General features: G+C 36.5%; 1 protein-coding gene and 1 non-coding gene across 14 annotated transcripts; both read right to left on the bottom strand.

Annotated features, from left to right (window-relative positions):
• Positions 1-172,978: 172,978 nt before the first annotated feature.
• On the bottom strand, positions 172,979-791,912 carry robo2 (roundabout, axon guidance receptor, homolog 2 (Drosophila)). 13 transcript variants are annotated; one of them, XR_001477914.2, is made up of 32 exons: positions 791,202-791,912; positions 476,998-477,324; positions 306,453-306,610; positions 305,611-305,731; positions 303,523-303,661; positions 285,436-285,563; positions 282,853-282,864; positions 275,034-275,158; positions 269,574-269,745; positions 264,579-264,784; positions 262,230-262,311; positions 258,111-258,276; positions 257,505-257,671; positions 249,666-249,787; positions 245,527-245,758; positions 241,564-241,688; positions 240,771-240,942; positions 236,081-236,269; positions 226,567-226,593; positions 221,528-221,570; positions 216,610-216,737; positions 215,818-216,099; positions 214,785-214,910; positions 209,809-209,965; positions 206,452-206,712; positions 204,647-204,858; positions 192,393-192,575; positions 189,384-189,548; positions 186,643-186,912; positions 182,404-182,565; positions 181,998-182,078; positions 172,979-180,168 (listed from the first exon to the last, which is right to left on the bottom strand). XR_001477914.2 is itself a non-coding variant. In XM_015341924.2 (31 exons), coding segments are annotated over exons 1-31 (4,785 nt in total). In that variant the 5' UTR covers positions 791,326-791,911; the 3' UTR covers positions 172,979-180,166. The 13 variants fall into 13 exon arrangements, 12 of the variants coding, with proteins under 12 accessions (XP_015197410.2, XP_015197408.2, XP_015197413.2 ...); XM_015341924.2 differs by lacking the exon at positions 181,998-182,078 and having other exon boundaries at positions 791,202-791,911; XM_015341922.2 differs by lacking the exon at positions 172,979-180,168 and having other exon boundaries at positions 181,818-182,078.
• Positions 598,416-598,611, bottom strand: LOC138239268 (U2 spliceosomal RNA). Its single transcript, XR_011189741.1, has one exon. It is a non-coding gene; the product is annotated as a U2 spliceosomal RNA (small nuclear RNA).
• Positions 791,913-962,769: the final 170,857 nt, after the last annotated feature.

Below are 962,769 nucleotides of genomic sequence, written 5' to 3'. Positions count from 1 at the left end.
TGTTATCAATCGAAAAAGGACAACCGGAGCTTTAAAAAAAAACAAGACGATCGCAAAAGTACCAGCAAAACCAGCAAAAATATATCCCATGTTTTTACCTTATTCTGAAGCACGATATATATCCAAAGAGCCCAGACTAACCCTCCTCCAGACCTGGAGGCTACTGATAGGTTATTGACTTTGTAATAGATATTTGAAGCAGGACCACCAGAAATAAGGTGATCTGATTGGTAAAAAAACGCTGTCATTCATTGGATTTTCAGCCATTCAGAGCCCCTAGGGGGTAAGACTTCCAGCTTTCTAGCTGTCAATCATTGATTCAGAAAGGGTAATCAATCAGTTTCTAATCAGTGCTCCTTTTTTTCACACCAGAAGGCAAGCACAGAAGTTTTTTTTTTCAATGCCTAACAGCAGAAAAAGGCTCTCTAGCAGTGTCTAAAGGCTTTTATAGCAATTGCAATGCTTTGTATTGTTATTGCTTTCAATATTTTTATGATTTATTTGGGAGCAATTTAATTCCAGGTCCAGTCTTCAAAAAATATCATGTAGATTTTTTTCAAATTGATCAATTTGTCCCAGAGTTTTATCCAAGCTAGTAGACACCTAGGACAATGTCTACAAAGCATTTCTGACAGGCCTAGAATGGAAAATGCTGACCTCTGAAGACCAAAACAAAATTTCCGCCTGCTGTTTTTTGGCTTTTTTTTCCATATGTTTGTATGCTGAGTGGATTTCTTCTTGTATAAGAAATACAAGAAATTTGACTGTTCACACTCAAAGACAAGGGGTCACTTCAATTTAAGACCTTGTAGGAAAACCGGCTCAGGGACGCCAAATATGTAATCATAGTGGCTCTCTGAAGGCACCAGTTCTGTAGGGGTTGGGCATTTACTGAGACAATTATTAATTGTAGCAGTAAATCACAAAGTTGATTCTTTTGATGGCTTTAGAATCCAACCATGCGACATAACTCAAACAACGCACACACAGAGGAACTAATACACGAGGATACATTTATTAATACATAAAATATGCATGTAAACCTAACAGATCTTATCGAGAGGGTTATCAGAATACAAAAGGTATATTCGGTCAGTTACAAAGAGTTACACATCAAGAGGACATACATTCAGTATATCATTCATTAAGACCGTTTCGTAAATGAACTTGGTTATAACTTCTACATTAGATACTCAAAACAAGTACACAACTCTTAGGAATTAAATTGATATCAACTGGTTGGGATAACAATTGAATTCTCGAGCTGTAATGCATTGAAGTTGAATACTCATCCAATCTTTGGGGATTCAGATCTCCTGCGGGCACAAAGAAACAGTTGCAGGCTGTTGCTGTCCAATCCGCGCTCTCTGGCTCGGTGCCAGGCTGTGCTGTGCGGCTTGCGATGGTGCACTGCTGATGCTCACTGACCGGCTAGTTAGTGTTGGCTTTAACTAGCAAAGTTTGTGCACAGGAGAAAAGATGACTGTGGGTCCCTGCAAGTCAGGAAGAGGACCGGTTCGTTCCTGATGAAGAGCTAGTTCTGAATAGTGATTCAGCTGTCCACAGCTCCGACCTCTTCACGAGGCCTGCTGCTGGTTACTCTCTGGCAACCTCCACTCTAGACTCTTAGAACAAAGGAAAGTTCTGGCACTCGGACACACTGGCCGTTCCGTGGTTGTCCGGGCTGAGTCTCAGGATGGTCAGGAGGCGCGCTGCGAGAATGTCCTGCCCTTGGGAGCCTTCTGCTCCTGGGCCGTCCTGCCCTGGAATTCTCCTTTGAATTCCCTTTAGGACAGTCCACAGAATTCTACTGAATCCCTTCTGAATCTTGTTGAATCTGAATCTCACAGGCTCTCTGTGTTGCCTGTTTTTACCTGGAGGAACTTCAGCTCATTGATTGGCTGAAAGTTCCATGGGCATCAGAGTCCCACGTGGGTTACTAGGCCCTACCAGTCCCTGATTGGTTGATCAAGGTGAGATATGAGTCACTTACTCCTGACACTTAGTAATGCAGTCCAGATGTCCAACTGGCACTCCCTAGACAGATAGGCGCCAATGGATGACCATTGATCATGATAGCCAGGCTTAGCTAAGTGCATCCCCCTTTGGGAGCTGTCTTTTATCAAAGGAACCCTAAGTCAGCCTGCATGGTTTCTCTGTGGCTGCACCACAGAGATGAACAGAGAAATGAGGCCTAATTTGGGAAAGCTCAGAAACACTTAATTCTGCCTTATTAATAAACCTCGCCGCTACAACCTGAACCAGGCTCCTGCTATGTTCTGCTGCAGAGATATAACAAAATGTTTAAGGGGAGGAAATTCCAGCTGGACATTGGCTAAAAGGGTCTTCGCCACAGGTTTTAAAACAAATATCAGTTGAAAGCACTCAATAGCGAAAAAATAAAAACACACCACAGTGTATACAATATTATGACTTGAGTAGGTGTAAGGAAATAACCTCACATGATCTTATTACAGGCACACTTGTGAATCAAGAAGGTAATGTTAAGCACAACTTTTTTGTGAGAGTTAGCATTTGCAGTGGTTTTCTCAACAATCCTACTACTACCTGGTAAAAGTGAACAACTACAAATGTTAATCTGTCAACAGTACAGACAGTTGAGAACATGGGACATGACGTGCAGAAAATGACCTTTCATGGCCACTTGAAGCATTCCCAGGGCAAAGATCATCTGTACAGTGGGGCTGACTACATCTGAATAAGATGAGTAACAATGGCTCAAAGATCCAGAAAGAAATCAAGACATAGGGTATTTAAACTAGGATGGAAGAGGGCATAAACCAAGAAAATCCAAAATGAAGTTACATCTGGTACAAACACTAAAGGAGAACCAAAGGAGAAAACAAAGGAACATTTAATTAAATAATTATACCTAAATATTAGGAAGAACAAAATACATAAGATACTGTAGAAGCTACCACATTACAAGACAATTGTCAACTTGGCTAACTGAAAAATTGAAATGAATTTAACATTATAGCATTTTATATTGTGTTAGGTTATAGAAGCAATTATTAGAATTAAATTAGTTCATTAGCTAAATGGAAATAATATCTCAGGAATGCTCAACATAGGTTTAAAAAAGTATGGCCTTGCCAAACCAACTTCTTAGAGTTTTTTAGAACAAGCAACAACAGAAACAGATATACATAGGACGTATGAAATGTTGAACATGCGGAGCATGGCAATTCACAGTTGATTACTCAAAAGCTAAGCAATACATCAACCGTCTCACCCCCTTGGTAGCAGATCCCTCTATTTTTCAACTGCTGATACCTGAGTACCAGGTGTTTTCAATAATTGACATGGCTAATGGGTTCAGGTCCGTTCCTCTAAATCCAGAGGTACAAGATTGGTTCGTTTTTGTTGTAGATGGAGAACAATATACTTGGACAAGGTAACCGCAGGGGTTTTATAACAGCGAAATTGCGAAAGAGCGAATTGACAGAAGATCGGGCCCAGGCAATCCGAACATACCCTAGTCCCAACACTGTGAGAGAGCTTCGATCATTTCTGGGTCAGTGCAATTTCAATAGAAATTGGGTTGATGCTTTTTCTGAGAGGGCCAAACCACTCACAGACCTATTAAAGGGGGGAAGGAGGTCCCTTGATCCTATTGCTTTGAGCCCTGAAGCTGAACATGCTTTTAATGATTTAAAACAAGCTCTGTTACAGGTTCCTGCATTGGGGCTCAACCGTTCTACCTCTATATACTGTAAGTGAAAAGAATGGATTTTGGACAGCTGTACTAACACAGGAACATGAGGGTAGGTACCGCCCGGTAGGGTATTACTCTGGATCCTTGGACGAGGTAGCGAGGGGCTGGGGACCATGTCTACGTGCCGTTCAGGCCGTCTGTCTAGCAGTGCAGGCAGTTAATAACATAGTGCTCGATCAGCAACTGATTGTTCGATGCCCCCATGCGATACATACCCTCATGTCCCTGAATCGGGTCAGTCAGGTTAATGGGGTACGATGGAGCAAGTGGCAGGTTAGAAGCTCCAAATATTGCTATTGAACGTGAAGGAGCTCTAAATCCAGCCACATTGTTACCTGACTCCTCAGAAGCCTATCTGTTAGAACACAGCTGTGATGTTTGGACTATGGGAGAGGAGCTACCACTCAGGAGGGAAGACCTCATCCTCTTCATTAATAGAACCTCATTTATAAATTGCAGTGGGGAAAGAAAAGCGGGTTGGGCTGTGACTACAGAACATGATATCCAATGTGGGGGACGATTTGAGGTACCAACGTCAGCTCAGCGAGCTCAGCGAGCTGAGCTGAAGGCTTTGGTGGAAGCCTGTAAATTGGCAAAAGGCAAGACCACCACGATATACACAGACTCACGATATGCGTTTGGAGTATGCCATGACTTTGGAAGGTTATGGAGTAATAGGGATTTTTTTACTCTGCTGGCACTGCTGGCACACAGTAAGAATGCTGATTTGGTGTCTGAGCTGCATGAGGCTCTCCAACTCCCAAAGCAGGTAGCTGTGGTCAAATGTAAGGGCCACAGCAGAGAGAACACTCCCGAAGCCAGGGGCAATAAGCTGGCAGACTGGACAGCATGTCAAGCTGCCTTGAGGCAATGGAGGGATTGGTTTAAAGAAAGACCTCTTCAGATTATTTTAGTTTGCACAGTGAATATCCAGGCATTCTGTGCGGAACAGCTCAACGAGCTCCAGGCCCAGGCCCCAAGGACTGAGAAATGGACTTGGATGGAACGCAATGTGGGGCTGCAGAAAGATGGGACCTGGAGGTGCCAATGAACAGGCAGACCCGCCTGCCTCAAGCAGCTAATGCCCTACCTGGCACAACAAATACACTCCACAGGGCACCCAGGAATGCCAAATGACTTGACGCTTTGCTCAGAGCTGGGTGGGGACAGGCTTCGCACCCTTCGCGGTTGATGTGGTACAACGCTGTGGAGAGTGCCAAAAAGCCTCTGGAGCACCACCAGTTCAGGCTCCTAATCTACGACGTCCTGCACCCGAGGGACCCTTTAGACACTGGCAAATAGACTATTGTTCAATGCCACCCTGTAAAAGGAAGACAGGCCTCCTGGTGATTGTGGACCAGTTTTCTAGATGGGTGGAGGCTGTCCCCGTCAAACGAGAGACTACGCAGACAACTGCCAAATATCTTGTGGCTGAAGCAATTTCCCGATGTGGACTCCCGTGTTGCGTAGACTCAGATCAGGGCACACATTTTACTGGAAAAGTGTGCCAGGTGGAGGCAGACCTGGGGATCAAATGGGACCTGCATTGGCCTCATCACCCGCAGTCCTCCGGCATGGTGGAATGGGTGAACCGTACATTGAAAGACAAATTGACAAAATACTACCTGGGAGGAATCCCCTGGGTGGATGCATTGCCTGCCGTACTGTGTAGCATCTGTGTGGGGACAAATCGAACTTTGGGGCTGAGCCCGTTTGAGGTGATCATGGGGCGCCCCATGAGACTGAGTGACTCCCCAGGACATGACAGAGTAGACTTGAGTATACTAACTGATTCTCTGTTACAGTATTGCAAGTTGCTGACAGAAGCCACCCAAGGTGCTCGCGAGCAGGTCCTGGAGGCGTGGGGAGCGCCACCTGAAGGAGGACACGACCACATCCCAGGAGAGTGGGTGTGGATCAGGAAATTTCCCTTACAGGTTCTCCAGCCAAGGTGGGACAGACCCTACCAGATCCTGTTGACAACCGATTCTGCAGTTCGAGTAGAAGGAAAAGATCGCTGGATCCATGCTTCGCACTGCCGATGAGCCTCATCTCCAGTTGCAGACACAGGATGAAATTGTTACTGTTGATGATGTTAATGTTTCTGTAGGACTATGTTTTACAGGGATTAATGAACATCATTCCCACAAAGGAGAACATGGAGTTAATTCCTTTTTAGGCCTCTCATATCTGACAGCCAAGGAAACGAACCAAAGTGCCTGCTGGGTGTGTGCCGCATTACCCAAATATGTAAAGGGAGGACTTCCTATGGGGGCCATTCCTTGGCGTCTTGAGGAGGTCATAGGCATGATCATTTGGAGAGATGATATAGGGAATTTTAATGTGACAAACTATGGTGATTGCCATAACACAACTTTAACCTGCACAACATCTACAGAGCGAGGCTTAGAGCCCACGAGCTTCACAGGCTTTTACGCTCCTAAATATAACAGAAGCCATACACCGCCATACATTACTCTAAATAAGGAACGTGAGGGAAACATATGTTTTCAGCACACTAATGGCCCTCACTTAGTGGGATGGAGTCATTGCAACCGTACCATTGTTGTAGATATATCAACCTCTACCTTTCAAATTCCAGGATGGGATTGGCACAACCCCCCAGTTCAGTATAAGCTTCTTATTTTCAGAAGCATGGGGAGTGCCAAATGGAACATAATTTATTTGTAGAAAGCAAGCCTAGCCATGGTTGCCAGACCAGTGGTCTGGCTCATGTTATTTAGGCTGTAAATACTGACAAACATGCCTCTATCAAATATTGTCTCAAAGGAGGTGAATATTTAATTTCCATTTTATATTTATAAATAATTTAGGAGGATTCTGTAGAATTAATTCTATAGAAGTTTGTTTTCGCTTTAACATTACAGAATGTTTTCCGTCAATCAATACCAAAAGCTCCCCATTAAATCTATTATGATTCCATATTGTAACACAATAAAATGTCAAAAAGTCCAAAGGGGTGAATATGTTTGATAGCCACTGTATATATTATAAATATTTTTTTGTGGTCGGTGTTTCCAAGTCTGATATTTGGCAGGAGACTGTACGGTTGCCTAAGAAATGAAGGAATGCTGAAGGAAACACCGTGAATTGTGTATATTCGTGCCATAATTGACCAGCAGCTAAAGCTATTGCACTGTACTCTTTTTTTATTTTCAAGCTACCAGTTTGGTTTGGGAATAGCCCTTTCTGTTTATTAAACGGGCATTAAAAGTACTGTCTCTGTACATCATGGTGTCGATCTCAGTCACTTGCATTACAATATGCTTTCTGGATAAGTATGTACATAATGGCATTATGGTCTTAATATATTACTACACAGCTGCACAGAACTGTTTAAATAAATGCACTGTACTATTCAGTTTACCCTCGCCTTACTGGTCTAACAGGGGAAAAGGAGTGTCTGGTATTCTTGGCTGTTCATTAAATTATAAATGAGATGTATCAAGCTAAAAAAACGTGTGTTATAATTAAGGTTTGGTTAACAGATGAAGGGTAATGTTATTTGTAGAGTACCTCAGGGATGTGTACCAGGACCTATGCTCTTCATAATTTATATTGATGTATATTCTGATATAGTTAGTAAACAATATCAGACATTATTAAAATAAAAGGATTAGAAAACCCTCTTTAAGCAGCAAATGAAATTCAAAAAGGTTTAGCTAAAGTTCAAGACCAGTAAATGAAGAGTAATGTCGACAAGTGCAATCTTTTACATGGTAGTAACCATAAACTATAAATACCAAATGGTAAACACTGAAGGTAAGGCTAGATAAAGATAAAAAGACTTACATATTTACGTTGACACTTCCATCTTTTAGACAACATGGGGGAGTAATACTAAAAGGTAAACAAAGTGTTCCTAAACATAGATTAAAATGTAGAATACACTTTTAAGGCCTCTTTTACAATACTCTGTACAATTATTATGCCTTACAGTGACATAATGAAATGATGGATCCTTTTTGTCTTAAACAGAGATGACTATGAGGGAACATGATGCATTATTCAAAATCCTCAAAGAATTTTGTCAAACCAGTTGATTTTTTCAGAATAAAGAGTAAAAACCAGAGCCATGATCCAGAGGACACACATAGAAAACTATGGAAGTGTGTTTACAACTAAGAACAGGAGGCACTTGTTTATGCAAAGGGTTTTGAGAGTGTGGAACAAACTACCCAACCATCTTGTCACTTTATCCTGATAGAACTTGTCACTTTAAAATACCTTTGCTATCTTGTATTTCCCAATATATTTATAATCATATCTAACAAGAAAGGTGAATTGAATTTTTAAACTTTGAGGAGCTGAGGTCGAATAACTTAGGTTATTTTAGGTGTTTTCTAACACCTTAGGAGTTTTCTCCCAACTTATATATACATTTGATTTCTGAGTTAATAGCTAAACCATATTTACACCTGGTTAAATGTTTGTATGTTCCAAAGACTAACAACATGGCTCATAGAGTATTTTCTGTCACTTATATACTGTTCAGTAGAGCCAGATCTCAGAGTCTTGGCAATTCAAAAGCAATTTGGGGTGGTCATGCAGAATATACAGCCACATTTAACTAAGTTCTTACTTTGTTCTACTATTAGCACTTTTATCTACATGATTTTGCAAGCAATTATTTAGTTTCAGGCTAAGGAGGTATGCACCTATGGGTCTAGGAAAGCTGTGTCTTATTATCTATCTATAGTATAATAAATAATAAAATTTGTTTTATATAGTGCCTGACAACAACAATAAATAAAAAGAATACACAAGATAAAACACAATTACAATACACAGAGGAGACCGTGGATGGTGGTACTGAGTATAGTGGGAGTAGAGGGGTAAAGAATGGAACCAGTTAACTAAAGGCTCTTCTAAAGAAGAAGGTTTTGAGTCTGGATTTGAAGTTTAGAGATGGTGACTCTCTGATATCCTTGGGGCCATAACAGGAGAAGGCCCTGTCACCCTTAGAATGTAGACTGGCTTGGGGAACAGTTAGGATACCTGAATTAGAAGAGCGAAGGTTGTGAAGTGGGGAGTAGGGCGATAATACTTCAGACAGGTACTGAGGTGCCAAGCTTGCAGAGCCTTATACATGTAGGTGAGCATTAGGATTTTAAAGTCCACAAGCAGGTGCAAGGACTCCAGGATAGGAGTAATGTGATCAGTTGCACTAGACCTGGTCAGGATTCTGGCTGCCGTATTTTGGACATACTGCACTATGTTCAAAGTAGATTTAGATACCCCAGTGAGTAGAGCATTACAGTAGTCAATCTGAGAAAACACAAATGTGTTGATAAGCTTTACAGCCACAGTTAGTGATAACATAGGGTGTAGTCTAGCGATATTTCTGAGGTGAGAAAAAGATGTTTTGACAATATGCTGCACATGTGGGTCGAATGTTAAGCCAGAATCGAATATCACCCCAAGGTTTTTCAATTTAGACTGAAGCTCAAATACAGAACCATCTACAGATAGGGTTACAGGATTGGCTTTATGAAGTTGATGGGGGATGCCAATAAGCATGACTTCAGTCTTGTCACAGTCAAGATTAAGGAAATTTTGAGTCATCCAAGTTTTTATGTCAGAGATACAATTAGATATAATAAAGACAGCCACATCAGTGTCAGGTTTGGTATGGATGAATATTTGAGTATCACCAGCGTAGAAATGATAGCTGAGGCCATGTGATCTTAAAAGCTGACCAAGTGGAAACATGTAAATGCTGAAGAGCAATCATGGCTATGTTGTACATCAGAAGTTCCCAGCATTGGTCCTGGAGGAACACAGTATCTTCCACTTTATGCTTGAGCCAGTTCTTAATCACAGCCTAAAAGATTAAATTTTTTCTATGTGAAGCATATCTGTAAATTGACTTTCAGAATTTTAAAGATCAAATGATATTTGAATTGCCTTCATTTAGATGTTTAACCTGAAACAGAAAACAATATTTGCAGAAGAAAAATATAGTAATTTGGGGTTTCTAGTCCAGTTTCATACCCATCTATTTCTGTTGTAAGAACAACAGCAGATTCAGACAAGATGGCTGCCTTATGTGCAACACATTCATCAGGAAGCTTTGGAAATGAACTGATGCTCTCTGTCCCTGTACTGAATGACTTCACTGAGCATGTTATTGCCTTAGCAACCGTACAGACCAGGCATCCATTGCAATAGAATTCCTATTTCTGAATGTTTTAAGTTTTAGTGGACCAGACTGGCCAGACAATCTGAAAGTCAATTGGTCAATTGGTCAGTCTTTCTAGGTTAGACTGATCAGCTGTGTGTGGAACATATAGGACATTCTTTGTGTACAGTTTCATCAGAAAGAAAAGGAATAATTGTGCTCTTACACTGTTCATCATCAATTGAGCTGATAGTAAGAGCTGTCCAGTCAGAAATGACGACAATCAGGTTCAAGAGAGGACATGTAAAGTTCTCTATATTGAAGTTATGGGAAACTGTAACCTTCAAGTTCTTCTGACCAAAGAAACAAGTTAAATAAAAATCTAAACAAGCAGCAGATCAATAAAGACATCAACTAGCACTGGAGATTTATAGCTCAGTTAGAATGAAAACCAGCAGACACAGCTATTAAAGCATTAATATACAGTATATATATTAACTGATATTGAAGTAAATCAGGTGTGCAGAATCCCAATCCTAGAGGGACAGAAAGTTTTCCTTCCACTAGAGCCCTTAATTATGTTATTTCCTTAATTTGACAAGTCAAAGCCTATCCTTGTTTTTCCTTATTTTTTTAAGAAACTGAAGGTTTAAAGAGACCTATAAAACCTGCTGGAGAGCAGCCTTTGTGGACCAAAGCTAAGCAATGAAAACAATTGTTCAGGTCTGAATTTTGGCAGTACTAATTATTTTAAAAAAATTAATATACTTTGTTTTTTAAATATAGCATTTACACTTAACAACTGATGTATTATTCCTGTGGTAACCCAGTAGCCTTTTAACTAATACATTTCTGAACACTTGGAGCAACTTCATTTTTACCAGTTTTAAGATAATTTGCAATAAAACTACCAAACATTTTGTATCTCTCAAAAACGACAAATGTCCATTCCTAACATAATTAAACCAAGTAAAGGTCTTTGTAATTAAATTAAGTAATTTAAACTCAAAAAGTCTTCACAAATACATTTTCACTGCTATATTCCCCAGACCCAGGATTGGCAACACATGTGCTAAGCTTAAAAACAGTTTGTCGTTACATTTATTAAAGCAATAATGCATTTCTACCTCACACAGGGCTGGGGCCCTGGGTTTAATTCCTGTGATGCTATCTAATTATTCTAAAAGAATAGCTTTTTCTTTCTAAGTGTTTCCTGATTTAATATATTTATACAGTACATAGAGAAAGAGTCAATGCATTATTCCTTCTCTTTCTGCCTTTACTGTAAAATTGTTGGGCAATTGTGATGATGCCAGGTTGGTTTAGTAACTTAATATTGTCATTAATGGACTGGGATTTCCATTTGATTGAAAATTCAGAAATGGGACTTCCATTGCAATGGATTCCTGATCTGAATGGGTGCTAAGGTAATAACATCGGAACAGGTAAATATTTCTTCCATGCTGAAAGGAAAAGAGACACAATGTTTCGGCTGTGGAGCCTTCTTCAGGTGTCTGTCAATATGAATGTCTCTTTTCTTTTCCTTTCAGTATGGAATAAACTTTAATCTATTCCTTTTCAGCCTATGCATGCCGATGCAGCTTGCAGTTTCTTCAAGGTAATAACATGTCCATTGAAATCATTCCGAGTTCAACTGAAATGGGAACATACTGCTGCTTTCCAGAAAAATGAACCAGGGCAGTGGATAACTGCGCTTAACTATAAAAGCTCTCAGGAAATAAAACTACAGTTTACTATTATGTCTATTATGACAGTAATACAATGGTAATAAATGGTGGCATTATCAAAATTAAAACATAATTAAAATTAATTCAAACTATCTTTTCCAATAACTAAAATTCAGGAAAACAGAAATGTAACAGCAAAAATACTTTAAAACTGGCAAAGCAATTTTTTTGCTTGACTCAGACCTCTCATACAGGTACGTCTGCATATCAGTTTCAGCTAATATGCTTTATTTCCAAAAATTATAGATCTATATAATTCAGTTCCATTTTATAGAAAAAAAAAGTTTGTAATGAAAGAGGACTATTTTGAAAAGTGAAATTCTTACATACACTCAATGGGGTTTTGAAAAAAGATTATTTTGTTTCATTTAACCCCAGAATTCAAAAGTGCACTAATTTGCTTATGTAGCATGTAGAAGCTAAAGGCAAAATACTGTTATATTGAAGTAACGACTTGGTATATGAGGACCATATGCTGCTAGTGTAATTTCACTTCAGTTTAAGTGTAGGTATATATTCTGTAACTTTATGTGTTAATTAACTTATCAAAGATGTTTGCTTCTAAATACTTTAAGGCATTTTCAGTTTCACATTTTCCATAAGTGGTAAACCTTTCAAATTTGTTTTAGTGGTTCAAACAACTTTTGCTTCCACCATGCATAACTCCAAATGAAAAAGACAATTCCAGTCACTTAATGTGAATATTTCTATAGGGACAATTCCATTACAAATGTCCATGAAAAAGTAAAGATTCAGACACAGATTTGAAAAGCTGTAAATTAATCTCATGAGGTCACTTTGAAATCTTAGTGAGTCCTACTGAGAATGGAAAAGTATCTGAAAATGAATATAATAGGAGCTGTGCAAGGTTATAGCACAGAGGCATTCATCAGTTTAATTAAGCAGCAACATACGATACAGTACAAGGCAAAGCCCTATTCTGGGGTACCTGCCACATCACATATTACATCTCACTCAACATACAGTATCAGACATAAAAATAATCAGACAGTCAAGAGAAAAAAGACCAGAATAGAGTAACTCAAAACATGAGCAATGCAACCTGTCCAGAAGAAGATAATAACAAGTTTTAACCTTTTTTTCACTGCACAGAGTTTCTGTTAAGAATCAAGGTTTGATTAAAATCACTTTGCTTCCAAAAAACTCATGTTCAGCAAGTTATATATCTTTTGTATTCTGATTACCCTCTCGATAAGATCTGTTAGGTTTATATGCATATTCTATGTATTAATAAATGTATCCTCGTGTATTAGTACCTGTGTGTGTGCGTTGTTTGAGTTATATCGCATGGTTGGATTCTAAAGCCATCAAAAGAATCAATTTTGTGATTTACTGCTACAATTAATAATTGTCCCAGTAAATGCCCAAACCCTACAGAACTGGTGCCGTCAGAAAGCACACTACAGTGTCTTGAACAGAGTGGATTTCCTCCTTTCTGCTTTTATGGGATAGATTCTGGGTTGTGCAACATTTAGCAGGAACTCTTATTATTTATCACTTTGCCAATGTTCTCATTCTTTACTCACCATTAATTATAAATGTGCAATACTCTCTGGTAATTGTTGTTGCATTAAAACAGATCTTTCTAAGTCACCTTTGTACTAATGCTGGACACATAAAGTGTGAGACCCAGTTAAAGGAATGTTTGCAAGAAAACAGAGATATAATTTTAAATTAAAATAAAAAAGGATAACTACATTTATTCTATTTCAAGCTAGAATCCATTATATCATGTCTGATATGTGAACAAAAGGCATTCTTTAGTAAATGAAATTTACTGTAATGCTTATGATATAACAAGGATATAACGGGATTGCCGTTTTATGAATCCCTGTCAGAACAGGTGTTTTAACAAAAAATCTAAAGCTTATAGCAATTAGCTGTTCTTTCTTACACCAACTGCTATGGATACAGATTTAGAAAGCTGAATAACTAAGTCAGTTAAATACATTAAACAGCTTGACCTGCTGCCCCCCACCCCCTGAAAGTCATTCATAGAATTATTGAAATAAAGGATTATATCAAAAGTACACTGATAGAGCGCGTTAAGATGAGCAGATGTTTTTCACTGCAATTAGATGAGTCTGTAGTCAATTTGGCCAATTTGCTCGTTTACGTTAGATACGAGTTTGAGGGCATGTCCCATGAAGACTTTCTGTTCTGTAAACCGCTACCAACAGGAACAACAGGAGAGCCCATACTGTATTTCAGCTTCTGAATGAATTTATCGAAGAGAATGGCCTCGACTGGATAAAATGCGTCTGAGTTTGTACAGACGGTGCTAGAGCAATGACAAGCCGACATAACGGTGTAGTTGCACGAAATAGAGAGGTTGCTCCAGAAATTAATGTACGCATTTCAACATCCACCACGAGAACTTTGCCGTCAAGAAAATGCCTGACTATTTAATATCTGTTAGACTCGGTTGTGAATTGTATCAAGGCTCGAAAATTAATTCACATCTGCTTTGCTCAACTTAACAGGCTCACCCCTCTCACTGAAATGGTGCTTTTTTATTAGTTGTTGTTAATGTTTTTTTTTTCTGTAAAACACTTTGAGAAGCCACCTTTAAAGGCGCTATATCAAATAAAGTTTATTATTATAATATTTATTATATGTATGTGTGAGTGTGTGTGCACGCACGCTCATGTTGTTCATTGCTATAGGCAATGTAGACAGACATTTCTGATAGGGTACAGGGTACATAAAGTGCAATGTACAATTTACTTTACAGGATTGTGCAAAGAATACATCAGACAGTATGCCTGACATACAGGCAAAAGGTGCAGTAGGTACCAGGGTGTTGAGGAACCTGGCAGCCTATGGAAAAAAGCTGTTTCGGATTCTGGTGGAGCTGGCCTGTATACTGAAATACCTTTTACCAGATGGTAGGAGGGCAAAGAGGTTTCAGGAGGGGTGGGAGGGATCGTCCACAATACTGCAGGCTTTGTGTGTCCGGCGTGTGTGGTATATGTCCTGAATGGACGGAAGGGAGGCTCCAATGATGTTTCCTGCTGTATTGACAATTCGTTGCAGGGACCTGCGGTCTGAGACCTTACACTTCCCAAACCAACAATGATACAGTTTGTCAAGATGCTCTCGATGGTACCTCTATAGAATGTGGTTAGTATGGGTGGGGTGAAGGTTTGCCCTTCTTAGTCAGCACAGAAACTGGAGACGTTGTTGTGCTTTTTTATCTAGGGTGGTGGTGTTTATGGTATCACAGGGATCTGTACTAGGACCACTGCTTTTCCTATTTTACAAAAATAATTGCTAGATTTTGGTGTAGTTAGCAAACTATTTATGTAAAAAAATGCATAATGCATTACTAAGGCCTCATTTGAAATATTGTGTGCAATGTTGGTCACCATGTAATAGGAAATAATACATTTACTGCACTGGAAACAGTTTAGAGAAGGTTGACCAGATGCATACTAAATGTATCTAAAAGGATATGGCAGGCTAAAAGAACTAAACCCTTTTAGTTTAAAAAAATATATAAGTATAAAACAGACCCTCAACCTGGTGGACTTTCTTTAGAATGAACAGTGAAAAATAAACCAGAGGACACAAATATTAACATGGTATTATAATTGAAATCGAGAACAGGAGGCACTTATTTTCCCAGAAGGTTGTGGCGGTATGGAACAAGTCAATAACTTGGTTACTCTCAATAAGTGTCTGAATGACATCAGTTCAATTACATCAGACATTAGTTCAATTACCTATTGATCCAAGCTTATTAACTGCGAAGAGGTAGTTATGTACAGTATATATAAAAATGTTATACAGTATATATATATAAGAATAAGCCGAGGTCAACTGCAAGCTAAAAAGAAATAAGAAAAAAAATGCTACGTTTAGGCTGTTGAGGCTACTTCAGGTATTTGAGAGAGAAAGAGTTAAGGAATATAAAGTAAAGGAGAACAAAATAAAGGATTAAATTAAATTTCAATAAGAGAATAAGGTCTTGAATAAGGAAACAGAAATTCACCTGGAGATAACTTGAAGAAAAGTATGTTTTTAAAACACCAGGTTACAATTGTATGCACTTAAAAAAACAGACTATTGGAATGTTATTGTACAGTATAAGAAATGCAATGTTGCATTATTGTCAAGCTATGCAGTAGGTCTGTGAGAACAGATTATGTAAGATTAATTGTACTTCCTATGACAATAATCTATACTAATCAGGAGTCTATAATAAATGACTTTGTGAACACTCATATCCCTTTGCATTTAAGTATTGAAAAATACTGGGATGGTTGCTTGATATGGGATTTTGCATTTTGGGTTAAAAGGTAAAGGGAGGGTGTTGTAAAAGGAATGTTAGCTGATTATCTGAACTTATCATGGCCCTTTTATTTACTCCATTGGAGACATCTTGTAGCAACTTGCAAATATGAAACTACTGACATATTACAAGGGTTTTGAAGCTTTAATGACAGCAAGATTAAAGCTTCCTTGGCTATAAAACTGATTCAATTACCTATGAGTACAATAGATTTTTACTTTGCGGTCGCCAATCCTGAAATACTCTTTTTTTTCCAATTTACGCAGGATAAAAAAAATATATTATCAAAAAGTACAGTAAGGGCGAACACCAAAGTAATGCCAAGTAATCCTTCTAAATAACTTACAAACAGTCATTTTTTTGGTTTTAAAGAATAATTTCAGATTTGGGGAGAAAATTAAATAGTTAACAACTGATAATTAAGTTATTAATTCCAATAGCAAATATTTCATACTTATTTTAGAAGTGAAAATCCTAGTTTTGCACACATGCAGCATTATCTTTGTTAAAATAGCCTAAGTACATGATATTGTTTATTGAAATACACATATAGATCTGTGATTATTCGACATTAAAGCCATCAAGAACTTTTGACAAAACCTTGCTTTTGTAGTATTACAGAATATTTTATCGATTTTTTTGTCTGACACTATAAAAAAGCCAAATGAAGCCTTTGAAATATAATTATATCCCTGGAGGATTATTATTGTATTATATTTAACAAATGACAGTTTAACTTGGGCAATAAAAGGTTTGCTGTATGATAAGTTTTTGAAAATCATCACCAAGCCATCATGATTTCCCCTTCTACAGTTCAGCATAGTATACAGAAAGATTTTAAATTTATGAATAACATATTACACATAACAACAGATTTTCTGTCACTTGGACAGTAATAATAAGGAGGCCAATATACTTTAGAAATTAAGGACTCATCAATAGTATCAGTAGTAAAATTCCATTATCCTATAAATACAAGAGGATATTTGGTGTAGTAAGATCAAAAGAGATTATGCAATGATAGTGCTATTAGCGGGAGGTGACGACCTCAGGGATTATTAATATTGTTCATTTTTGCCATAACTGCTTAGATAGCATTTCTACTTCTGCATAGGGTCCTGAACTATGCTTCGTAGGAGCCTGGAGTGGCTCCCGTTACAAGATGGTAGAAAGTGCTTGGTTTGGGGGATTATTTTAAAGCATCACCCTTTAACTAGATAAAATTTAATACATTTATATGAAAATATTAACTCTCTACAACAGAATATGAGTCTTCTGAGCTTAGAATAATTAGCAAGGGCATTGAATTTGTGTAAATTAACCTAGCTACAGTTTACATATAAGATAGAGTTGTCATTGTTGAAATGCAGTAACCTTTGGTAAAAAAAACAACAATAAAACACCAATGGCTTTAGTGCCCTGTACCACTGAAGACAATGCTGAAAATAAAACAAAAAATGTAGTATGAGATACTGTACTGTATATACACTATGCACCTTAGAAGCAATATTCTTCCCATGAAAGTGTTAAAAAATGGCATTGCTTTTTCTGAGAACAAGGTTACAAGGTTAGAGTTCGTAATACCATCCAGCGCCACCCGGACCTATTATAGCAGGCTCCCTCAGCCTCCTTTCACCCCTTAATTATCAACCTATGCCTGATATTTAAAGGGGAACTGCAATGCTATTTTTATATTCTGAGGTTAGAAAGAATTAGCATTGATGCATGCATTTTACCCACAATAAATGCAAAATGTACAAAGTAACTTGTAAATCCTCCAGTTTATATCATAAAAGATGATATTTCCAGGTACTGTATCTACAGCATCATATTCTGCAAGGCAACAAAACTTCCGGTGACTTGAAGCAAACCTATTACATTGTAAACAAGCAGGCTTGTGAATAAATCTCTTTTAATCAACTAGAAATATTGCTCTTGACTTTGAGACGTTTTGCCGATAGATGGAACTTTATTGTTAACTTTACATGCAGATCAGGTTGGAAAAGTTCTGTATCTGCTACACAACCTGTACTTAATTCGCTTGTACTTCACATTACATTTGTCATTTCAGTGACTAGGGAGCAGGAAGTGCCACATCACGTCACATCGTGGGAACTCTCACTCTTACCTGTGACAAGACCAGCAGTTTGTGGCAAAATGGTGACTTACAGTAAAAGCTCCCGATTTTTTGCTTAATTCAAAATTAGTATTTTTTTTCTATACTGTCAAAGATTTTATTTTGTTACCGATATTTAATAAGCGGTAAATAATATTTAATAAGTGGTCTGAGAAATTGGGACTGTCCACCAGCTTCTCGCCAGCACAGCCTCAGCTTTCTTCATCAGCCCTCAACTGCACAGGCCCTGGTTTTCTCTGTCAGCCCTCGACTACCTGGCTCGGCTTTCGTCAGCCCTCACCTGTGCAGCTTTGGCTTTGCCCACTTGCCTTCAATAATCTTCAAGGCCAACCAACTTTTCCATCTTACACTGAGTCATGTAAATGGATTCCTTTATTCCTAAGCAAGTTTAAGAATGTGTTTCTTAGAACAGCAGCAAAACAGTCAATGTCTCCAGGGAATAGGCCATGGGTGGGCAAACTTTTTTGTCCCAAGGGCCACAAAAATGTTTGAAACTGCATAGCGGGCCGCTTCAGGCTGCTGTTACAGATAGCCTATGCCCTATATAAATTTAGAATCCAACATACTGTAGGCTTATTAGTTCAAGGTTAACAATAACCTGAGAGAAAATCCTAAAATAAAAATTGAATAAAACTTGACTTTCAACTCACAAGCCAAATCTTCACTGATTACCTTGACCCAATGGGTCGTAGTTCTGCATGATAAACTTATTTTCTCAAATGTGTTCTTGGTATCTGGACAAAGAATATCTACAGTTTCTATCATATACTCCTTCATAAGCTCCCCTTCAGAGAGCGGCTTGCTTTGTTTAGCAATTTTATATGCAAGCAGGTTGTTTGCCTTTGTGCAGGCCTCTTGGATAGTAGAAGGGCGGGAAATTTTGCTGAGCCCGTAAACTAGCGGCTAGTTTCGAAGCTCTATTAGCCCACTCCTCGCATGACAGATTGCTAGCATAGTGAGCATGTTTGGTAGAAAAATGCCAACTGAGATTGTATTCTTTGAACACTGCAACCCTTTCCTTACAAATTAAACATACAGTCTTTGTACCAACTTCTGCGTAAAAGTATTTTGCAGTTCATTCTTTGTTGAATACTCTGCATTCACTGTCAACTTTCCGCTTCTTCAATCCACTCATTTTGGTGCAGGTTCCCTCAGGGTATGATGGATCCAGTCTAAAAAGTAAATAAAATTGGTTAAGCAGGGGTTCCCAAACTTTTTGGGTCCATGCCTCTTTTAACTTGTCAAATTTTCCACATCCCTGTGTCAAAAATAGGTTTTATGGCAGTGCAATATTTTACAAAAGATAATAAATTTGAAAAGGAAATTATGGGTCAAAATAAAAACAAACTTGATCCAATTTGTATTCATTTTAAGCATCTTCAAAACAATAAGCTTGATTAAAATAGTAAAAATACTTGACAACATATTTTATTGAAATTATTTGAATGTGCAAACAATTTGAAAAAATAAAAAAGTCAACATCTTTGTAAAATGCAAATAAAATGACTAAATAAAAACGTAAAATTCTAACATCAATGTTTTTTTGAAAAGGAGGAGAAATACAATATTTTTTTGTTTGTGCCTCTTAACGAGTAGGTGGGCTTGTTTAATAAATTATGTTAACATAATTCACCAAAAGTACTGGGTAGTATTTTTGAAATGGCAATGTGCATCTCCTTCTCAACATTGACTTTTGATCTGAACTTGGATTTGATAACCGCAAATGCTGAAAACCCAGCCTCACAAAGGCAGGGAATTGCAAAGGGAAGCAGAATTCACAGAGCTCTGTTGCTTATTCCTTGGTACTCCAATAGTAAGAGTTTATTTTGCATTGTGCTACTTGGTACACTACTTTGTAGTATTGTACTTTGATGAAAAAATAACTTTGCTGGGGACTGTAGTTTGGTTAGAAAAAGCAGCTTTATGTTCATTCATTAAACGTGCGCGAAAAATACTCACGAGGCTTACTTATCAAACTACTGTGAAGTTTTTAAATGACGTTTCAATTTATTGGGGAGCATGCTCTTAGCAGCCAACACTTTAAGGCGGACATTCTTCAGTGTCCACAATTGTGCACTGAAATTCAAGAAACTGTCGTCATACTTTCTGTATTTGCGTTTCCATTTCTCTTTAGAAGTAGGCTGTATGTCCGTCACATTTTTTACTCATATTTAAAAACCTTAAAATTGCAATCTTGTAAAGAAAACTCACAAAATGACCACTCATAGAAACATGAAACACCAAAGCCATGGTCAACTGGAACGCTGCTTACAGACTGCCGACTCTTGTGGCCAGTGTCATGTGACACAATCTAGCTAGGTAGCACGAGACTCGGACATTCTGTGTGCACGAACAGCAGGTTTTGTTCGTAATAAAAGTTGACTGAGACGCCCCTGACTGAGACGCCCCTGACTGACAATGGCACATCCCCTAGGTAGCACGATGCACAGTTTGGAATCACAGTGGTAAAACATTTGTGCGCCATCTAATGGCACAGATAATGACATGCAAGAAAAAATGGCACCAAACAAAGTGGAATATGGCGAATATTGACAAATTTATTTTTTACCTGAAGGGCCGGTTAAAACTGGCTGACGGGCCGGATACAGCCCACGGGCCGTAGTTTGCCCACAGGTGGAATAGGCAGAGGCAGTGAGTTCAGCATGGTAGGAAAATTAGTGTCTTTTTAAATATTCTTGAGATGACGAGTAAAGAAAAAAATTGCACTATAAGAGCTGAGAAACAGCAAGAAAGAAAGTATAAAAATAATGCTTGGTTATTTCCGGAATAGCACTCCTGCATTAAGTTATTTTAAAAAATAAAAATGGTATTACACAGTGGTGTTCGCTATACCATGGCACGTGTTGCGGTACACAAATGACACCTCACACCTTTTAAATGCCTGCATCTATTAATTTGTTGTGTATGCCATGCACAGTTTAGATTTTAATACAGTATATTATCTTGTTTGTATTGGGAAAGAAAGCACTCAGGATACAAGAATACTGACATTTTATTCACTGCAGATGTTATAAGACATCTTAAAGAGATTATTTAGACAACTACCCAGAGAACTACAGTACCTACAAAGCAGAAAATATTTATAACTGACACAATGTGATAGCTACAGAATATATGTTTTCAGGGTCAAAATTATTCAGACCCTGTAGTGCCCCATTTTGTCCCAAAATGATGCATGCACACAAATTTTAGACTTAATATTTTATTCAAAACCTGGTTGCTCAAATGGAAGATTTATAAGAGTATTTTACAATAAATATCTGAAAAATCTAACCCAAGTTGACTGCATAACTATTTTTTACCTATTTTTTTCACAGTGGTATAGTGCAATTTTGCCATTTCATTTTGTTAGGTTGGCTCACACTATCTGATGTTGCTTGGGGATCATTTATGGACCATATTTAAAGTCTTCCTTAGAGATTCTCAACAGGATTAAAGTCTGGACTGACTGGGACTTTCACTTTTGCACTTTTTAGCTACTCTTGAGTATCTCTGGCCTTGTATTTTCGGATCATTGGCCTGCTGAAAGTTAAATTAAATGATGTATAGTTTAGGACCCTGTGCAGATGGTATAATCCGGAAGTGACTGGAAAAGGGCTGCGGGGAAAACTCAGTTAGGAAAGGAAATTATGGCTAACTGTGGGGTGCCAACGATGATCAGGTGCAAGGGGGGGAGCGCAGGCAAACAAGTCCAGGAAACAGTTCAATGTAGGAAATGTAGGATGCAGTTCAAAATCCAAAACTAGGGAATCCATCCAAGACAGAGCTTTTAACAACAGGAACAGGGACATGGAACAAGGAGATTACAAATGGAGTGACAAGGCCAGGCGCTCCGAGCCCTGGACTCAGCTTGGTCAGGACGCTGTTAGGACGCCTATGCCCTCAAGCCACAGATGTAGGGCGACTTCATGCTAGGTGGGCCTCCAGGTGTCCATCTTCCAATGCAGAGCCCTGATGTCCCGGAACACCGGCTTTAAATACAGTGAATCCAGGGACAGGTGTACGTGATAATGAACTTAACACAAAAGGGTTGGCGCGCCCTCTAGAGGAGGGATGAAGATTGTGACAAATACAGTATAAGCATCTCCATAGCATAATATTGCGTCCAGATTGCTAGACTGTAAAGATAGTACTGAATGAGAGGTGTATTTAGACTAAAAGGGTAAAATGTAATCTCATCTGACCATGACAAGGCACATTTTTGTCAGATTTTTGTGGATTGACTTAAGGGCTTCATTGTGAACTCCATCCAGGTTTTAAGATGGTTTTTTTTTTACAGTTTTGTGAAATGTTCAGGATATTGTTGACTCAAGCACATTGTCTCCCTTCTCAGCCATTATACATTGTAGCAGTTTCAAAATTATTTTTGGCCTCGTAGCACCATACCTCACCAGTTTCCTGCTTTCCGCTCAGTTTGGAGGGACTGTCTAATTTAGCCTATGTCTGGTGGTTTTGTGCACCTTTCTTCATTTCTTGATGATTGTGTAGACTATGCTGACATTCAGAGTGTAGAGGCTTATATTCAGAGATTTTGCAATTTTTTACACCTGAGGGATAATCCTTTTATTACACATAGAATTAGAAGTGTTATTTTTTTCTGCCTTGACTAAGGAGCCTGGTGCCTCTCTGTGTAAGGGCACAGGAAGGTTCTAATTCAGTGGTTCTCAAACTGTGGTACACCCCCAGTGCCCCCTGGTGGTATGCCAGATGACCCTGGAAATTTGTTGTGTGCACTGAAAAATTGGGAATTAAAAATTGAATAATTAAAAATTATATACATTTATCATCTGTAATTTACTTAATTGGTTTCAGAAAGCTTGAGACGGGTTTTTATATTTTCGATTTTAATAAATTTAATAAAATTATTATGTGTCAAAAATGCAGCCTACGTACTTAGCTACGTCGATACAGCGCGCGCTAATACTTGAGTATTCATACTCTTCTCGAGCTTTCAGAGACACAGCTTAGCGCCACATTCGCCAAAAGAACAAATGATCAAAAATGAATACCTTGCAAAAATCAAGTATTATATCATGGCTGAAAGGATTAGATGCCAAGAGTAATGATGCCAGCTCTGATAGATCACTCAAACCTGTTGATGAGGATGAGACATCAGCCACTGACACTAGCTCTACTGCTGAACCTGACACAGACAGCACTTCTACTGTTAGCAAGCATCGGAAAATGGCTACAAGGAGATACGATCCAAACTATCTAAGTGTTCAGTGCTATTTTTATTATATGAGTGTGTGTGCACGGATGCTTATGTTGGTCATTGAGATTTTCTGTGGTTCCTATGTGAAGATGACTTGTAGGTGGTACTTGGATGCTTTGGTTTGATCAGGGGTGGTACTTGGTCCAGAAAGTTTGAGAACCAATGTTCTGATAGATCCCTCCAATAAGAGACATTGTAAAGCTGAACAGTGAAATGATACATAACACACACACATATATATATATAAGAGAGCTGTGCGGTGTATACCAGAACTAAACCTGATTGCATTTCAGCCAAACAAGTTGTGATGTTGTACCTTAAAAGCAAGAACCTGACTTGTTGAGTGAGTCAGAAAGTACAGAATTCTGTCTAAGATATTCTTCCTGAAGCAGAAGAAATCTTTTGTTCTTGAACTCACTGTTATTTTCACCTGATCAATGAAATTAAACAGTTGTACTCTTTTTATGTCGATATCCTGATTATCTGAGTATAGTCAGAACCAACACTCTAATATGAAAAATGTGCAAGGATCTGAATACTTTTGCAACATACTCTACACATTACTTTACATAGGGAGCCCAGGCTATCGGCGTGTCGCTCTTTAGGCTTAGGAGAGGACTCCTACTGACAGGCTCCTGAAAAAAGGGGGTTGCACGGTCCTGGCCCACTTGAATATCTTGAGGTGCAGACTGTCAGATGGACAGGAATGACAGGATAGAAAAAGGAAAAATATAGAAGTGAAAAGAGAATACAATATATTAGTTGGCTGAGATTAGATAACCCCTTCCATTTAGCAACAAAAAGAAATGCCAGCTATTTCATCCCAGCCAGGAAAGAGAGCATCTGGATGGACTCAGTGCTGGAGATGGGAGTTAGGGAGCCTTGTCAATCAGGGTATCGTTTTCTTGGCTTCAAAACAAATTCCTATGGCCAGGCCCCTGAGGAGAAGGGGTCGCATGGTCTGATGAACAGGCCACCCAAATAGCCTGGGGTGCATGCAGGCAGACTGATAGCCCAACACAACTGGGACACAACTGTGCTACACCCACAAGCAGGTGTCTGACTAGCAATGGGAAGTCTGGGCAGGGAAGTCCAGCACGATGATCCAGCTAGAGTACCTGGTTGATTCAAAGTACACACCCTTAATGGTGGGTCTTACCCTGAGACCAGAGCAGGAGGGAGGTGCCAAATAAGTCTCCCAGGAAACTTCTCCCCAACGGAGGTGCCCTGGTGCATGACCATCCTTTAGTCTCTTTCAAGTTACTTTTTAGTCCCTCTAGGCAGCACAGCCATGTGCAGTGCTCCCAGTAGGATCCCAAGAGAATTAGAGACCAGGAAAGAAAATGACTCCGCTGAGGTACTGGAAGGTGGCAAGGGAGTGAAGAGAAAATGAATAAAGTGACCAAGAGAACATAGGGGAAAAAAGGAGAGTTAGGAAAAGCTCTGATGTGGGGGACATCAAAGACTGCCCTGAGTAAGGGCTGGAGAGAGAAACCATTGTTTCAAGGTGGGTAGACTTCACTAGAATCGGGCTGCTATGGTCGAGGGTCAAGGGCAGTAAGAAGAATAGAATACTGCTCAAAGTGAAGTCAGAGATCGATTGAAAAGAGAGGGGTCCAGGCTTGAGAGTAAAGGCCAGTGCTGCAGGTTGAAGACTGAAACTTAAGTTCACGACATAGACTGTAATGAAGTGTGCTGCAAGGCAAAGTCTTGGCAAAGGTAAAGTAGTAATGTATGGAGACTGCTCTAGAACAGTGGTTCTCAAACTGTGGTACGCGTACCAGCAGTGGTACGTGGAGTGCCGCCAGGTGGTACGCCAAATGACCATGGAACTGTGTCATGTGCGTTGAAAAATCGGGACGGGTTTTCATATTTTTTATTTTAATACGTGTCGAATATGCAGCCTACGTACTACGATACAGTGCCCGCTAATACTTCAGTGGACACAAGAGATACTCTGTAATTCTATACCACTCTATAGGAATGCATGCTACGGATGCAAGTGACCAGTTGTATTTAAAAAAGGTCCTGTATCTCCAGCAAACAGGGAGAAAGGAGAATGTGCGTGATTTTGGAACAATACCAACGTTGTAAACACAGGAATGCATAGAAATACGTGCTATTTACGCAGGTAATCTTGTGAGCACACAAAAGCGTGAGAACAGAAAAATATTTAAGAACTGTTCTAATTTGAGAAAAATACACAGAGCGTCTCTGTCTTTCGCTCCTATGCGCATGAAATAAAAACTTTAAATAAATACGGAAATAACGGAAACGCAGAAAAATGCAAGCTTGCAGATTGCTAAAGCAGGTAAGCTACACTATTTTTGAAGAACCTTATTTACCGTTGGCAAAAGAGCTGACACGTATTATGTGTAGAGAAAAAGCTGCTAAATAGCTCGACCTGCTGCCTCCCTCCCCCTGAAAGATACAGTCATTCATAGAATTATTGAAATGAAGGATTATATCAAAAGTACACTGATAGAGCGCGTTAAGATGAGCAGATGTTTTTCACTGCAATTAGATGAGTCTGTAGTCGATTTGGCCAATATTCTCGTTTACGTTAGATACGAGTTTGAGGGCATGTCCCATGAGGACTTTTTGTTCTTTAAACCGCTACCAACAGGAACTACAGGAGAGCACATATTTCAGCTTCTGAATGAATTTATCGAAGAGAATGGCATCGACTGGATAAAATGTGTGGGAGTTTGTACAGACGGTGCTAGAGCAATGACAAGCCAACATAATGTTGTGTTGTTGCACGAATTAGAGAGGTTGCTCCAGAAATTAATGTACGCATTACAACATCCACCGCGAGACCTTTGCCGGCAAGAAAATGCCTGACTATTTAATATATGTTAGACTCTGTTGTGAATTGTATCAAGGCTCAAAAAATTAATTCACATCTGCTTTGCTCAACTAAACAGGCTCACCCCTCTCACTGAAATGGTGCTTTTTTATTAGTTGTTGTTAATGTTTTTTTTCTGTAAAACACTTTGAGAAGCCACCTTTAAGGGTACTATATCAAATAAAGTTTATTATTATAATATTTATTATATGTATGCGCGCTCATGTTGGTCATTGAGAATTTCTGGGGTTCCTATGAGATGGTAACTTGTAGGTGGTATTTGGATGCTTTGGTTGGATTAGGGGTGGTACTTGGTCCAAAAAGTTTGAGAACCGCTGCTCTAGAAAACTGGATGAACAAAGTTAACCTTGGAAGGAAGTTGAGCTCCCAACAGAGAGAGGGCAGTAGCACAGTGGTCCAGGGTTCACTGCCAAGCACTGTAGGCTGATCATTGATAAACAGTGCAGGCTGCTTCAGCTGTACTGGTTGGGGGCAGTAGATGAGGAACCCCAGGGTTCCAGACATGGACACTGCCCCTGGAGTAAAGTCAGAGGATCAACAGTGGGGGCCAGCGGAGAGTGGCCCAGGATTCCAGGGAGAATTAAGTGCCCAGAATCATCTACTGAAGATTCGGTCCGCAAAACCAGCAAAGAACTGATGCGTGAAGGCAATACTGCCACTAGAAGTGAGAGTGGTTGAATAATGACAATGCACCATAGCAGAGGTGTTTTGGCATTATATAGCAAACTGGATAATTATTTGATTGAAGTCCTAATTAATAATTGAAACAGATCAGTTGAAAGGGGATCCAGTCAGAGAGACAAGTCCTAAAAAATCATGAGCCCTTGTGAGAATACTCTGGTTTGCCAGGGCAATTGCAGGCCAAGAGATTTTGCAGGACAGCAGTAATAACATATTTCTTATATGTGATGCACAACAGTGTCATAGAATAACCTTAAGTACTGTTTTATTCTAAGGCTGTTGTATGGAGATCAGAATGTTCCCCAAATATATGTGTGACTTTAACTCTACAAGCTTTGTGCTGTTTTGAAATGTTGTATTTAGAATTGATTTCTCGCCATAAACCATTCATAGTAATCAAATTCTGAATTTGCAATCCTCCGCTGTTTGTAGCACTCTACCATTTTTAATGAAAATTTTAAAAGGGGAAAGCATTTTCAGAAACATCATCCATCATCTTAATGAGCAAACAAGTGCATATGCTTTTAAGATTAGACATTTGTGATTAAGGATACTTTGCAGATAAATCCAGCTCTGGTTACCATGCTATAGTTTATAAATATGGATGCTATGCAAATGAATCCAATTTTGACACCATTTTTTGCATACAAGATCAAAATGCCTCTGCCTCATTAGATTAATCCAGCCCCAGTCTGGGCTAGTGTAATCCATCCACGTCATTATGCTGAGTGTCGTTTTATTTGGATAAGCACATGAGGTAAAATAGGTCTTAGTACTTCAACAAGTGATCTTCAAATACCTTTTTATTGAGTGCTTGATTGCTTTCCTGCAGTGCTACACCAGAATATTTCGAGGTGGCAGTTCCCTGATGCATCTTCAAAAATTAGTCTGAAAGTATAATTAGAAAAAAATGAATAAGTACAGCAATTCAAAAGATTTAGGAACATTTCTTAATTTCTTTAAATTTCCTAGTAGAAAAGTTTCAAATGAGAGGATTTGAAAATTTTCTACCAGTAAATTTGACCCATTTAACTCATTTTGTTGCTAGTAGCAAATTGATCAAGGATCTCATTTGGCTGTTTCTTGGAAAACAGCGCATCAGCTTAACCAGTAGCCATTTGCAGGCTCCCACAGGTTTTAAAATGTATTTCCTTCATTTTGAAATACCTTCAAATGTATTTCTCCATAGTTTCCACTTGTGTCCTGTGTTTCTCATTTGTGATTTTAAATACTGTATTCAGATCATTCTCCTTTGGACTTAAAATATTTTGGCTAATTTATTCTAAATTTAGTGGGCTTTTCAGGGTCTTGCTAGGAAGCCATCCAAAGTAGTAATTTTATTTTAGTTATGAAATCAGTTTCACTATTGCATTTCTTGACTTGAATTTTTTGTGATGAATTTGTACTGAGCTTCAAGCAGATCATCTTTATTATGCTGCTATCCATAATGAGTACACATGCATGAAATTGCTGCCACAGTTTCCTTTGTTAGCTTCTAGTTATTTTCCTTTTATTTTGTGTTTTCATGATTATCTTATTTGGTTTTATGTGCATTATGTACTCTACAGTTCTGCTTTTCATGAACATTTCAAGTCTGCATGTAGGTTAAGCAACATCTGTTTTCAAGGTTTTTTTCTTGACTATTTTGTCTTATTTTCTGGATTTTCTGGAAGGGGTTTTGAGGCTGATTTTTAAGTCAATTTTAAATCTTAAACTACTGTCTATTTTAACCTGCCTTTCTTGCCTGCCTCAGCTGTTAATTTTTATGATTCTGTCTCATTTTAATCTAGTTCAATTTGTTGATGACTAACACCAAAGGAGATATTTGTGATCGAGTTATTGTAAACAATGCAAATGTCACTGAAGTAGTCATTTTAAATGAGAATCAAATCACTTTTTTAATATTTCAATTGCTTTATCAAAGTCATCACTCATATCAGCTCGCTTTTACCCATGGAAAAAAGTTGCTCCTGCTTCTGTCACTGATCCCTTGACTAGATCAGATTTGCTTTCAAACCAACATTTTTTAAATAGTTCAGATTTAAATATGTGTATTTATTACTTTCAACAATTCAATATTCACTCTTTCTTACTCTTTAGCCTCTATCATATTTATCGCTATGGAGTTTGATAGATACTCACCTTGCCTCTCTAATGTTCTCAAAACTGTACAATTAAATTTAAACTGGTTCTGTACTTTGGTGTGTAGGGATTTAATATTATTTTGATTTCACTTTTCTCTGAGTGTCCTTAAATGTTCTTTCAGCACACAGTACTATACTGTAACCACAATTGATTTCTTTTTCTATCCTTATTCTGTCATGATCTGTTTGAAAAGCTGTGTAATAGAGCAGATGTTAGAGAGTCCTACAGTAGATTAAAACCACATTATCTCCCCAAACTTTTAATAAAAGAGAAAGTTGACTTTTTTCACTAAACACCAGTAAGAAAAGACACTAAGAAACAATTGTACACCTATTCCACAAATGTGGAAATAAGTGAATAATAAAACACATTTTCTATCTGCACTGTTGCTCAGGGTGAGCCCACAATTAAGGTTGCAAATAAGGTCTCCAGAAATAATGTAGAACTGTGCTAGATTATCTTCCATCATGGCATCCATTCATCTATGTTTTGTACATGTTGTACAGAGTACATGTTGTAGCTGCTGTGGAGTCTACCTGAGGTGTTGATGCAACATGCTATTGACACAAATGCATTGTTCTCTTGATTGATGTTTGATTTTCTCTATGCTCAACTGAAATCACCTTATTGCCAGTGTTCAATCAACTCTCAACAATGAGTTTATTTAGTACTTATCCATCAGTCAGTTGCTCAAGTGTCATCAAGAGACATGAATGATCAATTAATCAAAATTATGTTAAAAACATTTAATCAATATTCAAAAGCTATAGATTGTTTTCCAAAAGATACACAAAACATACATGAATGAAGAATGATACATTTTGCTGACTAATTGGAAAGATTGCTATATTTGTTTTTTTTTCTTTCTTAAAAGGAAATGGATGTTGAATCTTCTTCATCCTAGCGTTAATCCAGCATCGGCAGGGTCCACTTGTCGGCACACCTGTCTCCATTTGGCGCGGTCATAGGTGTCCTCCGGGGCGACGTTCACTTTCCGCATGTCTTCAATGATCCGATCCGTCCACCGCTTCTTGGGCCGCCCTCGCGGCCGTCGACCCTGCGGGGTCAGTTGCATCGCTGTCTGTGCCACCGTGTGCTTGCCACTTCTCATCACATGTCCATACCATCGCAGTCTTCCTTCTCACATCTTCTCTGTTATTGGTGCCACTCCCATGCGTCGACGGACATCGTCATTGAGGACGTGGTCAAATCTTGTTAAGCCGAGACACCACTGGATCATCCTCATTTCCATGACACGGAGGGCCTGCTCATGCCTGGAAGTTGCTGGCCAGCATTCCGATCCATACAGGGCGACAGGACGGACAACGGTCTTGTAAATTTTGGCTTTGAGTCGGATTGGCATCCGGCGATCGCAGAGAACGCCAGTCCAGTGACCTGGCGCCACTTCATCCACGCCGCGTTCACTCAGGCCCTGGCGTCTGGGAGGGTGTCTCCGTAGCTGCTGATGATGGAGCCAAGGTATGTGAAATGGATGTTGAATAATGCCAAGTAATTACTTGAATGAAAGTAAATGCAATGAGTTCAACATCCATCTTTCTTGAGCCACATTGTCAGTTTTCTCACCTTTATCACCCTTATTTAGTGCCAATGCGTTCCTCATAATTAACCTCTGAAAATATACCTTGTTGATTACATCCAGCCCTCTACTACACTACACAGTAATACTACTGTAGGTTGATGTAATTAGTCACTCATTTATTTTTTATATAGTGATAATTTTTCAGAAATTGATGGATCTTTTGCACTGTTAATGGTAAAAGGTAAAGTGACAACAAAATTGCAACTAAAGATTATTTATAATGGGCTTTTATGCACTGTGTATTTTCTTCCATTTATTTGGTCACCAGTGATCAAAATAAAATACAGAAAGCAGCAATCAAACCATTCAACATTAGTTCAGTTCAACAATGTAAATTTTGTACAATTACACTTTCCAATACAAAGCTCTACTCCATGACTGAGAGACTATTACTGGCAGGCAGTAGCAATATGCAGTGACAACTCCAAAGCACCTTTCAGAAAGGCTTTGAGCTCCGGTAAGTCATCCATATCAAGAAAACCACCAATTCTGAAGTTTAAAATGTTCTTAAGGAGACCTAACATAATTGTGTACCTGTAAGAATGGCTTAGAATTCATTGAAAGAACCTTGTGAATTAGACATAGCTTCTCTGAATAAAAAAATAGCACTCAGAGGGAGTGAAATTCCTGATGAGGGAAAGGAAATGGTGGGAAAGTATGTAATTGGTCACTCCCTTGGGTTAATTGTGCAACTTAACAGACAAGCCAGCCTTTCAGTCTGTGTCTAGACTCCAACCTAATGGGAGAGTGAATGGAAGCTATTTTATGGGAGCTTGTACAGAAATGGAATAAACCAGCTTACAAGCCTGTGAGACTCTTGTGAGTGATGGATACTCAAGAAAATACATCTTAGGTCTTTACTGAGGGGTGTAAAGGATGCTGGATGGTCAGGCGGTACTTTGTTTGCCAGGCTCAATGAACTAGCTTAACCAGAGCTGATGGGAGTGTAGCAATGTTCTTTTATTTTGTGGATGTTCCTCTTTTTGTTCTGAGATGAGATAGGTGTCTAGATAACACAAGTTGAATCTTGATATATTTCCTTTGTCTGAATGAATGAATCACCACACTGAATGAGTGGTGTCACAAAGCAAGAGATGATATGAATTAGTGATTGGAGAAAATTAGTAGTTGCTTATGATCTGGTGCTAGATGATGAGTGAAAGTGAAGAGTTGATGAAGAGCTACAGATGCAGCCATTCAAAGTGCGCGGTACAGACACGTACCGGAGGTAATTGGCTACGGCGTTGCGCATTTTGACGCAAGATGACGCGGGGTACCGACAGGGGCACTCGTGGTCCGTTGGTCTGTCGTAGAAAGATTTACAGTAAACGTCTTTACTGTGCCCGTTGTAGTATTGAATATTCATATGGAATTTTACCACTGAAGGGAAATCTTAGTGCCTGAGCATAAAAAGAATAGGAGCATACTGCAACGTGTGTGAAGGCCATAAACGATATTAATTTTGGAACATAAACATACAGTATATGGCTGGTCTCGGTACTTTAAAGAAAACATACACGAAACATGGTTTCATTATGACCAGAATCGGTCTTGAGATATTTTTAACTTGATTTACAGTATTTGAGAGGTATGTCTTGACACCGATACTACGTAAATACTGCTCACGTATATGTTTCTAGGTTTATATTATGCATTTCATACGGTCAAATTACTTTTGTGCAACTGATAAGAAGCGCGAAACGGTATGCCCAGGGCGTTTTAGTTTCGTTTTGTGCTGGAACTCTGCTTTAACTATGTCGCCGTGGATTGATTAGAGATATCAAGTTCATACAAGTCATTTTTAAATGTTGTAGTTCGTCTTGTCAAAATGTTACGAGTACATCATCTGTCAACAATTACACAGGTTCTGTTTCCATATTGCGGATTTTGGTTACGTATTATTATTTTCTAATTTCACATTGTGAATATATGATTTTGGCAAACAGAGCCGGAAAGAAGTACATTATGGGTTGTTGTTTTTTTTGCAGTTTTATCTAGAACAAGCGATGCTTAAACCTTTGTCTGATTCTTGTGAAACTATCCACACAACAGTTACCTAGGAGTTGACTTCAGTGATGTCACTGATGGGATGTTTCTAAAAATCCATCCACTGTAAAACGTCTTCTCCAGTTGTCCTGCATATGTATTCGCTAATGAAGCTGTGTGTTCTGAGCCTGGTTCTCTACATTTCTGTATGAACCAGCTTAGATGGCTAAAGACAGCTTGTGTTTAAATTGAGTGTAATTTATGCTTCTAAAGTCATGGTCAGCATTTATTATTGTACTGTGCTGTAAACTTGTTCTGTGCCTAATTACATTATTTTATAGCTTTATCAAATCTGTACATTGTCTGTCGATAATGTTTCTGTAGTGCTTTTTCAGCACTCAGCATGTGACCGTGCCGGTGGCGCTGTGGGTTAGGTTCCTGACTCCCATGTCACATGGTCTGTGATTGAATCCCATGGAACTATGACTTCATTTTTTAACAAACATTTCTTTGAAAAAATGAAACGTTTCCCTTGGTCAGAGATTAAATAAAACCTCACTCACACCAAACAAATTTATATTTCTAAATATGACAACATGATCGAATTTAAGTCTTTTTAATAACAATGAATACTCACCTATGCGTTACAAAATAAACATTTATATTGATTTGAATCTTGTTTTGATTTAAATCGTAAACGCGTGTTTAAATATATGTGTTTAAAGGCAATATACTGTATAAAAGCACTTATTCTTATGGAGTGTGTTCCGCCGGGGATTCAAAAAATGTATTTTAAATAAGCTGATAAAGCTTAGACTAACTGTATTCTAGACTGTATTACAACAGAACATTGGACAATGCAACGTAAATTGCAAAAAAGCACTTGGAATCTGTCCAAGCCCTCCTACAAAAATTATTTAAACTGCGACACTGATCATTCATCTCTAAATAAACTTTATTTTATATAGCGTTTTAAGCGAAAAGGGAATTAGATTGCTCATAAACCTAATCGCTTTTTCTACATTAACACAGCGTGATTGCTCTCTGAAAATGCTTTTCCTTTATATTTAGGCTCAGATTTCAACTATAGATCGTATTATTATAAACTTTCTTGGAAAAATGTATTTTATGTAAACCATGTTAGCTATTAATTCATTTAGGGTTAAAATATATTCATTGTCTTCCCATCGAGTCGAGTTGACATTGGAAGCTTGCCACACCCGGACTGTTAAACCAACGCATTAGCACGTCAAAGCCCATTGAGGGTATTGAGCCAGTATTGGCTTTAGTATTAGCCATACAGAACATTAAAGTGCCCCTTTTCCATTCAGCGGGTGCCTGAGCCGCTGTGTCGTATCTTCTGACAGTCGCTGTTGTGAATGTCTGTAGAGTGTATCTTATTTTTAGTATTATATTTTTGTATTATATTCCCTATTAATCAAACTCTAAGAGTATGTATCGGCTTGACCCCTCCTCCCGCCCCTCTCTGTGTACAGTGGAGCCTCCTGTCCAGCCAGCACATGTCCACAGACATTCACAACAGCGACATATCATAAAACATTTGCACATTTAGTTAAATTATTAGTTGTTTTTCAGGAAGTTAAAAAAAACACTTGAATTACTTATCCAGTCTCTCGAAATAAAGTTATTTTTCAAGCAATGCAACAAACGTCGGGCAATGTGTTTTTTTTAATCCAACATTGACAGCCACATCTTAAATCTTGTCAGTCAGGTCTTTTTTTCTCTAGTTGAATTGTGGTTTACACATCACACGACTTTAAAAGCTAGAAAGATAGGTTTCGATTCACATTAGCTGGCGAGCCTTGTTAACAAAAAAACTAATAATAATGTAACATGCCACTGTTTGTTCATGAACAAAATTAAACTGAGATTTCCTTAGATACGCGATTAAAAAAAAAATTAAAAAAAATTGAATCCCGGCGGAACACATTCCATAAGAATCAGCGCTTTTACAGTATATATCGCCTTTAAAGGTGGCTTCTCAAAACGCTTTACAGGATAAAAACAACAAGAACAGCAACAACAGCAATATTGTATTTCATTGCACTTTGAAAACCAAGTAATAACTTAACTATACGTGCAAACGTTTCATATGTTGCTGTTGTGAATGCCTATGGAGTGTATCTTATTTGCCTTGAGTCCTGGTTATCCCTCTCCCCCTCCTCCCTCTCTCCCTCAATTCAATTCAATTCAAGGTGTTTTATTTGCATGACAGATGGGTACAATCAGTGTTGGGTATGTATATTTTGATATTTACACCCGGCGCGGCACCGAGGGAGCGTCTGCATTTATAACTTAGTTTTTAAAATTAGTCAAGCAATATGAAGCATCTCCTTTTACTTTTAAGTCCCTTAAATACATTGAGCACAGCTTTCTCACCACTTAAGATTGCTTTTTGATACCATCCTTACACAAAGCAGAAACTTTCAGATGACTTGTGGGAAAGATTACAGATTTTAATCGTCTTTAATTTTGTTACGTTTAGGAACGTTTCATCTAAACAAACACCACAAAACTATTCTCGATTGTATTTCTGAATGTTATGTTACACCCACAGTACTTCACTGCTTTAAATACATCGAATTAAGAAAGTTATGTGTAGCACTTTAGATCTTTTTTTCTGAACCAGGGAAATTTGCAGTATGCTCCTATTATTTTTATGCTCAGGCACTAAGATTTCCCTTCAGTGGTAAAATTCCATATAAATATTCAGTACTTAAACTGGCACAGTTAAGTCATTAAATATACATATACATACTGTATACAGTACAGTTTGCATACTGTAATATGTTTATGTTCCTAAATCAATCTCTTTTATGAGCATGTGAAAGGCATGGTGAATCGATTCTCAAAAATTACTGTACTTTGCACGATTGGAAACAAATGCGTGATTGCGAAATGCTGTGGTGTTACTTTTACAAAGAGGGTCAATGAAAAAAAGAATGTGGATCAGGGCAATACTTTGAGTTTACACTTACAGCTTGTCCAAGGTCATTCATTATTAATACTGTTGTAACAGAAGAAATAAGGTTCTTGATCCCGAGATGAAGTAAAACAGATGAGTTTATTGCATGCAAGGAACAATAAAGCCGAAGTCTTGTTTCCCGCAAGAAACAACAAAACCGAAGTATTGTTCAACGTACTGTTACAAACTTTTGGGTTATATAGTGTTTTCTTCTGACGTCACTCGGTCTGATGGTAAAGAGGGGGGTTCATGGTATTTGGCCAGTTTACGATGTTCTGGGCAAATGGTCAGTTTAACATTACACCCAGGGGGGTTCCTAGCTGGCATCTGCAATCCTTATCAGTTAACCCCCTTTCCTGCCATAAACCCCTGCTTGTGACTTGGAAGTCTAAACCCCCTACAGAAAAGATTAAATTCAAACCCCCGTCTTCACATCTTTCTTCATTCCCCCCTTATAAAATATGGCATACGTCAGTGTAGCCTATTTTTATACATACAATGTCAGGGCAGATCTTTCCTTTCTTGGCGAACAGGTATGTATTGCCATGACATTGTACGTTCCACGGTTATGGCAAGATGTGATACATGTTTTTGTGCACGTGATGATTACAATTATACATATAAACAATACTATTCCTACAAATAAACACTGTAAAAAAGTTCCGCCCCAGGCCCCAAACACAGACTTTACCCAAGATCCAATTCCCCAATTTTCAGTATAATAGTCCTGATATTTCTGTCCCTCATTGTAAATGTGTTGGGCCAGATCTGAGATGTGCTCAGAATTATCAGGGATATATGTGCAGCATTCAGTGCCAATTACTGCACAAGTTCCTCCTTGGGCCGCCAGTACATAATCTAAAGCTAGTCGGTTCTGCATGGCCACTGTTCTGAGGGCTACCATCTCATCATTAACAGCCTTCAGACTAGATGAGGTAGAATTTGCTAATTCTTCTAAAGTCGAGGCCATTTGAATTAACTCTCGACTCAGAAAGTTCATGCCGGCTTGTGGAAATATTATACCTAAATAATATTCCCAATCAGCCAATTTTCTTTGTGGTCTGTGGTTAGGTCCGAAGGGGGTGTGGGTTTGAACACGGATATGAGGAACCACATATCCTAAATAACATGAGCCAGACCACTGGGCTGGCAACCATGGGTAGGCTCGTTTTCCACAAATGAAATATGTTCCATTTGGCGCTCCCCATGCCTCTGAAAATAAGAAACTTATACCGAATTGTGGGGTGTGCCGATCCCATCCTGGAATTTGGAAGGTAGAGGTGGATATATTTGCAGCGATGGTAAGGTTGCAACGACTCCATCCAACCAAGTGCAGACCATTAGTGTGCTGAAAACATATGTTTCCCTCACGTTCCTTATTGAGAGTCAGGTATGGTGGTGTATGGCTTCTGTTATATTTAGGAGCGTAAGAGCCTGTGAAACTCGAGGGCTCTAAGCCTCGCTCCTGTAGATATTGTAATGTTGTGCAGGTTAAAGTCGTGTTATGGCAACCCCCATAGTTTGTCATATTAAAATCTCCTAAATTATCCCTCCAAATGATCATGCCTATGACTTCCTCGAGACGCCAAGGAATGGCCCCCATAGGAAGTCCTCCCTTTACATATTTGGGTAATGCGGCACACACCCAGCAGGCACTTTGGTTGGTTTTCTTAGCTGTCAGATAGGAGAGGCCTAAAAAGGAATTAATTCCATGTTCTCCTTTGTGGGAGAGATGATCATTAATTCCTGCGGAACATAGTCCTACAGCAACAATTATTGTTATAAACAGAAATGATTTCATTCTGAGTCTGTAAATGGGGATGAGGCTCATCGGCAGTGTGGCGCGTGGATCCAGCGATCTTTTCCTTCCACTCGAACCGCAGACTCGGTTGTCAACAGGATCTGGTGGGGTCCGTCCCACCTGGGCTGGAGAACCTGTGAAGGAAATTTCCTGATCCACACCCACTCTCCTGGGATGAGGTTGTGCCCTCCTTCAGGTGGTGGTCCCCACGCCTCCAGGACCTGCTCGCGGGCTCCTTGGGTGGCCTCTGTCAGCAACTTGCAATCATACAAAGGAATGGTTGATCCATCCGAGGAAACCCCAGTCTCAGCACCTGTAAGAGAACTTGTTTCAAATTATTACAGGTGGCTTATGCTGCGGGAACCAAGGCAATCTTGTCCTTGTACTGCACTCCCCCCTTAAGCAGATCTGTTAAGAGTTGTGCTCACCCTGTAAAAAACATTGCACCCAGGCCCTGTTAAAATTTCACAATGCTAGACACAAAAGGGCCTTATCATAACTGCTTCTATTAGACACTCTAAAGCTGAAGCAACTCAGACTTGTGGGTTTCCTCATCAGGGGAAGCACTCAGAATACCATCAACATACTGAGTGATCACAGCCAGTTGAAGCCACGTGATACCCTGTTCTGCATAATCATTCTTTGTAATGCATAATATTCCAACCCAATAGATCTGGAATAAAACCACCCATTAAAATCTGGTACTCGGCAAGTAAAACTTGCTGTCCCAATACTCCTGTGGCCTCCTGCCATCTTCCCATATACATTGCTCTATAGTACACTGTTGAACAGAGGAGTGAAACAAGCAGGACAGTAGTGCTCCAGTATCCCCTAACAGAGAAACCAACACTCCATTAACAGTACATTTTTATCCACTGGACTGGGACAGACTTAGGGAGGCTACAAGGGATTTACAGGATCTAATCGTTAGGTTAACAGATTTTCTCACAAGACGTTATTCTCCCCAGTCTCGATTCTAAACCTACAGCGTTTCAGCATGTCTGGTTTCGAGACATTCGAATAAAACCAAATTGTTTCCACTATTGCAACTAATTGTATAAATTACAATTTATAATAATTTATAATAATACAAAAACTGTTTAACTACTTTTACGTCCACCTGTACTGTACTTATACGTTTCAGACGCTCTTATATTTTCCAATCTCCTTAAGTTGATTTTCGTCAAGTCTCTTTAGTTACGTCTCTAGCCAGTCCCGCTGGCTAAACACACTCACACCGTCATTTAGTAGACCAAAACTCACAGTTACACACATACATGCCGGCACACAAATTCATAAAACACACATACACATCGAGAATATATTTTTCTCTTCGTAATACAATGTGCTGTATTCTTGTTTTACTTTTACATGAATCCTTTTAATTCCTGAAGCGCACTCCAGGTTCGCTGCATTTCTAATTTCGGGTGCGGTACTTTAGCCCACCGGTCAATATCTTACGGTTTTGGATTTGATCGTATGGGGGAAATCAGGGAAGGTAGGTGCGATTGCAGACCCCCTCGACGGGGTGCGAGACAGTGTTAGAGTGGCACTGTCATCAACGGCGCCAGCCCCTGCTACATCAAGTCCTTTCCCACTTCGAGTGAGAGTACAGATCTGCGGGCGCTCTCCCTCTAACAGGGGAGACCCTGATCCGTTTTTATCACACTCATACCAAGTGTTATCCCAATCAGACCCCCCTTCTCCATATGGCCACTGAGGGAATTGATCCCAATTATTTTCGTTTCCTGCCTGTTTGTTCCCCTGTGGGAGAGCAGGACATAACTTAGTCGCCGGCTGCAGCACATTAACCAGTGCAGCGTGACCAGGAGTTAATTCCTTCTTCAGTTTCTCATTCTCCTGTACTGCCTCTTCTAGCTTTTTTTCCTATACTCTTTCGTAGTGAGTAAAGTATATTTTTTCCGGGTTTTTATTTTCCCCGTAAACACACTTTTAAGTCACATCCCAATTTCTTTCTTTTTCGTCATGTATCTGCCACCACTGGTGCCAGCCGTGCACCAGGGTGGGAGCTACATGCTTGTGCTTTTGCCAATCAATACTCATATATGCTTTTTTACAGGCATCTTCGCCCCAAACTCCTTCTGACAGACTCAGCTTCTTCCTATATTTCTCTTCCCTTTCAGTCAATTTACACTTTTCTGATATGTAATCAGATACTTCCACCACTTTCTCAAACACCCAATTAGCACACATGTTTGGTTTCTTTAGGATTTACTTTTGTCGTGTGTGAGGTAACAGCTCATTCAGTAGGGGGATGTTTTCACTTGGAAAAACCTGTGCATTACTGCACTCATTCAGCTAAGGGCGTCTGTTACCTCCAGATCTAAATACCTCTCAGAGACTTTAGAGAGGATTTACACCGCACTGTTCACAGGTAAGAAACGAGACCTCGAAAACCCCCTTTCTTGATCAGTAATTCACCATCCCCAGAACGCCAGCATCGCTGCTTTTGCCCCGGGGTGGACTTACGCACTGAGCTCAATCAGGGCGATTCTCGGGTCTCAACGTCCTTTAAATCCTGCTACTTAATGCTTTGCTCTTTTATTATGAGGTGTGTTTATGTTAGTGTCGTGCGTGTGTATATGTATTTCACAAACAAGGAAAACACCAAAAACATACATACATATATCTCTTCTACTCCTGTTTCCTTTAAAACAAAAAAAAACCACGCCACGCCAATCTGTGCACGATCAAGGCGTAGCTAATCTCAGGACCCCGGGCGTAATTAAAGCCCACACCAATCCTGGATTATACGTGCATTTAATGCACCACTCAGCTCCAGAACCCCAGGCGCAATTAAGGCCCACACCGATCCCGAGCCACAGAACTCCGGGTGCAATTAAGACCCACACCAGTTCTGACCTTCAGAACTCCGGGTGCAACTAAGACCCACACCAGTCCTGAACTACGTGCATTTAATGCACCACTTGCTCTAGAACCCCGGGCGCAATTAAGGCCCACACCGATTCAGAGCCTCAGAACTCCGGGTGCAATTAAGACCCAAACCAGTTCTGACCTTCAGAACTCCGGGTGCAATTAAGACCCACACCAGTCCTGAACTTCACGGTAAGGGTCCAAAACCCGTTCAAAACTCCACGCGCAATTAAGGCATACACCAGCTTCGAATGCCTGTACACAATACCGCGGAACCCCTGCCAGACCAAATTCTGGGCTTACAGCAAACAACCCATTACATACACCGGTGCCTTCCCCGGGCCAGAGGAATTCAGAAACTCACGTTTACTCCGTCATCTCGGGCGATTCTCGCAGGGAGCAGAGATTTCCCAATCGGTCAGAGAGAGTCGGGACTTTTAAATAAAAGAGGAGTCCTTACCTCTTAGTTATGTGCGCACTGACCGTCTCTCCTGCCGATGGGAAGTTCTGCGCCTTCTGGAGCATCCTGTCGACTACGCCAAATTTGTTGTAACAGAAGAAATAAGGTTCTTGATCCCGAGATGAAGTAAAACAGATGAGTTTATTGCATGCAAGGAACAATAAAGCCGAAGTCTTGTTTCCCGCAAGAAACAACAAAACCGAAGTATTGTTCAACGTACTGTTACAAACTTTTGGGTTATATAGTGTTTTCTTCTCCGTTTCTGACGTCACTCGGTCTGATGGTAAAGAGGGGGGTTCATGGTATTTGGCCAGTTTACGATGTTCTGGGCAAATGGTCAGTTTAACATTACACCCAGGGGGGTTCCTAGCTGGCATCTGCAATCCTTATCAGTTAACCCCCTTTCCTGCCATAAACCCCTGCTTGTGACTTGGAAGTCTAAACCCCCTACAGAAAAGATTAAATTCAAACCCCCGTCTTCACATCTTTCTTCAATACTATTAGTAATATCTTCGTTAAAGACTTTGATGGCGACAGCTCAAACATGAGAGGTTGAGCTTTATTAGCTCCACCTTGCGGAAATTCTGGATACTATCATTTTGCTTGCCGTATTATAGGAGAATTTACGGTAACTAGCGGTATTTACCGGTAACTCGTGGTATTTACCGGTAACTAGCGGTAGACTGCGTACAGCGTACCGGAAAATAATGTGGTATCGCCCGCGCATTTTGAATGGCTGCATCTGTATAGTAACCTCAGTGAGTAGAGCAAGTACAAAACAAGTACAAAACACAACTGGAAAGGAAAAGGACTGTGCAGTCCTCCCCAAGAGGGGGCCACCATGTAGATCTAGAATACTGGAGGGAATCTGAAAGAATAGGACAAACCACTTTAATTCCAAAATATATAGTATAGTTTGTGCCATATTTTGTCGTGGCACCCAATAGCTTACATTCAAATGTCGCTAAACTGACTTTTATTTGTGTAACTCCTCAGTACAGTTTCCTTTAGCTTCACTGCATTAAGTATACAGTATGCACTTGTAATACACTTGTCAGTGTGCTTGTATAACAAATGACATACAGTATATCTGAACAGTCACCAAATAAACTATTGAGACAATGCAATAAACTACATTCAAATCTTTGACCATTCTTTTAAGAATAATACTGTATGTGTTTTATGGAGAGCACCTAAAAAGTAATAGACTATGAGTTACAGTAGTAAAAAGGACAAAACAGCCCAAGCTTCCATCTGCTCATATAACATTTGGCTTCTAAGTACAGCATCTCACAGTATATAAAATATACAAAGCTCATAATATAAATAAATTGTGTTGTTTTGTTGATTAATTCTCACTGTTTGTATCACATTGTTTTGTATCACAAAATAAATTATAAATGCAAATGTAGGATTAATAACCTGTATCTAGTATACATCTGTAAATATGTAAGGATTCATGTAAATATCAGAGCTGAATTTGATTAACTAGTGCTCATCTACTGTATATATTAATACATTTACATTATCTTCCCTAATGAGAAAATGTTACAGACTTCTCTAGGACCTAGGACCTATAGGTCCTTCTCTAGGATCTATAGGGCAGTTTTATGGTTTAATTGCAGGAAATCTGCAATATGGGAATTTGGGTAGACAGTTGGAAAAAGTGTACACAAAGGGCAGGAGGGCACCTTTTAGTCTGTTGCCAGCCTGAGAAAGACCAATCAACAGAGGTTTTGACCGGTGGTATTTAAATGGCTAAATCATAAATTCAGTTGAACTTTGAATAAATGTGATTTTTTTTAAATTAAGTTTCTTTAAAATAAAAGACACTTTCACCTACTGGAGTAAATTATTATTCATTTTTTTATAGTTCTAGGTAAGTGTGTCTTCCTGTTTATTGATTTTAGATATTATCTACTGTATTAAGATACTATTAAGCACTATTTAACTCCACAGACTAGGTTTATTTCCAAGGTTGCAATCACTTTTCCTTTTTACATGATTCAGGACTTTCACCTTGTAAGGCTTTCTCTGCTGCCAGGGAAACTGTTAGGTCTTCAAACTTCTTTTTACTTTACTCATTCAATTTCTACAATTTAATGTTTGGAGTGGGAATTCTTATGTTTAGAGGTTGCTCCTCTGTGACATAGAGCTCTCCAGTATTTACAGGTACTTTTTAAATAGCTGTTAGTTGAATCCTTTAAATTCCCTATCTGATTCAATTCTGAACAATTAGTAATATTAATATTACTAATCTTAAATAATTATTAGAAATCAGCAATTGGTGATATTAGTAATAGTAATTAGTAATATTAAATAACTGATAGCAAATGTTGAATAAAAACCAATAGACACTGCAGACCTCAAGGCTGGAGTTCACAACCCGTACTGGAACAGAAAGGCTTCTGCATAATCATATTATTACACATCCTTTTTTGGCATGATGTCTGAGGAACAGCACCTCCTCTGGCTGACCCAGAAGTTGTAATCTTTCAGTGTCACCAGTGAGTGTAGTGTGAAGTCATCTGACTGACACTTTGATCTGCTGAGTGAGGTGTGTGCTAACTGGAAATTTGCAATAAATGTTTTTTAAGCAAAGTTTGACACCGTATTTAATAGAAAGTAGAAGAGTCAACATGCAACACTTTCTTTTCTTAGTTCATAATATAATTATATCAATAACACCTTCAAGGTTTTGTCTGAGGGCAAAAGCAAAATGTTGAGGATAATGAGAGGTAACATGTTTGATTTGTAAGACATACTGTAATTGACATTACACATGTATTCTTTTCAACATTTCTTAAAACAACGTCTTAAAAAGCAACATTCCCAGCCTATATATTTAAAGTAGGTACTATTGATTTGCTATTACATTATCAAATAGATAAACATTAAAAGAATGCATGTTAACATTAAAAGCTTGCAATTGGGCTTTTCATGAAGTGTCTCTTATAATGACATTTTAAACCTACCAAGAATGATACCTCTAAGGAGCTGGTTAATGAAAGCAAGAGACTGGGGAGACTGAGGAAACCTGCTATCAGTAAAATATCTGCCTTTCTCAAACTTCTTCAATGTTGGGTGCTGAGTAAAATACTCTAACCTGAATATCATAATGGGCACACCACCAAATAATCCTATACGGCACTTGTTACACAAAAGACCACTAAAAATTAAAGCATTCATGAACACCAAGAAAAAAACATTCTGGCAACACAAAACAGATCAAAGACCCCTAAATACTGCATATTATATAGTTACCAAACCAGACATTTGTCAACATATTTACTAATGTTATCCAGCTGAGTAATCTTACTTTGTTAAATAGTGCCCTTGTGTTCATTGAATCTTTACCACCTCAGTATAATCAAAACAATACATCCACTGGGCACACCGTAACCTCATATGCAGGTGTGAAATACAGTGGGGATAATAACTTCTGTTGTAAGTGTTAATACACGGCAAATATAATTGTGATTCTATTGGATCTCCTAATATTGCAAGTCTGCTTGGATGTACATTATTTCTCACAGGTTCAGTCTTAGCATTTTCACATTCCCTAAGATTCCTGAGGAAGGCTCCACCGCGAATCTGCCCCTGTGTCACGATCGTTACTCCTCCTCTTAAGGGCGCTCCAGCCCTTCCTCGTTCTGTCCCATTCCCCACACCTGTTCCTTATTCCAGCCCTTCTTGAGTTCCACCTTTAAAGCCAGACGCAGGTGTTTGCCCGGCGCTTCTCATTGAATCCCGTTTCATGAGAGCCCGGGGTCCTGCTGCGTCTGGCTCCATTATGGTTTTAGTTTCCTGTTTCTGATTCCCTGTTCCGCCGGTCCCGACCCGGTTCTGGTTTTTAAATTACTTTGGATGGATCCCCTGGTCTTGGACTCTGCCTCCTATTTTGGATTTCCCTTTTGGATTTATGCTTGGATTGTTTGCCCCGGACTCACTTCCCCTGGACACCTGCTCACCTCGGACACGCCCCCCTGTCTCCTGACCGACTCCTGCATGATATTTTTCCCTTTTGTTTCTTCACCTTCCGGATCGTGTCGTCCGCATAGGGCTCGGAAAGAACTGTTCCTGACACCCTGGAGCTCAGCTTGCATTTTGCCACGGCCCTAAAACCTCAGAACTGCAGAGTAACAGTTACTGTCCATCTCTAGATAAAAGCAGTCCAAACACTACTTTTTACTGCACATTGTTAAAGATGGCCCAACTCCATTATTATTTGATGGTATGGTCTCTTTAAAATGGAACATATTTCCATCACAGCATGTACTGTAGTTTTTAAATGTCAGCCACGTGAATCAAATGTGAACAAAGGCTACAATTCCTGACGTGCTACACACACGAATCACATTAAGTCATATCCACATACTGTATATGCCAAAACAATAGCGTACAAGTCAATAAACAGCAGTATGATAGGGATACTGTATTAATATACTGTATATTCAGTAAATACAGTGTGATACCATATGGTTTTCAAGCCACAACAGTACATTATGTGTGAAACATATTTTTTATAATAAAAATATAAAGTAAAGGCTTATTCCATGTCAAAAGGAAAAGAAAAGAGATACAACATTTTGGCTGTAGAACCTTCTTCAGGTGTGAGGGAGAGAAGGAAACCAGCAGTTAATAAAGCATCGGAGAACAAAGACAGGATAGTTGATATTAGGTGGGGAGCAGGGGAGAAGGAGTATCAACACTCTGGGAGAATTGGAAGAGAGGTATGAAGTCAAAACCTGCAAATGAACAGAGAGGATTAGAAAGAGACTATTCTGTCGTTAAGGGAAGGAGGAAGGTGTGATCCTAGTTTCAGGATAATTTTGTTTTCGTATGTTTTTCTGTAATAGGAATTCTGAAATCCTCTGTGAGAATGCAGATGGATGGCCGTTAGAGGTGAAATGGGAATCTATGGGTTTGGAGAGATTATAAATTTGAAGTGTTCCCTGAAATGGTCTCTCAATCTCCTTCCTGTCTCACCAATGTAAATATAAATGTGGACATTTTCTGCAAAAGATGCAGTAAATAAGGTTGCTGGAAATACAGGATGTCATCTGGGTCAGAAAAGAGGGTACCAATGGAGTGATCATTCTGTGAGATTGGGAAGTTGTCATTAATGGTCCTGGGAATAGAAAGGGTGTTAGGGTGGTAGTTAACCACCAATGGAATGGGGTTATGAGTCTGGATATTCCTAATTGGGATGATGATCCAAGGGCTATATTTGTTTATAATATATACAATATTATATGCCACATTAATCAGTCACTGCGCCACCTGATGCTTTTACAAAGTAGTATAGTTATGCATCATAATATTACAAAAAATGCATGATAATGCAGTAAGTATGGTGTTTTGTGGCCCATTATTTGTCATGCATTCTGAATTGCTGGATCTGTATATAGCAGAGCAATACTAAACAAATTACAGTACCTGAATTTACATCTAATTTCTAAAACATAATAGTTCTAATTAGACATTTTCCTCATAAAAAATGCCTATTGCAAGAATTGCATTTAGCATACATTGAAGAAGTACCTTTCAAATACACATTCCTCCATCATGATGCCTCAAAGTTAATAATAAAGGTGAATTAAAACCTATGTGCAGGTGTAAAAAAGAATTATTCCTGCTTGTTTCTACAGCTGGAAAGCTCGCAGACTATCATTCTGCACGAGCGGTAACACAACACGTTTGACTGGTCTGAGAGAAAATGCAGCTTGAATGTGAAGGCTTAAGTTTATAGTTTCTTTCTTAAATACTTGAATACAGATGAAATAAACCAAACTCTGGCAATGTTGTAGGGGGTTTTCTGCATTGCTGAGAAATCTGTATAAACCCTATCTGATTGGACACATTGTGTGCTTATGTTTATAGTTGAGTTTCAACAACTGAAACACAGAAACTTATTCTATCAATGTGTATTTATGGCAGATGATACAACTAAATGGAGGTGTCTTGTAATTTTAAAAGCAACACAGAGCTACCATGTTCTAATTTTGATTCTTCAAAATGGTGCCATGGTACTCATGCTCATGTGCTAGTAATTTTGTAATGGGAGGTATGCAATTGGTAGAGCATCTATCTAGAGCAGCACTGGAGTTGGATAAAGCTCTCTTGGATTTTCAACTAACTCCTGTGACTTGCTGTGTGCACTCTTGAAGTGACAGCAATGAGAGACTTCTTATCTTCTAATTAACGTGAACCCTCCTGCCTGGCAATGTAGAGCTTGCAATATAGCAAATTTCTTATGTTCCCAGGCGTGAACTGGGTCTTAAAACACATGATGTCCAAACTTTAATGAGTTTAATGGGTATATAATGTAAACTTATTCAACTTGATCATAATGGTACCCTATTTTTCAAACATTCAGCCTGCATAAAACCTCAGCACAGACAAAAGAATTAATTAATAATTCAGACAAGAACTGGAAAGAAGCCATAATGCATTCATTTTGAAAGTCACATTATAGAAAATATATTGATGTTCTGGAATCTGTCCAGAGAAGTGCAGTATATATATATTCTGGGGCTTAAAGGAATGTCCTACACTGACAGGCTGAAAGGAGTTGTGTTCTGAACAGAGAAGACTACAAGGGAACCTGGTACATTTATTCAAAATGGCATTAGAAAAGTCAACTCAGTTACTTAATCAGTGGATTTAATCAGTATGATCAGTGAAATATGAACCAGATGGCTTGTGGAAATTATCCAGTTTTATTGTTGAAGCCAATACCATGGTTTCTTTCAAGAAATAGCTGGATGGGATTCTTGGATCACTAATTACCAAACTACCTACTACTAACTACCAAACAGGTTAGATGGGCCATTGGACATTTCATTTATAATTTTTCTTACGTTCTGATTGATAAATGGTTTCTGTTTGGGAAGCAGAATCCATGAAGTCACTGTAGCTTATTGGGATCATTATATTATAGCTGAGACACTAGTATGTGTTCTTAAAACAAAGTTGGAGAAACAGCTCAACTTGTCCTGGGTAGTTCAGTTCTATGGTCTAAATGTCGCTAGTTTAAGTCAGTATCGTATGACCCAGAAGCATTATGTATTTGAAATTGCATAAATGCCACAGGTAAAATGTAAGGAATCATTATATGATCAGTGCATGACACAGAAACACATGATGAGAAAGGTCTAGGCATGATGAGAATAAGCAATAAAACAATGCAAATGTTATTTTGAAACTATATGTGTACTACATTTAGTAAATGAAATATTTCACAAATTTCTGGTTGCTACATTACAAAAGAAGACCTAGAAGACATAGAAAAAAGTCCTGATAAGAGCGTCAAGGTTTGAGTGACTGTGAAGGACAGATTAAAGTGATAGCTGTAGAAAAGATTTGATTGAGGTTTAGAACATTTTAAAGGGATTGTTTTCACTTATTTAAACAAATTATATTTCAAATAGTTGTTTGAAATTTAGTTAAATGAGCAAAACATTAAAGAAACTTTTATCTCCCAGTTTTGCAATAGTACAGTACATTCTCACACAGAGAATTATGATTACGAGGATATGATTCCTCTCAGGACATTTTCCAAAAAGAGGAGGGGTGTTATCAATGGTGTCCTGGCAAATTTCCCCCCCTGGCTATCAATGTAAATCTGTCAATCAATTGGCTTCATTACTCTGTTCCCCTCCTCACTGATAGCTGATATGTGGTGAGTGTACTGACACACTTTGGCTGCCGTTGCACCATCACATGGGTGCCTTTATATTGGGGTCATGGAGGGGAGTCCTCATGGCCTTTGAGTGCAGTGTCCAGAAAAACACTATATAGAAACAATTATTAGTAGTATGATAGAAACTAATGAATTCTGATGTTCTCCAAGGCTATCAGAACCATGCATAAGAGCATTGCACAATCAACAATGTGTTATCCATCAGCAAAATGTTTCAAAATAATTGTCAATATTATCTGTACTGTGTCTACCTCTGACATACAGACCTATGAACGTTGTACTTTCATACTGTAGGTCACAATGAAATTTGAAATTCTTGTCATTAAAACACCATAAAAAGACATGATAAATGGATGCTATTTTTTGTCCTCAGGACTACAAGGCCCCACCATACTCAATTTCCTTCTAGCCTTATATAAAAAAATGAACATTAAACTGGCCTCTCCTATCTCCACTGGAGCAACTCCACAAACTCCTGGTTTGTAGATCTATTACTTTAAAATCTATGGACCCCTACTCTTTCAAGCCCCTGTAGTGGCAATGTTTATTAATAAGACAGAATAAAGTGTTGCTGTGCTTTCCTAAATGAGGCCCCATCTCTCTTATAGGGACTGGAACCCTGTAACTTTGATTCAGTAAAGCGTCAGCCTGGGGAATACCTGTATGTAGGAATTCAAATTGCTAATCACCAACATGGATCCCTCACTTGATCACCGAAGTATACGTTTGGACTCTTGTCGACAATCTGAATAAGTTTTTGTTCAACAGTAGCGCTACGCTGGAAGCAAACCAAGTTTCTTCCCCATAAAGAGTGACTTGCTCAGATCCGCGGTCATCCTCTGTACATTGAGACTCTCTACTAGTCAGCCGGACTACTGGTAGGTCTTTGGGAGAGCGACGACTGCACTGCGTGCCGCAGTTAGATTCCTTCCTCCTCCTTTCTTATGACTCGGAGACGCACCAGGATTGGTCGGGCATCGAGCCAGAACCGGCCATAGGACAACTATCGAACACCGCAGAGATTGGACGCAGCCGCCAACTGGTCTTTTGTGTCTGTGCCCCGGGAAATACGAATCCATATCTGGATAAGTAAACCCAATATTCTACATTGCATCTCGAGAATTCAATTGTTACCCAACATAAGTTGAAATCAATTTAATTCATATGAGTAATGTTTTTACTTTTGAGTATCTAATGTAGAATTAATAAGAATGATTAATGATATAGTATAGCCAAATGGTATACTGAAGTATATTCTTTGTTTTGTATCTCTTCATGATTATATATCTTGCATTTTGATAATCCTCACGGTAGGATCTGCCATCTGTATCCAGGCAGACTGTTATATGTTTTATATGCACAATTTATGTATTTATACATGTATATCATGAATTGAATCTGTGTGTGTATGCATTGCTCACTGTTCCTGTAGATTGATTGTCTAATAGCCATAAAAGAATCACCTCATGGTTTACTGCTACTGTACAATTAACAAAATGTCCCAGTAAGTTCACAAAAATCCTACACTCCTGACAATCTCTGAATTCTAGCCTTTTGCCTACTTGATATTGTAACAAGTAAAAGGTTACAAAAACTGTATTTTTACATTCATCAGTTAATTAAGTAAAATAAGCCAAGACAAACTTTTTGATTGCTTTGATCACTGAATCTCAGATCCCTACATCTCTCAAACTTCTCCATGCTTTGAGGATTGGAAATATTGAAACTAGATAGGCAAGTGTTAATCTAGATTACACTACCTTGATTCTAAAGACATTTCATAACAATGTCTTATGTTCCGACTTCCCAGAGTATCTGCTTAAACCATGCAACTTAATCTTTGATCTAATCCTTCACTCTATACAATCAGTTTTCAACTCAGGCCTTCAGCTATGGAACCATCACCGCTACTGTGGAGTGCTAGATACCAAATGCCATTGCTATCTGTTCACTTTCTCCTTGTGAGAGGCATTAGGTCACCCCATCATCTTTGCAAGGAGGTAACATGTTCATAATTACTTTAACTCCATCAGATGCAGAGATTTCCTGTTGCTTCCTCTACATATGCAGCTTTTGGTGAGAATGCACATACTCATTTGCTGTGTCCTTGGCATCTGCCTTGTATTTCAATTACTCCTGCTAAATGACTGCTCTCTACTTTGCATAACTGTTAATCCTGTCATATATATTATCAAAGCAGCATGACTTACAACATTTTAGGTGAAACATACTATTTTGTAGTCCATCTACAGGCTTCAGACCTCATACAGGGAAGGTGGCTTACAGCCTTACAGATTGTCCCAAAGTCCCCTTTTGAATTACTCTATAGCAGTTTGCAAACTGTACCACATCATCATCGCTCCTCTTCTTAGAATTTATAAATAAAGGGCATGCCAAATCTCCTCACTTACAGTAGGTTCCATTTACAACCAATTCCCCAATTATGTTTTTCATAATCCGGTTTACTAAAACCAAATTGCTGACTCATTTTCTAAGGCTAATGATTATAATATTAGAATTAGAATATTTACATTTTAATTCTTTGTTCTGCATTGTGGTGTAGGGTCCTTCTTGAATCTTCAGGACCTCCTAACATCCTCATCCTATTGCCAAGTGGTTAACTTTAGCCAGATTGATTAAGTCAAAACTACTTATGTGTACATTCTCATATTTAAATGTATTTTCTTATTGGGTTATTTTTAATTAAAAGTTTGGGTTTGGAAGATGACAGCAACCACCTTCTGAATCATCTCTGCTACTTTAACTCAGAATCCTGCATGACCAGGATATCAAGCCACTAAAAGCTATAAAAAACATAGCTAGCTCCTTTATTTCTTGCATTAATCATTTTGCATTCTTATTCCTCTCACTATAGTTAACTCTTCACTCTGTTTGAGGGTCCTAACTTCCTTCCTATAGCCAGGTAGCTGAAACGCAGTCAAGCAGGTTAAGTTTCTAATGCCTAACATTTGAATTAATATTCCTAAATGCATTTTATTGGATGTTATTCCATTATTCCTCCCGAATTGTAGATTTGTTTTGGGTGGATTTTATTTAAAGAAACACCTGGAGGTGTGAATAAACATGTCTCTTTTGTTTCCTGGAATTTAATTAAGAATATGCACACTGCATTGCTTTTATGATGACAGTATTGCTGAGAAACATTTTATGCTTATTGTGTTATATTATGTTTTTACCCTTAACTCATTAAGGATTTGAATACATATATAAACTATTGTACATATATAATCATTCTTAACAACACAATGTGTTACATATGTCAAAATAACTGAGTAATGAGCACCATCATACTGTATATCCAGAGTTTTATTGATTATTATATGTTTTTTTTTTCAGAAAGACTAATGAGTCCTGAGGTTTCCAGTGGAGAGGTTAATAGAATATTGAAATGTCAGGAGATTGATGATATTGTTTTCTCTGAAGCAGAGCAAGCTGACAAATTCTTGCCCTTTTGCTCTCAAATTTTTCCCATTCCATACCAAAGGTTCCATCCCTGGGCTGAATGAAAGGGTAGAATAAGACTTTAATGATAAAATACAGAGAGAAGACAAGATTCTCTTGTCACTGTCAGTAAATAAATTGCATTAATCTGTCTTCATTACTGCCATGTATAGAGTAGTACTGTATGCAGCTATACCTGGTGGGAAGATGAGTAATACATTCCTGCATTACCAGAACACTAAGTACCCTGCTGTGTGTTTCGTCTGGAATATTTGAGTAATCGTTGTAGAAGAGTGCCAACTGTACTCTTGTAGTCAACCCATGTTTACATGCATGCAAAGAAGGCCAAAGTGTTTCAGCCAACCATTTATGCACAAAAAAATTATCACAGTTTGTTTTATTTCAGTGCTGCATGTTTTATAGTCAAAGAAAAAAAATCAAACCTTTTGACCCTTTTAAAATGCAATTGTGATTTCGGTCCCTTAAATTAGAAAAGGAAATTCACGTAAGAAAGAAAAACATCAAACAAATGGTGGCACAATTCCCTGAAGAAAGTAGCCTTCAAGTTTTAAGCCTCATGCAATCAATCACTGACATTCCGGTGAGAACTGGGATGCAATTCAAAGGGTTTGGCTAGAAGAGAGGAACAGTGTCAGAGCAAAAACACAAGCCTAACAACACACCAGAACTGCTGTTCATGCTGCGAGTTAAGAAATTAGACAAGCTATCAAGAGGGGAAGCTGTTTAATACTGGCTGAGCAGCAGAGTGATGAAGAATTCTGCTTCTTTCCAGCTTTGGACACTTTTAAGTCTTTTTAGATTTAATTAATATTGTTTACTTTTGTCTGGGAGATATCCTAAGAGCAACTTATTGGCAAGGCAAGAAAGCAATTTAAAGTACAGAATTATATATACTGTATGGTTTTACTCTCTTTGAATGCCTTATAGGTTAAATGTCAACTGCATCTTTGTCTTATGTATCCATAGACCATCTTTCATGATGGATTCGTCGTTAGCAAGTCTTTTCTTTTTGCTAAGCATGTATGCTTTTGGTGCGTCAACCTTTTGACAATATTCATCAAGTCAGCCTTTCCGTATGCAGAGATGCTCATAAAAACAGTGAGAAAAAGCTTCAGATGTTTGAATTCATTGTGATGTCTGGCCAGACAGATGGCTGTGAAATTTACCATGCTGTTTCTGGACAGTTTTTGACATGCTTCCTGGGGAAATAAAAAAAGACAACACATAAAATAGGATATACTTTTGAGGAAAGACTTTCAATAAATAAAAGATCTTTGTAGGTCCAGCAAGGACATATAGTTTTACTGAGGGAGAAATCCTCAATGAACATCATTGTCCTGAACTGTCAGAGCAACATTTAGAAGCCACTGTTGTCATTGTAGCAAAGCTGGTCTGGTCCAGCAGCTGAGGACTGATGAACTGGAAACAGTGGGATGTCATGGTTCAGGTAGGAGGCATTGGTTGCTCTCATAGGAGCCATTACCACCTTCTAAAAGCAGAGCATTTTTTTTATTTTCAGTTGCAGTTCTGTAATGGATTTTGCATCTTGCCAAGCAGTGGACAAGAGTGTCTCCCAGTAGAGTTATTTATAATTTGATTATTCTATTAGTCAAAATACCTTTTTTTATCAATTGCTTGTGCATATGTTTTAATGCAGATGGCTCCCAGGTCCACTCAGCCTGCTTTCCAAATGAGTACTGGGGGTTAATCCTTCTGGGGCAAATAGGCGGGCTGGAGCATGATGCTAACCACATCACCTCCACCTCTAGTGTCAGATGGTCAAGCAAAAAGGTGGCCCTTGCCCACCATGGGCCTCTATGGCCTGAAAAGGAGACCTACCCTACCCATCAAATGTAACTAATAATGTTTACATATATATTGGAAAATAACAAATTAAATAAGCCATTACAATTTCACAATCCTGAGACACAGAACCTCCTAAGTAGACTTCTAATATTGCTTTGCATATACTGTATAAGGCAAAGTCAAGTCAGCACCTAAAACAGCTGTTTTGCTTGTATTAGAGCTCATTATCATGGCATAGATTACTTCAGTCAGTGAAACAGGCATATATATATATGAATATATGTATATGTTTTTCAAGGAGAATTTTCAGGGTTATTGTGTATTTTAATTGCATGTTTCTATAATTTGCAGAAACATGGTTTTACAATCCTTAAACAATGAATTTATAATTTGTTAGATACCTAATTGTAATGTTGTGAATCAAGTACAGTAATTTAATTTGTATTTCTCATGATTCATAATTTTTTTTATTTCTTAATCATCCCAGTTCCAGTAAATACATTTTACCGGCCAGGTCACAGCTATGCCACTAATATAGGCAAAACGGCTGTGTGTGTTTGTATCCTATGGCTGAATAAATGTGGAAGACAGTTATAGTTAATCATCTCTTTAGACTACTGTACTTTGATTTTAATATTTATAACAAATCAACTTGTGCAATTTCTATAATAGAAAACATACCAATGAAACATGAATGTAAATGACAATGTTGTACAAATTTAGTTTGACCTAATTTTTAGAAAGAGAAATCAATTTCATCTGCTACTTTCATCATAAACAAAAGCTATTTTTACCTAACAATACAAGGTATAGAATTTCTAGGAGCCAGTCCACGCTTAGGAAATAAATAGCATGTTTTTACAGTCAGTAATGGCATCCAAGTATGTGTAGGAATTGTCCTTGAGGATCTGGGCTCACTATATCCTGAGAGTTTAAGAATAAAGAAGAAGACAGAGACAGCAATAATAGCTTTTACTGATAAGAAAGAGTATCTACAGTATGTATTTGTCCTCCTCATGACTTTTAACCTGATCAGTAAATTGAATTGCTTTCATTACCGAGAGGTACTGTACAATGGTTAGCATTCATGCTTTGCAGAACTTCGGCCCAATGTTCAATTTGTGGGGTGCTATCTGTGTGGAGTTTATGTTTTCCCATGTTCTTGCAGTTTTTTTTCTGGGTGCTCCCGTTTGCAATACACCCGTTGTTTGCTGGTTTAGCCTCCAGCTCCCCCTTGACCCTTTTTACCCTGGATAAAATGGTTAGAAAATGGATTGATTCTTTCATTACCATTCCAAAAATAATTATGTGAGCTATTACCACCATGTATGTGATCTTCAGTAACAAATAATAAGCGCTGCATTTTCATCATGAAAATTGATTACAGTTATTCCTCTCTCTGCTCAAAATATTTTTGTAATGAATATGATATCTTAACTATGTCACCTAAAACTGTATGTGCTGGAATAGAGACTTGAGGAAAAGAGTGATAATTTCTTGTACACCTTTTTTGATAAAATAGCAAGATGCTTATTTCATCTCCACAGTCAGAATCTCTTTTCAGCCCTTCAAGGAACTGTGCTTGACAATTTGTAATGTTGGCTTGCTCAAGTGGAACTGCAGATTGACCCAGTGAGTGAAATATTTTAGAGTATGAAAGAATGATTACTTTTCAGCTATAAATGTGACAGTGATCATTCCTAGAAATTACTTTTTTTTTAGTTCTGTTGCTATCAGCTCCTGATACTTATAAAATGTGGAGTATGATGTTTCTTGTGGTAAGACAGTTGAAAACCATTAAAAATAAATATTAATTTTTAGAACAGTTGCAGAAAATTCCAACAATAATGAAATATTATATTATTATACAAGACATATACTGTAGAAAAGGGTGCCTGTCCTTCCACCATAATATTAAATTGCAATCTGCTTAAGTAATCAAATAGTATTAATATTCTGATTCAAACATTTGAATGTGACCAGTGAAATAAAGAAAATATAATTAGAAAATTAAACGTTTTGTGGTTTTGTCTCTTTTATCAGTTCTGGACATAAAATACTTAATGAACAAAGTATTATTTATAATTTGGCACAAGTAATAGGTTTATTCCATGCTTTTCAGCAGCTACCCACCTGAACTATTAATTATTTTGGTGGTTTATACAGTTAAGAAAATATTTGCAAACCTGCAAAGGTGTTTAGGAGTCACAGAATTCTCCACAAAGATTCCATCTTCTTGGAATTCTGACCAGTCAGCTTCATCTTAATGGTAATTGACAAGTAATTTTGAAACCAAGTACTGAGCACAGAAAAGGTCAGCAAGCAGATCAGTTACAGACACCGATTACCTTTGGTGATGAAGGGCTCAGTTGAAACATAACCCAGAGAACAAGGGTACTTCAGGGACAGGACGGAGAACAACTGGAGTAAAAATGTAGTTTTTGTGCTGGTACTTTATTGATCTAAGGATAATCTCAAAATGTTTGTGAAATAATACAGGTAAATCATCTTAGTAAAGCTAGAAAGTTTGTATACCCACAACTCTGAAGTACAGTCCTAAAACCTTGGCAGAAGGACTCTAATACCACTGTAGATATCCTCCATTAAGGTGTTCTGGTTCTATGTTCCCTGTTGATTGGTCATTTGGAATGACTTTGAAAATTTCTTACAGGAATTTCTGTAAGATGTTTATACTAGGTCTTCTCTACTACAGTACTAGTTATTTTGAGATCTTCAGGAGTTACCGTACATTTTGTGTTCAAATAAAGATAAACCTTTGTCACTGTTATTCTATTACTGTATTGGTCTGTGCAGATGAATATCAGGAGGAGTTAAAAGCTTGTTTGAAAGAATACGGCATGCTTTGTCTCATATCTACAGATTCAACAGTTTTCAAAGGGACAAAGAGATGGATGACTGGGTGTTAGTTGAAAAGACCCAGGTACTTCTACACATATAAACAATATTTCTACTTCAGTAATCCTGACAGTAAAGGTGTGAAACAACTGAAGGGCATTATTATCTTACATATTTTGGATATTTACATATTAAAGAGAGTTAATTGAACTACATCACTTAAAACATCCCTGTTCTTATATACAGTATGTGGTTTAAACGTCTGATGAATGCCATGCTGCTGGCCTTAGAGCAAGGCGACCTGTTAGGCAGGCCCTCTGCTCAAACTTCCTAGACGTCACACCCGACTGGGTGCTGCGATGGACTCATCAGCAGTGGCATCAGCTCATCTTCGCGGATGAGTCACTCTTTAGCCTGTTTCATGAAGACGTGAGGGCCAGAGTGTGAAGCAGAAGGTGTTGCATATCTTTTTTCCATCAGTATATATGGAGTGTATTAGTCAAAATTAGATTTTTTTACTTATATAGTCAGTAAGCTTAATTATTATTTTAATTATTTTCGCAGTAATTAATTTATTTATTATATTTATTACAATATTTATTATACATGTGTAAATAAATTAATTACTGTGAAAATAATTTACTTCGTACACTGTGCAGAGTGCCGTATACTCCTAGTTGCGGCACACACGATATATACAGTAAAAAGCCTCAGGCACTGTGTTAGATGTGTTTTCGACGTTATATATGCATTTATTAATGTCGTCGATTTTACGGTTGCAATTTGACGTTGATTATACGTCGCTGCGACGTATATACATGTATAGCCGTATTTTCGCCGAGAATATACGTATATTCGACGAATCAATGCCCACAGCTTGGCATACAAGGGTTTTGCGGAGGGGGTCTTGCCACCTGCCTGAAAAAAACAGTAAAATGTTTGAGTGTCTATAGAGTTTCTATTTTTATTTTCTTGAGAAAAGTTGATACCATTTCCTAGACACCCCGTCCCCCATCAGTGCACGGTGCCTGGGGAAAAATCTGTAGGGGGGTGTCTGAAATTCTGAGGGGGGGGTGATATTTCGGTTGAAACGGAGCTGTACGGTGCAGCTACCCAAATGAAATCTCGCAGCTATGCCATTGATTAGTGCTTCATGATAGAAGATAACGACTAGCAATCTGGTATTTGCGATGAATTTCAGTTTCACATTTTTCGTCACTCTCGTGGTTTGTATTGCCTGGAGCGAAAAGTATAAGCGTTCATTTTTGCAGCTACATCGATGGATGTTCTGAATCGTTAAGAAAAAATTGTTGTAAAACCAACAGAAAGCACAGACTGCTATAACTAGTCCTAGTTATATAACGATTTTAAGTATAATGATAAACTACTGCAAGGAATCGGTCCAACTGAGCAAACAGGATCGTAATGTTGACACTCAATAACGACACTGATATGTGCAGTTCCTGGACGGAGAGCCCTCCTGCAAATCAAACAGTCCGAGTGACTGTTAGTGTCAATTAGTGTTGTCTGACCATTGACAAACTACAACTATTTTTTTAGGGCGCAAGTTAAGTTAAATAAATCCTTTTGCCCAAAACTGAAGGGGCGACACTCCTCCCTCCCTCCGTGACACCAGGCCTGTCCCCATCCTATTCCATAATGTCTTTATACTGTATATAATACCATACAACAGTGACCATCCTTACTAACTGTAATCCTTACTAACGTTGTACTAACGTTAAAATTGCACATCAGCACATAGAAGGGGGCACATAGCCGTGATGTATTATCAATGTTAAATTTCAACCATAATATCGACATATGATAAACGCATATGTTGAGAAAATATCTAACCCAGCATATTTTCCGGTTATATACCACAATGCATTGCTAGTATTCATTGGTCGCCATTTTGGCCACAATTTTCAATCGTAGAAGAAGTCAGCGAATATCTCAGCAATCCTCTTTTGACGAGTAAGTATAAATAATAATAATACTATCTGAATACATCTTACTTAATATTATTTTGATTAAAATAGTATGTTAATAAGCAAAAAAATGGCACATAAAAATAGTGTGAAGGGGAAGATTACACAAAATCGTTTTGCCGTTTCTCTAATTTAAGAATCAGAAAAAACAGCACATGTTCAACAGGTCATTGAAAATAAGTATGTAACATGTATCATTAACAACGCCAATAGTACCCCATGGATTTGTAAAGTATGTGATGATAATTTTCTCTGATTCTCCTACAAATATATGGATATTCTTAGAAATTAGAATTGCCTCAGCAAGACAACTTTAAGGAATAACGATATGTTTTTATGGGAAAAAAATAATTGTGGTGTTATACTCCTTTCTGTGTGATTTCTGAAATAATGTTATTGTTCTAAATTTAACTAGGCAATGATATACGGGAAATACCTGCGTAGTGTGACCTTTCTTACTCACCCTTTTAAAGTTAACAACATTTTTATCGCAGTCATTTTGTTCTTTTAATCAAATTAGATTATATAAATGTAAACAGTAGAAAATCTCTGTTAAAATTCCAAAAATAAAACTGATGACAGGAATTACCGGTACGGTATGGTCTAAAACGTGCAACAGTGCTGTATGTAATTTATTTACACAGCTTTGCATACAGGGGTTTCGCGAGGGGGTCTTGCCACCTGCCTGAAAAAAATGTAATTATATGTTGATTTCTTTGAATGACAATATTTCTATTTTTATTTTCTTAAGAAAGGTTCATACCATTTCCTTTTATATTCCATCGTCCTTATAGTACCTTACATACAACAGTCACTGTTTATTTACTGTTTATTTGCATGTGTTACAATTATCTGTAGGTGCACATCAGCACGCAGGGGGCACACCAAATCAGACTTTATGTCAAAGCACTATTTATCCCGATGGAGGAAGCGACGTGCAGAGCTAAATGCTCTTGCAGAATCCAGCAATGATGATCAAGATGACAGTTTTCACATAGATGACACCAAGGACGAGAATGTGGAACAGTCGTCTGGTGATATGGGTGCTTGTGTCAGTGATGACATTACACATCAGGATTCAAATGACTATGGGTACACTGAAGAAGTTATTACTTCTGAAGAAGAAATCTTGAATGAGGTTAAAATTTCTGACTCTGATGAATCTGATGTAACTGACCCCAGTCCTGAATCTACTGACCTTGTAGATGAGGCACAGACTGACCCAGCAAGGCCAAATCTATCTACCGAACTCGTAGCTTGGTCTGCAAAGCATGGTTGTAAAAGACAGTGTTTCAATGATTTATTGGAGATATTGAGTCGTCAGGGGCACAAGCTTCCAAAGGATTGCAGGACTCTCCTACAAACACCTAATAAAGTGCAAATCAGTGATAAATGCGGCGGTCAGTACATTTACTTTGGAATAAAGAAAGGAATCTTGAAAAACATATCTTCTTCTAAAATATTCCAAGAAGGCATGCATTCTGTAGACCTGTGTATCAATGTTCATGGAGTTCCTCTCTTCAAATCTACATTTGTGCAATTTTGGCCTATTTTGTGCTCTTTTCACCAATTCCAGCCTTTCATTGTAGCATTATTTTGTGGAGGGTCCAAGCCTGAATCAGTTGATGATTATGTGAGTGACTTTTTAGAGGAGTTAAAGTTACTCACCAATAATGACATTAACTTTTAAGATAGAGTATTTAATATTACTGTGAAGGCTTTTATATGTGATGCCCCTGCATGCTCATATCTGAAATGCTGCAAAGGACACAAGGGAAGAGTTGTTTTCACAGGGGACGAGGCATGTAATGATCGTACAGATGAACAATTCAAGAACTTTGAGTACAAGGAACACCAACAAAGACTTTCTCCCTTAGCTGCCGCTGGAATTGGGTGCATAAGCCAATTCTCCCTTGACTACATGCATCTAGCTTGTCTTGGTGTTAGCAAAAGAATTCTTATTTTCTTAAAGCAAGGACCACCTAAATGTCGACTGTCTGTCAGGCAGAGGAAAGAAATTTCTGATAATTTGGAAATTCTTAGTGGAAAGATGCCTGGGGAATTTGCTAGACAGCCAAGATCCCTCTTAGAGCTTGACAGATGGAAGGCTACAGAGTTCCGCCAGTTCCTTCTGTATACAGGCCCCATTGTGCTTCGTAATGTTGTATGAAAGGAACTATACACCCATTTTCTGATGCTAACAGTTGCTCTTTCCATTATGTTGGACTCGGACGAAAGAAAGAGAAATGCCTATCTCAACTATGCCCAAAAACTGCTTGATACCTTTGTTGACAATGATCAGCATTTGTATGGACCAACATTTGTTGTGTATAATGTGCACAGTTTGAGACATCAGGATGTGGTACAATTAAATTGTTCCTTAAATTATGTATCTGCATTCCCATTTGAAAACTTTTTACAGTCCTTGAAGAAACTAGTGCGGAACAGTCATAACCCTATAGCTCAAGTAGTAAAGAGAATGAAGGAGAAGGAAAGAGTTCAGAGCAACTGTGAAGCATCTGGTTCATGGATGTATATTTTGTCATGACAAAAAGATTGTTGTTTCCTGTTGGATAGTGAGGACTTTGCATTTGTGAAGGAGAAAAGAGCAGACAGAAGTCTTCTATGTGATGTTGTACGACCGAATCAGACTTGTAACTTCTTCACTGAACCATGTGAGTCAAAACTGCTTAATATTGTACATGTTAATAGTCTGGAGGTGCATGCAAGGGAGAAATTCCTCTCTGTAAAAGAGTTGCACAGAAAAGTAGTGTGTCTCCCATATGGTGCTGGTTATGTCCTTTTCCCTCTTTTTCATGCCATAGAACATAATCCTGTTCCATGAAGAAGTTGCAACTTTGATTCACACAGGATGCTTCTGTCTGCTCTTTTCTCATGGTTAAGTTTAAATTTTAACGTTTGTGAGGAATTGCATGTAGTGAATACCATCTAACTACAAATGTATAAATAAAGCAGAATGTTTATTATTGAATTATGTGTTTTTATTGAGTATAATCATTATAAGCGAACACAAGTGTAGTAATCAGCACCACAATCTGAATTAAGACTCAAAATTAAAATGTGTATGTCTGTTTCAGGTGATGTGGACACGCGCTGTTTGGATAGAGCAGGAGGGGGAGGTTGAGGGAGTCTTGCCCTCAAACTAGGTGGATGCCCGAAGAGAGTATGTGTGGTGGCCTAATGATCCAAAGTAGGCCACAAAACTATACAAAGAGAAGGCCAACCCTAATAAAGATACTTGGGTTACCTTCAAGCTCATTAAAGTTAAACTGCTAATTATTATAAATTCCGATTGAATATTTAAAGTAACTGTCTATGTACATGTATAAGTGCAACAATACCTTTTTCATATTTGATCATATGTAATGTAAATATAATTATTTGTAGACAAGAAATCAGAGTGTGATCACTTTGATTTAACCACCTCTGTTACAGATGCTGAAGACAAGGATGAGACACCCAATCCAAAACGCAAACGTAAGAAGCGGGTGTTCTCCGATTACGCTGATGGTATGTAAAAGTAACAATCTCAATAGCTATATTTTTAAACAGTTCTTAATATCAACTGATGCCTCATTTAGCTTGTACCTTGTTATTTATTTATTTTACAACTCTTTAAAATAAGTCATTTTGAAAGTTGTTCTGTATGAAAATGTTAAAAATCTTATCAGATTTGTTGATAATGGAAATTGCTAAAAATTTTGGTTAGCTTATTCTATGTTAAACTAATTTTCAGTATTATATTGAAGTATGATTTTTCTATTATATTACAGACTTTGATTCTGATGCTGCTACTCCAAGTAAGTCAATTTCTCTCCCTCCAAAGTTCACAAAATAAAGGAAATACATTTATTGTAAAAGGTTACAGATCAAGTTGATTCAATAATTTAATTTGATATGAAATATTTAACTGCCATATTTTTTCTGTTAAGAAAAGAAGAAGCCACCGAAGCTGCCAGTGCCACCCCCAAAACTGAGATTCTCTCCTAGGAAGAGTGTCTCCCAGTGCTCACTCAGCTGTTCAAGTACGCTTAAAGGTAGGTTATTGAAATAAAAGTTAAAATGTTTTCTTAATGTCCTTAGAAGATAACCATCATCAATCATATTTAAAGACAAGTTAACACCATTTTTTATGTTGTTGAAGCCCAACTATCAAAGGTGAGAACCTCCCCAAGGAAAAAAACGGTGCAGAGTTCTGGCTTCAACATTCCTGAAGGTATTACTACATTTTTTGCCCACATCAAATTACTCTATGAAATCGAGATGAAATTCACAAGTTAATTTTTTTTTATTACGTCTGAGGTTATGTCACTGTACTTTCCTAAGTCTGGAGAACTGTCTACCATAAGTGAATTATATTAAAAGATTATTGGACTGGTGACCATTTTACGTACATACTTAAATATTAAATAAATCTGCGATATTATATTAACAGCCCAGGTAGTCCAAATTGTGACCTCACCACGCAAAGTTCGAAGTCCTAAGCAAGTTATAAGACCAAAGTCTTCAACTGAACCCCAGAGTCACCATGCCTCCTCAACTTCCCACTCACCCTCGCCTTCTCCCTCATCAAGATCAGGTGAGGAAATAAGGCTTTATAAATGATTTAACAGAAGGCTTTGTAGACATGAACAATAGTACATTACTTGTATCATATTTATTAAATTATATGATCCCTCTGCAAATGATGGATTTGATAGGTCTGAGATTATTGTTAACTTTTTAATTTCTAGTATCAAACCAGGATTGGCCAGATGGCAGAAATGTCAAAAAGTATGTATTTTTTATTGTATAAAGTAAGAAAGAAATCTACCCATATTATACTTTTACACAGAATGTATTTTAATTATGTGTAGGCTCGTATACAAAATAAAAATATGTTGTGTTTTACCACAATGCTACAAGCGACACAAATATATTCAAAATTGAAGCTATGTTTTTAATAAATACACCAATGGAGTTAAATTGACATTGTTTATAGTACGCTGGACAAACGTTCCGAGGTCAAATTCTTCCAGCACGGGGGTACCTTTAAAGAAGAGACGACGGCACCGAAATTTTTTGGCGCGCCTTCTCTTTAAAGCCCTGGCCAGATATGAAGACAGTACGTACAGTTATAATTCAAACGGAATTAAAAACTACACATCCCAGTTACCATGGTGGTGCTTGTGATCATTGCGTTTAACCAACGAAACAGGGTGAAATATCAGTCACATGACTTTGGGGCAGAGTTTCGAAAGCTTAACCTATCAGCAACAAAGCGAAATTTACACGATAGGCTACCTCAAACTGTCAGTTACACGACTGTGTATGTCGCTTAAGCCACTCCTATTTGGCATTTTAGTTATGGAGGCGAGAAGACGCCCCCCCCCGGGTGTCTGATTTGCCGCCATCTTTAACTGTTCCGTGTCCGAATTGCAGTAGCTACACGTACGAAATAAAGTCATTTAGCAAAGGGAATGAGAAGAGTGACAAACTAGTATACTTTAGATATTTTTTTCTGAACCAGGGAAAATCTGATCATGTTTCTCTATAACAATAATAAAAAACTTTATTTTATATATCACCTTTAAAAGTGGCATCTCAAAGCAATACAGTAGATGTAAAAACAGATAAAAGGACCACAGATTACAAAGTAAATACATATAAGAAAGACAAGCAGTTAGAGGTGCTACCAAAATTAGAAAATAAAGCAGATACAGACACTTAGTCTTCTGAAAAGAAAGGTTAATGAAATTATTAGGAGGCCATGATTGGTAAGGGCCAATGGGAAATTTGGCCGGGACTCTGGGGTTACACCCCTACTCTTTAAGAGAAATGCCATGGGATTTTTAATTACCACAGAGAGTCAGGACCTTGGATTTACGTCTCATCCGAAGGACCATGCCTTTTTACAGTATAGTGTCCCCGTCACTATACTGGGGCATTAGAACCCATATAGGGGTGAATGCCCCCCTGCTGGCCCCACTAGCACCTCTTCCAGCAGCAACCTTTCCTCTCCAAGTACTGACCAGGATCACACCTGCTTAGCTTCAGTGGGTTACCAGTTGTGAGTTGCAGGGTGATATGGCTGCTGGCTATAAGTACAGTGCCTTGCGAAAGTATTCGGCCCCCTTGAACTTTTCAACCTTTTGCCACATTTCAGGCTTCAAACATAAAGATATAAATTTTTTATTTTATGTGAAGAATCACCAACAAGTGGGACACAATTGTGAAGTGGAACGAAATCTATTGGATTTTTGAAACTTTTTTAACTAATAAAAAAATGAAAAGTGGGGCATGCAAAATTATTCGGCCCCTTTACTTTCAGTGCAGCAAACTCACTCCAGAAGTTCAGCGAGGATCTCTGAATGATCCAATGTTGTCCTAAATGACTGATGGTGATAAATAGAATCCACCTGTGTGTAATCAAGTCTCTGTATAAATGCACCTGCTCTGTGATAGTCTCAAGGTTCTGTTGAAAGCGCAGAGAGCATCATGAAGACCAAGGAACACACCAGGCAGGTCCGTAATACTGTTGTGGAGAAGTTTAAAGCCGGATTTGGATACAAAAAGATTTCCCAAGCTTCAAACATCCCAAGGAGCACTGTGCAAGCGATCATCTTGAAATGGAAGGAGTATCAGACCACTGCAAATCTACCAAGACCTGGCCGTCCCTCTAAACTTTCAGCTCAGACAAGGAGAAGACTGATCAGAGATGCAGCCAAGAGGCCCATGATCACTCTGGATGAACTGCAGAGAACTACAGCTGAGGTGGGAGAGTCTGTCCATAGGACAACAATCAGTCTTACACTGCACAAATCTGGCCTTTATGGAAGAGTGGCAAGAAGAAAGCCATTTCTCAAAGATATCCATAAAAAGTCTCATCTAAAGTTTGCCACAAGCCACCTGGGAGACACCCCAAACATGTGGAAGAAGGTGCTCTGGTCAGATGAAACCAAAATCGAACTTTTTGGCCACAATGCAAAACGATATGTTTGGCGTAAAAGCAACACAGCTCATCACCCTCAACACACCATCCCCACTGTCAAACATGGTGGTGGCAGCATCATGGTTTGGGCCTGCTTTTCTTCAGCAAGGACAGGGAAGATGGTTAAAATTGAGGGGAAGATGGATGCAGCCAAATACAGGACCATTCTGGATGAAAACCTGTTGGAGTCTGCAAAAGACCTGAAACTGGGACGGAGATTTATCTTCCAACAAGACAATGATCCCAAACATACAGCAAAATCTACAAAGGAATGGTTCACAAATAAACGTATCCAGGTGTTTGAATGGCCAAGTCAAAGTCCAGACCTGAATCCAATCGAGAATCTGTGGAAAGAGCTGAAAACTGCTGTTCACAAACGCTCTCCATCCAACCTCACTGAGCTCGAGCTGTTTTGCAAGGAAGAATGGGCAAGAATTTCAGTCTCTCGATGTGCAAAACTGATAGAGACATACCCCAAGCGACTTGCAGCTGTAATCGCAGCAAAAGGTGGCTCTACAAAGTATTAACGCAAGGGGGCCGAATAATTTTGCACGCCCCACTTTTCATTTTTTTATTAGTTAAAAAAGTTTCAAAAATCCAATAGATTTCGTTCCACTTCACAATTGTGTCCCACTTGTTGGTGATTCTTCACATAAAATAAAAATTTATATCTTTATGTTTGAAGCCTGAAATGTGGCAAAAGGTTTAAAAGTTCAAGGGGGCCGAATAGTTTCGCAAGGCACTGTATCACTGGGAATACAAATTGAGAGCTCTGGGGTGCAGCTAGAGAAGACCCTGTCACCCACAGAATGTAGATGTTCTTGAGGACAGCTAGTAGACCAGAGTCAGACGGACAAAGGTGGGGAGTAGACAGATAATAAGCCATATACTGTAGGTACTGAATGAGGATAAGGATTTTGAAGTTGACTCGAAACCTGATAGGTAACCAGTGCAAGGACTTGAAAACAGGTGTAATGCATCCCTGATAGGATTCTCGCTGTCATATTCTGAACATATTGAAGATTGCTCAGTGTGGATTTAATTTCCCCAGTGAACAGGATGTGCATTTATTAATTCTAGAAAAAAAAAGCCTTTCTTGATTTCTCTAGTTCTTAGTTTCTCTAGTTCCCTTTAAAATAAACTATTATTCCACAATGCCGAGTATTAGCCTCTGATTGGGAAAAAAAGACCTGCTGATCAGTTTCACACAACAGGAAGAGAAAATAATGGGATTTTTTCTCTTCGAAACGTGTGTTGTCTTTATGAAATTCGTGTATTTTAAACGTTTAATTAAGAAGTAAAAACTTTACAGCGTACACAAAGATTCTGAGCTGATCACAAGGAAGAAAAATCATTTTTCGCGCATAAAAACTGTTTTTTAACTCTCTAAACCTGTTTTTATAGGTTTTAAAGTCGTGCAATGTCTAAGTTAAGCAGGAACACATCATTATATCTCATTTTTTATTTCTTTTGAAAAAATTTTAAAAATCATTTTGTAGGGAAACCCGGTTCAGGGACGCCAAATATGTAATCATAGTGGCTCTCTGAAGGCACCAGTTCTGTAGGGTTTGGGCATTTACTGAGACAATTATTAATTGTAGCAGTAAATCACAAAGTTGATTCTTTTGATGGCTTTAGAATCCAACCATGCGACATAACTCAAACAACGCGCACACACAGGTACTAATACACGAGGATACATTTATTAATACATAGAATATGCATATAAAACTAACAGATCTTATCGAGAGGGTTATCAGAATACAAAAGGTATATATTCAGTCAGTTACGACTGAATGATATGTTACACATATCAAGAGGACATACGTTCAGTATATCATTCATTAAGACCGTTTCGTAAAGTGAACTTGGTTACAACTTCTACATTAGATACTCAAACAAGTACATAACTCTTAGGAATTAAATTGATATCAACTGGTTGGGATAACAATTGAATTCTCGAGCTGTAATGCATTGAAGTTGAATACTCATCCAATCTCTAGGGATTCAGATCTCCTGCGGGCACAAAGAAACAGTTGCAGGCTGTTGCTGTCCAATCTGCGCTCTCTGGCTCGGTGCCAGGCTGTGCTATGCGGCTTGCGACGGTGCGCTGCTGATGCTCATTGTTGGCTTTAACTAGCAAAGTTTGTGCACAGGAGAAAAGATGACTGTGGGTCCCAGCAAGTCAGGAAGAAGACCGGTTCGTTCCTGATGAAGAGCTAGTTCTGAATAGTAATTCAGCTGTCCACAGTTCCGACCTGTTCACGAGGCCTGCTGCTGGTTACTCTCTCGCAACCTCCACTCTAGACTCTTAGAACAAAGGAAAGTTCTGGCACTCGGACACACTGGCCGTTCCGTGGTTGTCCGGGCTGAGTCTCAGGATGGTCAGGAGGCGCGCTGCGAGAATGTCCTGCCCTTGGGATTCTCCTTTGAATTCCCTTTAGAATTGTTGAATCTTGTTCTGAATCTGAATCTTGTCTGAATCTAACAGGCTCTCTGTGTTGCCTGTTTTTACCTGGAGGAACTTCAGCTCATTGATTGGCTGAAAGTTCCATGGGCATCAGAGTCCCACGTGGGTTACTCGGCCCTACCAGTCCCTGATTGGTTGATCAAGGTGAGATATGAGTCGCTTACTCCTTACACTTAGGAATGCAGTCCAGATGTCCAACTGGCACTCCCTAAACAGATAGGCGCCAATGGATGACCATTGATCATGATAGCCAGTCTTAGCTAAGTGCATCCCCCTGTGGGAGCTGTCCTTATCAAAAGAAAACATCTTGCATGAATAGTTTCTCTGTGGCTGCACCACAGAGATGAACAGAGAAATGGGGCCTCATTTGGGAAGCTCAGAAACACTTAATTCTGCCTTATTATTAAGCCTCGCCTCTACAATTTGCCCAGCCTATTTATAGAATCCTAGTTCAATGACAAACTAAATGACTAAATTGAAATATTAAGTTATGTGATAAAGTAAATGTTTTCCATAACTGAATTCTTTTCAGAGGCTCCCAGGCAGAAGACCATGTCCAGGCCAGAAGAGAAGAGAGATAGATATCCTCTTTCAGAAGGAAGTAAGTACAGTTAAAATGAACTACAGATGTGGGAATTTTTTATTTTTAAGATTAAAAATTGCATGTAGCACATTAGCAACACTACGGTAATGCTAATGTGACAGTAGTGTAAGAAAATCCTAACCCAATTCCTTTTAAATGCTGACATAAAATGTAAATTATTTCAGAGTTTCAGAAGCGGGTATTGGGCCTCCTGATAGAGATGAGGGATGAATTGAGGCGTTTGGGTAGGTCCACGGAACCGGTGGACTCCCAATTCCACATCAGGAGGCTGACCACAATGGATGAGTTCTGTGCAAACGAGCAAGCACTTGACAGCATGGACAATCAAAACCTGCTGGTATGATATTATATTCTCACTGTGGTGTAGAAAATATTCACTACTAATATTCTAGGTTTTAGATGGGTCATAATTGTATAGCCTACATCTGATAATTATGATCCATCTGTGGCATAAGTTCATATTTTTTGTTTATAATGTATAATCTTGCTTATACTTTAATGTCAAAATAAAGTGTTTTCATGTTCTAAAAAGTTACTACATTTTTTTTTTACTTTGAAAAATGGTCACTTTGTATTTTTAGACTGAGAAAATACTGCAAAAAAGTGCAGCTAATATGTGAAAATGTGTTTGTTCCATGAATGTGTAAATGGGTATGTCTGATTAGTTGATTAATGAAGATCTAGTAGTAAAAATAGCTTCTAATATTATTTCTAATATAATATTATTTCCAGGTAAACCAACTTCAGAGAGTAGGCGGCAGTGATGTCAGAGAGAGTGTTTTTACAGTCTTGTCAAGGTATTGCTTATTGATTTTTTAAAATGTTTTTACATTACATTTTTACTTCGATCAAATTAACATATCCACAGAATTGAGCTTATAGATACCTATGTGTTAACCACTGAATGTGCAAGGTGTAAAACTGCAAAATTGTCTTTTAAAATATAAGGATTACAGTACTACATTTGATCCTAAATATTTGAGTAAATAAATGTTGAGTGGAAACTCACTTGAAAAAATGTCTAAACTTAGTGAAAATTTGGTTTTCAGACTTATGACAAATGAACTGATGACAGAATTCAACTTCGCTGGCACAAACCTAAAAGATAAACAACAAAAGAGGGGCCTGGGAGACACAAATCTTTATAGAGTAATTAAAGGTACTCCTATTCTATGTTGTACTTTCAAACTTTGGGTACTCTTTAATTAGGACAGACTTTATTGCTCAATTGCTGTGATGCAAGCCACATTTTATCCGTTTATTTCAGCTTTGAGCTTAGTAAACCTTAATGGTTCATTTTTGAGATTATACTCAAGAAGATATTAACCATCATTTATTTGAGTAGTAATATTATATAATTTTCTCCTAGCTGCGGTGCTGAAGTCCCACCCTACATCGAAAAAAAAAGATATAAAGGAGCACACAATGCGTTACTTGAAGAATGCATATGCAAGGCAGGGGGCCAGGAGATCTGGAAACTGAAAATAATAGGTTTCTGGTCCTGTTAGGACAATTAGACAGTGTTTGCAAATGGTGGACAAAAATCGTCTTAACTTCCATTTTAATATTTGTTTTTTCTTGGAAATATATAAGTTGTACATTTTAAAATTTATATTTGAATCAAAATGTGGTTTTGAGTTAGATAGTGTGTTAATGTAATTAGTTTGTGTTTGTCATTACTATACTGTATATTGATGTTACCAGAATTTGTAGCTGAAGTTTAAGACTACTTGTGTTTTTTTATGATTATTGCCCATTTGTTGATTGTTGATTGATTGCATACAATGTATAATTTAATTTTTCAGGTATGAATGTGTATTTTCTGAATAAATTTCTAAACCAAATCATTGGCTTGGTTTACTTGTTTCTACACCTATAAAACCTATCTTTGATGTATAATAGACCTCTAACCATGTATGTATAATAGTCCTCTAATGTTATCCGTATAATAGACCTCTAACCATATACGTATAATAGTCCTCTAAAGTTATCCGTATAATAGAACTCTAACCATATACATATAATAGACCTCTAAAGTTATCCGTATAATAGACCTCTAACCATATACGTATAATGAACGTCTAATCATAGACGTATAATTGACGTATAACATTAGACGTATATTAGAATTTCATTCTAGACGAATTGCGGACCACATTTAGACATCTAAGGTATGCGTTTAATAGACGTATGTTATACGTCTTTTTCCCACTGGGATGTCTTTTCTCTGCCTTAATTAGGGTTTGACTGAACTACTGAATCAAAACATGAGATAATTGAAAGCCTTGTTGAAAAACAAGGATACTATGTGGAGAATGCTGTTTAGACCCCTAAAAGGTCACCTGTTTCAGCCATAAATTGCCTTTTATTCTTTGAACCAGAATTATGCTCTTTCCTTACAAGGAGAAAAAATATTAACTTGTAACACCATTACAATGTATTATTAATATTAAAAGATTTCTAAAAGAAATCCATTACTTACCTGCCAAATGAACTGAAAAAACATGGACTAAAGAAGAAATTAAATTAAATGAAAAGGCTAGAAGAGTTAGGATGTTTACCTTACCTGTTCCATTTTCAACTGAAACAAAACTGAAGTTTGTAATTCCTGTCTACACACCTCATTAATCAGAATTGCAGACTTTGTTCCCAAGTGGCTATAGGCATGTAGTTGATTCCTAATACATATTATCTGTGCAATGCAATATGGAGTTTTTTTAGAAAGGTTATGAAATCATTATGGATGTTTTTCAAATGATACATGCCTGAATCAGCCTTTTCTCTGCCAGAGGCTTCTTGTTCCTTCTCAGGAGAAAGACATTAAATACTGAGCTCGTCTTCTGTGATCAGTAGGTGTCACGCTCCTTCTCTGTCCTTTCCCTAGTTTCCGGTCTGCTGTCCTTCCGGTCCCTCTCTTTACCTTGGGCTATATATTTCCGGGTCTTGCACTCTGTCCTCGCTCAGCATTGACGTTCGGATGTCCTGAGACCCACCTAGCACCAGGGCGCCCCACGTCCGCTCCCTGAGGGCATTGGTTTCTATACGGCATTCCTGAACTCTTTGCACTAATGAGCCCGGGCCTTTTTCCCGTCTCGCCGCTACGCATATGGGTCTTTTTCTGCTCTCCTGCTCCCCACGGTTAGTCCCTTTGGACGTCTGTGACAGAATGCTGAGCCACTTACTGACCCCGCGAGCGGCGCTTTTTGTCTTGCCGCAGCTTTTTTTCTTTTGCTCTGGGCTATTTTTTTTTATTATTATTAGTCGGTTCCTCTATTCTAATCACTGGATATCACTCCGATCTTCCTTGCCCGTGAGCGGGTCCTGCACCTGGCTTTCCTCAGGCAGATCACTCCGGTATCAGTGATTGAATGTTGAGCTGGCTCTCCCATCCTGAATGCTGGATATCACTCCGGGCATCCGTGTCTGTGAGCGGACTGCGGTCTGGCTTTCCTCGGGTTGTTCACTCCGATATCAGCATCAGCTTGGTGAGTTCTGCTGTTCCTCCATTCTTATCGCTGGATATCACTCCGGCATCTGTGTCTGTGAGCGGACTTCGGTCTGGCTTTGTCCACTCCGATATCAGCGTTAGAATGTGAACGTGCCCATTGCCCAGTCTGCAGTATTTTTCCCCGGTGTTTTTGTGTTTTTTTGCCTTTTGTTTTGATTTTTTTTCTTCCTGGTTTCCCCTCCTTTTTGGTCCCCCCTGCTCCCTGTGTCTCAGAACTTTGGTTCCTATCTATTTTTTTTGTGGTTTGTCTCCCTGGTCTTTCCCAGGTTTTTGTCTGTTGTTTTTGTTTTAAGTCTCCGGAGCTCTACTCGACCCCCCCTTCCTCCACCCAATAAAGGTTTATACCCCGGAGGAGGGGGTAGCTCTCAGCCGTGGACTCCCAGAGGTTTCCTTTTAGTTAAATGAGGTTTTTCCTCCCCCCAGTGCTGGGCTGCTCATTTATTTGTATGGGCGTCAGGAGCCGCCCATGAAGGGGGGGGGTACTGTCTCGCCCTCTGCAGCCAGAGGGCGCTCCTTCTCTGTCCTGTCCAGTAGGTAGGTTGGAATTCAGATATATTCTGAAACAGTTAGGTTCATTTAAAATGGAAAATGGAAGGTTGCAAAAGTACTTGTGGATATATGCAAAAAAGTCTGAGCACAATAGAACTATATACTGTACTATATACTATATACTATATACTATATACTATATACTATATACTATATACTATATACTATATACTATATACTTTTTTTGAAAAACGTATTGGCATATTTGGCTGACAGGTGTCTCTGGTTTGTCAGGTATTGGTTGTTGGGTAATTAATAAAAGAACGCAAATGTCCTATCAAATTGTGCCAAAAGCCAAAATGAAAGCTATAGAATAGAATTATTCCTCTTAAAGAATAGCAGGTGATTTTGAAGCTGAAAGAAATAAAACACCAATCAGATCCAGAGTAAAGAAAATGGACATATCAAAATGATCATTTAGAATGCACTGAAGAATATGTATATATAATCAGTTATGACAAGGTCGGTTAAAAAATCATCTGCAGTTGATGACAGAACAATTATCAGAGCTGTCAAGAAAACCCCCAGAAAATCTCCAGAGTGCTGGGTTAAAGGTATCAAAATTCAGTTTGCTGAAGACTGAGACAGCAGGACTACACAGGCTACACCACAAGATCTAATCATCTCATCAGCACCAAGAACAGAGTTTGCTATGAAGTATAAAGGACATTTTGGAACAATGCTTAATAGACTGATGTGATCAAAGTAAACTTTTACCAAAGTGATGGAAATTAGAATATGAATAAATACAAATGCTCCAAAGAACACCACTTAATCTGTAATGTACATTGCCATGTCATGGCCTAGGCATGTGTGGTCACATCTGAAACTGGCTCACCAATCCCACTAGCCACCATCCATTACCTTGTTAATCATGTTTTAATTTACTATAATATTCTGACACAAAAATACATATTGCAATTTTTGTCTAGGTAAGATATAAACATTTTTACATTTTAGACATTTTGTGTGCTTACAGTGTATGAAAGAAAATTCCTTTTTATTAGCTGGGAGGCATACTGTATAGCATGACAATTACCCAAAACAAAACCAATAAAACAAGGAGTTCAGGAGTAAAAAGCAGACAGGCCAGTTCAATCTCTAGATTTAAGTCCAAGTGATAATTCATTTTACATATTGAGGAACATCTCAAAATTAGCCAAGGACTGAAAGTGATTTTTATTTTGTTCTGATCTGATAAAGGTATGCATGCAATTGTCTAAAATAATATAATATTAATTTGTATTTACCTTTTAGATTAAACTTGGGTCTTAATCACTCAAGGGCATTGATTTTCTTAGTCTTGAGCCACTCCAGTGTATATTCTATAGATCATTGTCCTGCTGAAATGTGAATTGTTGTCCAACTTTTAAAATTGCTGCAGGTTTTCCAGTATTTGCTCCATTTGCATTACCATGACTCTTGACAACTTTCCCAATTCCCTGTTGATGAGAACATGAAATATATCCTGGGGGACATTGGTTTTATGTCCATTACAACACAAAAACATATAATACCACCAACACATAATAGATTATTACAGTGTATTAGAACATAAACTGGTTATTTTACATTATTTGAAAGTGAGATTATAAAAGGAATTATTTTCTGAATCTACTGTATTATCTTTACACCTGGGGACACAGAGGCATCTACCAGATGGGAGTCGTATAAATTCACAGCGAAGATGGTATGCCACACATACCATAATGCTCAGAACCTTATGTTGGTGGACAACATTTACAGTATATTGATCTGATTTGTCTCAATAATTTTGCGGCTTATCTTCACTAACTTTTCCAACATATCACAATTAATGGACTGATGTTGTCAAATCAAGAAGTAATTTGCAGAAAAATGTTAAAATAGTTCTCTCTATCTTAAAAAGGATGAGTTTCCTAAGCAAAAAGTCTTGTTTTTTCTATGACCAGTCCCACGTTCTTGTAATCATTGAAACCTCTGCAGTTTGAGCATTTATTGTAGTAGATTGGAGGGGATGTTGCATTTTTCCATGTTTACAGTGCTTTGTTGCAAAACTCATGAGGGATTTATTTTTCAGTTTCAGTTACATACAATCTGCTTTTGTGAAGTGACTGGGATATTGATAACCCATAGACACCTTCTCCCATCTCAGCCGGTAAACTCTAAATCTATTCTACTCTATAAAACTCTATAACTCTATTGACTTTGTACTTTGTACATTGTACTTGAAGTCTGTTTTTAGGGTCTTTGAAATATTTAAATACCTTTCTTCTTATCTGTGCCCTTATATAGCTTTATCCCAAAGTCTTTTAGAGAACTCATTGGTCTTCATGGTTGAATTTGTGCTTGAAATTTACTAGCTAGTAGGACAGAGATAGGTATATTTACTCTGAAATTATCTGAACCACTATTATGCCAGCTAATAGCCGGCTAATGCTACTATCAGCCAGCAGCCATATCACCCTGCAACTCATAACTGGCAACCCACTGAAGCTAAGCAGGTGTGAGCCTGGTCAGTACCTGGATGAGAGACCTCCTGGGAAAAACTAAGGTTGCCGGTGGAAGAGGTGTTAGTGGGGCCAGCAGGTCCATTTGGGTCCTAATGCCCCGGTATAGTGATGGGAACACTATACTGTAAATAAGCACCGTCCTTTGGATGAGATGTAAAACCGAGGTCCTGACTCTCTGTGGTCATTAAAAATCCCAGGGCGTTTCTCGAGACGAGTAGGGGTCAAACTTCCCATTGGCCCTTACCTATCATGGCCTCCTAATTAACCCCCCATTATCCCTTTCATTACTCTGCTCTCCTCCCCGCTGATAGCTGATGTGTGGTGAGCGTTCTGGCGCACTATGGCTGCCGTCGCATCATCCAGGTGGGTGCTGCACAGTAGTGGTGGTGGTGGAGAGGAGTCCCCATTACCTGTAAAGTGTCCAGAAAAGTGCTTTATAAGTGTAAGCAATTATTATTATTGCATACAGACACTGTGTGAGGCCACTCAACTAATTGTGTAGCTCATTAAAGTCATATTTGCACATTAATTTAGGTGTGCTACAGCACAGGTTTTGAATGTTTATGCAGTCATGACTATTCAATTTTCCTTTATTTTCATGATCTATTTACTTCATTTTTTGCATTGGATATATAGTTTAGGCTGTGCATATAACAAATAATAACTGTAACTTCAGAGTGTCATGAGCGCAGATTTTAAAGCAACAGGCACGAGAGGTATGGTGAAAATATTTTTAAACTAAAATCAGAAATAAACACAATTGAAACAATATAGGAACACATATAGGAACAAGAAACATTTTTATTTTTCATAAAAAAGTTATTTGAAATTATCTAAAGTATTATTACAGCTTAAGGTGACTAAGAAGTGTCCCTTAGATATTAGATAAGTTTTTTACACTTGGCAGAGTAAGCACCTCTAGCTTCAAAGCAGAGAGGATTTTTTCTGAGGTCTGGGGGTCCATAGAGCAGAAACAATTGTAAAGTTTACCTTAGTATACCTAGGTAGGTTGTGGGTTAATGATTGTCAAGGAGCAGTACAATATAAGTACAATATAACACACAATATAAGATCACATTAAGACAAGAAACAGTGCAGGAGCAGACAAGGAGAAGCAGGGAATAAGGAAGGAGCGAAGAGTCTGGACAAGTTGGGCCTTAAAACTTGCACCAGATGAGAGCCCCTACTTCATGATCATACAAACAAAAATGTACATAGAGTAACTTGTTTGTTGTATGTTTGTTGTTTGTGGTGTAGTTTGTGTCTTTTCATTGTAATATTTATTTAACCAAGTGTGCCTGGATTATTACTTGTCTCAACAAAGCTGTGCCAGAGAATAAAGAATTCACGTGCCTCTAATTATACCAGCTGCTTGGGTATATTGCTAGAAATCACGTACAAGTTGGGGGTTATGAATAATTATTTTACTTGTTGACTTTACCACTCAGTCAATTCCTGATATTCACCATTTTTGTAACCCCCCCCCCAATTTGTAACATAAATATTTTTGTTTTGTTTCTGTTTACATATGCAAAACAGAACTGCCAGTTTTTTTTGTTGTACTATATTTTAAGATTCTGGTTCTAAATTTGGGGTGACAGCGGTTTGCATAGCTGCCTCACAGCACTGGGACCCTGGGTTATAGTCATGGGGTGCCATCTGCATGGAGCTTGTATGTAATTGCTGTGTGTGTGTATGGGTTTTCGCCAAGTGCTCTGGTTTCATACCATAATCCAAAGTCACCAAAGATGGTAGGTAAATTGGTGTCTGGTAAACTTGGCCGTGGTGTGTCTGTGTATGCCCTGTGATTGACTGGTGTTCAGTCCAGAGTGGAACCTGCCTTGTGTCTGTTCGCTGAGATGTGTTTGATAAAGTGGTTAGAAAATGGATGGATGGATGGTTCTAGATTTGTAAGCAGCTTTAACAAATAAAATGTAACTTTTAATTTTGGAAAACAGATTCTTTTATTTTATATGGTTGTCAGAGTGCCTTCTGTAATAAAGATGCTTTTCTACTCCTAGTGACCACCCGCATCTTTCACCACACACCCTGCAGCATGTCTGCTCACATTTAGATATATCTTCTTACTTGAAAACCATCCAAACAACAGCATCTGCACTGTCAAGCACAGAAGCACCATTCAATGGTTATTGTGTCAGTTATGCTGTGGTAACTAATCCAAATATCTTATAAAAAACACAATTAGAACAAATTATTTAAATTCTTGCTCATTTAGTAGACATTTAATTTGCTACTTCTATCAATCAGTCACACTGTGCAATTAATGTTAATCTGAAACACAATAGGAGATTACACACAATAGTCTGACTGAAATGTAAAAATTTTCACTGCCTATGCTTTTCCCTTGTGGAATTAAGAACAAAAAATAACAAGACACAAATTATATTAATTATCTTCTCATTTTTCATTAACCACAATACATGAAGTGCCATTTATTGTTGTACAGAGGACTCAATAATTATCCACGTCTGTCTTAATTGAAGTGCATAAAATGTGTCAGAATTTATTTAATGACAATTATTCTTTCCTAAGTTTCCTAAGCAAAAAGTCTCATTTTTATAAATTATATCACATAATATATTTTCTTCTATGGAAATTGAACCCAAGAACTCAGTGCTACAAGGCTGCAATACTAACCACTTTTCCACCATGTTGTCCTTTAAGTAAGAAATTTGCAAACAAATTCCCATATACAGTGATAAAATGAAGACGTGTTCATTCAGTATGGCAAGGCATTTGCTAGAACAATCCAGGCACTTCAACAACAGGGAATTGGATGGCAAGGAATGTGTTATAAATGTTAACTCCAGTGGCATTCTTTTCCTTACCAAATGCTAAGAGAAAGTGCTTGTTATCTTCAACACTCTATTTCACCAGATTAAGATGCATAACAAGCATGGGTCAAATGCTAACACCATGTTGAATTTAATAAAATACTTTTTTATAGCTTTCATTGACTCAATTGGTGCCAACTTCATAGACTCCACGTTAACACATATCTAAGACATCCCTTTGGAACCTGTGGACCTTCCTCTCAAAGTTCAAGCTTTAGATCGATCCCCTATTTGCCTCTGGCTTCATTATTTGGTGCACTACTCTCCTCACCCTTCAGGTTGGCGCCACCCATATGGAGAAAATACTGTACATTCGTTTCTGTTTGACGCCCTTTCTCATCCCCTTTATTGTGTTTCCCGTGGCATCAACATGTTCTATACATTTCTCGGGATCGAGGTGATTTCGCCCTCGCTACTGTAGGTAACGAGGAGGAGGAGCACCCAGTTAATGCATGCACTTCAGAGCAGGCTGGGGGTTGTAGCCATGCAATGGTCTGTGAGCTTTCACAGTGACCACTAGGTCACCCTGCTAATGTAAATAGTCTTAACTGTGCAGGTGTATATAACAGTTAATTGTTTACTTCTGTTACTGTCCCTTGAGGTGTAACCACCCTGAAGCTGCATCCTGTTGGCAGAGCTGCATCTAGTGTGTGTGTTAACCTTTAATAGCTTCAGTCTTTATTGCCTGTTCCTGGCTGTCAGAGCCTGTAAAAAAAGAAGTGAACTGCATAAACACTGCACTTGCTTGTGGTCCCCAATGTCTTTCTTCTTCTTGTCATTTCTTATTGAAACTTGCTTAAACTTCTCTTTAACAAACTGTTCCCTTAAAGATTCCACCAAAATATTTGCATGAACAGAAAGCCTGAACTTTTCCTCCCCATTGGTCATATGACTGTTCTATCAAATTCCTACCCTAAAATTGACCTCTTAAAGGTTGGGTTTACCCACTCTCCTGTCCAGAAACAAAAGCCATTAAATAGTACATTCAAGACTCTCAAAGCTGGGACAATCCGTCCCTCTACTTCTCCTGTGTGCCGGCTTCTCTGTCATGGAAAAGAAAAATGGAGGTCTTTGTTCTTGCATTGATTATCAAGGGCTAAATGAGATCACCAACAAGAATCGCAAATGTGATGAATGGCTTACATGACTACCCTTGGCCACACCCAGCGACAGTCCCATCATGCCCCTTTGTCTAGCCAATGCTCCAAGCTTTCTGTCTTCAGGTATATTATTCAGAGGTTCATGCTGGTGTATCTGGATGATATCTTCATTTACTCATCTTCTCTTCAGGAACATACAGTATCTCCCATGCCTGACAGGTTCTTCAATTCCTTGTAGAACACCATCAGTATGCTGGACTAGAGAAATATGTCTTTCTTGTAGTGCTGAGTGCACTATCTAAGTTACATTATTTCTTCTCAAGGTGTGGAAATAGATCCCTATAAAGTTTTTGCCATACTGGACTGGCCCACTCCAAAACAAAATCAAATTCCAAGTTTTTTAGGTTTCGCTAATTTCTAGAGATGTTTTATAGAAAATTTCAGCTGTGTCTAGTTTCATTTTCACGGCTCTCAACCAGGCTTTTCTGGATGGCTTTTCTGGACAGGGACATTCTGGACATTCTGGACTTTTAAAAAAATATTCTGTTGTGGGACTACACTGTTAAACCACAGTGAATGTTAAATGTGGCTCGAGGAAGCATTTGACTGTCACTAAAAATGTCTGGTTTTTTAAATCTAATCAATAATGAGCCCCTTGGGGCAATCTTTCTCCAGTTATAGAATTTAAGCTTATACTGTTCAGACTTTTATTAAATTTATGTTGTGTATTACAATATGTTAAATATTAATTAATTTAAAAAGAAAACAGGGCTATTTTACAAAAACAAAATTACTCATTTGGAAATATGTGGTGGCAGGATCATTGCTGACTCTTCTCACCCTGGCCATCATATTTTTCAATGTTTCCCATCAGGAAAAAGATTTAGGTCAGTTAGCACCAGGACCACAAGAACTGAACTGAACATTACTTATATTTAGGAACAAGTAATAGGTTTATTCCATGCTGAAAAAAAGAAGAAAGAGAACACAAAGTTTCGGCCGTGGAACCTTCTTCAGGTGTGAGAGAGATAGGGCAGTACGCAAAGGTAAAGTAGCGGGAGAACAAAGGTTGGGAGGGAGGAGGAGTGAGAGGCGGGAGCAGGGGACAGAAAGAGAGGCCAATCAAGAGGTGTGAAGTCAGAATGGGTGCAGAGAGGAGTGAAATGAAACTTCCAATGAATGGAGAAAATTTAAAAGCCTACACATTCTGACGCAGCTACCCACCTGAATTACTTATATTTATGTTATTAAAATTGAATATTGATTACTTAGTTTACAGCTATGACATTATGTGCACTAATAATAATATTATATGTTTATGGATATTTATTATTTACAGTTTATTTATCATTCATAAATATGTATATATGTATGGGGTTATCACACGTAGGTAGAGTTCTGGCACATTCTTGTAGTGCAAATATATTTTCCTTCTAATTTCTGAAATGTATATTGTGTTTTATGTGTCTATGTATATATGGTATGTCTGTATATATATAGTGTATATATACTGTATATAGTTTTGTATTAAAGGAAATTTTAGCAACAAATAATCAGAAAACAATTTTACTTTACATTTTGGTTAAGAAAAATATATTTCACATATACTGTACTGTAGTGGCTTTAAAACCATACAGTATCATACTCTACTTACTGTATAAACAGTATATTTATATAGTATACCGATAATTGACTCATACAGTATATATATATAGATATGACTATGATATTCGTGTGTGTGTCACATCAGGAATTGTAGTGTTTGTTCTTGCATTCAATTCATTAGGCGGATCTTTTAAAACTACATTACCCTCTGTTACATTACACTCCCACAGTGAGTTGTGAGAAAGTGTTTTAATAACTTAAAAAATCCTGACTGGGAGAAAAAAGTACTTGTGTACAGTATAATGTTTCCTCATTGCAGTGTATAGTCTTACAGAATGATTTAACAATATGCAAGACAAACTATTTCACATATAAATAAAAATGCATATTCAGTTTATTGTAAAATCCACTAACATTAACACAGCACACACATTTTTTTTCAATGTGAAAACATTAAAACTGAACCTGTGAGTAAACCTTACAACTGCATCACTAGTAAAACAAACATAAATATCAGGCGATAAACAGTAGAACCGCAATTATGTTCGCCATTGTATTAACAGTTACAACAGATACAAATTTTAAAACAAATCTGAAAACTTTTAAAACAGAAGTTATTGACCCTACTGTATTTTACACTTGCATGTGAGATCACAGTGTGCCCAGCTGGTGTTTTGTTTTGATTATACTATTAATTAATTCCTGAGGCATACTGTCAAAGGTTTTGAAATTCTAAAAAAACAAACCTCTGTTGAGTGTGAATGAGACAAGTCGTGTACTGCTTGCAAAGTGGCTGATTTTGACAAACTTAAACAGCTAATTTTGCTTGAAGAATGCAAAATCTGTCTGCCTGACCACATTGTAACTTTTATTAAGCAGAAATGTGTTTGTCCCCCCTCTCAGGTATAAATTATAAAAAACTCAACAGTTCCGACATCTATCTAAACTTAAGCTCTGTTACTTTGATGGTCTTGTTATGCAAAATGTTTAGACCCTTGTGCTTGATTATTAAACTCTGAGGTCCAGACTGATTTGACTTTCTATTTGTCTCATTTAACTGAAACGGAAAAAGAAAACATTCTGTAGTTAATCTTATTGGAATTTGATTTATTATAAAACCACTAATGTTGACACAGGAGCAGGATTTATAGCTGCTGTAGTTTTAAACCTTTCATTAACTTGGAAGTGCACTGAACCTTTTGACTGGATATAACACCTTTCTCAGACTGTCCGGGGGGTGGGGGTTATGGCTGAAACTATTGTCTTCCTTCCTCAATTACCATCTGATACATCCCTAGTAATGCTATGGGCTTAATAGATTGTGAATGTAAAGTGAATATTTAACATTCTGTGGTATATAAAATTAATAGATTAATATTTTAACCATATAACATTTTGTTTGCTTTTTTATTGCTTCCCCCACATAGTCTAATTATAATGCACAGCTGAGCTCCTTGTACATCCTTATGAAAGGTGATACAGGAAATGGAAATTGAAAAATATAAAGTTTAAGAAAGAACAATTTTCCAGACCACAAGACAATAAATAAAAACGTTCTCCTCATATTTATAGCTTTCACCCATCATGAATTTTCCATTGTCCACTTTCTTTTGCAATTTCTCACTCTGATGTTTGCCCATATATGAAACCTATATCTCCTCATAAATAGATCCTAACAAATCTGATTTAAAGCTCACATTAATTTAAAGGCTGCAGGTGAAGTCACCATCTTTCAGATTATCTAAAGCATCTGATTCATTTTCAACCTGCAGCCATCATTTGTTCTGGAATCTTGACATTTTTTATTATTTCCTTAAACCTGGAGTTGTCTTCCTTTCCCTATTTTCTCAATCTGTCTTGGATCTTATGGCCATTTTTGACCTGCCTCTCACATCCACTCTTAATTTCCTCTTCTCGTTCATTTTGTACTGTCAACTTCTGTCTGTGGCTGGCTGATGCTGTCTTTTATGTCTGCATGTAGCTTTCATTTTTTCCCCATTTAAGAATCTTCAAAACATCCTGTGGAGAGCTGCTTGTGTAACCCTGAATCTTCAGACCTTGAAGAACCTAATGCTGATAAATTTAATGTAGACAAGCTAAGTTATCACATGCACATAACAAAACCATAAACTATGAATACAAAATGGGAATCCTTGATATTGAAGCTGTTTATGCATTTTCTTTATTATTCAATGTGTTGAAGCAATATAAAGTCAAACAGAATGGTATGATATGTCATTATCATATGTCACAAAAGCATAAATGTAAATAACCACATTTCAGAGAAATAGTGATATTATGAGATATTTTGAACTAGTGATACCTCAAAGATTAAAAAAATATCTCTGAGCTGGAATCATGCCAGAGAAGAGTGACAATGTACATTCCTTGGGTTAAATTAATTTCTAAGTGGCAATTATTAACTGAAGTTTAAGAGGGATAAAATGTCAAGTTAACTGTGAGATGATTGCTAATCACAATCATTACAGAAATTTGCTTTATATATTGAATATACACACCTCCTTTTACATTCATCTCAAGCTACCCACCTCCATCCCATCTCCACTTTCCCTCCCAATTAAGCAAACCGGACTGAATATCTTCTTCTTGTTTCCAAGTCCTAGGCTTGAATCTGGTTTTGGCTGGGTGGAGTTTGTATGTGAATGTGAATTTTCTATGGGTGCTCCTGGTTAATTGGCATATCTTAATTCACGCACAGGGGTCATGTGTATGCGCCCTAGAATACAATATTATCCCGTCCAAAGACAGTACGATGTATTAGGTATTTAGTCACTTTAATGTGGTCTTAAGATACAGAGAAAATGCCTGCACATATTTCTAATGCAAATATAAACTAATGGTGCTCCATGTTAAATAGCAATGTCTGTCTAGCATTTGCATTTAGGGTACCATCCTCCTGTAGCTATATACAATTTACAAACATTCAGACCATGTAGTGTGACATTGTTAAACATGCCACAGATATTTTGGTAACACGCACAGCAGAGCAGTACTGTCTTACAAGCCAATCCAAATATTGGTTTATAAGAGTTATTCTCTTGATCTTAATTTTGGAAATAATTACACCACAACTGTGCCATTACTTAACACTATTAGGGGCCATTAGGATTTAGGAAAACTGTCAATATTCACATCTTCAGCTCAATGGAAAATTATTATCTACAGTAAGTGTTGGGAACCCTACACATCCATCTTTGAAGTTCTTATTGCTTCAGTCCAAACATTTATTCAGCTTTATTTTAAAACACAGCAAATATTCAGAGCCTAAGAGACATTTATCTCTTATAGCAAAAAGGCACACACACCCACTGGTATTATTGATTTTTTTAAATTAATTTCATTCACATTTTTATTGCTACTTTGTACACTGCAGTTGGAAATGAATTTGTTTATTTTAACATGTTGACAAACGTTGGACACCCATTTGATTTTTTCCTTATCTCCTTTTCTACCATTTCCTATACATCATCACCTATATACATTGTGTTCAAATGGCTGTCTCAATTAAAATCAACTGGCCATTATAAAAAGCATAAAAAATGATAACACATTTTTGGTTTACTGAAAAAACATTTTATTTGTACTGTAAATATACATTTATTGCATAAGAATTGTTAATATATTAATCCCCGTATTCATTATACATTAAGGCTTTCAAATATAAAGTAGAATAAACAATTTTCCCCTTTTAAATTATTTTTACCACTAATTCAGAAAGTATAATTGAATACTGGGGTGTTGCAGTATGCTTTACTGTATCTTTTTTCCGTTTCCAATCCTTTAACATAAATGGATTCTTAATATCGAATGTCATTGAGACCTTTCAACAACAAAGTTGGATATGGTTACATATATATATATGTAAATGTGTATTTACTATATTGTTTCATGTGTTGGGGCATATTGTTTTACAGCACACCCCTCCTCCTTTTACTATCCCCAAAAGAAGCTATCTCTTTCTTTAGAGTTCACAGAAATCACTTTTGTGACTGAAGGGGAAATATTTCCTTAACCTAGAATGATCTGCTACTTCTAGATTTCAGTCGTTCTATGCCAAGAGCTACAAAAATAACTTTCAACCTGAAGGCCATCCTTCTCTCACAGCTCCAACTGTCTGTGCCAGAGGCTGACCTTTGCTTTCTTTTGGTTGAACTTGCACTTCATCTCCATTTGTGTACATCTGTCTCTGTGGCTCATTTTCTGGGTTGTGACATCAATCCTGGCCTGTCCACAAGTTGCAATCATTCTTTACCTGTACCCCACTGCTGATCCTGACCTGCATTTGACATTGATTCACACTTATGCCATTTTGCACATTTCCAGGCTTTACCTACTCGTGTGATGTGGGTGACAACCTAATTACCCTGCAAGCCTGTATCTATTCTTAACTGTCTACAGCTCTCTATCATGCTATATCCACCACTGTATGCTTTTCAGCCAGGACCTCTTATTACATCCACCACCACCACTGTGGGCACTGCCCCTAGTGGGTTTTCTTTTCTAAATTTGCTAAAGTATTTGTGCACTTTGATAACAGTTTTACAGTATGTTTTACTTTCATTTCCTGAGGTTTTAATTTGCCTTTACTATATTGGACTGTGATGCACCATAACATTTACATGCTACAAGATAGTGAAGAACTGTGAAACGTGGAAACCAAAGGAAAGCACAGTAAAAGCATGCTAAAAATGGAAAACATACAATAATACATTTTACACCATAAACGTCTTATGGGTCTCTCTATTGTTCATCTGGAAATTTTACTTCAAAAGGTTTAGGTTGTATCATACAATGTAGCTTTTCTTTTGCAATATAAAGTTTTCCAAAATTCCAGAATGTACAGAACAGTGGACAAACCAATGTTGCTCAGCAGAAAAACAGCAACAAATATATGACAAAACTGAACAAACAACAAGAATGCTGTACGTCCACTAATTGCAAACAGCTATATCACAACTCACAACTGCAGCTCATAATTGGCAACCCACTGAAGCTATGTAGGTACAGTATGAGGCTGGTCAGTACCTGGATGGGAGATCTCCTGGAAAAGACTAAAGTTGCTGCTTGAAGTGGTGTTAGTGGGGCCAGTAGAGGGCACTCACCTTGTAGTTTGTATGGGTCCCAATGTCCTGACTCTCTGTGGTCATTAAAATCCCAGGGCATTTCTCGTAAAGAGTAGGGGTGTTAACCCTGGTGTCCTGGCCATATTTCCAATTGGCCTATACCAGTCGAATAATCCCCATCTCTGAATTGACTTCATAACTCTGTTCTCCTCCCCACTGATAGCTGGTGTGAGGTGACCATACTATTTCACTCTGGCTGCCATCGCATCATCAAGGTGGGTGAGGGGAGTCCCCATCACCTGTAAAGCACTTTGAGTGGAGTGTCCACAAAGCTGCTATATAAGTATAAGGATATTATTATTATTATTATTATTATTATTATTATTATTATTATTATTATTATGAAAAGGGAATAGTGAATCAAGCCAACAGGAAGACAGAAACATTATTTAATATAATATATTATATATAAGTTGTAGTCAAAACCTAATAATTAAACAAAAATCACTTTAATATTTTGTATGGTTGTTGTCTTTTTTATTTGTAATTGAAATGCAAAATATATAAAGACATCAATTATGAAACTAACATGAAGATGTTTTGTTAAATGCAAAAAGTTTCAAGGCACAAGCCAAAATAATGGAATTATCGAGCACAAGTTTAGATGGAGGTCAAATTTTAATTATGCACTTCCGCTTCCCCAAGCACATCTTCTCTAGCATCCCTGCTTGCACCCCAACATCACCATAAAGGCAGCTCTCCCTGGCTCATACCTTATGACTAAGGGGGGATGTGACTGATATCAAAGATCTCTGTCTAACAATGTCATTCAGTTAAAGCCAATGTAATATGTATTCTATTTCGATATACATTATCCTTGGCTCTTTTCATCATTATTAGAGTTTAATCAAACTAATGTAAAAAAGAAAGTACACCTTCTTTTGTTTCTATTATTTTACATATAAAGACTTATCTGACCTTCATTTAGTCCTCACCAAGTCCTAACAATGGACAAATCTAACCTCATGTGACAAATAATAGACAAATTATATTTTGTGATTAGGTCCATACAGTTAAGAATATCAGATATGTAAAACCATAGAATCGTAAGGCTGTGTACTTTCTTTTTCACATCACTGTATGTAAGAATAATATTTTTTCACTGTCATAGTTTTACATTTTTTGCTGTTGCAGTTCACTTATTATGCATTTAGTGTATTATGATGGTTACTTAAAGTCACCTTCAACCTCAACTATGGCTTTGATTTGTGAGCTCTGCTCCTCTGCTCTTTTTCCTTATGATGTGACTATTTTTTACTGTATTTGCTCTCTTAATTATTGGATATACAGTATGGTGTTTATCAAAGGAATGGACCGTAACGTATGTGAAAATATACAAAGGTGATTTGTGTTTTTATCCCCAATATATTTCTAGGTGATTCTGCTGACAACTGGTTTATGTGTATTAAAATGCAAAGCATTCTATTTTAATGTAATAAGAGACAGTGTAATTTGGTAGTTGTGCCTTTCAAATCCATTCTGAGTTTAGAAAAATAATACATCATTAATGACACACCTGATCAAATGGTATCTACAACTCTGGGCACACAATATCATAAGCCTTTATTATTCTGTCAAGGCTTTTTGTCCTCTCATCAAAAAAGTCTTAAGATTTTTTAGGTGAGACTTTCTATTTCCTGAGGATTTTCTGTTCAGGTTTGCCTTGTCTTTTTCTTATTATTGATTCCATAAGGTATTATTAAAGAAGCCATTCCTTCCATTTTGTAGAAGTGAAACTGACAGATCTGCTTTTGCAGGGTCAACATAATGACCTTTCTTTCGTCTGCTAGTATTATCCAGATTTTAGAGACTGAGGAGCTCTGTGATAGACACCATTAGGTCCTAGACAGACTGTTACTTCTTCAGTGCAACAGTAACAAATGAGAGGAGGCGAATAGATGTATCAAGCCTGTTTAGAGGTACCTAAGAGGTCCAAGGTTCTCTGCCAGCTGTTTCCTGAATGAATCCAGGCTTTTGGCTTCAACATGCCTAAAACACTTGTTTCATACTCTCACAATGCTTTTCTCAGTATTTCTACATAACTTCCTGTTGTGTCTTTTGGTTTATTTTTATTGTTTACTCAAATGGATTTCATTTGGTTAACTGTGTCAGTGCCTTTAAACGCAATATTTTCAATACTTGCAGAAGGTTTGTGCTTAGTCTCTGTTCAAAACTTTCTAAAAAACTCATATCTTCAGTCAATCACTGTAGGACATTCTAGTCGCTGTTCTCTGGACTGATCCAAAAAAAGCAATATCTTTTTCATAAAAATATTTGATAATATTCTCAATGAGGTCTTGCTAGTGTTTTGCACAATTTTATCCTAATATCCCTTAAATTGACAATTTTTGTTTTTTTATTCATGTAAAAGATGTAAACGATGTGTAAAAAAATGTAAAAACTTTTCGTGAGCAGCATCCTTTAGATTGTATTTATAGTTTATATTTTTACAACTTGCATTTTGAATTATATTTGCTACTTCTACTGTGTTTGCTAATCCTCATCTGCAAACTATTTTACTAACTATACCAGAATCAAGATAAAATCTATTATAATTGATAAATTAAATAATATGATATACAATGTAAATATATTGAAATATATATAGAAATATTATAAAATATAAATTATTTATGTACATTTGGAAGAGCAGATTTTCGTGATGCTTTCTAATTACATTGCTAAATTTTGAGCTTTCATCCCTTATCTTTATTCTCTTTTTAATAATAATAAATCCAAACACTTGCAGTTCCCAATACCAAATGTTTCCAATACTAATTTTTTGTCTTTGTTCAAATATTTTTCCAATATATTTACACAAATATCTTTCAGAAAACACACCAAAGCAAAAAAATAGATTTTATTGTACTCCTGTATGTATGCACTCCTTTCTTGCCGGGTTAAAGGTATTGTCAATAATAATTAACCAAGGATTGATTGTAAACGTTTATTTTGTTTTTCTAAAGTCACTCACTCCATGATGGAACTTTATACCCCTGTCTTGAAAACATTTTTAAAATGCAAATTAACTTCCATCCTTTTAATGTAAAATAGCACCCACAACAATTCAGATGTTAATTAGTCATATTAAAATGTCAATATATAAGGCTATATTTTCTAGATCCCCACTTTTTCTTTATTGTAATAACAAACATTTTATATGAGCCATAGTATTTGAATTATTTTTTACAACTAATGTTTTACAATTAAAGTCAATCTAACCACTGTTTTCCACCTCCTCCTCCTTTTCATATAAGCAGCTATTGCTCTAAGCTGCATGAAGAACAACCAGCTCACTACAGCCCACATGATATCTACTCTTCTCTTTTGGCTCTGTCTGACATGTTCACCGCTCTCTGAAACTCTGGAGCTCTGAAACAACAAGAATTTCAAGGTGAAAAAATCCTCATCTTACCCACTTCCAGTCTTCTATGCATGTCTTGCCTGCTGAGCATCCTTTGCACACCCATTGCTCCACCCCAGCTCTCTGGCTCATTCCTTGTGATTCTGTCAGTTTCATCCCCAAAGGTTTCAGCCCAACTTTTATTTTATGTTTCATCTTTAGATCACATTAGTTAGGACTTGGCTAAACTACTGAGATATTTAGTGTCATTACATATCATAGAAAATAATTTTAAAGTTAAGGAAAAAAAAACTTTTTCTTCTTATATGAATTATAAGGCCATCTGTTTACAATTTGCCAGCAAATTTGTGAAGGAAAAAAAAAAACGTACCAGGAATTATATACTGTATTTTTATTGGTTTATATAGTGGACATAAAACAATACCTAGAAATACAATCTGAAAGACAGATTATTATAAATCATTCCATTATATTTCTTGAACAAATATGTTTTTTAGCAGTACAGAGTTATCTTCTATTAATGAGATCATTCAAGCATTTTGCCTCTGACACTGTCATCTACCGTATGTACCCTTGCTGTTTTTGTCAAACCTACCACTACAGAGACGGTCTGGAGACCAAATAGACTTTTTACCTTCATCGTCTTACTTTTATCACAAGCTGCTTTAAATAAACATGTTTTAGAATGTCAAATATTTTCTTGTTTCCATTTGTACCTTTAGTTTGTTGAAAAATCACTACTTTGACATAAAATCAAATTTATCAACCTTCAAAGGACAAAGGACATTTGAATGGGTGTCTACATGTATCTCACTACATTGTGTATTTAAAAAATGTAATAGGATTATATAGGTAGCAATGTAATATTAAAAATATGCCACCAGCAATATTTCTACTCTGACTGTTTAAAAGAGCAATACTATTGAAATGGTATATGTAGCAATCATGCAGCTGTTGTAGTAGAAGTCCCTAACAAATGTACATGTATTTTGGCAATGTCTGTTGTGTTGTTTCAAATAGCCACGTCTGTAATATTAATATATCGAGGCTGTCAATGTAGGACAGGGAACACATGGCAAACTTTCACTGACTTAGTTCAATGGGTCACATTTCCTTTCAGTCAGCTTAATTATTCTGTGTTCCACTTTACAACTATTCTGCCAATGAAGCTGGTGAATAACTTCATTACAAGTGCACAATTATGAATAAGAAATATATTTATGTAACTTCTGAGTTTTGTATGAAATGGTTTTATGCATGTCTTTTTAACTGTATGTTATGTTTTTCTGTTAGATGTGAAGCTGTTCACGGAAGTAATTTGTAACTGTAAAATTAATTGGATGTTTCTGTCATGTGACTGAAACTCCTCGAGGCTAAATGCATGAAACAAGAATAATTTAATGGAGTTTTTGACACAAGTTCAGGGGGAACCCTAGATCCTTCTTGCAAACTTTCACCTGCCTTTGCATGTAAGTCTTGCACCCAGGTCTTCACCCTAGATCTACACCCAAGATACAGTAGATAGATAAGACTTTATTGATCCTGAAGGGAAACTGAGGATCAACCATCTAATTATATGCGTGGGGAATTGGCTGCCTTTCCCACAGCTAGGCAAGTCACATCATATTATCTATAAATATTTAGGCAGCAAAAGAACTTCTTTGGGTGTGAAGGCTACACAACCAAAACATTGTGTTTCTTTTCTTCTCTTTTCAGCATGGAATAAACTTTTACTTGTTCCTTTGAAACCTACGCATGCTGAAACAGACACCTTTTTGAGCTACTATAAATATTTCAACTCAGTACCACATTCATTAGTACAGTATCTAACTCAACTACTGAAAAAAACATTTTGGACATTTCTAAAACATTATGTGTAAAATGTTATGTTTTAATGACAAATCTACAACAAAAATAAATGTGACAATGTTAAATGTGTTCCAGTGCAAAGAAAACAAACTGATTCTGTTGGCTCACGTTTCTGATTATACAGTTTGTGCATTAGACAAAAAGAAGAAAATGGTCTCTAAGAGAACGTAGATTTATAACTTGGACTTTAAAACAGCACTATACAGTATGCATAACTGAAAAAATACAGAAACTGTTAAAATATTACATTTTTATTTTGTATGTTGTTATATCATACATAATGCAAAATGAATTTAGACTCATGTTAATCCTTTGCAATGCCGTTTATATTCCAAAGAAAAATGAAAAAGCACTTTATGGATCAGACCAATAGAAAATTCCACCATCACTTTATTGGCATTTTTTCATGTGTAAAGTATTTTACAGGGAAATTCACTGAAATTAAAATCTCATTTTTCTGATTTTCAAGAGTGTCCTTGGGGTGGGAACACATGTTTTACACAATAACAAGAGACTTACCTATTACATGCTTAGAAACTACAGTATTTAATTAATGGATCTTATGGATCTTATCTTGTGTGGATCTTAATGTTTTTCCCATCCTTGAAAAGTCATTCCAAGTCTTCATGACAACAGATGCATTTAAAAAATGCAGAAGTAAAGGGGTGCTGTTTCTTTGTCTGAGCACTAGCACATAAAACCAATATATTTTCAAGGGGAATTACTAATTGTTTTAGGAGTTTAGAATTAAATTTAGAATTAGAATTTAGAATTAACACCATTATCCAGAATTACTAACAAGTGGTCAATGTTTGTACTCGTCAATTAAGACAGCTTAAAATGAAAATAAAGAAAGCAATGATGTATTTGCAATACTAGCCAACATAACATAATAAATGTCTTCAATCTGAAACAAAGCAAAAAATAGCAGGTGTTTCATTTGAACAGATGGGCAAAAATAAATGAAAAATAAAGAAAATTGATCATATCTTTGCCATCTGATACTGGTAATAAAGAATACATTAGTTTTCCCTCTAGCATTCCACATGATAGAATCCACATTACCTGTAATGAGAAGTCTTGTGATAAAACTGTTTACTTTATAAAAAGAATGGATAATTAAATTCTTTGTTCATAGCATTCTATTTTACACAATATTTTTCTCATTATGGTGAATTTATTTTCAGAGAGGATTTAGTGGACAAACACTCAAGACTTCACAGTAGATAAATTCTATCCATCAAACGTTTCCCAAGGCATGGTGGATCAAAGCAGAACAATTCTGGTACTATGATATATTGAAAACAGATATAATATACTGTTTCTTGGTCACATATAAAGTAGTCTAAGTACAACAGTCATCACAAATTCCTAGTCAATGCATATCTAGCTCTCTGTTACATTGTATTTTTTCCTTAGTTTATTGCTTCTCTTATCCAATATGGGGTTGGGGGGAGCTTGTGCCTACAGTTGTGAGAACAGTGGGATAGTGGTTAGCACTGCTGCCTTGTAGACCGGGAGCCCAGGGTTCAATTCCTGAGGTGTTATCTGTGTGGAGTTTCTATGTTCTTCTCATGATCTCATTGGTTTCTTGCAAATTCTCCAGTTTCTTCCAATGGTCCAAAGACATACTAGTAGGTTTATTGGCTTGGGGTGAGTATGTGAATGTGTGTCTGTGTGTTCCCTGAGATAGATAGCTAGGGTATGTTGTGCCTTGTGCCTATTGCTTGCCAAGATGCAGTTATGAGAAAAACTTTGTAAACCCTTAAGAATTATCTGGATTTCTGCATGACTCCTAAAGGCTCCTAAAATGTGATTTCATCTTCGTCATAATTATAAATAAAGATAGTCTTATTAAACAAACAATACACACAACATTTTACATGGGCATATCTTTATTTAACAAATGGTTTTAACAATCAATGTCATTGATGGAAAACGTATGTGAACCTCTAGTATACTGACATCTTAAAAAAAGGGAAATTGGAGTCTGTTGAATTGTCTGAATTCTGTTGAAGTGCAATATGGCCTGATCAAAAAAAAAATCAGATTTCTCAGAAGAAGAGTTGTTGGAGACTGGAAACTGGGTTACAAAAGGATTTCTAAAGCTTTGGGCATCCATCAAGTCCACAGTCAGGCAGATAGTTTACAAATGGAAGAAATTCAGCACCGTTGCTACTCTCCCTAGGAGTAGGCATCCTACAAAGATCAGTGCAAGGACACGCCGTACAATCCTCAAACAAGTGACAAAGAACCCTAGGGTGACAGCTTAGGATCTGCTGGCATCTCTTGCACTTGATAATGACTGTGTTCATGAGTCTCCCATAAGAAAAAAACTGAACAAGAGTGGTGTTCATGAGAGGTTACCACGGAGGAAACCACTGCTCTCCAAAAAAACCATTGCTGCCTGTCTCAAGTTTGCTAAAGACAACCTGGATGTTCCACAGCACTACTGAAACAATGTCCTGTGGACAGATGAGACGAAAGTCTTTGCTGCTAACATTTTGGTAAATGTACAGAACGTTATGTTTGGAAAAAACAAAATACTGCATACCAACACCAAAACCTCATCCCAACTGTGAAGAATGGTGGAGGGAGTATAATGATGTGGGTCTGCCTTGCTGCCTTTAGAGCCTGGATGGCTTGCAATCATTGAGGGACCAATGAATTCCAAGTTGTATCAGGAAATTCTACAACAGAATGTCAGGACGTCTGTCTGTGATCTAAAACACAAAATAATTTGGGTCATGCAACATGACAATGATCCAAAACACAGCAGTAAATCAACAACAGAATGGCTCAAACAGAAGAAATTCTGTATTTTACAATGGCCAAGTCAGAGTCCTGACCTCAATCCCATTGAAATGCTGTGGCGTCATCAAAAGCAGGCTGTTCATGCAAGACATCCCAAAAATATACATGAGCTGAAACAGTTTTGCATAGAGGAATGGGCCAAAATACCTCCTAACCACTGTGCAGGTCTTATCAGCAGCTACAGAAAGCATTTGGTTGAAGTTATTGCCAATAAAGGAGGTCCCACTAGTTACTAAATATAAGGGTTCGCATACTTTTTCCATCAATGACCTTGATTGTTTACCATTTATTCAATAAAGATATGGATATATGTAAATGTTGTTTGTTAAATAAGACTGTCTGTATTTATTATTTTGACTTAGATGAAGATCAGATCAGCCATTCATGCAGAAATCCAGATAATCCTAAGGGTTTACAAACTTTTTCTCATAACTGTATCTTGGCAAGCAACGGGCACAAGGCAGAACACACCCTAGTTGGGTTGCAAGTCCGTCTCAGGGAACACACAGACGCACATTCACACCAAGCCACTAAACCTACTAGTATGTCTTTGGACCACTTGAAGAAACTGGAGAACTTGCAGGAAACCAATGAGATCATGAGAAGAACATACAAACTCCACACAAATAACACCTCAGGAATTGAACCCTGGGCTCCCGGTCTACAAGGCAGCAGTGCTAACCACTATCCCGCCCATAAATTGTAGATTTATGCATGTGATACAGTATTTCTCTTTCTCCCAGTCTGTTTACTTCTTTTCCTGAATCTTTGCTGCTAAGCACATCAAATGGAGGCAGAGAGGATTGCTTATGGAAAAATACATTTTAAGAGTATCTTTATGGAAAAACAAATATACATGTGTAATCCACTCAGCATTTTAGTCAATCTTGACCTTGCAGGTTATATTTAAAGAAGAAATGACTTAAAAGAAACTTAGGAAAATGTTTTAATTTAAGCTGGAGAAATGAATAACAATAAAATATGTTTTGTCTTTGATATTGAAATCTCTACAGTACAGTATATTATAAGTACACTATATTACAAGAAACTTGTAACTCATATAATGTAAACTGTAATTATATTTAAGGTATTATTTTCATAAAACATGTTCTGAACAGAATGCTGTATATTTTCTAAAATACATTTAATTATAATGTCTGACATTTTATTTAAGTGTTCCTGTACCTACTACCCAATTGAAATTAAAAGCAAAGAGAATATAGTACTAGGAAAGACTCAAACTGCTGATCTATACTGTATATTTAAAAACATAAAAGGAAGCATCAGGAACAGAAAAAAATAAAATTTCATTTTATAGACAAAACAAAAAAACAAAACAAAACAAGACACTAAAAGTTGTCATTTAAATTCACCCTTCCTCAGCATAGTCTTAGGCTCATCATTTTGCAGCCTTTGCTGCAGGCCATGTAGTGTCTTTGTTAAGCTTTGCTCACAATGTTTGATCCAGCACCTGAAAGCTTGTACAACTACTAGAACATTTTGTAAAATCTAGACAACTATTTTAAAAGGAAAGCAATGCTGTACATGTATATTGTCATGTACTGTACGAGTTTCAATTGTCATCTAAGACTGTTCATCTGAACAGTTTTATGTTTCAGACCTTGTTTCTTGAAGAATTATACATTATAATTACTTTGACTTTAACTTTTGATATTATAAATATTTGGTCCCCATTTGGGTAAAAATTAATATGTACAGTAAAACACCTGTTTTAATAGAAACACCTTTCAGATTTATGTGTCTTAAGAGCAAACTGTTGTTATGAATTTAGGGGATTGAAAATTAACAGTTTCTTGTTGTCTGTGCTGAGGATGAGAAAACAGAGTTTGAATTCCTACTTTTTGTGTACAAGGAGTCAAAGTTAGGAGCCTTAGACAGCTGTAAGATTTACTGTACAGTATATAGTTTATAATACATACTTTCACTGGCCAGAGTTACTTGTGTCACACTGATGACACCTAAAAGAACGATATAGCTCTCTGTAGCAGCTGACTTAATATACTGTACACAGAAAAAAAGGCTATATTTGATGTCTTCTAAGATGTCTGCCTCTCTCAGTGTTGTGAAATGTCAAGAGCTAATTAATATTAGCCCTTTACAATTTTATGCATCTCAAAAGTAAATATTGAGCTTAGCAACATCTATCAGCTCAGTGAAATGTTCTTAAACATCAGTAATTAGAACAATATGTCGCAAGCTATCACAAGAACATCATCTCCAGGTTATTTTGTCAGTGTGAAAAATTGAATGTCCATGCCAGCACAAACTGAAAGGATGTCCACACATGAAGACCTTTCCTGAATGAGGAGAGCCTGGGGGTTTTCTCAAAGCAACTGAAAATATCACCCGCTGTTCCTTCTGTATTGTCAATCCAGCAATGTAAATAGAAAATGAGAACCACACCTGACCCAAACGGAGAATGAGAGAGAAAACAAATTACTCCAGCTCAGCAAAGCATGCTGATTGCATGCTTTCTAAAGACAAATGGTGAAACAATTAGATGATAGGTACATAAAACTGATTCTCTTGGTACAGGTCCAAGACAAAAAAACATTAATCACACTGCTTACATAGTTAGAGAAATGTCTAAAAAAACACAGCATTATTTAATCTCTGCTAGGAATACGGTAAAACTAACAATACCATTTTTCTTTTCTTCTAGCATTTTTTATAAAAGGTTTCCATCTTCTCATGTTAATTTGCTGCTTCAATGGCACATGTCATTGAGGGACTTGTTTCTAATAATGACTTAGCATTCATTTTAGTTTCAAAATTGTATGTGGAGTTCTTTTTTACAATAACTATATTCATGATTGTCAGATATACAAAGACAACTTTGAAAGCTGTTAACATAGAAAAAACTCTACTTTTACCTGATCCATATTATCCTAATTTCAAAAAGTAAAAAACATAAAATATTTTTAATAGTTATTGTCTTTTGATTTATTTAAATCTTCAATCTTGCTCAGACCGCATAACCAATCTCAAAAACCATATTCCAAAATTGTCCAGTTAATCTCCTAAAATCGCCAATACCTTTTGTCACATTGGACACTGAGAACTTATAAACATACATTTTAAAGCTGCAGCCCTGAAAATACAGAATGAAAGAAAAATAAATGCACACCATACTTCCTCTCCGTTCCACTGGCTACCAGATAACATCTGGATAAAAGAAACACCCTGGGATTTTTAATGACCACATAGAGTCGGGACCTTGATTTTATGTCTCATCCAAAGGACAGCGCCTGTTTACAGTCTAGTGTCCCCATCAGTATACGGGGGCATTAGGACCCACATGGACCGCAGGGTGAACGTCCCCTGCTGGCCCCACTAACACCTCTCCCAGCAGCAACCTTAGTTTTTTCCAGGAGGTCTCCCATCCAGGTACTGACCAGGCTCACACCTGCTTAGCTTCAGTGGGCTGCCAGTTGTGAGTTGCAGGGTGATAAGGCTGCTGGCTATAAGTAGGTACTGTATCTGCATGGTGCAGATAGAGCTTTTTTACTTAAATCATTCAAGAGTTTATTAACTCATCTTTGACCATCAACAAATAAATAGTGGTGCAGATTATTCTAGAAACAGCTTACCTTGTACAATGTAACTATGGGAATGTGAACACATGCATGGGACGGCAGAATATTTCTGACACCGTTAGCCCAGGTGCTCCCAATCGCTCTATCCAGGGTGTGAACCCAGGTCTCCGGTGTAACGCAACAAAGAAACAGCTGCATGAGCTAAAGGAGACCTCCCTCAGCCAAGGCGGCTGAGGTCCCTGCTACCCGCAGGGAGGGCAATGAGGTCACCATGGCCACACTAGCTCCACTACACGGAGCCCACATTAGCTGCATCTCATGTTATTTTGGTGTTATAAATGTTGTACAGTATCTTCACTCATTCATCTGGTTCATAACCCTCCACTCTCGCACATGTAAAAAGTTACAGAATAAAAGGAGAGCAATATTACAGTGACTGGATAAATTCAACACAGATAGAAAGTCCTTAACATTCTAAAGAGGGAATTAAGTAATTAGAGAGTATGTTTCACAGGTTGAAAAATTGGGGTGTAGGACAACTGGTGCCAGAAACAATGTTGACTTAAACTTTGTATTGAATGGCCAGTATCTCCCTTAGGATGAAAACTTTTCTTATCTTGTTCTTTAAGCTACCTCCCATTGATCAAAAGTACCCCTTGCATAGACACTCATTAATTATTGTGCATTTGTGGGGGTAAGATGCATCTAACTGAGCCTCAGGCCAAGATGGTGTCTCCAGAAGAGAGTAAGAATATACAATACATCATTACACCTGGCCATCTTCATACAGTCAGTTTGTCAGCCCCAAGTCATTAGCTCCGCCCACACTCAAGGCATAAGCCCTTGTCATCCACACCTCAGCACAGAGAGAGAAACATTTGGAGAGACACAGACTGCGACTTTATAGTAAGGAGAAGACTTGGACACCAGAGAGGGACCCCACAGAGAGCAGTAGAGGAAAGATTTAACATCACCTACCCCCCCCCCCCACACACACACACACACGCACAACTACACAATGTTGGACTCAGAGGAAACAAGTTAGAGAGGGGAGCATACAGTAAGAGACCACATTGTTTGGGTCAGCCAGGATTGAATAGGTTGCTTGAGACCATCATAAGACTATACAGTGGCTGAAGGAGGCATGCTAGGTCACTAACTGGAGCTGTTTTTTGGAGAACCGCAATGCTGGACTGCTCCTTTATGACAAAGTTTTTTGGGCAACCCAGGACCATGGGGGTCTACGATTGTGTGTCCCTGTGTGATACATTTTGTGTCATGGTTTCTGTGTGATGGGTAGACAGTGTTGAATTGCTAGGGCAAAAAAAGGCAATTATGGAGGTGAACTGTCTAGGTATGATCTTTGGGTGCATTGGTGGCTCTGGTAGAAATAAAGAACCTGGTGCAGGGGAAAAGAGGTGTTAGGGCCCTTAAAATTGCTAAGTACAGCTGGCTACGAAGTTTAAAAGCAGATTCTGCACTTAGGGGTCACCATTCATGACATGTATCTTTGTCTTCATCTTAATCTAAATGCAAAACACAATTTTTTAACTCAATTATTCTGCACGTGCAGACATTTAGCATTTCACTTAGTGAAAAATATTACATAGAAATCAGAATGTCAGAGTTTTCAAAAATATTTGAGTGCTCTCTAGGCTTACAAATATTGATTTACATTCCTTTAATTGATGATGCAAAATATACTGGGTGAAATTCTAGACCTGCATAGGTTATGTTTATAATTAATGGAGTTAATGACGAACATTTGGGAGAGATGAAAACACCATGTTCAACCAGACTGAGCTGTCAGTAATTTGTAATTGTAACGACCACTAACCGGCCCAGACCAGCTCCGAAGAGGTCTAATCAGTCCCAGCATCTGGGTGATAATTACAAACGCCGCCGCACGTGTTAATTCTCTTCAGACGTCTTACCGTGCGGCAGGCTGCATTATTTAAGCCGCTCTTACTCGCATATCACTGCTCGGAGTTCCCTACCTGTGGCTCTACCTAGCGTTTCTTTCACTTTCCCTTACCGGATTTTCTGACCTCATCGTTTTGCCTTCGGACTACGTTTCTCGTCCTTTGGATTGTTTGCTACCCGTGACTATTTTTGGTATCGACCCTGTTGCTTTTGTTCCGACCACGTATCTGTCTCTCGTTCTGGATTGTTTGCCACCAGTGCCGTTTACTGATCTCGACCTACCTTTCGCCTTCGGATTACGACCCAGCTCCTGGATAGCTCTGTCCGCCTACTCACTGCCCCAGGAATCCTGCATCTGCATCGGATCCTTTTCATCACAACCCAGCCATCGTTATAGTAATCATGCTTGATGTCATTATTTTACATAAATAATATACATACTGTACTATATGTAAGCCCATGCTCTCCCTCGTATTTGTATTTTGCATCTGTTCTCACCCCATCTACAGTATATACATATATATATTTGGCAACCCTTGATCACTAATTACACCATATGGTCCAAGCCTCCTTGTTCTATTGCCAGGAAGATGATCCTCAGCAAGGTTGGTTAAACCAAATTTAGTGTGATTAAAACACTCAAATGAGATGGACTGGTTTCCTGTATAGGATGTACCCTGCCTTGCACCCTGCTTGTCAAGATTGCACATTGCTGCAACCCTGAATTGGATGAAGCGGTTAAAAAATTGAATGGTGGATGGGTAAAACACTCAATAAACCTTTTCAATAATTTATCATAAAATGATACTCTTCAAAAAGGCTACATAAACATTGCAAGCCTACAGTTACCTTCTCTGTCAGTGCTGTTCAATATATTGAGTCAGTGCTCACCCTCTAGAATACTTTAAATCTCTTTGACACAAAACCAAGTGATAGTGTTTTAATGTTTTTTGTATGGTTATATTAATGGGTGTGTAGCACATAAGTATGTTTAATTATTACATATATAGAATTATTTTTTTCTTTTTTGCCACCCCTTCTCAGAAGGGTTAGAAAGATAGAAGGGTTAGAAACACACCACTGCTTACTAGATATTACAAGATTACACAAAAATCTACTTGCTTTTACAAACAATACATTTTTGTAACTGCTAAAATATCAACCTTGTCATTTTACTCATAATTCAGCAAAACTCTATATTGTATAAAAATGCAGTCAATATTTTTAAATATTTAAGTAGGAAATAAAAACTGAAAATTAAACATATTCACAACACTTATGTTGGACTTTGGTAAAGATATTGTTCACATATCAATCTCAGAAAGCTGTGTGAATGAGAAATAAATAGAAGGGTTAATGTAATTAGCACAATCATGTTGCTAATGTAACTGTCGTCATATAACATGACAAAAAGATACAAACACACAGCCACTTATTAATGCTGCCCATCAGATTTGTGAGGGATGGGCTTTCTTCAAACATGACAAGACAGCAGGTGCAAAACTCTGACATTCCTTTTCAGTGTGGAGTGGAACACAAAGCTGTTAAAAGAAAATGTCAAAGTGTCTCCATTCGTGTCTGAATTGAAAGAATGAATAATTACTTTGCTTTGACTAGTTTAAAAAAATTCCCCAGCCATGTAAAACTCTATTTCAGATTCCTGATAATAGGGTGACATTGAAGAGACAGTAACATCCCAAGAGTCGGGTAAATCAAACCTTTTCAACTAGCCATTCTGAACCTTGCTTTTTACATATCACCAAATACATATTCAGCAAATACAATGAATAAAGTATGGTCGTGATCCACAACAAAGCCAGAAAGAGGAAAATGATGCATAAAAGCTTCTTAAGGAACTTGCAATTCTTTTCATATGCACATCACTGATTTTACAAGAATTTTATTAGAAAGGAATGTAGACACATAAAGAAGATTTAATAAAAACTTTGAATGAAAATGCCAGACAATATTGTGAACATGTTTGGTATCATTACCGTCAATCATCTTCATAATTACTATGGTAATGATTATGATGAAAACTGCAGTGTAAGAAGCAACTTTGTTTCTGTAGTGCTTATGGCGTTATTTGGGTGATTTTTTTGTCCCGTTCTGATTGATGGCAGCAGATGCCAAATCTGGTACTGAAGGGATCCCAGCCCTGTGGATGTTAAACATCTGTGGAGGAGCATGAAGTAATTAGTCTTGCTTATAAATTCTATATATGATTTAGTGTAAATAAATGTTAAGAAAATTATCACTACTAGACCAAAATTGATACATCCACCTGCATCTCTGAAAAGGAATTCACCTTTCTGAGGAACACCTGTATAGGAAAAAAGAATGATAAATTACTTTAACCAGTTAGTTCAGATAACATGAATCCCTTTTTGTGGATTTTGGTGTTGTATCACAACATAAAGGCACACATCTCTTCAGAGAAATACTAAAGTTTACTTAAAGACTAAATTTTGAAAATAAAAGGCTGAACAAACATGTGAAATACAGTATTATTGTCACGGACACGGACTGAAATCCGTGTCAGGTTTTGTAGTAGACCCTATGCAATGCGATAACAGCTGGAGAAAACAGGAGGCGTGGTTAAAGGGAACACACAGGGGTTTAATAGTGCATAAAATAGTAGTGATAAGCCATGAGACAGGGGAACAGGGGAGACAAAGAATGGCATTCAAATCCAAACAGGTCCAAAGGCAGGTCAGGGCACAGTCCAAGAATCCACCAGTGAGTAATCCATCCTGGGACGCAGCAAAGTTAAAATCCCCGGGAGGGGGGAACACACAGAGAGACAAAACATGGAGGTCCAAGGGTGACGGGGCGAGATCCTCCAGACCCTGGGCTCAGGAAGCGGGAGGTGTTGGGGATGAGGCCTATGCTCTCAGGAGACGGATGTAGGGTTTCCTGGTGCTAGGCGGGACGGATGCTTTGCGACATCCTTACCCTAATGATGAGCCCTGAGGACTGGAGGAGCTAGTCTTTAAATAATACACCTAAGAAAGTACACCTGGAGAGCTTAATCACAAGGACAATAATGGGAGTAGTGGAGCACCCAATGTCTATAATTGGAGTTCAAGGTTTCATTACTGTTCTTCCCCTTATCTGAGTCACACTATTATGGTGCAGTGTAATATAGGTAAGGGTAAGTGATGGGAGAGTTTGGGTAGGCTTTATCTAAAGCTATCTCTTTACTTCAAGGTAAAAGACAAATTTGCTTAAAATATTGTTACCTACAGTATGTAATTATTAGGTTTTCCTCTACATTATTGTTTAATATTGTAAAATTGAATATTTTACATTGTTACCTGTAAGATACTTTATATACAGAGTAAGTACCAGTTTATTAATAACTCACCAGGTCTCCTGCCTATGTAAAACTATCCAATACCTCAAGTTTATTTAACAGCAAACCCCACAGTACCGTGATTTTCAAACCCTGTGGACATAGTAAGTGACTTCATAGCATTAGGCCCTTTATTCTCCTCTCATTTTCAATATATTCCTTGTAAAGGATGTTGAATGAGTTGTATTTTTTAAAGTTACAGTATTTAGCATGTAAGGAATACTCCAGTTTTCTTTGAGAAATCCATTTACAAAAATAGAAATAAGAATATACTGAAACAGCTCCTAGATTACTGCTTTGTTGTATTTATCTCTGTAGTTTTGCTTCCCTGTGTTGTAACAGAAGAAATAAGGTTCTTGATCCCGAGATGAAGTAAAACAGACGAGTTTATTGCATGCAAGGAACAATAAAGCCGAAGTCTTGTTTCCCGCAAGAAACAACAAAACCGAAGTATTGTTCCCCGTACTGTTACAAACTTTTGGGTTATATAGTGTCTTCTTCTCCGTTTCTGACGTCACTTGGTCTGATGGTAAAGAGGGGGGTTCATGGTATTTGGCCAGTTTACGATGTTCTGGACAAATGGTCAGTTTAAGATTACACCCAGGGGGGTTCCTAGCTTGCATCTGCAATCCTTATCAGTTAACCCCCTTTCCTGCCATAAACCCCAGCTTGTGACTTAGAAGTCTAAACCTCATACAGAAAGGATTAAATTCAAACCCCCGTCTTCACATCTTTCTTCACCTGCAACACATTTAAAATTAAGCATAAACGTATATTTGTGTTGTGTTTTTCAGTGAACTACAGCAGTTTTTAGGACAGCACAAAATGTAACATTCACAGCAGGTGTGTATTCAGAGTTCAAGACTGCAGAGGAAGAATTTAAATGATATATTGTAGAGAGCAAATGTATGAATGGATCATTTTCTGCACAAACATTTCTTTGAGTAGGTAGGTGCATCAGCATGCGAATCCTGCAAAGGAACAAGTAAAGGTTTATTCCATGCTGAAAAGAGAAGTAAAGAAACACAACGTTTCAGCTGTGGAGCCTGAAGAAGGCCCACAGCCAAATCGTTACATTTCTTGTCTTTTCAGTATGCAAAACACCTTTACTTGTTCCATAAAACATTTCTTGTTCAATTACAGGAGTTCTTAGACATACAGCTTAAAAGAAGACAATGAGCCATCATAGAACATGAAGAAACAACAGAACACCATTATAAGATTACACGTTTATGATACTTTATGCATTTTTAGTGTTTAAAGTTCTTCAGACATTGAAAAATATTGGCCTTGAGAAATTAATATTTCCTGCACCCCATCCAGCCTGTCTATTCACAATCTATAAAAATATCCTTAGTAAAATCCATGCGCCCAAACTACTTACCACTGAAAAGGTGGTTTGGACAACAAACCACAGGTTTACTGCCCTAACATAATGAGTTCCATTCTAGCCTACAGTATGTCATTAGATACAGTAACTGCCTAGGCCCTAGGACATCTTCAGCAGCTCAAAGAACATACAAAGGTTACAAACAGGTGAGTGGGGGCCATTCAGTCATCCACACTTGTTTTTCTGGAGTCCGATTCAACTTGAATCAGGTAGACGATCCCTGGTTCACTTGACTTATTAGACACTTGCAAGACGTTGTTAGTGAACACTGCATCATTCCTCAAAATACATCTAAGTCTGATGTCCACTCTGCGCACAGCCTGAACAAAAAGCAGGCTCAGACAAGTGGATGTTTTAAAAATCAGTGCAATCTTTGTCGCTATTGTGCTGATATGATATATAGATAGAAGTGGGCTCATCTAGTTAATGATTTCTGGTGCTGGCAAGGGGACATGAAAATAAAAAGAGTTTATATGGTAGTTATCCATTCATTTTCAAACTGCCAGAAATTGTCTGAAACCAGAATGGAAGGGTTCAAAAAGTTGATTTACAATGAGGTAATTGTTAAATGATATTGCAAAAGAATGTTTTAAATTTTTGCCAAAAGGTAAATTTGAATAATTTGAAAAACATTTTTTAGGTTGTCCAAAGACATGCTGGGTTTTTTAGGCACAGGTGTGATTAAAACCTTTTGGTGGCCATTGGTACCACTCTAGTGCTCAAGGAGGAGGGCACACGCTGGGGAACAAGATAAAACAGAAGGAATGGGACCTAGTAGACAGGTGGTGGATTTCATATAAAATAAAAATTTACTAAAGCATTCAGTCTCAAGAGAGAGAACAAGAAAGAACAAGAAGAGAACTACAGTAGTAGAAACAGACATGCAGTGGGGGATGTAGTAGAGGTGATGAGATGAGTCGGGATGAGATGGTATAGAACAGAATAGTTTAGGCTTAATGATATGTGAGAAGTAGCTTGGTCTAGCAGACTCCTTTGCATTTTAGTATTCAATCAAGCACTCCTCCCAAGACTGTAGATGTACATTGAAGTCAGAAAAACACCACCTACAGTGAAATGCACTGTAGGAATACAGGAACAAATAATAGGTTTATTCCATGCTGAAAAGAAGAAGAAAGAAAACACAACTTTCCGCAATGGAGTCTTCGGGTGTAAAGTGTGGCACCTGATGACGCCTGAAGAAAGAAAACCTGAAGAAGGCTCCACTGCCGAAATGTTGTGTTTTCTCTCTTCTCTTTTCAGCATGGAATAAACCTATTACTTGTTCCTTTGCAGATTACGCATGCTAATGCAGCTACCCACCTGTACTACTTATATATTAATCCTTAGAGAAAAGTGCTTTAGCCATTATTAAGTAAATGTGTCGTGGTGGGCACCCTCTTGATTTAATTTATGTTTTCTTCTTTAAAATCTGTATTTTAAATTGCCTGATGATAATCTATGAGCATACATCAGAAAGACTACAGAAACCAAAATTATCCTGCAGCTAGGATCACACTTTCCCCTTCTCTTAACAACAGACTACTTTTCTTTTAAATTTTCTCCATTCATTGGAGGCTTCATTTCACACCTCTCTACACCTACTCTGACTTCACACCTCTTGTTTGGCCTCTCTTTCTGTCCCCTCTCCCGCCTCTCACTCCTCCAATCTCCCAGCTTTTGTTCTCCCGCTACATTATCTTTGCTTACTGTCTTTTTTCTTTATCACACCTGAAGAAGGCTCCTCTGCTGAAACGTTGTGTTTTCTTTCTTCTTTTTTTCAGCATGGAATAAACCTATTACTTGTTCCTTTGCAGCCTACGCATGCTGACGCAGCTATCCACCTGAACTACTGTAGGAATATGTGAAGTAAGGAATACATATGTATGGAATTCTACGTCAATGAGAACAGCTAAGCGATCAGACAGACCTAGTTCAAGATAGGTATGGAACAAAGGGTTATTTACTATTATTAAATCCAGGTGTGACCTTTTTTGTGAGATTGATTGAGAACAAACTGTGTGAGACCTAAGCTGGGATGCTGTGAAGTGCATATTAAAATCACCCAGAATACAGATTTTATTAAATCTAAAACATAGTGGAGATAGCAAAGTCACTTAAAAAAGGATCACTGGGTAGGAGGTCTATAAAGTGTAACTATGATTATAGCCTGAGGCCAGAGGGTTGAGATTGCTAAAACTAGCTACTGTAGGAATAATTTGGTTAAACAGCATTTTGTCTGTACCAGGTTTCAGTCAGTCTAGTTTTTTTTTTGTCAGTGATGTAGTCATAAAGTAAGGCTGCCTTATTGTTTGCAAAATGGGTGTTGAATAAAGCTGATTTGGCTGGTCTCAGTGAAGCAGGAAGTTTGGCCGGAATCAAAGTGTGTCCAGACATGGAAGGCAGCATAAATTGTTAGAGTCAGCACTAGAATGGGACTGTTTATGGGCCTGGCACCATAATACAGGTATCATAACACAGCATGAAAAGGTTGGCAGAAAACAGCATCCAGACCTGCGATGGATGTATCTTGTAGGCTGCTAAATCCCAAAACTATGGCAATATATTATGGCAGATTTTTCTGGGAAATAATTGTGCTTAAAGTGCAGTAATTATGACAAGTATACCTTACAAGCATTGTGGTGAAATCTGTGATGAAACAAGAAGAAACCGGGTAAAATCTAAAATCAGGGTGTAGGAGTTTTGTTAACTTACTGGAACAATTTCTTAATTGCAACAGTAGATGACGAGGTAATTATTTTATGGCTATTAGAAGATCAATCATCAGAGCAATCAGCAACGCACACACATGGATTCAAATATACAAAATACATTTATTAATACATAAAACTGTGTATATAAAAATATATCAGTCTGCCTTGATACAGATGGCAGATCTTACTGTAAGGGTTACCAAGATCTTCACAAGAATATCACAACAGATACAAAACACAAAGAGATAAAAACAAGGAATATACTTCAGTATACTATTCGGCTATACTATATCATTAATCAGTCTCATTAATACAACTTCTACATTAGATACTCAAAAGTAAATACATTACTTCTATGAATTAAATTGATATCAACTTGTGTTGAGGTAACAATGTAGAATATTGAGTTACTTATCCAGATAAGGATTTGGATTTCCCGAAGAATGAACACAAAAACCAGCTGGCAGGCTCTGTCACAACGGCATTCAATTGGCGTCCTCTGGCCCGGTTTTGGCTTCGTTCCAAAGCAACTCGTTGTCAGGAAGAAGGAGGAAGAGACTTCTGCTGCAGCGCGCTAGGCAGGGTCCCTCCGAGGACCTCTCTCTAGCTAGTGTCTGGGCTGGGCTAGGAAAAAGAAAGACTGGGCACAATAAAGTGACTGAGTGGTCCAGGGCAAAATGGGAAGAAGACCAGTTCGTTTCCTGAACTATTGCTGAATCAAACGTATACAGATTGTCGACAGAGTCTAACTGTATGTCACTCCAGTGACCAGACGTGTTCTTTTGCTGCAGGCTCGACCTCAGACTGATTTGTCTTTAAACAAGAGCTTCCTCTGGCTAACACGTGGAACACAATTGCCGTTCCAAAACCCAGAGACCACTGGCTGTTACATGATTGTCCAAGTTGAGCACAAGAGCGGACAGAAGAGCAAGGTCTGAGGCCTGTCAATCGCCTTTTAACGGGGAACAATACGGCTGTTGATTGGTTGAGAGTTTGGTGGGGATTTGAGACACACATGGGGTTACCAATCCCTGCAGGTTCCTGATTGGTTGATCAACTGTAGGAAAGAGTAACATTGACCTCTTGACCCTAGGACCATAAACCAGGTACTTGTAAAGTCCGAGTTGGCCTGAGTAGACGACCTGGCACCAGGAGTAGCCCATCCATTATGACAGCTGGAAAATTCCTAATCCTGGAAACTGTTCCTTATCAAAAGACTTTAAATCAGAAACCACATGGAAGGGGATTGAGAGTAGTTTGAAGAAATCTGTGAAACAGCAATGAATACAGCATTAGTAGTCAGGAAAAAATATTGTATATAGATATATAAATATCTAAAACTAAAAACTGAACTAAACCAGTTAGAGCAGCAGATGTCAAATGAATGCACAAACATTCCCCCTCAACTGGAAGACAGGATTTTCCCTCTGATAATTAATAGACACTCATGTACAAAAACAACTAATATTATAATACTAATATGAGTTAACTGAAACTGAGTATGAGTAAACTGAATATGAGTAATGGATAAAAGCTGGTGAAGCCATGTAGAAATTACAGTAGTTCAGTAGTTGATTTCTAGAGCAAATGGCGGAATCAATACAGTCAATGTTGATTCACTGTCAATGCCAGTGATGCATTGTTTGTAGAATTCAAGGACAAAGTCCATATACTTGTACAGTATATAATAGGATAAAGCCTTTATTTGCTAGCAAGATGTTAACTATCTATTACTACGACAACAAACACTCTATTTGTGAAGAGGAGCTAAGGCTTTTAATATTATATTTGCATATCTAGAATTCCTATTCTAAAGATGTTTTAAACTCATGAAGTACATACCCTTTTTGTAGTATAGGTGAAAGTAAGTTAACATTCAGTTCAGGGAGACAAAATTTCAGTACAGAGCTTCAACGATAGCTTCTAAAGTTTATTGTCAAATGTTGCCTAACATTATGATATAGAATGCTTATAAGAGTGATGTAAATTTTAATTTAAGTGAGTCTTGATACCCTATGGCAGCAGAACATGTGATAAATGTGAGTGCTACAATTTGGCGTGAATATTTAGTTTTAAATTTATTTTGCATCAATATCATTATCAGCTGGCAAATTAATGTTGTCTGCTGGACTTGAGGTTGACTGTCTGCCTGCTTGTGGTTTATTTTGCATACATAACTCAAGAAATATGCTAAAGTCAAACATTTGCAAGTGCAACAGTTGTTATGTACTGTATATGTGAGGTGTTGGCAGTGTATTTGCAGGTGATACAGCAACTTCTGTTGCAACAGAAAGTGCCTAGCATGGATAGCTGCTATGGGTGGATAGGGGAAGTGGACAAGAGGTTTGTGTAGATTAGGTGATAAGCAACATGAGCATGAGTTAAAAAAAAATCCAGCTCAAGGGCCATTCTGTTTAACGAAATGAAAAATATTTTATGACCTTTGGAATAGAAAGCCTATCAGTGTGGAGACACATACAGTACTCATATACACATACACATACAGATACTGTGGAGACACATACATGCAATACTGTTCTGGGTGTGGAATAATTCCTACAAATGACAAAAAATGCATTTTAAGGTTTTGGAATCAGTTGCTAACTAAGCAAGAAAGCCTGAAGGCTCATCGTGGGATGAGCTGTAGATGGGATAACAGTGTGATCAGTAAATTTGTTAAACACAGAATTTTATCTGTGGGTGTTTTTTATCGCAGGTGTAAAATATTTATAAAGGATACTAAATTACAAACTACTTATAAGAACAATTGGTTAGAAGTGCAGCAGAAGTTAGAAAATGGAGCAGACATAGACTCTAAGTTAAGTAAAAGACTTTCAGAACAGAAAGGTTTTGAATCTAAATTTAAATGCACTTAGGGTAGGTGACTTTGAACTTTACTCAAAACCTGATAGGAAGCAAGGTCAAGGGCTCCAAGAAAGGCATAATGTGATCACTTGCACAAGTTCTACAGACGCAGCCATTCAAAATGTACAGTACAAACCCGTACCGCAGGCAACCACACATGTGCCACCGTGCCGTACCGCAGTATGTGATTGGCTGGCCAATGTGGTGCATTGGTTAATCATTTAATCTCTTTACTGGTCATATTTTCATCCACTTAGTATTGAATATTTATATAGAATTTTACTACTAAAGGGAATTTTTAGTAGCTGAGCATAACGCATCTGAAGGTCATAAACGATATTAATTTAGGAACATAAACATATTATGTAAACTGTATATTGCTGGTATTGGTATTTTAAAGAAAAAATACACACTAGTATTCCATTTCTCCCTAAACATTTTAAGCATCAAAGTCTTACATGTGGTTATTTTGGAAACGTTTTTACGTGCTCCTTTTGACAACATTACTGTACGTTTATATACTTTGTGAAAAGTGATCGTTTTAACCTTTTCTGCGAATACGCTCGTTATCGGAGTAAACAAAGCATACTTCCAGAATTTGATTAATAGGGAATATAATATGGAATCGCGTATCTAAAGAAATTAATAACGATATAATTATATTCATGCACTGTAACACAGACAGTATTACATGTGTACAGCTGTTCTAGTTACATAACTGTGTCAGTGGCGTGATGGTTTAAGTGACTGAGTTATAAGTGAGCGGTCTGGTGTTCAAATCCAGCTATTGCCATGAGTTTTCTTTTAACAAACATTTCTTTGAAAAACTAAAATAGCAATATTATGGACACTCTATTGACTTTTTTATATTTCTAAATATCACAACATGTTCGAATCTAAGTAATTTATTAATAACAATGAATAGTTTCAAACTGCTACTGATATCATTATCATCAATATATGAAAAAAGTTAATCCTGTTTTTTTATGATCTGTAGCTGAAATCCTGCTTAACTAAAAATTAGACACAAGAAGAGTATTATTCTTATGCCAAGATTGCAGCAGGTAAGATATTTTTCCAAGAAAGATCTGATGATGAGAAAGAAAAATCACCCATTTTTTGTGCACAAAAAGTGGTTATTAACTATCGAAACCTGTTTTTATCACTTTTAAAGTCACGCAATTTCTAACTTAAGCAGGAACACATCATTACATCTCATTTTTTTTAAATTAAAAAATTAAATTGCCCAGCCTAACTGAGGCATTTATAATATTGTGGCATTATTATATAGGATGGACACAGTGACTCAGGCACTCATTGAATGAAAAACGGTGCACGGTAAAGTTAGCTTGAAGATTGAGAATGATTTTGGCACGTCTGTAGCTTTTTCACGAAACCTCCTAGATTTACGAAAACACTTGCCGTGTGTAGAAAGTACATTGTGACTGTTTTCACAGCCTTCACAATGTCGTTTTTTAGCCATTTTTTTACCATGTTCATATCTTCGCAAGGAAAACACAGAAAGCCTACAAACCAAATGCATTGTAAAGAGCATGAACTCCGGTTTTTCATCGATGTGTTATTACGCACTAACTGTAACCCGGGGGGACCGCTGTGTACACACGTTCACAACGCGAGAAATACTGCTCAATATGGCTTCATGTGAAAAACCTGTATATCACCATAGGAAGCAAAACAGTGCAGCCTCCAATTACCCAGACTGTAAGCACGCATATAAAGCATTGTTTGATTTCTGAAACCTTTCTTTATGTCCTATTTTAATTCAGGTAAGGGTCAACTATATACACAATACTGCCGACAGCAGGAAAATTCAAATATTCTTTACTCAGCAGCTTATTAAAAACAGCACCCATAATGTTCAAACCAATTGTTTTACACAGAAGACTGTGTTCTGAATCTCTTTTTCTCATGCTTTTATTTAATGTGGCACTACGAAGAGGGCAATGCTGTTCACAAGCCAATAGCATTTAAACCACAGCACCCACAATGCTGCAAATAAGTGCTTTACACACTAAGCAGGTCGTCTGACCTTCCCAAGTCTTGCTTTGGGTTGTGAAACCTCTTTTATTTTTAAATGATTTTTCAATATGGCACCATTACACATGACATTTTTTAACCATTACACAATTAAAAAAATCGTTTGCCCAGCTTAATTTTAAAGACCTCTACTTGTGAAACGTCTCGCAGTCTGTACATAAAACTATATACACAATACTGTTGACAGCAGGGAAATTCCTATTTTTTACTCAGCAGCTTATTAAAAACAGCAACCATGGTGTTCAAACTGATTTTTTTACACAGAAGAGTGACACAGTTTTGCATTGTGAAGGGAGAGAGCGGCAGGCGCTCCTCAGCTGTAGTGCCAGGCGCATGCGCAACATTGGCTTTGCACCCTACACCCTGCGGTACAGCTGTGTATATACAATACGAACATGTTGTGATATTTAGAAATATAAAAAATGTTAATAGAATGCCAATAATATTTGCTATTTTAGTTTTTGAAAGAAATGTTTATTTGATAAAAGAAAACTCATAGCAATTGCTGGGTTTGGACACCTAACCTCACGCTTATAAGTCAGTCATTTAAGCTATTACACCACAGACACAGTGACATAGCATGGTGGTGAAACAGCCATACACATTTCAATAGGAAATCTTATACTACTGTTTGTGCAGTAATACTACAGCATCACTACAACTACAGCAATACTACAATATAAATGTCTAAATATCACCTATGCGGGTTGTTCGCACGAACACGTATTGTGCAGTATTTCTTGCATTGTGAATCCTCAGATCCTCAGTGGTCTGGGGTGCAGGCTTCAACCCTGTAGCTGTTTAACGACAGAGTGGTTCAATTCCACCTTTCAGGCGGAGTCTGTCTACGAAAGCATAATATTCTAATCACAGTAGGGGCAGGGTGTGTGGGGACAGTTTTGGTTGAAATTGCATTGGGGATCTGTGTTCTTCACACCTGAAACATTTTCTCTGAAAGCATTTTCTTCCAAGTTTAGCCAATCTTTTGCTGCCTGCGCCTGCTTACACAGCTCCCTAGGTAGATTATCATACTTGACTGAGAAAGCTTTAGAGAACTTAACATTTTTATTATCAATGTAGCGGCAATGCTTGTTAATAAGACAGAATTAAGTGTTGCGGTGCTTTCCCAAATGAGGCCCCATCTCTCTCTTCATCTCTGTGGTGCAGCCACAGAGAAGCTATTCATGCAGGCTGATTTAAAGATGTTTTCTTTTGATAAGGGACAGCTCCCAAATGGGGATGCACTTAGCTAAGCCTGGCTATCATGATCAATGGTCATCCATTGGCGCATATCTGTCTAGGAAGTGCCAGATGGACATCTGGACTGCATTCCTAAGTGTCAGGAGTAAGTGACTCATATCTCACCTTGATCAACCAATCAGGGACCGGTAGGCCGAGTAACCCACGTGGGACTCTGATGCCCAGGAAACTTTCAGCCAATGAACGAGCTGAAGTTCCTCCAGGTAAAAACAGGCAACACAAAGCTCCAGGACAATTCTGTGGACTTTTCTAAAGGGAATTCAAAGGAGAATTCCAGGGCAGGACAGCCACAGGAGCAGAAGGCTCCCAAGGGCAGGACATTCTCGCAGCACACCTCCTGACCATCTAAGAGGGGGAGTCTACTCTCATTGACAGCTGACCATCCTGAGACTCAGCCCGGACAACCACGGAACAGCCAGTGTGTCCGAGTGCCAGAACTTTCCTTTGTTCTAAGAGTCGAGAGCAGAGGTTGCCAGAGAGTAACCAGAGGATCCACCCGAGGTTAGCACCAGCAGCAAGCCTTGTGAACAGGTCAGAACTGTGGAAAGCTGAATCACTATTCAGAACTAGAGCTTCACCAGGAACGAACCGGTCCTCTTCCTGACTTGCTGGGACCCACAGTCATCTTTTCTCCTGTGCACAAACTTTGCTAGTTAAAGCCAACACTAACTAGCCGGTTAGCATCTGCAGCGCACCATCGCAAACCATCGCAAACCTGTCTGGCACCGAGCCAGACAGCGCGGATTGGACAGCAACAAGCCTGCAACTGCTTCTTTTAGTCCGCAGGAGATCTGAATCCCCAGAGATTGGATGAGTATTCAACTTCACTGCATTACTGCTCGAGAATTCAATTGTTATCCCAACCAGTGATATCAATTTAATTCCTAAGAGTTATGTACTTGTTTTGAGTATCTAATGTAGAAGTTATAACCAAGTTCATTTACGAAACGGTCTAAATGAATGATATACTGAATGTATATCATCTTGATATATGTAACTCTTTGTAACTGACTGAATATATACCTTTTGTATTCTGATTACCCTCTCGATAAGATCTGTTAGGTTTATATGCATATTCTATGTATTAATAAATGTATCCTCGTGTATTAGTACCTGTGTGTGTGCGTTGTTTGAGTTATATCACATGGTTGGATTCTAAGGCCATTAAAAGAATAATTTTGTGATTTAATGCTACAATTAATAATTGTCCCAGTAAATGCCCAAACCCTACAGAACTGGTGCCTTCAGAGAGCACACTACATTTTATTGGCGTCCCTGGACGGGCTATGGTAAGACTGAAATGAGTCAACCGAGCGGAATAATTCATATAAAACGCCGCGGGTTTCATACACGACAATACAGTGTGCTGAAAGCCGAAAGGAAAAAAAGTTCCCCTTGCTTTAAGCAGTGCTTGATTGTTTTGTGATCTTTTGCGATCTACCGGGTTGATTGCATACTTGATCTTGTGGTTTTCTGTGGTAAAACTGTGATTTCGTACTTAAAAGTAATACTTTTTAAGTTTAACGATGGTTGCTAAAAGGTCTGAATTGAGTCGCTATTAAGCACTTTCTCTAGCAGCGACAGGTCTGACCACGATCTCCGCCATATCTCCGTCAGCGGAGAAGCTAGGAGAATAAAACTCCATTCTCTGAGAGAGCTAGTGAAGGACATAGAGAGATTTGACCCCGCAGTGTCTGAGAATAATATCGAGAGTTATATTCAAGAACTCAGGTATACCCTGCAGTACCTGCCAAACGCCACAGAACAGGAGAAAGTGTTTCTGGTCAGGAAAACTACCAGCAGAGCTGTACATGAGAGGATGGCTAGGCAGATGAAAGAGGTCTGTAATGATTTTGAGGAGCTGTGTCAAGCACTTATCCAAGAATACAGTGCATTTATTGACCCGACTGCCACGATAGCCGCCGCCCTTAACATTAAGCACGAGAGAGCAGAGTCCCCTTGCGAATATTACGAGAGACTTAGACGAACTTATTTTGCAGGGCGAAATGATGAGGGTTGCGAAGAGAACACACATTTCAAGGGTTTATTCATTGCAAATCTCCACCCGTCAGTCAGAAAGATGATCTTAATGCATAGAGATGCACAGACCATGAAAATGACTGATATTAAGAGATTCGTGCAGAAGGCCTGGGAGTATAATGTCCAAAGTCGCTCTGAGCAAAAAGCTGCTAAAGCGACTGTGTTGCCGTCAGAGCCAGCAGGGTTAATTCCCCCCTGCTCGAAGGAGCACAGGCTCCTGAAGTGGCTAAGCCCCGTTCCAAAGCAGGCACACAGGACCGCACCCAGCGTCCTAAGTGCCATGAGAACACCGGGGGAGGGAAAGGGCTAGAAAAGGCTGAAAAAAAGGATTCAGTAGCCGCCCGCCTGGCCAGGCTCGAACAAGTTTTATTAGGACAGAGACAACCACTCCTTCTGTACAGAAAGGAAAGGGGGGCCAAGAGGCAGGCTGTGCTCACATAGTGCCCACCGAACACAGAAGCCTATGCGAAGATTCCTTCTGTTCCCTCTGGACAGGAAATAGAAATATTTCCTTGTTCCCCGAATATACAGGGAAGTCGTGTCCCGGCCAAGGTCCCAACAGCCTCCATGCCACAGGAGCGGTGCTCCAAGCAGCCGCCTGATCCACCAGGTAAAGCACACCCCTTTTACTTCCCTAAAGAGGAGCAGATCTCCCCACCTGGTGATGAAAAGGAGCTTTCCCTGTGCACCCTGGCACCCAAGAGGGGTCAGGAACACCACCCTGCAGTGGTGGAAGGGATCCAGATGGCAGGAGAGCAGGTTGGTGATGTAGCCCTCACCCTTAGCCCTGAGAGGTCCTCTATTAGTGAGGATCTGCTTGAGCACCTGTCACGGGGCCACCGCCAGGTTCCCCTGGTGCAACATTCACAGGTTAGACAGGAGGTCCAGCTGGACGCTGAGACTACTGTGCTGTGGACACACCTGATCCCAGATGCCGATTCCCTCTGCTGTGACCCAGGGAACCTGCAGTCAGGTAACATTATTTCTCACAACTACCAGGTAGTGAGTAAGACTGACCTGATTGTTCCTGCCTCAACGGCAGGTTTGCCAACACACCCAGTCCCCCAGAAGGGACAGGGAATGAAAGCCGAGCTGGTTTTCTTACAGCCACCAGCTCAGTCTGTCAGTCTGAGTCTGACCAACAGTGGTTCAGCCAGACTGGAGCTGGATGGTCAAGCCACCTGCCTGCCAGTGCAAGACATCGCAAAACGGGGCGTCAGAATCCCCGCCTGCACTGACATGGGCCTGGTGGGTGATAGTGAGTTCAATGACAGAGAACTAGCTATCCCAGTGCTGGGGCAGCTCCCTGAACACACGAGTGAAGGGGGGAGCGAGCAGGTGTCCTACACCTACCCCCAGCGAACGATTGTAAACATGCCGATAGAGGGATCCCTAATCAGGAAGTGCGCAGGGTGGACCAGAACAGTGAGAATGGGGTAACAATCCCAGATCACTCAGGTGCTCCAGATGACCACTCAGCCGAGGGTCAGGCATGCTCCACCGCTGCACTGCCCCCTGCAGGGTTCCTAGAGCACAGGCATGAACAAATCGAAAAAGCAGATGCCCTGGAAAAGGAGGAGCAGCATCAGCAGCTGTGTCAGATTTCCCCAGATTTCCAGGATGTTGGTGCCCAAGATGCCACAGGGCATACTGAGAAAGACACCATGTACACGCTGCGCCAGCTTAGAAAGGCAACAGTCACTCAGAAGGAGATGACTGGGATCAGCCACCCTATAAGACTTTTGGGAGGACTGATTGCTGCCGCCACTATTGCACGTTTGTTTTTTCTGGTAGGTTTGTGTGCTACTGGCACTCTCACCCTGACTGCCCCAAGAAGGCAGGTGTCAGAGATGCCAGAGGGTAGTGACAGACTGTATCGACAGCAGCAAAGGCTGGAAAGCTTAGGGAAAACCCTACAGGCAACTTTCTATGCAACAGGGTTAAACCTTATCCCCCAACCAGTGGACATGATTGCCAGTGTTATACAGTGGGTTTATGCTTGTGTGCAACAGGCCAGAATGTTGACACAAGACCTGTTAAGGGGGTTTAGTGCCACTGTAGCCAGTCTAGCCATGGCACAATTCCCAACCCACTTGATTCCACTCTTCTCAGTAGAGGAGTATGTGACATTAACCCCATCGCTCATAGCTCACCCAGAAGGCAATCCAAGATTGAATTCAGTTCCAAATCTTGAGATGGGTATGGCTACCAAAGCTATCCATTGGCTGTGTCTAACTGATACACCAATGCAGGGTGTAAAGCTACTAATGGTCAGAGGGAGGTTAATGAACCCCATGAAGAGCAGGTGGGAAGTAAATGGCTGGTCAGCACACCACATTTAACTGTCACCATGACTTGTGACAGGCATGATACAGCTACCACAATGCAGCTACCTAACCAACAGTTTCCTGCAGGTTCCCGAGGCGGCCATAGTACAGCATGGTAACTTAACACTGTACTGTCTAGAACCAGACAATATAAGACCAAACTTGAGGTCATGGATGCCTTCTGGTGCCACACTATTGAATTGGTTAGAAATCCAAGAAACAGTAAGCCCTGAGGAGGTACAGGTAGTTGAGTTTGCTTTAATGGAACAAACCTCCAAACCACCCTGGCAGGTGCCCAACACAGGTGTTGTGGTTCATCAGGGGGGCTGGGAACAGGAACCGGTGTTATTGTAACACTGCTGCTGGGTAGCTGAATCATGACTGACAGTGTACTCTGAATGCTGTACTCTTTCATCAAGATGTACTCCAGGTAGCATGAGTCAAAGGTAGCATGCCGAAAGAAAGGAAGTTACTTCTTCCCAAATATCTGCCTACAGATATATTGACGGTCTAAATGAATGATATACTGAACGTATGTCCTCTTGATATAAAAATCTCTTAGGAATTAAATTGATATCAACTGGTTGGGATAACAATTGAATTCTCGAGCAGTAATGCAGTGAAATTTAATACTCATCCAATCTCTGGGGATTCAGATCTCCTGCGGGCACAAAGAAACAGTTGCAGGCTGTTGCTGTCCAATCCGCACTCTCTGGCTCGGTGCCAGGCTGTGCTGTGCGGCTTGCGATGGTGCGCTGCAGATGCTCACTGACCGGCTAGTTAGTGTTGGCTTTAACTAGCAAAGTTTGTGCACAGGAGAAAAGATGACTGTGGGTCCCAGCAAGTCAGGAAGAGGACCGGTTCCTTCCTGATGAAGAGCTAGTTCTGAATAGTGATTCAGCTGTCCACAGTTCCGACCTGTTCACGAGGCCTGCTGCTGGTGCTGACCTCGGGTGGATCCTCTGGTTACTCTCTGGCAACCTCTGCTCTCGACTCTTAGAACAAAGGAAAGTTCTGGCACTCGGACACACTGGCTGTTCCGTGGTTGTCCGAGTGCCAGGCTGAGTCTCAGGATGGTCAGCTGTCAATGAGAGTAGACTCCCCCTCTTAGGCTGGGCAAACAATTTTTTTAATTTTTAAAAAATAAAAAAAAAATTAGATATAATGATATAAACATTTACTGCAATACATTAACTTTGGTAGGCAGCCATGTCAGCCTGCAACGTTTCGGCTGTGAATCCTTCTTCAGGTGTGAGGGTCTTCAACTCAAAATGAAACGCTTGGAGTTTGTAATGTAGGGAGCTCTGAACGAGTTAAACTTTAATGCAGGAAAAATGTATTTCCCAGAAGCTATACTGATTCTTATGGAAGCCCGTTTCTGCCAGGAGTAAAAAAAAACATGCTATGGTATTCTCTCCAATGCAGTGCAGTTACAAAAATATCTCTGATGCTGTTCCTAAATTAATATCGTTTATGACCATCAGACGCTTTATGCTCCTTTTCTTTATTTCCAATGGATTGAACAGGGAGAGGCATTTCACGATGTACTTTTCACTGATGAAACAACAGTGGCTCTGGAACAGTTTTCAACCATGTCGTTTTATAAAAGGGGGAGATATTTGAACAAGCAAAACCCAAAACATCCACCGAAGGTTAGCCTATTCTACTCTGAGAAGAGTAGAGGGGGTGGAAATTGCCCGCGGTCATTTAATTAGTATTAAAATTCGCACTGATTTCCTTGCTAAGATATGAACATAAGAATATTCGTGCGTGGGCAAAAAAATGGCATAAAAATGACAAAGTGAAGGCTGTGAAAACGTTCACAATGTAATTTATACGCAAAGGAAGTGTTCTCACAACTCTAGGAGGTTTCGTGAAAATGGTACAGGCGTGCCAAAATTGTTTCTGAACTTCAAGGTAACTTTACCCCCGTCTGTTTTCATTCAGGTAAGGGTCAACTATATACACGATACTGCTGACAGCAGGAAAATTCCAATACTTTACTCAGCAGCGTCTTAAAAACAGCACCCATGGTGTTCAAACTGATTTGTTTTACACAGAAGACTGGCACAGCATTGTGAATCTGCTTTTCTAAGAATATGTGTCCGTGGGGGGGGGGTGGAGTGTCTGTCATTGGAAGACTGCCCTGTTCTACTTTGAAAATACCTGTGAAACCGGTTTGTTTACAAACAATGTAGACACAGAGACTCAGACAGTGGAGTGAAATAGCCAGCGCTCTGAGAGCAAGAGAGAGATGCGAAAACCCCGCAGCGCCAGGCGAATGCACAACATTAATGTAGGGCTTTTCGGGCTCATGTGGATTTGCGCCCTACACCCGGTGGTAACACTGTGTACATACAGTACAAACAAGTTGTGATATTTAGAAATATAAACTACCAAGACCAGCCATATACAGTACAGTTTACATACAGTTATATGTTTATGTTCCTAAATTAATATCTTTTATGAGCATGTGAAAGGCATGGTGAATCGGAGATTCTCAAGACTTACTTTGTATGATTGGAAACGAATGCGTGATCGGATCAACGAAATTCTGTGGTGTTACTTTTTGTCAATGAAAAAATAAATTCTTTTCATTTACAAAGACAGTTACAAAGAATGTGGACTAGGGTAATACTTTGAGTTTACAGCTTGTCCGAGGTCATTCATTATTAATACTATTAGTAATATCTTTGGTAAAGACTTTGATGCATAACATATTTCTGCATAATTAAAATATTTATGATAAAGGTAGTAGGTTGTGTACTTTGGTCCAACTGAGCAATCTTGCTTTCATAAAATATACCAACTTTTTAATGTATAATGATGAATATACTGTAATACACAGTTTAAATTTAAAAGTCTAAAGAGTATACAACTTAAATTCTTGAATAAAGATTGTCCCTCAGCAGTGATCGGGATTCAAAACGGAGTGTTTTCTGGTGACAGATCAAATGCTGTACATGAGAGGTTAAACTTTATTAGCTCCACCTGGCGGTGATTCTGGATACTATTAACATAATCTAATTTGCATACGGCACAGCGCGGTATGACACAAAATGATGCATTATGATGCGACATGCCCACCGCGTTGTACCGCAGCATACCCCGCTTGTTTTGAATGGCAGCATCTGTAGTCAGGATTCGAGCTGCCGAAATTTGATCATATTGGAGTTTCATCAGTGTGGATTTAGTAACCCCAGCGAGCAGGGCTTTGCATTGCGTTGGTTGATCAGCTTTTCTGTGACAGTCAAAGATAACATAGAACACAGTCTGGCAATGTTTCTGAGATGGAAGAATTATGTTTTTACAGTATTCTGCATATGAAGACCAAAGGTCAAGGCAGTATCTAATATCACCCCTAAAATTCAAGCACAGTACCATCCAGAGACAGAGTTACTGCATTGGCTTTACATACTGTAGGTGATGGGAGTTGCAGAGTAAATTTTGAGCCAGGGTTTTATATCAGACGTGCAATTAGAGCATGCAGAGAAAGTTGTGTTAGTGTTAGGTTAAGTATGGACATAGATTAAAGTATCATCATGGAAGTGATAATTTAGACCATGTGATTTCAATACAAGTGGGAACATGTAGGTTCTAATTAGCAGGGGTCCAATATCAAGCCTTGGAGAAAACCAGACCTAATGAACTCAACTTCAGAACTAAAAGTCACAAAAGAAACAAAGTGTCACTAATGAGTAAGATTAGGAGTAACCATTCAGGAGTAATGTCAGAAACCCCAAATACAGTCTCAGGACAGCAGTGTAAATCATGTAAATTCAAGGCAATTTTGCGACCACTTCATCAACAGAAGGCACCCTTTGCACATAAAGCTTGTGCAACTCTTCCTTAAAGATTAAGGAAGATTGGAAAGCCCTTTGACAGTGGTCTGTCCAGAGACTGATCAGGCCAATATGTTAGTTTTGTGAAGCTTTTGCTAATGCTCAATAGTTTATACCTAGTACTAATTTTGTAATACAGTATCTTCAATCTGACAAAATGTCAGATTTTCATATTGGCAAATTATGATTCTTTTATCTTTATTTTATTTACTATTTACAGTGGTTTTGTTTGATATCTGTGCTTAAAATATTTAATTAAACCAATGACACTGCTCTATTTCTTTTGTGCATTGGTATATGAATTTGCAGCTATTGTTATTCTACATTGGACTTAAAAAACAAAAAGCAGCTGTTATTTTAGTAACGAGAATTATATTGGCTGCTGCACCATCTGTTGTGCAGTTCACTCATGAATAATAAAACTAGAAAGACTTTAAAAGCTAGAAAGTGCTTTTGAGTCCTATAAACTAGATTAACTGGCAGACATACTGTATTTACAAATGGCAGCCAATATAATACGATATACATTGCCAAAACAGAATGTGACTGTAATAGTATTGGTTATGTCTCCCGTTCAGAAATTCATTTTTTTCTTTAAACTTAAGGACATATTTTAACATTAGACTATTTAATACACACACAGTCAAACATGACTGCATTAACTTGATTTAATACAACAAGACAGTTTGTTTTTGGACAGAGGGTTGAATGTAGCTTCCAGCTATTTCTTAAAACTCCAAAACAACATTGACAAAGTTGCCTAGAAAGGGCATTTAGCTTGATCTAGTCAATTTTCAGAAGCTTTGCAAAGCTGGGCCTGGTCAGTACTAGGATGAGAGACCTCAAAGAAAATTATATTGCTGCTGAAGGTTCTTTTATTTTACCTATAAGTATTACTCTTTCCTTTGGACAAGAATTTCCAAAACAATTGTTCCATTATGGTGTCTGGAAATATTGCGTTGTAGGGTACCATCCTTGACCTGAGAAATTAAATTGGAAATTCAGTGCCCTAGCTAGTTTGCACCCTGGTTTGACAATCTGGCTGACCTAAAGTTCCTCTTTATTCTAGTGGTGCTACACAGTATTTTCTCATTTCTGTATCTCATCAGATGACTAATGGAGTTGCCATACAATAGTTGCAGTGAGGAGTCCAGGAGGGCGCTGCATTTTACATTTATTTGTTTGGCAGATGCTATTTCCAAATTAACTTACAATCCCATCTGTCAGGTTGCAAATAATGCATAGGTTTTCACTTTTACTATAGCCCACTTATACTATAGTACTCTTCAATAAAAAAGTGCTAAAAATGTTACAATGTTGTATATTAACACACCGACCCCACTTCCTGTGCATTTCTTTGGAATCACTAAAGATATACTATCAATTGTTTGGTTTGAGAAGTGATTGTGTTCCTTACACTCCCAACCTCAATTCTCTTTGATGACATGTAATGTTTACCACAACAGTAAGAAGGTAAATCAATATGTTTTCTCTGCATTATGAATAATGCAAAAATACCTGGGTGTGTCAGGTTTATTAACAGAAAACATTCTGCAATTCTTTATACATAGGGGTTGTGAGTACCCACCCAATGTTCTGGTGCCTTCAAGATCAGTTTGGTACTAGAAATCAAACAAGCTAGTTATACCAAATGACCACATTTCATTTATAACTCTGCTTATATTTTTATGGTGAGAAAACAAAATATTTTAATCATAAATGGAAAATAGAATCTAAAATCTACATATTAAAACAGCAAAAGGCTCCAATAGTATTTTAGCTGATGTACCACCTATGGTAGTGTACACTGTGTTAATAGGTATCTGTTCCAGGAAGTAGCTTATAGTTTACACTGTCGGCAAGGGCTCATAGGTTACATTAATCACATGGGAGCCAGGTATAAAACTGGTTATGATTGCTCACAGATGCAGCATTGACTTTAAGAACTACAACTCCCATAGAACCACTGGGCGACTTATTGATAGCATCTTTGTCAAAAGTCCCTATGCTTCTCTAACACAAATACTACACATACTGTAAACTTGCACAAATAACAGCATGTTTCTTCTAAATCATTAATAATGATCAAGGCTAAAAGTATTATTTTATAGAAACATTAAGGATAAAGAAATTATCACTTAAGTAATTATTTAAAGATTATGACAAAAAAGAGATACCTTGTATAATTAGACTGTGCAAGTGCGAGCCCTGGTGTTTTGCAGATTGCAGAAGAGCAGGTAGACTGTGCTGACTGCCTTACTGAGAGGAGGTACCGTAGCACAGGTGATTCCAATCCTAGTACTGCCAGTGCTGATAAAGAGCCTGAAGGTATCCCCCATATTTTATTAAGTAGAATAGACAAAAAATCCTGTAAAGAACAAAACTATAGTATTATAATATATTCTAAAAGGTTGGTGAAAATGAAGGAAGTATTATTTGTAGAAGGTAAGTTTCTTTTGGGTATTCTAAAGATATATTGTACCTTAATCAAGGAAACATTGCCAGAAACATGTTTCATTAACAGAATTCAGTAACCATTTTTAAGAAATGTTAATATGGGATTACTACCTTCCATTTTCTAACTGCTTTATCCAGTACAGGGCTACGGAGGAGCTGAAGCATAACCCAGAAGGCAATAGGCACACGGACGAATAAACCTTGGACAGGACGCCAGCCCTTTGCAGGGAACACACAAAGACACAATATGAACACACTCACACCAGGGTTAATTTATCCTTAAAGCCAATCTTTGGACTTTTGGAGGAACCACAGAACCTTGAGGGAACACAAAAAATGGGGAGAAAGCACTAATTCCATACAGAATGGGTTTGATTCCAGGCCACTGCCAAGCCCCCTTAGGAATAGTTTTTCTCTAATAATAAAATTTAATTCATATACCATATTCCCATTATTAACTTTATATATCACAGTATGTTAAATATTAAATTAATATTAACAATACAAGTAGGGCTGTTTCACAAAGCAAAAATACTCAGCTGGATATATTAAAAATAGTTTATTTTTATACCCTGTTGTGAACAGGTTTTTTGTATTCATTATTGCATAGGCATTAAAATAAACTACATTTTGTATTATTTTAAGTAATAAAATTATTTTTTATAGAATATATTTTACATATATTGTACTGTAATGGCTTTAAAACTATACAGTATAAAGTTGTATTTATCATATATACTGACTATATCATACTGTTATAGATGTATTTGTACTGTATAGTACTGTTTGATTATCTGTGGATCTCACTACATGTGATTCGCATATGTGGCACATTGAAAATTGCAGTCTTTTATTATGTATTTGACTTCTCATGGCCAACATTTTAAAACAATGGTATATGCTATGAATAAAGGTTCTTGTTCCATTTTAAGTAGACCATACCGTCTCAGAATAAAAAAAAAGTAGTTGGACTACCTTTAATTGCAAAGGCAATGTGTTGTAAAAAGTAATGTTTTTCCACCTTCATTATCAAAATGTAATTGTTACGCTGCAGTCCCTGAGATTTCAGGGCCGTGACGAATGGAAAGCCAAGCTCCAAGCACAGGTTCACAGAGGACCCATGGGAGTTTGGAATAGCTTGGTAGGAGGGAAGCTTTATGATGAAGTGATAGTGCAGGTTGATTGAAAATGGAGCAATACAAATAATGCAAGTTAAAAAAAAGGCTGACATAGTGCAGTGAAGAGAATGGCTTAGAACTGGAGAGGCAGACTGGGATGAATCTGTCTGAAACAAAGCAGAGGCTCCCAGTGGAATGCGATTGTCTAAAAATAGCAGTAGAGAAGACAGAAGAGCTATAGCTTTGGAGAAGACAAGGATAAGGTAAGAAAAAGGTAAGAAAAAAGGTAAACAAATTACAAGCAGAAAAAAGAGCAGTTGAGGGCTGAATAGCCCCGTTGATTCAGTGCTTGTGAACCTAGGGAAAAAACAAGATTTTTGCTGGATTAGCGTTTCAGTACTGCAAAGCTTATCACTGAGCATTTAGATGTCGGAACACTGAATAAGAGGAGGGAAACCCTTAAATAGTATGTTTAATTGTGTGATTGAGGGTCCATCTGATTGAAAAATTAATGGCCTTTTGAAGATGAGCCCCGAAGGAGTTGCCTGGGTTGAACTGGTTGCCCGGTGCAACATCAGTACATAAGCCACTCCCAGCCCAGATGTGATGTAAAAATAACCCCATTATTTCAAGCACTTTGCCATCAGTAACACACTTTGGTGAGTCATGGAAACTAAAAGAAAAATATTTTTTTTCTTTTTTAAAAAACAATTTCATTTTCTTAAAAAAAGATTTTACTAGCAGTTATAATACTTTGCAATGTGTCAATAATTTTCAAAGATGAAGGCATATTCTAAGGAGCTTTTCATTGTATTCTTCAATAACATTATGAATATTAAGTGAATGTAAAGTGAAAATTTAACAGACTGATATATAAAGCAAATGAAAAATGTCAATATAATATATATTATATTTAGGAACAAGTAATAGGTTTATTCCATGCTGAAAAAAAGAAGAAAGAGAACAAACAAGAAGAGAATCTCTTCTTCTCTTCTTTTTTTCAGCATGGAATAAACCTATTACTTGTTCCTTTGCAGCCTACGCATGCTGACGCAGCTACCCACCTATATTATATTTAGATTTTGTTATCGGGTAAAGGCTTTATTTAAAATTTTCATAATAAAAATATATTAGACAGTGGCTTTAAAAACATATATCGAACTTTGCTATTTCTATTACTAACAGCAGTGGGCTGCACCTTTCTTATGGTTCCCCTCCACAGTTCCCCTCTTGTTACTACAGGAAAAACAAATTACCTACAGATTGTACAGATGCAAACTGATGCATCTCAAGTGTATTCAAAATTGATTGGTAATTGTTAATGCTTCCTTACACTTATATAGTGCTTTCGTGGACACTCCACTCAAAGCTCTTTACAGGTAATGAGGACTCCCTGCCTTTTCATAGATGAATTACTGTAGATACTGTAATATCTGAAGTACAATTTGATCTTGGGTTGTGAAAACAAAAATCCAGACTTCATTTATTTACTAAAATTATCCAGATGAGTAATCTCACTTTGTGAAACAGACTCCTGGTGCTCATTCAACCCCCTCAGTAATCTAAACACCACACCTTCTGGGAACACCCTTCCTGAAATTACGATTGAGATCAAAATGGATAATAACTTTTGTTTTAAAGTATTTCAAATTTGTTGTTTAAAGACTGTTGAAGTTAAAGCATGTTTATGTTATTACAGTGCAAAGCACTTCTCATGTTTAAACTGTGTGAATCTGTATATCTGCAGATCCAGCCTTTCAAAAAGCACGGAGTACTCTGCGTCACAATACGGTAGGCATAGTGCATCATACCTCATTATATCGCATGCAAATTGAAATATGATAATACCATCCAGGCGCACCTTGTAAAACCGCCAGCTGATAAAGCTTTGAGCTGTTGCCAGGAAACGCCTGGTTTTGAATCCCGGTCACTGCTGAAGGACAATCTTTTTCCAATTAAGAATTTAAGTTGTATACTAAAGTTGTTTAGACTTTTAATAATTTTAAACTGTGTATTACAGCATGTTAAACATTAAACATTAAAAAGTCGGTATATTTTATAAAAGCTAGATTGCTCAGTTGAACAAAAGTACACAACCTTCCACCTTCATCATAAATAATTTAATTATTAATACATATTTTATGCATCAAAGTCTTTAACTTGGTAACATAGTTGGTTCTGGTTTTAACGTGCTTGTTCTAACATTATTAAGCTTATATTCTGTACTTCATAAAAAGTTATAACATTTTATCCTTTTCTAAGAGTACATAGTAAGAACACCACTTGCTGTTATTGTAAAAAGATAAATGTTGTAGTGATTTAACATCACTTGATAGTTATATGAATATGGAATCGTGTAACTAAGCAACTAAAATATTACAGGTGGACATTTCAGAAACATTTTGACATCCGTTTCTTTAAAAAAAAACTTGTATTGTCCTTGTAGTGGTAATGGACAAAGCACTGCACCCAGTTCAATGGTTCAAAGCACGATCAGAGTATTACTTTCAGTTTGTTTCTTATATAGTGAATATATAAAAATAGTCCACTATCATAGCTTGTTGTTGGCTCTGGCATGAATTTGTGTATCTGGAAAAATTAAGTGATGGTATTGTGATTAAGGATTTCTTAATCATGCAGTAGTTATATGTATTGGAAGGCGCTCTGATTTATTAACAGACACTCCACCTCAAATCTGTGTTGTACAGTGATATAGATGGGGGTAATGTCATCCACACTAAACAATGTGCTTATTGCGCAAATCCTGCTAAACAAGAAATTAGACAAAAAGTATTATTGGACAATGTTGTGTGGCTTTGGTGGTATTTCTCTGTAAACTGAAGAATTATAGAGGAGACATGTTGTGTTTTGTCTCTTTTTACACTTGTAAGAACATTCCAATGTTAATGCGACATGGAAGATATTATTAATAACCTTTTAAATCTGAAGCCGTTAACTCTACTTCACACCTGCATGTCAAGATCATGGTTTCAAAATAAAAAAAAAAACATCAAACCTTTGATTAGATGAGAATGTCATGATTGTTTCACAAGGATGTGAAACATGATAATTTGTTAAATATATATTTTTCTTATTTGTGGCTGCTCCAGTGGCTTGCAATGGCTGGATAGTTAATACTAAAATGTAAAGTTCTCTAAAGCTTTCTCAGTCAAGAACGAGAATTCACATAGGGAGCTGTGTAAGAATGCGTAGGCAGCAATAGATCAGCTAAAGAGGGAAGAAAACGTTTTCAGAGAAAACAATGTTTCAGGTGTGAATAAAGATCCCCAATTCAATTGCAGCCTAAACCTTTCCCCAAACACCTTGCCTCCGCTGTGATTGGAATATACACAAACAAAGCACTGAAAGCTTTACAGTAGATAATCAGGTGTTTTGCAGGTGTAGGGAAAGTATGTAATTCTGGCTTTATGAACTCACACCGGGGATTCGATCAATTCAAAATGTTTTTTTTTTAAACTTCACCAGGTACTAGATTTTGTTTATATTAAAGTTATATCACTGGGCAGTGGTGGACAGTTTGTGGACGGTGCGCTTTTTTGTCCGCAACCTGCTAATCTGCTTAACACCTGTAGAAAACATGATTTTATTTCTGTACGGAATGTGTGTTGTGTTTACAAACTCAAAGTGTTTCAAATGTTTAATTAAGAAGTAAAAAGAACTTACAGGTTACTCAAAGAATCAAACTACAGTATGGAAAAATGAATGTTAAGTAAAAACAGGACATTTGCTGGTTGAGTCAAATTAAAAATAAAACATGTTTACAATAAAAGTGGATTACAGTAATAATACCAGCTATATAAATACATATATATCATAGAAAAGGTTAATTACTTAACTCATTTAACTTTGAACGTGTTGTGATATTTAGAAATACTGTACCAACAAATTCAATATAGTTTCAATAATATTGACTATTTTAATTTTTCAAAGTTATTTTTTTAAAAGAAAACCTCATGGCAACAGCTGGGTTTGAGCTCCTAACCTCCAGCATGCAAGGCACACACCACTGCATGCTTAACAATTGTTACCACTATAAGAACAATACAAGCTTTAAAAAAAAAATAATGTCAAAATGTTTCCAAAATGACCAAAATCTGTTTCCAAAATATTTTAGCTACTTAGTTACATGACTCCATATTAATATTACTATCAAGAGGTATTAAATCAGCACAACTTTTATAATTTTTTTATAAAAGTCACACAATGTTTGAGTTAAGCAGGAACAGATAATCGTATCTTATTTTTTATTTCATTTTTAAAAATAAAAAAATCATTTGCCCATTGTATTGATAAGCCGTCTGATTACTGCAAGTGTAAAATAATTACCATTCCCCCCTCTCTTGTTTGACTTAAAGATTTCCAATAAAAAATGCTGAAACACAAAACCATCACGTGTCGATTTAAGTGTCCTACTTTCAGTTGGGAATGTATGATTAGCAACACAGGGTCATTGTTATAATTTCCCTATTATTATCAAATCCCTCAACTCGTTCACTCGTTGGAAACATTTTGGCATGATCCTTTTAACTACATTGCTGTCGATATTGTAGCAATAGACAAAATGACACATTTGGAGTTTGTAATGTAGGGTGCTCTGAACAACTTAACTTTGATGCAGGACAAATAAATGCATTTCCTACAAGCTATACTGTAGCGCAGTACAGTAGCAGTTTGAAATTATTCGTTTTTATTAATAAAATCACTTACTGTAGCTTCGAACATGTTGTGATATTTAGAAATATCAAAAATGTCAATATAGAGTCTATTTTAGTTTTTGAAAAAAATGTTTATTTGTTAAATGAAAACTCGTGACAACAGCTGGGTTTGAACCCCCAACCTCCAGAATGCAAAGTATACTCCTAACCCATTTCACAACATACTGCTTAATAGCTTAAACTGCAGCTGCAAAGGGCAAGCAAACTGCTTTCGCGTAATCACAGGTGAATGAGTTAAACTGATGCAGATGTTTACAATAAAGTGTACTACTGTGATCATTTGAGCTATATGAATATAATTATATAGTTATTAATTTTTTTGGATACCCGATTCCATATTATATTCCCTATTAATCAACTTCTAAAAAGTATGCGTTTTTTACTGCGATAACAATCTCAAATATTCATAGAAAAGATGAAAACATTATAACTTTTTATGAAGTATATAAACTTAATATAGTCAGAAGAAGCACGTAAAAACTTTTCCAAAATAACCACAGTATGTAACCAAATGAAAGACTACTGATGCTTAAAATATTTAGGAAGAAAATGAAATACTGGTGTTTATTTTTTTAATTTAAACTAACAATACCAGCCATATACAGTTTACATAATATGTTTATGTTCCTAATTTAATATCGTTTATGACCTTTAGATGCGTTATGCTCCTCTTCTTTTTATGCTCAGCTACTAAAATTTTCCTTTAGTTGTAAAATTCCATATTAATATTCAATATTGAGCGGATTAAAACAAGAACAGTAAAGAGATTAAATAACTAAATAATTTCACTAATAACCATTGCACCACGAGTGCCCCTGTCGGTCATTTTGGCCAGCCAATCAGATACTGCGGTACAACGCTGTGAACTGTAGATAATTTTGCGTGGTACGGGGCTGTGCTGTGCATTTTGAATGGCTGCAGCTGTATATTCATGCTTAAGAACATGATGGTCAGGTAAAGTATAACCCACAATACAGCATGACCTGTATCACTGATTTTCTCTTGATATCAAATCAGACTTTTTTTCATTGGAAGAGTCCGCGTCCTGATTCAGTTGGGGGAAAGTATTGAATAGGTGTGCTAGACAGCTGTGTGTCATCTTTTCTTCTATTTTTCAAATGTCATCAATTGCCACCTTGTGTGAACAAAACTTCCTTAAGTTAAATGTGTCCAAGACCAAAGACATGATAATTGACTTCAGGAAAAACATTCACACTCCCACCCTAACCTACATCGAGGGAGATAATAATAATAATAGCTTACACTTACAGTATATAGCCCTTTTCTGGACACTTCATTCAAAGTGCTTTACAGGTAATGGGGACTCCCCTCAACTACCACCAATGTGCATGGGGATTATTAGGAGGCTATGATTGGTAAGGGCCAATGGGAAATTTGGTTACACTCCTACTCTGTTTGAGAAACACCCTCGTATTTTTAATAACCACAGTGAGTCAGGACCTCGGTTTTACATCTCATCCGAAGGACTGCGCCTCTTTACAGTATGGTGTCCCTGTCAGTATACTTGGGAATTAGGACCCACATAGACTGCAGGGTGAGTGCCCCCTGCTGGCCCACCTAACACCTCAGAGATTCAGTGGAGCTAGTAGAACAATACATGTACTTGTGGACTGTTCTAGACTCCATGCTAAATTTCCAAGCCAATACTGACCTGGTCCTCAGAAAAGGTCAACAGTGTCTTTCCTGTCATTGATGATATTCTACTTATTCATGTTCATTCATGTTATTTATTATTAGTATTATTTTACTATTTAACATATGATATATACAAAATAATAAAAGGTCAACATAGCATACATATCATTTATTATATTTTGCTATTAGCGTCTTTTTGGTTAAAAGTACAAGTAAAGCATTGTCTGGGAATCAAACCCCAGACCTTATGGCTTGCAGGCACAAAATTCTACCACTGAACCAAAGTGTCACTTGCTTTAAAGATTTAAATTAAATACCACAAGAGTTACTTTTCTCATGTTCTACAAGAGTTCTAAATGAGACTGCAAGCATTTCAGTCTCTATTTCAACAATTACGACAAAATAAATTAATATTCATAAATTAATATATTTTATAATGTTAAAAATATATTTAATTTTATGTACCAAAACTTGTTTCGTTATATAATTCCATTTTAATAGTCCATATTAAGCAGATTTAAAGAAGTACAACAACAGATAAAATGCAGTTAATGTTTTCACTAACATCTAATGCACCACAAGTGCCACCTATCAACCTTCTTTGGGCGGTGAAGATTTTTAGGGCAGTGTACTGTGTAGCGGCGAGGCTTATTAAAGTACAGGAATTAAGGTTTCTGTTCCCTTGCCAGTCCCTCTCTCTTTCATCTCAGTGGTGCTTGATACAGAGAGGCCATTCCATTTGGTTAACAATTAAGGTTTTTCTAGCTGATAGAGTGTCCTGATAAGGAGCAACTCCCAATCCCTGATATTCTCCAGCAACCTTAATAAATGCTCATTTCGTTGCCTAAAAGTCTGGGACATTCCAAGGGAGTCTGATTCAAAGTTGTTTACAACTTTAAGGTCAGAGGGCATGGTTACTCATCATCAGCCAATCAGGAACTGGTAGGGCAGGTTAACCCCACATGGGTCTCTGATGCCCATGAACGACCTGCAGTTCTCCCGGGTAAAAACAGGCAACACAGGACAATTCCAGGGCAGGACGGTTCCCAAGGGAACACAGTTCCCAGCGTGGCTGCTGGACTTTTAGCCTCAGGGCTCCACCTGAGCATCCTCAGACTCAGCCCAGACCACCACATAGCGGGCAGTGTGTCCGAGTGTCAGAACTTTCCTTTATTCTTATTCTAAGAGTCAAGAACGGAGGTAGCCAGTGCGTAACCAAAGGATCCACCCGAGGTTAGCATCAGCAGCAAGCCTCGTGAAAAGGTCGGAACTGTGGACAGCTATTCAGAACTAGCGCTTCATCAGGAACGAACCGGTCTTCTTCCTGACCTGCTGGGACCCGCAGTCATTTTTCTCCTGTGCACAAACTCTTGCTAGTTTCAGCCAACATTAACTAGCTGGTCTTCAGAGAGCATCAGCAGCAGGAATCTCTTCCACCACGTCACAAGCCGCACAGCACAGCCTGGCACTGAGCCAGAGAGCGCCGATTGGACAACAACAAGCCTACCACTACTTCTTTGTCCTCGGGAGATCTGAATCTCCACAGATTGGATGAGTATTCAAATTCTGCATTACTACTCGAGAATTCAATTGTTATCTGAATCAGTTAATATCAGTTATGTACTTGTTGTGATTATCTAGTGTAGAAGATGTAACCAAGTTCATTACGAAACTGTCTAAATGAATGATATACTGAGTGTATGTCCCTCTTGGTATTGGTAACTCTTCGTGATTGAATATATACCTTTGGTATTTTGCTAACCCTCTCGATAAGATCTGTTATGTTTATATGCACATTTTATGTATTCATAAAATAATTTAATGTGTGTGTGCGTTGTTTGAATTATCCTGCAAAGTTGGATTCTAAGACCATGAAAAGAATAATTTTGTAACTTACTGCTACAATTAAGAATTGTACCAGTAAATGCACAACCCCACCTTACTGGTGCCTCGTGAGAGGATACTAAAACTGTGGTATGCTGAAGTCACTTTGCCATGGGAATGTGTTTTGACATGCAATTTGAGTAGCTCCATTTGTACGTTGCTCGAAGGTATAATGATAACGTCACCAAGCTTTGAACCCATCAGTTACTGTAGGTGACAGATGCACACATGTTGTCTCAGAAAGAACCAGTTCAGCAGGCCAGAATGCTTAAATAAGTGCTCAGTTTCTTCACTTCTGAGAATTTCAGCAAACATGAGTATCTTTCTCAGAATGCTTGGGTCAAAGGCACTTGAAATGATCACATTCAAACATGTGCATTTCAGTTCAGCCAGGTGCATCCATGCAGTGCAGCTACAATGTAGGTCTCACCACAAAGCTACAAAACCACACCAGTTCTGAAACAATACAGCTTTTAGAATCATAGGCTGTATATATTTTCACCTGTTTTATAGACACCATCCTCAAAGAGAGCAACAAATAAAACCCTAAAAACAAAGCCCGTAACAATGTAGTGAGTGGTGTCATAAAGGAGGTATTGTTATGGTCCTCCAACTAGGTGTAATACTGTACCTCTTCCTGTAAAGCCTGTGCTTTTTTCCTACATGTATTGAGATGTTTGTTGGATATACAGCAGCAATGCTTCAAATATACATAAAACATAAATCTTCAGAATTTTGTATGAAGCCTTTTTTGGCAACACAGATGTACAATCGAATGTCACTACAAGAGAGCTCGGCACGTTTTTCATTCATGGTATGCTTAAGACTGGCAAGGAATGATTGTTTTTCTTTGAAACATAATTAGCTTTGGTCGGGAAATGGAGATGCCCGCTATACAGTAACACTTGAGAACACTTGTCAAACCTTAAGAACACATTTCCATTAGTATGTAGACAGAGGGAGATCTTTGCTTTGGTTTCTTTTTCTAGTAACGTTTTGTTGATTTACTTTCTCTACATCTGCAACAGCTTCTGCGCTGCAAACATCAACAGTCACACACATCATACCAAGATGTGGCACTTTATGTTACATCACAGTAGTTCAAGTTGTATGATTTAGGAAATTGTTTCATAATTGTGTGCTATCAGATTTCCAAATTAAAAACATATTTATGAACCTGTACATGAAAGTATCTCTAAATGAAAGAAAACAGTATTATCCCTCACTCTCTAACTGCCCACTCCTGCACACACTAGAGTAAATTCATCCCACAGTCTCCCATAACTGAGACAAAATGTGCCACACCTGCATCATTAGATGGGATCCTATAGATCGTTTGAGATCCTAATCTTGCAAAAGGGCTCTATCATACATGTCATGATGATATGACATATAATTTGTCAGTATGCCCTACACCCTTTCAATCCTCCAATCAGTCCACTTAATCATCCAATCAGTCTCCTCTATTTAATACTGTTCAAGCAACTTGATCGGTGCTCTGAACTTTTTCAGGACATGTTGCACTTCATCTCTGCCCTGAGAAATGCATCAGCCTGAAAGCCTGGAAACACAAAAGATTCTGAAATCAGAAACCAGAAGCCTGAGACCTGGAATGTGACCTGCCTGAAACCCTGAATTCAAGCACCGATACAGTGAAATGTTCCAGCAGCCATTGCTTTAAGTGTTCACAACTCCTTTCCTCTGTCTGCCATAATAAAGTCACAACTGTCTCTGGCAACTTCCAAGCGCTTCTCCTCAACTTTCTCCACTAGTAACAATATTGTAACCATGTGTAACAATATTTTGAAAATCAAAACTAACTTTAGGTGGTTAAAATAATACAGATAATACGTATGTTTTCCCTTTTTGCTTATTTACAAACACATGCCTGAATGTCTGAAGTATGAAATTGTCCCTGTTTAAGTAATGAAGCCATTCCAGTTGTTGAAGGCTCTTGCTGTATTCTCAAATTCACTATCATTTTGTTGGCCATTCAAAAGTAAATTAAGCAACTGACTGCAGGAAGCTACAAATACAGTATATGATGTTCACCTCACAGTATCTGAGAACTAACCATTCATTTTTAACAGACATGGTATAACTGGATGACCTTCTCTGGCTGAGGCTTATTAAATGATTGTGATTTAGAAATGGTCACATTGAGCTGAATATGTGTTGATTACTCCATACAAAATAACACAATAAAAGAAACAGGAATTCTCTGTGTGTGTGTAATGCCTTTACTTGCTAGAAAGGTTGGATAATTGCTTTCTCTTCAGATGACTGCTCTTTGGAATGCTATTGCCTTTGTAACCAATTGTCCTGTCACACTACCTTTCTATATCAGACATAAATGTGAGCCTTGAGCATGATATCTGAAAGAGAAAGTGTATAATAGTATACAATTGCCATGTGTTTTACCTTACAGGATGTTGTTTATGTACTTATTAGAGTCCAGGCAAAATGCTTTCTTATATAATAATATTAAAAGACCTCAAACGTTTATTGAATTTAGTCTTCTTGTTCTGTGCTACCCAGTCTACACACACACATGCTGGTTAAATGGTTCTCCTCAATTACAATTTTAAATGGGAATCCTGTACAGTATGTTCTGCTGTCTACTCTTTGTACTCTAGATTCATGGTGTTCAAACTGTGGTACACATACCACTGCTGGTACACGGAGCGCCCCCAGGTGGTACGCTAGGTGACCCTGGAAATTTGTTGTGTGCACTGAAAAATTGGGATGGGTTTTCATATTTTCTTTTAATAAAATGAGTTTATGTGTCACATACGCTGCCTATGCACTATGATACAGCACGCTACAAGAACTACTATATAATTCTATACCATTGTATAGGAATGCATGCTACAAATGTAAGTGGCCAACTTTACTGTAAGTTATCTCCCCAAATAGGGAGGTAGGAGAATGTGCACAATTTTGGAACAATGCCAACCTTGTGAGCACAGGAAAGCATGATAGATAACAGAAAAATATTTAAGGACTGTTCTAGGTTAATTTGAGAAAAATACACCGAGCATCTCTGTTTTGCTCCCATGTGCTTGAAATAAAAATGTATTTTAACTTTTAACAGGGAAAAATGCAAACTGTAGCAGGTAAGCCCCACACTATTTGTTTGAAATAACTTTGTTTACCATTGGCAAAAGAGCTGACATATTATGTGTGGAGACAAATCTGCTAAACAGCTCAACCTGTTGCCCCTTTTGAATGACACAGTCACTCGTAGAATTATTGATATGGCGGATGATGTCAAAAGTACGCTGATAGAGAATGTTGAGATGAGCAGATAGTTTTCACTGCAATTAGATGAGTCTGTAGTTGCCGTTGATTTGTCAAATTTGCTGGTTTACATTAGATATGAGTTTGAGTGCACTTACCATGAGGACTTTCTGTTCCATAAGCTGCTACCAACAAGAACTATAGGAGAGCACATATTTTAGCTTCTGAATGAATTTATCGAAGAGAATGGGATCGACTTGAAAAAATGCATTGGAGTTTGTGCAGACAGTGTTAGAGTGATAACAGGGAGACACAGCTGTGTAGTTGCACGAATTAGAGAGGTTTCTCCAGATATGAAGTGGACACACAGCAGCATCCACCGCGAGGCCTTGGTAGTCAAGAAAACGCCTGGGGATTTAAAATCTGTAAGACTCTGCTGTCAAAATTGTGAATTGTATCAAGGCTCAGCCAATGAATTCACATCTGCTTTGCTTGACTAAACAGGCTCACCCTTTTCACAGAAATGATAATGCTCAGTGCTATTTTTATTATATGTGCATGTGAGTGTGTGCTTGCACATGTGCTCGTGTTGGTCATTGAGGTTGTGGTTCCTATCAGAAGATAAGTTGTAGGTGGTACTTGGATAATTTGGTTTGACCATACATATTCTTTTAATAAATTCAAATAGTATCAGAAGCTAATGCAGTGCATCACAAATGCTGTGAGAGAATCAGCTTTGTGAATGATCATTTATTTCTGAAAAACATCATGCTTGTGAGTCGATAACTGACTTTTGGGTTCACCAAATTTCCTGAGAGACACATTTTCTAGTAATAATTCCTTTGATGATTTAGCATATTCTTTTTGTTTTCCTTTTAAAAAATAAATATGTGGCCTTGGCAATTCTGATTTGATTTATGATTAGGGCTATAGGGAATAATCAGTGTGGTAAATCCGAAAGTAACATATTCCTAATATATTATAACCACTCCTGATGGGAACAGGAGCCTAGGAAGTTCTACAGCCTTTGTGCTTCAGGACAACAGAGGAGGGAGACCCACAGCAGAAGCTGCCTGGAGCATTAATTGTCAGTTGACTCATTCAAGAGCTTTCAAAAAGCATCATTAGTGGGTTACTGGTTGCTACCTACAACGTCAAAAGCCTTTGATAAAGGGATGGTTAATGTAAGACGTCATTCCCTTTTCATTGCCAGTAACTCTATTTTTTATTAATTCTCATTCATATGTATAAGAGTTATATTAAAGCACTCTATAAGCTGTCAAATTTATCTACCACATAAAGGCTAATACAGAATTGTTTACTATTCTGAATGAAATTATTCAGTCCAAATGCACCAAGTCACAGCTACAGTATGCTCTTTTTAATAAATATATTGTACCAGCAGCCATATCACCCTGCAACTAACAATTGTCAATCCACTGAAGCTAAGCAGTTGTGAGTTTGATCAAAACCTGTATGAGAGACTTCTGGGGGTAAAAACTAAGGTTGCTGCTGGAAGTGGTGTTAGTGGGGCTAGTAGTGGGCACTCACCCTGCAGTCTCTGTTCGTTCTAATGGCCCAGTATAGTGATGGGGACACTATACTGTAAAAAGTTTTTTTAAATTGTTACATTTTTTATTTGAATGCAATAGAATGAAAGGTGATGTACTCATGTGTTATTCTGTTTATTAGTCAAGATTATTGTTTGCCAGCATATTGTTCTATAAATACTGGTAGAGGTAATAAACAAAACTTGAAAGTATGATTGTGTAGGAGGCTGGGGGTTTTAATTGACTGTAACATCAGAAATTGTAACAGTAAATTGTGATAATACTTGACTAATTTTAGGAGCCAACCAAACAATCATTTACAGTCTTGCACACAGGTTCTAAATGTACACTATACAATTTATTGATATAACCAAAACATGCATAACAAGCAACAATGTACTGTAATAGAATATACAGTATGCCTGTGAAATGATCTGCTGTGAACACAAATGTTGATTAGAATTAATAATACGCATCAACTATAATATGTTACCGTCAAGCTAGTAGGTTTTATCAGTCTCATATAACTAAATTTAATTTATATTATCAGACAGAAGTAAATATGAATAACTGTCATGAACTAAACATCAAACTTGATTGTAATAGTTCTTTTGAGAATGATGTGAATAACAAAATGTAAAACAGTCTATGGGTCCAGAAGGTAAATGAGGGTTGGTCACTTTGTTCCATGCTACAGCTTTGTTCAGAATATTCTGGAAATCAACATAAAGAAAGAGTCCAATTGTCTATTTTTGTTGCTAAGTCAAAAAGAAAAAACACAAGATTCGAGAACACAATATTATCAGAGGGGCATCTTTAGCCACATTCCTCTGCATTTAGGGAGACACCAGGCTGCTTTGTCAAGTGACACAAAGATTATTAGAAATCTTTAACAACACTTAATTCTAAGGGAAATAATGAGCCTTGTCCCTATAATGGTTTATAATTTATATCATATGTATCATATATTGTCTTACTTTCTTTAACATACAGTACTTATATCTTAGCCATCCTACTGTATGTATTACATATTTTAGTCCATGAAGAAATATAAGTATTTAAATTGTGACTTTATTTTTAACTGAAAGCATTATAAAACAACATAAAGTAGCAATATTACTTAGTTTTTAATACATGCCATTATTTAGGAAGGTTTCACATTAACCAGGTCATAAACGATCGTGCTGGGCAATTAAAGCTTGATTAAGAGATATGCATAATCATTCCCATAGCTAGTCAGTGGGGTGTTCTCGCTGTTAAAATTAATGCTCATTCTGATTTTTAATGTACAAAGGCATGATCACTCCCACCTGCAATTATTTTTAATCACCAGAATGAAAAAGCCTACATTTCAAAACATATAGTTCAGTCTTCTGCCTCTCAGTGTCTGGCCATGTTTAAATGTGTTCAGATTATATAAAACCTCTGGAGGTGTGTCTGGTAAACTGGCATTAGGAATATGACATGATTCCTATATGTAAAAGGATTTCAGCACAACAGACTAGACTGTGTAATGTTTCAATAAATTGCTTTAGGATCTGACCACTTCATCATGTGATGGCTTCTTTTGATTATTCAGCATGATGTGTATGTACTGGTTATTGTAAAACAGCCTTTCGTAGATTATATTTCCCAGAAACATTTGGGGAATGAGCTGATGCTCCCAGTCATCTCACCAGATGCTGGAAGACAATTGGTCAGGTGACAATTTGAAAAGCCAGAACCAGAGGCTTTCTGGTTTAGTCTGATTTGGGGTGGGGCGTAGCTAGGGAGCACAAGTCCAAGGAGTCCAGGGGGGAAATCCAGGGCGAAGTCCAGAAGTCCAAAACCGGGTAATCCAATCGAGACAGGACAAAACAGAGTTAAAAACCGGAACAGGGACAGGGAATAAAAATGGGATGATGAGGCCAGGTAGTCTGAACCCAGGACTCAGCTGGGTCAGGACGCCGATAGGAAGCCTTTGCCCTCAAGCCACAGATGTAGGTCGGCTTGATGGTAGGCAGGCCTCTGGGCATCTGTCTTCCAATGCAGAGCCCAGAGTAGCGAGAGTGTCCTGCTTAAATAAGGAGGGGCAGGATTGGAGGCAGATGCATGAAATCATCAAAAATGTGAAAGAGCCGCAGCGCCCTTAAGAGGAGAGATTATGATTGTGACCGATTACCTGTGGAAATGGTTTGGTGATTATCAAGCAAGTGTTTGAGGGACTCCAGGTACCATGATGGTGGAGTTCTGTAGTTCATGTACTTGCTGTTTATTTTTTCTTATGTTTTTATCTATGTTAATTTTTCTTGCAGAGCCCTAAGAAGCGGAATTCACTTAGTAGATTAGGTATCCTCTTCCTAAGGTAAGAACACCATGAAGCAGCTCTCTACCTCACCTGCTGCCCACAGACAGCTCTTTAATCTCACTGGAGTAAACCCTGCCCTGTGTTTCACCACATAGGTTAAAACCCTTTGCCAAATTGTTCTTATAACAGGTCCTGCTTTAACTGGCCAAGTTGAAGATCCTCTGTTAAGAGCAATCAAGTTTGTTCAACACTGTTCAGTTTTTATTTAATACATTAAAATGAATGTTGGGAACTTTTTGCAGAAGATATAATCTGATTTAGTGCAATAGAAAAATCTGTGAATTATTTTGGTCTTTTGGGTGTGGGTAGGAGATTTTGCTTTAATGTATTTGTTTCATTTTTATAAACTATACATCATCATACAGGTTCTAGTCTGAAGTGAGTTAATTTGGGGTTGTGGGTATAGTTAAAATATTTATTAGAAACCAAGGAATATTAATTGATAATTGACCAGAGAGTCACTGCAGAGCTAGAATGCTCATTCTCTCAGCTGGTATAGATCTGTGTTTGTTCAGATTTTTTAGGTTGTGTTTAAGCATTTGGAAGGTTCTTATTACAGTATAATAGTATAATTTATACTTGTGTTACATCTTCACATGTATAATGTATTTAATATTAACTACAAAATATGTCCCAGGATTAAATGGGATTACACTCTTATCCAAAAATGCTACCTGCAAAACCAATAATGGACACTGCAGAAATTTGTGATGATTGGTCACCACATATGTACTATCATGTCAGTACTAAAATGCACACTAATATAGACATCTTATCCTGGGCTAATTGCAGCATTTTGAGAGCTTTGGTGAACTGTGTTGGAATGATTTCAATGTCAAAATTTTTTAAGAAAAATTTAGAGGGAAGGTGGTTTTGTCTTGTTTGTTTAGATCTCAAGTGCAGAATGGCTGTCACCTGTACACAACAAAATACATTATGGCATAAAATAAACCTTAGGTGTACAGTAGTTAGTTACAGGTATAGATGTGTTTTTCTTTTTAGATTTATTTTTCATGGCGGTAGTTAAACAAAAGTTAATATGAAAATTTGAAATATTTTGTTAATATGAAAATGCACTCTGCATGGTAGTGTCTACGCTATATACTGTATAATACACATAAAACAATCTTGCATTTTTACTGCATACGATTTTTTAAGAAACTCAAAACATTGTACAACATGTGAAGTGCAACACATAACTGAAGATATTCAAAAGACAAAAATGTTGAACCAAACCAGTATGTATTATACACTAAATAAAAAACCAAAAGGTAAATGCTGTAGATAAAACTACTGTATGTTACATTATATACAAGTGTATTTCAGATCTAACTTGAAATGTATGCATTCTTCTTTATTTATATGAGTAATAAATGATTCCTGTAATGTAGTAATATGAAAAAAAAAACATTTCCTGGTATAATGAAAAAAATATACAGCAGACATCTACAACAAGCCTGCTCTGGATACAGAAATAGGTTCTATGAAGCGATAAAGTTATTTATTCCTTTCTATATTGTAGATTCATTATATTTTCTGAGTCACAGAGTTTACTGCTATGTTTTGAATCATTTTCTTGCTCCTTTTCTGTTCATGAGCACAGGGCACATGATGTTGGGTTACTGAGATCTGTTTGTAGAACTATTTGTTAAAATAATTAGTTGCATACATTATTATGTTTTATGCTTTAATGTGATATAAACGTTTTCCTTATATTGATACATAACAAATCTTATTAACAATAAATAAAGTAGATCTGACTAAATGACCTACTTTACAGTAAAAACTCTTATGGTCATAATCCTCAAATCACTCCCTCCAAAATATCTGAAAGAAATTAATTTTATTATACAGTAACTTATTATTTTATTAATAACATTATAACTTATATTCTATATCCTGCCTTTGTCAGGATGGGTAAACAGCCAAGGGAATGGTGTCGTTATAGTGCTCCACAGTTTGGTCAGGCTGGAACTAATAAAACTCTCCTTGGGATAATAAGAACACATTCATATAAAAAGAGGAATGCATCTTGTGTCAAGATAAATTATTCTTTTATTAAGTTTACGTATTTATTCATGTTTTATTTACTGTATGTGTCTGCACCTTTCTCTCCTGTGGACAAAGTTTATTTAAAACAAAAACTTTATCTATTGTTTTTTTTAATTAAAGTTTACAAAAGACAATTGAATTAATTCAATAATTAATAAAAGTAATATAATACAATTATTTCAGCTTAGAATTAATGTCTGGAATAGTATAAGTCCAAATATTTCTTTCAATGTAAAATTAACCTCTACTATAATTAATATTTATATATACTATGGTGAAATAATTAAGATATGTTATTTTGTTTTTAAAATTGTTCAATGTAAAATGATTCAATTTCTAGTTACGATGTTAAAAACATTCATACCTTAAACATTTTGAATATTACTAAAGTAAAAGTACGCTAACTATTTATATTCGTTATCTCATCACATTATTTGTAATTTGACTGAAGTTTAAAATAAAAGCAAAAAGTGATATTTGTTTTGGGGAAAAATAAAACAAAATGTTTACTGGCATACAGTAAAAACAATATGCTGATATGCTCACAATTTAGCATTTATTGTAAATTATGACTCGAATGAATTAAAAAAATTAAAATTAAAAAAAGTCTACTAGCATAATTTTGTCACAGTCAGAAATTGTTGTTCTTTGTTCTTCTTTACGTTGATTTTAGAGAGCTTTCCAAGCTCCCTCGTGCCTCTTTTTGTGTCCCTGTTTTTTAACTTTCATCTGCCACTGACACTTCAGGTATGCAATTCACATAAGACTTTTCTCTACATTGCTGTATTCAGCAATGACTTACTTTTCAGATCTTCCATTTCTCCTACATTTGCCTTTTCCTCAAAGAACTTGTGTGTTATTTAAATAAAAAAACATCTCATCCTTAATGCCTCAGCAGCATTCAGCAATTCAAAAAAAAAACAATCCATATAAAGAAGAGCTTATATTAAAAAGTGACAATTTCTAAACTGACAGATATTTTAGCTTGCACAGGGGCTACTGTGGTTGAATTTAATGTCTTCCCCCCAAAATTCATATTTTTGTCCTAAGGAAACTGGAGGTAAAACCTAACATTAGAAAACCCTTTTGTTTTCTAATCTTGATGTCCGATATAATGAGAATTTTGACAAATGCTGAAGAATACTCTGTATACAGCTTAACTGCTTTTCATTCTTGCAGATATTTCCATCATGTCCCATTCATTCACTACCTCAAGAATAGCCACTCTCTACTGTGGAAAGGCTCCCTATTTCCCTTTAAAATAAGAACATTTTTAATGACACTGTGACATCCAAGCGATATTGGGTATTTTGAACATAAAAAAAGGAATTGTTCTATTTATGCATCTATGGTTTGTATCCAGAACTTGGATATTTATTAAATATATTTAATTTCATTTTGATTATTTAATTAGTCATTACTGACTGTATTACATTCTGAGCTTGACTGTTGTATTTTACTGAATCACCTACAGTAATTAGCGAGAGACTGTATTTTGGGACATGTGACAATAAAAAATTTCTTTATGTTACTGATATATTGGAACATGCACTATTGAAGAAATAATTAAACATTATAACTCAGGAAGGATCTATAGCTTGCATATCTAGAGAAAAATGCTTTTGAGGTACACCTCAGGTGAACTCCATATTAGTTTCTCTTTAATAATGAAGCAACATCTTGTGTAGACTTCTTTGATGGACTTCAGCAAGTGTGGCTCAAATTTGTAAAACAAGGCACTAATTGTTGTCTACCACAACAACATTCAACACGTACATCCAGGTGTCATGGGCTGGTCAAGAGTGTCTAGTCATGACTGCCTTTCACTTGTAGTAATTAATGACAAAATGACTGCACTGTGCTACACTGATGAAGACCTGTGACTGTGATCTCATCTGCTGGCCTTCCTCCTGATATGCAAAGACTAGCATTCTAGCAGGAGAATGATATGTGGCATTTCAGGCTCAGAGACAAGGGAACAAACAATGCTAATCTATGTGCAGAATGGGACTCAATCCCATGAGACAGCATCTGTAACCTGGTGCAAAGCATGCATCACAGATGTACATCTTATTTTCTTCCAGTTATGGCCATACACAACTGGCCTGTGAATTTCCCATTAGACCCTCTGTTGATCAGCCCTCTTCATAAGACAAATCTAAAACATCAGGTGCACTTGCTACTTTTGTCTGATAATGTTTTGAATCTTTTACTGTATTAAGTGATTAATTTCTCTTAATGCTCTTTTTTTAGAATCTGGTACAAGTAATTCTTCATATAATGCACTTTGAAATTTTTATTATGAATGAGGTGATCAGTGGAGTTTGAAATTTTCCAAGTAGAGGCTCTAGAGATGACAGCAGTTGGGAATAAAGAAACCTTATGATGTGCAGTGTTATGTGCTTTGTAGTATCTTAGGTGAAAGCAGACTATTTAAAGTGTCTTTTCTTCACAATGAAAGTAAGTGACTGCTGTTTTTAAAATCAAGATGTTGCAGAGCATCGGCTGGTAGAAATGAAGGGGTGGCTGGGGTTGTCTGCCTTGTGCCTGGTGTGGGACAAGGAGAGGGAGCAGAAGAGTGTTGTTTGTCAGTAACGAGTCTCACAGGAGCTTGAGGCAGTTCATTAACAACTATAGCAATGATGGTCACAACCTGGTCCTGATAATTAGCGTGGGGTCCTCTGGGAAAGGGATCTGATGAGAAGGTCTGGGTTACATTCTGTGGACCTCAGCAAGGTCAGGCTCTCAGCGACAACTGTGCCAGTTTCATTATAGTACTGTCGCCCTGCCAGCCTGACAGGACTTTTACTGTCTCCCCTTGATTGGATTCCCACAAGCAGTCCTCAAAAGGATACATATATAAATATATAGGATTGAGTCTTGTGTTCCCTGTTAACTGTGGTAACAGCTGCAGAGTATACAAAAGGAACACGTTGCTGGTTTGTGCATGTTTTGTTCTAATACTGTGTTATTTTGAAGGAGGGGGGGATTTATGCAGAGATTTTCAACAGTACATTATGAAGATTTGCATGTGATTTGCATCTGGGGCCTGAGAACTGTATAAAAAAGCCACAATGAGAAGGAGAGCACAGTTGCACAGCAGGGTGGCTCCAGGAAGCATGCTGGCAGGGTAAAGGCAGACAGCGGTAATGGGCTGTCACACTGTTGGCATGCACAGCCGACAGACTTCTGTGGCAACCAGCAAGCTCTGAGTCTGCTGTTGTTTGTCTGGTAGCGGAGCAAAAAAAACGTTAATTTTAGAATTTTCCTGATTTGTACACACTCAGCTTCAAAACGGATCCCTATTTTACTGCTAAGACGGAGTCTAAGCTTAATCTTCATACATAGCTTCACATAAAGGAAACACAACACTAATAATAGTAATAACAATAACAACAATAATAATAATAATGTGCATCCATCATTAATCAAAGTAGCATTAAAAGTAAGAGTTAATAGCATTGTCAGTTATTCTTATGTAGTAGATTTTACCACCAGCAAGTAGCAAGTGAGCTATTTTCATTTTTTCGAGGATACTGTTGGATTATTTTATGGATTACACCTTTCTTCTTTTTGTTAACCTGAGAATTATTTGGTACAAGGTATCATAGTTTCAGTAATAAAATCTGTTTACAAGTTGTTTTCAGTGTAGAGACACCATGCTAATAGCTCCTAAAGTAGTAATTGGCACAAAAACAAGACAGACATCTGCAGGTTTGGTGTTTGCTTTAATCCTGTACTGCAATTTAGTTTTACCATTTATATCGAGAATTTTGAATTGTGCACTTGTGTTGTGTTTTTTTATAAATTCATACCACAATGGTTTCCATGATCAAGACATCTAACTACACTTCAGGTAATTGTTAGTAAAATCACATTTTTATAAATACAATACACCCTCCATACAATGTTTAAACTATGCATAATTGTAATTTTAGTGACTGCATAAAATGTAATTTAAGAGAAACTGGATTGTCATACATTTTCATTGGGCGATAGTGATGTAAGAGTTGTGTAACTAAATTTCAGTTCTCATTTTTTCCTTTGAAATAACAATCTCACTGGTGCTGCCTGTGTGATAAGGGGCATTTGTTGTGAAGGCTTCTGCAGTAAAGAAAAGGGCAGAATCCCAGTAGTTTAATTGTGAAAGTCACCTTTAAGAACCTAATGCCAGAAACACATTTGCATCACTTACACTTAGAATATAAAACAGAGTATAATTACACCACATGCCCTTTAACAAGCTGTCCTTGTGTTTCTTCTAAATACCAAATGTCCACTTAGATGTAAACGATGGTTGCCCACCAGACATCACATAAAAGAACGACAGCCGCTCAACACAAAAGATACTAGAGTTTCCTTTGCTTTTAACGCAATCACTGACAAATCTCCTATTGCATTATTCATTTGTTTCACAGCTGTCTTTGTGTACGGGTGCTGTACTTGATCTGGGCATTCAAGGTGAAGATCTGAACATGCTGATGTGTAAAAATGTCAAATATATAGGGTATAAAATAACATACCTTTAAATGTTAAAAATATGAACAGAATGCCCTTTCCCTGTGTAGGATGCCACATGAAAACATAAGAAAGGTTTCAAAAGAGAATTAGTAAAAATATCCAATCTTCTAGAAAGACTCCAGGCTTTAACATGCCCTTCCATGTAGTTTCCATTTGTGACTTTCTGATCATGTTTCGTCGTTGATACTGCAGGATTTCATGGGGGTGGTTTTGCCATTGATGATTTTGAATACTTGGATCAAGATCCCTAGTAGTTTTTTTTTGGTTCAAAACAAAAAAAGGTTTAATCTATTTTAGCCTGTGAGCCGCATATTCCCTTAAACCCAGAATGTATCTGGTAACTCATCTCTCGACTGGGAGCTTACTCATCTCTGTACCAGAGTAGATAATTTGATCATTGTGTTACTCATCTGTACTCTGTTTTCTATTCATTAACCAATTCTCAATCCAATGTATTCAATTTAATAATTCTGCAAATTATATTTTAGTCATTTAAATCGAAGTGGACATTTGGTAAAGTTTCATGTGGAACTTTATGAAAAGCCTTACATAATTGAAATACACTATATTTTCTGTTATCTGCATCCATTACTGTTGTTTGTTACAATTAAACAAGATCTACCTTTTCTAAGTCCATTTTGACTTACCTGTGGGACTGTATTTCCTTACACTGAAACTATAATTGAGTACTTTTATTATCCATAACCTTTCATGTAATAACAATCAGACCAATTAGTGTATAAACTTAATTAATGTTAATGTTTGAAAGCCATCAATGTAGAATATTTTTTTTATTCTGACACCAAGAAATGTTATCAATAAACCATAGTTTAAAAGGGGACCAGACACTTTCAGCCAACAAAAAATATATACAGTACAGTACAGATGTTGGTGATCATGCAATTATGGTTTTTTAGTAGTTATATGCATCATATTACTTTTTTTTTCTGGGTTGGGGATGGATTGGGTGCCACTGTTTCCATATTACCCTACATGAACAGATAGACTGTACCTAGAATACTCAAATCAGAAAGAAGATGAGATTGGAGTCTGCACTGGCGACCCTCGTTATTTTGTGATGGGGAATGAAAAAGAAAAAGACCAGCATAAATTTGTTTATGCTGAAAAATTGTGTGTTGAGTTTAAACTGCTCTTCTCTGCATGTGTGATCCAATACCAAGAGGAAAGTCATGCTCCAGGCAGTGCTAGGCCTGAGAATGCAGGGAGATGGCCAGTTGTGCTAATCTCTGAACTCATTGAAATGACTGAGGGCATGAGGCCAGGTGAAGGAAGTTTTAGCTGCCTTTGAAAACAAATATCAGATTAGAGAGGACAGTATAAAGTACTCAATCAAAATATAGTTTTGTAAGGTCTGCTTAAGTGACTATTTAAAATCCAGAGCACGGAGACAGGCTGGGGGGATGTAAAGGTAATCCAGTGAAAGAAAAAATAGTATTCTAAAAGAAAACATATTGTGTTTCTCATCAAATCTAAAGGTTTATGTATACAACTACAAAGTTGCTGAATTAGATTCCCTATAGTCCTTAAGAGAAATGATCATCAGGTGAAAGAGATGCTTTCAAATCAGCAATATGGGTCAAATAACCTTCTCTCATCTTTCTTTTAGGATATTCTCAAGAACCGGTTTGCTCAAGTTTGTTAAACAAGACTCACTCTCTATAAATCCATATTTAATATTTCTGATAATATTTTTTTTGTTAATGTGATCTTCTCATTTAGATCACAACATGATTTCCATAACCTTATATGAAATGAATGCTGCTCTATGATTGTTATAAGGGATTCTGTAAGGTCTCAGATATCCAATAGTTTTGACAGGCTCATATTTTACATGGCAACGATTAGAAATGTAAAGCATAATCCGAAGCAGAATTTTATGCTCCATGCTTACCTTTACAAACCAACATATGATATCAGTTAAACTTGAGTGTGAAATATGCTCTCATAATTAAATAATTATTCTGAAATAATTTCTATTTTAACAGTAGTGCTACCACCTTGTTGTCTGTTTTCATCTGATCTCAGAAGTTAATTGAGCATGGGCCTGTACTGGTATAGGTGACCTCCTAGAAAAAATAAAGTTTGGTGACGAGGGACACTGTTCTGTAAGGGGTGCAACTCTAATTACTTGGTCATTAAAGATCTCATGGCACTGTAAGAGCAGAGGTGTTAACTTTATATGCTGGCTAAATTTCAGACTGAGCTGCAAAACCTGGCTTATTTGCTATTCAAAGTTTCCTGTTCATTTAGCTGGCGTAGCAGCTCCCTCTTGATCTGCTGTGAGGTCAGTGATGCATAAAGTCTGCTTTGTGTCACCCAGATGGTTTTGCACTACTGTATGAAACGGATCCCATCCTAGATGATACGTATTCTGGGACCTTTTGGATGGGAAGAGCTTTAAAAACACATAGACCTATTATCGATCATCATCATCTTGGTCATATTCAAGACTATATATCAGAAAGTAACTGTTGTTAAATACTTTTATGAAGTCTGTAATAAAATGACATAGAGAAAGTCATAAAAGAGGTCCTCCAGTATACAGTAAATCAGCTCCAGAGGTTAAAATGGAGAGACCAAATTTTCAGGTGATTCCAAGATATGGGAGTGTGAGGGTTAAACCAAAAATAAATTAGCTACAAAATTTAAACTTTTTCAATGCTGTAAGAGTAATTAATTTAATACACTGTCTTTTACCTTTATATGTCAACTTCTAGAATGCAATCTGTTCTAATAGATGCTAGGATATTAGATATGCCATTATGACTTGGTTGCTTAGTTCAAACTCCCACAACTCTTTGTATAAAAAATGTTCTTGGTTTTAAATAAACATTAATAATATTTCTGCATGGGAGAACAGAAGTGGGTAAAATTAGGATTTTGACAATAGAGATAAAATGTATTAAAGGTTTATCTGATGTAACTTGCCTAGCTACGGGAACAGCAGCTTATCCAAGAGCATCGGGGCTGAAAGAATCCCCAAAATAGATTAAATTAACTCCGTCACACCAATTCAGACCTCTTCGGTAACAGAGCTTGTGGCAAGATTTTAGAGGAACACTGCTCAACGGATTCACAGAAAAGATTGGGGTTGCATGAAGGGGATCCAGGAGATACTGCCCCAACCTGGAAGACTGAAGTTTTCCTGTACTACCAAGAGAGTAACCATTTACTTTTGCATCAATTTATAGAATGAATGGCTGAGAAGAGTGAAGGCAGTAATAGGAATAAAACATTTCACAGGACTAAAAGCGGAATTAGTCTTGAGCTACTAAAAGTCAGCACCCCGGCCTCTCTGGTCTATTTGTTTCACCTAATTAAATGAGGATGGTCCTCAGGTCCCCCCACCAAATAGTGATTAAATCAAAGCTCTTTAATGATGAGCAGGAGATGATATACTTGAGAATGGGCTGACACTGCACCAATTTAATGCAGTTGTGTTGGGGGTGGAAGAGGAAAAGAAACCATTTTTCCATTTCTTTTAGGACATTGAAGAAGTGAGTTGAGCACAAACTGCCATTTCTCCTGCTACCTGTGAGCAAAACAAACACATAGAGAAACAGTTTACAAAAACCCTTTTCCACTACAATGCACAATGAAGAACACTGTTCTTTCTTTATTTCAACCTATTCTTGGTTTAAAACATTATAGCAAAGGGTTAGGAAGGAAAAAACACAACTTTCCTTTTCCTCATCTATACAAAAACCTTGCTCTATTAAAACACAAAGCTTCAGAGTGCAGGAGAGATGTGGGTTGATGAAATGCAAATGAAGGCTGTCCCTGACAGCTGGCTGCGTCTGGATGACATGGGTGATGAATGGCTCCTGAAACATGAGCCGCCTTCGTGCTTGGACTCATTGTCACCAATCCAGAAAGGAACAGGGAAAACAGAAGCAATACTGGATGCTTCCTTTAATTACCACAGCCCTTCTGCATTAGTCTAGATGCAATGTTAAACAGGGGGAAAAGCCTGATATCAGCAGCAATATCAAGAGATCTCTCAAGCTTGACACAGTGATGGTTTCACAGGAACTTAGGTATCAAATAAGGCCCAATTATACCTGCACTGTAAAAGCATAACTTGACAAAAATGCACTGGTGCCAAATGATATGACAAAAAAATGTTATTTATTAATGATAAAATATGTGAAATTATGTATTAGAGATCTACAAAACTGAATAAATCCAACACTTGTTATTTAGCAGCAACTACTGTGATCAGTATTTCTCTTTGTAGCATGAGAAAAGAGGCAAAGAAAAGCCATGAATGATAGTTAAATAGTGTACTTGATAATCATTGTATTTTTTGTATGTCAAACACAAATACTTCAAAATAGTTTTGTAATGTATGGCTTTTTCATTATGATACTTATAATGTACTCATAGCAAAAAAGTCTCTCTTGTCAGTAATCCACTGGACAGACTGGGCATTGACCATCAAGTGATAGCTTTTGGCTTTGCCTGATGACCTCATGTAAATGGTGTGTCTTTTCTTTCTAGAAAATGAGCTGCGTAAGTGCATTTGAACAGAGACAGTCTGTTGGAACTGAGAGGAAGAAAATATTAGTGATGGATTGCTTTCTCTATGTAACCTTGACAGAGATAACTTGCACTGATAAAAAAAATGGTATGAAAAAATCAGCCTGTGAGTTCTTCCAAATTCTTTTGTATTTGAGAATCAGTATTCAACATCCTTTAATAAAACACTTTGTATAATTATTGTATGTGTATTCAAGAACTCTACAGTAAATAATTTTGTTTTTAAATGTATTGTCTTTGCACAGTATCTTGGGAACATCACCAGATCACCAGTGGGTATGGTGTATGCGTTTCCTGTAATAAACATATTGTTGTTTTTGAAGAGATGACACCCTTGTATAAAAACCTTCTTCAGTAAATTGAAGAATTTAGGAAGCAAGAAAAAATAAATGAATACTACTTATCCTACAGGGATAGTGCAGCATAGGGGGTTAGTCCGTTGACTCCTAAATGGGTAGTTGTGGGGAGCTGCAGACACTGTTTTTGTACTTTGAGTGAAGTACAGTACTTTGCACCATCTGTATAAATTAGGATCAGCAATGCTGGGGATGATCACTGTCATGCACAGGTGCCCTGTCCCTTTAATTTACTTAATGCCACAGAAGTCAAAATGTGCTGTGGATCAGATGTAAAAACTACCTGCCTACTATATACTGTAGCTTAGAAGTTCTTTGGAAGATGTAAAGAACAGACATACTTCTCTCAGTCACTTAAAAATGGTTTCAGACCCAAGAACTCTCTTGACAAAAGTGTTTCATAGGAACACCAATACATTTATGCTCATTTGGTTACACAAAAGTCCTGCTATTGGTTTGATTCTGGTATTATGCTTTTTGTTAAAGCCAAAACAAAAACAAGATTAAAGACGTGCAGCGGCATACTGGTAAAGATGTGAGAAAAAGGTTTTTATTTAATTCCTCAGAGTTGTAAAATGCTTTGTTCTGTATTTTTTTATATTGTTGGATGTAGGTGTCCCTCAAGAGTACAATGAATTCAAGAGAAATTCACTTTGATGTTTCTCAGCTCGTTTGTTTATGCCTGCATTGAGGCCTTATCTCCCGAGAGAGGTCATTACTCTCAGCCTTTACACACCAGTAAAGGTGAGAGGAAGAGTTGGAATAACTACTGATCTCTCACTCAGATAGCACATGCAGTCCAGTCATTAGCTAAGACGTGGTCGTTTTGCTTCTTACAACCTTTAGTACAATAGGAGTTAATGGAAACTAGGATTTTAATAACATAGAAAGTTCTGTAAAAGACCACATTTTTTCCAGTTACTTAATCCTTTTTTCTATTGGTCTAATGAAGCTAAAACAATAACACCTGTATAAAAGCAGAAATATTGTATATTTTGATAATGAAATTTGTCACTGCAGATTGGCTGTTTTGGGGATACTACCTCAGCAGGCTATCATACCTTAACTGTGACCTTATACCCCAGTGCATTTATTAAAATACATTAATAATAATAATTGCTTACACTTACATAGCGCTTTTCTGGACACTCCACTCAAAGCGCTTTACAGATAATGGGGACTCCCACCAATGTGCAGTATCCACCTGGATGATGCAACGGCAGCCATAGTGCGTCAGAACGCTCACCACACATCAGCTATCAGTGGAGAGGAGAGCAGTAATGAAACCAATTCATAGAGGGTGATTGTTAGGAAGCCATGATTGATAAAGGCCGATAGGAAATTTGGCCAGGACGCTGGGGTACAGAGAAACGCCCTGGGATTTTTAATGACCACAGGGAGTCAGGACCTCGGTTTTATGTCTCATCCAAAGGACGGCGCCTGTTTACAGTATAGTGTCCCCGTCTGCCCCCCTGCTGGGCCCACTAACACCTCTTCCAGCAGTAACCTTAGTTTTTCCCAAGAGGTCTCCCATCCAGGTACTGACCAGGCTCACACCTGCTTAGCTTCAGTGGGTTGCCAGTTGTGAGTTGCAGGGTGATATGGCTGCTGGCATATCACATTAAGTGAAGTGGGCTCTGAATCTCACAACAATGTGATATTATACTTGCCTTTAAATTGCTGTTATTATACAACTTTAACATTATTCATACCACCAATTACATTATTAACATAACTACAGTAGCAATATCATTACTGGATACATTTATATTCTCCTTCTCTCAAGAGTGGTTTTAGCTTTACAGAATAGAGAACTAAAACTTACACAATGGTTGTAAAATTATTGCATCACCCAACAAACATTTTATGTGGTAGTGGTTTGCGGTTACTTGTTCTTAGGATTGTTTACCTAAGTTTATTTAAACTGATTTAATATTTCTCCAAGTCTTATGTAGGATACATTTTAAAGAAACTTATGAAACTTGAGCTTCAGAACTGGATCACATGCCCTAACCACCCACGGCTGATCTATGATTGATTATTAAAAATATAAAAAAAGAAAACATTTATCATATTTTAATTTATGAAATGCTTGAAATACTGCATCTGCTTGCTTGATCTTCCATGCTTGAATTAAATATTTGAATTTGTATTAAAATATTTTCAATTTATTGCAATTTATAATTGCAATTTATAATTGTTTTTATATAAACGCATAAAAGCATGGATCATCATGAGATCATTGGGGAGAGCTGCAAATAGATCAGAAGGAAACAATATTGAATATTAAGACCAAAAATGTTAAATAAGCTTGCAATTTGCAATAGGGGCTACATTGGGTACATTCAAATGACTTTTACAGATAAATTACATTTGTGAAAACTGCCATAAAATCTGATTTAAAGACTGCTCACACTGGAGAAGAAGCTGCAAAAATTTAGAGAACAATAGAAGTGAGAAACAAGTGAATCCCAAATGTATAGGTGTTTGTACCCCAAATCAACAGGATATCAACAAAGAGAAGCTGACATTTTGGAGCTTGCAAAAGAACAACTAATATGTTTATTCCATGTTGAAAAAAGAAGAAAGAAAACACAATGATTCATCTGTGGAGCCTTCTTCTGATATAAGAAAGATAGGGTAGTCAGCAAAGATAATATACAGTAGCATGGGGGAAAAAAAGCTGGCAGAGAGGAGGAGGTGGGAGCAGGGGAGAGGCCAATCAAGTAGTGTGAGGTCAAGAGAGGTGAGGAGAGGTGTGAAACGAAACCTACAAATGAGTAGAGAGAATTAGAAGAAAACAAGTCTGTTATTGAGAGAAGGGGGGAGGTGTGAACCAAGTTTCAGGATAATTTTAGTTCCAGATGTCTTTCTGCTATAGGAGTTAAGAAACCCTACTTGGAGAATGCAGATGGAGAGATCGGTGTGATCATGGCCGTCAGAGGTGAAATGAGAAACTATGGGCTTGGAGAAATCTTTAATCTTCACAGCTCTAACATGTTTTCTGAAGCGGTTTCCGAGTCTCTTTCATGTTTCCCCAATGTAGATAGCTGGGAATTTTCTGCAGTAAATAAGGTTGCTGGAGGCACAAGATGTCATCTGAGCGATCCTGGGGGGCCTTGAATGAGCATTGTATTAGATATGTATTTGCTGGTGATACAGTGAGTTCTGTACCAGGGGAAGGTGCTTGGTGTGGATGATTGCTGAGGGAGGTTGAGGGAGCTGTGAATGAGAATGGCATGCATATTAGGTGGTTGGCGATATGGGATGATAGGTCATTCAGAAAAGAGGTCCCCAATGGAGGAATCATCCTGTAGGATAGGAAAGTTGTCATTAATTGTCCTGGGGATAGTGTGTCACAGTCCCAGCACTAACTTGAATCCTATTCAGAATCTGTGGAAAGACTTAATCTAGGAAACACAGCATGAGGGAGTTCAGCAAATCAGTCAAGAAGGAAAGAACCAAGGCACTGTGCAAACATTGTAGAGTCTTATCCAAAAATATTTGTGATCGTAACTTCTACCAAAGGTGCATCCACCTAGTTGCAAAAATAAACGTCTCACCAACTTTTAAGGTATTTGAAAAATACATAGCTTTTCTATAAATTAACCAAAGCTCTAAAAGTGTATTCTGAGATGTAAAGAAATAATTTAATCAAGACAATAAGAAAGAAGTGAGAAGCAACATTTTGGTAAGAAAAACAAAAGTTTATTAAGCAAAGAAAGAAATTGCATCCATCACCATAATTATTGTAAATACCATGTGAGCATTTCACCTGTTCAGATTTGTGGCAGAACAATCTTAGCAGTGGTAGGAGATCTATAAAATATTATGTAGTCACTTGATTTTCCAAACTAATGTCCAGCTAGTGTCTGGGGAGACTGTGATTTAGGAAATGTTGAGGCATGTTGTTTTTTTGATTAGAAGATTTTGATTGCTTGGTCATTACAGATTCTACTTTACTTACTTTTCAAAAAGCTAGGAATGTTAACCCCTGTATCCTTGTTAAATTCTTCTCTGGGGCTGTGATATATAGCTTCAATAAAGGTCCCCCACTACTTAATTTGATGAAGCAATTTTTACTTCTTCTCCTGATCTGCTGTGTAGTGTGTCTACTGTGAATCATCTACGTAAGTGCTACATTTCAGTGGTGGATAAAGTGGGTTCCCTCCTATTGTCACGCCCGACATCCCTCCCTAGAGGGCGCTCCACTGCTCTCATTATTGTTCGTGTCTTTTAGCTCTCCAGGTGTACCCTTTTAGTGTTATTATTTAAAGACCAGCTCCTCCAGTCCTCGGGGCTCATCATTAGGGTAAGATGTCGCGAGGCCCGCCTAGCACCAGGAAACCCTACGTCCGTCTCCTGAGGGCATAGGCCTCATCCCCGACACCTCCCGCTTCCTGAGCCCGGGGTCTGGAGGATCTCGCCCTGTCACCCTTGGACCTCCATGTTTCATTTGTCCGTGTGCTCCCCCCTCCCGGGGATTTTAACTTTGTCGCGTCCCAGGATGGATTTCCAGTTTATGGACTTTCGGACCGTGCTTTGACCTGCCCTTGGACCCGTTTGGATTTGGATGCCGTTTTGTCTTCCCCGTACACCGTCTCACGGACTGTCACTATTATTTTGTGCACTATTAAACCCCTGTGTGTTCCTTTTTACCACGCCTCCTGTTTTCTCCAGCTCTTACAGCATCGCATAGGGTCTTCTACAAGATCCGACACGGATTCCAGTCCGTGTCCGTTACACCTATACAATATGTGTTATTATTAAACTATTTCATGATAGAAATGCATTCATTCACCTTCCTGATGACCTATAAAAGCAACAAATATAACTGAATATCTCATGCCCTATTGTTTTTTTTTACTTAAAGCTACAACAAATGTATTGTTTGTCAACTCCAGTCCCTAAATACTGTGGGTTTTACTAGTATTTTTCAAATTAGAAACTTGTTAAGGTCACATCTGAATAGGTTATGTGCATTTTCATCTAAATAACTAGTTTACAGTAAATAGGGTTCCCTGGAGGGTTGGAGTTACTCATCATTGGTCTCTGCCTTTTGGGTGAAAACATAAGAAAGCTCACTAATGAAAGAACCCAGTCCAAGCTTTCCTTGAAAGAAACCATGGTGCCATCTTTGACAACATAGTGTGTAACTAGCTCAAGACTCCCCTTTTTTGTTCTGTTTGAAATGCACGTCGTTTCAATTTTACCCTTCTGCTTATGTAACGATCAGTACTTTCCGGACCCTATGTGGACGACACAATCCAGAATTGTGAGGAAACACTAGGGAAAAAGTCATGCAGGAATATGGGAATGAAAACAGTTGGGCGTATCCAAAGTGCACTGGTGCACGGGGGAGGTGTGGCCGAGGCAAACAAGCCAGAAGAAATCCAAAACGAAAGTAAAGGTCCATGGCCGTGAAATCCATCCAAAAACCAGGGATTAAAAACAGGTGCCAGGTCAGGACCGGAGGGGGGAACAGGAACAGGCGCAGGAAGCTAAAAACATAACGGAGCCAGGTGCAACCAGGACCCGGGCTCGCATGATGTAGAGATCAGATGCTGAGCCTTGAGTGAAGTGAGTGCCTGGCTTATAAAGGCGAACTGAAACAGGGTGGAAACAAGGAATAGGTGCGGGGAAAGAGGCAAACGAGGAAGGGCTGGAGCGCCCTTCAGAGGAGGGGTTTGCGATCATGACAGTACCCCCCTCCTTTCCAGGGTGGCTCTGAAGCCCTAAACAAAAAAAACAAACAAGATGGAGTCCAGGCTGCCTGGGTGCCGTCTGCGGGGTCCAGGTGTTGGCTCTGCGTTCTGTAATGATCAGTTCTTTCGGACCCTATGCAGACAACACAATCCAGGGAAAAGTGAGGAAACACTAGGAAACAGATCATGCAGGAATATGGGAATGAAAACAGGGGGGGATGTCCAAAGTGAGCTGGTGCACGGGGGAGGTTTTGCCGAGGCAAACAATCCAGAAGAAATCCAAAGGGAGAATCCAAAAGGAAAGCAAAGGTCCATGGCCGTGTAATCAATCCAAAAACCAGGGATTAAAAACAGGTGCCGGGTCGGGACCGGGGGGGGAACAGGAACAGGCGCAGGAAGCTAAAAACATAATGGAGCCAGGTGCAACCAGGACCCGGGCTCATATGATGCAGAGATCAGATGCGGAGCTACGAGCGAAGTTAGCACCTGGCTTATAAAGGCGAACTGAAACAGGATGGAAACAAGGAACAGGTGCGGGGAAAGAGGCAAACGAGGAAGGGCTGGAGCGCCCTTCAGAGGAGGGGTTTGCGATCATGACAGCTTAGTGTTTCAGAAGTTGTACTGAAGAAGTCAGCTAGGCTAATTTTCCAAGAGGGCTTGAGGAATTAAAATATTAGAATCAAGTTCCCTAGTAGTTTGTAGGGTAGTGTGCTCTCTGAAGGCACCAGTTCTGTAGGGTTTGGGCATTTACTGGGACAATTATTAATTGTAGCAGTAAATCACAAAATTGATTCTTTTGATGGCTTTAGAATCCAACCATGCGACATAACTCAAACAACGCACACACACAGGTACTAATACACGAGGATACATTTATTAATACATAGAATATGCATGTAAAACTAACAGATCTTATCAAGAGGGTTATCAGAATACAAAAGATATATATTCATTCAGTTACAAAGAGTTACATATATCAAGAGGACATAAGTTTAGTATATCATTCATTTAGACCGTTTCGTAAATGCACTTGGTTATAACTTTTACATTAGATACTCAAAACAAGTATATAACTCTTAGGAATTAAATTGATATCAACTGGTTGGGATAACAATTGAATTCTCGAGCAGTAATGCAGTGAAGTTGAATACTCATCCAATCTTTGGGGATTTAGATCTTCTGCAGGCACAAAGAAACAGTTGCAGGCTGTTGCTGTCCAATCCGCACTCTCTGGCTCGGTGCCAGGCTGTGCTGTGCGGCTTGCGACGGTGCGCTGCTAATGCTCACTGCCCGGCTAGTTAGTGTTGGCTTTAACTAGCAAAGTTTATGCACAGGAGAAAAGATGATGTGGGTCCCAGCAAGTCAGGAAGAGGACCAGTTCGTTCCTGATGAAGAGCTAGTTCTGAATAGTGATTCAGCTGTCCACAGTTCTGACCTGTTCACGAGGCTTGCTAACCTCGGGTGTATCCTCTGGTTACTCTCTGGCAACCTCCGCTCTAGACTCTTAGAACAAAGGAAAGTTGTGGCACTCGGACACACTGGCCGTTCCGTGGTTGTCCGGGCTGAGTCTCAGGATGGTCAGGAGGCGCTCTGCGAGAATGTCCTGCCCTTGGGAGCCTTCTGCTCCTGGCCCGTCCTGCCCTGGAATTCTCCTTTGAATTCCCTTTAGAAAAGTCCACAGAATTCTCCTCTGAATCTTCTCAGGCCCTTTTTGTTGCCTGTTTTTACCTAGAGGAACTTCAGCTCGTTGATTGGCTGAAAGTTCCATGGGCATCAGAGTCCCACGTGGGTTACTCGGCCCTACCAGTCCCTGATTGGTTAATCAAGGTGAGATATGAGTCACTTACTCCTGACACTTAGGAATGCAGTCCAGATGTCCGTCTGGTACTCCCTAGACAGATAGGCGCCAATGGATGACCATTGATCATGATAGCCAGGCTTAGCTAAGTGCATCCCCCTTTGGGAGCTGTCCTAGGAAACCTTATCAAAGGAAACCTTAAATCAGCCTGCATGAATAGTTTCTCTGTGGCTGCACCACAGAGATGAACAGAGATGGGACCATTTGGGAAAGCTCAGAACACTTAATTCTTTTTTATTAATAAGCCTCACCGCTACATATCCCCCCTTTTTGAAGGTCACGAGGTCCTGAGGCGTTGTTACCTTCAAAACAAAACAGAATTAAGTGATATCCCTTGTCATTAGAACATTAATAATAATAATAATAATAATAATAATAAACTTTATTTTATATAGCGCCTTTAAAGGTGGCTTCTCAAAGCGCTTTACAGGATGACAATAACAATAAATAAGAAGACTACAACAATAAATAAGAAAATTTCACAAGACAGGACACAATTATAATTACAACAATACAACAATAACAATAGAGGAGACCGTGGAAGATGGTATTAAGAAGAGCAGAGGGGTGAAGAATGGAAGCAGTTAAGTAAAGGCTTTTCTGAAAAGGAGGGTTTTGAGTCTGGATTTGAAGGAGTTTAGAGAAGGTGACTCTCTAATATCCTTGGGCAAGGAGTTCCAGAGCTTGGGGGCATAGCAGGAGAAGGCCCTGTCGCCCATACAATGTAGACGGGCTTGGGGGACAGTAAGGAGGGCAGAATTTGAAGAGCGGAGGTTGCGAGGTGGGGAGTAGGGCGATAAAAGTTCAGACAGGTATTGAGGTGCCAAGCCATGTAAAGCCTTGTAGGTGAGCATGAGGATTTTAAAGTCTACGCGGAATTTGACCGGAAGCCAGTGCAAGGACTCCAGGATAGGAGTAATGTGAACACTTGCACTAGATCTGGTCAGGATTCTGGCTGCTGAATTTTGGACATACTGCAGCTTGTTCAGAGTAGATTTAGATACCCCAGGGAGCAGAGCATTGCAGTAGTCAATTCGAGAGAATACAAATATGTTGATCAGCTTTTCAGCCACAGTTAATGATAGCATAGGGCGTAGTCTTGCGATATTTCTAAGGTGAAAAAAAGATGTTTTGACAGTATGCTGTACATGTGGGTCGAATGTTAAGCCAGAATCGAATATAACCCCAAGGTTTTTCAATTTTGATTGGAGCTCAAGTACAGAGCCATCTACAGACAGGGTTACAGGACTGGCTTTACGAAGTTGATGGGGGGTACCAATAAGCATGACTTCAGTCTTGTCACAGTTAAGATGAAGGAAGTTTTGAGTCATCCAAATTTTTATGTCAGAGATGCAATTAGATAGAATAGAGACAGCCACATCAGTGTCGGGTTTGGTATGGATGTATATTTGAGTATCGTCAGCGTAAAAATGAAAGCTGAGGCCATGTGATCTTAAAAGCTGACCAAGTGGGAACATGTAAATGCTGAAGAGCAAGGGGCCCAGTATTGAGCCCTGAGGGACACCAGACTTGACAAGACCAATTTCAGACCTGTACCCATTGAGAGAGACAAAGTGACAGCGATCAGTGAGGTAAGACTTAAACCATTTGAGGGCAGTGTCAGAGACTCCAAACACAGTCTCGAGACGAGAAAGCAAGATGTTATGGTCAACAGTGTCAAAGGCAGCACTGAGATCAAGAAGGATGAGTATGGAAAGAGAACCAGAATCAGAAGCTATTAGGAGATCGTTGGTGACTTTGACTAGGGCGGTTTCTGTGGAAGGAGTAATGTGGACATTAACCTTAAATGTCCACATTACTCCTCGAGAATTCATACCGGAACCAGCATTGGATACAAACAGGATGAATAACATCTGGAGTATGTATAAACACGGTAGGAGACATCATCTCAGTCTAGGAATTACACATCAGGAAGTTCACTGTTGACATCTGATACCTCTGTAGGCAGATATTTGGGGAGAAGTCACTTCCTTTCTTTTGACATGCTACCTTTGACTCACTCATGCTACCCGGAGTACATCTTGATGTGTGAGCACAGCATTCAGAGTACATCTAGTCATGATCCAGCTACCCGGCAGTAGTGTTACAATAACAACAGTTCCTGTTCCCAGGCCCCCGATAAACCACAACACCTGTGTTGGGCACCTGCCAGGGTGGTTTGGAGGTTTGTTCCATTAAAGCCTCTTCATGGCTTACTGTTTCTTGGATTTCTATCCAATTCAATAGTGTGGCACCTGAAGGCATCCATGATAGGGTTAATGTCACATACTCCTCTACTGAGAAGAGTAGAATCAAGTGGGTTGGGAATTGTGCCATGGTTAGACTGGCTACAGTGGCACTAAACTCCCTTAACAGGTCTTGTGTCAACATTCTGGCCTGTTGCACATAAGCATAAACTCACTCTATAACACCAACAATCATGTCCACTGGTTGGGGAATAAGGTTTAAACCTGTTGCATAGGAAGTTGCCTGTAGGGTTTTCCCTAAGCTTTCCAACTTTTGCTGCTGTCGATACAGTCTGTCACTACCCTCTGGCATCTCTGACGCCTGCCTTCTTGGGGCAGTCAGGGTGAGAGTGCCAGTAGCACACAAACCTACCAGAAAAAGCAAACGTGCAACAGTGGCGGCAGCAATCAGTCCTCCGAAAAGTATTTTCGGGTGGCTGATCCCAGTCATCTCCTTCTGAGTGACTGTTGCCTTTCTAAGCTGGCGCAGCGTGTACATGGTGTCTTTCTCAGTATGCCCTGTGGCATCTTGGGCACCAACATCCTGGAAATCTGGGGAAATCTGACGCAGCTGCTGATGCTGCTCCTCCTTTTCCAGGGCATCTGCTTTTTCAATTTGTTCATGCCTGTGCTCTAGGAACCCTGCAGGGGGTGGTGCAGCGGTGGAGCATGCCTGACCCTCGGCTGATTGGTCATCTGGAGCACCTGAGTGATCTGGGATTGTTATCCCATTCTCACTGTTCAGGTCCACCCTGCACACTTCCTGATTGAGGAATCCCTCTATCGGCATGTTTACAATCGTTCGCTGGGCATGGGTATAGGACACCTGCTCGCTCCCCCCTTCCCTCGCTAGGGGTTCAGGGAGCTGCCCCAGCACTGGGATAGCTAGTTCACTGTCTTTGAACTCACTATCACCCACCAGGCCCATGTCAGTGCAGGCGGGGATTCTGACGCCCCATTTTGCGATGTCTTGCACTGGCAGGCAGGTGGCTTGACCATCCAGCTCCAGTCTGGCTGAACCACTGTTGGTCAGACTCAGACTGACAGACTGAGCTGGTGGCTGTAAGAAAACCAGTTCGGCTTTCATTCCCTGTCCCTTCTGGGGGACTGGGTGTGTTGGCAACCCTGCCGTTGAGGCAGGAACAATCAGGTCAGTCTCAATCACTACCTGGTAGTTGTGAGAAATAATGTTACTTGACTGCAGGTTCCCTGGGTGACAGCAGAGGGAATCGGCATCTGGGATCAGGTGTGTCCACAGCACAGTAGTCTCAGCATCCAGCTGGACCTCCTGTCTAACCTGTGAATGTTGCCCCAGGGGCTCAAGCAGATCCTCACTGATAGAGGACCTCTCAGGGCTAAGGGCGAGGGCTACATCACCAACCTGCTCTCCTGCCATCTGGATCCCTTCTACTACTGCAGGGTGGTGTTCCTGACACCTCTTGGGTGCCAGGGTGCACAGGAAAAGCTCCTTTTCATCGCCAGGTGGGGAGATCTGCTCCTCTTTAGGGATGTAAAAGGTGTGTGCTTTACCTGGTGGATCAGGCGGCTGCTTGGAGCACCGCTCCTGTGGCAGGGAGGCTGTTGGGACCTCGGCCGGGGCACGACTTCCCTGTATATTCAGGGAACAAGAAAATATTTGTATTTCTTGTCCAGAGGGAACAGAAGGAATCTCCACATAGGCTTCTTTTTTCAGTGGGCACTGTGTGAGCACAGTCTCCCTCTTGGCCCCCCTTTCCTTCTGTACAGAAGGCTTAGGAGCCTTGACCTGTTTCCACACTTTGCCTTTCTGGTGATCCACCAAAGGTTCCTCTCTGAGTCGCATGCCCTTTTCTTTTTCTACTTGTTTGAGCATGCCGTGTGACATCAAACACCTTTCAACCTCAGTGTCAATCAGTGTCTCACTGTGTAAGACATCTCCCATGGCAGCCTTGAGGTAAAAGCTTCCTGCTTTTCCTCTGTGTTTTACTGCCTGCTCTGTGACTTCAGGAGTGGAGTCAGCACTCGCTTGAGAGTGGCTGACCTCATCCAGGCATGAACCCTTCCGCTCAATCAGATAGACTGAGGGAGGGAGAGGGGGCGGGTCTCCGCCTCCTCCAGTGGAGAGTATCAGCTCATTCACGCTTCCGGCTGCCTTGGGGAGCGGTTGTCCCTGTCCTAATAAAGCTTGTTCAAGCCTGGCCAGGCTACTGAATCCTTTTGTTCAGCTTTATCTAGCCCTTTTTCCTCCCCTGGTGTTCTCATGGCACTTAGGACGCTGGGTGCGGTCCTGTGTGCCTGCTTTGGGACAGGGCTTAGCTAGCTGTGCTCCTTCGAACAGGAGGGAATTAACCCTGCTGGCTCTTACGGCGAACACAGTCGCTTTAGCAGCTTTTTGCTCAGAGCGACTTTGGACATCATACTCCCAGGCTTTCTGCACGAATCTCTTAATATCAGTCATTTTCATGGTCTGTGCATCTCTATGCATTAAGATCATCTTTTTGACTGACTGGTGGAGATTCGCAATAAATAAACCCTTGAAATGTGTGTTCTCTTCGCAACCCTCATCATTTCGCCCTGCAAAATAAGTTCGTCTAAGTCTCTCGTAATATTCGCGAGGGGACTCTGCTCTCTCGTGCTCAATGTTAAGGGTGGCGGCTATCGCGGCAGTCGGGTCAATAAACGTGCTGTATTCTTGGATAAGTGCTTGACACAGCTCCTCAAAATCATTACAGACTTCTTTCATCTGCCTAGCCATCCACTCATGTACAGCTCTGCTGGTAGTTTTCCTGACCAGAAACACTTTCTCCTGTTCTGTGGCGTTTGGCAGGTACTGCAGGGTATACCTGAGGTCTTGAATATAACTTTCGATATTATTCTCTGACACTGTGGGGTCAAATCTCTCTATGTCCTTCACTAGCTCTCTCAGAGAATGGAGATTTATTCTTCTAGCTTCTCTGCTGACGGAGATATGGCAGAGATCGTGGTCAGACCTGTCGCTGCTAGAGAAAGTGTTTAATAGAGACTTGAATTCAGACCTTTTAGCAACCATCGTTAAACCTAAAGAATATTACTTTTAAGTACGAAATCACAGTTTTACCACAGAAAACCACAAGATCAAGTATGCAATCAACCCGGTAGATTGCAAAAGATCACACAACAATCAAGCACTGCTTAAAGAGCAAGGGGAACTTTTTTCCTTTCGGCTTTCAGCACACTGTATTGTCGTGTATTAAACCCGCGGCATTTTATATGAATTATTCCGCTTGGTTGACTCATTTCAGTCTTGCCACGCCCACCCAGGGACGCCAAAATGTAATGTAGTGTGCTCTCTGAAGGCACCAGTTCTGTAGGGTTTGGGGATTTACTGGGACAATTATTAATTGTAGCAGTAAATCACAAAATTGATTCTTTTGATGGCTTTAGAATCCAACCATGCAACATAACTCAAACAATGCACACTACACTACAAGCTCTTTCTGTTCAAGAATTGATTGACTTGTTTAACCCTATCAGTTGATGTTCACTCTTCTCCTGAGTAATTCCAATGGAGCAATAAAGCATCTGTTATATTGACTGCATTTTAAGAATTAATTGTTTATGAGGAACTTTATAAAACAGCTTCTGAAAACCTAAGCATAATGTTCTGTGCTGTCTTTGAATATATTATTACTTTTGCATGATGAAAAGAAATGTAAAAAATGAGCAAGATAAGCACGACCTAATGTTTTAAAATGCATGCTAGCTACTTTATGTTCTAAATCTTTGTTGTACAGATAATTTACTAACTTATTTCTAATAGTTATTTCCATAAACCTTCCTGCAATTGAAATAAGATGTATTGGTAAAAATTATTTGTTTTGGGTTTGTCACTCTTTTAATGAATCGGTTTTGCAATAGAATACCATTTGTCCCTGACCATTTATTTCTGTTAAGTACTTTGAGTTCATGTAACATGTCAGTCTGAACATCTATTCATAATGGAATGGAAATATAAATATTCAGATTTCCTTGAATATTGTGCCACACGGGGCATGGTCATCAAATGGACACATAAACCTTTGGATCAACCAACATAGCCAAATGCAGGCCATAAGGTTCAGATTGTTCTCTTTATTGACATTGTGAGTATATCAACCAACATGAAAAAAAAAACAACTAAAATAAAAGACAAAACTCCTTTTTGACCTCCAAACTAAACTTGCGTAGTTCTAATTACTAATACTGGGCAGTTACTCTTCTGATAGTCACAAAACAGAAATACCAGATATTCTTCAATAACAACAGTGTCTGCTCACAGAATGTTCACCCAGTATTTTTCCATACACGAATGTGAGGCTTGTCTTCCAAAGCAACTTGTCCTCCATCACTTCTCGTCCGTTAGCTTCTTTCACTGCTGCTTCACTCACAGTAGTTTCACGTTTCATTCTTGGTGATGTTGCGGCTCTCCCTGTGCTTCTCGTGTAGCAGTTTCTCTCACAGCAGCTTCCCTCACAGTTCTTGTCTCCCCCAGCGTAACAGTGGCTCTTGCATGGCTTCTTATCTAATATATTTTACAGTATCTTTAATCACAGCAGCCTCTCAACTAGCATCTGCATACTGTACATCTTCCCTTGTGCCCTCCCAATCTTAACTCTCGCACTCTCATGCCACCTCTCTCTCAGTGGCTTCCAGCTATTCTGTATGACTCTGTAATGCTCCTGTCTATCACTCTGTAGTCAGATTATATAGGCTGATGGCGAGTGCCCAGCTGCTCTCCAGCGCACTGTTGACCAGCAGCCTCCACTACATCACTGACACCTTTGATCAGCCATCACCTTAAGAGCAAATTCATTGGTCCTGGAATGCTGGTATATCTGTAATCGTCCAACGTCTCTTTAAAGTAGCAGCACCTACAAAACTGGATGAAGCTACAGTATTAAATTAGGCAATAAAATCAACAATCAGCTGGTTTAGCTAGGAGATGAACTGGGACACCTCTGAAAATCTTTGAATACCAAAGTTCTTTCTGGTCTAGAAAAAGCTGGAAATAAAAGACCTGCTTAAGGAGAATTGTACAGTAGCATCTGGGCATTGATTTTTCTGTACTCCACTTTTGAGAAATCTCTATAGGCCACTGCTGCAGAAGATAGTGGGATATCTTAAATGATAAGTACTGCATAATATTGTGACAGCTAATTATTTGTGTATCATTCAGTGTGGTTTTACAAATACATGTCTGTTCTGTCTGTTCTGTTTTTCATTGTTTCCTTAAGACTGCATGCTGTCTTCTCTGATTTGAATGATCTTTTTTTCTGGGTTGGGCATTTTATTTAATGGAACTATCTTGGGGATAAAGTATTGTAAGAATAAAATGGTCAAGTTGGTCATTTTGAAAAGCTGTAAGAATAAGGAAAAACATACTTTCACTAGTGAGGATGTGGTAATTTTTGATGAAGTGTTAATCTCTTCATGGTTCCATGTTGAATTTGCGTTTATCCATTGACTCAACAAGTTGGACAAGTGTATGTGGGAGGGGGTAGTGTGTTGTATGTAATAAAGAGTGGGGAATTAATTTGTAAATGGTGTTATACTAAATGTATGTAATGCTTTATTGAATGTAAAAATACACATTTATTCTGTAAATTGACTACTGTATATGATGTAATGTTTTACTAATTGTATTTTTGTGAAATGTATTTGTTCAACAAAAATGATGATTAAAGTTTTTTGAACATTTGTGTCTGTACAGGTATCAGACAATTTAAGGTTAGAGACTGCTGGGATCAGTAGTCATAGTATAGGATAGCTGCAGGCCATTTTTTTATTTTATTGGTTTGAGTCTAGAATGGCATTTAAAATATTATTACAAATGGGGTGTTACAAAACTGGTGAAAATCAGGAATTGACCGAGAGGTTAAGTCATTCACTGAAATAATTATTCATAACCCCCGATTTCTGGTGATTATGGTGATTTCTAACCATATACCCGAGCGGCTGGTATAACTAGAGGCATGTGAATTCTTTATTCTCTGGCACAGCTTTGCTGAAAGGAGTAATAATCCAGGCATACTTATTTATTACAATAAACTACACAAAACATACAAAACACAAAGTTACATTATACACAGTATTTACAGACAAGGCGTTTCAGAGGCATAACATTCTGGTCACCCAGAAAACCAGACTGCTACTAACCACTAAACTCTTAATATGCCTATAGAGGCCACATAAGAGATGAGCTGCCTTTAAATTAAATACCATACAACCTACTGTTAGATCTCTCTCTCTGCATCCCTGATGCCACAAAAAAATGAGAGCTTATACTCCTATCCATACAAATTGCAACCTAATGAGGAAAGTCATTTCTAACTGAGGTATCTTTTACCCAGAAAACCCAAGTTCCCTAAAAACACAGAAAACATGCTCTCTCTAACAAGGTTCAAATACTTAGCTCCAGTTAGGTTTAGTTTGGAAGATCAAGAAGTAGGTGCTCTCGCCTTGCGCAAGTTCCAACTCCTCTGGACTCCTCTCTCTTCTCCCTGCTCTCCTTGTTCCATCCTTCTTCCACCTGTTTCCTCCTGCTTCTTAATGTGTGAAGTTATACTGTGTCTTTCTGCCCTGCTCCTTTGCAATCATTAATCCACAACTTGTCTAGGCATACTAAGATAACCTTTACTGTTGTTTCTGCTCAAGGGACCCCCTCAGACCTCAGCAAACATCCTCTCTGCTTTGAAGTTAGAAGTGTTACTCTTCCCAGTGTCACAAACTTTGTCTAAAACCTAAGAGACACTTCTCAGTCATCCAAATCTGTAACAATATGTTGGGGGGATGGTGTTTATTATTGGCCCCATGTTGTATATTTGTATTGCATGACTTTTAATTGTACAAGGTCACCAAACCAAATTCCATGCAAATAATTGTTATGGCAGCAAAGTATTGAACTCTTGGAATAAACCTGCATGTGACTTCTTATAGTATGAAAAAGCTTGTTAACCTGCAGAAACCGTATGATCTTTTTAGGGAGTACAAAATGAAGGGAGATCACCATCTTGATTTATCTACGTAGAGCCAGACTTCAAGGAGTTCAAGACTCCAGATGATATAGCCCTAGGAGTCATCAGGGAATAAAATCCTCTCCACTGTGACATGGTCTTGGTCAATAGAGAGGAAGCTGTACCATGTCGGACATACTCTTTGTCATATCATAACGGGATATTTAAAAATAAAGATTTTTTACAAAACATTCATTTGTTGATGGTCAAAGATGAGTTAATAAACTCTTGAATGATTTAAGTACAAAAGTTCTATCTGCACCATGCAGATACAGTACCTACTTATAGCCAGCAGCCATATCACCCTGCAACTCACAACTGGTAACCCACTGAAGCTAAGCAGGTGTGATCCTGGTCAGTACTTGGAGAGGAAAGGTTGCTGCTGGAAGAGGTGTTAGTGGGGCCAGCAGGGGGGCATTCACCCCTATATGGGTTCTAATGCCCCAGTATAGTGACGGGGACACTATACTGTAAAAAGGCATGGTCCTTCGGATGAGACGTAAATCCAAGGTCCTGACTCTCTGTGGTAATTAAAAATCCCATGGCATTTCTCTTAAAGAGTAGGGGTGTAACCCCAGAGTCCCGGCCAAATTTCCCATTGGCCCTTACCAATCATGGCCTCCTAATAATCCCCATCTATGAATTAGCCGCACTAATAGCTGATGTTTTATGAGCGTTCTGGTGCACTATGGCTGCCGTTGCATCATCCAGGTGGATATTGCACATTGGTGGTAGTAAAGAGGAGTCCCCATTACCTGTAAACCTCTTTGAGTGGTACCCAGAAAGCACTATATACTGTACATTTAAGCAATTACTAGCAATTATAAAAATAGGCAGGCCGAGGCAGATATAACCAGACTAGAAGTTTAAAAATCCTAATGCAATTTACAGTATTTATAGTGCAGGAAATCATAAATCAATACCACATCCAAAATAAAAAAACAAAACAAAAGCCTAAGTTTTTTCAAGCTCCTTACTACACTTCCTTAACTATCATGACAAAGCAGCTACACTGCTTACCAGCCTTAGCTAATGTCTCACCTGAGATTCTTCTCAGAATTTAGAATTTTTCAACACTTACACTCACACTACAACACTTTTCCCCAAAACTCACAGATTCCTCAGCCCTTGGTCAGTCCTTCTGCCTCTAGTGACTGGTGTACACAGGGGTTCTGTCCATAGCCACCTCAGACAAGAAAGGAGGAATAAGATGCTGCTCCCAGTTGCTGGAATAAAATTTGGTCAGGTGATAGTCTAAAAAGCAGGAAATGGAGGTATTCTGGGTTGGTTAATCTGCTGTATAGAGACAGTGAACACTCACCAGAGGGAAAGGGTGAAAGAAGTGCTCGACCAGGGAATTGTGAATTTCAGAACTTTGAAAGGGTTAATTTGTGAGGATTCTCAAAGTGAAACTGTGAGGTTGAGAAAAATCATGAAAAGAAACCAAACTGTTTGTTATAAGAGAGTGGTTCTCAAACTGTGGTACGCGTACCTGCAGTGGTACACGGAGTGCCGCCAGGTGGTACGCCAAATGACCCTGGAACTGTGCTGTGTGCGCTGAAAAATCGGGATAGGTTTTCATATTTTGTATTTTAATACATGTCGAATACGCAGCCTACATACTACGATACAGTGCGCGCTAATACTTCAGTGGACACAAGAGATACTCTGTAATTCTATACCACTCTATAGGAATGCGTGCTATGGACGCAAGTGACCAGTTGTATTAAAAAATGGCTACTGTATCTCCAGGAAATAGGGAGGATTTAAACCCATCAAACCCAATTAGTTATACTCTCAGCACAGAAAGAAATCATGTATTGATTGAGGAAAGGCTTCAGTCAATTAAAAAAAAAAACTTTGTAGTGTAGCATTGTGCAGTTGAAAGGACACAAGGTCAAGGCTGGGGAGTATTCTTTGTTTGTTTAAACATTTAAATTTCCCATCTTGAGCCAACTATGGATGCTTAATGAGATGTTATGGATACAAAGTGCTCCCTTGGTTACATATGATTTGTTTTGATGTTAAACATCCTTCCAACCAAAACTGACAGGCACATTAGCTTTGAGCTACTAGTTTTTAATCATCAGAGGGCAAGCTATGAATAGAGATTTATCACTTAAAGCAATTTCTTCTACAGATAGCTTTTAGCTTCCCTTGATTTATTTTAAAGAATTAATGACTATCCGTATAATTTTGAATTGTTTTATGTATTCCTTTGCATGTTTAGTTCGGCAACATAGTGCAGTCAAAAATGTTCATTACTGGTGAACTGACTATTCACATGTACTACCATAGTTTGCTTTAAACACTTGATTTTCTTAGAATCTTAGAAGATTTTATCTGTGAGTCCACTGATAGGTGATTCATACCAAAAATCCTGAAAGGATAAAAGAGTCCAATCTTGGAAATATTTTATGAAGCATTCAGATACACTTTTGTGTATTTTCCGAAGTCTGTTATAGGTCTTTTAGCACATCAAAATTAAATTGTATTATCCCCTGGTGGAAATTTGTTTTACAGCACAGTCCAACACAACAATACAAAAAAAAGAAGCAAACATCTCCAACAAGGAATACAGTACAACAGTACTGGGAGGAGATAAAAGAGTATGAATGTGTGGCCTTGCGACCTAAAATAATTTGTAATTATTCTCTGGAAGATGAGACACATACAGTAAGTTATTTTTATACTGCAAACTTTACATCAAGCACTAAGTGCAAAGAACAAAGCAACACATAATTCCATAAAGCAACAAATACATTCTTTAAAGTATAAGGGTGCCAATGAGAGGTGGCCATTTGGCCCATCTTGCTCTTTGTGGGAGTTTCTTACCTAAGTGAATCTAAAACTTCACCGAGCTATTTCTTGAATGAACCCAGAGTTTGTGCCTCAACCACCTGGCTGAGAAACCTGTATTTTATCATAAGTCACAGACTTAAAGGTGTTTTTCCAAACACAGTTGTCAATTGTCAATCATCCAGCTATTTGCAAAAACCACGTAGTCCAATAAAGGAATATAATAAGTCAGAACTTTACACAGCAGCATGTTTTTGGACTGTGGGATGAAATTGAAACTCTAGGCAAAAAGCCACATGGCAATGGGGTACACATGCAAACACCACACAGGTGCCCCAAACTGGAATTAAACCCAGGATTTAAGAGATGTGAGGCAGAAGTGCCACCATTTGTCACATTTTTTACTATTATCCTAACGGTGAAGCTTTTTATAACTCTTTAATCAATTAATCAAACCATTCAGATACAAAGATAGTCCTGTTACCCCCTGATAATTATACCAGCAGTACAAAATGTACCATATAATGATAGGCTGAGCATATAATTTAATATACTAAAAGTACAGACCCATCTTGTTAATCAGAATGTAAATAAGTTATTAACCAATAAAATATTGGTTCAAGTATCTCTTTCAACTGTTACCTTTTGCCAGGGCTGTTTTCAAGGCAGCTAATATTGCAAGGATATTTTTTCTTACAAAAATATATTAATTGGCATGAAAATGTCATTGCACAAGCCACCAAGAACAATATTCAAAAACACAAAATAGAAGATACAAAAAACTGCTAGAAGATTTCAATTGCATTATTATAGTATTTAGTCCCTTTACATTGGTTACAGAAAATGCACAACAAAAACATGCACAAAAAAAGATTCATAGAAAAATCCACAAATGGGGTGGGAGCTGCATTCTCAAACATTGCCACCTCTATAATTTATGTATTAATACTCTCAAATTATCGCTATTCTATATGACAAATACGAACAAAAAAAACAGCTAGACTACTCTGACCAAAGTAAGTTCCCCCAATATTTATGTAAGTTACAGCACGAATTCAATGTAAATCTATATGGGGAAAAATGAGAAATGCAGGACGGGTTTAGTAAGAGAACTCTATTTACAATATACAGTATATGGTGACTTTGTGATGAATGGAATTAAGCCGAGGTACTCAAGGAAATCATCCTACTAAACCACCAAGAGGGCCACCTGCCAAGGTAGTAATGTGCTGTTGCATGCATCCCTAAGAGTGATTCAGAGGGTATGTAATATTCGTTATTTCCATTGTAAGGAATCACAACAAACACTTTCTATTTAACAGGATATATCATTGGTAAGAAGTTAAAATGGAGCTTTTTCTTTAAAATCATTTTGTAAGTGACAATTCCAAGACCAATGAAAGAAGAAAATGTGTTTTGTGAATTGTTGAACATAAAGATTCAGTTGGCATTTTATCAATCAATACTAACATTAAATCTCCTGCAACAGCAATATCTTTGCAACCTGGCCAGGAGGAAACCTTTCCTTTATACAACCTTTCCATATGACCAGCATGATTTGGACTGTGGATTTTTTGTGGAAAAAGTTAAAAAAGACGCTTACAGATATCAATCACTTTTTCAAAAATATTTTATTTGTTGCTAGTGATCCAGGTACAAGGAGAATGGATTTATTTTACAGAACAAGAACTAAATTTGTAAAAGTTTTTTTCTTGGACAAGGACATGCAAGGGAATACAGAAGTTTGTTTACAGAAAGAGAACAAAATGTAAAAACTTTAACGTAGGCAGGGTGTCTCCATCCTTCCCAATACTGTACAGAGAAACTTCATCAGACAATATTTTTTTTGTTTTTTTCTTTTTTTTTTGCAAAAGGCAACACACAGAATGGCTACAAAGAACCAACAATACTGTATGAAATTAAAAAAAGAGAGAAAGCCAAGAAAACTTTCATTCTTACAAGCAGAACACTTTCCTATTGTCTTGTCAGGCAAAGAATGTTTTTTTTTTCTTTCAAAGGCCTTAGAAAAAAAAGCTTCCTTAGAAATAAGAGGATACTTAATGGCTTACATGCAAATTACTGTGTGGTGCTCCCTTTTAATTTACTATATTTTTCTCTAACAATAAATTTGACTCACACCCTTAATGACTTCTCGTATCTGATAACTAACCTGGTTTATCATAAAAATGTATATTCCTTACATTGTATGCATTTATTATAATATAACCTTGTATTAATAAATATAAAACAATGCTATGATTGAAAAGAAAAACAACATTAGAAATGCATGAGCCCCGTTGATATTTGTTAATTTAGTCTTATGTCACTGATATCTTTTTTGTTCATTCATCGCACCCTTGTATAACAGTCTGCTGTAAGTTAAAAAAGGATAACACTTAACAGAAAGAAAACTGTAGGCATCAACATGCAATTATACAAAAACCAAACAGCTTCAACGCTAAAGCTAAAATAACCTGAGATACTTGTTGCTCCTAATTCTCCCATATGCTGGCCCCTAAATAAGAGTTCTTGAATCCTTGTTGTAAGATGGCAGAAATAAAAAAAAATAGTGAAACAAAACAATTTTAAAACATAACATACAGTATCTGTACTACTGTATATGAAAAAGTGAACAACCATTAATCCTAAAATGAGAAAAATGTTTCTGAATCTCTTGAGTAACCAGTAATGATCTCATCTATATACCTAAAAACAATATAGGACCAGTGGCATATGAAGTTTATCTCATCATGAACTAAAACTTAGAAAGTGTTTTGAGTGGTACATACAGTATACCAATACACATGTTATAAAAGCTAATATACTTGGCACTGCTTGATAACATCTAGTAAAAGATCCAGAATTCTCCAAGTGCTGTTCACATGGTGTTATGCCACCATGGACATATTATGGCCTTTCACTTCACTTGTTTTTTTCAGAAAACACATGTACAGTGCAGAGAAATCTTTGTCTGGACGAAGCACATGGCCAGCATCTTGTCTTACAATACTCTTTAGTAATCGGCCTGGGATGGTCTTTACCGCAATTACTTCACCAATGTTTAGTCATGCAGCTTTATGTTGTCTGTGCTGGATCCAACACAAAGACACTGGAACATACTACATTTGCAGTACAAATTTACAACTTGAACTAAGGACACCAAACATACATATGTTTTCCAGTAGCTTTATAATCAGCAGAGAAACAGGTACATTTTTATTACTACTTCCATTTTGTTTTGTTTTTTTGTTTCAAGATAAATATTAACAAATATAATAGAGGTTTTGCAACTTTGCAACATTGTGTTTGAAGACAAAACATGCCAGTAAGTCATGGTATACACTAAAGTTCATTAGGTTTGAAGAGCTTTATTTGAAATGGGAATGATAAGCTATTTTTACTCAATGTTGCTTCTTCATTTGTTAATTAAATTGAGCACAGAAAAGGCAAATTATTGCAGGATATGGTCATTTATAGATGTTAGGAGGCTATAAATAGAAACCACAATAAGGCTAATAGTTCTGCATACATAAGAAGACTCCTGCCATTGAAGTAAAACTAGTGCTGAGAGTCATTTATTTCTTCAAAAATAACCAGTATTTCCAACCTAGGGCTGCTACTGTTATTGGCAGTTGGAGGACATTATTGTTAGAGAGCTTATACATTATGATTCTATGGCTGTCTGAATTTTTGTTAAGTATGATACAAGTTAGGTCCAAGCATAGGGCAACCTGGTGTTTGACATCTGGTCTACCGGTTCCTTCCAGAACAGTCTGGCCACAGATATAAGAGTGCATCTGCACCACTGCACAACGAACTGATGCATCAATAAGTGTGCCGCAGTCCTACAGTAAAAAACATGTGCTCTCTTCTTATTTGATTAATGTAGACATCCCCCTTTTTAAGAAGCAATGATGTTTTGGACGACCTGCTGTCTACAGACTGGTGATGACTTCACAGGGGACTCCAGCCATCCATCTGGAGATGAGTTTGTCACCCCCAAATAAAAAAAACTGACAAATTATGAACACCAGGTGTATTTCAAGTTTTTAAGACTATAAAGGGCAGGTTTAATTCCTTGTGAGAAAACAAGTCAGAAGTACTCTTGACTGGTGAAAGGTGGTGATGCTGCACAGTGTGAGGTGTCAGCAGTGTACATAAGCAAGCCTATGCACCTGACTGCCTGGGGGTTTAAAACTGCAAAAGTGCTGTCTCTTTATTGATGGTGAAAACTATTTATGGTAACTCCTCAGAAATCATGGAAACTCTCTCTATATATGTGTTGCCATAGACAATTTTATGGAAAGTTGTATCAGTGATGACTTGGAAAAATACATCCTTAATGTAAAAAAGCCTGACCATCCTCACCATGCATTATCATTAGCAAAGTAAATGAAAGCTGATGGAAATAAAAACCCATCTTATAATAATAAATAATGTTTTCAGCAGGAAAAGAAGTCTAAAAAAGGGTGAGGGTGAGGTGTGTTCATAATATTAATAACACAGCTGCTGAAACAGCCACCAAATTTATATAGTAGGCAGCAGAAATAACTTAGTATGCAAGGAGCACTCTAAATATGTTGCTACTAGGTGCTGCACATACAGTAGGTAACTATCAAAGTATGTGAGTTATTTCTTTTCAATAGTTGATGTGATGACCTAAAATAAAAAAAAGAAAAGGTCTATTTTTGGTTTTATGAGTTGCAAAATAGTAAACTTTATCTAAAATAAGAATATTTAATAGTGTGCAATATATCTATACTAAAGGGTCAGTGAAATCTGTTCTACACTTATTGAACACTTATTCATCACAGTAGCTATTTTTGTGAGTAGTTAAGATGTTCTATGTAAAGTTACAAATTCAAGATACCGAGGGTGCCAATACTGTTGTGTGTAGCTAATGTTCTAGTTTTTATGTTTTTCCACAGAAGAATACCATTTAGATACAAGACCATCCCCTGGCATTTCAAAAGTAAACATAGCAGAATACAGTTTTGTTTGATCACATTTAACATAAATGCTATATCCTTTATTAAATATCACCTAACATTTAAACATTTGACAAAACTGGAAAACACCCATTTGGGTGTTATAAGCTGATTTATAGTTTTGTCTTTTTCTTATGACTCATCAACAGGGATGGAAATGATTTCTTGATTGATACAGTACTTTGTGTACACACACTTTGTCACAAGTGCTTCCCTGCATCTGTTTGGTTCTAGTTTTCTAAACAAGGTGTTGCAGCCAACAATATAGGCATGTCACAAACTACATTCATTAGTCTAATTACTTAATCAGCACAGGTGGGAATATGGAATAGGTGTTTCCCATTCTAATTATTCTAAATTGTCAGTAAATTCTACTTATTATAAGTAAAAAGCAAATAAAATGTAGAGAAATAAAAACCGAAATGTATTGAGATAACCACAGCTGGGATAAAACTCTTGTGAGCACTGTGCTTTAACAGCAATACCCTGCAAAATAGAAATGAAATACTAAATCTGCATTCCTTCTATTTCTTTCTGATATTTTGAACTGTAGTTCTCTGATTTTAATTAATAGTGCATATTACTAACACCATGGAACAACACAAAGAGAATAGTCACATAGCATTTAAACTCCTTTTATAAGCATGTAAACATTATGAAGATGATGTTGATTAATTAGAAAAAAGTTTTGGGGGATATCATCACCTTTCAGGATGAAAATAATATTTAAAGATACAAACAGGAAAATAATGCCATCTTTGGAGATGAAACAGATTAATGGGACATTTTGAAGTCAGGTAAGATTATTATTGCTACATAATCAAATACTGAAGTATCTCTTTGAAGTTATTATTTTCTTTTACAAAGCTTAAGCCAGGGTGATTAAAGCTTACATTTAGACCCATGTAAAAAAAAAGGTAATTCCTGGGGAAAAACAGTGACCATGTATCCATTGGAAGGAACATGGCAGCCAGCTCACAATCACCTGATATGGAAACATAGGAAAGCAACAGACATTTTCCTTGTCTTTCATTTCCCATGAGCATCCAGAAGTTGCAGGGCCAATAGCGAGGACAAACAAGCGTTGAAGCTGTATATTGCAGTTCTAAGTCTTGAATTGTCAATTAAGCTGTCAATTATCATTGATGAATGCTAAAAGTGGGTAGTATGAAGTGAGGCTAATGTCTGCTAGTATAAGTGTTCAAAAAGAATGTACAGCTGCGGATGTATCCTTTATCATCTGATACAAAAAATACAGCCAGGTATTTAAAAGCATGCAGGATTGGCGGGACTGTTTACAATAAAGCTGCCAATAAAACATTGTGTGTAACGACATAATGAAACCTGTCCATATTCTGGATTCATCTGGGCAATGCACTTAAGCTCCTTCCTCTTTTGTTTTCAGATTTGAAGGCCAACAAAAGTGACCTCACTTTTTTCTGTGCAGATAACCATGTTATCAGTAAACAGATATTTTACATCAACTTGAGCATAGTCATCAAGTAAGGGGATAAAGAACGAAAGATGTGGAGTCCTAGGATGGCATATATACAGTAGGAAACTAGTCATCTGATTAGAATATTTGCATATATAAGGGAGTTCTTCAAAGTAAATATCACTACCTCCTGAAGGAGGTTGGACATACTTTCAATTGGGGTGTGACTGTAAATGTTTTGATTACCCATGGGGTGTTTGTGGTGAGTTACAGCACCAGATAAGTGTGTAGCACCAGAGCCTGCTGATTTACATCAGGGATGTTTATTTGGAGGCGGTGTCTAGGGGGTTCTGGATGGACCTTCAGAAAAGGTCATGGATTCTAGTCTTTTTAGAAGCTCCTCTGGGCTTCTTTTTGTTCTGTTGTAACTGGCAGGACGCAACACAAGTCTCCAGCAGGGAATTGATATGCAGTTGGAACCTTGATAACTTGATTTATCAGGGACCCATGCCAAAAACAAATCTGCATCACATTGCTTTGGAATAGAGTTAAGCCACAAATCTGAGATCTGGCTTTTTCTTCTGTCAGGTCAAGGAGAGTTCTATTAACATGGCATGGTATACACCTAGTCAGAAAATCCTCATGGCTTGTGACCCTGCCGCATTATATTTATTTAGATGAAGCATTGTGGTACTGCACTGTCTGTTTAGACATCAGAGGTCATGAGAGGCTCAAAAGTGCAGTTTTACAAAGTTGAACTAGGATGTCATTTCAGAATCAACCAGTTGCTCCCTTAATCTTTGTAGCTAAATGCTCTAACTCCTCTAATGACACTTGGGGCTGAAGTGGGGCTGGTCAAGGATGACCTGAAGTCCCTGAGAAAATTTAGTCTAGTCAAAGCTGGGAAGGATCTAGTGAATTGGAACACTGACCAGTTCTTCAAGCAATCAAGGCTCTTGTTCGACTAGCCACTCCTAAATAGAGATCATCCTGTCTATAAGGGAAAAGCTGGAATCATATACCTTAGAAACCACATTGACTAAAGTTGTTTCCTGCTCTAAATCAACATACTAGGTGCTGTTTGCTGTTCTGCTGAAGGAGCTTGTACTTTGGTCCCTGAAGCTGAAGTGTAGGTTGGAGTGCTGGACAGATGTGCCTGTGTTAGTACTAGCCAAGTGAGACAGGCCATGACTTGAGGGAACCACATTAAAAAACAGCAAGGATACATTCTTCAGCTTAGTAAAAGCAAGCAATTACTCAAAGACTATTGTTTCTCTTGAAATAAATCAAAATGAAGAAAGAAGAGAAAAGTCTTTGTGCATTGCATAGATTATTCCATAAATGAGATGTGTTTCATTACCTTATCATGCTCTGTAGATAGCTTTGACAGAAACAACATGCATTACCCGTACCTTTTTATGAATTGAAACAAAACTACAAATACGCAAATGTGGCATTATAATGAGTGTTATGGTCTTTTAATCACTTCCCAGGCAGCCCCCACCCTCCTTTGAATTCACACTGGGAAAGGTGCTATTGACAGGAGCAGGCTCCACCAAATGAACTGTGATGCCCATTGAAGATTTATTTAGTGTGTGCCATTTGAACCTCAGCCATCTCTGTGTGCACCTGTTCTCTTTCGCTCTACACTAATACTATGATTTTAACAGATACACCTGCCACTATCACAATCTATTTCTAGCCTTTTTAATCCTGTATATGTTAGGTCTAGATAAATACCACAACCTTCCTTGGGGTGCTGGCCCTTTCCAAAGCAAAACCTCTTATATATATATTTTTTTTTTAGTTTACAGTACAGAAACTCCTCTTCACATTCAGTCTGGATTCTTCATGTTATCAGGAGTTTATATTTTGTGCTTATCACCAAAAATTGCAGTGCAAAAACGATAAACAATAATAATAAAAAATGTTATATAATAAAACAATTATTTTATGGCACCACAGCCTATCAATTCACATATAGTACAAATGACCAATAAAAACAGACAATATCATATGAAAAAGCCAAAACCGAAGTGAATTTGCATAGCAATGCAACAACGGAAAGATTATTTACAGAAACAAAATCCCTTTGTCTTGAAGGGCGAATTTGTACTTTAAAATCACTTTTTTATTTTTTTTTCCTGACAAGAAATAGTTAAGGTGGGAGGTGTGTTACTTTATTTTAAGGAGGCTAAAACAGAAATCAGCATCAGTGGGATATGTGTCTGTGTGTCTTTACATCACATTTACAGTTTTCCTTTTTTCTTTGCTAATGGTATATAAATAAGGGAAAAGTTCATTGCACCAACTGGTGTTATCACTTCGGTGGGTGCTGAAATGGATTCTCATCCTATGGTGTTTCTTTTCCAATGCACTCTGAAAAAAAAGAAAAGAGACAGAGCAGGGATTAGCATATGCCATTTTTTGTTATACAAATGTGGCCCAGTTACCTTGTATCGGATTTCTGAGCTTAAATTTAAGGACACACAGTAGTTCGTGGCAAGATCAACTGCTCTACAGTAGGGATTTGTTTCTGTTTCTCTGTCTATCTTTCAGTTATGCAAATGAACAAGTTACTGGATTCAAAATTCCAATGTAACATGACGCTGGGGTTCTACAGAACCAGGGCTGGAGGCAATGCATGAGAGAGAAGCAATGACAAGAAACACATATAGTCTTGATGTCCTGAATTATCACATTTTGATTCCTTTGAATGATTACTTTATGGCCGGCAGCCATATCACCCTGCAATTCACAACTGGCAACCCACTGAAGCTAAGCAGGTGTGGTCAGTACCTGGATGGAAGACCTCCTTGGAAAAAAGGTTGCTGCTGGAAGAGGTGTTAGTGGGGCCAGCAGGGGGTGCTGAGGTCTGTGTGGATCCTAATGCCCCAGTATAGTGACGGGGACACTATACTGTAAAAAGGCGCCGTCCTTCGGATGAGATGTAAAACCGAGGTCCTGACTCTCTGTGGTCATTAAAAATCCCAGGGTGTTTCTCAAAAAGAGAAGGGGTGCTACCCCGGTGTCCTGGCCAAATTTCCCATTGGCCTTTACAAATCATGTCCTCCTAATAATCCCCATCTATGATGGGATTCTACTCCCCACTGATAGCTGATGTGTGGTGAGCGTACTGGCACACTATGTCTGCTGTCGCATCATTCAGGTGGATGCTGCTCATTGGTGGTGGAGGGGAGTCCCCATTACCTGTAAAACACTTTGAGTGGAATGTCCAGAAGAGCCCTATATAAATGTAAGGAATTAATATTATTTCATTCTTGATTGTGAAAGTCTATATTTTTAAAATCTACCTCATCTAATGTATATGGATGTTTTTTTAAGGATTTAAATTTAAGAATGTACCATTTATTCTGCTGTTACTAGTGACTACATAAAGAAATAACAATTTTGCCTCATGAGTTATGGAATAACAGAACAAATGAAAAGACATTCTAAAAAACTTGATCAAGTTTCAGACTTTTTTTTTCTTCTGAGTGTCGTTTTGCATTAAAATATATTAGATGATTAAATCTCATCTACTAATCTTCCTGGTTTTAGTGTACTCCAGAGTATTTTCTGAGGATAGGATGGGTAGTTGGACAAACAATTACTCCTTGACATCAAAACAGAATTACTACAATATTTATGCATGTCAGTTTTCCAAATGATGCAGGCTTTAGTTGTTGGTTCCTTTCATTTTATCTCTGTATAAAGGAGTTCATTAATGCAAGCAGAATGTTAAGTTCTTCAAAATGACCAGCATTAAGAGTTTTTTTACTTAGTAAAGTGCATTTTGTATACTGTACTTTTTACATATTGCTCTCATTACTATTATTAATGCAACACTACTGTAAAAAGATTAGTACAGCACAGTGATAACAGACAAGGAAATAATTTAAGTGTACTTACTCCTTACCCACTCAAAGAACTCACTGTCCTGCAATTTGTCTTAATTTTTTTTTTTAATTGTTTTCCACAAGACACACAAGAACTGAGACGGTGATAGCATAGGGGACCATAAGGGGTATTTCTATCATTTCTTTTATTTTGCAGCACAACACTGAGTCACATACAGGAATTACTTTGATAACAGGTCTATACACAATGCACATCCAATGCATTCCTGAAGGAAACTGAATAACTAAACCATAAACCATGATGAACTGTTGCATAAACATGTTAACCCTTTGATAACCAAGCTGTACCCAAATTAAAGAGACTTCTGCAGGTCAGATGAAGAAGATCCATGAGATGAAAATGCTGCATTTACTCTCCTACTGTGCAGCCTGCAAATAGGCAAATTTGGAAAAAGGGATCACTAAAACGTTTGCGCGAACAGGCAAAATTGCAAATATAGAATTTGAGAATATTGAGGTTTTACTGTACCAAGACTTTGCTTTCATAAACATGAAAAGAAATCAATTTAACAGTATGTGATGGAATATTTTTAATACAGTTTAACACAGTAAAATAGCTCAATTAAATTGTTTTTTACCTAAAACAACTAAAAATAAAGTACATGACTGTTCAATAAAAAGCAGTTTTGTTTTTATGTGCAAAAGATGTCGTGAAGGAGTACTGTATGTTTTATGACTGTGCTTACACACTTACATAATTCTCCAGAGTACTGTCCTTGGCCATTCGTCCCCATGTACCCTCGTGTGACATCACCTTTCCTTGGCCCTGTGGACCCTTTGGAAGAAGCAGTTCCCGAGGAGCTGTGTCCTCCAGGAGATGGGAAGTTGGGTTTGCTGTATGGAACCAGTACCTCTTCTGCAGCAGAATCAAAGCAGTTCACATCAGCACTGATTCTTTTAGAAATGTAGATTTGTCTAATTGTATGATGCATTATAATGAGCTGTGAGGGTTTTCCCAGACAATTAGCTTGTAAAGCTTTTAGTGCAAGAATATAGTGATTCACTCTAATAAAGAGATGTTACTTAGCATGTAAAGAAAAGATCTTTTGAAATAGGTTTCACTGCATTCACTGACCAATCTATCAGTACCCTCAGTGAGACAAAACAGACTCTTTTCGTGGCAGACAATGAGTGGTTGGCCATGGACATGAGACAGAAGTCATTCACCTTCCCTGATCTGCCCATTGTCATCATGACATTCACTGATAATTCTCCTAGAAAATTATGATGGAATAAAGTTGCAAATGTTTCAAAACTGTGTTATTCCCTCATAGAGGCCCAGGCTTTTCCACTGGGGATTCTTAGTAGTTTGGCCAGTAAGTGAAGAATAATAATATGTCTAATAATTAAATATATATGTGGTTTATTATGTGATAGATTTAATTTTAGCCTCCAAATACAAGCTTGGTTTGACTTTTAACAAGCTAAGCACTGCAGTACTTGGCACCTTTGGAAACACTCCCTTCGTCCCTATTTACTGTCCAAGAACATTGTGTGTTGCCTGCAAATGCTGGCAAGAACAGTACACTGGCCTGGTAGGAGCGTGTGTTGGCATACAGCCTCTACTGATGCCATCTGCAAGACGCCAGAGCCAATTGACGACACCAGTGTGATGCAAAGTGAACAGACATACCCAGAGCTGCACTATAGACAAAAGCCAGTGGAAAATACAAGAAATCCTGGCTAAATCCTCATGCAGGTCAAAAAAAGTGACCTGCTTAAATGTCTCCCTGATGAATTCGCCATCAAAATGAATCTCTATTTGGCTAACTACAGAGGTTATGCTCTTGTTTTTACATTTGGAGAGGTTACATGGAAACCAAAACAGATTAGTATTACATGTACATGTATATGTCATTTATATCTGTTTAGCATTTGTGTTCTTTGCAACCATGGTTTTGGCAAGATGGTTTTATGTCGGATGCCCTTCCTGAGAGAGGAGAAACACTGGAGGCAGTAAAACAAAGAGTGAAAGCTGGATGGAACAAGTGGAGAGAAATAACTGGAATAATCTGTGACAGGAAAATTCCTAGAAAGTTAAAGTGCAAAATGTACAAGACTGTGATTAGACCTGTACTACTATATGGAGCTGAATGCTTGGCAGTTGGAAAGAGGGAAGAGAACTTGATGAGAAGAACTGAAATGAGGATGTTGAGATGGATTCTACAGATTTCAATGAAGGATAAGATCAGAAATGAAGAAATCCGTAGACGATGTAGGGTGGTGGATGTGGTTGAGAAGATGCGAGAGGCGAGGTTACGGTGGTATGGACATATCATGAGGAGGGACGTTGAGGAAGTAACAAAGAGGGTAATGGAATTTGAGGTGGAAGGTAACAGAAGAAGAGGCAGGCCTAGAAAGAGATGGATAGATTGTGTGAGAAAAGATATGGAGGTATGTGAAGTGAGTGAGGAAGATGTGCTCGACAGAGACAAGTGGAGAAGAGCAACCAAAGCAGCTGACCCCAGGACAGTCTGGGACTAAGGCTGTGAAAAAGAAGAAGAAGAAGATCTGTTTAGCATTTTTGTTTAATTGCAAGAACATACAGTAAGAAGTTTAAAAATGAAAAGCAAGTATGTGAGCCTTAAAACTAGAGCTGGGTAGTTTGTTCCAGACTCCCACAACCCTTGGTGTAAAGACATGCCTCTTGTACTTTATGCACGTCTCCAAATTTTCCACATTTGACCTCTGTTTTGTATTATAAGGTTGATTCTGAAGGTGCCTGTTGGATGGAAAGATTGAACAGGGGAATTCCATTACCCAGTTCTTAATGCAGGTAGAAGTGTTACCTTGAATGACTAATGTCTGAAATGTTAGAATTAATCTTTTATGTGGAATTTATAAAACACCTGAAAAGCTAAATTAACTATAACACAATCATTCTTTGTTTCCATTATTGTTGTTGTTTGTTTGAATAATTATATTAAGTAAACAAAGCAAGATCTACCTGGCCTAAATAGGATGGAGTGGTGGCACTGTGGCTAAGGATCTGTGGCTGTGGCTGGAAGGTTTCTGGTTCACATCCTGCAACTGGCAGAGGGATCCTACTCTGTTGGGTCCCTGAGTAAGGCCCTTCACCCCAGCTGCTTCAGGGGCACCATATAAATGTCTGACTCTGTGCTGTGACCCCAAGCTTCTCTCTCCCTGTCTGTGTGCCTATGTGTTTCATGGAGAGCAAGCTGGGGTATGTGAAAAAGACAAATTCCTAATTCAAGAAATTGTAAAGTGGTCTTATCTTATATGTTTTACTCATTTAGATTCCTAGACCATTGATTCACATAGCTTCTTGTCCCTGAGTGATATTTTTGATGTGCTGTCCTATCCCACTCATGTATATTCTGGGGGAGTATATATACAGTATACTGTATATCTGTTGATAGTATATTTCTGAATTTACAGTACTAATTAAAAACAAAAAACATAGGTTCAATTTCACAATGACAGAAAACTGCTGAGGACCTAGAATCTAAGAAATCTTTACTGAATATTTTACTGTGTTCTAATTGTACTATGTAGAATGGAAAAGGCAAAATGTCTTTTGTTCGAGATAATTAGCTTCAAAACCAGCATACTGTTGGTAACTGTAGTACCCCTTCTTTTCCTTGGTTAGTTACTCTAAACTATTTTTTTTCTATGTAAAATGTTGTGTCTATAAAAGGCTTTGTCTTTGCAATTAACATATAAATGAGACTTACACTGTCTTTCTGCAGGGATGTTTATTTTGCCATTGAGCAACACTTTCTTGAACTTTTTCAGGAAATGCTGTGACTTCACTTGAAACTGGGCCATTGTTACATGGCAGCCCTCACACTGAACAATACCAGAAGCTTGGCAAGAGGGATTTTGAAAGCATGAAGAATGCTGATTTTTGAAGGACCATAGATGAGAAAATCTTTTTCATTTATCTCCCGTTTATTTAAAGCATTTGAAGCAAAACATGAGACATGAGATAACAGCATGTCTGTGAAGCATTTGACTGCAGTCAGCATTTCCTTTCATGGAGAATTTCATATTTCAATAGCATAGGAAAGAATAAAGAATACTGAGCACATAATCCTCTAAACAGAGTTAAGTCTGAGCTTAAAGGTACAGTATGGGTTGCATGGGGACTGACTCAACATTAAAAATAAGCCCTGTTACCCAATTACAATATCTGAAAAACAACAAAGGCTAATTTAAACCTACAATATTATGAATTATGAAAAGGCAATAAGAACATGTTTCTAAATATATTCTGCATCACCATCAGGCCTTTTCCATCTACTGCTGGATGAAGGCTTCCCGACAATCTCTTTCATCTCTAATCTTCAAATCATTATCCTTGGCTCTTTTCTCAATTATATATATTGTTATGTGTGACAGCGGTACCAGTTATACCTACTGTATATGGATTGTTTTAAAGTTATTCAATATTTTCAGAAATTTTTAGCTTACTGCAACTACTTTTTAGTGAGGCTTTGACAAAGGAGAGCTGGAGATGTTGGTACAGCTGACCTCATACACTAAACCCTTCTTTGAGTGGGATTTTCAAGTAGCCAGAGACAGTTGTCAAAAATGTTGTTTTTTACTTTTAAAAGTTTATAAGAGGCTCATACCTGACTACCTCAGATTCTATTGAAAATTTTACTGGGATTTTTAGATTTTTAGGTTTTAAATTTTAGGTTAGGTTTTTAGTTACAATTTATAATCCTTCAGAGTTGCATAACAACCTGATTTTTACTAAAAGGAATTCCAAGTTGAGTTCATTGTGACATCTTGATAGTGACATCTGCTTGCTGAGTCACTGAGTTTACTTTCTCTCATGGCTTGGCAATGGATCCCAATTGTATCATGTCACTAATCAGAACTTTTCAAGACAGCCATAAACACTTATAATGCTAAACTCAAAGTAAAGCAGAACTTGATGAGTTTGTTTCCATTTCATTTAACCTACCTGATCCAAGTGCTTGTTTGTGGTGTCTCCTGACATCATCATTGCGCTCCATAGAGCCCACACAATCCTGGGCTTGTTGCTGTCTTTCTAGAGATGTCCTAGTCTGCCTCTCCAGGGAGCTCTTCTTTTCCTCCAGGCTGGAGACCTGCTGTCGCTCCAAGGAGCTGGCCTTCCTCTCTCCAGAGTTGGCCATGCCCCCAGCTCGCTGTCCTGCACCGAGCTGAGCCCTAGAGCCCTGGCATGGCGGTGGGTCTGGAGGGGGAGGGAGGTCTGCAAGGAAAGACACAACTGAGCTCCTGGAAAGTAGTGCACTGTTTCAACATTATAAACCCTAGAAAGGAAAAGCATCCATCAAAATATAAAAAAGTATAAATATTCCTAAAAAAAAACATTATTTTTAGCTTACGACTTTGCTTGCTATCCACATATTGAAATAAATGATACAATTTTCCTGACCTATTTCTTTCAGTTACTGAAAAATATTTTAATTATGTGATCTGAAAAGCATCGACAAAGATAATTGATAAAACAACTTCATTCTGAACACAAGGATGCCACTACACATCAAGGGCAAGAAATCCTCTTTTTATGTTTCAGTAACAAATGAAACATAGTGTTTCAACATTACATCATAAACACTACTGAGAATGTACAATTTTTCATTAGATATCTTTAACACATTAAAAAAATGTATGTTTTAACATCACTTGCCTTCTCTATGCTACAGCAGACACCACACTGACCACATTTTATGGCAAAATATATTTATTAAATAGAAGCCCTGCTAAGTAAACCTGATAGCCCTGCTGTTTTTCAAACAGGACAGCTCCATCGAGACAAACTCCAGTTGCATGCTAAACATGCATTTTCACAACTAATTAATGAGGAAAGCAACTATGTTTATTTAGAAGTTTATAAACCACTGTATTAATTTAAAAAAATACATTTGGAATGAACCATTAGCTTAGTATCACTATTTGGGGTGTTATAAATATAGTTTACCACAAATTATCTTTGTCACTGGACCCAGCTGAAGCAGGTTTGGAAGATTAATTGGATGCCTTGTGTCTTGGGCTGTGAGGAAGAGCACCACTCTAATTTTGGATTGCACATTTACATTATAAAACATGTTGTTTAATTAAATACTTTAAAGAAATCAAAACAAAAATCATTCGTGAAGCACTTTTGAAAAAAAGGGAAATGTCACTGAAATAAATGGATACCATTTGAAAACCAATGTATTTTCATATCATATACTGCTTCTGTACAGTATTCTGTCTGGGTGTGCCCTTCTTCTCAGATACTGATCCTATTCCATGAGAAGATATTATACTATAGCAGCACTGCTACTAAGTAATCCACACAAAAAGGCCTCAGTAGCAACACACTTTTGTACTTCCTATGCTATGACACTCACATTTGTGCACACTATTGTTCTTGATACAGATGGCATATAAAACTACACATGAAGACTGATTTATACAGTAACTATATATATATAATAGCCTTCTGTGAAGGAGCTTTACAAATGATGGGGCATTCAGATAACAGGATTATTACCTTCACTTCTTGTAGTTCTGACGTCTTAATTATTTTTCAATAAAATGATTATATAAAACCTTTACTTGAATATTAAATACATTTACTTTCTTTTCAAGATTTTCAAATAATTTCAGGTGATATGGTTATTTTCCAAAAAGCATTTCTGAAGGAACCCAACACATCATAGAATGTTACCCTGTGACTTCTAACACAGATGAAACCAATTTGATTATGCAGCCATTTCACCATTTATCCATGCTTGATAAAGAAAACATATCACAACAACAGTGTCAGCTGCAGTAGATGGACTGTAATAAGGATTGTTTTATTTTTTCTATTGTTTACTTGATCAGTGAACAGATGGTTATTTCAAGGTCACCCACATATACAGTCATCATTGAGACCACCTTTACTGCCTGGTTTACTGTTAGGGAATACTCACTGGCAATGCCTATTGGTCTTAAATTCTATAGGAACTAAACTATTGTTGCTAAATTCTTTCTTTGCAGTTCCTAATTCACTCAGGGCATCAGTCTGCCCATACAGTTTGACTGCCAGAGCACACAGTGTAGAAAAAGAGGCAACACTTTGTCCATTCTGTTCATGATTGTGTAATGAGGTGAGGAGACCAGATGTCTTCCTCATGATAATGAATGTTGGGGAGGCAACCTAGAGTTGCAAATCAAAAACCAGTACGTGTTTAGAAGGAACAAGGATACTAGAGCACTCAGCAAAAACCTATTCAAAACCTAGGGAGAACATACTGTATATACTCAACACTGATGAACCTAGGAACCTAGGACTACTAGAACTGTGATGCAGTAATCCTAACCACCAAGCCATTGTGCCATCCTGGGACACAATAAATGCAGGAAATACTCATTGTATTATTTAATTGGTAAATTTGTAAACAAAATGGTACAGTATATAATGTTTGATGTAAAAACGAAGTTCTTCTCAACAAGATTTAGAGGACATTTGGGTTCATTCAAATATTTAAAGTATATTATTTGTACTTATTATAGTATAATAATACGTATACTATAATAATACAATGCTATAATAATACTATAATAATTGTTGATGGACTATTTTCTTAAATGGCTTTAAACACTTTGTAGCTATCGACTGTTGTTTAATTTCATACTGCAAGTGTACAATTCAGTTGGCATTCTAGTCACAGACATCCTCACACTCACCGTCTGTGATGCCCTCTCTGCGATGAGGCGCTGGGGCTGGCTCCAGCCTGCCAGCCTTGTGTTTTTTCATGGGCCTGGACTTTTGGCTCTGGTTATATGCTGCACTTGTATTACTGTCTGTGGAGAATGGACTTCCAGGTCGAGGCCTTTGAGGATAGCCTTTTCCTAAAAAAACAAAACACATGAAAAACATTTCCATCAGGTTTGGATTCATACATTGTAAAGCAATTCTGAAAAAAAAATCATGCTTCATGAAGTAGTTTAAAAAGACAACCATTATGTTTATTTCTTTACACCACACCAGCAAATTACTTTTTCCATTGAATATAAGGTGAAATACACACACATCCAAAACATATTTACAAGGTGCAAAGTACAAAAGAAATATACACAATATTTTCACCTTTACATTTTATTAAATGTTCCATAAACATATATTTTTATTACATTAAGACACACTGTATAAGGTTAAGATTTCTTCCTCAAAGTACCTTCATCAGGACCAAACCTCTATTTTATCTAAGGCCTGTTAAATATAATTGTTAAAAAAATAATGAGAATAAAACTCCACAAAGGCAAGTGATCATAGTGATAGAATTGGAACTACTTAACACCCAGTAAATCTGTATTAAGTTAGACAAAAAACTAAGAATCAATATTGTTTTCAATGTTGCAATGAAATGTACACTATGCATGATATGGATATCATGAGGTTAACACTAAATTTTGGATCACAATCACATATTTGTGGACTTATTTTACTGGTTAATTGCTACATTTTTCTTTTATGTTTTAAAGGTTAACTTTTTCTACAGTTTTAAGTTAATCTAATTTAAGTAAATCAACCATTATATTGGCATTATTATGGTTAGATATTAAATTAATATCACTAACAAGTACATGTGGATTTCTGTTCTTTCTTGACTGATATGTCTTTCACCTGTTAAATCAGCCTTAAAATAAGTTAAATTAGGGGCTATCGGCATTATTTTGTCCTAAGGATTACCAGAGAAATGAAACGCTGATGGCAAAGCTACATGTTTGATGTAATAAAAATAATTTGTTAGAATCAAAATACTTTCTATAAAAATGTTCTGTGAAATCATACATCTATATTTCAGTAACTGTTTTTAAAGATTATGCAAACACCAAGAAATCTTGACATAAGTCTAGTTTAAATGTTCTGCTAGATGTTAAATGTTAAATGTTCTGCTAAAAACTTTATACATTAGTTTTTAAGAATCTATGTAATGCATTATAATCAAAATTTGAATTCTAGAAGGTTCTGTCCTCTTTATCCATTCATCCATCCATCCATCCATTTTCTAACCAATACAGGGTCATGGGGAACTGGTTCATGGGTAAGCAACCAGCGCAAGGGTACACAGAGACGCACACACACACACACACACATACTAGGGCCAAATTTCCCAGAAGCTAATTTACCTTACAGTATGTCTATAGACTGGAACGAAACCAGAACTCCCAGATGAGACCCATGCAAACAGAGGGAAAACATACAAACTCCACACAGATAGCACCCCAGGAATTGCTCCGCAATTGCTAACCACTGTGCCATCATGCTATCCCTGTCATCTTTAATGTTGTGAAAGACTGAAAGCAAACATTGGTTATAATATTGATCCATTCCCAAAATTCTTAGTGACTACAGGGTATGCTATTAAAACTCTGAAATGTATTATCTACAGTATATAGCTTTCTTTTAAAATACATCATAATAATACAGTATATGAGAAAATAAAGCACCAAATTATGTAAATATTTCTTTCCCTGCAGTTTAGCTCTGTAGTGTTTTAAAATTTGTATTATTATTACTACTACTACTAATAAAATGTAATTATTACCATTGTTATTAATAATTCCTTATATAGCACTTTTCTGGACACTCCACTCAAAGCACTTTACAGGCCATTGGGGGCTTCCATCTACTTCTAGAAATGTGAAGCACCCACCTGAATGATGCAACGGCAGCCAAAGTGTACCAGTACACTCTCCACAGATCAGCAATCAGTGGGGAGGAGAACAATGCAATGAAGCCAATTGATAGATGGGAATTATTAGAAAGGCCATGACTGATATAGGCCAGGGGTCAAATTTGGCTAGGACATCGGGGTTAACTTTTTGAAATATGCCCTGTGAGTTTTAATGACCACAAAGAGTCAGGGCCTCGGTTTTATGTCTCATCAGAAGGACAGAGCCTTTTTTATAGTATTGTGTCCCCATCACTATACTGGGGCATTAGGATTTACACAGACCACAAGGTGAGTGCTTCCTAAGGGTCCCACTAACTACTCTTCCAGCAGCAACCTTAGTTTTCCCAGAAGGTCTCCTATCTAGGCACTGGCCAGGCTCACATCAGCTTAACTTCAGTGGGTGACGCTTGTGAGTTGCAGGGTGATATACAGTAGCTGCTGGTTTTGAGTATTCTGTGTATCATAAACCTTATTGGAATTACTCCATACCATCATCCATAACTTTGACATTTGACAGATACCGTACAGAGTTCAAACACAAAAAAGCAGTTTGTTATTTTTACAGCAGAAAACAATGAAGGCCCCGATTCCCACATACAGAAAATGTCTCAAATGATAGAGCAGTCTGAGGAAGAAGATACCTGTTATAACATTAATGACATTGAATGCAATTGACAGTTATTTATAAAGGAACATCAGAAAAAAAAAACAAAGTGCAATAATGTGTTTAAATTTGAGGAAGAGGGGCAGGAAGCTTAGTGATAAAAGCCAGAATTCCATCTTAAGAGAATTCTCCAGATTCTGAAGGATGGCGTTCACTCCCTCCTTGAAAGTGAAAAGATGGGCGAAGCTGAAGTCAAGTGCGATTGGAAGATCTGGAGAGCACCTCCAAGCTAGGAGCCATGCATGATTGGTAGCAGAGTGGTAGCCATAGCCGAAGCTTCAGGTCCATGAGAGAATAGAGCTGGAGTGTTGAGAGCAGCAAGAGATGTGCTTCAGTCATAGGTTTACAGACCTTTCTTGGTGAGGCTTGTCCCATCAAACCTGTAGCCTGCTTTGCCGGCTGCTGCCACCAGCGCCTGGGCAAAACTGCCGTTGGTAAAAATGGAGTCGTCAGAGGAGCTACCTACACTAGATCTATGGCTAGAGAAGTTTCGCTCCTCGTCTGAAGCAGAACCCCAGCCATTAATCATTGAACCTAAAAATAAAATGCAGGGGGTCCAGTAAGCCATAGGCATTTGAAACTCAGCATTTCTCTGTAAAAAATAAGGATTTTAGGAGTTACTGAAATAATGACAATGAGGTAAATAGGATAAGTTACAGTAGCTGTTTCCCCAGAAAAAGCTTACAGTTTGCTATAGAAAAGTAGATGGTGTTCTTAACTCTTATCCTGAAGAAAACATACAGTGCATTATGAGTATAAACTTGGGACTCCACCAAGTAAATAAGTTTGGCCTCTATTCACTTTTCTCTGTAAGCATTGTTAATGAAACATTGCAAGGATTTTCATATGCAACCTGGTTGTTTGATGCCTCTCATGTCCTCAACAAATTGTACTGTTTTCTAGAAACATACAGTAGCAAGTACTTCTAGACTTGCAAATCCATACTTGTGGTCACTCAAGTCATCTGCTTTATCAATTTCCCTGTTGGACTGAACTCAAGCAATACTTTAAAAAGGTATTTAATTGGTTGTTAAATAACTTCAGTGATTAAAAGCATCTGGCTGTCTCATTTTAAGTATGGTAATTATTTTAAATCTTCTAATTACTGGTGATACTTGCATGCTGTGTAATTAATTGGGATTAAACTTATCTTTACTGAAGGTTACTGATTCTCTGAGGCTTTGACATTTTCTGTCATCGTGCTAAATGTTCAGCACTGCACTTTTTAATCATGTAATTTGTGCAAATGTTTCAGTGAGGAATGATGATTTTTTTTTTGAATACATCAACTAAGATAAACTGTTAAAATGTCTAAGTGGACTAAACAAACCTTGTATAAAATTCAATTCATATAAAAACATTAACAAATTTCAGAATTGAACTTTATCATTGGGCATTGGACTGAGGAAATACTGTAACTAGTCACACAGAGGCTGGTCTAAGGTCCCAAACACAGTGTTCTTACCAGCATCTGTAAAAGCCAGAACCTTGTTTTACTATATTTACAAACCTTGATTTATATTAGCAGTGTGCACAACTTTTTGATCTTTCTAGTTTTAGTTGGATATACAGCATCACAGAATTAAGATATGCCGCAAAATATACATACTGTATACTATTTACTTAGGATTGCCTGTTCTCCACATGCGCTAGTACTGTACACTGACGTAAGATTAATGTCTTGGAAACCTAATTACAGATAAAGTAACAATATAGTACAAATTTTACAACAGTAATGTATATATACTATAACTTGGTTCTAAATATTGTTAATATTTTAAGGGCTTATAGAAAAAATATTAATATTATATTAGATATCTTTACTTGGCTGTTAGGATACCCAAATGACTTTCACAGCTCTCCAGAGGCAATTTCCACCTGGAATGATGGACCCTTAAATATTTTGTAATATCTTTGGAAGTATAGACTGTACAGGCCTGGTTCTGGGTTCAGGGATTGCTTTGCCTGAATCACCAGATTTTTTATATATGACTGTGACCACTCACTAGAAGAAAAAAAAAGAAGAAAAACAAAAGAAACATTTCATCTTCTGTCTTCAAAGATCATTTTTTCAAGATGTGGCATGTGTAGCAGCCTGAAAATCTCGTAGTATTTTCCCTGTATGTCTACTACATGGGATAAAATTTGAGAAATATTGGGCAAATATAAAAAAAAAAAGTTCTGCATATTTTTTTATGAACCTGGAATGTTTTTTTTTGCATGCCTAAAAAATGAAAATAAACCAAAAATATATTTACAATTACTAGCCTATAGGCAGTGCTGGAACAGCTCTGTATGGCCTTTAGACTGTAAAAAATAGCTCCAGTCTAGTCTTCAGGTGTGAACTGATAACCAGCGGATAACAACCTGATTGATCATATTGACTGAAAGCTGAGAAACAAAGAAAAGCAGATAAACCCTGGTAATTGCTTAGAATGCCCTATAAACCTCCCTCTGCATGGTCACAAATCTCTGAATGACTCTATCTCTACCTATCAGATCAGCTTTTTCATAGGCGGGCAGTTTGAAAATAGCCTCAAGACCCCATAGCTTTTCATTATTCATTAGCATTTCATTCCTCTCATACTGGAGCTACCAAATCATATCTCAGGCTGTGGATGTCCTGTTCAGATGTAATTTTGCAATTACAAGGCAAGGACTTGGGGTTTTATATTGTAACGCCCTCGCCTGGTGGTGAGGAGGAAGCGCCCCTAGGCGCTCGTAGTACCGCTGGGCATGCTGGGAGTGGTAGCTGGGGAGAGTCTGAGGGTCAGCACGATGACCAGCGGCTGACCCTACCTGTGTAAATAATGTCCTAGTAATTCTAGTGCCCTGTGTAGTCTTATAAGAGTATAGCGTGTTGTTAAGTAATTACCACCCTCAAGATGTGTATGTGTTCAGTCAGTCTCCTCATGTGCGTGTATATCCTGTGTTTGGTTTTTGTAATTGTTAATGAATAAAGCTAGCGCTTGGTTTGTTAATCGCGCCACCACTCGTCCTTTGTTCTGAAAAGAACCTGTATACGCTACAATATATTGTGTCAAGTTTTGCTTTTGTGGTTATATTTTGCTGGACAATATGGAAAAATTGCAATATCTCTGAACAACATCACTAGATATACTGTATGTTCTTATAATAAAAGATTGCTTTGCTGTATTTGTGATGGAAATCTGTTGTTGTGAAACCAAGGTTGTCTAGTTTCTTATGATATACCTTTTTCTCATGCTGTGAAATCGACATGTTGTGCTGTGTGGGTATTTTTTTATTGTATTCAGGAAAATCTAATTCATTTGGCTTTTTAGAAAATAGTTTTACTACTGTGAAAAATGTTATGGTTTAATTTAGAGGATATTTGAGACCACTTGATTGTGCAATACTTGTCCTATTTAAATAAATGTCCTATTTAAAAAAAAATAAACAAACTGTATCCTAAGTAAACATTGATTTCAGTTTGTAACATACTGTATAATACAATAGTTCTGCAGTTCATCTAGTAACAATATGTACTGTATACAGACCATTACTATATTGCTGTCACTTGTTTTCTTAATTGATCAATTATGTTTTCTATGAATTGGCTTCATTACTCTGCTCTCCTCCCCACTGATAGCTGATGTGTGGTGAGCGTTCTGGTGCACTATGACTATCATCCAGGTGGATGCTGCACATTGGTGGTGGTGTAGGGGAGTCCCCATTACCTGTAAACCGCTTTGAGTGGAGTGTCCAGAAAAGCGCTGTATAAGTGTAAGCAATTATCATTATTAATTATTATGTTTTCCAAGCAGCTGTATAATTAGTTGCATTTGTGAAAACAAGAGCAGGGTTATGTCATATTATGCATTTTGTCCTTTCAGGATGAGCAAGTGTCATTCACCCATGATTCCTTTAATTGTCATAATTAATTTGTCATTCACCTATAATTTAAAATTACCCACAAGTATGCATAGGCTGCATAGGTGACACCTGAAGAAGGCTGAGCAGCCGAAACTTTTTATTTTCTTTCTTCTCTTTTTGGCATAGAATAAACCTATTACTTGTTCAATAATCTTAAAATGCAATCCTAACTTCACTGTCCTTGGTTTCCCTTTAATAACCTTGAGGTCTGATCAATGATGGAGGCAAAAGTATCTACCAAAGAGCTGGAAGTTTTTTTATATATATATTTATAATGGAATATTGTACATAATCTGAATATCTGGAACAATAATGATGACAAGGACAAAAATTATTATAGATTAGTACCTAATATTTTAATTTTTGTACAGTAAGGAGAAGGAAAATGTATTCTTCCTGTTGGATTTCCTGCCTTCCTACAGTACAGTGCATAATTCGATTACAACACAATTTTCACTAATAAAGTATCTTTAATGCAAGTTCATTTTTCTCTGAAAGCAAACCTACTTTAGAAAAGAAAAGCCTAATTGTCCATATTAAAAATCCTGTATTACTTTCAAAATTATAATTCCTATAGGGTCAACTGTATGAGATGGAACTAGTATTTCATGTAAAGAAAATTTCACAAAGGTCCTAGTTGTTTGAAAAGAAGGAAATTACTTTGTTCATTAAAGTCAGTGTTTGACTTCACATACAAGAAAAAAAATAAACTCACCAGCAATATAAAAGGGATTATTGCAAATCCTCTGGAATGTCTGTCCTCCTGTAAAGGATAACTCAGGAACCCATGGTATAGTATGTTGTATAGTATCTGATGGATGCTTAACATTGGAAATGCCTAAAATTATGAGGGGTTCTAAGAAGGAATATTTACATTTAAGAAATCACTTAATTAGCCACATACAATTTTTTGCATTAGGAATTTGTCTTTTCACATACCCCAGCTTGCTCTCCATGAGACACACAGGCAGGCAGAGAAAAGCTTGGGGTCAGAGTCCAGGGTCAGCCATTTATATGGTGCCCTTGAAGCAGCTGGGGTTAAGGGCCTTGCCCAGGGGGCCAACAAAGTAAGATGCCTACTCCTACAGGACACAGGATTTGAACCGGCAACTTTCCAGCTACAAGCACAGATCCTTAGCCACAGTGCCACCACTCCACCCAGCTGAATGTATGGGCTGAATGTGTAAAATATTTCTCTAAACATGGTGTCTTACTTAATTTTCTTCTGAATATAAACCAGCTTAAAAGAATGCCATAACAATCCAGCCAAAATACACACATTAGCTGTTAAACAGTGACATTTCTCAGATTGTTGTGCTACTTGGCAGCCTCCAAAACACCAGAATACAAAACTGACTGGGAGACAGAAGTAGACATGATGGAGGGAGACAGAGAGGGAACAAAGGCCGGCACCGCTTCACTTTGTTTGCCAAGTGTGTGTCTGAAAGTTGTGACTTCTTCAATCGATCTGCTACTTCCAGGCTGGACAGAGCCTGAACCGAAGCCAAAAGGCCAATGGGGAGGATATAAGGTTACAGACAACCTTTGAGACATGAGGATAATGAGGGCAAGCCTGTCATTACAGCTGGGGGCTCTGCAGAAAAGCAGCAGGTATTGACATTAAACAACAAAGGTTATCAAGCAAGATAAGGGCTTGGATCTAGGAGAATTAACTCAAGGAAGAACAAAAGGAAAAAAGGGCACGACTGAAGTTACATGGCTGAAAGGAAGAACAATGAAACATATATGCTGTAAACTTTTTACTTTCTGTTGCCGAATGTCAAATATGATATGCTGCAGAGACCCACTGGAGACATCAGATGTCCTTAAGCTTGTAAATCATACTGATTCCCAAGCCTCAAAGAACCACATACCTCCAACCTTCAGTGTTATTATCCCTTAAAACTGGAAGCACTGTATGGAGCTAGAAATATCTGCACTGTCTTTGATCTCCCACTTCAATGGAAAGTATTTCTGGTGTTTTTTGTATTTCACTACAAAAGTGATCATTTGCTTTTATTCTCTTTATGTCAATTTTAATTCCCAGCAATGTACAGTATACATTCTCTATTTTCTGTAATAACACCCGGGGATATTATTTTTCAGTGCTTCTTCCTGTAGAGTCTGATAACACACTGGTGTATTCTCTTTTTTACAATACTACCTGCAGCATTATGTATTACTGAAGAAAACATATTCTGGAGGTCTGGACTTAGAAAATACTCATTAAATTGTCTAAGATAAGAACCCCCTGTTCTGTTAAACTAGTCAAGGCACTTAAATTGAGTGCAGGCTGAGCCCTGTAGTCCAGACATTTCAAAGTTCAAAGTTTAGTTTTTAATTAATTTGCCAACTACCACTTGCTTAAGTGCACAACTGGTTTGCTACACAAAAGCCATTATTGAACCTGCAGTGCTGTCAAATTATGCTAACTCTCATCATTGTGGCCAGCACCTGGGGTTTACAGTATGAAAAGGGATTGACAGCTCAAAAGCATGCTTTAAAGGAAAGATACAGCGGTTCCCACCTTCTCATTTTTTTTTTAGAAATTTGGAATTGATGATTTGTTTTAATCACAAACCTCCTAATTTGGAAATTCCAGCTGTTTTAATGCTTGGCTCCCCGGTGATATATCCTAATCCTTTCGGCAGAAAATGAGACAAGTGTACTTGCCCCACTGCAGAACCATCCAACATACAGGTGTCCAAAGTGTTTGATAGGAGAACTAGCACTGAATGGATCAGCAGCAAGTCTCTCACTGACGCCCCTACAACCTAGCAGGTGCCTGGTATGTCCCAACAACTAATTTCAGCTATAACTTACTATCACATAGCAAATCACAGATAGTCAGCGTGAGGCATGAAATTAGCAACATATGGATCATAAAACGTACTTGTGTTTAAAGCAAGCACCTTTTCTAGTTGAGCCACAATAAAGGCAGTTTGATTAAAAAATATTGTTGATTGCTAAGAGTCTGAAAAATAAAGCTGTTTATAATTTGTACACCATGATTATTTTTATGTGATTATTTTTCTCACTGTAGTGCGAAAGAAAAAAAATTTCAAGGTCATAGGTTAGGTACAGAAATGAGGCAGATCTTTCTGATACATGTCAAGCTTGCAGACAGCAGGTGTTATATAGTATGCTGAAGAGACCCTGCTGACACAAAAGCCCATCAGTACCTGCAAAACAATCCCAGGTCCCATTCGGCTAATGACGTAGTTCACATTAATAAGGTCTGAACTGTACTTGGTACCAAGGCCTTTTTGAGAGAAAACATTGTCCTTAATTAAATGATAATTGTTCAGCTCTTTTGGGTGATAGAGCAACCCATACAGGAGAAAAGTGTCTTAGAAATGTTTGTTTTGTGAAGTCTTTTATTCTGGAAAAGAATAGACAGTGGCCTTGCTGTCACAGGACAGGCAGGAGTCAGTGGAATCAGTGAAGGTGATGATGCTCCAGTGGACTCGTACCCATCTAATCAGATGCCACTCAGCTGTTCAGTCAGATATTCTTTCTAATTGCTGTCCAGTGACACAGTTTTAATTAGAAACTTCAGCTTCTACAGTGTACAGTCAATTCTTCAATTTAGTAAGCTTTTATACCCTGATTTACTTCTTTGGAGGCATTAGGTTAACAGATACACAAGTGCTAGAACAATGTTATAATGTTCCGAATGACAGTAAATTATGTGACCTCTTTCATCTACTTTCCTTCACCCAAAATTAAATGTGTAATGCACATATGATCTATTGAAATACATTAAAAACACTTCAGAACTGTTAAGTCTAAAATATAAATCAGAAGGACGGTGTAGGTTTTGTAGAAACACAAAGAAACATTTTTTAAAAATCTAATTTGGATCATAACTATGTATAAACAAAATAGACTGTAAAACAGTGTGCAAAAATTCCCACTATAGCTTTGCTTTTCTTTTGTTACATGACATTGGTGTACATTTTTCAGGGGAACTTTTTAAATACTTGCAGGAAAAATTCAGAATTTAAACATTATGCAATCAAAGTAAAATATTATATAATCAAAAAAAATCCCCATTCTCATTTTTATAAAACAACCTAAATGATTATATACAATGTCAATACATTTAATTAATCCTTAATAAATACTCAATTTATTCTCAAAACCTGACTGTTTTAATAAAATTATTGTTTTTCATCATGGACTTATAGTAATAATTTTTTATGGATACCTTGCATCATCTTCATAGCACTGTTGCGCCATGAAGTGTGTTTGCATGTGCTCTATTTTCTGCTAGGACTTCTATCAAAGCTGTTATAATGCAGTGATGCAACAAGTAAAGGCTTATTCCATGCTGAAGAGAGAAGAAAAGAAACACAACGTTTCAACTGTGGAGCCTTCTTCGGGTGTGTTGTTTCTTTTCTTTTCAGCATGGAATAAACCTTTACTTGTTCCTCTGCAGCCTAAACATGCTGACGCAGCTACCTACTTGAACTAATAATGCAGTGATGAACTGGAAAGAGCTGCATCTGTAGGACAGGCTGAGGAATCCACTTGCTTTATCCCAGTAAAGACAAGCAGAGTGGTGAGAGGTTAGAGCTGGGGGATGCATTATGCAGACAGATGAAGACAGACAGAGAATGGACAAAGCAGAGAATCCTCTGTGTGGCCAGGCTGAAAGGACCGAGAAGGCACAGTGCAGCTAAGCAGAATAAAGCAGGGCAGTGGAGCTGTGAAGCCAACCAGGACAAGAGAACTGAGCAGCTGCACAGTGCCACTGGTCTTGTGGGTGCTGAGCAGGAGTAAAGAATAGGGGGTAGATGAGAATCAGGCTTGCAGTGGGGTCCCATCTCAGGATTGGGCAGACAAACTGAATAAGGCAGAATATTTCTTGATCTGACAAGCTTGTTGTGTTAAGAGTACCTTCTTAACTTCATAGTAAGCTCAATGGCAGAGCACCTGCCTGTGGCAGACCAAGGTTTAAGTAAACTGGAGCTAATGAAATAATTACCCATTAAGTTGGGACAGGTGGCTGGTCCAGAAGCCCCAAGCGAGTTCTCACAGCACCAGGAGGTGTTTGACACTTTGTGAACACATCTGGTTACCATGGAGACTGATGCTGTAAACCCTGCCTTGCCCGGGCATGACAAAAGCTAGACATATTTAAAATAGTGTCTGTAAACTAATATATGTCCTAAGTGATTGTGTATATAAACAACTACATTTCACATCCCTTAGAAGTGATACAATATCTTTTTTAAATTCATCTTTGGTCACCAAGCCCTTCACTTCTATGCCATTAAGCTAGCAGATAAACTGGAATATTACTGCTAGACAATAACATCTATGCCACTAAAATTAATTTATGATCACTCGGTTCTTCATTTGCATATAATTTTCTGCTAAAATCATTCTAGTTGATGAGCCGGCGTCTCCTTTATCCATTAAACCTTGTGCCTAAGAATGTGAACTTACTAATTGCTGTCTTTTTATGGGCACAAAAGCAAGCAGAACCTAATCACTACTATACATTTCCAGTCTTTTGAGTCATGCATGTTAACTGCCAGTTGAATAAAAACAGAAAAAAGTCAGATCTCTACAAAAATGAGCAGTACAAAATCTGAAAGGCACTTTGTAAATAGCCTTTAAGAATTTCTGGATCTCATTTATAAATTTAAAGAAAACAACAAACATGAAATTAAGTTTGAGTTCTTCAGCTGCAAGTATAGTGTATTTAAAATGATATGGAAAATTATATGGCTTTGTCATCTGAACTATACTTTTTTTAAAAAATGTTCAATTAGGATTGTAAGGGGCAATGTGCTGTAGATTTTCTCTTCTAGGAAAGATATGAGAAGAAAGAAGTAGAGGTTAATCCCATGCTGAAATTAGAAAACAAAACACAATGTTTCAAAACCCTATACACTGAGCTTTCTTTATTTTAAAATGCTTCAAGGACTTTTATTCCAGAAAGACTTCAGAAATCAAGGATTATTCTGAAACTAGAATCACATCTTCCACCAGCTTTTGATGATAGACTAATTTCTTATTAAAAAAACTCCCCATTCATTACAAATCTGAGCTTTTCACATATTTATAGAAATGCATCCCTCAAATTTCTATTTGTTTGGATACACATTCTCACCTGCTGTGGCCATTCTCACTTGCTCTTTCTTTAGTGTTTTATGTTTCTGCAGCTTTTCTCTCCACCTCACACCTGAAGGAGGCTCAGTAGCTGAAACATTATGTTCTTTGTTCTTCTTGCATAGCCAAGGCATGCTGATGCAGCTCCAACCTCTGCCTTCTTTACTTGTCACATTTTAGACATTAAATACGTCTTTTTGCATTAAATCTACCATAACTAACAGTAAGAAAATTCAAAAAGTAATAATGATATGGAGTTGCACGTGAAGGTGAATTCTTAATCTCAGGTTAATTGATTTCAGATTTTGGGATAGCAAATTTTAAAATCTTCCTTTGATTCTCTATCGGCTCTGATTTTGAGATTTAGGCTCCCAAGAATATTTGAAAAACATATACATATAAAACAAATTTTGTTTTAACTGCATGGAATAAAACTTGGCTGAAGACAGAATACACATCTTTACACATAGAGAGTTTGGGATCTGCACTACTGTACTTTCTATGTATGTTACTGAAAATAATTACTTAGGATCCTAATGCAGAATTAAATTCAGATTCTTTTTTTTCCCAATAAACATTTGCAACCGAAAACTGATTTCTGTAAAAACAATCAAGTCAATCAGATTGTGGCATGCCCTTGAATAATAAAATAAAAATCTCCTGACAGAACAACTGAGGAGGATTAATTTTGCATTAGCATTAAAGAAGCACAATTTGATTGCAATCATGTGATCAGAAGCAATAGAGCAATGATCTTGTCAGTCATTGCCGTGTTTTTTCAGAGAGAAAAAACTGTTTTTAAAGATGATCAAGCTGTTTAATCCATTCGTATTGAAGGAAAGAGATACTGTATTTAAAGTTAAATTGGATAGGCAATAAATATGGAATGCTGGCAGCCCCAGGTAAAGTGGACTAATAATCACTTCCAAGAAATCAAGTAAAAGAAACACATTGAGTCTGCTAATCACAGAAGCAACAGAATAGTTAGTTATATTTTATCACTTTAAAAATTAGGTTTAAAACTGTATACTTTTGTGCCACTAATATATGTATATTAGGATATTAGTAGTTCAAGTTGGTGGCTACGTCAGCATATGTAGACTGCAAAGGAACGTTGTGTTTCTTTTCTTCACTTTTCAGCATGTAAACCTTTACTTGTTCTTTATTAGGATATTATCTGTAATCACAGAACCCCCCCCACTCAGGTCCACTGGTACAGAACATTTGAAATGCTCCTAAGAGACACCTGCGGAGTGACATCACCACACCACCTCCAATAAGTAGCATCTGTTCAACTCAATCAAAGTGCTCCTTGAAAGGTTGCTTGCTAACAGGTGAGCTTGATTGAAGGTAATTGGTGGGGTTATGATTGGCAAACCTCACCTTGACAACAAGCTGTGCATACATTCTTAAACTACAGCATATGAACAGTGTTTGGAAATACATTTGAGTCTATATCATGTATTTAATGAAAGAACAGAAAAGTACAGACCTTGAAACACCGCCAAATGTTCACAGTGTACTGGAGTTTCCTGATATATAGACTAAATGACAGCTCCCTAAATTTGTTTTCCTCTGAGTATAAATGGCAAGATTTTTAATCTCTTCCATTCTCCTCTTCATCACTATTCAAAAGTGCTGCCTTGCAGAACATTTTTTCCCCGTTTTTAAGAGTCTGGAGGCTGTTCAGTTTCCTTTCTCTCCTATTCATTAGGAGGCGATTACACCACAAACATGACAAGATGTCAGTTTCATCAAGTATAATAACTCTAGATTTCCATTGCTTTTGAAAACTGGGCTACTTCAAGCAAAAAATGCAGGAAGGCTGTTTTTTTTTTCCACCAAAAAGAGGCTTCTGTGAAGGATTGGGGGTTGGCAGATTAAACTGCTTGGAATTTCTGAAGAAGTGTGGATTGTATCAGGATGCAAGAATAATCTAGCTCATATAAATGTACGACTTACCTACAGTGCTTTCACAGACTATGATACAGGGAAGGATAATTTTATGTTTTATCTTTCTGCTGTAATAGTACCAAAATTCTGAAAATCATTCCTTCTTTACTGCTGTGAATGTGTTTTAAAAATAAAAGTAGAAACTACCTCCCATGACCTGAATCCATAATGAAATATGCTTCATATATATATTTCATTATTATATTTTACAACTATTATTGTAAACTAACTTTCACCTCAGCATCTGGTATTCTCTGTAAGCTGAAGCATGCTAACCTTTCCTTTAAATTTCAACCTTCTTAAAATGCATGAATGTTTCTTATCTTTTTTTATTATCATTCTTCTGAGCAGCCTAAACTGATGAAACCAAAAAATGAAGCCAAAAGTGTCAGTTTCAAGTGAATATATTTTCAGGTCCATGGACTTCATAAATGCTTGTCAAAATGTTTCAGGAGAAATAAAGCACGTTTAACAACATTTTACATAAAAAGTAACAAGATTGTCAGCTTTCCTCTGTATGCTTCTGTATATATTGTGCAACATAAACATTTCAATGCCTGAAAAAAAAAGCAATAAAACAAAAAGAGAGCACAAATCTCTATTAAACAAGGTGATTAACAAGAGCATTTACTCACCTGTCACTGAGCTGTCCAGATTGTCCATGCTGGAGCCAGGGGTGTGCTCTATACCTCTGAGTGGCCGTGCCATTTCATAAGCTTCGTCCTCTTCTTCATCATCGTCTTCCTCATCTGGAATGTCAGTCTCAAGATCTGAGACCAGAGTACTAGAGATATACCCCACAGGAGGGGCAGGGGCTTGGGGTGGGTGGTTACTGCCCTGCATGTGCCTGATAGAAAGAAAATAAATAAGCATGACAGCCATAAGGGAAGTTTAAGGAAATAACCAGAAAAAAATTAACAAAGTTTTACAGGTTTTATATTTAAGAATTGTGTTGGTATTTATTTCATTCTTGCTTTGATTCAACAAGAATTGTGAGTGACAGAAATTGTTGGTTTGTGTAAATTGTTCAGTAACTGTGTCCAGCAAGCATAGTGAGGTTATGCACAGTTGAAAATGTACTATGAATAAATCTGATGTTAATACAGTAAGAAGTATATTTATACAATATAACTATACAATATTTTACAATAAATAAAATCATTTTAATTTCTATAATGTATTTGCAGTATATACTGTTTCATTATATTAGAACAATTTCCCACGGTTCAGCCCATGACTATAGGTACAAATATAATCCATCCATTATTCACTGTCGTTTCATCCTATAGAGCTGGAGCCTCACCTGGCACCACAAGGAACAATTTGGGAGAAGACTCTGGATAGGTTGCCAGTCAAAGGCAGGATCCATACACACATAGCATACAAATTGCCATAAACCTAGCCAGCATATTTATTGAGGTGGGACACATACACCCCATAGAAGATGCCCAAGTTCAGAAACAAACTCAGTGAGACAGCAAGCTGTACCACTATGCTGACCTACTGTAAAATATCACTTTTAATATATTTATTAAATATATTAAATAACATTGCCATGGTGTTTTTCTACCTGTGCAATTCCAAAGGCAATAAAGCAAGTGAAACATTTCTAAAATACAATTCTCATTCATTTCAACACAAAATTTCAGAATTGTAATGATTTTGTCTTAGGACCACATAATGGCTTTGTGTTTCGTCAGAAGGAGAACATGCCCTTGGTAGACCAACAGTCTGTTTTGAGACTGTTTTTCATACATCTGTCATCCATCTAGCACCTTGCAGGGCAAAGAGCGACAGCACGTTCAAGTCTCTGTTTGCATGTCGTATTTGGCAAAGTGGGAATCTGTCACATTTACAAGGTCTTTTCAAATGTCAAAATCATGATTAGCCCAGCATAGTCATTATCCTTGAACATGGCATTTTCTATTAAGACATGACAACCTTTCTGTCGCTTGTTAATACTTTAATGAGAGATGTGCACTTCTTGCTGAAACACAAGAGTAAAGAAGGGGTGCACTTTGAAGCTCCATGCAGGAGTGTGCAATTAATAAAGGAAATATATACTCAGAGAAATTAAAAATGCCACACATTTATTGGTTTTATTAATAAACAGTCTAATATCACCCCCATTATGCATTTTTTGTTTAAAGAATTTTCAATCATAATATATAAATGTGGAGGAAATTATGTGAAGGGATGTGCTTTAAAGGAAACTCAAAGGATTTTAACAATTTAACTGTTTTCACCATATTTACCACTTTGGAACAGTGAATTTGTATGTCACAAATTTTTCTACTGCATATAATTCTTTTCGTTTTCATTCATCTAAAATATGACCTACGAAATACATGCTTATATTGCCTTGAACCACAGACAGAAAAAGTTTTGCGTTGATACATGGTAAAGTGGTTCCGCTATGCCTGAAGTTGCCTTTTCTCACCAGGTTTGTTTGGCAATGTCAAACTGGTAGGCCCGGGTCAGCTCATCCAGGTGAGCCTGAAGCATGGGCTGCATCTCATCCCGTGGGGAGGGCGTGAGTGTAGCGGTGGACTGCTGACCGAAGGACACTGCAGGGGAGGAAGCCACTCCCCGGATGGGTGGAGTGGGCACCCGCTCGTCTTCCTCCTCCAGCTCATCTTCCAACCCCTGATGAAGGTAAGTCTGGACTGGGAGTGGAGGTCCCCAGCCGTCACTCTCATACCTGCAGGAGGGCCGGCAGTTTATAAGGATAAAAGACCTATAGGTCTACCACAAAGGAAGGTAAACCTTGTTTTTTACCTCTGGCTTCTGACAATTACACATAGCTCAATTTAAAAAAGGAGGTGAAGCAGAACTGTGAAAACTGAATGAAACTGGATTAGCATACCTAAAATTACGATTGTGAGAACAAAAATCATCCAAAAATGCCTTCAGGTACAGTTCAGACATCATATGCAAAATCAGGTTTAATCTCAAACTGCCAGTCCTGAGTTCAAATTTACAAGACATAAGAAAATCCATTTACTAGAGACCTTATTAAGCAAGATGTTTATCCAGATAAAAAATAATGTGGATGAAAGCCACATTAAATTAAAATCATTAAATTAATTAAATTCAAGGGAAAGTTGTAATTTGCCCTCACAATATATGTTCCAAATTAACCTACAGTAGGTGTTAGCTGCTTATTTAATATTTGATGTTTGTGCAGAATACAGCCTGAGAGTTTCACATTAATTCTTATTGTTTTCAGGGAAAAAGTGAAAAATATGAAATCTGTATCAAAAAGAAAATACTCTAGTTCTGTTCTGACATCGAAATGGCACCAAGAATGATAACCTCCTGCAGAGCAAATGCTGGTGTTTTCATACATCTTATACAGGACCATCTTATTCATCCAAAAAGACCATTACACAGGTTGCTAAAAGCTTTACACATGTTAGGAAATCTCTCATTGAGTTAATATTTTGATACAATTACCAAAAGTGGTATTTCACAGCATCACAGGGCACAAGAAAAAGCACCAGACGCATGACGTAGGATAAGATAGCTGTGTATTGCACAGAATTATTAATTGAATTGGTGTAGCTATACTGCATACAGTATACTGAATATATATTCTATCATTATAATCTGTGACACCCCGTGTAGGGATGTGCGTTGCAAGGTATGGCTTTACTTTTTCAAGGCATCCCCATGCCTAAGATGGCTGCGTGCAGATCACAAACTGGTGACAGGAAACCAGCAATCACTGGAACAGGATGTAGAGCTGATCATCATAGACAAACAGAGTGGAGAACAAGGAGCATAGTTCATGCACAACCTATACTGGGTCACCCCTCTGCCCCTGACAAGCTGAATCTGTCACTTGCCATTGTAGGAGGGCTAAGTGATGTCACACACCCGAAAAAAGAAGGTGCTATATCTGAGTAACGGGAGCCAGGATAAATCAAGCCATGATACTGTGTGGTGTGTCTCTGCTCGCGGGCTCACCTTGAACCTGTGCCTCTACTGTGCACCTCCCAACACGGCATCACAAATATTATAATAATACTTGATTTAAATATATGTTTGAAATGTGTAATATTCAGAATCACAGACGGTGAAGACTTTACCCAAGCTTTGTATATTTGGGCAATATATAATAAGAGGTAACAATGTCTATCTACAAACAAGAAGCTAAGATATTACTAATGCTGACTACAATGTACTTACTAAATTTGTTATATGTATAACAGCAGTTACACATACAATAAAGGTTTATTTTCTTTAGCTGTGGCTTCATCACTAGAAAAATGCAACTGGGTGGCAGGGCTGATGTATGAAATGGGACCTAGGATGAAAATTTGAATTCATCAGGAGTTTCTTGACCTTCCACTCAACAGCAGCCACATACAGTATGCATTATCTGTTTGAGCTGTGATAGTATTCTGACACAGTCAATCTGCTGTTTGGGATTGTCGTGGGCAAAGAAATGGAGTCGCAAGTTTAGACAAGTTTGTGAAATTGTCTTAACCTCTTTCATGCTGGTACAGTCAGTAACTATTAAACTGATTATAAGAGGAAATTCACAATTAATTTCCCTTAACAGTCTTAACAGTTCATATTTATCCATCAGGAAAATGACACTAGTATAATTTGGTTCATCTGTGTTTGTTGTTTAGTCCAACATGAGGCCTAGCTGCTCGGTGGGTAAGGCACATGAAATACTGTACAATATAACTAGCTCATTGAAGACATCCTGACCATGTTATGGAATCTTAGTGTTTCAAAAATTCATTAGACAATGGATACTAAAGTGTACTTGAAGGAGTTCTCCTAACATTGTCATGTACTGTAATCTGCTGGAAGGAAAATCATGATTCATTACAACCTTTCCTTGAAAATAATAAATTACCTATATTTTTGTTTTGTATTCATCATCATATGCAAATCACATATATTGGTCTTTAGAGTTGGTGTCTTATAAGGGACAGTTTCTCTGCTTTAAGTTATGATAAAAGCCAATAACAGTCTGCCTTCAGATATTTTAATCAGTCCATTATTGCTTTTGAACAGGAGCATTTACAGTAATTCTCCACCACCCAGTACAAAAAAATGGGAAAAAGTCACCTTCTATTGCTTTAGTACAAAACTTAACAGTACTGCAATCAGTATGACTTGTTACAGTACTCAGATCATATGGAATCATAACATTTGAAAAATGTATTTATTCTTTAAAATATATAATTAATTCAAAATGTTCAAAATATTCACTGTTCAAAATATGTTTGATTAAAAGACACTAATCATATTGTATTTTTATTGTGATCTAGCCACTCATCAGTTTTACTGCTCCAGAATACAGTATATTATCACGTGGTGAAATCCAGCTAAATACACAGTGAGAGCTTTTGGACCTTAGTTTGAATTGAACACAACTAGTGCCTTGCCCTTTATATGACATGCAATAATAACTTCAAAGGTCTTGTAAAATGAATCAGGTAACCAGCTGCTGGAAACTTAACCAAATGGTATAACTATTCAATTCTTATCCTTAAGGAAAGAACCGTCAGATCTGTAGAACCACAACAAAAAGTTTAATGTTGGTTTTGGAGTATAGTAAGCATTGGTCATCAAGGGCAGATGAAGTCAGAAACACATTTTTGAAGATAGCAAAATGTAACAATTACCAAGTTTTATTAAGAAATAAATGGGTATAACCAAAAGTCCTGAAGCAGAATGGTTCAGTTGTCTCTTTGTGATAATTGCATTAATCAAGTCTGCCATTGTTGCAGACTGGGCAACTTATTTCTACAGCAATGCGAGGAGACTAGCCTACCCTCCCTCCTGCTGATCTCCAGTGTAGTGGTCAAGCTCTGTGCCAGGCAGCGGGTGGACAGGTGGAGGCGGCAGGGGAACATTGGCCCAGTTTGATCCATTTGTCTTCTGAGGTTTGGATCCACTTTTGTTTTTCTTTTTCTTTCCTCCTTTTCCACCTGTAGATAGCATATATATATATGGTAAATGTGTTGCTCTTATTAGGGCATTTACAGTGACCAACACACTTGCTTAATGGCTGAATACTTATTTCACTTCTCTTGCTCATATTTTATTTAAAAATGTTGTTTACCACCTTATATATAAAATAAAATCTTACAGATATAAATAAAAAAGAAAATAAAATGTCAGCACCAATTCAGATTTTTTTCCTAGTTCACTATGTTTGTGTGTTCTCAAACATTAGACCTCAGTGTTACAAATGATGTTACCGTTTTGTGGATCTCTAGAGATTTATAGTCTGTTACAATAATTTGTTTCACCACAGGTTTGTCCAAGAGCATTTTTCATTCTTTTTGTTCCACTTTTTCAACAAAATTGTACCACAAACTGATGCTGCCAGAGGCTAATACCTCCTGTTTGTTCTTTCCATATTTGCAGCTGGTGGCTTTGTCTCATTGCTATGGAGATTTGTCTTACTCACCAGCCCTACATTCTTATCTCCTGGGTCTGTGGCTTACAACATGTAAAGTCTCCCACCAGCAGCACAGGCTGGAGGAGGAATATTCATATACATGTCATCAGTTCCCTCTTGGTAGTATTCACCCCATTTGGCCAATCAGAAGAAGTGCAACAGACAGCTACACAAATAAGACATCACTTGCCTTTTGTTAGAACATGACTCATTACTTCCTGCAACATAGCTGCTCTGACCAGACAGGGAGGATGTGCAGAAGGAGGAAAATTATTACTTTCATATGCCCGTACAAACTGATGCTTACGGCAGACTGTACAAAAATATTCGAGACCTAGGCCAGCCAGATAAGCTCTTCATGGTGAGACATGCAGTTTCAGCAACTCCTCACTCCTCACAAAGTTGTTAAGAATGTTAAGAGTCTCAATTTTTGAGAAGAGCACTCACTACATTACAATTGGAATTGAGATTAATATTGACCCCTTTAATTAAGGCAAACTGTGACACATTTTCTTATTTTTCTGACATTTTAGAAATGTAATTCCAAAGTTGATTATCGACCAAAACCTCTATATAAAATTAAGAAGGATTTTAAGTAACTTTTTCCCTGATGTCTTGTGTAGAGGGAAAGTAATTTGAAACTCTCCATTGGGTAGCTCATGTTTACCTAATACATGAAAAGACTGATACCAAAAACTCTAGTGTCTGGAAGGGGGGAGAACATCAATATTGTACTTCAGGGTGTACCCCACCTTGTATGCCAAGCTGAAGCTTCGGCTCCCTCGCGACCCTGAACTGGATAAAGTGATTAGAAAATAGAAGGGTGGATAATGTATAAGTATAGAATAATAATTTACAATGTCAAAGAAAATCCTTGATTATTTCAAATGCCATAATAGTTGACAGTAGCTTCATAGTATAATGTGTGCCTGTATATCGGGTCTTCAGGACAGGCCTTACATATTCATTAGAAAATGAGATCACTGGAAAGGTTGTGAACAGAGGAGGCCATTTGGTCCATTTAGGATTTTTGATTACTAGTAGCTAATTGATCCAATGATCTTATCTAGACACTTCTTGAAAGCAACATGACTGTGTATTTTTTTCACAAACATTTCTATTTATAAGTGTTTTGAATTATTGAATGAAATTAGCTTGCACTTATGTTCTTTGATTAACATTTCACTATTGAAACTGTGTTTATTTCAGATGAGGTTTATTAATATTTTTCCTGAAACTTTTTTACAGGAAAATAATTTTGATATGTGAACCATCTACTTTGAACAGTTCTGCTAAACTTGTTTGGAATTTATGCATTGTTGGAAGCAATACCTCTTCCCTAATGTTCATTTCCGTCTTGAAAATCTTGAATGGCAGCTGGGTAAAGAATGCTGTTAGAGCTTACTATTCCAGTGATACCAACTCACATGTTAGAGCAGCTATGTGAAGTAGATTCAATAAAAATTAATCCTTGAAGAAATCCCCATGTTCTGTCATTGGTCAAAATATTAGGAACCTCCAAGTAAAATGAATAGACTCTCCCAATGTATTCACAATGAATGGCTGGTTTGTGAAGCATGAGAATTTGCAACTCAGTCCTTTGTGGTATTACACTCCTTATGTCCTCAATGAAGGCAGGAACATTGAATTAGGCTGCAAATATTTCAGATCTCTGTGAAATAAATGTAATGTGCTGTTTAAAATGTTCTGACTTGGACCAACACATTATTCAGGGGCATTCATTATATTTTGGCCAGTGAGTGTATATTTATCTTAAAATAGACTATATTTCTGTTCTTAGTTGTGAGATCCTTCCAAGCATTACAGCCTTAGACATGATGTATAACCAGTGACACATCTTAAAGAAGAAACACCAACTTATAAACCACCAACTATAATGAAGTTAAGGAAAGATGCATTGCTTTTCTGTCATCATCTGTGACCACTAAACCACTTGGCCTTTCATCTGGTTTTGCAAAAAAAAATGGTTTAAACAGAAGAGTATTCTAGTTTCTTAGTATCTTCAGCTGCCATGTCACTGGTAGTTGAGACGTTTTCAGTGGTGCATCAAGGGATCTGCTTCCCTCAAAATCTTAATATAATTACTAAAAACATTTTTATTTTTCCCTTTCCCAGACTCATTACTATTATTCTGTGTATCTCAACAGAGAGGAGTATAGATTTGTATTGTGCTTGACATTTGCTGAATCCAGCAATTATTGGATTAGGTTGCTTTGCAGTGACAAAAATGTTTTTTTTAGTATGCTTTGTTTCAAAAAGCCCCAAAATACCTAAGCTACCTCTTTCTTTCCTTCAAAGCAATGAAAGCTTTATTATTATTTACCTTTCAAAAATCTGTTTACACAGTCATTTATAAGCACACTTATTTTGAAATTTCTTCTGGAGTGGACTCATTTGGAGTACAGAAGATGAGATCATGTGTAAAAATGTTTCTTCATTTCATGTAAATAAATCATTAAAATATGCAAAGGGAAGTAACAATGTAAGAAAGATATATAATTTCAGTTCTCAGTTTAAATCCTTTTAAAGGGAGAATCAACTGTCAGTTTTCTCATCAAAATCTGTGATTTTCAGAGACACTACATTAACTGTATTACGAGAGGTACACATAATAAGGTCATCAAGCTTTGGTTGGCTGAGATTTACAGCATGTGCAGGTGCTATTTGAAATACATTTGGAGTTTTTGCAGAAATCAATGTTTGTCCACAAGTTTTTTGTACATACCAAAAACAATTCCCTGCATAATTAGCAGTAAATAAGAGTGACCTTATTATTCTGCTTTCATGTTTGTAAAGTCTCATGGATGGCACTAGGATACATTTTTTAACTGCAGGTTAGGAAAATCCACACCACTTTGCATGGAGCTTATTCTACAATGAAGATTGCCTGTCTTCTGAAATGGAGTCTATCCCCAAGCAAGAGAACCTGATTAATGCACAGTTTAATGAAATCAGGGCCTCTATTACTTCCACAATCAGGCAGCAATGTGACTTTTTAACCTGTAAGAAGTCTTAAGGAAGCAGAAGCAAAATTAAATAGCCACTCTAGATCAGCTATAATATCTGCTTCATGAGCATAATGGCTGCCTATGTATTGGATTAAAGACCAGTTAAAGCACTGGCTTGTAACTAGATTACACAGAGGCTCCTGTGTCCTATAAATGACATTGTAATTCTCAGTACATGGGTTTTATTGTAGCCAGTAACCATTAGAAATAAAATGGGAAATGATCTCACTGACTCAAAAGGCAAAGAGTTTTTATATTAAAGTTTTGCACAAACTGTGTGTCATTCCTGAACCCACTAACAAAATCCGCCAAAACGGAATCCCATTTTCCACATTAAGGCTACTTTAACTTTGGAGTTAACACTTGGACAAGCCCCTGAAACAATACAATTTCATAAATTTAATAGGTAAAGAGATGAGGAATATGAATGGTCTGTGCATATCCCGTGATTTATGATTTCTGTCTTTGCACATTATTTTTCTATGAAATTGAAAAAAATGGCTCCTGAATTGCCACCTTTACCAAAGGGCAATTACTCTATCTATCCGACAAAACATTTGTGAACTTCAATAACTGAATAATTCTTTGCATTTATATAGCACTTTTCATTCCAAAGAATTCCAAAGTTCTTTATACATTGGAATGTTTTCATCACTTAAGTGCAGCACCCTTGTCATTCTGCAGCCATTATGTACCAGCAGACCGACTACACAGAAAAGTGAGACAATGCTTCACCACTTGAATTAAGGGAGAACATCATGTAAGCCAGAATGTGCAAGTCTTGAGTTAAATTTGGACAGAAGACTGGGTTTAACATTTCTGTTCTTTCAAAAATTACCATGAGTTTTCACTAACTAAGCAGTTTAAGGTTTCATCTCAAGGACAGGAAATCCTACAGCACAATGTCCTAATGTAATAATGATAAATCCAAACAAAAGACAATATTTATAATGTTTTATAGGGTAAAGAAGTGCTAGTTTAAGTTAAAAAAAACATTTAACTGTGTTGTTTAATATTATGCACAACAAGGGAAAACAAAATGTAAAACTTGTCAGAAGAAATATTGCTGTTGGTGCTCTTCTTCATACCTGTGGACAAAAAAACTTTTTGAGAGGCATTAAAATGTTAGAGCAAAGCAGTTTGAGGGAGTGGTCATTAATACTGATTCCCAGTTGATGTAGAGGTTATTAGTGTGATGGAGCATGCAACAGTAAGTACGTCAATAAAAATAAAAAAGTTCAAGCTGGCTGCATACTGCTAATAAAAGGTAAGTAGAAAGCAGAAGGACTTGAGTTTTCAAACCGTGAAACCAACCTGAGAGACTGCTGCTCCTTTCTGAGCTGTTGTGAGAGCTGGTGGTGCTGAAATCTTGTGATTGGTTGTGTGGCATTCTATTAGACAATCCTTCGGCCAATCGGTAGTCAGGAATGAAAAGTAGTGCTAAGGGTTAGAGGGCAAAAATCACAGTGGTGTCAGGTGATTAGCTCAAAGCACAAGCACATGCAGTCCATGCAGTTAGCTTTTAAAACAGAACCAGAGCTGTGGAAATCATGCGCTTTTCTGGGAACCCAAACCTTGTCACCTAAATCCTTTAGATAAAAATATTTTCAGTGATACACTATATACAGTACATCAACTGTATACATGCTACATATACAGTATGTACAATTTAAAATAAGAAACACAATATGTTTTGGACACATGATCTTATTTTATACTGACAGTACATTAGGGGAAGCTAGAAAGCTAGAAAGAAAATTGTGAGTTTTCAATTTAAATAAAAGTTTTGAGTGCCTAAAAGCTTTTAAAATATCTTTTAAAAAATTTAATATACATTCAACTCAAAAAATAAATCATTTTAAGTTCAATTATGAATAAAACAAAACAATAGCTTAATGTAATTTGCATACTAAAGCTTGTTTTCTTTGTTTGCCTTCAAATGTTGTCTAATTGAACTGCTGTCTTGCAGTTTGCAAAACAGTAACAGCAAAGTACTTTAATCTACAGATTTCTTCCAAAGACACTGCAAGGGTGAATGCAAATCTGCTGGCACTGTCACTGGATATGAAACCACACTTTTCATTCCAAGAGTTTCATCACGCAAAAGCAAAGGATCCACTCACAGCACACTTCAGAAAACACATTAGACAAGGTCTACTGTAATGTACTATGCTTCTAATAAATCTGGACTTGACAGGATCTGATGTGTGTGTTGTTCTACCTGATGAAAGGTTAGCAGGTGAAAGGTTTAGGCCCATGTCACATTACCACATCATTAGCATGCTTTAGTGATAAATGTGCTCAAATAAACCCTCTGCGGTGGCAGGATGGGTTAAGATTCACTTACTGTTGTTGCAGGAGTTTTTATCAGGCAGTGAGTAGCCCAGTCCTGTGAGTTCCTGTTTGGCCTGGATAGAAGCTTTCCACTGGGGGTCAGGCAGGTCTACAGCCAGTTCATGGATGCTGTTGGAGTGAAGGATCTGTGTGGTAGCATAAGGGGTGGCCTGTGAAATCTGACTGGGGCTGTTGTAGCTGGCCTTGGTGGTGAAGTCTATGCTGCTGTAGATGGCGCCATCAGAGAGCATGGTTCCTGTTTTGTCTCCCTGGCCTGGCACTGAAGGCAGCACATCTGTGAATAGAACAAGGAGGAAGAGGCAAAGCAGTGATGCGGAGGCCACTCGGACTATCAAGGCTTTTCAGATGAAAAATAAACGTGTCAGTCTGCTTGTGTGCATTTCAGCTGAGACAAGGTCCATGAACCAATGGAGGGAAAATGATGTACAGCCTTCGCTTAGCTATCAGCATCTGTGACGGGACGTGTGCCTGTCCTTCACGTCTGACTGCATTATACCATTTTTTATCTCATCTCTCTGTAAATGTGACTGCAAAGAATGACGATCAGAATGTTATGCAAAACAATAAGTTTTCTTTTTATTCTCCAAATGATATAGAAAGTTATTAGAACCAACATCCCAGTGATTATAGAAACAAAGGGACTGAATTTACATTTATATAAATTTATATAATGTGTACATTCTAATCTATGAAGAAATTAAAATGTGCTTATGAAATATTGTTTCCCCTGAATTCAGAAATATCATTAAATGTCATTAGACAAGAAGATGCTGTTATCCTTTACCTCCACGGCCAAAGTTTCCAAGATCATTTGGTCCACTGGTGCCACTGTTGACTGGAAGGCTCGTCGCAGGCCAAGAGTCTGCTAGCCAGGGGTAGCTGGGATCACTTGCATTGACTAGACCTGGACGGCTACAACAGGAGAATATATTTTTTTAATGATTGACTAATGACATTTTCTGCTTTTTCTAGCCAAGAATGGGAATGTTCACTGATCCCTGGAGATTCACAATGCTGTAATTCCTCCAGGCTAAATAACACACACACTGGCTCATGCTACTGCCCAATACCATAGCTTCTATTTTCATAAAACATACAGTATCATGCCTTATTAGCATTCACCTGGGATACAGGAAGGTAAGATGCATTCGAGCATTTCCCATAGTGAACATCAGTAACCTAGAACAACCCCATCTGAAGGCTCTTTGGTAAATTGATACTTATTAATCCCCAAACCTGTGGGAGCAGGAGGGAATTATACAATGCTGTGGATCTTAACAGGTGTTGGGTCTAACCCATGGGAGAAGGAATCCATGAAATTGGCCATTAAGAGTTTAAACTGGATGACTGGTTTCACAAAATTAAAGATATTTTACTATCACTCCTATAATTACTGGCACAGCAGATGTTTATAATGAAACTCTTTTGTTACTCTTGTTTAACATTATAAGAGAATAGTTTCTACTCAATTACAAGTTGTATTATTGATTTTAAAAAAATAAAGTACACCTAACACAAATGAATACTGAACATTTTTTTACATATAGATGTCTAAACTAATAAAAACACAAATTGGCTTTTGTCTGGAATTATTAACAATTTATTCACTTAGCACACTCTATATGAATGGAAGTGAATTTCCACACACAACAGACATGACATACAGTTGGTCTTTTCATTAAAAAGTCACAATTTGATAATGGAAAGTTAACTCTTAAAAAGTGAAGGGTAATTTGGAGCTAAAAGAAAATTATTCTTTCCTGTAGACGACTGGATTTGGACCTGGTATTTCACTGAACTTTTACCATGGCTGTTGTATATTGCAATTATATGCTTAAAATAATTTACCGTTCCTCTATTCTGTGGGATTCTGTCTCTCTCTCATAATCTTTCTGGTTGTATGCCTTTATGATTATCTACTCTACATCCCATTTGGGATTTACTAGGTATCTTGCCAATTACAAAGATACAGGTGGTCAGAATTCCCTAATCTGCACTCAAAAGGATTAGAGGATTCCAGAGTCTAGAGATATTCAAAAGTAATAGGCACATTACAAATTGCCTTATAATCCATGGATTCAAATGAGAAGCAATTTAGCTGAAATCCAGATGAACTCTTTTTGACTGAAATAGGACAGACAAGCTAAGAGCCCCCAACTAGGATTTGAATGATAAAATGGCACCTCAGGGGAAGAATCAGTCAAACTGATGGCTCTGTATCAGCCACTTCCACTCCTATAGGCTAATATTGCGCAACTCTGAATCCTAAATAAGCACCTGTCAGCTTCCAGGCTGCCATGGTGATGACAGACAGTCTGTGTACTGTACATTGACTGAACATAAACTGCACCCTAACCGAAGAAACGACTTTGCTAAACAGCTTTTACCCACCAGGGCTATTAGTAGTGAGCTGATTTTATGTATGCCGTGTAATGGACAGATCACTCTTGTTTCTACCTTTGAAAATGTTCTTAGAAGGATAATTACATTGAAGAATATTGGGTACGAGTATTAAATTGGTGCTATGAGATATGCAATAAAAATCCAACATGTATCTTTTGCTCCTGTAAAAGGAGGCAATGATGAACAGTTCTTGTCCTTCATGTTGCATGAAACGACACACTATTGTCTTGGTTGATGACCAGTAATGTAAAAATGTTTTAAACTCTGAAAAAAACTAACTGATGTTACTTCCTTCCCTGGTCAATTCAAGAACTAAATTAACAGTGGGTTGAAGAAGTTCAAGTAGGTATCTGCGTCAGCATGCATATTCCATGATGAAAATAAAAGAAAAGAGACAAGTTCTGGCTTTGGGTGTCACCCCGAAGAAGCTCCCACAGCCTAAACATTTTGTCTCTTTTGTTTTCTTTTCAGCATGGAATAAACCTTTACCATTCCCAAATTAACAGAGTACATTTTTGTCAAATCTGCAGCATTCTAATACTGTCATAATGGCACAGACACCAAGCTTTGAAAGGCAGAAATACATTTTAAAATCTTAATTAATGGGTTTAATACAAGGTTTTCCAAAGAATATTGCTGTTACTGCATAGCTTTTTCATTATCATTATGAACAAAACCAGGAGAAGAACAAAAAATATGTGACCAAACCCAAAATTAATTTGTCTAATCCATTAGGTAATTTCCCCTATTTTCAGATGAAAGAATTGTATGTAGAGCTTTTCCAAAAGCATTCAAGTTATCAATCATTATTCTAAATATTCTGCTCCCAGAAAAGCATAATCTAAAGGCTTTTCTTCCCTCATCTTTGAAAATAAATTCAAACAAAAATAAGATGCCTGAAGGGAAACATAAAACAAACCAACAACAAAGTGAAAAAAATAAAAAGCTTCATAAATCATAAGAGTTTATGGCACTCTATGGCTTTTTGAAATAACGTGCACACTAAAAGCCTGCACATTAAATGGCATTTAAAGCATGTCTGAACACAAATTTACATTTTAAATTTAGATTCATAGCAGCCTTCTGTCAGCCTCAGGTTCCTAGGAGGTAAATGAATTTCCATGGTAACAGTAACAGAAAGATTCATTGGCTTGCTCCACAAATCTACCAGCTCTCATTAGGCCTAATCTCCTTTTGCTAAAATATTGATTAGCTGAGAGATAGGAAGTTATTACTGGGTCCTAATTACAATCTCTATATTGGCAAAAGGAAAATAGATGAGGATGTATGGGCCTGTTATCAGGTTTTATCAATTTCAATTGAGTAGCCAAAGTTGCAGAATCCAGGCCTATCAATCCACATCCTATTCATCTTCCATGAATCATTTATTTTGTGATCGATTAGGTGTAATTGTTAAGTCAGAGAAAGTTGGCAGCAACCAATGAGGAGTAGTGAACAACAGCAACTTAATTTGCTATTGTCTAATTAATGCAATAAACATTGTCTGTAACAAATGAACACATTTCCTCTGATATTTGTAACTAATTTCTTTCTTGGCATATGGGGGATATGAAACGTCTGGGCTTGATGTCTCAAAAGTGTATATGAGATAGATCATTAGAATAGTGGATTCTTATTTTACAAGTAATGATTTTTTGGCACTGTTGAACACTTGTTTTATTTAAAATGTACGGTTTTCTTCTTGTTGATGGGGGGGTGGTATCATGGAATTCTCATGGGATATTACAGAAGCTGCATGAAGGTGAGAAAAATGGGGGCACTGACACCACAGTTATTGAGCAATGCACTGTGTTTAAATCAACTTTGAATAATAAAAATTTCAAATAATGTGCATTTTACAGGCATAGCATGAAAATAATTTAGGTGGTCGTTTTTAAACCTCTCTGTGACAATAGGGATGAGAACTAGAATAACTCCACTGAGGGCTGCCAGGACACACATGAGTATATGCTAAATCTCAAGTGTTTAGAATAATACATGACAGGATTTTCTATTTACATTTTACTTTCCTTTTGATATTTCACCCATATCAATAATACAAACTGCTTTAAATATTGTCATGCAGCTCAGCTGTTTTCTGTTTGAGGGGTCAGAGCTCTTATTAGGATCCTGCGGGTGTCTTCTATCTTCAGTGGATATATCTACCCAGGTGCATTAAAAAATATACACCCTGGGGATATAATCCCTGGTGTCCATGAACACACTTATTGAGTCAGTAACTAGTGTCATTCAAATGAGGAGACAAGATGCAGAATGGAATTTTTCTGATGGAAGGATTTTCCCTTTAGTCCCCTGAGTGATTATTTTTACATCATTAGACATTGCAGCACTCCTGTACTGCAATGTACAGGATGGGGGATAACAAGGGAACTCATCACATTGGGATCTGTGCAACTGATTGTAAATAACAGTTATGGGGAGTTTTGTATTTATAATCTCATGGTATATAATAGAAAAAAAAGTATTTATTTTTAATGGTGGTTTTAGAATTTTGCAGAACAAAAGAATAAGGGTTCAGTTTTGTCCTGAATCAATCTAAAACAGAAAGAGAAAATTTAACTGAAATACCCAAGATCATAATTAGCCACAATTTTATTCTTACAGATATAAACATTGCTAAAATGCATTTCAGATGCTCTCTCTTGAGTTAAAAAATGTTCAGTCTTTTTCCTTTTTAAATGCTTTCTGTGTCTATTGTTCATTGTATCTTGCTGTACTTCCTTGAAAACAAAATACAGGAAGAGACATACAGTACCATGAGTTCAGCACTGTTATCAGTCCTGAAGTGGCAAGCCAGGTTCGATTCATCATGTTTACAGTGATGTGTCAGAGACACGGTTATTAAGGTAAACTTAAGGACTGTGCTCTGCCTGAGGGTGTATAAATATGACTGTAAAGTGAGAACTTAAATAATCTTGAAAGCATAACGAAATATAACAGCATGGCTTAAATTACCAGCTAGTCATTATCTCTCTTAGGAACAAGTAATAGGTTTATTCCATGCCGAAAAAAAAGAAGAAAGAAAACACAATGTTTCGGCCGTGAAGCCTTCTTCAAGATTTTTCAGCATGGAATAAACCTATTACTTGTTCCTTTGCAGCCTACGCATGCTGACGCAGCTACCCACCTGAACTATTATCTCTCTTAGCTGTTTTATCACTAATTGAAATTTGATGACCCAGAAGAGGAAGGGCTAATCTAACAGGTATGTCACCTCTTATTGTTTGAATACAGTATCTTAGTACAGTTATCAATAATAGAAGAAGAATTACTTTTACCTTCCATTGCTCATCATTCCTCCATCCACACGCTGAAAGGTGACTTCATTTCCAGGAAGAAAAGAGAAAATGCAAATATTAAATATTCTGCCGATAAATATCAGTATGTTTAATTCTAAAGGTTTTCAAAACATTTCAAAATGAATATGGGTATTGCCACATTTACCACATAACTATGTTTAATAAACTGCAGTATGCAACTGTGACTATTCTGAGCAAACCTAAATATTTGGGACATAAAGATCATTAGGGCCGGTCACCAAGTGATCAGTAAGTGAAATTCATTTTGCAATGTTCTTTAAAAATGTCTGAAAACTTTAATCAGAATTAAACATTAACATTGGCAAAGTAAGAAATTAGAGAAACAGCATGTGTATTAATACTGCATTGTGAAAAAACTCAGTTATGACATTTTGAGAAAATATGCTGTATATATATTTTAAGATCAGCAGGTGGAGAAAAAAAAAAGGAAGAGCAATGATTGGTACATTTGTTCCACACATGCTGACAAATACTTTTTTTCACTTGCTGAGGTTGGATTCTTTTTACATTTTTTTTCTTGTACATGTTGGAGCATAATATTTACAATATGAAAATGATCTTGTGGGTGAAAGGGTGATCAGAATAATAAAGCATGGTGAATTTTATCAAACCCATCTGCAATAAGAAGGGGATGGGGTGGGACTGCAGACTTATCATTAACACTCTTCAAGCGTTAATGCATTTCCATAACAGTTCTTAAGCATTTCATACCAACCCCACAACATTTAAGCTTAATTACAGAATTCTGTATTCTTGAAAGTATTCTTTGTGAGTGCCAGAACAAACCCAAAATAATAAAAGCCACTGAATAGAAGATATGGGCAAAAAGAAAAAATAGTCCCAGGCATTACCTCCCCCAGGGGCTTAGACAGCAACTGTTTATTTTTTAATGAAAAACATTAAAAATTTTATGAAGGCAGAAGTGTATTAAAATGCAGCAGTCATCTCTCGTTGTCAGCCTGCCTGCCTTATCACACAGCTGCCAGTACCAGGCTGTGTATCTGTTGCAGGCCTCCAGGCATGCTACTGGAGGGTGACAGGGTCAATGGAGTCGCATGGAGCAATTCAACAGACACAACTGCCTCATCACTGCTGGCTTAATCAGCTATTCTGCCAGACAGGGACAGGAATGCCTTAGATCCTGCTGGAGACTTTCAGCCTCCTAATTTCTTTTCTTTTTAGGCAACAGCTCATATCTAACAAGGTCAGCATTTTTCCCACACCTTCCTCAGCAAAACAACATTTACTGTGTTTTTCTTTTTACCATGATGCTACCTAAGCGGAAATTTCCTTTTTCCATCACTGTCACAGTGTGCAAGTGTGAAATAGAAATATTTGAGAATTTACTGCAAACGTGCATAGGGACGTTAAAATGTAATCCTTCATTTTCATGAACTATTGGTGATATAAAAGTGCTCTACCCATGACTGCATATGCTCTCTGAATGGTGTTATTGCACTTAATTTAAAATAAATATTGTTTATTAACCAAAAACACAAATATAATTGACTCTATTCTTGGTACAAAGATTGAATGTGAAACCCTATGTTACTTTGTTAAAAATGTTAAACATTATAAACATTTAATGAAAATGTTTTGTATTTATCTTTCAAAGTCTAGGTAAAATGCAAAAAGTTAATATTTTTTATTATGATGATGCACTAGGGTAATAAAGATATATGCTCATGTAAACTAATATTTCTGTTGAGACTGTTTAATCAAATTCCAAGTCAAAGATTTAAAACCATTTTATGAGAATTGGGAATTTAATACATTTGAACTTTTGAATACATTTTCAACCCCTACATTGTTCAGGTATTGAGACAGAAACTGCTGGCATGGTTTCTGGAAAGTAGTATGCAAACATTTTAAAATGCAATCAATGTGGAAAATATTATAATATTCATATTAAAAGTTAAAGATGATTCATGTAAAGATTAATTCTGTAAGTTCAGCATTGGTATAACATGAATACTGCATATTGTTTATTTACTGTATATATATAAATTGTATTGAGAAAAACCTCTGGAATTAGGCCACTGGAAGTGCCTAATTAGGGTGTTTTTGCTTAATCTACATGAACATTTTATCTACCCTCACTTCTAAATAAGTAAAGAAGTAACCTGTTCCATTATAACTATACTTTGAGGCACCCTATTGACCACACATACAGTAATTGATGTCTATTTTCCTGAAGTATTTCTTCACACGGTAAGATATTTCTGTTCATCAAAGTAGTCACAGTAACAATAACAAAGACAAATAAATAGGAAAAACTATAAAATAAGAGATTCTGAAATTAGGCATTTCTTTTCCAAAGACACCCCAGAATTCAGAGGGAAAACAACAAGGGGTCTGACATTTTCCAGCCAGTAGGCCCACCCAGAACAGTGTTAGATGTCCCTATCTTTACTCAGCCACATTTCTCCACTGCAAATGAGAACTTTAATGTTGCCTAGACGTGCTCATTCTCTCTTGATAAGCAGTTTCTCAAATATGAATACAGATTAATCCCTTTTAATAAGCATTAACAGGGAGCAGATAATCAGCATATAAAAATTCCATCAAATATTCCACCCTCCTCTGGATGACTCTGTCAAATGATTCACACTTCCTGGTTTGACAGTTTTAGGAGTGGTACGTGAAATTTTGCACATCTCATAATTTTTCCCTTCTCTCTTTGCTTCATCTTTATTTATGACATTTTCTAACTTACAAATACCCCATGACTCCCCCCATCCACACACATACATTAACCATTTCCAAACCATTCCTAGAGAGCAACATTTCTGTTTTATACTGTATATCAAAAGTGAAATTACCTTGCAATCAAATTTCTATTGGTTTGCACATGTACTGTACAGAAATATATATTGTAGAATCTTGCATAAACAAGTTTTGAAGACTCCTAAACTCCCCAAAAGTGCAATCTATGTTATTATGTGTTACATTTGCACATGATATATCCAATTATTCTAATTAATAGGTTTGGACCATTCAACAGGAATGGCACAATGCTGGATGATATGGAGATGGGAAATTAGGTGTAAAAGGAAAAATTAAGATGTGCAAAAAGGAAACTGTGAAATGTTCTCATTTAGGAGTGAAAGAGTCAGTAGTATTTGAGAAATAAATAGGAACTGGAAAGCCAATGAAACGTGCAAATCGAAATGGGCAAGGGATTAGGCTGAACATAGGAAACCTGATGATGTGGTGAACTAAATCCATCTGCATTTCATTGCTCAAACCAAGTGCACACCCTTGTCTCTTCATAACAGCATGGGCTCTCTAGAATGCAAAGTGGCTAAATGTAAAAAATCCTGTGTGATTTCATGAAAAAAAGAAGCATAATTGGGTAATGTCTGTTTGACAGTTTACACTCCTAAATGCTTGTTATTTTGTGTCTGAAACTTCAAAATCATACAAATTTATCAAAACTGACCATCTAAAGTGAATTGGGTTGTACTAAAGGGCTAGAAGGTACTGTTTTAAGGGCTTTCACAGCATTTGGACATTTTAAGCATCTATTAGTAACAGGAGGAGTGTCTCTTATTGTAAAAGATGGCATTAATAGGAGGCAAAGAAAGATATAGAATGTATTGTAAGTCTGGTTCAACTGATGACACAGTTGGAAAATGCTTCCTGTTTGTTTTCTTTAATCCTTTACCCATCTCTTCAAACAAACCAGCATTGATTACGCTGATAAAGTACAGTCAACAGGTTCAGAACTTTTCAATTCTTATGCATTACAGCTGTGCTACAGTTAATGTAAATGTTCACAGCTCTGTGTATAAAATAACACTTGTACACTGGATAAAAAGGATAAACATTATTTTTTACTTAACATTTGTACTGTATACTGTATGAAATAGACATAATATTTGAATTGGTTTTTAAAGTTAAATATTAAGATTTTCATGCATATATGCATTAATTGTTTTTTACAAAATATCTTGAGAATTTTTGGCAATAGTAAAACTATCACGAAATAAATCTAATATTGGTTAAAATTCTCTAATTAACTCTATTCATTAAGAAATTTCAGAAAAAATGAGTGAATCAAATTTATATATAATTTTAAACAGAAATTGTCAACTTCGGGGCACTGGATAACAGATTTATCTTAGAAAACGTGCAATTAATCAGGATAGATATTCAGGATGGAAGGGTATGCTATACTTCATAGGAAGCAGTGCAATTCACTTGGGACAGAATGGGGCAACCTTAAATTCAGAATAATAACCATTCACCTTTCCATAGAGGAAAATATAAAACAATCATGAAGAAACAGTTTTATTCATAATACCCATGAACTTGGAATGGATGGTCTGAGGTCCTGTCATGGGAAGGGTTACTCTGGAATGATTTTCTTCCCAAAGATTCAGAGTGAAAGGAAATGAGAAAACGAGACTGATGGCAGGAAAAACAGGAACAGCTGGAGAAGTGAACGAATGCACTGACAGCCGTTTCAGGCAATGACTGTACAACACAATGAATGACGGGTCCACTGTACAGTTAGTGCACCTAATGTTATACAGGAGGTTTGCAATCCCTGAGCCTTTTTATTGCCCTCCCTGTGCCATAGGAGTAAATTATCCCAGTGCTGAGAACAAATATATATATATAGGATGATTTATTATAAGAGCTTGGTAGAAAAAATGAACAGATGAGAAGGTAAGTGTAAATACTGGAATTTCCAAAGCTCAAGAATTTATCAACTACCGTATTTTGTTTTCCTTTTTTGATTGGAAACGAGCTAAGAAATTGATTCAATATTTCTATTTTGTTATTATTTTTTATTAAGGAACCTGATCGTTATTATGTGCTGAGGGTAGCTGTGCATTTAGGTTCAATGATGAAATATTCTTTAAAGAATCTCAGTATTAATCTGAAGATTTTTTGAAGAAGAGATTTGAAAAGCATTGGGATTTCAAGATCCCAGGAATGCAAAACCTATCATGACTGTACAGTGCAAAGACAGGACAAATGGACAGTACCTGCAGGAGTGAAGGTGAAGGACTGAACTGCAAAACAAGAAGACAGAGAAGTCATGAGTTAAAAGCCTGCAAAAGTCAGTTGTCAGCTATTGAGTGGTCAGTCAGCACTGCTCTCAAAACTTGTTGCAGTGAAATATTCTATACACAGCAGGCAAGTAGTAGGGGGTCCAATTATTAAGGAAAGATGACAGACAAACTGTCACGCCCGACATCCCTCCCTAGAGGGCGCTCCATTACTCCCGTAATTGTTTCTGTGATTATTTAAAGACTAGCTCCTCCAGTCCTCGGGGCTCATCATTAGGGTAAGGATGTCGCGAGGCCCGCCTGGGACCAGGAAACCCTACGTCTGTCTCCTGAGGGCATAGGCCTCATCCCCAACACCTCCCGCTTCTTGAGCCCAGGGTCTGGAGGATCTCGCCCCATCACCCTTGGACCTCCATGTTTTGTCACTCCGTGTGTTCCCCCCTCCCGGGGATTTTAACCTTGTCGTGTCCCAGGATGGATTTCTCGCTGATGGACTCTTGGACTGTGCCCTGACCTGCCTTTGGACCCGTTTGGATTTGGATGCTGTTCTTTGTCTTCCCCGTTCACTGTCTCATGGATTGTCACTATTATTTTGTGCACTATTAAACCCCTGTGTGTTCCCTTTTACCACGCCTCCTGTTTTCTCCAGCTCTTACCGCATCGCATAGGGTCTATAAGATTTGACATGGATCTCAGTCCGTGTTCGTGACACAAACAGTATACGTTAATCAAAAAATATGAATATACAGTATGTAGAGAGGTAAAAAAACAATGTTATCGTCAATGTTTATTAAACCCTTCTTTCCCAGGTACAAATACATTTTATGTCACCCTGGATACTATATGGGTGTTTCCAGCAATGTTTTTTTGTTGCTAGTTTTGAAAAGTAAAAACAAATCAATTTTTATCTCCATATTATACAGGCCATGGCTGGTGGAAAAGTTTAAGGCTGTAATGAGACAGTAAGGGTTAAGTGCAAAACCCCTGGCTGAGACCAGTGAAATGCAGCTGTTCACATTTCTACAGAAATTAGACAGAAAAGTATGTGAGTGAATGTGTGGGAGGAAAAGAAGAAACAAGGGCTTGTTTAGGCATCAGAAGCTGTAACAGCCTTCACCTTAGCCTCTGAGGAATAAAAAATGGGGTCATCAGAGCTAAGGAACGTCTCCTATCTGAGCGTTTCATCAAACATTTTAACATTCTGTGCATTTGCTCCTCCTCTGGCTTTATCGACCAAGGTCAAACACTCATTCTCGGTAAAATGTCAGGTCACTGTGCAGGAAGAAAAAATATGGCGAAATTAAAGAATGTCTCAGAGCACTCTTTCCATTACTGAGAATACATAAGAATGTGAAACATTTCTTTTAAGTGTAAAAGATAAGCAAAGGAAAAAAAAGAGATTGAAGCCACCTTGTGCTAATTGCAAAAAATACACCCTGATAAATTATAAATAAAGTCAGATACACATTTATGTAAATTGTGAGGCGAATGCATACATATAAAGATACTGTGCCTCAAGTGCTGTTTGTTCTTTCTTTTATGTTCTATACAGCTCATCAGACATTATAACAACATAATTTAAATTACATTTGTTTTTGTTTAATGTTAGAGAAACTGTATAATCATGGAGCAGTCTGTAGTTTTATCCCTGGAGTACCCCAAATTTTTTTCATCTAAGAATTACTTTGCTACCTCTCAATGCCACTCTTTGCTTTGAATATATTCTGGTAATGGAAAAAACATGTTATAAAACAAAGATGTCTAAAATTTTAGATTATTCCGAACAAGTTGGCACAAACAAGAAGCACAGATTTGAAAAAAAAAAAGTTTATTTCCACATTAGATTTAGGCCTGGAGTGAATCAGAACTTCAACTTGTGATAGAAATTCAATTACATGCAGTATCTCATCATGGCTTTTACTTTTCTATGTGCTTCTTGGTTCTATGCAATATAAACTATGCATTATATGTTGGATTTGTAGTTGGAGTTCATATATTTAGGATTTAGATAGGCTCTGACTCTTGCCAAAACCTGGGTATAAATATGGACATTTAATCCAATTACCTTAGTGCTCATTGCACAAACACTGTGTCACCCAGTCAGTCAGTGGGTCTGTCTGCCAGCTAGCAAGATGTCTGCTATTCTCCCTTTCTGCCTGCCAGCACCTCCTACTGCCTTTGGTTCCTCTTTACTTTTGGATAAATTCTGAACCACTGAGGTCCAAGCCTATTTTTCTCTCACTGTAAAATATAAAAAATTGCATGTACAGTGTTTTGGTTAGTCTTCCTTGAAAGGAAATCATTTTACTAATCAATCTTTATTGATAAATCAGTTTCTTGCCTCAATTATGGAATTGATGACAAACAACTCTACTGATAATCTTCTTCCTAAAATCAATGTTTATTCAGCCATGGTATTCTGGTATGGTATGGTATGAATGGTATGGTATTCATACCATTTCTATGGCCTTACCTACGGCCCGCAACTATTACTCCGTTGTTTGGGTCCTATCTCTAGTAATCACTTCTTCCTTTCATCAGTTTTACTTTCATATTCTAGTGGGGTGGAGAGGTAGCACTGTGGCTAAGGATCTGCATCTGTGGCTGGGAGAGGAATCCTACTCTGTTGGCCCCCTGAGCAAGGCCCTTAAGCCCAACTGCTCCAGAGGTGCTATACAATGGCTAACCCTGTGCTCTGACCCCAAACTTCTCTCCCTATCTGGGTGTCTGTGTCTCATGGAGAGCAAGCTGGGGTATGAAAAAAGATGAATTCCTAATGCAAGAAATTGTATATGGCTAACAAAAGTGATCTTATCTCTTATCTTAGTTGCTGACTTAGCTCAAATTCACATTCAAAACAACTTAATTGATATAAAAAGGCTAACCCAATTCTGCCTGTTTCTTTCCATTAGTGAATCTGGTAAAATACTGATATTACTATAGCCCTCTTTATAACCCTTTCTATTGATTCTGTGAGTGTTTGAATGGTAGATTTACTCTTACTCTTTTCAGTAATTTGTCAATCTTCCAACCCATGTTTTTATTTCAAAACCGATAATTTCTGAATTAATCTGCATTACCTCTAATAACATGGTTTAGTCACATGTTCTGAATTATCACTTCTATGCCCCTACTAAACCTGACAATAAAGTAGCTGTTTCTGCACTCTCCAATTTCATCTCTGACACAAAAATTTCCTTCATTTAAACTGTGACAAGACTGAAGTCATGCTTTTCGGCACCCCCCCTAAAACTATCTAAAGTGAATGCAGTAACTCTGTCTGTGGCACTCTACCTGAATTTGAATCTAAATTGAAGAATTTGGTGGTGATATTTGATCCATGATTGACCTTTGACCCACATGTGCAAACAATTGTAAAAACATAATTCTTTCATCTAAGAACTATATTCAGACTATATCCTATATTGTCTCTCACTGTAGCCGAAGAGCTGGTCAACATATTCGTCTTTCCAAGAACTGGTTACTGCAATGTCCTACTAAATCCATCTAAATCCACACTAAACAAACTTAAGTATGTCCAGAATTCAGCATCCAGAATCCTGATCAGGCAAATGATCATGCTCCTGTTTGTCCTCCAAGCTTGTTTACTGTCTATGGGTGATAGGGCTTTCTTTTGTTATGCCCCAGAGCTCTGGAATTCTATCCCTAAGGATGTCAGAGAATCACCCACCTTGAGCACATTCAAATCCAGACCCACAACTTTTTCTACAGAAATGATTTTTATGTAATTGGTGTCTGTATCTGCTATTATTATTATATTGGAGACACCTTATGCATTGTTTACCTTGAGCAAAGGGGTAAATTTGATGATTAGGTGTGATCGGTATGGAACTTTACTGTGTGTTTTTTGTAAAGTAGAGTTCTTTCTTGTATTTTGTACTCTTCTTCCTTGCAATGTTGTGTTTTCTCCAGTCCTCCATTTTTAGATTAATCAGATTCACCTTCTCTCTACCTCTCTTGCATGCAAGAATCTTCAGTCTGTGGTGACTTAAGTACATTTTGTCAGTTCATTAAGCCGGTGTCACACTACATGACTGGACATGATTTCTAGTCGGAGAGCATGTCAAACGTAACGACTGCAGTTGCTGAATATCGCTGCCTTTCCTAAAGAGTGTCAAATTATACAACTAGGAATCGCAGGGGATGACTAATTACACAATTCCCTCACAACTTTTCATCATGGTTCCAAATCTTGTATTGTGTCACGAAAGATCCGCGAGGTCGCCTCATTTTGACAATCAACGTGGAGCAGACCGGAATAAGAGGAGGAGCACTGCACGAAAGTAAACAAATGACAAACACAAAACATGGAACAGACATCTTTGCTGGTTCCAAAATAGGATGAGCCTCTCCTCCATTTGCACAGTCCAAAACACTCGCTTTCCTTCTTGCATTGTACTTCAGGTTGAGCGCTCACTGGCTGTTGGCTGTAGCAGACACAAGAGTCCACCCCTATGACTTGCAACTCGCTACTAGAAAATCACAGCAGTCGTAGGGACTGTTAAGAGCGCTATGACTGAGTCTCTGGGGGTGTCACACTACACAACTGATGGTAACAGGTGCACGCTGCGACTCTCTACAACTTGCTGTGCTTTTCTTACAATTATGTAAATGAAGGTTACGACTGAAAATCCTAAGAAAAGTCGTGTAATGTGACACCGGCATTACAGATTAGTCCTCATTGGTTCAAGATCTTATTTTAGCTTTACCATCTGAATCCCCTGCAATGCAAAGAAGTACAGGCTGTGCAGCAGATATTTCACAACAGAAATATTGTCACCTGCAACTGTTTGGTGACAAAACAGTGATAATTGATTTTCCAGCTCTTTATAGTGATTATACTATATTATATATATTATACGCTTGATCCATAGCCATGATTTCTAACTTTATTATTCTTCCAGTGATTATGCGATTTCACTTATCAAAGAATGGGACAAAATACATTACTAGTAAAGATACATTATATACATTTTAAGTTATACTTCAGAGCTACCAGCTGCTCTTTTATCTGGCTGTGGAGCCGTGTCACACGCTTGAAGAAGGCTCCTCGGCCGAAACGTTGTGTTCTCCTTCTTCTTTTTTTCAGCATGGAATAAACCTTGTTCCTTTGCATTCCTCTAGTTCCAACCATTCCCTAAACTGACACATTTTTTTTTTGTTAATCCTGTTCCTTCTTCTGCTTTTCATTTCTCAATCTACACTAGCATCCACAGGACACCAGCTTCTATTTTTTTGCAAAATAAGTTCTGATGCCCAAATTCTGCCTACCTTACTAGTTCTTTCTGCAGCTCCTGACAGGTATCAGTTTTAATTTGTTGGATGTTACACTTCTTACACTGCTGAATATTTGTAAGACTCAATGTCAAATTAATCATATTTGGTCTTGAAATCTGGTTTTGGTTGCCTGAACAGACTATAAAATAATTTTCCAATTTTCCCCCTTCAGCAGGTTTTTGTCATTCTATGCCTTTTCAAGATTAAAGGGGAACTGCAGTCCCAATTTTTCAGACCACTTACTACATCTTGGTAACAAAAATTAATTGATGGTATAGAAACATTTTACATTTCGAATTAAGCACAAATCATAAACATTGCGAAAGTACCATAAATCGCCATGGTGTCGCAAATCCCTGGTGTCGCCACATCAGAGCGAGAATTCCCACAAATTGAGGCATGAAGCAGACTTTCCTCCTCCCTAGTTACTGTAATTACTAATGTGTAATAGCGTAATGTATGAGTGAATAAGCACATGTATGAGATCGTGCAGCAGAGATTTCACCGCAGAAATGTTCCAACATGACATCAAAACTGTCTTGAAATAGCAATAGCAAAATTTATATTGGATTAAAATTTATATTGAATTCACAAACCTGGTTGTTTACAATGTAATAAAGCCACTTCAAATCACTGGAAGTTCTGTTACCGCATTCTATATCGTTCTGAAATCGTGGCTATTTTGTGATATAAATTGGAAATTTTACAAGATACTGTTTACATTTTATTGTGAACTGAAATGTGCTTATCAATGCTAATTCTAACCCTAAAATATAAAAATAGTGTTGTACAGATGCAGCCATTCAAAGTGCGTGGCACAGACACGTACCGCGGGTAATTGGCTATTTTCTGTGCTTTCTCTATCCTGCTAGATTTTCAATTATTCTGAAAATTTTCTTCTTGAAATAACTAATTTCTAAATACCTTTTTTCACTGTTAACATCTTGCAGCAAGTCTGCGACAAAATATACACTTAGCTCAACCTGACAGTTCACCCTGCTACCAACATTGAAAAAACAAAAATCTTAAGATTTCTATATTTATGTCTTTATTTAGTGGTTTCATTAGTGACAAAGGCTAAATGTTCTTGGAAAAATGTCTTTTATGTAAACCATGTTTGCTATTAATTCATTTAGGGCTCACTGACAGAATTGCTGTTTTTATGCATGCCAAAAAATTTCAGTGCTGTCATCTCCACTTTAAATGTACCTCCGTGCTGGAAGAATTTGACCTCGGAACGTTTGCCCAGCGTACTAATATAGGCACATCCCAGAATTTTGACTGTGTAATGAAGACATTTTAAAGACTACTTCTTAGCGTAGATAAAAAAGCTTGGATTCCCATGGACAGTATCTTATACACATATCTTTTTCTGTTGTCTTTGTTGATCTTGAAAGCAAGGGAGTTTTTATATCTGTTATAGTAAAAGAAAATGCCCGACAAACTAGGGATTGAACAGTTTTTCAGTGCTTGTACAATCAATGGAAATGTTCAAATAAATGCGCTAAAGAAATTATTCCTTTATCATATTGGCTAAAGTCCTATCCTAGTTAGACCAACGAAATGCTGTGGTGGGTGTTACTTTTGGTCGATGAAAAAATAAAGTCTTTTCATTTAAAATGACGGTTGCAAATAGTGTAGACCAGCGTAATACTTTGAGTTTTACTGGTGGAGCTCATACAGCTGTGTCTGGATACCTTGGTCAAATATTCGGCTAGTGTGTATTGTCTGTTTAGGGTTCTGTAGCATTCCACATGGCTGGGCAGCTTGTTCCCCCCTTCTGCTGAAGACTTGACCACTTGAAAATACCTGTGAAACTGGTTTAATTAGTCACAGCCAGCATTCCCACAGAGAGTGATGAAAACCACATGTGAGACTTTGGTGCTTTAAATGTTTAGGGAGAAATGGAGTATTGGTGTGTATTGGTGTGTGACTTGCGGAGTTAAAAGCTGCCTTTATTTTCTCCGTCACCACCTACCAGTGAGCTCTCCCGCGCCCCGACCAGAGAGAGACACACGATAAGCCCTGCTAATAAAGCACCTTGAATTGAATTGAATTGAGAGAGGTGGGGGAGGGGCGAGCGAAGGAGCGAGAGAGAGAGAAACACCTAGGGGTGCAGAACCAGGGAACTATTTACATATTAAAACTATTTCCCAAATTTAATATGTGCTTTTCTATATTTATTGTCAATTAATTGTCCTTAACATTGCTATTCTATTTTTTCAAAGAAATGTTTGTTAAAAGAAAAGTTGCGGCACCTGCTGGATTTGAACACACAACCTCTGGTTTACAAGTCGGGAACGTAGACCACATGAGGAGAGGTGAAACAGCCCTACACATACAGAATCAACAGACATTGTACAGCGTGTACTACTGTGTTGCAGTACATGAATATAATTATATCATTATTAATTTCTTTAGATACGTGATTCCATATTATACTCTCTATTAATCAAATTCTAAAAGTATGCTTGTTGACTCCGGTATCGAGCATATTCGCAGAAAAACTTAAAACTACCACTTTTTATACACGTTATTTAACATGTTAGTTAAAGACTTCGATGCTTAAAATGTTTAGGGAGAAATGGAATACTGGTGTGTATTTGTTCTTTAAAGTACCGATTCCTGGAATCTGACTGGCTGACACCCTTCTGAAGTGGTACCATAATCTCTGGTATACGGAAAAGAAAGCGTAGATAAAAAATCTTGGATTCTCATGTATCTGATACAAGTATCTTTTAATACAGTCTTTGCTGTGCTCTTGAGGATCCTTGTGATATTTTGAGCTCTGGTTGAATGATAAGTGTTGCAGTTTAAATAATTTTCGTTGTTGGAAATTATGAAACGCTCTGTTAAAAGCAAGGGAATTTTTATGTCCGTTACAGTAAAAGAAAATGCCTGTCAAAGTAGGGATTGGACAGATTCCAAGTGCTTGTACAAATGTGCTAAAGAAATGAGCAAAAAAAGTCATTTATTCCTTTATCATATTGGCTAGCTAATGTCCTGTCCTCGTTAGTTAGATCAATGAAATGCTGTGGTGTTTGTCAAAGAAAAAAATAAAAGTATTTTCGTTTAAAATGACAGTTAGAAAGAATGTTTACAGCTTGTCCAAAGTAATTCATTATTAATACTATTAGTAATATCTTCGGTAAAGGCTTTGATGCATAAAATATTTCTGCATAATTAAAATACTTATGATAAAGGTAGGTTGTGTACTTTTGTCCAACTGAGTAACCTTGCTTTCATAAAATATACCAACTTTTTAATGACTGATGATTAACATGCTGTAATACACAGTTAAAATCTAAAAGCTCAAATGCTGTACATGAGAGGTTAGGCTTTATTGGCTCCTCCTGGCGGTTTTACAAGGTGATTCCGGATACCTTCCGCCATGACGTCAAATGACGCGTTACACCGCGTGCTACTGCGTTTTCATGCGATACGCCCACCGTGGTGTACCGCGAAACACCCCAAGCGTTTTTGAATGGCTGAGTAGAAGGCATTTCACCCAAGAAATGTAAGAACATTATTTGCAGGCTGAGTTAACAAGTAAGTAGTATTTGTCTGCAAAATGTCTTAATATTGATATGTTGAATTCAATTTAATTGCACTCATTCAAATCAGTTGAGGCAATCGCATGAGCTATGCAATTATACAAAAATATAAGTTGTGCTAGAATTTTTCTTTTAGCTGTGGTTTACCATAAAATAACCACAAATGTAAATGATTTATCATTTTTGCAAAACTTGAAAATGAATATGAGTGTATTTTATTTGGCTGGCAGGTTGCTTTTTTTGCAATACTTAAATAATGTATCTAAACAAATACTGCCTTTTATGTGTCAAGTTTATGAAAATAATTTAAATTAATATAGTAGCAAAATGTGCTTGGTGTAAAGCATGTTTACAATGTAATAGGGCCACTTTCACATCACCAGACATTTTGTTGTCTCATTCTGAATCGTAGAAAAATAACATCAATATGACGTTATGTGAACATTAAAACTCTCTTCTGTGATGTAAATTGGAGGTTGTATACATTACCGTGTAGGTAGTATTTTCATAGTGGTTTGAAATGCACTCATTGCCATTTAATTATAACCTCTAAATGTAAAAATATCATTCCAGCTTCCTTGGAATATCTTGTTCTGAAGCTGTGTTTGGGCTTGTGCAGTTCCTTGTGCTGTACTAACCTGCATAATTGCTAAGACCTTTCCTCTTCTTTCGACGCCAGTACAACCAGATGCTGAAGCCCATCAGGATAACCCAGCAGGCCCCACCGATGCCAGCTATGAAGGCAGGCTGCTTGACGACATCAGTGATTTGCTCTGTGATGCTGTTGTTGCTTCCAGGCCCACTCACAATGACATCCCTGATATTTCCTGTAGAAGGAGGCACAGATATCAGAGGAAAAACATCTTGCTGGGTCACAGACTTTGCTCAGAAGTGTGCAGTCACAGGCCATCAGAGTGCAGCTACAGATGGCAAGGTATTGGGAAATCTAAAACAGTTAAACATTGACCCCTGAGTTTAAGTATGACAGGCTGAAGTCAGGCCTGGGGAAAGCCTGAGTAATGTCTCCTGTCACCACCTCAGAAAACCGTAGCAGGAAAAAACTACTGACCTTCACACGAGCTTCAGATCTCCTTACTTCTGCACAAATAATGTTTATTTGTTCTCTGTCCCTATAGTCTTATAAATTCTTGCAATGGAAGTAAACTTTGTAACCTTGTTCCAGACTCTCACAGCCACTATCATATTACATGTGACAATAGGTATGTAAGGAGCCATTGTTCAACAAAGATACTGTTGAACTCTGATGGTACACAGCTGTTACAGTGGGCATGTTTAATGTCATTTAAAATAATAATAATGAAGTTGCCATTTAATATTGTCCTGCACAATTAGTGTCTATTATATGATACACAATTACATAATATTGTACTTTGCTAGATTTGAAGGATTGTAGTGTAAGTCTGTCACTGATATTCACACATCACTTTGGATTTTTTCAAAAATCTTACAGAAGTGCAATATATGTTTGTTGTCATCCTTTCAATTTCCTTTATATTATACAACTGTAATTCAGAACAAGACAGAGGACAGTTAAATATTTTATCTGTTAATAGAGTTCTCTGACTATTACCAGGTTTATGTTACAGTACATCTGCAAAAGCTTGACCTGAAACAGTGTATACTCCTTTGCACAATACTCAGAAAAAAGCCACATACTCAACACAATCTGTATAGACAAATATACAGCAAAATTCCATATTTTGAAATTTCATACCCATTAGTGCATTGATCAAAACAGACAAGTAGTCTGTCTGAGATATAACTGCCCTTTGATTAGATATAATCAAGGTTATATAAGGTTTTGAATCAGGCCTGTCACTTTACCTAATTAAAACACAAAGCACTAGGTTTGTCTGACCTGCAACGCTCCACTGTCCCTGATGACAAAATAAAATAATGAAATATAATGGCTTCCTCTCATTGGAGAGTAATAAAGAACAAAGCTAATTTGCTGGACAGGAATTAATTAGACACATCAGGGCTGACTGTACCCATTACTGTGAAACTTCACAGCTGTTTGCCATGATATTACACGAGCAGCACTTTGTAACCAAGAACAGGCCAAGCAGTTAGCAGCATAATGGCTTTATTAATAAATGTCACTATTTCCAAAGATTTCAATTTTCCATTTCTTCTAAAGGTTGGGAAGAGGGAGGCCTGTTCATTGCTGAAATGTGAACCATCAAAAATGGAAGGTTTTTTTTTCTTCCAGTTAGGAGGATGTTTTGTGATCTTTTACTTAATTTTGTGACTTTTACTATTGGACATTTCATTTTTTGTAAGGAATAAAAAATATGATCTCCCTTATTGTTCCAAGTCTTTGCTATTTTGTTTTGAAATGAAAAAAAAGTGAATATCCTTAATCAGATATTGTACCAAAATATTCCTTGTTTGGACAGTGAAGCCTAAGGTGAATAGTCTATGTTATGGTCTCATTACTATGTGGTGGTGTATTAAATTTTAATTCCAAATATTAATTGCAATTCAGGAGAGATTTTTTTCTCCTCTCCTTTTTTGTGGTTGTTATTTTTTATTCTGTACTTTGAAATGTACAAACTCAAACCTTTCCACAGGCTACAGATTGATATTCCCTTCTATTGATCCTCTGGCTTAAATCAGGCTTGCCTGGTGGTCCTTTTGATGAGATACAAAAAGACTCTTCTGCCTTCAGAGAACAAGTACATGAGCGTACAGATACTTTGTTTATCTGTATGGTGAGGATATTGAAATGGATCATTGATACAGCACAGGGGAAATAAAGCCAGGCTGGGGCAAACTCCCTTCCCCCTCCCTCTGGGCTTCCATAAATTAAACACAGACAAGTGGAATCTGTTGTGCGCCCCACATTGTTATCAGGCTGCAGGCACAGTAAGGCTTCAGCTGAACAGATAAAAAAAACGATAGTCAATAAATGGGAATTATTTCTAGAGAATGTACAAATACAACAAGTTAAAAAAAACTTCCAGTGGTGTACTGTATATTTTAATAATTTTATACTGTTTACAGCTTGCCCATATGCCTTATAGAGAGATATATATAAAGATTGCAGCTACTGTTTGTACAGCTTCACTGCATTCATTAGCAAATGTGTGAAACTCAAATGGGAAAATCTTTTACTCAATTTAATTTGTACACATCTGTATAGCATTGTTATTTCAGATTTTCTTGGTGGGAAGTTAAAGAGTTATTTGAGATTGTTGTCCTTCCCTACCTATTTCTTAATTAATTGTATATGATAAAATAATTCTGATTTTTAAAGATGTTATCATTTGATGATATTAGGTCAATTATAAAGTAAAACTATACAATGAGCTTTCCAAAAATATATAAATGAGAGAGCTGTAATGAGTTTTGAAGGCCTCCAAATACGGTGTGAGTGAACTGCATGTAAACTATATGCAAAACTAGAGTGGAACCTTCCAAGTTTGAAGTTTTTAAAGAGTGAGTTAATTATATGAAGTATGTTTGTTTCCAAGAAGGTAATGATATATGTGGTGCAAGTCTGCAACAGGTTTTATTGTGACAAAACCTGAAATTTTCAAGTTATTTGGTGTAATGGTTTCTATGACGGCAGGAGAACAAAATGTCAGTCAGGCAGCCATCTTGGTTTAAACAGCAGACCCATTTTGACATATGTTTATCATACTGTCAATAAAATGATACAACTACCAAGTATGGAAGTAGAATTTATTATATGCATATTGTTCTGTTCATCTCAAAAGAAATTTAAAGTGCTTTAATATATAGGACAGGACTCACTTTGCACAACTCTGATGTGCAGCACCCTCTGGACAGTTATTTTGTTCCAGCAGACACATATCAGATCAGGTAAAGAAATTACTTAACTAAATTCAATTAAAGGATATTGTAGGTAGGCCAGTGTGTCCAAGCCCCAAGTGGAATTAAACCAAGAACTTTAAAAAGTTTCATTGTATGTTAATACGTTAGTACCTAAGTTTAACATCTCTGTTAAAGATCTTTAAAGTTAATGATATTCTGGTTCCTCCAAAGGACTGCACCTCCTGTAGCACTATATCCCCATTCACTGTAGTGTTGTTCTTGGAAATGCTGCATCAGAGGGACCAGGCTCTTACCATTCTTACTACTTACTTAATACTATTCACCTATAATAGCAAACCAGCTGTCCTTGAAGTCTCCCTTCCCAATACTGAGCAGGCCAAACTTTGCTTAGCTTCGGAGTTTTGGTGAGATCAGTCACAATGATTAATTGCCAAGGAGCTTTTGCACTGTAGCATTTTACCATATGGGATGTAAATCACCAAGGGAAGGAAACCCATTCTGGTTTATAATACACAAAACATTTGTTTCATTTTTGTGTTCTCATTTACTCTGGAAGGATGCCTACTTATGTTTGGGATTGCTTGACCAAACAGTTCTTGAAGAAGAGCAGGAAACAATACAGGTGATGACATGATGTGGCCATCTAAACTATTGCTTCAACCAGTGAGGGGAAAATCTAAAGCACTTCTAGGTGGGTTTGAGAAAATAAGCCTAGTTTTAAGTCAATTGATGCAGTGCTTTCCAAGACAATGGTAGCTTGTATATTGCAAAGAGTTGGATGACCATTTTGCCATGTTAGCAGTACTGTCACTTGAATACTAACAACCAAATATGAATTTTTTTTGGTTTCTGATGAGTATTTAGAATTATGTGATTGATTCTTTGTTTTGTTTTTTTTTGCTTTGACAAAACTGACAAAATGGTGGTGGGTGCCCATCCTACTTTAAGGAATTCTGTTTATTTCTATTGTAAATGCATTGCCACCAGAATGACTAAGAGGTCACATTTCACCATGCAGGTTTGTACAACACTTTGTGAGGTGGGTACTAATTATTATTATTATTTACTAATATCAAGGCATGCCTGTACAAGTCAAATATCATCAAGGTAACATTAACTGGTATGTTAATCTTTAACTTGGCACTGCACAGTATAATGTTTAAATATAATCAATGCTTGCATTGTATAAATAAAAAGATTTCACAATAGAAGAAACATTAGAAGAATTTAAAATCAAGTGTTTGATTGCTCAATCCTTTACCTGTTCAATGAGGTGTATGAGACATTTTTCCATACAGTATATATATTTTACATAGAGTTAAGTTATTGTTCCCTGTGTTGCCTACCTCTATGAGTGATGGTAAAAAGTAAAAGGTGTTCAACACAGCTACCAATGGTCCTTTATTCCAAATAGCTAATCAGGGAAAAAGGCTTATCTAATATAATATCTATATGTCTCTACTTTAATCTACAGCAGGCCAAGTGTAAAGAGGGCATCTTTCTCACCTATAATGATAGGCTGTGGTTCACTTTTAACCCCCACACCAGCACTGGTGCTCGCTGCCACCTCGACCCGGTATTGAATCCCAGGGTAGAGTCCTCCAATGAGAACGGAGCGAATTGCTGCATCTACAGTCTTGTTGACATGGAAGCGAGTCTCATTTCCCAGACACCAGATCTAAAAACAGACAAAAGAAATTAGAGTTCTACTTTTCAATGTAAATCAACAAATCTCACAGAGCTATAAAGCTGTTTTCTAAATACCTAAAGAAATGCTTTGAGAAAGAGGATCTCTATCTTACATTTTGAAAGATAATTTTAGTATACATATTCTCATTTATAAATTTATGGCACATAATGTGCCATACATATTAATAAAAAACAATGATAAAACATTTCAGTGAGGGATATCACCCAAAATATGTGCAATCTCATCTGTGAAGGTAAATGTGGGTAGTCTTGGTGGGTAATTACATATGAAAATCAGTTCTCTCATTTTTTCATGAAGTTCATAAAGTAAACTTTCTGCCAATGGATTTCACAGAAAACCAAAGTCAAACCTATCCATCTCTGTGAGTTAACAGTACAGATCCTCAGTGTCTAGTTAGAGGAAATGTGTTTCAGGATGCAGTATGTCTCCCTTCAAAGCACAGCATCCCACCAGGAGAAAAGCACAGTGTAATATGATATGTAAAACCATAACATAATATATAATAGGTAAAATAGCCAGTGCATAGTGAGGGAGTGCAGTAGAGATTTAGTCAAGGGAGAGGGAGTTGGATCAATTTCCCAAAAATACCTTGTACTCTTGGATTATCCCGTTCTGGTGATCTGGAGGTGGCGGGTCCCAAGAGATACTGATGCTGGTGCTGTTATGGTTTCCAACCATCAGGACAGTGACAGACTGTGGAGGAGCGCTTGGGGCTATACCAGGCAGAGAGAATGAAGACATTAATCCAGCTGCTGGAGCGTTCATTTTGCTAAAACAGGGAAAATGGAAGCAGTGGATGGGCAAGAGTACACCCTTGCCATGGTTCTGAATATGCATGAGCTGTACTGGGCTGACAACTTTGAAAAATGCCTTTCTGAAGAGAGGCCAGGTGATGAGTGAAATGAAGCAAGTAAGAATATGCAGAAGCCAGTAAACATCAGCATTTTTGTTTGGTATTGCTTGTCAATTAATAAAGCTAAACTCCTTTTTCCATGCAATGTGTGACAAAGGCTCAGTTAGCTGTCAGTCTAAGAACAAGTCACCGCACAGTAGTCTATTATTTAGGAATTTGCATACTAACATTTAAAAAATTGCAAATCAAGTTTTTTTTAAAATACCATTAAGATCATATCTAAAAAGAAAGCTAAATATTCAGTGGAACTATAGATACAATAATCTGAAATAACTATTTTGGACCAATGCAAATTGCATATTATAACTCAATATGAAAATGAAAAGCAAAATCTTATTTATTTTACTATCATTTTAGAGAACTGTGAATGCTCATAGTTAAAAAATAATAGCACTTGAATAAAAATATGCATATTTAATTAGCTTGCTAAATGTCTCCATTCCATTGTTTAATGAATAACTCTTTGGAGAGCTTTTGGAGAGCCTAGCTCAGGCATTCTATTTGAGCTTTTAGAAAGCATACCAGCTTGTAAAGTGTGTTTTGGGAATCTGATTAAAAAAAAACTTTAGAGTATTTGAAGTAAATTCTCACTGGCTACACACAACCAGTTTCTATTCGTGAGTTCTTTCTCGGATGAGTTATGATGCAATTATAAAAAAATTAATGTGGGTAGTAGCAAAAGTGAAGTCAAAGGTTCTTCTGAGTGGACGCATCAGCCTCAAGTTTCTTTTTAGTATCACAGAGAACAAAACATGAGCCTTAGAATGCCATTTAATAATTAAAATACTTGCCTGGAAGGACAGCACTTATGAAACAGGCACATGATGAAAAATAATAGTTTTTTAAGTGTTTTCTTATTTCCCTTGCTGCTGGCTTGTAACGAACACCATGGCTGATTCCTGACAGGTCCATTATTCTAGCTCTCAGACTCTCCCAACAGATTGCGTAAGACTCCAAATCGCTGCTCATCCTTTCAGGATGCAACCAAACAGAACTCCATTTGTTTCCTTCACAAGCCAAGGAAGTGGAAGATAAATGGCCACCAAACTGTGACAAATGCCTGCTCTAAAAAATAGAATAGTCTATCTCAAGCACGATAGCTCTGGGAGGCTTCTCACCTATTTAATAGTGGAAGCATGGGTAAAGATTCTCACAGTAACAAAATGTCAACATAATGGCTTGTCACTACAATGTCATTCAAAGTTAATGTGTGCATGTTAAAGCAGTGCATTATGCATATGTGACCTAAAAGCACTCTGTTATCATGTACAGTAATGAACCAGCTGTTAATAAGTACATTAGCTGTAAAATACATCACTGCCATAATGTGACTCTGTATTGTGCTCAAGTACATAGACCCCATGTCAGATAAGATTTAAACACACCAAATTCATTTTTCCATTAAAACACTGAATTGTGGTTTGTCTTCAGATATAGGTCCACACTACTACTGTGGGTACAACATATGAAAGTAAAGGCTTTTAAATAAGAAATGAAGCATAAAATGGTCAAATACAAAATCACAAAGACATTCTGCTTTAGAAAACTATATAAGCTTTTATACTTTGTTGAAACTGAGTAATCAAACAAGACAGAAGAAAGAACAGAACAGTAAAAATGTTCCTGCGGTACCTTAGATTCACAACTGAAGGCTTTATGACTCTTCTAAAACCTCTTCACCCTGATTACTTCCACTCTATTATTATCACAACAGTCAAGTTCATTTTATTTATTCTTGTAGAATTAGTGTGAAAAAACCTGAGAACCATTCATTATAAAAAAGAGTTTACTACAGAAGAGAAATGTTCTCTCTTATTAACATGTAAGCCTAATAGTGCAATTTCACTTACTATTAAAAAAATTAACCTGTTAACAAAAACCTGTCTATTGTATAATTTCATCCCAACTATATTTGGAACGATTAATAAACATAACATGGATTCTGAACTGAATTGGAGCTTTGCAAAGCTATAAGTTTCTACTCAATGTGTATTTGCTAAAAGCATTTCCTACTACTGTTAGTAACCCAATTAGTAGGGTAATTTGTAAATTCTGAGTCAATGGGTATCAATGGGTAAATTTAGGGTACTAACCATACTTAACCATACAAGGAAACTAAACTATATTGTTTGAGGAAAGGATGATAAAGATTAACATACTCAGCAAAATCAGTGTGGATCACTCCACAGGAAGCTTAATTGCTTTAATGGACAACAGAAATTTTATTAATCCAGGGCTGTAATCCTCAATAAATCTATGGTGTCCTGCTCCTCCTGTATAATTTCTGCCAAAGGCAAGACCATGAACAAAAGCCATATGTACTGTACTTACTTATTAAAGGAGATGGTGATATCAGCAATGTAAAAAAAGAGTGAAAATCCTCCTAGCTCCAATAACGTTTTTTTTCTTTTTTCATAGATTGTTACTCTTTTATCCTCTCTTACTGTTCCTTCATTCTCTTTTATGTCTACTTCCTCTGTGTGTTTCCCTAAATTCAATCCATCACTGAGTTTTAACAGTGAACTATATATTATTACTATCACAGTAAATCGTATCAATCTCATTCACATGATCTTACTAAAAATGCCCATTTAGAAAGTCCTACAGGTATTTGGGAACATATTTAATTATAATTCGTAGAGCTCCAAAATGTGGCAGTTACACCTTCAGACTTGAGCAGTATATAATTACAGTAAATGTCTACAGTATACAATACATGTGAACAATAAAACGTTAAATTATTAAACGGGGCATTGGTGATAATTGTTACACTGTGGTAAGCACACCAGCTACTGGTGTATCATGCCATTGTTTAAACAAGTTTTGCAAGTGTCAATTTTTAGTACTTTCATATTTCATTCTTTATGTAGCCCAGATGGCCTGTCAAAGTGGATGGTTGAACCATTCATACAGACACCATTTTCGTATTTTCATGAGAAAGAAATTGCTATTATCTTGAAGCAATGCAAAACTTCTGCATGCTTCTGTTGAGATTTAAGATATCTGATACAATAATTTACAAATTTTATCTACTCAGTAATAGTAGGAACACAACTACTGGCCTCAGCATGTGACAGACAAACAGACTCTACGGGAGGATGCACGTCAAGGACTGCTCTTCAGAAAGATTATTTTCTGAGGAGACATTAGAAAATAAATGGCCCTGTCACATTTAAGATCACTATGTCATTATAAATATCTTCCTGCTGTACCAGATTGCCAGACAATGAGGGGGAATTAATTGCTGGAATAGATCTGTTATGTTTTTATTGTTTTTCATACGAACAGAAACAAGGGATACAAGCCAACCATCAGTAGGACTATCTGCCTCAAAAACAGATGCACCTGAGGTAGGGAAACTGAGTTTGGTGAAATGTGCTATCTGGGAAAATAAATCACACAGCTTTAAGGTGGAAGAAACGATGGCAGATTAAAACATTTGTTAAGTTGCTGCTGGTTGCTGTCAAAAGCACACTGGTTAAACCCAATATTTTAATCTTACTTGTTTTTGAAAGGTGATATGTGGATTGTAAAAGATTGTACAAATTCTTTCAGGACCCAGGTCATTAAAATACTTTGAAGCTGTGCATAGAGGTAAAAGAAAAGGCACTTAGAAAAGGTATCAGGATTGAGCATACCTTCCTCAGTGGTGCGAGCTGTCTTGGACTCACTGTCCATGCCTTGGAACTCATTGAAATATGGGCGGACTTTGACGTCATAGACAACGCCTTTCTTTAGACCAGAAAGAACAACGCTCCTCTCTGTTGGCACTTTCACATCCTGGCTTTGCCAGCTGGAAGGTGAGGGTAGTCCTGAGGTTTGTCTGTATAAGACCCGATAGCCCTGAATGAACTGTGACTGGCGGTCCACCTGCAAAAACCAAGGAGTGACAGAATAAAAATAATAATAATAAACTGTATTTTATATAGCGCCTTTAAAGGTGGTTTCTCAAAGCTCTTTACAGAATCACAACAACAACAATAAAAAAATACACAAGATAAGCAGAATGAGAATATACAGTTAGAGGAGACAGTCAGAGAGCATTGTTACTCATCCTCCACCTTGATCAGCCAATCAGGAACTGGTAGGCAGAGTAACCCCACGTGGGTCTCGAATGCCCACGGGACTTTCAACCAATGAATGACCGTAGTTCCTCCACATAAAAGAGACAGCACAGGGCCCAGAAGGGGCCCCTTCAGGACATTGCCAGACTCATCTCAGAGAATCATGTAATGGCCAGTGTGTCCGAGTGCCAGGACTTTACTTTGTTCTAAGAGTTGAGACCGGAGGTCGCCCACGTGTTACCAAAGGATCCTCCCGAGGTTAGCCCAGCAGCAAGCCTTGAGGTACCAAGTACCCCACTGCGAACACTCACCTGATCAACAAGTGAACTACGGTTGGAACTGTCAACAGCTGAATATCAGTATTCAGAACTAGCGCTACATCGGGAACGAACCAGACTTCTTCACGTCTAAAGAGTGTGACTTGCTTGGACCCGCAGTCACTTTTCATGTGCACAATCTCTGCTAGTTAAGCAAGGGCTAACTAGCCGGTCTTCAGAGAGCAACTGCCAGCGCACCGCAGCAGGAATCTCTTCCTCCTTCTTCCCCACTTCACGCCAAACCAGGACTGCCTGGCAACGGGTCAGAGGACACCAATTGAACACAGCAACAGCCTGTTGCTGTTCCCTTGTGTCCGCAGGAGATCTGAATCCACACAGATTGGATGAGTATTCAACATTCTTCATTACAGCTCGAGAATTCAATTGTAACCTCAATCCCAGTTGATATCAATTTAATTCCTATGAGTGATGTACTTGCTTTGGAGTATTTTGTGTAAAAGTTGTTATTAAAGCTCACTATAAATGAATGGTATACTGAGTGTATGTTCCTCTTGGTTTGTAACTCTTCGCTATTGAATATAAACCTTTTGTATTCTGCTAACCCTCACTATAAGATCTGTTATGTTTATATGCACATTTTATAAATTTATAAATGTATTCTTGTGTATTAATATCCATATGCGTGCGTTGCCGAGCTATTCTGCAAGGTCGGTTTTCTAATAGCCATCAAAGAATCATTTTGTGACTTACTGCTATAATTAATAAGTGTCCCTCTGAATGCAAAATATTCCTAAATGGTTAACAGTGTCAAAGCAGCATTGAGATCAAAAAGAATGAGAATAGAAAGAGAACAAGCGTCAGAAGCTATTAAAAGATCATTAGTGACTTTGACCAGGGCAGTTTTTGTGCTGTAAAGTTGTCGGAAGCCAGATTGGAGGGGATTGAAAAGGTTATTTGTAATGAGGTGGTTATGTAACTGAAATGTGACAGCATGTTCTAGAATTTTGCCAGAAAGGGAAAGTTGAGATGGGGCAAAAATTGTTTAGATTGCCCAGAGATATGTTAAGCTTTTTTGGCACAGGGGTAATGGCAGCAGTTTTAAGGACCATTGGTACAACACCAGCGTTCAAGGAATCATTTATTTAATTGAGGACAATGGGTTGGAGAGAAGTGGAACAGGATTGAAATAAAGTGGTGGGAATGGGATCTAATAGGCAGGTGGTGGATTTCATATGTGAAACCAGTTTACTGATGGATGCAGAGAAATTGGAGAGAAGGGATCCAGAAAGTTGGGCAAGCAGGCAGGAGGTGTGGAAATGGTGTGTGTTGTGGAGAGAATGTGATGCCGGATGTAGTCGATTTTGGAGCTAAAGAAATCTGAGAATGTGTTACAAAGTTGCGAAGGAATCTTTAAAGAGCACATAACTGAAAAAAATTTGACAACAGGGAAATAATCTACTAACAGCACACGTCTGCCCATTTTCCTTGAATATATCAACAGTGTATGATTGTCTGAAAAGCTGTTACATTTTTAATGGTCCTTTTATCATCAGATCTGACACCCTTTGCTCAATTAAAAGCTGTAAAGTATGGCATTACATTACCACAGACAGACCTTACCTTTTATTTGTTACAGGATTGAGTCCTTAAATAAAGCATGATTTAAAATCCTTAATGGGAAGTAGAAAGAAGTAGGGTGATTGATAATACCACACACAATAAGAAAGCCTTGTCTAGAAAAAACAGGGTACTGAAGCATTTGTTATTCTATTCTCACATATTTATAGACTCGGAGTTCACAAAAATAGCCTTTTCATACCTTTGTGCACATAATATTATTGTATTCATATTTTCAGTTTTTCTTTTCATTTTACAAGATTCAAATATTCATTTAATCTCAGCACTTTAAGCTCTGGCAATACAGCTGAACCTTTCTCTAAAATACGTGTAATTTTTTTTTTTTACTTCCTATGCTAGTTTAAAAGTAAGGGAGTAACAAAGTTTACTAGTATTCCTGTATTAATTTTCTACAAATGGTTCATTAGATTGTAGTAATATACTCTAATTAATGAATACTACCCTTATTGAGTGTTTTATCCTTGCCATGTCAATTTAAAATCAGCACCTTCTATTTTACATGCATTGCGAATCTTAGACTTAACTTAATGTAAAAGTGAATAGAAAAATTCAGATTCCACCATTCCAAAAATTAATGTATTAAATAATATATGGACTTGTGAATTCTGAATAATAATGTTAAATATTCCAATGCACGTATGTAAACAAATCTGCCATAATAAATAATGTGGTTCTATTACACACACAAATGTAAACCTATCATGCTGCCTGCATTAATACCAGACACTGACTCCAATACAACCCAAAGGAATTTGAAATATGCAGCATAAAATACACACAGACTACAAAGGGTAATAAACACCAATTTGCCCAAAATCGAAGACAGACTTAACACAACCAAAACTGCAAATGATAAGTGCCGGCTTTTTTAAACATAGCTCCATTTACTTTGAGAAAACTTCAATTTATGCAGTGAAAAAGGGAAATAATTCAATGTAATAGCTTGTTAACACTGAAAGAAGTGAGCTGGATTTTTAAGGAGGATATTAAGCAGCTGTTTTCAGCTGAAGAGGCTGTATAAATCAGCGAAACGGTTTCAACTTTTCATTAATTGAATGTTTTAGGCAACTTAAGGCTTTTTGAACCCCTTTTTACTGACATATGTAAGAATAATTCTTCTACTATAAAAATCAATTAATAGGAAAAAAATCTAAACCCATTAATTCAATTAAATTAAATTAATGAAAGTTAAAGTACTTCTAAGGACTGGATACAACATTTTGATAAAATTGCAGTAGGAGGAGTATTTGAAAAGATTTTCTATACTTTATACTAGCAGTCAGAGAGATACACCTGACGCATTACATTTCACATTTACAATAATCTTCTGTGCTGGACAATTAAATTAGCATGAAGAATTTTGAAATCTATGTCTCTGACCTGCTGCTCTTTAATTTTTATTCTTTACTTTATCATTAAAATGTTCATCATATCTCTAAATCGCACATTTAGAAATTGGTAGAAACACTTAAAGTCAATAAACTTTTTTGTGGGTGTTATGGGTCTTATGAACCTAAGCCATTTTGATGTTAGTTTGAAGTATTTTTCAGGCTCCAGAGAATTCCCCCCCACTTTACTCTAATACTTTACTTTAATCCTGTTAAAGTTTATTTTGTTTATTCCATCTTTATTACTTTTTAAAGAAGGCGAGCATAAAATAAACAAATTGATATAGAATGTAATTCTGAATACCCAACTCACAGGCTGAAATACTTGCATCAGGAAGATAGTATAACTATAGTTCTTTTAGAACAAGGAGGTTTCTTTAACAGATGAGAAACGCTCAGTGTTACTCACCGTCCATGTGACCTGAACTGTGGTGGGGCTGAGAACCACAGGATTGTGGAGTCGCACTATCACCTCTCCTAGCTCCTTCTGAACATGCCTGTGATCCACGCCCTGTGCAGGGGGGCTGATATCTGGAAAAGAATAAAAAAAAGACAGAGTTGTTGAGTTGATAGTTTTTAATCAAAGTTTGGGAGGAACCAAAACAATCAAACCACTTTCACCACCACATAATCATAATCATTCCCGACATACTTTCTCAAAACTATATGAAGAGTGGTGATAAAGTCAATAAAACCCCTTAAGATTTCAAAGTTTAACATATTTAGACATACTCGACCTTCACCTAGTCCTCAACAAGTCCTAATAGTAGACACCTCATTTGACAAATAACACACAAAAAAAATCGGCTAGCATTCAATACCTTTGTGTGAAAAAGTAAATCTACCATTTCAATTAAGAGGATATGTAAAATCAAGTGCACAAAAATGTGCAAATGATTAGTTGACCATCAGGAAGTGATTTCTTAATGTATATAAAATCAGAAACTTTGTGAGCTTGGTCTTAAGCACTCGGGTCTGTGGCAACATATCGTGCCCAGATCAAGAGAAATCTGTGACACTCAGTCTGGGAAGGATTGTAAGCCATTTCCAAACAGCAATATGAAATAAATCATTCTACAGTAAAAAGACAAGCAACAAATGAAGATAATTCAAGAATATTACCAGTCTAATCACCAGTAGCTATCCTACCAACTTCTTGCAAAGACCAGACAGTATAATGCTCCTAGAAGTTTCAGAGAACCCCAAGGATACCTTCAGGGATGTACAATTCTCTGTAGTTGTGGTAAAAGTCATTGAGGGATAGCAGGATGAAAATCCTGCTTTTCAAGATGAACATTGCTGTATGGCTCAAGTTTACAAAACAGCACTTGGATATAATAAGATTTTGGAATGGCCAAGTAATAGTCCAGAACTAAACTCCACATAGAGCTGTGGCAGGACCTAAAGAGAATGGTGCATACGAGACTCAAACTTCAAAGCGTAGAAGCAGTAAGGAAGAGTAAGCCAGGATTTCACCCAGGTGATGTTGGAGCCCAATCACTTCTTACAGGAAATGTTTAATTCAAGTTATTGCTGATAAAGACTCAAGAGGGTGCCACACGTTACTGAAACAAGGGGTGAACTCCACACAGTGGTTCTTATGATTTCTAGATGCCAACAGGTTTGCAATAGCATCAGTGAAAGATATACCCTTGCACCTGTCAGGCACTGTGGAACTGACAGCATGTTGAGGTATGAATGGCTTGAATACTGCACTGGTGGGAGAAACGTGTCTGCTCTTTCTCCTTTTTTTCACACAAAGATATTAAATGCTGGCTGTTTATTTTTTTAAATGATGGAAAAGTAGAAGTTTTGTTTGTTATTTGTTAAAAAAGGACTTGGTGTGAAATGTGAAAAGTCAAATGTGCCTAAATAACCTTTTCACCACATTGAACATATATCAACCTCTTTTTCGCTTTTCATCTCAAACATCCCTCCTCACTCTTCATGGGGGTCCCATCTTCATTGTTCTATAGCCAGGAGGTTGGCCCTCAGCTACTGTAGATGGGTTAACCCAAACCACACTATAAGTAAATACTCAACACACACCACCCCCCAAAAAACTAATTGTTGCATCACTATTTCTTGTAAAACTACAATAAGCATGAAAGACAGAAAAATATTTTTTTACCCACTTCACCCTCTAGAAAAACAACAAATGTTGGCACTGTTATGACCTGATCATCTTCTGTTTCCAAAACTTGCCAATTTACTGTATATAGCATATTTAAACAAATCCAAATCTAGTGAATGGGATGTTAAACTAACAAATGAGTGCACTTATTTCCACATTATTTCCAAAAGGAGAGGGTCACAAGTATATCACTTAACAGCTTCTGAAACACTCATAGATTCACATGTTGCCTGCAGTAAGGATATGTTCAGGGCATACATTTGATTATGCTGCTATTGCAACAGAACTCTGGCTGAATTAAGAATTTACCCAAACAAAAAAACAAGGGTTTAAATGACAAAAGTCTGTCATCAACGCATAGAAACTACAACATTATATTATAATTTTATACAAAATAAATTGTACTAGAAGTTCATATTTGTGAACAGTGTACAAAGAGTCTGCAGGGACAATAGAAATATGTGACAACTACAGTTGAATCAGACAAAAATTAAATCTGAGAAATCTGGAATAAACAAGCATCAGTTACAGGCCAATTGTTAATTTCTTAACTTGAAAGATAAAATAAAATCTATGGTTTACAAGATTGCTGTCTGCTTTGTGGTGGCTCACAAAAATGTTAAACACATTAACCCATCAGTCTCTTGCAGATGGGTTAATGTAAATCTAAAATAAGGTGATGGACACTAAACTGCTGTAGTACCAGGTCAAGAAATCCACAATTAATTCAAACATACATGTATATGGCTTTATTTTCTGAGGGTTTTTGGTCATAATATATACATGCAACTCCTTGGATAATGACACTGCTCACAGGAAGCAAAGCAATTCACCTTATGTAAAGTGTTAGCCAGAGCTCTGAACAGATTGCATAAAAAAACAATAATGTGAGACAGGGACCTCCAGTACTTGTCATGCTGCTGAACATTTCTTTTCTTATATTTTTTAAAATAAAATTAAATGATTTAAATTAATATCAATGTGTACTGCTAGCTACTGATAATAATAAAACACAGATGATGTAAATTTCTTGAAAAGTATTAAAAAACATAATTAAAATTATATTATGACAATGATGATAAATTGCAGGATTATGTCAATCTTCTGGATGAATATTACAAATTTAAAATTATTAACAGCATATTTAACAGTATTTTTTAAATTACGGCATCAAGGTTTTACAAATTAATCAAGATAGTAATACTGCCAAATGAAAAAATATATCCACTCTATCTCAAGTTAAATGGTGTATGATTTAGCCAATGATTCAAGAGACTTTAATCAGAGGTTACAAAATAACACAAAACGTATTTTATGAAGTAATACATAGATTAAGATCTGCATGCAGCCCTAATCAAATGTTCCTCTATCTGAATTGAGTCATTTTTGTAATAATAATTAATCTTAGTTGGGTTGTAATTTCAATTTCAGGCATACATTTCAGAGCCTAGACATCCAATCCTTATTGCATATAATTATTTAAATATAGTTTAATGGATTATACTGATGATGTACAGGATCACCTCAAGATGGAATGTATTTCTTGAAATTTATTGGGATCAAATCTGTTTTTTGGGACGCTGGATAATTCAACAACAGTAATGTCATTTTCTCCTGTACTGACTTCCCCAAAGTTTTTTATTTTTGTTTTTTAGCAATAAACCAAATTTTATCCAGGATCATCACAAAACACTACATACACAAATATAGCAAAAGAAAACATAAAAAGAATTAAGCATACATAAAAATATATAAAATAAACCTCAAGTCAAAGAATTTGCCATCTTATAAAAGGTAATTGTTTTGGGGAGGGCTTTCCTGAGACTAGGAAGTCCATAGTCTAGGGCAGTGGTTCTCAAACTTTTTGGACCAAGTACCACCCCTGATCAAACCAAAGCATACTAAAGTACCACCTACAAGTCATCTTCTCATAGGAACCCCAGAAATTCTCAATAACCAACATGAGCGTGTGTGTGCGCACACACACTCACACATATAATAATAAACTTTATTTGATATAGTGCCTTTAAAGGTGGCTTCTCAAAGCCCTTTACAGAAAAAACAGGAACAACAACAAATAAAAATAAACAATAAAAAAGCCCCATTTCAGTGAGAGGAGTTAGCCCATTTAGTCAAGCAAAGCAGATGTGAATTCATTTTTTGAGCGTGGATACAATTCACAACAGAGTCTAACAGGTTTTAAATCGTCAGGCATTTTCTTGACAGCAAAGGTCTCGCGGTGGATGTTGCAATGTGTCCATTAATTTCTGCAGCAACCTCTCCAATTCGTGCAACTACACCGCTGTGTCGGCATGTCATTGCTCTAGCACTGTCTGTACAAACTCTGACGCATTTTATCCAGTCAATGCCATTCTCTTCAATAAATTCATTAGAAGCTGAAATATGTGCTCTCCTGTAGTTCCTGTTGGTAGCGGTTTACAGAACAGAAAGTACTCATGGGACGTACCCTCAAACTCGTATCTAACGTAAACGAGTGAATTGGCCAATTCAACTACAGACTCATCTAATTGCAGTGAAAAGCATCTGTTCATCTTAACGCACTCTACCAGTGTACTTTTAATATCATCCACCATTTAAATAATTCTATGTGTCTTTCAGAGGGGGCAGCAGGTCGAGCTGTTTAGCAGCTTTTTCTCCACACATAATAGGTGTCAGCTCTTTTGCCAAAAGTAAATAAGGTTCTTCAAAAATAGTTTGGGGATTACCTGCTTTTGCAATCCACAAGCTTGCATTTTTCCCCATTTCAGGATTCTGTCTCAGAAGTTAAAATAAGTTTTTATTTCATGCGCATGGGACCGAAACACAAAGACCCTCGGTGTATTTTTCTCAAATTAACCTAGAACAGTTCTGAATTATATTTCTGTTATCTATCACGCTTTCCTGTGCTCACAAAATTACCAGCGTTCCTAGCATGCATTTCTATGCATTCCTGTGTTTACAACATTGGCATTGTTCCAAAATCACGCACATTCTCCTACCTCTTTATTTGCTGGAGATAAGTGACCAATTGTATTTAAAAAAAAACTTACGTTCATAGCACACATTCCTATAGAATGGAATAGAATTACATTGTAGCTCTGTGTCCACTCAAGTATTAGCGTGCACTGTATCGTAGTACGTAGGCTGTGTATTCGACACGTCATAGAAAATATGAAAACCCGTCCCGATTTTTCAGTGCACACAAAGTTCCAGGGTCATATGGCGTACCAGCTGGCAGCACTCCACGTACCACTCCTAGTACGCGTACCACAGTTAGAGAATCACTGGTCTAGGGAATACATGGCTTTGCAAAAGTTATCAGACTCTTCCTATTGCATCCCAGTGAAATTACAGAGGAAATTACAATATAAGGCATATAGGTGCAGTCAACTAGAATGTGCAAGGTGTCAGTCGTATACTTCTATAGGGAACACTGTCACGGTCGACATCTCTTCCTCCAGCGGGCGCTCTAATCCTCTCTAGGGATCCGCTCTAATTTTACACCAGGGAGGAGATCAAACACCTATTTACATCAATGGGACTTCAGTGGAGAGGGACAGCAGTTTTAAGCTCCTGGAAGTTAATATCACAGAGGACTTAACCTAGACCCACCACACCAACATCGTTGTCAGAACAGCATGGCAGCACCTACTCTTTCTCCGTAGGCTAAAGAAGTTTGGCATACCACCACATATCCAGGCCAGTTTCTACGGGTACACTACTGAGAGAAACCTGACTGGTTACATCACTGCCTGGTATAGGAACTGCTCCACCCGGGATCGCAAAGTACTATAGAGGGTGGTGAAGTCAGCACAGCTCATTACTGGCTGTGAGCTACCAAACATCCAGAATATGTACTCAGCTAGATGTCTTAAGAAGCCCAGGTTCATTCTAAAGGACCCCAGTCATCCCAGTCACAAACTGTTTTCTCTCCTACCGTCCGGTAAACGGTATCGAAGCATTCAGTCAAAGACTAACAGATTACGGAACAGCTTCTACCTCCAGGCAAAAAAAACGACTAAATAACCATGCAGCAGATCCTTCATCAAATCACCCGTAATGGCTACATGGACATATAGTTTTCATTGTATTCGGCATACTGCACCACTTGGACATAATATATTGCATACACCCTGGACACATCACAGCTCTATTTATATTGAGCTCTGTCTGAGTTTATTTTATTCAATTTCTATTGCATTATTATGTATTATTATGTAAACCTATTTTGTAACTTTAATTTTGTGATTTTTACCCCCTGGTGAGCTCGCAGAAAAGACATTTCATTACCAGCAACTACTTCTGCATGCTGTATTGTTGTGCATTTGATAAATAAACTTTAATTGACTGATGATCTAGATAGCCATTTTAATGATTACTTCCTGGTGTGTCTAGTTAAGTCCCTTATTTAAGTTTTCTTCCCCCAGCCTTTAGGGCTTAGCTTTGGAAAATGGTTTTCTCATGGCCCGCCTACCACCAGGCTTCATGGGGAAGTCTGAGGACATAGGCCAGTAGTAGCCACCCTGACTTTCTGAGCCCGGGGCCTGGTACAAAGCCCTGTATTCCTGGTTCTTATTTTTTCATCAGTCTGTTCTTGTTTTGTCTCTGGATGAATTTCTTGATAATGGACATATGGACTGTTTCCTGATTCTCCTGTGGACCTCCCTGGATTTGTTGCAATAGATACCTACCCTTCGCTTCTGCATGGACTTCCCTGTCATCACTTTGAGCACCAATAAACCTTGTGTGTCTTCCCTCAACTCCGTTCCCTATTCCTTTCCAGATTTACCGCCTCACATAGGGTCTTAAAATACTCTTTCCATGGGAGCCTCACCCTGCAACCGTTACAATCACAGTATCATGGACAGCAGAATCTGATTCAGGCCTACTCTACTCTGTAAAACTAACTGGAGGCACAGTAAATCCTTAACGTACCACAGCTGTTTGTGGTTGTCAGCAAAATCTGTATGGTGTTAAATGTTTATTAACGGATTAGTGCTTTCCTGAACTTTCAGACTTTCCTAAGTTTTCAAATCTTTCCACAAATTCCCAATAGGAAAAAGACCAGGGCTTTGACTCAGGTGTTTTCTATACTGGAGTGAGGTATGTGAAAGGTTGGCTAGTGCTGATGTATAACTGATACAATGAACTATAATGACTTCTATCCAACTATTTTCTAACCACTTCTTCTAATTCAGGAACACATGGGAGTCAGAGACTCCAGTAAGCAACGAGAGCAAGACAGTGTACAACTACCAGAAGCCAATTAACCTACCAGTGTGTTTTTTGAGTGTGGGTGTAAAACCAGAGCACCCAGAGGAAACCCACATAAACTCATGGAGAACATACAAATGCAGATAGCAGCTCAGGCTCAGAATTGATCCCAGGGCCCCAGTGCTGCAAGGCAGCAATGTTAACCACTGTACCATGATACCATCCCTCTAATAACTTATATTAAAGAAATATTTCAGTGATCCTAAGACATATAATAATTGGACAGATACTTCATGGTTACATAAATAAAAAAATATTTAATGAAAAATAATTACCTTTATTTCATACTGTTTTGCATGTTTGAATTATTATTGAGAGCTGTTTTGTACCACTCTATACTCTATACACTCTACCAAGTGTAACACTCTATACATCAGCAATATGTTCAGTAGGAGAATGGATCCCTTGGCTATTGGTTCTCCACTCCACAATCTAAACCTACTCACTCGTACAAGCACAACCCTGTGTTTTACACAATTTTCATTTCTTACATGCATGTATTTTGGCTAAAAATTTGATCAGTTTCACAAAACCACAGCTGAACTGCTCTTAGCTCAGTGTTTTGAATTATGCATCAATGTTTTTGAAGATTCTTTTTAGAGGATCTGGACACTCTTTCCCTTCTTGAGAAGCAGCCAGGCAAGCTACAGTACACCAAATATACACTGCATACCTTGTCTTTTGCACATATTAGTATTAGTATTTATCTCACATGTATTAGTATCTAACTGAACTACTGAAATATATGTATCTGAAGACACACATGCTTATCAGAATTACACACATCAGGGTCCTGCGTAGAGCTAAAATTGGATGAATACACATGACATTGGTCCTTACCTTGAGTGCGAACTGGTTCTGACATTGGACTAGGGTCACTAAGGCCCTGTAAGTTCACAGCTCTGACCATGAAGAGATAGATAGTGTTTGGCCGGAGACCTCTGACAGTGTAGAGTGTTGTCTTGACGTGATCTGCCACTGTTTGCCAGCTGTTACTCACTGACTGGCTGTAAGAAAATACAATCTTAAAACGGTAATTGAAAAGCACTTTATCTGTAGATTGATTTATTTTTTTACATTTTATCTAACATTCATACATCATAAAAATAAAACTGTAGTACACTTTTAAACAGATTTCACATACCTACTGAGTTACTTTATCCAAAATTCAAAAGGCAGCTAAACATAATTTGGAATTACAAATAAATTAAAAAAACATGAACATCACTTGGAAGGTCAGAAATCAACACATAAAACTTAGAAATGGATGACTAAATAATCTGTACTAAATTTTTGTCACAGAACAGAGTGATAAACTATTTTTTTTTATGCTGTTAGGGAGAATTTCTTTTTTGTAAATAGCCAAAACATGTTCCACCCAGATTATGTTGTTTCCACATAATAATATCCAAGTAAAATTCATATCAGAACTGGCTGCTGACATACCTAAAGGCCTCAATCACATAAGAAGTGATGGGTGAGCCCCCAGTCATCCCTGGCTGCCATGACAATGAGACACTGTTCTTTGTGACATCAGTGACCTGGGGTTTGGAGGGTGGCCCGGGAAGATCATTCACATTGTGGCTCTTGGTTACTGTAGCCCCTGCAGATTCTGCATCAAAAAAGATAATGAAAAAAAGGCATAGAATATGAGGAAGGCACAAAAAGTGTTTGGAACTGTTATATACAGTATCTTGAATATCATCCAGTACCCAAAGTTGGTCTGCCAAAGACACCCTAAGTACAGTTTTAGAGACAGAAATATACAGTAGCCAAATAAAGACATTTTACAAATGGAACAATCTGAATATGTCATCTCAGATTGACTTCATTTTGACAAGACTGGGAAATAGAAGCCTCATCACAGCTGCAAAGGCTAATCAAAATACAGGCCTTGACACAGATCACTACCCACTCACGATGAGCACGTGAATGTACAGATACAGATCAAAAACAAAGCTAGCCAAACTGATCCGAGGAAATTTAAAAAAGAAGAAATAATGAAAGTGGTAGAGAGAGGTTACACAGAAATTGGATAAAATAAACAACACAGAAATGTTAGCAGACAAATCATGGATTGTTTTTAAGAACACTCTGATAGAAACATTCAAAAGGGTATGCGGAATAAAGAAACAAGATTAAAGACTGATAAAGCAGATGGCCTGGTGATAAAAAACTATCAGAGAAAAGAAGAGGTTAGAAGAATGGGTGAAAACAAAGCTGGAGGACGATTATGTAAAATAAAGACTGTCAAGACAAGATACTGTTGTAAGAGAATTGTGAAAATTTCCAAAGGTTTATCATGGAAGAAGGTTAAGAAGGTTAAGAGCTGACTGAACTGTGTAAACACTCAACCAGAGAATTTTAAAAGAGTGGGAAAGACACAGGATTAAGACGTGAACTGTATAATCCAACAAGGGTGATAAATGATAAGGATGGAATTCCCATCAGTGATGGAAGACATCAGGAAAAGATGGCGAGAGTACTTTAGTGTAAGTCCAAGTAAGTCCTAAATCCAGCAGGCAAACTAAAAAATCTGTATTATTTTCAATGTAGTTATCCAGAACTTGAAGACCTTACGATATTAACATCGTAAATTAGACAAGCAGCTATATCACTCTGCAACTCACAACTGGCAACCCACTGAAGCTAAGCAGATGTGAGCCTGGTCAGTACCTGAAAGGGAGACCTCTTGGGAAAAAACTAAGGTTGCTGCTGGAAGAGGTGTTAGTGGGGCCAGCTGGGGGTGCTGAGGTCTGTGTGGATCGTAATGGCCCTGTATAGTGACGGGGACACTATACTGTAAACAGGCGCCGTCCTTCGGATGAGACGTAAAACCGAGGTCCTGACTTTCTGTGGTCATTAAAAATCCCAGGGTGTTTCTCGAGAAGAGTAGGGGTCAAACTTCCCATTGGCCCTTACCTATCATGGCCTCCTAATTAACCCCCCATTATCCCTTTCATTACTCTGCTCTCCTCCCCGCTGATAGCTGATGTGTGGTGAGCGTTCTGGCGCACTATGGCTGCCCTGGCATTATCCAGGTGGATGCTGCACATTGGTGGTGGTGGAGGGGAGTCCCCATTACCTGTAAAGCTTTGAGTGGAGTGTCCAGAAAGCGCTACATAAGTGTAAGCAATTATTATTATTATTATTATTATAACAGGCCAAACAACAAAAAAGCCCGAGTGGACAGAAACACAACAGAAGCCATTCTAGCATGTGGAGAAATTGGAATTACACGGTTGACTGAAATGTTCCAGCAGGCATGAAAGGAGAGAAGGTTCCAGAAGATTAGCAGCAGGCAGTGGGCATATCAATTTTTTAAAAAGGAAGAAAGACAGTAGCACTATAGAATATTAAAGGAGTGCACCAGGTACAAGGTAGAACATTTACTGAGTGATACACAGATGGGTTTTAGGAAAGGAAGAGGATACTCAGATACCAACTGAGTGAGAAGTATTTGTGAATGTTTTTGACAGGGTAAACAGAGAGAAATTGTGGAGGAGATTGGAGAGGTACAATGTGAAAGGACAGCTCCTGGATAATATCAGAGCTCTTTAAGATAACAGAAGAGCTATGTATTTACTTTAAATAGACTACAGACTGGTTTGATTAAGTATATGGACCAAATTACCAAACAGGCAAACCCAGAACCCAGAACCCAGAACCAGAAGCCTTGAATGAGATGCTGTTTGCTGATGACCAAAGTCTTGTAAATGAAGATGAAGAGAAACTGCATATGACTAGACTAAACACAATTTGTGAAGAGAATGATATGAAGATCAGCATAAAACAATGAAGAAGGTGAGCAGAATAACCAGCAGCCTCAATATCAACATTAATGGCACACAGCTTCAACAAGTGTCAGAGTTCAAATATCTGTGGAGCATCATTGGAAGACTCAACAGAGAGATAGATGTGAGAATACAGTAAGCAAATAATATAATTTGCTCAACTTCTCCTGAAACACCCATACATCCCCAAAAACGAGTCATTTTCAATCTTACTCTGAGGTACCAGTACCAAACATGGACTCTGACAGAGTCTAGAACATAAACTCACCACCTAAGAAATGAGAAAAGAGCTGCCAACAAGGCCAAATGAGATGAAAAATGAAAGACTTTGAGAAATGTTGGGAGCTACAGTATATCACTATGTACAACAACCGCAGATCACGTGGTCTAGTCATCTTGCTTTTACGGCCACTACCAACTGGTATACAGAGCATATTAGAGTAGGATTCCAGGGTCAAGGCGAGAGGTTGACCAAGAAAACCTGGATTGAGGCTGTAAAAGAGATACTAAGAATATATGACATTCCCTCTCAAATGGCCTTGCAGCTCCCAGGTGACCAACAGTTATTTCTCCCCATGACACATTATGGTATATATGGATGGATGAAGTGAAAGTGATCAATCAGCTGTGAAAACTATTTCCAGCACTTCTCTTAGTCCAGGATCACTTTTGTCAAAATATGATAAATGTGGGAAACCCAAGCAAAGATATAACCCCACTGCAACTGTAGTTGTTGAGTCACATTAACCACATTGTTCCAAAACCAATATCATGTCATGATTGGCTCCTGTTTCTCTTGCTTCTTCCATTGCAATGCATGATGTTAACTCAACCACAAGCAGATCTGAATGTCATGTTACAAGCAGGTTAATCTGAAATGTGTTTAAAGTGAAACAGATAATGTGTCAAATGTATGCTACTTTTCTCACCAAAACAACTTTGATTGTATAGGATTATCTCAACAAATATAATCAACTGAAAGCCACAGGTAATGCTCTAAAGTGCAGTGGGCCCTTTTCATCCTGGGATCCTGAAATATATATATGTATACAGACTATATTTATATACAACTATATTTTCTGGTCTCAGCCTAGGATAGATTAATTCATTGTATAAATCAACTCCAGTGTAAAAACCCAGAGTATTATGTTTTAAAGTACTGTTCTTTGATAGAGTGGAATAATGCAGCAGTATGCAGCCTTTGAAATAAAATAATTAACAACCTGAAAATGTACAGCCTATGTTTTCAGAGAAGGAGGCTTTAATTTCTCATTGGAACAAGTTGACATCTAAAGTGTGAAACTTTTTGCTGCACAAACACATTATCCTGTGGTTCACATAATAATAATAATAATAATAATAATAATAATAATAATAATAATAATAATAATAATAATAATAAGAAGAAGAAGAAGAAGAAGAAGAAGAAGAAGAAGAAGAAGTAGTAATAGTAGTAATAGTAGTAGTAGTACCGTGGTGGTGCAGTGGTGCTCAGAAAAACAACGGTAGGTTAATTGGGTTCTGGGAAAATTGTTCCTGATGTTAATGCGTGCATATTTGTGTTAGTGACTGTCTGCCTTGGGATAAATCTCCTGAAAGATCCTGACTTGCATGTACAAAAACAGAAATTTGGCTTCAGTTTATTCATTCTGTTTAAAAGTTGTTAAACTTTGATCTAGAATAAAATCTCAATGGAATTCTTTTCACTTGGTAAGAAAGAGAACCACAGTTCTGAGACAGATCCAGGGAAAAATAGCAGAGAATACTATACCTCTCACTTCCAAAAAGGCACTCCAAGATGTTTCCCCACTGGAACTTGCTGCTACACAGGTATATACACCAGAATCTGATATCTAGATTAAATAAAAGAAGACATGAATAAATAGGGTATTAAACCAATCCTCACTGCTGTTTAATTTAAATAGTTAATGGAATTATAAAAGCTTTACAGTTAAAACATTGCCGTAGGAAGTGCATTTTTAAAATAATTTCTTTGAAAAAATGTTTGGGTAATTGACATTGCTTTTTGAAACCAAATCTACTGTAGATTTGAATTTTTTTAAAACTGCTAATCTAGTTTATCAAACAGTGATATTCTAATTCAATGCTTTTTTTATTTTATTGTAAAATTAAACTTGATTCCTGTATTGATCTAAGCAGTAACTGAAAATGGATGGATGGTTCAACTTAACTTACAGAAAAGGATATGCAGAAGTGTTCTGGCTCTTTATATACAAAAAGACAGATATAAAAAGGGACAAGTTTTTGTAGCTACATACAGTAGCATGACAGAAAAAGGAGAACATGGCAGATTGATGCCCATATTTAGTGTTGATGTCTGATGAAGGCTTTACAAAAGATTACACACTGTTTTCAGTTAAACTGTTTTCCTACCTGTGACACACGATAAAACTGACACAGTTCTCAGGAGAGAGCTCCTTGATTCCTTGTGCAGAATTGATCCCTGAGTGCCAGAATGTACTTACCCAGAACCAAACAGCAGGCCCAGAAGTGCCTGCTGATGATGACCCACTGCACCCATCAGGGTTATTGGAGTTTGTCAGGAATCTACAAGCTGCTGTTTTAATTGCTCTCCTTTGAATGAGCAAGAAGTCATGACTACTCAAGTGCAGAGTTTAATTCAGTCATACACTGAAAATGCATTAACCTCCTTGGCCTGTGTTTGCCTTTCGGAGCAAAGAAGGGGGGTCGAAGACGAAACAGTTTGCCCCAAAAGTGCTGACATTAATTTTTTAATAAATTTCATTTTCCCCCAGTGGTGGTGGATAATTAATTTAAGGCTGCTGAAATGCTACAGACTGATGACAGCTGGCACATCTCAATGTCTGTACTTTTGCTGTTGTTTCTGTTCCCTCTGCCTCTCTTCAATTTATTTAATAAAATGTCAAAGATTTGTCAAGTGTAATGGATATTATAGATAAAGCAGAAAATCTTGTTGTGTGGAGCTGTTAAATTTACTTGGTGCTGAAGCGCCTGGTTTTCCAGGGACTCATGCATCCGCTGTACAGTCTGGTGCACTTAACCCCTCCACACCACGATATCTTATTGCTGGAAGTCATCCAAGGTTCTGTCAGTTACATTTTATAGACATTGCTCACTAAGTGATAGCATCAAACAATTTACAGAAATCAATATTTCCTATTCGCCTCTTAAAAGCAATATGATTCTGCTGTCCTTTCAAGTTATGTCTAAGCTACATCCAAATGAAAATCACCCTGTGACACGATTCTAAGTACATGGGAGCTTGAAAGGGAAAAGGTCAACTTGCAGTCTGGGATTAAGGAAGAGCGTGAGCATTTGTTTCAGACCTTAATTGCTTCCTGAATGCAAACTGTAGCATAGAACTTAAGGCAATAAATACTGAGTCAGACCATTTATTCCTGGCAGGGGATGAAGCAAACTGCGGTAAACGGCATTTCCAAAGTTAGAGAAATATCCATAACAATTGCAGAAAAATACTTGAAAAATATAATGCATGTTTACTTCCTTTCAAAGTCATCCATGTACCTAAAAGTTTCATAGCACGTTAATTTAACCAAATAAGGTATGCAACATTTTGTTCTCTGTTTAATCAGAGTATGTGAGGTTCGTGTTTTTCTTTTTTGAAAAAAAAACTGTACACAGTATGTATCAAAATGTATCCTCTTGATCTGCTAACATTTTGTCAGTAAAATATAACATTTTTCAATCCTGAGTCCTGGCATTTCAATATTCAGCCCACATTTATAGTGCATTTCAGTTGAAATTTCAGAATTACACGAAGTCACCCTGATATACAGTAAGTAGGAAACCAGTGAAAACTAAAGTGAAGGTGATTATTAGATTAATTTAGATATACAGTATTTATTGCTTTATTTTTAACTTGATCATAAAAAGGTACTTTCCTTTTCCAAACTGCTTATAAATGATAAATCTCAAAAAGTGGTAGGCTCTATTCAGTTCAGTGGCTGGACGTGACAGCAAAGCATGGAGTCTTAGTTTACTCCTTGGAACACCTTGCTGATGACTTTTGACAAAAGTAAATAAAATTGAGGATTGGGTAAGGTTTTCTTACAGTAATAACAACAGACCTTACTGCAAAGCCACAGAAAGTACTTACTCTGACATTTTTGATCTGGAGGCTTCCAAGATCCTGTAGAGACATCCGGGAGTCCTTGCCCAGCAGACTAACCCCATCCTTTAACCAGCTGATGTTTGGGATGGGGTCTCCTGATGCCTGGCACCTCAGCAAGGCCACAGTGTCGACACCAAGTGTCTGATTGGCTGGGCCTTGGCGAATAATTGGCGGAGGCCTATCTGTCAAAACTGAGAAAAGAGATGTGAAGACATAAAATACTGCTGGTTACTCTATAACAGACAGGCTAGTCAACAAATTTGGTCCAAAGGTTTTCATTCTTTAATAGTGCTAAAACAGACTCTGACACTAAAAGGTCTTGAATTTAGTCTTTAGTATGATTATTTGGGGAAATAATCACATACAGTATGTAGCCTCTCACCCAGTCCTGGCACTCAAGTTTCAGTTAGTGTTCAGATACATTATCCCATGATATTAAGAATGTTAGGAGCCAAAATCCACTACTTCATACCTGTAGAAAAGGCTGTTTTATTTTAAGATAATTTTTGACTGAGTTGCTTAAGATCACAGAAATATTCTTCACTCTTATAAATGGTTGAAGAACATGGTGGAATTGGAAACGTAATAATTATTCATCTATTCATTATTTTACTTTGAAATATATTATTTTCAGCCTGTTGATTTGGTATTCATTTCTGAGTTCAGACTAGATTTTCTGACAATGGAAAGTCTAACTCTGGGATTGCCTTTTCTTTTTAGAATGTTGCAAAAGGTCCTGTTTTGAAATTATTCTGAATTTTTATCTTTTAAAACAATATTATCACTGAAGAAGTGGAACCCATCCTTCATCTAAATGTTTGCACACTTCCAATATCATTCTGGATAAATGAACATCGCTGGCACTTTCTGTCATTGAAGTTGAAAGGTTAACACAGCAATCAACAACAAGGAGTTAAGGGACACCGAATGACCTGTGGACAATTTTATTGCTGTTACGTTTAGGAGAATCTCCAAGAAACTGTATGTTTTTAGATAGTTTATAAAATTCTAATGTAATAAAAAAAAACATCTAGTAAAAACAATTTGCAAGATGGAAGATGTAGGAGAATCTGGTTGTTCAACTCATTGTGCAAAATGATCTCTAGCTATTTTTTATTTTTTCAATCAGGAAACAGTTTATTTTTCACAACTCACTAATGTGTTCTGTCTTGTGGTATCACACCACATTCATTAATTTACAGTGTGGATTATTGATGGTGAAGTCTGAGGTGCTAATTAATGGCTCTTCTCTACCTAGATTTTAACACATTTGCAGTTTGTACTCCCACGGGATCAAAAAAAAAAGTCTAGTGTTGTAAGTTGTAAGTAAATAAAAGTCTTCATATTTCCTTTCAAAATGGTAAGTCTTTTTAAAGTATTCCCATTTCCATTCCCTTCCATTATTAGCTTATTTACTCAGCTTATTTACTCCTGTTGCCCAGAACATCATATGAGCTTCCACTCAAATTTCTTCATTGTTTTCTTCATATGGGAGTTGTACAATGCATTACAATCAATCTGACTTGATCGATACCAGAAAGTTTTGCAAAAATCTGTTTTGATTTTTAATTTATTTCCAGCTTTCTCCAAGCTACTGCGTTTTCATAATGATTTGTTCAAGAAATAAACATGATATGCTCTTTTAGACGGTGCACAATTCAATCTGTTAGAAATATGGCTAGCTAAATTGTTTAAATAAGCATCATTACATCTGTTTTTAAAATCTGTCTAGCTGTGACCTTTTTGGTTTTGTCAGAACCTTTTTCTGTCAGATACTTAACACTCTTGGAGAAATGCTCATTATGCTTCTTGCTATGTTTGACTTGTCTTACCTCCTGTTCTTATGTAAAAGAACATGTTGAGGTTTGTACAGTATCACTCAGTATTTGACTATTCTGTTTTTACAGTGCTTTACTTGACCCTGGTTAAGCTCATAAGCATCATTTGTAGTTCAAAAACTCATATTAAAAAATAAAATGTATATAAATATAGTTGCTTAAAAGGAGTTAACATTGAAAGTGTTCTTGATTCGCTTTTATTTCATGTACTCACAATACTTAATCGCAAAACACATCCAAAGTACCTATCTTTTGAGAAATCCTCCGATGAATACAACTGTTTTCTAGAGCTATGGCTTTGAAACCAAGGGCCGAGTGCAGAAAAGTCTAAACCAGCAAGCAGATTAATTACTGGAAGCAATTATTAATGGTGATTGAACATGATTTAGAGCCACTGTTGTAGACCATTGTAAAGTTCAGTGTCAAAACCTGATTTCTAAACCTTTTTAGTTTAGTGAAAACAAATTGTTCACTGAACTACACTGAATGTGTGTTTATCACACAGGAATTTCAAACGCACCAGGGGACATTCTATATAATGAAATGCCATCTAATAAAAATATCAGTTGTTTTTATTTTCTTGAAGGAGAGCAATACATAGCCACAATATGACCTGTTATTTTATCTGTGTACATTTAATTCACTAAAATGTTCCTGCACCTTTCACCAACAAGTCTACTCTAGCATGTTAAATTATTAGGAACAAGTAAAGGGTTTATTCCATACTGAAGAGAGAAGAAAGGAAACACAATGTTTTGGGTGTGGAGCCTTCTTCAGGTGTGGCACCTTTGCAGCCTATGCATGCTGATGCAGATACCTACTTGAACTACTCTTAAATTTCTATTTTGTTTCCAAATACAGATGGGAAAAAATTAATTCTCTTATAAATATAATGAGTAATCAGTATGCTTGTTTAATGTAGAACATATCTGTTACCTGGTATCCTAAATGTTGCTTTCCACTTTAAATGTATTAAAATGTATTGGTAGTTTCACTTTTTATAATATATAAGTTTGTTCAACAAAAATTATTAGTTACCTGAAGCACAACAGGTGTTTTAGTAATATGAGGTGAAGAAACTTATCAAATACAGTCTTAAACCTTTAAACCCCCATAAACTCATAAGCCTACTCATGATCCAGCACAAAAAACACTACTATGGTAAATGTAAAAATGATCTCATATCATTCTGTATGCATGGCCATGGAGTCTTATTAGATTACATAATATTTATAGTAATTTTCATGTTGTAGCCTTTTCTTTTAATTTCCAGTTGTGATCTGCATCTGTATTCTTGACTCTTCATCTAGTTGACTCTTCATCTGTTGAAATACATATGAGCAGCCATTTATGTTGTTAATACACCTACATGTAAAGGTATGATAGTATGATCATTTCTATGTGCATATTAACATTTAATATAGCCACACAGTTTCTGCTGTATTTTTAAACATGTTTGTAGAGGAGTGGACACAAACGTTTCACAGTGTGGACACAAAGGAAGCTAAATAATAAAGTGGAAAGTTATTACTATACTTGAACTAACCTGGAGAGCACCAGGACTTGCGATGAAACAACTAAGTCACCTGCAAATTTCTCTTTTTTCACCTCAGGAATGAGACACAGCAAGGGGGGGTTCAGGCTCAGGCCTTGACTGTCTGAAGCAGGGATTTCTCATTACGACTCTCCTTGAACCTGCTTCACTCCTTGTGGCCTCATTGCCGTAAATCACAGCAGAAACAGCAGGTGCAGCCATTAACAGCTCAATGTCTTCTCCACCAATATTTGTCCGTCCTATTTATTCCAATCACGACTGAAGTACTGAATCACAACATGCCATGGACAGATATTAAAAAATACTGCCTTTCCATTAATTTTAAATGACCTTTTAATCTACATGTAAATTCACATTGGATGAAAATGGATCATTTTATCCAACAGGAAAGCTGGCACCCAGGGGTCACCATGAGAAGGTTAGGCTGTAATCTCCAGAAGAGTACTCAGGGAAAAGTGTAATGGCTAAGAAAGACAGAGGGGTCAGAAAGACATGAACCTATGTTGTCATAAAAAAATGGCAGGTTTTCAGAATACAAAGCGAAGCCATTAAATTCACTCCACGAAACTTCAGCATGTCAGTCCATTTCTCTGAAGCTGTCACCTGTGATGAATTTTTCCTCATGGAAACTCACATCTCCTAACAGCCAGGGGATTTTGCCAGCTTCCAGGTATTGCTTATAATACCACAGAGCTTCACAAAAGGAGCAGTAACCAAAGTGGACGGGAATTTCCTGAATCAAGGCTTTGCTTGCAACTGTCAATCAAATCATTTTTTCATTTTTTTTCAGTGTTTTAAGATTTAAGGACAATATTTTTCTACAGAACAAGAAAATACAATATACAGTATTTCTTTAAACAGTGTCTGAAAACTGAAGTCAAACCAATATGTTAAATCACATTAACATGCACAATTAAAGAGTTGCTTTCAAGCTTGACACTGTCCTCAAACTTTAAAATTGAAACCTTATCAAATGTATTACAGGATAAGACAGTATCAAAGAATAAAGAAACACCAGTTCAAAGAAATATATTAATATGTATTAGCATATTTGTTAATATATTTATTATGTGTAATAATGAAGTTAGAAAGCTTGCATGTATTTAGTATATATATATAGTACTGTATATATATATAATTTAATATTTATATTTTATTTAATATTATGTATTTATTTATAATTTTAAGGTTACAAAAATAAATGAATGCTTGACTAAATCTACTTGAAGAAATATTTATTATTGCAGCCATAACCTTTTAGAAACATATCTTACAATCTCTGGACAAGTAACACTGTTACATCCCAAAACATAAATAATAACAAGAAGCCTTAATACTAACAAAAAGCCACTCAGATGTGTCAAAAGCCATCGAGGAATTATAGCCAAGATCCCTAGTTTGTCATATAATGTAGAATTAACAATCCTATTGATAGGGCTCAGTGGTATTGACTGACATATTTGACGCCAGCTGTTGAAATTCAAGATTATATGCAGCCCAGTCTTTTTTTTGCATTTCGTCTGTAGAAGGATTATAACTACTAAATTAAATGTTTTAGAGGACTGACTGGTGACAAAAGTTGCTTACCATCCGTGACTTCCAGCTGAGCCTTGGCCAAGATGCTGCCAGCAACGGTGAGAGCCTGGCAGATGTAGTACCCAGCATCTGAGCGCTGCACATTCGAGATGGTGAGGTCACCACTCTGCGACACTGCAAACCTGCTATTGGGCTGCAGGGGCTGGTTTGGGAACAGTAAGTTCTAGAGAGGAACAAAAGGAATTACTACCATTGTACACATCATTGGCCTGACCACATTCAGTATTTTGTTTTGAGAGTAGTTAACCTTGTTTCAAACATAATGTGGCTTATATCCTTTGAAATGAATTCAAAATAGTACATTTAAATATCTGGCTTATTTTACATAAAAAAATCAAGTCAACTTTCTTCAATTCTGACTGGCTTCAGTCTATTTTACTGTGAATAACCATTTATGATATAACATAAAATGAGTAAAGTAATAATTTTTATTGAATTCAGCTCATCCCAATTAAAAGGGAAAAAATGATAAATATCGGGATGCCATAATAAATGAAGATGTCAAAAAAGTATTTTGATTATTTGTCTAAATTGATTAAATTATCTACAACTGCACCAAGTACTGAGTATTATATGAAGGTAGCAAAAAGTAAATCATAGCTACTGTACATAATAATGAAAAGTACTAAATATGTCTTAATGTTTACAAATCACCTTTAAAACAATGTGAATTAGTAAACATTGTACACTGGAAATTGAAAAAGGTTTTTTTTTTAAAAAACTGATATATAGTTCCAACAACACAATTTAATGGCTATGGCTATGGTTATGGCTACACTTCCCTAGTAAGACCTCATCTGGTAACTTGTGTAGACTTTTGGTCACCACATTCAAAAACAGATAAAGCTGTTGTGAAATCAGAGAAGAGAAGAGGCTAAGAGGCTCTATGCTTAGAAGCTAAAATAACCTAACCTTTTCATTCATGAACAGAGAAAACCACAAAAGGACTTGATTCAAGTATAGAAAATCATCAAAGGAAATGGCAAAAGACAACCCACTGGACTTCTTCAGAGTCAACTATAAAACATGAAAATGAGGAGTGGAAAATATGGGGAAGGGCTTTAAAATTGAAAACAGCAGGTGCTTTTTTATACAGAGATTTGTGGGAGTCTGGAGCAAGCTACCCACCCATGCTGTTGAAGCTGACATCATGGCTACTTTGAAGAAAGATCTATAAGAGATCCTCTAATCAATTAGCTACTACCAACCAAATGAAATACACAGTCCAAAGTCTCACTTACAACCATTCATATGTTTACTTATACATCCTGACAGGTTTATATATACACCAGGTATAACTCAAAATAAGCATTGCTGATTTTTATGTGTGATTTAATTTTGAAGTACAGTTTAGGTACCTGGTTTTAATCTTGACAATATTATCTGACTAAAAAAGATTTCCAAACCTGCTTTGCCTTGCCAACTGTCAGTTGTACAAGAATACAACAAATTTCACTCTGACTACCCCGGCGCCCCTAATGGTGAAGTGCTTCCTCAACTTTACACCTGATCTGTTGTGCTGCAACAGCAGAAGAAGTAGGTCTCTTTCTCTACACAAAGTACTATATAGTTTCTCTCACAGCGCTTTGGGATAATAATCTTTGATAAACTGAATGTATTAAAATCCTTATTCTTATGCATTGTAGAGTTTCATAGTGTATCCTGAGCTGAAATTTGTTCTATTCTACTTTTTGATTTATGTATAGTTTTATACTGCATTATGCATTTCTTCAAAAATTAATACTAAGTATGTTAATATTTTAGAATTATTTACGGGTCTATAATGTTCTAATGAATGTGATCCAATTGAATTATTCACTGAAATGTGCCTGCCTTAAATAAAGACATAAAAAATTACAAATTATTTAAAATATAAGTAAAGCAGTGGGCTGTACAATACTTTCTAACTTTGCTTTATTTTAGTTTGGTTCCTCTCTGATCCTTTCTTATACATTATGTAATTTGTACTTCCAGTGTTTAATTCAACTCATAAAGTGAAGGCTCAGCTGAATTAAACTATTGCCAGCACAAATCTGGTAAGAAGTACAGAGGAAACACATCTGCCTGATGCATAGTTGCTCTGAACAAGAGCCACAAGAAGAATGCTTACAGTCTAGACCCCTGAATAGCCTATTAACACTTACAGTACAATGAAAAATACATGTAACACTCGCAGTCATGTGTTCATTCCTACAGCATATCAAAGACAACAATTATTAAGAAGCTAATTGTTTTGTTTTTTAATTGATAAGTTGCATTAGTTTCATTGTGTATGTTTTAACACTACTGTTAATGAAAGATTTAAATTAGTCAGGAGCCAGGAATATTATCCTAAAAGGTTTAATCAATTCACAGTGGCTATAGCTTTAGCACCTTAATCGGTTTAGGTACTTTGTAATAAACACTGGCAACAGACAGCAATCAGCTGGCAATAATACACAATTGGAGATGTGTTGACATTGAGTGAAATCTCACCTTTGCCATCGCTTATCCTTGAGTTTTTTACAAAGTCCTTAGTGCAGGGGAACAGGAAAATACATTAGCCAGATTAAATTGCATCTAATGACTCTAATGCTGCAAATTATGTAGCTTTTTTTAATTACCCTATCCCCTCTGCTGGATGATAGATGTCCACTTCATTAGATTCAAGTGCGACAAAAAAGGCTTTCTCAGTCTAATTACTTAATTACCAATTTAATTAATTATTCTAGCTGAAGCCTTCATAAAATGCAAAAATTTTGCATTAAAAAGAGTTCCAGTATATTTTCCACCATGTGGGCAAGTAAGTTTCTATGGTTTTGAAGTATTTCTTGTTTTGTTCTCTCAGCAAACCAGTAATACCACCTACTGTACCATATTTATCACTTGAGTGCCACTTACTTTCCTGGTTGGGAAATGAAACTTCCTCATACATTTCAACTGCTTCACCAGTGGCTGCCTGAATCAAAATTATATTTACAGTCCCTAGCTGGCTAATTACTGCTGTTGTTGTTTGCATTGTTATGAGTTCAAATTATTTATACTGGTTATCTTTTCTGAGATGAGAGCTTTCATTACCATAAGGGTCATGTTGATTACGGAAACCACCATTCCTACTGTCATAAAAAGGAACAAAAGGACTTATTGTTAAAAAAGTATACACTACAGATAAACCAGTGTTAGCAATATCATGTAGAATACCCAATAAATGATGAACAATAGGGAAACAAGTTAATCTAGATACTATTGTCTATTTATCTTGTTGTATTACTTCCAGCATGTTCAGGCATAGCTGTTCTATCTTGTTGTAATTGATATGGGATTAAAGTCATTTTACTTTTATTTGAAACAATCTACCACAGGTTCTGGCAGAGTCTTAGAATGACTTAGAAAGTCAGTCACATTAGGCCTTTTGTTAACTTGCTTTTCCTTTATACACTTGATTTTTGTCTTTTCTACCTACCATTTAACAGTTGTAAATGGTAACACAAAGAAATAAAATATTGTCAGATTATTTATTTCTTGTTTTGAAACTTTTAGAATGTTTTGTACACCCTCTGGTTTAAGAAATGTTTTATCAAACAGGCAGTGCATTAATGGTAAGATCGTGTCTAAAGCACTCTACAAAAAATATCTTCCTTTTACATTGAACAGTTATTGTTGATTATAGACCTGCACTTTGGGGGGAAAAAATGGAAACAGGTTCAATTACATGATTTGTTAATAAGATTTTTCAAAACCCAAAGCAAAGATTGTGATGTTTCTGATGTGAAACTACCCTGTCTTTTACTTTCAGAGCATCAGTTTTAGAAGAGTACACAAAATTGAGAAAGCCAATGCTACCCTTCTCCTAAGCAAGCCGTCTTACTTCCTTCAGCGTGTTAGATTTTATCATTGAAACTATGCAATTAGTTACATGTATCTGTGTTTCTAGTATTTTCTTCTGAGCCACCCTCCCCCTTTTACTCATCCAAACCACTGAATTATAAGGTTAATACTAAGATCCAAAAGACATGGTACTGAAAAATAAGAGCAAAAAGACTGAAAAGAGAATCAATGGCAAGTGGCAAGTAATTTAATTTTAAATTTGACAGAAGAACAAAACCCAGCAGGGAAATTTGGACATATTGTTAGAATTTGATTTAAATTTTTTGTTTTTTGTTTCACGGCGGTGCGAGTTGGCTGTTTAGTACCTGGTGCATGATTTTGTCTAAAATTGTTTGCTATACAGGCCAGTACCTCTAAAAATAACAGATTGATTTCTCTCCATTGAAAACTGTGCTGCTTGTGTGTGTTCTAACTATATAGGATATTCAGTCATGTGGAACCTCTTCTTATTTCACTACACCGACTTTCTGTCAAATCTAGAATTGATTTCGATATTGATGTACAAGGCATTGAATGGATATGCTCCTTCATAGCTTAAATGGATTTACTCCTTCATATTTAATTAATCAACTTTGAGCTTATTCTTTTGACTGCGTGTTGAGTGTTCCTAGACTACATTCCCTTGAAAATTGAGAAATACCTTATAACACACAGATTTTGGTACCGCCTTGCCTCAGAGTACTGAGTTTTTCATCAATACTGTCTTAAGGTTGTTTTAAATTGATTTTTTTCTGTGTATGTTGTACAGCACTTTGTAAATCCTGTCCTGAAAGATGCTCCTAAAGGTTTTATTCCTGTTGATATGAGAACACCATCATGTTTTTTCTAAAGATGGCTGCAAATCCACATCTCCTTCAGTAATAAAGGAGTCTTTGTCTCCTTCAGAATGGTGTCAAAATGGTTTGTTTGATTAATTGTGCTCCACGAGTGAGAGTGGAATTACTCATTGTGTGCCTCCAAGTATGTGTTAGATACTCATTCTCTAAAATTCGTGTCAGAACTAAAATTATAACAACATAGCATTTCAGTGTAGTTTAGAATAGATTCTAGAGTATACGAACATTTCTTATAAATGATTCCTGTGATAAAGCCAGGTAAAAGTTTAGTGATAAAGCATTAGAATTTATGGTACATCATTGGAAAAACCAGAGGAGATCACTTTTAACAAGTGTGGATCAGGAACTTTATTTAGCTCTTTCCAGTATTGAACCAAATATTAAACAGATCTGTTCATAGTAACAAACATTTCCCATTGAAATTCTACTCCAAACAGTGAAGTTAAATATTTATCATTTGAACTGTAATCTATGTTTTAGTTTGAAGTATATGTTTTTCTTGAATGTTAGGGCTGATTATTTTATATCGTATTGTTTTCTGCTAAAGGTCTGGGATGTTTAAAGTGTACAGCAAGTTATAAGAGTTTAGGAAGCGCTGGTCTAAAGTAAAACCATGCTAGATCTGTAAAATCAGAGTATGAATCTGCATGTGTTATCTTTTATAAGGGTCAAGAGTTTTCAAGGCTACAAAGGACTTACTTAAAGACACTCTGCTGTAGAGTAACGGCTCCTAGGACATGCAGCTTACCTGACTACCTTCTTTCTGCCAGAAGACAGCTGGCTGTGGGTTTCCTTTTGTCTCACAGGGGAAAGTAGCAGTCCGTCCCTGCGCAACAATCTGATCCCTCGGCCTGACCACAAACTGAGGGGGTGCTGGTTTAAAACAGAACACAGCTGTTAGTGAGTGGAAGAGGAGAGGAGTGAGCACACAGTAAGTACTTCACTAGTTTCATGCAACATTTTTGACACACATCGACAACACCTTCCCACTTAGCCATTCATTCAGACTGGCCAACACTTGTTGAAACTGAATGAATGACATCAGCCTTCATATATCGCCTTTTTTCAGATTGCCATCTAAATATTTTAAATAGATTTTTTTAAATGCTTTTGTTGTAACATTTGTTGAATCCATTTGTTTCTTTATAGGCCTAAAGATAAAACTGGCTTTGTGAGATACACGCATCCTGCTCAAGGTTAAAATCAGTATTCTGTGAAACCAGAGTCAACTAGGAAGTCAAATTCTTAAAATTATGCATGGTAAAACAAACGTCTCAAATGTACACAAGGACATATGAAAGGTTACAAAGGAAAAGAGGCCAGCTGGCATATGTCATTTGGTTTCTAGTAGTCAAGTAATCTAGGAATCTTGTTCATTTGTCTTTTTTAAAAATCCGGAGAATCAGTTTCAAAAATATAGTTGGTCACTTTGTTCCAGACATTTAACATTCCCAGTGGGAAGTGTCTCCTGTCACCACATAATATAATGTAGTTTCTGACTGTAAGTTTTTTCTTCTTGACTGAAAGCGTTTCTGCTCACTTGTCTTTCAATCTTCCTTGGAGCAGCTATATCATTTTAATAAGCTGGTTAACAAAACCAAATGTACAATTGTACATGTGGTTCTTCCATCATATTAAATAATTTCCCCTGATTTCAATCCAAATCCTTCCACTTTATTCTGTCCTTTATGCATTAAGCAAACCCTATGAGTGATTCATAAAGTCATTTTGGCAATACTTCATAGGAAACAAAGGCACCTAATTGCATGTTGCAGAGAAGAAAATTGAAGTCTTTGAAAGTAACAACTAGAAACTTTCAATTGCCATTCTCCTTAGATTTTTTTGTAAATTCAGAGTTTATGTGCTTTCCTTGTTTTGTAAAAAATATTATTTTAATTAAAAGCCATTGATCAGGCTGGATCCACTGGACTTAATTTGTTCTACAACAGGGCAAAGATATTCTCCATCTCCATTGTTACCTGACAGGGTTGGAATTATTCAACTGCACCATTTAAGGGCTAATTAAATAATTAAAAGCCACAGCTCTAACTGGATCATCAAAATATCATAATGTAATCACCACGATTTGCCATTTATGTCCACATAAATCATTCTATATCATATTTTAGTCTATATGTTGTAAATGATTTACTAATGACAGCTTGTTAGCATATAAACACCTAAAACATCTTAAATTAATCCACAACTGATTGGCAATGTTTACTGTTTCTCAAAATAAAAATGTTAAAGCTATTTTTATTAAATCCTAACTTAATATTTGTATACATTTTATTTTTAATTCTGTTTTTTATGCTAAGTAACCAACAGATAAATTGTTGTTAACTGTACTGTTCAACACGTTTAAAGTATATCGTCTCAGAAATGGTGCAATACTTAATTAGAACCTGTAGTAGAACTAATATCCCTCTTGAAAATCCCAAATGGTCCATAAGCTTTGCCAAACCTTAAACAAAGAGGGCAGAGATAATTAATATTCCAGATAGACCACTAAAGAGTGGGTAGTGTGTTTCTTTATTCTGGTGAAGAACAATTAATTCTAACAAATTATGTTTTGTGTTGGCTTGAATGGAGGTGAAGGGAGGAATTAAAAATAGTTTGAATAATGTGAATGAATCTTAAATTAGATTTGATTTCTGGCAAGGTATGCTTTTGATACTGCATTCAGCAAAAGCCGGTTTCAATCACTGTCACAGTAAAGCTCTGTTATGTTAATGATGGCGTACGGAGGCAGTGTGGGATGTTATGGTAATCAGGTGATTGAGTGGAACTGGGAAGCAAGGCTTCAGCACGACTGGGAGTCAGGTCAGTGGGAGCAGGGGCGGTGGGACCAGGAGGTTAATCGTATCATGTTCTTCGTTGTCTCTACAGCCTGGGCTATCATGGTGTGGCAGGAATTAAACAGGCTCTAACGATGAAGCAGATCAAGGAGATACGTCCTTCTCCAACACAACACGAATGGCCCAGGACACCACTGGCAAACCCCCCCCAGACCTTTCCTATTTTAACTCACTCAAAAGTGAAGTGGAGAGAGAGAATGGATCCAATTTTAACAATCATTTTGCAAGGGCTGAGCCAATGGTAAAGTATGTTACAAGTTAAAAGGGTGTGATTTTGAACAAAATTATTGCAAAATGCAATCAAATCTAAATGAACAATGTTGAAGGGGCACAAGCAGTGCTGCAGGAAATGCAAAGATACAGGTACATCTGTGAAATAAAGCTAAAGGAAGGAGCTCAGCCCAAATGAGTTTTAGTTGTAACCATTAGGATAGAGACTAGTACAGCAGTTATGTATGCTTCTTGTCTTTTTCATTTTGAACCTCTTTGTTCCTGCATGATGCCCCCTACTTGTAACTTGCAGAATTATTTGCCCTGAGGATCTTCTTCCTGAGATGGCTTTTCACAAGGAAAACAACTTCACCAGATTTCATATGGTAATGTGCAGATCACAGTCACTGATGCTGAAATACTGTCCAAAGTGTGGCACCAAAATAAAATTGCAGTGCAATGAGATCTTGCCCCAGCTTTGAACATAATAACTGGCTGGTTAAATATTTGCCCTAGCTTTAGTAATTTGCCCGGTGATGAAAATCTGACACGATATCTTACTGTCTGAAGGATGGCATTTCAGAAAAATGTTACGCCTGGGCTGGAAGCAGCTCATGTTCCAACATGCCAGGGTCAACTCTAACATTCTCAGACTCTCAGTCTTTCTCCAACCCCGTGCAAATGAGATTGGGATGCGTTTCTTGAAGACTGCTTGTTTTTCAATCAGGCAGTCAATCTGCCGATTAAGCCGGCTATTTAAGGTCCTTCCCCTCTGAATTAGTGTTTCAACTTTGAGCTAAAGACCTTCTTGTGCTAATATCCGCACACACATCAACTTTGTCGTTAATCCCTTTTTTTCTTTTTTTTTTTTACCACTAATCCAGCAACCATCTCCCAGTTCAACAATTCCAGAACTCTGAAGGCATCATCTGCTGGCTTTGCTCTGAATTCTCCAGCCAACTCATGCTGTTGCTCTCCAGGCAGCCCTGCTCTGCTGGAGATCTAGCCTTGCAGTTTTCTCCATCTTTAAGAACTTTACCCACTTTCACTCTGACAGGATATTCTGCCTAATCACTCATAGTTCCACTCTGCCTGCTTCATCTCTCACACACCGAATCCTCAGCCATGCTCCCACTGAATCTCTCCAAACATTCACAATGCTTTCTGAGCCTTGTGCTTTGAACTTGGCCTGTCATCTACAGTGGCTGCAGCTTGACAAATAACAAATACTTTTTTATCTCAAACACATAGTTCAAACACAGTAACTAGTGAATTTGAAGATATACAAGAAGCTTTATATTAAACAAGATTCCTTATAATTTTCCTGCGTGAACTTAGGTGTTGCATGAATATGTTGAAAACAACGTCCTAATTAAAGGATAGTGCTTTCACATTTAATAGTTACAAAATTTGTTGGTTATGTAGTTTAATGTTACTTTTCCTATACTACAATCTGTATAATGTAAAACATCAGCAGAAAGTGCATGATGACCACAGCCAAGCAGCTAACTACAGAAGATTGTAACCTATCATTCCATTAAATAGCAGAACTAAAGGGTGGATCTGTAAGCACAGATCTTGTGGGCTCAGCTCTGGCCTCCAGCAATAGGAATCAGCCAGCCAGGAATCAGTTTTTGTTCCAAAATAACAAAGGACAAAATACATGGATATCTTAATATTGCTCTGGAAATTATAAAAAGAAAATATTGACATATATACTGAACACAAATGTTGTTGCATCTATAAGGATGTTAGTTTAATAAGGAGATAGTATTAACAAAATAAGGACTGGAAACATTTTTCTTTATGTTTTTTAAATGCTATGGAAAGCTTTTCTCTTCTGAAACTTCTCACTTGTTTAACTTCTGTTTCACGCAGGTCTAGAAACAGCAATTCAAACAGTTCCATTCTTCTTTCATCATCTCAGGATTTTCAGATGAATAGCTCGTAAACATAATCTATAAGTAAATTAGTGGGGCGCAGCATGTTGATTCAAGACTTCTGAAATACTTTGAAAAACCAACAAGAGTGAAGTTCAAAATGACTAGCCACATGAAAAGCAAGCCCTGTATCAAAGTGATGTAAAAATTCACCTGACAAAAAATCTTATCTTTGTCTCTCCCCAGGTTATCCCCCATGACAAGATTTTTATTTACTGCTTTGCCACCTTGTCCCTGCTTTGAAATGAAGTTTTCAAACAAGAATTTATCCTTTGAAACATTCCTGCTGGATGCATTTCTGGAAAAGCATATGATGTCCAAATATTTTCAACTGCTATTCTGGGGGGTAGGGGCAGGGGTGAGATCTCTTGTCTTTAAACAGATGGATTAAGAATAAACAATCATGCTGTAAACTTCATTGTAACCCAACACAAAAATGCACACCCTGTAATCTCTGAGTTTGATATCTCTTCAGGTACTTATTGAAAGACAAACATAAAATGAGTCCAATCCCAATCTTCAGCTGTTAAAAATTTTCTCAATGTCCAGCGAAGCAAATGTATTTAAATGTGATTGATACAATAAACCAATTCTTTTCTCCATTCATCTGTAAACAAAGGATCTGTTCTTTGAATCCAGAGGAAAACCAAAGACCATGACAAATCTCCTTACTTTTGTACAAATGCAGACACAGCACAATGGCTTTTATCTGCAAAACGTCACACTTTGTCAGTTCTCATAAACATTGTTATGTTTTAAAGTACTTGAAACAGAAGGAAAAGTAATAAGAACAAATCAGGAAAATATATTGCTAATGTAATTTTTTGCTGATTTAAAAACAAAATCCTTCTGGGAAGGTTTGAAGGCTCAGACTACATTCTACAAAGTGTATGTGACTTGGCTTCTCTAACCTCTTTTCCAAAAAGCAAACAAGTGGAAAAAAAGCATGGCGTATTTTCAACAAAACAAAGAATAAATAACGCAAAATTACACAAAACATTTTTTCATTTGAATTTCTATTGCTTCCAATATATAGTCACACTTGAAGATTATTTTGAAAAATATACTGAATCATAGTAGTGAATATAATGTCATGTTTCAGATCCATAAATTGCATTTTATATTTTACACAATATAGTAAGAGTCTCAGTTTTATTGCCTTTGACTTTATTATCATGACAATTTCTCAAAACTGGGCTGAAGTAAATGCATTTGTATTATGGACAAATGGACATCCTTTCTTGATGGAACTGGACAAGAGCTATTTGATTTTACTCAAGTTTCTTGTATTAGGAACATAAACAATGCAGAAGAAACAATTACCGTAGTTGTGACTCCAAGAACCACAAAGAGTCTTGCGTGCAGATACTAAGCTCCTTTAATTGATGTTTCCACAACTAGAAGAGCACTAAATCTTGTTTCTACGATTATTAAAGGCACCAATATTTCCCCTTCTGTCTGCCTAGATGCACTTTAAGATTCAGAAAACTACAAACAAGCCGGTGGACAACAAGGAAATTTCTACTCTTTCCTTTTATGAACTACTTGTATGCAAGTTTGAATGATGGACATATGAATGCCTGTGATGGCAAAATACTTGGACTTATAAGTACTTATTAAATACTTGATCTGTGTTCAAGCTGCAAAAGAACAATTGTACCTGAAAAACACTGTAACACTGAAACCAGAAACACTGCAGTGGAAATGTTGAGTTAAGAATCAACCTTCATTTATTCAAATTTAAAAAATGTAAATTTATTTTTTTTTAAAAAAAATACACTTCTTACAGGAGCTGTCTAGAAGTTGTATAGTATCCAAAATAATAAAAATAGAAAACTTGATCATATTTCCTAACTAGTGGCATCTAATAATTTCATAATAGTGAACCGGAGAAATACTGTCCTGTTTTTGTGAGGATCAATTTGATGTATCTCAGAGGACACTAAAGATGGTATTACTATACAGTGTCAAACTAGCAGTCTTCTACAACTAGTATATCACTTTCTTTACACATGCATTTGTTAAGAGGATAATGGTCATGAACCCACAGATGCTTATTCAGAAGAGCTTGAAATTCTGCTTAGTTCTCCCTTCTCTTTACAGACCATTTAAACATTCCTGTAAATGTGGGACTGTGGCAGAAAAAGAAATTGCACAGCCATCTCTCCTGGCAAACATTCCTCCTTCCTTTCGCCAAGACAAGCTGCTCTCAAGTGGGTCTACAAAAGTAGCACATAAAATATACTCCACCAATCTGAGGTACACACTTCATCCTAAAATAAATAAAACCTTTAATGCTTTCACCTGTTAGCCCTTACCATTCAATATACACAGCCATCAAAAGGAAACACTAAATTAATGTGTTTTTAGACAATAGCATGTTTAAACAATAGCTCTACCCTTACTGGATAGAATGCAGTATGACAGTTACTCAGTTGAGCTTCAGATTCTAAAAGTGGCAGCTCATTTGACTTGCGACTTTAATGATTTATTAAAGTCATCTTCACCTCCAAGGAAACGGTTTATCAGACAAGATATTTAATTCATGATGGAACACATCTGCCCAGGGGTGTGAGGATTTTTAAAACAAATACATTTCTGAAAGCCCCCCCCCCCCCTTACCCTTTTTTCTTCTCTTTCAATCATATTTTATTCAGTGACATAAAGCAATTACTGTCTCCTTCATGTGGATGGGCTGAATCCTTAATTTTCAAAGCTTTCTGAAACCTAATAATTCTTGACAATCATGCTATAGCTCAAGATGCTTTAGCATCATAGATCCTTCCTACTGACTCCAAGATTTCCAGGATTTTTCATCTCAAACAGAGAACCACAACATTTCCCCAGACGGACAAAATCTTTTCATTAATTTTCATTCATTCAAATTTGTTTAATTCAGTTCCATTGGCTATTCACTTCAATTGAAAAATAAATTCCCTTAGAATATCATTATCTTTTCTGACTTTTTACTTTAAAATCAATCAATACTCTACACTGAGGTGTTTCTCAGAAATATCAAGGCATTCTCATGTGAGCTTATGAGTAAACAGAGAATCCAGTGAAACCCAATCAAACCTAAAAACAAAGTATTTGGCTTTGATTTGTGAAGTGGCCTAAGTCTAATAATGAAGCCATTTTCTTCTTGGCTAAAATGATTACTGATGGCAACAAGAAGTACTTTAAAAAGGCTCTTCATATTGACAGACACTAAACAACACATTGAAGACAGAAGTCTGTGATAAAGAGTGACAAATGGTCTAGAAGCAACCTGTCCATGATGGTGTTTCTATATTGATGGAATCTGGTTTAGTTGATTAACAGGTTAGTGCAATGGAAGAAGCAACACTGTAATAAACACTCTGAGGACATTTTTCTAGTATATTGTAGTCTGCTCTTGTACAACACTGGAAAGGACTAGTGATAATAGGCAGTTGCACGTTGCTCCACTGTGCTGCTGTGCTTCAGTTAGTAAATGATGAATGTTAATTAACGAGACCCACTTTCAAGCGCTGTGTGAAGCCCATGCACAAAAAGAATGGCTTTAAGGATGGTTACTTACCGACGGGGCGAGCTGAAGACAGAACAATGGTGTGGTGTGTTGAACATAAAAAAGAACAAAACACAACAAACAAAAAAATAAGAAAAATTAAAAGTCAGAATGAATGGCATGTGCTGGGTACACAATTCAAGGAGGAGAGATCTGATGAGTCTTATAAAAAAGACCTGAGGCCAAAAACAATACTTTCAGTCATCACAACTTGAAGGGGTTTATCTCATGAGCACAATTTACAGCCTTGTTTAAAAATACATTTACTGTACAGTATAAGGGCGGTTGAATGGGTAGATCCACTGCAAGGGAGGTCTTGGAATGGTTTAATTACACTGCTGAAGAATGCATTTGCTGATATCAATATTTCCTACTACCTTAAATTACCATAAATGCTTTGAAAAAATAGGTCTATAAATTTACAGTAATATAAACACTATGGTGAATTAAAAATGCTATTTGAAATTACAGGTACTCTTAGTGTACAGTGCTACCTGGTGGTTATATTTTGTAACAGCATCCATATTAAATGAAAATTCGCCACAGACTAGGAGAATTTACTCAGTTTTTCACATAAAATGATAACAATCTGATATCTTTACTGTAATTCCTTTTTACACTTCAGTGCTCAGACTGCAAAAAGCTGTTAGGTAAAAGGGAGGCTGGGGTCAATAATCTACAATGATTTATAAAACAAATTGGAAAATTGTCTAGTAAACTTCAAAATTATAATTATGGTTTGCTTGGACTCAACTTCACTGAAGGAGGTAAAAAAATTGGTCATGGCCAGGCAATGTTGTGATTTTTCATCCTGTGCTAAATAGGCTCTCTGTTGACAACTTTATTCTATGGGATATTTTTTTATTGAATTTAACAAATTGCTTTATTGACACAGATAAATACAAGTAACCAGCAAACCTGGACGGTTACAAAACTGGAGTTTTACAAACGAGTGTGTCACAAGAATCATTTTGTTCTCATCAAATTTATGGTTTGCTGTTTGTGTGGTTTACATAACAATCCCTTAAGCAGAATGAACTTGTTATAAAATTCTATCTACCTACTCAAGAGTCTTCGATGATGGCATACATGCTATCCATGTAGTACAGCTGTCTGTATTTAAATCTGCACTACAGCTCTATGCATGACTTTGCAACCTCATGCTGCAAGTCACACCAAAATTTTATATTTAGGAGATTAATGTAATGTACAGTATGGATCCATGCATTCAAACAAAACAAGCCTGAAATTTGAAGCCGACTCTGTAGATCATTTGACCCCACTCCTTTTGTATAGCTAAAATACTCCAGAGAGACCTTGAACATTTGATCTAATGCGCATGGGGAAAAATGAGGAGAGATTACGGCAAAAATGTTTTTATTAACCTTTTCCACCTCCACAGAAAACCTCCAGCATGCACCAGTAAACTGTGAAATGGCATCTGTATCTGTCTCACAGAGGTACTGTGTACCCAAAGTGAATTAGGATTACATGAACAATGGAAGGCATCTGGAACTCCATTTGCTCCTTGTGCAACATTAAGCTGTAGAAAATAAATAATTAACCACATTTATAAACAGCAACAGTGTTATATTCCATTAACTTCCAGGAGCCTTACACTGTAACCTGCTACATAGAAGAAGAATGGAGTTAAGTGGGATTTTTCAAAGCTTACTTTGTAATATTTTTATTCTTAACATAGCTCAATTGAATGCTAACATTTCAAATTATTAACAAAAATGAGAAAACCAATTCAATACTGTCTCCACACCTTGTGTGATAATGATAAAAATCTTTCAAGATTGTGTCTAGTTGTACTTTCAGCATTTTTATATGAGCATCTTGCACAACAAAAATCCATAACCAAAGCAAGAGTAAATCTTAATATTTGGCCTAATACTGTATATCTAAGAAACAAGAAACTTAAGACAGACCCATCTAGGTTTCTACAGTTCTATATAGCACAATACATTTTCCCAATATCTGAGGAGCACCCTTCTAACCCATGAAACAGGAAGAGGTTTTCTACAAATATTATGTGACTGACAACTTTAGGTCAGTATTTTAATGTAATGGTTCCAGCTTTGTTTTCAATGGATTTGTGTTTATCTCCCAAACATGCTGTCAGTTGTTAGTGACAGTTCTGTAAGAATTTAACATATGAATGAAAAACGCATATAAGAATATACAGTACATAAACACCAGTTAGAAATCATACGGCATTCCAGTTAGCTAACTGTAACACTCAGATGTCCTGTACAGGTAGCACTTAACATATTTTTACAGTGTACAGAAAGAACATAACAACAGCCTACTGCCAAGAACTTTGTGTTGGCAGGTGGCTGCGCTATATGCTCTGTTGTTTGATTATTTTTCACAATAAGCTAACAGCCCAGTTTTCTTCTTATGCAGACAGTATAGCAGGGTGTTGCAAAGGGTGCAGGAAGCATAGTCTGGCAACTGGCAACTGTGGAATGTGGTAGTAATTCCACAGCTGTTAAACGACACGTCTCTCCACTTACATAGCCAATACTTCTTGCACTCTGTGTTCTCTTACTCCCGAGGGCAGTTTACCCTTATAGAGCCATTACTTACCCCTGACAGTAAGGGATGCTGAGGCCTCTACTTTTCCCACGCGGTTCTCAGCAATGCAGGTATAGGTGCCTTCATCGCTGCTGGAAGCTTTTTTAATGCGGAGCACATAGTCATCCTTAATGTCATACCTAGGCAATTGAAAAGAAAACAGCTTGTTTCTTTTTTTGTTTGTTGGGTTGATTAAATATATAGTCTTTTTCCACATATGAGACAGTCGTCAGCATGATACTTTTAATTACCCCAAAGGGGTGGCATTATAAAGGCAGTAGAATAGGGGAGTATAGTACATTAAAATTAATCTGTCAAGGAGGAACTCAGCTGATCTGGATGGGTGTAATGAAAGTGTGGGTGGGGGGGCACTATGAAGAAGGGTAACTGGACACAGTATAAATACAGTATATTTGTATTTACATACACTGTACATATTAAAATATTGAAATGTAATATTGAAATTCAGAATGATTCTAAACAAACTAAACAAAAACAATAGGTTTCTTATACTTATTTTATTACTATATTTAAAAAGCAGAATCATCTTCTCTGGAGAAAAAAGACTTCTCATTTCACTTACATACTGTAAATACTGTACAGTCAGAGCTAAACAATTGAATTAATCTTCATAGTTCATAGTGACTGCTTCCTCTTAAAAAAAGTGTTATAACTTTGAAATGAGTTTGTGTAAGATACACAAATACATCTATTTTATTGTTAATGTTGCTCATTGTTAACTATGCTATACTGCTGAGCATAACACGAGTCAATATATTTGTCTGTAGTCACAGACTTTGACTTTATAAATGGAAAGCAGAATGAGAAATCAGTTTAAACAGCTCTGCTTTCAGGTTTTGTAAAATGTCTGGAGTTTATTAATATTTACATTATCTTTATTCCAATTTATTTATCTGTTCAAAAATAAGTGGTGTAACAATTCCCAAAGTTATTTGAGATTTACCTGCCTATTTTAATATACAAAAATACACAAAGTGGTTTGATGTGTTTGATTTTGTATGGTCCTTTAATAAGAAGCAAGAGCTGCAAATCAGAAACAAATGTTTTCACGAATGCCTTACATCTAATGCGTCCCATATGACAAGGCTATTCCATCCTGAAAGCCAGTCAACATTAATAAACAATGACTGAACTGTAGTGTACAAATTATTCATCATGTAATAAAGGAACAAGTAAAGGTTAATTCCATGCTGAAAAGAGAAGAAAAGAAACACAATGTTTCAGCTGTAGTGCCTTCTTCGGGTGTTCAGCCTTCCACACGCATAGAAGGCTCCGCTGAGAAGTGTTGTGCTTCTTTTCTTCTCTTTTAAGCATAAAATTATTCTTTACTTGTTCCTCTGCAGCCTACGCATGCTGACGCAGCTACCTACTTCAAAAACATTAATTAATTAAAGCACAGCTAGTTGGTAAAGGATCTGCTGAACAGCACATTTAATGTTTTTTCACTAAAAATGTCTGTTATTAAGAAGAACACATCAGGAGGGGAAGATGTTTTAATGGTCACTTGTAATACAGTATATATAATAAAACAATTTTGCTCATGGTGATATGATAACTGTAAGTACCCAATGAATCTTTTCTTCTAAAGGAACTCTACCATCTAAAAGTCAGGTAAACAAAAATGTTGAAGCTTATTTATTCAATACTTGTTTCTGAACTAACTGAAGGCTAAAGTAATTAACTTTATTGAGATATCCATTGAGTTTCCACTTATCATTGTATTTGTCTATTAAACCATTACCACTACCAAATGTGACAGACAATTAGACAATTAGTTTCCTGTCAGGGTACCAACATGCAAGAGGTGTATGATGCAACATATCAACATGATGGATATGGTTTGAACAGTAGCACTAATGAGAAACAAAAACTGTCAAAGTGTCCTAAAAGAAATCCTACCACTTGGTAAAAAGTGAAAAGTCTGTATACCTCAATATTGTTGGTTTGGATTTTAAAAAAAAATCCCTATGACCTGTTCCTAAGGTATCATTGGTATCAGCAAGTAGGTCATTTTGGAGTAAACAATGTGCTGGTTTATAATGATATGTTGAAGACATTTAAATAGCATAACAATGTTCTGTTTTTCTTTCCAGAATGAAATCACGGACAACACATTTTGCAGTGCAAGATCCAAGTGTTTCTTACAGTATTTCTCAAAGGGCATAACCACAGGGCAGGCAATGTCATTGTATTGATGACAGCTCTAGAAACAGGAAATTACAATGCTATAATTATTGGAACCCAGCTATTTTCTCTTTAAAACTGATGTGCACCTCTGACACCTCTCCAACAAGAATGAATGTATCCTACCTCAATGAATGAATCCTAATTCTGCTCTCAACAAGAATGAATGAATCCTACCTCAGCTTGCCAAGTGTCCAGATTGCAGTCAGCTCTTCTATTTTCATTACTGGGTTGTCATGTTAACTATCTAATTGTCCCGTATTTAATTCCCTAAAACTTTCATGATGTTTGGTTTATCTAACTAGATTCCTACTGTTCTAATCAAACGCACTGGAACAGGCTTTGAGAAAACATTTCTGAAACTCTTGAAAAAAAATACTTTGTTAAAAGTTATGAGAAAAACTGAGAAACTATCAGAGGAAAGGGATTAAGGGATTTCAAAATATGCTCATTGTTGGAAGAGTAAGAGTGACACACTGTCATCTTCCTGAAAGATGAATCTGTATGTGGAATCCTCCATAGCTAAAGATTGTATTTCCCTCTTTGAGAGTTTTGGCAATTGAGCATGGAAGAAACCCGAGATAACAATGGCATACATTCATTCAGCACTTTCAACTTAAAGAGGGATATCAAAGTGATTCACAATATTGTTTCAGCTGAGCCAACAATCATACTTTGAAGTGCAGCCAACTCAGATGTGTTAGTGCTTGAAGAGGTATAAGGGTCAGTCATTTTAATAAATAGGTTTGTTAAAGGTCAATCATAACTGACAAAAACTGAAAATAACATACAGTATTACTTGATACATAACAGAATATCCCTAATTCATATGTTGCATAGAACATGAGATACTGTATGATGGGGTTCCACAATGACTGGAGCCTTGAATCTAATGTCAGCAGAAATCTGTTGTTGTTTTTCTCATACTTTTTGATTTCTGTACAACAGTAGTTAGTCACCCCAGATCATCTATGCAATTCTCATGACAATACAGGAGAGATGAAAAGGTGTGATATGAGCTTTGAGTATGAGTTTGTTGTTCACACTGCAGCCCCAAAACATAAACTGCAGAGCTGAGCATCAGATTGTTTGAGTCAGATCTCACTAGTATAGCAAAGCATGCTCACAGGTACCCAGCAAGTTACAAAGATTGCTATTGTGTGACAGGCACAGGAAACCACAAATGACTTTAATCCCGCCCAGCAGGTGGCACAAAGCCACTTGTGCACCACTGGAAAACTTGTGATCACAGCTATTGACAGCGCCCTTTGAATTTAAAAACACCACTTGGGAGCACCCCTGCAGTTTATATTTTCAGATACATCAAATCTATACACTATAGCAGTGATTTCAAGACAGCTTTTTGCATAACACCAAGTACAGTACATGGAAAATATTTAAAGAAGGCAAATATTAAAGGTTCCAAAGAAAAATGTAAGAAGGTTTTCTGATAAAGGAATTGGACAGACACCAGTGACTGTAACTGTGTTCACTGTTGCAAGGTTTGAGTAATGGCAGTAGTACAATGGTATACTGACAAGTATCTGCCACCCAGACATGTTTCCCCTGATATGAGACACAGCTGAAAAAAAATGCACACAAATCGGATCTGGTCCCAGGACAATATGCTCTATCACCATTGTGGCATGGATCGAGATTGATTTAAGTCCCAGCTGTGAAAATGGGAAGAGGAAAGAAAAAAGGGGATAATGCATTCCTAAATGGAGAAGTTACAAAAAGGGGGCAAAAAAAAATTTCTGTGACAACTACCACTGTACCATCTATTTGCGAGTTTTTGTGTAAAAAATTATGTTAAAATTCAGAGTTCATCTGAGCAGCTTGACAGTGATAGACTATACATTCCATTTTTATATATTCATGAAATGAAAGAAACAGCAGGTTATTTATTATGTTGGGATGATGTTCTTTATTATACTAAGAATGGAATTACACATCTAATTTGAAAGGGCTATGGAGTAAGCCATGAGCAAGATGTTCTACAACTTTATTTTTCAACTTGGTCTGAATGGTGAGAGGAATAACTTCAAGGCAACTCAATACATTTAACTTAACTTCAAAATCACCCAGCACCTCTGACGTTAAGTTGTTGAAAATGTTATATCTATTCTTAATATGATTTGACAACATGTCTGTGCTACACTGTCATTTGGAGCTTAATCTCCAAGAATCATTTAGTAAATATTTAACATTTTTACAGGGAATTTAGGTATGATTAATATCCTGCTATAGTGGGAAAAATGCCAAAACTAACAATAGAATAAAACAAACTGGAATCCTTTTACCAGCCAAACTGAATTCTATACATCATATAGCAAGTTAAGAACTGTGTGTACTTTCCTGATTAATAAATAGTAATTCAGTTGTTGCCATCCCAGAGAAACAAATTACCAAATTTCACATTTAATTTCTATCCACTTTGTCCACCAGGCACTTGTATAAAATTCTTATTCTTTTAATTTATCTAAACATCGGCTTATTTCAGTAATAACTACAAGGCAAACAAAATCCTTAAATAAAAGACATATAGGTTTTGGAAACTTTCCAGGATAAATTATTTCCAAGAATTTGACAGTGGTCCCTCAGTCATTGAATTAAATTTCAGATGATTGGAATGAAGGATTGTGCTCAGCAATAAAAAAAAATACTGGAGTTAAAATGACAGCTGCTTGGCATTTGCAGATATTGAAACAAAGAATGCAACCAATTACTTTTCTAACAAGTTTTCTAGCCCTTTTGAACTTTCCAAGTTGTTTGTAGCAGTGTTAGGCACTGAATGCATCTTAGGCTGGCTTCACACTACATGACTTGAGATCAAATAAAAGCTGCAGATGGAAGACTGAACTCCCCTTTATGAAACCATGTCTTTCAATTTGGGAGCAATGAAACCCTTTTTATCAAGAACCTGTTAATCTTCAGTAGACCTAAGGATCCTCACTCCCTCAATGTTGTTTGTTATTTTTTCAAAATACATTGAAACACAGTTTTTCAACAATGTACTGTAAGTGAAATGCCAGCTCCATGAGGTATTTTAGGAAAACAAAAGTGAAACAAATGGTGATACTGTACGTGAGCTGATAGAGAACAAAAGAGATAAGTATGAAAAAAAAACTTGATATTTATTTTTCTCCATCACAGGCAGTAATTTCATGGTAAAGGGTGAAAAAACATATGCATGCATCAAATAAAAGCTGCAGATGGAAGACTGAACTCCCCTGAGGATCACAGCGATGTATAATTCTGTGTTTTAAAATGGCTATGATTGCCCTCCTATTGGTTTCAATCGGCTGTATGATATCACACCTGCGGCGATATCCCATGATATTTCTAGAGTATAAAATGGCATACCTTATCTCTGCCAAACATATCACTACTCTGCTTGGGTTTCAACAGAATTGCTATTACAAAGGGCTTAAAAACAGAATTGTATTAGTTTTATAACTTAAATTGTAGCCTTTCTAGTATTTACTGGCCATTTTTTAACCACCTAAGGAGAAGATCAATCCGAAAACTTGATGGTGCATGATTTGGAGTAAGGCATGCATGGGTTTCATTCCTCTTGTCTCAGGGCTGTCAGCACAGTTGATTAGCAATTAGTGATTCTAAGTCTGTGGGGTGAAAAATGAAAAATAGCAAATGTTGTTATAAAATGAGTAAATTGTGTTATTTTTTCAAAAAAAATAAATTTTCAGTTAGACAAAAATGTTACTTTTTTCAGTGAAATTCCCATCAGGAGGATGCCAAACAAGGCTGCAAGCAGTATGGATAAGGCTTTCACTTCCATATTGAGTCACTGTCTCATTTTAAAGAGCTGGAAAAGGACTGCTTCCCTCACTGGATCAGAGACATAAAGTACTTCAAACCTGAAAGAACCCTTAATTAAATAAAAACGGACAAAATTAACGATATTTGTCTATTTACTGACATGCCAGGATAACGTTTTTAGACTCTGAAGATGTATTCTACTGTAAGTATCACAACCATAAGCAACTGTTAGATTGTTGCCTCTTTTTTATTTTTACAGTATCTTTGCCTTATTTAGTTTTAGATTATGTCATCCCTTTGTCATCTTTTTTGCTTTTTTGCTTTTATTAGCTTTTGTTCTTTATTTTGTTTTCTTCTGGTTTATGAAGTAGAGTGATCTAGAGTCTGAAATGTAGGGGATTTATAACTTGTGAACTTCAGTTGTTTGCTCTGGTATATTGTTCCCCTTATAAAACATCAATAAAAAGAACTTAAAAATATCTTATTTTCAATATTGCACATTAAATACCGGGGCATCAAAACAAATATTAAAATATAAGAACAGTTACAAATGAGAGGTAGGCCATCTTATAAATTAGCTTATTGATCTAGGAATCTCATCCAGCCGTTTCTATAAAGATTTCATTGTATCAGCCTCAACAACATGGACATGTACAGTATGCTGTCCTGTACTCCCATGTACCTTTGGTTAAATGAGTGCTGCCTCTTCAGAGTTTTATATGCACAAATAATGCATTATAAAATGTAAATATAATAATTTAGATTTTATAAATTATCAATACGTCTTAATATTTGTTTTAATTTGTTTTATGACTTTTTTATTGGTTCTCCAATTCTAAATCTTTTTCATAGCCTATTCTATCTTAGTTTTTTTAATTTTGTATTTATAGTTTAAGTTTTTACCTGCATGCAAAACCCAGCACATGTCTACAAGTCATGTGTCAGGTGTTCGCCCAATTTTGAATGTCATCATCATAAAACTTTTTTGATTTCATCTGCTACTTCTAGCGTGTTTTTCACTCTTCCTAATTTTGTACCATCTGCAAATTTACTAGTTTGCTAATTATATCACTCAATCAACATAGCACCAATAACTGTAACAGATTCACAAAGTTAACAATCGAAAATACTAAAATACTAAAATACTATATATATTGTAGATGGTCATTTAATTGAACAGTCATGACATGAAGGTAAATTAATTTATTAAGAGAAGTCTACTGTGAATAAGACAGAAGTGTGTGTGCCCAAAGTTGGATAAAACATGCACCAGCCCGCAAATGCTATCTTGTGGAATTATTTTCCTGTTCCTCTCCTAGAGCCTGAACACAGGCTGCTTCAACATATAGGCCCACTTTTAACTCGTGGTATCATACATTATGGGCTAAATATTGTATGTTTAAGGAAGAAAGAGTTATTATCTTATTATAATCATGATTCACTGGTATTGAAGCCACTAACATAGAAAGTCTGTCTCATTCATTGGTGTTTCTTAATATTGTTAATCAAGTATTTCTTCAAACAGAATCTGGCTAAGTTCAGGTTTAGATCTTTGATTGATCTAAAATGATAGTCTCACATGAACAACTGTGCAAAGGTCTGTGAGAAATATATTGATTGTGGTATTTAAATATGCCAATTACAAAGTTTTATGAGGAAAAATAAGAACAAAAATGGAAATCCATGGCAATTTTCAAAATTAGCCCTGTATCATGCTATGTAACCTTTGCCACAAAAAAATTAGTTGTTCTCTCAAAATAAAAATCAAAAAAGAGAGCAATCTGAGGCAGCAGCCAAAATGACTAAAGTAGAAACATTGTTCCAAGCCATAACTGGTTCACAACAGTTCTTGCTAGAAATGTATGAGACAGTGATCTCGTGGAGGGGGAAACTGTGGAACATAGAGCAAAAGAGAAGAATTCACCAAACCAGCAAACTCCAGCATCTCCATGGGCAGGGAACTGGAATCAGGCGTTTTTCCTCTAACCAACAGGGAGCAATCTACTCAATATATAACAGATGGACAATCAAAGAGGCATATCACATCAAAGTGGTCTTGTATGACCATCAGGTCTTTCCCAGGAGATGTTACCCAAAACAGTTATTATTTTTTGGCTCAGAATATGAATTTCAAATGAGTGAGTGGGCTTCTTTATGTTCTTAGGGTATGTAAAGTGTGTGATGTCAGGGGAGAGAGAGAACTCATTCTACAAATGTTCAACACAGTTCAATTCCTGCAGGTTGAGCACAACAGAAACATTCTCATTTCACAAGAAAACTATTGTTACAGGAGAAGCATGAGGACGCGTAAGCACCAAATGGAATGTTGGAATGGTGTCTCATTTCAGGATGAGTCTGCAGAATGGGCAGCAAGTGAAGTCCCTAGACTTGAGCAATGCACTTCTGTGCTGTCAGGTTATTATCAATTTCTCAATTTCTACAAGTGTACTGTAGATCTGTAGTGATGAGACACTCTTGCTCAGACTATTACATTTGAAAATCTTCATGGACTTTTCTGTAGTACACACAATAAGCATATTGTTATGAACATCTGCATCACATTTGCAACACTATCACTTAAGAGGGCTTGGTGCCTCTGCTAGTGAATTCACCTGAAGTAATTTAGTCCAGACTCCCAAAAAAACCTGCCAGAAAGGCGTTTTTCTCTGCTGATTAGTGGCACGGGTTCCTTGCAGTATTTTTTCTTGTTTGTCTTTTTGAGTTTCCCCAGACTGTGTTCCAGCAGTATGTTTTAATAACATACTGTACAAAATTCAGTGATGATTTTCTTTTGATGTTCAGTATACTTTAACATTATAAGGACTTTTTATCACAGATACTCCATGAAGACAAACACATTGTTATCATCTCAAAGAAGGGTTTCTCAACTCCCATAACAGACTCAAATAAGGGTTTCTCAATTCCCATAGCAGAAAAACAACATAAACGAAACTCATCCTGAAACTAGGTTCACAAAATCCCCTTTCTCTCAATGACCGACTAATCTTCTCTATTCTCATGCAGGTTTTGACTTTACACCTTTCTTCACCCCTCTCCACTTTGCCCCTCCTGCCTCCTCCCATCTCCCAGCTTTTGTGCTTCTGTGCTATTTAATCTTTGCTGTCTGCCCTTGCTTTTTCACACCTGAAGAAGGCTTCACAGCTGAAACGTTGTGTTTTCTCTCTCTCTTTCAGCATTGAAGAAACCTATTACTTGTTCCTTTGCAGACTATGCATGCTGACACAGTTACCCACCTGAACTACATTCTTATCGCCAGGCTTCTTTAACATGCTTTCTGCTTTTACAAACTGCAAAAGCTCAAATATGGAGTCAGTTTATTTTGGAATCGGTTCCGATATGGTGCTGTAGTGAAACTAATGAGAAATACTCATTCAGCAAAATAGTTTTTTTCCTCTTTATGTATGGTTTTGTCATTTTTCACATTTAATTGTCACAATTAAAAAAAGGTGTGGATATGGAGAATTTATAGCTTTGTCTTGAAAAACTGAGGTACAGTCTTGAAAACAAATTATGGTTGGTTTTGGAGGGCATTGAGTAAAACTCAATAGATAAGACTCCAATGCAAGAGTGTGTTCTGGTCCACAGAAATATAAGGTGTGAGGAGATAATGGGACTGGACTGAATTAAGGTTAAACAGGGATTTGCTCCACTCTGTGTGGCCTTTGCTTCAGAGAAGGGAAACAATTGCCTTTTATCCTCTTCTCTTCGCTGACGAGCATTGGGGCACTGGCGTTTATTTAAGCATCTACTCTTTCACTGAACTGGCTGCCACTTTTGATTCCTTGGCACAGCATTCATCTAATCAGACAGTGTCCGCAAGTGTGGCCTACAAGGGAAGCCTGTAATTTCATTAAAGATGTATTTACTCAGCTGAGCCACCTGCTCCAAGCTGAAACACAAAAGCCAGCAGGGCTTTCACAGCATCCAAAGCAAGAGACAAGAAGCAGCTGAAAGAAAAAAAATGACTGCTAGTTTTAGTTTTCTTGAGCTATTCATTTTAATCAACACAGTGTAACCTTTTCAGATACTGTAAACACCCACTTTCATTCCCTGCCTGACACAGGAGAGAAGTCCCTTTACATATTTTGTTTCTACTGCTCTGATGCTGCTCAATACACAATCTTTATTCTTACAAGATACCATATCTGTTATGCAGAAAAACAAGTAAAGCTGAAATCTGTAATATGTACACATGAGACTATATGGGTGAGAATATAAAGGAAACAACTCATGTCAGAAAATCAAACCAAACTGTTATATAAAATTTCAGAATATTCTACTTACTGGCAAATAAAAATTGTGATTTTGACATGCAATCAGCATTTCTTAAATATAATTTTTCTTATCTTCTCACTCTATTGGTACGATGAGGGAAAACATTAATTTTCACATCAAATTATCAGGTAGATGCAGTACATGAAAACCTTAAGGCAAATTTCGGTCTGAAACTTAAATAAGTGCACAGAATTAAATGAATGAAAATTCAAAACAAAACTCTGCAGTATTTAACCATAGAAAATATTAAGCTATACATATTTGTTTTATTACTTGTATATCTAAATTCCTTTCAGTATTTACACTGTGGGTTTATTGTGTTTTCAAATGTAAAGTATAATAACAGGGAATATCTGAAGAACAAGGAGTTTGTAATCTGTATGTCATAAAAACTCTGCTTTGCACTCCACTATGTATGCCTATAGTACATGTGAAATTATACAGTACATTGTTGTAATACAACCCAATGTACTACAAGCCCTTGTTAAAATATATTGCATAGACCTTAAAACGTCTTCAGAGGAAAAAAAAAACATACAGTAATGCCTTTTAATCAAGATCTCATTGTTAAAGTCTGGAGCTGTATCCTGCTGCAGCTTGCCATTCAAGCTCTTTTATCTAGAGTTTATTTTCTCCCTGGCTTGCTCTCATATATCAACAATGTACCACTGGAAACAAGAAAACTGAATCTGAAAACTAACATTTTGAGCATAGCTTCTATGTGGTAAAGTTACAAGTTGCATTGCCTTTAATAGTCTGGCTTCACCAGCATAAACAGAAGCTAAAAAACTGTGATATGAAACAAAAAGGCAGAATTCAGATTACTTGACTAACAATTTTTTTGTCTTGGTTTGTAATTACTAATTCTCTATTCATGTATTACTGGAACTCATTTTCACTACTACAATCACAATTAAAGAAGCATGACAAAACAGAAGAGAATTAACGCTGAAGCAGAAGGGGGAAATAGCATCCCAATCATTGTATCTTTGAGTCTGACTTCTGTTTCACTCACAGGCTGTCATTATTTTGTTGAAATTATACGTTTCCATGGAGTTCTTCCAGAAAAAAGGCTCAGCTACAAGAAAAAAAGAATAACCATCTTGACACACCAAACATGCTCTGTCAAAAATGATTTATCTTTTTACAGGCTTATGATCATAAATATATACTGCATTTTTTAAAAAATAAAATATATACTTTTGTACTAATGTACTAGTATCATGCCTGTGTTTCATAACAAACTACAAAATGCTTGTTTCTAAGCTTCTCATTGTTTTACACCAAAAAGTCTTTTCCGCTCACTTGGAAATGCCTGTTGTGGGTCAGGGCCCAACAGTGGCTACGAACCATGCTGCTTGCATAGGAGCTTGCCAGGATTTTATTACTGTGTATTTATCTATAACTCCGTTTGGAGTATTTCTGAGTCCCCTCTGTGTCCTGGCTCCGCAGTAGTCCCAGCGGAGAGAGGCAAGTGGCACAGAACGAGTGCTGAGCCTGGCAAACACATGGCAGGCGCCTTCCACAAACAAAGCCAAACAGACGAGACAGCTTACAGAAGAGAGCCAAGGCCTTCACAGGCGCAGCACAGCACCAATCTGGCTCACTGTTCACAAACTGCATGCACCTGTGATCCCATCCACTCTTTAATTGGCATTATTATTATTATTATTATTATTATTATTATTATTATTATTATTATTATTATTATTTATAGCTCAATGTGATTGATTTCATTTTGATTTTGTAATGTTTTATAGTGAATCCTTACAAAAGTAGATTTGCAGCATCGCGGAGTGGGAGTTGGCTGGCATAGATCAGTCTATGTTGTAGAAGCAGATTCCTCGTGAATTTAGAGTCAATCAACCTTTTTCAAACTAAATAACAGGATAGGTAAGATTTCTTGTGTTTTTTGTCTAAAGTCAGACAAAAAAGAACTCCCCACACCGGAAGAAGGCTCCAAGGCTGAAACGTTGTGTTTTCTTTCTTCTCTTCTCAGCATGGAATACACCTATTACTTGTTCCAAAAAAAACTTTACTACTGACAATAAGTTAATGGTAAGAAATTAAATGTTTTGTGTTTAAATGTTTAAATTGTGAACACTGTGAATTCAAAAAATGAAATCTATAAGTATACATTAGTAACATTCCAGGTGCCTCTATCTCACAGATGTCTAGATTTTGCTTTAATTACCCAGACCGTAGAGTCTGTGTGAGTGAGTGTGCTTTGTTATCCTATCATCTACTTCCTAGTGTGGATTCCTGCTTATCTCAGACACCTCAGACATTACAGGTTTCATGTACAATAATAATAATAATAATAATAATAATAATAATAATAATAATAATAATAATTGCTTAAACTTATATAGCGATTTTCTGGACACTGCACTCAAAGCACTTTACTGGTAATGGGGACTCCCTCCACCACCACCAATGTGCAGCATCCAATTGGATGATGCAACGGCAGCCATAGTGTGCCAGAACTCTCACCACACATCAGCTATCAATGGAGAGGAGAGCAGAGTAATGAAGCCAACTTATAGATAGGGATTATTAGGAGGCCATGATTGGTGCTAGTGAATTAGAAATGAGCTGATACCTTCACAACATGAATATGTTTCTATAGAGTTAGTGACATCACTTATTTTTCCATTCATGAAAACTTTTTAGTATATTGCCTGTAATTCACTTCCTATAAGATATACCCTCTTGAAGTATCTGAGAGTGTTACTGATAACATAAAAGGGATAGCCAAACTTGAATAGAGTTACAAGGAAGTGAAAAGAGGCTCTGTATCAAATGCATTTTTAATTGGTACGTTGCTTAGCTGCCAATTATTCAGTAAGGACTGCAAGATACTGTTTTTAATTAGAGATCAAGAGAGGTGAAGTTTGTCTTGCATGAACTCCCCTGTTTCATTTGCCCCTAGCACACAATTTGCCCCTGAGTTTGCAATGCCTTCTGTAGGCCATCATACAATAGATGCACTGCAGTCTGTACAGCACTTTCTCATGGGAGTGCTTGTGTTAGGGAGGTGAGCTGTTCTATTGATAGCTGGAAATACTTTATCTAGATCAGATGTACTTAGATTAGGCAAAAGTGAAACAACATGGTTTCCAGATTTTACAGTTAATTCAAATAAGCTATGGTTTAAATGTGAGTTAGATAAATAAAATTATATTGTGTGACCAGATGTAGAGACCTATTGAGAGGCATTTTATAAGCAAAGACAATATTATCTTTCCAATAAAATAAACAAATTTTCTCTTAAAAAATAGAAAAGTACATGATTTGGCCAGGAATATTTTTAAACGTTTAAAGAGTATGAATACTGTAAAAGTACTGTAAAGTACTGTACATTCATATTGTCATGATTTTGGTCTTTCTACAAAGATAGTCAGGCAAGTAACAATCAAGAATGATATACCAGCCTTTTAATTTCCTTTTAAGAATATTTTACTTTGAGTTATTGTATTTTAAGCATTGCTCAATAGCAATTATAGGCTGTGCAGCCCAGAGAATGAAAACTGACAGACTCGATTTTTTTATTCCTTATTTCCTTTTTAATTAATGGGGACCAGAGCTTTTCATGTGTAGCTTTCACTGTTTTCTGTATCATTCTCTGTTATGACATCATAATTGGTACACATCACTTCTCAAGATGATCTAACACAATCCAGACTGCTTGGTGGCAACCTCTATTTAATCTGTCACACTTCCCATCTCTGACCGCTCTTAAAATTCTGTTAGCCTGCGTGAGTCCAAAAGATGAAAAAAACACTCCAGGCTCTGTTTTGACAGCAAGCACAATGGGTAATTCTTATAAAAGAGGGAAAAAGGAAAAATGACACATACACACATACAGTACACAGACAGTCAGAATTATAGCACAACAAATAGCAAGATAAAATAATGACAAGGGCATTAAGATTAGTTCCTTGCAGGTTTTGTATTGCTCACACTATCTCCTTCAAAAATAATCTTTCATTATGCCCACTTCAGTACTTCATTAGACACCAGTACTGTATAAACCCTAGGTTCCCAACGAATAATGCCATTTCTTTTATGAGTAAGCCAAACCATTCCTAATGCTGCGGTCCAATCCCTAATCACTAATATAATTTTTGCAAAATGGGATAGACTACAAACCTATGATCAGGAAGTGCACATTGGAAGGAAGTGCACCCAGCCAAGTGCACATTAATTTTCAACATCAATACAATAATAACAACATTAAGAGACAGTATTAAAAATTGCTACTTTAACACACTATAGTATCTAAAGGATTTCAAAAGTACTGGATTTTTACAAAAACATCTTTCAAAAGTGAAAACTACAAAGTGCCAAGATGCTAAATAGTTCCCATCTCAAAGTTCAGATTTATCAATTCATATCAATTCAATACACAAATAGTTTTGGCAGTATTTTCTGTTTTTATGTTGCAGTATAAGATACACTTCTGACTCCTCTGACAGATCTGGTACCCTAACCATCCTGAGTGTTCTGACATTTTGTATGATAGATTTTCATAAGGAGCAGTTACTTGCTGAATTACAAAACAAGTACTAGATTCTAACCAGCTTTAAACCTTAAATACAGTGCACCTTTACCAAGAACATTTACTGAAAAATCCCATTACAGGTACGTAAACTGAAATCAGACCTTTTAATTGAAAACCCAGGTAGTCTGGGGGAAGCTGCTGCTAAGTTTTCACAGAAAGCTGTGAAAGGTGGATAAGAAACAATTTAAAAGGATGTCAGGATACTTTTTGATATTATCTGTCATTAAGGTGAAGTTTCTATCCGTACTTATCACAGTACGATATCATGTACAGTAGCATGAGAACTAAGAATAGTCATACTGCATTTTGTTTTGTACTGAAAACCTGATAAAAATTCATTTTGACTACCAAATCCCTGAAACTAGTTTACTGATAGTATCCCCTCCCCACCTCAGCCAGCATTATGTAGGAGTCATTCCTTAAGAAAATACAAATATTATTTTAGCTACAAATCAGACTTGAGAACATTCATTTTGATTGGTCTGCAGCTAAATATATTACAACAGGAAAACTACTGTTTATTAGTTACACATGATATGAAAAGTTTGAAACCAGTGTGAATTTTGTCACCGAATATTATAATTCCTTACAGTTACCGTATGTAGTGCTTTTCTGTACACTCCACTCAAAGCACTTTACCGGTAATAGGGACTCCCCTATACTACCACTGATGTGTAGCACCCACCTGGATAATGCAACGGCAGCCATAGTACACTAGTACGCTCACCATACTCCAGCAACTGAGTGATGAAGCCATTTCATAAAGCCAATGGGGAATTTGGCCAGGACGCCAGGGAAACATGCCTGCACTTTTCAAGAAACACCCTGGGATGACCACAGTGAATTAGGACCTCAGTTTTACATCTCATCGAAAGGACAGCACCATTTTACAGTATAGTGACCCCCTCACTATGCTGGGGAATTAGGATCCACACAGACTGCAAGGTGAGCGCCCCCTACTGGTCCCACTAACACCACTTCCAACAACAATGTTTTACCCAGGTCTCCCATCCATTTACTGACTATTCTTATACTTGCTTAACTTCAGTGGGCTGCCAGCTGTGAGTTGCAGGGTGATATGGCTATGCTGAAAATGCTCATCAATAACCTGTTTTTCATTTTAGTTAACACAGATAAAACGCTCACGAAAATAATCCACAATGACTATGACAGAGTAAATTAAGACAAAAGTACGTGCTTTACTAAATTGATTTTTGTCATATGTGCATTTACTTTCTGTCTGGCAAACAGCAGGTTGGCTATATCAGGTGTAATTCCAGGGCTTCGGATGTAGGTGGGCTGCGCGGAGCCTCCGGGCTCCTACTGTGGGAGAATCTCAAGAATCGGGGTGTGCCGTTTTCTCTCCTTTCTCTTTTGTTTTCTAACTGTACCTCATCATTGGATACCATGTAATAGCCATTAGAAAGGAATGTTCTTATATTACATGTTCAGTAGTTTGTTTATGTGGCTGGGTGTTTAGCTAACCGAGAAAATATTATCATAGCGCCAACGTATTAGAGTGTATGCAGGCATTCCATCTTATTTTTCAGAAGAATGTGTAGAGTGAAAACACTATGACAGACCTGAAGCACAGACCTGTCACTGTGTTAGCATGATACTGGCATGGCGACATTAGCACTTAGACTACTCTTAGACTTTGGTAGTTTTTTGACTGATATATTATTGCATCAAAATGGCTAGTTATTAAAAATATTATACCAAAAATATATATATATACATACAACTTGTCTGGTCCTGTCTTAATATTTTAAGTAGCTCATGCAGACATTCTCCTATAATTCTTGCAAATTCAGTATTATCTGGAGCCTCTATTGAATTAAGTTATAATAATATTGCTTTGAAACTTACAAAAAATATCTTTACAAAAATCTTATATAAATGTTTGGAATTATCATAACAGTGCCAAAATAGATTTTCGTATTTGGAAAGAACTATAGTAAAGTATGTCCCTGTATAAGATTATTTATAATTAACCCTTTATTGCATGATTATTTCTTGTATCTCATATTTGATTTCTGGAGATCAGTACACTTTAGATTGTGCAACAAAGACTTGTGCTTTTGGCAGAATCGTATCAGATATGTTAAATATTTTCTAACTGTGACTAAATGTTACAGTATGTTTTCAAATGGGATGAGATTTCAAATACATTTCTTTTGAATTTGGGTTTCAAATAGCCATTGTTATCATCCACAGTGCTTTTCAATTTAGCATTTACAACATTTTTGTCCTTCTATCGATTTACAAAACACATTGAGGTGATTTATTTTGATGACACTTCAGTGTTGCAGAACAGATCCCTCATCCTATTTCGGTAAGAGATGAAGAAACATAGTTGAATAAATCAATAGAGTTTTGTCTCTTAGTATCTTTAGATTAACCATTTTTTCAGCCTGTGCCAGAACTTTATAGCAGCACACCTTACTCATTCTTCTTCTTTCTCAGATGTACAGTGAATTAGGTAGAAGCTTTCTGATGCAGATGCTACTTCATCACTACTACTGTTTTCACACTGTATAAAGCAATTGCAACTTTATAGAAACAATATGTAACTGGTGTTAAATTCCAAAATATACAGTTAAAATTATTGAATAGTTATTTAATTAAATAAAAAACAGTATATAAAATACTTTGAAATGAAACAAAGCAAAAGCCATAGAAACAGATGGAACACAAAATAAAACTAGTGTATAAAACTAAGATTTAAGACAGGATTTAAAAGTGATGACTCTAAAATTGGCTATGAGATTCTTCCACAGCCTTGGAGCAATAGAACAGAAGACTCCCATCCTAATAGTCTCCCAAGGTCTGCATTCTAATTTTGTGAACTGAAGGAAAAGCCAGGGTCTAAAGAGTGCACGTGGTGTGTGGAAGTATAGGGACATAACTGTCCACTGATGTAGTCAGGATCAAAGCATTTAAGCTCTTTAAGAGTCTGTAGTACTGTTTTAAATTTTATTGTGCAATCCACAGGAAGCTAGTGCAAGGAACGTAAAACCTGCAGAGATGCTTATGCATTTTAGTTTAAGGTAAGATCCAACAAGGTTTCTGAGGCTGGTTGTACCTTGTACCTACAGTATTATCAAAGTATGGATAATCTAGCAAGCAGAGCATTATGGTTATCACGCTTGTAAAAGACAAATACATCCTATGGCCCCAGTGGGCAGGAAATTTATGATGTGAACTCCTCTATTTGTGTAGGATTCTGTAGGAGGATTGCAAATCCTTACCGTGCTCTGGGCAAGTCTGCATCGTCCTTCCGCCAGCGCACAGAGGGCTGGGGGTCTCCTTGGACCTGGCACCGGAACTCCACTGCCTCCTCCTCCAGCACTATCTGGTTGATTGGCCGCCTCAGAAATGTAGGCCGCTCTTTATAACACAACAAATACACCACACAGTAAATATGAAGACCTCATCTGTGCTTAAAAAAAGAGTTCTTAAAGGCCTGGTTTTATATATAACTAAGGAACGTACACACCTCCAAGATTTTGATTTGGTTTGAATTAAGACTAGGATAGAGGCAAATAATACACAAAAAATAAATGATAACACTTAGATCCCTGAAGCAGTAATTTTAAGAATATAAAAAAAGGCTACAAATGAGAGATGATCCACCTAGATTATTTGGTAGCTAGTAGCTAATTGATCCAAAAACCTAATCTAGTAATTGGTTGAAAGAAAACAGGGTATCATCTGCAACAGACTCATACTACCCTTTGTGCAACCATCTTGGTTTTCAAATGTAACTTTCAGTATATGTGACTTATGGGGATAAATGTTCATGTACCTTTCTGTGCATACTGTAGATACTAAATATTCCCATGAACAATGTGCCACAAGCATGTGGTCAAGTACATGGAAACTGCTTTTATTTCTGAAATAATGGGACAGGGTAGCCATTTGTTTTCCAGAATAGATTATTTTTACTTTTATGTATAAATGGTCAGAAGTTAACACCTTGAGAAGTGTAAAGCCAGTATAATAACAACAGTATTGCCTGCTACAATGCCATTAAATCAACATTTTAAATGATTTGTATATGATACTTTTATTTTACATTCTGGTTTATAAATTACATTTAAAATGTTAATATATATAACATTAAGAATATATAAGAAAAATGATACATAAAATACAAAGTGGGGGACTGATAAACTCTAATAGGAATTGTTTAATTCAATTTTTCTGCTGAAGAAAACATAACAACTTACTGAATCAATCACACAAAGAGATTACTTCTTTAATTCACTAAACAAACCTGAAAGCTATTTGAATATAACATGGTGTTCCTATATTTAAGTGGTCAATTGGTGGGGGTAGTTGGGAACTGAAGTAAACCCACTCCAACCTGCTGAGTAAAGGGTATTGTTTGTGTGCTGTAGCTCCCCCGAAGCTGTGCGGCTTTATAGTGAGTGTTGTCAAGCTCACTAGCTGATGCCTTGAGTTTTGTTGTTTGAGCTGAGGGCTGGCAGTGTGAAAGGAAGCAGGTGGCCTGACAGTAGATGTTTCAGAGGACACGTGTGTTGTCTTTGGCTCTTCTGAGATGAATGAGGTAATTAGCAGTCACTAATTTAGAATCAAGGCATACAGTGGAAATTAATCCTTGATATTATATTAGTCCTAGCTATAAATAATCTAAAGAAGTTGAGGAAAACCAAAAACAACATATGAAATGTAAGGGATATGATGAAACAAAATTACATTAATGGCAAAGTTTACCAAAAATGTTCCTAACTTGTCACATATTTCATATTCTACTCATCTGGCAAATATAAGTACAATTTTTGGCCATCCAAATAAAAATAAAACCTCTCCATGATGCTAGGGAAATCAGACTGGTCTTCACAAGAGAAAACTTGCATCATAAAGTCATAGGAAATTTTACTTCTGGGCAAATTCACTATGTGAAAATTACCATAATTATCAATTACCACGGATGGCAGCATGCTCTATGAAACCACAGTTCTGTAAGGTCCTTTACCTTCATAACAAAGCCAATTAGTTTTCATTTAAAAAGCAATTTGAGTTATGAGAGGTAAAGATTAACACTGTACCAATCTGTGTGTGCCATTTAACACTTATTAATGGAAGTCGATTAGTCACACGATTAAATAGTTAAAGTCCCATGTATTTCAAAGGAAAGTCAACTCATTAATAAATCTGTCTTTTTCAATCACTGTGGTGGGAGCTGAACTGAAATGAAAAGCCTTGTCCTGTGCAAGGGCTGACAGGATACAGAACTGTGTTTGTTCTAATGAGAGAGACCAGATTTGCCAACATGCTAGTGCTAGGGAAACTAGAGAAGAGCAGACTCTTACCAAACACTGTGAGTTGTGCTGTTTCACTGTCTCGTTCCCCAACCATGTTGGTTCCCACACAGACATACATGCCTGCATCGCTTTTCCTGGTGTTGGAGATCATGAGCTTCCCACCTCGGATCTATTACACAGAGAAATGCAATGAGCTTCCAGAAAGGTCAAGCTGCAGTAGTATGAATGGACAAGAAGCTTATGCACCTAATCCAAGCTAGTGAACCCTTATCTCAAAAACACTGTTGGCCTATGGAAAAACCTTTCCTTTCTGAACAAGCTTTGACAAATATATACAGTATATTATATAGGGAAATTCAAGTGGGAACATGTCAGGCTGCAAAGTTAAAAGTAGAGGTTAATTTAATGCTGAAAAAAAGAACACTGTTGAACCTTCCTCAGCATGGAATGAAAATAAAGATATGCATAGTTTTAAAACTATATTAATTTGTATGTAACAAAATTGCAAAATTGCATTGTGTGCAATATTAAAATGTTATGTTTCAACACGTAAAACAATGGGTTAGGGTTAGGGTTAGGGTTAGGGTTAGATAATAAATTAGTTAGGGTTAGGGTTAGATAATAAATTAGTTATTCATCCTGGCATCTTTCATAACAATTCGAAATGTTAAACAAATGGTGCAAAAATTTGTATCCAAGCTTATTTCAAACTAGCTTTGTTTTCTTCAGGCTGGCTCAACCAGCAACAGAGACAACAGAGACAATGGCAAGTAAGAAAATGACATGGTGACATCTAATTTCCAAATTAATGGTGTTCATAGTGTCAAATTAACAAACAAGCTGCCAAAATGTCTCATTGTCTCAGGAACACTTACTTCATAAGCACTTACCGTAATCCTGTCTTCCTTATCATCAATGCGCACTTTATCTTTCTTCCAGTAGATTGTTGGCTCTGGGTGTCCACGAGGGGGCTGGCATTCCAGAATAGCAGGTTCTCCAGCTGCCACAACAACATCAGTAGGGTTCTGTCGGAAGTCATCCCGCAGCACTGTGGAAAAGTAGAAAAAAGTAGGTAAATTCATCAAAGCAAATCAAATCCGGTGTTATTATTTTAGGATTGATGGTGTCCCAGATACTTCTGTCACCAGTATGTCTACACACAGCTGTGAAAATGTCTTATTCAAATACAATAGCTATTGTGCTTGTACAGTAAGAGGTGCTTGTAAAGTAGGCTAAAAGCAGTGTGGAGTTTAGTGAACAGAATCTCCCCAAAATAGTAATTAAAAATAAGGTGGACTGAGTAACAACAAAAAAGTACTCAGAAACATAAACATCTGTTTCTGTTTTTTTTGGTAAACACTTGCACTTAAACAATAACATGCTTAATTTTGGATTTTCAGAAGGATTCAATGTTAATGAATACAGTATTTAAAAATGTGCTAAACACGAAAACTATTTCAGTGTTTAATAAAACATATCGTATATACATTAGGGCTAGAATTCCAAAACTATGACTGAACGAAATCATGTTATTTCTTGCTAACACAGTAAATTCTGCTGGAGGTATTATAAAGATTAGTCTTGCATATGCAGTTGTACAATGAAGGCCCTCATATTGTACCATCCAAAAGGATGCTATGCCCTGTTTTCCTGGAAGAAGCTAATGCAAAATTAATAAGCATGATCTGCCATGCCCCCTAAATCACTGAATTTTAGATCTTCAAGTGAAATCCCACAGAAGTAATCAGAGATGTTTTGGAACCCCACCTGAGGGCCAGAAGCAAATGTGAAAGACTATAAGGACAGCAGAGTACTGTAGATACTTTAAACAGAACATACAAAATTGCAGATACAGTATACTGAAATACACTATAATAATTTACTGTCAAATATTCAATCTTCTGCACGTTATGGAAACTAAGGTTATTATGACCAATGTGTAGGAGCTGCACAAATTTTAGGCACAAAGATAAATGCAAAGACAATAACCTACAATGGTCATAAAAACACAAGAACATAATGGTAATTTCTTTGGCCATCTCTTGCATTTCCCTGACATTCAGATTTGTTGATTTTTGAATGTGGTAATTTTCTTAGAAACATCCATTCATTGCCAGTAAAAGCCAAAGCATCCTTCCAGTGCTACAGTGAATGCAGGAAAAATTAGCTACTGCTCATCATTAAACCCGTTTTTGGGATGACCTCACCTGCACAGAAAACTTCAGTCTGCAAATACCTCAACATCTAATCCCTGTGGAATAACGCCTTAGATTTTCCACAAATTGTACATTTGAAACTAGTCCTGAGAATTCCAAATCAAAACCAGTCTTCCTAAATCGCAGCCATGAGGATTTGGCTTTGCAGACAAATAGAAGTAAAGTGGAAGTGTTTGAATGCTAAATGAAGAGCTACTTGCCAGGTTCTTATGCAAATCCCACTGGTGTAAAGAGGGATTTAGACAAGCTAACAGGCCCCAGTGCGCTCCAGTGTGATTCCCAATTCACCAAATCCTTAACAAGTGAGGCACACAAAAATGCATACATGTATAAATTACACATATACACAAAACAAAAGCTTTAGCCCCCATAATCCAATATGTATTACAGTTAATTTTGTAATGTATATAAAAACAACACACTATCATTGTGTCTTGTAAAAAGATTAACATTTTACATCATTTTATTTTGTTGATTGATAAAAAAATATCTGAGACTCACCCTTCCCCCATGCCAAAAAAGCTTAATATACTGATCAGACTGAAAATAATATCAACAGACTGAAGCTTATTGTAATTAAATAGACACATCAGTCCACAGCAGTACAGTACTGTATGTGATTTGCTTTGGCATGATTTTTCCAAGCATATAAAATAAATTATTGCTGCTTTGCTACACCAGTATAGTTATAACCTTGGTCATTTAAGGTATCTTATACGATTAGTAGCTCACTGCAGATGTGTGTAATCTGTTCAAGAGTTCCTGAATTAAAATCCAACTGACCTACTAATGTCGTTACTGTAGTTTTTATTTGTGTATTTGCTTATTTCTTGTTCATTAATGTTTAGATTTTACCTTTGAACAAACAGTAGCCAAAAAAAAAACATTCTGACCTCAAGTGTCTTATGCAATTGTCAGAAACCTCTCGTAAAATGTAAATAATGTTACAGAGCACAATCATGAGAAAATACCAACCAATCTTAAAATGATCAGCAAATTAGTATGAAAGTTCTAAAATAATTTGTTAAAATGAATAAATGGTTGTATATCATTTTCACATTATAAAAACAGGTTAATTCTTAAATTGTACCTACAATTTCGGTTCCATAAAAAGGTTGATCAATTTTGGTTTAATTCTCCATATATAACACTTATTATTTGACTTTGATCATCGTTATGATATTAAAACATAATACTTCTTGAATTCTAAATATGTACAAAATATAAACAATTTTAATGCTCTATTGCAAATTTGGGGATACACATTCAAGCAGAATTCTGATCATCAGTACTTTTACTTTACAAATTGTACGTCCTAGGTGTCTTCAGAATGAACTAAAAGAGGAATATTTCTGAAAGGCAGAAGTAGAAATACATACTATAAAGCAAGATGCTATTAAATTTTTCAGATAGCTATGTGGCTGCATTGCTGGTGGAATGCTATGCTTATTTTATCCCACAAATCCATGGTGTTCTTTTCTTTTGTGCTACTTTCTTCCTCTGTGTAATGAATGAATCATGAGAATACCCTTCATCTAAGCCATACTGGAAACTACAATAGATCCCCACTGCAAATAAGCTTAAAGTAGTAATCTCCTGCTGAGGACCCTTGTCTATCTGCTTTACCATAGGGCTCCCAGAGGTTTCCCTGCACAGTAATGTCATGTGCCCCTTTTATTCGGACCACAGTCATTTCTAAAGCAATAAAACCCATTTTGACTACAAATGCAAAATATTGAACTGAAATACTGAAAGTACTGAAAAAAAGGCAGTCAACATTTGGAGAAATTTCTTCTTCTGCCACATTGTTGGAGTTTTTTAAGAAACAGCTGAATGAGATCCTCAGATCAAATTGCTAAAAACTACCAAACAGTTTAGAAAGGCCAAAGGGCCAAACCTCCTGTTTGCCAGGATTTGCCAGCAGTAAGGGATTACAGTGCATGGAAACAAGTTAAATGCATTGATTGCTTGGTCCACTTTTTAAAATTAAAATAAACAATTTATTCCATACAATTTAAATCTGAAATCACCTATTTTAAGACTTGAATCACAGCTATTCTATGCCTCTACTTCACAGAAAGAAATAGTACTTGTAAACATTCTTCTGATATAATTTGCAAAGCAATGTATCTGCAAATTCCATATGAATGCCTAAGTGTTTTTGTAAGTATCCTCTTCAAACATTTTGATTGTTTTTAATACGTGCATCTAATACCTTTTACAGGTGTCTGTTAAACATAATCTATCAGGTGTTTGGCCTATCTTGAATTTTATCTATTTAAATGATTTTGCCTTGTATAAAGTGTATGCCAGTAATCTTAATTTTGTACTGTATGCAAATTTGATTACTACTTAATAACTACACCAAAATTTAGATACAGTAATTGCCACAAATGAAAAACAACAGTTGTGTTAGTACAGTTCCCTGTGATACTCACATAATTACATTGCCCCAATTAGAACTTCAGAGCACTGGAACAGCAGTTAGATCTTTGAATTTCAGACCATAGGGTCAGAATTGCAAATACTAAATGGCAACCTTTTGCTGTACTGTTGCTGTGCTACAGCAACGTTCTTCATTGAAATCGCTTTTTGTGAATTTCGTGCTGTATAATAAGGTCTCCATGTCAACAGCTCTCAATTGATTTACTTGGTTAAATAATTATGAGTAAAAATCAACTAGTAACTTGAACCTGCAACAGGTTTCAATCTGTTCTCTGAGTAAGTACTAGTACCAGGGAAGACACAAGCACATCTAAATGTTACAATATAATAAAATTCATAATCTGTGTATTTTTTTAATCATCATACTAAAACTAAGAATCACATTCAATCTATAAAAGATCTGCAACTTTGTAGAGACAGTACACAAAAATATTGTTTTATTTTCCACAGAACGTTAACTGGTGTAATTGTAATGCAAAATATTACTGTATTAATTGAAAACACTGAAAAGACTGTTGAAAGAAGCAGCATAGACTATCACAATGCAGGGATACCAAATGGCAAACAACAATTGATCAGAAAACCCAATGTGGCAAATTGCTATATTCATCTTTGAATTTCAAATGAAAATTGAATGTTTGTTACCTACAGGACATCTGCTGAAAAGGCACTTGCTTGAGATATTGTTTTAATGTCCAAATTAAACAGGCAAAAATGGTAAAGTCAAAACATTTCTGTGTGTCGGTAAATGCAGCTGACAAAGGTTTGTTGCAACACAGCATTAGAAACCCTTGCAGTCTGTGCACCTGGCACAGTCGTGGAAAGGTCTCTGCTACCACGGAGACCACCAGCAACCAGCACCTGCCAGACTAGGCCAGAATCCAGACTACAGTCACCAGTGTCACATAACACAAGGCAAAAGGAAAATCAGGTTAAAATCCTCCATCCTGGACTTGTGGTTTCATAACATATTGCTATTTTAACACATAAAATAACCACACTTTTGACTTACCAAAATAACTATAGGCCCCAACATGTCTTGCCATAATCCTATGGCCTTCCATGAATATAGCAGGCCTTGGAAACCCATCTTTATAGGATTTACATAAACATGATGATTACAAATAACCATCTGTCTGGTCCTACTTTTTCAATCTGTCCCTTGGTCCCCCGAGTCTCTTACTGATGGTCAAACAGCAGAGCCTAGAAGGAAGAGCTCCTGACCTGTCAGAAGCTACAGAATAATTGCATTCTTATCCCTCTAGAATCCACAGCTCTTTTCTTGAAACATATTGGGCCTCAGAGAAAGACCAAGGCCTATTAATATATTTTCCCTTCCTTAAGCAAATGGCATTGACTTTCAACATAGATGCATCTGTCATTCTGGCTGGAGGCAAGAAATTCAGAATCCTGCTCAACATTATTGTGGTCTACAGTTTTTTTTTTTTTTTTTTTTGGACTAAGGAGAAAAGCTAGTGCATTTTTGAAGCCATTGGATCACAATGTCCCACTGCTGACAAAACTCTAAAAACAGCTGCTTTCATTATGTGCTGAATTCTCTTATAAAGTATGTGTAAGAAACGCTTGCTGCAGTAAAGGTACTGTAGACAACTGAATGATTTTCAGTTAAAAACATATTGCTGCATATTGATATTAAGATTGTGACAAAGATACTAAGATTATTTTGCTATTACTGTCTCTGCTGGTAACACCTTGAAACTCATAATGATGGACATAGAAATGATTAAATGCAGTTTTTGTGAGTTTGAAATATACAACATGACCTGAACTATATAGACCTGTCTTAAATTTGATCTTTTTCACCCATACTCACATATACAGTATGTCATAGGCAACAGTCTAACTGATCTGCATTCTCCATTTCCTTTATCTTTGCCTTGACTTCAGCTCCTAAAGGTTTGCACATGCTATGTAAATAGTATCAACAGTATGGTACTGTCACATCTGACTCAATATCCTTGAGGTAGACAAAGTACACAACCACATTGCTAATAAAAAAGAAATAAAGTTAGGAAGAATGGGGTGGAGAAAAGTAAAGCCGTTACTGTCCTCGGCAAACATATTATCCATGTAGCATACTGCATGACAAAAACAGGTTTCTTGAAAAAAAGATGTGTTAGGGAGTATGTGTCTACATACTGTGTATTGAAAGTTAAATTGTACATTACATCTGTTTTGCTTAAAAACTATCTAGCTTGAAATCTGAGAAAACAAACAACAGGCTGTAAGTTTGTACATGAATGTTGCTAAAGCCTGGCGAATGGAAATGTTATAAAGGTATTTGGTGTGGTTTTTCATGGTAATGAGAAATGACATTCTTTCATGTTTACAAACTATTGAATAAATCTTTTTGAATGTATTCTACAGTACTTTCAAGCAACCACTTAAAAGTGAAACACACTTTTACATGTGTTTTATGGGCAAAAGATCTGCAGATACAATGCTGCTTGGTTTGTGAACCTGTAGGTTTGTAGGTTTTTAAATGTTACACTTATGAAATCTTTTTAATTATAACTAGTCATTACTTTCCAAAAAAGAAATGGATTAAAATGTACCTACAAATTATGTATTGTTTAGAGAAATTGATGCATGTAACAGAAAAAGAAATGGGTAAATAAGAATTATGTATGTGCAAAAGTAAGTGAGCCATAAGCTCAGTTAATAAGGTAAATATGACCAGGCGCTAAAATAATTGGGTACCAAGTTAAACAATAAAAGAGCAATTCACCAGGACAAAGTTTGGGAGCCCCTCTGCGACAGTATATTAAAGTAAAAAACCTAGTCAATTTGGTTTTACCCATACAGATTAGTGTAATACATCATGTCATGATCTAAAAAGACCTCATATGAGCTCATTAGGAGTGTTGTACTGTAAGCTCTCAATATTCTTGAAAGCATTATAAAACCAAAACAACATATTTTGGAATTCATCAGTCTACGTCTTAAAAACTACAAATGGAGAAAACTTTAGACCATGGTGACTCTACCCATACGTGGGCTTCCTTTAAATCTCTCCCACAGAGCAACAAGAAAACTCATTCAGAATATCCAAATGAACCCTAGGACCACAACCAAGGATCTGTAGATCTCTCTTGCTGCAGCTGATGCTCATACCTCATAAATATGACAGAAGCTGAATAGCAATGGCATTAATAGAAGGTTAGCAGGAGAAAACATTTGATCTCGAAAAAGAACTTCCCTGATCATCTTAAGTTTGAAAAAGACCATTTGGATGATCCTGTAGATTTTTGGAAGAATGTTCTCTGGATAGTGGTGGTAATTTCATGGTTTGGGGCTGCTTTTCTGCCCATGGACCTTGACGACTCGCCATCATTGAGAGAACTATGAATTCAGAGTCATACTAAAATATTCTGGAAGAGAATGTCAGCCACTCTGTCCATAAGCTGAAGTTGAGTCAAAGTGTCCTCCTCGTGACAATAACTCTAAACGTTCCAGCAAATCTACCAAAGAATGGATTAAGAGGAAGAAAGTATGTGCTTTGGATTGGTCAAAGTGAGTCAAAGTCCAGATGTCAACTCAAAAGAAATGTTGTTGCAAGACAGCCAACAAATCTGGAGAAGTCAAGCAGTTTTGTAAGGAAGAATGAGCAAAAATTCCTCAACGCAGATGTGAGGGGCTGACTCTAGGAAGTGTTTGGTTGGTGTCACAGCTATTCACACCATTTACTGAATTAAAACGTTCACTTGCTTTTCCAAACAGGGATCATTAGGTTTATGTTATTTTGCTAAATAAATATGTATTAATAAATAATGAAACAATATATATATATTTGTATTAATGTTTGTTATTTGCGTTTTCTTCATTAAATATTGGAGTTAAGATAAAAGGTTACCTAAGAACTACAAAAGATGAAGGCTTCACATGCTTTCAAGCAGCACTATGTTCCATATATTTGAATATCTTTGCTTCACATTACACATGAAAAAGACCAGTACAGTATATATATATATAATACTTATATAATTTTCTGGTGTAGTATAAATCTGAAAGAAATACAAATGGCAATTCCTCCTCAAACCCTCCTCACTCATACAGCTGAACGCTACAAGGCATCACAAGCTAGGCATCAGAATTCCTAATGTTATTTTTTTCATTAAAATTATTAGGTAATATGTAATGCATGTATTTTCTTGTAGGTCAAGGCAGAATATTCTCTAAGGATTGAAAGAAAAGTTAAGGGCCCCAAGCCATTCCAAGCACCGGCAAAGCTACTCTTCCGGTTAAACCAATCATCTTCATCTCACACGTGAGTGTGTGAGTGTGTTTATCTGTCTTACCTATGATGGATGGGTGTCCCATCCAGGGTGTACCCTGCCCTGCAACCATTGCTTGCCAGGCTTGTCTCTGGCTTCCCCACAACCTTGAATTGGAAGTAGTGGCTAGAAAATTGATTTTATATAAATGTTCTCATTCTGGGGGACAAATCATTGAAAGTTACAAAAAGTGATGCCATATGTAAACCGGGGGTATATAAGGTAATGCATATATTTAAAAGTGGACTTTTAATGCCTTAAATGTCTTAGCTGGATAATTTCAAACATGATTGAACATATTTAAGTTTTGTGTTTGACATGTGAGCATTGTTAGAATTTGTTAAGAGCATGATAGCATCTTGTTTGCAAGTTGTATATTTGTTATAAAACTCGTACTTGTGAACTGCTGAGAAAACCTAAATTTGCATGAGATCATTTATCTGACCTGGTTGCTCAAAGGAGAACATTTTCATTTTTCTTACTGTCCTTTCTTACCTTTTTAATACTTTTTATGTTCAATTTGTTTATTGGATTTTCACTCAAGACAAAAAATATTATATGATACCAAACTGGCAAACTGTTCTTAGAATGCTGTTTGCAGTCATCATAGTCTACATTAGCCAACACAGATCCTTTCCATTCAGGGGCTCTTTAAAACCTGTACTGGGTATGTTTTGGGCTCTATAATCCTCTATAAGACTTCTGGGCTCTATAAGACTTCTGGTATGAATCCAGACTATATCCTTCACCAGAAACTCAGATCAACAGCAGCAGCACATAACTTGATCTGTGGTTAAATGGAATTTAATGTCCATGAGATTCCTTGGCTCACCATGCTACAGTGACCTCATGTGGCAAGCTGTGTGCCTCTGGTTCAATCAGCCAGAGCCATGTCATTGTCTTTTAGGACATCTATTTGTGCTGTGTACTTGAAGTGTCATAAGAAGAGAATGTTCTTACAGACAAGTGGAAGAAACGTTTGTATTGTCTTCATTTCACCCAAGCTATTTTAAAACTTGCAGTTTCATGCCTTTTTTAACTGCAGATGATTAAAAGAATATTTGTGTCAACAAAAAATGGGATTGGACAAAGCTGACATTGGGAAAGTGTAAGGAAATTGTATGGTAAAGAAAACATGTATTCCAATATAGGCAAACACTATAATCAAAAGAAAACATTTCTCAACATCTGTCTTAACAAATAATTCCAGCATCCATGTCTTGCAGGATTGGTTAGTTTATATAACAGCTAAAAGAAACCCTACATTAAAACTTACTGGCAAAAGGAGGACAAACATGGAGTACATGTAAGTGAAAGCATCCTGTTTCTGTTCAACAGACATGTGCTATCTCCATTTTACAAGCTCTTACTTAGAGTGGGAATGGGCTTGAAAAAGAAAGAGGATAACACCAGGGGGGGATTAAACCAAATAATGCCTAATCACAGTCACATAGAGAGAACTGCTCTGCTCAATCATAAGATCGGCAAAGCCCCATCAGACTGCACTATCAGGTTGTGAACTGATCAGCAGGTTTTCAGAGGGTGCCATTCCTAAGGGGCTCCTGGAGGAGCTAAAGGGCATCATTAACAGATATTACAGATAATAGTGGGACAATGGCTAGCAAGACACAACGCTGTATCTCAAAAGATTACACATTGATTTCACCCTCCCCCAACACCTTTCTTCCACACTTCAGTTTCCCCAACAATTATCTCTCTGGAATGAATTCTCAACTCAATTGTTAAAATTCCCACCAGCAATCTCATTACCTTTCTGCAATAAATCTGTCGTAGTATCAGTATTTCTGACAGTTTAATAGATGAGAATGGAGCAAACTAACACCACACGACTCTCAAATGAAGGCTTTGCTTCTGACAACTGTGACTTTATTTTTTGTATTCACAAGACCAGCTTCCTAGCTCAGATTTCAGGAGATTTAGAGAACTATTCGTATGGCCGTGCAAGTGCCTAGAGCACTGTGTGGCCTTGGCTGAGTAATGATAGCCGGCCAATGAGAACGAGTTAGATGGGCTCAGAAAAGAGTGCTACTAACATGTATTTATGCAGGGTATGGGGTATTGGTTTGCATGATTTGGGCTTTGACATCTCTCCTAAACTTTTCTAAGCTCCATTAACCATTAGTTTCCTTAGACAGAGAGCTTTCCAGTCAAGTTTGTCGTTGTGATTCATACAGTACATGCTATAGCATGCACACCTTTGGATAAAGTTCAAAGGAAGCAAGTATTATTATTTTGTTTGGCTTATGCTTTCATTCAAAGAGATTTACAGTGCTTATAATTACTTGTTTTTTTTATTTTTTATAATTTGGTGTCTGCGTTTGCTGGAATATTGTGGATTAAGAACACTGCCTTGTACAGTAGCTAGGTTTTGAATGTACCTGCTCCTGACCAATGTTCCCTATAATTTTTAATGGCTTTTTGACGTTTGACGTTGTGCAATTTTTTTCTCCAGTGACAAAAACTTGTGAGCACTAAATGGAGTGTACAGTATGTAAAATTGTAAACCTGAAATTATTTTGGGATAATATAGTCATTCACATAAAAGCATGGAGATTCAAAAGGTGGGACAGTGATTCAACGAGCCAGTCATAGAGACTGAGTGTCGAGTGAGCATGAGCAGTGACGTACAAGACTATGAGAGCATAGATATCGATTATCGAGTAGCAATAATAATGCACACAGCCAAGTTGGGCTTCTTGCAGTCAGTCTCATGGTCAATTTAGCATTTTTCAATTGATGACCATGTTTGTTTTCTTATTATCATACTTTTTTTGGAATTTAATTTTTTGTACACAGTTCAATTTTCTGTGTGCGCTGACTTCATAACCTGGGTGCTTGCGTACATGCACACAGCTTAGAGGGAACATTGCTCCTGACCCAGTCAGGAGGCCAGAGTTCTACCCTTTACTACATTACATGTTAGCAAAGTAATTAGTTTACCAACAGTACTGGGAATTCAGATTCAATTCCTGTCTCAGGCTGCTTCCCCCATCAAAACTACAACTACTTGCTTTGCACAGGGACTACCCAGTTTAAACTGACAAAGCCTTAGAAAATATGTTCACAAACAACTGCAGCTTTACATTTGATAAGTGTTGTGATGATTCTTTTTAATCACCCATGTACAACATAAAAACACTTCTTTTTGAGTCACTTATTTGTGCTATGCAGTTCAGTCTAACAGAGAACACTACAAAGTCTACCAAAGATGAAATATACTTAAGTGAACCAGCAGACCTGGTTAATGACGTCTGTGTAGAGAGAAAGAAAAAAAAATCAGAAACAGAGTCCAAGAAAGGAAAAAAAAACAAATTATAGACTCCATAGACTATGTCAAGCTTTCTTCATCATTAAATGAGACTTTAAACTTTTTGCTCTCTAGGCTTCAGGAAATGGTTAAAATTATGCTAAATTCAAAACCATATCTGATCAGACTGAAGGCTTGCCAAAAGCTACAGCATACTGATAACTGTCTTCATAATACACAGTTTCATTAATCACTAGCAGTTTTTTAAGTATATACAGCCCTAAGTGCCTAACGTAGACTGAGTTGCTGCAATAGAGATGAGGTCAGACAATGACCTTTTAAGAGAAAATAAGCAAAATCGAGACCTCCAAACTTGTCAAACATCTAACAGCACACTGCTATTGAGGGATGTCTCCATGAGAGCCTAAACAAACACTCATTAAAGTTCTCTCCTTTCAAAGCTAATTTTTCAAAACGAGCAATAATTTGAGCTAATGAGACCCCCTGGCCAATACAGTAATGACAATAATACACACATTGATAGAGATCATGTTGGTCGCCATGCCCAGAAAAATGTGTGTGCTCATTCTGAAACAATATAATTAACTCTTAATGAACCTCCCCTTCCCCCTTGAAATTCAATTTAGCCTAATCCTTGGTTTATGGTAATGTATAGCTCATTAAAATGTTAGTTAAAAACTCATTAAAATGCTCACTAAGAGGTAATGGCTTCATTATAGTAATATGAAGTGAAGAGAAAAAAGACAAGGAATAATAAGAAAAAAGGACTGCTTTCTAATCACCTATAAGTGACTAAAACAGAATACATTTGCATGATAATAGAAATGCACAGTTTGTAGAACTGTATAATTAACAGTTGTACTGTAAACTAAAGATGCATTTTCCAAAATATTTCAAATTTCCCTCTCAACTTTACGCTTCTTCATTTTCTTTTAATTGGCAGGCAAAGAGAAGCATAGTTATGTTGTGAACCTGGAAAAAGCTACTGAAAATTCAAGAGGTCTTTGTATCTGAGGAGACAGCAGCAATATATCCACAAAGTGTTATGGAAACAATATAAATCATATTATTGCTAAAAATCCAGTTCAATAAATAGTACATTAAACTTTCAAACGATATTCTTGTAGCAAGAACAGTATCCTGTAAAGCGCTTTGAGAAGCCACCTTTAAAGGCGCTATATTAAATAAAGTTTTTTATTATTATTATTATTATTATTATATTTCTTTCTTTTGTTGTGTATGCTTGAAGATTTGAACATTTCCCCATCTTGCACATGAGCTACTGGTATTGATCTCATTGGAAACCACCTCAGTCAGTCAAATTGTCATTCTTTAGTTACAAAGGCTCCAATGCATCCATTGGACTTCTGATTTAGATGGTTTTTAGCAACACCAAACCACTGATTTGATACTGTGATTTGGTATTTCTAAAACATTCATATGAATAGTCTTACTGAAATGCAGTTAAAACATTGGAGTATTTCAAAATCAGCTGTCTTGGCAGTACTAATATGCTGCCCATGGTTATTGAACCAAGGGGAGCACAAACATTGATCTCCTTGAGTCTAATAATTGGTCTGAGTACTAAATGGACTGAGTTTGGCACAATGAGAAAACAAAAAGGTTTGTCTGTGTCACTTTGGGCTTTATCATGAAACCTATGAACCTATATGGATGAATAAATAACAGAGATCTCTGTAAGACCCTGTGAAGTCTCACTGCCACATAGAAACAGCTCATTGACACTCCATATGGGCAGAATTTTAAAAATAAACGTTTGTATTGGAAACAATTATGATTTTAAATATTTTTAAAGAATTGTTTAAAAAAACAATACCACATTCCACACACTGTCAAATTTCAAATTATTACTGCTGGATATATATGAAATAATGCAAATTAGCTGTACATTTTTGGGTATTGTTATGTGTACTTGAGAATTCCTGCTGTAACACTTATGCACTTTTATGTATAGCTGATATATCTATATAAAATTTAAGCACTCAGAGAGATGTTGAGTGTTATATAAGTGATGCATCTAATGAGTGAATGGTGGGGGTTGTTTTGTGAATTTTTTGCTTTAGAGAAATTGTAAAGCTATTAAGCTAATACGCACACTAAAACTGAAACAAAAAGAGGTTTAGTTGGTTAAGGCACAATATGGATAAAAAGTTACTTGTGAGAGGACCTGTGATGATTTGTGAACCACACAGTTTTAACTTGGCATCATATATATGGTGTCACAAAATGCTGTGCTTTTATTTTCACCGAAACATGGCTAACAGACAGTATTACGGACTCTGCGATATACCTAGACGGGTTTTCTGCCTTCTGTATGAACAGAACTACAGAGTCCGGTAAAACCAGGGGTGGGAGAGTGTGCATTTTAATTAACAATGTGTGGTGCAACAATGTATTTACCATCACGAAACCTTGCTCACCCGCTCTGGAATTTTCAATCATCAAGTGCCACCCCTTCTATATGCCGAGGGAATTTACAACTGTTATTATCACCGCCGTCTGCATCCCCCTAATGGCAAAGAAGCGCTAGAGGTACTGTACACTGCCATAAACAAACAGGAATCTGCACCTCCCGATGCAACCATTATCGTCACGGGTGACTTTAAACAAATCTCAATTCCGTTCTCCCAAAATACCACCAGCATGTCTCGTTCCCAACGAGAGGAGAAAACACTCTGGACCACGTTTACACCAAGATTCAGAATGCTTACAAGGCTGTACCCCTCCCCCACTGTGGAAACTCAGACCACATCACTCTGTTTCTCCTCCCAGCATACAGACAGCTGCACAGGCGAGTGAAACCAGTGGTCAGAATGGTGAAAGTGTGGCCTGCAGGACTGTTTTGAATGCACTGACTGGGATGTGTTTAAAGAGGCAGCCACACAGGGATCATACACCGACATACAGGAATATGCATCATCAGTCACTAGCAATATCAGGAAATGTGCTGATGATGTTACACTCACAAAAGAAATAAGAACCTTTCCTAACCAGAAACCATGGAAGAACAGTGAGGTTCGCATCCTAATCAAAGCAAGGGATGCAGCATTCAAATCGGGCAATAAATCAGAACTAAGGTCAGCCAGGATCAATCTAAACAATGGTATTAAACATGCAAAAAACAAACTCAGGAATTAGTCTCCCAGTCTCTCTCACTTACGGTCTTAACCTCACAGTGCCTCCTCTCTTGCCAAAACTCAAACACACATTTAAATCTACCTCTACTTCACATGTCAAGAAGCTCACTCTCCATAATTTTCTATCCTGTTGTTGTTTTTGTGTCCTTCTTACCGTCTGAGAGCTAGCTAAACAGCATTTCATTCTACAATATACTTGTATATGAGTATAATGACAATAAACTTGAACTTGAACTTGAATATAAAAGCATCAGTCTGCAGAACCATGGAGGTTTTGAAAGATTCCAAACGAGGTTGGAGTCCAATCCAGCCAGTAATTAAGAGGGATGAGGACATGTAAAGGCCTGAAAAATCTTTCACAAGATTTCATTCATACATTTTTCAACCACTTTATCCAGTACAGGGTTGCAAGGGAGATGGAGCCTATCCCAGCAAGCATCAGTTGCTACAGTAGGTAGGATACACACAGTACGGGATGCCAGTCCATCACAGTGCACACACCAGACAGAGACATAAACACACCAGGGGCAATAAACCTTAGAAGCCAATAAACCTTAAATCCAAAGGAAACCTACAAGGGGAAAACATACAAGCTCCACACAAATAGCACCCCAGGAATTGAACTGAGGGCTCCAGTGCTGAGCAGCAATACCAACCGCTGTGGCACTACTTCACCTCCTACTGTTTAATGTCTTAGTCAAAACCTTACAGGCTTATTTCCAAAATGGATTAATTGAGATTATTTACAAAACAAATTCATCCAAAAATGTTACAAAAATCACTGAAAGATCCAACACCCTAGTTTGCACACATTATTTTTTTATTCTAATATGATTTATTCAATGTGGCTTTCAGGAACTCTATCAGGAAGAGAAGCTCTGCTATCAAATCTGTTCTGTTCTGCTCACTTGTCTCCCAAGTTTGTCCGAATCCATTTATGTCTGTTCTTCCCCTTGAGAGACAACTGAAAGCACAAGGCTACATGGGAAGAACTGCTTTTTCACCTGGTCATTTTCACACAGGATGTAAATTTAGAAGTTTGCCTAGTAGTTATTCCTCACTGTAATTTGAATATAGCATGTTTGAAGAGATATCTCACTTTTAATTAATAACATTAGACATTTTATTAAAACTGAAATTATTTTTTTTCTCATTTATTTTACAGCCAGAGGTTTGCTGACTAAACATCAAGAAGCACTATGATTTTGTACTATCTATCTATCAAGGTCTAAATATCAAAATAGAGTGTAATTGAAAAATTACATAGAGTTACAAGAATATTCAGAGGATAACCTACTGTACTCACTAGGCAGACTGGATCCATCAAACGAGTTCATATGCATGTGCTACAATATATTGGATACACTTTTGAAAAGGGATTAAAGAAAATGCAAAAAAATGGGAAAAAGTGTATCAAAATAGCAGCAACTCATGAGTTTATAATTATGTTTTTTTCAAGAGTGAGCTGAAAATTGTAACCATAAATATATGAATATTCCTACTTCTACTGCTACTAACACATTTAGATATTGCATTTATTCAAAGTCTCTTACAGAGATTAGATTCTATAATAATTATAGATAGATACTTTATTGATCCCGTGAGGGAAATTGCAGGGAAATTGCAGAATATGTGTCTAATAATACCTTGTGTTTGTATGGTGATTCTCATACTAAAGAAACCTAAAAACCTTTAATATGAGACCTTTAATACGATGAGACCGATGAAGTGCAGGACTGCATTGGTCACCAGCACTACTCCTGGGTGGTATAACAGTCATTTTGTGCCACTATACAGATGAAGGAGTCAAGGAGTGAAAAATTGCTTCAAGAACTGAATTAAGGGGGAAATACAGAGAGTCCTTAATGTACAAACCCAGAGCAAGGTTATCTTGCCTGCTCTTTAACACCTCATATGAAGTATGGCATTTTCTGCCATATTCAGTATGTCTCCTGTCACTATACTGGGATTTTTGTTTGGAAATTCTGGTCCAGAAGGAAAAAGTGCCTGCTACTGGTTCACCAACCCCACTTTCAACAGCAACCTGGGTTTCCTTAGAGGTCTCCTATCCAAGTACTAACTAGGCCCAACCTTTCTGATTATAGTTTATGAGATTTGATAAGATCAGGTTACAAAGTAATAGCAGTAAAATGAAACATCCATCCACCCATCTTCTAACTGCTTTATCCAATACAGGGTTGTGGGGGAGCCGGAGCATGTCCTGGCAAGCAACAGGCACGATAGTTACACCCTGGATGGGATGCCAATCCCATCAAACATACATACACGAAGGCAAATGTTCTTAGAAACCAATGAACTTAGCAGTATGTATTTTGAACTGTGGGATGAAACAAGAGCACACAGAGGAAACCTACACAAGTACGGAGAGACAAACTCCAAACAAATAGCACCCCAGGAATCGAACCCATGGCCCCGTTGATGTGAAGCAGCAAAGCTAACAACTGTTGTATCATGCTACCCTGAAATAAAACATAAATTAAAAAATAATAATTTAACAAGCTAAATTTGCATAAATCTAATGCTATAAATTACAGAATTAAATATATATAATATAAAATAATAAATCAAATATTAAGTGACCAGACAGGGTCATACAGATCATAAGTAGTCACTGTAAATAAAGTGTGCCATCCCACCTCTGCTGGAGCCAATAAGTTCTCTGTATGTATTCTGAATACATGTAGCAGTTCCATTCATACGGTTTCCATTACGTTTCCTGAAGCCTGTGGTCCTACAGCTTCTAGCTGGTTAAAAAGCTGCTGATGGGACACATCACCTGTTTCCTGGAGTTTTGTGAGAGAATCCTGTGTTGATTAGTGAACAGAACCATAACTTGAGCTTAGAGAGCATCCACAAGCCCATTGGTCTGACATCTTTAATTGAACTCATGGCGAGTGCTACTAGGAACTGCCCAAGCATAGCTAACAGCTAATGACGCCTTCAAGCACAAGCAGGGTCCTGGCACTTGCAGCAGCTGGAAAAGAACAGCAGGGCTGTATAAACACTGCACAGTGTGATGTAGACACCAGGGCAGCAGAGAGACCTCCACTCATACCCCAGCTCCCAGGACAGAACTTAGGGCACAGCTCAGGAGCAGATGCTAAGATGCCCTCTTGTGGCTTTTTTGTTAGTAGAGAATTTCATAAATTTGAACAGTAATAAGGAAGCTACCCTGGATTATGAATGAGACAGTGTGAGAGAGAAATGCACTTATCTTGTATTGATTTATTGAAAAATTATGTCAGCAGTACATGGTTGTTGAATATTGTTTCATTAACCAGCAGTTACCCAAAAATCCAAAACAAATAATACAAAATACAAAATACATTTCTATGGTAATGTAATCCAATTCCAGACTGTTCTTTTAAATACAAAATCAATTGCTGTCAATGTATTTTAAAGTTATGAATTACATAATGTCCAGGTATTAAAATAGTAAGATAAAATGTGAAATGATCAATAATTCCAAGATGCACAAAAAGAGCAAAGGTACTTTTTATTTGCCATTTATTTTACTCATGGATCAGGAAACTGATATGTGAAATTATTTTATGTGTAAGGAGCACTGAAGGGGTGAGGAAAGAACACTTGTTTAAAAATGTAAAAGTTCATGGGAAAATCATGGTGGTATATAATATGGTGATGCATAGTTTGCATTCCTCCCTTGCAGCGCTGGGGCCTGGGTTCAATTCCACACCTCTGTGTAGAGTTTGGATGTTCTCCCTGTGTTTATGTGGGTTTGGCATCTGGAAAAATTGTTCCAATTGTGAAAATGTGTCTGTCTGTGTGTGCCCTGAGATGGACTAGAATTCTTTCCAGAGTATATCCCTCCTTGCACCCATTGTACAGGATAAAGCGGTTATAGAATAGATGGCTATAAAAATCAATGAGATGCTAGTGAACTAGTTAATAAGCATCATTTATCAATATACCCTTTTTATTAGGCTAAATTATTTATAATATATTTAATGTTTTACCACTTATACATTTTGTAGTTTCCTATAAATATTTCATACCACAAACAATGTAAATGTTTGATAACTGCTATACAGTCCAACATGTATGCTTTTTCATACCTTTGAAAGCAAGATACAGAAAAAAGTAATTATATAATATCTATGGTTACAAATCTAATCTGTAGTCTACTGGTTCAAACAGTGCAGAAAAGACAATTAGGAGATTGATCTGTTTCTTATGAAACTGAGCTTGTGGCAATGACCACTGCAGATCTATTATATTAAATGAGAAAATAAATCATGAAGGACAACATTATAAACAAGAAATGTAAGGTTTCATTTGAATAATCTATCAGCTGGTTTGTGTTATACAGATAATGTACAGTTTCAGTAAGGTAAGACAATTGAACAATGAAAAATCCTATACTATCTTCCATAACACAGATCTGTTCATTTTGTGTCTCCTGAAGGCAGGGAATTAGCACTCAACAATAAGAAAAAAACACATAATTAACTTATTAAAAACCAATAATCCTTCCTTGTTCTCAACCAGTATTCTGTGGTCTATGTGTATCTTTAATAATATTTAAATAAAAAACCACTCTTACTAGAACCTTGTTAAAGACATTTTTATTCCAGCAGACATAATTGGATTCTCAATAACCACAGGATAAGTGGAATTTGGAGCTTGTAAAATGTGCCATTCTTCCACATCGAACCTTTTTAATTAAGCTCTCTGTTGGAGATGAATAGTTTTATCTACTGTAGTCTGATGAGCAGCCATGCTGCACTACAGTGAGCTTCACTCAGTTCATAGAACAATGGTGTTATGGCTCCTGTACCCATATTCACATACATTTATTATGCTCTATTAGTTCCTCTGTGTTGACCTATATCTTATCACGCTTGCTTATCAAGATCTAAATTTTATGCAAAATATGGGTTTTAGAATATTTTACAGTAAAATACATCATTAATGAGTGTGAGTCATTATGTGCAGGACAAAAAGGCTCAATTACGGCAGAAATGAATTTCTATGCCCAGCCCTCAACTTTGTTAAGTATGAGACTTAGGAGTTGATGACACACAAAATATATTTAGTGCCTCATTTACACACAAGCTTTTCATGGCAGGACTAGAAAATGCTGCTATGCTGCTTTTGTGAATTCCCATTCTAAGCTGCTGGTTAACATCTATAGTCCTGTATAATCCTTCTGTAATAGTAAAGAACTAATACAATACAGTTTGTGTATAGATTAACAACTGTAAAAAGCTAGAACATAGAAGAATGGGGATGTACAACTGTCTAAAACAAAACCTCACCTTCATCTCCATCTCCATTGCTTTGCCAGATTAATATAACAAATGAAAGAAGAGAAAAACATTTTCTTTGACAGAATGCAAGTTGTGTAGGTTCAGAAGAACATAAGAAAGATTAATAAACAATAGGAGGCCATTAGGCCCATATAGCCTGTTTGGCAGAAAGTGGTATATCTTATTAATACATTAATACATATTTGTTGGCCTTTGTAATGCTTCCCCAAACATTGTCCAGGAGAAGTAAATGATGTGTCAACATAAAAACCTGTAAGTCTTTTTACGTGAGAAGCCTCTTCGAGCTTAGCATTTCTTGTTTTGTATTTATAGGTCACGTTTAGGCTATCTACATTTACTGTGCACTTGCTTACATAACATATAAGTTGTCAAGTATTCTGAATTTTTGCTATTTTATATTTCATTAACAGCTTACAAGGTTTATATAAAATATCCTGTAAATATAGAGGTCCCTGTGATATATCACCACAGTTTGAGAATTCATCCATTATCCATACTCTCTGTTTTCAATGTATAAACTAGTTCTTAATTGAAACATACACAATTCCCCAAATTCCTAATACTTTGAAAACTAACCTTTTATGAGAAACGTTATCAAAAACTTCTTAACAGATACAGTAGATACACCACATTGTATCTTCTGTGCATTTCCACTATTGTTGTTGCTTATTTGAAGAATCTACTGTACATTTTCTATGTTTACTACACATAGGTTGATATTCCCATATGCCCATAGTAACATATATTGAATTACTGTAAATCTTAAATCAGAATAAAAGAACTGCACCTCTGGATTTGTGTTCTATTTAGGAGTTACAATATATTCTAACATATAAAGCCCCCAAAAATTATTTTTTCTGATAGGAGTAATGTCTTCTCTGGTTGTGATTTCATTATTCATATGTATATTCATATGTAAGAGGCTCAGACATTGTTGTATACTGCATTGTTTATGCAATTATATTACTCCTTTTCTGTCAAGAAATTATTAGAGAGGTGTTCATTGTTACTAAGAAAGCTAGCTCCTACTCTTCTTAAACAGTTCAATCATTCTAATGGCACACTTCTATCGAATAGACTTTTCTACAATCAATATCTGACAACTGGAATTGCTTCACAGAAAAAAAAAACTTTTTATTTTTTTTATTTTTCTTTTTAGTTTGTAAAACAGAAGAGTCATTATTGATGACTCAGGTGGACTATTATGTTTTGCTTCTCAAAGAAGGAGACCATTCCATCACACATTAAAATATCCAAGTTTACTGCTTTTATAGCCTTGACTTTACTAATATACAGCTTCCATCACAGCCAGCACTGTCAGGAAGTGGGAGGATGTTAAATCAGTCTGCAGAGATGCAGCGACATTAAACTAGATTTATTGATCACTTTATAGATCTTAACTGTTGAGAAATAGTGAAAATTAAACAGGATACTAAGATGACCTTTGAAGCATTCTCATTCAATGTGCTTATGTATGTGTGTGTTTCTGTACATGGAAGTCTCATGGTTGGCTCAAAATTCACTGATCAAGCGTATGTCAAGCCAGTAATCACAATTTCTCCTGACAGCATTAAAGCCTAACAATCATGACCATCCATTGTTTCCATTTTCAGCTGATAAACTAAAACAATATTCTTGTATTTCTGTAGGAAATGGGAAACCCCACAAAATGGCAGACTAAGAGAGCACTAGGGCAGTGGGAGAGCTAAGAAAGTCAAGTGCAGCAAAAGACACATCAGAGCCATAGTGTATAAATGACTGTTGATTTCACGGTTTCAAATATTTCCCATTTTCCTCACCATTATGTGAGTGCAACCATTGTGTTTATAGATGAAGAGTTTTGTATAAATATGTTACAGTCTTGCTAGCTCAGCAAATGATTGCTACATTAAACGTACCTAATCATACTCCACAAGAATTGAATTAGCCTGCATTTAAGGAACCTGTGATGGTTAAGAAGTGGAAAGCTGACTTCATGCTGAACCAAGGTAATTCTGTGGGGTTCACCAGCTGATATAATGGAATAGAAACTCTCTGCAATTGTCTTGATTTCAAATAATATTTTCAAGTGCAATATTTACTTAGAGATATGGTAAATGTGAGATTACTATCTAATACCTAGTTTTAAATGCTATGAACAAAGTTTAAATGCATTAACAAAGTTAAAAAAACACTGTGGCCTACTAAATTATCTTTATTCCAAATGGTAATGTGTAAGGTTATGTTTGTTATTTTTTTAAACCGACATTGAATATTTGCTGATCTCCCAAACACTAATTGTCTTTTAATTTTTTAAAATCTAGGAACATCCCTACAAATTCTGTAGGGATACTGTACAAAAGGTTTGGATTAAATCTGTTTTAGATTATTAGACTTTAACAACAGCAACAATAATAATAATCATCATCATCCCAGGGACAAGAATGTTTATTTTCATGACAGAGGGTGCAAGAACTTGTTCTCATGCTGAAATATTCTGGCAATTTATCTGAAAAAATAACTGTAAACAATATATTTCAGTTTCACATACATGCAAAGTAGCCCACTTACTACTCATCCATTTCATGTGTTACATTTGAGGTTGATACCAAGCAAAAGGAAATGTTTTTGATATCTCAAGAACACATAGCAGATGTTTTGAATATTAAAACCCATGCATGTGAGATGTGCAGAGAGACTATCCCTGCACAGGAAAGTGGTTGTGCGACTATGGAAAATGGACCTCACAGTAGACATCCACTATCCCCCTTGTGAGGAACTGTGATGGACTCGGAGTCCATTCAAACAATACCACACTAAACCAGTTTCCAAGATCTGGTCACCTTATCAAATTATCATGCTAATTCTTGAATCCAATTAACATTAATGGTATTGCTTTAAAGTGGGTGATTCTGTTTGTCAATGCCATAGTCAGCTTATTTCACAGATGAAGCTCAAATCCCATGTTTTAATTGTAATCACATGGGATGGGTATGATTATCTATCTGAAATGGAAAAGAAATTAAATTTTAAATAAAAATGTTTTAGTTCCACATGCCTGCAAGATAAAACATGGAACTTGATAAAGCTTGGATTTGTGTTTTTATAATTCCCATACCACCCCATGGATCGCAGCACACTTATTTTCCATTCCATGTTCTCACCAAGTGACTCTACACTCACTGAGATTTGTTCAAGTTGTAGTGGTTGCTTTTTAATTGTACACATGGATCTTATTTTTTTTGCAAATTTAGAAATCTACTAAAATTGTGTGAATTTCTAGGCCACTCACTGAAGCACAAGATACCAGCCTAGTCATTCAATTTAATTATTTAATAAAATTATTTAACTTTAAATAATCTTTTTAGTAGTCAGCTTGGACAGTTAGACTAATTATCAAACCATAAATAACTTACAGCATTTTGAGGGATCTGGAGCACAGTATGCACAAATCTTATCGAAAATGGTGCAAAAAGAACATATAATGTACTAATGAATTACAATCCAAATAACACTAGGTAGAAAATAGCAGGTGAACAAAATAATTTAGCTGCGTCTGGTTAAGATTTATGCCAGTATAAGTACAATAGCTCCAAAACTCATTTGTCATTCCAGGATATAAGTACTCATGGGATATATCACATGGTGTGTGTAAAGTACCTACCAAAAACATGTCCAAGTAAGTAGCTACATTTCACCAATTATTTTGTAGAAGAAGGCTTTGCAGGTGCAATGGATGTTACCGGATTGTTTAAATTAATGTGTCCAAACATCAAAGACAGCACGCTAACTCACAAACATGAACTGGTGAATATCTGTGCTCTCAAGGAAAATACACACTTTCAGTTACAAAAGCTATGACCAAAGGCAAAGCTTTCCCATTGCCCGGATATAGTAGAAATGATCACCACCAAACCATAAATTAAAGAATGCATTTTACAACCATTTATTAGCCATTGTTTGATTTTAATGTATAAAGACATGTCTGAGTCAGCTCTCTAATTAAAACCTATACTATATTTTTAGGAAGGGGTAAAAAGGGCAGGGACCCTTATATCATTTCTGTTACTAGCCAGGTTCTAATTGTGGGTGGAGAACATTACACACATCCAAATCAACTTGTAGTGAACATATTTCAGCACAAATTTCACACTTCAGAAGTATAGGTCTTATGAATTCAGTGTAACAAAGGTTTGATCTTGTTGTGTACTCTAAGGGAATCTATCCTTTTTTCAACTTGGAACAATTCCTCAGAGGAAAATGGTTGAAATGTCAAGAATAGTTTCCTATTCTAGCCCTCTTTCAAACAAAAAAGGTGTTTCCTCTATAAATTGTCTACAAATAATTTGGTGAACAATGTCAACCAGAGATTTATTTCTGTAACAAAGGAGGCTCAGTGGATTTTTTTTTTCTGTGTTTTTACCAGATGGTGATAAGTCAGAAGAAACTTTGGTCCCTAATGAGGTTAACGTTGATCAGTTAAGTAGCCACAATAATGTGACAAATACATACAGAACAGTGTAGCTGGAATTGTTGGTTAACAAACTGCTATAAATTCTTTAATAAATTCTTCAGTTTACTTACCAAGTTTGTGATGCCATGATGATTATTTACATGTGTTTCTTATTGTATGTTGTACTATGTAATATTCTTTTATTTTCTCTGAAACTCCAATTAACAAATTCAGCATAAAATATATATAGAAGATTAACGTGCTCCAGTTACCTGGAATCTCACTAGACTGCTCACTGGAGCCGAGTGTAACTGATTTTGTACTCCAGCAGAACATCAATATTCCTGTCAACCTACATGGGGACACTGCTGGCTTTGATTATTAGGAGTAGCTGTTGTCAGGATGCTTGGTTGACAATTTTCTTCTGTTTCTCATTTCTAATAATGCACTATCCTCTCAAATTCTTGTCTCCCAATATCCCTGAGCTAGTTCACTTAAAGGCATAATAAATGACTACATCAAGATCTTGATCAATGTAAAGGAATTATTTTAACCTACTGCAATTTGTGTAAAGAAGCCAGATAATGTAACATTTCCTAATGTAATATTGTCCACATATTGTACTTATGAATGTGAAACTGTATGTCTCATTCTATCTGCTTATGTAATTGTGAACATGATGACTGTCCCTTAAATAACTAAAGTAACTTTTTTGGCTGTTATTACCTTTTCTGTAACTAATTCTTATTAATCCTAAAAATGTAGTAGTACCTATGCCTAATAAATTAATTAATACATAATGTACTGTATATATTGCATAATATATCGCATGTAATATGCAGTATAAAACTGATGATAGATGATGATTTATAAACATGCCAATCAAAAAATCTTAAATTTAAGTCAACAAACGTTACATCCCTATAGTTTATTTGCAGTCACTTCGTGCAGATCTTTTTCTGTAATGAGGTTGAGCTCATTATAGCACAACACCTTACTCTGAGTCACTCTATTTTGTTTCTAAAAATATGGTACTTATACATTATTTTACATTTGCTTTTAATCATTAAAAGTTCCAGGATTGACTCTGCTTGCATGCTGCCTTTCTTTTCTTTCTAGGTGTTTCTCAAACACATCTCATTTCACTAAATTATTCCAGTGCAATTAAATGGTGCCGAAAAGCAGTTAGTGACCTGATGTATAATACTATTAACATCAGGCAGCTAGGAACAGGGAATCAATACAAATCTTGCTCACAATTAGCAAATAATTCAATAATATCTCACAGGTTGCCCTGAGAGAGGAGGCCATTGGTATTTTCTGAGCACCAGCACACCCACCTCCTACCCCAGATCTAATTCAACCAGGAGTTTATCTTTGAGTTTGATTAATAAGGATTAAATATTAAATGCCAAAGGCTAAGGGAAAGCATGCAATGTATTCAATGCATTGCTGTCTTTTTAAATCTGCAATTACATTGTCTATAATGATAATCCCTTTTTTTTTGTGATTTGGTTAATTTTTTGTAATTCTGAAAATGCTTTGGTCTATTGAAATACAGCACAGGACAACTTAAGGCTGTTCAACAGCCAACAATAGCAAACTTGTGACGTCTCCATAGAAGAAATTTCAGGACTATTCCTTCTCTCCTCTCCTTCATGGAAGCAACTAATTATATAAGAAAAAAAGGAACAGAAAATATCACAGTGCTAAACCATCAAATCATGGTTTACAGGAGCCCACAAAAGACTGAGAATGCTCTCACTGTGTTCAGTGAACCCATAGATATCTGTGTTTCTAAGAATGCAAATTACACAAATGCTTGTTTGTTATCAAGGTTCACTCTTGCATAGATTCTGGTAGATGAGATCTGAGAACTACTCTTGTGTATGTATGCTTGCCTGTCTTTTTTTAGTATTTTCCAGCTATACAACAGAAGCACATAAAATACAGCCTCGATTACATTACAATTTAATTTACATATGCCAAAAAATCTGGAGGGTTTTTAGTTTGTTCACATTCATAGAATTCTCAATTGACTGTAGATGGATCAAAAAACATTTCTTAAAACTTGACTTTTAACCAGATAAGTTATCTCTATAAAATGTTAAATAAGCTGGAGAAGCTTAAATAATTAAAATATCTCTCTGAAAAAGCCTTGATTGTCTCAGTAATGTAATTTTGTACTGTAAATGCTATTAATAACTGCTATTAGGGGTCATGTACTCCTAATAAACCTTCTAATAATCCCCACTCTACACAGTAGTGTCCAGAAAAGTGCTATATACTGTAAGTGTAATTAATTATTATTATCATCGTTGTTGTTGTTGTATTTGTTGTTGTTATTATTATTATTATTATTATTATTATTGGTAGATTTAATGTAGGAAGGTTAATTTTTTCATACTTTAATTACAACAATGGAAGGAAACAGAAACATTACAGGAGGACAGGATGTTTTCAGAAACTATAGCTTTTCCACATTATTGGGTTTTATTCTGGCCACCTAAGCTGTGAAGATCAACATTCAGTTATTTCTTCTGACATCTGCGTGAGAATGTCTCTTGATTGTCTCTTTAATGTAATGCCACAGTAAATGACCAATCCAAACTGTAGAAAACTGGTAGGGAAGCACTGCTGGAATCTTCTAGCCTGGCCATTAACATGTGGCTTATGTGGTCTCTCAAGGATGATTGTAGGCTTTTAGGACATCTACACAGCAAGACAAGACCACAGGGCTCTGACTGACAATGACACATTACAGCAGACCTCTTGCACAGGATCACAAAGGCATAGAGGGGAACAAGCAAACACATCCCTAAAACTCCATTGCAAGCCAAACAAAAATTCCCTACAGATGCAGTGACATTACTTTTTCCATGTTTAGTATCTAAGAAAACCTTTTCTTGACCCAAAAATCAATGGACATGTGAAAGAACCACAATTTGAAAGAGCTTTACTTTTTCATAGAGCAAGACATAAAATTACAACAGGAACAAAAGAACACAAAAAGCCGTAAAAAGCTGCACTTTTATTTCCATTGACTGGAGGCTTTTCATGATGCTGAAATTTCAACATTTCATACTCATCAACATTACTACATTACTACAGAAGAACAAGCTAGAAAAAGCTGCAAATGTGTTCACACTGTGTCTTCTGGGCATTATGGATTGAAATGTATACCTACAGTATAAAGCACATACTGTCTATACAATCCCTATACAATACATGTTCTTCTGCACAAAAGAAAAAGTATGCTCCGGCCTACTAGAAAAATCTAATATTTTTAATATAAACTTCATACAAAATCACAGAAAATCTGAACAACTAGACAAATAATCACCATATATTTTCAGCATGAAACAATACACAATATAAAATAGAAAGTATCAGGCGTGACCTCCCTGAGCATTAACACTATCCTGACATTGTTGACATTGATACTAGGACTTGATCAGCCTCTAGACATAAGCTGTAGGAAATTGAACCACTCTTTCTGTATACATGAATCGAACTTTTACTTAGTATTCCTTTCACAACAGTTTCACACAGAGCACTTGATTATATTAAGTAGTTTAAGAATTTGTACAGCAACAGTAGATTGCAAACTTCCATTAAAGAAAACAACTTGAGGGGGGTACCAAGCCCAGTGGTTGCTCTCCTCTGCTGGCAGTAAGAACATCATTTATAATAAATTATGGACAATCTACACAAAGTCAAAGGTTGGAATCTTGCTGTCCTGGCACTGTTGTCAATGTCCAATGTTGCCCCATTAATGGCTGGTCACTGTTGTCTCAAGTTGACAACAGTGACAAGTTGGTCACTCAGATGTATTATTGGATTCAGGTCAGAAGAAAATGCTGGCTGTGGCAAGACCACAGTAGTTCTTCCATGAAGCTGTGGCTATGCCACCACTAACCACTTCCATTTTCTTTCAGATGTTAATATGTCACCTCTTAGAGACCTTCAAGAATACAAACCATTTTCGTGGAGATAGAAGTCCTACAGATATGTGGGTAATTTCTTTCTGGAATCTCTATTTGTAACCACTACTGTATGAAAACATTTAAGTACATTTAAGGATTTGAAAGATAATATATTCCTAAGCCAGTGTGTATGAGACTGTCCTGGGCATGTGTGGTGAACAGAACTTGGTCTGTTCCTCACATATCTAGTTATCTAGTTTCTCTGAACTAATCAGCTGATTGTTGACACAAATGTTATTTCTTTACCTCCTCTCACAGAACCAAAGTTTCTGTTTCTTGAAGGCCACCTTCAATCAGGCCATCTTCATTTCTCAAGAAAGATATGATCTTATTCAAAATCATGCTACCTTCGAATTGCAGTAGTTACTTGATGCATTTAGGCAACTACACATGACATCAGCTCAGTATTTTGCTATCATAAGCAATAAATAATACTTAAACAATAAAAAACATATCTGCCCTCTATTCAGAGAAAATAACATTATATGTATGTGTTCAATGAACTATTGATGCAAAACATAGTCTATTTTATTTTCATTATGAATCACTATATAAATTTTTAAATATGCATGGTACATTATAATATTTTCTGTTGCAACATTAGTGGTGATAAGGGGGTTAGGTATCCAATTAAACATACCTGCGAGATGGTAGCCTCCTTGAAACTGTTGTAAGAACACAGGCTTCAAAGTTTTTACATCATTTTGGGAGTCTGTCACGAGGGCCAAACCCCAAAAGCGCAGTCCATTTATCCTGTTTATGGAAGATGTTTGGCAGCATGTGTACATGCCAGCAATAAGACTGTTTCACAAATCTGGTCTGAAAACTGACATAATTGAAACCCAATGTTTTCTGAAGGCAAGACTTCTCTCAAAGGAGAGCAGGTTAATTCATTGGCCCACTTCATTGAATTCATACTGTCAGAAAGTTTTATTCAAGAACTGCTATACCATCACAATCAAAATGTAAAGAGTTGGCTACAGAAAATACACAAGCAAGCAGGTGGGATTCATAGCAACAACTCTTAGCATTCAAACCTTGAGTGAAATAAGAATTTCACTCTGGACCTATTGTATGGGAGATAAAAGCTTCTCATTTGTTATTTCTGTGTATTTCTATAATGTCTTTGGGGAACTGTACATGTATTACAGTTCTGTAGAGCAAAACTGAAATCCACCAGGTTTCATACATAATTTGTAATCTTCAATGAGTAGAGACCTAGATACAGGATATTATAGCCCACTTACCGTATGTGAACAATTAATTCAGATAATTAAGAGTCCTGGATGCAATGAAACCCAGAAGACATGACCTTCCTCCAGGACCAGGAGAGAATATCAGCACCATATAGGAACTCTGGAATGCCTCCAGATAAACCCTGCAGAAATTCTAACAGTTCCATAAAACATTTTTTGATAAGTGTTCAACCATATCTGCTGCATATAAAGTATATATAAAGTATAAAGTATAAAATCCCACTGTTATAATTGTAGTTTTTGGCATTGTGACTTCATATTTTGATTTCTTTATCACAATCTACATGTGATTAAACAAACAACAGTATGAAAAACACAGCAACTTCAAAATGAATTTTAATTAATTTGATCTTGATTCTTATCCACATCTTCAAACACTGGATCTTTACCTTGCTGAAAGAAACAGTCTGGTAATAATCGTTCCGGTGTTTACTTTCTTTTCTTCATCATATTTTGTTATTGAAATTGTGTCTGAAGTTCTGGATGACTGTTGCATTTCAAATAACCCTCAGGCTGGTTGCCACTCAGGTGAATAGAATGTTTTTTTGTAATACAAGACCTAAACTGTTTTTTTTTTTATTTTCTGGAAATGCATTTTAATTTTGGAGATGTGTGATAGAATTTCAAGTTTCCCTCTGCTAACCGCAAGCCTTGTAATTTTGTATACCTGCTGTATAACCACTTGAAATTGCCATTGGGTGGCCTGTGTGTGTTAGAGTGGCTAATAGCCTCCTAAGTGGACAGTGACACCACATGCTTCTAACAGTAATGAAGATGCCTGCTGTCAAAAACAATCTGAGTGCTGTCAATTTGTAGCTTTTATGTGACAAACACTCCAGAACTTTTTTTTCAAAATGTTCTTGATTTAAAAAAACCTTCCACCAGACATAAACACCTTTACAGCTCATATCTCAGTGATGTGGCTGTGCCTACAAGACTATCATTTTGGTGATGATTTATTAACACTGCACTAGTAACTTATTAAAGCTTGATGTCACAACTTGCAGTTTCAGAGCAAATTACTTGATTCATTTTTACAAACAGACAAAAAAGAGAACAGAGTGACATTTAGGAAGAAATATTAGTTGATATAATTCATATTACAAATATGTCTTAAAATGTTTTTTGCTTAACAAAATTATCCATTTGTATTATTCATATTCTTAGTATTTGTTGCATTATACAAAAGGAATTTAAGCAGGTCCTTGTGCTTGTATAGATAGCATATTTGACACTTATTACACTATTAGAAATATATCTGACATTATTATGTAGATGTTATTTTAACATGAGTTATTCCCACACATCATTATGTGTAACAAAGGTGTGAGAAGTCAGCAATTTAGGCTAAGATGAACCAAGGCTGTGACTGTGATCGTTTAAGCTCCACATGTCAGTCTACAATTTTTTAGGCTGATAGCAGTTTAACAGTTCTTTGCTTGATGCATAAACCAAAATTAACTACTTACACTGATGTGTTCCTTTAATTATTTTAGTTATTATTTTAGAGTTCAATCAATCTTAAAAGCACAACATCATGTTTCTGCTACCATTTACAAACCACTGTTAAAACAATGCTCTGACAGCCAGACTTTAGAAATCAGTGACCCCAAATGTATCGACTAGGCTTTTCAGATTGGTTTTGAATAATGCATGGTGGAAGAAGGAGAGGGGTGATGAATGTAGCAGTATTTGAATCTACTGTTGTGAAACAAACATCAGAATGTAACTGTTTTAGAGAAATTAATGATCACTACTCTGCACAGGAATCAGCGCCTTGTAATTATCCTAGGATTTCTATAGACATATTTAGCGCCTACATATATTGTCTAGCAGGTAAAGTGTTGTTGCACATAAAAAGCCATTTAGAAACTCTTGGCTAATTGGTAACAAGTGGCTAAGTGAATCTAAGATTTTATTTCCATTTTTGAAGGAAACCAAAGTTTGGTCCTTAACCACCTGGCTGGGAGGCCTGTTCTAGTAACAAACGACTCCTTGTGTAAAGAGGTGTTTCCTATTCTCCATCCTAAATGAGCTGCCTTATTATATACAATAAATTATATACATTAAATGCTACTGCACAGATTTAAATACTGTGGAGTGAATGCTATGACTCCTGAGAAGAAATCATCACATCACATGAGCACAGAAAAAATACCTTTATGTAATTAATGCTATTGAAAAGGTATTGCTATTAGACCAACCTTCCATTTCACCTACAGCTGATATCAGTGCAGGAGAGTCTCTGCTGTGGGTCTTAGTGTAGGTGAATCTGTGCTCCTGGTCTTGGTGTATTTCCTCTCTACAGCAAAAAGAGCTCTAAGCAGCTAAACATCCATTGAAAAAATTGTGGTAATGTCTGTCTTACTGGTCTTACAGGTTTTGCTTATTAATGCATGTTCTTGTTTTTGTACTGAGAATTTAATCTCAAGGAACTTTGCATCAGATTGCTCAATTTTATCCATTCATTAGCTAAAATTTTTATTTCTATGCTGCTGTCATGTCAGTTTTCCTTCAAATACTTTACTGTACTGTATGTTGATATTGTATATTGCATGCTAGTATAGTATGTTATACCAGTTAATATTTTATTTTACACAGTCTTATAAACTATATTGTTAATTGAATGTGAACATATTTTAATGCAGAATTTATATTACCTTTTCAGTTGGTTACATAAACATTTAATACTGGGCCCCTTGCTCTTCAGCATTTACATGTTCCAACTTAGTCAGCTTTTAAGATCACATGGCCTCAGCTTTCATTTTTACGCTGACGATACTCAAATATACATCCATACCAAACCCGACACTGATGTGGCTGTCTCTATTCTATCTAATTGCATCTCTGACATAAAAATTTGGATGACTCAAAACTTCCTTCATCTTAACTGTGACAAGACTGAAGTCATGCTTATTGGTACCCCCCATCAACTTCGTAAAGCCAGTCCTGTAACCCTGTCTGTAGATGGCTCTGTACTAGAGCTTCAATCAAAATTGAAAAACCTTGGGGTTATATTCGATTCTGGCTTAACATTCGACCCACATGTACATCATACTGTCAAAACATCTTTTTTTCACCTTAGAAATATCGCAAGACTACGCCCTATGCTATCATTAACTGTGGCTGAAAAGCTGATCAACATATTTGTATTCTCCCGAATTGACTACTGCAATGCTCTGCTCCCTGGTGTATCTAAATCTTCTCTGAACAAGCTGCAGTATGTCCAAAATTCAGCAGCCAGAATCCTGACCAGGTCTAGTACAAGTGTTCACATTACTCCTATCCTGGAGTCCTTGCACTGGCTTCCGGTCAAATTCCGCGTAGACTTTAAAATCCTCATGCTCACCTACAAGGCTTTACATGGCTTGGCACCTCAATACCTGTCTGAACTTTTATCGCCCTACTCCCCACCTCGCAACCTCCGCTCTTCAAATTCTGCCCTCCTTACTGTCCCCCAAGCCCGTCTACATTGTATGGGCGACAGGGCCTTCTCCTGCTATGCCCCCAAGCTCTGGAACTCTTTGCCCAAGGATATTAGAGAGTCACCTTCTCTAAACTCCTTCAAATCCAGACTCAAAACCTTCTTCTTCAGAAAAGCCTTTACTTAACTGGTTCCATTCTTCACCCCTCTGCTCTTCTTAATACCATCTTCCACGGTCTCCTCTATTTTTATTGTTGTATTGTTGTAATTATAATTGTGTCCTGTCTTGTGAAATATTCTTATTTATTGTTGTAGTCTTCTTATTTATTGTTATTGTCATCCTGTAAAGCGCTTTGAGAAGCCACCTTTAAAGGCGCTATATAAAATAAAGTTTATTATTATTATTATTATTATTATTATTTTAAATACTGCATACAGTATATGGGGTTGACCTCATATTTTTTATATTGTCCAACAAAGGACCATTGTTCATTTGCTTAACATGAGAGATGATATAGCTGAAATATAATTTGAAAAAAAATATTAAAGCCATATTTTAACTTGAATTGTTGACCTTGCTGCCTTTAAAATTCAGAGATTTTTTCATTAACATAATCAGCTCACTTTTGAGTGAGCCTGACAACTTTTTAAATGTATATCAATGCCAACAATTAGAGGCTATATGCAAATGAATTGTCACCATATCAATGTCAGTGTCCTGTCATACTGACAGCTATCCTCAGCTTCATTACTGGATCCAGCATTTGGAGGATTAGCACCACACAAACACATTCATATGAATCTTTCCTCATTTGCTCACGTACTGTAGCACAATAATCTAGAATGATTTAATTTTATGAATATTACACTCTTAATATTATTGTCATTCCAACCTAGACCACATGTTATTGTATGCACATGACAACATATTTTACTATATGGTGTTGTATAATGTACCGGATGTACACACAAAACCAGATTTAAGTCCCAAAATCCATGATGATATCAACATATTAGGTTTTGCAAATACTGTATACACAAACTCTCCACTTTTAAGAATGAAGTACAATTACAATTGAATATTTAATTTGTACATTCAAACATACATTTAGAATACATATCAAGCATGTAAGACTATTTCTTTTTCTATTAAGTCTATAAGACTATTTATAATTCTTAGTTGATCTTTTCATTAACTCACAAAAAACATTTAAGTACCTTTGTTTCTTTTTGCCTCAGAATGCCATGACAAATAAATGAATGTAGATATTTGTTATTACACAGTCCAACAGGATGTGCATCAATGAAATAAACAAATATAAACTCATCCATGACTTGTTGTTTTGAGTAGTTTATACAGCTTCCTCTTCAACTATTTCTTCAACCTCTTTTGTCTTGCCCATAGTTTAAGTACTGTGTTGTTCACATCATCATATATAGCAGGAAACCAACTTTGTAATATTTTGTTACTTTGGCCTGTTTTTGCCAATTATTTTGATGATTCTCAATGATCCTTCTGCATGGGATTAAACAGAATGTTGTGGGTTTGAGTATCTGCTGTAGACACTGCTGTTGTACCCTTAAACAAGGTAATGTACCTCCCCCCAATCTTTTTGGGCCTTCTGGCTTAGACATGGACTATGGATTTTCTGCCTATGCATGCCTTTTTCTTTATCACCTTATGAAAGGTTTGGTTTATTAATGGAACTTGTCCAGTTCAGAGATAATGTTGCATTATGGGGCTTGTTGTGTACTGTAATCAAATTATGGCAGGCATGCTAACTGGGACCTGGGATTTTGCATTTGTTTATTTCTCTTTGCATTTTAATAAAGACTACCACAAACCTTTCATTGAGGGCTCCCTCTTATAATGGTTCCACCTAGCCCAAATTTTTGATAAGTTCATTCACTCTCTTGGCCTGTTGTCCTCCTGACCTCAACGACCTGGTGTCATTCTTAACTGGCCTATCTTGCACATCTGCATCGATCTGTCAATGGAGCACTGTCACACAGAATCAATATATCATTCCTTCAGTAACAAGACCAGCTGCAAGGCACTTTACTTTCATTTTATTTTTTAAGTGATCAATAGCTTTAAATCGGTACACTGTAAACTGGACTGTAATTAGTCATTTTTTTGCTCCTAGTTAAAATGAATAACAACAGAATGAATGACAAAGACATAAAAAGCTAGAAATCTCATGATATTCCTTATCTCTGGTTTCCTGACATTTTCCAGGTAGATGTAGGATAGTTTTGATTTGCTACTCAGAACTCCCTTGGTTGAATTCCTGTCTATTCCCCATGAGGATGGGAAATAGATATCCTGCTTAATTACTGTCAAAAATGGCTCTGATATCCCAGTGACCTATGTTTAGAATTGAGTATGGGTTGCACTAATACAGAGAATATTCCATATAGTTTAAAAGATAATTAGTTACATAAATGTAAAATATTCACATGAAGATGAACAATATAAATTAGTTACATTGTTCCTAAATTTATAAGGGAATACTATAGTCTAAAATATTTAACATTTTCATACGGATTTCCCTCAACATTTAATAAAACTCTTGAACACATTGTCAAACTGGTGTTAAGAGATGTTGTAACAAACGTAAGACACAAACTGGTATAACCATACCAATACCCATACAACCATTTGTTCAATGTCAATTCATAGCAGTACTTACTGAAGTTGCGTCATCTGTTTAATATTTTAAGGACACCTGAATGCACAGTATAAGTAAAAATTAAACTAAAATGTTTAACTGAACCTGTTTATTTACATTGATCACACTCAGCCTCAATCAAAAAGACTGTAAATCAAAAGTAAGGTAAATTTCTATTTAGCATTCTAGTTGCCTGGTGCACAAGTTCCATGTATCACTGTTAATCAGATCTATTGATTTTACCTCTGATCTTCCAACAGGTTAGATAATAAGAGTACCTTTCAGCAAAATAAATACCCATGCAGGCCTCTGCTTTTACAATTTGCATGTTTCTTCTCTTAAGCCTCTTCCCGTGAATCTCATTCCACTGGAATAATCTGGAGTAAATACAGTATGCAGGAAAATCAGGTATCTCAAAACCGGGAATCGTCTTTTGTGGTGAGAAACAGAAGTGAAGATGTTAGCACAGTTGGAAACATTTCATGCTGCAATCTAAAATGGCTTATTACAGTAATCTTCCGATCCATGTTGGATATTCTTTATTTTCTTCCAAGCCTTTCTTTAGATGTATTACATTCCTTACACAAGTTTACAAACAAGTGACCATTAACCTACAGTTTACTTTTTTGTATAATGATAAAAATTCAATACAATAATATTCAAATGAAAAGTACTTTGATTGAAAGTAGGTTATGGGTTATTCTCAGTCCTGATTTCAAGTGAACAGTCCAGGTAACTGACTCTTGAATGGTCAGAATATAATAACAAATGACTTAACTGGCAGTACCCAAATATGTGTATGTATATGTATTTTCAAGTCTATGTATTTTTAATGAATGTCTAATCATTTATGGGATACCATTAACCACAATCCTTAAATCTGATTTGTTGATTAAGATGTGGCAGGTGATGGACAGCTCAAAAATATCTTTCTTCTCTATGCAGACATGTTGTGCTCAAGACACATTAAAAACCTTTACTGCTTACAAGTAATATACATGACTGGTGATTATGAGTGTTTGACAGTTAAAAATACAGTATCTATTCCTAAGAAATAAAATTCTCATCACATAACATTTCTGATTTCGAATTTACACTACCGCTGGTATAAAGAGAAACACAGCACCCGTTGTATCGAATGCTCTTGTGAACTGCAGTCATTAAATGTGTACGGAAACTGAGGACTGACAAGCTCATTTTCCCCATCATCACTGGCAGCTTGAACAACTATAAATGATTGCATTCTATCAAGCACACAGGGGATTCAAGTGGAGGCCAATTTGTCACGAACTACCATAGGTAATAAACATGAACTCTGAAAATTGCTACATACACACATACTACGATCATTGTGTACAATTAGCTGAGGCTGTCTGTGCAGGACATTTTACTATTTTGATAGAAACTTGTAAAGACATGTGATATACATGTGAATCCTGATATTTATGGACACTTTGTGAGGAATGGAACAGTGTTATGTACAAAAATGGCTGCTTTTGAGTTATGGATGTGTATTGTACACATCCATTCATTTTCTAATCTCTTTACGCAATATAGAGTCACAAGGTTTTGTTTTTAAATTTCATTTTAAATTTCATTAAACAAAAACTATTTTTTACAAGATACAGCATGCACCAATTAATAGATATTGGAAATGTATTTTTCTAATAGCTTTCTGACTTACACTTTCTATTTTTTGATCTATCCAGTAATTAAAGATAATATTTAATTGCATTTTTGTGTACTACAAATCAACTAAGTATTCAGTGCCCGTGAAACTAATATATACAATAATAATAATAATTGCTTACACTTATATAGCGCTTTTCTGGACACTCCACTCAAAGCGCTTTACAGGTAATGGGGACTCCCCTCCACCGCCACCAATGTGCAGCATCCACCTGGATGATGCGATGGCAGCCATAGTGTGCCAGAACGCTCACCACACATCAGCTATCAGTGGGAAGGAGAGCAGATTAATGAAGCCAATTCATATATGGGGATTATTAGGAGGCCATGATTGGTAAGGGCCAATGGGAAATTTGGCCAGGACGCCGGGGTTACACCACTACTCTGGGATTTTTAATGACCACAGAGAGTCAGGACCTCGGTTTTACGTCTCATCCGAAGGACGGCGCCTGTTTACAGTATAGCGTCCCCCTCACTATACTGGAGCATTAGGACCCACATGGACCGCGGGTGGGCACCCCCTGCTGGCCCCACTAACACCTCTTCCAGCAGCAACCTTAGTTTTTCCCAGGAGGTCTCCCATCCAGGTACTGACAAGGTTCACACTCGCTTAGCTTCAGTGGGTCGCCAGTTGTGAGTTACAGGGTGATTGGCCTCTGGCGTGTACCTTATCCATCCATGCATTTTCTAATCATTTTATGCAATACGGGGTCACTGGGGAGCTGGAGTCCAGCAAGCAATGAATGCAAGGCAGGATAAATGTTGGATGGGACATGAGCTCATTGTAGGACATAAGCAAACACAAACCCACACAATCACACTATGGACAGTTTTCCCAAAGCCAATTAACCTACTGTACTAGAATGTCTTTGGACTGAGGGAGGAAACTGGTGAACTGAGGGGAAATTTACATGAACATGGGAAGAACATACAAACTCCATGCAGGTAATGAACCCATGACCCCAGTGCAGCAAGGCAGCAATGATAACATCAGAGCCACTGTGTCACTCACATACTATACCTTATCCTTTTCATTACAAAAATAAAATAAGTAAAAAATAAATAAACCCTAGATCACTGATGCATATTTTTTCCTTGCAGAATCCTGACATTAAGGGTTGCTTTAGAAATCAGAAACACTAGGAATTCACTAAGAGCCTTGCAGATTATTTTCAGCTACAGATGCTTGGAAACTCAAATTGATTTATTCTGTGCCCATTAAGAGACACCTTTTTTAATGTGAAGGAACTGCATTAACAGAATGAAATACTTTGTCTGCCTATAATTATAGCAATTTAAAAAATTGAAGTGATAATGACATCCCTAACAAAAAATTGTCTCACATTTGGGATATGTAATAGAGCTATATTTCTTTGTCTTTCCTTAATAAACACATTAACGAAAAATCATCAGCACTCTTTGGAATTTCAATTATTTTGCTTCTCTGGGTGCAACAATAACAGCTTATCTCTGTAACTCAACCAGGACATTTGACATTTGCATCCGTAATTGGGTTTGAGAAATTGGAACAATGTTATAGATTGAACAAGGTTAGGGAATGCTTATTTACATCGAGTGGACAAAAGTGTGAACACAATTATTGACAGTGCCAATATGTATCACATCCCTTCTATCAGCAACATGAAGAGTATACTGTAGAGTGTAAAGGCTTGCATAGGGAAAAATATACATAGATTCACAAATACGTTTCTGACAAATGACAAATTGCATGAATAATTATTAAATTTTTCAAAACAATGAGACCAACAAGTTCACAATATTTCAGCAAGACCCACAGTTCACCATTTAATTACTAATTGAAAGCCAGAGAGAAAATAGACAAGGCATCTATACCTAAGGCAACACTGAGAAAGAGGTGTAGAGCAAAAAAAACAGAGACACAGATGACTAGACCATTCCTGGCATAACGCATGTGGCACAATGTTCTTGTATTAGAGAGCCAATGAATTGGAATTATTGAGATGTTTTCATAGGGGCCAGTCAAGGGTAACATCATTGTTATTTCCTTTTATTGTTATTTCTTTTTTTTGTCTTTGCTTTGCTTGGGTGGTATAACACACAGAGCCTGAAATACTTTTTTTTGTAGATCATCAGCTATCATCAGTCCATGATTCAAATGTATAAGGAAATCACAATCAAGTCCATCATTCCTCAGTTTCTCCTTATGAAAACAACTAAACAATTAAGATCACTTCCTGGTTTTACATACATGTACATAAAGAGGTTACAGATAAGAGAAAACTGTTAATCCCATCTACTGTAGCTAATTTGGTTGCTAGTAGCTAGAGTTCTAAGGATCTCATATACTGTTTCTTGAAAGATCCTTTCTGTGTCTATCATCCAAGCTGTACTGTATAGTATAGGCACTTTGTTATTTCTAGGAATCATCTTAATATTTCTTATGTTACTGTTTTGTCTGAACCCTGACTATACACCTAACCTTTCCCTGAAGATTTTTATCATGTGTCTTTTACTGTAATTTTTAATTTGGAGCATGTTTTACAAAATGATTATGAGTTAGGGCCACAGATGTCTTGTCACAGTTTATTTATTGAAAGAAAAAAAGCTAACAATCTGCAAAATCACTTTTCAATAGCTGGAAGCACTACTTGCTTAGACATTGAACATTTTTAAGCAATCTATCAAACAAATTACAACCTAAATTGTAAACTACCCCAATGAAATGTGTGTGCAGTGGCAAGGGGTCACCCTGGTAGTGGCAAAAAATGACAGATTAGTGAATTTATAGTTGGTTGTCATGGTTTCTCAAAGCTCTGTTGGTTGGGTCATATGCCATCCGTGGTCTGTTAACTTTAAGCTCTGACCTTTGCACTGCTGAGTGTGGGTTCACATTGGTGCAGGCCCGAGGGGTAGTTCTCATTATAATTTTATTATATATCAATGAAAACAAATTAGTCAGCATCATTTGGTCAAAACCACACGTACACATATACCCTTTCACACACGTGTATATAATACATACAATACTGATCATCTTGGGACATGTTATATTATGTGATTATATGGGATTATATTTTATTTATATGTGAGAAATATAGTAATACTCGCTATACACTAAAAGGTCTGAATCAAGATTAATATTATTATATTATAAAACAAGTGTTTTTTCATTAAATGTTATTCCATTTCAATTTAGAAAATGGTTAACCTACGCAAATAGTTCAATATGCCCAGTGAGATGCACACAGTTTCTTGTAAGAAAATAACAAATGGGACATAAAATAGTTTGCAGAGGAACAAGTAAATGTTTATTTAATGATTAAAAGAAAAGAAACAACATGTTTCAGCTGTGGAGCCTTCTTCAGGTGTGAATCAATTCAATGATCAATTGGAAGCAAGACAAAGTATCTAAATCTGTATTTATCACTTTGAACAATATGAGAATAAAATGCAGCATTTACTGGGGGTTCTTTAACTTTTCCCATTTCACTTTGCATGTGTCTGTTCTTTGTCCATTTATGCATACCCCTGGACATTTCAGATACCAGCTTCCATGAAATTTACAAAAAAGTAAAGAAATGTCTTTCTAATGTCCATATGAGTATACAGTCCCACTTCAATCATTTTATTACAAAGCCAGCAAATAATCCCACCCACTGTTGATCTTGTCCTGAATTTCATGTATAGCTCTTTTTTTTGTCAGTGAAGCTATTAGAAGAGCAGGGTATTAGCTGACTAAATCTATATGGTATGAACCAACTGCAAATCGATGATGCCTCTAAGACTTTCTCAGTTGTCACTGGAAACTATTAATGATGAACAGTCATTTGCCAGTGAGCTGTCGATTCCTTTTCCACCAGAAAATTATAGACCATGAATCAAGCCAACATTTACAGGAATCTGCAAATGAAACAGCTAAATCCATGATGACAAGGAGCCTCGTAAAAGCTGCCCATTTACTCAGCTCTCAGCACTCATCCCTACTGAGGATCAATAGTCAGGCTTCATATAATGCGGTCCTAAATGTCAGGACACATATTTCCTTTACATTTACCTTGGGGAGAAGAGGGAAAAAGGAACAGGGAAAATGACCCCCCCCCCACATACACACAAACCCACACCCACATCCTTATTCCTTGAGGCTGGTATTGAATATGAACCATCATAAATGTAATTAAAGTCGTTTAAAATCCTAGAAACACAGTAGGGTTTATTTGATCACCTTTACAGGATGTTAAGATGTGATGTAAAACTATTTCTGATAATAATAAAGTTATAGTTTTAAGCAGAAAATGTGCTCAATTGAGCTACACGTCAGTATAATTTCATCATACAGTTATAGGCACAGAAGCACTGATCCAGACTTATCAATTGAATGGCATGTCATTGGTATGGATTCTATTCCAATGGATGCCTTTTTCTTATCTGCAGCTTGTGTTACAAGTGTTCCTCAAGAGCCAAACGCTGAATATACAAATTCACATTTTCTTTGAGCTGACACAGAGACACAAGAAGCTTTAATTGTCTCCAGCCTCTTAGCTGTGCCAAGATGGAACATATCCTTTAAGGGTGGGGCATAAGACAAGACTATGTCTGGTCTGCACAGCAGTATATGAAATGAAAGTACACAGCGACGATTTTGAAAGATACCAATTAACCTAGGCAGCATGCTTTAGAGAGGTGGAGGAAATGGGAGTACCATGTAGACATGGGAGAACACACAGAATGTCCCCAGCACCTGAAAAAAACCCAGGACCTAAGAGCATTGGGGTAGAAGCGCCAGATGCTATAACCCACTCTCTAAACCACAAACTAGTTTATAATTGAATTCAGGTAGAAAAAAAATAATGTTAAACATTCCTAGAACTTATCATTAAAGAGCAGATATTTTAATAGTTTTACCTAAAAGGGTTAATATCAATATTTCAGACTTAGTATTCTGCAATACATTCAGTAATATTTGAGCCGCTTTTAAACCTGACATATGTGCAATGAAAAGATTCAATAGATTGTAGTTTATAATTGATCGATTGATGTTGTACCACATTAACACTGTTGCAGTCACAACTGTCTATGTGCTGATGATAGGCTCTGAATTTAACATTAACACCATTACTAATATATATCCTGCTATTTCTTAAAATTGTTTATTTATAGAACGCATGTTTTGGAGATGTATAGATACATGTAAATAAAATAAAGTACAGTGTAAACTATTACCATAGCCTTTTATCAGTTTTCTTTTTGTCTTGCCTTATTCAATCTGTTCAAAAACTCAATTCCCTGAGAAGCAGGTAGAAGTCAGTTTTTCTTTCTTACACACAGAGAGATAGGGAAGGAAGGCTAAACTGTATAGTAATGACTGAAAAAGAAAATGAAGTTTTAGTGTGGTACACAAAATTTAAATGATTAAAAATTCAGACCTCTTTAGGCAAAAACATAAAAATGTACTGTAAGCTTGATGCAGTAAACAAGTGATAACCTCTGTGGATGATGTTGAGATGATGTCACAGTAGAATGTTCATTCCAAAAAGTTCTCAAGTTACCTGTTTGATGACCAATTGTGGCTTCTTTAAATCTGTGGGAAGGATTTGTCAGTTAACAATTACTTACTCCACAGATGGTAATGCCTTAGGGAATGTGATTATTGCTGTTGAAGTATTGTGTAACTGGAAATTGTTTGACAGTTTAAATGCTTAAATCACTGTAACATTTTTCACAGAAATACATTTCTTTAGAAAATCCTGATCATAGCTAACACACCTGAATCTCAAAATTTAAAAGCAAGGAATTGAAGAACTCATATTGAGGAAAAAAAATTGCTAATCTCACAAGATTGTTTGCCAGAGGCTCTTTTACTATCTGCTCATTGAGGGACTGCTTTAGTGCATCACAAGCTGATGTTGGTAAGATAGTGTTTGAGATCATCCTCATCATTAGGAGTTTAAAATAGTGTCTTGTAATCCTGGAGTGATGTCAATTTCAATTTTAACAACTGCTATTGAAAATCTGAGTTCAAAAGTTTCAATTCGCCTGAAGGTGGTATACAACTTGATTTTGTGGGTTTGTCCTAATTAAAAATATCTTGAGGTACAGAATTAATTTGTAGAGGTGTTCCACCCTGATTAGATCGCACAAGGTAGGTCTGCAGGTACATCCACTCCTCCCTTACAACATAAAAATTGACACTGTCGACACTCCATGGACACTAATGTCTCCAAACCTGAAGAATAAGTCCAAGGAAATGTTTCCCTGAAGTCAAGCATACAAAGACATGTCAGGAATGGACTGTTCTCTGGCTTCTGACTTGCAAAAATGGCGGTAGAATAAAGTGATAAAAGCATCCAGATTTTGACAATTTAAGATATGGTGCTGCTCCAGATACTCTGTATGAACTAGTTGGAAGGGAAAAGTTAATCCTCAGTCTTACACATTTCACCCTAAAAATGCTGTTAAGGCACAATCCATATACTGTACTTGTGAAATTTAAAAAATACAGAGACAAAAATTTTGTGAAGCCCTGTTAGACATTGTCAGTAAAATAAACAATTAGATTGCTCTTGGATGACCAAGTCTTGCATGCACCTATATGTGTGAATGTGTGTCTGTCTGTGTGAAACTGTCAATGTTTTTCAGATTTGGTCTTTGCTTGGGTGCCTGGGGACCAGGCTGTTTCACATGGGTTGCTCTTCTCTCTCTCTTCAATGACAACCCGCCACTCACTTGGAGACAGTGTAATTTCACTGGTGACTGGCATCAATTCCAGGTCAGCGCCAAAGAAGCCTGTCCATCCCCCTCTGTCAGCTCCCAGCCTGGACGTAGCCCCAAGCTGCTGACAGCTCCACTAAGTGCACCCTATTTCCCTGGTCCTACCAAGAAAAACCTAGAAGGCCTTTCTGTACAACAGAGATGCATCTGAAATATATGTTAATTGATATTTTGCTGTTTGTTATAAAAATTATCTTTATATATTATATATACATTCTCATTAAATTGTAATATACAAAAATTAGCTCTATACTGAGGTTCTATTGAAATGTGCCTTTTACACAATAGCCAGATAAAATTAAAAGTTGTTTGAATAAGTGTTATTTATTCAAATTCAAGGCCCAGAAACAACACCAGCAAAAAAAGGTCTAAAACTGAGAATAAAAGGGTTTTTAAACATTATTCTATACTGCTTTCTAAAGGATTTTTACACATTAAAAAGCTGCTTGCAATATAAATTCCATAAAAAGTAAAATTAATGATCAAGTTTACCATAATTGCCAGGTATATTTCCATACAAAATATATATGCTAGAAATCTGACAGCACTGCTATTACAGTTTTACAATTAATGTACTTTAATGAATTCCAATGTATTTTTTTCATAAGAGGACATACATTTACCCTGGTGTATCTTTTAAAGACGGTGGAAAACCTTAAAACAAATGCCAAATTTTAGATATTACATATCGTTTAAAAAACATGCATCATCTCTACACATTTGTGTTGGTTTCTGAAAATGGTAAGCTACAGAGTAGCTCATCAAGATTGTTATGTCTTTAGTGGTATGCTGTGAAAACTGGTACAGACTGACAATGATGAAAGAATCCCTTGCAAGATTGAAAGAATTCTTGCAGTCAGCCGGGGATCTAAAGAGTTAACATTGCATTTATTTGCCTTAGAAAGCCAAACACCAATGGTGCAATGAAGACAAATGGTTACCAAGGCCTTCTGATGATTGGCTAAAGGATTTTGTATAAATTGGAAAATCTAAGACATTCATCCTAATTGGCGGCAAACAGAACACTTTAGCAACTCTGGATGACACTGATGGAAATCTATCCAGGCCAAGTGAAAGGGGAAAGGTCACAAGAACAGGATGGTGATGTTATCCTTTGACATATGGTTATGTTTTATAGAACAGAAAAGGTAGCTAATGAGTGTTCGCTCAGTATTTCACCCACTGGGTAAATGCTTCTGTCCTATACTAAACTGAAATATGAAGACAACACATATTTATAAGTATGTATATATACTGCTAATAGAAAGAAAATCTGAAGTTTAAATACTGGTATAATATGTGATGTTTTGTGTAATCCTGTGCACCAATCATTTACTGGCCTTATCAGCACAGTCAACTAGAGCAAATGGAAAAAAAGGAAATTGTAGACTTCATCTTTAGTGTCCTTGAATTCTGTAACAGTGATTTCAGTTACTCTCCTAATAAAGTCTGTTCCATTTGTTCTGCAAGTACTGTTTTTTCTCAGCATGCTGTATGTATATATATCTCTATCTTATCACAGCCCATTGAAAGCTCTGGTTTAAGCTATTACTTGTACACAACACAGTTTCCAATGAGAAATATATCAGCATTTTTGAATAAAAATGCTAATTTCTCAGGCTTTACAAATCAGCTTACCAAGTATGTTCTTACTGAGTTCTGCACACTGCTAAACCACTTAAAGGCAACATTAGACCCCAATGCATTTAAGATTTTCTCAGTGCTTTAAAAAGCTAGGTATGGTGTCTATGTACTATAACAGCTGGAGGAAATCGATCAGTTCAGTTCATTAATATTTAATCAGAGAACGCAGAGGGCTTTTACTGATGACTCAATTCAGCACAAAACAAATAACACATTGGTTAAGACTTCAGACTGCAGAATATGGTAATTATTATTATTATTATTATTATTTCTGTTTTGTAATTTCTTTAAAAGTGCATGGAGTTAGGCAACTGCCTCTTTAGTTGTTATATACATGATAAAAGACAGATTCTTGAGAATGCCTAAAAGAGTTTTCATTTGCCTATCTTTGGCAATGAAACAATATATTTATTATCAGAACAATAAACTATTTTTTTATATATATATCTTAAATTTGTGGCTTTCTCTTGCTATTCCTATCTTAAATTAATTGCGTGTGCACATATTAAAGCCATTAAGAAAGAAACAAGACCATCAATAACTTGCCCAATCTGCTAAATTTCCTAAGTGCAGTTTCAGTGGTTCACATCTACCTCAAATAAAACAGTGCCAAAGCCATGATTGTTAAATACATTTTACACATATCCTGTATAGATTTGTAGATAGACCGTTGCACAAATAGTCAGATCAATAGATGGATCAATCGACACAAGAAATACCATGAGAAAATATATTTTTTCTGTCCTGATGTATCAGTCAGTCCTAATGAAAACGATAGTCTGTTATCTTCCTGTCCCAAAAACTCACTCCCCATGTGACATGCACATTCCTTCTCAGTGTGCTCAGTGTGGCAGTGTTGTGTCTTTTACTTCTTATCACATAGTAACTAGGCCTAGGTTTGTATTGCAGATCAGGGGGTCTCTCAGAAAGGACACTAGGCACATGGTCTAGCTGAATCTGGAACCAAGACATGAACTAGAGAGGAAATCAAAAGGCCTGGGTTTATCTTGCTCGCCATTCGGGAATGAGCTAATCAACACAGCAGAGAAAAAGAAACTCATTCATCTGAGCTCTGGTTAGAGGAGCAAAAAAATAATCCTTCCAACACCCACCGCTCTGATAAAAAGGATGCTTAACAAAATATTACTTTGAAGCTGCAATTTACAAGAAGACAAAGCATTCTGCCCTGTTTATCAGAAGGGAAGGGGTTCTTTTTTATCCTCTGAATGTCCCCATCTGCTGTGTTGTTTTATGGTTTTTTTCACAGTCTCCATGTTTATCCTTCAATGCTTATGTTTCTCTCACTGCCGTTCTCACTTTATTCCTCCCTCTTCCTGCTTTTCAGTCTGCTTCATTCTTTTCCCAAGTGATGGATTATTTATACTCTCCCCCCTCCTTTTTTTCCTGGAGCTGATCTCTTCTGCTCCTTAAACAGGCTCCATCTATCACTTCAGCAGCAAGACTGGCCTCTCTTATTTTTTCCTGTTTTTTTTTCTTTTTCCCTTTCAGCGCTCATCAAGATGAGGAATGGTCAAAATGGGAATGGTCCATTTTCACTTCCCCTCTCTTTTTCCCAACTGCTGTGGGTGACAGTGCTAAATACTGTTGTCTGCAGGCAGTGAATGTTCTCTCCATTTATTTCGTAAATGACCCTCGCCTTTCACGTTCATTTCAATCAGTATGTGTCCTGGGAGGGATTACCTGCTTACTAACACTTGTCTCATAGTTCTGGTGGCAGCTTCTAGAAGTATAGAGTGATGGGATGTATATGGTTACTCATTCCCTGCAAGGAAACCTATCCAGTGTTAGACCTTTTATCTTTTCAAATCTTGGAGTCTATGATACTTTTAGTATGTGGATGTGATTTTTGTTGATACTTTGGAAAAGGTTTCAGCCACAGGTCTTAAGTGTTTGGAGGAAGTATTGATGGATGACAGATGGTTTACTGTAACATTAAGCAGCTGGAGAACAGGAGGGCTGCAGTCCTGCATGTGTGCAAATTTATTGAGATTTATTTCTTTATATTAAAAAACTGGAACCAATGATTAATCTTGTTCACTTTAGAAAACAATGCACTCAGTAGAGAACTCAGGACTCAGAAGATAAAAAATAAGGCTCATTGATGACTAGAGCTGCACCACATTATCAGAGTGGAAGATTGAGTGTTGAGCAGAAAACTTGAATTCTGCCAAATTAAATTAGAATTAACACATCTTTTCACTTGAAACAAATGTGTATGGCAGCTCCTAAAATCATGCTTGGTGACCTGGCTTCATAAAAACTGAGAAGGATTTATAAGTTTAAGTGAGAAAGCTCCAGATTTCACATCAAGGCATTGCATGTCCACTTATTACATGTTACAAGGACTAAAAACTAAGAAAATTAAATTCATCAGAGGCTTGCTCTGACTTTCAGAGCAGAACATTATTAATTTATTTCTGATTAAGGGACACATAAGAAGCAATTAAGAATTCTGATATGTCTGGATACATGAAAGATTGCTTGGATTCAAAAGCATTCAAGAAAGATGTTGTTAAATCCAACCTGAAATGGACACTGATTGCTTTGAACATTGATTATAAGAAAAATGGACAAAATGAGAATTTACAAAATATGAATCATGAACGCTATACTACAGAATGAATATATTGTATGATGCACCATTATTTGGCCTTTGTAGATGGTGCAGCAGAAAATGAAATGGCATGGTTGTAGCTGTTTTAAATTTTGCTATGGCATCATAAATGGCCCAGAGCATACACATAGTGGTTGCCAGGAGGCAATGTTTATGAGAAGATGCATTATTTTTTGTGGTTGTGCACTAATTACTACATTTGAAATCCAACAATAAAGCATGCATGATGTCATATATAAGATGGGAAAGGTAGTTGTAGTCATGGATGGATGGATATGATTATAGGTTAGGTGATTTTTATCTATGTTAAAGTTAAAGTCACATTATTTTTAACCAATTATACGGTTGGACAAGCTGAATAAATCCCAGATAATGCTCAGTTAACACCACCCCACCTGCCTCAAACAGTTTAAAGTATAGTTAGGAACACCAAAGCAATACTGTTATTGTACAATAAAATTCCACAGTGTTTTTTAACGTTTTGATCAACACATTATTTGGCCCTTTCAACAACCAATGTAATTCTGATTCACCAAGTCTTCAAAGTTTGTTTTTTTTTTACACAGCTTCAATGCTTTTTATTCTGGATTTTGTATTTTTTTCATTAAGAGCTACTACTATTACTCTATTACTAAACCGGGTCATGAAGGTCAGTTCAATTCACACTCTGTTTTGAGATGAAAATAAGAAACAGGAGGTTGCTGTGAATGCTGAACAAAGAGGGCAGAAAGAGCAGTGCAACAGAGATACCCAAACATATACCATAAAAATCTCAAAAATGTCTGGTGTACAAGATGAAGTACTGCTTCACATCAAAGGTGAATCAGGTTGTTCATTATTAACTATAAACTTTTACTCTGACACTTAAGGTTTGGTTTGACTAAATATTTTTTGGACATTATTAATTATTCCTTAAATTTTGTATCTCTTCATCAAAAAAGATCTCAAAACACTTTAAATATAATAACAAACACTACCCCTATTAATAATTCATTGAATTTTGTATCACTTCATCCAAAAATATCTCAAAACACTTTAAATATAATAACAAACACTACCCCTTTGAGAAGTCACATGGACTCAATTTAATAACCAAGCAGTCAGGAACTCAGTTTAAAATCTCAAGGATGGGACCTCCTAAGCACAGTGTCACTATTAGAAAGGCACTGGACTACAGGTCCAGAGGAATGCACTTTTTACCTGTCCACCATTGTATTGGATTTTAGGAAAGATCATAAGATCCTTATTTAAATCCAGAAGCTATCAATTATTGTTTCATGACAAATGAGGGCAGCCAAAGATTGTGTGAAAGTAGAATCATTTATTGAGTTTGTGAAAACTTCAACTTGCTTGGCTGAGGGCCAAACTCTTGGCCATAGGAGGGGAGGCAAGGACCCCCATGCCTGGTGAAAAAGTAACCAAGGGGAAGCAGCGAAGGGGGAGATGGGGTGGAGAAGGGATGCAAAATGAGCGAGGAAGAGTAGAGGGTGACATGTGGTTCATATGGGAAACTAAAGAATTATGTCAGGATTACTTGTGGGTAATTGTGGCAGTAGCTGAGTTTAATTAGTCTGGCTGCCTTCATCCCTCCTGAACTTTTATTAGAACTCCATTAAAACAACTCCAAAATGGAGTCTAATATTTTTATATAGAATAGGAGCTGCTCATTTCGCTTAGTCCAATACAGTCTATATTACAGTCTATATTATTTGTGGTTTATAGATTTTGTAACACTCTGCAGAGATTACGACCGCAATAGTTATGTGTGAAAAAAATAGAAAGAAATAGTTTAAATGTGTTTTATGCTATATTCCAAACTTCCTGTAATCTCAGTTTTTCTTTTTCTAGATATTGCACATCTAGAAAAAACATTGTCCCTTGATCCCCTTTGTTTTCACATTACAAGCCCACAACACAAATCATAAGGAGCACATCTAATGAGACTTAAAATACAGTCTTAGGAAAGAAAGTAGATGGTATCTGGAATCTTTTGCAGTTCAATTTTTTTGTCTATGAGTTGCATAGCATCAGAAGCAGTTAGTTGTAACCAGTAATAAAAACAAGGAGTGGAGGCTTTTTCTGTTAATGCTGTCTTGGCAGCACTTAAAAAGAGTGCATGGCTGAATGTAGTGCTTCTTGCATTTTCTTATAGTGACAGCACCAGATGGAGTTCACAAGCAGTTCAGGTCCAGTCTTTTTACTTTAGCATGTAGAAGGGAACAGGATAGCTCAGTTGTGCTACAGTAACCTAATAACCGTTGAGTGTTGAAACAGCAGAATCTTGGCACTGCTGTTCACTCCACTTGCCAAGACATACAATTCAAAAGACTGTCAGCATAGATGGTAGTGAAACTGCACTTTCGTAAGTTGCTTCAAATCCTCCTGCTTAGACTTGTGTTCAAGCAACACTGTTTCAAAACCCACTTAATCATCTGCCTCTCAAGACATTATTAGGTAATATATTTTAATTAACTGAAGTGCAGTACTGTTGGTACAAGGGTATATTTAGGCACTCTTTTCTCATTATGCTAACTGCAGATCAACCCTGTAGTCTAATGAACATATTTTCTCCATAACACTTTCAAATGTAAATGCTATTAAAATATGCAAGTGAGGCCTCAGTTAAGAAAAAGGGTCCTTTTGCACTCACTTACAAGGAAGGCAATAAAATCACCACAACTACTGTATGCATTCTTCTAGATACAGCAAAAAGGTTCTGAAATCCTCATTCAAAAGATCAATTCTGCCACAAACAGAATTTCTGTAATCCTCAATTACCACCCCACGTACACAATTATTAAGACTCATCCACTGCAGCAATTTGTATAATACTATCACTATCAATTTCATACAGAAGGGTCAAGAACCTAAACAAATACTTAGTCTGCAATGATATTCATCTCTCCAGAAATTATAAATTACATCATATAATAGAACCACTTGCATAAACATCAATTCTATCACAATGATCCTAGGCCCTAAATCATCAGTTGCCATTTGCTAAACTTTTCATGCACATCTGAAATTTACTGCATTACCCGCAACCCATTACACACTGCATAAACATTTGACTACCCTGTCAAACATAGGTGAAACCTTGAAATTGAATAGGATTTCCAAACAAGCAAGAACTTTATGGAATGAACATTCTATTGTGATATAATGACAAAACATAATGTTTTCTTTCTTCTCTTTTCACCAGGGAATAAACCTCTTACTTGTTCCTTTTGCAGCCTACGCATGCTTACGCAGCTACCCACCTGAACTAATGACAACATTGCTCACAGAGGCTTTTAATGGCAAAAACTTTACTGCACTGAGGTTACATTTTTACATTTCTGCTTGAAGCAGCCTTCAACAAATTATTTTAATCATTTAAACCTTGTATACAACATTAATACTTCCTTTCCTATTTTAGTGATTTATTTGAACCCTTCAACCCTTTCTCCAAATCCTAGATATACAATATATTCTTCCAAAACCTGAAATCATGCATGGGCAAGTGGGTGCTCTTTGTTCTGAGGCTTATCTTTACAAATAAATGCTATATAATAGCACATAAATCATGGATACCCAGTTAGCTGACCTAGTGAAAGACATATATAATTGAAAAACCTGTTTAAGGTGAGCTCCCTGGTACGGTGTCTGTAGAAATTCTACACACCTTTACCAAAGTAACAGATTTCGTGGCCTAACAACTACATTAGATCAGAATGTATTTTACCTTTATTAACACATTGTAACAGAACACAGAAGTAAAAAACAATCCTCAAACATTTTGAAAAGTAAAAATGAAAAATCTAGAAAAATGTATTGAAGAAGTATACCCCCTGAATTTGTACTTGGTGGAATCAACTTTAGCCTGAATTATAGCCATAATTGTACCAACAAAGCATACCTAGATTTTCGCATTCCTCCTTACAGAACTGTTCAAGCTCACTCAAATGGCTAGGGAACTGTTCACACCTTTTCCAAATGTGTTTAGACATTCTATAGGCACTATAGCACATTGTTGATACCACATGATGATGAAGCTTTAAGCAGCTATGTGGTTTGTTACTTTTAAAGTTTTATTTTCACACAAAATTATGTAAAATAATAATATGTCACAGTCAGTTGAATCCTCATCAATTTGAGGTGCTGATGATATAACTTCAGTCACTATTAGATTGCCTAAAAGAATAGGGACAATTTGTTTCGAGAGATCTTTAAAGTTCCTATATTGACAGTTTAGGAGCTTCAGAATGATTTTTACTGAACATACAGCATAAGTTAACAAGATAATAGTATAATGATGCTGAACAACCAGATACCAGTGAAAAAATCTGTTCTAAAGAGCTAAACTCTTGTTTTCAAATCAGTAATCAGAGCAGAGTAACAAGAGAAAGAAAGACAAAGGAGAAGTAATCAATGGAAAGTTCATCATACAAACTGTTAAACCCAAATTCAAGGGAAATTTCATAAAGGTGTGGAACTGCTTTAGCTCTTCAGTTAAACGTGCATGACTTCAGAAAATTTAAATACGGCAGAAAACCTATATGGACTGTGTTACCAAATGTTAGTAGCACTGCTAAGATCACCATATACAAAATATTACACAGTTCTAAAAAACAAATACAATTATATACAATAATTATATTGTTAATTATCTAAATACATTCATTTGTCATGCATGCCTGTGTAGCCAATATTTAAGGGAATATCTGTTTTGTTTCAGCATGCCTTTTATTGAATCTGTGGTTTTGTGGTAGTAGCAGACAATTATGTTTATGCCCAGAGGGTATATAACATATCCCAAAATCTAACCAGGCTAGAAATGACTCTTCTGTTTGCTATGACAAGGCTATTAAACAAGAAAAAGGAGAATGTTCCTGCTAATGTGGTATCTGGAAATGAAATTACATTTTTCAGTGGGTTAATATTCTCCCTCTTATCCTCAGAGGGGTTAAAGAGAATAAAACCCAGGAAAATGAAGGTAATATTTCAGCCTGAGGTTTCATCTAAGTTTTTTTTTTCTACTAAGCCTCAAAGTGTCCGAGAAAATTACAGTCTCTGACTATAGAGGTACAAGGCTCTTTCATCACACTCTCGATAATCCACGGGCAAAGAAGGGATAAAATCGCACTTCTGCATCTACTGTATTTAAGGCCTCTAATTTTATCTGCTTGTGACAAGTGTATCTGTTGGGTACAGCTGATTGGCTCAGCACTGAGAGGCTAGCTGACCCTATCAGAAGGTTATCAATTCAATTCCCTGTGTTGATTGGTAGGTTTGGTATCTGAGCTCAATTTATAGGTGGGCAGAATTATTGTCAGTACGGTCCAATCCCAGAAAAAGTGTACTTGTTAGTGTAAGGGCCAATTCTTTGTCCCCATGTCTAGAATGTAATTTAGAATGCCTGCCACATATTTAAATGCTTAATTAAACCAGTGCTCAACCAGTACTTACATCACACTGTGGGATCTCAGCACTCATACCAGATAACACTATGGGATACCAGTGACATTTAAAATTGTACTTTTAGGTACTATAAAAACACTTTCATATGCTGGGTATTCCCACTGTTTGGATATGCAATTATGATATGAGGTATATACTAAATTATTCTTAAGATCAACACATTCAGATCTATTGGGTGCTGTAAAGCAACAGGTGGGCTGGAGTTTTCAGGTGCTGTGCTCATTGCTGTTGAAAATCATACAGTAACCATTCTGAATGCTGAAATACAGAATACACTTTTTAGTAACTGATCAGAACTAGAAACTATTTTGGTCAAGATCTGTTTTTGATATTGTATATTGCTTTATCATATCATTGATTGATGAGTGTGTTATAGAAAATATATTGAACTACACTGTATGATACAAAACACATCCTAGAACCTAAAATAAAAACCTGATAATCTGCTGTTGGGTCAGTTTCAGTAAACATGTAATGTAAATCTGATGAAAGTTATATCATTATTAAATATCATGATATAGCTGCAAGCACCAATGACTTGGGACCAATCTGACATAATACACTTGATGTTCAGAAGAGTTAGAGAAAAGGAGCAAGGTAATTTCTTTACAAAGTATATAAAGCAGGTCTTCTTGTCACGATCGCTACTTCTCCTCTTAAGAGCACTCCAGCCCTTCCTTATTCGGCCCCATTACCCGCACCTGTTCCTTATTCCAGCCCCTAAGCCATGGACTTATACTTCTGTTTTGGTTTCCTGTTTGGACTTCGTTTTGGATTGTTCACCCTGGACTCACTTCCCCTGGACACCTGCACACCTAGGATACATCCCCTGTCTCCATACCCGTCTTCTGCATGACTTTTTCCTAATGTTTCCTCACTATTCCGGATTGTGTCGTCTGCATAGGGCCTGGAAAGAACTGATCGTGATAGTTCTATACTTTATGTGTTGAATACAATGTATGATACTAGCTGCATTCTGAAATACATTATAGAAAGTTCCTGAATTAGATCATCAGCACATGTCAGATGTTACAGGCAAAGACATCTTCTCATAGAGCATGTAGTGCTTCACACATCTATAAGATAGTAACCAAGATCCAATGAACTCTGCAAGGAATTATAAAACAATTTTGCATGTGAGATTTAGGAAAGGTCAGTGGACATGGACAAGATTATTTTTCAATAGAAAATGTTTTCCAATTTGTGTTCCATAATATTTCTGACCCTTCTGTACTCCCTAAATTGGAATATACTACATATATGTATGAACAGAATACATATACTGTTCACGTCTCTTTTGTTTTCAATATTAATCATGAACCTACAGCATCTTAATTCATTTTAAATTTGACCAGGAGAGTTCAAAAGTCAAAAGCCAAATCAAGTGACATATCAGATTCACTCAAATGTGAAATATAATTCCCATATACTGCTTATTCATAAATCTATATCAATCTACTCTATATATGACAAACATATGCAAAATACGTATTTTAAGCACACCTGATCTGGTTATGGCAGCCATGTTTTTGAAAAAATATTAAAGGCCATGAATCCTTGTATAATTGGGCCATACCTTCAGCCCAAATTTTGTGAACAATCAGCTTTATTTCCACTATCACTCTAGATGCATGTAAGCCCTTGAAACAAAGCAAACATGGTATAACAACCTCTATGATGCAGAGTGTCAGAGAATAACATTTTTTTTTATTTAAATGTTATCAAAATTCAAATATAAAGAGCAAACCCTGTAGCCTTCTGGAATACTTTCCACTTTGAAACAACTTCCCAAAGGCCTTTACAATCCTGTCATTTTTTATTCTTAGCATGTACAGTATACCATATTCAGACATTTTTCATATAATATATGATTTCCTCTAAATGCTCCTTAATAACTGTGTGATCCCATGTGCACTCTGTAAAGAGTTAAAAAAGAATTTTGCATTTGACCTTTCAGGAAGATCAGAGGTCATGGGGAAGATCATTTTGTGATAGACCATATAAAGTTTCTATTTTTGTTTCATTGTTTCATAGTAACCTTGTCCAGCTGACCCTCTAAACACTTGTAAGCTAGTTTTGCATTTCAGCTCAAGAAGAGTTAAAGGGTCACTTTAAAAGGTCAAGGTCACTTTTGAACAGAGCCTATACAGATACAGATTCCTACTTGTGTTCCAGAGCAAAGATCACCATATGCAATTTAACAGGAGCTGAGAAACAGGTGTGCACACATTTTGGAGCACAAAAGGTCATCAGATCCATGATGTTTATTTGGCTGCCTGTAGCATATTGATCCAAGGATCTCATCTACTCATTTCTTGATGATTCCTAGGGAATTGTCCTCAACAGCATGGTGTGGCAGCTATTCTTTGAGAGTACAGATTACTTTTGCAATGCCACAATGAATAAAGTGCTTTTGTAATGCTGATTAAGAAGTCTTTTTAAAGACTGTAATAGTGGCATACAAATGCTCATGTTTTGATTTAGGGTCTAGTACTGTACAATGATTTAATCATTATGCATACTAGCAAGTTAAGGTGAAAATTGTAGTATAATACCCAGTTACTCTGGAATCTTGCAAGGTGCTAACTACTGTGGAGATAAGATGTGCTCTTGCAGCTAATAATGTCAAGGAGCGTTCTTAAGGACCCTATGCAGACAACACAATCCGGGGAGGAGTGAGGAAAACACGAGGAAAAAAACATGCGAAGGGGCTGGAAGGTGCGAGGGAGGTGTGGTCGAGGCAAACAGTCCAAGGGAGTTCGAGGCAAATCCACGGGTATAGCAAAAGTCCAAGACCGGGTAATCCATCCTGACAGACAAAGTTAAAAGCCGGAGCGGGATCCAGCGGAGGGTCAGGGGAAGAAAAGGGGGTAACGGGACCAGACGCTCCCTAATCCCCTACTCTGAAGGTCAGGACGCCGTGATGAAGCCTGTGCCGTCGAGTCACTCCTGGACTCGCGGATAGGCGGGCTTCCGGGCGTCTATCTTCCAAAGCTGAGCCCGGATTGGCAGGAACACCTGGCTTTTGTAGGAAGGAGGCAGGTGCAGGGAATCAAGAATAAAACTAGGAAGGGCTGGAGCATCCTTAAGAGGAGGAGTTTACAAGCGTGACAATAAAGTGTTTGTGATATGTATTTTTATCAATATTCCAAACCCTACCTACTTAGACTGCTTGATTTTCTTAAACCTAACACTTATACTGCCCTCAGTTTGGTAATATCCTTACCAAATGAATAATATTTACTTTAAGAATAAAAAAACTCTACCATGATGCCATCATATCCTGATACTTTATTATGTTGATGCACAACAAAATAGATGTTTTCAACTTTACACAAGTTATAGTGATTTTATAGCATAAGGGATGAAACTATCAACTCTTCGGTGTGTCCTCACAGTAGGTGAGCCAAAACATCATCTCCCCCTCTTAGTGTGAGACCATGAAATTGCATATTATAAAAACAACAGCAAAAATCAGTTACAGGTTTTGTAAAACTTTAACTAACACCTTTCTTCAGCTTTTTTCTGACTAGGGAAATTGTTTATTCCAATTGTTTATTGTGTCATTTCATTTAAAGAATAAATCAGTACATGCTCTTTGATCATGGCCATTTGATCGAACCATGGCTCGTCACATACAGGTACAGTAGTTGTCTTCCACTGACAATCTTAGGCTGACATCCAACTGTATCTGTTCTAGTATACTCAACACCTCATTTCACTGGCTGGCCTTCTTCATGAAAAGCAATTGGACGTGTTGCTGCTCTTTGTCTTCACCAAGTGTTTTTGAAAACAACATTGATTCCAATGGGCTTATTGCTGCAAATTGTCTTGAGAGTAATTCATAATTCATAATGTGTTTATCTTGATTCTCTTGAAAATGTTTAATTTAATTTTATTGTTATTGTGTTTACCTTTTGACAAACAAATATATGTTTGATTTCACCCAAATAGGAAAGGGACCATTATAGTGGGTTTTTTTCTTCAACAAGAAATAAACAATAAATTATAACAATAACCATTCATTATAATTACTTCTAAGTGAAATGTTTATCCTGATTTTCTTTCAAATAAGCAGTTAAATATGTGGAAATGCCAAGGTCTGACAAGTAGGTCTCTCCTGCTATCAAACGTCACAATAAAAGAGGAATTCAGACAACTCTACAAAAGCAATGTATGATGACAAGTCCTGACAATTTCCTTCCTCTATGAGGCCGTAAACAGTCACTGTGCCAAAAAGAAGCCTGATGTCATTGAAGCCTGATGTTTTGAAGGGTTAAGGCTTAAGTCCAAGTTTGTCTGTTATGCTAAGCATTAACTCACACATAGACTTTTTTCCATGAATGTGAAATGCCATCTGCAATGCAAAAAACAATGACAACAGACAGACGCACGGTTACATAGTTCCCTGGTTAATAAATCATTCCCTTCTTCAACCATTTACAATTGTAGTCCTATTCTGAATTTAGAGAACAGATTAACTGTTGTTGGTGTTTTTTTGTAGCTTATTTTTGTTAATGGTAACAGAAATTACCAATAACAAAAATAACAGCAATTCACCTTTGCATATTGCCTTGTAGTGAATGTGTTGACTGCAAGCTAGCATCAATCTTTTGTTAGTTTTGTCAACAAATATATTGTCATACATAGTCCATTAAAAGACATGACATTCCACTTCAATATATTATGTGAAATACTTTTGTTAAATACTGGAGGAATGTGAGTGTTCTTAGAAAAAGGATATTAATCCAAGTCATTACAGTGAAAGAATGCAATATACGCCAACAAAAACAGTTTAAAGTAGTTCAGTAGTATTATTGGAATAAGTCCGGAACTCAACAGAAGAGAGCAAGAAGACAAAGGAATGAAATGCATTTGCTGAATTACAGACAATTGTAATTGAAGACATTGAATGTGACTAGAATTGAAGACCAAATGTGATTTAGGGATCATACATTAGATTAAATTTGAACTAAAAGAAAAGGAAATCCCTTTTATTTGAGGCTAAATATACTAACACCAAAAAATAAGCCAGCAGTGAAAGTATTATGTGGTAAATCCTTGTAGGAACAGTAATAAGTACACACCAGATGAAGATCTTTCTGTTTATATTGTCTATTGACCCTCTGCTGACTTTCAGTACAGGTGTTTGGGGAGCATAGCTAACAAATCTGGAGCTGGGGAGGACATTAACAATACCCAGAGCTTTCATTTTCTTTTACTCCCTAGCAATGAAGAACATGGCTTCCTTATGTACTACATAAAACATAATAAACTTTCCAGCTGTTCCTCCCCAGTGGCACCGGCTGCTTCAAATGGAGATAATCTGGGGATTTGCTCCCCAGTAATACGTTGTAATAGGTCATGGAAAGAAGACTGCAGTAAAAAAAATCCAGACTCAACTGTACCAACTGAAGCAACACAGACTTGCAACAACATCGCTGATAAGTTGAAAGATGATATAATGGCTGTTAATTTCACTGTGCAGTAAGTAAATTAAGATGATTTTTGTGCTTTTTTTCTCAAATTCAGAATCCCTACCTTGTATATGCAGACAAGGACTTTAAACAAAATATTAGCAGTTTGATTCAGATTAAAAGGTCTACATAGTGTGTGTGTTTTAATCTGGGAACAGTATTGGAACAGAGGCAAGCCCTGTTAAAATCACTAGCAGGGAAATAAGCAGAAATGTGTTTCAAACAGGCTCCCAGGTGTCATTTCTTCAATACATGCAGTCAAAGCTGAGCTGCATAAATTACATAAATCTAGAAAAAAAGTATTTACAACTCTTTGGTAAAGAATATTATTCTGTGCAGGTCTGAGTGTTTTTATGTATGGTGTTGGAAATTGGGGGACTAAAAATATAAGACAAAAACATTTGCCTACTTGCACAAACTATAGAAAATAAGGAAACAAACAGTTGCATTTAATAATAGAGTGCACCAATATGTGCACCAATATGCACATATTTTCCCCAGAATATTACTTGATTTGAATATTTAAAAAACAGACATGTCAAACTGAAATGTTTAAATTTGTCAATAAAAAACTATAACTATAATAGTTGTAATAACTATAAACTATAAATAAGCTACTTGCCATTTTCAGCATATAAAGCAATCAGAATATTTACTCACCTATCACAATTATTCATGCAAAGAACAGGCAGAGGTTCAAGTTGATTTCAAAGCAGTCCAGTTCCAGATGGAAGCAGAAATAAAAAAGGAGAAATAATTTAGTTACTTCACATCCTGACTGGTGTTTCCTTGGTTGCAAAAAAATATGATTGATTCGAATGAACCAACAAAACATTGGTCAAAATATGTTTAACACTGAAATCTTGACCATACCCACTACAGTGCAAACACATTCACCAGTATTATGGATATACTGTATTATGGATGACATAGATTTTATGTTTTATCATCGCTGGTGAATATCCTGCCTGTATATTTCAACAATCATTGACAAAAAATGACATTTAACTTTTAACATTTGGCATCTTGAAATGGTCAGCAGTGTTGATATACTGTACAACGAGTAAAAGACCTAGGACCTCCAAATTAGACTAAATAGTATAGTATGTAATCTGCCATCTAAACACAAAGCCAATTAGAAGAAATGTTAGTAAACACTACAGTGTGGCTGACATCTTCAAGGCTGGAGAGAAACAATAGCTGACACAGTGGTATCAGCAGCTGCTTTTCTGTTTTTCCCCCTTTCTTACCTAGAGATGGAAAGCTAAGCCATTTCCTGACACCCTGGTGCAGAAAGCCTTTTCATTAGGGGCTGTGTGCTGCTGACATGAATTAAATCTTTATCAAGATATCAACTGGCCCAAAGCCAGCTTTTAAAACTACGTAATGAGGAAGAAACTGAACAGTTTTGATGTTTCAGTGAAAGAATACGGTCCTATATTATTCATTTGCTTAGGTTTTTATAGGAAAAAAAATATTATATTCAGAGGGCAGGAGTGGGCTATTTTGACAGGAATTCCAAGGATTAACCAGTTGCCTTTGTTTTTGCAGATCTAAAGGCTAAAGTTACAGGTCCAGTCTAATCAAACACCATGCAACAGTTGTCCATAATTAAGACTGTTCATATCAGATACCATTCAGTGTTAGAAAAAATCCATTAATTCAATAAAAAAATACCACTTCTAAAAAAAGGGAAACATTTTATTTTGCTGCATTAGTGTTTCTGTTTTATAATGAAAACTATTCTGTTTTGTAATGGAAACCAATCTAGTTTAGGTGCACACAATTACTGCAGGACCTACAGCCAAAAGAATGTGAAACTTCAAATAATGCTTTAAAATATTATTGGTCAGGGGAAACAGTTATGCTTTAAATGAGGTGTACATATACGTACATGGTATCGACATATGTTTAGCTAAGTATATGACAGTAGTTCAGGTGGGTAGCTGCGTCAAGCATGTGTAGGCTGCAAAGGAACAAGTAATAGGTTTATTCCATGCTGAAAAGAGAAGAAAGAAAACACAACGTTTTGGCCGTGGAGCCTTCTTCAGGTGTGTGCCTTCAGAAGAAGAAGGCTCCACGGCCGAAACGTTGTGTTTTCTCTTTTCTTTTTTTCAGCATGGAATAAACCTATTACTTGTTCCTAAGTATATGACAGGGCCATTGTAGGTACCAAAATAAGGTAAAAGGTTTTCACAGACATAATTGTGTTTTAAAACATGTTAACAAGGTTCATGTATCCAAGCTTTGGGTATGTGGTAGCTCAGATTCTAATACTGGGCAACTGTATTCATTACACTTGTGTAAAAAGTGTAATGTGGCCTTAATGTGTACAATGCCCATTTTAATCATTATTATCTTACTGAAGATCAGAAATGGGAAAAAAACAGCTACTGTAATTCATTTTTTAACACTCTAAAAAAGAAAGTCACTTAACTTAGAGCAGGGCTGATTGGTCATTGGTATTGGAAAATCATAATCCAGAAAGCCTTATAGGTCATTTTTAAATCAGCAATTTATAAGGACTTGGAAGACTTATGACTTTTGATCAATTTATTAAATCAATTCATTCAATTAACCCAGGAATGTCCAAAGTCCTCTCTGAAATACGTAACTGCACAATCTCCTGCTTCAGTGGTCAAAATGAAAGTGCTTAGAGACTTATGTTTTAAAGATGACCTACAAAACTTGCAGGATTGCAGCTCTCTAGAACCAGGGTTGATCATCCCTGATTTACTGTCTGGATTTGTACTAATGTTTTTTTTTCTATTGCAGCACCTTTTCTAATGTTGATAACATAAATTTACATCAAGCACCATCAGGAGATAAGGGGGTCAAATCAATGTATTATCAGTTTAGATTTTTATTCATGTGGAGACTCTGCTAGAGAAGGTTAATTTTAAGAGCATTTAAAATAAATTAATTGAAAATAATACTGTATACTGATGCAGATTTTCAGACACAAAACAAATAAAAACTACCTAAAAATGTTGAAAATTATAGTTACATGCTTGTCATGCTACGTTAGTGCTCTTCCTTATTTTTATGGCATGCCTGCAAAAGACCAGACAACAAAACCCACATTCCTAAAAAGATTGTGTAGTCATGAATATGACCCTGTCTTGCACCCAAAGCCTTCTACCACTTTCATGAATACCTTCCCTTACACATGGAGAACTCAGAATGTTTTCTTTTGACAGCTGCTTAATCCCATGACCTTTGAACCTAGGAAATTCACTCTTACAGCTTTGGCTGTTCCCAGAATTCTCCATTCCCCATTATCATTTGATTTCATCAGTGAAAACAATCTAAATCACACAAAACAGATATCCATTCACTGCACTTGTAAAAACACAAAAAATATAAGTCACTTAGGTAATGATTAAAGAATGGTTAAATCTGGAGAAGCCGTTTGTTGCAGGTTTTACAAGATAAAGCAAAGTCTAAATATGAGACTTAAGAAAGTGCTACAATGAATGTATTATAGCAGTGGTATTGTTCATAGGTATTACATACATATTATTTTTTCTTTTAATCCTGCCTCAGCTGACAGTAGGAAACTAGCTGAAATATTTTATTTTACTCAGAGTACAATACGTACAATGTTTCTGTATACTTTATGACAATACAAGCTGGTGTGTATTAAGAGTGTTTTGGAATTCCAGCTGAGCATGGAACATGTAAGCCACAGAGAGTTTCTAAAATTGTGTAATTTACTGAATAGCAGACATCTACAGAGCCAAGAGTGCTCACCAGGACAGTGAAATTATTTTTATCTAGAAAGAATCAGTATCTATCAGTATCTTGCAAGATAATGGCACGTGTCTGAGGATAATATTTTATTTCTCTCTTAGAAAGATAAATACAAGACCCAGGGAAAGGGCGATGCATTTTGCTTTTGCATGTATAAACAACACCAACTGTCAGTGCCCTAAAAATGTCATCAGCAATCAGTGGTAAAGGACTTCACAGCAAACCATTAAACAAGCTCCCAGAGGCAATACACAGCAAAACAGAGATAACCTATTATGCTGCCTCTATTAAGCTCTGGATGCACACATTTATGCATATTTATATCTGTATTTAAGTGTGATTTAAGGACAAATGTTAAAACTAAAACCAGTTCTAAATATCAGATAAGGAACTATAAATATGACTGGCCTCAAGTGAAATGAGTAAGGGAGCTACCCAGGAATCTTAAATCAGGCAAATCTGTTGCCAGTTCCTGAAGTGAAAAGTTAAGGTGAAAGGATTAGGGAGTCAATACTGTGCACCAGGTAAACAGGTTACATTCTTTTACAAATCTATACAAAGATTTTTTTCATTTGAAAGCTGTGTGTTCTGTGGTTATTATTCTGATATTTATTAGCAATTAACACCCAAGTGAACAGGAGATGCCAAATGTTTTTTTCTAAATAATATATATGAGAATCTACACTGTCCTTCACTTAGAAAAGGCTAAATTGGGCAGACATTCTCACTCTGTGAAGTACTTCATTTTAAATGAGTTTTTCATTTTAAATGAGTATACAGTATATTGGTTGTCTTGTACTGTTTTCTGCAATAATTTCATATTGGACATTTGCTGCTAAGATGATGTGACATCTCTAACAAGGAGCTCAGTCATTTTCATTTAAAATGAAGGAGGTTAAAGGCATACAGTTAAAGACCCTATTTGCTAGTAAATGCAGACTTCTTAAGGAGCTTTTAAATACATTTTCTACAATGTGTGTCTTATTATAGGACTCATGATTTCACTGAAACAGTGATTTTGATCAATAAAATACATGTAGTTATATTAAAGTCATAATACTAGTTTATCAAGCCATTGCATTTTTCTAGCATGTCTAAACAGTGGCAGAACCATGTCTTCTTTACACTTTTATGTCAATGTACTGTATGGTTATTTCATATGGTCAAAGTTACAGGAAAGCACAAAACAAGGAAAGCACAACCGAGAGCTGGATTTAAATTAAGTAAGATGTGCCAATACTATGGCTTCTTTCAAGAAACAGTTAAGTTGAGATCTGTAATAAAAAAGATCAATTAGCCACTAGCAGTGGAGCATGTTAGATGGACTGAATGGCCTCTTCTCATTTGTGATCTTTGGAATTTGTAATTCTTATGACAGAATTGGATATATACAATAAGTATGTACAGTATATATATGCATATATGCATAAAGCTCAAAGACACAAACTTGCCCTTACTTTTAATTTATTATTTCACATAACTGCAGGCAAACAAGAAACATCTGAAACACAAACAGGCCTTGCAGACAATATGCATGTCTGACATGGCCAGCCTTAAAAGATCAAAATATCATCATGTATTCCTGTGTTTTGGAAAGGCCTTCAAGGCAATTTTCTAAAACAGTATTAATGCCCCAGCTAAAGTCACCAGAGGGAGACGACTCCCCTAGCCCTGCTGTTTTAGGACCCCAGGGCACTCTGGGATCATGACAAAGCTCTTCAAGGATCTCTGCTGACAGCTAGCCCCATGCTCTGGGAGCAAAGACATTTATAATTCATAAGCTTCATGACAGTCCAAAGGCTTTAAACATCCATGGCTCTTTTTACAATTCTGTTACCCCCCTTCCTGAAATCATTGCCCCAGGTTGGTATTATGCAGAACAGGTAATAAGCCAACATCTTACCACTTCACTTGTGTCAACGAAACAAGTTTAATTCTGTAGATGCCTTATCATTATAACAGAGAACCGGTGTATAAAGGCAACAAGTCACAAGTTTCATTGTGGTTTCAAGATATAAGTTAGCAAGATATTTGTTATTTAATACATCTCTTTCTAGAATAAAATGTATACATTTTCAGTAACTTTGCAACAGATGGTTTGGCAGCTTCATAAAAGAGCTTTTTTTTTCCAAATGCAATATATGTAAATATAAACTAATGTAACACCAATATTCTAATTGACAATTTTAATTCATCCAAAGATCCTGTCAATATTTTGGAAAACCATTGTGTTAGAACCATTCCCAACTAACCAGCATGGCGCTGGAGAGTGGCGACATGTTACAGTACATGTTGCCCCTCGTCTGTACATCTTTTTCCGTTTCATGTTGTGGCCTTTTTGTATCCAGTCTGTCTTTTCAGCAATTATTTATGACCAACAAGTGCCTGTGCACATTAGATCAAGAGTCGTTGACTTAAACACAGATATGTCCTATTTGAATCTAAATCATCTATCTTGGGTGCCTCTGCGTACGGACCCCCCACCATCTAACTCAGCAGAGTGAACGTGACGGATGCGAAAGCACGGTAGATGGGGAGCACTTCAACAGAGAGTGAACCACAGTGGCTACTGGAACCCAGTCCCGAGTGTTCTCTTGGCCAACATGCAATCCATGGTGAAGAAGATTGTCGAGGTAAGGGGAAGGTTAAGCCTTCAGTGGGACATCAAGGACTGCTGTATTCTCTGTCTCACTGAGACCTAGCTGACCCCCAATACACCTGACTTAACTGTTCAGCTTGACAGATTCTCACCTATCGCACAGATCAGTCTGGTTTGGCTGGTAAGAAAAATGGCGGTGGTGTATGTCTAATAATAAACAACTCTTGTCTGCTCAGACATTAAAATTCTGAAACAATTTTGCTCCCTGGACCTGGAATATCTGACTGTAAAATGCCATCCTTTCTATCTACCAAGATCATTTTCATCTGTCATTATGCCTGCTGTGTATATTCCACCCTGAGTGGACATGAAAGCAGCCCTCAGGGAATTATATGCCACCATTAACAGTTATGAAACTGCTTACCCTGATGCTGTATCTTTAGTGCGGGGGACTTTAATCAGGCCAACCTGCGGAAAGTTCTTCCAAAATATTACCAGCATGTCTCCTGTCCAACAAGGGGAGGAAATACTCTTGATCACTGCTACACCGTTATCAAAGATGCCTACCGGTCTGTTCGTCGTCTGCATTTCAGGCAGTCAGATCATCTGTCGTTGTTTCCTTGCCCGTTTACAAGCAGAAGCTGAAGCGGAAGAATGTGTTGACAAGAACGGTATAATATTGGACAGAGGAGACAGATGAAATACTGCAGGACTGCTCTGAATCTGTGGACTGGGCCGTGTTTAAATGTTCATCAGCAAACCTGCAGGAGTACACTACACTTGTCACCGAATTTATTAAGAAATGCATGGATGACTGTGCGCCCACAAAGACAGTTAACTTTTTTCCCAACCAGAAACCATGGTTTAACAGCGTCATCCGAAATAAACTGTGGGCATGATCAAAGGCCTTAAAATCTGGCAATCTGGACCTTTATAAGAAGGCAAGGTATGACCTGTGGAGAGCTATCAGGGACACTAAAAGGCAATATTGTAACAAAATAGAAATAAAGCTGCCTCTTCCGATGTGTGCCAAATGTGGTGGGGTATTCAGACAATAACAAACCATAAAGCTAAAATAAGCAGTGTTAAATCCACTGAAAGTGACTTCTATCTCCCGGATGAGCTGAATGCCTTTTACGCTCAGTTTGAGAAGGGAGTCGTGGAACTGTTGGCACTGGTGCTCCCAGCCCCTAATGATCCAGCCATGTCTGTCACAGAGGCTGAAGTCAGGGCAACCTTCAGACGGATGAACATTGGGAAGGTGACCGGCCCGGACAGTGTTCTTCGACGGGTCCTTAAGTCCTGTGCAGACCAGCTGGCCATGGTTTTTACTGATATTTTGATCTTCCGTTCACGTGTTTTAAGAAAACTACCATTATACCAGTGCCAAAGAAAAGTACTGCAACCTGTTTTCATTATTACAGACTGGTAGCGCTCACATCCACCGTAATGAAATGCTTTGAAAGGCTAGTCATGAGGCACATTAATACAATGGTACCTGAGTGTTTAGACCCCTTGCAGTTTGCATACCTGCGTAACAGGTCCACTGACGACATTATTTCCTTGGCTCTTCACACTGCCCTGGCTCATTTGGATGATACAGACACTTACACTTTGCTATTTATTGATTACAGCTCCGCATTTAACACAATAGTTCCTTCCAGACTAGTCAGGAAGCTTAATGACCTGGGCATCAACACCTCTCTATGCAACTGAATTATGGATTTCCTGACTGGCAGACTGTGAGGGTTGATGGAAAGCTTTCTTCCTCGCTGACTGTCAATATACAGTAGGTAACCCTCAGGGCTGTGTGCTTAGTCTCCTGCTGTTTTTCTTGTTAACCCACAACTGTGTGGCCACACACAACTAAGCCTCCATACACAAATATGCTGATGACACTACCATCATTGGCTGAATCACCGATAATGATGAGACAGCCTACAGGGATAAGGTCAGGAACCTGGTGGAGTGGTGCCTTGACAATAACCTATCCCTCAACATCAGCAAAACCAAAAGAGCTGGTCATCGATTTTAGAAAGCGTGGTGGGGACCACACACCTATTCACATCAATGGGATGGCTGTAGAGATGGTTAGCACGTTCATGTTCCTGGGTACCTTCATCACTTATGATTTAACATAAGCATGTAACTGGAGCTACAAAGAAGGCACAACAGTACCATTACTTTCTCAGACAGTTGAAAAAACTTGGTCTATCTTCAACTGTTCTTTACAGGTGGTCTATTGAGAGAGTGCTCACGTGTGGTATTACAGTGTGGTTTGGCAGCAGCTCGTTGTCTGACCAGAAGCTGTTACAAGGGGTGATCAGGTTAGCCCATTCCACAACTCGCTGTTTCAGAAAGGCTGAAAGTATTGCTAAGAATACTAGCCATCCTGGTTTCTCATTTTTTCCCCTCTTTCCTCTGGTAAGTGTTATAGGAGCATAAAGGCATGAATATCCAGATTCAGAGACAGTTTCTTCCCAGAAGCAGTCAGATTACTGAACTCTACCCCTACCATTGGCTCACACTGATGTTTTTTTAAGTTCTATGTTATTTAACTTGTTGTTGCTACTGCTGTTCTGTGTTTATGTTTTTGGCAATTCCTTTAATGTCTTTGTATTGGAGCATACATGCAAATAAGCATTTCACTGCACTTGTGCATATGACAATAAACTGAACCGAAATATATCCATCCATCCATTTTCCATTCACTTTATCCAATACATTGTTGCGGGAGTGCCAAAGCCTATCCCAGCAAGCAACTGACACAAGGCAGGATACACTGTGGACTGAAGCCAGTCCATCACCGGACACAGACACAGAAACACATACACAAAGGCTATTTTACAAAAGCCAATAAAGCTACCAGTATGACTCTGGACTGTGGGAGAAAATGGGAGCAGCCAGAAGAAACCCACACACATACACGAAGAGCACACCAGTAGTTGAACTCCTGCCAGTAATGTTAACCACTACACTGCCATGCCTGTTGCAATGTATAAAATATTTTGAGTATGCACTAAAAAGACACACTGAACTTCCAAGACATATTAAAAGAAACTTTTTATCAAAGCCTAAGTTCATTGACACTTTTAGGAGAATACAGGCTCAAGAAAACATAAAAACAGACATAACACAGGTGAGTGTGTTCTAACCTTTGGGGTAAGCCCAGCCAAGTGTCATTAAAACATGCTTTGCTGGTAATTTAATTTAAGCATGACTTTTTAAAAAATGCATTAATGAATCGATGAACATGTGTTACAAAAAAAAACATCTGGGACTTCCAGAGTTTGTTTTTAAACAAGGGGTACTGAGTAAAATTCATAAAGGGAAGATGGCAATTTTTACAAAAATGTTTTTTTACAAAGACCAAGAAGATAAGAATCTAAATATGTATTCCAGATCATGACTTTATTAAACTCCTAATGTAACATTTACCTGCATGTAACGACAAATAATTGTCACTGACAATTGTGTAAATGTGGTTTCAGCTACAGTAAACAGCATGAGAATAAAAGAAAGGTTACAAATGAGAAGAGGCCATGCAGCCTGTGTGGATTGTTTGGTTGCTAATAAATCACAAGTAATTAAAAGATCTTATATAACAATTAATAACTGCAATTATTATCTTTCTTTCAGTTTTAATTTAAGCTTATTTCATTAGAAGAAGAATCTTTTTTACTTATACTGACACGATTGAATCCTTCTAAGTGGGTTTCACAAAAATTAAGCTCTGTACCACCACTGAGGCTATAAAATGTATAATGTTCACGTTGCAGCATGAAACCAAAGACAGTTTTTTTAATGGAAAATTGAGGGAGGCTGCAGTTTGCGGTATATTTAATTGAACATAAGTAGAGCCAGGTGCATTCCCCGAAGTCACTGCCTATAATCAATTAATATTTTCATGTTGAATCCATATCTTTCCACTGGTCTCTTGTCCTGACTGGAGCATAGTTATACACACATCATACCTGTCCAGACTCTAAGATGAACCTAGAAGTCATGTAGCTTCTTGAAAAAATACCGAAGGCAGGTTCACCAAATAACTCCTGAAATAATTATTGTATTAGCCTTCCCCAGACCCTTTCTAATGTAGCCTACACAACACCTATGCAGGGTATACAGCATAATTTATACAGCAAAAGGAAGAGCAGGAACTTTTCCTATATCCCTAGTGGCAATCTGGACTATGCTCAAATTAGAATTATTATAAATCCAGTTTTTATAGAGATTTAATTTTATTTTTGTCTCCATTTTCCAATTCAGGTAGATTTGCAGCAAATTAAGGGATGGCAGGGATTTTGTCTGCTTGCCTCCTTCCTCCACTGCTGATGCTGTCAGAACTGTGATTCCCAGTGTGCCCTAATTCTAGTACTACAACTGTAATTGTAACGCAGCTGTATTGTTCACTGGAGAGAAGAAGCAGTCTATGAGAAAACTAACTATGTAAAGGTACAATATTTTTTATTCCATCCATTTTGTTTTTTACTTCTAAGTTTAAGGTATGTAATGTAGATTTTACAGTTTTCCAGATTTATTTTGTACAATGAAACATAGAAAATTAAACATGGTCACCAACCTGCCCCATGCCCCTCCATTGACTAGAGCTCTGTACTGACCTTGTTTGAGGATCTGAAGTACAGCAGCCCCAAGTTATACTCCTTAAGCAATCAACCCATGTTAATTGTACAAAAATGCATTAAAGATGCAATTTTCTGCCTCACCTGTGAGCTGTGCAATCAAAAATAACTATTTTTCAGTTTGGAAATTCAATGATTCACATGGGGAGAGGAATGAAAAACACAAATCTTATTATCCAGATGTCACCTGCTACTGCAGGTACTCTGTAGTGCATGTTAAATACTTCCCAACTGTAACACTAACTATTTTCACCTGCTTTACAATAATTCCACCTGAAACAGTTATTGCATCTTAATACAGCAGCCATTAAGTAGCATTTGGCAGCTATCTCAAGTGCTAAAAATCCCTGGATCAGAGGCTCTCAGCCTCCAACAGAAAATTGAATATAATCTGGAGCCATTCAGACATCAACACAGAACAATACACACTGTATGTTGAGTTCAATCAGAGATCCTTAACCTGTCTTGTAAAATATAGTCTGTGCATATCTGGTCAAAGTCCACAACACACAGTTCAACATCAGAGATCCTTAACCTGTCTTGTAAAATATAGTCTGTGCATATCTGGTCAAAGTCCACAACACACAGTTCAAAATACTGTTACAAACAGTGCCAAAATCAGAAATTATTTCAAGGAGCAGAGTATATAAAATGTAAAAAGGTTTAAAAAGTATACTAAAACTATGTGTTTTGAATGAGAAAACATGATCTAGAATGTCCTTTGACATTTGGTATAAATTAATTCCTGATGTGTTGTATCCATGATAAAAGAATGAGAGCAAGAGAAACAATTAAACACATTGATCATGAGGTTGGAGAAGAAAACAGTTGCCATTAATTACAATGACATCATTGCAAAGTAATTTTTCTTAGTATTTTAAAGTGAAGCAGTTTCAAATTTAATTGAAATGAAACTTGATTGTGTAGAAAATTAAAATAAATGCAATAGATATATATTTGCATATCTCCTGTAATTAAATTTGTGGGCACTTAATTGGATATTGTCATTCAAGAGCAGGAAAAAACACTAGAAACCATCTGTGCCAAATGACACAACAGCTTTTTTCACAAGAAAGTAAACTGTGTCAATATAACAAATTCCAATATAATAAACTCCACAAAAATGAATACATATAAATCCAGTATATGTTAAAGAACAATTAGGGATTTCTATGCTTCATTTAAAAAATAAAATGTGATACACTAAATAAAAACAATTAGAAATTTAATTATACAACATGTGCAAAGCTAACAGGCACTGAGATATTTAATGTGCTTTTAAAATTAAGTATTGCAACAGAAAAGACTCAGCACAGCACTGCATTTATATTCATTCAGTTTTAAAATAAATTTAATATTTACTGTATAGAAGGAAAATAGACAGGAGAAATAAATGACAAATATTGAAGATTTCAGAATGAAGAGCAGGCCCAGCTCCTTTTTGATTGAAAGAATATATTTGAAGAACTGACCTTTGCACTTAACAACATTAAAAAGAGAGAGGTCAGAGTTCAATGAGTGTATGTTCATCTGTCCAGTAGTGTGAACCTGTCAATATTATTGCACAGGGGTCAATATATGTAATCCTTAGGTGTTATATGTATAGAAGGCTGTCATATAGCCACTGTTAGTGCTAAGGAAAACTGAAATATGGGCACATTTACATACGGTAATCTATACAAACTATTTGACAATGCTTTCATTGAGGCATTTCTTTAATACATTTTCTGTAACACATTTCTCTTGTAGGTTGCAGTTATAAAATAACTGCTGTATTCAGATAAATAAGTCTATCACTGTTTATAAGTTTTATCAAAGAATTTATTATTTGAAATATGTTACTTAAAATTCAAACCAACCATTCACAAAGACCCAAAACACCAAAGATATTAAGCTGTCCGATATGGTTTAACTTGTACGTCTACACAATAATTAAACAAGGCCCACAATGTGAATCTGTAACATTTCAGCCTATCTATTAGTCCAACCCCAAATGCAAGGCAATCAGAAAAAGATTTTCACAGGCCAACAAGTCCTGGTGGTTCTCCACTAAAAGATTATATGTTCTTTCTAGTCTATTAAATCATATTTATTGTTGCCTCTCCAGGCTTTTTTCATATGAGAATAAAAAATATTCTGAAGATCTTGGCTTGAAATCATTGCACAGGAGCAGCTTTGGTTTTTTTACATTTCAGCATTACCTGTTGTGTTAAGGTTTCAATTTGTTAATCCCAAAAACAGATTAAATGTTATAGACGTGGTGCTGAGAACATGATTTAGTCTGGCAGTAAAACAAAGGGGCTATGAAAAAGGGGAGGTCTAGCTGCTCATTAAAATCTAGTTCACTTCGTGACATATGGTTCCAGAAATTCATGTACATCCACAGATCTGCAAGTCTGATCTCTAATAATACCAGTGTTGTATACGTAACAAATTCTTGCTAAGTACTGATTTGGGCATTTTTTGAAATTGGAATTGGAATTTTAAATTCTCAGTATAAGTTTGCCATAAAACTGTTTCTGTTTGAAATCATTTACTTTATTTTTGTTATATTTTGTTCCCTACTTAGAAATTATGTTTCTTAACGTATTCTATGTATATTCAAACTCAATGGGTTTGAATACATACAAAATACATGTGTAATAAATTTGATAATTGTCTAATAATGTTGTATTTGCTTTATCATTATGTTCAAACTGAGCTTTATGAGAGACAATTCTGTTTAAAATTATCAGAAGTCAAAGTTCCACAGTATCAAATACCTCTTAAACAATTGTTGACATGTAAGTGACATGTGATGATCATCCATTTTTATATCTGAGCAACCTCTATTTCAAGCAATTTTAAACTGTGTGAAATAACACATTTTGTCTGAAAACCACTTGCTAGCTACAATGCCATGAGTTCACCCCAATGACACTGCTTTTTGAAGGTCTGAGTCAGAGTGGTCAGTTTTCATTCTAGATGAGTTTGTAATTAGTGAACTCTACCAGTTAAATCATTAATTAACATAGGTACAGTAAATGTGTCTTTTGAGGCCTCTCACCACAGATTAATCAAAGATACCTAGAAATTCTACTGAGAAGGCCTGCCATCTAATCCTAGGCTATCAGTTAGTTGTGGGTGTTTTTGTCAGTCCTGTATTTGCTACCATATAATTCCCCTTGGTTTCTATGTCGAGCTTTGACACACTGACTAGAAGGGAGTTCTCCCAGGAGTTTTTGTTCTAATTAATCTTAAAAAACAAGAAGCTCAGCTATTTTGGTCCATCCATTTATCATAGGCTTTAGCTCTGGGATTAGTCTTCCCATCTACCACAGGCTCTTGGAATAGTTTCATATTACTTTCACTTCCAGTCTGTCACTCCTACAGCAGATAGCTGACCTTATAGCCAATTGTAATGTGCAGCTAATAGGGATTTTCAGGGAAAAGAAAATTCACTATGTGAATTAAGCATGCTATACTGTTTTTTGCTTTATGTGGGATTCTTCCAATTTTAACCATTCAGATAATAAATAAAGACAAGCTCAACAAATAAACAGTTTTTATACAATAAGTACATTTAATCATCTTCTTGACAGCTATTGCTCATAGCATCCTTGTTTCTTATACATGCTGTTAAATACAGCTTCTTAAAAAGGAAGGGTTACCACTGCAAATACACCTTTTTAAATCTTAAAACATCAACACAGGCAGAATTCACTGTGGCTTTAGCATAGCACAGATGGAATCACAATTTATGAACGTGAAACCAAGCTTTTGTTCATTATTTGTTAAGCTGCCTGAGCTGCACCTTCAAAATTTGTTCTGTTGCACCATTTGTTGAATGCTTTTTGCCCCTTCTTAGTTAATTTTAGGAGCATTGTACTTTAGTTACTCCTCCACCTGTCCTAACTGTATCTTGCACAGTGGTCTGACTTCAATGTAAATGTATTACTTTGGGTTTACAAAGTATCCAAGCTTACAGTTCGTCACTTAACAAGGCATTTGTTAGTCAGATGTGAGTTTAATGGGTGGCACATTGGTGCAAAGGTTAGCATTGATTCCTTGCAGTACTGGGGCACTGGGTTCAATACAACACCTAGAGTGTTACTGTATATGTGTGGAAATTGCATGTTCTCCCCATGTACACGTGGTTTCCTCCAGGTGCTCTAGTTTCCTCCCGCAGTCCAAAAATGTACTGGTAGGTTAATTAGCTTCTGGAAAAATTGGCCCCAGTGTAAGTGTGTTACTGTTTGTGACTGTCTGCCCTGCAATGTACTGGTGTCTTGTCCTGGGTGTACCCTGCCTTGCTTGTCACGATAGACTCCAACTACCCTGTACCCTTTGTAAGAAAATGAGAAAAATTGATGGATGTGAGTTTAAGATTTCATTATGTACCGTATAGTGCAGTTATACAGTATTATGATCTGAAAATTCCCCTGAATAGAATAACCAGCCAATTTAATAAATAACATGAATTCAACTCACAGAAAAGGTAACTAAAACTCCCCCCACTTGATTTACGCAACAATCTAATTCTCCATTAGGAGAATTTGTAACCCTACTATACTGTAGAAAGTGTCTCAGCTAACAAGCATAGACCACCGTGTAAACCATAGCATTTGGTCATCAAAGACTTTTTGTTCTTTATTTCCAAGCAATTTACCTAATCCTGTATGAACCACACAAAACAGAAATTATTATAATGCATGAATTAGAGGTGGCAGTTCTGATGGGGGAGGTGCAACCTTTAAAACCAAGTGGAGACACAGGAATTAGCCAGCGTTCTGAGAGATGACGTCCCTGAAGAGAACTCGCAGAGCTCTTTGAAGCTGCTTATTCACAGGGATTAGTTTTATCCAATCTGCACTAATCACAGATAAATGTTTTTCATTGTTCTGCATTCACAAGTACCTTAAAGTCAGCACTCAAAACACCAATGTTTTCAATAGTCAGAAATGGGCCAATCAAGCCAGAGAAAGGCTGTCTTATTTTAATACAGTATACAGTACCAATGTCACACACAGCAGCATCTTTAAACTTCAAACTCTGAGAATCGTCTTAAAAACATCCCACATGTATAAAGGTAAAGCCCAAAGACATTAGTTAATGAAAGCCAGTTCAAATTAACTCTATTCTTCTAAACTACAAAGACAATAATGGAAAACTAGAGTTTTCAAATACAGCAAGACACTTGAGCCACAATTCTGATAATTGTGCATTAATAGGATCTTTTCTGATGCATATACAGTATTTATCATTTTTTCTATTACCACCTCTCTAAATCATTTGTAGTGTGGTGACATACTGTATTTGAAAATATTTTTCCCACTGCCCCTGGCTTAAACTGAACATACTGTACACTCACCTCACCAGCCTGCCAATTTCTTCTACTTCTTTCAATTTCACTGATTTTGTCACCACTATAAACCTACTATTTTTTCCTCAATAATCATTGTGGTGCTAATCTGAATAAATTTCACACATTTCCAGCCAGAAAGTATAGCTCCTTGCAAACAACTAATTTCACACTGACACTGGTTGCCTTGCTGACAGCTCAAAGATATGAAATAACAAGCGCCGAGTATCAGCACTTTTAAATCAGGCTCAAAGGCCCCCTTGGCACTACGCTATGGCAGCTTGTTACCACTAAGCAAATGTCAGTCCACTCAAAATGTGGAGGAGCTTGTCAGCTCCCCGGTGCATCTCCCTTAATAAAGCAGCCTCCAGTATCGGCTGAGCTCCCCAGTGTAGCAGCACAGCACAGTGCCTGACCCTCCAGGTGAGACCGCCTGGCTAGCAAGGAGTGCAGCACTGAGCACCACTGCCAGCTCCTGTCATCAAGAAATCATTGTCATAGAGAAGGCTTGTGGTCATATGAGAGCTAATTTTGCATCGCTGCCCATCCAGGATGGAATTCTTTTGTTAATCTCATCTGTATCCTTAATAAGGGCTGTCTAGTACTGGTTCTGCAGGGCTGGTTTGTCTAGTGCTTGTTCATTCCAGCTCAACTCTTCGTACTGTAAGTCAAACCAGCTGATTATCTGATTATCGGTCTTATCTGGACCACTTCAATAGCTTACCAACTGTACTGGTAAAGAGACTTAAACTGCAAACACAGTGTCTCCCTGTGAAAAGGACTGGACACACTTGTCTTAATTCCTTGAGTGGTTATGTTCCCAAACAAGCACATGGATTATTTACTTTGTGCTTGAGTTCTGACAAGATGACATAACTTTTTACTAGCTGCTTGTTCTTACATAAAAAATATAAATGATAGAAGGTCATCTTTCAAGTTTGGTTTCATAAAAACTCATAAAATCTTAAAATATATATTAAATATATTAAAATATATATTTTGTTTACACTTCATATTTAAATGCTGCTGGAAAAAGTAGGACTTTTTAAGAGCTAGGTCATTTTTTAAGACATAAAGGGAAAACCATAGGTTCCAAAATCATGTTCAATATCTCATCCATCAGAACACACTTCTTGATAGATCTGTGTGAAGATGTATTGCTTCTTAACTTAATTAGATGGTGCTAACTTGACGTTCATGTTTACAAGGATTTTTCTGTGTTTTTGCACATCATGTTTGCATTTACACCTTCAGAATAACTACAGTGTATGTTCTATGTAAATTATAGTTATTATAGGTATCTACGTTAGTAACAGTTAAAAATTCTATATATTGTATGTAAACTCCTACATAAGTATTAAATCTTTCTTACAGATTTAAAGGCAAAACATACTGTTAAGATTCTTTAAATCATTAATGAAGAAAAATGCTTATCATCTGCTAGAGGTAGAATTTATAGCCGATATGTACTGTACATTGTCACCCAACAATTCCAACTGTATTATCGAATTTGTACAGGAAACTTGTAAATAGATATGGCTCTCATTTAAATTTAATGAGTACAACATTGCTATACCTTGAGTTGCAATAAAAACATGTTTGTTGCAATAGGAAGGGCAGCCATAATCGCTGTTAAAACTGACCTTTACAATTGGTCCCCAATCTACTGTAAAAGCAATTGCTAGAGAACGCTAGCTCCCGTTCTCCATGGCAAAGAGCTTTGCAGACTCACTAAACAGAAAAAAATAACAATTTTTGAGACTTTACAAGTCTCCTGTTCTCCTTTTCATAAGAGGCACTAGCACAATCCCACATATAGAAGCTGTCAGCAAAATGTTTTATTTCACCTCTCATCTCTCTCTATTCTCTTATTTTGTTCTACCTATCTTGTCTTCTCCTGCAGGGTCATACTTCACTCTTGCACTGTGAATAGACTCCCACTCTGCTCCAAGCCTCCTTTATTGTTGGCACCAAACCTATGTTTATTGCTTCGCATTAGTTATTGGTTTGTTGAGGCTGAGCCTACAGGTCAGTCTGAAAGCATCTGCTAAGAGACGGCTCACATACTTTATATAGATATTTCTTCTTGATAATATCTACAATTTTCCCTTACAGTAGGCTTGGATATGGAAAATATTCCTGTTAAAATATGTTTGGTTAAGTTATATGAAATGAAAAGACACGGTAATTAATTCTTAATAGGCATTAATCATAATTATGTGTTCCTTGTTGTTCAAAGCAAACAATAGAAAAAAGGTTTTGAAACAGTGCTTAAAAAAAGAGCCAGAGTTTGAGTCTGCCTCATGCAAATGTAGCAAAAATTACAGCCTTTTCAGATTTTTTGTGGTCTTAAAATGTGAGCAGTAACTTGTTGGTGTTGGATGCCGTAACTATGATGGACCAAAATTTAGAGCACAAAGCAAAAAAAAAGGATATGAAAACAAACTCACAGACATTCAATCCACACACCCACTCTTACTGTGCTGACTGCCTCACACTGACAGTATTGCCCAATATTCAATTTTGTCTCTATGAGAACTTGACAAGATTGGCCCTCTCATATGCTAAGCTCTCTTTCTGTAATTATGCTTTTCGAAGTGCCATTTTCTAAAAAAGGAGACATTCACCATAAAACTCCATGCACAATTGAAGCACACTGTGACAGCTTTCAAATGTTGGTGAGCATTTGCCTCTGTTATTGTAGTGTGGCCCATGCCCTTGAATCTTGGAGCTTGCAGTCCACCCCTAAGCCAGTGGAGAACATGAAAATGGTGAAAAAACACTAATGCCAGTGGACAGAATTGATTACCTCTCTCAGAGGTCTGGTGAATCCTCTCGCATAGGATTGGTGAAGAGAGTGGTATATAAACAGATTGAAGGGATATTTCTGTTAGATTACAACATCAGAAATTAAACATTAGTTGCTCATCCTTAACAAAATCCTAGACACCATTGACCTATTAAGTTGTATTTGCTATTTTAAAAGAGACATAGAGCAGGAAAAAACACATATCGATTCTCTTTTGTACTCTCAATGAGGCATATTCCTCAATTCTGCAAAAGCCCAACAAGCAGTAGCAGTACGCTAAACCTTAATTTTATTAATATAAATAATAGAAGCCTCACTTCTTAACCTTTAGATTTCATGGGGATTTATAAACTTTTTTGATGAATATGTATAAAGAAAATTCTATTTTTATAATTTGTCTTAGAAATGTGAATAAATAATGTTAAAAAAATCCCCTTGGTTGTTGGTTAACCTGAATGGTAATTGTCTGTGGTGTTTAAGGAGCACAACAGAACAAACAGCAGAAAAAAATAGAGCACGGGAATGTTTTAGCAATTTTCTAGGAAATATGCAATATATCATGTTGACAGAAAGTGAACTACAATAAAATAAAAAGACAACTTTTTAAATGTCAATTTGGTTTAAAGAAAAATGGGTTTTGCATGTGCTACATTTAGTTGCAAACTAATCTGCCAATATCTTGTCTGTAAAACAGTGCTGGCCATGAATGTTCATTTAGAAGTGTCTGGAAACCTTTCATTGTGTGCCAACTTCAAACAGACACTTACGAATTAGAAATGAAATTATTTATGGAGCGAAAAGAGCAAACAAATTTGTAAATTAATATGATTGACGTACAGTAAAAAGATGCTGCTGGGAAAACAATAATTTACATCTATGTGAAACCTGTGTGTAGGGATATTTTTCAAAGAGGAAAAAACACACACAAAAAAAAAACAAGAGACATACCTTGAGCTCAATAAGCAGATGAGAAGTAATTGTAGAAATTGATTAAGAAAACCTACTATATATATATATCAATATCTACTGTTTAAAATTAAACAAATGAACAAAAAGGTAAGTTAGATACACACATACTGTTTAATTTGTGAAAGAAAGAGGAAAAAAACTGAAACAACATCAATTCAGTTTATTTATTTTAGGTGGGGTGGATGATTGTGTTCAAAACTTTATATCAATAGTCAGAAGGCAAAATGACAACATGTCAGAAAATGTATTATGGATGCTTGTTGGGAGGTTAGGTGCAAAGATGGTTTAAAATACTTTGCTGAGGTCAATGACCTGTCCAGGACCCTCTGCTGAGTGAGAAGGAAACCAAGGGGTGCCAGCAAATGTGGAGAGAGAGTGGAAAAGTGATGCAAAAGAAGAATTCATGTACCAAAGATGGGGGCTTGCTGTGATTTCTTATAGCATTTCAGGAGGACGTTAAAGCAGAATAAGTGAAGGGTAACTTGGTTGCCATCATTTCTCCTTAACTTTCTTTAAAATACAGAATTAAAAAAAGAAGTTAGGACTTTCTTTTCATGAATATAAATTATGATATGTTTTAAATTGCAAATAAATGACAAATAAAAAATAATAATGAATTAATTTTGTCCTAGGGGCTTGAAAATAAATTGTTATTCTAAATAAAATCTTATTAGCAGTTGAATTAATTAGGTTTCCAAGCATGAAAGCCTTTAAAGAATAAAACACTTTTTCCTTTCTTTTTAATTTTAAACTGCATCTGTTAATAACCAATTTTGCCAGTTAAATTTGGCATTTCTCATCTTGTGATAAATACAAATAAAATACTGTACAGATGCAGCCATTCAAAGTGCGCGTTACAGACACGTACCGCAGGTGGCGTCGTGCATTGTGACGCAAGATGACGCGCGGCACCACGGTACGTGATTGGTTGATCGACAGGGGCACTCGTGGTTCGTTGGTCTGTCGTAGAAAGACTTACAGTAAACGTCTTTGCTGTGCCCGTTGTAGATATTGAATTTTACCACTGAAGGGAAATCTTAGTAGCTGAGCATAAAAAGAATAGGAGCATACTGTAACGCGTGTGAAGGCCATAAACGATATTAATTTTGGAACATAAACATACAGTATATGGCTGGTCTTGGTACTTTAAAGAAAAAATACACACCAGTATTCCATTTCTCCCTAAACTTTAAAGAAAAAATACATACCAGTATTCCATTTCTCCCTAAACATTTTAAGCATCGAAGTCTTTAACTAAAGAGATACCGCAGTCAACAAGCATACTTTCAGAATTTGATTAAAAGGGAATATAATACAGAATCGTGTATCTAACGAAATTAATAACGATATAATTATATTCATGTACTGCAACACAAGAATAGTACACGCTGTACATTGTCTGTCGATAATGTTTCTGTAGTGCTTTTTCAGCACTCTGCACGTGACTGCGCTGGTGGCGCTGTGGGTTAGGTTCCTGACTCCCATGTCACATGGTCTGTGATCGAATCCCATGTAACTATGACTATTTTTTAACAAACATTTCTTTGAAAAAATGAAACGTTTCCTTTGGTCAGAGATTAAATAAAACCTTATTCACACCAAACAAATGTATATTTCTAAATATCACAACATGATCGGATTTAAGTCTTTTTAATAACAATAGTGAATTGTCACCTATGCGTTACAAAATAAACATTTATATTGATTTGAATCGCGCTTTGATTTAAATCGTAAACGCGTGTTTAAATATATGTGTTTAAAGGCGATATATAAAAGCGCTGATTCTTATGGAATGTGTTCAGCCGGGGATTCAAAAAAATTATTTTTTTTAATCGCGTATCTAAGGAAAATAGCAGTATAACTTTGTTCATGCACATCATTATACAGTATTTAATTTTGTATTTCTATAAAAAAAATCGTTTGCCCAGCCACTATTGTTGTTATTGTTTTTATCATGTAAAGCGCTTTGAGGAGCACAGCTTTCTCACCACTTAGATTACTTTTTGACACCATCCTTACACAAAGCAGAAACTGATTGTATTTTCCGATGACATACTGTACAAGTGCAAATATTACAGATTTTAATAGTCTTTTTTCTGGGTAAATACCCAGACAAATGCAAACGCGTTTTTAATAAAATGCTTTCATTCATTCAACAGAGAGAGAGAGCGTAAAACCTGGGTGTAACAGCTGTTCCTTTTTTCTGATCACTCGCTCTCTGAGATACATGAGAATCCAGGCTTTTTTTTATCAACACTGTCTTTTCTGTATACATATAAGCATTATGGAACCACTTCAGAAGGGTGTCAGCCAGTCAGATTCCAGGAATCGGTACTTTAAAGGAAAAATACACACCGGTATTCCATTTCTCCCTTAACATTTTAAGTATTTAACTAACATGTGAAATAGCGTGTGAAAAAGTGGTAGTTTTAAGCTTTTCTGCTAATATAATATGGAATCGCGTATCTAAAGAATTTAATAACGATATGATTATATTCGTGTACTGCGACAGGGCTGTGTAGGGCTGTTTCGCCTCTCTCTTCATGCGACTGTACCAGGAAGAGGATTTCTTTCTATTCGAAACGTGTATTTTAAAAGTTTAAGAAGTAAAAACCTTACAGCGTACACAGATTTCTAAACTGTTCAGGATCGCTATCTTTGTCTTATGCATAATAATGTTCACCGCTCTGTCCAGCAAATTAATAATAAACTTTATTTCATATAGCGTTTTAAACGAATAAGTAATTAGATTGCTCATAAACCTAATCACTTGCTTTTTCTTTTAATTTAGGCTCAGATTTCAACTTTAGATCGTATTATTAATAACCATAATAACAACCAACCAACAAAAACAACCATATAAACATAATACCAGCCAAAAACACAGATAACAACCACAATACAAAATCAAATATATCAAACAATTATACTCTCGCAAATTCCTCCAATTATCATAATCCCGCACATTATGCAAAACCAAACCCTCCTCCCAGTTTATCCTCTTTATCACAAACAAAATCCACCTCAATTTTCAACATAAAGCATTACACAAAATCAATACCTCAACACTTCATACTCAACAACGATAATTCACAAACAGCCAGAACATGTAACTCCACATTCCCAAACAGACCTCATTTCCATAGCCCCGCCCCTTATGCAAAACCAACATCCCTCCCCTGTTCTCTCTCTCCCCTGGCGTTTGTAATCGTTTTTATTTTCAAATAAATTTTAGCAAAGTCATGTATTCTAAAAATCTTAAGATTTTAATATTTATGTCTTTATTTAGTGGTTTCATTAGTGACAAAGGCTAAACTTTCTTGGAAAAATGTCTTTTATGTAAACCATGTTTGCTATTAATTCATTCAGGGCTAAAATGTGTTCATTGTCTTCAAATGAAAGAAGGGTTCGCCGTGGTCGGGTTGAAATTAGAAGCTTGCCACGCCTGGACTGTTACACCAACGTATTAGCATGTTAAAGCGATTTCATTGAGGAGCCTAGCCTTTCTTAACTAGCACTGTACTTACTGGGTTTCTGAGGGGGGGGGAGGTGTCTTTCGCTGTGAAACCAGTTCAGAAAAAAGACGATTAAATTTAATAAACGATTAAGGGTATTTACCTTGTAATCTGTGGTTTACATCTACTGTATTGTTTTGAGATGCCACTTTTAAAGTTTTTTATTATTGTTATAGAGAAACATGATCAGATTTTCCCTGGTTCACAAAAAATCTGTAATCTTTGCACTTGTATGTCATCGGACATTAACGAGTACAACCCCCCTCTCTGCAGGAGTGCTGGCTGTGACGAATTAAACCAGTTTCACAGGTATTTTCAAAGTAGGAAGTACAGTGTTAACTGGTAGCTAGGCTCCTAATTGTAATCGTTTTTACATGCTAATGCGTTGGTGTAACAGTCCGGGAGTGGTAAGCTTCCAATGTCAACTCGACTCGATTGGAAGACAATGAATGTATTTTAGCCCTAAATTAATTAATAGCAAACATGGTTTACATAAAATACATTTTTCCAAGAAGGTTTATAATAATACAATCTATTGTTGAAATCTGAGCCTAAATATAAAGAAAAAGCATTTTCAAAGAGCAATCACGCTGTGTTTATGTAGAAAAAGCGATTAGGTTTATGAGCAATCTAATTACCTATTCGCTTAAAATGCTATATAAAATAAAGTTTATTTAGAGATGAATGATCAGTGTCGCAGTTTAAATAATTTTCGTAGGAGGGCTTGGACAGATTCCAAGTGCATTTTTGCAATTTACGTTGCATTGTCCAATGTGCTGTTGTAATACAGTTTAGAATACAGTTAGTCTAAACTTTATCAGCTTTATTTATGGGTTGCAATTTAGAAAAAGTCAAAAACCGCACTCAAAATGCAATTTAGAGCTTTCTGGCAAGAGGAGACACCCAAATTATAATGTAACATGCCACTGTTTGTGCATGAACAAAGTTATACTGCAATTTTCCTTAGATACGCGATTAAAAAAAATAAATTTTTGAATCCCTGGCGGAACACATTCCATAAGAATCAGCGCTTTTATACAGTATATCGCCTTTAAACACATATATTTAAACACGCGTTTACGATTTAAATCAAAACGTGATTCAAATCAATATAAATGTTTATTTTGTAAAGCATAGGTGACTATTCATTGTTATTAAAAAGACTTAAATTCGATCATGTTGTGATATTTAGAAATATAAATTTGTTTGGTGCGAGTGAGGTTTTATTTAATCTCTGACCAAGGGAAACGTTTCATTTTTTCAAAGAAATGTTTGTTAAAAAATAAAGTCATAGTTCCATGGGATTCAATCACAGACCATGTGACATGGGAGTCAGGAAACTAACACACAGCACCACCAGATTTGATAACGCTATAAAAACGCTATAAAATAATGTGACTAGGCACAGAACAAGTTTACAGCACAATACAATAATAAATGCTGACCATGACTTTAGAAGCATAAATTACCTTACACTCAATTTAAACACAAGCTGTCTTTAGCCCTCTAAGCTGGTTCATACAGAAATGTAGAGATCCACGCTCAGAACACACAGCTTCATTAGCGAATACATATGCAGGACAACTAGAGAAGACGTTTTACAGAGGATGGATTTTTAGAAACATCCCATCAGTGATATCACTGAAGTCAACTCCTAGGTACTGTAACTGTCGTGTGGATAGTTTCACAAGAATCAGACAAAGGTTTAAGCATCGCTTGTTCTAGATAAAACTGCAAAAAAAAACAACAACCCATAATGTACTTCATTGCGGCTCTGTAATCTGTAATTGTTGACAGATTATGTACTCGTAACATTTTTACAAGACGAACTACAACATTTAAAAAATGACTTGTATGTACTTGATATCTCTAATCAATCCACTGCACCGCATTAAAACAAAACGAAAACTAGAACGCCCTGGGCATACCGTTTCACGCTTCTTATCAGTTGCTCAAAAGTAATTTGACCATATGAAATGCATAATATAAACCTAGAAACATATACGTGAACAGTATATATCGGTATAGCAGTATAGTATCGGTGTTAAGACATACCTCTCAAATACTGTAAATCAAGTTAAAAATATCTCAAGACTGATTCTGGTCATAATGAAACCATGTTTTGTGTATGTTTTCTTTAAAGTACTGAGACCAGCCATATACTGTATGTTTATGTTCCAAAATTAATATCGTTTATGGCCTTCACACGCGTTGCAGTATGCTCCTATTCTTTTTATGCTCAGCTACTAAGATTTCCCTTCAGTGGTAAAATTCCATATGAATATTCAATACTTAAACGGGCACAGTTAAGACAGTAAATATACATATACATACTGTATACAGTACAGTTTGCATACGGTAATATGTTTATGTTCCTAAATCAATCTCTTTTATGAGCATGTGAAAGGCATGGTGAATCGATTCTCAAAAATTACTGTACTTTGCATGATTGGAAAAAAATGCGTGATTGCGAAATGCTGTGGTGTTACTTTTACAAAGACGGTCAATGAAAAAAGGAATGTGGACCAGGGCAATACTTTGAGTTTACACTTACAGCTTGTCCAAGGTCATTCATTATTAACACTATTAGTAATATCTTCGTTAAAGACTTTGATGGCGACAGCTTAAACATGAGAGGTTGAGCTTTATTAGCTCCACCTTGCGGAAATTCCGGATACAATTATTTTGCTAGCGGTATTTACCGGTAACTCGTGGACTGCATACAGCGTACCGGAAAATAATGCGGTATCGCCCGCGCATTTTGAATGGCTGCATCTGTACATAGTATTCATTTAATATGTGCTTGACTACCATCTTATTCTCTATTTTCACATATTTGCCAAATAGCACCCAATTGGCAAATCCCAGAACTTTCATGCATCATCCAGGGTTTAAATTTTCCAAACATGTTACATTACATAGTAAAAGACAGCACAGTAAGTGCACCAATCTTTATAAATATGAAAATCTTAAAAATATGTTTTTATAAATATGGCTGATATCAGTGTAGTAAAGGTACTACTATTTCAGTATTACACCAATATAAAATTTTATATACTGTATAGCCCTCGGTTTATTCAGTGAGGGCTGTGGTAGTCTCCCTGGTAATACGCAAGCATATTTCTCATTACAATTCTTGCAATCATTTCAATTCTGAGCTTGAAACCAATGTGATAGGACATTCAGATGAATTAGATCTCAGTAAAAGTGTAACAAAATATAAGGTAATTATCATTGAGAATTGCACTGTTTTTTTTTTGCAAATAAAATCTATTCTAAATTAACTATGACATTGCTTTACTATTGTACTGATTACTTCATAACAGGGGTGGGCGGTATAACCGGTATAGATATGGATTTGGCTCTACCATTTATACTGGTAGAGAATGGATTTTGATGTTGACATAGATTGCGCCACCAGCATCGTCGCAAAACGGGGTTTGGAAATTTTTACTATTGACCCATCATGATTTAAAATTCTGACGTATTTTAGCTCCAATTATATAATTATGAAAATGTTCATCTTGCTGATACTAGGAAATCTGATAGGTTTAGAATTACTGATCTTTGGCGGTTCAGATGTCCGGTTTATGACGCATCTGAGGTCATTGCGGCCAATAAAAACACTCGGCTGTCCTTTTCCCTTTTCCGAGAAAACAAACGCACGTGTTCAGTGTGCCAGTCTGCAAACACAAATGTGCTGACAATGGAGAAAGGCAGCGTTAGCGAGACGGGAACAAGCAAAGAAATTGTTGAAAAGAAGGGTGCTTCATCAGTTGTTTGGAAATGGTTCGGATTTAAAAGTTGGACCACAAGCAGAAAACGGTTATCTGTAAACTATGTCGGGCGACGATTTTAGCCAAAAGGCAGCAATACAAGCAACCTCTTCTATCACCTAAAGACAAAACATGTATGAGAAAAGTACAAGAATGCGCTTTGAATCAAGCAGTTCTAGAAGTATGTGGGTTTTTCCAAATTTTTACATGAAGCAGCCGTTTGAATACTTGAGGAGTTATTACTTTAATGCTTACAAATTTTTGTAATTTTATTTTGTAAAATGTATATATTTACGTTTATAAGAATTGTATTTGAAGTATTACATATTTACTTATTTAATTCATGTTCATGAGTGCATTGTATTGTTTCTGCAAAATAAAAATGTTCTTTAATTTGTTAGACTTCTACTCAATTCAATATGAAATTGCAAAAATACTAAACGAACAACACAGTAGCTAATCAACAGTTAATCATAACCTAATATTTAACTCCAGGCATTAAAAACGTATGATTTAACTTTTGGGCCATATGGCCCAGCCCTACTTCATAATAGTGTAATTTGTGGAAATACAGTAATACAGGTTATGTATTAGCACAGACAGAAATATTTATTTTGCTACTAACATCCACTTCATAAGAATCTTAATGCCACATTTTTTACACTACTTTTCCCAAAACAATGGAAATTGAAAGCTGTCAAAGCAGTAAAATAAAGTTTTATTGTACTGTAGCATTCTATCAGTATTCTACTGAACACAATAAACAACTTTATTCTTAACTTTAAAATAAATTTTAAAAATGCTAATCGCAGATTATAAGATTTTATGGATATACAGTAGAGCCTTGCAAACATTCTGACCCTTGCACAGTTCACATTTTGTTGCTTTAAAGTTTCAGTCATGACTGAAGTAGAATAAAATAAGCAGAATATTTGGTATATTTAGACCCTAAACCACACAATGAAAGCATAAAATAAAAATTAAATGTAAATAGGTAAGTATGAAAAACACAGAAAAATTAGGATTGCATACGAGTTCAAACCCTTTGCTATGACAAACCTAAATTGTTTTTGGTGCACAAATGTAACAGAATGAGCTATACAATTAGCTGAGTGGCCGTCTTTTTGTGTGCAGTAATAAAGGTGTAAATTATTTCAGAATAAATACACTAATCATTGTAAGGTCTCTCAGTCAGGTATTGACCTTCAAGCAAAGATTCAAGCAAGAAGACCAAGTGGTTTCAAAACAACTACTGTAAGTGATAAAGTGGTATTAAGGCATAGAGCAGTAGAAAGGTATAAAAAACATTTCCTTTCCAAGACCATTAATACCTTTTTGAATATGGTCTATCTCCTCCAATAGCATACAGCAGCATAAGAGGAATTCACTTTGTGATAAATCGCAATTACAATACCATTGTAATTCCATGTATCAATAATTTATTAAATTATTTTTTCATACATATCTTACGCATGAAAGCAGGTGTTTTGCTTTATTTGTTGACTTATTAAATGCATTGACCTGCAGTTATTAAAAATGTGAAAAGTAAAACAAAAACATCTTTAAAATCTGCATGATGATTTATTATTACTATTAATATTTTGCTCTACAGGGTTGAATGAATGTTGCTATTTGATATACTGAGAACAGTATGTAGTGGTTTAGTTTTAGAGAAAGCTCAATATGAAAACAGGGCATATAAGTTAGTACAGGGGATTTATGAGTGGTTCGTAAACAAAAGCTCTGGATTAGTACGAATAGAATTAATTTTTCCACTGTCATTTGCCAAGCCACGTGGGCTTTCTGAAATTGGCAGCTAGCAGTTACAAGTGTCATGAAGGGCTTCTTTTTTACTGGTGCAATTTGCAGTGCTCTCAGGGGGTTCAAGGGAATCCACCACTTTTTTTTTTCTCCTAGTTGCAAAGAAATAGGGCAGGAACACAGAGAGGGAGAGAAACAGGAAAACGGAGAGCATCTCCCAATTCCCCCTGCTTCTGGGCCATCTGTCACTGCTCCAGCAGAGCCCAGGAGGCCAACTTTGGTAAAGGCCACTGCAGCTAATGAGCAAGGGAGAGTGTGGCCCCAGTGAACAAGAAAACCAAACTGCCCCCGAGCTTCCAGCCGGTTGAACAAGAGACCGGCTCACTTTTGCAGCAGAATTGGTCCCACTGGTGTCTTATTTGAGTCTCCATTAGATGACGCCTAAGAGATATGTGTCTAGTTAAAGAGAAGGGCTTGACATATTGTTTCATATAACTGCACTGCTCAGCTGTACCTGTGCCATTTACTTCTGCACACCCCAAGAGGTAAAAAGTAATAACATTCTAATCTGGGAAAAGAGATGAATTATTGAACTGCTGAGGAGGTTTAAGTTCCATGCAGCCACAAAACACAGGAGCCAGGACAAAACAGGATGCATACAGACCATGAAGTCTGCAGTCAGCACTTTCATTCTCTTAGCATTCTCAGAGAATCAGCTTAAAATCAAAGAATGTTATACAGGAAAATAAAGTTGCCTATGAGATCATTTTCAATTTTTTTAAATTGCTTTGTCTATACTATTTCAAAAATGATTAAAATTGAATAGGTAGTATTTCAAAGTGTGTCTTTCAACTTCCTTTCAGGTAGTGTAAAAAAAAATATTTCAGAGAATATACTCAGATTGGACACCTCAAGAGGGAATATGTGCCTCCACTTTGCTGCTGATTTCACCAAAGATCTGGGTCACCTTTGAAAGTGTAGCAAAAATAATGTTAACAATGCAAAGCTGAAATTGCTTTTACAAGAAATATTGCTGACGATTAATGTGAGGCATAATGAACCCTAGGTTTTAAAATACCTAGCACATCTACTCTCAGAACATGCACTAGCCTTTGATTTAAAAGGAAATACAATCACCATCACATAAGGCATAAGGATTCTGCTAAAGACTTCTAATGTATATTATTCTGTATTGATTTCCCTTTGTTCTTGTGGTGTTCAAAGTAAGCAAACAATAAATGGTCTCCCCTTGCTTCTAGCCTTTGTTATGTTATCAGATCATTTAAAAACTAACAAATACGCTAGATGGGCTAAATGGCCTCCTCTTATTAAAACTTCAGATTGAATTTATGTAGAGAAAGGAAACCCCCTCTAATAAAACAAATTCAGCCGGAGCTCTCCTGAGTGGGGCTCTTGAATAAATATTTTCAAACATTTACACAAGCTAGAGGATGTTCTGTGGTGGAAACAATGCAAAATGCAGTTTCCAAAAAAATATATTTGTGAATGCATTAGTTTTTTTTAGGCAATTATGACAAACGAACAAATGTACTTTGGAGAACAGAGCAATAACAAGTCATTGACAGAATGTAAAAAATCATGTCCTTTTCTTTAACAAGGACAGTCACAGGAGAGTGTCCCCAGGTCTGCTAAAGCCCATATTAAAGAGCACGTGAGAACGTAAGAGTCTCGCGCTTGAACATAACCACAAGGCTCTGATTACCTCTCAAAGTGCAGACCACTTGTGTACTAGTAGTAGGACTGGACTGCCCCTCACATTGGTCACTTTTGAACAGAATATCACCTCAACAGTAACAGCAAACTAAGAAATTCCTCCCCTTTGCTGCCTGCCTGTGTAATAACCTTTTAAATCATGTTTGACATTTTTAAGTTAAGTGAGACGGCAGGCCCCACAATATCTCTGTGGTAATATTAAACCCTTTCTGGGGCAGGAATCTCATTGCAATGGCTAATGGCTCTCACTTCATGTGGCCTGTTTAGCCCCAAGGGACTTATTGGACTCTGCCTTCTTGCCACTGGTTGCTAATGGTCCCTTTTATAAGGAAGCGCAATGAGCCTACAGGCAGTGCGAGTAAAAGGCACACCGTCTGTTGGGCCTGATTAAATATGCATATGCTTTATGCCGAAAAACCCTTTTGTGCTTTACAACCAGTATTGCAGTGCTATTTACTCTGCTCCATTGCTAATCTGACAAGATCCATCTGATAAGTAGACCTTTTTTAAAGTGCTCACTGGTGACATCTGTCCACCAAGACATAATGGCTGCCCAAACAGTTAGGACAGAATATATGGCCCTTTTAATAGAGCAACACAACTGGTCGTAATAAACAGTTTACATTGGAGTCATGTAATATAAATGATAGGGAGACCTCTCTCAAAGCACAAACACTGTCTCTCATGTTTTTGACAAGCATTCTATGTTGTTAAGCATAATAAGGCTATATTCTTTTCACTTCCTTCTGAAGACTGAAGCGTTCAACAAAACTCAATCAGTCCTGCTGCCCTAAAGCTTGCCATCCCTCCACAGGCTTGCTTTGTCAACCCTTTCAGGATTTACGAATAAGAAATAAGGAAGTTAATCTGAAGGCAGTAGGGGAAGTAAAAGACCATTCTTATGCTGTATGAGAAATAAAGTGGATAACCACACCAATACTATTAATCAGAGGCTTATTGGTTTACCATTATTAATAACAATGAATATGTGTACATTATTATTTCATAAATATGATATGTTTGTTACAGCTAAATTTGTTTTATAATACAATTTAATCATTAAATATATAACTGCCTTTGAATTTTGGCTGCTTACCTTAACTTATATACACAAAGAGGAATTAGAAGTCTATTAATACAGCTGTGTTTCTTTGGATTGTGAAATGGTAAGAGCTAATGATTATTAATTTCCACAATTCATAGTGATTGCTTGCTCTTAAAAACACAGCATAACCCTCAAAGGTGTTTCTTGTAAAACATATAGACACTACAACACACTGACACATACTGTATTTTTTTTATCTTTTCTTAATTATTTAATTGTAATTTTTATTTCAGACTTTATTTTTCTGTAAAAATGACAAGCATAATCTGCATTTCACTGATGTAAAAAAATTTGGAAGTAATTTGGGAAGGTTAGAAACCCATACCACATTTCATATAATAAATGACAGAATCAATGTCTTGGTTGGAAGATGTCTCCATGGAAACACAACTTTGGTGTGTCATTGGAAAAGTCAGACAATATTGTAGCCACAAATAAAAGCAAAGCACTATCTGTGCAAGTAATATGCTTTTGTAGGACTGAATTTATTGTTTTGTGCTCTATGTATATAGTCACTAGTTTTTCTTCTCTTAGGGGATGAGATACACAAGATTGTCACTGTTATATGTGTGGGAATTCAGCACAACAGGGCTGCTAATTAGTATAACACAAATGTTGCCATAATGAACCCTAATTGCCTTACCATGACAGCCACCATATGGTAAAAGCATGGCACCAGCCTGTCCACCAAAAGTTATGCCCAAAGCATAAAAGTCACTGCTCCCCACAGACACTAACAAACAAAAGACTTGAACAAATGAGAAAGAGATGACTTTACCTAACTGAGCTCATTCCACAAGTGAGTTTAAGAAGTAAGAAAGTTGAAGTGACACGTTTCTTGCTCACAAAAATCATGTTCTACGTTGGTAAAATTACTTTCAATACACATTACATGAACATGTACCTGAAGTACCTGAGGGAAACCTATGCATACACAGGGAAAACATACACAGTCACACAGATAGCACCCCAAGAAATGAGCCAAAGTACCCCAGTACTGCAAGGGAGCAATGACAACCACTGCACTACTATGCAAGCCAGGGTATTTTATATACTCACTACACGTATCTGCTCAAATTTGTTTTATTTGTCTCTGGTCAATCTGACTGTATCAGATATCATTAAATAGTTTACTTATATGCCATAATTATGTCTGTCTACTGTGCAAAGAATGGAGGTATTTCTGCAATATAGCCAGATGTAAAAGAACAAATGTGTGCAGATTCCTGAAAATTAAACACATATAACTGAATGAATTAAACAAAATGAAAAATGAATTGTCTGGCAAAATGTTTTTCCATAAATCAAATTCAAACACGTTAAACAAGTTTAATTGTTCTGAGAGCAAACAGTTCTCTTCAGCTCTGAGTTTCCTTCCGTTGAAAGGAACCGGCAGCATGCACACATCAGAAACAAGGGTAAAAAGCTGTGAGCATTAACACAATTAATAACTACTTTTGCTGAGTTGGGAATCTTAGGATCCCTACATTTTCATAAAGTGTAGATTTCCAATATATATATGAATGAGCAGAGGATCTAATCTTTGTAGTGGGGCTTTACACTGTAAAGCTCTGTAAACATCTTTGTGCTGAGTGTAATCAGCTTACCCCTTAGGGAGAAGGATCATGCGGACACATATGATGAGTCTCACTAAGGGTGCTCCCTTGAGCTTCTCCTGCCTGGGCAACCATATTGTCATTACAGAGGCTCGCATGGTTAGGGACTGGGATAATACCCTAGTGCCAGCTCTCAAGTGGAATCCACAGCAACACCCAGAGGAAGCAAACAAGATAAGGGCACGGTCTTTTCAAACAAATGGCACATTGCATTGACTAAACTGACCCAGCACAGGCAAGAAGGAGCACACTCAGTGCCAGTCTTTTGTGCTTATGTGGTGTGTACAAGTTCCTTAGTGAACACAAAGTGTCTACAGAGTATGTATACATATACACACATACAGTAATGTCAGTGACTTAAATTAAATAACTGCAGTTTTAAAAACCAGACCAAGCCTTTTAAAGACCAAGCCTTTTAGCTTGGTCACGGTTCAGAATATCAGAGGAAGAAATGTAGAATATGTTTGACTTGACAAAAAATGATCTGTCAACTAAATTATTTCTTTACAACTGAACAATCAGCAAGCACGATCAGCTGATGATAAAATGGGTACACAACACAACCACACAAACCCCCCTTGATTGTAACCTTGTTTGTAATCAGGTTTTTTCTAATTTATGTACTGCTACTGCAGAGGTGTGTTTTTGTGTGTAAGTGTGAAGTACTATGTAAAGATGCTAAAGTTGGGTCTTTTACACTATTTAACTATATAAAAAAAAACACTGGTATCTATTCATTTTTTCAGTCATGCCAACACTTACTTTTTTAAATGGGAGGAACAAAGTAAAAAATAAAAATAAAAAGTAATACAATATGTGCCTAGACTGTATTTAAACTTTGTGGCATGGTTTCTGGAAGCTTTATGGTTCTTTCCTATGGTTTTATAAGGAATACTTTAAATGAATTGTATTATTACTTGATACAAATAAAAAAAAAACATCAGACCTGGCACAAAGTTTCCTAGGGATGGTTAGATTATGGGCATAACTCAGTTTTTCCACTATGGAAAGTGAAGGGATAAAATAAAATTGTCATTGCTGCATTCTATTTCTCAAATTATCATATTTTTAATATTCTGGAGATTGGGGCAGGGGGAGGAAAAGTCTGGGTGGTCTGACATATGAAAAGACATTAACTGTTTCAGCAGGACACTGTTACAAAGGCTTCTCTCTGCTCTGAGCAGATGGACTTTTGTGTGTCACGTTACACAGAACAAATCTCACTCAGAGGTCTAACCTTGTAGTAGATATGCGCCTTTCTGTGTTCACAGCTTCTTTGAATACTTTTTTGGATACATTAATTACTATCACAACAAAACATTATGTTTTCTTTTTTTCTATTGATGACAATATAGGGCTATTTGCACCATGAAGAGGATATACAGTGGAAGTTTTACATTTGGAGTGGCTCCTAGGGAGTTACAAGGCTGTCAAATAAATCAAGAGTACTTCAAATCCATGTGTGTGTCTGTGAATATATTCTTCAAAAATATATGAGCTTTTGACAGCTACTTTTGTTTGATAAAACAATAAAAATATATATATATATAACCTTGACATTATATATGCGAAATGCTGAATTGGATGTTTCTTTCATAGTTCCGCCTGTTGCAAAATGGCCAAGGTAAATTAATACATATTCCTATAATTCATAGTGACTACATGCCCTTAAAACACACTATAAAGATGAAAGGTGCTCTTTTGTTCCTTATGAGATGTGCTGTATAAGAAAGCCCTCAATATTCACCAATTTGTGATTTGCAGTTTGGAATATTCACTGTGTGCTACACTACACCATCATACACTCTCTCCTGGTGCAGCACAATAACACTTTCTTAGGCACTCTAATGAGTTACAGCATTCCAGTGCATTGTATACCCTTGATCATGACATACACATATTCTTTAGAAAGTGTGTGAATACTAAAAGAAAAGTACAGTTGAGTATTTACATAAGAAAAACTCAAAATTCACAGTTCCATTCATACTGTAGTTGAATGAAGTTCATAAACATCTGAAAGCTTTTAGATATGTGTATTTTCTAAGCTCTGCATTTTTCTGTTTAAGACTTTAATTACATCACCTAGAATTTTAGATTCTAATAGATGTCACAAAATGTATTTTAGAATCTTTCAGAATGTTTAAAGGGCCAGGTTTTTGCAAGACCTCCTGTTTCTCTCTCTTTTTTTTTTGACAATGAACAGTGTTAAATTTGAAACTATCATAGACACTATAGAAAATATGTGCATTTAGACCACATACAGATATCAGTGAACCACAGGCTTCCCTAAGATCAGAACAAAGGGCAGGTACCAGTGGTTATGTAATGTCTTGAAAACAATTCATCGTTTTAGCACGCCTATTCTGACAAGCTACCAAGCTATGTTGCTGAAGCAGATTGCATAAAGTCCAGAAATAAATGGTTTGATAAGACCCTCATATTAATAAGAAACCAGTTACTAAATGAGAAAGATGAACCAAATTGTCTAACCATTTGTAACCTTGCTTATATTCCTATGATGTTTCAGCATGAAGCATTTATTCAACTTTTTACCATCTTTCCCAATACTTTACTACACTCTGCTTTTGCCATATTATACCAAACAGTATGTCTTCATTATGGTAAAAGAGCAGTGTCTATTTTTTTTTGATGGAAGGAAAGGGAGTATCAGAGCCGAGATTGGTCTCCACATGTCTTGGATGATTTGACTTTAAAACTGAGGAGTGCATATGGCTTTGAAGGCTTCTTTATTATTTATGACTTCCTATAAAAACCTCCAGTTAATTATAGCATTTTAAGGTTATAAATTACAGATTATGTTGCAGAGGATATAATTAGAGCTATAAACTTGAACTAAAAATGAGTGGAGTAAAACTGATCGTTTAGTTTCACAATCACTGTGGTATTGATGTGGTCATATCCTAAGGAAAAGTCCTAGCTGCTTACGACAGTAAACCCAATCAATTCAGATACACTCCCTCATCCCCACCCTCATCTCCAGTGGAATTCCTTGATGTTTATTGGAAAACAGCTCTGTTAAATTCATCCAGTTAATTCAGATTCAAATGATCTGTTTTCATCCTCAGAGAGGAACAGACCAGACACAAGTACATATACACTTAAACAAAGTTCCACAATTTGTTCATGAGATCTTTGTTAAGTAATTCTCTTCTCCTAAGGACAAGCCTTCAGAGCCCACTGGTGAATGACATAAGGAAAGGACCAAAGATACCTACTGTACATAAATTAAATAATAGGTAAGGTTATGGGATATTTAAGATACTTCACTTATCAGTCAACATGGAGAAACATCTTAGGCAGGTAGTAATCTAAACACATTAATGGACACTCGGGGATAAGGAACAAAGGATTACAAGGTAGGAGAATCACTGGTTTGATATAGTTAAGGACAAGCAGGTTAGTGCAAAAGTCTTTCTTCTTCCTCCAGCATCTTACTGTTTCGAAACTGATTTTTTTTAAACTAAATTTTACTATTTTTTAGATGAAACCTCATATTATATTGTTTATATCTAAGTCAGTTTGGCTTACAATTGTCTTACTGTACAGTATAGTCTAAGCCTTGTTTTAATGTTTTAATGAGAGAATTAAAGCAGGAAAAAAGAATATCAAAGGGTTAAGCCTCGGCTAGCCATTAGGTTAAGATTTATTGGTGTACTTAGCAAGTCTCTGGTGCAACATGTGCTGACTGAGTGAGCCCTGTAGGTGTACTACCGAGTAAAAGGAAGAGAGGACTGTGAAATGATGCCTCCAGGGCTTCTTTGCATATAGCCCATCAGTCAAGGGTCAAGCCCCAGCACCAACTTAATGCACTTTACATAGTCATCTACATCAATAAATTAATACTGTCTCTAAGCTTGGCAAAGTGCTGAGATCCTGGGAGGAGAAGCACCTCAATGAGAACAACTGTCTTTGTTTGTTTTGTGCTCCCTGTCCCTTTTTATTGACCTTCACCTCCAGTGAACAGAGGGATGCAACCTGCTTTTAGCTTGTGAATAATTAACCAGTGGCACACACAAGAGTCAATATGTGAACAACCTATGCCAACAGAAATAGGTCTCTCTATTTGAACAGCTCTGAGGACAAGGAATTAAGAAGAAACCTATGAACTTTTTGCCCACTCTGCACAAACCATTCAAAGTGTTACTAATCAGGTTTGGCAAGATCACAGGGATTGGAGAAATGTCCTGTTTGTGCTTTGCATTTTATTGGTTTAGCATACATTGACATGAAAGACTGTAAAACAAAAGGTCTGATGATACTTAAAACTCATGGTGAGGAACTGCTTGTGAAATCGCAAGGAAGGGTAAAATAACAGGTGAATTGTTAACCAGTGTCTTTCCTATGACTTTTCAGTGTGTTAGTAGAAAAGTTTCTGAAATCAAAGTTCTAGGCATCACAGAGGGTAAGTGATGCAAGTCTTGAGGACCAGAGCTTCTTCATTCAAGCTGCAGCTATGCCACTGACTATAACGAGTCACCCTGAGAGCTGTTGGGGCCTCCTGTACTCCATCCTTCAAATGAGAGCTAAAGTCAAGTAAAAAGTACAACCCCAGTCTTCTCTAGCTGTATTTAATAAAACCATCTGCTAAATGTCTGACATTTAATTGATTTCATCATCCTTTTATTTCACTTACTCTATCATTGAAACCCAAACTGAACCCTGAACACAGGCCTCCAAGCACTGGACCAGAAAACATTACTCATACTTTATATGCAGGCTTTCACAAGGTTTTGATTTCTTCCAAAGCAAAGATTTTTTGAGTGAAGAGTGAAACTCACTAAAGTGCTTTTTTTCTTTAAAGAATATTAGTATCACAATGCATACTGCTGAGCTCCAGATTACAGCAGTTCCACATTCTGCTTGGTAAACAGAAATGTCCTCTGAATATAACCCACCTGGGGGTTGTTAAGAGTATTCATGTGTTGAGAAAAAGATTTTATTAGCTCACAGAATACACAACATGGATGCATTAATGACTGCACAATGAAACAGCATCTTTCCAGAAACACTGAAATACTTCAAATATAGTTCAGATTCTTTTTCACAGCTGTTTGTTTAATTATTAAGCCAATACTGACAGATAAATGAACACTACTGTCTCTGACACACACTCCAGGAGAGATTACTGTAGTGTTGTGGCACCATGAAAACAGAGAACAGCAAGTCTGGTGACATCACCCTTCGGTCTTTGTTCTCAGTCTCAGCGGTTCACTGTGATTGGTATGGTGGGAAAATATTCTGAGACAATAGGTGAGTTCTGAGTTTGAACTGCAGTGAAACCATATAGATAAGGTTAAAAAGACCTCAGCAGGCACTGTTTTAATGAACTGCAGTTCTTGCAAGCTGTCTTGATAATAGAAGTGGAAAAAAAACAGCTAACCTGTTGACCCACATGTTTTAATTACAACAGGATCCAGAAACATGTTGATGTTTTGTTTTATGCATAAACCTTTAGTTTATCCTATTTCCCAGAGATCTGATTCACACATTTATCAATCCACAGCATCAATACATCAATGGCTGACCCTGTGCTCTGACCCCAAGCTTCTCTCTCCCTGTCTGTTTGTCTGTGTGTCTCAAGGAGAGCAAGCTGGGGTATGTGAAAAGACAAATTCCTAATGCAAGAAATTGTATATGGCTAATAAAGTGATATTATCTTATCATAAAGGCTCATCAAAGGAGAATGGGTAGGAAGGGCAGATGCAACAATGCTGGAAGCTGTTCATTTTTAACCCCTCAAATCAAAAACTACCCAATGTCCATCAAGGATGTCTGTACCCACAACAACCATTAAGGTAGATATAGAATCATAGCCTTAAGGCAAGAATGCTGACAATCATATTTGGTACCAGAATTTTAAAAAGAGTATACCCACCTTGTGTTTAAATAAGTGTAAATGGGTTATAAGGATGATATACATGTACTGTAACTGTGCTTTTTATGATAATGTTTTTCATGCATTTTTTACCTGCAGGCCTCTAAGGACCAGAATGCAAAACAAATGACAAGACCAAGATAGAAAACCTAGATTTGTTCCAAGTTATTTATGCACTAATGAAACACTAAAATGATTTTATTCAATTTTATGTTATAAAAAGTGAAAAAACACACAGTAGCACAAAAGGCAAAAAAGTTGAAAAATGGGGAGAAATAAAATCAGAATTTCTTCTTAAGAAACAAAGTACCACTGTAGAGAAGGAAAAAAGCAAAAGGAGAACTTTTCTTAAGGATATGCATCTGTTGTTTGCATTAATTTGGCATGAGGTTAATTGAGATCTACCTGCCTAGACCAATCTTTTCCTGAAGCAATGTACAGTAAATCATCACAGTGCTTCAAATATTTATGTTTGTAGCAACTTGAAACCCAAACATATGGAGAAAGAGGAGATCATCACTACAAAATGATATGCCAAATTGTGCCAAAAGCATATAATCAAAATATCAGAAGTTATTACTAGTGAAAAAAAATCTCGTATAAAATAAATCATATTAATACAAAAGAGCAGTATCTGTCAGCCCCCCATAAAGCAGCATGATCTGCAAACAAGGACTGGTTCTTTACATGTACTGTAAAACCTTGAACAAATGTCACTGACTATAGAACTGTTAAAGTGGTAGAACAATTTCTAAAGAGCGCACAATTATTTTCATGTACAATTACAGTGCACAAGTAATTATAAAATACCAGCTACTACCAATTGTAAAGTGAAATCAGTTTCAGCTAGTTTACTCCCTTCCCTCCATTCAGTAAGTGCAGGAAACTGCCAGAAACTACAACATTCCATTTTGTGACCACTAATGCTTAGCACAATCTGCTTATTAACAGTGTAAACTGGCTAGTCAAAGGCCAGAAACTAACTCAGATAAAGTGTTTACAGAAAACAAACAGGATTGACCCATCTTTTGTCTTTGCCATAAACTTTAAGAGAAAATAAGATAATGTATTCATCCTAATGGAACAATATAAAACCTGTAAATCAGTAAAATCCTTTAAATTTTGCAAAAGTGGCATAAAATTTGAAAAAACCTTAGTGATTTCTGTTTAACAAGAGCACTAGCTTTGTAGGTACAGAATCTTGCTACTAGCCTTCAAAAAATCATTAATGCAAATTCTTTCTGTGGGTCTTGATAGATTAACAGTATCAGAGGTTACTCCTATTTTAGAGAGGCTCATTGTTATGCATATTGTTGCTTACTTTGATTGGGGTTTCAAATGCATTTCATGAAGATTTATTGACATTCTCAGCTAGCATATAGACAGACTGTTTCAAGGCGAGGCACTTCTTAAAGACATTGTACAAATTTTATTAATCTCATCCTATATCAATGTAAAGCACTTATTATTATTTTTTCTATCCTCTGTTAAATTCCTTCAGTCACTCAAACATGTCAGCAAAGAGAACCTAATCTCAAACTGAATGAAGACGATAGGAAAATTTAGGCATGATACTGTACTACTGTTTTACATATATTAAAAATAATGTTGAAGCATTATCAGTAACACCTCCCCTGATTCTATATTGTTCTTCAAATCATAACTGTAATTGTTCATTTAGAAGTAAATGCCAGCCCATATATCGATGAGGCAGCACTATGAAATTCCAGGGACTACATTGTCAGCATTATCTCGAGTCAGTTTCTTGTAGCACCCAGTAATATATCAAAACTCTGGGAAATGCCTCTCTATGCCAGTATAAAGTGATAGACTGATTATTAAATTATTGCTTTAATCACAAGCTGGTGACGGAAATACATAGCATTCTTTTGATGTTTTGCCAGTGTGCATGACAAATACAACTTTTCTTATTGAATGAGTGAGAACAGGAACATCAATAAGTTCTAAAAAACAAGGCAGGACAGTTACTCGATATCCTCAGGACTGTTATGCTTTCCTAATGACATTATCTGCATATTAGTTATCTTTTCCAATAATTTTTTTCTTTGTTCTCAAGGCCTACCAATCAATATTGGTAGACCACTCAATAAGGGTAGAGTTGAGGCAAACAGAGATGGAAAAATCTGACCTTTCGTGTTCTAAATGACCTGATTGAACTGAATGGCAACAGGCAGAGGATTATGTTTAAGTGTTTAACTGATGGTACTACTCAAACAGAGAGTGTAAAAGTGGATTGGCGAGAAATGTAACATTCCAAGAGAAAGGAAAAAGCAACAATATTTTTTTTCCATTTAAGTCTGCCTGTGCTTTGGACCTCAGCTGAATAATTAACACGAGGCAAACCAAAACCTGTGTCATGTGGGTGACTATCCTCACCTCTAATCTTCCTAATCCATGTAAAGCTATTGTCTTTGGACAGCTTTGCAGAGATTTGTGTAATAATGCTACATATATTAATCTATTTTACTTGCTGATGAGCATATTGTCAAAATCAGGGCTCTTGCTTTTAACTTTCCTTTTCCCAGAACAGTGAGAGATAAGAAAAATTAAACAGTTTACAAATGTAAGCATTTCAGAATTCTCAGTAGTTTCCAGTATAAAGATAAGAACACAGCCCAATACAATCAGTCTGATCCAGCTGTTTGTATAAAACTTAGGTTAAGCATTTTCTCTCGGTTCACAGCTAACATCTACTTAAATGACCTTACCTCACCCCTGGTTGGGGTCTCCACTTGCAGTTGAGCAAGCCATGCAGAATTTATCTGTCTGGGTGAAAACACAGCACGGGTTGTCTTGAAAATATGTAAAGCCACATATAATCTCAAAAGCAAATGGACTCTGGTTCATGTACATTTGGCCTGCCAGTTATGAAATTGATGGGGAAGTTGATCTCTATACACTAACAATAACACAGCATTAGATTTATTCAGCTCAGTGTGATCTAAAACACAACAAGAAAAACGGGCTAGCTGTTCCATTTCAGTCAAGCACAGCATTGAACACCAAGGTATCTCCACCCTGCCAAAAAAAGGCAATTACTTTTCTTCGAATGGCTTTCTGTCTGCACACAAACAACCTCTCAGACTTAACAATTTGGAAAATTCCTTGTTTCAAGTAGTCAGATAAATGCACAGCCCACTTTTTTCATGTCTATCTTAGCCACGCAAGTGTGAAACACGATTTTCTATCTTTCATTATCATGTTGCCGTTCTATCTGCCTGCCTCTCCAGAGATCCGCTCTGTCGGATGCAGTATGGAATCGTGTATTCAGGAGTATATTATTTGCCTTGCTTTTGGGGACAACCTATCCAGGCCAGTTTACTGAAAGCTCTTAGGAAAGTCAGTGGTGTGTGAAGCCAATGATGGGATCATGCGGAGTTGTACCTCTTAACTTCAAGAAATACGAATGTATTGAAATTTCTGTATTAATACCTCTGAAATTAGAGTGAAAATGATGCAGAAAAAGGGCACCCAAAGGGCACCCAAACTAATCTTAAAGCACTGGAGTGTTTACTCTCAATTTATAAATAGAATTACACTTTTCTTTAACACCAATAAGATTTGATGCCACAACAGACCACAAATCATGGGAGACTTGTTTTTGGTGAATTGCACCTTGGATCTTCATGATGGGGGCTTTTGGCATGCAAAACTGAAATAAGATTGGGTTGGAGAGGCAACACTGTTTGATGAAGATGGACACATGATTGGACAGTCTAGTGGACAGTGTGTACTATATTTCCTGGTGTCTCTGAGAAACAAAGTAGATTTGGAAAATTAATAATCTGTTGTGACAGGTTCTGTGGGAATATCTTGTGTTAAAGATTCATATTGGGCACTTAAGCACATTGGAATACTGGAATTATTCCTCACATCCTCCTTATATCCATCCATCCATTTTCTAACCACATTATCCAGTTTAGGATTGCAGAGATCCAGAGCCTATCCCTGCAAGCAATGAGCACAAGTCAAGATTCACCCAGGACTAGACACCAGTCCATCACAGATTCTCCTTATGTGTACTTCACAAATTTATGGACAGAACTAGATCCAAACACATTTATAAAATCTGGTGTACTCATAACCAGGCTGGGAAAAGAGCATAAAAAAATGTAATTGATACATTTATTTTTTAATGAAATGCTATAAATCAGATAACTTTCTGTAACCTTAGACTGAATCGATCATTACTTTTGCAATAAACACCCACATTTAAAATCAGACATTTTGTGTTTTTCATTTCTCAAAGCAAGGCTACAAATCCCACAACCATACACAGGAAGAATAAGAAGGTTCCAATTAGTAGCTTCAAGGCCCATTGAAGGAGACACACATCTCTCACCAACAGCATTGCAAACCTGCAAGTGGCTGGGAGGCTGCACAGGTCACTGTGCCTTTTGCTGACAGTCAAGAGATGCCTAGCCAACTTATTACACCTTACCCTTGGTGTCACTGCCAGTTGTGCACTGCTGCTTGAGGAATCCGAGTCACACGAGTGACACGATCCAGGCTTGAACCCATGAAACCTGGATCACAGACTTCAACCTGTGCTTGAGTATGTGTTCTTCCAGTTTGTCCATTTGGGAGCTCTCTGTAAAGTGATATTATAAATTGTAAAGTGATATTATAAATTATGAATGTGAACCTGAGTGCATAACATTAACCATGTCTTCACTTCATGTTTAAATTTAAAATAATTATGCTGTGTGAAGCTGCTGTAAAAATATTTTGGAAATCTGTAACTAATAATACAATATTACACTAGAAATCCAAAATGGAAACAGTGTGTTTTAATTTATGTGATTTATATATTTCTTCTTTCCATGGGTTGTTGTTTCAAAATGTAATGATAGAAAAAGGGAGGGTTCCTTCCACAGTTTCAATATAGAAGGCCACTAAATATTATCTTTCTTCATGGGCCTGCCAGCACCCCCTCCCTGCTTGCCACTACAGAGCACCCTCTGTCTCAAGATGATACTGACCAGATTGGTTCTGCATGCCAGTCTGTTGCAAAGAAATCAGGTTTAAATACAGATTAAACCCTTCTCTCAGAAGATTTTTTTATTTATTTTTGGCTTGGTGTGGTTTGAAATACCCTGAAGCTATTGAACAGCTCATACTGCTTTAGGAACATTAAATATGCTCCTGTTTCAGTTACAGAACTGACTCCAAAACCAAGGAGGTTTCTAGCTAAAATTCCTGGTGTTGGTGTGTACTCAGTTTGCATTGGTACATTTTTTGGATCCCATTTTCCAGAGTTGGGTATTGCTTCCAACTAAAGAAACATAAATATTTAGTTGTTAATATCATTAAGGTCTAGCCACACTGCTACTTAATAGCTATTGTTTTGGGTCTTTTAATGTGAATCCCAGGAAGCTGTATTAAAAAAATTGCTTAATTGCACCAGGAGCTGAGAATTAAAATAACTGAAGAATGAGTGCTTTTCAATAAGCAATTTAAAACATTATTCTATTCTTAAACAGATTGCAAATCCTACATGAAGGACAGGATTGTTTTATATTCCAGTATCTGATTTTTAGTTTTCCATCAATCAAGCCATAATATTAATCAATTCTTCTTACTCAACTTCAAAAAGCTCATTATTCATTGTCACAGATTTGCAGATCATATCTTTATTCCAGGAAAGTGTACATTTGATCATTATAAATAAATGCACAAAGAAAAAAGAGCTGCACTGAGTCAACGCTCTGAAAAGCTGCCTAGCTGTCCATTTGTTCAAGTCTGTATGTGTTGATTTTATAGAAGCAAAAGTGTGGCCATCGTTTGTTTCAAAGGCATCTGCCATTAAATTGGCAGTAAAGGTTTTTCCGCAGGGACATTAAACAGCTCTGACTTATAAACACTAGCCTATTGACCAGGCTGTGTTTTAAGGCTGATACTGCCTTAAAAACAACAACACTAAAGAGAACCACTCTGTCAGTGACGTTATTGCCACCATACCATAGGCAGCATTGGAGTCATGGCTCCATACCATCAGGGCTTTAAAACTAGATTAGAAGTGACAAATGATGATTAACAAACTTGAAAGGTACACTGAAAGTTGGAGTCTCTCTGAGATTTAAATACATGTATTACATATATTAAAAATAAGCATCTTTTTGTACCTAAAAGAAGAAAAAACAGCACTTTGCTAATAATAAAGCCTATAGACATAGGTCATCATAAAACACAGAGTCTTAATTAAACTTATTCTTAGAATCTTTACTCTTGAGTGAACTGTTTTTTTCCACAGCCACAGAAGAGGGTGTACATTTCTGATTGTTTTATGTGAAAAAGGGAAAAGCTACCAGCAGCTGAAATAATTAATTGTTAGAGATTTAACATAACTAAAAATGTGGTTCCTAAATTAAATATGAATTTAAAGTATTGCTTACAATTCTGTTAGTTTTAGAAAGATCAAATTATGAAATCAAAAGGAAAAAAAAGAAGAATGTCTTTCTTGATATAACCTTTATTAAAAAAAGCTTCTGGTTATAAGCCTCCCAGATGTAGCAGACTTTAGATAACTGCAGCCCCCTCAGAGAACAGAGATGCTTGCTCCGGTCTTCATATCTTTAAATATGGGTGCATTCTCCTCAAACATTTATGGAACCCACTTCCTCTAGTTACCAATATTGAGCTCTGCGTGCTTCACCGAGAGGCGGCCTCTTACATTATAAGTCACTCAGGGGTAATTGCCAAGGCACAGAGCACTGCTTTGTTGCAGTAATAATAAGACCCTGACTAGATTACTGCATACAATATAAGCCTGCCTTCTATAAGGACACTCATTTTGCTTCACTTTAGCATGAAAAGCCCTGGAGGTAGATGAGATGGTAATGATGTCAATCACCCCACACCCCCTCATCTCCTCCTTCTCCTACGGGAGGGATGGTAGTTCAGGGGCATGTATCACTCAGCAGCATTAGGGATTGCTTGCCAATGAGTTTCGACATGGACTTCCAAATGAAAGATGAGCAGTTTCCAAACTAACCACAGACAAAGGGCATTAAATATGTAATTTCTAGAGGCAATCGGGCAAACTCCCCGAGCTGTTCCATTGCAGTGCTTAGAATCCTGAGGCTAGGCTGAGAAGGGGCTGTCTCTAATGAGACACTAGAATACCCAATCCATTACTTTAGAGGGGTGGAATTTTAATAATGCAAGAATTGCATACTGTGAACAATGATGTGCAACCTGACTAAGACATTCCAACACTGCTGAGCAAGAACATGTTCCTGACAATAAACACAATAAAAAGCTTTTTTAGAATTACAATATCAAAGGAAATGTGCAACTGCTGGCACACCTATTATTTGTAAAGATGAAAGACTGCATAGCTCTTTTGGTATAGCCTGCTATATTTTTGTGCGTCTTACTTTTTGTCATATTTGACAAAACAGATTCAAAGATGAGAAAAAAAAGTAAACAGGGATTACGTCTTGTCCTTCTGTTTCGACACCATTCCATTTTGTCAAATACTCGAGTGCATGTTATGCAAGCAACCATAATCCAAGTTCTTTGCACTCCTTTCTCTAATTTATCTTTCCTCACAAACTAATGAACTGATAATTACAATTTTACTCAAAATGTCTATTAAACTGGCTGAAATGCAAACTGAAGAAGGTCGGAGGTGCTTTTTTGCTATTTTCAGAATAACCATATTTAAAGGACAAATATGTGATTTTTAATGCTACCATCAAAATATACTGTATTATATTTTAATCAAGACAATTACGGGAACTTCCAAAGTTAAGTTATAAATCCATCTTACTCTTTGCATAAAAATATGTATTGCTTTGTAAATTGTGTCTTATGTTAAACTTAAGATTGTTGCCTTTACTGTAATAGCTACAACTAGAAATGGGCAAAATGTTGGTGATTTTGTATAACAAATATGAAACGTTACGTTCTACTTAAGTGCATTCTTAGATCTCATAAATACCAACAGGCAGGTAGACAAACACTTCACTTACTAATTGTTCAATTATTCCTGACCCTGAAAATGACATCTGTGAAGTTTTATATAATTTATAAAAATGATCCACCTCACAAGAATGTAAAATCTGCCAATAGTTGAGTTATTGATTTTCTTATTTATTTTCAGCATTTTTTTATTTTATTTTTATTTTCAAGCCCAAGGGAGATGAGGAGGGCAGACAGGGGCCTGCTGCTTCCATGCTACTGGATCTGCCTGTACTAAAAACACCTTCTTACCCTCTTAACAAAAGGAGAAATTAGCTCACATTTTGATATTAAGGGAAGAGAGATTCTCATATACAAGAATTAAATGACACACCTAACCCCCCATAGATCATGACTCTAATATTCCTTTAGAGTAGTTTTTCTCTGTTGTAGCCATTAGCACGCCCTGCAGCTTCCCAAACCCCACACACTCCTTTGTCCATGGGGAAATCCAGGTTAATATTACATTTGTGAGGTGGACTCTACATATTTTATTTATTGAAAAGCAGTCTAGCATGAAAGAGCACAGGCAGAACTCTGGGATTACCTGACCCTGAATATACATGCCTTAGATCACCAGGCAAAAAGAACTTCTTAACACAGGCAGTGCACATAACGAAGAAAGTACCTGAACTGCTCTTATAGAAAGTACATCTAATCAGTCCCGTCAGCTTGCAGTTCTCACCTCCGCCCCAGCTGTACAAGAGATGGCTGTTCTATGGCTCTGTGTAGTCATATAAGCACTGATTTGTCCAATGTACACTCTAAAGTATAATACTCATAAATCCAGTTGTTTCTTATGAGATTGTCTAAATAGGTCAACTAAACTAGTCTCTATAATACATTTTGTTTCCTTATATTAGCACTGTTGTTAAATCTTTCAAAGTTTTTATTTATTGATTGAAATCTTAAAACTGCTTCTACACCACCGAAGGTTAACACCTTTGGTGTTAAAAAATGAAGGCCAAGACCTCATCCAAAGGTTCAACTGCTCATACGTTCCAGGGTAACCATGCTTAGCCAGACTTGTAACCAGCTAAGATGGTTTTGTTTCAGTGGGGCTCAGCTGTACAGAGTGGGAAACAGAATGCCACTGTATTAAAATCCTGCTCCTGACCTTGGAATTGCCAGGTCTTAATCTGAAAAAAGGACTCCAAATGCTCTCTTCTGTTTCAGTATCATCCTTCACCTTAATTTATAGAGGAGTATAAACCATGACAAAACGTCCTTGGAGGCTACAGGCACCCCAAGGACCAAATTCTCAGGGGACATTCAATCACCCCATAGCAAGGAGCTTCACATGGCTTAAAATAAGCAAGAGAAGTTTTGAAGGCAGGCATTTCAAGTGAGTAAAACGAGATAACAATCTCACTATCTTTTCTTTTATTTTCTCATTTATAGATCTTATTACTTTATCATTCTTATTTCCCTCTTTTTTCTATATTTTGCAATATAAATAAAAAAGCTGGAAAGTCCAAGGAATAAATCACAAGTATAATGGAGACTACATTCAATAGTAAGCAGTAAACCATAAACAGTAACATTGCTTCTAGTAAAGGGAATAGCTTCAAGGTAAGACATACACAAGATCAAGGCAACAGTACATAATATACTGTGGGTGCTGAGAGATTGTTAAATGTCTCACAAGTGCTAGCCTTAAATCTCAGGAGGAAAAGGGTTCAGACTGGATTTTTATGTGCGTGTATTATATTTTGTTTGATGAATTACATTTACATGATTTAGATACACATATTTACATAAAACATGTCCAATTTGCCAATTTGTGTCTTAATGAAAAAGAAGACTAGACAGAAATACAGTGCCTTGAAAAGAGTGCACCCTCTTCATATAATGTCCATCTTTGTTTCATTATTGTTTTAATTAAATAGTTTTGAAAGTTTAATATAAACAGTTATGTGGGTGAAAAAGATTACTGTGAGCAAAAAGTGCAAAGAAACATTCAAAACTAAAAAATGTTGATTGATTGTGCTATGGCAATAATTATATTGATTCAAGTGCACAAGGGTAATTCAACAAGTCACATAATTAGTTATTCTTCTCTGTGAGTTATATCAGTGGCTCACATGATCGGTAAATTGCTGTGTCTGCATCTGTATTCACCATATTTACTGTAACAAAAGGAGAATAAGAATCAATCCCACAAAACATACACATGAATCCGTGAAAAGGAAAAAGGTCCATTGACTGAACTCACAAAGAAAGACAGAGGCTAATGCATTGTCATCCAGGTCTAGAATGTTTGGATTGTTATAAATGTGTACGGCTATCTTAGTGTTAAATTTATTATGAGTTTTAAAATCAACCAGGCAGAAGAGTGCATAATGCCCTTAAGTATGTTCTTAGCAACTTCTCATATTATGAAAAACATTTGCAGACACCCAGCCCTCCCTTTATTTGCATATCCTCTGACTGCTCTTCAGGCATGTTCCTTTTCTAGGCAGTCTTAAGTAGCATCTACTGCAGCACTGTAAAGTGCATTAATTCAGACTGCAATATTACTCTACAAGCAGAAAGGCTGTAATGAAATGAACGCTCTGAACAAGGTCTTATCTAGATATTGCCATTCTTCCCCATGCACTTAGTCCATAACAATGAATTGAATTTAAATGTTCAAACAACCAACGGCATTATCCACTTACAATTATTAATTCTATTTCCATTGAGGAATTGTTGGGATGTTTTCGTAACAGGGCATGTATTTTCAGCAAGTCATTTCCCTTGGCTGTGGAAAGCAACTCTTTTCCTAATTGATTTACAAGCATATATACTCCTCCTATCTTATAAAGCATCAGTTTTTAATCAGGCTTTCTGGCTCATGTAGCTCTGTTCAATTTTATAGAACTACCCTTGAAGGCCGAAACGTTAAGACATTTCTCATCTCGTGTGGGTGTTAGTTAGAAACCAGCATTGATAAAACAAGAAATTAATAAAGAGTAAATTGATTTAACTCTTGAAGTGTGTTCTATTAAATATGACTGTACAGTTTTTTATGGTGCACTTTCATCCATGTAAGGAATTTTCCAATTAGTGAGATGTGTCTGGAAAAGATATAAAATCTGGACATGTTTAAATGGTTAAAGAAGCTTGCATTACTGACTATAAACTATAAGGCTATAAAGTCTTATAGTCTATCTGAATATTCACAGTATTTTATAGCTTATTTAACATCACTGTTTATGTAAACATCTATGAATATTTTGCTTATCAATCAGTCAACATTGTGACTTCTGAGGCTCTGACAATAGTCACCAAAAGAAAAAAAGGCCCATTAGGTATTTTTGAAGAAGCCAAAATGGAAGGTTGCAGTCAATGAAACAAAAACTATTTGTTTCTGGTACTGTATGCTTATTCATTTTATACATTCAAAGATTTTGTTGAGAAGTATAGTGTCCTGAAGCATAACAATGGATGATTTCCAACTATGCAGATGCATCCATCTCAGCTACACCTATTTTAAAGGGCACCATTTCTGTGGATCTTCTTGACTTCAACAAACACTATCTACTGCTACGTCTAAAAAGAATACACGGTTAGTGGAGCTAATATGCCTTAGACAGCATTCATCACAACACCAGTAAACATACAGTACTTCCTGAAGTAACATCTGAATAAAACCTTGAATAAGACACAGAATTGTGAGACACTGAAACCTAGCAACACATTGAATAACATTTCTAATAATTTCTATGTAAAGTATTATCATTTTTTTCATATGTAACTCAAAAGGGTTACAGCACTGACAGTTAGTATACCAGAATGCCATCAACATAAATGACCTATGAATGTAGAGCAACCTTTTGTAAAGAGAAATAACAGTGCACTATCTAATAATATTGGTGGATTTCCATTCAACCACGACAACACAAAAACGGGGTTCACAAATAGACTACGGGAAGCTATTTTGACAGAGAGAAGTGGATTAGGTAAACAATGGCTCGTGAATATTTAAACAGGAAGTAAATTGAGCACTTTAGCGTCCTTGGCCCAAACTACCAAGTACACCAGATGTCTCCAATTTAATAGGGGCTAAATGGAAATCAATCTCTTTTGACTACTGAAAAACAGAATCAAAATACATTGTTTTAATAGGCTTGCTGCCAGATCATCCCCAAAGTTATATTTTCAGGGATGCTTTGTGCCTCTGAATTGAGCTATGCTGTTCTATCATCTGCTGGGTAATCAGAACAAAAAAGAGAAAGATAAAAAGAAACAATGTTAAATTCTGATTTAAATTTAGCCAGCGTGCCGATGATTTTCCAATTAAAATAATTTCATAAAATAATTTTTATCTATATATCTTTTTTTTTACTCCATGTTGCGTCAAAAGACTTTGTGAGACAACATCAATTAAGGTCTGCAAAGGAGCTCTTACAGCTCAGTGGGATGTGAAAGATCGTCTCTGCCATGCTTTCTGTGAAACACGCATGGATAGCAGTGCTTAATTGGCACCTGCTTCTACAAATCGACAGTGTATAAATTTAGTTCAGAGGAAAAGTATCAACTGGAGAAAAAAAATACAGAATTTAAAATAGAAATTGCTATTTTCTGCAAACGATACCAGAATGTTTGTAGACAATGGCTCCCTGATGTATTTTTTATGAGGAGTTCCAGGAGCATATTTGAAATGCACGTAAAATACATACTTTTATTAAACCTGCTTATAATTTTATAATTTACTTCAGAATACCATTTGTCTTTGAAATGTAACTTGTGACAATAATCAAGATTATTATTTGCCTGACTACCAAAACCCTCGGAATTAAACATGAACAACTGGATTGTGTCAATCAGAAAGTTTATTGTCAAACAACAAAACTTCTGAAACGTGTAACATCCCCCTAGAAAATAAATATTCTGAAACTTTCAAAAACATTTGACCAGAAATCTATCTGTCATACACAAATAAATCACACATGCCAATAAATGGAAAGACAAAGAAAAACAGGGGTGTGGTTTGGTGCTGTGCATTGAGGAGCACAGGCATAAACAGTAAAGCAACATGTTTCAACCTTAATGTGAAGGAGATGCTGGGCACTCCTAGGATTTCCTCCAGCCACCTTTAAATCTGAGCTGTCTGATTCCACTGCCTGAGGCTTCGACTATTGAAAAACCTCCAAAGAGTAACCTGGTGTGTTGGTTTGTCAGAATGGACTACACCCTTATTCCCTTCTGCAGCATAAAATAGTCATGTCATTACATTTAATGCAACTTGACACAACATATAACTTCTTGTCACTGGAGACATCAGTGCAAATTAGCCGATAATTTAATTTTTTTCCATTAGGGAAACAGCAAAGTAATAACTTGGGCGCGAAGCATTCAAACTCCATTAATGTCTTCATTTTCTAACAGACATTAATCCCTGCGTATTAGCCTGTGACGGCTTTATATTATAAATGCTGGGGTTCGCTCAATGGTCACTTAATAATCCATAGGTTTTGCTGCTATTATTTGTTGCTGATCACCATCCTGTTTTTTGAAAGAAAGAATTACAGAAGATTGCTTCTGAATAATATCTCAAGAATATCTGGTGTAATACATATAATAATTCACTTTAGGATTTTGTTTCTGTAAAACATTGTTTATACATTGCACCAGGCAATAGTTGTATCTTAAATGCAGGTTTTGCTCAAAATTCCATCACTTGCTAGTGCTAGAAATATTACATGGGGATAATAAGATTTTATTTTGCCTTTACACTAAATACAAAATTAACTGCAAATGATGTAATCCACATGTCATGTTGCTATTAATAAGAACATAGACCAGAGCTGGAAGGAAAGAAAGTAAAATCCCTGCCTTCACAGCATTTGTGTGTGTATCAAAGAAAAAAAGCAAGAGAGCACCATACAATTTATAACAATTTTAAGTATTTTTGCCTAAATGCTAATTATGACACACATTAAGTGTGTCAGTTTAGTTTTTTTATTATTTCGTGTTCCTGCTGCATGTTTAAAAATTATTTTTGCTTCATTTTTCAGAGTGTGCCTTTTGTGTGTCATATTACATGTGTGTATTTTAGTATAGCAACTGAGATTCATCATGTTGCTTGTTCATATGATACAGATGGTAAGCAAATATCATTGCTTACCAGTAAGGAAAGTAGGAAAAGAAAAGTGTCCTTCCTTTTATATAAAGAGAATATGATTTTTTATAATGACTGCATTTAATATTTTTCTGTTTTTATGTATAGTACACCACTGATGGTTGGTCTCGGAACAGTTATACAGAAAAAGGTACATCTTCTGTTCAGGGAAGAATATAGGGGAGAGAACATAAACCTCTGTGAAAACTAAAATATTGCAACATGCCTGGTGTCCCATCCAGGGTGCAGTCCCACCTTGTGGCCTGTGCCTGCCAGGGTATGCTCCAGCTCTCATGATGCTCAAAGAATAAAACGATTACTGAAATGGATGGATGGATTTTACAGTCTTTTAATAGAGACCTATTTCCTATGCTTTGCTGCAATATCTTGTCAGCCTCTTTACTGCAAATTGTCTCCAACCCTTATAAACCTTTAAACAGCACTATAATTCTAAGACAAAATGTAAATATTAAATGGTATGAAGCAGTTATAATGACAGAGAAAGCAAAAATATATACATAAATACTCCAATTTTTCAGGAGATGATACTAGAGAAATAAGATACTGTACATTTAAGCATTATTAAGTATTCTTCTTATTAAGATCCTCTTATGCGCAGACAGACAGAGCTAACCTTCAAATCGTCAGATCCCTATGCACAGCCATGTCTCAATGTCAAGCATACCTGTATGTTAGTCTTTCACTTGCTTAATGTGCTTGGTACTGACCTGGTTGCTAAGGGATTAGGCAAGTCTATTCCCCTGCTGCTCAGCCAATCACCTTGAGAAAACACTTTAAGTGCTATTGCAGCATAAAAGCATAGGTCATCCTCAAGTGAGTTTTTTTTTTTCATTAAAAAATAAGTAAAAGCTTTTGTTTAAAATATACAGTGGCATCTGTAAGGGTTTTTATGCATAAAGCATAGCAGTAGTTACTGGAGTTGCTGTATTTAAACTGCACATTGTTCACTTATTAATAGAAGCAATTCCACTTTCCAACATTTTTGTTCCTTCACATTTTCTCCATCCACATCAGATGACATAAAGCAGTCTGTACACATACTAGATTTCCATTAGAATGATGAAAGTTGTTGCACAATTTTTATTTTATGATGTTTGCTCTGAGAAAAAGCCATTTGTTATTCCACCCTTTTTCATGTCTGGATACCATCTCTGTCACAGGTAATGTTCATCATCTCTCTGAATAATTACAAAGCTGTTTTAGGAACATTAGCCCCCCAGCTGTTGGCACAGGAACTTGGCAGGTCTCCACAGCCCCACCTTCATGCCTACTGATCTGGGTAATTATGCTGTCCAGCCATTTGAATCAGTTCTTCTGGAAACCTGGCTTCAGCTGGCCACCCTGTCATAACGCACAGCCCTGTTTCCAGGCATTGCTTTCTGAAGGGGATGAACAGTCCTGTATGGGGTTGCACAAACATTCTGAATTGACCTTGGAAGGATGTGAAAAGTTTTGCAGAAAGACTGAAGCAGCTCTCCAGTAGCTGTACTGATTCCTGCTGGAAAACTAAAGTTTTCTAGTTTGGTACACATGTACACAAAACTAAATCTGATCTGTTTGTGTGACGGTTGCTGTATTACTGTTGGTTGTGCTGAATCCATGAATCAGGAAAACAACATGGGATATGAACTCAGAGAATGTACCACAGCCCTTGTCTCTATTGACCAATCCATTTCACAGTGACAGAATACAATGACAGCTTCCTGCACCTAATGAAGTAAGATGTAAATTCTTGGCTCATTTGATAACAGGATACTGTTTTCAATAAATAGGCCATTATATACCATGTTATACGGTAAATAGGTGTATTGCACTAAATCTGTTTCTATTAAACTGTATTACTAGCAAACAAAAGTTAATTACAATTTAAATTGTTCTTTTTACTTTGACTTTATTGTTTTACATTATTAAAAAATCCCAATAAAAACTCCTAAATAGTAGTCTTAACTTCAGAATGAAAGAAAACATCACCATGACATTTCTGACCCTAAGTATCCAGCAGACCTGACTTTTTGAATCTCAGCTGCCAGCTGTTCTGAATTGGAAAATTCAGTGATATCAAGTCAGCACATAAGAACATTACCCCTGTTTAACTTCAGTAAAGAAGCCTGCAGTGAGCTCTGTAAGTGTTTACCTCCAACTAGCCTGGAAGATGGACATGTAATCAAGCACAGCAAATTGGTATAAACTACTGTGAGGTAGAAATGCTGCATGTTGCAGAAAATGCGCTGAGGCCAGTGTAGTTCTCTTCCCTCTTCAACCCCCCTCCCTCACCATGAACTGAAAATAAAATCCTGATGAGCAGTAATTTCACAGCTGGCTGCCTTCTCTTTTCTTTGATATTATTTGTAAATTTCTTCCTCTGCCTTTTCCTGTATGGAATAATATTCCATTCATTGGTTGAAATATTGGAGCACTAAGTAGACATTTTAGCAGACCAGAAGAATAAAGAGGAACAAATGAAAATGGAAAATGAAATTAAGACAAACACATGGCCTTTGCTCTAACAATAAATGTGCAAAAATTGTGTAGGCAAAAAATTATACCATGATACACTCCAAAATACTTCTTTATTCATAGGGAATTGTAATTTGTTGCTGGGCTGTTGCAGAGAGAGTTGTGGGACACATTTGAAGTTGACATCAGCAATTTATTTCAGGATTGTTGTTATCTTTTAACTCATTCAATCTTTTTCAAAATGTATGAATATCAGCTGTGCTTTACTTCAAGCTATCACTTTTTGGAGGTCTACGATATGGCAGAAGTCTCCATTATAAAATATTTTTAATTATTATTATTTCTGTAAAATGTTTCTAATATTATGGATGTATGAAGAAATGCCACTTGATAGCCAAGCAGTTTTAAAAAAAAGAAAACACTGAATGATAACTTTCACCACTCGGTTTGTATCCACTATCTGACAGTAGACTGGTTCTGATTATAAGTCAACCTGCAGCTGTGCTTTCCATATTTTTAATTAACTATAGAATTATTTGAAATCATACCCATTAAATTACAGATTGAAACTGGGCCTACCTTTTGAAAATTATTTTTTCTGAAAATGACAGCAGGAAAGTCTGAAATAATCTGTCAAAACTGATGAAGACTATAGTAAATACTGGATATGAAGTCAAATGATGAAGGTCACTTAAAAGTCTGAAATGTAACTCCTATACTGTTATACAGAACTCCTATAACTATTATAACAAGGAGATTACAGTAATTTAACTTCTGCACTGTGGACATGCTAGCAGAAAACAGAGGTCTTTTCAGCTCTCCATCCACCCCTGCAGCAGCTGGCCCAGCCCATACCTGCAGCCATTCTGTTAGATCCCGGCCCTCATTTCCAACAAGTCATCACCCTCTTAACTGCAGATGATGCTACTGCACAGGGAATCAATGCGAGTGAGCCACCTCATAATGGCCTGAATTAATGATGAAAAATTTGTCGTCACCCCATGGGCTCATGGACATTCATCAACAAAAGGGCCTGCCAATTGTGAGGGTTACCTTCTGACCCCACTGGACAGGGCTCTTGCCATTGTTTCAGCTATAATTGGGGCTTAATGGTGTGTAGTGTTTCAGGAAGCAATTGTGACTGTAGCACTCATTCCCACCTCACACACTGCCACTGAGAATCCCTGGCTCATACAGTTTCCATCTGAATCCTATTCAGCCTCCCTGTTTTGTGATCTCTCAAGGCCAGATAAGAGAATGTAGAAAGGTAGTTTATCTGCTCAAGTCTTTTGTTTTCCATGCTGTCTGAGTGTTTACACAAGACAGAGAACAAGTGCTTTATGGAAAAGAATAGAAAGCCAAGTGTTTCTATAGATTGCATAGATTCAAGTCTTTAAAAATAGAATGTATAGATTTAAGTCTAAAAATCTATCACCTCAAACTTCAAACACCCAGCTATTGAATAAAAAATGCGTTAAATATTTTTTCTCATTTTTTGTGTTTTTTTTAACTTGAAACAGGATACATTTATGTATTTATTGACTGCAGTTTGAGATTTAGTTTATGGCTGCTGTAGGTAAAATAGAACTATTTGTTGGCCATTGGAGGAACAAAATTTGAGAGATATGGATTTTCATGCCCTGAAATGGTTGTCAAGTGTTATGTCAGATCTATGTGGCCTTGGGGAGCAATTCGCACACAGGGGGGTTACATATAACAGAAACACTTTTTGGTAATTCTGAAAATTTCATCTTCATGATGACCTGTTCCAGTTGCTACATAGGCTAAACAGTTATCAAACATAAACAAAGAGGTGATCTCTCTGTGCTGTGTAGGTGATTAATTGCCTGTTAACTGAATACTGCTTAAAAAACAAATAACAGAAAATTAATCATCATTTTGAAGTGTGAAGAATATAAGGTTTTCAGGAGTGTTCTCATTTATTCAAGGTACAGTATACATGAGCATTGCCATGGTTAATTGGCCCATTATCAGCTGTTGTTCATCGTTAACATTGTTTCCTTTACACACAAAATTATACAGATCCTTTGGGATTAACTTTGTTTACAACAATTAGCCTAAATTTGTAGTAGAAGATTGACATAGAATTGTTTCTGAACAAAAAAAAAACAATGAAAACAATGCAAAATCTTTTAAGACTTTTGCACAGTAGTGCACAAACATTAGCCCCCCTAACGTCTATGCAACAAAAGCCTCACATTTTATTTGTGGATTTTGGGTTTGAAATAAAATAATGCATTTTCACATGTTTTCAGAATACCTTGTTTCTAAAATAAACCTTTGTCTAGTGCTTTATAAAGAACACTAGTGAGTAGTCTTTTAAGGGAAAAAAAACACAATACCAGAAACATGCAGACACAAATCATGTTTGCTCTGGTATCCTGGTTACATTCATGCTGTGTAATTACACAAAACAAAGAATGTCAGAAACAATATTCATACAGCCCTTGCAGGCAGCCTAAGATGTATTTCTGTGTATTTACAGCGTCCCATATACAGTATATTTACAGCATGTATGAACATGTAACCCACATGATAGTCAATAGCCCATTGTCAAGTTCTACTGTATCTTCACATGAATACAGCTGTGGGAGACAGTAAGATTTTGAATTGCCATCACCTCCTTCTTCACAGAGTTTTCACTGCTCTACACTGAAGAGCCAAAGGGCTTTACAAACAAAAAACAAAAAAAGCACCCACATTCAGAGCACACTCTATCCTGGAATTTCAAAAGTAAGCAAATCCAGCTCATGATAAGAGGAGAGATGAGCAATTAACAGCTGCCTGCTCTGCAAGTGAAGGTGTGTTGACCAGTGATAAGGATGCTTCTGGAGCCATTACTCATCCTACATGACAAAATAAATAGGCTCCTTCCAATTGCCTCTTTTGGCACTTTCCTAAAGGTTCCCACCTCAAAGAATGTTTTACCAGAGGAAAAGAGCAGATTACCCTGAAAATGTATTTCATCAATGCCCAAGAAGTGCATTCCATGTGTCACTCATGGATTAAACCGCTTTTTAAAACAATAGCATGATTGCAGGGGCCAGGTTATTAAAACAAGTAAAATGAATGCATCATGTACCCAGTAAGTCTATTTTGGATGTCAATGTGCACAATTCAGTAATTTACTGTAGGTCTTCCCTCACAGAATAAAATACAACAAATACAAAGTTCCGGAGAAATGAAACAGAAATACTGTAATTCTCTTTGATAAATAAAAAAGTCACAAAGTGAAATTAAAAAAATATTTTGCATTTAGAGATTTTCAAAAAATGATTCTCTACAGAAACAAAAACTAACATTTTATTTGATATGAAACTGAAAAATGCAGTCTTTTTCTGTATTTGGAAACAAGAATTGCTGCAAACAATGGTGATTCTCTTGAATACAAGAAACCAAGAAATCTCTAGCAGGCTCAGACAGAGCCAGGGCCCAGTTATTACTGCCTCCACCTGTGTTGTCTAATTCCAAACCGTTTAGCATAAACAATTAACTGTAATTAATGCTTAATTAAGCAAACAAAGGGTATTTCTAAAAACTGTTTCACTAAGTGTAATTAAAAAAATCAGATATGGTTGCTGCTTCTTAAATAGATTCTGACTGTTGGTTTAAAAAATTCTGTATAACCCTGTAGCCCCCCTGCCTCATTTATACACACAGCAGTAGCTTTGGTTTTGGGCTCAGAAGATCAGAGGAGCAGTTCCTAGCTGTGGAGCACAGCCCTGCTTAGTTTCAGCAGACAGAATACCACTGGGTTCTGCAAATGCTTGGAACGTGTTGATTTTGTAAGCCCCCAGGCTCCTGTCATTAACCGCTTCACCACTGCACCACCTGATGGTGTTTTCTTAGTATTTGTTTTCCAACACTTGCCATTTAACCAGCTGCTAGAAATCCCAAAATTAAAGATGTCAGCCTGAGTTTGACACTCCTGCATCTGATAAAAATAGACATTTTACAAATATTTGTTTTTTTATATTATATTGTATTTGGATTCCTTCTGTTTCATCACCACCTGTGACAGTAAAAGGTCAAACAAGTGGCAACTGTTCAGCCAGTGAATAAAAGACAATGCGGTCCACTGATCTACAACACTTCCTTTCATGAAGAGTCATTGACCAACTATCTATCTCTGCTTAATGTCTGTTGTTCAATCAATAGACCTTATTGAAGGGGAAATCCTATGACTTGATGCTTCCATCAGTGTTCTTTATCTAATTACAAACTGAGTTCATTTAAGAAAAGATACTATCTGTTCCAGCTTCACCAGACTGGCCTGTAATGTGTATAGGATTAATCATATGGTAAAAATACCCCCCCCCCCCTTCTAATCAGAGTGATAGTTGAGCAGGTCAGGGAAAGGATAGCCATGTGGGAGTTCTTGGCTGACAAAGGAATGAGCTTTAATAAACATTAAGTTACCACTTTTGCCCTGAAAGCTGAAGATACTGTGGCCTTATACAAACCCAGCCAAAAGCTCAGCCTGTATACTGCTGTCTGACCAACCCCTGACAAAGAAGACAATGACACTGCCCAGATTTAAACTAGGACTCACCTGACTATAGGGCCTGAGAGGCCTATGGCACAGCTCTGATTCAAACAGGGAATTGCCAGACTGTAGGAACGGAAGTGGCTATGGTAACAGCCCAAATTAAAAAATGGAAATCAGGTGAATTGTAGAGCCCAATGTACACTTTGATCAGCACTCTGAGGCTTTTACTCTTAATCCACTTGAAAATTCCTAACCTGTTGTATGATTGAAAAAGAATTGTTTAGTCAATAGGTCTGAGAGTTGATGTGAGAAAACACTGCGAGATAAATTTCAAGAGGCAGTGCTATTGATATGATTTCTAAGAGGGATCTGCACATGTGAAACTGGAGCCTAGCTGCTTTCTAGCAAGCATGCTATTAAAATGATTGTTTCCCTTTTGTGGAAAATAAATCAATCTGCAGAAATGTATTCCTTCTAAGATCAGAGTGACACCAGTGCATGTGAAAACAAGAATAAAGTACATGCAGGAAGGCAGGTAGATCTGTTCCAGCAAAAGACACAGTTCTCACATTTTGGGGTTAGTGGCCTTAAAAGTGAGGAAAACAATGGAAACCCCTGTGTGGCCAAAAACTACAACAAAACAAATCATTCTTGCAGCCAGCCAAATGCATTTCCTTAAAGTTATAGGAGAACAAGGAATATGAGCAGGTGCTGCCATTTATATTATGGTTTTTAACACGCCCCTTGGCTGCTGATATCAGCTGTTTTCCTGCTTCACTGAAAACTGTTCAGCTCCATATCCATACATTCCTCTGGGTCTCGAAAAACAAAAGGTAAGCAACGGCCAGGCTTGTAGTGCCTTGCAAGGAAATAATAACAATAGTAATAATAAAAGTATGGATAAATGATTAATGACTGATTACTGTTGGCAGTGACTTTACATTTTAATCTCTAAAACTGTCAGAATCTATAAGACCCTTTGAAGTACTTATCCTATTGTCCCCTTAATCTTCACATCCCCCACACTGCAGTGATTTGAGCTAACCTAGGTTGCAGTGAGGCAAGAGACAATAAATTAATGCAAGATTTATTGTAATAAACTGCTCCCACCACTGTTATGGGCATCATAATATCTACTTTAACATGCATTAAGATGGCTAAAAAGAGAGTCAGGCTGCACCTCAAGCATTAAGACTATGAATACATAAGAAAGGTTACAAATTAGAGGAGGCCATTCAGTCCATTTAGCTTATTTGGTAGTTAATTAATCAGAGAATCTCAACCAGCCATCCTGAATAAGCCAGGGTACTGGGTGCAACATCATGACTGAGTAGATTATTCCACACTCCAACAACACTTTGTGTAAAGAATCACCACCTGTTCTAGGATTTAAATGCACTTACACATCACTTCTGCTTGTGATCCCTGGCTTGGTTTCACTGATGATACTAAAGAAATTCAGTTGGTTGATTTTGTTGAGCATTAGCCAGTTTTTTCACAGAGAAGAAAGAAAAAAAAAGACTTTGCAGGGTCTTATCTGCCTTACACAAAAACTTCAGCTGAACTAGAGGACAATGTCTTAATCAGACCGACAGCCAGAAAAAAAAAAAACATTACTTAGGAAGTAACAACCGTTTCAGTGAACTCATTCTTGTCCCATTATTCTGTATTGTCCCATTCTTAACTGATAAATCTGTATAATAACCTCTATAACAAGAACAGTAAAGGTTTTTACATGCAAAATAAACTTCTTTAGTAACTGGAAACTGGAATCAATTATGAAAACATTTAATTATTGAAATCATTTTAGCTGGATACAACAATCTAGTACAATCTAGTCTAATCTATAACCTAGTAGTTCCCAGACAAAATTACAGGAAAGAATGAGTTTAATGAGGACAGCCTTACTTTCCCCCCTGCTAAGTCTTCTCATATTGATTGGGTTCTGTAAAGTGACCAAAATCAAAAAGGACAGTCGCTCTCCCAAGGGAGTATAAAGTCATGGATTAATCTATCATATATCGCAGGTTGCTTCAACACCTATCAATTAGCCAAGACTCTTGCCTTTCCTGTCTTTTCATAAGGCTGGACTGGCAAGCATTTTTTTTCCTGAAATGGCTTGGCTCGATAGCTTGTCATGTGCTCCTTGGGCCATGAAACTGTTCCACAACCAGGATGAGTTAGAGGGCCACTGACTTCACTCCCAAGTGTAGTCTAATTACTGCTCTTTCTGAATTGTTTCAGCTGGCTAATTACTACAGATACTTTTGAGACACTCACATCGCTCTAAATGTCTGGTTTGTTCCATAATGTACATAATGATATTGTAAAACCATATTTTGAATTTCAAAGAGTAGGACAACACAGATTCGTTTTTAAGGCATACAGTAGGTGCAACATTACAACTCTGAGGGGCTGTTGCGTTGATATCATTAAGAACTGGAGCCACGCCATATTGGATGAATGTAGATAAGAATTATATCCAATTAGATAATTTAGTAAAAAGGGTCATGGAAAATATAGACACATTTTTCATACCACAGTGATGCATACGGGTGATAAGAAAAGCAAATAAGAAAACTCTACCAGTGTTGAATAACAATGCGACAGATGAATTTACAGCAGGCATGTTGTTTATTTTTAGAACTATCTTGCTCTTAAAAGAAAAAAGGGCATATCCTCAATTAAAGTTCTACACTATTGACTATATATCCTAAGTATTTAACTTTCTTAGTGTCCCACCACATTGTCTAGCAAATTTACATGAAGTGTCAAGAACAATATAAAATATAAAAAGTAGTATCTTCTAGTTCAGAAAAGATAATAGAATAATGTTTTTAAATTTAAGAAAAATGGTTATTTTGGTTATACCTACCCATTTTGAATATCTGGTCATATGATTTTACATCCTGGCAAGTGGCTATGGACCATATGACTGCACACAGGAGAGAATGGGGAAGTATAAGCAGACGTCTCCCGCGTAACCACCTTTGAGCCTCTCATTTTTTAACATACCACATACTCCACAGTCCCATCCCAGAGGTTCACTGCTAGAAGAAAACTGCACTCATCAGCAGTAGTACTACAAACCTTCCAGTGTCCATGGTGGTAGCTGTGTTGCTGAAAGCTGAGAGAGCCTTGGTGACTGATCCAACTCCAATTCCTGATAGTACTAAAACAACTTTGCTTGCGTCTTGGGGAATCCTGGTCACAGCTGGACTGAGACATGACTCAGGCTCGGACCCATGATCAAAGGGCTCCACGTGCACTTGAGTGAGCACCTAAATGGCATACTGTATAAATAATATGTAATTGTACTGCACCATTATACGCAGTGTAAGTGGATCTTTTTGTAGACCTAAAACTATTAAAACATATACTTGTTTTATGAAATCACAGTAATAAACTGAGTAATCTGACATTGTCTATTTATTTATTCTGATATTGAATCAACACAAAGGCCAGTGTTTCCTTAACCTTGGTTGTATCAGACCATCTTTCCCCAACCCTGTAGTGTTGTTTAGGTAACCCTGCTCTCTCCTTGTGTGTGCTGTCACTCAGCCCTACTGACACAGCCTGACTCTTCCAGCCCATCTCCAGTTCATCATGCTCAATCCTTTCTTGACAAATGGCTAATTCTGGACTGGTCATGCAAATGGTTATCTAGAAGGAGATGAGGCAGGCACTCATTTCTGTCAAACAGAATAAGACTTTGATTGAGTGGCCAGAACATATCGTCCCTCAGGAGTCAAGGTGTCATCACCCAAGCATGTAAACTGCCCCTTAAACACCATTCGATCCATACAGGAGTTGTGTTTTCTTCCATCTGCAACTAAATTAATTAACTTAGGGAACTCCAAATGGCTATCTCTGCATAAAAACAACCTTAAAACAATTCTTATTTTAACATCAGGTGGTTCATCCATCTTTAGTTTTCAATTTTACGGAAGAAGCATTAAAATGGAAATGCTGATTTCTAGTGTGTTTACTGACCCCAAATGGTCTTATGGTCACTGCTCTGAAAGGAAATTAAAAACATACGTGACTATACATTTGTTTTAGTATCCTTTGTCACTTTTTATTTGCAATTTGCATAACAAATAAATTTGCAAAAGCATCTGTTTTTAAATCACTTCACTGTAAAGTTATGCCACAGAAGTCAGTTTTCTTTCAATAATAATAATAATAATAATAATAATAATAATAATAATAATAATAATAATAATAAACTTTGTTTTATATAGCACCTTTAAAGGTGGCTTCTCAAAGCGCTTTACAGGATGACAATAACAATAAATAAGACGACTACAACAATAAATAAGAAGATTTCACAAGATAGGACACAATTATAATTACAACAATACAACAATAACAATAGAGGAGACCGTGGAAGGTGGTATTAAGAAGAGCAGAGGGGTGAAGAATAGAACCAGTTAAGTAAAGGCTTTTCTGAAGAAGAAGGTTTTGAGTCTAGATTTGAAGGAGTTTAGAAAAGGTGACTCTCTAATATCCTTGGGCAAAGAGTTCCAGAGCTTGGGGGCATAGCAGGAGAAGGCCCTGTCGCCCATACAATGTAGACGGGCTTGGTGGACAGTAAGGAGGGCAGAATTTGAAGAGCGGAGGTTGCGAGGTGGGGAGTAGGGCGATAAAAGTTTAGACAGGTATTGAGGTGCCAAGCCATGTAAAGCCTTATAGGTGAGCATGAGGATTTTAAAGTCTACACGGAATTTGACCGGAAGCCAGTGCAAGGACTCCAGGATAGGAGTAATGTGAACACTTGCACTAGACCTGGTCAGGATTCTGGCTGCTGAATTTTGGACATACTGCAGCTTGTTCAGAGTAGATTTAGATACCCCAGGGAGTAGAGCATTGCAGTAGTCAATTCGAGAGAATACAGATATGTTGATCAGCTTTTCAGCCAGAGTTAATGATAGCATAGGGCGTAGTCTTGCGATATTTCTAAGGTGAAAAAAAGATGTTTTGACAGTATGCTGTACATGTGGGTCGAATGTTAAGCCAGAATCGAATATAACCCCAAGGTTTTTCAATTTTGATTGAAGCTCAAGTACAGAGCCATCTACAGACAGGGTTACAGAACTGGCTTTACGAAGTTGATGGGGGGTACCAATAAGCATGACTTCAGTCTTGCCACAGTTAAGATGAAGGAAGTTTTGAGTCATCCAAATTTTTATGTCAGAGATGCAATTAGATAGAATAGTGGAGTTTTTTATATAGAGTTTTATATTAGAGTCAATACTGTGATGTAGATCAGTGCTATGGTGAACTTTGTTTTAGTAAAAAAGACTTATACACTTTTAAATTGGGTTCAATTTCTTTTTACATAAATCAAATACAATAGATATAATACAATAAATACAACAGATCAACTTAGACATGGAAGTATTTTATCACACATTACACAGTGTTACCTGAGTACTGACATCACATGTTTTTGCTATTAAGTCATGTTATGGCACACAAGGCACCTCACTAAAATGAAAATCTTAGTGTTGTGTAGTTGTAAAACGTTTAGTAAATATTAGGGCATGCTCCTAAATACAGCACACATTTCAAACACTACTAGCAGCCATCTGAAAATACAATAAAAAGATGGCTCTATTAATTAATAAAAATGTATGATAATTTTGTAGAGACTTTAATTAATTCATTTGTTTTTTTAATGCTGCTTTAAATTCATGTTTAGAAATGTCTAGATTCAAAACTAAGTTAATTCAATAGTCTTGGCCAAAGTGCTGTTTTACATTTTGGTAAGAAAAAAACTATTTCCACTACATGATTAAACCAAGTTAATTGTGTTTCTATCTTGTAACAATTCTTTCTGACAGCAAAGCCTCTTAAACAATTCTGTTTAATCATGATACAGCTAGTGAACTGAAACAAGCAGTGACCTGTTCAAATTTAAAAACTTTTACCGGAAAATGGTATTAACCACATTTTAACTCATCCCTTATCCTTCCTAGTCCTATTTACCATGAAGACTGAGGTATATTAGTATATAATAACAAAGCAAAAAACACAGAAATCAGTGAAGTTTGCTTTAGACTTATTTGTTTTATACTACTAGTGTATTTTGTTTATCTGAAATCCATACACGTGTTGTTTTCCGCACAGATTCAAACCTTTTTACTGTGTAGTCAAAATCCTGATTTACATGACATAAATTAATTTGTGTGTAATGTAACATTAGAATAGATGTCTGTAAACTGAAAAAATAATATCTGCATAATTTTGCTTTAATGAGTGATTTAGAATCAAGCTTTATTATTTAGATTATCCTGGTTTACATCCCCTTTTGCCCACCAAAGGTTCTAGCTCTCCCACAGCTGGTCTTTGCCTGGAGACACAGGATCTTTCCCCAGTTAAGCTCAAGTCTTGGGGGAGGATGTGTCTAGATTGTCTTTTTCAGCATCTCTAGGCAAGAAAGACACAGCATCCATCTGTTTCTCCCCTGTTTACCACCCACAATAACCTTTATTTAATGGTTCCAGGCCTTTTCTCAAGAATGTGTTAATCTATCAACAAAAACACAGTGTCTAACTTTTTGTAAATTATTTAAAGAGAAGCACCTCTCCTGCTTAAAAATTGTTCCTGGAAAAAAGAAAAACGGATTATTTTCCCTTCCCATCTTGCTTTCTAGGACAGAGCACTAAGCTGCACACTTCAAGATGTCGTGTGGGTGGTGCTGATCCACAAAGGTTTGGAAGTAACAACAGAGGTCTGTATATCTAAATTATTCAGCAGTGCCTTGCGAGATGTAAATGTTACATGGGTAACAAGGACAGTAATGTTCACTCATCATCCAGGTAAGGCACCAGTTTCTCTGGCTGTACAATTCGTTTGTGAAGATAATGGTGTTGCCTCCACAGAGTATCCCACTGGCTTTCTTGTCAGGCTTGAGTGCCCACTAATTATTGCATTGCAAAATTACAATAATCCTTGTATATAGTTTTCTGAAACATTTCTATTCATAAAGAACTAAATAAATACCTAATTTTTACTATGATCCCAAAAACATAAAAAAGCTTCCTGTTTTTTCTAGGAGCCCTAAATGTTTTCCATATTTTTGCCAGATGTGTGGTTCTAGGCATCACAATACTGCAGGCCTTTTAGTTAGGGTTTTAAAATTTTGAGAGCTTCATAGCAAGAAACAAAGATGATCCTTTTCCTAGATACTAGCTTAATAAACTATAATCTTTTGAAACACTGGCATATTCTTAAAAGTGACTATCTCTCAAAGAGGTAATACAAGATAATGCGCCACATGCTGTCTTTAAATGCACTAGAAACATCAGAGACATAATGGTCCACTTAGTATTTATCCCCAGGATAGACCAATCTAAATAGTGGTTGATATCCCCCAAGTTTGAAAGTCAATTTTAAATGTGAGAATTGTTGTACTGTTAAAATAAAACCAACTGCAGTACAGTGTATTTTTTTATCCAAGATCAGAGAGAAAAGATAAAATCGCAAGCTTTCTTACCCACAATAGTACTTGTCTAATTTGCATAATGACATATCCCAACAAGTTTTTACTTTATTCATTGCTAAAGCACCATATTATATGGACATATTTGTTTTTTCAATGAACTTCATGGGTGTTCAGAAGGTTAAGAAATCTGCATGATGAAGTAGTTAAGTGTATTATCTATTCCAAAGGGAATCTTCTTGGATGCTTACATTGCAAATGCTGGCTCATCTTCAGTTAAGGAATGATCTTCAATGTGAATTTTAGGTCATTCTCATAAATAAGTAAAACTGATTAGTTTTCACACTTCAATTGATTAAATGTGATTATTTGTTATTTGTTGCTGTTAAAGAGTGTTCAGTTAATTAATATTTTTTAGTTATTCTTTTAAAGAATAATTCTATTTTAACTCTTGTTCTCTAATCTTGCTTTGAAGAAAATCTCATGCTTGAAACACATCAGATGTCTTTGACATGTTTTTAATCAATGAAAAAAGTTTATTGCTTTCATAATAGCCACACACTTGATATTAAAAGACCTTTCTGTCTTATTTCCCTTCATAGCATGAGACTTTTTGTCTCATTGTTTACATTGCGTGTTAATACAGTGTCCTAAGAATCAGAAACTTTGCATTTTCTCCTTTGCATTTATGTCATTATGGTAAAAAAGACTTTATTCTTAATTAACTTATCTGCTCAAATAAAGGATTAAGAATCAGAAGAATGAAATTATATGGTGTGTCTATCATCTGTAATTACATTTTTCCAAAATAAAAATCTTTCATCTTAACTGGATTTGAAGATGCTCTCACATCAGAAGAAACAAAGAATAAAGACAAAGTCTCCTGTGTTTCAGTTGTCTGTTTGCACAATACATGTGGTTTTTAGACAATGCAGTTTTGTCACACAACATCATAAATTGTATACTGTAAAAGGACAGCCTTCAAGTTCCCTGAGCGGGAAGCCATAAAAATGTCAAAACATTCTGTAGCAAACAGAATATTTTTGATGTAGCATGGGTTAGGACAGCAGGACATTTTACAAATTAGAATAATGGTAGCAACAGTATTGTGTCCTTTAAAAGAAAGAAACATTCCGATAGCATTCACTTTCTTTGTTAAATAAAAGGACAAAGTAAATGCCCTAAAGGGAACACTTTTCATTGAGCTATCACAAACATTGGCCAAATCAACTATCCTACTGTTCTGTGTGTTAATTATGTAATTTATTTTGTTTCATTTAAATAAAATCTGCAACTGTACAAATTTCTCAACTCAAACATGCCTTTTAATTTCTTTAACATGTTACAAGATGTGGCCAACATGATGACGTGAAATCATATCACATCTCTTGGATATTGAGGACAGTTCCAGACTGGGTTGCCTTCTGTGTGGAGTTTGCATGTTAGACTTTAATTTATAGTAGTCCAGGTTTATTGGAATCTGTAAAAAGTCCCCCATATGTCTGTGTGAACCCTGACACCTGTTAGGGTTAAGAAAGGACACGTTTTATTAAAACTTTTGAGATTTCAAAGGACCTGCTTGAATTCCTAAGCAACTTGAAATCATTATTTGTTTTTTTTTCAAGACCAATTCACTTCAATCTACAGTTTCAAGAATACTAGTAATCAAATATGGCTACCTCCCACAGAGCCACACATTCATGAGCTATGCTGTTTGGTAATACATTTCCATCTACAGTATCTACAGGAATGCTCTTATGGAACCTTTTTGGATTGTTTACTTTTTGTGTAGTGGCACTTCAGTGAGAACAGAGTAGTGAATGCAATGACAATTATAATAAACTATGCACATGCAGTAAACCAATCGGATTTACTGTCACCTGAGCTTTTTTTGCGAGTTTAACTTTTTTTTAGAACATGATAATCCTGTGGCAGGTACTAACATACTGCAAGTCTCATACACTGCCACAATGTACTTCTTCAATTCAATTACTATGATAAACTATCATAATTTTCTCAATACTTATTTTTTCTTGCCAATCTCAATTTTAGAATATTGTTTATCAAAATGAAAATTTGTCAATTGTACTGCTCTTCTATCTCCTCCTCATCCAAAACATACCCATAAACACACGCAGATCTCACCTTTTGGTGCTTTAAAAGGAAATGACCCCACAGTATTTATATAAATATTTATAACAAGAAAAATACCACTTAACTGCAGCAGCTCCACAAAAGGGATTGGAATGCTAAAGATTAATGAAATGAACAAAAGAAAAAGTAGCATTAAAATTGGATAGGGTTCAGTGCCTTATAAAGCACTGCAATAATGAGTGAACTCTGTGATATCGGGCTGACCTCTGTGATATAGCTCAAGGCTTTATAACGCAATTTCTCCCTCACAGTCACTGTTCCGCTCAGAAGAACTGCCTTTATGACTATTAGCCTTCGCAGCAGTTGGTGTTTGTATATTAATGCATGATCTATACTGTGTAGTGTTTCCACATTCATAATGACGAGGTACTTTGTGGGTGTCTATAGGGAATCTTCAGGAATGGCCTTCTAGTCGGCTCCCCCACCTCATCCAACATTAATGGATGTTAGATTTTTAATGAGGAGGTGCATTTTCAGCCTCTTTGCATGGGCTCTCACTCTCCACTGGGTATTCTGGGACAGTACATGATGTCTGGGTACATTAACCAGGCTCTGCATTCAGTCTCAAATACAGTCTACCTCAGCATGACAGGAGAAGGAGGCAATATGCAGGTCAGAACTGGGTCTCCCTTCTGTAAATATGACAATTTTATTTATCAAGGAAACAGAGAAAAGGGTGCAGCAGCTATTTCTGTAATGTGTTTTGTACAATCTTGTGTAGTATGGTAAAGATATACTCAGGGACTGTATTTACATAATTTAGTCTTTATAACTTCACCCTGAAGCACTTACTGGTACTCTGCTCTCACCTGCAATCTATTTTCCTAAATTATAACAGCTTGCATATTCTGCTGTAACAGTATATCGTAAGTTCACAACACATAATTTACACTAGCCTAGAGACAACTAGGGAAAAAAATCCTGCTTCATGATAAATACTTTATACAGGTACAGTATGTATTGCTACTCTGTGCTGAAATTACCTGCAGGGCTATATAACTTTCAGCAAATGAAGATTTTCTATATTATAATTATTTGCAAATATAAATCACATGCTGAATTTCAATGCTTTTTTCTCTCTATACAGTTTACATATATTCCTGTTATCTACCCAGATCTTTTGTTGTTTTTGGTGCTCATGCTGGTGCTGTATATGAAGACACAGAATCAATGGAATAAAATCAATAGAAGAATAATAATTCAAATGGATGAGATGGATTTGTATTTTAAATACAAATTATTCAGACTGAACTTCGAATATATACCTTTACTCAAAACAGAAACTAAGTGTATTGTGTTCATATTCAGCAAACAATGAGTTAGATCAAAAACAGGAAACAAACAATAAATACTATTAGACAAGCCCATGTGCTGCCTTTGGGACTTCTTATGCACTGGACAGACACACATGAAAGAGCATCCCTTCTAAAGAACTGCCCATTCTGCTCTGCATCAGAGAAGGGAGGTAATTACCCCATGCCGGCACCAAGAGCAGCCCCGAGTAACCCTTCCGCTACCTATTTGTGTAGCCATTTAACCGTTCACTCGTAACAGATTCTTTAATAACTCGTACATATTTACAATTTAATAGAAACCCAGTCAGGCAAATCCAGGAAATGAATTTTCACAACTAACACAGAATCCACATCTGCCACATACAGTGAAGAACAGATCAGACCAAAATGCATGCATTGGAGAGTGGTGGTGGAAGAAAACTTCGATTTAGCATCTGAACATTTTCAACCGAAGACAGCAACCAGACAGAAGAGGAGGGGGGTAGCTGATGTTGTCTACTGATTTTAATGTTTTCTATTAATTTGCCAGATGTGTAATGAAGCACCACAGAAAGAAGGACCATAAAGACTGTCCTCTGGGACATGGGAAATGTAGTTTTTCCAAAGGCTGCCAGTCTCTATAATCAAAGTTGCTCGTCATTAAAGGTGTTGATATCACTGAGTCGGAAAAGTGGTGTTTATAGAAACACCTCCCTTAGCGCCACTTGTAAAGAATCTATTTATTTATAGGGTTATGATGAATCGGAAAATGTGTTTCATCCTGTCTTAGATAAGCAGTGACCTGAAAGGTTGTGCTTTGAATTTAACATTTATTCTCATGTAAACCTGATACTTTTACAGAATGAAACAGTTTCATTATTCTCCACTGGATCGATCCATACAAATGATATTATCAAGTCAGTCATGCTCAAGATTAGAGATGTCTTATCATAACTTCAGTTTATCTTCACATCAGCACTCCACAAAGGAAAATAATACAGTAGTATCCTAGTAGTGTTGAATGACTTATTGACCATAATAAATAGGATTTTGTAAATATATTTATATTCAAGTACCTTATTCTTTTACTAATTCTTCAAGCTGTACGGCAGCAGTGATGTCTGTGAGTGGCTGGCTACTCAACTGTATCAGTGGCAGTGGCTGTAACACTTATTCTGTTAAATTTATAAGGAGGTTTCAACACCCATGCAATCCTCCCATATCACTGAAATAAATGTTTCAGGATTTTTTGGTATATTTGATATGACCAAGATATACCTCACTCCCCTTGCAGATTCCAGCATGTTCACAGAGTAAGTTAAGGTACAGTCCTGTAGAAAATGCTGTAAATATCAACGCACTCCAAAGGTGCATCAAGTCATGGAAGTAACAACAATCAAGAATGATAATGAATCCAGTTAAAAATGCTCAGTTAAATGTCAGAGCAATCCGTTATTTTATTGGATTTTGTTCTGACTCTCCAACAGCAAAAATTATTTAAATGACCTTTAAAATCTTACACAGAATCTTACTTCTCAGACGTTATAAGAGCAACAGATTACTAGGCCAGATAAGGGTGTGATAATGTAATGAAGAGATCAAAGGTAAAGGAAATGGATTCAGGAACTGCAAAGTGTGTCCTCTATCTCATGGTATCGGACCTTAGCCAAACTCACGTCTGGCTGCATCTCTTTGAAAGGTTAGATCACAATCCACATTAGGAATGTTCAGTCCAACTCCTTTCCCCCAGAACAAACATATACCACAGCTGGCAACATACCAGTCCCTTCTGTGCAGAGTGTAATATGGCTACATAACAAGACTGGGCTGGGGAGGACAGATTAACCTCAGTTGCTGAAGTTTGTTTCTACACCAGTTGTTAAGCTGATAAGGTAGAAGCTACTACTAACATTACAATGATACCTTACTTCACTTAATTGTGGTTTAAAAAGCAGCATTGGGGGCTGTTTGGAGTCTAGGAATGTTAGCAAACCTTTAATTCTTCTCACAGCCTCTCATTGAAAACCCCTTTACACTCCATCTCTGCCTCAACTGGATCCCAACACTAAAGGGTTAAAGACAATTCCTTTTCCTATTGAAACATGATCTGTCAAAAGAGGGGGGGGGGGGGGGTTGTGCTCTACTCCTTTGGCACTACTGCTTGGTTCGATGAATGATAAAAGTATGGACAAGAAAGAGTCCTACCTCTAATCACACAACCATAGCATCTTTAATTCCCAGGTCCCCCTCCCAGATAGTTCAAAGCAGCCCAGGAACAGATGGGAATGGAAATAAATAAGTATGCCAATGAAAAAAAATGAACAAAAGCATTCTAAGCAGACAATTAAAGCTGGAAAACTGGCTTGACACTGGTGTAATTAATAGTAAAGTCATTAGTATGAAAAGCTTTTTTTTCTCTCTCTCTGTTGTGTTGAAGGTGGATCGTGCCCCCTTGAAGTTTGGGAGCTCTGCTGCCCTGAGCCTGTTGACACAGATGAGGGTGTGCGAATGGCGTCGGCAAACCCTGTCATCAGTCTTTCTTGTTTAATAACATTCCACTCCAGATGCAGGCAAGAGCCCACTGAGTGACATGCAGCCAGTGATAAAGTACTGCGCCCTTTAAAAACTCATTTGCAGAATGGTTTCATTACAATCCACAACTGGTCCACGTCCACGAGGGAAAACCTGCCCGCTTATTAGGACCCCACTACTGCCTTTTCTTAATATTTTTCTCATGCAAATCTGATGAAGCCCAGAAGAATTATGCAAAAATTCAATTTCCTGGACTATCATTATCCTTGTGCCTGGTTTTGAATGGTCCACAACCCCCCCCCCCCCCCCACACACACACACAAGTAAAAAAAAAAGGTTTTCAAGCACATGTGGGATCTGTTGATTAATCCCAATTATGTCTTCTGGGTAAATGATAGTAGTGGCCCTTTGCAACCCCAAGAAACCCTGCTGTGGTATACACAGAGCTCCACAAGGTCACTGAGAGAGGAAAAGTAAAACAGAAAATGGAGCAGCAATAACGTTTTGAAAACTTTTTGCCCAAATGAAAAACTTTGTTTGCAAAGTGCCCCAGAGGCAAAGTTTCAGTATAAACACTTAGACTGATGTTTGTATTTTGTTTTGGAAAGTAGGATATGCACACAACTTGAGAATACTATTTTGCTTGATGTTTTAAAACTACAGGTCAAAGTACCACAGTCAAAATGTTAAAGCAGAAAACTAACCTGCACATTTCCAAATAGACCATCCATTCATTTTCTAGCCTTTTTTTAAGCTTCATCCAATTCAGGGTTGCAGGGGAGCAGATCCTCATTGTTCATAGAATAAATTTAACCTACCCCATTATGTATTTGGACTATGGGAGGAAAGTGGAGCACCTGGAAGAAACCCACATGAATACTGGGAGAAAATACAAACTTCACAAAGATAACACCCCAGGTCCGGAACTGATCCCAGGGGCCTGGCGCTGCATGGCAACCATGCTTCTAAATCATCATGTTATACAAAATATTATGGTAAATGTATGAATTCTGAAATGTATATAATTATATTATTATAACTAATAAATAATTTCAGTATAGCTCTTAAACTTAGTTTTAAGTTATAAAAGCGCTAAGTATATAATGGTAATTATAAATAATTTATTTACAAATGAGCAGAGGCACAAAATAACAATATAAAATGTGTCTGTTGCAATGGTCAGGGCATTAACATTAATAGAAAAACGATATACTCCCATTCTACAGCTTGAACTATTGCTCCAGGTCTTAATATCTATTAATACTTAACTGGAAACTAAAACCCACAATGCCTTGCACATTGTCAGCCTCAATTAACATCAAGACAGCATAATGTTTACATCACCCACCTATTCAAAAGTGCTTGTGGGAAAGATACGCCTGGCAGCTAGTTGGCCCTGACTTCCTTTCACTCAGTGGAGTGGAAAAGTGCCCCAGCCCTACTTAATACCACACATGTCTATGGGCAGGGGGTTCCAACAAGCGTGCTCATTACATTACCTTCCCTGTTGCTGTGATCCTGTTTCAGACCAATCCAACATGTTCTTTAACCTGATACATGTGAATGTATTGTAAAGAACAGGCACATAAGGAGGATAAACTACAAGTTGAAAAATACTGTTCTAGATATTTTCTAGGCTAGTGCTATTATTTTTTCACAGTGTACTGTAGATTATTTAGATTAGTGTAGGTCACACTGATTTACAATTTTGTAAAATGTGCTACCAGAATAAAATTAGAAATTGAGCAATGCCAGTCAAACATCTGGTGCTCTAGACCATGCAGAATCCCACTGTCTATGAGCGATCTTGATTTCTTGGTCTATCAAAGTTAATACAAAAACTAAAACTATCTACAAATCTGTACTCTACAGGTGGACAATTGTGATACCGGTGGGCCTTTCATTATTGGCCTAATTTATGCAACTTAACAGCTTCTCCCAATTCTTAAAGTGTTGTTGCTCTAAAAAGACAGAGACATTTTTTTCCCAAAACCTGCTATACACTAAAAAAGGACCTGTGCTCATTTGCTTAATATGCACACTGGATAGCTGTCACAATTGAGCAATAAAAGATTCTATCTTGCCAGTTTATGCTTACACAGTGGCTGGTGTCTTTGTGTCTTTATAACTGAAAGACATTCAAGACTCCAAACCCCAGACAGCAAAGATCCATGCATAAGGACACTTCTCACATCCAGAATGTACAGAAGTAACAGAAGCAACAAGGACTTGCAGAATTGTTTATCGTACAGGAGTTCATTTTCTCACTTCATAGTATTCATGTATTTTGAATCACTTCTTGAGTATCCACAGTATTCACACAAGCACGACCCACAGACTGCTGAAACCTCAGAACCAAGAGAGCCCAGAAAGTTTTAGAACCAGACAATATGGTCTGATAAGACCTAAGTCATGAATGACAGTTGTTTTATTGTAAGCTTTTAAGAAAAGCAAAGTCAAGGAGAATAACCCATTTAAATCAAAATAGAAGGTACTTATTGTCCTTATCAAATTACATTACAACTGTCTTTACAAAATAAAACCACAACACATATCCCTAGATTCACATACTGAATGGCATGCCTATGTATATGTAAAGAATATTTAAAATATTGTATTAAAACACAAATTAATCAATTAAAATGAATATTAATTTGAACAGAACAATGAAAAGTTTAAATATTATTCTATCCTTGGATGTTTTAAAAGCATCCTCATCAGCTATGTCCAAAATTAATGTGAAATGACACTCTTGAACTGCCCTTATAAAAGTACATATAAGCATTATACGTTGCCTGCAGAAGACAATGACGCTACATGTTTAATGATATACAGTTATATTTATGTATTTAAATACGCAGATAAACTGAGCATAAATAAGCTTTCAGTCACAATAATTAATGATTTTATGTTTAAACTGAACATGGGGTGGGGGGGTCGGGATTTGGGTACATGGCATTCAATCCTGTTTGTCCTTTTACCGCAAGACCCCATAATTCAAAAAACCCAATATCCCCGGAGTGTATCTCAGACTTGTCAGAGTGCCAGCACAACCCAGAATGGAACAGGAATCCCGTGTTGCTTTTATTCCACTAATGCACATTAAGTAGAGCTTAATTTCAGTAACTACTTACTGATTTGCATACTGAAGCCTTTCAAATCTTTGGACACGTCATTAATATGTAACTGTTAATAGGTGAAGCTACATACTAATTGTGTGCTGGAATAGGAACATGTTTAATATAAGAGTCTATTACAAACCGGCTGGTGGAAGAAAAGGCAAATGAATTAAGACAACACATTATTTACGATATTGTACAATAAATGGAGACTGACAGCTCAGAGGAGGTTGTCACTAAACATGGCAGCTGTTCCCCACATCTGCTCCTGTTGCAATCTACATTATCACATGGTCTCTGATTTTTTTTTTATACCTGATGTTATGCAGAAAGCGTTTTTTAAATATTATGACTTTGAACAGTGCTGGTAGCTTCCCTCTACAATTATTGCCGATTAAGACATGTATGAAAGAACCCTGCACTAGCAACTCCTGTTTGAACTCCATGACACAACAGTAAGATAATAGATGGACAATATTCAGGTGTGAATATGGATTAAACCTTGTTTGAAGATACAAAGATAGACCCTTATTGAAAGTTTTAAGAACTACTCATCTCCAAAATGCTTCATGCCATGTAAGAAAATGTTTCTTAACTTTCTGACAATAAATGTCAATACAAACGTAACTGATACATTACACCAGCTTTTGTTAAGTGGCAGACTACTTGGTTATTGCTATTGCCCAGTGGCACATACTAAAATATAAAAAAATAGCTTCTTTAAAATAGCTTTTAGCTGTGCATTGGAATATAATGTTCCTTTTTTATCAGCTGTGTGAAAATCTGCTACTTTTAGCCTGCTGTACCTATGTTATAATCCATTCTTTCAAGGGGAACATATTCATGCCAACTGTCTCTACTGTGCATCTGGAAGTTAGCACATTCTGGCACAGGCCTAGTTATCTACACAAATAGGTCTTGCAATAGAGGTGGAAAAAACATATCAGATACTGACAGGAGTCAACTTTCATTTATATAGGGGGAATCATGCTGAAAAAAACTGGCAGCACTTGTAATGGTTGAAATTGTTTAAAAAGTAAAGATGGCAATATATTCATGACAACGATGTCACATTAAATTGAGGCAAATGATGTTACATTAGGTCTGTCTCTGGCTCTATGCAATCAGCATGTGAAATCGCAGCACTTTTTAGGTAAAAAGGTATTTTCAGTGCCCACATTCACCTAACAAGTCAATAAAACAGATTCCAATACAACACAGCAACATTACCAAAATGTATCTGAAAAGCAAAACAGAAGATTCATGTACTGTAGAAGTAAAAGAATTATTATATCTGTCTCATGCTATTATTACCACATGTATAAAACACATACTGGAGTGAATGCCACATCTGCATTACTCCTAGTAATACTGTATATGTAACTTATAATAACATAAATTTGATATCTATTGAATCAGAACATTTATATTTTATTACATTTAGTGGATTAAGCTATATGACTTAAACATGAAAAATATGAAGAAAATAAGTAATGCACTTTTTAGTTTGTGTCACTTTGTTAATACAACAAAAAAAGAGAAACAGGAAAATCCCTTAAACATTTACACCTCTTCTCTTTAGCTGGAGTCTCTAATGAGCTTGTCGCTACTGGAATTAATTTCTTATTGTTTAATTGATCTCCCAGTAGCACTCATCCATCATAAGGCTATTCGATATTTCACAAAGCTGCAGCCTTGTCATTTGCTATGGTGCTCAATTACTACTGTACGGCCAAACCATTACCCTCAAGACTGCTGTGTTCACAGAGCCTCCTGCAATAACGAAGCCTTATTGCTAACAGAGGCATCGATATACAGTAGGTACATTCCCTCCCTGTTTTCTTGCCTGACCTCCATTCAGCTCTATAACATCAGTAAGAAACAATCTGTTAAAGTTATTTTAAGGCAGGCGACCTGTTTAATAGCCCAACCAAACTTTTATGGAAGCAAGGGGGGAATTTCAAAAAAGAAAGGTAACAGAAAAGGTCAAATGTAAAGGCAAAAGAAACATATAAAAGTGCATATTTTTAACTTTTTGCCAAAGATCCATGTTAATGCTGGATATGGTATGAGCCATTTTGAATTTGCAAAGGACTTAAAATTAAAAAAAGTTTTTAAAGACACAATGGATTGGCAGGAATAAGCGTTATTGTGACAACTTAAATTAGATAACTGAAAAATGCAAAAGAGTGCTTTTCTGTTCTGTTTTCTAAATGAGGTAACTGTGAGACTGAAAGGATTGGAAAAATAATGCCGACTTTTTACAATCTATTAAATCAATACACAGATTACTGTGTTTTACCTCCTACTGAAATTCAGTGGGCTGTTTTAAGGTCAGTGCAAAAAGTGCACTGTTTGGATCTCTATTTTAATTCAATGATTCATCCAGGCCAGTGCAACTATCAAAATGGGCTTGCATTACCTTCCCAGAGGCAGCATCAGTCCATGGCTTCATTTGCTGACATGCCAAAATAATTAATGTTTTCCCTGATGAATGTTTTTGAAATTGATTGTGGAAAGAAAACAGCATACAATTCAGCATAGTGAAGGCAGCGGGAATTCTATGACAGACTGTTCTATTTTTTAATTCAAACTGTACATTTGACTTTTTCACCTACACATAAAAAATTATGGCTTACTTTCAAATTTGTACCCTTCAGATTTTCTATATTTTATATAACTATATTACAGCTATTTCAGTGTCACAATTTTTCAGATATATTTTTCATACAATGTATACAGTAAATGACTTGCTCTTTCCAAGTTTTTTTATTTAACAAGCTTTAAACAAGTCCAATATTTCTAACTTTGTTAATTTTACAGACATGGTCTCTAAGTCATAACCAAGAGCTCTATAATTAACCTTGAAAAGGCTGGTCTGAGGCTTCCTCTTCTGGAATGCTCTGTTTGTAATAGGGGCATGTCGATGTTGCTCACCTCCTATGAAGACAGCTACAGTAGTTGATAAAAAAGAAGAAATGACCTGTTTATAGGTTATATCAAGTTTCCATTCTCAGTTCTTGGTTATCTGACTCATGTAAGAGTAAACAGAGCAGATAAATAAGGAGGTGTACACAACTATGTTGAGTTTGATTAACCAATTATGAGACATTATCAAGACTAAAAGAAACCATTAACAGTTGCCCCTGGACCAGGCACCTCCATTTCCCGCAAGACCATTGGCAGAGTCTCCCTGGACTTCTCAGCATAGTTCTGTGTAGGTCACTTATTAAATCTATGAAAACTCATTTAGATTTGTAATGAAGCCCTAATTGACTTTGTAAGCAGACAGTAATCTGACTGATTGCATTGTCTGCTACCTCAGCAAATTAGCAAAGCAGCACGTGATGATAAAAAATGTGATGAAAAACAATACGTTTAACCCCCCGCCCAGACATTTGGCTGCAGGCAGAGTTGTGTAAAAATGTTATTTTTTTAATTGCATGTCTAATGCAATGGAGCCTGGCCAATTATACTAAGGCTAATAAATGTTGTGAAAATTTTCAGACTGCAAGACTTATATTTTCTGTTTCACATACAAATGTCACTAAAGGCCAGCTATTTGGTTGTCTGAAGGTGCATCTGTATTGTGAACAGATAAAACCAAATGCCAAAGTTTTCAAAAAAAGAGTACCTATTACATGAACTATATGTTTTGCAAAACATCAATGTAAATGTATTAATGGGGATTTGCAAGGCTATTTAAATAATTACGAAGATTCAATAAGAACTTTCACATTAGACCTAAACGTTGTGACATGTCATCCATCCTGTGGTTTTCCCCAATATGGTAGCAAACATGGGGAGAAGGGCCAGGCCCCTGTGAAAGACAGGAGATCAAGCTGCTAGGGAAAATAAGAGGCAAATTAGAAATGAAACGCAAACTGGTAAAATTTCAGCAATGAAGATCCTGGTGCACAGATGGTCCAAATACCCTGTCTGCCTGCGGAGACATGTTTCAGTCAGCAAGGATGAAACCCATGCTAAATGTTAATCTCGGGCCATTTCCATACTTACAGCAGAGAGTGCACTGAAGTGTTTGCAGAAGTGCTCACTACTGCTTTATAGAGTTGCTATTTTTCTTAATATTTTTCTGTATTTATCAGCTATAAATACATGTGCATTCCTAATACTTCAATTTTAATTAAATTGCTCAAATAAAACATAGATAAATGAATATGGCAACATATTCTTTGTAGCACTTTAATAGTCTCTTTATCCAGATAACTATGATCAGTACAACACAAACACATTATATTGTAAATAGATGTTCTGCAGTCTTTGATTTGCTAAGATGTATTTCCTTCTGGTTTTTGAGAGCAAAGAAAAAAAACTACCACAAAAATCCTTTAGCAGGTTCGATAACGAACCATGTAATTAACACAATTGCTTTATAATTGCCATACATAATAGGGTTTTATGTTTTCAATATTTAGAATATATTTGCTATCCTAATGAGGGCACATGTTTGCCATTGTCGTTTCTGTCGGAAACAGGATGAATAATAAACATGATTTTGATTTTCTCAAGCAGTGAGGGGTCCCACTCTCATCTTGGGGTGCTCAGCATGAGGCAGACCCTAATAACAAAATTATGATAATTCAGAATAATTATAATTGAAAAAAATGTGTAAAAACTATTTAAAATTCTGATGGATCTTTCTGTGAGGTTTTGATATTGAATTTCATATGTTAGATAATTTTGAAAACCACAACGATTTACAGTGCCTAATAATCCAATAATATTTTTTTTTTATTTTCTCCAGAAATGATTATCTTGAAATGAACTGTTCTTCCAGAAAGAGATAGATCTTGTTTTTTAAATCCATTTTGTAGTGGATACAAATGTGTTAATCAATGGCACTATCTGAAACACCTTAAAGAAAAAGCACTAAGAAAATGAATAATTGTGCAATGTATTAATTACTATTTAAAACAGAACTAATAAGTTACAGTCTTGGAGAAGTAAAGATAGGCTTCTCTTACTGAAGTTAAAATCTTCTGTAATGTTCACAAACTTATTTCTGTGGATTTATATAGAAAACAGTGCAAGCAGAAAAATGAATTTAACAAATCATCAAGGAGGGGTTGAGTCTATTTCAAGGATAGACAGGCATCAGATGAGTTTAACAGCATGAGATCAACATTCCTGACAGAAAATGAAAGAGATGATTTTCTCTTCAATATTGTTAACAGGACTGGAAAGATCAAGTTGGACTGTTTTCCAAACATTTCTTTCAAAGACCCACATTGAAGAATCAGCTTGAAGTATTTTACACTCAAAACTTTAGAAAAGGATTCTTTCATTTAATTGAGTCCTCTGGGTAAAACATACAGTGATAAGAGACTTGTTAAATAAATCCATTTTTATACTAGTTATAACAATGACTCAGAATAGAGTTCTAAAGGGATTCTCATGAGGATGAGATCTTTGTTTTTTTAAAAAAACAGTATGTTTCTAAAGAAGGTGGTTACAAAAAACAATATATAGGTTTCTCCCAAAAATTAATCTGCCGTTTTGATATCGAATTAATTTAAGAACATGAAAACTGTCAGTGTTGCTCTGTGAATTAGTAAAAGATCATAGTACCTGAAAACTCCATTACTGTTTTTAGCATATACAGTAGTACTAGTCCTAAACATTTTATATGCAATCAACTCAGTGATTTAAATATGTTTACATAGAAGAAGATTACAGATAAATATACAGAATGCTTTCATTAGGAACACTTATGAAACTTATGAACACTTATGAACACTTATGAAAACACAAAACACAAAAACACTTTTGCATGAAAGCCTTTTTTAAATAAATATTTATTTAATACAAGTTACTTTGAGCCAGAGTAGGAGTAATCAGCCAGCAGGTTTTGCTTGAGGGAGGGGCCTGTCTACTGCCAGCATTTCTATACAGTCACAAAAAGGTGGCATAAATCTTGCCGCGGTCTAGAGTTTGAGGAATGCATTTTGCTTACAAATTTGCTGTTTAAGCCTTTGTGTGTGCAGCTATTTTAACAAAAGAAATTAAACTAAATATAAAAATAAAAAAAACAAATGACTAAACTAAATTAGCAACTAAATATAAAAATGTCCCTCAGTTTATTTTATCTATAGCAAATTACATAAATAATACTCTATGCAAGAAACTTCCATCTTGCGTGTACTGTATTTAGCCTTGTCAGGCTGCTTTTGCAATTTAGTACACGTTTTATGTCTTTAATCACACTCTTAAAGAAACGTTATTAACACAACACAACTTTTCAGACTTCTGTCAATTGTTCTATGTATATTACTTAAATAATTCATGCTTAAGAATTACAGAGTAATTTCTACTCTGGAATGTGATTACTCAAGGTTTACATACCTCATATTGCTCATCTGGACTGGCCAATCAAAATACTACTACTAATATAATGTGTCTTCACTTTTAGTTAAGCCTTCTTGCACCCACCCAGTAGGTTATCTTAAAATCCACATTAAGACATCTCAAGAGACAGTTCTCTCTGCTGCTAAACAAAGGAATTTTACATTTAAAATTGCCATCTGAACCTGAAACAAAATGCAGGAAATCTAACAAGCAAATAGGGAATAGGGTAGAATGAAAACATCATTGAAACTCTTATATTATAGTATAACCTCTGGGTAGAACGGCTCAGACAAAAAAGTTAAAACATCTTTCAAAAGCAAGTTATTAATCAAAACTAATTAACTTTAGCTGGATTCAATTCTTAGTCATATTCTTGATGCTGGAAGGTATGTCTTCATTTTAGCTGAAAGTAACTCATTTAAAAATATGTATTTATATGAATTCATTTTGTGTTTTTAGATAAAACTTATTAGCTCCATTTATAATTAGTGTGATGCGCAGAACATAAACTTAATAGTCCCATTTACAATTAGTATACAACACATTCAGAAGAATACATAAATAGACACTCAAAACTCCATAATCCAAGAACATAGTTGTCTAATGTTATTTAATTACATATTCATCCTACCAGGTAGGTAATACTTAAGTATTGACTGATAAGCTACTAAACCTGCACTCTTTGTTGCTGAAGCCATATGCTGAAGCCGAATCAACAATATTAGAAAGAATGTCTCTGAATGCTACGTTCTAGGTAATTCTAAGCAGTTCCTTACTCCACAGCATATTGTGTTGAAAAAAAATCGAGTGCAGCGTGCATGAACAGAGTAGAGCAGGGGTGATGTATGAAATTGGGGAGAACAGTGGTGGGGGAGTGTGTGGAGCTCCTGCTCCCTCAACACAACCATAGATTCAAATGAGGTGCAGAGCAAACAAAGAAGGAAAAACTGTAACCAGATAGGGATCCACTCCCCTCACTGGCAATTAAAGAAGAATCTCCCTAATCCTTCAGCAAATAACCAATTCAAGAGCCCTTGGGCTGCTTTGTCTCCCCACTTGAAATCTAGATTTGTTGCATTGATTGCAATCCAGCTGCATGTGATTTCTGAAATATTGCCCTATTGCTGCTCTTCTGTCAATTATGTTCCATTTACTTTTCTCAATCAGCTTGCCTTCAGACAACTTTCATTACTATTAAACCGATTATTATTTTAATAGATAATGCATACCTATTCTACAGAACGTTAACCTTCACAATCAATTTACAGAACTGCTATATGTCAAGAACTGAAGATGTAATCATCAACAAACTGCCATTTCAATGTGCCACAGTACATCATAATGAGAGAGAAATTCACTATAATTCCCCATTTCCTCCTCTATTTCTGGGCTCAAGCCATGTTCAGCTGAGATGAATAACATGCTAGAAATGAACCTGACAGTGATTTTTGTATATGGATTTATAGTCCATTTCAGTCATGCCAAGACTACCAAACCTGCTACTGGAAAGTTTACAAAACTTAAAAAAATTGTAAAAAATTGCCATGCTTCTTTATAATTTTTAATGATAGGTGCCAAATGACAAAAAGGAAAACACTTTTCCCTTAATTTTGAATGTATGCTTTCAACCTGCATTGAGCAGTGACCCTGTAGTAGTATATTTAATATGATGTGAAATTGAACTTAAAATATATACTGTAAGTAGAGACTGTCTGATGCTCTCAGAAACACTGAAGTAGATCCATGTCCTTCTCCTCAATGCCCCAAAAAATTACTATACTTGATTGGTCTTCAGATTCTATTATAAGACTTTCAAGGAGGACAACATTTTAAACTTAAATGGGCACTGAGTATGTTTATTTGTTAAATAATAATCTAATACACCTTAATCTCCTTTACCTTTGAATTCAAATAGAATTGTTATTGGAAAAGAAACAGAGATAGTGATATACAGGAACAAGAGAAGATAAATGTAGAATTTCAACATGGTTAAGAAAAGGATCAAGTAGAGGTTGATTCCACATTGAAAAATAAAAAAAAACAAAATAGTTTATTTAGGCTTGAAGGAGAATATTTGCAGAGATATAGAGAATGTGATCATACTCTCTTTAAAAAAATACAAACAATTTGCCCGTATTTCGGATATAAAGCTGAAAAACAGTAAACATGAAACTGAGTAGAAGATCCTTAAATTAACAGCACTCAAACAAGTAATACGTGTCATTGTTTCAGGATTTATTTTGTCATTGTTCCAAGAATACTTTCAGCCTTCACTACCTGTGCTAGCATGTTATCTCTAGGGGAAAAGCTGTAATTCATGGTTCAGGTTTTTTTGAGGCATTAAATTTCCTAATGTTCTTATCTGTAACATACAGTTCAGTTGTTAAACATGCTAAAAGGTGTAAATGTCAAAGATATTTTATTATATCATAACAGGAAACTGGAAAGTCACAAGACAAGTTCATGTCACATTCAGGCTCAGAGACACTCGTCCCCCATTGACAGATTGTGCCTAAAAACACCTGATTTTCAAAATATCTGCTCAATTTACAAAAATTCAATGACTTTAATAAACTTTTTATTTTAAAACAACAAGACCTGTTGTACAGCAAACAAACTAAAACAATGGGACTGGAAATCGGTACAGTAAGTAGAGCTCTAAATTGTATGGGTAGGATGTTGAAGCCTGAGCTATTTTCGTTGAAAGTAAATCTCATGAAAGGATGCATAAACTGATGCTGACCTATGGGAATACAGACACCTCTGCACCGACACAGATCCACGACCACAGTCTGAACAATCCACCAAGGGCCCTGATAAATGCATTGTCTTACAGACTGGAAGACATGAAAGTGGTCTGTGTGTATTCATAGCACGCGGGCACATGGCATAGCAAACCCAGCCAGCACAAGGCAGCTAATCCCCTAGGCATTGTGCCTAATCTATACTAAATATTACTGTCTGCACAAAAATGTTTGCTGGATCTGTAAAATTCATTGGCTTCCAACCTCATGCGTGCAATTTAGTTGGAAGATTATTGAAGATCCGAATCAAGGATTCAGTGCTAGTTCTTTGACTGAATATATATGTATGTTTTCCGCTATTTTTTAAACAATATTTGGAGTATCATGGTTTATCAGCCTATTTCAGTCATGTTTGAATGCATACAAACAACGGTGCCACATTAAAAGTAAATGTTTTCTCTCCATATTCCAGAAGTTTAAACAGCAATTACTTGGAGTAAGCTTTGCCTCTACAGTGTTTGGTGATAAAAGCTAAACGTTTCTAGATAGAACTGAGTTTAAGACCCTACATTAACGATGATTATTTACAGTATGTGACTGACAAAGCCTCAAAACTACAACTTCTAAACAGAAGGGGGAGCTGAGGGTGATAACCCACATTTTAACACTTCCTTCTTTTGTTTCTTTAAAAATGCTCCACTACAGTATGTGAAATGTTACAGAAACCAGAGAAGACAGGCTTAACTATTTTTAAAGGTTTCTTAAAAAGTAAGATTTTTTCATAGTTATGTTGATATGTAAAATTGTTGATAGTATAAAATTGAAATCTAAATACTATAATATAGAAATTACAGTGCTTACATTTACATTTACCACAGCCACTATGGATCCCTTTAAAGTGTAGAAATATTGATTGCATGCCATCCCAAATGGATATACATAAAGTGCAAAATCATTTTTACAGTTTGAGAGGTTTCTATAGCACTGTGTACTGTAAGCACTGTGTTTAAAGGAGCTGCTTTCCCTGTCAGGAATTACAACAAAGCTCATTTACTCCTTTGCTAGGAAAGTTTTTGCATTTTTATAAAGACACACACAGCAATATCCATAATGGTCCCTGCAATGCTATAAAAGCATCAAAAGCACCTTCTTGGTCACTTTTACGTGAAAAGGTCAAAGTTCATGTAACTGTAGCTGGTGAACTGTAACACACATGCATACTGTATATACCTGTACATGGACACTAGAGTATAGTATAAAGAGAGAGTCAAATCCATTTTACATATGCATTTTGAAGGGGGCTGTATTTCAATGACAAAAGCATAAGTGTCTGCCACACCATCCTCAGATTAGTCATGCAGGCTCTGCAGATGTAATGCCAACTGTAGTCAAAAGTTCAGGACTGCTCATTTGCTCAGCTCCACATGGGGTGGTGAAAGGGTAACAAACTCACCGCATTAAGAAGGAGAAGTGGGGAAGCCTCCTCCTGAATTCATAATAGCCAAGCATAGTTTTAACAGCTCGTTAGGCTCTCTCTTCCAGACCTGGCCTCTTTATACAGGGCCAAAGCAATACACAAAGAGAAGCTTACTTCTTCCTGGGATGGCTTTGTCATTTACAGCACACAGCACAAAGGAGTCAGCTGCTTGGATGACTCATTATTCTCTCCCCCCTGTCCAAAACCTCACAAAAAACAACTTTTGTAAGGTTCTAGGCCTTGAATTCATAAAGGGAAACTTAAATCCACATAGCATCTTGCAGAGGCCAGAAAAGGTTTGTTAACAAGTAGCAGCCTATTAATCTACAGGCATAATTAAAAGGAGAACAAATAATTATACAAAAACAACAGGTCTTGTGTTGCACATTATTCAAAATATCCAAAAATGCCCTACCTCCTGCTCTCTGTGCATGTGAAGACACAGATGAACAAAAAAAAGAGAATTACAGCTCTGAACAGCTGAAAGGCTCAGTCTGAGATGTGGCATACACTTAGTGTTTGAATAGAAATCATACATTGATGAAGTATTGAGCATATAAAATGTACCTTTCATGTCTTTTGATAATTGAGGGTTAACAACAAATAAAAAGAATCTCACTAAACAAATGAACTGTCCGTAATTATCTTTAGTTTTGATTAAGAAAAGACATTTGGGAATTGTCTCTTCTGTGACTTTATCATGGAAGGTTTATACTTTATAAGAAAGATTTGCTATAGTCCAGGTTTCTAGTGATCTTTAACTGACTCTGCTTTCTTCCTAGAATATAATTCTGAAATCAATGTATGTGCTACCTTTTTGAACATAATGTTATAATGGCTATTACTCGCATTCAACACTGATTGTCTTCCACAATCGAGGGATGGCTGATCAGACTAGTATACATTCTCTTGCAGGTTCATACACGCTTCACAATAGCACCTCCTGGTTTCCTTCTTGAAGGTCATGGTAATTTCTGACATCGTGTTAAGCTGTCAGTTCATCCCCAGCCCAGTGGAGCAACAAACCCCTCCTCTACTCCACCCCTTACTGTCTCATGTTTTTTTTTTACTCAGAATAAGAAATTCAACTCTGACAGTGTCTCATGCATAAGCAAACAGGTGTGAGGGACGTGAGTCTGCCAAACTCTGAAGCCGGCACGAGATACACTTGTATCATGCTGATTATGGTGTGGCTTAAATGGGAAATGACAAGCTTGAACAAAAGGACAGGTCAGTAGGTGGCCTTTTGATTGCCATTGCCCTGTGACATCGCCCCTATGAGAGTTTACCGACAGACATGGGGAGGGGGTTCTGTGTGGTGGGGGCACACTGGGGTGTGGTTACAAAAGAACACAGAAGGCCTGCAAGAAGCTTCCCATCACAACACTGGGACAGAAGGTCTGTTTCTTTATGTTAAAGTGATGCTGTAAGGCACATGAGGCAGAGCTTGCATCTGGAATCCTGAGCCTATTGTCACAGAAAGTAAACCACTACTTACCCCATTTATGTCACACTTACAAATATGTTTTGGAAATGTGCAAAATGACATGGATGATTGAATCTCAGAAAAATACTTAAATATCACTAAAAAGATCTATAATAACTGAAAAAATGAAAATATATACAAATACAACAGCAACAATAAGTATTGTTAGAACTGGCTTTTTTAGCAGTTTGGATTTTGAAGTACTGTATAATTATAAAATATAGTAAAGGAACCTTAATAAAACTGAATTGTCATTTCAAAAATGAATGAGTAATTAGCTAATTGACTTTTTTAAACTTCAGCAGAAAATTCCGAGGTACTGTAACAGGCTGATGCTGAAACATTTACAACAACTGGTATAGGATTCTAGCAGGTGAGTTGCACAAAAGAGACTAGATTATCCCAGCTGCCATCTCCGCTTATTAAATTCCTCCCTACATAAGACAGTAAAGGAGAAACATTCACAAATTAATGCTCCAAATGAGTCTGGCAGCTGTACTACTGGAAAGTGAGAATCAATGAAACCTGCTTTATCTAGCCAGGAGAAACTCTAAATTTAAGATTAAATTATAATTTTGTCACATTTACAAGAAAGAATTCCTACTAAAATTAGTATAAGTAATAGTACTATTTGGAATTTATGAATAAGTCTAGATATTTAAAACTCTTTTTATTGAAAACTATCCAGAGAGGGGTAATAGTGTACTATGACTTTGAGGAGAGTGAATGTTATCAAACTCAAAACTAAAGAATGACATTTCATTTTTAGGATAAAAGACAACAATCAATTGACATTTTTGACTGCACAGTACCTGGAAAAGTATATTAAAAACTTTAACTATGAGTGTAATCATTTAAGTGAGTGTGGACTCCATGGTTTTGATATTTAAGTACTAATAAAACATTTTGTGTTAAATACAATTTCTTGCTAAATATTATCAGCAAATTTTAAGAATGGGTCAGTTTCTTTCCAAAGGCTGCCCAGTCTACAAAAAAAGATTTTCATACAAAAAATGCCATACAGTACCTGTTTGGTGCTGGTAACAGGAGCATATTATAAACAGACTCCAAATCAATCGTGTACAATCTCAAAGACAGGGTAATGTTTTAAAAAGGTCCAAATATAAATCTGATTCAAATTAACATCACTTCCTTAATTTTGCATTTAATATCAAAAACTTTGCAAATGATGTAAGACCTCAGGAAATAAATTGGCCCAAAAAGCTGATATTCAAGCAAATTCAGGAAAGTGTTATAAGATCTAACACAGCTTTTCTCAATATTTATGCACTAAGCATGCCCTAACTTTCCCTAGCCTGCCAATCAGTAGTGCTAATTCAGAAAATAGTATTAAGGTACAGAATCTTATAGCTAAATTCATTGGGAGTGATATTTTAATCTGTGGTCTGTGACGGCTGTTTGTTATAGAACATTGTCTTTATATTTCTAAGATTAATCAAAAATATATAAAAAAAATATTTTAAATACATTAAGTAGGTTTTTATTGATATTGACAAAGTGATGCAATAGGATTTAACACCAGTTAAAAACAATTTATCATAGGGTTAAAACTGTGTTCACCTTTCTCCTCACTGGCATCTAGCAGGGTTATTTACCAAGGACCAGCCCCACTGGATTTTTTAATCTTAAAACACAAATACAATAAGAAACAATAACATCATTGTCTACTATTTTTATGTGTAAACCTGCTGCCACTATCCCCAAAGCACAACTGTGTACATCAGCCTTCAAAGATGATGAAATGTGTTAAATGACAACATTTTGACAGTAATAAAGATAATTTATTTCCGGAAAACCATCTCTTAAAGTCACTTGCAGCAACCTTTCTTCATGTTTAAGTGAATCCTAGGAATTATTAACATAAAAAATACAGCATTTTTTCCACTAACTAAATCCAATTCTTTCTACCCCTGAGAACATAAAGAAACAGCAGAATTATTAGTGGTGTCTAATGAAATTCTTGACTGATGCCTTGTCACTGTTTTTCTTTTAAATGACATAGGCCTTGTTATCACAAAAAGGTAAAATGAGCAAGTTATCACTCAACTCCTCAGTTTAACCAAAAACTGGTTCAAAAACCAATACACTGTCAGTGGCCTCTGTCCCTTCAGAGACTCCCACATCTACCAACATTCTCCCAGCCCTACCTGTTCCTACATACAAATACGCACTTGCCTGGCACAGAGAAGACATTACTGAGAAGATGTGACAGAAATGAACAATTTTTCACCAAGTAAGTGACGCCTACTTTCAATTTATCACAGCTTACATCTCTTGCCTGCCAGTGTCGTTGGATTCATACGTTATTGTCCCTTACCTGTCACTCACTGTGATGCTTTTTAATCTTTCCCCTACCGAATTACATTCACAAAGGTCACTACCATCCAATTAGAACCTTATCAAAGATGCACACACTGCCGGGCTCAGTGCTTATCTAGAATGGGTCATAAATCCAGAAACAGAGAATCTCAATGTTCTGATCCCATAATGAAAAAAAACAAAGAATAAACCATGAAGCAGGGAGGAAACACCTGTGTGTTTGACAGCTGTATACAAAGGGCTGCTCTGCATTACTGGTGGAAATTAAGTTGAGATTGTGCCCATCAAAAAGGCTATGCCCTACATTAGTTCCAAAATTCAGTAGGTTTCTCCCTTTGAATAGGGCAGATCTGAAGCAATATAATTTATTTTTGACTTCCTGTGTAAGTCAGTGAGAACTCGCAGTGTTAACTCATGGTGGCTTCATAGTTATCGCCAGTTGCTGTGTGTTCTTGCAAGGCCCTTTATGGGCTGTATGGTAACATTTTTCCTACTCCTAATTTAAGTGTGACTTCTGTAAAAAAAGTAAATTCTAACGTGGAACAGATCTAGGTCTTTGTTTCAACCTCCTTTACCTACCTAACCTGCTATAATATGCATTCATCTATACATTTTCAAACAACGTTATCCAATTCAGGGTCATGGGGAGCTGGAGCCCTTGGCAAGCGGTGGGCACATTGCATGCTGTTTTGTACCTGGATGGGACACCAGTGCACTGCATGGCACACACAGACACATAAGACACTCACACATTCATACCAAGGTTTCCCTGAAACCAACTAATCTTCTGGTATGTCTTTGGACTTTGAGTCTGTTTCAAAATATAAAATACAGTAATAAAAAAACTGTAGATATTCAACTAAACAGGATCTTTAATTCAAAATAATGTGCCTAGAAGCTTTTTAAACACACTTTGCTTTTTTATTTTCTCACTCAGACGTTTTGAATAGGAGCCCAGTAGATAAAAGGGTTACTAAGAATGAAAGGCAACCAGCTGCACAAAGAGTACTTAAGGTAGTACATACGTGTATCACTATGAATAACTCTGCAAATTAAAATCAATGTACAGATCATAGAATTTATGTTGGAGCCATTCAAAAGGTCCTTAAAACAGTTACTGTATATCCTGCAGAGTGCAATGAAGATACCCAATTAAATTTGACTGCATTACTATACTTCTTTCATCACTTCAGTCCTGTCCACTTGGATCAGACTTTCATCTTCCACTAACACATTTCATTATTTGAAATATCCATATATAGGGCAAGATTGACCATAAAGGCATTTAATCACTGAAAATAATATGAAAAACAAAAATCACATCATCTTGGGTCTGTGCCCTTACACAAGTACTAAGCCATAATAAAAATGTTCCACTGGCTACCATTTGATATAAAACGATCAGCTGGAGCTAGGCTTATGGTTGGTTGACTCTCGCAATTGACAGGCCACTTTGTGCTCATGGCACAACTAGACCACATTGCATGAACTGCAAAATGACCCCCTGCTAGAACTCCTGAGCTTCAGATTGCACAAGAAATACAGTAGAATGAATCTAATAGGGAAAAGCTAAAGCAACAAACTCCTCCCAAGCTAGCTAGCACAAATAATTATCTGCTTGATCAAACTTTTAGAGCAATTTAATAAAAGAAAAGGAAACCATTTAACTTTCACAAGTAGTAACACGCACCTTCTTTGTCAACTGGTTTAAAATGTTTTTTCATCTAAACATCTAAAAATGACTCTTTATGAAAGGTCACAGAAAGTTGAACAAGAAAATGTAGATGAAGCAATGGGAGCTGCTGACAAGATTAAAACACCTGCTGTAATTGTGCTCAGTTGGAACAGTCACTGGCAAAATAGTGAGGAAATGACTGTGGAAGAAAACACTCAGCAAAAGTAATGCAACTTTAGAACATATCAAAATTCCAATGGCAACTATAAAGCAGAAGATTTCTACAAATAGGCTTTTCTTAATTTTTGTGTAATTTCAATTTACAAAAAAATATTGATCTAAGAGCATGGCTGCCAGCTTGAATAAGCCAACCAAAGCTGATTGCAAAGGCTTCCTTATCTTTCTCGAGACCTTCTCAAAGATTTCTGCCACTGATTTCATTTGAGCTAAACAGCAATTCCAAAACAAAAAATAAAAGCTCCCTCAGGGAAGAAGTGCACAATAGCTGAGCAGTGCCATCTCTGTGATTTTTCTTTCTTTCTCCTCTTCTCTTTTCAGACGACCAGCAGGAAGTAGATTTGCACCCTTGGTTTTTGATGTTGACAGGAGTGTCATCTGTGGCCAAGTCTCTGACATTTGAGGCTGTCAGGAGCCGCGGCAACGGCAAATTGATTGACCTTTGCTCACAGTTATCAAAACAAGTGAAAGGAGGAGGCCTCCGAGAGCAGCTGCCATGGCCCTCTGACTACACGTGGGGATCGGCGGAGTGGATTCCTGAAACGCACGAGGCAGCGGGCACCAAGTTGCAAGCTGTCAGGCCAAGTGCATAAGCCTGTGATTAATGAAAGGGCTGATTTCCATAGCTTGTGAGCCCTCAAGATGTTGGAAAAACCTAACCCTGTGTGGTTCACTATACCTGCAATAAGACAAACATGGACTGTGCTGTTTTCTTCTCTGTTGATAGGTTCTCATAGCAAAATCAGTAAATCTTATTTTGAAACAAAACGTGGCTAGTTTAGTTTCAATCTCCTTTCCTCGTGAGATGGTTACAGTGTCAGCATTAGTAAAGCAACAGGGGGATTAAGAGAAGGAATTAGTGGCGTGGGTGCTTGCACAGAAAAACGTAACATTATTGCTGCTCACACATGTTTAGGGAATGGGAACATCTGTGTGTTGAACAGAGTGGGGCAATGAATAAAAAAACAACCTCAAATTACATTCTTTTATAGATGCTGCTGCATTACAGATTACTCTTTCACTTTCAAAAGTCTGAAGTAGAGCAAGATGTGTTTGGCCAAAACTCAGTGAATAATTTTTACATTATTATCTTTTCTTTATATCACACCTGAAAGATTATAATTTCAGTTTCTCTCTTTCACAGCTACTAAAATTAAACAGCCATATTCTTTTAAACAAAATGTGAAAGATGAGAACCCAGGAACATCAAATTTCGTGGCTATCTTAACTCTCTTATTTCTAACTCTGTCATAATTAATTAAAGAAGTGACAATTAAAAAATAAATGCAACCCGTCTTCAGGCATTTGAAGTTCAGCTGTCAGGAAAGAATAACTGAAGTTTGGCACTTGGCTCAGCAAGCCAGCAGCCTTGCGCGGTTCATGTGAAAGGTTTGATGGCCTGGCTGTTGCCACTCACCAAAGTTAATCATTGTCACCAGAAGGGACCTATCACTGTTCCTCAGAAACAGCCACCGGTGGAGACAAAGAGATGATAGTTTGCAGGGATGAAGAATATTTATAACAATCAACACTCCTCTTGGCTTCTGATGATTTTTTTTCTGTTTTTTTTTTTTCTTCTATTAGAGTCAAGTGAGCCATTATAGCTTATGAGAAACCGGGCTAATTTTGTTAGCAGCAGTCATCCACGCTATCTGATTTTCCATGCCTTTGGTTGCTGGTCTAAAATCATTATCGTCTACAGGCAGCCCCAGTGCTGTGATCAGAGAGCAGAGAGGAAGCAGGGTGCTGAAGGGGTGCAGGGTAACTGTTGACAGCATAGACAGGTGGCAGTCACCAGCTATCCTGCACTTAAAGAGGCAGTGTTCTTTTAATGCTGTTTCTGTAGACTGTAATCTTTTTTGGTTGCCCCTTTTTCTTTGTTTAAAGGGAATACATTTTTAAGAGTTATTACAGTTTTCACAGTTTTATTCTTCAAGATGATCCTCTAAGCAAAAAACAATAACAATTATGTATCTGGAGCCCTTTTAGCCCTTTTAGCCTTTTTGATTTAAGTATTGTCAAAGATTTGGATCCAATATAGTTTAATTAAAGTGTAAGAGAAAAGCTATTACATAAATGAGTTCATTGTATTGTTTTCACTCAGCAGTTGGAAGGAGTCATTAGTGATAATGATGCCCTGAATTTCAGGCTTTTGATTCCAGTGTTAGGAAGGTAGTGGTGCTATTCTGAAACAAAAATCCTTTTGTGCTATTGGTCTCAATGCGGAAAATGTTTTGTTTAAAACATTTTTTAAAAGGAGATAAGACACCTTTGACTGTGGCTGAAGATCAATAACTCTGGACAATTTATATTATGTATACAACTTATGTTGAATATTAGCTACATTTCCATACATTTCCTTCAGTGGTATTCATCTGTGTACAAAACCTGTAAATGAAAACACATGGCACATATGTCTATTACACCTAGTTTGCACAGCCTGAGATACCTACATGATTATTTTAAAACACAGTGGTAGTATGAATTATATAAAAGCAAAGTAACAAATGCTGCCACAAAACAATTTTAGTGAAAAGACGAGTGTCTTCACAATACTTTTCAGACTGCATTTTCTGCATTCAACTGGTCAGCTCCATGTGACTTCAGACCATTTTTTTCCTAAATAAACCTGAACTGCAGAGTAATCATACAGTATATTTCCTCAACTGAAATGCACTTCCATCCTTCTTGACAGTATCTAGGAACTGCAATAAACAAAGTGGGTGTGACACAGGTTTGGCTGTCTGTTACACGCTAACTCCAAGTTATTGCCCAGTTGACTGTAATCATGTTAATCTACATTTCCTTGTCACATATAACACTGTAATCACTAAATGTACTGCCATAAATCTTTCAATTAGAGGATATAACTTTATTAGCATGATATTTCTGTGCTGATTATACAACAACGAGGAGGAGCTTTCATTTATTCTGTCAGCCAGGGTCAACCAGTCAAAGGCCATGGAGTACAAAGGTTGCTGCAGCTGTTTCACCCATTATCTGGCCAGGATGAGCCCCTGAGTGGATGTGTAATAAAATAAATGTCAAGCACTAACATTGGAGCTTCAGAGGAAGAGAAGGCTGGTGGGCTAGCCAGAGCCATTCTAAGGGCAGGTGAACGCCATTAGTCAGCCCACTGAGGTCACTTAGGGGGTCAGAGGACAGAGGGAAGAAGACTGCACTGTTTTCCTTTCCCTATTCCACATTTCATCCCCTTTTCCAGTTGAACCCATGTATCAGAGTGTGGAGTGTCTTACTAAGGGCTTACTTTAAATATCAGTTAATCTTTTTATATAAATCAATGATTACCTATAATTGTGATAATAAGAACCCAATCTTTTGCTTATCTGTGCATTGTTATGACTGTGAATTATGCATTAAGTATATATAAAAAGGTGGCATAAATCATGAGAATTTGTAGAAATAACCACCACAAGAGTGCCTCAAGGAACCTCAGAACCCAAAAGTTCAGTTTATAGCAGGGTTGCTGGCAATCTGGGAGCATAATAAAAATAATTAAAACACTTTAAATAAAATAAAACCATAAGTGGTGGGTTAGGTATACATACTATATACAGTGTTATAGAGCTCCAATACATTCTGGATTCCATAACAGTCATTCACTACTTTAGGAAATACAGGCAGTTACAGGAAAAATTGGAAATCACTTCATTTGTAAGGAAGTGGAGTGCAATCCATTGTGAATGGATACATCATGTATACAATATGTATAATTCATTACTGTGTAACAAGGCTAATTAGTATGCCAGCCATCTATATAATTTTGCTAACTCATGTTTTATATGCCCTGTGATGGACTGATGTTCTATTCAGGGTGTATCCTGCCTTGCACCTGTTGCTTCTCAGGATGGACTTCAGCTCTCCTAAGACCCTGAATTGGATAAACCAGTTAGAAAATGGATGGATGGATGTTTTATATGTGTAAATAAAATGCACATAGACATGCGTGATATGAAATGGCCCAGAGAAAGACACAAAGGACATGTTGAAAGGAACTGTGACTCCCCAAAAGAGGGAATCCATATGTTTAGATTTATGCAGACTAGACCACACTTCACCTGAGTTGTACAGTACCTTATGTCAGCAGGGCTCTCTGACACCCCTGTTAGCTCTCCTCAAAGTCACGATTACACTTCAGTTCTAGGAACGAGCTCTTTCCCCACATCTCCACATCCCCACATCTTCCCTACCAATGCCTTGCTTGGCTCCAATGACAGTGTTCCCATTACCATCAGTCTTGCACACCATTCCCCCTTCTGTCGGCATCCTGTTCCAACCACTTCCTTGTACTCTCCTCTGGGTCTCTGTGCAACTTAATTTCATTTTTCTCTCAGATTCTTAATGATGCCCCAGCAGGACATGCCAGCACTGCAGCACTGCGCATGGTTAAAGTTATACAAGAGCCTTTGATTGCTTAAATATCCTGTCAGCTTGCATCAACAATCCATACTGGTGATGGCGACCCTAATATTGACTGTGTGAGAAAATCAACAGGATTGGATTATGTGTAAAAAGTACCATTCAACTCTTAATAGTCAAGTAGAGAAAGAATCTCTCTGTCAGGTAGCTGCTGAAGTGCTCCCATTTTGGAGCTTATTCAGCTTCTAAGTCAGCACTTCCATATTCAAGCCACAACAGCTTATTGGGGCCGACAGAATCCTGAATTCTGTGTTATTACTGTGACTGGAGCCCCTACCTCACACAAGGAACAACAGCTGTGCCTGAAGTGGAGACTTAAACCCACAACTTACCCATTATAAGTCTAGAGACATACCCACTCTATTATACCCATTATCAGCTTTCAGACAGGCAGGTAAAAGAGAGTACAGTTTTTATTCTCATTTTGGTGGAAAATACTTTTTATCTGGGGTAAACATTGTGTCAAAGGTGAAAAAACAGCTTTTATGGTGAAGACATTTCAGGACTATGCTTGGAGTTCACAACCATCAGCAATACACTGGAATTCTTAAATGGAAATACAGTGAAAATTAAAAATTCTCCTCCATATATTTGGCTTCTAAAATACATTTTTAGATATATCATGCTGATGGAGATCATTATTTTTCACACTTTGAGATTCTAAAACTGATTGAGCTTGAGTCTGAAAGCTTAGCATTATGTTTAAATTTTTCCTCTGTAATTAAAAATATTCAGCTTGTCCATGAAAAGGTCACAGATTGCATATGCTGTGCACAGTACTTTTTATCATCTGATAAACACTTTTCAATGTGTCCTTTCTGTGTTTGCAATCTCTATTGAGGTATGAGCAGTAAAAATCGATATTTATACAGTGTCAAGACTGTAATTTATTTGTCTTTTGAAGGAAACTCCATGGGGGCCTTTAAAAAATCAAGTGGTTAAATTTCACTTTTAATGCAAGGGGCTTTGCTCATGTACAGCAATTAAGCTGTTTTCAGGGAACTCAGGCCGGGGGCTTTTTTCCCTGACCATGCTGTTTCTGATTTATATTTTTCAATCTTGCTAAACCAAGTAAATTTCTCAGCCATCCAAGTTAAAATCAGCAGGAGAAATAAACTGTTTGCTAAAGTGGCAAAGAGTAATTGTATGTATTTTTGTGCTGCACATAATTTCAGTCATTTTGATAGCTTCTAACATTATTATGACAAAGCAGATACTGTACTACTATAAACTTTATTTTAGATTTCTACATAATTTTATCATTTCAGGTTTTTAAAAGAGTACAAAATATTCAGTGTTATATGACATTTTTAGAACGTCAGTGTAATCTCTATGGCACACATACAGTCAAAGATCTGTTTTACATTTTTTGCAATGACTTGTCATAAGCTGTGACTGTAGCTTTCATTTTACCTGAAAATTAATTACTCACTGCTTTAAAAGATCAACTTCAAATCTAACAGAATCCTGCCATGCGTCCCTACTACATACCACACAGATGCAAATGTTCATATACTGTACACAATCAATGTATCAGGAAATGTATTTTAAAAAGTTTGGAGAGAGCAACAATTCCTACAGACTTTAATAAAACTTTAGCTCTAAACCTTTTTTAAAGTGAATAGGGGAAACGTATATTGCTGCAGTGTTCACTAACCTCTTTTTCCTGCAAGATAAGAGAATTACTCTAAAAACTATAATTTCTAATTTCCGTGAACCCTAATGGATTTCTTTGTCAGACTCTTATCTGCGGCAGTGCTATACAGAGCATTAACTGAAACAGCAGTATGGTGAAGACTTCATTTCTCGACTCCTTCCAAACTGTTTTAAATTTGTCACTCACGCCTTCTGCTTTTAACTGCTGGTCACTATGTCTGGAGTCAGTTAACATTTTATACACACAATAACACAAGAAATCGTTATTGTTTTATGTTAACCCAATGAATTACTAATGTCTAAAGGTGTGATTCTGTGTTTATAATTCATTTTCTTGATTATTTCAAATTATAAAGTAATCTGCATAAAACTTAACGATTCGAAGATGCTAATGAGCAGCTGTACTGTATATACAAATTATTATAGCTGGGTGGCCTAGAAGTCTTGCTCCATGGGAATTTGAAACATTACCACTTAGATAATAGCAAATAATTTTCAGATTTCATAATAAACATATAATAGATATACATACAATATATGCACACACATTCACCAATATAAAAGGCTCCCATTTGATCATACATCCTCGTAAAGAACACAGATAAAGGGCAGCTGTTTTAATAAGGTGTGTAACTTGAATATCAGCACTGGCAGGCCCTTCTTTCTTTGTCTAATCTCCAGACACAGAGATGTGTTTGTTCTGTCCGTCCACATCTCTTCCAGCACAGGCTAGCATGCTTGTTTGTATAAACTGGCTAGCAGATCAGCAGGGAAAGGATTGAAACACAGGGATTAATGCAGTTTTATAAAGTGTTCACACGATAGCATTTCTGTACAGCTGGATACAGAATAACTGTTCAATTTACTGCAACATATACTATATCTTCGGGGAGGGACAACAAGTGAAAGACCTAATGAATCCATGTCTCTCATAGCTAGGGCCCAGACGAACCTCCAATACTTGGTTTTAGCAAGAGGAAAAGACAACAAAGTAGGTTTCAATTTGTAATCAGGAATGCAAGGATCATCCAAAAAAAGAATTGCATAATGAAAGAAAAGTAATATACTTGTTGTCACTGTTTGGGAGAAAATTGCATTTAAAAAACAGAAGATTGTTCAATCAATTTCAGATATTTTTTCTTCTTTCAGTTATTTAGTTGAAATTTAAGAGTTGTACCTCCTTTTTCAGGAAATGATGACTGATTATGATGACCTTTATTTCCATCTTGTTTTGAAATTGCTGTTATGGAATACTCACATTGTGTAGTTGATCTCATTAAAACTTGCAGGAGTAAGGCAGACACACAGCTGTCGTGGGCTTGATGTGCACTCCTAATCTCCTTCCTTTAAGGTTTTGTGCTTAATGTAATGCCTAAGCTACTCATTAAGACACGGCCAGGATGTCAGATGTATCAGTTTCAAATAGTCTCGGACAGGGAGGGAGAAAGTGCAGAGCAAGACAGAGCACTCATATTACACCTTATTGTGCAGCTGTTAAGAACCTAATGCCTTATTGGTTTCCATTTCAACAGAAGTAACTCTAGCCAAACATAATATCTTGCTCCACTATTGAAAGATCATTACAAGTCATAACAAATTCTGACAAACTATAACTCTTCCAATGTCATTGCCCAGGGGATTAAAGCAAATGCCTTGAGACACATTTGCAAAAAAAAGGATTGATAACGCACGGGGCAGTAAACTTATACCCACACAGCATTTATTATGTCACAGCTTTGCCTAATGACTTAAAAATAAAGAAGGTCAAAGGGTACATCATTTGATTAACTGCACAAAATTAAATAATTAAACATAGTATGTAAGGAAAAAATCATAATATTAAATGTTTACATATAAAGAATTTCATACCCAGTATTGCAAGTCTACTGTATATGAATTTTACATGTGATAATTATATTTAAATTAACAGGATTACTGCAAAGTTTTCCAATCAATTCCAAAAAGAAAATCTCAGTCAATGTCCTGGTTACTGGTGTGTTCTTTTCCCCATTGTCATTCCTATGCCCATGATCCCACAAACCAGATGTCCGGTTGCAGAGATGATCTCCTGAGGGTGATTGCAAGACTTTATCACCACCTTTTATGTGTGTATAAATAATACCGGGCCACATTTGAATCTATAAACAGAAGAACAGCCTGATATAAAAGAAAAAGCAATGACCAGAGCAACATCCCTAATATGGATATAAAGGATGGAATACAAAACAATTTAATAAGTGGGTTTGTGTTGCTTCTCCTCTTGTGGCCTTAATAGAAAATGTTACAAATATGAAACCCAGGGGGACTGCCACATTGGCCTTTCCCACACTGTCTGCTCCTTTTGTATGGAAACAGGAGCTGGTAATTAGAAGGTGACTTCCATGTGCCTGTGAGAGGACAGATGTAGCTGAGCATGTCATTGTCCAGACACAGAAGTTATGAATTTGAGTGGAGGATGGGACAAGGTGGAGGGCAGATGTCAAAAGGGCTGAAAATAATAATCCATCAGTGACTCCTGTAGGGTGGTGACAGTTCTGACCCACTGAACTAAATAAATACATTTAATCACTGGTGGTCAGCTTATACTCCACATGCAAGAAGAGCAGAAGAGCCTGCTGTCACATGAAAGGGCAGGTGCTGTCTGAACCATGGCCCTCAGAACAATAACAATCTAATGTTGTTTTGCGGCCAAAATTAACTAACCAGTGGCTGCAAGTGGGACATCATAGCTGTCCAATCAGTGAGCTATACATGATTGATTATGAGCCACCAGTGAATGACAGGTCTTAATTCAACTCCTGAAAGACTCTATAGCTTGGTTTGTTCTATGGGAGATAGCTGAAGCCCAGGCAGAACGGTAATATTGTACTCCTCTGTAGGAACTGGTAAGGTAAGTTGGAAGAAAAAATGATGTTAAGAAGATGAGGTTGGGGAGAATCATGGGTTTAATCCATGTCTGATGCACATTTCCTCTACATGTGCATTTGCAGTGGACACACTAGGATTGATTGCTTCTCCAAAAATATGGTGAGGAATAAAGAAAGGGACAGCTGATAAACTAAGACCAGATTCAACCACAGTGAGCAAGAAAATATAGAACTGAACTGGCAGTTGTGAAAACCCATCATCCTAAATTCTAATTGGATCTTATTTCAGAAGATCTAATACCACAACTACCCTAACCACAAATAAATTAAAAGAAACTAGAAGCATACTCATACTCATGATATTGGATCTCAGATTGCTTAAAAAGGGAGCAATGCTGCATAAGTCATTATCAATCCAACAAAGAAGGCAACAGTATGGTTATTCTCTATGTTCTCTGTTCTATGTTCTAAGTTCTCTATTTTTTTTAACAATGTCAGAAAGCCATTGTAGAACCATTCTGCTGTGTGCCCCCTTTATATGCAAACAAGGCACCTGACTGCAATTTCAGAAAGGGAACAGAACAGAAAGCATTGTCAAAACCCAGAAGTCATAAATAACATTGCAGTAAAACAACAAACACTGAACCTGGCACTTTATCTTGGAGCACTAATGGTGAAGTAATGTGTCTGCTCAGCACTTTTGTATTGATGTCTCACTTTGCCACTGTCGACGACCGGCATCCATGACTGAGAGCTCTTGAACTTGTTTATTCACACTTGTTTAATCCTGTTTTCACACCCTGCTTCTCAGCCTTTGGGGCAAAGAAGATGGATGAGGGGAGCTGGGGCCGTCAGAGGGTCGGGGTCGCAGTGTCGCTGGATCTCATTAACTGCACAGTGCTCCACAGTGGGCACACTGGAGGTCACCCCAGCTGAGGACTTGGGGAGCCATCAATGAGAAAAGAACCAGGGGAGTCGTAAATAAAAAAAAAACATGTGACAGACAACACCGCATTGCCCAATTCCACAAGGAGTAATCTGTTACACTCCACACCTGAAATAGGAGTTTTATCTATGCCTGCATAAGAAGCAGGAATAATATATTGATGGTGCTACTTAAGGACTTTAACTAGAAGCCATTAAATAATAAAGAAAACATTGTACCACTTAATAGCAAACACCATTAAAACATAACAGACCAGAAATTCTGATCATTGAAACAGAAAAACAAGGAAAATTTTGACAGGATGCATTATATGTGAAGCATCTAGTTAACTGATATCATTATGATTCCCATTTTTGTATAGAGCCACTGTTTATTGTCTGCACATCTATTCGCCGTGTCTGTTGTGTTTTCTTGCTGAAGTTTTATAAATTGAAGTTTATACTGATTCTTTTTGCAGCCATATTATAAAAAGAATCAGTATAAACTTCAATTTATAAAACTTCAGCAATAAAAATTTATAAAGACAATGATTTTCAATAAATTAACTAATTAAAGGGTCTCAAAGGTAAAACTCAATTTACATGGCTTTCCAGTCTGCAAAAGTGTATCATCAGGGAAAAGAAAATATGAAATATGAGTTCTCAATGTCATTTCATTCCTTAACCAAACAAAAGAAATTCTGCAAATAAAAATGTTTTTTATGTCAAAATGCAAAAGTCCACATTTTGTGTACTAAAGAAAGACTGATAAAATGATTAAAAATGAACAGAATACAAAATAAATCCATCCATCCATCCAACATCAGTCATATAAACTATTTAATTTCCATTTCTTGTGAAAATCAATCCAAATTTACCCCTAATATTTTCCCATTTTCCATGCAGAATTTTCTTTGTTATCAGATTTGCCACAGTGAAATGTATGTTGGAGCCTGACGGTAGAGAAAAGGAAATGTAGTTTCACAATCACGTCAGAGTAGGACATTCAAATCATAAGCCTCAGGGCAGTAAATTATATACTGTATTAAATATGACAATATAGTACAAGTTTATTTTAAATAATATTAAATAAATATAAGAGATTTTGGAACAAGTGAATTGAATTAGGTTGGCATAGACACATGTACGGGATGTACTGGTTCACTAAAAAAAGGTAACGTAAAAAAAAGTGTGTCATAGCTTGTGCTGCACCACCATATGGAAGTGCTGAATTCCTGTAGAGGATGATTGACTTATTGACTGGCATGAGAAAAAGGATGCATTGCCGTGCTCTCACTGTATAGTTTATCTGCCGATTAGCATATGCTGAGACACCGATATGGGCCAAATAGATATAAGCTGTAGTACCTTCAAGGGGAAAATGCTTGGTATTCCTGCTACCTTTATCTGTCAGTTCCCTACTATTTTATAACTTTAGTGTTCTTAATAAACTTCATTTGGAGCAGCATGGCTGCCTTCATAAAACTTTCCCTGATGCCACCCTGGCTTGACCCTATTATAGCAAGGTTATAAACCTGATGATGTTTCTACGCTTGTAGTAGAAAAGTAGCAGTTATAGAGTAATGGTCCATGAGATTTATGATCTTTTCAAAGAAGAGTACTAATCTCTTGAATGTTGAATGTGATCATTTTTAGAGTTCAATCTTATTGTGTATTTCTAAAGAGAGAAAACAGATGCTAAGAAACAGCATTTAGCAATCCAGAGGGAATTTAAATAGTCATAAATCTGATTGAGAATCAGCCAACTTTTTGGCAATAATTTTGTTTGCAATTGGGTTGAAAGATATTCTATAATCTGCAAAGCATTCCGCTGGCCATTGGGCTGCATGTTATTAGCTGGAGATAACAGTGTTTTGTATTGAGGTAGCTGACTTGTACACAAGAAAGATATAAACCTGACATATTCAATCAGGTTTTTATCAGGAGTTGCTCAGCGCAGCAGGAGCTCTGCACCTCTGTTATCACACGATAACATTCCCGCCAGTCCACCAGCATTCCTGTACACACTGATGGGAGTGTAATCGCTTTTCTGAGGCAGAATGTCTTGGCTCAAAGATGCAGAGACTTGCCTCTGTGTCTCACCAACTGAAAATGAAGAAACATGTTTAAATCTTTAATGAAATGTTAATTTGTTCTTGAGATTTACAATCCTACCATGTGTTTCTGGTTGAGGTTGCATTTTTAGCATGACATTACTTCTTGGTCATTAACTACTAACAGGTTTATTCCTGACAAAAACAGTATATGCCAAAAACACTGTAAATTGCAATTTAGACTTTTTTTTGTTTTTTAGGAAAACAAGCATTCCTTGACAAATGAGCCCACAATTCAACATCCACTCTCATTAAGAACTCACAAAGCCCTAATTTTTCTTTTTCTATATTCTTCTTATTTTCACTTGTTTCTGTATGAGCATTCAGAAAGCATAAGATGGGTTTCATACTCAAGAGAAAAGATGTGAGAAGTTAAATTTTCCTTTGTTATCAGATTTTAGGGATGCACCTGAATATCTAGGAGACAGAAGGACAGAAGATTGGGGATTTCACACACAAATACTTTTTACACATTTTCAATTTAACAGCTCCATATGACCCAATTTTTGCCTCCTCTTTTTCATCCGAAGTCCACAATGAAGAAATCATATTCTTCCTCGCCCTTTGTAACATAGACTGATGGCATACTATGATACTCTGCTGTGGCTGAGCAAGGCCAATCACTTTCAGATAAGTGTACAGCCTATAGGATAGAGGATACTGACAGGTCCGCTATGGAGCAGTGCCCTCTGGGACTTTTCATTGGCCTGTCACCCTCCCTTTGATCTCCACGTCAGGAAGGAGACCTGTCACAGTGCTAGGTTCTTGTGAATTGCATATCTGTATTGCTAAGTTACCAGGACACAAAGACAATTTATTATCATAATGAGTAATACCCCAAAACGACTGTGTCATAAATTACACATTAAAGTGTGTTCCTGAGTAGTCTATTCATATCTCATGATACATTAATACATTACTTCACAAAAAATATACAATTGTATGGAATGTAGCTTAAGATGCATTGTTTTTCCTCTACTGTTAGATGATATCATATGTCACTGAAAGTCATGGAATGCCTTTAAGTCCACATTTAAACAGAGCACACAGAAGAGTCTAAATGGACTCTCCTTCACTTTTATTTACTTATCTCATTTACATCATTTTTGTAATGCATTTATTTAACATTATCAACCAATGCAATGTTTTATATGAATACAAAAAAACAGAAAATAAAAATATATTGTCTTTATTTTGAGAGGTTATATGAAAAGAAGAAGGATGGATAGTGTAAATAATAAGCAATGAATCACATCATGATGAAACATCTTTTAAACTGAAAACAGTAAGATTGCATACCTTTTATACCAGTCTTAGAGAATCTGAAAACAATTATTTTAAATTGTCCTGTGAGAAACATAGTTATGTTAGCTACACATTCCCAAGTAGCTATATCTAAAACACACCTTAAGTGCCAAAATAACCTCTTCAACTAAACCATGTATTCAGTGAGGTTTGAAAGTAAGTAAGATTGTTTTATTATTATTATTATTAATATTATTATTATTAGCGGCTAAACAGAGAAACAGAGCCCAATACTGTAGCAATCTGTCCCCTATAAATAATGCAAGACTTTTTTCTCCTTATTTTCTGGCTGACTCTAGCCCAGTTAGGAGTCCTGGAGACAAGTAGGCCTAAACCACCCTGCAGACACAGAATTCAATCTGTTTCAGAGCTGCAATTCAATTATCGGAAGGATTCTGCTCACTCATTTGTGCAAGAGGCCAAGAGTCTGTTTAGGGGGGTCATATTGAAAAAAAAATAAGCATAAGATCCACTAGAGAACTCAATTTTGATATTTAAGCTTCTTCTTATTGTAATGTTAAAAGACAAGTAAGCTTCTGGAAATTCCCACCATTTTGCACTTTGGAAGTTTAGGAAACAGAGAAACAACCTGAGAGTTTTTTTTTTCTATGACATCTGACCCCTGAACCATAACCTCCTAGGCACTAAAGCATTCAACACCTCATTTAATCTCCCCCACTGGCCAGGCGCCCAGCAGCGAGGAAGGGAAGAAGGGAAGAATAATATGGAGACTTCATCAATTTTTCATGAATTTTCATTTAGGCCTGAAACCCCTCTTATTCTGATCGATAGATCAAGCTGCTGTCACGTATTTAACACCTGGGGGCTGCAGCTGGACCTCGGGGGATGGCTATAGTCTTCGACAAGATCAGAGGCAGGGCTGGACAGAGCTCACCCCCTCCTGATCCCCTGTGTTTCTTACAAGCACTACCCAGCTCTTAGACCAGAAACCCAACCTCACAGTGTGTCCCCTGACACTCCCTGTGGTAAATGACTGCGCTGTAAGTTCAAGCAGGTTGATCCCTGTTTTGAAGTATATTTATGCTTTCCTGTTCTGTTCCCAAAGCAGGCTATTTTTCATATCAATATACAAAAAAAAATACCTAAAAATATTGATTGCCTGGATGAAGACACTTCATAAAAGGAGTTTACTTAAGCAGCAAAAATGCTCAGCTGTCTTGCAATTAAATATATGATTATGCTAATCTGGTGACAAACCTCTTTGTCCTGAAAGACAAATGTACCTTTCACGTAAGATGTATAGAAAACACAGCAAAAATCTTAATATTAAACTCTTTGTTACAATGAAGCAGTGTAGTAGTAGAAAAATATAATTAGTTCCAAATATTAACAAAGATACACGGGATACATAAAGTTATAAGAGACTATGTTACAGGTAAAATAGGAATAGGCTAACATTAGATGATATTAGAGGACAGTGTGAAATTTTTCAGACCATATACAGTAATTACTTAAAATCTAACATGAAACCTGAATGAATTTTAAGCATATATAATATGTTTTATGTTATGTAAGAATAATTGTATTTAAACTTTTGGTGTGCCAGATCCCTGTCTGATGTTAAACCTTACTGTTAGTACTGTCTTAGCCTGGGAAGTCAAATAAAAGTGCACAATATTTGAGATTGTGTGAATGCACTGTAGTCTCCCTTGCTGACACAAGGATTGAAGTTGGGAGTTAAAACCTGAGATATAAAAAATCTAACCATAACTAGCAGCTGAAAACGGTAAAAAACTGCAGGAAGAAAACAAATATAATGCCATTTCAGATTTCTCTGAGCTCCCCATAATGGGAAAAGCTATCAGGATACAGTATTGTTTGATATGAATCCCATCGAGCTGTGAGAGCTAGATGGTCCAGCTGACTGTGCTGAAAAATGAGAAATCTTATGTCTCCTGAAAGGCACTACATTCCTCCATTAGTGTAATTGTAAGAATGTTGTTATTATACTACATAATTTTCTCTAATTAGAGGTGTTCCTTAAAATTATTCCAGTACTAGTGGAAAACAACTTTCATTGGAAGAACTATTCTACATTCAGACTCTGTAAACCCTACATTTCACAATTATTGGTTATCCTTCTTTTCTGTTCAATTTTAGCTGTTTTCTTCTTGTGATGTTTTCATTCTGGGCTTACATAAAAGTTATTGTTTACATTGTTGTGTTCCTGGTATGAACATATATATTTGAACTTAAAAATCAATAAATGATAGAGACTCTTCTACAAACATAGCAGATATGGAGCAGGCAAACTTCCAAAAGTAGGTCAACTGTAAACAACGCCATGAAGCTCTATATATCAGTTTAACTGTAATTTAATGCAGTGCTCGGGTTGTACTGTATGTTTTGTTTTATATTAAGCTGTGTATGTGTGAGTCTGAAGGCACTATGTTAAGGTACAGATGAGGATATGAATCATATATGAAAATGATATTTTACGCCACCGTCCACATCTTTTTCACAGTCGCTGTTAACAGCAATTCTGCGGCCAGAGCAGGACATGAACAAGCCTGTTATTTTTTTTTTCTTCTCAAAATACACAAACATAGTCTTCAAGGTCATTCCAGCAGACCCACATAGCAAAACAAGAATCATGGACACCATTAGCAGTAATCTACTGCTGTGGAACTCTTGCAGGAATAATAGAGATGAAGACTTTAAAGGAATTAAACTGCATTTCAAGTATTATGACAAACTGTCATAATGCATACTCAGATGCATACTTTTGTATATAAATAGAAAATCTTTTGCAATAACACTTAATATTAAGACAAATCAAACCAGGTTTTGTGAAATAAAGAAAAAGCAGTTATGACAGAGGCTAAAACTGAATTTGGCATTTCACAAATACAATGAAGGGTGTCACAAATATATGAAGGAGGCTCCACGGCCAAAATGTTGCGTTTTCCTTCTTCTCTTTTCAGCATGGAATAAACCTATTACTTGTTCTATTGCAGCCTACGCATGCTGATGCAGCTACCCACCTGAACTACTACAGCCTACACCTGCTGCGACCCACTATGCCTTCCTCCAAATCTTTTTCTAGATCTCTTCGTCACACCTTCTCTTCCTCCCTGGGCCACTTGCCCCCTTCTCTCACTAAACCAACATTCCGTCTCTTCACAGCGATCTGTTCCAAGACCAGGCTGACCACCTTCTATTCCTTTACAGATGTCGTCGACATAATATCCTTCCTAAAGGATTTTGCCTGAAATTTAATACTTTTTTCTTTAGACTCTGATACCACCCAGAGTCACACACAGAGACTTCTAAAACAATTTCCAACACCCGAAGAAGGCTCCACGGCCAAAACGTGTTTTCTTTCTTCTCTTTTCAGCATGGAATAAACCTATTACTTGTAATTATTAAATACTGATTATACAAATGTATAAAACTGCAAGCAATAAGATCTAGACCTTTTCATGTTAGTATTCATGTTATTCCATTAAGATAAATATAAGTCAAACTCATTGTTTAAAATACTATATTTCTTCTTTAATTGAAGTACTTTACAATACCCTCACAAAATCCTTATTTTTCCCTGTGTTGTATGTAATTCTTTAGTTGATATATCTCAAGGACAGAAATTAAAATGCCAAAGGCAAACATCTGGAACTCTTGTGAGACCTTGGTCTTTATCTTCACATACAGTTCTTTCAGTGCTACAAAATGAAGAGCAATCTGTATTGTCAGGACCTGTTTAACTGACCTGTGTCCAGTCACAGCATGTGAACAGAACAGTGACCCTCAAATATTGCAACAGCAATAATCGGAGAGCTCAACTTCAAAGTCAAGAAAGCAGCAGAATCATGGGAAGACAGGTGCACAGCTCAAAATGCTCTGCACTATCGTATTTCATGTCTAGGATCTTTCCTACTGTACTGTCCTGGCTGCCAATGTTTTATTATTTTTGCAATTTCTGTTATCTGGCTTTAGCCCATGCATGACCCCCCACCGGCTGACCCCACTAAACCGCAAGGCAAAGTTTAAGGGTGTATGAAACTGTAGCTTTATAGCAGTGTGATGGAAAAGAGATCATAGAGCCTAGGTTTTCACAAAGCACTTTTTAAAAATAGTTTTGTGTCTCAGTAAGCATCAAACCTTGAAGGAATGTGACTTTAAATGAAAGAAATAGAAAAGTTATATGAATGGTTGTGTATTTTCTCTTTAAAATAGATCTTTCTTGTATTATCATGTTTAATGATGAAAACATTAGCGGAGTCTTTCTCTTCAAAATTAGAGTTATTAATCACTATTTAATAATTACAGTTAACATCAAAGTAAAAGCATTAGGAAAAATGTCACATTATCTGTCCTTGTTAGGATATATTACTATAGCATATCCAAGACACTGGCTAGTTCCCAGTTTTAATCTGTCTTTCTTGGTCTTCTGAAATTGTCCAAGGTTAAAGCACCATAAATCTTCCTTATGTTTGGATAAAACGGATAGCTCAAGAAAAAAGGACACAAGTTCAGGGAGCACAAAGTATGCTGGGTTTAAAAGGCAGCGAGGTACTCACATGCAACTTCAAGGGATGCATTGCGGCTCACAGCCTCCCCCAGGTAGTTCCTGGCCACGCAGACATAACTGCCCTCGTCCGGCTTGCTGCGGCGCCCGTGCACGATGCGCAGGAAGAAGAGCGAGCCACTGGGCAGCAGCATGCGGTGGGAGCGGGGGTCGTCCTTGTCGGTCTCCACCCGCTCTCCGTCCTTGTACCACTCCACTGTGGGGGTGGGCCGGCCCTCTGCCTTGCAGTTGAGGGTGGCCGGCTCCCCCTTGGAGACGATCAGGTCAGAGGGGTGCTCCACAATCCGGGGTGGGGAGTCCTCCTGGCGAAGGCGGGATCCTGCAACAGACACAATAGAGGAAAGAACACTTTATATGAAGACATACTTGTTAGCACATTAATGTTGCTATTTTGATGTCTTCAAATTTTCAGATCCCACTGTTTTAACTTTTAAAAAGTTGAGTTAAATCTCAAGACAAGGGGATAAATACTCCTGATCACCTTTTGAAGAACGGAATACTACACCCAAAAGCAAACTCAGCAGCACCAGCAATAGCATCTTTTTTTTACTGTCCTAATTATCTTGCTTCCTCATTTTGTCCTGTTGTCTGTTGGTAACAGTTATCTCTAGACCTTGCCATGCCCCACTTCTGAGCCACTTTCAGTTTATACCTGAGGTCTTGCAAACTTTCTCTGAGTTGTTTCATGCATGAACTTAATTCTCTGAATTCCTCACTATGCACACCACAGTTTTTCTTTTACAAATCTAACTCCATTGATGAACATACTGTATCTCTAAGAATGGAAGCAAGTTTAATTTATCAATAGGTGATTAAAGGATAATTGTGAACCAACAGTACATATCAGTTAGATTAATTAATTAACTGAAGTGCCTCCTTACTGTATGAACCAATTCATTAGATTCACTAGCCTACACTGAAGATGACGGAAGATCCAGGCCAATTATTAAACTACAAATCTGTACAAAAGGTGATGCAAGTGAGTGGAAAGGCATATGGGTGAGCCCATAGCCCATTCATTTATTGTGTAAGGGGGATTCATTTGAGTAGAAATCTGAAGAGGTTGGAAAAGGGAGAAATATAACATAGAAATTCATGTTAATAGGCTTTCATCATGTGCTATGATCTTAAAATCCCAGTCGTAGAGATTAGTCTGTTATGGAAGACTGGCATTTCAACGCCCAGGATGGAAAGAGCGATTTAACCATTCCATGCATCATAGGTCAAGGTATGTTTGCATTACCACATTAAGTTCATATTGTCAGCCTGTTAACTTCAAACAGTGGGTACATGCCTCTCAATATAATCTCTTGAGGGTTTTGTTTTCATGGTAAATAAACACAGTGATATTTGATATTTAAAGGTACTGTAGGATTCCTTCAAAACAGCAGCTGATCATTTGCTCCCTCTTCATGTTAAAATCAAACAACTATATTTTTTCCCTCCATCTGTACCCCAAATATGGTATCTGGGTTTTAAATAAAAGAATTTAAATGCCAACTTAGACTGCAGAGATATAGCCTTTTCAAAAGCATGTGAAATGTGTAATTTCTTTCAAAGACATGTCTCATCACACTGCCACTGCCACTGCCACTTCAAAGACCACATTGAAGGCTAGGTACTAAAGTAAAGGGGAAGACTTCTGTCATTATTAATTGTAATACAAATATCAATCAAGGAGTGATTGAGTTCACTATGAATGGGAACTGTTATTTGCACTCCCAATATACTTGTGATAATGTGGTATTGCATGTCAAAGAAACCAGCTGATTGGCACCTCTAACATTTACAGTAAGGATGAAGCTATCACAGATGCGAGTAGATTATACTGTTTCTAACATACTCTAAATGCAGTAAAAAATTCAACCCAACAGCAGATACTTTTAATAACAGTCAAGAAATTAAAGATGACAAGTAAAATACTATTGCTCTTTTTTCAACACAGAAATTTAAAACAAAATGTCCCTTCTCTGTTTACAATGGACAATTATTTTTATTCTGGATGTGGGACGGATGAGAAAATAAATTCACGCTGTTAAAACATCCAATCCTGTATCTATTAACATTCCTAATTACATTTCATGTTAAAATGTTAATTGACTCAAGTTTAATAAAAGAGGTTCTTTTAACACAGGGAAATGCTGCACCACAGATAGTCTGGGCATTATGCTAATTAACTCCAATAAAACTGTTTAGAGTGTTTGTGGTTAGATTTTCGCATAGCCGATATAAAGGGCAGCCAGAAATTTACATCACTTAGACCCACTCAGAGGCTCTAAGAAAAGACTAATCTAAGAAAGCTGACAAGATCTCAAGTCGAAACTAGGCTTTGGGCAATATTTTTTCAAGTCTCACAGCTTTTACTGATTCAAACATAATAAAAAGAATACTCATACAAAATAAAACCAAACATTAGCCAAAACAGGGAAATCATGATTATTAAATAGCTCTCTTGGAAAGCAGTATTTTCTTTTCCCATTACAGAGTTTTCTGAGGAAACATTATCCCTACTGGGATGTCTGTCCGGAATCGTTATCTGGTGGATCAACAATGAACTTTGACCAAGGTCGTTTTAGTTCCTAATACACTGGAACAACAGTGTCTCATTTTAAAGATTCAAGTTAGCACAAATGTTTCATTCTTTAAAAATAATTACTTCTCCCTGCAAAGTACAGCATATAGAGGTCTTTTTAAAGGTATGTATAATTTCCATTTTCAGCAAAAAGAGGGACTTTTATGTAAATTAACACGACTTTTTCTGTGATTCTGCTAATCCTTTTTATTCAATTTCCACCAATCCTGTAGTCTATTACATTTATGAAACATTGTAGAGATGATGTGAGCTCCTAAGTTTTGTTCATTTGTGTAAATCTTCCAACAGATCAGTCAATTTACTTTCCCTGGGGGTTTCAGGTAGTATGAGAAAGCATGCAGTTTAGTATTAACAAAAGAAAGATGTCTTTGAGAACTTTTCTTGAAGTACATTCATTGGCCAAAATGTTTAAACCCTTAATATTCAAACCCTTAGGCACATAATAGACTCTCATATAATAAATGTTTGCCTGGGAAATCTAACCCCTCATTTAATTTCCATGCTTTTACATCACTACTTTCTGCCTGTCAATGCACTAGTTTCCCAGCTCTTCATGCTGATTTCTGTGGTTTTATTGTTGTTTTATGCTACTGTTATATGCCCACTTTGCATCTTCACTAGATGCAATTGTAATTCACTTTAGATAAAAGTGTCGGCCAAATGAATAAATGTGCACTGATTGAACCTGTGAAATATGTAGCTCAATCCCCCTCACCATTTTCCTTGTGGCAGCCACAATAGAAGGTACTCTTGCTGTGAGGAAGCATGCGATTGGACTGCAAAAAACTCAAAACCTTGTCACATTATTTGGTGGAGTTGCAAGTGTTTTTTCCCCACTTTATAAAAATATATACATCCCTAAAACAGTCACTGGAATGCCCTTGTGTTAGTGGAACAAAACAGAATGTGCATCATGATTATTTCACCATTGTTTTTATACTAAAAAATTTACCGACTCATATTTCTTCACTGCATAAATCCTAATGAAGTGTGTGAGTGGTACTGAAAATTTGTGTCCTTTGATACACACTGTGATGGCTCTCAGGAAGCCTGAGGGACACAACAGAGATTGTACAGTCAGCACAAAACTTCCACACTTTCCAAAGTGACTTGGCACAGAGCTAGGTCACATGACCAATGTCACACCTAAGTAGTGTCACAATCTATTTCAACAAAACAAAAAAAGCTGGAATACTATTTTCATTTGTTTAATTCTCTGTACCCACTTATAGAGGATCAGTCTTTTTCACGTAGTATTTATATTATTTGCTTTCTTTTAATTTGAACTACTCCTGGTGATTAATTACAGTTACTCACCATCCTTCTAGTGGCATTAGATACAAGCACACTATAATTCTAATGCATTTTATAGAACATGTTGAAGGAATCTGCACTAAAATCCCAAGTTAGTCAGTCTAAGAAAGACTTGTGACCTCAATAAAACATGACTTTAAAAGGGATGGGAGTAAGAAGCTCCATTTAGATACTTGGGACTACACTTTGGTACAGCAGAATTAAATGAATACTGGAGCTTTTTGGCAAGACAAAACATTTTCAAGCAGGGCTGGAGCAAAGGGGTGAGTTTGTATTCTGCTGTAAGTAAGTTAATGAATGAAGTACTAATTAACATTATGGCATTGATAAATGGAGAGTGAGATTAGGGACGTACTCTGTGCTCTGGCCTTCCCAGATGGAGTGTCAAAGGCACATTAATTCCTATCTCATTGGAGCATCTGCTTCTCCCATAATCCATTGCCCCTTGGTACGCACAACACAAACTGTTGTGACTCAATTCGATTTATATCAATCTAATTTCTTTTAATCCAATTTGTATTCCAATCTACTGCCTTCTAATCACTTAAACCTTGAGTCTCCATCTGGTAAATTTTCTCTCAAAATTAACAGAGCAGATGCCTGTGCAATTGTCCTCCCCCGTCAGGCTAATCAGGTCCCTACAGCCTCTCTCGGAGAGTGCCCAGGCAGTACGTGACTCTCTGCCGTGCCCTTCTTGTTAAAGAAACAAGCTCATCATGGATGGAGGCCTTTTAGTCTTCCTCTTTGCATACCAGTTTTGCGCCAGAAAGAGAGCAAGAATGGGAGGAATAAAATGAAAGCCCATGAGTTATAGGATACTACTGGCAATGTTTTTTTTTTCTAAGGCATGCAGGATATGAAAGAAGGAAAAACAATTTTTGTTTAAATGACTTGAGTAATAACCCTCTTTAAAAAAGTATTTACATCTGTGTGCCATCAACATACCACCCAGGCTTTATGTGACAAATGGTGCTTTTTGCAATGCTAACTACTGTCCATTCAAGGCTAGTCACCAAGCTCGGCTTACTAGTGACCCCAGACAGCTCTGAACTCTGATATTAAGAAGTGAAAGGCTAATGGATTATATCGTCATGGCATTCAGTCTCAAGTGACCATGAAGTCAATTTATAGTTTCCTACTTACTGTACACTATTTTACAGTAAGTGGTCTTTCTATAACCTTCTTACTGTAAGCATTGTTTAGCTTCTATGCAACATACAGTACTGTACAGTATATGCCTTTGCCAGGCATTGATTTTCCTGTATCTGCAAAGGAACAAGTAAAGGTTTATTGCATGCTGAAAGGAAAAGAAAAGACACACAATGTTTTGGCTGTGGGGTGTGAGGAACTGATTTTATCTATTTCTAATTTTCATGCTCATATAAATGAACACCAAAGCAAAAAATGTAATAATCTACAGCCCTCAATCAAACGTGTTCTAAGCAGGTGTCAGCACCTCAGTCAATTCTGAAATACATCTTAACTGTAAAAAAGACAAGGATTATGAATAGCTAAAAATTGTCCTGTGAATATGGGACAATTCCCATTTCTTTTTTCCTTTTTTCCTTTATTAATCCTCAGCTTCCACATTGAAGTCATTTAAACTATATTCTTCAATTTTTTAGAAAACAAGAATGCTTTATTAATTTAGGATATACTGTATGCCCCATACTAGACTGCACTTTAAAGGTTTGCAAGATTTAAGCAAAATGCCATAATAAAAATGTTTTATCACTCCCCAATATGGACCTAGTCACTGGCATTAAGCATATTTTTTTCAATTTTTTTTTAATCAAATGGAAAGTGGAACTGTATATTCTACAGCTAAGAGCTTCAGAGAGGCACATGTTCTCGGGTTAAACGACCACACTAAACATTAGTGACCACTTACGGTAGTAATACCTGACAAAATTTTCATCGTGTCCCATTGTTGTTATATTTAAAGCACATGAATAAGAGGCTTCAGTGACAATTTTACAGGAGCTCTGACAAGATGAGTGGAAATGGAGCTCCTTAGGGACAAGGTGTGATTCATTGATTAATTCAGGATTTTTAACAATGGCAGTCTTACTTTGCACATTTCTGGCATCAGATTCTTCTGCCTTTAATAAAAAAAACTGAATATAAAATACAGCTCATATTTTATATTGACAAGTCTGCAGTGAGCAAAAGCACAGCCCAGATTATATTATAATGTGAGAAGAACTATTTTAATATTTTTACAAATATGTATTCAAATATTATGCACCTCCAGCCCTATGCTCTCTGCTCCAAACACTGTATTTCTTTTCATTTTCTGGGAACTTTAGTATAACTTCATTTTCATTAAGAGGAACGCAGAATTCACATTATGATAGTTCTTAAAGTTTCTTTCAAAGAAAATGAATTTTAAACTCTGGGATCCTTCAAGAAAAGGCTGGATTTAATTTAAATTAATTTAACTATTAAATCACCAAAAAAAACACCAGATTAATTGTATGTCCTTGCTAAATTGCAGCCTTTCTCGTGTTATTATGAATAAATACCACAAGAAGAAATTTCAGTTTTCTTTTTATGTTAAGCAAGAAAAGTCAAGATTTCTACATAGGCTCTACAAATATTAGCCATTCTTTGATTTCCAATCATGGCCACACAAGTAGATTTTGTTTCAGCAGGTGGGATGCTTTAATCACTTTGTATTACATCCCTAGAGAAATTACATGAACACTAGCTCAACAAGTTCTACACATCCTGATCAATACTGACAAAAAGAATGCTCCCCCATGAATTTTCCCCAAAATGTGCTGTTGTAACTTAAAAACAAGTGTCATTAGACTGAAATATTCCAACCAAGAAAGGCATCCTCATATCCAGATATAGGTTACATAGAGCGTGGTGTTTTTAAACAACAATTGCTAACCATCATTAGCTAGTAAAGCCGTTAAAGCTTTCAAAACTGTTTGTAATTTGTGGACTTAAACAAAACATAAAAGCATTAATAATAAAAGTAATAAATATGAATAAATTAATAAAACTAATAAGAACCAATTTAATAAATAATATTACTGTATTTATCTGCAGTATTGGCCAGTGAAATTGCATTGCTCAATCAAATTCTTAGATTTGTTCTAAAGCCTTATTCCAGATTAGGCTCAGTGGGGCCATGGAGAGCATCAATGTTTTCCCAATATATTCCCAAGAAAACAGTACTATACAAAAGCACTACAAGCACACATGACACTGGAAGGAAGTTACTTAATATTCGCATTGACAAGCAAGAACAAGGGATTAATTATGTGAAATTAGCATTTTCATTGAGAAACCCAGTTGAATCACATGTTCTAGTTAGGGTGTGTGTGTGTGTGTTTGTGCATGTTCAGCACAGCTCCACACAAGGCTCTCATTTAAAGACATGTTTCTACCACTTCTAGCTGTCACTATGTAAACTGTGATAAAGTAGTCACTCTCTCAGGATGAATGTCTTTACCTTTGTACTACTTACTAGAAAAAATCTGATATCGTCAAAAGAAGAAATAAATAAAAGTCCTTGCAGACACTACTATGTGCCAGTTAGGACAAACAAATGAAAATTAAATGCACTTTTCAAATTTATTTACAAACCTGCGAAATTAAATAATTTTCTCCAAAACATTTTCACCAAACTTTGTATCAAATGAGTTTCCGTTATGATTATCTCTTTATAAAATAATATTTTAAAAGGAGTCTTAGTATAAGCCTATAAATGCTTTGAAAACAGAAAAAAAGTATTTGCATTTAAATTAATTGTACAGATTTTTGGCTACATATTTGATTCACATTTACAAAACAGTTGTATTTCTTGTTAACTCCTATTGTTAGAAAGGATTGCTCTAAATATCCATCACCAAAAAAATTAAATAAAACATGAATATTATTATTAGTAGTAGTAGTAATAGTATAAGCCCAAATTTTACCCACTATGCATAATTAAGACTACATTCCAACATAAAGTAGACTAAAACAAAAAGACAAAAGTGGTTATAATCAAGGTTATTAAGAAATAATTATATATTTATTTTAAATGGTTTCTGGTTAATTACAAAACAAACGTATACAAATTAAATATAGTAGTTCAGGTGGGTAGCTGCGTCAGCATGCGTAGGCTTTAAAGGAGCAAGTGACAGGTTTATTCCATGCTGAAAAAAAGAAGAGAATGGAATTCATGGAATAAACCTATTACTTGATCCAAATTAAATATAAATTTAATTTGTAAGACACTCTTGTGGTCAGTGTCAGTACCACAGGGGACACAAACAGTCTGTTATTTAATAGCCACAGAAGGCAAATAAAACTGTTGAACAAAGTTGCAGCTAATTACCTGAGAAAGACTGGCACCGTGAACAGAAAATCTGAGGTGCACCTCAGTGGTCACCATAATGTATAATTGTCTCCACAAAGACTGAATAAAAACTTTAACCCCCCTAATGTAACGAACAGTTCTTTCCGGACCCTATGCGGACGACACAATCCGAAGAAGTGGGGAAACACTGGGGAAACGTCATGCAGGAATACGGGGCTGAAGACAGGGGGGCGTGTCCAAGGTGCGCTGGTGCACAGGGGAGGTGTGGCCGAGGCGAACAGTCCAAAAGAGTAATCCTTAGAGAGTATCCAAACAAATGGGTAAGTCCAAAACCAGGAGATCCATCAAAACAAGGAATTAAAACCACGAAGGCTGGGTCGGAACCGACGGACAGGGAACAGGAATAGGAACAGAGATAAAAACCTTAACGGGACCAGGCGCTTGCAGGTCCCGGACTCGCACGATATTGCCTGTAGCCCCTTTGAAATGTGAATGCACCTGTATACTGTACTGAATTACACATGTGTTATGTTTTCATATTAACAATAACCCTAGATTTCCACCCTTGGTTTATTCTAATTATTTCCTGACTACCTTCTTTTGTTCTATTTAGGAAAAAAAAATCTAACGGGAACAGAAGATCAGATTGTTATTTAATGGGCTCATACACATACCTAACATTTTCAAATGTTTTTTTTTTCTGCCGCTTGCTATCTGCTCTCATCGACAGGATGTGATGTTATCTTATTCTTCACAACACAGCCTGTCAAAGCAAGAACTGATAGTGCTGATTTGAAATAAAAAAAGAAAGAAAAAACATTTTAGCAAGCAGCAGCTGGAAAGGGAGTATCTGTGTTGATGAGGGTTTCTTCTTTCTCATTTTTCTCCTTGATGATCAGCAAAAGCATCTTCAAAGCCTGCCTCTCCTATCCTTTTTCTTAAACCACCGCTGCCAGAGCTCAATTGGAGACACTGAACTGTGTGATGCAGATCAAATGATTTCCAATGCACTGCCTACTCAAGCATGAAGACCTTCCCCAGTCAAAAGGCTAAGAATCAGCTGTAGCAATGGCCACTTGTCTGCTACCATGGGATTCTGAATCAGCCCAGTGACAAGGTAGGCGCACATTGTGGCAGACAGTACCACACTTTCAAATGCACCCCTTCTGTGACTGCCACCCCCTTTCACCATGCACTGTTTAATCTGCTGACTAAAACACAGTACTGCCAAGGACAGACTGAGCCTGTGGCATTCCTGCCCCCATCATCTCTCTCACATATAAGCACGAATGAGAGTCTTCGTTGAGAACGAGGGGGCTTAAAGAGTGCAAATTAAGCGTGAAAACTGACTGATTCATGTGCTTCAGCACTTAAAGGCAACCATGTACAGTATGATCTCAGGGTCGTGCACCAGAACAGGTAACATGTAAATGTGCAAAATATACAGCTGGCATGTCTAAGATCAGAAATGCAAATCCTAAATAAATGTTTCCGCTTTAAATCTGATGTTAAACTATTATTTACAAGTCTGAATTCTAATGCAATGCTGCTGGAGAATGCTGTTCTTTCGTGAAGTAAATGTGAACTATTTTGATTTACAGCCAGTAGTTTGTAGAGGGACTTCTGTATCTAATACATGGTTAAACCCCTTAAAAAGACTGCTCTTCAGGGGCACACCTCTTCAAGTTGAAAGGAGATAAGTCAGTATATGATAAATGACAAAAGCTAAGCAATTTATGTCCCGTTGCTTTTCTGCTTTTCTCTTGTTGCTCTGTTTTTTAAACGTTAGATTTAAAATTGAAGCTTGGAATAGAGTCACATACTTGAAAGTATATACAGTATATGTGCACGCCCTACCTGTGTTCTAACACAGATAACATCAGTTGTCTTGTGCTGTTTGAACAAGTTTCCAATCTTTTTTTTAAATACTTGGCTATCCCAGTCTTCTCTAAACGTCTTAATGAATTAAAGGGAAAGATACAGAGAGGAAAAAATAAAAAAACGTAATGATATGTTGTTTGTTACATGTTTAATTTGTATTATATAACATTTAAATATTTGATTTCTTTCCCGCATAATGCCCTGGACCTTATTCAGAACTGCTCAGTGAATTGTCTGTCACAGTAATACATGCCTTTGTGAACTGAAGTATTTACCTAGGTCAGATGCCTTTGTTCTCAGTCAAGGAAAACATTATAATGCATTATATTGATAATTAAAATAATAATAAGAAAAAAAGTTCACTATCATAGGCTGAAAGAGTCTGTCAAACATTAGCAGGGGAGTCTAATTTGCTTATCACATTAATGATAATACATTAAAAGTCAGAGCTATATGGTAACAGGTTAATTGTGAGATTAATTATTAATATTAATTGCTTACACTTATATAGCACTTTTCTGGACACTCCACTCAAAGCGCTTTACAGGTAATGGGGACTCCCCTCCACCACCACCAATGTGCAGCATCCACCTGGATGATGCGACGGCAGGCATAGTGCGCCAGAACGCTCACCACACATCAGCGATCAGTGGGAAGGAGAGCAGAGTAATGGAGCCAATTTATAGAGATGCTACAACAGAATAGATGCAACAAAATAGTGGTCTTGCTCAGATGGTCTTTAACAGAGTAAAGATAATGTTCCTTGTCCACCTATACAGTAAGTGCTGTTTCCTTTAACATTTTCACAGATCACCTATTTCAGTACAACCTCTATCTACATGTTTCAATTTAGATTTGTTTCTATTGAAACTTCACTTCCATTTAGTTTAGAAACACACACCACCATCCTGACCTTGGGGAGATGATCATTTTAATGTTTGGGTTGTCATTGCTTCACATAAATGCAATATTTAATTAAACCAACAGTCTATGGGCTAGCAGGAAGCTTTCGCAGATTATCTGAATGCTCTGTAGCAATGTTAAAATACACACTGAGTTTACAGGTACCAGTGGCTCTAAACAGTTCAATAAAACACCGCTGTAATTCTCTCTATATTGTTGTAATTCTTCCCTTAAACTTCTTTTATTGATGAGCACACTGAATGTGGAACAATAAATGGCTTGTTCTAGAAACCAGATTAATATTTTTTTCAGCAATTCAGGATAAATACAACTCAAAAATCAATACACTATATATACAATCAATATAGCAAAATAATTATGTTAAAACAAAAATAAATATTAAATGGTACAAAAGTCCAGATTTTGCCAATTATAACTTGTTACAGTCTTTTCAACAAGCACTTTTAGTAATGGACTAAAATGGTATATTTACATATTCAGTAGGACTTTAATAAAACGTCTAATAAAAGATTTATTCTCAAATTACGAACAGAGGCCATTTGGAGAAATGTGTGCACTTGATAAATGTGGGCATTGATAATTAGTTAATAGAATACAGAATACAATTTAATGGTAAATTTTCTAACTGGGGTAATGCAATTATTTGAGTATTACAGGGATCTATATTAGAACTACTGCTTTTCATGATTTATATCAATGATCTAGATTCTGGCAGTACTAAAATAATAGAACTCACTCTGTTACCCACTCACTCAGTATCATTATTTCATTCATCAAAAAATTATCATAATCCTCCTTTGCATTCTGTCAGCTCCTCGCTATCGTCCCAATTGTCTCAAAACCCCATCTTCAAATGTCAGGCATGTCAAGGTAAAACACAGACACACAAGTATAAAAACCTATGATATTTATTTGCTGTGCGAGAGAAATATATTGTGAAAGACAGATGTTTCTACAAAACAAATCATCATAAGCCACATACGTGGGGTAAACTGTCCCCAAATCTACCTCTTTACAACACTGTGTTCAAAACTGACCACTGACCTTATAAAATGATATTCTGCCTCAAAAAAATGAAACAAATAAATTAAATTTGCTTAAGCCTTCTAAAAAATACATTTCTTCAGTCTGGAAAAGCATGTACACTGTGAGATTTATTAAATTCTTATTTCCTGAGACACTTTATTAAGTTAAAGGACAGACTATGGGGAGGAGATTGTGGTGGCACTAGACTGAAACATGATGAAATTAAGTTCACATGCAATACATAAAGGAGAAGCACTGGCCATGCAGATTTGGATAATTAATTCCTGTCATCAGCTGCCTTACTAAAATGTCAACATACTCCATTTACTAACTTCTGCCCATGTGAGAAAATAAGACTCTAAATACAAAGCTTACTGAGCAGTTGGCTGATTCAGTCAGTGGGAATTATTACATAATAATTTCCATTTCCACCACAAACAAGTAAACATCCCATTTGGAGCAGGCTATTTGCAAAATGAAAATAAAATAAAATCAATGGACATTGCATAAGAGCAAAGATTTCAAAACAGTAGTGCATCACAACTTTTTATTAGTATTTTTCAGTCCTCAAGATCCAAGTTACCTTGACATTAAACACTGATGACTGCAGTCCCTCTTCATTGTACACATTTATTGCAGTAACGCAGGGCAGATCTAATCTTGATGAGGAGTTGCATTTATTGACCAACTTTCAGGCCATAAAACTTTGCCAGCAGTATTCATTATCAGAGAATAATATGTTGTTTCCAATACTATGGGCTTTAATGAAAATACCTGAAAGAACACAGGCAACAAATACTGAGAGGTATACAATTACTGTGGAGGGCAATGCTTTTTGCTTGGGATGGTTCTTGATGATGTGTCTTAATTAATCAACCCCAGAGGGAAAGCCGGACTGGTAGGGCAGTTAATTATAGTGAAGCAGGAAGCAAAAACAAATGTCAGCAAAGATGATCCATTAAGACCAATGTAACATTGAAAATTGTATTCACTGAGGAGACCTACTTTACCATGCATTACCACTATCTTAATCTTGACTAAATGACACACATCCCTTTTAGTAAAAAGCTTTTCTTGCCCTCCAAGATGACTGGTCCCAGAGATCAAGAACAATTCTGACATTTTCATACCCAGGGAGGGGTTACTAGTCCAACCATTAGTGATTTTTCCCTTCATGGCTTTTCCCACTCTTTTCTGACATGATTGTCATTGGAAACTGTAAAGAGACCAAGCAGGTCTCCAGAGGTCTTTATTTCACTGCAAAAATGCTTTGTGACAATGGAGGATTCCAGCAAAAAGCAAGACACACAGTTTAGTATTACCAGCCATGGTATTCAGCTGTTTTCCATCTCCTGTAATACTGTTCTTTAGGATCTGGATACCACATATTACAATGACAAGAATGTGGGAAAAACAACAGCCTTCTTTGAAATGGGTTTTTAAGTAATCAGACATGCCTTCTCATATTGAACTAGTTTTAAACATAGCATTAAACGAATGCTTAACTAAGAGAACTACTACAACTGGGAGAACCCCAATCTCTCACACATATAGTTAAAGCTGGTCCAAACATTCACCTCTTATGTGGACTTTCAATATGTAGATTTAACTGGTAAGAGTGTATTCAACTGGTTTATGGGGTACTATGAAGATGCTTAAGTATGAAGAGTATGGTGATACTCTGCCTTGAAATTAAAACTATCGAAACCAGGGTGTAGCATTTTTCCTTTTAAATCAGTGATGTAGTAGGGTTTTATCAACGCAATATATTTTTAAAGAATGATTGAATGAATAATCCTATAGCTATGTCCTTTGATTCTGAGGTGACCGAGGCTTTAGAGCTCCCTGAGGAAGAATTACATTAGCACATCCGTTTGTGGACATAACCAATACTGTAAGGCAAGTTTTAAACTTTGGCAAGGATATCAATAGTGCCATATTCAAACAAGAAAATCCACAGAGAATCATAAGAATAATAAGAAATCTACTTTGGAGGTTATGAAAACAAACATCCATCAAGTTGAACAGTTTTTCCTAACTTTTTTTTCTTACTCTGCAGCATCTCTGTCAGTGGAATGGGGTTTGGAATGTGAGGTCAACTGCTTAATCCTATAGACAACTACAGCACAAAGTGCAATATTGCTAAGGAATAATGTTGCAGTGATTTCTTTGTATCTTGAAAAGAAGGTATATCTGGTGGCCTAAGAAGAATCTTTCTATAAATAAACTGAAACATCAGCACATTGATGTAAGTCCAGGCCTGTAATCGGTATGTTGTTGAAATTAATAACCTTGAAACAACATTGTGTTGCTGGCCTTTTTTTCAGTATACAAATCTATAGACATTTTTAAGAGAAAAAATAAAACATCTTCCTTTATGAGACTCACTGTTGTCTCTTGCTTAAATTATTTTATGTGGTTACTCTTCCAAAGCTACCACTTCATCATTAATCAGACAATCAGACAATAAAACACAATTGAAATGAATGCACCAACAGTGAATGGTTTGTAGTGCAAACAAACAGGAAGTCTCTGGGAAAAATTAAAAATAAACTACCCGGACTGTAATTTGTAAATGTCATGTCAAAATTTCGGTTTAATCTGTGCCTAAGTAGAGAAAAAAAGACATGAACCTTAGTACCTCATCAAATATGTGAAACGATAAACAGTAATGAACACATATTTTATAGTCTTGAAATCACTGCTCAAAAGAACTTGAAAAGTAAATAAGTGCAGCCTTATGTAAAACCACAAAAGTAAATTAATTATAAACTGCTTATCCTGGTAAGGGTCCCAATAAGCCAGAGCCTCTCGCTGCAGCAGAGGGTGTTGTGCTGAATAACAATATTTCACCTTGGTGGCAGGCCTGGACAGAAAGGGACAATTCAGAATGACTAAACAAAACAAGACATGTTTTTCAGTGGTAGGCAGAAAACAGAGAACCTGATGAAAATCCACACAAACATTGATAGAACATGCAGGCTTCATAATTCATAATAACCATTGGTGGTGGTGGAGAGGAGTCCCCATTACCTGTAAAGTGCTTTGAGCGGAGTGTCCAGAAAAGCGCTATATAAGTGTAAGCAATTATTATTATTATTATTATTATAAGTTTATTCAAACCAGGACCCTTAGCTGAAAAGCAGCAGTGCCGGTGATATTGCCACTATGGTGTCCTGTATACTAAGAATGATTCTAATGCCAATAATCCCAAAAGTTTTAGAAGTTTATATTTCAGAGATAAAGGTTTTCTAAGAGACATGAAACAGAGCTATATTTCTTTGTTTTAATTTTTTATTTGTTCTTATATTCAGAAAAGCACAAATGGACAACAGTAACATTTCAGTAATTTATCATGATGAAGTGAGATCAACAAAGCTAAGAAATGCTAGACCTGATCCCTTCTGGAATGGGATTTTGAATGAAAATCAGTATTATTGTAATTAGTTAGCAGTTTAAATGTTAGAAAACCACATGCTGCATTTTAAAATGTAAAGAAATGAAGCTTATGTATTTTATCTACTTTTTTCTCAATAAAACAAAAAAAGGAGTTTAAACTGTTTAACAAGTTTGGCAAACATAAATTTAACTGAAGCTGTGAAAATGAATTAGCAAGATGGTGTTTATGCTCTTTCTTACTGGTACAAACTAATAAACAAGCAGAAGAAAAACTGCAGAGATTCCCATCAATCTGGCCCTCCAACCTTATTTTGTCTGCCTGTGTTTATCAGCTCAGCGATTACACCCTGCTGCTTGGAGACTGCCAAGCGACAACCAATCAGATGAAAGGCAGGAGCAGCAGAATCATCTGATTGTGCAGGAGGCCCAAATGTTAATCTGGACCCAATGACATAGAAAGGGAGATAATAACAACAATACCACTATGGTCTGAAAACAATTTATGAACAAAGCTTTACATTTTTTTCTGCCGTTTATAGCTATCTATTGGATGGACCCTCACAGAAAGTTAACAGAAACAGCTTGATTCTACAAGTGCTTGCCTTTGAGCATCACAATCTGTACTTTGTTTATTTTTCTCAGCAGGCAGTGCATGAAAGTTCACGGCTGCCTTTTTGTTGTTATTGTTATGATACATGTGCTTTGCCGTCTGTTTCCCTATGGTGTACTGTTCTGGTAGTTCTTTTTCACTTATGCTTTTAAGAAGTGGTTAGTGAAAACTCTTGAGGGCTACAAGAATGTAAAATATACATACATCTGTAGTGCTATTTCAAATCACATTGTATAACTGGAGACCGAACCTAGACCCTAGACTCACATAAAAAATACAATAAAGGAAAAGATGATGTCTCTTGACTTCTTTCTGTGTGGAAATAGTAGGAACTGTAAGCTTGATAAACTTTAAGTAATACAAATGAAAAAAAAAACTATTTTATAAAAAAATATAAGAAGTACACATCTTACCAGTATTAGCACATCCCTACTCAGTATTAAATACTTTGAATGTCATATGCATGTGCCAGTCACTAGTCTGTAGTATTAATACCTGTCTTTCTTGTTGCCTAGACACAGACACACAAAAATGACAGGTACAGTATGCTTCTGTCCTCATTTATGTATTATCCAATCTTTTAAAAAAAATATTGTTGATAACATGCAACCACAGGAAATGCATAACATTTTTATTTTATGATGGCGGTAAGGCATTAAGACGCTTTCATGTAAAATGCTGCAGTGAGATTTCCATGCAGGTACTGGTAATGAGGACTCCTGTTTGTGGTGCTGCTCAGATAAGTGAGAGAACTTCACTCAGCCAGGGCCAGTTTTCCCATAAACCAACTAACCTACCAGAATCTCTTTGGACTGTTGGAGCAAACTGTAGAACCTGGAGGAAACCCTAGCTGCTAACTGCTGTCCCTCCGTACCGCCCTTAAACCTTTCATACATGGCACATACTTCATCCTAAAGATACAGTATATACAGTACAAGTTTTGTGAGACTGAGTCTTTCCGACAGCAAAATTGGCTACCATAGTCTTTAGTTATAGTGTAAATGCACAAACCCACCTCACTAATACTGCAAGAACTCACATGACTCACATGATCAAATGGTGCTTAAGGTCCAGGACATCCCATTTCCATTACCTGGACCCTTGACATAGCAAAATCTGAATGCCTTTTGGACAAAATGTGGTGTTGATTAGCAACAAGAAGCTCTTCTTGTTCTGGCATATTATAATCCTAGGATCCCCAATCATGGTCCTGAAACATCACACAATAGCTATTTTTAAGCCAGACAAGCTCTCAGTTCCACAATTGAATCCTTAAGTGAGTAAACATTAATTCATGTTTACAGTGCTTACACATACTGGAAGTTGAATTTTAACTCCTGCATAGGTCAAATAAAATGTCAGGCATCTGAGTAGAAAAATAAACTTGCAAATATTCCAAACAAACAACTTGTTAGTTCAATTAAGGCTTTAATTAAGTAATTAAGCAACTAAGAAAACCATCAACTGTGTTGTCCTCTAGGACCAGGATTTGGAACCAATAATATAATACATTCCTGGCACTCATTCATTTGAATACTGAACTAATGCTCTAAGAAATATTTTGCTGCTTATTAAACTGAAGAGCAGGGACATTACTTTGTAATGGTTTTAAGCTAATTAGAAGTAATTAGAAACTTGTACAATACTGTATATCAGCACATCTTCACCACCCTCATAAACTTTGTCGTCTAAGTCCAAATGCAATGAAAGGCCAGAGAGTCAAAAAACATTATTTAAAAATATGTGACATCAAAAAACTATCATAACTATCATAACAGAAATAAAATATTATTGGTACTGGTTAAGGCTCCTAAACATCGCACAGTTCTTTGTAGAGACATTTTCATGGTGATTGAACATGTCTTCCTAGACATCTCTTGCACCCTCATTGAGCTATAACACTTGAGAGTTTACAATCATCTCAACAAGCAGGAAACTAGAAATGTTATGAGCTTCCTATTATAAATTTATTTAAGAAATAATGCATACTCAAAAAATATTGTATAACTTTTGAATGATTTTTATATCTACTCCATAGTTGTTATAACATTTAATAGACACTAAAACATTTTTTTCTAGATCAGCTTCAGGGTGTGCTTTCTTCACAGTACTGGATAAATTGTACAACTTTACCATATACTGTAGATCAAATTTAAATGCATAGTATGTATAGTACAGTATGTATAGTAGTCTAAAGAAAAGCTCACCAGAAACACATGCTTTCTGAAGGATAAGGAAGAAACAGAAGGACACTGTTCAAATTTATGATTATGTTTTCATCAAGACAAGCATTCCCACACTTTTAAATTCTGACAGAGATGAGTCATTCTGAGCAGGAATAAAGAAATGCACTCTAATGAAAGATACCTCTCTGTCTCAAAAAAAAAAGAAATATAATAGAATGAGATGCACAACATACTTGTGTAACAGGGTTTTGTGGCATTTGCAAAATTGCCAATATAATCAGTCTTGAAATACATGTTATTCTATATTGTTATGCAATCAGGTAACTATAATTGAACTATGTGGCATAAATCATAAAGTCAAACATAAAAACAAATACATTCATGAGAAAACCAAATAACCAAAATATTAATTTCTTAAATTCATATATGTGTACATGTACAGTATATGTATATTCAAAAGCCCCCATCGTGAAGGTCAGTTCTTGTACTTTTTGTTTGTGGGAAGCATGTGTTCAATTACACTGACATGCTTCACATTTGGTGGACTTCAACAGTATAATTAACATTACTGAAGTATTGGGCAACTGGTAATGGTATGGCATTAATTTGAATGTTTCATACATGTTCCACAAAGTGCTCAGCTAACTGTCTTTTGGTCTCAAAGACTGAGACTCCTCTAGGTTTATGATTGGATTGAAAGCTAACATATATTTAGACACATAATTCATTTTAAGTATGGTTAAGGTTAGACTTACATTTTCACCCTGATTGTTCAAGAAGGCTGGCTGATGTTTTTTAATTACTTAGTAAAAAAAAAAGCCAAATGCTTCTTATGGTTTCTTATAGCACTGTTTCCATGTCAAGTGACTAGGGGAACAAGCAACACCTAGATCTGTCATAGCAACTGTTTTACACTCCATTCCAAACTAGTGTGTTTAACTTTAAAAAATACAACAGTCTTCAAATACTCCATTAAGCACACTACTATGTTCCTATATGTCAGTGCAGTTAAAAATATACAAGCTATACAACTTTTTGCCTGCTGAAAATGGGTACACCATGAACAAACTTAGAGCTAGTTCATTCAGTCTGTACATAACAAGAATTTCAGTTGAAATTACAAAGTCCCAGGTAGAAGGTCAAATTATGTGCAGCAATGTATTTTGGAGGCTACAATCCCACAAGTGGTTCTACACAAACATGAAATGACTAGAATAAACACACTACATACAAACAAGGAATTCCGGTATCTGAAATATTGCATTAGGTTCAATTGCATTAGGCACGCACTACCCATCACAGGAATGACGTTTCTAATTGTGTTATCAAAGCAGAGCTAATTATTCAATAAAACACCAAGTAAGGATTTACTAAAACTCTCCACATGTATTTAATCAAACACAGTGGTATAAGTTAATTACACAAATGTCAACATGTATTTCGTGCTGGCAGGTGAAACTGAATGCATGGTGAAACAAAATATAATAACTTTTAATTCCTCCATATTGTTTAGAACCAAACAACTGCATATCAAATACCATATTAAAGGAATGTGAATGAATGTACATATAAAATGAGTATCAAAAGACTTTTAACTCGTAGTTACAAATGCAACAAAAATGTACATCCAAAGAACCTTCAACTTATAATCAGAAACAAATGAAAAACTTTTGTCAATATACAGTAGCTTCATGCAGTTTGCTGGCCATCAACCTCTATAAGTTCAGTTCCTAACTTACTCTACACTGCTGCACTATCACACTTATCACAATTAGTGGATTGTTCTGTACATCTGTGCTACACTTGCTATCCAATGAGTTGCTCTGTACAAAACCTTGATTCATGGCTAAAGACTTCTCTCCACTGCTATCAAGTCCACCGAACATTTTGATGGTGGTGATCTCTTAATATGTGGAACATGCTAGTTTGTTTCACTATTTTTTACTGTGGAATTTAGCACGTTAAATCACCTTATCACCTGTGCCCAATCTACACTCTTAATAATGCAGTGATTCAGGGCTTATACAACAGCATAATTTGAATGTATCTTGGTCAGTCATTAATGATCCATTAATCAATGTCCATCCAAAAAATGTAATCAATATCCAAAATATGGCTAATTTCATCAAGGCTTTATTTTCCTTAAAGAATACTGGTACAGAATGGTATGTTTCTTTTGGTGCTACAGTAGATGTGCCTGTGTATATATATACAGTATATAAGAATTATATGATATATACAGTACATATATGAATAGTAGCACAATATATGTGAATTATATATTATACAATAATGTGAGTGCAGAATATGAATGGACTAACATGACATGGTACCAAGAAAAGCTTTTTTGTTTTATTTCAACATATAAAACACAGAACAGTTATACCATATCACTGAGGAAAAAAAGTTATGTCTTCTATCAATAGTCTTGTACCTTCCTGTACCACTGAAGTGATTAAAATATCTAATTGCAATAGTAAAAGTGTATACTGTAAAGTCCCTGCAAGTAAATACTGATTTATTGTCTTCCAAGGCAATTTACCCAAAATAAAATGAACTGCAACCTTGATGTTGTGCCTTCAGCTAGCACAAGGATGCAACCTGCTTGAGGAAAACAGCAAAAGCAAACTTGACATCCTAGGAGACACTCCCTCTTTTTCCAGAGTACTACAAACTGCTTGGCAAATCAGCAGATTAAGAGGGAAACCTCCTTTGCCTGCCTAAACCCCACCAAAGAGCAGAAGGTATTAATCATTAGGTTTTAAATGCTGCTGACTGATACCATTCATTGAGCCTGTCTTTGTCACTAATGTGGCCCCATGAATGCGACTCCAGATCTTTTTGTCCTCTTAAGTGGACTCTTAGCAGCAGCTCCTCCCATTTTAAGGATGTACAGAGGACCTTTCAAAGGCCTGGCATTAGGGAAAACAAAAGTACTTATGGGGAAAAAAGTTAGAACAAAGTGGTCAGGATTGATTCAGGCCATGATTCATGGATCACACTGCGATTTGCCCCTCTCTCTTCAGCAATGCCTTTGCTTTCACCTAGCAACCAGTGGCTGGGCAGTAGAGAAATGGTTATATCTTGCAAAGGACCAAGAAGCCTAGACTTCACAGAGCATTTACAGTATTCATAAAAGAAAAGTCGCTTAATTCAGGTCTGGAAAACAAGACTACAAAATTGCTCTCTGCGAGTGTCAACATGCCAAGTCAATTTATTCTTTCACAAAGCCCTGCTTTGCACCTCAACTTTAAAACAATCAGTACCCACTCAGTGCTATGGAAATGAGGTTCAGACTAATGTGAACTTTTAGTGTGACTGTTTAGCCTTATGACTATAATAAACAAACTCTAGTTTAAGACTAAACCAACAAGAAAGCAATGCTATTTTTCTGCAGAAAGTATTAAATTGTATTAAACAAAATCAGAGGGTACTGGACACTTGGATCACATCTTTGCAGATTACCTGGCAATAGACCATATCCACTTCAGGTAGCAAAGTACCTATTTAAGAGGCTTAAGGACAAGGAGGCGGCTCTCAATGACAGCCCTAGAGATTGGTGATTGTGGGGTGAACCATGATTAAGACACTTCTTACAACTGACTCTTAACTCTAGACAATTTCACAGCAGTACACAGGGATCTCCACTCGCACCTATCATTCATGGAGCTTTAGAGCACAATGGAAAATCTTTTGTTTTTAAATATCACAGTTAATTGTTTTTGTTTTTTTCAAAACAGTATTACAGTGCTGCACAAAACTGCAGTATTACTGCAAATCACATGGAGCATTCCAAGAGAAATCTAATACCTATCTATTTACGTTAATGGAAATATGATTTTATGTTCACATGGAAAATAAGCTTTACACATTGTACTCTTACTGGGAGTGTAATGCTTTTATATATTTAGGACACCAAGTGATAATTACTGTATGGTTGAAAATGAAACTAGACATAGTTTTGAAAATCACACCATTTCCATACCATGGCAATTTTTTGTTTCAGGTTTGACCTGTTTCATTGTGTTGGTTTATCCAAAGCAAATACAGAACACCATACTTTTCTATGGTAGATTATCTGTGTACATACTATAAATGTTGTTTTCATACAGTTGTTGTCCTGAAATGTGTGTATTCAGATTCTGATAGTTCCGCTGACAGTGGTTGTGTTTGCAATCCATTTCATACATAATAAACAACACATGTTTCCATATAAACAGCCCCAGAATGGATATCCACGATACCATGATATCGGTAGCAAAAGTGCAATTTAGTTTTGATGAGATACTAAAAAATTACAACCATACACGTTTTGTTTTTGTGTTTGTTTTTTGGCGTCTGGTGAGCTCAAATGACAAAGCTAATGAGCAACAGTCGCGGCACTCATCATGCTCTGACTATCCACATAGGTGTAAACCAGCTCTGCCGCCTGTTAATTTAGTTCACAAATTAACAAAATGCTTTACTGTGCCTGATGTCAAATTTCAGTAATAGTTTTTTATTAGATTTATTTGACAGAAATTTACTATTCAATTATGCAATACTGTTACTCTTGACTTTGATACTAAAGACTACCAGAATAATCTACCACGCCGATTAATATTAATATCTAACGCTGCTGAAAGATACACATTACTATTACGTACTGTAGCACATGCAACATAAGGATAGCTGCATGACTTTGAAAGCATTAGATGGTAGTGACCTGTCTTTGCTCAGAGTTCTTGAAGTATTTAAAATTTCTGGTGTGAACTTGGGTGATGTTACATTTTGTATTTTTAACGTTAGTAGGTAATGGAAGATACTTATTTTCTTAATCAATTCTAAAAAATAAACGTATTCTATATCATGTCTATATGACGTCTACGACAATCGAAAACAAGACTTTCGTTTTATTTCTATCTGAATGTATTATTGCAGATGACGATGAACAATATAATCGTCTTTATGAAACTGAAAAAGCACAGTAATACGGTTCATTCAATTAGCCTCTAGCGTGAGTTAGTTTAAAATTTGCTTTTTTTCTGTAGGAATTCATATTTATGCTCTTCCCTAGCAAGAAGAATACATTATCTCTTGCTTCTATCATTGCAGCAAGCTCGTTAATTGCATTTGTTTCACACACCTCTGAACATCCCCGGACATTAATTACATTCCGCAAGTGCGCTCTCTCGGATTCGCCCTGGCGATTCCGCTCAGCTCTTTCACTGTTTTCACGCTGACTACTCTCCTTATCTGCTTGTTTTACCTTTGCCTTTGTTAAATATCTCAGTCAAGTCGCCCAAGCAGGTAAGTTTGAGGACAAGCCAATGTATTTTTTAAAGATAATTGAACTTATCATAGTCACACAAAATGACATCCCAAATGGCGTTTAACGTACTGATCTATTACTAAATATAAATTGGAATCTATTTAATCAATTTCATAAAGTGCATGTCCTTAGGAGTGGCTTATCCAGACAATTAAGGTGAGTTAATGGATCATTAATGCTTCTCACAGTGACCCCTTTCCCTTCTTTTGGGATTAAAATGGGTAATGGCAGACTCATTATCCTAAAGTCCCTTGGAGTCATCTCTCAAAACTAAGAGATAAAAACATGACTGAATACGATTTGAGACAACTTTCGAAGGACATCCAATATGTGTGTTTTTTGTTTGTCCTTAATAATAGTCCTAAATGTCCCTTATTCGTGGTAGTATATACTATAGCCTACACACAGACATATACAGTATATATAATATTGTATATATATAATATATATACAGTATATGTATTCTGAATTTTAAGGTGAACAGGAACAGCCTAGCAAATACTGTATTTCCAATCAATTTTTTAATGTGTTATTATTAATATTGTTATCATCCCAGAAAATTCTAAGTCTCTGAGTCTACGAAGTTGTCCAAAGTTTAGGCTACCACCGAGGCTTAACTCATGCATACGCTAAAAGATTGCCATGGAATCGTCCCTGGACACATACAGTATTCACCTACTGGGATCAGCAGAATCTCACATCCTACAGTAATCATACAAAGACAGCTTTTTATGGCAGCAAGCAATAAAAGACAAATCAATGACGAAACGACAAAGCACGCAGACAAATATAAAACTTAAGACTTAGATCTGCTTTGTGCTCCTTTTTACATTTTTTAAAAGTCCCTAAACTCAGTTCATAAAACTTTCCATTAGGCGCAATAGTTAATGCTAATTTAAGGGCTAGATTGCCGCACACGCAAATGTGGCTGTACTATGGATGTAACGTATTACATTTTCAGCAAGAAACATTAAATTACGTGACACCCATAGTTGCCAAAACATACTGGTGCCATAAATCAAAACTTGCTGGATATGAAACAGTTTAAATAGAGCCCAAATACAGTTTCAAAACTTACAATGCTAGACGCAGAACACAGCTCTGCAATTCGTTTAACTTCACGTGCAAGCAATACCGCAGTGTTGTCTCCCTGTTTCAATTTAAACTAATAAAAATATAACAACATTTTGATATTACTGTTAAATAGAAGCTCCCATCACGAAACGAGGTCAATCTGCAATAAACCCGCTGAAATCATATGAACATAAGACAAATCGAAATGTTTCTCAAAACTTACCGTTCACTTGAAAATACAGTAATCCAGAGATAAGGATGTGAACTAGCAGACCCATTCTAGCATAGTACAACAACCAAGTCGCACACAAATCCTGGATTGATTATCATGTAAATGGGACGAAAAAAGGGGAGAAAATCTGTATTTAGTATTGTTCGTAGTTATTGACTGAACTCAGTCTTAAAGCAGAAATGCGAGGTTGATTCATAATAGCATTTTCAGGACCTCTATACTGAGAGAAACAGATCCATCTGCACGTTAAGAAAACTCCAGTCACTGAGATTTCATAAGCAATCCAGCATCCTTATCCCAGCATCTTGCCAGCCAAGTTTCCTTTGCATTTGGGCTTTTCTGTTCTTTAGGAAAAATCCACCGCAATCCCAAGGTTGATCCCTCAGTAAAAACACATTTTCGGAACTGGCAATTAATTCCTTTTAGAACCGTTTATCCCTCACGATCACCTAAGCAATGTTTTTTCCGAGTACAAGCGATATCCAGTGTCTCAGTGCATATGATTAAAATGATACAATTACTGATACTTTCTTCACGGGCTCCTACACTTGTTTTTTTTAACCTATAATGTGAATCTGAAGAAGGGCTGTTAATCCAGTGTGCTTAAGTACTGTAAATATACAGTCAGTGGTAAGTGGATGTAGTTGTTAGTTTAACAGAGAGCTTTCCTACCCTTCCCCGTCTCTGAAACACTAACACTACCACTGCCAATATGCGCACTCATGCTGGGCTCCAGCTCCAAATGACACACCAACCAAAAAAGAACTTGAAGGGGGAGGAGAGAGAGAAAAGTCGAGGGAGGAGGGGGTGAAGGGGTGTTGGCAGGCAAAGCCGTAATACTAAGGGAAGCAAAAAAGCGAAGGAAATATTTATTTCGAAGAGCGACGGTGACAGTTCTTAAGGCTAGTGTTGTAGAGAACTGCTTTTATCAAAAGTTACGTGAAGGCAAACACCGAGGTAGAATCTGCGCTAAAACGTTTTAAAGATAAGTATCACAGAACTGTGTGTCGCATTATTTCTCTTTGCTGGGACAATGAAATAAGGGAGATTATTACCACGTTAAAGAACAACGGTTAAGAGGCTACAGCAGCGCTGGTGTGAAGACACTTTTAATTATGGCGCTCTTAAAACAATACAATCAAAACATGCAGCCTACAGCGGCGAGGTACACAGAGAAGAACTGTATAACTGGGTATTTAAAAATCATCAACTACAGGTTGTGAATTTGGTTTTGTAGCTTGTTTTAAGAAGTCATTTAACAGGCACAAATACTACACCACATGACTGAAAATAGACAATAGCAAAAAAAAATGAACAAATATTTAAACATGTAAATGTATTATTACTTCAAAGTGACGGAAAGGGACGAGAGCAACTGAATTGCGATGGATGCCCAGATGAAAGCACTGGGCGCTCTTGGCCGGTGTGATTCTGTGTACTGATCACAGGACCGCTGTAAACTGTTTGATGTCTGAGCCGCTGACGAGAACCCGTCCACTGGCTGCGAGAGGCAACACTTCCATTCGATTCAGGATGTTAATAATCTAGCAAGCTTTTACTCCCCCCTACTGGCTACATTGCTGCATGTCTGCATGTGGTGATATAAAACCGACAGAACCGCCAGAAGTGTTTAATAGTGTACTGTACCTTCTGCACTGGCAAAAGAATTCAGACAATTCCCATGGTGTGCCTCTGAAAAAAATGGAAACCTCTGAAAATGGAGGTTTTGAAGAATAAGATGTTATAGTTCAGTTCAAAATTAAACAAAATAAGTACGTTGATTGCATAAGTATACAGAGCCATAATCTTAATATTTGGTGGAACCAACTTTTGTCAGAAATTACAAATAATTTCAGTATTCTTGGGTAAGTTTACACAAACTTTGTATACTAAGCTGGTTCGTTTATTTGCCATTGTTCTTGGCAGACGGCTCTCTCAAATTGCTTGGAGCTCACTTATGGACAACTGTTTTCAAGGTTTTTTCACAGATTCTCAATAGTATTCAAGTAAAAACTTTGAGCAATCCAAGGACATTCACTTTCTTATTCTTACTCCACTCCAGTGTAGTTTGGTCTTGTTCTTTGGGTCATTGTACTGTAGATACGTGTTTTTTTATCTCAGTGTTCCGTTCAAAGCAAGTTTTTCTGTGAGATTTGCCAGTACTTTGTTCCATTTATGTTCCTATCAGTATTGTTAAGCTTTCCAATCTCAGCTGATGAAAACAGAACTATAACATAATTCTGCTACCAACATGTTTGATAGCATAGATAGTGGTGATTGAATGATAGATATTGGGTTTCGGATGTAACGCCTTGCATTTAGACCAAAAGGTTCCCCCAAAGTTGGAGGACCTTGCAGGGATAGGTGCATTTATTGTAAAATTATGATAAACACTATTATTGCACAAAAGACACAGGTTAATTAATTGGCTAGTTTACTAAGATTATTTTGTGCACCTACATTAATTTAGGTTTGTCATAGCAAAAGGTTGAAAATCTTATGTAAACATGGCATTTTCTATGTTAATTTTCAATTTATGTTTTTTTTGTTTTTTTAATCTGCAGATAAGGTTGTGTGAATTTTATTTGGTACTTCAAGGAATCATGACTACAAGCTTTAATGCAAGAAAATTTAAAAAGGAATAGTTGTAGGGCATCCAGACACATAACAGAACAGATAAGATCATTTTATTGGCCATATATAATTTCTTGTATTAGGAATTTGTCTTTTCACATACAGTACCCCAATTTGCTCTCCATGAGACACACAGACAGGGAGAGAAGCTTGGGGTCAGAGCAAAGGGTCAGTCATTTATACAGCACCCCTGGAGCAGTGAAGGTTAAGGGCCTTGCTCAGGGACCCAACAGAGTAGGATTCCTGTGCCAGCTGTTGGATACAAACCAGCAACCTTCCAGCCACAGGCGCAGATCCTTAGCCACAGAGCCACCGCACTGCCCCTGGGTCCCCAAAAAAAGCCCCAAAAGTTGTGGGGCCAAAACCCATGTGTAGCTCTACTGTTGTACTCGAGTGAAGTACAAGAAGCATGCCCAGCTGTATAAATGAGCAGAAATTTACAGTGCCTTGCAAAAGTATTCACCCCCCATGGACTTTTTTTTACATTTTATTGTGTTACAGCATGGAACCATGATGTATTTAACTGAGATATTTGCCACTCATCAACACAAAGTACTCTATAATGTCAAAGTGAAAAACAAATCCAGACATTTTATTAAATTAATAATAAAATAAAAATCAGAAAATAATTGAATGCATAAGTATTCGCTCCCTTGATTTGACAAACCTAAATTACCTCTGAAATAACCAACTCTCTTCTCCAAGTCACATTATTACTTGACTGGAGTCCACCTCTGTGCTGTTGAGGTGTTTCATATGATATCAGAATAAATACACCTCTGTCTGGGAGTTTCCCCAATTAGTGCATTTCCAAGGAAACACTACGCCATGAAGACCAAGGGACATTCCAAGCAGACCCCAAAGTTTCTTGAAAAATACCAGTCGGGGAAGGATATAAGAACATTTCCAAGGCATTGAATATACCCTGAAGCACAGTGAAGTCCATAATTTAAAAGGTGAGAAAATATCGAACAACTGTGAATCTGCCCAGAACTGTGTGTCCTCCAAAACTGAGTGTCCGGGCAAGAAGAGCCATAGTAAGGGAGGCCACCAAGAGACCTATGGCAACTCTAAAGGAGTTACAGTCCTCCATGATGGGAGAATCTGTGCATGAGACATCAATATCTCACACTTGTACGGAAGGGTGGCAAGAAGAAAGCCTTTGTTGGAAAAAACTCATATCATATTTGTTTTACAGGTTCTGGTCACACTGCTACATTGCTCCATACATACATATCAGAAATTGTCAGAGCAACTGAAGTGCAGAATATGAAAGACATTGTTCAGAGCTATATCTGTAGTGCTTATACGTTATTATTGTAATGCTCATGGCATTGTCCATGCAAAATAAAACAAAAAACAGTTGTGAAAAAACACCTGTATTGTGACACAGCTATGTTTTTAATGATGGACAGTGATAGAAGGTCATTTAGACAGGCAATATTGATAGACAGCAGGAAAGCAATTTTATTTTTTTACATTTTTCACCCTTGTTGGTAATAGAGAGGTGACAATGGCTGTTACATTAATTAGTTTTGAAAGGTTTGTAAATTACTACACATTTGGTTTCTAAACACCCCATCTGGGACATCATGTAAAGCTGTATTTATTTTCCAAAAGTAGCTTCCCTGGAAATTGAAGTAATGAAATGTTACAGTAAAAGGGTGAGAGTAATGTGTTAATTCTATTGGCGTGGAATCACTATTTTAAGCACAGTTCATTTTAAAAGCATCAATAGCCAGCTTGGAGGAATTGCTAAATTACAGACAGGTTTGTGGCTGTAAAGTATGCAAGATGGAAATGAGATTTTACTTGCCAAAAGCTGTTCTGTAATGTCTTCCTTTGTAAGTTTAAAGGAAGAATTTGCTTTTATTTCTGAATCTACATTTGATCCCTTTTAGAATGCACATACCAATATTTACTGTATTTTGCTCTTTTTTTAAGAGATGATTTGTTGTTTGAAAAGTAAAAATATGCAGGTGATTTTCTCTCAGGGTAGTTATAAGTTATAAAAAGCTCTTTCATCTCTCAGTCACTCAGTGGATAGAAGTCTTTATGCTTTATCATCACTGACCAATACATGTGTTCATTTTTTTTTACAATTTACAGAACTAACACAATATTCAACAAAAAATTAAAGTGTCATCAGTTTTACTGAAAGTGTGTATTGATGGATTATTTATATATATATATGACATTAAAATCAAAAGGTAAAGTTATGAGAAATATTGATGGTACAAGACAAAACAAGTGAGGGGGCAGTGTGGAGCAATGGTCAGAACTCTAAATTCAGGGGTTGTGGATTTTAGTTTTCAATACAAGTGCTGCTGTTGGCTCCCTGAGCATGGTGCTTTACCTTTACCACTCCTACAAATCAAGTTGTTTAAACTTTTCCAGCATTGCAGGAGCAGGTAAACTAAGGAGGACATTGTCCCATCCAGAGGAAATCCTGTACTTTCAGTTTACTTAAATTAGGAATAACTTCTCACCCTAGGGAAAGAATCTCAAAAACATCAAAAGTAATAGACTGCCATTGTGAATGACGATAATGTAATTGTAACTGAAAAGAAAGGAAAGAGATGTAAAACTACTGGGTGTTAAGTCTCAAGTGTTTTGTGTATACATATATGTATATACATTGTGTATACAGTATATGCAAAACAAAATCCTAAAATGAAAATGAATGAGGGTGAAACAAAAAGTTTCAATTATACATTTAAGTTCAGGATTTATGCTTAAAGCAAAGCCTTTTCAGCTGTACTCTTTTATTGTTAAAAAATAAATGCTATCTGACCACAGTTTCCCTACATAGCATGTATCTATGGGACGATATACTTGAAATGCCCCTTTATTATAATCATTAATAATCAGATAAGATCCTGACCTGGAAAAATGAAGTAAGCACTGCCCTGCTTGGTTACTTTTTGGAATGACCCACATTGCTTGAGATTTTCTTGGACCAGAGTAAACACGATTAGTGGATTCATCTCAAAGGATCACAGTGAACCCCACTGCACCCTAGTGAACAGCAGCCTGGTGAATACAGGCAGAAACTTCTGGAACCAAATACCATTCAGCTCTCTTCAATAGCCTGGCAACACTTGTTAATTGGGTTTCTATTTGGTGTCCCTTGAGAGTGTTTAGCTGCAGTGTGAAATTTGAATGGAAACTAAGAAAAACCTCTAGAATGTATGAAATATTTAAATAGTTTTGTGATGTTGTATAACTACATTACAATACTTAAAAAACAGGGAAAATAAAATATAGTACATTTTTATAATGTCTGAAAAAACAAGACATCCATTAAGGGGAATTTTAATAAAAGGGAAAGAGGAAGGCAGCATGTCATTTTCAGTGAAGCAAAAAACTGTACATTAAACAGGAAAAGGAGATTGATGCCATTCCATTAAACTATCAAAAAAATTCTATCCTCAGAAATAAAGATTAAATCTCTGCTGACAACAGCTAAACATTAAGCACACAATTCAGGCTACACACAGGAGATATGGTGGAATGTCCCAGCTTGAAACTGTTTCCACTTCAAAGAAAAACACAATCTAGGTGGTAGATGGGAAAACTTTTGTGGTATTTTTAATTGTAGTCTTGACTGCAGTTACACTTAGCTCAAACATGTCAAAGCATGAATGTTGAACGTTGTCAAACAATCAAAGCACCTTTACAGTTTACTGTGCTCCAAGAAACTACTATTTTATGACAGTTTACCGTGGTTATCTTTATTTAAAATTACTCTAGTTTTAAAATGTGACACTACAAGTTACTTATGTACATGATTACTTTTTCAAATAACAAAATGGTGGAAACTGCTTTTAAGAGATTAAAGTATTTTACAGTAATTACACACTAAAACACAGATCACCATAAGTGAATTTTAAAATGATTTCCCTCTGACATGTTGTTCAATTTAATCATTAATTCTTTACACAAGTAACTTGAATCTAGAAAACATTTCTCCAGCTCCCACCGTTTCCTAAGGTTTCACTTTCTTTACTACGCTGGAACCAGTTTTATCAGGAAATCCATCCGAAAAGCATAAAAATCCAGTATGAAGCACAACAAACTGTCCTAATATGTGCTATGTTTCCAGATGCCAGAACCGAAAACATACCTGGTACCTTTGTTTTAAGTGTTTGTGTTTATTGAACTTCAGTAATGAGCTGTTATGCATTCCACATGCGTCTCTGTCCCATCTCGCAATGCCACGCGCATTGTGTTTAACAAATGCTCACGCCGCAAGTAATGTACCTATCACCGTTCACTCCCATCACTATTTTATTTCCCCTCTTTCCTCACTTCCCCACTCAATACTACGGATTCTCCTCGAGCTCCCAAGTAAGCGTTCTTTCATTATTAGTCTAGATTCAGTATTTGACCTTCTAGCTTGCCCCTCGTTTTCGATTTAGTCTTGCATTTTGGATTGTTGCTCTCTGGTTGTCTCTCTCGTTTTCTGGCCTTTGTGCTTGTTTCCTGGAATACATTTTGCTTAGTGAGTCCTGACAGGATCCATACTTCCTACCTGCCTTCTGTTAAAGAAAAGTGAGCAGCAACATGGATCCAGCGGACCAGAATGACACTGCTGCCTTTTTTCAACAGCAGTCCCAGGCTCTTTGTACAACTGACCACAGCGGTTCAGCACCTACTGGACCACGCCACCCGTCCTCCACCCCAACAGGTGGCCCCTGTGCCAGCTCCTTCCCTGGCTGCCGCCACTAGCCTTTTACCCCTCCCCATTCCGGAGAAATTTGAGGGAGATCAAAACTTTGTCGGGGTCAATTTGTCTGGCTTTCTTCCAAGAACATTCCTCTCCAACAACCCTCCTGCAAGTTGTGTCCTAGATTCATTGGGCCCTTCCGAATACTCTCCCGAGTTACACACGTCTCGTACCGCCTCGCCCTCCCTCCCTCAGGATTCACCCCACCTTCCATGTGTCCCTCCTGAAGCCTTACCACAAATCCCCACTTTCTGGGCGTTAACCACGTCTACCTCCCCCCCAACTCATGGATGGCTCTCCCACCTATACAGTGAATAAGATCTTGGGCACCTGATGGCATAGAGGCTTCCGCCAGTTTCTGATTGACTGGGAGGGTTACGGTCCAGAACAACGTTCCTGGGTTTCAGAAGCGGACATTGAAACCTCATTCTGGACTTTTTTCGCACCCATCCCACTTTGGGTAGTAGGTCGTCAGGAGCCCTCCCCTGGGGGTGCGGGGGTATTCGACACTTATCTCTGACCCGTCTCGCATTGCCACGCGCATTGTGTTTAACAAACGCTCACGCCCCAAGTAATGTACCTATCACCATTCACTCATATCACTATTTTAGTTCCCCTCTTTCCTCACTTCCCCACTCAATACTACGGATTCTCCTCGAGCTCCCAAGTAAGCGTTCTTTCATTATTAGTCTAGATTCAGTATTTGACCTTCTAGCTTGCCCCTCGTTTTCGATTTAGTCTTGCATTTTGGATTGTTGCTCTCTGGTTGTCTCTCTCGTTTTCTGACCTTTGTGCTTGTTTCCTGGAATACATTTTGCTTAGATATTTGGATTGGTGTTCTTTCTCTCCTGAGTCCTGCACAGGATCCATACTTCCTACCTGCCCTCTGTTACATGAGCATTATTTTTCACTCTCACAAAGTGTTTCTATTAACCTTCTATTTGTTTTTTCTTCTAGTTTGACAACAGTCTTGTTCTGAGTAAGCTCTCAGTTACTCTGTTTTAACCATATTTGAGATTATAGCTTGCATATTACATATGTGTAATTGTGAAGTATTTACATTGTTGTCAGTTCTGAAGGTTGTCAAGTTTAATTTAATAATACAACTAAATATCCAGCTGTCTAAGAGAAGAAAACAGTAGTCAAAAAGGTAAGGGGAAAGGCTTGCTTTAACCTGGTCTGTGATCTACAGTGCATAATAAAAAAATCAGTCATACAGAGTTTTTAGGTTAAAGCAGCATATTAAAACTCATGTTGTCATATGATGTTTTATGTCATCTTCCTATGACTGTGTAGCATCCAGGACATTTGTAACAGCAATGAGGAAAGCACACAGGAAAACAAATGTTTGCTGATATTGCAAGCATCTAATACCTGTGCAAACAGACCCTGAATTTGCAGTATTGTCAGACTACTGCAAATGTCCATATACATTTACTCAAGCATTGCACACACAGTGGGGTGGCATGGTGGCACAGTGGTTAGCATAGCAAGCCATGGGTGCAAGATGAAGTACAGCCTAGACAGGATGCCAGTCAATCGCAGGACATACACAAACACAGAGATCTACATACTTACAACAGGACCAGTTTTCCCAGAAGCCAACTGCCCTACAAGTATGTCTTTGGACTGTGAAAGGAAACCATAGCACCCAGATGAAACCCAAGCGAACACAGAATTAAACCCAGGATCCCAGCACAGGGGAGCAGCAATGTTAACCACTGCATCACTGTGCCAACCTTGTTTTCATATCCCTCATTGCAATACACAATCATGATATTTTAACACATATACTATAGCATGCAAGACTGAGGACTACACCTGTCTGAAAATATTCTCTTTTATGACCAAATATTTATAGGAATCACTGTTATTGCACAGAAGGTGAATCATTTTGCAAACCTGTTCTAATTTTGGTTTGCCATAGCAAATAGGATGAATAATTATGCGGTTAACATATTTTAATTTTCGATGCCTTTGCTTTAAAGTTTTAAATAAAATAGTAACTTATAAAAATATGTAGTCTTCATTTGTAATTCAACTAAATGGGGAATCATTGGCAAGATTTGAATATTTTGTATCTCCATGTTCAAACTAAACAGAAATGTCTGTTTTAACATGTTACTTTTTTGAGAACCTTTAGTGGACAGAGCAGATACATTGATGAAAAAAAACTTTCATGATCAAGAACATAACAATTACAAATGAGAGGAGGCCATTTGACCCATCTAGCCTGCTAAGTAGTGGGGCAAAGCGGTGGCTCTGTGGCTAAGGATCTGCACCTATGACTAGAAGGTTGCCAGTTCAAATCCCATGGCCAGCAGAGGAATCCTACTCCATTGGGCCCCTGAGCAAGGCCCTTAACCCTAACTGCTCCAGGGGTGCCATACAATGGCTGACCCTGCACTCTGACCCCAAGCTTCTCTCTCTGTGTGTCTGTGTCTCCATGGGGAAAAGCTGGGGTATGTGAAAAGACAAATTCCTAATGTAAGAAGTTGTATAGGGCTAATAAAGAAACATTATTATTAGTTAGTAGCCAAGGATCTGATCCAGATTTTCCTTCAAAGAAGCCAGGATACTGACTTCAACAACAGGTTTGGCTAGCGTGTTCTGTACTCCCATACTCCCACCTATTTCATGAATATCTCAAACCTGTTAATGAATGCTGTTTATTTACTCTTAAAAATGGTTTTACAGTTAATAAAAATAATAATAATAAAATAAACCCCACTTGTAAATTTACAATATTTTTGTAGTTGTTGTTTCTTTAATCAAGGTCACTAAAGGGTACTGACGTTTGTTGACCAAGAAGGTGCATAGAGAAATATTTTTAGTCTGTAAAGAAAAGGTATTATGCTAGCTTCTACTTTTTGCTTCCTCAGAAATACTTGCAGATGTAGGTTTATTCTAATAAAAAAAAGCTCTTTATACAATAAAAACTGCATAATTCTGCTGATTAATGATACCTATTATCGACCTTAATTGTGGATCTGGCCAGAATGCTATAATTAACACTTATTCGTGGTGAGGTGATCATAAAGTTTAATGGTGAATATGTTCTTCCTAATATGCCAATCCTAATAAACTGCCTTTCATACATAGCCATCAAAAGACAACATTAAACATTAAACAGTATTTATACTAGCTATTTCCCGGCTGAAGTTTCCACATACAGATTCCTTTAAATTCCATTATAAAAATTCATGAAGTGTCTACTCAGAGCTGGTAGTTCGTTATGAATATAGATGTGAGCTTGAAAGTTCCTGTCAAAGTACAGAAAAAATCATCTTTCACCCAAACACAAATACACACATACATAATTTAGCAAAACTAGAAAGAAAGAAACATCCTTTCCCCTATCATTCTAACGACATCCATTGAAACACTGTGTCTTTATGGTTCGGCTTTCCCAGGTGGTCATAAAAACAGAAAGGGTGGATTTATTTTAATTAAAAAGACGGTATTATTATTGACATAGGCCTGCTTCAATAGTTCAATAACAGCAGCTCAAAATGAAGATTCTTCAACAAAGAAAGCACAATAACTAATGACATGGAATAGTCTGATCTCCTGTCTCTTCTCCTTAGAAGTAATGTGCTGGTTTTAATTAAGTTTTTACAACTAGCACTGGCGATAATTCAAAATGTCTCTGTTAAAAGCAAAGAATGTTTTACATAAAAAATAGGAGGATAACCTGTCTGAAGTACACTTGTAACAGAATGACAATCCATCTTATGTTTGGCATTGTAGCCAACACAGAAGTAGACTTTATTTACACCTTATCTTACTTTGAGAAGCAATGTGAATTAATCAAATTAAGATCATCATAATTTCATCTAATTTAATTTTACTCCAAAAACCTTAGAAGCAGAAATTTTATACATCTTTACTTCTCAATAAGAATGGTGAATGTCTTTGATTTACACCTTTAGTGTGCTGACAAAATTAATAAGTTTGACATGGTAAGGATCTGTTTTTCAAAGGACATGGCAAATGAGGGTAAAATGCAAATATGAGTTTTGAAGACTACAGTAAATTAACCCAAGAATCAGATGAACAGTGAATAAACAGCCATATCATTTTATTTAGTGTCCAGAAAGCTTGGCACCTTAGGAATTAAGGTTAATGTAGTGTTAGCACAAATACAGACTGATGGATTTCCTTCAGCATTTTGAAAACCTGACATCCATCTGCATATAATTAGTCCCAATTTCAATGTTTCTTTCCACTTTTAATCTTTTGTGCACAGCAGTAAGTGGCTGCAATTGCCAAACCACAGGCTCAAATGGATAATTTATTTTTTCTAAATAGATCAGTGTGTAATTACTGTCAACTTATTGGAATAATTATGTGTATCAGATTAGATCAAAAACAATAATCAATCAGTGTTTTTGGCCCATCTGGCCACAAAGACAATTCAATGGAAAAATAACTCAGTACTTTCATAACTGAGTTGTGTATAATGGTCAAGTTTCTCTTTGAAGTTTATGTTTGTGCTATCCATATTGTATACAGTATATGTATTGTATTTACTGTATATTGTCCATATATTGCAGGAAGGTTTTCATTAAAATATTTTAAGCAAATGATAAAAAGAAAAGAATACCATGAATAATGGAGAACAATGTCAAAAATGCATGTTCACTATTTTACAGTTGTGCCATGCTTTTCATTTCACAAATTTATTTTTATTTAATCATTTTTTATCAAACATTTTTTAGTTCAAGAAATTTACTGGGGTTTTGTTTTTTGTTATGTAATTTTAATTTAGGTGCATGATATGTTATTCCTGGATGGAACAGCGGTGCAGTGGTTAGCATTGCTTCCTCACAGTGCCGGGGCTCTGGGTTCAGTTCTGGACCTTGAGTGCTATCTGTGTGGAGTTTGTATGTTCTCCCCATGTTTTTGTGGGTTTCCTCTGGCTGCTCTCATTTCCTCCCAAAGTCATACTTTTTTTTTTAAATGTACTATCACATACAGCGTTAACCGCCCCCCCCAGCTTCTCTCCTGCGCAACCAATAGCTTTATTTGATGGGAGATATAATATCTCCTTCTTTAGATTTTATATATCGATCACTAAAATGATTTTTTTTCATTAAATTCTATTTCAAAAACCTAAGTGCGTGCGCAAATGGAGTTAAAACAAACAGCAGCGCCACCCCTGCTCTCGCGAGCTCACGCGGGCAAGCACGCATACATCCAAACCGCACGCAAGACGTGCGACTCCAAGGCCGGCCATCTTCCCAAAGCCATACTGGTAGATTCATTAGCTTCTGAGAAAATTGGTCCTGGTGTGTGTGTGCTTGTGTGTTGGTGTGTGTTCTTTGATGGACCGCTGTCCCATCCAGGGTGTATCATGCATTGTGCATTAACTTGTCAAAATGTAAGGATTCTGACAGCAAACCAGTGTTCTTCTAATACATTAGATAAAAACAGTGAAAAAGAGGACACACAGGCACTGAGTTACAAATACTGGTCCCGTTAATGTACATTTTGTTTCAATATGTACCAGGCTTTCCCATAATCACAGAATAGAGCTGAAATGAGACAACCCCCTTTGAATTTTACCAGTAACAGAAGTAAGGCCAATCGGTCTATGGATTCCTGGGTCAGTTCTGTCCCCCTTTTTAATAAAATATGATAAATCAGCAATTCTCTAATCTGTGGTGAGTTGAAAATTCCTAGCCTGCAGCCTATGAATAGCAATCCACATGTCTTTATGCATGAAATAAAGAAACAAAAAAAGAAAGAAAACACTTTTTTTCTTTTTTGCACTTATCCAGATATAAAATTAGTAAATATTTTCTGATCTGATAGTGTTTACTGGCTGCATACATAAACCATAAACTGTAAGACTGAATTCTACCTTAATTTCATTCAGTTTAAGAGCTATTATGAAAACCTATCCTGTCTCAAAGATCTCTGAAGATTACAAGGATGGAACAGACCCCTTAGAGCAAATGTACTGTGGTAAACTACATTAAAACAAGGACTGAGTTAGTACCAGAACATAGGTACACTGGTTCCATTGTTATTCCTTCAATCCCTGGGTTCATATCCAGCTGATTCAATGATTCTCCCATTTTTCCAGAAAACTTAAATCTATATATTTATACAATTAACAATTAACTATTAAAGCTATTAACTCCAATGCAGTAAAACTGCTTTGCACAAAACCCTTAGGGAAAGTTAAGGTGAATAGAAGCATCTGGACACAGAATAAATGAGCAGATTGGTAGATGAGTTGACAAAGTTAAAAATTCACCTTATGGTTACGTGACTTCTAAGTCTAGACAACACTGCTTTTAATCCTTGTTTAATTTTGGTACACAGGAAAATGAAAAACCTTGTAGCAAGAAAACAAAAGTCAGAAGAGGGTTGTGCAGAAACTAGAATAAGTAAATTTCAGTTTTGCTTAAGAAATAGTCCCTGTTTGATTTTTTTGTGTTGTGATGCTCATATTTTTAACCTGTTATTTTTATTAACCTCTATTTTTGCATATAAAACTTACTTTCTATATATCTGAAAAATTGTCAATAAAAGAATGATGAGTGCAAATACACAGCTCCAATATGTTTATAACCTGAGCAGTCCATCACTATCAAAAATCAATGGGTTACATTATAATACAGTCCTTTCATAATATGCTTTCCTCAGGTTGGGTCTTACATTATAATAATTTGATAGTAAAAATGGGGGAGAACTAGTAAGTTGTGTATTGGCTGATTTATGGAGATGTCATCTGGCATTCTTGCAACCCATCAGCCCAGTGGCATTCCTAATGGCATTAGGGACTCCTGGTGGAGCTTACCTGCAGGCTGACTTGCTCCCATCAGGCCATGATTCTCTCTGGTGATAGAATGTTGTCACTGCTCTTGTCATCAGTTATATGTATCAGTGGATTAATAATGGTATTTTCTGTCAGAGATGTATATTAGTTGCGCCCTAGAAGAGCTTTGCCCCAATTCTACAATAGAATTATATTTTGCATTGTCTGGAGAAATGATTCTAAATTAGAATTGATGTTTCTGCTACATGATTTCTCAGTGCTGATGTAATTTAGTGTGCCTGCTAAATATTTTATTGGGCTCCCTGATTCATTGTTGAACCGCAGGGTTCCGACGGTAACAAAGACAGGGGCAGTGGCCAAAGGGTTGTGCAGTTCGTCTTACTATCACAAGAAATTCCAGACGTCAGGTTACCATTCAGTGAGCTGTCTAAATCGTAAAATTTATTTTGATGTTGTAAAACTGCTGTGCTGTTTTGGATCATACCAAATCCAAAAGTCCTGTGTTTGGTTGCAATACTTTTGTTCATTTTTCATATACAGTGAAAGAAGAACAGCGAATTTCAATCAGTTCAACAAATTGATGATATAATTATATTGCAAATATGAGTACTGTATGTGAAATTCAAATTCCAATTTTACAACAGGGTGGTTGTTGAAAAGCTGTACTGTACTGTATAACTGTACATTCAACTCAGATCCCACTGAAAACAACACCTGCATTAAGCAGTGTTGGGCAAGTATAACCTGAAGTAAAGGACACTGGAATTCAGTGACACAAATATTTTCCACTGTCTTCCCATGCCTCAATTCTCTACTCATTCTCACTATACTTCTGGGGCAGGTTGTTCTTTCAGACTGAAACATGGTTCACAGTTGCACTGAATCTGCCATTGGATGCCAAAAACAATTTTTCTTCAGCAACTTTGATGTTTTAATTAATTTATGTTTATTTAAAAAATAGTTTCAATTGAAACAAAACAAAATAGAATTTCATTTTCAATCTGTAAAGAACATTGAAGTGCCTACAGAAATGTGATGTATGACTGTCAAATAAAAGCATAATTTCTTATGAATCTACAGTATTCATTAAATTGAGGACAAAAATGAACCTGCAATAATTCACTCTCCATGACCCTTTACAAAAGACTATAATAGTCTAAAGAGTGACTTTGAGGTTTTTCACATAACAAAGAAGATACAACCGATTTAAATATCTCTTTCAATTAATATATTTTTCTTCAAAAATGCAGATGTAGAGGGTGATGAAGTTTGCATGACAGTCAGAGGTAGTTCACAAGACTACCTGGTGTAGAAGGTGTTGATACAAAGGTATTCTTTGTGTGTAATAGAAGATCTGGATAATGCACAATTAAATAAAGAACATTGGCTAAAGACATTAAACTTTTTTTTAGTTTAAATGGAAAAACAGGAGAGCACCTTCCAGACATGGTTTACTGTTGCTATTTAGACAATTAAAAATGTACATATGGATGGCACCCCTGTTTCTTCAGTACAGTTGCCAGGGAAATGCAGCCAGTCTAAGATCCAATTTGTTAGATATTTAAGTGCATGACAATGTATAGATACATCTTATCAGGTTTGAGGAAGATGATATATTGATATTATATATTATATTTCATGAAAAATAGGGACATCCCACTTGCACAGTGCATACTGTACTATGAAAATCCAATGATTATGTCTCAACATATAAGACAACTGTTAATTGTCTAAAAATGAACACATTTTTTTAATATTGATACCCTAAATATCATAGACTGTTATCTTGACATTTATATTTTTACAAGTACAGTACGTCTATACTGTTTATGTAACAGAGCACATTAGCTACAGAAGCTTTTATAGAAGATGATGTCAGTCCCTTGGAACCTGAAGTGTCCTGCAATTAGAGGGCCATGAGTGGTCTGATCTAATCCTGGATGAGGAAAAATGCAATAGTTATGCTTAATCCAGTTTAAAACATTGAACTTGACAGCATTTCTGTGAAGTTAAATTGTGTAAGGTTACCCCAAATGTATTTCCTATTTGTAATAAATGTTCAGTAGGATGACAGCAGCATGATACTTTTTAAAGTTGTGTTTTATCATGACTACTGAGTGAAACATTCTGAAAAACAAAATGAAATACTTGTTCAAATGAACTTGAGTTTTACCATGTACAGCTATAGTGTACAGTTTCCCATACAGTTTAACCATGACCAAACTGATATTCTTCTACTTGTTTTGTTATTGATATCTGATAAATGTTTTATTACCAAATATTGACACTGATGTTAAGTCACATGCTTGCACCCAATTATCAAGCTCAAAGTTGTGGTAGACTATTATTTGCACTTGAATGTGATTTTGGAAAATGCTTTGTGTAGCATTCAGGTACTATCACTAGAACAGTTGATGGCTCATTAGCATTTGCTTGTGAAGATCCACGACAACACAAAGAGCGCTAGAGTCAGGTGTAAGTATTTTAAAAGATACACCTCTGTGAAGACCTGAAACAAAGAAAGCTTAAACCCTAAAACATTAACAGTGGACTGGAATTGTTAAAAAAATCTGCGGCTGCAGCATTTACATTTAGATATACAAGGTTTATCTACACAATCTAGGTATCTCTAATTAGATAATGCAATCATAATGGGTTCCAGGGGGACATGAGAAGACACTATAACATGGATGCCACTGGACCTGTATTGGACAAAATTACAAGACAGACATGAGCCCACGCTGATCTAACAGGTCAATGTTATTGACTCCATCATTAATTGCGTGTCACTGCTTTTGCTGTTGTGGTAGAACTCTTATTGTTTGCATATTTGTAACAGTTAAGGTATTGTCTTATATTGTGTGTAGGGTATAAGGTTATCCCTATATGCTTGGGGCACAAAGAGTGGGGAGGAACCTTAGAACACTTTATGGCTAGTCTTAAGTTGTACTAGCTTGTAAACATGTCCTGCTACAAGGTGAAGCTGTCTACTGGCATTCACAATCCCCCAAAAAACTCAAATTCCCTTTCAGTGCAAGGATTCTGTCATTTTATTACCCTGATTCCATGTGAGCACTTTTAGGTCCTGTAATACCAATAAATAGAAGATGTAAGTTAATTGTTCTTTGCAGAGAATAATTGAATAACTCTAATGAAGGAGGTAGGGGGGCTCCAGGAGGATTGCATTCTCTGTTGCGTGAAAGGTGACTTCAACACTATCATATTACCACTGGATCCTTTCAGACTGTTACTGCCAATGCAGTTAATACCCATTCATCTGGTAAGTTTGCAGTGTATCAAGTTACCAAAGCTTTAGTAAAATGTGCAAAAGACAAAATCCACTTTTCAGCTACAGATACAAACACGGATTCAGGACAACCACCTTTATTATGGTAAAGGCGTGTATTTTGGGTGCTTGTGGTTATTAAGTTATGCACATAACAGGCAACTTTCAGCATTAAATACTTTTAAATATTTGTAAAATGTTAAAAAGCTCATTTTCATTCTTCATACTCATTTTGTGCATTTGTATAATTATTAATAGCCACAAAGGTAGTTGATACAGAGTATGTGCAAAACAGAAAGGTATACCTGTAAAATCATCTATCAGAATAATACAAACACAGTGTTTACATCAGAAATAAAGAGTGTGTTTAATACACACCCAGCCGATACTGACCTCTGCTTTGTTACTGATTCTCTTCTGTCAATACAATCTGCCTCCTTCTAATTTGGCCTAATTCTCTGTCTCTCTGTCACCTTCAAAACTGTGGATTACTCTATTCTCCAGTCAACATGGGCTTTCTGGTAATGATTTCACCAGGTTTTTCCTCTTAAGTCTTTTATTGCACATACAGTAGAGTAAATATAGGTCTGTTTTTTAATGCAAGATCTGCTTTTTCATTTGCCAGTCCAGCGCGATCTACCAGTGTGAATTTGAAGCTCCGATAAAGGAAAAACATCAGCGTAATAACGATACCCATCGCTAAAATGACAGCAAATAAAACAAGTGACTCATGCTACAGTGAACAAGTAATGTTCCCCATTTTAGAAAAAAGAATATCCTGCCTTAATGTGAGAAGCTGAGAAGCTTGGGAACACCTGTATTTTTTGCGGGGAACATCTTGACACTGCTGATCATGTTGTTTTTTTTTGTCCTTACAGCTCATTTATCAGTTCAGTCAAGTCGGTGAGGAATACTAAATTCAGAAGCCACTGGCCATCCTCTAATTGGGCATATTCACCAAGTTTAGACAACTTGAGAAACTCTTTGATTTTAGTCTGAACCTCGCCAAAAACTTTTTGTTGAAATATTTTTTAAATTTCCAAATAGCAAGTCAGCAGCCTCAACAAATGCTTTTTTACTTCTCGATCCTTGAATGACTTTTTGTGTTTAGCCAGGATGTGACTCACACGGAACGATGCAATGATTTCCGGTTTCCCTCTTGTATTAGGCCTCATGATAACCGACTGCTGCTATTTGAGATTTAAATGTTTCTTTTCCGTAACTTACTTTCATCGGGAAAGTCCACATCATACGTTTTGTGTGCAGTTTTGAGATGTTGTTCTATAGTTCTCTTTTTCATGTAGACGCTAGCATTGCAGATTTGAACGCGAAAGTACAAAAAAATAGTCATGCTCCCATTCCTTATGGTAACGGTAAGTTTTTGGTCTCTTTGCTTCATTTTGTCTCAAACACTACAACTACGAAATAGGCAATCAAACTTATCAAATTGTTGTTGAATGCACGCGAATGTGGGGTTCGTACCTCAATAACCAAGAGAACGTTCTTGGGTAGCGCACACAACACACTTTATTTACTGTGCTCCTGTAGCCTTTTTTTCCAGTGTCAACCAGTGTCTGACTTTTTCAACCTATTCAACAAAGGTTAAACACACACAAGGGCAGTAAAATGTATGACATGACATGCACAGATCTGAATGAATTTTTAGGCTATCGAAAAGAGTAGACAAATAGCCCATTTATTTTTTGCCAAACATTCTTGCGATCGACTGGCAAGCAATCGATCGCGATTGACTGGTTGGGCACCCTTGCTCTATACCTTATCCAACTTTCTAGTCTCATTCTCTTTTTCTAGATTTTCATTACTCAGTGGTTCAGCTACCCACAGAAATCAGACATGCTTAATCCTAGACCACATTCTGACATCTGTTGAAGATGAAAATAATAATAAAATTATTAATCATAACAATAACAATAACAATAATAACATATAATAAGAATAAGAATAATAAGGACCCTGCTTTAGACTCCTGGGTGTATGGATTTTGTGAAAACTCCCTGGTGATAGTGTGTCCTGTGCACGCAAGTTAACAAATTCAGTACCCATAGAAGTACTGTATACATTTTTATACAAAGAAAGAGAAAGGAATGGGATGAAAGGAAAAATTATGTAGTAAAACTATATAACACACAAATTCTGATTATTTTAAATTGTGACTGATTTTGTTTCCTTTCAAAATGCGATAAAAGTATAAAAAGCACAACAGATGAATTACATGTTTTTTGTGGTCTTCTGTCTCAGTTTAAAACTGAGATTAACTGAGGATCTGAAGCCTTCTAATTTTTGGTGTACAGATCACACTGTTAATGACATGCAAAGATGATACAGAATCTTCTATCTTTATTTTCTATCCTGTAGCCTCATTACATAAGAATTTGCATTAAAGTCAAATTCTAGTAAGATTTCTCTGTGGTGATGATCACTTTTTACTAATGTGTAAACAACAGTGTCATATTACTAATGGCTTAAAATATTTCTGCATATTGCTCAAGGGCTGCTGTTAACATGGCAGTATTGTCCTAAACTTGGAACCCGTCTCTACAATCTAAATGTAGTAAAATAGTTAGAAGTGGGAAGTTTCTTTTAAGAGAAGAAATTATGAGATAGCACACAAGCATAATTTAAAAGCTTTGAAGGTACTCTAAGTGGAATTGACTTGGCCTGGTGTTTTGGCGTGATGGATTTAAGGTTCCAGAAAAGGGCTCTGAGAGAGAGATACTAACTGGAACCCTAGATTGAAAGCCCACTGAGAACATCTGGCATAAACTAAGGGGAAAGGTCAGTAGTGTTCACCCAACCAGCAAAAGCAAGCCTTGCATATTGCTGTTGGGGAGGAGAGTAATCTGGAGAATGATGAGTGCTAGAAATCACTGTGGTCCATTCATTCGCAGTTACAGGGAGGCTCAGAGGCCATGGGAGGGTGATCTTGCTGGTGGGTCATGCAGTGGTTGATGGTCTATACACCCCTTTGATAAATGAATGCTTCCCAATGTATGGTTTAAACAGTATCCAGGGACAAATGACAAATGAAGGGCTGTTTGCTGTGCAACAAGTCTGCAGTGTTGTGTGATTTATTGTCAGCTCAGTTCTAAAGGTGATATGTCCTTGGGGAAGCTGGAAGGGGAGGACAGTTGTTCATTGCACAGACAGCAGCTGGAATATGTGTAGGCTGAAAGCAATAAGAAGTTAACAGCAGCAAATTCAATTACGCTGCACTCCTTGATTTTATTTCTCAATCATTTAGGCTGCACAAAATACAGGCTAAAGGTTTCTCTTGTTTTCAAATAGCAGAGTACCAGCTGTTCTGAAATACTTTCAGCAGCCAAATGCTTTTTAGTTCTTTTGAAAGTGAGAAATCATGCCCAATTACCACAACACAGGATGAACACAAAACTGTTAACCCTCAGCCACTCAGTGTTCTTGACTGTAAAATACTGTACAGACAAGGCTATTCCCATGATTTATTTAAGTTTCAATTTTTTCCACATTTAACATGTTGATATACCTTTGTTTAAAAGTACAATTATACAGTATAGTTCATCTATAGTTTCCTATAAAATGAATTTTTTAAAACATTTTATATGAATTATTTTTGCTTTCCAGTACTGTATCACTTATATCACTTATGATGATATGTGTATTAGAAAATTTCACATATAATTATTTACCTGAAGAAGAAAGAACTGAAGATCTGAAGGAGAAAGCAGAGGGAAATTCCCCCAGTAACAGTAAGCAGCTGTTTCTGGGTTTCCAGGGACAACCCTCTCAAGAAAGGTACTGTACATCACAGTTTTGCAGGGGATTCCCATACAGTATGTCATAAATGGTTCCAGTAATAAAATCCAGGTGAGTTAGTTGTGTTGGTATTCAGACTACAAGATTCAACACCTACATTTAAATTAGGTTACTGACTTCAGTGGGATAGTTGACTAGAAGAAATGGCAGCATGCCTGAAAAATTTATTTTATCACTTGCTATACGTAGAGGAAAAATATATACAATTAATAATTTTAAAAATCACACATCACACTATTTTGAATTTCGTTTCAATCAACCATAATATTATTTGTGGCCACTTTTCTTAATACACAGAGGTCTAGGTTTTACAAATACTTCCCAGTATTTATGCATTTGGTAAACATTCATGTGCCTACTATCACAAATGTGTACCCTGTGATTTTTGGAGATAATTTTCCCAGCAGTGATTGCAAGACTTTATAACTATAGTGTTTATGTAAGAGGGCATCCAGACAGCTTGCTTAGTAAAGGATTATGCTACAAATCCAAAGGTACAGGTTTTACTCCCCGTTAGCCCCAACTCATCTGGTCACAATGATAAGTTATGATTGATTTTGATGTATTATGACCTAAAATAGTCAATTATAGTGTTAATTGTTTAGGTATAATATTAATAAATTTGGTATTGGTACTTTCATATTATTCATAATCTCTAAAATTAAACCAGCAACATCGATACAACACTTTTATTGCATATAAAAAGTCAATCAGTGCAAAGCTGGTCGGCTGCTGAGATTTTGAGATTACTGATGGCATTGCTGGAAGAAACAAAGGAATTAGATGGAGAAAAGCCTAATGCAAGCATTACAGTACGTTAAGACCAGAGGATGACAGAAGGAGACAGGAATGTGGGTATTTTAGAAACAGCCAGGCACCATATCAACAACCCAGGATCACAATGGGTAGAATTACATGCCCAGTTATATGGTTACATGTTAGAATACATGCCCAGATTGAAACCAGGTTCAAGATGTTGGATAATAGAAGACAATGATCCTCGACTGTGAATGTTGCCATGAGAGAGATGAGAGACAAAAAAATCACTTTGTATGAATTTCAGCTTTCTGTTCTGTGTTTGTATAATTCCCCAATGAGTCCTTTATATGATTATATGATTTTGCAGTGAAATTAGAGGTCTTTCTTTGTTGTAGCATCAATTTAAGCTATCTTACTCAGGCAAAATTGGTACTGAGAATGTCCATATCTAACTGATAGACACACGATTTCCCAACTCTTTAAGGCGGTTGTAGCACTATTAGGCCACTTTTACAAAAACTTTTCAAGGTTTTAAAAAAACTTACATCAGGTGTACTTTCTTGAGACTTACAGATAAGTGGGCCTGCTTTACAAATTCATCTTTGAAAAGCTTTACAAACAGAACTCACATGTGGTATCTGCTAACAAATAATGAAGGAGAAGCAAATACTCAAGTGATACAACAGTGAAGAAGAAAGTGACAGCTGGAAAGGGTACATTTAAAAAGGTACAGTCAGCCAAGATTTTTCAGATTCATCTTGGTAAATCTGCACTGTTAAAGAGAATTAAATGTATAATCACATCCACTTCTTTATAAGGTATTACCATCTGTTTAAATTATCTCCCACTACTCAGTCAAGCCAACATAATTTTTTAAAGTAATTTGAAAGCCATTAATATGCAAACAAATCCTTTGAAGATAACCTGCAAATTAATTCAAACCGTTGGGTAGGGAAATCACAGTTCTTATGTGATGTGCCTAAACATAAGTGTTCACATTTATTTCTCTTTAAAGAAACTCATGATTACTATTTTCATATCTGAAACCAGAAGTTATTCATACTGAGGAGATTCCTTGATGTTGCAGCTTAATTGCTGCAACATCAAAAATGAAAAAGAGTGGATTCTAGAGAATTATTTCGGAATGATGTTTGCAGATGCCTAATCCACCAAGTTTCCATCAAATGCCAATTGTCTTGAGAGTAATTAAGAAAGATTTATAAGCAGTGTTTTATTTTCATTTTCCCTAAGATGCAAGCTGGCAGCTTGTTTTTAACAGGCAGTCAAGAATTTCATAATCTGTTAATTGCAAAGAGGAAAATAATTACTCCTTGTATAGAACATTTGATCTTCCTCTTAATGAAGCTTCTTCCGTGCCCATGACAGAATCCTGACATGAATGTTGTTGAACATGTCTGGGATGATATGGATTGAGAGCTATGGAGAACCTGACCTCCGCTAAGCAATACACTAGGGCTTCCCTACATTTGGAAAATTTCAATCGACTGTAATGCAGAATCATATTGATCTGGAGTCTTCTCAGGCTGAAACACCGTGATATCAAAGTACAGCAACCAGCTACTAATTTATGTAATCCATTGGAGGATAATTGAATCGCAGAGTGTTGAAATAAAGATTGTTTAGAACAGATTGATAAAATCAGAAAATTAGATCATACTCATGAAGTTGTCAATTAATTTCCTGGTAATAAATTAACCCTTGCTCCTTTTTGTAGACACTTTTATCCAAAGTATAGGGGTTTGGGGGTAAGCTATACATCAGCACCTGTTGAGTGCTGCCTATGATAATATGGGCTTGACTGTACAGTATATCTCCTCAGAAAGATAGAGATCAAGACACTAAGGGTAGATGGTGCACATGTAGTTTGAAGGAAGAACCTTGTAAGTGACAGTCCTTTTTCATTAGCCACTAGGTTAGTGGACTCCTGATACAAAGCTTGTCACAAGTCATGGAATCACATCCTGCCACCGCAACCAAAGGTAAACTAATGAAAACCTAACTCAATGTTTGTGGAAGCACTGCCTCATTGAAGCAGCATACTGTGGAACTCACATGGTAGAGAGAAGTGTGTGTAAACAGCAGTGTGTCACTTACGAGTTTGAGATCCACAATCCTCCAGGTACAGGTCCCGAGGTATAATCACTGCACTGCACTGCTTTTAGAGAGTTAGTTCAAATATCTATAAAGAACTAGTATTTTGTATTTTGCTATATTTGTTAAGAGAGGTGCTGTATTGTAGGTAGAATTCAAGATCTCCAACAATTATTCAACCAGTATGCATTGGGACACCTACCGCTAGAGGGCGCAATGGGAGAGGATGAGGAAGCAGGATCACAGACACAGGTAAGTGCAGAATCAGAAGGACTCTATAGGTGTGAGAGAGTCAAAAGTCATTATGTACTCTACCTCTGTTTCTTAGGTATGGTGCAGCGTAGGATTGCAATGGTGCAAGTGGAGGTTGAAATAACTCCCCTTCTGGGCTGTTCACATATCTGGGTGGCCACTTCTTTTTCACTATGCTTACACTCTGAGACCCCAATGAAGGAGCTACAGGTCTTACAGTTTCACACTGGACTCATGCCAAAAGAAAAGGGACAGAAAACCTCAATTCATATTTTAATATCAGCCTATCCCTGGAATATGTTGACAGTCATATGTCACTAATATATTTCACTTCCATTCCAATGAAAGTGGCAATTCTGAGAAAAGAAGAGTTGCCCCACACTTTCTTAGATGAGCTGTTTATATCACATCCCTTCTTTCCATCTACATACAAACTAACTTTGAATAAATGACGAAATTAGAAATGATTTCCAAACTGCAGTCTATCCAGAAAGCACATCGTGCAGGGTGGGATTACACTCTGGATGGGATTCTAATCCATCATTGAACTCAAACAAATAGCAATAATTTTAAAATGCTAATTAATCTAATCAGCATGTCTTTGGGTGGGAGGAAACTGGACCACTCTGGAGAAAACCCAATGAACATGAACTAGGCAAACAGTCTGGAATCGAACCCAAGAGCCATGAAGCGTTAGTACTAGTGGCCAAGCCAACCCTATATGCTAACAGTATTCCCATAATCAGCATCACTTCAGCAAATTACATTTGCATGATTATTTTATAAAAAAAAACACTGTATTACGACCTTCGGAAATGCTGAAATCAATCCCATGTACTCATGTGATCAATAATGCTGGCATTATTATTGACAAACTAGTGCATTTACTCCAGCTTTAGAACTACAGAGACGATAAAATAGCACTCTTACAGGAGCTATAGTTCCATCTTAGAGGTACTTTATGGTATTTACTGTAAACTACAACAACACAGACCCTAATAATATAGTATAAATTACATTTGTTCTCATTGTGATTCTTTTCTTTATTAAATTAGTAAAGCTATGATATAATTTATTATGGCTTCTTTTGAATTTTAGAATAAATGTTTAGTACTTACTATAGTTCTATTGTACTATAGTTTATATTAGTTGCTTTAATAAAAAAAAAGTAATTTAGTACCACTAAGTATTCTGTAGTAATGAATACCAATTTATAGTCACAGCAGGTCATCAGGTCAGATTGTTTCCTGGCTTCTGTAGCATGAAGAACACTAGAAAGAATGTGACTCCCCTCCAATATGGGACAGTGGTTCATCACAGGGATAAACCCCCGGGATTTCTGGTCCCCACTTATACAGCTGGGTAGACTGGAGCAACTGGGGTAAAGTACCTCATTCAAGGTACAACAGCAGTGTCTGTACAGGGGTCTAATACCTATCTGCTATATTAATTTCAGAGGCTTACAAAATATGCAGTTCTGTCCCTCGGTCTCAATTTAAATGATCATAAATGAATTAGAAACATGCAAAGTAATTTGTTTTTGGAATTTAAGTTTTTTTTTTCTTGTCCCACCATGCAGAATGATGTCAGGCAGGTGTTCCACTTCAGTGAGGGATGGTGGGGGACCTCTATTTTACTTTGGGAAGAAAAGTGGAACTAAAAATGTAAGGCAATGTAATTATGACCTGTTAATGTATACAAAAAGTTCTAATTGCTATATTGCTCATATGCTTAGCTGACCTTTTGTGCACCATTAAGCCTATTAAATTAAAAAAAAAACTAGTACTTTTTTTTGAGCCTATACTGTATGAGACAGAGTGAAAAATAAAAGGTTTGGGGACAACAGATGTGAAGGACTATGCTGACCTGAAGTTTGCATAGAATGTCCAGTCTCTCTGTGACTGTGGCGCATTCATCTTTTCTTGTTCTGGGGCTTCACAATGATCACGTCCTGCACGAAGGGGGCTTCAACAGACAGAACAGGCAGATAAAGAAGGAACTGAAGGAAACATCGTTTGCACAACAGCACCCAGCAGAAGGCTTGGACACCAAAGACTACAGAGTGTAGGAGTGGGCGCTAGGATTGTATTCACCCACCCAAAAACTGTACTTGGAGACAAGCAGAGTAGGGTGGGAGCATCAAGGACCATGTTGTTTGGGAGAGACAGGACTGGAGTGGGTGCCTAAGACTACTCAGAGTTTTTTTTTTTGCTCTGGCAGAAGGAGACATGCCAGGTCACCAAACAGAGCTGTATTTGGGAGATGTGCTGTTGGACTTTCCCCTGGGACATTGATTCTAACAACTGGGGTCCATGGGGTTGTTGTATGTTCTGTGAGCGAGTGCCGCTGGTGGATATGTTATGTGTTCTATGTGTCGGATTGTCAGTTACAGAAATTGTGTTATGGGGATGCTTTTATGTGGTAAGTAGATTAATAAACTATAGTATAATAAAAGGTGTAACTATGTGGGATAACTGTCTTGTCTGGTCTGTTGGTGCACTCATGGTTCTGGGAGATATAGAATAATCTGTTGTGAGAGAAAAGGGCTGGCACCCTTAAAATGACTAGGTTGTGTATTCTACAAAAACCAAAATTATCAGCAAAAATTCAGATAACCGTGTCATATACAAAAACATAGACAACGCACCAATCACATTTTAATAATAATAATAATAATAATAATAATAATAATAATAATAATTGCTTACAGTTATATAGCGCTTTTCTGGACACTCCACTCAAAGCGCTTTATAGGTAATGGGGACTCCCCTCCACTCCCCTCCACAATTTGTCCATTAATGTACAAATTAATACACAATGCTTATACAGATCTTATACAGAACATTCTTACACCTGTAGTCTTACTGAAGTTTTCTATGAAATTGGAAAAAGTACTTTATTCTTAGAGAACTTCCATTTTCAACTACAAATAACCACAAATTTCACATATTCAGCAAACAGAACAAAGTACACTGATCTCTGGTATTATACTATTGGTAAATAGGGGACAAATGTCTGTATAATGTGAAACTGGTGTTGGCTTATACCCGATTTCATCCCCGACACGTTAACATTTCTGTACGGTGGAGTAACACAACTGAATGCGGCGGTCCGTGGAAGAATACATATGATGCTCAGTTGTCCCACGTGCTTTGTTTTGGAAGTGCTAATTGGGAGGTGCTCCTCAATTCTCGTGCTATTTTCACTAAATCTTCTGCATGGCTGTAAATATGAGTGTACAAGGTGACAAGAATGTGTCTATGAGGCGTGCTGGTGATAAAATATCAGGTTGTGAACTTCACTTTTTTTTCAAGTCCTAAATTTACTGTGGTACTCTTTATTTATTATTGTAGTGCCCTCACCTGGTGTCTTGATGGAAGCACACCCGGATAATTAGTATGTGCTTCGGTGACGGCTGGGAACCACTGTCGGAAGATGGTATTAGGTAGTCCGCAGGCTGACTGCTAGCTAACCTTAGCTATTTAGTGTTCTTTTAGGAAGCTGTACTTGGTTGATTGATGTTTACCCCTGTTTTCGTCTCAAGACCCGTATCCACCCTATCGTGGTGTATGTGTTCCCTTTGCTGCCCTTGTGTGTTTAAGTATTTGTCAAGGGGTTTATGGTTTCGGTTTCCTGGTAACAGGCTAATAGTGGCCTGTAATAAAGGTTGCTTGTGCTATCTTGTTGTTGCCCGCATGAATCGTTCCATAAATGATACACTATGAATTTAACTGTGTAAATGTTTTTATGATGATAACTAATACATTTGACAAATCTTTGGTTTGGTTTTGAGTGGTCTGCCCTAACCCTATTTTTCCCATAAGCCCTGTTATTTTTCTTGCGAGGTTTTACAGGAACGCATTTATCACGTTACAGCAGAGACGCCTGTATTTGAAAAGCACTTTAATCTATTGAAATTTCTACAGTTTAATTTCCCTTCAAATTATTGAATGCCCATCACCTTCACCACAGGGGCACATTCTCAGAAATTCAGTGTTTGGAACAAGGGTCCACTTTGAGGATTAGCTTTCAGACAAGTACCGGAGTGTTGCTGAATTTTATGAGCCAAACATACTTCTCAAGTGGATTGAAAGAACACTCAGGGTATTTTGAATAATACAACTTAATTATTAAGTTAAGAGGTAATATTGAATTATAAAAGACAGAAAGTAGTTGTAGTATCTTCCCAAACGGTAGAAGTGTTTTCTGAATTAGACACATTGTGTTTTACATTGTATTATTTGTCAGTTCTACTAGATTTTTAAATACATTTTTATAGGTTTAAACTTATTTCAAATGTTTACATATGATTTTTTTTTCAAATATGCAGTGCTTGAGTTCTGAGTGATTTTAATTTAATTTGTCCCTACGCCCATCTAAAACCCTTAAACATATCCAAACAACTATCATCTACTGTGCTTTGCAAATAAAAATATCAAAGAAGAAAGTCACCTTCAGTTTACCTGAAATATAAAATAGCACATTACTTGATTTTAGGTTTTAATTATTTTTCTATGTTTATAGCCTAAAATCAGAAGGATGTACACACAGAGGATGAACATTATTGAACCAAAATTGACAAAGCATGTTTTGTTTTTACAAGCACCCATTTCAGGGCACAAGATCACCGATATGAATTTCAGCTAATTAGCCTACTGTGGTTTGTCGTTTTTTCCTTTAGTCTGTTTCTGCTCACAGTCAAATAATAGATGCTACATTATATCAAAAGAACATAATTGAATTATTTGCAGCCCATGCTTTGTTTTTTCCCTTTTTTTATTTTGTTTCAGAAGCTCCCTGTGCCATGAATCTAATTTTTATACCTAATGGCCTTCATTGCAATCATATTTTGTAAAGCCTCATTTAATTTACAAGTGTTTTTTGTGTATTATTGTACATTTCATTAATGCGGTTTAAAATTAAGAAGGCAATAAAGCTGTTCAATGGATAAGGGGGGTTTGAGAATTAATTTTTCCCCTGCCTTTAGGTGAATTGGGGAACCTGGATGGGTATTTATTTGAAACCCCTTCCCTAGAAAAACAGCTGGAACAGAGTCCAAAACCAAAACTTTTTTGGGGTTAGTTTCTACAGCATTAGGCATAACAACAATTCCTAAACAAATAACATTCCTGACAAATTAGAATACACACAAATTCAATATTAATTTCAGATACTTGAGTTTGACCTTTCACAAATGTAAAGAGGGGCTGTTGCCTATGGGATATTAAAGTTAACTAGGGTTAAATCAGTACTACTGAAATACCACACTTTCTGGATACAAGGACAAATAATTCCCTACATGTAATGAAATGCAGGGTTGATATTATGCAGAGACTTGTAGCTTTGGTCCTGTGTAACCATAGTCCTGGAGGTTTTATAGAAACTTCTAAATGGTCAGTGAACAAAGATATAGACAGCAGGTTAACCCTTCCTAACTTCCTTCCTAATTAACCAGCTAGTTGATCTAATTCATTCTTTCAGAGCTTAGTTTGCACAAAAACCAGAAGCACTCTGCTTCTGAAAGTATACCTAGAGCTGACTTTGCTCATTCATTTTCGTAAAAGTGAACAATCAGGGTAACAAACATTAGTACAGGTACAATGGACATATACATTTGATGGCTAATGCCAAAATGACAACATATGGAAGAAAATCAATAAACTAAAACTGATATTAAGGAAAGAGAATAAAACAAGGAAGTCTCAGTTTCTTTGTATTGGTAAATGTACTGTATCTCAAATGATGTGTGAAATTTATTTTCTGGGAGAGCGCAACAAAGAGAAATAAGAAACAGTCTCACATAAAATAATTTGGTTTCTAAGTTATTAATTACCATTGACATAGAAGTTAGAAGTGGTATAATGTATTTTTTAAATATAATATGTATGGCACTAGATTTAAAAACCTTTTCTATAAAATAATTTAGATGTTTTAGATGATTCATCACAACTAAAAGCAACAGCAACTAAAAATGTCAACAAAGTTAGAATATATAGGTGTCATGTGTGTAAACAAGAGCTACTGTTGACCAACAACAATTACTACAAATTGGCACAGCAATAGTTCAAAGTAATAGAGTATGTTCCAATGTTCCAATGCAGGAGAGAAAGTCACTAAAAATAAACATTATATACTAACTTCAAACGTTTACCCAGTCACTTTGTTGAAGCTTGGCAATTGTAATTCCACATTGTGAATTGATATGTATATTAATATAAAAACATATTATATTTCAAAATGTTAGATTTTTTTTTTGTTATGACCCAGGTTCTCTGACAGGAAATACATTCATAATCCTTAAAAGTTGAAAGACTGCTGTCCTAAGGGGATTGCTTGTTGAAATTATGGAAAGATTCAATTGAAAGTCATTCGTGTGAGTCTATGTTTTAAAAGTTAAAGTGTGGTTTGTTTTTAAGAGGCGAGCACAACATTACAACAAAAAGATAATATCCATCCATTATCCAAGACCATACAATATCCATTTTCCACAGAGGGGTGAGGAAGACAGGTCCTAATCCAGTGAACCGAGGGTGCAAGACACACAGGGGCAAATGAGAAAAAACAATTAACAAAAAACAACCTAGACTGTATGTTTTTGGAAGGTGAGAGAATACCCAGAGAAACACCATGCTGACAAAGAGTGAACATGCAAGCTCCACAAAAATAATGCCCTAGCCCTCATCCAAAAACTGTTAGACAACAGATCAAGCACCACCTCTCCAACACAGCCAGGCAGAAATACCTGCTTACTGTACCTGTCTCCTCTGCATATACAATGGTTATTAAGCTCATGTCTAACAATAACCACACTTAAAGACCAAAAGACCCCCTACTCCAGCTTGTTTCACAAATGCAAAAAATCCCAACTGAAAACTGAAAACTGCCACCAAAGCAGTAAATGACATCTGTGCCAATATCTGCTGAATCTCCCTTTGGGTTGTGAACACTTTCCTTGAAGTCAGCTTCTTTAGATATAAACGTCTGTTGTGTTTGACCCTGAGACTACAGTGCTCAAAGTGACCTGTTCTAGCTAACCCAATACCCAGGGGCTGGCTGTGGCCCACTTATAAATTGACTGCCAATCTGCCTCTTAGCCTGGCCATAACAATGACCTGCTACTAATATAATCAAATCAAATTGCACTTCTATGTAACAAATTTATAGCAATTACTGGGTGCTAAAATAGGTATGTTGTGCCCTTCTTTTTGCAATGTTCTATGCAAAATTATGTTCTAAATAAATGTTTTACTTTTAACCTTTTTTGAGTTATGTTAAAAAATGAATAAAATATTGAAAATTTCCATCACCTTAAGTGCAGTCATACTGTACAAAGGTAGAATCAAAATACAGTGCCCTCCAAAACTACTGGGACAGTAAAGTAAAAAACATTTTGCTTAAGTAAATCAGTTTGTATTTGTGATTAATATAAATCAGATATTATAAATGATAAGTACAATATAACATACATTTCTGAGTAAATTGATACCAATTTGAGTAAATTTCTGAGTACATTTGATACCATTAGAAAATAAAACATTGTGTTCAACATAGTGATGTAACATGACCACAAGCATTGAAAAACATTTAATTTAACAAACTTTCAAAGTGTAACCTTAGTACCCGAATGCATATCTCTTTTAGCCTGTAACTGTCGGTGGCCTACTGAGTTCACCAATCCGTTCGTGCAGTCTTTGAAGAAGGTCCTGTAGACCTTTGACTTCTTGTCTATTCTTGGGCTATTTGGACTTTTTTCAGCTTGTAAAATGTGTGCTCTATAGAATTTAATATGTAAATTATCTTGGTTGTATTTATTATGTTTAGGTTATGTTATGGTGCTTGGTGAAGCACCATCCAAAATGTTTGGAAGTATTTTCTTCTACAAAAACAACAAAAAGTAATTGAAGAAAATCCTGCTGTGTGGTTTCACCAGAGAGGGAAGTAAGTGACTGAATTTTGTGTGCATCTTAGAGATAGTGGTTTAGTTTTGAGAGTCTTGGAAGAGAGATTGTATTGTGGAACTTTATAGTGAAAAAACTGAAGTGTAGCTACTGTAGTAGCTCAAAGGGGGATCAGATTTCTTTTTTTTTTTGATTGGCTTGTGGTTTCATTTACACTATAAATAACACTTTAATAAGGTTAAGGACCTTATTACTGTGATTGTATATTTTCCAGGGATTTGCCTATTAGAAGATTGTTTGCTATGGAACCCCAAACAACACAATAGTTTTTTCTTTAAAAAGTTATTGCTGCTGTCCTAATTTCTCAATTAAAAGATGAGTTAGCTAGTTTAAGAGATGATTGTGCACATGCAGGATAGACTAGGCTTCACAGATAAGATCATCTTGGAGCATCTGCAGATAGTGTAGTTTGCAATCTACTGTACCTGTGCATGATATTACAAAGTAATGGAAAGTATAGAGAAGGAAAAGATCTATATCAGAGGTGACTTGTATTTTTCATTTCTGTTCAACAAAAACATTACCTCAAATTCAGATGCCTGATACTTATCTGTTATATAACCTTGTGATAATCCTCCTTCCTTTATTAGCAGATGCTGATAAACATTTTTTGCCACTACTTCACATACAGTAGAAGGAGATTCACAGATTGTTTAACATGTCCAGATAATCTACTTGGAGAAAGAGGCTAAATGTCTCTGCTTACAACACTTTGGAATTGGCTAGGGGACCCAATAATTAATCTGAATTACTTATTCAGACAAGACAACTAGTAAAGTACAGAAGCTGATGTTCCACATCTTCCAGGAATGGAAAATCATAAGTCATATTTTGGAATATACAGTTTGTGATAGACTCATGAAATCTTTTGAGTGTGTTGTACTCTGAGTAATTCTGTGTGATTCTAAAGATTAATATTTCAAATATTCAATTAAAGAACTAAAAATAAATTAATGCATTTTAAATTGAATTTTACAAATATATTTTTCTTACTCTCAATTTGGAAATGCAAGTAGAAAGGTCAGTTTGGCTTGCCACTATGACACCCATAGTAGAACAGATCCTTGGAAACCAGTACCTGCCTGAGCATTGTGGGTCCCACAGTGCTCACAGCAGAGTTTGCAGCTATTAGAGGAGTGATGAAATTCTCAAGGGCAACACCTCAAACACACAGGTGCACATCTGTTGCACAGGAAGCTGAAGACACCCTTACTGAATCAAATCCAAACCCAGTGGCACACTGCCTATTCCACACTGCTGCTTGGGGAATCCTGCTTACATCTGGTTATTAACAAGCCCAGACATAAACTAAAAGCCTCAATCTGCACTCCATTAATACATTTGGGATTCTACACAGCATGGATACTAATCCACTACTCTTGGTGAGAAATTGTGCAAGTCTGGTTTTGACATCATAAACCTGTGACATGTATTACAATGTATAGAGTACAATGTATAGAGCAAGCACTATTTGATGGAGAGCAGTGTATTAATACCCAAAACTGTCATTTTAAGTAAAAAAAGAAGTAAGATTAGAAATTAGCTGTGTTTAAAATATGAAGGAGCATGCTCTACCTTAAACTGTAGTAAACTTCAGGAAACTAGTAACCAGAATGTCTTAGACTGTATATTTAACGCTACCAAGTAGTGTCTTATCTTCAAGAGAATGATAGATTTAATCAGCCAGGGCTTAGCAAAATTGCATATTCATAAAAGCACCAAATGTGTAACGTGTTCAGTTTGCTCTGTTTATGGTTGCCTAAGATGCAATATACCATCACCCTGAGGATTCATTAACATAAGTGACAGGCCCTGTATTACAAGGTTCACTGCAGCAAATTCAGCAAACACCACATAATAGTACAAGATAATACAGGAATAATACAGGATTTTAAATTTGCCACAGCAAGGAATGTTCATTAAATGCACGTACTACAGTATAAAGGGAACTTGCAGTAATAAGTTTGCAAAATGAGTCCTTTTTTCTTCTCTTGGAGAGGTAATTAAATCAAACTGAAATGCACACATGGATAAAATGACTGAGGTTTCAGTGTTTTTAAGTAGTTCTAAAAACTGTAAACCACATGTCTTTGATCATAGTGGCAAGTTAGTGTGGTATTTTGGATTGTTGCCTCAGAATCCCAGGGGATCTGGGTCTGATTTAGCCCTTCGGTATCTATCTGAAAGGAGTGTGCATGACCCCCCTTTGTTCATGTGAAATTTTTGCCAGTGTCCTACTTCCTGAAGACATGCTGACTGGATATGGTTGGCTACTCTAAATCTACTCAAATTGTCCTTTTCCCTGTGGCCCAGCAATGGACTGGCATTCTGTCCAGGGTGAGGAGGTGCTTTCTGTCAGGTCTGCCTTGCACTCTGTGACTTTCCATGACTCTCATTAAGATAAGGGGCTTTTTAAAACATTAAATGACTTCAATTTTCACTATTCTTCAAGAGAAGTCATATCTCCTGACAAGTGTTTGGAAAAATTACTTTAAAAAGTAATCCAGTATGTTGCAAATAACTCAAATAAGGGATTGCTTTGATAATTTATAAAATAATTTACATTACCTCCTAAATGCTATTTCCTACATTTTATTAATTTTAAAATGTCATCACTTAAACAAGGAATTGAAAACTGTAATGGATGACTTTTTAGAAGTAACTCTATCCTGATATATATGTTTGGTTAAAGGGTCTGCTTATATCACTTTCATCTACATTAAATGTTATTTGAAATTAAAGTTTATCACTTTTAATAGTCTTTTGAACTAAACATTGCAGATTAAACTGACTGAGCAATTTTATTATTAAGGAAACAGCTTTGCTCTGTAGTCATGATATTATAGTTCCCCAAGGTGAAGATCCATATGTGACAGTCATGGTTCCACACGGCCCCCAGGGGCCACACCTGGGTCTCCAGCGTAACGCAACAGGGCACCAACCGCGTGAGCTAAAGGAGACCTCCCTCAGCCCAGGCAGCTGAGGACCCTGCTACGCGCAGTGAGGGCGCTGACGTCACCACACTAGCTCCGCTACACATACAGCAGTTGTCTCATACTTGCAGTGCATGTTGACAGCACTGACTGCACTTCAGAGGTCAGGACTGTTAGGGTATCATTGGACTGGCTTTATTGTCATACTAGAGAGCTAAACAGATAGCTTGTTTTATTGGAACATTTGGCTTCTGTATTCAACAGTGTCAGCTGACGAAAGAAATGTATAATTGATTATTTATTGATGGTTATTGATTTCAATGTGTCATGAAGCTTATACCAAACTAATTTTATTCAATATAAAATTATATTTGGTTTGAGTACAGTTGTTCTTAAGACTTACAATACATGTATTTATAGGCATGGTAAATACTGGTGGTGCCTCACAGTGCTGGGGCCCTGGTTTTAACTACAGATCTGGGATGCTATATGTGTGGAATTTGTATGTTCTCTCTGTGTTCTTGTGGGTTCCTCCAGGTGCTCAGGTTTTCTCCTACAACCCAAAGGCATACTAGTAGGTTAACTGGCTTCTGGGAAAATTGGCCCTGGTGTGAGTGTGTGCATGTATGTGTCTGTCTGTGCCCTGCAATGAACTGGCCACCTGCACGGGCTGTATCCTGCCTTGCACCCGTTGTCTGCCGAGATGGGATCTGCTCCCGCGACCCTATGGGAAAAAGCAATCAGAAAATGGATGGATACTGGTATACTGTTTGTCAGTCCAAAACATCATAGTGGACCAGTTAGTTTTTGTTTCATTTTCCAGTGTAATATATCCTCTTATAGTCACTTTTCTTTACTTATTAGTCTTATTTGATTTGTGTGGTTAGTTTCACATAAATGTGGTTTCTACCTGAATCAGAACATTTTTTTAACCTTTCCTGTTGAATTAATGCTCCACTAATTTCTCAAATGTCAAGTATGGTGTCCTGGATCATGCCTCATCAATTTGAGCTGAAAATGTGTTTTTTTAATTAAGGAAAAACCTGGATATTGAATACAGCATATTTCATGTGCTAAGAGTACAGTGAGCAAAATAAAGTATGCAGTGTGTGTTTGCCAGACATTGAAAACGATTAAGTCCTAAAATACAGAGCCATAATGATTCTTTCCCTCTATAAAAAAGAAATACGTGCCATGTCTTCCTGAGTCTAGGATAGTATTTGTCCTGCATAAAACAGATTAAAGAATCCTTCTTCAGTTGCTTGGTCACTTCATAAACAAAAGTAAATATACAACCTGCTGGCTTTAAAAATAGATTTATATTTATTCCATATGTTAAGAACATAAAATTGGAAACAAATGACAAGACCCCAATTATCCTAATAAGGTAACTGGTCTAGGAACAATTTTCTGCTGCCTCTTGGTACATTCAGGTAGGACACAATACTTCATTTTCAAACCCAGGATTTGAGAAAGAATCTAATATTTTAATTATTTTTTCCTGATTCTTGTGTTATGAGGAAATAGTACTGAGAAATTGATTTTTTTTACAAAGTAAAGTAACCAAACAGTAAAAGATCTTTGGCCTCACACACTAACAAAGCTACAGTAGCTTCTTTGAGTCAAATTTTAGCCAAAACTACCCAAGAGACTGCTTTTTAAATTGAGTGTTCAATATCCTTTCACTGTGAAGTTCAATCATCTCCTCCTGAATGTCATTGCACAGATGAAGCCAGCTGCAAAAAGCTGGATAATTTAATCAATCAAAAGTGTTGCATTTCCTTCAGGAAAATATTTTTCTAAACTGCATCACAGAGAAGTCCACAACACCAGTAGTTCAAATTGTTTCCTAAATAGTGACTGTAACTTGATAGAGGTAGCTACAGGAAAGGAATACTTTGGTTTCAGTCTTTGTTTCCCAGAGATCCTGCTTTCTCTTAAATGCCAACACGTTGTTGAGCAAGTCAAAATATTTTCTTCTCTACCTCAATAATAAGGCAATAAGAGAGTACAACAGAAACAGAAAAGGTCCAACTTGTTTCTCAGTTCATAAGAATGTTGGAACACAATTAATACCTGGATAACTGCCTTACATAAGTGTTTAACAAAAAAATACTATATTCTTCTCCCATTTCTGCACAAACAATTTTCTAGACTTTTTAAAATGACTTCTACAGTTCTAGTACCAGAATGTATGGTATCATTAAGCACTGGTTCATGATTCTTGTTATATGCACTTCGTGTTGTATCATACAATCCATGATATGTGCAGTATGGAGCAATTTCAAGCAGCAGTGCTTTGAAACCTGCTGTGCCTTCAGACATAAAAGGAGCTCCTGCCATATGTGCAGCTCCTTGTGCTCCTGGTGGTCCCTCCAATTTTATAAGATGTCAGGAAGCCATTTAATGTGTTGAATAGCTAAAATCAAGTTGTAGATGTCTTAATTGCAAACCAAATCATAATAAAATCTAAGCAAGTAAAAAGAGATTCTTTCAGTATAGCTCTTTCCTTTAACCAAATGGATTGTGTGGAAAGCATTAGCTTTAGGCACCTATGAGAACACAGGGAACTGAAATAAAATTAATGCCACATTCATATATCATAATATCCTGTTGACATGTAAAGAATCATTCACACATACTCCTTGCACATTCAGTATATAGAAGACAAATGGCTCTAGCATTGTACCAGCAGTTCTAATAAAAAGGGACCCCACTTCGATCATAAAATTCTTATATTGCTAGTGTTTAGCTATGAAAAGGTTTTCTCAACTTATGTAAAGCATCACATTAAGTGAAATTACACTCTTATTATAATTCAATTAAGCAAAATTAGATGAACAACATAGTATTGTTTAAGCACAAGGGTTTGTGAATAGTTCCTATTAACTTACATAAGGAAATCTGGTAGCTGAAACAGATACAAGCAATTGAAGATGGGGCAATTGAAGTGAGCAAGGTTGATGTTAGCAAAAGTTTGCAATCACAGCAAAAGAAACTGTAACATCTGGTATAATTAAAATCATTTTTATTTTGTTGTTTCAACTCTGTGGTTAGAGACATCAAGAGTCTTTAATTCAGTGCTAACATATCATTGGCAATTATTTGGTGATTCTCCCCTACTTTTGGTCAACAGAAGCTGAATTGTTCAGTAAATCCCTCTGATTAGAATGTAGAAAGTCTCATGCTTAGTGGACATAAAAAATAATTTATTAGGAAACTAAATTAACTTCTCTTAAATTGTTCTATTGTTCTGGAGGTTACTAGAATAGCTAGCTATAGCTATTCTAGTAACAAATAGCAATAGATAGATATGATCATCTAAGTTTGGTGTTACATCAGCTGGCACTCTATGTGGTAAGCGTTCTTGTCTCCTGTTGTGACACGGCTTTCCCCAAACTCTACAGGTAGTTAGATTACCTGAGTCAGGTTAGTTACATGTTACTGAAGATGTGTCTTTGAAATATTATTTCAGTGGGATTATGGATTAATACTAAGTCAGAATTCCCCCCTGAAAGGTGAAACACCCCTGTGAGACAGAGCTGTGGAGCAATGTCTGTTGAGGGGTGCTGTGTAAGTCTCTGCCTTCACTCCCAGTGCACATCAAGCTAAATTGACACTTCTTTTAAAAATAAAAAAGAACCAGTAAAGGAATAAATATAAAAATAATAACATTAAAATGCAGAATACAAAACATAATCCTTTTCTGTGAGCCTAACTATAGGCTTGGGAATGCTGAAATGTATGAAACAAAAGTGAAAAATCAAAACTGCTGCAAAATCCTAGTGGAGCTAGTTTCCAAAGGCTTTATTTTGTCGTGCTATCTAGTATCAATTTCTTTAGCATTATTTGCACCAATTTTCCAGTCTGTGTTTCTGTGTGTAGCTTATTAGCATTTATTTTATTTGGTGCTCATAGATGTCATTGGTCTTCATGACTTTTACAGCTTTTTAATGAGTTTAAGCTTATGTTTTTCCATGCTTCCACCTGGAAAACTGGGATACTTCAATAAAATACATTTTAAAGTTTTCTCCTATACAGAATGATAAGATCCCAAATTAAACAATACAAAATCAATATTTCTACTGCATTGCTAGTTAATTTACCTTAATATTTATACTTAACTTAGGGTGATCTTTAGAATTGAGTGTTTTGTGTTCATCAGTGGTAAAACATCACAATTAAATATATTGATTCCATATTGTAACACAATATAGTCCAAGGAAGGTGAAGTCTTCTGATACCCACTGTATTTGGTAGACTTATTAGATTACTTTTCAGAAGTTTTTCTCCAAGCACAACTGAATGTTGATATACATTAATAAATGTGGAAGGACTTTTTTGATCAAACCAAAAGCCCTTGTTTAATTTATATAACATTCTGTAAGGACTGAGACCTTTCATGTTCTAAAAGGGGGAAAATACTGTAAAGTATTACTTTATCACAGTTTGGTTTAATATAATACCACTTGTGATGGGAACTACATACTGCAGTACAGTAAAAGTACAGTTCTGAGTTTTGTTATATTAGCCTCACTACTGGTTGCACATTGTAACACCCACCACATAAAACTTCAAAGGTCAATTTTCCTTCCAAGCCATGGGTGAGCGCTGCTGAACTCGGCTGTGGCTTGTTTCTTTGTTTCTTCACATTCGCTTAGGAGGTAATAACTCATTGCTGTAGGTTAAATATTTAAACACTGCACACAGGAAGCACCACTGATGCCTTTGTAAGCAGCTGAATATTAAACTAACCATAAAGAAGTTGTATTAATCAAAAACTACAGCTCTGTGGTAATTATGTAGTGCAGGGTTTCCAGGCTCTGGTGATGGAGCGCCCCAGTATCTGCTGGTCTTCATTCCCATTGAGCTCTCATTTACCTATGATTTCCATTATACTGTAGTTCAAGCTGTCAAGGAGCTTGTCATATCAACTTACTTCTAAGATTTACTTGAAATCTCAGGTGTTAGAACTACAGAAACATTTTAAAAAGTCTAATTAAAGCAATTATTAGTTTATTTATAGGTTATGAGTAAAAATAAATATGCAAATTATAAATAATAACATGCTTTCACATTCCTGCATCTAAACAGAATAATATTGTATTTTACACTTCTGTACTATATCCCAGGACGTATCTTAGACTGGACATATAATTGAAAGTCACTAACATAATGTTTTACCATTTAAAAGTGATTGAATGTACAGTATATTTGAACCAAATATTTTCTAAGATTTCTTTACCTGCTAACACAAGCTAGGACATACTGATAGAAGAGCCTGTGTTACATTTTCACAGGGTCTGGGCACTTCTCTAAACCTATAGTGCTGTGAGCATGTCCATGGGACTTCCCCTCAAGATCTTTGTCACTGATCAGTGGAGTTATGTTATACAACAGTCAATTTAATCACCTGCTTTTAAATTATATGTTGCAAAGGAACAAGTAAAGGTTTATTCCATGCTGAAAAGAGAAGAAAGGAAACACAATGTTTCGGCTGTGGAGACTTCTTCCGGTGTGTGCTCCACAGCCGAAACTTTGTGTTTCCTTTCTCTTTTCAGCATGGAATAAACCTTTACTTACTTCTTTTAATTACAAAAAAAAAACATTCTAACCAACTTAATGCAGTCTGAGTGATTTTACCTAACTTGGGTTGGATTGTGTCCCTGATCACTGGCTTTGGAACTGGACCCAGTTTGGATTTCCACTGAGAAATCTGGGCAGGGTTAGGGTTTAGTATGTTTTCCCCTAGAGGGTTCTCCAAATTCCCGAGTCCTAGTTTGATTGCTGTATTGATACTCAGGACTCAGTGTGAAGCCCACCTACCACCAGTCAGCGGAGTCATCTGAGGGCACAGGTCTTGCCAAAGGCATCAAGACCCCTGAGCCCGGGGATCTGGAGGACCTGTCTCCGTATGTTCTTGGACTATTCCTGATTTCCCTGTGTCTGTCTGGTTGAATTTTTTTTGCCACGTTTAGGATTATTGGACTGTGCCCTGATTTACGCCATGGATCAGCTTGCTCCTGTTCACTGGAGCACCTGTTGTCACTGAGCACTATCTTTGCGAATAAACCCTTGTGTATTTTCCCTGATGTCCGCCTCCTATTTGTCTCAGGTTACACTGCACCGGATAGGGTCTAATCAGAAACCCTCTGTGGAAGGCTGAGCCCCATTTGTGACACCTCTTAATATTAGATGGATTTCCATATTGGCCATTTTGGGAGGAATCATTTCCAAATTTATACGCCTAATCTTCAGAGCAAGATTTCTTATTTTGGCATGAAAGCAATAGAATGTTGGCTGTGGCTATTTCCCTGGACTGGATTCATTTTTGCCCATTTATTTTGAGAATGTATTAACAATTTGAAACAGATTTATTTAAAATAACATATTTTCAGAAATCTATTCAAAATTATCCATTGTGCAAATACAAAAGCTATACTTTTTGTGTTGGTCTAAATTTGAAATTATTCTGTTTATGTGCAAAAACTGAAGATTTGGTAAAAAGCTTGAAGGGCTGTATGTAAGAATAACATATTACCCACAACAAAGCTTAGCAAATAATAGAAGAATCCAGCTTACTATCAAATATAAACATTTAATATACTAATTTTTCAAACAAATATATCATTATATAAAATTGTTATAATCTGTTATTTCAGGGACTGATGGTTGTGTCAGATTTTTAATACTTCCTGCTGTTTCCATTAAAAATAATAAAGGTAGGTCAAAGGTATTCCCTATATTTTTTATTGAATGACCAAACTGAGGCAGAGTATATCATTTTGGGTCACATTTTCTAATACTTTTATAACATATTATAGATTGAACAACCTAGTTTCAGAAAATAACCCTAGATACAGGTATAGTCTGGCTCTGTCACAATTACAGTTCCCAGAGGGTGTTTGAAATGCAGCTGTCAAAGTTCTGTTAAATGTAATTTACTGTATGATGTAATTTAATTTTGATATTTTGTTAACCACAAGGCTAAACAAGAATAAGAATAAATAGGCTTCTCACAGCAGGAGGAAATGGATGGAAACAATTGCCATTTGTAAGCAGTTTGTGTATGGTTTAATGAATTCTGTATGACTAAGTCTTTTCAACACCAAGAATGTTTCTCTTAAACACTCTTTTGTTCTGTAATTGTGTATTGATTTTCCCTGCAACTCCTTCTGGGCTGTGACCTGCTTTACTCATAGCAGAGAGAGGAGCTAAATTGAGCTATTTAGAAGCACTGGCTGTCTTTTGCTCTACCCAGCAGCAGTTGCAGATTCTCTCTGCCAATTTATTGGTATCAGGTGCAAGTTTCTCAGTGTAAGAGAATGTCTGTAACTGGAGTCTGTTCGCAATATGGATCCAATCTATGCAAAGCACCCTCAGGGTAGCCTTCAGACCTCCAGAATGTTGTGTGGTTGAGCTAAAACTGCTGTATGATTTCCAAAATGTTTATTCATTACTGTTGTTAAAGTTCCCTTTTTAAATTCAGGCTTTTTGACAGTTTGGATCTAACACTTGTTATTTCCAATCCTTATCAAAATTTTCCAAACCCAAGAATATTAAAATTTCAATATTTCTTGAGAAATATATTCCTTTTTGTTTACCTCTTTTAGAATGCTTTTGGAACTGGGTGTCTGCCTGGTTACCAAAAACAATCCACTGAAATCCACTTTTATGACCACTGGAAGAGACAGAGCTTGGAAGTTACATTTTTATTGTATTGAAGCTCTGAATGTGCTGTTAAATAAAAGCCCACAGCACTAAACAGCCTATCACAGGCATATGAAGGCAATCTCCAGTGCACCATTTTCTGCATTTCTAATTTATTGATGGTGAGAAGGCAGTCAAGACATAAGGCTGGGGAAGCGCCAGTTGGACAGAGTGAGTAGAGGGAGAGAGGTATTTAGATGTGCATTGGCTTACATTATTAATAAAGACTGCAGTTCTGATTGAAGCCTCTTGGTCTCAGAGGTCTTCACAATTGGTGAAAGACCTGGGGACTCACTCTCCTCTCACAGATCTCTTAAGAGATTTAGTCCCATAGATATCCTCTTAGTTTTCCCATATCTCTGTCATTTCCAGCTCTGCCTTTTTATACTCATCCTTTGTGCACCTAGCTTTTTATTCCAGTATTCCCCCAAGCATTTTATATTTCATGTGGTAACATGTTCTCTTTTTAGATCTAAACACAGAAAGTATAACAAAGATTAATTCATTTCTCTCTCTGCAATGATGAATTTCAGCAAAATTACTAATAAATACACATATTCACATTAATTCAATTGTTGAAACCTCCCAAAAAGAATAATGGGATAACAGAATAGAGCTGAACAAAAAACTGAACAAATAATTTGAAAAAGAATGACAAGTATTCCTTATCTATACCACAAATTAGACATTTTTATGAGGAAGGTACTGTATGTTCGGTAATTTCAAAATTACGAATTTTAAACGTTTATGAAGTTATCGTGTGGCATTGAAGAGATGCACTCGCTTGATCAGTAAAGCTTCAGATTTAGTTCAAAATGCATTTGTGACACATAACTTTACAGAACCCCAAAAATCTGGTTTCACAAGAATAAGACTAAAATGATAAATGGAAAGAATTCAATTATTCTTGTTGAACATGCTAAAGAGAAAGAGACTCATTTAATGGCATTTTGTTTAGGATCATGATCCCCACTCCTAGACCTGGAGAACCCCAGGTCCTTCAATATTTCATTCTGCATGGGTTCTTAATGGCTTAATTGAACTGTATATTGACTTAATTGAACTTAATTACAAGTGCTTACAAGTATTAAGTCCTTGAGTAGGTCTGATTTACTATAAAACCTCGAGTGCTGTGGCTCTCCAGGAGCAAAACTGAAGGGGAATGTTCCAGGGTATAAATGGCCCAATGACAAGGGAAACAACAGGCAGACATTCACTCTACTACCACATTTTACAATCTACAGCAGCTATCCAAGATAAACTTTTGTGTTCTTCAAAGAAATGGCAAGATTTAGAACAGGGGTGCCCAGGTTCAGTCCTGAAGGTCTACAGCCCAACAAGATTTAAGTCAAGCTCAGCGCATAATGCCAAAGTTGCTTAATTGGAGAGGTTAACAGCTCTTCCCATTACTTCATCTGCAGCTGATTTAAAGAGATTTGTAAAACCAACTGGACTTGAGCACCTCTGATTTAGATACTTCTTAACGGTCTGTTGTATTTATGGGATTGGGGGAAAAATGAAATTCACATTATACAGTATCATTGTTATTTTTATTATTATATTATTTATATTATTTTTGCCTTTAAATAATTATTTATAGTGCTGTTATAATAATTATAATTATAAGTGGTGTAAAATATTTGATGTGTACAGTAAAAGATACAACATTACTGTATAAACCAGGTATTTAAGTGATGTTTTTTAATAGAAGCAGGGAATGTAAAAACAGTGGACCTAATAAGGTAACTTCTGGCTTCTTGAATTTGTCAGCTTTTCTTATTTTGAAACAGTTTTGACTATTCAATTTATTTGGATGTCTACTCAAGAACAAAATAGCAGCTATACATCTATACACACTAGATGGATGCTTTTGATACTTTCCAGGCCTTGCATTCTGTTAACAGGGAAAATCATTCTGCCTAATCTTTCAAACAAGTCTTTCTTTGCTTGAGGAATGAAATGCCTTCAGAATTTCCTTAAAGGTAATCTGTAATGCAAAACCCCATAACAATGTTCTCACAGAAGCTATAGCATCTGTACGACTTCTTGGATCTAAACTGTAATACCCCTTTGCCACAAATCTAACATAGCAGTGTCTTCTTTCCCAATTTTTATATATTCCGACAGCACTGCTGTCCATTTGGGAGAATGTAATCCTTAATAGAGTTAAACTTTCAAGTAGTGGGGAGCACAGCAGGGTTCCTGGGTCAAGTAATTATCCTGACCATACATACCTACATACATACAGTAGGTACATAGTGTAGCATCTATTTGTTGATCAAAGCAGAGTCTGACCATTTTGTAGCAGCTCTCCAGGGGCAGACCTTGTGGTGAGAAGGCCATCTGTGAGAAATGAGATAATCCAGGTCATGTCAACATGGATTTCCACAGTGGCTACAATGGATAAGGAGCTTCTGCTGATTACCTTATCTGATAGTGTATTTTGTGTGTCCAGGGCATAAGGTACATTAGCTGCACAAGAGGAGGATTAAGATTTATTGCAACCCTGAACACAAAGAGCATTTGGGGTCCCCGTGCCCCATTACAAGTGTACAAAAGAACAGTCTAAATGTAACAGTAACCAAAAGCATTAATAGTTAATCCCATTCAATGTTTACACATAATATTAGTGATAGGGCAAATCATACATCCAAAACACTGTCTCACTGTTTAACTTAAATATAAAAATTAAAATGTTGCAAGAATGTTTTACTTAGATTATCATCTATTGTTTTATTCTAAGTTTTATATCTATCACAGTTTGCAGAAAATAGAGACTTGGACAAAATTATAAGCACAGGAAAAGTTTGTTTTCAGTTTCTTTGTTTTATAAACACTGACATTTAGAAGCCACATGTGTATATAGATATCAAAGTCTGAATTGTTATAAGACTCTGTGTGGTTACAGTCTTTTGCTGAAACTTGGCTTCAGACTAGATATAAGCAGGCAGTGTGAGAAGAGATCTACAATGTACAATGCTACAGTAACAGCAGCCCTGCACTGTCAAATGACAGCAGCAACACAACAAAAATTCTTGGATATAAACAAAAAAGTGTTCCAAAGGCATCCATTCTCATTTTGTTCATTACATTAGGAAGGAGAGAGTATTAAACAAGATTGAACTACACAATTTATTTATTTTCATTAAGGTCAAACACATATGCTACCATATGTACAGGTATCTGTTAGGAAATTCTCTTCAACCCACAAATGGTCCTAATCACGTGTATAGAAAAGGTACTTCAAAGGAAAGGTTGCCCAGGTATAACAGAAAAACAATTGAACTGGCAAGTTTCCCTTCTAAGTTCTTGCCAGATTACTATATGCTTGTTTTCAAACAAACACATCAGTGAAAAGCTGCTGCATTCCATATATATGAAATACACTGAAATTAATCACTCCTTATTGCTTTCAACAAGTCTTCTATATTATGATTTCTTATTCTCAAAAATAGCAAGGAAATCTAGCAAGGTTACTGTGATAGATACCATAATTTGCTACAATATTTTTAAGAACATATGATCTACCTGGTCTTCCAAAAGTTTAAATACTAAAAAACTAACATCTTTCTTGTTTCTCGTTACATTTGTGACTAAATTCTTACACATGACATTATATGCTAGCAACCCCACTGCTCACCAGATCACGTACATAAGCCAAAACCTTCTGCACAAGATGAATTAAGGGGGTACCTTACATAAGCCAGTTTGTGGAATCCCAGAGTCAGTACCCTTTTATAATCTTATTGTCTCATCTGAAGGACCATCTATGGCACAGAGTCCCTAGTCACCACACTGTGACATTGTTTCCCAGAAATTATTGACCAGAGGGAACCATCGTTTCGTCCACCTACACCATTTTCAGCAGCAACCCAGTTTTATTGGTGGAAGCCTCCCATTCCAGTAGTGACCTGATCGGAACATGGGAAGAAAAAAAACAACCATTCATATGGGCTACAGACTCTAAAACTAGACCTTTGCCAGTTCAACACACAGACAAAAGGCCCATAATAGTGGACACAGAAAGGACAGAACACTAACATTTTGCACTTGTCAGTAACAACCAAACACAGCAGACAAAAATCAGTTTCAATACAGAATTTACAAGCATGGACTGACAGTGTCCTTTCTTGTTTCTTAACCAAATCCTGTTTAACAGCAACATTCCACATGATTTTTGGTGTAGAACCAGGTGAAGAAAACTTGTGTTATTATGTGTTGTTTATTCCGTCACATGACCTTCACATACATTGGCAAATTTTTCAAATATAAATTATAATGTTTTCATCTTTTCCTCAAAAGTCCACTTTACTACAGACTTTTAAACAATGTTAATTGTTTAATGCAAGTTTTTAAAGTATTTCCATAAATTCATCCATTATGAGAAAAGTGTTTATTCTTGCTTATGGTTACAGCAGTACAGAGTCCTGAAATTGTAGGGAGCTACACCCAGTCCATTGCAAGGCACTGGCATTTTCATGTTTATATAAAGTTGTTATTATTTTATTAACAGCTCATTACCATAAGAAAGCTATGTAGTATAATATATATAATTAAAATTGTGTTTCTCATCATGTTGAACATTTAAGTAAAACAGTTTTAATTTACGTAACTAACAAGGAAAAAAAAGCTGATCAAACAAGTCCTTTTTCATTCACCACAAATTATTTGCACACCAATATGTTAGGAATACTTATACAGTATTCAATACCAAAATGTTACTACAGTAACCTTGTACATCTTAGCAACTTTCTGGAGAAAATGAAATCAAAAGTAAAAATCTTAGGATTAAAATGTTGAGTAGCTGAAATGTTGGGTAGATCATTCAATATTCAGTCAGCCTCTACACCAAGTTTCTGTTTCTATATCCTGAGGAAGAGCAAAATGGCATTAATGTAGGCTGGGGTCTTGCTGACATCTGTGGGCTTGATATGCACATGAAGTATTTACACTGCAGCTCTAAAACAGCATCTGTCAGGCTGCAGCAAATGACAGCCAAGCAGGGCAGCATACCATCTGAGTGCTGTTAAACTGAACTCAAATGCAGTAGAATCACCACAGCTTACAGCCTGAGGTGCTCCAAACAGTTGGGTACAGAAACCATTCTGATTACTGTGAAGCTACATTTGCATAATTATAATACAGCAAGAGATAACAGCCATATTTTTGAGAGAAAATGCATACTTAAAAGAGAGAAATACAGATATATTTTTTTCATATTTCTGTATAGAACTCGGGAAAAAAATCAAAAGCACTATGTTTTATAAGACATACAACACATTGCGTTCATTCCCAGAAACAACTTTCCAAAGTGTGTAATCAATGCCTTAAATCCCTCAGCATATTACAGCTATACTGATATTTGTGACACCAAAAATGATGCCACCAATCTGTTTAAAACATTTTATTCTAAACTTAGCCTTATAATGTATTTGATTTAAAATAAAGTTTTCATTTATTAATTTATTATTATTTCATTAGATTCACACACAGGCTGGTATATGTTCTAATGCCCTTCTTTGCTTATAATTAGTAGAGGTGGCATGACAATTTGCACTCTAAAGAGGAGGAATAGTAAAGCTCAAATGTGTAAGAGGTGAACCTTCATTAAGAGTTGTTATACACCAGTTTAACTCCTGGATGCCACACTATATGTTAGCATGGGGGCTGACTTGAATAGGAATAATTTTATTTCACCACTAGATCACCTAGTCTCTTTCAAAAGATGCCAATCCAAAGCAAGGACGGGATGCTGCATACATCATCACAAACTCTTAATAAAATACTTGTCTAATAAAAGGTAGCTGTGACCAGGAACATTAATTACTTCTGGGAAAAAGGTCTTCTCCCAGCACCTATTTATTGGACCTTTCTGTAAGCTGTTAAATACCTTTGAATACCCCAGGGAAATACAGGAAAGAGAGGGGAAGGGAAAAAACACACCCTGGTTGATCAAAACGTTATACTGTAGCAATTTAATAGCCATGATGTCAGCTAGAATATGCATATTCATTAACCATGTGTTATTAAGTATCAAGGCAACAAGCCTTTAAAATGAGAACAAGAATAGCCTTCAAAACAGAATAGACTATTAAAAAATAATATCAAATAGCAATTGTTTTCAGGGTGACCCATGTGCCATTTCAGTTTTCTCAGCCAATTTACACAGGGTATATAGTACATTCCCTAGATAAAGCCAATTTTCTGTTTAAAAAAATCAATGAAGTTGAAATATCACATTTTCATGTCTTGTTACATGTTTCTGCAGGTATTCTTTTGAAAGTAATGTGTTGGGTAGATTAAGTTAAAACAGTCTGAGAGTAGCATAAAACAAACATATATTATCAAACCTCTTTTTCAAAAATACTGAGAGGTTGTAGACTGATTGTCAATGTTGCTGTTCTGATATTCAGAATTCTTAGGAATTATCAGCACATTCAAACACTGCTTGCTGAAGTCTGATATTTTCCCTAAAGTAATTATTAATGGTCTGTAACTGTTGGACAATGACCCCTATTGTATATTGACATCTGGATGATCTTTGTAACCTCTCTCTTGCTATATTAACATTTAAGTGAGAATATTTTCTATTAAAAATGTAAGGGAAGAAATTGTTCCAGAAGAATAACTTCATGAGAACCTTAAGAAAGTAGAGCCACAAAAGAAAAACAGCAGATACAAAGCAGAAAAAACATGATAGAAGCATAATTGAAGTTCTGACACTCCACTCGGTAATCATCTTTGATGCAGGTCATGTAACCAATCAAAGTATATTATATTCTATTAGGTTTTAAACAATAAAGCATTTTTTAATCTTCTGAGAGTACTGAAATATTTATTCTTTGAAGAATTACAAAGGAAGAATCAGGATACTCTCTAAAGCCATTCAGAAATATTCAAAATTTTCAGAAGACAAATTTCAAATAGAAAAGCTTCCTCTACATTTACTGTTCACCAATTTTGGTTTTTCTCCTTTTAAAATATCTCCTTTTGACAGCAATTGTTCAAATTGTAGGCATTCTTTACCATAAAATCAGCACAATGTATTGTTTCTGTCATTTTATTATTTAAGCACAATCCATTTTTAAACAACAATAATAAGAGTTGATAATAACCCTAAAAAACTTAAGGCACAGCGGCTATAAACATGCGCTTGGGGATTATCAGGAAAACAGGCATAAGTTGTAAGAGAATGCCCTACATATTGGAGAATATGTACAGTATGATGATTACAGTAACTTTCTAATTATTAATTACAAATGAATAATTATTCATTTTTCATTGTCATTCTATTAATTTAATATTTCATATTGAATACGGCAAACTATTTTTTAGTACTAGTGACATTGATGAGCACACCGACATGTATTGCTGGTTACAAATGGCACTGATTAGCATACAGGTACACAGTTCATAATACTCCATGTTTACTTTAATTAAATGTTCATGGACATGCCTGTGAATTATGAGAGACAGTATGGATATACTGTGTATATAGGGGACTGCAGAGGAAACTGTGAGAAGGCAGAGCTGTAAACAGAAACCTGCATTCTTAACAAGCACAAATTATTCTTAGGAGCTAATATTTCACCTTCTTGCTCTTCCATGCTCAGTCTAATACTTGTAAGTGTTAGACATTCAAGTAAAAAGAAAAAAAAAATAAGTGAAAAAAACATTGTTTCTTCTGGAATTAATGGGGTATTCCAACAGTACAGTGGTTATTTACAAGGAATGTACAAAGGAAACTTTGAAAATATCAAGGTTAATAAAAACAAAACTGAACCATCTTGTGGGAGGTGTTTTCTTCAGTAAACTGTCCCAACTTGTAATTTTCTTCATCTTTCATGACTAGATGTGTGTTTGCATCCAGTCAGACAGGTCATTCAAAATTGGGCCACTGAAAGCTGACTACTAGTTTACAACGTCTAAAATGCTTGGAGTTTCTAGATAGTTTTGTGTAAGAATTTCTGGGAATTAATGAAGCAAGTGTGATTTTAAGTGAAGCACTGCATCTTATTGCGGCCAGAGTAATCCTGCTTACAGAACACAAGGTTTTATTAACCTCTAAAATGTATTTTTTTTATTCTTTTTTCTTAATCAAATCAAAGCAAACATTGCACACATTGCAACAGAAATAACAATGTGTAACATACATACAGCAAAAAAGACACCAAAACAATAAGATTGTGATGCATATTATGTTCCACTCTTCTCTAGCCCTGTCATTAAATTATCACCACGAGCTGGGTCATTTTTCTAATTTATGGAAATGGAATCTGGGTCTGGTGTGGTACTAGCCCTACGTGAATTCATTCTGCCCTGAAGCACTGCAGTGATTATAAATCCAGAAGAAATGAAGCAAAAAGGTGAGTGAAGAAGTATTACATTGATTTCTTTAAAGGTTTTTTTTAATGCTTGTCTGACTAGTAGTTTTTTTAATTAAAACATTGAATGCATTAATTATAAAGTGCTCAATATTTTTGACACACCTGGTTCTAACTTACTCAACAGCTGACACTGATTTAATATAGGTCTGTGCAATTCAAGATAGTAACTCAGGCTTTGTGTTTTTTTAACAGAGTGAATATGCTTGGAATTCTCTTATCTGTAAAATAAATCTAAAATGATTGTACAACTAGCAAGCCTGGAGCAGCCATTACTTAAGGCAGTAACTGGTTTACTATGAAAGGTACGCCCATTTCTATTAATATCAGCAATTCTGTCATTCTAGATTTTAAAGCAAATTAGTACAGTAGAAATATGTTGGCCTCATTAGTTTGATTATCACATCCTCAGTTTTATGATACATATTAATGAAAGGTTAATATCTGTGGTGCAGATCTTTGATTTCTGATTACCAACATGGTGTACATGAGAGCAGCAGACCTGACCTGAGGGATAACAATCCATTGTCTGTTCTGGGCTCAGAATCTGCATGATTGAGTCGTGAGATGTGGTTTTACTATGATACGTTTAAAGGTACTGGTTAAGAATGATGCTCAAGTAATGCAATCAAGCAGATGCTTTATGTTTCTAAATCATTAACAGCTTTCCACCTCAAAGAAAAATCTTAAACAAACCAGTTTAAGGGCTTTAAGAGCTAAATGACTTTAGCCCTTTTCCTCAGGCCTTAAGCTGTAGATGATTTGAAAATACCAATAACAAACCACTAGACTAATACACCCGAGGACCAGACCTGTGCATCTCTAGATAATCACAGTATGCTCAAAGGAGTACAGTGTAACTCCTTTGTAGTTAGAGTTAGTGGCCATGAAACTTACAAAACTCATGTTGATATTTTCTTTTTAAACTACTGTTACATAAACATGATCTGCTTAGCTGGAGCCTATCCTGGCAAGCAATGGGAACAAGGCACCCTTGATGGGATGCCAGTCCATCACAGGACAAACACAGACACAAACACACACATAATCACACCAGGGCCAGTTTTCCTAGAAGTCAGTTAACCTATCAGCATGTATTTTGGACTGTGGGAGGATATTGTAGCACCTGATAGAAGCCCATACAAACACGGGGGGATCATACAGAACAAACACCACACAGATAGCAACTCAGGAATTGAACGCAGGGCTCATCTGCTTAGGACTCTGATTATGTGTTTTGTATAATGTAAATCAAGTATTTAACAACTCTAAGCATTTCATAATATTAAAAATGACCAGCAGCAAACATGAAGCACAGGGACCAAACCTGAACTACAACTTACAAAGGGCTAATAATATAAACTGCTGTGTTATGTAGATTTTTTGCTTTCAGATGACAAATGTGAGAGACAAGAAAAAAAAGTCCTGATACATGAAACAAAATAATACAATAATTTTGAGCTTTGTTGCAAAGTATATAAATGTCTGACTATGTTTTCCTTCTTTTCTTCCCTTTGTCTTCCTTCTAGATTGTATGTGGCATAATAGATTCAGCAGTAAAATTAGACAATGAATTGCTTATTTTGACAGCTTTCCAGGACTTTCATTTACAGCTGTTTGATTTCATATGCATAATTAATCAGAAGTACAAAAGCAATAGGGTTCACAAGAAACTGGAAATAATCCATTTATATATATATAATCTTGACTTTAAGTGAAGGCTATCTTGAGAGTTGAGGTCCTTGTGCTTTGATATTCCAGAATGCTAGTGGTAGCAGCAATTGATTTATCATTCATTTTTAATGTTGTTTAATTGGATAAACAGTGGGTCCAATACCCATTTCCATAAATATTTTATGAGGCTTCTGTATTGTGGTCACACAGCTTTTTCTCTCACAAAAATATTTTTCATAGCAAGGATCAGTCTTTCAGTTACAGCACATGCTAGAATATTCATTTTTTTGCCCTTCAATCATATACAGTATTATTTTATAATATTACAATGTTTAGGCAGGGGACCACAAAATATTTGAAAGGTGAAATAGTTTCAATTAAAGGCACAGAATAAAGTTAATGATTAATGTGTATGTACGTTGGAAACACAAGATAATGGTACTATAGCTTTAAAATCTCACAGCTGAATAAGTTTCATTAGAAGATTAATATTCATATAGTTTAGTGATTATACATTTGTACTTTATTGTTTAGTTTTCTAAAGAACGATCCTGCCCACATTTAACTGCCCAGCAATAAGTCTTTAAAATACAACCATCATCATGACTTTGATTTTCTTAGATAACTTAAATTCATATTTGGCTTTAGGATCTTCCTTTTGCTTTTAATATGCAAAAGACAAATCTGATCATGAGGGAGTGGTAAATAACAATAACAATAACAATAACAATAACAATAATAACTATTATTATTATTATTATTATTATTATTATTATTATTATAAAAGCACCTTTAAAGATGGAAGTACCTTCTCAAATTGCTTTACAGAAAGTAAAATACACAATGAGGTGAGATTCAAGAATTACACAAGTTAAAGGGAGATAGACAGAATTAGATTAACTTGGGCTGCAAGGTGGGGAATAAGACAACAGTGATGCAAATAGGTACTGCAAAGCCTTATAGGTGACCATGAGAATTTTAAAGTCAGCACAAGGACTTTAGGAAAGCCAGTGCAAGGACTCCAAGACAATAGTACTGTGATCTCTTGCATGTTATGTGGTCAGTATTCTGGATATACTGAAGTTTGTTCAGCATGGATTTAGATACCCCAGCAAGTACATCATTATAGTAATCAATTTTTGAGAAAACGAAAGGGTTGACCAGCTTTTCAGGAACATTTAGCCACAACATAGGATGTAATCTGTCGATATTTCTGAGGTGGAAGAATTTGGTTTTTACAATATGTTGCACATGTGGGTCAAACAACAAGCCTGGATCAAATATCAACCCAAAGTTCTTTAATTTAGATTGAAACTCATGTAAAGGAACATCCACGGTTAGGGTTACATACTATAGTTACAATTGGCTTTACAAAGTTGATGAGGCATTCTGAGAAGCATGACTTCAGTCTTGTTGTAGTCTAAATGAAGGAAATTTTGAGTCACCCTTTTATGTTAGTGATGCAATTATAGAGAGAAGAGACATCCACTTCAATGTCAGGTTTATTAGTATTCAGGTTTGAATTCTTAGCTTAGAGCTATTTAAAATGGCTATGAGTTATGAATTTAACCCCAAAATGATGTAGTTCTACCCAAGTGATAATGTATAAGATGATTTTCCATGTTGTAGTAAGTTTTAAAACAGGGATATTCAATCACTGATCAATCTTTATTACTTGCCATAAGCAAAAAGATTTTACATTAATATACAAAGATTTTATTTTTATTGTGGCCAATAGGAGATAGTTTTCCTGGCAATTAGAAGAACACATTTATTGTATTCAGCTGTTGACATTAGATACTGCATTCTCCAGATCATTAAACACAGCCTAATATACTAGAGATAAACAAATGGAGTCAGTCAAAGACATGGACCCTTATATGTCAGATACTAAAGTCCAACCTCCTTTTTTTCCTCTTAAGTGTTCTCTGGGAAATCTCTGCAAAATTATGTTAGAATTTGAATTTTTGTTTTACTTTATACCTATACCTCCTGTATAACATAAGTTTTAAACAATTAAACAAATATTCATATCAGGTTGTTTTGAACAAAAGTCCCTTGTCATTTGTTAAGAAATCAATGTGGTCAAATTGCTACTACAAACTGTAAGATATACTTTCTTTTTCTTTTTATACACTTACTTAATTGAATTGTTTAACAAAATGAGATTTAATCTAGCTAGGAACCCTGGATAATGTGTTTGGAAGTCCTGGAGTTTTATGAAATGTGACACGTGATGTCTCTGTTCACATTAGTTTCCATTATATAACACAACTTTATCATCAACAGCCTTGAACACATATGCCTTAGTTTGCATTAGATGTAGCAGCAAAGCTTTTGAACGATATTTGTTCTCGAAGTAGCAGATGTCCTACATATTAACTATACCACACACAGTACATGAGGTGTACAATACCATGTAATTTATATTGCATTAAATTTAGTCACTTTTTCTCTGTACAGGTGTGTATATTGTTTAAAACAGGCAACTTAGGCCAAGCGAGTATGATGTAGACCTAACATGAAGGTTATTTGAAAGCAAAGCTTATTAACATGACAGTTGGCCTCATAATTGATTCACATAGCACAAGCCTGTATGAGGTCTCGGATTCTATCTGTATTTCTAACTGCTTGTCTGCTAATGTGAGCTATGTGAGCAAAGCCACCCAGTGACCCATCTACTAAATTTGTTCTCCACAATGGGCTGAAGATCAATAACTAATTTTTTTTGAGCTGATTAGTTTGCAGCAGAAAAGTAGATGCTGTCTGCATCTTGCCAGAGGATATAATCAACCACTAAATAGTAGTAATATTGCTTTCATAATAACATGGTTTTATAGAGAAGAGGTCCATTCCTGAAAATGGTACACACTGACAGACCCTGTGCTTTTTCAAGTAAAGCAGTCAGCAAGGAGATCATATGTGTTTACAAAACAGACATTCAGTTCATTGGTGCAAATTGAAATCACCAATGTTTGTATATGAGTTTCAATGAAGCTGATCAGAAAGGTCCTTAAGTAAATTGTAGAAGGACTGGGGATTATTTAAACATGTTAGGCTTCACTGAAAACCTGCAATAAATTCCTGGTATGACCAAGAAGACTAATGTGCTGCTCTCAGATATGAGAATAGCTGACATTAAGGAAATGTATGGCTCTCTTAAACACTAGCTGTTTCCATGGTGATACCTATGTATGGAACACTGAATAAAAATCTGAGGCATAGTCACATACGTATATGTTTCACAGATAACTGAACATAATACATCTTATAGAACAGTTGAAATTACATGCGTAAATTTTGTTTTTAATCTAGTGGTCTGTGATTAATGCCCTGTAAGTGTCAGAAACTCTTAAAACTAAATAACACACATCACTGTACGAATGTGCGTTTTATATCTTTTTAATTTCACAACTCTTGGGAAAAAGATATTTTGGCTTTTATTATCAATAGAATTGTTCTTTTAATAAAAAAAAAAATAGAACGTCCTCTATGGACTTATTCCATAGTTTTGATTTTCCCTAGATTATCTAGAATTCCATAGTATTTTTTCACTTTTATATCCTTATCTGGGGCATAAAGAAAGAGACAGTTAAATAGAAACATAATGCTTCTTCTAAAAAGGGTTATAGTTTTATGTGAAAAGATAAATATTTTGTCTTTAAGTTGTATAATGATATAGTGCAACATATCAACTATTTTCCTGTATCGTATAGCCAACAGTGGAGTAAATTCTATTTCTTTGATAAAGACGTTTACAGTGGACCATTTAAATTGCTCCATCTCAGGACCTTGACAGAGTTACATATGACTCTTGTTTCCATGGCAACAGCAAAGGGGTGAAGGTACGCAGACTATGAAGGATGGCCTTATGAAACAAAAACCTTTCAGTGTTTATGTGTCAGCGTCCTTTGTTTACATGTAGGTGATAGCTAAAATTCATTTATTTGTTGCCACAAAAAAAATTACGTGAAACTGGATATCTGTGAAAAAAATAAAAGTAACAATAATTATGTTTTATTCTTTGTTATTCTTTATTCTTTAATATTTATTATGTTTTATTCGTCATTACGGAACTATGAAAAAGTAACAGCTGAACAGTTTTCTGGACCCCAACATTTTCACTCAGTCTGTGCCATTTCCTCTAGGTCCAGGTTATCCCTCGAGGTATTAAGGCTTACGTGAAAAATAAAAAATAAAATTAATAGAAAGAAAGTCCTAATAAATAAGGGAGTTTTTTTAGGGAAAATCTCAGATTTTCTGTTTTACTTAGATGATGTATATATCATTGTTTAGATCACTTATTAAATATTTATGAGATTTGAACATTCCACGTGATTTCAATGCATGACTGCAAGTGCCGTGCCATAAACCACAATAATTATACCAAAGCACACACCACTGCCTATGTGCAGATGGATAATTGCATGGTTAATCATGGTAATTACCTATCTCTCAATGTACTGTTCACCAGAGAAATGGAGGATTGATTCAAGCAAATAAAATTCATCAATTTGTCTTAGTTGAGAAACATTTAAATGCAAGCTATTTTTCCAGTGTGCAAGTATTTTTGTGGCTGCATTTTTTCTCTGCCTTCATTTCCATGCAGAATTTGTAAGGTTGTGCTAGCCAAAAGATGGATACAATATTACAATGTTATTAATGTTAATAATGTTACAGTACAACTTAGTAAAAGTTTTAAACCATTTAACCAGCAAATACACACCCACCTAATAACAACATCAGTCATTTTGACCAGTTCTCAGAGTGGTGCACTATGACCTTGGCTAAACACTGAAGTCATTACATAGGAATGGTACAATTTTAAATGTGCCACACTGTCCTTTTGGCTAAAACAGGACACATAAGGTGTATCAATGGCTAAAGAAAAGCCATATACCTGCTTACTTACTGTGCACTCCATCTGTAGGATGAGTGGTAAGTCTGACATGCAGTAAGTGCTTCTACACAGCATGCTTTGATGCACAGTCTTGTCTCTTTCTCAAGGAATAACAACACCCAAGAATTAGATGAATCTGAAGATGTTCGAGTGTTTAGTAAGATCCTAGCTGTAAGACAAGGAGACTACTACCATCATGCAGAGTAAGAAGATAACCTAATGGCATTTGCAAAGGAGGGATGCATGAGATGAAATGCAAAAATAGGTGTTTGTGTATATATGATATATTTAACCTTCAAGAAACTAAATCACTAATGATTGTGATTTAGAATAACTGGGTAAAGTATCTGTCATAATCTCTCCCAAACCTCATTTAAGTTGTTTTGAGTATGAGTATGAGTGACTCATTATTAAAAGAGACAACATTGCGTAGCATAACACTCTCTTACACAGTAAACATTTCAATAGCCTACCAATCTCTATTGAGATTTACTGCATGGTTATATGTGATTTTAACTATGTAAATTAAATATTGTATGTTTTGAGGCAGTATAAGGATTTTAATACTTTCCCTGTTATCCAGAGACACATGTTGCACATCCTTCCCTAAAGCACTGCTCTCAAGCTAGATCATGTATCTCAAGATCATCTCCAAGCTATTTTACACAACTGAGCAGTTGTTTTCCTTCTGTCTTGATGCTGGGAGAAATGCAGACACAAACACTGGCATGTACACACTCACACCAGACAATTAACCTTCCATGTGTTTGGACTTTCGGAGGAAAGCAGAGCTCCTGGAGGAAACCCCCTGGAACACAAGGAGAACATACAAACTCCACACAAGTAATACCCCTTGTCCAGAATTGAACCAAGCACCCCAGCACTGCAAGGCTGCAATGCTAACCACTGTACCACTGTGCCGCCCAGGGGTCATACTGAGGTGGCATAAATACCACACTGCATGGTGCATGGTGCTGCATCAGGGAGGAGATGAGCACCAATGCTACAAGCTCAATATTTCCCTTATTGAGCTGGGAATTCCATATCTTATCCTCCTACTTCACAGTAAGTCACTATGCTTTAGCTAACGAGAAAGCTACTTATTAATGGTGGTCAAACAGTACGTCACATGCTCTTTATTTAAGTGCTGAACCCTGTTTTTCCACAATATTATATATAATTAATGGAAAAATTGATTTCAGTTGGTTTTATTTGTGACCCCAGTTTCTAACATAAAGTAAGACAATAGACTTACTAATCACAAAGCATTTCACATTACAATGTTTTAGCATACAGTATGTTTAAATTCCTTAGACAAAGCAATAACTATTTTACTAGTTGGAAAAAAATTAAGAATTATAAAAACAATTATATTTCTTCATGATATACTGAATTGTCCATCCACAAATTACTGTTTATTGTGAATAATTAAATGAAAATATTGTCATGCTGTTTGATACATCCAGACATCACAAAAACTTAATTGATTAGCCCATATACAGTACTATTACATATGTAAATTTCAACCTGCCGGAAAACTATCCTATCCAGATTGAACACATCACAATCTTTTAGTGCAGCCTATTAATATGTTTCAGTTTTCTTGTTCAATGAAATGCGTTTTCTTGTAATTGTGTCTCCATTCCACTGCCTTTACACGGGCTTGCAGTCTCACTGGTACACATTTAAAGTTACTCTGACACTGACATTAATTAGGGATTGTTTGGCAGGTGTTCTAGTTCCTGACAGATGTGTGCTAGTATGCACAATATCCTGATACAGATTGAGTGTTAACAAAATTGTTCTGGTAAATGATAAATCATGCATGCACTTTCAGGTAATCTTAAAGGACACCATATGCCCTTTGAAATGTTATATATTTCAGTGGATATACACTTTGCACATTCTTACAAGCTGGAAATCCTGCTATTGCAATGTTCACTAATGTAATTCAATGAAATAAGAAGAGACATTTCCAGTCTGTGTCCTAGCTTGACCACTGTCACACAAAAGGCAAAAGTCTTCATTTACAGTTTGTTTTTGCAAAGAAAGGGAGAACCAACATGAAGATAACAAAAAAATATCTTTATTATTCTTTAGAGTGCAAGGATTAAATTTTGCCTTTGGTGTCATCTAAAATCTATGGTTTCTGATGGTTAATATCAGTGACTTAGTCAGATGGACATAAAAAGAGTATTCCTGTCCTGGGAATACTAGCATATGTGAACCTTATCACCAGCTTGACATTTGCATGCAGTGCATTAAGACTTATCACCAACCAAATGTCTATTTAAGGTTCACTATACTCCATACAGTGCAAACTGTCAGAATTAAATCAAAGGTCTCCCCATCAAAAGTCAAGTAAAAGGATAAAATGTAAGGAGTATAAGGTTAAAAAATTAAATTAAATAAAGGTATTGATTTCTAGGACCTAATGTGGCATCTGACAGAGTCATTTCTTGAAGAATCCCAGGCAATCAAATTCAACAACACCACAGGACATTTTGCTCCACCAAGAGGATATTTGGGGTCCTCCCCACTGAGCAAATGGCCTTTTGATGGCTCACTCTGGTGATGTAATACATATTTGTTAGGAAAGTGACATCTTAATGAGGGTGATTTTGGATAAAAATATTACCTGGAACACGTCTTGGTTTAATTTCACTTATGTCTTTTTTCCATTACAGCCTAAATGATCAACTCAGTATTTATGTAGCTTTAAGAAGTACAGTATGTCATTTGCATTTTAAAAATCTGTATTAACCCCCATGTAATCTATGTCCACTGCAGTCCAAAAATCCTAGACATTGTGTTTTTACCATTTCTTCCAGGACCTTCCTTAAGCCATCTCTGTGGACTTTTTTACTGAAAATTTGTTTCATGCTGACAATTAATCCCAATAGGTCTGTGTTTAATAGTACAAGAACAGTTTTGTAGCTTTATGGATGTGTAGAGAGGAGCAAATAATATTAATGACAAGGAACAGTTCACACTGAGTCAATTTGATTGGACTGGTAAATTAGATTGTTTAGCTACTGTAACACTAATAACATTCAATATTCGAATGCTCATATCATTCATTTATTGGACCTCCTGATTGTATCTAAGATGTCTGTCTTGTGAGTTTTTCATAGATATGAAATCCAATTGTCTATCTGTTTGTCACGATTATAGTCCTCCTCCTTAAGGGTGCTCCAGCCCTTTCACGTGAGACTTTATCCTGTGCACCTGTTTCCTATTCCCAGCCCACCTTAAAAGTCAGGCGCTGACGCTCATCCGGGCTCTGCATCTGATTTCCATATCGTGCGAGTCCGGGACCTGAAAGCGCCTGGTCCCGTTAAGGTTTTAACCTCCGTTCCCGTTCCCCGGTTCCGACCTGGCCTTCGTGGTTTTTATCTTGTTCTGATGGATGTTCTGGTTTTGGACTTTCTCGTGTGTTTTTGGATATTCCCTAGGACTACTCTCTTGGATTGTTCACTCGGCCACACCTCCCCTGTGCACCAGCGCACCATGGACACGCCCCCCTGTCTTCAGCCCCGTTTTCCTGCATGACGTTTCCCCAGTGTTTCCCCACTCCGTCGGACTGTGTCGTCTGCATAGGGTCCGGAAAGAACTGTTCGTTACACTGTGTTCATAGTGTTTTACAGGTAAGCTATTGTTAGAAATCTTATGAAGTATGAAGGGATCATCTGGTGGGAGTCAGAATCAAGTTTTTCTGATTTGTTCTTTACCACACTTGGAATAAATCACCACTGTACTGCAGTGTGTTAAACCCATCTGTAGACTTCTGTTCTGTAATTATTATTAGTTTTACTTGCTTTATTTCCATTATAATTTTTTTATATCTTTTGATTATTGAAAGTCAGTAATCTTATATCATCAGCAGCATGAAGAAAGACATATAACCCTTTCAAAAGTTTTGTTAATGTGTGGCATCAACTCTATTAAGTAATGTTATAAAGGACTTAATGGTTTGGCAAGATATGTGAAAGTTCAAAGTATGAATTTTGTTTAAATTTATTTAAAGTTTTCAAACTTGTTTAGTCAGATGTAAGAGATACTGTTGCCTCCTGGGATTTGGACTGTTTCATAATTTTAATACACAAGATCTGTTTGTGACTTTTCCCCTCATTTACCGTCTAATGTCACCTTTTTTCATTTTCAGTGTCAATACCTACAATTAATACCTGCCATAATTAATTGCCATTTATACCAGTGATGACATGTGGTAAGCCCAATGGGAAATTCTGGCATTCATATGGCCAGGGCCTAAAGGAAAACGCATAATTTCCAAGATTATATGTTTTTCCTAAGACAAAAGTGGCTACTGTATGACTTATAGGAAAAGCCACATCAAGGTGACTGGTGTGAGAATCTCAGAGGATTTTGTAGAATTTGCAAGGTAGCCACAACGAAAATGCCAAATTGAGTGACTTCCTGAAATATGGCCTTGACATGGCTAGGGCTGTAGTGGACCATCCCCTCTGGGAGGACAAAGACCATGAAGACTCCTCATCAATTCAGACATGATCTGCAGAAATGGTGGACAGTACCCTTTCCCTTGTCATCCCTTGTTTGAGAAAGACTTTAAATAACAGCAGGGTTATTGCATCTTTCTAGCTGTCCAGATCCTGATCTTGTTCCAGACGCTACAGTTAGAAAAGTTGCTACTTAAAAGGTTAAAGTATACTGAATTGTGGAAGGTGCTCTAGATCTCTAGATGGTAACACCCAAGGCCACAACAAGTTGTTGCACTGTGGAATTCATTGCCAAATTGTACTCTGAGGATCTGAGTCCTCAGAGAGATATGCTTCAAGTGGATTCTGACAAGAAAGTACACCCAGGACTTCTGAGGCCAGTAGAATGAAACCAGCAGGTCTATTATCAATTCCCTCCAAACTGTTTCCTAAAAGACTGGACAAAGGGCTAACAAAGGGATTGTTTATAGCCAGACATGCAATCAGTTGTGCACCATGTATTGTGTCCTATCTATCAGGCTTTCTTAATCCTTTATCAATAACCTAAACAGGCAATAAGTGGACTCTTCCAATGTAATAGGATCCATGTCTTCTTTCTAGAATTGAGCCCAAACGGGCTCCAATACTGCTCTTGACTGGAGATCTGTCACCTAATACAAGGACCTTGGCAGATGCACTGCCTGAAGGGATATAAGATGTGTCCACAGAAGATGCTGTACAACCACTCACCTGGTTTGAGATCTGATGTCCTCTTGATAACTGACACAGGAAATTCATAATATATTTATATTATGTTTTGGTTCCAATAAATCAGAGGACTAAAAAGACTGCTCTAATCTCCTAACAGTTCATTTGCTCAGATAGTCAACAGGCCAAAGGCAATGTATATTTCTGCCATTCCAGACCACACTCCATTCCAGTTTAGAAGCATCTGTGTTAAGAAATTCCCTATGAAATACCCAACTCAGGGGTACACAGAAGGGGTGGTTGGTGGGGTTCCTTCACCTTCTGGCGTCTTTGCCAGAGTGCCAGTTGCTGCTGTCTGTCACACATTGGGTGCAATGCAAAGGCACTGAACCACATCTGAAGTGCCCAAAGTTAATATTGGCCCAGGCACAACATGACTGACACAGTATTATGACAGTCAATGTCTTCACCAATCTGAAGTAGAGAGGCATGTGAAGCAATTTTTTAATGATTCAGTCAGTGAGTTTCTCTTTATGGGAGTTCAGAGACCTAGGAATGGTGTCTATTGGTCTAGCAATAGGTGAAAGAGTTTGTCTGTGATAAGAGCTGAATACGATACATCCAGCTCCTTGGATGGTGAGGAAATCAGCTAATCTAGGTATCTTACATACCCTCATAGTAAAGAAGTTTGTAAATGACCACATTGTAAATTATTTTGCAGCCAATTTGGATTAAGACAAAATGAGTAATGTATCAAGGGTAATATCATATTGACTTGCGAAAAGTACATGGAAAAGTACAACTGTACATTAACAGTACATGCCATACAAAATACTGTAGGTCTTAAGTAAAAGTGCATTGCCATACCAATCTGTTAGTAATCACTTTCACAGAAGACCAGTCAATCAGGTGCTACTGTATGTGAACAAAAATCACCCAGCTGCTGTCCATGCCAAGACATTTCCATCAAATATCAGTTGAATCAAAGGGGAAGAAAGATGCACTTACCTTTTTCACAAAGGTTACAGGTCACATGGATAAACATGAAAAAAAACAGAGGAAAAGACTTTGAGTAGTATGTACATGCACTTACAAAATAAAACAAATATAAACAGCATGGTTTGTACCATCTGCTTGTGCTAACTGATGTTTCTGCCTAATTCATTGAAGTATTGTTTATTTTGAAATATGAATTTTCATATTAAAAAACATATTTAAAAACATCTAAGGTACTGAATAATTATTAAGCATATTTTAATAAATAGTTTAAATAAGACAACCGCTGGAATAAATTATTATACTGTGGATTAATTTGATATAATCAACTGAACTATTAGAAAACACCTCTCATTAATAAAAAAAAGTGTATACAAGTACACAGCGAGTAAACTTTGATTAGACAATAAGATTACTTTATATTTTCTGATCAGTCTCCAAACCTTTGTAATTTATATATATATAAATGGAGATATGATTATTTTAACTAAATGTATGAAACAGCAAAATGTATAATTTAGTAATTCATTACAACTTTTGAATATTGCTTGTTCAAATGTTCTCATCTCTCAGTGATATCCCTTTTAAATTCTTGAATGCTCATTTGTTATAAGAAGTAAAAGTGTTCTAATGAATTGAGATACTACTCCTATTCCTGCTGTTTTAACTTCTACACCTTATATGACTTCAGTGAACTGACTGTCAGAATACAAGATTGAACTCCTTGGTTCAGTTCCGTTTACACCAGGTAGAGCTGAATGCCAAATATATTGTTTTAGTATATGCTCTACTGTGTAAGTCACTTAATGCAAAAACAGTTTACAATTTTATATACATACTGCCAGTGTTTCAAACCCCTAACAATGATCCACAGTATATAACTAACCCCATGCAGTTTTAAGATATAGCTCTCCATGTATAAAGTCATAAAAAAACAACAAAATACCACTGCACTTTCCTAGTTTAAAACTGAAAATACTGTTTCAAAAATACAAAGCAATGTTTTGATGAACAAAAATGATCATCCTTAAATAAAGGAGTCATAGTCACAATATATGTTTCTCCTTCTTGTTCAGGGCTGACACAATCATGCACTGAAGTTCAAACATGAAACAAGAGCAGGTCTGTGGACAAAACAAAGACACTAGTTTTCATATACAGTATATTACTTTGCAAAAGTATTCAGACTTCACACTGTGTTCCATTTTTGTAATTACAAAATTATGCATACTTGTTTTTCTTAATAAATATTTTATTCACAATCAGAATTCGTAAACTGATAACTTCAAAGGTAAGGTATGTCGCAGTAAATGTCAGCATAAACTAACAAGAAATCTGGAATAATTTGACTGCATTAGTATTCAGATCCATGAAGTCAATATTTGATGGGGCTCCTTTGGCAACAATTACAGCAGTCTTTTTTTGGGTAAGTCTACCAACTTGGCACAATTTCTATGCACTCTTCTTGGCAGATTTGCTCAAGGTCTCTCAAGTTGCTTGTGGATCACTTATTGATAGCAATCTTCAAATCTTTCCACAAATTCTCAATAGTTCAAGGACATTCACTTTCTTATTCTTAAGCCACTCTAGTGTAACTTTGGATCATTGTCTTGTTGAAAGATTACATTCCTTCTTAGTATTTAATCTTTATAAGACTGAAACTGATTTTTTTTCTAGCATGTAGGCCCTGTGCATGGCATGGTCGTGCAGTTATTAGCAGTGCTGGGGCATTGGATTCAATTCCAGACCTGAGGTGCTGTCTGTGTGGAGTTTGTATGTTCTCCCTCTGTTTGTGTAGGTTTCCTCTGTGTGCTCAAAAACATACTGGTGGGTTAAGTGGCTTCTGTGAAAATTAGGTGTGAGTGTGTCTATGTTTCCACGTAGAGTATATATCTGCCCTGTGATGGACCTGTGTCCCCTCCAGGGTGTGAATCTATTGCTTGATGGGATACGATTTTGTCTCTCCTGCAACCCTAAATTAGAAAATGGATGAAAGGATGGACGTAGTGCCTGTACTTTGCTCCATCAATTTTTCTTTCAATCTTTACAAGCTTTCCAGAAACACCCCCACAGCATGATGTTGCAGACACCATGTGTGACTCTAGGGTTGGCTCTGCAGCAAACATAATGCACTGTGGTCTCATCTGACCACACTGCCTTTGGTGCATTTGGTGTATTTTGAGATGGGATGGCTTTCTTCTTGCCATCCTGACTTATAGTTACCATTCCCCAATCGTTATAATTGGGGAATAATTCATTTTAATTAATTATGTTATCATTAATTATCGGTTATCATTGATTATGTTCTAATAGTGTAATACCAACAACAAAAGCATCTTTACTTGTAGGTGCCTTTAGAAACCAGGTTAAAAAGCAAGAATTAAACATTTTAACCATATCAAACTCATTTTCTCTAAACTCCATCACAGTATTTCATTATGTATGGAAAACTGAAAACTTCCAGTAGTATCATAGCACATTTGTTTATTATCTTCCTGATCTCATCATGCAGTTAGATACTCACACTTATGTGTGCCGCCTTTAGAATTTTTATTTTCAATTTAACCAAGATTGCTTAGAGCCTCTATCCGCCAACTTCAGCTCTCTAGTTTGCAGGTTAGTTTGATATATAGACCCACACCACCACTTCTATCCAGCTGTCTTTCCAAAACAATTTATATCTATTTATTTTTTCCTTTTCCCCATTATCCTCCTCCAGCCATGCTCTGTTATACTTACAGTGTCTATTTAGACGCAGTAGATTCCAGTTCTCAGTCCTGTAATATCCCATCAGAACTGGCCTGTTGTGATTTCCCTGAACTTTGGTTCTTTTGTTTAAATACCCCTCCACTACTCTATACATACTCTTCCTTAACACCTGGTTAAAATCTTACAAAGTTTACTTATACAGGTTCCATGTTCTACTTCAGTTTAAAACAATGAAACAAAGAAAAGAAGTCACAACTAAGAGGATGTACATTCAGGACTGAAAACGGGAGGTACATTTTTTACAGAAAGGTTGTGAGCAGATTCAATTGACATGATTCTCTTAACAATAAGCTTCTAGTAGCTTAATAAACAAGATAGGATTAAATGTCCTAATCACATATGCATCCTTTTCTTATATATGTAGTGTTGCAAAAGTACTTTTAAATTAGTTCCTTATTTGTCATTGGCAAAACTAGAGGAGGGAAGAAGAACAGTGTTGCATTGGATTTATTGTCTTGTTTACTCCCGAGGATCTTCCATTCAGTTAACAGTTTAGCCTGAATTACAAAAATCAAAAAAATTAACTGCTGTTTTTCTGTAAAGTCAGAAGGACAGATTTAAATTTCTTACAAGCAAAACAATAAAAAAACCTATAAAGTGAAGCTCTCCAGTTACTGGAATTAAAATTCCCTTCCCACCGTATCTCCTGTTCTTTTCTAAAAGCTAGAAATAAAACAGGAAGCACAAGATAAATGAACACAGGATACAGAAGAAACGAGGAAAAACATGTCATATGGGAAGAAGGTTCTTAATGGAAGAGAGGGGAGTTTACATACTGTAACTGTCAGCTGAGATATGATTGATTTCAAGAACTCACTTTATCATTGAGAAGACACTAACTTAACAGCTCAGATTTTTCCTAGTCACTATTTTCCATATGTTATTCTTCTCTTGTTTGCTCCTCAAGCTGTTCTGAATAATAATACATAACCTAAGTTTTAGGCATTTGATTGAGTTGGCATGTTGTCTTTCGGACTGCTGTTTATTTTGCACAAGAATAAACAAAACTGCAACATTTATTTTCATTTAATACAACTTTCTTTATGACCAATGGCAGGAAATTTTTCTTTATGAACAATGACAGTTAATTTTTCTTTATGATCAATGGTGGTAGACCTGACTAGGGACCTAGTTTTTACAATGTAGGATTGAAAATTCAAAAGGCATCCATAAGACTTATACAAAAGTAATGTGAGGAAGCAATTCCTCTAGGGAAATACCTGGTGATTTATGTATTTATTGTTTGCATATATATATATGTTACAACCAAAGTACTGTATATAATGAGGTACTGTGTACAATTCGTAGGCATTCTATATAATGCCTAGAAAACCAAGGCAAAGAGTGAAAACAATTCTTCCACAGATTGCCTAAGCATTTCATATAGTGTCAGTTTTTTCAGATATATGAGAAAAAAGAATTGTTATATGAGGAGCAGACGGCCCTTACCTTACATGTTCTATATGTACTGTGTTGTTTACAGTACCCTTTAGCCACTGACATTTGAAATGGAGAAAGAAACATCTTGTGATCGTGTGGATGCAATGAAAGAACGGTTTTATACTGAAGTATTGCAAAAATGTATTGTTGCATCTTAAAGCAGTGTTTTCTTAATGGATGCACATTATCAACATTTAGATGCTGAAGTGGTAAATACTTAAAGCACATCGCAGAAGGACCATCAACATTAGTGGTTACGTAAAAAGTTCAACGTAATAGTTGTACAACAGAAAAATAAGCTCTCATAGCTAATCAAGGAAGGAAGCTGTACTGTCCAATATTAAGTTTCGGACAGTGAATTGATTGACATACTTCAGATGACACATTTATCAGTTGGGCACGGTGGACATGACATGATCAAGGAGGTCTCAACTAGGTATAAGAATATCACTCATCACAATATTGAACTTTTAATTCAGCTGTGCGAGCCTAGTCAGTGAAAGCAGAAAGGCTATAAAAAGGTTTTATTGTTAAACAGCTCATTTGTTCTGAATTTAATTCTCTTTGTCAAGTTGATATAATTGATTTTCAAACTCATCCAGATTGTGAAATCAAGTTTATTCTAGTTTACCAGGACTACCTTACGGAATTTGTTGTTCTTAAAGCTCTCAAAACCAAACGTGCCGAAGAGGTGGCATACACCTTGATTGATATACTTACGCTTGTAGGAACTACTTCTGTCTTGCAGTCTGACAGCGAAAGGGAATTTGCTTATGCATTCTTGAAGCCTCAAAGATTACTGGCCTGCACTGAACATTGTTCATGGGAAGTCCCATCGCAGTCAAAGCCAGGGGAGAGTTGAAAGGGCGAATCAAGACATTGAAAATATGATATGGATGAAGGATGAGAAAAATGGATGTTAAATTGCAGGTCTAAGATTTGTCCAGTTAATGAAAAAAAGTGCCAACTGTGCTGGCATAAAGAAGTCACCTTATGAAGCTCTTTCTGGCTGCAAAATGAAAGTAGTTTAAACACATAGAATATCCCATTAGAAATTTTAAAAATCTTGAGAAGGAATAAGAATTAGAATGCTGATTCTATTCCTAAAAATCTTTGTGATGATAGAGTGGATAAGACTATTCCCCAAGATTTAAGATGAGCCAGCATGATAACTAAAAAACATTGTCTGAAAATTGTACGTCATCTAAACGAAGTACTGTATGTCATGTCATTTCATTTCAAGTGCCTATAATTTTAGTGAGGATGAGGAGAAAGAAGGATTCAGCTCACACGTTTAGTGCCCCCTATGCGTTAACAAGAGAAATGCTTTAAGTGGTTGCTGAGGTTAATCTGTAGCACCTTGAAAAGAAAATGAAAATACAATCTGAAAAATAATTCCCACCAGTTCAGCGAGGTGCAACAGTTTGAGTTTGTGACTGAGTTTGAAAGAGGAAGAGATGATGCTGCCGTCATTATGGATGCAAAAAGTGATGGGTTTTATCAGCTGGGTACAAGACAGGGACTTTTAAAACAGCTGTAAACAAGATCACAGTTCATAGAATGTCAGAAAGTATTCATAGGATTAGAAGAGGCCCCAGTGTACAAAGAAATATCTCTCAGATCACCTATCTACAGGAACTGGACAAGGTTTTGTTAAGTGCATGTTCAAAAGAAAGTGTCAGTCCATGAAAAGTTTTTGTGAGAAAAAGATACTTTGCAGTTCCAAATACCATTCTATCGTACTTGCTGCAATAAGCAAACTTTTTTGCAAGTTATTATGTACATTTGTAATCATTTTAATTATTTAATGAAGTTGATTAAAACATTTAATTAATTTATTAACAACAAACAGTATTATGTGCATATTTTTCATTCATACTTTGTCATTACATTTAGACTGTCAGGCATTGTAGAAAACATCTGGGAATTTCATACTTTGCCTAAACATTATACTTTGCCTGTAACATAGATGACAAAAGAGGTTGAAATTATATAATGATATCATGTGTAATCGGTTTTCAGTGTACTAATTGTAGAAGACATCTGCACATTATGTTATGGTGGATGAGGCCTCTGCTTCATTCAGTCTCTGTTCTTCAAAACTGAATGATACACATTCTTTCCAAACATATTTGGTGAGTTTGTACTTTAATGCAATCATAAAACAAAACTGAAGAATTCAATTTACTTGATCAACATGAAAACACTAGAATACATGAGATTTAAATACATATATGTTGTGTTTGAAATGGTTTTTACATTTGACAAGCCAAAACTAAACAACTTGGACCAGATAACAGCACCATTCATGCTTGCTGTAATAAATTATGCTTTCTCTTTTTCTCTCTTGTGACCTTGTAAATCCAAGAAAAATATAGGTTCCTAACTTATGGATATCAGTTTGCCTTCCTACAAACCCTTGGCACAGACTAAGGAAAAAAAAATGTGTTTGGATTCAATGTAGGCTATGGGGATTTGACTGTCAACAGTGTATTTGAATTTATTCCGATAGGTTAAAACACTGTAGTACAGAACACATTTCTATACTGTAGTTTAACAGCTGGTCTGATTGGTTCACTGAAATTCACACAGTTGTCCAGGAAATTAACTAACTTCCTGGAATACTTGAAAGCTTTTCTTACCACAGTGTGTCAATATATCAGGGTGTCTAAACTGTTTATCAGATATACTACCACTATGCTTTAGAAAGATTTTTCATTCCAAATACAGGTACTTAAAATGGAATCCAGTTAGCTAGATATCTAAGTCAGAGTTTGGTTTCATTACATTTTGCTATTAACGAACGATGTCTTCGTTACATTTTGAAAAACATGTAGGTACAGGAGTGCATGATTGCAAAATAAGTTATAAAATAACTCATTTTCCAATGCTTGTAAACAAAAAGGAAGATATATTGGAATTTCAGAACTGATGAAGTAGGGATATTGAGATGTTTGAAACAAATAAAATATTACAATTAATCTTTTAATGTTTTTTTTTTAAAATAACTGCATTTACAGTATGCAGCAATGTAATGTCTTAGAATATCCAATGGAGCTGGTATGCACTTATGTTGTGAAATATTGTCTAATAAACTTACAAAGGATGTTGAGCACAAGTCAGGGAAAACTGTTTTTTTTTAAATTAAATGCTCTTTACATTCTATATAGGTCAGAAAGTCAATATGCAGCATGGGAAGTATTAAAAGAAAATGCAACCCATAAACGTTCCCCAAGCATCTTCAAATGCAGTCACCAGAGTGAAGACAATACTGGTAGGGGATGGAAGTCAACAGTAAATGTTTAAATCAGAGCTTTTTTTTTTTTCTGGCACAACACAAGGAAGAAAACACATTCTTTGCAGCAACATAAGATAATCAACTACACACCCAAACTGAAGAAAGTGTCTGACCCCAAGACAGTTTTCTTCATTTTAATCTGTTTGCTGTGAATTTGGGCAGTGCAGCAAAACCCTGAAGTAATAACCTGGTCACTGTCATAAATTATGGCAATTTGTATGCATTCAGAAAAATTACAATGAATTACCTTTCAGATGTGAAAATTCATTTTACGTTTAATAAATTATAATTTTAAAAACACAATTACCCATCAGTAGAAATTTTTATTATTTGAAATCCTTGCATTAGTGCTTTGTAAGCCTATTTTTTAAGCACTCTATTCATAACAATAGACAGAAGGAAGACCGACAGACAACTATATAGACAGGGAGGTAAAAATACAGACAAGTCAGATAATTCATGGTTATCCAATATAAACAATCACTTTCCTGCAATTGCAGTCTGTAATAAATATAATTATGTGGATGGCACAGTAATTACTTGGTCAATTTTGCAATCTTTGTTTTTACAGGTCTAGTCAATGACAAAATAAAGGAATAAATGGTAGAACACTCATAGAATGGTAATAAGGATTCGCTGAGACACAGCGGTGCTAAGCAATGATGACAGACACCTGCTGTAAGCCACATACAGTTAAACACCAAACAACTAATGCCAGAAAGCAGACTCCAGATTTGCCCTCTGTTAATATTATGATATGAATCAGATTTGATCATTTATTTTTTCATGAAATCAGATTACATTTTTTAATAGAAAAATGATGTGACAGATTAAAATGAAATGTGTTTAAGGAAATAACTTGGTATATTATTTGCAGAACTGAGTAGTATAAATGTTTCTGTTTTACATCAATGCAGAATTGGGCTTAATATTTTGTTCCAATAAATTTAATCAATATTTTGACATGCTACCCAAAAGCATTCTCTAAACCAAGGGTTTGTGTTGGTTTAGAATAATAATTGCACTTTAAGAAAGTAACATGAGGATGAATGCATTTCTCAAATGCTCCATGAAATACAAGCCAAATCTGTCACTATTTGACTCATCAAGTTTCCCAATGAATAAGTAGTCAACTTTAATTTATTTATACCACTAAGAGAGAATTTGTATTGAAAATTTCTGACTTTGTGAAACCAGGATACTGTACAGCTTCTTTACATTCAGGTCTGTGTAACCATAATTTTCTTTTGCCTTCAGATTACATTTATATAGCAATTCCAAACCAAAAGATCCTAAAGAGATACAAGTGGACCAGAATGCCACCTGAAACCATAGTAGTTTGTATTACCAGCTATTAAGTACTATTTATTTATTTGTTTATTAATATTTAATTCAACACTTCCATAAAGTGCCATGGCTCTGAACAACTCAGCTAGTTTTTACACTAAGTAAATGTTGCTAATGTGTTTTTGGTATTAACTATGAATAATTTGAAAAAAAGACTTTACTTTGAGTATTAGTAATACTTGTGCAAACTGGTGCTGTGTGTAAGGGGTTAACTGACAGTCGTAGGTGCCTCTGTATTTAAGACAAACTCTTTATTGGGCCTGAGGAGAGTTTTTAATTGAAATCTGCTTTCTGCATGGACTTTGCTTAATTCAATAGAATATATCATTGGCTTAATGAGAAAGCTAAATTACACCCCAACAACACATTTTTCACAATCCTACTTTATGTGCATGTTATGAATATATTAGCTCTTGCTTTACAAATGCAGTGTGCAGCTGACCTAAATTACAGTCAACAGGCATAATGTTAATGTCCCTCAGCCTATTCTGAAGTATGCTACAGTCGCTTTATTCACTTCTGTTTAAACGTGTGGCTTGATGCATTTATTTCAATATGGTGAAGAACATTTTCCCAATATATTTTTAATTTCAACAGCACTACAACAGAATGTTAAAAGTATTGCTTTTCATAGCTCCTGAAAGTATAACCTGCAAAGATCCAGGAATCCTGAAATGGAAGAAAAAATGTAAAGAACAAAATAATAAGTTATTAAATTTCTACTAAATAGAATTAATAAGTAAAAAATACAGCTCATCAAAATGAAGAAATGTAACCCCAACAAAACACCCCAGGCCACTTACAGAAAACAGGTTAGTGAGGATAAGAATGTTCTTAAATGTGGGTCAGTGTGAACAGCCCACAGGCTATTTCTCCTGTTCTAATGTTAAATGGTTGAAAAAGCTGCTTTCCTTGCTGAGGTTAACATGGGCACATATAATCTTATCTTGAAAGAAGGAATTTTGCATATAGATCCTTTGATTGAGAATGTCATTTTGATTACTTGTTTTGAACAGGACATGGAGATATGTGCTCCCGGGTACATATAACTAAATGTATGAATGCCATGCATAAAAGTGGATAGTTTCTTTTTACAGTTTTGAGAAAGCATAGGCTAAAATAAAAACTGGAATAAAAGGAAGAAGGAATTCCAGACTGAATTAATTGAAGGTGTTTTCAGCTGACAGAGCATTTCTGGGTATTTTCGGCAAAATCTCTGTGGTTTTGGTCTGACTTAAACAATATGAGCTCAAATGTAAAAATAAAATGATAAAATATTATATTTGCAGTTCATGGTCTTCAAAAACATTTGGAGAAAAGTTGCTTTTCTTTATACCATAGCATCTCCTTGGGAATCTCATATATCACTGTGGATTTGTAGATATTAAAATAACTATATGGTTTCATTAAATAGAACAAGCAATGATTATGAAATTTTGAAAAAAAGATTAGAAACCTCAGTGCAATATGGTTTTATATTTCTAGAATGCTTTATGCCTTGAGGGTTATGAAGTAAAAGTAATAAGTAGTAACCAGCAGCATCTGCTCCCATGTTGCAATTTAGCTATGTAACTACAGTCTTTGTGCTTGCTGAATAAAGGCAAAATAATAAAATTGTGTAGCAGCTGGAATATAATCAGAATTATATGTTAATATATATTTTTAGGGCTGAATGCCGATGAACAAGCAGGACCCTGTCCGGCGTGTGTTGATATTCGTGAAGGCAAACAAGTCCGAAAAGTACAGTCTGATAGGCATGAAATCCGAAGAACAAGATCTGTGTTGAAAAGTCAGGAGAGTTGATCAGGAGAAAAAGCATGGAAAGAGTTTGCCAACAGGCAACGAGCTCACTATGGCCAGAGACTCCAATACAAAGTGTAGGAATGTGGGACATGAAGGTTAAAAAAGTGAAGGAGGCAAGAGTGATAGATTACTGGGGTGATGAGGTTCAATTACTGGCAGGTAATTGCGTGGTTGTGGGGTTGTAACAATATATAAGCACACAGTGAGTATATATTCACATAATGTCCTGTGAAAATTAAGAGAATGCACCTGACAGCAATTATAGCTCCAACAAGTCACAGAGATTCTACTTGATTCACCAGTATATTCATCAGATATTCACTTATAATAATAATAAATAAGTACTCACACTTACAGTATATAGCGCTCCTCTGGACACTACACTCAAAGCGCTTTACAGTAATATGGACTTCCCTCCACTACCACTAATGTGCAGCACCCACATGGATAATGCGACGGCAGCCATAGTGTGCCAGTACACTCACCACACATCAGCTATCAGTGGGGAGGAGAACAGAGTGATGAAGCCAGTTCATAGACGGGGATTATTAGGAAGCCATGATTGGTAAAGGCCAATGGGAAATTTGGCCAATACACTGGGGTAACAAACCTACACTACCTCTTCCTTGTAATATGTCACAGGAACATAAAATAATTATCTTGTCACTTATGATTAAAAAGTCAGCTTTGCTACTGATTTAGATTCTGCAAGAATTATGGGATACAGCACGTGCTAAGGATCCTCACTAATTAAAACAAAGATGTATCCCCTCCTATTTAATTATTTTCTACTTTTGTGGTAGGGCAGTGTATGAATTTATTGTACATACTGTGTAAATATGCAGGTTACATCGCCACAATCATGTCATAAATATACTGTACAGTTGCAAAGTTGTAGAACTCTGAACATCAGAAACTACAAAAACTGCTCACATTTTTCACTATTGAAGTATGAAGGACAAGCATTTCTCATAGTTATGGTTTTGTCATTTGTTTGTGGTGAAATTGTGTTACAGTCTATTCAGGTTCTTCTGCTATTTTGCCCTGACTCTTAAGATATGTGTATGTAAACAATTGACCCCACTGTGGTTTTAATTGTGTTACTTCATAATTTCCTCTTTGCTTAACTCCTCAAGTGGCTCAACTGATAATGGCATAATGGGACACAGGTTGTCATTAGCTGTGACCTGGACTCCCTTGGCAAAAACTGGTTGAGCACTGACACAGTTTCTTAGTCTTCTGTCAGATGGGGAATTCTTGTGTTGCTTCACCAAGGTGACTACTGATTTTCTGGGTGCCTATGAGCTTTCCGTGCTGTCAGTGAGAGCTGTTAGTGTTTCAAACACTGCTCAATTTTCTAAGGACACTGAAATGCTAAAGTTGATATTGTGGATTTTGTAGAAGGGTTTTCACATTCCTCACTTAAGGAGCATGGAAATGTTCTGTGTTAATATTTCTGATTTTAGTGTGTATAATTGTGTATAATTTAGTGTGATGACCCATGACGATAAAAGGTCAGAAGATACAAACAAACCCCAGACATAAGTACAATAAAAAAAATTCATTAGATGGTCACTTAGTCATTTAAACAAGGAAGTTGGAATCTACTACAACAAATCAAATAGCTGCTGGATTAGTGTAGAGAATTGACATTAAAAGCACTGTGATATACTAATCTAAAGACTTGCATTTACAGAACAGCCAAAAGATGAGTTGACTGACAACAACTCATATTTGTCCTCTTATACGTTCTATATAAACACCAATAAGTTCTAATTTTAAAAAAGTATCCAGATCTATATCTAAATATTTCAGCAATGGCATAATAACAACAGGCAAGCCTTTATGGAAAATTAATACAAGTTTTAGAAATACGTTATTAATAATAATAATAATAATAAAAATAAAAATAATTGCTTACACTTATATTGCGCTTTTCTGGACACTCCACTCAAAGCGCTTAAGCACACTGAAAGTGTCACAGTATTGTAGTGTCAGATATTTTGAAAGTAATACAGTATATACCGTATACACACACACTAAAAAGTGTTATGTGCCTTTAAGAGCCTCTGCAAGTAGTACTAAATGTACTGTGTGTGTTCAACAGAACAACTCACAACCAAGTGTGGAGTTATAGTCTCTAGGTTTTATAGCTCTTTAGTGAAAGAGTTGAAAAAAAAAACTTAAGTCTTAGTCTTCTGAAATGCTCACCACACTATGTGGGAAATTTTCACTTTTGATCTGAGGATATGGTCTGGAGCTCATTGCCTCAGGTTGTTTTTACTTCTAAGGATCAAATAAAACCAATTATGCAATCAATTGGTCCATAAACTTTGAATGAAAGGAACTATTGAGCACTTCTAAACCCATACACAATGAAAACACAACATATAAGCAATAGCGCTATAATGTGTTTACCTTTTAAATGCAATTGAGGAAGCATATGTGTAGTTGAGTATTTAAGCTAGGGTACTGGGGGGCAGGAAGCTCACAACAGGTCTATTCTGATGGGTTCAAGAAAGCCTATGGCAATACAAAGAACACATTTACAACAAACACCTTTCCATTCTTAAGTGCCTTGTAGCTTGAAGAAATAAAATACAAAAATGTGTGGCTACTGCATTAACAAGAAACTTTTCAGGATTAACAAGGACATGGCTAGGACGGTATGTGAGAGATTAAAATGAATAGGTACACAGTTTCACAGAAAGACACTCATGACAGAATGGGTTGGTGGTGTGGGACTATAAAAATAACAATATGCACATTGATAGGATTGGATGAAGAAGGTAAACACAGTTTACAATATATGTGAATTAAACTGAAAAATATAAATTGTAAGGGCTCAATAATACATGTACTTGGAATGGGAGCAGCTACTGGCAATTATGTTGTTATTACATTCCCATTTAGCTGTCAGAGAGGTGAGAGTCAAGCCACATTGTCTTTTTTAGGGCTCTAGTGGTGACTACCAGAGTTTTAATTTTGAGGATCTTCACTGTCTCATGTCCTTCCCCCCCAGTTCAGACAGGTAGTCTTTGAGTGGCCAGGCATTGATCTCTGAAGAGGGCATTAACATTCCCATGTGCAGTCCCTTGTTTTCTACCAGAAACTTATAAGGCTGAAGAGTAATGCACCATTGATCTACCCGGATGTTCTTGTCTGTTTGCCTTGATCCAGGTGAGTGGTGCATGGTCTGTCACGTCTGAACCTCTTCACATACAGCTACAGGGAATCAGTGTGGCAGTACCCTTAAAATGCCTGCACAGGACATCTCAATGTGATCCTGTCCGAGGTGCATGTAACTGGCTAGGTTGCAAAAGATGGTTGTGTTTTGCTGGAGCAGTAGCTTCATTCTTCTTTTTTGGAGACAGATTGGGGGAAAGAGTCACCAATATTTCTGTCAGAATATATCAGGAGCAACAGCAGTGTGAAGAGGTTCCTTTTTCCGCTGAGTTTTCTCGCCATGGTTTCAATAAGTTAAAGTGGTAAAATTTTTCAGGGTGATATAATTTATATTTTACCAGTCCTGTCTGTTCAAGGAACACATAGGGACCCTGCCATTAGGCATAAAGTTACGCTTCATGTTGTTAACAACAGCATCACACAGTCCCCTGGTGTAAAGGACCAAGGCTGTTCTGTGAGGTTATAAATTACTCTGTTGTTTTCTCAAGGTGTTCCTCTACTATAGGTTTTAGTTGAGCAAGTCTGTCCTGGAATTTGTTCACAAAGTCAAGAGTATTGTGAGTATTGAGACCTTGAATTTCCCAAATGTCTCAGGCTACATCCAGGATTTCCAGGGGCTGCCTCCCATAAACACAAATGGGGAGAAGCTCATCATGGATAACGTCCCCGATAGCAAACATCAGAAGAGGCAGGAGTTGGTCCCAGTCCCTGCTCTCATTTTGAGCCACTTTCTTCTGCATTTACTTCTGGGTTTGATTGAAGCATTTCACCAAACCATCAGTGTGGGTAATGTACAATGACGTCCTTAAAACTTTTAGCTAAGACATTCATGAGACCATGAGGTGACATGGTCTGTAAGGATCTCATAAGGAAACCTAACTTGTGTGAAATAAGTCACCAATTCCTTCACTATTGTATTATTGATGGCCCTGCGAAGGGGTATTGGCTCCGTAGACTGGGAGACATAATCTTCAATTACTAGAACATATTCATGCTCCCTCAAAATTTTAGGGAACAGTCCTGTGAGATATATAGCAAAGTGTGAAAAAGGCAGTTATGTTATGGGGAGTGGATATAACGGGGTGCACAACCCAGATTTCAGGCAACAAAGCCAGGGTAATTTAGGCAGTAGCACCTGATGTTACCTGACATACAGTATGTCCCAGTCCAGAAGAACCTTTTTAACACTCTGTCATGTGTTTTATTAATCCCTAGGTTCCCCCTTAAAACAGTCTCTCACAAATTGGGAAATCTATGGTGTTCCTCAACGGGGTTCCCATTGAACTCGACTACTTGGACTTAGCCATTGACTAAGGTGAGGTCCTCCTGAAAATTCCAAATTAGGATCATTTCCCAGGCGTTGAGGGGTTCAGAGTGACAGTCTCGATTTCTCTGAGCTTTAGACCTATGTGAGAGGATGCGGTAATCCCAGATTCCCAGAAGCCGTAGATTGAGGCAGGATGGTTCTTTAGTTCTCTGTGTATACAGGTGATGGAGAAATGTTATTGCTGTACTATTTGAGCAAGTCTCACTATCCTAGAGGATACCATGCATGATTCACTCCCTGAGTCAAACAGAGCTTATAGCAAGTGGGTATTCAGGAGGGGGGGTACTCCAAATGGGCCGTTATTAGGAAGATGGAGCTCGGCTTGGTCCTCTGAGAGAGGCTCTGAGGAGTTGTGAATTATGTCAGGTCTCCTTAGTGTGGCAAAGGTCTGCCTCATGCTCCTCTCGCGCTGCAGTTCCTCCCCAGCTCGTCCCAGATATGAGCCATTCTTGGGGCCAGTCAAAAATGAAAGCCTCAGCCTCTTTTCATCTCTGCTTTACTTCCATCAGTGAACAGTCCTCAATACCCCCCCCCCCCCCCCCCTTGGAATCCTTGGTGAGTTTGGCTGCTGGACGATGTTCCTCTATAGTGACCATGAAGTAATCGATTGTCTGGGGGGTCCGTCTGCCCAACGGTCTGCTGAATCACAGGGAGTAGGTGGCAGAGGTAGGTGTCAAGGACTACTCATTTTATAATTAGGTTTGTTGTTAAGGCTTCCGGCTCCAGCCAGTTCTTAGCTAAAAAGATTAGATCAAACATCTGGGAGTGAGTGGAGAGGTGTGGATCATAGCACTGTGACTGTGAAAGCACTGTGACTTGGGTCATGACTCCTTCTCAGGCTAGGAATTCAGCCTTTAAAAGCTTATAGTCCGAGGCAGTGGTGCCGTCAAGGTCATAGTAAGACTCCTGCCGTTCACCATTGAAGAAAGGAGCCATGATACTTTCCCAGAGTTGCCACAATTTATTTATGTGGGTTTTTATCCTCTCTGCTTCTATCACCAAGTTTTCTTTCGATATCTCTGGAGGAGGTGGGGGTGATCTTCATGGGGTTGCTTCGAGAAAAGATTATTTTTAAGGATGAGCCGAAAGGCTCAGTTAGAGATGTTTCTTATCTGAGGCAAGATGGCGCCTTAGCTCATTCGTTAAAGGCGAGGTTCTAACATGAACAGGGGGACATCCGCATGGGCATCTTATATTGCTACTCCTTTGAATAGGAGCAGTTGCTAGCATTCCCACCCGGTTGTCAGAGAATGAGAGCCAAGCCAAATGCCTTGTCTTTTTAGGCCCTCTAGTGGTGACTAGCGGAGTTTAGGATTGGAGAATCTCTGCTGTGTCACACAATGCACATGGATTAAAAACAGTAAACAGCATGTTGTCATCTTAAGTCACTAATTGGGTAGGTGTAAGTAGTGGTGTGCCACAGGGATTCATTTAAGGACTGTTGATCTTTCTGAACTAGATTAATTTAGAAGAATTTGAAGATGATACAAAAACTGCGAGAGATGTACACAGAAACAACAACAGAATTGCAGAAAGACAAAATGATTGACTTTGTAGACACACAGCAAATTAAGCTGTTAGTCCCTGATCCCTGAATAATGACCTTTTCTCATTTTTTTTGTTGTTGTCCCAGATTTCAACATAAAGCTTGTAAGGTAAAACTTGTTTCACTTACTGCATCTTAAACTGAATTATTACCTTGAAAAATCTACCTTTCAGTGTTGCGAGGATATTGAGATCTTGCAACCAACGAGATACCAATGAGATACTGTACATCCACCTCAACTCAGGATCCCAATTTCTGCTAGTGGTGTTACAGTGCCAGTGCCATGAGATCCATCATCTCATTCTCTTCACAATGCATGTTATTATTACACCCCCTACCTGCGTGCCTAGTTTCGCTGGTTCCTTTCTAGTTTTTCTCAGCTTTCTCAGCAGGCTATGTGCCTGCATGTGAAATCCACCACTTGTTTAGTTACTAAACCTGACACTGACAGTGGCTGTCTCTGCACTCTTCTAATTGTATCTCTGACACATAAACCTGGATAATTCACAATTTCATTCATTTAAACCATGACAAGACTGAAGTTGGGGGTTATAACCCAGGGTTGGTGTTTGACCCACATGTTATTGTAGAAAGATCGTCCTTCCACCTCTGAAATATCACCTGTAATGCTCTACATGGCTTGGTACCTCAGTATCTGTCTGACATTATCTTCTTACTCCCCTCCTTGCAAGCTTTGTCCATCTGATTCCGATCTCCTGTTTGTCCCCCAAGCTCATCTACATAATATCAGTGATAGGGCCTTCTTTTGCTATGCCCCAAAGCTCTGGAAATTCAATTCCCAAGGATATTAGAAAGTTGCCTTCCCTGACACTTTCAAATCCAGACCCAAAACCTTATTGCTATAAAAGGCTTTTATTTAATTTATGCCCCTTGCATCTTCTACTGCATTCTAAACCATTGTTTTTAATTGTGCTAATTCTGTTATTTATTCTCCTTATTTTATTTTAAAGCAAATATGCAGGAATTAGGTGCATATGCTGTATAGTATACAACACATGGGCAATACTGAGCAGCAGGAACATACACATAAAAGAGATTAGGTGTTTATGTAATTCTTCTACTTACATACAAAATCTTTTCAAGGTATCATAAAGCAAATAGATTAGGTAAACCCAGGGCATTACTTCATGATCAGGAGCCAGACAAGGGCAGGGTCACAAGTGAGAAATTACAAAAGGTTGTGAGTGACTGAAACATTTGAGACCCAAACTCAAGGTTCCTTCATGAAACAGCTGAATGAGATTTGAGATACACCCAGGTACTAAACATTCAAAGGAACAAGGCGGGCCTCCTCTCCTCTACAACTTTTCTTATGTAATTAAAAAGTGAACAGTGAGGCTGGTTGATAGTAGTGGAAGCCAATACTGTACAAATGGCATGCTCAGATATTACCTAATATTCTCAAGATGATATTAAAAATATAGGTTACAGGCCTTTACTTTAATTCCTATAGTGCCTTGTGTATGTTGGTCTATGTTGTACCTGAGATCTCATATAGCTGGTCTATATATTTAAATGCATAACAGTTAATAGTTCTAAACAGGCTTAGATATTGTTTATAACAATTACTGTACATTTAATTAAATCTTCAGTTGATTAATCAAAATAATAATGTCCTAAAGAAATATGGTGTATGTATAAGAAAATACTGGGACAGTTGTTTTATTAACTACTCCAGTTGGAACAAAACAAGTAGGCGAAAGCCCTCCATTATTCCACTTTTACTCCAATCCCTTTTTTGTCAGTTCACACAACACCAAGGATTTTCCCAGGCAATATAACATCAAGCTTATCTCTCCACTAGCCTTGTTCTGGAAAAGATAAAAAAGCATGCAATTTGTGAAACTGCTTATATCCTTGTCCTGAAATTGCCTTTGTTTGTAATGGCACAAGTTCTTTTGTTGTTGGTGTTTTCCTTTGGGGTGGCAGGAGCAGATGGGCAGAAATTAAACATGTTGTTTTAATGCACTGTTTGAGAAAACAATTTGGTTATCAATGCAAGAATATTCCTATTTTTTTTTAGAATAAGGCTCATTAATTTCTCTAGACTTACATGACATGATTATTATTTATGTTATTGATTCTTTATTAATTTTTTTAATAAAATGGTACATTTTAGCAAAAATATTACAGTCATTATACTATTATTTTATGTAGCCGTACATTTTGAAAAAGAAGCCTATTCATGATGAGGGTTCTGGCTATATTAATTATATTCTGGAAACATAGGGTGCAAGGCAAAACACACTCAGGGATAATTCAAAGAGTAATCAACGTAGCTAACAGGTCTTTATAAATAGGAAAGAATGGGGCACCTAGCAAAAGTCCATATAAAATAAAGAGAGTGCTCAAACTCCACACAGAAAGTTCCTAAGCCTGCAACTGTATCTAGGCCCTAAGAGCTGTTCAGCAACATCACCAGACAATACTGTGCCACCCCTATTGTTTTAATAGTTAAAAAACAAAAAATGTTCATATTCATATAAATTAATCAAGCCCATGTCTTCTCTTTTTTGTAGACAGTGTGTTTACCAGATGTTCACTAGAAGAGATCCTGCAGCAAAAAAGAAACTATAAAAACAACAGCTAGAAAGCACATAAGGTGTCTATAGAAAGTCAACACACCCTTTCCAAGGTAACCTGTTTTGTGAACAAAGAGCTTGAAATCAAGACACATTAAGTTACATTATTTTCATTCTTATCTTACATTGTCAATTATAACTGAACTCAGATACCAAACATTGAGCACTTGGCATTTGTATGAAATCACATGACTAGATTTCAGTATTTTGTTTCCAAAGGAGTATTACAACTCAGCATGTGCATACCATGAGATTTTTTAAACGTGCATATAGAAGGACTACTCCTCTACAAAGGAAGTTATATACACGGATGCAACCACTGAGAACATGCATCAATTCTTAGTACTGCATTGGCTGTACTGCACGTTGGCTGTACTGCACGTTGTGTGATTCACTGACCAAAGACGATCAATAGGTGGCACTTGGTGTGATGTTAGTGAAATGATTACTTCGTTTAATCTGTTTCCCTACTGTTAATCAGTTTTAAATCCACTTAATATGAAATTTTAATATGGAATTCTATACCTAGAGGTAAATTTGAGTAGCTGACAATAAAATGTCTGTGAACGTCATAAACAATATTAATTTATGAATATAAATATATTATACATATTGTATATAGCTGGTAGTGGTAGCTAAAATTAGAAAATAAAGTATATGACAGTATTCCACCTTATTCATGAACATTTTCAGCATCAAAGTCTTTATTTCAGTTACTTACTGTGGTTATTTTGGAAATGTTTTGATGTGCTCGCTCTAACTATATCAAGTTTATATACAGTGCCTTGCGAAAGTATTCGGCCCCCTTGAACTTTTCAACCTTTTGCCACATTTCAGGCTTCAAACATAAAGATATAAATTTTTTATTTTATGTGAAGAATCACCAACAAGTGGGACACAATTGTGAAGTGGAACGAAATCTATTGGATTTTTGAAACTTTTTTAACTAATAAAAAAATGAAAAGTGGGGCGTGCAAAATTATTCGGCCCCTTTACTTTCAGTGCAGCAAACTCACTCCAGAAGTTCAGCGAGGATCTCTGAATGATCCAATGTTGTCCTAAATGACTGATGGTGATAAATAGAATCCACCTGTGTGTAATCAAGTCTCTGTATAAATGCACCTGCTCTGTGATAGTCTCAAGGTTCTGTTGAAAGCGCAGAGAGCATCATGAAGACCAAGGAACACACCAGGCAGGTCCGTAATACTGTTGTGGAGAAGTTTAAAGCCGGATTTGGATACAAAAAGATTTCCCAAGCTTCAAACATCCCAAGGAGCACTGTGCAAGCGATCATCTTGAAATGGAAGGAGTATCAGACCACTGCAAATCTACCAAGACCTGGCCGTCCCTCTAAACTTTCAGCTCAGACAAGGAGAAGACTGATCAGAAATGCAGCCAAGAGGCCCATGATCACTCTGGATGAACTGCAGAGAACTACAGCTGAGGTGGGAGAATCTGTCCATAGGACAACAATCAGTCTTACACTGCACAAATCTGGCCTTTATGGAAGAGTGGCAAGAAGAAAGCCATTTCTCAAAGATATCCATAAAAAGTCTCGTCTAAAGTTTGCCACAAGCCACCTGGGAGACACCCCAAACATGTGGAAGAAGGTGCTCTGGTCAGATGAAACCAAAATCGAACTTTTTGGCCACAATGCAAAACGATATGTTTGGCGTAAAAGCAACACAGCTCATCACCCTCAACACACCATCCCCACTGTCAAACATGGTGGTGGCAGCATCATGGTTTGGGCCTGCTTTTCTTCAGCAGGGACAGGGAAGATGGTTAAAATTGAGGGGAAGATGGATGCAGCCAAATACAGGACCATTCTGGATGAAAACCTGTTGGAGTCTGCAAAAGACCTGAAACTGGGACGGAGATTTATCTTCCAACAAGACAATGATCCCAAACATACAGGAAAATCTACAAAGGAATGGTTCACAAATAAACGTATCCAGGTGTTTGAATGGCCAAGTCAAAGTCCAGACCTGAATCCAATCGAGAATCTGTGGAAAGAGCTGAAAACTGCTGTTCACAAACGCTCTCCATCCAACCTCACTGAGCTCGAGCTGTTTTGCAAGGAAGAATGGGCAAGAATTTTAGTCTCTCGATGTGCAAAACTGATAGAGACATACCCCAAGCGACTTGCAGCTGTAATCGCAGCAAAAGGTGGCTCTACAAAGTATTAACGCAAGGGGGCCGAATAATTTTGCACGCCCCACTTTTCATTTTTTTATTAGTTAAAAAAGTTTCAAAAATCCAATAGATTTCGTTCCACTTCACAATTGTGTCCCACTTGTTGGTGATTCTTCACATAAAATAAAAAATTTATATCTTTATGTTTGAAGCCTGAAATGTGGCAAAAGGTTGAAAAGTTCAAGGGGGCCGAATACTTTCGCAAGGCACTGTACTGTATAAAAAGCTGTAATGTTTTAACCTTTTCCATGAATACTAGCTGTCGTTATAGTTGTAAAAAAGTTGTACTTTTTAAAATCCAGTTTATAGGAAATATTAATATGTAATCATGTATCTAAAGAAATTTTGGTAGAACGTCATTAAGGATATTAATTTATGGATATAAATATGTTATATTTATATAGCTGGTAGCTTCGTAAACATCTGCATCAATACCTGACTCGCTCACTTGTGGTTATTTTGGAAAGATTTTGATATTTGTTTTAACTACATTTTATTATTATTGTTATTATTGTTGTAATGTTGCACACCAAGGAATGCTTTGGTACAGTGGTAAAGTGCTCATCTATTACCAAGAGTATCTCAGGTTCAATTCCCAGTCAGGGCACAGATTTTACTTTTAACAAATAAAGATTCCTTCTCTAAAAATAAAATAGGACGTAATATAGTTCAGGTGGTTAGCTGCATCAACATGTGTAGTCTGCAAAGGAACAAGTAATAGGTTTATTTCATGCTGTAAATTCTAAACCTATTACTTGTTCCTTAGTAAATAATATGTACACTATTTTGACATTTTTTATTTATATATATCACAACATGTTAAATATTAAAATAATATTAATAAATTGATAACATGAATGAGTTAGCAAACGTGAATGATGTCAATGGCAGGATTATAAAACAATTCTATTGGTTTACACCCTTAGTATAGTAACAAAATGTGTTCTCATATGTAGATGTGAAATACAGTAGGGTTAATAACTTCTAATAAATAACTTAAAATATGTATATGTTGTAACTGCAATGGTGAATATACTGTACTTGCAATTCTATTACAATAAAATAATATGCAAACTACATTCACATTTCTGATAATTGTATGATTATTTTTGGATAATGTCAAATATTAAAATGATATAAATTTAATATTAAAAATAAAGCAATAATATGAATGAACCTCCAGTCTAACAACCGCAAGGATGGTCCAAAAGAGCAAGGGAATTTAAAGATGTCCTTTAGCAGAAATAGCAATTGTGTTTTTTCTGTGTATACAACATTTACAACAACAAAGTCACACTCATGGTGCCAAGCACCCATTTCAGATGAACTTTTCTGATATAGCGCTGGAGGGAATGTTTCATGGCATGGTGGCGCATTATCTCCTTGCAGGGGGGAGGGAAACTGGGTGATTTATTTGGGTATTTTATTTTCATCTCCGTCAATACACATTTCCACACATTCAGACACATTCCCACACGTTACTGATGCAGCTTTAGCCTAAGAACTAACTTCCTGAACTCCACAGGATGACTTCCTGGCATTGTCTACGTGTCCTGGTTACTAAGTAATTCCTGGTTTTAATCAGGTCTTTTAAAAACAAAGATTTAAAATTTTAAATAAAAAAAATAATTCTCTTGCAATTAAATCAGATTAATATGTATTCTATATTGATGTTTTTATTAGGTATTTACCTAATACATACTCTGTGTCAACTCTGTGACACTGCACCCTTTTGACTGGATTTAACACCTTGGGTGTGGGGTGGGGGTTGGGGTTGAAGTTATTATCTCCCTTCCTCAATTTAACATTTGATACATCCCCAGTACAGCTATGGGTTTAAGAGATTGTGAATATAAACTGAATATTTAATTATTTAAATATTAATATATTATATTAATAATAAAAATCAGCCTCAACAGTTTAATAAGACTTTGAATTAATTAAATATATTTCTTAATTTGCCAATAGAGCAATGTAAGACACGTGCAGTACATACACATACTTATGCAAAAACCACACAGAAAGCATGAACACCAGTACCACTACAATAATTCTCTTCATAGAAATACACTAAACATTCTGACACAACCCTTACTGCTCTTCTTATTAGAACCATTATACAAAATTTGTCTTGTCTATACTGTACATAATGTACAGTATTTCCACTATCAACACCTGTTCACAACCTCAACTCTGGTTTTCCTTTTCACTCAAGTTTTATTGGCATGTTTGGTGATTTACAGGTTTGCCAAAGCAAACACAGAACAGAATTTGCTGACATCTACAGTGCAAACATATTATTGTACATTTACATACGTAAAACAAAACACGTTTTTGAAAGACATGCTCACTGTCTGTCCCTCAGGCTGCCAGCTCTGGTGAGTTTCCTCCCTTCTCCCTAAATAGGACAGCAAGTTGTTCTAATTCTGGGAGGTATGGAAATTCTGGGATTAGATTTGTTATTTTAGGGAAGGATGTTTACCTGTGTATCCGAGAGTATTTCTCACAGTGAGAAGAAAGTACATCTCTGTCTCTGCTTCTCCATGCCTGCAGTGGAAGCACAGCCTGCCTTCTCTGGGCAGCCAGGTGTGCCAGTGTTGCCCAGTTTATATAGCCAGGCTGTGGTCATTGAGTCTATGCTTTTTGCTGTCCTTTATCCTGTAATATTACAGTTTGTGTTTCTGTGTTTTGTTTCTGTGTGTGTGTCACAGTGGGTGAGGTAATGTTGTCTGGCTTGTGCTGTGTTTTGGGTTACTTTGATTCGTGTTGTTTTAGCTATGCTACTCTGGAGTCAGTTCATGGCTCACAAGGGTCTTGTGGTGGTTGGAATTCTGGTCACTGTTTTTCAAGAGTAAGCAATATTTTATAGCTCTCTCCTGTATATTGATTGGTAATGGGCATTGGCCTGAACACATTATTGCTATTATTTTCTGCACATGGAGAATGTTGTGTGCAGGGCTTCTATGGAGTGTTTTCCCATGTAGAATAATCCTGATCTTTGATTGTATCTGGATTGGATCTGGATATGTTTTAATGGACACAGAGAATCAGTACCTCGGTTTCACGTGTCATTCAAAGGACGGCACCTTTTTTACAGTATATTGTCCCCATCACTATACGGGGGCATTGAGACCCACACAGACCACAGGTACATGTTCCCTGCTGGTCCCCGTAACACATCTTTCAGCAGCAAACATAACTTTCCAGGAGGTCTCCCATTTAGGTACTGGGCAGACTCACACAAGCTTAGCTTTGGTGGATTGCCAATTGTGAGTTGCAGGGTAACAGATGTGGTCAGGAACACCATTTCATCTTCCACTATTGCACACCCTGATCATTGACACTTTGTCTCTCTTGGGGGTTTCAGTTCTGATGTTGGACACATTTAGTCTGGTGTTCCTCAGGGCTTGATGTAAATGGTATTTATATATTGCCACTTGGTAAGCTGTTAAAATCACATGGTCTAAATGAACATTTCTACACTGATGATTCTCAAATCTATATAAATACTAAATCTGACAATGAAGGAGCTATTTCTGCTTTTTCTAATTGAATCCCTGACAACAACAAAAAAATGGATGGCTTAGATTTTCCTTAATTTAAGATGAAACCAAATGTACAGTAGATGCCAGCATCTGCAGCACACTAAAACATAAATTAATCATAATCGTAATAATCAGGTTATTTTGAACAACTTACAAGTGATTTCCAATATTTTCTGAAACAAACCATTTTACAAAACAAACTGTGTTTCCATTCCTTGCCAAATTCAAAATCCTCATGGTCACCTACAAGGTATGGCCATGGCTTAAAGCATGGCTGGGCACATCAGTATCTGTCTGATTATTATATTCTTACTCCCCACTTCACAACCTTTGTTCATCTAATTCACTGTGTACAAACTCTGGGTGAAAGGGGCTTGTCGTACTATGCCTCCAAGCTCTGAAATTCTATTCCTAAGAATATCAGAAAGACACTTTTCATGAGCACTTTCAAATCAAGACTCAAAACCTTCTTTAGAAGGGCTTTTATTTAACTTTTCTACTGTATTCCAAATCCTAATTGTAATTGTTTAATCCTGCTCATTTTTAAAGACACTATATATAAAATAAAGTTTATTATTATTATTAGAAGATTGAATAAATACTTGAAAAAAGAGTAGATTTATGTCTCAAGAAGAAAATCTTCAACCTGTGCATTACTCATGTATATGAGACCTAAAAGCAATAGGTAGAGGTACATACTGTACTGTAGGTACTGTATAAAAGAAATATGTAGTGTAGAGAATTTACAGAAAAATTGCAAGAAAGAATCTGACATTATTAGAAGAATGTCTTTTTTTATTTAAGAAAATAAAATGACAATTAACAGAGGAAAGAAAGAATCAGGGTATGACATACAGGTGCAGATATTCTCAACAAAGACACCTATCTTTCCAGTGGGAAATTAAGAACATATTCACACTACTGGTAAAAATCTCTTTAGAGAGAAATACCTTCATTTCCACAACCTGCAATATGGGAAACAAGACACTAAACAACAGAAAATATCACACATGAAACCCTGATGAAGAAAATACAAAAAGTAATGCACAATGAAAATTTGAATTCAAAAATGAAAAATTAAAAGAGGCCTCCTGGAAGTTCCAAACATAAATTAAGAAGACTGTGGGAAAGATGTGGATGTAAAGAGCTAAAGACTGGGATCTGTAGAGGGTCCTTAGGAAGGCCTTCATTCAGCAATAGATTGAAAGGGGCTGCTGATGACTTACAATTTATTACTGTTTCTTGTGTAGCATAGTTAATACAAGAGGGCAGAATCCTTTATATGAATCTACAGAGATAACACTCCAGGCTTGCTTCACAGTGAATACAGATTCTGGAATCTAAACATTTAACATTGAAATGCTAAACAAAACCCTTTAAATGTTTCTCAGGAGTCAACTAGAAGGTTAGAAATTTCAGTGGCATTGAAAATACTTTAATTAAATAGCTCTGTGTATGGCATTCAAGGTTGGCATCTATGCTTTTAAGCCTATTTACAATCTAAATATGGCACACTGATGTGGACTGACTTTTCCGATATAGTACTCTCTGAAATTCACTGCTTTCACAAGTGAATAAAGTTTATCACAACGTAAAATAAATAAACTAATAATAATAATAATAATAATAATAATAATAATAATAATAATAATAATAATAATAATAATTGTTTACACTTATTTAGAACTTTTCTGGATACTCGACTCAAAGCGCTTTACAGGTATTGGGGACTCCCCTCCACCACCACCAATGTGCAGCATCCACAAAGTGAAAGTGAATTCTAACATCTCATTTGCTTTTATATCTTACAATAATTAAATTGGTTAGAGTGGGTGATTGTGTTTGTGGGGAATGGTTCCCGTAAATATAACAAAGTAAATATTAAAAGCCTTTGAAAGGCTGTTTTCATTCCATTTCATACAGAATGGCATAAGCTGTACAAAGTTATACAAATATCATTGTTTTCAAAAACAATCTCAGTTAAAAACTCAAACTCAGTGTAGTCATGGTAGGGTGGCACTCAACAAATAGCCATAACGGACTCATTTAAATTCTTGAGCACCCATATCTGTAGCTCTCTAAAATGGCACATCAACACAGACCATCTCATCATGAAGGCACATCAGAGATTGTACTTCCTCAGACAATAAAGGAAGTTTGGAGGCACCCCCTTGTCTGATTCTACACAGCCATTATAGAGAGCATTCTGATATCTTCTATCTCTGTGTGGTACGGAAGTACAGACATCCTAACAAGGAAAAGACTTCAACGCATTGTTACGAAGGCCTCTAAGATTACTGGCACTGCTCTTTCCTCAATAGAATCCTTGTACACCCAACGTACCACCATAAGTGCTAACAAGATTATTGCAGATCCATCTCACCCCGCGCACAACTTATTTCAGCTGCTCCCCTCAGGTAGACGTTACAGATCACCAATATCCAAAACTTCAGGTTTCAAGAAAAGCTACTTCCTGACTGCTGTTAGGCTGCTGAACAAGTAATGTGCCCCCAACCATCAAAAACTTAGTATTGTACTTGTATCACATTTGAATTGCACTGAATTGTTTATGTTTACATTGCAGGTCATCAACTCAGCATTTTTTGCGTATACATTATAGAGTGACTTTTTATGTTCTGTATTGTGTACTGTCTCTTGTCATCCTGTATTTTAATAATTAGTATTGTATGTTGTGAATTCTGGTCCTGTATTTATATTCTGTATGTTATTGTACAGTATGTTATTTATATTAATGTCTGTAGCAACGCTGTACCAACAACAATTTCCACCGTCCTCAGTCATGTGGCAATAAAGATTCTATACTATTCTATTCTATATAAATAGAAGAACAAATATTTTCATATTGTTAAAACAATAGCCTTTACTTAATTGTCTAGTTCATATAAAAGCAGCATCTGACTCAGAAATATATTAGAATTATTCTGACTACTATTTTTGAATTTATTCACACAAAAAATATGCATATGCAATGAACATTGTATTGTCAATTGTTTTTCTACTGTTTTTGTATCATTATAAAATGGATATTATGCTAAAGAGAAAACATAACAAATAACTGCCAAAATTAGCTTTGTTCTGTGAAAATGTATTAAATACAAGTTTGTTTTCTAGCCTTACATCAAATCAAGCCTTCTTGTAAAAATCAAACGGTTCATTTGGGGGGGGGAGTTGGTAATATGTCATTCATTATGAAACACTCTTGTTGGTGTGAATGGTCATTGTATTGGTTATTGAAATAGCGGAAGTAATTATTATTGTTTATTGAAGTAGCAGAAAAAAAATTAAAGAAGAAGCAAGAGAGTAGTTGGAAACAAGTCCAGAAAGAGTTACCAAGTCTTGTTTTGGAAAAAGCTCTATTTCCTTAGAATTGTTTCAATAAACTGTAACAATTTAAAAATTGCACATAGATATAACAGATTATAGCACAGTTATAATCAGTCAATGTGAATAAATAAAATGTACAAATAAGGCTTACTCAGTATTCTAATTTGAAATTCAAACAATTTTGCCTTAACAACAGCTACGTTGTAAAAATAGTTGTACAATTTTCTTTTATGTCTGTGTCCAGTTAACAGAGTGCAAAATGTGATCTGCTGCCAATGTTTTTTAAGATCTCTTAAAATTGTGCCAGAAGAGCACACATAATATGTAATGTGAATAATCTGCTAATTGTACAACCTCTATGCAGTGAATAGGAAGTTTAAAACACCAGATAATTCATTACTCAGAATGTAATTGTTGATCTAAAACTTGTCAAAAGGAAAATAGATTTCCTTCATATTCTATGTTGGATTTTTGATTACTTACACTAAATAAAGGCAAATAAATTAATCTAAACTTTCCTGAGGTTCAATTTGTTTAAAAAGCAAGGGCACTTTTTAATTTTGAAACCATGTGCCATTTCTGGGTTAAATAGATAAACAGTTTATCAATGTAGAGTTTTATGTGGTGAAAAACATGTCAGCAGCTTTCCTCTGCAATGCTCATAGAACCTTTTTTAGGATTCATGCCTTTTCTAATTTTACAATATCTGCAAGTCATTCAGAGAGTGTCAGATAAAGGTTTAAGGCTGCAATATACAAAAGAGTATTTACTATGCATATGTCAGGAGTGATTAAACTTTAATCCCAGTAAGAAGACCATATTTCTTAGATGAATTATAGATGACACAGGTTACAGTTCAAAATGAAGACAGCTCAACATACCCTAGCTGTTCCAACAGGCTGCTTTAATAAACTACATTATCTTCTCTTCCCGGAACTGTCATTGTCATGCTGAAATATGAAAATCTAATACTCATGCCAGTTATGTTTGGAATCATCAGGTGCTAAGCAGAACATTGCTGATTAGGTGAAGCCAGTTGCAATTATTTCAGAATTCTAAATGTGACACAGTGAATAATGATACAAGCTTGGATACATCATGAATGTGGTCTTTATTTGTTGAAGCAAAAATGCTCCCTTCAATCTTCAATGCATCTCTATTCTCAATCACTGGTTTTCCACAGTTTTTAACATGGGCACTGCCATGGAATTCGGAGATTTGCCACAGACTGTCATAAATGTAGGAACAAAAACGTTAAGTCACGCTCCAATTGTGCCGATTACCAAGGTTGAACAGGTTACACTAATAAGCTCAATTTAAACAACATAATATCAGGGCGAATTCATTGCTATAAATGTTAGCCCACAATTGCTTCGACTCCTTAATCATTTTAGGTCCTTTTACAACTCTATTTTCATTCTTCCTTGTTAAAACATACAGTATTATCCCCTACCTAAAGCATCTGTCACTATCTGGCAATATTCACAAACAGGCCTGCAATGAGAGCACCTAGTGGAGTCAGGCCTGTCTGTTATATGGACCTTTCAATCCATTCCATTGCAGTAGTTTAATATAACCAGCTCCCTAATTAAGAACCTGAAGGACCACAGGTTTAGTAGCCACGTGCTAGCCTAAAAACCACAAAAGAACTGGGATTGTCTGTAGTTCTGCCCTCTTTGATCACACTCTCAGAATGTGCACATACATGTGGTTCTACTTTAGTAATACAAAACATTGCAACATTCAGTATTAACACTATTCCAATTCCGATTCCAGAATATTAAGATGTGTGGTTGCTTATTTACATCTGCTTTGGGTGGTGACATTCACAAAGACAAATTTACATTCCTGATTTAACAAGTTTATCACATTTTTAGACATGGAAAAAAAAATCAAAATCAAGTATTCATGATGCAGTTTGGTCCAAGATGAATCAATGTGCATACCAAGTCCAATAAACCTATTAAGGGCTCCCTCACAAAACAAAAAATCCTAGCTTGGTAAAATGCTTTGATTCCAACTGCTCTGGTATTGGAGAAGACATTTACTGGAATTCATGTGACACAACATTGGTATACAGTATATGCTGATATACCAATATGTCAAGCATCATGTATCTGAACAAGTTCATGCAAAGAAATATTAATAAGTAAGACACAGAAGAGAGCCTGGATTGGCAGAATAAAACAGTCAGGTACATACTGTATTGCATGCTGACCACCTAACATCTAACAGAGACTGCAGGATCACCACAACTGAGCAGGGCCACAACATACTGTACCAGTGTCTAGATGCCAGTTTTGGAATAACGACCACTTGTGAGAATAGAAATTTAAAATTCAGGTACAAAATGTTACCCCAGGCTGGTGACAATAGATCTGTTCAAAGTGGACTGTGCCAGGACGGAGCATCTAGAAGCTTCTACAGAGCCACAAACCCTCAGAGCTTCTGAGGAAAATATGGTTTTGATAAGGAGGAGTATCAACTATTCATTCTTGTCCCTTTCTGTCTGTCATCATTAACCACAGTGAGTGGGATTCATGCAAAGAGGTCTACCACTGCTTGGTGAATCAAATTTAAGTAAGGGTAAACTTACTTGAGGGTAGTGAACCTCTTCTAGAAAGAATACTCCTCAGAATACTATATAAAGAGATGCAAACCACAATTGTTCTGTCAGAATGATAAGCACTGCCATCAAATTGAGGGTCTGAATCTACAGGCACCTTTCACAAATGATGCAACATCACCAGCTGGTGTCTGTGTGCTGCATGCAAACAAAAAGCATTGACCTATTCTTGCTGCCTCTGTAGGCAAAGTAGGCCTAGAGGCAGAGCTGAGGAAGCAATTGCCATCTGGCAAAGCAGTCTCTGACACCACATGAAAGTCACCATCCTCTCCAATTTGAGGAGGTAGAAGCATGTGACAACAGAGGTGATCCTGTATTAGCAGATGGGGTAAAATAAGAGGCTAGAACTTTACTTTTATAAAATGTATACTGTTTAAATATTAAACTGTTTATAACAGTTTATACAAACAAAACAAAACAGTAAAAACATTACATTCAGGTAAATTTGCTCTTAATGATTCAGTTAGTGGTCTAAAAAAGTTATACAAGTGATTTTGCTGAAACAAATACTGGATTTGAGAAAAGGAAATTTTGGATAGATTCAGGAAAAAGAACATTGTTTTGGAATTGCAAGCATAGCATGTAAATTATATTGTTTCAGAAATCAACCATTTATCTGAAATATAGAAACACTTATATATTGTCATTTCAATGACTGGACCGATTTATTATTCATTATAGTCCTGACAGCAATGAAGGCAGAATAAGATAATTGCATCCTTTATGTAGTTGTGTTACAGCCAACCTATTTTGAAATCAATGATTTGACTGTATCTCTCAGAATAAGGGATACATTTCCATTTGACTTGAGGAATGTCTGTGGTCCGCTCAGTTTTCATTTACCAAATGTTAAAATTCAGAAAGGATTATGGGAATGCTGTAACCAACTAATATAATTTTATTGTTAAAAGCAAATAAAAAGAACATTAAAAATTTCTTCTGCTCTAGAAATAGTTTAATGTTACTATGTAGAAGCTTCAACTGTTATAAATTGGCTAAATAATATAAAATGGCTATTATGTATTGTGGACTGGGAAAGTATTTGAAAAGAAGAAAGTGTGCAGGATAAATATGCTATAGGAGATAATCAGGGATGATTGGGCACAAACAGACAAGAATACACACCTAAGCAGAGGGACAGAAGACCCAGGCACAGGCAGCTGGAAAATCTGGAAAATGCTATCTCAGTTGTTGAAACAATTAATAAATGTTCGTAAAAATCAATAGTTTATGCTCCTGTCTCAGATGTTCTCATAGCTGTGATTGCCAATCGATATATGTTTATCTATTAAATATCTGATAGAGGTAATAACTATAATGTTCTCCAAAGCAGTGCCTAAATCTTGTCACATTATAATCAGCAGTACTTACAGTCTCCCACTCAGTCTGAAGGACTCCAGCCAGTAAAAAGATTGCTAAGTTTGTTTTAGATAGATAGATACTTTATTGATCCCGTGAGGGAAATTCCGGAGAGGATGGAGCAAGCTCTTAATCCAGATACCTGTTCCAAAAATCCGTTTAATATGTGGTCCCCCGATGGGGGATGTATCAGATATTAAACTGATAAGAACAGATACTACACTTGATCTTACCCAAAAGGTCGAGAAGCGATCCCATTATCCTGTTAGTCAACCAAAAAACATGTGCAGAATTTAGCTGCTAAAAGCAAATTATTGTGCATTAAATGTTGCCTGCTGTGAAACTCAAATACAACAAACATTTAATCTTGAAATTGAGCTTTCAGCACGTAACATTCACTTAGAAAATAGTGTTTGTAAAAGTAGATCTGCTGTTTGGGACAGCTAGAGTAATGAATGTGTTTCATTCACATATATATTTTAATTTCTATGAAATGAAAGGCATATAACCAATGAGTTACATATTCCAAATTTGCTTCACAGCTGCTAGTTAGAAATATTAGAATGTTAGACAAATTAGAAATGCTATTATGCAGTCCACACCAGTCAGTTGATTGGGAATTCGCAAAAACTGCATTCATGAATGGTATAATTCTAGGGCTTCCAGTCCTGCCTTATTCATTGGAATTTTAAATAAAGGTATTTATAACAAATCACACAGTGCAAAATCATAGGAAATTACAAAGATGTCAACTGAAGGATATTCTGTTTTGATCCATGAAAAGCAACACATGCATCAGCATTTTCTCCAAGCATTATTTCTACTTTTTATTGTTCAATTTGACGGTCACCCAATTTGGAAACACTGTAAATTAACTTGGACATGTTACACCAGCAGGGTATGATAAGGACACAGTTTCTTCTTAACTTCTTAACTTTCTTCTTGGTGTGGTGGTGGAGGGGAGTTCCCATTACCTGTAAAGCGCTTTGAGTGGAGTGTCCAGAAAAGCGCTATATTAGTGTAAGCAATTAAGCAATTAATTAACCATGCAATGTCACTCACATCTTATTCACAATGTGGGTTTCACGGTCATCATCCTTCCTCTAGAGGGCACTCCGACCTTTTGTATTTTACGTGCACCTGTTTCCGATTTTCTTGTCCCTACTTAAGTTTGGCGCCATAAGGCTTGCCTATTCCCTGGGCTTGCGGGTAGCCTGAGGGCGGGTCTTATTCCCCAGCGTCCTGACCATCTGGGTCTGGGACTTGCAGCACCCGACTCTGTTATGATTTTATATTCCTAGTTCCTGATTCCTCATCCTCGTCCCCATGTCTCTTTGGATGGATCTCCTGGCCATGGACTTTGGACTGCTTCCTGGTTTCCCCTTTCAGATTGTTTTGAACTCACTGCCATTACGCCCCCCAGTCATTCATCCTGTCCTGATCCTGTTGTGTTTCCTTGTTGCCCTTTTCCAGTCTCTATTGGATTTTACCGTCTGCATGGGGTCCTAAATACGCACTACACGAGAGTCTGAACTGGCTCCCGTGACAGTGTGTCTCAAGCAACTTACAGCAGAGTCAGCTATCAGATGGAGAAGTGATGCAGCTCTTCCAGACACTGAATAATTATCTGAATAAAAAAATATCTTGGCAGACATAGGTTTTGCCAGCCTTGGTAACCCTTGATAAACATTGTAGTCCTATTTGCATTATCAAAGTGTCTAGTAGCTATTGGAAATTTATTAGTATTTTGCCCAAGCTGAGCCCCCTGAGCAAACTTCTTTACTATTTGTGCCACTGAGGACTTTGTTCTTTTTCAACTTATATATTGCAAAAATATGCATATTTGTCTCTGTGTTCCAAGTGTCGAAGACGTTATTGTTTACTGTATAAACATTGTTTGTTACAGATTGTACATAGTGAGGCAAAAACCTTTGAAAATGTGTCTTACATGTTACAAAACACTTCCAAAAGCTTAAAATTACTTTGGGAAACTCTGGGAAAATGGAGTAAGCAAGACAATCTAACAGAGACTGATATACAGATGGTTGATAGGTCACACTAGTCATCTAAATCTGACACTATTACTCAGTAGTTATACACATCATTTCATGTCTGATTCTTCTCAGTCCCAAAACAGCTCATTGAACAGGAACTTTGTTTGCAACAGGAACTTTATCTATTGTGTCAATGAGTTCCCTTAGAGATAATAAGACAGTTACATTTCAATATGGTGGATCTGTGTCGGCATGCATTGGCTGCAAAGATACAGTATAAGTAAAGGTTAGTTCCACAATATTTGACTACTGAAGAACGCTCAGCTACTGAAACATTGTTGCTCATTTCTATTTTTCAGTGTGGAAATAATGTTTACTTGTTCCCAAAGAGATTTGTTTTGTAGGAAAGCTGTTTAGTTTAGACAGTAAGTCTTTGGCCTCATACCTGGTGAGCTATGAGTTTAGATCACTGCTGCAAGCATTGCTCTTGTACATTGAGTGAGGTACTTTACTGTGATTGCTTCAGTCCACCCAGCTGTATGATGAGACCAATATTTGCTCGGAATAATCTCGGAGATGGATGTGCTTCCCATTAAGGGGGGGGGGGGTAGAATCATGTGCTCTGCGTTAGCAAATCACCGATGAAACCAGGATGAGCTCTGACCTGATGAGCAGTTGTGTAGCTTACTTATTAAGTGTCCCTGCTGTTAGAAGAAATGCTAATTTGAGGGCAATAAATTCAATGTAAACACACAGTATTTTAGATTCATGTCCTAATAAATGAACCCAGTAATCTAGTGAATTGCAAGCTTTATTCCAGTTTTGGTTGGAGCACAACACTTACAGTAGGCCTGCTCAAGTGTGGTGGTATGCAGTACTGAGACTAAATTTCACTTTTAAAAATAAAATTAAAAACATATATTAGTATGTTGACACTCGTGTAACACAATTTAAGGAGCTTAGCAATGTTTTATTATTTGTTGTTGGGGGTGTACTGATACATATTATAACTGTAATTAGTCAGTATGTAATAGTGTGTATATAAATAATATAGAAAGAAAAGGGTTTTAATAAATTATAGCTGGGTCATTACAACCTCTTCCCGCTGATAGTATTAAGTAATAACTTTTTTGGATTATGAAATGGCAAAACATGCTCAACACATTAAGAGAGTCCTGTTGTTGCAATAGGGTAGTATGAACAATATTCACAGCATTTCTTCTCTTCTGCTGGAGTTAATCAATTTTATGTTTCATTCAAAGATATTGATGAATAAAACAGATCTGCAATTAATGTGATTATTGACGAGGTAATTTATGCCTTCTTTACAAAAAAGTATTGTGATTAAAAAATACCAAAACTATTTAAATAACAGTAATGCTGTCAAAGCTGTGGAAGATTCACATGTTGCCATGTGGAAGATTTCTGAGCCATTTCTGGTCATCAGATGACTTATATTTTAAAGTCCATGTTTTCTGGCCTTTATTTAAATAGGGACAAAGGAAAATGTTACACAAGATGCTAATAAAAAAAAATAAAAGATAAAAAGAATTTTACAAACATAAAAAACTGCTACTATATAATCCAAACCAAACTATACACAAACTCTCCTTCATTCCCTACTGACCCGCATCTACCAAGCTACATGTTTCTTATATTCCACAGATACAGTACACCCTTATCTAGAAACTGTACAATGATGAACCTATGTGGTGAATCTTTCAACTTATTAGACAATAATATAATTAGTAATTAAAAGATAAAAAATATATTTAAAAATATATACATATTAATTATTTAAAATGTAAATAGATATCAAATATATACATGCTAAACATTCTCTCCCTTTTACACAGTTGCTCAGGCTCCGACGACTTTGCAGTGACGACACGGATTTCCAAAAATCAAGCCCTCAAAATGCACTCTTTTTTCATCAACAGAAGATAATCCACATGTTATTGACATGGCCCTCACCCGAGCCAAAAACAGCCCTCGGATCATCAACTCAATCAGAAACTCCCAGTCTTACAACCACATTCCTTTTGTGCTTCCCTACCACCCTAACATACTTTCTATCCCCAGGACCATTAACGACAACTTTCCCATCTTTCAGGATGATCCCTCCACCGGTATCCTTTTTCCTGACTGCTCCATCATCTCATATCACCAACCACCTAATCTGCTTAACCTACCTATTCACAGCTCCCTTAACCACCCTCAGCAATCATCCACACCAGGCACTTTCCCCTGCAACAGAATTCGCTGCATGACCTGCAAATACATATGTAATATCTTATATGCTAATTCAAGACCCCCTGGACAATTCTGGATCACTCAGATGACATCTTGAACCTCCAGCAACCTTATTTACTGCATCTCTTGCAGAAAATGCCCAGCTATCTAAATTGGGGAAACAGGAAGGAGACTGGGAGACCGCTTCAGAGAATGTCAGGGCTGTGAGGATCAAAGATTTCTCCAAGCCCATTTCACCTCTTTACCTCTAACACCCATGATCACACTGATCTCTCCGTCTGCGTTCTCAAAGAAGGGTTTCTCACTCCTATTTCAGAAAGATTTCCAAAACCAAAATCATCCTGAAATTAGGATCACACCTTTCCCCTTTTCTCAAAAACAGACTTGTTTCCTTCTAGTCCTTTCTATTCATTTGCAGGTTTTGACACCTCTCTTCACTTCTCTCCACCTCTCTTGACTTTGCACCACCTGAGTGCCTACTCTGCGTCCCTCACGCTCCCATGTTTTATCAGGTGCAGACTTTCCTTTCTTTCTCACACCCTAAGAATGTTCCACAGACAAAATGTTGTTTCTTTTCTTCTCTTTTCAGCATGGAATAAACATTTACTTGTTTCTTTGCAGCCTACATACTGTATGCTGACACAGCTACCTACCTGAACTAGTCAGTAATACAATTAGGAATTGATACACACTGCCAGGTGAAACTGTTTTCATGTACTGATAGGCACTGGATCCCTGTACATCATGATTCCTACAGTCATACCACAGGGCTACATGCTGCAATTTCATGTCTTATATACTGTACACAACAGTGTAAAAATGTCATTGTAATTGCATTCTCTCCAGTTGGTATGGTACAGTACTGAATAAGGGTGGTTATAATGTGCATATACAATATATTGCTTTCATTTCATTTATACTATACTTTTATAGACTGTGATTCTTTCTAGTACTGAATACGTTCTTTGCAATTCTCATATTCACTGATTCTTGTACAGTTAATTTTCACAGTTCCTTGATTCTTTTGAATGGAAGCTGCCTTTGATAATGATGCCAAGTAAATTGAGGAATTAGTTATCAGAGGCTTCCCTTCGTTCTGGAAAACATTGGAAGACTGTGTGTTTTTGTCATGATGAACTCCCTTAGAACTCATTTATACAATTATCAGAAACAGTATCACTAGACCTGACATTTCCTTGACAAGTTCAAAACTTGCCATATTTCATTATTCTGAATATTAAAATTAAACAAGTGTCATCTGGTGTTTTCCTTTGATAAAAATGCCAAACACATGTGAAGACTTATCAATTTGTATTTATATATATTTGTTATATATACTGTATACTTGACAAATGTGTAGATAATATGTGAATGTTCAGATTGTGGTAATATAAGGAGTGCTCAAGGAACTATATTATGACTGTCCGCTTATTGATTCAATAAATGTTCTAGATTGTGATATAGTGACAAGTTCACAAATTACACCTAACTTGAAAGATTCATAAAATATTGAAGAGGCTGAAAAAGTAACTCAAGTTTTGATGTAGACACAACACTTTCATGTTTAAGACACTATGGGGAAGCAATAAAAAACAAACAGAATGGTGGAATATATAGTTAAAAGTGGAGAGTTTAAATTAAGGGATGTGATGGTAAAAATGTACAGTATAAAGCACCCATAAGATGCATTTAGTATATTGTGTACAATTTTGGTCTCTACAATAGAAAAATTATATTCCAGAGAACTGCAACCAGATATATTCCCTGAGTCAAAGGTACTGTACAGTATATCCTACACTGGCAAACTAAAAGAACTGAAACTATTTTTAGTTTTTAATAGAGAAATGACAAGGGGACCTGATTGAAGAATTCAAAATCCTGAAAAGCAACAGCAATGTTATCCTAATAGATGTCTTCAGAATCAACAGTGAAACATGAAACATAGGGTTTTGCTACATAAAAAATCTACACTGCAAAGACTTTCCTAAAGATTTACCAGCAAAAGCAGAAACACATTTGAATTGGTAGTGCAATGTACAGTGCCTTGCGAAAGTATTCGGCCCCCTTGAACTTTTCAACCTTTTGCCACATTTCAGGCTTCAAACATAAAGATATAATTTTTTTATTTTATGTGAAGAATCACCAACAAGTGGGACACAATTGTGAAGTGGAACGAAATCTATTGGATTTTTGAAACTTTTTTAACTAATAAAAAAATGAAAAGTGGGGCGTGCAAAATTATTCGGCCCCTTTACTTTCAGTGCAGCAAACTCACTCTAGAAGTTCAGCGAGGATCTCTGAATGATCCAATGTTGTCCTAAATGACTGATGGTGATAAATAGAATCCACCTGTGTGTAATCAAGTCTCTGTATAAATGCACCTGCTCTGTGATAGTCTCAAGGTTCTGTTGAAAGCGCAGAGAGCATCATGAAGACCAAGGAACACACCAGGCAGGTCCGTAATACTGTTGTGGAGAAGTTTAAAGCTGGATTTGGATACAAAAAGATTTCCCAAGCTTCAAACATCCCAAGGAGCACTGTGCAAGCGATCATCTTGAAATGGAAGGAGTATCAGACCACTGCAAATCTACCAAGACCTGGCCGTCCCTCTAAACTTTCAGCTCAGACAAGGAGAAGACTGATCAGAGATGCAGCCAAGAGGCCCATGATCACTCTGGATGAACTGCAGAGAACTACAGCTGAGGTGGGAGAGTCTGTCCATAGGACAACAATCAGTCTTACACTGCACAAATCTGGCCTTTATGGAAGAGTGGCAAGAAGAAAGCCATTTCTCAAAGATATCCATAAAAAGTCTCGTCTAAAGTTTGCCACAAGCCACCTGGGAGACACCCCAAACATGTGGAAGAAGGTGCTCTGGTCAGATGAAACCAAAATCGAACTTTTTGGCCACAATGCAAAACGATATGTTTGGCGTAAAAGCAACACAGCTCATCACCCTCAACACACCATCCCCACTGTCAAACATGGTGGTGGCAGCATCATGGTTTGGGCCTGCTTTTCTTCAGCAGGGACAGGGAAGATGGTTAAAATTGAGGGGAAGATGGATGCAGCCAAATACAGGACCATTCTGGATGAAAACCTGTTGGAGTCTGCAAAAGACCTGAAACTGGGACGGAGATTTATCTTCCAACAAGACAATGATCCCAAACATACAGCAAAATCTACAAAGGAATGGTTCACAAATAAACGTATCCAGGTGTTTGAATGGCCAAGTCAAAGTCCAGACCTGAATCCAATCGAGAATCTGTGGAAAGAGCTGAAAACTGCTGTTCACAAACGCTCTCCATCCAACCTCACTGAGCTCGAGCTGTTTTGCAAGGAAGAATGGGCAAGAATTTCAGTCTCTCGATGTGCAAAACTGATAGAGACATACCCCAAGCGACTTGCAGCTGTAATCGCAGCAAAAGGTGGCTCTACAAAGTATTAACGCAAGGGGGCCGAATAATTTTGCTGCCCCACTTTTCATTTTTTTATTAGTTAAAAAAGTTTCAAAAATCCAATAGATTTCGTTCCACTTCACAATTGTGTCCCACTTGTTGGTGATTCTTCACATAAAATAAAAAATTTATATCTTTATGTTTGAAGCCTGAAATGTGGCAAAAGGTTGAAAAGTTCAAGGGGGCCGAATACTTTCGCAAGGCACTGTAATTGATGCTTTCAATCCTAAAGAGTCACAATGGATTTTTTCTAGATAACACAAAGTAATGGGATAAAGGAGCTTTCTGAATTCATGAAGTCAGTCTCTTGGTTACAGATCTAATAACTATTAAACTTCAGAATGGCTGGGGTGTTTTGCTGATTTCAGCAGAATTCTGACAAGGGGACAACAACATAGTTAAATTAAAGACATTTATTTGCCAGCTGAGAAATCAGATTTATTATTTATCTTATAAATAATTCCCAGTGGCATGATAAGGTTAGCACATGGTTTTAATATTGCACAAGTCAATAATATTTTATCAAGAAATTATGTACACACTGAATCTAGTATCAGTCTCCCTCACATTAGTAGACTATGGTCCTGTTGTAAGCTTTTGTGATTTTAATCAATGTAAAATGGCAAGCAGGCAGTTGAGCACACATTCCGATCCCTCACGCATTGCTTATTGGAATTAACTTGGCTGCTTTCTGCCAAAATGCCATTATTTTCCCATTAAAGGACAGAGTGCGTTGCTGATGGACTGCACATGAGCTGCAGATAGTGAATAATAATCACAAGATTTACCCAAACCTCAACAGCTATATTAGACTTTGGAAGTCGATCAGTCGAAATTGAGCCATCACAATGGCCACCTTACACCAGGGTGATTGAATAAATTATAAATAGATGAAGGACATTTAAAGAATGGCAGGTTTCAGGTCCTGGCCATCTGATGAGATCATTTGACAAAGGACCTTTAGTGTTTTTGTCCCCTCATTTTTTTTTACTGTGAAAAAAACAAATCCACTGAAAATACTGAACTAGGTTTATAAGATATGAAGAATAACTAATTTTATAGATGTAATGGTTTTAATGACCCTTTCTAAATTGTTTGATAATGAATATTTTTCTTTCAGATCAACATTGCTTTCAGCAATCAAATTAACATCACAATACAATTCAATTTATATCACCAAACTAAGAAGATCCATTTGAGCTTTTTCACCTTTTCTCATGCTGCTGACATATATAATCCATTTATTATTTTTAACAAAAACAAAACCACATTACAGTAAAGGTAATGAAATCCTAACTGACATTAGATACACTCAACGACATTGTTTTGCACCCATCTGATATTAGGGACAATTACAGCTATTTGCTTCAAGTTTTTTCTGTTTACATGTGTGCTATTATTTTAAATGTTCACGGCAATTTACATGAAACCACAAGTATTAAATCTGCAGTCTCCAATTAAAGTATATATTCTATATATAATATACAGTATATCTTCACACTGGTCACTTTTCTGTTTATCCAGTGTTATGTAGGAAACCTGGTAACCCACAGAGAATCAAATAGGTAACGCAAGTGAAAGGTGACTTAGTGACAGTAATTAACACCATAAAAAAAGGACAGGGAAAAATGCATTTTTATATTTAATCTTTATATTGGTTATACAGTCAAAATGTGGATTCTTTAAGGTAAGTGCTTTAAAACCAAATTTATATTGCTACTAGTGTGCTTACAGAACATTTTAAAAATACTCATATGCCATTTCCCACGGGTCCTTTTATGATCTACAGGGCTTGATAATGTGTGTGTTAGATGTGTACTGTACTGCTCAGGTCAGAGCAGAAATTATGCCAAAGGATGTTCCACAGATGTCTCTGAGGATGTTAAGGTATGGGATGACTAATGTATGAATATTAATATAGTAATTAAACATCTTTCATTGAATAGTTATTTGACCTATTAAGTTGTAATTGAAGTAACAGTTGGATGTTTTTTTGCTTTTTGTTTCAAATTAAAGTGAGCTATACAATAAATCTTCATAGTACTGGTGTTGTCTTTTCTCGCAACAAATTCAGTATAGACTACTGAAGAATAAGAGAAGTGGTACTAATGAACAATGATTCATTGGTAAAGAAACATTTAACTAATTTAACATTACACTAGGGTCCATAATACATTAGACATTATAAATCAAAAAGGATCTTTTAGAATGAAATAAACTTGCTTCATGCTGAATTCATTTTCACATGTGAAAGGAAAGAAATATTGACAACAATTGAATGAGACAACATTTCCATCTATGACCCATTACTATATATCTTAAATTATTCAGCATGTGACATATTGGTAACAAATGGATAAACAATCTACCTTTGCATTCACAGCCAATCACATTTACATTTTTATAGGATACAACAGACTGTTAAAGAGACCCTGTCTGAAGTAATGAGATCTTGTTTGATTTAGGTTCAGCAAATGCCAAAGGTATTGTGCTTTACAAAGCAGTAGGCACAGTCTAACCGTCAATATTATCCATCAATAAAATTATTAATACCATTTTGTGTAAAATGTTAATGAGATGGATGACATTAACACAGACTGATCTCAAGGCAAACAGATCCTACAGTATTATTGTGCTGATACGCACAAAATTCAATACAGCAATGTTTCAGTAGTTCGGCCAAATTCTAATTAACACTTCAAGAAGATGAAATATAAAAGGCTAGGATACTTAATATTTTAGTGTTTGTCGTTAACTCACTTGTCTGAGGAAAGGACAGCTGCGACCCTAAGTCAAAGCTTCCCAAACTCTCCTTACGCCAACGAATGAAGCAGAGAAACTGCTGCAAGGGTGAAGATGGGGTGGAGGAAGGGTTGCTAGAAAGGATGCATGCACAGAGGCTCAGTGGGTAAATATTTATACACAAGAGAGAACGCAAGAGATTACAATTCGACTTCCTTCTGAATGTCTAACAACTCCATTCTGTGTATAGGCAAAACAGACAAGGTTTTATTTGCAGTCAATGTACAATACCCATATCCTATTAATCTTGGGGAAAAAAAAAAATTTAATTGATATTGTATTCATGCTTTTAAAATAACTGCATATATATCTAACTTTCATAAAACATGTGCATGTGTATGTTACTAGACTTCTGATTTTCACTACTAATATTAATAATAGTATAGAGTGTTATATCATTGATGTACACAAGTTATGATGTGAGGTGCAAAATAGTCACACTATGGGACTCTATGATACTCTGTGATACTTCTAACTGATTTATAACTGTTTATGCTTCTGGATAGGGAAAAAAAACAGAGATAAGATACCAAAATGGTAACAGACACTTCTCTCTTTTTTTCAAAAAAAAAGAAACAGTTAAAATAAAAGGCCTGCACTGAAAAAAACAACAACTGGAAACTCATAATGCAATTTATTAGCTGGATGTGGTATAAAAAAAGAAGCATCTACATATAGATATAAACCCTCTGACACTTGGATAGCCAATTATATATTTAAGGAAAACAGTGTAAATACAAATTAATTATTTTATAATGTTGTGTACATATACACATTAGAGCTGAGGTGCTAACAGGAACAATATCCTTTATTTTGAAAGCAATTTCTTTTCATTTGTAAGCCTTCAGACACAAATAAGTATGGAACAACTTTTCATTTAAAATTTGTTTTCTTATTTGTGTTGAAAGTCTAACATTGTATTAAAATGTTTATGGATGGTTTGTGTATTGCAATTGCATCAGCGACTGTTAATGCAATCATGGAACCAAAACATAGCATATTAAAAAATAGCAGGGTCTGGAAATTAGAAAGTGAATCTGTACACAATGTCAAATATCACATTAATTTAAGCTCTGTGTTTGTAATTACATTGCAGCAATGCCAAGTAGTGTAATTGTAAAGAAAAGATGACTTATTTCAAATTTAAAATGATAGGAAAGCAAGGCACAGCAGCAAATAGTTTTGCCAGCTACTGCATATTCTTACATAAAAATAATTCATTTGCAGTTCAAATTCAAACTGTGAAAGCCCCAGTTTAAACAAGCATTGCCTCATTATAGTGTCTCCCTGTATATCATATTGTCTTTTGTGGAATGTGCTTTAAAGCAATTTAAGTTAACATTTATGTTTCTAAATTATTAACAAAGCTCAGTAATTAAAGTATTTTTGAAAAGAGAAGAGGACCTATAACTACAAGTTGCACAGAATATAAAATGTACTCTATGTGGATGTATATTACAGGCTATATATTCCAATACTGAGAACATTTACAGTAGCTTATTTTGAGTGGTGACACTCAGGTGTTATTGAGTGTGGCATGTAACCCTCTTATTATCATGACCCATACAAATGGCTGAATTGTATCTTACCGCTGACAAACTGTTATCATCTAAAGCACTGATAAACGTTTAAGTAACCTGATATAAAGGTGAAAAAGAAATGTACCTGAGGATTCACTGAAGTTAAAGGACAGTGTGAAATTTCTAGCTGGGAAATGGAAGGCTCCAGAATAACTGTCCAACAAGTAGGAGTCTGATGGCTTCTTGGAAAAGTCAGAGAAGAATTTCAGTTGTAAGAGTAAGTGAAGCAGGTACCGCAACATCATTCTTGAGCTCCCTCAGTTCCAAGGTCAGCTGTTGCTCATCTCAAGTTTTCCTCTGATCTTCCTGTTCGTGTTGACTACACCTTCTGCACAGGTGAATGTTTCGATTATGAAATTTAAAGTGCCTCTGAAGACATATGGCATCATTCCTTTGTGTGTGTTGTGGTAAATATATGCCGCTGTGCCCTTCTGAATTCTAGCTTTGTCTTGTTTCTTCTGCAGGAGAGCAAATCTAGAGCTAGTTTTTCAGCTTGGAATGTGGAAAATTACCTCTGTATGCAGTGAGCAATACTTGAGTGGGTTTTTGTCAAATTGAGAGAATGTCAGGTTCAGAAGTCAAGCTGTGATGGAGCCTTTGTATGGACCCCCTAATGAAACTTGCTTTGCTTTCCTCAGCTTCCTGTTAGGCTCATGGGAAGTGGACCACTGTGTATCCAGTGCCTCAGCCAAGTAAATATTTAATTGCTGGATTAACAGTATTCCCCTGAGGGAGCAGCAATAAATTAGTGAAAAGTAAGAGTAGGAAACAAGGATTGAAAAGGCAGGTACAGGCATTATTTGTATAATACAGCACATTGCACAAGGATATAAAAAAATATCCTTGCCATACGGTGAGCAGAAGCAATGCATGTTTATTACAGAAAAAAACAAAACTGTTCTTTAAAATGTGCCAACATGTTTGGTAAATTATTGTTTTTTACTAACACAATAATATTGTGTTTCCTGAAAAGCAGAAATACATGTCAATCATATCTCTCCATGGGACTTTTCCAACTGTCACAATTGAGGGCTCTTTCCTTTTAACATCAGCAGCTGTTTGCAAAACATAGCAGCTGTCTGAACTCATCTTTGTTAGGTTGCTTCTGAAAGTGTCAAAAATGAACACTTGGGGTTTATCTAACAGTACTGAGTACATGTCATTACAAATTACTCTCTGACATGTCAAACTTTCAGATAACATGAAATAATGAGTCTGAAGCACAGAGTAACATTTTGTTTATGTCATATGCCAGTTCAAAGGAAAACGTCTACCAATTAACAAAGCTAGTCGCTAGATTTTTTGTAATAAATACTTAGGTTAGAGTGTTACATTTGTTCCCATGTGTTACATAATACTGCATTCTTATATTAATGGGAGCTTCCCATTGACCATCAGTTTTTAAGTTTACTAACCATAACCATTTTAATAAAACCATTTTAGTTTAACTATTTTTATCCTTACCATCCATCCTTAACTCCACTCAAATATTACTATATGGAGGGTGAAAATAAACCCAAGATTAATACTTAGGTACTTTCAGATTTGAAAGAAGTTTCATTTCATTTAAATTTTTCATCACCTGTTTCCCATATATGCCCAGATACATTTTATATCTCGGTTATTGTGGGGACTTCCCTTTGACTGTGTGAAGGGGAAAGAATCTGGGATGCCAGCATCACTGTCCAGCTGCTGGGGGCTAATCGATGGAGTAGCATCTGACTATTGTGCTCTTTATAATGTGTTATAGTGAACCCCATCAGATGTCTTGTTCAATAGTCAGTGCAAATAAATGTGCAACCCTATGCAGATATGTAATTTACTGACATATGACTGGCTGTACTGAAAATGTGAGAGTTAAACAGCTACCTATAAACTCTAAAGGAAAACTTTCAACTGCTTTCAAATTTAAAAGGACAGCACATGATGAAAAATTAACACTGAAAATGTAGAGTATGCCAAGCATTATAGATTTAATTCAGTACCTAACAAAAACTGAATATCACAAAGGAACCTGAACCAAATATGTTTGGGCTATTTTAGATTTAATGATGAATACCATTTGATTTATTTCCATTCCAGGGACAACTCTACAGTACCTATACATTACTCTATTTGTGAGGACGTTTCCTCAACATTTGTACATTTATATCAATACATGCCCCCACACACCAAAATACAGTCAGTAAAACCATTAATATATCCTGCTTTACTTGGATTAACACTGAATCTTCTATTTGAAAAGTTACATCCCGAGAAGAGTGAGCTTTTATCATGCAATATCTCTGGCGTCTACTTTGAATTGAAAGCATAGGAGGCTGCATACACATACAGAAAATGTAGTCTCAAGGTTAGGTACCATTATCTTTTAAGTAATGTACATGTTGCTATTAATTTTAGCTCTTATGGCAGAATTTATGCAGTAGAAATGCTAACCAATTCAATGTGATTTTCTACTGTAAGCCACAAAACAATTATTCTAACTATTGGCTGCTATAATGGAAGTCTGGAGTTTGAAAAATAAAGATTTTACAGATGCAAAAAAGGTAAATCAATCCTTTTAATCATTTTGTAAGTTCTCAGCACCTGTCTTGCAGTGAACAAAAAGACAAGAAATTATCAAGAAATTCTTTTTATTTAATTATATTTTACTGATATTTAAAAATGTCTAGTCTTCTTCAAAGGCCTTTTGAAATGAAAGGAGCTTTGAAACTATTCTTTATTCCCAGTCACAGACAACAATATATTCTGTTTGAATAATATTATGTAATAATTCTTTATAGGCTTTCACTTAACAGAAACAAGCTTCATTTATATTAAGACTCCAACAGAAAATTTGCTGTAAACTCAAACTTTAGTTATGTATCCAAATACTAACCTGGTGACATTTTCCATAGCATTTGAGATCTTCCAACACACAAGTGTCACAGGTCTAGACAAAGATTTATTCCATTGAATACTGTTCTGCTATAAAGAAATACATTTGAAGACAATACATTTAAACTTCAGTTTCATGATGTGAACCAGGCACTTATAATGAATTGTTTTATGTTAATATGCTATGCTAAGATTCTTTTTGTTTGCTGTTTTCTTTGAGGTCATTATCTGCATTAATTTTTGTCAATCATTTTACAAAGTCCAAGACATTTGGATGTATCTATTTTAATATTCATTAATAAGTAAATAGAATATATAAATGTACAATTAAAACTTCAGTTTTTCATACAGTCTTCTTAATTTCAACAGCTGAACTCAAATCACTCTAAGGAGAGCCTGCAGAGTTGCAAATCCTCTCTCTTTAGAGATCCTGTATCATTTGATTGTGTATCCACCAAGACAGAGAATATTCTGGTACAGTATACAAAAGTTACAAGGCAAAGGCTAGCATCATACTTTGAAGATAAGTGGTTTGTTCTTGTCCATTTCCAAGGTTTCTGTGGCATTGTTACTGTATTTTTACCGTTTTATTAATACACATCATTGTTAATTACTTACTTGTCATGATGTAATTGCAGCTTCTAATTGCATTATTCTTTGTGTTAAAAGACGACAGTGTATTCTAACATACTGTAGATGCAGCACCAGCTGCCATCTGTCAGAACTGCTTGGATGTTCTGGACTGTTTGGACAGATTTACTAAGAAGGCAAATATGTTTGTTTTTTCTTATATTTTTCTTAAGAGACTCCTGTTCTAATAATCAGCTTGTATTCTCTGAAACCATGTGACTTGTGAAAGCATCTTACCATAGAATGTGCCATTGTACAGTCAACAGCCCCATGCTTCAGACATCTTTCCTATGGAAACTGACTATAGTTAGGCTTGTTTATAATTATATATATATATGTCTATAATTATATATATATATTTCATTTTCTTAAAGCTTCTGCTTCTCCATATTTGCATTGTGGTCAGACTTTACTGGCTTTGCATAATCAATTTCATCCATGAATTATGTGTTGACTACTATTTTTGTAAGCACATATTGCTGTCAGCAATATAAAAGCCTGCAGTTAATCATATAAGAACTGTAGGACAGCAGTTCCAGTGGATCTTGGATATGTATGGTTTGCAAGATAAATCAGTTATAAAACATAATTAGAAACATCAAGTGTGTGTAAATGGGCTGCTTAATATGCTCTTGAAACTTAAAATTATATTATCAGCAAACAAGAGCAGCAAACCAGGCACTAGCTTTGTTTTGAAATCTAAACTAAGCAAACAAGAAATTCTGCATGTGCCATGTTGGTCTTTAATCCTGTTTTGGTTCCCAAGAGACTGATATCTGCCAAATTCATACAGAGCCTAAGTAGTAAAGTGATGCCTTACTCTTTGTAACCTTCTAGCACAACTTTGGTCGGTTCTCATCAGTGGCAGAGTCTGAAATCTCCAAGGAATAAATGGCAGGAGCTTATAGCAGGGGATTTAGCTACATTTTGAAGCACAACATGAGCAACACTTAGCTTTTGAAGGTGAGAGATTTTATTGGTAGGATGTCTCCTAACTATTTTGCCCTTAATTATATGGGTTAACACATGGAAACTGCTACATCTAGATTTCAGCACCTAAATCAGAAATACCTCCCTGTACATGTGCAGAGCACAGCTGGAAACTGGAGATAAAGATGGGGTCTTAGGAAGACAGTTGACCCCCCCTCCCAATTGTCCCTTGAAATGTGCTAAAAAGACTTCACACTGAGCCACTTGCACAAGTAATGAGATTAGGAAAGGCCTGCAGGGGAGGGCACACACAATGATGCCAAACACTGCTGTTTAACCAATAAATAAGACACTGAGGTAAGTACCTAGGAAAAACTCACAAACAAGGACTGCAAAGTTCTTCACCAGTTTCAACAGTTGTTTTACATCATGTAACAAAATACATACATAAAAGGTGCCCAAAGCTTCTGAACTGTGGATTGAAGATTTGTTTTACTCACTGCAAAAAAGATACTTGTAACTTTGTGATAAAAATAAATGCATCTCCTTTCATGCTAACAAACCTAATTTCTGCAGCTCATCAGATTATCCTTGTAATCTTCTGCAAAATGCAGATGCATCAAATACGTTTTCACAAGCTTCTGATTTTTCGGTTTTAATCTATAGTTTTTTATGACAGCTTTTATGAGGTATGCAGTGTTGTTATACATTGTTTAAGGTGTGAAATTCCAGGATACACAGTGAAAGGGGAACCAGTCCAATGTACAGCAGACAGACAGACACAGACACACTCACTCACCCCAGAGACAATTTTCCAAGAAGCCAATTGTTTCTACAAGTATGTCTTAGGACAGTGGGGGGAAACCGGTACACCTGGAGGAAACCCACACAATTTATGCTAAAATTAAAATATACAAACTTCATTTAGAATACTGGGCAAGTTTTGGTCACCTTTTCACCCATCTTTGTCTGTTCTGTGGATTCACTGGTGGTTCTGGGAGGTGAAAACCACCCATGGTAGGGGGGAAAGGGTCCTAGCCGAATTATAACTGCAAGGTGGCATAGTTGTGCACAAAACAAAAGTACTTGAATTTAGAGGTCACCCTATATCCATGACAATAAGACTGATAACAGAAATCTCAGAAGGACAAAGGACAGTGTAATTCTCTACCAATTGTTTAACAAGTGGGTGCTAGTCGTCAGACTATTACATAGGAAAAGCTCTGTAATATTGAAATATTTTATCACCTTCTTTTATTGACTTCATAATTTGAACATAAAGCTGACTGAAATCTCATATTTCAAACAGAGCTAAACAATGCATTGAAGCTAAAATCTAGAGAGTAACTCTTATGCACAACGCAATGTAGGGGCATCTTTCAAGTCAACATGCAACCAAAAGATTTTTTTTTCTGTGGATCCTGCTGGAGTATCTCCAGGAGTAAATGTGATTTCCCCTGGCCACTTTAGGGAAGTGGTAATAAAACACAAGTGTATCATAAACAACTGAAAAGTTGTATTGTGTCCTTAGGTTCTTGTTTTAGTTTTTCAAAAAATCTTCATTTAATGGGAAATAACTGCCTGGAAGTGATTAACAGATGTTCTGATTCTTCCCTTTTATCCTGAAGCATACAAAACATGTGAAAACATCTTAATAATCAACACGAAACAGCACATCCACATCTCATTAATGAGAACACCCTGAAGAAAAGCAAAAAGACAAATTCATGAAAGAAACGTCAGGAGACACGGAATCTGTTTGCTGTTCTTAAAGGACATACAAAACCAAAATATATTGTAACGCACACAGTGGACATTGCAGGTTGTTCGAGCCGGCTTACGAGCGTGGTGACGCCACCACCCTTTCCTGTGAATAGCAGGGACCGCAGCCGTTGGGCTGAGGGGAGATTAACCTTTAGTTCAATGGGCTGGGTCCCTGTTGAGTGACGCCAGAGGCCCGGGTTCAAGTCCCGAGCGGTGGGGGGCCGACCTGAGGTGGCAGCGGCGAGGGTGCATACCTAAGTGAACCCGAAAGCGCTACAGTATGTTATCACTAAGAATTTTGTAATCACTGACTGGAGGGTCAGTCAGTATAAGGGTGTAGCGGCGAGGCTTAATAATAAGACAGAATTAAGTGTTTCTGAGCTTTCCCAAATTAGGCCTCATTTCTCTGTTCATCTCTGTGGTGCAGCCACAGAGAAACCATTCATGCAAGGTGATTTAAGGTCCAAGGACAGCTCCCAAAGGGGGATGCACTTAGCTAAGCCTGGCTATCATGATCAATGGTCACCCATTGGCGCCTATCTGTCTAGGGAGTGCCAGTTGGACATCTGGACTGCATTACTAAGTGTCAGGACTAAGTGACTCATATCTCACCTTGATCAACCAATCAGGGATTGGTAGGGCCGAGTAACCCACGTGGGACTCTGATGCCCATGGAACTTTCAGCCAATCAATGAGCTGAAGTTCCTCCAGGTAAAAACAGGCAACACAGAGAGCCTGGGAGATTCAGACAAGATTCAGAAGGAATTCAAAGGAGAATCCCAAGGGCAGGACATTCTCGCAGTGCGCCTCCTGACCATCCTGAGACTCAGCCCGGACAACCACGGAACGGCCAGTGTGTCCGAGTGCCAGAACTTTCCTTTGTTCTAAGAGTCTAGAGTGGAGGTTGCCAGAGAGTAACCAGCAGCAGGCCTCGTGAACAGGTCGGAACTGTGGACAGCTGAATTACTATTCAGAACTAGCTCTTCATCAGGAACGAACCGGTCCTCTTCCTGACTTGCTGGGACCCACAGTCATCTTTTCTCCTGTGCACAAACTTTGCTAGTTAAAGCCAACAAATGAGCATCAGCAGCGCACCGTCGCAAGCCGCACAGCACAGCCTGGCACCGAGCCAGAGAGCGCGGATTGGACAGCAACAGCCTGCAACTGTTCCTTTGTGCCCGCAGGAGATCTGAATCCCCAAAGATTGGATGAGTATTCAACTTCAATGCATTACAGCTCAAGAATTCAATTGGTATCCCAACCAGTTGATATCAATTTAATTCCTAAGAGTTATGTACTTGTTTCGAGTATCTAATGTAGAAGTTATAACCAAGTTCATTTATGAAACGGTCTTAATGAATGATATACTGAACGTATGTCCTCTTGATATATGTAACACTTCGTAACTGATTGAATATATATCTTTTGTATTCTGATAACCCTCTCGATAAGATCTGTTAGTTTAAGGCATATTCTATGTATTAATAAATGTATCCTCGTGTATTGGTACCTGTGTGTGTGCGTTGTTTGAGTTATGTCGCATGGTTGGACTCTAAAGCCATCAAAAGAATCAACTTTGTGATTTACTGCTACAATTAATAATTGTCTCAGTAAATGCCCAAACCCTACAGAACTGGTGCCTTCAGAGAGCCACTATGATTACATATTTGGCGTCCCTGAACCGGTTTTCTCTACAAGGGTCAAACAGTTATTTATTATGACGTCTTCTTCAGTGACAAATAAGTTACAAACTGGTTATTTCCTTGTTATAAATGTCTAAAAATGTGTGATAACACATGTATCTGTGTAGAACTGACAAATGAAAAGAAATACACAACCTTTGAATTCACAATTGATTTGGTGATATGTCATAGTAAAAACAACAAATGTAAAAAACATATTTAACATATGTTAAATGTATCATCTGAGATAAAGTACTGTATGTACTATGACAGCCTGCCTATTTTAAAGGACCCCTGACACCATTCTATCCCATAGAGTGTTACAGTGTACATTTAATCCTTTGAAGAACTGCGAGACAATATTCAGGGTTTACAAGATTAGCAAACGAGAAACTACAGTAGGAAAAAGAACCACTATAGTTTTATAGCATTGTTTTTATCTGCAACGTATGTTTGTACCTGTTTTAAGGCAAAGACTTAAAACACTGATATAAATTTAAGTGGATATCTTACACATTAAAACTAAGAAATAGTGGCACAGAGTGACAAAAGTTGGTGTAAGGTAGCAAGTTTTGGAGACTATATTGACTTTAAGCATGCTTATAATAGCCAGTGGCTTTGTCAGGGTGGTGCATTTGTCTTTCATCTTTGTTCAGTGAACTTTCTCTCTAATGAAAGAGAAATCAGGCTTCCTATCGTAAACAGGGTGGCAGCTGGCAATCAACAAAGATTGAATGATGCATAAATGCCTATCAATTACCACACAGTTCAGATGTGACATGTGGGGTTGAAGGACAGGTTTATCTAGGCCTGGAATGGGTTCAGGGCAGGGGAAGAGTAGACAATCCATTGTTATACCTTCATATAGTCATTTCACTAATTAGGCCCCAGCAATTAGTTTTGCCTACACCCAGGACGTCACAAAGACACTCCCAACCCTCATTTGTGAGTCATGAGCTATGACAAGGATAGGGTTTCAAGGGGCCAAGTTAAGGGATGAGGAAAGCAGCAGAGGAAGGCTCAGGCATTGTCTTCCTTTGCAACTGGAATCACAGAAAAAGCGTGGAGCATAATAGGATCAAATCGCCAAGGACTGCTTTGATTGAGAGATTGTTTTGGCCATTGATCAATGGAGTTTCGTCGTTTCTGGTTGTTCATGAGGGTTGCCTTAGGTCACAAGGTGCTATGGATCTCCTTTGTTTTGATGAGGCATCCCTTGTGGATTCTTTTAAATTCTTGCTTTTTTACTGTGGTCAGCTAGTGATGTACTGTAAATGTTAGAGTAAGAAGTGAAATTATGAAAAATAACTGTTTTACACTGGTCTGTGGGGTGTGCTGGGAGATACAAAGAATGTGTTGCAGGGGGAAAAGGTGGCTCAAGTATCCTGCTTTTTGTGATCACTATTCTACAGTGCCCTCCAGAATCATTGGCACCCTTGGTTAAGATGAGCAAAAATATGTCTTTGTTGTTTATCAGCTTGATCTTACACTGAAAATAGGAGAGAAATCTAACCTTTCAGTGAGGTAAAATTATTAAAAGGAAAAAAAAACCATTTTTCTCAAAAACACGTCACAATTATTGGCACCCCTGCATTAAGTACTTTGTGCACCATCCCTTTGCCAAGATAACAGCACTGAGTCTTCTCTTATAATGCTGGATGAGGAGGGAGAAGACATACATAGGGATCTGAGACCATTCTTCCATACAAAATCTCTCCAGATCATTTAGAGTCCTTGGTTCTTGCTTGTGGACTTTCCTCTTCAGCTCACCCCACAGGTTTTCAATGAGGTTTAGGTCAGGAAACTGGGATGGCCACCGCAAAAGCTTGATTCTGTGGTCAGTGAACCATTTCTGTGTGGATTTGGAGGTATGCTTTGGATCAAAGAACTGCTGGAAGATCAAACCAGATTTTGATCTAAAATCTCCTGGTATTTGATGGAGTCTATGAGGCCATGTATCCTAACAAGATTCCCAGGGCCTTTGGAAGAAAAAACAGCCCCATAACATCACAGATCCACCACCATACTTCACAGTGGGTATTAGGTTCTTTTCTGCATGACCTTGACTCTTTTTATGCCAAACCCACCTTTGGTGTTTGTTGCCAAAAAGCTCTATTTTTGTCTCATCTGACCAAAGTTCCAGTGATGTTTAGTGAACTCCAGGCGCTTACGTTTGTGGTTTGACAACAGCAGAGGCTTTCTTCTGACAAGCCCTCCAAATAGTTTGTTGGCATGGAGGTGGCGTCTAATTGTTTTGGAGACTTGGTGACCCCAGGATGCAACCATCTCCTGCTCTTGTTCAACTGTGTTCCTTGGAGAATGTTTTGCCTCTCGAACCATCTTCCTCACTGTGCGTGGGGGTAAAATACACTTGCGTCCTCTTCCAGGCAGGTTCATCACAGCTCCAGTTGTTTGAAACTTCTTAGTTATTGTCCTAACAGTGGAGATGGGTATTTTCAGGTGTGAAACTATTTTTTATAGCCATTGCCTGATTGATGAAGGTCAACAACCTTTTGTCTCATTTCATTTTTGCATTCTCTGGTCTTCCCCATGTTGATGGATGACTAAGGGTGTTTGGCCTGCATGTTACCTCATATTTATACCCCAGTAAAACAGGAAGTCATGGATGACCACTTAAAAGTTCCTAAAGACTCAGGTAAAAAAGGTAAAATATGAATGTAAATATATGTCAATTAGATTTTGACCTGTGTTTCTGAGAATTTTTTTCATAGCCTTTTTTGCTCATCTCTACCAAGGGTACCAATAATTCTGGAAGGCACTATATATCTGATACAATAGCAGAGCAAAAACAACAGTGAAATCAGCACACTACATGCCAAAGTGTGACCTGAAATGGAATGAGAAAGAAAAATAATATTCCTAGCATATTTCTACAATAACAGTACTTATCTTAGTGTCTTCCGGAAGTCAATTACCATCACAGAACAAGTAAATGTTTACAGATACAAGTACAAAATGTACAAGTAAATCTTCACATTTGGTAGCAATTACACTACCTAAAATCACTTGGATTATTACATTTAATAATGTAATTCTGAAGATTCTCACTGGTTGTGTGCGAATCCATTTCCAAGATTTCCAATTCTAGATACAGTATAAGAGTTGACATGGCTTTAGCACTAATGACACAAGGGTCAAAACTATAGGCTTGTATTCAGTTCTATACTCACTTTCCTGTAAGCAATATTTAAAAATTCTACTTTGGTCTAAGAGACACAATTTCTGAAAATAATGGTAAACAGTTAAAAGCGAGCATGGAATATATTTTACCTAAAATTAAAAAATCAATTTGCATTAAAAAAACTGTGTTCTTAAAGCTTAATTACAATTCACCAAAGTGGCTACTATTGTAACCGTCTATTCCTACATGCTTAAATACAGTAATTTCTGGGACTGATCTGTCACAAAAGCTTTGGAAGGCAGGATATGGCTGGCAAGACAAAGACAAGCCAGCTTCAGCTCCCACTCTCCTGTGTTCAGCACCTCTAATGTGCCTGAGAAGGGTCAGGAGTGAAAATGAGCCACGCTAAGCAATGTAATGTGCATTTATTATCACTCCTACACAATTTGAGTCACAGCGCTGAGATGCCACTTCAATTGGGGATATAAATCAATGAGCATTGTTAAAAAGCTCAAGAGCCTGGACATAAACATTAATCCTGGCTACAATTCTGCCCAACACACTTGGCCAGAGTTTTCCAGTATTTTGCTCTATAGTCCTACTGTTGTGTTCATCCTTTTATTCTGGGATTCAAAAAGCACTATGGTGATTAAAAATGATACCCACAAAGTTGTTATGTGTTTATCATATATATTTTTATATGTTTTTGCATTAACAAGAAAAACATTTTTTTTCTAATTTTCACATTATTTACTACTTGCAGTTATCCACAGTGATCATTCTAGACAGCAGATTTATTTTTTAATTTGCATTGCATTTCATAAACTACCTGAAACTAGGAAGCTTGAAGCAACAGGGGCCTCAAGACAACAGGTTTGCAGTGCCTCTCTTGGCAACACTTAAAAATAGCAATAATTATTAATCCTTATTCCCTTTAGGTAAAGAAATTATGCCAAATGTGCTGAATGAAACCCTCTACCATAATGCAATTTAAGATTAGGAACTATTGTTAATTTGCGCAAATTCAAAATTAGCTTACATGATGGTTACATTATATGCAACAAAACCCTTTACATCTGAACTTACATCTTCCATATGAACTTTAACAAGAGTCACACTGATTGAGTCTCCTTATCAAATGTGTCAGGATTAGTCTTGTCACAATATTTTTCATTAACCAATCTATCTAGAACTAATCAATCTAGAATAGCAGTTCATAGAACTGAAAAAAACAGGAAGGTAGGGAGAACTCCCAGATAGCTGAGGAGAAGCTGGACAGGACTTAAATAACCCACAGCACCTGATGCAGACTGATTTCTTACTGCATTCGGGTGCTACAAGTATATTTTCTCCTCAGCAACCGGAGCAGGGCAGGCCAGAAGGAGGAGGAGTGGTCTGTAGCCACTAAAGCTGCACACGCCCCGCAATTTCACAGCAAGGTGGTCATGACACACAGCCATGTAGTTGAAGCCAATACCCTGGTTTTCTTTCAAGAAACAGCTGGATGAGATTATTGAACCCATTAACTGTTAACTACCAAATGGGTTAGATAGGCCGAATGCCCCCTTTTGTTTGAAAACTTTCTAATCATGATATTCATGTGTATAATTGTTTAATATAGAGTACAGAAACACAATGCAAAAGTAACAACTCACCAAACTGGCCTTTACATGTGTTTTCGGGCTAAAAAAGTACTTCCTAAACAGTTGTCCATGACAAAAATACCTGAACAATAATGCAATTCTTCTCAGAAACCCATTGATCCATTGGCCATTCCAGGCACAACAGCTCAGAGTAACAATAGATCAGCTCGGAAGAGCAAGCTCTGAGGTTATGAAGGGAACATGCGTGTAAGAGAAATCCCAGAAAACCATTTTCAGGATGAAGAAAAAGGAAAAGTCTATCACAACATATTAAGCTCATTTGTACATACATTCGTCTCAGATGTTTTTAAATGTTGCTGTGAGAAGTTGAAAAAAAAACTGCACTGACAAAAGCAGTGACGAAAATGTTTGAGATATGAAAAAAGGTGCTGAGCAGCAAATTGGAATGAGGTGGAATAGGCAAAACTAGTCTCTTTTTATTGTGCTTTTAACACTAGGTGCATTACAACAGCTTCTTTGTATATCAAATGAATAGGGTCTGTATTCATGATGAGTTTAAATGCAAATTCTATTACATTTGGTCACAGGGCATACTGTTTATTTTATAGGTGCTGTGCATGTATAAGTCATTCTTTATTAACTTCTCAGTTTAGACAGATGCTTATACCCATAAACGTTATTATCAATTTGAAGGGAAATGCTTCATTAATATAAACCTATATTTCAATGGTCATAGACTGACTTTAGTTTAATGGCCCACAGGCATGTTTATTTCACTATCATCATTGTGGTATTACAGTATGTCAAATGAAACATCATACATTATGACAGAAACCTAAATTTAATGGTTTATACCATTAATGCCAAAGCAAACACTTACTCCACAAAGATGACAACTATCACCAAATATCAATAGGGTTTCAAAAGGGTTTTATGGGGATACAAGATTTGAAGAAGCCATACAATTGTTCATACTGTATGTTAAACCTAAAATTACTGAAGAATTTTGAGAAAATTCCACAATATTTTAAAATCTTTGTTTCAAGTGCATATCATAAATTCAAACAATTGCATACATACAGTATATAATGCATTTAAAGAAGAAAGACAAGCCAACTGAGCATACAGCCACTTTTATAGAATAACACAACAACTTACAAAGGCAAAATGTTGAACATAGAAATCTATTAACAATTCAGTGCCTTTTCTGGAATTATGATTTTTTGCAGTGCATATATATATATATAATATGATATAAATATATATTGTAAAAAATATAATGAAAAGAATGATAAATTAAGAAGTAAATGAACAATAGGTTCTCCATGGGTCTCTTGCAGTGGTTACCCATTACACAAGCTGAAGTGTAATACCCTTTCAATACTGTGCATAAAACCCCCAAAACTGATTATATTAATCTAGATATATTTTGGAAATGGTTTTCTGGAATATCTTTATATCATATTGTTTTTCCCCTTTGTTCCCCCTTTCTGTCATTTGTTTATATATTGGTAGGACTGAGGCTTGTCTTGCTTATTCTGTAGCAATTCTCTGCCATACTGGAATCAAAAACTCAACTCAAATGGTCCAATAAAGACCTTAAAAATAGTGTTAAATATTAACTCAATAAAGTATGGTAGATTTAATTAGTAAAATTTGCAAAAACTGTAGAAATATACAAAGAACTAATATTAACATTTTTTCTTTATTGGATTTTATCCATAAACTGAACCCCACTGTTATTACCCTGATCACCTAGAGTGCATTCTTAGTCATGTTTGAATAATCAAAGTGATTACTGCCTTATAACCCAATTGCTTCAAATATTAATACATTTAATAGCTTAGCAAGCGTTGTTCAAGACACCATGCAACAAGAATATAATATAAAACCCAAATTACATGTTTTAAGCTTGACAAAAAAGGCCTAATTTGAATGTTCTACTTATAAAATTCAATGTTCAACTTATTTTATTTGTCTTACAACTATATATAGTATATCTATCTATTTAGGAACAAGTAATAGGTTTATTCCATGCTGAAAAGAGAAGAAAGATAACACAACGTTTTGGCCATGGAGCCTTCTTCAGGTGTCACATAACCAATATATTTATCCTCTATATATCTATTTATATTCAGTATATAGGGTTAATGGAGGTTAAGGTTATTGTGAGGTTCTGGTGTAATTTTGTAGCCACAATTAAGCCTGGTTCAATTTAGTATTATCTTCAGAGTTGCATATTCTGTTTGATTTTGTGAGAAAACCGTCCTTAGCCTGGAATGCACATATAAAAGTATTTTTGTTAGGTTGTTTCTTATTCATTGTGTTCATCCTGCAAATGTGCATTATATACTTGAATTTCATAATGTTTGCAACTTCTGTACCTTGGTACGCCTTGCAGAATTGGTCCTCACACTGAACGCATTCTCTTTCAATAATCTTTTTTACCAACAGGTCAGTGGAGTTGCCATGGGCACCAGAATGGGACCCAGCTATGCCAACATTTTTGTCGGCTGGGTAGAAGAACGCTTCTTCGCTTCCTACACTGGCTATGTCCCTGACCTCTACAAACGATATATTGATGACTGCGTCGGTGCCGCCACATGCTCCAACGATCAGCTTGAATTCTTCCTGCACCATTTCACCAACTTCCACCCGTCCCTCAAATATACGGTTAACATACGTTCCACCACTCTTCCGTTTCTAGACATCCACTTGTCTATCAACTACCCCCGACTGTCCACTTCAGTTTATTACAAACCCACGGATTCACACAGCTACCTCCTGTACAGCTCATTTCACCCCAACCACACTAAAAACTCTCTTCCTTTTTCACAGTTCCTTAGGTTACGACGATTATGCAGCGACGACATCGACTTCGAAAACCAAGCCCTCGAAATGTACTCATTTTTCATCAACAGAGGATACCCCAGCAGTGTGATTGACAGGGCCCTTGCCCGAGCCAAAAACACCCCCCGGACCATCAACCCGATCAGGAACTCCCGCCGTAACAACCGCATTCCTTTGGTGCTTCCTTACCACCCTAACACACTTCCTATCCCCAGGACCATTAACCAGAACTTTTCCATCCTACAGGATGATCCCTCCATTGGGGCCCTCTTTTCTGATCGCCCTATCATCTCATATCGCCGACCACCTAATCTGCGTAACCTCCTTATTCACAGCTCCCTTGACCGCCCTCAGCAACCATCCACACCAGGCACTTTCCCTTGCAAAAGAGCTCGCTGTATCACCTGCAAGTACACAGCCACCACCACACTCATTCAAGGCCCCTCAGGACAATTCCGGATCACCCAGACAGCATCTTGTACCTCCAGCAACCTTATTTACTGTATCTCTTGCAGTAAATGCCCAGCCATCTACATTGGGGAAACAGGAAGGAGACTCGGAGACCGCTTCAGAGAACACGTCAGGGCTGTGAAGATTAAAGATCTCTCCAAGCCCATTGTTTCTCATTTCACCTCTGACGGCCACGACCACTCTAATCTCTCCGTCTGTGTTCTCAAAGACGGTTTTCCGAACTCATACATCAGAAAGACCACCGAAACTAAAATTATTCTGCAGCTAGGATCACACATTCTCCCTTCCCTTAACGACAGATTACTGTTCTTTTAAATTTTCTCCATTCATTGGAAGTTTCATTTCACACCTCTCTGCACCCATTCTGACTTCACACCTCTTGATTGGCCTCTCTTTCTGTCCCCTGCTCCCGCCTCTCACTCCTCTTCCCTCTCAACCTTTGTTCTCCCGCTACTTTACCTTTGCCTACTGCCCTGTCTCTCTCACACCTGAAGAAGGCTCCACGGCCGAAACGTTGTGTTCTCTTTCTTCTTTTTTTCAGCATGGAATAAACCTATTACTTGTTCCTTTGCAGCCTACGCATGCTGACGCAGCTACCCACCTGAACTTCTGTACCATGTGTTCTGGGTCTTTTTCAGTCCTAGAACTGCTGTTCTAACACTGAATGATTAATGAAAACATTCACAAATGGATCTCAGACCCAAATTGTTCCTCTTAAGAACTTTTTAAAATGATCATATTTTAAAATAAATGTATTATGAAAATTGTCATCACCAACTTATTAACAAACCAGGCTTCACTTGACTGTTTTGGTTTCTTAAATTTATCCTCAGATTAGGTTTAATGAAAAATTTGTACTGGAAGATGTGTTATAGTAGTTCTCTATGAAGCACTATGTTTATATGAGATCAAATTCCCAATAGAGATGTGGTCAGAAAGAGTATTTGTTTAAAGGATGTAATTCTATTGTCTTGACTTAAATTATCTTCCTAAGGCATATCAATGACTGAGTAAACCAGTCAAGGGCATAGACAATATCAAAATAGACCGATTACCAAACACGTTAGAAGTATGTATATAAATAATTAGAAGCTATAGGTAATTAAAAAAACAATTAATTTTAGGTATTGATTGTAAAATATATTATGCATAGTGGCCCTAAAAACATATTGTATTTAAAAGTAAATAAATATAAAAAAGAGGCCAGTTGTGACTTGAATGATTTATGGTCTCATACTGTAATTTGCATTGGAGTTGATACAAGTTGATAACTCTGCAATAATTGCAACATTTTTTAAATTTATAGCATGCTGTTTTTATTGTGTTTCTCACTAATTTTGTGCAAGTTTTCTATTTGCATAGATTAATTTAAAAACATTTTGAAATGAAACAGAATTGTTAATTTTACTTCCTCTGCAAGCAATTATAACATCAGTCATTCTAATTGTGTGATTTTTATATAATATATGTTTATATACTGTAAATTTGCTTAGTAACATTATTGAAAACTGAAGTGGTTGTAGATTTAATTTAGCTTGTTCAAGCAGTGCGATACTTTAGTTCAGTGGTAAGATGCTTGCCTGCCACTCTAGTAACCTGTGTTTAATACCTAGCCAACGTGCAAGTTGTGTTTTTAATAAAATTCGAATAATTACAACTCTTTATTTAATAATAAAAGTAAATAAAATAAATAATATACTCTATATATTATATGTTTATTTTATAAATTGTATATATCATTATATTAAATATTCAAATAATATTAATAAAAATAGCAATGACATGGATGAACCGATATTATGAAACATATAAACTGTTCTCCCCCAGTTCAAAACGTCCCTAGAGTCTTTTGTCATGTAAAATGCCCAGAAATTGGCCAGTCTAATAACTCATTGATTGAATTGTAGCTTCTAATTATAAAAATATCAGGATATTTTTTTTCCTGAACTTTAAAAATATTACATAGCATTTCACACAGGCATGCTAATCTTCCTATCAATCATGCCGCCCAGCCACCCCCCATTAAGGAATGGGCTCACAAGAGGTTCATTTGCATTTGAATCAACATCGAAATGTTTATGGTGAGAACACATTGTAACGCATTTGTTCTGATTTAAACGATCAGTTTATATAGAGCAATGTTTGAATTAAGTCTCTGGTCTTTCTCTGTTAGTTCGCTACTAACCAAATTAGAACATTAGGAAAACAGAATCTTGATGTTATCTCATATCTCATGTTTGTTTTTTGTTTGGTAAAATAAACCATTACAATTAGAAGTAATTCAGGTGGGTAGCTGTGTCAGAATGCATAGGCTGCAAAGGAACAAGTAATAGGTTTATTCCATGCTGAAAAGAGATGGTGGTTTTTATGCCATGCTGGTTTTCTTTCTTCTCTTTTCAGCATGGAATAAACCTATTACTTGTTCAATTTCAAATTAGAAGTTCTATATGATTGTGCTGGACATCTCTTTATCCATGCTCCTGCAGTTTGGTTTTCTTTCAAACTAATGATGCTTAAAAGACCTCTATTTGTGATTTGTTTTCACATATATTTAAATATGGTAGTACCTATTAACTTATTGCATTTTTAGAAAGCTTAGCTTTTTATTTTTGCACAATCATCAGTTAGCTTAGGCAGCTCCTTTTCAATTAGTAGAATGTGTAGTAGGCGCATTCAAAAATTCAAAAAAACCTCGAAGGTCTTTGAAAAATACACACCCAATGGAGCTATTGAGAATCAACAATGAAACACAAACTAGAGGACAGAATAGAAACTTTAGGGAAGTGCATTTAAAACTGAGAAAAGGAAGCACATTTGGACAGAAAATATTGTGGAAGTCTTTAATAAGATACCCAGTTATTTACCATCTTTGAAAAATCATTTATAAGGGCCAAATGGGCTCCTCTTGTTTGGATTTTATTTTCTGTTCTTAACATAAAGGGAACATTGGATTACTATTAGTGCAAGGCTTTTACTATTATCAGTTACTAAAAACATTTAAAAATAATAAGGCTTTTCCATAAGAAGCTAAGCTTATGGGTATGTAGTGTACCAGACTGATATTCATGGTGCTTTTTTAATGAAATTGTTAAAAAGAAAAACAATTCAAAACTTCGGTATTTGAGTAAGCTTTGAAAATGAAATGACTACAGTAAAATACATACAGTACAGTGCCTTGAAAAAATATTGACTCTCTTCCTATGATTCCTATTTTGTTGAATAACAAATGATGTATTTCAAGTAGGTAGCCATGTCAGCATTCAGAGGCTGCAAAGGAACAAGTAAAGGTTTATTCCATGCTGAAAAGAGAAGAAAAGAAACAACATTTTGGCTGAAGTAGTTCAGTTGGGTTGTAGTTCAGCTTCTTTGGGTTCCAAACCTAAAGAAGGCTCCACAACTAAAACTTTGTGATGTATACACATTTTTTGCCTCTATCTGTGTGAAATGTTTCGCTTCAATTCAGAATAGATATACATTTCAAGCATTCAACCATGAAGACCAAGGAACTTTTAAAAGACATCAGCAAAAAGTTTCAGAAAAGTACATATGAGTAGAAGGGTATGGAAACTTCACAGACATTGACTATGCCTTTGAGTGCCTTTGAGCACACTCAAGTTTATCTAAAAAAAAAAAAAACATGTAACACCCAGACACTGTCATAGTGTCCATCCAAAGTGAACAGTTGGGCAAAGAGAAATCTGGTTAGGGATATCAATATGAGGCTGATAGCAACTTAACTTTACAGTGTTCAACAGCTGAGCTTGGATAAATTGTCTGATGATCTGCTTTGTAATTTACATTGGTCTTCAAGGTGTAGTGTTTCCTTGGAAATGCACTAAGTGGGAAAGCTCCCAGACACAGGTGTATTTATTCTAAAATCTTGGGAAACACCTCAACCGCACACAGGTGGACTCCAGTCAAGTTATTATGTGACTCAGAGAAGAGAGTTGGTTACTTTAGAGGTAATTAGGTTTGTCAAAGAAATGGGGTGAATACTTATGCATTTAATTATTTTCTGTTTTTTATTTTTAATTAATTAGGTAAAATGTCTGGATTTTTTTCACTTTGACATTATAGAGTACTTCGTGTTGATGAGTGGCACAGAATCTCAGTAAAATACATCATGGTTCCATGCTGTAACACCATAAAATGTGAAAACGTTCAAGGGGGATGAATACTTTTGCAAGGCACTGTAGAAGACAATGTATTGAACAAGGCACATGCAAATACTAAAAGGAAAGCCTGTTTCACTCCCTTGGAATGGAAATTTTCCTTTCAGTAGCAGAATAATCCAAAGCAAAACTCCCAAGCTACAAAGAAGGCCATAAGAATAAGAAAATGGATGTTCTTGAGTGCCCCAATCAAAGTCCTACATTTCATGTGATAGAAAATCTGTGACTTTGAAATTTGAAAATCTTGAAATTTGCTCTCTGTCAATTTGCAACTTGTCAGAGCTTGATCAAGTTTTCCATCCTGGTATGCATAGTGGTAAAAACTTTACTGTATCCAGAAAGACTCACAGCTATAAATGCCACCAAAGGTGTTTCTACCTAATAACACAAATGCACACAAACCAATTAAGCTACCAGTACCAGTAGTCTTTGGACTGCACGAGGAAATCAGAGCATGCAGAGGAAACCAATGAGAACAGGGTGAACATACAAACTCCATGCAGATAACACCCCAGGAATTGAGCATTAAAAGCAAGAGCTGCATAAGGATAGAAGTTGGAAACGAACAAGTAGACGTTGATATTCCATTTGTTTTTATCCTTTTACACTTGTTCTAGGATACAAGTGTAAAAGTGTTCTGGAGTTTGTTTTTTACATTTCCTTTACTTTAGTCACCTCTCTCACTTGCAATTCCCATTCTCACATGTTCCTTCTTTTATACTCCCCATCCTTCTCTGCTTCATATTTCAACTCCCCTCATCCTCCCACACATGAAGAAGTCTCCACATCTCAGTGTTTTTTTAACCTCTACCTGAAGCAAAACTATATTATATATAAAGTATTCTCTAAAGGACAAGATAAACCTCAACAAACAATTCAACCCCTGAGAACTTTATGGAAGTCCAAAACTATTTTATTAAAGCAGCATTCAATTGGGGATGAAATCCCTACCCCGTGGGAGTTAGACATTACCACTTCAAGGCATGATTTACAAATAAGTGGCAAGTTACTTACTAGTGATTTCAAAGACTATTGTGTTGGAAGGGCATGAAATGTGTGTTATAGTGAGATTTAAAAGATTTTTACAGAGATGGATTAGAAGTAGAGTTTGAGATGTGATCCTCTTAAGATGATCTGAGAAGGTAACATAAAGGAATGAATAGCATAATGGAATACATACTGGACTGAGGCTTCTGAACTGGTATAAAAAAAGGGGAAGCATCCAAGCATGATTGAATAGCGGCATATGAGCAGTGTACTTTAAAAAAATAGTTACAGATAAAGATGCTTTGAGACATCTGCGAAGATTTATAATTCACATAGATTTAAAGAGCCTTTTTAAGGAATACTGCACAGATAGGACTGAATGGATCATGATTCTTTTTTGTTCCAAGTGGAACCCCTCTAAAATCTTCAGATTTTTAAAAAGGACACAGCTATGAAATATTGAGACGTGCTAGTTAAAGCCTCTTTCTAAGAACATGCAGTTGCTTGCTAATGTTCGCCTTGTAAGGCTACATCTGCAACTGTTCTGATTAGGGTAGGATATTGGTGACAATTTAAACTTTCCTGTTCACACAAACGTACAGAAGATACTGGGATTAAAAGCAAAATAAATCACTGCCCCACAGGTAAACAGAGACAAAAAATTGCAGAATTGTTACTCTCACACCAGTAACAGAGTGCTTGAACTCGGCTGACGGGGTCACTGGAGGTCAAAGTCACTGTGCATGTTTACATGATCACCCGAAATACAAAGTGTTATATATTGGGAACGAAAGCAGCGGGAAGTTACTTTCAATGGCACAAACCGGCGGAATCGCAGCACTGACGATTGAGACTGGTTTGGTTTCCCTACAACATTGTAGGGGGACTGAGTGACATCACCACCCCGAAAAAACAAGGCGTTATATCTCGGAAACGAAAGTAGCACAAAGGCTACATTTAATGGCACAAATGAATGAGGTGGTTTTCATCGTTTGTGCTGTCTGTAGGGGGGCCAACTTCATGGAGCTCAGCTAAGAGCATGGTGGATGGAGGAAAGAAACATTGAGGGCCAACACAACTCAAGTTTGTCCAGCAGAGGGTTGAAAAGGAAAGAAGCCATCATTGAAAAACTGTACTCTGAGAGAGGCATGATCATAATGGGTATTGAGTCCTGTGATTGAGGAGCCCTGGACACAGTGCTGGCTGATGTCATGCTCTTGCACCCACAACATCTATAGGAACAGCAGAAAGAAAGATTAGGGAAGGGGAAAATATTCAACTAAAAAAATAAACTAAATTGGAGATAAGGTGGAAAGAGATGGATAAAATGTAGTGAACAGTGAATGCAGAAATGGGGGGTTGAAGGGGGGAAAAGTACAAAAATCATGGTAGGTACGGGGCTAAATTGACTAAATTGAGGTCAAAGAGCTGCTTGTTTATAATGATGAGAAAGCTACTCCTGTTCTTACTTTGAGTTGGTGGTCATCAGATCACCAAGTACAGCTGTGTTAGAAGTCCAGCAAGGGGTAGGGGATTGAGTGGTAGGTACAGGGTAGACACAAGTTAAGGTGTAGCAAGGCTGAATGTGAGAGTGATGCACAAATGTTCAAATAGTAAGATATACAGTATATGATACATAAGATATATGAGATCCTGATACTATACTTAGGGGAGCAGAAGTGAGCAAGATTAAGATCTGATCTCCTCTTGAACTTTTGATGAAACCTCCATGTCTGCTGGTGTATAAGATTTTCCACATTTTCAGGTTTACACCCAAAATCATTGTCTGAAACCAGTACCAGTAATCTACCCAAGCTGATTTGTGTGCTACCAAGCATTTTTAGTACACTATCCACTAACTGTATTTTTCACATAAATTATCAGCAGAACATCTCCATGAAAAATAAGCAAACAAACAAAATAGTTGGAAAGCCACTGCTAGACTGGCCTGATTTATTTGTTCCCTTAGCAGAAAATCAATATAATTATAATACAAATGTGCTAATGAACTCTTTAGTTGTTTTTTGTGTTTTGTATTATGATGTCAATAAGGCAAAACATTCTCACTCAATTTCCTTAATCCAGCGTTTTAAACATTAGATTTCTGCAGACTGATCAGTAACCACCACAATAACAGTGACAACAGAAACTATATATAATAATATAGCAGTGTTGCAGGCTGGGTGGAGACCATCATCTGGGCCTGGTCACCTGATGGAGAGCAAACACTCCAGCTGCAGGTCTCAGTAGAGATTTCCCATCTGTCTATCCGGGACGACCAGAGGAACTTGGCTTTGGCATCACCACCAGAGGCTAGCCAGAGGCTGCTGGTCGCTGGATCCAAAGACAAGCGCATTAACGGGTCAATATATACCTAGAACTACCACCTCTAGAGGGCAGTGGTAATGCCTGGCAGGGCCAGGCACCGCTGCAGAGCTCAGACACATAGATCATCCGTCTTTGCTCACGGCACGGACTGGGGTCACGGGCCTGGGGTGTTTTCAGCATGGGATTCTGGAACATCATTGCATAGCAAGGTGGCAAAGGAAATCCGGCACTGCCTTGTTAGCAGCTTTGTTCTTTCCTTGGATTTGAGGCTGGTAGAAAACAGTCTACATTATATTTCAGAAACACACTGTCCTGTCCCAGGTCCGGACAGCAATCTTGTGGGATTGAGTAAAAATGTTATTTCTGTTAAACGAGTGATGTTATTTTAAATGAGAGATTTTTCAATATATTATCATCTGTCCTTATGTGGTAAAAATGGAAGAATCTCTGATGCTTTTATTTATTTTTTTACCTAAGCTTCATTCATAAGCCTTCTAAAGGTTTTTAAATATTAATATTTGAGTTCTTTATTTCTGTGTCAATGGATTTAGTTTTTTCTCTATTTGTATGTATACACTTTGTGTTTTTGTTTTTTCTTGTCATTTAATAATAAAAAAACAAACATATATTTCTTATTCTTTATTTTTCTTTTTTGTTATTCTGTGTTGGATGTGCACATCATGTAGTGGACATTATTATGAGAAGCACTCCAATTGATGGTAGTTTGACTGCACTGTTGATTTGCTAGTACATAGAGATAATATTAAATGATTAATACACTGCTATTTAGAAGTAATTTAGCAGGTTGTGGGCAAGGTACTGACGATTTACATTGCTTTTGACTTTGGTGATTTTTTTTCCATGTGTCTTAAACTAATCTGAATAGGCTATACCCTACACCAGCTGTTGCTGAATTTATCTTGCTAATTATGGGGGCAGCCACAGCACTTGCCAATCAAATCCAACACCCAGAAAACTCCCAATGAATTAATAACAATAATAAAGTCACCCAGAGACAATAAAAGAAGATTACAAATTGAAAGCCTTTTTCATAATAGCTCCCAAGTAGACAGCAGAGGAGATGTTTTTAGTGAGAATAGTTGGGGTTTCATTAAATGCAAAAAGTAATGTAATTCAACCTTACAATGAATCCTAAATGAGAGATATGTTTTACTGCAGGACCATCTGCCATGTATTTAAGTATTAAAATTAGACGCAAATTGGGCCAGCAGTATAATTTTAAGTAATAGGGACCCACCCAAGGTGTTTTTTAACAGTTTCATTATTGTTACCTTGTCACATGGTGTTATTGAGCAGACCTTGAACACAGGCAAATATATGTTTCAAATAAAGTTATTACATTTGATGGTAAATATGTAAGAATGAACAATTTGCCTTTCTTTCTCTTTCAGTTAAACCCCATGCTGCAGACAAAAAAGTAAAATTGAAATTCTTCCTTATTGATATCAGGAAAAGATTAACATAAAAATACTCACAGTACCTTTTATTTCAGACTTTCTTCTTCAAAGTTATACACAATTTCTGAGGTAGGCAAAATTAATCTATGATTTATATTAAAATAAAGAGTAACACTTATTCATTAATGTAATTTACTCTTTGCAATTAGGACTAAGAAAAGGATCAAAATATAATAATTTTACAGAAGAACAATTTGATCATTTTTGTTAACTGAGGTTAACATTGCTGCCTCGCAGAGCTTTGCACTGCTCATTTCCTGGAGTGCTATGTGCATGGAGTTTATATGTTCTCCCCATGTTTGCATGGGTTTCCTCCCTGTGCTCTGATTTCCTCCCACAGCCCAAAAACATGCTTGTAGGTCGGGTAAACTGGAATTTCGTGTGTGTTCGTGTCTGTGTGTGTCCTGCAATGGACTAGCATCTTGTCTAAGGTGTATCCTGGCTTGCGCCTGATGCTTGCCAGGTTAGGCTCCCTCTTGACCCTGTACTAGATAGAATGGGTTCTAAGATGGATGGATGTTGCAGCTGAAGGGAGCATTCAATCTTCAAACAATAAGTTTCATTTGAGGAGTTTGCCCAGCTACAGGACTGGTAAACACAGATCATCAAAAGGACGTTGCTGGGGGCCTACTCTGGTTAATTTAAACTTAATGGTAAATCATTAGAGGTTACAACAGACAGAAAAAAATCATCAGAAGACAGAGGAAGGGAATAAAAAGAGGAAAGTAAGGGTAACAGAGAAAAATAAATCCTCCTTTTCGTCTAAGTTTTTGCCATGCAAAAGGATCTTGGTCTTATCAGTGTGCAGTCATAGAGACCAGTTTCTGGCTAAGTAATTTATTTACGAGAGATTGATGTCCTATTTATTTTAGAAAATTCTGATTTCCTTTACTGTGGAATCCTCAGGCTTAAAAGTTCTCTTCTCATTCACTAACACATTTTTAGAATATATTCCCATTTGCTTCAGGGCATGCGTGTTGTAGGAAGGGATATTTATCCCAGAGTTTTTATTCTTTTAATTAGGATACAGGTCTGTTTCTCTTGGATTCCTGTTAAGGCAATGCATTGGTTTTCAGTTTGCCAGGTAGTATTCTACGTTTCAATGTAGTTCTTTGAGACACATTTGTCTATAGTTACACTGTTTTTGTTTAATGTTATGTAGTTGTGCTGTTTTATCAATAAATATTTATTAAGAAATGTATGGCTTTTTAGTTATCTGTATCAGACAACAAAGAACTTAAATGTTAAATTTACCTACTGATCAGGTTTATTTACTACAGTATGATAATCTCTATTTTCCTGAACCCTAAGTTTATAACAATATTTATATGGAATATCACTGCAAATTTCTTTCCAGAGAATTCACTTTCATGCAATTTGAAGAGTTGATTGATTTCCAAATCAGCTTTTTTTAGTCTTATATAGCTCTAAAAGAGTAAATATGTTTAGAGTTAAGACTAATATCTAAGGTTGATTAAAAGCTGCTGCATTAGCAAGGAAACTTAATTTCTGCTGTTCAATTCTTCCTTTGCAGTATGTATAGTAGCAATATTACACAAAAATGTATAGATCACGCTGTGGCCATTATTATATCACATACTTCATATTGAAATGAATATCAAAGCTTCAAAGTTCAAGACATTAGTGGACCTGAAGAAAAGTATATAATTTAAAAGAATAAAAATATTTCACTTTTGTGAAATAATTGCCTTTGGTTGGCCTACTTCTATAATAATAGAGAAAACATTTACACTGGAGTTTTTCTTCCCTGACTGTTTAAGTATGTCCAGATAATATAGGAAACATAGGTTTGTTAGCATGCCAATATCATAATACTGCCATAGATCAAAATCTCTGGTCAAGCCAGCCTTGTGGAGTGTCAATATCCACATCCCGATAGTGTCATGCAGCACCCTTCAGTTCTTAGGCAGAGATTAAGTATCTGCAGCAAACACCATCAAGAATTAATTTCAGGGTTTGCTTGAGAAGAGTTTGTCAGAGTGACATAATATCAAAAACCAAATGTAGCTTGAATGACTGACAAAGTACAGCAACAAGGACATGATGCTGAGGAACATAGGAGTTAATGGACCAGAAACTGAGAAATATGAAATGAAAGTGGAAGCAAAGTGAAATGAAGCTTTTATCTGTTTTCTATGTTATCTTCACTGGTGATAGAAAAAAAATAATTTGATCTACCTCCAATTCAGCATCCGCAGATATTAAATGTGCTGGAGGTTACAAAGAAAAGTGTTTCGAAATGTAATTTCAAATTATGAGTGTGAATAAAACTGTGCATGTATGATGCTAAGGTTTCAGTAAGTGTGCCAACTGAATGGCAAATTAAATGCAGTACTGGCAAGTAGAGTGCCATTGTCAGACAGCCCCGAGCACTACTTGACCTTACCACAGGCTCTGCACACAATCACAGTGGCATCAAATCCCAGATACCTCAAACCATTCAAAGCTTTTACAGCAAAAATAAGTGTCCCCAAAAATAAGCTAGACATTATTGAGAGAACAATCTGTCAGGGAAAGTAGTTTGAACTAAGCCAGGGCATTTTAATAAAGTCGATCATTTTTGTCTGCCAAATATAACCAAGAAAATCATTCAATGAGACTATCATAACATCCCAAAAAAAATCAAACCAACAAATAAAAAAAGAAGTTTTAAAGCTTTAACATTACAAGAACAAAAATATCTAAATTTAACTTAGACTTTTTCACATGGAAAAGGAATCCTAAACAAATGTACTGGATATACTATTAAAACAAGAATTGCACTCTTTTTCCGCTATTGCTGTGAGTAATCAGAGGAAGAGACTGTGATACCGGGTAGGAAATTTAATGACAGTTTACAGTCTAAACAACAGGAGTAATGAAGTTCAAAACACACAAAATCCTTCATATTGGAACCAGTGGTTCACATATTTATTTCTTTTTATAAAACCATACATTAAGTGCTTTGTGAACATTTGGCTAATGCAGTTTAATATTTATTTCATGCTGGTAAAATGTTGCTTTCAGTGGCTATTAATGATAAATTGGAAGATAATTTCTTGATTGTGTGGCAGCTGGTTTAGGATAAATTCACAAGAGCCTGACAGCATTTTTGAAGAACTAATTAGATTCTCAGTATTTATCAGAAGAACTACTTACTAATGAATTTTCTTTTTTTCATCTAGAACCTGCAAAATTGTGAAATTAAACTGTTTACTTTTTTGATTAAGCTTTAGTACAACATGGCAATGTGAACAGAATGCATGAATTATTCTCATTTTAATTTATTCTGAGCCAGTTTCAGTATGTACAGTATTGGACTAACTTTCTAAAGGTGGGATTAAATAGAAATATTATTTATTTTAAAAATAAAGGGGGATTGATTGCCGTAGAGAAAAAAAACTTGAGACTTGATAGAAAACCACTACTTGTTCTTCTACTGTTGATGTATAGAAGCAATGAGATACTTGGCTAATGTATGTTTGTACAGAGTGATGAGATAGAAAGTTCATTAGTCATTTAAGCAGTATAGTATTCGTTCACCAAAGTTAAGTGTTTGTTATTCTTTGTTTGTATTGTATTGTTTGTCACTACAAGTGAATTAGTAAATGCAGCTTTTATGTAGGTCTCATATAATGGCATTCTGGAATACCGTTTTGCACTTCTCATTTTCAATTAAACCAATCCAGAATTTGTACTTCATGTGCAACAACCATAAAAAATACCTTTATGCTGTTGGACGGGCTTCACTTACATCACAAGTGATGTCTGATCCCTTGTGCACAGGCTGTGTGTATCAGTGAGAAAGATGAGAAGATTCTGTAGTGATGTTCTTTTTGGGGAGGGCAGACGTTATGCTCACCTTTACAAACCCATTGCTGGTTGTTTGTGCCACCAATGTGTTTAGGGGTACCAGATTAGTAACAGTAGCCTTCAAATTAATTTTGTGAAAGAGAAGTGAAGTGAAAAAAACACCTTTCTGGCATAGAAAAGCAGGACAATTATAGTCCTCTTCTAGGCACTTCCACATACTCAATGGGCTCCTTAGCACAAAATGGAGGATCCCAGAAAGACCATTACTACATCTCTTCAGACAGCATAAAATAGCCTGCATCCTTGTCTATCCTTTTTGATATATAAGTCCCACTACTTTAATTCAAACAGAATGTGGAATTGCTGTGTGCTGAGCCCTCTTTTCAGTTCATATGCATTGGAAGGGCCATGGGCATGAAAGGGTACCCATCTGCTGTGGTTAATTATTAACGCATCATTAAAATTTCATTGATGCTAAATGTCTTCCATTTTTTAATTATGAGAAGGACTTCATCTCCCTGACAATCGTGCTCCATGTTGAATATGTCAATAACCTAGCATATCTAAAACAGCTCTCTCTCATAAAAGTGTGTTTTTTCACTAAACATTTATCATGCATTTGATTTACTGTTGTTTGTTTGGTAGCAGCATTATATGATTATTACATTTTGCACTTTTGTTCAATGGCAAACCACAGCAAACAGTTATTGCTAAATCTAATGTTCTAGTATAAAAACCCCTTATGTTCATCATGAAACTACATTTAAATGTTCTGGAGCCCGGGGTTTAATTCCAGACCTGGGTTCCTCTGTGTAGAGTTTGTATGTTATCACCGTTTTCACATGGGTTCCGCCCAGGTGCTCTCGTTTCCTCCCACAACCTACAGACATACTGGTAGGTTAATGGGCTTCTGGGAAAATTGGCTTTAGTGTGAGTGTGTTCATGTCTGTGTCTGTGTGTGCCTTGTGATAGACTGGTGTCCCATCCATGGTGCATCCTGCCTTACGCCTAGAGCCGAAAAAGGCTCCAGCTCCTCTGTGACTGTTGATTGGTGGTTAGAAAATAGATGAATGGAAGGATATTCTCACCTAGACAATGGATCATATTTTGGTTTTACAGGAGTTAAATATTTTATCAATTTAATGTTTTTCTACATCATAAAAGTTTGGGAAACAAAATATCATACCTGAAAGGATTTATCCTTATGAACATTATTGACTGTAAAATGTATCACAGTATTTTGTTTTAATTTTTGTGCTAAACATTATTTATTACTATAGCAAAGGAGAAGTTACGAAATAACCTTAAAATTGCTGCAAAAGTAAGGTAAACTCACAGCTAAAGCATGAAAGCTACAGTATTATGGCAGAGCTCCTTTCACCACAGTCTCCCCACTGCTGGGTTTCATTAGCTACTGTATATTACCTCATCTCATCTTGTCTACAGCACGAGACTTTTACTATTTACTCTGTCAAAAATCATCTTTCTGCCTTTTTATCCACAGTAGGCCTATGCTATAAGTCTCCGTCAGCACTCACTATTACTGCTAACACCCTTGACAGGTCTCATTAAACCTAACTTGAATGAGTGGGGCAAACGCAGATTTGAATTGAGGAAAACTGAGTAGTTTCTTTCAACTGTACTGACACCCTTGCCCGGCTTCCTTTGCCTGGCTTCTCTGTTGCTCAACTGCAATGCCAGGTGTAACCATTTCGTTTTGTAGATCTTTGTTTAAAATAGTTAAAATGTTACTTCTAAAAGCTGATGTCTCTGTTAAATTTAGGAGCTTTTTTTATTATGTTTGTTTATTAGTAATGGCTGGCTTCATCCAGAGCTGAAAGCTGAGACTTCATTGTTCAGTGGAAAAAAGCATTACTGTTTCTAATGCTTACTTTCCAATGTGCCTCACACTGAGCTCCCTGAAACATAATAGATTCACTCTGGCAGAAGAGGAAGCTAATTAGCATGTAAACCTGCTTTCACAATGTGAACTCCTGGATGCTTGAAAGATAGAGCCAAGACCACCAGAATTTGCTGTGGTTAATAAAGCACAGTGCTGCCTTCAGATGGAAATTACCTTATGCAGAATGTTTCTTGGGAAGCTCTGAATGGAAAAATTGCTACTGAATGGCTATGTTCAACGGCCAATGAGCCAGTGCTCTTAAGAGAGTTATAAAAAGCATGGTTCCAGTGGGGCTATATTTCCAAGTGTAGGCATGGCTACTTACCAGAAGAAATTACCATCCCAAGTGAAGGAACGATGTTGATATCACAGCTTTATGAAGTACAAAATAATTAGGAAGAGATATGAACAGCTTAATACATTACTGAATTGAGAACTTATGGGAAAAACACTTGCTGTAAGAGCACTTGGGGAACCTTTATTGTGAAAACTAATTTTCACTCAGAGCTCTGCCTGAAGGAATTGCAGCTTCACATACAGTAACTACAGAACTGCCTTGCTTCTCATTGCCAAGAATATTATGTGTCCATATTATTTTCTGTTTCATCATTTGAATTGAAAATGTGCATTTTCTTCATTTTCATTTCTATGGTCCTACTCAGGGATTTCTTGCTTATAACTTATATAACTGATATTAAATGGTATGTAATACCAGCTATTATTAAAAATACTTGTAAATGTGCAACACCGAACCTCTGTGCCTTTTGTGAACTTATTAATTTAGAAACTTGTCATTTGTATAAAAGAAAAATATATTTTAGTTGTTGATTTGCTCACTGAACTTAAACATGACAGTGAATTAGGGCACCAAATGTGGCAGACTCGCTCTGGTACATTTTATTGAATCTAAATAATATGCTTGAAAAATTGCAAATTTTTATATACAGTATGCTTCAATAATTGCATATTGTCTATTCTTTTATACAAGTAGATGCTTAGTCTGGAAAAACATTTAATAGTTTAATTTGCTGCACTTTGGTTGGTCTCCCTTTACTAAATCAATAGAAAGCCTAGTGATGCTTATATGAGTAACAGGGAAGCTTGTTTAACCATAATAACAATAGGATCCAAAATCCAAAGCCCAGGCCTACAAATCCATTGGCTGGCAGTTTACCGGCATCTTTAGAAATCTGAAATCTTTGTGATCCTCTTGATCTGTATTTCTATTCATATGCATATATGTAATGAACCAATTGTAATGAAGAAAATATACGCCAAATACACACAAAATTAATCTGCGTTTCTCCAGGGGAGAAGATCAGTGCCTCTATATGAGAGTCCTGAATTGGTAGTATAGCACCAACATTGTTAGCTTTAAATTGTGACCTTAGCACCTCTATGTGTTAACACCATGCAGTTATTTAACAATGATTGGCTTTAACCATGAGCTGCTTAATGTAATTTTATTTACTGTATTTAAGAATATATAGTTGAAGACATATAATTAAATAAATGGATGTTGTATTTAAACTGTATGATGCAATAGTAAGATATCATTTAGAATTTTGTGTAGAATTTTGGTCATGAAGTTATTTTAGGGGAAATATATTAATATTCTGGAGACTGTCTAGAGCAGCAACCTTATGCTTTGCAGAGCTCAAAGGAATGCCCAATACTGGCATGATAAATGAATATTTTTTAACTGAAGTAAGAACTTTATATGGAGACCTGTAAGTGGTTAATATTCTCAAGGGCAGTGAAAAAAAATCAACCCTGTGGACTTATTCAGTCTACACAGTGAAAAATGAACCAGGGGACTCAAGACGAAACTATGCAGATGTGTGTTTAAAATCCAGTACAGGAGACTTTTTATGCAAAATGTTGTGGGAGTGTGGAAAAGGGTTCTTTTCATTTGCTACCTTTATTATCAGTACCAGCTGAAATGCATGGCTACCTTATAGAGGGGCACAGACCCCAAGCCATTACCAGAAAGGCATAGGTGATTCCTAATCGTTCAAACAATGGCAGGGTTCACCCATTTACCACTAGTCAACAGGAGGTGATCTAGGTGTTTTATCATTTCTTCCACAAATGAGTTGCCCCATTAAAGGAATGATTTGGAAAGGCAGATGTGTTGAACCCTTAGCTCAAAGAGCTTGAACTGGATTTCTGCTATACTGGATCCGATGCATTTCACAGCTTGTCATGTATCAAAACATAATACTATGAAAGCAATGTGTACCCTATTCCATTTATAGGTTATGTTTGTAGCTCTGTAGGAATAAATGCATTACCATTAAAGCTTTTGTTACCTTTTTATTGAAGCGCTCCTGTAGAAACTAGCATTCTGCATCTTTAATTTAATGAATTAGTTTCTGTAATTCACAATAGATTAGGAGCTTTTTACTAATATCAAGGACAAATGCAGTCACTATAATTTAATACGAAATATTTCTCTGATTTAATAATTGCCTTAATAAATTAATAAATGCCTACAGCTCTATATAGGAGCCGTGGTAGCTCAAATGGCAAGGGAGAGTGGCACCTGACAGGAAGGTCCTGGGTTCAATCCAAGGCTGGGGCAAGTGATTTAACTTGCTCTAAATCCTTCCAGATGGCCCCCCAGGTCCACTCAGCCTGCTGCCACATCACCTCCACCTCCAAGTGTCAGATGGTCAAAGAAAAATGGTGGCTCTTGCCTCCCATTTCCCATAGGCCTTTACTATACCTACCTACGACTATATGTACCGTATGTATATATAGAATTGTTTTTAATGATTTTGCACTTTAGTGGGAACACCAAGGGGCAAAGAAATGTGGCAGCTAGTATTATAACATAGCTCTTGGGTCCTGGGGTTAATTCTGACCTGGTGAGCTGAGTTGCATGTTCTCCCAGTTATCTTCCATAGTCCAAAGCCAAGCAATCTAGATTATTTGGATTCTTTTTAAGTATTTTCCATATGTATGTATGAGTTCTTGTGTATGCATGTGTCCCATCAGGATGGATCCTGCCTTGAGCCCATTGTCTTCTGGGTTAGGTTCCAGTACCTTACTTTGGATTTAATGGCTGCTGAAATGTCTGAAAGTGCAGCCACCCATCCACTTAGGAGTGCATTCTGTAAGACATCGATGCATGGTATAATACTGTACATATCGTAATACACAAGCTATAACACAAATAATGTATTTCCTAATGATGGATTTGATGATGAATAGAATATGATATCAATGCATTTATTTCTCAATCAATTGGATTTATAGTCTCTGTACAGCAAGTCTGTATCTGCAAGTCCTTCCTTCTATGTGTAGCTAAAAGGGTCCCTTATAGAGCTTTTTTCTGTTCTTACTGGCAGATAGGTTATAACTGTTACCAATGGAAATGCTAGAAAGCTACTTTACAGCTATTAATCAGCTAACCTGATTGTAAAATCAGATTACAGGCCATGGTTCAGTTCAACATATATGCAGCAGTGTGTCTTTTTGCTGGGAGGGAGTAATTAAATTATTTGTCATGCCAACCAAGCTTCAGAAGCTGTACTGATTAAAAATAATGTCTTTATTCAGATGAGCAACAGAAGTCCCATGTCTCCCCATTTAATTCCAATTTCAGTGCCGTCTGGGGATGCTTCCTTCTCATTCACCTGGCAATTCCACTATACAGACAGCCTGGTCTCTACCATGAATAGCTAAGAAATAAACATTCACTTACTTCCGATCTCGCTGAATTAGTCAAGTGTCCCTGCCTAGTTTTCAAATCTATCATGAAAAACCTGCTATATTTTAGTGAAGTTATTACTAAACACAAAGTAAGATATTCATACTTTTATTACACTCCTCAAAGGCATGATTTGCCATGTGTTAGGGCATCTGTGTAATCTCCTTAGGATGTGCACAATTTGATATTACGAATATTACAAAACAGTCCATTTAAAGACAAGTCACATCTAATGAACTTATTCTGTGCATGGAAATAGTGCATTTTCATATAAATGGACTTTTTGCTACATATTTGGTGGTAACCAATATGCTTCATAAAACAAGACAATCTTCAGACTGTTCTGTCATTATAAACATAGTATCTTGCTGGAATCCAGATACTTTAAAAATAAAGGAGAGCATCATAATTTGAAAGAGATGCTCCCTAAGGTAAAATATTTTAGCATTGAATTTTAGCAAATGATGCATTATTTTCTGCAGAGAATTTCAAATGGGGTTTCATGGAATAGAGATGTGAGTTTGGGTTAAAATACAATTAGTAGTGTCACATATTCATTATTCTAAAGTAAATAATTTCTTATTTATTTTATATAAATGACTAGATCATTATGCAGAGAGGTGTTTCATTTAATAGGAATGGCTTCCTATTAAAAAGTTATTTCCCAAAATATTTTGTAAACCTTAGCACACATAAGTACAATTAAGACAAAATTAATCAGGTTTTGAATTTCATTATGACAATCTGAAACAGTACAGTGAAATGTGATTAGGTTGAGAGTGCCCATCATATCCTTTGTGAGATCTGGGACTATTTAGAGCAACCATGAGACGATGAATCAATAGAACTGAAAGCAAAATTGGACCACTGTCAAATCAACTCAGTAGTTGCTTTTTCAATGAGCCAAAAAGGACTTTGACATGTAGACAACAATAACCAATTAGTTTGGTGCTTAACCCTATCTGTACCAGAAGGAGCTGTGATTACAGTACAATCTTTAGAGATGATGTGAGATGATGCTTTAGAATGCAACCATGTCATCCCAAGAAGAACATGGAAAAATACAGTTCTTACTAAGAAAGAGAACCTTATCTCTCGTCTTCAATACTCAGTTAGCAGGAGGTAACCACATGTTTTAAATAAGGCTGTACCCGTCTTAAGAAAGGGCTTTTTATCCATTTTCTACTCAGAAAAAAATCCCAAATGATTCTGGTCATGATTTGTGATTATTGATGTTTCCGTTAGCAATTAGGTCAGCTGAAGACAAAACCACCTACACTGTTAATCTAGCATCTTTAAAATGTGCTGCACAGTTAAATTGTAAGTTTTAAATTTCAAACTGTTGCTGTAGACAGAGACAAAAACAGATGCCACAGAGATACATATTGATAATTAATGTACTGTAATTTCTTTTGCATTCAAGTAATTTGTGTTTGACATACAGTATGTGTTAGTAGCCAGATAAACTGAAGCTTTATTCTTAAGTACTGAATGTCCATTCCCATGTCCTGCTCAAATTTCCAGAAGAGCCAAGTAACTTACCCAAAGAGAATCTTAAAAAGATAATATTGAAAGACAATCTGTCAGTTAAAAATGTGCAGAACTCATTTACTTCAAGCTTGCATAAAAAATCCCCTTTATGAACATACAAATTCCACCAAGCCTTGTTGTAATTTGCCATATTTTTACGTTTCAAATCTAACAAAACCATTTTGTACATTGGCTCTTCCGATCAGCTCAACAAATTTGTTGACTACAGTTGGAGTAGAATTAGTACTCAGGTGCGATCTTGGAGTTGTCAAGAGTTTCAAGAGTTGTGAAGGTAAGATTTATACTGATACTAACTGTAGTATATTACATTGTAGATACTTATTGTAGTAGTTGCAGATACTAAGTGCAGTGGTATCAGCTGCACTAGCTGCACTAGTTGCTTCCACTGTAAAGAAGCGGGTGATACTGTCCAGTATGAGCATACTGTATATAGTACACTATCACCTGCTTCCTTGTAGTGACTCCCTTTACATTTTTAGAATAAGATTTTAAATACTGCTGCTCACCTTTAAGAGCTTCAATGTTTTGTCCCCTGACTATATCAGTGAGCCTATACATCCACATGTAATTTGAGCCCCTCTGTTTCTGACCTTTTTCAGTTCCCAATATGAGGCTCCAAACACTGAAGACACTGGGAAACTATGCTTTCTGCTCTGTTCCTGTCACGTCCTCTGCAGCCAGAGGGCACTCCTTCTCTGTCCTGTCTCTCATTTCTGGTTCTTGGCTGTCCTTCCGGTGTTTCTCTCTCTCTGGGGGCTATATATTTCCGGGTCTTTCATTCTGCCTTCGCTCAGCATTGACGTTCAGATGTCCTGAAACCCGCCTAGCACCAGGTCGCCCCACATCCACTACCTGAGGGCATAGGTTTCTATACGGCATTTGCTGAACAGCTGAGCCCGGGCTAGCCCCCGTCTCGCCGGTATGCATAGGGTCTTTTCGCTCTTCTGTCATTCCACAGTTCGTCCTGTCTGACATCTGTGACAGTTCCTTTCCAATACTGTTTTAAAATGTGATTGTTTTATTGTATTGTGCCTTGAGAGAGTTGATGTATAAAATAAAGATGATGATGATGTTGCAAATTTGGACCCACACTTTAGACGTGCTGTTATTGTTACGATCCCTGCCTCTCGGCAAGAAAGAGGCAGAAGAAGGCGTAGCCTTAGTTCATCAATCCACCTATCATTGTACGTGTTCACCACCACACCTCCGTCTCATCAGGTATTTAAGCAATAGTCTTTCCCTACCTCCTCGCTCAGTATTGGTTTCCCTTTCGAGCTTCTTAGTTGCGCTATGCCTTCAACCTCCTCGTACTGTTCTGGTTCTGACTTTGGTTTTTCCCCTTTTACTACGTCTATTGGATTACTGCTCGGCTTCGGTTGCTTTCTTCTAGTTTGGTTCTCTGGCTTCCCCTGGATTCTCGGCTCTCTCCTTCGTCTACGGTTTTGGATTACAGTCTGGCTTTGGCTACTCTCTCTCGGTTTGGATCACTGGCTTCCCTTGGACTCTCGGCTCTCTCCTTCGGCTACGGTATTAGGATCACGACTCGTCTCTGTTGGCTCCCGCAAGTGGGTTCACTACTTGGTTTCGGTTTCACTGGCCGAATCCTTAACAGTTATTTATTCAATGTTTTTAAAAGGTTCAGATAAGGATTAGTTTTTTACAAAATGTATAATGAACTTTTTTACTGTATGCTGTGAATATTTGTTGCACTAGGCTTAATAATAATAATAATAATAATAATAATAATAATAATAATAATAATAATAATAATAATTGCTTACACTTATATAGCACTGGACACTCCACTCAAAGCGCTTTACAGGTAATGGGGACTCCCCTCCACCACCACCAATGTGCAGCATCCACCTTCATTTTACATTTTCTTCTTTTAAATATTACAGATGCAGGACTTTATTTGAATATTTATTTTGGACTTTTCCAGAAAAGCATAGGCATGTACATGTTTTCTTTTCAGAGGAGAAGATGAAGTGCAGTATTAAAGTGTGTGCTGCACCCTGCCTTTGAATTTATTGGTGCTACACTGAAACAAGCCTGTATTACTCACAGAGATTGACCGCTTATCCCTCTGCACTTCAGAAAAAGCTGCTATACAGAAAGCAAATCTGGAATTTCATTAAAACCATAATAAAGTTTTTAGACAATCCAAAATAACTTAAAAGTCGCTCCTCCATGTCAGCTTGATAATTCTTAATTGGAGGCCTCATAAACAGCTTCGTTAATAAAGCTCTATGGAGCTTTGTATGAAAACATACTCTGAAGAGTTTCAAGGAAACATGAAAATGGTCCAAAGAAGTGTAAATAAATTAAAACTATCTCGAATGTGATCTCTATAACATTCAGGTGCCGGATGCTATTGGGATTTTCAAGCTCTCCATTGTCCTGTCCTGTATTTTATGCATTTTGATTGATCTTTCACACCCAAAAGCATTACTTCCATCCAGCAATCTATAGGAGATCTTGTGAGATATGATACACAGACTCATCATATCACAACTGTGCTACACCAATATATAATTAAAATGTGTAACATTATAATGTTACCAAAAAGAAAAGATATCGAAGGTACTGTATGTTGAAAGCTGAAGTTATGAGCAAATCATTATTGAAAATGTACACATTGGAAACACATACAACCAGTTTGCAAAAAACATATTACCATCTCATATATTTTTTTTAGTAAAACTAAAATAATTTAAAGTTAAGTTTAGTAAAAATGTTAAGTTTAATTAAACCTTTATAAAGCTCTCATGTATGCTTCATCCATTCATTTACTCTTCACACTAGTCCATTGTCAAAGTAAAATGCTTCACAAGCACTTTAGATAACCCAGATGTCAATGCAGAAATGTACCTCAAGAGAACTGACCTGTGAACTGCAGTGAGACAACAGTAACTGACCTACAAAATATAAAGAGTCCACTTTGTGTCATCTGCAGTTTTCTGCTCATTTTCTTGCTGGTATTTTGTTTGCAATTTTGTTGTTTTCCCACATTGTCTAGAAAAGATATAGATATAAATATAAAAAAAAACATGTCAACATATTCACTTAAGTCTTTTTCATACTTAGCCTTGACCAGCTCAGTGTTTCCCATTTTGTGACTATGCTTCATATTTTGCTTGGCTATAATATTCTGCACTTGTCGAAATTATACATTATCTTTTGAATGTTTTGCCAGTCTTGCATTTCATCTAAATTCTTTAGAGTTTAATTTTCTACCTCTGTGTTTTTTTAACATTTTTTTCATTGTCTCCATAATACACAAGTACTCCAACTCAAAATGCACAGAACTGAAAGAGGAGAAAGAGAAAATGCAGAGGAAGAGCATGAGCATGAAAATGTTGTCATAGTGTTTTAACAGACAGTTAAAAGAAAGATGCAGTGTCATTTGTTGTTCATTATTGTATTGTTCATTGCAAAAAGGATAAGGAAGCCCAAACATCTGGAAGAAAGGGAATCAGCACAAGGCAGCAGAGAATGTTTTTCTATATAACAGTTTTGTTTTAAATTTTTATATAATACGCACATATTTTTAATGAAACATTTCTGCACTGAATCCATTGCTGAGACACCTTGAAAAGTCATTTGAAAGATACCTTGCATAGGTATCTTTCAAAATCATACATGATACTATAAAATAGTAGCTCAATGATAAGGGACATGTTGAACTATAAAGGATCAATCTCATCATAAGGTTTTCAGGTGTTCTAATACTTTCAGCATTTATGTCTATATGTATTCTTTCTACAAACAAACACTGAGCTTGTTTCATTTTATTTGTTCTTTTACGCCATCTTCACCCTTCATGACAAGTCCTGTCATTACTGAAAATCCACCAATTCCCTTTTATTAGGTATCTGAAAAATTCTGAATAGGTTTCCTTTTCTGAAAATAAGTACAAATAACAGAAGGTGTAAGTGTCAAATCTGAAGTTTGTCATGTCAGGATGAATTAAGACACTGGGCTTGAAACATGAACTGCTTCATTGGTTGCGTTATGAACTCCAGTCTGAACTTGGAATGACCAGAGTCACTCATTAGGTACAGATTGACTTCATAATGCCCTAAAGGTAAACAAAATGGAAAATCAGGCAAATGACTCTCTCAGTGAACAGATGCTTCCATTAGAGATACAGGGCTCATTAACCTGTCAGCCACAGATGGTTTCAGGGCCACCCATAACTCTGTGTATAAGAAGAAGTGAAAAAGTTCAGCTGCTGAACTCCCAGACTGCTGTAGGATACGTAAAGAATTTTAAACTTCCTCTTTACCCCCCCCAGCTCCCCCGTGTCATCCCCCCAGTTCTCCTCCCTTGTGTGGATCTCAGTACTGTTTTTCGTGAGGGTTAATTAGCTTCCTGTTTCTCTTTCTCTTTGGGACTTATTCTGTTAACAAAATGCTGCATCAGATTCCATTCAAAGTGGCAGCTGGTTTCACTTTTGTGTTTGCCAAGAGAAGTCAGGAACCGGCTTGGCAGGCCACTGCAGAGACTCTTCTGTATTGCTAAAGAAACTAAGGCTGGTAACAATATGGTCTCTTTTTGCCATTACCATCGACAGAAGTCTACAAGCTGCCTTCAAGCTGCATTTAAGGAATCTACCACATGTTCATTTTTTCCTATGAGGCAAATTAAGCTAAGGCTGTTATCAGTTTAAAAGGTTTAGACTGGTTAGTTTAGAGCTTGCATGAATATTCAACTTTAAGAGCAGCACTTATACAAATATACTCTTTTCACTTCATATTGATTATTACAATATAGAAACTGAGCAGTCATCTTCTGTATATAAGTATTTTTTAAGTTCTTGCAAATAAAATGTAACAAGAAATTATTATATTTTTCTTTCATAATAATGCATAATCATACTTTTGCCTTTGGTGTTCATTTAATACAAACATGAAACTTAAGATATTAATACATGATAAAGCATTCATAATTTAAGGATCAATTCAAACCGTGCTTAGGCTAGGGGGAGGGCATTTTCCTGTCTTAATGTTAAATTAAATTGACAGTCTAAATGATTTTGAATCCGATTCATCTTTGCAGTTAAGACTGTTATTGTTGCTTTTTAGGAGATGATGTACAAATTGTTATTTTCATTGTAAATCTAATTGTAGTTTTCTGATCTGTGGTATTGTCAGATTTAAACAGACAATTTAACAAAAAAACTTTAATACACCTTTGAATTGGCTAGTCTGTCCATGGCAAGAATCTTTTGCATGCGTTGCTTTAGTGTTACTCTCAGTTTGATGTTTATACAAGTACTCCTGGAAAACAATTTAATTTTTATCCATTTACAGTTAAATGTATCATACAATATACATGAATCAGGATTTGAAGTGTGTTGCTGAATATCTATGCAGTCAAATTGCTTATATCTCCTTTCCTGGGGATATACACAATTTGAAACAACACAGAAGTTGAAATGCAAACAGATGTTCTTTATACGCTCATTATTCTGTTAATTTAAAAGCTATTGTTTTTATTCCTTTACTACAAATTTTATTAAAGACTAAATTTGATTTATATCTTTTAAAAATAGGAAGCACTTACAGTTCTTATGCCTGTAAAGGTTTAGTAAACAGGTCATATTGCTCTGTGCAGTTGACTAATGATTTGGTACATTTGTTAAAAGCAGAGAAAAGCTACACCTCAATAACAAAAATGTAAAGTGTTTAGCAAAATGGTCTGTAATCGTGACCACGGTGTCAAATGGACTGTAATTGAAACAATATCATCTGGTCCAGAGATATGGTGTTATACTGCATTGTTCTGTGTGCTGCTGCCCCCAACAGGATTACTCCGAAACTAGTTACACATTTTGGCACAAGAAACCTCTCAGTTTTACAAACATGTAAAGCTTTTTCAAGTGTTAAGTTCTAAAAGCTGACAAAACACCAATTCTTTTATAGAAAAAATGAAAATATTATACATCTAAAATATATCTAATAACTGTAAATTTGATTTAAGTGGCACAGGCAAATGACCATATCTGTTTTGTTCTGTTCATCCAATATCCCTCAAGCCCTCAGGGTTTAACAGTCATGACAAACACAGAGAAGCTTTGGGGGGGAAGGGGTGTATTAATACTGGCTTCTTCTCCGGCTTATAAATGCTCCTGTTTTCCTGAATACCATAGCTGTATTTTAAACAGGGCAGTGTGACTATGATTGATCTATAGTGGCCCCTGTTGTTTATGATTGGACACTAATCACTACCTATTCTCTTTCAAGGAATACTAAAACAACAATCTACATAAATGTGTCAATAATGATATAGCACATATAAAAATAAAAAATAAGAAATAGGAACATTTGCATTACCATGTCCTGCAAAGGGAGTAACACAGATATAATTCTTTTTACAAAAAATATAGAACTGCAACACGATTCAGAGGCTCTTGGAAATTCCTGACTAATAGCTATTCGGATTTAAGTTACAAGCCAGTACCTGTTTTTTTTAAGCCATCAACCTGAGCTGGATTTGATGTTCTTGAGAATTGCCCACAATTTTCAAAACACTAAAAACAAAACTGAAATATCCTCTCTAGCTAATTTGTTCAAGATATCAAATCCACAGTGGACATTATCTCCTAATCCTGCCCTAGATGTTGGCTCTGCTTTCATGCTACAGTGTGGTACCAAGTTCTCCTACCCCACCATGTGGCCTGAAGCAGATATTTTACAGCTCTCTCCATTTTGTTCACAAAATGCAAAAGTCTGGCATTGAAACAACAAGCTATTTAGCTTTATGGACTTCACAATAGTATAGCCTTTGTCTTATATATATGTATAAATAATGAATATTATATTGCAATTTGAGTATATAATATTATATCACAGTGCATTACTGTGAAAAACATCTATTCACTCTATTCCTTCAGGGGCTTCTCAGTTTTTTTTCAAATAAAAATAGAGATAGGAAAAATTACCTCTTTTGGCATATAGAAATATTCTGATCATAAAATGGATATGGTGTACACTCTTCTGAATTTTAAAAGACACAGAAATGCAAAAGCAGCCTTGAATCAATAAAGAACATTTGCATTAGCCCCTGGCAAAATTCCCACATACCAAATCATTTAATATGAAAACCCTGGAAATGTATAGTGTCATGAATAAAATAACTATTCTTTTCCCAATGTACTTTTCAATCCACTGAAAATCCCCATCAAAAATGAATACAGGTTGCTGATATGATAGGTCAGGATTATGCAGAATATCTTTTTAAAATACATTTTATATTAGACAATTGCTACTAACAGCAAAACTGCATCAACATTATACACTCAATGGCAGTCACAGTGACTAAATTAAGAACTTAATATATGCATATCTCAATCTATCAGTCAGCTACAGTACCTTAACAGAAATGGACTTTCTTAGCCAATACTGATAGTTGTTAATTACTGAACCCTATGGGCCAATAGTGATACTGATGCTAATATTAAGCAACAGAGAAGGTAAAAAAAAGGCCTATAAATGAAAACATTTCCATATACAGGAAACTAGCAGAGGGTAATCCAAAACTGAAAGAAAAGAAATTGTTTCAGCACATTAATGCAGCGCTTTGTTTAAGTTCATATGCCTATATTAAATAAAATATGATTTTATTATATAAAATACTTATATATGTTGATTTATGATGAAACATTAAATAAATATGCATTTATTTTGTGGGTTACTTAATACTGTATTTTTGAGAAATATATTTTTTAACTGTGAAGCTCTGGCTTTTCCGCAACCCTGTATTGGATTGTGTTATATCGGAAGCCGTTAGAAGATGGATGGATACAGTACATGTGGGAGGAGGAGGCTTTGTGAGGTTTTTCAGTGAATTTTTGTAACATTTTTTTAACAAATGTGTAGTTTTCTTCCTCAGAGGAGGGATTTTGACATATTGTACTTAATGAAAGGCAGTGCTTTTAGACGCTTTTATTGTTGTCTGTTGCTTTAATATTTTGGATTATAAGGTAATTTTTAAATCTGTACTACTAATGATGAGAACCTTTCACATTTGTAATATGGTTTTAAGAGCCATCAGTCACTTTTGACTACTGTGTAGGAATTAAAAACCTTTTATTAGGTTAACCTCTTTCGACACTGTAAAACAAAACTGTCTTGTATGGTAGGGAGATGTAGCATTGTAAGAAAGCCACCAAATTGGCTGAAAATGTAGGTATAATAGTATAATCTCAAGCCAAGGTGACCACATGTAAATTGGAAAACCTGCAGAATGAGGCACAGCTGGTTTGAATGAGTAATTAGCACTCAGAGCGAGTGAGATTCCATCTGAATGAAAAGAGCTGTTGGGATAGGTTTTGCTTGGAATTAGCCACTCCTCTAGTCTAATTAAGAATCTTAAGAGAAAGATTAAGAATTCCAGGTAGAGATCTCACTAATTATGAATTGGGCTGGTTTACAGGTCTGGGGGACTCAGATGGGTGCCAGCATTTACACACCTCTACATACACCAAACCACCAAACTGTAATCCTTGTTAGATATGTATATGCATCCATTTTACTAGTTGTAGTTAGCCATGTTTCACTGATGAGCACTAATAGGGGTGAAACAGCTGTCTGTGGTTGCTGACTTTGACTTCACATACAGTACGGAAAGCAAAATTAGAGTCTGTTTAGATGGTTCTGCATTTTAGTGTCATACTGTAATTTGGTGAAATCAGTCTAGGTATCCCTCTGCTCTCTAGTTTGTATGGATGGATAGATTATTCTAGTGTCAGTTTAACACATTTAGATTTTTATCCTGTAATGGTGTTTATTAGATGGAATGTGCAACTTTTTTTCAGTTATGTGAAAATGTAAAATATAAATTGTGAAATTTAATTAATATACTATAACACAGTTAGCTATAATACTAACTGTGTCCTGGAGCTCCTTGGTCATTAGTCCCGTGTAACTGACTCAGGAAACAAGATCATTTTTACATTTACTGCCACATTAACAGCATTATAGTATGATAACTGAAAGGCTGCACACAGGGTTTGACACAACTCACTGTCTTTGTGTTTTTGAGTATAAAGGGTGTGTGAATACTGAAAATTCTAACAGTCACAAATCACACAGACCTGTAGCAAGAAGATAACTCACATTTACACTTACTAAGTTACTTCTATACTTAAATAGTGATTTAAATTTGTATCATTTTACTTTGTATCTATTTCTGTCTTTACTATGACATTTGAATCATTACATAACAAATTAATTCAGTTTCTCTGAAAGAATTATGATTTATTTATTTCATATATTCTTCAGTGTATCCCAAAGTTTCTTTTTTTCTTTAGTATTTTCATTTCTAATGTGAACCTAAAGAGAACTGCTAAAAGTGATCGGTAAAATATGTACCCGTTTATTCCACACAGTAAAATAAATTATATCATAATGTTTCAAATTAGCACAGTAATTACATAAAGAAAGGGGCTTACAGAGTAATTTAATTAATTACTTGAGCTAACGCTGACTTTCTATTGAAGGCTATATTTCATTTTATGACTTGATTATGAGACTTAATAAACCTGAATATGCAGGAAATTCATTTATATCAAGTCACATACACACCTTTGAATCATAAAAGTTAACCGACTTTCCAATAAAATATATACAATACAAAGAATCAGCTTCTTCTTGAGCTCCATTTTCTATGTGGGCTGTTGCACAAAACTGTATCAGAGTCTTTTACCAAAAATGTAAACTATTGAGAAGATTGCAGCATTGTGAGAGAAACTGTTATTCAAGTTTGATACTGTATATCTCAGCATAGCTGGCTAAGCATCAGAGTTGGAAAGTTTTATTCCTCAATGTAGGAATTTACTTTTTTGTTTTTTTAGTGTGTGTAACATTCAATGACACTATTTGTAATTAATTCTACAAAATTGCTAAAAACTTTGAAATGGAAAGACATTATTAGAATAAAATCGTTAATTAAATATTTCTATTAATCTTTCTGATATTTCCACAAGACCATAATTTAGCAGCTTAGATCTAGGAATGCAGCTGGCAGCTGGAAATGGGCCTCTCAGATAAGCAGCATATCCTTAGTGTGTAACACAGACCAGGACATTGTCAAACTCCATCCATTCCCAAACTCCCTAATAACGGATTGTTCAACATGGCTTTTCTCAGTCTGTACTCACAAAAGGAGATTCTTTTTATTCAGACCATAGGTCAGAGGACAATTACGCAAAAGTGGACTAACCAATGAGCAAACTGTAGTGTGGACAGAAGCCTGAAGAAATCATAACCAATCACCAGCTGTGATGTACTGGTTTTAATGCTTCGAAGCTCAAAACCCTGAACCAGTCATCTGGAACACTGACTCCCCTGCTATCACACCCCCCACACTATCCAAGCTAGATGTCTGGAAATCACTAAGAAGAGTGAACACATGAAAAGCTGCTGGACCTGATGGTATCCCTGGCCTGGCACTCAGAACATGTACCTGGCAGACAGCTGATGTCTGTGCTGACATCTTCAACCTATCCTTGGCCTAGGCTACTGCACCTAGCTGCTTCAAGACATCCACCATTGTGCCAGAACCAAACAAATCTGCACATACATGCCTCAACGACTACCGACCTATTGCACTCAGCCCCATCATAATGAAGTGCTTTGAAAAACTGCTTATACCACACACAAAAGCCAGCATTCCAAAAACCGATCCTCTCCAGTTTGCCTATCGCACAAACTGCTCCACAGAGAATGCAATCTCTATAGCTTTACACACCACACTAACCCCCCTGGAACACTTATACAAGAATGCTGATCATTGACTTTAGCTCAGCATTTAACACCATCATACCAATAAAATTTGCAACCAAACTCAGGGCTCTGGGTCTAGATACCACCCTCTGTAGCTGGATCCTAGACTTTCAGGATTGGCAACCTCATCTCCAACACGTTCACCCTCAACACCAGTGCCCCTCAAGGTTGTGTGCTGAGCCCAGTGCTTTACTCCCTGATCACCCACGACTGTACTGCCAAGTTCAGCACAAACACCATCATCAAGTATGCTGATGATACCACAGTCATGGGCCTAATCACTGACAATGATGAGACTGTCCACAGGGAGGAGATTAAACAACTTGAAGACTGGTGCCAAACCAACAACCTATGTCTCAACATCAACAAAACCAAAGAACTGATCGTTGACTTCAGGAGACAAGGAAAAGTCTACTCCCCCATCTACATTGAAGGGTCTGCAGTGGAGATGGTGAATAACTTAAAATTCCTAGGTGTTCACATCTTTAAGGACCTTACATGAGCACTCAACACCTCCAGTCTCATCAAGAAGACTCAACAGCGGCTGTACTTCCTGAGAAAGCTGAAGAAAATACACCTGCATCCATGAATCCTCACCAACTTCTACAGCTGTATGGTGGAGAGCATACTGACCAGCTGTATCACAGTCTGGTATGGCAAGTGCACCGCATCTGACCATAAGGCACTGCAGCGGGTGGTCAAAACTGCCCAACACATCATCGGCAGTGCCTTACCATCCATTCAGGAAATCTACAACACCAAGAATCTGAAAAGAGCCACCAAAATTATGTCTGATCGCACTAACCCGTCCCAACTTGTTTGTTCCCCTATCATCTGGTAGAAGATTCCTGACGCTCCAGTCGCAAACAAGAAGACTCCAAAATAGCTTCTTCCCCAGAGCTGTCAAGCTGGTGACGCCCCCACTCCCTCCCATCTCCTCACTTTTTCCTGTACCCACAATGACTGTACTCCTACACCACTACATACACAACTACTGAATGTAAGCCAGAATTGTACCTAAAACTGTACTAGTTTTATTTATTAATCACCGTATTATTTTTGCACTGTTCGCCGTATTACTTTTGCACTGTTTGTATACTTTTCTCTGCATATTTGCACAGTTTTTGACTATTTTGCTCAAGCACCATACTGTTGTTTACACTGTTATTGTATTTCTGTCTATTGTCTTGTCTGCTGTTCTATTTATATGCTGCACCTGAGAGTTTTCACTATACTATGCATCCGTGTAAGTATAATGACAAATAAAGTTGAATTGAATTGAATCAAATTTAAAGGTGTTGCACTATTCAATCTCTCACTTGCTCACTTGCTCCTCTTTTTCTCTCACCCTTAAAAATGGTGATCTGCAAAAATTACCAATGACATAAGAACAAACAGTCCAAGAAAGAACTTTAACCTTATTCAAAATCAAAGTGACAGGCCAAGAGTGTGAATGCATCACACTCAAATTCTGACAAGATTTCCTGCAATAAAAGTAATTTTGTTTCTCACAAAACAATCATTATGCTATAGACATAACAACAGTGCTATAGCCAGCATGAACCCAATCGCCCTGAACATTATCATTTGCAGCCGGACCCGAGTCAGATGTCCTTGCACACAGTGTTTTTAAAGCCCAAAGTTCAGCAGAGATCTAAATTCCCGAAGCACTGTCTTTAACCAAAGTTAAGCAAAGCTCTTTCTACAGCTAAAGGAGACTGGATCACTAAGACCTGCCCTGTCAAGCTCTGTCTCCAATTGGAAGATCAAAACTCTTTAAGAAATAATTGGCCAATGGGTATTTGTTTATAAAACATCTATATGCACATTATAATTCTTAGATTTTAAACTATTATTCCAAATGCATTTGATAAAGTTTAATTCATGATAGTAAATGTATGTTTACTTTACTTTGAGAATATGAATGGAATCAACTGCATGAGGCTGATATGACTTATACAACACATAATAACACGTATTAGAGTTGATATATTTTAACTATATTAATTTTTGTCTTTGTAATCCCAAAGTGAACGTTCAACAATCTGATCATGACTAATCTTATTACTCGTGTTGGTTTGTTATGCATGTTTTGATTTTGCATTAATAAATTATATATGAGTATTATTCAGAATTTGTGAGAGTTAGTCCTGCTTCAGTCAAAAAAAAGTCATGGCTAAGCTTTAGAAAACTCAAGGAACTAATGGAAAAAAAATCCTTCTAAGTTGGGAAAGCTTCAGAGCACAGAAAAGGGCACAAGTGGAAACTATGTGTAATTGGATTTAAAACTGAAAACAGGAGGCTTGTCATTCCACAAGGTGTGGTGGGAATGTGGAACAAACTGTTGTTCTGACATGTTGTCAAAGCTGATACCCTTAGATCCGTCCAGAAGCAGTTGGATGAGATCCAAATGACCTCCTTTTCATAAGCTTCATTAAATTCTTAAGAAAACAACATAGTGACATTATAATAATTACATTAAAGAACAACAGTGATAATACACATACAATATTCAACAACTGATTTACATACCTTTTTAATACAGTTATAATTTGCATAAACATTTGAATTGTATATGAATTATTTTTGTCCACTGGAGCCAATTTTATTTAAAAAAAGGGTAGCATTGTCATTGGTTGAAACTCAACCTAGCCTTTGGCTCTAAGTCTCAGAAAAGAAACAATGGCTTTAATCAGTTACATGTGTAGATGGAGAAGCAGTGAAAACAAATGCAGAAAAGGGAATTCATCTATAGACTGTCTGCCTAAATGAAAGATAAGAAACATCCACCCAGGGAGGTTACAAAGACCTGAGGACAGAAATGGAAGCTAAGAAAAACTACTGAAGACTGAAAATAAGAATTTATACAGAGCTATGGTGTTTGGAATCACTACCATAGGGGTCGAGTTAAAATAGTTCTTCTAAGGAACAAATAAATGACTGAAAAAAATTCTGTTTTTGTTGTTGCATTTACAGTAGATTCCTCTGTGAATAACATAATGCCCCTCTGAAACTTGAATAAATCACTTCAAACTGCCACCTTTTTCAGCTTCAACAATTAACACTTGTTGACATTTCCTTGACTAATAGAATAAAATGATCATAATGGAATGATATGGTAATTACTTAAATATCACATAGCCTCGTTCACAAGGGAAGCCCTGTATGAATAGTTTATGGCCTAAGCACTAGGCAGTGCTGAGCAAGAGAGAACTAGGCTTCCCTTTAGTAGTAAAAATGACAATTAATTCCTAAATAACATAGGGAAATTTGCAAATGAGAGAAGGACATTCATCCTAACTGTTCTGGTTGTTATAGTACCAATTTCTGGAAAAATCCCTAAAATGTTACCAGTCTTTACATCCCTTCTCACACAACCTAAGAAGAGCAGACACATTTGAATAAAAACATAATACCCAGATCGCTTAACTGCAAATAGATTTCATTATCTTAACTGAGAAATAAATACAAATTAGAAAAGAATAAGGATAACCATTAAAAAGCTCTGAAATATAATTAAAAACCTTGTGTGTATCAGATGTGAATTCCTAGAATTTGTTGCTTTGTTATGAGCATGCCAAATGTCCTATTAAACTACTTGCTCTTAGATTAGAAGAAAAATAACGTTTAGTTCCTATTGAGGCAATAAAAGGCAATATACTGTAATAATGCTGTGTTCTCTAATCCTGCACAGGAGAGCAAAAACCTTTTCTTATTCCCAACTTTAAATCTACGATGCCTGTGCAGACCTAGATAAGACATTGTGATTACCATAGTTAACTGGTGAACAGGTGGGACTTTTAGATGTTCTTCTAGCTTTATAAGGATTGAAGGCAGCTGCTTAATACATGTAAACATGGAAATCTGGTCATGATGGCATTTCACCTGTTGGCATTGTGAGATCAAGTTGACCCTTTAATAATAAATTCTAACATTTATTATTGGAACCTCTTTTTAGATAGATCAAAAAACAGCTCTAGTGCCTGTTAGAAATGTAAAGATCTACTATAATGTTCAAGCTACAGGTCATTTGTGCCGCTAAATTCCATTATCTTTTTTGAAAATGATTTGTCTAACCATATAGAAAAGTAATGTACAGGTTGGTTTTCTGAAAGATCAACATGCTTCTGATAACATACAGTACAGTAGATTCCTTTTACTTATTAAACAGCACGTCTATCACCAAACAGTCTCTTCCACAGAACTGTGTTTAGATGTGAAAGGAACTTGTCATTGTTAAGAACTGAATTACCTTTTGGCTGTTCCCCGACATTATGATTATGGTCATTTATAAATCCAATTTATATTTTGTTACACTGTGATATTGTCATGATTGTAATCCCCCCTCTTATGGGCGCTCCGGCTCTTTCACATTTTAGTCGATTTTGTGCACCTGCCTCCTTGGATTACCCAGCTTTGAACTTGTAGACTACATCTTGGATTTCCCTTTGGACTCCCTTGGACTTGTTCGCCTGGACCACACTCCCCCGAGCACCAGTGCACAGTCGTCACACCCCCGTTCGTCAACCTGCCCAGTTCCTAGTTGTCTCCTCCCCGTGTCTGTTTCACTCCCTTCCGGATTCTGTCATCTGCATTGGGTCCTGACCAACGCACCGTTACAGATATCCCATCATTTTACTATTAATAGGAGCACTTCAGAGAAAGTTATTATTTAATATTATTTGTCCATATTATTTATGCTTTTATTCAATTCTCTGTTGCAGACCGTTAAACAACACTAACAGCATTGACATTCAAGAATCTAAACATCATAGTTCACTTTATGCTGACATTCTTGTGTTTATGTCTGATATTTCTAGCTCAATGACAGATTTAACAATGGTAGATTGGTAGATTTTCTGGATGCAAACATTTTTGAGGATGCAAATGAAAATCACTTATGTCTTTAACTATAAAGCAAACTATTAAGCCAAAACTAAAAGTCTTTGCTATGGCTAATGATTTAGGTGATACCTTATAGCACGATTTAAGTGGTTTGCTTTTAACAAACTGAAATATTATTATTGATCTTTTCTGTTAAGAGTCTTCAGGACTTGATGAATTCTGGTACATCAGTTCCTTGGTGCCAAATTAAGAAAATAGTAATTAAATCAATTAGACTTAAGGGTCTACTATTTTTCTGCCCCTAGAGATAGGAGTTTCCCTATTTGAAAGGCATATTATAACACACATGTAAGTCAACTACAGTACTTTCTTGGCAGTACACCAAAAAGTCACAGACACTCACCTGTCAGAGCTCAACTGGAATTTTTTCTTTTACTGATTGGTTCTCTGCCTTTTACTTATTTACTGTCAATCAAAAGAGTTCATGCCCCCGCTGACAGTTTTGATGATAACCGACTTCACACATTTCACATACAGTATCTCAGAATGTTTTTAGCCTGTCTCAACAATGGGGTGCTGCAGGACATCATCCTACCTTCACACCTAGTAGCAGAATGAATTGTTTTTAAATCTTCTTCCAGACGTTTGGTCTCATTGTTATGTTACTTTCTTTTACATACTGTACTGTAGGTCCAGTACAGTCCTTTCCCCATTACATCCATATGGGACAGAGAATTAGACAACTTGGATGGTAACCCAGAGTGGGGCCCTATTAGAATGTTTTCTCTTAAAATATGTTAGATAACCATTTGAGTACAATGGCATTTTAGACTTGCTGATGGTTTTTATGCCCTGCCGAACAACTGGTTTTCAGACTGGGACTGCGCCCTACCATCTCTGTCATACATGTGCACAGGCACCTCTTTACATATGTTCTAGGAATGCCCTGTAAGAAAGCACTTTTGACTTTATTTAAGTAATATATTACCAGATATAACTAAAGTGACCAGGAACCCCATACTGCTCCTACTCAATGTCAATTTCCAGACTGCTGAAAATTTCCACATACAACAGCTTTTACTGCCAGTTCACACAGCAGCCACAGAAATCTATTTTACAGGGCCAGATGGAGAGTAAGATATCTCTGACTCATTCTTGGCTAAACTGTTTTTTTGAAATTGTGCTTATAGAAAAATTTAAAGCTAAACTTCATCATGCTAGTGTACAAATTGTGCAAGCATCGACAAGGGCTTCATTTTAGTTATAGAATCATGTAAACTAAGTCTCTTTTTCTTCCTTTTTTTCTCAACTCCCTTTTAATGTTGGTGTTTTGTTCTATACTCATTCAGTATCTATTGTTTTCTGGAAAGTTTTAGAAACTGATAAATGTTCAGAAACAAAGAAACGAAACATACTCAACTTAGTATTTTTTTTTCAAAATGGCCAGCAGCCATATCACTCTGCAACTCACAACTAGCAACCCACTGAAGCTAAGCAGGTGTGAGCCTGGTCAGTACCTGGATGGGAGATCTCCTTGGAAAAACTAAGGTTGCTGCTGGAAGAGGTGTTAGTGGGGCCAGCAGGGGGTGCTCACCCTGTGGTCCATGTGTCCTAATAATCCCCCTCTATAAATTGGCTACATTACTCTGCTCTCCTCCCCACTGATAGCTAATGTGTGTTGAGCGCTCTGGCGCACTATGATGGCCGTTGCATCATCCCTGTGGATGCTGCACATTGGTGGTGGTGAAGGGGAGTCCCCATTACCTGTAAAGTGCTTTAAGTGGATTGTCCAGAAAAGCGCTACATAAGTGTAAGCTATTATTATTATTAAAATACACATTTAGGGAAGAAATAGTTGTGAAATGTGAGCCTCCATCATTTTTAATGGAAAAAAAATCAACTCACTACACTACGTCTTTTTCATACACTTCACAACTGCCTAACACAATTTACTCATGAGTAAAACAAATATGGTTTTCTTTTAAAACACAAATTACCTACAGCTTTGCATCTGGCCAGCCTGCATACACATACCATCAGAGAGCAAGGCAACTCCAACTAACCTTATGGTACAGATTTGCAGTTTTTTAAAGTCCCACTTCCTACTCTGTGATCCAACAGCCACAGGCTCATTTCTCTATTGGGTGTCACTACTGTTCAATCACTCACCAAACTTTCTGTTTTTACTCTGATTACTCTGTGATCCAGCAGCCATTATTAATATCTGTCAGGTCTCTTCTCTGTCCCTGCAGTGGAGCCATGCCAGACACCACTTGCTGTCGGAGAGCCAGCAACTAGACAGCATCCTCTGCCACTCCTGACACCTGAAGAAGGCTCCACAGCCGAAACATTGTGTTTTCTTTCTTCTCTTTTCAGCATGGAATAAACCTATTACTTGTTCCTTTACAGCCTACGCATGCTGACGCAGCTACCCACCTAAACTTCTACATCCTCTGCCACTCTTCCCACACAGTGCTAGGGTTCTTCCAGTCCCACTCCCTGCTATCTGGTCTTTAGCTACTGCCCAGAAATGACAAGAGAGAAGAAAAGACCTGATTCAAAATGAAACCCATTTTTATCAGAACCCCTTGGAACTCCTAGATTCCACCACGTTTCTTCCTTTCTGGGGGAGACTACATTCTTCTCCAACCTGCTGTCTTCTCGCTTTCCATTCATGCTCTCACAATCATCATGCTTGCTACTGTATACCTCCTGACCACCTATGACTGACCATTCAGACATCCAGGCCACTTCGCCTCTTTGGTGTCTCCCCAGCACACAAACCTAGTCACACGGGATACTGCAGCCCACTGCTAATCCACAGCCCAGCCCTAACATAAAACTAATGATTGCAGCCAGCAGCCTCTGGCCTGCTATCATTTGGCTTTTCCACAACCAGTTGACTGCCATACTTCTGCTGTAATTTTTCCTGTCTCTGCAGCATTCCCAGGCTGACACCTATATATACAAACTGTCCAGCACTTCAGAGGCATTGAGGCAAGCTACACAGGTTGCCTCACTTCTACCATGTCCTTGGAGAACACACACATACAGTAACAATACTCATGGAGGTTTGGAAGAGTTCTCTAAGAAGCAATTCTCCTTCTCTGTGTGCAAAAACAACACCATAGTCTTTACAGATAAACATTTAAATAGAACTACCAACAGCTGTAGCTCATCAACCCACCAATTCCGTACAGCTATGACTTCCTAAATAGACACCGGCTAGCAAATATTACAACCTCTTCCTATATCTTAATTTAGTTGACTGATAAGGTTTCAGAAGGGCACACATACATTGGATGAAGAGGTTTGAAAATGGTTGAATGGACAGATGGAAGTTTAGAAAGGTATCTATTTTCATAATGAAGTTACAGTTATCACTTCTTACTTGTAATCTGGTTTCTGTTTAGCATTGACCATACTTGTGGAAGTTATAATTGAAAGTAGAAGGATTTTACTTAATATTAGTATATATGGATGCCAAATAAAAAGCTGAGGCAGAAGAGCAGTTCATTGGACCTAAGACACCGTCTGACCATCTTAAATTTGACAGACTGCACTTGCTGAGGAGGCCTTGCTGATCAATAGACTTGACATTACCCAGCATGTATCAACAAGTGTCATTTCTTCTTGTGAAACCTGTCTGCAAAATGTCACGGTCTGTGTGCCTAGGAAATCCAAACATCATCAAAGCACAGGTCACTAAACTATCGATGGGCCTTACTCTTGTTAAGAAATTCATAGAGTGCATTGTTCAGGGGTTACACTAAAGGATCAATCTTTTTTCTTTGTCAGTTTAACATGTCCGAAAATAACAGATTTTCTGTGTCAACAGAAAACGAAATGTAACTTATTCTGTAAAAGAATGGGATGTTTGAGCTTATCTTACTTTCACTTGGGTTATCAATATCAGAACAGGTTTACTCAGAGAGCAACCTTTAGTTGAAGATCCCACTGCATAATTTTAAATGTCATGGGTTTCTGTTAAAAACTTCATAGATTTGGTATATAAGGAAATCTAAAGGTTATATTTTTAATATTTTAAAATTATTTATATTGTATTTATATTTAATATATTTTTAATAATCTTTGAGGGTAAAGAAAAACTTTAAAGCAGGCGTGTATACAGTATATGGTGACTGTGAAATGTATGGTAACATGAACTGCTTTCCCTACATTATTTTATTAATGGATGTTCACACATGTGATTACTTAATTTTACATTCTGTTTCTTTCTGTTTAACTATGCTTTTGATCAGCTGCACACACATACTCTCTGGCTCAATTAAAATCATGTTGTCTGTGAAAACATGACAAGCAGGACAGCTGTTAAATCAATTAATATAAGTAACCATGACAATTAACAAGAATTACCGACAGGGAAGTTTAAAGTTACTGATGTTTTGGAAAACAAAATAATTCTAAATTTGCGGGGTTGCATGAATATAAAATAAAAATGCAAAACCTGAAACCAAATTAGATATCATATAATATGCCTCCTACAGTCAGGAATGAAAACCATGGTTCACATTTCCCTGGTGCAGTAACACAGAGGGACAGCAAGCATGAAATAACCTAAAAGACAAGTAAATATTAATTTGCAATACTTGATTACAAATCAACAAATAAGCTGAACTCTACAAATTATTTACAAAGACTTCAAGTCCCTGTAGTTAAGATTTTAAAGATACTCTGATGTAACCACTCAAAAAAGGTCAACTCTTACTGTAAATTAATAAAAATACAGCAATCTAGGGAGTTAATGCTGGATTCTAAATAGCAAAACACTCTACAGTACGGTATGTTCTGTGTTGCAAAATTAATACAAAATATTGATAACTTTGTTTAAGCAGATAATGCAACACAAATATATCAGTTATATCATGTGACATAAAATAAATCTCTCCTTTTGTTCCTAAATCTACGTATTATTATAGTTCAGGTGGGTAGCTGTGTCAGCATGCATAGGCTACAAAGGAACAAGTAATAGGTTAATTCCATGCTGAAAAGAGAAGAAAGAAAATACAACATTTTGGCTGTGTAATAATAAGGAATAATAAGGAGTTCCTTATTATCATCATCATCATCATCATCCTGGAGTCTCTTGCTGATGTTGGAACTCAGTGACATTGCATTTCTCCTTTAGCTCCACAGAATGAAAATTATGGCCTTTACTGACTTTCTCACTTCATAGTGAGCTATTTTGTTACCTTGTTTGGGCATTTTTCAGAGGTTTCAGCCTTCAAGGGTAAAGATTCTGCATTTGTGGAATGATTGACATAACTTTTTCATACCCCATCCATTAAAACTGAACTGTTAGGCCATCCAGAGAAGTCCTCTGCACAGTATTCTGCTTGTACCAAGGAATAGGAGAACTGCTTTGAGTAACTACTGTTCTGTTACTTCTTTATGGGAAAAAAACATGGACTATAGGCCTGACTGCCTATTTTTGTATGCAACTGCAGACTATATCTGCTCTAATTTATGTACTTTTTTATTATCTTCGAAAAGGTGCTTTTGAAAAACACTCTAACAAAACTGTGTAAAATATAAAAAACATTTCTAGTTTGCTCTTGGTTTTCTTTCTGATGTTTATGAATTGGCTTTCATTATCTCTCTTGAGGTTTGTGTGATTGTGGCATGAAAAGTATTAGAGTGCACCACATTACCATCCTATAGATCAGTGGTTCTCAAACTTTTTTGACCAAATACCACCCCTAATCCAACCAAAGCATCCAAGTACCACCTACAAGTCATCATCTCATAGGAACCCCAGAAATTCTCAATTCTCAATGCACACACACTCACACATACATATTATAAATATTATAATAATAAACTTTATTTGATATAGGGCCTTTAAATTTGGCTTCTCAAAGTGTTTTACAGAAAAAAAAAAACATTAACAACAACTAATAAAAAAGCACCATTTCAGTGAGAGGGGTGAGCCTGTTAAGTTGAGCAAAGCAGATGTGAATTAATTTTTCAAGCCTTGATACAATTCACAACTGAGTCTAACAGATATTAAATCGTCAGGCATTTTCTTGATGGCAAGTTCTCGCGGTGGATGTTGAAATGCGTACATTAATTTCTGGAGCAACCTCTCTATTTTGTGCAACTACACCGTTATGTCGGCTTGTCATTGCTCTAGCACCGTCTGTACAAACTCAGACGCATTTTATCCAGTCGAGGCCATTCTCGATAAATTCATTCAGAAGCTGAAATATGTGCTCTCCTGTAGTTCCTGTTGGTAGTGGTTTACAGAACAAAAAGTCTTCATGGGACATGCCCTCAAACTCGTACTGTATCTAACGTAAACGAGCAAATTGGCCAAATCGACTACAGACTCATGTAATTGCAGTGAAAAACTGCTCATCTTAACGCGCTCTATCAGTGTACTTTTGATATAATCCTTCATTTCAATAATTCTATGAATGACTGTGTCTTTCAGGGGGAGGGGGGCAGCAGGTAGAGCTGTTTAGCAGCTTTTTCTCTACACATAATACGTGTCAGCTCTTTTGCCAACGGTAAATAAAGTTCTTCAAAAATAGTGTAGCTTACCTGCTTTAGCAATACGCAAGCTTGCATTTTTCCGCGTTTCCGTTTTTATTTCCGTATTTATTTAAAGTTTTTATTTCATGCGCATGGGAGAGAAACACAGACGCTCGGTGTATTTTTCTCAAATTAGAACAGTTCTTAAATATTTTTCTGTTATCACGCTTTCGTGTGCTCACAAGATTACCTGCGTTCTTAGCACGTATTTCTATGCATTCCTGTGTTTAGAACGTTGACACAGTTCCAAAATCACGCACATTCTCCTTTCTCCCTATTTGCTGGAGATACAGTAGCTTTTTTAAATACAATTGGTCACTTGCATCCATAGCACGCATTCCCTATAGAGTGGTATAGAATTACAGAGTATCTCTTGTGTCCACTGAAGTATTAGTGCGAACTGTATCGTAGTACGTAGGCTGCGTATTCGACACATATTAAAATACAAAATATGAAAACCCGTCCCGATTTTTCAGCGCACACGACACAGTTCCAGGGTCATTTGGCGTACCCCATTTTGGCACTCATACATTCAGAAGAAGGTATCATTGGGTTTATGAAATGTATTAATTATGGGAACATTCACATGTACAGAAGATTATAAGTGTGAGATGGAGAAAGGTTTTTGCATTTAAAAAAGATACTTTTTTGTGTTTATATGAGATAACATTACATTAACACGAAATACTTCATTCGTGAACAATATTGCCTAATATATTAATATCTTGCAATGTATGCAATAATCTTATCCCATGCAAAGTAGCATTGTTTTTAACAGAATATCATCATGTTTCTCTTTGTTAAACTGAATTATTCCAAAGGAGCACATGTACAGTACTGTCTTTTGTATACAAGAAGTAGAACAACCTGTGATTCTTAGTTACATGTGTGTTATTTTTGCCATTTCTGTGAAAAGTAGAAATGACATGGCTTTACAAATGTGAAACTGCAGAAACATGTACTGTACATAGGTTTTGCTTAATCTTCAATCATGAAATGGAATACATATACAAAGACTTGACAGTAAGACTAACTGTACGTTTACTATTACTATTATTGTTGGTTGATCGTTGAATCTTAAAGCACAAAAACCTCAAAAATATTTAGTACATTTTTATTGGTACATTTAATAGTCCACCACTTTCTACCCTTTCAGTTAATAAAATACAATTCCTAAAAGTTCCATTATAAGAACATCATAAAACCCCCCTTATGGCTCGATATACAGTAGAAATGACTGAAAGTTTCATATTAGACCAAGGGATTATGAGCAGAAAGGAAGATTAAAATTGTCAAAGTGTGCTGCTGTTGGGATAAAAGAACACTGAAATATGGAGGTTCAGTAGACAAATCCCAAATAGCTTGTCACAAGTGAATTGTCTACTGGAGCAGAAAGGACGGCAAGAGAATGATGGAAGAAGTTACCTAGGGAATTTAATATTGGAGCACAGGCAAGGATCAGATGGGAGGAGGGAACAGAGTAACAGACCTGATTACAACAATGGAGACTCTGCTGTGGATATCTAAATCCAGCCATGGTAAAAATGTGCTTCATGAGGAACAGCAACATAAAACTGTTATATATAGAATTTGCAACACAAATGGACGAATTTCAATTACATTTGAGGATGGGAGTTGATAGGGAGACAAATACTTCCTTGTACTTCCATGTACCATGGGTAAGTCGGATAAATTAGAAATGACAGCCTGAAGATGAATTATATTTATTTCCCAACTTAATAGAAGATGACAGTGTAGTTTTGGAAATAAATCAGAGGGAAATAAACATGACAGGTTTTTATCCATCTCATTCTCCTAAAAAGCACCATGTTCAAAAATATTTAATAAGGGGACTTTAAATCTATAAACTCTGTGCTGCTCTTAGTGCCAATATTACCAGTAGTTTCCCACTAATAAACCAGTAAACTAAAATGTCACAGGGTGTAATAATGTGTGTGGGACAAGAGATTTCTGGAGCCCAATGATCTTAAATTGGATTGGCTTTGTCTTTGAAAGGTGAGTGTCTCTGTTAGAGTGGAGCACTATTATTTTCTGCTTCAGGTTCTTAAGCTTTCCATTGACAGGGAGGGGCCTCTGGTGTAGGGTGTGCCACATTGTTACCCCTGGGCATCTGCATACAGCCAGTTTATTAATGAGCCCTGAGCAGTTAGCTTAGTCCACACCCAAGACATCATCAGAACACTTCTGCCCCTCTCCAAGGGTGTTTAGGGGGCTTTGATTAGCCCCAGCCATGAAAGAACTCAGGATATTTAAGAAAAAGAAGGATTGTGAGAGAGATTGCAGCGATTGGACCCAAGAGAAGCCTCGACTTGGTGACCAGGGACTGAGAGCAAAGGAGGGAAGTTCCAGCATCATGTTATTCCTTCCTCTACCCAAATCTGGACTTAGACACAAACAGGGTGGGGGGAACACTAGGGACCTATAGTTTTATATAACTATATATAGGGACAAATAGGACATTAGCGATATGTTATTAACTATATCATATGTCCAGACAGGATATTATAAACCCACAGATTCACACAGCTATCTCCTGTACAGCTCCTTTCACCTCACAGGTATTTCACCTCACCTCCTCGGGGTCTGATGACACTGCAGTGATGACATAGATTTCCAAAACCAAGCCTTCAAAATGCCCTATTTTTTCATTAACAGAGGATATCCCCCCCCCCCATGTCATTGACAGAGCCCTTTCCAGAGTCAAAAATAGCCCTTGGATCATCAACTCAATTAGGAGCTCCTGGCCTCACAACTGCATTCCATTGGTGCTTCTCTACCACCTTAACGCATTTTCTACAACTTCCTCATCTTACACGATGATCCCTTCATTGGAACCCTTTTTTCTGACTGCGCCATCATCTCATATCACCGACTATCTAATCTGCTTAGCCTTCTTGTTCATAGCTCCCTTGACCGCCATTAGCAATCATCCAAACCAAGCACTGTCTCCTGCAACAAAACTTCAAAACTTGCTGCATCATTCATAAATATATATCTAATACCATGCTTATTTAAGGCCCCTCTGGACAATTCCCGATCACTCAGATGACATCTTGTACGTCCAGCAACCTTATTTACTCCATCTCGTGCAGAAAATGCCCAGCTGTCTACACTGGTAAAACAGGAAGGAGACTGGGAGACAGTTTCAGGGAATATTTCAGAGCTGTGAGGATGAAAGATCGCTCCAACTCCATAGTTTCCCATTTCACCTCTAACGACCATGACTATACTGAACTCTCCATCCACGTTGTCAGAGAGTGGTTTCAGAACTCCTTTTGCAGAAAGACACCCAAAAACAAAATTATCCTGAGACCAGGAATACACCTTCCCCCTTCTCTCAATGACAGAGAGTTTCCTTCTAATCCTCTCTATTCATTTGCAGGCTTTGACTTCACACCTCTTTCAACTTTACACCACCTGTTTGTCAATTCTGCTTCTCTCCTACTTTGCCTCCTCTCCACTCCCGGCTTTTGTTCTATTATGCTGTATCAACTGCTGATTTTCCTGTCTCTCTCACATCCAAAGATGGCTCCAATGCCAAAATGTTTCTTTTCTTCTCTTTTCAGCATGTATTAAACCTTTACTTATTTCCTTTATAGCTTAGGACACCTGGGAGTGGGTATGATGCCTGTAACTTCAGTTTCTTTGCTATGGTGTAAGGAGGCACACCAGGTTACTGGCCAGAGCTGGTTTCAGAGAACGACAATACCAGATGGTTCATTTGGGGCATTTAGTACTGGTAACTGGTGCTTATGCAGGGCTAAATGTATACCCTTCAGAGATACTTTTCCTGTAGTATATTTTGTGTTTTTTGGGGTTAGTGATAGAGATTGTGATTATTTGAAAATAAAAAGGGCTTTTATACAATACTAGTCTCTTTTGCTGGTCTATGGATACACTGGTGGTTCTGGGAGAATTAAAAGAACCTATGGCTGAGAATAAATGGATCTTAACACCCTTTATAATTGCAAAGTGGGGTAGATCAGCTACAAATCAAAAAGTAGTCCATGATTTAGGGGTCACAAAATGTGACAAAAACATCAGTATAAGTTCTTAAAACACCTGAATCAATACCTCCACTATGCTCTCTTTTCAAACATATTTAACAAGTCTATGTTTTTTTTTTCTGTTGAAATAACTGACTTCTTGATTTCAAAGGGAAATAGAAATAATGTTTGATTTGGCTGTTCTTTTCTGCATCTTCAAAATACAGAAATCCTGAGATTCAGTTCAACAACACTGACAGGGAAATCCATGAGAAATATAACTTATCAGTTTACCAAAACTGAAATTAAAGGCAGCATAATGAAATATAACAAATCAACCACACTACACAGGCACAAATTAAGAAAATTCAAATTTTCAAATGTTCCTTCCTTAAGTGCCAAATGTCCTTCTTAAAGTGCCAATTTCATAGAAGACTACCAATGCCATTCTGGTATTATTTAACACAGCATCTCTTTGAGAAATAAGAGAAGCAGCCACAAGCTGTGGATTAATAAATCTGCACAGTTGAACATGGACAGATCCTTGAGTAATATATAGCCAATAGTGAAGACAGTGACTATGAACTGTCACTGCCTAATTCGCAAATAGGGCAATCATTTTCAATTGGGTTCCACTTACTTATCGTCTCGAGCATTTATCAATCTGCTCTCGGGTGATGGGAGCTATTTTCCTTCCAACGATAAGTGCCTTAAAATGGTGGATGTCTCTCAGCTTGAATTTATAAAATCCAAGGTTTTGAACATAGTGCATATTATCGGAAGGAGAAATACCTAATCTACCTTGTTTTTACCAGTGAATCTCAGCTAGGACTAAGTTCATGATAGTGTTGAGGGCAATAACTTTGTTAATAACATCTATATAATCATCAGCCCAAATATTATAAGAAAGTTGCTGCATCAGCATGCATAGACTGCAAAGAAACAAGTAAAGTTTTATTCCATGATGAAAAGAGAAGAAAAAAAAATCAGCTGTGGAGCCTTCTTTGGGTGTGACATTTTCCAGCAAGGAATAAGCCTTGTATCTTGTTCTAGATAATCACAAGGGCCCAGACATTATTCGTTGGAGATTCATAATATTTTCATGAGTGTATTGATTATCTTAGTTTGTTACAGTATACTATCTTTTCAAATCAGATGTAACATGATATGCATTACTTTCCAATGAAAGATTTCATGCTTTTATGGAACAGAAATCTGACTAGTCTCCTCTGTGGATATGTTCAAATTGTCAATGCCAGCTTTAACTTAACCTAGAATGATGCATCTCATGAAATGATGCCTCATAACACCTAACATCAGACTAAAAAACATGAATCAGAAGTGTACACATGATTTTTATCTCTCAGATAAAAAAAGACTGTCAGTCAGGGAACAACACAGATTAATAAAAGGACTATGTAGCACAACTAAATTTTGCATTTTAAACAGAACTCCAACAGCAGAACCTTTCTATAAACAGACTAATATTTACTTCCCTACTTTGAAAGCTTTATTTAATAGATCATGGTAACAGAAATGCAACTTTTTAAAACTAATTTCTTGTAATTTTGTTCATTATCAAAAATGTTCCCTTTCTTAAAGGACATGTAGTTTATTCTAGTGGCCATACCAGTTAATGGGCCCTATAATTTATTTATAGAGTCTGGTAATCTTGTTTGTGCCAAATGGGTATTGCAGAAGAATAAGTACACTGGAGAAGACTTCATTTTAAATTGATAGCCTTGCAAGTGCCAGTCTGCCATTAAAGTCATGAACATAAAAAGCTGTCTGTTTTTAAAACAGAAAAAGTTCTAATGGCAATTATGGAGTCAAATTAAAGTGTCATTGCCATATTCCAACATAGAGACTGGCCCAACATGGCAGGTAAACTAAACAAGTAAACATGAACATCAAATGTGATCCTCTTAAGGGCTTAAAAGCAGAAGTAACAATCAGTATAGAATATGTGCTGTTTTTGATCTTTTATACTGTACATACATCTTCAGTAGTACCTCTTGTATTGTTCCTGTATAAAATAAATATTTTTTTCCAAATGTTATTCTTTTATTCTGTACCAATGTCTTGCTTCACTAAAATCACATTATCTGTTCTCTATAATGTCTCCTTATGTTCAGTTTCACCCACCTCCCCAGGGCCAGGGTCAGATGTTACTGTACGTCACTTCTCAACAGTGATGTGTCCCAGCAACATAGGTGGTAAATACAGTTTTATGTTAGTGTGGATCCATATATTCTGTGTACATCTAGGAAAATATTATTGACAGGCACTGAAAGAAGTACAAAAGGATTTCAAACTCATGACTGAAAAGAGGACAAGACATAAGACTGAAGGTGCACTAATAAAAACAGGAACTTTATAAAAAGCCTCCTGAGTGGCTCAACTGATGAAGGTGTTCACTTGCTTGCAGGACAAGTTCTATGATATCAGTTTTGAGCCCTGATTATGACACTACAAGGACTGAATAGGGTCTGAACTGCAGTTTGGAATATACTTTGACATTTTTAATGCTCTTGATTCACCCAGAAGGTTTTCTTGACTAACTCCTTATTAATTTGCTTTAACACATTAGTTAAAACAATTGTAATTTCTTTAATGCATGTGAACTATATTCATGATCAAAATTTAGTTTAACTTAATTTACCATATCCATAATTTGCTACTGAGCATTGCCCTGAACCTTGTGACCTGATATGTTACATAGACTTGAGTGTTTATGCAATTTAAATTAAAGCTATATATATTAATACAGTGCAGAAACAAAAACGCAATGCAGTTTCCTTCTTTTTAAAGGCCCCTTCTTTAAGTGTATTGAATACATTTTATGCTTACAGGAATATCCCAGTTTTTTTTTAAATCAGGTTACTTGAGTCTTCATCCAGATCCATCAAGCACCCACATGCCTTTCATAATTAAAAGGTAAGACTGACTCTGATAAGCTGCCAACAAACTAATACTTTGTTGATGCATCATGTTAACAGCAAAAAAAGGTGTCAGCCTATTTCACAGGCCCTGTCTTGATTACTTTGAACCAATTAACAGTGACTTTTTAAAGTGAGTGATAATTGCTGGCATGCATAATGCAGCAAGTTCAATAGCTGAAGTGTGCAATTATGAATATTCACTTAGAAACTGTTTGGTGAGGGAACAGAGACTATTTTTAAGTGATGGAGTGTCCAGTGATATGGATGATGAGTGGAATTCCCCGACTGACCCCTCTTTCAATCAATTTTAAGTGCTATCACTTTAATGCTGGAATTTTGGATCCTGGCCTCTTAAAGTCAGTGATTTATTGCAAGTGGGGAAAGATGTCCACATTAAAAAGGTGGAGGAGATTACATCCATTTTGGCCATTATAATTAATAGCCGGATCTTCAGCAGTGACTAATTGAATGGAGGGCAGCAAGTTGCCATAGTAATGTCCTAGCCAAGTAATTTTACCCATTTTCCAGTCTGCTGCCCCTTTGCTTTAAATGCAAGTTATAAAAATGGTTTAAAAGCAAGTGGTGCAACTGGTGTAGCATCTGGTTCTACATTTACATATAAAGGGATAAGATTAATGGCATTATTAGCATATTTATGTGAAAAACTTAAACTGTTCATTTTAATTACTTATGGAAAAAAATCTCTTTAGCATCTCTTTGGGATGGGATGTTCCAAATATACAAAAGACACAACAATTATTAATTCATACAATGTTTTAATTCACCATTAATAAAGGTACAGTCTTAAAAGAGACCAGGATAATGTTAATTGCAAACTTTGAGAGAACCAAGAGCAAATGTGTAAGCAAGAGGAAATTTTAAAGGATGAAAAAGTAAACACCCCAGGAGATGTGACAAAGACAACTGCCTGACTTTTCAGCAGAAGAGGAACAGAAAGAGGCTTACTGGAAAGGACAGACTGTGTTTGCAGGTAATCTTTAGAAATATAACAATCATGCGGCTGCTGAGTTATGGCTATTATCTCATTCTTAAAAATTAGAGAGCTGTGACATTGGAGTTTACAATTATTTGTATTACACAGATATGAACAATCAAAATTCTGAACATTAAAGAAACTTCTCACTTCTAATTATGACAAATTCACAAGCAACAGTAGTATTGCATTTTGCCTCCTCTGGCAGCAGTGCAATCAAAGTGATGCAAAAAAACTTTTTCTAAAAACATAAATGAATAGATTTTGATGTTTAGTATATACAGTACGAATGTGGTAGAAACATCTTATCTAAACAAGGCAGCAAGAAGGAATGAACAGAGGAAGATCAAAGGAATTTGCCACTATAAGGTACTGGGGATTAGAAAACCAGAGATGGTATGAAAACACATTGTTCAAGCTATACTGCAGATAGACAACTTTGCATCTTAAACACCACCAGAAAAAAAAATCTTCAGAAATGTGTTTCGTTTTTTCAGTATTTTCCTCATTATGTTTTATCATTCATATTTGGCCAAAGTGGAGACTCCCTAACTAGAATTTAACGTGATAAATCACATCACCTAATAAGAAAATATGAAAGGCAAGGAAAGAAGCTTTCTTTGAAAGACAGCAGTTCATTGTTTCTGGATCTTTTGTCTTTTTTCTTGCCTCTGTTTTTCTTCACCTTTTATAATAAACACTTTTTCAGTTTTATTTCTGTTACCTTCTCTGGGTTGATTTTTAGATGGCTTTGTCTCTATGAGCAAAAGAGAAAAACTTCCTTTGGTAGTTTTATACTTTTAGAAAAGTGACAAAGAATTAATTACACGTTAGAATAGCAGAGATTTGGGAGATCCCTCCCAAATGTTTGTTGAAAACTCCATAAAACAGCATGCAATCTACAGTTCAGTGTGAGTTAAGAGGATATGGCACATTATTTTTATTAAAGCAAATTATAGGTAAAATAACCTGATAATTCCTTATGATATGAAGTAGTACTAAAAGACAGGTGTTATACTGAAGACAGTGGCAGTGGTGTCAAAGGTGTCCACCTTAGAAAAAGGCTCTGTCACAGTGATGCACATTGCTTATTTGTCACACTGTGGAAGCCTTCTGCCAGTTTGCAGTGACAGATTTTCATTGTTCTACACACAGACAGCATGACTTTGACATGGTCCTTGAACAGGTTCTTCTATTGGAGCTAAATACCTACCCATGCTTCTCTCACTACCATGAATCAGCAAATATACACTTCCTGCACAGACCCTGCCTGTCAGCAAGGTTAATGTCTGATATGTTTGGTAACTGTTTGTCAGCCAAAATGAGAGCAAAAATTTTTTCTTAAAAAAAAACCTGTTAAACTTGCATGTTTTCAGTAAGGCCTCAAATGCATGGTAATTTCATTCAAGTTTGCCACACAAAGTATTTTAAAAAGCAGATGCCCTGGACATTATTAGGTAGCTATGCAGAAAGAAGTCTAAAATATCAATTAAAGAAAACATGCTGGAGCATGGCTGATCTTGGAATAACTCCACAACTCACACTAACAATAGTAAAAAACCTATTTTTAGATGGTAGAGAACAAGAGAGGTCAGCAGGCAAAGGTACACCTTGAGTCTCCACACAACCAAATTACACCATATTTCAGTGACTAACCTGCAAATTGCTAGAATGTACTGCCTGCAGGAAAAGTGTGTTTTAATATATTTTCAGATAAAAATATGACAGATTATTCTATCTTCATCTTTTTGCAATATGTTTATTAAATAGTAAGCCTACAGACCCTGGATTCCAACAGAGACTCAAGCAGGGAATTCCAAGACTGCAGGCAGACACTGCAGGGTTCAAAACTAGATATTTCCTCTATATTATCAGTGAAAGGTGTAACTGGGTTTTATAATACCCCATGATAAATTTCCATTTTATTGACATTTCAAGTGTTACTAACCAACTTCTATTATCAGGTAAATATGTCAAGAAATCAAGTTTTTCAGCCCTAAATCAAGATCTCAGCACATTTTCCGGAATTTATATATAGAAAGAGACCCCTCTCCCAGTCTAGGTATAGGTAAAAACTTGTTTACATATATAGTACATATTTTACAACAAATATCCTTCCTGCCTAGGATGGAAGAAAAGAACAACAGCTGCAAAAAATATGAGTATGGAAATTAATGAGCTCTTCATTTAATCACAACATTACAGGAGATTGATTACTTAGGACTTCTTTTTCCACCTTTTTTTGTTCCAAAATTGTCTACACAGGTATGCATACATATAGAGCAGCCTGCAAAAATAGACTGGACACATCATGAACTTCAAATAAGTATTGATTTAGCAAAATTTTAGAAAGTGCAGGCAAGAGTTTTCACATTTAAAAATTAAGTGTTGGACATATAAATAGAATAACAGTTAAACGATTAAATATACTGTATTTCTAAGCACACAATGTTCACATTTATTATCAACCTGCAAATATGTAATAGTATCTTATATAATCACAAAACTTCAAACAGTTTGTAGAAGATACAGGAAGTGACGTTAGTTGCCACTGGGTACTGTAAAAGGCAACTCAGTTTTGACTGTGGTATTCAGCTCTGAGATGATTTGATGGGATAGGTTCTGCCTCACTAAAAAGTGGCTTGTGTGACTACAATACACAATTAGGGAAACAATTAGGAAGCTTCAACAGTCCCTACCATCATCAATGTATCTGCAAGACTACAATTCAAGATTGATCTCATGTATGTGGTGACACCATCATAGCTTCAAGACAACATAAAACAAAGACAAAGCTGTGAAATATTAAGGTGATATTAAGATCAAACACATGTAGAAATAAAGCCACTCCTTTTAGGCACAATACAAAATTAGTTAAGTAAGAGGTAATGATGATAAAATATATTACTTCAATAGCATAAACATTGATATAATGAAATTTAATCTTCAATTTCCTAAGCAAATTAAATCACGATGATTTAGCCCTTAATTTATGGTGGATTTTAATAATGCAAGATTTTAATAATGTCACTGGGGTTGTATAAGACAGAACAGGTTATATATTGCACATGATTCAAGGTATGCTAACTAATTGCAGACATTTAACATACAGTATACTGGCCACTGAAAGGTGATAAAGCAAGTTCAGCTCTGTCTAATTTAATGTGATGCAAAAGAGGCATTGTAATGTGACACAGCCACATTTAGGATTCCTCAAATCTACAGCAAAAGCCAAATTAATTGTCAGGACCAAACATTCCCGCAAATGCCGATGCATTCTCACGACCACAGACAGCCGAACACCAGCTCTTTCCAATTCCCACAAATGCCAACGTATTAACTAATCATCCAATTGCACCTCTCACTCTTCACCGCAGCTTCTGCTTCCCAGAATACTTAAGGGCTCACTACCATCACCACAATGCCCAGTATTGGTTTCACCAGTGGAGCTCCCGTCTCATGCTTTTCGAGAAACTCTTGATTGTCATCCAACTTCTGATCCTCCAGCTTCCTGACCTGCGACTGAACTTAGACTACAATTCTTGATCCCTCAATTTGGGTTTGGTAATGTGATAATTAGTTTTTTAATGTAACAAATTGTTCAAACATAATTTAATAACTTGCATAGGCCCTTAAGGGCGTTTCTTCTGTGAAGCAGCTACTGAATGAAATGCAGTACCCTTTACCATTAAATGCCATAATGTTTTATTGGTGGGGAGTGAGCAATAGGAGAACACAAACATAAAAACATCTCTACCACCATTCCATTAGAAACAGATCACAAATCTGGGTCAAGAGCATGTTTCCAGAAGAGCATAGCCTAACATGCAGTCTCACAGACTCATGGAATGGGACACAAAGGTTGCCCTTATTTTTCTTAAAAATGAATGCGTTGGGAAATGTAAACAATTCCCAAGAAAGTAGGACTGGGATCTGGAGGAGATGAAGTGAATGTCTAATACTGCACAATAAAATATAAAGGAGTTTTTTTTTTCTAGGATGCAGCAAATCACACTGAACTGAGCTTCCCCCTCGTCTAACTGCTTTCTTGCCCACAGTCCTAACTTTTTTTTCCTATGGATTTTACATACTTGAAACATTTCCTATAGCTCCTTAATTGTATATTACATTAGCCAACACATACAGTACCACTCTAGGGTTAAAACATGTCACAAACACATAGATGTGTACAGTCATAAAACATTATCTGACAATTTAATTATATGCCAATGTGTTTGACAAATAGCATTACAGCAAGACATCTAATCTAATATTTAACAAAGAAATCAATACTTGAATAAATCATACTCAAGTATGCAAGTCATTATGCAACAGTGAGTGGAACAAAAGAAAGAAAAAAATGTTCCTGGGATCTTCAACTATTTATTTTCTCGTCAGGATAACTCTGAATTACATTTTAATTGGGCATCAAGCAACTGTAAATTCTACAAGCTTGTTTGTTCAGGCGTCAGTTAAAGCCAGCTCATTTTGGAAAATTAAGTAGTTTGTAGTGATCAAATTGTAGAAATACCAAATGATGAGAAAAGCCCATGGGAGGAAAGGGGTTTTGATAGGGAATCTGGGTTGTTAGTAAAGTACACAGACAGATCATTTGGAACTGAATACCAAAAACAAAAAAATATTCAGCACAAAAGTTAATTGTATAGGCATGTAATCAAGTAAGCTAGTAATTATAATAGATTAATTATAGTAATTAATCATACAGTTATTATAGTATAAGTTTATTTACGTTTTACTGACATGGACATCTAAATTGTAATTGTATTTATACATCATATAATACACTCCTGAAATTCATAACAGCAACAGTCACACAATACTATAGTGATAAACCTTACAAAAAAAAAGTGAAACAGAATGCTAAGAAAACTTCCATCACATAACTCCTCACTGGCTCTGTGGTTACTTAGAGTAAAGAATGCACCTTTTCACTGAGATTTACATTTTTATGGCTACCAATATAATCTTAGAGGAGATGATAATTCTTTCAGATTCAGTTCCCTTGCAATATTTACTGTGTTTGTAAGACAGAAAAGAAAAGAAATAGGCCACACGTCTAAAAATAGAACAGCCTTCAGTATTAAATGTATAAAATATTAATGTCTGCAAGGAACAATCTTAAGTTCTCTCAAGTAGAAGAATCACTTAAAAAGTGTATTGCTAAATAATGAGCTCCCCAAACAAGGTCCATTGTAAAGAGGGAATCAAAACCACCAAACAGACACCTGAATCTGTTGTCTTTTCCTTTCTTTGTGAATATTGTCTTCACAGGACCTCTTCCATCTAGGATGAGCCACATTGTCTGGAAAATGTACAGTGCATGAGGTTGCTCCCTCTCCTGGAGTAAGACCAATTCTGCATTTTCAGCCTATCGGGGTTTGCTTTTCTCTCTTGTCAACAGGGTCGTACAGTAGGTGTGCATGCAAATAGCTCAGTTGTTTGAAGAACAGCAAATGGAATGAGGGGTGGCCCATCTTTTTATTCTATATATGACCCTTATTTATTCTCAGCACAGCTGTGGAAAACACTGGTTTGTGCTTTACACAAGAGCATTAGCAGTGCCCTATAATTACAGTGTGAAGATGAATCTAGAAATGCTACTGAAAGAGTGTTTTCTGCCCTCAGGCACTGATATTGCCTGTGGTCAGAATCCCAGCAGGAAGGGGTGTTAAGTGGAAAAGTGCGACAGTAGCACAGTAGCACATGGTATTAGTAACAATGTTTCATTTATATACACAACATCAAATCATCAATCATTTTTTAATTTTATTTTATATGAATACAATTTTTATCTATTTTTTTCCCCATCGGTTTTATTGTGAAGATACATAATACCTGTCCAGCTGGGAGAAACTTTCCAATTCATCTGCTATAAACAAATTGACTATATGCTATATCCAATTCATTTCCATGGGGGAGCCAGGAGCTTATCCTGGCAAGTGACAGGCACAAGGTAGGGTACACCCTACAGGGGACATCATAAGATAAAGATGAATACATGATAAATAGCATTTTCAAAATACACAATTAGACTACTATAGAAGAAAAGCAGGAATGAGCTGGTTGTTTTATATCGAGGTGTTTCAAACCACTCACTCACTCTGGCCAAGCCTAGGTGTACTAAGACGATCTTTTCTTGCAGTAACATCATACATGAAAAATGTGGGGAATACTTTTTTTTGTGGAAGAGGGATTTCCCTATGGCACTGAAAGCCGCATTATGTTGTCATCACAGTTATCTTTATTTTGATTAGCCTGAAAATGATGCACAATGATCTCCATTCAATGTCTATGGGTAAGACAGCTAAATTGAGTAATATTGGTAGCTTTTAAGTACACACACAAGCAAACGCATTAGGCATTGTAGTTAATAGACCATTGCATTATTTAATTATAATGAATAATATGCCCACAGACAGTATTATTTATTAGACAATTTACATTTTCTTTTAAGCATTCAAGCATTTATGTTAAATTATGACACTCTGATTGCCTTTGCTTAATGCAGAATGTCCAATTAAAGTATTATTGATAAAACAAACACAGTGGATTAGAATAATTTCTAAAGCACCTCAGAATTTTGACTTCTATGTTTTCTAGTGCTAATTTAAGTACATTACAGAACATTATCCCTGTAAAATTGACAGCTTTATTTGTTTTAAAAAATAAGAATTCCTTGACGTAATTCTAGATCATCATACATTCTTTATAAGGGGGTATGAAATCATCATGCTTTAAATGACAAAAGTCTTCAAATAAAAAAAACTTGGACGAGTAGGAAGAATTGAAAACCAATGTCAGGAATGTGTTAAGATGACCAGATTCACAAGGATGCAGTAATAAAACAATTAAAACATTAATAAGAATGCAGTTATTTAAATATTCTTCAGAAATTGAAATGAAATATAGGAATAAATAGTACTGGTTGTAAATTCTTAGTCAATTATTTTTAAATCATTTTATAACTTCACCAACTAAAGTAAAGCTGATAACCTAGTCATCACATCTTGATCAAATCTAAGTGTATTGTTTATCAATCCAGGCATTCAAGATGCACATACTGTATAAACATTTAATTTTAGGAAAGGAAATTCAGAATTAACACATTAATGACATACAGTGTGTTAAGGGCAGCTGGGTGACAACATGGCAATTAAAAACAGTTGGAATTCTTATAAGATATGTGCAGCAAAATTACATTCTAAATAGGAGAAAAATAAAATGGATTAAGAGATACCCACAATGGATATTGAATGGTCTGTAACAGAATTTAATTACGAAAAAAATAGTTATACCAGATTTACAAAGAAATACTACTTTGGCTAAAATGACAAGATAGCAGAGACACTGATCCAATCTAAAAATGGGAAAAAAATAAAGTGACACTGCTAAAGATAAAAGATTTAGGAAAAATATCTCGGATATGTTTTAATGACTAAGATGTATTAGACAATGCACATGAAGAAGTTACTAGGACCCAAAGACTGTAAGTCAATATACAAAATGAATGCTGTTTTTGCAATTTTTCTATTTTTGTCAAACTCCTGATGATTGGTAGTTTGATAATTAAAGTTATGATACACAGAAAGAGAAATACAAATGCAAGATAACTGGTAATGGGAGCAGGATATTGAATCTGTCTTGCTTTTCTTATGCTATAGTAGCTTAGTGAATCTAATATTGTATCCAGCCTTTATTGAAGAATAGTGTGGGATTCAGTAAACTGTCTTGGAAGCCTGTTCCAGACACCCACAACTCTTTGTGTAAAAGAGTTCTTTCCTGTTTTTCTTTCCTGTTCTCCTTCCTAAATTAATTCATTTTAATTAAAAAAATACCTTGTTATTGTTTTCCCTACTGATTTTCAAGCCATAACTATAGCCCTTTGAATTTTACTTGGATCAGGTCTTCTCTCAGTCTCTACTTTTTGCCTGCAGAAATTTATGCTCTCGTAATCTGTCTGTATATAATAATGATTGACCAAAAATTATTCAAGTTGCTCTTCTGTGAACTGAGGCTAAAATAATTTTAATTGACTAACTGACCATAATCAAACTGTTAAAGATATTATAGAATCTCCTTTCAATGTACAGAATTTCAGGTTATGTAAAAAATAATCAGAGGAAAATTTTAATGACATAATAATCAGCATTAATCTTGTAAAGAGAGATCTCACTTCTACAAATAGCTCTAGTATACATAGGGATAATGATTTGTTTTATTTAGAATTCCTGTCAGTAAAGACTGGAGAGTAAAGACTATTTTCGGTAAAGAATAAATAGTGTAATTCCTAAAGTCATAGCTGACGAGATTCAGGGTGAGCTGTGCAAATTGATTCATTTCTAGCTAGAGCAGGGAAATCATAGTAATTTGAAAATAACCATGTTGTGTACAAATGCAACCCCATACAGTAAGCTGATGTCTAGTTCTCTTCATAATATCAATGTTTTGATCCAAATACCAATAATACATTTAATTTCCTAATTATACAAACATAAGTGGAATAACCAACAACTGAAAAAATAAAATGGAAATTACATCTACATAATATTTTTAAAAAGCAAATTTGTGTAATTTTCAATTCAATGTATGTTTTACAAGTCATAAAATAAAATTTAAACAAATGTCTGATTGGCACAAAACTGATTATGCAAAAATATATAATCCTAAATCTACAAGAACTAAGCACATTCAAAAGCATGTATTACAAGAATAGTATTTCAAAGTAAGCCAAGCAAGCAAAATGCAAAATGTATCATTTTTAGGTGATGCATAAAACTATATCCAATTTAAACAAATATAAGCTAAAATTCCAAAACATATTAAATGTGATTCACAATTACATACTAATTACTGTATATATATTCCATCTTTAATTAGAAGCATCAATTTGAGATTAAAATTTCTTCCATATTAGTTTGATGACTGATAATGTAACCCATGAAATGGGGTCCTCTGCTTTTAAATAGAACAAAGCTCAATCTCCAAAGGATTGTGACACATCCAGCATCCCAGCTTAACTTTACTTTAATCCTCCGCCTGTCAAAAAAAACGATTTTATTAATCGCCTTTTAACTTAAACAAAATTAGCATGTTCTTCAGTCAAACTGACATCAGGCTATAAAAACTGTAAAAACTGATTGACAGAACATTTAATATCTTGTTAATTGTACTGTACTCTTAAACTAATCACAGAAAATGGATGACACTGTACTTTGCTCATTTGCTCTGCCTTTGGAAAACCACAAGATTAAAGTCTTTATAAATACAGAATACGATTCTCTAGAACAGCAAATGCTTGCTCATAACCGAAAAACAAAATTTCAATATCAAGAACTCGCATTTTAACACAGAAAAGAATATAGTGAACATAAACCTTAATCATTTGTCTTTAATTTTCCTTACCATGATAGAAAAGTCACCTGCTAGTTCACTGAAATAAGGAAGTAACCTAGTACTGACGCAATGACATAAGAACTTCTAAAGTAAAGCCTTGAAAAGAAAATAAAGTGATATGAAAACAGCACACCAAAAGGATTGAAGAAAAGATTAGTGGAAACATAATTGTTAAGACTGCTTAAAAAACATCCCCGATCAATAGGTTTATATGAAATATAAAATGTTTCCATCAAAATTATCTATAAAATGTTTTGAAACAAATGCATAGATTTTTCAGTAAAATTATATTTTGAGGGGTAATTATACAAGAAAACAAAGCGAGAAGAAGATATTCTTCATACACTGACACTAGTTCCTCTTCTATCACATCAATACATGGTGTGGTGGGGTATGTGACAGTGCTACAATATTAACATATTTAAACTGTGCCCATTCAATTCTCTAGCCTTCTAAAGCTGTGACAGCTTTAAAAATACTCACTGGCTTTCCATGAAAGCCTTTTATTTTTCTTATGATATGTCATTGACAGAATTGAGACTGAAATGTCTTCTGCTAAGGCCAAACTCATTAATAGCTTAATGGCAATTTTCCCACTAACGTTGTATTAATTTTAACAGTAGCAATGTTTATTATCATGGACGAAGCAAAGCTCTGTGTTCATGTAATATGGGCTCTGTTTCCTGATATATTTTTGAATGACTGTTTCTGAGTGACTCATTTCTTAAAATAAATAGAATATATTTCTTATATTTCTTTCTAGAATAGTTTCTTAATTTACTGATGGTTGATTCTAAGATCTTTTTGGATGTACAGTGCACATAGAGGAGGTAACTTGTGGGTAAAAAGGATATGCTTGCACAATATAAGAACACAAGAGAGGTTGCAATTGAGATGAGACTGTTCAAGGATATTGTTGAGCTATTTCTCAAAAGAAGCCAGGGACCTTATTTCAACAATATAGCTGGTTAGGTTATTCCAGTATCACCATGATCATGTACAGTATGTAACACACATTTACTTTATGTGTAACTTTCCAGTGCAGTTTTCAGTGATTAAGTAAATGTATCATATTATTTATCCCAAGCTTAAATTGTATTTTGTGAAAAAGGTCCTCATATTTGTTATAAAAAGAAGGAAACATTATTAATCCATAAACCTCAGAACTACATTTAATCTGAATCTAAAGATTTACTGTATTGCTAAATGCAGAGACAAAGTGTTCTGGCAGAGGAAACACAAAAGACAATGATATCAGTAAAAGAGACTCTCATTTTCCCAAAGTGGTCTCTGTTACTGGTTTCATAGTTGGTGTAATTATTTAATTAACTGCAAAATTGGAATACTTCCAATCTGGCTGTGAGGTGCTGTATATACTGTAAGTAACCATACCTTTAACTAAGTGAATGTTTTAAATAATCAGCTGTAAAACACCTTACATCCTTATACAATCTGACTAAATAATATTCATAATTATATTTGCCAAAGCATAAGCCTTAACATCAAACTGTTTTGGATTTGCAGCTGTGGTTTGAGATGCCTGCTGGTTTTAATGGGTATATTATGCAGCTCATGTTAATCACTCCCACTCTGAGCTGAAAGGTTATTTCAGGGCTGTGATCCTGACATTGAGGGAACAGTAACACTAAACTGTTTTTTTTTTTTCAGGCAAGGAGGCTAGTTTGTGCCAAAATAAGTTCCCTCTTAATTCAAAAGTAGCAATTTCTCACATCCCATCCTGATCTGCTGTTTAGGCAGAGGTAGGTACCACACTTAAGTTTTGGAAGACTAGGATTACCCCTACATGCCTTGCAAACCTATTCACCTTCCTATGGAATCCCATTGTGTGAAATTACATTTATTTGGGACAGCTTACAGTTTCTTTGTACAATCTTCTTCTCATAATTAATATATAAACAATATAGAAACATAATAAAGCAAAAACAAAACAAAGAAAATAAAATACTATAACATTATGAACATAATATTATATGTAACATTTATAACATGGTAAAGAGAGAAACCACTGGCAGATTTTGCACTGCTGCATGCCACAAGAAAGCAGTGAGAAAATGCTTCTATACGGTATGTGCATTCCATATGCTACTACATTTGTCACAACAATCACCCCAGCTTTGGGGATCTTTATTTTCAGCAGACTGGAGACAGAGGATGTGCTTTGCATGTCTTTTAAGATTGCAGTACACTTCATGATTTTTTTAAAATGGATGCAGTATTAAGATTCTAGCAGCAGTTACAAATGGTTTTCCCTTTCTTTTCACTTGGGTAGATACAAGAATCTTAATTACATTCAGTTTCATCCATTTCTTGAGTTACCAAGTTCAGATTCTTCTTGACTGATTATCCTTGATATTAACTTAACAATATTTTCTTATAATTGTGGATGTCTGTTTGGTTAAACATATCTTTATTTTAGCTACATTAAAAGCATTTTTGAAACATCAACTTCAATTAATTACCATGGTATTAAGTACTGTACACTCTAGAATAGAAAAGTGAGCTATTCAGTTGTGAGGATGCCATAATTGTAGATCATTAATGATCTCATTTGAAAGAGTTCTAAAAATATCCATCTCTATTTTCTCACCTTAGATTTGCACCACAGCTCTTATGTGCTGATATCACAGCCTTCATTACCAGCACAGGCTCATAACTGGCTCCTGTTTTGAGACACAGCCCTGCAGGCAAATATGTAATCTCAATAAAGAATGAAAAAGAAATAATGACATAGAGTATGGCAAATACAACTATATGAACTGTAATAAAGACTTTAATTTCTTCATGTTTCCTTTCTTCTGCAAAACAAACAGACACCATGGAGCACCCCTTCAATTGAACAGGCAGTAAGAGAATGTCTCCAAACCCACAATATAAATCTGTTATAAATCCAGGATGGCAATGTCACCAGTTCAGGAGGTTTTAACACACTTTTATAAGTCATTTGAAACATTGTTCAAATAAAGTAAACTGAAAATTATAGGGAAATACACGGGTGTGGGTTTGTGGATGGTTAAATTACCTTTTATTGTATTTGTTTACAGATTTTTCAAATAAAATTATCCATACCAGAGTATGTGTTCTGTAGTTGAGAAGGCCAGGATATCATACTTCATCGGTCACACCACACACTTACAAAACTGTTTCCTCACTTGTTACTCATCATAGGTATTAAGAGCAGATTAATGATGGATATCAAGGTGGTATTTTTGGACATTCTTTGATATAGTAGTTTCTGCTACTTTAAACTAATTTATTTACCAGGGAGCTCATGTGGTTTAGTTACTTGTATTATTTAAAAAGTCATACTTCAAATACAGCACCAAGAAAAAAGTTTGTGAGGCCCCTAGGATGGTCCACATTCTCTTATATTTCAGACCCACATCATAATTAGTTGTTGATTATAAATATTAATAAGATTAAGGTAACCTGATGTATGGCATGAAGACTTAATATACATTTTGATTTGCTTAAAAAAATAATTAAACAGTCAACAGACCTTTCCATTGGCTTATATGATTTTTTTTCTCAGTTGTACTTACTTGAACTGCTTCAAGTCAGGGACATTGATAGTTTTCTTGCATGAACAGTTTGCTTCAAGCCCTGTCGTAACATTTTAATGGATATTGGATATTGACTTGGCAAGTCCAAAATCTAGTCTGTTATAGATCTCATTTGTTTAGAATCACTGTCTTGCTGTTTGACCCAGCTTCAGCTGAAGATGGGATGGCTCCAAATTTCTCCTAAAATTTGCCAATATAAATGTTGAAATCATAGTTCCATTAATGATGGCAACCTGTCTAGGAGCTACTGTAAGGGTGCAAAGCAGCCCCAAACCATTATACTGTACTTTCACAACTTTACTAGTTGGAGTAAGGCTTGGTTTTTGCCACAAAACATTTCTCATTGTGAACACATAGTACAAATTTAGACTTGACTGTCAAGAATATTCTTTCAGTAGTTTTCGGGATTGTCCAGGTGCTGTTTGACAAACTTGAGATGGGCAACAATGTTCTTTTTAGAAAGCAAGTTTGTTTTCCTGAATCTCCTCCCATGAAGATAATTTCTTTTCAATTGTAGTGATCTTTGCATAACAACCAGTCCTGAGTAGTACCATGTGGTCATTTAAGCATTTGTGGATTGTTCGACAGTAGTTGGATGGAGCCAAACATATTTTAAAATGGTTTTGTAACCCTCAGCATAGGGTTCAACTACTCAGCATCAATTGCTCATTTTCTGAGATCTTCTGAAATTTATTTTGATTATGGTATGACAAGGTTCCACTAACAAGTAACATGAACTCACAAAGGTCTGATCAATATATAGAACAAATCAACCAAACACAATCCTTGTTCACTTGTCACTCAATCATTTAACTGCCTGACTCTAATTACCGCAATAATTGTACTAAACTAGAGGTTCACATATTGTTTCACATGCACTGATTCCTAATTATACATTTATTTTCATTTTATACCCCATTGTGTCTCAAAAGACATATTCCAAAAGTCAAATATAAACTTTTAGTTTTTGCTAAAAACAATCTAAAGGATCTATAAAGGATTATTTGCATAGATGTTTTATTTTACTATTTTTTTTTAAACAAAATGGCCCGAAACTGAAGTACACTTTGAATTCACTGCCTTAGAGTTTTGGGAATAGCATAAAATTGATTGATTTGGGGGATATAAAATGCTATTAACTAGATAGTCATCTGGGTCACATGATCTCTTTCACATGACATTAAAACAAATACTCTAATCATATAACGCTGTAACAGCATTCATATGATGTCCATCATTTCGAGATGTGCGGTTTCTGTCCCCATAGCAACATCTGGGCTGCTTATGCTAATCGCTTTAAATTAACCTTGATATGAAAAGGCCCAAGGGATGTGACTGTTATTGTGGCAGCTTAGAAGAGTACAATTATTTTCTAATAAAAAAGTCCTTCCAAATATTACAGTAGAATGATAATATGACATGCAATAACTTCTTTTTTTCAATAACTGCACACTCAAACAGTCTTAACTTGTGGTGTAATTAGGACAGGCTGGGATTAAATTTGGTATATTTTCCTCTCAATTTTATAATTTACTCATTACTTCTTTCCATACAGTCACTTTCACAATGATATTGATTAAAAAGCAATCAACGTCTTATGTTACCTCTATATAAGTGTGCAGAAGAGCAAAAATCATTTATTACTACAGTTTCCGTTGCTCTGGTGGGAATTACGAATGCTGTGCTCCTGTATGTAGTCAGGTCCGGAAAGTGTCTGGTATATTTCAAATAACTTACTTATCTTGTTTACCTCAGAAGAAATCCTATGTTCAGGACTTAACCAGGAGGAGGGTAGCTGTACCGGCCATTTATTTCATCTGGGACCTGTCCAAGGTGCTGAAGCTCAAGGATGGTGTGTTTATTAGACTGCAACTGAGAAATATGACAATTCACTGCTATTTCAGCTGTAAAATAATACAACCTGTCTATAAAAGTAATCCTCACTTAAGGATTTCAAGTCAGCCTCACATAATTGTAACTTGAGTTTGGTACTCTACAGTACATGCACAACATGTTTTCTATCAACAAAAGGTCTTTTAGTTGGACACCTTTTCTTATTTTCCTTTGCACAAGTCTTTCAGGAGCTATAGGAACACATACAAGACCCTCATGCACAATTCATTCTGGAAATATAGTAACAAATAAAAACCTCACACTTGACTAGAGTAGGGCCTACAATGTTTTGAACTGTATATACTGTACAATGGAAAATATTACTACATTTTTTATCAGTGTTTTTACCAAACCAAAACCGATACACTGTGGTGTCTGCCTTTAAGAGCATTCAGAAATTCCAACCACACACCACTTATTCACAGAGAACAGTGTGAAGATAGCTGCAGTAGTAATGATAATAAATGCAAAACAAGATGGCCCATAAGCACATTAAAAGACACTTAGCTTAATGTATCAAAGTTAGGCCTGTGATCCATGAAAACTGTCAAAGACATTCTTTTCCCTTTGAATTTCCACATTAGCTATTCCCCCGATACAGTCAGCTTGACACTATCAATTACTATCAGCAAGGTAAATACATTTCTAATAATGATTAACAGTGTTTGTGTTTGCATAATGTGTAGATGCATTCACAATGTGCTTGGTAGCAAGAATTCTAGGTGTTAAACAGTGATACAATTTTACATTATACTGTTGACCAAAAAGAAGAAATATTATATTCTGCATTTTATATTTTATTGAACATTACTGTATATGATCTTTATTAATACATAACAAATCATTAGTTATTGGAAGAGTATATTCAATACACTTAATAAAACTACAAATACTTTTTTAGATTTATGTATATATTAGTACTTAATACATCAATTAAAAGGCATTTCAGTAAATCCTTTTCAACCTATTTAACTGTCTGGCTATCTACTTGTGTCTATGTGTGTGTGTGTCTACTTACACATCATATTTTTTTTATAAGCCCACACTAACTTTCAAAAACAAATTACATTAAATAAGAAAGCAGTAACCTCCTTGTGTTCACAATAAAATAAGTCTGAAAATGTTTTTTTTTACTGAAAGAATTTATTCTCATAATAAATTATATGTTGCATCCTATCCTTATTTAAGTACTTAAACGTAAAACTCATTTTCTCTAAATGTGCAAAATCAAGCCTTATCACTGAAGAAGACAGAAAAATGTTTTGCATATTGTGATAAATATTTGTGTTTTGGTGTTTGTTAGTATTAGTTGTGAGATTGAGGAACCTTACATACAAAAAAGAAATGTGAAAACTACAAAATCATCAGTTGTATTCAAGGAAATCATACAATTACAATGACTTTTCTGAATAGGTCTTCCATAGTTTAACAAAAGGTTAAAAGTTTTTAAAGCAAAAATAATGTTTAGAACCAAAAATATTAACAGTAAAATAATATTCTATATTAAATGATAAAATCTCCCTGAGAATGGCAAAAAACAATTAGAACCATCTATTTTTTTCAGGAGAAAGAGACATTTAAAAATTTTGTTCTAATTTATAAATTACACTTTCAGATTGTAGGAGTGGTTTTGGATAGATTTATTACCTATTGTTGGTTTAATACTATGAATGCCATTCACAGTACTGTCAATGGGGCAGAGCTCAACAAGTAAAACTGAACTATGCAGACTATGCAGTCTTGTTCTAAAAATATTTTTTAATCTATGTCTGAAGAAGACTGTTTTCTAACAAAACCACTGTAGAGGACAGGTAGCTAATTAATTTCTGACCATTACAAAGCACTGATTGCCAAAATGTTTCCATAGTAACAAATCAAGAGGTGACACATTTTGATGTCTTCACATTAAACATTCATAGCCTCATCTTTCATCTCTGTGTCATAAATACTTCATGTTGCACATTAATCATGCAAGGCAGTTAAATTGTTCACTCATTTCTCTGATAATTGTTTATGGCTGAATATTCTTTATATATCGATGGTATTCCAAATCTTGTCCATCCAAGTGTGAATAAAAACAATCTTACACAAGTATGCCTTGGAGTGTTCAAAAGTGGTTTTTAACATTTTTAACGGGAAATTCATTTTTATTGTTCTGAGTATTACACCTATTCAATAGCAAATAGTAGTCAGTGGTTTGATCAGGAATGTGGTGAGAAAACCCAGAGTTCAGAAAATCCACTAGCAAAAGTTCAAGCTTTGAGGTGTTCAATTCTAGACCTAAAATATAGTAGACAACTATGAGATGTCCCCACAATTTGCAATATCACTGCAAGACATTCTTCAAAAATCAAGTAAAATACACTGAGCAATTCTTGAAATAACCTCTTGAATATAGCTCAGAGACTGATGCAACAGGCTAATGAGTTCTATGATAATATTTTTACACTTATATAGCACTTTTCTGGATACTCTACTCAAAGCACTTTACAGGTAATGGGGACACCATGATGCGATTGGAGCGAATGTTTGCCAGTATGCTTGCCACACATCAGCTATCAGTGAGGAAGAGAACAAAGTAATGAAGCCAATTCATAGATGGGATTATTAGGAGGGGGACATTTTGGCCAGGATACCAGGGTTAACAACCTACTCTTTTTGAGAAATGCCCTGAGATTCTTAGATCACTGAGACTCAGGTCTTGGTGGTTTTACATCTCATTCGAAGGACAGTGCCTTTTATAAACTATAATGTCCCCATCACCATACTGGGGCATCTGAACCCACACAGGCCTCAGGGTGAGCACACCCTACTGGTCCCACTTACACCATTTCCAGCAGCAACTTTAGCTTTCCCAGGAGGTCTCCGATCCAGCTACTGGCCAGGCTTACACCTGTAAGCCTTCAGTGGGATGCCCATTGTGAGTTTCAGGGTAATATACAGTATCTGCTGGCATGTAAATGGTGTGTTAATGGAGTGCTGCCATGAAGCTTGATGTTGATTCAGCTATAGTGATACACATTGTATGAGATACATGGAATGTGTATCACCACATATAACATGGGATGTACCAATTCAATTAGTTTGTCAATACAAATTGTGGCAAATAGAATTCAAAAATATATCAATATTAAAGACAGTTTTCTAGGAAGTTTCTTGCAGTTTTCAACAGGACACTGATATCAGGACATTTATACTTGTTGAAAATGGGCTTTTCAAGTCATGTTTCTGCTTGAGAGAAATGGCCACATGTTACTTCAAATATAAAACAGAATACATACATTTATAGTTATTGAAAGGTGGGTAAACTGTACTTGTTCAAGTATGCAATAAGTTGAAGTTGAGGCGCTAAGAAATAGAGACATCTGATGACACCCTTAGCTAGCTTAAGGAATATAAAAAACAAATTTGTCATATCTACTTTACCCTCACAGTAGACTGGCTAAAACACAATGGCAGAAAACAAGTCTTTCAAAGGAAACAGTGGCATTAAGATTATACTAAGCCCAGCTTTTGTCCATTAGCCAATGTGCAATTAATTGTCACATCTACAGTACCTTGATTGTCTGTAGTCGCATAATGTTAAACTGTCTTTAACAAAAGAAAGAGACTTCAACCATTTCTCATTTTCATCTTTTAATGTTTGAGCACATTCTCTGTACATTAACAAGCAAACACTTCCTTTACACTTACTATGCATTAAAGGATATATATATACATATTTAAATTTTGATTATAAATGATGATCAGCTGAGTTCTTGATTTTAAAACCTTTCTGTTCATGCTTTCGGCACCACCTTTTTATAGCCTGCACTGCCAACACTGATGTCAGTGAAACCCATGATTCTAAAATTAAATTGCAGCACAGAAACGATGATTTGCTCTGAGTTTGAGCTGAATAATCAGGTACTGCGAAGTTTGCACAAGTATTTCCAGACTTAATCTAGTTTGTTAGCTGTAGCACAAATGAAAAGACCAGAAGCTCATGAACAGGGGGCCTTGCAGAATACAATGTTTTCAGCAGTGGAAAGGAAGCACAGACTATGGGTTCCATGCAATATCCCAAAATGAATTGGGACATAATACACCATCCACTTACTACACCATGTCCATTCTGTATAATTACACCACACCATACCCTCAAAAACATGAACCGTGAACAATTACATGCTCCACTAGGAAATTCTCACTCAGGCATAAACATCCTTGGAGTGAAGAATGAGCTTTTTGTGTCACATTCCCACAATATAAACAAACAGAATCTTCCCTTTTGAAATTCTGACAATTATCACATGATCACAACACATAAATTACAGTGCTAGCACCCTCTACCTCCTACTTCCACACAGACATACAAAAATGAAGCCTTTTTTCCTAGCGAGAAATTTCTAAGGTAAATTACAGAAATAAATGGATGCAATTAAAGTAAATTTGGAGGCTAACTCACAAAGCCAAAATCACTTTGTATGCAGCATGTCTGTGTTCTGCTTTAGAACACCTAATTGAACCATTATGACATGCACAAAAGGAGAAGAAAAACTTAAAATTTTAAAAATAAACAGAAATAGGATCTCGAGTATTTGAAATTGAATTCTCAGTTGTCTTTAGCTGAGATGTTACTGAACCTGCATGCAGTTATCATTGACCAGGGTTCACTAGGTATTTGCAACTCTAACTTTTGTTGCTTGTCTGATAGGGTCTGTGGTATATAAAGAAACAGCACAGCCACACAAAGAGTGGCAATACTTGGAAGTAAAACAAGTAAGGGAATAAATCCCTCTACCTTGTTCCGTGAGAGAATTGAATTTCTAAGCAGGTAAGGGAAGAATGATTATCTAATTTTTTATATAATGAGGCTCAAGTCTTAGCAATTAAAAAGACTAATAGTAGAGAAGTGAAGTATGAGGCAAGCACACACATCTATGTTTTTTGTTTGAAGGACTCTGTGGGGGACTGGAATCTTGTTTGCCTTATATAAAGAAACTAAGAGAAGAAGAGGCTGTATGATAAAAGCATTGCGGAAAAAATATAGGCCCTTTGCCTCCTGGTCAAAGGCTGGAAACCAAAGGCTTAGCCATTCAACCTGTTAGATATTTTAGGAATATGTATATAGAACTCTAAAATTAAAAGCAAGTTTATTTTTATTCGGGTCTGGTAATATATTGAAACCTTAGGTTATGCTGGAAGTATAGAACATTAATTGACTTAGAAAAAACTGGCTGGATGTCTGCTGCTGTTTTTCCACTTCTTACAGTAGGAGATGCAAACAAACCTGGTTAGTAATAGCATGAAACAATATACACACATAAAAAATTAAAAATTCCATTTGGAATGTGGAGGTGAACAGGGAAAGTAAAATTCCAATGAGCTTTATAAACCTTGCAATGCTATTATCTCTTTACTTATGAGTTGTAGGATAGAAAAGCATCAAATTACTCCATCAGTCCTCAGTTTTGATTACATGGATACTATATTGCAAAAACAAAAATGTAGGTTAGCTTTCTCATTTTAAAGGCAAGGTGTGCTTTTCATGTATCTGCTGCACACAGTAATGGGCTGCTGAGCTGTTTTCATGTTTCTTCATGAGCAAATGATAAATGGTCAAATTAAACACTGTCTTCAGGCTGTAACTAAGGGGATGTTGCCATTGTGTGGAACCCTCTGAATAGATGTCTGTAGCAGGCAATGTTCTCATAGAAGCAAGGGCCCATTTTCCACTGTGATAAAGTTCATCATTTGAAGTTGCAACACTGCAACACAGCTCAGACGTTCAAATGTAATTGTGCCCCATGACTCTGCTGTACCTTATGCAATTATGCCATAGTGCAATACTGACCTGGATTATTTTTCTTTTTCCTCAAGCAGGGGAATGTGCTATAAATAATGAATTAATGTGGTTAGCGTCACCACCAACGACAGGCAAGCTGACCAGAAAGATGGTGGATTTATATGAAAATTGGTTATTGTTGTGAAGGGTACATACCACTATTATATATATTACCAATAATTTATAATCCTGTTTTTTGAGAATCTTTAACCCCTTGTCATTGCATTCTAACAATGTTAACATGTGCAGGTGTCCAATTATCACATCTTTGTTGTTGTTTACCACATTTATTTATTAAAATATCATAGTTTTGCACTTTGATATTTTTTCTTTTAACTCTAAAGGGGGTTTTGTGTTGAACATCGTGGGTTAAATGTTTTATTTTTTTTGCAGGACCAACTATAGATAAAAATGATCAAATAAAGAAATGGAGGCTAATTTTATTTTTTAATTTTAAAAACAAAAGGTATTTCCTATATTAAAAAACTAAAGAATACTACAAGATTAAGTTTCTCAGACATAATAATATAAAGTGTTTAGATGATAAAAGGGAAATGAGTAATTAAATTCAATATTTAATTTCATATTTAACTCAATTGTTTACCAAGTAAGACTTTTCCAACAGTTACTAAACACAGGGGTAATACCCTTTGACATTTTAATAATTAGCTGAAAGGTCTTTTTTTCTGGCAACAGGACTCCAGGGAATAATCAAATATAGGTGCAAAAAATCTTATGATGCTAGAGTATTCTGAACAAAAAAAACAATAATGCATACAAATAGATCTTATGATATGGTATATTTAGATTTTCAGAAGATATCTGATGGAGTTCCTCAATGTTGAGGAAGACCACTGATAATTTATATCACTCTGGTCTCATTAGTAAGTCAGTCAAGTTTATGACTGACTTACAACGCATCACTGAACTTGAAGAAGGATATAAAATAGCAGGTTGAGCAATAAAACCAATAAGCAATAAAAAACAAAAAAAATTGTTTAATGTGCAAGCTTAAGTGTATTATTTAAGTCACATTTTTTTTCTATACCAGAGCAACCAGGTTCATTCCCAGTTTTGAAATGTCCTATACTGACAGGCTAAAAGAATTTAACCTTTTTGTCTTTGTCAGGGAAGATTACAAAAAATGTGATGTTTACATAGTCAACATCCTCAAAGGCATTGTCAAATAAGGCCATGAAAAACAAGTGTAAATATGCTAAATTAAACTAAGCATATGCACCTTTAAAAACCGAGAAGAGGGGGCACAAGAGTCGTGGAGCTATGGAACAACCTACTCAACTATGTTCATAAGCTGATGACCTGGCTTTTTTCAATAAAAAAAAGCTGGTTGAATTAAAATAGTTTGAATAGCCTCCTCGTTTTCATAAGCGTTCTTACATTCTTATATATCCAATGTTCAAGGAGTGATCTTTAGGCAATTCACTGCTGGTGTTGTGTGCTGTGTAGTTCATTATTGAGGACTGAGAGATGGTAAACCAGGGATGAGATGCACATGCCACACAGGTCTGAAACACTACATCTGGGAAAAATCAGGAACCGGTATAATTTTTCAAGTGAAAAGAATTACTTACTTTTAAATGGGTGTTACCTGTACACAAATGATTCTAGAATATTTGTTTTGTATTTTGAACAGTTTTAATTTAGAATAACCCATTGTGCATTTCTACCTTTCCATATGGACATATTTTACCAATCATTAATCAGTTTAGCTGTATTGTAATAACGCCACAATAATCATCTAAGATGAAGATTTCATTTTATACTGGAATGTGGCATATTAATAACACTGCATCATTGCAGTGATAGCACATTCGAATGCCCATCAAGTAACAGAAATCGCTGCTGTGTAGAGATAAAAAAAACAGCTTTGCCAGCTCAAGCCATTCTGAATCTTAGACTTCTAAAAATAAAACAGGTAAGTAGTGTTCATTGTTTCATAAGTGGTATTCTTCCAAAAAGCACTCTGTACTGTATAGTGCATTTAATTGTATTATGTCTAGTTGTCTTTGCTGTTGCTACTACTACCATATTCTTTTAGTTGTGCACTGCTACTTGGTTACTTGTGGCACCAGGTCATAGTCAGAGAATATCATAGCTTAAATTTGGACCAACAAAATCTACAATATAGGAACATGCAGAGCTCCCAAATTCCTTGGCTTCCTAATGCGGTACAGCTGTTTAACTCTGAGGATATCACATGGATTTTTCACTACTGCCATTCAGGAACAGGTCCAGATTAACAAGTTAAGCCACTTAAGTGATATTGTTCTTAGTAATTTCAAGTAAAAATCTTTAATAGCATATTTTTCATCTTTATCGCAACATCTAAATATGCACTGACAATTAAGGTACATTACTTATTTATATACTTTAGGGAGATTGATGGACTGGAAAACACCCAAACATAAAACTGTAGAAAGCACCATTCTCTATACTTGCTCCATCGTTTCACTGTACAGAGGAGGCAGTCAGATGATACTGTAAGTACAGACATTTCTTTTGGCTCATTTTAGTGACACAAACAGGCAGAAACAATTTGTGCAAGAACAAAAGATTAAACTGGTGTGAGAAAAATAATCTGCAATATCCTGAATTAAAAAGAAGATATCCCAATTCTAGTACAGAGAAGACCCCATAACCCAGACTTAGCCCAGGCTAAAACATTATCATGACCAGGATTATCTTAGTGGTTTTGCACAAATTGGCTAAGTGCTGCTAAGTTTGGGTGGGCTAGAATTCACCAGGGTTTCCTTTATCTATCATGCAACAGTGATCCCAGTGACCACTGGAATACCATAGTGCATGTTAGAAGATGAAATGCATGAAATGTAGTTAATGCACCATTCATTATTGCTATCATCATTAAATTTATATAATGTATATCAAGAAATGCTCACAAATTAATACATTCATTTTCAAATCAAGTAATATCTCAGTTAAAATACACAACACTTTGTTGTCCATTAAAGACTTGTAGAAAACTCTTTTATGTAGAGGAAAAGCTAATGAAACTGACCTCAATGAAGACATGGTTAAGTTGGTTTCCTCTATTGATCCTTTTTTCTTTGTGAATAAAGACCTCCTGGTGACAGGCTTTCTTTACCCGAGTAATAACACTGTGCTTCAAACTGCAGTGGAATCTGCTGAGAAAGCTTTCCAGGCAGGGTATAATGACACTTTCTGACACTTTCCCAATTTCAACTGGTTAATTAAATGAACCTATAATATATAGGGATTGTTTGCTTTCACAACCAGTACCCAGTAATCACTGCTATAAAGAAAACAAGTACAGGACATAATGCAACAGCAAGTTGCTATAAATGAAGTTTTCACTCATGGGTATAATAACTTACCCATCCATCAGTCAATGCAGTTCAACAGAACTTTACTTCTTAACCTATATTTTCTAAACATGAGAATCTGTTGCCTCTGGGTACAATCAGATAAGTAGGAGTAGGCAGCTGAAACGAGAGCCTGAAGCTTTTCATATTTCTTTAGGAAATCAGTGACAACCATGACCCTTCCCAGCATGAACTTCACCAGAATGTTATCTGTTTGATAAAAAAATATACCTTCTCACATGGTGCAGTACTAATAGAACATATGATACTAAATATCTACGTAAATTCCAGAATCTTATCTTCTCCTATTAAAGGTATTGTGATCACTCCATTAGTAAATATTTTTAATTTAAATACAATCAAAAGATCCATGTCTCTGTTTGGTTAGTGTAGCTTGCTCTGCTAGGTGGTTTAGCCACACAGTCAAATACATATTGATCGCTGTTGTCAAAGGGTTAATTGCTACTGGGATTTCTGGATCTGAGTGATACCTCTGATACCTTAGTACCTGATAGGTAGTATCCTTCTCAAACTCCTCAAAGGGTGTACGGCTGTCTTACACTGCCTCATGGGGTTGAACTTTATATTTGCAGCTTTATCAAAATCTAGTAGGAATCAGACACATGCAAATGAGTATTAGATTGCCTACTACAGAATATTCTGTTTTATTGCTTAATTCATCAAGCATATATTCATATTAAATGAAGATCCTTCAAGTATATTGCAAGATACAATAAATGTAAATACTATTGTAGAAATTTTATTATGAGGATAAGTTCCACATAAAATATTAAGTTTCTTATCAGTTCGAGAGCACTGTATTTTTCAGATAGTGAACAGTGATCACAGTATGATGCCTTAATGTAGAAATTCAGGTAACACGCGATGAGCTAGCACTCTCAAACTTAACATGTACAATTTGTGTGAAACCAATATCTTACAAGACCAATTTCAAAACGCATTCATGCTTTTATTTACACACCCTTCAGTCCTCCACAGCATTTTTAGCAATCTTGTTTTGTTGTATGGATTTTACAAGAGTAATTGGCAACTCGGACTTGTGACAAATGTTTATTTAGTTTTAAGGAAAGTGATCTCTCACTACCCTCTCAGGGTGCTTCTGAAAGGTCATAAATTAACTGTCTGTAGCCCATCAATAATGTGCTCCCAGTCATACAAGACAAGACGCACATTTCCTTGGCTTCCTAACGGGGTACAACTGTTTAACTCTGAGGATACCAAATGGATTTTTCACTACAGCCATCCAGGATTGGGTCCTGACTGACTTTCTTCCTCTGTGAGGCTATAAAGTTGGTAGCTATGAGCCAAGACTATAGGAGCAACTGTTGATTCCAAAATGGGTGGGGAAGAATACACAATTCTTTTCTGATTTTTATAACTTAGAGAAATTGCTAAAAATGCCCATATTCGCCACTACTGAGAAGTACTGTCAGTGAAACATCACACTATGTGCTGTTTTCTATTGCCTGTGTAAGTATTCCATGCTGGCACTTTCTCACTCTTACAACACAAACAAAAGCAGGAGAGACTGTAGGTGTTTTACATCTGTATGTAGTGACTTTGATAATCATAGTCCTCAAAAAAGAGTTTTTACATAATATTTACTTATTTAGAACTTATTCAGAATTTTGCCTCAGAACATTTTCAATGACAGAGGATATATAAAGGCTTCTGTAAACAAACAGGAAGGTATATATATTATTACATTGGTCATAAGATCTTTCACTGTAGCTTCTCTCAAGTGCTGATTCTGATAACAAAGCATATCACATAGTTTATTTAGGTATGCATTCATTAGAGCAGGAATCACAGGTATAAGAAACAATAGAGCAGGGATCACAGGTGTAAGAAACCACTAAACAATGAAATGGATGAACTAGTTTTATTTTTATCATAAAGATGTGTATGTACTCCTGTGATATAAGTAAGATACCTTGGAATGTCATGTACATGTTTGTTGTTCATGCATTTTGTTGTACTCTGTACTATAACTGATATGATTGTCTAAACATCACTGCTGTGTGAACAATAAACTTAGCATTATACTTGCATGTGTTGTACATCTCAATTTTCTGTTGAGATCAACAAATGGTTAAAGTAAAAGCTTCACTAATCAATTTTAGAACTGATGAGGTTCACCCAGTGACAAGAAAGATATACTTTAAAACCCAAATTAGGGCTCTAGAGTGACAGTTAAATAAACTTCCAAGACAGACTCTTAAGAGTCTTATAATGAATTGTGTTTGTCGTTTTTCATCCTCCCATTAGAATTAAACCTTCTTTCACATCTAGTTAGATCGATTTCTACATTTTCATTAATAATTCACATTTCCTTTATCTTTTCTTTCTAACCTCTTAAATCATGATTTCACTGCCATCAGTATTTACACTAAAAGCCCATCCTCCCTGTTCCAGCAGCACATGTGGAGATAAGACATGTGCTTCAGAGAAAACTTTACCATCCTACATGAAGAGAGCAAGAAACCAACCTTGTCTGTATTTTTAAATTATTTTTTACTTGAAGTTAAATCTTTCTGTTTTCTGAATTTCCACATCTGAATTCTGCAAACTCACTGACACAAGAACAGAAATAGACAGTACCTGTGTGAGTGTATATATATATAATTGTTTGTTTCCTGGTGGTCATAATGCTTACGTCTATCAACATCCCTTTGATTTATTGGGTTAATAAAGGAACTCATTCGGTATGCCTGTATGACGTACTTTGGCTTTCATAAATAAAATTCTCTCATTTCTCAGGGTTGCTTATGTGACAGGCTACCATTCCATAACATTTTCAGTGGCTGAGGACACTCGTGTACTGTTCATAATGGTGAGGACATTGTCACATTTGAAAGTGGATTATATGTCATCACTAATGTCCAATTATACAGGTGCAACAAACAAATGTGGATTTCTTTAAAAAAACTCACTTTCCCCAGGTCCTAGTGCAGCTGATGAGATGTACTTTTCTTATGTGGCAGCAAAGCCGTATTTGGAAACAGAATACAGAATAACTTTCTAGTGAATGAGTATGCTTGCTAGTTCACCTATGGGTGAGTCCATTTCCTGCAGTGCTGCTCAGATATTGCTGAATTATATTGGGTGCTTAAAAGCGACTGCAGCTACATGGCTAATCTTATATTGTAACTGTTAATGATTTAACATATTCAGTGTATTAATCCCTAGAGTTTTTCACACATTTTAATTGAATTACTGTATAGAAAAATACACCCTAAATAAACACAGTTCAAAACAAAAATTAAAAAGAAGATAAATACTAAATAAATTTAAAAAACTGGATATGTAGAAGAGGAGGTGTAAACAAATTTTAAAAATAGGAAAGCCTTTGAAGACCCTGAGCAATGTAGTCCAGCTGTGTTATACACAACACTTCTTATTAATCAGGCAGGATGCTGGATATCTCAAACTCCACCCAACCAAGCACAATCAATTTTATTGGTTTATAATACCAATTTACCTGAATAGTGATTGAAATTTGGTATTTATCACCGAGGAGAACAGCCCAGGTTTACTGATATACAGTAGCTTCAGCAATTAAATTAAAAACCACATCAAGTACACATAACCAAAAACAAATAACATCAAAATAATACAATTAAAATATAAAAAAATAAAATACAAACCAAATTGCGCTCCAAAAACACATGTGAATTGGTTCCAGCCTTAAATTACAAAAAAAGTTCAGGAATAATTCCAATCTGGAAACAAAGAATTGATCTCTGTGCAAGTTTGAATGGATGAACAGATGCACTAGATCTTTAGAAGGGTTAAATATATCATCTCTTATCATGTTCCTCTTAGGCCTAGCTCTCAGGTCATCTGTGTATCTGGTCCAACAAGAAAAACAAAGAAAACACCAAGGAGTTGATTTTAGATTTAAAAAAAATCGTAAATAAATTATCAGATTATTAGGCTCCTTGTCAAACAGAATTATAAAAAACAATTTTGAAAACAAAAAGAAATGTTGCATGAGAGAAAAAGACAAATCTTGTTTATAGTAACTAAGTGAAACTAAAATTTTGTCCAGACATTTCTTTATAGTGCACACACTTACATGGGAATAATGTTCCACATACCCAAGACTCTATTTTTGAAGAGATTTTCTATTCTTTGTCCTAAATAAATTCTTTATTAGATTCCAGTTGAGACCCTGTGTTGCTACTCTCACTACCGAGTCTGAAATAATCCCCTGGGTTAACCTTATCCATACCCCTTAGGCCCTTATACAGTATACTTGAATCAAATCTCCTCTCAATCACCATTGTTCTAAGATGAAAACCCATTCTTAACCCATTTGTATATCTCTGAGACAATGTACAATAAGCTACAGTAATACCAAGAATCATTGTTTCTTCTCTTTGAAAACTTTCTAAGGACATAATACCCTTTTTGTGGTGTGGTGACCAAACCTGATCATAATATTCTACTGTATGTGAGGTCTTACTACTGCATTGTAAAACTTACACATAACGTGCCTGAAGGCTAAAGATACAGTAGGTGATCACACTGGACATACGGTAGCATGTCGTCAGGGATGGTAAGGCAGACTATGTTCACAGTACATTTTTAAGCCCCCCAAAATTTTTTATAGTGGATCATAGAAAGGGCTGCTCAGTTGCAGTTGCAGCTATTCAAGTGCACTTTTACCTTAATTCAAGCCCTTGATGATCCACTGTAAAACACAAAGAACTGGATCCATGCCTGTTCACCACCAGCAGGATCTTAACATCATTAACCTACTCCAGTGACCATTAAAGGTTTTAGTAGACCATGGTGTATAGATAAAACATTGAGAACAAGTGAATAAAATGGATTACATATCACTAAGAACTTGTGAACTTTCAGAGTCGTGTCAAGACTCTAAAAAATGAGCTGTTCATAAAGAGAATTTACTGCCTAATTGTAGAAATCAAATACCCTGCAGTCTGACTGGTTTGATTAAAGCTTCTTCAGGTAGGTGATAAGAAACTAATGAACAACCTGGTCTAAAAGGTCTGCAACTGAAGTTAAATGCCAATATTTAAAATTAAGAAAAGCCAAACCATCATAAGCTTTTGGGAACAATAAGTATTTTGATTTCTTTTTAAAACTAGACATGATCGGTAAAAGTAAAATCAGTATAATAGAAATTGAGAAAACAATATGAGAAAAGTTATTCATTTTTAATAGATATCCTACCGTATAGTGTAAAATTTTATTAGTTTGTTAAACAATATTTAACATCCTTATACAGCTGCAAGATAAACCTAAGCTGCAATAGAAAAGACACTGACACTTCCTCTTTGAGACCATTCACACTGACAGATCCACTGAGTCTGTGCTGGTTAGATCAGAAGTCAACAGCTGCCTAGCTGTCGAGATCTGTTTTTCCTGATAGATGATATTGCATGTTTATTATCAACAATTCAGCATAATAACCTGGAAAAACTCATCTTTTATTTAATGTTTATTATTATCTTTCAGAACTCAATAGTTTCTAAAATGTAGGTAGGATATACAAATTGTGGTAAACTAACAAGTTCTTACATTTAAAAAAATGTGTATACAGTAGTTAACGAGAACATTGAATTCTTGCAAGGAAAAATTGTCTCCCTTTTCAGAGTTCACTCACATTTCAGCAAGGTAAGACCATCACCTTGAAACCCCTAACAGTAGTTATATGAATTAGACAAAAATATAATGGTAGTTTAATGTTAGTTAATGACACAAAAGGGAAATCCTATATATTTTTATGCATAATTCTGATTATTTAACATGTTTCTTATAAGTGTATGCTTTTGTGTAAGCTCCCTGTAAATGGCCAAACAGTAAATCTGTTAGCATTTCTGTAATTTGTACAATTAGTAAGAGATGTACAGATAATACAAATACGAACCACAACCATTTTAGTTACTTAATTTGAGTCACTCAACTGGAGGGTTGTCAGAGGTTTAGCATCATAAAGAAATTTTATATTCATCTGCCATATGAAATATTTGTGATGACAGTGCATTGCTTAGGTCTTCAGGTAGTAACAAATCATTATTAACTTTGGGTAACAATTATTCATTTGACATCAGGAATCTGGTGTTGCCTGTCTTGAAGAGTCATACAATGCTCTTACAGGTACTGTAGGCTTGGCTAATGCTTGTAAAGGCTGCCTTAAACATCCTTCTACCCTGCCTTCTATGTTCTATGTATAAAAAGAGACAGAGTATCATAGCAGCTAAGATGTCCGTAGCCAAAGTGATTGAAAAATGCCCTTTTCCAATTTGGTATTTTTTCTTCGGCGTCGGCAAGGTTTTTATTTTCTCTCTCTAATTTGAGATGACTAAATCAACTTAGCTGAAACTTAATACCAGTACAAGGGGTCAAAAACTAATCAGAGGCATGCATGCAAGGTTGCAATTCACTGCATAAGAAATGCTGTCTCACTCTAGATCACATACTGTAACTCCTACGGTATCTAACTAATCGGCTGCTACTTTCTAGGTATCCAAGGTATCCCAGACATAATGGGATATTGACATATCCTAGAATTGAACAAATGGTTCCTTCAAGACTCTGAATAACTACCTTCATTAACTGAGACATTCAGAAGTCCAGTTCATAAAGTATTCATATCTCTTACCATGACAAAATTCAGCAAATATACAGTAAGTCTTGAACATATGTTGCATGTTTTTTTCTTATTTAACAGTATCAACAAATGCAGACATTAGTACAAACCTCACAAAACTTTCACAATCACTTAGACAGTTTCCTCACCTGTCATTCTGAAATTGTTTCTTTGAAAAAGACACACCCTATTTCTTTTGAGCAGTACATGTTTTCTGATAGCTTGTAATATACCGCCACTACTAATGCACTATCATTTGACTATCCTCTGTTGTAAAACCTATCTCTGTAAGTGCTTTATTAAAAAGGGTCTCTATAAAATAAAGATGATTGATTCATAAATCCAACGGAGTATTAACAGTCACACAAGGAACATTTTGTACCACAGCAACCACTTAATGAACCTATCTAGAAATCACAAACATTAGTATTATCTGTTACATCACATACATTAAGATGAATCCTTAAAAAAAAATATTGAGAACATTGAGATGTTTTATTTATACATCTAGGATTTTAATTGAACTTGAAAAAATAGTTCATTTTTGGAAATTCCAAAAATGGCATTTATCATCAATCAGTATGCGTTGCTTTTTGCAGCTACAGTATATCAAATCATCTGCGGATAGCAAAGGAAAAACATGTTGTGGTGTTTAAACACATGTATTGTTTGAGATGAAAGATCTTTTGAATGAAAAAATAAATGGTTTTACAACATCTTTGTTCAATCTTATTGCATTTTACAATCAGCAAGTCATTCCACCAGTATTTCTCAGATTTACCATTAAGCTTTTGTTTCTCAGTCTACAGTTATACCACTAGGTCTCACTGTTTCCTAGGCTTATATACATTATTTATCCAATTCATGCTTTAAAAGCATAAAAGTCTTCAAAAGTCTTAAAGAGTCCACAAATGTGTAATACTCCATTGGTACACGAAAAACTTAAGATAGGGATTTGGTAAACAGTTTGGTAAACTTTACATTGCGCATGATTACTAGTGATTAACATACAAAAAGACTTTAAAGATATGTTGACAAAACTACAGCAAAAATCATAAACAAATTCTTTATTAGGCCTATTGTTTTTTATTCTACCATTTGTCTAAACAACAGTTTTAGAGCTTATATACAGTATGTATACTCATCTGAGTTTATTGCATTATTCATATTTCAAATGTATACTCTAAAAAATGAAAAATCATTTTTTTCCCTGTTAACAAGCAAATTCACTTGTTTTGATCTAAAAATGTTACTGTAGGTTGTGTAAGCATAAGCATACTTTTTAATTCATTGTGATAAATTCTATAGTTATTCATTTTTAGTTTATGTGCCTTTGAGATTTTATACACATTTGCACATGCAGGAAAGAAAAAGTCTAAAATGATTACTTTTCTTTGCATTGAGCATACACACTAAAATTCCTTCACTAATTTTCACCAGAGAATTGGACATGGTGTTTTTTTACTTTTGATTTAATCCACTACAACATCTGCCCTCTTGCCATAAGCTCCAAAGAGATCTCCAAGATGCTTGGAAGTAAGCCAGGCAATAGCTGCTATGATACTTCAGCAAAGGATGTGAAGCGTTATTGCCTCAATTTCATTAATGTGCATGCCGAAGCTCCTCATTATTTCAAAAGAGTTAATGGAGAGCTTCTAACCTCTGTGTAGCGCATCTCTCTAATTGCTGCAGTAAGTGGTCTGCAGGGAAGATAAAAGGAAAGGTATAAAGCTAAATGGCAAAGACTATAATGGTTCATTGGAAAAGAAAGACAAATTACCTTATTGACAGACGCTACTGTGGTGGTACAACAGTGTGCGTTGGTGATGGATTTGCAAGCAGAATAAATCTTAGCCCAAGTGGTATGCAGGAAAGGTCTATATTTTCATCCTAAATATCAGACCTTCTGCAACTTATCATCCCAGTATAAGAAAATGCCTTTAACTTCATCACACGTCCAATTACCCGTATCCTAAAGGGAAACAGCATAGTGCCAAACATATGTATTTGTGTGAATAAAGCCATGGCTGGGAGAACTCTAGAATTAATAGAATCGTTGTTTCAGTAGTTTTGACTTATTGTTAAAATCATATATACCAATGGATAAAAGAAAAGCAACACCTCCTCTTCCACACTCTGGCCCTCACGTTTGCATGGAACAGGCTGAAGAGTGACTCATCCGTGACGAGGACCTGATGCCACTGCTGACGAGTCCATCGCAGCCTCTGTCTGGCCCAAGCCAGTCAGGTGTGATGTCTAGGATGTGTGAGCAGAGGGCCTTTGACAGGTCACTTGCTCCAAGGCCAGCAGCATAGAGCCTCACTGTCCTGTCACTGATGCGAGCATTGTGTCTGCCGGCAGACTCAGCAGCAGTATGGTAGGCAGATCTGAAACGACCTCTCAGATGGACCAGTCTGATGTGTCGGTCCTGCTCTGGTGGGGTCACTCGAGGGCAACTGGATCTTGGACAGTCATCTGTCCTGCTGGTCTGCTGAAACCTTCTCTGCAGTCGGGACAGTGTCTGGAAATGCTGGCACATGATATGCCTGCCTGCAGAATGCCAATGGCTGGGAAAAAGTGCACCTAACGAGCTTTTATGTGATTGGCAAGTTGCAATGCCTCACTGTACGAGCTGTATTGCTCGTCAGAGGGCTTAAAGCAAATTGACAACTTTTTGTGAAAGTACATAAGCTATAACTATAGTATTCTCATTCCAGAAAATGTTGTGTTTCTTTTTTCCATCAGTATATATTATGTTTAGCAGGTTCTGCATTTCCTAACATGGTATGCAGTATTGAACAAATTGAACAGAATTGCCAAAGTTGTTTTGGTTTTTGGATCCCTGATGATGACAGCATTCAAGGAAAACAAAGATCAATCATCCTCGGGTTCCTGTCATCATGCTGGAAAATATATTGTAAAAGTGCATTATCATTTAATTACACAAAATGTCAAACAAACTACCATACCTACAACTGCCAGAGCTACAAAGGTATTTACGGTCGCAGAGAAGTTATTAATGTAATAAAATCCTAAATAATAAATATTAATGTAATAAAATCCTAAATTAGCTCAAATCCAGTGGTAAAAAAGGTACTGAGAGCCAGCACAACATATGTTGTGGACTGTATAAACAACACTGGTACGAACATCTATGGTACCCAACCTGCACAGCTTACTCAGACATTCCATCCATAAAGTCAAACCAACTATCCTCTGGCATATGGGATTTGAATGTTCTAAAATGACTTGAGCGTTATATCTTCATAACAGGTACATGTGCCCTATGAGCCCTGATACACTAGTATGCATCTTGTGTTTGGGTAAGATTCAACATTATTAATGCAACATAAAGGTCTGGCAATGTACTCTGAACATGTTGAATATTTTCTTAGTAAACATTGTACCTGTCATTATATTGAATACAAATAAAGTGGGAGACTTCTGTTAACTTCTGTCACTACAAGTGACAAAAAAGCTGGCTTTGTCTGCACATTATCATGAGGAGAGGGAATCTATACCTTACAATGCTGAAGAATGACATTTCTGAGTGGAGGTAAGTGTTGATCCCAGACTTTTTACTATAATAAAAAAATACACAGTAATTGTCAGTGAAGACATTTTAAAATAATATAATGTACTATTTTGAAATAATACAGTTGTCATGAAATAAGCGATTAAGCTTGAGATAAAATCCTAGAAAACAATTGCTGAGATTTGCTAAAAACTCCTTAAGGTCACTTCCATGATGCATGATATGTTTCTCATAAACTGCAAATCAGACAGCATGCAGCATGACAAAGGCCAAAATGATATTCTCATGTCACTTTGTACATACAGCGCCTTGTATATACTGAGACTGATATTTATGGGACCAAAATAAAAAAAATCAAGGACTCACTATCTGAGAGGCTGATAACACCTTGGAATCCAAGCCAGAGAATTATAGAGTAACATGGTTGAATCTTGTCCTGGTCTAAATAAGAAAACACTCCAACTATATCTGATCAAGCAGGACAACCAATTGACAAGGGTAGCCTATTTTCAGAACAAAAAGCTAAATTCAGCAATCTTTCAGTAAATTTCAGAAACTGGAAACCTTTTTTTTTATTTGGAGGAAATCTTGAAAGCAGAAAACTCTTTTTTAGTGTAAGCTGATTATATATATGAATAGAGACAAAGAGACAAATAGATGGACCAAAATTCACATTCTGACATTTAACTCTTAAATGTATATATAGTCATCTAATCTCTTTTTTAAATAGAACAATTTTTTCTGATGTCTCCAGGAAAAATATGTTTCTACATCACCAAACATTCAATTACAATATATTATTTTACTCATGTCCATACTGCATGAGAGAAATGTAAAGGTGCCTCATTTGAGCAATTGTGTTTTCAAGGTTGTTTGAAGGTTGAACATTGGAATAAACGTGACTCCTTTTGATGGAGCTTTTTTATTCTGACACACAGATAGATCCATCACATACAAATTCAGTCCCGGCTTTGTTCCCAACACATATGTAATGCATCTGAGGTTCAAATACTGGGCCTGACAAGACAAAGGGCAGCCTAAAAGAAAGAATGTATTTTGACACTTGCTCAACAATTTTATAGGGAAATGGAATGGAAACAATGTCAAATGTAAGAAAGAACTTCCAAATTCACAGGGGTAGACACTGTGATTATACGAGTTCCCTCTGTGTCTTTTTCGTGAGCGCAAACACATTTTTAAATGTTATCATCCCCCTACACAATGCAATACATTAAAAAATTGCAATGTAATCTAAACAGCACAATTTCCAAAAAGTATTGTTTGTAACTGTTGACATACTGTGACTGGTGATGTATTACAAAGAATGTCCATAAATATTATGTCAAGACACCTTCCCGTGTGTGCTATTAATGCAATGTTGTATTATATGACTGATAAATTATTAACAGCAATTATAATAGACTAGTTGCAAGCCAGTTGACAATTTCATAATTCATATTTATGGGGCCACTCTCCTTTGTATTTCTGTGAAAAAAAATCACATTTATGATTCCCATTGTCTATCACACCTTTTGTGAAAAACTATTTATTTCAGGTGCTGCCCTAGAGGTTATGTTAGACTTTTTCATTTTTATTTTAGAATCATCAACATTTTTCCTTTTATTTCAGTTTAGAATGACTAATTGTTTGCCTAATTGCCTCACCCAGCAGCCCTTGTGCCTGCTAAGCAAAGAAACGTCTTGTAAAAATGGTATACACTGTCAAGTAAACCTTACTAAAGGCCTTCTAGGAAACTATGGAGTATAGGGCCACAGCCAAAACTTTGTTTCTTTTTTCAGCATGAAATAAACCATTACTTGTTCCTTTGCAGCCTATGCATGATGACACAGCTACCTACTTAAAATATGAAAAGATACTCAAATACAAATACTCAGTCAAAGCAGTTCCAAATAACTGCACAATACTTGAACAGAAAGGGTTGTGTTATGATGGATAAATATACACTGCACAATGCCCCAAAGAGACTGGACAAACATACTGAGTTTTATCATCTAAAATTATTTTAAGTGAGAATGTTCTAATACTTATTTTTCAAATCAAATGGGTTGAACACCATAAAGTATAGTATTGTAACGCTTACGGCCGACAGGCACTGTGTACTGTAAGAGCCGGCGTACCAGAGCAGGTGACGTCACCGCCCTTCCCTGTGATAGCAGGACTACAGCTACTGGGCTGTGGAGAAATCTCTCTTTGGCTCACTGGGCTGGGTTGCTGTAGAGAGACATGGGAGTCCTGGGTTCAAGCCCCTGATTGTGGGGGCTGACCTAATGCAGCAAGGGTGCCTGCCTGAGCCCCCGACAGTGGGGGGCTGACCTAATGTGGCAAGGGCACCTGCCTGAGCCCCTGTTGCGTTACACTGGTGTCAGAAGCGGGGTGGGATAGCCCTTTGCCGGGGATGGCGATTTAAGCGTGGGAAAGTGTAACGCTTATGGCTGACAGGCACTGTGTAAGAACCGGCGTACCAGAGCAGGTGACGTCACCATCCTTCCCTGCGATAGCAGGACTTCAGCTACTGGGCCGTGGAGAAATCTCTCCGTGGCTCACTGGGCTGGGTCGCTGCAGAGAGACGCGGGAGTCCCGGGTTCGAGCCCTTGACGGTGGGGGGCTGACCTAATGCGGCAAGGGCGCCCACCTGAGCCCCCATTGCGTTATAGTATAATTATTCGCATCAAACGCATGATCTCAAACACAAATTGGCTGTAAAACAAAAACATTTTTTTTTGTTGTTGCTGTTTTATTTCTAGATGCACATTTTCAGAGGCGCTAGGATGGCTCTCATTCGTTCCTGTTTATTTATTTTATGTTGTTTTTTTTTTACTGCTAACTGCACATGCTGTTGCGCGTTGATTAGATATGACCGACAAATACTTATGGACATACCTGTAGCTGGAAGAAGACAGCGTCGTAGGAAGAGGGTTAAACGAGCGTTCTAGCTAGATTGAGGCAGTGCAGCAATCGTCCCCAGCTCCCGAGTATACTTCTTGCTAATGTTCAGTCACTGGACAATAAGATGGATGAACTGAGAGCAAGGCTTGCTTTTCAACGGAACATTAAGAACTGCAACGTGCTGTCTTTTACTGAAACCTGGCTAGACCCATCTATTCCGAACTGTGCTATACTCCCAGGAGGATTTTCTATTCACCGTCAGGACAGAACAATGGATTCGGGTAGAACCAAGGGCGGCAGGGTATGCTTCATGGTAAAAAAAAAACTGCACAGACGTGGAGATTATTTCAGCGTAATGCTCTCCGCACCTTGACCACCTGACAATAAAATGTCTCCCTTTCTATCTCCCGAGGGAATTCACATTCTTAGTTCTCAAAGCGGTGTATATTCCGACGCCGGCAAATACAACAAGGGCACTGGATGGATTACACGGACACCTAAACAGACATGAGAATACACACCCTGAGGTGGCATTCATCATAGCGGGTGATTTCAATGGCGCAAACTTGAAAAGGACAACGCCAAATCTAAATCAATATATCAACTACCCGACGCGCGGAAAAACACGTTGGATAAGGTTTACACTCCCTTCCGGGAGTTTTACAAAGCCCTCCCCCGTCCTCCTTTCGGCAAATCCGATCAAACCTTCGTTCTGCTATTTCCCGTTTGCAAGCAGAAGCTTAAACAGCGTTAAGAACAATTCAGCGCCGGTCGGATTAATCGGATTTTAATATTAAGTCACTGTTTTGCTACCACTGACTGGCAGATCTTCTGTAAAGCTGCCGGAAATAATATTGTAACGCAACGGGGGCTCAGGCGGGCACCCTTGCCCCATTAGGTCGGCCCCGCACCGTCGGGGGCTCGAACCCAGGACTCCCGCGTCACTCAACAGAGACCCAGCCCGGTGAGCTAAAGAGAGATCTTTCTACAGCCCAGTGGCTGTGGTCCTGCTATTACAGGGAAGGGCGGTGACGTCACCGCTCTGGTAAGCCGGCTCTTACACAGTACCTGTCGGCCGTAAGCGTTACAATATCAATCTATGCGGATTATGTTACTGGCTACATCAATAAATACATTGAAGACGTGGTCCCCAGGATTACTGTTCGCACATACCCAAATCAAAAACCGTGGGTAAATGGCGAAATACGCGCTAAATTTAAGGCCTGCACTCAGATCAGTCATCATGATATTCATAGCCTGACTCCCTGAACCCACTTCAATTTGCATATTGCCAGAACAGATCAACAGAGGATGCTATTGCCACTGCCCTCCATACTGCCCTCAAACACTTGGATAAGAAAGGAACATATGTGAGAATGCTATTTGTTGATTACAGCTCAGCATTTAATACCAAAGTGCCCTCAAAGCTTGTCATCAAGCCCCAGGACCTGGGACTGAACACCTCCCTCTGTAATTGGATTCTGGACTTCCTGACAGACATCCACAGGTGGTGAGGAGGGCACCAACATACCCTCTACGCTGACTCTAAACACTACTTAGCCCTCTCCTCTACTCCTTATTTACCCATGATTGTGTCACCAGGCATAACTCAAACTCCATCACTAAGTTTTCGGACGATACAATGGTCATTGGCCCGATCACGGATGGTGAGGAGTCTGCATACAGGGAGGAGGTTGAAACCCTGGAAACATAGTGCCATGATAACAACCTCTCTTTGAACATCAGTAAGAGTAAGGAGATGATTGTGGATTATAGGAAACAACAGGTAGGAGGTCACACACCTATCTATATCAATGGGACTGCATTGGAGAGAATCAGCAGTTTTAAGTTCCTGGGAGTTAACATCACAGAAGACATTGTGGTCAAAACAGCACGGCAGCGCCTATTCTCTCTCTGTAGGCTAAAGAAGTTTTGCATCCCATCACATACCAGACTAACTTTTACAGGTGCACTATAGAGAGTATCCTGACTGGCTGCATCACTGCCTGGTATGGGAGCTGCTCCGCCCTGGATCACAAAATACAAAAAGGTGGTGAAGTCAGCACAGCTTATTACCGGCTGTGAGCTACCAAACATCCAGGGCATCTACTCAGCTAGATGTCTTAAGAAGGCCAGGTCTATTCTCAAGGACCCCAGTCATCCAAGTCGTAAACTGTTTTCTCTCCTACTGTCCGGTAAATGGTGTTGAAGCATTCAGTCAAAGACCAACAGATTATGTTTCTACCTCCAGGCAATAAGACTGCTAAACAGCCAAGCTGCAGTCACCTTCAGCAACCACCTTAATGTTCTTTGTTAAATGGTCAGGCTACATGGACATACAGTTTTCCATTGTATTTGGCACACTACATATTGCACTATTTAGACATAATGTAATGCATACACCCTGGATATGTAGTGGTTCTATTTATACTGATTTTTTAAAATTCAATATTTTTGTACTATTAAGATGTAACCTTATTCTATACTTTTAATTTTGTGATTTTTATTTTTATCCTCCCCAGTGAGCTTGCAGAAAAGACATTTAATTACCAGCAATTACTGCTGCATGCTCTATTGTTATGCATTTGATAAATAAACTTTGATTGATTGAATAGGGTGATAGTTTGGCAAGACATGAAGAAAGTAGAGGCACATGGATTTTAGCTGTTTCATCTGTATCATACACAGGGATTTGATCAGCAAGTATTTCGGTTGAGCAATTGAGCAGAGAAGTTTCCCGGAACCATTTAAATAGTTATACTGTACATACCTGTAAGCATTCTTATTTGTATATTCTAATATATTCCTTTTCATCTCATCATTAGCCTATTAATTAAAAACATGAAAAACATGACATATAAAACCTCAAATACTAACCTTCCCATACTTAATACACCCCAATTTCTAATAATCCCCTGGGAGTTAGTCACTTTGAAAAATAATCTATCACATTTTGATAATCCCCTGAGCTCTTACTGTACAGTATACACTCATATCAGTCAAACAGGCTGTCATGGCTTTGGAAAGAGTGAAGTCTTCTTAACATTTTTCCATTAAAACTGGACATGTAATGTAAAAACAGGTATCCATTCAAGGCTGGGCATTTTTATCTGGTCAGAATCAAACTTTACTCAATCTTTATCAACCACATAAATTTGTTTTCTCTCATAACAGAGAAATCTTCTGGCAGCAGAAGTTTTTTTTTCTTAGTTTATGTAGTTCAATACATTTCAATAGAATGCAAATAATCGCAGAAACATTGAATAATGTCTAGACCTTTACATTTCTTTAACTCATCCCGTGCTTTCTTAACTATTTTAGGAGGAGATTTAATTTTAGACACACTTAGTAAAGGCAAGCAAAAGAACAATTTAACAGTAAAATCAGTGGACTTCTTCTGAACAATGGGAATTAGAATTATTATGTATTATACGAAAATCTCTTTAAATGTATAGGCGAATCACTGTCATGCTGAGGGGTATTCTCTGGGTTAAAGGGGGAGTTACACTGGTTCTGTGGTAAGCATGGTTGCAAGGTGCTTCCTGTCTTTAACACAACAGAAAAGTTGTACCAAAAAAAAAGTCCACTAGGTAACTGCAACCTACAGTAAATAGTTCAGGCCCTTTGGTATGATGTAGACTATTAATAATTAGAAATTAATATTAGGCATAACTAATGACCATATAGTACCATATGTTTCTTAGAGATTAAGTGGTAAATTATGGGAAATTGTTATTTTCATAGGACCAATTTTGGTTTTAGCAAGGACCAAGAAGGACAGTCCACTGTCCCTAAACCATGAAAACTAAAAATCTTTGATCACTGAATAACTGGCTATTTTGCTGTCCAGTGTTTGTTTTTCCATGAATACTACATTGTCTACTACATTTGTTTCTGTAGTGTGAACTGTATTTCCGAACTCTAAACAAATGCCTTCCACCTAATTATCTACAATTCTTTACCACATCTGAATTAATTTCCATAGTAATTATTTCTCCCTAACTGTAAACATTTAGATGATACAGTTTGGTGTCCTATTTTTCCCTTTTTCAAACAGCAAGCTTATTAAAAAGAACCTTGAGTTCTCCAGTGAGGTCTCAGAAGTAATCAAACCAGAGAGGACTCAGGGAAGTGGGGGTTGACAGGCTCTCTGAGATGTTTTTTTCTCATATTTTAAAACATCAAAGGTTATCCTTTAATCTTTTAACATGCACATGTGTTAGGTGGTAGCTGAAATGACAGGTGTGAATTCTCTCAAGGCTAGGGCACAAGGCTGAAACTGCTAGCTTGTAATTTTGTCAACTTATGTACAATGTTTGGATGACAACTTTATGTTTTTAATTTTGAATGTGTCGAAACAATTGATTATATTATTACTCATTAAAGATACCTATTACAAAGTGTACATAAAAAAACCTCTTTTCACAGTTCAAACATGAATGCTCTTTAGGAAGAAGAGATATCAAGAAGGCAATTTACTGGAAAAAGAGCTAAAATAAGCTGCAACAGTCGAGAGAAAGGGGAAAAATCAGAAAGATGGTGGTTTAAAGAACTGAAGAAGAAAAAATAATTTAACGAATTTTACAAATCAAACGAAGTTTGCTAAAGAAGACACATAGGGTGACATTTAGTTACTTCTGTAATAGTTTGTAGGTACTAAGCAATATCCATTCTTTGTAAGTTGACCAGTGTTCCTCCAAGCAATGGCTACAAGAATGTAATTGTGATCACAGCATCCATGAATTTGTATAGATAATTCTTAAAATATTAAGAAAATGCTGTAAAAATACTCTGAAATGTAATATATTATTTATGGAGATGTGATCAGTTTAGTTATGGCTAGATATTAATATAATATCTTAATATTGTATTCAATAATAATTAAAGTGACAAGAGCTTTAAATTTGTTTCACAAAATGTGTTTTATATGTTCTGAGTACCTTCCATGTTTCTTGTACCATACAGTACCTTATGTCTCCAGAGTTGTAGCCAATTGTATTATTAGCAGCAAAAGAGAGTGTGTAATGTAAGTATGGCTATATCTGGTAAGATGGAAGTACTTTACCCAGAAAGCTATGTGAAATGCCTTGCTTCCCTCAGTCACCTTACAATTATAGAGACGATAATAGGTCAGGTGATAATATAAAAATCAGAAAGCTGGGTCTTCCAAAGAGAGAAAGGAGAAAGAGCAGAAGGAAAAAACAAAGAATCCTGTGTGGAATGGTGGCTAGATCCTGTGTGATTTAATTTTCTGAGAGCCTGAGAGTTTATTTTTGAAATGGGTAAGGAGCTTAGCTGCCCAGTTAATTATAGAGAGGACACCAAAGAAGAGAAGTTGGATAGAAGTTCAAAGAGGAGCTTGGTTTTTGTATTATTTTCAGGAGTCCCAGCTATTTAAAGACTACTTGTATGGAGCCCCAACCCCAAGTGTGCCACAGTAAAGACAAACTAATAGTTTATTAAAATGTAAATATTAACCAATAATGAACTTTAAAAATACACAGATTGTTAAGATTTCCATTATTGCAAGTGAGAGTATATCACAGTGTTGAGCTAGAATCAGTTATGTGCCTATAGAACAAATTAAGCATCACCGTGGGAAAAAAATAACAGTAGAGTATATTCAGGCAGGCAAACACATTCTCACCACCAATGGTTAATTTAATGTTTTGCAGTTGTGAGTGAAGATATGAAAAGCTGTGTGTATATAGTTCATTTGAAAGAACTGGATAATTAAACCTACAATTTAAACATAGATTATAGTAGCATTTTTCATGATTTTCCAGCTAATAAAGACTGGGCCTTGTCAGTACTCCAAGAGGAGACCTCTTGCACGTGGTTCCCAAACCCAGTCATGGGGCTCATGAAAAGTGCTGGGTTCTGTTCCATTTTAGCTCTCTTTTCTCCATTTATAATTGCATTTTAAAAAACAGAATCCTCTAGGATGTAAAAAAGTACAAAAAATACAATACAAAACACAGCAGCCAATAATCCCAGGTAGAATAAAAGAGTACAAGAACAAAAAAAAAAACTTTTGCAAGGAAAGGAAGCTGTTTGACACACTGCGCTCATTTGACTGTTCATATCTATTACAATCATCTAATCAAATGCAGCCATTTATTGAAATAAGTCAGAGTATCTGCTTAAACAACATGACTGGTTATTTACAGGGGTTCAAAATTTCCACAGTCTTACATATTAAGAATACTCTCATTTCAACAGGTGTCCTCCAGTTTGTGTTTTACTGTTGGTTGTAAGAAAAGTCCTTTGGGTTTCCTTGAATCGGGTCCCTTTGTTGACCTTTCTGTTTAAGAGAAGGAAAAATATTGTTTTATTTTAGCCTATCAATGGAGATCATTCCATCACTAGTCTCTGGGCAGACTCCAGAGCACCACTATCTATTTTTGTATATTGGTGACAAAATTGCACACAATTTATTCTAAATGAGGTCTTACTAGTGTGACCTCTCTTTTGATCTTACTTCATCCACCACTGACATACAGCACCCATCTAGGCACATGGTGGACATTACGCCCCAGAAGTGGGAGAGAAGTGAGAAATTGTTTCACTAGTTGAATAGTCTCCAAAATCCCAATGGAAATGTTTTGTGTTATAAAACTATTTGAAGCATTATTTCGATTTTTAAAAAATATTGAAATAAATACCAAGATGCCATCTGTTTTCTTCAGTTAAGCCATATAACAAGTGAAAACCAGCATTGAAAAGAGCAGCTTACAGCCAATATGTACATTATATTGTTAAACTGCAACAAAATTGTCAGTCACTTTCCAGACATTTTGTAGTTTGAGGCACCTTTAACATTTCAACAACACCTTTAACTCTGTTTCAACAAAATATGAGAAAATTGAGTCTTAGACCTTTTTGTTCTGACAAGGCACCTATGCAGATAAAGTTGCTGGAGTTTCAAAAACAATCTTTTTTGGAATAGTAATACAAATCTGGTAACAAGGGTACTGACTTATTGTGCCAAGGAATCAAGAAAAAATGTTCAAATTTGGGACATGCTTGAGCAAGAATACTCTGCCTGACCTCAGACACATACTTGTCTGAATCTACTTTCTCCATGATGAACGTTTTTTAAAAAATGGCTTGGAATAGCTTGAGTTGTGACAAACTAGAGTATTATATCAGGACTATTGTTACATGCTTTCAACCAAATTGCATGCATCTTGAATTTCTACAAAAGACACAATATTTCTTTTAGTGCATGTTTACAGTATATATTTGAGCTAATAGAATAAACAAGTATTTCATAAAAATAAAACACAGATCTTTCATAAAAAAAACTTTTATACATTAATAGTTATCCAGGAAGTTTTAATAGTTTCACCATTAAATTAAATAAATATTGTTTGAAATTGTTTAATATTTTGAAGTAGTTTACAATTTCTCACAAATTTTCTCATGCTCTTATTTATATCTGAGCTCATATTAGTGCTGAGAGTAAAATAATTTCCATTTGTTATTTTTTCTGTGCTTAGCTTTCACAGTTTATTGAAGAAGCAAAATCCAAACAGGTCTTATTCACAGAATGCATGATGAATGATCACACTGAGTTAAAAAGATAATGGTTTTGCAGCTCAGAATCCCATCTCACCTAAACACCATTTATGTTCAATTGCCCTAACCCCCGACTTCCTTTTCCTGGGGTTCTTAGCAGAGCCCCATCCTTATAAAGCCTTGTGGAAATCATAAAAGCCCTTTTTGAAAAACACTAGATAGCAGCAATTTATATCATATGCCGTTGCCGGTTATTTCACTCCATATCTTGCATGGAATAACTTTCTGTGTTTCTGGGTTTATTTAATTTCATACTCTCAGTTTCTTGTGTCCTCCATGATCCCCTGTTGCCATTACAGTTTAGACAGTAATTTGCCCTCCTGTGTGCCAGGAAAATATACTGTAGCTTTTGAAAAATCTTTTCACCAGAAAGAATAAAACTACACTTTTAAAATTAAAATCCAAAGAAATAAAAAGAAATATACATTTTCCATTCTTAAGACACATGCTGTCCCATGCAGCGCTGATAAAAGTTCCAGAATGACTGGGACAGTAATTCAGAGGACAATTTCCAAAGGATGATGTCCATTCTTCCAGTGGTGACTTCTGTGGCAGGATGGCTGTGAGCTTTCAGATTCTGTAAAGTCCTCCATCAACCCACTGAAGCTAAGCAGGTGTGAGCCTGGTCAGTACCCGGATTGGAGACCTCCTGGGAAAAACTAAGGTTGCTCCTGGAAGAGGGGTTAGTGGGGCCAGCAGGGGGCACTCACCCTGCGGTCCATGTGGGTCCTAATGCCCCAGTATAGTGACGGGGACACTATACTGTTAACAGGCGCTGTCCTTTTGGATGAGATGTAAAACCAAGGTCCTGTGGTCATTAAAAATCCCAGGGCATTTCTCGAAAAGAGAAGGGGTGTAACCCTTGCGTCCTGGCCAAATTTCCCATTGGTCCTTATCAATCATGACCTCCTAATAATCCCCATCTATGAATTGGCTTCATTACTCTGCTCTCCTCCCCACTGATGGCTGATGTGGGGTGAGCGTTCTGGCGCACTATGGCTGCCGTCGCATCATCCAGGTGGATGTTGCACATTGGTGGTGGTGGAGGGGAGTTCCCATTACCTGTAAAGTGCTTTGAGTGGAGTGTCCAGAAAAGCGCTATATAAATGTAAGCTATTATTATTATTATTATTATTATTATTATTATTATTATTAATCTGATGCCCTCACTCTGCTGCTTGATGCTGGAGGCTCCCGATGTGGAAATGAAGCAGATGGCGTAAGTGTACACATTTCACAGGAAATGTGTCTTGATCCCTCCCCAGAAGGAATAGGGGTTTGTCATGCCAAACCAATTTGATTAAAACCTGATTAAAAATATTTAGTACACATTGGAACTGTCAGATAAAAATCATAAAGAATGCCAATATCAAATTAATTGTGGGAGTAGCTTGTTACCTTTGTACTTAATGTACTGATTGTTATCTGACTGATATATATTTTCCAAATTATTACTGAGTTATTATTACTGCATTTTGCAGTGGTATTGTCAGTCTTCCTGCTTTTATATTCATTAAAATCAACTGTCACCATTTCTTTTTTCACATATGAATATCTAGTAGCAAAATAAATTGAAATAGTTTTAGCAAAATACCTTAAATGAAATCAATTTAATTCTTCAATAAATTCTCAGGATTAATATAAATTTAGGAAACTAATTTTAAAGTAGTCAAAATTGCCTTATCTCCGTCTGAACCAATGCATTTTTTTTCAATTAAACTTGAGTTAGCAGTGTTCAGTGGCATTTTAATAAATTGTTTAAACCATATAAAAAAAAAAACAGGAAAAGATAATGTGAACATGGTGCAAATGATTTTATGAAAAATAAACCTAAAAAACTGAAAATGTTATATTTCCTTACAAATAAGTTTACAAACCTAAAAAAAAGATAAACTGTAACAAATATCTTTGCCTTGTGCAATTGCTGGCATTATACTCTATGACATCTTCAAATAAAGAAGTATGAACTTGTTTTCCACCCAGCTTATGCTGTATTGGACCTTTCACACAAGTAGATTACAGCAAAGGAGATAAAAACTCAGAGGTCTGCTGATTGTGGTCAAAATGATTAATGTAATGGTACTGTCAAGCCTTTAAAAACCCTTTAGATAACCCTTAACTATAAGTCTGTTGTGGTGAGATGTCTTTGCATAGTATGGTAGTGCCAGGAAAAAACAAAAACAAAAACAAAAACTGTATTCCTATCCAGTCCATTTAAAATGTGTTTTCATTTGTTCTCATGTTCTGTGTCACGCAGTGATTTAACTGGCTGTAAAGGAGGCAAAAAAAAACTAATAGATTTTGTAGCAGCCCTCAAGAGGGTCTGTTTCTTTAGTTTACCTTGATGAGTGCTTCAATATCTCTGAAACTACACACTTCAGATCTCAATTTTGTCTGTACACACTGGCAGCAATTACATCTGTGTCACCAAATCCCATTGTATTTTATAACTCCCTCAGTCCCTCAGGATAATATTCTTCTTTAACTTTATATATATATATCTTTCTTCCTGACCTATGAGGTTTATAGAGATAAAAAATAATTTAATTTTAAGAATTTAAATTGTTCTGGAGCTAGGAAGAGCTTTCATTGTTTACCATGCAAGAAATACTGTACAGTATATAACAATTGTAAGGAAATATAAATATACATCCAAAAGCCAAATGCAGGGTGAGTTCCAGTAGAGTAGATTAACACATAGGTAAGATGGAAGACCAGGTTGATAGAAAAACATTGCTTTTTTGTGTCCTTGTTGAATAATCTTATACCTACTGTTTATGGTCCAAACAGTTACTTCTTGAAATGTATTGTCAGAAACTGTGTGCATGTAGTGTATAGGGGAGGTCTGTCAATGGAGAGAGATGCTGATAGAGTACAATTTCTTCTCCCTGATAGCACAAATCATCAAAACTGTTCACTCAAAATCTGATAGTAACCTTTTACAGAAGGGAGATGTCTACCTTAATATCATACAATGGGAAGACCATAACCTTAAAATTCATAAGAATTCTTGAGGTCATGAATAGCACATATTTTCTTGTATGGAAATATCCTCACATGCATGTTTAGAGATACTGTACCTACTGTATGTCCCTTAAGCATACAAAAGCACCACAATAATTAGAAACAAGACCTTCTGATGATGTTTTAGGTACTAAACTGTGTGCTCAACCTTCTAGGTTCTCCTTAATTTGTGCTTCTCTTTTTTGTTTGTAATAAATTTTAACTGACAGGTTGTAGGACCCTCATCATTCAAGGATTTTGTGCAACCATTCCTGAAATCAGATTGTAAAATACTGTGGATAAACGAAACTGCATTGGCTTAGAAAAGGCCATAAGTGACCCATAAGTAATAGTGGCCTTTCTACAGGATTGTAAAACTCTAAGCTGATTTCCTCACAGTCCTGTTAATACATCTATACCATTGACACTCAGTACACTCAGTATTTTTTAATAGATAGCATTTCCTCAATCACCACTTGGAGTTCTTTATTTCTACCTTCATAAGTAAATGATTATATTATATATACTGTATATGTATATGTATACATATATATGTATGTGTGTGCATGTGGATACATCAATATAAAGCTAGGACATAAATGTCAGTAAATAAATCAAATCTCTTTCATTTATTTTTTGCTTTACAAAATATACAAATGTGCTTTATGTATTGCACAGTCTGTCTACGTGTATTACTATGCAAATCTACTAAACAAGTAAATGCATAAATCATTAGCCTGTGCACACATGAATTGTGCATTTCAAAAGGAATTATGACAGAGGACACAAACCTTGCTTAGTATTAAATAACTTCAGCCAGAGTTTCACATAAGACAGCCATGTGAAAATCAGGGGGTTAGATTCACTGGGAGTAAGAATGAAGGCTTGTAGGAAATGCAAACTGTTTTTAGAACAAAAAAGTGACAAGTACAGTGAATGTGTATTTATTATCATCATCCACAAGGAAGTATACTTTCTTAAAAAAAAAAATCAGAGTTGTGTATTATGTAGTCCAAACCATACTACAATGTACAGGAAAAAAAACTGTTACCTACAGTATGCTCTCAATAAGGATTAAGACAGAAAGAGAAAGATTAGAAAGATTAGAAAGTCCATGGCTAAGATTAGTTCTCCCAAACAAGTACTCTACTGAAAATGAATATTCATATATAATAATACATAATCATATTAAGGAAAACATGGTACAGAGAACTGCTGCTTACCACCAGTCAAGGTAACTAAAAACACCTAGAATGTACAGTATACCAAAACATAACTGACAGGTCAAAAGAGCAATGGAATTGATGTTATGCTCAGAATGAAAAAATGTTTCAGCTTTTAAGCTTGAAGGGGATAACAAAATGAGAGAAGTAAAAATACAGAGATCACCAGGATGCTGAGCCTCCAATAATGCATGGAAGTGGTATCATGCAAACAGAAGAGCACAAGAGGTAACAGCTGAGAAGAGACCACTCCAATGATTCTGCTTGTTTTCAAGTATCTTATTAAATTCAATAATCTATATAATCATTTTCTAGGATTCCAGGAACTCACCTTTAACAATATAGATGTAATTTGTTTCAAACTGTAATTCTTCTCTGTAATGGGGTGTTTACTATTTTCACTTCTACAGAAACATGTTTTACTTGTATTTGCGATCCCATAGCTTCATTTTTTTGTTGATCTGGCCATTTCAATGCTTCAAAAATTCTTATACAGTCCTGTGATGAAGACTAAAGTCTTGTAACACGAAGGATACGGGTTATTCTGCTGGTGCACAAATATTATAAACATGTCTGTTTGTTGAAAGGCTAATTATTAAATTGGCAAGCCAGAATAACAAGGCCACAGTACCATAATTACCTAAATCAGAAATAAAGAGTTGTAATATTGATGGCTGGATCTGGGACAGATACCTCACACTAACCCTACAGCATTAAGCATCAAAAGAGAGTTAAGAAGATTGGAACATGAATAGAAATCCTCCTGGAGATGAAGACAGAATAGCATAACTATGATCATTAAAAAGAGAAGACATTTTCAGAATAGAAACATTTAATTTCCCATTAAATCAATAATTTGTTCTGGACATTTCTTTCAAATTATTTCTGTTATGTTAATATTTAAGATTCTGCCATCTCCAGAAGAGCCATCTCCTTCAGCCCTTCAAAATATGCTTTTTATTAGCTCTTGAGTCTTCAGTATCCATTTTGTAGTAAGTGACTGTTCAGTAACTGCTTTACATACAATATTCTAAAATAGGTTTCACTAGTGTCTTATGAAATATGAGCAAAAATATCAATTTGAATTACACAGTTTGCTATATACCCAAACATCCTTTTTGCTTTTTATCTTTTTTCTTCATAAAGATATAAAACAATCTACATAAACACACAGATCCCGTTCATGTTTTATGTGTATATAAATTTCTATCAATTTAGTTCCACCCTGATGGGACAATTAAACAAACTGCTAAGGCTGAACCCCATTTTGAAGGAACAAAAGGACAGGTGGATCACTGGTGTCTCTTGTTGGCTACGAGTTTGTAGTTGGTTAAATAGTAACTCATTAAAGGGCCAAGAACATCCTATCAATCAAATCAAAATCAAAATCAGATAGCATTATGTGAAAGAAAAAACAACAACACTATAAAGCCAAAAGTAAAATTTCTGCACAAAAATGAACATTGCCAAAAACAACAGTTAATATATACAGTACCAAGTAAACCACAGATAAAAGTACCAATCAACAAATCCAGGAAAGGTACAGGTATCTTTTTATAAGCACTGGAAATTCAGTGTTTTCAATTAAATATTTGGATTTAGGGAAGCATTGATAGCTTATTTGTTTTTACAAGTAGTCTTTCAAATTCTTCCGATACAAGTAACCATTTTAGGTCTGCTTATTTGAAACTCAAATACTCAGAAAATTGTATTTTCAAATGCAGTAAAAATACTTAAATACCCATGTATTTGACCCAGGTCTGCACAGATGACAAATGAACTGTATAGTAACATTGTTACCAAAGAACATGACCTGATCTGTGAAATATGGCCTGACCAGAACATGTTCTGTATGGATGGACCTGGAAATTGTTCACAAATCTTTATTGAAGATGTAACATTTACAGCGACATTTTGTATGCTAATTATTGTTTGGTGTTTCACCATGTAGCATGGTTGTGATCCAAAACATACAGCCAATGTAACAAAGGATTAATCAGAAGAAAAAAGCCAAGCTAATCTCCAGATTTAAATGCAACAGAGCATGCTTTTTACATGCTGTAAAAAAAGTGAAGTGAAAGCATGAAAAAAATAGGCAAGAACAAATTGGCTGCAGGAAAGGCTTGGCAAAGTATCTGGAATGATTCCAAAAAGATATTGGTGATTGTAAAGGGTCTCAGACTCCATGGAACGTTTGCATTAAAAGGGATATGTTGCCAAATACTGACTCTGAAATGTTCTTAAAGTGAAGACATGCCAGTACTTGTGGTCTTTTGAAATCACTTGGTTTAGCACAAAGTATATTTTTTCACATATAACAAATATATGCATGGAATTACCCTGGGATTAAATATATACAATTTTGCATCTATGATTCATATTAATTTCATGTGATTGGCCTCTTGTCCAGGATGTACTCCGCCTTTCTTGCTGGGATAAGCTCTGGTTCCCCCTCGACCTTGAATTGGATGAAGTAGATAAAAAATAGTTGGATGGAATTCATCTAATGATCATTATTGTAAATTGCTCTATGCTACATTTATGTAATAGCAAAAAGAAGCAAAAATAATAATTTTGAGACTGCTGTGCCAATAGCCCTGTAAAATGGCTTAATCTAATACTGTAAACAGCATGCTGGAAACATAGTATTTAAAACAGCACTATTTAATTAAATATGTAGTGTGTTAAGATGAATTTGCTTTACTTCCACCAGACATTGTGGAAGCATTAATATTGGACATAGCTATATCTAAATTAATAGTGTGTTCATGCTCCACACACACATAAAAAACTAAGTCATGCATGGACTTACTAGATGTCTTGATTTTAGTTTTATTCATGATGACCTAAAACAGCTATTTTCCTTACACGACCGTTTTTTTCAATTCCCTCAATTCTCTGCTTTAAGTATTTCTCTAAACACTTCTCTTCAACTATTCTCTCTATTTTCCCCATACATTTGTGCTCCCCTCGTTTAATTGCAACCCGTCCAGTTTATTCGAGAATCTATGAGCATCATTTGTTCCAGAAGGACCCTTAATGCCACATCAACCTGAAGCTTCGTCTCTGCACATGTCCATGTGCCGAATCTGCCTATTTTCTCTTGGTTTCCTTAACGGTACATGACATCAGTAGAACTCCTGAGAAAACCATTGCAGATGATCTGCTTCTATTACATTTGTCCTGTAGAACTGTCAGCTGTAAGAACATAAGAAGTGTTACAAAGGAGAAGAGGCTTTCCTATTTGCAGTTAGTAGTTAATTGATCCAAGGATTTCATCCAGGCTGTTTTTGACGGAAGTCTGGGATCCTTCAACAGCATGGCTGTCGGGTAGCTTGTTCCATGCTCCCAAAACTCTCTGGGTAAAGAAGTGCCTTCTGGACACAAAGGTTTGTAAAAGTATGGAACATATGAAATGGTAGTAATCTACCCATTTCGACATTAGTTCTTCAACATGTTTATCCAATCTTCGGGGACAACCTCAAAGTGCCCATCTTGGGGGGTCACATTAATGTTTGGAAGACTTTATAATGGGAGGCACGTAGAATTTTATCTGTTCTGTTTAAAGTTTGCTTAAGTACCATCTCGCCAATTGGGTATTTGTCTGGAGGTTTCAGTGGAGCAAAATAAATTGAACACCAGAATAAGCACTGATTACTAACCAGACACTCTCAATGGGTCAGGCATATTCCAATTTAATTAAGATACAGAGTGAATGGTTTTAATTTAAAATACTGTTATCCTAATTAGATTTAGAATATTTGGATTATTCACTTATCATACTTTGGATTCAATTAATAAGTGTGGCCATAATTATAAAGTGTGTATTTGTGTGAAAGACCATGCTATGTTAATTTATATCTTTATGTTAATTTACCCTAGGAGAAGAGATACAGAACTGAAAAATGTGCTCTTCAGCCATAGACCTTAATTGCCTCCCTCAAAATATCTCTTTTTCATCACAATAAAAAAAGCTAGAAGATATCTTGGCTTCTGTTGTCAGAATGAAATCCTTAGATTAGTTAACTATAAGCAACCAAACAAGGTTAGAGTTCTAATCTTTCTTATGTTCCAGTTCCCTTTACATTTGCATTTGCATTTTTATAATATAACAAAGTACAATTTCCTTGCTTGCCTAATGAAATGCAATTCCAATGCTTTGGTGCTGGTGTTCTGAACTACACAGCCTTTACATTATTTGGGTATGTAACTCTGGCAAGACTGATTTCTTTGATTTTATCCTCACAACGTACAAAGTAGCACATGTGTTTTCTTCATCTCCCCTGAGCTGGTATCAGAGCTGTTGTGTTGCCTAATAATGAGAAATTGAACATATGCCTGGATATAAGGAAAAACTGAAACTTTAAAAATTAAGATACTGAAGGTCTTACTGTAATTACTCAAAACCTAACAACAGAATAAAATATGCCCGCTTTTTGACAGTTCTGGGAGCAGAGCTGCTTTTGAGCTGGATGACATCAATGTATTACTATAAGCTTTAAAAAGATTAAAAAAACAGTATGAAATGCAAAGAAAAGTATCCTTAAACACTGTATTCAACTTGTTATACTCACATTATGTTTGAGTATGACATTTTTAGGTTAAATGGTGGAAATACATTTCACATACAGGTACATTGTAAGCAGAGTATGTAACCTCTGCTGTCCTAGCCAGAGTACCTTAACAGTTAGTGTATTTGCGGATAGTATAGTATATATAATTTTGTGTATTTCTGTTCTTATTATTTTTTCTTTCAATACATTAAAATACACATACATATACAGGATGTGGTTATGCTGAATTATTACAAAACTACCTGTTACACATTAACTTAAAAAGACTCATATTTCCTGTTTAAGAATGTTTTAATTACTATTGTTACTAATGTTATTGTTAAGAGTGGTACTCTGATCTGAGCTACAGTTAAGTTTATTTTTCTAAATATGAATTTCCAGGGGGCATGCAAATTACTTTAAAAACACAATCAATATCATAATATATGACATGAATATGTCTTTCAGGCTTATGAACGATGCATCTCAAACAAAACACTATTGGTACTGAAGTAGGCACAGAAGTTCCAGAAATTCAGTTGGTAATAAATAAAATAACCAGTTCAGTCTTGACACCAATAATAAATGCATTACCATAATATGACATCACGTCTCTTTAATTTTCCAGAAGTTAGGGAGTGAGTGACCTAAGCCTTCTTTCAGGCTCCATGACTTAATAACCAACTGCCCTGATGGCTCAATGAGAAAGCTGTTCTTTCTAAAGAAACAACTCCTAAAAACAAGGTAACCAAGGGCTTCCTTTAAATGAAAAAAAAACCTTTCAATATTATTAACATTTCTACCCTTAATAGCAGGAACACATGATGATGTATAACCAGCATATTTTTAAAACAAAGAAACTAGCAACAACATGACTTTGCCTCTACAAAATGAATGCTGCGGAACTGAGCTTTTGTCCTATACTGCTGAAGAATAGCAACATACAGAATGGCTGGATCTCCGACTCAGAACACTCTTCTTCCCTTCGATCTATCTGGTGACAATTATAAATTTCCATTACTATCCATGAATGATATGATTTCAGTCACATAAATGAAATAAAATGCAAGAATGTCTTGATTTCCATACATTTCTGTCATGGATGTTGGAAAGGGCATGCCGTGGAATGACTAGGTGAGCAGTAGAGACCCTATGCGTAGCGGTAAAAGGGGCAACACGGAGGTTAGCCCAAGCTCAGGGGGTCAGATGATGTCGGTATAGAAACCTATGCCCTCAGGCCATGGACATCACAACATCCTCAGAGATGAGTGAGGAGCAGAGCACACACAGGAAGTAAATAGGCTACACAACAAGACACACCAGAAAGACATGAATAATCACAGGGAACTAGGAACAGGACAGAAGTAGAGTGCCCTCTAGGTGTATAGGGCATGACAATTTCATACATTTCATACATTTTCATACATCTGAATCAACTCAGAATAGTCAATATTGCTGCCTATAATATTCTATTACTGAAATTGGAACCCAATACATTCAGTAAAAATGTTCACATTTAAACATCTGTAATTCAATACCTTGCAAATCACTAAATTTTGGGATAAAGTATAAAGCATATATCAACAGGTTTGACTACAAACCTACTGCCACATAGAGAACATTTTGTATTCTGTATGAAATTGTCATAATGCAAATAGGGTGGGCCTCAATTTTGAATGTGAAGATCAACTATGACTCCATTTACACGTCAAGGCTATGATATACTGTAAGTCGATTGTGAAAAACAAGCTTTTAAAATTCAATTTCTAGCAAGAACATGTAAAGTTTTGTGAATATGTTAATGAAATTACATATTTGTGCACCAAAAATAATTTATTTGTGTTTCTTAATTATGATTTTGAATATGTACTTGTGCACTGTTCACATGTAATTATCAAAATTAGGATGCAAGAAGTTTATGTTATTTTAATGAGTGAGTTGTGTATCAAAACTATCTCTCAATGAATGGTAAATGCACCAGACGGCTCAGATAAATGTGTTCCCAATTTTAATAGGCATAGACATGCTTTCAATTTAAGTGGATTTTTATGATAATAATTGCTGTCTCTATGTCTTAATTTTGTTTTTGAAATTAATGCATGTTTCAGATAGAAAACTGATACCACTTGACCTAGTGAAAATATCTGATCTGTGTTAGTTTTTAGACTTATTTTGAAAGCTCTAGTGGACATCTGTGTAACAAATTATTCCTTATGTGCTTTAAGATGACTGTTTTGAATTGTGATGATAATACATGAATTTTATTATATGAAATAAAAAGATTTGTGACCCAGAGGTCTCTACACTTTTAGTTTCCAGGATACAAATATCAGTTCTGAATGTTATCACCCATCTCTGGGCTCTTCTAGAGCTACAATATAATTTTCCCAATGTATTGAGAAGAATTGAGCATCATCTTCCATCTGAAGTTGCATTAGTGCATCATGCTGTTTAGTATGACCTCCCATCAAGTGTGTGAATCCTGCAATGTGTAAAATAGTCTGGGAGATAAATGGAGTTTATTTAACTAAAGTTCAGGAGGGATGACAACAACCACGCTCAATCATTCCCAGCCGTCAGTGATTAGCATCACTCCCTTTGTTCTTCCTCCACCGAACACTATAAATACCAAAAGCGATATCTCTCTCCCTCTCATGTGACTTTTGCATCCCACCTCCACCCCAGTTCCACCTCTGCAGCTCCCCCTTGGTTACCTTGTGGGGGGGTCCTGGTCTCCTTGTTCCACGGCCAGGAGGTCGGCCCTCAGCCAAGCGGGTTAAGCCAAATATTCACTCCACAATAGTTCGTTGTGCTTTGATTTCGGGGCATTGTTATTCCTCGTGAAACTACTTGATGAATTAATTATCAGTCAATTGTTAATGTTCTGTTCATTTCTGGTTAGTCTACAGATTGTAGACTGCCATAACAGATTTCCTAGAAGTGAAAATAAGAAATCCACACTTGTTCATAGTTAAAATATTTTAGTCCTTTTCTGCAAGAAAAATAACACTTATCTACAAGAAGCAGCAAGCATCTTATTTCATCCCCCTCCCCTCAAGAAATAAACACAGATCAACAGAGCTGCTCAAAAGACATCTGAAGTTGAATCCGAGGAATACCATGAAAACTAGGTCATATAGCTTTTTTATTCTCCTCACCATTATCATTCTGTACTTCATTCTTACACACTTCACTTACTCTCAGCAGAGAACACAGGTGAGTTTGCAGTGGGAATACTGTTTCCACCTCCAGGGGGTTTGATTGTCTGGAGAGGGATAGGAGCTGAGCAGCCGAACTGAAGCTCTGAATGAATCCTAGATAGCAAATGCTGGTAAGCATCCCTGTGAAGAGATACTGCTTTGGATTCTATGATGAGAGAAACATGAAATAAAAGATTTGCATGTCTGCCTGTGTTCTCAACAACAAACAGTTCATATTCAAACATGAGTACCTGTATTTGGCAGGGATTATCGGGAAAGACACAGCAGCTGCAATTTGCAATTAAGAGTCCAAGTATGTGGTCAGTATACTGAATTAAAAAAAAAGTTGTTATTTTTGTTTTGCTTGACCTGGTCAACCAACCTTGTTCCTGAAGTACCTTGGGTTATTATTTCAAGCAAGTTTTCAGTTACATGATTCTACCCTTCTATTGACAATCTACCTAATCTAATCTTATCAATTGTTCAATTATCTTTTTTTTTCATATAGAAAGCCTTTGAACAAGGGACTTAAAATGTTCAGTTTATTTAAGAGTTCAGAACAATGAATATGCAATGACATGAATTTTAGTATAAAAACATTTTTATTTACAAAATTGTATAAAGGAAAGAAATGAATTCAGGGCTCAATTAGAGTGAACTCCACTATACAGTGTTCCAGGGACATATTTGATGTTAAAGATAAAAAGGTTTTCAAAACACATAAAATGTACATATATAGTGTATAGATATTATTTATGGTAACATTGTTTAAACTAAGAATTGTGGCAGGAATGGTGAAATAAATTATTGTTTATTGAGAAAGTGAGACAAAACACAAAGTGTACAAACATGTTATAACACAAGGTTCTCCCAGACACATTAGCATATACAGTATGGTTCACCCGTTAGTACATCCATCAATAGCAGATGGGGCATCTTTCTTAATGTCCACTCAACATATAATATTTTAGCATGTTTAATGTGCTAAAGCTGTATAATGCATGCAATTTCTTCATGAGCCAGTCACATTATTTATTCATGCAGAGTTTATTAATGATTGGTTATAAGAATAATGACTTCACCTTTAGGCACACAATTTGATATGTACTGTATATGCAAACATTTATAAGATTAATGTGTTTACCATTCAGCTCCTATACAGCATGTAAATAACAAATCACTCTTGTGTGAAATTTTTATCAGATGCGATAATATACAAGACTTAGTGTGCCTTTATAAGGAATGTTTGCGTGTTGTAAAGGCAGATATAATGTAGGAACTGAAATTGTAATATCTTTTCTGCCCTTTCTTTGTCTCAAGATGCTCTTAAAATATGAAATCAGCACAATACTTAGAGATGTCAAATTTCCCGATACAGTATTTCTCACTCTCCCATTTGGAATTTCAATAATGCCCATGAATTCACATCATATGCTAAAAATAGAATGAATGGAGAATGGAGTGACCAGTCCTAATTCCATCAACTATCTTGCATAGTGCATAGCTTTAATAATTTAGCAATAATAACAATAATTGACATCTTCCTGTTTCAAAGCAGAAAATATAAGAACTACATGGATGTGAGTTTTATTCATTGACCCCTTACTTCCTAAACAGTGTTGCTATAACATAACCTATTCTATATATTATCTTGTGTAAAACCCTCCCCTAGCAAATAGTTTTGTGAAACATTTTCTTCACAAGAATTCACAAGTGAACAATTATATGTTGAGTTAAAGACTCAGACCTGTTAACTTGAGTTCAGTGAGGAAGCAACATCAGTATTTTTTAAATATGGAATAAAAATGGAGCAGGGCTATAAGTCCAGAAGAACATAGACTTCTGCAATATAAGGGATGGAGAGGTTTCCCAGGTTTGTTTGTATGTTTTATTCTGTTGGACTTCCTCACTTAATTCCTTTAGTCACAACATGTTCCACTTAATCAACTATAATTTGTGCTCTCCCAGTTCAAATAGAAAGGATATATTCTAAGGAAATGAAACAGAACACATTATGCATATTCAAGATCCTGTTTCATTCATTTACAGATTAATTCACAAAATATTTGTAATCCTCAAATTATAACAGTAGTTCCCAATCTAAGTCTATGGGACCCATACAACTGCTGAACTTTTAAAAAATCCTTTATAGAATTAACATTTTGCTTGGTTGGACCCTTTGCAAGTTTTCTTTTTCTATTCTGAGGTTAAACTTCTTAAGATACCTCTGAAATGTTATAGTTAAAAGTCAACAGGTTTAAGAATTAATTAAATAGTAAAAACTAAACTTATTATTAGATTTGTTAAGGATCTAAGGATTATTTACCTGAGTGCTTAGGTGTAACAAAGAGCATTAGGTGCAAAGGAATCACTGTTTTAACTTATAATCAGTGTACTAGTGAAAGCCTAAAATTTTAAAAGAAAATAAAAGCTAATTACCACTAGTGCTTGCTGGGTGTTTTGGTGAAGGCTTTGTGTTTTCAAGAATAAAAAATAGAGATTTTACTTTGTCTCATTGAAATGTTGCCAGAGACATGGTTGGTAAATTAATGTCCTTCTTGTCAAAAATACTGTTCACTTAAATTTCTTGAAGTCAGATTCAAATGTCAAATAGACAGATGGTTACACAATTGAACACACTGTTACATGATCTAACCGTGCTTTTTCGAAATTTTAAATTAAAATGCCTTTTCTCTTATTGATTTTAAATTATGCATTGAAGGTAACCATTTGTTCATTTAAATGTTAATTAAGAGTATTATAGGATTCCAATAACAAAATGTATTGAACCTTCATTCATATGGCAAAATATAGTTTTTGTTTTTGGAGACTGTAACGCCTCTGAGGCGTGGGAATGCTGAGGGGGTGAGCTTATCTTTGAGAAATGTGTTTCCCCCTGGCCTGTACCAATCATGGCCTCCTAATAACCCCCATCTATTAATTGACTTCATTACTGTCTTCTCTACCAGTAGCTAGTGCGTGGTGTCTGTACCAATGCACATTGGCTGCCATTGCATCACCCAGGTGAGTTCTACATATTAGTGGTGGTGGAGGGGAGTCCCCATTACCTGTTTAGTTATTTGAGTGGAGTCCATAGAAGTGCTATATACTGTAAGTGTAAGAATTATTATTAGCCTCAGCTCTGAATTTACATAAAATGTAAAATCACATCTCCTGAATAACATGTAGCACAGTGAGCAGCATACCTGGCACAAGTGGGGCAGAAGACCTGGCCAAGCCAAAGTGTATAGGATGCCTATGTCCTCCTAACTGATGTAGAGTCACATCAATGAGGATAGGCAGGCTGAAGCTGAGAGAATGAAAAACAGGACTAGAGGGAAAATGTCAAGTTTGTCTACGTGTCGCCAGTCTGCTTGAGCTTCTTCTGGTGTCTGTGTAGAATTGAGCTGGTCTGTGGTGAGAAAACACATGACTGTACACTACAAGCAAGCAACAGCTGCTTATACAGCAGAAGGCTGATGGGTGGGTGTGTGAGCTGGGTGCGAGTAGCCCGCTGACTAAGTGGGCTGCAGCTTCAACTGGAACAGGCGATGTTAGATTAAGGGACCCAGAGGGTTTCTAATAAATCTGTCAGTAATGTGGAGAAAATCTCCCCTGGAAGGCAGGTCATTTAATAGTTAGTATCCTGGAGGAGATTTTGATGTTGAATAACAGCCTGTTCTAGAGTTCTGAGGTAATAGGGCTCTTTGAATGTTAAAATTTCACTATCTGAGTGAGATTTATGTGAGTTAGTGTGTGAAGACCAAAGTACAAGGGTGTAGTAATTATAACTCTACACGTGGAGGACAGAGTGATGGAAAGGTGTCCTGTCTTGCTAAGGAGGTAGAACAGCCTTATGGAGGGTGTCAGTCTTCACTGTACCACCTGGATCACAGCCTTTAGTGATTGCTGTGCCATGGTATGAGACCTAACCTGCAAGAGCATCTTCTACACAGAGTTGTATTCATAAAGTTAGTTCTTAAGTCCATTTTTGTACAAGTTACAGTATATTTAAAATTTTAAAGGAAGAATAGGCTTTTGCTTTGCTTGATCTACTGTAACTAGTCCCTTCAAACTATCAAAACTGTATTATTTGAAAACTCCACATTCTGCAAGCATTTGTTTTACTGATATAATGTATAAAGATAGCATAACATAAGTCATTAAAATATTCTAACGCTCAAAACACATAACTTCTCTTGAATGTGAAGTGTACGCTTCAGTAAGGCAGCCTTTTGTTAATACTTAACGAGCACTAATAAACTAATGAGGAATCCAACACATGCAACTCCAAATGGCTCTGAACCGAAAATTAAAAAAACTATCAAAGTGATTTTAATACAAGAAGTAAACAAGACAACTGAGATGCTGGCATTCTACATGTCACTTCCATCTCTATAAAGAATTTTAATTTTAATATTCACAAGTGTATGAGGTGGATGGTTTGAAAATTCTGAAAGATACATAAGAGATAATTACTGTAGATTGAGGACTTTGGGGAGTCAGTGAGTTGATCTTTCAGGGCATAATGATGGATTAATGTACATCACTATATTTTAATTTAAAAGGTTTTTGACATAAAGTATGAATTAAAATGTACATGAAAAGTAGACAAACACACAAAAAATCACAAAAAAGTCCATTATATAATAGTTAAATGAGATGCTTTTGTTTATACTTTCATTTGTGAAACACTAAATAGTATTTAAACCATTTTGTACTTTTCTGTGTACTTAATACTAGTAATAAATTATTAAAGGTGAGATGTGATATATGGATCATAAACAGTATATGAGTGATACAAGAATATGATGGTAATTTGACATTGAAACAAAGCTAACAACCTTTTGTTGAATATTTCTCAATTTGATAATGACCTGTTTTTACTCTTATAATACCTAAGTTTGCCTCCATAAGCATTGCCCCTTAAGATTTCATATTGCAAACACAAACTGGTCCCTAGGTTAACCTAATTTCATGACCATTACAACTAACTCAAGAAATTAATGAGTGAACTAATGGTAAACACGATTATAGCAGTGACTGATCAATGTTTTGACAAAGAATTGTGATGCTTTTATCTTTTTTATGGAAAAATGATTACATCTTGCATCTTTATCTCTCTACACTTAGATGAGAGGCTTCACAGTGGATTAAGAAAAAGGGAAATCACTTTAATGCTAGGAACCTCGCCAACCGCATTGGTTCTGTTGTATTAAAGATATTCCACAGGTTTTCTATCACATATGATAGGTCTTTCTTATTGTCTTGCGTCATCTGAGCTCCCTTTTCACCTATTCTAAGTTATGACTCAGCCATCATTAAAAAAAAACACGATGGTGTTCTAAAGCAATAAGCTACACTTATGAATTACTTTAATTTCTATTAGATTTGCTAACTTTATATTCATGTAATGTACAAAGGTAAGTGAAGCACTTCTTTAAAAACAAATCATGGTATTCTAGAAATATCTGTATTGCCATCTTTTTGAACATGTTATTCTGGGATCCTTCAAGAAACAGTTTCATTAATCTTTTGGATTTATTTATGAGCAACCAAGTTCACAAGACAGATTGCATAGCCTCCTCTTTTCTGTAAACCTTATGTATCAGTATTTAGTGTTTAAGCCTAATAACAGTCACTACCTGCACATTACATGGTGCAACATATTATATATGACACAACCATTATGGCAGTAACAACAGTTTTAAAAAGTGGCAACACAAACCTTGTTCTCTTGAACATACATTTATTATTCACTCATACTGCCCACCTCCTATTTTTATTATCTTTGTTTTTCAACAAAATGTTCACAAACAGTACCATCACAAACATTAAGTTGCCTCATTTATCATCAGTGTAGCTGCAATATAACTTATTGCTTCACTTGACACTATGTATCAAATAGCATTTTTTAAATTATTGAGACAACAATCTGAAATAAGGGCAACGTAAGACAAGACAATTTTATGGACGATACATTTTCCATAATTTAGTTTTAATAAAAAATCTGTAAAATTAATATTCTACTAAATTATTATGCAGAAATACATGTGCCAAACATCAGAAGAAAAATGTTGTAACTTTTTAGGGAAAATATGTTTGTACAGCCAATTGCAAAAATAGGTTTCTATTGAAAATTTCACATTTACAATATTAAAAGCAAAACTAGAAAATAATTTTATACATAGTCAATGTATAGTAATATAGCATAGTACTTGCAAAGTAAGCAATGAAAACGCATACAATAGAAAACTAATGAATACAATTTTTCTGTGCTCTATCAGTTTTTTCCTATGAACTTTATAATACTGAATTATTAAAAAAAATGACCAGTAGCTCAGTGATATAACTGTAATTTACCACTGTAAAGACAATGCTGAAAACTTTTACCATGACTTACCACACATTGGGAAACATTTAATGGAACCTAAGACTTTGACAAATTACAAAACTTGAAATCTCACTTAACATGTCATACAACACTGGTAAGCAAAACGATTTTAAGCCAGCTTTGATTAATTGGCCATTGATCAGTCCTGACTACCTTAGTGCACTGGAGTGATTTCATTATATAAGTACCAAATCAAATCATTATTGAGAGTCTTGATCAGGAGCAAATGATGAGGTGACTTATATCTAAACAATATGTAGACTATGGCATGGTGAAAATATAGAAAGAAAAACACAGAAAGGTATCGATATTTCCTGCTCTGTGTCATTGGTACAGTATGTTGGAGAATGGACAGCCAACACACTGTGGTTTGCTACCTCATATACTGTATATACACTCATTAATTTCTTGCTTAGAAAGATTTAACAGTTAAGTAGAGTGCAACAATGTTAGCAATATCTAGGATGCCTTGAATTAAGGCCTTTCCCAAGATTGTTGCAGGTGTCCCAATGTGATATTCTGGGCAGGCATGTCTAGTTGTTACAGAGCTCCACTCATAGTGACTGTAGCAATCTGACTACACTGTTCTACAAAGTAGAGATATCACTTGCAGGTTCATCTTGTTGAGGCAACATTCTAGCTCTTCTTGCTGCTTGTGTAACAATGGCTTTTTTGCAAGGTAAGAAGGTAATACTTAGTTGATCAGCTGTAAAGCCAGTCTATCGGACTTTGTGCTACATGAACTTCACAGGTAATCTGCACTATGTGCTATGACTGAAGTTAAGTACATGAGATACAGTGGAACTGCCTCAATTGTTAAAACACCAGCATCCTTGCAATATTAAAACACCTTTCATTTCCATTTTCTTTTTATTTAAGGATAAACAATTAAACATTTGAACACATTCAGCAGCATTGTGTTAAATCAGTTTTACAATTCTTCTAAATAATGCTTTTTATCAGCCTGGTACCAACACTAGATGCCAGCATTAGCAATGTGATTGGTTCCCTGCCCCAGTAAAATAAATTTAGTTTGAAATTAATCCTAAATCTTAAATTAAATTAAATTAATTGATAGTTAACAAACCAATACTAGGATATTGGTGTAATCCCACTGATTCATTAATTAATGGGTAACTAACATTTTGTTATGCTAACGTTGAATTGTTGTGACATCTTAGAGATTCAGGAATCATACTAAAAAAAATCCAAAGTTTTTTTGGAGAACATACTTTTTCTCTTTGTTTTTCTTTTCTTTATAATTCTTTAGAGAGATTAAATTCAAAGAAGCAGAACACACAGACCTATCATCTTCCTCTGTGTTCAGGTTTTATGACTATACACAAATAAACTATGATTTGTACAGTATTTCTGCACTTGGCATAACAATACGTTTTAGTGCCATTGCATTTACAAAGTTCATCCACATAGCTACGTGATATCTTCTTAATTTATATTCTGAGGAATTTATAGCATTTCCATAGAGTAGCACCTGCAAACCTGCACTAACTGCCTTCTAAAACAACTTTGTGGTAGATCCTCTATTTCACCCCCCTTCAAAAACAAAAGTCCAGAGACTAGTATTGTAAATCCCAGGAGATCAGGCAGGGCTCCAGTTACTCACATCAGAACGCAGATACCGACTCCCCAACACCAAAACCAACAGATTTAAGTTCTCATTCATACCTGTAGCCATATCCTTACTTAACACTTGACCTTCAAAATTAAGATGTATGTATATTGTTGTTCCCGTTTTTTTTTTCCTGTCTATACACCAATACTGCTGCTGTAAAACAACTTGCCCCTCTCCCCCCACCACCCACCCGGGGATAAATAATAAAGACCCTCTCTGTCATTTAGCATCAAATAAAACAGTTCACGAAAGTCTGCTGAAGATAAAAAAATTAAATCAACAATTGCAAAATCACTAACCTTGGGAACTAATGTTATACATTTTAAGGGGATTATTCTAGAGCATCTTATTTACTATAACAGTTAACCCACGGTCAAGGGCCTTGAAAAGTAGGCCAATCATCTGTGAAATCCCAAGTTGAACAACAAATCTATGCATGTGTTAATAGATTGTATTTTCATTAAAAATAATATGCTATGTGTTTTAGAGAAGTCTGTGTTTGGTTTAATTGGCAGTGTTTTTTAGTCTAGACAAACAATGACAGTCTCTTAAAGAAAAACTCATCTGACAGAATTCTTTAATGTTTGATGGATCTGCTGCCATGACTACAGGTGGCAGTGATGAAGCAGTTTTTAGGGCTCTGGTTTTGTAAGCGAATGGTTGTGGGTTCATATTCTGGGAAGGACAATGCTGTTGTTTACAGAGAAAGGCACTTTGTTTCCATTTTTTAGTGAAGTGTTTTGCTGTATACTGTAAATATAATCTGCTTTGGATAAAGATGTTAGCCAAAAATTAACTTTAATTTGTGATGTAATTATTTTTTAAGAGAAAGTACGGGGCAGAGTGTAAATCACTAGATAATAGCTGCTGTAATTTCTATGCTCAGCAAAAATGAATAATATAGAATTTACAGTAGATGATAATGTAACTGTTTTATGGTATTTATTTAAAAACTGAACATCTTAATAAGGTATTTTGCAGCATTTATTAAGAAATTTAACAAGTCTGCTTGTATAGCACGTATTAATAATGCTTTCATCCATTTAAATAAGCACTGTTAACTGAACACAAAAATCATGCTTTACTTTTGAAATGTGAATTGATTTGCTTTTGGAAATTCCTTGCAGCTGATAAAGAAATTCCTCTTGCTGAAAAAGAGAGTCCAGCACCCCACAGAAACAAATACCTTCTGTTTTATTCATTTACTATGGCATAGACATTAATTACACAACATTAGATTTTGACACATGAGGTCTTGGGGAGGTGTGGGGGATTTGGCATTTTAAAAATGTTCGCAGCCAGGTATTAAAGTGTCAGACTTGACATCAGCAAAGCAATCAATGCAACTCAACAGAATTCCATAACCTTATCATTTGAAGAAGAGATAGATCACAGCTCTTTCTAATATATAGCTGTGAATTTGATGAAGCATGGAACCCCCTGCTGCTGCTGATTTAAATAAAATACAGTTTGATCGTTCCATTTATCTTCCCCAAAAACATTCTGTGAATTTTATCTCTATGAGACAACAATATCTAATAGGCTTAGATATTACAAAGTAAAACACAGAATAATCCTCTGCAGGTTTATTAAACTTAGTTCTGATATCCTGTACATGTTCCTACCCAAACAAAGAAGTCTACAAATTAACTGCCAAAACCATATATTGTATCTAACAAGTGCAGGAACTATTCTGGGTAAACCAGAATTAAAATAAAATTCTGCTAATAAAGTCTTTACATTCTGCACAATAAATTTAGCAAAGCATATGATCATTTGAATTACATTTTCACTATACCATTTAGAAAATGAAAGCATCTTTTTGGCACACAGCTCTATCAGGGGGTAACACCATTCTTTTTCAATTGTAGAAGAGAGAATCAGTGTAGGATTTGAGGAACAATCAATAAATATGAAAATTTACCTTATTTCAAACATAAGGACATAGGAAAAGCTCCAAACAACTTGGTTCATCTTACTTATTTGGTAGTTCAGCAAATCAATAAATTAAAACTTTCATCAAGTTATTACTCAAAACAACCCAGAGTCTGGACCACAACCACCTAGCTAGGAAGACTATTCCAGATACTCTCAATTCATATGAAGGAAATATGTTATCATATATGTTATATGTTATCTGCCCTAAATTAATTCCCTTTAAGTTTTCAACTCTGACCCCATGTCCTTGCTTCATTACTGAGTGGGGATTGTCCCCTGAGTTGACTCTATCTGCTGTATATATTTTAAATATTTATATACTTGATATATAAAATATCAAATCTCATCTCAATCTCTTTTGTTTTACATTTAAAAGATTAAGATAATATGCGGTATATAACAATCCCCAGAGACCAGGTGTAATTATTATTGGTCTTCTGTGAGCTATTTCTAAAGCTAAAGATTATTTTCTCATCATCTGGTGACCAAAACTGAATTCAGTTTTCTAAATTAGGTCTTTCCAGTGCATTAAAAAAACAATTTAAGTTGTCTTGATTTAATTTTTTTTTCTTCAATGAAATTACGTTTTTTTTTATAATGCACTTTTATGTCAAGCCATCTCAAAGTGCCAATACCCAAATATTCCTGTTTAGGAGTTAAATATACAAGGAGTTAAGGACTGTTTTGATAAGTTGACACTATCATAACCCATCAATAATATTTAGTAATTTCTCACCAAATTTAAAGATCCTTTGCATCTATCTTAATATTCCAAGACTACTGGTAGAAACATCTGGAACTAAACTGTACAGTATGCCTTTACGAATAAAATCTGCATTTATAAAACATCTTGAAACAAAAAATATCTTTACCATCATATTAAATACATAGCATTTACAAAAATGATTGTAATGAAATAATAATGAAGTGTGAAATGTAAAAAACATTTAACTAAGAGGCTGCCTCATTTAAATCACATCACATTCAATTGAAACATCATCTAACAAGGAGACGTATATTTAATTTTTTTTATTAATATTAATGCCCATTCAGAAATGCACAGACTGTGGTAATTGTGTTTACTTTCTAATTATGATTTTCATAAGGCAGTTAGATGGCCAATTCTCTTTGTATAATGTATGTATTTCATTTTCCTTATCACAAAATACAAGGTTGCACACCACACTCTGAGCAGAGAAAAGGAATCTCATCTGCCCTCATGCCGTTAGATTCTATAATTTTGCTCAAGAGGGCTCTTCGTTCTAATTAGCCAGTGCACTTCAGTGTTGCTGCTTTGCCCCCAATTCCATCTGTATGATCTGCCTCTAAATTACCTCGTAAGCACCTTTCCACACAAGACAGATTACAGACTTTCACAGTGATCCAAGAATATATGCACAGGTCTCTTTCGGGGTCAGGAGCACCTGACCTTGTCTGGTTGAAAGCACCACTCATGTGACTTTATCTACAGCATAAAACCAATAAAGTATCTGCGAGTGTCTGTGGGAAGGACATTCTTTTGTAGGAGTATTGTTTCTACCAATGTTTCTTTTCTTCAGTTTAATGGCCTTAATCACATTTCTGCCGGGGGCAAACAGGTGGGAAAAATGGCCTGATCCATTGCATAAAAGCAATATATCATCTTAGGTTAAACTGGTTTGTACTGGAGACTTGTGTCTGAGGCCTTGCCTTGCTTATAAATTGGTCATGGCTGCTGTCAATTAAAAGACAATGTTAATGAAATAAATAGAAACTGTGTTTAGTTGCCTAAAGACTTGAAAACAGCATTTCTACTAGCATGTAGAAGGTCATTGTTGACTTAATCTCACCTAGACATTCTTTCAACTCTGCAGTTTGACGTGATACGTCTTGCAGTGGATGACGCACTTTTTCTGTTTCACAGTGTTTCAAGGCTTATCTTGCTAAGCCTCTGCTGCATGGTACCCAACATAACTCAGAGATGCTGGCAAGCTCTTGTTTATAAGATTAGACTTGGTGGGACTCCTGTCTATGTATACTGCTTTTTTCTGCTGCCTAAAACTACTGCAGCAGCTCCGGGACTATCTTGACCGATACTGGTTTTTTTAAGGTTTTCCAAACTGCTAATAGACAGTCTTGAGCTGCCACCTTATACAAGCATAAATCTTACCCTGAGCCTCTTCTCCTTTGAATTGGCCCACAAACCCATGCATCTGTTCCATTTTATTGTTACTTTCTTGCATTCGTCAGATGATGGGCCAGGCCCTAGCAGGAGTCTCACGCTTGCCGAGTTTGTGAGGTAGCCAGACTTGCCCTACCCATATCAGCCTTTGTTTTGAAAGCAAAACTCACTCAGCAGATCTTCTTTTCAGCAGATTATTATATTTCTCATTATTTACAGATAGTCTCCCACAGAGTTCTGATATAAAATACCAGACTCTGGCCCAAAAGCAACATGAGATAATCATCAATACAGCACTTATATGCTTGCAACCAATTATATACTGCTCTCTAATACAAGTGGAAATACCAAAAACATCAGAAAAAAGTAATGATTAAATACTATCTTTACAACACCTGAGAGGTGTATTATAATCTTGCTTAATATTAAGTTTTATTCATTCAAGCATTCTACTGGGCCCAATTTAGCTAGTCATTGATCTGAATTATGTGTACCTTTTTCTGGCCTGTGATAAAATAAGCATTTGCAAGTTATGTAAGAAAATCATTCTGCCTCATTTACTCAGTTCTGTTTCTAAAGGCTGACGTATACTTGCCCGTTAACATTTCACTGGGTTATTATGTTTAAAAAATAATCCAACTTTTACATGTCATTTAACCATTAGCATAAAGAAGAAAGGAAACACACCATTTATCAAACTGTTTAGCATAAGTTTCATAGATCACCTCTTGTGATGAGGTTTTTCTATAAAAGTTTCTTACATTTTGCATTCTTAAATAATTAAGTTAGTGTTAGTTCCCAAATCATGAAAAATTAATTCAGAAGTTATGTATTATTAATCAATTTAATTTGCAGTATTCTCAAGTATTCCTTATTCAATTATTTTCCTTGAAGATAATAAGAACAGACAGTGATGGGTCGTTTTACAACATGCTAATCTAGGGCTCCAATTCTGATTAAGAAACAGTTGTTCTACACAGCACATTACACAATCTGATCCATAAAACTGAGAAAGTTCATCATGAACAGAATGTCTACCACCCAAATTCAACCTATCTGAAATATTCCTGCCTACAAGATAATTAAATTAAATTGGTAAAAACATTTATAATTAAGACATACAGTTACTCTGCCCTGGAGTTCCTAATAAACCGGCTTTTAAGCATAAAAGGACAGTGACATACCTTCCAATTCACAATGACAAAATTACTTATACTTTTTGGTCCATGGAATCAAAATCAAAATCTAAATTAACATGGCAGCCTAATCACATTTTTGGACATGTTTTTGGCAAACCTATTAAAAATGTAATTGCCACATCAGTCTGCAATTTAAATTAATTTTACTGATTTCTAATTGGGAAAACACCTTCCTATTTTCAATTATTTATTGCACATCTCTGTATAATTCTGCAATATAAGATGTAACACTTTTATCAAGCTCAACATCCCAAGGGTAACTATTCACTGGGTATAAGTCATTTTAATTTGTTCCCTGAAATTACTTGAACTTAAACTATAAGTATACAACTTCATATATTAGGGTGTTTTTTCAGCGACATTATTAAAGTTTTTTTGTCCTGACACTTGCACTTGTTAACACTGCCATATCATTATGTAACGCCCACGTGGAACGGTTTAGTGGCTGCAACATCCCCTTTAGCCATGCGCACACAAAGCACGCTTGTAACGCATTCCACATGCACCCTTACTCCTACGCGCTCGGATTCCACTCATTCTCACATATCCATGCACACTCGCTTTCATAAATGCTCACGCCGTAAGTGATTAGCCTCTCAATTTTCCCTGCCTTCACTATTTTAGTTCCCCTCTTCCCCTTGTTCCTTGCTCACTATTGTGGTTAGTCTCCCTGAGCTCCAGTAGTGCGCATACTTCTCCAACGTTTTCTTTTTAAGATTATTACTGACTTTCGTCTGTTTCCTGGTTTCTTGCTACGTTTTCAGATTTGTTTGCCTCGTTCTACTGCTGAGGTGAGACCGTACATGTCCCTTTGTTCTTAAAGTCAATGCCTCAGCCCATGGTGTTGGAGCCATATTGTCACAACGCCATGGGCAGAAGGGTATCCTCCATCCTTTTGCTGTCTTTTCTAGAAAACTCTCCCCGGTGGAAGCCAACTACGGCATCGGTCACAGGGAACTACTATCTATCAAGCTCTCCCTGGAAGAATGGAGACATTGGCTTGAGACATTGCCCCACACCCTTTCACTATTCTCACTGACCACAAGAACATGGTTTACCTACAATCCGCTAAATGTCTCAACCCCTGCCAAGCAAGAGAGGCGTTATTTTTCTCCAGATTCCACTTTTTTATCACCTATACCCCAGGATCCAAGAACATTAAAGTGGACGCTCTCTCCCGCTTTCAAGATTCCTCTGCAACTGTAGCCCCCCCTCGAACCCATCATACCTCCCAGCAGGTTTCTTGCTGTATTACATTGGGACGTCACAGATAAAGTTAGACGTACCCTACAAAGCCTCTCTGTACCCCCCACCCCCACCCCGATGCTCACCTAACAAACTCTTTGTACCCAACTCCGTCCATTCTGCCGTTCTTCTCTGATCTGACTGTTCTGACTAATCTGACTGATCTGACTGTTCTTATGTCATAATTCCCGCTTTGCCAGCCACCCAGGCACCAGAGGATCCATTTAATTAATCTCCAGGGACTTCTGGTGGCCTTCTCTGAAGTAGCAGACTTTGTACGGGCATGTCCCACCTGTGCCAGGACAAAGACCCCCAGTCAGAAGAAGGCTGGCCTCCAGCAAACCCTCCCAGTTCCTGCACGCCCATGGTCCCACGTCTCAGTGAAATTTATCATGGATCTACCCAAACTCCAGGGCAAGACCACTAATATGGTCTTTGTTTATCAGTTCTCCAAATCTGCACATTTTATTCCATTCCCTTCTCTCCCTTCGGCCCACGATTTTTTTTGTCCTCCATTTTTTTCCTACTCCATGTCAGAAAAATATAATCTCTGACAGGGGTCCTCAATTCATATCCAGGTTCTGGAAAGCATTCTTTAGAGCCTTAGGGGCCCATGTCTCACTCACCTCTGGTTACCAATACAGAATCTAATGGCCAGGCTGAGAGGATTAATCAAGACCTCCTTACTTACCTCAGAGCTTATGTCTCCACCTCCCAAAACAATTGGGTCCCCCTCCTCCCCTGGGCCAAGTACACCCACAACTCTCTCTACACCTCCTCCACCTCCTCCAGGGAGGGATACGACCCTAAGGAAAACTCCTGGATTCCAGATGTTGATTTTCTGGACAAAAGGATCCAGGATTTTCTTCACACTCACCCTGTTCCTTACGCTGGGGCATCAGGAGCCTTTCCATGTCTGTGTACTGTGTAGGTGTTTTGCCGGTCTTCCCTATGTCCCTGTGTGTGTAACCAACTTCAGCGGCTTTAATAAATGTGCTGCCAACCCACATCAGAGCTGTATGCCTGCTTCATTCCGTACCGGAAACCCCATGGTCATTACAATAATAATTTAATGTCCTAGTTATTTTTAACTTATAGTTAAGTTATTTTTATTGTTTTTATCTTTCCTTCACATCGTTTTCTGTGCAATGGTGAATCCTCTTGGCCAATTTGTCACTGCAGATAAGAGTTTTTTGCAAGGGGCTTCTCTGGTTAAATGAAGGTTCTTGTCTGAAGGAAGAATGCACTTGTTCACTATTAATGTTTTTAAGATATGTCCTGTCATGTATTTTGTAGTTTGTAGTGCTTTCCAAAAGGCAGATTATTGTACATAGCTTCATTTAGTGCTAACAAATAAATAAAAAAACTTTTATATGTAGACACCTGCCACATTTTTCCTTGATCACATTATTTTAAATTTTGTTGTTTTTAAACTTGATATGTATGTTAATACTTGTTTTTACTTGCAGTGATGTTTTTGCAGTGTATATTGTGGTGAACGTAGAATTACATACATTGTTGTGAATGTGGTATACAGTGTCTATTTCACCCTCCACCAGCAAGAGGTCTGTTGCTAGATGACCTAATAATTGGCCTGTAGGGCCTTTTTTTCACTGCGTTGCTACCTCCCTGTGCAGAGAACACAAAAACTACATGCCCAGTAATGCTGGTTAATACTCATATGACTGTTAGTCATATTTGTACATTCCCATTATGACCTATTAATTGCTAAGAAAGTGGAATTTTATTTTAAAATTCTTTAGTCACAAAAGAAGAATGAATGCTTATAGACATATAGTAAATACAATGACAGCACAACTGCTGTGATAAATTGTTATTCATCTTCATTTTCATTTTGTGTCATTTTGGGGGGTACAAGCAGTAACCATGGCCACTTGTGTTATAGCGCACTGCATGAAGAGAATTGGTAATAAAACACCTGCATTGGTTGTTGCATGACAGAGCCATTCCAACAATGAGGAAGGGGGAAATGTTCTTTTCAACAGGCAATTTTCCATTTTCAATTACTGGGAACCACTGCAGGAGTAACAAATGAGACTCCTGTGAGCCAATCCCACCTGTCCTCTGAAGGTAATCTCAGCATAACTAATGTGCCTAACCTGCTGAAATTTAACCTCAAGTGGTATGCTGATGTGTGAGCAGAATGTGGATATCTTAATGTGATAGATAGATGAAAAATGCCAGCAGGAAAAAAAAGTCCCAGTCATTGTGTTTTTCCAGAGTTAAGGCAATGGAACTCTGTAAACTTTGTTGTTAAGGTTAAAGCTGTAGGAATGTCTGAGCTCACTGTTAGAGATGTTTCTAGTTTATCATACAGTCAAGCTCTTACACTATGTGACCTCAAACGTTTGGGATGTGATAGGATAAACAAATTATCTAAATATCTTCTCCAAACATTGCATATTCATTTTTGCCAACCTAAATAAAATGTCAACTATACAATTAATGTACTCTAAGTCAATTTCTCGGTTTAGAGGTACATTTTAGTATAATTATAATAACAGTTAATATCAATAATTGGAATATTTTGAGCTCCTTCTTCTTTTTATTCCTGGTGTCCTAAAACTGAAACTCTAATACCAATTAGCCTTTCTAAAGTTTTTCCTTAATTGTAGGAAGTGAAAAATGCTACAATATGGTTAACAACTTCACATTTTGTTGCTTTAACACTTGCAGTCATGACAGTCTGAAGTAGCAATTAATACTTCTTATACGCAACACCTACTTGACACATTCAGTGCAAAAAAACAAAAAAAATAACATTTTAATTCTAATGCAAATATTGAAATGCCTCGATTACATACGTATTCATACCCTTTGCTGTAGCAAACCATAATTAAATTAGGTGCACCAAATTACCTTCACCTTCCACACAGTTAGTAGAGTGACCTATGATTTAAATGTTCACATGATTTAAGAATAAATACACTTGATACTCAATCAGGTAGTGAATTTTAAGCAAAGATTCAACCAAGAAGATCAAGGAACTCAAGAATGAAATGTAAAGGTATAGATAATTTCAAAGAGGCTAAATGTTTCTCTGTGAAAATCTGAAGTGATCACAAAGAAGTGGAAGGATGTGGCAGGATTTTTATGGTCAGACAAAACAAATTTGGAACTTTTTGACTGAAAGACAAAGTGTTACATCTGATGCATAACCAAAATAAAGTAGTACATCACTTAGGCAACACCATCACTAATACTAAGTATGGCGGTGTCAACAATTGTTATGCTTCTCACTGAAAAGGTTGTCAAGACTGATGAGAAATGATGGGTTAATAACAAATCTTTGAATAAAAATTGCTTTAGACTTAAAAACTGGGACAAAAATTCACCTTTCATTATGCCAATGATCAAAAGAACTAGGCCAAAGCTATACTGGAGTGGCCTAAGAGTAAATGAATGAACATACTTGAGTGGCCTATTCAAAATCCTCAACTCGAACCCTATTGAGAATCTGTGGAAAGACTTGAAAACTGCTGACTATAATCAATCCCCAAGCAACTTAAGAGAGCTTAAACAAATCTGTCAAGAAGAATGGGCAAACATTGCAATAATCTTTCTTGTGTTCAAAGTTGATAGAGACTGATCCAAAAGGAATTCTGGCTGTAATTGCTGCCAAAGGTGCTTTCACCAAAGTTTATGGGTCTGAATACTAATACAATCAACATACTGTATTTAATTTTTTCTCTTTTGTATTTGCTGTCATTTCCTCTAACTTATTTTACCCTCAGAGGACTTCATTTTGACCAGAAAATGTGTATGTATAAATTTGTAATTTTATGAAATGGGACACTGTAGAAGGGTTTAAATATTTTTATAAGCCATGTGTATATGTGTATAATCACTAGGTCAGTCAAGTAACAGGCTGATGTTACTTTAGTGATTATAGTGTCTACCATTATAATTTTAATAGTGCTGCAGCCATGAGAAAAAAAGGACACAAAACTGATCACTACTACTTCAGGCATGTTATCAGTATTCCTACAATTTCTTCATGACCTCTTATGTCATGCTGGTTGTGACCAGGATTCTTCAAGCAGTAGTGAACAACATGCTGAGTTGTACCAGGGCCAGCTGGGTTTGAGTAAAAATGGCAAGCTCTGATACCTTTCCAGGCATCCATGTGCTTGTAGTGGTGCACCAGTGCACTAATTGAACTTAACTCTCCAGTAGGCACCGTGGGAGTTCTAGCATTGAAAATAGCACACTGCATTGATAAGTGCATGTTTCTGAAGATTGATTACACAGTCCTTAATCTTTCATGCTGGCAGGTGGGTTAAAGTGAAGAGTACAATTGAACAATAATTAGCAGTTCAGGGTAGGGATAAGGAAAATAATATCAAATTCTAATTTTATTAATTAGATTCAGCTGCTTAGAGATGTTTTGAAAGTAAAACAGATTTCACTTCCTACAGACAGAGCCTTACTGTAAGTAGGCAGAACAACTTAAATTCTTCTGGACATAAAGTTTGCTTTTATTAAAAGCTGCTGGTTTCTGGCTGCCCAAGACCAGAGCAGACCAAATCCTGAGATACTGCAAGTACAACACGAAGTCTAATGTATCTAATATATCGTGGTTTTAATGACTCCAACTAATTCTTGATTGTGAGAGGTTCAATTTTATGTACAGTACTACTTACACTGTACTGTATATACTACTGTATATTCAGTGATTGAAGACAAGTACTTTGCAATTTACAGGCTATGTCAGCACTTTCTACAGTACATCCAAATAGAACAAAGAGATCCAAATAGAGCAAAGAGACGCCCACTGATTGGTTACTGTGAATAAATCCTCAGAGTGCATGGCAGTAATTAGAACCCAGAGGAGGAAGTCAGATGACACAGCTCAGTGGAGCTCTCTAGAGGGTCCAGGTGAAGAAAGAGCTGTAAATCTCACTCCAGGAGTGTATCTGCAAGGAAAATGTCTTTTTCTGAAAATAAAATCTACTAATAAAAAAAATGTAAGGCAGAGATATTTAAAAAAATTCAGATCAGATAGTTAAAGAGGAAAACACTTTTTCTTTTACTTTCTTCCTTATATAGTGACAAAATTGAAAAGTAAAAATAAGTGAGAAAAAAACACATTCTAGAGGTTTTATGCATTCCTAGATAGTTCCCATCATTTCTTAACTGTTTTTCCCTAAAATCTGATACTCAAAAAACCACAGTGGTACCAAACTTCAACCATAACTCTGCTGCACTAAGCTCATTAGAGACAAAAAGAAGTGTCTCCCTATGGCCATGCATCTTATGTACATGTATTCCATTCAGTAACAAAACACTTAATGAAACAAAGAAACAAAGCAAAAGAATGAAACTTCATAATTTCTTATTTAGTAAAAAAATTAGTAAGCAATCAGACTGAATTGAAAGGTATAGGTGTGCCAGTAGTTTCTGGTTTGAAGAGTATAATGTATATACTGTATGTTGCATGTGTTAAAGCAACAATTTAACAGAATTGTTATCAACTGTATCTATGGAATTTGTTAGTTCACAGCACAGTCACCTACAGTAGCAATGGCAAGTCACTGTTCATGATGACCGTCAAACCTAAACTAATAGCGTCCAAAGACTTCTGTAGAGAATTGGGATGTGTCTATAGGTGAACTATTGTTTATTTCCATAGAGGATCTCTTTATTTATCGGGAAGAAACAGGGCACATGGTCCATCTCTTCCTCTTACATTTCCTCATGAGTAAGTTCTTAGCTTTCTGTCTTGTGCTTTAGTATACACATGCGTATCCACTTTGTAGCTGCCCTTCCATTAAGTGACCCACACTGCACTCTTACTCTCTTTGAGAAGGTTTAAAATAAAACAACTCTTTTCAGAGCTATGTTTTACAAATTGGTGTGGATCCTGCTTCACACTTCTCCTTCCTGGTTTGTTATTCAGGAAATGCTAAAGAGGGCACTTTCTTCATTTCATTTGAGTCAGTATTTTGCCAAAAAGATTTTTTATTCTTGTCTTGCTCATCCCTAGGTTTCATTATTTTCACTGTCTTTCCCTTTGTTTATTTTTTTCTATTCTTTTACTGAAAAACACTTTCCTTTTTTTCCTCTTTTCTCTAAGGGCACACCCCTGGCTTCCTTTCATTTCAGTGTTGTCTGTCTACTCTCTGGTTGCTTGCTCTGCCATTTTTTCTTCCTTCCTGCTGTGCTTCTTTTGGGTTCACTGCAGTTAGAAAATGACAGCAGGAGACTACATCTGCCATAGAGCATGCTATTACTGCATGTAAGATAACTTTATTGGCCACATACAATTTTGTGCATTTGGAATTTGTCTTTTTACATACCCCAACTTGCTCTCCATGAGACACAAAGACAGGGAGAGAAGCGTGGGGTCAGGGCAAAGGGTCAGTCATTTATATAGCACCCCTGGAGTAGTGGGGGTTAAGGGCCATGCTCAGGGGCCCAACAAAGTAGGATTCCTCTGCCAGCCACAGGATACGAACTGACAACCTTCCCACCAGAGGCACTGCACCACCCTAGGTGTTAGGTGTTACAGATGTTAGGTGAAAACTATAAACAGAAAGTGACTGAAACTTAAACTTCATTCAAGAACTGGAAAAATAGTTTTTTTTATTCACTTTAGATTTAGATGGTAATTAAAATATGCAAAGTAAAGGAAATTAAATAATAATTTCTCATTACAGATATTATTGCTAAATGTTCCCTGACAAGGATAAAATACTATCAGACACAACATATTTAATTTGATTAACTTCTAAATATTACAAAGACAATAAATGTGCACAAAATGAAAAAAGTTACCGTAAGTCAACATTATTTCTCAATATTGTATGTAATTGAGATTAATAACATTGTTAACGTTGCAGATAATATTCTTTCTAATTTTGTATGTTGTCATAACAAACAAAGAAATTAAACAAAAATCATTTAAAGAGTTTGCTATCCTTGCTATGATACACTAACTGAGACCCACAGCTCAGCAATAAAACCAGTATACAAAACAGCCAATCTGGTTTAAATTTACATTTTCCTTCAGCAACTGTTGAAGTGTACTAATCTTATTCGGTACGCCAATCACATAAGTCTTGTCGTACCGTAGAAGATAAGGAAGCAAAATGCACTCCCTCAAAGTCACTTTTTTGGTTTGTTTTTCACCTTCTACACACAATCCTTCAGTTAGATATCCTAGTTCATGATCCAACAAAGCTAAAGGAATAATTCAGTAACAGATGATTATCCAGAGCTGTTTTCATGAAGATGAGCAAAATGTGATCCTCAAAGATAGAGCCAAAGGTCAAATAACTGCAAACCCTCTTTTGTTGTCTTACATTGAGTGGATTCATTATGGGATGTAACCAATTAATTAGTCACAATTACCATCTTCCTTAAGCAGGTGATGGATCTTTAGAAGACTTGTAGGTCTGTGTGTCATCTCATAGCAGATTTTGAGCAACACTGGCATCAGTGGTTCAGCAAAGCACTCTTATCAGTGCCTGTAAAGGACACCTACCTATGGATACTCTGCAAAAACTGAGGACCAGTGGATCTTCTGCCCTTAGTTGTTTAATCAAGTGATTGTTAACAGTTTTCTGAAGATATAGTCTCAAGGACTTGATTGTCTTTAGATGGCATTGCGGTTTGGCAGTTTTTCATTGCTGCATCCAGCCCCGGTTCCACACTGGGCTGCGTGTCTTCTGTGTGGAGTTTGTGTGCTGTCCCAGTGATCATGTGTGATGCTTTTGCTTCCTCCTACCATCTAAAAACCAACTGCCTGGATTAAATGTGTGTCTCAAAGTCATCCCTAAGTGTTTCCCCATGAAGAACTTGTATCTTCTCCAAAAGTGTAGTCCTCCCCCATGCTGTGTCTATCGATCTGTGCTCTAATTCACTGCAATCCTATCTTAGATCAGTGGATGGGTGGGTGATTAGAGCTATTAATACAATAATGCATATACTGTAATGCTGTTCTAACTGTAGTTTTGATTCTACTCAGTCTATTTGTTTTTTGTTTCAATTTTGAGTTATATTCCTGCTGCTATGTCTGTTTTGATTTCTGCTATCTTTAAAGCAATGCATTTTTTTCTGTACAATAAAGCAGTTATTACTACAAACTAACATTTAATGCGTTTAAGTTTGCAGTATATGATAAAAACAAGATGTCTTCTTAAAATCCAAGAGATAAAAATCAGTATGAGTGTGACCAGAAGCCCATAGTATATGCTGCACATGATAATATTGTAGCTTTCCGATTCATCCCACTATATATTGTGTCTGTCTGTTCAGCCAGTCACAAGCCCTCATATGACTGTTTTCAATATAGTCAGTACTGCTGGGATCTCTGTGTTGGAAACAGTGGATCCTTTGGGATTGTTGCTGCACTTACTGACAGTTTGAGAACTGACGCTGCCCAGTGGAAACTACTTACACATTTCAAAACACGAGGGAGGCTATTTTCAATTATTCATTTCTGTCATCCTTGAAATGTATCTTATTATTTTGATTTTGCTTTATCTATACATACAGTATATTGGTTTACATATCATTAACTAATTCTGAAAACAGAACTGTCCCCACATTCAAACTGAGCTGACAAAAACATGAAGATTGTGCCCCCATAGATACAAATTCAGTAAAGATATACGTACTGTCTAATGATCTGAGATAAAATCACTTTATTAGCCATATACAATTTATTTTATAAGGAATTTGTCTTTTTGCATACCCCAGCTTGCTCTCCATGAGACACACAGGCAGGGAGAGAAGCTTGGGGTCAGAGCACAGGGTTATTTATATGGCACCCCTGGAGTAGCTGGGGTTAAGGGCCTTGCTCAGGGGCCCAACGGAGTAGGATTTGAACTGACAACCTTCCAGCCATAGGCACAGACCCTTAGCCATAGTGCCACTGCTGCACCCCAGTAGTAGTGGTGGTCCAAGGTATATTTTGTTCACTTATTAATAATATATTTAAAATTATGTCCAATATTAAAACTATGTATGACCTCAGGAAAAATATTATAAACATTTGTCAATTTTGTGCTCATAGAGGAGGAAATAAATGATTAGATATGTAGCTAAGGGTAAAATATAAGTATAAATATAAGTTAAAATAATATTAAACTACAGTTCCAATTATAGCAACATCATTCTCTACAGAGAACAGAGTAAAGTGTGCTTTAATTGCATTAGAAAGGAATTTTTATATTTGGGGTGAGGGGATGTCAGATTATAGAGGGTGGCATGTTTGAAAACTATTATGTTAGACACTAAATTGCTTTTGTTTTAGTTGACTGTCCTATGTTGACGTTTTTCATTTTTTTTAGTAAAACACACCTTGATGTAATTGCTGGTGCATGTACAAAGCTTAAACTTTAAAGACTGAAGTAGAAGGAGATATATACCCAGCCTCTGGTATCCATGACACCGAACAAGCCTGTGTCTGATCAGGGTGTGGTAGATACAGTGCCTTCTGCTGATGAAATATGAACATCATATAGCAGAATGAATTACAGATTGGATGTAATGTGCATGTAATTTATCTCACTTAAAAAGTCTAATCATGTTCAACCATAATCATAATTGCATTTCATAGATCAATATATATTTGTCATAAATAATTGAATTCCAAAAAAGTGAAAACATTTATTTACATATACATGTATACATATTATTTTGAATAAAACTAAACAAACACAAATGTACAATAACATTTGGAACTACAGTATATAGAAGCCTATTTCCTGTTTCCCTGGGGTGTAAAAGAAGGTAATTAAAATGAATTAATTAAATTAATTAGGTAAAATGGTAACACAAAATTAATTTAGTAATAGTGGTTAAGGTCAGAGCGCTCATTGAAATCACCAGGTAAATGGTCATTGACCTGCACAGGTTGAAGAATAACAAAAAGTCTGGGAAAGCAAAAGTAAGTGGAAGATCAAACCCTGGAAAGGGCTGGTGTCAGCAGCAATTCCAGAGGGGACAGACAAATGCTCCAGACAGCCTGTTCTGAGAGAGAGCAGGGTTGTCTGAGCAAAATGTCTATGTGACTGAAGCAAAATGTCTGTGTGCCTGCAATTTTGAAGTACCTTGTGTAGACCAGTCTGTGTGAATTTTGAGTGAGTTTCAGGGGGAGTAACAGGCTCAGTTATTTCCTTGTCTGCTTGTTGTTAAGAAGGCGGTGAGAGGCCAAAACAGAATTGGCTGGGTTGAGGTGCTTGCAGAAATTCCAGAAAGGAACCCAAGGCACACGAGTCAGGGACTAAAAATGTCTTGGTCTAATCACTACTTATTTAATCACATTTGAACAAAACACTAGGAAAAGGTTTTCTGTTGTGGTTCATGAATGGAGCACACTCGAGTTAAAAATAAATGCTATAATTATTACACCTCAATATACAATATTGTACATACAGTAAAGGATGTATTGTATCAGACAGATACTGTACTGTATATACAATAAGTGCCTTAAGTACATGATGGTGTAGGGTAAAGAGTAAATAAATGAAGTTAATGGAAAATGCATACAATTTTCTGTACTATAATATCAAAATTAATATGTGGCATTTATCTGCATAGGATCCATTAGAAATACCCTCTGTACCAATCTAACAACTATGATATCTGCAACACACTCATTATTGTGCAGTCTTAAACCTAATATAAATGAATGGGTTGACTGCTGTTGATGAATTTGTCTACTTAGTGTGATATTTAATACTCTTCTAACATAATTTATGTCCTGTGCAGTAGTATCATAAAAATATAAATTTACCATGTTCTAGAAAGCTATATTAGTATGCAATTTATATTTCTGTGAAGTGAATACATCACAGTTATTTTAATTAAGCCTTTTAAATTGAATTGAAACTAAATCTTAAATGTTTCATATTGCAATAGTCTACTACTATAATATAAAGTGAAGACTTGGCAGTACAAGTGTGAAATTTGACTTCAGCATTGTACAATTCCGTGGGAGTGCCATAACGAGATCTTTAGGTTTTGGAGTTAGATTCTTCATCTAAAATCTGGACAAGAATATTCAATGTTTGCACTTTGTAGTCTTCTCAATAATTACTCACATTTGTTTTGTTTTTGGTTAGTTAAATTTCAAACATTTGAAATTAGCATGTGTGTCCACCCAAAAAAAAAACACTTTAAAAGATTTTGGTGCTCTACAGGCAGTAGACACCAGAGCAACTCCTGTTCTTTAGGGAATGTAATGCTGAGACAGATTTGAAGACATTTATCTTTTTAGCTTGAAATCAAACTGAAGGAACAAGGTGGAACAAATGGTCTCCTCTCATTTATAACCATTCTACCATTATTATGTTTAAATTCTGTAGTAATCTTCCTGCCTTGGAGCCTATAAAAGTAACAGCTGCACTGTGACATTTGATGCCACCCACTATGAAGATCAGGTCACAAGTACTTCTTGCTGAACTCTGTTCTGCTGCATACAATCACTAGTAACTATATTGTATTATGATCCTTCATCTTATTTACTGTGGTTGCCATTGCTGTTTTTTTGCACTTTAATGTGAGTAGCCTCTGCATTAGACATTTTTACTATCATGCATTTGTTCAAGCTTTCCACTTCTCACTTACTGCAAGTACATCCAAAACAAGATGAGGCTATTTGCCTGTTTGGAATATTAATAAATTCACTTCTTCAGGGAACACAGAAACTGGACCTTAATCTCCCTTCCTTGGAGGTCTGTTCCAGATACCGATGACTTTGTGTGTAAAAAAGCATTTACATTTCAAAATTGTAATTTAGGGTATTCCTAATTGAGTTCCCTTTCTGGTTTCATTTGTGACCCTACACAATGTCTACTGTTTTGCTAATGAAAATGAAATAATTCCATGGGTTAAACCTATATACTGTATACCTCCTTCAGTATAATTAAATCAAATCTACTCTCAATCTCTTTTGCTTGGACATGGAGAGTAATAGACCTAAAATAGATCCCACTGCTTTCATCTACCCAAACAGGAGTTATACCTTTTAGGACAATTAATACTTTTCTACATGTTAACATGATCTCAAATGATGCACTTGACCCTCGATTCCTAGAGCTTTTAGTTAGAAAATTAACTTTTAATAAGGAATCATCAAATTATTCTGGCATACTATATAGATCTATGCTTTCATGGTTTTAAAAGTAAGAGAAGTCAGACTGATTTGTCTTAGGGTCCCCAGTTCTATTCTGTCGCACTTTAAGGATTTGGTATTACATTTATAGTTCTGTGGGTAAAGCTCTCATCCTTATTCACAGCTGAAATACCTGGAATAAGTCTATGAAAAGCATGAACAACTGAGAGTTAACATAGTGATCTAAGACACTTTAATAAAAGTATTAGCCAAATTGGCTAATTAACAAGTAATACTTAAAAAGGATACATTTTCCAGTGTATACAGAAATACTGTGACCAAGCATAGTACCACATCTGTTATCTGTTACAGTAGGCATAACAGCCTGTAATTACTCCTGAACCCTCAAGAGCAAATACTGTAAATTATACAAATATTACAAATAATTCAGGATTACATAAAAACACAGTTTAATTCTTTAGGTCTTGAACCCCAGAGTACTTAATGGCTTTAAAGTCACTCTACACTTGTAAGAGCCAACTGCTGGGGTGAGCGGGCACATGAAGGGTTAACTATATTAAATACAGATGTTATATCTCATACAGACATGAATCATGAATCTAAAGGCACCTGACTTTGTGAAGAAGCCATTTGCTCACAGAATCTTGTCAACACTAATTGCTCTGATTTGTTTAGTGAGTGGCAGCTGATAAGCTTCCTCTACGCAGACAACAGATTCAGAAGGGGCACTGAGAAATGTACAATAACAAATGTACAATAATTGAAACCATATATTAACAACATTGATGTATGCAAATATAGAAATATTTAACATCATAATTACTTTTCTTTGTTAAAATGTGTTTGATATAATAAACAGGTGATATCTCAGCCTTTCTATTTCTGTTTTATCCAGCAAACACATATCCAACAGGGATGTATGTCTGTGCTTTTGCCCTTCAATCAAACAGGAGCAATGAATCAAACAAGAACATGAATGCCACGATTTACTGTTTGATAGATGAACAAGTCTTTCTTTTATGTATTTCTCTCACTGGCACAGCAAGATACAAAAGAGAAACCATATTTGCCAGCACTTTGCATAATATTAGAGAAGTGAGATAACGTTTGACTAGCATATAAGATTATTTACTTTACTTATTTGAAGGCGGATGCTTTAAAAACATTAAATATTATCATGAATATTCTTTCATAAGAAATCCGCTCAAGCTTTTTATTACAACTGGTATAAATGGTATGAAAACAAGCTTTTCAAGGTAGTATGTATCACCTTACCTTGTTTGTAATAAAATATTAATTTGTGATCAGCCTGACCTACTTAGTGATACACTGAAGAATTGTACAATCAGTCAATTTTTCAAGAACTTCAAAGCTTGGAAGACTGTCAAGATAACCAATCTTTATACAAATAAAGCAATAAACAGAACTTATTTTAATCTCTTGGCTGAAATCAAATGCTTTTCATATTTGGTCCAGCTTGCCCCTGTGTTGTGTGTTTTGTTGCTGCTAAATTAAATTAAACTCTTAAATGTATTTAACAGTTTTAAGTGCCTTAGAGGCTTAAATCTATATGAGATTATTTCATTTTTTTTTAATTTGAATTGCTTTTTTTCATCTTCTTCATCTCACAGGAAATTCCAGTTATGTTGGACAGACACTTCTGTTGTGTGGATTTCGACGGTAGGAACGCCATGACTGCACCTAAGAGCAATATTGCACAGCCATTAAACCTAGCAGCATGTCTTTGATAGCTGGGAGGACACCCGAATACTTGAGGAAAATGGACTTATTTAGTAGAAAGCGTAATAATAAGTTGTTACTTTATTGAAAGGCTAAGCATGACATTTCCATAACAGGCACTTATAAACCACCCATCCATTTATTTTGTAACCACTTTGTCTAATTCAGTTTCTCAGGGGAGCTGGAGCCTATCTTGCAAACAACTGACACAAGGCAGGATACTTAGACATGCACATACAGTGTAGTACTCACAACAGAACCTATTTTCCCAGAAGCCAAATAAACTTCCAGTATGTCTTTACACTGAGGGTGGAAACCAGAGAAGCCAAAGGAAAGCGAACATGGGGAGAACATAAAAACTCTATGCAGATAGCACCCCAGGAATTGAATCCAGTGCCCTAACACTGCAAGACAGAAATGCTAACCACTATGCTGCCTTAATATGCGCACAGAAACCATGCCATTTTAAATACATTCATAAACATTGTAAATTGTACTAAATTAAATTCTCACACACAAAAATAATACTTTATCGTCTCCGATAATGGTATGAGCTATTCACATATTTTGTTCTTTAGTCCAAACTTTGTTGAATGATTGCAAGGTGTCTTACATTATTGTTTGAATAAAATTTACAGCACATTTGTGAACCTGAAATACCTTAAAAAGTAAAATGTAGAGCAACTTTTGACACTTACTCTACTGTACAGATTTTGGGGGAAAATTACAAGAGTTCAATTTAAGCTACAGAACCTTTGGAAAGAGCAGTGGATAAATTATGACTGAAGGTCACACAGTGCAGTAAAAAAAGATTAAGTAAAAAGTTAAAAGTTGTTTATCAAATTGTTAATTCTGCTTATAAGAAATTCCCCCACAGCATTTTCAGTCTTGAAGACATCATGTGAGAAAACCTAGTAAACAAAACATTAAACATATACTGTATACAATCACAAATGTCCTTTCCCATCACATAGTCTGAACCAGCAATATTAATAGATGTCACTAGATTCCCTAGTGGGTTTCTCTTTTAAATTATAGTTTTTATTCTGCATTTTCAGGTTACTTTTCAGCTAAGCATGACAGAACAACCATAACAGGCTAAGTAAGAGTGATTCTGGACTAAATGAAAATGCTGCTTTTTCATTTCCGTAGTATCATAAAAATAAATTGTGAGGAGGCCACTTGTCACATTAGAATAAGAGGAACATGAACACCCACTTTATCATCTTAACCATGAAGTTAGCTTTAAACTTGGAAATGGCAATGCATTTGACTACTGTCATCTTATTGTTGAGAATGTACACTTAGCTACGGACAGTAATCTTTAATTACCCAGAGATCCCTTAACATAAAAGTCTTATAAAGTGTGCCTTACCCATTAAATTGTAAATCATAAATGTGCTCTCTGTTACCCTCCATGTCATGTTTGCTAGAATTCCTCTATGAGATGCAACATCCTGATTTATAATAAAAGTCTTAAATACTATAATCAGTGCATATCGCAAGCTATACTATATATATATAAATGCAATAAAACTGGTTTTCATCAAACCCATTTTAGTATGGTGATCTTTTGAATGTTTATTTAACTAAAATACTTGATGACTCTTGTTCATTATTTATTTGTGAACATTCATGGTTTGCTGACTAAAGTCCTCACATTGTGATATTGTGAAAATTCAGGAGCAATGGTCTTCTGCATTGTTTGATTGATGCCCTCTTTATAATGCACTTCACTTCATTGGTTTTCTTTCAAATTTGACTTTCTTTTCAGTCAGTCCCTGAGTCCATATTATTTTACCAGATAATTCAATTGAGAAGAAATTCACATTTACAACAACAACCTGACAAGCTTGACATTTGGTTACCTCTGAAATTCCCCCTACCTTCTTTCAGCCTAAACTTATTTTCTGAATACTTATAACAATTTTACCAGAAATCTCCAAAGAAGTTATTTCACTTAAAATAGTGCCCTAGATTACATTTACTATATAAGAGGTAGATAGAACGGTATCCTTTCTGGGTATGTAGCTTGCAAGATCCAGGACATCAGTGGCTTAATGGAAAGGTTTACTGTCTAAAGGTGTTTTGCTGACTGATTTCCTTTGCCTTTAATACCCTGAAAAAACTGCCTGCAGAGTTGCACATTCTTATCATGCAGGAGTTGTGCTAACCCGATCTATAATAAGATTTCACCCCCAGCACTGTGGATTATAAGAATGAAAAGATTCAGCTGTCACACATTATCCTTTCGAAAGAATGCGTCTGTAAACAGTGACACAAGCATTGAAGCCATCATCAAGTCAGACAACAGCAACTTCCAGATTTCATTTTTTTTTTAATCTGTAAAAATACGGGAGGAAAATCTCTGCATAAAAAAGTAGTGACTTGCCTTAAAATGTCTGCCTCAGAAAGGTTGAAGAACCCTGGAAAATAGCACAAGACACTAGCAGATGTCATTCATGCAATTTACCATGCTGCTGAGAGTAAAAGCAGTACAACTACCCTTGAAAGTTTTCATACTTAGACATAACATCATTCTTTTGGAATATCTGACTTGAGTCATCTTTCAATGCATGTTCTTTACCAGGGTGGATTTCCTTTTTTCTAACAAAATAAATTACTTTTATCTAAGCATATTTTGGAAGAATGTAGAAGTTGTCATTTTCCCCTGCTGAACTTTACAAAAAGTTATAGTTACACACACAAAAAACATTTCGCAAACTCCACTCACTGTCCACTCACCAGATCCATACAGTATTTCTCTGCTGTACATTGACTCCTCCTAGAAACGAACAGAAAGACTATCTCTCCTTTTCAGTCTCTGCATAGTTTTTTTTTACTGTATGTAATAAGAGACTAGAAATGAAATTTGGAGTGCTCAATACTATGATTGCATGAAGTAAACATCTATGATACCAGTGTTGTCATTTTGGGTTGTGATATTTTAAAGTCTACAGCACAGCATATTATTCTTTGGGTTATAAAAAACAAGATGATGGCTAAGCCCCTCTAGTGTTTTGCTGTCTTGTTTTCTCTGGCGATAACCAAGCAAGTGCTTTAGACAAATCAAAGGAAAGGTTGAACAGTGACATTTGAGGTGATGTGAAGGTTAGAAGACATCAAGACTTTTTGCAGAGAGTGACAGGTGATAAATAACCATTAAAATTGTAAGCAGTGCTGTACTAGAACAATCTGAAGAGAAAGCATGCTCTACAACAGTGTTTTATTCTCCCAGTGTGTATGGTCTATTAACTTTCACTTCAAAGCCCTTTTCAATCTGCAGAAAACTGTAGCTAACTGTAGTTAAACGGTAGCATGGAACAAATATTGCTGAAATCTGATCTCATGGTCATCATGTTTTTGTCTAGTTGGAAAGAAATGTTTCTATTAAAAATATCATGCTTTATTTTATTTTAGAATTATTTTTAAAGTTTATGATGGTTCATAATCTTTCTGTTCAAAGTTTCTGTTTTGTAATCAATGTATTTAGATACAAAATAGGGCATCTGTTGACATTGTCAGACTATTTCATTGAAATAGATTCCTTAGGGTACAAAATACCATTTAAAGGGTACAGGGAAATAGAGCAAGATGATTGTCCCCGATGGACCCTGTTATTTTTTAAGTTAATTTCATGGTTTTTATTTCCATTGATTGGTAACTCAGCAACTATTAGTCAGAAGGGCTTATTGTTACAATCCTTGTACCTGCCTGGGAGAGTGAGTATCTATCTTCTGAAATGTGCACTCATAAAGCCATCTGCTTCTTTTAAATACTGTGTGCCCTACTATGCCAACATGACAACAAGACACTCTAGGAAGGACAGATGCAGCTTTCACAGATAGCACTGGATGTTCACAGGTGCTTTGCAAGCCACAGGGATTGCTGTTGCTTGGCAAGCTGAGCACATCTTGGTAGAGCACACACTCAAAGCTATTGAACCTCATTGGTGTTTGTCCAAGTGTATGCCACCACTTGGCAAATCCCATTAACACATGGCTAATAAAAAAGCTCAAACTGGAAATTGTTGACATTGGTTTATAGGGCCAAGCCTATATATGCCATGCTGTTTCTGCAATGTTGTAGCTCCAGCAGTTCCACTGAAGAAATGCCTGGTAGAACAAAAAATCGAAACAATTATACTGACCCATGCCTTTGGATTTTACCAAACAAAATAAGTCATTTAGGAAGGCAGGGTGGTTAGCTTTACTGCACGTCAGTGCTGGCACCCTGGATTCAATGCCTAAGGTACTATCTTCATGGAGTTTTTTGTGTTCTCCCCATGTTTAAGTGGGTTTTCCTCCAGGTTCTACAGCAGGTTAATTGGCTTGTTGGAAAATTATCCTGAGTGTATTAGTGTCTGTGTTTGTTTGTCATTATATGTTCCAGCTCACATGCAACCCTGTATTGTTAAAGTGGTTAGAAAATTGATGGATAGATTAGTATTTTAAAAGCGTCATCTGGATTAAAATGTTTCTACTGTAGCTGAATCCTGAATCAAGTAATTATTGACAAATACAGTATGTCTCTCTTATGTGTCAGCTGAAGAAAATAATCATTTGAACTAATCTAGAGGATCACGTATATTGAAATGGGTCAGCATACTTTAAAAACAGGTACTGTAGGTCAAACAAACTAGTTGTTTTCTAGTCTGGAACAAATAAGACTAGTCTTGGAGAAGTATTCAAAATCCTCAAAGACAGCTCGATGGAGGCCTTCACCCAGTGCTTCTTTAGAATTAACAGCGAAACATGAACCTGAAGACACTTGTGAAAACTAAATGTACATGCATTTAAAACTGCAGGAGAACAAGAGGCAATTGCTTAAGAAAAGGTTTGTTGGAATATGGAACAAGCTGGCCACCCAAGTTGTTCCAAGTTATTCTGGTTTAGCTGAACATTGGATGAGATCCATCAATTAACTGCAAACTACAAGACCAGCTACTGTAGATGGATCAAACAGCCTCCATTCATTTGTATCCTTTTTTATGACCTTAAGTTTTTAAATGTATCATCTGACAACTGTGACAGTTACAAAGGGAGGTGACTACCCAGGCTCAGCAGGATTAGATGCTGAAGACAAGCCTCATTTTGTGCTCCAGACTGCAGTTCAATCAATCAATCAATCAATCAATCAATCAATCAATCAATCAAAGTTCATTTATCAAATGCACAACAATTCAGCACGCAGTAGCAGTTGCAGCCAATGAAATGTCTTTTCTATAAGTTCACCGGGGTGCGGATAAAAATCACTGTGCTGTTTTAACCACAATGTTGGTATTGTGGGTCCAGGTTAAGTCCTCAGTGATGTTAACTCCAAGGAACTTAAAACTGCTGACCTTTTCCACTGCAGTCACATTGATATAAATAGGTGTGTGACCTCCTCCCTGATGTTTTCTAAAATCCATGATCATCTCCTTAGTCTTACTAATGTTCAGAGAGAGGTTGTTCTCCTGGCACCATGCTGCCAGGGTTTCAACCTCCTCCCTGTATGCAGACTCTTCATCATCTGTGATCAGGCCGATGACTGATGCATCATCTGCAAACTTAATGATGGAGTTTGACTTATGCCTGGTGACACAATCATGAGTAAATAAGGAGTAGAGGACAGGGCTAACCACAGAGCCTTAGGGGGCGCCAGTGTTTAGAGTCAGGATAGAGGATATGTTGGTGCCCACCCTCACCACCTGCAGACATTCCATCAAGAAGTCCATGATCCAGTTACAAAGGGAGGTGTTCAGTCCCAGGTCCTGGAGTTTGATGACAAGCTTTGAGTGCACTATGGTTTTGAATACTGAGTTATAATCAACAAACAGCATTCTCACATATGTTCCTTTCTTATCCAGGTGTGAGAGAGCAGTATGGAGGGCAGTGGTAATAGCATCCTCTGTTGATCTGTTCTGGTGATACGCAAATTGCAGTGGGTCTAGGGTGTCAGGCAGTGAGGAGGTAATGTATGCTTTGACCAACCACTCTAAGTACTTCATAATAACTGATGTGAGTGCAACAGGGCAGTGGTCATTTAGGCAGCTGACTCTGGGTTTCTTAGGAACAGGGACAATGGTGGCTTTCATAAAGCAGGAAGGAACTATAGACTGAGCTAGAGAAAGATTAAATATGTCCGAGAAGACATCTGCCAGCTGGTCTGCACATGCCTTCAGAACACGGCCAGGGAAATCATTAAAAATCCCAGTGCATTTCTTAAAAAGAGTAGAAGTGTTACCCATGTGTCCTGGCTAAGTTTCCCATTGGCCCTTATCAATCATGGCCTCCTAAAAATCCCCAACTATGAATTGGCTTCATTACTCTGTTCTCCTCCCCACTGATAGCTGGTGTGTGGTGAGCGTTCTGGCACACTATGGCTGCCGTCGCATCATCCAGGTGGATGCTGCACATTGGTGGTGGTGGAGGGGAGTCCCTATTACCTGCAAAGCGCTTTGAGTGGAGTGTCCAGAAAAGCACTATATAAATGTAAATGTAAGCAATTATTATTATGAGGGCCAGGAGCCTTGTGTGGGTTGGTGTTTTAAAAAGTTACACACATCCCCTCTGGATATGATCCGTAAGTGTTCGCTCTGGATTTTTGGAATCGAGACAGATTGTTGTGTGATAAAGCTGGGTTGCAATTTGTAGTCTGGAATGGTGCATATATCACTCCACGTTTCTTGTGTTGCAGCCATGATCACATGACTCTTATTTAACCCTATAGTTCTATTTTAGCTTTTTTGATGGCTTTCCTGAGGTCATGTCTGGATTTTTTGGATCTATCCATATCTACATAATTGAAAGCAGCTGTCCTAGCTTTAAGTTTGGCACGTATCTTGCCATTTACCCACAGTTTTTCAAAACTACAAGATCAATAAACATGTCCTAGTGATTGACTGAACTTGAACTTGAACTTGGACTTGAACTTTATTGCCATATGTAACCGGTACTGGTACAATGGAATTCTTACTTACAGAAAGTCTCTCGATTGTAAAACAAGTGTAAAAAACAAGACAAAGTGCAAACAGTGCATCAAGACAATGTACAAACAAACAATAGACAATGTGCAAGTAAACATGTAGACAGTTTGAATGTAATCAATACAGACGTGTAAACAATGACTGGAGATGTGCAATAGATAAGAAATCATAAAGAGGTAGATGGTGATGGTGTAGGTGTGGTCCGAGGAGGATGGCTAAATGTGTTCACCAGTCTCACTGCTTGTGGATAGAAGCTATTGAAGAATCTAGTGGTACTGCCATGATCTAAGTAAAGCACTCTTCACAAGGGTACAACGGCAGTTCCCCAGAATTTGAAAGTGCAAACCATAACTATTACTCTGCTCTTGAACCACAGCTGAGTGACGTACAGTATATCCAAGAACTCAAAAATTACCCTTTTGCCATTAACTGCTTCGTCTCTGTCCATGTCAGAAAAACATATCAAGGCTTTAAGCTTAAAACTTGTTAGAAGTAACAAATGGCTTTTCTGGACTGCATTTAACAATATCCAAGAGCAACAATTTGTTACATGTGAGCAAGTGCTTGAAACAGGCATCGATCAAATTGACAAACGAAAACAAATTACTCAGAATACACCCCCTTTTTCTTGAGAGTGTATGTCAGTCTATGTTCCAACTAGATACATTCTCTGTCTCTCTTTTCCTCCTAGTGCAGTTTGTATTAGCCTTTACATGGCTAGTTTTGTCTGAAGATTCCCAGAGCACACAGGAATATAATGCAAGACTAATGTATATATGGCAACTGTTTAGGATACAAACTAACAGACATTAGTATCACAAAAGTGTTAGTTTTGAAAATGCTATTAAATCATTTATTAGGTGTGTCACAGTAGCAATTCAGCAGTTGAAATGAGGGTATTTGGTGTTTCTTAGACATAGCCATACTTTACATAATGGGAATTTATAAAATTTGTTTGAATAGTCATTTGCTGTTATAGGCAAGTTGAGAAAATAAAATAAGAAAGCATTTAACAGCCATTAATATAAAAAGCTCAACAAGACAACACACAAAACTACAAAAAACTGTTTTTTCTTCAGATATTTTGAATGATAAAATCACATTTATAAAAATGATCTTCCCTTCCCAAGGAAAGAATGTAATATCACAGTGACAGAGATACAAACGCATGCATAAACTATTTAGATTGTTTCTATAAACAACAAGTTAATGCCCAACTGGTGGCTAATAGTGTGGATTTCATGTCAGTATTGTTGACGAAAGCTTCAGGCATTCATCACACATCAATAGACGACAGTGAATTATTAGCCTGAATGAGCATGAAGAGATCACAAGGCAATGTGAGTCTGAAGACATAAAAATATAGTACTGACCTATTAAATTGCATTTTCAACAAAAGCGGGTGTTGTCTCTTATTCAACCAGTTCATGAGAAAGTACTTAAAAAGACCATCACAGTAAAAACCATCCACAGTGCTCTCTAAAAGCAGGGAGCTATAAAACAGGAAGGAATATACTTCTTCCTTCTTAAGGTGCATTATTTGTATGCTTAAAAAAATCTCTAAATGTCTAAAAAAATACCAAATATACTTGTGTAAAACAGGGCTTTTCAAATAGTATATTCACACAATGTTTTTGCCTAATTTACACATTTGTATTAAGAAAAAAAATAGGGATGGTAGTTTCTTCTAATGTTCAGGTATTTTCTTCATGAAAAAGACAGGCTTGTTACCCGTACCCAATGTAATTTTGTAAGTAACTTAGCCCATTTTCACAAGATCAAGGATTTTATGTGATAATGTCACTATTGTAATTTGAACTTGTGAAAGGAAAGCCAAAATTCTACATCCATGAGCTTAACATTCTTATAAATGACTTGGGAAAAAAAACAGCTATGATCACAAACATACTGTACACATAGCAAAGACAGGAAACTATGTCAGTGTTATCTTGGAATGTCTATTAAGATGGTGTTTGCACTGGTATTGGATATTCTCATTGTGTTTCAACACAGTTATACTGTTTCACCTGAAATGTTCATTGGATTACACTTGTCACATCCTTGTAACCTCGTTATGCATCTATGGGAATTTAATCAGCTGTTTACTTATATTGGCTATCTTTTTTATATAGAGAAAAATACATTAAAATTCTGTTGTTCTTTTAACAAGAATGGATCTCACAAAATTATGAGGTTTAATTATGCTGTTATTCCCCCAACACCTGAAAGTAATTTAACAAGCTTTCCCAATTGAGCTTCAATCTTCTTATCTCAAATCGCATATATTCACATCGGCATCTCTGAGCTCTGCAGCACTGTACTGATGATGTGTCTTAAAAGACCAGTTCACTGTTCTTCTGGATGGCATTAAAATGAATGAAACACCAACTTTTCTACCGATTTTCAATAACGTTTGAAATAGCATACAGTGGGTACAGGGTTCAAGGCTGAATGATTCTTTGAACAAACTAATTCACACATGAATACACATATTAATATAAATACATGTAAATTAATATGGAAATACTGTGCAAATACATGGAATGTTGTTAGAAATGGGGGGATGGCAGTATGCAAACTTCACACAGAAAATTCCCCAAACTCACAAATCCTGCACCCAAGAGTTGTAAGAAAATCTGCATTAACTACCACACCATCATGCTTCACCAGTCATAAAACAATTTGTGTTGTGCACCATCATTAATTGTTATGGAAGTGTGGTGTTGAAAGAATCTAGGGACAATATTCACCACCTGGCTAACATTAACATTTGCAGTTCTCAGGAGCTTCAATGCAAGAAAGGAACAGAGGTATTTGCTGAGCATAGGGGGTCTGAGACACAATGTTTAAAAGAACTCATTACCTTAATTTAGGTTCTTGGTAAGTCATCAACAGTCCAAGAACACAGGATCAAAAGCTAGGTGAAAAGAGAGGGATGCAGAAAAGCAGGGAGATAAGGGCAGGAGAGAGAAAAGGAAACGATTGAGGTGAGAGGTCCTTGTTCAGGATCAAAAGTAAAAATCCAGATTCTAGTTAAGTACTCCCTCCCTCTTAAGGGTGCTCCCACTCTTTCACATTTCAGTTGATTTTCTGCACCTGCTCCCTGTTCCAGCCCAATTTTAAAAGCCAGACGATCACTCTGTTCCAGGCTCTGCATTGGAACACAGACGCCTGGAGGCCCGCCTACCACTGAGTCGCCCTACGTTTTCAGCTCGGGGTGGCATTCGCCTCCTCTCGGTGTCCTGAACCAGCCGAGTCCGGGACTTGGAGCTTCTGTTTGTATTTCCCCCTTTTCTCCCTGACCCTTCTCTGGATCCCATTCCGGTTTTTTACTTTGTCTTGTCTGTCTACGACCCCTCGCCAGATCCCATTCCGGCTTTAACTTACAGTAGTTCATCTTGGATTGATCATCTGGCTCTGGACTTTTGCCTGTACTGGATTTCCTTTCGGACCCCCTTTGGACTGTTTACCTGGACCACGCCCCCCCAAGCACCTTCGTCACGTCCCCCTGTTTGTCTACCAGCCCAGTTCCTCATCTCCTTCCTGTGTCTGTTCACTCCCTTTGGGATTGTGCTGTCTGCATAGGGTCCTGAAAGACGCATCGTAACAAGTACCTGGACCTTTTTAAGAGAGCTTGCCATTCTGTTGTTTTTAGGAAACTCTGAGTTGATTTTTTTCTGGTTGGTCAGGACATATAGACCTCTGAGATGTCTTGTTTGTAAATACAGCAGCTTGTATGTTTTATTTTCTCTTTTAGTGTGTGTTATTGTCATTGTTAATAAATATTTGTTTAACCTAGCATGCCTGATTTATTTCTCTTTCGACAAAACTGTGACAGAGAACAAAGAAATCTGGTGCCTCTAATTATCCCAACTGCTCGGATGTATTCTTGGCATTTTTTATAATTTGGGAGTAATGATAATTTATTTTCATTACTGATTATCGTGCTTGATTTATTTTGGTAATTCACTATACAGTGGTATGAAAAAGTGTTTGCCCCCTTCCTGATTTCTTATTTTTTTGTATGTTTGTCACACTGAAATGTTTCAGATCATCAAACAAATTGAAATATTAGACAAAGATAACACAAGTAAACACAAAATGCAGTTTTTAAATGAAGGTTTTTATTATTAAGGGAAAAAAAATCCAAACCTACATGGCCCTGAGTGAAAAAGTGATTGCCCCCTAAACCTAATAACTGGTTGGGCCACCCTTAGCTGCAACAACTGCAATCAAGCATTTGTGATAACTGGCAATGAGTCTTTTACAGCGCTGTGGAGGAATTTTGGCCCACTCATCTTTGCAGAATTGTTGTAATTGTTTTTGAGCCTTAACCCCTTTTTTAAGGTCATGCCACAACATCCCAATCGGATTCAGGTCAGGACTTTGACTAGGCCACTCCAAAGTCTTCATTTTGTTTTTCTTAAGCCATTCAGAGGTGGACTTGCTGGTGTGTTTTGGATCATTGTCCTGCTGCAGAACCCAAGTGCGCTTCAGCTTAAGGTCACGAACAGATGGCCGGTCATTCTCCTTCAGGATTTTTTGGTAGGCAGCAGAATTCATGGTTCCATTTACCACAGCAAGTCTTCCAGGTCCTGAAGCAGCAAAACAGCCCCAGACCATCACACTACCACCACCACATTTTACTGTTGGTATGATGTTCCTTTTCTGAAATGCTGTATTACTTTTACACCAGATGTAATGGGACACACACCTTCCAAAAAGTTCAACTTTTGTCTCGTCAGTCCACAGAGTATTTTCCCAAAAGTCTTGGGGATCATCAAGATGTTTTCTGGCAAAACTGAGACGAGCCTTTATGTTCTTTTTGCTCAGCAGTGGTTTTCGTCTTGGAACTCTGCCATGCAGGCCATTTTTGCCCAGTCTCTTTCTTATGGTGGAGTCATGAACACTGACCTTAACTGAGGCAAGTGAATCCTGCAGTTCTTTGGATGTTGTTGTGGGGTTTTTTGTGACCTCTTGGATGAGTCGTCGATGCGCTCTTGGGGTAATTTTGGTCGGCCGGCCACTCCTGGGAAGGATCACCACTGTTCCATGTTTTCGCCATTTGTGGATAATGGCTCTCACTGTGGTTCGCTGGAGTCCCAAAGCTTTAGAAATGGCTTTATAACCTTTTCCAGACTGATAAATCTCAATTATTCTGTTTCTCATTTGTTTCTGAATTTCTTTGGATCACAGCATGATGTCTAGCTTTTGAGGATCTTTTGGTCTACTTCACTTTGTCAGGCAGGTGCTATTTAAGTGATTTCTTAATTGAGAACAGGTGTGGCAGTAACCAGGCCTGGGTGTGGCTAGAGAAATTGAACTCAGCTTTCCAAAGATGTGATAAACCACAGCTGATTTTTGTTTTAACATGGGGGGGCAATCACTTTTTCACAAAGGGCCATGTAATAATAAAAACCTTCATTTAAAAACTGCATTTTGTGTTTACTTGTGTTATCTTTGTCTAATATTTCAATTTGTTTGATGATCTGAAACATTTCAGTGTGACAAACATGCAAAAAAATAAGAAATCAGGAAGGGGGCAGACACTTTTTCACACCACTGTATGTGTAAACCCCTATTTTGTAACAATCTAATACATTATTTTCCATATTTCCTTATTAGCATAGAATATTTTTGTGTACACTTAAAGGGGAACTGCAATGTTAATTTTACACATTTAAAACATCGTTTTTAATTGGGGTTACAATGAATTGGAAATGAGAGAATTTCAAATCACAATGAAATTTACATCACAAAAGAGACAACGTTTCAATGTATCCATTGTGCCATATTGCTGTCATTGTCTGTGATTCAGAACAGGGTATCAAAACATCAGGTGATACGAAAGCAGGCATATTACACTGTAAACATGCTTTAGACCAAGCACATTTTTCTACTATGTTAATTTTAGATATTTTCATGAAACCAACACATACTGTACAACACGTTTTTTTAGATGTTTGCAAGTATTGCAAAACAGAGAAACTTACTAACTAAAATACACTCATATTCATTTTCAAGTATTGTAAAAGTGCTCTGTCATTTATAGTACATTAGTGGTTATTTTATGGTAAACTATTCTAGAAGGACCTATATTTTTGGAAGACTTGCTGCAATATAGCCGGTGCCGTCCCCTGAACAGCTGATTTAAATGTGTGCAATTGAGTTAAATTCAACATATTGACTTTGTGATGGTTTTGCCAACCACTAACTTGTTAACTCAGCATGCAGATCATGTTCTAACATTTCTAGGGTGAAAAGTCTGCTTCATAACCTGTACATATTCTATCGAATCTTGTTGAGAAACTTGTCAATGGAACCAACTTCAGTACCTACAGTATGTTTATTACCCATCTCTTGGCTAGTTGAATAGGAAACAGCTTGACTTTCTGCTGATCTGATCCTGTGTGTGACCACTATGCTTTGAACAGCCAAATGTGTGGCACTGAGGCATTGTTTAAAACTATATATGTCAGTTCAATAAGACAAATGATTGGATTAATGTTGTTAGGAGACCATGTTTCTTATTTGCTTACAATGACTAGTAAGAAGGAAGGGCCTTTATATGTGTATTTTTCAAAACGTGCTTTATATATTTATAATACTCAGATCATGTATTTCTACAATGTAAATATATAATCTGTAAATGACTATTTAAATTGATTAGCATGTCTTAGTCATTTTAGTGGTGGAACAGGTTTTCAGATATGCCTTTCTCCTCTGCCTCATGTGTATAGAGAATGCCTTCAGTAAGTAAAACACTGGAACACTTTGGAGAAATGGGGAAACTATCTGCAATGAAACTGCCCCACTCAGAAAACAGCAGTGAGAGATTGTCATTTACAGTGCAGGATTATGCGCCTAATGCACACCACACATTGCTGACAGCTATCCAAAAGATGATACCTATTGAATTAAAAATTGGCTTAAAAAGGCCTCATAACAAAACAGTTTGGTTAAAGGATTATATAGTTTAATATACAATATACAGTATGTGGCATAGAAAAGTTGTAAAACCTAAAATTATAAGGTTTTATAGTATACCCATACTTGCATGCTTTTTCTCTAATGCATTATTTCAAAGTTAGATGAAGATGCTTAGCGAAATGTAGGGTTCATTGGGGTTGATTTCACTGAGCCCAGCTGTGTTTTTCAGAAAAGGGCACACTGGTGTATGTCAGTGCATTTTGAGATTACATACTTATTAAAATTCTTTGCATACATTTCGAACAGCAAGATGTAATGTATTCAGAGATACCAAGATATTTTCTAGGCAGGCAAGCTGAAAAAGATAAATTGGACAATAAATGCTCTGCTCCAACACCACAGACATGAAATGGTATCTAATTTGGTGGTAAATATGAGCTTACAATACGAATAGTGCGGACATAATCTTAATGTGACAAATAGTGTTTCAAGGATTATCACAGCCATAGTTAGATTTCCATTTTTACATAATTGTTCTTGTAATTGAAATCTGTCCAGTTAAAAAAATATAATTTTGAATTCTAAAAAAAGAAATGCTATAATATATACATGCAATAGTTTTTTTAAGATTCTAAATAACAAAGATTCTCCATTTGGTAGATGAAAGCAGGCAGGAAGTATTGCATCACAACCAATTCACCTACTGGGTCTGGAGTCACATGAAGAACAGACATTCTGATATTGTGATTGAGAGCAATAGTTGCTTATTGAATGTAGAAAAATAATTGCTATTATGAGACAGAGTGTTCAATAAAATATTCTACCTAAGCAATCTTTAAAAGCGGCATAATGCCACTTGCTATACTGTATCAGAATGGTTATGCACCCCAAATATGTGTGCTGCTTTGCATATGTATACATATAGTGTGCATGGAAATACAATAGAAAAGTTTCAATGAAAACACTGCTTAATGAAATTCAATATAATGGCTAGCTTCAGCCTCAGTCAAAGTGTAAACTATTAACTATTAAGTTTTCTGACTGTCTCTTAAGGACTCTGTCATATCCACATCCTAAACTATTGTTGTTTACAAGACTGCATTGTTAAAAAATGCACAGTCCAGATATTATAAGGAGTGAAAACCAGGGTAATCAAAGTTGTGATTGGTAAGATGGCTTCAACAAGTACCATAAACAAAATTCAATTACCCATCTTGATACCATTTCCTTCTCTAAAAATCAGTTTAAAGGAAAATTAAATAAAACAAGCTGGTGTAGATCTCTGATTGTGATATGTCTGTCACGATCGCTAACCCCTCCTCTTAAGGGCGCTCCAGCTCTCCCTTGTTTTCTCCCATTACCTGCACCTGTTCCTTATTTCGTTCCCCCTTAAAAGCCAGACGCAGACTCCATTCCTTGTTCCTCATTGAATCCTGTTTCGTGAGAGCCCGGGGTCCTGCTGCGTCTGGCTCCGTTATGGTTTTAACCTTCCGTTCCTGATTCCCCACCCTGCCGGTCCCGACCCGGTTCATGCTTTTATTCAATGGATGGATCTCCTGGCTTTGGACTCAGCTCTTCTGTTTTGGATTCTCCGTTTGGACTTCAACTTTGTTTGTTCACCCCGGACTCACTTCCCAAGGACACCTGCACTCCTTGGACACAATCCCTTGTCTCCATCCCTTCTCCTGCATGATTTTATTCCTACTGTGTCTTCACCACCCGGATCGTGTCGTCTGCATAGGGCCCGGAAAGAACTGCTACGTGACAATGTCCTCATTTAATGAAGTAATCACTTGACCTGCATCTCAAATTTCATTTGTCTTTCTTTTTTTCTTTGAATATTAGCTGACATATATATATATACCTTTAATTCATGAAAAGGGTGACAAAGACAAATGAACAACCTAAATATTTTTAATTTAGTTAACTGTTACAAGTGCAATGTGTCACAATGTTGTCCTTTGTAAAAAATGTGACCACACAGGAGAGAAAGAGGAAGTGTAGGCAGACACCTCTGGTCTGTCCACCTTTTAGCTTTTAAAAACGTCAACAGGCAAGAAAGCCCCATACTGTTCCAATTAGAGGATATGTGCATTCTTCACAAACAGCAGCACAAACCGGAGAGTGCCTAGCAGGCCGCAGAGGTCACTGTGTTTTCTGACAAATGACCAACATGGCCAAGTATTCCCCCTCTACCCTGGGTGGCACTCAGTCATTTTTATTGCACTGGTTGGACAACCCCGGTCACAGTCTGCTAGTGATAAGATCCAGGCTTGGACCTGTGTCAGTCCAATCACAGAGGTTAATATGCACCTGGCGCCTTTACTAGTTGAACCACTCAGGAGGCTTAGTACTGTATATGATTCTGTTTAAGCATGTGTTTAAACCTTTTAACAGTAGTTTTGCAGACCCCATTTAGCATTAATAATTGGATTACCTAATATTATTTGCCCATGAAATTAGTCCCAAATGTCCATTGCATGCAATGTGTTTCCAAATTAGACAACACCCTTCAGACAGAATAATGAATACATTCAAGTGAGAGAAGATTCTCTCATTGACAAATGAAGCAGAAATGCAGCTCTTTGCAGAAGGTAAACACACCTGTCACTCAGGCTGTGATACAGTCTGACAGATGACTTCCTAGGGCTGACATTAGGACAAGAGTATAAGGAGAGATGACTTAACTGCCTGGGCAGTGGATTACAAGTGTGAAAACAATATAGGGGATCTCTTAAGGCTGTCTGTAGCAACTAAATATATACACAGATCAGTGTGGTGAAAAATAGAGTATATTATGGATACAATATCTCACACTCTGGCCTCTACAAAACCAGTCTCTTTAGTTGCTGCTTGATAAAAACTACCCAGATGTCACCCTTAAATTGTGCCTACATTGGCCGTACTGCACACAGGCTAGAGCAGTGACAACCAGACTGCTGTTGCTTTGAACACAATATTGGACAAGACAGATACATTGAACATTTAGTGAGATAGAGAGTTAAAATGCCACGCTAGGCTTGCCAGCTGTGATAATGATGTATAATTTAATTGAAGCTGTGCTTCTATCCTCAGTAGAACTCCAACCCTTTTCCCATGTTTATCTATTATTCAGACTAATGGTGACCCTGAAATAGAAAAAAGCTTCTTATCTCTTAAAAGTTTTATTGAGGAGAGCAGAAAAACACACAAAGCATATGGAAGTGGAAGCATTCTGCCTGCTCTAATGTGAAGTGAAGGATTGCTGTGTTTGCTTTTACAGCGTCATCTTCCTGGCAACAGGAGAAAAATCTAATTGGCTGAAATAGAAAGTAGATCCCAAGGAATTCTTTATGTTAACCCCTCCTTCTGGTACCTACGTGTATAATTAATAACAACAAAGCTTAATTTTGAAAAGATTGTACAGTTACTGGTTTTCCTGAACTAACATCTCTATTCAGAGAATTAAGAAAATAGAATCATCCTATTCAGTCAAGAGCTGAGAATCATACAGTAGATTTGGTAATAAAAAAGTCCAGCCTTGGAGAACTCATAGGGATTAAGCTGCACAAAGTTAGTCAAGCATTTTTTTCTAAATCACATACTCTGTATTACACAAAATATTAGCTAATAATGAATTATAATGTAATATATGTAATATATTTTTGTTAATATACATGTCATCTTATTAAAGATGGCTTTAGAATTGCCCTACTAAAACAAAAAAAAACATATTATGTAGTTTGTACAAGTATTCACAGTAGGAAATACTGTATGGTGAAATGTTGGCTATTAAGCAGCATCTGTGAATATCAGTATGTGCAAATATATCTTAAGCAAGAACCACTGAGAAGGAGTTGTGCTGAGCATATTAAACAGTTCCACAGGGTACACCTTCAGACAAATATCACCAAAAGAAGGAAAAACCCCTTCTTCATTTGCCTTATTAAGGTGTAGATACAGTAAGATTATCAAGGCAATCGTTTTCCTGTTCTTCATATTTTTAGATATGTTTCATGAAACTTCAAGTTGTATAAAATGTAAAGTTTACTCAATTTAAACATAAAGGATTTCTTGTTATATATATATTGACACTTATGTCTAGGAAATTGTCAGTCATTATTCTAAGTGTTACCATAATGTTCCTTCCCACACTGTTTTTCACATGTAGTTAACACATATACAGTACCACTTTAACAAATTTTATATATTCATATTCATCCATCCGTTTTCAGTTGACTTTTCTTGGTGAGGTTCATGGAACATATTAATATACTTTTGAGAATTATGGAAGTGATCCTTACCATTGGCAGTGGTAGTGATTGTAATTGCTTTGGCATTAACAGCACACAAAGAACCCTGTATGGATGCAGAATGAGTCATACAGGTTAGGGTGAATGGGGTCGTGGACTATAAAATTTGTCTTCTACTGTATATCAAAATACTCTGTCCTAAACTATTGTTGTTGTTAATATTATTCTCAGTGCTTAAAACACAACTTTATAAATTAGAATGTCAACATAATGCAATAATTAAATGGTACTATGTGAAGGCAGAATACATTCAGACATTGACTGCTGAGTTTCTTTTGAATCAAGTAATCAATTTAAAAAACATCACTGCTAATATTCCGAACAATGCTTTTAGAAGCCTTTTTTATTTTTCATTTGATTAAAAACAGCTTTTCATCATTCAGTAAGAAGATTCTTTCTTTGGTCTACACCTCAATTAGTTAAGATAAAAAATGTTGCCTAAAGTCAGCTTGGGCCAAAGCACTTGAGTCATGAGCACTGCTTGTCATAAATCTTGGCAAAGGCCCTACCAATCTTAAGTTTTACGAAATGTGTAATGCATTATTTAAAACTTGGTATGATAATGCTTTGGAAAACTAATCATTTAAACATGCCATAACATTTGTACAGCAGCAGTGGGTAAACCTGAACACATTTATATTGCACACCAGGAACAAGAGAAAGATAAGCTAACTATGCTGTTCACCAGTATTTGACAATATTTTTTTAAATCTTGCTTGGGATGCATTTCAATGTACAAAGTACAATGCTTGGAATGTACTGTAATGGCTAATGTGGCTGCAGATGTCCATTAATCCACATCACAGATAAATAAATGAAATATAAAAATACAATATTTTAATAAGTTTCTCCAATATAAAAAAAAAAATCTTGGATCTCATATAATTATTTACATATTGACTGATGTCCAGTGTTGCTCATTTCCATCCTGCTCACCCACACACAAGGCCTAGTACTTTGTTTTAAAAGCCTGAAGGAAAACAAAATATCATTATTCAAACTGTTTCAAATTACTGAACAATCCATGTCTTTAATAATCTAATTAGTGGTTTGTTTATTAAAATATGCTTAAATTACAATCACTTTCAATTATTTTAATTTATTAATTTTGTTATAAGGTGGCACAATTTTCATCTATCTATACATAATTTAATCTGATTTAGGAAAAAGCAAGGAAATTACAGACTGTGAGGTATTAATTATTAAACCGCAAAATTCGAGTCTCATATTTTAATATTTAGCTAAATTATTATTTATACACGAATGAAATTAGCTTTTCATACATAACTGTCAAATAGAGTTGATCCTTTTGGTACTGTTTGCCCACCTCTGGAAAATGTAGTTTATAGTAACATTATTGTGCTTTAGCTTGTGATTAAACTCTGAAGGGGGGGGGGGGGGGGTGTGCCTGTGAAATAATTATTTTGAGAAAACTATGCTTTTATTATATTTACATTCCTCTTAATAGAACATAAAGAAAGCTAAGGTCACCTTAGATTGAAATATTTCTTTCCTAATTAAATAATTAATAAGGATGCAAACTCTGATCTCAAACTCTGCACATCTAATGACATTTGATGATGGAAAACTTGGGCAGAAATTGCTGAACATTAAAGTAATAGTTGAAAAGCAGAAAGGCATTGAGATCAGCTGACAAAATGCAAATTGTGAAATGTGCCATTCATACCTGGACTCACTGTGGCTAAGGATCTGTGCCTGTGGCTGGAAGGTTGCCGATTCAAATCCCGTGGCCAACAGAGGAATCTTACTCAGTTGGGCCCCTGAGCAAGGCCCTTAACCCCAACTGCTCCAGGGGCACTGTACAATGGGTGACCCTCCGCTCTGACCCCAAGCTTCTCTCCCTGTCTGTGTCTCATGGAAAGCAAACTGGGATATGCGAAAAGACAAATTCCTAATGCAAGAAATTGTATGCGGCTAATAATAAATTGATCTGATCAAAATCAAAGAAAATAATTCAACTATATATACTATAACATATATACTATATACTGTACTTTATATATTGTTCAACTAACTATACAGATCACAATTTGAAGCATCTTTAAATATAAGTCTTCTAAATTGTTATCATTTGTTAATAGTCTCTAACATGACTCTGGTGAGGGATACTGCAAGCATGTGATGATCTTAATAAAGGACTATCTTCACAGTGAACATAATGGCGGAGAGAAACAGAAGCATGAGTAAGGTTTTAAGAGACCAGTACTGTTATTATTGGTAAAGGATGCAGTCTATATTTTAATATATCATTTCTAAATGACCTTTGAACTGTCATCACTGGCAACAATGCAGCATGTTGTTTTATTTTTGTTAAAAAAGTATAAAGAAAGTATTAAACGTTCCTATCCTGAAAATAACTTTTCAATATATTATTAATATTGTACAACCTGTACTGTTTATGTTTTCTTTGCACACCATTTACAGACACAAGGCATGAGTGCATATATGATGGTGTAGTACCTTTTTTCATGCAAGAGGTTTGGTATCATTTTTTGGATGACATCTAAGCCAAAAGTAAGAGAGAAGGCTATAAACCTCTTCTGTGCATCACTGTGTTATTTGGGAAATTTGGTAGCACACTGTGCACTATCTGCCCAGGGCACAGTCAAACATGTTATCATATGCAGAGTTTTCAAGTGAAGTAACAGCCTCATTAGATTCATCCCAATGTGTCAAGGTTCACTTCAATTTCACCTTCTTCACACCATGTAGGCTATGTATAGGAAAATCTTTCATGGGTATGAAAAACAAAAGCACAAGCAGTAATTTTCTTTAGGTGTTCAGTAATGCCTCTAAGAAAGAGAATGAATTACAAAGACTCTGCAGATCTTTTCAAGAGCAATTGTTTCGAATCACTGCTGTCCTACAATTGTCCTACCTCTTGCCCGACCTGGATTGAATTAGGGAATTATATCAAATGGAGCCCACTACAGCTCTCTTATCACATGTTACTCCAAGTTTCTTTGCCATCGCCATCACCTCCAGTGTTTCATCCCCATAATTACCATGGTACCATACTAGTGATTTATCTTGTTTAACTTAAATTAATGACTTGTGTAGAGATGGCTTTGGTGTTCCCTATGTGGAAATATTGGTAAGAGCTCAGCTTGTCAACTTGTGAGTATGCTTTCCAAAGGTCCTTCTTCAAATTTCACAGCGTCACATAGTAAAGTTTCAGTACAAGAATGCATCTGGACGTATAACTTTTTCAGGAACATTTAGCTATTATTTCAGACTAATCAAAGTCCTTGCAATAAATATATTATCTTAATCATTTCATATTTTTCATCACAATTTATGGATAAGGTATGTTCTACAGGTACCAACTTATTCAACATAAAGTACTGTAACACACAAGGTTCATCACACTAAACTATTTTTCTGCATAGGTTGAATACTTGTCTATATTGTCCATATGAGGAAGTGAAAACATCTGTGCCTTTTGTGGAAAGGCTATGTTTATACCTTCTGGTGTTGTCCAGAAGTTGCTAGTATAGGAAGAATACTTTAGATAAGATATCTGACATCTGTGCTGTTACAATCCAATCTCTCTAGCTTTTCTAACTGAAGATTTTTCATCTACTGTCTTGTCCTTCACCTATTGCTTGTTTTTACTTTTAGTCCTCACATAGCAAAAAATGGGATCTTACTGAACTGGAAGCATAGACCAAATATCTTAATTAAGCAATGGCTTAACACACTCCTTGAAAGACTAATTTTATAGTATCTGAAATCATTTCTTAACTTTCCTACAATAATGTCAGGGAAAATTAAGGAAATAAAGACACTAACACTATTGTGTGCGATTAATATGCAATTTCTTTCCTATATTTAATATTAATACATGTAATATTTAAACGTTATGTTTCTTTCCTTTGCTTTTCAGCATGGAATAAAACTTTAATTGTTCCTTTGCAGCCTACACATGCTGATGTAACTACCTACTTGAACAACATGTAATATTACTCATACAAACTGTAACTGTCGATGACAAGTCCAATTATTACTTCATTGATTATTGTTTTATTTTTTGCATTACATATTTAAAAATATAAAAAATGCATATACTGTGCACATATTGTGGTTTTAGTTTTGTAAACTTCTACACATGTATGGTTTATTTTGAATTAAAGTCAAAGTATTTGTTAATATTGCACAATATAAGACCAAATAGGCTGGCACGATAGTTCAGTAGCTTGCATTACTGACTTAGGGCCCTAGTTTCAGTATTTGGGGTGCTATCTGTTTGTACAGTATGTTCTTTGTTTGTTCTGTGTTCATGTGGGTTTCTTCTGGGTTGTCCGGTTTCCCCCTGCAGTCCAAAGATGTACTGGTAGGTTAATTGGCCCATCAAAAGCTTTAACTTGGCTCCCATTAGAAATTTCAACAGTTCGAAAAATTCTGAAAGTTTTTATCCTAAAACATTTTTGTGGGTAATTTAACCTCTAACAAAGATAGAGTTGCATACAGAGCTCTAAATACAATATTAAAAGTGATATACTGTATCTTCTACTTCTACTTTAGAAGGAACTAGCACTTAAATATCACTCAGAAATTGAGAATTGTACAATTTTGTACAAGGCCTTTAGCAACACAGAATTATTTAATTGGTGGCACTTTTATTGTATGACTTCTACAGAGCAGTTTCCTTGTTCCTGTACAGAAGCATTGATATAGGTCCTGGCATTTTAAGTACCTCAGACACACTCCAAAATTAACCTCAATTGAAGTACTGTATGACATCCTCTTCAGGTATAACAATCTGGCCTTATTTAACCTACAGTATTCTTCTACTGCAAAAAACATAAGCAACATTGAGATCGGACATGGTGTTTTTCCAGAATCCTATTCACTGGGATTAGGAAATACTGTATCTGAATCAGGATGAATCAAGAAGAGTGTTAAAATGAAATTTTACTTTGCACTTAATAACATCTCATTAAATGTTGCACGGATAGTATCTAGCTATCTAGTTTGCATAGCTTCACACATTACCTATTATTTTTGTCAACAGACAGTTGTTCAAGAGTAATTTATAAACTTAGCAGTACAAACCATGAATATCGCTTTTGTACCAGATCATTGAAAATAGAAATTATTCTTTGCAGAAAACATTAGAAATACATTTTTCTAAAATATTTTTTTTAAAATATTTTAATTTAATGATCAAAACATAACATGAACTGAACATTTTATAGCAAATGCAAAAGCATGAAAAAGGAGAGCACAGGAAACAAGCACAAAGGAGGGGGGTGTTTCTAGACAAGAGAAGTCAAGAAAAAATTAACAGATTGATACAGTTTGGACACTGAAACAGTGTGATGTACCTATACGGAACTTCAGTAATTCTTTCCATACGGACAACTTTTGTAAATGAATACAACCAGGTATGGTTCAAGGGTATTTCAGTTCCCACCCAGTCTCTCAAAATAAATTGTTCCACTTCAGTTAATCCCACCAGCAAAACACCTTGTGCTGTTGACTAACAGTAACCTAGGAATTGACATTGAAATTGAGCTTCTGAAGGTCAATGACACAGTCATATTAGTCATATCCAAAAGCGCATTAATTACGTAGTGATATGGCCTATTATTTTACTTTGTGTGCCTTGTCCAAGCACCCTGGTGACTTTGTCTAAATGCATCAATTTGTTGTGTAGATACATAAATATATCTCTCTAAATGCACAGAAATGTAGCTAAATAGGCCCCCTTAGCCAAAAGATCTGGTGGTTATTTGCTTGTGGAAAAGTAAGGGAGGTGGGTTTGTCTTTTGGTTACTGGCTTTCTCCAGGACAGTGACAATCTAAACTCCCATGGTGGATGTTCACGTCTGGTGCCTGGATGTCTAGCAAAGAAATGTACAGTAAGTACATCTGGACTTGATCTTAAAGTCACAGGGCATCATCCATCACCCAAAGTAAGATCTAACAATTGAGGATCTTTAGGGTGGATTCCAGAAACAAACCTGATGGTATCTCAGCCAATCACCAAATTTGTGATGTAGCCCTATACTGTATAAACCGGAACACAAGTTTTTTTTTTCTCTGTTAACTACTGATTTGAAATCTCTCTTTAAGTTGGCAAGCTGAATTTCACAACCACTTGACTGCAAGCAGTCCAAGTCAGGACTTTTTTCCAGCTTTTTTCCAAGACATCAGACCAAGTGATTGAGTCAGTAACGTGCAGAATTCTTTTAGCAAGTTCCCATCTTGTCTAACTTGTGGCAGGACCTCAAGAAGACAAACTTTTCACAGCCACTAAGACACAACTTTGGCAGAGCTTCCTAAACCTAATGCAAGCTCCTAAGCAACACAAGGCAAAAGCTCTTACCAGGACCTTCCCAATACAGAGAAGCTGCAAGATGGATCAAGAACTAATCCAAACAGAAATAACTTACCAGGGCAAAGTTTAAATTGATCAAGTATGTTTGGACAATGGATGTTTGAGTAAATTAAATTTCGTTATTCACATTATAATCCTCAAGAGCTGAATCGTTACCCCAAATGCATGTTTAATGTTTAGTCCATAATAGTACATCTAAATGCATATTTACTGGTGTCAGAGAATATAAATGTGACCTATGAGATTATATGAGATTGATAAAACCTATGAGCTAGACTGTAACGCGTAACAGTCAATGCATATTTTAACTGTGAAGTTATTAATTCTGATCTTTGTAATCCCTGAGTGAGGAATCAGCATTTGTGTTCACATTAGAACATTTCACATATATATTCTATTACATTGTTGTTTCTTATGAATGTTTAGGTTATATCAATTTATGATATAGAATAAATTGTATATTGCATATTTAGAATGTGTGTATGAGACTTAAATTATTATGTTTTATTCCTAAAAGTCATCAAGTACTCTCACAATTTACTGTTAAAATGATTGTTACAACAGATTAAAACCCCTAATCTCCTACAGTTACATACACCCAAAAGCATTTGTCACTTCACAAAACATGTTTAATTAGGTAGCAATGACACCCTCAATATGACTATGAAAGCTGTTTGGTGAAATAGCCAATGTACTAAACATTAAGAGGAAGATAAATTATTACTGTATGCCAGACTGCATCCAAATAAGGACTCCCATAGGAGACTGAATTTAGATAAGAGAAAAAAAACAAAGCTTTTGTTCCTAATAATGACTGTTGAAACTATTTCAACAATTAGTTTAAATCACTCTGTAGGCATGAAGAGTCTAGTGGAGGGTAAGATACAAATGCAGCATTATAGATTGCATGGGTTGTCACTAGTTATACCTCAGTAAGCACCACGGTATCATGAACTTAAAATCCAGAAAAATCCATTAGCAAGAAAGTTTCCCTTAGTTCCAGAAGTACTAAGTTCCTTAGTGCACAAGTCATTGTCTTCAAAGATAGCACTAAGCGACATCATAGTCTTGTAGACAAAAGTGTGTAGAAAAAGTGTTGAGAACTAGTGAATAAAGAAAATGATCCAAATCAGTGAAGTTTATGACTTTTTAAGAGAAAGCAGTTGACTTTCCTTCTAATGTTTAGGTGAACTGCAATTTTAAGAGAAACAGTCCTGCCTTTGAGAGAGAAACATGGATCCTGAAAATTCTGGAAATAAAATGTCCCAAAGTCTGATTGGTTTAAGCCCTCCTTACTTTCTGTAGAACTCAACCAAGTTCTTTCAGCCTCAACCAAAAAACCCTGTATTAATACTTGACATTAGTAACAGCTACAAACCCAAAAGGTTTAGATCACTATTACCACCAAACTCTTGGTTCTTTGGTTCCTTTGAAGTGTTACTAGTTAGAATTAATTTGCTCAAAATATTGTGGTGTGAGTGAAATAGAATTTATTGTACATCTAAAGATTCAAATTACTGAAGTCAACAAATATCTTAAACATTTTCAGATATTTCATAACAAATATCTGAAACAGAGGGATTGAGTTAAAATAATTAAATTAAATCAGGAAAATGTCATCAGCATATAGTGAAATTTGATGATTGGAACACTCTGTATACCAATGGGAGTGTATTCATTTATCTAGCACCACCACAAACATGTCTCTTACTGCTACATTTAACCACAATTGTTTTGAACAGATGGAGAGTAACAGTTTGTATCAAATATAGAAACCAAGTAACCAGTTAACATTAAGTACTAAAAAATAGTCCAATTATGTACATTACTAAAAGTAAAAAATCCTGCAAATGAAACCTACAGTATCTTTTCTAAATCCATCCACCACCGCTGAGGAAATAATTCAGAAAACACACCACCCACCAAAGCTTGTTCAAATTATGTGCTATTGCTGGCAGCAGTAGACCTGTAACAGCCCACTGCTTCCTAGAGAGCCCTGCTTCAATTGTGCTTAAAATGCTCAATTTAGTAAAACAATGGCAAAAATCGAGAAAATGGGTTTCATCATATAGATGACTGTAAAATGTTCCATTGAGAATAAGTGTCTGATTAGAGTTGAACTATTCCAGTAAAATGCTGAAAATGTCTCTGAGAGTTACATGATTGAGAGAAACTGGCAAGTGGTGTGAAAATACCTGTCATAAGAAAGGGGTGTGTTTTTTAATCAAAAAAAGGGGTGAACTACACATTCACAGATCAAGATGATTTTATGGTATGTGGAAAAAAACAGGATTACATCTAAAATAAACCACACCCAGGAAATGTAAGACAATTATTAAGATTTGTTTACTTATTTTAGTAACTGTTTTTTGTTATGTCAGTATTATCTTTCTAATTCTATTGCAAAGTCTTGTTTTTCCAAAGAGTGGGAAGAAAACCTTTGCTGTAGGTGAAAAAATGGAATTAGGGTCTGAAGAGCAAACAATAACATGATAGTGTGACAGTGATATGGAAAAAAAGATTTATGTGTTTACAGTATGTGTATTCTAATTTTCTTATATGATTAATCTCAATACACATACAGTATACTGTAGATGCCTTTTACTCTATACAGTATATTGCTGATGCCATGTACAGTATTAGTTTGTTTTTCTCTACACAGACTAAGTGAAATATTTTTAAAAATGCTTTTCTGGATTTCATATACTTTCCTTACTTTTGTTTCTATTATGCCTACCTTTTAATCTCAGCTTCTTACCCTCCATACCTCTTGTGGTGTGCTAGCAACCCAGCCACTGGACAGACAAAATGTCATTTTGGACATCACTGATGATTATTAGAATAACACCAGCCCTGAATTTCTTATTAACTCCTTAAAGTCATTAACCATCCCATACCTCTCATAGAGCTTTTAAGCAACTGTTACTGGAATATCAAGTCATCTAGGTATATAATCTAAATAGACATGAGCTGCACTAAATCAGCAGAACTCATGTAATGGTTACTTCAAGTAAGGAATGATCAGGTAAATTGCATATTGTCTATTATGGCACGAGCAGATTGTTGCTCACCTTCATCTTTCATGTTTTTGTATAACACAAACACAACTGCAAATACACAAGCACAAACATTTTCTTATTCAAATTCAAAATTCACTGAGTTTCTTTACCATGCATCAAACAACAACTTTTCAAAATTAGATCTCCAGTAATGTGCAGGATTACTGATTTGCCTCTGTCACTGTCTTGCTTAAAGAACATTAGTGTGAACCAATATGTATATATATCTCAGTAAAAATGTAAGTTAAGTATGCCACTGGGAGCCATAGAACATCATTTTACCTGGGGCCAAAGATTACAAGGCTTTGCCATTTCACAATACTGATCTGAATTTATTAATAGTGCTTGACTTAACCTCCTTCATTGTTTCAAATTGTGGCATCAACCTCACAAATCAATTTCCAAATAGCCATCTTTATACCATGACTGCGATTGAATTTGGTTACATTAGGTACAGGCATTCATAAAAATATATGTAAAAGACCATGCTTAATCATTTTTACATTTTTTCTCAAATTATAACTTTACTGTCTGTTATCTATAGTACATTCCTCAACTTGGCACTTGGCACTTGATTAAATCTACTAAAATTACTTATTAAACTGATCTCAGTTTAGCTGTTGAATTGGCAGACTCCCCCAGGAGTCTGTTCTCAGAACAGCATAGCTCCACTATATCAAATGTATTTTAAATGAAAATGGTAAAACAAATTTGGGTCTTGCCAGATTTAAATAATTGTTCAATGAGAATTCAAAATGAAGAAGTGAGTTGCATAAAATTTATGTCTCGGCACAGCATGAGACTTGAGAACATGCCTTTGTGAGCAAGTGGACAATGTCGCTAATTCCCAAATCTTCTGAATTAATGATCTTCGATCTTTCGGAGGAAAGCAAAAGCACTTGGAGGTAGAGACCACAGCGCACACATCACAAGCAAAAGACTGAATCAGAAAGTGGTGACTTAGAATCTTATTAAATGGATCACATTCCCAACACACTCTTTGAAGACAAGCAGGCTACTTAGCATGAACTGCCTGTGCCAGCAACGTAGAGCCGCTGCTGGGAGTTTTCCAATGGAAAAGATTAGAACTGCCTTTAATCCAACAAAAGGGATTATATGGAAAAAGAGGGGTGAAAGCCTCCTACAGAGGTGCTGCAATAAATTATTAAAACTCTCTTTAGAATGTTGATCTCAGTCTTTAACCTAAAATCCCAACACTGACAGCCGACAGCAAAACACCGGGCTGTTAAGGGTTAGATTAATTCGCCAGACTGTGTGATCGGCCTGGATTTCCAGGGTCTCCCAATCAGGGGGAGGGAGGTGGGATGAAAATCTGTTTTAAATAGTTCACAACAACCAGAACAAAACCTGCTACATTACTGACCAAATGACCTCTGTTCCTGAACTTCAAAACATTTAAACACAGTTAGTTGCAGTATTAGCTTCTTTGAATATGCATTCTCATATCTTGTAAGCCATTTTTTAAAATTAAACTTTATCATTAAATAAAATAAAAGTTCTGAAACAAAAGATGTCCCCTCCTCTCATAACATACAACAAAAGCTATATAAATCAAAGCATGAAGCATAATACAAAACATGAAGCAAAATGTACCACTTAAGCCACACCAGAGCACAAAAAGAATCATTCACAACACCTGTCAGGGAACTCTGATGCCCCTGACCCCAAACCCTTTCATTTGGCCTTCAGGGTATTGGAAATTAGCATCCCCTGTGGAGGCTTTTAGGTTCACTCTCCAGTGCTTTTTACACTGTTCTGTCTTGTGTATAATTAAGGTGCAAAGGGTTAAAAAAGGTCAATGAACAGACCCAGCACTGAAAATGTGAATCATTGTGGTTCACATTTTCACCGAGGAGACAGCAAGTTATTTTTTTATGTTTGAGGAGGAGAAAGGTAAAGAACTGATGAGAAGCAAGCTGCACGGGCTTAGGTAGGATTTGACTTTGCTCACTTACCACCTTTCCAGTGTCTTCCTTTAGTTCTACTCTGCTTGGCGAGAGTTGGTTCCCACAACAGGAGAAAGAGAAATAAAAGAAGTTCAAACACTGAAAAAAATCCTGTTTTTCCCCTCGAAAACATTTCCAAGAGTTACTCGCACCTCATCTTCACATCTTTATTTGCCTCCACTCCACATTCACTTTGGACGATGTCATTAATCACTGGGAAATGAGAGCAGGGGCTTGCTTTGCCATCCTCATCTGTTGAGGTAATATCTCACTGATATAGCCCTAAGGAAAGCTACATTTCTCACTGATCCAGCATCGCCCACATCACATCCAGCCGGCGTGCTACACTGAAGCTGCTGCTGCTGCTGCAAAATTATTTCCTGCTCTCTCTACTTCGGGTTTCACTGGGAATACATCCTTCAGCTTTCACACTGCGAGTGGGATGGAAAACATCCACAGTTTGTGTCCAGCAGAAGAAAAGAAGGAAAGCAATGCAAGAAAGGAATGTCAAGACTGTAAGGAAAAAAGAAGAGAAGCAGTTGCAATGACAGCTCTAATCCTCGCTGCCTGATCCTAATAGCCGTGCAACCAACCAAATTGCTCTTTAAAGAGTAATAAGGCTTCAGCAAGAGCCAGTGTCAACGACACTTAGGTAGGTAGAGCTAGCTTTAAAAACGCAATCACACAGGAACCTGCTGGAGACAGCCAACGCAGGCTACCACATGGTCCCAGTTCAGACTGTGCTGTGCTATTTCGAATGTGCATTGTGCACTCAAGAGTTTTTCATGTTAATCACGGCTCTGAGAATTACTAAGATGATAGACTCTCTAGCCGGGATGTTCCTTTTTTTAACTGTGTCATTGCTTTCTAGCTTCTATCAGTAAAAGCTTTCGACTGGAAGTTTTTAACCCTCTAGTAACAACTGTACTAGATTTTCCAGAAGCTGCACTAAATAAAGGTTTGACTTTTTTAATCATTCCTGATTTTTAAGTTAGTGTTTTAATCTATCTCTTTCACTGATTTTTTTTCTTTTATATTGAGCACTTTAATGTCTGTAAAAGATGAGTGAGTGATAAATAGCCTCAGTCACCTTCATATTCAGTAGGTATCAGAAAGCTTCCTCTGTACCTCCACTGAGTGTCACTTGCTCCATGGTTTTGGATTGTCCCAAACGAGAATTCTAATGTCTGTTCTATTTCAGCTTTTATAATAGTATAATATTAATTCCATAGATTGTAAGCAACATTTCAAGTTAGCACTAGACACAGTGATTATAGTTTGAGACTTTTAACAAATATTACAATTATATTATATAAGCACATATTTTTATATCAGCCTTTTGCATTTCCAACTTGATGCTACAGTTCAGTTGGATTGTTCACAAGTATAGTATAGCACCATTTAGGTTAGAGGGACTTGGGATCTCTTCTAATTTTCAGGGAAGGGAATAACATCAGGGTTAGGGACCCTCCTCTTATTATTTAAAATTGTAAAAAGAAAAAAAATGTTTAATAATAATTAAAATAGATACAGTAAGAATATATATAATAGTTTTAAGAGTAATAGCTGTCAGATTTAGTCCAATAGGCTGGTTACAGTTACTATATGTCAGGAACAAAACAAAAACTCAATTTCCATCAGGACACTTCAGAACTGTTCTCATTGTCCCATGTAGCATATATCATTTTACTGGCTAGTCATGCTCGTCAGCAAGTTTATTCGTTTTATTATTAATTCATCATTAACATTCTTTCTCTTTTCAATATTGTGTATTTAAAATAGTTCATTAGGTTTCAACCTGATTAATGGCTACAAGCCCTATACCAGCCCCGGAGAGATTAAGACAAAATAGATGACTCTGAGTCCTCTGAGAGATTGAACTAAACCATCTCCTTCACTCTAAACAATGATCCTAGAATATAAACAGCTGGGTTGCCTGGCATGGGGATGACTGAAATAGGCTTTACTTGTAATGCCCTGATCCCAGACCAATGTGTTGGGGACCCCACCCAGGTCCAGCACACCCAAAGTAAACTCTGATGCCACTTGGTCAATAGTCGTTGAACCTGAAAAAGTCTGAAAAATACAGTTGAAAAACCTTGAGGTGGATGCTGGGCAGACTGTGTCTCCCTTTCAACCAAATTCTTACTTTGTTTTACACAAAACAAAATATAGGTTAAACCATGTTTGCGAGGTGAACTTTTCAATCAGACCTAACACTTTTAATATTTTCTGAATTAGATCTGTTTAACTGTTTTCTGAAGATCAGTGCTGCAGAATACCATGCCAGGAAATCTAAACCTTGTTTGTTGCTCCTCTATATCTCTCTATTCGCTTCAATAGATTACTACTTAATGATGTACAGATACAGGGGAGATGTACTGTACAGTAAATCACTGAGTCAAAATAACTAGTTTTTTTTTATCTCTGCACCCTGATTTGCAATGTGGTTTAATTATTGCCACATTGCAAAGGTAATATTAAAGTAAAACATGATATTGATTGATAAAAAACATTCCACAGAGAACGTTTAAAAGTAAATTAAGCATTAAGTGATAAACACATTAAAGGCATTAAAAAGAAAAAAACTATTCTAAACATACACTGTACTCAAATACAATGACCAGTAAAAGGTCCTGATATTCAGTACGTTTATCCAGAGATAACATGATTAGAATCCTATTGTAGGAACAGTAGTTTATTAAAGCCAGATTCCAGTTTTAGTTGCCAATGACTAAAAAAATAGTAACTGCAGCTATAAATCCATACAATTTTTTTCTTTCTCAGTCATTTGTATAAGACTATAGGAAATGTCATTCCTACTGTTTAGTGTTTGTAGGAATAAATTCTTAAAATTATTCTGAGAGATTAAGCCAGTCTGTAAACAGTTTTAAATTACCGCTGTTAGCAAGTACCTAACAGAAAAGTGGTTCTTGCAGTGCTGACATTGACATCAAGTAAAAAACATCAAGTAAAAAAATGGCACCCCCTTCCCCCTGTCCCACTTCCCACCTAAAGAAGAATCCATAGCCGAAATGTTGTGTTTCTTTTCTTTTCAGCATGGAATAAACCCATTACCTGTTCCTTTGCAGCCTACATGTGCTGACCCAGCTTCCTACTTGAAGTACTTCCCCCTTGCCCCTGTTTTTAATATGTAGACATTGCATTCCTTTTTGTTTCTCATAACTTGTTTCCTACTGCTAAAGAACACTGGGATGCTATGAAGTCATTATGTAGAGTTCATAAACCAAATGCCTCACTAGGGTAAAGCTTGCACAGGCTGGCTAATATGCATGCTGTAGCTTTAATGTCCTAATTACAGCTTCTAAAGGAATCCATGATTAAGTCCATAATTTTTCATACACTGTGCAAATTAATAATCAGAATCCACACAGAATTATGATCTGTTCTTTTCCAAACAACAGAATGAAACATTATAATCATCCTCAGACAGCTATTTATTTATTTCTTTAAAGGACCAGAGAAGGCAGGAACATGCTAATGCATCAATCGCTAAATATGCAATAAGAACACTGTTTATGTACTATCTTTTGCTATTTTAGAATGTGTTCTAGATACTCTATCCATACTGTGTTTTTATTAACAACTGACCTGTTAATCTGAAAATGTTTATATATACAGTATGGACACAGCATATTAGTAGAATTTGCATCAGATTTTGCATCAGCAGTATATCACAATTCTGTTTAGCATGTTGAATGTAGCCCTTCGCTGCCCAAAGAGGATTAATAGGTCATGTTTGTGTTGTGTTAAATGCGACTGAAACTGCCACTGAAGTTTTTTTTTCTTAGTCTAATGATCATATTTCTTAAAAAATAACATATGTTAAAGAAACATATTAAATATAAAGTCTAGCTACTGTTTTAAAATGTAACATGTAGCCTGGATTGGACCAAGTTTTTTAATGTGCCTGATTTCATGGAAATTCTCAGAAAATGAATTTCATGAAGTGGCTTTAAACTAATCAATACAACTGAAATTGTTAATATTGCAGTTTGCCACACAGCAAATCCTTAAAGTACAGTACAGTACAGCTGCATGTGGTTGTCAGACAAATCCGTAATAATAATAATAATTGCTTACAATTATATAGCGCTTTTCTGGTAATGGGGACACTCCACTCAAAGCGCTTTACAGGTAATGGGGACTCCCCTCCACCACCACCAATGTGCAGCATCCACCTGGATGATGCTACGGCAGCCATAGTGCGCCAGAACGCTCACCACACATCAGATATCAGTGGGGAGGAGAGCAGAGTAATGTAGCCTATTCATAGAGGGGGATTATTAGGAGGCCATGATTGGCCATTTTTTTGGCCAGGACGCCGGGGTTACACCCCTACTCTTTACGAGAAACACACTTTTAATGACCATAGAGAGTCAGGACCTCAGTTTTACATCTCATCCAAAGGACAGCACCTGTTTACAGTATAGTGTCCCCATCACTATACTGGGGTATTAGGACCCACATGGACTGCAGGGTGAGCGCCCTCTGCTGGCCCCACTAACACCTCTTCCAGCAGCAACCTTAGTTTTTCCCAGGAGGTCTCTCATCCAGGTACTGACCAGGCTCACACCTGCTTAGCTTCAGTGGGTTGCCAGTTGTGAGTTGCAGGGTGATATGGCTGCTGGCATATTAAATTATTAAATGTTTATATAGTGCTGTCTTGCACTAATCATACTGTATGCATACAGTACTGTAATAGCGTTTCATTAAGCACAATGATTTTAAGAAACAATTGTTATCATGTTGCTACCACAACTCCAAATGATATATTGTATGTCACAATACTGTAGAAAACTAATTATTGTTTTTTTTATTGCATATAGTATACAGAAGATTTCGTAATTGTGTATAAATTGTAATTAGAAAACATAATATTGTAACGCTTACAGCCACCAATGAGTGTGAAAGCTGGCTTACCAGAGCAATGATGTCACCGCCCTTCCCTGTAATAGCAGGGCCCACAGCCGCTAGGCTTGGGGGAGATCTCTCTTTAGCTCAACAGGCTGGGTCCTTGTTGAGTGAAGCCGGAGGCCTGGGTTCATGTCCCTGACGGTGGGGGGCTGACAAGATGCGGTGGCAGCAAGGGTGCCCACCTGAACCCTGAACCCTGAAGCGTTACAATATTATTTTAGATATTAATTATATAAAATATATTATACAGTAATAAGTGGCTTAACATTTTGTATTTAAGAGCAAATAAAAACATAAAAAACACAAAGTGTAGCCATATTAAAATTAAAAATAGTTTTGAATAGTGATTTGAATGACTGTTAAAAACAGTACGGGGATACAATATGTATTATAGCTGATAAAAGTCTGAACTATATTTAGATCAATATATTTAAATTGCAGCATGACTGAAAGACAGATTAGCACATCTTTGTGAAACACTACATAATAATTTCTGTAATTACAGAAAAAAAATATCTTTGTCACTAGCTGCTACCAAAAACCAAATGAGATGCATCACAAACCAATAAATGACTACTCAGCTCATGAAAGCGTTTTACACTGTTGTGCATTATCATTTATATTAGGGACATATCAGATATTAAACTGAGAAGAACATATTGTAATAAATGGAGGGGGGGAATTACGAAAATTGTGAAGATCAGGAATTGACCAAATGGTTAAGTCAATAAGTCAATTCATTCATAACCCCTAACTTGTAAGTGATTTTTCCAGAATATACCTGTGTGGTTGGTATAATTAGAGACACGTGAATTATTTTTTATCTGTCACAGCTCTGGTGAAAGGAGAAATAATCCAGGCACACTGTGTTAAACAAATGTTTATTAACAAGGACAGGACAAACACAATGCTACAGACAACAACAACACACAAGTTACTCTATGTATACAGTATTTACAAACAAGGCATTTCAGAGGGCTAACATCCTAATCACCCAGAAAACTCCTAGACTTCTACAAAGTATTAATAAATATTTAATACTGTCCCAATTTGTCTGACAACCACAAATAGCTGTGGTACTTGAAGGCTTTACTGTACTACCTGGGAAGTGTGTACAGGGTCATGTGGTCCTGCATCAGATTATTCAAAAGATCAGTTCAAATGTCATTTGAACAACAGATGTGCAAAAAGCTTGATCAGTCTTTTTTTTAGCTTTGTGGTGCTCACTGTTCTTTTTTAATTTGTTGTATTTTTTTCCAATTTCAATTATATGGGCCATGTTCCCATTTTCTAAGAGAATGTTTCTACTGCATATTAATTAAGTATCGCATTTAAAACAACTGAAAGGACTGCTCAGACCCCATTTCAGGAAACCAAAATGTTATATGTGTCCTTGGCTACTATAAACATTTGGAAAAAAAAAAACAACACAAGAAAAAATGCAAACAAGAGTAAGTAATTCAGTTCATCCAGCCTTTAGGAGTTTAGGAGATAAATTAAACTAAAACTCCACACAGGCCTTTTTTTAAAAAAACGACCTCAGCTAACTGGCTGTTCCAAACACCTACCTGTTAATGTAAAGAAATATTTCTTATTTTCTGTCCTAAACAAATTTCTTTCGGATTTACAACTGTGACCCCTGTATCCTTGTTTTGCTAGTGAGTTGTCCCTTGAATTAATCCAATCTATTAGGATCTTACTGTATATCTTTTAATCTCTTTTCAATTGCTTTTGTTCTGTACAAAAGAACTATAACCTTAAACCTTAACCTGTCTATGACAATGACCAGAAATCAGGAGAATTTTTAGCTTGAACTCATTTTAAATCTATTATATCCTTTTTGTTGTCTAGTAACAACTGAACATAATATTCATAACATAAACATCAGTGGGGTCTTACTAGTGCATTGAAAAGCATAACATTCATGCATTTAAAATCCACACTTTTTTCGATGTCCCCAAGCTTTCTGGAAGTGTACTTGTATAATGTTGTAGGTATAGTACTATCCACGTTGGTGTTTACATCTAGCTGAACAAGACCTTTCCCTTCACAATTAATGTTGACTGTCGCTTAAAATTCCTTTCTTGAAAGAAGCCAGCATCTCCACTTATAATGTGGCTGGGTATCTTGTTTTCCCACATATATTCATCTAGATACTCCCATTTCTACAGTTTCTATAACTGTAGTACATGAAATAAAACTTTGCATCTCTTCTAATTATCTCTAAAGTATAATCATTATTTTATCAATTTTAATATCTTTTTAGATAATTCGCTAAAGGCTTCGTTCCTTCTGCTTTTTTTCTTAATTTCTCCATTCAATATTTTAGGTCATATTTTTTCTAGCTTTTGGCTAAAAACCATGGTAAACATGTTTTAAGTCTGCAACTACTGTAGGTATTTTGAAATACCTTTCTTCCATTGACTCTGTATCTCTTTATTGCTCAATACCTCTATGCTTCAATTCTCTGCCCCATTCATTCATAGTCACCTTTTATCAATTTAGGAACTCAAATTTACCTTTTAGAGATTAAAATTGCACAGTATATCAAAAGATACCATATTATGGTCACAGCTTCTCAGTGACTCTTTCACATCTGTTCATCTGATTTATTATATGACTAGTTTGGAACAGCTAAGATACTTTAAGATTGTTTTATAGTTTATGTTTTTACAAAGTAGGCTAAAAAGCAATCAGTAAACATTTAACCATATCAACAATATCAATTTTAGATTCTGTGTTTCCCAATAAAATTTTTCTGTTCAAAGATGAAATCTCACAGTAATATAACGTCATGTTTGCAGCATACCTTCCTAATTTAGCAGTCATATAGTAAGTGAACTGAACCCCTTTGAATGTTATAAGATAATCTGTAGGATACAGCTATTGCTAGCCAGTAGATGTTTTATTTTACAAATCACCCCAGAAAAACTACAATAATTGCACCAATTCTACAAATCTAACTTGAAGTTTGATTTTGATAATACTGCATAGCACCATGCCACCAACCCTTCTGTTCCGCCAATCTTTTCCTTTTAGTAATATTTAATTTTATTAAACTAACAAGGCTTCAAGAAGTAAATTGTCACAATATAGATGGAGGAAGAGTAGACAATGAATGCAACAGATATTGATATGGTACTTGAAACAACAGATCCCATGATTCATCTCAAGTAAATCAAAGTTTAGAAAGCAGAGGCTTAAATAATGTATTACTGTAAGTGATTTAATAACAGTACTGTATAAGGAGAAAGAAAACACTTTATAAAATAATTTAAAAATGAAAAAGGATTGACAGTAGTTTTAACCTACTTATAATGAAATGGAAGCATGACTAAAAAGAAATTAAAAAGAGATTGAAAGAAACACTGCAATGCAGACAAACATGAATAATAAAACTATTATAAATGTACTAACACAGCGCATTATAAATATACTTCATACATGTATAGATAAATTATTAAATCTACTTTTATTAAATCTCATAACTGCAAGAGAACAGTAAAGGATGAAGGAAATATAAAGGAAGAAATCAACAGCTTGCCTAAGGCTAAGGAAAACAAATGTCTATTTTAAATGCAACTTATAGAAATTATCATTAGAACTAAACTAGAAGATTATCGGCAAGAGAATATGATTAAGGGGGTAATCAACATGAATTCAGAAAAAGGTAGGTCTTGCTTAATTGACTTGTTATAGTTATTTGAATAGGCAATAGAAGTATTGGATATACACGGAGTAAACAAGATGACATACTTAAATTTATAGGCTTCTGATAAGGATTAAAGATCAAATCTGAAATGGTGGGTCATAGGTATTGTAACGAACAGTTCTTTCCGGACCCTATGCGGACGACACAATCCGACGAAGTGGGGAAACACTGGGGAAACATCATGCAGGAATACAAGGCTGAAGACAGGGGGGCGTGTCCAAGGTGTGCTGGTGCACGGGGGAGGTGTGGCCGAGGCGAACAATCCAAAAGTGTAATCCTTAGAGTATCCAAAACACACGAGTAAGTCCAAAACCAGGAGATCCATCAAAACACGAAGTTAAAACCACGAAGGCCGAGTCGGAACCGGCGGACAGGGAACAGGAACGGGAACGAGAACAGAGGTTAAAACCTTAACGGGACCAGGCACTTCCAGGTCCCAGACTCGCAAGATATGGAAATCAGATGCAGAGACCGGATAAGCGTCAGCGCCTGGCTTTTAAGGTGGGCTGGGAATAGGGAACAAGTGCACAGAATAAAGTCTCACGTGAAAGGGCTGGAGCACCCTTAAGGAGGGGGGACTAATATCGTGACAGGTATTTGAAGAAATGCATGTATTTGGATTTGGTAAAACAAACAGCTCATGTAAAAGGGTATGTGCTCACACTGGTGCGATGTAATCTGTGCAGTACCATAATATATTATTAGGACTACTGTTCTTCTTAATTTATATTAATGATCTATGTTTTGTTATTAGTAAAAAAGTAAAGTTCTTCGAAAATGCAAAATCATCATTATTATTCTCAGAGATAAACAACCAAACGATGGATAAACAGTGTAGAAGGGGAAAAGAAAATGTTCAAAGAAAAAAGAAGAAAAGGGAAAATAAATTATTTAAATTACTTCTTCAGGTACAGTTCATACTGTACTAGTCACTGATATTTGCTATTTATTTGGAAATGGAATTCCTGACTACAAGTGTAAAGTGCCTCGGTACTCTGCACAGTACACATTTTATACTGTATATCTATTACAATATCATGGAATCATTAAGTCTTGTTTCTCAAACCAACTGTGGCAGGCTACACTCTGAACATAGACTAAGGAACACAATGTCAAACGGGATGCCACTAGAAGATGACCTTGTTCCCTTTGAATAGCTAACCTGTTGTATGCAATTAATTGTTAATGTATTTATAGTGACATTTTTCAGAAACTATAGCCAACACCACCAGAAGGACCGTTCTCTCCCAGAGGGAATAGGCTGTTTTATCACGGAATGACCAGTGCACCCAGAGACCAGCACAAGACAGGTAGATTACATATAACAGCTTTATTCTAATAGCTACTCAAAAGTCCAATAAATAATCCTATCTTTCAACACTCATAAAAAGGAACAAAGGGAGAAAAAAACTATCCTCAAGGGACACACAAAAAGAACAAATAGGTCTCATAAAACCTCATTAAAGAGTAGAAAAAATGTCAAGGAACACTTTCTCGTCTCTCTCTGTCCCTTGTCATGTTCAAAACAAAACAAATTCTTCCTGCATCCACCACTTTGCCAAACTGGTCATCCTTAAATTAAAAACCTCAATGCCAGTGTTCTGATCTACATTAATATGTTCCATTGGACCTCCTTTGCCATGGCCATCTGCAGAAAGAAACAAGGCAAGGTACTGTAGAAAGAAAAAATGCTTCTACTTTCAAAGGTACTGTAGAGGTCACTTTCCAGGAGCTTGACACATGAGCTAGGACTCCAGAATGAGATGTCCAGATGACCAGAGGAGAAAGGCAGATGTAAACAAGTGGGAGCTATTTGTAGATGATGTTTGCATGCAAACAAGCATTTTGGTTTATTTTTTCTGTTTACTTTCTGTCTCTTTGATCCAGGTCCAATCCCCATCGGCCCAGTATTCCCACACATATTATGCAGCACATCAGACTGTATGGTATTTCACGGTTGTCTAGGCAAACAGTGTGTCACTCAATCCATGAAGGTATCAGCAGAAAATTTTTAAAAAGGAATGAGATACAGACATGAAAGTTAAGAAAAACATCAACACTCAACACAATAACTGCACATTATGTGTATAACTCAAAAAACAGCCCACAAATTGATGCCTCACTTTTGTCACTCTATGACACTACTGTCTGGAATGTCCACATTTTCACATGGGTTTGTCTTTGGTGTATATTTTTTGAGTAGACAAGCATGATTTTGAGTCTAGTTGGTAAACCATAGGGTTTGTTGGGTTAGCATAGTGTTGTCGTGGGAGAAGGAGTTTTTCCTTTAACATCAAAACCAGGAAACACTGTGAACCTTGATTTATATTTTGTGTAAGTGCAGGATGTCTTTTATAAACAGAGGAGCCCAACACGTATATAAGATAACTTACACATAATAGATTTAAATAAAGACAAAAACATACAGAACATGTATAACATATCATTTGATAACAAACCTGAGACCAATAATCACTTCTTGGAGGAAAAAAGGAAGGTTATTATTGTTGTTGATCATCTTCATTTAATGTTTTTTTTAACAATTACATTGCAAAGCATTTATAATTTACATAAAGTAAAATTTATGTTTGAGCTATGTGTTTTGTTTTGGAGTTCCCAAAAACCAAGGAAGGCTACACAACCAAAATGTTGTTTCTTTTTTTCTCTTTTCAGCATGAAATAAACCTGTCTTATTTTCATTGATTAGGCAAAAATAACAATTGATTTGCAAAACATAAGACTGCTTGCAACAACGCAGTTGGTTAAGTCAGATTGCCAAGTCAGATGGAGAGAGAAGAAAAGTGAACCAACAAGCTTACCAGTGAAAGCAGGAAATAACAATTAGTTATTAGTTATGCTGTCATCAGGTATAATCTTGATATCCACTCATTAGTTCCTCGTTAGTTTCTCATCTTTTGAGTGATGCTCAGTGATCTCTGATCCATTGTTTTGGACAAAAGGGAGATAGCAGACTGAGAGGAGCCAGGCTGCACCATAATAATTAGGGAGCTTCAAAATAAGCACACCTTTACAATGTCCCTATGACCAGGTATCATTCTTATCAAAGTCATGGCTGGGCATTACTGTAAAATTGCTTTGTTAAGCACAGTATAAGAGATTGAAGTTTATTATGGCCAGATTTAGGACAGGCATAGATATAAAATTTTGCTCAGAGATTGGTGAAGCTTTAAATACCCAACCATACAGATGAAGCAACATGCCTATTTCTGGTATTGACTATTATTTTACAGCTCTTTTTTTGGTTTTAAAGTTCCTCAAAATTACCATCTCCATCAATACAATGTAATACAATGTAAAATCTTGTCTGCTGATCCAGTTTGTCAGTTTCTGATGGCTGTAAAGATTTGTGACTCCCAACGAAGTGTGCAGAATTAATTAAGATAATATCCCAAGTGATGGCAATCCAGGACTCAATGAAGACTATAATTGCAAAAATGAATTATAATAATTGTGTGTTAAAGAAGAAGTAAATTGTATTGTCTTGTTATGGATTGTATAACCTTACTGTTGGTTATGTGGGTTATATAATTTTCCTGGTAAAATTGTTAAATCACCTTGAATGATAAGATGTTAGAATGAAATCTGAATTATCTAAAATATTTCATAATTGACTAATATCAGTCATTGCAAATAATTAAAAAAGCTGTTAATTTTTTAAATGAGCTACAGTATATCTGTCATAAGGGTGTAGGTGTTAGCATATGCCAGTAGACAATTAGTGAACTCTTAACTTTCTAATGTGTAAACACCAGTTATGGAAGAAACATTTCATTTCGTAGTTTATTTTCAATGTAACTGTCTAATGATGAATAATTATGTTGTTCTGTGCAATGAGCAGAGCTGTCTAATGTTAATGATGATCTTCTAATTCAAATTCAGCTGTACTCATTTTTTCATTGGGGCATCATGTGACTGCAGAGAGTGAAATGGATAATGAATGTTCTCCCACACAAAGGTCGTTATACATGGATTTGACCCTATAGCATTCACTTATGACCACATGTATCCTGTGTCACTGCAGATATTTTGTGTTGCTAAAGAACAAAATCACAGCAAAAGGACAACTTGTCTATATTCCTGTGTCTGAGAGGAAAACTGTCAGACACTGGTGGCATTAAACCAGCCTAAGATCTTGGTGATCGACTGGATTGGAGTCAATTTACAGATGCAGCCATTCAAAGTGCGCGGTACAGACACCGTGGTACAGATACCGCAGGTATGATGACACAGGGTACCGCGGTGCGTGATTGGTTGACCGACAGGGGCACTCGTGGTCCGTTGGTCTGTCGTAGAAAGACTTACTGTAAACGTCTTTACTGTGCCCGTTGTAGAGATTGAATTTTACCACTGAAGGGAAATCTTAGTAGCTGAGCATAAAAAGAATAGGAGCATACTGTAACGCGTGTGAAGACCATAAACGATATTAATTTTGGAACGTAAACATACAGTATATAGCTGGTCTTGGTACTTTAAAGAAAAAAATACACACCAGTATTCCATTTCTCCCTAAACATTGTAAGCTTCGAAGTCTTTAACTAACGTGATACCGGAGTCAACAAGCATACTTTTAGAATTTGATTAAAAGGGAATATAATATGGGATCGCGTATCTAAAGAATTTAATAACGGTATGATTATATCCGTGTACTGCGGCAGAGCTGTGTAGGGCTGTTTCGCCTGCCTGATCATGCGAGCTCTCTTGTAGCCTACTGGTCTAGGTGTGTGACTACCAACTGGCAGGTTGTGTGTTCAAATCCAGCTGGTGCTGGACTTTTATTTTAACAAACATTTCTCCGAAAAAATAGGTAAGCGATATTATGGACAATCAATTGACTTTTATATTTCAAAATATCGCAACATGATCGATATTTGCGATATTTTGAACATATCTTCCCTTCTGACAGCGGTTCCTGCTTCTATTGTGTGTGTGTGTGCAACAGTAAATTTTTATAGAGAAATGGAGGCTGGACAGTATGTGTTACAATATAAACATTTATATTGATTTAAATCGTGTTCTGATTTAAATCGCAAACGTGTGTTTAATTATGTGTTTTTTAATCATGATCAGGCTAATGCATTTCTACATTTTCTGTATGAACCAGCTTAGAGGTTCATACAGAAAGACAGCTTGTGTTTAAATTGAGTGTAAGGTAATTTATGCTTCTAAAGTCATGGTCAGTATTATTGTACTGTGCTGTACTGTGTCACATTATTTTATAGCGTTTTTATTGCGTTATTAAATCCGGTGGCGCTGTGTTAGTTTACTGACTCACATTATTTAAACTGCGACACTGATCATTTATCTCTAAATAAACTTTATTTTATATAGCGTTTTAAGCGAATAGGTAATTAGATTGCTCATAAACCTAATCACTTTTTCTACATAAACACAGCGTGATTGCTCTCTGAAAATGCTTTTCCTTTATTTTTAAAGTAGGCTCAGATTTCAACTATAGATCGTATTATTATAAACTTTCTTGGAAAAATGTATTTTATGTAAACCATGTTTGCTATTAATTCATTTAGGGCTAAAATACGTTCATTGTCTTCTAATCGAGTCGAGTTGACATTGGAAGCCTGCCACACCCGGACCGTTAAACCAACGCATTAGCACGTCAAAGCCCATTGAGCCAGTATTGGCTTTAGTATCCCCCCCTTCTCCCCTCAATTCAATTCAATTCAAGGTGTTTTATTTGCATGACAGATGGGTACAAGCAGTGTTGGGTACTGTATGTATATTGTAACGCTTACGGCAGACAGGCACTGTGTAGGAGCCGACGCACCAGAGCAGCGCCTGCATTTATAACCTAGTTTTTAAAATTAGTCAAGCAATACGAAGCATCTCCTTTTACTTAGTGCCTGAGCATACTGCAACGCGTGTGAAGCCCATAAACGATATTAATTTTGGAACTTAAACATACAGTATATGGCTGGTCTCGGTACTTTAAAGAAAACATACACACCAGTATTCCATTTCTCCCTAAACATTTTAAGCATCGAAGTCTTTAACTAACGCGATACCGGAGTCAACAAGCATACTTTTAGAATTTGATTAAAAGGGAATATAATATGGAATCGCGTATCTCCAGAATTTAAAGACCAGACAATCACAAACTCGTTTTCAATAAAATTATTTTATTCATTCAGCAGTTTGTGAGAGGGTCATCCAGCATGGAGAGACACACACACCGGTTTTCATTGACAACATTGTTTTTTTTTCAATTCCTCTTGTCTAACAGGAATGTTTTGTTTGTGGACAGACTGTTAGACAAGAGGAAAAGACCGCCTCCTCCTACGAAGCATTTCGTTGATCCGATCACGAATTCTTTTCCAGTCGTACGCAGCAAGGGTTGAGAATCTCCGATTCACCATCGTACTAATGGTTTTCCGGAGATTGCAAGGCAAGGCACTTTTGCCTCTGGACCCATTGAAATTTACAGACGTGGTCCACCCCCAGTAAATTTCAAAAGTCACAAGATTTCGAAACACGAGGGCGGCGTAGCGGTCGGCACTTGCTTTCCCGTCTATGCCGATGCACTGCAAGTACAACCCCCCGTCCCTCTCCTGGGTGATGGGTAGCAGTTGGACATCTGGGAGAATTATTCGTCCCACTGGCATCTGTGAGTTCCGCTGTGCTTTCTGGGGGGAGATAGCCGGCGGGGACAGCATCAACAGATTCCTGCGCGGTGGTGAACTGAGAGGTCAGGATGGAGTGTCCTGAGGCGGTGTGTGCTCTGCGGGGGGCAGAGCTTCTGCCAGGCATTGCAGCCTGCGCGGCGGGGAGAGGCACTTTTTGGGAGACAGCTGCTCAACTGTTTGACTGCTGGAACTCTAGCCTCCCAATCCTCCCCAGTAATGCATCGTAATGCTCCCGCTGCTGCCGAAATGTCTCCATACAGGTGCTGCTTCTACAGGTTGGCACCCTGGCCAGTGGCCGAGAGTAGAGACCCACGGCCTGTGGCAAAATAACATAATTCATGTAAGAAATAAAGTCACACAGTAGTATTCATCAGTCGCGGAACAGAAGTCAAAATAAACTTTTCTTTTTTTCCGTCTTACCGCTTTCTTTTTTACTGTCCTGGTGGTAGATCGTTTCGCCCATGCGGTGTTTTCTTGAAGAACAGGCTACGAAGAAATAATTATAATTGAATTTAAAATTCAAAACGGCAATAATACCTTGTAATATGCGTTGTAATCGCGTATTTCAGATGAAGTCTGCTGTGTTTGCTTACCCTTCGATCTTTGGAAGCTGGGGCGGCAGAAGCATCCCGTCTCTTCCCGTAAAACGCCTTGGTCTCCATACTGTACTATGGTCGCTGTAGTGCAGGTTCGCAGTTTTTTTTTTGTGATGGGAGCTCACCCAATCCCTTGGTGTCTTTTATGCGTCACACATACTGTATTTCAGCACCATATATTTCATGGATATTATGGAATATAATGGATGGATATCTTAGTTATCTTTCTAGTTCACAGGTTTGCATGCATAATTTAATTTTGAAAGCCACTGAGACATCAGGTACTACTGTTGTATTTATGAAAAAGAAACAAAACAAAAAACATACTAACAACTGTGCCATCCTACTCCTTAGTTAATACATTTTATTATTCATAAACAGTTAACATTGTTAGCAAAATATTTTGAATTATATTTAACCCTATTTTTTCTTTAGTTTTGTATTTAACTTATTATATGATAGTCAGACTTAATGTATATTAATGTATATTTGAAAAATGAAAATATATTTTTACAAGATTTTACATTAAGCACTTAAAATTAATATGGTTAATAATAGTAAACTGTAACATGCTGTAACAAGATCGGTTAAACTGCGAAGAAAATCCTTTCAGAGAAAATGTTTCAGGTGTGAAGAACATAGATCTCCAATGCAGGGTGTTCCCACACACCCTTCCCCCACTACCATTAGAATATACACAAACATTTTAGCGTTTCAATCTGAGCAGAAGACCCTCACACCTGAAGAGTGCTGGCTGTGATGAATTAAACCGGTTTTATAGGTTTCAATCACAGACCATGTGACATGGAACTCAGTAAACTACAGTAACACCGTATTTGATAACGCTTTAAAAACGCTATAAAATAATGTGACTTGGCACAGAACAAGTCACATCAAGTCAATTTAAACACAAGCTGTCTTTAGCCCTCTAAGCTGGTTCATACAGAAATGTAGAGATCCAGGCTCAGAACACACAGCTTCATTAGCGAATACATATGCAGGACAACTAGAGAAGACGTTTTACAGAGGATGGATTTTTAGAAACATCCCATCAGACATCCCATCATATTCACAATGTGAAATCTAGAAAATAATATTACGTAACCAAAATCCACAATATGGAAACAGAACCTGTGTAATTGTTGATGTAGATGATGTACTCGTAACATTTTTTCAAGACGAACTACAACATTTAAAAAATGACTTGTATGTACTTGATATCTCTAATCAATCCACGGGTCCCAGCACAAAACGAAACTAAAACGCATACCGTTTCGCGCTTCTTATTAGTTGCTCAAAAGTAATTTGACCGTATGTAATGCATAATATAAACCTAGAAACATATACGTGAGCAGTACTTAAGCACTGTAGTATCGGTGTTAAGACATACCTCTCAAATACTGTAAATCAAGTTAAAAATATCTCAAGACCGATTCTGGTCGTAATGAAACCATGCAAGGGAGTTTTTATGTCCGTTGCAGTTCTTTTGCAACATGAATATAATTATATCGTTATTAATTTCTTGAGATACGCGATTCCATATTATATTCCCTTTTAATCAAATTCTAAAAGTATGCTTGTTGACTCCGGTATCACGTTAGTTAAAGACTTCGAAGCTTACAATGTTTAGGGAGAAATGGAATACCGGTGTGTATTTTTTTCTTTAAAGTACCGAGACCAGCCATATACTGTATGTTTATGTTAAGATTTCCCTTCAGTGGTAAAATTAGATATGAATATTCAATACTTAAACGGGCACAGTTAAGACATTAAATATACATATACATATTGTATACAGTACAGTTTGCATACGGTAATATGTTTATGTTACGCGATTAAAAAATAAATAAATAAAAATGAAAAGTCCAGCACCAGCTGGATTCGAACACACAACCTGCCAGTTGGTAGTCACACACCTAGACCAGTAGGCTACAAGACAGCTCACATGAACAGGCAGGCGAAACAGCCCTACACAGCCCTGCCGCAGTACACGGATATAATCATACCGTTAATAAATTCTTTAGATACGCGATTCCATATTATATTCCCTTTTTATCAAATTCTAAAAGTATGCTTGTTGACTCCGGTATCACGTTAGTTAAAGACTTCGAAGCTTACAATGTTTAGGAAGAAATGGAATACCGGTGTGTATTTTTCCTTGTGATATTTTAAGCTCTAGTTGAATGATAGGTGTCGCATTTTAAATCATTTTCGTAGCTAGAAATTATGAAACGCCCTGTTAAAAGCAAGGAAGTTTTTATGCCCGTTGAAGTAAAACAAAATGCCTGACAAAGTATGGCTTGGACAGATTCCAAGTGCTTGTACAAATGTGCTAAAGAAATTATACTTTGAGTATACAGCTTGTCCAAAGTCATCCATTATTAATACTATTAGTAATATCTTCAGTAAAGGGTTTGATGAATAAATATTTCTGATAAAGGTAGGTTGTGTACTTTTGTCCAACTGAGCAATCTTGCTTTCATAAAATATACCAACATTTTAATGACTGATGATTAACATGCTGTAATACACAGTTCAAAATTAAAGGCTCAAATGCTGTACATGAGAGGTTAAGCTCCCCCTGGCGGTTTTACAAGGCGACGCCGGATAGTTAGTCACGTGACACACGTGAAATGCGTGATACCGCGTGATACCGTGACACGCCCACCGGGGTTTGCCGCGAAATACCTCACCCATTTTGAATGGCTGCATCTGTAGCAGACCGGCAACAGACCATCATTTCCTGTTTGATCTGTTTGACCCCCTAGAAATCTATTAACTCTATTAACATCCAGGTAAAGGGAGAAAACGTTGAAATGGAGAGCTATGCAACACACATATCTCAATGTAGTCATAGATGTTCTCTTAAATATGTAGACGTTAAAGCAGTATTATAATGAAAAGTCTGAAAAAGTAGCTGAAAAGTGCAGCATACTTATCTCAGACCTCACGTTCATCTCTTATACTCAGAAATTTGACAAAACCACTTTCAAATTAATTGTGGGTCTGCATCTTTTTGCAGATTTAGGTATGCATCTTTTTCTTTAATTATTTTCCGGCACGTAGTGCTTTTCAGTGCTTTTTGGCAGAAGAAACTAATTATTATAAATAACTTATTCTGAAAGAAAAACACTAAAAGAATGTTTTGTGCATAATGTGAAGGGTTTCAGTAATAATACACTGTATATTTCAAATAGGAAGCAACATCAGTGGTGAAATGTTCAGTGATCATCCATTGTAGACAAATTATAACACATAACACTAAAATAAAATTACATATAATGGAAAATTACCTAATGCTCCTAAGGGAATTTAAATGGTGGATAACATTGAAAGAAATACTATATTACAACGCACCTGCCAGCCAGTGTTAAATAAAAAAGTTCCTTGGTTACAGTACTTACAATGAACATACAGTACACATAACCTGATTTCTTAAGATGATATCAGAATCTGTGGAATATCACCATCATTCACTATAATCCTGAATAATGTAAAGATATTAAAAAACATGTTTAAATAGAGTTCCAATATTGGGTGTAAGATTAAATGCAATCTCAATATCTGGTTTCACCATTAAGCTAAAGCTGGATTCTCCTCAGAGGAAGAAATTAATACAGCTACCTATGCTGTTAAATTCTATTTATTCTGTTAATTGTTTTGTTATTCATGCTTAAAATGTAAAGACATTTACTTCTTTATTACAATTATTTTGAAGCTATTAAGTGTAATTCCCACTATCATTTTATTCATTTACATTTGTGGAAATAGTAAATATTGTAATATTAAAACCAGGAACACTAATGAACAATAATAATCTTTTCCCTTTGGCTGTGTGATTTTGATGCTAATGCTCCTCTAGAGTAAATTGTTGCACAAATCTGCCAAATACCCCTGCTAGTTAGTAAATGGAATTTTGAAATTACTTTTCTTTTTTGATAGTCCCTTAATTGAAATCACCAGTTGTCTACAAACCTGACTTGATGCTAATAGGTGAGAACAATGCTAATTTCTGCTAGTCATGCAGCAAGTCCAGCTGTGCACACAGGAAGTTAACATTCATGGGTTTCAGAATAAGCCAACAAAAACCATGATCCTATGCAGAACTGTTCCTATATCACCCTGCAACTCACAAATGGTAACCCACCGAAGCTAAGCAGGTGTGAGCCTGGTCAGCACCTCCCGGAAAAACTAAGGTTGCTGCTGGAAGAGGTGTTAGTGAGGCCAGCAGGGGGTGCGCACCCTGCGGTCCATGTGGGTCTTAATTCCCCAGTATAGTGATGGGGACACTATACTGTAAAAAGGTGCCGTCCTTTGGATGAGACATAAAACTGAGGTCCTGACTCTCTGTGGTCATTAAAAATCCCAGGGCATTTCTCGAAAAGAGTAGTGGTGTAACCCCGGTGTCCTGGCCAAATTTCCCATTGGCCTTTACCAATCATGGCCTCCTAATAATCCCATCTGTGAATTGGTTTCCTCGCTCCGTTTTCCTCCCTACTGATAGCTGATGTGTGGTGAGTGTCCTGGCACACTGTGGCTGCCATCGCATCATCCAGGTGGATGCTGCACGTTGGTGGTAGTGGAGGGGAGTCCCCATAAAAAAAAACAAATGTAAAGCGCTTTGAATGGAGTATATATGTGTTAGCAAATATTATTATTATAGCTTACACTTATATAGCTCATTATTATTATTATTATTATTTTAAGATTTCACTGATATTAAGTTCCATCATTTTCAATTAAACACGTTTCTATGATTCTGATTACATCATTATTGCCTGCAAAAGTGGTATCATTTTATGAATCTAGAATTAATTATCCTGCTTTTTTGTTTTTCCTTTTTGTTTTCCTTTTAATTTACTCAACATTTATCTTCCTTTTAGATTTTTGTTTAACTTCTCCTCCTTTCCATTCTAGTTTAAATGTTTACCTGTCCACAATTTGAAAAAGATAATGTAATTAAGTACAAAAGGATTGGAAGACCCTAAATGGGAATATATATTCTAAATGTTAACATACTTTACATTGATTATATACACCACACCCAATCATCAATACTCACAATAAGGGGATAGCATAGAAAAACAATAGACAGTATTTATACTGTATGAAGTACTTTAATGAAAAACAAACTAGTTAACAGTTCCAGAGCAAAAACATGCAAAATCCAATTGCAATATGTAATCCACAATCCTGATTGTGAAGAAAACAATCTTGCCAAATCAAAGCAGCTATTATAAAAGCTGTGAAAATAATATCTTCTGTACTTTGACAGTTCTCCATAAGTACTTTTAAATGCAACAGTAGAGAAAATATATTTGCACCATTTCAGGAAATAATGTATACTGTACCTTTATAAAACCATTCTTAGCTCTAGAAAGCAATACTATTCCACCTTTTAATAATCTCACCTCTTCAAAACTCTTCTTCTAAATTTTCAATTTCTTGGCAAATGTTTTCTCCCTCAAGAAGTGAATCCTCCCTATAATGTTCTAGAACCGGATCTTTAAAGGTATAATCACTGGTTCTCTTAAAAGGGAAGTCTCAGGCCAGCATGTAATAGTCCTTACACACATTAATACTAACATCTTTTAAATGTGAACAGTACAACAAATAATGGTCAGACAATAAGGTGCTGCCAGCTAAAAATATACACCATGTGAAACAATATCACAATTTATTGCTTGATTGTTAGTCTAAATTGTCAGTGATTGCAATATGCATGATTTAAGAAAAATTACAAAAAGATTCCAACTTGCTGTGTTTATGCCCATTGGCAATAAGTCTTAAACTGTCTTTGTCACCATCGAGTAACAATACATCACAAGTGAGACTATTCTGTGTTTTTGGATGATGCCTCTGCATCAGCTCATTACTCCCATTCTCTGTAAAATGCATTTAGCTGAAGTATACAGCAGATCTGACTGACAATTTACAAGGGACTTGTTTGTTTATTTTATCCATTATTTAATAGACCATGTTTTAATCTCTGATCTGCAGAAGAGAAGGCTGAATTTATGCACAAAAAGGCTTTCTTCAGTCCACCACATCTCTGTAACTCATTGTCCAAATTCATTAGTGACTCTTAAGCTGTCAACACTTTCAAACACTTTTAAAATGTGCTTAAAGAAATCTTGTCTTTTCAATAAAGATTTTAATACGTAACTTTAAACAATTGGTTTCACAAAGTCAGTTAGGAAATTGTCCCCACAATTTATTTCCTCACCATAGTGTATTCTACAGTATGTATTCTATTATAGAGCACATTCTGTTTCTTGATAAGTGCTTATTAATAAAATTATTATGTTAAAATAAAAGCCTTAAGAAATACATGATAAAAAATCACCTCTAAATTATTGCACTTACCAGCGAATAACAGCTTACCCGCTCTACTCTCTTCTGCATGGAGGGATTTAGACAAGACAAATTTACTGCAGGTCCTAAGCTGACACAGGCTGATTAACAGCTGTTGCCTTCCAAAATGTTCTTGTTCCAGTATTGAGTCAAGTATAAGCATTGAGAGAATGCATAGCTGCACTTCACTCACTTCTTTTGGGCAGCCTTGAGTGCCTATCACCACTTGAGTCTGTCTCTCAGTGTTGACTGGAGATAACCAGGGAGTGCTATGTGGAATCTTAAATATATATTTTATAAATTATGAATCAAAATAAATCATTATTATAATTAATATTGTAGCTGATCAACAGAGGTAGCACACCAACACCATTGGTAACAATACAAGCTCTACATTTGTGACAAGTGCTTTGCACCAGGTTGCTGATGTTGTTTTGTGAGTTTCTGTACTTCTTCATTCAAAGACGCTGGACTCGCATGGTCCAGCTCACTTATAACTGAACTCCAGATGTCGCATCTGTAGCAAGCAATGTTTTTTTTTATATTGGAAAGGATTTTTAGAAAGACTTCTGCTTAACCAAAACACATGAATACAGGATGTAGTGTGTATATAATTGTGGACCTGTGTATGTTCTTTCTGTGAACTGGACATGTATTACTGAATTATTTCTATATTTTTGCTCCGAGACACCAGGCCAGATTCCTCATACATTTATCATACTTGGCAAATAAAGTGATTCTGAATTCTGGTTCTGATTCTGATTTATTTTTATATGTGTTTTTTATCCTATGACAGGTCATAGGACTCCAGACAAGATGGAGATTCATGTCTAAATCCCATTCCCCAACTGTGGGGATTGAGAAGCTGAATAGTTGATCCAAGACAATTGGTCAGGTATGAGAAGCTGAGGCTGAGGCTTCAAACTGTCAGTCATTATCTGCCAAGTTAGAACTGAGCTGCACCAGAGAGGGCGAAGGAAGTAAGCAACAGACTGACTGATCGATTAGAATAGATAAACTGTGCTTTTTAAGATTTTGGAAATGTTTTCTTAAGTGTCTCAGAGAAAGACTGTTAAGAAAAACTGGAAAGCAGCTTGCTGTCCAGGTTATTAGTTAGGGACTGAAAAAGCCAGTCAGGAGTTTGAAGAAGAGCTAGGTTTTGTTTTGTTATTTTGGGTCCACCTGTTAAAAACCCCACACCAGGGAGTGTCACAAACCCTAATAACTTTGTATCTTTACAAACGTTTAAGTGAAAGATCAGTGATTTTTATCCAGTTGATTGTTTTATGTATATTCTTACATTTTTTGGTTTAATATGCTTATAAGTATCAATAAAATCATATATAGTTTACTTTGACTGCATGTGTAGAAACTGCTTGATGTCCTATCAATTGATTTCTAATAGCCAGTGAAAAGCTAATGCACTTTACTGCTCATTGTAGCAGTAAATACACATAATCCTGTTATCCCAGCTCATCTCACTATTAATAGGTTTCTATCTTGGTAAACTAGTTATCAATGGCATAACTGTTGCATTCTTGTATACAATATAGTCATAGTTACGTGAGCAGCACAAAGGCATACATGTTCCTGCCACAATGCTGTCACAACAGGATGAGGCTGTATGAAAGGCAGCAAATGAGGCCCCCGGATGTGATCAATGTAGTCATGTTACCATCGATCACTTGCAGCAACCTTCAATTTTTTGATGAAAATGTCAGGGAACCAATACGTGGAATAGGAGGATCCTTATGCGTGACCGGAATCCCACAGGACACAGAGTAGCAAAGGGACAATCCAAAAGACAAAATCCAAAGGCAGGGTCGATAAGGGAGGCAAAGGGTCCGGTAACAAGAGATAGTCAAACAATTCAAAGGCAAAATCCAGAAGGCGAGGTCAAGAGGCAGAAGCAGAAGATTCGTAACGGGAGATCAGTCAAAAAGGTTAGGAAACACGCACTGGAGAATACTAAGATAGGCTTCTCAATAGTGAGCGTGGGAAGGTGTGCGAAGGGGGTTTAAATACTGAAAGGAAAGGGGTGTGATTGGATGATTGGTTAGGGAGTGAGAATTTGAGGAATCTGATGCATGTGAGAATGTGCTGGGTTCAATCAGGGATGAGATTGGGAAGCAGAGGTTCCGGGAATGTAACGTTGTTTGCGAGGGAGAGTGTGGGGCGTGACAGTACCCCCCCCTTTAGGGTCGGCTCCTGACGACCTCAGAGAGCGAGTACGAACAAAGTCATCAATGAGGCTGCGATCCAAAATATCTTTCTCCCAGACCCAGGAACGTTCCTCAGGACCATAGCCCTCCCAGTCGACTAGAAATTGTTGGCGACCTCGGAGCCAGCGGGCATCCAAGATCTTATTGACCGTGTAGGAAGGCAGACCATCAACGAGTCGTGGTGGGGGTGGAGGTGGCCGAGGCCGGGAGAGGGGGGATCTGTGGTAGGGTTTCAGGAGAGAGACGTGGAAGGAGGGGTGCACCATGAGAGTTGGAGGAAGAGCAAGACGATAGGTTACAGGGGTGAGCTGGGAGAGGATGCGAAAAGGTCCAATAAAACGGGGTCCCAACTTATGTGAAGGCTGTCTAAGGGGCAAGTTTTTAGTAGACAGCCAGACAAACTGTCCTCGTCGTAGTCTGGGCACAGGTCGTCGATGACGGTCAGCGGTGGTCTTCTGCCGCAAGGAGGTCTTCAGGAGGGCGGATCTGGCTTGTCTCCAAATCCTCTTGAGGAAAGTGAGGCGCGTCTGGAGGCAGGGAATATCCGAATCAGGGATAGAGTCCGGGAGAAGAGAGGGTTGGTATCCCAGGGAGCAATAGAAGGGAGACATCCCAGTGGTGGAGGAAGAGAGAGAGTTATGAGCATACTCAGCCCAGGGGAGGAGAGAGACCCAGTCATCTTGAGAAGCAGAGACGTAAGATCGAAGGTAAGTAAGAAGGTCCTGGTTGGTTCTTTCCGTCAGTCCATTGGATTCAGGATGATAGCCAGACGTGAGAGATGTGGAAGTCCCGAGAGATTTGCAAAAAGTTCTCCAGAATCTTGAAATGAATTGAGGTCCTCGATCTGATACGATATCCTCAGGAATGCCGTGAAGTCTGAAGACATGAAGAATGAAGAGGTCAGCCATGTCTTGAGCAGATGGGAGGGCAGGAAGAGGAATGAAATGAGCCGACTTCGAGAATCTATCTACCACGACCATAATGGTAGTTTTGCCTTGACTCTCAGGAAGATCTGTAAGAAAATCCACTGAGATGTGGGACCAAGGTCTTCTAGGGGTTGGGAGTGGTTGGAGTAAACCGGGCTTCTTGAGACGGGAGGATTTGGACATGGCACAGATGGGACAGGCCTGCACGAACCCAGTAACATCAGTCCTCATAGAAGGCCACCAGAAATGTCTAGAGATGAATTCCAAGGAACGTTTGACACCGGGGTGACCTGCAAATAGTGAGTCATGACCCCAGCGAAGAACAGTGGAGCGTAAGGTATCCGGAACAAAGAGTCTGTCTGGAGGACACTGAGGGGGAACGGTTTGGTTGTGAAGTGCACGTTTGATTTGGTTCTCCAGGTCCCATCTAATAGCAGCCACAATTCTCTCAGGGGGTATAATGGGTTCAGGAGGGTCCAAAAAGCCAGGGGGATCATGGAGGCGAGATAGGGCGTCAGCCTTTATGTTCTTGGATCCCGGTGTATAAGTAATAAAAAAATGGAACCTAGAAAAGAAAAGTGACCAGCGGGCCTGGCGTGGATTCAAACGTTTGGCAGTTTGTAGGTAAGAGAGATTCTTATGATCTGTAAGAATAGTAAAAGGGTGTAGGGCCCCCTCCAACCAGTGTCTCCATTCCTCCAGGGCGAGCTTGATAGCCAGTAGTTCTCGGTCTCCAACATCATAATTAGTCTCGGCCCGGGACAATTTTTTGGAGAAAAAGGCGCAGGGGTGGAGGATACCCTTCTCTCCATGACGTTGAGATAATATGGCACCGACTCCGTTGGCTGAGGCATCCACCTCAAGAATGAATGGAAGGTTGGGGTCTGGGTGATGGAGGAGGGGGGCTGTGGTGAACAGTCTCTTGAGATGAAGGAAAGCTTGGTCTGCCTCAGGAGTCCATTTCCCTTGATCATGACCTTTTCGGGTCAGGGCTGTAATGGGGGAGACGACAGAGCTGAAATTCCTAATAAAACGGCGGTAAAAATTGGAAAATCCTAGGAAACGTTGAATTTGTTTTAAATTCTGGGGGGTTGGCCAGTTTTGTATGGATTCAGTCTTGGCAGGGTCAATTTCAATGCCCAGGGGTGAGAGGATGTAGCCAAGGAAGTGGATTCTGGTAACATGGAAAGTACACTTTTCCAATTTGGCGTAGAGTTTGTTCTGAATCAAACGATGAAGAACCTCACGCGCATGAGAGACATGTTCCTGGGGACTTTGGGAAAAGATCAGAATATCATCCAGGTATACCAGGACATATTTGTGCAAGATATCCCTAAAGATGTCATTCATGAACCCCTGAAAAACAGCAGGAGCATTAATCAGTCCAAACGGCATTACTTGGTATTCATAATGACCGTGGGTAGTAATGAATGCCGTCTTCCATTCGTCACCCTCCCGAATGCGGATCAAATTATACGCACCGCGGAGATCCAGTTTAGAAAAAATAGTGGCGCCCCGGAGTGATTCCAAAGCCGATGAAATCAGAGGGAGGGGATAGCTGTTCTTGATAGTTATGTTATTCAGACCGCGATAATCAATGCAGGGTCTGAGAGAGCCGTCTTTCTTTTTAACAAAGAAGAAACCGGCGCAGGCAGGTGAGGAAGAGGGGCGGATGAAACCAGATTCCAAGGACTCCTGGATATAATCTTCCATAGCCTGAGTCTCTTCGTTGGAGAGTGAATAGACATGGCCCTTAGGGGGTAGGACCCCTGGAATTAGGTCTATAGGACAGTCAGATGGGCGATGAGGCGGGAGGGATAGGGCCTTCTGTTTACTGAAGGCTAGGTGTAGATCCGAATACTGGGAAGGGATATTGGGGAGGTTATCTTGAGATATGTAGGAGACGGAAACTTTCTGAGGAAGCTGACAACAATGCGAAAGGCAATGGGAACCCCAGGCTGTGAGTTCCCCTTGTGACCAGGAGATGTGTGGGTTGTGAATCCGTAACCACGGGAAACCAAGAACCAATGGGTGAGAAGGGGATTGAATGAGAAAGAACCGAATGACCTCCTGGTGGGTGGCGCCGATGCGAAGAGTGAGGGGAGGGGTCTGCCACTTCACCAGACCAGGGGAGAGGGGGGAGCCATCAAGAGTGAGGAGCCGAAAGGGCTGGGTGACTGGCAACCGGGGAATATTCCAGGACGAAGCGAGTCCAGAGTCAAGGAAGTTCTCTTCGGAGTCCGAATCAACAAAAGCAGAGAGAGAGGTCTGTCCAGTAGTCCATGACAGGGTGGCTGGGAGAAAGAGTCCAGATCTGGGAGAGGAAGAAGTGACACTGGCCATAACAGCAGGTGGATAGGAGCAAGGAGGGCGACTGGGGCAGGCAGCTCGGAGGTGATCAGGGGAACCGCAGTAAAGGCAACGCCCCTCACGACGTCGGCAATCTCTTTCCTCGGAGGTCAGTCTATGGAAGGAAGGCAGTTGGGAGGGTGTGGGAGGGGTCCGATTGTCCGACCTTCGCTGTTGCAGCCTGAGCTCTAGTTCAAAAACTCGAGAAATGAAGGAGTCAAGTGATGGGAAGTCCAGGGGCAGGTGCACAACGTGATCCTTGAGTTCATCAGATAATCCAAGGCGGAAGTAGTGAATCAGGGCATTGTGATCCCAAGCGAGTTGAGCAGCCAGAAAACGGAATTCGGAAGAGTAGTCCTGAAAAGAGCGAGATCCTTGAGTAAGGGAAGTGAGGCGTGCAACAATGAGGTGGCGAGAGTGCAACTGCCCAAAGGCAGATTGTAGAGCTGTCTGAAAAAGGTGGAAGTTAGCAGTCTCAGGAGCGTTTCGAGAGAGGAGATGTCCAGCCCATTCCAGAGCTCGTCCAGAGAGGCAAGAAACCATAAAAGCAATTCTTTCTCCATCGGTGGGGAAGCAGTCTGGACGGATGTGGAAAGCCATCTGACATTGAGTCACAAAGCCCTGACAACTGGAGGAGTCGCCATCAAATTTTTCCGGGAGGGGAGGGGGTAGAAGATTAGTTTGTGTTTGAAGCGGGGGTGCAGGGGCAGGAGCTGCAGGTGGGGGAGACGGCGGAAGTGCAAAGTGGTCAGCTAGTTGCTGGACTGCAGTAGTTAGCAGGTCCAGATTCCGGGAGTGTTCAAGGAGAATAGAAAGTTGACTCTGGTCCGCTGGATCCATTTTAATAGGGCTCACTATTCTGTCAGGGAACCAATACGTGGAATAGGAGGATCCTTATGCGTGACCGGAATCCCACAGGACACAGAGTAGCAAAGGGACAATCCAAAAGACAAAATCCAAAGGCAGGGTCGATAAGGGAGGCAAAGGGTCCGGTAACAAGAGATAGTCAAACAATTCAAAGGCAAAATCCAGAAGGCGAGGTCAAGAGGCAGAAGCAGAAGATTCGTAACGGGAGATCAGTCAAAAAGGTTAGGAAACACGCACTGGAGAATACTAAGATAGGCTTCTCAATAGTGAGCGTGGGAAGGTGTGCGAAGGGGGTTTAAATACTGAAAGGAAAGGGGTGTGATTGGATGATTGGTTAGGGAGTGAGAATTTGAGGAATCTGATGCATGTGAGAATGTGCTGGGTTCAATCAGGGATGAGATTGGGAAGCAGAGGTTCCGGGAATGTAACGTTGTTTGCGAGGGAGAGTGTGGGGCGTGACAGAAAATTGCACAGCAAAATAATATATCAAGTGTTGAGCTGTGGTGTTTTGACTCATTTTACTGTCATTGGTTTGTCATGTTAGAAATTGCTGGCTGTGAATACCCAAATTTAGCATCAACACTTTTTTATTACACTAAGAATTTACTTCTGTATTTCTGTAAATTCTGTAGCCTTGAATGGACAATAAATCTGCCAAAAGCCTTGGACTTCTGATTTCAGCCCTTACTCATTCTGGTGATGGGCATCTCTGATAAGATTCTTACAAACCAGGACATTGTAAATGGGATCCCTCGTTTGATATTTCCCATGAAGGCTCCTCTCAGTCTGTAACTCCAACAGGGTGGCTTATCTGGAGTTGAACACTAGCTGGGGGTCATCATTTAATCATTTGAAAGGTGACAAGCCAATGAGGAACATGCTGGGTGGCTAAGGATACTTCTCTAGAACCCAGAACCAATCACCAGCCATTATTAATCGATTTTAAAATATATTGTAAGGCTATAAACTGTACTTACTATTTTTTTTTTCAATTCTCAATTGAAACCTGGAAAAAGGATTGACCTTGTACTGCAACCACTCGGAAAATTGCACTTTATTTCAAGAGAGTGAGTCCTTCATAGAGGACATTCTGCCCAAGAACTCTCCCGATCAATGTTTTTGGAATTTTGTCAACAAGCCTGAAACATTTATTCAGGTGTAGCAACTACACCTCAGAACAAACCAGATTTCTCCCTACACATCTATTGGATTGCAACTGAATCAGACTGCAGGAAAACCAAGCTCAGCACGATTCTGGCCAGGATCTTTCCTCTTTTTCCTGCACCACAAGATACCCTTGGCATACATCCTGTATAGCAGATTGGACGCAACTGACATGAACCCAGCCCAGTTTTACTTCTCTACGGGATTTCTAAATCTATTCCTAGGACTCCTTGGACAAAGAGTTGATGTGGGCTGAGTAAAACTCACATTAGAACTCATGAGAATTAAACTATTATTCCAAACACATATTTAACTTATAGGGTTGACCATAACCAATGCCATAGTTGATATTTAAACACAGATGTTATTATTGAAAATTAATTAAATTGACCCTTAAAACTTGAAACCAATATTAAAAATAATTACAAAGTAATTACAAATTTAATTAATTAATTAATTAAATGATGTGTTATTTTAATTTTTCTGCACTGTATATATTCAAGGATGACCGGATACACGTTTTTTTTTACATCAGTTTATACTGTAGTTTATTTTCTTTGAAGGCAAAATCAACATCAATTTAGGCAATCTAAATTCAGTGATATCTGAAGATACAGTATGTTCTGCCAAGATCTTGTATCAACTGCATCGCCCAGATCGCTATGAAGATTGACCTGCTATCCTCTGTCATCAGACTAATTAGAGAAAGACAACTGATCGGGTGATGACTTTAAAGAACAGGAAGTGAAGGCCTACAGGGTTCTTCATCTGCCATTTGAAGACAGGGTGCAGATCCGCTAGAGTGTATTGAGCCAATGGGTGAGGGTCCAATGAAACTAAATGAGAGAAAGAGAATGTGAACACAAGAATCCAGATAACATGAGTGGACTGTTAGTCTGTGTTGACAGTGCCACTAAGCAGGTTAGCTGCCCAGGTGCAGTACGTATTTAGTAAAGGACTCAAGGCGTTTTTTAAAACTATGTTAGTTAGAGATCTAGGGTGTTGTTTTTTCTTAGTTTTTTTATTGTGTTTTAGACTGTTGCATTATGTCAGACCATGTGGTGAAAGCCCACAGAGCATCACAATGTAGTTGTTTAAATTCCTGTGCAAGGTAGCAACACATCACTTTCCCAATAGAAGATGGGATAGCCAAGTAAGGCATCTCTAGGGTTGACATTGTCCTGTATCTTAAACCACCAGAGAGATATTTGGACTTCATTGTGGCCAGATCAATTCTTATACACTTAGATGGTGACTTCAAGCTGAAGGAATTAGAGCCTAATGTACAGTACATGTCCAGCATGATGGTCAATAACCGGCACTGGGCAAAATGGACATGAAAACAGATACTGTCTAACAAACTGGAACAGTGGGCCACAGTTCAATCTATACCAGCACTACAGTTGGCAGAGATGTTTCCATAGACACTGAGAAAGTTACTGTCCCTGTTGTGTTGCACAACAGCTGTTGGGGGAGATTTGATTGTATGGGCTGTATGGATTGAAATGATATATTGCTGAAAACGCTGTATATTGATGCCAAAACAACATAAAACATGTGAGGATTGAAGCTAAACTTGAAACACTGACGTTTAGAACTGCAAAGCTTCAGACATTTATTCTAAATCCAAAATTATAAGCAAAGGTCATTCCATAAAGTGCTTTGCCTCTGTCTTTTACTTTTGCAAGTAAACGTGGCATACTACTCTATACAGTATGTACAAATTCAAGCAAAAATGGAGCAATGTAATAGCAAACAGGAATATTTTTCTTGGCAAACCAAACCCTTTACTGTTTCACTCCAATTCATAGTTTCATAAAATTAATTTCTTAGAACAAGTTTGTTGCTCCATCACCGATGCCATCTGGCCTGTGATTTTAAGTCTAATTATAATTCACTGTAGTGACAGCTCATCACTTGGTTAGGACACTTTTCTAGTTATTTCTATAATTAATTAATTTTATCATTATAAACACCCAGTGATATAAATACAATTTATACACTTATTTATTTTAAATATCAATTTATTTTTGTAAAAAATTTAAATCAATCCATGTACACCCGTATACTGTATATCTTTGTTGCAGTAGATACGCATTTCTATTTATGATGACTAGCATCATAATGGACATTATCGTTATAGTGACTTATATTAAGCTGTTAAAGAAATGACTATTGGCATATAAATGCTGTGGCTTCAAATGAAAAAATAAAATATGTAAAATCTTAACAACAAGCACAGTAGAACTATATTTTTTAGACATACTGGTACGTGAATGTTATGCTACTTCCATTTAGTAGTACTGTAGGTGGTTTTGTCCATATGTGTGTTTATTCTTTTGGAGCAGAACAAAAGCAGTGCTTCTGAAGTTTAATCATAAAAAGTACATATACATCTTTTCCTCTTTAACCCTTTTATATCTAGTACCAAAGGTCAATATTTAATAATTCACAGGCTAACCAGAAATGAAAGTCACACAATGCTGAATATTTATGGCCCTAAAACTGATTTGTCTGACGTTTTCATTGCAATCACTTAAATAAACATTCTGATTCCAAGATAATTATCAGAGAGGACTTAAATGTTGTTCTAGATTGACTGTTGAATAGATCAAATAATCTGAATAGCACCAAGCTAATTAAAGCTAAGGAAACCATACAGTGCTATATAACTGATTGAGAATGAAGTTATATAATACATTATCAGTTATCAGTTAGCCAAAACTGGGGAGTATTAATATTTTTAACATAACATAAACCATATTCGTGTATTGATAATTCTTTAGTTATCTTTATTTTAGTTTCAGGAATTACACAGACAATAATACAAACAATTTTATACCACACCACCAATTTGATTCACCTAACTTTAAAATCCTTGTAACTATAAAACTAATAGATGGAAATCCAAAATTTCCTTATAAACTGTCTTGAATTTAAAGGGGAACCGCAATGCTATTTTCATATTTCGGGGTTAGAAAGTATCAGCATTGATGAGTGCATTTCAAACGATAATTAAAGTAAAATGTACATAGTAACTTGGGAAACCTCTAATTTACATTTAAATTTACAATTTAAAATAGACTACATTTCTATGTACAGTATGTGCAGCACCATATTCTGTATTTCAGAATGAGGCATCAAAACTTCCGGTTTGTTGCGGCCTTATCACATCGTAAACAAACAGGCTTGTGAATACATCTCTTTTAATCCAATAGAAATATCGATTTCAATTTTGAGACAATTTTGCCAACAAATACTACCTAATTGTTAACTCTACATGCACAATCTGTATTAATTCACTCGTACTTCACATTACAGTACTTGAGTCATTACGCTGACTAGTGAGCAGGAAGAGCTGCATCATGTTGCAATTCATGGGAACTCAAATGCAAATTTGCAACAACTTGGAGACTTACAGCACTTTCACAATGTTCACAATTCTCTGCTTTAATTTGAAATGTGTAATTTATTTTCTATAACATCAATTAATTTATTCTGTTAATGAGATTTAATAACTGGTCTGAAAAATTCGACCTGCAGTTCCCCTGTAATACCATTTTGCAAAGGAATAGACAGAATTTTAATCGAAAAATAAATGGTATGATTGTTTCCAACTTTTCTTTGAGAAACTGGTATTGAGTTGAATTTATCTGAAAAGAAAGAAGGAAAAATGTAAATTACGTTAAATAATATGAAGTTATTAAATTAATACGTACATTATTTATAGATTAATTAAATATATTCATACATGCAGAGCACAATGCTAAACAAACAGACAAGAACCATAGCTAAGGAACTTGAAAAGAACCGTCAAGTGTGTCAACATCTTTGGACAGGTACCCTTAAATAACGACAACCCCAATTTCTAAAATATAATTTTATTAAATTCAAACCATTAACACTGTGCTATAAATCCCCATTTGCCTTAGTAATCACTAATGTAATAATTAAAAGGTAAATTTGTACTCTCTTGCATTTTATTGCATTTATTGACCCTCCCTTGCCACTGACATAACCCAGAACAATCAAATAATTAAAAAACAACAAATAAACCTTTACATTGATGACATTCTATTTTGTATTCAAAATCCTGAAAAATAACTAGTAGCTGCAGTATATTAGCATAACTGAACAAAGTCAGGGTAAATACCATTCAACCTGTATAAGACGGATGCCTTAGTTTCAGAGTAGTCATGAAAAGACATTAAAAGTGTTGGAATTAATATATATTGCCACAATTTCAGAAAATGTTTATTAAAAATATTCCCCTCTTAATGAAAATAATTAAAGAATTCTCTCCAATTTATCAGGTGTATAGCTGCAGTTCAGATGAACAGCAAATTGTATTTATGTATTTTGTTTAAAAATGGTAGTTTGAATGCACCTGACTTATTTCTGCTGATACCTTTTGCTTAGCGGCACCTAGAAGATTTAAATTGTGACAGTAACCTTCTATATATGAAAAAAATAAGTTAAAGAGACTAATGTTTGAGTCAGTCGTGTATCTCTGCAACCATAAAGTCATAAAGCACAACTAAAATGAATAAAAAGTTACACTACAACCACTAAGCTCTCACCAATGGGGTCAAACCCTAGTGTTGCAGGTAAACCATTTTAGCTAAAGTCTTGGAGTTGAAAAGGCATAAAAAACATAAAAATATTTTTCAAATATGATTGGAAAGCTCTTATCCATTGAAGAAGTACAGCATCATTTCACAAACCACATTCTTATTTCAATATCTTTAAATAAAAGATTATTTTGTTGTCCAAATAAATTATTCTGAATAGAAAATAACTTTCAATAAATTTTTAATGAACTCTGTGTATGGTAGAGGACTTGGAAGTTGTTATAACAAAATAAAAGTTCTAACTTATAGCCCTTCCAATTGCACAATAACAAAATTATTTTAAGCTGGAAAGAATAATTTACAGTATCTATTTCTCAATGGCTTTATTTTTATCTGAGGCTTTTTTTTTTGCAGAAAGACTGACAATCTATTTAAGGGTAAATAGAATCCATTTTATTCCTATCTGGACATGGGACTATAAATTGGATTATTAATTGTGATTATTGCACAGTGGTTAGCATTACTGCCTTACAGCTCTGGGGCTCTGGTTTCAGTTCTGGCCCTGGGGTGCAATATGTGTGGAGTTTGGATGCTCTCCCCATATTCACATGGGTTTCCTCTCGGTGCTCTGGTTTCCTCCCACAATACGAAGATATGCTAGATATGGTGGGTTAATTGACTTCTGAGAAAATTGGCTCAAGTTCTGAGTGTGTGCATTTCTGGGTATTCCCTTTAGTGGATGTACCCTACCTTATGCCCATTGCTTGCTGGGACAGGCTCTGGCTCCCCAGTGACCATGAATTGGATGCAGTTAAGGATGGATTATTGGTTCCCTATAATTAACCATTACTATTACAATCAATATTCTGTATTTATTTTTAGATTAATATTTGCCCTCTTACATTGTGTGTGTCAATATAAATTATTTTAGTTTCCAATGACTTTATAATAGTGTAATTTGAAATTATTTGTGCATTTAAATTCCTTTATTTTCTTTTCTTAACATGCTTAACATTTCTTAACTTTTCACATGCAAAATATGAATTTGCTTTGCATTAACAATAATTAAAAACTCAGAATTACTGGTTAATTAAATACATTTCATATAAAGTTAACCCCATTGCATATATATTTCCATTTATTTGCATATTTAGAACAAATGACCTGGTTATTTCTCACCCCCTTTTCAGAGCAACTGAGATTTTTTTTAATCAAGTCTCAACCCTTTCTTTCACACCAAATTGACAAAGAAACAACCAGGAATGTTAGGTAATGTTAGTTAAGGATGCACTGGTTTCTGATGGTAACATGGAAATATCATGGATAAAGTGAACACCATTAAGTGCCAAGTACAATGAATAGGACTACATTGATAGTTGAGTAAACCTGATAATATTTGGTGTCTGCATTAGGGTTGTAGTCTGAAATGACTGAAATATCTGTCATCTGAATTCACCTTCACAGTCAGTGAAGTTAAGTAGCCACTTTGTGTTATCTGTGTTGCAGTACCATCAATTATCCCAATTAAACCATCTGACAACAAAAAAACAAGAAAATGCAAATAAGCCTGCAAGATTTTTAAAGGGGAATTAAACAAATTAAATAACAGCTGTGTAAATTTACAGAAAATTCCTTATCAATCAACAAAAGCTTTGGAAGTCCCACATGCTTTTCTCTTTCATTTTGAAGAGCAGCCACCAAATAATGGAAAATTGCCATTCACAAGGGCCATAAGCACCATGGCATCTTATTTTTGCTTATGCTGCATGGGATTCATCTTAGTCTTTTATTTTTTTATGGCAGTGATTGAGTGATTAAGTGATTGAGCTATTTCTGGCTTGTCTTGCTTCATTGCATCCCAGGCCTCAGGCACCTTAATTTCTGTGCACTCTAAGTTTTGTATTATCTGTTCTACATGTATTTAGAATTTCTTTAAGGATTCTGCGCACCCTCTTCTCCATTGTGTCACTTCTTTGTTGTCAATTTATTGTTTCAAATCACCTTTTGATTCTTTTGACTGAGATGTTTTATATACTGCTTTGATGTTTAACCATAATGATGTGACCATCTCTGTTTTATAGAGTAGTAACCTGAGCACCTGATTTCTACATATTTAGGTTCTGGGCAGTGCTAATATTAAAATGTTTGTTCCTACATTTCAAAATGAAAGTTAATGACATGTTACTCTTGTAACCCTGGGACCCTAAAATAGCTGTAGCCACCAAACTCCTCCTTTTTTTCCACTGGGAGCACCTGAGTGTGTTTGTCATCAAAACCAAAAGACACGGATCTGGCAGAGTGTTATTGTTTTGGATTGTTGTACCAGAGACAGGATATCCTGCTTCTTACAGGAGCATCAGTGGTGCTCTATCCCTGAGCACCACTATCCCTGGGGGATGATGACTGCTCTTATCTTTCATGGAGCCAAGGCTAAAGGACTTAGCTAAGGTGAACTTCATAAGATGTTCATGCTAATCTAGTAATTTGTTATCCAGTGATTGATTTGAAAACAGTTTTCAATATTGAAATTATGTTGTGCTCTGATATTTCAGTGGCTTGGAAGGTCAGTGAAATGTTGGAAACATTATTGATCTAAATGTTAAAGGAATTGTGAATGCTGAACAGGTTTCCTTAAAGATGGATGAAGTAACAGCTATTTAAGTTGTTAAGTGACTCAGTTTATTCTTTATGTAGATTCAAGAGGAATCACTAAACATATTTTATTCAAATTTAATGCAACTCTGCATCCAGCAGAACTACAAGTGAAGATTTTTATCTAATGATTGAGAGTTTTTTGGGGAATACAGTAATGGCATATCATGGAAATGATATGATTGGGATTTTAAGGAGAGTACTGTTTTGTGGTATATTTTTTGCACACAAAAGTTTTTTCCACTGCCTTGAAAAGTCTTCAATATATTCTTCTTTTGTCATCTCCATAACTCTATAACCACCACCACCTCACCCTCTACGGAGAGAAATGTGTGTTTGCCACTGACACCATTGCAGTCTTACCCCACTGGAGTCCAACATCAGTGCATCCTTGAGTCTTCTACACCAGCTCAGGTCACCTCCTTTCGTGGGATGACTGCCTGCTACCTCCAGTTTCTGCCACACTACTCGGGTACTATTGCGCCGCTGCGTTAGCTACTAGAAGGATGCCCCTTGGGTTTGGATGCCTGCCTGCCCCAGAAGCCATCCGCCTCCTGAAGGCCAGCTCACCTCACTGCTCGTCTTGGCACGCTTTGACCTCTTCAGCCCCACCTTCATCATTTGCGACGCCTCCATCCCTGCCATGGGGGCCGGACTGTCCCTGCTTTACAGATTGGAGTGACCTGTCGCTTCTTCTCCCGGGTTCTCTGTCCAACTGCACTACATGGGGGAGCGAGAGGTCCTGGCTTACATCTGGGCACGTGAAAGGTGGCACATGTATTTGTATGGTTGTGCATTCACATTATGGATCGACCACCAGGCCCTAACTGCGCTGCTCGCCACTTCAAGAACAGTGCACCAACAATTCAGACTCCACTGCTGGTCTGAAAGGCTCTGGCAATATAATTTTACATTACAGTTCACTCAAGGATGTGAAAACGTAGTGGCAGATCTACTGTACTGTACTGCTCTTTTCCTAACCCGCCCGGGTGCCCTGATTCAGACACACTTGAGCCTGACCTTATCAAGATGCTCCACAAACCACTTCAGGCCACAGTCTTTCTCCAGGAATTCCAGAAGGCCTCAGAACAGGACTCAGTGCTCTCCCATCTCTGTACCTTCATACTCTTGGAGGCTGCTGAACTGGGCCCTTTCCATCGCATCAAAGATGAGCTCTCTTGCTGGAATGACTCCTGAGTTGCCCGGGGGACTTGCACATTTGTCCCAGCCAGTCTCTAAGCATGTGTCCTGCAGATGACACATGATGGCCACCTGGGCATTGTTAAAGTCAAACAATGGTGCCGGTATCTGGTGCGGTGGCCAGGAATTGACCAGGACATAAAGACACTGGTCAGAAACTGTGAAGCTTGCCTCCTTAGCCTGAAAACAGGAGGGTCTCTGTTGCTTCAGTGCCTAGCCGGCCAAGACCTGGGATCATCTTCAGAAGGACATCTCTGGGGAGATACATGGTGTTCTGCCTCATCAGCAATTCCTCATAGTGGCCTATGATCTACATTCAAAATGGCCAGAAGTAGCCTCTTCAGGATTGGTCACAACCCTGGCAGTCACAGACTTTCTGGAATCTCTTTTTGCCCACTGGGGGCTGCCAACCATCATCCCCACAGACAACATGCCGCAGTTTATGTCTGGAGAGTTTGAGTCTTTCTTGACTGACTGAGGCATTCGACATATCCGCACTGCATTCTACAAACCAAAGGCGACTGGGGCTGTGGAGTGACTGAACTAAACCCCCAAAAGCAGCATCAGAGCCCACCTGTCTGAGGGCTGCTGCTTCTCCGCATTCTTCTCCACTACAGGGCCACACTACACACCACACCACACACAGCTGGCCATGAGCTACAAATTCCCCTGGACAGGCTTTGGGCATACCCAGCTCTGACCCCTCCGGCATGAACCCACAGCAGGGTGGCAGAATGCCAGTGTCAAATGAAAAGGCGATATGACAGGTCAGCCACAGTGAAACCACTTGGAATTGCTGTCCAGGATAGGGTCCGGATCCAATGACCTCATTGGGAGCACAAGCTCCGGTCTTTTTGGTCTTATTCTTTGCAGGTGTCATTACCTTTCACCTCTCTGATCTGATTATCCCATACTCTTTCTTTAAGCCCGCTACCACCTTTGGTACCTGCTTCTTACTTTCTGAATTTGCATGTTTGCCACCCATGGTTCACTTAGCCCCCTCTCTGTCTACTTGCAGCTCTCAGCACCAGTATCCATGTCACCCTTCTATAACCCTTCTTACAAGATGCAAACGGTGTTTCACACTGTGTTTACATCTTGCTTATGTTGTGATTTGCTTTGTATTGCCAATGCTAAATTTCACTGTTGCCATCTTCTTGTGTCTCTGGCTTCTTCTCTACCATCAGCCTGAGCTGCCCTGTTATCCTGGCAGTCACCCTTAGAATCCCTGTCCTACTCATGACCACAGTGACAGGAACACTACTCAGCATGTCCCGTCACTTACAGTACCATCATCACATCACTCTTTTCTCCTTTGTTCACGAGGTTCATTAGCCTTCATGCAGCCCCAGTCATCTTCTGTCTTCCTGTTTCTTCACTTACTGTTCTTCATTCAGCAGTTTCTTTACATTTCATTTTAGTCACTTCTATGAGAGAAGTAAATTTCTATTTGTTTCCTTATAACGGGGGTTTTCCTGTTTTTTCTTTCTTATCAGCAAGTATACAATTCACAAATTAATCAGTAAATGGTGATTGGCTAAATTACACATTTGTTTCAGACAAATATATGAATTTGTAAATAAAAATGAATATAACTTCAAATACGTTGAGTGTATGAAAAAAATTGTCATTTTCAGTCAATGCACATTCATGACTTGTGTATGCCTTAACCCTTTAATCTCAAATCCCAGAATAATTGCTCCAGTAAACCCAAGCACAAAAAAGAGACACAAAAATTGTATGTAAAAATAATAGGCAATAGTAACCTCTATAACTTGATTTTCATTAAAATATCAGGCAGAATTAGATCATTATTGTGTAAATTTAAGATACATTAGGAAAAAATCCAGAACTGAGCAGAACAATATTTTGCTGGCAGTTACAATTTGTAACTTTATGTTATATAGCAAAGATGTTTGCATTGAGGTAACTCAGGGCTGCCTTTTATCTTACTCATTTCAGTATTAATAACTGGAATGCTAATTGTTTGAGACTTGAAAAGTGGTATTTGAAAAAACAAAACATGGAAAGGTTGAAATCCCTAGAAGCTACAGTCTTTCTTCAGTGTGCAACTCTATAGACATTAAGCATGCTATCAGGATACACATACACAAGAAGCCTTGATATGTATTTTAACCACTGTGGTTCAAAAGGCAATGAGGCATTGATTACAAAATCTATATATTGACAAAAGTCCACTAACATTTCAAGTGGATGAAAGTAGTGCAAATGAAGACCTGTATTTTTCTGTAAAAAACACCAGGGTCTCTGAACTCAATTTGTCAGTAGATATACAGTAATTGGTTAAACATTTATCACAGTATACATTTTTGCATGGTTGTTTTATAAAGCACAAAAGATCTGTTAATTTTGTAAAAAAATATAAAAACCTGCAGTTGTGATTGAATAAATCACTTGCATCTCTCCCAATTAGTTTCTTCACATAAATTTTATATTCTTGCTTTAGTTTTCGATGCATGTTAACTGTCTCAATAAAGTTTATTATAATTGGTTTTTGAACATTTATGTCTTGTAATGCCAAAAAGATTTATGACCACAGTTTGGAAGAGGTATGAAGCTAATCAACTTTAACAACTAACCAAAAACTTCATCTTCTGTTTTGTTTAGGTTTTGGTGTATTTTTACTGACATTGACATTGAACAGTGTTAAAAAATAATATTTTGTGCAAAAACTGTCAAAGATAAATGTCATATTGTATGTCAATTAGTAAACTTTTCCAATCTATTGACTCATCATCTCCCTTCATTGTGTCCTTACTCCATTGTTTCCATTGTATCCATGTATTGAATCTTTCTCAGTCTGCCGTTGCAGCTGGTGCTTTCCTGCAGTAATGTTGACAGGTTTCAACCTTTTCAATTATTTTATGGTCCCAAGGTAAACACCCTAAACTCTTGAAATCATCACTGTAATCAAAAACATTCAGCTTCTGCTTGTGAAGTCACCACAAAAAAACTCTTCTGACTAAATTTAATCTTCTAACAGGCACTGATGCCTAGAATTGGTTGCACATCCTTCTCTACAACCTTCAAGGAAACGTTGTACTGAGGATCTGTGTACGTCACAATTACATAATTTTTGAGTTCACATGTAGTAATTTGTGGTCTTGAATTGAAATCAGACGTACCTCAGCCCTAGTAACAAGATTGAATGTGAGTATTACTGTATGTCATTTACTGACATCACAATCCACTCCTTTGTTTTAGGTAGTACACATTTCAACGAAATGCTGATCATTGTGTATTGTGTGAACTTTGTTTTCTGAGTTGATGTTCTGCTGTATTTAGCAATTTCCCATTTTTCACACCCTTATATCGGAATTTGTCCTTTGTGCTCCTGGTTTGTGCTTATTTATATATTTTCTACACTATTTCCGTGTGTGGGTCTTACTGGTACTGTGTGTTTCATGTTTGTTCATTACATATAGTTTTAATGCATTTTCTTCCCTGTTGATCTTGCACTTTCCTCTGCATTATACGTACTCTGTCCAAATTTAAATCTAGTTCCCTCTACAAACTCTATCTCAGACTGTTGTCTGCGATTTCAAACTAATTCGATTTGTGATGAGTAAATCTTTTAACTTTCTGAATTTGCATGGTCCTTTCCTTCCTTCCACAAATGGAAAACTTGCATATCTCACACACATCCTACCTGATCACATGTATGAAAACAAAATTATGTTTTTTGTATGAGCTGCTTGCAGTCAAATAGATATTTAACCTGTGTTTCAGAATATGAGAAAGGTTACAAATGAGAATAGCTAATTTTGCCTTAATAGCCTTTTGGCAGTTAGCAGCTAATCGATCAGAGGATTTCATCTAGCTGTTTCTTTTTTACAATTTGTTATTTTATTTCATAAAGCAGTTATTATGCTGCTTTAAGTTTGTTGTGATTGACCTTGAATGTTACTAGTTATTATGCTGCTTTAAGTTTGTTGTGATTGACCTTGAATGTTGCTAGTATTTTGCATAAGATCCCCTACATTATATTGTACAGTACATAATATTAATCTTTGCATCATTTCAAGATCAGACGTTGCTAGTGATATAGGCAAAAAAAAGTTCTAGTTAGTATGTTCGTCTCCTGTTTAAAAGTTAGAGGTTGTCAATAGTTAGTCACGTAGAACAGTTCCTTTGTAAAGAAATCAATGTGTAAAATGAATTGGCTTATGAACTGGCTTCATCATTCTGCTCTCCTCCCCACTGATAGCTGATGTGTGGTGAGCGTTCTGGCGCGCTATGGCTGCAGTCGCATCATCCAGGTGGATGCTGCACATTGATGGTGGTGGAGGGGAGACCCCATTACCTGTAAAGCGCTTTCAGTGGAGTGTCCAGAAAAGCACTATATAGGTGTAAGCAATTATTATTATTATTATTATTATTATTATTATAAAAACCAACCACCAACAGTGAAAGAGATGAAGAGAGAAAAGAGAGCTTGCCAAGTACAATATTAGCTCATTTTACAGCATATTGAAGATATTCAAAAATATTGAAGAATGGTTTTGAAATTCATAAAAAGTCCTTAATGTTCATCTCGTTTAAATAAAATAACTGTCCTCAAAATCCTATTTAAAACTCATGTTTATAGTCAGCTATTTTCAAATACACATTTTCGTAGATTTACCATACATACATTAAAGAAAATCTGGTGTTATTTCCCTTCATGCATATAAAAATATCCATTGATGTCAATACTGCATGTTAAATGTGTGATTGCACTACAAATACATATCTTTAAAATCATAGGTATATACAGTACATACATGATAGGAAAAAGAATTCCAAGAATGGTCCCAGTTGCTAGAAATTGGAGAGTAATAAGCAGCTGAATGAGTTAGTGATGGCTGTCATAAAATGTGGCAGGGTATTCTATTTACAATATGTAATAAAACTGCCACAGTCAGGATTTATATCAGTATTTGCCTTAGGAAGCTAAACCCTTGTGCCAAGGGCAAGTTAATAACCTCTACAGTCCATTTGAATATATTGGCAGATGGATATTTTGTGTAATAGAGCATTGCAAGCAGAGAATCAGGCACTAAAAGAACTCTTGATGGATTCCTTGTAAAATTGTTACCTTAGCTACAAACAACAGGGATCCAGTCCCTGCCCCCACAGACAGTAAAATTTGCTCCTGCATCACAGGAAAATAATGATGGTGAACATTAAAGTAGACTAAAGTGCTAACCTGTTTTTGAGTTTTAAACTTTTATCTGTTCTAACTGAAGACCCTGACTGGGAAAAAAAGCTGTACTGACTAGTCTCAATACATCTGAAACCTTTTTTGGGTTTGAAACTGCGATTTCAGAAAAAAAGAAAAAATCTAAAGGGATCAAATAATATTATACTACGTTTGAAACACAAGATAGCCCAAGAAATAGGAGAAAATATATATGTATTTATATCCTTTACTTGTGGGAGGCTAACAGAGTTGTGGTGAAATACAACATTAGGACACAACATTAACATTCCTCACATAGATTGAGAAAAAACAATAGGAACGACATTTGCTGAAATCAAATTGATAGACATGAATAATGACCACGGTCTTAAACTGTTTGTCAAAACACCTACTAGAGAGAATGCTTGCTTTTATAGTTTTTTTTCTCAAACAGTGGGAATCAGATATGAGATAACTATTATGGACCTGAGATCATAATATGTTACATTTCTTGGTCACTTTGAAACTGGAAAGGACAAATCAAAAGTATACTGTATATTTGCTGGACACTATGACAGAATGCGACGAGCTTCAGAGAAGAAGAAAGTTACAGGATAGCCATGGAATGACTGAAGAATAATAGCAATGGAATTTGCTCAAAACAAAGAATAGATTTATTAAATAAATAAATCAGGCGGCAGAATGCTGCAGTGGTCGCCACTATTGGCGGAGCATTGGCTGTGTGGCTATGGATCTGCACCTGTGGCTAGAAGGATGCTGGTTCAAATCTCACATCTGGCGGAGGAGTCCTGCTCCATTGGGCCCCTGAGCAAGGCCCTTAACCCCAGCTGCTCCAATGACTGACCCTGTGCTCTGACCCCAAGCTTCTCTCCCTGCCTGTGTGTCTCATGGAGAGCAAGCTGGGGTATGTAAAAAGATGAATTCCTAATGCAAGAAATTGTATAGGGCTAATAAAGTTCTGTTACGTTATTGCTTTTCAGCACTAGAGCCCTGGCTTCAATTTTGGACCTGGGGTGCTATCTGAATGGGTTATGTATGCTCTACCCAATTTCACATGGGTCTCTTCCAGTTCAAAGACATGGTGGATTAATTGGCTTATGGGAAAATTGTCCATTGTGTGAGTGTACTGTGAGGTGTACTATGCTTTATGTCCTTTGCTTGCCGGAATAGGTTCTAGCACCCTGAGACCCTGAAGTGGTCAAGTTGGTTAGTAAGCGGATTCATATTTTACCTAGAATGTTTTAAAACATCATATTTTAAAGAAATGGTGTTCATAGACCAACAATTGAGAAAAATGCTAATAGCGCCCATTCATAAGAAGTGAGACACAACTCAACCATGTAATTATAAAGCAAAATATACAATAATAATAACAACAACAACTATTATTATTATTATTATTATTATTATTATTATTAGCTAAATGCAAGATTAGAGATAGAATTAACTAGAATTAAGTAATTTACTGGACATAGCCTAATGAAACATAGATTTTGAAAAGTTATATGTTCCTTAAATGTTAAATGTGTTAAGAAGCTCTCTGAACAATCGACCACAGACCAAATAGAACAAACAGTATGGTATGTTTAGATTTTCAGAAACCTTTTGATAAAGTTTCTTATAAAAGACCTATTCTCAGATTGCATGTTGCATTTCATGCATGTGTTTTGAGGTACTGCTTGTACTTGCAAGTTTAAAGGATAGTTTTAATGGAGTGCTACAGGGGTCTGTATAAGAACTAGTAGTAATAGAAATTCCTATTTATTACTAGTGATGTAGATTCTGGTAAAGCTAATCAAATTTGCAGATTATAACTAATGATTTTATTGATAAATATGAAAGCTTGCAGAATTAGCTAACTAAAGACTTTGCGAATTAAATTTTAAAAAATCATAATTAGAACTAGGCAAGCACCTGGCAGATGTATTTCATTGTAGACGAGCGAAGGGCATTATATGCAGGATGTACCCAATGCAAAATTGGAAACATTGACATTTAAGACAGTTTTAAGAGGGTATTTATGAGAAAGAGCTGTTTATGTTGATATGCCATTTTCATCTTGCAAGCAATTTGGGGAGGCAATAAAAAAAGAAAAACTGAATGTCGTGTTGTTAAAAGAATAGAATATACAGTAAATTAAGGAATTTACTGTAAAAACTGTACTTTGCACTACTGAGAAAAAGGGTATTTCAGTTCTTATATAGTGAAATATTACTAAAGTGGAATTCTTTCAGAAAAGACCAACAAGGTACATTACCTGTTCTAACAAATGTCTACACAGACAAGCTGACACTTGAGGCCTGATTCAAGTATTCAAAATCATCAGTATTGACTAAATCAACCCATTTTAGAATCAACAGTGGGACATTATCCAAAGGACACAAGAGAAAGTACTATATGTGAAATACTTTAAAAATGAGAGCATAAAGGCACCTTATGCTCTCCTTACAGAAGGTGTTGTGGGAGTATGGTTTTGCTGTAATACTGAAACTCATACCCTGAATTGCTTCAAGAAACATAATGAGATCCTTGTATCAAATATCTAGTAATCCTTCATATCAATTAAAACCTTGGAAGAAGGTTAAAAAATCTGGTGTAGGTTCTGATTAAATACACCTCTGGAACTAAAGCTTCAGCTTTGTTATAACTCATATAAAAATAAGTTGTGTTATTTTTTTTACCATGGTCCTTTGAATTACTCCATAGCATGCTTTTGCCAGTCAAGGTAATACAAGCACCGAGAGGTGCCTCAGTAACATGACACACACCACTACATGTTTTGTGATTATGGCTTTATCTCTAAGAGGTTCGGTGAAGCAATCTAATTTCCTTATGAAAGCAGTGTGGCTCTCAATAAATTGTATTGCGGATAGCTCTGGAAATATGTTAGCATTATTAACCCAAGGCAACTTACATAAAACAATCACAGTTACTACAGCGAAGTATGACAATTTGACTAATAATTGTAACTTAGCTACATGGAAAAGGGGACTGATTTAATGCAGCTACAGATTCAACATCTGTCTCTGCCTGCATCCCAGAATTGATTCCAAGAGCAAAGCATTGAGATCAGAGACCCTGGGGGACAAGGGACTGAAACCCAGGAAGGACAATTTAAAGAAGACAATCAAACTTATCCAGAATGTCTTTGGGAGGTGGGGATAAATCAGAGTACAAGGTGAACCCAAGATCCTAGATATATGAACCAGAAGTACTAAGAGTATTTTCAACAGATCTCATCTGACAATGTAGTGAATAATGAGAGGTGACAATACGGTGTCTGTCCATTGTGCTGCAGAAAGCAAACTATTTTTATTATGTTTATGCTAGCAAGCTTATCTGAACATAAAACTACTTTTTTAAGTAAAGTATACATTTATATACAGTATACTGTATGCCAGGGCCAAAGTGTTCAGTATTTTTGGCTTCTTGTTGTTACATAATGTAGATCTGAGCCTCTAAGGACCAGCTGTGTTGTGATCTCTTCTTCTTAACTTTAAAGTTGAAGTACAGTACATGATTGCATGTCTAAATACAGTACATGATACCTATATACATTAAAATGCTGTAATGAAGTCAGTTAATGAAATAAGATTTAAAAATGCACTGTATTTATGGAAAAGAAAATGCAAAAATAATTCCTTTCTTTTATTTATTTTTATTTTGGTTATTATTCATTTATGAATAATGAAGCAAGAAAAAAATTAAAAAAGCATGTTTATTAATGGCTGATTCTCAAACCTTTTAATAAAACTTGAATTAAAAAAGTGAATACACAATATGAAAATTCAACATTTGGTTGATAAGAGCTACGGTACAGGTATAGTGAATTGTTTGGAATTTGTTACCAAAAATTGTGTTTGCTATCATTTGTCTTAGCCTGTTCCATCTTCTGGCTTATTTTATTAATTTATTAAAAACTTAGACTTGGAATGAATGTTTAAGGACCTTATGCCACCTGTTTAGTGTGGTCTGTATGACAGTGTAGGACCTTTTATTCTAGATATCACTTTGGAGGCCTTATCCAGAGAAAGCATGTTTAGTGCATGGGGTTGGTATGGGTCTGTCTCATGTATGCACCTGTCACGATTATAGTCCCCCTTCCTTAAGGGTGCTCCAGCCCTTTCACATGAGACTTTATTCTGTGCACCTGTTTCCTATTCACAGCCCACCTTAAAAGCCAGGCGCTGACGCTCATCTGGGCTCTGCATCTGATTTCCATATCGTGCGAGTCCGGGACCTGGAAGCGCCTGGTCCCGTTAAGGTTTTAACCTCTGTTCCCGTTCCTGTTCCCCGTCCGCCGGTTCCGACCTGGCCTTCGTGGTTTTTAATTCCTTGTTCTGATGGATCTTCTGGTTTTGGACTTACCTTTGTGTTTTGGATATTCCCAAAGGACTACTCTCTCGGATTGTTCGCCTCGGCCACACCTCCCCCGTGCACCAGCGCACCTTGGACACGCCCCCCTGTCTTCAGCCCCGTATTCCTGCATGACGTTTCCCCAGTGTTTCCCCACTTCGTCGGATTGTGTCGTCCGCATAGGGTCCGGAAAGAACTGTTCGTTACAGCACCTCTCTAGTAGCATGTCTGAGATGCAGGGAAGATGGCAGCAACAGTACTTTCACCCATTCGTTAGCACAGCTACGTATTGCTTTCAGCAACTCAAGGAAATGGACTAGAGAAGACTGACACTGTGCATTTTCCACTTGTCTGATGACAAAAACTATTAATCTGTAATTTGGTTAATTTTACATATTTCTTTGGTCACCTTCTCTGTGTCTCACACCCCAAAATGCACACATCACAATAGTGATGAATTCTATTGCTTCACCCCCATTGTGGTTAATTTGCATCCTACAGTACTGATGAAGAGGAGGGTGTAGCAGGGATGCAGCTCATCTCCCCAAATGTAAACAAAATTCATCTGCATTCATTAAGTATTAATGAAAAAATGCTTCAAAATGATATCAGGATACTGACACTGAATCTACTGCATGGATTAAAGTCATAATGTTATTAAAACCAAAATGCAATGTAAAACAAAAGACATTGTAATTGCAAAGAAAGAAATAGCAAAATATGAGTTACTATATTAGCTGTGCAGAGGTCAAAGTATTACAGCGTTTAATGTGTCAGAATATGTTTGAATTGTTTTGCCAATAGTTCAGGCTGAATTTCTAACAAGTACTTAAAAGCTGGTCTTTTGTGTTGATGTAAGTGGAAACAGTCACCAAGGAGTAATTGTTTGGAAAAATTACAATTGCCACTTAGAGAGCAGATTGTAGACCTTATGTTTAGAACAGATCCCTGAAGGTCATTCTATTCATCAGTCTAAAGTGTTGGAAATGTCACTGTGACTTAGGCATGTCACAGCTATTAGATAATGAAGAAATAAGAATCAGTGCTGGGAAGAAACTGAGAAATCACATTTCAACAGTTATAAGTTTGCTTTTGCCTTTCAAAGGCCAAGTAGAAACACAGCATACCAGTAACATGATCTTTATTTAAAGCTACAGCAGAAGCATAAAATATTAACATATTTATACACTTTTGTATCATTCTAGGTGAAATATTTCAAAGAGAAATGTTTTTGTACTCATTTATTTGTTGGGGAGGTAGTATCACGCTGTACAGCTGTTACTTAATTTTTATTTTTGATTTGCAGCGGGAGAGCAATAAAGAAAACTTTGTTATCAGAATCAGAATCAGAATCTACACACAGTAGAAATGTTTCTTTGACTAACACAACAGAAAATACGTAATGCACAGTACATAAAACATCCAGGGGATGTTACAAGATGTATTCAAATATACTGTAAATCAGTGCAATATAAGTAACAATACAAAGCATTACAATACAGTACAAAAATATAAGAGTCAAGTGTGACTCTTATGTTGTCAATTCAATGCTGTGAAGGAGCTAATACGTCAGAGTTTAAAAAAAGTGACTTCTGTAAAATGTTTTTATCAGCCGGTGTATTTGCTGGCAGTGTGAGGTTGCACGATTAGAATGGGCCAGGTGGTACATGCTACACCTCCCAGGCAATTGAATGGTTCAGTAGGGATCATCCAGTTGTACCACCCATTGTCATTCCATGTAAAGCTGATACCACCTTCCCCAATTCCAGTCTGATCGCAAATAGATTGGGTGTTTTTATAGCTTTTAGCACTCTTAAACAATGGTCAGACAGTACAGTAGTTTTTGTGGGAATAGAGTGGTTGTTAGTGAAGATCTGGTGCTTGGTGAAGATTAGTAGTTAACAGTTGAAAGAGAAAGAACAAAGATTTGAATGAGCAATGATCAGTTCAGTGAGGATTGGGATTAGGAAACACAGAGTGAATCAGATGAGATACTCCAGTATCTGAAAGTATTAGACACTCCAGATGTTAAAATGAAAAGTGAAGATTAAGAACTAGGTATGATGAGTATAACAGAGTAAAGAGTGACCTAAAAATAAGAAAAGCATGCAGACTTCACTGAGAGGTGAACAATAAGTGAGAGCTAGGACCCTGGGGGGTGACATGCTGACAGCGCTGGGACTGTGGTGTGTGCAGTAGCTGTTTGAGGAGTGTTTGTCAGTTGGAAGCTCCTATTCACAGTTTTTAGATGCTTCTTTAAAATTTCCTGGAATGTTCACTCTGCAATATTTTTACTGAACAATGACATCATTAGGAAAAATACAAAGAAGAATGAGCATTGACTCTGATTTCAACAAACTGTGACAATACAGTATATCAATGGCACTTTGTGGCTTCAGGTTGTGAGTCACTCTCATTCATTTTACAAACATGTTTGCTGTCAGTCAATCAATCAATAAGTACCTTCTAGCCACTTTTTCCTCTTACTTTGGGCTTTAACAAGAAAGCATAATTAATTACCAGGACAAGTTGCCCTCTTCCTCATTTATTTGTTAATATTAAAATGTCTTACTAGAATGAAAAATAAATAAGGAAGATTCCTTTAATAAAAATAATGTTTGCCATATACTGTATATTAATATAGACTTCTATAATATAACTATAACATAGTTAAATCATTGTTTGCCTCTTAACAGAAATTAGTTTCAAGACCAGTCTTTATATTTCTGTATAGATGCAGTTGTCACAACATCACCCTAGGAGGATTTCATCTGAAATTAAGAAGCTTTTCCTCTGGTTCTGGAATGAGTTAATTAAACACTTAAAGGTTTCAGTGCCGGTTAAAAAATGTCTAATGCTTTTTATTCTTTTTAATCTTTTCCCTTAACCTACCCTCCTTGACCATAGGAACGAAAAAGACCATTTTTGAAGCAAAAGGCTTGACAACAACTTCTTTTATCACTAATCTTATCAGCCCTGAGCTCCAGGCTTTACTAGCTCCTCAGTATCATTGAGGACAAAAACTCTCCTTTTTACTACAGAAACATCTGTAAAAGTATCTGGATCTTCTATCAACATGCCTCCATGCCTTCTAACTTACCTAAAAAAGGATTTGTGTCAGTTCCCAAGATATTGTATATACCTACTGTAACCGTTGAACCCAGTTGAAGCTGAATATAGTAAGAATTTTTATTGTTAGATTTGTCTTTTCAAATGAGACTTCCCTATCCACAGCACAGCAATAATTAGCATTTGCAAAAATTATCACAAACAGAGCAGCAGACTCCCTTGAGTCTAGTGTTTCAGTTGATTTATATTTTACAATATTTCTGATTATGTTATTGTTAAAGTAGGGATGAATGATTTAAAAACAGTCTTACAAAATAAGAACAGAAACTCCGTGTCTGTATTTAATTGATTGGCTTCGGACAGTCATGAGCTTAATGATGACAAGGAAGCCAGTACCGATTTTGGAATAAACTCTAAAAATCATTTCAGCAAAAAGTAATCATACTTAATATATGCCCAATCTCCCAAACCAAGCCTTGTATTTTGGCTTGGCAAGACCTGCAGTTTGTCTGCCTTAAAATGTGCAAGTCGTCAGATGTGAAGAGTATTACGAATGTTCCTGAACTGGCATCGAAAATGTGTCATCTGTTAAACGTGTAAAAAGACTTTTTAGAACCAAGCCTTGTATTGATTTGTTGTTATTGGATTTTGACAGAAATCCTGAAATTCTGTTTATTTAATTGAAGTTTGTAAGGAAGTCAGATTGTAATGATGCATGTCCACTCATTTGGATATACTGTATACATTTCCTGGCTGCACACAGATCTGTGTCCAGTACATGTTTTATAGTACTCCTCTGTCCACCCAACTTCACCATTGTAGTATTCTACCACTGGTGTATCCATTATAACTAATTTCTTGTCATTTCCTCATCCAGCCAAGAAAAGTACATTAGCCCTTTATATTCATTGTTTCATTTCAGTTTTTTTGACTGAACTTCTGAATTAGTATTTATATAGACTTATTTTAGGCCAAAGTTCTATTTATACAGGTAGATAGAAAACCAAACAAGTCTATAGTTTTTGATGATCATACTAAATTATTCAGAAGTCCATTAAAGGTGTGAACTTAGTATTACTGTATTATACATTCTTGAAGTATCTTTGCCTTTTAGTGTTTTCCTTAAGCATTGTCTGTTTACTGTAAGTCAAGCTTAATAGGCAAAAAAAGGTAGCCAAGTTCTTAATTGATCCTTTTTGAAATCATTTTCTCTGAATAGATAAACAATGAATTTTCTGATATCCACTATAAACCTAGCAGTGCAACACCAATTAGAGATATCAGTTTTCCCCAATTTCATCATCTCCAGTTTGTTTCAGATACAAACCTTCATCAGTTTATTAGTGTTGACATCTCAGCATACAGTTGCAGTGAGCCTTGTGTTGTGCGTGACACTTCAATAGCACTTTTGATCACTACAAATTGAATAAGCATAATAACTCAGTCAATATCTAATTTACTGGTTCACAGCAGGTGGAAGATATGATTTTCAGGACTAAAAGTATGAAAGAACAACATAAAACATAGTGTGTCATTTTAAATGAAATATGTTTTTTTCTATAAAATGGGATTCCCTTCAAAATTACTGTATCCAAGTCTGATCCCTATATTAATCAGTTTTTATATTAAAGTTTTATTTTATCTGTGTTAAATGTAATTCAATGTTAGTTTTATGCTTAGAAAATGTTTATTTGATAAACAAAAGGGGTTCATTTGTTGTAATAAAGTGGTGAGGTGACAGAGGTGACAATGATTAGATTCTCTTAGATTCCCCTTGCAGCATGAGTGGCACTCAAAACAAAGTATATTCATGCATTTTAAAATGTTACAGAAAGAGCCTTATATTCACCAATGAAGTGTCTTTTTTATCGTATGCAGGCATGAAAAAATTACACATTCCAATAGTGAATTGAATGTTGTACAGTGGTACTGTATAAATAAACTGCAAAAACAAAAAAAAACATGAAACTGGATACACTTATGTATTTATTCTTACTTCTTCACTACATTTTTTTCAGATGAAGTTCAGATTTCTGTTTCCAGAGTGTGTAAAAAGTGGAGTCATGTCCTGAAACAGGATCTATTAGTTCAGTTATTCACTCATCCAAATAGGTTAGATGGTTACAATTTCCTCTCAATTGTAACCATTCTTAAGTTGAAGTAGTTCAAGTGGGTAGCTGCCTCAGCATGTGTAGGCTGCAAAGGAACAAGTAAAGATTTATTCCATGCTGAGAAGAGAAGAAAGGAAACACAACGTTTCGGCTGTGGAGCCTTCTTCAGGTTCTTCACACCCGAAGAAGGCTCTACAGCCAAAACATTGTTTTTCTTGTCTTCTCTTTTCTCAGCACGGAATAGACCTTTTCTTGTTACTTTGCATTCTTACAGTATGTTGCCTGAGCCTTTAAGGCTACCATAGTTTAGAGGCTCCCTCTGTAATTATTGTGGACATGGACAGTAAAATAAATAGGAGACTCATGCTGTCTTCATGGCTCAGTGGATCATTTTGTTTTCATTGAGAATTTTCATTGTTTCATTTTTATTTAATAAAGAATGGAGCATAATTATTAATTAAACTTCAATCTTTATATTATTGGCAGCAATTGTAAGCACAGAATTAGTGTAAATGTAATGGGTTACAGTTTTCACTTTCATCTGATTAAGGGGTTACTGGTACTTGTAATAAATTTATTTCTCAGTGAACAAATGTAATGTAACAGTATCAATAATCAAGGATTATATTAAAACATATTTAAAATTAGTCTAAAATGTGCCTCTGTCATATGTGATTTCCAATATAATAATTACAGAAAATAGAATAAAATATGAATTTCCAATGCAAGATAAAAATACTAAAAATAATATCAAATACCATCATACCTCTTTTATTATACAAATGTAATTAAGGCAAAGGATGCCTAATAAAATAGCCTGTAGTGTGAGCCTGATATCCTTCAAATAATTGGAAAAGCATTTAATCTTATTTAAACAACTGTAGTGATTAAAAATGCAGACCAGCACATACTTTTGTAAAGATTATCTTTAGAGCTTTACTAATCTTTTAAACTTTTTTTAAGTGGTTGACTGCTTTCTAAAGAGTAACAGGTATTTGTGAGAATGCTCCCAGAAAATTAAATCCTTTCTGGCTTTTACTGTTAAGTAAATGTATCAAAGTATAGGAAAGTCTTCCAGAGACAATACTTTTCTCAATAGTTGAATAGCTACTGTTGTTTACACCTAAACAAGTGTATCCCACTAACAGATTTTGCATTTTCACTTATGTATAGTGCTTCTCTTAGAACAGCTAAGTCCAAGAGTTTTTTTGTATCAGCACTCAGTTGTTGATAATGCTAGAGCAATGCAAATTGGCTACAGCCTGTGGCAGAGCTAGTGTCTCAGCCTGCAGGGAGGAAATCTTACTCTTGGGGTCCACTGATAAGAGCTGTCTTTTAATATGTTGGTATCATGAGTTTAAAGAGGCAGATCTAGCAGAAGAACTGCATATGGTGGAATGCTGATGTGCAAAAAATAGACTTTTCAGGACCATGAAATTACTTAAGTAAAAATGGGCAGACTTCCAACAAAACACTGTGAAATTCTTTTTTCAAGGCCTATGCTTGATTCCGAGGTGTTTATGTAATCTCTGGGAAGAACCTGCTAAGAGAGAAAACCAAAGTCAGTACCTTTCTTGATTCTTTTTATCTATATTTTCCATCATCTGATTTATTCTTAATATGTGACCAAAAGATACTTATTACATTCAGTATCCCCCAGTGCACAGGTTAACAATTAAATCAGGGCTGCTCAATCCACATCAAGGATGGGCAGTGTACCTGCAGGTTAGCATTCCAGCTCAACACTTAATGAAATAATTTGGTTGACTGGTTACTGACTTAATGGACGAAGCTTCTCTCAGCTTTTCAGGTGCTGCTGCTTTAAAAAGATCCAAAAAACTGCATGAACACTAGCCCTCCAGGACCAGAATTAGATAGCCATGAGCTCCAGAATTTAAGGTATTCTTTCTAGTACCTAAAGTATCTGTAATGTTTTTGTCACAGGGATTACTATCTCAATGCTGCCCTTCTGTTCGAAAGGGAGAAAAATGCTCTTACTTCAGCAAAAGTAAAATATTTCTCTTATGATGCCATTAAGGTCCAAAGCCAGTATCACCAAAGTCACCAACGATCTCCTAATAGCTTCTGATTCTGGTTCTCTTTCCATACTCATCCTTCTTGATCTCAGTGCTGCCTTTGACACTGTTGACCATAACATCTTACTTTCTCGTCTCGAGACTGTGTTTGGAGTCTCTGACACTGCCCTCAAATGGTTTAAGTCTTACTTCACTGATTGCTGTCACTTTGTCTCTCTCAATGGGTACAGGTCTGAAATTGGTCTTGTCAAGTCTGGTGACCCCAGGGCTCAATACTGGGCCCCTTGTTCTTCAGCATTTACATGTTCCCACTTGGTCAGCTTTTAAGATCACATGGTCTCAGTTTTCATTTTTACGCTGACGATACTCAAATATACATCCATACCAAACCCGACACTGATGTGGCTGTCTCTATTCTATCTAATTGGATCTCTGACATAAAAATTTGGATGACTCAAAACTTCCTTCATCTTAACTGTGACAAGACTGAAGTCATGCTTATTGGTACCCCCCATCAACTTCGTAAAGCCAGTCCTGTAACCCTGTCTGTAGATGGCTCTGTACTTGAGCTTCAATCAAAATTGAAAAACCTTGGGGTTATATTCGATTCTGGCTTAACATTCACCCACATGTACAGCATACTGTCAAAACATATTTTTTCACCTTAGAAATATCGCAAGACTACGCCCTATGCTATCATTAACTGTGGCTGAAAAGCTGATCAACATATTTGTATTCTCTCGAATTGACAACTGCAATGCTCTACTCCCTGGGGTATCTAAATCTACTCTGAACAAGCTGCAGTATGTCCAAAATTCAGCAGCCAGAATCCTGACCAGGTCTAGTGCAAGTGTTCACATTACTCCTATCCTGGAGTCCTTGCACTGGCTTCCGGACAAATTCCGCGTAGACTTTAAAATCCTCATGCTCACCTATAAGGCTTTACATGGCTTGGCACCTCAATACCTGTCTGAACTTTTATCGCCCTACTCCCCAGCTCGCAACCTCCGCTCTTCAAATTTTGCCCCTCCTTACTGTCCCCCAAGCCCGTCTACATTGTATGGACGACAGGGCCTTCTCCTGCTATGCCCCCAAGTTCTGGAACTCTTTGCCCAAGGATATTAGAGAGTCACCTTCTCTAAACTCCTTCAAATCTAGACTCAAAACCTTCTTCTTCAGAAAAGCCTTTACTTAACTGGTTCCATTCTTCACCCCTCTGCTCTTCTTAATACCACCTTCCACTGTCTCCTCTATTGTTATTGTTGTATTGTTATAATTATAATTGTGTCCTATCTTGTGAAATCTTCTTTAATTATTGTTGTAGTCTTCTTATTTATTGTTATTGTCATCCTGTAAAGCGCTTTGAGAAGCCACCTTTAAAGGCGCTATATAAAATAAAGTTTATTATTATTATTATTATTATCAATATAATATACTGTAGTATAGTGCAGTGCAGTACAGTAGTATAGTATAATACAGTATGTTATAAAGTGTTTCACTAAATTAAATCATATTTTTGGTCTTAATTCTATTTTAACTACAAAATTTCATTACATTTCTGTTCATTTAAAAATAATTGAGAAAAAAAGGAGGACAAGTACAAATTAACAGCTCACCAATGACATTTACTTTGCTTGTAGATAGGCAGGATAGTCATTGTTTAATTGAAAAATTACTTATAAATAAACATTATAAACTGTTTTACAATTAAAACTACACTTACCATGATCATTTATACTCTATATTACCCTCAGAATGTTTCAGTGAAAATCATTCACATGGCATTTAATCTAACAGTTCCAATTTTTGCTCTTGAAAAATACAGAATTATCAATAGCTTTCTCAATTTCTGCCATGAACTTCAGAAGATATGCTTTCTAGCCCATAATTTTTACATTTTCAATTCTTTCATTTCTCATTCTCATGCTTATAATATTCAGGTTTAGGGCAATGGTTAATACTTTGTGTCATGCACTCTGCAGACAGAGGGTGCTCCTGCTCTGTCCTGTCCCTAGTTTCCTGTCTCCTCATTGTCCATTACTCATGGAAATTATATTTTGATTAATTTTTGCAAGATAGGGTAGAAAACTAGAGACAAATACTATTGAACATCTGCTTAGTTGAGATCAAATGTACAGTTGTCTTGAGTGCCTACTTATGACAGCCTCCAGAAACTCACAAAACAGACAACATGAGAACTGCACCAAGTCCAAATTATTTTACGAAATCTTTTATACCTTTGATGTCTGTTAACATGATACCTAAATAGGAAAATGCTAGTTAACATAGTTTTTACTGTATTTATTGATTATAAATAAATATGACAATTAAATATTAATGAACAAGGTGTGGCAGTGATCTTTCAAATTCTGATAATATTAATCATAATAATAATCTGTTTTTAATTTACCAGAAAACAAATTTGAACATACAAATTTGAACACACATACTGATAGAGATTATAATCCTACACGTCTAACACAATCTCAGAATGTTAGATCTCATGACACAGCTATGCACAATGGACTAAATCCTTCAAGCTGCATGGAGGAAAAAGGAATGCAGCTATATGATGCTATTTTTGTCTTTAGTTATACAAGCATAATTGAATGTTTCAGTCCCTGGTAGAAAATGTTCTTGCTCACATGCAGGGATACCTTTTTCCTATTCTGAGAACTTTACACTGTGTTATAACTGACCATGTGAACACACTTGCCTAGTGTTAGAATGTGTTTAGAAAACACATCCAGACTGACTCAGGGACATCACTGTTCTCTTCTTTTGCCAATAAAATAAAGCTAATTCTTGTCATTTTAAGCCTTTAAACATCACATATTTAATTTATCAGTTTTTGTTTCAAATATTATGTTTATTTGCCAGCAAACACTGTCATAAGTGCTGAGTAATTTGCATGCCAGTGAAGGCTGCAACACAAATTCAAAGTCGAACCAAGGTGATGAAGAGTGGGTCAGCGGTGAGAATACCACAGACAGCAATAGATCTTGTGATTATACACAGCCACCCCTAAACACACTTCAGCTTTCAGGAAGATTTACTGGTTGTGACCTACCTGCACACTGATCTAAAATACATTAAATTGCTGTCATTGACATTTCTGCAGTTGATGACACTTTTTCTCAACGGATTTGCTCTCCGAAAAAGTTTTCCTAAATTACAGTAAAATCCTGGCAGGCTCCAAAATGTAAGGCTCACTATAGGGAATTCAGTCTAGTCCAGCACAACAGAGGATCTACAGTATCTGCAAGTGTATAGAGTATTGTACAGAAAATGCCATGTAAATATAGCACAGAAACTGCATTTACACCAACTGTAGATGTAACTACATTTACATAACTGTGAAAAGAAAGGGAAGCAACATACAATCACAAATACAGTAATTGAACAGGGATGCATTTTCAAGGATTCTGAGACTGACTTTTCAAACTGTAACTTGCAGTGATAAAATATGAGTTGTAGAAATAATTTGAATGTACAATGGTAACGCTAAGAAATGATCAAGCAACACATATCTCTCATTTTATATCTGGAAAAAAATGGACTATAAACTACACAATGGACACTAATAGTTTGTGTATGGTTGTCAAGTCTGAAGCATACAAAGTGTGTCTTCACGTTGTTCTTCTGTCACTGCTGATTGTAGCTAACAGATTGTTTTCTAACCAATTGTTAAATCAAAGATTAAAAGAAAAATTTAAAAAGGAGGCAAAATTATTAGTGAGGGTCAAAAAGAGTGTACCACTGTGCCTCCATAGGTTAATAATTGTGATTTAATTACAGACAGCATTACAAATTAGCTTGTGCTATAAGGTAATTAATGGGTAATAAATCACATTACCTTATTTTCTAACCAAGGCCTTCAAGCCAGCAGGCTAAGAGAACCACAAATCACAAAGACAGTACCACACTGGTCACTAAGTGAATAGAAAGGAACCCATGCTCAGCAACATTTCAGTCAGCAGAGAAGTACACTATTAAGCATAATGGCAGCATACATCTGTGAATCTTGTATTTCAGATAACACTGATCCCTAGAGGTTTCAAGAGAAGGAAAACTGTCTGGACAGAAATAATGATTCTGTCTTTATAGAAACTTCAGAATTTTCAAAAGCATTTCAATATATATACTTTCTTCCACATTAGAGACCTTTGAAAATCCACATTTATTAGTAAATCCAGATGAAAGCCTATAATAGATGTTACACCAGTAAAACATAGTTTTTTTTAAATATATGTAAAGACAGTCTTTATATTGTTGCATTAAAACTAGGTAAGTTTCAGTATTCAGTATTTCCTCTCTGGGGGTGGTCAGCAACAACATCCTGGAAAATCCTGGAAAATGAATTCACCACTGTGATAATGAGCAAAGTGACAGATGACACCTAATGCATTTTCTCCGTGACATAAACCTTGTTGTTTCTGCTTGTTACAGTGACGCTGTAAGTCATCTATTATAATGAGTAACTGTTACATCAGGCTGATTCCACCACATGTTCTACCACATGACCCTACTTGTTAGCACAGTTATTTCAAGACTATACTACAGTATATACTATATATTATATATACAGTACAGTATATGAAACGTGACTCAACAAAGCACATCACAGTATGTGTGACTATACAAATAGCATTGCCAGTTAGTTCCCAGTTTTCCAAGACACTAGAAAAGAGAAGAATATTAGACCAGCAATTGAGTTTCATCATGGTAAATATCTGGTGCTAATACAATGTTAAATGTGTGTGCCAACCAGCACTTCCAAAATTGGTTATTTCCACTATTTCTATACAGGCAGGCAGGTAAATGCACCAGACCTTTGAGGTTACTAAAACTGCAATGCCCTGCTAAAAGTAATTAGGAACAAGTAAAGTTTTATTCCATGCTGAAAAGAGAAGAAAAGAAACACAACATTTTGGCTGTGTAGCCTTCTTCAGGTGTGAGAAAGAAAGGAAAGTCAGCAGCTATAGCATAGGAGAACAAAAGCTGGGAGTGGAGAGGAGGCCGGATCAGGGGAGAGGCAAAGTGGGCATTCTGGTGGTGTTGAGAGAATGGAAGAGAGGTTTGAAGTCAAAACCTGTAAATGAATAGAGAGGATTAGAACAAAGCGAGACGGTCGTTGAGAGAAGGCAGAAGGTGTGATCCTAATCTCAGGATAATTTTGGTTTTCGATGTCTTTCTGTAATACGGGCTCAGAAACCTCTCTTTGAGAGCTCAGACAGAGAGATCAGTATGATCATGGCCATTAGAGGTGAATTGAGAAACTATGGGCTTGGAGAGATCTTTGATCCTCACAGCCCTTACATGTTCTCTGAAGCGGTCTCCCAGTCTCCACCTGTTTCCCCAATGTAGGTACAGTAGCTGAGCATTTTCTGCAAGAGATGTAGTAAATAAGGTTGCTGGCGGTACAAGATGTCATCTGAGTGATTGGAATTGTCCAGAGGAGCCTTGAATGACCATGGTATTGGATATATATTTACAGGTAACACAGAGAGTTCTGTTGCAGGGGAAAGTGCCTGGTGTGGATGATTGCTAAGGGCAGTCAAGTGTGCTGTGAACAAGAAGGTTATGCTGATTAGGTGGTTGGTGATATGAGATGATGGGGTGGTCAGAAAAAAGAGTACCAGTGAAGGGATCATCTTGTAAGATTGGGAATTTGTCATTAATGGTCTTGGGGATAGAAAGGGGGTTAGGGTGGAAGAGACGCACCAATGGAATGAGGTTGTGAGGCCGGGAGTTCCTAATTGAGTTGATGATCCAAGGGCTGTTTTTGACTCGGGTTAGGGTCCTGTCAATAACATGGGTGGGGTATCCTCTGTTGATGAAAAAGGAGTGCATTTTGAGGGCTGCTGACTTTTCTATCTTTCTCAAACCTGAAGAAGGCTCCACAGCCAAAACATTGTGTATCTTTTCATCTCTTTTCAGCATGGAATAAACCTTTACTTGTTCCTTTGCAGCCTACTCATGCTAACGCATCTACCTACATGAACTACTAAAAGTAATTATAATATACCAAAAAAAAAAACAACAGAGAAAATATTCTAACAATTCACAACATTAGTAATATAAAGAGAAGTGAACATAAAAATGGAAGGCCAAAAAGATAAAACAATGTAAAGTTCTAGATTTAAAAGCAGTTTAAGTAGCAAATAAAGTTTCAGGGAATATACAGTATGCTATCTTTAACCCCCACTTCTCCCTCTCACTGAACTGGAACTCCACCATTGCCTCCTCTGGACTGAACCTCCACACGATGACCTTCAAAACAGACTGGAAAACAGGAATTATACACCACGCCTGCTTCCCTCACTAAAGTAAGAGTCTAGTATCAAACATAGAATCTCCAAACCCACACCACTTTGACTATCAAAGATACTTGACTTGAACAGGTGGAGCACTAGTTACTTTTCTAAACTTCTCATTAAGTTTAAACTGTAAACTATAAACATACTCTTATAAACTCCTCAAAGAGTTATTGCACACAGGTGTTTGAAAGAAAACTACCTCTAGTAGATGAAGAAAGATGGCTACAATTATTTTGTCTTGATGTCATGTTTTGTCATTTTTGAAGTAGAGAAGTCAGTTGTTTCACAACAACCTTTCTGAGGTTTTTTAGAGCCAAGTAAAAATAGGTACTGCGGTATGTACAGTAAAACAATAAAGATTCTTGAAAGTCTTATTCAAAGGAGACAGTTACCTTGATGGAAGAAATACTGTATCTGCTGCAAATAGAGATCCTAGGTTAAGAGGCAGCTGCACCTAATTTGTTTTGACATTGTTAGCTTTAACCATGAGAACAAATTACCTAATTATCCAAACTAAAATGATCTTCTCAATTTAATAATTGATTAAACTGACATTTTACTGACTGTTTTAAACCATACTATTCTGTATTCTTGATCTTTCCAATTGAGCAATGTGTTTTATGCAGTTCGGTGACCAAGCATAGTAGCATTCTAAATGTGGCCATACAAGTATTTTGCATAGATTGTACATTGTAAAATGTCTGCATCTTCATACAAACAGACTGCTAAGAGGTATAAAAGGTATTGCTTTGATAAAATAGTCTTGTAAACTCATGGACCAGCAGCAAAATCTGCTGCATCGATTGTACATGATTGATAGAAGTGTGGAATGTGGGGATCAATTTTGTTTTAAAAATTTATGTTCTTAGGCAGTACTGAGCACCATAATATAGAAATCAATTTATTAACTGTGATAATTGAAGTATAACATTAACTACCAGGGAAGTACAGTTTGTGAATGTATGTGTGGGAAAAGGTATGTGTGGGGGGGAGGGTAGAATGTAAAAATGGGTACTGGGCTTTGAATTATGCCTTGAAAAGAGAAGGAGATATTGTACACTATGCCCATCTTCATCAGCCAGCCATTGGGACAATAAAGGAGATGGATGAAAAGTGTTGAAAATTGGTTGACCCTACAGAGCAACAGAGACAGTAACAAGATAATCCTGCCGAAACAGCAAAAACAGAGATCTGAGCTCCACCTTCAAATACCAAGGTTTATAACAATCTACATTCTGAAGAGGATTTGGCTCACTAACCAAACTCTATTAAAGTCATTCATTCCAGCCTTCCATTGCCCTGTGTCCCTTGTAATTGGATTTTTTTTCTAAAAACTGTATTAAGTTATTATTATTGTAAGGTTATTACTTTAGGATTCAATGTGACATATTGCTCTGGAGAATAAGTGTTCCTCAGGGTAAAGTACATTTTAAATTCTATTTTTGAGAAATAAAGAAATATTAGATGTGTGCCAATGTCTCTTCACATCAAAGATGCAAATAATAACTTAGTTGTTTGCACCAATCCAAAACTAGTTTCAATATTCTGACCCTATATAATCTCCCAAACAAAACTAATGAACAAGGCTGTGAATGGATGTATTTTGTTTTCTTTACTATATCAACTGTATGTGGGTTATCTGTTACAGCTGTTTTCACAACATGGGAAGAAAGTTTTTCTTTTGAACCAAAAAAATCTGGGGTGTGCTCCTCTAGATGTAAATGTGATAATAAAAGTTATTATTTCAATCCCGAATTATGATGTAACTATAATGTCAAAGATGAATAAGTGTATGAAATTCAGTCAATGCTGTTGTCTTCTCCTGTGGTACTACTGCTCAGTTTCTTGGTCTTAACAATATTAATTCCAACAGACTTTGCCTGGTACCATTGAATGAAATATCCTTTGTTTTGGAACTTCAACAGAGAGATGTAACATTCTTGAATGCTCCTCTGAGAGTGTGACAGAACACATTTGAATTAAAGGGAAAAATTTATAATCTTTCTCATTTCTGTAAACTATATCTCTTTATAATATTTTAGCATATTATGTCAGCTTTTACCACCAGTTTGTGAAATGTATTACTCTATTGTGGAAACATAAAATTTCCTTAGTAATGATTAGACCTAACAATCAGATTTTGCCCAGTCCTTATATGTTTGCCCAGTCCTGGTTGTATGTTTCACACTGCTTCCTGTGTCTTGTGTTACCTCATTTTCCTTTCTTATGCCTGTGGAAGAACCAATCCGAAGATTTCCATCCCCAAACACTAACATTTTATATTCTTCCATTTAAATCTGTGTCATATGTCACTGACATCAGACCAAGACCATCATCACTTGATGTTCAATAAACAGTAGAGTGTAGTATAATATAGTATATGATAATAAAAGATAGTAATTCTGAACCCTATCTGCTGTTGTCTGCTAAAGTGCATGTCCTGCCTAACCTTTCCCAATTGCTCGTAAGTTGATCATTTTCCATTAAATGTAATAGCATTGTATAGAACAAGTGAATTAACAGAAAATTGTCAACAAAATTAATGAATAGTAAAATCAGTAACTTCAGTGTTTAGTGATGAAATAATTAGTGTTGTGAACTAAGGAAGGGCATTATGGGGCAGATTAGACCAGGTATTCTACAATCCCTCTTTTAAGAACTGTTTCATTTTCATTGCATTTGAAAAGCACTTTGCAGGTTCAGTGCAAATTAAAAAAGTGTCACTGGTGTATAATTTAAATTTATGAACAGATGCACAATGCAGACAGCTCTTTATGGCATTCTTTAAAATAATAGCATTATGTTTTTATTATTTTATTTATGATTTTTTCCATATAACCAACAAATGTACAATAAATGATGAAGGCAGACTAATGTACAATTGTATTTCAGCACCATAACGAGCTGAATAAGTATAAGCTCTTCTGTATAATCATCTACTCTCAATCAGTGTTGGGATTTATTGTTAGTGATGTAGGGATAGCTGCCATGAGTGAATACCAAGGGACTGACAGACAGATCTCCATATGAGATGTAGTATATTCAGATGGTTGTGGTTGTGGAAAATTGTGGCTTGACATACAATCGTCAAAAAGACAAATCTGTGAAATTTGTGAATTTGTGACCCTTCTCTCATCAGTCAAAAGCAAGCAGTTCTTTCCTTTGTATAAGCTTTTCATTATTTTAACACAACAATTACCATGCATCGGAAAACATTAAGCATTTAAAAAACTGGACTTTTCTCATTTTAAAGTCTTCAGAAGGCCAAAGAAAAAAACAAAACACTAATAATTTTAGAACACATGAAGGAAGACACACAAACATTACAGTATGTCAAAGTCACAAATTCTGGCATGCATTTTTGAAAGAATATGTGCATAGAAAATATGTACTGAACTGAACAACATCACATGGCAGTCAAATTCCATTTGTGGAAGAGATCAATATACTGCATTTGAAGCAGAAGATCTTGGTGGGAAACAGAGAATAAGTAATCTGTGCTAGGGAAAATGAAAAAGACCTACAGTATGTACATAAGTTACAGAACCACATTTTAGGAGGAACAGTGAAGGACAAATAGGTGGATCACATATCTGTAGACACTGAAATTGTTAGTGAAGGTTCCAGCATGCTAAATGCTGTACAGGCTTGTTGAGGTCTTTGACATTGATGCTTTTGGTCTCCTGAGGATTGTAGGCTTGAAAACTGTTTGGTAATAGCAGCAATTTGAATTTGAAAAGGAACCTATATACAAACAATAATACTTGACTAAGGCAATTTACATATTTATTTTATAAGGTGGATAAAATTACATTGACTCAGGTCAAGTACTGTGTTCCTGCATGTGCTGTTTGTAACTGATGTACTGAGTCTTATACTTTAGGTAATTGATATAAAGAGCTTTGAAAAGACAGTTCTGTTTTCAAGTGATTCTTAGATGGAATAATGAATAAAAGAGTGAATTGTTGCTCTTGGGCTCCCTTGAAGTTGTGGATAGGATCACATTAATATTAAATATTTTCATTGAACATGAATGTTTCGTCTTCAGTAACCAAATCATACAAAAGAAGTGAGAGAAACATAGTTTTTGTATTATACAAAACTATTCATGGATGCTGCAATGTTTTCTCTTTCAGATCCTCCACACATTAAAGATAAGATGCCATTATTTTAAACTGAATGCATGACTTGACCATGTTCACATTAAAAAACACAATACTTAATTTTCGCCTCCTTTAGAAAAATCTGATGCAGAAACATTGCAGCCGAACTGATGTAGTGTATTCTCATTAATAGATTTATCATGACACAACCTTTTCAGGTTATGCACAACCTTATACACAAAATATACAAAGGTAATGGTATTATAAGGCTTTAGGCATATAGTATTTAATGGCACAACTCAAGATGTTTCCTAAACCATAATAGTCATATTTAAAAGTGATTCAAAATGTCTCAGAACCCAACAACTCTGATAAAGGAACTGATTCATTGTAGAAATGAACATGTGCTTTCAAGTAAAAACATCAAAACAGTAAAACTTAAAAAATACAAAATCTGTTGACCTTGTTTGCCTTAGTAACCAAACACTCCTGTTCCCCTAAGATAGATTTTGCACACTTCATGACTTCATGACCTATAATAACAAACAACAATCAACAAACAAAAGCAAAGCAGAGCTGCAACAAACTATTTTTTATGTTTGAATGTTCAGCCAATAATATACAAAATTTTAAAGGCGTACATGGGAAGGTCAGTTAAAATGAGGGATATTCATCAAATCTTATTGGTGTTTAGTCCAATGTAGAGTTACTGTATGTTGTTCAAAAGGAAGTAAAACCACCTACAAAGCACCTGAAGATGGAGAAATAATTATTGAATAGAATTTTGAAAGAAGATGAAAAATAGCTGTCAACAATATTAACGTGGGTGTGACACTTGTGTTGTCAAAATTCCAGTCAAAAATCCGGTTGATGGCTGTGTTATCATTTTTTTATCATCCTATCTACGCTTCCTCACATTGCAATAACAATGTGGGTATGACAACATGTTTTTTACAGAATGTATAAAACAAATATATACCAGATGATTTGAACAACTCTCTTAATAACTTGTCATGACTTTTAATGTTAACCATATGTGTATAGAATAAAGATTTAATCATTTTTTCCTATCATGACCAGTTGACTTCTGTCTCAGACAATGAAACACATCAGGACTACTTATTAAGGAATGTTTTTTGTAAGCAAGGATTAGTGGTATGCTGTTGACAAGAAATCTTCTATAACCATTGGGGAAAAACACTTAAGAAGGATCAGTCTGTGCATTTAGCTCTACTTTAAAAGTTAAGGGGTGCATAGATCACTGGTGAAGCATTTGTGAAGTTTTGCCTTGATTTGCCTTACAGCAAAATCTAAAAATGTCCTCCAAAAGCATGTTCAAGAGATACTGTACACCTTGATAATAAACATGGTAAAGTGAAGTGTGGTTATGCAACATCCTTATTAACCTTCCAGGTATATCCAGCCTCAAGAGACTAAGAGTACATTTACTTACAAATAATATCTAAATTACAAATAATGAAAATCCTCAGATGATTTCTTACCGGTGGTAGGTCCTCTGTAATTAACCTTTTTCAGGTTAACAACTCATTTTATAAATCTTTTTAACCAGATAAGTCAATTGACAACAAATTCTAATTTAAAATGACAAACTGCAGAGGATCCACTTAATAAATCTAAGGATTTACAATCTGAAATAATAAGTGAAATATTCTCAGTGGTATAACAACAGAAACCCACTCAGGATTTAAACCCACAGCCTCCAGAGTCTACTTTACTCTACACTGTAGCCCAACACTGTGATCTATAAACTTTAGTACATAGCTTTCACAACTTTACAGGTTGCTTTCTGCTTGATCAACTCTTTAAGTGATTTCATTGAAATAATTGCTTCTAAATTTTACTATACAACTGCAAATCTGGGAATATGTTAAAAAACCTTAGCTGAACCACGTTTGATGAATTTATTCTGAAATTAATACACCTTAACAGTACCAATTGTACTAAACATCTGTCCATCCTTTTCCAACCACTTTATTAATAGAGTTGTGGGAGAGCCAGGACCTTTCCTGGAAACCAACGGGAACATGGCAGGATACATCCTGAATGGTACACAAGTCCATTACTGGGTGCATGTAGACACAAACATGCACACACTCACACCACTAGTCAATTAACCTACCAGTGTGTCTTTGAACTGTCAGGAATCCAGAGCACCCAGAGGAAACCCACATAAACATGGGGAGAACATACATGTACAAACTCCACACAAATTGCAACCCAGGAATTGAGCCAAGGGCTCCTGAACTGCAAGTCAGCAATGGTACTGTAGCTGCTCTGCCATCTGGGACCAAAATATACATCACATAAAGAGAGTGTAGCTCAGTGATGCACAGCTCCACTTGATCTATGGATATTCATTTCTTCTCTTCTATTAACAACCTAACTGAGCTGATAATTATCTTAGGTGGGCCACTTAACACTTTTCTTCAGTTGTTGATGATTTAAAGGGACTAATAAAACCTGCTGAATTGTAGTCTTAAGGAACTGGTCATGCACCTACTATTGCACAAATAGTATTATTACAAACAATGACTTTTGTATGAGCAAAATTTGGGCAGCTTATTAGTTCAAGACAAGAATGCAAGGACTGACAAATTACAAGAATCTGGATTTGAATGTTAAACATGAATCAGTGACTGCTACAAATCAGTGACAGGTGTGGATAATCACAAGTCAAAATCAAATTCCTTACATGAACATTAGGGTGGTGTTTCACTCATGCAGAATCACATTATAAACGTTTATGTGGTACTTTATTTAAAGCATTCTAAAAGACAAAATACGGTATATAATCATATGTCCAAAGGTTATCTACTGTAGAAATCTTGTTCTAAGTTAGACTCAATCTACCCTTACTAATTTCCTGTTATCTCCTAAAATTCAGTTTTTATTTAGATATTCTTTTGATTCGATTCTTTCAATTTTATCTGTACATTTAGATGTAGTAATTTATTTGCAAATGTCCCTTTTTCCTAAAGAAGGCAATATGTAATTCTTAAATTCCTAAATGAGATCACAATGATGCAAAACATACTGTATATTACAATACTGCAACCCAAATGTATTGATACCTCATCACCATCACTGTACCTGCTGCACACTGCTGAAAGTAGACCCCCTACACACACCTCCAAATTAGGGAACACTTCTAACAATATATTTCTTCAAATGCAAAAGTTTGCATTTTTGTGTTTTCAATACTACAGTACTTAACAGTTAATCGGTAAAAGGTTTTCAATCCACATGGACAAGGAGATTTTCTTTATGTGCTACTGTTTCCATGGTAACTAAACTTTTATCTTTATTTTAGCTTTCTTAAAAAAACACATATCAAGTGTGGAAAGATATCCAGCCTTCATATTGGTCTCAATGTGGCAACTAACTTTCCAAAACACTTAACAATAAGGATATACATATAAGAATATACCATATACAGTACAGGTAAGTTTTTTAACTTAAAAAATATGTAACAATATTGTTTAAAAAAAACAGCTGAATAAATTGAATAAACCAGCAGCTTCATTTGTCTGGTCTGAATCACATGCTATTGTGTTAAGGTTGGCACTGTTAAAAATGTCTATACTGTAGGTGCAAATCAAGCAGTAGTTCATTACTTCATAGAAAAGATATCTTGGTACAATCATTCTGAGTCTCTACAATGCAAATCCTTTATCTATTTAGACATATGTTTCCATGTTAAGCACAAATGCATACATTGAGAACAGTTTTACTTATAAAATACTTTCTATCAGCTCAAAAGTGTAAAGCACTGTTGTGATAGCTCATGTGCGCAGTTCCATTTAGTAATTATTTGTATTTTTACATGACCGTAAATCTTGTAGATTTTATTTTTTCCTTATTGAATACCGCAATATATCTGGATGACAGGCTTCCAATACTCTCATTTGTTTGCTGTGCGTAAGACCATACATACTGCACTATTGTCATTACATTTATAGGTTTGTAAATGCATATTTAATGATTTACAGAATATCTAATTCAGTATAATTTAAAGGCCTATGAGTATGTTTCATGTAATTTCTTCATCAGTTTGCAGTAGTAGCTTTACTGTAGAAGTAAATCACATTAAATTTCATATGAATACATTTCCCCTAACTGCAGTGCATTTTCTAGGTTTGCGGCGGAGGGGGGGGGAGGAATCTCCCAGGATAAGTCTCCCACTAACCTCTGATGAATTTGGCTCAAGGTAAGGAGAATGTGGAAAGATAATTTTCAAAATTATTCAAAATGTGAATACATAAGAATTACTACCACTACTACTACTAATTGCTTTCATTGAACGCTTTTCTTCTCAAAGATTCACAAAATAGTTTGAGATCTAGAATGGGACCCACTTCATCCAACATTAAAGCACAGCTCCCGCCTGTATGACACAGAGTAGCCATTATGGTACCAGGAGCCCAACTACACAGCACATTGGGAAGATAAGTGAGAAAAAGGGGGCAGTTTGGACAACATATTCAAACGCTTGAGTGCAAAGACCAACAAGAATGATACAACTGCCACATACTCTATGGATTAATTTAGGGTGTTTAATATCTTCAGTCTAGAACAGTGGAAATTGAGAGGTTTTTCCCAAGTATATAAAGTCCTAGGGGTATACAGTAGATAGGATTAACCTCATGGTCCTTTAAGAAACAACTGGATTATTTGGTCTACTGACTTTACTAGTAACACCATTTTTAAGCCAGACAATTTGTTTCTGATACACATAATCCTTTCTGTAAAGATGCCTCATGTTTTCAGTCTAAAAATGTATTTTTAAATTTTTTTATTTGCTTTCTTAGATTCTCCTTTCACTCCTCATTCTGACGTACAAAAGTCTATTGAGTTACAGTATCTTGTAAACAATTTGGGTCGATTTTCTATCATGTCCCTTCATAATCTCTTCTGTTTCAGAAGGCTTTATATTCTCTCAGTTTTACCACTTGCCTTTAAGATCAGGAATTAATCTGGTTGTTGTTATTTGAATTAAAGACTTGTAGTGTATTGAGAAAACAAAATGTATTCTTAAAAAACAGCATGTTAAATTATACTTACTTGTGGGCAAGTAAAAGGCACAATTCATAATACATTTATTACAAAAAGAGCCTATTATTTATTGTTGGTTTACAAAGAAACATACAGTACATGTATATAATGAGAAAAGCACATCAGCAGCTTTAAGTAATATTTACAATTTAAAAATACTAAAATGAAGGGTCATCACTATGTGAAATAGATACTGTACAAAAAATACATTCATGATAGACAAATACAGTAAATGTGGGTTCAATTACACACCTAGAGTCCTATCTGTAAGACATTTGTATGCTCTCCCTGTGTTCCTCCAGGTACTCTGGTTTCCTCCCACAGTCCAAAGACATAGTGGTAGGATAATTGGCTTCTGGGAAATTTGGCCCAGGTGTGAGTGTGAACTGTATGTGCCCTACAATGGACTGGTGTCTGGTGTACCCTGCCTTGCATCTGTTGATTGCTGAGATTGGCTCTGGCTCCTATGCAACCCTAGAATGGATGCTTTGGGATAAAGCATTTAGAAAATGTATTGATAAATAACAAGCAAATTCTAACATTTAGTTGTCCATAATGGGTACATAGTGGCATAAAGGATAAATATATATATATGAATTCTATTGCACTTAAATGTAGGTAGTCCAAATTGACACCCTGATGGTAAAAGCTCAAATTCACTGTGCTTAAGATGGTCTGACAATCAATGATTACATTGGCCTTTCACATTTTATGTTTCATTCCTCTCCTAAAGGGCGCTCCACTACTCCTGTCATTAGTTCTGTGATTGTTGCTATGTTCCCCAGGTGTGCCCTGTTACGTCTACCATTAATGGTAGTCTAGCTCCTCCAGTCCTTGAGACCCACCTAGCACCAGGATATCCTATGTCCATCTCCTGAGGGCATAGGCCTCATCCCCGACACCTCCCATTTCCTGAGCACGGGGTCTGGAGGATCTCACCCCGTCACCCTAGTACTTCCATGTTCTCCGTGTGTTCGTGTTTTTTCCCTTCCCGGGATTTAAACCTGTTTGTGTCAGAGGATGGATTTATTGTTGACAGACTGTGCCCTGCACCTGCCTTTGGATTTGGATTTAGATGCCATTCTTTATCTTCCCCGCTGACTGTCTCACAGACTGTCACTATTTTGTGCACTATTAAATCCCTGTGTGTTCTCCCATCTCCCATCTCCCACCTCCTGTTTTCTTACCACATCGCATAGGGTCTACAACAAAACCCAACAAGGACTTCAGACCTTGTCTGTAATAGATAGCTTTGTTGGCTATCTTTATTATCCTGCTCAGTTCGTTTACTAGTCAGCCTTTAACATTTTTGTGAGGTGTATTCCAAAGATCTCCTTCTTCAATGATGGAATTAGTAACTTAGTGAATGGTTAAAATTCAGTTCTCTCATGAATATTAAATACGAATACTGAAAATAAGAAAGGGCAGATTTAACAGTTTAATACAAAAAGTTGTCTCCTTCCAGGATTCACAACATTTACAAACATTTTCATGTGCATTAAGAAAATGTCAAAGAGAACTAAAAAGTAATTATTATTATAAATATTATAATCAATTTGTATTTTTCAATAGAAAATGAGACTTTTGCAGCAGAATCTTGTAATTGGATGTGTTTGTCAGTATTCATTATTTTGGGGGGGCCATGCAGGAGGAGCACAATCCCTGCAATTGTTTTTAAGTGGTTCAAAATAATAACAATAAACATAATGATAATAATTCCTTACACTTACACTAGTGCTTTTCTGGATACTCCAAAGCTCTTTCAGGTATGGGGACTCAGTGGAGAACAGAGTTATGAAGCCAATTCATTATTAGGAGGCCATGATTGGTAAAGGCCAATTAGAAATTTGGTCAGGATGCCAGGGTTACACCCCTACTCTTTTCAAGAAACACCCAGGCATTGTTATTGACCACAGAGAGTCAGGACCTCAATTTTGTGTCTCATCCAAAGGACAGCACTTTGTACAGCATAGTTACCCTGTCACCCTACTGGCGCATTTGGACCCACACAGATTGCAGGGTGAGCGTCCCCTACTGGCCCCTCTAACACCTCTTCCAGCATCAACCTTGGTTTTTACCCAGCAGGTCTCCTATCCAGCTACCAGCCAAGCTCACACCTGCTTAGCTTCAGTGGATTTCTAGTTATGAGCTGCAGGGTGTTATGACTGCTGGCGACTGGCTATATAATCTTCAAAATCTTTGTCTATGTTGTTTATGAACTTGTAACTTACATGGAACAACGCAGACTTGTTTTGAACCGAGTTTTATCACAAAGTGTTGCATTTCTTTGTACTGTCCATGCATATCTGAGAGCAAGAACATGTCTGTTTCTGGTTTTCATTCCCAGGGATGAACTGCTTTTTAATGGACTACAGTTGATCAGTGTTGATATCCAAGAGGAAGGCATCTTTTTATTATAAGTTCTCGGCTTTATTGGGTCAAGCCTGGTTACTGTGTTAATGTTAATGATAAGTTAATTCTCAGCATCTGTTCTCCTAAGTACTTTATTGTGATGTGAGTAGTCTTCCTTTAGATTTGTGTAGTTTCTTTTATGTATATATACATTTCATCTGTGTTTCTGAATGGTGTTGTTACAAGTTTTTAATTGCGGAGATATATTGTGTTTATGTGCAGTATGTATAGTTTCTTTTTTGTGAAATTGTCTCCGTAGCACTTTTTACTGTAGTGTGTGTTGTTTTTATAACTTCCTTCTCTAGCAATTAAAGCACGGTTGCTGACCCAACTAAAACTCAAAACTCCCAGACTACAGAATTGAGAGTTTTTATTGCTATGATGAATTCAGTAACCTCTTAGCCTTAGTGACTACTTTAAATTCCTCTCAATGATATTCACATTACATCAACTTTTTTAAATAATCACCTGTGTAATGTTGTCAAAGACTACAGTTATCATGCACCAGAATTCTGACAAACTATTTTTTAGCATGACAATTTTAGGTTTTAAACTGTGGGGCAAACTGCATAGCTGAAATGTAAACGCAGACATTTTGGACAATTTAAAAATTCTTAGATCACAAAATCAATATTTATTGATTTTGTCAAAGTAAACAGCATAGACTAAAAAAAGGATAAACTTAATATATCGAAAACATGTATATTGCAGTGATTAGCAGTGCTTTTCTACAAAAAGCATTGTTAATTACTGTTTTGCTTTCCATGTGTTATGACGAGATGGAAACATAAAGATTCAATTTAGATGGGTGATAATCATCAGAGATAGATTATATGATGATGTACTGTAAAATTTATAATCCTCATACTTGTTAATTAGTTTTTTACTAATGGCAGTTTTGACGTTGCTTAGAAGAAATGCCTGGGAAGCTGCAGAAGATTCTGGTCTTTGAAAGCCGCAGTTTCAGAACATAGTAAACAGAGCTGAGAAAGAGCGCTGCACTTTTAGTAAAGTGCCTCATGTCTCATACTGTCCTCCACAAAATATTAATCATTGATGGTAAACTTCTTATATATTATATATTATATATTAGAAAAGGTTATAATATATATAGATTTTTTTTAAGCAAAAAAGAAGAAATTGGGCTTTTTCTGTTACCTACTGTTCTGAAAATATGAAAACTAAGAAATGGTAATGTACAGTAGTTATTTACAGTGCTTATAATAAAATTGGATTCCCTTACTCTTAAATTGTAACATCAAAAAATCTTCATTTAAATTTTGTCTTTTAGAATGTTCTGCTGAGTTACTACAACCCTTACCGGCAAGAATCAAGACATTAAACGATTCCAATGTGGAGTTAAAAAATGAAATGAATGAAAGGATGGAATACTTACTATAGACAGTTTTAACCCTGTGTCATAAGTTTTTAGGTCTTGTGGAGAGTGAAGAATGACGGGTGCAGAGAGGCTGAGAACCTGCCAAAGCAGATTTAGATGGGACTGGGAAACACTTCATGACAGGTGCACCCTGGAGGATTCTCCAGTCAGGCTCAAGCTGTCATCACAAACTCCAATGTATTCCTTTAAGAACCAGTGAGTATTAAAGGATTTGGGGAGAGAAAATAATTTACATCTCCTGATTTCTTTCCTAGCATCATCTATTACTTTCTATATGCACATTACATATACTGTACAGTACATAACTACTGTACATACAGTATGTATATATTGTTAGTATACATTTTCTGTATTAAACTGGGTAAAGAATTGGTCTGAAAGCTAGAGAGTTAGCAGTCTTAAGATTAATTATAATTTATAATAAGGATGATAAAATAAATGTTAAATTCACACTGTGATTTTAAAATCCCTAAAAATGAGCTAAGCTGTTATTTCAGTTCATGACTGAATTACTTTCAACATGTTATGCAGTACAGTGTGTACATTAATCCCAAAGTACATCACAGAGATGCAAAATATTATTTCCCTGGTGAAGAAGAAGAAAAATGATCACAGAAAGATTACCATTCTTATGGGAAGTTCAAACTGAAATATACCAATTAATATTATGATTTATTAGGTATTTATATATTTTTCAAGATAAGGAATATGAATGCAAGTAATAATAATTAGAATAAAGTGCTCCTGCAGTAAAGCCACTATAAAACACCCAACAGTGATATTCAGTTCTTACATTTCTTGCAGTTGCTATGAAGCTTTCCACCAAAGTGTTGTCTACTACAATATTTATAGCTTACTTTCCAGGGCTGTGGGTTGTAAGACAGCATTTAGGTTTTAATAAAATGCATGGCAGTGAGGCAGCTGAGGTGGTCTGGAGAAACTGTAGTGAACTACAGTATAGTGGACAAAGACCTTCAAGTTGCTTCTTAAGTGTTAATTGTGTTGTAAACATACTTTCTGTTCTAAAGGATGTGATTTACTATTAATATAGTTTACTTTTAAAGTCAAAATGATGTGCATTGTTCAAATAAATTCAGACTCAGACTGCAGTGTTTAACAACACAAAGAGAAATTACATCTAGTTATGTACACAGATATTTGTGTTTTTAAGATTATATGATGTTTTTCATATCCTTCTTAGTATTTCATCATGAGATTTAAAAAACACATTTTTTTATTGCAAGGTCTTAAAATCTAAACTCTGGGCACATTATAGCTATGACCACAGGCTACAGCTGTCTTAAGAACCCTGATTTCAGAAGCCCCACAATACACTCTGTTCTTTACGAGAAAACTGTTTTGCAGCGCGCGTGTATTGTATGTCATTTTTCACAGCAGTGCACCCTCTTGTGGTCATCAATCAAAACAACAATTATCCACATCTGTTCTCATCAGAACAAGAGGAAACAACCTGTCCAGAAAAAAATATTACATCCATTAGACGACTGACCAATACAGACTTTTCAAGAGATTCAATTCAGTCTCCGCATATCACTTGACTATTGTTATATTGTTTATTAAATTCAGCTTGCTGTGCAAATATTTGCTTTGTTTTCTTTTGTCCTTGTATCTTTGTGTAAAAGCCGTTTGTGAAAGGAGTGGTATCACATTTGTGAAGATGAATATAATTTCCTAAGATTTTCATTTTAGAGTGGTAATGTAAATTATGCTACTAAAAAGTTTACCTCAAAACTGAATTACTGCTCTGAAATCAGTACAGAGAAGGCTGAACACATATATTCCACTTCTCAAAGTCATGTCCTGTACCGGAGAAAGTGTTTGTTCCTGAACAGTTAAAACTAGATGAAACAGACAAAACTAGATAGAAGAGAAGAGACATTTTATTGAGATAATTTTTGAAAGTACATCCACCCTAGCCCTTCGCTGTTTCCTTTTGTAACACAGCCATAGTGGCGGTGTTTCCTCTTGAATGGTTTTATACCAGTATGCAGCTGTCCCTCTTTTTTCAGTCCCATGTAACACACCACTGCCTTCTATTGGGACTAAAGCCTGTTAAATTGTGGAACAAGGATTATAAATTTCACATGAGACAATACATGAGAAAAACACTTTTTTAATGGTTTAATAATATAACTTTTGTTCTCGACCTGTAAAGCACTTTAAAAGGATGAGAATTATTTTAATTCTGTGGTGATTGGCAAGGCATCAGTTACATATGCAGGGAAAGGAAAAGGAACAATTCACAAAGGGATCATTTTAAATGTTCTTAGCATTTCACGCCTTCACAGCTCTCTCTGTAGTTTTGTCAGTGCATGTCAGTACATTCTCTGAGGCTGGCACAATAAAGCTCAATAACAAACTAATTGAACACACAGATGCACTCGGAACTAAATTAGATTTGGTTGCATCAAAAATACCATTTTTTTACAGAACAAAACTACTCACTATTTTCTCAAAAATATGTTTTGTAAAAGGGGGTGACACTGTGGTGCAGTGTTTAGCTTTGTTTATTGCAGTGTTGGGGCCCTGCGTTCACGCACTGGGTGTGGGGTTTGTGTGTTCTCCCCATGTTCACGTGGGTTTCCTTTGGGTGCTCCATTTTTCTCCAACCCTAGTTAATTTGCTTTTGGGAAAAATTGACCCCTGTGTGAGTGAATGCATGTGTGTGTGATGTCCTGTCCAGGGTATGTCCCACCCTGCACAAATTGCTTGCTGGGATAGCCTCCAGTGTCCGTCTGCATCCCTGTATTGTATAGAGTGCTGAATTGGTGATGGAGGTATTGAGAAAAGAAATAGCTAAACACTGAAAACCTTAAGCAATTGATGCTAGATCATAATCTAAAAATTACTGTGGGTCAACACAAAAGTAAACAGACACACTAAGTCACATTTAAACATTATCCTTAATTAATAAAGTGACTAGTCTTTGACAAAAAACAACACATCATAATCATATTCCCAGTTCATAAGCTAAAGGACAGAGCTTCACCAGAATGTACAGTATAAGAACTACATAGAGAGCCTTTTGGATAAAATACAATTTAATTTTAGTCACTGCGGGAATAAAAGTTAGATTGAATTTAGCCAAAAAGACAAAAAAGTCAAATCATGGAGCAAAAAATACACTAGAATTGAATTACTGTAAAAATGGTTTGTGAAATAAAAGTCATACAAAAAGTAGATCCAGGAACAAATAATAACAATTTTTGTTATAAAACATATTTGTAAACTACGTTTTGAGAACTATTAAAAGTATACCCCTAAACTTCACATAAAATAGATTGTGGTAAAATATATACTGTATATATTTCCTTCTGCATAATGAAACACGAGGATTTTGAAATCTGAATGAATGCTTTTGTTCAGATCATAAATATTTAAGAATGTCAAGCCATGCTCAAGTCTCCAGAAGGACTCACTGACACATGCAGATGCTTGCAGTCTTGAAGAACTCAGATGTTGCTTCTCTGTTTCAGAAACTGGGGTTGAAGCTGTTTATTCTGAATGGTATTAGACTGCTTAGGTGAACTTGTATTCGCCTGAGAACGCTTGGTAGTCTTTCTCTATATTTCACACCAAATGAGACATACCCTGTACAGTACACTGGCAGATACTGCTCTAAAAGAAAAAAAAACTTGTTAATTACAGATGCAGCCATTCAAAACAAGCGGGTTATGCCACGGCAAAACACGGTGGGCCTGTTGCGGTATAACATGTCATAAAGCAAGTTACCCTATAAACTGCATAATACCGCAAGTAAGATAATAGTATCCGGAATTACCGCCAGGTGGAGCTAATAAAGCTAAACCTCTCATGCCCGAAAGGCCATTCAAGTACAGTAAGGTTAACTATATACACAATACTGCTGACAGCAGGAAAATTCCTATTCTTTACTCAGCAGCGTCTTAAAACCATCACCCATGGTGTTCAAACCAATTCTTTTTACACAGAAGACTGACACAGCTTTGCGTTACGAATCTGTTTTTCTAAGAAAACATGTGAGTGGGGGAGGTGAACTTGCCCTTATTCTACTTTGAAAATACCTGTGAAACCGGTTTGTTTACAATGTAGACACACAGAGAGAGAGATGCAATAACAACCGCGCAGCGCCAGGCGAATGCACATAAATGATGGGATTTGGGGCTCACGTGGATTTGCGCCCTACAGTACAACCTGCGGTACCGCTCTGTACATATAGTACGATCATGTTGTGATATTTAGAAATATAAAAAATGTCAATATAATGCCAATCATATTTGCTATTTTAGTTTTTCAAAGAAATGTTTATTTGTTAAAAGAAAACTGATGGCAACAGCTGGGTTTGAACACTTGACCTCAGGGTTATAAATCAGTCACTTAAGCCATCATGCCACCAAGGCAGTCATGTGACAAGTATATGTTAATGGAAAGTCTTATACTATTGTTTGTGCAACAGACAATGAATTTAGTTATACCGTTATTAATTTCTTTAGATACGCAATTCCATATTATATTTCCTATTAATCAAATTCTAAAAGTATGCTTCTGTTCACGACGATATTGAGCGATTTCGCAGAAAAGCTTAAAACTATCACTTTTCTCACAAGGTACTGTATAGTGTATAAACGTACAGTAACATGGTCAGAAGGAGCAAGGAGCACATAAAAACATTTCCGAAATAACCACATGTAAGACTTTGATGCTTAAAATGTTTAGAGAGAAATGGAATACTGGTGTGTATTTCTTTAAAATACCAAGACCAGCAATATACAGTTTACATAATATGTTTATGTTCCTAAATTAATATCGTTTATGACCTTCAGATGTGTCATGCTCCTATTCTTTTTATGCTCAGCTACTAAAATGTCCCTTTAGTGGTAAAATTCCATATAAATATTCAATACTAAGCGGATTAAAATGTGCACAGTAAAGAGATTAAATGATTAAATCACCAAGAGTGCCCCTGTCAGTCATTTTGGCCAGCCAATCATGCGTGGTGGCGCACGTGTAGATGCCCGTGGTACGGGTTTGTACCGTGCATTTTGAATGGCTGCATTTGTAGGTGTACATTTACACTTTATCTTCCATGAGATGGTGTGACACCCAAAGAAAAAGAATGGAAAGCTTGACAGCAGTCAGTTCAAATGTGACCAATTTTCTTCTTGACAAACTAACAGACTTCCCTTACAAAGCTTAGGGTACTAAAGCTACGTGATATAGTAGAGGCACCTGAAGACTATCTTGTGTTGCAGTGAAAAAAGTATGGCACAAGTATTTCCATATAATTATGTCCCCAAAAACACTGATCCCCAAATGTTGTGCTTTTGTTCTTTTTTATCTTTAAAGTCTACATTTCCATTGTCCAGAATTGCAATGGAATACATAAGACTAATGGGATTCACAGGAACCTCCAGGGGATACCTTCATTAATGTGCTAATGAACATGTCTAATCCTATAAACTAATACCCACTAACTCCTCTGGAGTCTGCAAAACTTGTGCTCTATTGGTCCACAATTCTGCTACAAAGGAACAAATCATAACTGCAACAGCCAATCGGAAGATGTTAGCACATACTGGAGGTACATAAATCCAGTCCCCAAAAGACACACTCCAGCAGGTTTTAACAGTCCCTTTAAACAATTGACAGCTAAAAACCTTTGAAAAGTGTTAAATCAGTCCACACACACTGATCTGCAAACACTGTAGCTCTTCGGGACTGTAATAATACATTTATCCTGTAGTTACTATATTTATAAGGGGTTTAGATGTATATACATTTCTATGTTTTTTTAATATTTATTTTAATTCTTTTTTTAGTTATGTCATATTTTATTGTTTGCATTTCACATCTTATTGCAGTACAACCTATGAAACAATAGGCAGAAACTGAGCTGTTTGCTTACAGTATATACTGTACAGGTGATGTTTGGTAAACACAGAGGATCAAAGATAATTTTCTGGTTTACTCTAATTAATTAAGTTCTTGGTAAATCATTACAGTCTTCATCAGTCCTAGAACACAGCATAATAGCGACAGGGAATAAAAGAGAGGAGATGGAAAAGTGACAAGGAAGGAATGTAAGGAAGGCATAATGCAGAGTAAAACTGAAAAAACACCATCACCAATCCATCTCTTTCTCTCGTTCCATCATCATTTCCCTCGTTCTGATCAGTCTTGGAGACCAGATTAGCAGGGAGATAGTTTCTTATTCTTTTTTGGGCTTCCGGTTTATAGGAAAGGAGATTTAGTGCTGAGTTATATTCTCTTATTCAGGATGCAAGGTACACTTCTTTGGCCTGTAAAAGTACTGTATAGGATTTCAGGTTAAAGAGTTATTATTCTGGGCTTTGGGGTCTGTGGAATGTAGGCGAAACACCAATGTGAAACACCTTGTTTTGTAAATAGTGCAAACTCTGTATGTGTTTTTGGTAAATGTTGAATTGTATTATTTGGCGTCATTTAGCAGTGTGATTAGTATAGAAAATTGTCTTAACCTCTGATTGGTTGCTGTTAGCCAGAGCCAGAACACACATGACTAAATTAAACCTACCTCTTGAGTATTTTAATTATTCATTTTATTTTGTTTACCATGTTTTCCTGACAACTCCTAGTTTGTCACAATATGAAGACTGAAAGAGTGCTGTATTTGTTTTTTCTTGTCATGTTTTATTAGCTTCTAAAGGGAAAGGGAAACCTCAGAGACCAGTGAACAGGCAAATGCTTGGCCAGGCTGTAGGAGAGGAATGGGATAGAATCCCACAAGACAGCATCTGCAACCTGGTGCAAAGCATGAGTCCCAGATGTACAGCTTGGATTGCTTCCAACAGTTGATAATCCCCAAACAAAACTAATAAATTGTGTGTATGTACAGTGCTGCGTGAAAGCACATGAACCTTTCATCATTCATAAGCCTTAGACAAATTATTTAAAAAAAATATTTTATTTTAACTCCAATGTTTAATGAATATAACCTGAATAATAGACCCAGTGCAAAAATCTTTATTGTTTCATTATTTATTAAATAAAACATGTTTATTTATCAAAAGCAAAATTATTCCTCTGTGCAAAAGTAAGTAACTTAATCCAATAAGCAGTGGCACATCCTTTAGCAGCTACAGTATAACAGCTCAAAACATGTCCTATAGTAACTAGTCAGTATCTCACATCTGCTTTGAGGAATTTTTGCCCATTCTTCTTTACAAATGCCTTCAACTGCTCCAAATGTGTTGGTTGTCTTGCATGAACAGCCAGCTTAAGGTCTTGCCGCAAGTTGAGATGTGGACTTTGACTTTGACTCTAGCAATTCTAAAACTAAAATGTTATTCGACTCAACACATGGACAAAGAGCACAACATTGTCTTCCATAATATTTTGTTATGACTCTGAATTCATAATTCCCTCAATGATGGTGAGTCATCCAGTTCCGTGAGCAGAAAAGCAGCCCCAAACGATGATACTCCCACCACCATGTTTGACAGTGGGGATAGGTTATTTTTGTGGTAGGTTTTCACCAAACATGGAATTTTTGCTGGGGCCAAAAAGATCAATTTTAGACTCATTTGTCCAGAGAGCATTCTTCCAAAAACTACAGGATCACCCTGATGGTCTTTTTCAAACTTAAGATAAGCAGTGATGTTTTTGGGAGTAAAGGTTTTCTACTGGAAACCCTTCCATGAACGCCATTGTTATTCAGCTTGCATCGTATTGTTGAGGTATGAACTTTGACATCACCTGCAGCAAGAGACGCCAATAGATCCTTCGATGTATCCTGGGGTTCTTTTGGACACCCTGTATGAGTTTTCTTGTTGCTCTGTCACCATGGTCTTAAGTTTTCTCAGTTTGTAATTTTTTTGTCTTAAAGTATACTGATCAATTCCAAAAAAGTGTCTCTATTATTTTATAACTCTTCTCAGACTATTGAGCACTTATAACACTCTTCCTGAGGTCATATGAGGTCTCATTAGATCATGGCATGGTGTATTACACTAACATTTATGAATAAGACCAAATTCACTAGGTGTCTTACCTTTATATAGTAGAGGGGCTCACAGTCTTTGTCCTGGTGATTGGCTCTTTGATTGTTTAACTTGGTACCCAATTATTTTAGTACTTGGTTATACTTACCTTGTTAACCGTGCTAAGGAACCTTATGGTTCACTTTTGCACATGCACTAATTTTTACTTACCTATTTATTTTTCGATAACATGCATCAATTCTTCTAAACAATACATATAATTTGTGGATATAAATAGTTTCGAATAATTTCTAGAATAACTAGTTTTGAATAAACAAGGATTTCATAGTAAAAATGTAACATTTAAAAAACTACAGTTGGGGTTCAAAAACTTCTTAAGTACCATGTCTGAGTATCAAAATAAACACATTGTAAATACATTTACAGCACAAACACATATGCATCTATATTTGTAAAACAATAAAATCTATTTATCCACTTTCTAACCACTTAATCTAATGCAGGGTCAAAGGCAGAAACACCCCGAATAGACACCAGACCATTACAGAAATTGATTGATTGATTGATTGATTATTCAGGACTGAAACATAATACAATCAAGTAACTTTGAGTGTTGTATAAGCACAATCACCTCATTAGTTTCAGAAAGTGAATAATATTTGCTGTACTTATATACTTTTATCACAGTAGCAATTTATGTCTTTAAAAAGAAATCTGTTGGTTTTATCATACCAGATAACATAAAGGTGCATTACTCTCACTACCTAAAATATTGCAATACCAGAAAATCACATTGGACCACTATGAGAAAAAAAAGGCATGAACAGGGCAAAGTACATGTTGAACGATTGTTAGTGTAATAAAATATTTTTAAAAAATTTTGCACAAACATGTGACACATTTCAAATTAGGTTACAATAAGGGTAATGAAGTTTGGGATTTAAAAGCGCATTCCACCCATTTCACTGTTTTCAAAAGCATTGATATCTGGGGATTGTTCTGGGCAGAGGAGGTAATGGGTATCTGCCTTATGCTTCTCAAGCCTGCCACTCAAGAGTCTATTCATCTTAATGGAAATACCTGATGTTTTGGCAAGTGAGGTTAACTGTATTTATTGCTTTGTAAGTTTTTTACTGCCTGATATACTTATTTAAAGACGATGTGTGGGCAGCACAGTAATGCAGTGACTAGCATTGCTGCTTTGTAGCCCTAGGGTGTTTGGCAACTCCTGGGCTGCTATCTGTATTGAGTTTGTATGTCTTTCACGTGTTCAGTTGGGTTTCTCTCAAGTGCTCTGCTTTCCTCCCACAGTGCAAAGACATGGTGTGTGAGTGCAAAGACATGGCTGTGGTGTAAGTGTGTTTATTTTTGTCTGTGTGTGCCCCATTCAGGTTATATCCTGCCTTAGCTATGGCTAATTATGAAAACCTGCAGTTGCTGCTGGAAGAGGTGTTAGTGGGACCAGTGGGGGGTGCCCACCCTGCTGTCTGTGTTGGTTCTAATGCCCCAGTATAGTGGTGGGGACATTATACTGTAGTGGGCGCTGTGTCTCAGATGAGATGTTAAACTGAGGTCCTGACTCTCAGTGGTCATTAAAGATCCTCAGGCATTTCTTGAGAACAGCAGGGAGTTATTACAGTGTCTGGATCAAATTTCCCCCCTCAGCTGTTACTGTGGCCTCCAAATTGTCCCCCATGTATGATTGGCTTTCACTTGCCCTGTGATGGAGTGGTGCCCTGTCCAGGGTGTACCCTGCCTTGTGCTTGTTGCTTGCTGGGTATGCTCCAGCTTGACCGCAACCCTCCCCAGGGAAAGCAGAAGTGAAAATGGATGGATTAATCACATGATAACTTGTCTACGATTAGCACCCCTACAGTTCAATATAGCTCAATCACTGAAATACTAGTTGAGAATAAAAAAAATAACCAGTTTGACCAAGTTAGAAGAAAACCAGAAGGGTTTCCCTCTGGTTTGAAAACTTTTAATTTTTTACATTGTTAACAAAAGAAAAAAAAAAACGAATAGATTTATAGAACCTGACCACATAGGAAAAGTTATGGTAGCAAGTAAAACACAGTGAGACAACAATACATGAGGTTTGTTTTAAAAGAGTACTGATAAATTTAATCAACATTTACTTCGAACCAGCAGAAACAGAACAATCTCAGTGTGATGAGCGAGTTGCCCCCTTACTTCTATGATTTAGTTTTAGATTTATGAGTTATGGATGTGAGTTGCAGTCTCATGTTCGACTGCATCCAATCTGTTGCGATACTTCATTTTTGTGGACATGTATGACAACATCTGGTTTCACACAGATAGGTGGTCAGAAACGGGAGAAGAACAGAAAGAGCTTTCTCTGATAATACTGGATATTCATTTTTGGTGCTGCACCAAAACTCTGCCAACTGTACTTCTTTAAAAGCTGTAAGGAACAGTCTGCAATCAGGTGAATTAACTTCATATTTTTGTGACGTGAAGTCTTGAAGTTTTTTTATTGTTTTTCACATTTTTCTTTTTTTTTCTCTCGTGGTTGCAGTAATTTCTAAGCGAGCCTTCTAACTAGTAACATGTTATTTTCTCTCATTGGGTTTTTGAGATTTGCTGGATGGCAAAATGGTAAACATTTTTATCTCAAACAAGATAGAAGAGCAGATGGAAGAGGAAATTTCTCCCGACACCTTTGAGGTGCCTTCTGGCTCTAGCAGCGAAAGTACAGAAATTTATTCAGAGAGTGAATTTGAAGATGACGTTTCAGAAGATATGCCGAATTTTTCTCACTTATTGGAGCCACGCAAAGCCATCATAACTCACATTTTTTATTGATAGCAAATTTTTATTTTTCTTGTAGCCTGTGTAATAGTTCACGGAACCCCTGCGGATGTCCCGTGGAACCCTTGGAGTTTTTTAACACAGTTTGAGAACCACTGGACTAAAGCATACATTCATGCTTCACAATTTATATAAAAATGGAACATGCAGTAATGAAAAAAACATACAATTGTGAAACTATTAGATAAAGATTTTAAAGCATATGCATAGGTAATTGAATTGCCCTAAAAAACATCAAATTCATGGATAAACATGTCTCCCTAGTAATAGCATGATATCCATCATTTACCTTATCATATCTGAATATTGGTTATGGACAGCTGGAACATATAGTAAAAAATAAGTTCCAGAAAATAAAGTTGGTGCACGGTAACAAATATTAAAATATTTAAAGATGACAAAATCTAGCTGTTGATGGCAAAAGTATTTTGGCTGTGTTACTTTATATTACTGTCTGCATAATCATGGAGATAAACCTACAGTATTTATGAGTTGACTAAGACATAAAATAATTGTTTTCAGAAAATTTTATTGAGCTAGTGGACTGCATGGTAGTACAGTGGTTAGCATTACTGACTTCTAACAGTGGGGCCCTGGGTTCAATTCCTGTGTATGTGTTTATGCATTTGTGCTGTGCAATGGTATACACAAAAATACATACTGTACACTCCCACCCCACCCATGGTGTATCCTGCCTTGCACCTGTTGCATGCTGAGATTCTGACTCACACTCAACCTTGTAATTGATAATGCAGTTAAAAAATGGATTGGATGGATTTTCTGGGATATTAGGTGAAAAATAGTTAATCTGTAGAGCAATATGATACTACCTTCAAAGTTATAGTTAATAATTGTTCATTGTTATTTTGCTTGATTCATTAATCTATGCTCTCTACACTTTTCTAAATGTTGCTAAACTTGAAAAACCTTTTTTTTAAATAAAATATTTAAAAAATATAAAAAGTTATAAGAGCTTTAGAAATTAAACTTAAACTTGTTCAACAATGTACAGTATTGATGTTTCAATCTACAGGTTAGATATGAGGACATGGTGACATACTTTAAAATTGACTATTTTACTCTGTGATTTAGGTTTGAGAACTGAGTACAAAACATTCATTGAATGTAGAGTTCAGGCTATAACAGATATTGCTATAACTGAACTTCACTGCAGTCTAGGGAGTGGGAGGCGATATGCTCCTGTGAAAAATAGCATTACATACTCGACAGCCCCATTTTATTTCTGTAACCTTTCATCACTATCATTATGTCAGTCTTGTAAATGGGTCTTTTAACCTGACTTTTTTTATGCTCCAAATGTTCATATCGTTCTATTGCTCTTGCCTTCAACCCAGCAGAGCTCCCATTATAAACAAATTTAAAACAGGCTTTTCCCTCAGTCCTAAAGGGCTTATTTAGGATGGAGAAACTGAGGTAGGGAAAAATTATTAATAAAAACAAAATGTAAATACAAAAAATTTAATTTAACAGCTGGCATTTTTACGATTACATTAAGGAAAGATAGGCAGCCCAGGGAATGATCTTGTTGCTAAGATCTTTCAGGCTAGTTCTGCCCCTGACTCACTGTGTTTCCCAAAATAAGGTACAGAGTTTTCTTGTGCTCCAGCCCTCAAGCCTTTGAATGATAACTTGGTGGTGATGACGCTCTTGATTATTTTTACTATTATTTCATTGTCTACTGTAAGAACAACAGCAGCAAAATGCAGTTAAATGTAGTTAATATTTTCCAAAATAACTACAGTAAGTTAGCTACCACTATCAGCTACATACTATGTACTATATATAATATATTTATATTCATAAATTAATATCATTTCTGACCTTCAGAGATGTTATATTTCTGTTATTTTTATAGTCAGATACCAAACTTTCCCTTTATTTACAAAAATCCATATTAATATTCTGTATTAAGTGGATTAAAGTGTCATGCCCTCTGTAGCCAGAGGGCGCTCCTTCTCTGTCCTGTCCCTAGTTTCCTGCCTGTTGTCCTTCCGGTCCCTCTCTTTCCCTTGGGCTATATATTTCCGGGTCCTGAACTCTGCCCTCGCTCAGCATTGACGTTCGGATGTCCTGAGACCTGCCTAGCACCAGGTCCCCCCACGTCCCCTACCTGAGGGCATAGGTTTCTATACGGCATTCCTGAACTCTTTGCACTATGAGCCCGGGCCTTTTTCCCGTCTCGCCGCTACGCATATGGGTCTTTTTCCACTCTCTTGCTGCCCTCGGGTAGTCCCTTTGGACGTCCGTGACATAAAGATAATAAACAGTAGGGAAACAGATTAACTAAAGCAATTGTTTCACTAACATCAAATGGACCACAAGTGCCACCTATCCACAGTCTTTGGCCAGTCAATCATGCATCCTACCACAGCAATGCGGTTGTAAAAATGAATGCCTGTTCTGACTGGCTGCATCTGTAGTAACCATGGGATCATCCCCAGTTAGTATACGAACCTTCTGTTTGTAGCTATTGACCCCATGAGTTTAGAAACAATAGGTTTGGCTTACCTTAGATTTCTTTGAACAAGCAACATTAACAAACACAGAGCAAAACATATGGCTTATTTAAAAGTTGAAATTGACTTTTCAAAAACTATCGAGGCAATGGACCAGCTTCGGTTCAAGATGCCACCTCAGTAAGTAAGTTTAATAAAATATGCTTCATATGAATTCTCAGCTGTTAGGCACTAGTGTGGGGAAAAAGGTGAACGGAATATTAGGATACATAGTTAAATGCATAAAATTTTAGTCCAGTGTTATGCAAAGGGTGGCATGGTGGCACAGTAATTAACATTGCTGCCTTGCAGCACTTAGGCCCTGGGTTCAAATGTGCACTTAGGGTGCTATCTGTGTGGCATTTCTATGTTCTCGTGTTTGTTTTAGGTTTTCAATGTGTGCTCTGGATTTCTCCCACAGTTTTGAAGACAGTAGGTTAATTCACTTTTAGAATAATTGACCCTGGTGTGAGTTTGTGCATGTCTGTGTTTGTGTCTGTTTGTGCCCTGAGATGGATTGGCATCCCAATCCCATCCCAAGTTTCCTGCCTAGCACCTATTGCTTGTTGGGGTAGGCTCTGGCTCCCCCATGACCTTGATGAAGCAGTTAGAAAATAAATGGTTGGGGTTATTTTAAAATTGTACAATGCTCTTGTAAAACCACTATAAGAATATTGTGTACAATTATCATTACTTTTTTACAAAAGGATATTACAGCTCTTGAATCAGTCTAGATAATAGTTTTTAGATACATAACTGGGCTTAGTGGAATGTCCTACACACTGAAAGGCTTAGTCTGAAGCTAGACCCAGTGAAGTGGTAGCTCCTCCGTTTGGGAACATGTTTCCTGACCACACTAAAAATGCTGCTGCTGCTGTTTATAAACTGGTGTATCACCATTTACTGTATTCAATAGCCTTAAATTCTTAACCATTTGCTTTCTATTTATTTATACACATTTCTGTTTCATCATCATCCTTCGTCTTCTTCGTATTCTTCTTATTATTACTGTACTTCCTTTGTATATGATAATTTATGTAAAGTTCCAAGAAGAAGCTCTCACATAGAACAAGCTGTTGATGAAGATGATATGGTTGATAATGTTCCTTCTTTGCTTTTTGTTTCTTTTCTCTCTTGCTCTGTTTCAGTGTTTCTGTATTTATGTTATGGTCCATTTCTATGTACTTTTATCTTAATGTTTTAATGATCCCATTAAGAATGACTATATCACTTCTGAAAATTAATTCTTGAATATGGAAGTCTTAATTATCTTACAATGACTTTTTTTAACCCAACTTAACTGTTAGGGTCTTTTAATAGTTGGTCTTTTGACCAACTGTATCGTCTTTAATGTATACTTTCTCCATGACCCAGGAACAGCTACTTAAATAGAGCAAAACAATACCCATTGTTTCAAACATTCAGAATAATGTAACTTTGTTGGGAACTGTTACAGTACCAATAGTTTCCTTCTTCAGTTCTCTGAATTGGTATTACAACTGTAATTCTCGGAGCTGTGGGTTCTGCTCCCATTCTAAGTGAGAGCTGAAATATTCTAGCGGTCTCTAGACTTGGACAGTCCTATTGGGACCTGACGATTTATTGTTTTTTAGCTACCCTAGCTCTTGTAGAACCTCAGTGTCAGATTTGTTAAAATTACCCGATACTGATGTATTTTGTTCTTTAACATGGAGCAAGCTTTGTGCTAATATTTATTTAGTATGTTACTATATCTTTATCATTGTCAATTATTAATCCCTTATTATCTTGATTTTAGTTTTTTTTTGTTGTACTTTCATTTATTTTTGCCTCAAATGCAATAATTTTTGTATCACTCTTGGCAATTCAGATAATTTTTAAAGATGCACTTGAAAATTCTTATGACTATTACTTGATTTTCTTAATCACCTGCCTTGCAGGTTTGGTTGTTCAGAAATTTTTAAATTACTGTAGATGCTGAGACAAATGTACAGTGATAAGTAAAAAGAAAAGATGATGGTGTTTCTTAATGTGCAAAAATAATGTCCAAACTATTAGCACAGAGAAAAGAATTATGTTTAAGTAATTTTAGAGTAATGTTAATAACGTATGTCACAGATTGGGTGACTCCTAAAAAAATACTATTTTTGTTTTGGTACCAGACTATGCCACGTAGGTAGAAACCCTATATACCCTGCTAGAAACCTTTATATACTTGCCACAGTTTTTTTTTTCTCCCAGAATCACCTGTGCATGAACAGTAAAGACCAGTAATAGACAGTAGTATTGTTTAAGTGCCCTCTTTATTTTCTGGTGATACAATAGTTAACACTGTCTGCCCAACACTACCCACACCCAGGGCACATTGTACAAAGCCAGCTCCAAAGGAGACACATTTCCAGACCAGCCACAAATACCTCATTGGTGCCCCAGTTACCAAACAAATGTCCCAAAAAAATGCAGTCCAGCAGTTTTGTCTTCTGTGTAGTTCATTTGGTGGTTCTGCAATCATGGCTGTCCTGAACAATGTGGTTCCTTTATATTCCCCCTCTAACCTTGATTTCTCTGAGTCCAATGTCAGGTAGAGAGGAGGAAGATAATGCCAGAGCCTTCTTTAGCTGCTCCCTAAAGAGTCCGTTATCTTAGTTGTCTTCTGGGTTCTGTGCTGTAATTTGTCCCACAAGCCTTCCTTCTCCGAAAGAACTTCTCTCCGCCTGGTGCTTTTTGTAGCTTTTTAAACAAGGGTCGTCGACACATCTACCCTGGGGGGGTGGAAACGTCCCTGGGATGTTTTAGATGTGGGCAGATCCAGCTGCCTGGGGCTTGTTCAGGAAATGGCAGTATGCAGATGGCCAGGCGTGATGATGCATTGTTCAATCAATCAATCAAGGTTTATTTATTAATCGCAAAATATCTTCAGGAAGTCCACCCTCTTGATTACAGGCACAGCCAAACCTGCTTAGCAAACCCAACGTCACCATTAATTGTCTGTTGTACTAAGAGGGCCTTTGATCAGGGTAGGAAACACTGAGGATAAAACTGCATCGACATTAGAGCACCACTATCTCGTCAATATGACTTAACATCCGTACAACCCTTGACACCCGATGCCCTCCTACACCCATTCTTTTCACTCTGTGACACTTACACTAACTTTACTATTCTTATTCTTATAATAAATCTCCTAAAGGTGTGCCACAATCTAAATATTTTCATATATTTAATATATTTAATATTTAATTTTTATAAACACTTTCTCATGATTCTTGTTATTTTTTTGATGTTGCTTTTTTCTTCAGTATCTGCATGCCACTTCATTTTGTATTTCTTTCAAATTTCGCATTGGCAAAAGTTTTCAGTTCCTATTTTTCATGATTATGCCTATGGTTAACCATCAAAAAGAGTTAACTAGACATTAGACATTAAACATAATTAAAAAGTAATTAACCTCACTTTATCACTTTAAGTAGTTATTCTGTTATTGGTTGGAGGTGTAAAGGTGTTAATTAAAAAGAGGTGTGTGTATTGACCTCTGCAAAATAGAAGGTTTTGTTGCTGAATTAGTTCAGGAGCTCAGGAAACACAAGAGAAATAGTGGGGACCTTTTGGAAGAACAGAATTAGAAGAGGAATCCTTCTTAAGTATTTATTGAAAAGTTGTTGTACAGTTCAGAGAAAGAATTCCAGTCCAAATGCAAAAAGTATTCTGTAGAAAAAAACCTAAGTCATAAAAAGGTGTGGACAATAGTGAAAATAAGTTAGGGATCTTCTGAACTTTAATTTTTAATGTTTTTGTTTAGTAGAAACTCTCTTCTCCATTTCATCTCACATTCTTAGAATTGGTTTTATTTATGTATTGATTTTTGCTTTATTTTATCCATGTTTCACTTGGCATTTTGTGAGGAAACCTACAGTACCTAAGCTTTTCTTTTTTGTTTTGAATTTGTCCTTTAGACAAGCTAATTTGGGATTCATTTTTCTTGTGCTTATTAAATCATGACCACTTGTTATGACCTTTGCCCCTTGTGATCAATATAGATGCCATGATCACACCAAGAAGTGATTTAGGGCAACTGTGTTTCATTTCATGGATTTGGAGGTACAAAAATCCAAATCAAGAGCTACGATTGCATACTCAATTTTAATTTTTACTAGAGCTAATATGTATTGCCTTACTGAGACACCACGTCAGGGGAATAATGTAGTGGCCCCTGTTTTATGGTAGACTAACAGGTAACATTTTCACACCTTTGTTTTGTCCATTTTGGATCCTTTGCTTACTGAAGCACAGAGACTAAAGTCCGTAGAACACAGATTGGACAGTAAGAAAAAGTTAGAAATTGTATGGTTTAATGCTGGATTGACTGACAAGTTTTGACAAGTTGTTTTTTTTAGTGTGCTGATTCTAAGTCTTGGGACTTGAATGGTTCTTGACTTGTATTCTCTTATTTTAAGGAGAGATTTAAAGTTACTTTACATTTAAAGTTCATACATTGTTAATCATATTTGTTTGTGTTCTTTGTGGTGAACTCCTGGTCAAAGAACCAGCTAGGGAGGAGAGTAGAAAAAATTCCCACCAGGTGATATAGTATGGAGCATAAATAGGAAAATACTTTTGCCCTGGTGTAACTATCAATGACAGCTGATAGACAGTCACACAATGTATCTTAAATTGTGATAATATCAATGGCTCATTAAGAAATACTGTATTGTAGTATAACACTGTAGTCTATAAATCAGAATGAAATTCATAAAACAATAACTGGCATCAATAATCTGTCATAGTTAACACCGTGCCAACCATTTAGGTGACAGTTATTCCTCAAATATTGAGAACTACTGTACATAGAAAGGAAAAAGTAAAAAACCCTAAAATTACAGTGTACAGCCAGTGTGGGTACTGAATGTAAAGCAAGAAAGGGGAATCATTTCTTAAGTCTCTCCACAAACACAGAAGCGCACACAAGAAGGGTTACAAACAAGAAAGCATTATGACCCATTCCTCTTCTGATTGGAAGTAGTTCCAAATTTTATCTAATAACTTCTTGAAAGATCCCAGAGCATCGGTTTCAGCAACATGGTTGTTGAACACCCCACATCTCTATGTATGTTAACGTAGAGAAGTACAGTACTGTGACAGAACTTCTGTCCATTTCACATATGTTTTGGGGACATTCAAAATCACATCAGGGATATGAATGGACATATACACATTAAAGTAGCATTAAGTATGGACTGTTTAGGAATTAAAAGAAAATTAAGAACATAAGAATGGTCTACAAATGGGAGGAACTGATGGCAGTTTTTTAGTTCAGTGAATCTAGTTCAGGTCCATCCAGTTGTTTCAGTTGGGAAGACAGATACCAACTACTCTGAGTAAAGATGTGTTTCCTATTCTCTGTCCTAAATGATTTCCCTCAATGTCCTTCACTCATTGCTTAATAACATATTTGTTTTTTGTATTTTGTGAAATATTCATTTTGGTCCAATCTTACCAAATAACAAGTGTGCAGTACAGTATATGCATGAAAAGAATCTAAAATCCCTGAAGTGGTGAAGTGTAATATATGTAGACCATACCAAACTAGGATCAACAATAATGAGATGTGCAATTGTTCAGGGTGGATGTCTATTTTAATATTAAAATAAAAAAAAAAACAGTTACATAAAATTAATATGTTAATAAATATATGCCACAGTCCTTCCAGTGTTGCAAAGTATTGCAGTTTCTCTAGACATTCTCTTGCCTTTATCTTCCTTTTACACACTTTTTACTTCATGCTGGTGGGAAATACCAGTGTACCACATATGGTCATATTTATGTTTGTTTTCCTTTTTATTTGCATTGGCACACTAAGCATAACTAATGAGCAAATCCAAAATCTTATCCAAACTAGGAATAAACATATGCCTCATTCATGTTTAACCTAGCTTTCATCAAGACAGCCCCCTTTGGTTTTTAATCACTGTTCAGCAGAAAGATGGCATGCTTTCCAACAGATTCAGTAGAACTTCCCTTAATGGCTGGTGGCATGCTTCAAAGAGATACCAGCAGAGCTGGTCCCTAAAGTACGTTAGCTGGTGATGTCTCATAATTATATTCTTTGGTCAAGAGGAATGCACGCAGACAAGTGAGTCCTTTGGTGATACACATTTAGATCTGTAATTGTGCAAACTCTTCAGTTAGCAAATGTAGAGCAAACATACAAAATGCAACAATACATTTTCTTGGAATATAACTTTAATACAAATGAAAAAAAATACTGAAGATTTCTTACATAACCATTTAATGATGTCTGCTTGACTTTTATTATTTTAAGCCTGAGGTTTGCCAGAAGTCATTAAAGAATTATGGTGAAAAGCCACAGCATGTGTTCTTTCAGTATCTTTGAACACCAAAATATGTCTTTCTCATTTCTCCTAAAAAATGGTCTATTCCTTGTTCAAAGCAAACATCATTCCATGTATAACTGCTTTGTTTGGGAATGTTGCATTCTTTAATAATTCAGGGTCCAAGATTTCCATTGATGAATTAGCACAAACATCACTCTTTTGACAAAATGTTTTTTTTTTTAGTTTTCTATTTGGAAATAAACTTTCCAAACTTTCATAAACTCCAACCAATTAGTACTTTTATCTGAATTTCAGAAATTAGATGTTCAGATTCTATTGACCCAAACATACAGTACATGATCACTCACCTCTTCTAGACTGACACCATTTCTCTTCATGTGTATACATTATGTTTGTTTTTTTTTACCATCAGAAATAATGTTTTTCAAAATACTGCATATAGGAAGTAAAACACAGGTTTTAATACAGAGTAGATAAAGAATGGATGGTGTATAGCATAATCTCAATTGTATGCAGGTGTGTGATTTAATATTGCTCAACTATTTAATGCATTACACAAGGGTGTTATGCTAGATCTGACGAGATTAAGTTATCAAAAGCTATTTTTCAGATCATTACTAGAGTTGAAATGCTGCCTTTTGCATTCTACCAGCATGGTCTCCGGTGAGTTAAACCCTGTGTTAATGCAATCAGTCTGAGAAAATATGTTTACCCAGGTGAAATAAGCAGGGAACCATCTGTCACCAATAAGATGAGAGCAGGTGGGTCTTTTATAACTTATTAATTTCCAATAAGGGATTTCTCTGCAGATTTAGGCAGGGGTTAAAGTGAGTTGTAGTACAGCAAATTGGGGTACGAACATATTACACAATTCCTACTATTCATTTAAAACTGTGTTGAAAAAGTTCAGAAATAATTTAAAGGACAGAATCAGTCACTGTCAGTTCAGCTCAAACAGGCCTTCACCAAGTGCTGTAGTATATCAGTATCTTGCACATTAACACAAACACTTATTGTATCTGTTGCATGTAATATTCTGACAAATATGAATATAAGAATATTATATATATTGTATAACAAATATTTTACACAGCACAAAACAAAAAAATAAAAATAAAAGTAAATGCATAATTTACCAGAACTATACAGTATAAATAATACATTTACAAAGACAGTTCTGCTTATTTATATCAGAGATAAGTATAAATAAGAATATATCAGAATTAATTATTCATAACTGGTGGATTTTTCTTTCAAGATGCTTTGCCATTCCGACAAGGAAATTCACAGAAATGAATTCTGACAAATCATATGTTTATCCATATTCCACCTTTCAGGATTGTTGTTCAGTAACATTATACAGGTATCACCAGTAAGCTTGAGTGCTATAAAATGGGTTTGTAGCAGTCAATAGGTGCAGACTAAGTAAGTGAAATCCGCACAAGGGAGTTCTGGAACTTCGACAGGAAGGATCGCTGATATTAAATAAAATATGCAAAGATTAATGGTTAAAGAACCTGAGGCTTCATACAAGTTCATGTTGCAGAATACAAGCTATAAGGGTCAACATAGGAAAGGCAGTATCTCAGTGTAAGAAAAGGCATGAGCTCATTTGAATCATCATGCTCATTGAACCCAGATTACAGGGAATCTCCAATTCCAGTTGTTGAGTGCCAAACACACCAGGTAAGGCTCAGGGAGAGTATCTTTCTCACTTCTTTTTCTCTTTCTGGTGTGGGAAGTGCCCCTCTTTCTGGAGAGGATGTTAATCATATGGAACTACTGCATATTAAATAAACAAAGGTCGTATTATCCTGTTACAAGCACCAATAACTGTATAAACAAGTCCCTTAACTCTTTGTTTCATTTCTGAGTACAGATGCAAAAGGAAGAGTAAAACATTTCCTTTAAAGATTACAATATAGTGTAAGGCATGTGGCAGTTAATACATTTTAAAATGTTCTCTGGTCTTAGATTCCACCTGGTACCTTTATTTCAAAATTAACTTTTGCTGATCAGTATAATTCAGAACCCCATCCCACCCCCAAGCAAACAATAATTTTAGAAGAAGAATGAGTCATAATGAGTTTCAAAAAGTAATTTATTAGGTTCAAAAGCACAATGTAATTAATTAAGGGCTGTTGATTCACAGCTCCTTTTAGCTGGGAAGGGGAATGCAAGTGCAGAAGGGTCAGTGAGCACTGCCAACAGCAAGCCCACGTGCTGCACTGAGCAGTCTCTCTCTGACAGGGCACACCTGGATGCACATGGAAAACTCCTTTCCCATGGGAGTGACTGCAAATTCCTGGCTGGAGCAAAGCGAGGGTATGAAGAACAGATATGTAATGTACAGTATTCAATCATATGAATGAGATGTAGCCTCTCAAAATAGTGTTCCCATCAGAAGACATGCTTCAATGATTTTGTATTCCATAGAGCTGATCAAAAATGGCACTGATTTAAACAAAGATTGTTACAATAGGATATCCACCCAACCAGACCTGAGCTTCCAGCAAAGTTTCACTTTTATAGCTGAACACATTAAGACTGTGATCAATCTTACACATATTCTGGTATAAACACCGCAATGACATATCTTTAAATAAAGCAGACTATCATTAACTGAATGTGTCACTAAATTATAATTAATAATTGTTTTCTCTTCTTAACATTGTGTGGAAAATGTTAGTTGTTTAAAATATATTTCTAAATGTTTTGTTCTTGAAAAAATACTATAAACATTAGCATTTGTTTTGTTTTTAAAAAACAAGCTGTTGTGTTGCTTGAATTGTATGGAAATAAAAGGTTGGTCTTACCAGAATGCTTCCTATAAATGCTTCAGGCATTAAATGTCTTTTAATAGCTTGTAAAAAATACTTTTTTTTGCTTTGACAAGAAATGGATTATGCAAGAAGAGTGTTGCTCTATATGTTCATCCTGCAAGTCATTTCCAGTCACTAGCAGAAAAAACATGTTATTTAAAAAGTTACTGTTAAAAAAAAAACATTTTAATCATTAAGTAAAAATATACTTGGAATGGCCTATTGTATAATTATCTGACCTCTGATTTTCCATTACTGATATTGCCTTGAAATTTGTATAAAATATAGAGAATTTATGTAAAGAGCTATTTTATTCAAAGGGAGCCATCATTCTTTAACCACCATTAATTTAATGTATCTTTGGCTGAGGCTAGGACTTTCATTAAAAGAGTCTAATAGGGCAAGATGTAGTTCTGGAATTACCTGATATGCAAAATCAGTTGTGTCACAGGAAAAAACCTGTGACCTTAATTACACTGATTTTAATGACTTTCAGCAAGGAGACTGCAAAGCATAGGTAGGTGGTCAATTAGAACTGTCGTTCCTTCTCCTCAAGGCGCACATCTCAGTATATTTGTAATACTATCATTCTTCTCATGCCTTAAATGGGACACTCAACTGCATAGAAAATATATTATTGCCAACATTAAACAAATGATTTTCTCACAAAGTTTTACATTCTTCATTTCCTTTCTAGCTAAATACTTAATGAAAAAGGCTATTACTGTTTTTTATGAAAGATATTCTAGCAAGTTCACCTGATATATTGTGTCCCTTTCCTTGCAAAATGTTATTTTCCAAATTCAATATCTAAATGATTGCCAGCTTACTATGTCCTTATATTTCTACATTATGATGGCACTGTTTGGATACACTCATCCTTGGAGTAAACCCACTATACAGTAAATGAACACACTCTCTCCAAAGTGCCTGGAAATGAAAAATATCTTTTTATCTTTTCATGGAGCACTTTGAAAATGTAAGTAGGTAATGAAAAAGTACAAGAGGGCAACTGTGTCATCATCCGGGCTTCAGAGAAACAGATAGAGATTATTTCTGCACTAAAATGTGGAAAAAATGAAAGGAAAATAACTATGTTTTGGCTCTGGATCCTTTTCACATGTGTCTGAAAGAGAAAGGCAGAAGAAAAATAAAGCCAAGGAATAGGAAGGAAGAACACAGGATGAATGTGTTAATATGGGCACAGCAGGTAACAGAGTGGGAAGGCTGAGAAAAATATAAAAAATGAAAGATATGAAAACTTTTTTTACCAATAAATAAAAAATACCAAAAACATTAAGTAATAATATTTCAGTTGTGCTACCCTTTGTGGATAGTGCTTTAACATATAGAATGACCCAATACTTTGAATCAGTAAATATTCTTGTAACCTGGTATCAATCAGTCAGACCATGCAAATGCATGAGAAGTACTAGATGCAATGTACTGTATCTGTTTCTTGCACTACGTCTCTGCACATCTCTACTGCACAGTCCCCACCCAAATTATCAGCCTTAGTGAAAGTTCAGTGCAAAAGAGCAGAAGGACTTAGTTTTGCTGAAGGAAGTGCATCATGATTATGAATAGTAAATATATACTGTATATATAAATATATTAATGCTAAAAGCTATCTGAACCTAAGTAATTAAATTAATTATATTAATTAAAATTAATTTAATTAATTGAAATGTATATTCACTACTGTATATTCACTACTGCAAGAGAAGAATGGGCAAATCTTTAATAGTCTACTTTGCACTGATGTTTTTACACAGATTGTCCAAGAATGTCATAGACTTGTAAACCTTATTGCCTAGATAGTGGAATATTTAAAAACTTCAGATGACACTGTGATATCTTGTCACACTGGAAAAGGTCTCCACATATTAGAATACAAAATAGAATAGAACGACAGAAAAGGGTGATCTATAAAGCCGTAGAATAGTGTCTAGTCTATTTGTGTTTTGAATACATTTAGGAACAAAATATAATAATTATAGCCAGTTACCACAATTGTAAATTCAATTATTTGTAATATTCAGACCACCTATTATTTCGTGTGAAATAAAATGGAATAGTATCTCAATGATGCAGAAAGAGCAAAATGAACTGATAAATTATAATTCCAGCATAACATTTTATTCATGATAACGGCATAAAATAAAGACTTTAGAGCTTTGAAATATAATTATGATTATCTTTGGATAAACTTTGGAAATTGCTTAAAAAACTATTTAAAATTAAGAAGCTCTGTGTCCAGAATAAGACATTACAGAGTGGTGCATTCAAAACATAAGATCAAGACAGTGTTAAAACTTCTTACCCCTAAGTTTAGTTGTGGTTATTTGAAGCACAGATCAAACTGAGGTTGCTTCAATCTGGGAGCTGTGAATCCCATTACTAGTGACAGCCAGAACAGAACAACGATGCACATTGACAAAGGAAGATACCCTGCTACTACCCAAGTAGATTTATTACCATAATTCATGTACAGAATGCAAAAACTGTTGTGTACACAACACAACTATGTTACTAGTGTACATTTTTGATAAAGTCATTCATTAGGGTGATCAAGCAGACTTATTGTATCAGTCCTTCCCTAATCCTTGAGCTAGTTCAACTTGTTACATGTTTTTGCTGCATTCAATAATCGTTTCAATAAATAGCAAATGTAAAATAAAATGAAAATTACATGTAAATTTATCATACATTATTTATTACAAGCATATAGCAAAGTGGTTATATACATCAAATTTAAAAATCCAAACTTTAGCTTTAGCTTTGTCCCTTTCTGTACAGTATCTTAAGGAATGGAAATCCGTATGAGGTGTCAGGCCATTAACCTGTACAGTGGATAAGGTGTTGCAATGATTTGAAAGAGAATTCTATAGCAACTTTGCATTAAACACATTTATAGTAATAGATTTTTGTGTAGATTAAGCTGTGCCCTTTATCTGGAAATGTCAAATGAAGAATGCTCATTTAAAGGCTGTAGGTTGCATTAAATTGAAGTTTTGAAAAGACTGACATGTGTCCAGGTTATCAGAGATCAATTTTAAGAAATAATAGAATCATTCACCATTTACTAGCCTTTTGTGACAGACTTTCCTTGAAAACTTTACCCTCTGGTTTATGCTTATTTTGTAAACAAATAAAAATACAATAGGACCACAGCCAAAGGAATGCTTCTAAATTGTGCAGAGACTACTGTACAGTATGTAGAGAAAAAGAGGAACAGGTGTGTTAAGAAAACATGGAATGATTGCTCTGATCAGACCTAGATGCCTTCCTCATTGAGCTCTTGCAAATGAGAGATGTGCACTGGTAGATTCAGGGCTAACAAGCAATCTGTGTATTATAATATAAATATTAAAGTTGAGGCCTCAAGCACAATGGGGGAGAAAACAACAATAACAAGGACTAAACTTCCACTACAGCCACGATTGTGGTAGCAGTACTCAGTTTCTGAAGTTGAAGTATTTAACTATATGAAATTATTTATCTGACCAGTTACAAGATAAACAACACTTAGCTTCTGTTTCTACATACAGGGTGGCCTAAACATAAACATCATCTTTAAAGGTAAAAACATAAAAGGCCATGTCTTTTGAACATTATTTTCAGCTGGTTATGTACTGTGACCTCTATGAAGGTTCTGTGCTGGTTACACGATACCACAATAAAATGAAACCTCATTAAGCATGCCAAATCCATCTGTGTATTACACTGAATTTTCCTTGGTTAGTCATACACCTTTACGTTAAATATTCCATTACTTTATGTAGGTAAAACATATTAATCTGTCTTTTCAGTCAGTCTTTTTGATGTAAGTATACAGCAATACAGTAATGAAGATACTGCTGTACTGTTACTGTACTGTACATTATATTCCTAATTCAAACATAAGTAGGATAATATTATACTTATTAGATTCCAGAAATAAATTAAATAATTGAAATTACACATTTTATTGTCAACTCTGAGAGACTTATTCCAGTAATAGTGAAATAAGAGGTGATTCAAGCACAGCATATAATTGAACATTTTACTGAGCTGTAAATGAAAGAGATATACTATATGCAATATTAATGAAAACATGGTGCAGTATCATCATGGTATAGATGAGGGATTAGCGGGCAAGGGTTTCCACACCAGCACTACACAGGACCTTCAGAAATAGCTTAAAAGTGCTTGGAGGTCTATGCAGACTATTCCTTTTCTGAAAAACATATTGCTGGAATGCCAGAATACACAGCGCAGTTACTATACTGAAATTCTGGCTGTTTAATGAAAGAAAAAATTACAGAACATAATTTGGAAATGCGATGAAATTAACTGCTGTATATTACTAATTTTGAGTACATTTTCTGAATTACTCCTCCCATTATTTTCTATTATTATAAGTAAGAGCTTCTAAACATCTACAGTACATATCCATGCTCTTATACAAAGAAACCCTACAGTACATTTACCAAATATGAGACCATTTATTCCGATACTGACTTTCAGATATAATTGTAATACTGAAGCTATTCATTATTTTGGAAAATCTTTATATTTTAAAAAAAGCAAACAAAAACAATACCACAATGAAAGCTAGGTTATCAATTTAATGCCTAACACAGGATAGAGAAGTTTTAGAAGAACTCATGAAACAACCGCATATTCATTTGCCTTATTAAATTATGCTGCATAAAATTGCCTAAGGGAGTACAATTTTTCATGCATTTATGCTGAAAGCCAAAATGTAGTTAAGGCAGTAATTCAAAAATACAAACTAACTAGAAAACATATCTGAACTGTCTTCACAAATGGCCTAAAGCAAGAAGGCACCTGGGATGGCTGGCCTGAAGGATACAAAGTTTTTTAAAAAATCAAGGATAAGTTTGATAAGAGATTCCTGGCATGTTTAAACACAATTTCACTGCTAGGCACTCTGTCTTCTGAATAAAGGAGCAATTGTGGTGAAACTCTCAAAGATTTATGATTTGGAGGGCTCATAACCTAGTACCTGTTTTCCTGTGGGAATTTACCATGGACAGAAAATTGAAATCTTTCTTGCAACAGCAATTTTCAGTTTTAACTCAAAAGGATTGATTTGTTGTGATGGCCTTGAAAAAGGATACAGTTTAACCTGATGAACAAAAAGTAGTTTCTGGTCACTGTATTTTAAACAGATCCAGTCCATACCCAAGTCAACACTAACAACTGTATAAATTCAGGCATTTACTATACTTCTAACTAAACATGAAAGAATTCAAATGACCTTTCAGCCTAAATCCTCAATATTGTATTCAAAATGGAACAAATGTGGAGAACACAAAGTAAATCACACACAAACAAACAACAAATGGTACAATATTACCTAATGAGAAATAATTATGACCATTCCACAACCAATGAGTTTATGGTCAAAGGTTAAGTTTAACAGGCCAATTTAAATTTGATATTTAGTGGATAAATAATCAAAAGGAAGCTACATGGATTTGCAGTTGACATTGCAGAACTTTACATTCACACTTTCCATTGTGAAAAAAATACAAGTACATATTTTGAAGAAAGCCAAAGGAGCTTCAGAAAATAACAACAGATACACAGTAGGTTAATTTGAAGTTAGATGAATATGAGGTGCAAGGTAGTAATTAATGTTGTTGGTTATCTACTGCCACATTAAAAAATTCTGATCTTTATCATACAGCTCACTTCTAATTGTGCATAGATTAAACAGGAGAAAAATAACTGATTCTAGAAAATTTTCATCAACAAACTGAAATCCATTCTAGAGTGTATCCTGCCTTGTGCACAGGGTCTTCCAGGTTAAGCTCACGACCCTGTACTGAACTAAGATATTATTGAAAGTAGAAGAATTTTCATTAAATTCTCTGTTTAGCTCTGGGCGTTTCTGTTTTAGGTAGTGTAGCTCCATTTTGGATGAAACCCAAAATTTCATGTCTATTTCACCTATTTTCTAACCACTTTATCCAATACAGAGTCACGGGGAGCCAGAGTCTATCCCAGCACGCAACTGGCACAAAGCGGGATACACCTTGGATGGGATGTTAATCCATCACAGGCTACATACAGACACAAACACACACGCACTCACACCATGGCTAATTTCCCCAAAAGCAATTAACGTACCAGTATACCTTTGGACAGGAAATTGGAGCACCCGGTAGAAACCCATGCAAACATGGGGAGAACATGCAAACTCCAGATAGCACCCTGCAATTAAAGACAGGGCCGCAGCTAAATCTTGTTGAAAATGTGGATGAACAACTCCCTGTTCGACTTGATCAAAAACATAAACCCAAATCCTTAAACGGTTGGATAAAATCTGTTCATTAGAAAATATTGCATAAGCTCCATACCTTCTGTACACAACATATTGGCTATGTTCCATTTTGAGACTTTATCACCTACAGAAATTTACATTTTGTTTTAAATGATCTTTTGAGTGTCAAGCATTGAAAAAAATGAAAAAAGTTGTTGTTTTTTCTGTTCATTTGTCAAATGCACAATTATTAATAGTCTGTAGCCTGTAGCTGTTTTTTTACTTGCTGCTCTGATGTTAATCAAAACTCTTTTTATGTTCCATTGACTCATGGGCACCCTAGGCAATACAAAATAAATCATGTTTCAATGTGTGTTCAATAGTTACACCTTTCCATACACAAAGGGAATTTTACAAATCCCAAGTAATCTTTTTCTGAAACCTGTCTGACATATTGTTTTTAAAAATCCAAATGTTACCATCAAATAACCTAAAGTGTCGTCACACATAAATTATTCAGTCATAATAAAATCAGAGGTTGTGCCAGTGTGAGACAGCTTCTTGTCATATCCAGTGTCTCCTACGCATTATGCTACCTACTGTACGCATCCTGTTACACCAGACAATGCTTAACTGTTGACCTTTCCAATGTCCTTTGTCTCTGTTTAATTCAGGGAAAATTGCCGAAAATAACCCTGCAGTCAGGAACATTGTGCAAACATTTGTAATGCATTAAATGACAGACTTCTACAGGTACAAGATAAAACTCAATTTTTCTTGGACCACTTTAACTATATACAGTATATATAGATTGCAATGTGTAGTGTATATATCACACATCACCATTTTGATGCATAGGCTGCCACTGCATCATTATTCAAGCTGCTTGGATAGAAATGTTTCCCTGTTATTCAGATTCTTTTGCTGAAGGCAGCATGTCAAAATATTAACTTACTCCGCAGGTACCAACTGTTGTAGCCCTTTGACATTGATTAATACAGCACACACACTTCAGAAAAGTCATTTTTAGTTTTTTTTTTTCCTTTCCCGCTCCTGTCTACTCCATTCTTGACAATAGAAAATAATTTTTGGCTGTAAACTTTGCTGTATAAAAGCCAAAAAGATATTTCTCTGTACTCTTCAAGTAGAACTTAATAGAACATGTACTGATTTTAAAAGAAAATACACCTTGTATTGAAAGGCCTTGTGAATTGATAAGGCTTTTATGGCACAATGAGTCTGCTGCTTGTGTCATTATTAATGTTTGCAAAAGCTTTAAAGGTAATACAAGTAAGACTTTTAGTTATAGTCTGTTACATTTTCATCTTTTCTACTTTCTGTGCATCGTCAGTCAGGCTTTGACTTATGTATACAGCAGTGCTGTAACGAAGACAGGGAGATATTAAATCTCAGTTTAACATGCTGAGATCAGAGAGAGAATGGTACATGATATGAAAAGCAAGAGTATACCAAATTAGAATAGTAACGTTAAACTCCTTTGGGGCTCTTTTGCATAATAAAAACAAAAAATATAGTGAAATTACAAAATCCTTACATTGTCAAATGTGCATAAAAGTCAGGAAGTGGGTTAAGTATTTACTATTAATATAGCATAAAATGTAGTTAAACTAACCTGACCTGGTGAAATCAAAGGAAGAATGAAAAAACTTCTTCTAAATAACTGTATTACTGAAAATAAACAGCAGTGATTGATAAAAAAAACTTTCAAAGTTTTTCCAGACGAAAGCATGTCACATGCTGCATTTCCTCTGGACATGGTTAATTATCATCAACTGTTTATGTTGCTACTTTATTCCTCAGTTGTATTGCATTAAAATTGATTTATTGTCCCCTTACTGCTTGACCATAAGGTTGTAACTCTGAAGGTCCAACTTAAATCTAAATAAAAACAAGCTTCTGTCATTAGCACTAGGAAAAACGTCTGGACAAATACATCTTGTGAAATATGCATCTCTTTGGGATTGATGTCTCTCCATCCAATATTTGTGAAATAAAATTTATCAGTTGGGTAGGGCTGATTATTATTTTTAAGGAAGACTTTTAATAGGATTCACAAGCAGTTATAATCACATTGCAGTAATATAAAATTACATAAACAAGTCTGGAAATTGTTTTGTCTGCTAAATGTCCTGCATAAAACTGCAAGTCAGTGAAATTTCAAACTGTTATACAGAAATCCTATCAACGTTTTTCATTGTTGAATACATTAGAATGTGTTAAAAGAGAAAATTATTTGCAGCTCCAAACTGCAAATCTTGTTATCCAAAAAAATATCCAAAAAAGTGCAATTCACATGCTATGCACAAATTGGCTTTCTAACTCAGCTTCTGCAGATGGAGATGTATAAGATACACTGTATAAGCTCTTCCTGTAGCCTTTTTTGGCAAAAACAGATTTGACATTTTGGCCTGCTGATCTTGAGTTACTGAGAGAGTTTAATAGCAAATTAATAGTGAAGACCTCATTCATTTTGCCATTTATCTAGTAAAAAGAAGCTTGGTAATTATGTAAATTGAATTATCATATAGTTTCCTACAATAGCCAGCAGCCATGTCACCCTGCAGCTTACAACTGGCAGCCCACTGAAGCTAAGCAGGTGTGAGCCTGGTTAGTACCTGGATGGGAGACCTCCTAGGAAAAACTAAGGTTGCTGCTGGAAGAGGTGTCAGTGAGGCCAGCAGGGGGTGCTCACCCTGCGGTCCATGTGTGTCCTAATGCCCCAGTATAGTGATGGGGACACTATACTGTAAATAAGCACCGTCTTTCGGATGAGATGTAAAACTGAGGTCCTGACTCTCTGTGGTCATTAAAAATCCCAGGGTGTTTATCGAAAAGAGTAGGGGTGTAACCCCGGCGTCCTGGCCAAATTTCCCATGCCTCCTAATAATCCCCCTCTATGAATTGGCTTCATTACTTTGTTCTCCTCCCCCCTCCCCCCCTCCAACGGCAGGCGGAGCGATGTGCTGGTTGGAGTATTCTCGGTCGCATTTAATGGCAACATCAGCTCAAAGATTTGGCTCAAACCACCAAATGGAGACAGTCGTGCTGACAAATGGACCCTGCTGATGGGGGATTAACGCTAGGATAAGAGAGATATAGTTTCCTACAATATAATATAGTTTCTATTTTGCAATCAGATCACATTACAAGCAATTGTGGATGAATGCAAATTGGAAACAGAAAGTGAACATAAAAAAAGAAAAGGCAGGACAATATCTTCAGTGTTCAAATATTCAGTAATTACACATTCCTGTAAATATCTTACAGCAACTGCAGAGCAGCCTTCTTCTGACAAACTGAGTTCTATCCTTAGTAAAAGGTAGATGAGAATATACAATGAGACATAGTTCAGGAAACATATTTGGGCACATTCATCACCACATCCAATGTATTCCACCTAAGCCATTGCAAAATGATGTTTAAACTGGCTAATTACCATTTGCTATTTCCCATTCCTGTTGATGTCAGCAATAAGTACAATACTTATTTTATTTTTCTATCTGTTTTTGAAGCTGTCATGTTTAATATGCAGAAACTGCTGTCTTTTCAGCTGTGTGACCTAGGCAGCCTCAGACAGAGCTCTACTTAGAAAACAGCAATGAAGCAAAAGAAGCACAATGCAAGCATGACATACACCATACATACAGACACACACCATACTGTATATGACCATGCAGAATAGGAGTCAACAACAGAAGGGTACAGAGTTTCCTTCATTTATGATTTTATTATTAAGTTAATGCTTGACAACTTTGTTGCATCAACATGTCGTGAGTAACAATAATAAAAATAAATAATTACTTACACTTATATATTGCTTTTCTAGACATTCCACTCAAAGCACTTTACAGGTAATTTAGAAATTTACACAGTAAGTGGCATGGAATTAATTTACAATAAACTAGAGAAATACACAATATATATTATAAGTAGAGCAATCCCCATGAGCGTCACAATGAAAAAAAAAGATTGTGTCAAATTTCTGCCTTGTTGAGTCTTACGCTCCTTTTATTTCCACCACGCTGCCTGTCGGTTAATATTTTATTTGGTTTTCTTCCTGATGCACTGACTATAGCACACAGGCTGCAATCCTGTTTAAAAAGGCAGATGGCTCATCCCAACGGCCATGATCTCCGAACTGACAATTTGCACACAGACTGCAATCCTCTATATTAAAAATCAGCAGTGGTGAAACTTGAACAGGGTTTTATCAGAGCTCAGACTACATGAGCTGCACTATAGGAGAGTTAAGGCACTTAGAAGGTGGTTAGGGCTCTGGGCTCCTGGATTGAAGGCTATGTGCTTAAATATCTAATGGGACTGATGTTAAGGTGTCTTGAGTACTGTAGGTGCCTTACCAAGGTTAAAATTTTATTAAACATTTAGAAAAACTGAAATGTGAACATTTCCTCTGCACTAAGAAAGGACTTATATTTTGCATTCTGCTTATCTATGATGAACTTTTAAAAAAAAAAACACTGCTTCTTTTGTAACATTATTGCATCACTTCTCAATCTAGAAGTTTGGGTGAGTGCTCAAAAACTCTAAGGTATATCATCATATCTGTCACCATTCTCATCAGGATAAGCAGATTGAAAAAGGGTATTTCTGTATTTTTTCTGCACTGTTTAATACACCCCTGACAATATAACCGCCAACAGACATACATTAATATTAATTAATATTTTTATAAGGTGGTACTGAAGAGCCAGAGCAACCAGAGTATAAAATGGCAACTCATACTTGTCAAATGACATATGAATTACAATTGTCTTATGGAATAAAATTAAAATCCTTTTGGACATGCTTCGCTGTATGTTTAGTGGAATAAAGATGATGCTTGTGTTGAGAAAACACTTACAGTATATCCACTGTGAAATATGGTGGAGGGGGATCTTTAATGTCTATAATATTTTAGGACTGTTTTGCAACTCTGGGTCCTGGAGCCCTTGTCAAAGAAAAAATCATAAACTCCAACATGTAGCAGGACATTTTGGATAAATAGCTAGACAACAATCCAAAGGTGATATCCAAATTGAAGAAGGGTTGGTTAACTGCACCCAAAAATAAATGTTCTCAACTGGCCATCTCAATCACCAGATCTCAGTTGCAGATTTGAGGAAGTTCATACCTGGAAACCAAAGATTCTGAAAGATGTAGATTAATTCTGCCTGAAGAAATGGTAAACAAACACTCTCAGAAGTGCCAGGACTTCAGCACACACTGCTGGAGGCATCTTCTCAGTGCAATCCATATCTTCCTCTTTTTTTTAAATAATAGAATGTTTTTTTTCTATTTCATTGTGATATCACCAGATCTGGAGAGCATCATATTTCTATTCAGTAGCACTAATTACCCAAATGGAGATATACAGTAGCTGTGTTTAATAGGTGCAATACTGACCTTACATAAATGGGATTACAAGTTGTAAGGCAAATTGATGTTGATCCTGAAGCCCGAGTAGTGCTCAGAAATTAGTGTTTTTTTATTAATGTTATCTTCTGGCTTGCTTTCTCTGTCTCCACAAGTCTCAACATTTTTAAACCAAATCCTTTCAGTTAGTTATTTATTCCTCCTCTGTGTACTGTTTGCAGGTGCATACTGACACAATGTGCTATTCACCATTGCTTATATAAATCTACTTAAAAAACTGTAATTTCATGTATAAAGTGATTCACTAATTCTGTCCTTTCCCTTTTGCAATTGAATGTGCAGGTTTGCTAAATCGTGTCCTACATGTCCTTCGAAGATGGTATGCTGTAGTTTGTGGAGTATATGAAATACTCCCCACAGACAAAGGTTGATTTAATTTACATTATGCAAATGATAACATGGCTGCCTGAACAGTGGAGGAGAATGTGAGTTCTGTACTCCCACTATGTATTGCAATATGTTAATGTGCAGGGAATAATAATCAATGAAGACAAGTTGCTAAATCTCAGATAACTGTTTCCTGGTATGTTCCCATGGACAGCTTGAACATATAAGATGATATAAGGAAATATTTGTTTTGCTTTCAAAGCATATCTTCTGTGTTGTAATGGAAGACTGTATTTATCTGTGCACAGATAACAGAGAAGTTGAAAATACTGAGTTTGGCTTCATTTAATTCAAATTAGAAAGACACTGTTTAAGCATAAAAACATAAATGTTGAACGTAAGGCAGCTGCCATTCATGGCAATGAATGCAGTCTGGCACTTCTTGGGTTTCTACAATAAGCTGAACATATCAGAAGTGACTGAAAGAAGCTTTTATGGAAAGGAGTGGTTCAGATGAGCAGGCCTGGGAGGAGAATGGAGGCTGGGGTGGGGGATGTTTGTAAATTGTATTTGCCAACAACATAACATTTCTATATATAATATTTACATTTCTAATCAGCCTGGGGGAAAGTGACAGTTTTTCAAATTACCCAGGTTTCAACAAGCAGAGAGAGGGAGCAACCTTCCCAGATCTGTCAGCCTTGGTGGAGACCGGCAGAGGTAATCAATAGCTTCCTCAGCCACTTGTTAAAATGCTATTTCCATCTCAGCTTTCTGAAAAGACCCCTTCACACAGAAAACTACATATCATTCTCTCCTGCTGAATGCTGAAATGAAAAATAGGTGCCCACTGTCACAGAGCTATATTGATTATGAGTGAAAATGTGATCATTTTGTATTAACTTGCCCCTCAGCACTGCATTCTGTCAAGGCAGCTGAAGGAAATTAATGCTTTCATATCACGGTTAAGAAAAATATGGGCTGCTGCTCATTCTGCCCTCCAGACAAAGAGGTATATGCCACTCACTGAAAGGTAATGGCTTTCAGAGGGGAACATGATCCCAAGAATTATATTAAAGCCATTATTTAAGACAGATTTTTTAGGATATTTATTATTGCTGACAAAGCTTTAATGAAGCCCCAGACCTGGTGTTTAAAATAATAATTTGCAGTAATTACATTTTTGGATCTTAAAGTTACTTTAAAAATAGTAAAACATACAGGGTGCTATCCCGATTCAACACTCTACACTCTACAGAGGTTTTATTATTTGTTATGATAAGTTGAAAATGGTTTTTAATCTTTCATTATGCTTCAATGGGAAACATTGTACTGAAAAAATGAAATTTCACAGAACCTGACTTTTAAAGTGTTAAAAAAAGTCTCACATCAGAGGGTGTCTTTACACAATGAGATTTTTACACAATTTTTAAAATACCTCTGCACTTTGTAACTGCTTTGCTTATTACATCATATACTGTACACAATGTATTCTGTAATCTGCTATACATCAATTCAAATTCAGCCTACTACCTTAAGGTCCTTGTCTACTTATTAATTAGTTGTGACGATTTTTATCAACATCAATTTTTATCCAAATCAGCTTATGTTATTATGTTTGCAATTTATACTGCTGCACATTTTTCTAAAGCAACCTGAGTGGTGTTCCTTGCTCAAAGGTAGCACCAGCTGGAAAGCTGGAAAGTGTCTTTATTGAGAATAACTGTAACAATATTCTAGATTTACTTTCTCATTACTATAACTTTCTCTTTTGCAAGTAGACTAAAACTCTAACTATACTAATTTTTTTTCTGTTCTCATTTGATTTTTCTTGATCTGTCCACCACCTAATCTCTTTTGCCATAATTATTTTGTGTAAGAGTTTTAGAACCTGCAAGAATACCTGGAAAACATGTTTCACTGACTGCAGAACTAATATATATAATATATAAAACTAAATATATTACTGTATTACTAATTAAGAAAGAGAAACAACAGTGTAGCAACAGTGTAGGAAGTCTATAGTGATTGTAAGGCCTCTTATTTTCATTTCATTAACAACACAGCTTTCTCTAGTTTGTACCTGAAAGGTTTCTACAATGTTTAAGCCTTAAATGGGTCAGAAACCTGTTTAGAGAAACATAGTCCAAATTGTTACATAAGACATATTGTTTGGCTAATTAACTCTAAATGTTAAAGGTCTAATTCTAGTATCAGCAGGGTGAATATGTGAGAAAATGGGGCTCCGAGCATCATTTATTTTTCTTTGCTCACGATACAATGACCATTACATTGACTTTTGCTATTTAGAAACAATAGAGGTAATAGACTCTAAAGTGAAAAATACTATAACATTCTTGTAAGCATAACATTATCGTTTGACATGCTATCATCCCTGTGTATACCAAGATGCATGACTTTGTTCTAACAACTCAAACTTGACAGATTTTGTGAAAAGCCAAAGCTGCTCCTTATTTGCACCTCACAAGTTGCTGTGACAATTTTTCCACCCACACTGGAAAAATTGTCACAGCAATAGCTGAAAAAAACTGCTCCTTTTTTAGAATCGTTTGGCTAATTGATGTACAATAGTCACAAATAATATTGCCGCAAAGTGATCGTATAATTAACTTCTACTGAAATTGGACCCCTGAATAAACCAAAATTGCTGAATGTTGTTGTCTAATTTTTTTTGCACAAATCAGACCACCTTTGTCTTGCATGTGACCACACTGATTCACTTGAAACTTGACAGATTAAGTAACACCCAGGTTGCAGCAATATTTGAATGTGCACACTGGGTCATCACCGGCTGGGTGAAGTGCCCTGTAAGATTATCTGCACTTCATTGGGTCAAAAACTACTATTGGGTAGATATCATTGTAATTTTGTATTAGTTTGCTCTCACTTCACTCACTCATTGTTGAAGTACTGTACTGTATATGGATAGGAACCTGACTAGAAGCATTCAGATAATCACACTTAAAAACAAAATTCCTTGTCCTTTTTTTTTGCTGTACTGCCTTCTGATTTGCTGCCTCACACCTTCACCTTTAAATGTGTTTACAGAACAATTCTGAGTCACCAGTGCTAATATACTGTGTTTTAATGTCTTGAAAAAACATTTAATCACAATGGAAATGGGAAGAATCCAGACTATAAAGGTTATAAACAGGGCATAAAAACTAAAAAATAACACAGAGGAAAAATGCCTGGAGTATGAAGAACTAAATGCAAGATGTAGAAGCTACAGCTAAAGTGTAAATATAATATGATTTGAATTGCAGAAACATGGCTAATCAAGACAGACGGCAAAAAATACAAGACGATAGACAAAAATGCATTGTAGAAACAGCAAAGATAGAAGACAGAAAGGTTACACTTAAAAACATGCAAATGCATTTAGTGAGAAGTGTGTTAGAGACAACCAAATTCAAATATATTATTAGAATGCAGTCTTACAGTTGTCTGCAAAAATTGCAGGCACCCCTGGTCAAATTGCATGTTTCGGTAAATATCTAAGTGAAAAGAATTTGACACAAACTATGCATGGTATAAACATAACTTTCTGCAAAATTGAAGGCACAACTGGTATTTATTTACAGTTTTATAGATAATCAAAATAATAAAGCAGTGATTATGGAACATACAAAAGTTAGGACACCCTGTCAGTCAGTACTTCCTAACATCTCCTTTGGCAGAAATTACAGCTGAATAGAATAGAGTCTTTCTATTCATGCATTAGGAACTCTTCCAGCTCAGAAACAGTCTTAGGTCTTCTTGCAAGCAATGCATATTAGAGATCTCCCCAGATTTTCAAGTCTGGGGACTGTGAATCCCTGTAAGTACTTCATGGTTGATTTTGAGATATAATTTGGATCATTGTCTTGCAGAAATATCCATTTTTTTCAGCTTCAACTTCTTCACTGACTGGGACATTTGTTACTTTTTTAGTAGAATTCATTCTTCCTTCCACCTACTCAATTTTTCCTGTTCCACTACATTTCCTCCCAGTTCCAAAGAATAATAGATACAACTCATGCTTAATGGATGGCAAGGTGTTCTTTTCTCCAAATGCATCTTCTGAATTTGTGGCCAAAAATTTCAATTCTTGTATCAGCAGACCACAGCACTTTTTCCAAAATGTTTTAGGCTGATCAAGGCTGATTGTTCTGAATACTTTAGACATGAAATTTTGTGATGAGTTCTTAAGAAAGATTCCCTTCTGTGAATTCTCCCATACAGATCAACTACTCCAGTCGTAGATATATTTTTATGCATGTCTTCTGCATGTCACGCCCCACACTCTCCCTCGCAAACGATGCTACATTCCCGGAACCTCTGCTTCCCAATCTCATCCCTGATTTAACCCATCACATTCTCACATGCATCAGATTCCTCAAATTCTCACTTCCTAACCAATCATCCAATCACACCCCTTTCCTTTCAGTATTTAAACCCCCTTCGCACACCTTCCCATGCTCACTTTGCTGCTCTGCGTCCTGTGGGATTCCGGTCATGCAAAAGGATCCTCCTATTCCACGTATAGGTTCCCTGACACTGCAGTGATCTGTGGGTTCTGCTTTGCAGGCCTGACTACAGGTTTTCCTGGGTCTTCTGGAACTTGCCTTGACTTTAACAGTTCCTTTCAACTTCCATTTCATAATGATGTTTCTGACAGTTAAAATGTGTTGGGTTGCAAACAGGTTTGACTGTAAGATGCATCAGTACACCCAGCTTCTGTATATTTGGACACCACTACCTGAAAGAGCTATTTTTAGAGGGCATAAAAGCCCCAGCCAGGACAGAAAGTGACCCTTTGGATAACAGCACTGGAGCAGCTGAGGAAGACTGTGGCATCATCTACTGCCTCTCCTACCTGACATTGGACTCGAAGAAGTCAATTAAGGCAGTAGCACGAAGGAACTATGTTGTTTGTGGTGGTCGGGCTGAGGGAAGATGCCCAAGAACTACCAAAGAGCTACACTGAGAGCAGAACTTTGGGACTGAATTAACTTGGGACATATTTTGGGTAACTGGGGTCCAATGGGGTGCTTATGGAATCTTTATCAAATAAAATCTGTTGCATCTTTAGGAAATAAAAAGGGCATTTATACTGCACTAATGTCTGCTGTCAGCGTATATGTTTACTGGTGATTCTGGGAGATGAAAGGAACCAGTGGCAAGGAAGTAAGGGGCCTATTGTCTTTTATAATTGCTACTGTAGGTGGAGTAGTCACAAACAAGAAAGTGTTTAGAGACCTGTTTATTGCCATTCCCTGCTTTGTTAGAGTGAATTGTCTTCATTTTCAAGTCCTCAGACAGTGGCTTAGAGGAGCCCATGGTTTTTTAAAGTAGGTAGAAATTACACAACCTGAGAAGTTAAAAGTTCAGAGTATTTGTTCAATCCTGGAACGGTCTTCCTTTAATTTAAGGCCAAATGAGTCAATCAGGTTTTGGGGTCTTTGAAAAAAACAAATTAAAAAGTAGTAAAGAATCAAATGGAAGAATACCAAAACTTTTCTACAAATCACACACAAAGCAAGGAATGTTACCTATGGGCCAGGGATAATAAACATACACAGGAAATTTGTTAAAATAATGCTCATCCCTTAAAAATAACACAAATTAATTTAGTGCCATATATCTTAAGTCTGTTACCTGTGATATGGCAATGATAATTAGAACTAGAGAATCATCAATATCACAATGGGATAGTACATGTGAATTTAGAAAAGATAGTTCTAGGTTAATTAGCTTGTTCTTTGGATAATAAAAAACAGGAATTAACCAGCACACATGATAAGGTATGTTTTCAGAAGGTTTTTGATATGGAACATCATAAAAATGAATAGCATTTATGCAATATATATTAAGTATAATAAGATAAGATGATACTTTATTGATCCCAAAGGGAAATAGAGGAAATGTAATCATACACGTTGGGAGTGTTAATTTTAATTTACAGAAAATGGTAAAAATAAAGGGTGAATGCTCAGAAAATAGATGATTGACATATTCAACAACTGTAAAGAGATCTGTATTGGAGTGACTGCTCTTCCTAGTTCTTATCACTTGTCTAGACCGTGGGAAAGTTGATTATCTAGTCTGGTTTGCAGATGATGACAAAATAGTTCAGGTGAGTAGCTGCGTCAGCATGCTTAGGGTGCAAAGGAACAAGTAAAGGTTTATTCCATACTGAAAAGAGAAGAAAAGAAACACATCCGAAGAAGGCTCCACAGTCAAAACGTTGTGGTTCTTTTCTTCTCTTTTCAACATGGAATAAACCTTTGCTTGTTCCTTTGATGACAAAATAGCAAAATTAACAAATGTTAGAGGAGCATTGAAGGAAATTCAAAAAGACCACATTCAAGACTGACATTTAATGAAGAGAAAGATTTAAGATATGGACTCCTTTAGTCTCAAAACAGAATAGACTATGATGGGACATGATTCAAGTATTTAAAATCATTGCTGACTTAGTTAACCCAGTGGACTTCTTCAGAACCAACAGGTTAACACTATCCAGAGGTTGCATTAGGAAACCATAAAGAAGAATATTTGGAACTGAGTAAGGGAGGGACATTTGTCTCCACAAAAGATTTCAGAAATCTGGAACAAGCTGAAAGCCTGGTTTCTTTCAAGAGCCCTTAAGATCACTTAGCTGCTAGCAATGAAACAAACTAGATATTGAGTTAAAGTTCTTAAAGTTCTAATGAAAAAGTCCTGTTAAACCTCATTATTCAGTGATGAAGTGTAGAGTACGTTTTTCATGTTTCTTGCTCATGTTAAACTGAGAAATTGAGCCCAATGAACACACCACTTTTTCCAACTAAGTTAAAGAAGAAGAGAATGATTTAATGTTGACCAGTAAGTAAATGAATAAGAATATAACTTCAACATCATGGCCACTTTAAAATTAACCTTAGAAAAAGCTGGAAAAACTCTTTGGATGTGGTCATAAAACAGATAGGTATAAAAGACAAATTTATTGAAATGAAGTTTAAAGAAGCAATTTAACAGCCAATCCTGTTAATACCTCCCCAGCAAAACTCTCTGTAGATGCTTTTTAATTATAGCCCATAGACATACGTATTGCTTCAAAACTCTGGAGCATAATGTTATTGAACTTTTTTTGTCTGTAAGAAACAGAAGTAATGAATACTGGCCTATAGGACAATAACCTACGGCATTATATTAAGAACAGAGATATTTCGTTTCCTATTATATATCCAATAAATGTGTAATATTCCTTCCAGGCAGTCATTTTTACAGCATCTTCCCAAATTCCCTTTAAGGCATTGAGTTCTCCAGTGTCAAGTTATTTCTGTGGCACTTTTCTTTAATAATACTGTGACTGAGCTGTGCACATCATAATTTTAGTTACACTCTGGTATAATAATACATGGAATACATTTTGGTTTCACGTGGCTAATAAATCACAGTTTTGAAGCTACAATAAATAAAACATGAAAAGGATAAACTCTGAGGTATTTTGAAACCATTCTCATTTATGAAAATGTAACACATTTTCTTCAAGTAAAGCTTTCATGTTGCATTTTTTATATTACATTCTGGAATAAATGAAAACTGCTGCTGGCTCTTCATAAGAGATTTGAATTTGGCTTTTCATTTCTCCCAATAGCCCCCTTTAAGGCACACATACTTTGTCATGAAAATAAGATCTTCCTTTTTTCTGTGTTGCCCAGTAGATTTGTACATGTGGTGTTTCACACTTTACTGTCTCAGTGCAATGTGAGTGTAATTCCAAAGAGGCAACAATCATTGATATTCAGTAACCTAAAGATTAAGACATTTCTATGACTCCATCTTCTGACACCACTTCAGCTAAATGGCCCTTTATTAGTTTTCTATAAATTGAAGTAAACTAAAATGAAACATTAGATAGATACTTTATTGATCCTGTGAGGGAAATTGCAATGCAACAGCAGCTTAACACAGACAACACAGCAACAGTGTAACAAATGATACAATAATAATAATACAATACATACAATACAATCAGTACAGTGAGAAGTGCACTAAGAAGAGTTACTCACAGTCCAGAACACACAAAGAACAAACCAGAACAGAACAGTACACAAAAAAAGTTGTATTGCACAATATAAATATAAACGTTTTGCACAGGTCCCTGGCATATATTGCACAAAAATGGTTGTATATGGGAAAAAGAAAAAGAACAGATGTATCAGTTTACTGTTCAGTCCAGAAACAGGTCACTGTCAATGTTGCCTCTGCCCAGAAGCAAGGTGGATGCATTGTACAGTCTTATGGCAGAAGGCAAGAATGACCTGTAGCGCTCCCTGTCGCACCGTGGATGGATCAGTCTATTGCTGAACATGCTCTTCAGTTTTACAAGCATGTCATAATGGGGATGGGAGACGTTGTCCATGATGGCCTCTAGTTTGGACACCATTCTCCTCTCAGCCACTACCTCCAGGTCCCTTTGCAGCATGTAGATGATTGCACCTTCCACACCAACACTGGGCTGGTAGACGAACTGTAGGGTGTCCAGTGATGAACTAACCAGGGGTCTCAGGTGGGATAAGACCAGACTCTCCAGTATCTTCATGACGTGGGAAGTCAGCACAACTGGTCTGTAGTCATTGAGGATAGAGCGGCACCCTTTCTTCGGTACCGGGACCAGGCATGATGTCTTCCAGAGCACAGGGACTTTTTCCAAGCACAGGCTTAGGTTGAACAGTCGCTGGAGCACTCCACTCAGATGATCAGCACAAGCCCGCAGAACTCTGGGACAGTTATCTGGTCCTCTGGGCTTACCCTGGTGCAGCCTCTTCACCTCCCTCTTAACCTGGTCAGCTGTGATGGTCAGCCTGGCCTGGAGGATGGTGCTCATAGCACTTTCAGTGCTGCAGGTGCTAATGGCGGAGGTGTTGGAGAGTGGCAGCTGTGGGGGATGGGGGGGTGAATAGCTGTTTGGGGTTGTAGCTGTAGGTGGCCAGAATTGTGGGGGGATGGAGGAGGTGTTGGGCAGTCGCAGCTGTGAAGGCTTAGGGAGCGTGTGGCTGTGGGGGGATGGGTGTTGAGCCACAGAGGGCCCTGAATCAAACCTGTTAAAAAACTGGTTCAACTCGTTAGCCATCTCCAAGTTCCCCTCCATTGCACCCCTAGCCTGTTTGAAGCCAGTGATCTTTCTCATGCTGCTCCATACATCCCTCACCCTATTCTTTTGCAGTTTGTCCTCTACCTTCCTCCTGTAGGCGTCCTTGCTCTCTCTTAACTTCTGCTTTAGTTCATTACTTCTGTTGTTTCTTACAGACAAAAAAAGTTAAATAACATTATGCTCCAGAGTTTTGAAGCAATACATATGTCTATGAGCTATAATTAAAAAGCATCTACAGAGAGTTTTGCTGAGGAGGTATTACCAGGATTGGTTGTTAAGATTAATGGTAACTGGAACTGTGGCAATGATCAAGAAATGCTGTGAATAACACATTTCAAAACAAAGTAAATACATTGTTAGCATGGTAACTTGATTAACATGATTACTTGATTACATGTTATACATGTTACATGTTATTTATGTTATGTTATTACATGTTACTGTTATTGCTATTGTGTTACTGTCTATTGTCTTATCTTCTGTCCTATTTATATAATGCACCTGAGTGACTAATGAGAAACACTTTTCATTATACTATGCACCTGTGTAAGTTTAATGACAATAAAGTTGAATTGAATTGAAAATGTGGACAAACTGAACATACAGCACAAAAATACTATGGATAGACATTTATAGTAGAAATCTGAGGTTTTCAATCAAACCCTTGACAAAGAATGTGAACACACATGAGCAGAAAGCATAAAATAAATTGAGCATCTTTTCAGCAGAAAATGGGACTTCTTCTCACTGACCATATCCAAGTTATTCTTCTTTCTCAATACTTATGTGTTCTGTTGTTATGCAGAAGCAGAGGCGAGTAGCGATTCAAGCCCAGGGCATTTCTTGATAAGATTATTCTGGCCAAAATTCCCATTGTCCTTTACCAATCATGGCGTCCTAATAATCCCTATCTATGAACTTCATTACTCTGTTGTCGTCCCCACTGATAGCTGATGTGTGGTGATCAGACTGGCGCATTAAGGCTATCATTGCATCACCCAGTTGGGTGCTGCACGTAGACATAACATCGCAACACTGCACATTGATGGTGGTGGAGGGGAGTCCCCATCACCTGTAAAGCACTTCGAGTGGAGTATCCAGAAAATCACTACATAAGTTGTATTGAATTGTTATTATTAAGTGTCAAAATAGGATATTTTACAGTACATTGATAGTGTCCATTTTGGAATTTCATGTATGCTAAATGACATCGGCCTTTATTGCCTTAGTTTTAACTAAGAGGGGATGATTGCCTGTCTGCAAATTCTCAAAATCAGGTCTGAGGAGCATTTGCAGTACATACAGAGTGCTTTAATCGGACAAATAATGTAAAACAGAAACAAAAGGTCACAGAAATCTGAAGCCAGATTGTCTCCTGAGTTTTAAATCACATTGGGTGCTGAGTAAGTTCAATAAAAAACATGACCAGCTAAAAACACAGCTCAAACATAGGAGCTGAGAAAAAAACATCAGCAGTCCTTTAGGTTTTATTTTCTTTGAGTATTTTCACCAGTCTTCACATTCAATAGGACAGGACTAACTTTTTAAATGATTAACATACTGTACATTCTTGGGCTACAAAAATAAATGTATTTTTCTGATATGATTATAAAGGTGACAAAATAGAAAAATTATTGTCTCTAGAATTTGCATTGTAGGCAATTTGTAATTATACTGTATAATATAAGGTAATCCGTAGACGATGTAGGGTGGTGGATGTGGTTGAGAAGATGCGAGTTACGGTGGTATGGACATATCATGAGTAGGGACGTTGAGGAAGTAACAAAGAGGGTAATGGAATTTGAGGTGGAAGGTAACAGAGGAAGAGGCAGGCCTAGAAAGAGATGGATAGATTGTGTGAGAAACGATATGGAGGTATGTGAAGTGAGTGAGGAAGATGTGCTCGACAGAGACAATTGGAGAAGAGCAACAAAAGCAGCTGACCCCAGGACAGTCTGGGACTAAGGCTGTGAAAAAGAAGAAGAAGACTGTATAATATAAGGTCTATACTGACAACATAATTCACATTCAATCCTAGTCCAGTCTTTATTCAATCTGATGGAGCCATGGATGAAACATTTCTGAGATGTTCTGTTGTTTTCTCCATACAGAAGAGGTGGAATCAAGGTTTTTGTGTACCATGTATGCTGCAGTCAGTCTGAGTGTTAGGTGCACTATGTTACCTGTATGTTTGTAGTGTGGAGAAGATTATGAACTCCAATATAATTTTGGGAATTACAATTTCCTACCATAATACCCCATTTTAATTAAAATTGTTTTTTTTCTTAACTAACCAAAAGGTTTTATATGAACTAATTCAATGGGTTTTGAGATGCAATGGTTTATGAAGCAGAAACGAATAAATATTTAATGTGACAGCAAGTGAACTGTTTCATTAGCAAAGTTAAGGGGATGATCAGATTTAGGTGGTTAAACAATTGTTTATCAAGTAAACAAGGACTGACTTTGGGCAACCCTTTTCTATTTAATGTATACAATCTTTATGAGTTTCGTCCTCACCACACAAGTTAGTGGAAAAAAAATACAATCAAATTTTTTCAGAGAACCTCAGAAAGAGGAGGACAATATCAGCTGAAGCTAAGCCGAAAGTGGGTCATACAGCAAGACAATGATCCTAAACATAAGAGCAACAGAATGACAGGAGAAGACATTTTCCATTTTGGATTGTCCAAATACAGACAAAGAAATATTATAGCAGGAACTTAACCAACCTGTTCATGTAAGGAAACCCTCAAATATCACCTTCATGAAGCAGTTGAATAAGGAACAACAAGCCAACATTCCTAAAAGCTAATGCAAGAGAAACATCTATGGCATGTATAGGAAATGTTTATCTGAAGTCATTGCTGCTCAAGGATGTGCCACCAATTATTGAATCTAATGTTCACATACTTATTCACACAAGGATATTTATGATATAATGCAAATACTTTATATGTATTATGTCTTTGTGTTATACCGTTTAATCAGGTTATCTTCATTTTTCATAAAGATATAATTATGTTTTAAACTTTTTTCTCACTGCTGTATAAGGGTGTGAAAGCAAAAGCTTTCATTTTGATAAATGTTTTATTTGGGGAATTAAAGATAATAACCTGTAATGTGATAGCCGTGTGCATCTATTGCAAGTATTTACTTGAAATTTTGAGTAAGAATGCTGCCATGACTCATAAAGAACATCCATCTTAAATATCCATCTTAATTTCATTGTCAATCATGTTTTAAACATGACAGTTGGAAGCTGTGAAACATTTGCTTTTTTAACATCCCTGAACCCTTTAAAGCAAGAAAAAGGGCTGCAATTTTCAAAGTATGATAGTCTCATATAAAATAAATATACAGTACAAGATATATAAATAAATTGTTACAGCTTTGGGTTTCTTAGATTTAAGATAAAGTTTGTGACACTGGGAAGAGTAAATACTTCTTACTTCAAAGGAGTGAGGATGTGTGCAAAGGTCTGGGGGGTCCCTTGAGCAGAAACAATGGTAAAGTTTATCTGAGTACAGTATACCTAGGGAAGTTGTGGATTAACAATTGGCAAGGGGCAGCACAGAAATAGACAATATAAGATCACATTAAGAGCACGAGAGAAAAGAGGGGAGGAAGAAGGAAAAAACAAAGGGAGCAGGCAGAATAGAGGGGAGTCCATAAGAGTTGGGACTTGGGACCTGAAGCTTGCAAAGTCGAGAGCCTCTACTTGATCATCCAAATCAAACCTGACTGGAGCTAAGAATTTGAACCTTTTTAGAGCTCGCTTTTCTGTGTTATCAGGGAACTTGGGTATCCTGAGTAAAACATAGAAATGTCTGTCCTGATTAGGTGCATTTTATGGATAGGGATATAGGCGCCCATTTATTTTGTGGCATCCAGGGTGCAGGGAGAGAGATTTAACTGCAGGTTGCTTTGTATTTTGTTAGAAGGCAGCTGATCTCTTTATGGCCTCTGTAGGCATATTAAGAGTTTAGTGGTTAGCAGCAGTCTGGGGTTTTCTGGGTTACCAGAATGTTAGGCCTCTGAAATGCCTTATCTGTAAATACTGTATATAATGTAACTTTGTGTGTTGTATGTTTTGTGTATTGTGTAGTTTATTGTAATAAAAATTTGTTTTAACCAAGTGTGCCTGGATTATTACTCCTCTCAACAAAGCTGTGCCAGAGAATAAAGAATTCCTGCGCCTCTAATTATACCAGCCGCTCAGGTATATCATTAGAAATCACGTACAAGCTGGGGGTTATGAATAATTATTTCACCAGTTCCGTAACCCCCCATTTGTAACAATATATATATATATTTACACGCTGTGTCTTCAGGAGTGTTATATAATTTAAATCTTTAAAACAGGATAAAGATTTAAGCAAAACCATTCTAACAAAATTCTTTGTTCTTGTGATTTGTGAGTAAACATCAGAGAAAAGAAGTATTTCCATTAAAGCTTTATTATTTCAACAAACTCAGCAAGACATGGTAATAAACACAGGCAAAAAATATAAAAAAGTGTTTGGTTTTATCCCTGGACCTGAACAATGATTTCTGTCACACATCCTTATCAATTGCTGGATGGAAGTGGATGAGAATAAAATGTAATGTTCATTTTAGAACAAGTCAATTATCTAGAGAAACCACAGCAAATGTCAGTGGCCTTAAATGTAATTTTAATAGGTAGGGATTTCTCTGATATCTACGAAACAATCAATAACTACAGAAAAGAATGTCTCTAATGAAGTGAGTAAGACTATGTTGCAATAATGTTCAAGACATTTGGTATTGCAGTGGTTATTTTTTGGCAAGCGTGTATTTTATTCCATCTGTCAGTCCACAAAAATATTCTCCTATTTTATGTTGTGAACCTCTAACATCACATGCAACTTAACCATTCTTATGGGTCCAAAAGGAATAATTAGCAACTTCAGAGGATTAATCTACCAAAATAATATGTCATGTGTTAACAAAACTAACACTTTCAAAATAGCTGTATACAGAAAAGGTGAAAATGCAAATAAAAAGCTGACCATCATCTGAGGCATTTAAAAAAGTTGCAAAGGAATAAGTAATGTTGCACAAACAGTAGTATTAGACTTTCCATTGATATGTGCTTGTCTCGGCTTCCTGCGAAAAACCCGTACAGTATATCACCATATGAAGCATAACAGCTTAGCCTTCAATTACCCAGACCACAAAACAAAGGAATAAAGCTTTGTTTGATTTCTAAAACCCTTTCTTTATGTCCTGTTTTTATTCAGGTAAGGGTCAACTATATGCACAATACCGCTGACAGCGGGAAAATTCCTTTACTCAGCAACGTCTTAAAACTAGCACCCATGGTGTTCAAACCAATTTTTTTACACAGAAGACTGACACAGCTTTGCGTTGTGAATCTGTGAGTGGGGGTGGACTTGCCCTTATTCTACTTTGGAAATACCTGTGAAACCGATTTCTTTACAATGTAGACACAGAGAGAGAGAGAGAGAATTTACACCCTACCGCTGTGTACATACAGTACGAACATGTTGTGATATTTAGAAATATAAAAAAATGTCAATATAATGCCAATAATATTTTAGTTTTTCAAAGAAATGTTTATTGGTTAAAAGAAAACTGATGGCAACAGCTGAGTTTGAACACTTGACCTCGGGTTAAAATTCAGTCACTTAAGAGATCACACCACCAAGGCAATCATGTGACAAGCACATCTCAATAGAAAGTCTTATACTACTGTTTGTGCAACAGTACATGAATATAGCTATACCGTTATTAATTTCTTTAGATACGTGATTCCATATTATATTCCCTATTAATCAAATTCTAAAAGTATGCTTCTGTTTACTCCGATAACAAGCATATTCGCAGAAAAGCTTAAAACTATCACTTTTCTCACAAAGTACTGTATAGTGTATAAACGTACAGTAACATGGTCAGAAGGAGCAAGGAGCACATAAAAACATTTCCGAAATAACCACATGTAAGACTTTGATGCTTAAAATGTTTAGAGAGAAATGGAATACTGGTGTGTATTTCTTTAAAATACCAAGACCAGCAATATACAGTTTACATAATATGTTTATGTTCCTAAATTAATATTGTTTATGACTTTTAGATGCGTTATGCTCCTATTCTTTTTATGCTCAGCTACTAAAATTTCCCTTTAGTGGTAAAATTCCATATAAATATTCAATACTAAGTGGATTAAAATGTGCACAGTAAAGAGATTAAATGATTAAATCTTTCCACAACCAACCAACGCACCACGAGTGCCCCTGTCGGTCATTTTGGCCGGCCAATCACGTACCGCGGTAGGGCGTGGTGGCGCACGGGTAGATGCCCGCAGTACGGGTTTGTACCGTGCATTTTGAATGGCTAACATCTGTACAATGAATAGAGAGAATTTAGAAGAAAAGTAGTCTGTCGTTGAGAGAAGGGGGAAGGTGTGATCCAGGATAACTTTAGTTTCTGTAGTTTTTCTGATGTACAAGTTAAGAAAACCATCTTTGATAACACAGACGGAGAGATTATTGTGATCATGGCCATCAGAGGTGAAATGAGAAACAATGGGCTTGGAGAAATCTTTAATTTTCACAGCCCTAACATGTTCTGTGAAGAGGTCTCCGAGTCTCTTTCCTGTTTCTCCAATGTAGATGGCTGGGCATTTACTGTAAGAGATACAGCAAATAAGGTTACTGGAGGTACAACATGTCATCTGAGTGATCCGGAATTGTCCTTAGGTGCCTTGAATGAGTGTGGTGTTAGATATGTACTGGCAGGTGATACAGCGAGCTCTGTTGCGATGGAAAGTGCCTGGTGTGGATGGTTGCTGAGGGCGGTCAAGGGAGCTGTGAACAAGAAGGTTGTGCAGATTACGTGGTCAGAGATATAAGATGATGGGGCGGTCAAAAAAGAGGGTCCCAATGGAAGGATCATCCTGTAGGATGTCAAAGTTGTCGTTAATAGTCCTGGGGATAGGAATTGTTTTGGGGTGGTAGGGAAGCACCAAAGGAATGCAGTTGTTATGGCGGACCTGATTGAGTTGATGGTCCGAGGGGTGTTTTTGGCTCTGGCAAGGGCCCTGTCAATAACTTTGCTAGGGTATCCTCTGTTGATGAAAAAATAGTACATCTTGAGGGCTTCGTTCTGGAAATCGATGTTGTTGCTGCATAATTGTCGTAGCCGAAGGAACTGTGAAAAGGGAGAGAGTCTTTAGTGTGTTTTGGGTGAAATGAGCTATACAGGAGATAGCTGTGTGAATCTGTGGGTTTGTAATAGACCAAAGTAGAGAGTCGGGGGTAGTTAATAGAGAAGTTGATGTCTAGAAATGGAAGAGTAGTGGAAGATATGTTAACTGTATATTTGAGGGAAGGGTGGAAGTTGATGAAGTGATGCAGAAAGCACTCAAGCTGGTCATTAGAGCATGTGGCAGCACTGATGAGGTCATCAATGTATCGCTTGTAGAGGTCAGGGACACTTTCCACTACTACATCTACAAGTGAAGATCTACTACAACCTACCTGAACATATAAAATAGTTGCAAAGGAACAAGTAATAGGTTTATTCCATGCTGAAAAAAAGAAGAAAGAGAACACAACGTTTCGGCCGTGGAGCCTTCTTCAGGTGTGAGCTGCTTGATCTTTATTTTTAATATAAAGAGACATTTCTTTAAAGAAAGTGATTTTAAGGCTAGTACCACATTAACCTACCAACAAAGAATATAGCTAGCAAAACAATATTAATATCCAAAGAAAAATCCTCCACAATATACTGAATGTATTGAGTCTGCCTGTGAATATGATTCAGTTCTGACAGTAAACAACTAATAAAAACAACTATTATAAATTATTATGAGATCTGCTAACAAATAAACCTGATGGTCTTAAGGCAAGTAGGAAGATACTGTATAATGCACATGATCAAAATTCCAAATGGAAATATAATGCAGCAGTTTATATTCATTCCCAGAACTCAAGAACACAATAAGGGCTACCAATGAATAGAGGTCATCACCTGATTTAGCTCACTTGATTGCAAGTGGTTACATGATAATATAATTCTAATCCAGCTACTATTTAGACCATTTCAGGGTTTTACCATCAATATCTTAGGTAGTCAGCTTTCCAGGTCATGATCACTCTGTAAATAAGTGCTCCCCCCACACCCCCCATTTAGTCTTAAAAGCACTTCTTTATTGCCTTTGATTTTTTCCTAGGTTCTTTGTTTCATTTTCTTTCTTTACCAAAAAGAAAAATCATACTTGCTATATATAATTTTCCAAATATTGTCGATGTACTATACTAAGAAAAGTCTGAAGTACAGTGTGTTTCAGCAAACAATTGTGGTGAAATTGTCATTTTGAATAGCAGTACATCAATAGGGCATTATTTATCATCTGCCAAAAAATATATTTGAAACAAATATTTTTGCAGAAGATGTTTTGATAAACTCCAAGTGACTGCCTATTTACAGGTTATGAGAACCAACCACACACACAGCCTAATTCCACTCTCATCCAAAAATAATTTCTTATTTCAATTACTGTATTTTCTGGAGATTATAGTCTCCCTAATATTTGTAATATCAATGTGAAATGACTCATACACACTATCTGTAAAACACATTCTATGACTTAGTTGCATATTCATTTTATTCCTTTCAACAAATGTGTGTAATGGCAACATTTTTTCTGAAGGAACCAATGACTAAATACACCCTTAAAATGAAAATCATTGACCAATAATATAAGAATATAGTAAATTGAACATGACACACATACTTGATGAAGTTAAAAGCCTTTTATGTTGTTTTGCTAGTTTTGACACACATTACCTTTGTTACATTTAATATGTACATTTGTTACATGTTATATTTGTTTACGTGATTACCATTACATTAATAAAGCAGATGTTTCTACAAAGATGATTTGATGTGCAAAGCTTTCATTTCTATATGCTAGCAAATATTTGTTTTGACCAACCTAAAAGAGGTGGAAACTGTAAGGTATTTGTCTTGGAAAATAGACCATTTTTACTTCAAAGTACTGTACTGTATATCATTCACAAACATAGTCAACATAGTCATAGCCAAACTGTGAGACAGAATCCCTCCACACTTTCCACACAAAAAAAGTTATCTGTAAAAAGAATGAGAAAGAGATACAACACTGACACAAAAATGTATTATATACACTGAAAACAACCCCCAGTGTATTCTCTCTAAAATTACTCCAGATAAAATGTGTCAATTGCACACAGGAAAACAGCATTACTTGTGTCCTTGTTTTGTTTTTCTGTCTAGAAAATTGACCTACTTTCTGTCTACAATACAATAAGACCAATAAGACAGGAAAAGCAGTCCTTGTGTGACTTTTCTCTCAGTTTTCCAATGTGGTTCTCAATGCAGTTTTAAATACCCACCCAGGAGAAAAAGCTTGAATGTTCCCTCATCTGTCTGTAAAAGTCTTGTGGCCCAACTTCATACTTTTATCTTTTACTTTTTATCCCCTCAATGTAATTTCACACAGGGGTTTTGATTCTCCCCAGTGAATATTCAATTCAGCATGGTTCATTAAAGTGTTAATTATGCACTTTCATTTGGCTCCTACTGAAAATTCCTGTGCAGGCAATTCCCTTTTCTGTGACGAGAAGTAAATTTAATATGCTACGCGATTTACTAAATACCAGTAGGAAAATGGTTTGTTTTGTGAACCCACTAAATATATATCTTTTTATAAAATTTTAATAATTTTGGAGATGGGAGACAAAGTGCATCTAAACATCTACTAAATGGCTCCTTTTAGTCTGCTTTGTCTCTGAAACCGAGACCTGTCTGATGGGGCTTCATATTGTAAAAATACTCAAATTAAACACCTTTTAATACTTGTCAGCTTTTAGAATTCTCTTTTGATACCAGGACCATATGTTTTTTCACTGGGGAAAGATAAATCTATTCAGTTACTAAAATACTACTGTGGCACCCTCGCCTGGCTTTGTGGCCAAAGAGCACCTGGCTAGAGTTTGCGTTGAGGAGCAGGATGAGAATGACAGCCAAAGCTGTCAAGGGAACCTCCACTGGCCATCAAGAATGGCTGTACATGGTTTGAGGTTTCCTGGATACTGTAAGATAGTTATCCCCCAGTTTTGCATCCCTTTTATACCTGTCCCCATTTACCACCCTATACCTACAGTACAGTATGTACCAAAATGACCCTTGTGTGTTGGACCCTGTTTTGGTTGGTCTAATTGCTTGTGTGGTTGCTGCTGAGCTGGACTCCTGTCTGACAAATAAAGTGCTGACTGTTTGTACTAGAAAAGCCTGAATACTTATCACCATCCTCACTGAACCTGTCGCACTACACTATCAGATCTGAAAAAATCATATAATCAATTTTATTACATTCCATATGATTCTCCTATGTTTTTACTAGTAGTCCCTACTAGGCTCTACCATGCATTAAATTAGATTTGTTTAATCTGTTTCCCTACTGTACTTCTTTAAATCTGCTTAATGTGAAATATTAATATGGAATTATGTAACTAAAGAGAATTTTTGATAGCTGGAAACAAAAATAAGAGAAGTATATAATGTCTCTGAATGTCATTAATGATATGAACTTATTAATATGAATATATTATACATACTGTATATACAGTAGTTGATAGTGATAAAAATAAAGTACACACCAGTATTTCTACCTTATCCAGAAACATTTTCTGCATCAAAATCTTTAACCCGGCAACTTACTGAAAAGTTTTGAAGTTCTCTTTCTAGTTATTTAACACTGTAATGGTTTACCCTTTTCTATGGTTGTTATTGTTGTAAAAAAAGGTGTAGCACTTTTTAAAATTAGCTTAGTAGGGAATATTAAGATGGAATCATGTAACTATAGGGACATTTTGGGAGCTAAAAATAAAAATAACTGAAGTATAATAATGTCTCAATATTATTAACAATATTACAATATTAATTTATGAATAATAAATAATGAAAAATAATAAACATATACAGTATAGTAAGTAGTGGTTGCCAGGAATCAAAACATTTTAGTATGCAACAGTATTCCACCTTTATTACTTCAACATCTTTAACTCTGTCATTTGCTGTGGTTATTTTAGAAAATTGTTGACGTGCTCCTTTAACAAATTGTCCATTGGGTATGAGAAAGACTTTAATAAAATACAATATAAACTATAATCGTAATTCTGTCAGTTTTGTATATCACAGTGTAATAATGTGAATGAACCTACAGAACAGCAATCTCCAGGATACTAGGAAAGAGAAATGGAATTTAAAGATACCTTAAACAGAAATCGCAATTAAATTTTTTACATGTACAATATTTAGTTTTAATTCAAATCTTAAAACCATTATGTATATTTTTAAGTTCCAAAATTTTAAAAGTAAATGTAAGTTTTTATATGTTTTTTTGCTGCCCTTTTTCTTCTTAGTAGTTGATATAATTATGACAGTGTCTACACTTCTGTTTGCTAATGCACTTTAACATACTGTAAGGCAGGTTACAGAACGCTACAAATTAATTTAAGTGACTATTCAAAATAATTGTTTTTATTTCTGGCATTTTATGTTAATTTACTTTTAAATTCAATTGTTATGCCACTATTTCTAATATATTTTAATAATTAAAATTTAATTAAACTAATTTTCTTATAATAAAATCTAATTAACATGTATACTATACGTTTTTATTATTTTGTATATCACAATATGTTAAATATTTATTTTACATTCACGATCTAATAATATATAATGGCTGTAGAAGCTACTAGGTTCTGGGGGCGTATTAGATTCTCACTGATACTATGCTCTACTTCATGTACTGTATACGAAAGAAAATACACATCCTCCTTTACATTATTTTTTTTCCAAGGGAGGAGTGTAACAATATTATTCTTTTGTTAAAGGCAATGCTACTTTGCAAGGGACAATATTGTTGCATATATTATGGACTATATTAATATAGTTTGCAACATTGTTCACAGATTAACACAATAATTTTCTCCTTTAAATGCAACAATTTATACAAGTATAACTTGTATAAACAAGATTTTAACATTCTATAGAAAACTTACTAAAGTAAAAACTAACTTTTACTACTTATCCAGCAGAGCAATCTCACTTTGTTAAATAGTGTCCTGGTGCTCAATTAATCTTTACACCCTCTGTATAATCAACACATGCTTGGCACACCATGCTGTCACATGCAGGTGTAAAATACAGTAGGGTTAATAACTTTTGTGTTAAAAGATTTCAGATTTGTTTCAACATTTTTATCTGTTGTAAATATTAACACAACAGCAAATACTGTTTTTCGCCTAATATTGCAAGTTATACGAATACAGATATACGTGTACTGTGCATGTGTGTTGTTGTTTGGGTGTACAGTATTACTCACAGGGGGTGAGTTTCCTGAAAGCATCATAGTGCTAAGAACATTGTAAACTCGATCTTAAGTGAGTGTTTCCCAAAACCCATTGTAACTAAAGTAGCACGTTAAATCCTTCGTAATCTATGTGCTCCCCGACTCACTCACCAACCTTAGTGACAGAGATCGCCAGACAGAGCACATTAAATTCTCATCAAATTCTCTGGAAATTTAGAATACTAACATTTTATATTATGGATTTTGATATCTTGTTATACTATGTAAGAGGAAATTTGGAAAAAGACCATGTATTTATACAGTAATGAATTTAGGAGTCATCCTTGGTAAATTTCATATTCATAAGTCAAATGGTCCAATAATACTCCCTCTTTTAGTACTTTTGAGGTGGACTTAAAATTTTATTTAAAGTCTATAAAGAACATTAAAAATGCTAAAACAAGGAAAACATTTGATTCTGTATATGTAAAAATATAACTTGGTTACATAAATATTTACCCCATTACCACTTAATTGTTGTTGTTTTATTCTGTTTATGTTTTCTTTCTTGTTTCTGTATTTTCTCCACTGTTTGTATTTTTAAACTTAAATTGCAATGAATACGCCCCTGCACATAACAAGGAGCTTGGTCACCCAGGCTGACGGAGATCTCCTTTAGCTCAGCCTGGAAATTCCCTGTTGTATGACACCGGAGACCTGGGTTCAATTCTTATGCGGTAGCAGGATGAACTGGGGTGGAAGCAGCGAGGGCACATGCCCAGAGAACCCTAATACGTTACAATACATTTAATTAAAAAAAACAAATATATATTATTTTTATTAAAAAATGTATACTTGACTTGATGATATGATTTTCATGATGAAATGCAGTAATGCATTAAGTTAAGTCATTGGGCCTAATATTTATATTTAAAGTTCAAATACCATTTTATGTTCTGTAGTGATTGTCGATGGTAATGCTTAGACCTACAGTACTTAAATTTAAATTTGATTATAGGTCCTGTATTTGTTGAGTGACAAATGCTAAGCTTAGTAGTTAATTTTTCCAGATGTCATGTTAATAAGACATATTAAAATGTATTTCCAATACACCCAATAACTATAAATAACAACAGCATTTTCTCATGAAACACTGTGATTCTTTAAAACAGCAGTGTGCCAAAAAATTATTGCTTTAAATCAAAGACGCTGTGCAGGATGCATACACCATCCACGCAGTCAATCTCAAGTTTTCTTTTAAGGCGTGTCTGTCGTTTATTTTAATTTCTCTTAGAAACAATAGGTGTCTGATTTTCTGCCTATCTATATGCTTTTGCTTAATTGGTTGTTAAATTACGGTGTCATGTTTATTTCATATTCCTTTTCATAACTTTATTTCATCCCACTAAAGGACCAGAAACGACACCACATAATGAAAAGATTGTCAATTTATTTTTTTTAATTGACTTGTGATGCTTTTTTCTAAGTGACTTCAGGGTCGGGGTTAATAGAGAAGTATTTTATACTCACTCGCAAAATAACTGATTAAGGAGGGTTTTGGGAAACACTCAAAAATGTAGCAGTTAAGTTACCTACATACATTGTAAAGTTGCTTGTTAATCTCTAAGATTCATCGTTTTCTGGAAACTCACCCAGGTTGTCTTAGCGTTTTCAATCAATCAATCAAGGTTTATTTATCAATGCACGAACCGTTCAGCATACAGTGGTGTTGTCGGCAATTAAATGCTTTGTTTGCTAGCTTAATAAGAGGGATAGAAGAGTAGAAGGACAGGAATTTATTGGGATTAGATTAACAAAAAAATATGATACAATTAATAACACAATTACAATACAATTTACAGATTAAAAACAGATTTTCTAGTTACAAAAAAAGTGCTTTGTTGATGTTAGTGGTTTTATAAAAAATACACATTTTTATTTAATTATGACAAAATTTGTCTAATTGTTGTCTAACTGTCTAATTGTTTCTAACTGTTGACAAACTTTGACCGATATGAAAGAAAGCAATGGAACACTGAACAAAATATTAATTTAAACATTTTTCCAGTAATAAATCCATAAATCCATGTGTGGTTTAGGTTAGTCATTGTTACTATTCTAATAGTTAAATGACCAAATTTATCAACAGGTTTTTCTTATTTAATTTATTATGCTGAACGTTGCTTCTGGGAGACCCTCAGTAATTTTAAACTAAGTTAGTTTATTAGAGAAGAGGCTGTAAGCTTTCTTTTTAACAGTCCTGAGCAGGACATCAATTCACAGTCCCTAAAGGTCAACAAGTTAAAGCAGTTTTGTAAAGAAGAATGACCAAAATTAGTGCAGAAAATGTTAAACTATAGGATATGTAATCCTAAGTAATTAATTTTACTTAGTATTAACAATGTGCTCCTTCTGTACTGTAAAATTTAGCATTTGTACTGCTTTGGTTCCTGTACCCAAGCATATTTCTCTGTAGATAGGATTTTTCTCAGCAATGGTTGATTACCCTGATGATGATTAACTGTGTGAAATGCATAAGTCCCCTCTGCTGCAGTAACAGTATCATCTGTTTTGCTGCCAGATTTGACAAAATATTGGTTGACGAACTCTCTCCTCGAATTGCCTTTTTGTGTTTGTCTGAGTCAACGTGAGCTTGCAAGTCAAGTACAGCTGTATCTGCCATGGAGACAAAAGTACCAGGCTAACACACCCTACCAGGCTACCCAGTCTTCTCTGCCACTTCGAAAACATGGAAATTTAGTTATGCTGTGAATTTACACTTCTGTTTTGGCATTGTGTTTGGGAGTAGGAAAACGAGAAACAAAATAGGGAGCCTTTTCGAGGGAATGCTTCTGCACTACACAGACTGAGTAAAGACACTGACATTGGCACCCAATGTCGCTCTCTCATGACATAATCATACACGAACAGGACAAAAACTGAATGACGACGTAGGTCTCGAAGCTACTATCCTTAAACGTTTGTTAATTATTCTTCATGGTGAAAATAATGGGGTCGAAATCCCAGACATTTCTGCATATTTGAAAATTACCGCCGAACGGAGATATAAGGATCAAAATAGAGGACATGTCCAGGAAAATCCGGATGTATGGTAACCCTAACAAATATTCACAAGTCCCAAGAAACATATTACAATACGTGAAATAATTAAGAAATACAATTCTAAATCATGTCTACGTAGCAATTGCAACTAAGGTGGTTATAAAACCGGATTTTTTAGCATGTTAATACCACCCAAAATTACTTTTAATAACATGCTGCATGACATTGTGGTTCTTAAAATAAAAAAGGATTGGTGGATGGTTTGACCTGTCTTGAAAAACTATGTAACAAAAGACCTGGACTGTGGTTATTGAAGACTCGGTGCTTTATATTGAGTTGCCTGTACACAGCTTGTTCAGAAAGCTTTGGAATCACAGTGTGCATGTAGTAGTTCAGGTGGGTAGCTGCGTCAGCATGAGTAGGCTGCAAAGGAACAAGTAATAGGTTTATTCCATGCGTTTCAGCCGTAAAGCCTACTTCATAGTGTGTGCATGCTGGGGGTTGACCGATGGGCTATGAAGTTGTCACAAACCCTCAGCATGATTACCTGTAATAGGATAACTAAGGCAGTTTTGGAAAGACACTAGAAATGTCTATGTGAGTTCTTGAAATAGTTTAACTTATTTTTTCTTATTACAGCTCACCATGACTTCACAAAATACATAGCAAATATTAACAGAAAATCCTAACAGAAATGTAGAGCATCTTGAGTAATAAACTGAATAATTACATTCACTATGCAGGTTTAGTAAAGCAAGCAAGGTTTGACTTCTGTGTGAAAAGATGCAAAGCCTTACATAATGAGACAGGTGACGTCAGAGAGAATTTTAATGTTAAGCCTTGCAGTTTTGTTACTTGTTCAACATTTTTAATATTTCATATTCAATTTTTCGTAACATCAGCAGAAAGACCGAGTCATTTTACTTTTAGACACTTAATTCAACATCCCTAGTGCTGCTTTAAGATCAGTAAGGCCATGCTGTCAAAGTCAAAGAATGGCCTGCAGTAGATTGAATCTGATGCAGTATATAAATACAAATAACTATTCCATTGTGTGTGTTCATGTGTATGCATACTGCATGTAACCACTTCTAGATGAGTTTTTTAAATCACTTTGATGAAATACTGTACAAGTCTTTCTAACCTTGCAAAGTACAGCAAAAGCTACTTTACATCTTTGGTAGCTTCTTTGACATATTTGCTGCACATGATTGCTGGGACTGTTTAAAAAGCTAAAAAAAGACAAGAATTGTGTCTCTCATTTAGTGCCTCATTATTCCATGTTTTATATTTACTCTTTCAAATGTCTTCTAAATGTGTGTATTTTTCCCCATATTGATTATGCTATATTTATTGTGAACACTGGTCATAAAATTAATGTTAATGTTTACATTAATATATACTGCCTAACACTTCAGTATTTCACTTCAGTAAAACTGTATGCAGGAATCTGATTGCATGCCATTACATCACTCTTATCAAGAAAATCTACAGATCTGCTTAATCTCAGAAAATCTCTGTTTTTAGAATTGTATTAACATACTTTACACTTACCAGACTGAGAGCAAGTAAACTAAAACTTTTTTCAGCACAAGCATGGGTAGAGATGCATGATTAAATGTGCATGCACTGTTATTTTGGTAGGGAATTATGTTAGGGCAATGTTAATTTTGTGGTACAGAACATAGCAATTAAAAAACCACAGTCCTGTTTTCCCAGCACCATTGCCTACTAGTGAAGGAATGTTAACTCCCACCTAGTGACTCATTACCATGTGACCATTTTTTTATTTCAAGGAAGGGGCTTTATTGCTAATATTCTGTGCTTGGGTATGTGCCACAGGAAATTCACACAGCAAGATATGTAGGCTAAGTACCAGCTCTGAGCATTCAAGCATTAATTTCTTCCTTGAGAACGTTGTGTTGATTTCCATGTGCAGCACACAAATGCACATATATTCTCATATAGAAACCAAACAATGATTCTGACCCAAGGTTGATGTTACTGCTGCTGTCTTTGCCTATTCCTAAGTGTTTTCGAACATTATATTGATATGAATTTGCAAAGTTTACCAAAAGCCATCAAGGCATTGCTGATCTCCATCATCACATTCATTATTCTAAGGAAACCTCAGTTTTTTTGGTATGATATTGCATTTGTACCAGGCATGTGATTATTGACCTGGGTTTCAAGAATGAGCTGTGGCTGATGCCACATGTATTGCAATGCCAATGAAAGCAAAATCACAATTCTGTTACCCTCAGTTCTTGTGCCTCTCACTTTGTGAATCTGATTATTGTGATGAAGGTTGAGGAAAAATAAATTGCTGTTCAGGAATGAGTCCCATCAGGCTATAAACTAACAGTATTGTGTGGGTGATAACAGCACTGTCAACAGAGTGAATTGGCACCTTCACCTGTAGCCATGCCAGTTATTCCTCCCTCTCCAGATGCATGTTTGCCTTCCCAGATTGGTGCTGTATAATAAACAAATGAGTGACAAACTGAACTATCATAAATGAATAAAACATTATTTTCGTTTGGGAGTACAGTTCTTGGCATGTAAAAATTCTCAATAATGACTATATGAATGCCAATAGACAGCCAAACATTGCAATCTGTGAAGTTAAATGTAAGCCAATATATTTTTTGTATCTGGATACCATTACCACACCAGATAGACTCATAACCCATGTTTTTAAACATGCCTACAATTGTAAGTCCTGCCCTGACTATTCAGTTTTGTTACTCATTATTTGTTTCAAATTAAAAGTTTCACTCTTGAAAGCAAAACTGTAAAAATGCTTTTGTCAGACAATGCATTTGCTTTCTTTGATTCCATTAAATTGGAAAAAAATTGCTAAGGAGCCTGCTGCTAAGAGATGAATCACTTAAATCATTCCAAAGGAAGCACACATTAGAAGTTTGTCAGACAAATTTAGCTTTACAGTATGTCTCATTGAACTACATAACGTAGTCTGAATAACTATTTGAGATAATCTTACTATTCTATATCATTAGTAAAAATTGGGGAACAAAGTACTGTGTCGAATGTTTGCAATAGATTTCAGCACACCTTTGTCTTAAATACCACATTATCTAATGGTTTTATGGTGTCCTTCACAAAAACAATGTGTCAATACCATACTATAAGAAATAAGGCCAAGTTGTTACAATGCTACATCCACACTGAAACCGAAAATACTCTGTTATGATCAAATACTGAGATCCATGTCGGGTCTTGTAGTAAGCCATATGCGATGTGGTAAGAGCTGGAGAAAACAGGAGGCGTGGTAAAAGAAAACACACAGGGGTTTAATAGTGCACAAAATAATAGTGACAGTCCGTGAGACAGTGAACGGGGGAGACGAAGAATGGCATCCAAATCCAAACAGGTCCAAAGGCAGGTCAGGGCACAGTCCTGGAGTCTAGTGGCGAGTAATCTATCCTGGGACATGACAAGGTTAAAATCCCTGGGAGGGGGGAAAACACGAACAGACAAAACATGGAGGTCCAAGGGTGACAGGGCGAGCTCCTCCAGACCCTGGGCTCAGGAAGCGGGAGGTGTCGGGGATGAGGCCTATGCCCCCAGGAGACGGACGTAGGGTTTTCTGGTGCTAGACGGGCCTCGCGACATCCTTACCCTAATGATTAGCCCCGAGGACTGGAGGAGCAGGTCTTTAAATAATACACATAACAGGTTACACCTTGGGATCTTAACAATCACAGGAACAATAATGGGAATAGTGGAGCACCCTCTAGGGAGGGATGTCAGGCATGACATACTCTGGAGTATTGATACACACAGAAAACTGAATAGTGAGATCAACAAGATGTCCATGTACTGCTCTAAACGCTACTGTCACAACTGTAACTGTATGCATTCTCATGTGACAGTTAGCTTGTGGGTGACTAACCTGGTATACAGTATACTCCCCTGATGTGTGACACAAGGGCTATCCTGTGAAAGTCTCTTCAATTACAGAAATAAATATAATTATATTGTCTTTTGGTTCTTAAGTGTAAGACTGAAAATCTTAGAAAGAATGTTAATTCCATAAATAAATGTAACAACTGACAATAGCAAGCTCTGTGGCAGAAATACACGGCACTTGCTGTTTCCTGAAAAATATACTTTAAAAAATCAATTATGCCTATTGATTCTCTTCAGCATATCATTCTTGACTGTAAAGAAGATTGAGCTCCACTTCCCCTTTCACCATTTATAACAAGACTTAATTAGAGAAACATCACCACACATATTAGAAGTGGATCTGGATCTGGAAAAATTATCACTGCAGTCAAATGTTTGAGGATGAGTATTTTGACTTTTGCTACTCTGCTGTCAGTGGCTGAATGACTAATTACCTGACACTTTGTAATCAAAGTTTATACTTCACCTCAGGGTTTCAATTAATTCCACAAAAGTTATTGCTTTTACATCTGATGGCACATTCCACAGTGTTCAAGCTCCCCCTATGGTGGATATATGGATCTGCAGGTAGTTTACTCAGGGACTTCTCAGATTCATAAATGAGCAAGTAAAGTTTATTCCATGCTAAAAAGAAAACAAACACAAATTTTAACTGTAGAGCCTTCTTCAGGTGTCAACACCTTCTTCAAAAAATAAAAACCTGTTCCTTTGCAGTCTATGCATGCTGACGCAGCTGCTTACTTGAACGTCCTCAAATCAGATTTATAAATTTCTGCTATCTAGAATTAAATATAACTAAACACAGAAATATTGAAAAAAATAATGATCTAAATTATTAGAACAACTACTGTGCAAGACTGTTGACAACACTGCTATGAATTTCTTAGACATTTTATACTGTTCTGCTATTTTTACTAAGTTTATTTTTACCTGCTATTTTTCTCCTGAGGGCTGAAAGAGCTGTGTTTTGTAGTACAAAAGTTGCCATTTTGATAGAGGACAAATGATGTCAATGATGATGAGGGATAAATAACATGGATTAACTATTAAAACACTTCACTGGTTTCTTCTAATCATAAATATGGTATGTTAATAACAGTAGAAACATTTATAGTAGTATTAACACTAGTGGAGGTTTTGAGCAAATGACTAAAACCCATTACACACATATATTGAACTCTAAATAAATACAATATGTGTATTCTCTGAAACCAAAAAATACTTTTTTTCTTTTGAGGGCCACTGTGTTAGACTGAACCAGGGTCCATTGTGAGATTTTGTTTTGGCAAATCCTTGCATGTGACATCACAAAAACAATCTTATAAGCTAGCCTTATTTCTCTTTTGAAGTAAACTATATTTTCATTTACTTTATTTGGGAAGACTTTGAAAGTATAAATGGGTAATAATGGGTACTGCAGCATTGTCAACTTGCCAGTTAATTATCAAACACTTTTATATTATCTCTGCATAGAATTGAATGTGTCACAGTCCTATTACACAGAGGAAAATATATTGAGCTTCAAAAATTGTAATCGCATCAGTACATGGTCATTTGTGAAAAAGACTCAAAGCCTAAGAATTGATTTTGTTGTATTTCCCATCACTGTGAGTGAAATATGCTATAATAGGGCATGTTAATGTATATCCAATTGAGCTAAATGGCTAATTGAGCTCAGTGTACTGTGATGGAACTGATTGTCCTGCTGTGGTATTAGACCATGCACTCATTAAAGCAATAGAACTGTAAGAATAAATTTTAATTGATAGATGAAAGTCTGTACATATGGGCAAAGAAGAGTGAAACAGAATTAAAAACCTTTCCATGAGTAAGTATTAACTGTATCAAGTATTTGTATTAAAATATATTGACTCCTACTTATGGCAGCACAGTGGTGCAGAGGTCAGTATTGCTTCCTCTGAGTGCAGGGCCCCTGGGTAAAATCCCAGGTGTGCTGTCTGTGTGAAGTTTGAATGTTCTACCCGCGTTCACATGGGTTTCCTCTGGGTGCTCTGGTTTCCTCCCAAAGCCCAAAGACTTACTGCTAAGTTAATTGGATTCCGGAAAAACTGGCCCCAGTGTGAGTGTGCGTGTGTTTGTCTCTGTGTGTGTGCCCTGTGATGGACTGCCATCCGGTCCCTGCCTTGCACTCGTTGCTTGCCAGATAAACTTTTAGCTTGCACCATGTCACAGTGCTGGATACGTATATGAATAAATCGACAGATGGACTTCTTATTTTTCTCCATAAAAGCTGTGATTAATTTTCTGTGACCTGCAGAAGCTTAATAGGCATCAGTTTGAAATCTTAACCGTTTTTGAAAAATCATGGCTCAGCTATCTGTATGTAGGAGATTTGAAACAATACTTTGGCCCCAGAAGCAAAATCTGACACCTAAATTCACAATTAAGATTAAGAAATGTGATAAAAATGTAAATATTTGATTCCTGTAGGCTCCTTGTGCTGTATCAAAGATAATCTTCTCTAATCTTAAATGTCTTTAGAGTTCTCCACTGGCATGACTGCCACAAATGAACTCCAATTGCATTAGTATAATGCTATTTTTAAACTAACTTCTTTAAATGATAATGTGAGAATAACAGTAATTCAAGCAGTGCCCAAAATGATGCACAATTTGCTTTACCATTTCCTTTTTCTTCTGTCTTAAAAAGGACAGGCAAAGCTCTACTCTGTATATGAGCACAAAGCTGTCTTTTAATCTCTCAAAATCTGCTCACTTCTCATAACTTCCTGTATAGATTCAAAATTGTATTATACTGGTAAATCACATCCCTCTCAATAGTAACATGGCTAAAATGTTATTCATATACTGTATAATATTCAACATTGGTGTTTCACAGACATTTACTACATGATGTTGAAGACAAGTTTCCTATTCAATTCAATCGGTCATGTGATGTCATACCAATGTTGATATGTCATGATATCTCCATGCAGCAGAACCAGAGCTTATCACAGGTAAACACATTGCTGCACCACTTCAGCTTTTCCTTGAAATGCAGTCTTGAAATCTATACAATAAAATGCATCACACTGCCTAACGAACAAATAAGCTACTTTTGTGTTTTAGAAATTTGCACTGAATGTTGTTGGTGCTCAATTAAACCTACCTGTATATAACATGTTGATTTGTATAACTATTTTAATTTAATATTATTTCATATTTGTCATTAAAATTCCTCTGCATATTTGATTTTTTAATTTAAATATTTGCATAAAGAATTTCCACTGCAGTGTATTTGTTATGGGATATCATGATTCCTCCAGGGCACTGAGTTTGGCCTTGTGTTAACATGCAGCCTGGTAATGTCCATTTCCTAGGAGTCTGGAATACTGGTTTAGGCTCTGCACTCATAATTTCACTTCCCACCATTATTGTACTCTTGAATATCTAATTTTCCTAGTTTGTTTCAGCAAAATCTAATCAGAGGTATTTTAGATAATTCTGTGAACTAAATTAATAATAATAGGACTTGGTAAAGTCAGAATGGTAAATTCTCAAGAACAGAATCTCAAGAAAAAAAGGCTCTGTCCACAACAGCAACATTTTTTTTTGGCTTCTGGGCACAAATGAAGCACATGTTAGGAATTCCAAGGCTGTGGTAAACAGGTGCCCGAATGATTTGACAAGTGAAATTTATTGGCTGCTCCAAAGTCTGAAAATGCATTCAATAATCTGCCTGGATGATTAATATATCCCTCATGTACAAGCATGCATAAAAGGCCAAGAGATGGCTGTAATTTACACAAGCAGGTAGGACAACTCAGCAGTTAAAGCCTTCAGAGTTGTAAAATGGCCATGTATTAGTAGTTCCAATCCATTTAATTACAGTTTAAACTTTCCAATCTGACACAGTAATAAATTAAATAGAGGTTGTGTAACTGGCTGTTTTAAAACTTGCATTTCTCTAATGGCTTTTCTCAATACCTTTCATGAAATGTTACATTGCCTGTAATATGAACTCTGTTCTCTCTAATGAAAGTTCATTGCCTTTGTAAGATAAGGTCATGTTGTTACCTGTGGCGCACTTCCTTTGGCTTAATAGCACTAATGCATACTATAATAGTACTCCAAAACCTAAAGTTTGTTGCTCATATATACTCCTGTTAAAAAAATCAATATTGTATATTGGACACAATTGGGAGTTACAATATATTTACTATGAGCATAATCTGTGCAAAGCTTCCACTGGTGTCTTCTAATATTAGAATAGCTTTGACTTTTATTAATACAACAAATACAAGGTTCAACAAATTTGATCACAATGGCTCAAGGTACAGTAAAATAGACATAGAATAACTAAAATAATAAAAACTAAACTAAACAATATAAAGTGCAGTATTAGCTAATTCATTGTCAAAATTAACATTTTTTTCTTTAGACATCTTCATAGCTAAATGTTCACATTACAAAATATAAATCTGTCAGGATTAATTCCTAGTCTCAGGGGATTTTCATATACAGTACAATGCAGTACATACAGGTTAAGGGAACTAATTTTCTTCAGACAGAATGAAAGGTGAATTATTTTTTTCATAAAAGATCCTTAAATGTATACATAGGGTCATTCTAGAGTAGGTGTCACACCCTCGGCAGCCAGAGGGCCCTCCCACTCTGTCCTGTCCGTAGTGCTTTGCTATCTGTCTGGGTATATATATTTCTGGGTCACTCACTCCTCTTCACTCAGCATTGATATTCGGATATCCTGAGACCTGCCTAGCACCAGGTCGCCCAATGTCTGCTGCCTGAGGGCATTGGTTTCTACTGTATACGACTCCTGAACTGCTGAGCCCGGGCTAACCCCTGTCCCAGCCCTACGCATAGTATCTTTTTCCGCTCTCCTGCCATTCCACAGTTCGTCCCTTCTGACATCCGTGACAGTGGGGTTACAGTTGGGAATTTAAACAACATTCATAAAGGACAGCAAGTAGGAATCATGCCTTAACAGGGACAAGAATCTATGAATAAATTCAAAAACTCTTGAAACCACAAACTCTACAAAGTGCAAATAGAATGGAAGTGAGAAACAATTTTTTTGTAATATTTTCAAGACAGAAACAAAGTAGAATCAGAGCACAGTCATGAAATCCAAGAACAAAACACAAAAGACATAAAATAATAAATTCACATGTACTGTATGATGCAATTACAATCTGAATCACAGAAACAAAGCTAAGAAAAAAATGATCATGACAAATGCATAATAATACTGTATATTAAGCATTACACAGAAAAAGAAATGCTGAAAGGTGAAGTATTAGATACAAAAAATATTCAAAGGAACAGAACCTGAACTAACCTTAATGTACTGTATGTAAGCTGTTCACAAAATAAAAACAAGTAATCCAAAAAATGTGAGAAAAAACGAACAGGAACAATAATAAGAATAGGGTAAGCTTTGGAGTATACTTAAGACTGTTTAGAATTTCAGGTTAGAAGACTTTTAAGAAAGAGTCAGCATCAGGGAGGGATAGAGGGATAGAGTAAGATGTAGTGTCATCAGTAAAGAATACTCAGTAGAGAATACTTTAACGATATTCTACTTGAAGCACAGAACAGATCTCAAAAGGAACTAAATCATAGTAAAAAAATCACTCAGATTTTTTTTTTAAATTTGGACGATTAAAAGAAAATGACTAATGTATCTAATAAATATTTCACTAAGGTGTTCACCAAAGAAGAAAATTACAATTTGCTTCAAGCTGAGGAAAGACAAAGCTTAATACTGAATATAATTACCAGAGAAGACGAAGTCCATTCACCCATTCATTTTCTAACTTCTTCTTCCAATTCAGGGTCGTGGTAAGAAAATGGATGTGTGGATGATTTATTTCATTATTCAGACTAACACATATTAACTGTGAAGAAACACATTTCTATGAATCAACAATTGTATGTCAACATTTTGCTGTCAGTCAGAAGCATTGTAGCTTCTTGCTGTACAGACAGAATTAACTTTCCAGTCACAAAAAAGGGATGTGGTTGTCTTTTTGTCATGATGGTTCTTCTAGGACAGTAAGAACGCTTGACTTTACAGTGAATCCCACAGACAAAACAATCATGGAAACACAACCTCTGTGTACACTGTTTTCTAAATCCTACAGGGCTGTATCAAGCACGTTACAAAAAAAAAACCTAATGTCAAAATTAGCCCGGATCTTTTGCTGACAGATAAAGTAAAAATGTGAAAATTAAACTGCTGCCTAACATAAGAACATTTAACATTGATACAATTTTTATCAGTTGTTGTTTTATTTGGAAAAATCCTTTTCCTAGACATAATGCAGTCTCTCTTTTGTTTAAATGTAAGCAGTATATTGGTCCAAAGCAGAATGTCAACCATTTGTTTTTTATTCTTGATGCTTCACAGCACACTGGAAAATTGATTTTAGTTATAGGCCAGGAATGTGTTTTTTCTGACTGGAATATAATCACAGTGAGCTAAGGCTGAGCTATACAATGGATTGTTTAGCTCTTTGAAGTAGGAAAGTCTCATGGCAGCCAGGATAAATGAAAGCTTGGCCTTAGTTCTGCCTATCTTTCAGAGTTGCTTATTCTTTTATTGGGTGGCACAGAGGCAGCCTTATAACTCCTAGGCTTGATACAGTCACTGGTGTTTGTCTGTTTGGAAGTTGTATGCTTTGCCTGCATTTGCATTGGTTTTCACTGAACACTTGTTTCCGTCAATCTCTAAGACAATAAGTTTAAGTCTGCTTATATATTCTGGATCTTCCATTTGTACTCCCTGATCCCCATTATTATTATTATTATTATTATTATTATTATTATTATTATTGATATATAGTTGTGTTTTATATCCCCATAGATATATGTGTTTTCACTGGTAAGGTCACTTTGGCATCTCTGACTTCTTCCTAGCTCTGTCTAGCTCTGCAAGGATTTATTCAGAAAGAAGTTCATACTGTACTTACCTACTATGCAAAGGCATCAAATTGGAATTCCTTTAGTAACAAAGGACAAACAGTTCATATTATGATAAAACACAGAATATTGTGTTAAAAGAAGGTGGAAAATCAAAGCATCAGAATATTGTGTTAACTTCAGTTTTCAGCTTGTCGATATATTTAATTAAATTCTATAAAAGAAAGTCCTTGCATTTATACAGCATCTTTTGTTCCAGAGGATCACAAAGTACTGTTTTACACATAGGAATAGATACACTTCATCCCTGCAGCTCCGACAGAGTAGGCAGAAAAGTGAAAAGAAAAAAATGGTTTGTGGGAGAATTTTAGAGAGGTCAGATTGTACAAGTTGAAGACAGAATTTAGTCCGAACGCGGGGGTTAACACCTTTACTCTTGTGAAAAGTACTGTACAGTACCATGGAATCTTTAGTGACATTTCTGGAACATGATTTAACATATACTGTAAATATAGTTCAGGTGGGTAACTGCATAAGCATGCGTAGGCTGCAAAGGAATAAGTAATGCTGAAAAGAGAAGAAAGGACAGAATGTTTTGGCTGTGGAGCCTTCTAGCATGTTTTAATAATTAATGTGTAGGCATACATCACATTCCATAAACTAAAGAAGATCTGCAAGAAGAACTGTTTGCCAAAACAGTATGTTTTCTATGTAATTTAATGACTTCACTGTTGGCTAAGGTACAACTACTGTACGTACATTGTTTACAAAGCAATAGTGATGAGTAGATATTTTACCACTGTGACATGTGGATTAATATTCCTCATAGCCTCTTTGTTTAAAACAGTAGAAGAAAAGTGAATGGACTTAATAAAAGAAAAGAGTGGGAATAACAGTCACTAAGCAAAGAGTTTGTAATCAGAACAATATATTGATAATAAGTTACTCTTTTCATGGGAAACAAACATATCGAAAGAGAAAATTAAAACTGTAAAAGTGACAGTCCAACAAGGAGAACAAACAGGCTGATGCAGGGAGCATTTGTTGAATATTAGCAAGGAACAGTCTGCTGTACCGACACCAATGATGTACAGCACTGTATAATCAGCTCCCAGCTCCATAAATCTGGGGCAGGCTGCTGTGCTTGATGAGAACGTGATATATTTGTAGAAGTTCCTTTCAAATGTCACCCTGAAGTCTCTCTGAGCACAAGACCATTCTAAATGTCACAACATTCTCATGTGACCTTCTGGCTGTGCTCTCATTGCTCCAATGAAAAAATGAATCCCAGGTGTTTTTCAGAAAAATAAAATATAATTAGGCAGTTTTGTTTTATACATTTTTTTTTGCTTTTGTTTGATTTCACATTGGGCCCTTTTGTATACTGCGTGATTAATATCAGCACAACAAATAAATTGGCTATAAATTGTTTACAGTATATTCTCACATACTGTATTTGGTTACTTTCAAGCACCGGTGAAACATAATGCACACAACCAATGATTGTAAGTAACTGTGAGAAAATGGTTAAAAAGTAAAATAGCCATTTTCAGATGGTGAAGCATGCCGCACCTTTGAGTTGCTGGGGATGTTAAATGTTACCAAGAAGGTAGTAACAAAACAAACGCTAAAGAGGTTGCTTATTATCATTAGCATTACACTGCAAAGCTATTCTTAACCACCTTTCTGAATTGTAATACAAGGTTTCAGGTTTTATTGCACAAGATGTTTTAAAAAGGGGGGATCAGTCTCATCAATTGTGCTTTTTGTTGAAGAAAAAAACTTTGATTACATTACAAGCTGCAAAGCATGTACTATCTTACCATTGTCACCATTCAACTGGGTACTGGTTACAATTGCCAGATGTGACACAGTCACCGTTAGAGGGCCTCAAAGAACGAGGAATTTGGTTTAATTCTCATCTCCCCATTGCATGGGAATGTACTCACAAGATTATTGTCAGCAGCTGCTCCCACTCAGAGGAGCAGCGATCTGAGATACCCAAGCGGATGTCTCTCTGTTCATTCCAGAACCACTGGCACTCCAGCCAAAGTGCAATTTTTCTTTCTGTACCCGAAAGTACATCAGATCATATCCGTCCCTCGAGCCTAACAAACTTGTATTAGAAAAAGAAATTTTACCATAGTGACCTCACACTCTACCCTTGTCAGAGAAGAATTGACTCAAAATGGCAACACCCGCAGCTTCTCCTGAACCTCCACATTGTGACACAAAAAAGTAAAAACATATATCTCACATCACACAGTGTATCATCTCCTCTATTCAACAAATAACTATTGTTTTGTCTAAACAACATCTCAGAACATCTTGCAACTTCAGAATGGAACTCTGGACAACTCTGAATAACTCCATCCTGTTTGTTTATAAATGTAATGGGAAATTATGAATTTATTAAATTATTAATAATTGATTGCAGATACCTGGTAGTTAAAACACTGGATATTTTTCTCTGTGCAATAACAAACAGTTTTGCTGTAGCTCTTCATTAGAAGTGGAAAACTAAATGAGTACAGATCTTTTGTGATGCAATCCTAATCTACACGGGGAATGATGTATAATATTCAAGTTAAAGTTAATGTTTGCATTTTGATTAAGCTTCAATTAACAATGTACTGTCATCTCAATTGACCCTTGCAGAGATGAACCGAGAAGAAACATCACAGCCAGCACAATATGTGATGTAAATGGCCCTTAATGCCTTAAAGCATGATAGTTTTGTGTAAACCCCAACAAAATGAAATTAGGTGGCCAGACAGAGCCTAATAGCTTACAGATTAAGAAAGAAGATATTGGAATAATACAATAATAAACTGATCCTTGTAGTTACTTTAATTATTACAAGAACAAATGATAAAATGTAATATGCATTATATCAGGAAAAAAAATCTCAAATTTTTAGAGTATGCTCATTTTCCATTTGATAATGTAAGCCTTTCAGTTGCATTAAATATTTTAAATTGAGGGCACACAATTATTTGAAAGGTTAAACAATATTTCTGAAGAATTTATGTAAATGTAAATTTTATGTTCGGTTCATTTTGCAATATTGTGATTAGTCTTCAGTTGAAAAACTGTAGTTAATAATTAACCACAAAAGCAATGTACATTAACATATGGCATTAAAATAAAGAATGACCCTTGTTTCAAAACATTTATTTCCCTGCAAGGCTAAATAGTTTTGGTATTGCAGTACCTAAATATATGATTTTTTCTGCCTTTTCTTTTTTCACAGACACAACTATTTTATAAATATTAATTTATAAAAATACATTTCCATCATATAAATCATGCAGAGTTTCCTTGTGATTTAAAAAAATGATAGCAGTCTGTTTGGACTACATATTTCAATTTGTATTTCTATGACAGTGTATGGCAAGAGTATGCTTCTGTCAACTAATTCCAGTACTCTAAGAAAGAGGGGATTTCAGCTTGTTTAGGTCATGTTAAAATAAAAGTTCAATACTTTCTTGCCATAACAACTAGATTCATGAAATTTGGTCAAGAAAGACATCTGAATGTGTGAATCCTAGAGGCTTCAGGGTGCTGTGATCTGATTAACACAGAAAGACTTAGAGTCTTTGGTTACACAAAGAAGACAATCCCATAAATATGGCATTTGCTACAACACAAACCTTTTCTAACAGCAGAGGGTCCATGACTATAATGGGACATTAGCAGTCCAACCGTAAAAATAGAAAATGCAACACACAAAAAAGCACAGTCATTGGGTCTTGAACTACACAGCAGGGTTATCAAAAACAGGTGTATCATTGCTATTTTTTAGATATTCCTGTGCCATATAAGCACTCTCAAAATGTGTATTTCTAATTGACTTTGAACTTTTTTTGACTTAAGCTTTAAGTAAAATAAAATAAAGAATCCCTGAAATCTGAAATATCTTAATGTGTTAGTAAAGATTCTATAGATTCTTAAACAGAAGAATCACAGTTATATTACCTTTAATCTTTCTGTCAACTTGCCATTCACAGTTTAGTAATTTTTTGTTAACTTGTTATAGAAATTGCAACAACGATTAGAACATAAATAAGACGGCTGAACAAACAGTAAGCAAAGATTTTTAGAAATCAAGGCACCTCTCTTGAAAGCACTCCACTGCATTTATGTAGTGGTTTCACATGATTCATGCATGCAGCCATTTTAATCTAACAGGCTGCACTTTTCTATTTACTGAGAATCGCAAAACTAGAAGATAATTTTGTAATGGTCAGAGGACAATGCCATAGGGTTTGTCATCAGTAACACAATGTTTTCTTTTTTGTAGCTAATTTGCATTATACTAATTCAGTTTACTTTCTGTTTTCCAAAATGTCATTAGGGATTAGGGATGCATACCTTCAGAAATTCAATTAAATAATATGGTACATAATTTCAGGCTGTTGGTTTGAATGATTAAATGGTAATTTTTGCATGAGTTTTATTATTGTACAAGAAAAAAGCAACATAAATAACTAGCGGGAATAAATATGAAAAGTGTTAATGAGCCTCATCATTTGTGTTTTAAGTTTCAAACTCTGCACTGAACATTGTTGTCCAATATCACCCTAATATACATTCTACATCATCCTGTATATAATACATTTTTATGTTCATTAGCATAATAGTTCATGAGTCCCATCTACACAAAATAATGGAATCATTACACTGTAATGTTTGTCTGAAAGGAAGGATGAAAAATAGTCATGCCTGACCTGACTTGTCCTACACCGTAATGAGAAGGTAGAAGCAGGAAAGCCTAACCTACAGTAATGCCATCTTCCCACCTGACAAGTCCAGCAAGAAGGAACAGTCAGGTGCTATAATAAACATATGAAAGAATGCCTCCTCTGAAGAACTGGTAACCTGCTTCCAAGCAGAAGGTGAGAAGAGTCTTCTGTATTGTACTGTACATGAGAAAGGGAGAGAAATGACTGGGAGAAAACAGAACTAAAGAGCAGGACCTTTTTAGCATCATCTTTGGAATTAATTTTCAGTGTATTAAGTTGGCTAATGTTAGGGAGAAGTTCAGATGTAATATGTTAGGCAATAAACTTCACCCCAAATGTAAATATTCATTTTTGTGCCCTAACCTTTGTATTTAGTCTATTCATATTTTATGTTTTAGTCCATTACCTTTAATTCTCCACCTCCAAATAGTTCTCAGAAAATTAAAGTAATTATGTGACCTGACTAATTTTGTTGAATGGTGGGAGTGTGTTCATTTTAGAAATTGCTTTCTTCTCTTTCAATTTCATTTCAATTGACACAGAGCACTTACAGAGCTATTCTTTCTTTCAGCTTGGCCTGCGTGTTGATGCCGACTATGTAAAAGAGGTTATTGGACATCATAAAACAATCAAACCTAACTAGTTTGCATTAGCTTACACAGAAAAAAATGGACTTAAAGAATGTTTATTAAAGTAAATTTTAAATAGAGGAATAACATTTAGCAGTAGCAAATTAATTCAATGTATGGATCCAAAGAGGAAGAAGGAAAATGCCCAAAGAATGTTCCACAAGTCTACAGATCCTAAAAAACAGCATTTGTTTAGTCTTTGCATACTTTGAAACATAATGAGTATTTCTGATTATCTATAAGACAGGAATTAAATTTAGGGGCAAAAGGCAGTGTTCATTATATTTGATCTTTTTCCTTTCCCTAAGGCTGAACGCTGGTGGAGCTTGTGGGTGGAAGTCGTGCCAGTTGCCATTGAGCAGGAGGAATCCCACAGTAAGCCGACAAAAAAGACAGGGACACATCAGCTATTGTGTCTTCTTTGTATGTGTAGCAGCCTTAACCAGAAAGAATGAGCTGTGCAAGATAAGATTTAGGGGATTAGATTCTTCTTATTACTAGGTTTAGAATCAAGGAAGAGAACAGAAAGAGTTATATTGTATATATTCCACATTGGTATGGGTTTAGGGACTTCCAGACCTCTTGTTTGACCAAGGAAGGGAAACTGCAAAGTAATTATTTGTAATATAGCAAGACAAATAATATCTTCTATTGCTCTTGCTAGCATTTCAGAAAAGTCAAGAGAATTGATAAGCAGTGTGGAGCATTGGTTAGGGTTCTGGACATAACTGGAAGGTTGTGGATTCAAAGACCAGGTGAGTCACTGCTGTGTACCCTTGAGCTAAAGGTAAGTAGGAGTAGGATTTGGTTTCATTTCATGTTTGCTAAATAGATGTTTTAATATTCACACATTATACAGTTCTCATTGTAGTGTGTATACATTTTGTTCAGAATTTGAGTTTAAATAATACCATATGTGTGGGCTTGGGTTGGTTTTTCTATCTTTTAGTCAAAAGTTTCCCAAACTTGGAAAACCAAGTTTGACCAAACTGAAAGTGAATAAATCAAAGTGAATGCACTAGATGTATTGGCAAACATGGAAAACTAACTAGCTTCTTTAAAAAATAAAAGTGAACATTGAGGTTGTAATGATGAAGGCAACATACTGTAATACTACATGAGTGGAGCATTGATTTGGTCAAAACAGCCATTTTAGCAGCAGCAAATTTCTGGTGGAGGAATTAAGCACCAATAATAAAATAGCATTTTTAAGACTTTGACACTTAAGTGATCGAGAAACCATTCATGATTAAATATTCCATGCAATCAATAGTTCCAACTCTTGTCAAGTGTTGATATGTTTGTATTCTGAAACTTTTGGAAGTAACAACAAGAATGACACTGGTTAAATGCTTGAGTCTCAATTGTTTTACATTTTTCATAACATTATAAGTCCAAAATCCCAAATTAAATAATTATAACCACTGATTTTTAAATTTGATTGTGCATACATGTTTTTTTCCATATATTATAATGACTTCTCAGTATTTTTTATATAATGCTTATTGTAAATATATAATGTGAATATGAATAGTTTTACTTAAATACTACAGCACCATGTATTTATTAAACTAGTTTAGTCTTACAATAAATAGAATATTTGAATCGTGTGTTTCTAGTAATGTAATGTAGTAATTCTGTAATGGAGCTACAGTATATTAATAAGAAAATAGATTTTTTTTCACAGTGCACATACTGTACATGGAATCAAGAATAAAGTTTCTGAATTTAATCAGTATTGGATACCTGGTATATTGCATTTTTATTGAAATCATCATTTTTGAAGAGGTAAAAACACCCAATCTTAACAAATGTTATACATTTTTAACTAGGTATGCAACTGCTTTTTTAATTTAAAATATGTGAGCCTTTTACATTTTCAAAATTTAAATTTCAAAACAGGTTCAAATAAGATCCTTGTTTGGATCACATACTGTACCTCAGAAAGCTGTAGAGACTGACCTTAGATGCCGTCAGTCACCTGCTAAGTTTTGAAAGACAATTGATTAGGTGACAGTTAAAACAGCAGGAGGCAGAAGCTTTCTGGGTCAGTCATATCTACTATCTGGAGAACAGAAGGCAGATCCTCTGTGTGTTCCATTCAACAGAAAGAAAAGGGCTGATTGTGGAATGTGGACTTCAGTAATGTGTGAGTTTTTTTAAACTGAACTAGTGAGTTTATGAGAATTTGGAAGTTTTGAGGCTCATGGGAGACTGAGTCATGAAGAATAGTTTGTTTTGAAGCTGGAAAGCAGCTTATCTGCCTGTTTGCAATAGGGAATTAAGTCAATTAGGATCAGGAGCTCAAAAAGGAGCTAGACGTTTGTTTAGTCCATTTGGTTTTGGTGTTTTTCCTGGTTTTTCCGAATTTTCTACACCGGAAGTAAATAACATTGTTTAAGAGCCTTACAGCAGTGTATCTTTGTTACTGTTATCCTGGATATGCCTAATTTAAAGATCAAGTTATCCTGTGCCCAAAGGTGTGTCACATGTTAAAATTAAAATAGGAAAAGGAGATATTTTTAAACAATTACAATGATGCTTTTTTTTTTAGTCTTGCAATTAATGTTGACTTATATTTTAACAATTCTAAGTCCTTAATTACACCATAACATTTGTTTTTATGTTGATGTGTGGGAAGCTTATTTTAAACTGCAAGAGCCATCTGTAATCCAAGTAGCCATGGTTCCATTTCTACCCCCTGTTACGAGTTCGGTAATAGGGACCGAACCAGTGAGTGAACCCACTTGCAGGAGCGAACAAAGCCAAGTCGTAATCCGAAAGCAAACCGTAATCGTAGGAACGAGCCGAGAGTCCAGGGGGAGCAAGATATCCGAAAGGGAACGTGTACCGAAGCCGAAGCGTGATCCGAAGTCGTAGTCCGTAGAGCAATCCGAGAATCCAGAGGTAGCCAGTAATCCAAGACAGAGCGAAAGTACCAATCCAAGCCGAGATCCGAAAAGCCGAAGTCCAAAGGGAAAAACCGTAAGCCGAAATCCAAGACAAACACAGAGTAGAAGAAGCGCAACCAGGAAGCTCGATAGGGAAAACCAATACTGAGCAACGAGGTAGGGAAGGACAGGTGTTTAAGTAGGATGAGACGGGGGTGTGGTGGTGAATGGGAAAACTGATAGGTGAACTGATGGATAGGGGCTACACCTACTTCTGCCTCCTCCGTTGCCGAGAGGCAGGGATCGTAACATTACCCCCCCCTCTACGGGCGGCTCCTGACGCCCTAACGGGACGATCCGGGAACTAAAGGTGGAAGTCTTTGATGAGATTGGGGTCCAGAATATCCTTCTCCGAAACCCACGAGCGCTCCTCCGGACCGTAGCCTTCCCAATCGACGAGATATTGTAGGGCTCCACGAGACCATCGGGAATCCAGGATTTTATTGACCGTGTAAGCAGGGAGTCCATCAATCACTCGGGGCGGTGGGGGTTTTTGTTGTGGTTTAGACAGGGTGGATCTGTGAAAGGGTTTAAGGAGGGAAACATGGAAAGTAGGATGGATCCGAAGGGTAGGAGGCAAGGCCAGTCTGTAAGTTACAGGGGTAATCTGGGCGAGGACACGAAAAGGACCAATGTACCTGGGAGCAAGCTTGCCAGAAGGTTGCTTAAGAGGAAGGTTACGAGTGGATAACCAAACAAACTGACCGCGTCGAAGTCTGGGTGGGATCCGACGGCGCCGATCAGTTACCTTCTTCTGCTGAGCTGAGGTGCGAAGAAGGGTGGCTTTGGCCTCCCTCCAGAAGGTCTTCAGGTTAGAGATATAGTCCTGAACCGAAGGGACCTCTGTGTTGGGGTGGGAGTCAGGGATCAGAGGAGGCTGATAACCTAAGGCACACTTAAAGGGAGACATGCCAGTAGATGTAGTATACAATGAGTTGTGTGCATACTCAGCCCATGGGAGCAAGGACACCCAATTATCATGGGTAGAGGAGATATAAGTCCGTAAATAGGTCAGCAGTTCCTGATTTATGCGTTCTGTCTGACCGTTGGCCTGAGGGTGGTAAACTGAGGTAAGTGAGACTGAGGCGCCCAGTGACTTACAGAAGGCCCTCCAAAACCGGGAGACAAACTGAGGGCCCCTATCTGAAACAATATCCTTAGGGATGCCATGCAATCGGAAGATATGCTGTACAAACAATTCTGCTAGTTCTCGAGCTGTAGGTAAAGATGGTAGGGGAATAAAATGAGCAGATTTGGAGAAACGGTCTACCACTACCATAATATTTGTGTGTCCATGGCTGGGTGGAAGGTCAGTAACAAAATCTACTGAGAGGTGGGTCCAAGGATGATCCGGGATGGGTAAGGGTTGAAGTAGGCCCGCTGCCTTCATTCGGGAAGACTTCATTTGGGAACAGATAGCGCAGGCCTGGACATACTCCTTGGTATCCTTAGCCATAGTTGGCCACCAGAAGTCTCTGGAGATGAAATCTAAGGTACGGTGGACTCCAGGGTGTCCAGCGAAGCGGGAGTCATGACCCCATTGTAAAACTGCCGATCGGACGGGATGAGAGACAAATAACTTGTCCTGAGGACACTGAGGAGGTACCGTCTGCCCAACCAAGGCTCGTCGGACAATCACCTCAATGTCCCATCTTACCGCAGCCAGGAACTTACCAGATGGAATGATGGGTTCTGGGGTCAATTCGGCCTCAGGGGGGTCATGGATCCGTGAGAGGGCATCTGCTTTGACGTTCTTAGAACCTGGAGTATAGGTGATCAAAAAATTAAACCTGGAAAAAAAAAGGGACCACCTAGCCTGGCGAGGACAAAGACGTTTGGCCGACTGCAGGTACTCCAGGTTTTTGTAATCTGTGTAAATCAAAAAAGGGTGATGAGCACCCTCTAGCCAGTGCCTCCATTCCTCCAATGCCAGCTTAATGGCAAGGAGCTCACGGTTACCCACGTCATAGTTCATTTGGGCAGGGGATAACTTCTTGGAGAAGAAGGCGCAGGGGTGAAGAATCTGTTTTTCTCCATGACGTTGAGAGAGATCAGCCCCCACACCATGGCCAGAGGCATCCACTTCGACTACAAAAGGCAAAGTTGGATCAGGGTGTTTTAGGATGGGGGCTGTTGTGAACAGGTGTTTCAGACGCTGAAATGCTTCTTCGGCTTGAGGGGTCCATTTGCCTTGTCTTGGTCCTTTACGGGTCAAGGAGGTTATGGGAGTGACCACCGAGCTGAAGTTTCGAATAAACTTCCTGTAAAAATTAGCAAAGCCGAGAAATCGTTGAATAAGTTTGAGGTTCTTGGGTGTGGGCTAATCAGTAATCGCCGAGACTTTACTCGAATCCATTTCCACACCCTCTGGAGAGATGACATAACCTAAAAAATGAATCCTCGAAGCATGGAAGGTACACTTCTCCAGTTTGACATATAGTTTATTCTTGATGAGCCGGGAGAGTACTTCTCTGACATGGAGAACATGATCCTGGAAGGAATCAGAAAAAATTAGAATGTCATCTAGATAGACCAAGACAAATCTTTGTAGTAGATCACGAAAGATGTCATTCATAAAAGACTGAAACACCGCTGGGGCCTTAACCAAACCAAAGGCCATGACCAAATATTCGTAATGTCCATGGGTAGTCATAAAGGCCGTCTTCCACTCGTCCCCTTCCCGAATGCGGATTAGATTATAGGCCCCTCGTAAATCCAGTTTGGTGAAGACTTTGGCTCCATGCACCGACTCAAGTGCTGCTGGAATTAGAGGCAAAGGGTACCGATTCTTGATTGTGATCTCATTGAGACCACGATAGTCGATGCAGGGACGAAGCCCACCATCCTTCTTTTCCACGAAAAAAAAACGGGCACATGCTGGTGAAGTGGATGGACGTATAAGTCCAGCTTTCAGAGAATCCTGTATGTAGACTTTCAGGGCCTCAGACTCAGAACTGGAGAGCGGAAAAATACGACCCTTAGGAGGGATAGTACCTGGCAAAAGGTCAATGGCACAATCATAAGGTCGATGAGGTGGGAGGGTCAAGGCCTCCTGCTCATTAAAGGCTTCCTGTAGATCGGAATATTGAGGGGGTATGGTAGGAACCCCTGAAGGGGACGTCGCCGTGAGTGCAATTCGTACTGGTAGACGACAGCAGTCTTTAATACATCTGGGTCCCCAAGCTAAAATTTCTTTTCGGGACCAAGAAATGTTAGGGTCATGCTGTTGTAGCCAAGGAAAGCCCAACACCAGAGGATGTGTTGGGGTCTCAAGGAGATAAAACCAGATGTCTTCCACATGGGTGGCGCCAATCTGCAAACTTATAATTTCAGTTTGCCATCTAATGAGTCCTGGAGATACGGGGGAGCCGTCGATCGATTGAACACGAAGTGGTGTAGTCACCGGGGTCAAGGGTAATTTCCAAGTTTGAGCGATGGAGGCATCAATAAAGTTTCCTGCCGCCCCTGAGTCTATAAAAGCTAGAAGAGGTCTCCTTTCGTTACCCCAGAATAGTGTAGAACGAATAAAAAATCCAGAGGAAAACTGAGGGGATTGAGAAATCTCACTCACCTTAGGAACTTGAGAAGGTGGGCTGCGCCTCAAGGACGAGTATAGTGTCCTAATTTCCCACAGTACATGCAGCGACCCTCTCGTTGGCGCCTCTCTCATTCTTCAAGGGTTAACTGGGTTCGGGCTACTTCCCTAGGTTGATCTGAGTCGAAAGATCTGATAGGAGAAAGCCGAGGAGCCTTTAATATTGAGGTCCGAGATCTTTCAGCACTCCTTTGACGAATTCTGATATCCAATTCCAATACTCGTGAAATAACTTCTTCCAGGTACTGCCCAATTGCGGCATATTTACCAGATGATCCTTTATTTCTTCACTGAGTCCTTGACGGAAAAAAAAAATTAGGACCTCGTTGTTCCAGTGAGTCTCCGCTGCTGCTACTTGAAAATCTATAGCATAGTCTTGTACCGACCGGCGGCCCTGGCGGATGAAGGAGAGGCGGAAGGCAGAGTCTTGACCAACTACAGGATAACAAAAAACCCCCTTAAATTTTACTAAAAGGAGATCATAATCCTGAATTTCAGGAGCCTCGTGATCAAGCAGAGCAGTAGCCCATTCCAAAGCGCGGCCGGTTAGCAGTGAAACTATGAAGGCGATCTTGTCCTGAGGAGAAAAAAAGGTTTCCGGATGGAGCCTGAAAACCAGCGCACACTGTGCTAAGAAGCCCTGACATTTCGTAGGGTTGCCGTCAAACCTGTCAGGTGGAGTTAGTGGAAGAGGTCGAGGGGCAGGTGTAGCAGCTGGCGGGGGTGGAGCCGAAGCGGCATTGCAGACAGGTGCGCAGAGATCTGTTGGACAGAAGCCTGGAGCTGGAGTAAGGCTTGTCCGTGCTGATCCAAAGCCGTGCGAATCTCCTGTTGCTCCGCTGGGTCCATGTTAAATGGCTCAGTATTCTGTTACGAGTTCGGTAATAGGGACCGAACCAGTGAGTGAACCCACTTGCAGGAGCGAACAAAGCCAAGTCGTAATCCGAAAGCAAACCGTAATCGTAGGAACGAGCCGAGAGTCCAGGGGGAGCAAGATATCCGAAAGGGAACGTGTACTGAAGCCGAAGCGTGATCCGAAGTCGTAGTCCGTAGAGCAATCCGAGAATCCAGAGGTAGCCAGTAATCCAAGACAGAGCGAAAGTACCAATCCAAGCCGAGATCCGAAAAGCCGAAGTCCAAAGGGAAAAACCGTAAGCCGAAATCCAAGACAAACACAGAGTAGAAGAAGCGCAACCAGGAAGCTCGATAGGGAAAACCAATACTGAGCAACGAGGTAGGGAAGGACAGGTGTTTAAGTAGGATGAGACGGGGGTGTGGTGGTGAATGGGAAAACTGATAGGTGAACTGATGGATAGGGGCTACACCTACTTCTGCCTCCTCCGTTGCCGAGAGGCAGGGATCGTAACACCCCCTAATTTTCTGAAAGAAAGTTGTATGCTTACCTCCAGGCCCTTAACAATAAAAGGTGTAAGATATGCCATGAAGCACAGCACTAACAAGCTTCAAGGCCAGTGGCATGATAATAATAATTGCTTACACTTAAGCAATATACTATATAAGTGATACAGTATAAGTTGAAATGTTGAAGATTGGAAGTAAAGACATGATACTGCAGCTACACAAGCTTATCCTGTGAATTTGGCATAATAAGTAGGTTTTGGAACCCAGGGGACACTGATATTATTTCCATTTTAAAAACATCTGTGGCATTGCCTTGCTATTCACCACAGGAACAAATATATGTATTTATGAGATAAAACGTCTTTCTTTTCTCTTTTTTGAAAAAGGAATCTGTGTGGTTTTATACTATCTTGTGGGACAAGCAAAATGCTGTCATTATTTGCTAGATCCAACCAAAATTTGAGGACTTTCAATGACGAAGAATTTTAACTTGCTTAGTCTTAAAACCTTCAGAAAATTCCTTGAAGATCTGACAGCCCAACAACTGTCAACTTGGGCATCAGTACCCTGAAAAATATGTTGTCCTTATGCATACTGAGAATGAACTTCAGTCTGCTTTAGATTTCCTTGAAGAAGCCTATCAAAGTCTGAGACTCTCATAAAACACTGATAACACTAAGGTAGTCTACCAGCCTTATTCAGCCTATCCAAATGATTGTCATTGTTACCATGGGGAGACAAATTTTAGACCGCTGAACACTTCCCTTTCCTTGGTAGCACATCTCCCAAAGAGCAAACATCGACAATGTAATTCATTCACTATGAAAATACCCCCTTTGAGAAATCTCTCAGGTGTGTCTTCACTGACCATGGACTACAGAAAACACCAAAATCCATGGCTGTAATTCAGAATCCAATTATTTCTGTTAGGAACAAACACTTCCAACATTGGTAAAGATCTACTTTCAGCAGGAAAATAGATTGGAGGTCAGTAGCATTGAGCAGATGATCTTCATGCATCAATTCTGCTGGAGTGGCCACTGTGGGAAGATTCTCAACAAAGTTGTGTACTCAAGCTCTCACACAGAGGCCCCAAAATTGTCAAAGGAAATACTACAAAGAAATTTCCAACACAACAGATGAAAACAAATATTAATTTACCCTAATCACACCATAAAAGAAGCACTTTTATGAAAAGACACTTATCTTAAACAGAGAAGAGAAACCAAAATAAAGGGAAAGGAATCCTGACCAAACCACCAGTGTGGAAACATTTCCGACTTCTACAGGTGAGTCTGTTTTATGGTCCGATTAAAAAAAACTGAGCATTTGTACATGCTCATCTGCATTATGTCTGGTGTAAAACCGGTGACAGTCATTTTGATAAAACACTAATACCTGCTTCGAAATATGGTGGGGGATCTTTTATGTTTTGGGGTTGCTTTACAGTATGCCTACAGGTCTTTGAGCTTTTGTTAAGATCATGAACTTCAACACATATTAGGACACGCTAGGATAAAAAGCTAGGACAAAAATAGACATTCCAGCACAACAATCTGATCTGGAGCATACGTTGAAATTGACAAAGAAGTTATCTGCACTCAGAATAAATGTTCTTAACTGGCCATCTCAGTCTCCAGACTTGTTTGATGTGAACTCAGTTTATAATTGGAAACCAAAAGGTCTGAAGGACCTAAAGTAATTCTGCCTGGAGGAATGGTCAACCCCCAAGAGACACATACAGTATACTTCAGAAATGTCAAAACCAGAGGAAGTCTTTCAAAATGTAAGAATGTATGTGACCCTAATTTATTCTGGAGGTACAGGTATATTGATCATTAAGGTCAAATGTTAGGTCAAAATGCATTTTACAGTAGATTACAGTATATCATTTTGGATCTTTTTTAGCAAAACCAGTTTAAGCAAAACATTATTCAGTCTGTAGATCTTTTTTTGTTGTATGATATTTTTGTTCCTGATTCATTTAAGTTATTGAGGGTATTTTAAAGGTCAATTCAGTACTTGTGAACCCTAAAACAAACTTATTATTAAGGTGTAAGACTAAGGCAGAAGAAATCATTGCTGTGGTGTAAAAAAAAACATTAAAGTAAAACGTACAATAGTGTCTCTGAGAGAATAATGGATTAAATTGTGGAATATAAGAAGAGAAAAATGCACTTATTTTCCTAGATAACAGGTTAAATATTGTTAACGAAGGGTCTCAATTTTTATTGAATTATCTAAGTATATCAAAGTCAAAGTGTTGTATACATGCTGCTCTTTTAAAACATTTTAAGCAGGGATAAGCAGCGGATCTCGAGACACAGAGTGAACTCACATGCTGGGCAAGTGGCAAATGAGACTGGAAAGCCTGCAGGCAGTGTGCAAACGGGGAAACTGTACAGCATGGTGCTATAGCCAGCTAGGGACTCAGGGAGATGGCAACAGAAAGGAGTTGGGGGGCTGTAGCCCTCTTGGAGTTCAGGAAATTGATATTACAGGGCACGCAGGAAAGATGTGGTACTGTAGCAGGCTACGGACTCAGGGAGTCTGAGATCGTGGTTGAGCAGGTTGGGAGTCAAAGCCAGTGAAAGTGAAATGAAACAGTCTAAGGCACAACAGGGAATCCACGAGGAAAGGTCAGAGCAAAGCAAGGATCAGATACATATTAGTAATAGCAAACAGGCTCCGGCTCCAAAGCTCAGAGAAGTAACCAGCACATGATCCGAGGGATGTAGAGGTCAGGATTTTAACAAGGCTAGAAAAACACAAGAACAGCACTCAAAGGGCTCAAAGACTAAACTCAATGATAGAGCCCCAAGCTCTGTCAGATGCGAGTTTTTATTTTCTGAATCACCTGAAATGGGCATGGTCATACATTGTTTCCAGGTGGTCTGGATCTCTTGAAAAATTGGTATTTGTGGCAACTGGCTCTGCGAAAGGATTGGAAGGTTATGTAATCAGCTGTTGTATTAATGCTAGCTCGCAAGTGCAGCACGTGAGTGACGGTGAGCACGACAGTATTACAATATCACAGTGTAAAATATCTATGTGCCTTCAGGACTGTAGCTCTTTCTTATAAGCACATTTCTGATACTTTAATATTTAATGCAATATACTCTAGTCTTTCCCTTCATATTTAATGTGAAAGTGAATTTAAGATTTACTGTATTTAAGATCTTCTGTGCCAGAGTAAGTTCATTTGTGCCAATGGCACTTTGTTTCTTGTTTCCATACTTCTTCATTTTTGCTGTATAAAGTACTATTGAAATTTGTATTTCAAATTAAAAACTTAAAATGAAGCAAAAGTATATTATTATATTATTTTGCATTCATATTTAGCCTTGTCAGATCAATGTCATTTGTTTTGTTCACTTTCCCCAATTTCACATGAGAACAAGTTTGAGACAAATAGCTGAAAGGTCTTTCTAATTGTTTGGGTGTTCTATGTTGTATTGATTGTGAAAAAAATAGGAGATATAAACATAGTGTATTGACAGCACAGTGGTTATCATTGCTGCCTTGTAGCCCTGGGAATTGGGTCCAATTTCAGGAGTGCTATGTACATGGAGTTTGTTTGTGCTCCCCATGTTTGCATGGGTTTCCTCTGGATGCTCCGGTTTCCTCCAATTGTACAAAGACATACTGGTAGGTTAATTGGCATCTGTAAAAATTGGACCTGGTGTGAGTGTATTCATGCTAGTCTCTGTTTGTGTCTATCTGTTCCCTGTGATGGACTGGCATCCTTCCACAGTGCATCCTACCTTGCACTCATTGCTAATGGGAACAGTCCAGACCTGTATTGGACAAAGCCATTAAAACATAGATGGACGGGATGTAAAGTATATGCTTAGCTCCTGTGTTTTCATTTAGTTTTTGTATAAAGTAAAGCTGGTATTGTAAAGTTGTATAGTTCTCTTTCAATAAACAACCATTTAACTTCAAAGCTGTGTTGGGGCGTCATAGACTTTTGGTCACAGACTTGGCATGGCATTGGTAATGTGAAACCCTACAGTATATAGACACATGAATTTCTTCTGAAATCATGTCTACCAATTGAACTGATCACTGGCAGACTCCATTCACATTTAAGTAAAGGGATTTCTATAACTTGTTCTCATGAATTACATTGTTTATTTCATTAGCTAAGAGTGGTATGTGTAAACTGAGTTAGAATCAGCTACATGTTGTTTATAATACGTTTATCCAAGTGAATGAAAATTCTGTTTTAATATGATTCAATTCACAAATACTTTTAGTCATGTACCAAATTAAGTGTAATCCAAGACTTCCAGTGCAGTTGTGAACACAACCTCACTAAGAATTCAAATTGTCAAAAGGTTTCCTATTGGAATTCAAGGTGCTAGAAGAAACCTTTAAAAAACTCTCTTTAAAAGCAATTCATAGTTTATTTTTAAATGTGCCTCTGTGTGTTCAGTGCATGACTGAACTTAAGGTTTTAGACAACAGAGAATAAGTTATCTGAAGCAGAGAAGAATTTATCGGAATATTTTTCTGCATGAAATGAAAAGTTATTTTGTAATCTACAATCGCTGAATTATAAATCTTATACAGTATATGGAAAGAAAGTGGCAAACAGATTACAAAACATTTTCAAGACATCAAAATTTCTTAGTATGAAAGTGAAAAATCTTCTTTTTCTACTTCACAGTCCATCTCCACCAAACACTGCTGCAGCTAACAGAAGTAATATTAATCTTACAAATATTTTCAGATCTGAATGTGATTTTTGAAGGTATTTGTGTGGAGAGTAGGTTTAGCTTTGTATATAATGCACATTTTCCAAGATTATAATCTGAGTGTGACTAGGATTGCCTTTGTGGTAGCCCAAAATGGCCTTCTGCCATCAGGGAAGTGTGGGCTTCTGGTGACCTAAGTATCCATGGCTTAATCCTCAACAGTAACCCCTGTGTATTGCCAGATGCCTTGCAGTATAATCTGTAAAACCAACATCAGTCCTGCGTGCAATGCACCTGAAAATAGTATGCACATTAATGAACTAGTAAAAGTATTGTTGTTAGTTTTAATGTTTTAGTAGGATTTCCTGGTAGTATAGTTTTGTTGCTAGAACTGGACCATGAAGAGATACAGTACATTCAGCACAAGCTGTGTCAGCCTGAAATTTTATTAAAAATGTATAAGCCTTCTGCACATATATGTCTTGAAAGTGCCATTCTTTAAAGTTTGAATAACGGTTGGTCTGGTTAATCATATAATATAATATCATATAATATTATATCAGGGTTTTATGTAAAATGTAGTCAATTAATTTACCTTCATACTACGAGTTTTTGAAAGGAAATGGTATGTTATACTTTATGATATATTGATATGATATATTGTTATTTATTGTTATAAATAGTATGTGTTTCTATTTTGTTATGCCAAAAGTGCGTAATTTTTGCACCCTTTTCCATGTTAGAGCCTTGATAAACCAGATCGTAATGTTGTATGCTTGAAAGAGGTATTTGCAATGTGATCCATGGCAATTCTCTTAATCAGAAAAAGCAGTGTCCTGATTTGATTAAACAGAAGTACTCAGGCAGACAACCCTGTTTGTGGAAAAATGCCAGCTCCCAAAAAGTCTGCTATTGACCCCTGCAAGGGGGACTGTGCTGTGACTGCTCAACTGCAAATCACAGTGATGCAGTTAGCAGTGCTCCATTACTTAATTACTGCTGTTTGCTTGACTGTTTTCTTTTCATTTCTGGACCTATGATTTGAAGTGCACTGCAAATGAATGAAAACATTCTACTAGCATGAGTGATGGTGGTGTTATTGGCCAACACAAGCGTATTGAGTCTCAGAAGTGACATGCTTTTGGTTGCATGATTGAAATCAGTTCTGAATCTCTGCTGTATGTTTTATAAACCTTGTATGCAATCACACAACTGATTAACTTGGCTTTATAGCTACAGAACACATACTGACATGCTTACTGTTACCAAATAGGACATGTCAGAGGGGAAGGATCTGATTTGAATTTGAAAGATTTGTGACAAGTTCTAATATGAAGACGGGAGACTGGGGTAGTGCTGTGTTAAAGGCTTCATATAAAATTACACCTTAATATTGAACTGCTCACAGAGGTGAGAGCAAAGCCATTCTGATACATTATCAGAAATAGTAAAAATACTACAATAACAATGAAAAATTGTGCTTATGTAATAGAGAAGAGATTATATTCCTGAAGATCTAATATTTTAATGTTGCTTTTTTTAACAGCTGCCCTTGTATATTTTACAAAAAGGAAGACATTCTTTATGTTTGCTAGTCTCTTGACATCTTCATTAAACAAAAGTATAGGAAGTGTTTCAAATAAACTACAATTTACTTATACATTTTATAAATTTTAAAACAGGTACAGTAAAGTTATAAACCTTATATACAGTATATATACTGATTTTACATGTATTAATTTGGGATCATTAATTTGAATGTTCATCGGAGAAGGTTAAAAGTACATTTGTTCAAAATCAAGGAGACAGCTCCATCCAGTGGCACAGTGAGTGATATGTGACTGTGGTTGAATACAATGCAAAAGATTAACAGTCATAACAAAAACATCTTTCCCAGGAACCTAAAAAACAACAAACTTCAAAAACCCATAGTATATGCATGTTGGCAGTTAAAATTATAGGGACACCGACAGTAAGTGATCTCACTGAAATTTGACTGACAAAGGAAGAATCAGCCCACTATTGATTTCTATGAAAGTAACCATCTCAAAAGAAAATTCAACAATGTTTTCTTTGCATTTCCTTGGAAACATTTTTCCTAGGCATTTGTACCTACAGATGCACTTACTCTTGAGTAATATTTTACACAAAGTCTGTAGTGCAGCACTATGTATGTTGTTCCATTCAGTCCTCATCAAAAGTGACAGCATAAGTAGTCTTTTTTTCTCTCCCTGTGTCAATTTATAATTTGTATGTAGTAATAGGTTTATTCCATGCTGAAAAGAGAATTGAGAAAATACAATGTTTCAGCTGTGAAGCCTTCTTCAGGTGTGAGAAAAACAGAGCAGACAGCAAAAATTAAATAGCACAGAAGAACAAAAGCTGGGAGAGGGGAGGAGGCAGGAGGGGCAGAGAGGCCACTCAGAAAGTGCAAAGTGGAAAAGGGTGAAGAAAGGTTTAAAGTCAAAACCTGCATGAGAATAAAGAAGATATACAAAAATAAATCGGTCATTGAGAGAAGGGGATGGTGTGAACCTAGTTTCAGGATGAGTTTAGTTTCTGTTGTTTTTTTTGCTATGGGAGTTGAGAAACCCTTCTTTGAGAACAGAGACAGAGAGATCAGTGTGATCATGGCCATCTGAGGTGAAATGAGAAACTATGGGCTCGGGGAAATCTTTAACCTTCACAGCCCTAACATGTTCTCTGAAGCTGTCATCTAGTCTCCTTCCGGTTTCCCCAATGTACAATAGATACCATTTTTTAACTGCTTTATCCAATAAGGTTCACAGGTGAGATGCAGCCTATGCCGGCAAGCAACAGGCGCAAGGCAGGATATATCCTGGATGACAGTCCATTAAAAGGTACACACAGACACAAGAACACATTCACACCAGGGCCGATTTTCCCAGAGCCAATTAACCTACCAATATGTACTGTACCATGGAAGAAAACTAGAGCACCCAAAGGAAACTCACACAAACACAGAGAACATACAAACTCAACTCAGATAGCACCACAGGAATTGAACCCAGGGCTAACCATTGTGCCACTATACCACCACATTTTTACTACTCCAATAAAAACAAAAAGTATTTAAAATAACTGCATGTGCTACAAACTATTCCCAACCATCCCAGCCACAGACTGTTCTTCCCTCTGCACTCTGGCTAGCAATACCATACTATTAAAGCAACGACTACTAGACTCAAGGACAGCTTCTATCCCACTGCAGTATGCATCCCCAACAGCTAACTGCAATGGCTCAGACTCAATATACATCAGCACTATGCACTTTTTGCATGGTCTAGCATGTTTTTTTCCTCACTATTACAATATTTATTGTCCCACAACATATTAATTGTTTCTGTTATTATTTATTATGTTTTTAATGTACTGTCTACATTGTGTGGAGATGTCTGATGTACTTTGTACAGTAAGTCTCGAGAGATTAAGCGAGATGAAGAATTCCAATGTACATGTACTATCCTGACAGAGGCTCACCCTTGGATTGGAAATACTTTCCAATTGTTCCTTATGCAATCTTTTTTTGTCTGATCCCTCTGGATGCTTCTTATTTATGAAAACAAAGTATGTGCTATAATTATTTACACAACAACATCTTCAAAAAGATTACAGTTTCTTATTTGAATTTTTAGTCTATTTAATCTGTTTTTGCTTGTCTTGGGCTGGGCTGCTGTAACACCTCAATTTCCGTCAATAAAGTCTTATCTATCTATCTGTATGTGGAGACATTTGCAATGAAATAGAAATAGGGTTACTATAAACATCTGAAGTTTCAAATAGTCTGCCTTAGTTTTTATTCTTTATTCTTCTCCTTATACATCTCTTCACCCCGCTCCCTGGGGTCTTTCCAATCCTCTGGGGTCTTTTCCAAATACTTTAGAACTAAGTGGAGCCCTCTCAGCCATCTCCTCCTGGAGACCATGTCATGTGACCTGTCAGACTTCCTAAATCTGACCTCACTTTCATCCTATGACAGGGAACATCTATGCAATACTTCATTCCACCCTCTCTCCCACACCTCTTCACTTGCACAGTCTTGTGGCTGCTTTCCTAAAAACACCCGTAAGATTAACCCTTTAAACTCTATTTCTGGCACAGGAGGCTGTGTAGTCTGTTTCTGTGGAGGGTCGTTTCCTCCAGACCACCCTTTATTGTTCAGCTACAGTGTCACTCTTTCACAGACAGTGTTCAGAATTCTGACGCTGTACACTTACTTGTACAGTACCCAAAAGAAAACTCCTGATCTTGCCGAGTGCTTTTTGACCCTCTGCTCCTCCTTTATATATTTCATTGTTTCTTGCTGTAAATCTATTTTCCTTTTCACTCCACTTCTCTCTTGTTCTCTTGTTGGCCCCACTGTGGTATAACTAGAAAGTTGCAAATTTCAGTGTTGTGCTACCTTGTGGGTTCATCTCAGAACCAACTCTTAAGTCTGCCTTTGCCACTCAGTTTCCTAGCCTTATTCAGTGTTAATACATTGAAATACATTTTCACTTCATTTATGTGACATTTATTTATTGTTCATTTATGTAAATTATTGTATTACACAGAATTATTTTCTATTGACCTTATGTGTCTGTTCAGAAGGGTTGTACCATGTCAGATCAGCCCAATAAATTCCCACAGATGTTTTATTTGTCATGAGCTTAATGAAGGGTGGTAGAGCGATAAACTTTCTTCTGTGGGGATCTTTATAGAGTTCTTCATGTCAATATGGGTTTTCTCTGGGTGTTCCAGTTTCTTTTCATCTTTCAAAGACATGCTGGTTAGGCTAGTTTGTGTCTCTAAATTGTCCCTACGTGTTTATACCCTTTGATGGACCATGCAGAGTATAGTCCTGAACAGAATGCTATGCTTCCTGGGTAATAATAATAATAATAATAATAATAATAATAATAATAATAAACTTTATTTTATATAGCGCCTTTAAAGGTGGCTTCTCAAAGCGCTTTACAGGATGACAATAACAATAAATAAGAAGACTACAACAATAAATAAGAAAATTTCACAAGACAGGACACAATTATAATTACAACAATACAACAATAACAATAGAGGAGACCGTGGAAGATGGTATTAAGAAGAGCAGAGGGGTGAAGAATGGAACCAGTTAAGTAAAGGCTTTACTGAAGAAGAAAGTTTTGAGTCTGGATTTGAAGGAGTTTAGAGAAGGAGACTCTCTAATATCCTTGGGTAAAGAGTTCCAGAGCTTGGGGGCATAGCAGGAGAAGGCCCTGTCGCCCATACAATGTAGACGGGCTTGGGGGACAGTAAGGAGGGCAGAATTTGAAGAGCGGAGGTTGCGAGGTGGGGAGTAGGGCGATAAAAGTTCAGACAGGTATTGAGGTGCCAAGCCATGTAAAGCCTTGTAGGTGAGCATGAGGATTTTAAAGTCTACGCGGAATTTGACCGGAAGCCAGTGCAAGGACTCCAGGATAGGAGTAATGTGAACACTTGTACTAGACCTGGTCAGGATTCTGGCTGCTGAATTTTGGACATACTGCAGCTTGTTCAGAGTAGATTTAGATACACCAGGGAGCAGAGCATTGCAGTAGTCAATTCGAGAGAATACAAATATGTTGATCAGCTTTTCAGCCACAGTTAATGATAGCATAGGGCGTAGTCTTGCGATATTTCTAAGGTGAAAAAAAGATGTTTTGACAGTATGCTGTACATGTGGGTCGAATGTTAAGCCAGAATCGAATATAACCCCAAGGTTTTTCAATTTTGATTGAAGCTCAAGTACAGAGCCATCTACAGACAGGGTTACAGGACTGGCTTTACGAAGTTGATGGGGGGTACCAATAAGCATGACTTCAGTCTTGTCACAGTTAAGATGAAGGAAGTTTTGAGTCATCCAAATTTTTATGTCAGAGATGCAATTAGATAGGATAGAGACAGCCACGTCAGTGTCGGGTTTGGTATGGATGTATATTTGAGTATCGTCAGCGTAAAAATGAAAGCTGAGGCCATGTGATCTTAAAAGCTGACCAAGTGGGAACATGTAAATGCTGAAGAGCAAGGGGCCCAGTATTGAGCCCTGGGGGACACCAGACTTGACAAGACCGATTTCAGACCTGTACCCATTGAGAGAGACAAAGTGACAGCGATCAGTGAGGTAAGACTTAAACCATTTGAGGGCAGTGTCAGAGACTCCAAACACAGTCTCGAGACGAGAAAGCAAGATGTTATGGTCAACAGTGTCAAAGGCAGCACTGAGATCAAGAAGGATGAGTATGGAAAGAGAACCAGAATCAGAAGCTATTAGGAGATCGTTGGTGACTTTGACTAGGGCGGTTTCTGTGCTGTGAAGTTGACGGAAGCCAGATTGGAGGGGTTCGAAAAGGTTGTTTGTCATGAGGTGGTTATGTAACTGAAGTGTGACAGCACGTTCTAGAATTTTAGAGAGAAAGGGTAAGTTGGAGATGGGGCGAAAGTTGTTAAGATTGTCGAGAGCCATGTTAGGCTTCTTTGGCACTGGGGTAATAGCAGCAGGGTAGGCTGCAGAATAAGAGACTTTCTCAAAATGGATGGTCAGACTCGATGAAAATAGAAATTCTACTTTTTTTTATAGTCTCACTTTTAAATATTTTACAAATAAAGGTCTAATGTATAAAATATATGATCCAATTATAAAACTGTGAATATGCGAGATCTCATTCATGCTGAATGAGTAATAGGTTTTCCAAGGCTGAAAAATGGTAAATAAGTTTTGAGCATATTTCACGCCCAAAAAACATTGACATCCTTAGCTTTACCATACAACATTTAGTAGTCATAAACCAGAAAATCTGTCACATCAAAATCTTTATATCTTAGATATTAAATAAGTTAGTACTTTGTTCTCAATGTTTAAAATCAGAACTTGTAAAGTGTTTGAATTGTAAGTGTTAGTATAGATCAATTCTTTAGACTATAAAGTTACTAAATGCATTCCATGCCTTTATTAATGTAGCGAGTTTTGCATAAATCCTCAGGTTTAAACGTTGACACATACTGTATCTGAAGGCTTCAAGTGAAGGATTGTTCCACTAGAGGGTGCAATTACATCCACTGTTGCAGAACTTCATTCCTGTATGAGGAGAAGCACTATTTGCAGGTGCCTTAGCAGGCAATCTCTATATTAGCTCATATACAAAGGAAGAAAACAAGCTACATCACACAGCTTGAGTGGCTGCCCTAAACTTTTAGACTTGCATAGCCTAAGAATAAATTTTCCATGACCTTGTGAACACAAATACAAGAAATGCACCATTATCTATAACAGATATTGAACCTGTGTCTGCATAGCTCTTATTCTGATCAATCTGAATGGCTGTATGAGTGGAAGAAAGAACTGCCTGTAGTCTTAAAATTGGTGTTAGGCTTTCTGGCAGTACTGCATCTGAGCTTGAGTTAAGTCAACACAAACCTTATACATATTGTTACAGTATAAGACTACTGTGACAGACAGTAAATAACACAGTAAATAACCATCTGAAATAAAACAGCTATAGGCCATTATGCTTCTGATATCTGACATCTATAACCCTCTCTAAAAATGTGATTCCTTTAAGTAGGTATATGTGGTAGCCAGAAAAGGGTTAAGGATGATGTGCACCAGGGCTTTGTGGGAATACCTCCAGACTCCCAGGTGGGACGAACATTTTAACAGGTGGAAGCACTGCTAAAATTAGGTGGTTGAGAGGAAGAATGACAAAAAATAATTAGTGCTGCCATGCCAGTTTTTGTTCCATCCACAGAGATGGTGTTGTCCTTTTTACCAGATTGTAACAATCACAAAGGCTAACAAATCATGGGATAGAAAATATTGGCCTAACTGGTTTAATAAATTAGAAAAAGATTTTACTAAGTTGGAAAGACCGGTGAAGGGGGATATCAGAAGAGCCAAAAGAGAGGTATAAAAAATAATTATTAGAGTCAAAAGTGATGTTAAAGGCATTTTTTAAATTGTATTTGCAAAGGGTCAGTAAGGTAAGACTATAAGGAAGAAAAAAAGTCAAGTGTCCTAGGGTTACAAATAGATCTATTGAAAAAGAGCAGGGAACTTAAGATGGTTTCAATAGTTACTGTACTTTACACAAATGGTCACAAAGGAGGAAATTAATCTCCCTCATTTCTAAACACGTTTAGTATACTTCAAACTGATTGTCTGATTTGCCAGACTGTATTTACCAACTTGCAATCAAAGAAAAGTGAAACATGATTCTTATAGCACTATCTTGGATATCCTGAGGAAGGAGATTGAAAGAAAATTGAAACATTACAAAAGCAAAACCCAGTTATGAAAAAGGGAACAAAACAGAGCCAAGGAAATCAGTCTTACCTCAATTACAGCTATTAAAAGATTAATTTAACTAGATTTTATTTCCTACAGCAAGTAACTAGTATCATAGATGTCATCAGGGGATATGAAGAAAAATCCTATACAGTATACCTGTATATTAAAATATTCACCTTTTTTGGCTTATAGCCTGGACTTTAAAATATTAAAGCATTAAAATATATATATATATTTAATTTATTTACACATTTTATCCACAAATTCCACGTGATAAAACATTTGAATAAAAAAAAAATGAAATAGCCGCGTCACGTAGCAGTTCCTTCCGGGCCCTATGCGGACGACGCGATCCAGAATAGTGAAGATACACGAGGGAAAAAGTCATGCAGGAAAGGGTCAGGATACAGGGGGGCGTGTCCAAGGTGAGCTGGTGTCCTGGGAAAGTGAGTCCGGGCGAACAAACAAAGCCAATGTTCAAAAGGGGAATCCAAACGGGAGAGTAGAGTCCAAAGCCAGGAGATCTATCCAGAGGTTAAAACCATGAGCCGGGTCAGGACCAGAAGGGCAGGGGATCAGGAACAGAAAGTTAAAACCATAACGGTGCCAGACGCAGCGTCTGGCTTTTAATGGGGAGCGGGAATAGGGAACAGGTGCAGACAATGGGAGGGAACAAGGAAGGGCTGGAGCGCCCTTAAGAGGAGGGGTTAGCAATCGTGACAAGCTGTTTTAAACTATAGTGATTCACATGATTTCAGGACAGATCCGAAACATTTCTACAGGTACTATTTGCTGGGTAGTCCATATTAAAGTAAAGACCAGAGACACTAAGGGGCTTTCTAAAGAAGTCCAGGACAAAGTTGCCAAAATGATAATTTTAGAATGGTTATAAAAGATCAAGGACTTTGAATATCCCATGAAACATGAACTGGAAAATTTGTTGACCATCAAGATCCTGCCTAGATCAAGCTGTCCTCCAAAAAGAGCACCATCACTGGTGGTGGCAACTTCATCTTATAAGCATGTGTCATCTA

The sequence above is a fragment of the Lepisosteus oculatus genome, chromosome 5, assembly GCF_040954835.1.
Source record: "Lepisosteus oculatus isolate fLepOcu1 chromosome 5, fLepOcu1.hap2, whole genome shotgun sequence".
NCBI classification, from domain to species: domain Eukaryota; kingdom Metazoa; phylum Chordata; class Actinopteri; order Semionotiformes; family Lepisosteidae; genus Lepisosteus; species Lepisosteus oculatus.
This window is presented reverse-complemented; position numbering and strand designations above follow the sequence as displayed.

Coding starts and splice junctions, on each gene's coding strand:
- robo2 (XM_015341922.2), bottom strand. CDS start 791,325: ATGTTTTCGAGGGGAAAAACAGGATTTTTTTCAGTGTTTGAACTTCTT. Junction 258,277..262,229: donor TGCCTTTTTGGAAGTGAGAG/GTATAGTATTCT, acceptor TTTTTGATGCAG/AATCTGCAGGGGCTACAGTA. Junction 226,594..236,080: donor AGGTCTTAGCAATTATGCAG/GTTAGTACAGCA, acceptor CTTGTTTTGCAG/TTCAGTCCTTCACCTTCACT.